Source organism: Drosophila elegans, unplaced genomic scaffold (assembly GCF_018152505.1).
Source record: "Drosophila elegans isolate 14027-0461.03 unplaced genomic scaffold, ASM1815250v1 contig_208, whole genome shotgun sequence".
Classification (NCBI taxonomy): Eukaryota; Metazoa; Arthropoda; class Insecta; order Diptera; family Drosophilidae; genus Drosophila; species Drosophila elegans.
Window position 1 is genome coordinate 14713966 of NW_024545578.1, and position 980877 is coordinate 15694842.

The 980877-nt window shown below is 40.8% G+C and overlaps 109 protein-coding genes, 3 long non-coding RNA genes and 1 other non-coding gene across 208 annotated transcripts; 55 read left to right on the plus strand and 58 right to left on the minus strand.

Moving 5' to 3' along the window:
- Positions 1-7060: 7060 nt before the first annotated feature.
- On the plus strand, positions 7061-19518 carry LOC108150292 (acidic repeat-containing protein). Of its 2 annotated transcripts, none has more exons than XM_017278395.2 (8): positions 7061-7235; positions 12884-13119; positions 13367-13519; positions 13698-13961; positions 14394-14492; positions 17704-17938; positions 18499-19147; positions 19213-19518. In XM_017278395.2, exons 2-8 carry the CDS (start codon positions 12894-12896, stop codon positions 19360-19362), a joined length of 1776 nt encoding a protein of 591 aa, XP_017133884.1. In that variant the 5' UTR covers positions 7061-7235; positions 12884-12893; the 3' UTR covers positions 19363-19518. The 2 variants fall into 2 exon arrangements, with proteins under 2 accessions (XP_017133884.1, XP_017133883.1); XM_017278394.2 differs by lacking the exon at positions 7061-7235 and adding an exon at positions 7333-7465.
- Positions 19519-23817: 4299 nt separating this feature from the next.
- Positions 23818-65228, plus strand: LOC108150275 (zwei Ig domain protein zig-8). Of its 5 annotated transcripts, none has more exons than XM_017278363.2 (8): positions 23818-23898; positions 27851-28059; positions 55189-55400; positions 57096-57306; positions 58494-58631; positions 61295-61422; positions 61850-62018; positions 63002-65228. In XM_017278363.2, the coding sequence occupies exons 2-8, from the start codon at positions 28020-28022 to the stop codon at positions 63322-63324; spliced, it is 1221 nt and encodes a 406-aa protein (XP_017133852.1). In that variant the 5' UTR covers positions 23818-23898; positions 27851-28019; the 3' UTR covers positions 63325-65228. The 5 variants fall into 5 exon arrangements, with proteins under 5 accessions (XP_017133852.1, XP_017133851.1, XP_017133855.1 ...); XM_017278362.2 differs by having other exon boundaries at positions 23824-23990; XM_017278365.2 differs by having other exon boundaries at positions 23832-23866.
- Positions 44281-45746, plus strand: LOC108150276 (antigen 5 like allergen Cul n 1). The gene is made up of 3 exons (XM_017278368.2): positions 44281-44459; positions 44516-44922; positions 44985-45746. The coding sequence occupies exons 1-3, from the start codon at positions 44310-44312 to the stop codon at positions 45259-45261; spliced, it is 834 nt and encodes a 277-aa protein (XP_017133857.1). The 5' UTR covers positions 44281-44309; the 3' UTR covers positions 45262-45746.
- Positions 59262-61214, minus strand: LOC108150277 (venom allergen 3). 2 transcript variants are annotated; one of them, XM_017278369.2, is made up of 2 exons: positions 60290-61214; positions 59262-60234 (listed from the first exon to the last, which is right to left on the minus strand). In XM_017278369.2, the coding sequence occupies exons 1-2, from the start codon at positions 60413-60415 to the stop codon at positions 59617-59619; spliced, it is 744 nt and encodes a 247-aa protein (XP_017133858.1). In that variant the 5' UTR covers positions 60416-61214; the 3' UTR covers positions 59262-59616. The 2 variants fall into 2 exon arrangements, with proteins under 2 accessions (XP_017133858.1, XP_017133859.1); XM_017278370.2 differs by having other exon boundaries at positions 60286-60349.
- Positions 65229-85674: 20446 nt separating the features above from the next.
- On the minus strand, positions 85675-87377 carry LOC108150158 (antigen 5 like allergen Cul n 1-like). The gene is made up of 3 exons (XM_017278127.2): positions 87164-87377; positions 86396-86814; positions 85675-86331 (listed from the first exon to the last, which is right to left on the minus strand). The coding sequence occupies exons 1-3, from the start codon at positions 87338-87340 to the stop codon at positions 86106-86108; spliced, it is 822 nt and encodes a 273-aa protein (XP_017133616.1). The 5' UTR covers positions 87341-87377; the 3' UTR covers positions 85675-86105.
- Positions 87378-117049: 29672 nt separating this feature from the next.
- LOC108150133 lies at positions 117050-120225 on the plus strand. Its single transcript, XM_017278100.2, has 4 exons — positions 117050-117349; positions 118034-119770; positions 119898-120019; positions 120082-120225. The coding sequence occupies exons 1-2, from the start codon at positions 117050-117052 to the stop codon at positions 119153-119155; spliced, it is 1422 nt and encodes a 473-aa protein (XP_017133589.2). The 3' UTR covers positions 119156-119770; positions 119898-120019; positions 120082-120225.
- A 708-nt stretch (positions 120226-120933) lies between these two features.
- Positions 120934-123309, plus strand: LOC108150356 (solute carrier family 2, facilitated glucose transporter member 7). The gene is made up of 3 exons (XM_017278490.2): positions 120934-121253; positions 121733-121905; positions 121971-123309. The coding sequence occupies exons 1-3, from the start codon at positions 121016-121018 to the stop codon at positions 123105-123107; spliced, it is 1548 nt and encodes a 515-aa protein (XP_017133979.1). The 5' UTR covers positions 120934-121015; the 3' UTR covers positions 123108-123309.
- A 961-nt stretch (positions 123310-124270) lies between these two features.
- On the plus strand, positions 124271-126290 carry LOC108150366 (sugar transport protein 6). The gene is given in 4 exon segments (XM_017278504.2): positions 124271-124644; positions 124647-124722; positions 124851-125023; positions 125083-126290. Coding segments are annotated over 4 exon segments (1689 nt in total). The 5' UTR covers positions 124271-124338; the 3' UTR covers positions 126217-126290.
- Positions 126291-126687: 397 nt separating this feature from the next.
- LOC108150112 (low-affinity glucose transporter HXT4) lies at positions 126688-129226 on the plus strand. Its single transcript, XM_017278076.2, has 3 exons — positions 126688-126936; positions 127722-127897; positions 128021-129226. The coding sequence occupies exons 1-3, from the start codon at positions 126747-126749 to the stop codon at positions 129140-129142; spliced, it is 1488 nt and encodes a 495-aa protein (XP_017133565.1). The 5' UTR covers positions 126688-126746; the 3' UTR covers positions 129143-129226.
- An 877-nt stretch (positions 129227-130103) lies between these two features.
- On the plus strand, positions 130104-132968 carry LOC108150367. The gene is made up of 3 exons (XM_017278505.2): positions 130104-130444; positions 130507-130688; positions 131368-132968. Exons 1-3 carry the CDS (start codon positions 130351-130353, stop codon positions 132541-132543), a joined length of 1452 nt encoding a protein of 483 aa, XP_017133994.1. The 5' UTR covers positions 130104-130350; the 3' UTR covers positions 132544-132968.
- Positions 132969-147128: 14160 nt separating this feature from the next.
- Positions 147129-247569, minus strand: LOC108150239 (junctional adhesion molecule A). 4 transcript variants are annotated; one of them, XM_017278298.2, is made up of 8 exons: positions 246481-247569; positions 229220-229547; positions 216164-216664; positions 184078-184325; positions 179960-180170; positions 179449-179576; positions 175581-175749; positions 147129-150291 (listed from the first exon to the last, which is right to left on the minus strand). In XM_017278298.2, exons 3-8 carry the CDS (start codon positions 216231-216233, stop codon positions 149918-149920), a joined length of 1200 nt encoding a protein of 399 aa, XP_017133787.1. In that variant the 5' UTR covers positions 216234-216664; positions 229220-229547; positions 246481-247569; the 3' UTR covers positions 147129-149917. The 4 variants fall into 4 exon arrangements, with proteins under 4 accessions (XP_017133787.1, XP_017133788.1, XP_017133786.1 ...); XM_017278299.2 differs by lacking the exon at positions 229220-229547 and having other exon boundaries at positions 147129-150273; XM_017278297.2 differs by lacking the exon at positions 229220-229547.
- Positions 247570-248421: 852 nt separating this feature from the next.
- On the minus strand, positions 248422-249133 carry LOC108150290 (N-alpha-acetyltransferase daf-31). Its single transcript, XM_017278392.2, has one exon. The coding sequence runs from the start codon at positions 249131-249133 to the stop codon at positions 248543-248545; it is 591 nt and encodes a 196-aa protein (XP_017133881.1). The 3' UTR covers positions 248422-248542.
- Positions 249134-249177: 44 nt separating this feature from the next.
- LOC108150291 (small integral membrane protein 13) lies at positions 249178-249688 on the minus strand. Its single transcript, XM_017278393.2, has 2 exons — positions 249442-249688; positions 249178-249347 (listed from the first exon to the last, which is right to left on the minus strand). Exons 1-2 carry the CDS (start codon positions 249518-249520, stop codon positions 249178-249180), a joined length of 249 nt encoding a protein of 82 aa, XP_017133882.1. The 5' UTR covers positions 249521-249688.
- Positions 249689-250469: 781 nt separating this feature from the next.
- Positions 250470-251450, plus strand: LOC108150289 (protein TSSC4). The gene is made up of 2 exons (XM_017278391.2): positions 250470-250909; positions 250971-251450. The coding sequence occupies exons 1-2, from the start codon at positions 250595-250597 to the stop codon at positions 251361-251363; spliced, it is 708 nt and encodes a 235-aa protein (XP_017133880.1). The 5' UTR covers positions 250470-250594; the 3' UTR covers positions 251364-251450.
- A 33-nt stretch (positions 251451-251483) lies between these two features.
- Positions 251484-254635, minus strand: LOC108150288 (caspase Dronc). The gene is made up of 2 exons (XM_017278390.2): positions 253774-254635; positions 251484-252860 (listed from the first exon to the last, which is right to left on the minus strand). The coding sequence occupies exons 1-2, from the start codon at positions 254221-254223 to the stop codon at positions 251952-251954; spliced, it is 1359 nt and encodes a 452-aa protein (XP_017133879.1). The 5' UTR covers positions 254224-254635; the 3' UTR covers positions 251484-251951.
- A 396-nt stretch (positions 254636-255031) lies between these two features.
- LOC108150258 lies at positions 255032-256811 on the plus strand. 4 transcript variants are annotated; one of them, XM_041708020.1, is made up of 6 exons: positions 255032-255259; positions 255322-255529; positions 255846-255939; positions 255996-256157; positions 256298-256325; positions 256720-256811. In XM_041708020.1, the coding sequence occupies exons 1-4, from the start codon at positions 255073-255075 to the stop codon at positions 256143-256145; spliced, it is 639 nt and encodes a 212-aa protein (XP_041563954.1). In that variant the 5' UTR covers positions 255032-255072; the 3' UTR covers positions 256146-256157; positions 256298-256325; positions 256720-256811. The 4 variants fall into 4 exon arrangements, with proteins under 4 accessions (XP_041563954.1, XP_041563953.1, XP_017133827.1 ...); XM_041708019.1 differs by having other exon boundaries at positions 256298-256811; XM_017278338.2 differs by lacking the exon at positions 256298-256325.
- A 16-nt stretch (positions 256812-256827) lies between these two features.
- Positions 256828-280790, minus strand: LOC108150257 (SCY1-like protein 2). Of its 8 annotated transcripts, none has more exons than XM_017278334.2 (19): positions 279772-280790; positions 279063-279188; positions 278876-278974; positions 276112-276273; positions 275940-276060; positions 275759-275854; positions 275038-275183; positions 274468-274598; positions 271923-272037; positions 271424-271569; positions 270264-270417; positions 269283-269459; positions 269148-269220; positions 268325-268461; positions 268029-268242; positions 265628-265881; positions 264812-264871; positions 261817-261966; positions 256828-258580 (listed from the first exon to the last, which is right to left on the minus strand). In XM_017278334.2, exons 1-19 carry the CDS (start codon positions 279952-279954, stop codon positions 258554-258556), a joined length of 2571 nt encoding a protein of 856 aa, XP_017133823.1. In that variant the 5' UTR covers positions 279955-280790; the 3' UTR covers positions 256828-258553. The 8 variants fall into 8 exon arrangements, with proteins under 8 accessions (XP_017133823.1, XP_017133822.1, XP_017133824.1 ...); XM_017278333.2 differs by having other exon boundaries at positions 261817-261996; XM_017278335.2 differs by lacking the exon at positions 264812-264871.
- Positions 280791-318000: 37210 nt separating this feature from the next.
- Positions 318001-321641, minus strand: LOC108150362 (nuclear distribution protein nudE homolog). 2 transcript variants are annotated; one of them, XM_017278499.2, is made up of 6 exons: positions 321535-321641; positions 321318-321471; positions 320728-321001; positions 320405-320665; positions 319996-320087; positions 318001-318826 (listed from the first exon to the last, which is right to left on the minus strand). In XM_017278499.2, the coding sequence occupies exons 1-6, from the start codon at positions 321612-321614 to the stop codon at positions 318698-318700; spliced, it is 990 nt and encodes a 329-aa protein (XP_017133988.1). In that variant the 5' UTR covers positions 321615-321641; the 3' UTR covers positions 318001-318697. The 2 variants fall into 2 exon arrangements, with proteins under 2 accessions (XP_017133988.1, XP_017133987.1); XM_017278498.2 differs by lacking the exon at positions 318001-318826 and adding an exon at positions 319485-319846.
- A 781-nt stretch (positions 321642-322422) lies between these two features.
- Positions 322423-322931, minus strand: LOC121467130. Its single transcript, XM_041708426.1, has one exon. It carries the CDS (start codon positions 322861-322863, stop codon positions 322426-322428), a length of 438 nt encoding a protein of 145 aa, XP_041564360.1. The 5' UTR covers positions 322864-322931; the 3' UTR covers positions 322423-322425.
- A 332-nt stretch (positions 322932-323263) lies between these two features.
- Positions 323264-327654, plus strand: LOC108150342 (type 1 phosphatidylinositol 4,5-bisphosphate 4-phosphatase). Its single transcript, XM_017278470.2, has 5 exons — positions 323264-323771; positions 325764-325945; positions 326016-326225; positions 326283-326447; positions 326572-327654. Exons 1-5 carry the CDS (start codon positions 323645-323647, stop codon positions 326686-326688), a joined length of 801 nt encoding a protein of 266 aa, XP_017133959.1. The 5' UTR covers positions 323264-323644; the 3' UTR covers positions 326689-327654.
- Positions 327655-327711: 57 nt separating this feature from the next.
- LOC108150286 (protein Hezron) lies at positions 327712-328553 on the plus strand. The gene is made up of 3 exons (XM_017278386.2): positions 327712-327856; positions 327918-328106; positions 328164-328553. The coding sequence occupies exons 1-3, from the start codon at positions 327776-327778 to the stop codon at positions 328431-328433; spliced, it is 540 nt and encodes a 179-aa protein (XP_017133875.1). The 5' UTR covers positions 327712-327775; the 3' UTR covers positions 328434-328553.
- Positions 328504-329464, plus strand: LOC108150287. The gene is made up of 3 exons (XM_017278387.2): positions 328504-328708; positions 328765-328901; positions 329042-329464. The coding sequence occupies exons 1-3, from the start codon at positions 328637-328639 to the stop codon at positions 329184-329186; spliced, it is 354 nt and encodes a 117-aa protein (XP_017133876.1). The 5' UTR covers positions 328504-328636; the 3' UTR covers positions 329187-329464.
- On the minus strand, positions 329184-333368 carry LOC108150285 (calpain-B). Its single transcript, XM_017278385.2, has 2 exons — positions 331919-333368; positions 329184-331660 (listed from the first exon to the last, which is right to left on the minus strand). Exons 1-2 carry the CDS (start codon positions 333162-333164, stop codon positions 330099-330101), a joined length of 2808 nt encoding a protein of 935 aa, XP_017133874.1. The 5' UTR covers positions 333165-333368; the 3' UTR covers positions 329184-330098.
- A 447-nt stretch (positions 333369-333815) lies between these two features.
- On the plus strand, positions 333816-337951 carry LOC108150341 (transcription initiation factor TFIID subunit 2). Its single transcript, XM_017278468.2, has 6 exons — positions 333816-333962; positions 334025-334079; positions 334134-335899; positions 335959-336371; positions 336435-336645; positions 336706-337951. Exons 1-6 carry the CDS (start codon positions 333913-333915, stop codon positions 337874-337876), a joined length of 3666 nt encoding a protein of 1221 aa, XP_017133957.1. The 5' UTR covers positions 333816-333912; the 3' UTR covers positions 337877-337951.
- Positions 337952-338038: 87 nt separating this feature from the next.
- Positions 338039-345420, minus strand: LOC108150370 (ataxin-2 homolog). 3 transcript variants are annotated; one of them, XM_017278508.2, is made up of 5 exons: positions 345294-345420; positions 344814-345048; positions 343532-343920; positions 340520-340846; positions 338039-339925 (listed from the first exon to the last, which is right to left on the minus strand). In XM_017278508.2, exons 2-5 carry the CDS (start codon positions 344848-344850, stop codon positions 338165-338167), a joined length of 2514 nt encoding a protein of 837 aa, XP_017133997.1. In that variant the 5' UTR covers positions 344851-345048; positions 345294-345420; the 3' UTR covers positions 338039-338164. The 3 variants fall into 3 exon arrangements, with proteins under 3 accessions (XP_017133997.1, XP_017133999.1, XP_017133996.1); XM_017278510.2 differs by lacking the exon at positions 345294-345420 and having other exon boundaries at positions 340520-340840; positions 344814-345262; XM_017278507.2 differs by lacking the exon at positions 345294-345420 and having other exon boundaries at positions 344814-345262.
- Positions 345421-355920: 10500 nt separating this feature from the next.
- LOC108150260 (glutamic acid-rich protein) lies at positions 355921-362678 on the minus strand. The gene is made up of 8 exons (XM_017278340.2): positions 362516-362678; positions 361971-362277; positions 360865-360912; positions 359486-359928; positions 358229-358928; positions 357833-358156; positions 356497-357158; positions 355921-356433 (listed from the first exon to the last, which is right to left on the minus strand). The coding sequence occupies exons 2-8, from the start codon at positions 362259-362261 to the stop codon at positions 356115-356117; spliced, it is 2787 nt and encodes a 928-aa protein (XP_017133829.1). The 5' UTR covers positions 362262-362277; positions 362516-362678; the 3' UTR covers positions 355921-356114.
- A 1116-nt stretch (positions 362679-363794) lies between these two features.
- On the minus strand, positions 363795-380400 carry LOC108150240 (GTPase-activating protein). 2 transcript variants are annotated; one of them, XM_017278301.2, is made up of 6 exons: positions 379796-380400; positions 368628-370504; positions 368267-368523; positions 367865-367870; positions 367515-367710; positions 363795-366325 (listed from the first exon to the last, which is right to left on the minus strand). In XM_017278301.2, the coding sequence occupies exons 1-6, from the start codon at positions 379938-379940 to the stop codon at positions 365282-365284; spliced, it is 3525 nt and encodes a 1174-aa protein (XP_017133790.1). In that variant the 5' UTR covers positions 379941-380400; the 3' UTR covers positions 363795-365281. The 2 variants fall into 2 exon arrangements, with proteins under 2 accessions (XP_017133790.1, XP_017133791.1); XM_017278302.2 differs by lacking the exon at positions 367865-367870.
- Positions 380401-382956: 2556 nt separating this feature from the next.
- LOC108150363 (poly [ADP-ribose] polymerase tankyrase-1) lies at positions 382957-385989 on the minus strand. Its single transcript, XM_017278500.2, has 3 exons — positions 385892-385989; positions 384420-385829; positions 382957-383468 (listed from the first exon to the last, which is right to left on the minus strand). The coding sequence occupies exon 2, from the start codon at positions 385600-385602 to the stop codon at positions 384508-384510; it is 1095 nt and encodes a 364-aa protein (XP_017133989.1). The 5' UTR covers positions 385603-385829; positions 385892-385989; the 3' UTR covers positions 382957-383468; positions 384420-384507.
- Positions 385990-386597: 608 nt separating this feature from the next.
- On the minus strand, positions 386598-390768 carry LOC108150338 (85/88 kDa calcium-independent phospholipase A2). Of its 2 annotated transcripts, XM_017278465.2 has the most exons (8): positions 390635-390768; positions 390179-390304; positions 389742-390034; positions 389385-389684; positions 388510-389330; positions 387798-388444; positions 387406-387741; positions 386598-387343 (listed from the first exon to the last, which is right to left on the minus strand). In XM_017278465.2, the coding sequence occupies exons 2-8, from the start codon at positions 390216-390218 to the stop codon at positions 387111-387113; spliced, it is 2670 nt and encodes an 889-aa protein (XP_017133954.1). In that variant the 5' UTR covers positions 390219-390304; positions 390635-390768; the 3' UTR covers positions 386598-387110. The 2 variants fall into 2 exon arrangements, with proteins under 2 accessions (XP_017133954.1, XP_017133955.1); XM_017278466.2 differs by lacking the exon at positions 390179-390304.
- Positions 390769-391104: 336 nt separating this feature from the next.
- On the plus strand, positions 391105-393523 carry LOC108150220 (protein phosphatase inhibitor 2). Its single transcript, XM_017278263.2, has 5 exons — positions 391105-391378; positions 391744-391841; positions 391909-392076; positions 392457-392551; positions 392607-393523. Exons 2-5 carry the CDS (start codon positions 391762-391764, stop codon positions 392879-392881), a joined length of 618 nt encoding a protein of 205 aa, XP_017133752.1. The 5' UTR covers positions 391105-391378; positions 391744-391761; the 3' UTR covers positions 392882-393523.
- An 18-nt stretch (positions 393524-393541) lies between these two features.
- Positions 393542-416819, minus strand: LOC108150218 (mediator of RNA polymerase II transcription subunit 15). Of its 8 annotated transcripts, none has more exons than XM_017278251.2 (8): positions 416706-416819; positions 409475-409756; positions 404573-404667; positions 398292-398440; positions 397648-398049; positions 395940-396489; positions 394987-395114; positions 393542-394924 (listed from the first exon to the last, which is right to left on the minus strand). In XM_017278251.2, exons 2-8 carry the CDS (start codon positions 409591-409593, stop codon positions 394835-394837), a joined length of 1533 nt encoding a protein of 510 aa, XP_017133740.1. In that variant the 5' UTR covers positions 409594-409756; positions 416706-416819; the 3' UTR covers positions 393542-394834. The 8 variants fall into 8 exon arrangements, with proteins under 8 accessions (XP_017133740.1, XP_017133741.1, XP_017133738.1 ...); XM_017278252.2 differs by lacking the exon at positions 416706-416819 and adding an exon at positions 414222-414490 and having other exon boundaries at positions 395940-396486; positions 409475-409961; XM_017278249.2 differs by lacking the exon at positions 416706-416819 and adding an exon at positions 414222-414490 and having other exon boundaries at positions 409475-409961.
- A 5273-nt stretch (positions 416820-422092) lies between these two features.
- On the minus strand, positions 422093-446637 carry LOC108150296 (acid sphingomyelinase-like phosphodiesterase 3b). 5 transcript variants are annotated; one of them, XM_017278406.2, is made up of 6 exons: positions 446505-446637; positions 433650-433849; positions 426226-426923; positions 425401-425593; positions 424537-424828; positions 422093-423125 (listed from the first exon to the last, which is right to left on the minus strand). In XM_017278406.2, the coding sequence occupies exons 2-6, from the start codon at positions 433729-433731 to the stop codon at positions 422855-422857; spliced, it is 1536 nt and encodes a 511-aa protein (XP_017133895.1). In that variant the 5' UTR covers positions 433732-433849; positions 446505-446637; the 3' UTR covers positions 422093-422854. The 5 variants fall into 5 exon arrangements, with proteins under 5 accessions (XP_017133895.1, XP_017133893.1, XP_017133894.1 ...); XM_017278404.2 differs by having other exon boundaries at positions 446453-446637; XM_017278405.2 differs by having other exon boundaries at positions 446371-446637.
- LOC108150299 (probable insulin-like peptide 4) lies at positions 427660-428615 on the plus strand. 2 transcript variants are annotated; one of them, XM_017278410.2, is made up of 3 exons: positions 427660-427876; positions 428012-428028; positions 428087-428615. In XM_017278410.2, the coding sequence occupies exons 1-3, from the start codon at positions 427863-427865 to the stop codon at positions 428311-428313; spliced, it is 258 nt and encodes an 85-aa protein (XP_017133899.1). In that variant the 5' UTR covers positions 427660-427862; the 3' UTR covers positions 428314-428615. The 2 variants fall into 2 exon arrangements, with proteins under 2 accessions (XP_017133899.1, XP_017133898.1); XM_017278409.2 differs by having other exon boundaries at positions 427667-428028.
- On the plus strand, positions 430048-431213 carry LOC108150300 (probable insulin-like peptide 3). Its single transcript, XM_017278412.1, has 2 exons — positions 430048-430292; positions 430718-431213. Exons 1-2 carry the CDS (start codon positions 430109-430111, stop codon positions 430909-430911), a joined length of 378 nt encoding a protein of 125 aa, XP_017133901.1. The 5' UTR covers positions 430048-430108; the 3' UTR covers positions 430912-431213.
- LOC108150089 lies at positions 431768-432374 on the plus strand (the record flags this gene model as incomplete). Its single annotated transcript, XM_017278053.1, has 3 exons — positions 431768-431929; positions 431997-432164; positions 432219-432374. Coding segments are annotated over 3 exons (486 nt in total), but the record flags the coding sequence as incomplete, so codon positions are not given.
- LOC108150298 (probable insulin-like peptide 2) lies at positions 432624-433229 on the minus strand. The gene is made up of 2 exons (XM_017278408.2): positions 433008-433229; positions 432624-432947 (listed from the first exon to the last, which is right to left on the minus strand). Exons 1-2 carry the CDS (start codon positions 433183-433185, stop codon positions 432730-432732), a joined length of 396 nt encoding a protein of 131 aa, XP_017133897.1. The 5' UTR covers positions 433186-433229; the 3' UTR covers positions 432624-432729.
- Positions 433843-434864, minus strand: LOC108150297 (probable insulin-like peptide 1). Its single transcript, XM_017278407.2, has one exon. The coding sequence runs from the start codon at positions 434425-434427 to the stop codon at positions 433981-433983; it is 447 nt and encodes a 148-aa protein (XP_017133896.1). The 5' UTR covers positions 434428-434864; the 3' UTR covers positions 433843-433980.
- LOC108150301 (LIM domain-binding protein 3) lies at positions 435074-445716 on the plus strand. 2 transcript variants are annotated; one of them, XM_041708186.1, is made up of 9 exons: positions 435074-435578; positions 438319-438470; positions 439324-439803; positions 439891-440125; positions 440603-441197; positions 441342-441553; positions 444547-444602; positions 444796-444834; positions 445060-445716. In XM_041708186.1, the coding sequence occupies exons 1-9, from the start codon at positions 435480-435482 to the stop codon at positions 445226-445228; spliced, it is 2037 nt and encodes a 678-aa protein (XP_041564120.1). In that variant the 5' UTR covers positions 435074-435479; the 3' UTR covers positions 445229-445716. The 2 variants fall into 2 exon arrangements, with proteins under 2 accessions (XP_041564120.1, XP_041564119.1); XM_041708185.1 differs by lacking the exons at positions 444547-444602; positions 444796-444834 and adding an exon at positions 442969-443186.
- Positions 446638-447696: 1059 nt separating the features above from the next.
- Positions 447697-472096, minus strand: LOC108150284 (anion exchange protein 3). Of its 4 annotated transcripts, XM_041708034.1 has the most exons (15): positions 471509-472096; positions 463574-463849; positions 455449-455596; positions 455125-455389; positions 454548-454677; positions 454109-454270; positions 453801-454043; positions 453111-453251; positions 452809-452826; positions 452414-452614; positions 451335-451532; positions 449511-451264; positions 449251-449445; positions 448961-449189; positions 447697-448901 (listed from the first exon to the last, which is right to left on the minus strand). In XM_041708034.1, exons 2-15 carry the CDS (start codon positions 463649-463651, stop codon positions 448827-448829), a joined length of 3837 nt encoding a protein of 1278 aa, XP_041563968.1. In that variant the 5' UTR covers positions 463652-463849; positions 471509-472096; the 3' UTR covers positions 447697-448826. The 4 variants fall into 4 exon arrangements, with proteins under 4 accessions (XP_041563968.1, XP_017133872.1, XP_017133871.1 ...); XM_017278383.2 differs by lacking the exons at positions 452414-452614; positions 452809-452826 and having other exon boundaries at positions 471509-472095; XM_017278382.2 differs by lacking the exons at positions 452414-452614; positions 452809-452826; positions 471509-472096 and adding an exon at positions 465215-465451.
- Positions 472097-476052: 3956 nt separating this feature from the next.
- LOC108150213 lies at positions 476053-507775 on the plus strand. Of its 16 annotated transcripts, none has more exons than XM_017278242.2 (15): positions 476053-476345; positions 484595-485162; positions 488132-488372; positions 488998-489240; positions 489329-489584; positions 490263-491272; positions 491338-492268; positions 502065-502482; positions 503019-503042; positions 503153-503320; positions 504330-504497; positions 504642-504679; positions 505557-505578; positions 505846-505854; positions 506478-506589. In XM_017278242.2, the coding sequence occupies exons 2-15, from the start codon at positions 484668-484670 to the stop codon at positions 506481-506483; spliced, it is 4029 nt and encodes a 1342-aa protein (XP_017133731.1). In that variant the 5' UTR covers positions 476053-476345; positions 484595-484667; the 3' UTR covers positions 506484-506589. The 16 variants fall into 16 exon arrangements, with proteins under 16 accessions (XP_017133731.1, XP_017133732.1, XP_017133733.1 ...); XM_017278243.2 differs by having other exon boundaries at positions 506481-506498; XM_017278244.2 differs by lacking the exon at positions 505846-505854.
- Positions 507776-507813: 38 nt separating this feature from the next.
- LOC108150215 (insulin-like growth factor-binding protein complex acid labile subunit) lies at positions 507814-511192 on the plus strand. Its single transcript, XM_017278247.2, has 3 exons — positions 507814-508189; positions 508861-509267; positions 509987-511192. The coding sequence occupies exons 1-3, from the start codon at positions 507829-507831 to the stop codon at positions 511019-511021; spliced, it is 1803 nt and encodes a 600-aa protein (XP_017133736.1). The 5' UTR covers positions 507814-507828; the 3' UTR covers positions 511022-511192.
- An 86-nt stretch (positions 511193-511278) lies between these two features.
- Positions 511279-513141, minus strand: LOC108150216 (ATP synthase subunit b, mitochondrial). The gene is made up of 3 exons (XM_017278248.2): positions 513017-513141; positions 512451-512782; positions 511279-511774 (listed from the first exon to the last, which is right to left on the minus strand). The coding sequence occupies exons 1-3, from the start codon at positions 513042-513044 to the stop codon at positions 511400-511402; spliced, it is 735 nt and encodes a 244-aa protein (XP_017133737.1). The 5' UTR covers positions 513045-513141; the 3' UTR covers positions 511279-511399.
- Positions 513142-513552: 411 nt separating this feature from the next.
- Positions 513553-516216, minus strand: LOC108150364 (N-alpha-acetyltransferase 60). 2 transcript variants are annotated; one of them, XM_017278502.2, is made up of 6 exons: positions 515578-516214; positions 515253-515373; positions 515030-515194; positions 514746-514966; positions 514569-514679; positions 513553-514470 (listed from the first exon to the last, which is right to left on the minus strand). In XM_017278502.2, the coding sequence occupies exons 1-6, from the start codon at positions 515592-515594 to the stop codon at positions 514338-514340; spliced, it is 768 nt and encodes a 255-aa protein (XP_017133991.1). In that variant the 5' UTR covers positions 515595-516214; the 3' UTR covers positions 513553-514337. The 2 variants fall into 2 exon arrangements, with proteins under 2 accessions (XP_017133991.1, XP_017133990.1); XM_017278501.2 differs by having other exon boundaries at positions 514746-515194; positions 515578-516216.
- A 306-nt stretch (positions 516217-516522) lies between these two features.
- Positions 516523-519767, minus strand: LOC108150357 (integrator complex subunit 7). The gene is made up of 2 exons (XM_017278491.2): positions 518189-519767; positions 516523-518134 (listed from the first exon to the last, which is right to left on the minus strand). Exons 1-2 carry the CDS (start codon positions 519656-519658, stop codon positions 516599-516601), a joined length of 3006 nt encoding a protein of 1001 aa, XP_017133980.1. The 5' UTR covers positions 519659-519767; the 3' UTR covers positions 516523-516598.
- Positions 519768-520065: 298 nt separating this feature from the next.
- On the plus strand, positions 520066-522751 carry LOC108150358 (nibrin). Its single transcript, XM_017278492.2, has 4 exons — positions 520066-520126; positions 520192-521004; positions 521065-522551; positions 522611-522751. The coding sequence occupies exons 1-4, from the start codon at positions 520108-520110 to the stop codon at positions 522689-522691; spliced, it is 2400 nt and encodes a 799-aa protein (XP_017133981.1). The 5' UTR covers positions 520066-520107; the 3' UTR covers positions 522692-522751.
- Positions 522715-523882, minus strand: LOC108150360. Its single transcript, XM_017278494.2, has 2 exons — positions 523739-523882; positions 522715-523667 (listed from the first exon to the last, which is right to left on the minus strand). The coding sequence occupies exons 1-2, from the start codon at positions 523824-523826 to the stop codon at positions 522715-522717; spliced, it is 1041 nt and encodes a 346-aa protein (XP_017133983.1). The 5' UTR covers positions 523827-523882.
- Positions 523883-523925: 43 nt separating this feature from the next.
- LOC108150310 (nucleolin) lies at positions 523926-525236 on the plus strand. The gene has a single exon (XM_017278425.2). It carries the CDS (start codon positions 524028-524030, stop codon positions 525153-525155), a length of 1128 nt encoding a protein of 375 aa, XP_017133914.1. The 5' UTR covers positions 523926-524027; the 3' UTR covers positions 525156-525236.
- Positions 525237-525483: 247 nt separating this feature from the next.
- LOC108150311 (cell wall protein DAN4) lies at positions 525484-529050 on the minus strand. Its single transcript, XM_017278426.2, is given in 2 exon segments — positions 525484-527479; positions 528745-529050. Coding segments are annotated over 2 exon segments (795 nt in total). The 5' UTR covers positions 528818-529050; the 3' UTR covers positions 525484-526757.
- A 704-nt stretch (positions 529051-529754) lies between these two features.
- LOC108150333 (sorting nexin lst-4) lies at positions 529755-533305 on the plus strand. Its single transcript, XM_017278455.2, has 3 exons — positions 529755-530653; positions 531597-532249; positions 532696-533305. The coding sequence occupies exons 1-3, from the start codon at positions 529895-529897 to the stop codon at positions 532985-532987; spliced, it is 1704 nt and encodes a 567-aa protein (XP_017133944.1). The 5' UTR covers positions 529755-529894; the 3' UTR covers positions 532988-533305.
- Positions 533306-534123: 818 nt separating this feature from the next.
- Positions 534124-540556, minus strand: LOC108150273 (titin). Its single transcript, XM_017278359.2, has 2 exons — positions 536196-540556; positions 534124-535226 (listed from the first exon to the last, which is right to left on the minus strand). The coding sequence occupies exons 1-2, from the start codon at positions 540113-540115 to the stop codon at positions 535163-535165; spliced, it is 3984 nt and encodes a 1327-aa protein (XP_017133848.1). The 5' UTR covers positions 540116-540556; the 3' UTR covers positions 534124-535162.
- Positions 540557-540795: 239 nt separating this feature from the next.
- LOC108150170 lies at positions 540796-542454 on the minus strand. 3 transcript variants are annotated; one of them, XR_005977206.1, is made up of 6 exons: positions 542344-542454; positions 542203-542282; positions 541789-542141; positions 541595-541722; positions 541321-541530; positions 540796-541265 (listed from the first exon to the last, which is right to left on the minus strand). It is a non-coding gene; the product is annotated as an uncharacterized LOC108150170 (long non-coding RNA). The 3 variants fall into 3 exon arrangements; XR_001774659.2 differs by having other exon boundaries at positions 542203-542454; XR_005977205.1 differs by lacking the exon at positions 541789-542141 and having other exon boundaries at positions 542203-542454.
- A 995-nt stretch (positions 542455-543449) lies between these two features.
- Positions 543450-547732, plus strand: LOC108150207 (uncharacterized protein KIAA1841 homolog). Its single transcript, XM_017278219.1, has 5 exons — positions 543450-544369; positions 545108-546047; positions 546614-546851; positions 546917-547142; positions 547208-547732. The coding sequence occupies exons 1-5, from the start codon at positions 543465-543467 to the stop codon at positions 547557-547559; spliced, it is 2661 nt and encodes an 886-aa protein (XP_017133708.1). The 5' UTR covers positions 543450-543464; the 3' UTR covers positions 547560-547732.
- A 243-nt stretch (positions 547733-547975) lies between these two features.
- On the minus strand, positions 547976-550215 carry LOC108150212 (ubiquitin-conjugating enzyme E2-22 kDa). The gene is made up of 3 exons (XM_017278231.2): positions 549800-550215; positions 549406-549558; positions 547976-548862 (listed from the first exon to the last, which is right to left on the minus strand). Exons 1-3 carry the CDS (start codon positions 549860-549862, stop codon positions 548479-548481), a joined length of 600 nt encoding a protein of 199 aa, XP_017133720.1. The 5' UTR covers positions 549863-550215; the 3' UTR covers positions 547976-548478.
- A 432-nt stretch (positions 550216-550647) lies between these two features.
- Positions 550648-552368, minus strand: LOC108150210 (phospholipid scramblase 2-like). 4 transcript variants are annotated; one of them, XM_017278226.2, is made up of 4 exons: positions 552241-552366; positions 552036-552150; positions 551143-551881; positions 550648-551087 (listed from the first exon to the last, which is right to left on the minus strand). In XM_017278226.2, the coding sequence occupies exons 2-4, from the start codon at positions 552092-552094 to the stop codon at positions 550860-550862; spliced, it is 1026 nt and encodes a 341-aa protein (XP_017133715.1). In that variant the 5' UTR covers positions 552095-552150; positions 552241-552366; the 3' UTR covers positions 550648-550859. The 4 variants fall into 4 exon arrangements, with proteins under 4 accessions (XP_017133715.1, XP_017133717.1, XP_017133716.1 ...); XM_017278229.2 differs by having other exon boundaries at positions 550931-551074; positions 552241-552368; XM_017278228.2 differs by lacking the exon at positions 552036-552150 and having other exon boundaries at positions 551143-551878; positions 552241-552365.
- A 1009-nt stretch (positions 552369-553377) lies between these two features.
- Positions 553378-568799, plus strand: LOC108150209 (ribose-phosphate pyrophosphokinase 2). 4 transcript variants are annotated; one of them, XM_017278225.2, is made up of 9 exons: positions 553378-553515; positions 557117-557342; positions 562384-562567; positions 563214-563282; positions 565171-565269; positions 567046-567170; positions 567231-567429; positions 567497-567631; positions 567935-568799. In XM_017278225.2, exons 2-9 carry the CDS (start codon positions 557125-557127, stop codon positions 568025-568027), a joined length of 1122 nt encoding a protein of 373 aa, XP_017133714.1. In that variant the 5' UTR covers positions 553378-553515; positions 557117-557124; the 3' UTR covers positions 568028-568799. The 4 variants fall into 4 exon arrangements, with proteins under 4 accessions (XP_017133714.1, XP_017133710.1, XP_017133711.1 ...); XM_017278221.2 differs by lacking the exon at positions 553378-553515 and adding an exon at positions 555974-556061; XM_017278222.2 differs by lacking the exons at positions 553378-553515; positions 563214-563282 and having other exon boundaries at positions 565159-565269.
- LOC121467129 lies at positions 555226-559168 on the minus strand. The gene is made up of 3 exons (XR_005977276.1): positions 557554-559168; positions 555985-556294; positions 555226-555872 (listed from the first exon to the last, which is right to left on the minus strand). It is a non-coding gene; the product is annotated as an uncharacterized LOC121467129 (long non-coding RNA).
- On the minus strand, positions 566011-567039 carry LOC108150211. The gene has a single exon (XM_017278230.2). It carries the CDS (start codon positions 566842-566844, stop codon positions 566011-566013), a length of 834 nt encoding a protein of 277 aa, XP_017133719.1. The 5' UTR covers positions 566845-567039.
- Positions 568800-569243: 444 nt separating the features above from the next.
- On the minus strand, positions 569244-571496 carry LOC108150208 (tubulin alpha-4 chain). Its single transcript, XM_017278220.2, has 2 exons — positions 571324-571496; positions 569244-570720 (listed from the first exon to the last, which is right to left on the minus strand). The coding sequence occupies exons 1-2, from the start codon at positions 571324-571326 to the stop codon at positions 569338-569340; spliced, it is 1386 nt and encodes a 461-aa protein (XP_017133709.1). The 5' UTR covers positions 571327-571496; the 3' UTR covers positions 569244-569337.
- Positions 571497-572111: 615 nt separating this feature from the next.
- Positions 572112-574039, minus strand: LOC108150111 (UPF0046 protein C25E10.12). The gene is made up of 2 exons (XM_017278075.2): positions 573805-574039; positions 572112-573228 (listed from the first exon to the last, which is right to left on the minus strand). Exon 2 carries the CDS (start codon positions 573218-573220, stop codon positions 572312-572314), a length of 909 nt encoding a protein of 302 aa, XP_017133564.1. The 5' UTR covers positions 573221-573228; positions 573805-574039; the 3' UTR covers positions 572112-572311.
- Positions 574040-574150: 111 nt separating this feature from the next.
- On the plus strand, positions 574151-626729 carry LOC108150187 (protein furry). 8 transcript variants are annotated; one of them, XM_017278184.2, is made up of 29 exons: positions 574151-574480; positions 581180-582774; positions 582845-583185; positions 583728-585142; positions 585207-585438; positions 585505-585687; positions 587704-587847; positions 589073-589240; positions 589315-589464; positions 589929-590098; positions 590190-590344; positions 590951-591061; positions 591125-591279; positions 593199-593362; positions 610796-610915; positions 611178-611311; positions 611391-611489; positions 611562-611696; positions 611771-611942; positions 612059-612164; positions 612229-612564; positions 619638-621216; positions 621955-622461; positions 623060-623710; positions 623972-624001; positions 624632-625588; positions 625652-625897; positions 625964-626330; positions 626397-626729. In XM_017278184.2, exons 1-29 carry the CDS (start codon positions 574426-574428, stop codon positions 626579-626581), a joined length of 10662 nt encoding a protein of 3553 aa, XP_017133673.1. In that variant the 5' UTR covers positions 574151-574425; the 3' UTR covers positions 626582-626729. The 8 variants fall into 8 exon arrangements, with proteins under 8 accessions (XP_017133673.1, XP_017133674.1, XP_017133676.1 ...); XM_017278185.2 differs by having other exon boundaries at positions 626400-626729; XM_017278186.2 differs by lacking the exon at positions 574151-574480 and adding an exon at positions 577316-578037.
- On the minus strand, positions 594748-610247 carry LOC108150189 (galanin-like G-protein coupled receptor npr-9). The gene is made up of 8 exons (XM_017278192.2): positions 609823-610247; positions 608792-609465; positions 603577-603719; positions 602861-603093; positions 602332-602453; positions 600474-600592; positions 600292-600362; positions 594748-595358 (listed from the first exon to the last, which is right to left on the minus strand). Exons 1-8 carry the CDS (start codon positions 609839-609841, stop codon positions 595261-595263), a joined length of 1479 nt encoding a protein of 492 aa, XP_017133681.1. The 5' UTR covers positions 609842-610247; the 3' UTR covers positions 594748-595260.
- LOC108150191 (serine protease 1-like) lies at positions 612833-613743 on the minus strand. Its single transcript, XM_017278195.2, has one exon. It carries the CDS (start codon positions 613723-613725, stop codon positions 612916-612918), a length of 810 nt encoding a protein of 269 aa, XP_017133684.1. The 5' UTR covers positions 613726-613743; the 3' UTR covers positions 612833-612915.
- Positions 615227-616102, minus strand: LOC108150192 (serine protease 1-like). Its single transcript, XM_017278196.2, has one exon. The coding sequence runs from the start codon at positions 616090-616092 to the stop codon at positions 615283-615285; it is 810 nt and encodes a 269-aa protein (XP_017133685.1). The 5' UTR covers positions 616093-616102; the 3' UTR covers positions 615227-615282.
- LOC108150193 (serine protease 1-like) lies at positions 616562-617440 on the minus strand. Its single transcript, XM_017278197.2, has one exon. The coding sequence runs from the start codon at positions 617415-617417 to the stop codon at positions 616656-616658; it is 762 nt and encodes a 253-aa protein (XP_017133686.1). The 5' UTR covers positions 617418-617440; the 3' UTR covers positions 616562-616655.
- On the minus strand, positions 618089-619012 carry LOC108150088 (serine protease 1-like). Its single transcript, XM_017278052.2, has one exon. The coding sequence runs from the start codon at positions 618993-618995 to the stop codon at positions 618225-618227; it is 771 nt and encodes a 256-aa protein (XP_017133541.2). The 5' UTR covers positions 618996-619012; the 3' UTR covers positions 618089-618224.
- A 25-nt stretch (positions 626730-626754) lies between the features above and the next one.
- On the minus strand, positions 626755-629023 carry LOC108150190 (peptidyl-prolyl cis-trans isomerase D). The gene is made up of 4 exons (XM_017278193.1): positions 628823-629023; positions 628502-628746; positions 627477-627797; positions 626755-627409 (listed from the first exon to the last, which is right to left on the minus strand). The coding sequence occupies exons 1-4, from the start codon at positions 628902-628904 to the stop codon at positions 626906-626908; spliced, it is 1152 nt and encodes a 383-aa protein (XP_017133682.1). The 5' UTR covers positions 628905-629023; the 3' UTR covers positions 626755-626905.
- Positions 629024-629697: 674 nt separating this feature from the next.
- Positions 629698-631477, plus strand: LOC108150249 (odorant receptor 67b). Its single transcript, XM_017278312.1, has 10 exons — positions 629698-629834; positions 629893-629992; positions 630048-630186; positions 630240-630431; positions 630495-630599; positions 630653-630821; positions 630877-630982; positions 631042-631143; positions 631199-631354; positions 631421-631477. The coding sequence occupies exons 1-10, from the start codon at positions 629698-629700 to the stop codon at positions 631475-631477; spliced, it is 1263 nt and encodes a 420-aa protein (XP_017133801.1).
- A 6-nt stretch (positions 631478-631483) lies between these two features.
- Positions 631484-642237, minus strand: LOC108150248 (laminin subunit gamma-1). The gene is made up of 10 exons (XM_017278310.2): positions 642144-642237; positions 639825-640204; positions 639083-639216; positions 638893-639020; positions 638215-638829; positions 636827-637238; positions 633598-636183; positions 632962-633298; positions 632356-632656; positions 631484-632286 (listed from the first exon to the last, which is right to left on the minus strand). Exons 2-10 carry the CDS (start codon positions 640017-640019, stop codon positions 632075-632077), a joined length of 4920 nt encoding a protein of 1639 aa, XP_017133799.1. The 5' UTR covers positions 640020-640204; positions 642144-642237; the 3' UTR covers positions 631484-632074.
- A 964-nt stretch (positions 642238-643201) lies between these two features.
- On the minus strand, positions 643202-663277 carry LOC108150267. 2 transcript variants are annotated; one of them, XM_017278349.2, is made up of 19 exons: positions 662344-663277; positions 654394-654530; positions 654259-654299; positions 653156-653467; positions 652771-652898; positions 652343-652447; positions 651842-652030; positions 651645-651775; positions 650932-651042; positions 650213-650307; positions 650063-650159; positions 649910-650002; positions 649405-649560; positions 647372-649343; positions 645925-646029; positions 645656-645837; positions 645420-645596; positions 645044-645366; positions 643202-644986 (listed from the first exon to the last, which is right to left on the minus strand). In XM_017278349.2, the coding sequence occupies exons 1-19, from the start codon at positions 662830-662832 to the stop codon at positions 643401-643403; spliced, it is 6429 nt and encodes a 2142-aa protein (XP_017133838.2). In that variant the 5' UTR covers positions 662833-663277; the 3' UTR covers positions 643202-643400. The 2 variants fall into 2 exon arrangements, with proteins under 2 accessions (XP_017133838.2, XP_041563950.1); XM_041708016.1 differs by lacking the exons at positions 654259-654299; positions 662344-663277 and having other exon boundaries at positions 654394-655782.
- Positions 655895-656940, minus strand: LOC108150269 (MORN repeat-containing protein 5). Its single transcript, XM_017278351.2, has one exon. It carries the CDS (start codon positions 656814-656816, stop codon positions 655953-655955), a length of 864 nt encoding a protein of 287 aa, XP_017133840.1. The 5' UTR covers positions 656817-656940; the 3' UTR covers positions 655895-655952.
- LOC108150270 (serine protease 1) lies at positions 658068-659025 on the plus strand. The gene has a single exon (XM_017278352.2). The coding sequence runs from the start codon at positions 658105-658107 to the stop codon at positions 658861-658863; it is 759 nt and encodes a 252-aa protein (XP_017133841.1). The 5' UTR covers positions 658068-658104; the 3' UTR covers positions 658864-659025.
- Positions 659642-660951, minus strand: LOC108150268. The gene has a single exon (XM_017278350.2). The coding sequence runs from the start codon at positions 660866-660868 to the stop codon at positions 659729-659731; it is 1140 nt and encodes a 379-aa protein (XP_017133839.2). The 5' UTR covers positions 660869-660951; the 3' UTR covers positions 659642-659728.
- An 801-nt stretch (positions 663278-664078) lies between the features above and the next one.
- On the minus strand, positions 664079-709966 carry LOC108150232 (capon-like protein). 5 transcript variants are annotated; one of them, XM_017278287.2, is made up of 10 exons: positions 709708-709966; positions 702871-703465; positions 679870-679941; positions 679161-679256; positions 678934-679101; positions 672281-672482; positions 669470-669576; positions 668445-668612; positions 668258-668380; positions 664079-665792 (listed from the first exon to the last, which is right to left on the minus strand). In XM_017278287.2, exons 2-10 carry the CDS (start codon positions 702970-702972, stop codon positions 665520-665522), a joined length of 1311 nt encoding a protein of 436 aa, XP_017133776.1. In that variant the 5' UTR covers positions 702973-703465; positions 709708-709966; the 3' UTR covers positions 664079-665519. The 5 variants fall into 5 exon arrangements, with proteins under 5 accessions (XP_017133776.1, XP_017133773.1, XP_017133771.1 ...); XM_017278282.2 differs by lacking the exon at positions 664079-665792 and adding an exon at positions 666242-667963; XM_017278283.2 differs by lacking the exons at positions 664079-665792; positions 709708-709966 and adding exons at positions 666242-667963; positions 709098-709505.
- Positions 709967-713281: 3315 nt separating this feature from the next.
- Positions 713282-715018, plus strand: LOC108150096. The gene has a single exon (XM_017278059.1). The coding sequence runs from the start codon at positions 713282-713284 to the stop codon at positions 715016-715018; it is 1737 nt and encodes a 578-aa protein (XP_017133548.1).
- A 3905-nt stretch (positions 715019-718923) lies between these two features.
- Positions 718924-720387, minus strand: LOC108150095 (odorant receptor 67a; the record flags this gene model as incomplete). Its single annotated transcript, XM_017278058.2, is given in 4 exon segments — positions 718924-718977; positions 719039-719191; positions 719246-719447; positions 719504-720387. Coding segments are annotated over 4 exon segments (1293 nt in total), but the record flags the coding sequence as incomplete, so codon positions are not given.
- Positions 720388-730659: 10272 nt separating this feature from the next.
- Trnap-ugg lies at positions 730660-730731 on the plus strand. The gene has a single exon. It is a non-coding gene; the product is annotated as a tRNA-Pro (tRNA).
- Positions 730732-735575: 4844 nt separating this feature from the next.
- Positions 735576-736188, plus strand: LOC108150093. The gene is made up of 2 exons (XM_017278057.1): positions 735576-735953; positions 736039-736188. The coding sequence occupies exons 1-2, from the start codon at positions 735576-735578 to the stop codon at positions 736186-736188; spliced, it is 528 nt and encodes a 175-aa protein (XP_017133546.1).
- A 1276-nt stretch (positions 736189-737464) lies between these two features.
- On the plus strand, positions 737465-738058 carry LOC108150092. Its single transcript, XM_017278056.1, has 2 exons — positions 737465-737848; positions 737903-738058. The coding sequence occupies exons 1-2, from the start codon at positions 737465-737467 to the stop codon at positions 738056-738058; spliced, it is 540 nt and encodes a 179-aa protein (XP_017133545.1).
- Positions 738059-738212: 154 nt separating this feature from the next.
- Positions 738213-738864, plus strand: LOC108150181. The gene is made up of 3 exons (XM_017278171.1): positions 738213-738428; positions 738480-738647; positions 738703-738864. The coding sequence occupies exons 1-3, from the start codon at positions 738213-738215 to the stop codon at positions 738862-738864; spliced, it is 546 nt and encodes a 181-aa protein (XP_017133660.1).
- Positions 738865-739437: 573 nt separating this feature from the next.
- LOC108150369 (40S ribosomal protein S9) lies at positions 739438-741294 on the plus strand. Its single transcript, XM_017278506.1, has 4 exons — positions 739438-739510; positions 739704-739949; positions 740548-740734; positions 741022-741294. Exons 2-4 carry the CDS (start codon positions 739727-739729, stop codon positions 741197-741199), a joined length of 588 nt encoding a protein of 195 aa, XP_017133995.1. The 5' UTR covers positions 739438-739510; positions 739704-739726; the 3' UTR covers positions 741200-741294.
- Positions 741295-741703: 409 nt separating this feature from the next.
- Positions 741704-742946, plus strand: LOC108150154. Its single transcript, XM_017278122.2, has 3 exons — positions 741704-742133; positions 742311-742393; positions 742441-742946. The coding sequence occupies exons 1-3, from the start codon at positions 741788-741790 to the stop codon at positions 742777-742779; spliced, it is 768 nt and encodes a 255-aa protein (XP_017133611.1). The 5' UTR covers positions 741704-741787; the 3' UTR covers positions 742780-742946.
- A 91-nt stretch (positions 742947-743037) lies between these two features.
- Positions 743038-746023, plus strand: LOC108150374 (leucine-rich repeat-containing protein 59). Its single transcript, XM_017278514.2, has 4 exons — positions 743038-743270; positions 744227-744286; positions 744350-744616; positions 744713-746023. The coding sequence occupies exons 1-4, from the start codon at positions 743157-743159 to the stop codon at positions 745262-745264; spliced, it is 993 nt and encodes a 330-aa protein (XP_017134003.1). The 5' UTR covers positions 743038-743156; the 3' UTR covers positions 745265-746023.
- Positions 746024-747587: 1564 nt separating this feature from the next.
- Positions 747588-759832, plus strand: LOC108150319 (proton-coupled amino acid transporter-like protein pathetic). Its single transcript, XM_017278434.2, has 7 exons — positions 747588-747801; positions 754701-754751; positions 754822-754886; positions 756776-756871; positions 756936-757086; positions 757522-758436; positions 758511-759832. Exons 2-7 carry the CDS (start codon positions 754737-754739, stop codon positions 758691-758693), a joined length of 1425 nt encoding a protein of 474 aa, XP_017133923.1. The 5' UTR covers positions 747588-747801; positions 754701-754736; the 3' UTR covers positions 758694-759832.
- Positions 759833-762213: 2381 nt separating this feature from the next.
- On the plus strand, positions 762214-767838 carry LOC108150091. Its single transcript, XM_041707858.1, has 7 exons — positions 762214-762663; positions 762750-762902; positions 765067-765316; positions 765388-765572; positions 766707-766973; positions 767262-767599; positions 767661-767838. Exons 1-7 carry the CDS (start codon positions 762562-762564, stop codon positions 767767-767769), a joined length of 1404 nt encoding a protein of 467 aa, XP_041563792.1. The 5' UTR covers positions 762214-762561; the 3' UTR covers positions 767770-767838.
- A 609-nt stretch (positions 767839-768447) lies between these two features.
- On the plus strand, positions 768448-769838 carry LOC108150198 (F-box only protein 28). Its single transcript, XM_017278209.1, has 3 exons — positions 768448-768604; positions 768687-768814; positions 768883-769838. Exons 1-3 carry the CDS (start codon positions 768521-768523, stop codon positions 769616-769618), a joined length of 948 nt encoding a protein of 315 aa, XP_017133698.1. The 5' UTR covers positions 768448-768520; the 3' UTR covers positions 769619-769838.
- Positions 769728-779466, minus strand: LOC108150195 (serine/arginine repetitive matrix protein 2). Its single transcript, XM_017278204.2, has 4 exons — positions 778874-779466; positions 771291-777783; positions 771061-771219; positions 769728-770975 (listed from the first exon to the last, which is right to left on the minus strand). The coding sequence occupies exons 1-4, from the start codon at positions 779017-779019 to the stop codon at positions 770664-770666; spliced, it is 7110 nt and encodes a 2369-aa protein (XP_017133693.1). The 5' UTR covers positions 779020-779466; the 3' UTR covers positions 769728-770663.
- Positions 779467-779548: 82 nt separating this feature from the next.
- On the plus strand, positions 779549-780912 carry LOC108150197 (ubiquitin carboxyl-terminal hydrolase isozyme L5). The gene is made up of 2 exons (XM_017278208.2): positions 779549-779727; positions 779809-780912. The coding sequence occupies exons 1-2, from the start codon at positions 779652-779654 to the stop codon at positions 780705-780707; spliced, it is 975 nt and encodes a 324-aa protein (XP_017133697.1). The 5' UTR covers positions 779549-779651; the 3' UTR covers positions 780708-780912.
- Positions 780913-781029: 117 nt separating this feature from the next.
- On the minus strand, positions 781030-795805 carry LOC108150196. Of its 3 annotated transcripts, XM_017278207.2 has the most exons (7): positions 792210-795805; positions 786355-786524; positions 786180-786253; positions 783020-783555; positions 782574-782743; positions 782427-782506; positions 781030-782106 (listed from the first exon to the last, which is right to left on the minus strand). In XM_017278207.2, exons 1-7 carry the CDS (start codon positions 793506-793508, stop codon positions 781931-781933), a joined length of 2505 nt encoding a protein of 834 aa, XP_017133696.1. In that variant the 5' UTR covers positions 793509-795805; the 3' UTR covers positions 781030-781930. The 3 variants fall into 3 exon arrangements, with proteins under 3 accessions (XP_017133696.1, XP_017133695.1, XP_017133694.1); XM_017278206.2 differs by lacking the exons at positions 781030-782106; positions 782427-782506; positions 782574-782743; positions 783020-783555 and adding an exon at positions 784211-785705 and having other exon boundaries at positions 792210-795037; positions 795337-795800; XM_017278205.2 differs by lacking the exons at positions 781030-782106; positions 782427-782506; positions 782574-782743; positions 783020-783555 and adding an exon at positions 784211-785705 and having other exon boundaries at positions 792210-795800.
- A 289-nt stretch (positions 795806-796094) lies between these two features.
- LOC108150243 (queuine tRNA-ribosyltransferase accessory subunit 2) lies at positions 796095-797531 on the plus strand. The gene is made up of 2 exons (XM_017278304.2): positions 796095-797244; positions 797306-797531. The coding sequence occupies exons 1-2, from the start codon at positions 796181-796183 to the stop codon at positions 797496-797498; spliced, it is 1257 nt and encodes a 418-aa protein (XP_017133793.1). The 5' UTR covers positions 796095-796180; the 3' UTR covers positions 797499-797531.
- LOC108150244 (GDP-D-glucose phosphorylase 1) lies at positions 797512-800363 on the minus strand. The gene is made up of 4 exons (XM_017278305.2): positions 800294-800363; positions 798532-798923; positions 797770-798475; positions 797512-797709 (listed from the first exon to the last, which is right to left on the minus strand). Exons 2-4 carry the CDS (start codon positions 798910-798912, stop codon positions 797558-797560), a joined length of 1239 nt encoding a protein of 412 aa, XP_017133794.1. The 5' UTR covers positions 798913-798923; positions 800294-800363; the 3' UTR covers positions 797512-797557.
- LOC108150245 (SAC3 domain-containing protein 1) lies at positions 799219-800565 on the plus strand. The gene is made up of 4 exons (XM_017278306.2): positions 799219-799340; positions 799399-799572; positions 799631-800167; positions 800230-800565. Exons 1-4 carry the CDS (start codon positions 799285-799287, stop codon positions 800510-800512), a joined length of 1050 nt encoding a protein of 349 aa, XP_017133795.1. The 5' UTR covers positions 799219-799284; the 3' UTR covers positions 800513-800565.
- Positions 800566-800667: 102 nt separating this feature from the next.
- LOC108150241 (transcription factor Sp2) lies at positions 800668-804102 on the plus strand. Its single transcript, XM_017278303.2, has 2 exons — positions 800668-801170; positions 801254-804102. The coding sequence occupies exon 2, from the start codon at positions 801341-801343 to the stop codon at positions 803378-803380; it is 2040 nt and encodes a 679-aa protein (XP_017133792.1). The 5' UTR covers positions 800668-801170; positions 801254-801340; the 3' UTR covers positions 803381-804102.
- Positions 804103-805044, minus strand: LOC108150246. The gene is made up of 3 exons (XM_017278308.2): positions 804863-805044; positions 804714-804759; positions 804103-804593 (listed from the first exon to the last, which is right to left on the minus strand). Exons 1-3 carry the CDS (start codon positions 804914-804916, stop codon positions 804451-804453), a joined length of 243 nt encoding a protein of 80 aa, XP_017133797.1. The 5' UTR covers positions 804917-805044; the 3' UTR covers positions 804103-804450.
- Positions 805045-805297: 253 nt separating this feature from the next.
- Positions 805298-806230, plus strand: LOC108150344. The gene has a single exon (XM_017278473.2). It carries the CDS (start codon positions 805350-805352, stop codon positions 806052-806054), a length of 705 nt encoding a protein of 234 aa, XP_017133962.1. The 5' UTR covers positions 805298-805349; the 3' UTR covers positions 806055-806230.
- On the minus strand, positions 806171-810540 carry LOC108150343 (TOM1-like protein 2). 2 transcript variants are annotated; one of them, XM_017278471.2, is made up of 6 exons: positions 810346-810539; positions 808055-808506; positions 807260-807993; positions 807075-807201; positions 806828-806878; positions 806173-806662 (listed from the first exon to the last, which is right to left on the minus strand). In XM_017278471.2, the coding sequence occupies exons 1-6, from the start codon at positions 810410-810412 to the stop codon at positions 806459-806461; spliced, it is 1635 nt and encodes a 544-aa protein (XP_017133960.1). In that variant the 5' UTR covers positions 810413-810539; the 3' UTR covers positions 806173-806458. The 2 variants fall into 2 exon arrangements, with proteins under 2 accessions (XP_017133961.1, XP_017133960.1); XM_017278472.2 differs by lacking the exon at positions 806828-806878 and having other exon boundaries at positions 806171-806662; positions 810346-810540.
- Positions 810541-810848: 308 nt separating this feature from the next.
- LOC108150236 (nuclear transcription factor Y subunit alpha) lies at positions 810849-812892 on the plus strand. Its single transcript, XM_017278293.2, has 2 exons — positions 810849-810960; positions 811117-812892. Exon 2 carries the CDS (start codon positions 811176-811178, stop codon positions 812370-812372), a length of 1197 nt encoding a protein of 398 aa, XP_017133782.1. The 5' UTR covers positions 810849-810960; positions 811117-811175; the 3' UTR covers positions 812373-812892.
- On the plus strand, positions 810851-814139 carry LOC108150238 (trafficking protein particle complex subunit 3). The gene is made up of 3 exons (XM_017278296.2): positions 810851-810960; positions 813027-813437; positions 813530-814139. The coding sequence occupies exons 1-3, from the start codon at positions 810922-810924 to the stop codon at positions 813614-813616; spliced, it is 537 nt and encodes a 178-aa protein (XP_017133785.1). The 5' UTR covers positions 810851-810921; the 3' UTR covers positions 813617-814139.
- On the minus strand, positions 813431-823111 carry LOC108150235 (transcriptional activator cubitus interruptus). Of its 3 annotated transcripts, XM_017278291.2 has the most exons (6): positions 822123-823111; positions 818751-818910; positions 818287-818389; positions 816527-816677; positions 815157-816405; positions 813431-813602 (listed from the first exon to the last, which is right to left on the minus strand). In XM_017278291.2, the coding sequence occupies exons 1-6, from the start codon at positions 822911-822913 to the stop codon at positions 813594-813596; spliced, it is 2463 nt and encodes an 820-aa protein (XP_017133780.1). In that variant the 5' UTR covers positions 822914-823111; the 3' UTR covers positions 813431-813593. The 3 variants fall into 3 exon arrangements, with proteins under 3 accessions (XP_017133780.1, XP_041563790.1, XP_017133781.2); XM_041707856.1 differs by lacking the exon at positions 813431-813602 and having other exon boundaries at positions 813852-816405; XM_017278292.2 differs by lacking the exons at positions 813431-813602; positions 818751-818910 and having other exon boundaries at positions 813852-816405; positions 822599-823111.
- On the plus strand, positions 817157-818292 carry LOC108150237. Its single transcript, XM_017278295.2, has 3 exons — positions 817157-817395; positions 817460-817598; positions 817667-818292. The coding sequence occupies exons 1-3, from the start codon at positions 817257-817259 to the stop codon at positions 818244-818246; spliced, it is 858 nt and encodes a 285-aa protein (XP_017133784.1). The 5' UTR covers positions 817157-817256; the 3' UTR covers positions 818247-818292.
- Positions 823112-823664: 553 nt separating the features above from the next.
- Positions 823665-825250, plus strand: LOC108150149 (spermine oxidase). Its single transcript, XM_017278115.2, has one exon. The coding sequence runs from the start codon at positions 823729-823731 to the stop codon at positions 825157-825159; it is 1431 nt and encodes a 476-aa protein (XP_017133604.1). The 5' UTR covers positions 823665-823728; the 3' UTR covers positions 825160-825250.
- A 218-nt stretch (positions 825251-825468) lies between these two features.
- On the plus strand, positions 825469-829062 carry LOC108150302 (valine--tRNA ligase, mitochondrial). Its single transcript, XM_017278414.2, has 5 exons — positions 825469-825732; positions 825803-827556; positions 827612-828061; positions 828126-828755; positions 828818-829062. Exons 1-5 carry the CDS (start codon positions 825639-825641, stop codon positions 828866-828868), a joined length of 2979 nt encoding a protein of 992 aa, XP_017133903.1. The 5' UTR covers positions 825469-825638; the 3' UTR covers positions 828869-829062.
- A 176-nt stretch (positions 829063-829238) lies between these two features.
- Positions 829239-831459, minus strand: LOC108150303. The gene is made up of 3 exons (XM_017278415.2): positions 831237-831459; positions 830217-830375; positions 829239-830160 (listed from the first exon to the last, which is right to left on the minus strand). Exons 1-3 carry the CDS (start codon positions 831457-831459, stop codon positions 829286-829288), a joined length of 1257 nt encoding a protein of 418 aa, XP_017133904.1. The 3' UTR covers positions 829239-829285.
- Positions 830325-833198, plus strand: LOC108150304. Its single transcript, XR_005977188.1, has 3 exons — positions 830325-830432; positions 830993-831755; positions 832436-833198. It is a non-coding gene; the product is annotated as an uncharacterized LOC108150304 (long non-coding RNA).
- A 575-nt stretch (positions 833199-833773) lies between these two features.
- On the minus strand, positions 833774-834577 carry LOC108150114 (50S ribosomal protein L7/L12). Its single transcript, XM_017278078.2, has 2 exons — positions 834487-834577; positions 833774-834422 (listed from the first exon to the last, which is right to left on the minus strand). The coding sequence occupies exon 2, from the start codon at positions 834409-834411 to the stop codon at positions 833863-833865; it is 549 nt and encodes a 182-aa protein (XP_017133567.1). The 5' UTR covers positions 834412-834422; positions 834487-834577; the 3' UTR covers positions 833774-833862.
- Positions 834578-834978: 401 nt separating this feature from the next.
- LOC108150185 (gram-negative bacteria-binding protein 3) lies at positions 834979-836567 on the minus strand. The gene has a single exon (XM_017278180.2). It carries the CDS (start codon positions 836541-836543, stop codon positions 835053-835055), a length of 1491 nt encoding a protein of 496 aa, XP_017133669.1. The 5' UTR covers positions 836544-836567; the 3' UTR covers positions 834979-835052.
- A 903-nt stretch (positions 836568-837470) lies between these two features.
- On the plus strand, positions 837471-860907 carry LOC108150183 (translational regulator orb2). 6 transcript variants are annotated; one of them, XM_017278175.2, is made up of 12 exons: positions 837471-837848; positions 841862-841967; positions 842410-842828; positions 843963-844024; positions 855882-857396; positions 857459-857669; positions 857729-858007; positions 858069-858266; positions 858355-858435; positions 858524-858712; positions 858769-859154; positions 859655-860907. In XM_017278175.2, the coding sequence occupies exons 2-12, from the start codon at positions 841943-841945 to the stop codon at positions 860079-860081; spliced, it is 3792 nt and encodes a 1263-aa protein (XP_017133664.1). In that variant the 5' UTR covers positions 837471-837848; positions 841862-841942; the 3' UTR covers positions 860082-860907. The 6 variants fall into 6 exon arrangements, with proteins under 6 accessions (XP_017133664.1, XP_017133662.1, XP_017133666.1 ...); XM_017278173.2 differs by having other exon boundaries at positions 837472-837848; positions 841865-841967; XM_017278174.2 differs by lacking the exon at positions 837471-837848 and adding an exon at positions 838176-838688 and having other exon boundaries at positions 841865-841967.
- A 194-nt stretch (positions 860908-861101) lies between these two features.
- LOC108150186 (tetraspanin-18) lies at positions 861102-881649 on the minus strand. The gene is made up of 7 exons (XM_017278182.2): positions 881458-881649; positions 881133-881216; positions 867383-867500; positions 866817-866915; positions 865517-865645; positions 862475-862834; positions 861102-862413 (listed from the first exon to the last, which is right to left on the minus strand). The coding sequence occupies exons 3-7, from the start codon at positions 867446-867448 to the stop codon at positions 862264-862266; spliced, it is 804 nt and encodes a 267-aa protein (XP_017133671.1). The 5' UTR covers positions 867449-867500; positions 881133-881216; positions 881458-881649; the 3' UTR covers positions 861102-862263.
- Positions 881650-882171: 522 nt separating this feature from the next.
- Positions 882172-888578, plus strand: LOC108150119 (otoferlin). Of its 3 annotated transcripts, none has more exons than XM_017278086.2 (14): positions 882172-882447; positions 882505-882863; positions 882919-883042; positions 883107-883284; positions 883425-883873; positions 883936-885194; positions 885248-885419; positions 885473-886688; positions 886751-886887; positions 887279-887460; positions 887605-887725; positions 887834-888124; positions 888185-888285; positions 888358-888578. In XM_017278086.2, the coding sequence occupies exons 1-14, from the start codon at positions 882268-882270 to the stop codon at positions 888533-888535; spliced, it is 4947 nt and encodes a 1648-aa protein (XP_017133575.1). In that variant the 5' UTR covers positions 882172-882267; the 3' UTR covers positions 888536-888578. The 3 variants fall into 3 exon arrangements, with proteins under 3 accessions (XP_017133575.1, XP_041563929.1, XP_041563930.1); XM_041707995.1 differs by having other exon boundaries at positions 882178-882447; positions 882919-883021; positions 883086-883284; XM_041707996.1 differs by having other exon boundaries at positions 882178-882447; positions 882919-883021.
- Positions 888579-889432: 854 nt separating this feature from the next.
- Positions 889433-902398, plus strand: LOC108150320 (transient receptor potential cation channel subfamily A member 1). Of its 8 annotated transcripts, XM_017278435.2 has the most exons (18): positions 889433-889522; positions 889636-889962; positions 891231-891435; positions 892519-892674; positions 895086-895242; positions 895299-895389; positions 895462-895657; positions 896001-896108; positions 896833-897021; positions 897666-897894; positions 898479-899059; positions 899123-899437; positions 899539-899649; positions 900409-900629; positions 900689-901166; positions 901221-901383; positions 901445-901717; positions 901784-902398. In XM_017278435.2, exons 3-18 carry the CDS (start codon positions 891301-891303, stop codon positions 902077-902079), a joined length of 3699 nt encoding a protein of 1232 aa, XP_017133924.1. In that variant the 5' UTR covers positions 889433-889522; positions 889636-889962; positions 891231-891300; the 3' UTR covers positions 902080-902398. The 8 variants fall into 8 exon arrangements, with proteins under 8 accessions (XP_017133924.1, XP_017133925.1, XP_041563933.1 ...); XM_017278436.2 differs by lacking the exon at positions 889636-889962; XM_041707997.1 differs by lacking the exons at positions 889433-889522; positions 889636-889962 and having other exon boundaries at positions 891081-891435.
- LOC108150321 (DNA replication licensing factor Mcm7) lies at positions 902390-905460 on the minus strand. The gene is made up of 5 exons (XM_017278442.2): positions 905278-905460; positions 904844-905213; positions 903928-904429; positions 902803-903860; positions 902390-902734 (listed from the first exon to the last, which is right to left on the minus strand). The coding sequence occupies exons 1-5, from the start codon at positions 905306-905308 to the stop codon at positions 902533-902535; spliced, it is 2163 nt and encodes a 720-aa protein (XP_017133931.1). The 5' UTR covers positions 905309-905460; the 3' UTR covers positions 902390-902532.
- A 369-nt stretch (positions 905461-905829) lies between these two features.
- On the minus strand, positions 905830-974727 carry LOC108150205 (division abnormally delayed protein). Its single transcript, XM_017278217.2, has 9 exons — positions 973686-974727; positions 921549-921692; positions 911729-911852; positions 911161-911631; positions 910391-910580; positions 909310-909488; positions 908290-908494; positions 908089-908227; positions 905830-907910 (listed from the first exon to the last, which is right to left on the minus strand). The coding sequence occupies exons 1-9, from the start codon at positions 973969-973971 to the stop codon at positions 907756-907758; spliced, it is 1893 nt and encodes a 630-aa protein (XP_017133706.1). The 5' UTR covers positions 973972-974727; the 3' UTR covers positions 905830-907755.
- On the plus strand, positions 908544-909332 carry LOC108150206. Its single transcript, XM_017278218.2, has 2 exons — positions 908544-908730; positions 909084-909332. The coding sequence occupies exons 1-2, from the start codon at positions 908647-908649 to the stop codon at positions 909210-909212; spliced, it is 213 nt and encodes a 70-aa protein (XP_017133707.1). The 5' UTR covers positions 908544-908646; the 3' UTR covers positions 909213-909332.
- LOC108150204 (fibrous sheath CABYR-binding protein) lies at positions 962562-965005 on the minus strand. Its single transcript, XM_017278215.2, has one exon. It carries the CDS (start codon positions 964886-964888, stop codon positions 962681-962683), a length of 2208 nt encoding a protein of 735 aa, XP_017133704.1. The 5' UTR covers positions 964889-965005; the 3' UTR covers positions 962562-962680.
- Positions 974728-980877: the final 6150 nt, after the last annotated feature.

A 980877-nucleotide genomic window follows, 5' to 3' on the forward strand; every position in this document is an offset into this window, starting at 1 on the left:
AATTGAAACATCTTAGACATAAAGAAAAGACAAAGAAAAGATTTAATAAAATATCATTCTAAAATACGATTCTTTAAGCCGCATTGAAGTCTTTAAAATTTATTGGAGCTAAAGTTTTGTTTTAAGACTCATCAATGTTGAAATAAATTAAAATAAATTATATATTAACTTGCTTTTAAACGATTTATAAAATTAAAAAAAAAAAAATTGTATATGTTTTAATTACAATTTTATTATTGTGTAGAATTTTAGCATATTAAATACTTATTTTTATTATACTTTAAAAGTTCATATTCGTTTTAGGTATTTCGATTTGAAAATATTTGAAATATTTTATATTCTATTCTATTAATATTAATATATATGCCTTTATACTTTTAAATATCTCAGGTTCTTAAATTTCACTTTGGCTTACTAATTGCTTATCTAATTCCGAATTTAAAATGAATTTAATAATTTCTATGCACTATTATCAGCCTTGAGAGATAAACTACAACTTTTGGCTGAGTTAAGCGAATTTCACAGCCTGCTCCGTCCAATTTTGGAGTGACGTTGATTTGGCCAAAATCCCCCTCCACCCAGTTTACTCATCATCTCACTGATGTTGCGTGTTAGCCAAGTCGGTACTTCAATTTGACAGTTTTATGAGCGTAAATGGTATTTTGTTAATGTAGTTGTCACTCGTGAGCCACGCCCACATTTCAATGCCTTAAGGTGTCAATTACCAAGATGAAGCATCAGTGTGTGTGTGTGTGTTTGTGGATGTGGGCTTGTGTGCGTGTTAGCGGCATAAATAAATTATAAATTGCTTAGGGGCAACAACAAGAGCAATTGGTCTATTTACTCCGATTGCCGTTGTTGTTTTTCTATTTGATGTGGCTGTTTGTCGATCATTGTGTGTGCTTCCCTTTTTGTTGTTGTTCCCGCCTTTTCGGCCGCCCCCCCTTTAAGCCATCCCCCCTTTTAGCCATCCGTTATCGCCAGTGAAAGAAAGAGAAAGTGCCTGGAGCCAGTTTTTTTTCGGTATTTTTTCTTCTCTTATTTCGTTGTTCGAATTGTTGTCGATGTGTGGCCGATGCTGCTGGCGGTTTGTCGGCCAAGGGGGCGGGGTCGGGAGGGGGCGGGACGCAAAGAATGTCAATTTCTGGCCATAATGTGCCTCAGACTTTTGCTTTTCTTTGGAGCTGTAAAACAAGACTGAGGCACACACACAATTCGATGCTCAGCCACATCGGCCGCTTTCCCTTCCTGTGCGAGAGCTGAATTCCGCTCTCAGTTGAGTGCACTGAGAGAAATTCTCCTCAAAAGTATCCTCTATATCCTGGTGAATTCGCCTAGGATATATGGCATTTTTCGGCATTATTTGGAATATAAATATACAATATTTTGACATTTACCCTCAGTATTCAATGGTCCCATTTTCAAAACTCTAAAATAGATATTCAACTTATTTTTGGCAATCTTTTTATACTAATTGATCTTTGATCTTTAATAAAAAAAACTTAAGGTATATAAATTTATTGTCTAAAATATTGTACCCTGTTTAGTTTTTATCCATTTTTTAATATTCAATGTTTTTTCAAAAGTAAAGTGATCTCTTTTTGTTTATCGCCTAGTTTTAAAAATTCTTAAAATGCAAAATATACGTTATTATTGTAAGCTTCAATGTGCAATATTTTGAACATTTTTAAATTAAATCCATCTAAAACCTACAACTATTTATAAACGGATAACAATATAAATATATATTAACGATGCTTATAAAAACTCATGTCAGTAGCGTATAAACTGGTTAAAAATCAGAAGCTTGTATTAACTTTTTCCGGTGTGCTACTTGGCCAACTTCGATTAGGCTTTGGCCATTGGCTATTGGCCCTGGAAAAGAAATAGAAGCCGCTAACCTGAAAGTAAAAATAGGCATAAACAGCTCATTAGTTGGCGTTTTAACGATCCCATTCCGGCCGATGACAGCTTTTTCTTTCTGTTTCGCCCACTGCGAGTCGGGTAGAACCAGCTTCATATGCATATCGGACTTTCGCTAATTGAAAGCCGCCGAGTTCAGTTCTCTCTGCAGTCAGTCACTCAATTGCTCCGCCATTCAGTCATTCAGTCATTCACTGCACTGCGACACAATTAAGCCCAACCTCAAAAAAGTCGGAGTAAAAACGGAGAAAAATAAAAAACGGAATTGAAAAAAACTCTTCTTCGCGCACTTGGAGGTACAAATTTAGAAAACCTTTTGAGGGCACTTTCATTTACCATTTCTTGTTGCCGTTGTTGTCGACGTTGATTTTGTTCGCTTGTATTGAAATTGCCTCGGTTGTCTTGGCTTTCGTTCGATGGATGGATGCGTTCGCTTATTGAATGCGAAATGAGACCAAAGGCACACAAAGGCACTTGCAGAGGCACACGGAGAAAAACCATAACTTTGTTGGTTTAATTTCTATGTCCTAGCAATAAATACAAAAGACATTAAATGAGATCTTTGTGAAGCCAAAAGCTTATGGTAAATATACCATGAGGATATGTCTACACATTAAAATCGCAAAAGACAATAAGCATTATTGCAAAAAAGAGTATTTATTGAAAGGAAACATTAATTATTAATCATTAATTAATTAATTAAATTAGGTATAGAAAGGTAAAATTGTTCATTAGGTGTCCAATTTTAGTTTTGTAGAAGCAGACTTTATTTTTTTTTCATTTTCCAAAAATATATTAATATTTATAATATGTATTTAAAAAATTCTTGTCTAAACTTAAATATTTGTAGATTGCAAATTACCACATTAGCACAAGCTGCAATAGAATTCTTTGTGGGAATAGAAAAAAATGAATACATAATACAGTTTTTGGTAACAAACGTATAGGATCTAGATCTTGCGTTTGGAAACTTGATTTTCACACACTTATTTTGTACCTATTTCCATCTGATTCGAAGGGTTTTCCAAATTTTTCCCTGTGCAGGAACTTAACGGTCAAGAGGGTTCGAGTTGAGTTGCCTATTGTGCGCGGTACGTGAATGAATTCATAAAGAAATAAAAACGAAACCAAAAGGCAGCCCCAGTGCAGGGCAGCATGAAAAATTGAATGTAATGGGCAAATGAAATTCAGCGGCGTCAAACGGCGGCAAATCCAAATACAAATCCCGGCAATGTCCAATGGTTTTCATTTGGCTTCTGGCGACATGCATGTACTCGCTTTAAACAAAGCGAAATTAGCGGTACGCACTTTGCATTTAATCAGTACGCCCAGCAGCAACACCAATTGGCACGGCAGCAACATCGGTGGCAACAGCAACAGCAGCAACAGCAGCAATATTAGCCACTATAAGCCGCTTTTCAAAATCGATTAGTCGTGTAAGGGGATGGGGATAAAAATGGAAATGGAAATCCGCCCTCAATCGCCATCAGTTTATTGACAGTTGGCGCGTGTGAAGAGCATCCACCCGACCTTTTCATCGCCACGCCTTGAAAAAAGTGTCCGCCTTGATTATTCCGAGCACACAGAAGCGCTTTCATGCATAATCTCACCTACAACTACACGTCGAATAACAGCCATTACACCAATACCAATACACCACAAATACTTGCAGCCACACACACGTGGAGTTAAGGAAAAGCCGAGAAAATTCGTGGACTTTTACGTTTGTTTCGTGCCTTGTTCGTGAAAAGCGCGAAAGAAAAGCGAAATTCGCTTGAGACAGCGACAAAACGTTGGTAATCAAATAATTTCATGCCTTTAATTGTCGGCGGAGGTCGGTTAGTGAGGATAATTGGATTGCTTGAATGAGCGCCGGAACAATAACGAGCGTTAAATGAACAATGTACGTGGCAGTGGGCGGAGTTGTGGGCGGGTGCTATTATTGGGTTAATAAGGAGTTTCATGGACGAGAAGCGGTTAAGAACGCTGCCAGGGCAATTAGTGATAAGCTGATAAGAGTTGAGGGGGAGAAGAATTAAAGTAAAAGCAAGAGAGCGAAGTTGGTACTTTAACATATATTTAATGGGATTATAAGTTTCAAGCGATAAAAGCTGCACAAATTTTAAATTAATGAGATTATGGTTAAAGTAATTGTTATATAATATGTGAAGGGAATTTCGTACTTTTGCGAGTAATAATCATTTTAATTGCACTTATCTTACTAAACTAAAAATAAGTTATTAATTCGTTATAATTAATTACATTTCTCTTAGCCCATTTTATCTTTTATGATTAAGAAAGCTAAGCGATTTTTCAACAAATACATTTTATTCTCTAAAAAATAACTTTAAGGCTTCTGGATTGCAGTAATGGAATAGAAATAACATACATATATAACTTTTGTTTGGCAAACTTTATTTAAACCCTAATCAAATTCCCATGTGTTTTTCAGGGGACTTGAGAGGTCAAGCCGTGTTCAAATTTGAACACAACCATTGATAAATGCTAAAATATTGCTGAGGTGACAATCTGCAAGCTGTCATAATTTATGTTTTCTCCATTTGTATGCAAATCATTGCCATTTGCTTGAATAACTATTTACAACTCTAGCATTTTGTTTTGTTCGAGTGACGTTTTTCTGATCTCTGATACGTAAATTTTCTGGAATATTGTATTCTTAAAAAATAAACATATTCGGGTCAAATTAATTCTTAAAGCTAAATTACAGATTTTACTTTCTCTTTAATTTCTTATTATCCTCTAAACTAAGCCCCCTAAATTTTTACAAAACTGTATACTTTCCACAGGAGTTGTTTGCTCCTTGGCCGAGGCCCAATTAAAACTATATCACACAACCGCTGAAGCACTTGACATGCATAATTAATCGCTGAATCTAGCGAAAAATGGGCGAACGGAAACTCTCAATTAGAACTGCCAATCGCTGGCAAAGATTTTCAGTGGGTGGCGTTCTGGGAAAACTAAACAGCCCAACAACAAGTGCAACCAAAATTAATAAGCCGGAAAAACTTTTGGCAGCCCCCCACGAAGCCACTTACTAAAGCCCAGGAAGCTGCCCAGAAATTAATTAGTCAAATGGAGCAGGAAAATACCCCTAAAATATTTAGCTGAAGAAGGATTTTGATTAGACCGAAGGGAGGACCAAGTGTTGATGTGTACCAAGTGTTGATGTGATTGTTTTCGTCTTTCCAAAAATGTTGGCCACCTGCGTGACCCCAAAAACCGAGCAAATGTCGAAGTGTATTAAGCCATTAAAATGTAAAATTACATGCTTTTTGAACTTGCCTCGGCTCGACTTCCCCCTCAAAAAAAACCAAAAAACAAAATAGTTAAAGTTTGGCCAAGCGAAGAGTGGTGTTTGTTTGTTGCCTTGAAATGAAAGTTTTCTGGGCATTGTTCACTGAGCAGAGCTTTGTTTTTTTCAGATTGTTTTCCCATTTTGTTTTTTTTTTTTTTTTTTTTTGGCACATTACATAAAATTTCGTAACATTCTGCGGCAGTCTGCAGACACTCGGTTTCGGTTTCTGTCTTTCGGCAGCGGGCTAAGTTGGAAGTTTAAGAAAACTCCACTGACCTGTTAACAGAGACTTTACTATGCCATACAGCCAGTTAACTTGGCTCGCAGCGACTCCAGTTGGCCAAGAAGAAAGTTATAGACAGCTACACTACAGTAAAAACAACTTTTGCCCAAGAAGAAGCAGCCGCAGTGTTGTCCATAAACGAGTAGAACACGTTTTACTGTTGGATGTGAACCATCGCTGCCTCAGTCGACTTCGCTGTCTCAGTCGACGTCGCTGCCTTAGTCGACGACATCCAACAATTTTCCCGAGTATGTGGGAAAGCTCTGACTTTGAGTGCCAGTGCAGTGACTGTCAATTTTCCTCGTCCCGGACACTGAAAATGAAACGTCAGTCAGGGCGAATCGAATTAATTACACCTCAATTTATCATCGGATGTATTTCTATAAAGCATATTCGCTCATTTTTACCCACCTGCCCCAGTGCGATTTCACTTTGATGGGCTGGTCCGTTCGGCAGAAGCAGAAATTAGCACTTGGGGAACGCTCTGGCGGCCATATATGCATAATACCTTCCGATCGGGGCCAGGAGAATGCGGAATGGGGTTAGGGTGCGGAACGATGACTGAATAAATCAATATTAATATAGCACTCAGCGATTCGCAACTCCAGGTGGCAAAAATATGTATGTATGTGATTGCGACGGGGAAACAAGGAAGTCAATCGAAAGAATTTTATTTGGCTATAAACCAAACAAAAGTGTTAAGATATGCCGTCAATAGAAATTGTGGGTTGCCCTTTAAAAATCTAGTTAATAAATTTGTATTACCAGCTGGAATAATCAAAGGTTTATCAACTGGTTCTGTTTTACAGTAATAATCGTATTTTATTTGTATGGCTTTAATTATATAAGTATATTTAACCGCGTTTCTTCTTGTTAAATATTTAATATTGTTTTTTACAGATTACTAATGATTCGAGGTTTTGATTAACAACTCTTGTTAAATTTTGGTTCTAGTATACTATAAAATAGATATATATTTTACGTATAAAGGTTTCAGGCTTAAAACACTCAAGACATTTTCTAAAAAATCGAAAACTATGTAAACAAATATTATTCCCACCAAATGAGGTTAATTACGTGTTTAAACAAACTTTAAGCTGCATTTCATCCCGTAACAAAGCTTTTTTTATTATTATTTTATGGGCTGACTTTTCCATTTGAATAATTGAAAATTTGAGTTTTATGATTCGTGGAGCAATTCCAATGGGCTTTGATGCTGTCCCGGCTCTGTTCTATTTAGAGCTGCAATAAAACCACCGTGCCGTCAACGAGACTCGCCCGTTTTCGGTTCTTAGATCATAGCTCTCGAGTGGTCGGGAGGTTGTCAGACCGCTGACAAGCCGCTAACTGTTAGAGCTGGCCGTTTAGTGTGCCAAATACTTTCCCAGGCCAGCCCAGCTTGTCAAATTAATTGAAGAATCGACGAGTGGCAAGCGGCAAGCGAAGAGAGCCAAGAAAGCAGCCAAATGTAAATTCACGCTTCGGGCCGCGCTTCGGGCTTTGCGAGCCCAGTTGGTATGTTGGTAAGACGAGCTGGCTGAAAGCGATCAGTTGCAGACGGTCAGTCGAGCGAGACAGTTGTGTGCGCGGCGGTGTTGGAAAACCGAACTCGAATCTCTGAAAAGCCAGCCAAGCTCAGGCCAGAATCCATAATCGACTCAAGTCGACTCGAATCGAATCGAAACGAAACGAATCGAATCGCCACAAAAACAGGTAAAGAGAGGCGGTAAAAAAGAAAGTCACTGTCCAAGAACCGGGCAGAAAAAAGGGGGGCCTCGAACTCAAGACTGAAAACTCAAAACCATCCCAGAAGCACTTTGCCAGCGACAGTCTTTCACGGCAACTCGAGGAGATCGCAGCGCTTCGAAACGGTCTAAAAACCCAAAACTCTAATCGGTTGTTATCGGTTCTGTGCCAAGATCAGTGAACAATACTTAGTCAAGGTTAGCCTTTGGATTACAAAAAATAAGAAACACTGTGTGTTCAACCGCTGCACCTATTATCTAAAGTACATTTTGGAAAATGGCTTTAACATAGAAAGGATTACCTTGAGTGCTTTTCATTTTCAATCCAAATTCGCTTTGCAAATGAAATAGAGCCAAATATGCAAAGTACCGAGGATTATAAACCATTTACTAAGTTTATGCTAATCCCATAACTTTGATGTACAATTTAAAAAGTTTTGCATAATCTACTTTGCCAAACATTGAGCATTTTAGTTAATTTGTTAAACAATATTCCTTTTGTAGTGCCATAAAAAAATTGTTTATCTAGTTTTATTTCAAAACAACAACAAGGGCGAAAGCACTGCTGCTCTAATTGAATACTTCAATATTGATTATTTAAACCACAAAAACATGTGAAATCTAGAGCGAATCTCGGCTCCAAACTCAGATAAAAAGCTTTTCGAGAAGGCTAAAGATTGTTAATAATTTAAGCTAATATTTACAGTCGTAGCAAAAACCATGAAACAGCTTCAAGGATTATCATCGATTTTGCTGTGTGAAAATATGAGTATCCTTAGAGTCAAGTTTGCAAGTTAGCATTGGACTAAAAAAGACGTGAAAGTGGAGCGGCGATTTCGATCTGTTCCATTTAACCTTCCACTCTTGTAATACTTTTTGTGGGAAATGTAAGCGTTTGCATGCTTAGTTTTTCCCACCCCTTCTCCCGGTTTCCCCTCCCCGATTTTCCTCGAGCATAAAGGGGCCATAAAGTTCAGCTCGTCGCGATGCAGCCTTGGAATGGAATGGGCCAAACGTCTTGGGCAAGAACTTTTAATTGATTTTCAACTGCGGAAGGCAACTTGTGCTCGTAGTCGGACTCTTAACTGGCCGGGTCATAAATTGTATCTGCGGCAATTTAGGGCCAGTATAGTACAATACAGTCCCAGTCCCAGTCCCGTACCCCCTTCGTTGTTCAGTGGCAATTTCTCTGGTTTTTATGCCCTCTATTTTCACATGTGCTGCTGATGTTGTTTGGGATTCTGCGGTCAGCAGCCCAGGCCAACCCAACCCAACCCAAGCCAAAGCAAACCAAAGCATAGCAAAGTAACCTATACCGAACCGATGCGAACCAAGTTGAGTAATCATCTCTCAGTGGCTCTCAGGTTTCTTCTGCCCCAGCTGACCCACATACGAGCGACTTGAAGCAGTTAATTTAAGTGTTTCCTGGCCAGCTGAAGCTGAAGCAGCCTCAACCAGTTCCAGTTCCCAGTTATAGTTTACACTGTTTACATTGGCCAGCACTTTGCTGCCAAAACAAAACACACACACACACACACACACACACGGGGGCCAGGCCAACGAGGCGGATGAATTGGGTTGTACTTGCCAGCAAGGACAAGCTATTAACAGAACAAAGTCTGCTGGCAGTTCGAGTGGCTCCAATTCATTTTCCACTTTTTCGCACATTCCCCGGCAGTGTTCGTTCTATTTTGTTGTTATGCTCTTGCTTTTTGCTCTCCTAAGTAGTTAGTTCATGACCAAGTTTATGCAGCTTGTCACTCAGGAGAATTCAGGGGAATCCCCTGTCCGGCCACAGTTGCCAGCTTGTTCCGCCAGGTGGCGCCGACGCGACGATAACAAAGTCCCAATTCGTGTGACGTGCGAGTGCATGCGAAAAAGAAATGCTGAGAGTGACAAACAAAATGCAAGAAACACAAGAAAGCGAACGATAGCAACTTTTGCCTAGACAGTGCACCTAAAAAATTTAATTTTTGTTGTTTTATAGCTGTAAGATTTTTAGAGAGATTCCAAAAAAATGGTCTCCTAAAATGTGTAACAAAACTTATTTGTCAGAATTTCTTAAAATTTTTATTTCTAATTGTTTTTAAATAATTTTTTTATAATTAAACGAAACCTTAAATGTCTCTAATATTTTCTTTAATTCAACACATATTTTCCTGCAGACTTTTTAAAGAACAGTCTCCCCTTGGAAACAATTTCTTCCTTTTTTCTGAGATTTAAGACCCCTCGAAAAATCCCCACCAAAATTCAGCTGCGCCCCTCAAAAAGCGCTTACTGTAAATTTAGAGAGGGCGTGGCCGTTGAAGCGGCACGTGTAAAGCTTATTTTTCTACACCACCTCTTGGGCCATTGTCTTGGAAAATTAACTGCAACGCAGCTGCGAAGACAAGGCTCCGCAAACATATGCGACCAACTCGAACAAAGAAGGATCCCAAGGTGGGGCAAATCAGGGGCAGAAGGCGTGGCAGTGGGCTGGGGCTATGCAAATCCTGTCTGCACGTGGCCTTTTGTGCGGCCTGCATATTTATTGATATGACGCTGATATGACAATGCGGATAGAGGACAGAAGCTGCAATAGAGAACCAGAGCGGAGCCACCGGAGAGGAGTCCCAACGTCAAGTGGCAGCTGCCGCGCCTCAAGCAACCACCTTCAGTAGTTACCCCTCCGTCCTGCCCTCCAGCTCCCCGACTCCCCATCGCTCCCCTGAGTGGGCTTAAGTAATTTTTGCCAGCTATGTGACGTGCAAGTGCACAGCAAACACAACCAAAGTGCACTGGGAAAAACTTAGATCAAATCCAGTTCTAAGTGTGGGAAAAGTTGTGAACCATTCTAAAATATAACGTTTGCAAAACTTAGAAATTTAAGCTGCTAACATTTAAAACTCGTTAATTTGTCTTAAATATTTAGCTAGAAAGAAATTTTTTAAGCTTCAGTCCTAAGGCTCGCATTAGTTTTATAACAAATCTTTGTTCTCGGTTTCATTTAAATCTAACCTAATATTTAATTTGATAACTTTTTGATACACAGCTTATGTTATTTATTTTCGGTAATATTTTGAGTTTTTTTTGGCTGTCAAAAACATTTTGGGGAAAATGTGATCAGTCCGCAGCAATTTATAAATGAGCTGCATCTTCTTTTACAATTCATTTAAAATTATTAATCATTTATGTGTCTTGTATACGTTAAATATTCATATACTTTTTTCGGATTAATTTGTATTCGTTTGACATAAGATTATCTTCATTTTAGTTTGCCTATTATAATTTCTCTCAGTTTTCCATACCCGGTATCTTTTCCATCAGCATCACGCACATGAATATTAATGTAGAATGCACACACGGTTAGCTGCGCTCTTCTATGGGGGCATTAAAATATTGTATAGTGGGAGCAACGTTCCATATGAGTTAGTCCCTACAATAGACAACACCAGAACGAACAAGAAGAAGAATCTAGTGAAGAGGAAGAAGAAGCAGAAAGAGCCAAGTGGTTGCCAAAGCTAAAGAACTGCAAAAACTTGCCCCCCATTTTCTTTCTGTCCCACGCTTGTCAGAAGTTTTGCATTGCATTGTTACCCTGCCCTTCAGCCTTCAACCCTACCACCCCCCACACCACCCGCACCATACCAAAAAACCCTTCCAGCCTTCCAGTAACCCTTAGAACCCCCATGCTTTCCTTGTTCTTGCCGTTCTTGCGGCATGACGCGTGAAATGTTCCGAGTTCGGTGAGAAAAATGGTAGATAAAAGAGCTTTGTGGCAAAAGGGGACGGGACGGTGCGCAGAGTAAATGCAATTTCCTCAAGACTTCAATAGGCAGGAGTTTATAAGTACTTCGAAACAGAAGGCCCTTGGGAAAATTCAGCAAAAGGGGGCGAAAAAAGTGGGTAAATTGCATGTGCAACAGGGTGGTTAGCAAAATGATTTCAGTTCAGATTTAGTTTATTTATTTCTTTAGATTCCATCAAATTTCCCAAACAATCTGTGAAGTTTACGGACTTCAGTTTACTTGAAAATTCATAATTCTTCATTTAAATCATCATTTAAATTCATTAGATCTCGTTGAATGGGACCCATTTTTTCTAGGTAATTAACACCCACTGTTCTCAGGCCAGGTAATATGTCATCATATTTTGTTGAGCTTTGCCCTTACTCGACGGCTGAGAAGGTATTTGCCTGGGGCATTGGTATTTAATAAACACCGCTGACGAGCTTCGCTCCGTAAAACTTTTAATTAAGCGACGGCTACGGCTGATGCTGCTGCCGTGATGCTGATGTTGCTGCTGGCAGTATTTCACTTCGAAAACTGGAGACACTGAAGCGTCATAAAACAGCGACTTGGCGGCTTATCAAAAACCAAGCCCTAAACCCTGAAATTAAACCACTCAAATCTGAGACATTACCGTATTGCTGCCTTATGCAGGTGGAGTTGCTTGTTGCTGCTGTCGCTGAAGTTGCTGCTGCAGTTGGCCAGTGGGTCACTGGGTTTTCACTTTGGTTTATGACCACTTTGCCGTTTGTTTATCAGCGCTGGACTTGATTTCCCGAAAGCGTTTAACTCTTTTTTCAATGAGCGGCAGCAGCAGCATTAACGGCGACAACAACAGTTGCTGCTACGAATTGCTGCGAACAAGTTTTTTGGAAAAACGATGCGTCGCAGTCGACGTCTCAGTCGCTTTCACTAAGCCCGCAGCAGCCGCACTTGACACTGCGACAATAACAGCAGCAGCAACAACTGCAACCTCTGCGACAACAACAACAACAACAACAAAAACAGCGGCAACAACAACTGCGAAAGCAGCAACAACGGCAACAATTGCTGCGGTTGTTTGCAATTGCAGTTGGCTGTTGGTCGTGCTGATTGTCATGACTAAAAAGCCACCAGCAATGGAAGCAACAGCAGCAACATCACGGCAGCAACAACAATGACAGTAATGCCGTGACAGCAATCCGAACTTGTGAATACCCTTCGAAGTCGGACTTCCTCTGAGAACTTTGTCCAGCGTTTTTGTTCGATTCCAAGCGTGTCCAGGGATGGTGAGACCCGCTTGTGTCTCTCACAACCTTCAACTGCCACTGTGGTGCCTGCAGCTGTCCAAAAAGGTGTTGTTGTTGCTCAGGTGGCTGCTGCTGCAACTGTTGCTGTTGCTGTTGCTGCTGTGTGTCAAGTGCCAGCAACTGGACATGTGAACACCGCCGGCGGCAACTTTGAGGCGTAGCTCAAAAACATGTTTACACTCGCACTCTCACACGGGCGCCGCTCCTTTGTCTGCTTTCTTTAGTGGCTGGCTTATTGACCGAACGACCACTCCACCGACCACTGAGCCACGTTTGCCCACTAAATGTGTAATTTCGCAGTCATGCAAAAGAAAGTGACTGCACTATCACAACAAAAATGTGTAGAGATTTGTAAACACCATTGACCTGGGATTGCTTTGATAGAGGATTGTGAAATTAAGGTATTTGCTCCATCAAATTTTAGTAGCTGAGATCATTTGACAAACCTTTCTGTGTTAAGAAAACTATGAAATCATAGTTTTGATACAAATTAATATCTAATATCACCCAACTATCTATTGATCTTTGACTAATCCCTTATTTCTCACCTTTCCTTACAGATCTGACAGAATGAAGTTCGTGATTCTGTTGTGCGTGCTAAGCGCATTGCTGCTGCAAATTGAGGCATCGCCACTTCAGCGACTTTCGAGGAGCGAGCGGGCTGTTTCTCGTCAGCAGGCGGTCAATAATGAGGTTGCTCCAGCGGTAGCTCCCGCCAGCGACGATGATGAGGATGATGATGATGAGGACGACGATGATGAGCCTGATCTAGGGGATCTGATTGATGACGATGATGGTAGGTCGAGAGATACGTACCCTTTCTAGATCACTGAATGCACCCAGGCAGCACCACCAGCACAGCACCACTGTATGATCTGGTCGAACCACTCGACCACTCGACCACTGAACCACTGAGCAATGCAATACGCACCCAGCCAAAAACAATATTTGACCTGCTTTTATTAACCATCATTTTTTGTGACTCTCTTCTGTGGTTCCCTTCTCCTTGGGTAACAAAGTTCTTTTGATTTCGGGACTTTCAGATGACGATGAGGAGGAGGACGATGACGATGACGAGGAGGATGACACGCCCCAGGGTCAGGCCGCCCCAGCAGCCACTGCCAGCGATGATGATGAAGAAGAGGACGATGATGATGATGACTATCTGGACAGGCTGTTCGATGATATCTTGGGAGGTGAGTTTTCTAAAGAATGTCTCCAGATTAATTACAATATTTCAATAACTATTTTAAATAAAATAGAAAAATATTAAACAGACCATTTCGTGTCCGCCAAGGAAAAATCCTTTTTCAACAATATCAAAATATTTCAATATTTCTGAGGCGTGCTTACTAAAATCAATACTTTTTGCAGATGATGAAGATGAGGATGACGATGACGAGGTTGCGCCCGCTGCCAGCGCCCAGCAGAGTGCTGTTGCCGCCGCTCCCGCCCAAACTCTGGATGAGGTTGCCCCCGCTGCCGCTTCCTCTGTGAGCGCCGGAATTTCCGACGGTGTCGATCTGCCTGCCGAGTCCGGAAACGCTGCGGAAGCCGTGGCCGCCGGAAATGCCGCCGATGAGTCCGTGTCCGCTAACGTTGCCCCGGCGCAGTCCGCTGCCGCCAGCAACAATGAAGGTGAACAAAATGTTTTTTACGATGAAGACGCACTTGTAGATGGTGTTAGTGGTGGCACAAGTAGTTTAAGTAGCACCCTTGCAATTGACGAACAACAGAAACAAACAAACATACGGCTGCAACAGCAGCAGCAACTGCAACAACAGCAACAGCAATCACTGGCTTCATCTCAGCATGCAACGACATCAACAACTAGCACAGTCAACAAGAACACTCTAACCAACAACCACATCATTAACAATAAGCTGGTGTCCAGTGCTACGACCTTGGGGCAACCAGCAGCACTTGTTGCCGGTGTTGCTCCGGGGAGTGTTGCTGCTGGCACCGACGACACTGACAACGCTGACGATGACGAATATGATGAGGACGACGAGGACGATGAAGATGATGATGATATTGATGATGGAGTCGATGAAATTGGTGAAATTACAGGTATCGCCGGTGATGACGACGAGGAGGCCGACGATGATGATGACGATGACGACGATGACATTATCGGCGATGACATCATCGAGGCCCGCCGCGAAGCACGTGAGTCCAAATCGAAGTCGGAAACGGCGACGAAAGAAACCAAGGCCAAGAAATCAACAAGTCCCTCCAAGAAGGCCAAAAAAGAGCTGAAGCATTAACCAAACAATTGCTAAAAGAACAACAAACAACAAACAACAACAACAACAACAACCGCAACAACAACTAAAGACAGGGACCCACAACAACAAAAAAACAGCAACAGCAACAAAGAATGACAAGCCCCACAAAAAAATAAAGAAGGGAAGCGATTTTTCTGAACATTTTCACAATGGGGCAGGACGCAATCCGGACTTTTTGCAACTGCATCTTTGCCTGCACTGACTATCCTCCCCCCACCCCTCGCTATCCTATAATTTATTAAAAACTGAGTTAAGTACATATATTTTAACGCATCCCCGATGAGGGGATGAAGTTATCGAGAGTTTGGTGCTAGTCAAACTATCTGCAAAACAACAAAAAACAGCACAATTATCCCTTAAATTCCACTAAATCCCTCCAACGCACAATTGTTGAGTTATTTACGCACGGACTGTTTCACCTGACAAAAGAGTTGCAACAGCAACTGTACGCACAACAGCAACACTAGTTGCAGCTGCAACTGCAACAGCAACATGTTTAATGCCCAAGCACAAAAATGGTTGAAATCAAAGAGATCACAAAGCAGAACAAGATGATGAAGGTGATGAAGAAGAAGAAGGCGCAGAAGAAGAAGAGAAGGCGGAAGAAGAGAAAAAGCAGAGCAAGAGAAGAATTGAAAAGAGATATCGCAGAAGAAAGTTATATCCCAGAAAGAAAGGCTTCCCTTGCTCTCTCTTTCCCACTCCATCAAATCCACATATCTCTCTCCCTCTCTCACACACACACAAACACCCCGCATACACTTATAGCTAAATTGATGTAACAACAACAAACAACAGCAATAAGAATTGTTCACTTAGTGTAATTTATTTATTTCTAGTTGTAATTTCATCTTCGTATTTGTGTAATTAAACAAAACAGATTCGGAATTAGTTATCATGATGTAAAGAACTGCCTATCTCACTCGCTCTATGTCTATCTACCTATCTATGTCTATCTCTCTCACGCACATTCAACACACACGCATTTAAGCACTATCGCTATCTCTTGCTTTCACACATTTGGCTTACAATTGAACATTTTAGATGAGAAAAAAAGATGTAAATGTTTTACCTTTGGCTTTTTCTGTCTCTTTTCTCGGCTCGCATAATTTTCCGAACGTAAATAACGCAAATTTTGTAAAATCATGGAAAGAAACTCAATTGAACTAAAAAAACAACAAATTGTAGCTAAAAGTTGAACGCTTGAAAGGCAGCGCAAAATTTCACAAGAACAAAATAGAAAATTGTTAAACTTTGCGTTTTAGGTCATTTAATTTATAACTTATTATTTATTTATTTATTTATTATTTATTGTAAAGAAAAACAAAGCAAGATGATGAAGAACAAGCCACAAAACAACATGAAAATTTGCTTAAATAAATTTGCGAAATGAAATTCCTTGTGCAACTTTTAATGGTATTGGAAACTGTGGAATTGGAAATTTTGTGTTTTTATTTCCGGTAGCATACTTTCAAGCGTCACCTTAGACCAGGTACTGGTGTCTCTGTCTCTGTCTGTCCTCTACCCCTCTCTGTCGCTCCTCACACACACTCATCATTAGCAGGTTCCATCATTACAGTAACGTGCCGAGCTATCTCGGTACACTCTCATATCATCCATCTCGCCCATCTGCAGCTGTAATTAGTTAGGATCTGGTTCTTAACCATTGTAATTGTGCATTTCTTACCCCCAGCATGCTCTGAAATAATCCCCCAACGCCCACACGATTATCTATTTTAGAATATGCCGCATTAAATTTACAATTCTCCGCTTCAATTAACAGCTAGAGAAAAGGGCAACTGCTAAAACTGAACCCTATTCTGGGCGTGGGCGAATACTTAGCGGACCCACTGTGGGGTGGGGCAGTGCTATCATGCAAAAAGTACATTAGTACCTCATCACGTTCAACGGTGGTCGAGTGTGAGATTATATCCGCTTGTGGGTCCCAAAACACCCGAAAGGGAGGTGCCCGGGTGATGGGTCACCGCGATAAGGAGGAGACAAGGATTAGGACCTGGTTTCCTGGTTAACGGGTATGTCCTGGCGAATCGCTGCATACTCTGTCGCCGAAAGTGGCAGTTTCGGAAATAAATTTATGGGGTTAAGTGACCGCTACGTTGGAGTTTAGTCATTGTGGAATTGGAATTTCCAACAAAATACCTTTAAACTAATAAGGGCCAAAAAGAAGTAGATTCCCAAATTCACTTTCACTCTTCTTATAATAATTTAAAACAAATTGTCAAATTCAAAAATTAATAGACAAACCAATTTATTGCAAATTACGATTTATAAATCATTAAAAAACATTTTTGTCTTAGAAGCATTGCTATAATCATAAATTCTAAATAGTTTTTTCTTAACATGAAAGCAAAATGTCAATCATATTTATTAACTAAACCTATTAATCTTAAACTATTATAGAAAAATATTATTTATATTTAAAATGCATTTAATCACAATGATTTATTATAATAGTGTATTAGAAAATGTTATTACCTAATTTAAAAAAATGTGTTGACCTATTTAATCAAAGCTCCAAGTATGATATTTAATAATAATTTTGCAATAACAAAAAAGCTCAACAAATCACTTAATTATCGAGTGATTAAGCACGCTATTAATTAACACTATAGTTGCAATGATTTACGATAGGGAAACTGCTATAAATTGCTTTGCTCAACCGTTGGTTATTGGATTTTTTGTGCACGTATGTGAACTTAACTGCATGTCGGAGGTGGGGCTTTAATGTTCATGTTCTTTTTCACATTATTTGCTAACCCCAGCCACGAACACACACGCACCGCATAATCTTAGTGTGTTAGTGTGTATCTGTGGTCAGCTCTCATGCACACACACACACTCAGATGCACCTGAATGTAATTAGAGGTTGAAAACAAAGCGAATGCCTATGGAAAATCACACTCACACTTACCCCTTCGAAAATGAAACCACAATGTCCGCCCACTGCCCTTTCACCCCCTCCTGGATTTGAACTTTCATTGTGTTCAGTTGAACCGAACTAATGTAAACATTTTTCTGCCCCCGCCGGCCCTTTCCCTGCGCTTCCTCCTCGACCTTTGACCCTCACGCAGGTGACCTGAAGAACAACGTCATCGACATGTCCACGGATGCTTTCCAGGCCCGCCACAATCACTTCATCGACGCCATCTTCTCGAGGATCAACCGCATCGTGTCGGATAACTATGATCCCTACGTGGTCAACCTCACGGGTCGCTGGGCATCCCCCAATGCCGCCAGTGGGTCAACGGTCAAGGCCGCGAACAAGAAGCACTCCACCACCAGCAAGGTCGGAGGTCACAAAAAACTGTAAGTGTGGCTCCATTTAAGAATACAATTATAATACTATTCCATTACTTCACATCATTTTACTTTAAGTAATTACTAATGAGCTGAATTGACAAAAATGGATAAATAGGTTAGGTTCTCTAAATTTTTGTCTCTCTAACATATTAAAATAATATTTTAAAATTGTATATCTTAAAATCGTATTTAAAATTTTACTGCAGAAGCAGGACCAACTACTGCGGCTAAGGCCAACTTTTTTTTTAGTTTCAAAATTATAAGCTTTTATGTTCAATTCTTTAATGATCTAAATTATTTCAATTATTAATTACTAAGTCGTGATTTTAAGGTATATTCTTAACAATAATTATATATTTTTCTGATATGGTTTTTGTAATCAAGATCAAAACAGATAACTATAAATTATTTAAACATTATTTTTTGTGCTTTAATTTTTTTTTAAAACAGTACAACTTTTGTTGTTTATTACAAATAAACTTAAGGTTAAGGACAAAGTAAAGTAGATTCAACGTTGCAATCAAGCGGTCTTCTATTTACCAACTCAAATTTCGTTGCCTTTGCAGCAAGAACACGCGTTCAGAGCCCCGTGCCGGCAATTCGAACCAGAATCAGAACCAAAATCAGGAGGCTCGGGAGGCTGCGGTTAAGCTGCAGGAGCAGTTGACGCAATTACAGTCGGAGCTGGCCATCAAAGCCGTTGAGAAGAGGCCCAGCGAGCCGCAGTCCGACCACGCCCCCTCTGCAGCCGCTTCCGAGTCACCGAAGGCGGAAACGCGCACTGTTTCTGGCACGAAAACCAGCCAAAAGAAGTCCTCGTCGAACGGCACTCAGGGCCACAAGCAGAACGCGAAAAAGGCTTCTGGCCTAAAATCAGGAAACTACAATCAGCCCGCGGGGGCCAGCAAGGCAGGAGCAAGTGCTGCAGTGGAGAAGCTGCAGAAGGCCGAGGGCAGGCTCTCAGGATTGGCATCCTTGAAGCGGGTGGGAAATGTCAAGGTGATCAGCGATGCCGAGGGACGCAACTCGACGATCAAGGCCAAGTTCACCCTGGGTCCCCTGATCCTGCGTGTGGAGAAGTCCTTCAAGAAGGGCAGCGTGAGGAGCGTGAAGAGTGCGACGGCCAGGACGAATGAGATGGTTGGACGCATCAAGTTCAGCGTTCTGGACGATCGGGCCACCCTAATGTCCATCAAGGTGCAGCAGCCAAAGCAGGTGAGTGGCAGCCTCAAATCCCAACTGTTTCCCCGGCTTCTTTGACCAATCAACCTTTGACACAGGTGGAGGTGGAGAGCAAGGACAATCACGACCGCACCCGCGAATTTGTGTGGCGACGCACGCCCAAAATCGCCAAATTGGTCAACGAGAAACTCAAATTGGCAGCCGAATCCTTGTTTGCCCCACAGGGCGTCGAAGTCGTCAGGCTCTGAACGCAAATGGGGTTTTCGAGGATAACAGCCATTTCTCACTGCTCTGCTCAGCTGTAGTCTACGCCTAATTGTAATGCCTAATTTATTTATTTATTTAACTTATTTACCCATCTATTTATCAACCCATCTATCGATAATAAATCAATTCTGTCTATGCATTGGTTTAGTTTCTGTTTAATTTGATTGAACAGAATTTTAATTGGGTGCTTATCCCAGGCTTTGATGCAATTGACACTTGTCTGTATTATGGAAGAGTTGTTCACATTGGGAATAAAAAATACATTTAAATATAATCGTATAAATAATATTCGGCCTTTATTTTTAGTCAACTAATGCATTCAAAATAAAGCTAAATGGGGATGAATGGCATGCGGATTGGAAAAATATATATTAAATTGAATAAGATATTTATCGGGAAAAGCTATCCAGACTGGCTGATCAAAACTGTGACAGCTTAAATTTCTGATATCTCATAGCAGCTACATTTATCTCAATCATGTTTGAAATTGAAAACGATTTGAGTTTATTTGTGGCGGCATACATTTCATCCAGTAAAATGGAAGGCATTTATGGGCAATGACTATGATGGGAAAATCTGTTGAATGTGCATCTTTGTCTGAAGAATTTTTTCGCTCTAAACTAGTTTCATTAAATTGCAAACCCTTGCCAAACCATTAAGCCCAGTTTAGTTGGCAATTATCCTAGATCACCTGGAGGAAAATCAGGCTCTTAAAATGGCTAAAAATATTGTCGAATTCGGGGAAAGCTCTTTCTCCGCTTCCTTGGTTTTGTAAATAAAGGTCCAACCATGGTGTCCTTTTTGTCCCATTTCGGACCCTCTTTTCACCCCTTTTTTAACCCCTTTTCATCCCTTTTCCCACCTTGCCACCACCCCACACGTATCTGTGTCAGGTCGCTTGCAGTTTTCATTAATGTTGCAATTTTGCGAGGAGTTCGCCGATGTCCTGGTGCGAACGAGAGGGAAGATGAAGACAGGGGGGGCGGGAGAGGGACAGAGAAAGAGAGTCTGGAACAGGATCCTCCGAACAAAGTAAATATGAGTGCGTTGTATATTGTGTTGCAACCTTAGGCGGAAGGACATGCAATTTGTTGTTGTTTGCCTTTGTTGTTACGCTAGCTATCGCTGTCTCCCTCCGACATCCTACCAATGCAGCCCTTCCCTCTCCGCTCTCCCTCTCGCACGCTCATCATGCATGCTGTTTGTTTTGTCTTGTCCTTGTCTGCCGACGGATGGAAAGGGACGGGACGCATTTCTGCTCTTTGTTGCACCTAAATTGACAACAATATCGTTTCATTTGCTCACTGAAGTGAACTCATCAGTGCCCAAGTCCTGCAGCCTGCTGGTGCACGACCTCCCTGTACAGATAAAGAAATTCGCATGAAAACTATATCATTTAGCATACGTTAAATGTTTTGATTTTTGAAAAAAATATCTATCTGAATTACAAACCATTAACCAATATTCATTAGTTAAATCTAGTAAATTTAATGGTCTTAATTAAGAAAGCTGCTGTGAATTATTTTAGTTATTTGCAACTTTATTTGACAAATGTTAAAATGAATTTCGATTTTTCACAGTGCATGCCGCACAAACCCATACACATTGCCACATCATTTTTTGCAAGCTGCTGCCGCTTGATTATATTGGCTCTCAGCGAGGAGGACAATGTGTTCCGACTTCAAGTTTAGTGGATCAGATCTCCCCTTTCCTGAATGCTGATGCATGGTTACGATTGCGCCACTCCCTCACAAATTTAGCAGGCAACAATTTTAACAAATTCAATTGTCAGGGGATGGGGGTCGGCCCAAACTCATTTGCACTTTTGCCTGCTGTTGCCAAAAGGCAAAAGCACAAATAAGTAAAATATGAGCTAAAAAAAAAAGAGAAATGTATACAATTTTTGCCAACGAAAATTCTTGAGCTTAAAATTTGCATTTGTTATTACTTCGTCGGTTTGCAGTTGCAATTGTTGAATATGCAACAATGCCCCAGAACAGAATCTCGTATCCTCCCCTCCTCGAGCGCTTTAACTTGGTTAGCAGATTTAATTCCTAGCCAGATCCTGATTGTATTACAATGTGGGCGGAATGACGCCCTTTCATTTGAAAAGTGGGAGAGCACAGAAATATTCGTAGAGCATTTTCATAAATCATAAAATTTTCGCAAATGAACTGCATTCTGCCGCGGGGGTTGTTGAGCTAGGGAAAATGGTTTATAAAATTTAACACCTGAGGGGAAGAAAAGTTATCTAAAGCCATAAATAATTTAAGGAATATTTTAATGTGTGTATTGAGGGAAAATTCAATTGGGAATATTGATATAACGATTTTTTTTTGTTGCTTAGTGCATTTGTCATTCGGCAAGTTGGAAGTTTAATAAAAATTCATTCCACAATATTTTCTGGGCAACCAAATTGGAAACTTTTGGTCATTTGCCTTTTCGCAAAGTTTCTAATACCGAGCAAGTACACCAAATGCCTCTCATTAGACTGCAGCCACGCCTCCCGCCATGGCCAGCCTCCCCTGCCGCCCACTTAACCCACCAGTGACCCAGACTTTTAAACACCTCTGACAATATGTGCAGAAAGTTGATAACTGGAGAAATGTTGTGGGGTCCAGTCGGTTAGGAGTTGTGGCAAACTTTTGCGAGTTGGACATGGAGTGGTCGGTAAGGGGGCGGGGCGTGACAGGTGGCCAAGGTCAGCGGGATGTCGGGCGGTAAGCGGCTTGTTTAATTAGCTCACTAAGCCCCACCTGGATGGGCATAATGTGGCTGTCGGAATAAGATGCTCTGATTGAAAGTGTCGCGCGGCTTGCCACAAAAGCGACAACTAATTGCCACATAATCAACAACAGCAGCAGTGGCAGCAACAGCAACCACAAAAACGAGGGGCAGCTACTGCGGTGGCTGGGGTATTTGGGTGGTTCTTGTGGAGGTGACACAAGTGGGTGGCGGATTTTAAACACTTGCCCTTTTTACCAACTCAATTTACGCTAATTACTGCCTTTCGCTCCAGCGATAACTGCTGTCAGCTGCCTTGCACCCGCCATTTTCCCCGCTTTTCATCAAGTGCGGGAAAGAGAAATCTTTGGACCAGCTCCCGTTTCCCATCTGCCACGCATTTCCATACGCCATGCGAATTTATATTGTCATTAGCTCTTTTTGTGTCAACTCCAGTGTATTTTATTGAAATCCCTGCCTTCTGGGCACATTATCCAATTCGCCGCAAAACAAAAAAAAAACGCAAGAGATAATCTAAGAGAACTTTCGAAATTTTCAGTTCATGCGCGCTCTTTGCTTAAGTCTATAACAGTACTCTTTGATACTGACCTAAGCCCCACAGTCTTTATTTAGATATTGTCTAAGGCAGACGGACTTATAATCCAACTCTATAGAGAACATGAAATACAATGTAGTTTTTTTAAAATGAATAGAAAAAAAAAGAAAATTATCATTCACTAACTGGAAGATATACACATGTATATGAAATTAAAACAAAAAAGAACAAATAAAGGGAATGAAGTCCTAGAGTATTTACTGTACCAATTTATAAATTTTAGCAATTGAAATAATCGACTGTTTAAATAACTTCTTAAATGGTTATTTTAAAATTTGCTGAACATTTTAGATGTGTTTTTTAAAAATCAAATAAAAATAGTTGGTATATTTTATTTACCATACCGTTTTTTAAAACTTGACTGCTTCGAGTTGACAAAATTTAGTGCTCACTCTTTTTGTTTATTTAGTTTTTTGATTAAAACAATACGCCATTTTTATGATCTTGCATTTCATTTAAAGGACTTACTCGAAGAAAAACAGCTACTTAAGAAAGATTTAAAATTAGACTAACAAGCCAAATATGGTTTTAATTATACTTTTTTTAAGAAGCCTAATAAATGCTTTACTATCTATAGCCTCTAGCCAACTCCCTCAATCCTCCGTCTAGGTATAACCATAAATCAAGTTATTACCTTTCATTTCCATTTAATTTCCCCTGCTATAAAGAACTCGAATCACTGCTTGTATCTTAAGTTCCCATCGTAAAAATCAACTTAACCCGTTGAAAATACAGTCGTAAAATAAGCTTGCATTTGGCTGAAGCACATAATTCGGGATCATTAAGTTATTCCCTCTGTTGCCACTAACATGATAATCGCAAATTGCCAAAACTATTTCAAACATTTTATTGTTAGACCTTGTTTTGTATAAGAGAGAGTAAGGCCAGTAAAGAGAGCCGAATGCGGCGAATTCAGCAGGAGTGGAAATGCTCGGGACACGATTTTTCCACCCCTTTTCCCCGACTTTTCCCGAGACGAAGACAACAAACCCGAAGCGGCGCTGATAAAGGTTCGTGTCTGCTCGGAAGGCCCCCTCGAGTCCCCAAAAAAAGTGCTCCACTGCTGGCAGAAATCAGTTTCAGTTTCTGTTTCAGTTTCAGCGCGACATCGACGGTGAACGAAAGGCGAAGGCACGGAAAAGCGCGTAAAAAATCCAAATAAAAAGTTGATGGAAATGTGAGGCCCAAATACGTGAGGCGCGACATTTTCCGGACCAGTATGTGTGTGTGCGCGCTTGTGTGTGTGTTTTTCTGACTCGAGGCAGAAGTGTGAGTGCAAACGGATAAGAAAAGCGGGCACAATTGGGTCGTAAATTTTGGAAAACGTGTGAAAACGCAGGAAAAGCCTCATTGCCCCATTGCCGGCAGTCGAAAATTGAATGACCTTTTGTCGCTTTTGTTGTTGTTGTTCCAGTTACTGTTACTGTTACTGCTAACTGTTGTTGCTTTTGCTGGGCAAGTCAAAACGCGTTCGGCACGCGAATATTTTACGATAATCGTCTCCAAAAAAATTATATACCCAAAAAGTAATAAGAAATCTAACGAAATTTCGGTGCGTGTTAGCAGCTTGTCAGCTGTGGCAGGCGACAAAAGACCAAAATAAAAGCTGCAGAGCAATTCGTCTGCAGGCAAACAAATTATAAAAGTGTTAAACGCCCACACAACGACCTCCAGCACCGCTCCCTTTCCCATCGCCTCATTAGCATGCAGCAAATTAAGTTGTTTTATATTTAGACACAGACGAGGGGAGCCCGGACCCCAAACACAAATTAACAAATTAAAACAACACCAAAATGCCAAACAAAAAACAGAGGGAAACTATCTTTGATCTGCGTCAAAACAGAAATCGCTGCCACCGAAAAATATCGGCCGTAATACACTTTTTTTTGTGTAATCCAATATTCGGGCCCAGCGACCACTAAAAGAATGTGACAAAAATTAATAGAAAACACATAAAATATTAACGGAAAACAAGTGTGCAGGGAAATTTACGACAGGCCGCCAATCTGGCTGATCACAGTGCGTATGCGCAATGTGCCTAGCTGAAGAAACTGAAAAGCATCTCGTATGGTATGATAAGATATGCTGGGCTGCTGGGGAAAATTAAGTTTCGTTGGGCAAAACTTTTCCTGTCGCAACTGCAGTTGTTGATGGAAAAGTTTTGTCAAGTGTCAAGTACTTTGGCTTCTCAGCGTTTTCCTTTTCCACCAGCACTATTGTTTGGGGTATCAACTTTTAAGGCCATCAGCTTATGTGGCATTCCAGCTGGCATACCCAAACAAAAATTTAATTGTATCCTTTCTTTGTTCTCGCACATAATGCCATGTAGCCAATAAAAGAGAAAACCTTCCTCAATAAAATATTCATACACCAGGAATTAGTCGACACACAATGGGGCAGAGAAACAAAAGCAAAGCAAGGCGAGGCAAAGATTGGCCCCGGGGACAAGTGGGTGGCGAATTAAACCCACCCGGAACTAAAGTTTCCTCCTAATCACAGTTACTAAGCATTAGAGCAGACACTGCCCCCGAGGCGAGTAGGAAAATGCAGACGCTTACAATTAGAGAGAGAGGCCAAAGGAGCCGGGGGCCGAAAGGCCGAAAGAGAGGGGCATAGTTGGCGGAGAAAGAGATGGCCAGAGCAATTGAGTGCGTTAACACTTTTGAGAGACACTGCTGACGTTGGCAGGAGTCTCAGACTCCGTCCCTGAATCACTGAGTCCTTGCCTTGGGCTCTGTCCCCTCCGACATTTCCATACTCCCTGCCCCTCTCTAATTCCATTACGGAAGCAACAGTGACAAGTGGCCAAGGATTCCGGGCCGGATTCCAGATGGGAGTAGGAGTAGGAACAGGAACAGGAGCAGGAGCAGGAGAGAGGGACAACATGTCAGCAGCAGCCACTTCTGATTGAAGTCACACAGTAAAGGATCCTGCAGAGAAAAATATTGCAGTACAATACCAAAAAAGATCTTGAATAATAATTATTTTCACCAGTTGAAATGGATAGGATAAAAATAATTTGCATTAATAAACTTTTATATCGTAGGGATGGATAGTAGTATAATTATTACATGATTAAACAAGTTATTTTAATAATATAATGCTTAAATCAGTAAACAAATTATAAAATAAAATTACAAGGATATTTTTGTTATATTTCAAACCCTTGTAAGAACTATTTTTTTAAGAAGATGTTTAGTTTCGTGCTAAATTCTAGTCCTATTATGATAAGCCTGTGGTCGGGTTTACTTTTCAGTTAGAGCTAGTACGATAAAAGTTATTAAAACGATGTGTCAAAGAAATGTATAATCAATCATAACCTTGAGATAAGCAAGAAAATAAACTTATTTGACTCCTGTATTCATCTACAGGTCTGTAAAAGCCCATTTCACATTTATTTTATAACAAAATATTTTAAATATTATTATTTTTAATATTCCAATGTTAACTTTACAAGAAGTACATTCTTTATATATATGGTAAAATATTCTTTTTGAAAAGTCAGTAATATTTTGGTTTCTCTGTATGTAAGACTACGTTCATTTTCAGTTTTTTGTTTTTTTTTTTTGTACCACATGCTTAATTTTTTTTCTCTGCATGTCAAATGAGACCTGCAGTTGAACTCGGACCTTAATCCCTTCCCCTTCTCATTAGTGTGTCTGTCTCTTGCGCCACAGTGAAGTTTGCAATTAATTAAGTTTTAATTAATTTCACACAGGGCGAGGGAAAAAATTTCTAGAGAAAAACTCACATCGTTTTCAAGGGGCGTGTGAAAAAGGCAATTCCCCTGCAAATGCTTAACAAATTAGATGTGAGGGAAATGCCAAAGTGCGGTAAAGTTTTCCCCTGGGCCGGGCAATTGATTGATGCCAAAGAGAATGGATGGCAGCAGGTCTGGAAATAGCCGAAGGCGGATATATGTGAAGAAGAGGCGTGACTGCTATAAACAGTTCTCCACAAACTCCTCCCAATTTCGAAAGGCCAAGGAAGGAGGGTTTATTTTGGGACCAGGTCACATGCCACCCAAGTTTGGGCCTATGAAATATGCAGGGGCAGCCAGCTGACCGGAGACAATTCCAAACTTTTGTCAATAACTGATTTTGGTTTATGCATTAGCCATAATTAATTGAAGAAGGTGTTTCGAAGGGAAAAGGACGACAGTCAAGAGTTGGGCGTTGCCCAAAGGCATGTTTTTCTAATATGTAGTTAAAACTTTTGTTGGTATATTTTTGAAGTAATTTTTAATTTCCTTTACACGTAAGACTATTGGTTTCCTTTCAATTATCTAAGTTTTAGTTAACAATATTTTACGTGCCACACACTCTTTCAGACCCGACATCAACACAAATTTAATCAATTTATGTTTCATAACAGCAAGGGGAGCAGCGTCAAAAAAAAAAAACCGAGAACAGAACAAATGAAATTCCTCTTAAAGCTCTTTAGCCCCAGACGAAAATCAATTCTTTTTGGGTTGGTTCCAGGCGGAAAGAAAATAAAAAATCGTTCATGGAAATGCGAAACGAGCAGGGCAACAAAAAATATTATTCCGGCCTAGGACGAGCCAAAAAAGCAAACAGGACTGCAACTGCAACAGCAACACCAAATACAGCAGCAGCAACAAGGACGTGCAACAACAAGGACATTGAACAAAAAGTTCAACAAACGAACGTTAAAGGATTAAATTGTCTGCCATTGATATTAAGTGTTTTAAATGTCATTGCAAGTGTTTAATTCACGCGAAACGAAAAGAGAAAATCAGAAAGGAGTGCAGAGAGAAAAATAAAAATAACTTTCAGGTCATATTGGAATTATTAATACATTTAACCATATTTTTAAGATGTATATAAAAAAAATTTAATAAATGGGTATGTATGATTTTTAAATGTTGAAGAATTAATTTAAAAACCTCATTTGAGGTTTAAACAGTTATTTTAAATATTTCAAATATTGAAATAAAACGATGCGTAAAACCAAAGATAAAATTTGTACTCAGAAAAATTTTAAAAAAATTCCATGAAGGATGAATAATATATTTTTCTCTCTGTTGAAAGGGCTAATAGAAAGGATAGACACGAAAAAAGTGTTGTGTGTGAATACGAGGAATGAAATCAAAAATATATCTTCCCCAGAGATTGCCGTATATCAAAGCCCTCAAAGCAAACAAAGTGCGAATTGATAGGACGCAAAGCAAACCCAATAAAGTGATAGGAAAAGGAGTCAGCCGAGGATTGAAAGGAGTGAAAAGAAGTAGAGGTGCAACACTAAAAACAGACCGCAAATCGAGTGGGTCATCGCAAAATGTTGACCCTGTGGACGGCACTTTTCTGCTGCCTGTCGGGTAAGTCAAGTTCCTCCCGATCCTTCCTTATACACAGTATAATAACACCGCACATCCCATGTTCCGTAGCCTGCTTAAGCATGCATAAGATTATCAGCAATGTATATATATATATATATATATATATATAAACATATACAATATAGGCCCACCACCCCCGCTCAAGGTTGTTATTGTTGCCGCCTCGCCGGGCGCTGAATCCTTTTAAAAACATTTGTGGTTCGGGCTGCGAAAATCCTGATTTATGTTTCTGCCTGCTGCGTTGTCCTTGCAGTCCTGTGCTGCTGCTCTGACATGGCCACTGCCAACCGCAGCAGGAGCAGTGAAAGCGATGGGTGAACCGAGAGAAAAAACATTACATTTAAAGTTCATGACGATTTCTATCCGTTTTTTAATTTTTATGAGACCTTCTGAAGTAAAAGAAGGAGTTTTATATTTTACTAACCCACAAACCAACAGTGCCTCAGATATTTTAAGCCCATTTAGATCGTAGATCAAAGATATATACAAACTTTTAAACAGAGACAATCTTATTTTAATACATTTTCGATTATTCAAAATGCTATAAAAAATTACTCTTCCATTTTTAAAATGTTTTGATTTGAGACGATACCTTTCTTGATAATGTTTGTAATACTTTTTCTCAGTGTAGAAAGTGAGAAAGCAACGTGGAGCCAAAGCAAACAAATGCGGTCGCTTGCTGGTCGCTTGGGGTCGTTTTTAAGGGCATATCGCATAACAGCAGCTCCAATGAGGAATGCGGGGTTAAGGGCTATGGACGTGGAGTGTGGGGTCAGGGGTTAAGGCTGAGAGGCGGCTGGTGTCACTGCACTTTAAATTTTAAACGCGCTCCAAACCAAACGCAAATTGCTTTCTACACATAATTATGCATAATTGAAAAAGTGTAATTATGCCCGAGACTCTGACTTTATGAGCCGCAAACTGTAAGCTCAATCAGGCGAGCAGCAACAGGCGGTGGGTAGTTGGGTGAAGGAGGGGGTGGTGGTGCTGTCGTTACAGGGCCAGAGACGAACCACCCAGCCATCCACTCAGGCGCAATGTTTATAAGTCGAAAGTCCTTTTAATTGCGTGCTGCCTGCACAGAGCAAAAGGGCAAGAAAAGGCTAAGGAGTCCTGGAAGCCTTCTTTTTGCCGATACTTCTCTATCTCCTTACCTATTAAAGCTGCTTCTGACATGACTAGATACGACCTTAAGTGGAAATTCATTATGAAGTTTACTGCCATTATAGTTTCGAAGTCATCTCTGAATTTAATTTCTATAGGCAACACATCACATCAATAGGAAATGCTATAAATATGCAACACTAAAGGATTACAACATATAAAACGGTATTCTGCATTAAGCCATATTATCCTCATCTAATGCTCAACTTTTTCCAATTTACACTTTTATAATAATAACTTTTTTACATAGTGGTAACTACATGCTAAAAAACTTCGCCAAATATAAGCAATTCATGCATATTTTTTAAACACAATTGTTTTTATATTATTAAGATTTTTTTCAGTATCCTAAAAAAAATATTTTTTCCTGCCGCTGAAATGTATTCTTGTCCTTCGATGGTGGATGACTGTGCAAGCAAAAACTTATCGATCCTAACACTATACCTGTATACACTCCATCCATCCATTTGGCTTTATTTCTTTGCCATTCTGGCAGCAACTTTTCATTGTTTGTGTCCTTTGTTTGGGCTTTTGCTCCTGCCAGTTTGGCCATGTGTTTTTATTGCATTAATTTTTATGGTCGCTTGCTTTTGTTGTTCTTTAGTTGCTCCCCCAATGTTATTGTTTTTGTTATTGTTATTGTTCTTGTTGTTGGAGTACTTCGTTTTTGTTGCTGGCAGCGTTACCGTCGACTGCTCTTGTTTTACTTAGCTGCGTATGCCCCAAAGTAATAAAGCGAATTGGTTTTCTTCAAATAATTTCCATTTTAAATCCAGTCGGCAAATCCCCTCCCACTTTGGCGGATTGCTGGTATTTTCTTTCTTTTTTTTTGAATTTGCTTTTCCGGATTTTGCTGTTCTTATTTTGGCTGTTGTGGGCGCTAAGCAAAAGTGGCTTCATTTTCCCGCATAAGATTGTTTCTAAAGTTTGGCCGAGATTTGTTGTCGTTTGGCAAAAAGTGGCAAGTGGCGCTGATCCATCTATATACTACTTGAACATTTCTATGCCGGAAGACGCACGCCTTCCTTGTACTGTCAGTTGTCAAAGGAGGCCTCAAAATTTAATTGAAATTTAGTGTAAACACAATGACAGGCAGTCGATTATCCTGCTGCGGCTTCAAGAGCTCCTGCTCCAATTCCTTTCCTTTTCCTGTTCAACTCGCTTACACACAAAATGCACATACACAACATGTATCTGTACAGAAAAAAATTTCATAAATATTATTTGCATGTTAAATGCCAAAAAAAATTATTTTCATGTCATGAAATGCACAATATGTATCTAAAGAGGAACCGCATGTACTTTATAAATTTTATTTGTATTATTTAACTTATGCCAAACAAAATTGTATTTTCATATCGAATAAAGCATATATTTAAGCTATTTTATTATAACAATTTTATGATTTATATTATTCAAAAACAAGTTTCTCATATAATTCTTGGTTTATTTCGACAGCAATATATTGAGACTTGGATTCCCATTTTAATCATCTTTTATCAATAAGCATATAAATTTCATGAAATATATATTAATTACCATCCCATTTTAAATAAATTATATATGTTTTTTCAAATATTTGAGCATTGATATTGTAGTGTAATTTTTTGCTGTGTATTATTCGCTATATTTCGCGGGCCAAATCCTTTTGCGCGCAAATCCTGTCAACTTCGGCTTGACTTTCCAATTTGCCATCGTTCGCCCCTTGTATGTGTCAAAAAACTTGGAATCGAGCCCGGGACCCCCCGCGTTTGACTACGCCCCTGGCCCCGCAGAACATAGCATTTCACACGTGTCACTGAGCAGTGAGTTGTTGGCTGTCAAGATGCCAAAGCCCCTCGATCCTCGCTCCTTGGAGTCAAACCCGCTGCCAGACAACCACCAACAAAATGAGGGGCAAAATTGTATCGGGCCGGTATTAACATTCACTCACAACTCGCAATCCACACCCGCCCACAGACCCCTTTTCCGATTTACCCTTCCTCCCTCCCCCCATTTTCACCACCCATGCAGATTGTTTGCCTATTTGCCTTGTGCATATGGAAATGAAATGGCAAACAAGAGTGAGAGCTGAAGTGGAGCAAAGAAAGTCAGGGGAAAATTACGTTGACACAAGCAAACGCTCACACACACAAGCGCGAAAAAGGAAAGGCTAACTCACACCAACGCCAAAAGAAAAAGGAAATTGGCTAAATCACACTTTTACCGCCATCACCCCCAATTTCACTTTAAATTACAGCAACAGTTTAATTCAATTATTAACTGTCTCTTTTCTGGTACACTGCACTCAAAAGTGCTTAGATAAAGAAGTAATTGAAAAATCACAAATCAACGTACCAAGAAATATATAAAAATCAATATTTATATTTTATAATACGTATATTCATACGTGGCTGTATATATACTAAACTTTATTTAATCAAGAATTTATATTGATATTGATTTCAATTATATCATATATATATATCTATAGAGCTCAAACAGTAACAAAACAATCAAATTATTTGCGAAATTGCGACACAAAATATTTTAAGAATGGTTGCAAATCCCTAAGCTTAAAAAAACAAAATATGCCAAATTTACTATAAATATTTTCAATAGCTTCGCCTGCACAAATTAATTCACATAGTTGAATGTAATTGCAGGAATAAAGCGATTATAAGTCAATAAAATGTTTATTATTATGTGATTGACGAACGCATAGGCACTCAATTAGGATTGCAACTTCCAAATAGTTAGCTTAATTAACACGATAGCTTTGTTCAATTTAATTTTATCACTTGCAAATGCAATTAAATTACTTGAGGGCATGAAAAACCGTCGGAAGTAAACAGCCGTAATTACAGCTGTTTGCAGATTAAGGAACCAATGAAATGGGCTGTGGATCATAATCGCACTGATTAACGATATCCCATAACTCAACCATGATACTGGAAACTCTTTTGCACGCTTTCGTTTAACCCTTTTCCCACCAATTGCCACCCAGAGCGTTGATTGCCCCTTTTAACCCTTTTTTAAATGGGCAACGCTCGCGCTTGGAAAAACTTGAAAAATTCCAGAGCTCCTCGTGTTTCGCCTTTTTGGGTTCGCAGTTCATTTGAATTGTTTTTGTTTGGCCTGCCATTTGTATCCCAAGTAATAGGGTTGCCTATTTTCAATTCTCCCCGTTCATTTCTTTATTTTGCTTATCGGGTAGCGGCAACAAAAAGCCGAGAAAAATAAAAGCGAATAGGAGAATGAACAAATTGTTTACGGATGTGTTTGCGACCCGCTCCTCTGGCAACCAAAAAAAAAAATAAAAAAAATACAAAACCCAAGCCGAAACCGAGAAAAGGATGTAACAGAAATTCATAACAAACTACATTTCATGCTCTTTGTGTCTGTGTGCGCGCTAAGGAAATTCACTTGACTTTTGGCCACCGTTTTTTTTGTGTATTTCTACTTGGATTCTTCGGCAGAGGTTTGGGGGCATAAATAAGCTCGGGGCCAGGCCAAGAGTCCGACTGCTGCAGTTGTCGCCGATCTGGGCCAACAATGGCCAATAGGTAGCACGCTCGCACACACACAATCCAAAGCCAAGGCATGGGTATTTGCCCCAGCTCTTATTTATGGCTATTTGTCGGCGGAGTTGGCCAGGACTTTCATGGCATCTTTATGGCCCCTTACTATATGCATATCGCGGCGAAAGTTTGCAACTTTAAAGTCAACAGACTGCGCTGCGAGTAGCGAAAATAAAAACACATTTTGTCGAAGAAGTTTACTTTGCAGTTTCTTAGTTGGCTTTACTTAAGCTCTCCAACTTTTCGTCAAGTTTTTTGTGTGTTTGGCCATCACGTTGCCCAGGGATTCTCTTAATCATTTTGAATAAATGTGTAACCCATTTATTGCCCATTTAATCCGATCAAAGCCCTTGAAAAACATCACGTTTTTCAGATTGTTTTCCTTATGCCAGTGGCCCATTCAGTGTCAATTAAAGTCAATTGTTGACATAATTGCCAACAGCAGACTTTTCTAGGACAGCCTCCTGTGTTTTATTATCACGCTAAATTGATTTTGAATTTAGTTCAATGTTTATGGTCAAATGATTTCATTTTTGTGTCAGCCAGCCAGCAGCGGGTGGTAAAAGGTGAAGCGAGGCCTTGCCTCAATTTTTGCCCTTTGTCTAACTTATAAATCATTTGTGCGGCGATGCGTAAGCAAACGCCCCAAAGAGCTTTAAGAACCGACCGGCCCGAGGGATAATCCAGGGGCCCAAAAATAAATATGTGAAACGAGGTAAAAATGAAGAGCGATGCCCCGAAAGTAATCCCCAATCGATTTAAAAAAAAAAAGGAGAAAAAAATACAAAGTGAAAGGCAGAAGCGAGACTCATTGAATGAGTTTCCGTTCGCCATTTGGTGACTTTGAGCGAGGTTCCCTTTTTGCATGTGGCCAGGGGGGGAGCCATAGAGGAAGTCTCTGGTGTCGGGGAATGTGTATACATTTTTTATGTATTTCATATCCATTAAGTTCAAAGCGAAAGATGTGTCCGGACGGGCGGCAACATCGGCGGAAGCGTCTAATGTATTGGCTCCGACTCCGCTTGGTTTCCCGGTCCTGTGGATGCTGCTCGTGCACCACCTAAGACCCAGCACCACCAGAAAACCACCAGAAACCACCCGGAACCACCCTGCACCACCTAGCTATTGGCGATTGCCCCACTCTGCTTTTCGCCCGGCGACGTTGAAATTTCAATTACTCAAGCAAAATGATAAATGAACTTGTAGCCGCAAATTTTTGCTTTGCCTTTTGTCTCGGCCACCTCAGCTCGTTCCTCTCCTTTCCTCATTTTCTTCTAACCAAAAGCCATTACGAAGACAGCCCACTAAGTGTGTGGGCGTGGCAGACATGTGTGTATTGTAGTGTGTGCAACTTTTGTCAGTTCCCCAATGTTTGACACTTTCTCGCACGAAACGGACCGGCATTGTTACTCATTAAACTTTACCAACTATTTTCGGAAAGAAGACACGAAAAGAAGTCCTCACTTAAATATAACTTTTTTGGGAATTATTGTCTGGTGAAAAGTTGAAAAGTTGAGTTTCCTTAAAAAAATAGTTTGTTGTAGTAATAGCTAAAACTTATATATTTTTAAGCTTAAAGAATTTACAAAATAATTAACAAAACCCTAAATTTGTTTAGTTTTTTATAATTTAAACTTCTAGTAAATTGAACTCACCGTTTATTTTCATTAAAAGCTAAGTTCGTTAAAAAACTCCTTAACCAAGGTTCTTAATTTGCTCACTTCCCATGTTGCCTTTTATAGTTAAATACCCTTAAAGTGCACACTTTTAAAACGCACTGTTTGACTACGCTCAACAAAGTTGTGGAACAGAGAAAGAGGAGGCAGCCCAGTCCTAGTTTATTTTAATAATATTTGCTTGGCCTGCAGCTCGAGGGTTGTCGTGACTGCAGTTCTACTTGCAATTACAATTGCAGCTGAAGTTGCACTGTTGCTCTTAATTAGCGACTAAAATATGTGGCAACGTTTTGGATTGTACAGCATGTTGGCGGGAATTGAGTTAATTAAATAAGCTGGCATGACAACTGCTACTACAGCGGCACTATTAGATCCAAGGAACTTGAGCAAATCCACCCACTACCCCACAGCAACAACCATCCATATGAGTCCACTTAGTTACTCGAACGGTTGTTGAGAATTCAATCACTCAACGCGAATTCAACAACAACTGCCAGGACACTCATTAGTGACAGGAGCTTTTTTGCTTGTTTACTATTACTTACCTCGCTACACACTGAAAAATATATATGATTTTTGGTAAGATATAAATTAAAATATATACTTTTTGATATTCAAATTATTGGTTACAAAATATCAATGATATTTATTTCTTTCAAAGACATTTATCTTAATTTTCACACTATTTGTATACCCTTGCAGAGGGTATTACAAATTTTAATTTAATTCAAATCGGAAAACGGTAGCATATATCTGCCACAGAAATGGTTGACCTCAAAGACATCAATGTTTTTAATATTTAATTTTTGCAGTAGCGGCAAGGGCTTGTAAACTTCGGCTCGCCGAAGTTTGCTTCCTTTCTTGTTTTCTGTGCAGCTTGTCTAGTATCCAACTCCAACATCTGCTCAGTGAGCCACTATAAACTCCCTTCGAAATCCACTTAATTGCACTTCATTCATAGCTAAGCAGAAGCAAACCTGCGGGATGGAAAGCGAATAAGGTGTCGGTAATGGTGTGAAGTTTTATTTCCCTTCAATGCCATTTCATTCTCACTCCAGCGAATTGGTTAAGGAAGAATATAAAAAAAACAACGAAACAAAAGAAAAATAAAAGATTTTGGAGCATCGACTTTGGCATATCCATTAAAAAGTTGTTTACTGTAGGATAGTAATAGCCTAACTAAAACAGCATACAATTTTTATTATCTCATAAAAAGGTGTATTTCGTTAATTCATTATTAAGTTTATGGGCCTAAACATATGTCAGAAAATATGGTTTTTAAAATATTTGTTTATTTTTGTTGATAAGCAAGCTAAATTTCAAAGAAGCTTTTTCACATTATGCGTTTTTGTCGAACTTAATTTTTGAGGTTTCTTCATAATGTTTTTATTATCCGAATGCTTAAAATTCTTAATTCCGCAAAAAGAATAGGTACATACCAAATAAATACCCAGTTCAAAGGCGCCAAGCCAGAATGCAGTGGCAAGTGGATATTCGGCGGTGTGAGTGACTGCGGTGGGTGGCATTGCATTGGCAAGGTTGCTGGTGGGTGGTGATGAGGTTTCAGGGGGTGGGAATGAAGGAGTGCGAAAGTGAGAGAAGCTGCCAGAACGTCGAAAGAGAAGTGGCAAACAATGGGTGCAATGAGTGCGGCAAGTGGGCAAAAAATGAACAACTTAAGCCGCTCGGCTTTTGTTAGTGCGGCTACCCATTTCGACAAAAGTTTGCAGTGCAAAATGTTACCCGTAAAAACAATTAAGTGTGTTGGTATTGAGCAAGTTTGACAGAACAAGAAAAAAAAGTAAATGGATAGGTGATGAGTTGTAAAAATATCTTTTGATATTATTGTTATCAAATGATTTATTTTTATGCATTTTCTTAGTTAAAAATACTAAAAAATAGGTTCATATTAAAAATATTTTATGCCCTTAAGTTGAAGGAAAAAGGTTGACTAAATTGTTGCTCATACAGAGGATCTCTTCTTTGTAATCTAAATATCTAAATTTACCCACTGTATGGAGCACTTTCCTCCTAGATCTTTACCTCTTTGTTTTCCCTGACTTTTAAATGCGGCACGGACATTCCAATCGCTTTTGCCTTTTTCGCCTGCGGCGGTGGCGGTGTCTAAAAATTGCGACGTCACCGCCAACGCAGCAAACGGAACGTAATGGGAAGAAAAAAAAAAGTAGCAGACAGGGGGCAAAAAAGGAGAAAAGTTCGTTAATTGAATTGTACGCTGCAAGACTTCAATTGCAGGCGCTATCCGCGCTATTCCGATTCCTTTTTTGGTCAATGTTTTAGCTGTCGAAGGAGGGAGTTTGTATGGCTTAAGTTTGGGCGTCTATTTTAAGCGTTTTGGTGTTTGGCACGTTCCTCGTTTTATCTTCTTGCGCCGCACAGAATCCCAGCCACCTTCCTTCCAAACACTCACCACCCGATTTTGGTGCGCTTGACTAAATGTGCTGGGATCCAAAACATGTTATGTAAACACTTACGACCGCACATCTGCTACGAACTCCTCCCCAAAACCATTCTCCCTACGACGGTTTTATTAATACAAATATTAATTTTTGCGGCGCTGTATGTGGCTGGTTTGTTTACACTGACGCCATTGCCCAACCACCCAGGCATTTCCCACCCACCCGGAATTCGTTGGTGGTGTATATCATTATCTCCATCCACGCACTTCAATTTGCATGAACAAGGCGAGCACTGGTCGGTCGCCTAAAATTATGTGCCACAAAGGAAAGGCCACCTCTCAAGTATCCCCCTGCTCAGCGACCTTGGCTATGGCTTCATTTTGGTCTCCTGCTTTGAATAATTCAACCGGGTTGGGAACTTTCGAGGCATTTGCCTGAGTGAAAGGGAATGCATTTCTGAGTTGGTGAACAATGTCCATCAGAACCAGCTCATCTCCAGATTTTAGATGAGCTCCCAGCTAGAAGGTGCACGTCGAAAAAAAAAACATAAGATCATCAAAATACAGAATAATATATGTCAATTCCTCTAACTAAAAAGAAAACAAATACCGTATGAATTTCAATTCAAGGATTGTTTTCCATCTAAATACAATATTTATGAAATGCTGTGATGGTATTTTTTATCGAAATCAAACGTATAATGATTTTTTTTAATACGATACAAAAGTATGATATGGTTTCCTATAAACTAATAAAAATGTTATTTAAATTCAAGGATAATTTTTAATCAAAATACAACAAAATTTAAAGACTGTTATGCCTCATCTTTTTAATCAAATACAAATTTATTCATAGCATAGTTTTGTCAGAAATAAAAGTGTTTCTAAAGTGTATTCATCAAACTCAAATTTATACAAAATACCAATTTTTTCTTACCATACTATTTTGAACAAGAAACCAATTTATTCTTAGTATAAGTAAGTGCATAAAAGAGAATTCTGATGTTCATCATCACAGTTGTTCTTAAAAAATCCAATCTTCAAAGCGACAACTTTATAAAATCAACTTAAAATAAAAGGATACAAAATCTTCTGGCGTGGAAAATTCCATATTTTCTTAAGGTTCTTACATCAATATTACATCAAGGCAAAATAATCTTGGACCCCAGATTTTTTTTCTACAACGTGCAGATGGGCAATCTCACCTGAGCTGACCCACCTGACCCAGTTCAAGGCTGTGCAAGGGGAAGGTGAAAGGGCAGAAGGTCGAAAAGGAGGAAAAGGGAAAAGGAACATGAGGACGTGGATGAGTGAACTGAGGTGCACCGAAACAGGCCATGGGGCAAACAACTGGAGAAAGAGGAATCCCATTGGGGTACATTAGCTTTGTGGAAAACTTTGTAGAAAACTTTGGTCCTTTGCGGTTCTGGCCGAGCTCCAAAGGGTTCGTCTTTAATCTGTGGATAGTTTGGACGACTTTTCGTTGAAAACTACAAATCAAACTATTTTCTACTTAAGGGGACACTTATTTATTTGGGTTCAGAATTGGGCACTTTGTTGGTTCGGCCAGAGTATGGGAAAATTTAATTTTGTTGCGCCCGAATTTTCTGGCTGAGTAAATCTAGCCTCGCCGAGAGTTGTTGATTCTTGAGAACTGCACTGTGCCAGCATCCTGTGAAAGAAACCGACCAATCCCCTTTTCCCCGACCAATCCAAGCTGCAGAAAGTCTCAGCAGACGGAATGCGGCAATTGCTCGCCCGGCTGCCTGTTTGACTATATCCTTTTCACACTTTAAGAAACACTTCCCTGGCCTTAAAATCATATTTCTACAGTTCAAAATTTGTTTGATGTTTTATTTTTTATACTAAAATGACATCCAAATATTATTTATCAAAACGAAGAAGTAAGTAAAAACATTAACAGGAAAACACATTTTCTTGGCTTTAAAACAATATTTAAATTTTCTTGTTTTGTAATTGTATATCTATTTTTTATATATTTTCTATTTCTTAGACATTTTTTGAATATGTCTTCTGTTACTACATTTTCGATTATATTTTAAATTCAACTGGAATTTTTCCATTTAACATTTTATTACAATCAATCTTTTCGCTATAATTTTTCTGAGTGCTTCCTTCTCTTGCCAATCCCAGCAGCAACCCAATTCTTTCTGGCCGGGAGAGCTTGGCAAATATTTTCTTAATTAGTTGCTGCCAAGGCTTTTCCGGCTCACGAAAAAGTGCAGCAAAACGAAAGAAATGAGCGGATGAAAGAGGAGAAAAGCGGTTGGGTTTGGTCAGTTGTCAAGTGTGAAAAATTGCAGCTCAAATTGCAGTACAAAATGGCTTCAAGCGCTCGTTAAAAGTCACGCAGCACGCAGAGGAAAATGTTTTCAAATTTATGCGTATGAAAACAGAAATTATATTAATAACAAATGCCACCGGGGCAAGCAGTGGCAACATGAAATTGCAGCTGCGCCGAAAACAACGGCAACATCGTTTGCCGAGGGTTAAACAACACTTGACATTTGTTCCCCACTGCACACATAAAAATTGCATAAAATTTGCATGCCAAAAGTGCGTCTCGAGTTTTTTGTGCCACCCTAGCCGCCCTCGCTTCTGGGCCACCCCATTTGGCCATCATCAGTGTTGTTTAGCAAGTATTTGGGGAATTTACTCTCGCCGCGTTGGATATTTGCAATCAGCATAACAATTATGCAAAAATGCAGAGGGGCAGAGCAACTTTGCCCCATCCAATTGTTCATGGCTGGCTCTTCTATACATAAGCTTGTATTTATTTACACCCCACACACATATGTTGTTTTGTAGTGCATTTAAATTTAAAGATCAAGCGGCTAATTAGGGTGCTGGCACACATGTTACCCAGCCGAGGGGTCTGACATGAACCGGAGGTACTGTGCGGTAGATCCATCATTGTGGATCCCACAATCAGATAAGCGGAGCGTAGCACTGCGATTGTCAAAGCGAATTTAATGAGCAGACGCCCCAACCAGCGTGGCACCTATATCTACATATCCCCTCTGCACTACCACACCACCACCCAAGTGGTGGTGTTCCTGTGAAAATCACAAAATCAGTTGGCAAGAAATCACGGCAGACAGGGGCGCAGAGAATTGGGAAGGGGGTCTTAGCGAGGGGGCACCAAAACCGCGGCGACAACATCGAAACAACGACAACGACGACATCATGCTGGCACTGTTTGCTAGGGATTGTGTTTTTCGGGGTGAAATTGTTGGGGAAATATGTGTTTTAGTGCACTTACAAAAAATGCTGTTGAGCTTTAAAAGTACTTAAATACATTTATACCAGAAATAATTTTCTCGAGTTGATTTTTGACAGATAAATTACAAATATATATTTTTAAACATCTCTAACAGTGACAAGTATCTTTTTAATTAATTAAATTAATTGAATTTGTTTTGAATTAATTAAGTCTTAATAGCAGTTTACGCCTTAACGAATAATGCTTAACTTAGAGGCTTAATAGATAATCATAAGAAGAGTTACTTGATATACGACTCAAGCGTTTTAATAAGCCATTAGGCCCAGATGGAAGTGTATTCAACAATACCACAAGTAACCATTTAAATATGAACATTTAATTTTTTCAGGTAGGTTTTATCCAATATTTTTTCTCTGACTGTTATTGTTCTGGAATGGCCACAAGCAGCCGGAGAAAAGCTTGTGGCAAATACCGCGATGCGTGTCTGTCTTCGTTTCCCCCGATTGCATTTGAGGGCGGAGGGAGTGTTTCTAGGGAGGAGGGTTGGGGAACTTTCCGTCAGGCAAACCGAAATTGTCTAGGCTGATGTGGGGGCTTTTGTTGTTGCCTAGGCAGGATAATGACATCAATATGCTTGACAAGACTGACAGAGGCTAGAAGCCAGTGACCTTGAAGCGAACTTATTTGGGAAACTCCAGAGGGACGGAACATGAGACAGCACGGCATAAGTGAAGTGGATGCCTGAAGTGCTGATGGAGCAGTTGGTAGATGCTTCATTAGCAGCCAGCTCGATAACAAATGGAACTCGTTTCGTTGCTATAGACACTTTTCCCCTCACCTGGCCGAAAATCTCTAGGGAATTTGACCAGGAATTGCCACCGAAGAGGAGGGCGGGGTGGTAGCAACCGACCACAGGACTTTTTCATTAGTGCAAGTGCCGCACAGCTGCATGCCACAAGCACACACAGTCCGCTAAACACACACAGTCACACATGGCCAACTCACGACACGTTCCAGGCATTGCGAGACGTGCCAAAAAGCATTGCATAAGCGCAGGCGGACAACGAAATCAGTAGTGTAAAAAAGGTGAAGGAAAACAAAAAGGGGAAACGTAAATACGGGCATGGCGAGGACAATATTTTTGCTCCTGCTTCTGCTCCGATTGCTCCTACGACAGAGAAAACAAATCTCAGCCACACATACCCAGATATTTGCACTGTGGGAAAATGTTGGGAAAGGAAAAAGCGGCTTTCTTGCAAAACCCCTTCTAAGTATTCATACAATTTTACCAAACACCAAAATATGATTTTTATAAAAACAAAATGATTTAAAGTTCAGTTGTAATTTAAAGTCATGCTTTACAAAGTTCAATAATATAAATATATATAAAATTATATAATTTCTTCTACACTAAATAATTTTAAGAAAATTTAAGACACTTTAAAATGTGACATAAAACATTTGCACATTAAATCCTTCAAAAATTGTGCTCTAAGTGTTATGCTGCATTAATTGATCAATTAAGATTTCTATACTTCATCTTTAAATGAAAAATTTTAGAACCTGAGCTTTTCTGTTACTTATTCAAAGACAAACTTGAACATCATAAATTCAATAAACATTGAATGACATTAAAACTTTTCTTTAGGTGCAAAACTTTATCATTTTACAATATTTTGCACTAATAAATTGCGAAACATATCCATTCATAGAACTCTTAAAGTCCATGCTCGAGTATCATCGTTTTATTACATGTCAAATCCCTGTAAGCCACTTTTCTAAGTGCAGTCGTTGGCAATGCGTTTAGCAATCAGCTCACGACTTGGCAGCCAGTCTGAGTTGCAGTGGCTCTGCCTCAGAACTGTCGTTGCGCATACGCCACGTTGCAGTGCTGCTGCCGCCATCCGATGGGGCGTGTGTTAATAATGCGTGACATAAACTGGAGCCCCGACAAGTCCCGTCGATGGGACAAACGAATTGAGTTGACTCGACTTGAGTGGGGCATTTTAAGTGACAGTTTGCAGTTTGTGAGAAGCGAAGATCTGAGCACTGCCGACTTTGTCTGTGAGTCTGGCGAGCAGATGACATTGTCATTGTTTTATTGACATTTCTCACACACTCACAGCCCATTCTGAAGTGCAGAGAGAAGAGAAAGAGGTTCCATCTTAACACTTCAATTTTTACTTAAAATATGCAAATAAGTGCTGCCAAAGTGCTGCCAGAGGCAAGTGCTTCTTTTACCCGAACTTCCAACCTAATGTGTGTGCGAATGTGTGAGAATTTCAATTTCCTGCTCACACCCGTGCCAATCAAAAGAAAAACCCCGATCGAAGGGCGGGTGAATAAATTTGCTGCGAACGAGGAAATTAAACCAAATTGAAATTGTTTCGCGCACACACAAAGTTTTTCTTATTCCCTTAAATGCTCCTTATTTTGGGCTCGACTTAAGCCGGGGAAAGTTTTAATTTCCAATTGACATTTTGCAAGTGCATAGCTAATCCTGCAGCTCCCCAGGGAGCAAAAGGGGCTGAAAATAATTACAAACTGCAATTATTAGCCCGGCTAAGGAGACGCTGCCAGGGCAAATCCAATTAAGTGAAAAGCAGGTGTAAGCCGATGCCTTTTACCTGACCAGTTCACCTGATTCTTCGTAACCCCATTTTCCCCCTATAGTTAACTGGGTAACTCGAGCTGCTGACCTTAGCCCGTTTTTTTTCCGCCCCCCTTTTTTCCACCCCTCTGTTGGATTTAGGTCCCCCCCAAGTGTGTTCTTTTTCCTCGGCTCTCCAGTTTGGCTCCCCTCGAAAGCATGAAATGAAATTGTCCAGCTACAGGCACAACAATGACAATAGTAATAATAAATAATAATGGTTAAATGTGTTTACAAAAAGAGAGAAATCTTTTGCTGTTATCTGGACCAAAGCCTCCTCCTTGCTCTTCACTCTTCACTGTTGGACTTGGACTTGGCTTACTTTTGTCTGCTGTGAACTGTCATTGCGTGTTGCACACAAAAACACCCGGAGATTTAGAGCGGAGAAAGGGGAAATAAGAAAGCGGAGAAAGGGGCTCTGTGAAAGAGAATGAAAAATTATGTGGCAAGAGTTGCTTTACCAGTTGGCAGTCCTACTTAATTTTTGTTGCGAAAATGCCACTTGAGTCTGCCTGAAATATTTTGGGAACATTTTTGATGCACAATTGTGGTAACAAGGATTACTAATGGCTAAAAAATAATTTAGGATTTCATAGAGCAAACTGCAAATATTTCTATCTTACTAGATGATAGAAATTGTTCACTCAGGAACATTTATGAAATTCTTTTATTATACGTTCAGTTCATACGACAAAATAAAATCAACAAATTCATTAAAGTAAAACTATATAAACGTATATATAAATAAATTTATTCTTTAAAATTTAAGTAAGAGCTCTTCAAAACCACGAATTCAAGGAATAGGTTGAATGAATCCAATCAATATTTTACTTAAAATTTGAGTACTTTTGAAGACATTCTCAAGCCACCCTCGTAATCTTCTCCCCCATAATGAAAGTGAAAAACTGTTGCAGCAACAGCAAACAATTTCGCAGCCGAGGAGAAAACTATTTCAATTGAGGTAGAAAATGAACGACAAGGACATGGCGGCATTTCCCTCTGGTTTTTTCTCTTATTTTCAGTTTCCTTTTGCCTTCTATGTTATTCTTGGTCTTGCCATGAATGGATGCCCACTCTTCTCCATTTCTTTTTGTGTGTTTGCAGTTTAAATTGCACTTTGAAAGGAATTTTTTTGATTTAAGCATTCGTTTCATTTGGCTTCTATGTTCTATTTCTTCTTTTTTGGATGCCAAGTGAGATAATATGTCAAGTGGCATAAGTCGGTGGGTGGGAAGAAGGAGAGCCCATGCACCTGCATTGATAGGATCGAAGCAGGTGTCATCCCATTTGGGAACAGCCAGAGCCAGCTCTTAACTTGCCCATTTACGGACGGTTAGCTGTGTTTGTGTTGGCCCGGCTTAGTCCCAGTTTCAGTTTGAATCAAGTTGCAGGGGCAAAAACAGCTGTGGCAAGTGGCCCGATTGGGAAACAGTTGTCCCCGATATTGCCCGACATCTGGGCAGTATATAAGGGGAACTTGGCTGGCAAACGAGCAGTCAAAGACTGAATCAGCAGCATGTCTACAGTGTTGGTAGTGGTCCTCATTCTCTGCGGAATCCTGCAGGTTGTGTACTGCCAGGATAACACAACCACTACGCCCACGGACTACTGTAAGAGTAGTTTGTGTCATTTTACGAAAAAACATATTGCCTGCAGAAACAAAGGAGTAAGTTCCCCCCTTTTTTCAGGACTTATAATCAAGGTTTTTATTATTACCTTTAGGAGATTAGCAAACAGTGTCCTGCTGGCGCCCAGCTGGTCAATCTAAGTGGTCTGCATGATCTGATCCTGAATGAGCACAATGCATTGCGAAATATCCTTGCTGCTGGCAAAGTCTCGAATTTACCTCAACCCGATCGCATGGCCACACTGCAGTGGCATACCGAACTGGAGTATCTGGCCACACTGAACGTGAAGCAGTGTGATTTGAAGTACGACCCTTGTCACAATACTCCTGATTTCGGTAACTCTGGCCAGAATCTGGCACTGGTCAATATAAACTTGCTGAAAGGAGATGGAAACCACACAACTGAGTGTCTGATAAGGGAGTCTATTGGCGGCTGGTGGAATCAGAGTGCCAATATCACAAAGGAGCAGTTGCAGCGTTTTCCGAAGGGAAAATTGGCTGAGTGGGTTTGCCTTCTTACTGGTGCTTTTTTTTCTATTATTGATATTTTTTATGCCTAACCAGATCCTTTAGCAACTTTGCCGTTATGGCCCGAGACAACAACACTTTCGTGGGCTGTGCTGCCTTGAGTTTTGAGAAGCCCGCTGGCCATCCTCAATTCCTGCTGGCCTGCAATTATGCCAGCAATTATGTCCCCGACTGGCCTATTTACCGGGAAAAAGCCATCGGCTGCCAGTCGGGCTCTGACCTCAAGTATCCATCCCTTTGCAAGGCTGGTGAGCAATATCAAGAGCAGCCGATGGATGAGACCACTAAGGCGAAGAGCTTTTGGGGGCTGTAGGAGTGCTAAAAATAACACTTAGCCAAGTGCTTGGAGTGGGCGGAGGTGCACTCACAGTCTATTTAACATGTTGATTTGTGTCACAGTGCGTGGCGGTCATATATCATCTCACAGCAGCCGCATTAGCACAGACACCTGGAAAACCAGTGATGCCGTTTTATGAATGCCAAAAAAAATCAGAAAAGTCGAGTAAAATAATAAAAGCTGAAAGTGACAGAAGAGGGTTACTTGTTTTTTAGGGAACGATTTTTTTTTGGTTTAGGAAATATATAATTTTTATGATTATCAAAATATACATATATTTAAAGGATGAAAAGTACGATAAATTGTATTCAACATAAAATATTTATTTATATCAAAGAGGAAACTGTTTTTGGATATTCAATTTCAAAGCAGCTTACAATTTAATAATGATATTAATTTCATTTCTGAAAATCGATAATAAATTAAATGGTTTTCTAAGCGATTATGCTTTCATATTTAAATTAAATTAAATTGAAATTTGACAGCTAAAATTGAAAAATAAAAAACAATTATGGTTTAGCATCCACATTTCATTTTTTTACACCCAAAAAATAGCAATAATATGAATTGGGTTGTTGTATAAAATAAAAATTCAATATTTAATAATTATATTAGCACAAAGTCATAGTGACATCCTAAAAAGGAGCTATAAAATGGCTAAAACCACAACTCAAGTACTCACACGCATTTAGCTCCACTTCGCCGCCCCCACATCATCATCATTTTCATCAGCAACTAAAATATGATACGCGTTGTTTGGGTCGGAAAAACGCGAACGAGACGCCGACAAGTTGGCATCTAATTTTAACGTCAATATACAAAATGTAAAAACGTGTCTTCATCAGCTCCTAATATAGAGGCCACCATCCCCTCTCTGCCCCCCGAAATCCCTAAGTGCCTATTAATAATGCCTCCTCGACGGGCTGAAAAGAAAATGTTTTCCTTGGCTCTGCTTTATTTTTAGTGTCCATCCGCGATGAGGCCTACGTTTAATATGCCGTTACTTTGTCAAATCCGAGGCTCATTAAAGTCAGGCGAGAAAAATAGGCAACATTTTTGATAATTTTTTCCGTCGCGATAATTAATTCCGTACTAATGCCGGCCACATTCATTATGGCTTAATTAAAATTCAACTGGAATTAGTTTCCAGCACCTCCAAAAGACCATTATATACTTATCAAGCTGAATATATTTATATCTTTTTATATCTATATTTTTTGTGCTAATTACTTTTTAGTGCATATTCTGTTGTTCATTTTGCCCGAATATGAAAATCACCAAAGTGCTGTTTTTGATGTTGTTTTTGGCCCTCATTAAATGCGTGTAAAACCCACATGCCCAACAACATATTTCACGCGACTCATAAAAGCATAAATACACGCATAAATAAAATAATGTACGAAGTTGTGTCAGTGGTTAGAGTCATATAAATTATTCTCCTACTAGGACAACAATGTAGGGTTTTGTTCGGTGTTGATGGATGTGGAGGGAATTTTGGATTTTATAGGGTGCCATTTATTATAGGGGTTAATATATCATATTTTGGTGTGGTACCGACTTAAACTTGAATACAACCAAAATGCTAAGGCATTTCCCAAAAATATTTTCTAAATTGCAATTTTGTAAATTTCTTCAAATAAATATAAAACTATTCTTAGCTTTTTCTTTCTCCACTCACAAGCATGATATACTATATCATAAAAAGTTTAGCAGGTCTTAAAGCTTTCCGCCTAATATTATATGGCGTATTAAATATTTATATTCGATGATTTTGAAATCAAAACACACGACCATTCGAATTTCTATGGACTGTCTGTCCCTGAACGCTTCACAAATTTGATTGTTGAAAATGATTTGATGGCCCGGCCAAAATGAAAGCGCCAATTTATGGCCTGAAGGAGGACTATGCGCTGCATAAATTGTGGCTGAATTTAAACAAGTTAATATGATATTAGTCGGAGGCAAGCATAAATTATGAAAGCGTGCGCTATTGAGAAGAGGACGAACAATATAAACAAAGCTGGCCTGATTTAGTGCTGCTCGTTTGACTGTTTAATGAGCACTCAGATGTGTCAAAAGGCTAAATGGAAATTTGTTTAATTATGATTCATAAGTCACAAAGCGGCTTACACAGTCGCCGAAACATGCAAAATTCCATTCTTGTTTGAAGTTGTTCGCCTTGGCATGCAAAGTCTGGCCTCGGACATGGGGAAGCGTCTAAAAAGGCAATCAAAAGTTTGACCAAAAGAAATGGCAACAAGAGCGCAAAATATAAAAACAAACTTGACAAAGTGAAACTTTTGATTTATGCAATTTGCGCTAAAAATACAAATCCATTTGATCACACTGGCGTGGGGGAAATAAAATTTGGCCAACAATTCCAATAAAATGGCAAAGCAGGCTTTGATTTATTTGTCCTTGACTGGGGTGGGGTAATCTGGGTGTTCTGGGTGTTCTGGGTACTCTGAGTAATTCCCCAAACGCAGCCGCAAATGCTTAGCCGGGGATTTGGAGACAGCTCCTTACCCCTCTCACCCTTCTAGGGCCGAAAATGTCATACATGGAGCATAATAAATGGGCTAGTAAAACTTTGGACAGGAGTGGGACTGAGCCCGGGTTTCTTGTGCCCTGCGTCTTGTGTCAAGTCAAATGCAAATGACCGACAAATTTGCCAAGCTATATAGCGATATGCAAACGGAACGGATATATGCTTTGTTTATGTATAATATGACCGCAGGCCATACTGGCTTGGCTGCCCACAAATTTCCACACAATTTATGCAAGGCGAATTTGTACGGATGGGGCGGCGGAGACACGAAGGATCCCATTGCCGGATCATTTATTTTATAGTCCGTCGCTTTAAGTTATTTTTCTTCATTATTTTTTATGTGGCTCCGAGGCTGGCGAGGACAACCGAAAACAATTGCCAAAGGCATTTGGCAATCAGCGCCAAATGTTTGCACTGTTTGCGCAAATAATTTATACGAGCAGCAAAAACACACAACGCATAACAGACAGACGACATCACACATACGCCCCGTTGGCCGGCTCAAGTTCATAGACAGGATCTTAACGGCACAGTTCATTAGCGGTCCCTTGGCCAGGAACTTGCTTTATTAATCCTCCAAGGATCCAGACAACGGGCCAGTTGTCATTAGGGTTTCGTCCTGCGATTTCCCCTCTCTGGCCGACATAAACACCAAATTAAGTTTTAGTGTTTCATTTGTTTTTGGCACTCTCTTCACATGCGTGTGTATGGGTTATAGTGTGGGGGATTTCGGGGCTATTTGCTTTTATGGCCCCAACTGTGAGCCCTGCGGTCTGTGTAATTTTTGGCTGCCTATCCTATTGCCTTTTGATTGTTTGTAATGAGCTGCTCGGACTGGTTATGTGCGGGTCATCAAGGATATGAATAAAACAGCGATCGAAACAGTCCGATAAAGGTTGCGCAAATGTCAAGCAGTCAAAATGTTGATGGGTGAGGCCTTCTAATGCGATTCACTTGATCCACTCATCACGCAGGGCTTATAATGATAGGATAACACTATACAAACATAAGTAATTCGCAGCTCAAATTTAAGCTCTATAATTCCATAAAGCCATTTTTTTTTAATTTATACAAATTCCCTGAGATACATTTTCTATGGAGGAATATATTTCGTTTAATTTGTGATTTAATTGATTCGTTTGAAATGCGATTCCAGCTGATTTAATTTGTTTGCCAATTTCATTTGTTATTTATTCAGCTCATTTGAGCATACAATTTGCTTCAATTGTACAGTCATTTCAACGGCAAGTGGATCAATATTATTTTCCATTTTTTATTGTCATTTTTTTTTAGTTCTAAGCCAATGATCAAACATTTTCAGAGGTCACTTTTAATTTAGATGCACTTGCAGCGGCCAATTGTGCGGCAAACATAATTCAATTAACGCCTGGCCATTGGATGCCACAACACATCACACACACAAATATATAGAGACAGATATGGCCAAAAAGAAGAAGAGCGATAGATGGTCCGTGCAGAATGGCCGGAAAGTGGCGCTTTACAATTTGTGCAATTTCCGCCTCTGCACAACATCAAACAGAAAATCTCCACTCCACTCCCGAAAAGTGAAAAAAATAAAAACTTTGCTCTCGTTTGATGTGTGAATTGCGCAAATATTTTTGTAAAAAAAATATTCCCTCGTACTCCTCCTCCTGCGATGAATATTTATCTTGTTTCCGTATACTTTTTGGAGGTTTTTTCCCCTGAGACTTGTTAAATGGAAAACAAACAAAGAATGTTTTCACATAATGCGATTAGCGCCCTCGGCTTCGGTCGCCATCGAAATTTATTAGCCGCTTATGCAGTTCGATTGAAATTTAATTGAGAGCACAACAATTTCTGGCCGAACAATATTAATTGACAGTTGATGTTGCGTGTCAGGCAAATATTTGATCTTTCGTTTTTCCATTCAATTGATGTCCTCCTGGTTTCTCCGCTTTCATGCTCCGCCAACAGCGAAATCTAATTAGCATTTCAGACCCCTCCTGCCAAATGACATGGCTGAATAACTATAATTGCTTAAATAAACACCACGACAAATGCATATTAATAAACATCAGACCCGGCAGAAATGTGAATTACGACCAACCCATCTCGAACCTGGCTAACATGCAATGAAGTGAACGAAGCTTGAGAACTGGACTTTGTGGGTTGAGAACGGTGCACTGGGAAAGTGCACCGCCAGTTGCATGTTAGGTTGGTCATTCACATCACCATCAACTGGTAGTTGGATACAGTCCCGCCCAGAATTGCAAAACGGATACAAATATGGAGCTCTTAGAGAATATTCTCTCTCTAAACTTCAATGGGACCAAGAAACTTGAATTATTTCTTTAATTATTTGTTATCTTTTCTGATTAGTTAATAAATTTAAAATGAAAAGATACTTTAATTTTCTTGCCACATTTTAATTATAATATGTGCATAGTGATTGCCTAAAAACATGCATTTGATGTTGTGATTAATAAAAGAAAGCCATTAAAAGGCTTTGATGGAAAAAAGGTCTACCAAAGAAAGTAATTTGTAAAATACAACGTCAAATGAAAATATTAATTACTAATACCGTTAGTACATTTTAATAATATATGGCTGAAAAGGCCCATCGCAAAATTTCCTTAATTATTCAGCAATCTATATTGATGTACCGAACTGTAAACAACATGTGCATATGTTAAATAGACAATGCGTGACGTTTTCTAGTGGCGTTCCTGGTCTTCTTCGGTGGACTTTAGCATGGCAATTATGCATTTTTAATCAGACTACTATAATGCTTCCCGGAAAAGCTTTTCCTATTGATTTTTTGAATCAACCAATTGACATACATCCGCTAAAGGAACCAAGTGAACCCTTTTGAACCCTATTCGTATTAGAAAACCCTATATATATTCCAATAAGCCAAATCAAACATGGTGAAGGGCAAATCAAATTGAAAAGAATCATTCCAATTCAGTTTCGGTTTCTGTCTACATTTGCATACAAATGCAGGCGGGATTAAAATCAAAATTCGATATGCCACAGGCCACATACACACGCACACCCCTTCCGGGAATTTTCCGAACAATATTTTACTGCTCAAGACATTCCGACATTGTTGTACGGAAAATGGGAGTGGAGATCGGTGAGGGGGAAAACTTAGCCAAGTTCTTCAATTACAATTTGATTTGCAAATGACACAGAGAGAAACATGGCAAGAAATTGAAGTCGAAAACTTTCGCAAGTCAAGAGGGAAAGGTCGGAAAATGTGACAAGTCGGGTTGAGAAAGTTCAACACGAGCCGAGGCAAGTGGTATTAAATGTTTGTTGAAGGTTTCAACTGATTAAAAATAACGGAAGGCACTCGCCAAAAGTTTATGAACATTAAGTACGGATATAAACCTAGATGGAACTCAGTGTCTCCCTCTGTTAACCCTCCTACAAAATTCCGACATCAACGACTCTTCGGGCAATTGAATCCTTTAAGCCTGGCACTTTTTTCATGGCGCCCGGCAATAAAATGTTGCAACATTAAAAGGGCGGTGCACATAAATAAAAAAATCGCTGAGTAAAAAATTGGGTTAAAAATTAACTACACCAAATTTAAATCAACTGCAGAAGGGGGTGGGGGGCTGAAGTTTCGTTGCCTGTCAGCGAATCCTTCGAATCCTTGGGCGACTGCCGCCGGGAGCCGTAAAAAATCGACTCGCTGGGCACGCTGAATACGGCCGGAGTCCTGGCAGCCGTAAATAAAGCGCCGCAAACATTAATAACTCCCATTGGGTGTGTTAACAAGCAATGACCAAACAGGGCCGTACCCGGCAGGCCTGGGATTTCGGATTCGTTTTCCCCACATTTCCCCCTGCCAGTGTGCATAAATTGCAGTAAAAATGGCGCAAAAATTTCACATTTTGTGGCTGTTGGGAAAAACGATGTGCACAAAAAAATGGGGAACAGTTGAGAGTGGAGAGCGAGTGGAAAAATAAGTTACGAATAACCAAAAAGCTTGCTGGCATGTAAAAATTGCGCATACGCCAGGTGCGCCGCTCCACATAAAATGGTTGAGTGATGGAGGGTAATGCATGTAAGACAATCATTTTGACAGGCACTCTCCGCCGTGTTTACCCCGGAATTGGCCTCCGCCTTTGGCTGTGTGTTTCTGTTACTCATTGGGCCGTCGCTCGTCTGGCTGCCTCCTGATTACTATGCACTTTGATACTTATCTTTAATTGAGGTAACATTCTGCACGGCGCAAGGAGGCGAAGAACCAACAAAATTCCCGTCTGCCACGCCACGATGAGCACGCTTTTCATATTCGCATTTGGCTCGTTCGGTCTGTCAGGATCTGCTTTCGGTTGAGAGTTGAAATGGGTGCGAAACGGTGCTGACACTCTGTTAATTTGCTGGGAAAGTATGGCCGCTCTTAAATCGCCTCCTTAAAGTCCCTAATTTCCACAAAAATCTGAGAAAAATTCTTTAGAACAGGGATTGTCTTAAATCTTTGTTAATATATTTTTAAATAGAGTACAGCTCGAAGAGAATATTTCTAGAAACACAAATTGAAATTTGATCTTATGAAGTAGTATCAATTATTTGCTAAAATTTTAAGGAACATGTAACATTTTAATGGTAATCATACTTTCTGTTAAAAGTTTTTTTTTATTTGTTTGTTTGTGTTTAACTCAAAATACAAAAATGGAATGTTATTGTATTCTGTGATATTACATCACTTCTTTTATTTGTATTCCCTGATAGGCTTTCCCAGAACGATAATTTTAAAATGAAAAAAGCAAATTATCCTTATAGTTATTGACAGATCGTTTAAAATGGTTAACACACTTAAGCGAGTCCTCATGAAGCGACCGCAATTGGTTAAATATATATGATGGTATTTACCTCCCCAATCTCCTCCAATAATGCGTTGACCCCAGCCGTATTTATCCATGCGCCACAAGAGTAGCTCAACTTTGTTTCAATTAATCGTTAACCCTTCGGGCAGTTCGACGTTTGCTGCTGCGGCTGCTGCTGCCCAGTGCTTGCTTGCTTTATAAATATTTAAGGCCATTAAACAGACAGCCCACACACACACATGCATTCGTAATCCTGACCAGGACTAAGCGTTTTATGGCCCTTCCAGTGCCTCCGCCGTTTGCCATTGTTGCCGCAGCCGGAGTCGTAGTTTTGTGGCCCTGGCAGGGGTCGAAGTGCAAACTCCCTTCCCTTTCAAAGTCCCACCATCGTAACCGTAGCCGTAATCGTCATCGTTATCGTGTGTACCTTGGCCCAATTGTTTTGCCATCATCAGACGGGCTACGATGTCTGCGGCGGATGCCAAGGCTAATTTTGCGTAAAATGAGCGCTGAGCAGCCGCTCGAATGATTCATTATGGCTCCCAAAGGACCCGTTGCATGCGCATATATGCAAATGAACAAAGGGGGTGCGAAGGGGGTGATTTAAAGGACCTTCCGGTACCTTGGGGCCACTGCACCCGCACAACGAATCAATCATAGATTGTCAACGGCCACGATTCGCTTAAGTCGGTGGCGTATACGTGATGTTGGCCACTCCCTGCGGACCCGCTAATTGATTTATTGCCCGAAATTAATTCTATCCCAGCACATTAATATTTATTGCACAAGCTGCGATTGCGATTACGACTCCGATTATTCATCGTACTGTATTCAGTAGTCAGTAGTCAGCACCTTGACCTTTCGCTCGGATTTTTGTCATGAATCCGCTTTTTGAATTATTTCCATTTTGGATTTGCCCGCAGCTTTTCGTGTTCGCCTTTAAATTGCTGCCATGAATAAATGAGTTGCTCAAGCGAACCGAGTACAAAAGCCTGGCTAACGAGTCCGTACAAACAATCTGCGGACTTTTAAAGGGGGTGATGCAGTACTCACCCATCCACCTGCTATTTGCTGTTTTATAAAAGCAATACGCATATGCCCGCTATGCCAATGCAGCACTGCTATTTGCATTCACTCTGCTGCAATGTTTGCCTCCGAGGCGATTCCCTCTGCCCGCTTTGCACCGTCAAACCCAGTGGAAAACCCAGTAGAAAACTCAGTGGAAAACCCTGAAAAGCGCTTTTAGGGTTTCTGACTGGCAGCTCTTTAAGTTCTGCGGTCCGTTGCTGGCTTCAGGAAACTTAACTACTGACTAAACGACACTCGGAATGGCGATGAAAGGCACACAAGCCGAATTTCTTCGGGTTGCCATACAGAACCCAAAAAAAAGACAGTATTTTAAATTACTTGCTTACCCATTTTAATTGGCAAATAGTTAATATTCGTTTACTGTTGTTTCATTTAATTCAAAGGAAAAGTAGCTATGTCTCAAATGAAATATAACATACAAGTTTCCAAATTGTTGATCAATGAAGCCATCATTTTTCCCCAGTGCAGCTTTTCGAAATAAGCATCAGTATGCCATTACAGGTGACCATTGAATGCTTTTCCTTCACCGACTGCTCCGAAAATTCCTTTTGGTGCTTCGGCTTGTGGTAGAAATTCATTTCAGTTGCTGGCATTTTGAACACTTGAATCGGTTGCCAGAGAAATGCATCCATCGCACTGGTGAATAAAATTTAAGGCAATTCTTTCATAATTATCAGTGCTTATTTGATTTGTCTCTGGGTTTTATTTTTACCCAATTAAAAAAATCCTCATCCACGTACTCGTACTTAATTCTGTAAATGACAAGCTTTATGAGCTGAGCCATTTGGGAGTTCGTTTAGATTGTTGTTTGTTTGGTTTGTTTGCCAGCTAGGTTGCTTTTAGGCGGAAATGAAATTTTTGCAATTTTACAGTTTTACTATTTTGCCGTAAAAGGGTTCCATGTTTTCTGTTTCAAAGAGCGGGGATGGTTTTGAGTGGGCTATAAAAGCTTTTTGCTTTTGCCGTTTTACAAATGGCGACGGCGAAGTCATAGAAAGTCGTCGTCGCGTCGAGTAATTAGAAAATTAACCCCTGCCAGCAGGCCATAAATGAAAATGAAACAACAACTGTGTTTTTGCAATGCGAGCAACTAACTAAACAACAACACCCGGCACTTCACATGGTGACCACTTGGTAAAATCAGCCATGCGAACGCCACTTAGTGACTCTTTTTTTATTTTTCTAAGGGTGGGGAAAAGCGTGAAATGAAAGCAAGCGAAAACAGAAAAAAATACGGGGGTTGTGTCATCGCTTTAATTAAAGTATACACGTTAAGGTGCAGTTTTTGATTCTCCCGAATTTTATTTTTCGGCCAAGAAAAATTGGGGGTGTGTCCTTGACGTCAGGTGCCAGCCCCATTATGGCAGGCCATATTCGCACTTGAAGCTATTTTATATATCATATATATCAATCTCAAATCCCGTTTCCTTATATATTTTTCAGGGCTGGCCGTGTGCTACCAGCGGCAATCTGTGAGCAACAACAATCACAACAACGCCGAGGCGAAGCCCACCCACGCTCCCCCCTCGCATTATCCCCATGGCCACAAGTGGAACGAGCCGTACTTTGATCTCACCATGCCCAGGAACATCACATCGCTGGTGGGCAAATCCGCATATCTGGGCTGTCGTGTCAAGCATCTGGGTAATAAGACGGTAAGTTCCGGCGTGCCGTAATAAATCTACACCTGCAAAAACCGACAAATATGTTATATGAGGGTCTTAAGAAACTCATTGTTAATTGTCAACTTTTTTAAAAGACAATTATTTGTAATCGCTAAATCGCGGGAAAGGGAAAAAACTTCTTAGAGGAATTAATATAAGTATGTTTAACAAATAAAAAACGAAACTTAGATAAATATTAAAGCTTACAAAGGCTTCGAAAAAGTTTCATCAGCCAAAGTAAGAAGTTTTATATAAGAAGTTATATATAATGTCAAAATTTATGAAATTAAATTATTTGTAATCAATGCTTAATAATATTAGAGCCCCAAAAATACTAATACTTTTTTATCGAAATTAAAATCTTATGCCTATTTAAAACCATAAAAATACTGCTTTTGTATGATTTATTTAATGTTATTTCGGCTTATTCGGCTTATTTAACATGTTTGTGGGGAAAGCTCTTTCAAGTTGAATATTAGGTTGCTAGCTTTTCCCTCAGTGCAGGATAAGTCAACAGGGAGACAACAGCCGGAAACATTTCGTATTAATAATCTTGATTTTTATTTACATTTAATAAACAAAGAGCTCCGAAATGGGGCGACCGCAAGTGCGGCGAATGTGTCACCAAATATCCACTTAGATGGCCGACACAGACACAGTGGTGTTATTAAATTTGCTGCCAGTTTATTATGTAATACGTGACAGCAGCTGACACACACACATACCCACACACATGCTGACCACCCGGTTTTTTTGCCTTTTGCCCTTTTTTGTCTAGGATGGCGTAACTTGATCCACCCAACCCAATTAAAGTCTCCTCTAGCCGATAGTTAGTTAAGTTTCGAGCACCGAAACAAGGTGTTGCATTTCAGCGATCAAAATTAAATTGGTTGCCATAACAAAGGGGGGCGGTATAGTTTATGCCGCAGACACAATGCGGAAATATTGTGCACGCATTTGCCAAATTCACCGCTACCCCGTTTTTTTTTGCTGCGAAAGTTTGCAGGTGCTGGCAGGCTCGCAAACGTTGATTACGCTAAGCGATTTGGCCACGGTCATGGGGCTCATAGATTTCCTCCAGGCCAAATCCGCTTCCGCAATCAGTAAACTACACACACATCCTCCAGTTAACTGGCCGTGCTCGGTTTTTGGCCAACAGTAAATTTATGGCCAGCCCGGGCTAAAGTTTACTTTCCTACTTTTTCGGGTTGCCGTTGCCTCGTTTTTTTGTGCTTTTTTCCTGCTGTTATTGCAGAATTAGACAGGCGGGCCAGACAGGAAAGTGGAACTGGAACTGGAACTGCACAGATGGATGCCACACAGTTGGCTGACTCTGTCTGTCTGTCTGTCGGTCTCTCGGTCTGTGTGTGTTATTGGTTAGACAGTTAGCCGCATAAACAAGGAGCCTCCACTACCAAAAATAGACAAAAAAAAAGAACGACAGGCAACAAATTTGTATCAAATGTAGTGGGCAATGTCGAGTGAATGTCGCAGGATGGGGCGTATCATTTTCCGGGTCTGTCATGCGTTCCGCACACTAATTCCAAGTTGTATGAAAATTCAGTCTGTGAGCTGCATAAATTTTGCGGTTTCTGTGGCGGCGATTGACCCCTAACACAAATTCAAACCTGGCCTCTTTGAAGTCCCCAGAGCCTAGTATTAATGGACATGAGGTCCTTTCCTCAGGTTGCCTGGATACGACATCGCGACCTGCACATCCTCACCGTGGGCACCTATACCTATACGACGGACCAGCGGTTCCAGACCTCCTACCATCGGGACATCGACGAGTGGACCCTTCAGATCAAGTGGGCCCAGCAGAGGGACGCCGGGGTGTACGAGTGCCAAATATCCACGCAGCCCGTGCGCAGCTACTCGGTCAACCTGAATATCGTGGGTGAGTAGCTACACTTGTTTTGATGATGTAACCCCCTTCTTAATATGCGAAAAATGGCTTAGCAGAAAAGTAGCCAAAAACCTGCAGTCCAAGTCCATAAATTTTCTTGCAGACATAGTCTTGTGGCTTTAGTCTCTGGTTTAATTTATTTTTAACTGGGGTTTTCTTTATTTTTAATATTTTTTTTTTTTTTACAATTTTTTAAAAACGCTTTTGCAGAAAAGTGACCAAAATACCTGCAGTGTCAAGTGCTTAACTTTTCTTATATTTATACGATATTGGAGTGTTATCCGTCATTTAAAAAAGAATATTTGTAAAAGAGTATACAAAAATTTGTTTATGGATTAACGTGTATTCCAGTTCAGCTCGCTTAACGTAATATTTACGCGCAGAAACGAAAGAATTCAGAGCCTCTGTCATGGTTTCCTGTTTGTTTGGGAAATTTGGCATATTTTTCTGTATCGTTTTGCATATTCATGCAATTTTCAAGAGTGTAAATTATGCACACTTGGCAATCGTCGCAGCAGGATACAAAAACGAAGGCGCGACTTTGCCGGTAAATATGACAGAGGAATTTACCCAAATTCTTTCGGGCAGATTGATGGACGGACGTGAGCCGTGACGCACACATAAACGGATATCGACAGAAGACCCTATTTATACTGGAATTAAGGTGTAGATAAAAAAAAACAGACATTTCGCAGACACATATTTTTACTTGAATAAGATTCATTCTCTCTTTAATCCTGGAGCCATAAAACGTATTTATATTTTGGTTGAATTATTTTTATGGTTTTCCTAAATCCATCAGACAGAGCCTCACCAAAATAAGCGAGACTGGAGTGGAAAAAGGCCAGAATACCAAATTTGAAATCGTGATTGGAAACACAATTCGATGGAACCAAACTTTAAGTTTTTTCCTAAAATAGTAGCCAATAAATCGCATTTGAATTATTCAGCAGGTGGACTTATGGCCACCTAATTATAATGGACGGTAAAATTCTATTTTTGGTCTCATGCCCGCCTAAGTAATTTGCTTGATTAGTTTAGCGGGTGGCTTATGATAATTATTTGAACGATTTTCTATTTCTATTTATATTTTGGTTTCATATACTATTTGTTTTATTTTTTCTTTTTTCCTTTTTTTTATATTTTTGGTTACCCCTATCCGACGATTCGATGGGCAGATCTGATAGACGCCGAGACCAGCGACATGATGCAGCAGTATTATAGCGACGACGCCTTCTATATAGCCGAGAATCGGGTTTATCAGTCCGGCAACGATGAGTTCGCCGGGATGTTCGGACCCATTCAGACAGTTGCGGGTTAGTAAAGTCGTCGCAGAGTCGGTGAATGGGTTTTGGCTGGACTGCCTAGACTCTGGCACACACACTATTTGGCTGAGTGACAAGTCTGCTCGCCGAATAGAGGAGCAATAAGGTGGCAGACGGAGATGAGAGGTCTGCTTGAGGGCTGCCATGCATGCACATTATTTTTTAATATTTTACAACATTTTCCGTGCCAGCTGCGAGCTGCGGTTGTGGTGCGGAGTCGGGTGTTTGTCGAGTCAAGTGCTGGGCGCCCGGGGCAAGCACTTTTCTGGCTCATGACGAACAAATTGCTTTCCAACAAGCTTTTACCCACTAACTTTGCCAGCTTGTTACGGTTACTGTTACTCCACCTATTATTCTCTACCTTTTTGCAATTTCTCGGTCTCTCTGCTCCAGTGTTGCCGCAATTTGAGAGCCAGAAAATTGCTAAAATGGCAAGAAAAATGTTTGCAATGGCAATAAAATTGGGAAAAAGTTTTTTTACATAAAAATGTTTTTCAACAAGTTATCAAATTTTTTTTAAAACAATTAATGTGTGGCTAGCGCACTAATTTATAACTTTTAAACTTAAACAGTAAGGATTAAACCTTTATAATTAGTATATAAATAAATAAACCGTTAAGTGTTCTGTCCAAATTAACAGTTTATAATAACCAGTCCAAATGCTTTTAATTTGGTTTTGATTGGTTTCCTATTCAATTTAAAATGTAGGTTAATATAGTTAATAAGATCAGAAATTGGGTACGTGATTAATGGGACTTAACTAAATATGAATTTAATATGTGCAGGATCTGGCTACAAAAATGAATTTATTTTCTTAAGTTGTTAACTTTTGGTTAACAACAAACAATTGATTTCCAGCTATAAGAGAATTCAACAGTCCAGCACTGCCCTTTTTGCCACTTTTGGCCCAAGTGACTCGCACATTTAATTATCCCCAAAGCCTTTGCAATATTTATTTGGCCGGAGATGCTGCGACTTAGTCATTCAGGGTCAGTGTTTTGCAAAGGTTGGGGTACACATCACTTTGTCCGTGGGTACAGAGGCTGGCATTGAAAAGGCCCTCCTCGTAGAGACTTCCCTTCTCAGGAGGTCCTGAGCTGTAGTAGCAGACAAGGACGAAGTGTATGTTCCACAGATCGAAGTCCCGGCCAGCGGCACATCCCATGTAAGAGCTCTTATCGTTAATAATATTACCGATCTCGCTTTCCGCATTTTCCGTGCTGATATCGTCCAAATCGAAAAGCTCATCCATCCATTGTTCCGATAGAGTTGTCATCTCGCGTACGTTTGACTGACGAATCCTTGGTCTTGGATAGAAATCCTCGGCGTAGTTGAATTGGGGATGGGCGAAGTCATCGGTGGCCAGGCACAAGTCATCAGGAAGTTCCCTTTGGCAGCGTTTCAGGTGATATTCGGCCACCACCGACAGGTAATCGTCCCACACCAATTCGGGCATTTTTTGGGCAGGTGGCAGGTCTGCATACACGCTGCTGGCTACCTCCTGGCGATACTCGTTGTGGAGACCCAGTAAATACTGCCTAAAAAACTGCATATTTACCAGACTGTGGTAACGCAGGCAGCTGTCATCGAACATCTTAAGAAAATTGGATTTGAATAAATATGTACATGACCATGAAGTACTCACCCACCATGGTGTTATCACAACCTATATGCCTCTTGCCATGGCAGGATTGTACATCACAGAAGTCTATGCCCAGAACACTTCTGAGAAACCAAATCTGGCTTAGAAAAAAACTCAACTGCAGTCCTTCCATTTCTGTTGAGTACTAACTAAGCTGCCAAGTGAATTGTTAAGTGTAATGGGAGTGTAAAAAACAGCACTGGCCAAATTGCCAAATGGTATACAAATTGAACACAAAAATTATTACAAATTTTCAGCTCATAACAAGTAACACAGCAAAGCAAACTATGACTAACTTGACATTTGAATTAGTGTAGGAAAAAGCCAATGTTTGGTGTTGGATAATGAAAAGTTAAATTAGCTAATCCTTTTTTTGATTACTAAGCTTTCTTTTTTAATGTAAGCTTTTGTATTTCCTAATTCTTAAGACCTTTTTAATAAAGCAGTATTTTTCCCTCTAACAACAAGCCCCAAAAACTTCATGGAATCTTATTTAAAATATTAAGTTGTTGTATCCCTGCCAAAGCAGCACAAAATTAAGCTGTTGTCCGTCTTAAAATCACACTCAACTTTGTGCAGCCTTGTCCTTTTCAAACTTTCCGTTCTCTGGCCGCCTGACGGGCGGTAATCGATTATTTAACGGGCTGACTTTGACTGGCACGGCAGCAGCTTCAGCTGCGAACTATGGAAATTGGCAACAAAAGCCAACCTGGACCGGATTGGCCTGGTCAGGAAGGTTGGAACGTGGCAATGTGGGAATGTGGGAGTGCGGGGTGTAGTCAAGGGAGGTCACATGTCACTGGTTGCAGGCGATGTGCTGGAAATTGGGAAAACAAACCATTTTCGGAATTTCACAACTCGTCAGAGACGAGAGCTGTGAACGTTTGCTGATTATGCGACGTAACGCAGTGATTAGCAGAGAGCTTGGGAATTTTTGCGATTTATAAAGAGAATGTAGCATGGGTTGGGTAATGGTTGCTTTAATATTTCTCCCCCCTTTTTCCGTTCGCAGTGCCCACGGCCACCATTCTTGGAGGACCGGATCTGTATGTGGACAAGGGCAGCACCATAAATCTCACTTGCATCATCAAGTTCAGCCCGGAGCCGCCGACCCATATCTTCTGGTATCATCAGGACAAGGTAAATATCTGTTGAAATCAATTTAGAGGGGCGACAGTGAGCCAAAAACCCAATTTAAGGTTTTTCCTTTTTGGTGCCAAATTATCCTGCAATAATTGAGTTTGTGAGCAGTAAAAAGCGCAAGAGGGGCGGTGCCACGCCCAGCCAATTGCTGCAGGATAAACGTTTTAAACTTTTATGAGCTCTTTGCTGGCGCCTCTCCAGTGAAATTGAGTGTGTGGGAGTGTGAGTTTGTTCGCGTTTACTCGCGTTTGCTCGCGTTTGTTTACGCGTCGTATACGCAACGTATTTAATTTTGGCTTTTATGATTATGAGAAAACATGCTTTTGCATTTAGCTTAGCACTCACCAGCACTTGGCTTTTTCAACAGGGGGAAAATCGCTTTTAATATGACAACCCAACCACCTCCACCGCTTTTTCCCTGCAGGTTCTCAGCGAGGAGACTTCGGGCGGTCGGCTGAAATTCAAGACCATCAAGTCGGAGGAGACCAAATCCATTTTGCTCATCTACGATGCGGATCTCCTGCACTCTGGCAAATACTCGTGTTATCCTTCGAATACAGAGATAGCCAGCATACGCGTCCACGTCCTTCAGGGTAAGTTTTGGGTGCTTCTCCGTCGAGTTTTCTTTTCGTGCGCTGCCAGGCTCCCTCTTTAAGGCCTTAATTGGATGCTCGAGTTTGATAATGTGGATTATACATTCATGCATCTGCTTGACCTCGATTTGTATGCATTAAACTTGCATCTCGTTCCGTCTTCGTTGGGCCAACTTTTGCGCAATTTATGAACTGGCCGCCACAACAGAAGTACACTCCAAAAAATGTGCATCTCAAGAGGTTTTTGGAAAGCAAAATCTTTTAACTTACGTTATTTGGAAGCCACTGTCTCTTAATTGAAACGAATGGAAAATTACAACTCAAAAATTACCGTGCTTTCTAGTATTTTTCTCTTTTAATTTATTTCTTGTATTAATATTTTATGAATTTTCTCCGATCTTTCATATCAAGAAGTCAATAATTTTAAAAATTTAGAAGAAAAGCTCTTGAAGTTTTAAGCTTTAGGTCTTTATTTTTGAAAGAAAGTTAAGTTTTTTTTTTATCAACATATTGATTTATTAATTTATTATGTGAAATTTTTTTCTTTTTCTAACTTTTATTTGCATAAGAGAAATGGAAAAAGTTGTTCATTATAGTTCTTGTGAGGAATACAAAGTTTTTTTGATTACTTGAAATTTAATGTTTCAAGCATAACGTATTACGGTTTAAAACTGACTTAAATTTAATCTTAACATAATATACATATTCAACAGTGATTTAGGTTAATTAGATAACAAAATGAATGTAATTTTTTGTAAAACACTTTGTATTTTGTCCCTGTCCGCGCTACAAATCTACCTGAGCTTCCTTTTTTGGGCCACTTTATATCTAAATGTAGGACCTTTTTGTGACGCAGACAAACTACAAATTGTTACTCATTCAGCGCAAATCTTGTGCCATCTCTCCGCGACACAAGACGACACGACACGACACGACCCTAACCATTTTCCATTTTCCTTTACCGTTTTCCATTTCCCGGACAGGCGAGCGACCCGAGGCGATGCAAACGAACGCGGCGCCGGCGGCAGTGGCCCTGGCCTGTTGGTCCTGTCACTTTGGAGAGGCCACGCAGGCGGTCAGGGTAATTAGCACAATGGTGGCGGCCCTTGTATTGTTGGAGGCCTGCTCCTCGTTGCTGCTTCAAAGAGGCGGTGGTGGTGGCGGAGGAGCAGGAGGAGGAGGAGGAGGACCCACTCGAATCAGGAGCGAGCGACAGGAGAGGACCAGAAGCTACGCAGGTAACCCCAAGGAACCCTCGACGACGTCCGAGGAGCGAGTCAATAGTGGCAGCCACAATGCACGGTGATAAATTAATGTCGCCCCGTTGGAATTCCACCGCCAATGCAGCAGCAGCCCCTAAATGCAGTAGAAATGATTTATAGGCGAACTTACGGGAGCAGCAGCATCTGAGGTCCTTCCGCCCGAGCTGCATGTAATACCTTTCCAAAAAAAAAAAATGAACCCAACTAATTATGCTAATGATGGAAGACGCCGTGCTCATGGCGCTGCTCCTCCTCCTTCGCAAGTTGTAAGTAAGTGTGTTTCTAATTAAGTGGGCTGGGGATTAGTTAGTTAGGCGGAAATCAGAGCCATGTACATAAACTTCTCACGTAAATTGCCAGCACACTAGCGAACTTAGCTAAATGGAAAGCATTTCGAACGAATCATCAAATTAGAGAACTATATTCAAGTGGTTTGCTTATAGAGCCATGCCTAGGTGTTTACAGAAATATTAAAGTAAATAAAATGGAAAACAGGGGGGCTTTTGGCAAGCAGCAGAAATTTAAAAATTAAATTTTAAGGTATTCTCTAAAATAATTGGATTTAAATACCTAAGGTAAAGTGTAATTCGTTTTTAAAAAATAACAAAATAAATTTTATTTGTATATATATGTAGAACTCAGTCTCCCTAAGATTTGATTTTAAATATCTACTGACTTCCCAAAGACCCCTGTTTAGAAACGTAAGAATATACAAAAGTAGCAAAAGTTTACTCAGATTGTTGTAAATATTAAAGGGATTCGTTCTTGATTTGTCTGTGTTGTCCTTGGGTTACCCTGTATAGCTTAGCGTTTAAGCATTGTAAATATTTAGACGTACAAAGTAGCTAACTGTTTGGACACGAACTTCTCCGAAGGTTCCTAAACCAACAAAATTTTTGAACACAATTTACATGTCCACTTCTCCCTCAATAATCTATGGTAACTCAGATAATGCATGAGAAATTCCTGCCAAAAACACGCCTCAGTTCGAAGTGCGACTTTCCGGGCTAACAATTTATTTAGAAGAATTTCTCCAAGTCTTGTGGGCAGTTCCTGTTCCCATTTACCAGCTCCTGGCAATGGGTTCATTGCTCTGCCCTAGCCCAGTAAAATTTAGAGCTCCCATTTCAGCATGTCCGGTTGCATTTTTACGCCCCTTACTGCCCCTCCGGAAAATAGAAAAAAGGAAGACAGAACTGGCAAGTCACTTTTCACTCTTGTCAACAAAATATTTGCATTTCCATTTGCCGAAGCGCTCGCAGTCGAATGGGTTCAGGTTGGTCTTGTCTTGAGGAACTTTGTCCTGCAAATCGAGCCGAGGCTCCTTCGTCCTGTGCCACATTTAAAAATGTATGGCCACTGGCCGGGACATTGGGAAGCCAGGGCCTGTAAGGAGCTGAGTTTAACTGATCAAAATTGTAAATAAACCTGCATATATACCATATGAATAAACTATAAACTGTAATCAAGTATTTGTGTGGTAGTCATACATTACATATAAAAACACACACATAAGAATGCACACTGACATCGCAAATCGGTCTATATACATGTACGGATTTATATACGTATCGATATTAAAAATGTAAACCCAACGCATGCAAAATTAGTCGCGACATGTAAATGAATGTTTAATGGGTAAATTAATGTTGCCATATGAGGGACAGAAAAAACCATGAATATAATTGCAATTAAGCAAATAAAATAATATATGTTATAAGCATAATAAGGAGAAAAATAGCGAGTATTATAACAGAAGCCGAAAAGCAGAAAACGAAAACATAAACAAAAACAAACTCTGTTGACTTTTGTTGCAAACAAAATGGCAACGCATTATTCAGATTATGGAAATTGTTTTTAATTTTTAAACGACGTAGCCACGTAAATATGGAAATCGGTATGAAAAATTTCAATAAAGTTTTTTTTAGTTACTACCATCCAATGATAAATATGTATAACAAAAGCTCGACTTTTCTTTGATTTTTGGCTTGGGGGCCCGTCGCCACATGCTGAGTCGAATCCTGGTAAGATTTATGCAAATATTTTCCATTGCCATTCATGCATTTAGCCTTAGCCTGTGAATTTTAATGGGCCACACGCACAAGACCACAGACAATGGAATTTCGGAGGTGGCCCCACGGGGGACTGCAAGTTTTTCCTCTGTTTTCGGGGGCGGCATTTTCACATTTTCCATTTTTCAGCCTAATAAAGCCGCAATGCGAAAGGCAGGAAAACTGAAGGCAAGAAGAATGGGCATTAAGTGCCTGGCTCGCAGCTGTCCCTACGAGTCCTACGAATCCTACCAATCCAACGACTAGCAATGGGCCATGTGTGGCAGGACTCTGTTTGCGCTTTGGTAAGACATCAAAAGCCGTTAGCATAAAAGTTTATTATATGACAAGTAAGTATGTATCTGCCTGTGTCCTGGCCCGTAATAGCATGCCAAAAAGTTTAATAGCGCACATCGCGTCAACCCAGTTCGCCTTCCTCGCCCGCTTCTCCCCCGAATCCATTGAGTGGAAAGCGTAAGGAGCGAATAAGGCGCATCAGGCTCATGAAGCGGAAAGTTCCCCCGCCTCAGCCGGAAAGGGAGTATTACCCGAGATGATGACGACGATGATTGGTATGCTCTGGTTTCGGAAACACAGCCGCGTATGCAAGATGGATGGACTGCACGAGTCGATAAATCGCTGGATCTGAACAGGAAGATTGACATTTCTTTGCGGGAATAAAAAATGCAATATCCGAAAGCAATATTATATATATATAATACATAAATCGATATATTTATAGATTCATTTTAAAGCAGAGACTTCAAATTTCAATTCCCAGATATAAAATAAGGGTAAGGGTAATATGGGTATAAGTAGTCAGTTAGTTGAGTATTAAGTAAAAAATAATAATGAAAAGACAGTTTGAAAAATTTGGCTACAAAATGAAATAAATTAAGTAAGCAGTTTAAAAACTTTTTGAAATAAAAAAAAATTGGCTTTAAAATGTTTTTTCCCAAGCAATTTAAAGATTCTTTTAGCGGAGAAAAAACGTTTTGTTTGCCAGCTACTATATATTAGATTCCCCATTTTAGCTTAAATCCTATATAAATCCATTTATATTCAGTCATCTCCTGACAATCATGGTCTGCCAAAAAAAGCTCCCCAAAAAGGCGCCAACGCAATTGTCGGATATTACCTTTAATTGCGCATTGCTCGGGCCACAGATGTCGACTGGGGTGCAGATGAAAGCCGGAATGCCCCGGGAATGTGGCACACAGTTGGGTCCGAGCACAGGCAATCGACAAAAGGGAAAATAAATTATCATCATTGTGACATTTTCATTTGTCAACGTAATTTTCCCTGTGTCGCATTCCTGGGCTGCCTAAAAGGACACTACACTCGCTGTACCGAGTGCCGCAGGATCAACATTAACGTTTTGAAAAAAGTCTGGCAATTTGGCCAGGAATTTACTTCACTTTGACTGGCGAAAAAATAAAAGCGAAAGCAAACAGGACACGTTTGCCTTTTATGTGTTGCCTCCTGTGGAGGCCCTTTATATTGCCGCGTACATTTTTAATGCGAAAGTATGATTTGATTTTATTTGGCTCAGCCACACATTTGTTTCGTCTGCATCAGAAGTTGCAATTTAAATTCGCTTATTGAACATAAATCAAATGTCTAAGGCTTCAAGAGCACAAACACACACATAGTCGTGTGTTTGTGTCTTCCAAATCCAGTACATAATTTATTGACATGACTGTGAATTCTGGCAGGACCAAAGCCCTGTCAGGAACTACCGAACTTTGTCCTCCAGCAGCCAACTGGAATATTGTACATTATTTTACTGATCCCCTCGACCATTCAGCGTGCTTGTGGCACTGTCAAAGCGAATGCCAATGGCCAATTTAAATTGCAGCAAAATGACGAGATAAATGCATTCCTCTGCCGGTTTTCCTATTGACTTCCAACGATTTAAGCTGCTTTGTCTTGGCGAAGTAACCAACTTTTTTTTTGGGAAAACAAAAAATTAATTTATTTCACCCCTCATTAGTGCTTACATACAGCGTTATTATTTAGTGTAATTACTTCCACATTCCCTTAATATTCCGCTTTTAGAAAATAAAACAATGAAGAAGAAACGGAAGCCAAATTTGTTGGCTATATTATTTACACATGTAATGAAATTTCTGTGGTTATTCGCCAGGGAAAATAAAGGGTTCATGGGGGGCGTTTCCCTTGGCAATTATTTGGCGCCAGTTTTTCAGCCAAATTTCTCATTTTTCTGCTTTAAAAATAGCAAATTAATTATATTTCACGCCGCGTTGTCGACAGCAACAAAAAAAAAAAAAAAATAGAAAAAAAGAAATCGTTGCCCTGGCTCATAATTAAATTTTGCATTTGTGCGTAAGGGGTGGAAAATAGGGGTATGTGGGCTCATATTGCGTATACGCATGGATGTGCGGTTTTAGACGGGGGAAGTAATACGGCTTTGATTAGGAAATCGGTTTAAATGGTTTAGCCATCGCTAACTGTTTGTTTTGTTGCTCTGCTTTTTGTTTGGCTGGAATTTCGTTTTTAAATTTGTCTGTGTGTTCTTGTGGTTTTGGTTTTGGTTTTGGGGTGTGTGTCTGTGTGTGAGCCAGTTTTAGCCGAGAATTGCTTTTTGAATATGTGCGACATTGTTGCCGTTGTCTCCATAAATGAATATCCTAGCTGTGTTGAATTTGTTGCTCACTCTGTGCCCACTTTGGGTTGTCATTTTTGCGGTCAACACTCCCACTCCCACGAGCGCTTGAAAAAGCCGTCCGGAAAACGCCCTCCTAATGCAATTTGTCATTTTCAATTTTTGTTTCTTTGGCTCTCTGGCTTTTGTCTCAAATGGAATTTTTGGCATTTCGTTCACATAAATTAGGCCTGAGCGTCTGTCCTGCGTCTTTGCTTGTTTATTCTCTTGCTATTGCCAGTGCTGCACTCAAAAATTGCTGTATAAATAATTATTTTTCCCATTTCGTTTGGACGCAAATTGTTTACTTTTCGCATATTTCACCAACTCGTTTGCTGTTGACAATTTCATTAGGAGTAGCTGTGACTGCAAATTGAAGGGGCATTCTCTCTTGGCGTCACGGTTACACGAACGTTGGCATAATCGTTAATCCGTATGGCCATCTGATTTGGGCTCTGTCACAAGCTAACTCGATTTGCTGGCAACTGTCGTTCTTGGTCAATTTAAGTTGGCATCAAATGCAATTATCCATCTGCACTATGTTGGGATTGCCGTATGTGAGTGCCGTATTATACGGGTGGCTTGGTGGAGTTACCAAGTCGGACTGACTTGGATAAAACAGGACTAGATTTATTTCAAGACTCCAATAAAAAAGTTGGCTTACTCCGGTATATTTCAACAGTCCCCTTAAATAGAGCGAATAAAACTAGAAAGTTAATATCCACCATATAAAAATTATTTAACAAAATGATACAAACAAAACAAGTGACAAATTAATATTAACTTTGTAAAAAAAATGATTTCTTTGAATTTTGAAATTTAGTTGTTGACTAAAACAATTTATGTTTAAAAAAAAGGGCTTATAAATGGTGGTCTTTAAGAGACGTCTCATACCTTATGTAAGATCTACATTTTATTAACTTATTGGTTTATGTCTTATTGACATTTATGCTTTTAAAATAAACAACTTATAATTATAAAAAAATAATTTATTTATTTTTAATATTTTTTATTTTTCTTATACGATTTTTTGCAGACTTTTCATAATATTATGGAATTATATTAATATTTTTGAAGGTACATAATATATATTAAGAAAAGGCATTATAAAGAACAAATGGCAGAGATTTAAAATTAATTTCTGTACGTACAACAATATAACCTGGCCAGAAACTGTTCATCTTGTCGTTATCCCCTCGCCGTATATCGAGTTATGGGCTGTCAGGCCGGATGAAAAGTCTCTGGCCCTGGTGTGCATTTAATTCCATTTAAGCCGGTCCCTTTCCGAGCGGGCAGTGTCCAATTGCCGGGCACTTAACTGAAATACAATTTTTATGGCCACGCGAGCAGGATTGGAGGAGTGCGGAAAGTGGAATCCTGGATGATGATGGCCTCACTCCTTTTGTCACTTTTATAGCATACTTTTGCGACTTTCGCACATCCCTGTGACTGCATAATTTTGCTGTGCGGCACGCCGGCATATTCTCATCTTTCGTTTGTATTTTGCATGATTTACTCTGATTTCAGAGCTCGTCCCGTTCGCTCCATTCAGACTGCTTTTGTAGTTTTATCACACACTTGACCCATAAATCAAACATGTGTAAATGTTTTCACTTTATATGCGCACTCATACATGCGCATCAAATACTTTGGCCGCCGTCGCTCTATTCTATCTATTTTCCCCGGACGGATGGAGTGGAGCAAGGTCCTTCGTCCTGGCAGCTCGTCCTCCGGTTAGTGCAAGTAAACAAAGTAGAGAAGCGTGTAAATATGCCGCAAATAGATGGCTTCTTGTTATTCCCAATCCTGCCTTATTTATATATGCGTTCGTCCTTCGCTTCTCCTGGCGGCCTGTTCCCCAGAGTTTCGTGTCAATCCCTTTTGATGGGCCACTGACATTTTCGGCGGCTTGTCATTCCGTTTTTGTGCGAATTTTTATTGGCTTAGTGGGCATAAAGTTGAATGAGTTTCGGGCATAAATTTCGCATACACATATATCGTTTTTTTTTGGGCTTTAATAAATGGCCGAAAAATGCCAAAACGAACCGCTAATTGTGTCAAAAAAAGGCACCAATATATTTTACGCAAATTGTATTTTCAACAGGCCTTTGGGGGCCAAACTCGATTTGTTTTGACATTTAATTTAAACTCTTTGCAATCGCCGCTAATGACGATGTTGGCGGTGTGATTTTATGAATTGAATTTATCGCTTAATTCTATTAAATAAGCATGGTTAGCTGTGATGTGTGTTTGTGGCGGGCAGACAAATTGTTCACTCTCGCTTATGCATAGCATAAATTCTGGCTAAGGATGCCCGTAATTTGTTTGGTTGGCATGTTTAGCAGTAGTTGCAACTTTGTGACCCAGGAAGTTGACCCTGAATCCGAGTCGCTCTCCGCTGTCCAAGGATCCGTGCTGATGTCCTGCCGTACGACACCCATCTGCAACATCACGTTTGTGTCATAGTCATTATAACGCAGCGGCAGGGACACTAAAAGTTATGTGTGCCACTCTCCGCAGGAGATGACCTTCTTCCAGCTGCAGACTTGCAAAATGCAGGACGAGCGGAGTCGAGTTCTGGTCGAGAACTTTTTTCATTTTACGCTTGACAGCCTTTTAAAATGTAATTTTTGCCTAATTAGCAACAAACAAGGAGACAAAGTCTTCGACTCTCTAATTTTGCCTTCGCTTCCTCAAAACACTGCTTGTGCAGTGAAAGAAATTTTAAGAGATTTAAAGAAGACATTTATTTTGCTCTTGAAATGTTAAGCAACTAAAATGTTAAACAACTATGAAATAGGATGCTTAAAAGAAAAGTTATAAAATTAAAACTGCAGGTTTTTAGTCACATTTCTGCCAAGCTGTTTTATCGGAAGTTAATGGATCTATATCGTTAAAAAAACAACTCACAATATTAAAACAAACTTTAAACGCAGATTTTTAGAGGCTTAAGCCACAAGACTTTAGAGATACACCGCTTGAAAATCGGATGCCGGAATGAAAAGTTATGGAATTAGAGGTGCAGGGTTTTGGTCATTTTTCTGCAAACATGATTTTTTTGGAAATTTAGAAAGGGGGTAACATCATAAAAATTGAAAAAAAATCGACCAGAAATTACAAACCAAGTTTTAAACGTAATTTTTTTGAGAACTAAGCCTCAAGACATTTAAGTTATACCACTTCGAAATCGGATGCTTAAAAGAAAAGTTATAAAATTAAAACTGCAGGTTTTTAGTCACCTTTCTGCAAAGCTGTTTTATCGGAAGTTAATGGATTTATATCGTTAAAAAAAAACAACTCACAATATTAAAACAAACTTTAAGCGCAGACTTTTAGAGGCTTAAGCCACAAGACTTTAAAGATATACTGCTTGAAAATCGGATGCCGGAATGAAAAGTTATGGAATTAGAGGTGCAGGGCTTTGGTCATTTTTCTGCAAACACGATTTTTCTCGAAACTTAGAAAGGGTTAACATCATAAAAATTTAAAAAAAACGACTAGAAATTACAAACCAAGTCTTCAACGCAGTTTATTAGAAAACTAATTTATTTTAGAGCTGTATGCTATAGTCGTCCGATCCGGCTTGTTCCGACTTATATACTACCTGCAATAGACAAACAACTTTTGGGAAAGCTTCATGCATATAGCTTAAACACTGAGTTTGCGTAGAAACGGACGGATCGACTCGCCTAGTGATGCTGATCAAGAATATATATATTTTATAGGGTCGGAAATGTCTCCTTCACTGCGTTGCAAACTTCTGACTTAAATTATAATACCCTCTGCAAGGGTATAAAAACTCAGCTAGGGTAATTACCCTAACCGAATCGCTTCAGGAAAAAATTAAGTAAATACAATTTAAGAGTTCTTTTAAACGGAATACATTACGGACTTTTCTCAGAATGTGTTATTATTATTAAAATCATAAAATCAAGTCGAAAATGACATTTATTAGACTTGATATGTACCAATGTAATATTGATTAGTACCGAGCCGAAAATTATCTATTGTTTTTCCCGTGCTCTCGAGTTGACGGCCCTTTTAGCCCTGATCTGTCAAGTTTTGGCGGCTTTGTCTCGGCGCACGGTTGGCTCAGCGAAATCTAATTTGCGCCTTAGCAGCTGCTCGGAGTACGACAGATGACCTTGGAGCCGTGTAGCCCGTTCCGGCCTTAAACAGATCCCACGGCCCAACGACAGACAGCCCTGTGGGGGAATTAAAGCCATTTTGGCTGATGGATTGCAGGGGTCTCGGCTTACTTCCCCCGGCCATATTTGCTTTCATCATCCTTTCTGCCGGCGTTTCACAATAATAAACAACAGCGAAATAGAAATGAGTATTTCACATTCGCACGTAAACAACGCATTGAGTGGCCAAAAAATGGGGGGGCGTGGCTAATCCACATTCGACTTGCCAAGGCATGTGCGGATAAATAGGGTGGACTTGGATGAAGTAATGTTGATTACAGCTTAGTTCCTCTCACCTTAACGTTGCCTTTAAGGAAGTCTTATTTGTTCAAATATAAAAGATTTATTAAAATTGCAAATTAGGTATTTAATTATTTAAATTTATCATAAACAAAGTCTTCAAACAGATTCATTCTTAAACTGGCTTTCTATTTAGCAATAACAATTGTGTTATATTTTAAGCGATTTTTTTTAATTTTATCAAAACTACTTTAATGGCAAGAAAATGATTTAGCATTCACATTTTCCTTCGAATTTTCTGCACTCATACAAAGGTTTATCAATATTAGCAGAAAATCCGTGGGTATTTTAATTTAATTGCTCGGAGTGAAAAATGCTCAGAGGCAATAGTGCAAACGAGTGAATCTTTAATTGGTGATTAAAATCTTGATCCTTTTTACTGTGTTCCCTTTGTTTTCAAATGCCTGCAAAGGTCCACCCAGATGGGAAACTCTCCCAATTTTCACTTTTCACCAGCCTTTTCCCGCTTTCTTTGCACCCGGGCCACCTTAATCCGGTCGCCCGGCTAATAAAAGTAAACATTTCTTTCCGCGTGACTAAATACCTTTCACTTGCTGTCGCTGTTTCTGTCGCTTATACCGGTCACGCCCCCTCGTCCCGAGAACCGCCCACCACCCACCGCCCATCACTTGACTCGCCGCTTGGCCCCTTTTATTAATCGCGTGTCGAGGCGCGTCATGCGTCGGCAATATGAAATAGAATTTTGCAGCTTTCTTCGCCTTTGTTATTGCTGGATGGCAGTTGGGTGGCTGCTGCCGAGCTAATTAAAAATTATAATTAATTGCATTTGTTGGGCGCACAAGTCACTCGCATGTGCGTATGGGTATGGGTATGTGTGTGTAAGTGTGTGTGCTTTTCAAGGGTGTGCCCAGCATATCTTGGGAAATTCATCTAAGTTCGCGCTGCCTGTTTGTCCTGGAGTCCTGGAGTCCTGTCGTCCTGGCAGACGCATTAAGCTTATTAAATTCGCTTAGACCAACCTGAAAGGCGGGATATGTGTGTGTCCGCATTAAGTTATTAAACGGAAAAGGTAACAAAATGTTATTTGACTCTGTAAGCCAAGATGTTAAGCGGCGATTAGTTGGTGTCCTTGTTATGCTAACTGCTTATTAAAAAATGTAATTACACGGCCCAGATATATGCACTCGTAATATCCAGGCATCCAGTTCCCGGCCTGAATTGGCCCACTCGTAAATTTCCGCAAACATAATTTGAGGTTGTCGCTCCAGCATAACTCATTTTACCTGCCATTCGGAGGTTGGGGACGTAATTAATCGGATATAGCGACAACCGGATTAATGAGTGAGAGGGGATTATGCGAAGCGGGAATACGCTTGGTCCTGAAGGGTTCTACCCGAAAATCTGAGAGCATGTTTAATTGCATTTACTAGCTGCTGCCACAGCAGCTCTTAACCCAAATTGCAAACTAAAAATAGAAAGGATTATGGGCCTTAATACTCTTGAATAATTAAATGTCCCCGAATCTACACTATACACTCGCCTTAATGTGTTCTGTCAGCATTTAAATAAAATGCAACATAACTGCAGAAAAACGGGCCGTTGCTCAATGATTTATGCCGCTGAAGTTTGCTGATCAATGGCAATAATAAATTAAATTACTTTAATTGCACATTACCCGGACAGTTGAGAGTGTGAGGGCCCTTAATGAAAGCTTTGGGCCACTTGAAGAGCGCCCGTATGGACCATTAAATATACGAGTCACCATTTACAATGGCAATGCAAATCGAGCTGCGACAGATGCCAATGACAGTTGCCACTTTTCCACTTTTGCACCTCCCCACCTGTTCAACTCCCATCACTGCCCATCAGATGTTGACTTAAATATTTCATTCACCTTTGCCACGGCAACCGCAAATCAATTAATTCATTACGACTGCTGGAAAAACTGCTGACAAAGGCGTCGTCATTATCGTTCTCATCATCGGAAAACTACATCATCGCAAGAGGAGCAAAACTGCTAACCAAGTTATTTTCCTTGCCTTTCGTGTTAATTATTTCCGCTGGGCCCGTTCGCTTTTATTTATTGTATTGCGCACGAAGATTTCTCCTTTTCCGCAGGAAAGTTGGAGTGGTAAAGGCCATAAATAATGCAGATACTCTTGTCCGAATTTGACGTAAACTGTGTTTAATTAAAATTTACAACTCGATGGCAGAAATTATTCGCTAAAAGGGAAATATTCCCCGTATTTTGTTTCCATTAAAGTAAGCCCTTGTCTAACTTAAATGTACGGAAAAGGTTTTATTGCAGGTAGGGATACATGTAAAACATATTTGTAAGTACCTTCGATTTCATTGAAAAGTTCCCTCACATCTACTTACTTTCAAGGAGATACACCTGCCGCTTCACTCCAAAATTGTTCAGTTCCTTGTCATCGTGCCGCAATGTCGCATAAATAAGTAAACGAAATGAAAGAACATTAAATGAGAATTCGGAGAAAATCAATTCAACGGACTGACAACAGTCTTTGTATATTATTAAAATTTTCGACTGCTTTCCGACCCGTGAATAAATCATGAGCAGCTGTTGCTGCTGGCTGATTGATTTGCTTGCAATTTACATTTGGCCAGAGCAGGATTTGCCTGTCCTCATTACGGGCATGGAAGAGAAAACAAAGAAATTATCAAAAAATTGATTGGAAATTGCCTTAGCCATTTGGCAACTAATTGACGTTGATCGACAGTTGCCATTTATACAGAAATCTGAGCAACATTTATACGTTTCTTCCAATGGCCTTGCCTCGAGCTGCTCCGCCTTGGCAATCATTTATTCATTCATTAATTTGTGTTTGTTTTATGTTAATTTATTTATTACACTTTGCCCGTTTGCCTCCCCATCTACCCATCTACTCTTCACCCACCTGCTTTCATCAAATTAAAGGTGAGCCAATTACGAATGCCGGAGTCTCCGTTCGAGACGTTCATGTGCGCATAAATAAGCTCTTTCAATGTGGCAGGGGAATTATGGCCCGATGCTTTTGGTGTGTGGCACCTAACAAGTTGCTTTTTGATTGGCGCACGCTATAGCTGAATTTTTATTTACTGTTAATTTGCTTAATTATGGCAGAAACAAAGCCCGCCACAGATGTTCGGCATACGCAAGTTATGAAATTTAAGCCGGCAACTTATCACTTTAGCAATTCTGTCTCTGAAATGGTCCTCTTGTGCCGCTCATTGTATTGTATTTTAATTAAAGCACGTAGTGGCCGATGGAAGGGGGTGCATTCGGCAATTAAAGCCAAATAATGGCAGCCAGCAGTGCATATAAAAAATGGAAATGAATGGCAAAAGGCCAGCTAACAAGGCGACAACGCCGTCGCCATTGCGTATACGCCGCGGTGGCCCATTACATAACGCTTTTCTTCGCCTGGCCCCTCCAAAAAAAAAATACCCTCTCTCCTGCAGATATAGCCTTGTTTTCTGTTTTTGTGCACGACTGGACACGCGTAAAGGTCGTGATGAAAAGAAAACAGAAATTTTCGCCATTTCTCACAGAAGGCCTGGGACAAAAAAGAGAATCAAAGTTGAAAGCCAAAAAATTGCACTTCTTTTTAAAGTTCATATTCGGGAGGCTATTGTAAAATACATATAAGTACTGTCAATCTTCATTAAATATTGTTTTTCCGCTAAAAGTGTTTTTAAAGTAGTCAAGATTCGATTAAAAGTATATATTTTATACCTGTTGTGATATCAGAATCACAAATAACTAGATATATAATTTACCATAGCTAACGCATAGCTTGAATATTAAATTTTCCCACCTTAATAACCTAATAAATTATATCACAACTTCCCTAATCCCTAAGTCTCACGGAATTTCCAAGGACATCTGATGCTGGCACTATAAGTTTTCGGGTCTTAACATTCCGATTGCTTAAAACTTCATTCGAAATCAGGTGGTATTTAAGTTAATACCCATTTGCAGCGTTGTTTAATTATGCCAATTTATGCAAACAATCAGTGCGCAATAGGCAGACAAGTGCCAAAAGCAGAAACACCGATGGAATGTGGCAACACAACGAACAGAGGGCGTGCCTTGGGGCCAAAATGGGCTCAGATAACACGTAAATAAAGACGCACATACATAGATATTCACAGAAAGTGCGACACATGCAGAACAATTGACTTGAGCTAACAAAAAGATACAAGATACAGCGCAGACACACACAAAAGACACAATTCCAGGCCATTGTTTTACAACTGCCAACAAAAGCAGCAAATTTAACTTCTTTCCCATGCGTGTGTATGCCGCACTGTTTGTGTGTTAAGTGACTTGTTTTACAATGCCAATGATAACACACACACACACACAACAACGCTATGGCACCCCTAACCCATACAGTTGCACATTCGGATACAGACACAAACATCTTGATAAGCCCGCTATCTGCGGCTTGTCTGACATTTTGTAATTGAAATTCTGCTGCAGCCTACTGCTCAGCGTTGCACCCATTACGCATACGCCACGTTGGGCACTTAAAGGAATTAAACTATTTGCCTGGCCCCCACCAAATCCGACCGCTTTGCGCCGTCTCGACAAGCATGGGGGTGGAAAAATACGAAACGTCATTTTATAAATTAAAAAAATATGTGTGTACGTTGAAGCATGACATTGGCTTCGTTACACTGACCAAGAAAATAACATAATCTTCGGCTACAGAAATTCTTTCTCGTTTTTTTTTTAAATGGAATAGGTTTGCCTCAGAAATCACTAGGGTTTTAAAATAATCTATGAAATAAAAAATGTACATTACATTTTTAAGCATAAAATCCGACATATTCATTTCGAAAGATGAATACAAAGTAATCTAATTCATTTAATCAAAATCCACAGTTTTTTAGTATTTTTACGATTTGAAACCTTGTTGCCTAGTGTGGTGCTTGCACATTTATGCTGTTGGCTGTTTTGCAGTCTGCTAGCCAGATTTCCAGCCACATACACGAGACAACTTGTTGCCCGACAGGCCGACAGACACCAGCAGTTGGCATGAGTGTGCGCAAGTTTTCAACACAAGCCAAGGTCAACTCTGGCTCATATTAAAGTGAAAATTTGTTTTATTTTTTGCTGGGCAATGTGCATGAAAAATAGATGAAGCCGGGTGGCCAAAGGAAAAAAACGATGGCAGCTTTTCGCCGCCTCAAAGAAAACGGCCCAGCAGAGACATGAAGCAGAGGACAGGATGGGACTTCATTGAACGTAATCAGTTTTGAGGCCGGAGCAAGTTTGGGTCCTGGCACGTGGCCACTGGCCGAATGGGCTGAGGCCACTAATCCCATAAATAATGCACAGGCCAAACAAGTTCGGTAGATTGGCAAGGACTCAGACTCGGGGACTCCCTGGTTTCGGGCTCTCAAAGTTGCGGCTGGCCAATCATTTCAAGGACATAAATTCACGCAAATGTTTCAATCAATTTTGCCGCTGCCCGGGCACAATACAAATTCAATTTGACCCACAAATTGCTGGCGCAGCCCAAAGGACTCCCCCGCTCATGTTGTTATTGAGCCATCTTTATGCGATTACACCAACAACAAAGCGCCGCACTGGGAGCGCAGTGATCAATGTACAGTGAAGCACGGAAAAGGCAGAAAACAGGACACGGGCTGGACAGGCGCAGGAGGGCGTGTACACAAAGGACGAGCGTCGAGCGTCGCACTAAAAAGGGACAGCGCAACGGAAATGTCTAACGATTGAACAAAACGGATGCCAAAGAGGCGTGGCCGGAAGGGGCGGTAAGTGGGGGCAGGGGAAGGGGACTTGCGTCGAGGAAGAGCGGTAATAAATGACATGACAGACATCGAGGCGAATTCCTTTGAGGAACCCGAAGCGCTGCATCGGAGCTCGACTCCTGTCATAGTCATAACCGCTTACCCAATGCAAATGGGCTGTTCACTGCACTTAGAAAAATATATAGCACAAAAATATAAATAAAATAGAAAGTTGAAAACCAAAAGCGATCTGGATTTTATATATACTAATATGGATGTTAACGAAAGAAAAGAATTAATTTCAGTAACAGTAAAAAAATAAGGATATTTTATTGATAATTGTCAAAATTAAACATGTAATTTAACTAAAGTACAAATCATAAATTTTGAGAGGACTTTCTGCAGGTGTATGAGGGTATAATGTTGACTAGAGTGAAATGGTGATTACTAGAGTAGAGCACAAGGGGTGGCAGTGGAATAGTGCATACTGAGTTTCCTCATTAAAAACTGACTAAATTGAGTTGTGTGTGAGCTGTCTTACAAACATCGCCGAAAAAAGAAAATCGTACCGTTTACATTTCTTGGTAATGCTCTTACGTTCGGTGGCTGAAAACGGGGCAGGGGCTGGGCTTATCCACTGGTTACAAGTTGCGACTGCCACTTGCAAAATGCCTGCCAAGGATTTATAATGTTGTCCTCGTCCTCGAGGCGCTCGAGTTGCCGTTAAGTGCACGAGTTAACCCCATTTTGTGTCTTCTGCTTGCTCCTTTTTCCTTTTTTTTTCCTGTTCTCCAGGACGAAGAAGAGGCTCCTGCAGCAGCAGTTGCATTTTGCTACTCGAAGGATAATCGCGTGAAATAATGGTGCGAGCGTAATATGCGGAATGGTTTGCTAATCATGCGTGCGATAAATGCCAATGAGAAAGTTACTGATTCAATTTTATAGGGATTCTAATTTGCAGTGCAAATATAAAACATAGTAAATATATTTTTTTAGCATTCACTAGGGTGCAATATTCCAATAAATATTATGTACTACGATCGTACGCCAGGCTTTCTTGCAAGCACAATTTTGGAAAATATTTATTAATTCATTCATTATAATCATTCGTTGTATTTTTTCGCCTTTTTGATAAACTCTAAAACAATATAAGACTGCATAGAAGCTTTGCTAGAATTTAAATATAAAATATATATATAAATATAATATATTTATAAATGCAATATACCATTAGATCCGGTTTGACTGCCTCAAAGGAGTTATTGTATTAAAGCCTCTAGGATTTTGCCATCTCTACTACACACATTCGTTGACCTAGTGCAATGGCATAAAATGTTCACCCGAGAAAACTCGCTGGCTAACATCCACGTGCCCTGGAATTTATTGAATCAACGCGCGTGGCATAAACAATGGGCAGCTGCAGCCCGGACCCATTTAATAGGGCGTGGCACCGCCGCCTAAATATAGAACACAACCATTTCCTTATTGCAGATAGAACAGGCATTGTCTGAGTCCTGGATGGGAACAAAACCAACACTGGCACGAACAACTGAAACAGTTGTCGCGGGGAAAGGACCGCAGGACGTTAAAGAAAGTGCAACACATTAGCCGGTTCTGTGGGGCCTTTGTGTTTGTCAGACAAGTGCAACAATGGAGCGAATGGTATGAAATCTGAGAGCGGGAATGGACTGGGCTAGTCCTTATCCAATTGGGCCTGCCGCAGAGCCTTTTGTTAAGAGCCCTTTGTTTTACCTATTAATGTTGCTGCGCCGGCAAAACGTGTGAATACCCCCTACCACACTGCACAGTTTTTTTTTTGTGGCCCTTTGTTTTTCAGCGTTAGTTTTGCATAACTGACATCACCAATATTGCCGTCAACAATTCACTTCCTTCCCTTCAGGCTATTTGCTTTGAATGCAATTAAAACTACATTTTATTGGATTTTGTTTTGTTATTGAAAAGAAAAAATTACTTATTCGCTGAGTGATATTAATAAATTTTTCTTTGGCCAGACGAAATGCGCAATATTCAAACAGAAGGCAGAGTAAAAAATTCATAATTGCCAGGCTACAAGTGGAAAGCGAACAAAGGAAGAATAAAAATGGCCCCAACGGAGTAAAAACTATAGTGGCAATAAGTAAGACGAAGGAACGAGCGATTTTATCATTTGCAGCAGAGTTGAAAAATGTATGTATTACACTTTCTCTTGCTCTTTCAATTAAACTTCAAAAGTATTTTATTTCCTCCCTATCTATACTAAGCAACTGATTAAAACTTAAGCCACCTGCTCTACGTTAAAGTTTTTCCAGCCCAAGGCTTTCATTATTAAAAGCCTTGTTGTTTGGCATGGAAGCTTAAGTTAAGATGGTTTAGTTGCATATTAGAAAAGCTATCATAATTAAATATCTTAAAATATGTAGTTTATTATATTTTTGTATTTTTAAACAAAGTGACTACACATTTACAGTCGAATTAAGTATTTAGTTCTTTTAACTAACTCAAAAGTGTTTTATGTTTGATATAATAAAATTTGATACCTAAGAATACAACTGACACTGGCACTTATTTCCCTATTAAATTCTGCATATAATACATATTTTCTACTCAAATTATGTGGAGATCCGGAAACCATTTCAATTTGCACTGAAGCTTTTTAGTTTCAGTGACCTAATCAACTCGTTAGTAATTTTATGGCAATTTCGCCAGCTTATCCGCACAGCATCCTTATGGCTGGCCATCAACAGCTCATTTATCCTCCATCCCCGCCAGTTCTTGGGTTCATTTTCGCCTTCCAGTTAATGACATTGCTCTGCGGTTCTATCTCGGCTCCAGTGGCCATAAATTCATCCTGCTCTGGTCATTGGATAGCCATTTCTGGGTTTCTTCTCCACAACATTATGAATTGATTGCTTTCAGGTGCTGGCCCGGCCACACCGACCGTACAAATATCAATAACTATCTAAGGCAAATCCCCCTCCCACATACGGTAAGCCATTTTTCATTTTCACTGCTCAGAACTCTTCCACCTTTGGTGTGTGTACATTTTATACATCAAATAACCACATATATATATACTTTATGTGCTGGCTGGCTGGTTGGCTGGCTGGGTTATTTTTCCCTCAATTCTCTTTTTGTGCATCATCAAAACTTAGTAAATTAAAATGGTCAGCGAGGCGTTTTTTGTTTCGCTGGCATTTATTTTCAATTTGTGTGGCATGCTTTTAGGCGCTCGCACCCTCTCCCTTTTTTTTCGACCTTTTGCCATCGCTTCTGCTTACCATTTAGTTTTTGTTTAGCCACAATTTTGGATTGAAAGTTCTGCTATCTCCATTTGTGCCGGCTTTGTGTTTTGAATATTGATTAAATGGAAACGCCGCTTGTAAATGTGAGTAGAAACAATTGCAGAGGGCACACCGGGGTTCATTGCATTACGGCCTGATTGCACAGCTAAATGCTTAGGCAATTGCCCTGGCAAAAGGTTAAATTCAGGCAATTTATTAACGCACACGCGTCGAACATTTGTTCAACGTGTGGGGGAAGAATGGGAGCCAATTTGTTTGTCTGCTAGCTTCGGTTAAGTGAAACAAGAATTCCCCGAGTTTAAAGGAGCGAAACATTAGCTTAATCATCCGCCCAACCCGAGGAGACTTTCGAAGCGCTCCCATTCACGATTACCGCTAAGCCTTGCCGCCGGAAAATGCTCGCTTTTCCGCCTCGGGCGTCTCGGGCACTCCATTAAAAATGCATTTATCATTTGGCGTTTTGAAAAAGCTTCCTTCCTTTCGGGCTGTCTGGCAGGAGACTGACACCTTGTATCAGGATGCTCATCCTTTCCATTGCCGAGCACTTTAAGTTGTTTGTTTTTAAAAACCGAGCACAAATTGTATTTGTTGCCGCCAGGACTGAAAACTTTCCCTTTGCCAGAGAAATATGCTCGACTTTAGTTTTTTGGGGGGCGAAAGTGAAAAGTGCCAACGCCATGCAACTTGGGGCCTGTTCGAGCGCTAAACTGTTACTTCCACATGCTGAATCCGGATCGGGGCTGGGATTTCGACTCGACTAGGGCAACTCGGAAAGTGGAAACAGGTCGCCAATCTGGCTCCAGCTGGCCATCGATGTCGGGTTTTAGCTAAGCCAACAGCCGAGACAAAGGCATTTCCCAGAGTGTTCATAAAAACGCATTCCACCTTCCTTCTCAATGGCGAGGAATCTATGTAGGTCACCAGTACACTTGACAAATGCTAAGAGTTCCCATAATTAGCTAAGTCAAACTTTTTAGCCAAGCTAATAACAATGAATTGGAAAAATTAAAATAGAATTGGATAATTTTATGTAGGGTGCAATAAAATCTGTCGAACTTTGATGATTTGGAATACATAAGACAAAAATGTTAAATGGGAAAATTCTGTTTAAATTACAGCACAGTATAAAAGAATGAATATATATATGAGCTGTCTTACACTAAATTTTGAGGAAACAATTATAATAAATTGAAAAATATAGTTTTATGATCATATTTAGTATTATTGCTTGATATTTAATTAGGATAGAGTTATCATTTTATATATTAAATTGTGTTGTGAGTTCTCATGCTTAAATTAACTTTATTCACTAATTTTTCGAGGTGTAGCCACACTCATTCATGCCACATTGTAAACTGGCGGAAAAGCCAGGTAAAAGTTGCCACCACATGGGCCAGGTGAGTAAGAGTGAGAGTTTGAGGCTGCCCGTTCATGTTTAGCCGCAATGCAGCGCCTGCATAAATTTCATTAGATTTTAGCTCTGGCCACCTTGAGTCCCCACTCTCGATTTCTCGGCCCGAAGTCTGCTTCTTGTTACCAATGTCTATAGCAAATCAATTGGCCTTCAGCACGGCCCCTCATAGGATAGAGTGAGATAGGCTCTGGAATCGGTGGATATATATATATGTGGTATATAGCAAATGGGCGGGCGGAAAACATCTGAAGCACATACTCGTAAATGGCTTCCTAATGAAGTCATAAAGTGCCCGGCGGAGGCAACTAGATGTCCGCCATTAAACGCACCTTGAGCCACGGCCAAAGCCACTGCGAAGTATGCTAATAAACGTAAACCGAGCTCCATTACCAGGGGAAGTGAAGTCATAAAAATAAAAATAACCAAGAACCAAATGATGAGTGCTGGGTGCGATTTGCAGGCGCGGCTCAGCCCCCAAAGGCAATTCCCGATGAGCTGATAAGCTCTAAAGCGGCGCAAGAAGTGACAGCAAAACTTTCCCAGACCAACTATTAACAAAAAAAAAAATTTCAACTGGAGATTTCAGAGAGTGTTATCGTATTTTCGTATTTAAATATAATTTTACACGATAAAAATATACCAGTACCAATTGGGACATTCCGTTAAGAACATTGTTTCCTAGAGTCCTTATTCACTTGTGTTTACAAATTATAAACTACATTTTTAAATTTGTTGTATTTTTTATTGTTCTTAGAAACTTAGAAATAATTTTTAATTAAGTAACAATCAAGAAAATAATTAGTTAATATTGTTCAAGTTAAAAAAGGTTGAATACATAAGGTTTACATTATTTTTTAATGGCTTGTCCATTATTTTCTAAACTTTTCGATGCCAGGTAAAAATGTTTAAAGCCTCGTTGCTTTAATATACTCCATCCTTCCTTTTGGAGCGGAGCTCAGGGGCATGAAAAACAATTTCTTTCAAGTGGCATTTTCCTTGAGGGCGGTACACCTTTGGGCTTGAGTTTTAAGTTGGTGTTTGTGGAGCAGGAGCAGAAAAGGAGATAGAGACAAAGGAAAAGCGCGGTCAAAGGCATAATGCAAGGAAAAGCCGCGAAAAGCCCGACTCACTCACACTGGCAGGGAAAACACATATTGAACATGCGAGCAAGCTTTACGTGCTGACAATGGTAATGACTTTGGTCCTTGGACGCTCAACGAGAACAAAAAAGGGATGGAAATGGAACTGTCTCCGTGGGAAGTGCATCGAAAACGCTTTACACGCTAATGCACCATTATCAGGAGTCCGGAGTCCCGTAAATCTTCACTTGCATCTGAAGACTTGAAGGGTTTTAATAGATATTTATTCGGACGGTTCATGGCGGGACCAAACATTTGCTCCACTTTCAGATCCACGGCCATAACTTTGATAAATTGTTGCTCCTCGTCGCTACCCGGCATAAAAACGCAAAAGCTTTAAGTTCAAGTGCTTAAACGGAAAAGTGAAAAGTGGAAAACGAACAGTGAGAACGGTGAACCAAAGCAAAACAAATTGTGGCGAAACAAAAACTGCAAACTACATGAACAACTTGGCATGCAATGCGAGAGGAAAGTGACCCGAAAAAAGGAAAAGAGGAAAAATGAAAGGACACCGTCTAGTATTTTATTTTTTATTCAGCCCTCCCAGCTTGTTGCATTTTTTTTTTTTTTGGAGGGGATCAAGAAGCCTCAAAAACGAGCAGCGCTTCAAATTTATGTGCTGCGGAAGTGGTGACTTTTAGTTTTTCTCTCGCCAGGTGTCAGACATGCGAATGCCAAGTGACTAAAAAGGGGTGGAGGTTGCCTAGCTCCAGGTAAATGCCAGCCAAGCCAGCTGCCAACTGGGGGAGGGAAAGTCGATTTCCCACTCTGCCGTTTTCATTCCACCGAAACTCTCATGCATTTCAATCAAATGAAGTCGCATAAAATAATGGAATGGCTGTGCAGCGAAGAGTGCTAATCGGATTGAGAACGAAGGGGCACTGTGCCGCAGCTAATGAATATCATTCAGCCATTCAATCGGTGTGGCACTTTTAATTAACTATCCAGTATCGGCTCTCTAGAGCTTCGCCCCTGAAAAGAAAACACGTGTTTAACACCCCGGTTGGTCCTAAGAGGTAGTTAGCTTTTACGATACCGATACTGTTCGGCAACAGCATCCACTTTGGAGGGGTCTACGGCCACGACCACTCCCCCATTGGCATTGCAACGGGGTCGGTTAATGACCCAAACGCCACTCGATTGGCCATTAAATGCCAATCCTAAGCAAGCCATAAAGTTTATGCAGAAATGAGCTCAGCCCAATCAAGTTGTCCTAATCAAGTTGTTTACACCCATAAAGGCGCGTCGGAAGTAGGGACTGCGATAATCATGAGCGTTGCATCATTTCGCTTCGATTTTTTTTCACTTAGAGTGCTCTAGATACCTGCTAAATGGGGAATGCCTGTAAGTGACATTTTAACTATCATTTCCCCAACGAGACCGCAAAGTATACTCAGGGAAATAACTGATGGTATTCTTTACTTATATTTAATTTTAAATACTTTTAATTCGCAAGCTTTTTATTTGAAAATAATTTTTAGTTCTGATTCTTTTTAAGTTTAATATTTGAATGCATAACTTTAACTAAAAAGGTTTCAAACTATATCAGATATAAATTAGGAAGTACTTCATCCATTTTATATAATATATTTTTAACTATACTAGATATAAGTTAGGAAGCACTTCTACCATTTTTAATAATATGTTTAATAATCTGTCTTAAATTTTTATAAGCCCAAATCTCTAAAAAAAAAAATAGGTGTGAACATTCTGTTAAATTCGCTAGCCTGAGCTCCATCGTTTCAAATCATTATTTTACAGTGTGACTATTTTTGCCGGCTGTTATGCAGGTAATTGCACCGCCATCGATACTTCCTGCCAGGAACGCCAAGGACCTCGGGCCGGGCTCGTCACAGGAAATTGGCAGAAATTCCATTCCGATGGAGTTGTTTAAATTTTGCATGTGCAGCTGTGGGACATGCCCGTTCGTTTTGGCCACTCGTTGGCTGGTATTCATGGCCAGGTGGGCCAGATTTCGGACAAACATGGATAAATAAGATGCGTTAATGTGGCTTTTCGCAGTGAGTGGCTTTCGCGAAAAACTCAGCGAAAGAGTTCCGTTGGCGAGCACAGGGACGAGTGCTTCTTGTTGCGGCCCGTCTGGCATCCTACGGGCTGGAAGCGGTAGATCGGCTGTCCGCAGACCGGAGCCCGGGCGTAGTTGCAGGTGAGCTTGAACTGGGTCAGGTTGTCCACCACGTAGCGCAGTCCGGCGCAGCCCACGTGCGAGTTGCCCTCGATGGCCATGACCGCAAAGTGGCGGTACGCTCTGTCGAATGGAGTGGAGTTGGTCAAGAGGCGGCTTCATAATGTGGTCGAGGGATTCAACTTACTCCTGCTTTTTCTCATCACACGGATAGAGCTCCATGTTCACGGCGGACATCTTTTGCGACTCCGTCCACCACGTCTTCACCGCAATGGACACCAGCTTCGGGTAGAGTTTCTCCATCAGTTCTTTATCCACTTGCCGTGTCATATTGAATACAATAATATTCTGACCGGATCGCGGAAATTTAATCGTGTTGCGGCAGTCGTCGTGCTTGGGCTGACACATCCTGGCATTGAATCCTGCCACGGCGGCCAGGTCCTCGTCCCACTGCATGGCCACCATTCGAGCGGCACGTGGCAGTGAGGAATCCTTACCGCTGGCCAGCAAATACCGCCGCTCGTTGTGCTGCTTCAGAATAGTCTCCGCGAGGATCGTCATGTTCACTAAAACCGTCTCCTTGGCGGAGCAGGTGCGGTATAGACTCTGTGGAAGGATTTCGGTAGTTAACTATATAAGTTTCCAATACCAACTTATGTTTCAGGTGCAAAAAAATGGTAGGATATTAAAGACACAGAAAGAACCTATCTGACCAGATTGACGGTTCGGATTTTTCTTTGAAATCTTTTGCAATTCTTGAGATGAATTAGAGAATTCCGAATTCCGTGGCCTATCTGGCTTGCTTATTTGATTTTTTAAATTTAAGCCAGCGATTTATATATATTTTTTAAAAATCTTTATTAATCATATATATACTCTTCTTAAATTCAGCTTTTATACAAGATCTAAGTATTCTTTGAATTTATATTTGGCTCATGACTCGAATTGTACTCACTTTGTAATAGCTTTCACAAGCCACATGGGTTTGTCCTTTGGGGCACAACTTAGGCTGGCAATAAGGACTCAGTTTGGGCGCCGTTGTGGTGATCACATCTTCCAGTTTAACCGAGAGCTGGGATGTGACCCCCAGCAATCGAGGTATCAGCGAAAGCAGAACAAGAGACATCTTCATGGTCGATGGCTTAATACAGACTGACTGTGCACTTAATAAGCCATGACTCGGCCTTATAAAGCCTTATCAAGTAAAAAAAAAAACAGCTGGAAGTTGTTTTATACATTACGATTATCGATATCTGTGCGCGATTTTAATTGACAATAAACAGATGCTTCATAAACATACATGAACATATATATACTATTTTTTTTCTGCTTTGATATGCTTCTGTTTTTTTACATAAAAAAATCTGTATTGTAAAACATTAAACAGTATATTTTTCCAATGAATTTGTATATAAACCTGTATATTTTCTTAAACATTTTTTTTTTTGAATTTGACGGAAACTGTTGAGGATTGTCCTGAGCTATTGGTCTTTATTTAGCAATATTACAACCAAAGAATCTTAAAAAAATTCGTATTTTTTTTAAGATAATTAATGAAAGAAAAAAGACAAAGATCTTCAAAATATAATTATATTTTTTTCGTGTACTGATTTTTGTTTTTAGTTTTTCAAGCGTTTTCAAGGGTTTTTCAAGCGATTAGAGCTCGTAGCAACCTCCAATTGCCACTGACAAGGTAAAAGATAAGGCTATAGAGACGAGGAGAGAGACGGCAAAAGCGACAGTGACAAAGACAGCTACAAGCTTTTCCCATTCCCATTGTCATTCAGTGGGCCACAAAATTGGCCGCGAAAAGTTGTAGCAAACATTCTGTTACCAAAAATGGCTGTCATCATCGTTGTCGCGTTTAACAGCTGAGTGCCTTCAGACTGGGGCTCACTTTCGTTGGCATTTCCACTGGAAAAAAAAGGTGTCTTTAAATGTTGAACCTCTTTTTCAAGAAAGGCACCAATAAATAGAGAGGTGTTCAATATAAACCCCTTTTATAAAATTATAATGTCATATAAGCTCAAATTGTTGGGAATGTTCGACATAAAGGCTTATAATTTCCTTAAGTTAAAACCAATTTGCATTACTTGTATTTTTCGCAGTGAAGCGGATGTCAATGCCATTCGCATTAGAGCACATTAAATGCTATTTGGGGGTAACCGCACTCGCAGAGACTTTTCCAAACACACGCCCGCCCCCATGAAAGCCGGCATGAAAAGCCTAATAACTCAATATCGCTCAATTGATTACGGGCAAAGGCGCTTTTGCCGGGTTGCCAGCTGAGTCGCCTTAGTCGCTAATTGTCTGACAACTGGGGCCCCAGTTGATTTGCGTGTAATTGGCTCGACAGTGAACTTCCAACAAACTTACGACGTACTTAATTGGGCCATCGGACCTCCGCTCCGATTTTAAGCCACCGCTTTTTGGCCTTCAAGATGAAGGCCTGAATTATGCGAAATCGCTCATGCCACGAACTCAGATATTGGGGCGAGCGCGTGCACATGTCAAGTGGGCAACTCTGGACGTCTGTCTTGTTTAGTAGGTTGTAAATTTTAATGCAAAAGAGCAACATTTTTTGTGATTTATCGCTTTGGGCTACGGGACCACGCCACGCCAGGCCAGGCCAGGCCAGGCCACAAAACGAACTTGAGCCGAATCCATGTGAAAAGGGCATGCATTAAACAGCAGACAGGGGGCCAGCCTCTGGCCGGAAGTCCTTCAGCCGCCAGGACTCCTCCTAGATGTGGCCAGCACGCGTGCACCTGTTGCCTCCATCTCCGCCTCCTTTGCGCCGGCCACAAAGTCAGTTGGTTTTGCGGAAATTTATGGCCCCGGACGTGGCCAAAGGCAAATACAATTTTTTGCGCCCCAGTCTCGTCTATAATTTATTTTTAATAGAGAGACAACTTTCTTTTCGGGCTGGCCCATAAATTTGGCGTCTTCCATTCGGCCAGCAATCAAAAGAAGCAGAAGTTGGGGATCAGCGGCCGAATTATGCAAGCGGTTTGCATTTAAAATGCTATTATCGGCGGGAAAGCGCCTTTGTCTTGGGTATCCTGTGTATCCTCTGTATCCGGTGTATCCTGTGGCATTGGGTCTGTGGATATCCTCTGGTATCTGGACAACACATCTGTGTGCATTTGCTCGCTTGCTGTCAGTATTTTGCAATTGAATAATCAAATTGAATGGCCACAATTGTCCGTGTGCGTGTGTAAGCCTCCGAGTTGATTTATTGGTCAGTGCAAGGCCCGACTGCGGCTTTGGCCATAACTCAAAGCGAGCTACTTGGACCTCAAATATTTGCTAATGAAAATTGGGCAGGGCCAGCTGGGCAGGGGCCCTGAGGTTTTGGGGCATCTTCAGGGCCGTGTCAAAGGATTGCCAGCCATCAATATGCGCATAAAGTTCAATATTTCCACGCAATGCCCCGAATCCTGCTAACAATAATCCCTAATTTTATGCAAATCTCGTCAAAGTACTCGGCTCTCTCTTTTCAATCCCTGCGCTTCCCACAACTCAACAGCTTAGCTGGGAAAATCCTTCGCCCGAGACTTTTCTGGGTTGGGGGTTGAGTGTTTGAAACTTTTTAAGCGCCAGCGTGGAAAACTTGTCCGTGTCTTGCATGCCAAGGAAAATGTGTCAAACTCGCCTGGGCGGGGAGGTCCTCTCCGTTCGACCCGTAGTCGTAAACATAAAAATAAAAGCGAATCCGGCGCATTGCGCCTCCTTATCGCCCCGCCCGTCAACCCAATTTAAGTTAATTAAGCTGTTACACTTGTGATCTAACACACAAATCGCAAAACAAAACCAATGCCCGTCTGGGGACTTTCTGGGTACTCTGGGCCATCGAAGGCCGTAAAGCACTTTTCCGAGGCCAAAGCCGAAGGACAGCGGCCAAAACTAGATCCTATTCATTTGCATTGCGTCAACTCATAAAAAATAAATGCCCTGCTTAAAAAGACGAACTGGGAATGACCTTTATTGAAAGTGCAAAATTCGTATAAATAAATCATGAGGTGTTTCTCTTGCAGTTCTGCTTTCTTTGAAACCAATGTGAAACAATGATAAAATAAGCACACAATTGAATTGCGATTTCATTTAAAATTGATGTGGACAATTTTCATGTTTACTGCAAAGTTTTTTCAACCATTACACTTTTTATAATTTGCAAACTTTAAAATTGTATATTTCTGGAAATTGGTTTGAGTATTTTTATATCTATTGCTTTGGGTATTAATTTGATACATTTATATTTGCAATTATAATATATTTATATTTCTTTTGATAACAAATAATAGAAAATGTGCAGTTAAAGCTAATTTGATGTTATTTTTCTGGCATGCATAAAATTAAAAATTTGTCGGTATATATAAAAAAATTGTGTATGTAACCGGAAACCAGAAAGAAAATAAAACCAAACTTGCTAAAAACGCTTAAAATAAGTTAGCTTATAAAGTGCCAGGATCACCACAACCCATTTCCCCCTAGGGTATAATTATGCCAACGTTTTATTATGTAGAAACGTGTGATTGTGTGTCCATATAAGTTTTTTAATTCTTTCGAGTCCGCACATTTTTTAAAGCCGCGCAGAAATATGCAAAATTTGTGTATACGTTTATATTTTCGTTTTTGTTGCGATTCGCTGCAGCCAGCATTGCTGTGATGGTGTTGGTGAGCATTGTGTTCGCACATAAATTTTAGGCAAACACTGCCAGCACACACACACACATGCTCACATGCGCTGGTTTATTTGGGTGAAGGCCATGGGCGAAAAAAAAATAAAACTAGAAAAAAAAGAAGGAAAAAGCCAAAGGCAGCCACCACAACGGGCAAATCTCAGAATTAAATGCAATTTAGTGCAGCAAAGTGGCAAGCCGCAACTACACAAAACAAACTGACACAATCACATTTGGTTGCCTGGGCAGAAATGTCGAAAAATGTCGAAAAATGCGAAAAAGTTTTCCCCATTTCGAAATCATGGCTGAAATACGCATTCATTTCTGGCATAACATGTCAATTTGCATCGGCAAAGGTCGGGGTGAAAAGGTGAAATTGTGGAAAAGGCTTGAGAGTTTCGGGGAACCTTCGAGGGACAAGTAAACAAAATGCCCCAGCTTAGACGCCACTTAGGTATGCCATTAGGCCTGCTTCGAGCGATGGAAAACAAACATGAATAAAATAACGGGAACCAGCAATATCGAATCCAATGCCAAGGCAAATGTGCTGTAAGCCTGCGGATTTCTATAACAATGTTGAATTTCTGAACACGGCACTTGATGTTGTTTCCACATTTGAATGTTAAGTGGCCGCTTTGTCAGGGCTCAGTCCCAGGGATTTTGTGAACCCTTCCTGCCGCCCTGAGTAATCCTTCTCCATCCGTCTTCATCTCTATCTCTCACTGGCAATCACGGCGGAGGAAAATCGGGGAAGCAAGTACAAATTGAAAATGCAAATCTTTGGCACAGCTCAAAAGTGCAAAACAAACAGCCAACTGGTCGGGCAGCAAATACAAGAAGGGAGATTCAAAGTCGAGCTGAAAGTGCATAAATTGTTGCGTACTTTGCAGCAGCGTAATAATTGCAAAGCGCTTGTAAGCACCTGGCTAAAACTTCTTGGCTAGAGTTTCGCCCTCGCTGATGAGCTGTGCAAATTTGTTTACTTACCCAGCTCGGCGCTAATTGGCTAAATAAGATGTCTTAACATTGCCGGCTTGGGGCAATGAACATTGCGTATACGCCGTGGGGTGAAAAGTGAGTGGTCAGCAGGTATTAAGGATTAGGAAAATTGTTATTAGCACATTTCTGTTATTTAAATTGCCTTTTGAAATCCGGATTATCTAAGACCTTTTCAAGAGAAATTGCATGAAGTGTCTTACCCGAATAAGTTTGGGCTAAGCATACCAAAAGCAAAATTTAACTATTTTCTGTTTAGTGTTGACATAAGCAAAGAAAAAGATTACTTTGGTCATTTCACTTGAAACATTTAATGTAAGTATAAAATCTTCGAGTTGTGAAAGTGTTTAATACTGATGAACCTCTTAATAATACATTAGACTTGCATTGGCAAATGTTCATTGACTTCATTTTGTTTGCCAAGCGAAAGCCAAGCTAAAACGTTTACATAAGCTAAAGAGAAAATGCCCAACAATTTGCATTCGCCAGCAAAGCAGCCTGAAATCAGAAGCTTATATTTTTCAAGTGACCGTTGTAATTGTAAATTTATTACAGTCTGCTCCACTGAATCCTTGGCTTTTACAATGTCCGAAAACCCATGGTCTTTATTTTCTCTTAACTTTCTTTGTGGCTTTTGTGTGCGGCTACATTTTTATTGCCTCTTCATCTGCTTTGTTTGTTTTGCCAGCGACTTTAATGCCGCCTAATCTTTGCCGTTTACCGAAAACGGTGCCCCAAGGAGCGCTAGGCAAATGAATTGCATTATGATTGCCAGGCCACAAAGGATCTGGGCTGGGGAAAGCCTTGGGATGGCGCTGGACTCTTAGCTAGGTGTTCCCCGGCAAGTGTGCACTATAAATTCCGAGAAAATATTGTCATCTTTAAGCCAAACCAACGAAAGTTTGCTCACTTGGGAGCTGACAAAAACTTTCACTGCGTTCTGGCAATTGATTTTGGACACTTACAAAAAAAATCTGAATGTATAATCTTTTCATTTGGCATTTGTTAAGTTTAAAACAGTGAGGTACCATTAAATGGAAATGTATATTTTTGTGGAAAGCACTTAAGCTTACTTATTAAGAAGTAAATAAAATGTATTCCTTATAAAAATTACAAAATATTGCTAGTCTATGCACTTTCTTTCTGTTTGTTGTTTTGGTAAGATAAAAGTTTGTTTTGAACTAAAAAACTAAAACCTGCTTTATCTGAAATTAAACCAAAGTATTTAATTTTATTTTTTTTATCTTTTTGTCATTTTAACCAATGTTATATCCTTAACTCAAGAAACGTGTAAATGAATGAATAACTATTAAATACATTTTATTTTGCAAACTCTTGAACTTGCATAGACTTAAACTGAATATGTAATATTGAAGTCAAAAACTTTAATATTGGTATTGACCAATCAGTAAATTAAATTAATTTGTATGTAGACTAGTTAAGTTATGGAATTCTGTTCTGTTATAGTTATTAAGAACTGAACTTCTTCTTTGCCAGAGTAACTATAGGTAAAGTAGCCGATAACGGCTATAAAGAGTTCAGTAAAGCCTGAAAAATCCTTAAAGTTCGAAATGTTCTATTTGTTCAGTACCTAACTTTTTAAGCTGCCGCACATTTTGCCAAAGAGTAACTCAAGGTAAACTAGCCAAAAAAAAACTCAGAATAGGTGCCCCAATCCAAATGTGGGTCACACTGAAGTGGATGAAAGTGTCGGTGGGAATTGGTTTTGGGAACCACTCGCCATATGCAGCAGCCATGCACATTGCCGCCGTCGCTTATTAGCCATAGCCAGCATTGTTATGGCCAACGTTGTCGCCGTTGTTGCGGCCATGTTATCGCCGGCTGGCCGTGTTGTTTATAATGTGGCCACTTCCCACTGCCCACTGTCCACTTCCCAGAAAGGACCTGGCCCAGGAAGGCTTGCCAACTTACCGGCTTACGGCCTGCGGTAGGCTATTAGTTATTTTATGGCCCCTCGATGATATCGGCGGTGGCCCGGCAGCGGCTTCAATGCATAATTTTGCACTCAATTATAATGGCGGCCCTCGATGGGTGGCCAATTCGGGCGGTATAATGAAGTGCTCGATCCGTAACTTTGACGTCTCGAGGGCCAAGATGCCGGGGAAGAGTTTGTCATGGGAGGAATTATCATTAATTACGTGCAATCAACAGATAAATCTGAAGACGACTTGGGGCTTGGCTTTAGAGTACAGAGTACAGAGTACAGTGCAGTTCAGTGCAGTACTGTAGAGTACAGTACCACCTCGCAGAGTGGGTCAAGTGGGTGTCTGTTAGACTCGCCACGTATTTGGGTTAAGCTGCAGCATATTAAAAAACATTTCCACTGCTTTATTGCAAGCACCGGAAATAATGATGACGATGATGATGATGTTGCATCGAAGTTGCAACTCCAAAGGCAACAGTAACTTTGCTTGATTGAAACTTTTTCGATTTCGTGCTCATAACGGACACAACTTTGTGCGGAATTAGCATAATTATTGTGCCATAAAACGGTTATTTGCCAATGGCCAAATGACTGCAAAATGCTTTATCCCTTTCCGCATTTTGTAAAATGGAAATTTGTAGCGCACTGGATTGATTTGCACCGCCACCGGGAATTAATTCGAGTCCATTCCAAGTAATTTCTTGTCCGTGCATTTTGCTCTTTTAATGTTTGGCCAGGCAGAGTGCTCACAGCCATTTTATTACCCTCCCTCAGTTGGGCTAAAACTTTTTGGCTGACATATTAGAGTTGCATCCGCAAAAGCCACAGCCGCAAACTGCTAAGCAGGGAAAAGGACTTGAAAATGTCTTCCCCTCCGATTCCCTCACTTCCCCTCGAATGTTTTGTTGCAACGAGGACGACGGACTACATTTCTTCCAACCGAAATTGTCAGTCCTGCTCTTATAAGTACATAAGCCTGGCCAGGAGCATCTGTGTCCTGTAAGCCTGCCACTACATGTGTGCAAGGGTGTTTGTGCACTGCGAAAAAAAATTGTCTAAAAGTTGTTTCTTACTCAAATTCATTATCGACATTATGATTTGAATACTATAGATAAATTTTAACAGAAATCATTTTTTATAGAGATATGTTAGGCAATTATTTCTTAACTCACACTCATTTAATTTTTCCTGTAATTTTTAATGGGCTTAAATGACTTATTTCACATATAGGTTTTTATGTTAATTTCTAAACATAAATTTACTCGATTTAAAATTGATTTTTGTGAAAAAAATTTACAATAATTTAAAATCTATCTATAAATACCATCTTATAAAACAAAAATACTTAAAAGGAGTAATTCGTGTTGACGGGTGTAGTTCATTAGTATTTTCAATACATATGTAAATTCGCAGTGGTTTTTCTTTTAATTTTCTGAGTGGCAAATGTGGACAATGCAATTCACTTTAAGAGCAATTGCCGAAAAAATATTGAGAACTCAATAACCCTGGATTTTTATCGATAAAATCCAATTTTCTACCACGGCCCATTAAAAATTGTTTTGTGCAGTGCTGACAAGTCGCTCGCTTTCATTCCCATAGATTTTAGCGCATCTGGCTGGCCCCTTTTTTATAGGATTGGGACATGGACAGCCGTACAAGTGTCTGCGGCCAGTTGGGACACTTTTATTGCGCAGCATGCGACCAGAAGATAGTTTGCGGTGGATTTGGTGGCCGAGTGGTGCCGAAAAGGGATGTGGATCTGCCATGGCAATGGAGACACTTTAATGGACTTAGGGCGAGGGGCCAGGGCCAGAGGCCAGTCGTTTTGCGTACGACCGAAATGGCCAAAAACCAAAACACAAGAAACCCCGAGACCATGTGCTGAATAGTTAAGCATGCGGGCCAAGTGGAATGCGAGATGAATATCCGTTGGATGGTGTGTGGGTGGTAGTGGAAGTGGGAGTGGGAGTGGTCGTGGGAGGAAATGCTGCCGCGAGTCACATAAATGTCGCTTACAGCTTGACCTTGAGCCACCGAGAGTCAGCCGGATTTGTAGCTCCGAGTGGCCACTAGTCCGGGCTCTTGACAATCCGATTGCCAAGCAGGGCAGCGCCGGAATCCATCAGCCAACCATAAACTATGGGCGAGACCCTGCAGACAAGTGATGGATAAATGTTGGCAAATAAAGAAATAGTTAAGCTTGCTGGCGAAAACAGAAGGGATGGCGAATGGACTCGACCACTCGACTTGGCTGAGATGGCGTAGTAAAACTGGCAAAACTGGAAATGTAAATTGAATCACTTCAAGCAATTTCCCGGATAATGCAAAACAGTTTTATTCGTACTAAAAGACCTAGAATATCGTAAGAGCTTGCCTTAACAAATACATACAAATACAATAATTGCAAGTAATTATTTCCTTAAGCCAAAATCATGTTCTCAAAGTCATGTTAAGGTACTTGTTTGTAAGCTGTCAGAGAAATGTGCTTTCTGAATGCAGCATTAAATTCGAGCCACAACTCAGTACAGTGCGTGTTCTTTGACGAATCATTAAGATATTAAAACTGACAAGCCATAACACAAATTAGGCAAACTTTGAGATTTTGGCTTTGCACAAATTTTAACTAGAACCAAGTTTTCATAAATCAAATAAGTTTCACAAACTGCTTTTTAACTTAACTGCTTTTAAAACTCAAAATAAGATTGAGAAATTGGAATGAAATATAAATTCCTTGTGATTGAAAAGAAAAATATTTAAGCCAGACAATAATTTGATACAAAATAGTTTCCATTGCACAACTAAGAGATCATTATTTATACAAAGAGCTAACACACTAGATAATGAAGGCTATCAAGAGCTGGTCGTTTTGCCGCACCTATGATTATTTTCAACGCCACACAGTCAACCGTTTAATAGCTTTTTCAGCCTTAAAGCCGTATCAAATGTGCCCGGACACGCCCTTCGTCCTCCGCCCACTGCTCTTCGCCCCTTGAAAGGACCTCAAGGACACAGAAAGAGCCAGGAAAATGGCAAATGAAAGAGCCGGACGGATTTCTTCGGTAGCACTGGCAGTGGCAGTTGCAGATGCAACTTGCCATTTGCCACTTGCCACTTGCCGTTCGGTGGGGCAAAAATCTCTGGCGCATGTTTTAAGCTAAACGACTTGGATTTAAAAATAAATTGAGGTCAGCTAAGAGACAGTGTGGAATGCTGATTTCGTTGCTGCCGGCAATTGTTGGCAATTGTTCCCTGACTGTTTTCGCTTTTAGTGCAGTGTGCAGTACGGAATCGTAAAGCGAAATTCGGCGTACATAATGGTAATTGCGTGTTTTTTTCCACTCTAATTACGAGTTATATGCCCTCCTCGCACACTCTGGCACAATGGCACGCATTCGCATGGAGAAGTCGGCCCAAGAAATGCCAACCTAAATTTCCGGGCCGCGTCGCAGTCGTCGTCACACTGGCATAAAAATGGGAATTAAAAGAAAAATGCATATAAAGTGTTGCATTTGCAGTTGCTGCTGCTGCCATAGCTCCTTGCTCCCCAGCCCTTTTCACACTCTCCGCGACCCTTCTCTGCTAATTAAAAACAGCACATAGTGCCATTAAAGCCAAAAGTTCTCTTCGTATGCTCGGCTTTTTTTTCCGGGTCAGGATAAGAGACAGAGCCAGGAAGGGGGCGTGGCTGGGGAAAAGGAGGGCGCCAGTGGCCCTGCATATGCGCTATTTGTACAGAGATTATCTCATTATGTTTGCGGTTTTAGTCGCACTGCCACTTTTTGGCCATAGGCTGCACAACATGGCGTATAATTAATTACGTAATGAGCACGCCTGCCAGACACGAACCCACCAGCAGAAGAAAGAGACGGCATCAGGGATGGGGGAAAGAGACGGGGCACACTTGGCAGCAGCTTGAGGCCACTGCAGTGGAAATCTCTGTCTGTACTCGTACTCGCACTCAACGCCCACGACTCATTGTCATTTTGGTTTGGTCCTCGGAGAGCCTTTTGCCAGCTTGTACCACAGTCAAACTTCCCTAACTCGAACGAGCAAGTGTTTGCCAAAAGTTTTAATTCAAATGTTTGTTCTCACTACTTTTTGGGTAAGTTAAAATTATTAAAGGTATAATATCTCTGGGGCTATTATTAAATTTAAATGTACTTTTAACCAAGGATAATTGATTAATTAAGTGCTTTTGTTGGGTAAATACTACAGTGTTATTGTTTCATTTGTATTTTTAATCTGACAATGGTAAAACAAATTATAATTTGTATTTTACTTTACCGAAATTTTTGATTGATCAAAATAGTTTGGTATATACATTACTTTGATTACATTAAAATTAATTATTTAATTATTTCAACTTTAAAGTTATAGCATAAAAATAATCATTTAATTTGTAAATAATATTTTTGTGACAAATAAAGTGATCGTCTTAAAACAAAGTATTACACATGCTTTATTTTACTTCATTTTTAACTAGGAAATTATATTATACTTAAATAAAGTTCGAGCTACATTAGTTCATCTGTATCTCATGAACAACTTGCATTTGGGAAAATAACACTCAGAACAGCTACAGACAATTACGTTCAGGATGCAATTGTGAAAAAGCTACTCTCGTTCGTCATTATTTTTCTGTTACTTGTTATTGGTTTGCTTTCGTTTTTTTTTTGTTTGCCAAGAGCTTATCACGCCGCCATTAAAAATTGTTTGCTTTTCCTTTGTGCTCAGCAAACACGGCGAACGATTTACACAATTGCAAACATATTTGACAGCGACAACAACTGAAAAAAACTGCGAAAATATTTATGGATGGATAAATTTTCTGTGTACTCAATTGGCAAATGTCGCAGCGGGTATAATGAATTCATTACCAAGTATGCAGCAGGGGAAATGACCATTTATGTCAGTCAAACATAGATAAAAATTAAATCGTAGAAAAAAAGTTGATAAATTATGGAAGCCAAATGCTGAAGACATGTATGTCAATATTCTAATAGGGTATTCGTTGATCGAAGCTGGCAATGCACCCATTCCGTTTGGATTATTTGCCGAATGACAAAATAATTACAAGCGTACAGACATTTTTATCCAGCTGCGTCTATGGTTACTGCATGCTGCGATTGAGTGCCACAAAGGTGGGCATTCCATAAAAAATGTATCACCATTGAACAGGGTGATCGGGTTTCGCAGAAGCTCCACAAAGAGTGAGGAAAATATTTTATAAAAGCTGCAAAGTATCAAGGTTGATAAATCATGTATAGGTATTCATATATTAAAGGCTTATACATAAGAACTTACCGCTTAAGCCACCCTGCAATGCATTTTTTCTCATCGCCCCTTATCATTCAAATTTGTACACATGCGTTTGCATATATGAACATTTATAGTGGAATTAAATCGTATGTGTGTCAATATTTGAGCACCCACATTCACTGAAAAGTGCGAATAAATAAAAGCAAAATATTTTATAGCAAATGAATTAATTTCAGTAGTTTGCATTTCCCCCATTCCCATTTTCAACTCTCTCTAGGCAACTTTTTGGCGAAATCAATGCAAATTTGCGCAGGTTCCAGATTTACTCAACACAATTGCTGGATACTGTTTTTGTTTTTGTTTTTTTGCGCACAACAAACATAATTACAATTTAATGCAGTTGTTACACAAAAAGTGCGAGCAATCCGCAAATATGCCAACATGGCGAACATTGACTTAAGCCAGGAGGAACAATTCCAGCGTCAGCTTAATCGCAATTGTAAATAATAATCTTTATATTTGGTGTTTAATTCTGAGCACTATTATATAAATTGTTTTACATACCGCGGCGCCAGCGGTTGAGAAAACCACGACCTACATTGCACAGTGGTGTGCTGGCCACCGCAGCAAGGATTTCCATGCCCCTGAAGCGGAAAACAAAAACAAAAAGAGAGAGAAATGAAGAAAAAAATACAACCCCAAACCACCGAGCCCGAGCCTGACAATAGTTTATGGCACAAGTGTTAAATATTTTTGTTTGGCACGCCATTGCTCCGAGCGGAACTCACAGGACCTCCCCAGAAACCCAGAGCCCGGGCTTAAGCTACAATTACAGCAAAGTTGGCATCAAATAAATGTTGGATTTATTAAATACGAGCCATTGCCCTGGCCATCGATTGGCCCTATCGATCTAACAGTGTTTCTCGCCTCTCGTTTCTCGCACACACAATTTGCCAGCAGTTTACAATAAATAACCAGACCGTAATGTTCGGTGGGATGGAGGGGTCATAAATTAGAGACCCTCCAAATCGTGGGCACTTTAAATGCCCCAAAGGATTCGGCGGCAGGCGCCTTCCATTTAATTCAATTTAGCCAAGTTCCTACTCCGTCCCAACTATTTTCAACTTTTGCACACAACAAGAAAAGTGAAGAAAAAGGTAAGCCAAATTATAATGCTCAACCTTTAAGCCTGCCTCGGATTGCGTGCTAAGTTCTCTGGGAGTAACAAACTTGGCCGAGTTGTTCTTGTTCGCTGCCAGGGGTATTATTATGTTGTTCGCAGCGAGTGCAGCAAGGCGAAGTGGGCGTGACCGAGCCCGGGCTCGCTTTTGGGCCGCAAAATAAGGCATCGATGCTTAAGTCGGCTCAGACAGGCTCTCAGGATGTCTAGGATTAGCGGTGAAAGGATAATGAACGGCTATGCGGGTAAACAACAATTTCGACGGTTTTGTATCTGTAATTATCGTCTCACGGAAGGCCAAAAGTCTCCGAAATGTTGCTGGTTTAGAGTAAAACATGGAAATTTCTTGATATTTCAAAAATAACAAATAACTAGAAATAACTTATGAAAATGTCTTTATATTTTAAAGAGCATAATTATATTTAGTATTTAAAATGCTTACAAATAGTAAAGGTATAGTTTATAAATTAAAGATTTCTTGATATTTATAAAATTATTTATATTATGTAATCTTATATTGAAAAACAACTATATTTTAAAATGTCATATATATTTTTTTTGGAAAATTTATATTCTTTATCCAGTTTGGCTAGACAACTTCTGTTTAAAATAAGTACCTATGAATTTACGATTTCTTTAATTAATAGATTGGGAACTTAAAGCTTATTCTTCTCAACTTCTAACATTTGAGTGAAAGGATTTTTTTTTGTTAAGTCCTAGGCCGCCACATACTCCCTGTTGAAATGTCTGCACTCCTGCAATAATTTTTCCATCCGGTGCTCTGCACTTTACTCTTGCTGGCTTTGGTCCGCCAGCATTGGCTCTTTCGCCATCGTATTAACATTAGCATATTTTGATGGCTCGGGATGGTCCTCGAAACGCAGGGGCGTGGCAGTGTATTCCATGGTCGAGGTCGGATCAGCTTCCTGCCGCCACATCCTTTGGCACACTCCATGCGCCACGCTTGTTTGCACCTCTCCTTGGTTTCCTTTTTTTATTCGCCGGATTCGCAGCCGGCACTGCAGCCGTTCCGTTGGCCGTTTGCCGTTGGCCGTTGGCTTAAGCCGTTCCAGCTGTTAACGACCTTTGCTAGTTGCGGCTCGTTGGCGGATAACTCCAGTCTGGCCCACTGATGGCGCCCGAGGAGGGACGTAAAACTGCAATTGCGCGGCGAACTTTATGAAAACGACTCCAGTGCAGATGGGTGTGTATATAAGTTTCCTAAATTTATTACAATTCGCGCGCAAACTGAAAGCTATAATTTTCGAGCGGTTTCGGGCGACCACGCCTCGAATGTCGAATGTCGATTTTTGATATTTGCGTTTGGCACGCAACACGATTTAAACTTTTAGGCCCCCTCACCCCCCCTCGTTTCGCCAGCTAAAAATATCCATAAATCAATTTGAGTTGATACCAAGTTCTACGAGCAGCGCCCCCGCCCCCCCCTGCTGAGTGTCTCGTCTAAATTGAAGCCTGGGTGGGCATAGGATGTCCTGGCATAAGTTTGCATAAATTTCGCAGACAGTCCTTGGCTCGGTTCCGGATTGGAAGCGGCGAGGCTTGGCTTGGCTGGCCTTGGGTGTTTGCTTGGTCAATATTTTGAGTCCACCTCCGGCGGTGAAGTGCCGAGCACTTGATGCATTTGACATCGGCAGGAGCAGATCGGCACGAGCAACTTCATCAGTGTCGTCGGCCTGTCAAAAGATTTAACAGTTTAATGAGGTTTCGTTCACTGCCGCTCACATCTGTGGGCGAAATTATCGTTCCGTATGTGTATTTATTGTACTTATTCGGCGCTTTGCGGTCGTACTCCTTTCGAGTCCCTGGTCCCGGTTAACCAGCCATCCATCGACCCATCCATCCAGTCCGCCAGTTATCCGTCTGCAGCTCATTCGTTGGCCGATGTTATTCGTTGTTCGTTATTCGTTGCCGGCTGTCATCCGTCCTCCGTTCTCCGTCGTCGCATGTCAATGCTGCTGGCCATTGTTGACAATGGGATTTATATTTCAACGGCCTCGTCGGACCCGCTCACATATATACCCAAACACATGCGAAGTTTCGCCATTAACATATTGATTTTTATAGCTCGCAAATTTACGGGCTTCTGCCTTTTCTGCTGACGTGTACAAAAGGTTTTAAAAGTAACGCCATTAATTTGTGGAATGTTTCGGGAAATGCTTCAACATAAATTTGGCAAAGTTTAGAAGCAAATATATCAAATGCTCGTTATTGCGAGTTGTATGATTAAGGGCGAAAGTTGTCTAAGTGAATTTCTTAATCAGAAATGATTTCCATTTGTTATTATTGATAGTTATCTGAATGTAATAAATTGATAGTCGAATCAGAAACTAATTAGTAATTTAAGATTCGAATTTCTCTAATTTGTCTGGTACTCGATTCTATGGCATATACTATTATTGAGGATATCATCTATCGCCTTCGTTTAAGCTTATTGTTCACGAAGAACGCACATTTGTCTAATGAAATGCGCTGGGCAATATGCAAATCAGGCATATTATTTACAGTCGCAATACGAGACCAATAAATAAGCAAATGGTTTGATAGCTAGCCATGAACAACAAGCCATAATAAATCCAAATAGATAAGTTTACACAGCCTCAAACACATATGCGTGTGGTGGAAACTGGACTAGTAAATATTGATATTTTGATTTGAAATTGAATAAGGCAATAGCCAAGAGGGCATATACTCAATATATGCAGAAACTATTTTATTACCCCTGCAAAAGTCAAGAAAGTTATTCGACTTTCCCTCCCATAAAAGCGAACAAATCACTTTAAGCGAACACATCAGCTTTGATGATGGAGTTTGATTAGGTATGAGGTTTTCAATTAGAAAAACTAAGGAAACCGCAAAACCAACTCAAATTTTGGGTGTCTCAAATGAGGTTTACTTGTGCAAATATTTGCCAACAATTATTTGCGATAAATGGTTGCCTGCGGACGCCGTTCGGTTTATTTGGATCTTAAATAAATTTCCGGGAAATGCCCTTCACAGTTTTTGGGATGATAAACACGTTCAAACCGTTGCGAACCGCATAAAACCTCTGCAATTACTTATAAATTTAAGGCATTTATAACATGCTTAATGAATTTCCAGCAAGGCAAAGACGAGCTTCCTCCGCAGGACTCTCTGCTCCTTGCTGGTTGCCTGCTTCGTGATGTTTTCGTTGAATTATGATGCTTTTAAAACGTAATTTATTTTTTTAAATAAACACCGAACGCGCTGCTTGCGCCGTTTTGCTTTCTTTTGGCTTCTGATGTTGCCGCTTTCGCTGTGCGCCAGCAATCTGAAATGAATTTAATTTAATTTTATTATTTCAGTCAAAATTGCTTCGTCTGCTGCATCTTGGCTCTGCTGTTGCTCTTGAGCTGAGCTCATAATTCTGTTTATTTGTATTATGCCTTTTCTTTTATTGGCTCATAATTTGTGAGTGCTGCTTAAGTGGATAAAATCGATGGCATATAAAAGAAATCACTTATCTCAATATTGTTTTTGCCGAGCTAGCTATTGTTTAAGTTTTGTTAACTGTATCCAATAATATTTTAAAGAAAATTCCTTAAGCTTGGCGAAATGTAAAAGCCAATACTGATCAAGTATCTGGAGTCTGCACAGATTCTTGAGCAATTTATATACAATTTTCGGTAATACTTCTTGGAAAATCGAATGCCTAGAGAAAATAAACCCCCCAACGTTGCGTCGTAGCAATTTATTGATATGGTCATTACAGGCTGAAGTTGGCAACATCTTCACATTGGAGGGCTTGGCTGGAAATTGCATATGGCCGGGACCAAACTTTGAGCAATCAAATTGGGCAAACATCAAGGAGGGAGGACGAGGGCGAACGACGTAGTTGTCGTACTTCAAAACTCAAGTTGTGCATATTTATCAAAACATATTCGATAGATATATAGAGGAAATGGGAAAAAATTGCACGTGCATGCCAAGAGCAAACACGGGGAAATTGTTGGCACTGGAGTCTTTACATACACACACACACACACACACACACACAAAATAAGAGTGAGCCAAGTCCAGGAAGTAGGATATGGTGGCTCTCCATCTGCAATTGACGTTGCTGGCGCTTCAGAAATGTGTAAAATATTTTTCACATCACAGAATATGGCACGCGGCAAGTGCAGCAAACAATATTTATTATAGAAAATGGGAGAAAATGCGGAAAATATGTACAGAACTCGGGCAGACACTCCTTCTACGCGTTTCGCTTTGATTAATGCCTTCAATGCGGCCAACATGGCGTATGCGTAATGTGGCTATGAGATACAAATCGAAGGCAGCAGCATTAATGGCCAACTATTAAACTAATCGCTTTTGTTGCCTTGCGACTGGCAATTATCCTTGACTCACATCCACTACTGTCCCAAAATCAAGCCATAAAACAAAACAAAGGAGAACAGGAAAGTAAGGGCGTACAAAATAAATGTCGATACTTTCACTGAAGATGGCTTGTCCAAAAGTCCGGGGCTAAAGAAATTTTACACCTGTCAGCAAATATAACGTTGATATACAAATAGAAAAATCCGTCTAAGTAGCAAAATTACTGTTGACGGCACAAAGCGCACGCGAAAATAAAAAAGGACAGCAAAAAATAGGACTCAACGAAATCGCTTTCCTTGCTAAAGCTTTCGTTGTTTAAGACAAATACCGCGCAGCAACAAAAGGCCAACTCATTGTTGGTGCTCTTGATTCACCTTTCTGGTCCACACCGCTCTTCACCGCCACCCCCTTCCAACGCTCTTTTTTCCCGCTCCTTTGTGCTAAATAAACATTTATAAAAAAACAGCCAAAAGTTTTTATTCGCTGATGCTGCGTCTGTTGCCACTTTTTGGACCTTTTTCCGCCTGCCCCCTCGATTCTGGCACAGAATTTCATTTTGAATTTCCACTTTGACGCATGGCAAAGTTTATTTCTAAATATATTTATACAGTAGCCGAGCGAAGGCATATTTGATAAGTGGGTGAATTGGTCATAGATAAATATCAGCTCAGAAAAAGTACGTGATTATTGTTATCTATTGGCATGGCAGACTTAAATTTTGATGTGGTGAGTCAGGAAAAGCACTACGATTTAGGTGCCATTAACCTTGGCTATAGGTAACTTATCTTGGGTAATAAAAAATTTCCAAAGTGTGTTTATAGCTATGCTTAACACCTTTAAAAACTTTTACTTTTCAGTTGTTACTATCTGTATTGATAGAAATCGGTGATTAATAGCAAGCGATTGTAAAACACTAAATGAAATGAGGCTAATGTCAAATACTTCAAATTTCAGATTAGATGGGTTAAATTATAAAATCGGAAAAGTTCTTTAGAAATCACAAAATGAATATTAGAATTAAAAGTTACACCATTCCTAAAAAAAACATTGCAATGTTTTTAAGACATTTTAAATAAATATTTATAAATTATTTTTGGCGTTTTAATATTTGTAAATTTTATTTTAAAGGGCATTTCTGGGGCTACCTAATGCCAAAGTACTCGTTTAATTCTGGTTTTATCTGTGTCCTATTTAAAAATCCAAGCGGGGGCTGAAGTTTCACGAATGCGTAGGCTGCCAATTTGATGGGCCCGGAACAGAACATTTCAGAACATTTCAGAACATAATAGCACTCGTACTGTATATAAAGCCATAAACTGCCGCAAGTCAAACATCTTGGCGAGAGATCTGTGTCGTCCTGGAAATGATAAGACTGTGCAAGCAATGGCTGTGCACCACATTTCCATAGGCGTCCAAGTCCGTGGCGTAGTTATGGTCGGAGTCGGAGTCGGAGTCGGGTGATGGATGGCAGCTGCATTGTTTGCTTTAGGAGTAAGACTTGCCCGATGACTTGGCTCTGATAATGGCTTATGAATGCCAGGCAATTGCGTCATGTAAACGAGCATGGTGGGCGTGGTGGCCAGACGCGTGACGCCCATCGCTCTTCGGCCTTTAACATGTGCCGCCGACGTTTGGGGGGCAATGCCACGCCCACTGTATGTTGCTGCAATGTTGTCGACTGCAGCAAGCTGCAAGGCGTTGAACAACATGACGCGCTGCGATAGCAATAGCGATTGCCAGCATGTTGTTTCTGCCCCTGCGTCACCGTATGCCAAAAAACACTGCCAGAAATTACTCCTACTAAATACACATAAAAAATGTAATGAGCACGATGATGAATGTTTCAATTTAGATCATGAAAAACTAAACAAATTATTTAAGTATAGTTTATTTATTAGTATATTTAATATCTATTATACTTTAATATAATTAATAGCCCATCAACAAACAATATCACGTTAATGACATAAATCTGTTTAATAAAAAGGTAACTATTAATCTAATAGGTTCCATTCTTTATGACATGAGCAAGCTCAAATGTAAAGTTTTAAGCTTTTAATAATATGTCTTTTAAATATGGTCTTAAGCTAGAGGTCCATATCAGGCACTGTTTTATAATAGTAAATAGTGAGCTTCCTTAATTCTTAGTTTTATAGCTGATAAGAAATCGTACCATATTATTCTACCGTATTAATTGCAGTGTAGTTGCCAGCCATCATTTGATAAGCATGGGCCAACGGCATCAAGCAACTCGACGGACTATAAATGTTGTTGTTTGCGGCAGTGCAAGTGTGTGTCACTGTGTGTGTACTTTGCCAAGTTGATGTCTAATTTAACGCTATCGTAAAGTTGCCAGAGTTTGCTTTCTATTATCCATCCCGCTCACTCATTCACTTGATACCCTGTAATTGTTGGTTGAAAGGATGAATTCGCTTGAATTTATTAAAAGAAATTCGGAAGAGCAGGTCATTTTATTATTTCTTATTGGTATCCAATATTTTGTGACAATAAAAACTCCTTTGATTCCTATGCTATTACCTACTATATTGAAAATATTTTCTTTGTTAGCAGAACATGCCCATGCATACACACGTTAAAAAAACGTAGTATATCCTAATATTTTGCACACAATATAAATATTTTTCGTTTTGATTTTCATCCATTGCGTTTATTACTTATTTTAAACAAAACATGAACAATTTGAACACTTACATTTTATATATTAATTATAGTATTTTAATAAGCATTCTTCATATATTTATGTTCATTTTTATTTTTTCATTTTTATATAGTGTAAGCGGTATCTCCTATTCGAGGGGCCTATACAAGTCTGTCTTTCTTGTTCAGTGCTGTCAATGTGTCAGGCAGCCCAAAATCGAGACTCGTTCGGGAAATGGTGAAAAACACATGTAACTGCAAATCGTTATCGTCATCGCCGGTGCTGTTGTTGCCACTGGTTTTTCCCCACACAGACACATACCCATACCCACACAGGGGCACAAATAGACATTGTTTCGGTAGTTAGCACATGTGTGAGTTCTTGTTGCAGGACGTGTAACGAGGAAGTGTAAGTAAAATGTACATAATAGTTGGCATGACTGTTCTGTTTGCTGCACTGCCACTGACATAAGATGTAATGATCATTTGTTTGTGCAAGCACGAAATGAAACCCATCACTTGTTGTTTGGTTTATCGAAGCGACTGCGTCTTTGATGCAAAGCCTTCGGTTTCATTATAAGCAACACACACAATAGAGCACGAATATTAATGTCTTCTACGTAATTAGCAATTCTTCAAGCCGTTCTATAACTACTAAAACTCATTAAGGTTATTTGCCCTCTTGCAATTACAAATAGATATTAGGGGGCAATATATCTGCACTGTCAATATACCTTTAATGCTTTATTTTAATGACATATGACATATATTAAAACCCTTTTCTTAAAAGGTAATTTGTTTGAATTAATTTATAATTTAATTAAATGGTAAGCCCATTTATAATAATATAAATATTTCGGAAAGGGATAAAATCATGCTGATTTGTTAGGCTTCACACTTAAATGTTATTTAGCAACTTAATCAATTGCACTCCATTTATCAAAGCTTTTAGCACTGTTTTCTAAATCACAAAATTCCCATTACCCATGACCATTGTAATAAAAGCTCCGTGAGCCCTTCGACAACCCGCTTAGATAAACTGCATCAATTGACCCAAGTTCCAGTCCAAAGTTGCCAAGTCAATCCATCACTCCCCAACATTCCCTTTTATCGCAGAGGAGTCTCAAAAATGTTTCCCATGCCTCGAGCAACATTTGTCATCTGCTCAATAATTGTCAACAGACAAAACAAATTTACATGTGCAAATGTGTGTGCGAACTTTGCCCATGTTCGGACTAATGTCTTGCCAAGTGCCCGAAAATGTTTTTCCATTTATAAGGAAACAGACTCAATTTAATTTCCCGTCGAGTTGACAGGCGGGAAAAAAGTTGCAGCCATTTGAACTATATAAATATGCGTAGGCTTAGCACGGTGAAACTGCTAATCCGGCAGACAAACTGACCCAAGGACGAGACCCATTTACAGGACCCAAAAAAATTGGACTTGACCCTTTTCGGGTTGAGCCGAACGAATCTGAATATTCCCGTGTTAATCCTACTTGGGAGTTTATAAAATAAATTATTTACTTTGCCGGACTTCAGAGAAGATAAACATCACTGGAAAATTACCCAAAAACGGCGAGTGAAAGATGAAAGAAAATGGCATAGTTTTGAGCCTATTCTGAAGTCCTTCCCCAGGCTTTAAGTTGAAGAGACCTCCGCAGTGTGGGTGCGTAGCAGGTCCAGATCCTGCTGACGTGACCAAAATGAATTGCACTTGATTGTGGCAGCACAGGTGGAATTGCCAGTGCAAAGTGCATCGTTAGCCAAAATTTACGTGGCACGTTAACACCAGTGTGCCAAAAAGCAGCCAGTTAAGCCATCTAAGCCAGCAGCAGCCCCTTAACCCTTGCTCCGCCACCTGTTTCTTGCAGAATTTATGCTTGTGAATTATGAATGAAAACGGCGTCTTGGCCCTTTTTTTGCGGGGAATTTATTTGATAGTCAGCTGCAGAAAATGTTCTCGCTCGCTGTGTTTTTCTTTTATTATTATAAATTCATATGCGTTGTCGATTAATTTCCATTTTCCCCTCATTTCTCAGGCACCCTCACATCATCCTCGCCCCCATTACTTATGCTGTTTTTAATTTTCTGGGTTCAATGCACGTGCCACAACCCCAAAAAGAATCTCTCGCATAAATACGCAAACTACAATGGGAACCGTAATCTACGAGGGACCCAAAGCCGCCCATCCTAAATATTTGGGAGACCCTTTCTGCCAGATGACGGCAAAAGTCGAAAGGGTTGGGATTATGTACCCCTTGCCCTATTGGATCCACTTTAAAAAGAAGTTTAGTTAATGGAATTTTCAAACGAACGACATGATTTGTAGTTTTTGGAGACTATTTTGATTATTTTTTTTGAAGGGATGAATGAGTATAGTTATGCATTGTACATGTCTATGTGGGGTTTTAATTTTGCTTTGAATTACTTTAATGGGTGTGTTAGATTAGTAACCTCATTCATATGAAATAAATAGCTGTATTACAAATAGTTATGTTAATTAGTTTTCAACATTCACTTGGGTCTAGTGCAAACAAACTTTAGGTTTAAAAAATGGTAAAGCTATGATAATAAGGATATATGAACAATATACGATATAAATAAAAGATATTTGTCAGTGCATCATATAACATAAATTCTCTTAATCAAAATTTCCCCCGAATTCTATTTTTGAATACATTAGTTCATCGAAAATAATCAATGAAATATGATAGTTCGCTCGATTGCCGATTTAATGCAACTCAAGCACGTGCACTCAACTGCATTAATCAGTCATCTGCTATCAGCAATTTATAATTCCCGACGCGCTATCGACGACACCCTTGAGTTATTCCCATTCCCAGATAATTCAATTCTCGATGGCAATCCATTTGGGCAGCATTGTAAATGATTATACTCCAGTTATGCCCACTCCTTGGCGCCCCTAGGGCAAACATTCTTCTCGGATTCAAAGCAATTTTCCATTTGGCTTTCTGTTTTCATTTGAGCAATCAAATAAAAATCCCAATGTAAGCCTTTTTTTGGCAGACAATCGCAAGAGAGGCGCCCAAATTGGCAAATCCCAGCTGAAAAACAACAACAGGCAGCAGCGCCTTCATTTTTTCTCCAATTTTTTTTTTAGATTTTTTTCTGTTTGTAAATATTTTTTCTTTTGCTTAGGCGAATTGCCTTCTGTTTTTGGCAAGCGCCATTTAATATTGTCTTTCGCAGAATTCGTGCCCCATGAGCTATGCGATTGCTGTTCATTAGATTTATCCGACTGTATATGGCTGTTGGATGTTATCCCAGCCAGCTGGATGTATGCATTATCATATTGGGTTCTTTTTACGGCTCGACAGCAAATAAACACGCAACCAGCACCCAGGGACCTCTACATCTCCGCCGACTCTTCAAATGAAAAGTCATAAAAAGGCACAAAGGATAATGCGTTTTTAATGGTAATGAGTTTGGCTTGTGTGCCCGACGCGTTTTTCGGCTTTTGACGGGCATTAAATACAAACAGAACAAGAGAACTCCAAATAAAAATCGTTAACAAAACGAAACACAAAATTTGTTTTGGAAATGCAGAAAATTCCCGTCTTCTGTTTCTTTTTTCGGGGCCCCAAAGTTTACGAGTGTTTGTAATTAATTTTTCTTCAGAAAAAAGCGTATGTAGGTGGGCTTTTTTGTGCATCTGGCATGCCATACTTTTCTGCAGGAAGTCGTGCGCATCTTTTTCAGGAAGCCATGCCACTCTCCATGTGTTGATTAAGCGCATTCACTTGAGTTTATTAACAAGGGAAGGTAGTGCAACAATAGCTGCGGCCGACGTCTGACAGGATATGGCAGGATATGTTCCGGGAACAGGACCCGCAACCTCTATGCGGTGTACGGACCTACTTCCAGCTCCATACATTCATCTAGACTCCGGTTATTCTTGGTTCACTCACAATGTAAATGTAAAAGTTGCAAGCAAAATTTTTATTTTTTATTTCCTGAAAACACACTTAAACAAGATTTTTGTTGCTTAGCATTTGATATATTTGTATGCTAATTAGAAAAATGTGATATAATAAGTTAATAACACAATATTTAGGAGCATCAAATATTTATAGAAATCGTTTTAATCATTTAAGTCCATTTTTAAATTAAATGTATTACAGATCAAAAATTATATTTTACTGACATGATTAAAATTCTTTCGTTTTATTTTATTTTCCTTATTGTCTACCAAAGGCCGCATTCATTTAATTAAGTTTTTTAAAAAAAATATTTTTTCCTGAGTGAGAGCTGGCTCATTTAATTGTTGTATAATTGCTTAAACTTTTGCTCAAAAGTTGCAGTGCCTCACGTGATGAAAGACAGCGAGTGTTGGGAGCAGGTATTTGGAGCAATGAGTACCTTGGCATTCTGGGCACGTGACTACTCATAAGCCATTAGCCACCACCGGTACAGATGACCTGAGACAGGTCATCATTCCTCCCTGCGTTTAGTGCGCCGTGTCCTTGATGTCACTCTTTGGTCAGCCCGCCGATGTCCTGGTCGTCGGTTTGGATTGTCGCTGGTAATTGTTGACTAATTGACCCAGGGAAAGGAATCGAAGGCCGAGCGCCGTGCCAGTGATTTAGAGCCCGCTTAGCAGTTTGGACATGTGTCCAGTCTGTGGCTGCTAATGAGCTGCAAATCGTGGGCCTTGCGTACGTGCACGAGTCCTTTTTGGACGCACATTCAAGCTGAGTAGGAAGGATGCGTAGGCGAGTCTTAAATGTCATGAACAGCGACTGATTAACCCATTCATTTACTCCCTGAAGGTAAGGAGTTCTGTCGAAGTTTAAAGTAAATATCTTGAGAATGTAACAATTCAATATATTTAAATTGAATTTTTGTTTTATTATTATTAAAGACTTACTTAATATTATAAAATGGAAAAGATAAAAAAACATGGAAAAATGAATATACTAAATATGCTATATATTTACGATTTTATTTACTTGCAAATTAATAACAGCAATTTGCAGCCAGTTTATCATATACTATTTTAAGCACCATCACAAAATATATAATGAAAAAAGGTTACACACCGAGCAATGACCCTAATCGCAAATAAAGCCTAAACTAATTTGATATTTATGAAGCAATTTAGTTCTCGCATTTGTTATTACTCGCATACGTAAATATACTATCTATATAAATGATGGCATGAAAGTGGAGAGGCACTCATTCTGCCCCACTTGACTAATTAAAACTTTTCTACAATAATTTAAACACTTATAGAGCACTTAAGCCATCAGTCCCTCTAGCTTCAACTACCAACTATTAGGGACACTTTTATTGCATTCCCAGAAAAACGCAATAACAAAAAAACGCCAATTAAACTGAACCCGTATTTAAGTGTGCCAATGGCAATTTAGTCGGGCTCTAATTCCCGTTTTAGTTGCTGGCGGTCGTCAAACAAAAAACCCGCAACTGTTGACCGACGACTGTTTGGTGGCTTTTCACCGCTTTCACTTTTCACCGCTCGCTTTTCCACTTTCCACTCTTGATTCGGAAGGGCAGCCGGGGGATTGTTATGCAAATGGAACGCACTGAAAGAAAATCAATTAACTAAAGCAAACACGGGGCGTGGCCAAACACAATGGCTGCCCGCTCGGCTCTGCTGTCCTGTCAAACGCTCGGCTGTGGGTCCGAAAATTAATTAAACCTCATTTAATGCAATCTTTCAGTGGGCCCAATTCGGGTCCGGGTCCGAGTCCGAGTCCGGATCCGGATCCATAGCCATGGCCAAAATCCGAATACAAATCACAAGCCGAAGCAGCAACAATTAGGCTCAAAATCCACAAGCGCATGGAATTCCTTTCGAAGGATATTTGGGGTATGGTGATGTTATGTTATGCGTGCGGTTATGTATGTGGCATGACTGTCATTTGCTTTATGCAAACGCCGAGGAAATATTCATGATTGCAGTTAACAAGGACAGTTATGATTGATTTATGACCGCAGTTCAGCTGTGTGCTTTGTGGGGGCCACTTTAATGGCAGGTGTGATAAAAGTTATTATCCCAGAACATACACACTTGCTGTCTTGTGCCAAAGTTTGAGTGGCTCGTTAAAAGTGTACAACATCTCGGAAACTAAGATACGCCGCAAAATTAACATTGTAAGTGTCTTGTATTCAAACGAAAACATAACATTTAATTAGATTGGCCATATAAGCGCGTAAAATGGCTTCGCAGTTATCAAGAGGCGAAACAAACTCATTTACATTTTGTGGGCGTTAAGTTTATCAACCTTTATGGGCCAAAGTTTTGTTATTGCGTATGCAAATGAGTTGGCCTTAATTATGGTAAATCTCTAAAGTATAGGTTTAAATAAATAAAGTTAAAGTCATGGCGTTAACCCAAGATCATTGACCCTTAACCGTGCAACCACGTTCTCTGTATAAAAATATTCGCAATCGAAGGCTGTGAATAATTAAAGCGCAAATTGTTTTCAATTATTTTATGAAAACTTTTACGTTCCATATGGCTGTGCAATGCAGCATAATTAAATGCTCCTGGCAGGGGACTAATAAAACACACCGATTGCCATCAGGACAGAGGGGCAACAAAAAGCACATTTTACCAAAAAATAAATTGCCAAAACTGTTTGCCTCTGCTCGCTCACACACATAATGCAATTTTAATTGCAAACAATGTTTCGTTTGGTTCGGTTCCGTTTAAATTCGTATTTATACGCAGGTTTCAGGTACATAAAAGGCTGTCTATATATAAATAAAGTCGGGCAGGATTCATAATTTGCGGCAGGCGAATCCTTTTTGGGCCCGGCAGCCATGTCGTTGGTCGCAATCGATGTCGTTTATCTTCTGATTTGTTGCCAAACGAAGCAAAACAAATCACTTGCTTGAACGGAGCGATCCAACAACTAAATTTCAGAGGTCCTGCCGGAAGGAGCTGCTGCTTGAAGGGATTTTTCCGAACTCTCCCAGCTCCGGCTGCTGTGGCGAATGAATTGTAGCCATTTTTCAGGCATCTTTGGCTCGTGACGGCCGACGTTTCGCAAGGAAAGGACAAAGCGAAAAAAAAGCTGGGAATTTGTGACGCCTCCGTCTCGTGTTAACAATGGCAGTATGCCACGCCCCCCTCTCCGCATCCTGCCGCCTGCCACCCCACAACAAAAGGTACAAATGTCGCCGAAATTTATTGGCTTGCATTAACCGACACAAGGACTCGCTGGGATATACACCATACACCATACAGCATACACCATACACCATACACCATATATTAATATAAGAGCGTGTGTGCGCCACAGCAATTGTTTTGTCTTTCTGGCTCCGGCTAAAGTGCACATTTGTTGTCTTCTTTATTTGGCCCAGAAGTTAATCAGGATTTGTGACTCATCCCCGCACGCACTGATAAATTAATTTGTGCCCTGGCCCGACTTCCTTGACATTTTATTGAAATTTGCATAAACATAATTTCCGAGAGGCCGTCAGTAAATCCAGAAGCAGTAAGCAAACATAACGGAATAAACTACAAGTTCGGTGAACATGCAGCAAGAAAAACTCTATTATTTCGGTACATTAACTTGGGATTTATTGTTTATGGCAGTTCGGTGTGTGCCATTCAGTGGACACGAACATCGATGGGCCAAAGTCAAAGTTTCCACAGCAGTGTTGACCGAAAAGTTTTGGCTTAAAGTTGAGTGAAAACCCTTAGGCAAACAGGTGGGGCCTTGTCCTTGGCTGCAGTTTTTCTCGTCCTTAACTTTAGCCTAATTGAAAGGGCTTTGTCTTGGGGCCGGCTCATGTGTGTAGCCTCTGCAGTCATCGCATCACAAGGCTGTCATAATATGCATTTTAAATTACGTATGCACACGCGGCGTATGCGCAATATGACGAGCATCAGCCGCCGCAAATTTCCTTGCCACACACTCACACACATACACAAGCACAGAGCTCCTTTTCTCTTTATTTTGTTGAGAGAAAATGTTGTGCACAAGGCGAACCCACTTGGCTTTTGTTTCTAGCCAAGTTTATGTTATACAATTTTCGTTTCCATTTCCTCTTTTGGCATTTGCTCTTTTTTCCGCCCAAAGCTCGTAAATCTTTGAAGAAGCGTCGAAAAAAAAATGGAAAATTGCCCATTTTGTGTTGGGTCATAAAATGGCAACAGATCAATATAACATTTATTTATATTTGCGCCCGAGTGGCCATAAAAGAGTTGCGCCATTCAAATGATCGGTAGTGGCGTGCTCTAATTAATATGTGGGTGGGTTAGGAAATATAATACTTTAAAGGCTGCTCTGGGGATTTATGGACTGTAGCCGGCCGTAAGTGTCAACTTGGCAACTTGGATTGGGCCGAGACAACTCCAACAAAAACTCCCAAGACTCCAATCCGTTTTCTTTTCCCTGAGCCTGTATTTATGTAGCGATAAAATTAAATTTATTTAACGCCGGGCAAAAGGTGTCGCAAGGCCTTTGGTTGTGCGCACATAGTCAAACACTATCGCCAACTTGGTGGCAAGTTCTGTTTGGAAACTATCCTCTGACTTCTTGGCCAGGAAATCGCTGAAATCGCAGGGAAATGCCGGGAAAAGCACCTGCGATAAAAGTTTCTACGCCATTTTCCACTTTTCCTATGTAGATGTGTGTGTGTGTGTTTGTCTGAGTGTTTGTTGCCGGCATTTTTGGGCATACGCAGGAGTCCGGTGCTCCAGTCGCAAACAGTAATGCAGCCCATAAACCAGGCGGCAAATGCAATGATATTGCCAATGCTCGTGGCCGTGTTTAATCTACCAGCCGGAGTTAATATGCCTGCCGCAATGCAGTGGCAGACGGGCCGAAAGTGGTCTGGGTTTTCCCCCAATTTCTTGCCAGTCGGCAGAAATTTTCGCACAGCCACAAACTGTTCCCGAAAATTGATGCAAATGTCCGCATCAGATGTAATCTGAAATGGGAACTAAAGATTGGGATGGTTCAAAATTTAAATTTAAGATGAACTACAGATGAGAATGCTCTAAATATCTGAAAATGTCAACTATTAATTTCTTAAATTTATTGTTAAATTGTTTTGAAAGCTTTTATTCTAAATTCAAACTTGAATGTCCTTTAATTAAATTCAAAAAAACCAAACAAAGGCGTTAATGGAGTTAAGCCGGATATCAATTAACAAATAAGCATTTTTATTTGGTTGGTTTATTGGCTATAAACATTAATAGCCTTTGATTGTTATTTGTAAGCCCACTAATATTCTATGACTTGTGTAAATTAAATTAAAACCAATAAAAGTATGCCATTTAATTACATACCTTAAATCAATAGTTATTATTTCCATATCAATTTGTGATGAAGCAGTCGGCAAAAGCAACTAATTACATATTTTTTATTAAACATAATAAAACCAAACCTCCTTTCTTCTTATAACATCCAATTAAATTCGTCACCATAACACTATTCTACGAGATGGCATAACCATATCGCAGTTAAGTTAGCTGAGACCCAATTATTTATCACTACGCAAAACTTTGATTAGCTATCGATAACAACCCCCCGAATATGATTTATTTCACCCGAAATTCGGTTAATTAAAACTCCTCACTTCGCTGCAGGGAGTGAGCATATTGATTTCCGCTGTTTCGATTGATGAGTGCTACTGTCGATGATTTTATGGTCGCGGTTATGGTTATGGATATGCAGCGAGACAAGCTGATAAACGATCCCATTCACTACCCCTTATAAATAGGAGTGGATAGTGCGACCGCCTCGTAAACGGATCGCAAATGTCGGCCAAGAAGCGTGAGCCGCCGCCTCAGAATTCTCTTGTTATTCCCCAAAAGGCCACCTTCCTCCGTCTGGGCCACAAGAATCACTCGCAATGGACTGCCCTGGGATCGGCATCCTTCGTCCTCATCTCGGGCGGAATGAGCTTGGCCTGGGGAGCAGGCTTCGCAGTTCACTCCGCCCATCGGGATCAGCTCCTGCTCACCGTGCACATGCAAATCGCCTGGTACGCAACTGCCATATTGGGAGCCCTTTTTGCCGCTTTTTACACCCACCGACTGCCACAGCAACCCATCTACGTGAGTAGTTAGAAAATAGTCAGTGCTTAAAAGTTGATATAGTGTAATAAACCAATCAAAATAGTGTATAAAATACTGTACATACAAATTACAAAGTATTTTGACTCTTAATTAAAGAAATTATTATAGGGCAGAGTTCGTAAAATAAACAATGTAAAATATCTAAATAGGTACATAAAGTTATAAAAACCATTTCAAATTGTATAAATATTTTTAAATCTCAGTACATGTAACTTCAATTACTCAAAATTTCAAAAAAGAATTTTCATTCAAAAGAATTTTTACTAATTAAATAAAACTCTGCTCATAAATTGTGTAAATACTTTTAACCACCCCTGTATAAGGGAAAATTAAAAAGAATATATGGTTATTTAAAGGTCAGTTGACCATTAACCTTGGAGTTTAATGCAAATAGTTGAAGAAGTAACGTTTTTTGAACAAATCTTTAAGTGTTTTGAAACCGCAGCTAAAGTTATATCAAAGTGATAACTTGGGAGATAAAAAATAAAATAGTTGATAAAAGTATATAAAATGGTTTAATACTCAAAATTTGGAGTGTCATTTTCTGAATCGGAAGGATTTTGTCAATTTAGATTTGTACACCCGTGATCATAGTAAATGTAATGTATAAACGAAAAATTCTACAAAGTTCAATATAGTGTTATAACCTTGATTCTTTGGCAGATCTTTGGCTCGTGCTTGGTGATCACATCCGGAATATTATTCCTGGCTTGTCCGGAGAGTCCTGAAGCCATTATAGCCGCCCGATATCTGGATGGCTTGGCCAATGGGCTGGTTTTCGTGCCTGCCCTGAGTACAGTGGGTGAGATTGCGGTGAGCGAGATCCGAGGTCTTCTGGCATCCACTGTGGAGCAACTCAGCTCGAACACTGGCATCCTGATGCAGCTGATCTACACGGCCGTTTGGCAGGCGGACTGGGACGTGATCATTGTGGCGGACCAGGTGCATGGGGTTCTCTCGATAATCTACGGAGTGATAGCCTTGGCACTAGCCCTAACTCTTTGTGTGGAGTCACCGGTGCACCTGCTGATGCGGTCCAACGAACAAAGGGCGGTGTCTGCTCTGAGACACCTGCAACGACCCTATATGGTGACTAGTGAAACACTCCTGAGACTGGACGAACACAAACTGTATGTGGCTGAGAATCGGGAGATGTGTGTGTGGTTGAGTCTGCAGAAGGGACTGCCATCGCTGCTTAAGCTCCTGGTCCTTCGATTGTTGGGAGTCCTGTGCCTGAACTACATCATCTGCTGTGCCCTGTACGAAACGGCCAGCCAGTTGGTGAGCTGCTTTCCTGCCTGGCCCTATGTGGTTTTCGGAGTGCTGCGGTGGTGCGGCTGCTTTTTTGTGGTGCTGCCGATGGACACCACTGGTCGCAAGAAACCCACTCTCTTCGGCACCTTTTCCACCGGTGCGTTTGCCATTGCGTTTGCCAATTTGTTTGGCAGAACGCCTCACATGATCACCGCACTAGTGATGCTCTTCAGTTTGCAGTTCTTCGCGGGATTGGGACAGTGTGCCTCGGCTGTTTACCTCACAGAAGCATTTCCCCTGGGAATAAAACCACACTTGGTGGCTGTGGTTTACATACTAGAGTTAGTAACACGACTGCTTCTGTGCAGCTTTCCACCTTCAATAGCTGGAATTACGGCGTATTTTCATGTACTCGGCTCACTTTCTATGGTTTTTTTCCTTCTGGGAATCTTTTGTCTGCCGGAGACTAAACTTGTAACTTTGGCAGAGGCACAGCTTAAGTTTTCCAAGTGGTTCAACAAAGATTTTTAAGTTTATAGGAGGGGGGTAATCAAAATATGTTTAGGACAACAAGTTTATTGAGTAAATATTGCGTGAAGATTATTGAGTGAATACTTTGCAATTTCCAATTGGTGATAAATTCGTGACAGATAAGGGGTAATCCCCTTATTGTAAGGATTGACAACCGTATCGATCGCAAAAGATAAGGCAAAGCCAATGTAATTCTTAGTCGAGGCTGGAAAATACCCAGGGATATATTTTACTTTATTTTATATATAAATACATTTAAAATTTAAGAATAACTATATTAAAGTCATCGGATACATTCGAAATACGTAAAATACACTTCTTTAGCTAAATAAATAATCGGTAGCAAATGTCTGTTACTCTCCTTCTAATGTGATTCATAGATAGTGAAAAAAATTGGCCATAAACAAACCTAATGGTTGCTATAAACAATATCAGCAACGGTGGCGCAAGCTATTTAAACAGCAGCTAGTTAAGTTAGTTAAATATTGACCACCGTCAGCGAAGGCTAGCCCAATGAAGATAATATGAGTCGAATGAACCACAACAAGCCAAACTGGAATGACAGCGACAGTTCCAAGAAGGGACACAAACTAAAGCCCAACGCATGGGATTCAGGTGGGTAATTTTCGGCAAAATAATGCAGAGCTAATCTTATCTAGCCTGGTCGAAACGAGGAAAATTCCTGGTACATTTCATAAACAGCTTGGGAAATCACTCTGACAAGGCATCTCGATTTTAACAGTTTCTAGGGGCCTCGAAAACTCCAACAGCAAATGGAATTATGTAGCCTTGTTACTTGTCGGAATTATTGGAACTGTTTTTGACTTCTTCATCAGAAACAAGAAAGCTAAGAAGCAAATCCTGGTAATCAAATTATCAGCACAATGTAATTATCCTTACCTAAATCCATAAATTTCTATTTCCAGCAACTTTGTTCCATTCTGGTGGCGATTGGAAACTTGTTAATGGCGTGCTTTAAAAACACCGGTCGTGCTAATTTAAACAGAGGACGTAACCGAAAATACAACAAAAATAAATAAATTGTTCAGCAAATAAAATCTAGAAATTTACCTATGCTTTTCTCTGAGAGAGTTCTTGATAACTTAAAGAATTTTGAGGGCGATTTAAAAAAGTGCTCAAATGAATCGTACTTTAGTAAAATCTTTTCAATAATTAATCAATAATGATTATTACTTATGTGAATGATAAGGGCTATACTAATAAAATACTTACCATTCACATAATTCCAAGAATTAAATGGAATTCGATTATCTGCCATTTTATGATTCAGTTTTGATATTGAGCTTCGCAAAGCTCCTTAAAATTATGCATATTAAAAGACGACTATGATATTTTCTTTATTTACCATAATTAAGAAGACTTCAGCTTGGGAGTTGTGTACGCGTTGATTATCAAAAGACCTACTAAAAATTGCCATTATAATCGTTTATATGGCAATTTCCTCAAATGGATGATTCAGATTTTTTTGTGGACTTTGGTGGTATGAACAGTCATACCAACAGCAAAAGTCGGGGAAAAACCATATTCCGACATACTTATTTCGTTGAGTTTCCTACACCTGACACATCCAAATCTAAAAAGTCATCATCTGAAGAGGCTTCTATATACCACATACTGTAAATATTGTTAACAAACATTGCGATAAGGACGCAATCGTTATCGAGCGTTTCCCACCATTTGCACTAATCAACGTTGGCAACGCTCCCAAATATCAGTTGTGCCAGACCCGATCTCGTTATACATAAAAATCACTGGCCATCCGACGTTTTGGCCAGTTTCGAATCGACCTCAAACGGAGCAGGTTGCCTCCGTGTGGAGAGAAATAAATCGCGATCGACCATGCAGAACGACAAGTTTGCACCACCGCCGATGGGCTTTGTTTCGGCACCACCACAGTCAGGATATCCCAAGCCAGGATATCCTCAGCCGGATTATACACCAGCAGACACCTACGGAGGTCCTCCGCCACCACCACCTGAGCCGAATCTGAACCATCCCACCAGGGTGGATCGCCCACGCGAAGGATGCTTTAAGCGCAACCAAAAGAACAAGCCCCAATCGAATGCCGTGGGCTCAGGTTAGTTCAATTTCGGAATCCAAAAATTCATAAATCCATAAACTTCACCACCCGAAGGCTTGGCCATGACGATAATCTTATCTGGTCTGCACAGAGTGTTGACTGTTCTTGGAAACAAAGTAGATTATCAACAGTGACGTAATATATTGGAAATAGATTCTACATAAAGTGGAGTCTTACTCAGACGATTTTTATTTAGAACACGTTTTTTGATTTTTGTTTCAAATTTTTAAAAGAAACTGCATTCTTTTGCTTAGTGCTTTATATGAACGTATACAAGTATAAAGAAGTAGGTGCCTTTTTATTTCGATGTTCATAAATGAACGTAAACAGAGCAGTTAAAATTAAAAACAAAACCCACTAAAACAACAGTTCGTCTTCAAATTTTAGGAAAGTTTGTTTTCTAAATACACATTTTTTTATTCCCGTTCCCTTGTTAATTGAGGTACTAAATCAAACCCTATTTTCCCCACTTTCAGCTGGTATAATCTTCATCTCGGGAGGTATGAACATAGCGTGGGCAGTTGGCTTCCGAGGACCCATCGCCTACGATTCCACCAAGCACAACTACATAGCCTGGTTCATTGCGGCCATTATTGGAGCGCTGATAAGCTGCGTTCTGGCCAACAAGGTGGCCAAGAAGTTCGTCCTGGTAAGCTAAGAACACCCCCAGTTAAATGAATACCTTGAGTGACACTGGCATTTGCCTGCCCCCAGCTGTTTGCATCCGTCCTGGTCGCCGTGGGTGGATTGATAATCGCCTGCAGCCACAATAATGGACCTGCCACCGTTGCCGCTTGCTATTTGGATGGCCTGGCCAACGGTCTGATTTTTGCTCCTTTTGTGGCCCTGGCTGGAGAGATCGCTGTGCCCTATATGCGGGGCATGGTCAGCGCCAGCTTGGAGCAGCTGTGCTTCGGCGTCGGCATCCTGCTGCAGATCGTGTATGTCAGCTCCTGGACCTATCCCAGGTACACATCGTACAAGGATTTCACCGCCGAGAATATGAAGGGAGTGCTGAGCGCCATATACGGATTTATGGCTCTGATTTTGGGCTGGTTCATGACCATTGAGTCGCCGGTGCTGATGCTGGTCAATAACGACGAGCAGGGCGCCATTGACGCACTGCGTCGACTGCAGAAACCCTCCGTGCTGAGCGAGGAAACGTACGATCAGCTGGCGGAGCACAAGCGCTACTTGGCCCACAACAAGGACATGTCGTTGGGTCAGTCCATTTCCCAGGCCCTGCCCACCTTCATCCGGCTCGCCTATCTCCGAGTCCTGAATGCGATGAGCCTGTCTAGCCATGTGATCATCGCCTTGGCCCTGTCCATCTACGCGTCGTATGGGCTCGCAAGTGCTCAGGGTTGGTACATAGGATTCGCCCTCTGCCGCTGGCTGGGCACTTTCATCCCCTCCTGCTTTATGGAGTCCCTTGGCCGCAAGAATCCCACTGTATTTGGCCTGCTCCTCTGCTGTGGAATGTCCTTTGCCGTGGGCTCACAGTACGATTTGTACACCCTGCTGAGCAATGTGACCATCCTGCTGATGGTGTTCCAGTTCTTCGCGGGAATGGCCTCCACGGCCACCTCAGCCTATCTCTCGGAGGCCTATCCCCTGGGCGTCAAGCAGCACTTCATCGCCTTCACCTTCGTCACCGAGATGTTCGTCTTCCTCATCATCAACGTGTGCGACTTCAACGTATCGCAGGGATACAACTACTTCTATGTCATGGGCGGCATGTACCTGACTGGCTTCTTGCTGGGCATCATTACACTGCCCGAAACTAAAATGCTGACCTTGCGAGGCGCCCAGCAGCGGTTCAGCAGTTTCGTCAACCTGCGTTTCAATTAATCGAAGGCTCCTCCATTTTTAACATATAAATTGTACATATGAAACTTAACACATTTACAGTGCTCAATAGAGTCTTAAATTTCATCACAAAACGAATTCTTTTTTAATGGCCAATACTTGTTGTGGGGGAAGCCCCAACGGGAAAACACTTTTGTATTAAGGAAGGGTGATCTATATGAAATAAAATATATACGTCCAGTCATATATTGTAGTTATTCACGAAAATATTGTTCATAGTTATGCCGAATTTGGTTTTCAAACTTTTTAGGGCCCTAGACATACAGTAAATTTTGATATGTACCACCCACCTTAAGTGACTTTTTTATTGTGTTCTGCGAATAATTCTATTTTAAGAATTAATTTGCTATACTATCCCAAAATTGCTTTCCATTTTTTCCAGTTAAGTAATAAAGAATTATTGCAGTCATAAATAAAGGCACTATCTGAATACTACCGTTTCATAGCTCCATGAAATAATATAAAAATTTCTTGATGGGAAGGCCCTTAGGAACTACATTGCTTTTATTTTAGATTCCTATCAGCTAATAATGAAATTCCCGTTAAAAAATGTCAAAGAAAATTATCCACTATATTATTTTTTTCATGTTAAACATACATTTTTAAACTATGATCGCACCACACAGCCAATTACACATTTCGGTTTTAGTTTTTTTCCAAAACATAATCATTAAATAAGCAATAAACAATTTTATACCAAACTTTGTAAGCCGATTTTGTTCATTAAGAAATAGGAATAGAAAGAAACAAAAATATAATGTGGTGGTCTTAAATAGTGTTAAAATTGTTTTTGGAAATATGAAAACATTTGTTTTTAGATTTGTCCTTAAGATCATAAAAAACTATATTTAACTGATTAAATAAAAACATTTTTGATCAATTTATAAATTGAAATAATTCCAAGATACTTAAAAGCATAGATTATCCAAAGTAATCCGATTTATTGCGGCATAAAAGTGTTATAATCCGTGGGAGGCCCCTTTTGGGGGTTTTTACAGTTCGCAAAAGTGTTTCGATTAGATACTTTGCTATTATCGCTCGCCATTTGCACCTTATCAATAACGTGTTGATAAGCCTTGGCCCCACTCAATAATCATTTCAGTCCCATGCCAAATGGTTAAAATAAAACGCACGGTCTTTCCGTCATTCATTCAGTACCGAATTACCCATTCGTAGGGACGGTTGCTCCCTAAAAAAAGAAAAATCGAACGAAATGAAGAACGAAGCACAACCAGAAGCGTACCCAGCCGCCACTGGCTTTGCAACTGCACCGCCGCAGACAGGATATCCACAGCCAGGATATCTGCAGACAGGATATCCACAGCCAGGATATCCGCAGCCAGGATATCCGCAGCCAGGATATCCACAGCCAGGATATCCGCAGCCTGGGTATTCCTGGAATCCAGCTCAACCACAGGCTGGATTTTCGGCCTATCCGACACCTCCACCACAGTACTACGGTGCACCACCAAACTACGGAGCACCGCCACCACACCCACCGCCACATCCCCCCAGCAAACCACCTCGGTGGTGGTGAACAGTGGCTGGTACAGTCGCAACCAGAAGAACAAACCACAATCAAACGCAGTTGGCGCAGGTGAGTCACAGATCAAAGTGCGGGGAAATATGTTAAAGTCAATCTGCAGTCAAAGCCAACTAATACTTACTTATATTATTATACTTATATTAGCTATAATGATCACTAAAATGACTTGCCTTTTGCAGCAAGTCTCATCTTTGTCTCTGGAGGAATGAACATTGCGTGGAGCATGGGCTTTCATGGATGGCTCTTCTATAGCACAAGCAATCACAATTTTATAGCCTGGTTTATTGGTGGCATCATTGGAGCGGTACTGAGCTGTTTTCTAACCAACGAGGTGGCCAAAAAGCATGTGCTGGTAAGTAAAAAATATACCAATCAATTAACTAAGGCACTAAATCGATCACCTTTTCACAGATTTTCAGTTCACTTATGGTGATGATCGGTGGTATAGTGACAGCCAGCGCGAGGAGCAATGGCAGTATCGCTTTAGTGGGTTCCTATATGGATGGCATAGCCAATGGACTGATATTTGCTCCATTCTTGGCCCTGACTGGCGAGGTTTCCGTGTCCTATATGCGGGGTTTGACGGCGGCCAGCATTGAGCAGATGAGCTTCGGCCTGGGCATCTTCCTGCAGATCATCTACACCACATCCTGGAATGCTTCGACCCCCCGCCCATCGATCTACGCCTTTACGGCTGAGAACATGAAGGGGCTGCTGAGCTCTATCTACGGTCTGATGGCCTTGATAATTGGCTCACTGCTGTGCATCGAATCGCCGGTGATAATGCTGGCCAAGAATAACGATGAGCAGGGGGCCATCGATGCCCTGCGGCGACTGCAGAGGCCCTACACTCTGACCAACGAGACATTTGAGCAACTGGCCGAGCACAAGAAGTACTTGGCCCAGAACAAGGATCTTTCCATGTGCCGGACCATCGGACAGGCCATTCCCACCTTCGTGAGACTGGCCTTCCTCAGGGGCCTGAACGCCATGAGCATCTGCAGGCTGGTCTACTATACCCTTGTGTACACTGTCGCCATTCAGTATGTCAATGGCTATTTGGGCTGGCTCATTGGGTTCGGCGTCTGTCGCTGGATGGGCAACTTCATAGCCACCTTCTGCATGGAGTCAGTCGGTCGCAAGAAGCTCACTCTCCTCGGCCTGATTGTTTGCAGTGTGATGGCCTTTGTGATTGGAGGGCAGTACAACTTGTACTATAATACGGGCAACTCCATAATGTTGCTGGTCTTCGAACTCTTTGCGGGAATCGCCTTCACAGCCACATCGCCGTACCTTTCGGAGGCATATCCTCTGGGAGTAAAGCAGCCCTTCATCGCCTTCACCTTCATCGCCGAGATGCTCGTCTTCATAGTGCTGACCCTGGTCACCTGGAGTGGTCCTGTCGGTGCCACATACTTCTTTGCGATGGGAGGAATTTACCTGTTCGGCGTTTTCTTTGGCTTTCTCTGCCTGCCAGAGACCAGAAGGACGAATTTGAGAGAAGCGCAGGACAAGTTCAGTAGATTTATCAACTTGGGTTTCTAGTCTGAATATCCTTTTCTTAATTTACCCATGAGTCACTAGAGATAATAAATAAATATTTTTTTGCTGCTACACAAGCACTCCAGGCGTTGTTATTCCCAATCGTATTTCGGCTGTTGATAACATTTATCGACTGTCAACAAAACGATCGTCATAAAGGTGTTGGACAAAGGGAACTGGTAAATTATTGAAAGAGCATCTAACAAAAACATAAAGATAGTGAGAGTAGTGGTAAGTGTTTAAGGGTGAAGGTTGGCCAACGCAGTTTTACCTGCCAGGGTGCACAAACAAATCCAGCCGAACACATGCTCTACTCTCAGACATATGCAAACAAGTCGTGATAGGGAAAATCGGACTCTAAGAGATAGCGAAACCCGAAAGTTCTAAGCACCCACTTATCAATCAATACCAGCCGATAAGATTATTTCCCTGCCGATAGATAACCCACTGCGACCTGTTCAACATGCTCACCTACAAGAGCCGAAAAACGTGGACGCGTAGTTTCCTCCGACAGCTCGACCACAAAAGGTCCCATGCCCACCGATCGACCTTCTCCAGACGATGGCTTCCACGCCGTACCCATTCACAGTGGCTCGGAGCAGCACATCCACATCCACGGCAACACGGATCACCAGCGGGAGCTGATCCTTCGGAACTCGCAGACAAGTCCGTGCTGCAACAGGGATCTGCGAAACCAGCCGCAAGCAAATGCAGTGCTAGCTGGTAAGAGCGCTGGAAAATTACAAGAAAAAAATTACCCAGAGACTAGCCAAATCAAACAAATACATTGTACTTTCTAATTAAAAAATCGTTAACCTATTTTTAATCTGAATACTCCTCAAATGGTCTGACGTTAGTTCTTATTACATTAAGTAAAGTGACCTACTATATTGATAAATAGTTTTTTTTTGGCAGCAATAAATCATTTTGTTCATTATCTCTCTTTGAAGGAGGTGAAACGCGTCATATCATTTTGGATATGTGGAACACCCACTCAATAATGAATCACTCTGTGTGTCAGAAATATTAATTAGTTAGAATTTGATATTATTGAGCGGACATCCGCTAATAAACATCAGTGGAATTGTAACTTTAATCAGCTCATTAGATTCTGCATTTTCGCAAGAAGTTTGGTACTATAATGTGAGCCAAAATCAATGCCATTCTCAGATTTCAAAGTCCGGAAACTGGAATACTTTATAAAAAAATATGTATGAAAAAGTGTTCTTAAAAATAAGTAGAATTATAAAGATATCCCACTTAACTGTTAATATAAATGAATTCCTCAAATAATATAACATTAATATTATAATATCATTATATTTTCTCTAAAACAAACTAAAAATAATGCAGCAGTTTAAAATGTCATTCAAATTGTCAACGAAAATCTTATCTTTTAAGAAGGCTTTTGAAACCATTTTATTTTTATTTAACTGATAGCGACGAATGTGTACGTACTGCAATTAAAATTTGGCAAATGTATATAATATAATATATTTCTCTTGCAGCTGCTCTGATATTTTTGACTGGTGGAATTCACATTGCTTGGAGCATTGGTTTCGACAGTTTGTTTGCCGAACTGCAAGCCACTAAACATGTGAGGATTTGCTGGTTTATAGCTGCCATTTTTGGAGCCCTGTTTGGTGGACTCTTCAGTAGGGTGTTCCCTTATAAAGTACTGATGGTGAGAATAAAAGTTGAATAATAACACTGAGAAAGATCCTGTTAAATGGCCAAATTTAATATTAATTTTTATAAAGCGATCCATTGATTAATTTAAACAAATAACTATATTTTATATCTTCAGGAATTCTGTTCTTTCCTCACTCTCACTGGCGGAATAGTGATGGCGGTGAACAGAATGGATCTCGATGCCCTGCTGGCGGGCAGATATTTGAATGGTTTCGCCAATGGCCTGGCCATTGCACCCACCTTGGCCATGGCCGGCGAAATCTCGGTTTTCTACAAGAGGGGCACCATCACGTCGGCCACGGAGCAGTGGGCCACCACGATTGGAATCTTTGTGCAGATTGTTTGCAGTGCGAGCTGGGACATGCAGGACGACTTCACGGTGGAGCAGTTCACGGGAGTGGTGAGTGCAGTTTTGGGCACCATAGCCCTGCTGCTGGCCTTCATGCTCTCGGTTGAATCTCCGGTGGATCTGCTGGAGCAAGGCGATGAACCGGGCGCCATCGAGGCGCTGAGCCGGCTGCAAAGACCCAAGGCTGTGACGTCCGAGACCTACGATCAGGTGAGGGACCATCGCACCTACCTGGAACACCACAGTTCCATCGGCTGGCGGAAGGCCATGCCCGCCCTCATTCGACTCTCCGTACTGAGGACTTTGTATGCGACCAGCTTAAGCATGGTGGTGGTCTACACCTTGGCCTGGACGAGTGTGGCTGTGTACGGCGACAGTTCGGGACCCCTGGTGCTGTTCGGAATCCTGCGACTCACGGGCACCTTCTCGAGCGCCTTTGCCCTGGACTCGCTGGGCAGGAAGATCCCCCTGCTCCTTGGACTCGTTATTGCCGGTGGCCTGTCCTTTGGCCTGGCCAGCAGATTTGCTGGCAGTGGGCTGCTGGGATTCTCGGACTACCGCATGGCCCTGTGGCTGCTGATCATCTTCCAACTGTTCGCAGGCATCGCCTTTGCCCCCAGCTCGGCGTTTCTCTCGGAGGCCTTTCCCCGTCGATTCAAGCGGCAGTGCATCGCCATTGCCTACATAGTGGAGATGATCGTCCAGCTGTCCGTTTGCCAAGTGGAGTTAAGCTATGACAGCAGCATTGTGGCAGTCTATTTCTTCGCCCTTGGCGGCCTACTACTGGCCGGATTCCTCTTCAGCGTATGGTATATGCCGGAAACGAAGGACACCACGCTCCTGCAAGCGCAGTTCAAGTTCCAGGAATTTGTGATACCCCCAGCCTGAAAGTAGGCATCTCGAAAACAAGACTAGCCAACCCCTAGATCCGTAGATATAGCTAGAAAATAAATCTGAAATTTATTTGGGAAACCCTGCGTGTTTGCTGTTGTCTTATCGGTGGCAAAGTGACTCTACAGACTTGCTTGTATTTTCTGCACTCTCTTTTTTGTGCCAATCATCATGAAGAGCTAATGGTTATTAGACTTAGGGGAACACCGCCGTATAATATGGTTTGATACGGCCAGTACGTTAAAAGGTTTATTTCCAAACGGCAATTAAGTCGGTTCCCATACATCTTTGATTAGATTGGTGCCTCATAAATGTTTGGTGGACTTTATATAGCTCACTTGCAAGTATTTTAAAATTGAAACTAGTTCAATTTTAATTAAAAATTAATTTAAAAATTAAATAACAATTTTTTTAAAGACAGCAACTATGTAATTAAAAATTTTTTCTTTTAAGTTCTATGGAATTGTATAAAATATTGTATTTTAGAAATATATATATTTATGATTTGTGTAAAATCTTTCTTCTTTGCTAGTTATTATGAATATAAGATTATATTCTATAGATATAGTGTATGGATTGTTTATACGTTAAATGTTATTTTACCTAATTTTCTTTTATTTTCAACATGACTTTTCTACCCATGAACCAGCTCGTTATCAGAACTATTGTTCGCATCACTAGCACTTCAACTTTCACTCGTAACGACAATAAACTTTACGGTGTTTTGTGACCACTCTGTGTCGTAAAGCTATTCGCCCGCCTTGTGTTCATATGTGATTTTGTACCCTGTATATATAATCAAATTTAATTAATTTATTTATATCCACCAATCAAGCTGATAAGAGGGTTGACAAAAAGTGTTCAGCACGCGTTTATCTTATCGGCCGTGCTGGCCATTTCGAGGCGCTCGCTCAATAACCGCTCGATGCCCAACCGTTTATCAAACGGCGTCTGAACAGTCGGTTAACTTGATTCGCCGCGTTCACGAGTTGGCCGTCCGACAAGTGCGAAATTTGTAGTTGAATATCTGTGACACAAACTGCAAAAATAATGACAAGTTCGAGTAGACAAACAAGGCAGCGGTTCCAGTGAAAAGGTGCCAAGCAAAACAATCAACAAATCAACTGCACAAATAACTGAAAACGGAAACGTCGTCTTAAGCTTCTAATTGCGTTACGCAGTGTCTAAGTGATTGAAGTCAAAATATGCCGATGTTGCCAACGATCGAAGAAGAGGCCAAGTTGTCTTGGCTCCGACTCATGTGGAAGTATCGCCAGCAATTTCAGTCCATGGCCTCGGGTAATGACCAAAACAAACTGGTCGAAGATCCATAGATTTAACCCTGTTCTTATGTCCCATAGCATCGATTGTGTTCGTGGGCTGTGGAATGCGTTTGGCCTGGTCAATTTTCGATACCCCCGCCGGCAAGTTCCTCAACAATAACAACACCCACAACCTGATGATGAGCTGGTTTATTGGAGCTGCACTGGGCGCCCTTTTGGCCGCCCTCTTTGTGCAGCGTGTCACCAAAAATGTGGCCTATGTAAGTGGTTTATTCTTTAGTTTAGTCTACTGTGTACTCCCCCGCAAAAAGTCAAACTGGATGAGCCCTTTTCATGCCACCAATAATTGATTCTGCAGCCATTAGCACTTAACCATTAGGGGGCTTATCAATCCAATAAACTGATAAGGCGATCGCGTTCAACCTGCATTGGCCATTAAGTGGCGATAAACACTGGGCGGTAAGCGAGGGCTGATCGATCGATTGTTGGAATATCCCAAGTGCACAATATGCTACACAAAAAAGTAATTATTAGATATTGGTAGCTTAAAATAGTTTGGGTTTTTTGTCTCACAAAAAATTGTTCAAGTTTATATTCCAAATATGAACATAAATAAAATAATGTATTTCTGATTTACACTCGATTAAAAGTAATCAAAACAAAAAAGTTGATAATAGTCAGCACTTATTAAAAACTATTGTTATTTAAATTCAAAATATTAAATAGGAAATCAAATGATATTTGTGGATATAAAGCTCAGTTATTTAAAAACTATATATCTTACCAGGTAAATTTATTCTTTTAAACAAATCAACAGGGTTTAAAAAATCAATAAGCTTACACATTTAATTATCTTTTTTTACACAAATCAACCGGATTTTTTATATATGTGTGTTATGATTAAATAATCTTCTGTTTAATTTGGCGTTTCCCTTACAGACCTCCAGTGGCTTCCTGATGATCATGGCTGGCATTCTGAATATAGTCCTTCCGCAGCACTTTCTGGCCGCCTGCTACAGCAGCGTGAGTGTGGGAGCGGCATATGGGTTGACCCAGATTCAGGCTCTGGTCACGGGATCCGAGGTGGCCCACAAGTCCATTCGGGGGATGCTGCTCAGTTGTGAGAAGGTCTTCCTTTGGCTGGGAGTCTGTGTGCAGGTGTTCTACACCCGAGTGTGGCACAACTTGAGGCCACTGGACTCGCAGGGCTATGAAATGCACATTGACCAGCTGCATGGCATAGCGATGGCTGGCCTGGGACTGGGTGCAGTGATCCTGGCACTGGCCCATCGTCTGGAATCTCCGCTGCTGCTGTTGCACCAGGAACGAGACATGGCGCTGGGTGACACCCTAAAGGCTCTGCATGGACAGTCTACCACGGAGTTGGTACGTCTAAGGGAGGACTGCAGGCAATTGCATAGTGCCCGAGATTGGGAGCGGTTTGTGGAGGAGCCGGATGAGGCCATTGCTGGCTGGAAAACATGGGCCAGACGCTTCCTGCCCTTCCTGAAGGTCCTGCTACTGCGGTGCTTTGCCACTTTGGCCGTGTCCCTGAGCTACAACCGTGCATTCGTGGTGGTCAGTTGGCATGGCCTCGAGTGCGATATGAACTGCATGTATTGGCTGGCATTCGCCGGACTCGGGGGCAGTGTTCTGGGGGCCTTCGTTGTGGATCGACAGGGTCGGAGGAAACTCTGTTCCTTGTCCCTCTTCCTGGCCGGAATTGTGATTGTAATGGTTGGTGGCGTTTTCGAACATCTGGAGTCCGTGAAGAGAACATTCTACGATATAAATCTCCTAGCCATTGCTCTTCTAATGCTGCTTTTCGAGGTGATTGTGGCCGGGGGCGTGGCATTGCCCGCCCTAATCTACACAGCGGAGGCATTCAGCATAGCCCACAAGGCCAGGTGTTTGGCTGGGATTTTGGTCCTGGAACAATTACTCCACTTAGGACTCCTTGTGGCCACCTTCGAGCACTGCATTACCGTTTCGGTGTTCTTCTTCACGATCGGTGGCCTTAGCTTTATAGTCGGCTTAATGGTGTTTATGCTTATGCCAGAAACCAGGCAACTGACACTCTACGAGTGCCTGCTCAAGTTCAAGAAAGTTCCTTAAGGCGTCGCCGTATCTCTAAGTGCCTAGTATCGGCTATCTGTACCTATCTGTTATCTATTTTTACGTTCTCTTCTATATATTCCACTCGTGGCAGTGATTGTTCGTGTGCATATCATTATCTATCATATACTTTTCCTTAACCATTTCATTTTGCCATTCTGGCAACCTCATAAAATAAGTGATTATCTATATTTTATGCCAGGAACGTAATGTGTGAATACAAAGTCCAGCTAAAGATTCTATAATCGTGAATTATTTAAGTTATCTAAGAATCTATTTAATAATAATGCACTGTGCTTAATATGTTTAGTAACACGCTTAAAACATACTTATTGCACTCAACAGTGAGTGCAAAGATACCGAATTTCTGTATTTTTCGTAAAAACTTTCCCCAGCATTTAAAATATAGTTAAATGTGTAAGCAACAATTTGTGTTTGAATACTTCGGGGAACATGATTGGGTATGTTTCGCATTTTTGCAAAATTTGTATAATGATTTTGGTAAGACATTTGCAACTAAGAGAAGAGTATATTTCCAGTGCGATGAAATTACCAGTAATATTTTAGTTTTCAATGAAACTATTTATTAATATTTATTAATATTTTTTTTTATTAAAATCATATTCCATTTCGATATAATGAAAATAAAATTAAACCATACTAACTATATTTAAATATAAACTAAATAAATCTATTTAAAGCAAATTTACATTTTAGGAAATGTATCATCTATAAAATTTCAAAACAAAAGTAAGATTAAAATGGCGAAACTTTTGTAAGAATAATACATGTCATGTATTAAACATTTACAGCCCTTAACAAATAAGCTTTAAAGACATTTTACCATGGCCTAAATATGGTTCAATGCCAAGCTAAGGCTTTTACTGACCCCAAGCTGTTTTGCCAAGCTTTTCTACCATAATGTTGAGCAAAACTGTTACCACTATGGGCTTCCCAGAGCTTTTCCTGGAAGACAGTCCAAAAATAACCACGTTGTGGCCTATGTAAACAAAGTGTTTTTTACGACTATGATACCCTTGCCGGCTAGTGAAAGCTCCGCGGCTCATTCATAAAGGCTCCCACAACTCCGCTTACCCTTCCACGCATCCTGGCACTGTTCCTGAATTTAATGCGGATTTTAGAGCGGGCAAAAAGACCAGAGAAGAGGGCAAAATCTGGTTGATTAATATGGCGTGTGATGAATATGCATTGGCCACCAAAACGACGAGAGGGAAAAGCGAGCCAGCTCCCCAGCTGGCCATCTAATGATGTGGAAAATTCGCTTGGCTCTTTTTTGCAGATACCAGATACTTTTACTACTTATTGATATGCAATTTTTGTGTTCCACATTCCGCTTAGCCAGACAAAAGCACTTTGGGCTGCCATTGCCCAGAAGTGGTTGCTTCGCCATTCGCCATTCTGTTTTCCGTAATATGTGTGAAGATGCTCCTTGTTTGATCATATGAATGTGTGTGTGTGTGGCCAGGATGCTGCGGTTGCTTTGTTGTTACTCAATTGTATGTGGCCGCAATTAGCAATTCTGGCCAACACTTGTCGGCCATTCAATAGCATGCGGTCAACGACCAAACGACCAAACTCGAGGTTCTGCTCCAATTGAATCCAGTTTAATGTTATTTAATTTTTAATTGAGTTAATTACTGGCAGCACAAGTGCTTTGTTTATGCCGCAGCAACAGCAACCAAAAAAGTATGGGGGAAATAACAAGCAAAAATACACATAGAAAAATGTAGAGCTCTAAATGTCTCCTTGTCTTTTTCAGTGAAACAGTTGATAAATTCATTTTAAACAGTTGATAAATTCATTTCCCACATTTTGACAATAACAATTTTGTATAAATTTACATTTTCGAATATTATGTTATTTCTTTAAATTCTTTAAAAATTGTATAGCTTTGACTTTTGTTTACAAACAATATAATTGGTAAGTGCCATTCGACTTCCGATTTATTTGATTTTATTTGAATTTATTTTTTTGTGATAGCAGCTTCATGGAAGAATTCCCAATGGGTTCTGTTGCCAAAACTTTATAAAACTTTATAAGTCTCGGAGGTACTCTTTAAAATATAAATTTATGATGGGTGTTTTGCTCGATAATTCCTCTCTTTCTATTTACTGCTTGATCAAAAAAACCGCATCTAATGCAAATAATCAAAAGTGCCATGCTGACTTCCGATTTAGTTTATATATTTTCTCTGTGCTAAAATGTTCCATTACTCGCTGGGTTGGTAAAATTGGCATGAGTTTCAGTTGCGGAAAATCCATTTAAACTTTAAGTCTGGACTAATTAGTAGGTGGAATGTGGAATACAAGCCATGGTAATATTTTGGGGTGTGCTAAATAAAACATCTCAAAAAGCTCCCTACTTTTTGCCGCTTAACTGGTCATTTGAGCCACCCAAACAGTTTCCATTCGAAATAACTCTCTTTATCCCTTAAAGTTTAGAAACTGTAGCACACGTTTCACAGCAAACGGAATAAACTAAGGCTGCCAGAGGGAAACACTCAAAGAAGAGTGCTGCAAATAAACAAAAAGTCCTGGAAACATGGTTGCAAAAGCTGCAAGGCAAAGAAAAACAGTGCTTCAGTTCACCAGTAAGACGACTCATACGAACTCCCTTTGGAGCGGGTCTAATGCGTTGCTGTTGCCCTTGTTTCAATTAACTGAAATTGAAAACGACAATTGTAGACATTAACGGCAATGGGATTCCCTGCTGAGCAACAGGAACAACAATCGCAATGCAAATCGCTTTGGTGCAGCGGAGAAAACTCAATGACGACCAGAAGTCAAGGAAAGGCATCTCCACATTTTCGCACTTCCACATTTTCACTTTCCCGCAAGCCAAAAGAAAACAGGCTGCTTGCCGGCGTCGTAAATGAAAAAGGCAAACAAACGTAAAATTTTATTTGTGCGCAATTTTCTATAAATTTTCATCGATTGCCATTGGGATATTGGCGACATTTGCGATTGGCATTTTGCTGCGTCCTTTACTCACAGCATATACATAAATATATATGTTTGGGATTCTGGAAGCTGCAAAGGCTGGCATAACTTCGACTGCACTTGGAATTATGTTCTGCTGCCGCCGCTGCCACCTCAAACGAAATTGAAAAGTCTATATAGTATATGTATTACAGGTTTCCAATCAACAGCGTATGAAGTTTCCATAATGGCAAATAAATTATGCTCTTTCTGCTCTCCGCAGGAAAGGGAAACGGTAACCCGGTAAGCAGCCATTGCTGGCATCGAATTAATGTCCCAGCATGCCGCAAAATGGCCGACGTGGCGAAATTTATGTCGCCGAAAGACAACTCTAAAGTGGCCAAGTGGCCAAATGGCCAAGTGATTCGCCCACCCACTCCGCTGCGGTGTGACAATAAAACGGAGTCAAATGGCCATAAAAACGGGGGCTGGCACCGACGCACTCAAATCCGAAACCACAAAGATTCGGGCCATTCATACATGCATATAAAAGCGAAATAATAAATAAGACCGTAAGAAAGGGTTGCGATCATAAACAGACAAAGTGTGAGCCATTCAATAAGCCCGCTCCAATCAATTGGTCACAGGCAAAAGGCAAAAACATAAAGCTGCAGTTCGCAAATCGAGTGATCCTGGTGTTGAAAAATTTTAAAGCTAGACGAAATTAATTGGAAATTAAAACGAGCAACTGACACGGCCGTTTCTGTTTCTGTGTGAGTGGCCTGTCAGAAAGTAAATTGACACGTTTTCGTTTCATTTGTTGCTGGCCTGGAGCTCTGGTCTTTGAATTCCGCGTTGGCAGTTGCCGAAAATAAACGCCGCCCTGCTAAACTTTTCCCTAACAGGCCTATAAAGTTTTCCTCGCCTTTCCGACGCAAAACTTTGCCTTAAATTGCCAGCCAGTCCGGGCTTGAAAAAAGCCTGAAAAAGTTGATAAAAAATTAAAGTCAGTCCTTGCAGATTCCAGATTGACTGTTGCCGCACAAAGCGCATAAAATTTAATTAGCTCACATAAATCCCGCTTCCGAGGTCTGGCTGTGATTCGGAGTCCAACGAGGTTTCAGCTTTTGGGACTCAGCACAGGGTACAAAAATCACTCGAGTTGACATTTTTAATGCAAACGGCAGAGTAGTTGGGGAACATGGTTGGGCAGATGAAGTCTCTGGTTTACCTCTTCGTTTTTCCTGGCTTTCCTGGGCTTTCATGACTTATGCAAGTTTTGACGACAGGTGCACACGCGTCTGCAACTCTGCTGTTTGTGAGTGTGTGCGACTTCGTGTTAAATCAACTGTCGCTTCCTCTCGGCAAAGTTTGTCCTGCAAGGACATCCAGTAGCAGGAGCAGAGCCAGTGGAATTCAAGTTATGATAGCTGCATGCGTTTCAACAATTTACTTAACAGCTAACTGCGCCGAAAGTGTCACAGAAGAAAATAAATCGGGGAAGCGTGAGAAAGTGCAGTAAACGAAGGCAATTCTTCTCCCTAAAATAGTTGAAGTAGGAAAATAAAATATGTATATATGGCACGTTGCGTTTCAAAATGTTATTGCACAAATATGTCAACATGTAAGGACTTTTTTAATAATTCATTCTAAAGACCGGACATGGCAAAAAGCGAATTCAATATAACCCAATTGAGAGCCAAAGCGTTCGGGGTCTGAAAAAATAACTGCAAATAATTGGAATGCGGCTTTAAGCTGAAGTTTTATTCGGATCAGTGGCAACAGTAAAAAATGCAATGCAATATATGGCGGCGTCAACGATTTTTTCACAATTTAATGTTGAGTTTTAAGCTTGGCGACCGACTGTTTTGTTTTCGCTGTGCGTCTGCGACTGTTGCTAATTAAATTCCGCTTTTCCCCAGATTATTATCCCCGCCACCAATGGAGCAGTGGCGTTTCGGTCTTTTGTTTTTTGTTGGAGACTGTCATTTATGCCATGCAATTAACGCCATTAAAAATCTGTGAGCGCTAATTAAGTGCGGCATATATTCATGCATTTTGCATGAGTGACTTGTGCATTATTCATGGCTGATTTTTCATCATTCTTGTTTACCAGTTGTGCTTGCGGTCGAATGGATCGATTCAATCGGCCCCTTTGAGCGCCTTTAGAAATAATTCCGTCTGCCACGGACTGGGGCGGGAGAATACGAAACAAGTCACTTCCGTTTTGTTCGGCAAAGTTCCGTTGCCAAGCCCTCTGCCACGCCCCCATTTCCACGCCGCGAATCCAGGTTGAGGAAGTCCTGATAATGTCTGCCACCCGACCATTGACAACCGCTGCAAAATGCAATCTGCAACCTGCCTCAAAACAGTTGCCCATAATGGTACACCGGAAAAAAATCTGAAAAAAATATATTTAAGAAAAAAATAATACATTAAAACGATATATATTAGCGTTTTTTATTTTTTTTTGTCGCAAATATATACATTTTTAAGTCGGTTCAGAGTTCTAGCGATTTTTGTGGTACCCTTAGACTCCAACGACAATCGATTGCATTTTCCTTTGACCTTAACATTCGTAGATTTTTAAAAACGTAGACCAAGAATTCAAGCTACGCTCGCTATCATAATTTATTCTAATTTTGTAGTACACATAAATTGTTTCAGTGTAGCGGCAACAGCTCCGTGTCTTCTCACCGTTATTTGACTTAACTGACAGCGGAAACGTCTCTTTCAGTGGGGTTTTCCACCCCCGCGCTTTTCCATTTCCCTTCGTGGCCCTGCTCGGTTTATTTTTGTGCTGTTTACAAAATAAGCGAAAGCTGTGCCAATAAGCCTCAGTGTCGCCTGCACTTAATTTATTTGCAACAAAAGGTTGAAGAAACTTTTACGCAAGTGCAACTTTGCTTTACGTCCTTTCCCGCATTTGCAACCTGCCCCCTTCGCACTTTTTTTGCCCCATTTGTCGCAGTTTTTTTTTTTTTTGTTTTGTTTGCAAGCACATTCACATCAGTTGGCTTGTTTTCAGCACAGACATATATATACTGGCTTACAGCGCGAATTTGGCGACCGCAAACACGAGAACAGGCTGTGGGGTGAACCGATGTCGGCGCGGAAGTGCCAGGAGTTCTCGTCAGGATCTGACAGATTTTTACGCGTTATAGCTGCAAAATGAAGGCATTTGCATATCAACTGCTCCATCGAAGCGGCACTTGAAAAACATCAATGATTTTCGAATCGTCCCCACCTGTTGTGAATATGCCATTTTTGACAACCTTTGGATGCCGTGTGTGGCCAACCATTTTGGGGGAAGGAAATGTAATCAAATGAAATGTGTCACCAGCAACCACACTCACTTTCAGGCTCAAGTGCAGACAATCGCTCAAAGGGACTGGCAAAAAGCCTGGTCTAATTTTGCATAGAAATCACCAGCAACAAATAATCAAATGCAAATATGTATTCAGGAATCAATTTGAGTGCAATCAGTGGAGGGGCAAAGCGGTCTATTTTTGGCTTAGCAAAACACTTTGGTGTGGCTGCCCACAGTTTTTTATATTTTCTTTGAAATCAGCTCCATTTACTGGCGCTGAAACCATTTGAATAGGTTAAAAGTGTTCTTTAGAAAATTATTCTAACACTTGCAAACAAATTTCTATTTTCAAATGGTTTACTGTGATATCTGTAAAAAAAAGTTTTATTTTCGAAGTTTATTATCGAACCCATGAAATAAAAATTTATAAAACCAATGTTATTTTATCAGTTTTTTAACGAAGGATGTACTGAGCAGCTTAGATTCCGCACTATTTTTGGCTAAGTGAAGTGAATAACTTATTCTATCGATGTGGTTGTCCCAGTAATTTTCCAAATTCTCCCGCAAAGCCAATTCATTTCGATCTCACAACATTTATCTGACCGACTTGTCACTGACTTCTGTCGGCCAATCGGAAGCTCAGTAGGCAGCTCGAAATTAGCACCTAAAATGTCCTTAAGTGAATTGAATGAAACTGATTTATGGTCGCACTCAATGCAAATGTGCGGACCCCAAGGGGCCAACTATTCGTCTCAGGGCCGGTATCTCTATCCAGCCATCTATCTGGTCAGTTAGTTATTTGTTTATGCAGCCAACACATTCACATACACAGTAATGATTTCGAGGGAAGCGGGCTTTTGGACTCTGTTTGAGCAGGCGTGTGAAAATCGACCATTAGCAATGCCATATATTCTTGGCCCAGCTATGATATAACTTCCAGGCCCGCACATCTGGGGCGGTGTGTGTGTGTGTGTGGTGTGTGTGCGATAATTGGTGTAAATGCCACATAGCTTGAATCGAGGCCAGAAGCTTCGACTTGGAATCGGTATCGAAATCGCAGTCGGCTGTTGGTGTTTAATATGCAGTTGCATAACTTATGGCGCTGCCAGCCATTAATTTCAGTCTGTTTATACGCATGTGTTTGTTTGTCCATTACAGGGGAATGGTGCAGAAATCGTTGCATGGCCACAGGCGCACGTGCGTGACCCACCTCGCCACATATATATTTTATTTTAATTTGTTCAGCAAACGTAAGTTTGCCGCCGTCGTCTTCGGCATCATCACGATCGCTTCATTTGCCTCATTCAATCTGGCACACGTTTCGGTGCCCCAATATATATCTCTTCATATATATACATATATAAAGATATGTGTGTATTGAGAACGGGACACAAAATCACAATGGCCGTGTTGGCCAGGCCGAAACAATATGCAAACAATTTTTACCGTTACATGACCGAAATACACAAAATATCTTTGCTCAAAGGAGCGACAAACGGACAGACGCACTTATGGTCACGTGCGATTATAAGTATGTCCAAAATGTATATATATCTGCACTTACAAAAATTATTAAAGACATTGGAATATATATTTTACAAATACACTTTATTTAACAAAAAATACGCTTTTACAAATGTTGATCTCAAAACAAAAATTTCATATACATGTCATCATGGCAAATCCAAAATTTTGCACTTTGAACTAAATGTTTTCGTTACGGTTTTGACCCCAAGGTCTTTTTAATTTTAAATTTAAAAAAAAATAAAGTTTGAATGAGAGTATTTTAAAATTTACAATTTTCGTATTGGATAAACCAAATAAATGTGTTAATTCGATATTTAAAATAGCAATGTTAGATTCAAACATTTTAATGATTCATTTTTACTACATTTTTTCTCTGAGTATATAAAAACAACTATGTCAAGTTTATTGAAATATAAAACTTTGAAATGGAAAATTTGGTTTTTGGTCAAAAGCTAAAATTACAGTTTTTACAAAACTGGTAAAGTTTTCAAATCTTATAATATTTTAATTAAAATAGTTCCAGTTTTTTCAAAATCTTATAAGAAATATATTATAAACGTATTCGAGTGACAATCATTAAAAAAACATTATTACAAAGCTGCAGCTAGAAAGACTTTTATTTTAATGATTAAAAAAATTATTCAGAGTAACATATTGTTTTTTTCGAGTATATATTCTTGGGATATGTAAAAATGGCAACTGACCAGGACCCAATTGCGAAGAAGAAGACTCCAGCAGGCAAGCAACAAAAACGGAGCCGAAGAAAATTGCTGTCGGAAAAAAATGCCGGTATAAAAAGGACCCAAAAAGGTCGTGGCATGGCACTTTTCCAATATGCCAATATATACAAGCTCATGTACAGTGGACAGCCGGTAAAAACATTCTGGGAAAATAAATCCATTCCCCAAGCTGTAACTTGGACTTCAGTCACTAGTCTCCACCGCAGGTCTTTCAAAGAACAATAACAGATTTGCTTTAATTTTAATAAAAATTGTTTCACTGCCAAAATCCCCGTAGTCAGCAAGGTGAAAGAAGGGCATAGTGAAAATTAAAAAATTGGAAACTGTTTTGCATTTTAATTAGTCTGTCATTGTGGGCAAGTTTGCCAAATTTTTGACAACGAAGGTCTAACCCTTTTTTATTGGTCATGTCCCGGGAGTTGATCGACGTTGCTTTCCTTTACCGGCCAAAATAAGAGTAATCCCCAAACTGTAAGTTGTTCGTCATTCTGATGATGGTCGTGACACCCATAAGTGGCATGTGTGCGGGAATCCTGGAGTGTGTGTTTAGGTGGCTCGCCTTTGTCCGCCTGATTGATGATGTCCTTGGGAAATGGCCAAACATTTCGAGATCCATAAGTTGACAAGACAATTATTTCGCAGCTCGCTGCGCTTCCTTCTGCACAAATCAAAAAGGGATATAGTCATTTCAAGTCAAATTGAGGCATTATCTAGGAGTAGTCACGATTGGCTTCATTTGAATAATAGAGATTTAATCATATTATGGAAATGTGAACGGAACTTGTGAAGTGAAGTGCAACTTGTGGCCTCTTGATTAAGTCTGATTTTCTTTAGAGTTTTGGCAAAGGAAATATTACCAGGGTTTCAAAGTCCTCATAATAACAAAGCTAAATGGAATTGAAGCAATATTTTGTTTTACAAATTTGTTTCTTACAGTGCTTACCATGTTCCAAAAGCATTTTTCTTAGATTTTGAAAAAATTTAAATAAATAATATTTACATCCAAATATCATGCCCGAAATGGTAAAAACTGTAGTATTATAAATGAATAAACAACGTTTCTACATCGAATTTTTGAAATTTTATTTATTTTGACGCTAGAACATTTTTTACATTGTAAAATACCAGCAAATCCGGTTTCACATCCCGTATACCAGCTGTTATACCGATTTAAATAAAACGTGTTGTTCAAACATGTTGCAAGTTGCAAGGCAACATGTGGGTGTAAAAAATGTTTCTTCTGGAAAATTTTTATTTTGTGTAGGTTGCTTATTCAATTAATTACTGAGCTCTGGAAAAATAAATAAAAATTAAAAAATTGTGTTGAAAGACTTGTATTCTCAATATTGCGATGTCCCCGCAGTTTGTTAAATGAAACCATTTGTTGATTTGCTTTTATACATGTAGAACAAATAAAAAATTTAGCAATGTAAAAAATTTTTGACTGAAAGTAAAAATAATATTCTAATAATTAAATAATGAAAAAACGATGTGAGATAATTTAAAATAGAAAATACAAATTGGTAATTGCTTTCTCTTCTAGAAAAAAAAAAACTTCTAGATAATTTGCCACCATAACTCGAATACTTAGGGCTCTTGACAATTATATATGTACTCTTTAGATATTGTTAGCATGCGGTGCATCTTGATCACTCTTTATTGTGAAAGTAAATAAACTACGAATATCCATATTTCCTGAAAAATATTGACACGTATTTATTTCATTCAATATGTATTTTAGTTAAACTACTTACGTTTGACATATAGTTGCCCTCCAAGCCAGTAGGCTGTTTCCGAACCTGGTGTCAGTGCATCCGGCGGCAAATGCAGGATGTCGGGATGGGAGGCAGGAAGTCCATGTCCATGCTATCACTGATCCTGCAAGTGCTGGTATTGGAGGCTCATGTCGTGTCAACGGCTCCGTCTTCAATTGAAGACGTCGACGAGTGGCTCTTGGGCGGGCATTGAAATCAGTCGACGGAGTGGAGTGTGCCCACTTAGCTTTAAGTGCAGTTGATTGCTACTGAAGGCGAGCAAATATGCCATAAGTTCATAGTTCATAGTTCTAGGAGTCATGCCCACGAGCTTAGCGTACAAAGACTTATTTGGGGAGCACGGGAACGGTGTATCGTTACTATATCTTTGCTATATTCTCGGCTGACAACAATAACCACTCGAGAGTCAAACAAAATCTTATGCGAGGCAAACGCTAGAATATGAAAAATTTCAAAATAAAAAGGGCATTGCAAGCTTATTTTTAAGCCAGCTCCGAAATATTTTCACAATTTCCTGTTTTTGGCAATGAACTTATAGAGCTGTTAGTTGGCTATAAAATCAAAATGTAACTTATTTAGTTTTTATTTAACTTTTAATTAAAATGGAACATAAATTAAGCAATTAAGAAGCATTTTTTTTTTTTTTTGCCAGGTAAACTCATGCTAAAATTTCAAAAATATATAAACGTAAACTTATACATTGTACTTAAAAAGGCATTTTGTGCACTGTAGTTCCATTACTATTATTTTGACCGCTGCTGTTCATATGCTACACAGTAAATGGCCGATACACCATTAATGCGTGTGGGTGGCTGTCCAGTTATTTTCGCAGGACATCATGCTTCACTGACCAAAAATGCTAGCTGCGGCAGCGAACACTTACAGGAGTTTAAATTAAGGGCCACCTTTGCGCCCGCTTTTGTGTTGTTTTATTAATGTAATGCACGAAGAGTGTTTGCAAATATTTGCCCCATATGTCCATGCCGAATCATAATTAATGGAAACATTGCATTTATCGCCGCTTCAAGTGTCGCGCTGCATTTAAAATATGCATTTATTGAAAGCACGCATACGCCGTGTGCTCCATTAGAAGAGGGCAATTCGCTGCGGTGTTTGCAAAATGCTTTCATAATATTGGCGATAATTTGTACAAATTATAGTTGCAATTGCAAGTGGCACCCTCTCACATTCCCCCGGGAATGAAGCTGTGCGCAATTGTTGTCGAAATTTATTTCCATTGTCGACCTACCAAAAACAATTACCGTGGAATGGAGTGCAAATATGCAAACAGAAATATTTTTGTTAAATTTTTGGAGGGTGCTCAGTCCTTTTTAGATGCCATTTCGGCCACCACGCTTTCCTATTTTCACCCGCTCCCCACAATTTCTACTTTGTTAGCCCACAAAGTCCGCAAAAGTGGCGAGCATTAAATGAGATTGGCCAATAAGTGTGCCAGTGGCATGCTCACACTTTACTTTCAACCAACCCCGCTGCATGTTTCCCTGCCACGCCCTCAGTACCGCTCTGCACAAATGCCACGCCCCCGCACCCGCTCCCGCCCCCTGTTGCACCGCAGCATTGTTGAATTTTCGGTTTGGCTGCAAAGTGATTTACGCAATTAAAATAATTTCATTCAAATGGTCTATAATTCAACTGGCATTTCATGCGGTTGCTGTAGCGGCCAGTTTATGCCTGACCACATTGGCCGTGACCACGCCCTCGTGGCGCAAACAATCGTTGTCACATTTTGCGCCCCGAAAAATAATGTTTTGTGCTATGGAATCCTCTGTAATCGGAGAGCGTATATAGGGTTTGACAAGTTTTTAAATTTAATATCACTGACTAAAGCTGATAATTTTTACTTTCAGAACAACTACCTATTGTTTAATTTGTTTTTTACATCTATCCTAAGTGTTAAAAAAGTTTCGCCTAAATAATATTTTTTAAAGAAAACATTATTTGCCTAGCTAACTCTATGTCGCATGCGGTCTATGTTTGGTCAATCAATAAGAAATTCAAATCGCAATGCACTTTTAAATTACATTAAGGGAAAATTGTGTATTATAATCATAATCGTTTGCTTGAAATATATAGTATTAGTTCTTAAATAAAGTCGCAATGCGATAAGAATTGAATTTTAATTTACCTGCATTTGCTTAAACAAAAAAGTTCAGTTTTGATATATAAATCTTATATAATTTGAATTTTACCACCAAGCTTAGCTGACAACTAGACTTCTTTAATAAAGATTAGCTTGGTAAACAATATTTTCTTAGAAAGTACTTAAGCAAAGATCATAAAATAATACCGGAAATAAATAATAAGATTTAGCTTATAAATAAAAATAATTCTTTAACAGTTTGAACGAATTCGTAAATTTCTCTCCTAATAGCATTGAATTTTCATGAAATACAATTATATTTTTAGGCTGATATTCGCAGAACAATATTACAGAATCATGCATACCCTCTTCCATTCAGGGTGCAAATGTCATTTGAGGAATTCATGCGGATTACACGTATAGTATGTTGATGGCATCTAAATTTTCAGTCAAATTAGCGTGCAAATGCCGGCAAGGAATGCGGTCAAACGTGTGTGTGCAAAATGTTTTGTCAACTGAAAATGTGAATGCGAAAATCTGATGTCTGTGGCGCCGTGAAGCCTGTTTAAAACCGAATTCGCAGGCCAGCTCCCATGCTGGGCACGAATCAATATCAGACCAAAACCATGGCTGCTCTGCTGTTTCTGTGGCTGTAGCACACTGGCAACAAATGTGTCTAATGCCAGCCATTAGGCAGAATCTATCAGGCAAAATTACATGTCCATGTCCCGGGTTGTAGGTCCGGGATTTCGGGCCTACTCCACTGCCCATTCTATGGATTCTACAAAATCCGGCCAACAACAGCTTGGCACTGCGGTTGCTTAGGCTACCAGAAATTTGCATAAGCAGCGCGCATCGATTTGGACTCAAGTGAGCGTATAAATATTTTTATGCCAACGCAGTCGACAGTCGCAAAATGGCTCTAAAATCAGGCCCCAACTTTGGGGTCTCATTGCATTCCGGCGGAGTACCGACTACGGACTACGGGTATTTGGGCTGCCTGCGGTCGCATTATTGTTATTATTTTGAGTTCGAACGCAGACAGGCATGCGGATAAGCTGGGATTTGCGGCGCAATTTAATGGAATTACAGCTGCATTTCTACGTTTCACAGCTGCCCCATCGAGAAATACTTAATTAATGAGCTGGTCCAAAATGTACTTACATTTCGCTTTCAATTGCGGTTTCGCTGGACAGCCTGTCAGAACTTTGGAGTTTTAATTACAAAATTTGTGAGCCGTATTTTAATTTCTATGAATTGGTTGTTTCCTCAAGCTTCAGAAAATAAAACTAGTTTTACAATTTGAATTATAAATTATAAATATATCAAACCTTTCACATTCAGTAATTAATTTTAAACTTCCTACGCTTATCATAAATTGTATTTTATTTTAACAACTTTAATTTGCTTTCTCATTTCATATTTCGAAACTTAGAACTCGAGTTTATAGTTTTCTTTTTTCATTTTGTATTATTATTATTATTATATTATTAATATAAAAAGGGAAAATTTAAATCCCTATGAATAAACATAATCAGTAAATTGCACATTCCTTAATGAACATTTAATATGCCATGGCTTTGCTGATTAAGCAACCACATGCTTTTTAAATACTTTCAGAACAGCTCGGGCGTGAGCTCCATTTATTTTCTCTCACGGGAATTGAACTGAAAGTAATTAGAAAAGGAAGAATGTCCTGTGTTTTTGCAACACATCGGCAGGACAACAAATGTAAATTGTTTCGAGTTGCTCACATACATAACCCGACATACTTACGACACCCATGTCCTTTTCGATGGGATGGTCCTTCCCACTCCTTGCCCGGGAGCAATCTGTTCGGTGTGCATAAGCTTCGGCTGTCCATGGCCCTTCTATGGCCTCTCCTTTTCCTTGTTTTAAGCCTTTTCGATTTATTTGCTGACCCAGTTTTCAACGCCTGCCATCCTGCCATTCCGAACTCCTGGCCGAACTGTCTATAATCCAGCGATTACATGTGACACACGCATACGTTGCAGCTTATTTTTCATTTCTTCGAGCTGGAGCCGCTGGAGGATGCAACCAGCTGTTTGGGTTCCCTTGTAGTTTGCATAAATAATTGAACGGGCAGGGTACAGTTAACACAGCTAAGCCCCCCGAATGAAAACGCCAGGGATGGGTTAATTTTTAAATAAAAAATTTTAATCGTATCGCTTTTTGCTGTTGTTTGTTGTTTTACAATAATATGGCGACAATCATTGCGCAAAAGACAAACAAGCATCCTGTTTACACTTTTTCAGCCCTGTTGTTTGCCCTTTGTTTGCGTTGCTATTTGTTTATTATTGTAATGTTTTGCTATGTTTCTTTATGATGTCATATTTATGTTATGCTTTCACTAGTTTGCCATTTAGTTAAATTTCAACAGTTAAAAGTAGTTCGTTTTACACAGTTCGATTGCTTTGTTACAACTATTTAACTATGTGTCGTTACTCACACATAGAATGTAAATGTAAATTTACTTGTCTAATGCATAACTCTAGAGTTTCACTAATTAACTTTAATATACAGGAATTACTTAGCTGATGGCCTACGATTACATATGTAGATTTATGTACTGCGCTTTAAGGGTTTATGGCAAATGCTTCAGTTAGAATTACAATTTGGCTGGCATATGTTTGTATTCACACTTAAACTCAATACATTTATTTATTTATAGGCGTCTGCTTATATTTTTGATTGGTTGCATTAACAATTCGGAGATTAACTGAAGTCAGAAACACAAGGATGGGAAAATGGTAATTTTAACCTGGAATTTTACATTCAAACTATTATTATGGCAACAATTGCAATTGGAAGTATAAATAATTGAATAAGATAACTATATTTATAAATTAGGTATTTTATTTAAAAGCATAATTTTTAACTTTAAGTCTTCGCAAATAGTTTAATACAAATTAAAAGTAATTAAAAAGAATCAGCTTCATTGTGGAAACAACATTGTCATTATGACACAAATTGCCAGATAACACTCTCATAAAATCAGCTTATGACTAACATTATTTTTACAGCTTAACGGAAATTAATAAAATTAATTCTACCTTGCTCTGGCCGCAACAAACAAAATGGCAATGTATAATTCGGAATAATGTTTCATTATAATTGTGTCCAAACACAAGATGGGGAAATGACATCACATTTTAATTAGCCAAGCGTCCTCAATAAGTTTAAATTGGTTATTGCTTGATTTGAATAGCAAATGTTGGTTAATTTGCGGGCCTTTATAAATGGTTTTAAACTAAGGCCAATGAACTAGTTGTTTTATAATTATAATTCCAATTATGAATTATATTATTTGCGGTATGTCAACAGAGTTGACATACTTAATTTCTTTCATCGGGTCTGAAATCAGTTTTGATGTTTTAATTCTTCACATTTAAATGCTTAATTAAATAAATTTATTGGGTGAAACAGAAAATCTTTTTTATGGGTTATTGTTATTTTTATGTTTACTGTACACTTTTGCCAATTACTGGAATTTGAATTGCAAAAAATTTAAAAATATGTAATTTGTAGTTGGTGGTCATTTTACTCGGACACTCGATTTTTAATTAAGGCTGCTAAGCTAATGGGAGACCATTATTTAGCTTAAGTTATTATGTCACCTGAGAATGACATTTAAATAAAGCCCAAATGAACAGTGTGATGCTTATATTTTAGCAGTTGTAAAGAAATTATTAGTTAAATATTTCGATCAGTTTTTTAAACCTTTTTAATTGTGGCGGCCTGGTTTACCGTCAATTATAAAATTGTGACATTAATATCAATGCAACAAAAAATTAAATTAATTGTATTCTGTGCGGGTGAATAAAACAGTAAATTGAATTTATATTTGGCTTGGATGGAAAATTGCGCAGTGCAAATATTTGCATGATATGGCAATCAATTTAAATGTTTTATGACTCACTGCTGCTCTCATTTTGTTGCTATTTGGTTTGTCTACGTTTTTATCTAATTATTGAATATTGAGCCCCGCCATTGCACTGTACACTGAACATTATTTGATTATTTATTAATTTATTAAAAGAGTCAACGCCGCTGGGCATATAGATTACTCATTCCTATACTGTTAGCGGTACACTTTTTTTTGAATGCCTCGCTTCGGTTATGCCGTAATTATGTTTAAGTTTGTTATTTACACACATTCTATAGTAAATTTTGATTTTGTTTAAATATACACATTAAATTGTAATCAATTAGCTTACATATAGTATTATTTATATAAATACATTGCTTAACAAAGGCTTGGGCGGTAGAAAAAGGTTGATTATGAATATTTTAATTAGGTGTATTAAATTAAGATTTTGTGGTTTTGTTAGAGACAGGTAAATAAATGAACGAAATATATACAAATTAAACACCTGAAATATGGAAAAATTATTGTAACCCACAAGAAACACTTCACCATTGTGTAAGTAACCAAAACAAATAATCCATGTCACTAAAAAATGTTGACTTACAAATAATGTTGTTGTTTTTTTCCACAACAATTATTTAAAGAATTTTAAAATTTCATCAAAAGCGTTAAAGATCTAAACAAAAGAAAAATTAAATTTATAATAAAATATAGTATTATTTTAACTAAAGTTCATTGATTTTTTAGGAATAATCAAAAAAGGGAAATTTAATAATTACAAAATTTAAATAATTAAAATTAGAAGTTGACTTCAGATTGTAATAGTTTGAAAAGTAAATTTTTTATGTTATTTTGTGCAGGGAATCTTCAAAAAGTTTTTGCTAGTTTGATAAATTAAAACCCACTACCGCGCCATTGCTTTGCATTGTGTTTTTATTTGTGAGTACAAGTTTATAACTGACATACTAAACGACTGATTAGCAAACGCTCATTCACACACTCGGAGATACTTAACCCAACACTCACTCGCACACATTTCATGCGGCTCTTTAAATTACTCTATTTAGTTGGGGCTGTTGTGGCCTTCAGTTGATCATCTGTGACAGGACCTTTTGGCCAGCACATGACTGGCGGCCTGGCGACAGCTTTTGACCGCAGGACACCGCTTCCTTGTTGCCATAGTTGCTGTTGCTGTTGTTGTTGTTGTGGTTGTTGTTGCTGTTGCTGTTGCGGCTGCCGCACTTTCACTGGATGCACTTTCTCCCGTTGCGGCCGCTGGCAATGATGATGCTGATGCTGATGGTGATGGTAATGATAATGGCGATGTTAATGACGCCGAGCAGCAGCAGCGTTGACTGTAGCAAAGGACAAGGCCCAGGAGCAGGACGATTGTCAGCCAGTTGTACTGACAACCGGATGAACCAGTTTGCATTGCCTCCGGATGTTCACCTGAAATTATGGCCCGAACTAATTTCAACTTTATTGCATTGTCTTGAGCTTACATGTTAAAGCGGTAAATAAAAGCAAGTACTACTAGCATATACGAATGTGATGTGAGTTCAAGTACGAATGTTGTGTTTGTACATATATCCTTGTTACTCCTCGAGTCAGCGTGCCGTAACAGAATTGACCGTCTTTATTTGTTGCGCTCTGTTTGGCATCGCCCGTGTGTGTGTGTGTGTTTGTTTGTCTGTTTTGCTTGTGTATGTTGCATAAATATTTAATTAATGCTGCAGTGTTTAGTTTTGGGCCAAGGGAGCCGGGGGAAATCTGGCAGACATTTGTGATTTCTGCCTGGACAAACTCGGTGTCAGTCGGAGCGTATGAAATATTTAATCACCAGTTTGCCGACCACCGAATAATTAGCTAATTTCTCCCAAGCATTGTGATGCCTGTTAATAAATTGATTTGCCGAATGATTTATCTCTCGACTGCCGGCTCTTAATTCCCCCGAAATTCCCGAGAAGTAGTCAAAGCACAATGCAACCGTTTAATTGCCGAAATTAAGTGGACCTGTTAACACGTTGGGTACTCAAGCCTAAAGTGTTTGCACGCGATGCTGGGCAAAGGAGTACCAGCATAAATAACACAAAACACCTTTAAGGACTCGTATCAATTACACATGTTCAACTGGCCGAGTGTGTTGTCCTGGTAATTGATTGAGTTGAATTTTTCCACCCATTAACCTTGCCACTCCAGCCAATGTAGACTGTGCCTTATAAAATGTGTACATACAATGTGCAAACAAACAGTGGCCATGATGTAATACACGGCGTATGCGTGATGAGCGAATGGGTTGTGCCGCAATACACGTCGTATGCGTGATGGTATGGTACGGTATCTCCCATATGGAGTTGTAAACAGATTGCGTAGATCGTCGAGGGACTCTCGATTCGAATTCGTTTGCTGCACAACAAGATGGCCAATAAATTTGGATGATTCCTAGTTTGGGGTCCCATACAAACATCTCACGCATACGCAATGTGGCCCCAGCGTGGGAAGCAGACAGTGCGGCACAAGACAACGTATGTATTTGTTGACAGCACAGGAATTATTAATAACGTACGTGGGGCACATAATTCATCATCAGGACCGAGATACCGAGAGCTCGCCGACCTATCCCCTCAAACGCTGAATAACTTAAGTAACCTCAGGCTTTGAGGCTGGGAAAACACAAGTCACCAGCCGGCTTAGCCAAACAAAAGGCGAGTAAAGTGCACTGAAACGAAAGGAAAGCTAGTATTTGAAGCCGAACAAAAAATGCTAACTGAAATATGCAAAATTAGCGCTGATGGATTCGCAGGAAGGAAGCCGGTCATGGAAGGATGCAGCTAAGCAACTACCAAGCTTCACACAAAATTCTCGCTCAAGGACGAGGGACGCAGGACGAAGGAAACTCGACGAGCTGCATGCACGTAGTTTCGAGTGTTTTTACGAGCCGCTTTGCATACTTTGGCAGTATTTTTACATTTTCTTAAACGCGCTTTGTTTGTGCATTTTATGCCGGATGACGGCTGACAGCCACTTGTTCTCCGCACTTTTTGCAAGTGCCCCTAAATAGCGACATAAAGCTGCGATTTGGTTTCGCTAAGCGCCATTCAATTACGGCCACAATTGCCCTCCGCTTCTTGGCACTTGATGCGATGCGAATTCTTTCCAGCGCCTAAATGAATTTTACACAGTTCATTAGCACGATTGTTTCGTGCCCAATTGAGCCCGTAAATATTAAATAACTTCCATTATCAAGTGCAAACAAGTGCAAATGGGCAGAAATGTTGATTGCCATTAATTTGTGTTTAGCATGGCCAATGAGAAGGCATTAGAAAGCTGCCAGCAAGGCGGAAAATTCAATTAATAACAAGATGTTTCAAATTGACCTAAGCTGCCGAAGAGGCCATAGAGAAAGTTGTTGTGGACAAGTGATAATGTGATTATTTCTCGATGCCTAGAGATTAAAATATAATTAATTTAATCATCTATTTAATTCCTCAACGAAAATGGTCTCTAATACACGTACAACTCTAATTTTCTTTTCTACACTAAAAATATGCAAACTTTGATAAAGATATAAGTTTGCATATTTTTAGTGTAAGACAAATAAGTATACCCATGACACTTCTGAATAATTCACACAATTTATGGTAGTAAATGTACATTTTTCCAACCAACTATGTTTGTCGGAAATGTTAGACAAACGCAAACCGAAAAGTTTGTAATAGTCGGTGAGGATCATCACAAGTCCTTTTTGATGGACCAAAAAGAGATGCAACTGTGGTGTTGCATATTACACAAAATGAAACCCCAAAATGTGAGAGCTATTAAAAACTTAGCTACCTCTTTATTTACCTTATCAAAAGCGTTTTGTACAAGCATAAATTCTCTGATTGCCAAGCGAAATGTTTTTTTCTGTTTCCAGGAATTTAGAGGACCCTAAATTCTGGCAAATATTTTAAGGGCGATGCACTTGTGTGCGTTTCTCCGCCCAACAGACGGAAATGGTTTAAATGGCCTTCGTTCGGCTTGGTCTATTGTTTCACTTTGCGTGCTTTTCAATTATGCATTAAACTATCGTGGGATATAAAAACGCTTAGTCGCTGCTGCTTGACACTGTGCACATCCGGTTTGGGCATGATAAGCATTTCACGGACTTTATCGCCGGGCATGGGCATGCAACGAGTAAAAAGTTGTACAAAAAAGGACGAAACGAAAAGCGGAGTTCCCCCGTTGAGGTGGCATTGCATTACGCGGAGTCGGTCGCTTTTTATTTTCCACTTTGCTGCAAGTTTATAAATAAAATGTGCATATGTGACACTCGAGCACGCAATGCCGTTGGCAAAAGGGGCGGCCCCAGGCACTGGGCGTGGCAGAGAATACCAGCGCGCGAACAAAAACCGGAAGCCATACATCGCCCCTCAGTAGCCCCCCACCCCCCACAAAAAACTCGGCTTTATTATTGTTTTTGCCACACGTTGCGGCTGGCTAAAAGTAGTGCTTGTTTTTCATCCTGCGTTGACATTTACGTCGCTGTCATTAATTTTAAGCTGCACGCTTTTTGGGCGGCAGCCTCGAGTCCAAATTACGAGTTATCCGGCAAAAAAATAAGAAACTCCCACTCGCATTTGCATTTGCAATTCGGAATTTACCTTGGCTCCGCCGGGGGAAAATGTTATGTAAAATCGAGCACAAACTTTTCAACATTTCTGTGATTTTTGTGCAACGCGAATACACGAATTAAAGTTTATCCAAATGTGACATATTTATTATTGTTTTGAGGTCATGTTTTACGTGGACTTAACTCGGCTTACAAATGATAAACGTATCTGTTTTAATCAACAGTTCATTTTATTTTTTTGTTTTTAATTATTTTGTCGATTAACCAGGTATTTAAAGACTCATTGTATTAATTTATTTATTAATTGGAGATTTAATTAATTTATTTCACATTCTAGCTCTTCAAACAAGCTACACAATATCAAATCTTACTTAATTTTTAACTGACATTCATTAATTTATTTCTTATCGACAATTCTGCTGCTAAGTGCGGAAAAACTATAAGAAAATCCCAGGCAGGTACAAAATTTCCTTTTTGAGCAAAACTTTCCTAAGTGCTCCCTCAATTTTGTTTTAATCAGTTAGAATGCCTGTCTAAGCCCTATAATAGATACTGAATCTCGGTGTCTCAGCGTTTCTCATTGAAAATGTAATTTCAAAGTTTTCATTTTCATTTTATTATATACGCACAAGACTTGTATACTTATGGGCAATGTTTTGTTTTTATTTTCTTGTAGATTTCCTTTTTGATTTTATTTGGCACAAAACTATTTGAAAAGTTTTGAATTTAATGCGCAAATACGTATTATGGGCCCTAGTCCCTGCGCCCCCTCATCCACTATAGATATTTATCTGTATATCCGTCGGACACTTGTCTGAGTGAAATACATTCCAACTATATTGTCGTTTGTCGCAGCGTCTCGTTTCGATTCGTTTAGTTCAGTTTCGATGGAAAGTTTTGTGCAGTGCCTGGCTGAAATAATAATTGAATGTCACTTGAACGACAAGTTGGACTTGAGAGCCAGGATCTGGAGCCGAAACCGGCGAGAAAACTACCAAACAATTTTGTCAAAGTGACAAAATGCCGAACGGCGGCAGCTAGCCAAAAAACTTCTTGTTTTCACAGGCTTAGCCAAAAGTCTCTGGCTGTGTGTCTGCCACCGCCCCGGAATATATATGTATTTTATCAGCGGTTTTGCTGGCTTTTGCTCGACTTTGTCGAGAGTACCAGGGAATATTTGAAGGGTAAAGGACGAGGCCGGGGGAAAATTCCAATTGAATTTTGAGCAGCTCAAGGGGAATTTTTAATTGAGCGCAGGCAAATCTTTGGACCAAAGCAGACCGCACACATAGTTTCGTCAGTTTTTAGCCAAAATCCAAAGCCAAAGCCAGAAATCCAAGCCGTAGCCAAAGCCAAAGCTAAAGCCAAAAGCTGTAACCACATTTTAAGTCCCCGAAAGCGACGAATGAATTAAGTGTGTCCTGACCTGTTACCACTGCTTTTCCTTGGATTTCCCGTGCTCTTTGTAGCTTTTTGTGCTCACTTTTCTTATTTTTTTTTCTTGTTTTTTTTTTTTCATTTTTTTTCCTCCCCATTCGTTTTTCTTTGATAAACTTGAGACGTGCGTCCTTGCCGCCGTATGTGTGTGTTTGAGTGGGTGGCGGCTGACTTACTGTTTGCGTAAGTCAGGACCCACAACAACAGGGATAGAGATCCTGGAGCAGGATGCCCTTTGCCGTTCGTCATTTGAGTCATTGCGGTCAAGCCGCCCGCCCCTCCACCCCTCCGCCCATGAATCTTTGCTCCACTGTCTTTGGTTTAATATGTGGCCGGCTGTTTTAATGCTTTATTTGCACGTGCTGACGTTTATCTCAGCTCGCAGTCGCACACACGCTCAAAGGACTCGCAGGATACACTCGCAAACGGCGTTGGATTATCGGGCCAAAAAAGTTCGCCCAGGCCACGAGGCGAAATGGAAATGGAGCCCGAACTTGCTAGACCATAAGGAGATTACCCAACAAATTGTCCTGCCAAAAAAATTACTCTTTTTAAAATATTTCCAAGTCCTTCTTTCTAATTTGAATTACATATTTTGTTAAAACTAATTTTATTTACATATTTAATTTTTTTACGAAAAAAATATATTTTTTTTATATTACTTGAAAATTATATAAATTCTCAAAATGATTTTCCAACATTTAAAAGTTTTAAATGAATTTTTTAAACCTCTAGCTGATGACTGCACCTGCTGTTCCCATGCAAAAGTTAGCCTTTTAATGAAATTAATTGAACACTGCCTTTTAGAATCGTTTATATCACCATGTGCTGGCCCACGCAATTTACGAGTGGCAAGTGTTGGCTGATTTGTTGAAACGTTGATGCACATTAGGCCACGTTCGCGGCGAACTCCGTGGGTGTGGTGGGTGAGTGGCCTTGACAGCGCCTTAGCCTTTGGCTTTGACTTGGTCCTGGGTTTTTTGGGGGACGGGGTCTATGGGTTGGCCTGTGAAAGTTTGTTCATACAGCGCCCTAACGCCTCCGAGTCCTGTAGCCCTGTGTGTCAGTATGTGTTGACCTATCAGTTTACGTGCCATTTAGCACTCAATTAAATTCGTACAGCGCAAACACACAGGAAATACCCGAGCAGCCACCGAACCAAGAACATTTAAGTAAATGTGCGCTCATCAGCGAGCGGCCAGGATGCTTCAAGGACGATCGGGGGGAAAGGATTCGCCCTGGCAGTCCCATCATTGGCTGGCTGGCTGCCTGCCTCTCAGCTCCAGCTATTAATCACGACAGTGAGCATTTGTTGAAAGCAATTTATTTCGTTATCGAATGGATTTGCCAAAGTGGACGGCTAAAAATTATGCAGGCCAAGCGAAATAAGAAACTTTCGATTTCCCGTCTTGTGTGTGTTGCATTTGCCAGATTTCCGAGTCCTGGGATTTCAAGGAGCTGTCCACTGCAAACACATGAGAGAGTGTTTGCTTGCTCTTATTAAATGTGTGAATAGCTCGAGCTTCAGCATAATTCATATATATCGATTGGTCCAATATTTTATTATTTAAATTGAAATTGCTGTCAGCTGGTTGCCAAGTTTTGCCTTGAATATGACATCCTGCTAAGTGCAGATAGAACTTGTTTCCTGATTTATCTACTGGGCTTTTATCGTTCTACCACCAGACATGGCCAACACTTCAAAAATCATACATACGCAGTGTGGCCCTGTCTTGCCCTATTGATTTTTGTCGCTTGATTAAGCAGCCGCAACCGAAAAGCTCAAATCTGAGTGCGTTTTGCAATTGAGTTTCATCAGCGTGGCCATTACAACAATCCAGCCGGCAATCCAATTATGATCCTATTTCAGGCAACGCAGACTATTGACTGACTAACTGACTGATTGACTGACTGAGTGGCAGACTGACTGGCTGAGTGCCTTAATGATTGCCAAATTAGCCAAAGGTACACTTAGCATTAAAGCTCTTTAGGTGCGGGTGGGAGTGGAAAGATTAGTCTTTTCGATACATTAACGTTTTCCCCGTCTGCACAAAATTACCAGTCTATTTAAAAGTGCTTATGACACGCCAGTCGTTTATTTAAAATTAAATTATTATTTTTTTATTTAAATACGAAAAATATCCCAAACAAATTTGCGAGTCTATTTCATTTAAATATTTATTTTTTACTTGGCTTTTTAATTTTTTCCAATCAGCAGTTCAATGGTTTTAAATCCACATTGAAACACGTTAAGTTTTTAAAAAAAAGTAGTTGCAAAGATAAATTGGATTTAATTATTAATTACTCAGAATATTATTTAAACTGTTTTTTTTATCTGGCGTGGGTCGTTATTCACTATATCTCAGCATAAATTAATTATCTTTAATGTTTTAAAAACAATTTAAAGTCAAAAAAGTTATAAATTGTATTAAAATTCATTTATTTTAAAAATCATTTTACACATAAATGAATAAAAGTTTCCTTTTATTCATTTGTAGCTTGTAGCTAATTCACATTATATGCTTAAATATCCAGGGCCCTCGTTACAACAAACGTTGCAAAAGTTTCCTTTAGCCAACCAAACTGGAAATGTAATTTTAAGCCATTATTATTCAAGGCCCTCTCTGCTTGGTAACCAAAACCTGTCAGCCTGCCTTTCATTATCAGACATTTTATAGTAATTTAAAATTCAAGCCTCGAGCCAAAAACCCAAGCCCACTGTCCACTTAAATTTAAGTTAAAGTTTACCCTGTCAATGTGCGCACCATTGAAACCTGAAACGGTGACAATTTTGGGGCCAGGAACTTTCCCGTTGGCCGTAACAATATGTTGTGGGCGAATCCTCCACTGTCACTTCCTCTGCCTCTCAGTATTCCGTGGCAACTTTACCGAACAAAACTTGCTAGTGGATATATCCTGCCCGATGCAGCATTTACCTGTGTGCGTGCCGCCTCAAGTGCTCCATAAGTAGACCCGTTTTATCCTGTATCTATTCGCCATATCCCCCACCAACGCCCCCTCTTGCCACGCCCCTGTGCGTTTAGTTACAGAATTTTGTGGTAAGTAAAACATTGCAGCCTCGAGTCACATGACACACGCACACGAGTGCAGATGGGAAAACCAGGCAACTAACCCGCACAAGTTGCATTCTGGGTCATCTTAGGACAGGCCTCCGGGGAAGAGAATGGGGGGTTCTAGTACACAGAAAAAAACTGTGTGCACCGGCGACGAAAATTATTATTTATTTATGGCAATATGTTTAAGGCTTTTAATTTATACGAGTGTCTTACGGATGCGTCAAATCTACTGAACTTCCAGATTGAAAATATGATGCTGCATACTTTTACACACTTGTATAATTCATTTTAAACCTTTGGTGATTACACAGCATGCTTCTCGTACTTAAGTATGATTTAGCTTACATTTTCTACCAACTGTATTTTAAAAAAAAATGTAAGCAATTTTAATTTTTTCTGTGCAGTCCTCCAGGGCCAACGCAGCGTAAAAGCGCCGCATACGGATGCACGTCCTCTCGTATAGTATAGTGTGTTCCATACGAGCATCGCTGCGGTACACCTCAAATATTATTACCAGCATTCTTACCGATATTGCCGTGTACAGGACACTCCACCCAGGAGGGTCTGCTGCCACTTGCATGCCAACTGGACATGTATTAGGGCCAACTTCAACTTGTTATCGTGGGCAAACCACATCGGAACGAGCGGTTTGGGGTATGCCGATTGAACCATCGGAGAATGGCATGCTGGGAATTCATTCGCGTATCGAACTTTATTCAAGGACTCCCACAAAAATGTAGTGGAGCATTTTTCATTGCAGTGAATGGTTTTATGAAGCGAAAAATTGATGCGGTAAGTCAGGTACACTAAAAGGAATCTATTACAATAAATTTTCGGACAAAAGTTCTATAAAACTGTAAAAGTATCGAAAAGTATGAAACCTAGTGCTTATATTAATTAATTAATTAGAATTTTTAAAACTTAAAATAGTAAAACTCCTTTTATTATTATTGTATTAAGTTTAGTAATTACTCAAAGTTTTTGATTAAAACCGAGAAGGTATTATCAGTTCGAGTTTTTACATTTATTACAACCGTTTTATCGTAGCTACTTGATACACAAAAGTTTGCCACTTAGCACAAAAAGAAAAACACGAAACACAGAAGGACAGAAAGACAATGATTTTAAAGACTTTAAAGAAAGCGCCGCCGAGGCAAAAGGTTTAATACAATTTCAGGTAAACGAGTCCAAATTGATTGCAGAAAGTTGTGTGGTTGAAGCGGCAAAATGACGACATTTTTACAGCTGCAGCGAGTGCGGTGAGAAAAAGTAGAGTGAGTGCAGCAACATAATGAAATATTACGAATATGCATCGCAAAATGTGGGAATACAATTCCGAGTGTGTGTGTTTGTGTATGCATGTTGCCTGCCGCACACAAGGAAACGTGAGTACTTTTATTTAATTTTGTTGCATCTGCATTTGTTGTTGCTCCGTGAAGCGCTCTTGAAACTTTGTGCAGTACACGCAGTCGAGCGCTTAATTTGCAACATTTCTTTGTCACAAGAACACAACAACCGACAACGAATGCTGGAACAACAACAGCAACAAATGCCACGCCTTAAAGGCGGCAGCCGGGACAACTTGCACATTGTAAATAATATGTAATAATTTAAGAGAGCAGGAACCAAACAAAAAGAAGCAAAAGAAGGGCTGTTTTTTAAATGCGCGAAGGCTGGCTACCACGTCTGCGGGCAAAAAACTGAGAACAAGGGACAAGGATTAGCTGCGAACCGATGCAGTAAATACCCTGGCAAATTTGTCAACAGCTTAACCAACAGATTTACAAAATTTCTGAAAAAGAAAGCTTAAGATGGCTTTGCTGACAAAGTTAACACAGCCCTTTAGGAATTGAACCTATGCAAATTATAAAAACATCTCTATCCTTATATAGTATTGTCTCACTGAGCTGCTTAACAGAATAAAACAAAATTTATTGGGGGTGCTACAGAAATCACTAGGTTCTTGGCATTACTTAAAAAGGTATCAAGAAGTATTATACTTTGAGACTAAACGTCCGCCCCATATGTATGAACATATAAAAATGGTGACAATTTGGTTTTAATTTTGTTTAAATTGTTTGCAGTGCATGTTAATATTAATTCTCTAATCTTGTTATCCAATTTGCTTTTCTAAATTATTGAAATACTTATACTCTAAAGCTATCCTCTTCATGTTTATTTCAAAAGCTCTTCAAGGTTTCTTGCTTATTCTAAACGCATCTGCTCATGATTTCATACATTATTCTTTCTCCCAGAACACTCTGTGTAAGAGTATAGAAAATAAAACCCTTTTAAGCCACGTCGGTGCCGTCATCAGTGGCGCACACACAATGCATGTTGCAATTGACAGCGGAATGGCTGGCAAAAGGAGCAGCTGCTTTCCCCAACCCACACACACACACACACACAGTAATGCGGAAGAAAAGCGAGGCAACTGGGAAAAGGCAGCCCGCTTCTTAACCCCACAGTGCCCCACCAGTCCCCCAATCTAGGACGAAAAAGGAGCAGATGCTCCTCGTGGCCAAAAAACCGTTTCGTAATTAAGTGCTGCCGGCAAAGTGTGGCTCATGTGTGTAAATGTGTGTGCGAGTGCACTTGGCTATTGGTTGTGGGTAATGAGAGCCCCCAGGAGTGGGCGTGGTCTTGCCCTCAACCGACCCCGCTCACCTATGAGCATACCCTGCTTAGCCATTTGTTTGCTTATTTAAGTTTGCTATATTTTTTCAACTTTAAATTGGAAATTCCTTGAACAAATATACAAGCATTTCTGTTCGCTTCATTATCAACGCGCTTAATCATGGAACTTTAGCTTGTCCAACTTGAAAATAGTACAAATGTCTGGACCATCTGAAATTGAAAGTCCGGACAAATTGGAAACGCAACTTTGAATGGGTTAAGCCCGGCTGGATAGCCAGCAGGCTCAAAGCGAAAACTGCGGTGACATTTCGATATCCACTGACGCAGGAAAAGTGGGCGGGCACCAGCACATCGACTTGGGTTTTCCCGGGAAAGTTAGTCCAGAACAAGTAGTCACAAACTGGGCAACGATAAGTGAAAAACAATTGGAACAAGGCCACGAAAAAATCTCACAAATCGATATCACCTTTACAAAAGAAACCTCGCAATGTGCCAGTTCTATTCTTCATTCAAATCATTTTATTGTTATTATTTGTAGAAGCATAAATGCTGCCAGTTTTGTGATTGGCCTTTTTAGAATACTCCTACTGATACCTTTTAAATGTGTGAAAGTGAATTCAGTAAAACGCCTCATACAATTAATTAAGGCCTCTAGTTTGCTCAACAGAAAACAGAAACTGCAAAAATATTTTATAAATTTTGTATTTCAGCTTAAATTACAAAATTTAATAAATATCACAGAGCTGAGGAGATTTTATAATATACATTCACTTTTTTATGCCGAATTCCACATTCTTGTGTTTAACCCATTATTGAGAAAAATATTTTGATAAATCGGGAATTCTTTGCATAGCTTTAGCTTTAGCCAATAGGTTTAGACTCAATATAAAATAAATTCCAATGAAATAATGATTTTCAACATTTCTTATCGCTTATTTATAAAGCTTTTTTTTTGCGCTCCCCACTCACTCTCTTATCGCGTATTTTTTTAATTTCTGTCAAGCCACTGCTTTTAATTATTTTCGACAGTTCTTTTGGTTTAGTGTGCTGTCCGGATCCCATCATAAATTATATTTTCAGTTAGAGCCCCAGTAAAGGCATTATTTTTCCTCCAAACTGCTTGACCGGTTGCTACGCTAAATAAATAATTTTCAAATTTAGTAAAAGTACTGCTTACGGGATTAGCTTAAACACTTAAAATATTTCTATTTAAATGCGTTGATATTTTATTTAATACATAGAAATAAAAAAACCAATTTTCCTTTAAATTTTTGAAAATGTAACTCCCTTTTATATTAGAATATTGGAGACATTTAGGCTAAACCATTCTGAATTCAATAATTTTTTGAGAATAAAAAAATCAAAGTGCTTTCCATTTGGTCTCTCTTGCAAAATATTTTCAAACTCCACAAAAGGTTAAAAGAAGCCATTGTTATTCTGCAAATTTAACAATTGCGCCCGAAATCTATGCCACAAAATGTAGAAGAAAGTAAGCCACGTTTCGTAGCGGGTCTACACACATATATATACGCATATACCTTGGCCAAAGCGAGTGTGTGTGTGTCCCATTTAGTTGAAAAGTAAGCACCGCCCGACCAAGTTCACAGAAAAACATTTGAACAAACGAGGAAAAAGTGTGCAGAGCTTTTTTAGTTAGCGCCGAGCGTTTATTTTCAATTTGCTAGCGAATTATCCCACACCCCTGCATTCAAACACACACACACACTCACACACACACATGTCCTCGCCCTTAGCCATTGTTTAAGCCGGCTGCTATATTTTAAGGTTATTTGCAGACCCAAGTCCGCGACCTTTCCACCGCCGTTTTCCTAGCATTTTACCAGTATTTTCCCAGCAATTCTTGCTGCTTTCTGGTTGCCCGTTCTTATTCCGCTGGCGGCGTCAAGCAGCTTAGCACAGTGCTGCCATCCGACATAAATTAAAATGGCCAGCGCTGCCTTTCCGTTTGTTTCCCTTTTTCCGCTGCATCCGCTCACCCACACACGTGCAAGCATACACACACACAAACACACACTCTTAAGGGCACACCTTTACTACCACTCGTTTCGTTCATTTGCGTGGCAAACAAATCGCTCGAGCGGCAACAAATTGAGTTTCTTTATGATGTCCCATTTGCCGTGTGCAGGTGTGCGGATCACTCGCCCCATATGAACAGCCGCGGGCACATAAATAGCATACAATTTGGTGTGCCGAGATGGTGAGATATGCAAGCTATTAAAACACTATATAATACATAATACTTAGGATTAAAAAAGGATTTTAGTGGTAATTTGATTTTTTATCGACCATTCTTTCCGGCTCGAGATTGAAAGGTATTTGAATTAAAATAATAGCAAAATGTATTTTAATTTGATTTTGACAAAAAAAAGTACATTATTTTTTATGTACATTTTATAATGATTTTTTTTATATTGCGTATATGATAAACTGTTAATTCTTCATAAAAGATTTTATTTCGTATTCATAGAACTCTTATTTTAACACCAATGGTATATGCATATGTGTGGTTTGGAATAAATGTCTGTATGGCTTTGGTTTTAGGGACAGTTTGCGAGATGATTTTTCACTGCGCCCTTTTTGGCTTTTCTTAGCATGTCTTGGCCTGACTTGGCACAGCCATCTGTTTGGCCACCGGCGAATAATTTCTTATATCAATCACAATTAATTATGCAAGCCAGTCGAGCGTGTGTGTGAGTGTGGCTGGGTTGCCTTTAAATGATATACACCCGGACATTTTTCCTTATTAGATTATTCATGCCAAGGTGCGCTAAAGCACGCAAAGCGCGTCAACATCAGCGATAGGGTTTTCCTTGCCTCCTGGCTTCCAAAGTGTAATTTCACGGTGGCAATAACTGCTGCGGCTTCTTCTGCATATTTACAAGTACGGGTTTCCCGTTGCTGATGTTTTTTGTTGTGGGCTGTAGGGTGTTCCCAGCCACACTTGGCTGCTCAAGAAGCCAAGTAATTCGGACCATGCCAGCCACAGGAAAAGAATTTCCGTTTAAGCTAAATAAATTGTATAAATAAATATGATATTCAAGGGATTGGACTGGTGGATACTTTCGATTTAAGAAAGTGGGGGGAAAATTGTGGATTCTATTACTAAAAGTTAATATGAAAAAAAGGAAAATTCTATTAAAACATAAATAAAGTCAAATATAATAATATATATATACTTCGAAAACAAATTGAAATTTGACTTGTATGAGTTATTGACATATCATGTATGTAATTTTAAAAAGTTTATTCTTAACGTTCTTTTAAGGCAACCAAACTCCAGAGTTTACCTGGTGCAAACCTTTTGCCTGTGCCAGCTACACCCCTGATACCCATTTGAAGTGCTCCGAAAAAAAAGACTGGAAGAGGAATGGAACAGGCAGCGCGTAATGAAGTGAAAATTGTCCTTAAGCATCAATTTGCGACGGCGACAAGGACCACGGGGATGTCGATGAGACACCGGGATCCTTGCGCTAGTCGCTGCGGTTGGCGGTGTAGCCTGATAATTTGATGCTTGCCGATGCACGATAAATATAATTTGTTGCACGTCATGTGTATTAACTTTTCGCAGACACTGTCTGTCAAATGGGCCGAAGGACACAGGGGGCGTGGTTGCACTCGGGGACTCGACGGCTTTTCCATTATGCAGCTATTTGCACTCACGCTCCTCCTGGAGAGTGGGCGTGCCATGTGTGCACTGACCCGCCCCCAAATTGTAATTAAAATTGCATAGCTAAATTGATTATGTATATAATACATATATATACAGCCATTTCTTTCGGTTATGATGCCATGCCGGCAAATTGCCGAGTATCTGTAGTTGGCAGTAAGTAATTTCCAGCGGGTCGCCAAACTTCGCCAAGTGGAAATTTTTAATTAAAAGCAAATGCCTTTGAGTTTGAGCATATTTCAGTATCATGCCCGAAACGCTTGTGGTGTTGTGCAAGATTGTGGTGGCAGGGATTCCTATCCCTCTTTTTTTGTATTGTATAAGTTGTTTTTTCGAAGCCGAGCAACCTTCAATTAAGCAACTGACCGCCAAAAGTTCGGATTTTCACCTCTCCCCCACTTTGTGGCAAAAATCTACCTGCAGAGCAGCGGGAGAATGGCTTTCAATCTGGGCAAGATTGCAGTTCGCAAGCTACTGCTGGCTGGGATAAGCAAAAACATAAGCATTTGTTTGTGCAACACAATGACGCTCCCGCCTCCTGCACCCTGAATCCTGAATCCTGCATCCTGGCGCACGTCATGCTCGTCTCCACGTGAGATGTATATTCGCAGTTGGAAAAAAATATTGCGGTGCCTGGCAACTCTGCATGTTTCAATTTTAAATATGTTGCACGAACCGTTTTTCACTGCCCATTTTTTCTCAGGCAGGGAGCGGCGTCAAAAACTGCAATGCACTCGTGAAAAAATAAAAAACAAAATGGTGAGCATGCATCACTGCAGCGGCGATGGAAGCTGTGTGAGTTCTGGTAATAGACAGGAGAACACACACACCGGACAGGTGGGCAGATGGCAGGCAGTCGAATCTAGCCGGAAACAACTAAAAAAAATAGTTCATATTCCATTTTAAACTTGTTAAATTATGGCAAGCCACAGGAATTAATAACATGCCCGCCAAGCGAAGCTTGTCAAAATTTGGTTGTAGGCCCGAATTAGGGATAGCCAAATATACATTCATTTTAGGAACTTTCAACCTTTTACAAATATTTGCTATTTAAGAGATTGAATCGGTGTTTGATTTATATATTTTTAAAGAATTTTTCACAAAAAATAAATAAATAAACTACTCATAGAGTAAAAGGGTTTATTATATTCGTTGGAAAGTAAGTAACAGGTAGAAAGAAGCGTTTCCAACCATATAAAGAATATATATTCTTGATCAGGATCAAAAGCCGAGTCGATCTAGCGTTCATTCTTGTTAAATTAAAGTTTTTAGAATTTTACCCACAAAAAAAAGCACAAAAGGACACAATAGTAATTGAATTTCTAATTAACAATGGCTTGCTAAGAAATTTAAAATTAAAAAAAAAAACTCAAATTCTGGTCCCTTACAAACAACAACTTTAAAAACGGAATGCTCTTAATTTTATGGTGTCTGTAAACAAAAATATGAATAAATTCTTTTGGTTCGAATTCTTCCCTTTATGACTCTACAACAATTGAAAGTTCACATCTAAGAGAAAATGTACTGTCAAAGAAGCAAGGAGCCGAACAACAAATTCCTTAGAAAACGATGAATTCAAATTAGAATAGAATTTTATTGTTTTCCGACAGTATTTCAGCAGGAATATTTGCCTGCATTCAGCAGCATTTGGTTATCTCTTTTGTTTGTGTCAGTGAGTGACCAAACAAACAATTAATAAAAGGTAGAAGTGTGTGTTTTCAATAGCAAGAGAGTGGCTGTGCATTTCGTAATTGAATTGCAAGCGTAGATTGGTACTTAATTAATAAAGAAAATGCAATTTTTGGAACCCCCCAAGGGGCAGCGAAATAAAATCCAATAAACACCAAAAGCTCTGGCAGACAAATTGCCATTTACCATTTGACAGAGACATAATCTGCCGAACAGCTTGGACCGGGCTAAAATACCGACTTTACTAACGGTTTTCGGTTCGTTTGGTATAATCAAAGCGGGCAACAAACAAATGTGTCACCTGTTCAAAAAGTCAAAGCCGCCCAGCAGGTATTTTCCCTTAGAGTGGAAATTCTATAGAAACCAGTTGGGTAATAAAGCCAAAGGTGAAAGCCGAAGGGCAAATCCGGCATCGGCAGAAACATCATCCTCCCAACAGGACTGCCAGCAAATTGAGGCATACAAGCCACACAAATAAACACACATTTATTCGCAGAACGAAATTAAAGTTTATGCAATGAGTATTCATGAATTTGCTGTTTATGAGCTGAACGAGTTACAGAGAGAAAATTTAGGAAAAATATACTTATAAATAAAAAAAAACATTTTAACACAGTTAAGATATTAAAAAGAATAACTAATTAAACAAAATCGATTTCTTTTATTTATATTTTTCCTGGTTTAATTTAAAAATACTTTAATAAATATTTGTTTGGTACTTTAAAAAAATAAATTAATGATACTATCAAAAATACTTTTGCAATGTTAGTTAATTTCTAAAGTTTAAAAGTTGTAAATTAAAGTACAAGTGTAAAAATGCAATTATTTTTCCAGAAAGGTCTTAAAGTCCCCTTTTCTCTGTGTGCACCTTCGTTTCTATTAGTGCCTGGAAATCTCATTAGAAACGGAGTAAATATACGTTAGCACCCGATGTGCTGGCTTAACTTCGTTAATATGGCAGAGCAGACTGCAGTGAAAGGGAATTCGCAAAAGGGGATCAGCGCATAAATGCACACAATCATGAGCTCCAGGACTACTGACTACCGACTACTGGACAAGGACTCACAGATAGACGAAGGACCTGCGGCCCAGGACCTGGCATATTGAGCAGGGCGCTTAGTGGCCAGCGGAAATGGCCCGGCAAGCGGAAGTCCACCGACTCCTGTCATGTTCTGCCCCATCTAGTCCTGTCCTGTTCAGTCCTGTCCAGGATTCCTCTCCGCCAAACCTGCGGCAGTATTCAGCTGGCCAAACCATGGCAGTGACATTTACTATACACTCCAGCTCACTCGATGCTCGACTGAATGATTGATGCCTTTTATTCGTTTTCACAATTTGCGCAAAAACTTGATTTTCAAATCACATTCGTTAAAATCCCCTGGAGCGATCCAGGGCGACTCGGTTGCCAAAGGGAATTCGCTGGGATTGGGAATGGCGTTTGGCAGGGAATTGGGATTTGGGATTTGGAAGGGGAATCTGACATTAATGCCAGAGTCAACATTATGCCAGGGCAAGTTGTTGCTGCCTCACGTCATGTGACAAATTTGGAAATGACAAAATACACGATGAAAAATGCTCACCCCGAGCTGGATAATCGACATTTTTTCTGCATCGATTCCGCACCCCCTTTGTCTTTATGCCGATTTTTTTCATCTTGTTTTGTTGCTGCCCCGTTTCAGTTGTCATAATTGAGTTTTGTGCATGTCCTCAATTGGAATTCTAGTGTTTGAAAAAAAATTGAGTTCTGTCGGCTACTTAAACCACCATCCCCACACACCCACACATTCACACACAGAAGAGACAGCAGCGAAATTGAAAATGAAAATTTAATTAAATTTTGATATCCGTTCTGGCCATAAATGAGTTCAGCTGTAATTTCGGGCAGCCAGTTTGGATTTGGTGGCTGTCTCGATCCCTGGACAGTCGGGTCACATTAAGACTTGATTTCAATTGAAAATTCAAATGGGTTTCGAGGGGAGAAGGTGTACGGCAGAGGGAGGAGTGCAACCGACCAGATACATTGATAGAGGGCCAATATGTTGGAATGACTTTGCCAGGACAAACAGCATCCTTTGAGATTAGCCCTGCCAGATTGCACAAGTTGGCTGTGCTGCTGCTACTCTACTCTTCTACTGGTGTGATTATACTTTTGCCCAGTGACCTGGAGTGTCCTGACTTTCGATTAGTTTGCCCAGCTCGGAACTTCGAACGTGTCCCATCATTGCAGCCACTGGGTTATGAGCACATTTACTCCGAACTTCTTAAGCCATGATTTAAAGTTGGCTTATAATTGAATTTTGTCAAGTGCACCAGTTGCCCTCATTAAATATATATAAGCAATCTTATGATAACGTGGGCTGGGAATAAATGTTCGTTTTTGATATATAAGGCTGTACAGGCTTCGGAGAGCGATTAACATAAATAATTAGATTTGGGTCAAGTCGGGCGGCAATAACGTGGCCGAAACAACAAAGCCCTGGCCAGCGAACTGAACACTTTCGGCCTAATAGTGCAATAGTGCTTATGCTGACCTCAAAATACACACGTGAACAATACGTTTTTCCATGAAATTAGCTTTTGGCATAAATCTTTCGTAAATATTCGAGGCGGAGGAGCATGAGAATGGGGCCGACGGAGGAGCCAGGTGCGTTTACGTTTGTTTGGGCTAAGTAGTCGTCGTATACACGCCCGTTGTCCCGTTTGCCATTTTTCTTCTGAGGGTGTGTGTGGTTATTGCGGCTGCAGCTGACCACTGGCCACCCAGTAACGCCCAAATACCCCCACTTGACCCACCTGACCCACCGCCACCTAGCAAAGGTATTGCCCGGGCAACGAAATTAATCTCGTAAAATGTGCCAAAGTAAAAATGCAGGAACAAACAAAGGAAAACAAAGGCCGTGCTCAAAAAACCCCCGCTGTTGTAAGTGTAACTATGACACCCTGAGTCACTCATCCTCTGAACTACCCAATCACACCCTAAATCAGCCTACTACTACCACCCAAAATGTCACGGCAAACTTACGTATGCTGTGCTGCTCATGTAATTTATCAGTAAATTAAGCAATTTATTTTATTTATTCCATTACGTAAATCATGCAATTTGGCCCGATTTCATCATAGGTCGAAGGCAGCGATTTTCTGCCAACGGCAGCGATTTCTGTCCAGGATTTACATGCCGCTCAGCAAGATGGTTTGCTCCAAGTTGTTTTTACCTACACGCTTTGGTAATTTTATTAAAATCACTTCGAGTGGCGGCTGGAAGATGGAATTCTATTTTTTTTTTTTTTTTTTCGGTAACTTGGGTACTCGAGCACGCAGTGCGGCCATAAAAGCAAACATAATGGGAGAAATCTCAAACACACGATGGTAGAATATCCACCCACGTACGCATATGCATCAAAACTTGGCTAGAAAATGTATGAATCTAATAAACAAAAGCCGTATATTATTAGCTGCGGATTTGCTTGCCAGCTCCCCCAGATTTTGGCCCCTTTTTTGGGGGCAATGAAGGAGTTATTCCGCCGACCCAGGGATCCCAACTTGACTTTCCCACTTGCTGTGGCCAAAAATCCGGGTTGGTCTGCGGTCGCAGCCTCCTTCGTCTCCCAATTTCCAATTTTCCTACTTGGCTTTGCCCGTTGTTCAACATGGCAAAAATTATGTTTGTCGGCAATCTCTGAGGATTGACTATGCATGAAGCAAAGGCTTTAAGTGTGTGATGGCGGCAAAGCTTCGATGTGGAAACGCACACACGGAAATGTTATCATAAGTTATGGAGAAAGTTTTTCCAGGCATAAGATTTGGTAAGGTACACTGGAGATAAATTATTAAAAAAATCAGTAAATTGGTAATCTTTGTATGTATGTATTGTATTTGACACATTTCACGATTAAAATACTTAATTTCAGATTAAATAATGTTGTATTTAGCTTACGGTTATGATATAAAATTAAATAGAGTGATTTTTTCATTTAAATAACGTTTTTAAATTAGTAGTTCTATATTTAGTCCATTTAACCTTTTTTAATATGCTAAATATCTATGAAAAAGTATTCCAACATTAAAAATTTGTCTCGTGCAGAAATCTGGGGCAAATGTGTGAGACCAACTATTCGACACCGTTCTAACATCACTATCTCTAGCACAAAAAATTAAAGACTAGCTCGTATTTATCTCAGTGTAATTGTTGGCGACTATCAGCAAACAGTCATCATTGCCATTTAAATACACACATTATGCCAGTGCAATTTGCTGTAGCTTGTATTAAATTGTGTTACCGGAATTCCAAACTAGCTGCAGCAACAACAGTGCGTCACATTCACACGGACTCATCCACACAGGAAATGTTGGCTTTTGTGCGCAGCTCCTAATGTACAGACTAATGGGGCAAGAATGGAAGGCAGGTGGACAGTTGGCTGGCTTCTCCTTTTCCATGTGCCCGGACCTGAAAAGTCACACCAACTTCAGTGGCACACGTACACACGATTAGAGGCGAAAGAAGGCAAAATCGCATACCTGAGAACTGCACTGAGAAAAAGAGCGTTTGAGTATCAAAATAGGGGGAATTTATGAGGAATATCTCATTTAAGATTAACTAAATTGAGCAAGAAGTCTATTTGTTTTCTAACATATTTTTATTTTTCAATATTTAAATAAAACTCTAGTATTTTGTTATTTCGATTTGCCTTTCTTTAATAAATATTTAAAATGTGAAACATATGTTCTAAAAATTATTATAAATATTTACCATAAACATAAAAATTGTGTACTATTTATTATTTGATGTCAGTAAGACATATTAACATTTAAACTTTAAGAACTTCTCCATTTAAAGAAGTACTAATCAGTAAAATTTTTCTAGTCACGTGTACCTGCATTTCGCAGCAGTGCATGACAGGGGATTGAGTTTGGCGAAGCCAGAACTTGGACCAGGACCCGGACTAGCCATGGGATGTGGACCAAAGTCCAGGATCAGGAGGTCGGGCACTCAGTCAGCGGCGGACACAACTACAAACGTGCAAACAATGAAACGAAATTTTTGCGCTACGGCATCCTTAAGGCGCAATGTAATTTCCTGTGACAAAATACAAAGCTAATCTGCAGCACACAACGTTGTCGAGCACACGGAGTGGAATAAGTTCGCCATCCTGCGAAACTTGACTAAAGGATTTCGGGCGCCTCTAGTCGGTGTGTGTGTGCTTTGCAGGACATTCCATTTCGGTGACTTTTCGATACGTGCAGCGAACTAAAGGATTTTCCTGGTCTTTTTCGGACGGAAATCAGGTCAAGGCCTTAACTTCTCACACTTTCCTTGATCTGCCCTGAGTCGTTTGCCATTTGATGAGCAAGCAACAAAAGCGCTACACAAATAGCCAACGAATTTTCAAACTGGCGAAAATAAATCGAAACTCGAACTTTACTTTTCTCGGGATTTTACTGTCTTCTTTTTTTTATTTTTGCAGGTTTTCAGGGAGGGCTCAGATGGCAGGACATTTGTCGGGGCTTCCGTTTGATTTCTCAAGTGTAAACTGCGAAGGCAGCATTGTGCGTCGTTCAAATATCAATATGCCGAGCCACGAGTCACCTGATCTCCCCTCCTCTGCTTGGCCATAATTGAATGGAGCCAGATGGAGCAGGTGGCAGCCCCCATCCCAATCTCCATCCTGCAGCGATGCATCGAAATCATCGTCAGCAAATAAGGCAAACAACCTGTTTAGGCATTCCGACTGCGCAGCATGGATGGACTGGACACGGAGTCCTGATTCACCCAATTGTTCCCTGATTGACAGGCACATCCAATGCATTCACTCCAAAGGCGGTGAACGCACAGTGGTTTTCGGCTGTGGTTTCCCTGTCCAATTTAATTGGAGCACCCGGGCTCTCGGAATGACCACTAATATGGCTCCGGCGAAATTCAATTTGATAGATCCCCTAGGAAGATGCTCCACATGTTGTGCTTCTGACAGGTCTCCAATCCTTCCATAAGACTGCCTGCAAACTTATCAAAATAATTACTACACCAACACACACAGAAATATATTATAATGGAATCCAATTCCACAAGAGAAGCTACAGTATTATCTATCCCATGCAAACACTAAATAAATGCTTCTTGTACACGGATAGAAGTGAACTTTAAGTACTATTTACTTAATTTCAAGCACAAAGGTCGCAAACATTTAAAAAAAAAATTTGTTTCATTCCATATTTTAAATTTAAATATTTTTGTGTTAGAGTTTAAATCAATAATAATAAGCCGGTGTACAGATTTACGACTAGGCAGCTTTCTAGCCTGAAATGTTATTGTTTAATACGAAATCATTGCAGAGGTAAAAACATGACTTTTAAGTTAATTTTAATTTAATTTAATTTATTGTAAAATTATATTTAAAACGTGGTTTTGATGTTATTTTTCTGTGAAATAGCTTGCTTAAAGTTTTAAAGACACCTCAAAGTTTTTTCTCTAATTTGGCGTTTAACCGTGTGAAACTCGACAAAGCAATGCAGAACTGCTCTCGGCATCTAGATAGCTACGATGATCTATGCATATCCTGGCCCGAAGGAGTGTGTGACGTCTGAAGGACATTTTTTAGGGCCTGGCAACTGGGACTGGTAAATGGGCAATTGACAGGGCCATGCCTACAGCCAACTTGCCGTCTGCGTTTTGTTTGCCTGTCACAACACGAGGCCCTTCTTTCTGTCATTAACGCATGAATTCGAGTGGCCTTCGACTTATTGAGACTCATTGTGGCCAAACGCAGGCGAATTCGAGGAGCCAAATCCATTCAGATAATCTGATTTTTATCCAGATAACACTGGACAAAGCTTTTGTTCAAACAGCCCAAAGGGCATCACACCACAACAAATAAACAAAGCAGCCAAACAAAACTCATTTTGCTCACAGCATATTTCCGATTTGTTAAACTGCTTTACAAATAGTTTTTCAATAACCTTAATGGTTGCAAAAACAAAGGACACACGCTTTGCTAAAAACCAAGTGGCTAAGTGCTAATCTCAGCATAAACATTTTATTGTTTTATTGTGTAACATGCAAAACAGGTGTATTACCAAAATATTGTGGGTAGGTTTTCAACTACTCGTCTGTTAAAACAAAAACTGAAATCACATGTTTTTTAGTTATTGAAAGGCTTAACAGCTGAACTGAAGGCTTGCCGAAATTTACTTCCTTTTTTGTTCAATTAAATGTTAATTTTTATATATTTAATGTTCATTAATTTATTAGTCATTTGATAGTCATAGTCATTTTATTATTAAAAGTTTATTGATATGATTGGCCCTTTTCGAATAGTTTGCAAACCTCATTCTGAAGTGTGAAATGTGTAGTTTTCCATCTTTAATAAGTTGTAAATTGATGTAAACGCGTGATCAACGATTTATTTTAAATATCCAACCATTAAAGAAATGTTTTCAATTTTTTAAACAGTTGTTGAATACCAACATACAGCAGATCCCGCACTACGGCTTATCGCCGGCTCGCTTAGAAGTTCCGGAGAAGTGCAAACTCGTATATCCCGTGACCATTTCAAGTTTTTTTTTCACGGTACGCGGCATTTGGCTCGTTTGTATGGTGGCGCTGTTGCTTCATTATTTTGTTTGTTAACCCACTATCGACCCTGCGCGTGCCCGCCCCGGAGCACCTGGTTGCTCGAAAAAGCAGCTCACCACTTTCCCGCTTTTCCCGCTATTTTCCATTTCTATGCATTCATGCATAATGGCTGGCAAACGTTTACAATGGCAACAGCATGGATTTCCGCACGTTACCATTTGCGGTCCATTTGCGGAAAGCGGTGGGCGGCGGTGGGCGTGGTGTCGGGGTCACCATGGTGCTGTTAGCATGATTGAAAAACGTGCCCCTCTCATTTCCTTTTCCTGTCCACCACCCCAAAGTTCAAATTGTATGGCATTCGCTGTCATTGTCGAAGGGACTTCGACACCCACACCCACACCCACCCCACCGCAGTTGTGTTGCCCTTGTCTCGCTGGCCTTTACAATTACGTAATTTATTTTAACTGTGTCAAATCCACGACGATCGACAGCGATTATGCTGGCAAATTGCAGCCATTCCTCTGCCCAACCGGTCCCAGTTACCAGTTGCCAGTTGCCAGTTCCCAGTTCCCACTTCCCAATCGCAATTTGTAAATGTCGCCGGCATCCGTCTTTGGCGCGGCTGGTGGGTGGAAATCCTTTCCCGAGAGCCTGGAACTCTCTGTCTGGCACTCACTTAACTGCAATTAACCGCAGTGTGCTAATTAATTTGCTCATAATTGATGCGATTATGTGCTGCGAGCCTGCTACAAAACATCCAGCCCGTCAGCCCTCCAGTCCCGTGGGTCGCATCAAAACTTGAAGCCGAAATTGGGCCAAATCCAGCTGCGATTGGCGGGATTGTTGGCGAAGCTGCTGCACTCGTGCTGGTGGCGTTGGTCCGGGTGGAAATCAAGCGAACTAAGTTCCTGCACAATTTATTAAGGACCCGGTCAATTGTGAAAGAGTCACGGGCATCCGCATCCTGGCATGCAGGCGGAAATGAGCCGAAATTGCAATCGGAAGCCGGGCTCTGTTCGCTTTCAGTGGGTCAAGGCGGTCAGCGGTTAGGGATCAGGGGATCAGGAATCGGGGGACAGAGGTCGGTGGTCGATGGTCGGTGGCCGGTGTCCAGCCCCGGGGCCAAGTCCATTTGACTTCATAAAACGTCCCGCTGGGTAACGCCCTGTCACGGATACATGTATTCAGATGCAACAGCAATGCGGCCAAAATTTGTCACACAGCAAGAAATCAATCAAAGCGTGATTTTAATATATTAAAGTGGAATATAAAAATTCCAAATGTTTCTATTTCCTCAGTACGTTATTATAGGAAAACAATTTAAATGAGCCACCCTATTTAAATATGAAAATAATATTTAAATATGTACTTTTAATGTATGTCAGCCATTGTTTTTGAAGTTTCTTATTTTTTTGTCAGCTGAAAGTATAAACAAATTTAGAAAATCGATGTCTTGAAGACAAAAAAGTCTGTAAGTAAGACATATAAGCATCTGCCTAACATTTAAAAAAAAGGTAATTTAAAAGTGTTCTCATTTTGGTTAATGTCGTTAGCTATGTTTAAAGATAACAATGTATAATATATTTAAATGAAATACCGTTTAAACCAATTTTAAAAAAAATCCAAGTATTTTTAGTGTAATGTTAACAACATTTATTTATTCCTAAGCAAATTTATTCCTAAGTATTTTAAAAGCAATTTAATTCAAAAATGATTTAAGGAAAAAAAAATGATTTTACAATGGCTTAGACACCTTTGTAAGCTTTTCTTTATCATTTAAATTTGTTGCAAAATATAGTTTTAAGTGTTTGAATATTTTAGCATAAAATTTTGTTGTGTGCACCGGAGCTGAAACGCAACAAAGAAAACAAAATGGCAGTGCAGTGGATGGCTATCGGGTTCGTTTGTCAGTTAATGTAAGCGCACTTTCGAATAGCATTTCATGGGCGAGGCAGTCGAGTATTTGCCCGGGGGGAATGGATACAATTTGGGGGCAGGGTCCTCCATTTGGGCTGCCCGAATTTTGGGGAAATGGGAGTGGGTACTTACCATTTAGGACATGGACACGCACACTGGCCACATCTGCATTGGAGGGCGCACAGGAGTATTTGCCCGAATCGGCCAGATCTGCATTCTGTATGAGCAGAAATGAGGTTGTCACATCGCCCTTTTCGGTAATTACCGACACGCCGCCCCTTGATGAATCATAATTAATGACCTGCAAATGGAGGAGGAGTAGTGGAACTGTGAGTACATTCGCACAATAATGTAAAAACAATGAGGGTTCAAAACAGCAAATTTCTTGTTGCGACGGCTGTTGTTCCTAATGTCATTTTTGACCCACCTTAAGGTAGGGAAAAATGTGACAAGAGGCACAGGCAGCAATTAGTAAATAACTGGAAATTGTCGCATTATATATCTTTGATGTTTCCTCAGCGCTCATCGTAAAAAAATATACATTTGAATTGCAAAATAATTAAAGGTGGCAACAGCTGCCCTTGACTGACACTCTTGGAAATTGGGATTTTAATTGGAATTTGATGAGTGTGTTCGTGATTAAAGTTAACTCTCGACATCAAAGATCGCGTGAAACGCCATGCAAATCAAGCGGATTTAAGGCTGCTCCTCATTATGGTTATTACTTTCTGGCAGCCATCATCGCAGCCGACTTGACTATCGATTTGTGCAGAATGGCAGGTCCTGTCGAGGAGTGCCTCATACAGCTCTCCCAGCTGAATGCATATTAGGTTGCCCCCACCAGCTGACAAAAACAAATACCGGAATAATTTGCCAATACACCAGGGCCAAAGGGGGCAAAGTTCACGATGGCACAGATAGCTGACAGGGAATTGATATTAACACATAATGCCGCTGACAGAGCAAAGACATTGCCAGCAATGTCGGAAGAAATGCTGAAAACAACAGCGGCGGAAATGAGAGGGCTCACAACCCTTGGCCAAGCGAAACCAAGGACCTCGGGCCAACTGTCTGGCGCATAATTTGCCATCTAATCCCAGCTAATCGACGACATTTGCGATAGTTTGAAGAATGAAAGAAAAGTTAGCGTCACTGGTAATGATGACGATGGCTAAACAGATATAGACATCAAGAAATACAACAGGAAATTGAGTAAAATCAGCCCATTGATGCCTATTACGGAAATTTGTTGATTGCATGATTGCACAATAGAAGTGTTCAACAGAAAGATTAAGATTTTTTTTTGATTTAAATTGAGTTGTTGAATAACTTGATTTCTTAAGTATATTCATATATTTTTCACAATATATATATAAAATGTTTATTGGAGTAGCATTAACTATATGTTCATAAGTAAAAAGCTATCATTATTAATTATTAATTATTATTATTAATAATTAGTTATCTTTTCAAAAAATCACACCACTATTATATGAATTATAATAAACTAGTTTTATATTTGCTTACGAAGTTAATATTTTTAAATAATTATCTAAGCTTCATAAAACAAATAAATAATCAATAAATTGTCTAGATTTGTATTTAATTTAACGACTTATATACCCTCTTAATACTGGATATCAGTAATGAAAACAATGAAAATGACTCAAATTTTGTCGCAGAAACTTTTGGCAAGTGAAAAGTTTGCCTATCAGGCGGCACACGATATCACGGCCATAATATTGCTGACTCCTTGCATAAATTTCATATTTGTATTATAATATCTTTGAACTCGGCACAAATTAGTTAATGAGCCTGATGGTGGGGATGTGGCCGTGGAGTGGAGAGGGGGTTAAATTTCAGCCATTCGGAATAAATGCGAATCTGCAGTTTGTCATTGGATAAATTGAAAAAAAAACCATTGTGCCATTCTGAGTTTAAAAATTCATGGCGTGCCACGTGCAATTTTCATGACAACTGCAGCTGCTCCTGACTTCTTCAATCGTGGGCATCGGATGGGATTGGGATTGGGACTTTGATTGGGTTTGTGTTTGTTTGTGGGGAAATGCCACACAAAAGACACAAAAGGAAATAACAACACGGGCAAACAAAGGCAAAAGCAAATAAAATATTTGTGTAAAATGTAGCTCATTGTAAATGCGCATATATCCAATTTATGTGGCACTCACCAACGCAATAATCGGCCGCATATTTGGAGCATAAAAACCAAACAGACCAGGGGTCATAAAAATTCCGTTGGAAGTACATAAAAGTCGGCCAACGGCTCAGAGCTTGACAGAAATGTAAAAGAGACAGGTGCCACAAAGGAGGAAAGATTGAAATTCCACTTGAATATTGAGTAGGGGCTAAGAAGTTGGCCATAAGCTGCAGAAAAAGGTAAATGTGTGGCAAAAGTGCCAGCAATTTCAACGAATTAGCCGGAGTACATCCGACATATGCCAGCCATGCTGTCAAGGACCTGACCTCAGCTGGGAAAAAAAGGTGAAAATATGCAACACGTTAATTACAATCAGCGAGCGGAAGTGCGCTGCAAAAAGTGCTGCATACATTTCGAGCATGGTGGAAGTGCATCAACTGGATTTATCCATCCATTAAACTAATTAACAGCAAATTTGCATGGATCGTAAATAATCCGTGTGCCGAGCAGGGCGAACAGCACGGAAGGGACTGAACAGGACAGGACAGGACTTTACAAAAGCCTGCAGCAAGGACGCGGTAAGGTTGCTGCGGCCACTCTTCGGAAAACTCACACGCACACACACAGGTGGCAAGGATTTTAATTAGAAAATTCCAGGAATACATTAAAATAAGCCAAGTGGCTGTGCAGGAAGTGAGCAGCAGTTGTTGGCCGGATTTGTGTGCGCTGCGCATTTAACACTGACCTTTTTTTTTGTTGATATTTTGTTTGGCTTTCGCATTGCAATTAGCGTGCAACTGTTGTGGATTTAGCACTCTGCAATTAGCCTGCTTAACTTGGCTGAGAAAACAGGGCTAATTGGCCGAAGCGAAAGGACAACTAAGCAGCGGATGATCTGAAAATGCTCCTCTTTTTTATATTACCTTACTTCACTTACTGTCGATTGTCACCACCGGCGATAATTTAAACATAACCTGTCCGCCATAAAGCCACTGACCCAGTTATCCGTCGCCTGGCATTTGCATTTGCATGTGTGAAGGACGCGGATAACCGGGCGCGTTGATTCACTCATTAAAATAACAACAGCTGACATTTAAATAAGGTTACCGACATGAAGTGTGGAGGTGGGGCCCAAAACCTGATGAGGGTTTCGGAAAAATCAGAAAAGGATGTGGCAGAGAAGTGCCAGTGGTAGAAAGCAAAGGGAGAGGATAACTTTTGCTGACAACCGGTGGCGTATGAGCAACGCAGTTCGCTTGGGGGGATTGAAGTTTTTGTCGAGAGTTCCATTGGCTTGAAAAGCAACATTGGGAATGTTGCGAATGGCACATGTCATTGTTAAGCGAATAAAATATTGCTGATAAGGGCAATTAGGACGGTAAAGAAAAAAGTACATGTTAACAAAACTTCACGATGGCAGTTAATTATATGGAGTTTTGTTTGGTTGGAAATATCTCATCTGGTTTCAAAGTATTTGAGAACTCTTAAAGATATATTTTTAATAATTAAATTTTATTAATTTAAAATTAAAATTTGCACTTGTAATAAACTTTCTTGAGAAACTAAATGATATATTTCAAAACATTTTTAAAATATTTAAAGTGTTAAGTGTTTGTAGCAAAAGAAGTTGAGGATACGATGTTTTATTGTTTGTTATTATTTTTTTTTAATGTTTCCCCTGATCAAAGGTTTATTATATATTCTTTTAAGCTGATTGGCCAAAAATGGATTGTAAAAATTCCATTTCAATAATTTCCGCTCTATCCTCTTAGTAGTTGAGGTGAGGCAACTCCTAGTGGGCTCTTTTCAGAGAATGGGAATATAACAATAAACTTTAATTACCTCCTCGTGATGATACCAAAAGATGTAGGCCGGCGGTTCGGGGCTGAACTTTACAGTGCAAGTGAGATTTATGGTGCTGCCTTTATCAACGTGAAGGTCAGGACCTCCCAGGATGGTGGCCGTTGGCACTGGAGACACCGAAAAAGATAGAGAAAGGCGAGGAAAAGTGAGTGCATGAGAAAAAAAAGAGGACGAAGGATGGGCTCTGTTTGTTGGCTGACACTGTAGAATAATAAAGTACGAGATAAAATGGAATTATTGTCGTATAAAAACCAAGTTCCATCGACATCGCCTTGCCTTGGCCGTGCGTGTTGCTCACTCGTTTGCTGTATGTAATTTATTTGCTCAACAACTTCGTTTTTCTCTCTTTTTTTTTTTTTTGTCATCAGCCGCTCACCGAGTGCCCTTTGTTATTTGCGACGGCAAATGGTGGATTTTTTATGAAGCCCAGCTCTGGAAACCGAATCGGCATCGGCATCGCAATGCCGGTCCTCAGACACCTTCAACTCACCGACAACATTCAGCCGAACAAAATAGCTGCGCACCGGCTGCGTCGATATCTGGCACTCGTACATGCCGGCGTCCCGTTTCTGGGCCCACTTTATCTGCAGGGTCCAGTCCTCCGTGTCCTGGTGGTGGGTCGCCTGGAACCGCTGGTCGGAGGTGTAGGTGTACGAGCCCACCGTCAGTATGTGGATGTCACGGTGCCGGATCCAGGACACCTGCAAAATTACAAAACAATGCCGAAAATTTGTACTCTTGCAAGGACCAAATCAAAGGGAGTGCTCTCGTGTGGCCCAACAATTGGCCATCCATTTAATGGAAAGCCCTAGCTGTTTGTGAGGCAAATCAATGCCAAAAATATCAGTTGTTAAGTTTATATATTTCTAGTTAATTATTTTTCCAACCAATTACCGAAATGGCTTTATTTGCGGCCTGATTTTTTATTAAATAAATTATTTTACAAAATTCTCTTACAAAATAAAGCAGAGCATTTTATAATTACTTCACTTTCAAATAAAATTACATAGGGCATAATTACAAATTCAATGAATGGTTTGATATTTCCGCTTTAATCTTTTATAGTTATACTACCTCTGTTGTCATGCAATTAAAATAGTTTAAAATTTACAATTATGACATATATTTAAAATTGCAATAATATATGTGTGAAATATGTAAAATGTGCCTTTAATACAATGTATTCTGCAGAAATGAATAAAACTTTCGGGCATCCAGGCTTAAACGATTCAAGACTAATTCAATTAGGCGAGTTGCACACAAAAACAGAACATAATTTTGAAACCCGTAAAATCGCGCCGATTGTCTGCACCCTGAGCAACCGGCTGCCCCATTAAAAATGCAGCAATTGAAAACGAATTGCCGACGCAGTGCCATCAAAATCGAATAAAACGCCCAGCTAGAAGGAGATGCTTAAGATGCTAAAGGGTGGGTGATAAAAAAGTTTTGCATCTATTTTTTTAGCTTGGCGTACGTGACGTATGAGCAACGTGTGAGTTTTTGGTCGAGAAACTACAGAGGAAGGAAATCCGGGCTTTACTTCGCCGAATCTCAGCGGAATCACTAGTGACGTTGGATCCACTGCTGATGGTCGTGCTCGAGCTGTTTTGGCTTTGCTTAATTATCAAAAACTTTTTAAGTAGTTTTGCGGTGCACAGAGAGATAAGTTTGTAAGCCGGCACAGGCGGCTTACGTAAACTTATTAAGTCAAATGTAAATGCAAAATTATCGCACTTGACAGCCAGCCGAGTGCTACCCTCATGCATCGCCACACGTATGGCGGTACTTTCTCCCTGTGAAAAGAAAGTGCCACCCAAAACGAAGCGTGCGTGCGTTTAATTATATGCAGTGTTGTTGCATACTTTCGAGGGCCGCCTTCAACAATGGCATTTCCATAGAGTTTTCCGGTATGGATGGTATGGGACTATCTGTGATGGGTTCGCTTTTGGGTTTTGGTGGCTCTGTGCAAAGTGCACTGAGAGTGCATAAAAGTGAGAAAAACATGGCGCTCACACTTTTGACAACTCCCGCACACTCGCAACGACAACGCCGCCATTAAACAAACATTTTACGCAACAAATTAAAGCGTAATTAACAAGTGCACGCTGTGCTGCGTGCGGTTCTGTAATAGAGCCACGCCCCCCGCCCCCAAAACACTCCTCACCAAAAAAGGGGGCGGGTTTCATATTAGCAGCAACGCCACTGCAATATGAACAGCAAATGCAGAGGCAAAAAATAGTATCGCAAATCAATATCAAAAGTGGCCACAAACATGCATATTTAATGCCAAAAGGGCATCTACAACAAAAAATAAAATCTTTGCAATTATAGGTTTTCGTAAAATAAAATTTTAATTATCTAACAAAAAATAAGTTTCATTGAAATAATAGTTTTTTGAGTAAGAGACATTCAAATTTAAATTATATGAAGAAGTTAAGAATTTAAATAAGTAGTTACATAAGAATTTAAATTTTAAGAATTTATTTATTTAACTATATTGATTACAACATATGAGTATGAACTGTTTTAGTAGAATAATACTTATTAATGACTTATTTTCACTTATGTTTTTAAGGGATAATAATATAGAAAATCATGATGCTTTTTTAAATATTTTATGCGATTAAGCCATAGCTTAACAAAATTAAAAAATTATACTCTATTCTGTAATTTGCTAGCCTTATTTTCCTGTGTACGACATCCGGAACTGCAACAACAGCTCGACATTCCGCTTCAAGTTGCAATTCAGGGTGGAGTAGGGTGGTTTAGGGTGGTACTGGATGGTGAAAAGTGGTGTTGGATGGTGCAAAGTGCTGCTGGGTGCTGGGTGGTGCTCTGTGGCGGCAGGGCAACTTTTGGCTCCGTGCAACTCGGACTGTGAGCCAAGTGCTGTTGACGCGTGCGGCAAGAGCAATTTCATGAAATTGTTTAAATAATTTCGCGCTCAAATGCATTTGAGAGTGCTGGAGCGGTGCGGGGAAGTGGCCGTGGCAGGGCCAGGACTCAAAAAGGAGCGCCCACTTGAGGTTGAACAGTTGATGTATGTGTTAGCCGACATGGGTGAGTTTTCTGGGACTGCCACTCGTCTCTCTTTTGTTTGGCAAGAAATTAAAAGTTGCGCCTGCTAACGGCATCCTGCAACGCCATCCGCATCCGCATTCGCATCCGCATCTCCATTTCACTGCCTGCCAGCGGGATCCACTTCCTGGTGGCGCATTTGTGTCAAGTGCTCGCGAGCGTGTTGAAAGTTTGTTGGTTTTCGGCATGGCATTTTCCCTTTGGCCAAAATGAAAATGAGAATTGGCGGGCATATCTATATGCAAATTTTTGGAGGAAAATAAAGCATCCCCTGGGGTAGGACGTGCGTTTCACTCGTTAATCGCCTGCCACTCAAGTCTGCCTAATTATTCATAAACCTATTTGTCTGTCGTATTAAAAAAGAAGTCACCTTTGACATTTATATGCAATTCAGTAAACACATTTTAAAGGAGGCCAACTCCCAGCAGGGCCGTAATTAAATGCTACAAAACGCTTACAAAACACATGAATATATCTGGCAATTTTTTAGCCGTCTGCTCGTGACAGCAGGAAGGACTGAAGATTAAGCTGCAGGAGCAGCAGGTTGCCTGCGGCCGACCTTTGTCTTGTGACCCCGCCAAAAAACAGGGAGGGGAGCAATTAAAGCAGATAAACAAAAGAAAACAATTGCAAAACAAAAACAGAGAAAAAAGGAGGCAAAAAATGAAATTGTTAAATTTGCAGAAGACAACGGAAAACAACTTAGAGCCAACTTGAAAGTCGTCTTACCGCAAAAAACAAACAAAAGGAAAGGGGCTGAGAGATACGAAGGAACTAATTAAAAATTTCGCCGTCATGCTAGGGGAATTACGTTTTGGTCTACGTTTCGGCGACCAGGTTAGGAAATCAGCCAAGAAATCAACGCAAGAGGCGGCCACAAAAAATATAAATTATTCCGCGCATGGAGAATAAACGAAAGTTGGTGCAAACTTTAATGTCGTCACGCACGACAACAAACTTTTCGACACGAGTACGCTGTTAACCTGTATACACTTTAAAAAAACATACAAAGCTATAATAAAAGTAATACTACTTATATAAGTTTTCTACATTTAATAATACTAATACAAATTTATTTAGTTTTTGAACTAAGAATGCAAAATATTTAACTCACAAATACTTTATTTAAAATTACTTATCTTTTTTTATTTCTTATAATTTTGCCAGTTCCAAAAACAAAGTATGAATTCGATAGCGAATTCATTGTTTCAAAAATTTAATTTTTAACAATAAGTTTACTTTTGAAAATTGTTTTTTCTGCTACCATATATTTCAGGACTATTTCAAATAGTCTGACTAAATCAAAGCTAATTATCTCCCATAAAAACCCTTACCAGTAACTTTTTTATTCGATTAGAAGTTTATCAAATTTATACATACATTCAAATTAATTTCTTTAAAATAAAAATACCCAAACCACATTGTTTTAAAGCAGTTTCAAAATTGAAACTATTTTAAACTCAAAGCTTTTTTCCCCTTTTTGGCACTAATCTTTTTTCCGAAGTGCACCATCTTTGAGCCGAAACTCACCGTTTTGTTGGCCAAATTGCGCACACGGCAGCTGAGATAGGCGGACTTGCCCATGAGGGCGGTGACATTGCGCGGCGTCGAGGGATCGAAGTAGGGTTCCATCCATTTGGGATGCGTGTAGGCGGCGGTGGGTGCGGTGGGCAGGAGCAGGGCGGCCTGGCCGGGAGTCGGAGTGGTTGTCAGCAGGTCGTCCACGTCCAGCGAATTGTAGCCCTCGATGGGTCCCTGCACACCGCCGTTAGTCATGTCTGAAAAAAGGGGGGAAAAACAGCGGTGAGAAGTGAATATCGGTGTGAAAAAGTCAAAAGCTGGAAATAGACACAAATGCACAGGCACCTAACAGCCCATGCCACATGCATATGTATGCAAATGTGAACCTTTTATCTTTGTGCGGTTCACCACGAAAATATTAGAAACCCAAAGTGCAGCTGCCTGCAAGAAATGTGCAGCCGCAGCTCCGAAAATGTCATTTACATTCATTCAGTCACTCGGGTCCTCCCCAAAAACCCTTACATGCTGAGTAACACTCTTCGAATGAAGTTGTCATGGGGTTACGGGAAAAAGGGTCAGGGGTCACGGCTTGGGGGATTCGGGTTCGAGCAACGCCCAAACATGCAACTTTGCTCATTAAAAGTGCTCTGTTGCTGTTGTTGAGCTCTGTGGTCGAAAGGTGAGTCCAAGTGGCCCCGGCCAATGGTATTAAGCCTGTGAGCCTTTACTCTTAATTTGAATGCTGGAGCCTGGGCAAATGCATTTTGAAATCCCCAGACAGCGTCAAAGCCAATTTATTATTAGAAGTGCACTTTACTACTAAACTACTTTATGTTTGATTTATTATCAAGAAATCAGCTATATTGATCATCCCATCAACAATAAAAATATATATTTTTGTGTATTTTGTTGCCAAAACTTGAAGCACTGTGCACTGCAACTGTTGTCAGTGGCTACTGCTCTTCATTTCGAGCTATGGAAAAGGGTTAGGGGGGCAAGACAAAAGGGGAAAGGAGAAAGGAGAAAGGGGCAACCTTCAAGCGAGTGAAGTGTTTGCGGTTGGCAAGTACAAGTGCACACACACCAACACACACACATTGCAATGTTGCAAGCGGAATTGTGTCACTGCTCACACATACGAACATGAACACACACAGTGTTGGCAACCGCAAGTCTCCTTTTCTTTTTTTGCGGCCAACCCTTTTCACTGTCGGGCTCATGGTTATGCAAAATATTTGCACTCAAATCATATTTCAAGGATTAAAACTTGCATTCTTTCGAAAACGGTTTTTCCACATGCACGCGCCCAACGCACACACAAATAAACACACTGGAAATAGTTTTCTGCAAAAGCAACTCTAAAATGTTTATCAAAATAGCTTATGATAAGTTAAAAAAAAGATTATGTTATGAGCATTTTTATTTGCATCTAAATGAATTTTTTTTCTTATTATGCATATATTATTTCGATTTAAATTGAATATTTGGCCTTATTTACTTTGGTTAAAAAATGCTTTACTTATTCTGTCCCTCTTTTTGTGAAAGAACTACCCATTATTTCTCCCAGTGTTCGTTAACGTACAAATGCTTACCCACAACAGCGGCTTCATTAAACAAAAGGCAGCTGGGAAAATCAACCCGCCCCATAAAGTGACGCGCTTTTCCAAGCATAAAGGGGGCGTGGCAAGCTCAATATGCTTAATGTGAATGAATTTGAGTGAATGTGACATTTAATTCATGCTACAACACTGCAATTGGCATCTGCTGCACCACAGTCACCACTTATCCAGCTGGCAAATGCTCCTCCTGTCTGTCTGTCTGTCTGACTGGTTGCATCCTGGCATCCAGAATTCTGCATCCTTTGACTCACAGAACATGAACATTTGAAGCCGTTTAGCTTAGTGGTCTATTAACTGCACTCATTTTAATTTTGCTCTTAGTTCCTGAGTGCAGCTTTAAGACATACAAATTGCGGTACTCCTCGTAAACAGCTTTTGTGGGAGTGAAAATGGGAATATCCCGTATTTAAGGACAATCGAGTGAGTTCCTAAGATCCTTGAGGATACGAAAACAATAGCTAAGACTGCCTTGTGGCAGGCTTATGCAATTATATTCAGAATTTACTCTGTAAACTTGTTTATTGTTTGAAGCAATTAATTGTTATTCTATTGTAGTTGCAATTATTACATTTTCGGTTAAATTTAAGTTTTGGGCTATACACGCTAGATAATTTCCAATTTATGACATCATTTAATATTTAACTTTCATATGAATGTTGTTTCTGGACAACACCTTTTGAGTCACCAGAGTTATTTCAAATGATGTGTATTTATTAAAAGGAAAATCATTTTATTGTTTGAAAAACTATTTATTTTGTAAACTTTCAAAATCGTAAAGTATAATAAGAATTGGAATAGCACCAAATAATACCATCATTTTGCAAACCTGTTAGTACTATCAATTTCCTCTGATTTAAGATTCGTAACCTTTAAGAACCGGTAAATTGGAATTCAATTGCCACCGCTGAATTTTCCTCATTTCAGGGCGATGGGAAAGCGGCATGTGTGCATGTTGGGTGCAAGAGTGGTGCGAGTTTTCCCACTTTTTCTCCCCATGTGCGTGTAACAGAGGTTGGCTTAATCATTACGCGGGCTAGGCCATTCCACCATTTCACCAGTCGACCTACCACCTACCAGCTCCCAACACCCACCACCTATCACCCATCATCCACTTCCCAACCCACCCACTTCACCCACTCTCACAATGACTTTGCATATTTGCCCTTAATTTTCGACAACGTTGACGAGCCGCGTGGAGCAATTAAGAAAACTTTTGCAATTTTCACGCTTTTGTTTCGGCATTTTTTTTTGTTTTTGGCCCCCTTTTCACTTTTTGGCAGAGGCACGAGGAATATGGAAAAAGGGCCGCGGGTCCTGAATGTCGAAATGTTGAAATGATGCGTAATGTGCAACACTTTGAACCGCTGCCTCAATGAATTTAGCTGATAAAATCCCTCTGCCATCCCCACCCATAATTGCCAGCTCATGTTGGGGCTTTAATTTCGGAAGAAGGGGATCCCGACGCACTTAATTGTGTTTAATGGCATTGAATTTCATAGTAAATATCGTTACATTTCGTTGCCTTCGCAGTAATTAAAAATCAACATTGGCTGGGAATCGAGTTACATGGAATCCTGCTTTTCTGTTTGAGTCCACACTTCTTGGCATTTCCAATTCTTATTGTTCCTGGTGATGGTAGTAGGAACTCGCGTATATTGTTTTTGTTATATTTTGTGTGCCACGAATGGAACCAAAATTAATCGTGTTTAGCCTAAGATAAATATAAATATATTGTCGCATTTTGAAATATAAAAAGAGAAAACCCTATAGTAAAAAGAAACATTAAATTATTTTTCAAAATATAAACTTACTTAATAATAATGAAATGTAATTGAATTGTAAATAATGCAATAAGCAACACATAGTATTTGGTGTTTTTGATATTTTGATACGTGGAAAAAGGATTGTTATTTAAGATCTGATATATTTTTTTTTTTTTGAGAATGATTATCAGGTATCCCCAAGTCGAGGACCCACTTCCACGGCCTTGCTCCTCGTCTTTCTGTCTATTAACTGCTTTATCGCACCACTCATTTGAGATGACGAGGGCAATTGGTCGGGTCTTGAACACGGCTTCTTGAGTAATGATGCCTTTTGACATTGCCTAAGCGGTTTAATGCGTGGAATCGTGAGTTGGCTGGAAATCAAATGGGCATTGAGATGTCTGGCCCTTGAATATGCACGCGGCCAGCACTCAGCCAATCAGCAGCTCAACCCCGAACCGACGAACCACCGAAGAACCACTCCCCGCAGCATCCAGTCACTCATTTATTTATGTTGAGCACGGTGCATTGGGAGGCTTTTGTGGCCGCCTTCGCTCGTTGCTCCCTTTGGCCATCATCGCCTGCGGCTGGGATGTCTTAATTAAGCTTAAATGATGCTGCAAAATTTATTTCATCTCGCACCAAGAGCAATTTCGCCAACTGGGGTATATGCTGGAGCATCTTCTATATATACGCCCGCCATGCATATAAATTATCCACGCAAATTACAAGGCTCGAAAATTGAAATTGTGTATGTGGATGGGCGGTGGGCGGTGGGCGGTGTGAGAAATACTGTGGGCGTGGGCATCCCCTTGAAAAGGCTGTCATATTTGGGCCGCTTCTTTGCTTCACACATAATAATTTTTAATGCTGTTCATTAATTAGCGTCAATCGAGAGCAGCTTAATTGCTCGCATGATTACCCTCGAGAAAGTGAAGGAAAAATGGAGCCAACAAATTGGAAACACAATGAAAAGCTGCTCCACGACTTTCCACCCGAGTTGATCATATTCTCCGAAAGAGTTGACCCCATAAATCGGATATAAGTGATTAACGAGTACATAAATTGCTCGTCATAGTGGAAGTTTTTTTTGTCAAGAATTGTCAAATATTTTCCACTTCTTAATTCTGTAGTTAAAGCAAATTAAATTCTCAAAATAATAATATTATTGTGTTCATAAGTTATATCAATATTACATAAAATTTAACTCTTATGCATTATTTATAATAATTATAATTAATAATTACAAAGAGAAAAAAATATGCACAGAACACGTATTTTCCCAGATTTCTTTTCGTATAAAATAAAAGTTCCACATCTTAAATGAAAATAGTTTCTTAAAATATTAGACGCTATCGCCAAACCAGCTAACTTTTTTACATGGCCCGCAAAAGTAGGCTATGAAAAATAAATCTGCCCACTCTGAAAAGGAAATAGTTTGTGTATGAGGAATTTGTTGGTTCCACTTAATTTGTTTCGGGATACCGCTGTACACACACTCACTCACACACCACACACACACACACTGGGTTATAATCAAGACACATTTCCCGGCTGTCTGAGGCAATTTAAGGGCTTAGCATCCTGTTTGCTGCCTTTGTCTCTTGTTATCTTCAACCTTGATTGACAACATTTTTGTGCAGCGTCCTGGTCGTTGTTGTTTTCGTTGTTGTTGCTCCGGCTTGTTTGTCTTTGCATAGCCACTTCGTATGACAAAACATGCGATACGACACGACAACAAGAACAGGCCACAACTCACACAGGAGCAGCGTATACATATATACACACTTGGCTTACAGACAAGCATAATTCTTGTTATGAAATATTCGTAAAATTCATACAAAGTATAAGCAAATGGCATGTGAGTAAGTTAAAAGAAGTGTGTGTGTGTGTGTGTGTGTGTGTAAGTGTGTGTTTATATGGCTGGCTATGTGTGCTTTTCAGGCATTGAAGGCCGAAAGCATAAAGTGAAGTTTATACAAGAAGTTGCGTCTGCTCCTGTTGGTCCTGAAAATCCTGGGAGTCCTTGCTTTGGTGCCGGTTCTGGTTCTGGCATGGCTTATCACCTCTGGCACGGGTTGAAGCTTATAATGAAGCATTGTTTGCTGCTCAAAGTTCGGCCAGAATAGAAAACAACAACCACAACAACAAAAATCAGCTGCAGCTTCAACAAAAAGACTAGCCTAAGGGAAAACGGAGCGAGGGATGGCAAAAGCGGGTTCTTCAAGCAGATATTAAAACAATATTTGCCGTGAATAAAGTTGGTCTAATAAATGCATGCAGCTGCATTAACCAGCAAGCAAAGCACATTATCACAATATTTGGCAAGAACACTGAGACAAATACTAACTAAATAAAAACTAATTGTTGTTTTTTCACAATAAATTATCCTTTTAATCTTGATCTTATGAGTTAAATACCAAATTATAAGTTTAAATATGCGAACATCGTAATAGCAAATGAAATTCACTTAAACGGTATAAATTCCTTTCCAAATTGCTTAAATACAAATTTAGATATACTTTTTTTTAAAGTTAGTACCATTTTATTTTGAGAGGCTTCTGATACCAAACAATACACATTAGGTTAATAAAACAATAGTTTTTTAGGATATTTACGACTACTTATTGATCACCTGATTATATCATTATCATTCTTATTTATTTATAGTTCTTGCTATTCCCCCATTTTTGCAGTGCAACATATGCATTATAATTTAATTCATGTCCCTTTTTTGGACCTGGTTAGCGATTGGCTTAGTTTTTGGCCAGAAATTTGCCTGCTGAGTCCTTGATTAGAGCTGCCCCAATGCCGTTCGTCTATGATTGTTTGGCATTTTGCAATAGTCTGGATTTTATTAATGATCACCATGGATTTTCCAATCAGAATGTGTAATGCCTTTGCGCCCTAATGGGGGTCACCAAAAGGGCCACGCCCTTTGGGTCCTTTTTTCCACCGCCATGGGTGTGTGAAAGAAATCTATTCAATGACTTGGAAAAGGGTCGACCATGGCCTTGGGCCCGTCCAAGAACCCAAAAGGCCTGACTGACAGTCACAATGTCACTTGGCCAATGGATTGCCTCGATTGAAGGCCAGAACTGTTGTAGAATTTTAATTGCGTGTGTTAATTTTTGGGTTCCACCATTCAATTTAAATTTATGGTACACACCCGAACCCATAAATTCAAGTGGGTCAGGCGGGGCAATTTAAAGGCACAATTTATTATCATGGCCGGGTTTCTGGGGAAATTGTATCTTACGCCGGAGTGGAATGGATTGGATCCTTTAACGATTGGCCAGGTGTTCTGTGGTCCCTGCATTATACATTGCAACTTAATCAATCAGCAGCTGGGTATCTTGATAAATGTCGGTTAAGCGATTCGGGTTTTTCGCTCTTCGCCAAACCGGAAACCACAATGTAGACATTTTAATTGAAGCCAGGCAAGTGACATGTCACAACATGTCGGGGTGGCGACAACAAATTGTGGGGTGGATTGCATATTTACAATTGGCGGCGAACCGCAAAAGGCAACTCGATTGCAATTTCCGAGCCGGCTGCTGCAATAAAATATTAAATTCAAATGAAAACACAATAGATTTGCTCAGCTCTAGGATTGTTGTTTCTTTTATCGTTTCATCCATTGAAATATTTAGCAGCACAGTGGGGCTCTATAGATTTTTCCCCCGAAAATCAAGGACCCAAGAATCGACTAAAGCTCACCCTTCTTGTTTTATACACTATTTATCCCATTTAATGCCACTGTAAACTGCAACATCTGCTGCTGATGCTGCTGCTGATGCTGCTGCTACTGCTGGAAAACCGCATGGCAAAGTGCAAACAAACATATAATAAATCATTTTTAAATAATTCACAATCTGGCCAAAATGGCAGGCCAGCAAACACGAGTGTGTGTATCACTGTGCAACTAAAGTCGATCCCCATAGCCCCGTATTTCAGAGGGTGTAAAAAATTTAAAAAGGAAAACAAGAATGGCTAAAATGTCGCTTTTCTGGTCTTTCGGCTCAGCACAGCTTCACTTTTGGCCATCACGAATTCGATGGCAGATCCGCAAAACGTGCTGCCCTCGCTGAAGAGGATTGGAGCTTTAGGAACTGGCCCACTCGGAGTTTTTTTTTGCCCCGGCCAGCCATTCCCCATATGCATGAGGCTTAGAGGAGTCGAAAAGGAGGGGTAAACCAAGTCCAACTTGTTTGCCGTACGCGTTTTGCCTGCAAGTTCCATTCGCAGCTTCGAGTTTGATGGAGTGCCCCTTCGGTTGATGGTCGCATTTGGAATTGAGTTAAAACGTAGCAAATGACTTAAAAGTGCCAACTATGGCATGCTTAGCCATGTCTCCTTCGCCTTTGGCCCTTCTATCTGTCCGTCAGACCATCTTCATCATGCACACACGTCAGCCAGTGCTGCTGAACTGGTATCGTAGGAAAACCTGCTAACAGTTGCGGTAACTAACAATCGATAATATTTAACTAACAACATTTTAAGCTGCAATTTAAAGAATTAATGGCTTATAAAACTTTATGAGCTCAAAACTATTACTATAAATTATTTTTACATACTTAAATGTTGCTATTGATTTTAAAAGATTTTATTGTCTATCGTAAAATTTATGGATTTATTGAAAATAAATACTTTTTTTCTTTTAATATTCATTCAATTAATAATTTAATACTGATAAATATTTATTACTTTCAGATAACGGAGCATATTTTTTGCTAGCCGCACCAACAGAAATTACGCCACCTGTTAGGGTTTATTAATTTTCTCTCAAATAATGCAATCCCCCCTTAAAAAAATACATAGTTTAATTAATACTATAATTAATATGCCAGCGCAGCAAGTTTATACCTATTAAACTTTTTTTTATAAAATATAAAAAAAAAAACCCTTCGAGTGCTGGCTTTACCTAAATGATTGTTTTAAGTTAACAATTTGATAAATGGATCCTATTCGACTAGAAAATATTCCAGTTAGCAGCACTGATGACGTGCAATCAGGACGACGCGAAGGAGGATGTGTCGGGATCTGTGCAGTGACAGTTATTCACTTACATAGTGGCACTTAGTTATAGACCGATGGGAGGAAGAGGAGGAACGTGCACAATCATTGCGTCAGTCACGTTTTGAATTGAAGAAATTCATCAGACAATTTCGACTGCGACACAGAGAGTCATTCCTTCAGCTTCAGCTTCAGACTCCAGCTCATCCATCGTCCCTTTGGGTTATTCCCAGCTTAAGTTCGTTGCCAGCAATTTGTATTCCGTTCAGTGGGTTTTACCTCAAAGAAATATTCAAACAAAAAAACTGGGCACAAATTGATTGAATTAAATTGGGATTTTTATGCGTGCATGATTGCATTGATGAGCGGTATTCACGCTTTTTACCTACGGTTTCGCTCAACTCTTTCCTATATTGCTTTATTGCTTGAAACTCTCAACTGTATAGTTGATGATGCCACTTTTATGTGCTTTTTGTTCATTGCGTGAAATGCATTGAAATGACAGCATTTAACCATTTTATGGTTTTTTCTTCTACGCGAATGATTTGCACATGCTCGCCGGCAGCAAATTGAATAGTTTAAATAATTTATGGTTGCTTTTATTCTTTTTTATAACCAACGATTATGTGGGAATATAACCATAACAATGTTGCAAAATAATGTTTACAGATGAATGTTAAATAGTATATTTTTGGCTACATCTATGCTTATGGCATAGCTTTGCAGCACCTCTAAAAATAGCATTCAAGCTAAAAACGAACCAGACATCAAAAAATCATCCATTAAGAGTTCGTGCACCCTTTTTAAAATCCCTCTGTTAATTTTACACTTGGTTAAACTTAACCGCTCAGGTGTGCGGTAAGCTAATCTCAAAGCCTTTAGCCCGAAAACGTGCTCCAACCCTCTACCAACTAGACAATATTTTTTCAACAGCTGATAAGTCAGCGCTGAAAAAAAACAAGGACCTGTCTGATAATATTTTAGCAGTAATTCAATTGACGTCATGTGCACCAGACTTCCACGGGTCTCCGGCCGAACTTAAAGTGACTGGCAAACAAAGAAAAAAAATCCACAATGCAGTGGTAATTACAAGTCAAGCCACGGCTTTTCAGTGGGAGTCGATTTTTACGCTGAGGGAAAAAATAAAATAAAATAAATGTAAGTTCTATAATTAAAAGTTAAGTTAATAAAATATACTTTAACTTTTATAGTTTGAAAGGTTAATTTAAAAATGATTTAAGATTTAAGATTAAGATTTAAATATGGCTTAAATTAAGAATATACTTATATTGGGGGCTTAGTACTGGGGTTTCCCAAAAATCTTGTAATGGTTATTATTTTAAATTTCTTCATTTCTTTATAGGCATTAGTTATTCCTGTGTCACTCTTTGTAAATCATTTCTCTATATTTATTAAAACTAGATGCAAAGTATACGATTTTCTGTTATTTAAACAATTATATTATTAAAGTTTCTCAGTTTTTCAATCACAAATTTAAGACCATAATTTGTATGGTATTTATTTTTTTCCGTGCACTTGTCCCAGCGAATCTGATAGCAGAATGGGTCCGTCGTCGATGAAGGACAGCAGCTGCCAGTGCCAGGCACGCGTTGCACCCGGAATCCGGGAGTAGTAATCGGGATTCAGGAGCGGAAATCGGGAACTGGGAGCTGGGAACTGGGAGCTGGGAACTGGGAGCTGGGAACCAGGAACAGCCAGCAGGTGTGTGCATTCCCAGAGAATGTTGCCTGCCCGGCCGAAATCACAACAGCAACACGGCGAACATGAGTCGTATGCACAGCCGTAGCCCGAGTTTATTGGTGGGATTGTGTGAAGGGGGCTTCTCCTCCCAAAGGACTTGCCATTTAACTGGCTGACTGGCTGCCTGGACGAACTGAGTCCCGCGAGACTCGGCGCACTGAATGAAATACATTTTTTGCCGCTTGGCTTTGCTTTGTTTTCACCTGACTTTCCCAGTTTTCCCTTTTTCCCAGCGCCACGTTGTGTTATAAATTTCAAAAGTACACACACGTGCTCACGTACGAGCTTTCCTGTGTTTGCCTCTGTGCGAGATAGCAGGTCCCGCTGAATGCTGGTCCTTCCTTGCTCCTGCTCCTGCTTCTGCTCCTGCTCATACTGCTGCTGCTGTTCTACTACTCCCGAATCTGCGGCTGAGACCCCCAGTTCCTCCTGGGGGCAACTCAAAATGGAAATGTTTGCCTTATTAGTACATTCAGCAGTAAAAATGTGTTAATCTATAAACGTGTACGCCTCGCAGCTCACTGCTCATATCTCGCCGCCCAAAAGTATATGCAGCAACATGCACTGTAAACAATTACTTAGGCTAAACAAATTGGGGTATATTTTAATTTAATTTAAGGATACTTTATTTCAATGTAAGTAAGATAAAAGTTTCCCCTTTTTCTGTTTTTTTTTTTAAATTTTGCTTAATAAAAGTATCTTTTATATAACCCAAATCAACAAACCAACACAAATGTAAGTCAAAAAACTTTATAATTGAAGAATATATATATCTTTTATTATTTAAAAAACGTTTTTTCGTTACAAAAGTCAAATATAATAAGTGAGACTTGTATTTTTGAATTAAATTGTAGTTAGCATAACATTAAATATTATGTTTTTATTCATATTTGATTTATAAGCATACGGTTTTAAAAAGGTAGAATCTTTCTTAGTACCATTAATAAGAGGAGCAACTCTTCTTAACTCTCTTCACACTTTTTTAAATTCAAGAGACCAAAGACATTTTAAATTTCTAATCTAAAGAACTTTAAGTCACGTGATTTCATTTTTACCTGTTTTTTCTTTGATTATGTTATTATTTTATTACGCTATTTTCTCACACTGTGGCACTATTATGCATTGCCCCCGGGACTAGGCAGCCAGATTTCGGAACCGCTCGCAGTTCTTTAATGAATTTATCGCGTGTTGGGGCCACGTTCCACATACGCCCTGTGTGCCAGGCAGCCGTTAAGCATGCGGCAAGTACAAGGACACGCTGACTGCATGCCTGCTTCATTAAAACTATGTGCTTTTAATGTTTACTGCCTGGGTAGACACGGAGATGTCTGGTGTCTTTTGGGACGGACAGGTGCCATGACCATGCCCGGAAATGTGGATGTGGCAGTGGACGATGATGATGTTGCCGCTGCCACTTTGGGCCTGCCATGTAAAACATTAAAGTTTGACAGCTTTTAATGGGACGAGAGATATAGAGGTGGTGGAGTGAGTGTAGCTGGGCACAGCTGGCGGAAATCTTTGGCGCTTCCTGCTGATGACGGCCCTTAATCGCTGCCTGCATAACTGATTACCAGGCGACCGACCAGATGCCCCGTGCAGCGTGTTATCGCTTCATGCCGCTCGATTCGGCTCGAACGGATATAAATCATCCTGCAACAAGGAACGCCACTTGGCGAGCAGCCAGCGAGGGGCAGGTCCTGCCACTTTGGCAGGCGAATTATTGTTTCCCAATTAATAAATGTCAATTGCGCTCGAGGCGGCAAAAACAAGGTCAGCGTTCACTCGAAAACACTTGCAACACAGGGAGTACATGCGATTACCAAGCTCACGATAATTTATTGGGCAGATCATTGAAAAACAGACTATTAATAGCTAGCTAATTATCAATATAAACTAAAATTTTTGATACTTTAGTAACCAGTCTTTTAAAAAAAAATAAAATAAACCAAAAAAGAATCTGCTTAATATGGTATATTTATAATTAAGTCTGAAAGTATTCCTGTTTTTAATATAAAAAGAAATTAGGTTTCAGTTTATTTATATAACCCATTAAAGTAAGAAATTTGTTGACCCTTGACAACCTGGTAATTTGAAAATACGTGTAAAAAACCGCATTTCAAAAGCGTAGGTTTTGAGTACTTGTAATTAATAAACAGATAAGTTCACTTGCGGTATGCGGTAATAAATCCCGATAATGGCGACTAAGATCTGAAAAAATGTGTAATTTTAAAGTGAAATACTTTTTATGTGCATAATTAATATTCATAGGCGAAATTTATTGACCAGATGGCATCAACGGATTATGGATGGCCGACCATTTGTATGCCTCTGGCCGTATAAATACAATTGCCGGGCACCAGTTATTCATATTCCTCCGATCTTTTCTATATGCGAAGAGTAGGTATGAATTTACGACATAAACCAACTGTAACACAGTGACTGCAATATGTTTTGTACACTTGACCAAAAAGGGAGCTGCTGCTGCCGGCGGTGCTGCTTCTGCTTCTGCTTCTGCTGGCGCTGTCATCTTAAATAAACGACATGGCTGCCAGGGGCTTAGCCCAGAGTTTTGCCATGCCACTTGCTGTCCCGCCCCCTTTTTGCAGCCCAACTTTCCCCCATGTAGAAAGTACACATACACATATATGTGTCAAGCGGCGCCTTTCGCAATGAAGCATAATGGAGGCCGTAATGGCCAAACGTGCGTGTGTGAGTGTGAGTGTGTGTATGTCAGAAGGGATGCTGCAGCATATGTAAATGCAATTTGTAACATTTTTGCTCAGTTTTATGAATTGACAATGATTTCATTTTCGGTTTGTTTGACAGCCAGTCTGTGTCGGCTGTGCGTGTGTATACTTTCACGACACGATGACTGTGCCAAGAAATTGTGTGCATTTTTATTTACTTTATGGCAGTTGGATGCAGGCCGCCTTTTCTTCCCAGCCATAATTGCATTCTCACATTTTTGCTTGGCTTTGATTACTGTTCGGTTTCGGATTCGCATTCGCATACGTATTTCGTATTTCGTGTCAGTGTCTTTGCTGCGATTGCATTGCACTTGTTGTAATTGCAATTTACGTTTGTAATTTTGGGGCGGGTAAACAGCACAAAGGGGGAGAAAAGGGGAGGCAGTACTTTTCTTCGTTTGGATTTGGATTTGGTTTACGTGCGGACGAAGCGAAAGCAGAGATCTCCTTGAACATTTCCGACTTAAATTATCACCGACTATGAGCCGGCAGCTGGAAATTTGCGAGAATTTGTGGTGTTGTGCAAACTTTTGTGCAAAAGGAGTGGGCGAAAAATACAGGGGAAGAGGGGGGGTAATCCAGCACGTACAATCCACAGCAGCTGCATCGGCGGGCCACATATATAAGGATTTGGTTTGGCTTCGTTCGCTCAGTTGTTCGTTGTTGTTCCTCTGGCTGTTCACTAGTTTTTTGGAGGCGCCTCTTCATGTTTCAAAGCACCATCCCTTCGGCAAATGTTATGCAATCACACTAATGCGCAGCTTGTGGCCAACATGCACCAGGCAGCCAGGTAAAACTGACAGCGGACAACGACCTGGTTCACAGGCACCTTAGAGCACGAGAGCTTTTTATTAACGGCCGCCGCAGCAGCAACAACTTGAATCGCCTGGCTAACCTCGATGACCGCTAACACGTCTGGACCACGCTGCGTATGCGCAACGCGGCACAGTTAAATATCCGCGAGCAAAATAATTAATGACACGAAAGCATGGCACTCCCAAAGGCACTGAAGATAAAAGCTTTCATCATTTATTAACACACGGCAATGAACTCTCTGCCGGAGGTTAATGAAGTTTTTTCAATATAGTCAGGTATCAAGCCACATTAGTTTAAATTTGTATAAAGACTTTTATAATTTTTAAATAATTAATTTTTAAAAAATCACTTACAAATTGAAACGTAAAACATTTGAATATAATTATATACTTAGCAATGATTTTGTTTGTTTGTTTCGTTTATTTTAAATTAGAATTGCAAAACTTTTTGTTGTTCCGAAGGTCAGCGGGATTAATTCTAAAAACAAGGTAATTTTTTTTAGTGCATTCTTTTGGAGATGTTATAATGCGATTTCAAAACCCAATTGATTTCTGTGGCATCCCCTTTTCTTTACCATATATAGAAAGAGGCACCCATCAACTACAATTTAATTAAAGAAGTTAAAAATGCCATCATAAATTCTTACTCAATAAAACAAATATATTTTCTGTTGTGTCAGTGCAAACCCTTTAGGCGTTATTCACATATTTTCTTTCAATTATGCGCAATTTGCCTGTTGAGTAAATAAATCTTGGCCATTGGTGGCCCAGTGGACCGTATAGTTACCCAAAAACTTGTCCAGCGGCAGCACTCACGATAGTTCCTGGATTTTTCATGTTTTTTGGCTTTCAACATGCATATGCCACAATATATTTTCACATATATGGCCGAACATGTGCACACAGATGACGTCCGTGTTGCCTGTTAAATCATCATGAAATTTTTAAAACCTGCACACACTTCATTGGCCATGCGTGGGAAGGGTGGAGCATTCTGGGAGAGGTGTTCCTTTAAAATGCATGAAACTCTGCCCGTCCAAGGCAAACAAATGCTGCAACCTTAATGGCCCTCCCACCTTCCGTCCGCTCCTCCCAACGGTGGCACGCCCACAGCGCCCCCAACTTCGGGACACTCCTTGGACTAAAGGCGTAAGTTATATGCACATTAATTTGCGCCGGCAGCAGCCAGGAGCATTTGTCTTGCCATACGTTAGGTTGGGACAGGCTACCCTCGAACTGGAACTGTTGCCAAACTGGTGAAGCTCGTGCACGGAAAACAATTTGTACTTTGCTACGCGATAGAATGGATGGTATAAATTGCTGGTTAATACTTTATAAATTCGATCAGGAGTGATTCTAAAGTTCTCACCCAAAGAATTCCAATAAATCGTTTGAGAGTGCTATGGAAATCGCAAAGTGCTGCCGATGAAATGTAAGTTGATTTGAATACTAAGCAGATTTCAAATCGCCTGTTAGAACACATTTACCGTTTTTAAATCATTTATTCTTTCTGATATCTGTAATGGAGTGCTTCATACTATATACTTATTCTATATTGGATATTAAGCAGATTTATGTTGTATTCTCTGGATTTCAATTCCATTTCCAAGACACCAATCGAAATTCTGTACAAGATTTTTATACTAGATAATTTAAAAGTATTATTCAACAGAAATCACTAGAGTTCAGATATTACTTAAAATGCTTTCATTAAGTATGCAAAGTAAGCCATTTAAAAACACTAGTGATTGCTTTGGCACCCCTCACATAATCTATAGAATTTAATTCACTTTAGGTAGTAACGAATACCATATTTGTTCTGACGTGGAAGTGGCATTAGATATTAAAATAATGTGGCATGTATTTTTCTTAGTGTGATAATGGAGATTGGTAGGAGAAATTTGCTAGGTTGTCGCCCCTCGTTGGTCCCCTGTCGCCATTACGCGCACGCACAATGGCGCTAATAAATTAAAAACGAAAGCTAATTTCTGTAATTGCGCACACAACGAGTCAACAGCTACACAGCCAGTAACCAGTAACCAACAAGCTTCCCGGGTCGCTGAAAATGTCCTCATCCGCGTCCTTGTCCTCGCCCTGTTTGCGTTCTGTTTCTGTTCCAGCTCCGTAATGACGGCAAAATGTCATTGTCAATTGGGGTTAGGAGATGTTGCTACTTAAGGCACCGAGGTTTACGCACTATTCCTGCTCCGCTCCATTTGACATGGCGCATTTTTCACCACCCTAGTCGTGGCAGCAGCAGCAGCAGCAGCTCGCTTTTAGCTGTGATTTTTCTAGTAATTAAATTGTATTATAGGGCACTGGCTTGTCCTGAGTAGTTGCTTGGTTGTAAGTAACTTACACGTAATTAGCTGCATATTTTATGAAAATTCTGTCTTAAATGTTGCGAATTCCGCTCTTAGCATTTGCGACTTTTTGAGGGGTTCTATTTGCCCTTGTTAACAAAAAGTGACAACAAAGAAACTTGAGCAGCTCAGCAAGAGTTCTTGCTCTCAAGTTTTTGTGTCAAACTATGTAAAATAAATATTGAAGCTTAAGTTTCTTATTTTACTTTGAACTATGTAGTTTTCTTACTTTGGGAAAAAAAAGAAATAATCATCATATTTCTAAATGCCTTTTTAGAGTTGAATATATTTTAAAAAAATTTTGTTCACACATTTTGTACAGCATTTAATGGCTTTCTAAAAAATGGAATATCTAAAACGGGTCACATCACGAGGTCTCAAAAAAAATGAAAAAAAAATAGCCTAACCATTGCATTTAACGAGAAATACACAAATATAAAAATTTAATAAAGCTTTACATTTTATAAAAGCTGTTCAATAGCATCAAAAATCATTTGGTGAAGTCGATGTCCTATAAAAATATTTCAATAAAATAATAATAAAAATAAACTATTAGAATATTAGAAAAAAGAAAAAATGTTTACTAAAAAATTTAACCAAATAGGGGAAATAAAACGAGTATAGCTGCCCTAGGCTTATCCTCATTGTGTTTCCAATTTAAATCCAATTTGGCTTTGTTTTTGGCCAGAAATAAATTGTATTTGTTTGCCATTAGTGGGGAGAATTTCTAAATGTGATTTGACATCTGTTAAAATAAATTCCATTCACTTTATTTAACTGGCAAACTTGTATGGCTTCAAATTGTATTTAATGTTGAGCCAGAGCCAAATTATGCGCCGCCTGGCCCAAATTCCCATTGTTATTTCATTAGAACGGAGGCACGCTGGGTGCAGTTTGGGTCCTGTTAGGGGCAATCAGCGACACAATTGAAACCCGTACGGCGAACTTCTTGGCCATGGCCAACAACTGTCAGCTGCCACAATTTGCAGTACGTGTAATCGCTGGTTAATCAAGATGCATGGTCGAATCGTGGAGCGCAACTAATTAAGGGATAACATGGCCAACACAAGTACTACACTACACTTGAGTTATGAAGTTGTAATTGAATACACTAATTATTTACAATTGTAATGCTGCAGCAGAAGGCTGCGGTATTTATGGGCTTCGAGTTCCAATTAGGAGAACTTGGAAATGGTAACTAAAACCCAAAACTGCCTGGAAGGAACAGAATTCTCGGGCTTTTAAATTTGGGTTCAACTTCTCCCAAAACCTCGTAAATTCAACTCTATCTTAGCGCCAGTTAAATGCTAAAAATCAAGCATATAAATCTGCTCATTTCACGCTGTTTTGAGCCTCCAGGCAGCTCGTTAACCTTCCCTGGATGCAGATACAGATGTACTCGTATATATATATATATACATCTACAGCCGCAAAAGGCAAAACCAAAAGGAACACAGTCCAGCCGGAGGCATGTTGTAAATATAGAGAATATATATATATAGAGAAGACGTAGAACTAGGCAGCGCCGAAGAAAACTAATATTCATTAAATATTTGAGCAGCAGCGGTGGATGCGGGGCAATGGTATTTCCCGTTTGAGTGCTTCTAGAAAATTTATTTCCAAGATTAATATCAGCAAATTGCAAAACATTTTGTATACAATATTTAGTTGATATAGCCCCCGTCCCGCAACCGAAAATATGCAATTGCAAGTGCATTAAATTAAGTTGTGAAATATACGAGCCCTTCGCAGGATTTTCTCATCATTTCGGGGAAGGCCCTGCGGCGGATGCTCGGCGATGATTTTTGAGCTACCTGAGGAATGTGAATTTCCCATGAATGCACTCTGCGGGATTGCATGGCGAAAAATGTGCCGGAAGGCAGGTTCAAAAAGGGCACTCAGAAAAATTCAAATTGTGTTAAGAATTAATAGTTACATCACTATTTTTGTCTTAAAAAATATTCCCGGGTTTTATTTAAAATTTATTGATTTTGTAAATGTTTACCCTTGCAAAGGGTATTGTTATTTTAGTCAGAAGTTTGCAACAAAGTGTAGGAGACACTTCCGACCGTGGATTAAAGAGATAGATATAAATAGGCCTTGTTGTAATAAGCAAAGTATTTTTAAACGCACGTTTAATTGCATCACCACTAAAATTTTCAATTCAACTCTAAGCTCTTGCCTTAAATTTCATTTCTTTTTAATTTTTAAGCAATCTTTAACTGCTATTTCTTTGACACACATTAAATTTGTTCATTACAAATATTTTAAATGCATCTATAAACATTATTTAGAAGTTCTCAATTCTTAAAATCATATTTCTAAAGTGTTTATAGCAGGCTGGGGTTAACTGAATCTGTAGGCGTTTCATATTCGTATTTTGCAGCTGGTGCAACCTCGACGACAACAATTTGATTTGAATGCGTAATCGGAACGTATTGTGGAGATCCGTCGATGATATGCAAAACCCGTATCCAGAAATCGGGAATTGCTGACAACGCACGGCTGGCGTGGCAAATATTTTTGCCGCGATTGGCGAACGTGCAAGAATAATCGTTTGAAATTCAATTGATGACATGATTTGGCAGGCGGGAAACAGGGGAACAGGTGAGTCATCGCAGTGCGAAATCGAGGGCGTGGCACTAGAAACGTTTTTCATCAATCTTAGTGGAAATTACAATTTTGTGGCGCATCGCCAGTGCGAATGCGAATACGAACGAGAATGCATAAGTGAGTGGGTGTGAGTGAGATCGCGAATAGCAGTTTCACCGCAGCCTGAGCACTAGGAAAATGGAAAAATGGGGAAAACAAGCAGCATCAGCAGCAGAATTGTGGTCGTCATTGGAGCTCCTTGTTCGGTTCGGAAAACAAAAACAGGCTGCCGCAAAAGTTTCCCGTCGTCGTTGCATTTAGAGTCATCGGCGTCTTTGTCCAGTGTCATCACATATGGTTGAGAATTTTAAATGTCCGAGTGTTGAGCGGAAAACAATTCCGGTCATTCGACAGTTTGATGATGCGCAAAATAAATCAAATTTTGGTCAAGCTTGTGAATGAGTTATACAAATAATGGTATTCTAATAGCTTAAAATAAAAGAAGTTTCGTTTGTTAAAACTTTTCGAAAAACTATTCAATAACTTTAAGCTTACAAAATTCGTTGGTTAATAAATTTATTTATAAATAACTCCTTTACAGATTTCATTATTTTAAAAACTTATAAAGCTCTCTATAAAAAAGGAGTTACAAATTTTTCAGACTTTAAACACAAACATGATTCAAACAGGAACCATAAACAATAATATTTATTTAATAATATTTAAAATTTATTACAATTTCTAATAAGAACAGTATTTAAATATTTTAAGTACTCACAAAAAACTTTTTCTCGTGCTTTAACTCACAAATGCGATGGTAATAAAGTCCCTTGACAAAAGATATTCGATTCCCATTCAAATTCAAACGAATTGAATTTATGTGACACCAGCGTATCCGGCATCTCCTGCATACCCTGCTTATGAAAAAAGCGATCCAAAGGCACTAAAAAAAAGTTGGGAATTCTCGAAAAATCGACATTCAAAAATGAAACGAAACGTGAGAGGACGGCTGCCTGTCGTAAACCACCCACCCCAAAAACATACCCACACACATGCAGGTGGGCGCGGTGTGCATGAATTGCAATTGTTGTTGAAAGCATTTGCATGTCACTCGTTTGCATTGGGCGCACCTGTATTGGCGTTGTCAATGCGCCCTGTTGTCCCCCCCCTTCAAGCCATCACATGTGCCTTTGGACGATTTCAACTGGCACATATTTAATGGCGGCTTTCTATATGCATGAGTTCTCGTTGAGGATATGTGCCGGAGACGATGGAAATGGACACACGGCGATCGACCACTGTTGTGGACCCCCAAAAGGCGAATTGGCAGCAGCACATTGCTCATACGCGATGTGGGCGCGGCAGGCAGCGCCATTAAAGCAATCCATTGATCCGGGGCGACTCTCAACTGGAAACTGGTTACTGAACACTGGCAGCTGAGAACTGGCAAGTTAAGCAAGCAAAGCGAAAAGTTAACCAACCAAACAGGGAACAGATGTGCTGGCCTCTCGGGCGGAAGGCCAACAAAAAAACAAGCTTAAAGCGATAAAATAAAATATGAACAAAGGCAAGACAATATGGCACGCGCTGGCAAGTCAAACACTTCGGGTAACTTCACCTAGTTGTTGCAACACAAAATTTGCACATTGCATACGATTTGCATGGCACATCATCCCTTCCCGCTGGCAGAAAATCACAAGTATATTATGAAAGCAACGGGGCCAAGAACAAAGGCACCTTCAACGCTGTTCGCCCCATAAGATTTAAATATGTAAATAGGCAGCAAAAGTTGGCATTTATGGCAGGACGAGCGGTACGTTGAATGAAAGTCCACTCGTCTTGGCTCTCTGCTCAAAAATCGTTAGACAAGTGAAGCCAAACTTAACGGGTGGTTCCCGTTGTCCGCGAAAACAAAAATCGACTGTGTTTAGGTTTAATTTTATCCTAATGCCATAGAAAACCAAAGGTTCATTGTTTTTTTTTCTGAATCAATCCGCGTAAAACTAACGGAGTCAAAGCCTTTTAAACGACCGGCAGAACTACCATATATAAAACATAACTCACATTAAAAATGCGACATATCTTTTCTAAAACTGAACCATGTTTAAAGATCTAAAAAAAATAAACTACTGTTAAGCGCTTGTTTAAAAGGCCAATAAAATACAATTTTAAAAATTCAAAATTTTGTGAAGCATTTTAAGAAATTTTAATTAATAATTTATTATTTGTACTATAGATTGCGGTTTTACAAAATGGCATTTTTGTGGAAATCAGTTTTAATTTTTTTAAAACTTAGTCTACAATTCTTTTTTTGTAGCTTTTTTTAAAGATGTACCAAAAGTGTGAGTTTTGAAGCAAGATTACGGGAATTCCCCTTTAACGCAAAACAATGCCAAACTAAAATAAAGAAGGTGGGAAATTAGTTTAATTTGGAAGAATCTTCAGGATATTAGGTGCAGTGATGAGAAGAATAAGCCTTCTAATCAACGCAAGCTGATTTCTAATTTAGATTTGGCTTTACAAAGACAGCTTACGAGTGTAAATAAATTACCCGTTCAAGTGAATGCATTTATTTGTGAAGATTGCAGGCAATTTCCTTAATGTCAGCTATCTTCTTTTATGCATTGAAACTAACAGCTTAAGCTGTTCGTAGAGCAATCCAATCAACTAGTATTCTAGCTGAAAATAAGTAATTTCTGGGCTTTCTTGAAACAATATTTCGATTTTTGTATTGTTAATAAATAGTAACTAAGCTGATTAATTCTAAGGGAGCTTACAATTAGAAACTCTTTGATCTGCATGCTTGCATATCAATGACAAATCACTAAAACATTTCGCTTTTATCATCCATTCATTCGTTTTTTAATCTAAATGCTTATTAAAATTGGTTTTTTCCATGTTTGAATTCAATCATAGATTGCAAGAGAACATTTTTTCTTTCTCTGCCCGAAAGCAATAGGCTGACGCACAAATTGCAACGATTCAGCGGGCAACAGTTGCTCGAGCTTCTGGATTAATTTACTTTCCCAGAACTTGACAGTCGGAAAATGTCTGGAAAAGTGTGGGGATGAAAGGGGTGAGCTCACAGACGCTGACATCCAGGCTGTCACAAAGCAAATGCAGCCATCGCGATTTCAAATTAATTAAGAGCATGTCTAAGCCTCCTGCGACAGTGCTCGTCATCAGCATAGCTCCACTCCGGCTCTGCTCCTCCTCGCCCGGCTCTTCAGGTTTGCGCCCTGATGGATTTGGGTCTGGTTTTTGCAGTTGGGGCGCTTGTGAATCGCGAACGCACAAAGACAAAGCCTTCAACACATGTCGGATGTCAAAGCAAATTAGAGAGCGGACGGAACGCTTAGGGCATCGGACCAGTGCCTCAGTCATTTTCCGATTTATGCGACTTTAAAATTTCGTTATGGCCACAAAAAATCGTCTCGCCGCACATAATTTTTCAGTAGTTTGGTCGTTTATTTCGCTAGGGGTTCGACCAGGGATTGGACCCATCATTTGCGTGCTCTATCTGGTCGATCTTAAATGCAAATAAAGAGACCAAGCAAATTGTATTTATTTATCGCTTATTTTCTTGCTCTGGCCCAGAACACGAACCGAAAAAAGGGACAAATATTTGCCAATGTCAGAGCGCCGCAAAGTATGCAAAATAGCTTTGACTAACACCTACACATTGGGCCCATTGCTGTTGACACTGCTGCGTGTGTGTATCTGTCGAGTTACCCACACAGAAACACATTTGCATGAGGGTCATGATGACAATTGTGCAGAAAGCACATTTTACTGGCCACACAAAGTGGAAAACCAAAAGAAAAATTGCTCAACAACATTGGAGGACAATAAATGTTGTAGACAAATCCGAATCTTATCAACTACTCTGGCAGTTTGTTGTTCCTTTGGACCCTTTTCTTTCTAATTCCCATTCTGTAAGCCCACTTTGAGTAGGGATATCAGGCGAATAGCCCTGTTTCGGCTGGTAAATCCACTTCGTTTCACTTTCATTTCATCGGGTTTCAATCGAGGGACTCAGGAGCAGGGTACAGGGTATCAGCTGGTCTAATCCCCTACTCGGGCTGCCATTTCCACTTCGTCTATTATGCATGTCGGAACAATGCGGAGGCCTGGCCATTGGATTCCTCCACCTCCGGATTCCCTGCAACGGACATGCTTGCATCAGAACTGCCCTTCACTCAGTCACTCATTCATGTGCACAGGAAAAAAATCGACCAATTTCCAATCGTTGTTAACTGACTATAATTGAAAACTAATTCTACATAATTTAAAAACAATTGGTTTATATAAAACAAATTTAAAGTGACCTAGATTAATACAATTACAGTTTTCAGCTGGACCTTAGTTAGGTCAAGTTTTCGTTTTATTTGAAACAAAATATATTTTTTTAAAAATTATCAAACTCAACATATTAAATTTTGTCGAATTCGTATTAATTTCTTTGATGACAAGTACCATTTTTTGGTTTTAAATTAAATCATAAGCAAAAACGTTAATATAATAATAAGCACGAAAAATATAGATTTTCAAGTTCAAAGAATGTTTATAAATTTTTAAACTAATTTATTTCTACCATCACTTGTTGGTAGGCAATTTAATAAGGGCCAAATAGTTTTGTGAACGAATAACAATATTTTAGTTCTCCTTTTTTCCCGTGCTTACACTCAGTCCTTCACTCATTCATTTGCACATTTATTTGTGCTGTATGTGAAGCATTTTCATTCTTTCGTTTGCCATGGTCCCGCTTTTGGGATATTTACGCTCCATTGTTTGTCGCTCAGGCGGAAGCATAAAATTGTTTGCTAGATAAGAGTGAGACACTCGGAAAATGAGCGACTGAGACAGAGATATCATCGAGTAAAACGCTTTTCTTCGTTTCGTCCTCTTGTGCAATGTTGAATATTGTATTATCTCTGCTGTTTTCTTTTTTCGTCCGCACGAAAACTTATTTTTATTGTGCCTTCGGGATAATCACGTTCGAATTGTTGCAATTTGTGTGCAAGGACGAAAGTGGCCATCCAACTAATCGGAGTACGATTGCTCTGAGCAGGTAAGCGATTACCGCAAAGCCAAATACTTTGGGGAACTTTAAACTTTGCCTCCTCTTGGCCCAGCTTAACTATTTTCTTATTTTGTGCTATTTTTGCTGTGCTCTTTTTTGGATGTCAGAAAAGTCTGAAAAGACGCCGTCGCGTCTGGCTGTGCGGCACTTTCAAATTTATGGTTCATTGAATCCGCATGAAAAACAGCCAGACAGACAGAAGCTAAATGGAAAAACCAAAAATGAGAATTGATTTTATTTTTTTTGCTTTTGCGTTCGAGTTTGCGACAACAACAGAGGCATTTCGTGCATTTCTCAATTTATTCCAAGACTCAAATGACAAACAGTTGCAAAACAACGAAATAAACGCAGAGGCAACAATCAGCAGCGGCGACTGCAAGTTAACATAAATATTTCCATAGCCACTCAGCGGACTGCAAGGACATTTGCAACTGCAACTGCAATGGCAATGGCAACGGCAACGGCAACGGCAACGGGAAACCTTATCATCTTCCCCGGGAAAGCTGCAGCGGGAAATCATTAAGGTAAAGAAAATAATTTCTCAAAGGGAAACTAATGCAATAAAGCAGAACGTGTGGCAACAACAAACGGCATCTGGCGAAGGAAGGATGGCAGGACAAATTGAAATCAGATCTCAAGTGGAAGCTAAAACAGCGGAAAATCCAAATGGATGCCACCCAGATCAGAGGGAATAGGAAAGTTTTAAAGATCTGTTTGCCTACAGAGTTAATTTAAAGGCATAGTTAATTTAATAGGCGGGTTCTTTATCAAGCTCAAGCTGAATAAGTAAATGATTCAGAAATATTCTAGAGTGCTTTTCAGCTACGTGTCAAACATCTGTTTTTTTACAACTTTAAAAAGAAAAATTATTTTCTTTAGGCGTTCAAGGATTAAAGTCTATACACACTTACTATTTTTAATTTAATTTTTTTACGAACAAAAAATATAGTCCTTTAATCTCTATTTTTGCACTTTTTTTAATCCATAGTGTATTTTAAATCTTGGTATAGTTTGCCCAAAAATAAAAAAAATGTAATTTTATACAGTCTCAAATTCCTTGCAAGTTTTTTCTGTCGACTGCCATTAGCAAAAATGCATTGTCTGCTCATGTTTGAATGTGTAAGAAAAAAAGGATGAAACTGCTTGGGGTGCAAAGAACTTTTGGCACAAAGGGCACCACCCTGTCAGGCCAACGCAGTTGAGTTCACACTGCTGGCTTCTGTTGACTTGGCAGCGATTTCCCAGTCACTTTTCTCACACAGCACATTAAGGCGGTAGACGGGAAAATGTCACCGGGTACTTGGAGTGTTTTTCTATCAATTTGAAAGGACTTTGCCATAAATAACTCAAACGAAGCGGCGGCTGCAAAGTCCGGTTGTTGCTCAAAGGCTTTCCATTTTCGGGAAATTTTATTTCTGTGCCCTTACTTTTTTTCCTTTTTATGTGCGAACTCCTTCTGAATCTCCCGCTTTATGAATTTCCACTCATTGAAAGTTGGCCTTGGGGAAAAGCCAGCTTCCAGTTTGCCGCTGCCGCTGCAGGTGCTGCAGACCAATTACAATTACAACCGACGGAACGGAAGAAATTTCATTATACTCGCAATTTTGTCTCGCGCTGAAACAGGGCCAGAAGTCAAAAGCCAAGGAGAAACAATAAAGTTTTCCGACTTTCCACCTCTGAGCAATGGCTGTCTATCACAATTGGCGTTGCTATGTGCGTGTGGGATTGTTAGATGGAAAAGGATCCGATATGGACACCTGTGAAAAGGCTGCCTTCTAATTGAATTCTCTAAAATTCTCTATAAAAATATCAAGTAGAGAAACTCAATTGGAAACGCTGCGGGCATCCAAAAACAGAAAATATAATTTCTTTCCATGTGTCTGCTCATATCTTTGTTTTTCGGTTTCAATTTTTGTTTTTCCATTTGGCTTTTTTTGTGTTGGTGAGCGTATCCTGCGGCTCTTGTTTTCCTTGCAAAAGCCGTGGCACGTTTTATTTTAATGCCAAGCTCAAGGCTGGAAAAAAACCTTCTAAAAAACCAAAAATAATTCAATTCAAAATAGAATTTGCTCTGGCTGCGTTGTACTAAACAATTTTTCTGCGTAACTTTTCTGCTTTATTGCCAGAACTTTTGGACCAGGGCAAGTTTATCAAGTGCCCGGCAACGGGAACAACAACACCACTCGACATCAAAATTAATAAAGCGAAACTTTATTTGCAACTGCAAATTAAGTAACTAACTCGGCCAAAGCATTATGGCCAAATTACTTTTTATGAGTTCATTTCCTTTTCAATACGAAAATCCGCCACGAAAAACGTCGAAAACCTAGCCGGAATATTGGAAATAAGACAGAATGAGCCAGCAGTCGGCATTCAATGGCAGCGGCGCACGAAAAAAAAATGGCAAAAAATGTTTGCCATTTTCTCGCAAATAAAAAGCCACTCACTTCAATGAATCGACAAAACTTGAGGCAAAGCGGCCAACACAACTCAGCAAATGTTGGCCGAGTGGATGAGGTCCGAGCACGGTGGATAGATTTGTCTGCTTTTTAAGAAAAACTGTAAGCACTTACTTGTACATGTTTTCTTAGTGCTATTACTTTAAAAAGTACTGCAAAAATATAAGGAAAATGGTAAATGGTACTTACTAGAATGGTCGCAAAAATTGGCATGTCATTGGATAACATTTTTTTATAAAATTTAATATACATGTACACAAAAAATCTAAGCGTCGATTTATTTAAAATTTTTGTTTTTTTTTTTACAAAAATTAAACTAAAAATACTCCAAATATCTGTATGTTTTTTCGAAGTTTTACGTGTAATTCTTTAGAGGCCTTTATTAAGGGTGTTAGGTATTAAAAGCTGTATAGTTTTCAATCAGATATATTTTTAAAATTTAAAATAATAGCATGCTGAAACTATTCACTGAAGACATATATTTTTATGTTGGTTAAACATGAAGAGTCCAATATTTCATGAAAAAAAAAATTAGAAAATAAAGCATACGCCCTATTGGCTGTATGAAAATACTTGCTTTTCAAGCTATACATCCCTTAAGTTCTCCACCCGCTAAATTATCCTGTTTATCTCAGATAAATCCAGCACTGCGGCCATTGTACTGCGGTGCGTAGGGGCTCGGTGGCACAATGGTCAGCAAAATGCGGTCTCCCGGCTGTCAAGTACCTGATGATGTTTAGCTAAGCGCCCGGCGTACGTTGCGTTGAGTGGTTCGCCGTGGCCCCAACCGTAGTCTCACCCGTAGTCTCACCCGTAATCTCGCCCGTAGCCGTAGCTTTTCCGTGGCTGAGAGCCGCTGCCCGGCAATGATGAAATTACAACATTAGCAAACTAATCGCAGCCACTTTAGATGCCAGCAACGTTTCAGGTGCTGTGAATGTGGAGTAGGAGGTGGATGCGGATGTGGATGTGGATGTGCATGCGGCCTGGGCGTTCTGTCCAAGGTGGGCGTGGCGGTAGAATTGAAAGTAAACAACAACAAAGTTGGGAATTGTGTTTCAGCTGGCCAGCTCGCTGGAAATAAAGCAATTTGAAGAGCTGCCCGCCTGGGCATCAAATGAAATTAAATAAAATGAAATTCATCAATAAATGGCCAGGTACGGAGCCATAAATAGACCGTGACTCAGTGAGCCACATCATGGGGTGTTTTTAGTTGCGGAAATTGTTTGTATTGCCACGGAAATTTCTCGTTTAATAGGTCCAAATGAGAGGTTGTAAAAACCTGCAAAAAGGGTGGGAGAAAAATTCAATGAATAAATTCTCAATTGTTGCCGCTGCGCCTTCGCAGGATTCTTGCGGAGGATTCCGCACAAGTGGCGCATAAAGTGCACTCCTGGGAGTCCTGACAGCAGCCGAAGCCAAAGGATCCCACGAATCCCTACTTGTTTGCCCCGTGTTTTCCTCACGTAGCCGAGAAATGTGAGTATGTGTAATCACTGCTCATCAAGTTTACACTGGGGGAAATACGAGCAGCTATCAATGCTCTTATTGAGCAAATTGATTGTATTTTAAATGCTTTTCTGTTTGTTTCCTCAGGAGGATATGCCTTTTGGTTTGCAGCAACTTGGAGAGCCTTTGTTTTTATCTCGCCTTGTGCTCTTTTAAAAATAAATGTAGCAAAGTAAAAGATTTTTTACAGAGGATATAAAAGCGAATAACACCTGTTTGACAAGCTAAATAACTTAAAAAAGGATATATAACTTTAATATATTTAACTGTATCATTAATTTTTCTCCTTTATTCAAAGTAATTTGTAGTTTAAAAAAATGGTAAAAATAATATTAAATTTCTTTATATATTTTTTAAGAGATTTCTTCGGCTTACTCATACAAATGATTGGGTTTTAATGTATTTTTATATATCTCATAGCGGTTGCAACATTGTAAACTGAGTCCTTATAGTTTAATGTGGCCCAGCCTTTTTGTTGTGGGTTGCGAAACGCGATCAACAGGACCCGCCCGTTATGTTTAATTGCTGCTCACCGTAAAGTTTGCTCTATAAACATTTTAACTAGGTCTATAAACAGACTAATAGAGGCCATCAAGTCGTTTGCATGATTTATGCTTTCCGGTGTTCCTTTTTTTGTTGCCACCCCTTCGTGACGTTAACAATCTATACAGGGGATACATAAAAAGGCAGTAAAAAACAAGACAGACATGTGGGTCCGTACGGGGACATAAACTGCTGCAGTAATTGAGGCGGGCCATTGTTCCAACTCCCCGATGGCGCTTAATCAATACCCGAAATACCCGAAATAACCGAAATGAGAGCAACATAGGCTGGATGAAGATATCTATATATATTTATCGAGGAATAGGTACAGGAATAGCAATGCAATATAAATATTTGATGTGCGAGAACGCCTGCCTCCAAAGTGAGTTGTTTAGCAGGGGACATAACAATTGCAGATTTGCTGAAATTGCTTTTACCGGGTGCAGACACATTACGTATACGCACATCCACCACCCAATCCTGCAGAAGTGCGTATGTCCTCGTCAACGTGTTGTAATCAAATGGAACTTGACGTTCGAATTGCGCAAATTGCGATTTTATGTAGGCTGTCGATTTGTTCCCTTTCACGCACACACATCTTCACTTCCTAACTCTCTCGCACTTGGCTCTACAGTGGAGCCTTCAAAAGCGAATCAATATTTACTTCTGTCTAGAAGGTCTTCTCCTTCACACTAAAATTGCGTTTTGGGTGAGCTTTAATTTAATTGGCTTCAGGTTTAATTTTATTGCGGAAAAACACTCTCAAATGAAAGGAAATGGGTACTCAAGTAGATTTTCAGCTATTTTAAAATGGCTTAAATGAGAAAGGTTATAATTTACGAACTTATTCGATTACCTTCATTGGGTAAAAGCTTCGAAGGTGCAGTTTTATTCGAATTAGGGAAAAATAACTAGAGGTGTACTAAACTTTTTGAATAAAATAATCTAAATGAACAAATTCCCAAAAAATTAGCAATGGTATTACATTCAATATTACTAAAAGTTTATGCCATTTTTAAAAATCGTTACAGCGAAGAAAAATAAGTTTATGTTAATAATTTATAAATGAGGACATTTTAAATAGCTAGTCCGCACTGTAGATCCTTGGGGCCAAAACCCGAGAAGCACATCTGTCAAATGGCTATGCAGTCTTTGTTCCAGGCTGGCCTCTTTCGTCGACCGACTCCTCCCCGAAAATTAGCGCCCAGCCTTTCAAATTGAAAACGTGAACCATGCGGTTCATTGGTAATTCATTTATGCGCACATTTGCCAGGATACCACCGACTCAGACCTCCTTTTCTTCGATGAGGGTGGTTAAATGTGGGTGGTTATGGGTGACTTGGGTCTACGACCAGGTCCTTTTGCCGCTGCAGGTGTTTCGCATAAGAAATGGCCTGCTCGGCTGCCGTCGATAGCATTAGATGTAATTTATACCTTTCGCCAGTCGCCACCACGCACGACTTGACGTCATGATAATGTATCGAATTCATTTTCCAGTTACTTTGCTTGCCAGTGTCTGGAGGAATAGAGCCTGCTGTACCTGCAGCGTTTTGTTTGGCAAACATCACAAAACGCTTTCGACACATTCCCCATTCATACTCAATTACGTACGTGGGTGGCGCGCCAGTTGCACGTGGCCAAGTTTTTTGGCCATGGAGTGTTGGCCCAGCGCGGTAGTCCGCTTCACTCCACTTCACTTGGCTCCTCCTTAATTTTATTTCTTTTTTTCTTTTTTTGTTGTACACTGCTAGCCAGCTTTTCGCTGTGTGTTTGAGTTTCTGGCCAGGCCAGCAACAACGTTCAATAACTTGGCCAGAGCCGAAAGTTTGCTGCAAATATTTGACCAGTGGCCAGACCCATCCCTTGGGCTGTGCAATTATTTATTTGATTTCATTTTGCGTTGGCCAAACACTGGCCCAAAGTTCTACTCAAATATGCAATTTCTATGCACACGAGACTTAAAAATATTCATATTAAAATTACTCATATGAAGTGGCAGCAACTCGTAAATTTTACTTTGTGTAATTTACATAGCAGCGAATTGCAATCGCAATTGCAATTGGGCAATGCTAACTGAATTGAAGTGTGGCAGCGGCAAACAAAAAACAATATTTAGTTGCGGCCTTTCCGCTAAATCAATCATAATCAATATTTAAATTGGGGAAATGGGGAAATGGGGAAATGGGGAAATTTTTTGTTAGAAAGCGCACCAAAGCGCCTGGAAATAATTTGTTTGTGAGCACTGTAATGAAATCCTGGCCATTGGCAGGTGGCATTTTCCCGTTTTCCTTTTTAATTTGACCGCCGTTGAACAGGAAAATGCACTAAGAGCAAATTGATTGATTGACGGGTGGATTGATCACTATTAGCTAAGCACGAAGTGAAAGCGATGCTAATTCATCTTGTGTTATTTCTGCCATTTCAGAATGCAATTTCACCAAATGATCGCTGGCTGTTTTTAAACTCTATCGACATATTGGCGTAATTCAATTGAAAATGTTGTGCCTGTCGGATGCAGAAGTCAGTGCAAAATCGCACAAAAAATTGCCGGCATTTGTTGGTGTTGGTGTTGGCCTTTCGGTTGTTGGGCCAAATAACCAAAGGCTCGACGTCCGATGTTTATTTGGTCGCACTTTAATTATTTTTACGCCCACCTGACTGGTGCCACGCCCTAAGCGGAAATTGCATAGTGTCGCTATCGCTGTTGCCGCCTTTTTGTTTTATTTTTAATTGAATTTTGAAATATGTCCACGTCCGTTGCTTACTTTATGTCGATTTACTTGTTTTTTCCGTTTTCCCGTTTCACTCGCTGCACCAAAAACGCAATTAATTCGAGCATTTTTTGAATTGTTCCAATGACCCTTCTCCGCGGGAGTTATTTGTTGCCATTTCTGCAATAAATTCCCGATGCTTTAAAAATAAATCAAATGCATTAAGGGCTTCTGCTCGCCTTCTCACTGCTATTTGACAATTGTTAATTAAATCAGTTTTTGGTTTTGCCAATTGAAATTGAATCCATTTACGTTTAAATTGTGTTAATCCTGCGATGAGAACTATTTTCAAATGCTGTAGGCACGTGCCTTTTACTTAATTAGTCGAATTTTCCCGTTGATATGACCGCTTGCTGTTGAAATGTTTAGCAACAAAATTTTGGCAGTTATGGAAAAATATTTTTGAATAATATTTGGTCAGCATTTTAAGCCTGGCTTCAGGGCACATTGGACAGAAGCTCAGTTACATTCGATTTGGCGAAAGTCCCTAGACAATTGATAACTTTTAGCTATAGCCATAGGTGCTGCAATTTTAAAATACCCCAAGAAAAACTAATTGTTGACAAGACAACTTGTTGAGACTTTCCCAGGGGCAAGGGCTAAGACCAAAAGCTAGCTTAGGGATTCTTCAAAAAGAAAAGCTTAAACTACTTCTTTGGCTAGCCAAGTCAAAGCTGATTTAAGTTTCTCCAAAACTTTCTGCAGTTTATTGGATTTTTCCTCTTTGGTGAGTGTGCACATTTGTTCATTTATTTAGACCACTTTTGTTGTGATGTATGCAAGAGTAAACTTTTCATTGTGAGTTTTGGTCAAGGCCCGCCAGGCGTATACGCAATATTGTAGCATTTAATAAATCTACCCGGCATAACTTTGTGCAGCAGTTGGCAAAACTAATTGTTAATTGAAACAAAAAAAAAAATGCCCAGCTGGAGCGGACAATTAAGGGGCCGCCAAACAAATGCCAACAATTAACTGCGGCAACAATATGGTGGAAAGCGGAACGCCTGAGGATCTAGATGGGTTATGGAGATGGCTGGCCAGAATGGGTACTTACCGCTCATCACAATAACGACGAGGAGCAGCAGCCAGGCCACGCAGAGCGGCAGTGGGTGGGCAATGGACATGGTGACTCAGGCTGTAGAAATGACTGGGCGGCGACAGGAACAAGATGCGGAAATGCAGTAAGCCCCCGCGTTGCAGCCCCAGCAGATCTTGTTTTTGTTGTCTGTCTGGGCAGAGGATGTGGGATGCTGGAAGCTGAAAGCTGAAAGCTAAATGCTGGATGCTGGTTGCTGGTGTTTGGTCCTGTGTCTCTAGGCTGGCAGCAATAACCAAGTTAGCAGCCTCATCATCAGCATGGGCGGCAACAGCTCCGGCAGCAGCAACGTCATTATCGAGCCTCCCGGCTCTCTATTAACTTGGCCAATTGCCAGGACTCCTCCACCTCCTCCTCCTCCTCGTCGTCCTCCTCCGCAGGCAGACAAAAGCAACTTAGCCGCCGTTTGGCTTTTCTATTTGCCGCTTCTGTTTTATACCGTCGTACACGAAATGTGGCCTGGAAAGAGCAGAGCAGAGCGGAGCAGAGCATTACGATCTGTTGGTTGGACTGACGCGAAAGTTATTGCAACTGACAAAGCTGGCTAAATGGTAAAAGGGGTACTTTGAGGGCTCACGAAACCTCCATCCGCCCAAAACTCAAATGCACTCATTGGTAGACTCTTGAGCAGCTTCTTCTGCTCCTGACTTGCCACTGCAACAAAATCAAAAACGACAGCGGAAATGAGCAAAATGATAATGGAGCATGCCGCCTGCATAATGATGGCTGTGTAGAGGGAGTACAGTGGGGTAAAACATAAATTTAAAGTCAAAACTGGCGTTTATTGAATAATTAGCTTTACTATCAACTATTTGGACCAGAATTAAGGAGGTTTACATGATTAAACTACACTTAAGGTTTGTAAGTTTAAAAGTAAATACATATTGTTTTGATAAGAAACTTATTTCATAATAATGTTTTGTAGGTAAAATCTTAAATAAGTTTAATATATAAAAAAAACAAAAATTGTTATATCGTGGCTTTTCGAATTTAAATTTTTGAAGTTCGTATATTTCGTAAATCACTTTTATATTAAGCTTGTTTTAAAGCCATTCCAAGCAAAATGCACTTTTTGAGACAGCCATCTCCGTTTTATCCCAAAGCATTGACCATTCCTCCCACCATTCTTGCAGTCAGAGGTACATTTTGCTTTTCATTTTTCGCCTACTTAAAATTTCGGCCAGGCCACGTGCTCAATCTCTGGCAGCAACTTGGGAATTTAATTTGCTAAATATAATTTTTTCCTTTTTTTCTGCTCCCCCAGACAGCCGACAGGCAGTGCTGGAAAGTTTAAACAGTAATTAACTTAATTGCCCGTCTGCCAGGCAGCTCAGTTGTGTCCCGCTCTGCTTAGATTGCTTTATTTAAGTTGGAAATGGATTAGAGTTACTATATACTACTATTACTACTATTACGATCCAAACACACTATAATTATTGCCTGCCATTGGGGATGATCGATTCGTGGGCATTAAAGTCATAATAATAGCAGTATCAGGCACATTTATTACGCATACGCCGTGTGCACACGCCGCATTATGCAAGGGGAATTCCGATTTTTGCGCATTTATCTAGATAAAAATTTTTCCGGCACTCGTTACCATTATTCGAAACGAGGGTAAAGTAGAGCTTCATAATTCTACTGCATGGATATTATGTGCTAGACTGCTACAACGAAAAGCCATATAGGGTCCTATATCATCCCACCCGCTTCCTAATTTCCCCCCACGCCGCACTTATTGTTAGGAAACGGAAAGAAGGCAAAAAAAGCAAAAAAAAAAAAAACACATTTTTGCCATTATTGTTAGCTATTGGTTATGCACGGAGAAAAATGTAAGGTCATGTTGCCACTTAAATGATAATGACAACAATTAATGTTTAGTATTTTACACTGTAAGAGCCCAGATAATGACAACTTTTTCATCATGTACACTTTTAAAAATGTATAGAATTATTCAACATTTCTTTCTGTGCAGCAACGTGTGTGTTCGCGCTATTCTACAGACATGCCAGACTTCAGACTTTGGAAAGCAATTTGCCACGCACTGTCAGTGAAGTTGAACGCAGTGGAACAATTCTAATTTTCAGCTACGAAAAATGTATACAACAAAAAGCGCTGGCCAACCAAAAAGAAAACAGCGAGCTGCCAAAATTTACATAAATACACATATTCACACAGATACACGTTAGCAGGACTACATTCACAGATGCGTAATGCAAATTGAATCGTACAAAGACTTGCTTTTACTTTTACGTATCTCGTGAAAGTATTCTTTCTCCTTCCGTTTCCATTATCATTAAAATTTTTTTGCGGGTACGCAGAGCTCTGCTTTAAAATTACTAATGCAAATGAACAGAAATGGTTTTTAAATAATTGATTAAGATGAACTGCCTTTTTGGTTATTTAAAAAGGTCATGCATGGCCATACAAATGAAATAAATCTTTTAAGAGTTATTGCCAATTTAATTGAGTGTAAATATAAAATATAAAATTTTATAATTAAGCAGTTAGATATTTATTTTAACTAATCTATTTTTTCAGTGTAGCATTTCAAATAAAATACACTTTTTAAACTATATTTAAAATTTATATTTTTTAATTAAATTGGTTTTACTAAATGTTCAAATCAGTTAAGTTTTATTTAAATAAATTGTAGATTAGAATCTTAGTAAGTTTATTTTATTTATTTGCCACAATTAACATACAATTATAACAATTCGAAGTACAATAAGTGTTAAAATATGGTAATCTGCAATTGTACACCAAAGACTTATAATATTTTGATCTTTGGATTGTTAACAACCTTAAGTCTAAGCCAATGGGTCGTGAGCCTAAACCGTTGGATTACAAATTCCACCAAATCGTGGCTCATTTTTCTTTCCGTTTCCCCTTATAATTACTCGCAAGCAGGCAAGCCACCGAAAAGCAGCCGAATCGTCTACAAAATGTATATAACATTATAAAGCAATTTGCAGTAAATCACCCAAAGCGACGCGCGTGTTTATAAATCACAAAGCAGCCCAAGAGCCTCGCTGTTTTATTTTTTTTTTTTGTGTTTTATTATTCGGGTATCCCGCTGCTGCTTTGGCCAACCAACCAAAATCGAAATGAATAATTAATATGTCGCGCCTGCCGCAGACGGAGAAAGTCTTCCATCTTGCGACTTCCATCACGAGAGAAGAAAGCACCGCGAGGCCGAAAACAAAACAAAGTTGGCTCACCAACAAAGAGAGTGGCTCATACGAGTCCCTGCGGCGTCTGGGCCGAAAACGAGAATTGGGCCAAAGTCGAGATGGCAAAAAACGGTCGACGTGATTGACAAATTTGCCACAGCAAATGAAATGCTTGACTCGGCTACGACTGCTAAATTTTTCATTTATGACAATGTTTACGTAATTCGACAGCCAAAACAATTTCCCAGGCTCTATAGCCCCATACCCCAAATATCCATAAGCAAATGGGCGCTCATTTATTGCCGTCCCCGGAAAAGGAAAACTCTGCGATGGGGAAAACCCATTCGGCCCAGCGGTTGTCTGTTGTATCTGCTGGAAAAGTCAGGACACCGACACCGGCTGTTACGGGCTGCAGCAATGGCTTTTAAACCGTTTTAAATGGCCGGCGATTTGTTTGAATGTTGTGACATTAAACTGCAATCTATGGCCCATTTCTGAGGGAGATCCAGGTGAGCGGGCCAGGAAAATCTGTCTAAATAGCTCCATCGACCAGCAACAAGCCGATTCTGCAGTCCATTTGCCAAAGTATCCTGCTGAAAGGAACCTCGGGTTGGATGACAGTGGCTCAATAATCAAAGATCTTGCGCAAATGGAGAGTAACAGCTTAAGGATTAAGTCAAAAGGGGATTGAAAGTGCGGCAAGGACTTAAAAGGCAGAACAAAAAGTGCATAGACCACATTGGCCTCTTTGCTTTGATATATATAGGCCTCGTAATCGCTTGAAACAAGATTTTCTCGATGATAAATAATAAAATATGGGTAGAAAATGGGTCCTAGCTCAAATTCAAAGCACCGATATTGAAGCATTTGAAAACGTTTTAAATTGCACAAAATAGAGAAGTACTAAAAGTTTAAGTAAACAAGTTTAAATAAACAATAAATAGATAATAAATTGTAACGTTTCCCACCTGCATTGGTTGTTTAACCAACCCTAATATAGATTTACTTAAAATGATATAGTTATTGCTTAAATGATAATCACGATTATTTAATTTCAATTCATTTTTAAATGGTTATAAGCTTTATTTTACATATTATTTTTTTAGTACGTTTTGTTTTTTACAAACATTCTCAAGGGTTTATACTTGGTCTTACTTTCTCAGAACTCAATCACTTTAAGCAATCACATTCTATCAGTGCAAAAACTTGGTGAGTCCATGAAGGGCTCGTTTTGGGACAAATCAAGACCTAATTTGAATGCTCGAGGAGTACGGCATCCATCCATCAGATAAAATCCTAGTTGGCCTACAACAATTTCCCACTCGACTGGCTCGTTATCCCTTGTCAAACTTTATGATAATTATGCAAATTAGGCGCAGCTCCTAATTGAAATCGACAACAATGGGTTCTCCATGACCTTGGCGCCGAGTCATTAGTCAAACCATTGCAATTGACAAGCAGCCAGTGACCCTCAAAAAAGTGGGCGGACGGGGCAAGTCTGCTGGAAACACGACACAAAAAAATATGAGAAAATTATTGTTTTGTTTGTTGGGGGGGCAGTGTTCAGCAGTGAAAGCCTTGCGCTTCACGGCATATTAAGCAAAATGAATAAATTACAATTGCAAATAGGCAATTTCCTACACTTCCTTCCTTTCCACGTTTCAGTGTGCAGCACACACACAGTAGGTCGGTTCGGTTGAGTTCTGCGGTGGCTGTCAACTTTTCGGGCGGTATTTCTGGTCTAAATAACGTCTAATTTGCAATTTTGTTTAATTGTTTGTGGTTTTGGATTTTGACATGATGCCGCACAAACCACTCCGCCACTCTCTAATTTTTGGCCATGGCGTGCGGCTGGATCGTAACTGATTGTTTGTGTTTTTGCGTTTTTTGGGGTTTTTAGTTTGGGTCAACGTCAATGAATATGGGCACGCACCAGTCAACCCACTTCCGCTCCAGCTCATCCAACTGGCCGCATGTCTTGGCCAAATTACAACAAAAGGTTTCCATCGCGACCACTAGCATATCGAGTCAGCCCTTTGAGCAATTAAAGGCAGGAGAATAGACAAAAAACCACTGACTTATATCGTTGGTTCGGCAGTGGGTAGAAATCGTTAGATTTGAAAGGGATAGATAGTTCACAGACAATTTAAAAGGAAATTCTGCATTGAGCATACCTACTTGTAAAATAATCTCTGATTGAATGCAGTTTAGGATTGTTGTAATATTGGATTTTAATTATTATATTCATTATAATCACAAGAAAATGTTTATATCTTTAAAGAACATTTAAACGCTTGTAAATTAATTCAAACGCTTGTTAAAATTTCTTTAAAGGTATTTTCATTTTCAGTTCTCTTAAGCAGTTAATCAAAAACACAAATAAATAAGCGAACCTCAAAATTAATTAATTTACTGAAGACATTTCTAAGTAATAACTGTTTATCGCAATTTTTGGTTGGGAATATTACTATTGTTATTACAATTTTAATTTTTATTTCTTATAAAATATTATATGTTTTAAATGCATTTAAGTGTTTATTGGTTTTAGTTTGTATACCTATTAAATGTGAATGTATATTAACTTAGTTTAAAAGTACGTTACTGGTTGTAAACCATTCAATAATTAACAATAAATCCCCAATTAAAAGTAGCTTAAAGAATTTCAAACCTCGGCAAGAAAGGGGGAATGCTAAATGGACACACTGCCTTCCGAAAGTAATCAGACGAGTCCTCGAACTCAATCCGGGACAAAGTCTACCACGGCTTTTGGCCAGCAATGAAAGGCAGTCGAGTGGAGTCTGAATGTCATTGTTCCTTCCATCCTGCTCCCGAGATTCCCCCTTTTTCGCCACTAGGTCCTTACAAATTAGCTGTGCGAGTGCCTTGCACTTAGTTTTTGTCTGTGTACTTTTCAAAATTGGTTTTCACACGCCATTTGCATTTAATTGCCAAGTTGCAGAGCTGCCGAGCTGCCGGGAGCTGAAAGGGAAAATTGGTTAGGACATTCCTGCCATGTTGGCCTTGTTAACAAGCGCATTTGCCTAAAACTGCGTACACAGTGTGAGTTCGGATTTCATTTGGCAAATCAAATATTATTGTTAATACCATTTCGACTATTTGCAGTTGTTCCAGTCTCCGGGGACTCCGGTCGATAAGTGCCAATTTGGCCATAATGGGCATTAAAGCTTCAGCCATTTCAAGAAGTGCGGCTTTAAGGCCAACTGAAGACACTCAAACCGCCATCTATCCTCATCATCGTCATCTCGACAGTATTTATTGTCAATAAAGCCTTTGCCAACAACAAAATGCGACACAGAAAATATTGTAAGTGTGCAGTGAATGCCATCTAAATGTCTATATGCTATACACTTTGTATGTATTTTCTAGATTGAATTGGAAAGTCACCGTATTCCCATTCCCGTTCGCATTGCCATTCCCTGGCCGTATTTCGAACCCACTTCAATTGAAAATTGTCTGCGTGGCAAAAGTGAAATGCTTCAGCGTAGAGCAGGAGAATCGAATCGGCGTCTCCTCTGATGATTCCAGATCCTCCGCCAACCCGCTCCCCAGATTCCCAAACTCTATGCCGATACCATTGATGTTTTGCTGCGCACTCGAGTGTGTTTTCTTTAGTAATGGAATTTATTAATATTTCATTGTGTGGGCCCGTGAAAGTCGCAGCAGGAGGGGTGAAACGAGACTGGGTTCCCCACGAGTTTGTGGCTGACTTTAAGGAATGTCAACAATTGCCAGCACTTGGAATGCTTCAACCATTCATCCCGGACGCTCTTCACTTCTGTCGAAATGTTCCCTAAAAAAAAGAAGCTTTCCCTCCATCGGTTAAGTACTTTTTGAGGTTTCCATTATGAATCGGAAAACGTTGCCGGCGGAGCGAAAATATGTCACGAATATTGGTCATTGGATATCTATTCTGGAAAGCCTTTTATGTGCTTAATAAGAACTATCTATATAAAATTTATTTAGCACTGATTTAAGTTAAAAATAATATTTTTAATTTGAATATTAAAGTATTCTCCATTAAGTTTTAATAATAATAATCAAAATAAAGTGTTGTAACTTTAAATGACATAATCTTCAATTTTTTAAACTACTAGAATTATTTGATACTAATACAAATGCTAACAAATTTGGTATTCTTTATCTAAAGATTGGAGAAATAAATATATATACTTTTTTTACAAAAAAAATTTTTTATCTACCAAAAACAATTGGCTTTTTGAACCTAAATGGCAAAATCATATTTCATTGCATTTCCCTTGTGTAATTATCGACTTGAACTAGAATCGAAAGTGGCAATGCAACAAAAACAAATTGGCAACGAAAGTGATGGTCTCATTTCCGGCTGAGTATTTATCAATGTAAAAGGGCAATTACTCAGGGGGAGTGTGTGTTTACGGCTGATTTGCCTAATTGCTGCTGCCAAGGGACATTAACAATACATTTTCCGACTGACTGACATTCTGGCATTCGGGCCAACATGTACTCGAAAAAGCCCGGGAGCAATCTCCGTTCCGGAAGTGGAGCGCTCCCGACTTTTCTCCCGAAAATGTTTTAGTGTCGGCCCAAACCATGCATAATTCATACATGGAGGCTATGTGTTTGTGTGAGTTGGGCAAGAACTTTTGCAATGCTGGCCAAAAGAAAATTCTTGTTGACCAACAATGCGCATAATGCAACTTTCCCATGGAGAAACGCCTCTCTGCCACCCATAATCATTTCAAATTCCACAACAAACAGCAGAAATCAAATTTCCAAAACTCGCAAGAAATCTTGCACGCCATGCACATAGCCACCACCACCACCATCACCACTACACCCCCTTCATTTCCCCTCACTTCCCCCATTTCTTCGGCACTTTCTCATCTTCTTACTGTCGTAAACTTTTCAACCATGGAATACGAGTTTTTGGCACAACGCACACAAAAATGATACGAATGGAGTATGGGAAAAAGTCGGAGATGTGAGGAAAAACTCTTGTGATTTCAGCAATCAGACGCCGCCCACCCACCGCGCAGCTCGTGAACAATATGAAAATAATAAAAACAGTTACATAAATCAAAAATGATAAGGAAAAACAGTGCATAAAAGTTGAGCGTTGTGGGAAAAAATCGAAGAAACGAGACTGCAGCGTTTTTCCTTAGAGCTTCACTCTTTTTTTTCCCCTTCTCCGCAAGATTGCGATGCAAAACACAAAGCAGAAAATCGAAAGTTGAGCTCCAACTAAGAAGGAAATCAACTTGAACAACAGGAAGCGTCTGTGTTGGCCTGGCCAAGTCCATCCTCCTCCAGTTCTGCCCCCCCTTTCAATCTCAGTGCCTCATTCTGTCAAATGGCAAAGGTGAAAAATGCGTGTCAATTTTTTTCCTATTTACACGAAAAGACCCTTTCCACAAGGGGAAGCATCTGCATTGTCAAGTGCTGAGTTATTGTGGCTGCACATTGTGTAAAATGAGGGTTACATAGATAGTTGTTTGGCAAATACTTCAAATAATCGTATGTATGTAAAGAGATATGTAAAAACTGTTATAAGGAAATGTCAGTTGTCAAATCTCTCAAAGTTGAATTTATTTTTTTTACTATAAAATGAGAACGAGTCTTAAAGCAAAATATTAAAAATAAATTTAAAAAGATTTTTACAGAGGGTTTTACAATTTCAGTCAAATGAAATTTGAAATGTCAGATTTTTGTATTAAACATCAATTTCTTTCCATAAAACTTGACTTAAAAACAAAACATAGTTCTTTAAAAAAAAATGATATATAAACAGATTCTAGATTTATTAATAAGTGTAAGCATCAGAAGTTTTAACCATTTCTAAGATCTCTAAAATATCTTCATCTTAAGGATAAGCGAGATACATTGTTGTTTGTACCAAATCCCTATTTTGTTTTATTCCGACCTCGGCTGGTCGACGGGGCGTGTCCTGGCATTATCATATATATCCCTCCCTACTTGGCAATCGCTCTCGCTTAACTCTGACAATCGAGTGCCGATCGAAACTACAATTGCAACTGCGGGTGTTGGCTTATTTATATGACACTGCAGTGGGGCTGGGATCCAACCCACTGATATAACCCACTGTGGTGCCGGATGAGGATGGTGATGGTGATGGTGATTTGTTGTCTTGCCAGCAGATTGTGCATACAAAATTACAGACGACGCTGTCGACATCCGAGGCTGCTGGCAGTTAATGTAAAAAATGTGTTGAAAATCGCATTCATGCATAGATTTTTTCACTCCCCTTTCGAGAATGTGCCCCAAGTAGATTTGTTGGCATCCACTCGCACACTTGCCATATTGATTTAGTTGCCTGATGCCCTTTGACCCGGCGTTGGGTTGCCAAAACAAATCAAGACGGGGGCCTGGTTGACTTAAAGCCGACACAAAGCTGCTATGAAATGCAATTAAGCCAACGCCTTCGAGTCTGAATTTGGTTTGGTTTGGTTTGGTTTGGTTTGGTTTTCTCCTGCTCTGTAACTTGGCCACAGGCCACAAAGTCAAGTTCCTGGATGAGTGGCTAACCGTTGGCCAAATATTTGCCCGGATCGGTGGTAAGATGGCAAGTCGGGCCTGGCTGTTAATGGACCACATTAGACGCAAAATACGAGCACATTTGCGGCATTCACAAAAAGGTAAGCTAACGCCCACACATATGTGTGCCTGCCCGCCCTCATAAATGTGCAGTTTATGGACAATAATTGCCAATAAGAGTCGTACAGCTGTCGTCGTGTCTCGACTTTGCGTATAATAAAACCCTCCGACTGTGCAACTATATATTCTGATTCTGAATCGGACCTCGTTTATGTGTGGTTTCTGCTTTCATTTGCATGGTCGGATATACTGGGAGCCAAGCTCAATTTGCTCAAGAGTTAAATTAAAGCGGCAGACTCGGGATTGTTGGTATAATTCACTAGAGATTTGGTCTTTGCTCTCTGCCTCGACTTGAGTCTGATTTATGCCAGCAAATGGCTAACGCTGTGCGTATATTTAAACAGGAAAACCAAATTTATATGGCTTACACGATTACCGGTTCAGTGTGGAATGCGAAATTATTGCTGAATAGAAACTTCTTAGCTAACCCCAATATGGGAAGTGGTAATTTCACATTAATTTTAAATTACCAACAATTATTTGGTTATCCATTTCTAAAATGCAAAGTACAGCCAAATAAAAGAGCATAAAACAAATTTATTACAAAAACAATTTTAGTTGTCTCATTAAACCATTAGGTTTATGTATATCAATTTTAATTTGTAAAATTATTTCGAATCTTACTCAAAATCATTAAATTGGTCAATCTATTATTAAGCGAAGCACTTTGATAAATTGATAATTAGTTTCAATATAAAAGGCGTTGAGAAAAATAATTTATTAACATCAAAAGACATTGCAAACAAAAAAAACAAATAAAAATTATTTTAATGCTGATAAACACAATATTAAATGAAACAATTTCATGTTATATCTCGTTAACATAATTAAATCTTTAATTATTTCTTTAGGTCAAATGCATATAATTGCAACAACTTTTAATAAACATTTAAAAGACTGATTAAGTCGCAATTTAATTAGCCCTTAAGTACGCTCTTCAATGGGAAAACTTTATGATTTCCACGACCCGAAAGTGAGCCGAGCCAATTAATCTTTTGCACAAATCGCGTGCATTTCCCCTTAAATTAATTTCTGTAGCCTACAGTTGTGGGTCAACAGCGAAAGTCCTTCGCGCGTTTAAATCAATCAAGCTCAGCCATTTGTGCAATTTGCCAATGGTTTATTTATGTTTCAACTTTAACGGCCAGTGCAATTGTATCTGTTCGTGCTAACCACAACTGCAACTCCTTCATGCATCCGTTTGTTTAATGGCCAGAACGCGCCGCATTTGCAGCGGCTTTAATGGCAATTTAAAATGTCGGAAAGCCGCAAATTTCCGTTATTCATATAAAATTAAACGCAAATACGGCGCAAAGAGCGTTTGCACAGACACTCACACTCGGCAAACAATGGGCAGAGCCAGAGGCAGTGAGTGAATGTCGGTCTGTGAGTGCAAACGTGCCGCGAGGAAATTAATTTCCGTCAGAAGTCACACAGCAAAGGCATCGAGACGCGCAGCCAGGATAATTAAGCCCGCACACACACTCGCCTCCATATCCATATCCTGGCCACACGTCTGACTCGCTGTTTGCCTTCAAGACGGCCACTCATGGCCACCGAAAGGATGTCGCCCGCGAAAAGCCATCCGCACCAGACCCACAGCCAGAAATTGTAGCCGCTGACAAACGCCGGCCTCCCAACTCACGGTTAACCGACAAAGGACTCTGGCCAAAGGACAGAGGACAGCGGACAACGGACAACAGACAGCGGACATTCGACCGAGGGATGCCTGTGGCCGTGGGCTAACTTGGGCGCAGCTGTCATCACGATGCGATAAATTTTGGAGGCCAATGCCGGGCGGCGACATAAATCAGCCCAGAGATTTATGGCGATTTGCGCAAGTTGGCGTTCGCGATAAAGACCCAAAGAATGCGACCGAGGCGGCTTGATCCGGGAACGACTGTTGCTCTCGGGCTGACATAGCCAGCATAGTTCATAATGAGTAAAAGCCACTTGGCCAAATTATAGACTACGGGATACCTTGCAGGTTAGTAAAGTAAACTATGTAAAAGACAAACTTTTATGACATTACTTATTGTTATTTGATTTAGCTATGACGTTACTGTAAATTATAAAATATAATACTTTATATAACGTCATGTAAATCACAAATGCCTCGTAATAAGACCAGAGGACAAAATAATACTATTTAGTAATCAATAAAATAATAGCATGAAATATATAAGTATATTTGATAATTTCTAAGAATAATAAAACCACTAAATACCTGATTTAGACCTGTGGAAAAAAATAAAAACTGCTGGAAATGATTTATACACACAAATGAGTATAATAAAATAAACAAAATAAAAAGGATGCACAAAAATATTAAATCTTTTTTAGTACCCAAAGCTATTAGCCGTGTACAAATTTAATATTTAGTAAATAAATAAATAAATCAATTGTTTTACGACGTAAAGTTGTTAAATCTATGTCAATCAAATAGTGCGAGTCTCGTAAGCAACAAAAATCAATTTGGTTAAGTGTTAAAACGGTTTAAGAACTGTCTCACCACAAACCGAAAATCCCTATCCAAAAACCGCAGACAATGTAATTAATTAACTTATTTGATGTCCACCCATAAACACCCCCCTTCCGGATGCTTTACAGGGTATTTAGCTTGGTCAGACAGCGGTATAAAGGAGACACTAAGTTAACAAGGGACCCAGCTATCTGTCCTGTGTCCGACCTCCTTCCACTTTCCATTTCCGCATTCCTTGTGATTATCACACTGGGACCTATTTCCCACAATATCAGCAAATTGAAAAGGGTAAGAATGTCCACTCCAGTTTCAGGCGACCACGTCAATCCTCCCCCAGATATGCCAGATATACTAGATATAGATGGACACTGGCACAGGACGAGCGATAAGATGACCGACTGTCGGCATGTGGATGTGGGTCAACGGAGCACTGGACAAATTCATTAGGCGCCGGATATCGTAAAAGCTGGATCCCCAAAGCCGGCCAAATGTCTCAATTTACATTTCGAACATATTTTCATTAGCGCACTGAAGATATTCTCCCTTCCCGGCCATCATTTCATTTAATTTATAAAATAAAGCCGCTGAAAGGAGGACGCGAATTCTTAATATTCAGTCCGTCGATGGCATTCTCATCTCTCGCGTTCGCCTTCGCGGCCAATATTAAAAATAAAGTCCATCACTTACAGTCGCCTTTTTATTTATGCCACCGACCGCCCGTCGACGTTCTCGACTTTCCCGATGATATTCCGTTCTGGCTCTGCAACCGCACTTGGACCATTCTCCGGCCGGAATCGTAAAAGTTAAGCGCCGGCCAGTGAGTGGCGAATGCTGTACAGTGGGCACACAATAGGGACGGTCGAACCGTCGGCCAGCCGGCCTGTCAGTCAGTGAGTCAATGAGGAGCTCGAGATGAAAGTGAAAGCTAAGAGCCCTTTAAAACTTTCTTTCTTCCGTTTTTATGACTTATTGCGCTCTTGAAGGCGACTACAGGGTGCACTTGCAGAAATATGTTCTAAAAACAAAATTGTTTTAGATGTTTAGTTATTTGTATTAATTTTTTTTGTAAGTTCAAAAAGCTAAAACTAAAAATTTTAGAAAAATATGACTAATATAAAAAATAGTGTAAATCCAGAGGGATATTTTTCTCAACCAGTTATAATTCTTCAAAAACTTTTTTGTCATTATTTATGGTAAAATTTTTCTTTAAAAAGTTTTTATTATAAGTTTATAAAGTTATTTAATTTTTTTCGAAGTGTATGCAGTGAATAAAACGAGATCCTGAGCGTGAACTTTTATTATCATTATTCTCGCTGCAGTTGTAGTTGTGTTTGTTGCTACTTCCATTCTAGCGGTGCCTGGACATAAATATAAATAGGAACTTAAAATTCGCCAACCGCGCCAACGCCCACAGAGCGTATGAGTTATGCGAATCGAAAGTAGCCTGTCAGGTGGTTTTTCTTCCAGCACACTCAGAGGTACGTCATGAAAACCGCCAACAACTTCAGCATACAAATGGAAAATGAATGGGAATCGGAGAGAGAGAGAGAGAGAGAGAGAGAGAGAACTCCATCGCGCAGTGCTGCATCCAGCGAAGGATAAACAACATTCAACGCAAATACATTCATAACTACCCGGGCTAAGAACAACATAAATGTTGATATGTGTCACATTATACGATTCCGAGGAGGAGCCAGATGCCCGCGGCTGCTACCACACGGCCTTATCCCAACACTGCCATAAATCTTGCACAGAGCCGGGGTTGTCTTGATACAATATTTGCTGACATGACAACCGAAAAACATACTCTTGGCACACACAGAAGGTGATAATGACAGTTTAGGCATTCATTACACGTGTTGCTGATAAGGCGTAGAGCCGCCAGGTGGGTGGAAGGACCTCCCACAAACAAGGACACAAGAACACGACCAACAAACAACAACGAAGAACAACAACAAAGAACAACAACAAGATTGACATGACGCTCCGCTGATAAAAGTCAACAATATAAATTAATAAAGCTGGCAGGCGCGAGCGGCGAGAGGCCCCCAGGGATCCTGTTCAATGTCCTGCGTGTTTGCCATAATAATGTATTTCATTTGAATCAACAAGCCAAAACAGGACAGGACTCGTCGCGCTCCGTAGATATATTCATACATTTTAAAATATGCACATTATGGCCAGAAGTAAGCTGATATTTATGCTAATGAACCGACGACAGCGGCCCCTGGACGAGGCCATTCATTTTCCCTCGACTTTCAGCCAAAGCAATTACTATAATTGCTCACTCACCCAGGCCAGGCGGCAAAAAGCGAACCTACACACACATCAATATTCATTTGATTCACATGCAGAAACTTTCTTTTTGTTTGACTTCCACAAAGGGCACTTTCATGGGTAGTGGGGGGGCAAAGTTTTGCCCATCAAATCAGATATCAAAGCAACACGTTTTCCAACACAAACACAGACGCAAGATCATCAAAGAACACGGTTAATGAGACCAAGATGTTTCCACTTTCGGGCCAAAAATGTAATTAAAATTTTTCACAATATATTCTGCACACTCGACAAGATAGCAAGAATAATTCATTTGAGTAAGTCTGCTGATTATATTTTCAGTTTTTTACATGCTTCATTGGTAATTCATTTAAAACAAATGATTGAAATTATTTCTGATTTTTTCTATACAAATTTAAGATATGAAAAGGATGAGTAAAAACCTTTAAAAATATTTTTGAATGCGAATGTTTTAATACTGTAAAGCTAAAATCTTAATTTTTCGAACATACCAATGGTAACAATATAGCCAAAAACTAATTTGATCACAGCATATAATATAACCATTTTCTCGTCTTAAAGTATAGAATTTAATCAAAATTAAATAAGACCAAAATGTTGTCAGTAATGTAATTAAAATTTTTCCTAATACATGACACACAATCTTGGCTAAAATCAATATTTGATTTGATTGAGGCAAAAACTCCTCTCGGGAGGCTTGAAATCTTTTGTTGATTGCGGAGAGAAGAATCAACAGGAAGCAAAAAAGCTGAAAAACTCTGCAAGCTGGAGCAGAACAAATCAGCGGAAAGTAAACTTCATTAACATTTCAATATTTCGCCCCTTGCAAATCAGTTTGCTGATTTTTAACATTATTTATTCAGCATTTGCGCCTGTTGCCTGTCATTGCTCCTTTCATTTTGGACTCACCTCCAGCTCCAATATTGTTCACTTCACCTTGCCGCATTCATTAGGTGAATGACTTCAGCCTACATAAATTGAACACTGAACACGTGCCACGCCCCCATAACCTGTGCAAAAAACCGAAAGTCTGAGCCAAGCACAAAGGAATTCCAATTTCAATTCTCTCGAACTGCTAAGCGAAAAAGCGCATTTGGCGTAAAATTTATCAGTAGCTAACTACTGAAGGGCAAAAGGACTAAGGTCGGTGAAACAATGAGAAAGTGTGTAGCTTTCTTTTAAGATGAAATTCACATAGAAAATGTTATTACATAAAAGTCAGTTTTTCTAAGAAAAATTTTACAATCTTTCATTTAAGATGAAATTCACATACAACATTTTATTACACATATTTCAGTTTTTTAAAGAAAAATTTAACAATCTATTGGATTGAAAATTGTAAATATGATAATAAAACTTGCTACTTAATTTAAATCGGTTTTCCATTACCTAATTATCTTTTAAGTTAATCAGTTATTAAAAAAAATGTATTGATAAGCTTGGTATAAGCCTGAACTATTTAAGCATGGTAAAAAGCGGGAGAATAATAAACTTGAATAATTTATGGTGAAGGCACAAAAAGCTAATGGAACACAAATAGAATTTGAAACAATCGCACTTTTCATTATTATCATCCCGGGCTTTACTCGCCCAAATACGCGCCCAATTAAAACATAATTCATGGCCAAGAGCAGCTTAGTGCTCTTTATGCCCCCAATGGCTCCCCAGTGAGCGTTTGTAACTGCACAACAATAACCGGGCCAGAAATAAAAAGCTGGAGAATGATACCAAAGAGATATAGAGGAGGCAACAGAAGGTAAGCAATGGCAAGTCGACTTTAATTTGTTTTTCGTGTGCTGCCATGGATGAGAACCAAAATGAACTCGCCTGAGGAGCTGCACATTTGCGGGCTTATAAAAAAATATCATAACTATATAGAGTATATATATTTATATATATATATACATATATATGTGTGGAGGAAGGGAGAACATTTATGCGCATTGAAACGGAGCTGAGTAAAAATGTAAACAATTTTTTTTCGGGGCCAGGAACATGTATGGCTTTTTATGAAGCCCCGGACGGGCCAAAAAGCAGGCCAATGGCCACTGGCAGTGGCTAACAAATGGCCCAATCCGGAACGGACACCGGCAGACAAATGCACTGGGGTGCCACAAACAGACAGACAGAAGGACGGACGGCACATGACCCACTGGCTGTGAGAAGCGCCATAACGAGGGCTTAAATAATTAATATTACACATACGCAGTGTTGCCCGCTACGATACGATGCGATGCTCCTTCTCGAGGTGTATAAATCATAAAACCTGCACTCAGCGCGCATATTAAATCTTTCGGGCTAATGAACGCTGAAACTGATTGATGAAGCCGAGACGCTCGTAACCCCTTTTCCCCAAGAAAGTGTATCTATATCTTTTGTATCCGTTGCTGTTACTTCAATTAATAACGAAGCGCGAAAAGTTTCACTTTGCCAGCAGCAGCATTAACATTTTGCATTCATTCATTAGGAGCCAAAGCAAAGTTTACTCCGATGATAAATTGTAAAATTTTCGAGAACTGAACCTTGCTGGAGGCAGAGAGCGGGAAATCAAACTCCTTCACTAATTCATTTTCATTTGGCCCCGAAAACGAAAATTAAAAAATATGTAACCCTTTTTTTCCGCCGTCTCTAATCAAGATAAACAGTAGTAAAGTTTTACAGATCTGTTTAATAAAACATAACTATTTGAGTACTTTTAAATGCCAGCCGAGGTATAATTTTGTCTATTTTTTATTATTTTTTTGATTTTCATTCTATATTTTTTTGTAAATTATTTTTATAAAAATAATACGTTCGAATATTTAAAGAATGTTTTTACGGTATTTTTCTTAGACTCTGAGCTCTTAATAATTTTGAGCTCAGCTGTACCCTTAACATAATGAAATGCTGTTCAAACTTAAGGGATTTCTTTGAACTAAGAATCCCTTTGAAAGGTATCCAGTGGTCTTAACCTTTCAGTTGGTATCATTGGCGTTCGTCTTATTTCCGTTTATGTTGTTTCTTTGCTGCTTGGGGACAGAATATAATTTGAATTATTAATTAGCCCGTAATTAGTCGGGTTGATGTTCGTTTGCCTCGTTTTTGTTCTTGCTCGTGTTCTGACCACGTCTTGCGGCCATAATTTTAATACCCTCCCCGCAGAGCCTTTGATCTTGGCGGGTATTCTACGTCTTTTGATTAGCTAATTCATTTACCTCTCTGCCCAACACCAAAACTTTTTCTTGTAGCTTGTAAAATGCATAGAAATTTATCGGGCAAAAAATAACTCATTATGTGTCAAAAGCACACCCCCCAGCACGGCGATTCCCACTTGACCCAATTAAGAACGGAACTCAAATCTGAAAGTTTCGCTTTATGTTCGCCCACTTGTTCCGCAGATATAAGCCCCATAGAAAAACGCTACAGAAAAGGGCCAACAACGGCGACTGTCCGCGCAATTAAAGCAACTGTGCAGTGGCTTAGCAAGTCAAGCTTAAACTCGAGAGGAGCAGCCAGTTCATTTGGATTGGGGATTCGCGAATCCCTCCTATGATCCTCGGCATAAACTCAAACTCAAACAACATGAAATGACAGTTTTATTTATTTTTCCGCGCTGTGCTTAAAATAGTCAAAAAGTTTTAATGACTTTACGCTGGCTAAGCGACAGCGTGCAACATTCGCCCGATATCCGCCCACTCTCAAGTGGGAAATATAAAAAAGGAATTCGTTAAATTAAGCCACAATCTTGAGAATTGTAACATAAAAAAGTGGAAACATCAAAAATCGCAAACAAATTAAATGTAAATGTGCACAAAAGCAGTTGTTAAATGTCAATTCGAATTTTCATAGAACGTTGATAAGCTCCACCCAAAAAAGGAAGTGTCGGAAAAACCTCTTAGTTTTGCCAACACAAAATCCGAAAATGGCATAAAATTACGACAATAAAAAAAAGGTACGCGACAACAACTCGCATTTATATGCACACACGAGGGTCTGCATACCTCACTATTTGCATGCATATAAATAAATAAATGTGTATAATATAAGTGTTAGTGTATTTATAGGTATGCAGATGGGCATTCACGACCCCTTGGCTTTTTATCGAGCAAACTTCTCGACATATAATTCACACCAGCTGCTAATTTAAGCGCCCGAATTAATGACTCGGGCATAAAATTCTATGACTTTTGAAGGGGGTCGAAGGGACCTCGTAAATTTCCTGTTCAAACACGCAACCAGGATATGGTCAAAAGTGGAATGGAGGTGGAGTCAAGTAGGGGATCAACCAGATTCAGTCATAAAAAGCGTTATAAATTATAGCCTGCCAGCGCAGTCAGGGATTTGATTACATTCTTCGGACTAAGGCAGTATTTAATTTAAATTTGACTAACAATGGCTAGGGTAATCAAATAAACTTATTGATTTGATTACAGATGGACTTCAAATACCAAAATATTTAAAAACAGCTTGAAATAAAGCTGTACTAAGCTGTATTTTACTCTTGTGATCATTATTAAGAAAATTTTACCAACTAGTAAGCGATTATAACAAATTATCATTAAAAGTAAACCAGGTTTTTTTCTGTATTTTCAGCCAAAAAAGTTTTTTTCGTTAGCTTTATCAGTGTCGAAATGATGCAAATTTTTTTCCAAAAGCAAGTTAGCCAACTTCTGTCCCCAACACAATCCAAACACTTCAGTAAAATATTATTTCATTTCCTTTAAGCCTCATTTCAGTGAACAAGTTTTTATGCGTTCGCTTAGCCTTCGAGCAAAAACTTTGAAATACCGCACAATATTTAAACTTTCCCCAATTATAAGTTCAATTATACGTCCCAAAGTCCGCTTTTGCTGGCCTTTTCGTTTGTGTTAACAACAAGAACTGTTTAATTTCGGTCAAAACATTTGCTCTACTTTTATGGCATTATAAGAGAGCAAAGCAGAAACGAATTTCTATTTTCACGCTGGCCCCTTCGCTCGGCAACAGTGTTCAACATGGCCAATTTGGTGCGGACAGAGGACCTCCGGCTTCTTCCGTCCATCCATTCCCTTTTGGCCAGCGGAACTTTGACGTTTGGTTTATCAAAGTTTTGAAGCTGGCACGTTCCCGGAGTGACAATATATATATATATATATTCAGTGCGATCCCTCTGGGTTAGAGCATGATTAAATCAGAGCCACACAAACTGCATTAAAAAAGTTATGGAAAAAATTGGCAAACAAGAAAAAAACAGCTAATAAAATTGCATTATTTCTTGTGTTGTCTATTTTTTTTTTTTTTTTCGCCAAATACGGTTGTTTGTCTTTAGTTTTGACTTGGTCGAGTATTTTCGCAGCAATTTATAATAGAGCGAACAAATTTGAACGCAAATAAAATGCAAATGAAAGTGTGCTAATAAAATTCAGTTACAAACTTTAGGCAATGGCATACGAAAATATTGCTCACTGGCGACGGCCGCGGAATGCTTTATTTACGGAGTCCCTAACACAGACACACCATCACAAACGCTCACATACACATTGAGAAACACATACACACCAACCCACACAGAGACAAATTCGTGAACATGTGCTGCTGACCTGGTGTTGCATAAATTAAGGCGCCCGCAATGCATCCCATTTGACATTTGAACCGCTCGACCGCCTCAAAATTGGCAACTGCCATCCGCATATGGTTTTGCCATTCGACATTTCACCAGTTTTCCGCTTTCAGCTTCCAGTTACCATTTATCGTCGCGTTTTAACCCATGCCTAAGTGAATTTTCGCGCTGCAATTGACGCCTGCACACATCACGCATACGCCGTGTGCAACTTGCGGCTTAATTGCGGCAGCTTAAACGATTCAACGCGATGAATGTTCCAAACGGTCCTCAATCTACATGGTATTTACTGCCAAACATTTCATTAGCGGACAAGGCTTAATTTGAGATCTTCATGACATTTAAGGTAACTAATTGTTACATTTTTACTGCTTAAACGCATCACTGGTAATTCAACCTGCGGTTTTATAAGTAAAAAAAAACTATTTAAAGAATATACATTATAACAGATTTTGTGATGTTTGCAGAATTCAAATTAATTAAATATCATTATAAAAATTTAAAAAGTTATTTCTCACGCCCACAAAGCTAAATAGGTAAATTTATAAAAAACATGATAATCAATCACTTTAAGATGTTTATTTTATTTAAATATGTAATTGGGGCAGCGTCCTAGGTCCATTCTTGATTTAAAGGCTTATTGTGATTGAACCCCTGAAAGAGGATTTAAAGAAAAGCATATTAAACAAAAAAGAACATTTTAAAGCACCCTAGGGCGCTGTAAGGTCAAAAAACTTTGCCTAAAAAGCGGTATACGACTGGTAAGTAAATCATTCAAATAAGATGTCGTAAATTATAAAAGCCATTTCACTTCCTACACGTTAAAGTTGAATTTTCTAAGCCGGCTTTATTAAATCTCAAAATTCAAATCAGCTCAGTTCAAGCCTTAAACTAGTTGGCACTCGGACGATATCCCACACCGCCTCATTACCCGTAGTCCATCTTTGATCCATCTGAAAGACAGATTAGGCAAACTTTATGCCCCGGGCCATTCAAATAGCTGCTTGACCCAATGGCCCGGCCCATTAAAAATCTCTTGGGTTGCGGCAGAGGAGGGTTGTGCCTCGAGCGCCATTATGTCCATGTCAACGTATCTGAAGGAGGCACTTGCCGGCACCCTCGGTGCTGGGAGTGCTGGCTGGATTTCAGCATCAGCATCAGCATCGGTCTCATCTCGAATCCGCATTAATTTACGCTCATTGTGCGAATGGCGTAGGGCGCCAGTATCTTCGACAGTGCTCCTATGTTTCGACGCGCTTTGTTTTGCATTGTCACGCAAAGTGTTGCTTACAGTGTCTCCCCCCCTTTTGGTCCTTGTGACCCCTCTGATCCTGATCCAGCCGCATCTCGTCCTGCTCCTGGTCCACCATCAATCCTCCGCCTCGATGTTATCGCGCATCAACAAGGCATAATAAGGAGGGCACGCTCACCCACTTGGCTAAGACAAAAGGAGCCTCAGTGTTTGCTTATGTTTCTCGTTTCTCGTTTCTCACACCAGGCTTCTCCAACACCAGGGGTACTCAAAAAAAATAGCGCGAAAATCTGGGAAATCGATATTTATAACAGAACCTTACCATAGTTTAAAAGTATTTAAAACTTTTGGCTATTAATTAATTTCCTATCTGAGCTTTATTTAATATTTTATTAAATTTGCTTTTCTACTGAATGTTCTTTATAGCTTAAATTTGTATGGTCAGAATTAAAAAAAAATATATTATTCTTACAAAATGTTATTCATTTAATATTTTTATTGCCTTTAACTTTTGATATAAACTTAAGTTTTAATTTATTTTATTAAAAATTGTAAGTGCTCAAATGGGTATTAAAAAGGTCATTCGTAGTGGTTTGGTTTTCTTTTTGATCGTAAATGAAATTTGATTTAGATAAATTTAAATGTGTTTAAATACATTAAATAAAAATTCGAAAAAATTAATTCCTAGTTATTGGAATAATTTAGTTTATATTTATAGCCTTATAACGAGACTAAAATAGATTTATAATTACCTAAATGGTATAAAGTATATAATTTAAATACTAAATAGTATTCCCAATTTTCTTCAGTACATCTAACTTGTCACTCCGCCTTTGGTGAGGCATTTGCACCCAGCTTGACTTTTTTTAATATCCCTGATATTTGCGACTGTTATCATTCGATGGATGCGATGCCGCCTGTGGGCCTCCTGCTGTGTCTAGTTGTTAGCCAGCCCCGCCCACCAGTTACCCCCTGAAAGCACCCGCACCACGCCCCTTTCCTCTGCTCTTGTTATTCATGTCGTCATTTCCTATTGTCGTCGTCCCTGTAATTGTTGTTGCCATTCTGGTTTCAGCCGTCGTCCTACATGCGCGCCCAGTAACTTGTTTTCATTTTACGCTTGCCTGCCGCCTTTCAGCCGTTCCCCCTCTCCCCTCTCCCCAATCCTCTACTCCCGCCCTGGACCTGCCCTGCCACGCCCCTTCTAAGCGACCCACCAGCTGCCGTTGTCATTTTGTACAATTTTGCGCTCTGATTTTTAAATATAATCCAAAAGCAACGCTACTGCGGGCTCTGTATCTGCATCTATACACTAAGAGAATTTATAATACAAATGCTTAACGCAGTTCATCCTATCAAAAATTATAATTCTAGCAAGTTTAAAATGTAGAAATTAAGTTTTTCGAATTTATTAAAATGTATTCTTTTTTTTTACAAAATTTTGTTTCGAACTCATCTTATTTACCCAAAATAAAATAGCAAGAATAATATTTTTAAATACTTTAAATTTTGTTTTGGCTTGCCAAGTGAAAACACTTATTTTTTGGTAACCATTTTTTCAATAAAAAACAATATTTTCGACATTTCTTGCAATGTATTTAACTGTGAATTGTTGGGTGGCCCAAGTCACGCGATATCGCGAAATCCGCTTTAGCGGAAATCTAATTGCACATCATCTCCTACTCCCGCATTCCCCCAGATTTTCCTCGCTTTCCCGACTTTTCCTCTTTGCCTTTTGGGATGCTGGCTGTGAGGCCGTAGGCTGATTTTAACATAATGCTTTTTTAAATGCAAAGTTACAAACACTCGCTTGTTGTCCGCTGCCACGCCCCTTGCCTACGGCCCTGCCCCCTTCTCCTGTGTATTAGCACATTTTATGGCAGCGTCCGCAGCCAACAGCCAGCATGGCATTAGCATAAAGCAGACACAAAAGGCGAAAAGGAATGAAATAAAACAAGTTGGTATTATTTTGGCCCTTAGAGGAAGTCTCGAATATTTGATACCGCCACGAGCACATTTCCTGGACTTAAATCTTGTTACATATTTCTCAGTATATTTAAAATAGTTGCCCAGCTTAAATCATTGAATGCGAAGAGAATTGAGCCAAATTAAATTGGATTATCGTTCATGTGCAAATAAGACTTCCTTTATGACATTATGATCATCATCATCGTTAATTGGCGAAACTCGAGATTGCAAATTAGGCAAGTTACAACATAACACAGAATTTTCAATGCTAGGCAATATTAAATAATAAACAGCTAAGGTCCAGTTTTGGTTTGTGCCTAATATTCATCTATCTTTACTATATTAGTTCAAACTTGTAATTATTAGATTGGAAATTTATTTCATTTTTAATTTTTTATTACTTTAAATTAGTTAAGAAATTATGATTTAATTTCCATTTTAATTGAAAGCTTAATCAACCTAGTTAAACACCTCTATTCGCTGCTTCCAGGGTATTAATGCCCTTACACAGCACATACTAAAATATATTTTTCAAATTAATTTGTGGCCCCGTTGACATTTGACTTTTCTCATGTGGCCTGTCTTCTTTTAATTAATGTTAATATTTTGCCTGCTGCGATGTGAAAGGTCCTGGCGGTAATGCATTTCTATCTATGTTTGGCCATAATCAAATTCCATTCAATGCCCAGATAAAACCTATTGACAAGGCATTTGCATGCATATTTGGCGAGTGCCGAATCAATATTTGCCAGGGGTAGAAGCGAAACGAAAACTAAATTTTAATTAACTGCTGTCAGAGACGGTGAAATTGCAAAGCGGTTGCCGCCAAAACAATTTTCCAACATGTCGGACAGGTAAGTGTCAATAAATCGAGTACACATTCCCAACCGGAACGAACCGCAAACAAATTCTCGGTGTTGCAGCTTACAGAGTCATCACTTTCACACTGATTTTCGCAATTACTTTTGGCAAAGAGTTACCAACTAATTTGGGTTCGACGATGGATATGGAATTGCTCCACCCAAGCTGCGAATTTTCCACTCCTTTTCCGCCAAACGTTTTTTGTAGCCGGCCGGCAACGCGGCGTATAAGCAATATTCGCTCAAATTGAGCATTTGATTTGACTGGCAAACGTAGCCGCCAACTGAACTGCCTTTGACAGCAGTCATCAAGCTCGAGAGGAATCGAATAAGGCATAGCAGAGTAGGAAGTGGAAAGCAGAGAAAGCGGGGAAAGCATTGAAAGGTTTTGGGGGTAAAAGCTGAATAAAAGAGGGGCGAAAAAAGGCTTCAATGTGACACTTTTTTTTCTTGCTCAACGCCATTTCCATTTACGTTGTTTACATTTTGCCAAGGCGTGTTTTTTGCTGCCAAAAGGCAAACGACACCCGCCGCTCGATGGGATGCGATGCGGGTCATGTAATGGCCACGGCCATGTTGCATAGGTGGGCCTAGATAATGCACAGCGAGAAAATCCAGTGCCCAATGGATGAACAATGGCAGATAAGGTCAACCAGAGACTTAGCCCACCTGCATTAGTGAGTAAAACCATTCATTGAATCGGACACATCTTTGGGACTCTCAGTCTGGAAAATCGCCTAAACTAAGTTTTTACGGTACGATTCGTTTGAGAGATATGATAAATGTGCACTTGAAAAAAATTTATAGTTTTAAAAAGTGAAAATTGTCTTTAGCTAACATAAATTTAAATTTAAGAAATAAATTACAATTGAAGTAAATCACAAAAATAATGTATGACAAATACAAATATATATATCCATTTACTTTAAGATCACCGTTAAGTTAAATCACGTAACAACATAAATATTTATATAATAAAATAATTGAGTCAATACATTATACTTTTTTAATTTACAAGAAAAGAACTTGAAGTCTTAACGAAAATAAAAATGTTATTTTAAAATTTAATGAAAGTCTCCAATTAAAATTTTTAGAGTGGATTTTTGAGAATTAATTTTTTGAATTGTTTTGAATGTCCCAAAACAATTTTTTTTGCCAAAACTTTTGTCAGTGTGACTGACGTTAACTGTGACACCAGCGATAACCGAAGTCTTGCTTGTTTTGCGCTCAACCCAGAAGCATCGAGAGAGTTGCGTGTTTATTTTTTTCACCTCAGACCCACTCCTACTCTCATTTTCTTTCCCTTTTTTGTCACTTCCAGCTTCGGCTTCGGATGTATGTCCCCAAAAGTGGGAGTGGAAGTGTATTAAAGAAACATCTGGCAGACCGCCTTTTTTCTGGCCCGGGGCAACGCCTTTTTCCTCAGCCCGCTTAAATTTAATTTAAAGGCTCAAGCCGGACAAACAAGTGCCAAGAGAATTAAAATAGGGTGGTGGCCCAATTTATGGGCGTGGCTGGAGCGGCATTGACACAGCATCGGCAGCAGAAATTAGCGTGACCAAGCCTTAATTGTAGGCCGAAGATTGGGGGTCTTTGTTGGCCAACTTGGGCCTCCCAATCCGCTTGAGATTCAGTGTAAACAGGCAGCATGTCAGGGGGCAGTCGGAAGTTTGTTCAGACGACTCGAATATTCGGGGGCATCAAGGGGTTAAGGCCTTTGTTGCAACCTATTGCCCGAAAAGGGACCTTTGTCAGGTTTAAACACTTTCGGACACTTGAGTTTGCCCCCGTTATTGAGACTTCACTTTAAATTAACATAATTTCTCGTTTTCTATTTTAGAGTATTTTTTTTTCGAACAGGAGACCCTTCGATCGTAATAGAAAATAACGCGCTTTGTGTTTCGACCCGATGATGATTATTATAAGTTTCGCTTTAGAAGCCCTTTTTATTGCTCAACCTGGGTCCGTCCATTAACCGAAATGAGTGCAATTCAAAATAATATCCAAGGACCCAACTGGGATGACACTTTCAACGGAAACCAGAAACTTTCGCTCCCAGCAGGACATTGCCGCTGATTGTTTTGCCAAGATTCTGATTCGCACCCGGGATTTTCGGGCTTCGTATGGGGATTCGTTCAACGGGAACTTTGGGCGGCCAAAAATCATAAATCTTTTTAATTTCATTGATCAACTTTGGCCGGCAAAACTTTTACTTGCCCCAAGGAAAGTTTCGCACTCGACTCCCTTAGGACATATTTTGCCTGACATTTAAATCGATTGCAGATAAATATTAAACTTAAACTTCCAATTCATTGCGGCAAAATTATGTGTTGGTCGAGAGCTGCTGCTCGCATTTTTTCGCATGACGGAGCAACAACAAAAAATCATATTTAATGGGGAACAACATCTTCAATGGCCGCAGGGTGTACAAAGAAATACATGGCGGAACCGAAAAATAAATAAATGCCATCGAATAAACAATGGATAAATGGCAATTGGGTATAGTTTTGGCTCCTACGGACCCGATAAGGAAGCTTATAAATTGGAACAAAATAGGACAGTGATTGAAAAAATTAATGGGGCATGCGGTCTACCCAAACAAGTAAGTTGCTTATGAAGTTAAAGGAAGTGCGGCAAAGTCGGTAAATTGGTTTTGTTAGGTATTAGTTTTTTTTTTAAATTTGGTGTTTTATCCCCTATAAGGTTTTCATAAAACATGTGATCCATTAAAACATTTTTTTTTTATTTTACTCAACGACAATCAAATATTTTTGAATCATTATTAATACAAATGATTATTAGCTGAACAAAAAATTAGCATTTTTCAAGTAATTCTATTAATAATTAAGTGACTATCTTATTAATGTTTACAATTAATTAAATACTTAATTGTATTGTTTAAAAAGCAACTGGTTGATAGTAGTAATTTATTTTTATAAATGATACAATTTACCCAAACGAGGTAAGTATTTGCCTCAAAGGGAATAATATTTAAACATTTACAGCATATGTATGTATCTATTAATAAAATAAGAACTTAATTTGTCTTCAAGAAGTAATGGTCAACTTTCGTCGAACATGCTCGTGGTTTTTTGCAGCACAATTTCCATGGCTCACACATTTCCACTCGTTAATAACTTTTCATGTTGTGCCAGAACAGCATCCTCAATTGTTCCAGTAAATAAGTTCTGAGAAAATGTTTGCGCAGAATGCAAACTTTTCGATTGTGGCAATCGTTCCTTGGGCGCAGCACATGTGCATTCTGGAGCTTCGATTGCTGAATTGATTTAAGAACTTTATAAATGGGGCAGAAAAGAGTAATGAAAATCGCTGATTTTCTTTTAAAATGCCTCACGAAAACTATTGACAGTTTAATTATGGAGCTGAACGAGTGAGATGCAATAAATCCATTGCATGAGTTTCAGAGGAATCAGGAATCGCCTTTGCAATCCTTGCATTCAAGAAGTATTTAACATTCAATATTCACAATGAGAATGCCTGTTTTTTCCCTTCTCGCAAAAGGCATTCCATGCTATACTTTATAAGTCTGGTGCTCATTTAAGAAAAATTTAATTTCGAGAAAATGAATTATAAATGCAATTTGCTGGCAGCTCTATTTCTTGTTTTGCTCCCGCCTCACTTATGATGCGTCTTTGTCCTCCGATGGCCCTGGCAGAGAATTAATTACGCCACTGAAAGTTGATGCCTGCCATAGATGCGGATGCGGATGCGAATCCGGAAGCCCTTTTGCCAATGCGACCACAACTGACCCAGTTGTTTAATTGAATTGAAGCCATAAACACTTGGAGAAGAACGACAGCAGCCAAACAAAACGGGAGTGAGCGCGTTGGGAATGAAAAATGGCGCCGGCCAGGAGCACTCGCTAAATAACTTTAATTAGTAGTGCGAGTGCGACCATCAATCACCTTTGCGTGAGAAAGAGCGAGAGAGCCAGCGGAAACGGAAATGGCAAGCGGAAGTGAAAGCGGAAGCCACGTGGCCATTGCTTAGCATTTTGACAGCTGCGCCTGTCGCTTTTGCAACAAAGCACACACAACACATGCACTGCGAGGAAAAGTAACGATCTAAATTTTGGGATAAAGTTCTTGACTAAAAAATTACAAAAAATAAAGATTTTTAAACCAACTAGAATTTAAATTTGAATTTATTTTTGATAAAATTAAATCTTCTTAACAAAGAAGTAAATTATTTTGAAAGCCATTCAATTATATCTTTGACAATGAAATTCGACAGAATGACAGTTACGAAAAGCTGTCAGATTATAATTTATTTTGTATTGAACGTAAGACTTTTAACTTATTTTCAATAAAAAAAAAACTAAAACTAAACTAAGCCCAAATAAAAAACCTAAATTAATATTGACAAAAATATATATATTTTTTTGTAAATCCTCAAATAATTTATACTTTTTTATCTTGTGGAGAAACTAGACAAATCAAACATTGGTATAAACAATAAACCATATTTTAAATTTGCCCTGTTTTAAACTTGCAAATAAAATGTTTTTGTTAGTGTGAATAAGTACTTTCTTATTTATTGAAAGATTTTTATTTTTTCTTTTATTTGACTAGAATTATCTTTCTTCAAATTATTTCCTTCCGTGCACTGAGATGTGTACAAAACTTAACAAAATTCGAGAAAGCAGGGAATTAATCAAATTGCAAATTTCATCAGCATTGCAAAAAAAGAAGAGCAGATGTGGCGAGCGGAGTAGCTGGCGTTTGCAGCGAGTGCCAGGCAAAGTTGTTGACATCTTCTGAGCCAACACGTACCGCCGGCACCAACAAAAACACACAAAAAGCAGTAAACACTTGACGAGAGCAACAGAAACAACACGAAAAGACAGACGACACTAGTGCCAAAGAGATGGCAAGACCGGAGCTACAGCAAATGTTTCCTTAAAAATGATGCGAGCCTCACGAAAAGAAGAATTTCGGAGCGGAACAGGATGGCTTTCGGATGGGAAGGATGCTTCTTCTGCTTCTGACAGTTGCAAGACGCGTTGACAGTGACAAAGACAATGATGACGACGATGGTTATGTTGGGGCTCATCATGCTGCTGTGGGAATGTGGAGATGGAGGCCAGCATTTGGCATAATCCTGCTGACAAAATGTCATTACAACATCTACATAGTGAAGTTGCCTTTTGAAGTTTTCCAAGCTGGGGGAGGGGCACTGCAAGCTTAAATAAATAAATACGCTTCCCGCTGACTCAAAAAGTTGTGCGAAGTCGGGGTATCTCCATGTTATGTGAAAATAAGTTTTCAAGATGTACATATTTGCGCAAATTACAGTCGCATTTTAACTAGTCTCGTTGGGACGGGCATTTCAATTAATCTTGTTATACACTCAATTTATTTAAACAAAATTAAATTTAGTAGTTTTACTGTTAGTATTCTTGATTAAGAAGCTAGTTGTTAGGGCTTACTAAGTATTTTACTTTTTTTAATTATGATTGATACTTTTACGATAAAATAATACCATATATTTTAAGTTATTCCCATAACTCAATTATCTTCAATGTATCTTTCGTATTTATATTAATTACTCAGAAAAAATTAAACGTTTTCATGCACTGAAAGATTAATTGCAATATATTTAGCAATGTTATTATTACTTGATCGTCAATTGCCTTGTTCTACAATGAAGAGGATATTGATAACACAAGCTTTAAAGAATGGTGGTAGCTTAAAATAAAAAGGTAAGTTTCAAAAAGTAAAAGAGAATTGTCTTTATGATTGTAATGTGATGTCTTGGATCCTCTTACTACAAATGCTGTAAAGCTTAAAGAATTTGATAGCATTTTCCAAGAAACAGTCCCAAAATTTCTAGAGATTTTTATGAAATCAAATATATTTTACATACATATGTACATATATTCTTCTAAAGAGTTTTAAAATTTCAAAAATCGATAAAAATACCATGTGGTAGAGAACACATTGGTCTGATTCCGCTTTTGTGGACTACTTACTGTTAGTTTCGGATGTAGTCCTTGGGCCGGAGTCTGTTTCGGCTATAGTAATTCCACTATAGAATCGGCAGTCACGCGAGTGGCCCAGTCATTGACAAATGGCCAGGGAGCTCAACTGCTATTGTTTTATTTTTTTTATTTTATTTTATTTTTCTACGTTTCCAGAGCACTTTTGCAACGTTTTCCCCGCATCCACGCGAATTGGCCTAGTTTGTCTAGTATTTGGTGTAGCTTTTCGGCTCGGGGTTGGGTTTTCCGTGTGTTTTGTAGGCCTAAGACTCCTCTCCGGCTGCAGTTTTGAGTTACTTGGCACTTGTCTAATGCTTTTGTCTGCTTTTCTTCTGCTATTCTTATGCTTTTTTCATGCTTTTCAGCCAGACGGGCGACTTAGTGTCTTCGCTTGCACTTGAGGAACCGTATGTGTGTGTGTTTGTGAGTGTTTTGTGTGGTTGAATTTGCGAGTGAGACACGAACTTTTGACCCCGTTTCGACAATAACAACACGAGATGAGCAGGGGCTTCTGTTCTCCGGCTTTTTGCACTGTTGGCCGGCTTTTTGGCTTTTCAAAAACTGAATGCGTTTACTGTTATGTCCGTGACTGTTTTTTGGGGTACCACGAATTGTTTAACTTAAGGCTTTATTGATCTAGCATTGCCACAATGATAATAAAATTCCACCATTTTTACATTGATTTGTTTTACCAATAAGCTGTAACTTTTATATAAAATATTTTCATTTCCCCAAAAAGAATGGATTTACCGTTAAGGTTTTAAGCACTTTGCATTTTTAGCTTTGCAGCACTGAATACTTTTACAGTTAGTCCTTATGGGGCTTAACCAATAGTTTGAATTTATGTGTTTTCCAGCTTGTTTATTGATTTAGCAGGGCGTTATCGACACAATAATCATAAATTGTCATTTCCCGTTAGCTGGCTCACTTTTAAATAAGCTTTCTTTTTCCTTTCTCCTACATAGAGCGGAATTACCGTTAAGGTTTCTAGCACTTTTCACAATTATAGCTTTAGTTTTGCGCACGTTTTACGTAGCTGTAAGAAAATGGATAAAACACCCGTGAACATGTCGTTTTTGCTCAGCCAACGACTCACGAACTGAACTTAAAAACTGCGAAAATACGCGAAATGCCAGCATCTCGGCTCAGCTGTGATTATGGTACTTTCTCTCTCGAGCGCTCTCTTTTTGGCGCCATCCGGAAAAGTACCTTTCTCCACGTGGCGACCGAACAGCTGTTGCCTCACATGTCCCACCGATCATGCGCAAAGGGAGCTCTCTGGGAAATAATGGGAAAACAAAAAGCTGCGCCACTGGAAAATAGCCTATGTGGGAACAGTTTTTCGTAACCATAAAAGTTATTCCACCAACATGTCGCCTATAACTTGACAACACACCAAAATGAAACCCAAAAGTTGGCGCGAAAGTCAACACTTTACACATAAAGACATCTTTCCGCTTGGCCAACTTTTGGGGCCAACAAACTTTTCGCATTACCAAAAGCCCACATTTTTTAACCCACATTCCGCATTCATTTACTTTTACCCATTACAATGGGTTAAGGAAATTCTAATTCTTAGAACAGAAACATTCCTAGAATTCTAAATTAATTTCCAGTATGTGAATTAGGAGTTTTAAAAATATAAATATATCACTGTATGTACATGTTTTGATTTTGATTTCGAATAATATTAAAGAGAGTTAGCAATAAATAAAACGTTCAAAAACCCTTAAGTTGCCAAGTAAAAAAATATTTAAAAAGTTTTCTCTACCATTGTTATATTTAAAGTTGATGTGTTATGCCGAAAAGTTGCGTGATTAAAAAAATGTTTTTGTATAATAAGGATTTTAAAGTACAGAGTAGAATATAAAGCAACGAAGAGTCATCCTTTGCTAAAACCTAAAAGCCCCATAACTGTTGTAAAAACCAACCTTCTTTGTCATTACTTCTGTTTTAATTGTAGTTACGTTTTATCAGTTAATTAATTACAAAACCCTAATGCACAAAAATGCAAAAAAACGTCGAAACCCGCCTGCGCCGGCAGCGAATTGGTTCAGCAACAGTGGCCATCGTGACCGCTGTGGTTGTGCGAGTGACCATGTCCGCTGGCCCTGTGGGCTACCTTGTCCTCCTCCTCGCCCGCCTGCTTCGTGGACTTGGCCTGATCCTCGTCGGCGAACTCGCTGAGGTCGCGCCGCATGGCATAGGCATCCTCGCCATCGGCATAGTACTTGGGCTCCACCTCGATGATCTTGAACTTGAGGGCATTGGTGTAGAGGTTCAGGGCAGCCCGGTTGCTCTTTCTCACATGCAGCGACACGTACTGGGCATTGAAACACTCGACCATGGCCTGCGAGGCCTGGTTCATGAGCTTCTGGGCCAGGCCCAAACGCCGATAGGAACGTTTTACGGCCAGCGAGGTGATGTGGCCATGGCGGCTCTCTTCATTGGGCTCCGGCTCCTCCATCTTGGCCAGGACATAGCCCACAATGCCGCCCTTGTCGTCCTCGGCCACGTAGCTGAGCTGAGGCCAGGTGAGTCCGTGGTAGAAGTAGTACTTCATCTGGTAGTTCTCGGGCAGGCACAGCAGGTTGCAGTGCTGCATGGTCATTAGGTCCTCCGGTTTGGCGCAGCGGATGTTCATGGTGGGGCTGTAGTTTTGTGATCTCCTTGTTGATTAACTGACTCCTAATCTCGGCGAGCTTTCCTGGCTCTTCCGTGCTGTTGCTGAAGATGCTGTTGCTGATGCTGGTGATCCCAAGCGAGTGGCGGCTGCTGCTCCTCCGGCTCCTCTTGACCCAACAATTCCCGAACCAGACGAAACTTCGATAGGAACGCCTTCCAGATGAGGAACCAGCCTGCAATGGGAGTCAAATTTGTGGATGAGTTACAGCTCGAAGTAATTGAAATTAGACTCCAAGACATTATGATCGTCAGCGGGCGCCTGCTTACCCAACAAAATAATTGCTGCGACGATACTAACAGAGGCTAATATGGTGAAAATGAAAACCAAGCCCGTTTGCAGGGACATTCTAACGGGGTAGCACGAAACTAGTAAACTATAAACATTCAACTTATAATTGGAATTGCAAAATAATAATGAAAAAGTGCTCGCAAATGGTTTCTCTGGCAGCGAATTAAATGTTTTCTCCCCGTTTTTTGTGAATTGCTGACTATCACAATAAAAAACAGCTGTAACTCAAGTGTGACCGTTTTCCTACTTTGCAGAATACCAGGGGTGCAAAATATGGTTCTACTATATTCTGCCAAATTGGAAAATGGGTAAAAGTTAATAAATACAAATTTGTAACTTTAAAACCAGTTATTAAAACAACATTCTTAAGCCCAATCAACTGTTTTGTCGGCTAAGCTTTTGTTTGAAGGGTGTTCAGCACTCGTAACTTTTGTTGCCACCAAAAACCACATGGGGTTAGAAAATTCACTAAGCCATCTAATGAAACTGTCTATGAGGGCTGGATCACATTGAGATACATTTTGAGGTAAGCGAACGATACATATTGTCCCGCAGTTGGGTTAGTTTTATTTAATATCCACCTGGCTGTTTAACTTATTTATATTCGCGAAAGAGCACACTTCTTGCACACTTTTACACCGGCACCAGTATGACCAGGGCTGGTAAATCCAAATATACCAAAACATACCAGCTTAACTTCCAAAATAAAAAAATACTACAATAGTTGTACAAGTTTGATTTTAAAATATATATCTTTCTATTTTTGTAAAATAATTAAACAAAATTAATAATTTATACATAATTCAAATAACTCATTCAAATGGAATTTTAAATTTGTTTTTGGTCTGAACACAGGGTTTTAAAAAAAATATGTTAATAAATATAATTTAAGTATTATTCAGCGATAACAAAAACATATTGTTTATCTTGTTTGTAGTGCTTTTTAATGAATCATTGTATATAAGTATTTGTTTACTTTTGCAATCAGTAAATACTAAATTATATCAGTTACAGAAATACCGAAAAGTAATGTTTGTATGTATGCCAAAACAGCTGTTGGTTGGTTTTAATTTACCTGGGCAAACACGAACTGATTAAACAAATGCGATTTGTGCATTAAAACTAAACAAAATGCAAGAGTTTTCGGCCAAACGCGATGCATTGTTTGCATGTCTCGACGACGCAAGCAAAGAATTGAGGGGAACGGCCCTGGATCAGAGCAAGGCCAAGTCGTTATCCATCAACGCTCTCGATCGGGGCAACAGATCCGGAAACTCATCCGGATCCGGACAGGTGATGAACTACCGCCACGGCCGCAGCATTGATGTCAACCTCGATCCGGAGGATGGGCGATTACGGCGGATGCGGGGCAAGGAGAGCATTTTCAAGAAGCCGGAACTGCCCATCGGTCGCTGTTTGAAGCCCAGGAAGACCCCAGATTACCAGGTAGAAGATGCCCTATTCCTTACAATCAAATCGCCTTTAAAACCCTTGATTCCCATCTAAGGTAAACCCCCACAAATGGAAGAAGTACTCCCTGTCCGATGTGGACATCTCCGATCAGAGCAACTCCGCCGCCGCCTTATCCTTCCTCCGACAAATGGACGCCCAGCGCGAAGCTGAGGGAGATGACATCGAATCGCCCAGTTCAGATGGCAAAATAGAGTTCAAAAAGACCAGCAAACTCAACCGCAATCTCAAGAAGCTTCAACAGCAGGAGGTGGAGGATGTGGAGCTGGACAAACCAAAGTTGAGAGGCTCCAAGCTGGTGATGCCCGAGTATGTAATTGGTCAAAGGGCCCAGAAACAGAAGAAATCCAAGACCCAGTCGAACCAGAGTCGTGCCTCTGGAAAACTTCAACTTTCCCACTTGGCAGAGGAAGATGAACAGGATGAGTAGGTTACAACTTATGGTCTTAGGCTTACACATTAAACAATTAGCGTTCCCCTAAAGATTTAAGCATGTAAATAGACTTTTACTACACAATTCTTGGACTTTAACTTTTGGAAAAACTTTGGGTTTTGTCAAAAAATGCCATCGTTTATTTATAAATGTACAAATCAACTCTAAAATCAGACTGGAAAACTTTGTTACATTGTACTTTTTTGTTCCATTTCGAATGATATCTTTCATACTGTAAATGTACAAACTTTAAGATCAGACTCGAAAATTGTTTTACATTTTACTTAAATTTTTCGATTTCTAATATTCGTTGATGGTGGATTTGCTTAATTTTAAATAATTGTTTGCTTATTTTGATCTTAACACTTCTGGCGTTTATCACATAGAAAGACCTAATTTGTGTACCTTAAAAAAAAGTATTTGAAGAAGTAGAGGAGTATTGCGTACAAAATAGACATATAGAGCACGCGAGCACAAAACACATAATCTAAAGGACACACATAAATGCGACGATACAAACATAAATACGGTTTAGAAATGCAAATATTCAGTCGGGAATGCTTTCATCATGGGCAGTGGCTGCGGCTACTCGCTGTAGAAGCCCGGATTAAGGTAGAGTTTCTTGTTAAAGCCGAGATTGTCGAAGGCACCGGTCTGCATCGAGCCGTTTTTGGTGCGCATGTTGCCCACGGAGGCGTTCGTCTTCTTCAGGATGTCCTCGACGTTCGTGTTGTGGGCATGCTCGGCCATCACGTCGCAGAACTTCTGGATGTACCAGCTGCCCGTCTCCGTGTCCCTGTGGGTCACAAAGCCCGGCGTGTTGGCATAGCAGACCAGCGTGTCTGCCAGAGTTGGAACATTTGCGGTCACGGAGGACATGCCCTCCGTCTCGATCTGAGTGTCCGCCTGCTGTGGGATCTTGAACACAGGCTCCCTAGAATCGTAGCGATTCTTCGGCTGCCCCATATCGGCATGGTCACCACGGCAAAATGGGAAGAACAGCACCTTTGGCTTGTGCACCAAATACGGACAGATGTTCGCCTGGAAGTGGTTCTTAATCTTGTGCATATCCACCACGGATCCATCGCAGAACTCCACCTTGTCCTTTTCATCCACCCGATTACCATGCGTCATCAGAATCATCATGAAGCACTCGGTGTTCTGCACATATGACGACGAGGTGACCTGGCCCAGCACGTCGAAGAACTGCTCCTGGTTCATATTGCCATAGGCGAAAATCGTAAAACCCAGTTCGCGGTACAGGTGAATCAGCGAGTTACTGTCCAACTCGGCTCCGTTTCGTTTGCGCTTGGGATCTGGGAAGTCGATGATGTTTATCATCAGCAAAACGCCGCGATTGTGGCGCGATTGCATTTTGTATGTGCCCACCATATCATCAGTGTGAATCTTGTTTGACTTCCTAACTTCGCGCTGTTTTCCGACGACGGGCTCCAGATAAGGCGTAGGTGGTCCGAGGGGTTCGCTTAAGGGTCTCTGAAATGCAGGGGGAAATAAAAATAGATAAGCTTCTCGCTAGCTGCATGATTAATATTCCAGTTTACCGACTTCGGTTCAATAAACATGACTTCTAACTTACATCTTATGGTGAAATTCAATTAATGCACTCAATTAAGGAATGCATCGGACTACTTTGATTTTATGTTCGCATATAACATTCGACATGAAATAATGTTGATAAGGTTTTGGCAATGACGATGTGTTTTTCATAATTCCCCAAGGTTAAAGAACCTATCCCACTGGAAAAATTAATGGGATAGGTAAGTAGCCCTACTCCACAGATTAAACGAACAGATAGCTAAAACCTCTGAGTAAATATTATATATAAAGACGAAAAATGTGACCTTGAAACGATTAATGTATAACAAAAAGAAGCCAAACTGAATCATCTAAAGCTGAGGTATTTGTTATCAACAAAGTTTATATTACTTGGAACCATGACATAAGCATATCAAAACGTACTGCTTATATCTGCGCATACAAATTCTGTCAATTGAGTTTGAAGAGCTCAAGCTATAAATGGTACCAGTTTTCGGGATAAGGTAAGCATGAATGATTTGTGACGTTGATCAATTGCATGATTCATTGGGGCATTGATCCCTGGAAGAGTTATTTGTAAACTGTCAATACAAATTGTTATAAGAGAAAGTGACTACCTTTTATTACTGGTTCTAATCAATGTATATTATCATTCGCCTGTACATTTAAGTTAAAGATTAAAGCTTCTTATGACCACAATTAGTATAAAAACCATGGTTTTCTGTGACTCATTGGGTCATTGACCTACAAAACCATGCTTATTAGAACATTCTTAGCCTCACCTGTACAATTGTAACGTGTTGAATGTCAGAAAAGCCATATTTTCAGTTGGGGATATTAAAGATCTTACCTTGCTGACACAGGCACCTTCGCAGGCATCTGGCGACCGGTTGTCCACGATATCTGCCGACTTGGGACGGCTGCTCTTCCGTTCGTTCAGCGAGATGAAGGGTGGCCGCGAACTGGACTCGTCCACCGACTCCAGCAACTGGGCGGCATCCAGACAATTGACATTCTTTAGGGCCGCTATGAGCTGGTTGTAGGCGGTTGGACCCCGCTGGGTGACCTTGAGGAACAACCGACGATGCTGCTCCAGTAGCACATCCTCCTCGCGCATGTTGAACCGCTCGCCATTGAGGTCCTCCGTGTTGCGCAGCATCTGGCTGGACAGGATGCCCTGGCGGACGCACTCCCTGGCCACTTGACCATAGTTGGTCGCTTTCACCAGATAATCCAGATTCTTGTTAATGTGCTCGCGATGCTTTCTCAGCATTCCAATCTCGCGCTCCGACGCCTGCATTCCGGATGTGGTTTTTGTGTCCGGGGACTCCGCTTATTTGGGGCTCCAAGGATAAATGTTTTGCACTGGCAGTGATCAATCTCCAATTGGCAGTGATATTGGCAGTGAGTCACTTCAAGGTTTTTCCGTGACTGACTTCGTTTGGCGCTGGTTTCGATTCGTTTCTTTGTCTGCGGCTTTGTTGTGGTGTTTTGTTGTTGTCTCGATAGCGGGGAAACAACAATCGACGGCCTCGGCGCAGTGTCCTTATTTTTCCAAAAGCAAATTACCTAGTCTATATATTGCACTAGACGATCCTGTTGCGGATCAGGGATCTTCGAATAAGATTTCTTTTGAAACAAAAGGATGTTCGGGCTTTCTTTCGCTGCCAGCCAGCGCGTCCGCTACGTTCTCACTCGCACTACTCTATGTTCTAACTGCGCGATTAGTGTGACCACGGCGAGCTGGGCTAAATATACCACAAAGCGCAATAGGAAAAATATACCAAATTTATACCGTTAATATTTTAATAATCATATAAACCAAAAACTGCTACTTTTCGAGATAAAAAACTTTAATTTAAGTTGAAGTAAATAATCAGAATAACAAATACAGTTACAGTTACAATACAGATAGAAAATAAATGTTTACAAAGTATAAAAAGTTTGATTTATTTACTTAAAGATTAAATAATGTTTTAGTTTTGTAATTTTTAAAATGAATTCTTAAATAAATTTTAAAAATATAATTATATATCATAAAAAATACCGTCATTTCGCTGAGAAAAAACATACTAAATCCAAAATGGTCACCCTAATACCAACTTGTGCAACTACAAAACGCGCCATTCGCAAAACATAAACAAAAGTCATGGAGGAAAGCCAACTCCAGCCGAAATCGAAGGATTCTGTTGAGGAAACCGTGCCCAAGGCTCCCAACCTTCCCAGGGAAGTCAAACTGAAGGTTCAAAGGCATCTGAACAAGCATGGATACTCGCAGCAAAACCTGGTGGAAGCATCCAAATACGGCAAGCAAAACCATACGAACGCCGCTTTCCGTAAGTCTCAAAAATAACTATAACTATCAAACTTGATAAATATATTAATGAATCCTGCCCAGACTATGGGTCCACCACGATTAAAAGGGGCCAGGAAATGGTCAGAAATTGCGACTCCGTCAGTCTGAACAACATCACCCAGTGGCTGGAACTGATGAAAAAAGCCCAACTCTCGGAACTCTGCGAATTCGAGGCAGCTGCAGCTGTGAACTTCATAATCCATAACGAGGAAAAGCCATTCCCAGATGAACTAAATGGCATTGACTTGAAGTAAGAACTAACCAGAAATTCAGACTACAATTGTCCTGAAATCACACATTTTCCTTTAAAACGTCCATTCCGTTTATTACCTTTAATTTCATTATAACTTGCATACAAAAACCTATATACTTACGAAACTATTATCTGTAAACTATTATACCAAGTATTATAGTATACAGGTTTTTATGCTAATAATAAGTAGACTATTCGTAAGCCCTGTTTCTATTCTACTAAATTTCAATTTATTGTGAATTTAAAAGGCCTTGGGCTGCAAAGCGCGTAATTAACGCATGACATCAAATTAAGTTTATTAAATGTATTTTAGCGAAGCGTATAAATTTTTGGAAAATGCTCTAATGGGCCAGCCCCAACGGAAGCTGAGCGAGCCCACCAAGGCATTTCTGTGCAGGGAAATCGAGGTGAGCATAAGAAACTCACAAACCAAAAATAAATATCTAAAATCTGTACTCTATAGCTCCTTATACAGGAGGCCAACACCGACGAGTCAGATGATATGGCTCGCAGCATGGGACAGTGCCTATTTAACCATCAGATCGTGGACTATATGGAACAGCCCCACAAATGCAGCTTGGATCCACTTTTTCTGGACGAAAAGCGAACGTAGAGAACGTGAAGAGTAATTATAATTAGATTATTTATTCATTTCCACACATTTATTAAACATTTAAATTCAATTTTTGTTATATACGTACATTGTCACATGCATTTGCACTTTTCCATCTTCAATCAACGATCGATCCCACGTTTATACATTAGTATTACTATGCCGAATGGCCCAACCTTTGTACGTATTAATATTCGATAATTACATTCATAATTAAGTACTTGACTATAAACAGTTTTAGCACATTTAAAATCTAGAATTCCTTTAGTTGTACACAATTACTTCAAGTAGTGTAAGTACGAGTATAAGAAAAAGATTAAGGGTCTTTGGCCTTGGATTCTCTCAATTGCATAACATTTATTGTGCATGATTGTTTTCAATAGTTGTGGTTGCCAATTTGCATTGCATAGACTAGAGTAGAGATAGGTAGTTTAGTTTTGGTTTTGCTTTGATTAGCTTTGTTTTAAACTTTAGGAGGCATAAAAACAGTTGAGTGCTGCCTGACTCCCACAGCATCACAATAGAATCACAAGAGACAGAGTTGGCTTAAGTTTTTTTTTCAATTTCATTACAGGTTCTAGGATGTCACACTTACGATAACATAACGTACATACGATCAGAGTTACATACAAATTCGAATACAAATATAATACCTTTTAATATTAACCGTAGTACTCTCATTTAAAACGATCTTTTCATACAATCAAATGCAATTCAATAATGTACATAATATAATTCTTAAATGTTCAGTCCAGTTTGAGCTTTTGGTTTTCCCCTCTATATATTTTTTGTTTGGTTTGTTTAGTTGTGTGTCTTCACGTAAACGTTAATTAAAATTAAGTAAATCTAATTATGTATACGTACGATTAAACGCTAGAAAATCATACAGATATGCCTTGTCCTTAGATCGCAATGTGTAACAGAAATAAACGGAAAACTCAGACTGAACAAAATGCAAAGCAAATTCAGGTGCATGGCAAGGATATGCTGGAGTTTCAAGATCATGAGCTGGCATCAACTAAACGCAGATCCAAGGGATCGAGCAAACACAACGACATCAACGTAACAGAAAATTGTAATTGGTAATTGGTAGTTGGTATTTGGAAATTCGTAATTCCGTAATTGATTAAGAATTAGTAGTGTCGGTAGAATTTTGATTGTCCCGTTCCCGTTCGTATTATTCAGAGCATAGACCATACGTGTATATGTTATAAAGTAGGTTTTTAGCGTGTCCTCGGTAGAGAGTTCGTCTTGCTTCTTGCTTGTATACATATATAAATTCATATTTGTTTTTGTTTTTTTTTTTTCACTTCTATTCCGCTAAACATACCACAACAACGATAATCGCTTTAATTGCAGTTTACGTAATGAATACATTAATGACTTCTTCACTAAAAAGTTTCAAGAGTTTACCATTTATCATATACCACACTATACAAATTGACTATAAATTTGAGATTGAGATTGAGATTGCCTTCAGGAACATCGGCTTCATTAATTGTTCTGGTTCTATTGCGGATCGGTAGATATTGGATCGGTGGATTGCATTGGGTTGCATTCGTGTATTTACCTTAGTAGTAGTTTTGGGTGTGCTTGGAGATATTCCCTTTGGACAGAGAGTGTATATTTAATGGATTGAATGATGGGGAACATATAGGTGATTCATCACTGTAAAGCGCAGGCGGGAACCCTCGAGGTTCTTGGCTAAAAATAAACTTCTCTTTGTATTCGTGGTTATTTATATTCATTTTGATTGCGTTTGCTGTAAAGCTCTGTGATTAGTTTGATTTTTTTGTGGTGCTAGGTACGATGTAGGTACACGATTTTCTCTTATTTGCTTGCTTATTTGCTATCTGAGATAGCTGAGATTGATGGTGGCAAAATAAATATAATATTTATATATTTTCTTCTCTTGCTGGTGTATTATGATATGTTCGGTCAGTTATGGTTTAAATTAAAACAATACTCTAATGCTATGTATATGTGAGTGAATATTTGACATGTGTTTTGGCCTAGCGTAAACATTTATAATATAAATATGTATATTCGAGAATAATTGGGGTTTCTATGAATTGATTGCACTCTGCATAGTGGTTTTTGTTTATCTCTGGATCGTGAAATTCCTTTTTTGATTGTTGGATGTGTTTGACACGTTTGTTTTGGATAAATTACAATTCATTTGTGATTATTATGTTGCTTTGGTCACATCGAATTGGATTGGCTAACAACATTTAGAGTTTCGACTGAAAATACTTAGTTAAGCTTGCTCTTGGTATACGTTTACAATGTTATATATTTATGTACCGCTAAGATAAGTTGATTACTGGTGTTTCATAAATGGACCGAAATTGCATTGAAAAGTAATTGGATTCTTTTGAATGAATTTATCTGTTTGCGTTTCTGTATCTTTAGTTACGTCCGGAGAATAGTTGATACTGTAATAGAGTTGTTGCAAGATAATTAGGCCATCAATCTGGTTGTTCGGTTTCAAACGGTTTTCAAAATACATAAAGCTATTGGTGGGTGGTATTGTTAGATATAGTAAGTAGGTATTATCTAGCTACGTTGGGAACTGCTGCAGCTACTCGGGATTCGAGGTGTCTCGCACTCCTTTACGGATATTACGTATATTACGGGAATTACGAATACGGGAAAACACCAAATACTTGGAGACAAGTAGAGAGAAAGGGGCACACACAATATTGTTTTTTTTTTATTTAGTTTAAAGAGTATATAGGTATGTATTAGCAAAAAAAAAAGGGGGGAGACAAACATCGGGTTCGGTTGTCATGCATCAATTCGGTTCTCGGGTTTGCTTTCTATTTCCGGTTCTTGCGGCGGGTTATCTGGATTATCTGGATTATCTGGGATCGGTTGTACTAGTTTTTTTTTTGGGTTCAACTGGTTACGCAATGCAAACTACGAACATCTATCTATGGGTCAACTTACGGCTAAATGTACGTGTCTGTGTTGGATTTGCACCGGATGTGGGTGACTACAAAACTACTACTAAGGTACAGTTGTGGATGAGTGTGGGTATAATCGGGAGTTTCCGGTGACCTCTCACCTCCGGTTGGTTGGTTAGTTGGTTGACTTACGTTCAAGCGGAGCTTTGCTTGTCTAGGTATCGGTAGCTACTCTTTTCGATCTCATCAAGTTACTAAATAGTATGTATATTCTTACAGATTTGTCGCACAATCTACGCACTACGCACTTGGAATGCGAGAACCTTTGAACTCTTAAGGCACATTTCGAAGTATAATCATAATCATAAGTACGGCGAAAGCAAATTATAATTTAAAATGCAAAAGCGGGCGGGGGTTTAATTGGGTTGAAGGTCAAAGCAACACTGATTGTGCAATAGCCAAGTGTACATTTAACAATTACAATAAATTCGCAATGACTTAATCGTAGTAGAGTAAAGTACAATACAAATGCATAGCAACATCTGGTAAGTCGGTTAACAGATTCATATAGTTCAGATCGATATAGGTATGCAAGATAGCAGGTAAAGCAGCCTTCTGAAGCCTTCAGTGTCAGTCAATCAATCAAGTTTACACATAAGTTGTTTATTTTACATTATCTCCGTGATCAGCAGCGTAATTCGATTTGTTTTCAGCTTGAATTTTCTCATTTTGTTTATCTCAATTTTCGTTTGTCGTATTTCCTGAATATATAAATATAGTGCAGTTCAGATGGGCAGAAAGTAAAATGGCAAGTCAATTAGTACAGACACATTCACAATGCCATGGAAAACGTCAATTCCAAAAACATTTAAAAACACCACAACTATTCTATTTGTATTTCTTTTAAAACTAAAAATTTACAGGCGCATGCATTTCAACGGGCTTTGGTTTTAAGTTGCTTATGTTCTTTTATTTTTTAGAGTTTAGATTACAGAAAAAGCATCTATTTCACCTTTGTTTCAGCATTTGGATATTTTTAAAGTTCAGTAAAACCTAAACTGGAACATAAAAAGGGTGGCAATCCGAGGTATCATGCATATTTTGTTCATTAATTCAGGTTGGATGTACACAGAAAACGGTTTTGGCATTTACATTTGAATATATACATTTTAAATTACGTTTTTTATGAATTTTAATTAATTTCCTTTCACAAAACTGCTCGAAAATAGCTTAAGAGTTTTTCTGTGGGCTCAGTAAAATGTTTAGGATTTGTAGGACACTTTCAAACATTGGGAAAATAAATTTAAAATTGCTTACTTGCCAACAAAATTATATTAACAGAAATCAAATCTGAGAAACCATGCACAAATATTTGATTTTCAACTTTTAAATCACAACTTAAAATATTTATACACTACAAAAAAACTAAAATAAATTATTTTAATAGTAATTTACAAAAAATGTACCTTGATTACCGCAATATACAGAAACTTAAATATATTAACTTAAAGTACATCTATAATAATAACTATCCTATCATATCATATAACTTCAGGTTGAACTAACTAACTCATAAGAGTGTGACCGGGAAAAAGTCCTTTAATCCGACATAAAACCGATTTTATCAAAGTGCAGGTGCTTAAGCTAATCTAGCTGGTAATGTGGTCTTTAACAATAAAAACACTATCGTGGGATTACGAGAACGATTACCAGGACGACAATGATTAAGGATTCAAATTAAGTTAACATCACGTTCCGCACAAAAACACACACACACATGCAGCGGTGGCAATAGTGTTTGTGTGTGGGTGGATAAATCTGGCTTTTCTCAGAAATTAGATTTTTCAATGACTAATTGAATTTAAGAATTTACACGGCCTTTAGATTCGTTTTCCTTTTTTTTTTGTTTTTTTGGGGCAGGGACTTAAAATCGATTGGGGTGGCAACAACTAAGATAATTAATAATATCAATCAATAATAAAGATAAATAGTAGTTACTAGTATCCAATTTTGGGCTATGTGATGGATAACTTTGTTACGATTTCGGATATGTTTAAACATTAACACTTATGGTACATACAAATATAAGACTTGAATAAATTCTCCAAAAAACAACAGTTGTGTATTCGTTCTATTAGTAGGTATGCATATAAATATTAGTAATTCGTTATTGGTTTTAGTTTGGTATCAACTTTGTGTAATTAGGCTATAGTAGTTCTCACATAGGTACGTTCATTCATTGATTTGGAATGTATTCTTTTCTTTTTTTTTTGTTTGCTACATTTTACCCTCTGCCCCTGTTGCAAAATATTCCTTTTGATTTGTTTCCATTCGACTGGAGGTTATACTATACACTATACAGTATATCGCATATAGTTCGATCTGATTGTTTTCGAGGCTGCCTTTTAATTCCTTGGCGGATTGAGATTGAGATTCATGCTCCGCAGCTTGGCCTTGTAACGCACATTGTTGAGACTCTGATTGAAATTGAGGCCATAACTGGGGCCGTAATTGTAATTGTAGCCGGAACTGAACTGACAGCCGGAATTGTAATTGCTGGTGCTGGCTGAACCGTATCTGCTGGAATCGGCGTTGGCCGGAGCCTCGCCGATTTCGTTCAGATCGTATTATTGACTGAATGTGATATTGAGTGACGGACACTTTCGGACGCTGCTGTGGCTGTGACTGAGGCTGTTGCGCGTGCCATTGACCCGCAACAGCGGCACCGGGCTAACCGTGCCGGATACGGAAGTTAATTGTCTTACCATGCCGGATCCCAGCTGCTGCAGCAGTCCCGATCCGGAGCCGAGTGGACCCGATGACAGGACGGTGGACTGGCGGCGCGACCTTATCGACTGCATACTGGACGACAGCAGGAACGGTACACTGCTCGAGGTGTTCGGCATGGAGCCACCCTGTTTTTGGGAGTACAATAAAGGAGATTTCTTTGGAAGATTAGTCGGGGCTAGTTGGTGATAGTGCAATTCGTTCTTCAAGACGGATGCTTTCGGAATTATACTTTTTTCGTTTGATTTTGTGCTATGTACAGGGTCTGCGATGTGAGGATGTGTGAGATGTGTTGGTTGAACCCAAGCCTTACCGACGGATATAATACATTAAGCTGATAGTGCAACAAACAAACAATCAAACAAACCAATAGACAATCGAACAAACAATGAAAGTAAGCCAAACTTGAACTCAATCAATCAACAGACAGGAGTAGGTCGAAGCCAAAACATTGATATAAACGAATTACAGAACACAGAAAGTCCAACTGAATGAGAATATATAGGATATATACGGATAGAGGTGTGTTCTGTACACATGAGGCTGAATGCGCTTGTGGTATTTATGCATATATTCCAAACCAAATTTGGTCTCGCAGACATGAAAGGCAGGAGGGTGTGGGAACGTTGGGGGCGGGGCAAATGAAATCAAATTACATTAACATAAAATTTAATATCAGCATACTGCGTGTGCGTATGTGTGTGTGTGTGTGTGTGTGTGAGTTCGGTTGTGTGCTTGAGTGTGTGTGCGTGTCTAGACCTTAAATAGTTGAGAGGCGGAAAAAAAGGGGGGTGAGCTGAAGAGACTGAAAGAGAAAATTAAATGGAAAATCCGAAATTATGAAACGTGTACTCACGATCATGCTCCGTGCAAGCTGCGAATTTTTTTTATTTATACGTATATTCGATTTTTGTATCAATTATTTTTTGTTCGTACATGAAACGAAGAACGGAAATATACACACATGAAATAAACTCAGTCTTGTGTTTTGTGTTCTTTGGTTTTCTTCTGAATTAACATCAATTCACAGCGCTGTTGTTCAAAAATTTAGCAGCGAAAATACACAAAAATCTGGCTTTCCATTTGTGTTTATTTATTTTTTTTTGTCAGCCATTCAAATACATATATTGGCAGTGTTTGTGTTCAGATGTATATGGTATTTGGTTTTTCATTAGTTTCTTTCTGATACGAACGCAACATGAACAGAGTTAAATGGAAACGAAATCAAATAAACACTGAGCACGATCAGGACATTTAATGAAGAAGTAGTCAGGTTTATATAGTATAGGTATAGTACAGATTAGTAAACTTAAATTGTTGTAGTATCTGTTGTATTAAACATTGACTTTAAGAGAGTTTATGGCCTATCCAATGACTTGTCGAAACTAGCCATAGTATTGGCTTCTTTTTTCTTAATTAGGAAGTCTATAGCTTTTATTTTATTTGAATAAAATTAACTGTAAAAAATGTTTCCTAAAAGTATGATGTTAATTCGAAGTTTCCTTTGCCTGTGGTAGTTATTTGTTGTTTTTAAAATACTTTTTTTCTCTAAGATAAAATTAGATTTTTGAAGTCTTTAGACCACAAACTCTCTCTTAGGTTTTAAAAACATGATTGCCTTGAAGCCCTTAAAAGTATGTTACAATTTTCAGCCTTGAACTCTCAACATTTTGATTGATTTTGCCTCCATCAATTCGATTATTCCGATGAAAAGTCCTCCATTCCCCAAATTTTACAGCGCAGAACTTCATTATCTCGATGCTCTTACCCACTGAAGGCACTTTGTATATACTTAGAAATAATAGATACGTAGATAGGTAATGAAAATAACATGAACACCAAAGACAACAAAAACGGGACAGAGTCGACTGCATTATATATACACCGTACTGGATATTAGCATAGGCTTTTATTTGGCCCAATCCCAGAGAGAAGGAGACAGAGAACGGAAGAACAGGCAGACACAGTTCAAGAACAGGACTCTTGAAACTTCAAACTGAACGAGGAACCACACAAAAATAATAAACTTGAGAACAAACAGAGATGAGTACATGTACAGGAACAAAAAGCAGCAGCGCAGCAAATGCACAAAAGAAATCGGAAATACGTAAATAAAATATACAAAAACATAACCATTAAATTAAAATGTCAAAAACTTTTGCAACAGATTTTCCATCCAAATAACAGCACAAGTACGAGTACGAGAACGAGAACGAGAACGAGAGATTTAGGCAGCAAGTCAAATTCATATTCAAACGCAGTTGCAGTTGCAGTCTCAAATAACGAGTACATATCGAAAAGGGGCAGCGAGAGACGGGTGCGAGCGAGCGAGCAATAGAAACTGAAACGGAAGCGCATCCTCTGACTTCCGTTCGCCATTTTGTCTGGCAATCGTTGCTTTGTTCAAGTGATGTTCGTGTGTGGGTAAACAGGACAGAAAGTAAGCTTTAGAGTGCTTTCGGAGACGACAGCGATAACAATGAAACGACAATTAACAAGTTGGCAAGACAAAGTCCATTTCGATGTTGGCTAATGGTGCTGCCGACAACTCGCACACAAATGGCAAACGAATCCGTTCAGATAGGCCTAGCTATGTTTTAAGTGGTATTATACCCTTAAAGAGGCTTTCGAAATTTAAGAAGTTTAATTTCAACATTTAAAATACAATTTTCTTAAAGTGATATATATTTTTGATTTTTAAAAAACTATTTCCTTATTGTAAGAAATTGGTTAAGATATATTTATTTAAATTATTTTAAACAGAAGATTTTTTACAAAGTTATTTTTATTTTCTCGCTTCTGTTTCATATAATTTTTTTTATTATTCTGAAGTTCAGAAAACGATTTTTTAAGTAATGTGTAAATTAAACTTTCGCCTCCAAGGGAACAATATCTTCGACTCGGTCGAAGCTTGCAGTGTTCACTGTAAATCTGCATTCACATAACTGGGATTGCTTTGTTTTTTAGACTTACAACATAGGCCGAAGTGGATGGCACCGATAGACTCGATCCAGAGCTACCGCGAGCACCGTACTATATTGAAGGATAGATAAAATGCATGGCGATCGAGAGACCCCAAAAACAACGTAGATTTGGTTGTTTGTTTAGTTATTTTTTGTAAAGTGTGTAGGTGATCAGTTTAGATCGGGGAGATAAGATATAAGAGAGTGTGTGTTAGAGCATCTGTGGTATGTAGACTTCACTGCGGGGTCGGGGGGAAATGAGCTAATACATAATTTGCATTCATAACTTATTAGATCGGAAATCAAAGTACCAAAGAAATAGAGAAATGAACCCAGAACGGAATGTTTCTTGTTTGGATTTGTACGTAGTCATGTGGGCAATGTTCTTGCTTGAGAACTGAGAACTGTTAACTGTGAACTGTAACTGTAACTGTAGATTGTAGTAAACACGATAAACGCTACGCTAGGCGGTATAGCTAGAATGGCTATATATAATAGTATACAGAGTAGTTCGGCGGGTTAAACATGGCACATGAGCTGCTGGAAAAGCCAAACCAAGGAAACAAAGAAGCGACAGGGCGCGCTCAAATTAAATATCAATAAAAATCAAATAATGGCAAGCCTTTTTGTGGCCGTCGAGTGGGCCAATTGAGTGGCAGCGCGAAAAGTAAAATAAATAGAGGGGGGCACTGGGAGAAACCACAACAAACAATGGCGGCCACAAAATAAAATCCAATGAAAAATTAAAGGGAAACCAAATCGAAACTGATAATGAAACTGAAACTGAAACTGAAACCCGGTGCCGGTCCAGACACAAACAACTTACAGTTGGCGGTGACAAATTGATGGTGGAGCCCCGCCGCTCCTGTGGCCCAATGCTCGAGTGGCGCCTCGTCGGTAGCCCGCTGCCAGGAGTTCCGCCTGGCGAGGAGGCGCACGAGGGCGCTATCCGGATCTTGGGGGTCATCAGTGTGTTGTCCGAAAGCCGCCGGTTGGGGAACACGTTGCCCACGCGCAGGAAATTGCTGTCCGGCGATGAGGGCGAGCAGCCGAACCACCAGCCGCCCAGCATGCCAGAGCCTACGAAAAGTCACATTACACAGAGAAAAAACTCGGAAATTAATCACACAGATAAACAACAAAATTAATTATTAATTATTTAAATTAAGTTAAAGTTGTCTAATGCATTTTCTTAATAAGCAACTGTCGCAGACTTAAGACTTATTACTTTTCACGGTAAAAAAAAAATAATAATATTAGCATTTTAAATATTAGTATATGTTCATCGCTTCCTTAGTTTTGAATTTATTTACCCATATCTTTTCTTATTTTAACATATGTTAAATAATATTTGCTAAAAGCCAAAGAATCCAAATTAGTGTTCTTCAATTAATTTGCCTTACTTCTTTAATGATTTTCAAAATAAATAAAATAATACTGTTCTGTAGAATATTCTATAAGTCTAAATAAGTATAAGTATTTTTGATTTGATTTAAGACTTTTGATTTAACATGAAAGTTCGGAAAATATTTCATATTTCTCAGGCGTTGTTTTTATAAATTGGTTCAATTGTTATCATATATACAACTTGTGGTTTTGAGAGCATACATTTGCTATTATTTCCCGAACAACTGCCACATCAGTAGTGTGTTGTGAAGCTAATTAAGTCTAATAATGGTCGCGGTCAGGACCGAAAACACAGGCATATAGCCTTCGGCGGCATCGGGACCGCAGTGAGTACCAAATGCCGACAACCGACAAACCGAAAACCCGAATACCAGCCATCCAAGGATTCTCTTGCCTGCGATTCTGTCACTGCCAAGGACATTCGCACATTTTGCGGTTGCGGCCGCTGCACCTGACTTTCCCCCTCCGCCCCGTTTTTCATTCCCATTCAAAGGCAATTTATGACGAAAGTTATTAACTTCAATTCGTGAAAATCGTCAAGGTTGCTTTAGCCATTTTGCATTTGCCATTCGGTTGAAGTTGAATTTTATTCCGTTTGTAGCTTTAAGTCAAATGTTAAACGACTATACAATTATGAGGATTAAGAATTAAGCTGGCGTAAGTGTCGTATGAGTAATTTTTAAATAAGAAGCACTTTAAATTGATTCGAAAAAAATAGCTAAATTTTGATTTAACTCAGAGTTTAAATATTATAGGGGTTCATACAAGTAACATAAGTATATAAATATTCACTCAAAAAAATCAAAGTGATTTATTAAAAACCGCCTAATTATTATATATATTTTCTTATAAAAAGAACGATTTTTCTCCCATAACTTCTGTACACAATTAAATATTTATATATCAAACAATAGTTTCTTTCAAAAACCTTACATTTTTACTGCTTTCTGTGACTTTTAAGAGTATTCGACTCGGTTGGCCTGTTTCTGAATGCCTGAAAATGGTCTGGTCTCGTTTGTTTGCGACTTTCAAGTGGCAATATGCAGAAGCGACTGCAGACAGGTGGCAGGGTGGAAATTAACAAGTGGGTCGGCGGGTTCAAGGTGGCTCTGACCTCGGCTGTGGCAAATTGTCAGTGACACAGTGGGCCACACTGAGCTGAGCTGACTCGTGTCTGCGGGCGATTAGGGCCATCATAATAAATCATCATTAGGGCGAAAGTTCATTATGCATTGCAGCCTGTGTTTCCACGGCTGATAATACTCGGCTCCGGGCGGTGCTTTTGATTTTCATGTTCGTCATTATAAAATTATCATTGCCAGGATAATACAATTAAATGCTCGGCACAATGGCCCGATTTAGGAGAAACCTTCTGATTAGTGGCCAGGACAAAAGGGCTCCTGTCACGTTCGATGAATATCAAATTGAAATCACAACGAAATTCCAATTATACATGGCCACAGGCGGCCACTTTACTGCCAACCAAGTGGACAGATAATCCCTGTCCCATAAATACAGATTCAGTAAGTTCTTAGGTAAGCCGAAATGTTTAGTCTTATCATTCTGTTTACTTTTCACTATTTCATACATTAATAACAAGCGATTTGGCTGCTAAGATGTTAAATAGTTCAAGTCAAAAGAAATGCATTATACAATTTATTATGAATAAGGAAAATGTCCTTTTATTAAAGATCTTATAAGTTTGAAAGGCATTTTTCTTCTAGGCTATATAGTTTTCATATATTTATCACTGATTTTTGGCTTTTCGACATTTGTCATTAAATAAATATATATACAATGAGCTGCTGGGATCCACTTACCGCCAGAATTCTTGCGGGCCATGTCCTCGGCGCTGGAAGTCTTGCGTTGATCTATGCGCAAGTTGGGGATGTTGAAGGGCGGCGCGTTCATGTTGTCCGTCGAGAACTGGTGGCGTAGGGTTCGGTGGCGTTCCGGCGAGGCCATCGACAGGTTGTCCAACTTCAACTTGTTCCTCTGCTGCCGATCAATGGCCTCCAGCATTTGCTGCAGCACCTGCAAAAAAAAGCAGCCACAGCAGCAGTTCAGCGCGGAACTCCCTACCTGAAATAGCAACCCTTCTCGGTGAAACACTCACCTCCAGCAGGTAGCAATATTGCTCGAAATTGAGTGCCGGATTGACGGTGTGCGGAATGAGCAGGGGCAGCACATTGGTGGCCATCGTCTCCACAGTCAGTCCGTACGTTTTGTCCACGAACAGTTTATGATAGATGCCTGCAAAATTTAATTAATAAAATCGTATTTCTTGGCCCGCTCGAAACAATGCACTAGCTTTCAAGCACTAAAGTTTTCAAAGGGATTTCAATAAAAGGTCAAGGTTCCATAGCAAATAAAGGAAAAAACTTTTTAAAGCATACATATTAAAGCAAATTTAATATATACGTCACATAAGCATTAAGAATTTATTACACCAAATCAAAGAGAATTTTAATTTAATTTGAATTTTTATAAAAACAAATAACATATGATAACAAAAAATGTTTTAAATTGAGTAAATGTATCACAATCTGAAGGTGCTTTTAAGCATATACTTTAATTTTCTTTAACCCTTTTAATAAGTAAATTTCCAAGCTTAAAACATAACTAAAGACACACAAGTGTTTTCCCCTTAAAAGCGTAAACAAAGAAAATAGTTAGCTTATAAAGTAAATCAAACTATTTGTTCACAATTTAACTCGTTCTTGTATAGGTAACTTAATCAAATTGTCAGCTTTTACAGCGTTCGCTTAAACATCTGTGTTGCAATTTGTATTGAATTATGTTAGCATGCAAATAAACTTCTGTAAATCTGTGCTGTTCAAATGTGTTTCGTGCAGTTTAATTAGTTTTCGATAATGGTCTATGAAAACAATGGCGATTGGAGCGTGTGAAAATGCTGTGGGCATTGTGGTTCAACTTACGAACAGTACGCATGATGATATCGGGATCGGGAATGCGTATGTTGGCCAGAAGCGGGAGGACCTCATCCATGACCTGGCATACAAGTGTGATAAATGTGGTTCTTAGAGGCGAGAAATGGAACCCAGACTACCCACCTGAGCCCGCTCCATGCGGTCCATGACTCGCTCGATGCACATAAGCACATTCTGCACTATCTTCGGATCGGTTATGTTCTTCTCGAACACCATTTTCACCTTGGGCAGGACCATGCGGCGAATGGAGAGCTCGTCGATGCTATCAAACACATTGGCCACAGCCACAACTGCAGCACTCTGTGTTTGGATTATTAATTGAGTTTATTTATATTATAGTTGACAGTATAAGGCATATATAAACTTTGATTGGCACAAACTAAGAAAGATTTTAGAAAGCATAATTTTGGAATCATATAAATAGCAAATATATGAAAAAATTTACTAGTGGCGGTATTTTATTACTTAATTAAGAATTCATGTTATTTTTAAAAGAAATTATACGGCTCTTTTTATTTAAATTTGTTGTAATTTAAACTCTATTGGGACGAAAAAATACAAATTATAAAGTTGAATCAAAGGTTCCCAGTAACGTGCATAAATTTTTATTATAAATAGTTCTAAAATATATTTTAGAAAAAAACACTTTACTATATTTAGAATTTCTCTAAAAATATGTTGGTATTGATGTCTTTATAAGATCTTGTAAAATATCGTAGCTGGCAAATATAATTATTAAATGAAAAATATTTTCTTTTACGAATGTTGCCCCAAAACCTTTAAGAAAAATTGGTTTCTTTTCAATTCGCTGTTATTTTGTTTTCATTTATTGAATTTAAATTTCTTCTCCATCTCTAAGGAGTCAAAATTGCGGAAAGAAAATGCAAATTCAGTTGGTCGGGCACTTTTGTGCTCTGAGTCAGCGCTTGAGTCGCAGTTAATTAAGAAATTGCTGCTGTAATTACACAATCAGCTCCGTCGACGACAACCCATTCCCATTCCCAAATCCATTCCTGTTTCCATTACCATTTTCCGTTTCCTTTGCATTGACATTGCCATTCGGCGGTGTCTGGACTGATTTGCATATCCGAGTGGAGCACTCACCTGCACTTGTATCGTGGAACCGTCGAAGGAGTAGAACAACATCGGCATTATGTCTGTGGTGACGTCCTCCGGCTTCGTCTTCTCGATAATCAAATGCAAATTCTCAAGTATCGTAACGCTGGCCTGAATGGATTTCGGTGTATTGTAGATGATTCTAAGTGAGATGTATCACAGATTTCATATTTGATTAGTGAAAACTTTCCATGCCGATATGTATGACGGAGAAATTACTAAAAATAAGTGTGTGTGTGTGTGTATGTGAAAAGTTTGAAGGGCTAAGTTTTCTTTTATTTCAGGGCCGGGTGTCAATAAGCATCTTACAAGTGGCCACAAAGTTTGTCGCCAAGTTTCGGCAAAGTAGTGAGCTCTTACGCAGGCTTTGTGTGCCTTACTAATTTATGCACGGCTACCACCAAAGGTGAGAACTCCGGCCCCCACTTGCCGCCCGACCTGGGAAAGTTTGCCAACCGGGCGAGCTCTATAAATTACAATACGAACTGTCGCCTGTCGCAGTAGCGCAATAAAATGTCATGAAAATTGAATAACAGAGAAAGAAGTGTCGCGAAAGTTTTTCAATTGTTCAAGCATAAAGTTCGGATCGCTAGAGATGACGCTGGATGAACAATGGCACGATTGAAAAACTTTTATTTATATAACTGTCCTTCGATAAATAAATATTTTTAAATAGAAAAAGTACTTCGACACTTGATTTGTTTCCTTTTAAACTTTGCAGAATATATGCTTTTAAATTTCCTCTTAATTGCCATTCATAAGTGCGTAACCCTCTTAAGTACAGTACTCATTTTTGTTTTGTTTTACGAGTGTTAAATTATTTAATTTCTTTAGTTGCTAGTTTATGTCCTATTTATTTGAAATACCTCCTTAATTAATTTTTATCCAGACATTAATTGTTACCTAGGAGGCCTACTTTACAACTGTATATATTTGTATTTGTTCCTCATTAATTTCCGTTTGCTTTCCTATTGATTTAAATACCTTACTATTAATCACCTAATTAGAATTAATGCCTTGCAATTATTTCTATAAAGCCGCTTCTGCTTCTATAAAGACTTATAGCTCGGTTTCCATTTGTGGTCACCTGATTGGCTTTCAATTCCATTGTCTTCCTTAACAAATACGCTATAAATAGGTCCACTTACTTCATGGTGGCCGACATGAGGGTGTCGTACTCTGCGTGCGTGGCTTCCTGGACAAAGAGCATGACCGGCTGCAGGACCGCGGCAAGGACCTCGTTATTGTTGATCTCCGACTTGAGCATGGGCCAGATGTTCTGCCACCAGAGTTTCTACAGGAAAAAAAAGGGAGAAAAAGGTGCACGAATGTGGGGAAGTCATTAACCAGTCTATGTCATTTCAATTGCCAATGCTGAGCCGTCATTAACGGCATCAGACAATGGCCAAAACAAAAAAGAAGGGGGAAGAAGGAGGAAGGAGGAAGGGACTCCTTCCGTGACAGAAAACAAAGGAGAGTCGCAACAATTTTGTAACTGACATAAAACGGCTCGTAATTCACAAATTGTTTAGCCGTAAAGCGCACAACTTGGCGCCGTTAATGATTAATGCTCTGTCAGTTCGTTGGCCCAACGTTTTGTCCACCAGACTGCATCCTTTTCCGGTGGGCGAGGGAACTGGGACTTACCCGTGGTATCAACGGCATGGCCTCTATCAAGGTGGTCTTGTAGAACTGGGACTTCTGCTGCGTGTCCTTCATGTTGACCACGTCCAAGAATTTGAGAGCGTTTATGGGCGTATCGCTGTGAAACACAATAAATGACAGCAAATTAAATCTCCTTACTGCCACGCGCTTATTTTTATGAAAATGTATTAAAATTGTGTAATCGCTTCAAGTGCTTAATTGCGTTTTTTTGTTTAAATATAATTGTAGCTGGATTAGTTGGTAAATGGCATCAATTAAACAATAAGCTGCAAGTGCGAACCAACAAAATTAAACAACATCAAATGAAAATGCCACAGGAAAGCCGCAAAAATTAGCTAAAGGCAATATTTATCTAGGTGGCACTGAAATTAAAATATAAAGTCCCCACAGTGCGCCGCAACTTTCTATAATGGAATTCTAAATACTTTTCATTGTTATGTAAATCAATTTGTTGAAATTTAATTGCCAAAAGTGTTTACTTTCGACCCGCATCCCGCCCCATTTTGTTTGGTTTTTTTTGAGGTGGTGGTTTCCGGTTATCTGGCATCGAGCAGACGAATACTGTGAAATTGCCACAAATGCGAAATAAATGTGAGCTATGCCATGCTGTTTTAGTTTCGCTTAGTTAAGCAATGAAACCAAATCACATTGCGTATTCGCCGCGTAGTCCAGTTGATTTCCGCTCTTGTCGACTTAATCAGGGCAATCGACCAAGCGGAAAATCTTATTTCAAATCTGCTACTTGAGCTTAAAAGGAGGAAAGTTAGCTTTCCACTGATTGCCAAGACACTCGAGCCATTTGCATACGCTGCTAAAAACGCGGAAAATGTTGACAACATTTAAATTAACTTCAAAGTGCTGCCAACCAACCAACCTGACTGAATGACTAACCGACTGGCTGACAAACAACGGCAAAGGAGGGCTGTCAAGGTGGTTGAGATTCTACAGTCTGCCGGTGGTGCTTTTCCGGTGGAGCAGGACAAACTGGAGGAGCAGAAGCAACAGCATGCTGTTGCTTTCACTGTTTTGCAGCTGCTGCTGCGCTGTCAGCGCGTTTAGATGCGTAAATGGTAGCAAGAGGTATATGAGTTATATTTTAATCTTAATCGCTTTGAAAAACAATTTTAAAAAATATTTTCTAAAGGTATACAGAATCATAATAACAATAAGAGAATAATACAAAACAGTTAATCCATGTACATATATCCTGAAGTATATAAAACATAAACTAATGTCTTAAAATATTTATAACTTGATAATAGACAATGTTATATGCTAAAAATCGAGTTAAAGTTTAAAATAATTTTAAAAATACATTTTAAGGAAAGAATTACACAAGTTTTTCAAAAAAAATAAAATACAAGTAAATTTTGGCTTTTTTGGCAATAAGTAGCTAGAGTTTTAGAATATCAACTGAAAAATTGTTAAATAATTAATAAATTGGAAACAATACAACAAATATTGCTGCTCAAGTAGGCATTTATAGTACAAGCAATAACAATTTGTAAGTAAATATACAGGAACTAGCTTGACCCGCCAACGATTACGCTAAAATATTGCCCTTATGAAAAGCCAATTTCAATTCAATTCACAAAGCACCAGCAGCAGCAGCATTACCACACAATTGGCTACTTTACATGCAATTCACCTATGGGGCATATATTCTAGAGACAGGCGGTGGTATTCCCCAGCTGAGCAACGATGTAGTTTATGCCTGGGTTGTGCAGCCACTTCAGGCGCCACTTCTCCAATGCCATCGCCATTTCCATCGTCTTTTTCTTTGTTTGTCTAAACGCGGCACGTCGTCCTTCACCAGCTTTTCCCTCGTCCTTCTTTTCAGATCTCAACGGGAGGCAGGCGAACAGCTGCTGTCGTCATAAATCCCAGATTCAGGCAGCCGGGCTGGGGAAGCAGTGCCACTCCAGCTCGACTACCACAGCACAATCAGCTGAAAAGCACCGACTTCTTACACAGGGAAAAAAACTGATGTGATGCCTTAAAGGTTAATTTTAGCCTAAGTAGCTTAATAATATTCTTATACGCGAATTCTTCAGCTTTATATGAGTACCAGTATCTTTTCTTTTATAGACATTTATTTCACCAAAATGAAGTTCTTAAGAACTAAATTTTATTTTTCAGCGACTTTCACGATCTGAGCAGTAATTTTTCGCCAGTGCACAGCTCCCATTCGCTTTGCATTGTGTATGTCTTTCAGGTCTGATTACCGCTTTCATTTAGCAAACAGACGTAATTAAAGTGTGCGTGTGTTGGTTGAGGAAAGGTGGTAGGATGGATGGTTGACTGGAGTGCAAAAAAACAAAAAATGAAACCTTCAATTGAATTTCAGCTACAGGTACAAATTGGCTTAGAGATTGCGTGTCGCAGTGGTGTGCTATTTGTGTTCCCAACAGGTGTCAATTTCGTTTGAAACTCAAACAGAAACTTTGAGCGTGGCTGTGCAAATAGCCAATGTTTGTAGCGCTTCCTGTTGCGTCATAGCTGAAAGTTAATTAATTTGCCCACTCACATGAAGTACTTGATGAGCTGCAGCAGTTGGGCGGTGGGTCTGGCCGTTGCATCCCGACTGGCCATCCGTGATGTGGCCTCCTGCAGGGCGATTGGCAGCCTGGGCATCAGTTTGTGGACCAGATCATCCAGCTGGAATGGGGGGCAAAAAGTGAGGGGTGGCCCCAAAACTCTCCATAAGCATAAACGAAACAAACTTTGCCACAACATTAGAAACCACTTGGGGATTTCAACGTCGGAAGCAAACGGCCAAACGGGCAAACGGCCAAATGCCCCGGACTGGACGAAAAGTTTTAATGACAAACGCCCGCGGGATGGCTGCTGCTACTGCTGCTGCTATTGCTGCTGCTACTCCGTCACCTGTCCGCACAAGTGGCAAAATAATTAGAGTTTCAAGTGGACTTTTTGATTACATTTGCGTTTGACAAAGCTGCGAATCTAATTACGGAGCGCAAACAAGCCCATCCAAGCGTTGTGGCTCGGCTCAAAACTTTTCATCCATCCAATTGGCACTTGTCGCTCCCAGTCCGCCGTTTCCTGGCCGTTCAGAAATTAGAAATTGTTTACCCACCGATTCCATTTGCTTCGCATAGTTAGAGGTGGAGTTCCCGGCCTGAATCAGCGGCCTGCCGTTGTTGAACACCGCACAGATCACCATTCCCAGCGAGAACATGTCGCTGAGCAGGCTGCACTTGGACGTTGACTGAGTTTCGGGAGCTAATCCAGGTTAATTAAATCAAAACAATAAGATAAAAGTTCATTAAGCTTATATTTTCCCACTGGCAGTTTATATTTATATAATTTCTAGGATAGGCAGAAATAAATAGAAATTACTATTTATTTGTATATACAAAAATAAATATAATTTCTTTAATTTAAAATTCACAATAATTTATAAGAACTTATATCAATATGTCTTGCAATAATATACTTTAAACAAGTTATAAAATTATAACTGAAACAGACTGTTTTATTAAACCTAGATCCATTTCAATTTAGTTTGCTCTCAATATGTTTTTTCTAAATTTGTTATCTCTTACTGTTTGGAAATAGTTAAATATTTTATTATGAACATAGAATAAAAGAATTAGATACTAAGCATTTACTATCAATAATTAAGCCATTGATGGTTAACCAGCTCTAGGATAACGAAACTACTATTAAATTCCTATTTTTCTGATGATATATCATTAGTTTTCGCACAAGAATGCGCCAGAATTGATGATGTACATCATTGACATTTTCGGATGAAGTGAAGAGGAAAAGGACATGACCAATCTGGATTTACTCACCCATAAAGTCGAGATTCGGCTGGGCCATCTTGGAAACCCGGTTGCTCCACGGCGGGCACGGAATGGAGCTGTTCAAATCGTTCTCGTTCATTCGCTCTGCAATCCGAATATGCGAATATGAATACAAATGGCCGACCCCGGCCAATCCATTTCAATTTGGAGGCCCCCGGACCGCACTCACCCACATATTCCATGCCAGCCAGCTTCCAGATACCGCGCTTGGTTATTAGTATAGAGGATGGACACACATTGCGATGAATTACGTGACCGGAATAGTGCAGATACGCCAGGGCCTCGGTCAGCTGCAAAACACGGGGGTCACATGTCTGCCTGTCCTGAAAACTGCCACTCACCTGGAGAAAGCCGTACTTCAGCTCCATGTCCAAGAAATTGTATTCCTTGGCATGGGCCGGTCGCTGGGGCAAAGTGTTCGCCGCCGCCTGCGCCTGGGCCGCTGCCGCTGCAGCTCCGCCCGCCGCCGGCGTCACATTGGTGGTCTCGTAGGTCTTCGACTCCTACACAGTAAAAACATTTTTTAATTATTTCAATTATCCGCTTCTTAATTTTGAATTTAAATATATTCCCGCAAAAGGTATAAATGTGGGAAATCATACAACAAATTAAGCTTTTAACCGGACCCAAAAAAAAAATAAATCTTTTTTTGTAACTTATATTTAAAAAAACGGAAAACCCCAAATTGGTATATTTGTGGAATCAAAAATTTGACAGATCTTTTTTTTAGGACTTATATAAATAAAACAGGAGTTTTATAAAAATAAAAGTCTCCTGCAAAGAGTGCTTTAAGCACTTATTTAGTTCAAATGCAGTATATTTTTAATATTATTTAATTAATTCACTGAAAAGTGCACAATGTCTCCTGGTAAGAAAAAAACACATTTAGTGGCCGCCGTTATGCAAATCTACAGCGTTTCTAAAGGTTTGGGTAACTTCCCAAAATCAAAATTTAAAATCACCGGAAGCAAATGGCTTAAAAATCATTACAGTGCTCAAAAAACCTGTTGCGATTAAAAACTATGCACATGCCCCTTTCACTTACAACATTACATTGGGTCGGACAAAAAAAATCAATTAAACCTACAAATAAAATATAAAAAAAATGTTTTCTGTGCATAATGCGAACAGGTAATAAAGAGTTGGGGGCTAATCCCGGACTGAGCTGGTCGGGTAGCCTTAAATTTGTTTCATCCTCGGCAACTTTCAGCTCAGGGCTTTAAAATTTCCATTCAAAGCATTGCATTTGATGATAAGCCATTTGAATCTATCGTGTTTCTGCTATTTGTTCGACCCTGGGCTTTTTGTTTTTCCGATGGCTTTTCCTTTTCCAATTTTTCGTTTGCCTTGTGTGTGCATGTGATTGCTTTGAGTATTACCTTTTCTGCAATTTTCAATGTAATTTAACTCGAATCGACTTTTCTGGAAACTAAAAACTATTCAGGTTCCATGGGTTATTGTTGAGCTTTTTTCGAGGGTATAAGTGCTGCTGTTGTGTAGCCTTAAGCAGAAGAATAACAGTGCGTTTCGCTAGTGAAAAAACATTTTCTAAAGTCTTAGAACATAATTTATATGGCCCAATAATTCCTAATTCACACAATCTCACGTTTTTTAAATCAAGACGACACCCTAAAAGTTGTGCTTCATATTCATTTAACATCACAAACATCAATATGCAATTATAAAAACCTTTGTCTTAGAAATGAGTTCAAAAGTCTACTAAAATTTAATTATGAAAGAAAAAAGTTTCAACATAAGTGACATGACCTTTTGTTACACTTTAAGCTTTTGTTATAACTAAAATTAAAAAGAAGTGTCCTGGGATAAACCAATTGTGTACTTTTGTCGGTAAAGTGTTTGACTATAGCCCAAAATTAATTAGAGTTCAGCAACTAATATAATCCAATATCCTGGCTTAAACCACCTTTAAGTTGTGACACGCACTGTGTGTGTGTGTGTGCGTATCAATTTCCGAGCTGTGCAGACCAACTGAGCTCTTTATTGACTCAATCTTGGCAGCGTAAACTTTCCCATATCCCCACACACCACACACACACACACATCCTCAAGCACACACAGACACGCACTGTGTAATTCTATTTTGTTGTGTGCAAGGACTGGCGTTTGTGTTTCTGTCATGCATATCCAGCAGTTCCAAGTTCCTACTAGCCCACAGCCACGCCCCCTGCCCGCCCACTCAGCATTGTACTCAAAGTCAAACTATGCACTTGGCTGGTCTGCAAAAACTTTAACAAAACACAGCAGCAACCATCAACCAGCAACATCTACTGCAGCAGCAACACCAAAAACAGTGCCACAATCAACCCAACAGTATAAACATTGTTTCGCCTACACCTGGCAAATGGTAGATGACGATACTGGACGATAAGTTGCACAACAAAAAAATTCCAAAAATCAGTAAACTTAAAAAAAAATTATAGAAGTGTATGAAATTCTATAGAGTCGGACAAACAGTTTTTAATTCAAGCATTCAATTATAACTAGGTTTGTAATTAATATTTTAAAGTATATAAGTATAAAAAATTGTAAATTGTTGTAATTTATATGTTTCCTTTTTAATAAGTTTAATATTTTATTTGGACTAAAATTACAATACTAAAATAAATTTAACAGATACTTTAAAGTCAAAATAACAATCTTAGATTCTATTAAACTTTTTATATAGTTATTCATTAAAATAATACTTTGGCTATTGTTAGTCACTTAAGACTTCAGCTTTATCATCAATATTTTTGATAACAGAAAAAATAAAATAGCAAATAGGTGAAAATCAAAAGATCTATCTCTATCTACGCTATTCGCGACTTTATAATTTTGGTTTTTTTTTTGGCATCGAACATTTAAATAGGAATCTCGTTGAAAAAAAAAATCTGTTTTTATGTGCTGAAAGGTAGTTTAATCAAATTTTCAATTATTTTTTACTGTGCCAAAGAACTGAAAAGCGTCAGAGAGCGGAAAAAAGGCCGCAACCAATGATGAAATGAAAGGCAACCAGGCGACAACACAAATTGCATGTCCGTGTCGCTGTCAGCAACTCAAACTAGCAACTGGCAACTGGTAACTAAAACTGTGGCCAAAACTCACGTGAAAGGCCAACACATTCGAGAGGCTGGCGAAGATGGGCTCGGAGGCGAAGGCCAGTGTATCCGCACTCTCCTCGACCGTGTGATAGATTTGGAGTATCTGGGGGGCAAGAGAACGGAGCACAAAGAGGGTGGGTGGTCGTACGGAAAAGTAACTATCGACTTGGGGGCCACAGGACCATACTCACCCGCGGATGGCGGAAACGTTCCAGTGTCTTCACCGAACTTTTCAGCAGCTCAGTTATGGTCTCCTTGCGTCGCGGCTTGTGCAGCTTCTCCGCAATTTTCTTCTCGAATATAAACACCGAGCATTCCTGCAAAACGGAGATGGAATTACGTTAACAAAAGAGTTGAAAGAATCAAGCTTGCTAAAAATGAATTTAAATATCATTAAAAAAGTAGTTAAAAGTCATGGGTATTTTCACGTCTTGTACTTTTTTTAATGTCAACTCTAAAATAAAGATTTTATATACGGATTTAAAATTTTTTGATGAATTTGAATTACAATTTTTTATGAAGATTCTTATTTGTTGTTCTGCAAATCAAATATTTGCACAACTTAATTCACTAAAGAGCAAAAAACACTAAAAACTAACTTTTTAAAGATTTCATTCATTGCGGTTTACCATAGTCTAAAATTATTAAAAACTTTTTCTAACCGTTAAAATGTTTTGTATTTAGGTAAGAAATACTTGATTCTAGATGCTTATTAAAATTTTAATTAAGATATATAATATGTATATAATATATATAGCTTCTTAAATATTTGAATGAATACTTTTTAAAAAACCCTCTTAAATGTAATTTATAGAAGTAAAGTAAGAGAACGTTCATCGTTGTTCATCGACCTTAAAGATAATGTTTTCTCGACCTCGGGCTCAGCTCACTTCCACTCACCTTGTTGTCACTTTTGCGGTACGCGTCGTGGATGCGCCATACCAATTCTGGGCCGGCACAGGCCACCGGTTTACCGATTTCGAAGTACTGCGTAATGGGATTGCCATCGGCGACACTCTGCGTGGCTGTGGCGGCGGCCACATTGGTGCTCTTGAATTTGGCGAACATTGTGCCGGCGGGCATACCATCGATTAGCTTTGAGAAGACATTCGAGAAGCTGCCCTGTCGCTTGGGGCCCGGCTGCACCGGTGCAGTGCCGCCGATGGTGGGCGCCGATCCACTGCCGCCCACTGGTTCGCCGAGGGTCGAGCCGGTCGCAAGTGCACCAGGTCCTGCTGGCTGGGATGAAGATGTCGATGGCGATGCTGATTGTGAGATGAGTGGTCCACCTGCTGCGCTGATGGACAGTCGTCCGCGATTAGTGGTCGCTATTGCCGCGCCGGAGGGTGCTCCTCGTGCTCCTGCTGCCGAAACGCCACCGCCCACTTCCTGGCCATTAAAGTTGGCGTGCCGACTGGCAATCACTGACACGGGCGGATCATAGCCACTGAAGCCATTCGATCCGCTGATGGTGCGTATAACTGGAGACGGAGGTCCTGCCAAGACGCCCCCTCCCACGCCTACTCCGCCCACGGACACCTTGCGCTGCTGCGGCAAATTAATGTCGAGCACTGTGCTGGCACTGCGCTGTCGTACCGCTGCCACACCACCCGCACCTGCCACGCCCACAGCAGCCGCTCCCGCCACTCCGCCGATGCCGATGCCGACGCCGACGCCTCCTCCTCCTCCGACGAACTGCTGCTGGCCACTCCTGGCCGGTGAACCCGTTGCCACCACTGCCGCTGCCACCGTTCCTACTCCGGATCCCGCTCCTCCCACTCCGACTCCAACTCCGCCAGCTAACGCTCCTGGTCCGCCCGGCGGCGTTATTCCCACAGCGCTGCCACTGCGACCGCGTTGCACCTCCTCGACACTACCCAAACGTGAGAAAATTCTGGCCGCCGTTGTTGCCGTCTTTGATGTCTAAAAAGGGGCCAGGAGTGGTCTCCTCAGACGGTGCTTATAGCCTTTAGCTTTCTGCAAGGAGAGAGAAATAAAAAAACAGCACCAGAGAATGAAAGTAAATTTCATTTTAATTGCGGCCACTTCACATCGCTCATACGCCCCGTTGCCCTGCCGACCAAGAGACCAAGGCACTGGCAATTAATGCGCTTATTGCTCGGCTTGGCTTGGCTTTTGTGCTCAATTTATACACTCATTAACCACCGGCAAAAAGGGAGAGCTTAAATTTGCAGGTAAGTCAGAGTCAAGGTGGTGGGCTAATTCTATTCATAAGAACGTTTGGCTGTACTCGCGAATTATGTGCACCACTGGATTGTAGCCAAAGCTCTAAGAATGCAAAATATACTCCTAATCTTCTCTAATTAGCCAGGACTATTTTTACGCATATTTCGACGAAGCATTGAGTGCATTTTGTGAGCTAAGAAGACTAGCCATCAATAACAAATTGAATTAAACAAAATTTATTCAGCCAATTTTAATACACCATAGTGTTTGACATAATATATTTAAGCTTATTTTATTTGTTCTTTATGTTATTTTAATTTCAGCCAATTTTCAATTTCGCATTTTTATGAGGTATTTAAAAATGGTGGTTCCAAGCGCTTGTATTTACTACACCATAAGCCGACCATAATCGGATTGATTGAAATGAAAATTAAATGGAAAAAAAATAAACTCTGTCTGATGTGCTAGTTGAAACGTTATTTATTTTTAAATATATAAAACAGTTTTTAAGCTTTAATTGACGGTATCCATTAAGTCAGCCAAATCAGTATACAAATAAGTCAACCAATTAGTTGAATAAAATGACAATAAATCTAAATATAATTACCAAACTATTTTAGTTTACTTAAAAAAGGATACACTTAGTTTTACAACATTTTGAATTAAACTTATATTTTAAAAGAGCACTGAAGTTTCGGTAAGAGCCATGAAAGTTGAGGGAATTACTGTTGGTGGCACTCTTTTGGCTGCTTCACACAAAACTGCACAATTAAAAAGTTAAATGAGCTTGGCCTCGGCCATTCATTCTGGATAAATACGTAGAAGAGCGTGTGATTGTTGGCGACAATTTTATTTTGCAAATTCATGAAAATGCGCTTAAGGCATAATCTCTTTACTAATTGCTGGAAAAAGCGACAGCCACGCAAAGCATTTTTGCTTCACTATTTGGCAATTGCCCAAATGGAAGCCTAATGCAATTTGACTTGCCAAACATGTGTCAAAGTGTCTGGCACATCTCATTTCTAGCATACCGACTGCACTCACTGGGCTGCCTGCCCGACTTTTCCGGCTTTTCCGACGACTTTTCCCCCCGGGGCCTGTCTGCCCTTGGGTGTACATTCTTTGCCGACTGAATTATTCAATGCAAGTAAACATTTTGGCAAGATACTTGCCCCAGGAGCTCAGGGTGAAGCCAACAAATTGACTTGAGACATCTTAGTTTCTTGGCAGAAGGACTTTGAGAGCCAACGAGGCTACATAAATTTCCAACGAACGTAAAACTATTTAGTGGAAAACGTTCGCTCGTCCAGACCTTACCCTTTGCAGTGTTGCGTGAAATTTTTTGTTAAATAAATTGTGTTGATGGTAAATAAATAAAGTATCAGTGCCCAGAAGCCAGACCGCATCGTGTGCTTAACGTTGGCTATACAGACTATGCCACGGAGAACAAAGTATCCACCGACAACAGATGGACACACGGACCAACGGACAAATGGCCAAATGGACAAACGGACAGATGGACAAACGAAGGACTAGCGACACCGGACACGGACTGATGACGACTGACAGAGAAGTCCGCCGGAAGGCGATTGGCGGCCGGTTGAGCGGAGGAAACTTTCTAGGTCAGCATTTTGCAATTGGGGGCAAACAAGCTTTAATATTTAAGACGGTTTAGCGTGGCGAATGAATGCGGTTTGTTTTTACGGCATTCTATTTGCAATCTACGAGCCTTTGGAATTTCCTAGTGGGTTAAGTCAGCTCACGAAAGTGTACAGATACAAATTTATTCCAAAAGATATTTTCCCAGAGGGTAAATTACAGTTTATTTTAATGGAATTTGGTATAGTCCTTTCTGGACTAACTCCTAAAAATAACCGCAGGTAGATAATAATTTTTGTTTTTTAGTACAATTATCTATTTGCAAACGACAATCTATTGGTAAATTTTAATATGTTTGTTCTCTTTAAATATTGAGTATATTAAAGTACCCTTAGATACTTTAAGTGCTAATAGCAAACTTTATTACTTTATTTTACATTTTTAAAAGTTTTTAATTTTAAATGTTTTTTACTACAGCAATTAGCAATTAAACTTACTTTGTAGTTTTACTAAAAATTTTGCAATTAAACGTACTTCAATTATTGGAAAAATAAATTTCAAATTAACATAAGCAAATAATTTTATATAACCTAATAAAAAGCATACCAATATAAATATTTCAGAATCAATAAACTGAGCATGGCGAGATTGATTAGGTAGGCAACCAACCATTGTTTGGTTAAAACGTTTAAATTTATTTGTGTATGCAAGTACATCCAATTACAGAATGAATTGCTATGAAAACAAATACAAAAATCGAATTTAAAATGCATACAATTAAACAAATAAATAGACCGCAAGTGAAATAGGACGTATTTGTTTTTCCATTTAATTATGGTTTGTGAAATTCCACGAAGCATTAAATCGAAAACAAAATCAGATTCATTAAAACCTTACGCGCCAGGAATAAATCAAATCAAATGCCGGCCTTATGTAAGCATTATGAATAAATTTAATTTATGGTGTTCCATAAAATATGCAGGCTCTGACGAGTGGGTATTGTTTTAAAGGCAATATTTTCCCATCATTATTCAGTCTGCGAGCGGCCGCTTTAATCAGCGTTAATCAGCTATTTAATGGGAGTAATAATGGCAGCGATATCTAATCCATTGATCGGCCATCGGGTTTCTAATAAATGTCATTTCGATTTGAGTTTTCTAAATGCCATAGGGGCAGTTTGCTGGGGCAGTGGAAATCCGTTAATGCGAAACGCTCGTGGCCTGGACACGTGGACTCTCGCCGGTTTTATTGATTTCGTCTTTGGCACGAACGCCGACTAAAGCAGCCAAAATTAAATGATAAAAGCGGAACGCAAACACAACGGCTCCTGAAACTCCGGGAATTATTTTTGGACCGCCCCAGAAACGGAGACACATTGAGCCTGTATGTGCGTGTGTATGAAATGTTACGCCCAACGAGCAATGTGAGTTAAATATTTTTAGCCGAAAGTCAGACGAAGATGGGCAACAAGCGACCGACAAAGTAGGCTGTAGAAACAACAACATGTTGCCAACTCAAGCGCTGATTGAAGACAAACACACAGACACACACAATACAAGCACAGCACAGCACAGCACGCAGAGCGGCCAAAACAAACGATGGCAGACGCACGCACACAGATGTCTCAATTAGAAAAAAAGAAGAACAGATCTGATGGTCCTTTGGCCGCACCAACACACACGTACCCAGGCACACCAATGTGAATGGCAATGGCACAACTGTGTGTCAGTTAAGGCAATGCGGCCCATCTTTTGTTTGCTCTTGCCTCATTTATTGTTCGCCTGCCGAGCAGGACAAAAGCCGTGCACAGCACGAGAATTCGCTCCTGACTCAGGGATATTTTTAAAGCTTTACGTCGAAAATCAACAGAGATTGTATGTTATTTACAAAAATAACTTGATTTTAACAATTATTTTTTTAAAAGATTTATTTTTTTTTTTTCAGCTTGCGTCATTAACAACGAACTCATTGTTTAAACATTTTTTTTATTAGGATCTAAAATAAATATTAGAATGTATACAAAAAAGTTTTTGTTCAAACTAAATAAAACGCTCTGCTGTCTTACGAAAAATATTTTAAACTTGATTTCCAAAAAGTTTATTACAATGTATGAACATACCCTTTAAAAGATTTATATTTCTAACCAGTGCTTCATTGACCATGCATTAATCACTTGCATCTTTAAAAATACAAATCAAATGTTTAGCAAGTTTAGCGAGTTAGGCTAACAAATAAACATCGAAAAAATATATATATATTTTATTTTAAACTCAATCAAGCAGGTTGGTGTCTTGGGAAAATCTTATCTACATATTTTATTAAAATTATTTATAAATGGGTTATGGCTTTTAAGTATAAAAATTCTTTTTAAAATATTCTCGATTCACTCTGTGTTTCCCTAAGTGTAAAGGAGTTAAGTTTTTACCAGGAAAAAGCAAACGCGTTGGCGTGCATGAAACCAGGAGATGTGGCTCCTCCGGTGCAAGTCATCTACTTTTGCTCGTTTCTGGACAGGACCAGAAAGAATATTCATTGCATACTTTCCAGCAAATTTCCATTCGCATTCCTTGCCGACCAACGACAACTACAACTGCTGCGGTTGCACCTGCTACAATGCTAATTACCTTCCACCGGCGATGATGAGGAGGATCTGTTGGGGTGGTGCAATAATCTCGGTCCATTAGGAAAGGTTCATGCCCCACAGGAAAAACTGAGGAGAGTTCAATACACGGACGGACAGATACACCCCAGTTGGCATTGTCCTCGGCCGGAGTGCGCACATTTGCATATTACGTATACGGCACGTGAACGTGCCCAGGGAGTAGAGCTGTCGTCGAGGCATTAGGGCTGCTTAATTAAATCTTTTGCATAATTTGTTTAGTTATCCTCTATACAGTATCCACTTGAAAATTGAATGGAATCGAGTGTGGCAAACAAAAGCGGCTTAAGACCCCCGTTTAAGTGCGTTCATAATTGAATTGCGGCCAAATGCTAACTGCAACGCCAGCAGTAGAGACACAATCGTGGCATAATTACACAGTGGCCACCAAGGATTGTAAAATGTTTTCCACCGACCGAAACGAAGTTACCGCCACAAGGAAACCTAATTATTGCCCAGCAGATAGAGGAAACCCCCGAAAAGAAAGTATCAAATTCCGAAGAATGGGCAATTAGTTCGGGCATGAGTTGCTCCTCAGATGTTTTTGTTATTCTTATGCGTGCGTGAGCACAACATTTTGCCATGTTTGGCTAGGCGGATTAATTGCCAGGCCAATATGCGTCAAAGTCAGGCCTCGGTGCGTTAATATGTTTGTTTTGGGCACGGCTATCCAGGTCCCAGCCTCGCTTGAGTAATCAGTTTTCAATAAAGCTGCTCTGTTTGGGTATTTAACGGCTTAGGCCAAAGCAACAGTCGTGCTTACAAGCACTCAGAGGGAAAGGATATGCTGAGGAAATCCAGTTTGATTGCTCACGCAATATGAATTTTAATGTGACTGCGCAATTGCCAGAAATCGCATTTATTCGATATTAATTTGATATCAATGAAGCAGGCTTAAATAACATTTTTAATGGGGTGAAGTTTCTGCGAGTTAAATTGTATCGAGTTCAAGTGGGAAATATTATCAAAAATAATTTCAATCGACCACACTTTCAAATTTCCGTAACAAACAGCGCCAAAACCGTAATAAAAAGCCACAAACCATTTGATGAACCTTAGGTGTATACCTTTGGAGCTGCAAATGGCCCAACAATTTGCGAAATCAATTTTATGACTGACAGCCTCACTGACAAGGCATCCTAATTAACTTTGTGAGCACAGCAAAATAAATTGCAAATATTTGCCAAAAATTGCAATGCAAAACGATGAATTTCAGTTTGCCAGGCGACAATGAGTTGCAAATTGCCGTAGTGTCAAATGTGGCAAATACATTTTTGCAATCAAAATGCGTGGGAGTTTGGAGAGCGGGTGTGCCAAAAACTAATCGAGCAGAATTGTGTCTCAAAATTGTGTTATTTACTCAACAAAAGAGCACACATAAATGCAGGGTGTGTCCTGGCATGTTGTCGCAAGACTTACGGCTTTACCATGATACACAAAAAAAAAGATTTTATGGCTAAGAATAATTTAAACCAATGTAAGACCAATACCATTTATTTGTACTGTTGTATTTGAAATATATTTTCTGTTTGCCATCACTTCTAATGCCTTGCTATTACAAAAATTTGATATAACTTCTTAAAAAAATTGCACGAAAAATATATATATGATCATGTTTTCTTTTAAAATGGTTTACACTTTAATGAATCGATATATTTGGTTGAAATCTTAACTTCCTTGCACTTTAATCTGTAACTTTGACCTTTTTTTTAGTAAATCATCGAAAAAGATTTGCTTGGTTTTGAAACTCTGCGAAATAACAAGGGTAAAAACTCTGTCATGGAAAATAAGTCAGCAAAAACGTTGCTGTCTCTACCATTTCTTTCAACACTCAATTATGTGCATAAATGCAGCAAAAAATACACAGAGAAAAAAACAAAACAAACAAAAAGCAAACAAAGCCTGCAGCCATGGAGACACACACACACAAACACAAAAAAAAAAAACATACACTCAACGCAGAAAGTTTTCCCCCTTCTCAGTTGACTTAATACTTAATGGCATTTAGGGGGCACTGTGGAAATTATACTTTAAATTGCAAAGCCAGAACTCGGAGGACGTCCTTGTAGCTGTCGCGGATGTTGAGTTATTGTCCTTTGTTGACGGGCAAAAGGCATTACAAATTATGTCATTACACGGTTTTATTTTATTTTTTCATAAATTCACTTCCCCTGCCTTACTTTAAGTTGCCTGCAGTTATTTAAAATCACTTAAAATTGGCAACATGCCCAAGTTTCTCCTTTGCCCTCTCCACGCAGCTTTCGCTTCTACTTATAACTTTTGATTTGCGTTTCAGGCGAAATTATAAGCCAGAAATTTGCATAAGTTTGAAGTGAAATTTTATGCAGAGGAAAAGAAAAATCAACTACAACCGACCAGTCCTCAAGTGGGTAAAGTTGTTGCACAGAATATTGCAATGAAATGGAAAATTGCAGCAGGGGTGTCTGCAATTGGAGCAAATTTTAAACAAATTGTTTTCCTTTTAGAAATATTATTGAGCTGCAAGATACACTGGAAAAGTGTAACTGCTGTTTTTTGTCACTTTTCTGCAAAGCTATTGTATCGGAAATTAATGGATTTATATCGTTAAAAAAACAACTCACAATGTTAAAACAAACTTTAAACGCAGATTTTTAGAGGCTTAAGCCACAAGACTTTAAAGATATACCGCTTGAAAATCGGATGCCGGAATGAAAAGTTATGGAATCAGAAGTGCAGGGTTTTGGTCATTTTTCTGCAAATACGATTTTTTTTTAGAAATTTAGAAAGGGGTAACATCATAAAAATTGCAAAAAATCGATCAGAAATTACAAACCAAGTCTTAAACGTAATTTTTTAGAGAACTAAGCCTCGAGACATTTAAGTTATACCACTTCGAAATCGGATGCTTAAAAGAAAAGTTATAGAATTTAAACTTCAGGTTTTTTGTCACTTTTCTGCAAAGCTATTTTATCGGAAAATAAATGGATTTATATCGTTAAAATAAACAAATCACAATATTAAAACAAACTTTAAGCGCAGACTTTTAGAGGCTTAAGCCACAAGACTTTAAAGATATACTGCTTGAAAATCGGATGCCGGAATGAAAAGTTATGGAATTAGAGGTGCAGGGCTTTGGTCATTTTTCTGCAAACACGATTTTTTTGGAAACTTAGAAAGGGTTAACATCATAAAAATTTAAAAAAATCGACCAGAAATTTCAAACCAAGTCTTTAAACCAGAAAAGTTCATTGATGTGTTTAATGTTCTAAAGTACTTCATTTCCAATTAATTACAGACTATAATATTTGATATAAAAAATCGATAAGGAAAATGTATTATGCTCGTTAAAAGCATAGAACCACTCAGTATATTACTTGACTATACAATTCAATTGTTATTCTTTTCTTTTGATTGTTATCAATGGCAACTTCAGTTGATATTTCCATTGAATCTAATTTTGTAATCAATGTTGAGTTCTTGGAGTCAAGGGCAACAGCAAGAGAAATACAAATAATATTATAAGTATTATGAACTCCCATTCTTCAATCACAAAAGAAATACCACTTCTTACTAATTTAACCAACCATAAATTGTGGCCAATTAATTGACTGCAGAAATCTGACACACACAAGGTCAATCAATTTTCCCTTCACACATTTTCAAAATTATCTTTAAAACATATGTCAGTTCAAGCATTAAATTCACTCGAAATTCCTGAAATAATCACAATTTAATTAGTTTTCTTCACTTTTATGGGCTCACAGCACATGACTCGTATCAGAAGCATACCCACACATTCCTGCGAATACTTTTTAATTAGTTACATTTATGGCATTTTGACAGCTTAAATCAAAGGACAAAGTCAAAATTGCACGTTCAAAGCTTTTCGAAAGTTGAAATATTATGAATGTGGTTTTCAGGTTTTTTTTTTAGAAGTTTTCCCCAAAATGCGAGTTGTTCACTCACCTGAAATGACCAGGTATGCCGCACGGATCACAATGCAAAACCAAGAACGCCGAGCTGTGGCAAATAAAAAATACATTTTCACTTTTATGACTACCATATATAGAGGGAGGATTTAAAAAAACATTTTTGGGCAAAACTAAACCTGGTTTCGAGGTTGTTACCTTTTTTGTACAAATCCGAATTAAAAAAAAAATTCTTTAGCTGTTTAACAATAATGCGTATAACATAACATAACTTTAACTTTGGATTTTGATTTTGAAACTTTTTTTTTAATGGTTTTGCCATTTTCTGCCTAAAGTTTTTGCCATTTTAATTGTAAGGTTTGTTCTTGAAACAAGTTGTGGCTTTCCTAACTACAAGTTTATTTTTAAAGTCCTGTTATATGTACAAATTTTTAAAACTTTAATTGTTTAAATAGATCAATAACTTATTTGTCAAAGAGAGATTTTAATACAAAAAAGTATTTTTCATTTTTATATATGAAAAAAAAAATTATAAGAAGTTCCCGTTTAAAGTTTAATACATTGAGTGAATCGTGCTTTTATTAACAAAGAAAATACATTTTTTTTATTTATCTTAATCGAAAAGAAAATATATTCACTGATATTTAAAATAAGTTTATGTTTCATTTTATTTTATTCGGTTTACCACTTGCTTAAATATTTTCACAAAATTGCAAGGAAAAACTTGTAAAATCAATTCAGAGTTTTTAGCACTTAATAATCGCGCAACGGAAAATTAACGGCACATTTAACGATTAACACCAAGGCGATTCAGAAAAGCGAGTACGTCGAAAGTACAGAGAAAAACGACTGCGCCGACGACACTTTCACATTAATTAAACGCGTTTATATGCACCACATAAACACATACACACAGTACAGGTGTGTACAGCATGCGAGTGCTTTACCTGAGACTGTGTGCTTGTGCGTGTGTGTGTGTGTATGAGTATAAGTACGAGGGTGCTTGTGCGCTGACCGTCCGTTGCGTATCCGCACCGTTGGCTCTTAGAATCGCTGTGACCTTAGAGTACTTGCTGCCACACGTTCGCACACCGTAAAGTCCCCAAACAGACTGAATCCGCTGCGACTCCGCCGGAAAGTCGAATGCTCCGTGCCGCGAAGCAACAGCTCGAAAAAGTCCCAATCAACATAAGAAAATGGCCCAAACTGTTGCGCAAAACAGGAGAAATTCCCCAGAAATTGGAACTAAAAAGGGTGCGGTCAATGCGCAGACGCCGAGTAGGGGTAAAAACAGGACTAAAAACACAGCTGAGAAGCAACAGTTTGTTGTGGCGGGACCAGAGGGGGGAAAGTGGGTGAAGGACGGGCTGCCGGTTGACAGAAGTGGGTCTCTCAGTCAATGTCACACTCGTGGAGTTTTTCGGTATGCAAATGTGGGGCTCGGGCAAGGGGATAGTCTACTTTCTTGGCAGCTGATTTCAGACTTTCACGCTTGTTGCGCCCCTTCACCAAGAAAGTGGGCAATTAACGGCTGGGAATTTTCGGGACGAGTCTACTGCAATTAGTATTCCACACTGACGCCTCTTTTATTTGCACATTAAACAGGTGACCCGAACGCCACCTGGCCAGACCACGTCGCGCACGTGACGCACATATATCTTGTGTATTTAATTAGTTGGTAATTTTTATGCCACACATGAACTGCCGCGCCCTTGGGTATCTGATATCCTCCAGACCAGACCATTCTCCCACTCTTTCTCCCCCTCCACCAATGTCCTGCGTCCTGTGTCGCCAAAGTTTGCGCCTATTGTTTGCCATTCTCCGTGAGCGGCATTAGTCAGCACTGATTACCGTCTGCCCTTTGATTTCGATGACAAAGCATCGGCTATAAATACGCGATCAATGGGCCAGCTGAATCGATACCTCTGAATGGCATTCGATTTTCAATGCTTATACCATTTTTTTATTTTGTAAATCATGGCTATAGGCATTTTGTTTGTAATCTAAATAAGCGTTGGCTTATTTCCGCAGGACGAAAACAATATTTCAATTATTTATAGCCAAAAAAGCCACTAGGGATTTATTTTTAGCATTTATAATTAATTGAGTTTAAAAATGTATTATTACAAACCAACATTTATTTGTTTCTATTTTTTCAAGCTAAAAAACTTTTTCCTAAAATGAAGAATCTGATAAATTTCTAAAGTAATTAAATATTATTTAAACTCTTAAATATAATATTTTATTTCAACTCAAATATTAGATGAATATACCAAATGTATGAATGTTTCTGAGAGCATTTCAGCTAACAAATAAAAATAGCTAAAGTTCAAGGACACTCCGACCTAATCAGCAATTCAATAAATACCTTTCGTTTGTGTTTAGTTTGCGTTTAGCTCGAAGCTTTTTTGTTGGTCGTCCTCCAAGTTATAATTTTATAATAAATCGATAACTTTCGCAACCTTGTTGCGGGTCGTTATAATCAAAATTAATAATTGAGCTGGCTATTAATAAGACACTTGCAGAGGCACCAAAAAAGGAATGACAAGGCTAAATGGTAAGGTCATCAGGGAAAGCAGACGAGCTGGGAAAATCACTTGCCCTTGCCCTTATGTCTCTCTCCATCTGGCGATATCCTTGCTGCACTTTATTCCGTTCCTTTATAAATAACGCCGGCATGTATGCAGGATAAAATGTTAGCTCGGCGGCGGAAAATGTTGGTCGGAAAATGGGGAAAGGGGGGGTGCAACCATTCAGACTAAAGCACACACGTTTTCCCATTCTCGTCTGTTTGCCTTCTATGTTTTTCCTAGTCTGTTTGCTTTGCTTACACGCACGTACAATCGGCAAGAGAAACATTTGTTTATTTAGCGGGCCGATCCAAGGCATCCTCCATGCCATATGCACATGCGAATAAATGGATATAAATCCGGCGTAAAGCCCAGATTCCGATTGCAAATCGCACTGGTTAATGGCCTGCATCGATGCACGGTTCACCAGATGGAATAACCATGAAATAAAAACCTACCTTTGTCGGAATCATTTTTGCGGAGCACACAATTCAAGTGCCGATTTCAGTTTTAATTTTGCGGCTTCTCCTGTGCTTTGATGTGAATATTTTATGGCTGCCCACAACGCACACAAAAATATTCAAAATAAGTAAAATACGGAAATCAAAACTGAAAGCTCCTGTCGGCGGCCACAAGGCAAAACGAATAACAAATCATATCCGGTTCTGTTCCGCCTATATAAAAGCAAGTCAAGCCTGAAATATTTCAATAATATTTTGTCTGTATGCCAACTCGACCTGTCGCTATGCTGAAACTGTAATTGTAATTCTCGGAGCTGTAAAAAAATCATGACTGCATGTTATTCCATTTTTACAAAAATTTAAAGTTATTAAACAATCTTTTTTATACGAAAATGTTACATTTTTTATAATAAAAAATCAAAGAAACAAGCAACAGGTAACCTATTCAATCATTGTGAACACATTCCAGCATGTTGGCTTAGTATTTGTGTCATGAAGAGCTGCTACAAACTATAACTTAATCAAAGCCACCCAAAATGTATGCTGTTCAATTTACTGACCTGGCTTAAATATGAAGTAAACCATATTATCCAGTGTTGGCCTGAGGTGCATAGCTTTGTTTGCTTAGCCATTCAAAATTCTGGTAAATTTCTGCAAACGTACACTGGCTTAATTGACCGAACGTCGGTCGCACAATTGCGGGTACTGACAATTAGGCTGCGGACATGGTTTCGTACGACAACGGGCGACCACAGAAGCCAACTATTACTATGGCCTAATAACAATCAGCAGGCTGGTTAGCTGGCTTGCTGGTTGGTTGGTTGCCGGGCAGCAACAACACTTTAGACCAGCCTACACGGACCCGGCTAATACAAACATGAAAGTTAATTAAACCGAAAGTAGACTGACAGGAATTTATATGGTCTAATAATATGCCTCCAGCTGAAAGGCAAAAGCAACAGCATCCCCTTTCGCGTCGTGGGCAGCCCATTCTACTCGGTCTTTACGCTTCGCTAAATAGCAAACAATAATTAAAAGTGACAAGTAAATTAGTTTCAGCCGTCAACTGATTGCGATACGAGTGAGTGGGATGTTGCTTGCTAATTTTTTATTAGCCGCAGCGATCCGCCGGAACCGATATGGCTTTGAGTTTCCGGTTTCTTTTTCCTTTTTTTTTTTGATGGCGATGCGCACCTTAAGCTTGAGCTTTTGCTTTCGCTTTCGGCGATGTTTTATTCATGCAGCTATTAACTGATTTTATCACGCTACAAATATGCACTACAGGGCGTATGCATAATAAATTCCAGACACCGTTCCAGGCATTGTTTCCGTTTTTACTGCAACAACAGCTGCTGGCTCACAGGACGAATCTGTGCGCCGTTTGCGGCAATCTTCGGCGCATTTTTATATGCCAACGCCATTTTATGACCTTGTTTATCCTTGTCACATGGCCCAAAGTCTTTAACAACCAACCACAACTTTGATGAACTCGTAAAAAAGTATAAAGAATAAGTGGAAATGAATTATCATCGAGGGTCGAACAGTAGTTACTCAGTTATTACTGGTTTGAATCTCAACTGCGTTTAAAATGAGAGAAACAAAATATACGATTAAGAGATATAGATGATTTCAATGGTCCATTTAGTGTATATAAACAGTAGACAAATATTTTGGAGTTTACTTTGTTTAAAAATAAATTTATCTTTAATAACTTTCAAATTTATACAATTTTAAATAAAATTGTTTGTTAGGACTCATGTTGTAATATATTTTTTATATTTTCAAGGGCTTTACATAATGTTACTTTTCTTTCTTCAATTTTGTTGTAATTTTTAAACTTATATGTTACTTTAAAAATTAAAGTGATTTATTGTGAATTATAAATTGTATACATAGTTATTCATCAATTTAAAGGCTTTGAGGGATAACACTTAAACATTCAAATAAAATCTGATAATAAATCCTCAAAAGAAAAAAACGCAACGGAAATAGACGTATCCGCACCGCCCACATCATAGCAAGTCTGTTTCTGATGTCTCTTCATGAATGAGTGAATAAATTCCAAAATGGTTGTCAAAAAAGCGTCACAGAGAAATTAATGATGACTTTTATACGCGAGTAATTCATGGCATTTTCATAATAAACCCACATACACACGCACACATGGGATACCTTTAATTTGATTTCTAAGAAAAGGAAAAGAAATGTGGAAAAAATGTATATTTATGTACGCATTAAGGAAAGATGCTCAAAAGGGACAGACACGTAAAGCAGAGAAAAGAAGAACAGGGAAAGTGCCCAAAATATGTATGTGCCTGTATATCCTTGTGACTTGGCGACTTTTTAAAAAGCTTTTTTATGCTCGTTTGCATACACTCTGATTTTGATAGCATTCAAAGTCAGTTTAATAACAGCCGTCATGCGATTTATAACGCATAATAAGACAATCAGACGGACCGAGTGCCCACTGGCAAAGAAAACCCGCAAATAAATACTATACATATAAATTTGTGGTTTCAGGTTTTTCTAAGGCGATAAAGCAAATTGACAATTTCCCCGCCCGTCGACCGCTCCCAGATTTTCCGGTCAGCTTGTCAGCTTCTTACGGCGGTCAGCACAGTTGTCAAAGTCTTTGCGGCACAAAAGTTTTTCTTTCGTCCACATTTTAAAACTAAAACCAAACTAAACACAGCCCTCGACTTCAGCAGCAAAGCGAAGGATTTTAATGCGAGGCGGGGTCAGGTAAAGTTGGAAAATTGTGCAAAATTCGCATTGGTGATAAAAGCCTTTCTGAGTTATACGGTATTATTGCGCAGCTGTTATTCGGATTTGCCTTAAAAATGCTGAAAATCTTAGTTTTTTGCAAGATTTACCGACACATTAAAAAAGCTTTTGTTATAGAGTGCTAAGCATTTAAGAATTTACATAATTAATTAATTTAATCACTGCTTAACAAGGTTTTTTTTTATTTTTTGCTGTCGCATAGCAACCTTGTGAAACTTATTGAAACTAATAAATATTAATATTTCTATAAAATTTCTGACAAAAGGTTCTTGAAAGAAATTCCACAATTATATTTAAACTAATCTATTTATATGGGCTTTACAATAGTCTTAAGAATTAAGGCAAACATAGATCCAATCGAGGACAATCAATAAGTATAAACCCACTTAACCTTATTAAATCAACAACTTTTGTTTTTGCCCACCGACTTGAAAAGGATTGTAAGGGACCCTTTTTCAGTCCATCAATATCGCTGCCCTTGTGGCGAGTGCAATCAATTGCAAATTGAAAATTCAATTTTCGCTAATCGGCTTAAGCTAACCTTATGGCATACCTCTCCGTTTTCATAATTTAACTTTTTTCCGCTGCCACGGCCACATGAAAATATGTACGAGTTCGTGTGTGGCAGTGTCGAAACTTTTGGTTGCCATGTCGAGGTTTTTGTGGTTGTCGTTGCTGCAGCTGCAGAAATGTTCAGCTGGCTCCGCAGCAAACCAAACCAAACACCAGCATATTCTATTGAGTTTTCGGTTGTTTTCCCAGGCTTTTACCAACCGCCACTCCCTTCTACCTTGTCTGTGAAAAATGTGGCCAAGTTTATGGAAACTAGATGGGGGAATCAGCCTCAGGCAATTTGCGTCAGGGTGGGGGTTTTAGACTTTCAGTGCTGACAGTGATATTGGAAAAATGTTTACCCACAAAACGTTTACCCACAAAAATGTTCATATTTTTTTATAAAGAAAAAAATTAAGTAAACAAAGAAGTAAATCTAAATCGTAAAATATGAACATTTTATAAACAAACTTTTTGAATAGTCATAATAAAGAGAGGTATGCCAAACTATATTTTAAATCAATAGCACTTCACATATACTGACTTGAAAAATGTAATAAATGGTATGGTAAATATGGTATCCACATATGTGCCTTTAAACAAGTTAAATAAAAAATAAAAGTATAAATAATAATCTAATTATTTGTAATTACTTTTATCTAAAGCAATAATAGAAAAGCTAAAATTAAAAACGAATTTTACTTGAATCCCAAATTACAGAAATCGAATTACATTTAATTTGAGGGACACATTTCGTTTGGAGCCTTGAATTTCGTCTGGAGACCTTCAATATCTTAGGTGGTCTGAACTTTTAATTAGTTCCCTGGCTGAACAACAGACCGGAAATTAAGCCACTGAACATTTTGTGGGCGTGTGTGCGATGTTTTTCCAGGCTCTTCACACACACTTAGAGCCACTCACGGATGGGCTGACCCGCCCACCGATGTCCTTTTCATGCAGGAAACACTTTAATAAAGGACTCGGTGACCGGAGCGGCGGGAGCAAATGCCTAGCTAAACTGGACCTTGGCTCAAAACGGACCACTCTTCATTTGGATGAGTGCATGTGGGAGTGGCTCTGGGCGGGTTGCATACATGCCACGCCCATAGGGACGTGAACCGACCATTAATTAGCCTTTGTTTTAAAGCACGGCACCAAATTGAAATGCATTTTTCACATCACATTTCTTCCCACTGGCCAAATGGATGTTTATCCGCTGCAAAATTCATAAAAGCGTGCGAAGTGCATGCAAATGCAGTTGCATCCAGAATGCACTTGTAACTGCGGCACGTAATTCGATCCACTCGACATCGCGATGCGGTGTAATGCGATACAGCTTTTTTTGCTTGGTCACGGCAATTTGCCGGGATTAAGTAAAAATACGGAGAATAAAAATGGAAAACAATCAATCTTCGCTGACTAAAAGCCCGCATTTTTTTTCACGATTTTTTTAAAGCAATACAAAATCGACGGACAAGAGCTGTATATAAAGAACCTTTAAGCTACAAATAAATTTGAGTACTAATTACAGTTTTTTAAGCATTCGATTTAATTAAATCGAACTAAAATTAAAATAAAGTTTGAAGCTTAAAGTTTTTGTATCTTGAATGAGTCAATTGCATTTAAGTAGAACAACTTACAATTGTTTAATTTTTTTTGGTTCCCTACATATAAAAACACTTAAATTAATTAAATTTGGTTTTTTTGCTGCTTAATAAATTTATGACAAAAGTACTTTAAATAATAACTTTAAAATTATATTAAATAAACCATAAGTAAATCTGCAAAATAAATTAAAAACTAATTGCAGAAAGTTGTTTGGATTGCTGTAATAAAAAGTAGAAATTCTAGAAACACCTCTGTTTGCCAGTAACCAGTTATTAACTTTTGCAGTTTGGTAAATTCAAATGTTGTTTATTTAGTGACCACCACTTTGCCAACAAATACTCAAGCCAGTTGGCGTCACGATGCAAGCGAATAGAACTTGCGTTTCCCAGGTGCGACCAGTAAGCCAGCAATAACAACAATATGCATATTTCATGGCTGGCAACTGGGCAAAAAAAGGGAAAGCAGGAAAAAAGGCGAGGTAAATAAGGAGAAAGTAGACAGAGAGAGAGTAGTGAAATGGGGGCCAAGGGAAATGGAGTGCAACCAAACGGCAGACGGAAGAAGCATAATCGCAGTTTGAGCTGCACTCCGGCTACATTTTGGGTTGTTTCGGCCACGTCGTTAGTTTCGCACTTGGATGTTGGCCACATGGGGTTCGCCTGTTTGCCAGTGTGCGTGCGTATCTGTGTCCCGGCATGTCCTATTCCCTTCATGTATGTGTGCGTGCTTGTATCGGTGTGACACGTAACGTGGGCGTGCAACGTACAACTGCATTATTTACAAACTTGCTGGCAGCCATGAAGCGGAGCTTCGCGCGGAGGCGGTTGAAAAAACTTCACTGCGTAATATGCGGAATATCATGCAGGAGCTTTCCCGCCCACAAAATCATGCCGATGTTTTCCCCTCGACGCTTTCCCGACGCTTTTCCGTCCACCCTGTCTCTAATTAGACTCACGCACTGCGTCTTTTGGGGCTTTTATCTGGCGGGATAACAGGATAACCCGATTTCCGGTTCGTTGCGCTTTTGTATGTGCCGGTGACCGGAAATTAGTTTCGTTTGTTCTTTGCTTCTCTCCTTCACGCCATTATTTGCGATCGGGTTTTTTCGCTTGCGTATGTGTGCGTGTGCTGGCTAAATTCTTATTTGATTTGGTCCACCAGCCTTGACTATTTGCATTGCCAATAGTTGGACTTGAAATTTGTTTGCCCAACTTGCAATCAATTTCTTCACAGACGAAAAAATTTCAATCAAAATGGGTCATCAATTCATACATGTGCATGTACAAGTCAAATATATAAATAAAATTGATTGCAAAACGTACCATTTTATAATTTAGGAAAATTCCAGCATGTTTTTTATGAATTTATCCTTCTGCTGCGGTTTGGCATAACAAACACATAGGTTTCATTGTGAAAAATTTGAATTGATTCTTTTAAAATTCAAAAACTCTTAAATTTTAAGTAAAGAGATTTAACAGTTAAGCCATAATTAATAAGATAACAGATCAACTTAAATTAAGTAACTATATAGAACCAATCACATGAGCTTTATGATGAAACAGGTATTATTAGGAATCATAGAATTGATATTGAAAGATTTTTAACAAGTTAAGCCACAGTTATACAGATAACATAACTATTTAAATCAAATACTGAATCGTAGTGTTTATCTTTTACATAAGGTAAGAACTTTTGTGTTAACTCTTTAAACAAATTTGTTTGTTAAGCTGAAAGGATTGTTTAAAAAAAAAGGTAGATAAATTGAAATCACCTTAGTAATTTTCAACAAAAAATTATATTTTTCTCTGTGTGTTGGCCAACTGAGATGTGACCAATGGCCGGAACAGCTGCTCATATTTCATTCGCCAGCAGAGGAGCACTCAGGGTAATGAAAATCACACAGAAGACGAAGAATAAAGCAACTATGTTTGCTGAATTTTTGCACAGAAAGTTGACTTACATGCGTAGTCAAAAGTAAATTTTTCAGCAGTCAAGAGGCATTTGAATCTCAGTTGCTTCTCAGATGGCAACTAAAGGCGGGCCCTCGAAATTTTTCCATTTGAAAGTGGAGCACAAAACCATCGAGAGTTTGTCGGAATTTTACATTGGCCTTTCGACTTCTTCTTGAGACACGAGCAGTGGCAATTTGCGTCAGACCTCAAAAACACGACGCCAGAAGATGGAGATGCAAGGGGTCGGGATGGATTTCACATTAGACCCATGACATCTCTCAATCCGGCGCACAGGCAAACAATGGGAGACCACGTAAATGGAGGACCGAGATTCGGTTTTGGCTTGTTAAAGTAGAAATAACAATTCCTAGAATTACAATAAAAGCGGCAAAAGCAAAGGCAGCGGCAACGGCAACGGCAACAGCAACAGGCTAAGTATAGGCATTACCCTTTGGAGTCCTGCGCCACGGTTGACTTCCACTCGAGGCACTTTAAGTCCCAGTTCGAGTTTGAGTTTGAGTTCGAGCTCCCAGTCCCACCCAGTCTCCGATTTTGGGATCGTCCTGCTTCTAAGTCCCGTGTCGTGTGGCGTCCGTGCCGCTCAGCCTCACACCACCTCTAATACAACGAGATTAAATGTCCTGTCGCAGCGGGCTTAAGCATTAAGCCCGGGTCGTTTCGCCTCCTAGCCGCAGAGCTTCTATATTGGTGTTGGTGTCAATATGGTTGTTGCTCCTGCTGTGTTAGTATGCGATTTTGGTGAAAACCATTTGACTGGCTGGCGAGTGAAAACTTCACTGGATAAAATAAAGCGAACCAAATTCTCATATTTTATATTTTGTTTAATACCACTACTTATGTTCTTAATTTAATATCTTGTCGTTTTATGAAATAATTTTTTGAGCTCTTATTATTTGTTTTTTGAAAACTACTTTAATTAAAAAGAAAGTTTATTTCAACATTTTAAATTAAAAAATGTAGAAAAAAATATAGCGGAACAAATTAGCTGTATTCAAATATTTTTTTAAAATTACAATCTATATTTTTTGTATTCTATTTTTCGTTAGTCTGATATATGATATTTTTGTAAGCATTTATTATTTTTATAAAAAAACATCCTTACATTGAAAACAATTTTATTTTAAAATTAAAAATTATAAGTGGTTTTTGAATCTGAAAAAACCCTTTAAACATTCTGAATAATATCTTGTGCACGTAAAAATATTCCACAAAATTCAATATTATGGCGAAAATGTCTCTTTTTAATTTTAAACTATTTATTTTAATTTTACAGAGAAGCTATAAAGTTTTTTATTAAATCAAATGATCTTCTTAAATTTTAAATTTGAAAATAAAAATTGGAATACAATAAAAAACATTAATTTTATTTCTTCAATATATATTGCATAATATGATCCCTAGTTTAAGTCCTCAAGCTTGATATTTTATGGTTTCTTTCTGTGTTCCGTTATGTGTGCAATTAAGAATAAACATTGCTGTTTGGTAGCAGTTCTATTGCTCCTTATTGTGGCAGCAAACTCGCTCACTTCCTTGCCGAAGCAAAGCCAGAAACAACAATCGAGTCGAGTGTTGACGTCTGCTCTTATTACCCCAACCCTTGGTCTACCCCCAGTCCAGAACAGACCCCAGCCCCTGAACCCTTCTGTTTGCTTGGCTTTTGTGACCAGCTGTCAAGTGGAGATTACCTCGTTCAGCACGCCTTTTCTTTGTTTATCTCTATATGCAATTCAATTTATTTTTGTGACGCTCATATTTGCAAAGCCATACACTTGCCAAAAAAAAGGATGGAGTTATTTAACACATATGGAACTTAAGCCATTTATTAAAAGCTTTATTAAGTTCTTTGAAGAAATTTGTGTCAATGCTTTTCCAGTTACAAAATCATTTTATTGTACTCATTTTTATATAATTTATTTAGTTTTGTTTTACATACATATAGTAAAAAGACAAAGATACTTAATTACCTTTCGAAATTCGTAGGAACTCGTTAATTAGCTGCATTTTCTGCTCTTGACAGCTATTAAAAGGTCTAGTATATAGGTTTAATAAACATTCACTAATAGGACTACACATTTTAAATATTTTACCTAACAAATCCATTAGTGGGCAGATCATGATGAAAAAAGGGTCTGTTTAAATATAGTACTTTCTAACATATATTGCTAGTTAATAGGCCTAACGTCTCCCAAACAAGGTTAGGTAATTTCTTAGGTACATCTGCTGATAAAAGATTTATGCAGTGAGCCACTTTAAATTCTGTTAAAGATCCTTCGAATGCCCTAGGTGCTAAGGTTACATAATTAAATTTCAGCGCTGGCCTGGCAATTAATTAAACGCCTCATTTATTAACGCATTGTTAGGCAATATTTTCACAAATGACTACAAAAACGAAAGAAAAGGAGGCTCGAAAAATTAAAGCAAAGACACAACAGTGCCATAAAAGCCACCACCAAAAACCAACCAAGCCAAATACACAAGCACACATACACACACACACACTGATACTCCGCGCAGACAGCGACATATAAATTTACGCATTACGCATACGCCGTGTGGTCGGGCACTGATTTATTTTAAACCTCAAAGCGTCATTCACAATAAAGATATTTTACGTTTATGACCCACAAAAATGGAAACTTTTGCGTTAACAGCGGAGCGCGCGTTCGGTGGCAACATGGCGTATGCGCAACAATTTGCAAGGGGCGTTCACTTGTTGCGGTTGACCGGGCTTAAACTCTAGGGGCAACAGACAAGTCCTATCCAAATCCACCTGCCATGGCCCCCAGTTGACACTCCTCCACAGGCCTCCACACGCCTCCATACGCCTCCACAACCAATCACCCGCTGCCATTTTTGTGGGCCGTAATTTAATATGCGGTCGCAACTTTAACATGCCCGACACGTCGCCTTCGGGGTCGCGCCTGTTTATCCAGCCACCATCACACATTTTTGCAAAAAACAATTCTTTAAAGCCACTCACTTCGGCATTCGATTCATTTGATTTGGCCGCTCGGCTGGCTTATGCAAACAGGCCACAGCCACTCGAGCAGCCAAAGCCTTTCAATGCGCGTCAACAATTTACATTGCCATTGCCCTCTCGATTTGTATACACACACCCAAACACACACACACAATTCACACCGCTCGCCATCCCATCTAAGGTCCTTTTCCCGTATCCCGTTTAGCACAAAGAAGGCGGACAATAAAGGGAAATCGAAATTACACTGACTGAAAGGTTGTCACAATGCCGGATGGGGCCATAAAATAAAAATCCCCAAACGAGATAAGGGCAAATAAGATTGATTTTAGTACAAGCTGTCTTGTAATTTTAAAATTAAATGAATTAATAGTTGCGTTGCCTGGAGAGTGTCTTACCATTACAGCATAATTTTGAAATGAAAAATGAAATTATTTATTAAGTGTGAGATTTAATGAAATATTCATATTCAAGTATGTGTTATTTTCATAACAAGTATGTTTTGTATATATTTAAGGAATTTTAAAGCATTTATTTATAAATTATATATTTTTTTGAAATATTTTAAAATTAGAGAGATTTTAAAAATGTTGACTGCAAACTGCTGTAGTTGTTTCTAAATTGTTTTCAAAACTATTTAAAATAAAGAAATTTTCGGTAAAAAAGTCAACCCAAGCACCACTGAGTAAACGTATATAATAATTCAAATTAAAAAAAAAAATAGATTATATTAAAGGTAAATTTGCACCTCCCCAACCAATGTGCAATTGCTGTGCGCTTTACTTCCTCTTTCACTGCCTCCTTTGCTCCCAGTTTTAGCGCTCCTCCCTGACGCAATCAATCAACGCGTCGAGGGTCCCCTGAAGAGCTTCCCTCGACCCAGAATTCCACTGAAACTGTTGGAACCCAGATCCGGACCCGGACCAGGAGCATTTGCTTTGTTGCCCTGCGCCCTGTCACACAAACACACACACACACCCAACAAATGCAAAGTAAAGGTGTTCGGCCCTCTCGTTACGTAACCGTCGAGTGGGCCAAAGGACAATGGCAGAGTTCACACTGCGATGAAGCCCATTTGGGTGCCGGTCGAGGGCAAGGGTTCACGGCACCGGCGACCTTAATAATTTTACGACAAATGCTCAAAACTTTTTCAATAAGCAACAATCTTTGCATGCACCATATACACAGTAATATATACGTACGGATGTGCTAAAAAGCAAAAAAAATGTGCTATCTGAGATATTTTGCGATTAAAAGAAAATATATTTAAAACCTTGTCACCTTTAAGTTTTAAGTATTTAAACTTCTATTAAAGCGTTCAACTGCCGTCAAAAAATTATTCATCATTTAAAATCATTGCTTTTGCTAACAATTATTGAGAAAAAGTATGTCTCTCAGAAACCCCTAAAAATGTTTTTTGTAAGATTAAAGTTAAGATTATTTTATACTAAGATAAAGAGTCTTTTTATAACTTCTCAGTTTTAAACATTAAAGCTGCATTGAAATATATTAAAAAACTGAAACAAAATTCTAAAATTCAAAATTCTTTAAAAAATATACAAAACAAATCACTAATTCTAGTTTCAGCTTTAAAAAAAGAGAAATGTGCGAGTACTATTATTTTACACTCAATTTTTTTTTGTACACAAAGGACACAACAATTTGCATAGTTGTCAGCGTGGAACGGAACTCATGCTGAAAAATTCATAGTCCAATTGGAGGAGGATGGTTTTCGAGCGGCTACATAAATAATCTGTTAGCTGACTGTCTGTATGAATATGATGTATCTAATTTGCACACCATTTAGGCCGACACTCGTGCACACACACTGTATAGTATGTATAAGCGCCGGAAATGGCGGTACAACTGCAACTGGGTGTCTATCAAAATGGCGTTGACAGTCATCACGCGGATATACTCGCATTCCCCCCGTTTTCCCCTCTTTATCTGTCACTTTGTATCTTTGTCACACTCCGACTGTCGACAGTGCAACTAAAATGATTTGTCAACACTGAGCTGTACAAAGCTGTCCTTCAGTCCGAATGTCCACTGTTGGTTGCAATTACAAACGGGGGTAGCAAAAAAATTGTATTTATAGCATCCTTTTTTAATTGTAAAATGCAACTCAAACAAGCTGAATATCCGCGCACTATTTTAAATAGCTTATATAACTTTTTAAAATACAAATATATTTTCAACATTTGGTAGAAAAAATGTTGGCAAACTTGCAAACTTTTTAAAATCCATATTTGCAAAATATTTCTGCATGCCAATGCCGGCAATTAATGGTATTTTCCGGAATCGTATTTTCCTTAATTGCGGAAAAGCGAGCTTTAATCCGCCGATGGTCTGTGAATTCGTTCGTCATCTGGCTGGTAATTGCAATTGATGGGCCATTACATGGCCCTGAATGCGAACGCCACTGACTGCCGTTGCCGTTGCTCACTTTGACGATGACATTATTAAATTGAAGATGTTGATCATTTATAAGGCAGCACGTTTGCATATTTTATAATAAATGAAACGTGTGACAGCATGCTTAACTTTCGCAGCCAAGAAGTCGTGTTCCCTTGCCCCATTTCCCCCTTCTTTATCCTGTCCCATGTGGATGTTCCCATGCATTTTCCAGGCTCACAGACACTTTTACTTGTACGAACACATTATTTAAATGGAACAGTGCAACAGGCTCAAGCGATATAGCCTTCGTATTCCGACTCAGCTGGCGTGTGTCTGCCTCGGTCTATATAATTGTACGTTGTGCTCGGATGCCTCGCATATCTGGAGATTTACATCACCGTTGACGTCGTTAATGTTTCAGATATTCCTTGCCTCCCCAAAGTCTGGTTATGTTTGGTCTCTTAATGAATTTAACGAAATGTGTGAAATTGTTTACTTATGTCGGATCTTGCAAGAAGCTTTTAAAATTGTAAATTATTGAAATACAAATTTTTAAGAATGCGTTACTATTTGGCATCAGAGAAATTAATTTCTTTTTAAGCAATATTTTTGCGTTTCCTACAAATAAAATATAAATTAGATAATAAAATAAGATTTACATACAAAAATACCATTTCTTAATATACAAATTAGATAATAAAATAAGATTTGCATACAAAAAAAAAACATTTCTTAATTTTTTGCTTACTTATATATTTATTTACACTACATTTTTTTAGTAATTTAATATAAATATGTATTCTTGATTTCACAATATAAAGTATTAATTTAAATACGTTATATACAAAATATATATAATAATATGAATAGTCTATATATTCAACAAAACATGTCATCGTTATTGTTCGGTACACAAACTTTTCGAAGTAACCCTACATTTTTATAAGCTTACAAGTGTGTAAACTATAACATAACTTTTCTCTTGTCCACGAAAGTAATAAAGATCCTTGAAATGTTTTGTATTTCTGAACTAAGGTATTGATACCCTCATGTAGTGGGATTATGGTAATCTATTCCACTCGACATTTCCGCACAGAGACAAGAAGTGTCGGACATGACTAGATTGTAGTTTCACACGTCCACGCACTTGGCTCCAGTCAACCCCTGTCTCAACCCTTCTTTTCCCTGTCCATTTTTCACCCCCTTTTCCACTTGTTGATTAGGGTGCAGTGTCAAGTGATGAGCGGCAACCTGTAGATACTCGGTCAATTTAGTCGCGTTGGTTATGATACGACGGGGATAGTATGTCATGTGGGATGGCTTCTCGAGAAACTTTTCACACACCTCTCTTGTTTCCTTTTACGCTCCAGCCAGAAGATGAATGAAGTCATAAAAGGCATTGGCCTGTGCAAAAGGATACAATCCGTAGACACACACCGAAAACAAATAAAAAGGACTCAAATCGTTGCCATATAATCAGGACGAGTAGATCAAAGCGAATGCCGGCGGGCAAGACTGAAACATCTGGCCACCAGAAACACAAAAAAAAATAAAAAAAACACGCGACATTCATAACGATGTAAACGATGTTAACGATAATGCCCATGATGACGGGCAGCCGTAATTAGGCTATCGCCTGTCGGCAAACGAGTTTAAGCCAAGACCCAGACAAGCCGGCCACTAGCGGAACTTTAAAGCCAAGTTGGTAATTCCACGAAAAAAGTACCGACACACAAAAAAAAGGATATGGAAAGAATTCTTTTAAAAATGCACTATTACTATTTTAATTTTAGCGTAAAGAGCATGTTAAGATAATAAACTTAAAAATTATTTTAATTTTAAAACGTTTTTAAAATTTATTTTAATTTCTCAATATGGCACATTTCGTACCATTTAAAAAATTGTAAGTGATACTAAAAAAAATAAACTATTTGCTTATAAAAAAATTATTTCCTAATAAAACGAATTTATATAAAAAGTGTAAGTTTAAAAGTAAACTTGCTCATACCTTTTTAATTATTTAAAATCGTTAATAAATAAAAATAACAAAATATGTGATAACAGCTAAATATATTTTCGAGTGTGAGCTGGAGGAAAAGTTTTAATCAGGCAGAGAGATCCAGCGGACCGAACTGTCTGTCAGCCAGGTTAAAACCCGAGGCCTTGGCGCCGTGACGAACTTTTTTAATGAGCAACGTTTTGCGGCTAATAAACATTTGCGTGCTGGCCGTTGGCAGTTGATGTTGCCATGACGCCATGTTTTTAATTGGCAGCCCAAGTCTGGTCATTTGCGTCCCTGGGGGACCGATGCTACACCATCCAAAAGGCAATTGAATATTTCATTAAATTGCCACTCGCACACACGCACAAAGGCACTCGCACACATAAGCAAAAGCACCTATAGCAACAACAATGGCCACTTTATATTGTGACAACAATTCATTATAAAATGGCACCAAGGACGTCAGAGGGCCATTGCCGAAAAGTTATGAAAAGCTTTGCGACCCATTTGACATGGCGCATACGCCGCGTTGGTCGTCAAACAAAAACAAACTTTTCGCCCTGTTTCATACATATATATGTGTATATAAATATCTGTTTATAAATTCAAACACTCTTGTTGGGAAAAGAATTACATGATTAGCAGGGCTTAAAACTACAAGTTTTGACACTTTGCATCTTTAATTTCTTTGTTAACTCTTTGGAATTAGGAGTGTTTGCAATTTTAAGAACTCTTTATATTAATTAAAGCTCAAATATACACAACAATCATTAATTATTAGTCAGCCCAACAAGGACTATATCAACTAAATTGTTGTTTTTATTTGGTCTCATTTTTTTGTTAAAACGGATTTAAAAAAATATATATGTTTATTTTTTTTATTTTTAATGCCATATATGGGTTTTTATAAACACCAAATTTATTGTAGAAGAAAGTTAAACTCTGTATGTATGGAAACAGAATTTCGAGAGTTCTTTCGCTAAAAAAATTCAAAGAATTATTATTATAATTTTGCTCTTTAAGGTCATCGGCAGCCTGAAGTAAAATTGAAACTGAATTTTTTCACTCATTACTTTTTGTTGAAGCTGTTGACTAAAACAAGTTTTCAACATTCAAATTTACTTGGCAAAGTTTTTCATTTCTTTTTTTGCCTTCTTTTTCCCTTTTTTTGGGGCGCGCCTTGGTAAGTGGAACTTTTTGTTAGCCATACTTTTTCCCTTTTTATTTTATTTTGATTTTGCCGCCATGGCTGTTGTTGTTGTTGCTGTTATGATTATTATTATTACTGTTAGCAGACAGCAAATCAACAAAATTATGATAAACAGCTGCAGGTATAAGACCGTTAAACGAAAACGACCCAAAACCGAAGGTCCCGAAAGCGGCAACAGGAAAGACGGCAGGGAAAAAAAAATGACAGCACGGTTGGCCGCCTGTCCCTTCTGGAGATCCCGAGTCTACAGCTCAGTTCAGTTCAGTTTTTGGACCCTTAACTTCCGCGCAACACTCCCGTTTCGCCTGTCTGTGTTTTTGGCATTAAGGGACTTTTCGGGCTCATCTCCATCCAATACAATATTATTTTTTTGTTATTATTTTGGGCCCCGGAATGGCAGCGAAATAAGATGAAAATAAAGAATAAAATCAACTGAAATATTTGCACATGCTTACGGTGGCGCGTTAAAGCTTTTGATCTTTTCGTGCCATCCTCACTTGCTGACTGCGTTAATAACGCAGCCATATAGAGAGGTGTTTTTTTTCTTATTTATTTTCTTTTTTTTTGTTGGCGGTGGATGGAGTTTCCAAGTGGTCTCGGCTCCAAGGTGACAGCTATTCCCCAGGCCGACTGGCAACGGTAGCGCCTTTAGAGATTTTGCATTTTGCCAGCCAAATCGGGTATGCTCTCCCCCCAAAATCCCGGTGGCACATCAAATTTTCCAACGCTTCACTTGAGCATTTTCACAGGGGCGAACGAATTTCTGGTGGCAGTTTCGCAAATATTTGCATATTTGATATCTATGTAGCAACAACTTTATACATCATGTAGAGTTTCCATATCGATTTTGCAGCCGACGCTCTGTTGCCACATTTTTAGTTATATTTCACTAACACTGGGAGAAACAAAGTGCCTTCCTTCCATATTTTTAGGTCCTGTCTTAACTTCTAACTGAATAACTAACTATAACTTTTTCATTAGGTACCGATTTATATAGTGGTTAAAGAATGTCTTTTTAGTAAAGTTATGCATTTTAAGTAAAATTTAAGCAACAAGTAAAAGTTATCGACCCAAAAATTTTTATAAAATTATAAAATGTAATAAAATGCAGATATTGACAAATTTGGTAAATATATATTGGTCATTTGTATTTAAAATTATTATTTTAAAGATTATATGTTTATATATGTTCTTTGGAGTTTTGAGTTTTCTGGTTAAAATTTATTATTTTAACAATGAACATATAATTTTAAATGTTTTTTCATTGGTTTTTTGCATTTTAAAAAGTATTGCATAAATTTGATTTAATTATTTGCTTTGCAGAAGTCGAATTATTGTGCCCACGAAGATGTCACTTTAAGGTGTAAAAATGCCCACAGGGTACTATTTTTATTTATATTTTTTTTAGTGCTCCCACACACTTGTTGGCAATGTTTGCTCTCCACTCGAATCGAAAACAAAGGCGGGGGCGTTCGCCAGAGTTTCAGGGTACAAAAGTACCAAAGTACCAGAGTAAAGAGAGCCAAGTGGTGCAAAGTATCCGCTGTCACCATGTTTGCAGAAACCATGACTGTGGAAACCAAAAAAGGCCAATACGAGTACACTGTGTCCACACAAATGTGTGGGAGTTCTGTTGCTATTTATAACCAAAAGTTGCAGATGGCCAGCGCTAATGAGTTCAATGGAAACCATTTCCAAAGAAATCGAATTGTGAAAAACAATAAATTTGCTGGGGCAAAATCAGCTCTAAGAACTTGTCGACATACAAATAAATTTCCAATGCCCGTAGGCAAGTGTCAATTGTACATACAATTGTGCGCAAACAATTTATTGTTTTTGTTTCACGGTTTACATAAGTCAGCAGTGCAAAGACAATACGAACATGAATAAATAAAAATATATTCTATTTATTTGCCATTAGAATGTCATGATAAATGGTCTTGGCCGAATTGTGTAAACAGATATTTACCTCAATATTTGCCTCAGCTGCAACCCATCCCCAGTGTTGCCTGAAATAAATACGTTTTTGGCCATCTCAGCTTTATTGATTTAACCACAGGCCGCAGCCATCTCATATTTTTCTTTAAATCTAAGGCCAATTGACATTTTGAATGCGCTTTTGGCCCGCAATTTGTGCAAGTTCTCAGACAAAGGGATTTTCATAAAATATTGCAAATAAATATGCCAAGTCAATTAGCAAAAATCAATCAAAATGTCAAGTTACTTAGCCGTACAACACTTAAGTTATATTTAACCCTTTAAGTCATTGGCCTATTGTTTAATAAAAGCCTAGTATGCACTTTGTAATTTGATATGAAATTTATTTCTGAAGATATTTTAATTGAATTTAAGAGCGGACTTTATTCAATGAAACATTTAAACGCGAACGTGAGCTGTTACTACTCCCCAAAATTCATGAGTTTTCCGATATTACCGATTCCGTTTTTTGTTGGCCGCCAAATGGAATCTTTAATTTTGTGCTGTCAATCAATTTGCTTTTTACCTTCGCTGAATAGCAGGCAACATGGCACTCTTAAAAACCAATACATAAATTGCTCGGTAGTGAAAAAATCACTTTATTATTTAAATATGTTCTAATATTTATTCATAAGTTTCTTTTGAAAAAATTGGTTGAACAATTTGAACTCAAACGAATTCAATTTGAGCAAACAACGAATATTCGAAACAACAGAGCTTTTAAATAACTCATTTTACCCACATAAGCTAGGTTGAATGTTAGCAGCTACACAGCAGGAAATTAATTAAGTCAAAGGCCATTTAGCTCTTTTTTCTTGTTTCCATTTTTCTGTTTCGTGCTTCAATTCAAATTCTATTTCACTAGCTCGTAATATTTAATGCCAGAAACGTAGAAAGAAGCGATTAAAAATGCCAGCACTCTCATCTGGTCTGTGCCATGGCCATTTCCAAATATTTTGAGAATCCCTTTCTGTTCCTAAACACACCTGGAGCTCATTGTTCGTTCTGGGGATGCACTTTCTCCGGATATCTTTGACTTGATCAAAAATGGTGAATTTGCACATTTTGTCAGCTTATTGATTGTGTCGACTGCTGCCTGCCAGACAGATTCCATTTAAGTTTCAACCCCAACTGGGTGCACCAACTCCGAGGATTGGAGCATTGTATTGATGGCCCTTTACTGGATCAGCTTGGAAATAATGCACTGAGTAGTGCACTATATGTGAGCAACGCAAATAAAGTTATACAAAAAAAAATTGAAAATAAGTGTATGCAATGGAGCATCTTTTGCGCATGTAAATGGGCTGGGGATTCAAGAAGGGATTGGTCCTGAAAGAATTCAAAAAGGTACCAGCACGCCCTCACTCAAACCCCCGCAAAAACATACACAGCGAGAAAAACTAAATACTTAATCAAATACTAATGTATTTAAAGATATATATAGATTATATATTTTAAAACATTTTGACCGTTTTATTTTATTTTATAAATAGTTTTTTGATTAAAATTAATGGTTTAAATTAAGTAGCAGTAGAATTAAACGTTAAATTATGTAGATATTTAAAAAAATAGAATATATATTGTTTTCTTTTGAATTATTTTTTATCTTTCTGTATTTGAAAGAACATTTTTCCCCAGATTTGGAGCAAAAAGATTTAAATCTCAAACTCTAAAATTTTTTTCCCTGTCTACACACACGCACTCCTTCGGAAATGTAAGCGTTGTACACATATTGAATCCATAAATAAATCCTTAAGCAAAAATTGTAAATGTCGGATTAAGTGTATCACAAGAATACGCACACACACTCACACAGTAGGTGTAGGTGTGTAGGTGTGTGCCAGCGCATAAATAAATATGGGAGAAGTGCAAAAAGAGAGCGAGAGCTGGTGAACACTAAAAACTAAATGGCGAAATCAGTTTACACGGGGAAACCCCCAACCCCGCCCAACCATCGGGCCGCCCACTTCCGTTTCCGCTGTCGCCTCCACTTGTCAAACGTGGTTAGATCGAAACAAAGTTAATTCCCTGCAGCAGGTTTACGTTCAGCGAAAGCAACACACACCGATAATAATTACTCGAAACATTGTAATCCTCTTAACGCCGAGATTTACACGTTAAAGCAGAGCGTTTATGCTGCCACCATAATAGATTTATTTATTTTGTTTTTTTTTTTTTTCCTATCGTTTTTGTACTTACGAAACTTGGCCAAAAAATATGATGTGATATATGTGTGTGTGGCTGTGGCTGTCTGTGGGAATCGAAGAGCCACTGTGGCACTGTGGCACTGCCAAATAAACCGAAAACACCTTGCGTTCGACACGTGCACACGCTGTCAAGTCCCCAAGAAGACTGGAGCACACGTTCTGGAGCCACTCAGACGCAGCAGCGGAGTTCGGCGATGGCACGAAGTTGGCCCTAATGACAAAGTGGTTGGGGTTTGTTGGGCTTTATTGGGCTTTGTTGGGTGCTGCTGCTTGTACTAGCCAGAAAAGACTGAAAAAGACTGTTGCGCGCAGGGGAAAGACGCATACGTATACGTATCGGCTGGGGAAAAATTCGCCGGCGTGTGTTCTAAAGCCCGAGCAACAGTTTGTTGGCCATCAGGGTCATCCTTCAACCAGTCGCGTATCAATAGCCAAAAATATTTACATACGCCGCGTTGGACCGAACCACCGAACTGAAAAGCAGCCCCGCCACTTTGTCAATGTCAAATATACGAGTGGGTGGTGCTCTACGTTGGCTTTGCCATGGTCAGTGGGCGGTGGGCGGTGGGCTGGGTGGTTGGAGGCAACTAGTGGTTCTCATATTTCCACAGTAACAAATTTGTTTACGCTTAATTGGTCTTCGCTTACATCGGATGAGGAGCCAGCAAAGTCACCCCAGTGAACATCACAATGATGCGCACTGTTTGGAAATTGACTCGCCGCTGCCCCAAAATGTATGCTATGCTTTTCGTCACTGCAGAAATTCTTGCAAATTCCGATTTTAATCGAATTTCTGCCACTTGAAAAGCGAAACGGAAATTTCTGCACCTCAAATTTCGACGCGGAAATTTCTGAAACGACGTCAATCTTACTTGCCTATATATATGCTTTATACATAAGTTGTGCTTTTTAAGTTGTTAATATATGAATTTTGTTTCCTTTGAAAAGTTAAGAAATAAATTCTTATCTGTTAAAGATTAGTTAAATAAAAATGATAACCAAACAAGTTTTTTACGGCAATTTAATTATAAAAATCAATTTTAGAGAACATATATTTTGGGCTTATAAACTTTTTTTAATTATAAAAAGGAAATTATGTTAATGTTCCTGAATAAGTAATCAACTTATACTTTTCTGCTATAATTTTATTTTAATTGGAAAATAATAAACATGCATATATCAATGGACTTAGGTCAGCTGGTGAAACTAATTAATCATAAATATTTATGGTGAATGTGCCTTTTTACTGTCCTACCTTATTAACTTGTTTATATAAGTTGAAATTGATTCAAAAATTTCTTGCACTTAATATAGTAAATATTTTATTTAGTATAACATCTAAAAATAAGAGTTCATATTCGCTTATTCAAAAAAATGAGGTTTTGCTTGCATTTCTTTCATGTTTGCTAAGTTTGTAGTTCTATATGGTAATTGAATATCATATTGGTCATCTTTTCTTGACTCCAAGTAGTTCAATTGTACCTTAGCTGCGTTGTTCGACGCGTAAGCTGATTGATGATTCGCCCCTGAATACCTTTCTAACGAGATGCTTCATCGATTGACAGGCCCCATTGTACAGTTGATATGATATATATTTGCATGATTTACTTGCGCTGCTTCCATTAGTACTCAGGTCGAAGCCGGGTCAGGTTGTAAAAATGGTCCACTGAGATTTGCGGAGCACATGCGAATGTCATATGTGTGTTTGGGTTGTAAATCAGAATGGGAAATGCAGACAATGGCCGGGGCCATTTCGCATTCACTAAACAGCACAAAGGTGTATGTGTGTGTGTGTTGGTGCGCATATCTCGACGGTGTCATAAAAAACAGTTTACACATGGGTTCTGGCCCATTTCGCTGTCCGTTTTTATAAGGCCACTGACGGCAATTCATTGAAGGCAGCATAAAATCCATATAAAGCTGCTCCTGCTCTCCAGCTCCTGCTACAGCCACTTCTGGTGCCAAGGTGAGGCATCAGAAAGTCAATTAATCTAATTGCAGGAGGACACTTACGCACACGAGGACACCTACGGCGCCAAGGGAAAGATCAGGCGAATCCAATTCGATGCAATTAAATTAAATCTCTAAATGTGAGCTAATGAGGACCACTTGAGCTGCGGTCAAAAGGACCGAATGGTATGTGGGTGTTAATTAAAAGCGCAGTGCGACTGATTGACTACCTGCTGCAGTTCCGTCTACAGAACGCTTTGCCCCGATATTCCCCCACCGATTTTGGTGGCTAATCAAGGGGATTTCATTATCACGGCTCACACTTCAAATCGAGACCAAATTATTTATAGCAAATGCTCAGTGTGTAATGGCAACCGGAAGGTGGCAACAGGAAGGTGGCAACAGGAAGGTGCCAGGCGACAGCGCAACTCCTAACAAGCTCACACACACCATTTACACACACATAAGACCCCCCAGGACGATTGGGCACTGTGTGTGTGTGTGTGTGAGCGCGCTTCCTTTTCCGCTTCTTCCTTGGCGTGTGCTCAAAGACTTGCCGTGCTTAGCCGAACTGTTGCGTTTTATATACCCTCACTAAAGAATACAAATTGTTTACAGCCTTCTGTGCTTCAATAAAGTTATCATACGAGATAAAAGTAAAGATTTCCTGTGATAAACAGTATTGTTGCGTTTTATATACCAGCAACGCAAGATTCAGAACTTTTTTCGCAGAAATCTCTGCTTAAATAAAATACATTTTATAGGTCTTGGACAAAGAACCAGACGGTCATATTAAAAAAAAAGATACATTCCAACCGCTGCTTGAAACTGAGGAACAATTTAATAGGCTGTTTTATATCATTGCGAACTGTTTGTTTTTATAACAAACCCTTTGTTTTTTATGAAGTTTTCCAAATGGTAAATAGGTAAGTCCGTAAGTGAGTTAAATTCCACGACTACGCTCATAAAATGCATTTTATTAAGCCAGCTTATTGTTTTAAGAAGCTGGTTACGTCATATATGGAACAACAAAAGGCTGACATCTTACCACAATAAATTTTTTAGTAATGGAAATGGAAAATGGATGGAAATTAAAAAAAAATTAAAAAAAACTGTATATATAAAACCACTGTCTTTAAGCCAAATAAATGTATTACCAAATTAAGCATCATTAATTACAAAGTTATATAATTGGTTTAAAAATTACCTTTACTTCTTTTAAAGTTTTAGAATAAGCTTATTTAATGCCTTTCAAGGTTTTTTGCAATCTATAGAAATTTTTTAATTTATTTGATTTTTAAATTTTGACTCGTCAGTTTAAACCATACCCCAATTACAGCAAAAATGTTTGTGAAAATCAATGCCCCCATGCAGAGCAGTTTCTCTGTCAACAAAAAAAAAATACTTTCACAGCAAAACCCATGATGGCTTCTACCCGCTCTTGGCCAAGGAAGGTAGCAATTTTGAAGGATATGCCGAGTTTCGGCCAACAGGATTCGGTTCCTGTAATTGCTGCTGCAGCAGCCAGTCAAGCTGCTATTTGCCCATGCCCATCCTCGGCCCATAGACAAACTCATTACGAAAAATGAGCGTCCTGCGGCGCTCAAACAAAGCAAGGACCAAACCTGTAAACGGCCCCCCCCGGCCTGGTTTATGTGATCCTGTGTGTGTGAGTATCCTGTGTGTGTGCCCTGCTTGTTGCTTGTTTATGCCAAAAATCATATAGACCGCCCACATATCGATTTTGTTTGATGTTTAGGCAGGGCTATATGGCTATGTGGCTGTACGGAGTGGATAGTCCTGGCTTTTGGCCCTCGGGCGCCCACAAAGCACCAAAAACAAAGGCATACTCACACACACACACACACACACACATACACACACGCACAGACAGTCCGGAGCACACCTCATCATTATTTCCGTTTGTGTACATTACGACGTCGCGCCGCGTCCTTTAAATATTTAAATAGCATAAATGCCGTAAACTTTGGCCACCCCGCAATTTAGAGGGTGCCGCAGGAAGTGGAAATATATGGAAGCCAAAATTTCAGGAAAAAGGTATTAGGAGATAATGATACAGAGGGAATCGAAATTCAGTTTCCTTTTCTCAAATATTGTAACAGGAAAAAAACATTTATATATAAATATTTTAAGTCTCCCAAATTGCAATTGATTATTCTAGCATTTGTGCTTATTTTATATACAATACTAAATTTGTAAAAAAAAATATATATGTTTGGTATGTATAAATTAAAGAGCAAGTAATTAAGGCATAAAAAAAGAATAAAATACATTTTTATTTGAATTGAATTTTAATTTGGTTGTACTTTCTATATTCATTGATAAAGAGACTTCTAAAATTACTTTAACTAATTTAAGGCCAAATACGATTTACTCTTCAAAAAGAACTTAACAACATTTCTCTGTCATTTACGACTTTAACTGCACTTCCAGTTATGCCAAAGCAACAAAACCTTTAAGACCTTCGGTTAACGACTGCGATAATTTGGCCAACAGACCATACACCCTGTTTTTTTTTTTGTGGCATTTCGAGAGCTTCCACTTCAAGCCAGTGTTTGATACAGTTTTTTACGAGCTGTTTGCTCGTTTTTGATGCCGAAACAATTGAGTTTGTTTGCAGAGGGAATCGGGTTCGCTGTTGCGTTTGACCCGCTTGACCCGCCCATTGTGAAGTTGGCCAGGTCCTGATTGTTAACCTTTGTACTCGCCGGGAAATTGTACTCGCGGCCAGTTAATTAGCTGCCAGAGATCGCCCCTCTTACAGGACTTCATAAGGCGACAGCGACGGCAAAAAAACCGGGCCAGATTCTTCAAATCTTCTACTTTTGAAAAAATAGAACTGAGAGGGATGACCTTCACTGTCCACTTCTTCTCTTACCACCACACTTATAGAAATAATTTAAATTTTTTACTTTATATCAACTGATTATAATTTAAATTCATTTAACTTACTTTTTTTATAAAATTTTGAAGTAAAAAACATTTATAGTAAAACCTACCAAAACCTTTACTAACTATAATTGCATAAAATTGGTTGACTTTTTGGCCGATTAGAATTTAACATCATTCTTTTATTCAAGCGTGTAAGTTGTATAAGCCAAAAATAGAACAAAGGTTTAGCTAAGAAGGGTACAAAAGGAATAAATAATTTTAATTTAATTAACTATGACTTGTTGACCTATCTATGGTATGTACTGGATCTAAACTGCTTCATCACATCATAAAACCGTTTTCCTAGGCATTGAATTTTGTATCGGTTTTGGTACAAAATATACATTTTAAAATAATAAAAAATATATAATGTAATTTAGTTTTTAAGGCTTTACTTACCAACTGAGTTTTGATCTCCAATTGTATCCCAATTGTTTTTCGGTGCACTCAACCACGGCTGGCTTTGTCTGCTGTCTGCTCACTTTTATTTCAAACGGCAATTGCATTGTGCCATTTCCAATCCGCTTATGGTTGCTGCCACGCCCCCTGGCCCGCCACCGCCTCCGCCTCCGGTAAACAATGCACTCAGCAGCAAACAAGAGGAGCAACACCAGAAAGTAGGTCCCTGTCCCTGGTAAGTGCTCTGCGTATGATAAAAGCTTGTGTCATATTTTCATTCTTCTCGCTTTTGGCTTAAGCATTTGCTGTGGGAGATTTTCCATCTGAAGAGATGTTTTCCATCCATGCTTTGGCTCACCTAAATACCAGGACTCGAGGACGATGACGAGGACGCTAGCCCGCGCTTACTTAAATAAAAACCAGAGTACTTGCATTAGCTTACCGCCAACGGACCTTCCCGACAGCAAGGTCGGTACTTCACATTCAGTTTATTTCATCCACCTGCCGACTCCCACTCCCACTTCCACTCCCAATCCCACTGAAAACTTCCTAAGGGGTAAAGCTTCGAAAAATCCGCAATGAAATTGGTCTAAAAACGGGGAACTTCCCCTGCACAAAAGCTTTTGAATCGGGAATTTGGCCTTGGCATAGGAATTGACGCAGCATTCACCTTGTGTAATGAACTCAAATATTATTGAAAACTAAGTAGTTGCAACACACGCAGCTTTGCTGTTGACTTTGAAATGCGTATGGGTTACTATTAAACTAATTATGTTGCTCTTTATTCATATATATATATTTTTTTGTTTGCCTGTTCGTTGGATTTTGTGTTATGCTTTATACAGTTTGATGTTAACAATATTGCATTTTTACAAATTTATATTCGTCGTAAATATAAACAGAAAATAGCTCTTGGTATAGTTACAGTATATAACTAGGTGATCGGTTGTGTTTTCGGGTTAGATCTTGTCTTTTTTCCTAAACGCTACGAGTATTTGTTGTCCGCTTGAAGTATAATACTTGGACAGAGCTTCTTCGCTTTTGTTTTCTTTTGCTGGGATATCATCTCTAAACTTACTCGCTAAACACATTGTATGCCAAAACAATTGAAGTCAAAGTGAACCGAGTGGGGCTTAGTGCTAGATATACTCTTAATTCGTACTAAGGCATTTTATATGTTGGGCTCGAGAACGACAACATCAACTGTTGTTTAATTTATAATATCGCAAATGATTTATACAAGTCAAGTAAGGTCAAATAAATAAAGAGGCAGCAGAAGCAAAATTAATGCTAGCAGTAACATTAACGTAACGTAACGTAAACGTAAAGCCGACTAAACCGTGTCCCGCCCTTGATGATTGGGGATATGCTTGATGATAAGGATGAATATGAGGATGAGAAGGCGGAGGCGGAGGAGGAGGAGGAGGAGGAGGAGGAGGCGGTGACCACCATTACTCGGCATCCAGCGAGAGGCAAGCAAGTCCGGCCAGCGCCGGATGGGTGGACTGTTGCGCGGAGCGGAGCCGCTGCGGCATGGGCTGGCCATTCTCGCGGTACGTCTTCAGCTTCGTCTCCATGGCCTGCAAGAACACAGAAGTGACAGGAGATTAGACAAACTTGGATAAATCAAGCAAATGTTGTTATAATTAACTAAAATACATTTAAAGAACTATAACCAATCATAAGTTTTATGTTTAAGGCACTCGAAAAACCTATAAATAAATAACAAAATTCTCAAATTGTTAACCATACTTGTGCTAATAATTAATCTTAAAATATAAATATGAATAATTTTTTAAGACCACAGTGTTTGATTTTAAAACTAACAAAAAATTAGTTTGAAGAGTTTTAGTTAAGCTACTTAATAAAGACAAAGTTAAAATACTATTTGTTCCCAAAGTTTTTAGTTAAGTTAACTAATACTAATAAATGTTATAATCAAATCTTGAAATGAGATTCGAAAAAGATTTTCAGATGTATTTATGTAATAAAATAATAATTTAATAATGGCTAGCTTTGATAAATCAATCAGTGGTAAAATCCACCATTCTGCTGGCACCTGTATCCATACGAAGCTAATTCTAGTACTGGTTTTCCACTTAATCATTTGTTCTGATGATGAAAGAACACAAAATGTGGGATTCCAGGATCTTACTTTCAAAATTAGCCTATATTTAGGAATTGTGCCATTGGAATTAGGGTAAAAGTGTTCAATAAACGAAAACAAAGAATGCAAAATAAGGTACAAATAAATGTTGTATTTATTAACCAATGCAATTAATAAATGCAAGCGGAGGGCAACTAAAACTAGCCATATGGATCGCAGCGCATGGTCACAGCGGCAGGCTGGCGTCCGGCGAGTTGCGCATGCGCTCGGCGAAGCGCTTGAAAATATTCGAGCCCGCACTGAGGCCGCCGGAGGAGCTGCAATCGCTGGCGGGCGTGGACTGGGCGCTGGTGGCCACTGAGCTGCTGCTGCCGCCAAAGGCGCGGCGAAAGAGACTAGACTCGCTGGCCGATGGCGGCGGCTGCAGAGTCGCCGGGCGCTCGCAAATGCAGCGAAACTTTTCGCACTCGGGACATAGCAGGGCCTTGTCCCACTAAAAACATACGGAAAAACACATAAGCTGGTGATGGGAGTGTGGGTGGGTGTACAAGGAAATAAAATGTAAACAAAACACAGGGAACAAGGATTCTGGACTCTGAGGACTCTGGCAGGCTGGGGTTCATAGTTTACGAAGGGACTTACGTTTAGTTTTCTTAACATGTCGGCCACAATGTTGAGCGCCGTTGTGCGGGAGCTGGGGTTCATGGAATTGCCATTGAGTTGGTTCTCGGGATCTGCAAGAGGAAGCACACATACACAGCAGGTTAGTCGAGAGGTTAGTTGGTCAACTACTTAGCTACAGACGCACACAAAACGCACAATTCGCCTACAAGAAATGTTGCAAACTCTCTCTCGTCACATTTGGCCACTTAATTTTAATAACTTACAATTGCAATTACAAATAATAAAGAACTTAAACCTGCTAACTTTGTGACAAACATGTAAAAAACAAATAAGGAACAAAACTAATTGCAAGGCTTGAACGTTTGGCGACTCGACTTGGACAGTTTTAGCGCGTATCTGGTTTTCTTTAGGGAACTGAGTATCTTACTTTTAAGCGAATGCTGCTGGCTATATTCGTTTCTATTAACTAAACTTCCATTGAGGGCGTTCACGCTGACGCTGGTGGTTCTTGTGGCGACAGCGGTATTGTCGTGGTTCGCCAGATCACCGTTGGCCACAATGCCGTTTGGCAGCGAGGCGGACGAGTTCATGGAGCTGTTCACCGTGTTGGTGTCGCTGGCCGTGGGAATGCTCGTTCCATTGACCACTGGGGTAAAGCGTGACTTGACATTAAGCTCCTGCTTGAGATCTGCAATACACCGTGGGACAAGTATTAAGTATGGAATGGGCAGCTGGATATCAAGCACCCACCTCTCGTCTCGTCCATCAGCCGTTGTAGCTTCTCCTGCAACAAACCCTTCTCATCCACTTCCAGCTCTAGAAGTGCGTTCTTCTCGTACGCCTGATCCAGCATCTTTTCGAAGTTCTCTATGCTTTCGTTTAGTATGCGGTGGGCACGCTCCAGATCGTCGTTCTTCTGCTCCAATTGCCGCAGATACACCTTCATGGTGTCGCGCTCCTTCTTTACTGTTTCCAGCTGCTTCTCCATGTTTGACATTTCAATGCCATGCGAGTCCAACTTGAGCTGGAGTTAAAAAAATGTGTGAATAGGGATCTTTATAATAGGGGAAAGTACAAGTCGCAGGACCTGAGTTTTTAGAATGAGAATCCATACAAATAAATCTAACACTTAAGTCGAAATCGATTTAATAGTAAAATTAAGTAGCTTCAAAAAGAAAACGGGCAACAATTCAGCATATAAAATGATTGTGTAGTTTTCCAAACACCTTAGAAAGCTGGTAAAACAAATTTAAATTAAAAACGATAAATGGACTAAGGAAGTTTTCTTGACACTTAGATAAAAACTCAGGTCGTGCAAATTGGGTTTGAGATATAGCCACCTTGAGGGACTCGTTTTCCCGCTCAAACATTGTGAGCTTGGCTGTGAGATCTTTGATTATACTCTGCTTTTGGTCCAGAGTGGCGTCCATTTCGATTTCCATTTCACGGGACTGCTCCACAAATTCGTCGTATTCCTGTTTCACGTCTGTCCACCTAGGAATTTCAATGGTTTTATAGGGATTTTATGACATTAATGGGGATGTGTTTGATACTCACTCTTTGTGGTACTGCTTGGAGCGTTCCTTCCAATATCTGCACTCGTCCTCGACGCTGTTGAACATCGGTGGCGATTCCATATTTCCACTGATTTATCTTCGCTTCTGACTTTGTTTTTGTGTACTAATCGGTGGTCAAACTAGGTTTGAAATTTCGTTCGTTCGAATTGATTTAGATTTTAATTTTTACTCAATACTAGGTACTATGGTTGGTCTATTCCTGCATATGTGGGTTTTTCCGTGCTTTTAAGCTGCTATGTTTTTAATTGCTGTGATTAAAAATGCCAAAACACAGTTGTTGTTTGTAGTCGAAGTTAGGTTTTTTGGGTGAATTGTTCTGTGGGATTGTTGGAAAGTGTGAAAAATCAATTAGGAACAGGTGTTTGCCCTGATTTCGCTGATGTTGTTGTTGTTGTTGTTGTTGTTGTTGTTCTACGATGCCCTACAACGGCAGGCGGTTTTGTCTTTAAATTGTAAATAATGTCGAATAATATAAACACTTTTTGTGACGCAGCAGCTGCGGCAACAACAACAAAAGCATGATGAGCAGCAACAACAGCAACAATATGGTAAAATACGACGAAGTTTCCCATACAACAACGCGCTGCGAGAAAATGAAATCATCACCGATTTTCACCTGTAATTCCATGGGCCATACCTGAAATTTCATACTCCCCGGCAGGCCACATGTCCTACTTACACTTTGCACTTAATTTTCCTACGTATTGTTTGTTTTATTTACATAAAATCAGTGTAAATAGTTATGCTCGTAAAAATTGACCACTACTCCAAAAATGCATTAGCCAACCCTGTGTCTGCTGGCAGTGTTGGGCAATTGCGGAGCGTTTGGTTTTGGTAACCCTGGTTGGCAGTTGCTATTTGAAATTGTGTTTTAATCTTTATACAATGTTTTACTTTTACGTTTCTTGCGTTTGCTTAATTTTCTTATAAACTCCAAATCGGGTTTTTCTATTGGTCTGGCTGCAAACGTAACGGATTTGTTAGCCGGCTCATCATTGCTGGTATCATTCGAGATATGGAACTCCGAATCGGTACTGTCCTCGATAATATGTGCGGATTGAAGAGTTATATCTCGAGAGGAGCAGGGAATATCTGGTATTATCACGGAATTATCGCCAACTATGCGCATGGGCAGCGCTTGATAATGAAATGAAGAAGCTCGGGAAGATCTGCGACGCAGTTTGTGTTTTCTGCTAGTTTTGAAAACCCTAATTCTGCTGTTTTCGGTATTGCTGCTATTTGAAGACTCTTCGGAGCTTTCAGAGTCCCGACAGTGATTTACATCCGAGTTTTTGGCCTTTTTAGACATTTCTGTTTATCAACCGTGGCGGAATTGTTTTGGTTCCAAAATGAGCACTAGTTCATTGAAACTTTTGAGCTGGTTCTTTGGTCTGCACTTTACTAAGGTTTTTGGAAAGTTATACGTATTTCCTTTTAATGTTTAACATTTTCGAATATTGATTAATAGCTTAACTTAATTAAATTCTTTAAAAACATTTTACTTTTAAGTGACTCCCTGAAGTGGCAACTCCCTTCCAGGGCTATCGTTTCAGTTGCCACCACCTGGTACAGCGTTGCCAGGTAACCATCTACAGTGTGGCCAGATCGCAAATCGACGGCAGTGCATTTTCAACAAAAATAAGGTAAAATATAACACAAATATGGCCAACAATTGTTAAACAATTAGATGAAATGCGGGACCAATAAGCTGTTGTAATAAGTGTAAAAGCGACAAATAGCCTGCGTGGGCGTTGCACTTACAGTGGGCGAAAATTGATTAATTGCGGCGCATGCCGAGAAGGGAAAAAAGGGAGGATGTGTTTTCAATAAACGAGAGTGAAAACCGCGACGAACAAGTGACTGCAGAAATCAAGAACAAAGAACTCGATGGGAAATATGTGGCACAACGCCTAAATTTTGGCTTTTCCTCCTCATTTTCCAGTTGAAAAGTACGCGTTGCAGCAGCAGCAGCAGCAACAACAGCAACAACAACAAAAGCAGCGGCAGCCAAAAAGTGCAACTAACGGGAGTTGCTCTACGCAGATAATCCAGATAGTATCGGAAGTAATCGGATCGGGAGATAATCCAGCATGGCGGATCCAGAGCGTCAGAGCCTGATCAACAAGGACGAGGGCAATGGCTACAACTCCGTGGACGCCGTGGACGATGGAGCCGACAATCCGGGGAGCAGCTCATCGGTGGCCACCAACGAGGACGGTGCGTATCGTGACCATAAAGCCGGGCATTCAACCCGCATCCAATCGGTTCAGCTAGCCGGGCGGTTGGGTTTTTTGGAAGCCCAACAAGTGTGCGGGTGCTCTACTTATCCGCAGCCGTGATTCGAAGTTGGCTGCACGTCTCACTTGGCATTTTCACACTTCCCATCTTCCCAACTGAGTCATAGTGGGGAAACACAGAAAAAAAAATTGATATGATATCTAAAAACATACGAATTTGTATTTGAAGCTTTTAGAGGAGTTACTTGGGGCAAGCTAAGAAAGAAAAAGTGATATGATCATATCTTAATGATGTAGTCCAAAGTATATCCGAACTTATCAAATCGTATCATTTTCCCAGTTACATACCATTGTCAAATCAATATTTTATTGAATTTTAGGTTGATCCTTAAAATATTCAACAATTATTTATTGCGGAGAAAAAATGAATAATGCATTTGAACACGTATTTTTGTCACAACCGCCTATTAGGTCATATTTTTAAACAAAATTCGAATTCCCAGACAGAACATATTGATAAGAAATAATGAACCATTTTATGATTTTCCACATCATTTTGCATACAGACTGGAAACATTTCAATTTGATTTGTAATGGCTTGTATTAATATTCTTAAACTATTTAAAACAAAAAACGGACGGCGCTGGCAGTTGAGCCCTTAATTTGTTTATTCCATCTTACTTGAAAATATGTGAAACTCAACACCATTTAACATTAATCACAAGTCAAACTTATGTTTTGAGTTACTTTTTTCACAGTCTACGCGTTTCTAGCAACCCGATATACCGGTGTCGGCCAATTTTTCGCACTGCCTTTGTTATTGTTTATGCTAGGACGCCTTAATCAGTAAAAAAAAAGCGTTCCCCACAGCTGTTTAATCAGCATCGATTTGGCGGTGGTGATAAAGTGGTGGTAAAGCGGGGGGTTTGCCGAGTCCATGAGTCATCATGTGATTCGCTGCCTTATCGCAGCGCAGGGCGAAATTGAAGGCACTGAGGGCATGCGATGGGCAGCGCCTCCATTGTTTGCCAAGGAACCTGATCTTCAGCTCAGGAAAAGCTCAGCCATATCGTTATAATACCCTTTTAGAGTTCAGTTACAGAGGGTGTTCAAGGTTTACGACCACCAGATGATACCATAAAATCGTAAATTACAACCTTATATCGATTCTAAAAGCGTCTTCCTGCAGTCTTAAAAAAATCTGGTTGGGAAACTCTTGGCATGTTATAGCTGATAAACGGAGCTAGTCAACTATAATTATTTTTGTTTTACAATTAATATACAGATATTATTTAAAACAAATATCACACATTACAACATTCATCATTTTTATGTCCCGCAAAGTAGCGAATTACTTAAAAATACTTGGTCTGGTCTAATGATGCAGGTAATTTGACTCAAATGTAAAAATAATTAATAATCAGTAATGCATACAAAGTAGGGCATTGATATCTATAAAATCAAAATAAAAATTCAATAAAAATCCAGCCACCGGCACAACAGCAAACGTTTTAGTAACAACCTTTTAGTAACTATTTTAGTTCTGCAAAATGAACCACGAAATCCATGCAATCTTCTCAGAAAGAGTACGCAAACGGTGCCTTTCTTTGTCTTCCCCTCCTGCCTTGCTTATATTTATATTCTTCTTGCACAAAGTTCGAACTTGTTTTGATCGAGAGCCGAGTACCGCGACTGCGGTCTAGCTGCACTAGTTTAATGCCAAGACAGGAACGCTGCATTCATAGAGCCAAAACATTGACCCATTTGGCTTTATCGCAGCTTCTCCGACCCACACACTATCAGAAAATGCAGTTCTTACACTCTCCTAAGTGCAATCTTTACGTGATGAGCAGTGTGGTTGAGAGCACTCTGCTGGCGAGATGTATTTATTTTACACCAAAGGTCAGGCATTGCTGTTCGAGGGTTAATCTCTTCATTATATTGATCGTTTCATTTGTACACTGCATTTTAGGCAATGGAGCACCGACAGCGGTGCCGTGCATTGGACCCGATGAGCTGCCGCCGCCGTATCAGCAGAGCACCAACACCGGAGGCGTGCCCATGGTCACCTGTCGGGTATGTCAGCACATGATTGACATCACCACGAAGCGGGAGCAGCACGTGGTCAAGTGCACCCACTGCAATGAGGCTACTGTGAGTTGTACTTTTGCCAATGCCGTTGAAACAAAGCCTGGAAAATACTAACGTTTTTCCCTATTCACAGCCCATAAGGAACGCTCCGCCGGGCAAGAAGTACGTCCGGTGCCCATGCAACTGTTTGCTTATCTGCAAGAGCTCCTCGCAGCGCATCGCTTGTCCCAGGCCCAATTGCAAGAGGATCATCAACCTGGCCCCGAGTCCCGTCACCCCGCCCGTGCCCACCATGCCGGGCATGTGCCGCGTCACCTGTGGCCACTGTTCGGACACGTTTTTGGTGAGCTTCCACACAGATTTAGCCCCTTGAGGAATCTTCTAAAGCTAGCTCTTGCAGTTCAACACGTATCACAACGCCCTGGCCCGCTGTCCACACTGCAGAAAGGTGTCGTCGGTGGGCTCGCGATTCGCCAATAGCCGCGGCGTAATGTTCGCCATTGTGGCGCTGGTGTTCCTCATCGCAGGCATTGGCGTAACCATAGGCACATTCTCGTATGCTTCGGTAAGTTGCTTATTAGGAAATTGGAAAAGGAGCACCACATAAACATTTGCCCTTTTCAAAACGGCAAATTTGTTTGGCTTACCCCTTACTTATGGAAGTATTTACTTACTCTGTTTCTTTGTAGAATCACGGTGGCATGTATATCCTCTATGTGGCGCTGTTCGTGATTGCGGGGTGCATGCTGGCCCGCTCCGCCTACTATTTCCGCCTTAAAGTGAGCGCCATCGATGGGCCAATGTAAAGCTAAAGCACGGGGCCAGCAGCAAAGAAAGTGCATTGTTTTATTTTTATATATATATATTATTCATATATATCATTCCTTTTGATATTAAATTTAACTAAACACAAGCAGCCAATTTGCAGACGGAACATGTGAACATTTCTCCAGCAGTTCAGCTAAAAATTCTTATTTTCGTGCAAAAACAAATAGCAAACCTAGCTAAATTATCGAAAGGAAGGAGGTACCCGTTTAAACTTTAAAGTGATTTTGAAAAGCATAATTAGGATGTTAAGGCCGTAACTAACTAAATAAAACAAACACTATACTGAAAGCAAATATTTCGAGAGTCGCAGGAGCAGCTACCATTAAAGTGCTAAAAGAGAAACACAGAACTGTAGGCAGTCATTAGTAATTAGATCAGCGACCGATCAAGCCACTCGCAACCCGTTCATTGAATCTTCAGGCTCCATTTTAGAGATTGTACAGTTTTGTTGTTTAAGTGTCCGATTTGTTATCCGTTTGTGCCTGTCCTGCAACTATTTCGGTATTTATTCATTACGTATTCGTTGATACGCTTTGATTTTGTGTTGCATAGATTTTATCCGATGCACTCTTCTCAGTTCTCAGTTCCCGCCAAAGCAGAAGAAAGCGTTTTGTTTTTTGGCGTTAGAAATCATCTAAAGGGTATGCTAATAGTGCTAAAGAAGGTACATACATACGCGCATATATACCATACATACATAATTATAATGAAAATAAACAAAGCAACACTTCTTGAACAACAGAGAACAAGCAACGCTCATGCAGAAACAACAATTTAGACAGCAACTGCTAAACTGCGAAATTAAATATACATATATATATATATATATATATATGATTAAAAGGAACGGTTTACTTTTGAAATATATATATATACAACATTTATATTTAGTACATTATAAATTAGCATACATACACTGTAAATAAAAAGAAATAAAACCTCAAGCACAACGGACTTTTGCGACGACAGCATGGCGGCGAAGCTATAGAAAACGGGGAATGCTTTGAACTTGAAATCGGGTATAATTTACTGTGATATTCAGCATTTATTTCTCAGCCTGCGAAAATGTCGTTTTTGGCTCCTTGTTTCACCCCGGGCTCAATAGTGCGATGTACAACTTGCTTTGGCGAGAATATTTCGGGAGAGGTACATTTTATTATTTATTTATTTACTTAAAAATTATTATATAATAATTGCAAACCGCCAGGTAGTGGCCTTTGATCTGGGCGTTAAAATGCTGATGATGAAGTGTCCATGGAGCAAAGATGGTGGTGATCAGCAGACCACCTACAAAACCACAATTGTGAATCTTTCCATGTGCGTGGACATTGAGATCGTCATGGAAATGCTGCCCCCAGAGGATGTTCAACTGCCAGAACCGATCAATATCCAGATGGTATTGTTTTTCTGTATTCATTTCAAGACCCACAATTCTTCCATTGTCCATTGGTAGCTTCAAGAGCGATTGCGACGGACAACCGAACGGCGTTGCATTTGCAGTGGATGGAACTACGGAAAATCCCTATTTAGGATGATGGCCAAGCATTTCGGCGATGCCAATGTCAGGTGGCAAAACCAAGGCAGCAACATGGCCATCAATATACTGCATCGGGTGTTCATAGAAGCCCCTTATGCAGTGGAAAATATCAAAAGCCAGGGGTGTGACCCAAAATTACTGGAGAACGTCCGACGCATCGTCGCCAACTTTTACAGTGAACAATAGGAAAACGACGTCTGTGCCCATGGCAACAGTTGTCTTGATAATGGCCTTCCTCCCCATTCTCTGAGCGCTTTGTTTATCAACAAAACAATTCGAAATACATATAGACTCAATACCCACATAGAATACTTTGCTTTATCTGCCAAAAAACTCAATTCTAATTTGAACACAATCGATTTTATGAAGTGCTGACTAAAAAATTAACCATGGCCGATGACGAAGATAAACCAAAGAAGCACACTCTGGACAGCCTCTTCCTGGTGTACGCCAATTTTCAGGTATTACGAATCGGTCTATGAGAGTATTATCCATCAGTCAATTTATTTGGCATCAGGTGATACCCACGGATATTGAGAACGAGGTTTTCGACAGCATTCTCCTCTCACAACTGGATGCCTGGCTGGAGCAGGCCAAACTCATGCCAAATCCTATTACACGAACTCAGACGGGTCTTATCTATATGCGATATAAGTAAGTTAAATTTATGGAAAGATATACCTAAGCTAAATATAAATACAATACATTTTCAGTGTATTGAAATTTAGTCTTGTTTTCTACTTAGCCCATATTTACGGATTCATTTTAATACCTATTCCTTATTTCATTTTTAGGAAATGGCGTCTGGAATACGAAGACTTTTTAGAGGTCCTAAACAGCTTGGCCATCGACAATGACATACCAATAGATGAAATAAAACAGGTAATGATCGATGCTGGAGTCCCCAGTGGAGCCGACATGGTCATAGTCGTCAAATAGATGTACTCGTGCATTTCTGCTGTTTATTTATTTACATAAAAAAGAAGGCATACAACAAATCAATTTTCGATAGTAACAATTACATAAAGATACATAATTTTGATTAGTAAAATTGTTCACAAAAATTATAGTCCAACAAAAAGCCTCTTATCCCAATTAATTGAATTTGAGTTAGTTTAACACTTAGAAAACACTTATTTTGAAGTAAGGGGTGCTAGGGATCTTGAGATTACTGATAAAAAGCTAAAAACAAATTAAAGGGGAACTTCATGTTTAAATGTTATTCAATAAATTTACTGATATTTGCATATCCCGATTACGCTAATAATTATTCGATGAGTTATTGGTTCTGTTCGCTTCGCTTTCGTTCCCTGATAACAATAACAACGCTTGTCTTGGCAACAGAGTCTGATTGGATATAGTTATAGCACCTGGTCAAATATGTAATGGGCGGTTCACATATACCGATGTTAAAAAAATACATGCTTATTCATTCCGTAATATCTAATATTGTTGATGCGTATGTGATGGCTGTTGTAAGGTAGTAAAGCACTTTTCAGTTTGTACTAGCAAATTTCCGGCTCTTGTCGAGGTGATGCTCGCTCTTAGTCATCCCTCCAGCTGCTCTCTATATAGTATAAAATCTACAGAGTGGATTGTATAAATTGTGTATGCGGGTTATATATGTATCGTTTATCGCGGATTGCGACCTCGTGCCATTCCAAGGCCAGTCCAATTTTTCTTTCCGGATTTGGTCATCCGATAAGATTCTCTTGTTGGCTAAGTGAGTGAATCTCTCTCGATCTCCGATCTCCGGGCTGTATCGTCATGGATCTAGCAGGCATGAATAATGCACAATAAGCTTAAGTAAATGTGGCACTTAGGATTAGATTAGTATCAATTGCAAGTAGTTTAAGAGTAAATGGTTCGTTCCAGCCAGTCGTCCAGGTTGAAGAAGGCCGTGTCCGAGTTGTCCGTGTCCCGTTCGCGGAACATCTCGATGAATGTCCGCACCTTGATGGCACACATGAGGAAGTCGTCGAATGGTATCTGCCCCTCCCGCGATCCATAGCGGTGGGCCAAAGCGTTCAGCAGCCGATTGTTCAGATGGTAGCCAGCCGAATTGAGCGCTCCGCGCAGATGGAAACCATCGATACTGCCAGTGCGACGGGTGTCGTATAGTTTAAACACCGCCCGCCACTTGGCAATATCGGTAAGCAGGGCCTCGAACTCCTCGAAGCCCAGGCGGCCGGAGCGATCCTTGTCCAGCATGGCCACCATCGAACGCACGGCATCCTTGGAGAAGCCATCCGTGCCCACCATCACATCGCGCATCGAGTGGTCCAGGATGCGCTTCAGCTCCTGCCAGTCGACCTCCTCGTCGCTGCCAGCCACGCTATCGAACAGGCGACGCAGGGCAATACGCTGTGGATCGTCCTCCTCCTTCGGAGTTGGTGGCGGCAGAGCCGGGGCAATGCGATCATCCGTCTCGCCGAAGCCCACCTCATCGTCGTTCTCCTCCATGTTGTTCATGGTCTCGGAGAAGACGCGAATGATGAACTCACCCTCCTCGTTGGGATCGAAGGTCGAAGGAACGATCAGATAGTGACCGGGTGGCAACTTGAACCTGGCGCACACCTCGCGCGTGTTTATGAAGTGCGGTGATCGGGCCACCGATGCCCGGTACTTGAAGAAGTTCAGTCCCTGGGGCTTAACCTGCATGTCCCGATCCGTCAGGTGATATATAGCAAATCCGATGGTCAGGCAATCGATGCCCACGTTGCGCTTGCTGCGCCGATTTTTCTGCATCAGGGCCACAATAGCCGTGCACTTGCCATCATCGTCCTCGTCGTCGGGATCCTCCAGCGAGATAATGTACTGCGGATTGTGCCAGAAGGTCTCCAGGAAGTTTCTGCAACCGCCGGCCGTTACGCCCGATGTCCATTCACCCTCGAACATGGACATCTCCCACTTGCGGCGAGAGCTCTGCTGCTGATCCTCCGTTAGAGAGTCGGGCGACAAGTTACAGATCTCCACGCGATCGAAGTGGTTGAGGAAGTCCTGGAAGGACATCCAGAACTCACCGTCTCGGTCGAAGTTCAGTCCAATCTCCTCCTTCGTGTGCTCCGGTATGAAGCGCCACTCCGGCGAGCTATCGCTCCACGGACCACTCCACTCGGCGTCGTTGCCCCACGGATTACGCATCCGGATCATGGGCAGCTTGCCCTGGCGATTCGGCGTCGAGATGTCCATGAGGCACACCTTGGTAATGGAGTAGGCATGGCCGCGGATCAGACCCTGAGGCGTCTCGGCCTCCAGAACATGCGGATCGGGCTCCAGGGAGCAGCCCATCATTGAGCCACGGTCGGCGGCCTTCATCATAATGCTGAATAGATTTGGAGGAGCCTCTTTGATGTCATACCACTCGGTGACGCCGCCGGTGAAGTCCTCCATGGCCTCGCACGTGGTGCCGCCTAAATATGAAGCGTAGTGGTTAGATATTATAACTTGTACTTAATAATATTGTTACATATTATTTTTCATTTTAACGCAAAAGTTAACAAGATATTAAAAAAATTCAAAATGGATCACATTAGCATAAATATTATTAAAGAACCTATGATAAGCATGGAGTATTTTTAGAAAGGAATTTAAAACAAGATATGTTATACCACTTAGTTCTACATTTTTTAGAACTATTGATAAGGGTTCTCTGTATCGTCTGTTCTTACCCTTGAGAGCTTCATAAGAACCATGCAGCTTGGCGTAGGCCTTCTCCAGTAGGGCGCTCCAGAACTCGTTCTTCTCCGTTGAGTGCATGTAGATCAGCTCGCCATTGTAGGTGGGCAGCCTGTCATCGATGACCACCTCCACCCACTTGCCATACTGCCAGAACTTGAAGTGAAAGATGCCGGCGTAGTTCTCCTGGAAGTCCTGATCCGGCGGGATCACCCGGAAGAAGAGCTTGGAGTCCTGCGTAAGATTGGCGGCTGCAGCCAGGAGCCAGCAATCGCCCAGCTCTCCCTGCTGAACATCGAATCGCGAGTAGCCCTCCACGAAGAACTGCGGATCGTCGACGATGTCGCCAGGACGCAGCCACTCGTAGTAGCGATCGGGTCTCCGGGAGTACATCAGCGAGGCATTGGTGGCCGGAAAGTCGGGATCCTCGAACATGGTTCCATTCGCCACGCAGCTCGAGCGAAGCGACTCAAAATCTCCCTTGCTTACGCTATTCTGCCGGCCACTGGTGGCCTTGCGGCCCATCCAGAACATGTTCTGGTTCTCCGGCACCTTGACGCTGGTGAAGCTCAGTTCGGCAATGCCCACCGAAGGCTCCTCCTCCTGGGTTGGGGCACTGGCCGGTGGTGGAGCCGTCGGATATGGCAGAGCCGGGAATCCCCCGCCATGCTGCGGAGCCGGACTCGTTGGCATCGGAGCGTACGGCATTGGCATGCCGGGCAAACCGGGCATGGCGGATGGATATGGTGCCAGTGGAGCAGCAGGATAAGGAAGATTGGGCTGTGGCATTCCAGTTGGGTAGGGCATTCCGGATGGGTAGGGGGCCAGCGAGGCAGTGGGGTACGGCAGCGACGTCGACGATGCGTTGGCGGATGGCAAACTCGGATAGAGACCACCACCCGGGTATGGCGTGGCACTCGGATAGGGTGCTGGTGCTGATGGCGCTCCTGGCATGGGCATTCCCATGCCCATACCCATTCCGGGTCCCTGGTACGAGGCATTCTGGGCGTGACTCGTCTGCTTCACCACATATGGCATTCCGCCCACGGACTCGGATGATGGATAGGGCAGCGAGGGGTAGAGACCCGCTTTGGGTTTGGGTGCTCCGCCGCCTCCTCCTCCTCCTCCTCCTTCACTTCCGCCGCTGACTTCATTCTTGCTGTAGCCCAAGGCCGCCAAATTAACAAGGCCAATGCCACTGGCATGATAATTCTTGGGGTAATTATCAATGCCGTACATTTTCACTGGGTTTTTATTGTAATATTCCCCTTCCACGCACGGGTTTTTCCTAAATCTACGGACTGATGGCGCTCTAAATCGGCTAAAACTAGGGAACTATCTGTAACCAGATGTTGATTAACTCGCTGCCGTGAAAAAACTGCTGACTCGTCGGGAATTGTACGCTTTAAATGGGAGATGTATCCAAAATTAACTTTCTCAGTAAATGATTCATAATCTTTAACCCTTGTGGAAACAATTTTTTTTCATTTGAATATGGAATATAATGTTTAAAAGAGTTGACACTCAATTACACAATTTAATTAATAAACAAATTTGTTTACATACGTAAACATTATCGTACCGATTTTATTGAATGACCTTAATATACAGGTAAATTCTTGACAAAGTAAAAACAATAATTAGCAATTTATTTTTACCTGAAAACTGCTAAGCGTATAGTTAGTTTTCCAAATAGATTTATTCAATTTAAAAATACGAAGGGATTCAAAGAAACTGCTTAAAACATTTGCGCTATTATTTTTGTATAGGGCACATATTTAACACCAGAACATCACAGAAGTGTTAAGCTACGCATGTAGGGCTGCATCATCATGCAGGGTTGCCAATAAATCCGAGTTATATTTGGTATTTTGTAGCCCTGTCGGCATTCACAAGAGGAAGAAGAAGAAGTTAAACAGTGCTCTTGATTTTTGATAACAAACGCAAATTATTAGGGAAATTCTGGAGAAGAGCTGTGAACTGAGCGATGGAAACCCAACCTGAGGTGCCCGAGGTGCCGCTGCGACCGTTTAAACTATAAGTATATCCCAGATCTTTCAGGAATTCCAAAATAACGATTTTTCTCTTTCCGCCAGCACGGCGCATCAGGTTGTGAGTCTCACGGGCATCAGTTTCGAACGAAGGAGCATAATTGTAAGGATATTTCAGATAAATCTTATGTTTAATGCTCACACATCCCACTTTTAGGGCGTGGTCGAGCTGACCATAGTGCCGAACAGCGAGAACCTGCGCCTCATCCGCCTGAATGCCAAACAGCTGCGGATCTACAGCGTCGTTCTGAATGACGTCTGCCAGGCGGAGTTCGTTTACTTCGATCCCTTCCAGGACATCTCGCACAAGGATCCCAAGAGCCGCGACCTGGAGGTCTTCTCCATGCACCATCTGACCGCCGCCCAGATCACCGATCCGGATGTGAACAATGGCGAACTTCTGATAGAGGTGCCGCCCGAGGGCTACTCCATGATCCAGGAGGGACAGGGTCTGCGCATCCGCATCGAGTTCTCGCTGGAGAATCCCAAGAGCGGGGTGCACTTTGTCATACCGCCCTCTTCCACGGACGAGGAGACCCAGATGAACTGCTCGCATATGTTTACCAACTGCTATGAGAATTCCACACGATTGTGGTTTCCCTGCGTGGACAGCTTTGCGGATCCGTGCACCTGGCGGTTGGAGTTCACCGTGGACAAGAATCTGACTGCAGTCTCGTGTGGAGAACTCGTGGAAGTCATTATGACCCCAGATCTGCGGAAGAAGACCTTCCATTACACAGTGACCACCCCCGTATGTGCCCCAAACATTGCTCTCGCCGTGGGTCAGTTTGAGATCTATGTGGATCCCCATATGCACGAGGTGACCCACTTTTGTCTGCCCGGGATGCTGCCTCTGCTGAAGAACACGGTTCGCTACCTGCACGAAGCCTTTGAGTTCTTCGAGGAGACCCTATCCACACGCTACCCATTCTCCTGCTACAAACAGGTGTTTGTAGATGAGTTGGACACGGACATAAGTGCCTATGCGACCATGAGCATCGCTTCGGTGAATCTATTGCACTCGATAGCAATCATCGATCAAACCTATGTATCTAGAACCTTTATGTCGCGGGCTGTGGCAGAGCAATTCTTTGGCTGTTTCATCACATCACACCACTGGTCGGACACCTGGCTGGCCAAGGGCATCGCCGAGTACCTGTGCGGTCTGTATTCGAGGAAGTGTTTCGGCAACAACGAGTACCGCGCATGGGTACAAGCCGAACTGGCGCGAGTGGTTCGCTACGAGGAGCAGTACGGCGGCATAATCCTCGACTGCAGTCAGCCGCCAGCGCCACTGCCCGTTTCCGGTACGAATCCGTTGGCTGCTGCCAGCAAGCAGCAGGAGATTGTCCACTATTTTCCCATCAAGAGTTTGCACACCGTGTCGCCCAAATATGTGGAGGCCATGCGCAGGAAGGCGCATTTGGTAATTCGGATGCTGGAGCATCGCATCGGCCAGGAATTGCTCATTCAAGTGTTCAACAAGCAGCTGGCCTTGGCCACCAATGCGGCGTCGACGAAGATTGGAGCTGGTCTATGGTCTCAGCTGCTCATCTCCACCAACATCTTCATCAAGGCGATCTTCACGGTCACGGGAAAGGATATGTCTGTGTTCATGGACCAATGGGTGCGCACCGGAGGCCATGCCAAATTCTCGTTGACATCAGTGTTCAATCGCAAGAGGAACACCATCGAGCTGGAGATCCGCCAGGACTTTGTTAATCAGCTGGGAGTGAGGAAGTACAATGGCCCGCTGCTGGTGCAGCTGCAGGAATTGGATGGCACTTTCGGGCACACGCTGCAGATTGAGAACACCCTGGTGAAGGCGGATATTACCTGCCACTCGAAGAGCAGGCGTAACAAGAAGAAAAAGATTCCCTTGTGCACCGGCGAGGAGGTGGATATGGATTTATCAGCAATGGAGTGAGTTGTCATAGAAATTCTTGGGGAAAAGCAATCAATTTAATGTCTTATATTTTTAGCGACTCACCTGTGCTGTGGATCCGTCTCGATCCGGAGATGATTCTGCTGCGTGACTTGATTATCGAGCAGCCCGACTTCCAGTGGCAATATCAGCTTCGACATGAGCGCGATGTCACCGCGCAGTTCCAGGCCATCCAGGCTCTGCAGAAGTACCCCACAAATGCCACCAGGCAAGCCCTAACCGACACCATCGAGAGCGAGCGCTGCTTCTACCTAGTGCGCTGCGAGGCGGCCCACAGTCTGACCAAAGTGGCCAACCAGATGGTGGCCTCCTGGAGCGGCCCACCGGCCATGCTGAATCAGTTCAGGAAGTTTTTCGGCTCCTTCAGTGCTCCGCACATAATCAAGCTGAACAACTTTTCCAACTTTCAGCTTTACTTCCTGCAGAAGGCCATTCCCGTGGCAATGGCAGGTGAGCGGTCAATCAAGCGCTAGAGTTGGCGAATACTTTATTGACTTCGGTTTTCTTTTGCAGGCCTGCGCACATCGCACGGCATTTGCCCACCGGAAGTGATGCGCTTCCTCTTCGATCTCTTCAAGTATAATGAGAACTCGCGCAACCATTACACGGATGCCTACTATCGCGCTGCATTAGTGGAGGCTCTGGGCGAAACTCTGACACCTGTGGTCTCCGTTGCCATCCACGGCACACAGATCACCACGGACAGTCTCTCTACCGATGCAAAGTAAGATTACAATGCAGAACCTAAAAGTTTTTATTAAGTTGGTTATATTGCCTTCCGCAGACTGGTGTTGGATGAAGTGACTCGCCTGCTTAACATGGAGAAGCACCTGCCCTCGTACAAGTATATGGTGTCCGTTTCCTGCCTGAAGGTCATCCGGAAGTTGCAAAAGTTCGGCCACCTGCCCTCGTTGCCGCACATTTACCGCAGCTATGCGGAGTATGGGATCTATCTGGATCTTCGCATTGCCGCCATGGAGTGTCTGGTGGACTTTGTGAAGGTGGATGGACGCAGCGAGGATCTGGAGCATTTGATCACGCTGCTGGAAACCGATCCCGATCCGGCTGCACGCCATGCGCTGGCCCAATTGCTGATCAATAACACGCCCTTCACTCGCGAATCTCGCAGCCGCCTGGACAAACCAAATCTCGTGGACCGTCTGTGGTTCAGCATCAACACGTTGGCCTACGACACAAAGCTGCGTTGCGATATCGTCGATTTGTACTACGCCCTGTACGGAAGCAAGCGTCCGAGTTGCTTGCAAGCCGGCGAAAACCAAAGCTTCTACAAGGATTTGATGAAGGAAAATGGTGGCAGTGCAGGCAGTGTGACCGGCAGCTTCAAGAAGACCAGCGATTCGAAACCACCTCCGTCTCAGCTAATGGACAGCATGGACAATGAGCCACAGGAGCGACACAAGCCGGCCATGGTTACAATCAAGAGGACAGCCACCGAAGCCTTCGAGGTGGGCGATGAGATCATCAAGCTGGAGCGCAGCGAAGAGATCACCGTCCTGGACGAACCACTCAACGTTCAGGCCTATGATAGTGAGACCAAAGTGAATATCCTGCCGGCCGATGACGAGGCACCGGAATCGCATCAGGCAACCAAGCGCCTTAAGACCGAAATATACGCCGAGGATGATAACTCATCCGTTATGCTGGACATTGGGGACTCCACAAGGTATGAGAGCAGCTACGAGGAGGGCAAGTTCAAGTCCGGCGATGGTCTGCTCAAGAAGAAAAAGAAGAAGGACAAAAAGAAGCACAAGCACAAGCACAAGCATAAGCACAACAAAGACAAGGACAAGGATAAGGATCGCGAGCGCAAGGATAAGGACAAGCGTGATCCGCAGATATCGCGCCTGCAGACCCGTGAGACAGCCACTCCGGACACGCTCAGCTCGGCGGACAGCAGCAACAGCAACAGTCTGCCGCCCCTGAACCTTAACTAAGTGAGGGTTCCATTGGTTAGAGCTTTGTGCAGTGCCATGTGATAGATGGCAAAATAAAGGTAAAAATAGTTTTTATATACAGGTTTTTTTGTTAATCTTCAGAGCTTGCTTTTGCACTCTAATATTTTTGGGTACTCTAATTTTATAAAAGCTTTAGTCTTATTTGTTAGTTTTTCATATTTTTATTTATCGATTTTTATAATTTAACATTAGGGAAGAGTGCTGAAACATCTTTTTACAATACTTACGAACTAGGCAAGGACATTTTAACTAAAACAGGACGTGGGTTCACTGCACCTTCGCCTTCACCTTCGCCGGCTCCGCCTCCACCTCCACCACCGCCTCCGGAGCCGCCGCCTTGGGCTCACTGCCCGCCACTGCGGTGTCCTGTTCGTCACGCGGCCGCCTCTTCTGCAGCGCATGGACATGGTGTGCCAGGGTGTGCGGATGCGATTGCCCCTCGATGGGCTGCAAGTACGTGATGCTGCCGCCGCCAATGCCCGTGGCCGTCTGCTGGTGCTGGTGCAGCTCGCCGGCGGACGGAGTGGACAGGATCTTAACGGACGGCTCCGAGGGAGCGCCCAGCGACCTGTGCTGCTGATGGGCGGCCAATTGGCGCGTGGCCAGGCGCATGATGTGGGCATAATCTACGGGCGGATGATTGCGATACTCCGGATGATCCTTCACATACTGCTCATACGGCACGGGAACGGGCACGGGCACTGCCTTCACCGGATAGCCAGCGTCGACCAGGGCCTGGAACTCGGCCTGTGTGAGGGGCTTGCCGTTGGGAGGGGGCAGGTTCAATTGCTTCACTTCATCCAGAGTCCGGAGCTTCTGAATCGGAGCAGTGGTGGGCGTGGGCCGGGAGGGCGTGGCAATGCCAGTGCCCTGCGACACATAAATGCTGGACTGCGACGGCGCTGGCGAGGGGTACTCGGCGTGGAGCGGCAGAGCTGTGGGCGTTACGCCCAGATTTCTCTGGGCATGCTTTATCGGATCCGGCGGACTGGGATAGAAGTTGGACGGCGACGGCGGAGGTGGCGGTGGAGAAGGCGATCCCTGACGCTCGTAGTCGGCATAGAGCAGCGCCTTCGTGGGCGAGGCCAATTTGTAGTGCTTGGCACGATGGTACTGCTTGGGAATGGGACTCGGTTTGGGTGCACCGGTGGGCGTGGCCTCCTGGTAGTAATACTGCGAGGGCTGCGGCTGATTGGCCTGCTGCGTGGGATAGACCACGGGTCCCAAGCGCTTGGGTTCCGGCGTCGGGTAAATGGGCGTCGGTTGCTGGTAGTTGCTGAACTTGAAGAGGGACGGAATGAATGGCTGGTTATTGGCATCCAGCAGGGAGTTGGGTGTGCTGGCCAAGTAGGCTTTCGGTTGGCGCAGCGCGGGATGCGAGGTGGGTGGCGGCGGGTGCTGGGGAGCGGGCTGGCGCACCGCCACCTGCTCATTGCTGCTGTCCACGTACGTCAACGATTGTCCCGGCTTGTTGGCCGCCAGCAATTTCTCAATCTCACTTTCCAGTGAGGATTTGGCCAGCGGATGATTGGGCAGGGTCTTGTAACTGATCTGCGGCTGGTAGTAGGCAATCTGTGGTGGCAGGCCGTGGATCAATTGCTGGCCGGGATGAGGCACCTGCTTGTGTAGCTGCAAACGTTGCTGCTGTTGCTGTTGCTGCTGCTGCTGTTGCTCTTCATCCTCTTGAATTTGCTGAGCCTGCGGCAGGGGCAGGTATTTGGGACCACCACGCGGATGGGAGTAAGTGGGAGTCACTAGCTCCTGTTCGGCCACATAACGATCGCGATAGCCACCCAATCCCAGGGAAGGATCCGCCTGTTGCAGCACCTTGTGTGTGGCAGCCGTACTGTGAATGGGCAGTGGCTTGGGTTGCTGCTGCTGAACATGCTGTTGATGATGTTGCTGCTGCTGCTGCTGCTGCTGCTGATGTTGCTGTTGCTGCTGGCGCAGTTGCTCATGATAGGCCCTCGCCTGCAGCTCTTCCTCCAGGAGTTTCAGGAACTGCTCTTCGGGGATTACTTGGTAGGGCTTTAATATAAATTGAAATAAATAGTTACAGATCTTGATGACTTAAGGGTAAATTCTTTATTCTGTGGCAAAACAAAACAGATTTTCTTTCACAAAAACCTGAAGCTATATTGTTGGAGTATATGTGTACATAAGTATTTTTCTATACAATCAAAATTTGTTAAATTAGGGCGTAGTAAAAGTACCAATGTCACCTGCGCTTATCTTCTTTTTTTTTTAATAAAAGCGTTTTTCTCTTTAAACATTAACAACAAAGGGCTGTGCTATTGACCTGATGTTCTTCATACAAAATAAGTTTGGAAGTATATACTTTTTTGTCCGTCATATACCTAATATTGACGTAAAGCATTTTTTATCTATAAATTTTAATTTAATTTTTCCTAGTAAAAAAAAAGAGACCAATTTTAATTTTTGTTTAAGCAGTAAATGTTTTGAGATCCATTCAATTTAATACAATAAATAAATATAATTTTCTAATTGTCTGAGTTCGTCTTTTTTGTTGCAAGATGAGCAACACATTGCCATAAACAATTATCCAAATTTTGCTTAATTAACGGGCGAATGCAGGACCTGCTTTTAACTTAGATGACCCACCTGCTGATGTTGCTGCTGCTGCTGCTGCTGCTGCTGCTGGGGATTCAGCGACTGATGCTGTGGAGCGGGCAGTGGCAATGGCAGCTGGTAGGGACCCACTCCCTGATACTGACGTGGACGTGGCTGCTGCGGCTGAAGCTGTGGCTGTGGCTGAATGGACACCGCGTATCGCTGCTCCGCCTCCTGCTCCTGTTCCTGCTCCTCCTCGGCCACCGGAGTGGATGTCTTCTTGGGCGCACTGGCCGCACCCTTGCCTTGACCGGCGGACACCAGGGCCTTGGGCTGATGGTGGCGCATTATATCTTGCAGATACACGTAGTGCTGCACCTTCGAGATACGGATGGGAAAAAGTGAGAGGGGGCGTACGAGCAATTATGGTTTTGTATTGTGTATTGTGTATTTGTGGGCGGTGTTGGCGGTGGGTGTGTGTGTGAACTGCCAGCATTCAGCCGACGGCGGCCAATGTCAGCAGCCGTTTAAAGTGGAGCCGCATGACCACCACCATCACCATTAGCAAAAAAAAAAAAAAGGGAAAAAATGTAAGCAGAAACCACAGAGGCAACAACAACTGGTTGCAGGTGCTTCAAAACAGCAAACGCTGTGAGAATGGCGTGGCATCTAAAAAATGAGTTTATATAACACTTGTGGCAAACTTTGGCAACGCCAACACCAACACTAACACCAAACACAATAACAACAACGTCTGCGGCTCTGCCATGTTGCAACACAAGCAACAAACATTGCACTGTGCAGCAAGGGTTCGCCGTAAAAGGAACCGATTGTGTGGGCTCCTTATAAAGAGATCAATTGAAAGACCGATACTTTAAATAGGGATTTTGAATCCCATTAAATAAATCTGCGAAATAAACTAGGGATATACTCTTATCATACTTTTATTAAAAGCAACTATAAGTAAGCGATGAAAATAGTTAAATAGTTAAAGTGTAAATATCATAAGTCAGTTTTTACAATTTGCTTGAAAAAAGCCACCTCCTCTAATATTTAAATAGCTGTCAAGAAGTTCACTTGCAAAAGTATTAAAGTATTTCTAAATTTTTAAAATTTGAATATTACACAAAATATTTGGGTTTGCTTGATAAAAGCCACCTGCTCTAATAATTACACTGCTGTCAAGAAATTTTATTTTGAGATTATACATTAAGCTAAATACATAAAGCTGTTTAAGCTTGCAAAAATAACACAAGTATTTCATTCAAATCTAAATTATAATAAAATTATATATAGAAGTCAGTGACCAAAGCCTTGAAAGTTTAAAATAAAAGTATCCAAAATATTAAGGCTAGACTTATTTGTTTTAAATATATTAATATTTCTTTTTCGCCAATTTTTTATTCATGGTTTTTAAATGATGTTTAAATTAATATAAAAGGTTATATAAAATAACTTCTTTAAAAATTGCACACAATGCGGGCTAAAAAAAACCTGCTGGATAGTGTGCCATCGGCGGTTCACATTATTATGGCAAATAAAGCCACCGGCAAGTCAAGGCGCCATCAAGCGACACAAAGCTGACAGACCAAAAGTGGGGTGATTATAACATTATGTCAACTTTCTTCCCACGACAGACGGCATTGTTTTTCCACGGTGTTCCGATGTCTTGCATTATATTGCAAAGACCAAGTGGAGGGAAGACCCCGAGGAAAAGATGAGGCCAGAAGCCAATGTTTAAAGGGAGGTGGAAATTGTGTTGTGTTGACGTGTAATAAGACAAATAATAATTTTGCAATTATGCATTTGTTGATGTCGCCGTTGCTGTTGTGCCGTCATGTCGTGACTTAGTTTTGCCAATTGCATTTATAATAAAAATATGATTATTATTATATTTGCCGGCACTTTTAATTTCTATACATTTTGCAACATAAACATTGTCTTTGGCTAATTGCAATCGCCTTTGTCTGCGTCGATTGCAATTTGTTCCGAAAATAAACCGTGAAGGCACGGGCAGATATTGGTCAAGGTTTCTTGGCCTCGGCGAAAGGGAGAATTTGACAAAAATCTGTCTGGGATTGGGCCTTTTGGCTTTTGCCTTTGCTTTGGCTTATGCCTTTGCCTTTTATGACTGTGGACAGACGAGATGTTTACATCCGGCATTTTGCAAAGAATCGTGTGGCTGCCGCCGATGCCAAGTCACGATCCCAGGTCGTCCGATGTCCAATGTCCGATGTCCGATGTCTGATGTCTGATGGCCGCGGGCCACGTCAAAAAGTCAGACAACAGCCGCGATGTCGATGGAACGCCCCCCGATTGGCACAAAACAAACACAGACACTGCAATCCCTCTTGGCACTGGTAATCCGTCAGTTGGCCAGTCGATCAATAGATCACCCACTCCCGGTGGGACACCCAGGGATTTGGACTCGGGTTTGGGTTTGGGTTTGGGTTCGGGTTCGGTGGTTTTATGGGTCATAACTTGTTTTAGATTAAATAAAATGGCATTTATGGGCAAAAAACAAATTGTAAAGTATTTTAAAAATGATTATCAATCTCTTAACATAATGCAAATTTCTAATTAGATATCTTATATTTATGATCTTTCTGAGTTTCTGAGTTATAATCCTCATTTTACTCAGTTAAGCAGTTATAGATTTATTATATGCCAAATCATGTCAATACTTTAATTTATAACTTTGATAATCATAATACATTTTTTTTCTTTATATTTAACTTTTAATTTTTTGCTATTTCTGTATACCATTTTAGTTTTAAAAAGTTAAAACTTCTTGAACAAACTGTTGGGCGTCTAAACTTATCTTTAATATGTTTTTTATAAAACTCTATTTTTGTTTTAAGAATTTATCGTTGCTTTAACATTATTTTGATAAAGTAGAAAATGTTTATATGATTTTCATTTCCACTAACCAACATAACTAATCGCCCACTTGTATTTTATGACTTTATTCAAATTAGTGACAACAGTTTACTTTGTTTTTGGGTAAGCTAAGAATAAGATAATATCTTTTCGCCATTAGGTGTATATATCCCACCCACTCACCTCCTGGCTCTGCTCCAGCAATTGGGCGGCGTGAGGTCGGGAGTTGGCCGCCGCAAAGTTCCTCAGCTGGGGCTCCTGGTGCGATTCGTGTTGCTGGTGCTGATGCGGGGCAATGGGGCGGATGATGAACTGATTCGGCTTGGTGCCATAGATGGTCTCTTGGCCGTCCTCGGGATCATCAGCGCTTCCGGATGGGGACGCCTCCGAGCTGCGGTGGTTGGGGTACAGAGGCGTCTCCTTGGAGCTCACCTGTCGCTTGTCTTTGGTCGCCTCCGATTCCAGCGGTGTGGAGGCGGAGCTCTTGCTGTCTTCCGCCGCCGACTGCCGACTGTTGCTGGTGTCTCGGCTGCTCTTGGTCCCCGCATCCACCGCCTGGGCGCAGACGAGGCCTATGTGGGAGGATAGGTGTCGGTGTTAAAAGTGTCGATAAATAAGATTAAAGTTCATGGGAAATAAACCTATTCTAATTCAACATAAAGGTTAATTTTGACAGAATCTATTTTTTTAGTATATATTTAATTGGTTGCTCACTTGTTTTAGGATGCAAATATATTTTTTAAAAGTGTCTTGAATTTTATTTAGCTTTTTAATAAAGTTTAACTTTACTTAGCTTCGATTTTGATTTGGTTAATGTGTTTTATTTTCATTTTTAATCATTGTTCCTTGTTAGTTGTTTTAGATTTAACATTAGCATATAACATTTTTGTGATTTTTCTTTCTATGTGCTATTTTTTTAATCGAGTACCAACAAATAAATGATCGATTTAAAAGTGTTATCAAAATGAATGTACCAAATCAATAGCAACAACTATAAGGAGATTTTACATTTTAAGTTGAGCTTTTAGATATAATTACTTTACTATCAATACTATCAATCAAATTACAAAAATAGTTCATGGCAATACAAGAAAAGATGCAAAGTTTATTTACGGTGAGAAATTTAGCATGCCTTTTATAGAAAAGATAAAAATATATTTATTTAAGTTATTATATTCTCTATAAAATATTCATGAAATATTATAGTTTTTAAGGATCTCTTTTTTGGTTTTTAAATAATTTAAATAAATAAAATATAACATTTTTGCGAAAAATGTTGTTTTCACAAATCATAAAAAACGATAAATTAATAATGCCTTTTTGAAAAAGAAAGGACATGTGGTACAAAATTTGATATTTAACGCTTAACATTATTTTGCACTTCTTTAAGGACCAAGTACCAACCAAACTAAAAAAAAAATACAATTTCCAAAGACTTTTCATGCCGATTGCGATGACTACTCACCCAGCAAGAGTGTCAGGACCAAGATTTGGATTCTCATTGTGTGGCGGCACTGCACCAGCAGACTAGTAATTGAATATCTGAATCTGTGTCTGGTCGTTCGTTACTTTCACAGTCACTTGGGTTTTTTGGGTTTTTTCCCAGTCGTTTTCGTTTTCCTTGTCAGACGGTTGCGGTGGGGATTACGATGGCCGCATCTGCTGCATCTGCATCGAGCATTGCCGGCTGCAACTGCGAACTGAACCAAAGAAGCACAGCACACGAAGCGATTATTACTGCAGTTATGCAACTGAAGATTCGACTCAATCCAACATTGAAACCGAATGGCGAATTGTGAAACCGAAACTGAAACTAAAACTAAAACGGAATCAAAGTCTGAGTGGTAATCTCAGCTTGAAATACGTATCCCGTAATCCTTTGATTGTTTTTGGCGCGAAATTCGTAACGCTTTAAATTGATTGAAAGATGGACTGATTGGTTTACCGTCTTCTGCTTTCCTGCTTTTTTTTTTGGCCAGGAGCTGAAGCTCCGTTTCGGTTTTCGGTTGGTTGTTGTTTTTTTCTTTGTTTGGGATCGGAATTAATAGATTGCGCGCTCTGCTGCACGTTCAGCCAACGAATCTTTGGCGTTGTGCGGCCAACACTTGTATTTATAAATCCCGTGGCCAAAACAGACGAGTCTCGGCCGAGAGCCGAGTTTCGATCCCCGAGATCCGAGTTCCGAGCTCATGTCGCCGCCGCCGCCGCCGACCTTTGCGGCTCGTCGTGCCAGCCGGGCACCAACACAAAGAGAAAGGTCTGTCTGCCGCCGCTTCTCCGCTTCGATTCTCCAAAAACAATTTCAGCTCTACAGAGGGAAAAAGAGATTAATTCAGACTTAACAACAAGAGGTCAAAATATCACTTCTTTTTTTGTATGCATTTAAAAAAATGTGATCTTAGTTTACATTTACCTCACAGCTCTGAGGTATTTCTTTCTTCAATCTACTACATTCATAAATCCATTTATTTTTTTAATTTTCCTGTATTAAGACTTACCGATATTAAAGATAGAAATAATAGTTTTCATTTTAAAAGCGTTAACCTTGCTGACTGTTTTTTCTTGTAATTTAAACAAGTTTTTTTTTATAAGAACTTTAGTTTTGAGTGTATGTTAACTAGGAAATGTGTTCAAATTTACATTATATTTTGGCTTGTACTTTATGTCCTTTAAGATTTTAACAAGGTTTGAATAGAAAATATTAATTACATTATTTTAATAAATATTTTAAGCTCTCCTTTTGTTCAAGGCTTTTTAGGTTTCACAAAATTAATAATTAATGTATGTTTTTAGAAACTGAACTCATTCTTTCCTTTTTCTTAGTGCTCGAGTCTATAAAACTATTACCAGTAGAGGTTTTTAAAATTATACCGATTTTACAAGGCACAATAAAGAATTTATAACATTAAAAGTTAAGTGTCACTTAAAACTAGATAAAAGTTTTTTATAAAGATTATAAAAGCGTAATGTTTAAAATGTTAGTACATTTTTTGACGTCTTTTTTTTTTTGTCAAGTTTTTCCAGATTGAACAATTAGTAATGTTCAGAAACTGAATTTAAATAAAAACTCCCTCCAAGAAAAGACTCACTTTTTTCTCTGTGAAGCTACGCTTCCAGGGGGCCAATTGAACGTTGACGGCCCTGTCGGTGGCTAACCGCTAGTTAAGTTAAGGCTAATGGTACGGCCCGAGCCTGGAAGCGCTACGAAAATGCTAACGTGACACTAAGTTGCCCGTCCGCCCTCACCCACGGAAAACAAAACCTAGAGTTGGATTAGGGAGAGGGATAGCTGGAACTGGCTGCCGGCCATGGCTATTTGGGCTGGTCGAGGCTAAAGGGCACTTTTGTTTTGGTTTTGGTTTTAGTATCTCTGACTACGACTGTAGAAACCTTTCTGTGGCTGTGCAAATTGGGCGCATTACTTTTAACAAGCGTTTTCGATACGGATGCGGAGCCTCCATTTGCGTTTCCATTTTCATTTGCATTAGCAATGCATATTTAATATGCCCAAGCCCAGTACGAGTGCTCGCACCAGCCAATCGAGAAACTCCACCCCTGCAAGCAAGTTCGCTGCTTAAGTCTTTCGTTTGACATTTGCAATAGTCTGGGCACAGTGGGTCAAATGTTTGTGGTTCAGCGATAAAATGCCGCAGGCGGTAAATATTATTATGCAGGCAGTAGTTTGGGCAGTAGTTTTTATACTTTTTTCCAATTTTAATTATAAGTAACAAATTTAGTGAATTTAGTGAATAGGTTAAGCTTAATAGTTCGATAATAACACTTATTTGCATTATTTTATTTAATTTGTTTACTTTCTTTTATAACACATACATAATACAGGCATTAATAAAAAAGTATCTTGGTTTGGCTAAAGGCGTAGAGAGTAATTGTTGATGCTTTCTTTAGATTTTCTATTTTGCTGATTGTAAAGACATAAAATTTAAGCTTTTATTTAAAGATTACAATGCCCATTTGTTGTGCCAATTTCATTGAAATAAGGCCCTTTAAAATATTCGAAAATGTATATTTTTAAATTAGCAGATTATAAGTATTTCAGACTTCTATTTTATCCGTATCTTTATAATGCAAAACCTAGTTTGGCCAACTGTGCCCTTCTGCTTGCGGATTGGGTATTAACATTTCAGCGCATGCGTGGGCAGGCAGGCAGGCAGTTAGCCCCTGCTGGCAGCATCACTTATTGCGAACTATCCGGCTGACGGACGGAGTCAAGTCGGTGGCCAATTTGGGCAATTGCGATTGCCGTGCTGGTTAATTGAGCCCGCTTACCTAATGCTAATGCCAGGCTCAATCCGCGAATCGGGCTCCGATTTTGGGGGCTCTGCGTCGGTGGTGTCAAAGTTAACACGGTAGCTGTGAAATTTGGCGCTGGGGAAACCCGTACAAATTGGCCACTGATGCAAGCTGCCATTTCCTCATCCTTAGCAAATTGATTAGGACAGTTCGGTGGCAAAACTAACCAAATAAATAAGTTTATAATTAAGTGGAAGATTTGCGGCAACGGCTTTCGGCTTTCGGCTTTTCTCCATTTTTTGCGCAACTCTTGATCGAAGCAACAGCCAGCCGGAGTTACTTATTATAAATTCTCCTACTGCTGTCGTTGCTATTTTGTTCACATTGTCATTTAGTTGTCTGCGTGTTGCTTGTGAAATTGTTGCATTGCATGCAGCAGCAGCAGCAACAGCAACAGCAACTGCAGCAGCAACATCAACAGACTACGATGCGATCTGCAGTGGCAACATCTTCTTTTCCTCAACTACTATTTATTATTGTATTAGTTTCTATGCTATGTCTGTTTCTTCAGTTATTTTTTTGTTTTGCTTTTAATTTCAAGTGCTTTTTGCTGTTTTTTGATGCAGCAGCAGCAACCAGAAATGCAACAGTTTCTGGCCAACTCCACTTAAATCAATGATGATCATGACGGGCACGATGATGATGCTGCCGGCAGTTCACATTTTGGCATTTGCATTCAGCAATTCACATTCGTTTTTTTTTTTTTTTTGCGCCACCAAGCGACAGTTTTATGCTCCAAATTTTATGTGTATCAATTCAACCGACGGCGATGGAGTCAACCTTAACATTTAGTTTATGCTTTTTGATATACTCGGACTGGAAAAACATTTGCCGAGATCTTAATTGGCAACTTCGTGGATGTTTTTTTGTTTTTTTTTTTTCAGACGTTTTTTCCAGCCACCGGATTGTTAATGAAAAGTGGTTTTACAATGAAATTGCACAATCGCCACTGTGGCCAGCAATGACCTGCGAAGATATCACGTCGCCAAAGAAAATGTATCGCCAAAGTTGTGGCCACAATTGCCACGAAGAGCCAAGAGCTCCATATGACAGGGTAAATGTTAATGGCAGTACTACGAATAAATAATGTGTAATTTTCCAACGTCAAGTGACAATTAAAATGCCATTCGGCGAACTACTGTTATGCAGTAACTCAACGACAAATGCCGCGAATGCTTCCCCGGCTGGTTAACATTTTCGGTCATTTGGAACCGAGATGGCATTACCAATAATATATGTACCTACAAGTGGATAGCAGTTGGTCAATAATATGTGGCTAATTGAAAGGCCTGTTCTTGGTGTGTTAAAACGGTCGTTGGAAAATGCCTAACACACACAGTGAGAAGTAATAAAATTTCATTATGATCTGCGGGACTTACAAATGAAGTTTATCTTGGCATTTAACTACATTTTCAACATTTCTTGGTGTCATAAAAAGAATTTCAATAACAACAAAGCCTGGAGATTTAATTAGAATTTTTTTGCATAATTAGATAACAATTCTAACATATATTATTTGGCCTATTAATGTCCTATTTTTGAATCGTCTTTTAAAACAAACATATTTTTTTATGTGCAAAGATAATAATTTTCCAGTATTGTACGTTAACAACATACAATTAATAGGTTATATGTATGCCCATGCAGCTTAATATCCTGAGTATTTTCGTGTGGGAAACGAAAATCTGTCTTATTTTGGTAATGGTAATACATCAAACAATCTTACATCGAGTAGTAAAACGCCGAGACATATAGGTTTTCATAAGACCAGGTAATGACTCTATACTCTATTGTGGGCCTAAACACAAAATGGTTCATAAACATTAAATCTCCAGCTGAGATAGCCTATCGCCATCTGAGTAGACCACATCCGAGATTTCCATCAGCAGCGCTCAATTATGCTTACAAACCTGCAAACCGACCATAAACGTCATTGGGGACAATTTATGAATCATAAAATCCAGCGGAGCTAAAAGCGAAAAAGTGCATTCTAATTCATTTAAATACAATTAAAATGCTGCAAACGGCATGGAGCACGCTTAAGGAATTGCTCAAGCGAAGGCCCCACATTTCGTGATCCGTCCAGGCGACAATCCGTGTCCGTCTTTGGCCCCAAGTCCGGGATTGGACGCCCAACTCCATTGAAGCGTGGCCCAAACACAGAAAAAAAAAACAAAATTAAACTCGAAACTTTATTGGAAAATGTCAGGCAGCACAAAACATTCAGAATTAAATGGTTCAACATGCCTTTTTTAAGATTAAGCTAAAATTTAACTCAAGTTTTTCAACAAATATTTGGTTTTGGAAATTAAATAAGAGCATAAGTTATTATGTATTAAAATACAAATATATATTTTTTTATGACTACGCTTTTATTAATGCTGATAAACAAAAAGGTGCATTTATTTTTTGATTACCCAATTATATTTAAGTATTTTTTTATAATGGCTATATTTTATTCAATTTAAACTTAATAAATAAAATAAATAAAAAACAAATAAATAATTTGATTAAGTAATAATAATTAAAGCTGATAAACATGCAAAAAGTAAAAATTGATGTTAATTACCCAATTAAGCTTGAATAACTTTTTATAATTGCTACATTTTATTTATTAAAAGCTTAATAATTAAAAAGAATAAATAATGAATTAATAATTTAAAAGTATGGATTTATGGATTTTTTTAAGCTTTGTAGGTAATAAATTTTAAGTAATTGATTGCAAGTTGTTCCTAAAAAAGCGTTTTTAGTTTTAATTTATAAAGAAAATTGTGATTCATTTTATAAAGAAGAAAATAAAATATGGATATATTTTAATTTCAAATCTTATTAGTAAATAGTTGCTGATTGCTTAAAAGAACGTCAACTTAATGCACCATAAAAAAGTGAAGGTTTAAAAATGATTATTTTTTATTTCAATTAACTGTCATTGAAGTATAAAATTCAATTTAAATGTAAAGCATAAAAAGATGATTTTTGATTACTTAAAATATGTATATAAAAATATGTTTAATTCCCAAGAAAATGCAGGCGAATCTTTCATGCCAGATTTATTTGCATTTTCATTTTTGCACATGGACGACATTATTAGTTTTATGTTTTTAAGAGATCTTTTATGAATGACAATAAAATATAAAAAAATTGAAAAAAATTGTAAAAACAAAAGTACAATTAATACGCAATAAAATCCAAACCAATCGACGCATCCCAGATTTATTTGCATTTTTTCCACTGCACATGCACGACCACCGAAACAATTTGCTAATGAGCCTTGGCCACAGGAGCAGCCATCCGTGGATTACATGCACAGGGGGATTTGAGTTGGGGAAACGGAATCTTTGGCTATTTCGGCTGACTTTTGACTCGCATTGTTATATGATTTGCGGGGCCTTTTCCTGGTTTTTAATTTCGGATTGCGGCCACAAGTGTTTTGTATGTATAATCGCCGCAAATACCTGGGCAGCGTTTAATGACGGACCCCAAGCACTCCATGTTGATTTTCTCCGCCATTTGGACCAAATATATGGACAGTGGATCGGGCTAAGTCCATGCATCAGCGCTAATGCCTGCTGCCCGCTGTGCTGGCGATGCAATAATTTAATGTTTTCCATTCACGCCAAGCCATATCCGATAATGAGTCGAAGTGTGGGGGAGGGGGGTTCGGACAATTGATATATATATCATAATAGCATCTGCCAACTGGCCGACCTTGCGATGTTATTTATAGATACTATATAGACTGGCGTCGGAGAAAGAAAAGATTATTACGCACTAATCAGATGGCTGGGTTTATGGTTCGCCCACCTTAACACCGCGATTGCAGCATAAATGGCCGACTTTAATGGACGAAATCGGGAAAGCGTTGCAGCAGTCATCAGCCAAATACAAAGTCGCCAACGAACAATGACAGAGCCCCAAATGAATGAATGAATGAATGAGTGTGGAAAAATATTCATAAAATATAGTAGGTAAATATAAGAAGCGTCGAGATTTTCACACTACAAGAGTCGCAGTCAGCCAGCCGTGTGTAAACCCGTCGACATTAGTATTAGCCAATGCTAATGCTAAGAGACCCCCAAGACCCCCGATCCCCGATCCACGATCCACGATGACTCCTCTGACACACCCGGATAACTTCATTTACATTTTGGGCGTGAGAAGAATGGCGCTGCAGAAGCACAGAAGATCTGCCTCATCGGCTGGCTTAATTAGATTATAACTACTAGTTGTTTGGTATGTGGGCTATCTGCTCCCAGATTTGAATTGCGTGCCACAGATGGGGGGCGCGATTGGAATTGGGATTGCATAATGGGGGCGTGGCGGAACCGGAGCCAAGCCAAAGACGAAGACGAAGACGGAGCTGGAGCCCATCATCCATAAAGCGCACTCGCCGTAAAGTGCATTTGCCTACTGTCCCAATTAGCCGCCCGGCCATGGTTAACTCTAGCTCTAACTCTGGCCACAAGCCGCGCAATTAACTTGTCTCGTAAGCGCTTGCGGTTTCGCCCAAGAACGGTGCGAACTGTTCACACATTTCATGGGCTTTATTAAAGGTTTGGAAAATCTAAGAAATTCAGCATTGATCAAATTCAGCGGCTAACATTTGGGAAAATACTTAACAAAACCTTTTGGCGTTAATTTGAAAAGGGAAAATAAGTAAACATACTTCTATACTTGCTTACCTACAAATAATTTCAATCTATACTTAAAAAATTCGATTTCATTAGCTTAATTGGAGTTTTGGAAAAATCGAGGAAATTCAGGGGCTACCATTTGGAAAATAATTCACAAGCCTTATAGCGTTAATTTAATTTTTAAAAAATTTAAAACATATATATACATTTATACTTACTTTTTATATATTAAGAATATGCTTCCTAAGCCATATAGCGTTCATTTAAAATGGAAACTATATGAACAAAAACAATATGTTTAAACTACTATACATTTAAAATTGATTACCCAACTTTTGAAAATACATTTAATTTGCTTTATTGAATACTTTCTAAAATCTAGAAAATTCGGGTTTAATAATTTCAGTCGTTACCCTTTGCGAAAATACTTCAAAAGACTTAATTAATATAATTTAAAGGAAGTTAAATGAATTTATTGTCATACTATAACTTTTTTATATGTAACATACTTTTAGTTTAGTAATTTACCTAACGCCTTAATCACTAACTAAATATAAGTTTAAAACTTGATCTTTGCTTTGATTTTTGTAGAGCAATCAAAGTTGAATAAGTTTAGTTAAGCCTAATTAAATTAAATTACTAATTATAAGTCTAAAACTTAATATTGGCTTTTTGTTTGTTACAATCCAAGTCTCATAAACTTTTTTTACGACTAAATTTATTTGCAAAAGATAAACTTTAGTTTATAGGCGTTGGTATAATTTTGATGTGCAAATTAAAACTATTTACAAGTAATGTTTAAAAGTGATACAACGCAACAACGATAGCTGGGTGCAGATATCTTTACCATACTGATCATATAATTTTACGGTAATAATTAGTTATTTTCTCAAAAACAAAAACTTAAATACAATTCGTTTGCTAAAAATATATTGATTAAAAATAAACCTACAGCTACATCAAAATTAATCGGTTAATTTTAATGAAAAGGTAAAGCTCATTTGACAATGTTGTAACTTTAGTTCGCTAATTTTTCACAAAATCCCAAGACAATGACAGATTGTAGATTACAAATGCCCACAATCAAATCATTACCAACGTTTTTCTCTAATCTCGTCGCTTTTGTAAACGTATGCAAATTCCAGGCCTTTGAGTGCCAAGGTTTTTTACAAGAAAAAACCGCCAGCAATAATCCCTTGGGGAAAGATGAAACAAACACACCATATATTGTTAACGATGTGAAAAGGTGTACAACAAAGCATTTTGGCCAGAAAAGAGTGGCAATTAGCCACGCACCCGCACATTGGCCATCGCGATCCAAACGCGATGGCCCTGGGCAAGATGTGGATCCACATCCACATCCACAGAGATCCAAAGATCCAAAGATGTATCCAATCCAACTGACATTTCAATTTAACACAATTTATGACTGGCAATTCGGCTTCTGATTCTTCTTGGGGTCCATGGAGAATGTGTATGTCCGAGTGGTGCGCTGGCATTAGCCAAATTGTGGGTCCCCGCTGATAACTGGATTCGGATTCGGATTCAGAGTTGGTCCCAGCGGCAAGCTCACCACCTTGGCATTTAAATCGTAGCATGTGCAAAAAGTGGCCGAGCAACAGGAAGATGGCAGCAGTCGCAGCACATAAAAAACTAAATATTTACACTTTCAAATCATTTAATCAGGTCACAGGTAAGTATTTCCAAGAACTCAAAACAAAGGTTTCAAAACTAAGAAAAAACCAATAGCTAGAAAGCCGTTTTAATATAGGTACTTCTTATATAAGAGTTTTGAGGTCTAGTCTGTTGAATTTTAGTTTAAACTTACTTATCCAAATAGCCTATACATTTATAAACTTATTTCATTTAGAGATTTAATGAACAGAGTACTTTTGTGTGATATAAAATACACCTTAAATTATACCTAGAAGCACTTAATAAAAATGTACTACAACATTCACCAACATAAATGTTTTTAGAACCTAATAAAATCGAAATAATGAGCATTAAATAGTTTTCTGTGCACTGACACCGCTGAAATTTCTTAATAGAAGCGCCGAAACCACAACAAAAAGTACGTTAACTAAAAAGCAGCAGCAACAGCAGCAGCCGCAGAGCAACGAGTTGGAATCGCAAATTAAATGTTAATAGTAATACCCGGCTACAATGGCACAACGGCGGCGCTTGGGACAAAAACCGGATTTGTGGCAGCCACAGACAGAACAATGTGCGCATAAATCTAGCGTCAAAACATGAATGCAATTTAGCCGAGCTGAATGAGCGATTGCCAGGGATTAGGATTAGCCATTTTGTGGAAAGACTAGACTGTCGGTGAACAAAAACTTAGAAAACCTGATACTGATGCTGGATGCTGCCACCGGTGATCAAATCAAAACTTGACATTGTCTGACTGAGCCCCACTTAAATCGGCGAAGAAAGGAAGCTGCAACGGAATGAAGCGGATCAGATTGGATCGAAAGGCCTACCCAAGATATTGCCTCGCGAACACGCATATCAAGTGACAGATTGCATAACAGTCGAATACGACTACAAATATGAATACGAACACGAAAATACGAAGACACCATCATGGATGATCATCCTATGTGGCGTGCGGTGAAAGTTAATTTGCCAGAAATATGTAGAAAAATTATGAAAAGTGTTTTCCTTTCGGTTTGCCACCGCATCGGTATTGTCTTGCGACCGCCAAGTTGCAAGTGGCAAGTATCAAGCGGAAACGGCAAACGGCAAACAGTGCCGCATGGAGTCACTTGGGCCGCCCCACTAGGTTAATAAATACATTTCGAATGGAAGCAGGAAGAGCTGGCAGCATCACGAGCCGATAAGCGGGGTTATTCTCTATAACCTTTCTATATATACACTTTGTCTGCCTTCTCGGATCACGAGTTTATTCTTTAATCGAAGCTTTTCTGCTTGAATGGTAACTTAGGGGGATTTTAAATCTCTTAAAAAACAACATCCATTTACTCAAAAATTAAAAAAAAAAGATATAATTAATTTAAAGTTTAAAATAAACTAGTCTTACAGTTAAGTTGTTTAATATATGTAAGTCTAATAACAAAGTCTAAAACAGTTTATAAATAATAAAAAAAAAACAATTTAAAAATCGGAAAGTCTAAAAAATATATATATTAACTAATAAAATTGACTGCTTTAATGAAGAAATTAATACCTTAATATATTTATACCAATGGCTGGTGCTATCTGATGAATAATGTTGATATGTAGAAATGTTTAAATCCACACTTCTTTGTGAAAGTAAAAACTGGAGCTACCATCTTTGTTTACTTGAATAAGACAACCTCTTATGCCAAACATTTTGATACAAGGGCTCGAAGCAAGGTCTGCCTGCGCCGCCGTTTAATCTCATTTGGCGTGCGCCATTTCTGGCTTGTGAATAATAACGCAGCTGACAATTACATGCGAGCACCTTGAAGGGGCCAACAAATTGGCGACCGACAGGCATTTCTCTGCCATTGTGTCTGAGCCAGGTGGCCAGAGCCTTGGCCATTTTAGAAAGGCCAAAACTCGAAGCGCTCGAGTGGCGCACGGCGAAAGGTACAAGAAAGGTACTCTCCAGCTTCAGAGACAACACACGGGTACAGGTTGGTATAGTTAGGTCTAGACGTTTATTTATAAGCAGGCTGGGCTTTGTGGCCAGATGACAGAGCAGCTCTGGTGTGCACGTAATTGAGCACATTATAGTTTAGTTATATATTTGAAATATGTTTGCAGCAACCCAATCACTGGGTTTGGTTGTTGCTATTACTACTAACGTATTACTGCAACGCGAGTGTCGCTCACTTGGACTCGCCTGCCGCATTGTTGGCCGACTTGGTGGCAGCCTTAATGGTGGCCGCCGATGTGCGCTTCACGCTGACCAAGACATTGCGCTTCGTGGATGCGGGACCAGGTTTGGCGGCTTTGGCAGCCGGCTTGGGTGTTGCTTTCTTCGCCGTCTGCTTGGCGGCCGCGGTGGTCTTGACCGTCGGTGTGGCTGGTGCGGCGGCAACGGGCTTTTTCTCCGGCAACTTGGCCACCGGCGCGCTGTCTTTAGCTGCTCCCTCGTCGGCATCGCCATTGGCTTCCTCTTTGGCGTCTTTAAGCTTGTTTTTCTCGCTGCAAGTGGACACGGGGAGGTTACACAACACACTCATGATTATTTCATTGCCTTTCACATACCTCGCAATATCAATGTTAAGCACGGACTCGTCCTCCTCATCCTCCTCTTCTTCCTGTCCTAATGGCTCCACTTCGGCCAGAAGGTCGCCCAGATCCTTGTCCACCTCCTCCCACAGCTTTTCGTCGTGGCTGCCGTTTCCTTCCTCTCCATCACCATCTCCATCTCCGTCCCCGTCGCCAAAGTCTTCGTCCTCGTCCACGTTCATTTTGCCGTGGAGCTCCTCATCGCCCTCCGCCTCGTCATCGTCGGCCTTCTTGTCCTCATCGTGATCCTCCTCATCGCCCTCCTCCGGTTTGGCCTTCTTCTCGGTCTCCTCCTTGTGGCGCAGGAAAGCCTTCACGTGGGAATGCTGCAAGCAATGCTTCTTGGTGTAGTCCTCCAGTGACACGTCGTCAGTCTTGCCGGAATAGTGATTGCACAGTTCGCAGTAGAAGGCCTCGATGGTCTTGATAAAGTCCGGGCCAATCAGAGCGCGTTTGCGCGTCTCCTCATCCTCGCTCTTCAAAGCGCTCTCCGCCTCGGTCACCATGGCGTCCACATCGGCGTCGATCATGTCCACATCGATCTCGCCCACCGAGTCCACGGTCTGGAATTTATTCAAATCAATCTCGCGCTCATCCACGCTATCATCCGATCCGGACTCATCGTTGCGGGCCTTGTTCTGCAAGCAAGCAAACACACAGTATAAGAATAATTTATAGCCTTTGCTGATGGAGATTAGATAGTCTAATTTTAGGAAGGCAACACACGGAGCACAAAAATAGCATTCAAGTGGCAGATGCAGGATTGGCTATTCTAGGAAACATTTTCCCAGCGATTCAGATTCAGATCTTTTGGGTAAGCATATTGAAATTTTATTTTAATGCTATTGTAATATATTCCTTGGTAATTGTATCCTAATGGAAACACAAATGAAACAAATCTGATTATTTGTTCAACAAATTTCCCTTATTTGTATTTAAAAATATAGCATTTGAAAATTGATCAATTTTTATACTGCGCATATGCAATCGGACAATTTTGTTTAAAAAACAAATTTACATTTATTGTGCTCTATACCTGAAATTACTGTATTATGGACAACCATTCATATAATTTAATAGTTTAAGGAATGACAGTAGACCACCATTACTTACTAACCATAACTAGTATTCGTTTTATAAGTATCAGTCGAATATTATTAATAAATGTAGTAAACTAGCATACTTATTTACAAGTCACAAGTTTCTTGTCATGCCAGAAAACTTTTAAGCAAATAAATAAGTAAATTAAGGGATCTGTTTAACAGTGATGAAAATATACAAATGTAGTTTAAAAATGAAAGCTTAAGCTCACCCTAATATGCTCCAGCGAACAGCGATGGTTCTCGTACAGCATGGCGTTCTTGAAGGCCAGGTGGCAGGAGCCGCAGTAGGGCATCAAGAACTTCTTGATGGTCTTGTGGTGCTCGGAGGCCTGGTGGAGATTCTTGGGCTGGCGGTAGGCCAGGCGGCAGAGGCGACAGTAGCGCGACTCGTGCTCCTCCTTGCTGTTCTCCTCGATCTCGCGCTGCGTGGTGCGTTGGCGGGCGCGCATGCGCTGCAGATCGGCCCGCTGGTTGAGGGCCACCTGGCGCATGGAGTTCTTGTGGGAGCGCGAGTTCAGATGGTAGTTGTACTCCTGCGGATCACAGAGGATTGGTTAGTTACGGGGGGGACTGAGCGAAGGCGAGATTGCCGGATCAAAACGCACCTTAAAGGTCACACACTTGATGCGGCAATGGACGCAAATGAGCTTGATGAAGCTGCGCTTGCGGTTGTTGTGGTCATCATCGCGGTGACGGGAGCTACGTCGCTCCTTGCTGCGATCATCGTCCGAATCGTCCTTGTCCTTGCGCGACGAGCGCTCCTTCTTCACCGACGACGACTTCTTCGACTTGGAGTCCTTGGCATCGTCCTTGTCCTTCTTCTTACCTGACTTGTCGGCCGACGACGACTTGGCGGCCTTCTCATCGCCCTTGTCACCATCGCCGGCCTCACCACCCTCGGCCTTTACCTTGACATCCTCGTCATCGGAGGCGTCGTCGGCCTTGGCACTCTTGGGATCGGACTCATTCAGGTCCTTATCATCATCGTCATCGCCATCGCCATTGCCGTGCTCATCGTCGTCATCTTCGTTGCCATCGCCATCGCTCTTATCCTCATTGGCCGACTTGCTGCTGCGCTTTTTACCGGGCGACGACTTCTTGCTCTTTTCGTCCTTCTCATCATCGTCCACTTCGTCGTCATCGTCATCGTCGTCGTCGTCTTCGTCGGTGTCATCGCCCCCATCGGCGTCCTTGTCCTTGCCCTTCTTCTTCTTGCTGCTTTTCTCAGCATCTTCGCCGTCCTTGTCCTCATTGCCGCTGGAGTCGTCGCTGCTATTCCCGCCCTGGCGTTGTCGTCGCAACGAGCTACATGGGGTTGGAATGAATTCGAATGTGAAGACATGTGTCAGGGTGGCAGGAGTTTTGTTTGTTTGTTTGTTTTTTTTTTTTTTTTTGTTTGCTGGGAGGCAAGTTCAAATTTTTTTTTTTTTTTTTTTTTTTTTTAGTACATAAGAAGCTGGTAAAGGTGGTAAACTAACAAATAACGTTCTTGTCATATATGGAGTGTCGGGTGTTTTTTCGGTACATTTCTCAATTCGTTCTACTTAGTTACACAAGAATATACACAACACGTTTTTAGAGAAGTCGCAGCCATGGAGAATGGAGTTCTTCTGGAGGCCGCTCAGTTGATCTGGCACCGAGGACTCTCCTCCTCCATCTCGCATCCAGATTCCTTACTGAATCTCACTGCAGCACTCACATGTTATACATCAATCTCACAGATTGTTTTCACAGTTCTCTGCATCTCGAATTCTTCAATTCTTCAATCGGTACACAATGAATGGCGTATATAACTCAGATTTTGTTCATTTGGATTTGGTTTTTGGTATAGTTTTTGGTTTGGTTTTGATTGGTCTATTTACCTTTTCAACTGCTGAATCTTGAGCAGGCGAGCCCGGTCTTTCTGCTGAGCATAGAGCAGCTGGCGGCGCATGGTGCGCAGGTCATTCGACTCGTTGACGCGGGTGCGCACAACGCGCATGGCTCCCACCCGCATCCCGGTGCGCATCATGCCGCCCCGCATCGACATTGTGCCGCGGGGTCGGGATATATAGCTGGTGCCGGCCACGCTGCGCATCATCCGCTTGGGCGGACCCATCGATCCGTCCCGCTGGTGCCGGCTGCCGCTGTTCGAATCATCACGCGGGCGGTAGGAGCTCGAGCTCCCGCCTCCGCCGCCGCCGCCGTTATTGCCACCGCCGGTGCTGCTCCGCTGATGATAGTTCGATGATGAGGAGCCAACGTTCTGCGACGAGGACGAGGGCCGATCGCTGCGATCGTTCGACGAGGACGTGCGACGGTAATCCTATGACGATTGATGAGTAGGAAGGTGTGTAGGAGCTTTGTTTTTGGTTGATTGGTTTTGATTTTTTTTGTATCAAATATCAAATATAGGTGGTAGATTTATATATTTATTTAAATAGACGTATAGACTTGTTGAATGAAAATAATTGCTATATAGCTACAGACTGATTTTGATATTCTGATTCTGATCGGATTTGATTGTGGGTTATATATATATATATATATCGCAATATGCTGTTATTATTATATCCTGCAGCGTGTTTTGTGTGTGGTAGCATGATGGAGAAACCTTATATGCTTATGGCTTAGCTACTTAGATATTTGGATCGATATATATTTAATGCGTATGCGGATGTACACACTGATAGATTTCTATTTGCTCTGCTCGGATTGATAACCGACATTCGGCTTTCGGTATGGGGAAAAATTTGACAGCTGATGGTACGGTACGGTATACAAGGCATACAAGACAAGTGATAACAGATCAAAATCGCTTCGATCGCTTCAACAGTTCTCTACAGAAGTTTTTGCTTTCTCATATCAGTATGATCAGTTCGGGTAGGATCGGATCAAATCGATCGATCGGTCGGTCGCTGGCAAAATCATTAGATACACATATATATGTCGCCGTGCCGCTGCCGGTGCTATGGACAATACACAGATTTATATATATATTCATGGTCAGACGGTGCTCCAAAGTGCTTGTCTGGCAACTTTGAGTCCGTGCGCTGTTTGCACTTTTGGGACATGATATGCTTTAACGCTCGATTGGCAACTCAACTCAGTCCCGCGTTTAAGCTTCACAAACAGTGCTATAAATATTTGGAAAGTCATTAACATTACAAAGTACATGGCGATTGGCTTAATGCATAATAAATATAAAGACCTCTGGAATAGCGTGCTTATAGCTTCACAAATAGGGCAAAGTATAACTTACGTCTGTGCGCGTCCGTTTGCGGTCATCGTTCCGATCGCGCGAAGAGTCCTAGACACACATCACATAAAAATAGATTGCATTATGAATATAAATATAGATGGATTTGGGTAATACATCACTCATTTGCTACAAGACGAAAAGTCTCTAACTATAATTAAAGGCAGGAGTGACGGCATTATTACTCACTATTTATATGGAGCATGAAGAGACCATTTGTTAGCCCTACACTTCGGGTCAAAATAATAGGTACCCGATATAGTTTATGTTCTCACTAAATTCTGACTTTATAAAATGTTTTAAATAATGTATGTTATGTTAAACTTTCTTGTGCCATATTCTGTATTTTGTAGATAATTGCGAATTGTTATTTTTACCTCAGCTGTACTCTTTGAATACTATAATCATATATATACTTTCCACAAAAACAAGTGTGCTGCTAATAAGTAAAAAAAACTGCTTATAGATTTAAGGTTTTGAAGGTTAAATCAAATTTAAATACAATTTATTTAATGCGTTTTATTTTCTTAACTTGTTAGAAAACTGCATGATTATATTTTTTGTTTAGATGTAAAAATGGTGAAAAAATATGTCTAATGATTGTTTAATAAAAAACTAAAATTTACGCTATTGTGTACCAATTACCAATAATCATCTCTATGATTATTAACATGTTAACTATTCTTTTCTTGCTCAAGAATAGCAAAGGTTACAAAGATTAGTTCTATGTATATCATGCCAACTTTGAGCACTTTCTTTCTCTGTTATAAGTCTAGTCTGTAAATGAGTGTAGTTAAGGGTAATTTGAGGTGTAATTAAAGTAAGATAATATAATTTTATTTAATAAGTCTTCTGTTTTCTAGAAATACTTAAGGACTTAAAAAAATAAGTGAGGAGTATGACGTCTATTTGATTACTTGCTTATGAAGCAATTCATTTAACTTAGACCGTATTCAAGTATTCTTATCTTTTTTAGAAAAGCTAATAGCTTTGATAATACAGCATATACGAGTATTAACTTTACTTTTCAGTGAATATCTTGAGTAACTGAGTGATGTACATACGTAAAAGAAAATATTGTTAGTGTTTTATATAGTTTTCCGACTTACGTAGCTGCGCTTGTGGCCCGAGGAGCTGGACTCGTAGCGCCCGGTACTGCTGGAATTGTGGTGGGTGAACTTGTCCCGACTCCGGTTGTCATAGTGGCTGTTGCCTCCGCCTCCGCTGTTGTTGTTGTAGCGATTGTTGTTGTTGTGGTAGTTATTCTCGTACCGCCCATTATTGGGGCGGTAGTTACCCTGGGTGCGGGTATTAACATAGTTGCTCGAATTGCGATTGTTATAGTAGCCACCGCGAGTGGTACCACCACCACGTGGAATAAATCCGCCGCGTCCGCGCATCTTTTTCTCTTTAACTCTGTTCAAAAAGGCAAGAGATTGGAAAAGAACATTGCTAAATTCGATCCGCTAAAGTTTTTTTCTTCTATATATGTAAGTATGTGTGCGAAAGCGCAGGCCGTCCAGCGCAGCACCCCCCTTTTTTCCAAGCGTTTTATTCCTTGCCGCCGGTGGCGTCGCTCGTTGCAAGAAAAAATCGATATTCTACCGGCCGAGCATTTTCACAGTTTATTTGCAATTCGATCTACGACACTTACCTCTTTTCTAGCACTCTTAACTAACTGCTAAACGTAGCCGCTAATTCAAAGTTAGTTTTTCAGTTGAAATTACACGCTTCTTTCACGATTTTCACACCGACTTTTTTTTTTGCTCGGAAAAAAATTGTCTAGCAATGGCGATTAGTGGTGAGAGGGGGACAATCATCAATCTAATCGATGTTTTCAAAAGGTAGCTCCTATCGATGTTCGGCAGAGATTATCGATGTATCCGTCTCTAACGATATTTTCTTGCCACTGTTAACTCCTCACTTTCATTCTGTTAACTTTTCTGCTAACATTTCGCTGTTAGTTCGTCGTTTCGCTAACATTTCACTGCAAAACCCAAACCCACCACAAGCACGCTAGAGGTGAGGAAATGTCGATATCAACATCGATGTTTTCAATAAGTCGGTCTTATCGATGTTTGGCAGAGATTGAGTATCCGTCTATAACGATATTTTCGTGCCACTGTTAAGTTTTCGCACACTTAGCCTGGTTCCACTCCATATTGATGTTTCCCACCTCTAGTGGCGAGACGTTGCTACTTTTGGAGTAAGTCCCCGCTACATGTGGAGGGGAAATTCGCTAATGTCCCAATATCCCAGAAAACATCCCATTGGAACGGTTGGGACATTCAACTGATGAGAAATACTTGGAAATTGACCGTTTCTTTTACCATTAGCACCCAACATATAAACGTTATTATTAAAAAAATATGTGTAAATCAAGTTGAAATTTATGTTTTATGCCAAGCTCAATCTGTTTGAAATAAGATAAGACCGACATAAAACACATTTAATAATATGCAAGTATATAGGTATTTATTTATACGTAAAAGTAAGTTTTAAAATATTTTTTATACAAAAAATAGGGGTTTTACTTATATTTTTGTGTTCCATTTGAAACCACCTTGGGACTTAAGTTTTGCATCCTTGGGATTTGTGAGAATAGTTATAAAAACATTTGTTGGAAAACATAATAGTACTCATCGGATCGCCTAATTGTTCAGTTGTTTTGGGAAAAATTGCTTCTCGGTCAATTTGTCACAATACGAATAAAAATACTCAACAGCTTTAACGCACTATAAAATGTATCGTAAATACGCATCAATCAACTAACACACACGACTAATTCAATTACCATATCGTAAGATATCACAACAGTATGCCAGATATTCCTAAAGCACGAGAATGAGGTACTATACTGGGAGGGGATGAGATAAGGATAAGAAACGATAGCCGAACCAAAAGGGAAATCAAAAGAAAACAAAACGAAAATATCCATTGGCGATACGCTTTATTTTTCGCTTGAAAATATATCTAGAAATGTATATTTTCGATTCTTTGTACCAACAACTTAGGAGCTAGGCATCGTAATAGTAAACTAAAATTATGCTCTTAAAATGCAACTGAAATTGTAAATGAATAAAGTTGGTAACTGCAAACAAATTAAATTCATAGCAACATCTCGTCGTGTTTCTCCATTTCGTCGTATCTCTATGTACATCATGCAGATATTAGAATTAAGAAATGCACAAATAATTGGAATGCATAAACAAAAGGCAATATGAATAAACGCGGCGGAGGAAGACACTTTCAATGCGATGGATGAACAATGAACAATGAACTAAATATGGCAAAAATAAGATTATTTAACATAAGTTCTAGATGTGTAATTAATATTGGAAGAGCTTTGGAAACAAATCGGTGGAAGAAGGTCGAAGCGAACCAAATCGTGTTTGCGTTAACAATTTACTCGCTTTTCTTTTTTTTTTAAGTTTAACATGAAATTAAATGCATTTAATAAATATAGGTGTGCGTGTGTTTAATGTATGTATGTGTGTGTGTGTGTGTTTGTGTATATATGCAAAATGGAAGTAAATTTGTTCTTAACAATGCTTTTTGTTTGTATTCTACAATTTGCCGAATACGTATCGTGTGTTTAACATTAGCTGTATGACAGTTATATAAGGTAAATATACATGTAGATGTATGTTTTTTTTTTGCTTCTTGCTTTTCGCAGTTTTTGTTTGTTTGTTGTATATAGCGTTCACATTTTGTTAGAATTATTTGCTTCTTGTTTGTGTCGCCTCTAAGCAACAGTTAGCCTAGCTTAGATAGTTTTTTAGAAATTTTCGCTACGCCTAAAATAACTGGTATAATGTAGTTTTTATTACACATGTACATATAGCGGGATATGTACGCGTGTTTCTGCTATTTACATCGTTTCATTTCGCTACTCATCATTCATTACGCTGGGTACTCAACTTAGGCTAGGCTTTAAAAAATCTTAGCAATTTTGGAGTTTTTAGTAGTTTAGGCTTACAAAGTAATCAGTTTTCAGTGGTTCTCTGCCCTCTTTGCGCTCACAAGAGTAGAAATGCTCCTTTCTATTGGGTGTTTTCTTTGCGTGTATAAATAATGTTAGCACATACAAAAAATAAATAGGCTTATAAATATTTCGATTTCGATTTCTTGTTTTCATCTTGTTGTTGTTGTTGCTGTTGTAGGCGGTACCGTAAAAATCTGGTGTATAAAAATCTGTTAATTAAAAAACTTAATCTAGACCTTTACAACGTTAAACTCGTTAAAAATTATACAAAAAAAAAGAGCCTAGAAATAAGCACATAAAACTGTTTGTACAGCAGCGTCTCCTGGTTGGTCGCTCCCTTCTCCTCGGTATCCAAGCTGCCACTACGATGCGTATCCCGCTTCACCTGGTCGTGATGATGGCCCGCGGCAAGGCGAATACGCACAGCCTTGAACGCTAATAAATCGGTGGCGCCGGCTGCGACGACGAGGTGGTGCTGGGCGGTGCGGCCACCACACTGGAGGTCGTCGACGATGGACTGGAGGACGAGGCATTGCCGCAGTTGTTGTTGTTCAAGTTGTTATTGTGGCGCTGCAGCTGGTGGCTGCGCAGCGGCTGAAACATCGACTGTTGCTGCTGCATCGGCTGGTTATGTTGTTGCTGCTGCTGCTGCTGTTGTTGTTGCTGCTGCAGCTGCTGTTGCTGCTGCTGGAACTGCAATCTCTGCTGCTGATGCTGCAGGTTGTGCAGATAGTAGGCGTTCATGTTGCTCGTAGCTGGCTGATAGGGATACGCTCGTACATTCTGCATCTGCGGCAGCACTGGCTGCGGCTGGAACTGCTGCAGTTGCTGTTGCTGTTGCTGCTGCTGCTGCTGCTGTTGGTGCTGCTGCTGCTGGTGGTGCTGCTGATTCAGCTGGCCGGCGGCTCGCATCATGTGCCAATAGTTGTCGTCACCAATCGGAGCCTGTCTGCTGCCATACTTGAGTTGCCGCGTTATGCCCTGCTTGTAGTCCCGATGATCGCGATCGATGGCGTACGCCTTCTCCCTCAGCTTCTCGATCGTTCGCTTGAACTCCGCAAAGGCCTGCGGTGAATGCTTCTGCAGATCGGTGGCCAGCGGGACCAGGGGATTGTGCTGCTGGTGCTGCGTCTGCGGCAAGTGCTGGTGGTAGGTGAGCGGATCCAGCAGCGACTCCAGCACACTCATGTTGGACATGATCAGCGTGTGGATGCGCTGCAGGTCGAGCGGTGGATCCAGGGCAGTCACCAAATCCATCTGGAAGTAGTCCATCTCCTTGTCCGAAACGTTCTTACAGCCCGGCGAATTCTCGTCCGAGCGGCCGCAACAGCTGTAGAATCCACTGACGAAGGCCGAGGGATGGAAGTACTGCATCCGGATGGAGTTCATCAGACAGATCTTGTGCAGCAGGTCGAACCACTCGCGCTCCTCCACGCAGTTCGTTGTCTGCACAATCAGCGAGCGATCGTTGTGCACAATCTGTGGGAGAAGAGGGCGAAAGTAACTCTTAGTCACCTCGTCTTTTTGCAATTAACATAAATTCTGTGCGCGGCGGCAAATTGCAATTGCAATTGTAAAACAATCGCGCCCAAGTGAAATCGCTGGCTGAGACAATTCCCACATCTTGGCTGAGATAAAAAGCGTTACGCCAAGAAATCGCACCCACGATGACGAAGACGATTCTCTTCTGCGTCGGCTGCAGATAGGTTTCTTCTAGGTTTCGAAATTTCCCCCTTTGTCTCACTACCTCGAATGGCAATAACAATAGCGTACGCAAAGCAAAGCGCTTCTCTGTCGGCTTATCTGCATAATAACGCTAATTATTTTTAATTGCCGCAACTTGTCATTTGCCACACAAAACTCTCTGAGTGATTAGTGAAAGTTTCTCGGGCAAACTGAGTGTTCAGTTTTCACTATCGCAGAGGATGGGCCCGCTGCTGCCACCGATGGATGGCTAGGCCATCGATTAGCAGCCACTGTCATACGCCCACACAGCCACATGTCCCAGCTATGAGTCTGCTGCTGGCAGTGATGGCAGTTTTTCAGAGGTAAAATTAATGAATGAGAACAGCAGAAGAGCCAATTATATAAACCTAAAGCCAGCTTTTTTCATTAAATTACAAAAAAAAACCAAAAAGGCATAATAAGGTTAAGCTGTATGATTTAAATAAACTGTATATAGACAATATTATCTGTTGTTGTATAAAATAAGGAACAGCTTTTAAGGTTTGAAGATTCAAATTAGTGATTTCAGTTTTATAACTTCAAGCTCCATAATAATTATTAAAAAATTAAGATACCATTTTTGTTTTATTTTAAATTAAAAATATTAATTTTAAATAAAATATATTTTCAGTCCATTGGTTTCTATTAATTATTCAAAACTATTTTTTGTTGAAATCTAATTACAAATAAATATCGAAGACCTTTTTATTAAAGGGACAAAAATATATAGCTCAGACTATCTTTTAATTTTAGAGCTTGCAAGCGATCAACAATAAGCTAAACTTACATCACTGCCCGGAGGTGTGTGGGCTTTGGCTGCCTATTTATAGATGTGGCGTGGATCGCACGTTTCCGGCACACTGCTCGTGTGCACTATTCGCTGCAACAAGCCGGGCACCGCATGCAAATGCCCAGTTGAAATCGAGGGGGGAAAGGTACTCACCTTAAAGCAGTTCTGCATCTTGAAGCTCTTGTCCTTCAGCTGCTCCACGCTGGCGATCTCCTGGAGCGGTATATCACAGATGGGTTGTTTGCCCTTCGACTTGGCGTAGCTCAGCGTGTGGGTGGTGAGGCGGAAGTAGCGCTGCTTGAACTGCCGGCCGAAGCGCTTCCGGGATGTGGGGTACTTGGTCATCAGGCTGCCGGGAAGGAGAGCAAAGGAAGCGGGGTCTTAGCAACTGCCCTTTCGGGATCTCGCACTCAGATCTCTGTCCTTGTCACAGACGCACTTATGCGCAACCGCAACAAAAACAGACTTAATTGTTCAACAAATTACAAGCAATTTTCTCTTACCCCTCGCTAGACGTTAGTATAGATTTAATGTGTGATGAATAAGTGTGATTTTTGTGTGATGGGATGGTGATGGTGATGGTGATGGTGATTGTGATGGTGATTGTGATGGTGTGTTGGGCGTGATGGATTGATTTTGATTTATTATTTTGTGTTTTATTTTTTGTTTTTTGTTTTGTAAAAGCAGCGCGCGGAAAAGAAGAGAAAGACAAAGAAAGTTTCGGTATTAGAATAAAACACGAAGCGTAATTAATCAAATGTCTTGGGTGGGAGGATATGCCAAATCTATAGAATAGGGTATATAGAGGGAGCATTGCACAGTCCACCAAACGATATTCTCTAGAGGCTACAGGGGGTACGGGGGGCGGGGCGGAGGAAGCAACCACCAGTGAGCAGGCAACTTACCCCTCTTTAAGTAATACTGGTTCCAGTGGCGTGGCCGCCGCCGCCGGATGAACGCTGCTGCTCGCCTGGCTGGGCGTCGAGATCACCTCCAGGAAGTGCTTCACCGCCTCCACGTGCTGCTCCGTGCAGAACTTCTTGTACAGCTGGACGGTGAACTCCTCCTTGCAGGTCTGCTGCGACGAGCGGGAGCTGACCAAGTTACCCAGCGATTGGATCGTCTTGGAGATCAGGGTCAGCGTGCGACTCGTCTGGGCATCCTGTTAAGGAAATTAAGAAAAATTAAGTATAATATAAATTATAAGGAAAATCATTTTATTCCTAAGGTTCAATAGCTTATAGTTTACAGATAGTTAGCACTTACCAGTCGCTCGGTGGTCAGATCAAAGAGCTTCGGCCCCAGGATGGCTGGAGCAAAGAAGCGCAGGAAAATGAAGCCGGACACCACGGAGTAGCGCACCTCTCGATTGCTGGGAAAATGCTTTCCCGCACACTCGCGCAGGTCATGGAAGATCTGGCACAGCACCTTGGGACAGCGATCGGCACTCTTTGTGATCGCCTCGAACACCCGCTCCACATAGTCCTGCAGGTTGTGCAGATTCGTGTCCACCGCCGAGCGATCCTTTATCTTGCTGGGATCGATCTCGCACGGTTTCTTTTCGGCCACGATCTGCGACAGAACGGGGCGCAGGGTCTGATGAAGGTAGTGCAGGCCAGACAGCCGCATCGCCTCGTCCATCATCTTGGAGACCAGGGTGTTGCCCCGAAAGATGGTGGTGGGATCCGTGAGGTGGGAGATCTCGTGGTCCGCCAGCGCCTTGATGATCGGCGCAATGCGCTCCGTGTGCGTGAACAGGCGCACCAGCGGCTGGGCCACCTCCGTCTTGCCCGAGACCAGCTCGCCCAGGATCGATACGGCCGACACGGTGATGGGTCGCTGGTCCACCGACTCCAGGAGCAGGTTCAACAGATCATCGTACGTGGCCAGCGGGAAGACATGATCGGCGGTGTAGTTCAGGTTCAAGCGCAGCGATCCAATTGTCGAGTCCACGCTCAATCTCGTTCCCGGCGGCGTGGCACACGACCGTGGGGTGGCATTTAGCGAGCGACAACTGTGCGTCATGGAGCGGGGTTGCAGATAATACCAGGCCGATGGCGGTACCGCCTGCTGCTCCTGCTTGTTGAGCATTGGCAGTCGCACTTCGCCGAGGAACACCTTATCGGACATGGCCCCATGTGCATCGTGCCAAATGCTCACCACAATCTCCACCAGATCCGCCCCGCCCAGGGGATATATAGCGTAGCCCTTGTTGGCGGATGATTCCAGGGAGCCGGCACTCTTATTACTCCCAGTGGTGTTGGTGCTGCCCGCATCCGCATCGATGTGGAGATCAAAGTACATGGCCTCGTCGAACTCCGGGTCCACGGTCTTCTTGCGCTGCTTGGTGCGTCTGGTCACCTGCTGCTTGTTGCTGTAGTGGGCGGTGCAGACCACAAAGGGATCACAGGTGCCCTGCTTCTTGGCCAGATCCACGCAAGCGGGCACTTTGATTGTCACGCCCACGTGTCTCGCATGTGACTTCCAATTGGCCAGCTGATCCGATGATGTGGATGTGGTATTGATGGTCGCAATATGCTGTGTCTGCGCTGGCGGATGCACGTGGCCAAACAGACCGGCGGCTCGGGTCTTTAGCCTCATGGCCGCCGATGATGAAGCGGCCGCAGCCACTGCCGCACGCTGAATGTTGCTCAGTTCGCTGTTCTCCTTGTAATCATTCAGATGCGCCCGCTGCTGGTGGCTGTGATGGCTGTGGTGGTTGTCGTGGTGTGGCAAGCCCAGTTCGATGCTGTCCGAAAGCGACAGGGTCTGCTGGGCCTCCACAAATGCCACCTCCACATTGGCCATGCCCTGGACCTCGGAGTCTTGGTCCACTGGCCTCAGCGAGAACCAATGATCCTTGTGATTGTACATGTGCAGCTCCTCCCGCTTGATCGCTATCTTGCCAATGGGCTTGTCCTGCTTCATGTCCCTATCCCACAGGTAGATGGAAAGGTAGCGGAAGCGACGCGGGATCTTGAACTGGTGCTCCTCGCCGAAGAACGGCGTCAGTGTGCGTTCGATGGTGGGTGTGCGGCAGATCTCCTCCTGGTCCAAGGCAATTGTGCAGTAGACATCGCGAGTGCCCTGTGTGCTGCAGCTGGTGTTGGCCGCATTGCGACTGCTCAGATTCTTTGCCTCGCCTGGAAACAATCAGAAATATGGGTAAATTAGTACAAACCACTTTGGTAATAGAGGTAAACATTTTATTTCGAAATGGGACGAGTATAACTCTTCTGCTTTTTATTATTCACAATTTATCAGGCTTAACAAAGAAACAATGTACAATAACTGTGGTATTGTACATTGTTTAAGATTACGGTCTTCGTTCAAGGTGAAAAACATTAACATTAGATTAAGTGATTATCATGAGTGGACTTTTAGCAATCTTTGGTTCAGAAAAAAAAAAAGTTAAATAAGGAATGGAACTATGCTATTTATAGTTTAGAAAACGGAAAACTAAAAGTCATATTAGAAAACGTAAAATAAAAGTTGGCCTAAACGCATACTTTCTCCCAACCGGAAAGACTGTTAGCAGCTATTACTGAATAATTAGCATAAATTAATATAATAGTATCCTCCTTTTGGTATCAAATACTATCTGGCCTTGACACCTGCTGCTGTAAAGGCTTTAAAAAAAAAGAGGCAAAATCGCATTACACTACATATTCCAGCGGGTTCTTTTGATTTCCGAAAACAGCCAGCGGACGTGACTTCCTGTGCGAGTGCGTCGTCGATACCTATATATTGTATTGTGCACCGATGGATCGGTCGTTCGCAATCTATTATGGATGCTCCGCCACCTGGGGCACAACAAATACAAATACAAATACAGTAAAACAACGACACAACAAGGGGGGCAGCAGGCACACAACACACAACAGCACATTCGCAATGGCTGGCGCTTGGCTAGACTGTGTAAACGTTAATAATAAGCGGCAGGCCTTGATAAGCGCAAAAGGGTGAAGGCGCTGCTGCCCACAAGGCAAGTGTACTATAAACTTGCTCAATGGAAGAAATTAGCGGCAGTCGAGCGGAAATATAATAAGTGCACGCACACTCCAGCAGCTGTACGTGTGTGTGCTCTATCTGTGTGTCTACGCCGGCATTTGTATCTGTTTGTGTGTGTGGCAAATTTGGCCCGCTTTTTACAGTCGAACTTCCATGACTAGCACCTCATAAACAGCATTAAAAAATCATTCAAGTTCCCTGGAGTTCATACATTTAAAAATCTTTAAAAATAAATGTGTTTAAAAATCAAAATCCATGGTTGGAATTTGTAATGACAAAAATCTTATTCGCAATATATGTAAACGATGTATTTAAAAGCTGTACAGACATTTATTTTTTTTTTTCAAAGATATATCCTAACAATTTAAACTGATCATTTTAAAGTCATACAACATTTTTTCTTGTATAAACAGGATTAATAACTACGCTTCTGGCAATTGAAAAAAATACAGAAATCTTAGTTTAACTCTTGTAAAGGATTTCCTGTCATAATAAGTTACTTAAAATTGCGGAGCACAATTAGAAGTTAAGGAAGTAAGTCAGAGCAATGGAAGTTTGACTGTAGGTAAAGTTTGTTTTTCATTGAGACTCGCCTGCCCCGCCCCCGTTTCCGCCCCTGTTGACACAGCTGGGCGGTGAGCTATGTGCACTATGTGTGCTAGAGGTGAGCTATAGCTATCACCTCGCAACTATCAATGGGGTTATACGTTCAGTATCTGTGTGTTGTTGGCGAAACAACGCCACTTTTCACAATCACAATCGCATGCTCTCACACTCTCGCTGTGCGTTTGTCGTAGAAACAAGAAACTTGCGATAACAAAGACATTTGTTTTCCTTTCCCTACATGTGTGATTTTTCTTTCATGAATGAAAAACCCCGCAAACAGAAGCACATTTTATATGCAAAGTTAAGTAAAGTAAAGCAAAGCAATCGGGCAAGGCAATGCCACAAAACAAATACAAAACGGCAAATGACAAAAAACAAGAGGTTTTTGTTTTCTTTTTTTTTTTTTTTTTTTTTTTTGAGGAGAAAAGCAAAACAGTAAATTTCATTCATAAAAAAATAGTGGTAGTGAATGTAGGAGAGAAAGAGGAAGAGGTATTGGGGGAAACCCAGCACAAAAAAATGTTGAAATTTTTGCGTTTCTGTGACGTTTATAATTTATTTATGTGTGTTTTTTATTGCTTTGCCTTGTCATTGGCTGCCCCACTGAATGTTTTTATTACTCGTTTCGATTCGTTTGGTTTTCGTTTTTGTATACCCTTACAGAGGGTTATTTTATTTTGGACTCAGTTTAAACTATGATTAAGCTCGTTTTGAATTGTTTAACTATATATGATTAATGAATTTTGACCAATTTGACCATATATATGAAATATTTGACCAATTTAATAGCTTTATGGGTATTAAAACTTCGGCTTGACCAACTTTTTTTTTTTTTTTTGTAGACCTCCATGCAAAACAGACAAACAATCAAAGTTTTCTAAACTTAATGAGGAATTTTTGCGGATATTGCTTACTCATCGACCAAATGAAAGAGCGATAGATAAGGGGAATTGCAAAACGAATTCCATGGTATTGAACGAGCCCCCACAACAAATTGTGAAAGAACATTCTATCAAATCTGCTTAGATATGGAATAAATGTGTATTCCGTGAACCTATCGGTCGTAGACCGTACGACATCCGACCTTCAGATGCATTGAGAAACACCACCGCACAGTCGCAGCGATGGAAATATGGTGTGCATATATCATCTTACATATGCCAAACACGATAAACGGAACCAGAGCTCGATGAACTGAGCAAATCCAGAAGGTTTATGCATGGATAAAGTCAAGCGGAAGTTGGCTCATCTTTTTTTTTTTTTTTTTTGGGTTGGAGGAGCATTTTGGAATTTTTTTTGCACTACCCTGAGAACGGAAGTGGTACGATTTCTTTTGGTTACAAGAACATATTTATGAAAAATCGAATATTTACCCTAGGATTTTTAAAAACTCAACCGGAAATTAAGATCATATTTTCATGCTAATAAAATTTGAACTCATAAATTTATATTAAAAATTTATGACATTTTTGACAGCACAGGAAAACATAAAAAATACAAATTTTGCAAGACAATGATTAAATTTGTTTTCTGTCATATCGTTGAGATTACTACATGTATCATCTCTAAGAATGCGGGAATTTTGCAACTTCTATGAATGGGTATTACCAAGAGGAAGTTTACTCACAGATTTTTTTAGCATTGTCATAATAATAACGGTCATCATTTTTAAAATTCCAAAGCAAATTAGTCAAAAAACATTAAATATTTTTAATTTATCAGTGAACAAACAGGATTTAATAGAAAAATGTATCAGTGTATGAGCAGTCATTAGTTTATCATTTGTGGTATGCAAACTCATGTTTTTAACGTTTCTGTTGCACGAAAAGTGAGCAAAGATTTCTAAGGTTGATATGCGTTAAATACTTTTTTAAATGGAAATATTATCCCAATATCGAACATTGTTTACCCAAACTAAGATGGGTAATCCGACAATTAACCAGATCGCTGAAACCCGCATAAATATCCCTATGCAAACACCATAATAAACATGCGGCATATTTCTTTCAACGTTCTCTGGGGTCCCCAAAAATAGAATCATCCTGCCATGTGGCACATGGTTATGTTCCGAAGCCCAAAAACGAAAATCAAAAACATCTAAAGTCAGTACCGCTGGAAATTGCTTCTCCTCCGCAGCATTGACATTTGCCTTGGGGATGCGAGTGGGGGGAAAATTACAACACGATCTCATTTCCACACCCATGATTATTGGGTCGGGGCATGGTCTCATTAAATGTCTGAAATTTCCATGATTTCCTTCGCAGACGGAAAATTAAATTTAAAGACTTTGTAAGTAGATTTCCTTTTCGTTCCCTTTTCGCTTTTCTGCACAATATGCAAATTGATTCAGTGCAGCATGAAACGCGCGCGAATTAATGAGGCGATTACTCCGTGAGTGCTGCAAAAAAAAAAAAGAAATAAAGTAAAGAAGGAAGCAGACAAGCAGACAGCGCTGTAATAAATTCTAAAAAAGGCAAATGAAACAAAAACCAGCCAGCAGAAGCAGACATTTATGCAAAGGAACGGAAATAGAGATAAATTCTTGTGTTTTTTTTTTCAGCTGCTTCGCCAGCGGAAGGGAGATTTACACAGACAGATCTTTGTGTCTGTCTGGCTGTTTGTTTAAACGCCAGCTTCCTGCGGCCAAAATGATTGCTGCGTACACTTTTGGCGGAAAGGTGGGAAAAAGCCCTTGGCTTTTGTTGCATTTCTCTGCACTGTGCTCTATAGCACTTGTGAGTTACATATATCCCTTTAAGTGCACTTCCTTTTCCGCTGCCACTTCCTTTGGCCATTAAACCAGAAAGGGATCTCCTAACGTGTTGCACAATTAGCCAGCTTGTGGAGCAAAACAGGTTGGTTAGCATCAGCCTAACCACTCCCTTCCCTTCTCCATCACACAGAAAAACTAGATTAATTCGGAACTGATACTTTGAATGCATAAGTTTACATAAATTCAATCTAAAGAAAATACTTTCTTCATGCCATTCTTATTTAAAAATAATACAATTCTTTTATATTACATACTCTATTCAGTGAATTTTGTTTATTTAAAGAAAAATACAACCTGAAACCAGTTTCTTGGCATCGTTTTCCCTTCTCCCCTTTATTTGTCAGTACGTGCTGATCGATTTCCGGTCTGATTACGCTTCTCATGATCATCTCACAATCTTCTCCTGTTGTGGCCAATTTTGTTTGGCTTCTGCGTTATGCATGTTTATTGGCTTTTCACCAACGTCATCGATCTGGACTTTGTTTATGAACAATTTTCGCTGTATATAAGTGTGTTGTAAACACCCTATACAGTATCTTTTGTGTCGATATCAGAGTCCTGATGATTAATTCCCAATTGGATTGTCAGTCCTCTCGTCAGTCCAAATTTTCACCCCATCAATGCTTTCTTTGGCTTAAATTTTCGTGTTGCCAATTTACCTTTTTGGCACTATTAACCTTCAATTGCACACATCACTCAATGTGAGCGACGCGAACGCACGACTTCCATTTCGAAATGGCCAAATTGGGCAGACGCCTATTACTACAACAAAAATTCAACTACAAACGCCGCTCATTAGAGGCGAGTCAACTGGCGACAACACAAAAACTCGCCTGACTTTGTGCCATAAAAATTTAATAATGATAAATACACTTTGTAAGGCGCCCACACAATTTGGCAGGCGGCAGCGAAGCAACGATCAAAATTGGCCTTGGCCAAAAGCGGTTTTCTATGAGGCGATATGTGGAATATATGAGCCAAGGATCAGCGCTTGACAACGTTTGTGGGAACGAACCACGTTATGCAATTAAAGCGAAGTCTATATTATTAGGAAATCAAGTAGAGTATTTTTAACCATCAATAGTTGGCTGCATTTTATGTAAACATTAATTCTGAAGACAAGATTTTTTAATTGTAATAATGTTAAATCATTGAAAGTCAATAACAACAAAAAATGTTAACAATAAGAAAACACATTATTCAACTGAATAGAAGGTTACATTAATATAAGTACATACGAGGGACACTTAACCAACATTATTCCACGTGGTGATGACTAGCCCCTACCTAAAACTCTTCAACTCGCGTGGTTTAGGCGCATCTAACGACTCCCTATTTTCCCATTAAAAACTTGTCCCCAGCCTTAAACAATTCTTGGCCCCTGACATTTCCGCTGTTGTGTTACCTTTGAGAAACTACCACACAAACCACAATAAACGACACTTGAAACGAGCCAGCGAAGCGCACAAAATGTGGCTCAAAATGAATAACACAGCCCGAAAAAGTGAAATAAAAACAGAATTCATTTTAATTACAAATTACAAGAGGCTGATTGTGAGATGGAACCGAGAAGCCCCAAAGAAGCGCCACAATAAAAACAGTGAACCAGCGTGAAGTTCAAAGCCTTGGGAGGTGGAGACCCGAACGACAACTGACCGGGGGGTTCCACAGATGCCTCTGACCCCGGCTAAAGTCAACAACATCAAAGTAAATGCGAGGAGGTCAAGCGTTAAGTCATAAAAAGGGCCCCTTAAAAAAAGGGAGGAGAAAAGGGGAAATGCCAGTATGTATAACATTATAATATGCTGCTGCCTCACTGTGGAAAGCCAGAGATAAATGTTAATCATCGCAGGCAGAGTCATCAACGTCATCGCTGTCATTGCGATTGTGATTCCCATTTTCCCTACTCGTACACAGAAAAAAATTGTATTTTTGTATGAATACAGCTTTTGGAAGTTTAAGAAACAATAATTGATGAGGAGGAATATGTACAATGTACAATTAGTTTGAGAATATATATTGGTAATGCAATCTTAGTAGAACCATATTATCTTTTTCCCAAAATTACCCTAATATTTATACTACCTAAATATACTTTCTGAGGAAAAAAGGCATATTTACTGCATCATAACCAAAAAAAGGCTGTCTGGTTTAATACATGTCTTTAAATATTGATCATTCAGTACCATTTCCAAAACAATCTCATTTCTTTCTGTGCCTGAACACCACAAGAAGGCCGATCTCGACCTGAATAAAAAGTATTTCAGAATGCGCTAATTACATAAAAACGCTGGTTCCTTGAAAGCGGCAAACAAAGTTGTTGGGACAAACCTCGCTTGGCCAAGAAGCCGCCGGCCTTTAGGCTAATTAACATTGCTCCCTGCCATATTTTCAAATGAAAATATTCCACTTTAATTGTGGCTCAAGCTGAAAAATATATGTATTAGAAAAATGATTTAAAGACACGACCCGAGAACTAATTGTCAACATCGCTTTGGCTTCCACAGAGAACCAGCTAGAAAAGTTCCAAGCGATCTTTGGCTCGTTCAATTGCAACCAGTTTTGGCCTGGTCGAGTGGAGAGGGCAGTGAGGAGGAAACTTGGCCACAACCTGGAGAACAAGACAACACAACCGGCTTTTAATTAATTACCTTTTTTGGCCAAACTATTTATTGTTGTTACAGAACTAAACAGAACAGAACAGAACAGAGCCGAGTCCATGTTAACTAGTTATCTCTGTTCTGGGTCTTCAAGTTCAACGAAATCTCAATTGCGTGTGGTCTAAATTGTGAGTAATTCCCCAGTAGTTGTCATTGATATTCAGTGGGGAGATCGGTAGTGAGTCATACACCCACACTCCTCTCTCTCTCCCTCTATCTATTTTTCTCGTAGAAAACGAAATTTAGGTTATGCGCTAAACATTTTAATTAAGTGGAAAAGTATTACGCCAATTTCGGTCGGGCGGAGGTTTCGTGTAGAAATCGCAACGACCAACAAAATGGAAAGCTTCCAACAATAGCAACAAAAGCGAAACTCTGTGTGTAATTGAAACTGAGCACGATGTGGAAGTATTATTATTAAGCATGCAAAGCATAATGAAGTGGAAATATGAAACTTGGGAGAAGAATGCAGTGAGTATAGCGTGTATACATATATCGCTATAAGGCGGATGGGAACGGAACGGATTGGTTGAGGGTAAAAAGGTGACACAGCTAATGTGCTATAATGATGCGATAATCAATGCTGATTATAGGAAATGAATAACTTTCATTCTACACTCATCAGAAAACGTGATTCCATCAATGAAAGAGAAAGGAAAATCCATAAATAGAGGTTAATTAATGTTTTTTAAAATCTTAACATAATAAAGTATAAATTAATTATTCAAAAAAATTCAGTAGGACTGTAAAACAATTGTTTCAAATAAAATTATAGATTTTGTAAATATAGTTTATGGAGAACTAAGTCGATAATATTAACTTATGTATCTTTCACACAATCACCAAGGGAAATGAGGTTAAAATTCAGCCGCAAAGGCAAAAGGATGAAATGGAGGTAAAAAGGTGACAGTTAATTTGCCATAACGACCCGATAACCGAAGGAAGTGCATATCTTTCGTACTTCAATCATTACAGAAACGTGTTTTAATTCATTTTTAACCAACATTGTGCCATCCTTTTCGCAGAACCCAAAAGGGCGAAAAGGGGTTAAGGTGCCGACGGCTGAGGGGCAGAAAGGAAGCGGAGAGAGAATGGAGGGAGCCCAGAGGAGACTCCGACAAAGACAGGGGCGCATGCGAAAACAATTGAAGCATGCAAAAAGCAGCTGGAAAGGGGCTAAGAGAAAAAAAGAAGAAAGGCAAGAAAAAAGCAAGAGTTTTATGTCTGAAGAAAAAGAACACAAAACCGCATCACACGAAGGGAAACTCTGCCGATGGGAAACGGAAATCAAAGACGGCTACAATGTTGTTGCTGCTGCAACTTTGCATATAATTTACGTTGCGAGCGTAGCAAAAGCTGCTTATGAGTTGCGAGATTGAAATTGTAAGGCAGAAATAAAAATAAATGCGTGTGCAGGTGTGAAATTGAGATCACGGCAACCTTTTTTTTCCCCCGCCTGTGGTTTTTCATAATTCTGTTTTACGTTTTTCACGAAAATCTCGAAACAACAACAGGAAATGTAAACCACCAAAAACAACCGCAAGTTTTGAGACTCTCTTTCGGTCTCTTTCGCTTTCCAGAATGAAATAGATGTCATTCATTCATTTGACCTTTTGCCAATATATAGTGGGCCATTAATCGATGCTGCTCCTTTCGTTTGTTGCTATAATCATTCATAAAACAGACACCTTCGTATTGAGAAAAGTACACCGAATTCGAAAATTCCATTCATGAAAAAACCCACACATTGTTGCTGGGATCTCTCGCATGTGCGCTGGTGTGTGTGTGTGAGCATGCGCTGGAGCGTCACACATACATGTATGATTTTCGATTCATTCACAAAAAGGGGCGCATTCAAAACGGCGGGGGCCCTGGTGGGAGGGGTAAAATAAATTGAATGTCGTAGCGTTCAGCCTGGTCACCCATTGCCTTTCCAGCAGCAGCAACAACAAATGCATTTGCTGCTGCACCAAAAAAAACATTAGGGAAAAAACAGGAGAAACACACACACAAACACAGGGGAGTAACACGGCAGTGCGAGTAAGATAGCATGTTTATACACTTCAATACAAAATGCATTTCTAGAACTAAAACACATTTGTTTGCTTAATTAAAATCATTCACTGCTTTTGAATCTCAGAACTAGGATTTGCCACTTGATTAAACACTCTAATTGACAGTTATTTTCGCTTTTGCCCGTTTTTAATGTTGTTTTCTGCATGGAGAGACTCCGCGGGGCGACGGGCGACGCTGTCAACATTCCATCACACTTTGCACTAGGAAAAACCCTCGTTTCGCGGCGAATTTCATTAAACTTTCATGTCCCGCTGGTTCTACTACATTTAGGTCGTGTTTTTAAACGGCTTCGCACTCATTTTACATACCAATTTTCACTTTTAATTGCTCTTCAATGCGCACTTCGCGTGTATCGGCCATTTTGTTGTTGTTGCTGCTTGGCTCGACGGCGACGAGCGAGTCAATAGCGCCGTCTCGCTCGTCGTTCATATAGCGCTTCTTCTTCAGCAGCATTGTGCGCCCGTTTTCATAGCAGACAGCTTTGTGTCGGCCACTGACGACTTGCAGCACGCGATTGGAAATTGAGTTTTCCCGGTTTAATGAAATTATGTAGGGAGTATTTTTACACAAGGAATTTCTTTATAAAAGGTTTATTAAATGCTTAGTTGATTTTTTATTTCAACACGAGGCGTAACGTTGCAGTTTTCTATGAGCTTTGTTAACGGGAATATGAGTCGATTTGCCGCTCACGAAATGCACTTTTCCTGTTGCTTCGGTTCGGCTGCACAAATAATTAGTTGTCACTTCAAACGTTTTTGTCACGAACTAAAACCGTCAGGATGTTTGAAATATTGGAATATTTGCGGTTTCCGTTCGTCCTTCTACTATGTATCCGAGTTTACTCGCTTCGCGAAGTTTTACGCGTCCGCGGAACAACCTTTCGGAATGGTAATCAAAGCTAGAGTGACCATAGACTGGAATATGGATCAGTCAGATTAGTGTGGCAGCGTAGTGTGGCAGCGAAAATATTTTTTTTTAAATTTAAAATTCTTTATTAAAATTAGTCTGTATGTGGAGCTGATATAAAACAATTCGACACATTATATTTAACTATACACGTTGAATATTATCGCGATATTTAATAAGATTTATACTAAAATCCTGCAGTCTCAAGTTCGATAATTTACTAGTTCCGATTATCGATCTTTAGTCAATAACTTCAACGGACCGTTATAAATATTGTTAATTTATTTCAAATTATAACTTTTTGCACAATAACATATTAATTGAAGCTTTTATTTAAGAAAATAATTTTTACTAGATATACGTTTAGACACACTCCGAAAAACAAACATGATGCAACACCGCCGAAATGAAACTGAATTAAAATTTTCAAGCGGCAAGTGTACGCACCTCCCAAATTTTGTGAATGAACGCACGCACACATACGAAAATGGTCACCCACACGCAAACAAACACATGTTGCACCGGCGCCAATGGCAGCGGAAGCAGAAAACCCGAAACAGAGATCGCCGGCAGGGAAAGTCTCGGGCATATGCGACTTATAAAGTACGTTTCCAAAAATTTCAATTTGACATAAAAGAACTGTATTTTGGGACAAACTTACAAAAACTGAATTGCTAATACATTTAAGAAAGAAATTTATAACATTTAAAAAAAGATTCCTCAGACAAATTTTGTTAAAATCCGAATTAGAACTCATAATAAAAATTTGTATAAGATCGACGATTTTGTTTTTGCAGAAGGCGCAAGGGCTTAGATGGAAATGAAACATAAATGCCCCGCTAATAATAGTGTAGCGCACATTACGTGGGCGTTCTGGCTCGCAGACAGTGTAAAGGAAACAGCCAAACTACATACAAACAAACATATATTAAAAATACAGAAACAAGGCAGGAAAAATGTGAAATTCACACGGCATCCGGACAGCAACGTCGGCCGTCGCTTATGTTTTTTTTAACCCATATGTTGCTGCTTCTTCTTTTGGAAAACCACATGCATCACAACAACAGCAAAGCAACAAGAACAACGAAGGAGATCAACAAGTGAGACGGTGCATCTTATCACAACTGCCGCCAATAAGTGGAAGTGGATGGGTCAAGATTTGAAATATGTAGTTCGGCTTGCATTACGAATACACTGAACCAAAAGTTACTTGATTTGCCATAATGTAAATATATAATTTATTCAAGTATGTAACATGGTGCCTTTCCAGAGGATAAAACTCTAGCAAAAATTACTAAGAATATACCCTCAAAGCTTATCATATAAATATTTTTAAAACTCCGCTTGTCGGGGCCTTCGTTTTGTTAACGAAACAAAAAAAATGTATTTTATCGTTTTACCCTTTTTAAATTATTTCAAATTTGTTACACATGTTTAAATTGACGACTACTTAATACAAATATGACAACAAAATTTTCACAAATTTAAAAAAAAAATTGATAAAAAATTTATTTATTTGTTGTTAAAGTTTGGTCAAAAATTATTTTATTTTTTTGCACTTGTTTATGTTTTTTATATTTTATTATTTTAATCTCGGATAAATATGTTACCAGTTATTATTAATGATGTGTCTTGAACAAAAGTATCTCATTCTTTAAATTTTTTTAATTTTTTTTCGCGAAGATTCTAGTTTGTTCAGAAGGCGCATAACGATATTTTTTGTGTACCGTGCGTAACGACAATTTGAATATGTTGATCATTTCACTCAACGAAACGTAACCGACGTGGGAAGAAGACACGTCTTTTCTTCTATTTTCCTATCCAGCTGTCCACTTGATCCCCCTCTACTCAATTTTCTCCTCCCACAAATTTTGGTGCAAGGTGCATATGTATGTGATAAAAATAGTATTTTGTGGCGGTTTCATTCGTTTGAATGAGTTTACGGGTTTCGGGTTCGGGGATTTCGGCTATATTTTATAGGCCCGACCCCATGTTACTTTTATATTTACGTCCGGGAAAGTGTTTTGGTCATTTGTCAAGCTTCCGTTATTATTTCTTTATGAATGAAAAATCCCCACTTCACAGGGTTTGGATTTTCCTAATTTATAACATTTATTTTGTATTAACTTGCTTTTAGCGTCAATTTGGTTTACTATGTTCGCCGTGGGCATCTTTTTGGAAATGATTAGCTTTTCTTATCCATCGCATGTTAATGGGAAGTTTAAACATAAATACTCATAAAAACTACCAACGTGGGTTCTCTTAACCGATTTTCGAATACATTTAACTGCTAATAGGAAAAAGCTGTTAGATAGATTTATGGATGCCGTTTGAGTTTTAATTTTATATTGAATTTATGGATTTTTAAATGTGTACTAATGGTGGATCATTAGAAAAAGATAGTAAGGCTTTTTTATTAAAAACTATTGTTTCTTTTCTTTAATTTAAAAGCTCTTCAACACATTTTAAAACTAAAAATATCAATTGTTTTCTATTACTCACCAAACGCAATCCGTATCAGTAGCATTCACCACAAACCAGAATTACTCAGAAGTCCTCTTAGTTATATAGTTACAGATTTCGGCTTGATCTGCGGATTAAGTCAAATGGCCGTTTGGTTTTTCGTTTATTGTTCAGAGAGAGTTTACACGCATATTATTTTGTTTGTTGTAGTATACAATAGACACTTAACGATTTCCATGCAATGTAGTCATTTAGTTAAATGTTATGTAGCAGTTTTTTAGGTGTCCTCTTGAGTTGCGATTGCATCATTACATAACTTGAATTTTTTTTTTTTTTGGCGCGCTAAACATAAGCTTAAAATTTAATCATGTTTGTTGATTGTTTGCGTAAACAATGAACCTTAAATGAAATACTTAATAAAAGATCGCATGAAACAATGTGTGTGTTTTCTTTTGTTTGTGTAGGTGTGTGTGCTTGTGTGTGTGAGAGCGTTGGTCGAAATTGGCAGCTTGATGGGATCAGGATCGGCATCAGGACCTCCTTCTTCTCCAGCTGCTTGTGACGATGCCAACTCCAGCTCAACGGCAGCCAAATTAGGAAACGATAAAAAAACTGCAACGAAACGAAAAAGGATATTAGTTTGAGTGTTATAGTTTTGTATTCAATTATCCTGCGCACAAAACTATTTACTTAATTTTATTTGATTCTTGATAAGCATAACTAGGCGAGTTGATATCGCAATGTCCGTCTGTCCGAAATTATCATTTTATTGTGTTTAGAAGCTATCCCTTGAGTTTTGATCGAATTCGACTGACTATATCCTAAAGGTAATATATATTTGTCACACGGAACGTACGGATTTATTCCGATTATTAACGCTGTGTAACTTTCGCGCAGTGGAACTATTCAAACGTATTTTTTTATGTGTTCGCTGATAATGTTAAAAAATGTTTTTGATCGGACATCTACAACATTTATTAATATCGATTTGGTTTGTTTTTAAATATCATATGGTTTTATATCATTTTCGATTCATTCCGGTACTGGTATTTCAACTTAGCTAACGCTATCGTTTATTTTGATTTTCAACCATAAGTCCTGAAATCAAGGCATTTGGGAAACCCCTAATTGAAAAATTATGATTAAGAAAAGAGAGTTAATTTAAATAGGATACAAGATTTCCTATCAAAACTTAACAAACTTCTCGTCCAAGTTATAATTCCGCTTGAAGGGTAGAAAATAGTGTGAGTCACAAAAACCACAAATGGATTACAAAAAGTCTTATGACGAATAAAACGTTGTCACATGCTTAAGAGATTAATTTATTGGGACCACAACTCGGTCTTCCGTTTTCTGATTCGGCGATCACAATGAAATTTAAATTTTATGTTTGATTCAAACTTTAAACTACTACTGGAAATACGAACTTAAGGTGTTTTCAACTTACATCTCTTAATAAGAGGAAGAGTGATAAAGACAAACTATTTAAAAAATAGTTTTAAGAAGCAAAACTAAGCAATATAAGTTATTTAAATATTGTCAATCCATTAAATTCTTACTTACTTTATTCTCGACTCATCGAACGCAATTTGGGCCCGCCTGCGGATCGGTTCCCCTGGCGTCCAGCGTCCAGCGTCCTTCCCGGACCCACCTACTTGTTGTTAATGGACAATCGCTCGACGCTGGCGAGCAGCTCATCGGCGGTCTGGGATACAACCTGCTCCTGGTCATCGCTGGTGCTCAGGTTCTGCAGGCGCTTCTCCAGCGCCGAGAGGTCCTCCAGCTCGCGCTGCTGCTTCACCATGTAGCGCAAAATCAGCGTGGTCAACATGCACATGTCCTCGAGGATCTTGGCCGTCTCCGGCGTGGGATGATCATAGCGATTGCGCAGCAATCTCAATTTGGCCTCGGCCAGTTCCAGCGGTGACTTGTTGCTGCGGTCGTACATGTGGACACTGGCGCCGCCCTGCAGCAGAACGCCCACCACAATGTTGAAGTTGTTGGAGCTGGCCGAGATCACAGCCAGATGGAGTGGCGTATTCCCCAGCGAGTCGACCACGTTCGGATTGGCTCCGTACTTCAGTAGCTGCTGGACAATGGGTATGTAGCCACGGCAGGCGGCCAGATGCAGGGGACTGCGATTGTACTCGTCGGCGGCGTTCGGATTGGCCCCGCTCTCCAGGATGCGGTTGAGCAGCTCGATGTTGCAGGTGGAGGCGGCGGTGCGCAGTTTGCGGCCATTGGACTGGACAAGTATGTTGCTGTAGCTGTAGGAATGCTTCAGCCTCTGCATCCGCGGACGCATCTTGAAGCTCTTGCTGCCCGAGGGTAAAGTGCTCGGATGGATCAGGCTGGGCAGATACTCGGCATTGGGGCCATTGGGATTCAGCGGCAGGGGAGGCAGGTGCGGCAGGGCAAAGTGCTCGCCCCGATCTCTGCTCAGCTGGAATGATGCATTCGTGCTGGGATTCGAACTCATGTTCAGGTTAAGGTTCAGGTTGAGGTTGATGTTCATGTGCGGCCACTCGCCGTGCGTGTTGGGCGACGAGGTGGGCGTGGGCGGCATCGCCGGCGGCGGCGGCGTTATCATGATTCCCTTGGAGGCGCTGGTGGGCATGGGCATCGGCGTGGACCTGGCCAGGACCATGGCCATCGACATGGGCGACGGCGGCATCGACATCTCCACCTCCTCCTTGGCCGCCTCCACGCCGGAGGTGGAGGAATCGTTGTTGGTGGCCGCGGCCATCTATCGGTCTTACTTGGCTTGCGTCCTCCGCTCTTCGCGATGCAGTGCGTTTGTGCTCCCGGTTCCAGTGTTCGGTCCTGCGACGAAAATTCTCTTCCCAGGCACGCGCTGCTTATTTTCCTGTCTGTATTGTTTGTTTATTTTTGCTTATTTTCCTGCCTACTTTGGTCACTCTGACCACAAGTTATTGGTGTGACCCTGCCGCCTTCAAGTCTATTTATCTTTATCTGAAAATATTATATTACAGCAATTGTTGAATAGTTCACAATTTAAATTGTTTTTGGCTCACCTGGATCTGGAATCTGGTAAGTGGGGTCAGGAGGAATAATATTTTCGCACCCAGACTGGATTGTTTGTATTTGTTTTGGCTCTATCGATATGACTAATGTGCTAGCTATCGATTGGTGTCTGCGATAGATTGAGTGCGACCTATCGATTTTTACCAGGGCTGCCTAACATTTAAAAGAAAAATTAAGTAATAGATTCATTTAAAATGTACGTATATTTTATAAGATTTTTAATAGAATATTACAATACAAACAAGAAAGTAACAAAGTAGAGTATCTAAATCATTTTATAAATAATCTCCAAAATTGTGAAGTTTCTAATATTATTTTAAGAACAATTGTTTTTTTTTAATTCTCTTGTTTGGAATATGAACATTTTTGGTAGAACAGTTTTTTTAAGCCATGTCCCTTATTTTCTATCCCGTTGGCAAGCTCAGTTTAAAAGTAATAAATCTAAAACTTTTGCAACCGTACTTTTTTTGCTTACGATTGGTTTATTAGTTTCTAAATTTGAAAATATCATTATCATCATTACGATCGAGAAAAGCACACTGATCGTGATCGTCATTATTTAAGTTTCTTTAAAAAGAACTCAGTTAAATAATGGTCCAAAGTCGTTACGTTTTACTTTTGTCATAAAATTTTCAATCGATTGGCATTCACAGCTATTATAAAATATAAGTCATCACCATTTTGAACTAAAACTGGTTAAAACATCTAAAAATTTTATTCATAATTCGTGCTTGATTACATATATTCATTTTCTAACAAAGCGGCACGGAATGTCGTTTTCCAGTAAACAATTCGACTTGAAATTCAATTGGAGGGTTACACACAATACATGGGCGTTAATACAAATTTCAAAATCAATGTGACAAAGTTGACAATAAATTAATGTGAGCGACAAAGTTCTTTCTTAAATCCAATAACACAACATACAAAGCGTATTTCGTTTGGTAATCCTGGAGATAAAGCCTCGGAAGTGGGAAAATCAAAGACTACAGGGGAAAACACAGATTCATTTTTTCAGGCTTGGTGGTGGGAGTGTTCGGTGTTATTGGGTGGGGAGTTCCCAGCGAGTGGGCTGATTTAGACCGCAGAAAAGGTGCTCAAAGTAAACGAAAAGGAGTGAAACGAATATAAAGTACACAGACGATAGTCGAAAGGATCCCTCTGAGAAGAGATCGATACAGCGAAAGTGGTCTAAATCCTTCTTGCATGCTATTTCAGGAAGTTGATCGTCTCGATGATCTTGTTGCGATTTGCGTGCATGTATGCCTTGGTGTGCCACAGCATATTAATTAGTTTCTGATCGTCCTTTTCATCCATGGCAATGTCCTCGCTCAGCTGAGGATTGAACCTGAAGTAGGGTATTCCGATGGTGCTGCACCAGGCGCGAGCTCTGTCCACCACTCTTCCATCGGAGCAGGTGGCCTGGTCCACCAGCAGGTTGCCTAGGAATGGTACATCTTGTATTATGAAAACTATTCCATACAAATCCATTGTTTAATCTTACCAATGGTGGAGATGCCGTAGGCCAGTTTGGCTGTATCCCAGATGCTTTCCGGTCGGAAGACATCAATGTCCTTCAACTCGGTCACCGGGATGTGACCCGTTCCCAGTGACATTACCACGGAAACAGGTATGGCCTCTGCTTCGCGTCCAGCACTGCGAAGAGCCATATTATACTCGTGGATCTCGGTCATGGCGTCCAGCGTTGGGTTGTTGGCTATCAAGCCTCCGTCGAGGAAGCGACCGAAAGCTCGGAAATATGATGGAGCCGCTCCGGTGGCGCGGGCAGCACGCCACACCAACTGCTCCTGCGGTGGTGGCGGCGGAATTCTGCGGTTGTCTGTAAACCGAAGAAAATTTAAAGACTCTCTCGAAATCAATGATTTTCCCACTCACTTATGGAAGTCACAATGCCCAGAATGTCACTGGCACTCGTATAGTTGCGGAATAGATGCAGATCGACGGGCTTGCGGTCCGCCATCACACCGGTGACCATGATCTTTGGGTGCTTGATATCCGTCATCACGTTGAACTCGCCCAGGTTGTCCTTCAGAATGGACTCGAAAAACTCACTGTTGTAGGGCCGTGAGCCCACGAAGCACTGCTCCTTCATGCGCAAATAGAGTCCCATGCACTGGCGCATCGTTTTGCCGCAGCCCAAGGCCAATGCCAGGATTCCGCCCGTGCTGGTGCCGGCAATCCAGTCGAACATGTGGACAATTGGTGTGCGCGATAGCTTTTCGATTTCGAGCAGCATTTGTACCAAGACCAGTCCCCGAATGCCGCCACCATCCAGGCAAAGTAGACGCCCTCGTCCGTACGGCTTGTCGCCAATTTCAGGGCTAAAAGGCGATGTGGGCGACGGCAACTGCTCCGGACTGGCCGCGGGTGAAGCGGGCGTACCCGAACCGCTGGCCAAACTGCCGGATGAATTGTCCTTCTTCATCTCGTCCGCATTTACTTTGGTAGTGAACATGCCCAACAGGGCATCCATTATGCTTTGACCCTTCAATTCCTTTTCAGTGTCGACCACAACTGGTTTTCTGGAATAGGAATAGTGCAAAGGCCTTTAGTTTCAATGCATTTTGAGTCTTACACATTTACTTACTGCGCTGGTGGTGGTGGCTTCTCCAGAATTCCATTGGCCGCCGCTCCCAGGAAACCGCCCATCACTTGTCGACTTGTGGTGGCCAGCATGTTTTCAATATGCTCTCGCTGTTCCACGGATTCCGGTGCCTCCGGCGGTATGCCATTGTAGTTGCCCTTGGCATTGCAACCGGGCGGACATTTCGATCCAGTCTCCTTGCAGCGTTTTGCACCCACAGAGTGTAGTATGTAGAGAATTTCGTCTTCTTTGTTGCCACTGGCATCGTTGCCCACCATGTGGCGAGGGCTTTTGCCATCCTTGTTTTTCAGGTTGATGTCACAGCCAAAAACAACCAGACACTGGACAATCGGCACCAACTTCTTTTCGATGGCGATGTGCAGAGCTGCGTTCCCCTCCGTGTCCAGCACATCGATTTCCGCATCGTGGGCCAGCAGTGTGACTACGCACTCAAAACGATTCCTGGCCACCATCACGTGCAGAGCGGTGCGGCCATCAAAGTTCGTGGAGTTGACATCACAGCCCTCCATGATGAGGGCATGAAGGGTTTCGCGGGAGGAACACCAGTGCAGTGGAGTGCCACCATGTTTCATGTCTTGTGTGTACAGTTTGCTTATGTTCGTGCGCAGAAAAGTGGCCACCGAAGTGGGTGCGGACGTCTTGTACAGCTTGCTGATGTTCTTAGCATTGAGATTGACATCGGCGCCAGCCAGGAGCAACGCCTTCACGTTCTCCGGCTTGTCGGTGAGGCACGCTACATGAAGGGGTGTATATCCATCCGAGTTGAGGTGATTCAGGTTCACTGTGCTCTTGTCCGTGATGAGCTAAACAAATAAGGGTTACAATTTGTCTACAATCGATATAGACGGAGTGCTCACATTGATAATCTCTTTGGTGGTGCTGGCGGCATAGTGAAACACCGAATTGCTGTTGACATCCAAGTGCTCCAGCTTGCTCAACGGCAGCAAGGCCTTCACCATCTCTATGTGGCCCTGTTTGATGGCCAGTTGGAAGGGCGACATCATGCAGGTGGCATCCGCCTGGTCCACGCACTGCAGCATCTTGGGATTGCTGATATAATCGATCAGGTTGAAGTAGGCAATCAAATGGGACAGCGTCCATGAAGGATTCTCCGCCAGGGCATCGCAGGCCTTTTGCAGCCCATTAACATTGTAGTACTAAAATATAGAGGGTTTTAAAAACAGAACCAATTTGTTTGAGATCTTCTAAAGCACCTCTTTGACAATGCTGACGAACACGGGCAGCCTTTGCATGAAGGCATTGAAGCGTTCCTCGGCTTCCTGCTGCACCGGGGAGCGGTACAGACTAAAGGACGTGGTATTGGAGTCCGAGGTGGGTCGCTGCAGGATGATCTCGTAGACGGCACGCTTGTCATTGCTGTTGTAGGGTGGTGCAAACAGCACCATCGCATCATCGCGGGCCAAAACCTGAAGCGTTCCCAGCGATTCACTCTTTATCTCCAAGACCTTATTGGCCGGCTGATCGCCTCCCAGCAGGCGCTGAAGAACTGCGGTCGTAAAAAGTACATATTCAATTATATAAAAGTTGACAGAGGGTATTTGTGGGGGGACAAACACATTCTCAGCTAGTCTACTAAACACTCAAGACGTCAACACGACAATGAAATGTAACGATTTAGTGGGGTGAATACCAAACCCGGAGGCCAGGGCTCCAAAGGCCATCCACGACATGACTCAAGAGTGCGGAATGGACTGCTGCGGATGCTGCTTGAACTTTGAACGTGGCGGATGAGCTGGCTAATGTGGATGCGGTGAACCTGACAGAGAAATAATGGCCAGTTCGTTAGTTACATGGGTGTGGGTGAGAGTAAGTGGTTGCTTTGGATGGGTTGCCAAGAAATCAATAGTACACATCTGTGGCCAATCGGGAGCGAACAGATCACCCGATTTTCCCCATTGTTAGAATCTTCCCTTTTCCGGCTTTTTCTCATCTAAACCTAATCATTAAAATGACTGGCAGAAAAAACTTATTGTTCTGTGGGTCAGTTACTCATATTTGGGGGAAAAAAAATGATGCGTAAATTAGTGGAACACTAATGCCAACTGATATTTTTTGAATATTTTAATAAACACTTTTATGAACCAACCATTGAACATTTTCCTGTTCTGCTGCTAAGCGTTCTTATCGCACAATTCCAGTTTAATCACTTTAAAAATCTCGCAACACAAAATAACAAACTGAGCTGTTTTTTTGCAAACTTTTTTTCTAGCGGTGGCAGCTTTTGTCAGCGATGGCACTTTGGCATACGATTGTTCGTGACTAGTTCGTCTAGTAGAGTTCACAACCTTAATAGTTATAATAAATTCAAAGTATATGTTTTTAAATTACCACAAACACTTAACAGAAGCAATTTTCAATAAATCCAGAAATAACACTTAATTTGCTTTAATTCTAATGAATTTACAATGCTGATGCGGTCCTGTCTAAGCACACCTTAATTTAAACTAAATGTCATTTAAATAAAATCGAATTGGTTCGAGTCTGTGCTAAATCAATATCGAAGTTCTTAACCATTTGGGATGTAAATTTGTACAGTATTTTCTTGGTACTCCGCCACGGTCACACTTGCGAATTAGTAGAATTGTTAGAATATTTACCGGATGCCATTTGTTTGCAATAGAATTTAGAAACGCGTTAAAGAGCAGTGGCTAGTACTGAGCCAACAGTTAAATTCCACGTTACCAAATTGAGGACAACCTCGCCCGGCTGGCGCCTACGATTAGATCGCATTCCTCGCCGAATAATCATTTGGCTACCCAACTTGAAGATTGAGGCGTAAATTGCACTCCACATTGCAATTGCACTAGCAGTTAACAGGCAAATCAAACAAGTAAGTGCAACGGTCATGGAGGTGGAGGTGGAGGCCATCGGACCGGCGGAGGGCCAACTGGGCGTAGTCGGGGGACTGGCGGCCGTGCTGGCCACCACCCCCTGGGTGGCTCGGGCGACCCCCTCAAGGGCACGAGGCAATGGCAACGCAAGTCTCGCCGCCACCTTTGCCATTATAATCTGGCGAACTTCGCGGTTTCAGTGCCTGTTCGGCTACTGCCGCCGTGATTCACGACTGTCCAGCAGCAGTAGCAGCGGCAGCAGCGGCAGCAGCAGCAACAACTGTGACTCCCAACCGCCTGACGTAATTATGCACGTGCCCTGACCACAACTAAATCCAATTCTGGTCTTGCTGTACTCCCACAGGTACAGCAGATCCCGAGGATGCAGAACAATCCCAGTCCACAGCTGCCCTGCAAGGGCATCCTCAAGACCTCGCGCAGTTTCGACAAGTCGGGAGCCAGGTGAGGTCATCTGAAAACGCCAGTTAAAAAGAAACCCTTCTTAACTGCCATCCTTCTCCCTTCAAAGTTTTCGCAAAAGTGCCAAGTTCGATGAGCTGAACGTGTTGCAGACCTTCCATCCGACCGACAAGGACTACGGACATATGAAAATCGATGAGCCCAAAACGCCGTACAACTATACGGAGAACTATGAGGATAATAGGGACGAATTGGACACGGAGCTGCTGGTGGAGAAGTATGTTTAATAACCACAAGATCGTCTTAAGTTTAGAGAAGAGACTGTCATAAGTCAAACAGTAGGATTAGGAATACCAATTGCTTTACCAGAAAATGCGTCTTAAATTCTCAGTTAACATACATCTTATTTGCAAACGTAATTGTTTTTTTGTCTTATCATTAAGAGATTATAAGCGTGTAGATAGTGACATCTTTACAAAATCGAGAGTCAATATTTTTGCAAGATTGAGTTATTTTCCCACTTATACTTATACCACTTACACTTATTTAAAGTCAAGCGTCAATCTAGTTTATATATTTAACCCTAATATAATTAAAAACTAAAAAAATGTTTTAGTAGGCAATGTATACATTTGTTAAACCGCACAATCCTTGCAGACTCCGCATAGCGGCCAACACACAGCAGTCGACGGAGAGCATTGAGGATGAGGGCTCTTCCGGCGACGACCAGCCACTGAGCGAGGAGGAGCGACGTAAGTGCCAAGAACCACTCAGATTGCAAACGTTTTTCATGTACTTGGGTTGCAGAACGACGGCGGGAATTTGAGCGACGTCGCAAGGCCCACTACCGCGAGTTCGAGGCCGTCAAGCTGGCAAGGAAACTGATCCAGGAGGAGGACGACGACGACGAGGACGATGAGAAGGGCGCGGATAGCCGGCCATCGGGCTCGGCACAGGGCGCTTCCACTTCCGGCCGCTTTGCGAGCAGTTCTGCGAAAAATTCGAGCTCAAATGCCGACTCAGCCACATCCCCGTCTACCAGCGCCGGCCACAACATGGACCTGGAGCCATCGAACAACTAGAAGCAATATCAACCCATCAATCAATCACTAATGTTTACCTAGCGGACAATGGACGATTCTGAGGGCAGCTCATCCAAACAATGAACTAACGAAATTATATCAAGTGCTGTGCGAGCGCGGAGTGAGAAGTGGATGCTGATTAGCGATTAGCGGCGAGGGTCACTCGTGATTAATGAAATTTACCCAACTAAACACGAAAAACAAACCGTCGCCAAGGAAATTCGTCATCGAGTAGTGAGCACAGCCGTTAAGCCAAGGCATTACTTGTTGCAAATTGATTTTACAACACACACACACACACACACTGTGCATCTGGTCGGAGAATCTGATTTTGCGACCCAAAATATAACTATCGTATGCGTCTCAGCCGTAGCGTACTGTTGCGAATGTAGTTAAAAATGTCTTTTAAATTGATATCGCTACGGATAGCCGTTGAATTTTAGTCCAAGTCTCCCGTTCGCAGCTCCATTTGCATTTTAATTGATTGGATGCCCAGTGCCACATCGGGTATAACTTGTTGTAACTAGCGTTGAAGTTGATTTGGCCTTACTTTTAGTTATTTATTAATGCGATACTATTATGATTACTATTAAGTTTAAGCCATCGAATGCGAACGTTTCAATAAAGAGAGCCCGAAACCCAGTTGAAACAAGTGTAGACTAGTTCTTCTCGTCGCGAGTATTCAAAACTTGCCGTTTATTTAGTTTCTCATTTCATATTAGTTATACATCGTAGTGTAGTTGGGTATAGACATTGCTGGTCATAGTAATTGGTAAAGTCTGAGAGTTGTTGGCCCGTCCTCGACCTCCTCCCGGCCACATCCCCGTCCCATCCGCCAAGACCTGGGCACTGAGTCCGCGGCTGCACGTCCGACGGGCAAAGGCATCCTCATATTATTACCCGGGGTCAGCGGGCCGACTAAAATGCCGATCTTGAGCGGATGGGTGGGGGCTTAATCGGGGGCGATCCAGACGAGCTCGTTGATTTTTATATCCTTGAATGGCATTTTTGGGAACTCACAGATATGTTTCGTCTCTAGTATAACTAACTTAGCGGGGGTCATTGACGGTTTTTTTATAATTTGCAGTTTAACAATGTCAAAGTAAATATATATATATATATGTGCATATAGTATAGATATAAGCAAAAAGCATGCAAACTCAAACAGTAAACATCGAGAATCCTGCGACGACTGCTCCAAAGAATAAGTGATTGCTCTCCAGGAGGCCATCATGTCTTAATTTAGCGGATGACTCCGAACGGATTCCTCGCAGGATCTGCGATTAAATAGAATATGCTCACAATAAATAGATTAGTAGTGCTCTTACATCTAAGACAAGGTTCAATCTCGTTATCAGTTTCCGTCTTGGGTCGCATCGTATCCATTTCATTTCATTTGCTAGTTAACAATGTTTAACAATCATCTTAAAATCTAACGCTATATGGTTTATTATTCAATTGTGCTCTACTATCTTAGCCATACTATATGCACATGCTCCAAATATGTGTATATAGTATGGTTACATAGAGAATATCGTTGTCCATCGCCCCGTTTGGGCATATGGATCAGGGTTCCACAACCACGACGAGTCATCATCCGTATCCATCCGCAATGGGTGCCTTCTGTTCGAGAGATCAGCAAGCATCCATTGTTTGGACACTACCGAAGATGACTCATGGCCATGGAGTCACACCTGCTGTAGTATTGTAGCATTCACCTATCATGGGTTCGTTTCGTAACATATGTGTATGTTATATGGCGTCGTTAGTGGTCATCTAAGATTAGTATAACAATTGTATATATCCTATATGTATATAGAGTTTGGTTCGTTAGTGTTTCGTTTTAGTAACATATACATGATCGTTTTCAGTATTATTATGAAGTGGGTTCCATTTGATTTTTCTGCTGTTGTTATTTGTGCATGTTGTTGATTTCCTTTCCAGCTTTCCAGCTTAGCCGAAAATGTGCTGGGTGCCGGGTGGCACCTTGTAGCTCGGATAGCCATTGTTCAACTGGTGCTTGGCAAAGAAGGGTGTGTAGTCCTATGGAATAAATCGTATATGAATATCGGATTACCCTCGGATCTCAAGAGACCACTGCCTACCCGGTTAACTCTCCTGGGACGGCAGACGGGGCCCAACGCCAACTGGCGACGTTCCTCGTTCTCGCGAGCCGCGGCCTCCTTGTACTCCGGTGGTGGCCATTTCAAATCTCCGCGCAATTTGCTGCCTCCTGAAAAGGTTACAAATCCATTTATAAGAATACTATTTTTGTAAACCTATATCTTTGGCATAAAAACATTAATCTTTTCTTCTTTTTTTTATAATCTTCCTCAAGGATCTCATATATAAACAAGTTATCATATCTTATATATTTTATAGAGAACAAGTAATGTTTCAAAGCAATGATCTTATACCATACCCAACTATCTTGTCAAGAAAAGAAATTTTGAAAAAATTGCATCTTTAAAGAAACTTTAACCTTGATTTTAAACTCGTTTAGAAATAGGTTGGACAAAATTCCTATGGCTCCTGGGTCTTAAAAAAATTTTGTTTTGAAAACTATTTCATTTCATACAGTGTATTTTATTGGGAATAAAAGAAATATGATCATACTACTGAAACAACATTTTTGGATGAAATTTATTATACATAGATTTAAGAAAGGTTATGTTAAATTTTGTATTACAAAATAAACCTAAAAAAAGCTCTAAAACTGACGCATCATTAAGAAAAAAAAAACTGTGCTTGCTATAGTATCTTTTACCATAAGTTTCAACTTTTAATGTTTCTATAAGAATCCGTTTTAGTTAGACTTTGAGTGTTTAAAATATGTTTATTAATTTTTTGGTTATTTAATTTTTTGCAATGAGTGACAGAAAATTGTTGGGTACAACTTCCGTATAAGCTGAGCTTTTCTCGCTTGATCAATTTAATAAATGCAGCCCCTAAAACTCTTTAATATTTATGAAACAAATTCAAATTTCGTAGTTTTTTTGATTATTAAACTAAATATTAATTGATTTAAATGAATAATTTAAAAGTAATGAGTACTTACCCTGATAGCTGACGGCGGCAGGCTGCGAAGTGTAGACTGGCGCAGGCTGCTGGCTGACTGGAGCCTCCTTGCGCAGGGTGATGATCCCAGGACTGGCACCCCGGTAGCTGTTATCCTGGCCAGCGAAGGATCCAGGATGCTGCTGCTGCTGCTGTTGCTGCTGCTGGAGCAGATCGGTCTGATCCTGCGAGTAGGGCAGCTGGGGCTGCGAATAAGAATTGTATGGGGTTTGAGCAAAGGTCGAGCCACCGTTTTGCTGTGGGTAATAGGATGGCTGCTGCTGTTGCTGCTGCTGCTGTTGCGGCTGCTGCTGGTACGGTGAAGTCTGGTACGATGGCTGCTGCTGCTGTTGGTTCCACTGTGGTGGCTGATAGGGAGCCTGAGCCTGAGACTGAGGCTGATATTGCTGCTGTGGCACCTGCTGATGTTGCTGCTGCTGTTGCCACGGTGCTGCAGGTTGCTGCGGTTGCTGTTGCTGCTGTTGCCACGGTGTTGCAGGTTGCTGCTGCTGCTGGCCATCGTAAGACGGAGCACCGTACTGCTGCTGCTGCTATTCGACCGGTGGTGCAGTGGTGCATTGGTGGTGTTTCGGTGGTGCCAACATGCATGTTTGACATGGGTTTCGATCACAAGTTATGGTATGGTGGTGTTTTATTGGTTGGGAGGTGCATACAACACATTCACAGTGGATGTAGATAGACAGATAGAATATGTTGGAGATAGAGATAGACAGTAGATCTTAGTTAGAGGTGGGAGGCTTAGTTTTGAGTTAGGTATTGGGTAAGTTTTATGCGCAGTTTACAGCTGAAAGTCGCAGAGAAAGAAGCAAAGCTACAGGTTATTTGGCATTTTGCATATAAACAGCAATTAGTAAAGATTTTTGCATGCAAAAGCGAGTGAGTACAAAGTAGGATAGATATAATACTGAACTTTATAAAAATACTATAATTAAAATTGTAATACAAATAATAAAGACCCATTTAAAAGCTTGCACATTTAGGAAATAATAAAAAAATATATTTTGGAACAATCCCAAACTCTAAATCTTCTCTGCATTTGATTAAAAATTCGCCAACGATTTTTAAAGACACAAAAAAGGTTTTAAAAGTTTTTTTTCTTTAATTTTATAGCTGCATATGTAAACAAAAGGTAGGTTTTCAAAATTGTAATATTTGTATATGTAGTCGAACTCTTAATATCCCACACATATTTAAAAAAATTTACTTGAAGTTAGATGGTCTTTCTTTTTGGATAAGAAAATTTAAACAAAAGAGTAAAATATTTAAGAAAAGTTTAAGATTTAGTTAAGTAAACAGTAAGAGCTTAGACAGAGTCTTAGATACGAGTACAACTAATATGAAAGTTGAAACGAGAATGTAATATAGTTTTTTTAGTAAATGTAACAAATGAAAATTAATAGGTGTCTAGAAAAATGGTTTAGTAAGTGCCAACATAGGGATTTAAAGGCATTCCGGAGATAGATGTTAAGGTAAGAGTAATATATTGTATATATAGGAAATGTGAGAGATAAGAGTGAGTTTTTAAAAAGAAAGTTTAGTAAGTGTCTACGAAAGAAGGCAGGAAAGCGTCTAAGAGGAGATCAACGATGGCAGGAGACAGAGACGATCACAGCCGCCGTGCCGTGCAAGATGTAGCATCGCTTTGCTTAGCCAAAAGCCGGGATCCAATCCGACCAAGACATGGGTACCTGGGGCTGCTGATGGTATCCCTGGAACGGAGGATGTGCTCCTCCGGCGGCGGTATAGTCGCTGCGCGACTTGGGCAGCGGTGCACCGATGTGCTTCCAGCCACCGCCCACATTGTTGCCGGCCTGCAGCGATTCCTGCGGATAGTTGGACTGGTAGTTGGGCTGGTAGTTGGACTGAGCTGGAGATGGAGCTGGGACCGGGGCGGGTTCCCTCGAGCGTTGCCGATTGAACTGGGCCTGTGTGTACTGCACAGGTTGCTGCTCTTCCTGCTGTGGGTAACTATCTGGGAAGTGGGTGGCATTCGCTATGGCAGTGGCCGTGGCTTGTGGTGTTGATGGTGGGTTGTACACATTTTGCGGTGGTTGGGCGGTGCGTGGCTGGACGTTGTTATAAATGGGACCCTGCAAGTTGTCAGTGCGGTTAGGTGGGGGTGATGTCTGTTGTGTGCTGGTGGGGGGTGGTGGGGGGTGGTGTTCCAAATGCTATGTACATGGCTTTATGCCTCACCGGATGAGATACAAATTGTGGCAGTGGCGGATACAATTATATTTACACTCGACGTACACGAAACATGACTATATAGTATGTACAATTCATCGGTTTTCAAAGGGTCAGGGCCAGAGGGTTGGTGGATATGCCTTACCTGTGGTGGGGCAGCAGCAGGTGAGGGGGCGTGGGCCTGCGGATAGTAGCCTCCGGCTCCCGGGGCTGGACTTTGGGTTTGCGGCTGGGGGGTGAACTCCCGGATGATCCGCTCCTCCGAGGCCGGTGGCCAGGCCACACGCTTATAGCCTACATTTAACAAAGAAAGAGAGAGAGAGAGAGAGAGGTAACGAATAAATACTTGGAATTCTTTTTTACGACTAATGCTGAATGCAGCTGCCGTGCGAAAACATTCAACAAAATGCGGCCAAAACGTGGGCGTCACTATAACCTTGGGTGCATTGGTGCTGCATTTGCCCAGTGCAAGCGAAACAATTTGAAAATGATTTAAGCCAATTAAAATTATAGCCATCGCAATGGCAATGTGCGAACAGTGAACAAAGGAGGCGAAGGCAAAGACGAGGGCGTGGCTGATTCTGCAAATCATACACGGCTGTCATTGCGTCTAAATTTAGCCGATGAGAACGAGACGAAAGCTAAGAATTTGACATTACTCATGGGGTGATGAGGATGTCGTCGTCGTCGTCGTCGTCGTCGACGTTCTACGTGCACCGCAGCAACATGTTGCTGCTGCACCAGCAACATAGTGCCTCGAATCTTATTCAATTTTGATATATTGCAAGATGGATATGGACATGGATATGGATATGGATAAGGGTATGCTGTCAAGTGTGAAAATTGTGTTTACCCTCCAGATTTTTGTAGTTTGCGTTGATGATATTCCACTGAGCGACCATGGTTATATATTTGCTCTCTCGACTCGTTAAGTATCTCTATCTATCTATCTATCTATCTATTTAGCTATCTATTTAGCTATCTGGCCGATCGGGCCTTTGCGTAAGAATAAAAATATTCTCGTATAGATATCAAAAATAACAAATACACGTATATAGCAAGATGTATATGTTTGTTTTTTTGCGGCTATTTTTTGACTTGTCCGCTCGCAGAAAGTCGAGAAGAGCTGCGTTATATAACCCCGAGGTTCAATCAATCGATTTCGATATTTGGAGAGACTTCTTCTGATGGGAACACCACGGTATTTCGAATTTCGAATTTCGATTTCTCTAATTTTTAAGCTCGATGGCAAATTTGTGCGCGCGCGTTTCGTTTATCCTTCGGTTTGATGTCGTTGAAAAATCAGAAAAAAAATGATATTCGGATAGCACGTCGTTAAGTTTTTTCTTTTGTTTCTAAGTTCGATTCAATTCAATTTGATTTGATTCGATTCGATTTGATTCGCGTGCGTTTACCCAATTTAATTTCTATTTTCTATTATAGCTATTCGCTATTTCTATTTGCTAATTCGTTGATCGTTCGCGCTGCGATATGTTTGCCTTCGATGTATGCTACTAAGTGAGGAGCCAGAGAAATGCAGAGGAAATTATTGTTAGCCAGCGATGCCAAGATGTAGAAACATTGGCACTCGTGTGGGTTCCACAACCCACACACTCGTCGTCCGACTTTTTCGTATCCGCGAGATGCGCGAAAGTAAAGACTTCTCTTTTTTTTTTTGTTTTGTGGGAGAGATTGGCTGAGTGGTTGGGTGGGTGAGTGGGTGAGAGATTGTCGGCATCGAGGCTATCTGCTAAGTATGCTGATGCTGATCTTGGCCTGGGCTCCTCCATGTCCCCATATCCCCCTCCTGGGAGGTAGCCAACTCCCGGCATTGTTTACACCTTCGATTTTTGTGATTTGTGGGCCCCACCTTGAAATGCTGATCATCGTGCCCACTCCCTCACTCGCGGCAGCCAAACTGAAGGTGTCTATATATCCTCTATATATATATATATTCACACATATATATAGAAATCGCAAAGATACAGTCAGAGATATTCGCATATTTGCGGTTCTTTGCCCAGATTCTAGATGCGATGGGTGTGTTGCTGGTGTTTATTGTTATGGCGATTTGTTATGATCAAGTGGGCGCACCCCCATCCATCTTGCGGATATAGTCGTCTGATCCCAGCCAACTAGCTAACTAACTATCTGCCATCTATCATCTATTATCTATCTTGTGGCCTCTGCAGATATAATTTGTGACTCAAAGGCAACGAATGGCAGCGGTGGCTAAATTTAAACGGCTGTCATCTTGGGCGAACTAAAACAAATCTGTTTTTAAACGTATTTACACAGGTGTACCGCCAAAGTTGGCTCATTAAAATTATTAGCAAGCTTGTAACTCATATGTCTGCTTTATAGCCACCGAATATCGCATACCCATGTGTACTAAATAAGCAATTATTTGATATAATAAGAATGGATTGCTCGTTAGCCACGCAAAAAATTCGTTTTGATGTCCGCCAAACGTCACAGATAAATACAAAAAAATTTTAGTTTACATTATCTAGTTGGCCCACAAATTTGTGCATGCTCTAGACAATTAATTTTTATTTTTGCTTTAAAATAAATTCTCTAGAAATACATTGGGAACCAACCCCATGCCACAAATAAAACTAATTGTCAAAGGATAATGGAAAATGAATAAATGACTATTCGAACATAGGAGATAAGCTCTCGTTGTCTGGCACAAAATCTTTATAATGTCTGTGACATAAGTCTGCGAAAAAAGTCTGAGCAATATAATTCTAAAATAGAAGCATATAATCTATCTATAAAGCAAATAAGATAAATGGATGTGAAATGGAATGTTTAGGTAGAACTAATATAGCCCGAAATAAGAGTTATAGAAATGAATGATACTACTTTCATTTTTTTCAAATACAAGATATTCACTATACTATTAATGGGAAAAAATATAATATATTTATCCTGGCAGCTTAAGACCCTAATATCTAGCGTATAAGAATAATCCTCATGTGAGTCAAAATCGTTTGAGTCACACCACGAATATTTGGATCTAGACATTGAGGAACATGACGAGGAACACTTTGAAGGACACAGACATTTGGGGGATACACAAATCGGTGGGCTTTCCACGCACCTTCAATGCCCAGATATGGGCGTGGCGATACATTGTCGAAGGATCGATTGACGTTGAAATCCCGCTGCACCTCGTCAAAGGAGGCCAGGGATCTGAACTTATGCTTGTCCGCCGACTCGAGCGTTGGGAACTCGAAGGGCGGGGGCTGGGCTGCGGAACGAGGCGTGGCCGGGGGCGTGGCAGCCAGCATTGAGGAGGATGCCGACATGCTTTGCTGCAGTGGCTCGGTGGCGGTCTTCACCAGCAGTCCAATGTTGTGGCCCTCCAGCTGCGGCACATGCGAGAATTTCGCTGGCAGATTGACTGGCGATGGTGTGGTGGCCTTGGTCTGGACGGGATTCAGGCCATACGGTGAGCTGGAACGCTGAGGAGCCTCGATGAGGGGAGCGGGATACTTGCGGGAGGGCAGCGGACTGGGCGAACGACTCCTTTGCCAGATGACCTCCGTTTCCGGCTGCTGGAGGCATAGCTGCGAAGGTGGAGGAGGCGGCGGCGGCGAGGGTGGCGGAGAATCTGTAGCCGGCGTGGTCACAATTTCCACAAAACTACGCTGACGTAGGAGCTTCTCGGGTGGCGTTTTCTCTCTGACCGACTGGGCATCCTCCCAGGAGATCTGGCGCGATATATAGGGACTCCTGATCTCATAGGTGGCCTTGTAGTTACGCAGCGGTTCGTTCTGCAGATTGGCAATGCGCCACTGGTCGGCCTTGTTGAGTTTGGCCCAATTATTCGGCGAGCAGCGCATCTCATCACAGCAGGGGCAGTAGTTGGAGGAGATGGCCTCATGATCGCAGGTTGCATCCTCATCTGTTCTGCTTGCACTTACATCCAACTCCTTTTTGGACTCTTTTTTGGCTAGTTGTTCTGCAGTTGAATCCTGTTTCCTATCCTTTATTACCAGTTTAGGTACCACTTTATTTTCCTCTTCTTTTAAATCAACCTTTTTATCTTCTTGTGGTGCGGGCTTTTTATTTTTATTTTTTTCCAGTTGCTCCTCTATGGCTTTTCTTAACTCCGTTTTGGCCGGGACCTCTTTGGACACCTGCTCCTCCTTCCACTCGTCGAACTCCTTTTTGGCCAACTGCTCGTAGTTGGCAATTACATCCGATACGTGTCTGTATTCCAAGTCCTCGTTATCGTTCTCGTTCTCATTCTCGGTTTCGTCCTCATCCTTGATGACTACGTGTTCCGCTTCAATGACAGCTGGCGTTGTCCGGAGCTCTACGTGCATGGGTTCCGGTTTTTGCTCCAGGGCCACTGCAATCTTGTGCAGATCCTCCAGTGCCCGCTCCACAATGGGCACGTTTTCGGTGAGGGCCTCCTCCGCCACCTCCTCTTCTTCTTCGGCGGCGGTCTCCTCCCGAATCTCCTTCGACAGACGGGTGGGCAAACCCGCTGCCCGAGTGTATATCTGGCGGAGTATGGCCTGCAGTGGACTCTCCACGGCCAAAATGGGTGACTGGCGATGGGCGAAGATGTCCCAGGAATCGTTGCTGCCCGAACTAATGGGTCTAATGACGGGCAATGCCGTTTGTGCTGGTGCTGGTGGCGGAGGTGGAGGAGGTGGAGGAGGAGGAGGAGTTGGTGGCGCTGGCGTGGGAGTGGCTACAGGTGTGGTTTGGGCACTCCTCTGCAGCGCCTGCTTGGCATTCTCCATGTAAGCATCGATCTGGAGCAGATGCTCTGCAATGGATTGCTGTATGTGGGCATATTTGGCCTCCAACTGGGCAATCTCCACATGGGCCTCGTGCTGCTTCTCCTTCTCCTTCGCCTTTTCCCGTTCCGTTTCCAGTTTGTAAAAGCCACCCTGTCTTCTCGCCTGCTTATCCTTCAGCTGCGAATCCTGGCCAGACTTGGAACGCATCACTGGTGGTGACGGCGGCGGTGGCAAAGGTGGCGGCTGTGGAATCGGAGTGGTTGGTGTACTGCTGCTCGCCTGCCGCTGCAGCAACTTGATCCCACCGGTGGCACTCACATAGGTGGGACTCTCCTCCGGCCGCTGGTGCTGCTCCATCTCCTGGTGATCCTGCAGATACGAGCAGGCGTCGTCGTAGATCTGCTGGGCACTCTTGAGCTTGAGCGGATCGAGCGTCGAGGCCTCCACGCGAACGGGCACAATGCGAGTGTTTGGGGCCAAATGCGGCTGCGGCCGTCCACTGCTCCCGTTTGTGGCAAAAGCCAGAGCCATCTGCTGCTGCTGCTTAACTGCCAGGTTGTCAATTACCCTTTGGCCCGCTGTCATCGCTTGATTGGGCTCGAGAGCGGCGGCAGCTGCTGGTGTCGCTTTCGGTGACGGTGACGGTGTCGCTGGCAGCGGCAAGGCCTCCAAGTCAAACTCTTGGCCAGAGACTGGCTCCTCCTCGCTGTCGCCGTCGTGGCCATAGGAGATCTTCACCTCGGTGGCCAGTTTGATGCATCGGCGCTGCACCTTTGGCTTCGAGGTTCGCGGCTTGGGTGGCGGCAGTTCTTCCGGAGCACCCACTGTCCGCTTGCGGGATCGTCCGCGTTCCAGGGAGTAGGCCTGCCTCTTGTACCTGGGCCGATATGGTGTCACCGGCAAAGTGGGCAATGTGGGTGTGGTGGGCCGCTTGTGGGCCAACTGCTCGTAGTACTCACAGCGGGGAGCCACCAGACCCAAGTCCACATCGGCTGCCTTGGTCTCCGGGGCGGAGAAGCCCTTCGCGAGTGGAGTTTGATGGTAGAGTTCGTCCAGGCCCACGGACACCCTTTGGGGTGTTCGCGGTCGCTCCTTGGAGCCACCATCCCGCTGCCGCTGCTCTCGCACTTGCTTGGCCGTGGGCTCGACGATCCTGGTGGGACTCTGGAACTTCTCCCTCAGTGCCTCAATACTGGGCGAGGGATGGCCGGCGTTCTGATGACTCTGCTCAGCACTGCTGAGCTGCACAACCACATCCTGCTCGGCGGGGGGCCAACTGTGATCCCGCTTGAGGAGGTGTCGCTTGGTGGCCAGCCGATTGATCTTCAGCACCGTGTCCCGATCGATGGTGATGTCCTGCTGGTGACTGAGGTAGTCCGTCTTGATTTGGTTGAGCAGCTGCTGGTGCAGCGTGTGATGCAGTGCATCCCCCTCGCCACGCTCACGCCGGCGACTCTGTCTTTCAATGGGGTAGAAATCTTTGCGGGACAAGCGCCATAATTTACTTAAATTTATCTGCAAAATAACACGCATATTGGGCACTGGGCACTGGGACTAAAAGTGACTGTTTTGTTGAATGTTTTCACACTGTTTCTTTATGTTCCGGCAACACATAATAAACACGCACGAAGGGGGGAAAACCTAGAAATCAACTATTTCTTACCAGATTTGGCTTGTTGTTCTTCCTCTTCGACGGCGCGCAGAACGGCCGAGTTGGCCAAGTTCAGGGGCTTCGAGATTTGGTCGTCGACTTCAATCCTGTAAAGAGTACAAAGTGATTAAGTACTTATCAAACATCTGTTTACAATGCACACAGTTTGAAAAGCATTTTGAATTTCGCGCTATAAACCGCTTGCTGCACTGCTTTAAATTTGCACTGCTTAGTGGCGCCTCACTGCATTTACATTTGAATAAAGCAACATTTCTCATTAAATAATTGCCGTTACCTCAGTAACGTTTTTGGCTTTTTATTTTTAAAATTTAATTTTTTTTTTAATATTTAATTCTTTTTACTTTTTTATAGGTATTAAAATTATATTAATAATTATAAGCAACTAAAACTTCGTATTTTTCCTTCAAAAATGTCCAAACATAAATTTAAAAGTAAACTATTAGACATATTTATATTTTTTCCATTTAATTTTTAACAGACCATTCCCATATAAAAATGTTGAAAAATCGAACAAGGTTTTCCTAAAAGTACTAACACAAAATTGTTCATATACTTTCAATTAAAGGAGGTGGAGCTATAAATTGAAGTTGGCGTTATTACTTATATATAACACCACCCCCTGAGGTGCGTCCCATTAATCGAAGGGATATGCTAAACCATGGGCATAAATTAATCGCAGCATCCTTCGATGTGCTGACATTGAAAATTAGCAAGCACGCTCCGGCCCACGCTGACCCTAAAAAACTAATCGAATCTGACAGGTGGAAGCTGTGCTGGCGGATATAAAAATGACTGGCGACGGCGGAAAGTTCACCACATCCTGTACAGCATCACATCCAGCAAGACCATGATGTTCCGCTCCGTGATCACACTGCTCCTGCTGCTGATCCCGCTCCTGAAACCCGCACAGGCAGTAAATGTGATTCAGGTTTGCGGACCCGCGTTGACGGAAGTGTTGGCGGCTGTATGCGAGAACGAATACAACTCAATGTTTCAAAAACGAGCTTACCGTAAGTACTTGCGGCGTCATTTCGGTTTTCTGAAAACGGCACGATCTATAACATTTTGACATTTGAAATCTGTGATCCATCATTTGCAGCGGATCTGGGCCTTTTTGGTTATGAGAACAATCTGGTGGATAACGACGATGCCAATGCGGTCGCGGATTTCGAACCCCACCATCCACGGACTAGCTCACTGATGGGCGTGCGGCGCGATTTTCGTGGCATTGTGGACGACTGCTGCTATAGGCCGTGCCCCATCAGGAAGATGAAACTTTACTGCAAAAACAGCAACTAAATGGACTCCAAACCATTGCAAAGATACCTGACATAATGTAACCACGAAAAATTCCGTTCTGTATAATAATAGTATATGCACGCATGTTATGCAAATAAAATTTATTAACGCATTACAAACACGTTTTTGATACTTCTATAAAGAATAACAATATAGGAAATTTCCTTTGTTTAGCATTTATCAATTATTGAAAAAGGGTATATAGTTTCTACATAACTGGATTGGGAATAAGCAAGTAATACGTATTTCATTCATTATTTATGTTGAAGACAATTTCGTTTTTTAAAAAGAATGGTAAAGAAATAAAGTATATTATGTCAAGTGAGACATACATATATTGACATATTAATGTCAAGTGAGAAAGACTAAAGAAATATTTGTTTAAATATATTTAATTATTTAATAACATATTATTCAATAATTTTCAGGGTAGAAAATGTGTATGAATTGCACCATTGTGCAAATGCAGCTTTATACAAATAATATGCTCCTTTGAGTACAAGTAAAAGCGAATTTTGATTTCAGTCGCAGCCAGTTGAGTGGAAATTTCGCACAAACAAAAATATGTTTTACGCTTGCATGGCGATTTTCTTTAAGCTGGCCAAAAAGTTTTCAACTTTAATTTTAATTTGTTTGAAATGTTTTGATGTTTTCAATGCATATTCTTAATCTGCTTTAAATATTTTGCCTTCCTCACAGCTAACAAACAGAAATATTTAAGCTAAGAAAATGTGCCAACTGAGATAAGACCTTAAAGAATTTATGAACAACAAAGTCCGGAGATAATCGCAAAGCTTTAACTTGCTAGGCCTTTTGAAAGCAACGACCACAACTTTAATAAGTTTATTAATTTCGAGCAATTGCAAACAGCTTGCCAACCTCATTAGCCGCAAGCAAATATTTGCTCTATAATAAATAGCAATTCGATTTAATTGAATTTCGTTTGAGGTTTGCTTCCACATTTGCCTAAATATTCATTTAGTGGTGTTGTTCATTAAGTGATGATTAGTGGGACATTTGTAAATTATTTTTCTTTTTTTACAGTTAGTTGTTTAACTGTGCGATATTTCCCTGTGATTCACCGATGGGCAGAAAGTCAAGAGATGCCTCACAACTTTTGGCTAGACGCCTGCCTTTTGTTTGTTGACATTGTTTTAGTTGTTCTTTTTCGGTTCTGTTGCATTAAATCAGTGCATTATCGCTGGCGAGTGACTCATCGACCTGCTGACGTCTTGATTTATTTTAAACTTTTTTACACACACAAAAACTAATGATATATATGTTTTTTATATACTAGTATTTAACCAGTTTAATCACAAAAACAGTCATCATTAATAAATATTTAAAGTAATGGAAGTTGGTTAATAAATATTTATGTGTTAAAAGCCTATGATAAACATTTTGTCTTTCCATTTTTCCTTTTTCACATTATCCGAAATAGTTCAACAAGTTAATGTTTTGAATTTTTTTACACATTGTAGGTATGCTATATTTGTATTTCGTTTATTTATTTCAAAAACTGCACAACCTAAGTTTTTATTGAAACGAAATTCCTGAAGCTCTAAAAACTCCTGGTTCTATATCAAAATTTAATGAGTCTAACTAAACAGCTTTATATACTATAAAAGTGCTTGTTACTTTATGAAAGTGGAAGGGTATCGACTCTTTTTGGTTGCAGATATGTTATATCATGGACAAGAATTTTACGTTTAGGATCCTTAAGATCAAGTTTTGCTTTCTTGTGCACCCTTTTTCTTTTACACACTTGATTAGCGTTATATAAAAAGTATCGCTTCACGTACATTTTATTTTTGAAGTTTAAAGTTGGGCGCAGCCTTGGCTCAGCTGTTTTCAGAAAAGTTACTTCCTAATACGGAAAAACACGTTACGCACACTCACGCGCGTATATGCGATTGAAAGTTTTTAGTTTTCAGTTTTCAGTTTTCGGACTTTGGTAATTAAATTTAAAGACTCCGCCGCCACTGTTGCACACGTTTTGTCGCACGCATAGTCACCGAATAACTGAAAGGCACTTAAAGTTTTTGCTCACCAGAGCAGATCACCATATCTATCTGGCGGATCGGTGAGTTAAGGTGAGGCCGGTTTATTCAAACAACAATTGCGAACAACAATGGCAGAGATAGAGATAGTGTGGTGTTGTTGTGGCGACAGCAACAAAACAGCACCACCACCAGCTACAAATAAATTCAAGTCTAAAGAGCATCGCTGAGATACGCGTTGCGGCGTCGCTGCTTATAAAGCTTTTTGGTAATTACAATTAAACGTCAAAGCATTTAATTGTAGAGGTTGTTTTTGTCCTCAGCGTGTTTTTGTTTTTGAGTATCTGTCTGTGTGTCCGTGTGCCCCAACAAATTGGCAGCAGTTGCAGTAGCAGTTGCAGTAGCAGTTGCAGTCGCAGTCGCAGTCGCTGCCTCAGTCGACGCTGCAGTCGCGCTGCAATGCACAAATGGAGGGGCTTCCCCTTTAAATCCACCACCTACCACCCCGTGGCCGCCCACTAATTAATGTGTTTTGTGCACCTGTTTTGTGGCAGCGGATTTTGTATCTGTCAAAATAGAACGAGAAAAGCAGGAGGCTCTCGGCGGGGGGAGCTTGTATTACCAAAACACTTCCAGTACTATTCAGAAATAAATTGTTTTTTAAGTTGCCTAAATATTTTACATCAATATTATGCTATGATTAATTACATTAATTTCAAAAATCTTATTTAAATATCAAGTTGTGAGACTTTAATTAATTTTTAAGCTAAAATTCTCAGAAATATGTTATTTATTATCGCAACGAACACTAAATCATATCTAACAAATAATCAATGAACCAATTCTGTTTTTGATTCTGTGAATTGGATTTAATAATGGTTAGAGATATGAAATTAAGTGTTCTTTTAATACTCTAATTAAATTTAAAGTCTGATGGATTAACCTTAAAATCTAATTAGCTGAAAAGCTATTTTAAATTTTTACTATAATAACGTATCTAAGTATATTGGCAAAAAATAAATGTTTTTAAATTAGATCTTTACAAAGAAACTAACTTTTTTCTTCGTTATATATTGTTTTTTTTTTATATGACCTTTGTATTTTATTAACTAAAAAAAGTATTTTTCATTTATTTTTAGATTCCAAGCCATTGCAAGGAAAGGGAATAAACAAAGGGCTCTATTTAGCTTTAGATTGACAACAAGGAGTGTGTTTTATTAACGTTAACAATTCCCAAAGAATATTTTATATTTAAAATTATATGTCAAGCAATTAAAGGCATTAATTAAGCTTACTAAGCTTCATACTTTGGCAAATCCATAGACAAATATTTAATTCCCCTCAAAGCTCTGTAAAGTGACTAAGAGTTCAACTGGCAATTACATCGACTAAGCGACTAAGGAAACGCACCTACCCCGCAAAAACCTTCAACAAACGCTCTTCTCCAGCTGGCTGCTTTCATCTATTTTATGAAATTATGCATTTAAATGTATGATAATCATTTCGCTTGGGCACACAGAGGGGCGTTCCTTTTTCCCCATTTTCCATGTCCTATTTTCTTATTTTTTAATTTTGCTCCCTGTTTGTTACTTACCCCTCGCCGCCGAAGGCTTTCAGCTCGCGGTTCAAGGTGGCCTTCACGTTCTCCTGGGAATAGAGGCCCATGGGCGAGTTGAACTGCTTGTGCACCAGCTTCCGTTGTAGGGCGGCCATTTTGTATGTGTGTGTGTGTGTGTGCGTATCCTTTCTGGACTGCTTCTTCCTGCGGACTCAAGTTGCTCCTTTCAAATGTTTAACTTCGGTTCCTCCTTGGCTGACTTTTGTTTGCCTGGAAGCTCGCTTCTGTGTGTGTATGTGCTTGCACTTCTTCGGATGTCTTCGAAAGTTTTTCAAAAAAATATTGTTGATAAAAAATATTTTTTAAAATTTTCTGCTCGACTGAATTCCGCTTATCGGTCTTCTTTTGTTTGTTCTTCTTTGCTGGCGGTAAGTGGGCGATTTGAAAAAAAAAGAATCCTAAGCACTTTCCCCTACTTCAGTTGGACTTAATGTTAATCGTTAATTGTCGGTCGTTGTTCGTTCTGTAATTGAAATGCAAAATAAAACTGAATGAGATAATAAGGTAAGTGGTAACTTAATTCGAACTGGAGTTAAACGGAAGAAGGGAATAATGTCATTAAGTTTCAATGGCAGTCATTAATGATTTTCATAGGCAACAGAAACTTACTAATTAACTAAACACTCAATTAATTTAATCTAGGTGTTTCAAAAACTTTAATTTGGCTTCGTAATCAATATTTACCTGAGGTTAAATACCTATTATTTTAAGCAGCTGACTAAAAAATCTTTTTTAATTATTTGTAAACTTTCAAAAATAAGTTAAGTATTCTCAAAACTCCTAAAGATATTTTCTCATACTTTGTCCTTTTATTTCATAATATACATATTAAAATGTGTATACACATTATTATTACGGAATTTATATATCTATATTTTTAATGGATATTAAATAATGTTATTAAGTACACAAAACAAACGCACTAAAACAGTGCTTAATAACAAAAGTGTAAATATTCAATTGATCACCATAATAAATGCCTAAACATTTAATTTCCTCTTACAAATTGTATTTAAAATGATTTGATTATATTCAATGACGAACAAAAAGCTTTTGTTTAATATTTCTGTTAGCCTTGTATAACATATCACTATTCTCCTTAATGCATATATAAAAATCTAATTATAAACACAAAACAAAAACTGGGAGACTCATAAAAGTTTTCAAACAAGAGCGAAATAATTTCAGAAATATTTCCAGTAGGCACCACAAACACTTCAATGTCAACGCTTTATATATATATGACACTTTAATGTTTAAAATCTTTAGATTCACATGATTTTTATAATTTATGATTCTCTCAATTGCCAGCTGGAATCATTTAAATATTTTTGACTACAGAAATTCGTTTCGATTTTACAGCTGTTGCTAACAAATTACAAACGTGGAATTTAGCGCAATATATGAAAAATAAGCAAAGGCACGTATAGTATTTATTTTTCCAATTTCCTGAGATACTCACTCACTACTGTCACATTTAGAAATGTATCTTAAACTAATTTGAGCACTGCCTGGCTGGGCAAAACAAAAAATATTATATTTTTGTGTGTGCAGACGATTTTGTTGTCTTGCTATTTGTGCGTTGACCTAAAAATAGCCCCCCAAAGACAGCGGCAAAAATATTGAAATGTGCTCAAATTTTTTTTCGCTACACTCATATTTTCCACACACACTCGGGCTCTCTCGATGCCTCTATTTTGAAATTCCCGCCTTGTGTGTCACCTCAAATAAAATTAGCAGCTGTGAGGAAAAGATACCATTATTTTGATTTGCGTCATTTCGAGAAAATGAAAAACGTATGAAAATCACAAGGGGTTGGGATGGCCATTGGTATGGGTAAATGGAAAATGCAATAAAAGATACTTGAAATAATCGTAATGAAGTATATTTGTGTTTGCTCGCTCGCATTTTATGCCTTTTAATTGCAGCTTGTTGCTGCTGGGCGCCTGATGATGCTGCCGTGCTGTTGCTGTTGCTGTTGCAGCTGCCACAGCTGCTGCCCCCTGCAAGCACGCAATATTCTGACTGGGCCAACGGAAGCGGACCAAGAATCGTACAAATTAATCAACATTTAATAAAATATTATGCAAATTGCGCACAAAAGGCAGGAAAGAGCCAGCAGCAACAAGAGCTTGCCACTTGATGTCCCAATTAAAGTTTTACACAAAACTCACACAAACACGAACACCCAACTACCCACACCCTAGCTGGCACACACACACCTCCACACACACACAAAAACAGGTGCGTGCTGCACTCTGTGTACTTAGCACAGGAATTGTAAGGGAATTTGCATTAAAAATTCTCGCAAAAATAATGTTTCAAAAAAAGCACACTCTGAATGAGTGTTGGTGGTGTGGGTGTAGCAGACAAAGCATAACCCCCTACCATATGCCAGCCAGCCCACACATTTGCAGCAATACCCTTCTTCTCAACAATTTACCAGCCCCAGGACATGTTAAACAGAGTTGCAAAGCCAAGAGTTTTCCACTTCATTTGTATTAACAAATTGTTTCGGGCCTCAAAATCGCAGAGGAATAATATGTGTAAAATATACAAATGTTTATTTTAAAAATAATATTTTGCCATAGCAACAGTCAATCAACCAATATGTCAAATGGTTTTGCCTTGGGCTAAATATATAAATCATATTTTCCTGCCAACTATTCAATATATTCAAGGCTTGACAAAAATATTTAAATTATTATGTGGCATTTGTGTAATTCCAGTTTCAAATTTAATTTATTGTTCTAGCTCAACGCCAAGCACCTGACTGTAAAGTAAAATATTTGCTTAAGAAATAAAAGATTAATAAAGCTCTCCTTAAACAAATAAAAGACATATTAAAATATTTATTTCGTTGAATATTAAAGAGTCTGAATAAATATTTGGTGGGCCGACACTTCCTACACTACTAAACTAAAATTTCAAAATTTGTCGAAACTTTATTAAAAGCTATTTCTTATTTTAAATTATATTGATGTGAAGTTACAGGTTTTCCGCCTTAAAATGTTTATTTGTAAAGATAGCAATTAACAAAAATCAAAAATATGACAAAATTTAAAAAATAATGGCATTTTTATTGCAACTCGATTAATACAATCGTGGTTTTAATTTGAAAAGAATTAAACAATTCAAAGTTTGCAGGAATAAAAACTCCATATCTGTATTTATATTTAAAATGATTAAACAAAATATTTGTATAAATTAAAAAATTTGTTTTATATAAGTTGTCATTAGTATTTAAGTATCCAAAAAATATATATTTTTAATTTTTTGTTCACTTGCAGACAAAATTTACTTAACTTAACCTAGCTTAATTTAATTAATCTGCAATCATTCTAATAATATTTCTATACTTTGGCTTATACGTTCAGTTTTCAGGAGCACCGATAAATATTATATTCAACATCGAAAAGTTAAGGTGAGAGTATGACGTCTTTCCCATAACCTAATTAACATTTCTCGCCTGTTCATTTTTCAGTGTCTTTATTTTGGCATCGACATCATTATCGTCGCTGCCATAGTCGTAGCTATAGTCATTGGTTCGACTCCATGGTATGTGTGTGTGTGGGTGTGTGGGTGTAGGTGTGTCTTTGTGAGAGCGCTATATAAACTATAATCGTGGCTAAATGTGTGCGAGTGTGAGCCAGCGTGTGTTGCGCCACACACACACATATGCATTGAAATCAGGTGCAAATATTGTTGGATTTTCGTCGAGGCAAAGCATTTCGCAAATCTGGGTGTCGACGCATCTGTGGATCTCATGGATTCCACACCCGAAATCCCAAAACTGGATGAAAGCTGTTGATTTTGCCTGCCATGTTTTTGCTGATTTAATTATTTAAATTCAGCATTGTGCTACGGTAGCTCTCGTTTTTGTTAAATTGCTTGAATATTTCATTTTGCCTCTACAGAAAAACCAAAATATTAATATAAAAGAGTGCAATATGGGCATCCCGTATGGTAAGTTTGCTGAGCCGGCTAAAGTTATTAGTAATAGAACGATGAATAAAAAATTGTTATTTTGCACGACGCAAGTCGAACAAAGGATATTTTATGAGAATAAAAGCTATATATTTTTATTTCAAGGAATGAAAATAGTTATTTTAATTGCCTTGCACATAACATTTTATGCTTAAAAAAAAATATGAAACAGCTATGGTAAAAGCTGTCTGATTTTATTTTTTTGAGCTGTCATTAAATTTTGTTATTGTCTCTTCGTCAATGAGTCAAGAGTGCTTAGTTGAATTCAAATAGAAAATTTTTTATATGTGAGACCATTTTTTATAATCGTGATAAGTTAAGAACGAAAATGTATCTGAGAAATCAGATAGCTACACTATCGAGAAAAACTAAACAAATGCTGTGTATGAAATTTATCAAATTGTTGAACAGTTAAACAGAAACAGATATCACTATTGTTTAAGTTTGCTTAGAACTTGAAACTATATCAACCATTATTTATGTATATTTCTATATTATCAATTTTGCAATTGGCCTAAAATAGTGGAGTGTGTTTTAGGTTAATTTGATTTCTGTGCAACCCACTTGTTTTTTGACTTAGAATTGGGTGGTGGGCGTTGCAGTTCAGCACACTAATATTCACCATATAAACACACGCACACTGGCTGCCTTAAGTGTAAACACACACACACACACACATGCGTACATTGGGGGGAAAAAGGCATATGCATTTATTTGGCTTAATGTGGGTGCTTACCGTATGTAACAATTTGGCGCTGCTTAATCCAAAAATAACGCCAGCCAATTGCCAAAGTTCGCTCCAGAGTGCTGCCAACTGCCAGCTGACCCCGCCACGCCCCCCTGCTGCACTTTCCTTTCTTGTTGCACTTTTACCGCCCTCCAATAAAAAAGTATGTGGGTGTAGATGGGGGAGGGGGAAGGTGAGGGGGTTTCGAGGAGCGCGAAAGCGAACGCGTCCGCCGAGAACCGGCGTTTTGTAAGCGCACCATCGGCCAACTGAAACTGAAACTGAAAATGAAACAGCAACAGAAGCAACAGAAGCGAGGCAGCGGCAAAACGCTAAACTTTACGCAATGATCGGTGGCGGCGCCTTTTGTTTTTGTTGCTTTTTCATCAGTCTACATTTTCATTTTCACATCTTTGGCACCGCAGCAGCAGAAGTAGCAGAAGCAGCAGCAGCAGCGGACCGCCGGAATGTATCTGTATCCGCGGACGAGCGAGTGCGTGGCTTCAGATACAATCTACCACACTGGTGTCCGAAAAAATGTGCATGGCTATGCGATTTTCATAATGACAATGAAGAGTGGTATATTTCTTGCAACGCCTTCAAAGCTTTATTACAAAACTAACTAAATTACCAACGTTGTATTTTTGCTTTACTATCTAGTGCCTTTCGGTGTGGTGTAAACGTAAGCAATAAAAAGTACAATAACATATAGTCAACCAAAAGGTTTTCCATTTCTAAAAATTGGTGTACAATGAAAAATGAAAATAAAGATGGAAATAACGATATTTTTGAATTAAACAAATTTGGTTAACATAAGTAATAAATGAATGTTGTTAATTCCATCTTTATATTTGTTTTTCTTTGTGCACAATTTGATTCATGTATTTGTTTTCAGAAAGTGTAATTTAAATAACTTTAAAAATATTATATACAAATATGTTAATAATACAAACATAATATTAATATTAGGCTATATAAAAAATGAACAACACACTTTGAGTTGTACGCAAGGAAACCTAGGTTGACAAATCAATAAGAACTAAGTGCAAGTTATTAATTTAAAAAAAAACTTTATTACTCAACATTAAAAATGATAATAAATATATTTCGAATAGATAAATAAATAATGTCAATAAATTGTAGAAAAATGTAAGGCAACAATGTTCGAAGAAAAAATATTGATACATTTGCAGCCAGAAAACAAGAGTTCAATTAATTAAAATGATTTATATGCAAAAGCCGAACCGCTTACGCACTTGCACATATGGATGGGTGACTTTTATTACCTAATTAACAAGAATGATGGCATTAAATTAAAATACATTGAAGAGCATTTGGCAGATTTTCAAAACGAAAACAGAATCACCCACCTTGATGAGCAAAAGCATTGACTTAAATTCAAATTAAAGGCAAAGGGGATTAAAGTGCTCAAGAGTTCAAAAGCAAGGCGATGAGGATGAAAGTCTGTCCAAGACGCCCACAAAGCCAGGGTGATTCATTAAGGCTGCAGGGGGACACCTTTTGCCAACCGCCACTGTTAGTTTTCCACATATTTAGAGCGCATTTTCCCCACCCGCCAGCAAGAACAACAACAAACACAAAAAACACCGAGTAGTTTCAGAAAGAGAGCAGCGGAAAAAAATGAATTATATATAAAAAATATTCGGTCGCCGTCGATGAGCGACAAGATGGAGACAGCGGCAGCGAAAGATGGATAGAAACATAGATACATTTGTATCTATAGATATGTAGATGGTATATGCAGGTCTTATGGCCCGACTATTACAGCACTTTTACTGCCGCGCCCCAACACGTCTCTAATATTCTATTTCTGAGTGTAGTTCTTGTTTTTTTTTTTTTTTAATTTTATTTATTTGATTTTCGTTTTGGCTTTCCACGTCCTCGCCAGCGATGGCAGCCCAACAGCACACACAACATATTTCCCCCGTTTTTCGAGGAGTGATTTTCCCCCACGAAAATAGCAGAAAGAGTCCATAGAGAATTCGACGGGCAAATGGGAATAAATACGCTTAAAATGTCATTTAATTGTTTCACTTGCAGCAAACGTTTTTCAGTATTTTGGTTTTTTCGGTTTATTTCGCTTTTTGGTTTTTGGCTTTTTGGCTCTTTGGTTTTCTCGCGGCTGAAGTTGATTTCATTTGCCAGCCTTTTCGGCTTCACTTTTTAATTGTGCTTTAATTAATTAGCTTTTGTGTGTGCTGGATGCAAATGCACACACGCACACGCACACATATATATATATATATATATCGGTTACTTTTCTTTTAATGCATTTTATTTAATTATTTTTTGATGCCTCGTTTGCGCCAGGGAGTTTTTCATATTTGTTATATTTTTTTATCGGTGGCCGCTATTCGGTGGTGACACATTTTGTGGCATTTATTTTTGGTTTTTGGTGGCGCCTCGCGTGCAGTGCCACAAATTACACTATGCCCACACAAAGCTGCACCTGTCGCTGATGCACTGGCGTACCGTACTCGAATCTCGGACCTCGGATCTCGGATCTCGGAACTGGGAATTCAGAATTCAGAACTCGGAGCTCTCGGCTGGCTGACTGATGTGGTGACCACGTTCGCGACCACGGTGCGAATTATTATTGTTACTCGCCGCTCAACGAAAGTCGCTGCTGCTGCTGCTGCTGCTGCCCGTCGACGGAAAAGTTCGCGAAAGCAGCAAAAGTTGCTCTTGCTCTAGTTGCTTTTTTATATGTTTTCATGGAAAATCGAAGAAGATGATCATGATGATGACACCCCACAGAGTATGAGTGTGTGTGCCCCTAACCCTCCCTTCCTAGCAAGAAAAAAAAAAAAAAAAAATAAACGCCCACTCATACCCGATTATAAATTAGCCTCGGCCACTGGGCTAATCACGTACTCCTCCTATCCTCTGCTCTATTCTCTAATACCGAAAAAACACTTCAAGCCAAGAAGCGCTAGTCGAAAAAGCGATAAATATTCAGCATCACCACTCACAGACACACACACTGGCGTGTGTGCTAAACCACCTAATTAACAAGAAAACAACGATTCGATATATGTACTATATTTCTCCACCTATTCGCACACAAGCACACGAACACACGTCTGCTTTTATATGCATGTTTTTCTAAATATTGAACATTTATTTTTGGATTTTTGGAAAGCCATTTGAAAGCAGTTTCTATGCCCTGCTAAAGCATTGGGCTTTACTGACTACCCCGAATGTTTAGTTATTTAAGTTTCATATTTTTTCATAGCATACTTTTCGCAGCACAAGCTGGGCTTAGATTGGATTTCTATTCGCAGTTGATTGAAGTGAAACCACACAAAAAATTATACAAAAAATGGTGCACAGAACTAAAAATCTTAAATGATGAGATATTTTACAAAAAAAATAAAGCCTTTTTCAATGAATATGGAATTTATTGTTTACTTATATCTATATATATTTAAAAAAGTATTTCTATAGGTTTTAGTTTTTTATGTCTCAATTTGTTTTAAGATCACATAATAATGAACCCCATTTTAAAATTTTATAATAAATATAGGTACAGTTAATACAGTTGTTAAATTTATAAACTTTTGCTTAGCGTTTTATTTTTACAGATCGTTAATACATATACTATATGTGTACTCTATAATTTGGCTAGGTGTTTATTTTCAAAAACCTGAGTTTTTAAACCTTGAGGATATTTTTCTTATATTTTTATTGTGTATGCAATTACTAAAAAAGGTGTTAAAGAAATAGATTGCAGAATTATCAAATCAATATTTTTTTGAGTGTGGTATTCGAGTATGGCATTAGACAGGCGTCTATTGGAACACGTATCGATATTTGTTCGGTATTCAGTTCATTGTTTGTGGTTGGTGTATTTTTGGTTTTCATCTGCTTATATTTTTGGAAATTGTATTTTGCCATCAAGAGCAGAAGCAGGATCGTCAGAATCAACAACTTAGCGCTGTTATTTCGTTGTGCACTCGGTAATTTCACAAGTTCATGTGCTTTCGGTGCGCTCAAGCACAACAATTAGTGCATTCAATGTGTTCCTGCCATCGCTCACCTGCGCTTTTAACCCCTCAGTGCCCCCCAAATGTCAGCGAAATTTAACCCATGCACAAAAAGCTTCGCTGCAGAGCAAGAGCACCTGACAGCCAAACTAAGCTGCCTGTATTTCACGCTAGAAAGCCAGCAAAAAATAATATGTTTAATGTTTGTGAATGATTAATGGCACATTAGAATTGAAATTGTTTTTGGCCGCCACACCAGCAGCATAATAGTCCGAATCCGAACCCGAATCCGTATCCGAATCCAAAGCGCAGCGGAGCACTGTATACATTGCTATAATGTGCAAATATTTATATCCCCCTCATATAGTATGTGCTCTTGGCTGCTACAGCTGCTGCTGCTGCTGCTGCTACCTGAGTGAAACAGGTGAGTGTTTATAATGTATCGCATATGCATGGCCAAGTGCGGAAAAGAGGCAAAAACCAGGCAGAAGATACACAGCAAGTCGAGTGAATGTGTGCCCATATAAAATTATATTAATTTAAGCTGCACAGTGGGTAACACTTTTTTGAAACAAGTGTATGTATTTAAAATTACCAACAAAAATTAAAAACAAATTCTTGCTATTAATAGTAGTGACTGTAGTCACTATACTTTATACCTTAGTATTTAACCAGTTTATTATACTTAAGGTTGTCAATAATAAGTTAATATTTACCATGGATTGGTATACCCAAGTAGAAGTGCATTATATATATCATACAAAAACAAAATTATTTGCACTTGTCAAATACACTTATTTATTTGTTTTAAACGTTCCCAACTTATAAGTATTGCTACTTTTAAGTTAATTTTTTAAAACAATATGATTTACTTACTATAACATCTGAATAAAAAGTGCACTTATTTTTTTAAAATAATATTTTGGTTATTTATTATAATTGGCTTATTATAAATATTATATAAATGTTAATATTTTATATATTCATGTTCCTGATTAATTTATTTCAGATTCTGATACTCACAGTTGTTTTGTTATTAGTCCAGAGGGAGCTTACATTGTGTTCCGTGTACATCACCATACCCATACCTTCCGATACCATCTCGCCAAGTATTTGCTTAGTCGTGTGTATTATTTTGGCTGCCAAGTTCGGTGCGGCTGTGTGTGTCCTTGGGGCCTTCAGTGCGTTATGATGGAAGATGGTGGAGCGTGGCCCCCAGCCGATGCCGCCAAACCCCAATTCAAGTTAAAATCCAAACGAACTTTGCCAAATTGCAAAAGCCACAAAACCAAAACATTTCGTCGTCTGCTGTTGAAGTTCCATCGAGTTGCCTCGAGAGTGCCCCAAGAAGGTCCCCCAAGAAAGGCACACATATAGACACTTCGCCACACCCACTCCGCTCTTCCAAAAAAGAGTTGGCAGAATTTCTTAATAAACTTTAATGACTGCGGGTGTGCTGGCATGTGTTTGTCACTTTGGCCCAGGGTGCAAGTGCAACTTTGATGGACTTGGGTTACCTGTAGACCAGGTCCTCTGCTATCTGCTCATTCTTGCCAGCTCGGGTGAATTCTAGCCACAACTGGCTGCTTTCCAGGGTCGAAACAACAACAAATTGTTTAATGTGGCAGTTATCGTATGTACATGTTCCATTGTTCAGGAGTATTTGTCTTTCAGGACAAATTAAAATACCGTCCATAAAATTATTTCACATTCAATATCGGCTTTCAGCGTACAGGAAATATATCGCATTAACACAAATTAAAATATGGATAATGTCTCTTTTTATGTTATTAAAATTTGCCACGGGTAAACGAATATTTGAACGTGCAGCTTAATATGCCAATTTATTTAGCTTTTCTTGCTAATTAACATTGCAAGCAAATCATAAAAATAAAAATTAGTGGTATTTTCAAAAATTAAAAATAAAATTTCAACAATTACTACAAAGTTACTATATGAATGTTAAATATTAATTTAACAAACAAGAAAAATTAACATTGCATAAACATTTTTTGGTATAAATGGTGATACTGATTCGTAACAAAATATTTAAGAAAATCAGCATTTAACAGAAATAATAGTAAAAGATATGATTGTTTGTTGGTTTATCAATTGAAAAGCAATTTTTAAATAGTAAAGGATTTTGTTAGCCATATATGTGTTTTTTTTTTCAATGCATTATTAGAAGTTAACTTGTTTAAATTAATTTAAGATAAATGCTGTATTTGCTTGGCTGATTTAATGTTTAAGCCTTGAACAATATTTAAAAAAAAACTAATCAAAATTTGTAGTTAAGCTAAATTTACTCAGGATTTTCACCTGCTGGCGCCTCGAATTATAAAACAATTTGTTGTGCAACTACTTTAGACTTTCTGCGGACGTAAGGACGAACTTGATAATCCATTCTGGCCATCCGCCGCATCCTCAGAGATGGCCGTTTCAATTTCGCCTATAATTTAGTTGACCATCACGTACCAGAGTCACGCATGCCGGTGGGGCGATGGATGTGGATGGAGGTGGATACCGGGTGTTGGGACCGTGAAACCAGATCCGGGGTCGTTGGGTGGCCACTCATGCATTACTTATGAAATGACTCGGGTCCGATACAAGGTATCTTAGTTGCCATTGGCGGCATGTTCTCAGATACTAAATTGGAAACATCCCAATCAAATTCAAATCAGAAAGGCATTCATTTGCATGCGGATTGACTTCCCAGATAGATATGCCTATATATTATGCACATAATTGCACTGGAATCCATCTACCGCCGAAAATCACCGAGGGAGCGCTTCTTAAATTTACTTTAAAGACTAAGATATGCACCTTTATGGAACTTTTGGGAACTATGTGACTTACCTAAACTTTGAAGAAGGGGAAAATGTTTGTTGGCAAGTTTGTTTTACTTTTGCAATTGCTTTATCACCTAGCTGTTAAATATATAGACAACTCTGAGACTCAGAGTCTGGGTAAAATAAGCACAACATATAAATAAACAATACCAAAAAGGACATTTCAGAATGTTTTTGCTTTTCACTTAAAGTAAACGAGGGCTGTTTGATTGTATTAATTATTAAAAATTTATAAATTTGGAGAATACTATTTAATTTAGATTTTTTATTGTAAACATTTTAATGCAATATCAATTGAAGTTTGTTTGTTGTCATACAACACACATAGGGATCATGAATTCTTAACTGTTTTCGAAAAGTGTACTTAATTTTCATTGAGGATTGCTTTAAATTCTGTCCATTTTTTAACAAAGTAAATGAAATGAAATGATTTCCCCTGAATTTACAACCCAACGGAAATTCGGAATACCCCTTGAATATTTCTGCACATCCATATGGATGTTTCACTATAGTGAGACAAACGTCCATGACTCCTTCGACTTGGCCAGGCCATTGGCAATGACTTTTTTATACGACTGCGATGCGGTTTTCGCCATTAAATGGTTTGGGCCATAAAAAAAGCCGGAACCCTCGTAACGTTTCTTCCCTTCCCGTCCGCCGGCCAACATCTGCAATCGTTTTATTTAACTGCTGACTTGTTTGCGCAAATTAACACATTTATTTACACCACAATTTGTTGCTTAAATATTTATCGAATCCGGAGACGAAATGGCGCCACCGAAAAACAAATTGGGCAAGGGCAGTAACATTAAAAATTTTTCGTTTATTTCATATACAATAAGTACATCCAGATAAACATATACATATCCAAGTCCATACAATACACATATACATAGAGGCATATATATCCGCGAATACACATGCAGAGACGATTCTTTGTAATCATATCACACACACAAACGATATGGCACGCATACTGGCTCGTATGCAGCATAATTGAGAGTAAATTAGCGCTATACTTTTACATAGGAATTGCTCAGCCCGTTCCGCAAGTCATCCTCCTTCTCGTCCTTTTTGCTCTCACATTCCTATTTCCATTACTATCTATATGCCCATCGGTACACTCAGAAAAGCAAAAATCGTACCTAAATAGAAGTTCCTTAAAATTTATTTTTATAACTAAGTGTATTGTATAGTATTCTTAAAAATGTATACAATAAAAGAAAAATATAACGCAATATATTACAAAAACAATAAATAAAATTTAGTTCTATTAAGTATTGAATATAAAGAATAAATGGATAATAAAACAAATCTTTAAAAAAGCTACAAAGTAATAATGGTTTAGTTTTTCCAAATTGTGTACCTATACAACCAAAATAATAAATCCTAAATAAATACTTTGTTTTAGGCATTTCTTATGAAAGTCTTCATAAATTAACTAGTTTCTTAAAACAAATTTATTAATTTTGAAAATGTATTTAAAGACTTAGAAATAACTCAGGTTAATTTGGGGACTACATTTTTTTAACTAATAAAAAAAACGTTCTTTTTAAGTATTTATAAATTTTTATTAATTTAATGTTTTATAATTTACTTTTCTCTGATTTTAACTAACTATAATTTTTTTTAGAACAATATTACCTTGTTAAAATGTACGCCAATTGTGAAGAAATAAAATGTGACCTAGTTTTTGTATTTAAGGACGATTTATTTTTCTGAGTGACTGAGTGCGCATCCTGGGGCTCAACCCCACTTTGATATGGTTCCGCTTAAGCGAGAACGCTTAAATTCGCTGGATGTGGCAATTGTTGCATCGCCCGGCCCCCCATCCCGTGTGGAGGCCATAAAAAGCGCCGAGTACGCCGAGCAGCAAGCTCCAGGATGTGGGCGCTCGGGCGGTGGGGGCGTGTCCCAGCAGCGCCAGCTGCTCCTTCTCCAAGCAGACCCGGAACTCATCGTAGTCCAGGCGCGTGATGGCGCAGTAATGATTGAGCATGCAGCGGCCCGAGCAGTCCGACCCGGTCTGATATCGCACTGTGTTGGCTCGTTGATATCTGGGGGGGAAAACAGGGGGAAAACGGAGAAAAAATAGCATTGAGTCGGGAGTATGGGTACCATTTGGAATCCCTCCCTATCCCTATCCCTGTTTGCACTGCATCCTGTATCGGCCAGCCAGTCGGGCAGCTGGGCTTTCATAAATGCTCTTAGCTGAACCGCTATCTCCCGTTTTGATTTACATATTGCAGCACCTCTTGGGCGGGTGAAAGTGCTCACCGGTGGCCTGATTGAATGTGTCTACCTGTGGCCCCTTTAATTCAGCTCTCAAGCTCAACACTTTCTTAAATTGCTTAAAAATGCAATAGTCGAGAGTGTTTGTAATGCAGGCAAAATGTGTAGGTTTTTTAAAAAGGTTCTCATTGAAATGAAATAAAGAAAAAACTATCTCAATAAATTTCTATTGTCTTAAATTGTATATTTGTTTAGTAAGTAATTGAGATTTTTGTTTCAGACAAAAGTGAATTTTATTTAAAGCCTACAACAAATAGAAAAGGCCTTGCTAAAAGGAGTTGTTTTAGTGCTTAAAAAACACTACAATAGTAGCCGAAAATACCTTGGATATTTTCAGTAAATTGCTCAATTAATTTTGATAAGAATTAAATTTGCACCACATAGGTATGTGCGAAATTTTTTCAGCTGGTTTTCATTTTTAAATGGATTTATTCGATCACACAGCCAACATAAAAGAAGTTAACCTATTTTTTATGCCGGCAGACTTTGCAAAGTGAGAACTGGGCTCAAATGGGGTAACAGATTACGGAAAAATAAAAATATAACGAAAAAATGCTTTACGGGAATAAAAATGATGATTAAATGATTTTAAAGGTACTTTTTCGGGAATAGTTGGATAAATTTGGCAGAAAAATGTTAAGCAGTGAAGTGTCGTTAGGGGCTTGAAAAATAGCAATGATTTTTAAGAGTGAAAAAAATGGTTTAACATTAGTAAAATAACAATACTATTTTTAAGAAAACATTCTCGATTATTGTTTATGTTTTTTCAGAAATAATTAGTTATTGGAAAAATGTACACTATTTCCACACCAGAAAAAAAATCCGGTAAGAAATCAAGCCCAAATGGGGTATCTTGCTTACAAAAAAATTAAGGTTAAACATTTAGAATGATTTTATGAACGGCGTTCGAGTACTGTCAACTATCGGGAGAAAATTGAGAGCGTTGCAGGCGAGCACATTTTTACGAACGGAAAGGTATGTTGTTTACGAATGGCATTCAATTTTTGTGAACGAACGTGTGCAATTGTAAATCAAGAAAAATGTTCTTGATTTGTTTCGTGCTTTTTTTCTGGGTGCAAGCGTAAGTGAAGCTTCCGCAAGCAAATCTATCTGTGCGTTTCAAGGATTACCGGTCGGAGCATTCAAGACGGGCATAAATCGACCCAATCCAATTACCTGAAGAACCAGGATGGGTCTGTGCCCGTGAAGCGCTCGGCGAACTGGTTCAGCGCTCCGGCGGAGATCTCTGTCAGGCCGTAGTATTGCGTCAGGTTGTACTCCAGCACCCAGGTGGGCTCGTCGGCTCGGTTGGCCTGGGTCAGGTCCAGCCAGAACTGGGTGTAGTCCAGCACCTGGCCGCTCCCAGTGTCGAACTTGTACAGCCGCAGGGCGGGATTATTCGATGAGCCGATGCCGGCCTTGCGGGGCGCAATCGATGGGGCAATCATCAGCCACGAAATGGGAATGCCTGCAAGGGAAAACAAATGTTAGTTTCTCTTGCGTACAATTTAACGAGTTTTTTGCCCGCTATGTGATTTTTTAAGCAAGAAATTGTACATAAATTTAACTAAAATTGAAACTTTTTGTATTTATTTTAACCAATTTCACATAATTTACTCAAATATTTGCCATTTATTTTAATAGAATAAAATATTTTAAAGTGAACCATTTAAACCAGATAAAAATCTTGGTAAATCCAAAACTTTCACTGAAATAAATATTTACGGCACTGATTTAGCCCCGAGGGATGTTGTGTTTAAATCAAAGTGTGATTTTTAATTTCAAGTATGGAAAAATTTAGTTTTAAATTTATAAAAAAAATGAAATCTACAATTTTCCTATAGGATTAACAAATTAAATTTGTTAATAATTACAATACATTATCGTGTTTTTAGTTTACATTAAGTAAGTTTATATTTTGTTAAATGTTGTTATGTTTATGTATTATGGATGTATATATATTTGATTGATATATAATTATATTTTCAATTACTTTATAAAATCAATGTGGCATTTAACAGAAGAAAATTAGTGTTATACCTTTGGCATCGTAGATCAGGCGAAAGGTGTCCGAGTGCAGGTGACCGAAGAACTGGCCCTGGATGACCGGGGCAAATTTACGGACCATCTCCAGGTAGCGTTGGTTATTGCGCTCCGTGAAGGTCACCTGACTGTGCCGGGGCCCCAGGTGACGTTCGTCCACGCCCGGCGGCATGTGACCCACTATGTAGACCTGGGGACAAGAGTCAACAGATGCAGTTCATTTAATCCAACAGACGGATATAATGAAATCAGCTCCCTCAGTTGCAAATTAAATATTATAATTAATCAAAAGAGCAGCACACTATCCGATTGGAGGCTCTGGCATGTGATGGCCGAGGGCCCATATACAATATTTAATATTTACTTATGTAAAATCATTTTAAATCTCTTGATTACTGAAAATTTTAAGCTTTGAGTTTACGACCTGCCAACATTAAATTATTGTCTTTTATTATTCAATGGAATAAATTCTTTTGTTTCCATATTAAGTTACCAACGTTGTCGCATTATGGAGATCAATTTATGAATATATTACATTGATATTTTCCAAAGCCTTAAGGAAGAAAATTAAAATTGTATGCTATTTTTTCAGTTGGTCCTTTTACTTTTTAATATTTGTATTTTTTAATGTTCTTGCTTTAATAGTATTAATAAGAAATATTATTTATATTATTTTTTAAGCCTTAATAAAATATTTAAAAATCTTATTAATTTTATTTTTGTATGATATTTAATCTTTGAAGTCATTTTGTTTGGCTGCGATTCGTAAAGTTGCTAAAATACATACTTATTCAAAGTAAAATATAAGTATTTTTTTTATACCGTTTCCTGTTTTTCCTTGGACTTGGTGAGGACCTCCTCTAGCCAGAGCCATTGTTGCTCCGCCAGCAGTTCATCCTCGGCCGAAATGGAGCTAACGGATGCTTTGGGTTCCGTATAGTATTCAGATGACCATCGCAAGCTGTGCGATGTCCTGGAATCCGGATCGGATTCGAGTCGCATAAAATTCGTATTCAGAGCCACGATTCGCAGCCGGCTCTTGGTCTGTTCGATGGAGTAGTAGCCGCCCTGGTCGAAGGTCACCAGCGCCTCCGAAGGCAGCCAGTGGCGCCACAGTTCGCCCAATCTTCGGTAGCTGCCACTCCCGTCCTCGTGACCCAAAACCGGGAAGATGAACTGCGAGGAGAAGCTCCGGCGCAGCAGATCCGTGATATTTTGTAGGATCTCGTGCTGCTTTTGCTCGGACAGCGGCTGAGCAGAGTGCGAGAGGGCGTCTCCGGTCCACAGGACGAACTCCACGTTGTCACCCTGCTTGGCCTTCATGGTCTTCACTGCCGATTCGATCAGGCTCCACGGACTGTCGCAGTTGTAGTGGCCAAAGGTGCCAGGTGCCTCTGTTGCCGCATTGTTGCCACCGGAACCGGAAACCGATCGAGCCAACTGCCAGCAGCTCCGGTAGATGTCACCCCGGGTGGAGTACAGGGTGTCAAGGTGCAGGTCACTGATGTGCCAGAAGTATCCTGTCAGGAGAAATAGATAAGAGCACGGGGAGTAAGGCCATTATTTAAATATATATTTATAAATACTATTTAAAAGAGCACATTAGTTTCAAAACACATATATTTTCACATTCAACTGATCCTGGTTTCTATTTTCATTTCTTTATCGTGGGCTGTTCAACCAATGTGTTTTTTTTTACTTTCACTTTCTAATTAATTTGGAATTATGGAATTATGGAATTTGTATGTTAAAATCATATGTAGGCCAGTTGAACTTTTTGTACTTTTACTACAATTGTTAGTGAAAATATCCATGAGATAATAAATCTTTGATTATATGTTTTAGACTTTTTAAATGTAAATTATTGTTATGAATGAATATATATTTTAATAAAGTTTTTGTAAAGTTTAATAAATGCAATGTTGATTTTCTAAATTTACCGCTGATATAAGCACTTCTGTTTTGACATAATACCAAATGGCTGATCAATTTTGTAGGTAATTCTGTTCTATGAAGTGAGGATCGAGATTAGACTTTGACTTTGGCTAAGGCGGGCAATTCCTGGCCGGGAAAGGCCGATTTGCGGGGCATTTGCCCGCCGGCTGCTCGAGCATTGAAATAAGAAAAACCTGGTAAGTCCTTAAGATTTCCCTGCAGCTGACTGGTTGACTGACCTGAGAGCTGCTGAGCTGCTGAGCTGCTGCTTTCTACCTGGTGGCCCAAAACGCAAAGTCACAGAGTCACAAAGTCAGTAGTCAGTCGGTCAATTAGCGATTAGCGAGGCAACGTGCTGAACGCTGCACACTCCACAGATCAGTTTCATTTGGCATGCCCATCGATCGGTTGGCCAAAAAGCGCGACGAGTTCGAGATAGCTTGCAGAGGCGTTCCAGAGAGACACAGGAGGCATTCCTTTCATGCCCGGCGATCGTAGTTCCGAGGAGTTACAGATTGAGCAGGATGAGCCTGATCAGGTTGGGGCTAGCACTGCTGCTCCTGCTGGCCGCCGTGTCGCAGTTGCTGCAGCCGGTCCAGGCACGTCGCAAGATGTGCGGCGAGGTCTTGATCGAGGCACTGGAAATGATTTGTGTTAATGGCTTTATACGCAGGGTCAGGCGCAGCGAGGGTAAGTCGAGAGTCCTGCCTAGCCTGAAGCACATCTAACTCCCTTTTTTTTTTTTAAGGAGCCAAGGACAAAGATAGAATGCGGTCCCTGATCCGCAAGCTCCAGCAGCCGGAGGAGGAGACGGAAATGGAATCGGAATCGGCAACGGAATCGGCATCGGCATCGGCAACGGAGCTACCGGCCAGCGGAAGTGGACGCAAGTTGCGACGCCACCGGCGACGCATTGCCCACGAGTGCTGCAAGGAGGGCTGCACCTACGACGACATCATGGAGTACTGCGCCTGATGACCAGCAGATACCAAATCAAAGATCCCAAAAATCAGACAACAGATCCAAAAATCCACATAACAGATCCCACAAACAAAAAAACAGACATGGCTGAGATTTTGTGGCAACACTAGGGGGCACAGAAGGGTCGGATGACGAGGACTAGAGGACCAGAGCCACCCGACCGGCAGGCGTTTTGCAATTCATTTTCCTACACTTAACCCTAACTATAAACGTAATCGTATTTTCAAATATATTTCATTGTAAATTTCCTAGTGGAATCAAATAAAGTTACTCTCCAAGCAGCAGCAGCAACAAAATCAGTGTGTCCCCTGCTTTTTGAACCCGCCGGCATTCCAGCTGTGCGGCGTGGGTAATCCCCGGCCCATGAACACCAACACCACCAACACCACCAACACCAGCAATACCACCCACTCATAAAAATAGCACACCCAACCGCCCACAGGCAGCTGCCATTCAGCACCTCCAGTGCGGTGGTGCCCTTGTTTTCCGAGAACAATAATGGAAATTATGAATTTTTAATTAGATGACGTTCTGATTTTAATAAGCAAAACAATGGCAGAGGCGAAACGAACGGAAGAATACACTCAGTTTCAATTCGATTCACATTTTCCCTTCGGGCCTTGCTGTTTTTTTTTTTGTTTAACAAAGAGGCGCATACAATTGACCGATGCAAAAAACAAGTAGGCAACTTCCAATCAGTGGCCGGATTTTCCCACAGATAAGTAAGTACCTCTATTGACCCACAGATTTGCAGTGATAATAATTCAGGGCTTGCAGGTAAAAATCTACCTGATTTGGAAGGACTCAAAGACTCAGCTGTCTTATCATATTCAAGCGGAAAACTACGGAGTGGCACTTAGCCAATATAATGAGATTACAAAAGTGGCCTTATTGTTTTTGTGACAATTCAATTCAGTGAGTTACTTTACCTTGTTATTTAAATGAGAAAATGACAATTGCCTTCGAGAGGCTGTAAATATGGTTAATAACAGCTACTGTTTTATGTTTGTGAAGTCTCTTCAATGCCTTTAATTTCTGAAAATGGTTTCTCGTATTTTAAGGTTTATTTTTTTGGTTTTTTAAATGCTTTTAAAAATGTACAAAAATATAATGAGCAGTAGAAAAGGAATTTTAATAAATTTTTTTTTTTAATTTAAAAATTTAATTTAGAAAAATAACTTATTTTTCGTATCCTTTTTATTATTATAAACTTTTTTACAAAGTCATGAAATTCTGCATGCATTACGTAAACCAATTTTGAGCAGTGGCTGCTTTAACACACTGAAATTGCAATTTATCAAGTTTTTGTGCTTAAAGTTTTCCAACTTAAGATGAGTTATGGCACACCATGCCAAGAGTGTTGAACACCCTCAACTGCCAAAGGGAACTCAATGCACGTCATCTTGTTTTTCAGCAATCAAGATCCGTGCATTATTTCTTGGGCGAGAACGTAAACAAACGTCAGCTGATATGCGTAAGACCCCCCCAGGTTTATCCCATTCCGCCACAGAAAAGCTCAACATTTCCGACATCTAATGCCTGCACGTAGGGATAAATAGCAACACACACAGTGAACCGGGCGTGGAACTAAACCAGACCGAACTATGGTGCTAACTGACACCGCGGCTAATGCAATTCGACAGTGCTCAGACGCTGGATACGCGGAGCAGACAAGCCACTCGGATCGGATCCAAATCGGCTTCATATAAAACCCTCTGTCGCCGACTGGGAGCCAAACAGTTGTGGCCGGCACACACTTGGCAGACATCCACTCATCCACTCCGGCGACATGCAACGGAACCCGAACCCGAACACAAATCCGGAGAGGAGGATCCTGCTCCACAGCCTGATCCTGCTACTCCTGATGAGCGGCAGCGTGCAGGCCAGCATGAAGTTCTGTGGCAGTAAACTGACCGAGGCCCTCTCCCAATTGTGCGTTCATGGCTTCAATGCGATGATCAAGCGAACTTCGGGTATGTGTACTTGTATACCCTTCCAGAGGGTTTAACAATATTAGTCAGAAGTTTGCAACGCAGTGTGACATTATCTAGTCTATACACTATCCATTTCCATCGTCTGTCCGTACGTTTCAATGCCCACTAGGGTTTCAGTTCTGAAGCCATCTGGTCAAAAAGAATATTTTTTGTGTCTATATCATATAGCTGCCATGGGAAAAAAATAACTTCAACTTTACAATTTACAATGTAAATTTTTTGTATATTATTTTGCTAGCATATTTATTATTGTTTTTCTCTTTATTTTGATTTTGTTATTGCATGTGTACAAATTGGACTTTTTTTTTATAAATTCATATAAGATGGGTAAGTTTTGTATCGTAATGTTATTTTTATTATCAAAAAAATAAATATTAAACTAAATAAAATATAAACCTAAACAGTCGTAGATCCCATGGACTTAAACCTTATCGAGGGCTTCGAGGACAGTGTGCTCCTGGCTAGGATGTTTGGAGAAAGTGCCGGCCAGATGCTAAAGACACGACGTGTCCGTGATGGAGTCTTCGACGAGTGCTGTTTAAAGTCGTGCCGTGTGGAGGAATTACTGCGGTATTGTGCTCCTAAGCCCAACACGTGAACCTTCTATTAACCTTCCGACGACACCTAAAACTACTGAAAAGATATGGCCCGCCTGGAAATAAACCTCACGTATATTTTGTTGTTAAGTCGTTATAACAGCTTAATCAATTTCCATTCTTGAACATGATATATATATGCACATGTTTGTTGAATGCATGCGCATAATTTATAATCGGAAATCAGAGACAGACACGCGAAATGAATCGGAACACGGGATGTTATGCATGTAGATATGAATGTATAGGGCCTGAATACATCGCCTGGGTATAAATTATTAAATAAATTATGTATTCAAACTGCTGCAGATTGGCCAACATGATTGGTAATTAAACGGGTTTTACATTGATTTTTCATTGTCGTTCATTGCAGTTAATTATTTATTGACCGAGAGGACTGAATTCTGTTCCAAGTTGGAAAGGAAATAAAGATTTCAACGAGCTGTACAGCTGTTAAACACAAAAGTTATGTTATGCCTACAACAGGAAACGAAAAGTTACCCTATGTAAAGGGTTTAAAAGTGAACGTAAAAGTAAGAATCAATGATATGCTGATTTGATCATAGAGAGATTAGTTTTTTAAAAATTAATTTCAGCTAAATGCCATGAAATTGGGCAATTACCATAGTCTAATAGTAATTATCTTTACACTAATTATTTGAATCATTCATTATAAATGAGACCAGAAACTGAAAAATGTTTCCCATTTAGTATTTGCTTGAAATTTAAACTAACAACATGTCCACATATCTAACAAGAATTTGTGTGCTTTTGGTCCTTTTCTTATTGATCAAGCAGGTAAATTATCAGCAGATCAGTTTCAAACTAATGAAAAGAGCAATTATACATTTGTGAATCCTACAGAACGTTTCAAAGTTCGAATTTACGAATGTACAATGCACTTCTTTGGATAAACAATTCGATGAATTCGAACATTGCTATCTGAAGTCGGTTAATCGAACCTACAAATACGTTTACATGAAAGTAAATTTATTCAAGACTCCCGTGAAAAAGATAAAGGTAAAGTTTATTTATTTTCATTTTATTTTCGTGTATATTAGCTATAAATACTGAATTGCCATTTTAGATAAATCTATCGCTGCAAAAACGATTTAATGGATATAGACCTTTCTTATTCAATATTACTGTGGATGCCTGTAGACTTCTGCTGAATCCTTCAGCTAACCCAACGTTTAATTACTTTTACGGATTTCTGGGAAACCATACAAACGTGAATCACCCCTGTCCATTTGATGTGAGTATGGTTCTAGTTGTTGAGACTTTAAGTATGAAATTATTTATTACGCAGCATGATCTAATCTTTGATAAAATTACAACCAATTTAATAAGCCACCGGATGTCTAAAATTTTACCCTTTCCCGAAGGTGATTATCTTATGGAAGTCAATTGGTTTGCTTATGACATAAATAGAGCTATCACAAAGTTTTATGGCACTCTATCTTAGGAGTTGATATCTCTGAATATATTGTGCAAAATTATCTTGACGATGTGTATTATCAATAAAGATTTTCTGCGTGCTCTCCTTTTAAGCATCAACTGATGTGCTTCAAATATTGATTGATCTTAAGTATAGTTTCAGTTATTTGTGTCGAGAAACCCTCTCTCCATTTAAAATATTCATGGTATATTACCAGTTACTGCCATTGCTTGCTTAAGCCAAAAGCAGTATATATATTTAAAATATTTCGATCGTTCATAAATGCAAAAATCTTTAGAAAAAAATCGTTTGAAGCTTATATGCACATGGTTGATTCCAAGTCCAGAGATAGTGTGGTAGAGCCAGTCAATTGGTTACAGATCTAATAGGCCACTTCGCAGTACTCCTTGAGCGCTTTCATCGAGCAGTACCTTTTGCAGCACCTGTCCACGATGCCTTCCCTTGTGCGTCTTCGGATGGCGGACAAGGAGTTTCGGAAGTATTTCCCATAGGCCGAAGTGTCCGAGTCCTCGCTATCCTCTATCTCATTCCGCTCAACGAACTGGAGAGGATTGAGGGGGTCATCCAGATCATTGCTGGCTGTAAGAAGTTAGTGATTCAGGTTCTAATTCGCGTTTTGAATAGGCCAGTGAAACGTACGCAAGCTGCGCTTCTGTGGGAGCATGGAATTAAAAGATTTGCACACCAGGTTCATCATCTCCGTCAGCTTTTGGCTGCAGAGCGTAAATGTCAGCTCCTGTCCTTGGGCCAAGTGCACCGAGGAGCAGGCCAGGAAAGCCACAAGCAGCAGCGAAAGGAGGGACACGGACTTGCACATGGTTGGTTGTGGGGGTAGTCTTCGTAGTAGTTGGACTTTGTTGAGTCGAGTCGAAAGGTAAATGATGCTATTTGGCCCAAAGGAGCTGGCTTATATACAGCTCCGGGAACTGGGTCTCGGTCGGGGTCGGGGTCGGGGTCTAATTCTGGCTCAACACACATTATCCTCAAAAGGCACAGTGTCAAATTGTGTTAGGCAACGATGAGTGCATTTCGGAGTTCCCTTTTCTTCTCGAACACCTCGAACGCTTGGCTAAACTCGTTCAATGTCAAAGCTGACTTATGCAAATGCCGCCCATTGGAAAATTTGCGGGCCTCGGTGGGCGTTTGCTGTCAGCCAATTAAACAATTTATGTATAAACAGCCAGGCCGTGCTAAGCCTTGCATTTATGAATAGCAAATGAGTCCTTGGTCTTAAAGTCCCATTCCCCTGGTCCCATTTTATACATAGCGTATAATACTTACCAACGCGCGCCTGGGCGAGGCTGGAGTAGGCCAAAAGCCAGTGACAGAGCCAGATCCAACTGAATGGGGCCAGAAGAGGCATCTTGGCAACCAAAACGCCTTTTACGCCTCCCTTAAAACTTTTCCTTTGACTGTTGTCCTTGCCGCTCACACAAATTCTTTTTGCACTGTCTACTTTTATTCATTAGTCAAAGTTGGTGCTGCATAAATAAGTGATTACGAATTACGAATCGGATTACGAGTGTTGTGTTTTGTATGGGTATAGGTATGGGTATGGGTATGGGTATGTATGTGTATGCATGCTTGGGGGTAATGAGTGCGATTAAGTGTCCTATTTGGGCAGGCAGTAGGCAGCCAGCTCCTCGTAGGAGCAGGATTGCACGCAGCACTCATCGTAAACGCCACCGGGCAGGTGTCTCCTGTGGCGACGTGTCTTGATCAGGACTTCAGTCCCATACAAGTTGGTCAGCAGGGGACTGAAGGAGTAGCCAGCATCAGCATCTGCTCCTGCCCGCGCCTGCCACCAACCATTATCCAACTCATTGGACACTGCCGGCTGATTGGCGCGCTTCAGGGACAGCGAATTGTAGCCGTGGGCACACACCACATCCATGGCATCGGACAGAGCGGGACCGCACAGTTTGTGGCTGCCGGGGGGCAGCTGGTGACCACTGGCCATGACCGCTAGCAGAGCAACCGGGATAACAGCGATTAGCAGCGGCAGGAGCCGCAGCCGGAGCCGGAGGCCATGAACTGCACTGTTTTCCTTGCAAAACATCCTTAGTCTGTGCTGATTGCTTTCAGCTGCAACTGGTATTTATACCACTAAATTTGTTAGTATTCCCCAATGCAGTTCAATGGCCTCTTGTGCTCTTGTGCTGCAACATCGCAGTCCCCAATGTCCTACCCCCTAAATATCCTCTTTACCACCAATATTTTAGACACGGCTTAACCTAAAATGCATGCTTCTATTTTAAGCTCTTCCCAGAATTTCAAAACCCAGCACTGTTATAAAAGTACTTAAGGTATTTTGTTTAAACCAAATATTCCGACAAATGTCTTGGGCTTCAGAGAACATCGAAAACAAAATACAGGTTCCTACAGCTAACTGGTAATTATTTTACTCACATTACATTTAGCAACAAACACAAAATAATTAGTTTTTTATCATTTTAAGACAACTTACGAAATTTACTAATATTTATACAGTTGTTTAAAAATGAAGGTAAAGATACTAGTTTGTAATTTGTGAGATAAAAATATTAAGAATTTTAAACTTTTCACTTTCACTCCTCAAAAACCGGAAAAAGAAATATATTATAATATTATATTACGCAAATATTAACTAGACTCTCAGTCAGATATTAAAGAAGTTAAGCTGTTTTGTTAGGAATCTTACAGTTTAATCAATTGTTTTGCTTAAGTGTAATCACCGCCAAAAATTCCACCCACTCCAGAACCCTTTCGCCCAACCTGTTACTTTGGCGCTAAGAGGCTCTGACTGCTGTCGATTGCGATTACGATAAAGCCAGATTTCTGTGGGGGAACGGGAGGCAAACTCGACGGCTGACAGAGTGGCAGCCTCATTAGCATGTTGCGGCAAGGTGGAAAGTATGCTTCAATGAGGTTCCGCTGGCGGCAGTGTGCGAAATCGCTCCGATCGCCGCCCGATTGTCGAGCTGCACGGCGATGCCAACAGTTGGTTGCCAGCGCTGCATTCGAACGTTTTGCCTTTGCCCCGACCACAAAGCTCCGGAAAAGCGGGCACCAAATAGTCGCGAACATAAATCGGAAAAAAAAACAGAATAAATCGGAATAAATCAAGGCGAAATGGTGCTCGACATTAAGATGTGCCGATTTGATAATGTGCCCTGGGGTTTTCGCCTGGTAGGCGGGGCGGACTACAACTATCCGCTGACGGTGGTTAAGGTTAGACCCGATCCAATCCTACAGAGATCTATATAGTCCCCTCCTGCCAGTGCACCACCGCTTGAAGTCACCTGCCAAATGCCCCACCTGTGTGTTTTTTCGTTTGCTGTTTGGAAAACTCGCCATTTATCATCTAATCACCTGACGGATTCAATTCAGTGTTTTGCGATACGCTTTTTTTCGGCTGCAATTACGTAACGCGATGCGTGCATTGGCAGCATGGGCAAATTAGTTAATTAAAGTAATTCCCACTCTTTTGTTTATCTAATCGACAGGCCCATGCATTTCCCGCTAATGAGCCGCATAATGGCAGCGGCCATAAACTTATTCAAATTTTAATTGTGTTTCAGTTGCAGTTGCAGTTGCAGTTGTGCTTTGTGTTGCCTGTGCATAAATTGCATTTGGCAATTCGCATTTTGTAACATTGTGTTGACAACAGCAAAAACAACGGCAAAACATCGACGTAAATCCGAAACAAATGCGATTTTTAATTGGCAAACTACGAAACGCACACAATAAATGACCAAAATACGAGGGCCGCTAAAAAGTCCATTTCCTCTCGATTCCAATAAATCAATTTAAGCCGCAGCATAATATTAACAGTCAAGAGAAAAAAACACATACTTTGCATTTTACTATTTACATTTTCTTAACCAACTGCGTTTATTTTACATAAACAAATTATTGTTAATTTATACTTTAAATGCAGATCAATTAAGATAATGCTATATCAATTTTAATCTTGTAAATAGTGAATATGAATTATAAAAATTAGTTTTAGAATCCACCACTTAATAAATCAAAAGTGTCAATTATTAAATTATGCATAATTTTTTATTGAAAACATATAAAGATACAAGTAAAAATATATTAAAGAGTGTAGAGTCCATTAGCAAACAGTCTCATAAATACGGTTTTTTTTTGTTGCTAATTTAGTGAAAACTTTATTTAAATGATTAATTCATTCTTTATGATTTGACTATTATAAATCTTTGAACAACATGTAAGCGGCTTAAAATATATAACTTTAAGAAGCCATTTTTAAAATGCTCATATATATTTGTGTTAATATTGCCTTATGGAATGTGTGCGAAAACACACACCTCCACATGTTGGCCCTGCAAACACTCAACAATCTTTCGTAATCTTTTGAAAAACCTCTGTTTATTCTGCCCCACCCTTAGCCATATATATATGTATGTTATATCCAGGCAAAGCCCTAAGCCTGTGTTCTATAAATATTCGCAAGCTCCGTCGATGTCGAGTGTTTGCCTTGTGAATTCACCGCTGGAAATTGACTCTACCATAAGTGAAATGCAAGAGGCCCCTGGGAGAATGGAAGAAATCAGACCTCCGAACTTGGTTGGGGGAATCCCCTGCAAGTGCCACCCATTTTTTCCGCCTCCTCTTGCGGCTGCTCGCCTGCAGTATTTGCATTACTAAGTCCTCTTGACAGCCAGTGTCGTGACTTTCTGGTTATGAGCCCGGCTTTCACATAACGGAAACGACAACAATCACCGCCAAAACAATGGGGTTTATTTGCCCGCGAAAGTGTTACAAAACAACTGAATTATACAATAAAATTGTGGGGAAACTAAACCCTTAAGAGTTTTCTTCTTGTTACCAAGAAACATAATCTTTGCCGTGTCGATTCCCATTTCGTTTATAACTTTTAGCTTGTTGAAAACTCTTATATGCCGTACAATTTTATCCCTATAAATAACACGCAATTTAAATGCTCAATTTGCGGCAATTTGTCTGTACTTGATTACCCACAAAAGCCATAAAGCTACTATTGTGTTTAGTTTTTGTTGTTCTCACAACTTTTCAACATCACGTGTGCCTCACTTTGATTTATAGTTGTGAATGTAAGGCCCAGTTTGCCAAATGAACATTTAAAATATAGCTTTTGATGATGATAGCTAAGATAACTTTTCTGAATAAATTTTATAATGCAAATACACAATAAATTGCAGAATCTAAATAAGAGTGGTAGTTTTTATTAGGGAAATGCTTTCAGTTGAAATTCTCTTCCAAAATCATAACTGTAGAGCACAGATACAATCTGATTGTTTATTGGAAAGCCTAATAAAAAATATTCATTAAAAAAAGGTTTAATTTATCAAAACTTCTGTAACATAACATTATTAAAATACTAAATAATAACTCTGAAATAATTATAATTAATTCTCAAATTAAACTATAAAAATTTCTTTTGATCTTTCTTTTACTACTGATTAACTTTTGTAGATTGTTTAAATCAAATGTATACTTTAAGCCAAGATAATGGATCAAACTATGTACCAAACCATTCATAAAACAATATTTTATTTGAGTGACTAGACATGGGTAATTCCACTTGCTCCACTTAATTGAAGTGACGTTAATGAGTTTCCACTTGTTCTCGAGCAGCCCTCGTTGTGAACACCCCCCTCTTGGGCATTGTCTTCGGTTTGCTTGGTTGTGCGTGCCTGTGTGCCTGTGTGTTGGGGTCTGGGTCTTCTGGTCCTCTGGTCTTTGTTTTGTTGACATTTGGCGCGCGTTTTATTTTTATGCACTTAGCACGCGACGCCGCCGTCGTCGACTAATAGAAATTCTCCCATTATCGCATCCATTGTTCGAGTATCTCAGCCTCAGCCTCACATTCGCACTCGCACTCGCATCCCATCCGTATCTGATTTGGTGATGGTATCCGCATCTACATCTAACCATGTCCACATGCTTCAAATCGCAACGATAGGTGACCGAGGGCAGCATTGCTGACGAGGCTGGACTGCGGGTCGAGGACATCATTGTGCGCATCAATGACACGGCTGCCACGCCCCTCAGCCACGACGAGGCCCACCGCCTCATTATGAACAGCGGCAGCGTTTTCTACTTTGGCGTCTACCGGTGAGCTTCCTTTCCCAGCTTCTAGTCCCTTTTGTTCCTGCCTTTCGTTTCCCATCCGCCGAGGACCATTTATCACAGCTGAGCGGATTTACAACCCAAGAAACGCTTAGTTTTACCTTTGCAAAGGGTGCTATGGTTTTTCTTTTGATTTCTTTCTGTGATCTAATACAAATTACAATTTAATAATATTGTTTTGAGCGAACAAATTATAAATTTGAACGATATGTTTTCGAGCCCCAAATTTCGCTTAAAGTCGAAAAACTTTTTGGTGATGCATTCTTGGATGAGATTGTTTTGTTAGCGTCTCAACTAAATCTTAACACAATAAAAGAAAACAAAAAACAACAACATCTTTTAAGAATGATGAACAAAAAAGTTATCCGACTTAAAGTGAAATTTTTGAAACGCTCAAAACATAAACATCATTTTTTGGCAACGATACATTCATTAATGTACAAAACAAATAATACATATTTCAAACATTTTCAAACAAATCAAGCTCAAGGCTTAACAAATCAACTGATAGTTATAAAAGTTAATTATTGTTAGAGGATTGTTAGAGGCGACAAAAAAAATGTAATTCTATAAGACTATTATAACAGTTTAAAAATATCTAATTAATTTTTGTATTTTTAATATTCTTATTAACCAGATTTAAGTATTTTTAAATGTTTTTACCAATATCATAGGATAACATTCCGGAAATTAAATGAGTCTGTTTTAAATGTGACATTATAGGTGCTAAATCGTAGAGTGTTTACAGACTAGCCTTCTTTCTTCGAGCTTTGTTTTCGATTCCATTCTTCCCTTCATAAATTGTGGTCACTTTTTTCGGCACTGGTCCACTTTGCAGGGAGAACGAGGAGGACGCCTACGAGTGCCTCACCAAGTTTCCGATGAGTGAGGGTTCGTTGACCAAGTCACCAGCGCCATCCCCAACCACTTCACCGTCTCCAGCGACTCCATCGCTGTCCCAGCTGACGGAAGCCACAAATACCCGCACTCCGGAACCGGAGCCATTCGTGCCGCCTCCCAGGGCATTCGCCACTATTGCGACAGCTCCTGCTCCTGCTGTGGACGTGGATGTCCATGTGCTGGCGGAATGTCGCCAAGTCGTGTCGGAAGTGCATTCGGAAGACAATTGCGGGCATGGGGATGTACCAGCCCGGGCAGCAGAAGAAGCCGTCTCCAATGGGGGTCTGTACTTGCCCGATTTGCCCGATCGGCCGTGCTCGGCGCTGTCGGAACGGCAGGAAATTAAGCTGGTGGAGGAGGAAATTGCAGCCGTGCTGTCCGGCGAGTCGGAGGTGCTCAAGGAGCACAATGTCCTCGGGTGCGTACCATTCAATTTCACCCGTTTCCCACACCAACATCCTTATTAAACTAACATGCCACCATATGATAGCGTCAATTTCTATAGGATCTTTCCCAAGCCGGGCGTCTGCATGTCCAGCGATGTGCTGCGCTCGCTCAACGAGGAGGTGACCAAGACCAAGCTGGAGAAGGACAAGGAGAACCGCCAGTGGTCCACCTTCCTGCAGCGGCCCAATCGTCCCGTGCCGAAGAGTAAGCAAATGCTGGAGGCGGAGCGCCGGGCGGCCAATGCCTACAAGGTGACGATTGTCAAGTCGGCCCCACGAGATAAATCGCCCATGGTGAGTGGGCACAGCTTATGCTGCATACACTCAGAAAAAATTGCTTTATAAGCTATAGTGTTTTCGCGAAAACCTGACAGTGGCTAAATTTGGCTTACTTTTCTTAGTCATTTTCAGTTTTAACATTTACATATTTTAACTAGAAAATTGCCTCTAGTAAGAAGCGTTTTATTCAATTAAAGTCTAACATTACATTGAGAAAATAAATGAGTAAGACTAAGCAGGGGTATAGAAATAGAGTAAATAGTACATTTTCCGTAAAAACAGTCAAACTTTAGTTTCCTTGAAATATTTTTTATTTTATTTTTAAAGACTAATTCATTCAGTGATGTTAAGATATGTGACTACCTCTATAGTAGGAAAAGTAAATTGTTAAAAAAGTTAAAAGAAAACAAAAATAATTTAAGAGGATATATTTTTTCTGAGTGCATTGTTGGCTGTACGGATCAGAAGTTAATTTGTGTTTACGTGTGACAGCCGGAAGCTAAGCCGGCGCCAAAGGAAACCTCACCAGCCAAAGAAGAGGCGAAAAAGGAGGAACCCGAGCAGGTGGAGGTGGTGGCGGAGCAGGAGCAGGTGCAGGAGCCCGAGCCGGAGCCGGAGCCCGAGAAGGAAGAGGAACCACTGCCCACGGATAGCGAGGTGCCGAATTTGGAGCAGTTGCCGGAGAGCGAGGTGCCGGACGAGCAGCCGGAGAAGGCCGATGCCCCCAAGGAGGTTTGCGAATCGGAACCGGACTCACCCGGAGTTGACCCCGAATCAGTCGAGACTCCGACTGTATCAACACCTCCGGTTGAACCCGTTAGCACTCCACCCAAAACGGACGAGGAGTTGGCCCTGGAGCGCCAATTGGCCGATGTGCAAAGACAACTGGCCGCCCTCTCGTCACTGCCCTCCACCATACAGTCCACCCTGGATGCGGTGACCAAGCAGCTGGCCGACTTGCTGCCCACTTTCAAGTTGCAACAGCAGGAGAAGCAACTGCCGCAAATCGATGAAAACCAGGAGGATGGGGAAACCACCACCACAACCACCACCATCACAACCATTGCAGGCGAAACGGAGAATGCAGGTGCAAAAAAACTATGCCCAGGTCGACAGTAATTAAATTTTTCTAATGGCGCGCTTTTGCGTATATCCTTGCCCCCAAAACCCACAAACCCCCGAAACCCGCAAATTCCGCAAAACCCCCAAAAACCCACCGAATGTCCTGCAGGCAAGGACATATCCATATCTGGCAGTGACAACCCACTGGAGCCACGTGAGAGTAATGAGGATAGATGCGATGCCAATGACCGGGAAGTGGCGGAAATATCGCGCTCCACTGACGACAATCGCCTGGCCAAGGACAAGAAAAAGGAACTCGAAAAGGAGCTGCAGGAGCCGCAGGAGCCTTTGTCCGAGGAGCAGACCTTCAAGAAGCAAAAGGTGAGTGTCGGCAACTGGCTTTGGGAGCCCGAGAGCCTGGGAGTCTGGATGCCATGGCAAAATGAAATCCCTGGCAGGGCAGTTAATGTAATTAGGCTGTCATGAGTTGGGTCTAGCAGGTTTTAATGGTATTAGAGTCCGGGTCTGTCTGCTTCACTACCTGCGACTGGGTCGCCTGCTAAACTATTTAGAGCAACAGGATTAGGCGGCCTGCTTTATGGGAAATGTTTCATTGTCTGAGTGAAGGGGCAGAAAAATATTCTACCACCTCTTCTATAGTGTGTTTTTTCCTCTCTTAGATGATTTGCTATAGGCTTTGGTAGGCCTTGATTAAATATTAATACTTGTTGATGAAATTTATATGAGGAAGGTTAGTGGAAGATTGAAAAGCATAAATTAAAGGGTATTATTTTCGATCATAAAATTGTATTGCAACCTGAAAAAGTATTTAAAGAACATAACGCCTTTAAACATGTATTTGTTTAAATGACAAAAATGTTTAAATTCTTGTTTAGCTTTAACATTCTGATATAATTGTTGCTAGATTTTTTATCAGAAACCATAAAAAGAATCCTATAATATTTTAGCCTTAATTTAAATTTGTTATACCTCTGAGCTTAAAACAAATCAACAAAGCCATAAATTATGCCTGAGTGAGAATATTTTAAATTGAAAGAGTGTGCTGCCTTAGAATGTACATTCTCATTAGTTAGCTGTCTTTGCGAAATAACTATCCCCGAAAATGCTCTACTGCCTGATTTATTTCTATTTGGGGAAAGCAGCTTTAGTTTGTATAAAGAGTTTGTGCCACGACGCAAAAAAAAAAACAAGGCGGACATTCTGCAAGGCATCAAACTATTCGGTTGAGTACCGAAGTCAGTTTTTATTTGGACATGCCTTAAGCTATGTTATCCAGCTGCGGGCAGCTGGACCTTCTCTTTTAAGCTTTTTGAAGCTAAGACCACCCCCCACACAACTCTAACCCCCCACCCAACAATCCTGTCTTCGCTTCGAGCTGCGTGTCCACAAATCAAATTAACTAAAATGCCATTTGGTTTTTGTCTTTTTCTACTTGCAGCATAATGTGCGCTTCCAAACGTAGTTAGTTAGCTTTAATCGAGTTTAAATTTTGATAAATTGCCAACAGCAAGTTATTTGTAGCGTTGTGCCCAAGATGTTTCTCTAGTTGAATAATAAAGCCCTGGCAGCGGCGTGCGGCAGGGGAAAAATGCAGAAACCAAAAGACAATTAGTAGGCACCAAGTGGAAAGCCCTTCAACATTTTTTCCCATCTCTTTTTCTCCCCCATGGCCCTCAATTTTTGGTTGTTTTTTTTTTTTTTTTTTTTTGCTCCTGTTTTTGTTTTTCCTCCGTGTGGGCGTGTGCACTTTCCGCCCGTCTGTTTGGTTTTGCTAGAGACACGATGTCATTGAGGAGCTCGAGGAGCATTTGGTGCGCAAAAACAATCCCCGGCGGTCGAAACGGGCCTTTGGGCCATTGGTCCCATCCTCGGAGCGTCCGCTGGTCCTTCCCGGCGGTCGGCGCTGGTACCGTCCCAAGGATGCCTACAACGATGAGTTCATAGCCGAGACCCTGAGCGCCCAAGCGGAGCTCATCACGGGCAGCACTCTCGGGTGGGTAGAGTTCCCTGGATAACGTACCCACACTCTCTTCCCCTTCGCAAACAAAAACCCCCCCTGCTAGTTGGCAATGTTTGGCCATGTTTGGCGTGGCCAGGCCCTCATCTCATCTCACGTCATCGCATTGCCCGCAAAGCAAACACTGGCACCGAGAAAAACTCCACCAAAGCCTCCATTTACCATTTTTAGTCACATTATTATCTCAAAATAGGTAAATCAAATACATCATCTTCTATTATCTTTAATTCTGTAAAGATTTTTTCAGACACAGAGTACATAAAAAAAGGAAAATGCTTAATAAAAGAAAAATACATTCTACAAATACAAAATAACAATGAAAATATATACAAAACCTACTTGTCATGTAGTTTTCCTTTTTTAAACTTTTCCTCTGTTTGAAAAAAAATAAATTGTCTCACGATGAAAGATTGGAAGAAAATAAAATTTGATTATTGCATTGCACTTGACAAAATCATGACTGTATTTATATAGAAGTGTTTTATGCATTACATAGCATTAAATATGACCATTTGATTTAGACAAATTAAATATATTTGAATGAAATTAAAGTGATTACAGAAAGGATTTAAAAAAAATTATTTTTTAACTTTTAAGCAATTATTAAATTTGTTGTTATTTTAATTTAGTCCATTTAAAAGTTAAACAAAATGAGTTAAAATTTATATTACTTGTCAATAATGTCAATAGTTAAATATTTATTTTTACTCTTCCATTTTTTTCATCAGAGAATACTCAATTCAATTCCCTGTATAGATGGGTATATAGTGACAATTTTTCTCAGTGCCCGTGCAGCCAGTTCATCAAAAACCATAACGTTAGCTCATCGCAGGCATTCATTTTCTTCACTTCTTCACTTTTCCATGGGCACTCACTCGCCTCGACTCTTTACATCGTCCACTGCACCATAAATTTGCGCATTAGCAGCTGTCCGTACGAGAGCCCGTTGTTGGGCTACGATTCCAGGTAGTGTTTCATTTGGCTTCGCTTGATGAAGTGCCCCGGATGTACCAGAAACTAATCCACAACCAGAAACAGAATCAGAACCCATATATACGTAGCACCTAGCAGTGTCATTATGATTATCGTTGGCATTATCGTTGGCATTACTAGACCACTTGTGCATTGCCATACTCATCCTGATTCGCACTCGCACTCGCATTCGCATTCGCATTCACATTCGAATTCTCATCCGTCTGTGTGTCCTGTCACAAGGCTTGCAGTTGATTTGACTTTCGTCGTGCGTTCCGGTTGAGTTCTTTATGCATGCCGCCCGCCGCCCTTTGCTCTTGGATATATTTTCTCCTTGCTCTTTGCCTTCTGATTTTCATTGTAGATTGCATTTTGGAATCGTTTGTTCAATGGCGAGCATATAACACGCCAGCGCTTCAGGTAAGTTTTTTTTTTCCGAGCGCCGTGTTCCGAATTTCCCCCCATCCTCACATCTCGACTCTTTAATGAGGCTAACAACTTCTCTTTACTTTTGCTTTTGCTTTTGCTCTGTGTGTGTGTATATATTTGCCCGCCCTTGTCTTGTACTTAACCAATGGGGAAAACGGACTGCACTCGACTCCCGATTCACCAGGGAGCTGCAGGGTCTCAGTCTCGGCCTGACCATGCAAAAGTAAGTTGTCACATTGGACGTTTTGTTCTTTGTTCTTATGTTCTCCGGTTCATTGCATGCATATGTACGGTGCTTCTGGTGCTTCTGGTTCTGGTTCTTGGTCCCGGGAGCACTGCACTGCACTGCCCTGCACTGCACTGCACTGCACTGCCCTGCACTGTACATTCCCCTCCAAGTTGCGTTCGCTATTTTCAATTTAATGGTGACTCCTTCGACCGTTCGCAGGGTCAACTTTATGAAGTACCAGAAGCCGGAGCGCAAAATCGATCTGAATCGCAGCGAGGTGTACAAGTATCTCAATCCGCATCTGGACAGGGCGCCCGTGCGAGGCATCGAGGTGCGTGCCCCGCTGGTGGCCGCCGAGTCCGACATTCGCCAGTCGCTGCAATCGTAGGAATGTTGTACCACCACCCCGAATGTTCAACAACACCCCACTCCGCAGCCAAGACCACAGCTGCACTGAGAAAAAAACCCTATACAAATAGGATTTTTTTTAAGGTAAAAGTGGAACACATTCTTAAGTTTGGCAGAGAAGCGTTAATAGAGTTTCTAGCCGTCACAAATGGATACAAAATAGAACAAGTTTGTTAAAAAGTGTATGCAAATCTTAAATTAATTTTATTTAAGCTCACGCTTGGGTAAATCCCTCTAAATTATTTCTTGCGTAAAAACAATTTCACAATAACTATATTTTTTCATAAATATACCAACTTTTAAATATATCTTTCATCTAAGCAATTTAAAAAGAATTTGCTCAGATCCTTCCTTTGAAATGAAATAATAATCAATCAATCATAAATGTGGTGGACATAAACTGCTTTGATATAAATATGGCCCCATAAATATATATATTTTCGTATAAATATTTTCGTATAAATTTGTAAAACGCTTCTCTGCTGATTTTTGGGATGCTAAAAAAAATCCACATATATCCTAGAATAGACAAGCATATTTCTGTTAAAATATATAAATCCATATATTAAGAAAGCTTCAGCTTGATTTTTTAAGGGGTTTCCATCCTGGATGAATTGCAAAGATTGCAATATTGCAGTTTGGTTCTTGAATTGCTGTGCTCATTGAACTTTGAAGATGGGAATGTATAAATTTATTCGCAAATTGGCCTCCCCCAGTGCACTCGATTATCGGTTTAGAAGCTCAACGAATATAACCATCAATATGCTAACAGAAGCCGAGGAGTTCGCTACCATTATGGAGCGGGGTCGCCTAATGCGATATTACATAATTTGTGTGCAACAAGGCGTATGTGTAATGTGTCGTGTGCATTTCTGTGGCATATCCTCAGGCGCTGGCTGTTGCAATTTTCTTTAGCACAAACATAAAAACGACGCGCTGCCCTTGTGTATGCTTGTGTGTGGGAGAGTGTGGATGACAAGCTCTTCGAATTTGCATTTATTATGGCAAATGAATTGGGTGGCAACAAAAAAGTGGCAAATGACATGGCAAAATGGCAAACAGGCAGCAGCAGCAGTAGCAGCAGTAGCGGCCAACCACCGCAATAAACCCGTATTTAGTTACGGCACAAACACTCGCGTCACGGCCAAATCAAAATTGTTGTCACGTTATGATGAAAACCGGGACGAGCGGATGCGATGCGCACATTTCACTTGCCCCAAACAGCGTGGAACAGCCGGAATGATGAGACACTTTACTTTTTGCCGGAGCAATAAAAACGCGCCAACTTGAGGAAGTGTGCACGAAGTACGGATATTCGTCAAAGGCGCGTATTTTGCGAGCATCCAAAAAATCCGGGAATCGTATAATCCGTGCCGTGCGATTCGCATGGACGCTCGTCTTGGACTGTCACAGAGGATTGGTGTTATCATTGCACTGGTCACAGAGCAGCGCTTCGAGTCGAGCTCGTCAATTTTTGGGACAGCTTTCGAGTGGGGCAGCTTTTGAGCGTTTTTCTGAGAGTTTTCCGAGAGTTTTCCCGCCGAGCTTTGAGCGGAAAATTCCTATACGCACAAGCGAACCAGCTATCGTCCAGCTGCTGGGGGGCATATCACTCTTGGTTGGGTTAGGGCAGGTCCTTTCAGGTCGCGAAAGGTGAAAATGCCGGAATGTCGGAAATAAAATTAAGATTTGTTCAACTTGTTGGCTAAAAGTTTGACTCGGCTAATTTGTATGCTTAATTGCCAAGCGCCATTTACACTAAGCTACGCGCATCGCTTTGAAGTCGCTAATTCGATTGGAATCGCTTAAAAGGGTTTAGTTTGCCCTCTAATTGGAAAACGTTATAAAGTGTCCTAGTATAAAATTGTAAGATCTAAGGAATTTAAAGTTTCTAAATTGTATACCTCTTAATGATATGGATTTAATAAATTTACGTTTAAATTAGTTTTTATTCCTTTCTTTTTGATTTTTTAAAATGTAAAAATTTATTTTTATTCTTACTAGTAAAGATAAGATTTGCATCTGATCTGCAGAAAAAATAATATAATCTTCATCAAGATAATTATTATTTGCCTTTGGCTAAAATGTAGACGTTAGGTATTTTTGAACATTTTATAAAAACATATTAATAACAAATGTTTCAATTATCTAACCTACGTACACAAAATTGGATTTAGAGTATTTGGTTCAGTTTTTAAAAATTTTATAAAAGTACCTTACGATTGTCCAAAAATGTGTTTCGAACTAATTTGGTTTTGTCTACATAATTAGTCAACTTACTAATCTGATCTGCAGCAGGAAAATATAATCCTCAGCCAAGATAACTTTTACTTGCCCAATATCTAAGAGTAAGAAAAATCTAAGTTGTGTTATCCCAGCTTTGATTGGCTAAAGAGATTGTTTGGTGATAACGATCCGTTCTTTGAGCACAAAGTAAAACACGTGTTCTTTAAATTTTAAATTTTTATTTGAATTTTAATAAACAATACTAGACAACAACTACTTAGAAGTAAGTACAAGTTCATACATACAAGTTACATAAAAATAGTTTGGGTTAGGCTCTCAGCTCGACGCTGCTCCGAGCGAATAATCTTTGAAATGTACTATATTGTGTATGCGGTGTATATATATATAGTCATGTATAAGTACAATGTGTTTGTGTGGCTTTGCTTGTGTTTTTTGTGTGTGTTTCAATAACCTGACTACATTTACAAAGAAGGCAAACTTACAGCGGCCACTTTGCACGCAGAGCATTCACTTTAAAAGGAAGCTCCGGCGCTGAAGTGCATACAACAAATTTGTTATAAACAAATTGTCTGTTGGATCTTAGAGGGGGAGTTTTTGTGTGTGTTTGACACTAATTATCACTACGCCAGTTGAAGTTAAATAGTTTATGGGCTTGTCTTAGTTTTCCCAGCTGGGATTGCTTCGATTTGATAGGTCTAAGCCAAGTTTATAATAGTTTTGTGTATATGCAAATGCAATTATTGCTAATAATACATGCGAAAACCCAACTGAATAAATAACTCTGTTTGTTTCTTTCGTTGGTTTCTTTGTGTGTCATGCAAATTTGTGACCCTCCTTTTCGCGGCAAGGATGGATATTTGTCTAATTCTGACATGTCAGAGGTAACGATTTCAAATTTGATAAACCATCAATTGATTCTGTTGGCCTCAAAAATGTTCTTTGTTCTCTGCTCCAAATCACCCTGGCTAATAATCTAATTTGTCTCTTGATTTCAGTTGCAATTTAGGTACACGATTCCGCTTTCTTCCGCAGCATGCAAACCATTATACAAATATGTATATCGGTCTATATGCAACGCATGGTTCAGGTGTGTTTATATGTGGCTTGTCTCTAAATACTAATTGCAGGTAGTTCGTTAACGCTTTCACACCAGAATTTCGCAACAAATATATCGTATTTATATTTGTATTTGTATTTGTATTGTTTTAGTTTTGTTTTTCTTCGCTTTTGCTCTTGCTATAGTGATTTTGTTTTGAGGCCATCGTAAAACGTGGCTTGGCTTTAATACTTTTAATCTAACACTAATTAAGTTGCAGCCAAACAAACAAACTCTAGGCTGGTATATTGGTTTGTTCATAGAAATCGGGCTCATCATCGTCGTTCTTTTTCATCTCGCTGCCATCCAACTAAATGGGATAAGACCATTAATTATAAGTCACTTGAAGTTGTAATTAAAATAAATTACCGCTTGCATTTCCTCCGGCTTATAGAACTTGCTCAAGTTCTGACGTATGGGCACCATCATGATCAGGAAGAAGGGGAAGGCCAGCGAGAACTGCGATGACTTCACGCTCCACAGGAGCACGAGACACAGCACCTGGATGGTGGTGAACAGATGCAACTTCCAGGGACGCAAACGCTTCACATATGGTGTGGGAGGATAATGCTTGACAGGCATGAAATACAGTCTTATTCTGTGGATTAAAAAGGGTTCATCATAAAACTGATTGTTAAGTGTAAAATCAATGAACTTACCGCTCAAACAACTGCACTCCGCTCATGGAGGCCACACCCATGTACAGAAAGACTCCGAAGAGCACGGCCATGGGAATGAGTCGCAGGAGTGGAGCCATCAGCACCGACAGACCAATCATCAGGCACACAAAGAAGCCGGACAGACGCTGCTCCTTCACATCAACGATCCTGGGCGATTCACCAGGAGCATGGGTGCTGTTCCGGAGAGATCGAATCTATTAAGTAAGCTCTTGCTAAGCAGGACTCCTAGTCAAACTCACCGTGACATAATGGTGACGGAGGACACATGGGTCACTGATCTCACAGTGGCAGCGCAATGCCAGGGCATTCCAAACAGTCCGCAGGCGGAGTTGAGCAGGCACAGCAGCACAATGTCCCAGTGCAGGCCGGAGCCCTTCTTTAGACCACGATCCGGCTTGTCCACAATCAGCTCGGAGATTTGCGACTCCATGAAGATGAGGATGTAGACCAGCAGGGCGGGCACTACGCAGGCAAAGGGTATCCACGTGGAGGAGGTATCGAAGCCGATGTACCAGCCACGCTTTAGGGGAGCACTGGGCGACAGACCCTCCGGAACCACCAGCTTCTCCGTGTAGACAGCCGGCACCAGGTAGTCCACCAACACGAAAATCGCAATGGAGATGGGCACACCGAAATCGCCAAGGGCACGACGAGCATTGCGACCCAAGAAGTGGGAATTGCGGAAGAGCTTCAGGTAGTAGGCGACCACAAAGGTGGCCAGTGTGAGGATGGTGCAGAATAGAGCGGTGTTCGGTTGATTCCTGGGCAGCGGTGCTGGCAGCAATGGCATGGCCGTCGTCGAGACATTCGCCATCATCTGGGTGATGTTCGCCGTCACAGCAGCGGTCGCGTTGAAGAGACTTCCATTGGTGGCATGGTCGTGGGCAACCAGCGTCGGCGGTGGCAGATTGTAGTCAGCCAGCAAAGGATTTTCCTTGTAGATCGAAATCAATTTCATAAACGTTTCCACAATATAGATGAGCGTGATCAGTGCCGAGAAGATCTCCTGGGTGAATCGCGTGAGCAGGCGGACGTACACACTGCCCTCGAAGGCGGAAACCGTCAGGGCTATTATAATCAACCATATGCCCACGTAAACCCTCAGGGACAGGAAATCAAACTCATGTTTCGTACAAAACACCATGAGTGCCTCGTCGAAGAGTAGGAGTGGTCCAGTGGTTCCGATGATCACGAGCGGTTGGCACGACAGGCAATGGAAGACGATGCCCACCAGGGAGCACGAGATCAGCGTCTCCGAGATGCCAATCCAGCTGTCTGTTTTGGCGGAAACGAGACCGCCGAACGTGATGGCGGTCGAGAGGCAGGCGAAGTACATGAAGATGGTGGCCGCCAGGGTTTCCGTGTTCAGACCATCCAGAATATCGCTCTTGTACATGGGCATTCGGCGCTTCAAATCGTTTCGCAGTCCGCCCCACAGACGGCCCGTCTTCTCCAGCGGACTGGACTTCTTCTTCTTTTTATCATCCTCATCATCGGAGCCGCCATCACCGCCACCATCACCGCCGCCAATCGTAAATCCAATGGCTCCCAGCGTCTGCTTCTCCAGCAGTGCCTTCTCCTCATCCTTGCCGATCTTGATCATCTCACTGTCTCGCTTCACCTGCAGCGCCTTGATCTTCCGGGTGCGGATCCAATCCTTCTTGGCCTTCAGCTCCTCGAAGGGCAACAGATCGTGGCGATCCCAATTGCCGGGCGGCAAGACAATAGAATCATCCAGGAACTCATTGATGGCCGACAGCAGATCCTTGCGATCATCGGCCTTGTAGGCAATTGAGTGGAAGTGCTCGTTGGCCATCAGCGTGGAGATGGAACGACCCACTTCATGGTAGTCCAAGTCGAAGTTTCGGGGTCCCAGGAGCACAAACATGAATCGCACGGGCACTGGAACCTCCGTCAAGGTGGGCATCAAGACACCCTCCGACAGACGGACAAAGGCAATCGTCGGCTGCTCCAAAAACTCCACGGCGCCAACCTTTCAATTAAAAGTATCACATAATTAATAAACATAAAGATTAAGTTTAAATGGAGACTGGAGAACCTACCAACACAGTGGTGGCCTCAGCACCAGCTGGAATCCTCTTGAGGATCGTGTCGTTCTGCAGCTTCTTGAGATCCTCCTGCGACGAGGAGTACATATCGTCCTTCATGTCGATCTTGAGCTCATTGCTGCGCTTGCTGCCTCCAATCTCATTGGCCGGCATTATCCTGATCTTCTTGTCATCCGGCACGCCCGACAAATTCTGTGAAGCATTTCGTAAATAAGTCATTAAATTGGATCCTATATATTAGTTTATTTTCTGGGGAACATCAAGCAAGCTTCACATGCAAAGCTGGTGCCAAAACACTAAACACAAAATATAGAGTATCGACGTGCTTCTGTATAAAATCGTAATATATAGTATAAGGTAAAAAAGCGTCTAGAGTAGCAAGTGGAAGGGATCTAAGGTACTTGAAACAACACAGTCACAATCACAATTGAGAACTTGCCAATCGTGGAGGTGGAGAGCACACATAAAAACAGTGGTTCTAAAAGGGGGAGAAGGGCTATGGAACTTGGCTAACGTGGTGGGGCTAAAAAGAAACATCGCGAGTTCTATAAGCGCATTTCGGCTGCTTCTCAATCCTTCTACGCCAGGGAATGAAACCTAACAAAATTAAACTTAGAAATTGAAAAAGATACCTATAAAGTACACCGATTAGACCCTTAACGCCAATTTCTTATACGTTCAAATGGAAGCTGATTTCTGTAGTTTTTGGTATTCTTAAAAAACAGTAGCCATCTAAATTACTAAATGAAACTGAAAATGATGTGAATTTTAAAAAGGATTAATAGATCATAGTTTAAATATCTGACTCCAATGAAAATTTATCAGCATTTAAGCAAATCTGTTATATTTTATTCCCTAAAAAACAAAGTTATTTTTCACCGAAATCCCTATAGATTTTGAACATGTATTTAAGTACATAAATACATTTTTAAATGTCCTTACTTAATTTTCTAATACAAAATCTCTTGATAATTCTGTGAATTGGAATCATTCCCTACTTGAAAGTTTCATTCCCTTGCTCGAGGAGCGGAGTTCGAGGAGAGGAGGTTTCTTAGGGGGTTCTAGTTCATTACACCCAGGTAGGACATCGTGGAGTGGCGCCGGTGATCGATCGCAGACGCTGCTGCAGTGGCAGTGGCCACGTTTAGCATCGCCGCCGTGGGCGGGGCACTGGAGGTGACGCAGATGCTCCGCCTGGCCTTCGCCAGGTTACGAGGTGCCTGCTGCGACTGCTGGAACTGCTGGTGGGAGGAGTCCGCACCCATCCAAAGAAACTTTTGTTTTTTTCGGAGTGCAAGAAGTTTTTGTGTGTGTGTGTGGTTTTTATTTGGTTTGTTTTGTGGCGAAAAAAATCAGTAAACGCACAAGAAAGAAAGAAATTCAAGAGATACACAAACGGTTTGGACAAAGCGGCGTTTTATAAGATTTCTGTACGATCATGTCTATATACAATTTGGCTGTTCATTACCGATTTGGGTATAAGTTGCTGTTGTTGTTGATGTCGTAGTTATTTGAATTGTTGATGTTGGTGTGCGAGTTGTGAGTCATGAGATGGCAGAAATAGACAAGAGAATAATGACGACGACCATGGGAATTAACAAACTTTTGTCACAATTTTCACTGAAAGCCAATTATTTATAGCGAACAGGCACGATCTCAATAGATAAATGGATGTATGGATGATAATACGATATTAGAATGACAAGAAGAAGGCACAGAAGTGTTAGCGAAACCATTTGCATGAGATAAATGAAGAGCAGATGATCTCACCTGCAGGCTGGTGTAGCTGTTGTACTTCCGCTTGGTGAAGGGCAGGACACCCTGGTGTTCGTTGACATGGCGATGGCGCAGGAGCAGCGAACGCATCACCGAGGGCTTGTCGTTGATGTCGATCAGGTCCTCGATCACCATCTGAAAGGGTTATTAAATATTAATTTAATTGTAAAAAAAATTTAAGTAATTGTTTTATAAATATTATACATCAAAGAGCATATGCTAGCAAAAATGTTAAAAGTGTAACTTAATTACAGTTTTTTATAACTATTTTTAATTCACAAAAAGAAATGTAATTTTAACGATAAGTTTTAAATTAATAAAAAAAATGAATGGACAAAGTTACAGCTTGTAATAGTTATATAAAACATGTCTTGTTCGATACCCATAATTTTTTTTTTTAAATATTTATACGGTTTTAAGAATATTATTTAATGTAGTTTATTTAATTACATTATTGTTTTTTAAATTAAAATTTGTTTGCTTTCATTTATTTGTATAAAATAAAATTGAAAGTATTGATTAAATAAATAAAACCGTCATAAATTAAGCTTCATTTGATATTTTAGAAATATATATTAACTTGCAATCCCATATCAAAAATGTAAACTTATTTCTTAGAATTCTAAAATACATTTACTTAAAAAAAATAATTTGTAAGATCTTAAATATCAAGAGTAAACTGACCTGTTCTACTACGCGATAGGCCACGGCGGGCAGGTCCTTCTCGTTGAGGTCGAGCAGGACAACGCCCGTTTCCAGGCAGCGACGCAAATTGAGCAGCGAGTGGAAGGAGAGGGAGGCAACATGCGGCTTGCCCCAGCGATCGGAGCCCTCCTCCACATCCTCCTCATACTTGATCCAGCGGGCCGTCTCCTTCCACTCGCGATCCTCGCCCACACCCGTGAGCTCATCCAGTTGCACAAAGATCTGGCCACAAAAGACGTACACACAAATTAAATGGGAAAAATAGTAAAGTAGTATAAACTACACACCTCATGAGGACTATGGTCCACCTCGGGCTTCTTGTTGGTGAAGGGGGAAATTGTAATCTGCGGCAGCTCACGCAATTTGATGGATGAATGATGGATCTTGTGGCGGCGCAGAGCACGCGGGTCGTCCGAACGATGTGATCTCAGCTCATTGAGATCAGCCTCCTACAATGGGGGGAAAAACAAGAGATTAGGTCTAGAACTCAGGCTTAAGTGAGGATGCTATTTTCGGGGCTAAGGGCACGGCCAAGGATAAGATGGTCAACCTGTTTAGCCGGCATTTGGCCATTTGTCTACAGGTGATTCCGCATGTTGTTGGGTTAGCAATGAGAGTTGGAGAAACACAATAGCTGTTTAAGTTAAATGATCTCAACTACGGTTAGGTGGGGTAAGGGTTCTCGATGGGATTCGGTTACTAGACTGGGTCTTCGAGGGGCCCTACCTCCAATGCCGTGTCCTCAGGCTGCACAGAGATGCGACGCGCACCTGCATCACCGTTTTCCTCGAGCTTATTTTTGGGTTCCACGCTGTCCTGATGTGAGAATTTACGTTGTCTATAATACTGATGGCGGCTGAAAGGAGAAATTTAATTGAATTATTTTTTAGTTGATTCTTTTTCTGTATTTTTATGTATTTAATTTGGTAAATTATATTTTCGGAGTATTGGGCTAAGGTTTTTACGATTTAAAATAATTATTTTAAATAGCTCTTACTTTAAACATCTTTATTAGAATATACTTAACCAGATTCTTTTGATGAACGAAGCCAAATATATTCAAATTAAAATACGAAAAATTAAAATGAACCTTTTTGGCTCACAAATAAATTGAGAGAACCACAAATAATAGACTGATTTAATTAACAAAATTTCAGATCAATATTTATGTTACAAACGATTTTAATTAAAAAACGTATACGCAATATCTTTATGTTGTCTGCCAGACATCATTTATCTCATATAACGCATACGCAATGTTATCTATGAAACATATTTCTCTATATAAATACTCAAATTTTACCTTCTTCTGCGTTTACGTTCGTGCGATTGATCCGTGGGCTGTTCATCATAACTCAAACTGGGCGGGGTGACGACGATCTTCTTCTTGCCGCCGAACTGGACGTGCTTCTCGTCCACCGAGTTGTCCGAGTGATCGCCGTGTCCGGCTCTTTCCGACACTAACGGAAAGTCCTCGGGGATGTCATCGTAGTTTTGTGCATTGTTCAAGGGCTCCGTTTGGCTCTCGTACTCCGAGTCCTCCTCGATGTTCAGATCGTTTGTGCGGACTTGAAATATATCCAAATTAAAAATAACAACCCTAAGCTCAATCCAATAATACACTTACTGCTATTCTTTTTGCGGGATCCAATGGGCAGCTGGGTGTTGTCCTGGAAGGTGTTTACATCGAACTTGTCTTTGCGTGAACTGGTGCCGGCAAAGACCTTGTCCATTTCCGAGTCCAGCAACACCTCGTCGGGATCTTCATTGCCGGACTGCAAAAGATAAAAAAAAAACAAAACAAATATATATAAATTGTCGTTACTCAATTGTTTTCATGCGTTTGGTCACGTTGTGCATGAGTCAAGTCGGCGCAAATACTTTTCAATTAAGAATCTATAGGAAAAACAAAGTCAGACAAGTCATGTGACTCGCAGCATTATTGTTCGTCGTCACGAGTCTTTCGACATGTTGACGATCTGTGGAAAGCACTTAGCGGGGCGAGAAGAATTGGGGAACAAACGTCTGTGTGGGGACATTAATCATCTACAAACAAGTGCAAAGGCACGCATTAGAAACCTCTAAAAAAAAAATAAGTCAACATTCCAACATCATACCCCAGCCTTTTGTGGATGAGAATCAAACTGGATTCACTGGGCGTCGTTCGTAATTGGTTTTAATCGATCTCAATTGGTTTTCATAGTGACGAAGGCATTGATTGCGCACTTCTTTCAATCATCATTATTAACATCAATATCAACATCATCTGGCAAAAGAGAAATATATTTCCTTGCCCCGAGCGAGAGACAAGTTAACCCAATTATTCCCAATTGTTGTGTGGCTATCAGATTACAAATATAGAAAAAAAAAATCTGAAAATCTTTATTAAAAATCACTGGGAAGGTTGCTGGGAATTTAATTTTTCCTCTTGTGTTCATATGTGGCTGTGTCTTCTTGGGCAAAATAGTAAATGATTTTGTTTATTTGAGTGCAACATGTTAAAACAAATTTTAGAATCAACAAAAATATCTTGAAGTTGTGAAAATTGATTATTATTGAAATGGAAGCCAGTAAGGATTAACTTAATAATCTAATTATGTTTAATTTCATAACAGTAACTTTTTGATTTTGCTATTGGCATGTATGGACTTTAAATATAAGTTATTCAAAATGAAACCAAGTTAAATCTACAGCACAATTTGCCGTAAAAGCATTTTAGTTAAAATGGAGTAAAACCAATAGCTAGCGGATAATTTCAAATCCATTTGCTATTATATTCACAATAATAAACACCTCAAATATGTGCACACATCCAGCCAAGTCAGTCAACATATTTTCACAGGTATTGTGAGCTTTAATAACACGTCTTAATGGAGGACCTTAGGTGCTCGAGTGTTTTCCCAGTTTTGTTTACTACGTCAACATGGAAATTATCGCACGCTATGGATGTACATAAATGCAAATGGAATTAACTAAATGCGATATTACGCCTCAGGCACTCAAAGGACTACCGATTCCCGGTCAGGTCTGCAGCTGTTGAATATTTTATAGCAACTTTAATACACTGGGCGAGCGTATCCTTGACAATTACATTCACTTCCTGATAAGCTGGGGGGCAGATAAGGGCGGAAACAAAGGCAAACAGAGTTTCACTTTGAGTTTATAAATAGAAAAAAATTTAATAACGCTGAGAGCCTGCACGTGGGAACGTCAATGTGTCCACCGACCACCGGCACCAGAAAAAGAAGACCAACGACCAAGTGTCTGTGTGTGACCTCAGTGGGTGTGTGGGTATTTATGGGTGGTTGTTGTGGGTGGTGTTTTGCATGTGATAAACCCGAGCGTAACGCGGCATGTTACGTTAATTAATCGATAAACACTAAGTTGTCCCATAATGACTTTGATACCAATGCTACTGCTCCTCGTCATCATTATGAAGTTGCCTGGCATTGCTGATTAACAGATACGAACCGGCAGGCAGTAAAAGTATTTTGTCATTCAGCCATTAGCCTGATGCCCATCATAATGTGGCTACAAGTCAGCTACATAAGCCCTTCAGCCAGCCACTAGCCACCCACCAGCCACCCACTCTTCAGGTAACAGAACGTCGCACTTTATGCAGCATGTCAGCGGTGCTTATCAGAATAATCGATGGTATGTTTAGGCCCCAAGCCCCCTTCCCCCTTTCACCCCATACCCCCGACCAGCCACGCCCACCGCCCTGCCTTCCAGCCATCTGAGCTGTCAATTTTCGTTGTTGTTTATTTAGCGTTCGGAGTGGAGCCAAATGAATATGCACGGGTCATACTCCTAACCCAAATGCACACAGTAGCTAGCCAAAGAAATAGAAGCCCAATGAGATCATCCGGAACGAGAAATTGGTGGAGGTAATATATATTTTTGTTATAAATAAACAGGATTTTAAGCTTGAATTTTTCCTTAAATCTGAATAGGTGTTAAATGCATGTCTTATTTTACGCAACGTAAGCTAGATACTATTTCAAATAATAACAGAGATGATGGGTCTTTAAGGCACAAACAAATTCGAAACTTTTTTGCCTGGCTTAAAAATGTTTGCACTCTCGACGTTTCCTTTCAATTTGCATAACATATTTTTGCATATAAGTGTTCTGCGCTGACACTTGCTTTCTAGAATTTTATTTTTACTCAAAACCTATTCGAGTGACAAGCGTTGTGTGCAGTCACACTCGCCGTTATGCCACAAGTTTGCCCATAAGCAGCTCACAAACTCGCTCCAACAAAATAAGTTGGACTGAGAGTTCGCGGAGTGATTGTGATGTGATTTGACATCTGCGAGGCGGCAAGCGAGCGACAGCACGTGACTTACAAGCCATAAGCAAGTTAGGTGCTCGTGGCCTAAACAACTTTTTGTCCAACTTGCCAAATTGAATCAAATTGCGGCTAAAGCGAAACTTGTTAAGATTTTGCGAGTTGCCAACTGTTGTTGTCATCGCCAGCGAATAAGTTTTTATACTTGGCCCGCGCAGCAGATTAAAAGTTTGTCTACTGGGACGTATCGCGTATAACTTTGTATTTATTGGAAAACTGTTTGAGTTGCCAAAAGAAAGTTGTGGGAGAAATTGTTACAAGGGTGGAGAAAGCTGGAGATTGGTAAAGTTCATATTCCCCTTGAGAATCAGCCCAAAATAAAAAGTTTTATAAGTTAACCCTTTTGGATATATATTTAAACAGCTAAATATATAATATCTCATGACTATTTAGTTACCATTGCATATTTTTTGATTTTTTACACTGTTTTTAAAACTTAATTAAAGTTTTACGTTAACCTACAATTAAATTATTAAAATATTTAAATTTTGGTCTTATAACCATATGAACAGTTTTAATATTTTGTAATATTTGATATATCGTAAATCAAAAATGCTTTTTGGTTTAAAACTTTTCTTTTTTTTAATATTAAGGAAAATCTTTTAAATATTTTTAAATTAAATAGTTATCTCAAAACAATACTAACAAGCAAATGAAAAATCCAAAAATTATACAGAATCATTGTTTTTCATATAGTACCAATATTTTCAACACATATTTAAAGGTTGGATCATCTGGCCATAGCTAAACTGGCTCATAAAATGTGTGTAATGCTGGCGAGTGTACTTAGGCGAAAACAGAAACCGTTTAACTTTACATTTAACTTTTGACTTTGAGCTGGAAATATTTATGCATGTATACACAAAACTTTTTATTTGTTTGCAGCTGTCGAATTTTTTCCACGGTCTGTGCATAATTTGGTGGATTTTTGTTGCTCCTCCCCCGATACGCAGTTAGGTTATACATTTTATGTTTTCTTTTTTTTTTGTTTGTTTGCACAAATTAACGATGCTTCTATAACGCTTTTGTCTGACTGTCAGCCAGCGCTCCGTAGTGTGTGTATCTGTGTTAATTTAATGTGAATTCCGCAGCGGAAATGGTCGCACAAGCAGAAGAGTGACGGGAATGGCGAAAAAGCGGGTACAGGACACAGGCGGTTTTGGGGTTCGGGGTTCGGGGGTCAGGGGTCAGAGGTCGGGGGCGCAGCGAGACGGACACGTGCGAAAGGTTAAACTGGTCATTGGTCGGAGGCAAAGGCACAGGCGTTAAAGCGTCGTAAACGTAATCTAGTGATGGGAAATCATGCTGACAAAGCTGCCCACCCCTTGAACGACGCGTCGTCTATATCCTCACACTATAGCTTTTCACAATAGAAAAGTGTTGCATACTTCAAGGTCAGTCGATGGCATGGGTGTTTATGTGAGGTTGCGAGTGTGTGTGTCATTGTGTTTAGCAATAAATATTCGAGGCCTGCTCTATTTATTATCGTGCGGTCGGAACTATAGAGAAAATATTCTTCCTTATGTGGGGAATTTTATAGGAACTTTACACTTAAAGGGTGCCCTTATGAAGTGAAAACTTAAATAATTGCATATAAAATTTACTAGAAGGGGCTTACTTAAATCTTTTATTCACGAAGTTTATTGACGAAGTGAAAAATAGTATAGATGCTAACTAAATTGTTAGTTAGAACAAATATAGGAATTCTAGTAAGTTCTGAAATATTAAAAGCTTAGAAGTAAATATAAATAAATCAAAATAAAAGATTTATCTTGCTTCCCTTAACCGAAAAACTACAAAAACTTAAAAGTGAGCAACAAGTAGCCTAAATAAGGTGCAAAGTTCATAAATATTCTTGTGTTTAAAAAGTTTATAAAATGAAAACTAAGCGGCTTATATAAGCGGAACTTGTGCGAAACTTAACCAACTTTCCTACATTGAAGGAAAACTTGGGCAACGAGAAAACCTCTATTTTCACCATAGAGGTGTGTGTGAGTATAAATAAGGCATGAACTGCTAAATAATTCAGAACGTTTTTATAATGCAGACAAATTGGAAACACGAAACCGCAAAATCCCATTCAAGCAGTCAATCATTCATCAATCCGGCAAACCGAAATGAAACTCGATTATTATTGGTAATTTTTAAGATGCCGCACACAAAAGACACCTTGAAATGTACATATATGTCGTTCATTTTGGGACCGCAGACACACGTGTATGCAGGCAGGTTGACTCCTGTCGCTTGGGTAACATTTAGGTAACATTTCTGGGCTCTTTCACCGCCACTGAGCCGTTTTATTGCCCCAAAAAGTATGCAACACCCAAAACAAATTTCCTCCGGAATGTTCGAGTATATGTATATGCCAGGGATCTCTGAGTTCGGGTGCCTGTGGCACCCAAAAAAGGCCAACTCACTTGTTGTGCCCAGCTGCCAACTTTTCGACTATAATTTTATAAAAGAAAAAAGGGACAAAATTTGTATGTGAATGGCTTTTCCCACTTTCCCTGTATGATGATGTGTGTGTGTGTGTGTGTGTGTGTGTGTGGGCTCTTTAGAAACAATTTTCAAGGTTGTGTGCTCTTGAAAAGTTTGTTTGCCAGCCAACTTTCAGTACGTTTTTGATTAACGCTATAGATCAAACAAGTTAAACTAGTTTTACGCTTTACCTTGAGGGCTCCCAGTTTTTGTTATGCTCAATTTTATTTGCAAAAACTTTCAATCACGTTTGCTATAGATGCTTCTCGCAAAACTTTTTGCCTGTTGCACTTTGACCCGCGAATTATGGTATATGATATTTTTCGGGGAAAAAAAAACAAGCCTGTTCCGTTGACTGGGAAGGCTGCCCAGCAAATGAGGAGCCATAGCCATGGCTTGCTGCTGCTGCTGCTGCTGCTGCCGCTGCTACTATTACCTGACTTTGTTGGCCAGTGCGCAGGCGTGGGTGAAAGCGCGCGTATAACGGTAGAACACAGGCCGCTCAGCTGGCAGCGCTGCAGCGTTTCGGCCACGCTCAGCTGATTCTCAGGGCCATGGCGGCGGGCGGGCTTTACTATGCCACCCCACAAGCACCAACCCCCCCAGGATACGCAGCTGCTGACGTAAATCGGAATGCAGTTTTGAGCCAAAAAGCTTTGCAGGCCAAAAGCTTTGTCCGCTTGGCATTTTTTGTTTTTCGTATCCTGCCTTCCGCCTCCCCCCATTGCCCATCCCCCAACCAGTGCATAATTAATGGCAAAGCTTTTTCGCTCACAGGACCTCCTCAGATGGTCAAGGCCGCTCAAGGCCAACACTTAATGTTTTGTATGGCCAACGATTCTGGCCAAGAGCTTAGTTGGCTATGTGTAAAAAAAGCTTTTTTTTCGCCATGCACAAAAATCTATTCACTTGATGGCACTTTGAACAGCCAGCACTCAGTACATTAAGGCTCATTAGCTAGCCGCCCATTTATGTGTGTATTTCTGGTAATTAGCGATAACAGTCGAGTTGTAATGGCTAACTGAGTTATGTTTCCCCGTACACCGCAGCTCAAGATGATAGGTCGCTCAGGGGAGCTGAATTATGTAAGACTATTAACATCAAATGAGTCGGATGGATGACACGACCAGTTATTGATGGATTAATAAATATTAACAACTATTCTTACTTGTATTTGGAGCAGGGGGTATATCCTTTACTGCCACATTATTTATGAGTGTAAAAAATTATGCGAGATATTAATTAATCATTAAAATGAGTTTGACTGGCAGGTAATTTTAATAACCACATTTTTGGTACTCAAAAAATTACTAGCTGCCTATTTAAAATATTATCTTATCCGAAATAAATTATTCTTTAATATAATAGAATCAAAAGCAGTATATCCGTATATATATGTTTTTAAATGTATACATATTTTTATAAGTTACTTTTTATAAATTTTGTACATTGTATAACCAAATTAATAATTTTTAAAAAATAACCAAAAACAAAAAAGTACGGATATCTAAACATTTTTATAAAATTCTTTCCTTTAAGATCTGGTTAGCAATTTAATATTTTTAAGTAATATTTATCTTCTCAGTTGATTCATTTGTTTAAGAGACATTCATTCCCAATTGACGTTCTCTTAATTAAGATATGCATTCAATTTCCATGTATCATCTAAATCATGGCATACTTTGTGGTGCAATTAACTTAATTGAGGTTGCTGCTCCCACGGCAAATGCTACTTGATGCTTTCACCTGGCCAAGTGTCAATGAATTGATTGCGATTAGAATTCCGCTGTACTATTACTTTTCATTGTCAATGCCAGAGTGAGTGCCACCGCGGCAGCCTTGACCACGAATATCGATTTCCTGTTCTGTGTTTTTGTGAAATGTGTGTTGTGAGTACAATGTGTGTGCGCTTCATTTGAATGCTAAATGTCTAGCTAGCTTCCTGTTACCGTTATTGCCAACTGTCAGTTGCCAGTTGCACAACTAAAATGCGTTTATTTCGACGCGTTTAGCGTTTAGCCTTTAAGCTGACAACTTGTTGTCGCCCTCCAGCACCACACCGCGTATACGTAATGTTGGCTAAAATGCGAGCACAAAAGCGTCACTTTCGCATGAATGAATGCATGATTAGGCACTCTACTGATCTACTGTTGAGTACTCGCACACGAAATCCAAACTGAAATCGAAACTGAAAACAAAATCGATTTGCTGGAAACTGGTTTCTAAATTGTGTCACTCGGTAGCTGGCGGGCATATGCCGGTGTGCCCAAAACAACTGACACACTGCGGAAACGTGTAGAAAAGTAAACAACTGAGAAATAATAGAAACCGCAAAAAAAATCAATAACAATTACTTGACATTACTTGGCAAGCTGGCGAATGAATTATTCACAAATTCGCAAAAAAAAAAAAAAAAACATTTAAAAATTGATTTATTTAATGGAAAATTACCAACGCCAGCACGTTATATTCATTTTTTGAAATAGTTTGGAGAGAACCTTGAGGTAAAAGTCGTATCGGGATCATCATCAGCAACGGCATGAGCTCATTTCCACATTTGCCTAATTAATTTCCCAGCCAAAAGTCAATACATTAGGCGGGATTATTTATAGTTAATCTATCTACAAATAGGAAATGCACCAGACATGTGATGAAAATGATTAAAAGGTTTATTTAATTAAGTTGTATGTTTTAGAATTTCAAACTAAAGTCACACAAAAAGCTTTGTTAGCGTTTGCAAACTTTTTTAGAAACAAATTATTTAGGTTAAAGTAAAGTTCAATTTATAAAAATTGTTTTTATATTAAATATTTTTAAAACTTTTTCTTGTCTTCCTGTCTTCTTTATTATTTTTAAAAATAAATCCCATTTAGAAAATAGTTCTTTTACTTTATGGTCCCCTATTTTCAGTGTATCTTACTCACCTTCTTTTTGGTATTGAAGCCCAGAAAGGATAATTTGCGGACATTATTCTCCCTGCCGCTAGCCGAACTGAAGCTCATCTTGCGTGTTTCGTACGCTCTCCTTTCTTGATATTTGGTTTAATTTAAGTCCAATCCGAAGATTTGTGGGGATTTAAAGCTGCCTATTTGATGATCAGGCAATGCAATGGCATCGAGGTGCTTGTGTGCTTGGTAATTTGCTGCGGCCACTGTTGATGCTCCGAAAATCTCGGCATTCGAGGCAGCGAATTCAGCGCCCTGAAATTTAAAAACATAAAATATAAGAGATACATAAAACGAAACAGAACGCGAACAAACAGAAGCGGGTGCTTCGAACGCAAATTCATTAATAAACCATTTTGACTGTTGCTGTTTTTTTGTTTTTTGTCACTGCTAAGGAGGCCAATTGAAGGCGATGCCGCACAAAAATATAAGTACCGAGCGCAATAAAAACCATTCGACGCGACTCAATTAAAGTTAAATGGCAGCCACACGCATAGAAAGGGCGGCGGAGGGGGGCGGGGTCGATGAAGCACGCGACTTTCGTTGACGGCTCTTGATCAATTTGCGTTATTTGAACACTCAATTATTATTCGGGTTTTGGGGGGTACGAATGTGGCAATCGACGCCCCAAGGCGGTATTCTTTGCCACTCAGATCGCTCAATTAACGATCTGCATATCCATTAAAGGAGTTATAGCTCTACACAGTAAACAAAAATTTTCTACAATCCTAAATATATTTTCATTTATTTTTCTAAAAACATGTTTGTTTCAAATTCATTGTAATCATCAAGTCATAAATAGAACATGAATAGTTTATTGATCTATTTTAAATTTTGAACAAATTAAGGCTGTTACTCATTAAGTTATTACTCACAAAATCCTTTGTCAAAAGCCTAATAAAAAATTCCAAACTTGCGATTAAAAAATCACATGTGTACGATTTTCAGTTTATTTAAACTTTGTACTGCTTAATAGAAAAAAAATGTTTCTGTTGCTATCTCAATATCAATATTAATATTATTAAATCAATTCGAAGCTTATCAAAATTTGAAATTAAAATGACATCAACATGAAATATATATATTTGAAAGATGATAATAATAGAATTTGTATTTTCAAATGTCATGCCTTCTGTCACAATCCTAAGTTTAGAACGAATGAATCCGATATGGTTAATTGTCATCTTATCAAACTAAACTTAGAAGTACAGAGTGAGCAAAAACTTCTTGACGACTGTTAGCATTTTTTTTCCATGGCCGCTCTTAGTAGTTTCGTTAATAATGATTGTTATTCATAATTAGTTCTGAAATATGTTACGAGTTATAAATTTATTATTAGACTTTTGTCATATTATTCATATTTTTTGTAATTCGAAGCTTAATCAAATTTTTTAATTAAGGGATTTCTACAATTTTATAGTTTCACAACGTGCTATGACAGCTGACTGTAACTCAAACCTAAATTTATGTTAATAATGGGCACCTCCTTTTCAATTTGAGGCGTGGTAAGCGTTGAATCTATTTGGAAATCAACCGAAACAAACACAAACACAAAGCAAAGGCCAAGAGTCCAGAGTTAAATGTAACGTGTCCGCAGGTCCTTAATAATTTAGTAAGCACCTTTATGGGTAGAACCAGCAGACTGGCAGGATAACAACAGAGTAGCCGAAATACGAAACATACAAGTTACACAAATTCAATTAGGCACTGTTGGCCGGTGGTTTGTACCGACGACGGAATCGCGAACTTGGTCCACTGGGGCGGATACGCGATATTCAGGACATCGACGAGGCTTGCTCCGTGGCGAACGAATGCCGTGTGAACCTGTTGCGGCTGCGAATGCGTTGATTTATGTGAGCTTCTTTCTGCCGCCAAGAACGCTTGGAAAGTGAGCCGGTAGCCGAAGTCTCTACGAACTGCGAAAAACCCCCTCCGTCTGTGTATTTGTTTGTATCTGTGTGAGGAGCAGCGCTTCGATTCGTATCGTATATCGCGTAGACAATCCAACATGAGTCTCGTGCTTAGACACTGCGCCCACTAACTGCTTTTGTTATTTCTTTTTTTTTTAGCTACCCACAAATTTTCACTTGGTCGCGTTGATTATGTAAGAAAATGTGACTTGTCTTGGGGGAGGGGTTGCCAGTTCCATGTGCCTCGGATATTCACTCTTGTTTGCCATATGTTCCTCGATAAAAAAAACAAACTGAAATGTGTCTCCTTCTCCGTCTGACCGTGGATTAAAGTTAAGTTGCTGAGCAAACAAAACTTTGGCTTTTGGCAACCTTGATATTGCCTCGCGCTATTAACTAATAAAAGGATTTCAAAGTTGATCAATGGCTGAACGGGGCGGAAGCTCTTCTTCCAAGGTTGCCAAATAAATATTTGTACATCCAGTCCATCATTTCTCCGCCTTGTCGAATGCTTGGTAAATTAGTTTATTATTGGTGCTTATATTTGCTTTCAATTTTACTTATTGTGTTTACATTTTTAAAAGTAAAATTTAAAGTGTAACTTTGTTGAGGCAATTATAAATATTCTTGCTACTGCATTTATTTGTTTGACATAAAAAGATTAAAAATCACATTAGCAAAAAATGTTACAGTTCAATAATAATAATAATAATGATTAATTTTACTAATAAAAATATGGTAAGTCTCTACAAGCCCAATAAAATATTATATTTTATTTACCTCACGTTTTCCGTTTAAAGAATATATTTAAAACAAATTATTATTATCAGTAATAAATCTTCTAGAGAAAAAATAAAATAATAAAGTTAAAGATCAATCTAGAGCTATTTTCGTTTAGACCAACTCAGCTGACTTTTCTTTATTTTTTGGTTGGTACGATCGATTGGGGATCGCGTGATACTAACCGAATTCGATTCGATTAAGTGCACGGCGCTGAAAGAAAACAAATAAATTTACACATTTTATGGCACTCACAAGGGGAGTAGATGGATAGCAGTCAGTTGCATGTTATCAAAATTAGAGGCAACTTAAAACTTATAAATATATAAGACACTGAAAGGCAAACAAAACGGCGCGGCCGCAGGTTCCCATAAAACCCGAAGGTGTTACAATTTAAAACCCCAAAAAGTTCCAGTGGCAAGGGAGGAGAGGTGGAAATTAACGTGGTGATCAATTTTATGGGTTCATTAGCGAGCGCTGGTGAAATGACGCCAAACGATCGATCGTACGACGGTCTGACTTAATTTTGATTTAAATTATTTGTTTGTATATACGTACGACCGGTATGAAAACGTTAGCGGGTATCAAAAAAGAACCGCCTACACCTTAGTGGCCTTATCGCTAGCTGGGCTAGCCATTCATTTTGATTTCGATTCCGATTCAGATTCCGCTCCAATTTATTAAAACAATTGACAGTAATGTATGGGATTTGCTGTGCGGCGGCTTCATACATTATCAAATTGTCTATTATGTGTCGTGTTCCGAAATTGATTTGATTTAACCTTAGAGACACGTCAATTAGTCGCCTGCTGATAGATGATAAATGGCCCAAGAGGGCTTTAAATAGCCAAGCTGCTTATGTAATCGGACGGCGGAAAGTTTGAGTTTTATCAGTTCAGTCTCGTGCGAAGTCTCCTTATCAAGAAATATTTCTCCCCTGCCAAATCTTACCAGAACCGACCGGTTTTTGTCAGTCTGCTGCTATTGCGGATCCTACTTCTGTTGGAAATGCCACACACAATTTACATTCACGTGCTGCCGAACAAGTTGGAAACCGGTTATTTCGTCGGTCGGCCAAACTGCAACAGTCAACACTGCAAAAGGCAGCTGCAACTGGAATTGAAATTGCAACTGCAGCTGACATTGAACTTGAAAGCACTCAAGCGCCTCGGACTCTTTCCCCATTTCCCTACTCCGACGGAAAGGCGTTTACCCTCGTACGCCACCAATTTCAACAATACGGTAGCGTAACCACTCGAACGTATAAATGTCAGTTTAAAAACCACTCGAGATATACGTTCACCGCGGTTACCTGCTGAAATGTCGTTGCCGACGCCGGTAATTATACAGAAGTGTGCCCATATACCATTTTCAAATATATATGAGTGCATTAAAACATTTGATAATTGGAAACGCATTGTTTAAGTACCGCTATAAATCTTGCTGGCCCATAAATATTTGCTTTCAACGATCCCCAGACTGATTGCCAAGCCCTCGACGTGCGATTCATTACTATAAACTATACTTAAACCCACAAATACCTAGTTCAAGTGCACTTATTGGAATAGGTTAGTAATCATACAATTACAATTTACAATTCAATTGAAGGGTGTAAATAACCATTCAGTGTTCTGTTTAAAGGTGTAATTTTATCCACTAGTGTCGGTTTCAGTAGCTAAACGTCCGAATAATTGCGGTTATCGCATATCTTTTTACGGTGCATTAATACACATTGACTTTTCTTAACCAGCTTTAGTTAATTGAATATAAGCCAACACAATACACACCGGCACCATGCTGTTTTAATTATATAAATTTTTTTTTTTTTTATAATTTATATAACAACACAATTTTTCTTGTTAGATTTTTAGATAACATAATTATCTTTACACTCATAGAGTAATACTTTCATTAAGCAATGTAACTTTACTTTCCACTTGAGTGACAACATTGTCCCAACCTTGAAGGATTTATGATCGACAATGTTCGTTTGTTCAAAGGTTCAAAGCACTTCAAATCAATTGCATTCGAAAAACGACATTTGAAACGGAATGAAAACATTTGGTAACGCTCCACCGCCCTCACAAAATCGAAACACACGAACAGGCTGAAACACAATTCCAACTGCAAATATAGAACCAAACTTTAATTAGGCTGGTGCCATTCTACTAATGACTAACCGATCAACTAACTAAACGAACCGTAGATCGACGACCGTTGTGGGGGCTGACACAAGTGAGTCCCAACTAAATATTATTCCTGAAGCTCGATTTTATTTCCTTTAACTGATAAGCAATATTCATAAAAAGTATGAGCTGTTTCCCCAGGAGTGTGTATACTGTTTTCTTCAGAAATCGACACAGATGGCATCAGCGGCTTTTAACTGAAACCTAGTCAGTAAAGTTTATTTTCTTTTGTTTTCGTAAATCACTCCCCGAGCAGAATACCTATGAATGTACCTATATATATATATCAATAGCAGACATGGCTGTTGCGAAAGGGGACTGAGTATCTTTGTCATATCCAGAACGAAGCGATGCGCTTTGGCTGATTAACCCTTCCGCCAGTTGTCGGTGATTTTTTTTATGATTCATAAACATTTTTCAACGTGTCGAAATGGGATGGCTTATCTAAAGGGCGTTTTATCTTACGAATAACTTTAGAGTTTTAACTAAAAGTTGTGCAACAATACGCTAATAAGTTTTATGTATTTTTTTATAAGCAAAATATAAGTTGGCTTATTTGCAATATGGCATGTACCTTGCATATTATTAAATATTTAATAAATTTGCTAAATGAATATTCTTTAAAAATAAATGCTTTAAAATTATCAAGCAAAACGGAATGTGTTTCAAGTGTTGATTGACCCTTGGGAAAAAGGGTATCCTTAGTTACAATATCCATCAAAAATTGTTGTTTATTCTTGTTTGACAGAACTATACTTAAAAAAACTTATACTTATTAAAAAAAATATTATGAAATTCAGATTTTGTAAACATTTTTTTTAGTCTGTTACTGTATTAAAAGAAACTTATAGAAATTTAAAAATAAATAACTACTATATTTATTTATTACACCTTTGTCTACGCCAGTGCTTTTAGCCGCATACTTCCTCTATATCAGCTATTGTTTTTAATACACTTCAATTTGCTGGCCGCTGCAAATTCTGTGTATCGTTTGCAGGAACAATAAATACTACTCTCGAAAAACGCAAAATTACAACAACAGACTCGCCACAAGTTGTGTAAACAAAAGTGCAAAGCAACAATTACAGCCACGGCAGAAGCGGCAATAACAATAAAACCCAACTTTAAGCGTCATGATACATTTTGGTTAAATATCAGACAAGAACAATACCAGAAAAGCAAGAACAGCAAAAAAATAACCACCCGAGTTGAGATAAACAAATTCTAGTTAACATTGTGTGTTTATCGTGTGCGGGTTGCGACTGCAGCATAGATGTTGCAGAAAGGGGACGGACCGGGGAAAAGCCAAATTATTGAGCCATTACTCACCAGTTGAAACCTCAGGGGAGGAGGGGGTTTTGAAGCGAGAGGGTGCCAAGAACAAATATTTACCACACAGCGGAAAAATATCACCAAAATTGGTCGGTCGTTCGTTGTGTAGTATTTACCGATTAAGCTCTTATCAACATGACTTTTGGAATTTAACATATACATTTGTATAACATAACATTAATAGGTTTTGCAGAACACAACGGGTTAACAAACCCTTTAAAGTGATTTGATAAGCTCAATGAAACATTAACCAAAAAGTGATTTAAAATTACACATAAAATTTTATTGAATTCTACACCTAGAATGTTATTTGCAAAAGATTTAGTATATTTCAAATATTACTTTTATTGTGGAACTCTAATTGCAACTAGCTACTCGACGTATGATATTTATTAATATTATCATTTCATATTGATAGAACTAAATTTATTTTATTGCAAGATTTTAATTACCCTAAATTCTAAAAGTTCTATGCTTTTCTTTTTTTTTTGCGAGTGCAGGCGATAAAGTGCAACTAGCTGTTCACGTGCTGCGCAAAAAAGGGGGAATGTCGGGAGGGGTCAAACAAGGGACCAAAGGGGAACTTCGAGCACACTCAGTGCTGATAGCACAAATTCCCCCCAAAGTAGAGTTTTGGTGCTTTTTGCTCCTGTTGTTTCTCTTGTTGTTTCAGAAAATTTGCATAAAAAGCAGACAAACTTAGCATAAAGCGCCGCGGGGAACGAAAGACAAACAGGCGGTATTGAAGGTGAAGGAAGGGAGAAAGGGAGAAAAAGCAGATGGAGAAAGAGGGAGAGCACAGAACGTGGCACTACGTGCCCGGTACAACTGAAACTGTGTTAGCTCTGCTTGTCGAACAAATACAAAAACAAAAACAAAAAAACAAAAGGCAAAAAATCAAAAACAAAAAAATAAACCCACACCGCCCCTGGCCAGAAATCCAAAATAGAACCAGTTTTCAAAGTTTCAGTATCAGAGTCATATGCTGCATTTGCTCTCGGACCTGACTTGATTTATCTCTTTCGGCTACTTAATGATTTGTCCGACTATTTGAAAATCGAGGCCAAAAAGTTCTTAGCCAGCAGCAGGCGGCCAACAGTATTTAACAATATTTAGTTCCGTAATTGTTGTGCCGCCAAGTAAATTTCGCATTTTCTTTGACACTTTTCCAACTGCGAAAAAGCCCAGTAAATGTTTATTCTTACACAGCAAAAAATAAGGAACTTTTTTAGATCGTTGCATAAGAAGATTGCAATTGAATTTACTTATTTAGTCAATTCCTTAAAAAGGGATTTATAACACAGTAAGAATGACCCAAAAAGCTTAATGAAAATAAAAATATGTTTAAATTTATGTTAAGCAATTATTACAAAGGTCCCACTTTTACTTTTACCAGAATAATAAAATCAGTCCTTTTTTTTAAATTGGAACAAAATATACAAGTTCAACCCTTTCAACACATTGTTAGTAGTAACGAATACATTTTGTTAAACAATTGAATACTTTTATTTCAACGTTCTGTTCATATAAATATCAAATTAAATAAAAATTTTTCCTGCTTGGAAAATGCGACACAAAGTCAAAATATCCACAATTTAAAGATCTTTCGCACGAAAATAGCCACAGACACAACAACAACATGGCACAGCAGACCAAAATGAATTTTTATAATTGACACGTACTTGAAGTATTCTTTTATTTTTTACCTTTTACTCGGCCACGGGCGCCAACAACAACAATAGCGAGCACTGATGACGTCGCCGCTTGGCGAAATTCGAAAATTTTCCACTGTGCCTCAGACACAGCTCATTGATTAGCATAAAGGGTTTTTTCTTGTCAAACTGATCTTACGGGGTCAGTTTCCTGGCGTTTATGTATATTTTTGTATGTACTTTGCGCGGGGGTGACAACAAACAAATCGAACACACAGAGAGCGAGCGAGAGAGAAATATAAGGGGGGCAAAACACACACACACGCACTGGCTGGAAAAAGAAAGAACGCGATTGCGAACGCGTCGATAAAAACAACAGACGATAAAGGGAAAGGCAAAGGCACACACGAAAATTGGCAGGAAAGAGCAACAATAACAACGGCGTTTTCTGTTTGTGGTTGTTGCGTGCGCACGCGGTGGTGGTGAAACCTTTGTATTTTATACTTTTTACTCTTAAATTTTTTTTACGTTTTACGACATTTCGTCTTTCGGGGCACTCTTGAACTTGGCGGCGAACTCTTTTCCGTACTTTATTTCGTCTTCTGCTTTTCTGTGCGACCAACAGCACGTTTCCGAGCGTAATGATTTACAGTTCCTGCCGCAGCACGTTTTTAACCGGAGCGATCGAAAACGCAAACGCGAATGCCGCAACAGCTGGCTTAGAGAGAGAGCGATCGCTCTCTCCTGCACAGTGGTATCAGCCTTTACCAATCTGGATATACAAGATTTACTCACATTAAGGAAACATTCTTATTAACTAATATATTTTAGTATATTAACATTTTAACGTTTTTTAAAATAAATAGGTACAATAAATACGATACTGACAGAATACCTAATAAAAATTTGGCATGCGGTTAGGTTTAACCAGTCGGCTACGTTATTTTAAAATTGTTTAGTTTCTAAATGCTGAAACTGAAAACACTTCCCCTAATTCTAAGCCCTTACAATGAATTTAAAAAATGTATTCTTGATTAGCACTTTGATGTTTTGTCTACATAAATCTTATAGTCGGCTACGTAATATTTTACCTAAAACATTGCCTTATTAACAGCAGCTCAGAAGAAATTTGTTAGACTATACTATACGTTCTGTTGCGTCAACTAACATTATGTGTCGCATGAGAAGTTAAAATATATACCTTCTTTGTTTTCGAATACTTTTTTTTGTTAATGGTTTAAAATTTGTTGGACATTTCACATTATTTTTATTGATCATTGCATTGTATTAATCATTGGGCCAAAATAGTTTGCCTTAAACGGCATCTTCAAATGTGTTAATACATTAATTTATGCATGATTTTCCCACTGTGCAAGGCAACCCTCTCTCAGCTTTCCCTTGCTCTCTCATTCATCCATTTCCTCCCTTCCTCTCTTTCTAGCAGCCTACGTTTAACCCTTCGCAGGGACACTTTTCGACCCCCCGCTGGATGGTTGTCTTATCTATTAATATCATTGCGTTTGATTTTTTATCTAAAAATAAACAGTACTTGCTGAAAATGCTAATATTTGCCCAGCAATTCACGCAATGCAAATTAACGGGCACGACGCTCTAATTGATTGATTTGCATTTGAAATAAGAGGCAACTCAATTGATCGGTTAAGAACTATGCGACACTCGATGAGAGCTCTTTCAATGGTCATAATTTTTACCAGCGTCTACATGTCAAATAATTTTGATTGTGGGTTTATACTTGAAAATTTATGACGTACAATTGCGCCAAATAATGATTAAAAGCAGTCAGCATATGGGTGTGTTTTTGGGGTGAGGTAACTCTGATAACCGCAAACAGACAGCTTTCCAGTGGAGACCAGGACTTTCCAATGGGGCATTTTCCGATAGCTGCCTACGTCAAAGCTCCATTAGTTGTGAAAACACAAATATCGTATTGATTGTTACAATTCACAGGCACTTGATAATTGATTCGAAAAGTGGTGCGAAATTTTTGTCATTTTAATAAATTAATTATGGGTCTTATTTGACAGCTATTTTGATCGAGTGGCGATAGGAATATTTATGGTTCAAGCCGCAGGGCTTTGTCAAAGAAGGCGTATAAATTAAGTGTTAAGTTCCTCACCCAATATTCACACGATTAAAAGTCCATTAAGTGATAAGCGAAAATAGTTATTCATACGAATGGGCGAGGAGAGTCCAGCAGGCTTTGTTAAGGGTTAAGCTAAGCCTAAAAGCAGACTGTAAAAATGGCGAAGGAAAGCGAGAGCCTGAAAGTAGACTACATTGAACGATAACACGCGTTATAACCATGCAAGCGGAAAAAGGTAAATAAAACAGGAGATAACACTCAAAGTTGAGTGACTTTCATGCGCAGGCGTCGCTGTCGAGGTGAAAAGCTCACTACCTTTTGAGTTGTCCCAAAACTGTTGCTATCAGCAGCTGTTGTTGTTGTTGTTGCCTTTGCAGTACTGGACTTTCAACTACATCTTCACTTTATCATTTGATTTACCAGCAAAACTTTAACAATGTTCACTTCCGTCGCCCAAAAGCAAAATAGCGGAATGCTCACCTGCAGTTCAGCCTTTGTGTTTGCTCTTCGCTTTAGGGGATGAGGAGATCCAGTGGGTGGTGGGCAAATGCCTAAGGGCTTATGTGAAACTATCTTTTTTCAATTGCCCCGCACAGCTCCTGACTCTGCCTTCAGTTCGACTACTGCCCACATAAAGCGGAAATGGAAGTTTTGTAAATGTTTTCTTTTGTATGTCTTTGCAGCTTCCCATATGCCCGCTGTCACTCACTGCGAGAAAATCGAAGTTGTCCAATCGATTCATTAATCAATATTTAAAAGAACTAAAAACATACCTAAAAAATGCAAATTGTCAAATGCCTTAAGTGTCTTTCGATTTTTATTTTCTTTTATTAACTTAATACTGGTATGGAATAAATTAGATGCCAAGCTTATAAGCCTTTTTACTTAACCAAAGTACTAAGTTACTACGATTATTTAAAAAAAAAATAATTAAAGCCATCAAAACAGTTGCTAACAGTATGGGTTAAGAGCTATTTCTTATTATGAAAAATTAATATTTATAAGTCTTACGAAAAAAAAGAAATAAGTATATAGATTTATTATTTTTAAAAAGAAAACTAAATACCTACCATACTTATTACTTTATATTATTGTATAATTTTTGGTACCAATTTATACAAATATTTTACTGATTTGCTCAAGTTGATATTGAATTCGATTTACTTCGAAAAGTAAATGTGGAAAAAAGCATGTACACTTAAAGATTTGTAGGAGTATATTAAATCGTCACAATACTATTTTGGTAGTACTCATCTTATAAAGAAACCTGATAATATAATATTTTCTCTCAATGCAGTCACCACAAATACAAACGTTACACGGCGCCTTTGAAAGATGAGCGAAAATGGATCTAGTAGTTGTAATAGGAGAGTGTGGTGAACGGTGAACGGTGAATGGGGCAGTGATGGGCGGGGTGTGGGTGCAGGGTGTAGGGTGTAGGGTGTAGGGTGTAGTGTGGAGAAAGTGGGTGGGCGGTGGAGGTGGGTGGTGTGTGAAGAACCACATGGCCGGGCAACTCGTGCACTTTAGTTTTTGGCTTGCAAGTGTTGTTCCTATTTTTTTATGACACTTGACGCTCAGCCAAGCCATTCGGTGGGTGGTCCGACGGCTCTTTTTCAGCTTAGTGGATGGTTGGGTGGTTGGGCGGTTGGTTGGTTGGTCGGTTGGGTGGTTCTGGAGTCCTGAGCTGCTGGCTGGCAACGTGTTTCGTCATTGTTCGGTTTCCTTTGCACCTTGCCTGCATGGGGTTTCATTCGGTTTGCCTTTTCCTGCATTGATAAGAAAGTGCTTTTTAATAGCCCTACACTCGGATATTTGTACACAAGGGGAAAAGAAAGTCAAAGGGCGGATTTGATTGATTTTGATTGTGCATATTGAATGGTGACTAAATTCTAAAGCCCATTGTCTACAACTTTTTACTTTAGATTGAAAAATAGCTGTGCCTCATATATATATGTATATGTATAAATGAAAACATGTATTTAAAAATTGTAAACCGTACTTAAAAACATTTTAACTTTGAATTTTAATCAATTGCCTACTCTTAGCATTACGTAAAAAGACCACATAGGGTATACTATACTAAATGATTTTTAAATATTACTTTTAAGTTCCAGCAGAGCACAGTCTTGATTTTTAATATCTCAGACTATCAAAAATAATGTTTTGTATGTATGTATGTTTTAATACAAATTTGTATCTCCCAAAACGTAACTTAAATATCTTTCACTGTGATAAAGCCATTGTGCGTGCTTTAACTTTTTGCTGGCACTGTAAATTGTTGGACACACTCCACGCAATTGACCCTCATAAACAAAGCCGCTATCAGCTATGAATCACTAGGTATTCTCTTCGTTTCTCTTACTACCAGTAATCGTAGAGCCAAAAGCCCAGCCAGATGTTATAAAGAGCGAGCTTTCCTAACGCTCCGATCGCAGCTTTGTAGATTCTTGGGTGCTCGGGTCTCAAGTCTCGAGTCTCATGCGTAGTCCGCAGTCAGTTGCTTCTGACGCTTTTGGCTATTAATAATAACAGCAAACATGACGCGACTCTCTTGACTGGAAGTGTAGTTATGGCAAAAAAATAGTAACAAAAACTGATCGCATAATTCAAGGTCGCGCAGTGAAGTAATAAAGAAAATCAACAGGTGGAAGTGAAGTAAAATTCGCAGTGCTTAAGTGTCAAGTCAAGTAACCCGAAAAATACAACGAGCACTTGAGAATTTCTATTTAATTACGTCCCAACACGGGCACACACACATGTGCACAACGATAAGATAAGCCAAAGGTGGGTCTGATGGTGAAAAATGGGAATTTGCATGGCGAGACAAATCTGTGGCTGAAACTGAAACCCTAACTAACCCAAAAACTCGAAGCGAAACCAAAGCAACAACCGCATTGGTGTCGATGTCGTCGTGCAGTTAGGGAAAATGTAAATGACAATAAATTATTGCCTTTGTGTAGGAATTCCAACATATCCATTTTTGTTATATTTTTTTTTACTTTTTTAATATTTTAGTTGAAAACAATTACATAATCTACCCTGCAAGTTAAAAAAAAATTACGGAAAATATACCTATGTAATCCATAAGACAACATTAACGTTTTCAACATAATAAATAAATTGTTGGGTTTTTTTAAATTTAATGTGTATTTAAAATCAAAAAAAGGCTTTAGAAATAGGTTTTCAAAATATTGAAACAAATAAAAGATCTACATACATATGTAGATAACATTGCAATGTTAAAGATAGTTTGTTACTCTAAAAGCAGACTCAAATTCGGTCAGTTTGTGGAACGTTTTTTATATTTTTATTTCATTTTTTTTACTGTGCAGTTACTATTCACTTGACGCGTCTACTTTCCTTTCCCTGAATGCCATCCATATTAGATATCTAGTACAGGTTTGGAGCAATTTCAATCCCACATTCGTTGGTTTTTGTCTCTGGGGCCTGGGCACAAAGTCAATGAGCGGGGTAATTGTTTAAACAAGAACAACAGGCGGAGTGCTGCCGGGCATACAAATCGATTGCCATGGCAAATATCACCCATACGCAGTGGAGTCCCCACTGCGTGTTCATCCTGCTAATGCCGAAATGTGTGCAAAACGAATATAATATATAATTAAAACTAATTTGATGACACACTCGACTCGAGCGAAAGACGAACAGAGCCAGGCCAAAATGGAGAGGGAAAAGGGGACTCCTGCCAATTGCGTAATTATTATGTGCACAACACAACACATATGGCTCGTTACACTCACGACGAGTTGTGCATGTGCGTCGTCGTTGTCGGTATATGTACATGTATGTATGTTTATATAAAAGAATTTTTTAAGTACGCAAATTGACAAACAAACGCAGGCAAAGACGATGGCAACAATTTCCAATTACCAGGCCTCGAAATACAGACCATGCCAGTCCCCGAAATCCAAACTGCACGCTCCGTTGATGGCACTAAATGGGAGCGAGAGGCCAACAAAAGCTGTGAGCCATGTTAATAAAGACTAAGTAATAATTAAGTGGCAAGCTTTATGATTGCCTTGGCAGCGAGCCGAAATGGTCGAAATAGTCTCTGCCAGACTGCATTTATGACCTGGTCACTTAATCACGGCATGCAAATAAGCCCAGGGAGAAGTACGGTTCGCTCTTATCTTTCTTCACACTCCATAATCCCACCCACCACAGACCAACCAATACCACGACCTTGCCACATTACTTAAAGGCTTAAGTCCTTGGCTTTTCATTCAGTTCACGTATCACCTGAATTCGACTAAGACTTTATTCACCTGCAGGCGGCTGCTTCCAATTTGCTTGACTAGTTTCCGGTGCATATTAAATCAAATCCACTAGTCGTCAGCATATGTCGGTAATCAGTCCGAAATCTAAGAGCATAAAATCATATGCATATTTTACTCCATCTAATAATTACCATACTTGCAGGCAATTTTCGAATGTGCACAGAATTTGATTAATTTAAAAGTGAGGCCTTTCAGCTGTTCACTCTTAAGTAACATTTTGCAATATTTAATGATTTAAATAGACCATATTGATTGAGTCGATTGCATTATAATTCTAGCAAAAATCGTATTGTTCAAAGTGTATTATTGACATCAATATAAATTTTGTACCTTCCCATCTTATTGTAGAAATAAAACACTGTTTAATATAGGTCCAAACAATTGTTATATAAATTAAATGAATTTGAATTTCTTAATAAGATGAGTATTAAAACCACGAAGGTATCAAAATAAATCTTATATGCTTTAAAAATAAGGGTTAAACTACAGTTTTAGACTCTTCGCTATAAAAATGAAACAAAATATTAATATTGATTTAATACATACTGTACCTAGTTTATTTATACTTATTTATATATTTATAACTTTTAAAATTAGTTAGCCAAGGACCATAAAATCTATTATTTTTTGATTTAGGTTGTTGAAATTAATATTTGTGCTGGAGAATAATTGCAAATTGAAAAACCTTAATTGTTCTTTGAACAGCAAACGAGCTACGGAAAAAACAGAATGCATCAGTCCAAAAATTTCAAGCGCACAGAGAAAACTAGGATAATTGAGCACCCTCTTGATTCTTTGTCATTAGACTTTCGGTACTGAGATCCGAGGACCAATCAATGTCAATTTCGTCTGCTGTCAACCAGGAGTTCAATAAATGCGCCCGGTGATTTCACTCATCTATGCAAAACAATCTTTTGCATGCAATTCGTGCCGCCAAAGCCAGAAGGCTTCATTCAGCCGCTTTGAAAGCCCCAAAAACCAGGCTAAAAAAGGGGGGATTGGGGGGGTAAAAGTTGGCCTGTAATTCATTCATATGCATTCACTATATGGCACTCATCAACATTCGGTTCACACATGCTGGGGAATATGGGCTTCCGGCCAGCAGTCGCCCAGATGTTGCCGTGCGCCCTTTCTCCAATTTTTCAAATCAGAGCCTGCTGCATTGCGCATACGCCGCGTGTGCAGCACGGGGTTTTTGAAATTCCCCAAAGGGGCAAAGAGTGCTGGTGGCCCTTTCCCATTAATGTGCTCATTTCCAAACTTGCCGAACTATGGATTCTGCTTCTTTGGCAAGTTTTGCATCGCAAAATGCTTCCTTTTGCTCCAACTCCTGTTGCATTCGCTACGAAAATAATATTAAAATTTATGATGACAAACTTTCAACGCCAGCTGCAAAGATTTGCAAAGCCAGAAAAAAAAATAGGGAAAAAAACGACAAGCGATAGCATAAAAAATACCAGAGCTTCTAGGATGATGCCCAAAAAATGCTAGGACCGAACATACATGTTTTATTAATATATAGATATGAGTTATATAGATGTATGCATGCGTGCATATATTTTTCTACGTTTGACAATTCATGGGAGAGTATCGGTTTATATCGGGCCAAGCGGGCGCTTTCAATATTCGCCAAGCTTTGAGCTTACTTTTTCCATTTCCCAGTGTCATTTTTGAAAAATTGATTTATGGCCAATAGTGTGTGTGGAGAGCGGTTCAAAGGGGGTGTTGGTCGCAAAAAACCTATCAAGTGTCTACTGCCGCTATCTCTTCACCCATACCCATAGCCATAGCCATTTCCATAGCCATAGCCATCCCCTTACCACCTCTTGTGCTGTGTTTGGTTTGGTTTTGGCCATACATTTTTCCGCTGAAGGCTTTGAGCCATCGACAGCCACAGCCAAAGTTGCTCAATAACCAAGCATATAGATCAGTTTTTAACAATCCAACGTCCCCGGGAATTGCTTTAAGTCATTTTCACTGCGTTTTTTGCCTGCCCGTCGTGCTTTAACCGATAAATTGCTGAATTGCTCGACTAACAAAAGGAGTGCAGTCAGAACTTTTTTGATGTATGAGAAATGTAAAAAAGGAAAAATTAAGAAATTTTACCTATATTTAAATCTAACGAGAATTGAAACATTTTTTTAACCAATCTTTTGAAACCAACTTTAGGGATTTAATATTGGTGAAGATAGAAGTTTATTTATATAGCATACAAAATTTTATTTATTTTGAATTATTGGATTCAACGAATTTTCCATTCCACAGTTAAATTTTACCGAATTTTTTGAAGCTACGCCACTGAAATCCAATAAAATATCAGCCGCAAGACAAAATGAGACGTCAATTAAAACGTTTCAAACAAAAACAGTGAAAACAACAGCGGGGGGTACAAAAAAAGGGTCGAAATCCTGGTCGAAAAGAAATTGCTCATTTTTGCGCATTTCAAATGGAAATTATTTCGCTTTCGTTGAATGGAAATTGCCGGCTGGCTTTTCACTCAATGCCGCAGACAGTTATGGTGTTTTACTGTAGTGCGTTGTAATTAAGCGTTGACTTGTTCAATTACCAAAATGGAATTGCTTTCGGCGGCAGAACAGCCGCAAACGTCCGCGTGAATTGCCAGAAGTTTTCCCAAACGTAGTTTTCCCGAACGAAACTACCTACCTGACCGGATCTGGCACCTGTAGCGACTTGTATCCCCGTCAATTTGCATTAATGGTGTGGAAAATGGGGAGTGGGTGGGTTGCTGGTTGGTTGGTTGGCTAGTCGGAAGTTGCTGAAAATGCTGCATGCTAAAATAAGTTGGCCTTCTTCTTGTCGTTTGCCGCTGTCAGCGTGGCAAAGAAAACAAAAAACGAAGTTTTTGTTTGCATTAAAATTGTCAGCGGTGGCAACTTTGGTGAGGTTTCGTTTTAATCATGGCACAAAACTTTGCCTCGACAGAGCAACTTGCTGGATAGATCCCTCCATGTCCCTTTGCCCCTTGCCTCCATTTGCGACGCATATGGTGGCATACAATTCCAAGCATTTTCCACACTCTGGATTTAAGAGGCCCACAAACAAAGAACATTTAGGGAATCAAATCGATTTCAAGTACTCACTCGCGTTGAAGATCAACACAGTGTTGAATTTTTTATTTCCACACTTTCGAAAATTATCGTTCTTTGTCTTTAAATTTAAAGGGGTTTTATTTCTCAAAAGTTTAAGCCTTTGAGGGTAAATAAAACATGGCATATATTTATATATTTAAACTAATTAAATGCAAAAAAAAGAAAATACATTTTTTTTCAATGCTAAAAATCTTGAAAATTTATATAATTCTTTAAAACTTCAAACAAACATATATAAACGGAAAAATTGGAGAAGATTTGATTTGTATATATGCTTGTTGGATTTTCCAAACTATTTTGTTACCGAGATCATTTAAATCATACTATGTTCTTAAATTTTGTTTTGTGCATTACAAAACACATTTTTCATAAACTTTTTAATATACATTATGTGGTTTAATCCAAATCAAGGAGTCTTATATCCCTTTTTTTTGGGTGCACACATTTCGATCTCAATTTTTTTTTTGCGGATTCGCGCAATTAAAATGCATGGACCATGGCAATTCGAAGTGTTGTAAGCGAGCAGCTGTTGCATGCCACATCGATTCTAAGCGGGGAATGGCTATACATGAGCCACGCTGTTCGGGGGTGGGGGGAAACCGATAGAGCTTCCGCAGGATATCCGCAGCGGCAGCCAAAACCCCTCCATAAACGGGCACACACCCATTGACCAATCTTGGGCATTACTTGAGGCCTCCTGCGGCAGTCTCTTGGCCAACAATCGGAGTTATTTATGCACATAATTACCTGCGCTGCAGCCTTTAGCCATTTGCATATGCGACCAATATCGGGGATCTGCACGGGATTTATCCTGCGCGCATACAAAATGTTGCATTAGGACCGAAACTGGCAACTACCAGCTTACGGCACCTGCTTTTGCCATGGCCGCCGCTTCTGGCTTATGAAATGCAAGAGTAACAAGTGAAAACTCGCACAAAACAAACTGCAAAATTGCCTCATTATGTGAAAAGGCAGCAAATGAAAGTTGGCAGTTAGCACAAAAGAGCCACGTAGCTTTAAGGGGGTGGTGGTGGGTGGTGGGCGGTGTGCGTTGGGCGGTTGGCTGCTGTTACTGTATTGGGTCGTGCCACTGAAAATTTATGCAGCACAAAGCCGCGGCAAATGTAAGTAAGCCAAAGGACATAAGCAGGCATAAACACAGCCGGATCAACTGAAAATGTCCGCACATGGAATACTCTATGTGGAGTTGTCTTTAAGTTGCTGAATAATAAATTGGTATTATGCGTATAGCATAAATTTAAATAATCAGCTTTACAAAAAGTCTGTGAAGCTTAAAACATATCATTTTTATTTTCTGGACATTTCTTTAATATTAAAATGTATTTTGTTAAATTCCATGAAAGGCACAAGTTTTATAAAACTTTTTTTTAAATTATTTCAAATATTTTTGTTATTTTTATTATGCCCCCTTTCCCTGAGTAAAATAGTCCTACCAACTTTTTTGACAGATTCTTGTTGTACGCAATTTGCATTGTTTTCTTTGATCTAATTCGACCAAGCTCAAATCTAACGAAAAACAAACACTCGCAATAAACTATTTCCTGCATACTTCGATGAGTAAGCCAGTAATGCAATAAAAAGTGTTGTTAACATATAAATATATGTCTAAGGAGACTCAAAAGAGTAAACTCCTTTACTAGCTACTTGCACAGCTTTAAACTTATGCCATTCCGCACTGGAAATACATTTACCTACCGCATAAGCCCTGTCACTCAGATGATGGCTTTGGATGGTGAAATGCATTTCCTGCTTAAATTCATTATTGAACAAATTTTGTTATCGAGTGGCGGCGAAACCGGCGACCTAGTGGATATGGCTCGATCCGTAGTAAAGGACCCCGGGCACAAAGGGCACCCCCATTGAGTGCACCGACGCGTCGACGGCTCCTGGTGGGTGTAAATTTTGTTATGCGGCAAATACGCCATAAAGCTACGGAGCAGGAGCGCCAGGATAAGCACGGGGATGAGGATGAGGATGAGGATGAGCATAACCAAGCTGGGATGCAGTTCTTCATCTCTCCCAAAGGCTGCTTGCATTTGCGTGGATGCATACAGTTGCGGTCGAAATAGTAGTAGTAGTAGTATCTTATGGAAATGGCAATCAAAAATAGTTTGGAGGCATGAATAACTATAATATTTTTAAGTTTTTATTAAAATAGATTAATCAATAAGCTTTCTTTTCAATTTTTACTTAACAAAACATTTTTTAGATAACAAAAACATGTTAACTACAATACAAAGTGCAGATGAAAGAGGATTTATGGTTATTTTTTTAAATTGTCTTAAAATTATTTACTCCACTATATTAAAAAGTAAATTTAAAGGACTTTACTTCCACCAGGAATTATTAATAGTTTTCATTTACCTTAAAAAGTCAAAAGACTATAAAGGTTCTTTTAAACTTATTTTGTTTCATGTTAACTAAGCATTATGATAAATTAAAAGAAAAGTTGTAAAAAAACGGTATGGTTTTGAGCAATTAACATTGTCCCACTACTATTATTTTGACAGCTACTGTATATGCCTTATCTTGCCAGCCAAAGCACTGTTTTTCTCCCCCCTTTCGCTCAGTGCATTCGGAGGTATGAAAGAAGTTTGGATTTGGATCCGGATCCGGGGCGCTGTGTCCGTTTGCATCCGTCCGTGTTGTGCATGTGCGGCACTCTAATAAAATTTAATAAAAAACGTGCACCGCGGCATAATGCAACGGCAATGGACTCGCCCCAGGGGGATGGGGTTTTCGGCGGGGTGGGCCAGTTGGCTGGTTGCTTGGTGGTTTAGCGGGACAGGTGTATCATTACCTGCACGCCAACCACAAGCCAGTCAGTCGAGCTCACAGCATATCAATATGCCGTGCGGGGAGGATCTTATGACCAACCTATTCATTTGAATCTTCTGGCGAAATCATTCCTACATGGAAAAAAACACAAAGCCTTTTACTTTACTGCTCTAAAGAATTTTATATACCTCTGTCCCCATTTCTGTCCTTTTATTATACTGTTTTTTTTAATTAACTTAAAAACAATGCAATTCAATTAGTAACTTGGTTTTTAGTTCAATATCATAAAAATAATATTTGAATTAAATAGAATGTCTGTATAAAATTAGCTAGACTTGACCACATCATTGCAACAATGTTATTGTAGTTATAAAAAAAATATAACTTACAACTAACTATACAAAAATACTTAAAAAATAATTAAGTGCTCCATATGTTTAAAAGGCAGTGATACTATAATATATTATAAATAAATAAATATTAAATAGGGATAAACTTTTTCAGGATATTATTTATAAAATTTAATTAGAATTTAAATGTAAGTACAGAAATTTGAGTCTCTGCATACTTGAGAATATCTAAAATTTCTTAGTAAATTGGAAAATACCATAATAATTTTAATAAATGAGTAACAATATTAAAATCTTCTACGTTCGATTGTAGAGTTTATTCTGTTCGATTGAGTTACAAATAATACTTTTGGCCCACTTAAATAAGACATATTGTTTATCATTATTCAAACTTCAGTTTGATAGGCCAATGACAGAAGCTATTTAGATTTGGGGAGCACCGACACTTTTTTGGTAATATTTTGTTTCTTTTTTTTCAGTCTAGATAGGAGGGGAAAGGAAAATAAGAAGGAAGAGGTAGTTACCACAAAACTCCGGTTGTCGTAAGATGCCATGGGCAAGTGTGTCTCCCGGCAGTCGCCGCCGCTCCACGAACTCGAGTCCCCAGCCGCGGAGCATCATCAATCTGTATTGACAATCGCACTGTCGCACGAAGATTTGGCCAAGGCGCACAAAATCTGGCAACAGTTGACAACGAGTAATGAATATATAGCAGCAGCCAGCCAGGAGGAACCGGAACCCAAGACCGAACCCGAACCCGAACCCTTTTATTACACCATAAGTCGGCGAAAGGAACAACCTGAGCAGGCCGTGTTGCACATCGAATCCCTTTACAATGATGCCCCAGCGGAGCCACTGACTTTGGCCAGCGAACCGGAGTACTCCACTTGCCAGGAATTCCTGCTGCACGAGCTGCTGCAGGCCATCGAAACCGCCGCCGAGGAGCAGGCATCCGCATCCACATCCACATCCAGCAACCACATTCTGAACAAGGCCAAAATCAGGCCAGAACCTCAATTACCAGTCGAGAACAACGGCTGGCTGGCGGTGAGTAATATTGATGTATGTTTACAACCCACTTGAGGCTTCTGCCGAAGCACTATCAATAAGCTGCGAACTCTGGGCTGCCGAAGTTGAGTCTGGCGAAAATGTGGTGTCAGTGATATTGTGGGTCAACAATCTTTTCTTTCGCCAGACTATTGTCAGCCTCAAAATTCATTGTGTGCAGAAGAAGAATGTGAAATAAAATTTCTTGGTATATAAAAATATGCATAAAGAATGTTAGGAAGACACTTTAAGATTTTCCCAAAATATTTCTTAGGAGGTGCAGAAAAATTTTTAAGAAATGCATGCAGAATGGCAGGAAGGCATTCTGTTTACAATAGTTTTTAAGCATACATTTTAACTTATTTTCTTAACAGTGCAACATGCTTAAAGTAGGAATTAAATATTTTCTACATGTTGAAATATAGAAAGCAGGGCTAAATAACACACGTTTTGCCTGATAAGTTTGGGCTTGCATATTCATTTTCCTTTTCTCCTAAGGCTTCTTACAAGGTAATTTACATAATAAGCATTCTTGTGGGTAAGGAAAGGCTGTTAAAAACACTCCGCCTCCCACATATCATCTTTCATACTTAGCCGAAGCACTTTATCCCGCACTTCCCCTCAGCAATTGACCTTAACCAAATTGAATTTTACTGGAATGTTGTCTCAGAGGACTTATTACATCTGAATTTTACATGAATCACGGAGTATGAACGATGCAAAATCATGCCATCACAGCAACTTCTTCATTTGCTGAAGAATTTAATTTATAAAATGCCTTTTAAAATGTTCTGATATTTATTGTATTTTATTATGAAGGAACTATTTGTATATCTTATTTTTAAAATAAGTTTCGTAATATTTGTTCCATCTTCGGTATATTCAATCTAAAAACTGCATTGATAAATAGATTGTATATCAATACTTAATTAAACACTGTTAAATATTATTTTTGTTCGACAATGATTAATTTTAAGTTTAGATGAGATTAAACGCCGGGATTAAAAAGAGCAAAAATAAAAAAAAATATTTCAAAAACTCACCCGAAGCTTTTTAAGTCAAGCTGTAACTCAGAAAATTCTATGTTTAATATACATGTTTTGTTTTAAATTTTTAAAAATATTTTGAGCTGTATATGAAAATGTGATGCCTAATGTAGCTTATATTAAAATAGTAGTAGTGATGTAAAAAATACATACATATCCATACATGGTGCGGTTCATTTCCCAGCTAAGTGGAAACCCAGCCGCTAGATGGCGCTGGTTGAAGCCACCCCCGAATTTAGACCATTATCTGCGAACAGCCACTTGTTTTCCTCGCTCTGCGCATGAGCGAACACTGCGAACTCTCTCTGTCTATTTTCAATTTTCTCCCCCTGCGGTCAAGCAATATAGAGAGTATAACGACTAGACCCACCACAAGAAGGCAGGGAAACCCATTTGCTTCGTGAGAATTTTCAGCTCGCCATTCAATTTTCCGTATGCCGTGCTTTCACAAGTGAAAAATCATGGCCACTCTGTGAAAGCAGAAAAAACTTGACAAAACTATAGAAAAATACAACAACAAATATCCAAAGAACAAAATCAGGAAGACCAAACGGTATAGAATCGTGGAAAAACAGTGCGAAAAACGTTTGCATAACCTGAGGCGTGAAAAGTGCGAGCAATCTGCAAAAGATTTTTCCAGCAAGCCGTTAGATTTTCAAGGACCCCCGTGTGGGTGTACTGGCAGGTACACTCGTATTTGTGTATCTGTGCGACTGTGTGTGTGTGTGTGTGCGGCTCGAGTGCAATTATAAATGGCGTAATTTGTTCGCCGTGGCGGCCGTGTCATGAACATAGCCGTACTGCATCCTAAAGCGGACTTTCTCGACACCACGATCAAGACGACTCCCCGGGGAGACGGCAAACGGACGGAGGCTCGCCGGGAAAGCGAGTGCCTCTGCCGACGACCTGCAACATGGATGAATGCGACAACCCCGTCGTCGTTGTCTCACTAGGAAAATTCGCATCGCAGCAGCAGCTGCGGCAGAACGAGGGGGTTGCCGAGCCGAGCGCGGAAAATTCCGATCAGGAGCACCAAATAAGTCACAAAGAGCCGAACAACGGTATAGATGATAAGGAAACGCTCCTAGAGCAGGAGCTTCACGAATCAGCAGTCGAGGAGGACGCAGCAATCGACGCGGAAGTCGAGGCAGTCATCATGGTACCACATTAAATATTCACTTGCGAAAGAGTTTCCATTGCTGGAAAACCGTTAAAAGAAATGTTGTAGATATTTTTGGACGCTTCTTAAACTTTATACGCATCAAATGTATCTCACAGATAGCTTTCTGGTTAAATAATCATTTTACGTTTTAGAAAGATAGCTAGATAGCTTTTCGAATCTCACAAGTAGCCTGGTTGCAATAAATATATTTCATAAAGGGGTACTGCACTTTTTTATTTAATTTTCATTCTTTCAAAAATTGATTAAACCAAGTCTTAAATATTATAAAACATTAAAAGAATGCGGATCCCAGAGATTTTCTATATAAAACCTTAAAATATAACGTTCAATTTATTAAATGATTATATTCACAATTGATTTAATAATATATCTTTTTATTCATATAAATTTAATTAAATTTCTCATAACTAAAGAACGGAAAAGACGTGAAGGACACTTTAAATGACATGTTGAATCATCGGTTTGTTTCGCGTATATACGCTTCCTTATTGATATTTATCGTGATTCAATGAAAAGTATCTCACAAATAGTTATTGTTCGTAGAACGCAGTGACTCATATAGTTAGATGATGTATATATATATATATCCTATTGTGTATTGCCTCTTGTTAGGGAAGTCCTCGAGGCTTCTTTGTTTCCGTGCGCCTCTCATCTGTGCTGACCCGATTTGCAAATGTGTTTCGCTTTCATCCTAATCGCTTTTTACCCCGTTTCTCCACCACATTTTGTTTTTCGTTTAGGGCCAGGCCGAGAGCAAGAAGCAGGGCAGCAAGTCAAGCCGCCGCCACCACAATGGCAACGGAAACAGTAATGGCAATCCCTCGGAGGCGCTGGATCAGACGGTGCACACCAAAGGCACCGCCATGTCCTTTGGCTTCCGCAAAAAGCTCAATGGGACGCCCAAGAAGTTCAAGAAACTCCTGGAAGGCGGCGACAAAAGCGCAACTTGCACAGACACAAAGGACGACAATGGCAACGCAGGTGAGTCCAATTAATGGAATTTATGGAGAAGTTATACAAATAGATACATATTATATATCAAGGCAAATATCATGAGACAGAACTATCATTTATTTCATGAACAATTATTATAAACTAAACTTATTAGTTTAGGGTATACAAGACCGGCTGATATTAACTTTATGGCTTATATTTTAACTAACTGATTTTAGGTTAACATTTTTCTTAAAAACAAATTTTTTTTTAATAGTTTTTTAAGCATAAATACAAATTTTGAGAAATGAAATGATTTTTTAACTAGCCTCATCTTAATACCAAAAAAAAATTACTACAAACAACAATTTAATTTCAAAATTTTAATTTTAAACAAAACAGGAAAATACATTTTAAAAAAAAGTAAAACTAATTAGCATATTAATGTTTTTGTTTTTTTTTTTTTTTTTTTTATATATTTTTTTAATTCAAAAACTTTTTAGTCAGCTTATAGTGTTTAAGTAGTCAACCCGAGTATCCCTTCTAAAATGGCAATAGCTGACCAAGTGTTATGGCTTTTTAATTTGGCGACAATTTGGCCAATTTAACAATGAGCTGACATGCCAACATTTCATTGGAATCGTCCCTTTCGTCCGTTTCTTTCCCACGACAGCTGCTGCGCCCGTTCACTTTGAGAAAGTAGGCGCCGCCGCTGCCCAGAAAAGCGGCACTTTGTTGGTGGCAGGTGCGGCCGGGGCGCGTTTCGGCTATCGTGGGGCGGTGCCACGCCCCGCTTCCGCGGGCCTAACTGCGCCCAGCGAGGAATCCGAATCGGAATCGACGGCCAATGCCCAGAACAACAACAACAATAACAACATTCGCGGTGCGGGAAGCGGTCCGGTGTTGGTGAGCAATTGTAAGTGCCACAAATAAACCAAAAACTTACCCCATTTTCGGCCTCCGATGAAGCACAAGCACATGTAACTTCCTTCGCTTTTCCGCAGTGAAACGCCGCTCCAAGAGCGCACACGCCGGACGATCCGGCGATGGTGAGCCCAAAATAGCCCAGCCCAAGACGCTGACGTTCAACCTGAACCAGAACACCACCATCGAGTACCAGCGGCGGCAGTTCTTCGGCGAGATAGCGGACGAAACGTCGGGTTCGGGATCGGTATCGGGATCCGGATCTGGGTCGGGATCGAGAGCAATGCAGCCGCGCTATAACTACAACAACCTGGCCAGCATGCATGCCAATGTCATGTGAGTAACTCTGCACTTGAATAGTAATTTTATAATAAACAAGAATATTTACAAACAACCAAATTAGAAACTGGAACAAAAGGCTGTTTCAAATAAAGAACATTAAAAATAAATTCGGCTATCAAAACTATCTGTTCCAAAAACATGATTAACGAAGACCATACAAAATAAATTCGGTAACCAAAATTAAAAGAATATGAAAAGTCGGTTGTCAAAAATTTAAGAATATGACCTTTAGTCTTTAAGAAAATGAGTTTTGATTACCGAATTTTGAAGTTTTTTCAGTTTTGATAAGCGAATTTATTTGTTATGTTCTTCATTCATCATATTTTTGAATCTTATCATACATTTTGCCAACCATATTAAGTTCTCTGAATATTAAAATTTGTTCCATTTTGTTTGAAAATCTATTGAGTTCATTATTTATATGACTCAGTCTTACAAGTCTCTATAGGGAAATCAGAAAAACTTTAGCCCAAGTACTGAAGAACGCATTTTAAGTTTAAACCTTTAAGAATACAATTTCTAAAGAAGAATTTGGCTATTATTTGGCATTGACTAAAAGTTAGTTAGACACTGTCAGGCAATTTTAAATTTCTTTTGAGTTTCAATATTTGATCAGCTATTGAGAATGGTAAAACAATCAATATTAAACTGTTTTTGCTTACACGCTTACAGAGTTCGCCCCACACCGCGACCCACTCCAGCCAGCTTTGCCAAGTTCACCCTGCAGACGGTGAGTTTGCCCCGGCCGGAGTATCCGGTGGCCATCAGTCTGACGGCCACGACACCGACCACGCCCAGCAGCAGTGTCCAGTCGCCGGTGCCCGCTCACGCTCACGCCCACGGCCACGGCCACGGCCACGGCCACGCCCACTCGACGGGTGCCCGGGCCAAGGAGATCACGACCAGTTCGCGGCAACATCCGTTGACCTCGGTGCATGTGCAGCCACAGACACGACATCTTGACCAGAAGAGCGTGAAGCAGCTGACAAACAACTCGACGCGTCGAGGATTCTCCGGCAGCAGGGAGATAAGTGCGGATTCGGGGATAGCCAGCATGGACATGGCCATGGACAGCAGCTCGGGCAGTTCGGTGGGTTCGAAGAGGAGTCGCAGCCGGCCCAGGAACCTCAAGATGGTTATGAGTGGACGGCACACTTTCGAGGTGCGCGATGCCGACGATCCGCCCTCCAGTGAGTCCAACTCGTTTGTGGAGCCATTGGCACTTCCAAAGCTGCCCACTGATGGGAGTCAGAGTATTCCGCTGCCACTATTGGGCCTGGTGCGATCCAATACGGTGTTGAGTCGTGAGAGTTACGAACGACGTCAGGCGGAGACCCCAGGATCCCAGGATCCGCAGGATCAGCAGGATCAACGGCAAGCGGAAAAACCCAAGGCCAGTGGCTCCGATGAGAGCGAGAGTGTGGACGAGGAGAAGCTATATCTGGACTCGTCCACCTCCGAGAAGAGTGCCAAGCACCAGAGCCACTCCTCGGTGGCCTCCACTTGGCGCCTGCAGGCGGGCGAATCTCTGGCCGCCCAGGATTGCAGCAGCATGAGCATGAGCATCAGTAGCGATACCCAGGCACCTGAGAATCCGCGGGACAATGACAAGGAGGAGGACATGTCCCTGGGCCTGGATGAGATTAGTCTTATCAACACCGACATGCAGTTTAGCACAATCTGTAAGTGTGACCCTTAGTTGCTGTTTTGACTTTTAAAGTAATTACTTATTTACAATCCCCTCCAGCTTCAATGACGGATACTGCACCCAAAGTGGGACAGGAGCCGCTGCTCAACCTCAATCTGGTGGACAATCGTGAGGCAGGCACCTCGCGTCCCCGCTCCTTTAACAATGCCCTCAACGAATCCAAGTTTGCCCAACTGGCTTTGGCCAGCAGTAGTTGTCTGCTGTTGGATGATGAGACCTCACCCACAGACAGTTTGGTCAGCAGCACCGAGGATTCCGAGGAGGCAGGCGGCAAGCTGCAGAAGCACAAGTTGAACGAGGAACGGCAGCAGAAGGACATCGATGACATTGATTTGGATGACATCTCCCCCGTTCTCGAACTGGATTTGGATCCGCCGGGCAGCCACAGTCCCATTTCACCGGGCACCCCAACACACGCCTCACATTCCCTTTCCCTGGGCTCGGATTGTGGAAATCTCATAGACGATGAGATCGCCGATCAGCCGGCCTTGCTATGCAACAGTGAAGCCCAAGAGGTGGCCACCGATACACCCACTTTGATGGAAACGCTCACCCACACCCAAACAGGATCGCTGAGGTCCCTGAAGAGTCAGTCGAAGGCTCGTACCGCTCTGCAGCAGGCCATTGAGTTGAGCCTTAGGACTCCGGCGGCGGTGCGAAAGGCAGTGATGGATCGGGCCGAATCCTTGGACACCCTGTCGCCCTGCGAGTCCATCTGCTCCGATGACCTGATGATGGACTTCGATATGAACAGCAGTGTGGACTCCATTGATCACATGGCCAGTGCCACGGGACGCAGTCGCAGTGGCTCGGATCTGCACAGGATTGGCCAGGACATCGATCCCATGCAGGCGGAGACCGAGGCGGAACTCCTATCGGAGCTGGAACGCAAGGGCAGCGATGTGATGAAGGAGCTCAATACCCTGCTGCGAGGAAGGAAGCAGCGCGGCGGTCCAAGGGAAAGAATTAGGTGAGTTTACAAGAGCCATTTTATATTTTATTACAAACATTATGAAATTCGGTTAAAAAAATGTAGTGTTTAAAACTAAAATATGAAAAGGTGAAGAGAAAACAAGAAAAAGAATCTTAAAACAAATGTTAAGACAAATTACTCTTTGGGATAATATGAATTGAAAACTATATGTCGATATTTAAAAGAACACTGATAATAAAATCGAATAGTAAAAATTTATATCTGACTATTGAATTCAAAATTGTATATTTAATTTTTATATTAATTATTTAATTATAATGCGTATTAAATTGCAGGATTTAATATTAATATTGAGGAAAATACTAGATATAAAATAGTTCCTGTTTGATTTAAATGCCATTCCATTTAATATTTTTAATATTTTCATATTAAAAATAACGCAATGGATGCAAATCAAAGCGCAAAATATTTATATTCCGTATAAATTATTTGGATTTACTACGTTTTCTACCCGTACATGGATATAATAGCCTTTAAAAGTTCACCAATCCTCAATTCTCATATAAATGGGTAAATAGGTCAAAAGTTCATAATACATTACTCGGCATCTCAACTACCAATCAACCTAAAAATTACGATTTACGCCCCCTAAATAAAACCTGCCATTCCGAAAACTTATCTCTCAAAAGTGATCTCTGTTTTTTTGAGAAAAATTCAATTCTCCTTACCTATACAAAGCTAATTGAATTGGCTGCATCAGGTCGGAAATACGTTTGCGGTGGCTTTTGAGTTCGCCTTTGATTTGGTTTTATTAGCTCTGCACTTGGCAGGCGGCCAGCGACTGTTGGAATATTATTAAGTGCATTTCCCCGGGCGAGTTACCCGCCTCCCCTGCAACCCAATTCCACTTGAGGTGCTGCAAATCAATCAGCAGCCTCTTCCCCTTTTCAGTAGGAAAACAGCACTTCTCTCTCTCCTTGGCTTCTAGACAATTTTTTTTCAGCCGGCCGGCATAAGATTACTCAATTTAGCCCTAGAAAGGCGGCGATTTATGAGCCGATTTGGAGTTCTGCCAAAGTAACGCAAAATTTAAGCCTAGAATGAGCTCAATTGGGAATAATCTTTCAACAAAGGATACATAAATAGGTTTTAAATTGAGTTATGTCCAAAAACGTAAGAAGTCTTTTAATTACATTGAAAAATGGTGCAAATAAATTATTTTCTAGTTTGAGCTAAAATTTACATTAATTATGTATTTAATTTATATTACTTATAACAAAGATCACACTATTAAATTAATTGGAACCTTATTGAGGGACCATAGTAATTTTGTCCCAATTATTTCCCGATCAATAAAGCTTACCAACAAAGTCCCCTTGTAAATTGTAGTGTTAATAGCATTTACCTTGCGCATCCAGAAATATTCATCAATTGATTTAGCTACCAAAACAAACAGTCAGTGAATCTCACGTGTTTGCTTGTTTGTTTCTGTTTCTGTTTGCCAAAAGGGCGCTCTGGGGTTAATCAAATGCAATTTACTTTGGCCAGCTCACAGCTTTGGCATGTCATGCCCCGCCCACTTTTATTTTAAGGGTAAATGGAAATGGAAATTGAAATTAGCCCAAAATTAGACAGACATCAGTGGGACAGCAAAGGGATAGAGACAGGTTGTTTGGGTGTGTTGTGTCGGATTTGTGTGTTTGTGCTGTTGCCAAAGGTTACTCCATTGGCGAACCCATTGGCGAATCTATTGGCCGTCTGCATCCATTCGACATTCGGCATTCCCATTGCTGTTCCCGTTGTCGGTCCCAATTGCCGTGTTTTAGCGCCGGCTACCAGAAAGAGAAGGGGAGAGCCATTGGGGCATTTTTATGGCCCAAAATGCTACAGCCAACAACAACTCTGTGTGGGCCTTGTGCATTCTGGGCGAAGCCAAAGCCAAAGACGCGGCCAACTTCAACGGCACTTGGCATTTCCAATTGTCTATGCCTCCCACCACCACCATCTCTCTTTTTTATTGCACAAGAAAAAATATTACTAATAAAATAAGGGACTTTCTTAATCCTGAGGAAACATATTTTTCAGCTTACTATAAAAAAATAGTAATATAGAGGTGTATAAACAAATTTAGTTCCTAACTTTGAACTTAGGTGCTTGACAGTCAAAGTGGAAATCATAAGCTTAAAAATTCCTAAAATTTAGGGGAAATAGTAAAACTGATTTGTTAAGAATGCCTTTATTTTACATTTTTTAAAGGATGGGAATATCAATAAGAATTTCCAAATATTTCAATATTTAAGTTTTTCTTAATAATTTAAAATTGTTTTAATAGTTAAAAAATATACAATATTTGGTAAGACTTATTCTTGAAAGAATGCTTTCATTAGGTATTTTTTCTCTGTGTGGCATTCCCGTCTCTATCTATGTGAGCTCCAGTCTGGGTCTTGGCTTTTTCGCCAAATCGTGGTCGTAGTTAAGATAACATTTTGACTTTGGCCGGAGTCGGAGTCGGAGACTTGATGGCGAGTGCCGCATTCTTTTGTCATGGCAACGAACTAGCAGCAACAGTCACAACAGCAACAGCAACACTATCAACAGCAACAGCAAAACTAGCAACAGCAACAACAACCGGCAACGGCACGACATCAACATCGATGGAGTCGTTTCTGGCTCTAACCAAAAGTTGGGAAAAACTTTATTGCTAGGAAAAATCAATTGTCTGCCTCGGCATAAAGCCTGGTAAATAAATGTGAACCTGTTTCGCAGCCAACAGCCAAATAACTGCAAAATGCCGCTGGCCATGGCTAAATGTGTTGTTGCGGTTTAACCTGTCACTCGATGGATCCGATAGATGCGCCTGCGTCGGGACATTGGCTTTCCTTTTTTTTTTTTTTTGCTACTTCTATTTTGTCCGTAGCCAACATTAGAAGGCCAATCTGGAAACAGCCAGCTGCAGATAGTACTTCATGAAAAACCAGCCAGTCACATGCAAAACCGCACTTGTGGATTAACCTTGAGACTGGCTTACCCGCTTGGCCGGTGAATGAGTCATTCATATACATATATATATATATATATATATAACGGCCATGCCTCTTCGCCTCTCAAAAAGTGCTGAATAAGCCCACTCAATCTCGGTTATTATTGCCTCGCAGTTAACCCGCTCACGCGGATGCAACAAAAGCCGCATTGTGATCCCCATCTCGACATTCCGGGTGCATAAATATTATGGCTGTAGCTGTTGTCGTCGCTTCAGCCAACAGATCTGGCTTTCTTTCTTTCCTTCAGCCAGCATCGTCTAACGGCTGTGCCACACACTCTGAGAACGTTAACAAAAGCGGCCCAGACCCACACGAGCCCAACTCTTTCGGCCCACCAGCAACATTCTTACCACTGCTTGCCGTCGATGTTGCTCGTGTAAGCGCTGTTGCTGTTGCTGCTGATGTTGCTCATGGGAACGTTTGGAAAGCGAAACATTGGTAACAACAGCAACCAATTACAGTGGGTTTGACACGTGAGATATTATTGTTTTTGCATAATATAATTTAAGCTTATCATAATATTAAAGTTTTTAGCTTGGTTTCTTAAAGTATTAAAGAGTTTTAGTCCGCTGGATTATTATTTATTTTTCATCCAATGATATCTACAATTTTAAGATAAGATAATAATTTTCATAATTTTAGAAACCGGTAGGTAGATTTTAAAATCCGTTTAAAATGGTCCTTGCGCAAGTGCAATCAAAGATTGGATGAAAAGTCCATAAAACACTAACAAACATTTAAAAAAAAAAGATCCTTTTTCGCACATATACCAAACAAAACGAGGGCTAAGTGGCTTATTATCACTGATATGTATTCTGTATGTGATCAGCCCAAAAATACGTAGCACCGTTTTGTACACGTAGCTCCACTGTCATGTTTCAGTACCAAATCATACCACTCCATTACCACTTGAGCTGTGGGCTCCAACTTCGATTTCGGCTCCAGTATTAAACAAGATCTCAAAGCGTGCGGTTCGGTTTATGAGCACTGTGCGAACTAATAAATTATATTCGTAAGCCCATATCATACTCCATCAGCAATATCGGTTCGAAGAGCACTGCCAATAAAGGCAATTGTAAATTGGTTAATTGTGCAATAGCCGTTGTTTGAAAAGCGCGTGGGAGCTGCACATATTGCGTATTCCAATTTAATTGCGTTGTTAATAACCGAAACAAAACCAAAACAGCCAAATAACCAAAAGCAAGAGCCAGTGACCGCAGGCAGTCGTCGCCTCCAGTGATACGCACTGGTGCCTCTTCCATGCCACAGATACAGATACTACCTGCCCATCCGAAGCTTCAGATAAACATACAGATCGTACATATATGTATATAGGCGGTCCAACGCCGACGCCATCGAACGGCCAGTGTTCATAACAAAAGACACGCCGCGGGCACAAGTGTCAATGAAACGAGCGTTTTGCCTGGGATATATTTCGCATTCGGCCTAGACCGGCAGATTCAAGTGAGTAGAAGAAGTACGGTGGAACCCCTATAACATTAACAGCAAGACCAAAATTGAGAAACCTTTAATGAGAGTTATTTAGGATGGTTTTCTTTGAAAAAGTAGTTTTTAAAATCTTAAGCTAGCGGATATTCCGAGCTTTAGCAATGACATTTTATTTGGAAAAAATTACCTAAAAATTAGTTTAACAATTTCACAATCAAACAATTTTAAACACTTTTTAAAGATCTCACAAACATAGTTAATAGTTTTCATTATGATCTTCAACAACCTATTTTTTTTTTAAAAAACTATGCATTCTAAGTAAAATAAAACGAAAATTCTCTTTAACTTAGCAGGTTATTTTAATAACAAAGGTTTTTAAAATTTTCTTTACCCACCTATCAATGGATTAAAATATTAATACTGTAAATTTATAAAACTAAACACATATTTTTCTTATTTATGTTTAAAACTTATACTATTTAAAAAGTTGCTTGACAAAATGTATAAAAAGTTAACTTAACCGTTTTTAAATTAAAATACTCAATGTGGTTCAATTTAAACAATTTTGCCTGTAGTTGTGCGAATTTGGTCGACAATATCTGACAGGGCTAACAAAGGCAGACAGAAGCTACAGAAAGCCCAGAAACCTTAGCCAAGTGGTAGCCAAAGTGGGTGATGATTTCCGCTCTTAGCTTTGCGTAATTCGATATGCAACCGGGGGCAAAATACAAAAATACAAAAAAAAAAAGGAGAGAGAGATGGGGTAGGCCCAACACAATGGGTTGAAAAGTGTGTCACATGCAAATGCAGGCAACGTTTGGAAAATCTTTTGGAATTTGATGCCATAAACGTAACAATTACAGATATCAGGCACATAATGATAGTGTGTGTTTGTGTGTGTGTGGCAAACAAAAAGGGGGGTTGAGGTGCCCCCTTTTATGGCTTTTCAGCCACTTCAAGTTCAGTTGCATTTACGACGCGTTCAGGTTTTGGTTACGGATACGAGTACGGGTTCCCATCTCCCATCTCCCATCGCCATGCATAATTCAACAGAATGTTTGCCACACAAACTACGGACATACCATCGAGTGCAAATACAGATACAGATAACTGCTGCTTCTGCTACCTACCTTTATATCTACCTGTCTGCCTCGAAAGTGCTCCCCAACTCCGAATTCCCCAGTCCAAAACACAGTCTCTGGGCATATCCCCATCTTAACCATCGTTGATCATCATCCTCGACTCACACACTAAAAAAAAGCTTATCATACGTAGTACTCTTTTATGTTTAAATGTAATGAAAATTTGAATTGTAAAATAACTAACTTGTTATTATTCTGATTATAAGAAGAAGAGTAGTATTTTAGGACCAAAACTAACTCTTTAAGGTTTAAGTACCATAGGTTCAATAAAAATATTTAAATATAATTCTTCATTACAAAATAAAACAATCAAAAGTAGTATTTTATAAATTATTTATTTCTTAATTTTTTGCGAAGGTTTTGTTTTGAAATTTAACAAATATTTAATACAACTCAGTAAAATGTATTTAATTTATCTCTATCTTGATGAGAAAGATTAATTGTGTTGATTTTCATAAAACGGACAAGCTGTAATTTTCTAAACCATTATTTAATCTGAAATGTACAATCTACATTGTAAATCTCTTGAATAAGATCTAGAGTTTCTCTGCGTGGAGAACAGAGAACTCTGGGCATGCGAGATACACACCGGATTCTCATCACAGGAGGCCGTGTGAGAATGTTTGGTTATTTCTTTATTTTTTATGGCCATTACCATTACTTGCGTGGCTTGCAGCTCGCTAGTCGCCCCTTCCCGGCGACTCTAATGAAGCTGCCTTTGCATTTCCATTTCCATCTCCATTTCCACTTCCCCTTCCTATATGTTATATACTATTTGTATAGGTACTATACTGTATACTGTATGTGTGCAGCTCCAAAAGGTCTCCGGACTCTATGACAAATGACGTTTTGCCGCACAAATTGATAAGTACCGTTGGGAAGTGAAGTTCGAGTAGTGAATGTCAACGCCTTTGCTCCGTGAATCGCTATATGATTGTGATTACTTGTCATCGTTGAATGTTGCCGGTTAACTGTTGCAGCTAACCAAGTGAGCCAAGTTGGCAACAGTTGCCGTTGGCAGTGGCGCGTGTGCAGTCACAAATGAGACACATTTGTGCTAAATGTGTAGAAAGGTAGCTGAGAAAAGCAGGTGCGTAGCCGCAGGGGAATTTTCAGGGGCTCACTGCTCAGTTTGTATAGTAACTTAGTATCAGACGAGACAATTATGTGCTTAAACGTTAATCACGTAGCATTATAATTTCGTATAGTAAAAGTTTTGACTGTTTTGACTAGATCTAATTTCTACTTTTCTTGGTAAATGTGTTTCTTTGACATTAACATATATTTGAGAGATTGAAAAGATTATTAGACTATTATGATCAACAATAAGAAAGGTATATTTAGGCTAAGCTCTATTTTAATATAAAGTATATTTATATAATTTTATAAATATTTACAGAATTTATATTTATAAAGAATCACAACCATTAAGAGCTCAAAATCGTTAAGGTTTCCCCTTTTCTACTTCCCTGCTGATATTGCCTTCAATATTCAAACATATAAATCCATTTGCTGCACTTGTTGCAATGACAGGCATTTTGTCGTCTGACAATCGGTTTTGTTTTGTTTTTTTGTTTGGAGTACGAAATATCCGGCATATGCCGCCTGCTGAGTTTCGCTAAATTGAGTTGTGCAAAGTACTCGTATTGTTTTGATTTCGGTGGATCTCTTCGGGGGCCTGATTTCTGCATTCATATTCATACGAGCAGTACAAAAGCGCATAAAGTTGGCGTGCGAAATTCACAAACATGTTGAATTTTGCTAACTCAGTGATTGTTGTGTGTGGGATTTGGGAAAGTGATTTTATGTTTTATGGTTTGGACATAATGTACACTTTAATTGGTTTTTGTTTGGAAACACTCGAGTGAATTCATTTGAACTTTTGGCTTTGCTTTGGTTGTATCAAAAATTACCCAAAAACGTTAATAAGAAGTTTACAAACAGGTATTGCTTTACAATGTAATAATTTGTTTAATTAAGAGAAAATTTATTAAAAATGAACTAGTGTATGAACGGGTTTAGTCTAATATGCTATAATAAACTATAATTTTCCTAATTTAGGAGATTAAAATATATTAAAATGTCCGCTTACCAAATATATAAATAATATTAAATTTAAAAATAGACTTCTCCTAGTTTTCTTTCAAGAAACCTATTTAAATGACTAAATGCAAATTATTTATTAAAAAGCTATTAAAACACAAAAAGAAAACCGTTGAAAAAACATAAGGTACTTTAAACAAACAAAATTACCTACATTACACAAAAAATTAATCAAATTTTATCAAGTTGGCCAATCATTCCAACCAGATGCAATCAAAACCATCGCAGCAGGGAATTTAATTTTAATTAAAATAAAAAAGCGCTGAGAACCTTTTTAAAGCCGACAAAGCCCATCTAACGGTGAAAAAGAAGGGGACCCCGGAACAATAAAAGATACACTTTTGTACTTTCATCGCCGCTCCAGATGAGCTGAAAATTGTTCACAGTCCATTTCGTGCGATTCGCGATCATCTTAATGCGGGCATAAGCAAAGTTCGCAGATTCAAATATTCAAATTGCCGCTGTGCCAGTTTCCTGGGGCCAATTACTCTTGGAACTTAGCCATCTGAACTCGGATAATTACTAGAGGAAAGTCTCACAAATCCGTGAGATGCTCGAATTAATTTCTTTGTCGTAATAAATCCACTAACCGAAATATCATCATAATTGCGGGTATTATGGTCGAGCCAAAATCCATTATCCATTAACCTTTGGATCCAACCGTTAATAGTCGAATGAGCCAACTATTGAATGTTTTTGTTTCTTTTGTTTGGTTTTCACAACGTTTTTCAACAGTTTGTTTAAATTATGCCGTAAAATTTTGAACACCGCGCATGTGTAAGAGCCCTCTTCCCCCATTTCCCCTGCATTTGGGCTTGGGTGACTACAGCACGCAACAGTTGACTTTCACCAGCCAGCTGAGAGGCAACCGCGTCTGTGGATTTATTTCCAGCATTTCCAGCATGTCGTGCAGGTTACCGCGCCACCTGACCCTCCTCCTCCTCCTCCACCTCCTCCTGCTCACCCATCTTAATTGCTCATTGACAACTGGCGACTGGGGGAACTCCTTTGGCTAGGCTAGGCCCTAATCAATGGCATTTCACTTTCATTCCGACCGCGTTAATTGAAGCTGGCTAAATAATTGTGAAACTCACCCCTACAGCGAGGCTACTACACTTGACAAATTTAAATGCTAACACTCAAATTATCATGTTTAATGCAGAAAAAGCTCCATTAAAAAAACTTAGAATTCCAATGTTTCAAAAGCTAATTTCCTTTAAAATTTCTAAAGGAAATACATACTTGACTAAATAGATTTTATTTTTATAACTAAAGACAGAAATACTCCAAATTTTACTCATACTATATTGAAAAAAAAAAATTTTATATATAAAGCTAAATTAAAATAAATTTATGCTTTTCGTAATACAAATTTAAATCAAAAAAATTTTAAACCAAATTATTATTTTCTTTGACATTTTACAAATGCCATAAGATTTAGCCAATCCAGATATAAAATAAACACACTTTTCTTAGCTTGTTATAGTAAATGTGAATTTTTAATACTGTGCTAAACAAGTTTAAACATTTTTAAACTAAATTATAGTTTCTAATGCCAACTTTAAAATGTCATAACATTTAGCCAATCCAAAAACTTTTCTTGGCTTGTTTTATTAAACGAAGTTTTTTTCTATAAATAATTTCATAAATTGGTTGAGTGTAATGAGGTCGCCCAGTATTTTTCTACAAAGTCTCCACACAGCTGTTGGTGGTCTGCGCATGACCGGATTGTGTCATTGTCGCAGAGCAACAACATGGAGCATTAGTGTCCGAGCAAAGACCCATTGAATCGAAATTCGATTTGTCAGCTTGGAGGATGTCGGAGGCGGGTTCTGGGCTCAGCAAATCCTCGCCCAGTGGAGTGCGAAGAGTTCGCACCGATCTGAAGACCTCGGAAAATAGATTCCTGGGGAGTCAGCAGCGAACCAGCTCACCGATGACCATCAAACAGCGACATATACACTATCACTATGCGACCTTTATGGCCAGCAGTGCGCCACAGGCCAACGAATCATATCACAGGCACTGCTGGATACCACTTTTTAATTATTGTCTTCTGCTTGTGCATTAACTAATGATGAAATGTTTCTTTTACAGCGCCCAGCTGCCAGCCCGTGCCACCAGATTGCTGAACCGGTCGCGTCTTCAGGACCAACAGCTCACCGGCAACGATTCGGACAACAGTTTGAGGTCCACGCACAGCGGCGGAGCTTCGGCGGCCGTTGCTGCCCGGAAGAGAAGCACGGCCAACTCCAGGACCTCGTCCGGCTCCACCACCAGTCTGCCCCGCCAGCGGCACCTGCAGCAGCAGCACCTGGGATTGGGCGGTGGCGGAGGCGGAGCTGGGGGCGGAGCAACTGCATCATCCGGAGCAGCAGGACACAGGTGCACGGGCGAGCTGCACAGCTCATCGGACGATCTGATGTTGTATGACAAGTCCTTCCGCAATGCCATGATCCAGGATGTGCTGCAGTTCAAGAAGCAGCTGCTGCGACTGCGGCGGATACTCCAGGAGGTAAGTGATGGATGTGGTTAAAATAATTAGAATAACTAAAAACTGGTAAATACAAATCATATCCATTTTAAATATTTCTTAGATACAATTTAATTTAAATATTTATCGCTTTGATTTTCATCTTTTGCAGGTTTAAGTATTTTAAAGATAAAATGTTAAACATTTTTTAAAATCTTCATTTGACAATTTTTGGCAATGATTTTAATTTCTAAAATTTAATTTAAATTTAAGCCATACTTACCTTAAATGAAATGTACTTAAACTATAATAATAAGGGTTTTAATTAAGTTATATTTACATTGTGTATATGAAAATGCTGCCTTTTTATTTTCTGTAAATTGCAGACATGTTTTCTTCTACATTTCGTAAATGACGGTTTTGCCTTAAAAATTTTAAGTTATTTTTAGTTGTTACACCGAAATCACTTTTTTTAAGTACGTTCATAATTTTCCTTTCAAATGCACTTTTCTTTGCTTACATTTCCATGGCACACCCATCACTCCATCACATCCACCATTCACTTGCACAACTCCTAGGAGCCAGATTTTGATTTAAAGCGGGTACGTTGTCGTCGTCTTCGGTTCGAATTTATTTATTTGTGCCCAGGGCAATTGCTGCAAAGAGTGATGAATGGCAAGTAACCTACTGGTTTTTCATTACTTCTCCGCAGACGGAAACGCTCAATCCTTTCGAGAACGACAACGTTCAGCTGTTCGCCGCCTGCGGACTGGATAGCAAGCAGCTGAATGACATCGATCTGGCCAGCCTCACCTCGTCCACGACGGAGGACCCGCTCCAGGAGCTATCGGATCTACGTAGACAGGTGGTTTACCTTCAGGTATTTGCACGTTTTTTGCATTTCGTTCGCTGTTAAGCCGGGAGAACACAAAAACTGGGTCACAAACCGAACAATTCGGAGCAGGACAAGACTTTTCTATTGCATTTTTACTCTCGCTGTTGTTTTTTGATGTTTCCTAAGCAAATGGATTCATACTCTATATAGCATGTAACATATCCAGTCATGAAGATTAATATACCTATGCTTTTTGTAAATCTATCTTTGAAAACAACACATATATTTCATATAAATACTGCCATAGTTTTGTGTTGATATGTAATTACATCAAAAGTTAATTTTGCACTTTGACTTGCCACAGAACACAGATCATACAACAACCCAATAAACTGATAAATATTTTTTTGAACATGAATCAAATGAGCAGGTAAATATTACTACTTAATCAAACCAATCAGTATAAAAGATTTTATATATTCCAATACTTAAAAATAAAATTATTTTGCTAATAAAAACAAATTTTCTGATAAATGAAATTAAAAATCAATTTATAAATTGTTTTATAACACATAAACAATAGATTAACTTTATATTTACAATACTAAAATCGTTTTCAATGATTAAATTAAAAATGCAGATTAGGTTTCTTGCATCTGCTCATTTGATTAATGATTTTTTTGCATACCACTCTTTACACTCCTTACATTTATTAATAGTTAAAAGAGTTGTGTAGCTGTTGTGTAAAAAATATGCTTTGATTGAGGAAAAAAAGAATTGGCTTCTGAACTTAGAAAACCAAAAGGAGGAAACACTTGTATAAACTAATCAAAGCATGACTGTCTTACAAAGCAAAAAACTAAGCCAAGATAGATTTTTGCCCATATACATATATATAATTTTCACACTCTCTGGCTTAGATATAACCATTAGTGACCTTTCATGCCTCGCTCCACAAGAGTGAACTGACATTTACTGATCTTTGGTCTCACCTCCCAATCCCCCGCCCCCCTTCCAATCCGATCCGATCCGATCCGATCCCCTCATCCTCCAGGGTCAAGTGGACGATCGTGACCGCACCATCCGCCTGCAGCGCGATCTCATCGAGCAACTGGAGGCCGAGAAGCGGCAGAAGGCATCCACATCCACATGCACATCCATCAATGGCGGTGGTGGCGATCCGGGCAAGGAGCTCATCAGCATGGCCACCCAAACGGAGCGGGTAAGTGTCGCCTGCGGGCCATGTCTATACACATGATATATCTTTTCGATCATATGTGTTTGCACAACATTGACTAACCGAAAGCTATCGACAATTTCTATTTCAATTTCAATTCCAATTTCAATTCCGATTCCACTTTCACAGACACGACCACTTGCCATTGGTGCGGAGGGTTTGTCCAGGTAGGCAAACTTTCATGTTTGTTTCAATTTCGGCCATATACTTTGTACTGTGTTATTTTTTTTGGCATTTTTTATGTGTTTCGGTAGTTTTGTGTAATACTTGTAATTTTTTGGGGCTTTTCATTAACCGCAGCTGCGCGGCCGCAAACTAACAAAACTAATACAAAACGATGCCGCCTGCTGCTGCTTGTTAATGTTGATACACTGAGCAAATTGTACATAAAATTATTTAACAGTATTTAACAAGAAAGGGTATAATATATAATGATCTTTTATTTTGTATACTTCATAATAATGATTTATGAAATGTTTGTATGTGATGATTTGTAGACTACTGATTTGTTAAAAGTTTATTAACAAACAGAAACATTTTGTTTTATTTTTTAATTAACATGTACATTTCTGCATATATTGCTTCATTAATTGTTTAATACAGCATACTGATTAGGTCTTCTGTAAACTTAATTTATTTAGATTCAAGTTTTATTGTGTAGTTGCTGTTGGCCAGTTGGTGTTGCAAGTTGCTGCTGGCTGTTGCTGCTGGAATCGGTTTCAGCTGGCTTCACGCTCCGCTGGCATGCAAATCAGTTGGCCACTTTTTGCCAACTCTTGACGTTAATGGCAGCAAATTGCAATTGGAGCAGTCCAATTAGGGCCGATTCTGCAGTAGCTGGAGCTGAAAGCTGAAATCTGCAACAACGGCTTTGGCAGCAGCAACAGGAGGTGGTATTTTCATTTTAAAAATCGACTAACAATAGACCAGATCTCGACCATCTCGATTAACCCATCTGAATTTCTTTCTTCCACACCCGCCTTTGTAATGCTTACATGGATAACACAACGCGAACAATCTTATCGTTAACAATCCGCTATTTAGACTACAATTTGGGGAGCAACAGGTACTATTTTGTGATTTCATCCTAGCCATCATTGTGCTCTGTGCCATCAATCTTATATGTATACTACACCTAAGCTATAACTGTACGGATAATTGTAACTCCTGCACTTGAGACACTCAGTTCGCAAAAGCATTAACTAACCTATAACTAAATGAGACCTACATAAGCTTTAATATATCTAAGATATCTATAAGTATGATTTTAATTTGTCACTGAAAATTTAACACTGTTTGTGAAACGTTTTAATTGCATGCGGCAATTAAATAGAGTCCCAAGGTAATGCAAACTACAAAAATAACCTAGAACACGTCGAGAAGATGGGATGGGTAGTAAATTAAAACCCTGATTATTCAAATGACTCATGAATCATAAGACATTTTTGTCGGGTGACAATTGTAATTCCGGGCTGTTGGGGATTTTTCTAAAAATATATTTATGCAGCTTAGATACGTTTAACATAAGAGTAATGGCTTACAGTAATAGTAAAATCTTACTCCGTAGAATTTTTGAGAATAAATATTTTAAAACATTTAACCTAACTAACCTGTATACGTTAGTATTTACAATACAAGTTTATAAATACATTTTTAAAAATGGTTTACATTTATTAATTAGAGTTTATTTGCGTTCTAAATTTGTTTCCAATTCAAAGACAAAACATACTTGTTTCATTAACATCCCAGTTAAGCTATTTTAAAACTTAGTTAGGGCTTATAGTTTTTTATTAAAAAATGTAAATTTAATATTGAATAATTTCATATTTGGTCAAAGTTTAACTCGGTCCCATCTTCTCTCTTAAATAAAACTTAAATGGCATGGGCAAAGCTAATGGTTTCTTTATAGAAAACAATACTTTTTTTAATGGTACAGCCCACTAATCCTCATCTCTCTGTTCGCAGAAGTAAGCCCGAATATACCAGTTATACCACGCACTTTCCGACGCTCCACTTGCACGATTCCACGCTGGCAGCCACCACGATAATCCGCCACCACCAGAGCAGCCACAACCAGAGCAGCTACCACCAGAGTAGCCACAACCAACAGCAGAAGGAGCAGGAGCAGAAATCCTGTCCATCCCTCAGCCAAACCCGCCGGCACACGATAATCTCCACCACGCTGACCAACTATAATCAGCAGCTGGCGGCGGCTTTCCCGGATACCCCCAGACGCTCCTCCATCGGATGGGATACCACGACCACGATGACCACGCCCAATGGCAACGCCTACAAGCCCGTGAGGATTACGCTAATCGGTGAGGCGCTGCCACCGCAGAATAAGTCATCAACTGGATCGCTATCATCGTCGTCGTCGTCCTCCTCCTCAACATCTTCGCTGTCCCAAAATCCCAAAGTGGTCAAAATGCGATATCCTAATGGCTGTCAGAGTGTTAAGAAAGGGTCAAGTGCGCATTATCAGCCGTTGTACAACAGCAACAAGATGACAAGCCCAACCGTAACTATAGTCTGATTTAGATACCAGTTTTCAGTTTTGAACCAATCCAATTTGCCGTCGCAAGTCTTCTGGGAAATCGCTCTAAAAAACAATACAAAAAAACAGAATCCATAATTGTGAAAAATAGACCTAGTACAAGATCTTAATTAATTAATGTAAGCGATTAACGTACGTTTGCATCTTAGCCAAGAGCTCTTGAAAAAGCAGTTTAGTAAAATATTTGCTTGTAAGAATGTACTTTAAATATCTCCATATATGTATATCCCACATTGCTTCAATATAAAATTAATATAAATTTAACCGTCTTTTTCTGGCTTAGTTTTGGCTTCCAAATGATATTTTGTTAGCCAGATATATAATATCGCCAATCTGAGCATTTTCAAGAGTCTCCAAATAAAATACCAATAAGCACAAATCTAAAAAGTGTGCATTGAATGTCGTATACTTCTTATATATGTAAAATCTATAATAGATCATAGAAAATTTTGATTGTTACTTGTTTTCACCTAAGATTTAGTCTAAGTTAGTGAGTTTGCCTTGGTTTAGTTTTCCCGACATTTTGTATAATATGAGCTATTCTTAGCCACTCGCTGAATGAGGAATCAATAATGGCAAAACAAAATAATAGTTTTTTCTCCAAGAGCACAATAATCGTCAAGTAATTAACCGATATTATATAACTTATACTGTATGTAAACCACTATTAAAGAGTTATAGAAAGTACCTATCAATAGAGAAAGATAAACAACTGTGTGTGTGTTTGATTTGGAAACATTTCACAGCTGTTGAGTGGCCAAGATGCCATTGATGACGCCGCAAACCGGCTTGGAATTCTGTATATCCCCTCCGCTCTCCCCCCTCGTTACAAACTGGATTTGCATTTTCAATCGCGTTCTGTCGCTGCTCGAGAATCCTCAGTTGGGCCCGCACTCTGGAGCAGGAATGTTGCTGACTGCCAATTGGTTTCTGCCGCTTTTTCTGTGGCTCGGCTGCGGGGGATTCCCCTCGCTGAACGGAGCCGATCTCTGCCAGCCCGTTGGTTGGCGCAACTTCCAGTGCAACGAGGTGGCCTCTCTGCAGGATCTGGTGGATTTGGGAGCCGAAAACTGGCACACCCTCGCCATCCGGAATGTGCAAACGGAACTGGAGGTGGGCTCGGGTAAGGTCTGGAAAACCAGCAAGGTTTCAGTACTCATCTTGGTACACAAGGCAAGGTCTTGGCAAATAACACTAAACAGTCGCAGTCATTAGTTTTTCAATTTTAAATATGCCAAAGAAAATTAAAAACGTCCCAATTTTATATTTATTTTTCCATGTATAAAATAATTCAACAAACGGAATTAATAATATGTTAGACTGATAAATAATGGAATAGTAAAAATAAAAATATGACTATTGAATTTAAAACTGTTAAAATTAAATTTAAAATCAATGCATATTAAATTAAATGATTTAATATTATAATTTTAAATAAATATGGTTTAAATTTCAAATACTTTTTCAGATAACTTAAATCAAATCCGAAAATAGTCAAATAAAAAATTAAACAGTTTATTAATATTTCCGTACTTAAAATAATTAATAACAGCATTAGATGAAAATCAAAGGGAAAATATTTAGATTTATTACGTTTTTTTTACCAGTCTAGTAATTATACCAAGAAAGCAGTTTTCTTCTTAAAAGAGTAAGTAATAAGTAATGACGCAAATTAAACTAAGTTTTTTAATACATTTTTTGTTGGGCCTATTAACAAACAAGCAACAAAAATGATAACTTCTGTAAGGTTTATAACTCAAAATCAAATGTAATTTGGTGCCCAAACCCTTTCAGGCGAGAATGCAGATCACTTGGCCAACTTGGTGGAACTGGATTTAACAGCAGCAGCCCCAATAAATCTACATACAAGCGGCTTTGCCATTCTGCCCAATGTGCGGTACCTAAACCTCAGCGGTTGCGGTCTCGTTGACATCCAGGGAAACCACTTTGCGGTTGAGTCAGCGCTTCAGCGGCTCGACTTAAGCCACAATCAAATGGAGCTTCTCGACCGGGACTTTTTTGGCAATCTGAGGAAGTTGATTTATGCCAACTTTTCGCATAACTCGCTGAAGCAATGCGATCTGCCCCATATGCCGCTGCTCAATCGCCTGGAACTGGGCCACAATCGCTTGGTTAATGCCACTTTCGGGGTCTGTCCACAGCTGCAGGAATTGATCTTAAATAACAACCAACTGGCACAGGTGAAACAACTACGCTAAACTATAAATTATACCTCATAATTTTACTACATAACTTAACTAGGTTTTTGTTCGAATCAATTTTAAAAACATTTATTAAAAAAACATAAACAAAATTAATTTAAATTAGAAAGTTTCACTTAAAATATAATATTTATATTCCTATATTGATTTAGCTGTGTTGACGATAAATAGAAATCTATTGATCAGCTCAGCTTTATTTTGATATTGCAATTCACCGCAACGAACTTTAATGCTTACTGTTTGCATAGTCGGAATTACAAATCAGATATTAAATTGGTCTTGGTGATCTTTGGCTTTTAGCCAAGTTGTGAAATAACAGTTGATATTTCTTGTTTATTTTTAATTGAAAAACTATATATAACAATAGTTACTTTCGAGAGAGTGAGAGAATTGATTCTAATTTAAAAGCTGATCAAATTGTTTACCATCTTATTCCGCACTGCGAAAACAACTTTTATGATTTTAGAACACGACCTTTGAAATATATTTTTATTTTGTTAGGAGAGGGGTATAATAGTTTAAGATTTTAAACAACTCAACCAAAAAAAATACAGAAAAATTGTGATTTATTGAGAGAGATCAGAGAGTTCTGTTAAATTCACGAAAGGAAGCTTATTTTAAAAACGTTCAGTTACAAACGTTTTTTATAATAATTTAGTTTGTAAACTTACCTACTTTAAATAAAATACTCACTTCAGTTGGACGTGAACGCTTTTCGAGGACTCCATGGTCTCTTGGACCTGCAGCTCAGCGGCAACAAGTTGAACTCGATTGGCCAGGAAACCTTTCAGCCGCTCTCCCAACTGCGAGTACTGAACCTCTCGCGGAATGCCCTCGATGCACTGCGTCCCAGTGTGTTTGGAGCGATCCAGAACTTTGTGCTGCATCTGCAGCAGTTGGATCTGTCCGGGAATCGCATCCGCCTGCTGTTCGACAACCAATTCCGGGTTCTGGCCAGGCTGCAAATGCTGGATGTTTCGAGGAACAGCATAGCCAGCCTGAGTGCAGGACACTTTGTGGGTTTGGGTGCCCTGCGCAAACTGTATCTGCAGTATAATGCCATCCTAGAGATCAAGTCGGGCACGTTTGCTGCCCTGGTGAACCTGGACACTTTGGATCTGTCCTACAACAACCTGGAGTTCTTCGAGGAACAGATCTTTGGTAGTAGCACTTTGACGCGCATGAGGAGGCTTAACTTGAATGGCAATCACATGAAGCACCTGCATCCCTTGGCATTTTCATCTCTGCCCTTTTTGGAATACCTAAAGCTGGGTCACAACGAGCTTAAGTCCCTGGATGTGCGGATGTTTGCACCCATGCGGCGTCTTCAGAAGCTGCATTTGGGCCACAATCTGCTGGAGGAGATCAATCTCGATGTGCTGGAAAGCCTTAGTAGCGTTCAGGAGATCCTGGTGGACAACAACCGCCTCACTTTTCTGTCCAAAGTCAATGTGAGCTTTCCCAATCTCAAGAGAGTAGCCATCGAGGGTAATCCGTGGCAGTGTCCCTGTTTTGTGAAGCTGCAGCATTGGCTGGCCACCCGGGATGTTGTGTATCTGCGCGATAACACTGGTTACTACAAGGGTGAACGACCCCTGTGCATTGTGACCAATGTGGATCACTGCATCCAGAATTTACAGGCAGTACGTCGCCTGGGAATCCTTGGAGATTTCCAGGGTGAGCAGGTGGAGGCGGATGCCTTTGAAGATGATGAGAGTGCAGCACAAGACTGATTGCTATCTAACACTATTACACTACGTAACTGAATTAGTTTTAAGCGTTCAATGTATTCTAATAAATATTCCTAGAGTATAATAAAAAGGTGCCAAATCGTTTACAACCTAAAAGATTCCGACTTTTCTATCATTCCATCTTGTCAGCCCAATATCACATGCTACTACCCAAACATATCCTTTGCTTTTCACAACAAAACGCTCTTAAAGTTAAACAAAAACATTTTAAATATAACGCAAAATTGCACAAATAGAGCTTTTCAGACACGGACATTTTGAAGATATATTGGATCGATTTATCATCTTGCGGGCATATTCATGTTTCCAGCGTCTCGAATGGGTTTTAATTTACAATTAAACAACTAAAACTCGAATCGTTTAGGCAGACTTCACGCGCAGGGCCAGAGCGCTCAGATCGGCGATGCACTTGTTGAGGGTCTCCTTCTCCTGCTGGGGCGAGATGCTGGCCAGCACGTTGCTGGTGATCCAGTTGACCATGTGCTTCTGGCTCAGACGGCGCTCGACGTGGCGGCACTCCACCTGGTAGTCGAGGCGGCGCTTCACCTCCGAGTACACGTTCATGGCGCGCTCACGGAATGCGGCCTCCAGCTGCAGAGCAATGTTCTCCTTCTTGGCCTCCATCAGCAGCAGGGCGCCGTCGGCGCGCCACTGCTCCTTCTTCTCGGCCTCGATGGCATCGGACAGCACCTTGAGCTCAGCCTCACGGCCCTCCTTCCACTCGGATTCGATTTTCTGCGAAGCAGATCAAATTTGAATTATTTGTTTGGTTTTAATTTATGAGTTTAGCCAATAAAGTAGTCGTACACTAAGATACAATTATAAAAGATAAGGGAAGACTAAATAGTGCATATTTCAAGGTAAGTGATAATATTATGAAAGGAAACCTGAGGGGTTAGAGGTAAAAACAGTTTGATAAGTTTTAACTTACTCCCCCCTATTACTTACAGCCACAATCCAGTTTTTGGCCTATTTTCTACAGCTAAACATATCCCCTAAATCAAAATATCACCTTTATGTATTATTATCGGGAGTCGATAAGAAAATAAACCTTTACATTCATCAGGAATTATCTAAAGTTTGAAGTTTTACGCTAGAAACAAACTAAATACTGGATTAATTTTTCATCATCATATTTTAAGATAGAAAAATGAAGTGAAATCTAACAGTACTGGAAAATAGTATTGCAAGATGGATCCACTTTTATAATATTGGCGCTATTGTAGATTACAATTGTTTTGCATTGTTTTTTTTATATTCATCTAAACAGGATTTCTAAGGATATTGTTTAAATTGACAGTTTATATCTATAACTCAGGATGCTGTAGTTTTTTTGAGACCCATCATTTGAATTTTTGAATCTTCCATTGTGGTCTGGGACTACTTTAGGTTTTTAGGGTGTTGTACTCACATCGATCTCGCCATCAGCCCACTTGGCGATGACTGGGCCGAGTTTCTTGACGGCGATGACGGCCATGATGCCGAGGGACAGGCCGCTATAGTACTCGTGCTCCATGACGTAGATCTCCTTGGAGCACAGGTAGGTGATCAGACCCACGCCGAAGGTGTAGGGTCCGGTGACACCGGTCTTGTTGTAGAAGAACTGGAACCACTCCTCGGGCAGGAAACCGAGGCGCACCTTGCCGGGATGCTCGGGGCGCTGGCGGCGCTCGATGGCTCCGCCGGAGGGAGCGGCGGCAGCAGCGGCCGTCCGGGTGGCGGCCACGGTCAAGGGGCGCTGGGCTGGAATTGCAGGTTCCGCATTAGTACTTTTATTTAATCTCGATGTGCGAAAACTATGCTTTTTTTTCGACGTATACAATGCGAATGGGTGATTACATAAACCACGATGTCCGACGATTTTGCAGTGCCGTAACATTTTTCACGGTCATTTGCGGGCGGATTTTCACTTGTCCAAGATTGGTTTTAGGCATAGGGATTATCTCTCAATCTTTTTGCAACGTTTTTCAGGTTTACCTGTTAGAAGAGCGGCTCTCGAGAACATTTTCCAGGCAGTTGCGACGAATTTATGCTACTAAATTGACCCGAAATTGCTAGTTCACAATAGTGACAGGTTAGGAGAGCGTTGCCAGATCAACTGAAAGTTGGTTCCTGTCCAGCACTGTTTTACAACACTGTCAAAGCGCTAAGCTTTTAAATTTGTGAACAAAATGTGAAATAAATTAAAAAAATTTGTTTTATAACTTTTATTTAAATCTTTTTGTTTCTAAAACAATTTTTGCTTTGAAATATCATCTTGAACTTAACTTTTAAGATTGTGATTTTAAAAGTAACAGTTTGCGGCAGTATTAAGCCATCAGCGCTAAATAATGTACATAAGTATTTTAAACTTCAAAGTAAACATTAAAATTTTAAAAAATTTCTTATTTTGATCTGAAAATCTATTAGTAGAATAAAATAAAATCAATTGCGACAGCCTAATTTCATAATTTTATATGATTTTTTATCAAGTAATACATTTCTTACGACTAAAACCAAATAAAACCTCGTCATAACTTTACAAGTTTTTATTTTAAAAAATATTACAATTTGCTAGATAAATTGTGCCTAAAGTAATCAGAAGTAGTTGCGAAACAATATGCATTAAAATACTTTTACAAAATACTATAGAAACAGCGAACAGATTTTGATTTGAAATGGTTATCGTTTTAGTGGTTGGTTGGATATTCAACTGGTTTTGCCATAAAACATCAATTCGTTTTCGGTTCAAAGCTATTTACGTGCAGATTTCATAAATTAAGCATTAAAGCATGAGCATCTTTGTTGTTGGTTGTCGCTAAACTAAATGACTGTCTTGTGCGTGGAACTTAAAACGTAAGAAAAACATGCACTCGGGTTACAGGTGACTGCAATCAAAAGAAAAAGGGGGGGATATTCCAAATCACTCGGTTACAGCAGTTCAAACAAAACATCGTAAGACTATTTACAGCAGTGAACAGATAGATATCTTTTAAAACGTAATAATACACTTATCGAATTATGTTACAACTTTCTACTTATGCCTTTCTTGTTGTTCTTTGCTAGATCGTTTTCTCTTCTCTGTATAAAAACGTAATGATTCTGTGGAGGTGTTGCCTAACATTTATAATGAAGGTGTGTCTATGTGGTGAGTGGTGAGTGGGTGCCAGTGTACATATAAATGTTTGTGTTTGTTTGTTTATGCTCGACGGGATGACATAATGCGGTAGACACACAACCATCACCGTCTTCGAAGTGCTTGTTTCTCGGAAGGATGCGGATGCTTGGCCAGTCGTTCTGTAGTCCTCTTTGAGTCGATTCACTCGATGAAGTTGAAGCGGGTGAGCAGCTTGTGGTAGAACCACCGCACCACCTGCTGGACTCGATTGGCCACCCAGGCACACAGGCTGCTTGTGTGCCGCACCTTGGAGGCGTAGTGCTTGATGTGATCTGTGCAGTAGGGAGTTAAGAGGGCAACCAAAAGTACAGGGAAATCATAAAAACAAAAGCAAGACAAGCCAGCCCGTAGAGGCATTTTGAAAAAGGATATAATAGTGTCCAGGGTGGATGTCCGCCGTTTATGTAGTTCACATAGGTGAAACCGTCCTTGCCCTTGCCCCGTATGTTGTAGTAGTAGGGCAGGAATGAGTGTAGCGTAAATCTGAAAGCAGGAAAACGGAAATTCGATTAATAGACCAACGGCACGCAAAGTTATTCCCCCAGATACCTTCTCTTCTCGTAGAAAAATATGGCAGGTTGGTTGGTGGTCAGCGTGTGCAAGAAGATCGCCTTCACCGAGTGCCGCTCGGCCGTTGTCAGGTGGTTCATTAGCGCGTCCAGCAGCAGCGATCCGATGCCATTCCGGCGATGCGAACGATGGACGCCCAGCGACAGGATGTAGCCGACGTCGGCGGAACGACCCATCGAGTCCGGCAGGATGCCCTTGTCCTGCATGGGAAAACCGCTCAGCCTGGTGTACAACTCATCACTATCACTCATATTGGCTATTACCTCCTTGTTGACATTTCGATAGGGTTTGATTTCGGCAACGATTAAACCAATTATGGCCAGATTATATACAGCTGCCAGCGCAAAGAAGCGCGTGCTTGAGGTAATATCCTCATACCATGATAGTGGGTAGTCGATTGGAAACCATTCTTGGCACAGCTGGCGCACCTGCAAGATCATCGCACAGAGGGATTATCATTTGTGGCACTGGGTGACGCCTACTCACCTCCGTCAGATCGTCGGGCACCAGGAACCTTAGCTGCACGTCGTTAATGGAGCACAGCGGTACGTGTTCGCAGTCCACGCGCGTACTGTCGCTGCTGGGCGGCGCACTATGTTTGTTGTAGCTGCTCGTAATGCATGGTAATGTTTCATGACCCATATGTATTAGTCCCCGAACCCAACAACTGAACCACCGATTTCACTTGCATAATACGACCAAGCGCCGCCAATAGATAAACAAAAGCTCTTATTGACAGGCGGTCGCATAAGCAGGAAATCCATGTGCTGCACAGCCCACTACTGATAACCAAATGGATATATATACTCACAGTGTGAATTGTGCCATCCTATTGTCCGAGGGGGTGCTCCTCCGTTCCCGTTGCCGATGCCGATCCCACTGCCACTGCCACTGCTGCTGCTGCTGCTCTGTCCAATTAGAGCAATTATGTCCATTTATTGCACCACAAGCACCGCCGTCGTCGCCACCGCCTGAACAGGTTAAGCGCGGAATCTTGTCCAACGGAGCCCTCCTCCGGGTGAGTGTTTTGATTACGGCTTCGGCTTCGGCTTCGGTTTCGGTTTGGTTTTGGTTTGGTTTGGTGCGTGTTTTCGGGTGTGCGCGCGCTCAATTGGCTTCAATTAAATTTTACATTTGTCGCGGCTGCGGGATGATGAGGTGGAGATGGATAGGGGGTGTCGCGGGGGGGCGGGGGTAACATGTAGGAACCACTTGCTCGGCTGCGGGTGCTCCGCTGGTTTTTGTTTCAAGTGGAATCCGGCTATCCGGGGAATCCCTTACAACGCTGCCCAGGTCGTGCTGCTCCGCTGGTGTGGGTGTCGCATGCCGCTGCTCCTGCCCGCTGGTCACAATTCGCATCGCCCGCTATAATGCCGCATTTGCCCTATTTTATTCGCCAAGCCAAACCAAAAAGAATTGATGAAAACAAATCAGCAGTAGTGGTGGACCATTGAAGCAATCGCTAAAGGTGAACTAACCACTGGCGATAGTATCGATAACAAACGATATATAAATATTTCAATTGGAATTACAATTACCTGCATTTAAAACAATTAATTCATAATAAGTACTTCATTCGTGGTATATTTCACATTTGGATTGCGACTTAAAACTAACTAATTGTAAAATTAATATGCCGTTATTGTAATAAAAACATAATTAATTTAAAAGTATTTAAAAAATCACTTCCGGTTTTGATGGTAATGATAAACTTTTTTGTTTCTTCCGGAAACTTACATTTAAAATGCGTATCATATCGTTTGTAAAGTATATGTTTAATTAGGATTACATATTTAACAAATATTCCATATTAAAACTAAAGCAGCTAGGGTTTAAAACCTTCTCGTCTGTCCCACCGCTTGGGAAGTGCTCGCCGCAGGTGCTCCTTGCTTGGAGGGATCCTCCAGGACTCGCACCACCATTGATGATTTGGGACCTGTGCACCAGGTGATCCCGTTCTCATCCACGACAAATGTTTCCAGCGTCACCTGAAAATGCCCGCCACTGGAGATGGGTAGCAAGAAGCTGCCGGAGAGGAAATCGCGCTGCGGCTTCACAATCTGGTTGAGGGTCACCGTGTCGTTGGCACCCTGTTTTGGCAGCTCTTGAGAGGATCGGGGTGGTGGCGTAATTAACTGTGAGGTGAGACTCAACTGCACAGACTCCACGCGCCGGAAGTGCTTCTTCTGCTTGCTGAAATGCTGCAGAACTCCCTCCACCTTGATCACCAGGTTACTGCCCGACTGGACATTCACGGGTTCGGTGGCGCTCCTGGGCTGTGGACTCACCGACAACTTGATCTGCGTGGATTGCAGTATCTGGAAGAAGTAGCGAGGCAGGCACAGCGGCGTCTTCGTTATGATTTCGATCTGTGCAATGATAACATCCAAATGACGGTTGCTAATGGTCTTGGCATTAGCCGGCTCCTGGGGCAGGTTCTTCTGCATCTGTTCCATTCGCTGGCAACTGGCGGCAAAGTAGCGCGTCTCCGGGTGATCGCCAGTGGTTAGAAAAACCGGTGGTTCTGGTGGTGTGGCATAGCAAATCGACTCGATGATGTGGGCAAAAAGAGCGCATTGGAATTCTGCCACTTCGAGGAATTCCAGCGTCACAAGATCCGCATCAAAGGAAGACTTGTAGAGTCTGGCGTACGTTTCCTCACAGGCTTTCAACGCCTTGACCAGCTTGCGTAGCTGATTTGTTACGTGTCCAAACTTTTGTAGATAATCCCGCGAGTTTTGAGCCAAACTTCCAGCAATCGCCGGTGGCGGCACAATCACCTGGGCATTCTTCACGGTCACTGCCAAGTGGAGAGTTTGCAAAAACTGTGCCCTAATCTTCAGATACTCCAGCTGAAAAGTGCACGGATGCTGGGGCGAAGAGCAGGCCCGCAGGCTGGCCAACGCCTGCTGGTAGAGATTGCTGGCCATTTCCAAGCGTTTCATCAACGGCATTAAAGGTTCTGGAGCCGCTTTCGGTGCATAATGGTCCCGCATATAGGTGTACTCCAAACCATAGTTGAGGATGCACTCCGCCTGCGAGATCTGCGACAGAGACACTAGGAAATAGTGCATATGATCACTGATCACAATCTGGGAGACCTTGGTGTAAATATGGGCAGCCACATAGTGGTGACCATAGCGGCTAGCGGTGCGAGCAATCCTGTACAGCGTCCAGCAGTTGAGTCTGCCCAGGCACTTTTCAAAACATTGCACCACTTTCTGGGGCAGATAACAGCCCATTGTGGTCTGAAGCACCAAAGCACTGAGGATCTCCACGGTTCGAAGTTGTTGATCGCAGTTCTCCTGGTCGATTATGGTGTTTAGCTTGTGCAAGATGAGCGGCAAGCGAGATAGCATGGGATTTACCTAGTAGTTGATAGTATAAGCAATTGTTTTAATAACTTGTTAAGCCATAGTTACCTTTGGCGGAGGTGGTTCATCGGTGTCCATGGCATCGTCGTCCCCTATCAACTCTTCTGCCGTGGAAAAGGCGTATTTGCGCAATTGAAAGTGCTCACAGAGACCCACCAATGCCTCGCACATGAGCTCCGCATTGGCCGGCGGATAGGCAACCTTATCGCCTAGTGTATTGGTCACGATTTCGATGAAGGAAGTTCCAAATTCGGCATTAGCTTGTGTGATCCTTATTCCGTAGGTCAAAACCCTTCGCAAATCCCGGGTGCACTCCGCCCGCTTGGCAGTGCAAAGAAGCAAACCCTCCATGTGAAGGTTAACCATATGAAGTATATCCTCTACCTGCTCGCCACTTGCCTCCTTTTTCAGACCAAAAGCCACCAAGACCGAGAGCACAGCCATAGCTTGAGTGGCGGTGGTGTAGTCGTCCAGTTTGCTGATGCACTGAATGCACAGGCGGAGCAGGGCCTCGCGATGCTCTCGGAGCAGTTGCTGGCAGGTAAGTGGGCATTCGCTGAGCTTCAATAGGATGGAGAGAAATAGGAACTGCTCCTGGGAGTTCGTACAAGATTCGAACCGACCAATGAGAGCTTTAATAGCCGGTTTGGGCCAAGCATGAACACTCTGACGACCGGCCAATTCGTTGAAGGAACGCAGCACCTGGATGCGCACGGGAGTCCTTAAATCCTGCATGAATTCCAGCAGAACCTCCAGCTGACCAGGCACACCCACAAGCGTGCGGGAAGACAACTGGGTGAGGGTGTCTATTATGGCCACCACGAAACTCTGGGCCGGATATTTGGGCAGCAGATCCATGCACAGCTTACTGACCAGCGAGGCTGTGGTGGCCTCGTGATGCATGTGCCGCAGCACGGGAATCAGGAGCAGCTTCATGGGAACCGGCACCTGTAGCGACTCGATCATGTCCGAGATCTTGGCGCACATGCTGATGGCAAACGAACTGGACTGGGCGGCAAAGCAGCTGCTGGCGTAGATGGCCGCCTCCACTTCGACGGTATCGTGGCTATCCAAGGCCCGGCGGATGGCATGGTGAACCTGTTGCTTCTCGGGAATCACCCGGGACACGGCGCCCAATGTGCGCAGGAGCAGGGCCCGCGCCACCGGATCGTTGGAGTGCATCACCATGAAGATGCGGCGCACAAAGTTGTCGATATTGAGGATCTTGTCCAGGTGATTCTCGCTTTGTTGGCAAACGCGGAGCACCCAGAAACGCAGGAGGTTCGATCCGCTGACAAAGAACTCGGCCAGTTTGATGAACGACGAGTTGATGAGGATGGGAAAGGGGTACTTCTCGAAGAGCCGCGGGAAACGGACGATCGCCTCGCACTGGATTCCCTGCTTGGCGCTCCGCAATCCCTTGTCCAGTTCCATGAGCACCGCATTCGAGTCGTGCTCATTCTCGTTCAGGAAGCTCTCGTTAAAGGTGCTGACGCGGGTGCCGGTCAAGTGAGCCATGGTTGCTGGTGTCCTCACTCACATTTATTGGAGAAAACCCCGAATTATTCAGTTTTTTTTTTTACAAACGACACAAAAACAAACCGGCTGCAAATGCTTCTTCTTGCTAGTTTGACATTCGCAGGAAACGCCGGCATTGTAATGCATCGATAGTTGGTCACTTTACGATAGTCACCTTATTATGATTAGGGTATTCATTATACTTTTGAAATATTTATTTTCGCCATGAAAGTTTGATTAGAGTGTGTCACGTTTCAATAACAAGTAGCTTAAATTATTTAAGACTACAGTTATTAAACAATAAACAATATTTGAAATAGTTATGATATACGAAGTCCACATTTCACATCAATTGTTTTTCTCTGTGTATGTAATTTCGTATACAAAGGTCACACTGAAATATTTCACAATATTTCAATTTTGTTTTCGTGTTTTTTGTTTTTAAAGTTATGTTTGTTTTGACCAAAGGCGAGTAAATAAATAAATAAATTACAGAACTAATTATTTATAAACATTACAAACCCTCCCCACAGATGACGAAAAGTTTGTTTTGTTGCCCGCTAAAAGTGTTTACACCGTAGGACGCCTGGGCACGGATTTGATTGTGTCTCAGGATCTCAGTATAAGCCGCAACCATGTGGAGATCCACCTGCCCCAGAACGAAGAGGATGACTCGCTGCAAGTGGAGGACCTGGGCTCCAGATATGGGACCTTCATCTTTCCCAGGAGGTCTCAGAAGCCCCAGAAAATCCCTGCCAGGACACTGACGCCGGTGCCTGTGGGAATTCGCATTCGGTTTGGCGGAAACTTGAGCATTTGGCAGGTGACGCGATTTAAATTAGTGACCGCCGTCTCCGCTTTGACCCGGCCAGAGATCAAATGGCTGACAGAGATGCTCGAGCCCATGGGCGGAACTGTTAGTCCAGACTGGTCGGAGGAATGCACCCATCTTACCATGAACGAGGTCTCGGTGACCGTGAAACTACTGCACGCTCTGCTGGAAAACAAACCCATTGTGACCTTTGCCTACTGGAAGAAGCTGCTCCTCGCGGCGCAGAAAGTTCATGTCACGGAGGGATGGCCGCAGCCAGAGGATTACCAACCCACGAACATGGATGTAACCTGGCGTCCCGAACGCACACGTCTGTTTGCCGGCAGGACGTTCGTCTTCATGAATCGCAAACACTTCGAAATGTACGGATCAGTGGTGCAGAAAGCTGGGGCATCCTGCAAGGATCTCAACTCGGGTGTGCGCAAGACATTCCTAACAAAGAGTGATGTGATAGTCATACAGTATGTTCCTTCATCTCAGTCGCAGGCCACTGAATCCATCAATAGTATACAAGGTAGGCCTTTAAACAACTTAAATATTCAGATCGAGTAAACATGAATTTGATGTTCATTAGATATCCTGGAGCAGAGCGGTCGACGTGTAATCCAGGACTACGAGATTGGCATGGCCTTGCTCCATTGCTCCATCAAGGAATTCTGCAACCCAACACACAAGTTCATCAACGAATCATTGCCCATCACGGAGTCCGTGACCTCCTCGATGGCTTTCAACTCTTCAATCATTGTGCCCAACACGGAGCGCAATACGGCTCAATCCAGTGGCTCAGCCATCTCAGAGCTAGTGGTGCCCGAATCGGATGCTGTTGAATTGGAGCAGCAGTCTTCCCAGGTCGACTCGGAACCTATAACTTCCGGAAGATCGTTGCGTAAGCGCAGTCATGCCATAATTCTCGACTCAGATGAGGAGCAGGAAGCCACCTCATCGAAGCGAGTCAAACCAATTGTCCAAGAGAAACCAAAGAAAATCGCCAAGAATGCCATACTAGTGGATTCCTCTGATGAAGAGGAAAATTTACGACCACCGGCTCCTGTTCCAGCTGCAAAGAAATATGCCACAAATAGGGGCAAGCCCATATATTGTGAAGACTCCTCGGATGAGGAGAATACAGCTTCCAAAAAACAAAAAGAATCTACAGTTCCTGTAGCTGACAGCTCTCCAGCGGTCAGTAAGAGGGCAGAAGCGCCAGTTGTTTCCAGGACATCACCACGCCTCAGCTCCAAATCAGTGGCTACAAATATCACAAACCAACAGCCGGAAAAGCAGTCGACAGGGACTAAACGTCCTGTTCTGTCAGTGGCCTTGGATGACGAAGAGGATGTTGGTGATCTCTTTCAATTCCGGAAAAGTCCCATCAAGACCGCAGAGAAAGTTGTTCAGCCCAAGTCAGCGGCCAAGGGAAAACCGCCTGGCAGAATCAGTGTGATCAACTTTTTGGAGAAATCACAGCCGCATGAGCCGGCCTCGTTGCCTTCCCAGGTGGATTCCCAGTCCCAGACACAACCTCGCAAGCGATTGCGTCTGGAACCATTAAACGAAAGCGACAGCGACGACTGCGAAAATCTCTTCAATTTTGTGGACAGCAAGAAAAAGAAGAAGAATCCAGAGAAGCAGACCCATGAAGATTCAACGGATGGCTTGTTCAACTTCAATTCGGAAAGACCAAGCGATGCTGTTGACCAGGACTCCGTCCTGACCGAACCATTCCTTCCCGAAGTTGAAACAAAGAAAAAATCCAAGTATATAGTAGTGCAGCGGAAGGAGCTACCCAAAAAAGTGGATATAAGTGGTTGGTTATCGTGCAGCAGGCTACATGATGATTTGAAATCCGAGATAAAACCAGATCCAGAAGTTTCGCTGGAAAACTCCATCAAGACGGATCCCGACGCAGAGAAATGGCTTTCCGCCATGAAAGACAGCATCCAGGTGCGCATGTGCAACCTTAATATCATCAATCGCTCTCAAGATGAGCTGGATGCCTCTCTTGGGGATTCTTCTGTGAGCAAGTACAGCGGTCGCAAGAACTTTAAGAAGTTTGTCAAGGTGGGCATTGAAATATAAATGTAGGTTTATAGTAAATATAATTTTTTATACCCTTTTAGACGAACAATCCTCATCCTCAACGGCGTATTGTGGCTCTAAAGAGTCTTCAGCTGGCAGATGGCATGGTGACCTGTCTATAAATAGTCTTTTGTCTTGTCCGAGTTTACTTTATTTTGCTTATAATAAACTTGCGAAATATGCTCAAGGCCTTGACGGGATCCTTCGACAACTTGCGCTGGAAGAGCGTCTGGGCGGCCAGCCACTCGTGCTTGGGTATACTCTTGGTTAGGCAGGATTCCGGCGGGGGATTCTGTTTTCTGGCTTTGGACTCACGGGCAATAAACTGCTGTGCATCCGCCACGGTGGCTAGAGCCTCCTCATTGAATTTCGTTTTGGTTTCAGGTGTGTCTTTTCTGGCTATTAAAGTACCTACATCGGATTTGGCCTCCAGTTTGGATTTTTCCACCTTGGTGATTATCTTTTGGGCTTTTAGAACCAAAGCGGGTGTGGCTGCCTCCTTTGTTTGATTATTTGTGCTCTGGAGGGGCTGCAGTTTTAAAGGCAACTCCTGATTCTCCGCCAGGAACTTGTGCTTAGCCACCTGGGGAAAATTCGATACCTGAGGGCGCAGCTTATTATAAAGATTGGCACTTTTGCTGGCCTGCAGGGAGCTCAGTTTGTTAATCTTTGCAATGGCTGCGATTAATAGCGTGGTGAAGTCCATGAAGAAGTTGTTCCGAAGGAGTTGGATGAAATAGGTGGCTGCCTTAATGCAGCACTCCTTGATCCGCTCGTGGAGATGGTAGAAACCCAGCAGGCGCACCAAAATAAACTCAAAGCTGCTTCGCGTGGGCATGGGTCCAGCTAGATCCGAATCACAGGCATCCGGCAGGGCACCGCGGAACTGCACCAAGTCCCTGCCCAAATCCAAACGGAGAAGGCGGCACAGCGCAGCATTTAGCTTACAGAGTGCTCGGAATCCTGGCATATTTCGGAAGGAGTTCTTTCTGCGCGCCATCAGTCGTCCTATCAGGGCCGCAGTCTCCTCGAAATTCTTGGCATCCGGTTCGGACAACTGTTGCAGGAACCTGTTGATGACCACAAAGACATTTTTGGCTGTGGGGGAACATGGGGGAATCTGTTTTAAACAAATGTATGTATTAGCTTTGCAAATGGATGCAACCTACCAAAGCCCGTGTCCTCCACTTGTAGGGTCACCAACGGCGGTTGTTTTAATTCAAATTCATTCCAAAAATAAGGACTTTCATTGGCCATGCTGAGTTTTGGAAAAAGGTAAACAAACACAGGTATATAGCAGCATTACCAGCTGAAAATATTTTATGTTGCGATTTTTCTAATCGCGTGACCTGGTCACACTGAAACCTACACGTGCGAACTGAAATTATCGTTGCCCGATAAAAAGTCCTATCGAAATAGACCTGTAGAATTAAAAACATTTTAATTTACCGACAAAACATGAAGAAAAAGCAAGTGGAAAGTGCACCCAAAGAGGAGGAATTGCTGTCAGGAGACTCCGAGGCATCCGAAGAGGAGGAGGAACTTTCAGGAGGCTCCGAGGCATCCGAAGGGGAGGATGCACTTTCAGGAGACTCCGAGGAGGAGGATTCCGATGGATCCGAACTGGATCTGGCCGCCAGTGACACGGAATCCGATGAAGATGATGATGAAGAGGAGGAGAAAGTGCAGCCCGCTCCCAAAAGCAGGGCGGAGATCATCGAAGACAAGATCCACACCAAGTACGAGCAGCTAAAGGGCACTCGCTTGTACGTCCGATTCCCCCAGAAACTGCCCCTGGATGTGGAGGAGTTCAATGCCAAGGTGAAGGCACTGCATCCACTGGTGGTCAAGTCCACGAAGCCTCGTCAGAAGCACGCCCGCTTCTGCCTGGTGGACTTCAAGTCCAAGGAGGACCGCGACAAGGCCTTCGGGGACATCAAAACCTCCATCGAGAAGGATGCAAAGTACAAGGGCATCTTTGTGTCCCTGCCCAAGACGGATTCTGATAAGTTTGTCAACGAGTTGGTGACCCGCAAGCAGACAGCCGTGGAGAACAGGCGCACCAAGTCGCTGATGAAGAGGGCCACCAAGAAGGTGCTGGCCAAGGGCAATTTCACCTCGTCCGTGGTCATCACCAATCTGCCCAAGACAAGTTCGGTGGCCCAGGTGCGCCAGCTGTTCGAGGAGGCGGTGGACATTCAGATACGTCCGGGCAAGGGTAAATTCCGTGACTCTAGTGCTGCAACCGTAACCCTGCCCACCACCCACGCTGCACGCAAGGTCATCAAACAGAAGTACAGTCTGGCGGGCACGCAACTGATACTGCGCTTCAACACTCAGAAAAAGCGCAGCCCGAAAGATAAGCTCAAGCGAAAATCGAAAAATGGGAAATCCCCTGCTAAAGAAAACCAGCAGACAAAGTCGCAAGATAACCAAAAGTCCACGGAGGTAAAAGAGGAAGCCCCCGAAATTAAGAAACCAGAGATCATTCAACAGAAATCGAAAGAAAACCTAAAGAGAAAGTCGCCCAAGGGGAAAACTAACATTAAGACACCGAAAAAGTTAAAGAAACTAAGCGCTGAATAGAAAGTAGTTAATGTTTCCTAATTTTAATAAAACTTCCCATTCTTAATTGACAATTAATTACATATGTATGTGTAAAACCAAGCACCAAATGAGTTTTATTTAATTTTTTTTTAGAAACTGATTTTTAAAGTTATAAAAAACTTTACCTTTTAGGTTTAAGCTTTAAAGAGCAGAAAGAATTTATTATTACCATTGCCCGAGCCATATTAAAATCTTTTACATTTATTTGTTGCTTAGCCATACTGTTTAATAAAAGAAGACATTTTTATGTTTCTTGCAACTTTAGGATAATGTGTCTTAAATATTCGTGAGAAATAAATAGAGCATGTTTAAATTTTTAAAATATTTATTATCGTACACGATATACAGACATAGATATATTTATATATATATATATTAGTAAGCCGGCTGAGTGATTTACTGGATATACATTGATTGGTTACTTTAGCTTATATACTTATGAGATTTTCCTGTGCACAGAGTGTTCATTCGCGTAAACTTGACGGGTTCATGTGATCGATTTGTAGCTTCAAAGGTGTATTTATTCAACAGTAAGCGCGGGTAGGTAAAAGTAATTCATATGTATAGTTTCAATTCTAGTACAAAATATTCAACATTTGCGTATATGCATTAACATGGGGTGGCTCCTCAGTTGCAATCTATTCAGCAGTATAAATATTTGTTTATATCGCATATAAACGCATATCAACCGTGCACTGCAATCCGTACATCCTGTTGCTGTGCATCGTGAGTTGCTTTATTGATTTTTTGCAATACCACAGACCCCGGCATTTGGGGGAGGGGTGATGAGGAGGATGATAATCGATAAGTGGGCGAAGACCGGGGAAACGCAGCGCAATCGTTAAATTTTATGAAGGTAAGGGTAAGGGTAAAAATGCACACTAAATAGGTAAATTGAAACGCGTTTCCGTTTTGTATAGCTCGGTTTAGATAGTAAATATTCTTAGTTCCTAGAATGAATTGATTTTAGTTATTCAAAATTGTGTAAATATAATCAAAATTTATATATTTCCTTTCGTAGCTCTATGAATTCCAGAAACAAAGCCGTAGCCAGCCGCTTTCCGTTTTCTGATCTGTTCACTTTCTCGCTATCAAGCAGTCTCACATATTTGCTCTTATTTGTTCTTACTCCTCTCGTTTCGTTCAGTTTCGTTACAGTTTCGTTACGATCTCATTACTCATTTCTCTGTTCATGGTCGCCCTTGGAGCCCTGTGACAGGCTCCGCCGGCTCCTCTATAAGGCGTTGAACATCCGCTCAAGTTGCTGATAAACTGATGTTTGCAAAAACCGTACCCTCCTTACTACATATGGATGCAATGCATAAAAGACAAATATTTGTGTTACTTTCTGAGTGTGTTGTGTGTGTTGTGGGTCGGTCTCGTCATGTGACTGATAAGGAGGAAAGCATTTAAGAACCTAGAGCCTGCTCCTATCTGGCCCGCTTTAAATCCGCTCTGGGGGGTTATCATTGAATTAAAGAACTTTACTTTACTTGACTGTGTTTTGTGTGCTGGGAATATCGGGGATTCTCTTTGGATAGCATTTATATGGGTATTTTACTGTAGTTCCCCGCGTTTAAATTACGTGTGCAACAGCCGATCACGGGCCGATGGCGAGCAGTTTTGTGGAGCTGCCGCCGCCCCGCCACCACTGCCACCGCCCAGTTGGGTGGGTGGCGGTGGAGGCGGCTGCGCCGGCGGCGATCTTAGCGGTATCGAAGGCTGGACGAACCGCACGCGTTCCGCATCCGTTGATGCGGCACTGCTGCTGGCCGCCGCCGCTCCGGCTGCCGCATTGAAGGCCGACGTAAAGGCGGTGGCGGCTCAAAGGGTGTGGTAGTTGCGCTCGTTGCGGGCCTTATAGAACTTGTAGGCCACCAGTCCAATGGCCAGCAGGCCCAGGGTCAGCACAATGCCGCCGATGAACGAGGATCCGTCGAAATGGCCGCATGGCACTGGCTTGGGCGCCGGAGTGGTCGATGTATGTGGCGACGGCGTTGTTGTGGTCACGTTCGCCGGCGGAGTGGTGGAAGTAACGGGCGTTGTGGTCGTAGGCACAGTAGTGGTGGTGCTGGCCGGAGTGGTGGTAGTAGTGGGCTTGTCAGTGGTAGATGTTGTGGTTGCTGGCGTCGTTGTAGTATTCGGAGTGGTCGGCGGTGTGGTCGAAGGAGTGCTTGTATCCGGCGGTGCAAGGGTCGTTGTCGTGGTCTTGGGATCCGGAGTTGGAGCAGGCGTTGTAGTGGTGTTCTTGGGATCCGGCGTTGGGACAGGCGTGGTAGTGGTGTCCGGTGTGGTTTTTGCCGCTAAAGAGGACATTTGAAATGAAACCGTAAATAGAAAGAAATGTCAAATGCCATTTTCTCGATTACATGGTAATTTAAAACTAAACTAATCTAACTACAGATGAACTTGTTTTAGAATTTGTCAATTAAAAAGTTATTATAGCTACATAAATGTAAATGGTAAACCTTTTTTTGTAAGTGTACTAAAGCAAGACATTGATAAATGGGCCTACCCCACCTGAATTCCTCAATATGACATATTATAAATGATAGATTCTGGGTCTCAATATTTTATTGGGACACGTGGATTTAACACAAATAAATTCTACAATTTGTTGTTTTTTTGTAGGCTTATAACGATTTCTTGTATCCCTCAATTTCAATCCGAAATTCCGAGGCGGAAAACATAGGCTTGAGTACATATTTCAATCTTATCAAATTATTTTTTTTTAGAATAATAATTTATCATTGATTAAAAAATGGCGCTTGTAAAATAACCAGCAAAGATAAAGATGGATGAGTCATCGAACACAAAAAAATTGGCAAAGTTGATAACAGCACAAACGAATTTTACGAATTTGCCATGGTTTTGAACAAAAACAAGGAATGGTTTTTTAAAAAAAATGTACATACAAGAAACAAGCAAAGATACTAATGGAGAGAAATTATCTTAATGGTTTCAAAATGGTGAAAACTAAAGATAAAAAAACCAATAGAATCGAGCATTTTTGAAGTATTGAATTGTAAAAACCTAAAAAAATTAAAAATTTCAACATTTTTCTTTCAAAACACATTTTTGTTCTCAAGCTAAGTTTAACTTTAATTTGCTTCTATTATAAAAGCAAAGATTTCTATTTTTGTTTCACATAATGGGAACTAACAACTGTATTTCTTGTTTAAGAAACAGCAGATAATGATGACAAATAGGTGTCACAGAAATTAGGTTAAATCTCTGTCATTACGAAAATATGAGATGCCTAGACATAATAATACAAAATAAATCGGAATGGATCTTAGCAATTTGGAAGGGAGCTTTGAAGTATGCACAGTTCTAGATGGTTTATTTAACGAGAACATTACCCCCAATTGGAGAAAGAGAAAATGGCCGGAGAATTGATATTCAATAAAGGAGTTGGTATTTAAAAACCCCACACCCACACATACGAAAATGTTCGCTCACACGTACACTCGCCTGCACATGCAATGTGTGGGTGCATAATTGAGAAATGAGTGTATTCTTGTTTTCTAATTGATTTTAATTCGATTTAATTTGATTCCAGACTCACCTTCGTCGCATAAATTTGCCGAGAAGAGCCCCACAAACAGGCATAGGATTAGGAATTTCGCCTGCCGATTCATTGTGGTCGGGAGAATATAAAATCGAAACGAAGTGAAGTGTATCTGCAAGTATGCGGCTGCAAAAATGGGTTTTCCAAGTGGAGAGGGATTTACGGAGTTACAGATACCGCTGAAATCAAGTATTGCACAACTGGACGATATCGCCGAGCTCCGATTTTGCTCACCCACAAATTAAAGCAACGCGCAATTAATGAATAACACGACACGAAGACCAGATTTTTTTTATGCCAACTCGATACTCCGATGCATCCCGATACATCGCCAGCTGAGCCATGAGTTGCAGCCCTGCCACTTTTCACTAATTAGTAGGGGAATTCCTTAAACTACTTGAGTGACCGTTCGGCTTTTCATTTCAGCAAAATAAATAAATGATATTTCACTATCAACACTCTAACAGCACAATTAGAAATTTCATTGTTGACTTCGCTTGCTGTGTTTATAAAACCAACAAAAGTCCTATATTCAATAAAAAGCACAAAGATATAAAATATCTTGGAAATCATTAAATTCAAACATATATTATATATATATTCCAACGGAATATTGCACCTACAGCTCCTAAAGTAATATTAAAGTGCACATAAGGTACTCTTTTTTAAAAATGATTTTGCTAAAAACAACAGAATTGTAAATTGTGAATACCAAGTAGATCATATTTTTAAATTTATACGCATTTATAAACTAACACTGATTCATAAATAACAAACACAGGAAAATATATCAAACTATTTCCAGCATGACGCTTCAAAAAACAAACTACAATCACTAGTTATTTTCTTTATTTTATAGAAAATTACTAAACAACATTTTTACATATGTCGATATGCATAAGTTTACAAATGCAATGGAACAACCTTCATTTAAAGTCCCCCTAATATTTAAGTGTTGCTAAACCTTTTCAGTAGTGCTGCAAAACGATTAGGTTATTTTCGGTATATTTCCGTAATCCGCAGTGCGGTCACACAGTCGGTGATTCAGATTTAGTAGTTATTTTTTGTCTGTTTATGGCCCCTGTGGACACGGGATTCGAATTTACCTAAAGGACTAAAGGACCTAGCAGGACAGGAGCAAGTCAAGATGACCTCGTACGTGCGCGCAATGTACGACTTCAGCGGCGAGCCGGGCTCCTCGGAGCTCTCGATCGCCACGGGCGATGTGCTCTCGGTGACGCGGAGCGACGTGGGTGAGGGCTGGTGGGAGGGCAAGAACGCCCGCGGGCAGGTGGGCCTCTTTCCGGCGGCCTACGTGGAGGTGATGTCGGCGGCGGAGGCCCAGAAACTGAGCGCCAGTGGAGCCACGTCGGTGCCACAGGTGCCGGACCCGTTTGCCTCGTCACCGCCGCCCCGATACGATCAGACGGCGGAGGACGACGGCAGCAATTGGGACGATGAGGACGACTGGAGCGATGACAACGATGATAACACCTATTCGGCGATTGGTCCCGGTGGCCTTAAGTCCGCCGGACAGGCGTCACGCGCCGGAGGACTGTCGCATTCCACCAGTGACTACGATAACAAACACCTACCCATTGCCCCCAGTGACGACACCCAATCGCTGGCCTCCATGGCCGGAGGAACTGGCGCTGCCGGCACCGTCAAGAAGGGCATGTTCGCCAAGAGCTCCGACTCGTACATACTCGGTCTGTCCAGCCCCAGGGAGAAGATACCCGAATGCGAGATGGCCTACATCACACAGCAGGAGGACTCCATCTACCAGTGGACGCAGAACCATTCACCCTACTCCGTTGTGGTGGCCAGTCCAAAGAAAGAGTCCAAGTTCAAGGGGATGAAGACGTTCATTGCCTACCAACTGACGCCTAGTTTCAACAACATATCCGTAAGTTGACTACTCCGCTGATATCGCCGTGATTAACAACACAATACGATAAAGCTCCGCGCCGTGTGAGTGTGTAACAGCGGGTGCAGTGCTTCTTTTCAGCTTTTCATGTGGCTTGTTTATTTGTTTTTTTTTTTTGCTCTACCCTCTGCCAAGGGTAATTTGGGCTGGGTCATATGCTTTCGGGAAGACAAAGCGTTGACGGGAGTCGAAGAAAAATAGCAATCCTTTGTTTATTGGAGCTCCGCACTAATTGCCGGCCAGCATTTCCCAACTGAATCGACCTTTGAAATGACCTCTCTGCAACTCTAACTCAGTTGGAGAGTATGTCTACTCTTTATATAAGATTGTTTATCTCACTGAAACTTTCTTCAAATCTAAATGTTCTCACATAACATATTTACCTTTTTTATTTGCTTATTTTGCTTTAAAGTTCTTTATCATCTAAACAAGCTAAATAACAAACAAATATTTTTAAAAATATTTGTTTTATTGAAAACTAAATTTTATTTGCTTTTTTTTCCATTAAAAAATAAATTTTTCATTGGATATATTTATTTTTTTATTATTATTATTATTGAAAAAACTTGAATTATAAATGTTAATGGTTTATATTAATTAATATAGTTACTTGTATATCAAATTTAAGTAACATTTTAAGCTGTTCCTAAAACCACAAATACGTCCATTTCTTTAAAAAAAATGCTATAAAGAGCAGGGTATTGCAGCGTCGATAAAACCATTTAAATTCTTCTTTGTTGGGGCAATTCTGACCAACTGGGTAGCCAACGCCAAATGCGATGATTGCTTCTGTTTGCGAACCGCCGCAGGGAATGACTCAGCACCGACCGCTGACCCACCCTCCCCCCGCTCCGGGTTCCACTTTCCGTGTCACATTTCACAATTAATTGGTCATATCTAATCTGGGTTTCCCTTTCGTTAGGTGTCGCGTCGCTACAAGCACTTCGACTGGCTGCACGAGCGTTTGGTGGACAAGTTTTGCCTGATCCCGGTGCCACCGCTGCCGGACAAGCAGATTTCGGGTCGCTATGAGGAGCAATTCGTGGAGCACCGACGCGTCCAGCTGCAGGAGTTCGTGGACTGGGTGTGCCGACATCCGGTGATCTCCAAGTGCGAGGTCTGGTACCATTTCCTGACCTGCCGCGACGAGAAGATCTGGAAGTCGGGCAAGCGCAAGGCGGAGCGCGATCCCTACATGGGTGTCAACTACTGCCTGGCCATCTCGCCGCCGGACAAGAATCTGCTGCACTCCAAGGTGGACGCCCAGGTGGAGTTGGGCACTCAGTTCATTCACAGCATGGACGTGGCCGTGCGCAACCTGAACAGCATTTCCAATGACATGGCCAAGCGCTCGATGACGCAGAGTAAAAAGGAGTTCCAGCGCATCGGTGACGGACTCTCCGACCTGGCCAAGGCGTTGGCCATTGACGAGCGGCGTGCGCCCACCCGGAACGCGGTGCCGCTCTCCGAGAGCGTCGGCCGCATCGGGGGCATCTTCATTGGCATTGGCCAGGCCTTTGGCGACCAGCCCAAGCAAGATTGGATACCCCTCTCCGATAGATTGCACATCTACAGGTGAGTTGGTGTCTTTTAAAGAGGGAAAGTTGCCTTTGTTTAACTTTTATATAATCAAAATGCTATAACAATAGATGATCGAATGAAATAACAAGCAATTAAAATAATGATGATTTATAATTGAGATATCCAACGTTAGTAATCAAGTTGAATTGTTATTCGTAAACGAATCACATTTAGTTGCTTAAATTGTTTACTCTTAGGAAGTAAACATTCTTTTCTTAGAACTTTTAAGTTTTCTTTGCGAAGAGCACAAGTACCCCACTTTCGCAAGAAAATTAGATTAGCTGCCAATAGGTTATTTTGAGATTTCCTATTCGATTATTTCGTATGATGACCTTTATTGGGGTATCAGATAGAGTTTATATATTCTTGAAATTGCTCTGGCTTTCCATCACTTTTAGAAACATTATCTAATTACTATTTCGTTTTTTTTATTCAAAAAGGGGCGTTCTCAGCTGCTTTCCGGATATCTTCTCCACTCACAAGGGCGCCATACAGAAGCGCAAGGACTGCGAGCGATTGGCTGGCGAGGGGAAGATGAACAATCCCCAGCTGCACGACGTGAATCGACGCACTGATGTCGTCTCCTACACGGTTCTGGCCGAATTGACCCACTTTAAGAGCGAGCGGGATACGCATTTGAAGCACACGCTGAAGAATTTCATTGGCGAGCAAATTAAGTTCTACCAGGGCGTGGTGGCACGTCTGCAGGAGGCCAGTCGGCAAATCGAGTAGTGGACTCATCCGTGGACTTATCGCTGGAGATCGGCTGGGAGCACAAAGAAACAAAGAAACCACACCGGGCACACACTTCCACAGAAACACACACACACACTCTGATATATAGCTGAAAACATTCGCACGCGCGCATTTCAAATGCCTTAGAAAGGAACTCTTATTTTAAGCGTGGTTCTAACTAAATGTTAAACAAAAAAATATTACATAATGTTGTTTGTAAGTGAAAAAGTTGCGTATTTATACAGAAATTAACTTTTATATGCCTATTATACACTGAACTTGAAAAGCAAATATAATTATATTTATAAAAAAGCACTTGTGAAATTGTAGATATATACACCAAGTAAAAGTCTGTTGCGATTTGCTATTCTGTTGCCTTTATCAGCGAAATTCTCTAAAAGGGATCTCTTTATTTTTCCATTTTCATTTGCATTTTCATGCTTTTTGCTTTGCCATTTTCGCGTTAATAAGTTTTGTGATTCTTGTGTTTGGTTTTTGTATCTAGAACATAAATGTTAGATTGCACATGTTAGGGATTTCCATTTTCATTTCCATCGTGTTCATAAATAATCAGCGTAATAACTAGTAAAAACAAAAAAGAAAACACATTTCGGAATGAATACAAAATTGGTTGTTTGCCTTTTAGCGCTGCGGTTTTTCGTTTCTTTTGGTTTTTTTGTTTTTGTTTCTTTTTTTTTGTGAGGGTCTGGGGGTCCGAGGATTGTCCTGGCGATAAGAAGGATAGACGGAGTGGGATCTGGGGATGGGGAGCAGGGATCAGGGATCACTAAGTGTAATACATCTAGATAAAAACGCTATATACAGACACACGAGTTAATAATAATAATATAACGCAGCTTGAGATAATAATAATAATAATAATAATAATAGATTTTGGTTAACAATAATACAATAATTAGGTTTTTTCTTTTGCCTTCCGCTTTCTCATCGCTCTACTACATTATTTTTTGTTTACTTTTCGTGTTTTTTTTTTGTTTTTTCTTTTTCGTTTCTTCCTTTCATCTTTGTTTTTTGTTTTTCCTTTTTTTGTTAACAAACTACCAATAACAAATTTTTACTAATTCAATTTAAGTTTTGTGTTTTTTGTTTTTTTTTTGTTGTTTTCTGTTTTTGTTTATCTCCTTGTTTGTTGTTTATAAATTATTGTTGTTGCTTTCCGGTTACCTTGTTGTTGCTGTTCCTGTGTATTAAATTAAAGGAAAATCTTGGTTTATCCTTTACCAATTCCTGGCGGTAAAACGGCCTATACGATGCCTCTAAATATATAGTTATTATTACACGTAAGTGTTATATATGCCTATATGTTTATGTTAATATGCAAGTGTTTTTTTTTTGATCCGGTTCCGGTTAGTAGAACGCTGATCCCAGTGGACTCTAGCCGTAGTCGCCGACGAAGCGTCCGTGCTTGTTGCTCCCGTTGTTGTTGTTGCTGCTGCTGCTGTTTTGGACCGCCGCCGCTGCTGCCGCCGCCTGGGCGGCCTTCTCTGCCAGCAGTGCCGCCTTCTGTTGCATGTAGGGATTAAAGTGTTGCATGTACATGGAGGCTGCTGCTGCCGCCGCATAGTTGTTGGCATAGTTGTTGCTCCTTTGGTTGTTGCTGCTGCTGCTGCCGCCATTATTACCGCTCCACTGTTGCTGGAGCTGTTTATGTTGCTGATGGTGTTGCTGTTGCTGCTGCTGTTGATGTTGTTGTTGCTGCTGCTGTTGATGTTGGTGTTGCTGCTGCTGTTGCTGGTGTTGGTGTTGCTGCTGCTGTTGGTGTTGCTGATGCTGCTGCCAGTAGCTCTGCTCCGACATATAATTGCTGGGATCGCCTTCTTTCTGATACAGATAAGAATTTAGCAGCGATTCACGTGCGGCGGCTGCGGCCGCCATCTGATTGTTTTGGAACATATTCTCCATGGCCGCCGCCGTAGGATAACAAAATTTATTGCTACTATTGTTGCTGTGGTTTTGATTGTTGGCTGCTGGAAGTTGTGGTTGCTGTTGCTGCTGCTGCTGCTTGGCCGAGACATGGTAATTGCTGTAGTCCTGCTGCTGCTGCTGTTGCTGCTGAAGTTGTTGATGTTGCTGCTGCTGTTGCTGCTCCTCGTAGCTGGCCGTTCTTGTTCCCGTTGCAGGTGCTGGCTCCTTGTGAGCCCGGCTTGACTGTCATTCGCCAGAGGCCGTCACCGTGGTCCACTGCCAAGGACTATTGTAGCCCTGCTTGGGATTGCTGGAAGAGAATAAATTGCAATTATTGAGAGTCCTATTTGATGGTACTAGTAGCAAACAGATTTAAATCAATCGGCTGTGAGGAATATCTCTTTTAACAAATACTCAGCCTTGGTGCCAAATGAAATGGTGCTTATGCTAGGAAAACAAATAAATTAAAAGGCTATTCATAGAACACAGCATATTGCTTTTTTTATTTTCATTACTTTTTTGAGGAAAACTCAGTCTATAATCAATCAAAAAGCAAAACAATACTCTATAGAAGATCAACAAAGGCGTTAAAAAAGATAAAAAGCCAATAAACAATCATATTACATGAAACCCTTTCGATTCACATAATCAAAGAGGAAAATGATTCATTCATCATAAAACTAGGAACACGCGCAGGGGTCAAATATCTTCAGGATAAATATAGCACTCTGCGTGGAAATATAATAGATAACAAATTAAATGAAGTTTTATCTGAATGAAATGTTCCAAAAAATAATTTTTTTTTTGCAGGCATCAGATATATTATATAACTCCCATAGGAACAATCGAAAAAATAAATAACAACAAAATATACAATGTCGTTGTTTTTAGATATATGCGAATATATTCGAATTATAATTGTGTTTTACTTTTTTAGAATAACGGTTTTAAATTGTTTAAAATCGACTATATCATATACCGACTGTATTCCAAAAAATGGGAAAAATAAATATAAACATTTTTAAAAAATTTTTTTGAATAGTGTTTGAGATATGACAATAGCTTACCATTTTAGAATTTACGGTTTAAAATTAAGCAATGAATGATTAAACACTTAAAAATCAAAATAAAGTCGCATAGTGTATAATATTTTATATTCCGAATAGCTGCAATGGTATAAAAACTTCCTCTTGCCAAAGTTTTCTATCTTTCTTCTTTTCTCTTTATATAGGGGACATCCACAAATCCCTAAGTCCTATCTCTTAAAGAAATTACTCACCTTCCGAAGAGGGGATGCCACAGCGCTGAGTTGGCATCCATTCCGGCTGCCGCCGCCGCATCCGCGAATTGTTGCTGCTGCTGATGCTGCTGTTGATGTTGCTGCTGGACATCCTGGGCTAGCATGTTACCCCGCTTCCGCTGCTGCTGGGATCCTCCCACTGGGTGCATCTGCTGCTTGGCCTGCTCGAGGGGATTGTAGGTGACGCAGGCCTTGCTGGAGCGCAGAGTGCGTCCGGTGCCGGCGTCCACCTTCACCTGATCCGGTGCCGATTTGTGCAGGGAGGGACGTCCTCGCATGCCATCGAACGGCACGTTCAGCAGGGGCACCACGTTCGCCTCCGGCTCCAGCAGATTCGAGAGCGATTTAATGGTCAGTCTGGGTTTGTGCTCCGCCGGCGCTGGCGCCGGAGCAGCAGGAGTGTTGGCCACCGGAGCAGCAGCAGCCGCAGTAGCAGCAGCAGCAACGGCAGCAACAGTGGCGGGCGGAGCAGCAGTTGTACTTGGAGCACCGGATGGTGGCTTGCATTCCGGTTCCCGTCGCGGCCGCTTATGCTCCTGGTGATGGGGATGATGCGAGGCGGCCGAGGATGTGGCTAATGATGAGGCGGCCTCCTTGGCGGCCTCCCAGTTGAGGAACTGCGGCAATTGCGGCTGCAGCAGCTTCTGCATGAGGGCCAATTCCACGGGATTGGTGAAGCCATTGAAGGCGTTCGATCCGCTGGCTGTGCTTTGATGCGGCGCAGGATGCGAAGGCGCAGGAGGAGGAGGATGAATAGGAGGAGGAGCTGCCACTGGAGTAGGAACCTTGCGCAGCGGCTGCTGCGGCTGCGACTGCTGCTCCTCCGTCGGCTTTTGCTTCATACAATGCTTGTACAGCTCGTCCAGATGCTGCAGTCCAAACTGGCTGTTGTACAGGGGCAGCAGATTGCTCATGAATTTCCGCTGCAGTCCCAGCGGATCCTTGATGGTCTTGAAGAACTCCTGCGACAGCTGGCCAAAGTAGGGAAGCCACAGCATCTGCTGCAACAGCGCCAGTGTGGTGGCATTCAGATCCGTGCTAAGGCTGCTATCGGCCGGCGATGGTGGAGTGGGGGCCACCGGAGGCGCAGCTGCCGGCGGTTTGGGCTGGGCCAGCACAGGTTTGGGCTGTGCCTGCTTGGGACTGGGACTGCGCGGCTTGCTGGGCACCACGATCACCGGATCCGGGTCCTTGGTCACCTTGGTCGCCTTGGCCGCCTGCTCCGATTCGGTTTGGAGGATGGCCTCAAGCTGCTCCATGGTGACCACCAGAATGTTGGGATTCTGGATGATCTCCGGATAGGCAAAGGCCTCGGGAAGACGCAACTCTGGCCGCGTGGTCAACAGCAGGGGAATCTCTCGCGCCGGCGAGGCCAACACTGCGCCCAGGCGATCCTTGGGCACGAGAATGGGATCGGGCACCTTCCACTGCGGATTGCTGATCAGCATCTTCAACTGGGTGAGCGCGTCCGGATCCTTGTCCAGCTTGATGCTGGCCTTGGGCCGCTTCTTCAGCGGCTGACTGGACTCCTCCTCGTCGTCCTCCTCGTCGTCAATGACGACCGTTTCGAGTTTGCCGTCGCGACCCGCCTTGCCCAGATCCATGGGCTCCGCCTGCTGCGGATTGTTGTTCAGCTTGAGGAACTGCTCCAGGATGAGATTTTTAATGGTTTCCGAGGTGGTCTCCACCTCGGCAGGTATGGAGTTGGCCGGCAACTGGAGGTCGCGGTCCGGAGATTTGAGTATATCCGAGCTGGAGGTCACCGCACACTGACTGCGCGATTCCGAGGGCGGACACACCTCCTCGCGCTTCTTGTAGCTCAGATCCTTGGGCGTCTCGTCCGCCGCGGTACCGGATTTATCCTTCTCCTTCTCTTTCTGCTTTTCCGGCGTCGGCGTGGGCGTGGGCGTTTGGGTCAGTTCCACGGTGGCCGGTGTGGGCGGTTGGGGCTCCGGCTCGGTGGCCACCGCCTCCTGTTGCTTCTCGAAGGCCTCGATGCCCAGGAAGAGCTCTCCGTTCAGTCCCTCGATCTCGCCGGCCTCGTTGAAGGACAGACACTTGGGCGCATCGTCGCTGTCCATGTTGAGAATGCTGGGCAGGTCCTTGTCAAGATCGGGCACACAGAAGGAGGTCAGTTCGTCGCCGGACGAGGAGGAGTTCTGCGGATTGTTCCCGGTGCTGCCGGTGTTGCTCTCCTGGACAAGATTATCCTCACAGCTGCGCTTGACCAGCGAGTCGAGAAGATCCGCCCCACTGCTGCCGTTGTCACTGGTGCAATTCTGGAGCAGATCGTCGGCATCGTCGAGCAGATCCTTCAGATTCTTGGCATTTGCATCGAAGCACTCAACATGCTCCGTTCCGGTCATTGGCTTGTCCTCCTCCGACTCCTCCGCCTCCTCCTCCTCCACATCCTCATCCTCCTCGGGAAGATGAGCATCTTCCTCGGGCAGCTGGACCAGGGCAAGATCTCCCTTGGGCAGGAACAGACCCGTCTTGGGACACAGCTGCATTTGCAGCGGCGAGGGCGTGGAGCTCTGATATGTGGGCGTGTTGGTCTTGGTGGCCTTGGTCGAGGCATTCGTCTCCTCGCTGTCCATCAAGCCATCGAAACAGGGCTCTTGGACAGGTGGCAGCACCACCACATCCTCGAGCACTGTGGTCAGGTGGCCATTCTGATGCGCTGCGGGATTGGCTTGCTGCTCCAACTGCAACTCCTCCTGATCCTGATCCTGATCATGATCCTCCTCTCCATCTTCGATTTCATCTGGCAATTGCGTGGCACTGTCATCCCAATCGTGCAGCAAACTCTGCGCCATGGAGGGCAGCTGCTGCTCCGCTTGCTCCTGATCCTGCTCATGCTCCTGCACCTGCTGCCGCTCCCGCTCCCGCTCGTGATCCTCTAGCTGTTCGAGCTCCTGGTGATGCTGCATCTGCATCTGCATGTGCATGTGGTCCTCCTCCTCCTCCAGTCGCTGCAGGTGCTGCTCCCGCTTGACCTTCATTAGGGGCGCGGCGGAGCCATGGAAGAATTTGACTATCCTAGTTGAGGAAGCATCTGTGCGCGGCATGGACCGCCAGCCATTCGTCGTCTTGGTCAGGCGTATCCTGTTCCGCTTGTCGTAGTCCTCGCAGCGCACCTCCACGATGCGTGTGTCGTCCTGTTTGACCCACAGGAAGATGGGATTGACGCTGGGCGTCGTCGGCGATGTGGTGGCTGCGGGCACGGCACCGGCACCGGCAATGGGAACTAATGGTTGTGGGGCAGTGGGAGTGGCTGCCACCGGCACCACCTTCTTCTCCTCCAGCTTCTGCTCCTCCCGAGCGCCGGTAGCCTTGGGCTTGGGACTTATACGCTTGGGTGCTGAAACTGTTGTTTTGGTTTCCAACTTCACGGCTGCTGCACGCGGCAATGATTTGGCTGCTGGCGGCTGCTCCTCCGCCAGTTGAGGCGCGTTTGGAGGCGCCGCTTTGGGATTCGGGTGTGCGGGAATGGGTGTGATGGCGGGTATAACTGGGATGGCTGCGATGGGAGCAGCCACTGCATCCGCACTGCACTTTGGTTCCGTTTTGATCTCGCGCAGCACATTCTTGTTGATGCGCGGCGTATTGGCCACCTTGAGGTGTCCGAACTTTTGCTTGGCCCTCGTGGCCTTGCCCCGTGCCCCCTTCCCCCGGCGCCGGGTGGTCTGCTCCTCGAAGACCAGAAAAATGTCGCGTGCCACTCTCCGGCGCTCCGATTTCCGGTGGCAAACCGGCGGAGCCGCCTCCAGTTCCTGCTTGATGTTATTGTTATTGTTGTTATTGCTCGCATTCGCCTCCGGCTGATGATGATGCTGTTGCTGTTGCTGATCCTGGCTAGCTGCTGCGCATTCACTTGGCCTGCAAGTGTTCCGGGGCATTTTACGACCGTATCCGTATTAGCTAGTGATCCGTGCTCCTGCTGCTGATGGTCATTTTTCCATTACCATTGGCTTGGTGTTTGGCTTTCCTATCCCTGCCACACAACAACAACAACGAGAACGACAACGACAACACTACCGTGCCCCCCGTATCGGGATTTTTCGGTCGCACCCCCCGCCCTCGCCACCTGCCACTTTTGATTGGGAGCAGCGTTCTGATTGGACAGCGGCCCAGGTGAAAAGCCTTCGCTACGGGGCTTCCAACTTCAGTCCGTTCGCATTGCCGCCGCGCACTTGCCGCTCCGCTCCAGCGTTTCTAATTCGATTAACTTCACTGGGGTATTCCAATTGGAGTTCCTATATGCCGTGCGCTATATGTTTTACGTTGACAAAATCAATGAATTTTGTATGTATATGTTTGCTTTCGATATGTTTTCATTTTCTGTTTTTGGCATATCGATTTTACATTTCGTATATCGATTCTACTTCTGGCACGTCGATATTCGATTTCTGTTAGAGTGCCAACCTGTTTTAAGAGCTTTTCTATCGCGCAGCCGCGAAATTTGAAATATATTTTGAACAACAGGAAATCATTTTTATTTAGAATCGTTGAAGAAACAATGTGTATTAATCAGAATCGGAATATAAATGATAAAATAGAATATCACTGCCAGTATCGAAGTCTGCAAATTTTGGGAAACCTACTTACAGATATTATATAAAACTTATGAGGGAGGAAATTATTAATTTGACTACAACTGAGTGTTAAATTCTGAAAAATATTATTAATTGCTTATTTTAGAAACGTCCTGAAACTTAGTATAAGGGTATTCAGCTAAAAAAAACTGTTCTTGATTTTATAAATGTGTGTAATTTAATTCTTTTTATAGAAGATTCAATATTTTTACATTTGTAACTTAAGTATTACGTTACATTAGTTTTATAAGTGTTTATAACAAAACTACTGTTCTGACCAAATTTAAGGTAAATTAAGGAACATTTTGTCACCATTGGTATTATTTTATATTATAAAGATAAAGCTATAATATACAGAAAAGCTGCAATCTATTGGCATCAACTTTTCTCAGTTGTATCGTTTCACTTCAGATTTTTTCGCATTGGGACTTTGCTTTTCCATTTTCCCCGAATTCTGCGGTGACAAAAAACATTATTTAAAAATTCAAATAACTAGTAACTAGACTTACCTATCGATGAGCAACTTAAGGGTGCTGCCCTTAAGGATAAGCAGCACAAACATATGTAATTATACCAAAGGCAGAATAAAAACACAATATTACTTTTACAAATATAACTGTCTGAATAACATTATATTTTTGCGTCAAATGCAAAATTTTAAGCAGGATCAAGGACTCGCCCATTATGACAAAGAGCCGCAAAATTTGAAGGTAATTGAACTATGGATATATAAATAGTATTAGGATTGTTACAAAATTTTAAATGTCTATGTTTAGCTCTTACTTCTCAATATAAATAGGGTAAATTGTTTGACTTTCCTCTTCACTTTCCAAATGTGAACAGCCGTCAGGACGAAGGTGCTAGAATCCGTGTTGGTCTATGATAGTAAATCCAGGAAGATGAGGTCCAGTCTAAGGATGAATAAATACTTTATGTAGTTTACTCTCTGTTTAAATGTTAATCGCAATAAAAACCACCTTTAACCGCGCAGTCAACAACAAATTAATTTTTACGCCGTTTAAGCTCCTGAGTTTAAAGATTTCATCAACATTTTTAAGATCATATTTTTGTTAAGGTTAATTTCCGTTTAAAGGAATCAAAAATATGCAATTTTCAATGGATTTTTTTCCCCAACACAGCGTTTTATTTTGCGACTCTCTGTCTTAATGGGCGTGTCTTTGATCATGCTTCTGATGGATTCTGCACATTTGCGCAGAAATATAATGTTATTCAGACAGTTATATTGATAAAAGTAATATTGCACTTTCATTCAGCCTTTGATGTGATTATGCTTGTGCTGCTTATCCTTAAGCGCAGCACCCTTAGGTTGCTGATGGACATTTTAAATATTATTTGAAAGATATATAAAGTTAGCAGCTCAAAAGACAAACCTCAAACATCGTGTAAGTATTTTTTCTCAGGTCGAGCAGGAAGTCGACAGTTCGGTGGGGCAACAAAACTTCCACAACTCCTAAAAGTAATACTCCTCAATAATGAAGACAGGAATTTTGAGTACATCTTATAACATATACCAGTTGTTGTTAACACTTGTCAAATGCGAGATATCGATGGTATCGTAACTAACTATTTGATATTGATATGCCGCACTATTACAAAATTGTAGATCTATAAACCTTCGTCACGGCGAGCTTGGCTCAACTGAAGTTCAATGGAGCTAGTACGCAGCTTATAAAGGTTTCCATCGAAAATGTTTGACTTTTCAAATCAACAGCAAAATAAACTCGTATTCCCTAAAGAATATATATATATATATTCTCGGCCGTTAGTGTCCGCAAGGGAATTTAAATGGCAAGAATCCAGAGTATAAAAAAACAACATTTGGCGTCTTTAAACAACCTCTCATATCGACTTATTCCCAGTACGCCAATAAAGCCTTTAGAAATATTTCTTGCGATTAGAAACTAACTTTTGTATGTTATTTACTGATGCATATGGGAATTGAAAAAAAATATTTCTTGTGATTAGAAAATTAATGATTTATTTATTTTTAATTTAAAACGAATATTTTTTATGTTTTTTATCAATGCATACGGCAATTAGATAATAATACAATCTTAAAGGAATTCTTACATGTAATTTAGATTTATTTTTACAATTTCGTTTTTAATTCAAAAGTTAGTTTTTTTTAAACAAAGTTCATTTTTCGAGTATTCCGCCAGTTGTGTGGAAAAGCGTTTTACTACACTACTGTTTGTAAAATGGAAAATTGGTTAGTTTGTTGAAAGAAATTCTAACCGGTAGAACAACAAAAGAAGCAACGATTGTCAGGTTAGTTACTAATTATTATTATAAGTATATAACATATTAAAAAAATGCATAAATTATTATATTTTAAAATAAATAACAATTACTGTAATCCCTCAAGTTGATTTTCAACTGGATTAAGTAAGGTGTTTGTTGTTAAGCCAAATTAATGATTTTGTGTGATTTTAAAGAAATAATTATGATATTATAATAATGTTGACCCGAAATTCCGGAATAGCTTTGAAAAATCAATTGGGGTCACTAGTTGCATTGTTTTTTTTTTTTTTGTTTTATTTTATTTGTTTTTTGATAGTTGCACTGTTGTTAAGAGCAACGGAGAAAATCAATCAATAATGTCCAATTGCCAGTAATTTGTGCATTGGCCAGGATGCAGAAATCGGGCTCCGACGAGGGAGCCACCTCTGCTGGCCAGCCGGATGAATCGCCGCCGGCTCCCTCCCAGAAATCCATCGATTCCGGCAACGGCGCCGAGTTTCAAATCAGTTTGAACGAGTTCCTAGAGTTTCTGAAACTATCCTGTCATGTGAACGACATGATAGCGAAGGCCGACATGGGGAAACCACACACCAGGGAGCCAGTGCCGCCAATGGAGGGCAGTGCCGCCACAGCCAAGAGAAGTTGCAAAAAGGACGAGTTCGACTTTGCCCACCTGGCGGACAATCCGCTGGTCAACGAGCTGCTCGGATTGCGACGTCCCTCAAGGAACGAGAGTCGCTCCAGTTTGCTCCAGGAGGCGAAGTCCAGTGTATTGCGTTCGGGACACACTCACCACAGCCGCACATCCCGTCCAGAGTCCACCTACCGGGGACTGCATCCCAAGTTGGGCGAGCAACTGGATGCGGCCATCAACGAGGGTGTCCTGGACTCGGTGTTGTCCTTCATATGCCCGGTTCCAATGCCCACTCAGCTCCAGAATGGCAGGTGTAAGCCCAAGCAACTGCAGCCGCCAACGAAGGAGCCACTTGCTCAGACATCGCCCACTCCCACGGCGAATCCAGTTCCACCTGCTGCTCCTCTGCCCACCGGTGCATCCAAATCCATGATGGAGCTGGGCCACTCGCATGCGCCGTTGTCTGCAGCCACTTCTTCGGTTCCGTGCCTCCAGCAGGTCCATCCCGGTGGGGATGCACTGCATCCGGATCAGATGACCAATAGCATGGTGCGAGCGCTGATCAAGGAGCCCATCCAAAAGCCTGTGGGTCTAAATGCCGGCAGACGCAAATCTCTACTGCTGGTTAAGGACAGCAAGCACGCCAGGCAGGAGAGGAAGGAGTAAGTACATAAATACTATTTATTTTTAACACTTTTTTTAGTTAATTATTATTTACTGTCGTACAATAATAAGGGGTAAACGAGTACAATATCGTTTAACTGTATGTAACAGATAGAAAGAAGCGTTTCCGCCCCTAAATTCTTGATCATTTACATATGTACATATATATAATATATATAATATATATTATATTATTTACCATTATTTTAAAAGTTATTAGCGTAGATGCCATCCGAGGGTAAATATTTTTTTTAATTTGTTAGCTAAGTAAGTAATAGTCTTGTTCTCTTTTATTTTGTGGTTCATAACGCAGAGACTGTGATATTTTTTAAAACCTATAAAGTACACTAAGAAAACACCAAAAAACCAAAATGACTTATGAATTATAAATATTACCCAAATTTTAAAAATAATGACCTAAAAAGTGTCAAAATTAAATTAAATTACCTTAACACAAGCGTTTGTAATTGTTTTTCAAAACTCAAAAAGAAAAGCCAAACTTTTTATTCGAAAATATATATTTCTTAAAGATTTCTTATTGACCCACGATTATTAAGCTAGTTTTTTTTCTGGTTTTAATTTTTAAAATTTAAGTTTTATAAAACTATACAATAATAGTATATTTTTAAAGGATTGCATTCTGATCCACCATACAATTTAAATTTTATTTTAAACTGCAAGTTAGCTTTATTTCTGGTTTTAACTATAAAACTAAATAAAAACTTATATCTTGAAAGACCCGAAGTGGTGATCCACGTCTGCGACGAGGTGAAGAACACTTCGAAGGACTTCACGTGCCCGCAACACCTGCTGGTGACCAAAATGGGTTACTTTGCGGACGTGACCGCTGGGCAACGGTTGGAGGAGATGGACATATCGGTGCACTGCGACATCCTGATCTTCGACTGGCTGATGAAGTGGATCAAGCACAGTGCCCAGAGCCAGGATCTGCCAGTTTCCGGCCAGAGCACCGGGCCGCAATTGGACGGGAATAATGTGGTGCCCATTTTGGTGTCGGCCAGCTTCCTGCAGATGGAACCGCTGCTGCTCGAGTGTCTGGCCTTCTGCCACGCCCATCTCAGCGAAGTGGTCCGCACCTCGACGAACCTGTCGTGCCTGAACGATGCCTTGGTCACCCGACTGGCGGCCATGTTCACCAATCTGGAGCTGGAGATGGTGCGGGACAAGAAGGAGCGGGTCACGCCGCGTCTGTGGACCAAGCTGATACAGTCCCTCTGCGAACCGGATCCGGAGGCGCTGAGGGGACATTTCTACAGCATGTCCGGTCTATTCCGCTGCTCGCGCTGCTTCAACTGCGTGACCAACACCATGAAGTCCTATGTGAGCTGTGTGCCCAGCAACATCCGGCTGAACCGCTGGGGTCAGCTGATGAGCCACCATGTGCGGGACACCAACTGGGATCTGAACGTCTACATCGTTCAGTTGTTCAAGGAGCTCAAGTCGTGGCGGAAAGTCTACTGGAAACTGTGGGGTCACTGCCACTATCTCTACTGCTGCACCTGCGAGGCCCATTTTCCGGTCTACCAGATGCACTGGTGTCGCTTCCATCCGGAGTCGCCCAACTTCCTGGGACCCGTGGGAAATGCCGGACCCGCCGGACGCTTTTCCTGCTGCGGTCAGCAGGCCTTCCGTTACGAAACGCTGCCGGGACCAAATGTTTGTATTAATTAAGTTACAGATTTTATTTAAATTCTATGACTAGGGTTTGGTTTCTCAATGTGATGTTAGTCTTTGAAATTCAGATTATTTGCTGTTTAGGAAAACATGTTTTTATTGATTTAGATGAATTTTGTAAGGTTCGTTTTAGGTTTATCTTTAAGTTTTATTGCTGTTTTTTTAATAATACCAATACCAATTTACATATTTTGTCAACACTATAACTAACAAAGCTTTTATATCTGTGTATACATTTCCATTTATTGTTTAGATAGGGTTTTACATTTACATTTAGAAATGGGAATTTTATCGGCAAAGATAATTACCCTTTGTGTTTTATATGTTTTGGATTTCTGATAAATTAAATTACATTTAGAAGTAGTGCTTTATCGGAAAAGATGTGGGTTTACATGTTTTAAGTTATGATTAAAATTCGATTTTTAACTACATTTTTAAAAGTATTCGATTTTTAACTATGTACATTGTACATCTTATCTGCAGGTTACTTAATCGTAACCGAATTTGAGAAATGTGATTCGAATAGTTATTTCTGTGAATACTTTCAGGGCTGCCAGTTCCGCGAGCACAGCGTGCTGGTGGAGACGGATCGCGAGCGGGCCATTCTGGCCATTGCCCAGTTGGTGGGCGAGAACTATGCGCTGTGCGAACAGGCACCGCTGCGGATCCAGGAACTGGCTGCCGCCGGCGAGATCAGTCCCAGCTGGCAGGGGATCTCCCTGACGCCCCAGAGATGTCGCCAGGGCCTGCTGCCGCAGCTCTGCATGGACAGTGTGCTGAAGAGGGGTGAGTAGATGGTTACCCGAACACGAGTCCTATGTGTGTCCTATGTCCCAATCCCTGATCGGCAGTGACCAACCACCGGGTGAGCCGACGGATGCGCGGATCGCGCTACCAAATGGACACCAGCACCGATTCCGAGACGACGTCGACCAGTGAGGATGATGCCCGTTGCCTGCGTCCGCGCATGCGCAACGTTCACGATGACGACGAGGATTACAGCTCCAGTAGTGATGGCTGCGAGTCGGAGCACCGTCCACCACCTAGGAAAACACGTGGCAAAAAGTCACGAAAGCGGTAAGTTTACAAAACACCAAAATAAGCATATATATATATAATACATATCTGAACTATATAACCAGTCCCACCGATGTGTCGGGCCGTTTTTGGTCCGGTGAGCTGTCGGCACGCAGCAACCAGGATCATCAGCGTGACTTCGAGGAGAAGATCATGAAGCAGGTGGCCAACTACGTGACCAAGAAGACGGGAACGGATCAGTGTCTGGTGCAGAATGCCCAACCGCTGGGCGGCTCCTATGTGCGCCTGGAATCCGAGTGGAAGGAGATGCTCAAGCAGCGCCACAGCCATCACAATGTCCAGGGAACCAATGCCGCTGGCCTCTCGTTGCCCCAGAGCAGCAACACTTGCTTGGGATCCGCCATTGCAACTGGTGGATCCTCCGTGTCCGTCATGTCCAAGCAGAAGCACAAGTAGAGATTCGTTTTCGAGTAGAGATGTTCATTGTATTCGCCGGCAGAGTTCGTAGACCAAATGTTTAGTCACAGATTATTAGTAAAATCTTTAGTGCAAATCATAAATATTCAAATGAAAATGTAGAAAAAAATTAATTAATTGAAAATTTAGAAAAATATACATATATATGATTATATTGCATCTTAATAATGGTAGACATTGTATAAATAACATGGAGAATTTGTCATCTTACGGTTTTTATATTTGGTTTGTAAATTTGGATTTTATTTAAGTTTTTAAATTGCATAAGACAAATATTTTTATAGTTTCAAGTTAACGTAAATTACATTTTTCATTTTCAGTCTACTACATATTTTACAAAAATCTATTTAAAGTTTGCAGCCAGTCTTCCACAAACTAAAATCATAACTTCCTCATTTAGCATTTCTTAATATTTGTTTATTTATTTATTTATTTAACTTAACGCAATTTACAAAGACTTCGATTTGTTATACACTTCTCATGTTCGCATTACATGTTTTAAATCATTTTTGTTTGTGGTACAAATAAGGGTTGAAATGGAGAAAACAGTGTTATTAAAAGGCCAGCAAATAAATGCGACTGCACGTAATAAAATGAAATGGAACCCTGGGTTCAATTGCAAAACACATGCTTGAGAGGCGGGCCTTAGATTCAACCTTTTGGTGGCCCATCCAGCGTCAAAAGGTGCACAATAAGCATACAGAAATACGGAACAAAAATATATTGGTATAATTACGGGGCAATGCAATTTTGTGGACAAAATCTACGATAATCGTTTTGTGGGCAATGTGTGGGTCTACTAGAATTTAGCATTGTTGCCGAACTGAAAATTTAATGTTGAAGTTGCTGGTGTAGCCGCCGCCGAGAATGGTACTGGTGATTGTGCGGCTGGGACAAGCTAACTAAACAGACCCTCCGTGGCCTTCTCCAGGTTCCAGTTCTCCTTGGAGAGCACGGCGCGCGCCTCATGCTCGTCGATGCCCATGTCCTTGAGACGTTGGATCTTTGAATCACAATCGGGAAAGGTGTGCGGACCGCCCGCGTACGCGTTCGTCCAGTGCTTGGCGGTCAGCAGGAACAGATCGTACTTGTCCTTGAACTGATATGCCACCACGGCGTCCTGCGGATCGTCCGGCTCGGCGGCAGCCAGGAGCGCCTGCAGGGACAGCAGCACAGTGCGCAGTGTCATCGCCGCGGCCCAGTTGTCCTTCAGGATGTCCAGGCAGATGGCTCCCGTCACCGACGAAATGTTCGGGTGCCAGATGCGCGTTATGAAGCGTACCTAAAAGCAATTTGTAGTTTAGAGCTGACTTTATTTATAAAGTTATAAAATAGCTTTAATTTAACTTAGTTTTAATCAGTTGTTTTCTTACTGTTTATGTTTGGCATCATTTCTATTGCAACTCTATAAAAATCCTTAGCTTTTCTAGATTCAATGCTGAATATATATTGATCTTTGTTGTATCTTTTTAATGTTTTGTTTTTCTTTCTTTTTAAATATATATTAAAAAACGACTATAATTATTTTCATTTTGTATTCTATTGAATAAAATTCGGTAATTTTTGAAACTAGTTTATAGCTTAACTTTAGTTTAATTTGATTGTAAAAATGTACAAAATTTACAACTTTTATTAAACCAATTTTAAATCGTAAGTAGAGAATTATATAAACTAACATTAGTTTAAGAATTTAATTGCTATTATCAGATTTTCTTAAAAATTAAAAAAAAGGCTTATCACAAATGTCATAGTTGTAGCATACTAATTTAAAAAAAAAACTCTCCCGAGTTGAAATATTTTATAGTTGCCCTTGAGGTGTACTAACCTTTGGCGGATTGAAGGGATATGTCTCGGGCACCTTGATCTCCAGGACGAACTTGCCGCCCTCGTAGGGCGTGTCAGGCGGACCGGCGATCTCGCCGCGCAGCTCCGTCCAACTGTCGTTGACCAGTTCGATTTTGATGGAACACTGGACGATCTGTCAGGGAATACAAGTGAGTAGTACAAATCAGTGCGGTCGGTGTTTACATTTTGCTCTACAAGTCACAGCTATTGTACATATGTATAACTAGCTCGAACCAAGAAGCGCGCCAAAAAATGGAACCAAAGACCGCGGACGTGGACCCCACACCCCGCAGCACCATTAGGGGTGGTGGTGCTGCAGCTGGCGATGCCAAGGGAACGGGTAAGTGTGGTGTCCTTGGTCCTCGAAAACTCACCTCCTCGCTGCGCATCACCTCCTTGAACTCCCGTTTGATCCGCGACACTGCCATGTTCGCCATGATGGTTCTTCTGTTTCCAACTCTCTTCTCTTCTCTGTTCTGTTCTCTGTTCCCTGTTATCCGCTCTCCGTTCTCCTTACTCCGCCTCTCCTCTTCGCCGTTCTCTTCCCTGTTTCTGTTGTTGTTGGCCCTGTGCAATTTTGCGGATTTGGATTTTGTGATGCGTTGCGTAAATTACACCTGGTTGATATCCACTCCAAGGTCGCTCCACTCGATCGCTTTTCGGGATTGTCGAGGCAAGGAGCTCGACCAGCACACAATAAATAATAAGCTCAATATCCGAAATTTATCGAAACTGACTTTTGCTCAGCACGTCTATTTTGCTGTGCTATTTTTTTTTTTTTTTTTTTTTTTGTTTAGTGTGGCTGCAGCGCCGCATGACAAAAATTCTGAAAGCTCTTTTATCGATTGTCCAATCGATAGGGATTCTGAAAGTTGGCGGCAAAAATTCGACACGAATTCTAAAATTATGTTTTTAAATGTATCTTTCTGAAAGTAATTATAAAGAATTTTGCCAGAAATATTTTTAAAGAATTCCATAACCATTTAATTCTGCTCTTTATTTTACTAAACTTCAAAGGTCTGTTCTACAAATTCAAAAAATGTATATAAAGTTACTAATTTATTTTCATAATCCATACTAATCCAAGTTATGCTTTATCTATTTTGTATCAATTTTGTTTTAGTTTTATATATAGTGTTGGGAATTAAAAATTTTTTTTTTTAATAAATCATCCAATATTTTTGTTACAAAATTATTGATTTATTTCGCCATTAAATTTAAACATAACAATAATACATAAAAATTAACAATTATATTAATACTGATATGAATTTATACATTTTCTGCCAGCTATACATATTAACAAATACATGCTTGGGTTTTAAAAAAAAAAGAGTATCTTTCAACTCATCTTTCAGACTTCTAAATTTTCATTCTTCTTTTTAAATCTTTGAGATTTTTGTGTAGGGTCTAGCCTCCCAAGAATGTAATATTTTAAACATTAATGCAACAACCACAAGACTTAAATAAACATTTGCATGACTTTTCGAAGAACATAAAATCAATAAGGAATGTGGCGCCTAGTAGAACCGCTTTTAGATCCACATCCATGTTCTTTGGAAAGGTGATTCCGAACATATCCGCATCCGTTAAGAACTCACGACCAAGTCCGGACCATTGCTTTGAAATCCTGCCGACATTTTCACCGTCTAGATCAACCACCTGGTCAACAATTAAAATTATTAATTTTTTAAAAAAATATCATCCAGAAACCCACATTAAAGTCCACATTGCAGCAGACCGAGCAAAAGCACATAGGTCCTTCGATGCGTAAAACGAGGTCGCCACTTCGGTTGAGGATGCGGAAGGAGGGTCGACAAACAGACCACTCCTCCTGAATACTACCGATCACATTTCCGGGTGGTGCCGAGATCTCGATGCTGTGCAGGCAGCAGGGAAAACAGACGGAGGAGCAGCCTAAAGACCTATGAAGATGAATTACCTCTTCCTTCAGATAGTTATCAAACACCTTTATATGGAAGGGTCTTTCGGGACAGCAGTTACGGGTGCAGCAGTTGGTGTCCTCCACCGCATAGAACACTTTTTGTCCCAACGCGTTTTGGATGGAGTAACGGTTGTTGGTCTCAAATCCGGTAAAGGCCTCAAAAAATTCCACCTTTTGCTTGACCAAAAGCTGATCGATGATCTGAAGGTACTCCAATCCACTTGTACTGCTTGGTATTACATTTTTCCAGTCTCCAGTTAGTTCACCCCGTGCCATTCCAGTGCCTATTCCAGGTTGAGTGACTATGGGTAGCTGTTTTGGGGACCCTGGAGGAGATCCTACCAAAGGGTGAAGTTGTTCCACAGGATATCCTTTAATAGTGTCGACCAATGGTATACTGATTCCATCACCAACTTGGTTTGCTTTTCCATCTTCACAAGACGGAACCTCTACTGAGGATGGCACAGATATGGAACTCATGGGCGGTTCTTTTGGAGATCTAAGTATGCTGCTACAAATACGAAAGAAAAAGTAGCAAGTAAATTAATGCAACAAACTTAACACCGGTTAGCTAGATTAGTATTTTAGGAAGATTAAAATTGATAAGGTCCATTTACTGTACGACGGCCTAGCGACCTACTCAAGTAAAGTTTTCTGATTCGAACCTGTTTTTGATATCGGATAAAAAACCTCCAGCCATAACCCCATATACCATCGCTTCCATTAGCCGCAGCTTTTCATTGGCACAGAGCTAAGGTTATTTTCCATTGCGTCTCTGATCTTGAACACCGAATACATAAAACTTATAGAACCAAACCAGCATTAATCTGAGTTCTTGTGACCTCAGTATTATGGTTCCATTACGCTCACCTGCCTTGTCTGCGGTCGGAAATTTGAAACTAGTTTTGCCTCCTCTAAACAAAAATAAGAAGTTTATTTTTTTAAGGCGTAGGCCTCTCTTGGCAACAGTCCGAAAATAATAGACAACCATAAATATGCGGCAAAAGATCTTGGGTTTATAGAAGGTATTGCTGGGGGAAAGCGGGTATATGAGGATACATTTACATATGTACATATTAAATATGTACATATTAAAAGGTTAACATTTTCTTTAAAAAAAAATGTTTAACCTGCCTTAAGTTTATATGTACGTTATTTTGTGATTTTAAACATTTGTACTAATTTCAATTGAATTGTACAAAATAACGATTTAATTAATATTTGCGGACTGCTTATAGGGTATGCTCCCTGCCCGGAAAACCTTCTACTCGTCATTCTCTTTTACAGCCGAAATTCACGTTTCGCACAACAGACATGGCGATCGAGAAAAAAACGTGTCAGCAAAAGCGTGTGGAGAAGTTTTTGAGCCAACACAACAACAACTTTCGGATAAGGAAAAAAACCCAGTAAACAATTTGGGGACTGAGTTAAAATGGAAGAGTTGGTCATATATTTTACTCTTTTGTCTGTTGGGCACACGTGTTTGTGCTCCCCCTTTTGCTGCGCTCCAAAACGTTTTGACCAATACAAACAATAAATGCCGGCTCTCCAACGCTCTTCCACTCTCCCGCTCTCCATAATATACCCTTACAGAGAGTTTTATAGTCCTCACCAAAAAGATTCCCAAATATATCATGATGTTCCATCGAAACCTTTAACGTTTCTTTTATACCCTGATCTAAGAAAAGAACTTTAAGTTTGGTCCAAATAGGACGACAATATCCTTAATTATGAAGTTAAGGGGTAAGAATATATTTGTTGTGTTAAGGATGTAATTTGTTATGAACTAAATTTGTTTGGTTTTATTGAAAGAAACTGAAACTCAAATAAAGTTATGTATGTATGTATTTACATCCATATTTTTGTTAAAACCGCAAGGGTATTAAGTCTTCGTTTTGCTGAAGTTAAGTTTCACTCTCGTTATCTCATGCTCTCGCACACCACAAACTCCACAAACGCAACTTCCCTCGCTCGAATTCGAACCGAAAGCGTTCTGATTCATTCAGCTTTTGCATTTTCCGAGAGGCGGCTGCACACAAACTACACAGTTTCTGTCGACCAACGTGTTCAAACCGCATTGTTGAGTGTTCAATAGTTAATAGTTCAAAAAGTAATTGGGAAACGTTTCTACTGCACATGTTTTAAGTAAGTCTGAGTATTAAGTATACTGTATATTGTATTGTTACCGGTTTTGCGTGTGTGCGTGCCCTTTGTTTTCCTCCCGACTCAAAACGTGCGTCGCATTCGGCACGTGGTTTTCGCCTCAGCCCCCCGCGATCCACACATTCATTATTTTTAAACGTACGCCCCACTTGCAACGCCATTTGCGTCAGTTTTGAGGGATAAAACACGGAGAAGAGTACGTCAACATTTAGCATTAGTTCATTTATATTTAGCCATAGGCACGCAAAAACAATTTAACAAATCGCAGTGTTTTCAGCGACGTTCTTTTGTTCAGCATCCCAATCCCAGGTACAGTTGCACCAACAACAAGAAAACATCTCAGGGGCAAGAAAAGCAATGACGAGCCCCCGTAGGAATGAAAAGACTGTACTCGGGTCCGTCTTAGCAATCTAGAAAACAAAACATTCCTACTCATATCTTTTGTGGAATTGTTTGCAGAGCAACAATTAGCCCAGAACCAATTGAAATCCATTCAAAGCACAACTACACGGAAGAAAATATATGTAGCTGTTTTTCATATTTATAAAAATAATAACATCCAAAAATTTAAAAGTGAAAAAAAGAAGCCATGGAACATTTATTATTGTCTCAGATGCTTAACAAACAACAAGTTGTAAAAACCTAAATATGAACTTAAAATTGACATTCGAAAATCTATTTACTATTTTTATGAGACAGTTAAAAATTCATTATACCCTTGCAGAGGGTATTATAATTTCAGTCAGAAGTTTGCAACGCAGTGAAGGAGACATCTCCGACCCTATAAAGTATATATATTCTTGATCAGCATCACTAGGCGAGTCGATCTAGCCATGTCCGTCTGTCCGTCCGTCTGTCCGTCTGTCCGTCTGTCCGTCCGTTTATATGCAAACTAGTCTCTCAGTTTTAAAGCTATCTGCATGAAACTTTCCCAAAAGTTGTCTTTCTATTGCAGGTAGTATATAAGTCGGAACGAGCCGGATCGGACGACTATAGCATATAGCTCCCATAGGAACAATCGGAAAAATAAAGGAAAAAAAATTATAACTTTGCTGTTTTTTAATTTTTTGTTTAGTTCTTCGACATTTAGTAATGGTTAAATATTTCCGATTTACGGTTTAAATTTCATCAAAATCGGACGACTATAGCATATAGCTCCCATAGGAACAATCGGAAAAATAAATGAAAAAAATTATAACTTTTCTGTTTTTTAATGTTTTGTTTAGTTCTTCGACATTTAGTAATGGTTAAATATTTTCGATTTACGGTTTAAATTTCATCAAAGTCGGACGACTATATCATATAGCTCCCATAGGAACAATCGGAGAAATAAATGAAAAAAAATTATAACTTTTCTGTTTTTTAATTTTTTGTTTAGTTCTTCGACATATGGCAATGTTTAATTATTTCAGAATTATGGTTTAAATTTTATCAAAATCGGACGTCTATATCATATAGCTCCCATAGAACTAATAAAAATATATAAAATAACTATCTAATAATTGAGCTGCAAATCATCATAGCCTCACTGTTTTTCAGTATATACTGAAGTAAATCATAATTTAAATGTTTTCAAAAGTATTTAATTCATGCAATAGCTGCAAGGGTATATGAACTTCGGCTTGCCGAAGTTTGCTTTCTTTCTTGTTTTTCTTTCATCTTAAAATTGGAATGTATCGTGAACAATTTTGCTTAATTTGTAAATGTCGGCATCACCCTAACACATTTGATATATTTATGTGCACATTTTCAAAATATTTATTTACCTTTTTTGTGCAATGCAATATGACGAAAATAAGTTGACTAATAAATAAAGTTTAATACATTAATTTTTGGGGGTTACAAACATACGTCAATATTAAGTTTTAAAGTTATTTTATTCATTTAAAGTTTCAATAAATCATTATTCAGTTTTTAAAGCATTCCTTAATCCAACTATCTTATCATATTTGTTTAAGGAAATATACAAAATGAATATTATTACATTATTGATTTTTAAGGTTCAAACAACTTATTTGTTTAATGATTTTGGCTCTGAGTGGCGCTCAATAGGTTTTTAAATATTTAAAACTGCAGTGTGACGAACCATAAATTAAATGGAAATTGTCTCCCAAAACAGCTGATTCCGAGAAGAGAAGAAAGCGCTCTCGTTGTGGCATCCTGAAAGCTTTTATATGTGGCATCAACTGCGCATCATCCCTCTCTCTCGCTGTGTGTTTGTGTGTGTGTACCCAGTGCGTATGTGTAATAGACGCATACGCCATGTTGTACGGCGCTCAGTTCCATTTGCTCGCTCAATTTCGCCAGATGCGGCTGCTAATCTCAATCTCCAATTGTCGCTAAAAACGGTGCATTTTTTAGTTAGCCTGGGCAAAAACAGCTGTGAGTGCGACTTGTTGTTAAAAACGGGGTGCTATTAAATACCCGGCGCTCTTTTCAGTCGCCGCTTACCTGTCGCAGCACCTTGATCTCGGGAGTTAAGTTGTGTATAATGCCCGATAAGAAATGCACGGAAAACGAGCAGAATGGTGCGTAGTTATATCCTAGAAATCACGTTATGGCCCTGTTTGCCTGAGTTTGTGTGTGTGTGTGTTTTCATGGTCAACCTGGGACATCCGTGAAACAGCTGTTTGGCGAGGTCGCGTTTCAATTTTCCAAAGCTTTTCTTTTGGCGCGCGCCTGTTGGCATGCCAGCATATTTTTTATGTTAAACCGAAAATATAGATTGCATTTTGGTGATGATAAGCCTTTTATCTATCGGCTAGAATAGAAATTTTCAGACAATATTAACAGCAAGTCAGTTTGCAAAGAAAAGACTATTTAATAATTTAATACTTTCGAAACGTTTTTTGAAACACATCACAAGGAGGCTGTAAATGTAATTTTACTTTATAACTTATTGGAAGTGTTAAAAAGGGATTTATTTTTCAAAAATTTTAATAAATTGCGATAAACTGTAGGCACATTTCAGACTTAGCCTTACAAAAGATTTGTTTGAGAATACCTAACTTATTTTGTTTAGCAACTAATTAATTTTCTTGTTACTTTAAGCGCAAAAAAATTAATCTCGTCAATAAAAAAATTAAAATTTTTTTTCTATTTCAAAGCGTCAAAAAGTCATTCAGTTAAAAAGAAATAATAATAATAATAATAATAATAATAATAATAATAATAATAATAATAATGTTTTAAACATTTAAATACATTATGTATAAGTTCATAAAAACAGCTAAAATGTTATGCACATGCATAAATAAGTAGAATATTTAAAATTATAGAAATCTATCGAACTGCCTCTAAAAATCCGAAATCGACATCGATAGCTTTAATAGTTCCCTGGAGAACACGTAGAAAAATCACATGGTCGGACTTGGGGTGGCTTTACAGAAAAAAGAGTAAAAGAGAGTGGCGCACTCACACACACCCGCACAAAGCTTTCGCGCTGCCGACGTCGCTGTCGATGTAGTACACAGAGAGAGGGAGGCACTCTCTTTTGCGCTCCCGCGAGCACACCGATAAGGCGGCGACGTCGCTGCCCGCGTTTTAGCGAAAAAAAATTTATAATAAAAACTTCTACTCGTAGATTGTGTGATGCCAGTTCGCTCTGCTAATCCGATACGCGCTAGAAGTTTGATCCGAGACAATTTGGAGAAACAGGCTGGTTGTCTAAATTTAATCCACTCCAGAATGCCGAACATCAAAGTGTTTTCGGGCACCTCGCATCCGGATCTGGCCCAGCGGATCGTCGATCGTCTGGGAATCGATCTTGGCAAAGTGGTTACAAAGAAGTTCAGCAATTTGGAGACTTGGTAAGTAGAAGTCCTGCGGAAAGTCCCCATCCTTTTGGGGCCACCAACAAGTGTTAATCCGAGTGTTAAAAAGTGCTTTAGAATGGTTTAAGTTTTTCGAAAACTGTTTGTCAAACCCATGTGCTTTAAGGGTCCTTGACATTCGCTGAAGGTTGCTGGCGATTTGGTGCCGCAACCAAACATGGAAACCAGTGGGAATTCGATTACTTACAACTGGAGGATTTTACCGAATTTTGTGGGTTGCCTTCTGCTGGGTTTCTTTTTATTTTTATTGATTTAACAAGTGGACTGTACACCGTCTTTGTCGATATAGCCCTGCGTTTGTGTGTGTGTATAGTGCTGGTATGCTGGTATGAGTGAGAGTAACACACGGAGACACACACGCAAAGCGCGTCCAATGTCGCGTGTAATTTTCGGCAAATTTAAATTTAATTAAAAAAAACTAAAAAAAACCTAAAGGGAAGCGAAAAAAATACGAAAATTATTTCCATTTTATATTTTTAATTAAATTAGCAGCTGTGAGAATGTGTGTGTGTATGTCTAGACTTGCGGCTTGCACGCTGTTTGCTTCCCTCTCTTTCCCGCACTCACACACGCGCAAGACCAGCAAGTCAGCTGCTGATGCAACAACAACAAATAATAAATAAAGGCACCCCTGGTTTTTCCCCCACCCCCATTCCAGTTTTTCGTGATCAACTTTTCTTTTTAATAAAATTAAACAAAAGCCACATTAGCAAACAATTAGGCGGTGAAAAGGTGAAATAAACGAGGCAAACGGAAGAAACCGAAACGAAAATAGAGGTTATAATACGCGCTAAGCTTTTTGACATGATACGCGCGTCGTCAGTGTGCGTGTGTTTTTTGTTATGTTAGCCCTCGCACGCACACGAAGGTAAGAATGAGAAGCGAGATAGACTGATCGAAGTGCCGTTACCCTATAATAATCGCTGCAGAAGGAATTTTTAGGGAATTTTTGAATTTGGGATCTTAAGCACTCAATGGTTAGATTTTTTTCTTTAAGTTATTTGTATATGGTTTAAATGGTTTTGCCTTCGAGGGGGTAATTTAAAATTATATTTAAATGACACTTTAATTTTCAAATTAAAAGAAATAAAGTATAGTATTCGTCTTTCTTAGTAGGAATATTTTCAAGCAATAACAATAACATAACAACAACATAACATAACAAGTAACATGTCAACAATGATTTAAATGAAAATAAAACATTCGTTTGAAAAAAGTACGTTTGTTCAACAGTGCGTATGGGTGATCAACTTTAAGTTTTCGGTCTTGTGCATTGGCACCCAAAACTCAATATTTTATACCAATTTAATTTGTATGCTTTGTTTTTATCTTTTCTGGTATATGTATTTTCTACCCTAGCTGCACAAGAAAATAAGTATTTATACAAGGAAAAGAAAAAATAAATTAACAATGTAACCAAACATACCCTATCACAGGGTATTAAATGCCTCCGAGTAGAGAACCACAACACGACTCTGTCACGTTTTTCGTTATTTGACTAAGAGTGGGAGAACACTCTTTAGGTGAGAATCAAGAATGGGGAGAGCGCCACATCAAGAGTCGGCAGACGTTAGGACGTCGACAGCGGCAGTGGCAGCGACGCCCCCGCATTTTGTGGAGCCCGCTCTTTCTTTCAATTCTCTTTTTCTCTCTCACTAAATAAAAGACCCCCACGTGTGCATAGTGGTTGTTGCTCTACATTTGTTGTTGCAATATTGCTGTTTGCACTTGTCTGCTTTGTTTTTGTTGCCCATCTCTTACTTTCTCACTTCTCTCTGGCTTTTTCTGGTATTCTCTCAAACAGCAGCCAGAAAATCATATTGCTCCAATTTATACTAGTTGTTGTTGTAATTTGATAGTACTGGTGTAACGGGTCAACCTTTGCTTTTATTTTTCTTACTTTGTCTTGATTGTTGATAAAAGCGAGCGGACGGCGATGATGATAATGATATTGTTGTTGATTTTGTTGCTGGGGCGTCTGGGCTAGAGATCAAGTTTTAGTCAAGATTATAGTCAATTGAAGGGCGCTCAGATTGTACGAATGAATCCTGAATTAAGACTGTGACACTTATTCTTTTTTGCGCAATTTGGTGATAATGGAAGATAAGCTTATAACAAAAGGGCGGAGAAGAAAAGAAATAAATGAAAACTAGATGATTTCGCGTTATTCGTTTTTTTTTAGGTCACACGTTAGTTTATAGAAATTATAGAAATGGATATTTATACCATATAAATTATTATTAATCCTTCTAGTGTCTACTAGTAAAACTCTTCCATTCCAATATTTTTTATCCAAATAAACAGAAATTAATAACTTGTTTTTGCATAGTATTTAGTAATTAATATGAAGGCCATTAATTTTTATGACTACAACCCAAGAGAACCCACAAACGACCTTTGCCAAAGGCCAAGTCCAATTCCAATGGCAATCCATAATAAATTTTCAATAACCCCAAAGTGGGCTTCAATTTACCATTTTGAAGGTTTTGCCACACGCAATTCTAAACTGTTTTCAACACCCCCTTTATAAACTAGCCTACCACCCACTGCAATTATCAATTACGAAGCCAAAAGTTTGATCGATAAGGAATTTGCGTGTTTGTCTTTTGAGGTCGTGTGGTATCAACGAGCTTTTGAAAGGGGCCCGAGTTAAAAATGATAAGAAGCTCATAAATCAACAGAAACCTACTAAAACTAAGCGAAAGCGATTTAGATTCCGTCGGAGTGAGATAAGCATTAGTGGGAGACGTTTGGCAACAGTTTTCATTTTTACAGTACGACTTCTTTACATTGAAAAGGTGTTCAGATATAATCCAAACTCAAATCTTTTTAGAAACTCCAAAACGAAACACAATTTTGGTTTACTTCTAGTTAAAATAAAATGGTTATTAGTTAACTAAAAGCTAAAAATATTAAATTTTTTGATAACCTAGCTAAACCTTGTTGAATTTCTTATGATAGCACAAGTACAGAAAATAAAAAGAATGTTCACAACAAACAACTACACAAATAAACAAACCAAATACAAAAAAGTGTGAAACTGGTGATTTCAATTAGAGAAGTTGGACTGTTTTTCATTTTCATGTTTTTTGTATTTTCGGTTTACATTATCACATGAGCAGACAGAACTGCGAACGAGGAAAGAGATAAAAATACGTAAAAAACAAAGGAAAACGAAATGAATTTTAGCTGAAATTCTATTTGACGGTCGGCCAAAGAAACAGCTGCTGAATTGAACTGTTGCTAGTTGCTGGCACTGCGGCGGATTCTGGCCAACCGCCAACTGTCGCAAGTTTCCCCTACGCCCAGCCCACCCACTTCCCTCCCCCCCTGGTTTTCCCTTTGATTTCCCCAAGTTTTCCCGGCACGCTAACAATGTCATGGTGGCGAACGGTGAAAGTGTTTTTGCAGCCCCGGCAATCTGTTCAGAAATGCATGATTTAATGGCAAAATGCATCCGGCCAAGGTTGATGAAACCGCTGCATTTAGCCGGCCAACGATGATCCCCTTGACCGAAGCCTAGATAAGAAAAAATTCAACAGAGAGGAGTTCCAATCAATACTCTCGAAAAAAAAGCCGGTCAATAGAATTGTCGCTTTGATAAGCGTGTGCAGAACTATACTATACAACGAAAACGTGTCACGCGATCGGCGACAGGCGTCAGGCGTTTACTTTCATGAATTTGTATATGACAGACAAAGATAGCCCCGAAATATTGGACAAATTAATTACGGGCCACACAGGCACAAGCCGTTCAATCGATAGTCGGTTGAGGGCTGATGTTTGAAACGCCATGTAATTGAATTAACCTTCAATGGAAAAAAAAAAACCGAAATAACCATGAGAACGCAAAAAAAAGCGTACAAAGTGAGAAGTAGTTGGACCAGTGGCCAGTGTTTTATTGAGTGAAATTGGCTGCTTCATGGAAATTTACTTTTAAACAGAATAATTTTTGCTTTTCAGTGATTTCTAGAGCTGAAGATTTGTTAAAATATTTAATTTAAATAAAACTAGGCTACTTTAGATGCAATATGGGGCTTGTAATAATAATATTATATATAAATAAAAACAAGGTTACTCGAGATGTTTATTATAAAGTGTTTACGTATGTTCTGGAATATTTTCCAATTTACTTCCGCCTTTGAAATGCTGATTAAACCTCCCATTCTGAATCAAGGGTAACGAAAATCTATAGTTCAAGTTGCCAACCAAGCTTGGAGCCAAACCGAAACCAAAACAAAACAAAATGTAAACAAAATAATAAACGAAGCGGCGTCGGTGTCGGTTGTCAGTGCAAATATTGCGCATACGCCATGTGTGTGTACGAGAGCATTAGAGAAGATTCGATTAGATTGCGTTGGCGCTTGCAGTTTCGTTGGGCGTCGTCAAAGGTCAACAATAGTGGGCGTCGTAGGTGTGGGCGTCTCTTGCTTAGATTATCTATAATAATAAGTGGGAGGGTGGGGATGTGGAGAAAAGGATACTTAAAGAACTTGAGAATTTGAGAAGTGTTGCCAAGACATGCGAGCTTTAGCCAAACAATGGAAAATTACCCCCTCTGAGAGAGTGTAATTTATACCACATTCTTTGCATTAGATAATAACCAGCTTGAAGATATTTGATTTCAATCTTATTGAGATGTTTGAGAATATATTAAGATACTAAAACATCTTAAGTTTTAATAACCCAGATTTTCACAATTGTATTTAAGTGGTTCCCCAAGCATTATAGACAAATAATTTCAAATATAGATACAACTTTGCATAACTGAAGTCGAAGTCTCTCTAACATACGTTTAACTTTATTGATTATTGATTCATTAGGGATTGCTGTGGTACCTTATAACAACGTTTCAAAACTGAGCAAGCTGTCGGTGATCTAAAGATGATAAATGCTTTAGATTGAAACTATTTTGGCGTGAAAACCTACCAAACTCTTGACCAAATCTTGCTGATATTTTCTCGCAGTGCACCCACATCCAGCCTTTCAACTGACCCCCCGCTCTCTGTCTTTGCAGTGTGGAAATTGGGGAATCGGTGCGCGGCGAGGATGTATACATCGTGCAGTCGGGATCCGGCGAGATCAACGATAACTTGATGGAGCTGCTGATCATGATCAATGCGTGCAAAATCGCCTCAGCCTCTCGTGTTACAGCTGTGATTCCTTGCTTTCCATATGCCCGCCAAGACAAAAAAGACAAGGTAGGTTTGCCTCAACACGATCCGGCCGCCGAAAATCACACGGTATTTTATTCTATAGATCCTTTTCGGGTCGTACGTGCAAAGAAAAGCAATGTAAACAATTAATTCTAGATGATCCGACTATTACTCCAACTCAAAGCCCACAACACACTGTTTTTATTGGGGAAAAGTGCAAACGAAAAAGCGTAAACTTTTCCCCCCAAATGTTTTCCCCAACGTTTAGCTCGATTGTTAATTGCTATATAACCGATATATTTTTATCCTATTACATATACTTCTCTTTTCTGTGTGTGTGTCTGTGAGTTTCTAATGCATTTTGTTAATCAAGTTGGATTAAATTTTCTTTTTCAAAAATAAGTTGTTTGCAACGAAGCTAAGCTGGAGAAACGCAAAAAATGTAAAAACGCACGCAATTGGAAAATGTGGAAAATTTGTAAATTTAATTTAGCAACATGTTTTGCTTAATTTTCCTGCCGTATGTGATTAAATACTTTAATTATTTTTTATCCCCATGCCATGCTCGCTCTCTCTTTCTCGCCCCCCTGCTACTATCTCCCTCTACCCGCGCGTGTGTGTGTGCCTTGGTGTATTTCTCTCTCTCTTTCTCCGTTACTCTATCGATCTCTGTCTCTCTTTCTCCGTGAAGTTGGCAGGCAGTGAGGATAATGCGGAAAGCAAGAAACTAGCCAAGAAAAACTACGATTGGAAATTTAGGGTATTTACCTTGTTGTACCTTTTCAACCACTAAACGCTCACCTAATTCACACTTTATGTTCTTCTAATGGGAAATTTCGTATTAATTTTCTTTTAAACCAATAAAAAGAAACAAACACTAAGAAACACTGGATGGGAGTATCGAAACGGCGAAATCATCCTCACTCATCCACTCACAAAGGAAATTTTTGGCGTCTGGCTTAACAAGTTTCCTCGTTTCTCTACAGAAAATTCGCTTTTTGTCTACCTTGCATGTCCTCCCCAGATCCCCCCCTCCCCTCCCCGCTCATAAACTAATTAAGAATTAATAAATTCTTGGCTAACCCACAGTACAAATTCGGTGACATTTTCAATGAATAATAATTGGCGATAAATTCAAAACAAACAAATTTTCCACATACTTTCGTTGCCTCTGTTTGTTTCGTTTCGGCGGCTCTTCATTGCAACAAAAAAAAGCGAATATGCAATAAAAAAAAAATTAACATTAATTAATCTATATTTAATAATGGACCTCTAATAAATATTATTGTTTGTGTTGTTTCGCCTGCTGTTTGTTTGTGTTGATTGTTGTGATCTTGCACTTTTGTTCTTGTCTTATCGGCCCTGACAACAGCCTCCTTTCGGGGCTTAAACAAAAAATATATTTTCCATTCCACTTGATTAAGTTTTTCCGTTGCTAGATAATCCCGTATGACGTCAGACGATCGGATCGGCAATGGGGGGTATATAGTACATACATATAGACGATGAACCCTGGGGGTCAAGCGCGCAAATTGCACAAATATTTTTCATTTCTGTAATCTGTAAATGGGTTTCTTGACATTCAATATAATCAGCTGAAATGGAAGGCAAAAATATAGTAATTTTAAAAATTGTTTACTTAAATTGGCACTGCAACCTGATTTGATTTCAATCCCCCCACTTGACTAACAAACCCTCTTTTGAAATACGAATTATAACTTTGTTACCTTAAACTTATGATACATACAGTTTGACTCCTTTTCCCACAATAATTTTAATTTTAAACTCTGAATTATTCTGAACTTTTTTGTGTTTTCTTCTTTTTCTTTTTATACTCTTTGTCTCTCTATTGCATCAAATTACCCAAAATAAAATCAAACAAAATTCGATTTCTGTTGAACTTAGGAGTTTTCAGCCAAACAATATACTGTGAGTAGCTCGGTTAGTTCCTGTATCCCAGGCATTATTATTTTTAATGCTGCTGCGGGACTAAAAAAAAAAGACAATTTTGCTTTAGATTATTTTTGTCTTAAGCCTTTTGCTTTGTTGCGTTCGTTAATGTTTTCTTTTGAGTTGATGCTACGAGACGGTCTTTTTCCCCCAATCCTATCTACACACATGTTGATATCCGACCGATGTTTTGCATGCCTTATTCTCGGTTCAGTTCGGAATTCAAATAAACCACCAAAATCCAATCCCCAAATCAAATGAGAAAAACGAAATGAAAAGTGTCAAAAAAATGTTTGATTTTCTTTGCACTTGTTTGCGTATTAACCGATCTATCTGTATATGTTTATCTCTAACTGGCGTTGCACCTTAATCACCTGGGTATATATACCATATATCATTCTCGGCCTCTCTCGATCTCAAATCATTATTTCCGAGGGGTTCTGCACCCAATCACATTTGTCCTTTGTGTTGTCGCAAGCGAATCTCTTTTCTGTCTATGAATTATGTACCTCCATATGCAATCTATTGGAACGTTAACCTCTTTGTTGATTTCTGTCTATATACATAAGTGTGTCCATGTTCGATTTTGATTTCCATGGTTTACTCCTCATAATGCCTAGCCCTAAGATCTAAACCACTACTAGTTGCGCTAATGGAAACCTTTCGTTGCTTCTCTTTCTACGCTGGCCAATGCACAGAGTCGTGCGCCCATCTCGGCCAAATTGGTGGCCAACATGCTGTCCGTCGCTGGTGCCGATCACATCATAACCATGGATCTGCACGCCTCACAAATCCAGGTAAGTCTGCCAGAGATTTTAGTCTTTAAATATTTAAATTATCTAGAAACCACAGAACTTTTAATGGGGTTTTTCCAATATTAATACAATATACACATCAATAAATCGTTTAATTATAAACAGAACTGAAATTTGAAATGATAAAGATAAATAAGCTTTGGCCACACAAATGTCTTCAATCTAAACATCGAAGGCTTGTATTCGTCGAAGATAAAAACGTTGTTTTTAATAAGTACGTCAATTATCTTTCTAGACTCAGTTGTAATTCAGTTATAATTAGCAAAAGCTTTTCCAGTTTGCATATAGATATTTTTCAATCAACTGTCCAATAAAAACTTAATGAATCACTTGTATATAATTAGCTAGACAGCTAAAAAAAACCATAAATCAAATGAAAACACCTAGCAGAGCCTTTTTTTTATATAGTTATCTTTTATATCGATTTATTTGTAAAGCCTTCAATGCGTTTTTCCTATCTCACCTCGATTTATCAGATTACATTTAATTAAGATAAAGAAAATTTGATGTTCCTTTTGTTCGACGTAACAATTTCGCTTTTTTTTTATTTAGGGTAAAGCCATGCAAATTAAAATACAAAATATATGGTACAGATATATCCAATAACATGCGGTCGTCGAAAAGCATTAAGTTTTTTGTTTCAATGGTAAGTTTAGGTATGAAAGAACCAAACGGGAGCTCGTCGAATCCTCGAGGATTGTGAGATTATGCTCCATGGCTTGGTTAGGTGGAAAACTTAAAGAAGGGCTCAGAGGCGTTATTAATATGGGCATGGGTATTTATACTGATTCTTTTGTCATCATCGTTATCGCTGAGCATGGGTTGCATGGAAAGTATGCTCACCGACAGTTTGCCCAGTTGGTCCATTAGCTCGGAGATGCGCTCCTCCTTCACGGCAATAACGCTCTCCAGATAGTCCGCCTTTTGGCTAATGGAGCTAATGTATTTGGACTTTTCGTCGCTCTCCCTTACTACTTTGGCGTAGTGTTCGTGGTCGACTACCTTCCTAGCCACCTTCTTGATCTGTCCATTGACCATGGTGTCCACGTCCATGGTCAGCACTTTGGGTTGCTTCTCACCGGAGGAGGGACGCTCGATCACTTGGGTGAGGGATCGATGGAGGGCGCGATTCCGGGAATCCTTATTAACCGGCGGTTTGGGAGAGACTCGCAGCATGGGACTCGGTCTGGGACTGCCACACTTGGTGACAGGAATCAGTTCCTGGAATAGCATTTCGATAGCTCCCGGAACGGCTGCAGCCAGTTGTTGCAGCACCGATCGCGGCATATTGATGCCCAATTTCTTCAGAACCTTGGCGTTGAACGTGTCCCAGCTTTGAAGCTTAAGCACTACACTGCTTTTGATTGGATAATTGTGCAGGTCCACCAGACGGGGGTAGCATCGCTTGACAATCTTGGCCACTGGCAGGACATCAGAGAAGGAGCGACGGGTACGCAGGTCCAGGACAATACGCTGCTCCTTTAGCCACTGTTTGAGGTCCTCATGCTCATCCATACTCAGCACGTGATTGGGGGAATGGGATAGCGATCGAGACATTCCGTAGCTATTCTTATCTTTGGGATTTAACTTGCTTTCTTTACTTTTGTTTAAAATTTGTTTCTATCGAGATAAGTGATGTTGATCATGGGAGGGTCAAAACAAGAATGCTTGAGATATCGATTGTTAATGAATGACAACTATGTGTCATGTCCCAAAGAGTACTTGATGTTTAACAAACTTTAATAACTGTGTTTTCAGGGTTTCTTTGATATACCAGTTGATAATCTCTATGCCGAGCCAGCGGTACTCAAGTGGATCAAGGAGAACATTCCCGAGTGGAAGAACTCGATCATTGTGTCGCCCGATGCTGGCGGTGCCAAGCGGTAAGAACTTTTTTTGATTTCTCTATCAACTGAGTGTAAATTTGAGAAATCCGCTTATAGTGTCACCTCGATTGCCGATCGCCTGAATGTGGAGTTTGCTCTGATACACAAGGAGCGCAAGAAGGCCAACGAGGTGGCGTCCATGGTTCTGGTGGGCGATGTCAAGGACAAGATTGCCATCCTGGTTGATGACATGGCCGACACATGCGGCACCATTGTGCATGCCGCCGATCGCTTGGTGGAAGCTGGAGCGACCAAGGTGCTTTTGATTGACTGATTCCTTTTGAAATTCATCGTTTACATGATTGATTCTCAATTTTCATCAGGTTTATGCCATTCTGACGCATGGCATTTTCTCGGGTCCTGCGATTTCGCGGATTAACAATGCCTGTTTCGAGGCGGTGGTTGTGACCAATACCATACCACAGGATGGACATATGCGGGATTGTCCCAAAATCCAGGTTTGTCAATGATTATAAAGTAGAATTTACCTAAATATATTTATGGTTTTTATGACGCCCTGAAATTACTTTTTTTTAAATGTTAATAAAACTATTATTTAAGTAAGCAAACAAAACATAAAACAAAAACTTTTAATATTAAACCAATATATGGTATACCCTACAAGAGCTTAAGGCATCCCGTTGCTCTAGTTCCTTTAAATCACTGTTAGCTTGTAGTTTTAAGTAATAACAATAGTAATTTAACTTAACCACACTTTTGCATAATGTTTAATATTAATGTTTTTTTTTTATTCCCCTTAGTGCATTGATGTCTCGATGATGTTCGCCGAGGCCGTCAGACGGACACACAACGGCGAGAGTGTCTCGTATCTCTTCTCAAATGTTCCATACTAAGCCACATATAAAACAACCGGCAGTTAAACCAGCAAACGTTTAATACAGCAACCAGAACACCGTTAGCAAGCTACCGCAAAAACACAACTTTAACAGCAATTTGTAATGCAACCAACAACCACAACAATTTGAGACAAACTATTTTGCCATCATCATCGTTATATATTTTTTATGGATTAACTATTGTAATTAAAGCAAATGCAAACTCAGTAGATGGGAAATCGTCATTATGTAATTATACTAAATAGAACCCTAAAGATAACACAAAAAAAAAAAAAAAAAAAACACAACAAAAACAAAAACAAAAACAGAAGTACACAAATGCAATGCCTTTCCTTTGTATAGTAGGATCTTTTTTTAAACAAACTTTTGCCGTTTTCTGATTTTAAAAGTTAGCACGAACGATAATTTCCAGTTGATTGGTGTAAACATTGGCCTGCTCTTAGAGAGAATTTTAGATTTATAGACTAACACCGTAGAAGATATACACCTAAACCCACACACACACAACACCTACACATACACTCACACACAACAAAAAAATTGTAATTTTACACTGAGCAACAACTTTTTGATGATTCTTTATTGTAAGTTCATAATGAAAAAACAAAACGCAAAATACTTGCAAGTTCAAAAGAAAACCTAGTAAAATTAAGTAAAATAAAAAAATACAATTGAAAAGAACATAGCTAATAGGCGTTAAAAAATAATAAACAAAACAAACACAACAAAAAAAAACTAAAGAAAAAATACAAAAAAATATTACAGAAAACTAATGCAACTTGTGTTTTAATTTCAACTCTTTTTTATATTAGTTACCCTTAAAGAAAAGTTTGAAAAAATGATTTTCCTTGTCTCTACTTAATTTCTGAAAGTTGGCAATTTTTATACAAAAGTATAAACTGGTTAGTACTCCAATATTTCTCTTTATAAAATATTAATATCAAATTATTACAATTTTTAAATTTACTTAAATTCTACATATATCTCAAATAATTTGAATGGAATGGAATAGAATTTTTGTTCGGGAGAAAGTTTTAGTTTTGAAAATTTCCATTTATGTCACATTCCATTTAAAGTTATAGTACTTACCCACTTACCTTTCGGCAAAAATAAAAGCCACATTTATCGGAATTTTTATTTCTTTCTTTCTTAATTAAAAACCCATTTTCTTGGTAAGCCGTATATACTACTGTATTATATTGGTTACCCTTACTCAATTTTCTTCAATTCTTTATTAAAATATTTACATTTTGATTGAATATTGAAGTGATTGGGCCTGCGGAATGACTGGGAATCGGGATGTGCTCTCAATAGTCCTCGAAATCGCCCTCGCCCTCCTCGTTGTTGTCCAGACCGACCTCCTCGAAGTCGCGCTCCAGGACGGCGATGTTCTCCCGCGCCTCCGTGAACTCGCCCTCCTCCATGCCCTCGCCCACGTACCAATGGACGAAGGCCCGCTTCTTGAACATCAGGTCGAACTTATAGGACAGATTCGAGAAGGCCACCGATATGGCGGTGGTGTTGGACAGCATACAGCAGGCGCGCGATGTCTTGGCCAAATCTCCGTCCGGCACAAAGGCCGGCTTCTCATAGTTGATGCCAATCTTGAAACCGGTGGGACACCAGTCCACGAATTGAATGTGCCGCTTAGACTTGATGGCCGACACCGCTGCATTCACATCCTTGGGCACCACATCGCCCCTGTACAGCATGCAGCAGGCCATAAATTTACCCGCCCGTGGATCACACTTGACCATCATGTTAGAGGACTCAAAGCAGGCATTGGTCAACGTGGTGATGGCATGCTGCTCGTGGGCCGACCTCTCGGCGGACATCAGTGGGGCGTAGGCCACCAGGGGGAAGTGGATGCGGGGGAAGGGCACCAGATTCGTCTGGAACTCATTGAGATCCACATTCATCGAGCCACTGAAACGCAGCGATGCCGTGGTTGAGCTCACTATTTGAGCGATCAAACGATTCAGATTCCTATAGGCTGGCCGGTCCACGCCCAGACTGTTGTTGCATATGTCGTAGATGGCCTCGTTGTCCACCATGAACACACAGTCCGAGTGGTCCATGGTGGAGTGGGTGGTCAGCAGGGCATTGTAGGGCTCCACCACGGCAGTGGAGACCTTGGGCGACGGATAGACGGCAAAGTCCAGCTTGCACTTCTTGCTATAGTCGGTGGACAGTCGCTCCACCAACAGGGAAGTGAATCCCGAGCCAGTTCCTCCGCCCAACGAGTGGAAGATGAGAAAGCCCTGCAGACTGTCGCACTGCTCGGCGATCTTCTGCAGCCTTGAGGTCACCCTATCGATCACCTCCTTGCCAATGGAGTACCGACCTCGGGCGTAGTTATTGGCCGCATCCTCTTTGCCGGAGATCAGTTGTTCCGGATGATAAAGTTCCCTCATGCAGCCATTCCTCACATCGTCGATGACCGTCGGCTCCAGATCCACGAAAATCGATCGGGGCACCTGTTTGCCATTCCCGGTCTCCGTGAAAAACGTTCGTGCATCGTTGGCGGTGGTGTCGTGACCCACACTGGCACTGCTACCGCTTGCCGTCAGCTCCTCCTTGGTCTTTAGGCTGCCGTCCAGATTGATGCCGTGCTCCAGGAGGTACAGCTCCCAGCAGGCGTTGCCGATTTGGATGCCACATTGGCCAATCTGGATGGAGACCACTTCGCGCTGGTGGGGGTAATACAAAAAATGCAAATTAGTTTGCAAGGCGCCATTGTTTAAGGTTAGGTTATGTTGCATTGTAATATTCTAAATATTTATATTACTCAGAAAACATATAATTTAATTAAATATTAATTAAAATACTATTTTGGCCTTTTTTATGATAAACAATAAATTTAAAATTTTAAAAGTATTATTTATTATTCATTGAAACAAGCAAAGGAAAAACGTTTTTTTTTAGTAAATTAAGAATAAAATATGTTTCTCTAAAGAATATTTATATATTTCATATATTATTGAAAATGGCGCTTTACACATTTAAAATAAAATAGTATTTCGAGATTTAGTGGTACTATCACCCACTTTTATTTTTTACGACCAATTATTAATTAAAATCTTGACCTGGACTGTAGTGTTTGAAGAAAAACTTAAGAGAGGCTTAGACTTCAAAAAAAAAAAGATGGGTAAAAAAAATAATACATTAAAGGTTTTTTACGAGGCTTGATAACCTTTGTTAAATTTTCGTTATCCACTTTTATTCGTTTTCGCTTCCCACACTTCTTCTCTTCTTTAAACCTAACCAAGAGGGAAGAATTTTTGCAAACTTACCATTTTATTTGTATGCTTTTTTGCAGAGTTAAAATCGGGGTATACAATTTAAAATTTACTACGACCACGGCACCTTTAACTAATTAATTTAATTTTTTTATTGGGCTCGCCACGCGAAAAGTGCAGCCTCAGGTTGGATGGATGGTTGGGGAGTCACTGGAAAAGCGCCGTTACGAGGCGCCAAAGAGAAATGTCAAACTGGAAACAGGGTTGCAGACCAGCGATCGTCCAAGGTTCCAAGGTTTTTCCAGACCATTTCTGGCGGCTTATCGGTAAAAATTTTACTCTCAGTTAGTAGTTGTGAAACTATTTAAAAAAAAGACAACTAGAGCTTAATATGATAGTTCCTAAAATACCAGATACTTTTAACTTGACTACAAATATTAAATGACACGAACAAAATTAGAATATTAAAACACAATTTGAATAACCTAATTGTGAAGGGGTAAAACATCACAATATCTCGATAGCTTTAAACTTAGTTTGCGTAAAACAGAATAGAAATTATATACAATATTATATATTTTATAGGGTCAAATAATTTTTATCTACTGCTTTTAACCATTTTGACATGAAATTATAATACACAATACAAGGGTATACAAACAAATAATTGAGGTCCTAAACCTTTATCTATCGTCGATTCAGACCATAAATCCTAAATGTAGTTCTAAGTGGGAGTTCTGAAACTGCTAAAGATTTCAAGTCTATGGAAACATGATTAATTTTATAATACTGTGATTTTTTAAAGATTTTTCAATTGCCAATGTTGTAGAAACTTCAACAAATCGGTTTAATGTTTTTATTCTACTTAAAGAAATCTTGTATGGCGCTTTAATGGTGATTTTTAATATATAGAGTGGGATTGTTCAATGAGAATTCTCTAGGCACCTAAATGTGTGTTGACAAAATCTCTTAATTTAAACTTAAAGTAAAAGTAAATTCATTGAACCGGCAACAAATGCGAGTAAATATCATTCTGGGCACGCTAATCCTTGCGAAATCCCGGGGGCAGGGTTACATCGAAAACGATGGGGGCATTGTTGGGTAGGTAATTGATGTCACAAGTGGATGCATTCACAAAGATGATCCTGCCGTCGCTGGTGATGCCATAGCCTTCGTGAACATGCCCGAAAACATGGTACTTCGGGCGCACCCGTTGCTGAACAGTGCTGAGCAGTTCCACGCATCCTGCTCTTACGCCCGAACAGCAAAGATCTCCATGACCCACGGGTGGGGTGTGGGTGACCAGGATGTCGATGCCCTCGGGTATTTGGTTCCATTTCTCCAAACAGGCCGGCCCTCGGGGCACATTAAAGGCCCAGCGACAGAACTCCGGCTGCCAGGGAGATCCATAGATACGAATGCCCCAAATCTCCAGCAACTCGTCCTCCAGATACCGACAGTTGGTCAGAACCTCTCGGACATTCTGCGTCTGCACAGCGTTCTCCAGACTCTCCTTGGCATTGCCCAAGGTGGGCAGATCATCCAGGATGGACATGCCGGTGTGTTTGCTGCTCGTAGCATGACCTTTGCCCTGATTCTTTTGGAACGGATGGGTGAAGGTTCTGTCGAAGCTCAGCTCATGATTGCCGGCAATCACGATCTTGTGGCGATGCGGCAGTGCGCCAATCCAAGTGTTGAACTCCTCCACCTCCTCCAATTGGCCGCACTTGGTGAAGTCGCCCGCATGAATGAATATATCGCCATCTGGGATGTCGAACTTGATGTACGGAGTCAGCGAGTGGGTGTCGGACATGCAGACCACTCGGGCCTTGTTGGGCGCCACTGTGGTGGTGGGTGGCTTCATCGTGACCTTGATCACCCGCTGCGTTTTGCTGATGTCCCTCCAAGCGGCCGTGGGATCCTGGCTCAGCGGATGCACTGGCACTTCCATATCGATATCTGCAATTGTAGATTGAGAGAGTGATGGATTTCTTTATAAAATCTGACTTTAAATTTCTCTGATTCGAGCTTAATTGCTTGATTAGCTTGAATATCTTAAGTAACATTTATTTTCTATAATTTGCCTAATTTCTGACTTCTCTTGACTTTTTAAATAATTGTAGAAAGGAAACTTTGTCCGCATTAACAAAAAAAAACAATACATTTAATTAAAAATTTAAAAGATTAACTAATTTTGTTGATGTTTTGATAAATGTCTCTATTAATCAGTAAACTAACAGTAATAGTATTGTTTGGATTTTTAGGTAAACAATCATAAACACGCTGTTTTCATAAGATAGTAAGAACAATAAAACGTGGCCATAAACGCTATCAAATTATTAGGAATTGTTGTTAGATATAGACTTTTGTATGCTAAAAACAAAATAAATGGGGTCTTAAATTTACTGCGGTAGGTAAGGAGCAGTTGCAGTTCAAGATCAAACAAATTTTGGAAGTCGCAGCCCTAATTTAAAGTATAGTCTTAATAAATCACTTCAATTTATAGAACTTTCATAGCTTTTCACGTTTTCTTACTAAATTAGTAAATTTTCCTGTGGGTTTCTTCTTTAGATCCTTTGCGCCGTGTCAATTTTTGATTGTTTTGCCTTTGTGGCTATGCCTTTAACCATTCAATGCAATCGCCGGCGACATTGTCGAGCCCTGATTAACACATTTATTTATGTTTAGTCAAGTATTTCCAGATAATTGTAATGCAAATAATCAAAATACAAATAATTTACTGTCCACGCGTGACGTCATAGCCGGGCAAACAGCTGAGCGCCGATAACATATAACGTAATGAAATGTAACGTAAGATTGCATATCGATAGGCGGCTGCGATACGCAGCCCTGGTCAAAACAAAAATCAGCTGCTTTGATATTTCTCTGCTTCTTCACAACGCGTAAATTTTCGTTTGGCATTTGCAACAAAAGAACGGCCCAAATTTTGGATAAATCAAATAGGAAATCGTTATTTCATAGAGTGCGAGTGTCGTAAGGTTTCAACGAGTGATTTTAAAGTGTTTGCAGACCATAAAAGTGGTTTTCAAGGGAATAACACGCTTGACTAGCGAAAAAATGGCCGCAGCTGCAACTTTCCCAGACGCGTGTTGTTTTTAGCCATAAATTATAAATCAGGGCTTGTAATTGCTTACTATGGATCAATTGGAGCTGCAGGAGGATTTGTTTGCCTTGGAAGCTGCTGTTGCAGGTGAGTTTTTTGGGTTTTCGCGTTTTTTTCTTCAATTTTCAGCTGATTGAGGAGCTATTTTGGGATTTCAACAGTCTTCTGGTTATTTTCGTGTGTTTTTTTGGGTGAAGCTCTTGCAATTAACTGCACTTCGTTTTTTATGCTTTTATTATCTTTTGTTTACGCCCACTTTTTTGTTTGTCAGTGTGTGAGTTCGTGTGTGTGTGCTCTGGCACTGCATTTGCATTTCTCCCTTACTTCCTTACCTCTCTCCTTTTCCCATCTCCTTCCCACTCCCACCTTCAACCGCTTTTACATCTGTTTATCCGTTATCCGTTTGTTTGTTTGCTCTGTCTTCCTCATTTGTTAAGTGATGATTCACTTTGATTGCCGGCCATCCAAGCGCACCTACACTCTCACAGACTCTCTTTCTCTTTTTTACTCACACTTGCGCACCTAATCAAATCCGGTAATTTATGGTTTTGATTCACTGTACCACTACAGTGGAGCAAATTCCTATTGATCAGGAAACGGTTTGTTTACTTTTTGGAACTCAAACTTAAAAAGCATCAATTGTTTATGTATATCTTCACAAAGAAACGTCCGAGTGTTTATCTTCCGATGGTTATCGAATCGGAAAATGTATTTGTTCTCAAAAATGCTGAGTAAACTCTTCAAATTATTTTCTTTGCCCCACTTCAAATCGAAAAAGTAAGTGTCTTCTTTTCTTTTAAAGATTTCTGTTTTAAATAAATGTGGACAATTTCGAATGCCTTAGATATGTTAAGAAGAAAAAAATAGATAGTTTGCGCTTGTACTATAATTGTAGTACAAGTAGTATAATTGTACTTTTATAAATATTGTCAAAAAAAGATGTTTTAAATATCTAAAAATATATGAAAAATCAAAAAGCAAAACAAAATTCTGATAAGTCGTTACTCTTAAACCTAATACTGCCAACAAATGGGACTATAACCACGGCGGACATATTGCAGTTTACATCTCTCCCTTTGTCTTTTTAAAATTTATTGACTCATCGTATAATATTTTTTTTTGGCGCACAGCGATTTTTCATTATACTCTGGGATTGATTTACCGCTACGCAGGCGATGGGCCCTATCTCAACATCACCCTGGAACAACACACCCCTCAAACAAGCCCACCCACTCATTTGTACGCTTTTCATTCACAAAAACAAAAAAAAAAAAAGGCGGGAAAAAGAGTGCCAAATAAACCTTGATAATGACATTCAGCACTGAAAGAGGAAGAAGAGCAGCGCAGAAAAACAAAACAAATGTCTGGCGTCAATGGGTGGGTTTGAAATTTCTGTATTTGGTTTATTTTTTGTTTTGGGGCGGTCTTGCCACTGCCACCACCTGGCAGTTATCCAACGGATTTTGTAGCGCACTGTGGCAAAATTAGAAAATTCCGCCAGCCATCCAAAGTCAAATGTCGAGTCGTCGTTACCATCACCTGTGCGAAATTGCATAAGTTTTGGGCTCCAAACGCTCGTACATCAGCCCATTCTCATTCTCATTCACATTCTCATTTGTTTGCCCGCCGCCGAGCCACAAAGTACTAAGGGGAAAAATAATACGAAAAATCAGATGAGACGAGTATAGCAGCCCACTTAAGCCCAAAAAAATCAAGTGCGTTCCCAAGTGCTTTTAACGGGTGTAAAGTGCGTTCTGGTCGCGTGTTTACCTTTTCGAATCGCGTGCCCGTCCATCATTTACTACTGTACTACCAACTCCTCTAGTTACGCGGTGGGCGTGATGTAATTTGCAATAAAAGCAGTTAACTAATTCACCAAACCAATATTGTACCGATGGAAAGTGCTCTTGCCAAGTGCTAATTTTTCGTACATGCATTCGCGCATTCGCCTATAATGGCAAACAATCTGGACGCGTACATAATCAATTTACCTGTTTGTCGTTACAAAATGCCCTAGGCTTTGTTTTTTATTTGTTTGTTTATTTATTTATTGTGTTGGTAAAATCAATTGGCACAAAGTTTGTTTAGAAATTCGCCAAGGCAGTTGGTCATTACTATAATGGTAAACGTTTGAATACAGTCAGTCGGACTTTGGTAACTAGGACTTCAAGATTTGAAACTTTTATAATAGAATATATCGCTGAATTTATTAGTTTTGGATATCAGTGTTTTCTAGTACCAAGAGTTCGATTCAAGGAAGTTCGACTGTAAATTTAAATACCTATTCCTAATCCCACCCAGAAAATGGAAAGCACTTGCCGAGAATTAGATATTCGCGGTTTGTAAGTGTGCGGAATTCGGGTTAAGGACGTCCTTTGAAGTGTTGGAACTTAGCTCCAGCCTTGGCTTCTCTGCGGGATTTCCACGTCGAGGGCGGAAAGTTTTCCATTAGCACTTGACGGCGGGGAGGCGCTTGCCAGGTTCCTTCGTAAATTGAAGCTAATGCGACAGATACATATATAAGAACTAGCGGTGCTAATCAGTTAGAATCCGCCGAAGAGAGGAATCGCAAATAAATAAACAAGCGAATGGTCCAATCATCTCTCATTTCGTTTAGTTTCGTACAACGCGGCGTATGAGTGTTGTTTTGAATGCGACTCAGCTGATTTTCATTTCGCCGCAACAGGAAAACAGCTGTTCCGCTCGCTCATTCCCTCTCGCAATTGTTAATCATATTTTTAAATAGACAATAATCGTTTGTTTTGATTTTGGCGAGCGTGCGCGAGTTGCTCATTTGTTGTTGATTTTTGTTCGGTGTTTTTTTTGTTTTTCATTCTGCTGCCATTGACGTCGCTCGCTCTTTTATTTATTTTTTTTTTCTGTAGCCGTAGCCCGTCCGTTTTTTCGGTTCGTTTTCGCCGCAGTCGAAAAATCGTCGTCGTCGCCGCCGTTTGCCTCGCATTTTGCACTTTGCGGTCAGCTCGAAATTTTTATTTTGGATTTAAACGTGTGCTCCTCGCCGTCTATATATATCACTATATATAATATCCGTCTATATGAGCGGCCATATCGTAATCGGTTCTATCGGGTCCTACAAATAATTCGATTCAAATTGCCAACGTAATTTGACAACAGTCAATAAATAAACAAATAAAAAGGTGTACAAATATCGTTTAGATTTCAAAACGCTGAGCTCATTATTTCTGGCTGATTAGCATAAAAATCGTAAAGCTCTAAAGCGGCAGTGAAATAATACAAATTATGTTTCTTACATAGTATAAATGAGTGTTGTTTGATTAACACCAGTCCCTTAGTAATTTAAAGTGAAATAAGTCTGAATAGTGACCCAGTGGCATAGTTAAACCGTCTTATCAGCCAGCACCGTTTTAAATCCAATCTAATACAATCTAACAAACTACAATTGTTTCGTGGGCTGTGTAGAAGCACCAAATCACGTGCTTATAATTTCAATACTTGTTCGTGTTAATTAGTGTTAAATACAGTCGCTATCGCGCTTGTTTTCTAGTCGGGCAGAACAATTGTAAATCTGCCCGAATATCATTTTCCCAGCTGTGATTCCCTTACAAATTTATGCTCCACTTTCATGTTATGGAATTTTCAATGGACTCCAAAAAAACTAAAAGGTTTGTTTAGCATTTCTGCATTACGAAACTCTACAATTATTTTTGCGTACTGAGAAGGCGATAATGAAAAAGACGGGGTGACAAAACATGTATCCAGGAAATGTTTGGTTTACAGACGATAAAAATAATATGTGATAAACGATTTGAAGGTTTCGACTGTTTTTCGAAGTTCAAGTTTGTGTGAAGGGAGTGAAGAACCACAAAAGTTTACATGGTATCGGTATATAAGTTATCTTATCGGGGTGATTACGAAGTTCTTATAATTTGTTTTGTTTTCGATGTCACTTGCTGGGCAGATAATCGAATAAAAAACGGCAAGAAAATTTACTACATGAGAGTTCAAGGGCGCAGTTTGATGGATTAATCTTTAAGATAAGATAAATAATTTTGGGTTTTTGAAAATAAAATTGTTTTTATTTTCAAAATAACTTAAAAGCCGCATACACCCCTCAAATTACTATAAACTTAACATGTGTTCCCGCCAAATCACCTTCTTATCGCCCTCTTATTTATTTAGCGTTCTTATAAAGAATCGTTTTTTATTAACGTTAACTCTTATTTATTATTGCCAAATTTTCTTCTTATCAATAACAATAAAGCTTGATTTCCTATCAATTGCCATAAATTTCTGGATTTGCGTCGATTTAATTAATTGAAGATTTGTTTAACCGATTTTCATAGATATTTTTTTGTGTTTGACCCTTAAACTTTTTCTGAATTTCCCATAAATAACAAGAACATTCTTCAAAGGCGAAAAGCAACAAGTGAAAATCTATGGCATACTCAAAATTTTCAACAGCGACATAAAAAAGCAGCTAAAAATATTTCCATGCGCCAAACTATAGATATAATTTTTTCTACGAAATCGAACACGAAATAGGAAAACATTTGGATAATTTCGTGCACGATATTGAAAACTGCAAAATTTTTTTGGATTAGTGTCGATAATAAAGCAAATACATGGTTATGTCGTTGTTAAAATTTTATTTACAAAACATTTTCCGCTTTAAAATAATACGATTAAGGTTTTGCTCAGCTTAATATGAAATATAAAAAAATTTTATTTTGTACGCTTAAAATAAAACAAGTCAGAGATACGCAAAAAAATGTTTTATTTGCTATCAATTATATTTTGCGAACATATGACTAATGGGTATTTGCGAGTCGAACTCCGATAAATCTGTTTGTTTGCCTTATTTTTCTGCCGTTGTTGCAGTTTTTGTTTAAAACTTATTTAGTTTTATTTTTGATTTGACTTGGCCCAGTCCGATGGATTAATCGGTTTGCTGCGAGTTATTTGTTCGGGTTCGTCGAACATCTTAAAAGTGGCGGGGAATCGGTTTGTTTGCGTTTTTGTTGCTGTTCTTATATGACACATCCAGAGAGCTTTTGTAAGACGAACGTTTCGTTTGGGACGATTTTGGTGAGCGTGTTAATACGGTATTAATAAAGCGAACGTATATACATATGTTTTCTCACATTGTTCGAGTATTCCGTTCTGAACTTTTCCGTTTTTCACAAACATATGTGTTTAGTGAAATGTCAAACATTTTCCAGCCCATTCCTCACATTATTTATTCCGTTTCTGATTGCGCACAACATTTATTTGCCTGATGTCGACTGTCTTGAAGCGATTTCCTTGAAGGAGATTTCACGGCTTTTGCTGCAAAGTTAGGGATCAACCTTTGCTGTCCCCTCAAGAGCCTCCTAATTTTGCCTTGTACTTCAACTTTCTCAATTATTCACGGAAAGCGGCGACAGCAACCTTTACCCTGAACTTTAACAGACCTTCGGTCGGAGCTCAAACAGCTGACTACGATGCACGACACATGGCAAATCGTTTGGACTACGTTTGGTAGTGACATCTATTATTCACCGGTTACATACAATAATACTTGACTTGGCCATAAAGGACGCTGGTCTATTGATTGAATTCGATTTGAAAAGAATTTCGGCTCGGACGGCCTTCCTTCCATCTAAATAATGGATTCGGGCAATTGATGGGTAATCTTTATTTGTAAAAGTACATTTTATTTTTGAATTCAATTTTCAGAAATGACTGACAGTCTAAGTCGAGAGTTATTACTTATAATTTAGAGTTCAACGAATTCGAATCTTTTAATAGAGTGACTTTATTTCTAACGAACACATTAATAAAAATTTCAAGCAAACTTAAAATATTTAATAACATTTTCGCACAACTTCCAGAAGCTTTTTGGAAATCTTATTCTCAAAATAATTTTCGTAGAATTCATCTTACTGATTTGGTTTCTGTTCTTATCACCATCATGTCGGTACAAAGATATGGTGTGCCAGATGGAAAACAAAATCATCAATTGTAATTATTACTTTGCATATTCTGCAGACAGATGTTTTGATGATATTATATATGACCATATGGCAATAATAATTTTACAGTTATTTCTTGGCAATTAAGATATAGAAAACAACTTATTGAGTGATAACACGACACGATTCAGTCCCGAAATTCCGAATTGGGCCCATAAAGGGAGTTCGTTTCGGTTTCTCTACCTAATTTGAGTTTTTGGGGCGTGTTCTTGCCACACCCCCACACTTGATGATGATTAAATTGTTGATGGTTGCTGATGATAATTTCTATTTACAGATTTCGCTTTATAGGTGTGTCCTAGAACCAAGGTTGGGTAAACAAAAAAAAAAAAAAACAGATCACAAATCAAAAATTCATACAGTATATATCGCTTATAAGCAAATATATTTAGAATGCCAAAATATTTAATAAGTGTCACAACGTTTTTAATTTGGTAGAAACACATATATATCACAGAAATATCTAGGAGATGTTTATGTTTATAAGATTTAAAACAAACATTTCTATGTCAAATCATTAATTTAGTTTAAAATTTTTCTTTATATTTTTACCTTTAAAAAATAAATTTAAAAGAAAGATAGGCACTCAAATAGGTGTCTTAAACTCAAACTCATTGGCATTTTAGCAGACATCACGTGAGCTAGGCTATTTTATGATTTATGCCTATAGAATGATTCATTTTTGGGACTCTATCTGAACATGTAATATAAATAACTGATAAGTGTAATCCGTTCAATCATAAAACCGATAATGATAATGATAATGATAATGTTTTGTTCTTTTTTTAACCAGGCACAAATCAAAACCCAAATGAGCAGCACCTGAGCGATCCGGCTGGCTCGCCCTCCACCGCCAGTCCCAATAATAGCAACACTGCGACAGCTGCAGCAGCTACAACAACATCAACAACAATAGCAACTGGGAACGCTGCGGCGGGAGGAGCGGGCGGAGGAGGCGCAGGGGGCGTGGCGACACCAACAAAGAGCCCCCAGCGTAACGCTTTCCAGGAAGATGCTTATCAGGCAAACGCGGCTGGCGGCGATAGCGTCGATAACGTTGAATCAGCTCAATCGGAAGGCAATCCGAGCGGTGGATCGCCCGGCCAGCGTCACTCGATAAACTCGGCGGAATACACATCCACACCGAAGACCAGTCGGAATGGTCCGAGTAGCACGACCGCCAGCGGGACAACTTCGCCAATTAATTACCAGCTGCCCGGCGATGACTATCCGTATGGCATAGAGTATGAGTCACAGCAACTGCAATACCAGCAACAGCAACATCAGCAGCAGCAGCAGCAGCAACAACAACAGCCGCAACAGCAACAACAGCAGCAACTTTTGCCAGTTAGCGGAGTGGAGCAATCGCCAGCGATTACCTACCAAAATTTGCCGGCCAGTCGCCAAAGTTACGCTTCACCGCCAGCTCTGGTGATTCCCCAGCGGCAGTCACTGCTTCCGTGGGGCGCCCACTCAAGGAGCTCGATCATCAACGTCCTGCCCAGTTACACTCAGGCCGAGATGCATGCCCTGGCCGCCAGCGTGGCCAGCGTGGAGATCTCCGCTCCACGGCCTGGTGAGATTGTGATGCGTAACCTGTTCAGTGATTTTACTGTCCAGGCGGAGAAGAAGATCGAGCTGGTGATGCTGGAGAGTGCCGACAAGAATCTATCGAAGCTGCTGCAACGCGGTGAGGATCAGCAGTTTGATCAGCTCCTGTCTGCCCTGGGTTCTGTGGCTGAGCACTGTCTGCCCTCGTTGCTGCATACTCTGTTAGCGTGGCATCGCCGACAGTTGTCCGACATGGAGATTAAAAACGACCTGAAGAAACCACCGCCGAGTGGTAGCAACTCGCAGGCGGCGAGCAACAAACCGACAGTGGATTTGGATTTCCAGCTGCAGCGTAGGGAAGCGGCTGTTGAATTCATTTTCTGTCTGGCTCTCATCGAGATCCTCAAACAGTTGCCCTATCATCCGGGTCACGAGGATCTGGTGCGCAGCATCGAGAATCTGGCCTTTAAACACTTTAAGTATAAGGATGGGCTGCAGAACAATCCGAATGCGATTAACATCCACATGATCGCCGATCTGTATGCAGAGGTAATTGGAGTGCTGGCCCAAAGTCGGTTTGCGTCGGTGCGCAAGCGTTTTATGAGCGAACTGAAGGAGCTGCGCGGCAAGGAGGTGTCGCCCACGACCACCCAGAGTATCATAAGTCTGCTGATGGGCATGAAGTTCTTCCGTGTGAAAATGGTGCCCATCGAGGAGTTCGAGGCCTCGTTTCAGTTTATGCACGAGTGCGGCCAGTACTTCATGGAGGTCAAGGACAAAGACATTAAGCACGCATTGGCGGGACTGTTTGTGGAGATTCTGGTTCCTGTAGCGGCGGTGAGTTCAAAAGCATTTTGTATTTTATACTATTGATAATAAGCTATTAAATTATCTAAATATCTTACAGGCCGTCAAGAACGAGGTGAATGTGCCCTGCGTAAAGAACTTTGTGGAACTCCTTTATGTGCAGACCTTGGATGCCTCCACGAAGTCCAAACATCGCTTGGCCCTCTTTCCGCTGGTCACCTGCCTGCTGTGCGTCTCACAGAAGACCTTCTTCCTGACCAACTGGCACTACTTCCTGGCCATGTGCCTGAGCAACCTAAAGAATCGCGATGCCAAAATGAGTCGCGTGGCTCTGGAGTCTTTGTACCGTCTGCTCTGGGTCTACATGATCCGCATCAAGTGCGAGTCCAACTCAGCCACCCATTCCCGCCTGCAGAGCATCGTGAACTCCCTGTTTCCCAAGTGAGTTTTGGCAAGCATTCGAAACCCCTGCAGATTAAGGAACATTTTTAAACTATTTTGAATGATAAACAGCTACCAGATATCTCTTTAAATGTATGCTAAATGTTTCAGGTCAGATTACTTATTTAACATTTGATTTTTTTTTCATTTTACTTGCTTTAGGAAGCCCTAAACAAACAAACATTTGTGTTAAAATAATTTCATTGAATAAGAAAAGGTTTTATTATTTTACTAAATTTATTACATTACTTAAAATTTTGATTTAATTTTATTAAATTCCCAAATAATCAGATGTATAAAAAACTATTTATTATAAATTGATTATTCGAATGAGTTAATTATAGTTAGTTATAACTCATTTAAATAATTCATTTGTAAATTATTTTTTAACTAAAGTCAGTATAGGTACATTTCTTTTTTAAAACCAAACTAACTGACACAAAATTGATTATGATATCTGCAAGGGTATATCATGGTTTATTCATATAATCGTAACTATTTTAAAGGCAAATTTAAATGCAATTAATCTGTTAATCTTACAGGGGTTCCAAAGGAGTAGTGCCGCGTGACACCCCGCTGAATATCTTCGTTAAGATCATCCAGTTCATCGCCCAGGAGCGTCTGGATTTTGCGATGCGCGAAATCGTATACGATCTGCTGTGCGTGGGTCGCTCCATCAAGCTGATCCTCAATCCAGAGCGCATGAGCATTGGACTGCGAGCCTTCCTAGTCGTCGCCGACTCACTGCAGCAGAAGGCGGGTGAGCCGCCGATGCCCAGGACGGTTCCAGCCCTGCCATCTGGAAACACACTACGTGTGAAGAAGACGTATATCAACAAGATGCTGACGGACGACACCGCGCGGAGCATTGGCATGTCGACGTATTTCCCGCATGTACGTCGCGTGTTTGTGGACATTTTGAGGGCTCTGGATGTGCACTACGGACGTCCATTGATGATGACTAACACGCAGAACCAGAACAAGGAGCCCGACGAGATGCTGTCCGGTGAGCGGAAGCCGCGCATCGATCTCTTCCGGACGTGTGTGGCTGCCGTGCCGCGTTTGATACCCGATACGATGACGGCTCACGAACTGGTGGACCTGCTCTCCCGACTGAGTGTTCACATGGACGAGGAGCTGCGTATTCTGACGCACCAGTCGCTCACGACTCTGGTCATCGACTTTCCGGATTGGCGTCAGGATGTCGTGCACGGTTACACACAGTTTCTGGTGCGCGACGTCACCGACACCTATCCGCAGCTGCTGGAGAACTGCACACGCATCCTGTTCAACTTCCTCAACATCTGGCGGTGTGCCATAATTGTGAACGGCAATAGCACAGCCAGTGCTCCGAGTGCGTCTGCGAGTGCGGCAAACACAGCCACACAGCCCAAAGTGGCCGCAGCCACCGCCACTGCCACAGTGGGACCAGTGGTGCAGGGCCCTGTGGTGCAGGTGCAGGTGCAGGTGCAGGGCACAGCGGCAGCTCCGGCCAAGGACACTGCCAACAGTCAGTTGTCTAAGCAACAGCATTTGAATACGGCCAGCAGTGCCGCCTCCAGCATCACCACCTCGAGCGGCATGTCGAGCATCACACAGCACACAGTGCTGAACATGGCCAGCGATGTGGCCAAAAAGAATGAGATTCCGCTGGCCACCACTCTGCATTTCGTTGAGGGTTTTGCCTTGGTCTTGCTCTGCAACTATCGACCCTATCTGCGCAAACTGGCCGCCATGATTCTCAAGGAGGTGAAGAATCTGATGCGTGCACTGGGCATTCCGGAAACGGAACCGCCTCTCATCGATGTCATGGATCGCTGTGTGCCGGCCATCGTCGAGAAGTGTCTGCCACTGCTGCCGCAGACGGAGAAGACGGCCATTCTGAATGCCAATTGCATTGACCTGCAGTGGATAGCGGAGCGGTCGAGTGGAGTGTGGCTGGCGGGCCTAACAGATGGTAGGCAGTGGCATTTAATCGAATAATTTTATAAGGAAATAACCTGTATTTGTATTCCTTGCAGACAACTCAAAGTCCTCCACGTCTACGCTCAACCTGTCGCAGTCTAGCTCAACGGCGAATGCCTCGGCTACGGTGGCCAGCTCTCCGCAACCCCCCTTCGATCCGTGGGCCACCTGCTTGTTTGGACTGCTGGAAAGGCAGCGCATCCTGCAGCAATGTCCATCGGCGGTGGCTCAGGCCTGGCCAATTTGTTTCACGCGCCTGAATGCGTTGTACAGTGTCATAGATCCCACGTAAGTTTCAATTAGCTTAAACCTGTCTTGACATCAAATTGATTGTTTGAACTTCCTGCTGGGCAGCCCCGTGAGCGACAATCGGGCTTCATTGCTGCGAAGCTCGGCGCCCACCAAGAAAGTGCCCACCGAGAGCCAAAAGGATTCGTATCTGCGTCTTTGGAGGAACCAAGTGGCATGTGCCATGCGATTGGTGCCTCAAATCCCCAGTGTTGCCGTTCGTTGTGCGTCACCTGATTTGAGTTTGAGGTGAGTAGTGAGTAGTGATGAGTGAGTAGTGAACCTTCAACAATGCATTTGTTAATCATTTTCAAACAGAGAAAAAAAATACAACTTCCAAACTGTCATCAAATGTGTTTTTCAAAATGTGACATAGTTTCTGGACTTTAAATGTAAACTCGATTAACTACTATCAGTTTAAGTAAATTGATTTAAACTCTACGAAATCGATGATCAGTTGTTGTGCTATTTTTCTCTGTGCATTTTATTGTGTCCTTTCACTTACTGCATTCCAATTTCAAATCAAACAAGACACGTCATTACTTCTGTTTGACTAACACTACGAATTCAATTACTTTCGGCACGAATTTGCATGTAGTATTTGTATACTCTTGATGTACTTTGTTATTATGAGTGGGTGTCAAATAGAAAAACCTAGCACCACATGCAAATCCATTATATGTTATGTTTTCTGTCCAACCAACTTTTCATTGCATTTGGTCGAAATACGAGAAGGGTTTTTGTTTGTGTGACAGGCATAATTACAGATACCGAAACATGCAGTCCGCAGTCACATACATTCATATGTATAGTTTGTCCTTTAATAATGGGTTTTTGTCTTACATCATTTGCATTTTAATCCGCATCAGCTTTAATATGTCATTATCTGTGATTGCCGTCTGCGTTACGCATAAGTCACGTTGTGTGTTTAGCTGAATTGTTTTGCCTGCATGCACTCGACTTGACTTTGCAGAAATTTGTGTATAATTTTGCATATATATAATGCCGCACATCAGGCTGCACAATCACAAACATTGGGACACCATTGTCAACATTTGTTTACCCCATCGTTTATTAGTTTATTAGGCTGTTTACTATTTAAGTGAAAAATGTTAAAAAGGCATGGTTGAAAATGAAAGCTTTGCGATTCATGCTGTAGAAAGGTGTGAGCTAAATATATAAATCAAACTGCAGTTAAGCTAATTACATGTTTAATGCAAGTAAATTAGCATAAATTATATTCATCGTTGGAATTTAAAGTTGGTTTATTATTTGAGGGAAGTGGTGGTGTTATTAACATAGCCAAAGAAAGGGAAGTTAAGTGAAACTTATAATATTAAAACTAATACTAACGAAATAAAACGATAGTTTAATGAACAAGTAACAAATAAGTTAGTACATTGCACACACTTTAATTAAATAAAATTTTCAGCAAATTATAAAATTGGGATTTTAAATGTGCCATTGCTAACGGAATAAATACTAAGATCACCAAATTAAAAAAATAAATAGGTTCAAAGAAAAACAAAATATGTTTAACTAAGTCAGTGCATGGCACAAAAATTGATAACATCAAATTTTCAGGAAATTATAGCAATAAATTTTATTCAAATTTTATTAGCTTTGTAAAATTTATTGGGGGAGTGTAAATTAAATAAATGTCGTTATTAGCACAGTGAATTGGGGACTGTAGACTAAGTATTTAGTAACATAGGAATCGCGGATTTCTTTCAACCACATTTTTAATAAATTCAAGAACTCACCCATTTTTTTTCAACACTTAATATTTTAGATATTTTAACTTTCATCTCGCAACCAGTTTATTGCTGTAGTAAATCATCGTTAATGTATTTTAGTGGGTTGTTCATTAAAGACTTAACTCAATAATAATGTGAACTATTGCAACCCACAACACCAATCCAAAATCCCACACAAAACACATTCATCACATCAGTTTGCAAGTGTTGCCCGGTGGAAAATGTCGATAAAAAGGGTGAATTTCACAAAAAAAAAAAAAACACCTCCACGACCAACCACCACATGTACCCGTGAAGGTTAAAGTCCATGTCCACATCAACAGAACATCCCATGGGAGCCGGACATTCATATTGGCTATCTATCAATTTGCCATGATGAAAATTCTGTGGAAATGCGTACATTAAATATTGATCATATAAATCGAATTCCAACTCATCACAAGTCCTTCAAAAGCCATTAACCCTGCTGTTTATCAATATCTATCTATATGTGGATTGTAATTTATAGTTTACAAGATCAGTCGGACTCGCGTTCGCTGTCCGATTCCCTGGACAATATACCATCCAATGTGTTTGGGCCCGAGGGAATCGTCACGCGTTTCACGCTGCCACTCTCCTATGGACGCAAAGAGGCGCGCCAAAAACGACTTGGGTAAAGCAAATAAAACCGAAACCAAAATCAAAACCAAATTAAAACAAAACAACTAGTAGTGCAACAAAATACCTGCTAAACCGTAAACTTATTTAACATATTTTTCTAACTATGAATATGAATGCAAAATGAGTATGTTTTTGTTGCGTGGTTTGTGTTTTTATGTGTGTAGCTTTGGCATGTTGTTAAACATTTTACCAAACGTTAATTGGATTTTAATTTGCATATTTAATTTAGCTAGAATTTTGTTTTTTACTTTTGAAATTTGACTCTTAAATACCTATGAGTATTTGTAAATATTTCTTAAAATTTGTATTTTATTTGGAATTTTGTTTGGTTTTTGAGAATATGTAACTTTGATTCTCTTTATTTTAAAATTGCTTAATTGATTTAAAAAAAAAACAACCAATAAACCAGAGTATTTTTTGCTCAGTCAAGTCAAAGTAATTGCATATTTTCATATATTTCTCTTTGAGTTTGAATATATTTGACTTTGATCAAAGATATTTTTCCCGTTTTCATTGGCTTGGCTTTCATTGAGTTCTTGCCGTATAATTTGGCAAACATTGCTCTTTCCCCTTCATCATTTTTCTATGCAACACGCCTTCGAAAAATTTACGCCCCTTGTTTGCAGTGAACTGATAAATAACAAGTTTGTTTATTTTTCATATAGCGCATGTCAGCCAGTTTCCCCGCAATTCCCAAAAACCCTCTGACCAAAAAACCCAAAAAAGCTTGATTTGGCTTCATGTTCGCTTCTCAGCAGCAAAAAATTGTACATGTATATGAAATTGTTATTTGCTTTCTGTCATTTATTATTATTCGTCCTGACCGACCCTCGCAAACAGACAGGGAAAATCCACGTCAAAGAAAAAAAAAAATAATAAAATGGGTTTTAATTGAAAGAAGATTTCGAATTTAATATTCATAATGTTTATTATTGCACGGCAGAAAAAACGAAATTGCGAAAGTGCAGGGACCGTAACCTGTACGTAGTAAATGTAAATTACAGCCTGAAATTTGAGTTTGAGTTTGTCAAGTGAGCGGATTTAAGAGACCAGTTTAAATCGCAGTAAACTTTATGGACTCTCGCCAAACGATGACCTTGCCAAGGCAGCACCAAGCACCCACAGCCAGCAAGCAACATTAACAGAACTTACTGCCACGGAGACTGGAGCACTGGCTCTTTGACACTAAAATCCATGCACGTAAATTTGTTTTACAGCTCATCGCCGGACTCCCTGAACGCCGATCGCAGTGACAAGTCAGCGATGGGTAGCGCCTCCCCACACGCCCTTTACAAACTAGTGGTTCCGCTGCTCCGCTGCGAAGTCGTGGATGTCCGGGATGCGGCAGTGAACGCCCTGGGCCTGATAAACCATGATGCGCTCAAGTAAGTCCCTAAGCCACATCTAACTGGATGTTTCCCTTTTGACAAGGTGTGTTCGTGTGTGTGTCTTCTGGCAGGGATTTAATGGAGGAGCTGGTGGTGTACATCCGGGAGGCGGTGGATCGCAAGCAGGAAAACATGCGAAGGAGGCGGAGACGCGATGCCTTGCGCCTGCAGGTGGTGCGAGTGCTGGAGAAGATTGCCGAGAACGGAACCTTTGGTGTAAGGTAAGAAGTACTACAAGGATACACAAAGTCAAGCCACAATTTATATGGTTTTCTTAATCAAATTTAAATAATAATGATGCAAACAAAAATAAAAACCACAATTTATTTGATTTTATTTATCTACTGTAAATAATAATGATGCAATTAAAACTACAAGATTAAAAGTTGTCAACTAGATGAAAGAAATCAAATAAATTAGCCAAACCAAAGTACAAATTAAAGTTGAATTTCCATGACTCAAACTTTTCAAAGTTTTTAAGGCAAAAGAAAGCCAGTGAAATGTATTGCATAAATTAAAGTATAACTCTAACTTGATTTGGTGGGAGATGATGCTTTGAACTGTGGAAACTCGGCTATATTTTATGTAATTAAAGTGCAAACGTATTTCATAGTTTGTTTACCAGAAGTTTTTCTGTTTGTATATGTTGCTAATATACCGAGAACTTTACTTCACCCATTTGCAGCACCTGTGTGCTGGAACGCGACACGATGTCGCTGCATCCCACCTTCGTGGAGTATATCGAGGGGGCCATGGCCTATCTAATGGCTGAGACGGACAAGGATAATCTGAGCATTCGCGAAGTGAAGGCTCACTTTTGCAATTTCATACGCAAGATGATTAAGAACTTCTCACGTAAGTGCTCAAAGTCCTGACGGGCTGTCGTCCCCACAACTTTGGCGGCGTATCCATCTGCTACAACTGATTGCCTGTTCATTCCCCTTAGTCGAATCCTGTGCCACGCTGCTTTCTCGGGTTCTCAAGCGTAATCTGTTCAATTTGTTTGCCGCATGGTGCGGCAATTTTTCCAAGCCGCTGGGCATTACCATGCAGATTGGCCAGACCCTCGAGGAGGAGAAGTTGCAGTTCAGCGCCCTGCAGGCAAGTATTATACCAGAACAAGGGCGCAGTACGATTATTTCTTCCCCAAGTTTTGTCCACCGTTCAAAATTGTACTTAAAATTATGGCCAAATTTTGTGTTTTCTGTTCATGTTATGATTTTATATCATAGAATCTATAAGGATATTACATTTGCAGTATTTAATATCTAGAAAATAGTTTCTAGTTGTTAAATACTAAACATATTAAATGCTTCTATGCTGTTTTAATATTTATTTCTAATATTTATAATATAATTACACTGGTTTACAAATTTAAAACGACGAAATTCTCCGAGATCATACCTTGAGTTTGACTCTTATTTTAAGATAAAGAACGTTCTATTTTTTTATTATTACTATTATTTTTATTTATATTAGTTATGCTAAGCCAATTTGGGTTATCGATATCTTATTTTACTACAATTAGAACGTTCTTCAACTTTCTTATACTTGTTATAAGGATAGGTTCCCCAATATTGATGCTAGGCAAGAATACGGATACTTTATTCTCTACGGATTTTTAAAGCTTGGAAAAGATATCATGTCCTTAAGACCTATTACCACTATTACATTTCTGTGTACTTTTCTTCTCCGTATGCTCTTTAGGCCATGTCCGCCCTGCTCTGTTGCGGTCACATCTTCTATGCGCCTCATCTACAAGATGACGGCATCATATACAAGTGGCTGGATCTGCTGCTGACCTCCAAGGACGAAAAGGTAAACCGCCAACCACTTGTTCCTCCACTTGAACTGCAATTAAAGCGGAAGTCACTTTCACAGATTTACCAACTGGCCCGGGACACAGTTGTGCTGCTGCTGGAATCAAATCCGGATATGGGACAGCTCCTGGAGTGGGTCATAGATCGGTGCTATACGTCGACACCGCGCGAAGCGGATGCCTGCTTCCTTGCCCTGGCCTCGATCTTCAGTGCCAAGTAAGTGCATGGAAACGACACATTAAACTTGAACACGGTTGCCGCTTAATACGTAATCGCCTTACGCGTTGCCCTTTACTTCGCCCTCCACTTGCGGCGGTAATCACACTGCCCGTATATCCAGGGATTGGGATTGAGGGGGATGGAGAGCCAAAATCCCAGTGTCTCTGGCCCACTTAAGTAGCATTTCACGTGTCTGCGAGCAATGGAAACTCTTTTTAAATTTACGTACACACACACATGAGCGGATGACAGCCTATTTGTTCAGGCCAAGCACGTTTTTTATTTCCTTCCGCTTTCTGTTATTTTTTTGTTCTGACCTGGTCATTATGGCCATTATGGCAGCGAGCGGGATTGTGTTTTTTTTTTGAATGCGTATGCAATATAAACAGCTGAGTATATGAAGCATGGCATGCACGGCTCATTGCATTTAATGCAACTGAAATCGGCAAACAAATGTTTCACAAGCGATGGCTTTTTTTAGGTGTGAGTCTTTAGGATACAGACCGAAAGCAGAGTTCAATTTGTTTTACTAAACATTTACAAATTTCCATTCATTTTGTATTAAAGTGGCGTAATTCAAATAAATATTGTAGATATATGTGAAGCTTATATGTTGCTTAAAAATCTTTGTTTGTTTGTACGATTTTAATGAAAATTAATTACCTATTCTAATAACCAAATCGTCCGTCTCACCACATCTTAAAGTTTACATTTCTGAATGTCGAAGGATTTTAGTTCGCTGTTATAGCAACCAGAGTCACTAGTTTGCGGTTTGTCCTAGGTGGGTATCCGTCTTTGTGGTTTTGCCTATAACCGAAAGCCATAGCCACAACATAAACACATCTAAACCACACCTGAGCCGACCATGTGTGGTCTTTGTCGGCTGGCTAACGTCTTACTGCAGTGCGCGTGCTGTGGTTCTTGGTTCTGCATTAACTTGTCTAAGAATACAAAAGTATTTGATTACGTCATATAATAACTAAATTTTAATGAATTATTCAACATATTTAGAAACATGAAGTTGGCTACAGGGTATATAACATGCGAACTATATGCACTCAATGCTTACCCTTGTTTTTGTTTGGCTGAATTAAATGCAGCATTTGGCCAGCGCGTGACATTTCCAAAATTTTTTTTCGCTTGATTTTTTGTGGCAGGTGGCGTTTGCATGCCGTTTGCACATCGTTGAGTATACCATTTTAATTTCCATCGGTATTGTGACACATTTTTTAACTTTTTGACCAGATTTAAAGACGTTGAAAGCAATTTTGCCAAGAATTGATTGATTATATCTAAACAGTTTTGGGTCTCGGTTGCTTATCGCAGGCAACTTGTGCCCAAAAAACGTCGACTATTTGAACAGACTGTCCCTGAACTTTAATCTTAACGACCATTAAGCTTTAAAGTATACATTGGACATATAAGCTCTGCACTTTCTGTTTTCTTTTAAACTCTTCAAGAAAAAAAGAAAGAAAAAACAAAAAGTAAACCACAGCATACATTGTAGCGTTGATGGCATGTGTTTGTGGGGATGCAAAGCGAAAATCGATTTCTGTAAATTATTCAGTTTACTGCAAGCGTGAACGCAAGGTAAAGTGGGTGGTTCAAGTCCGAAAGTGTTATTCCGCACCCAGGGCAACAAATTTGTGTGGCTGCAAACAAATAGTTGGAAGTGGGCTACGACATTTTAATGGATCTGGTGGCCATTGGTTGGGTTGATGGTTTTTCTGGTTGCACCAGGTGGCAGTTTGAGCAGCAACTGTTGTCTGTGGTCACGTTGGGCGTGTGCCGTGTTAAACATTAGCCGCTAAACATTAAGCACACAACCGCAGAACCGCAGGCCAACTTTGTAACTTGTCCTGTAGGACCAAACCCACTTACTAAAGCTTTTGGCTTTCCTTCCATTTTAATTACAGGGAATATCCGTGCGACCATTACACATCTGTGATAACAGTGACGCTCCTGATGACAGGCTGTCCCCGTGTGGAGGTGCATGCAACGGCGTTGCAACTGCTGCAGATCCTGGACAAGCGCTTTTTCGGCAGCGTGGTGGGCACTCTGCACAGCGACAACGAGAAAGGTATGAGTTTTCCCCTCTGACATGGCAACTAACGCGGGCTGATGGCAATAAAATTAAAATTAAGCGAAAATCTCGAGTAGACCATTGCTGTGGAATGGGGAATCTACAGGCGGCGATTTTATAGTGTTTGAAACCTTTTATTCTGACAAAGCTTATTTTGCTTGATCGATAAACAAACAAAACAAATTTAAATAGGTAACATATATGTCTTAGTGGTTTTTCAATTTTTAAAATATAATATTTTATTTACCAGTTTAATTCTTTAAATAGCTAAGATATAAAAAATCAAATGTTTTTTAAATTGAGAAAAGCCCAAAGTTGTTGTTTATTTGCATAAAAAGCCAAAAACATAGTAAATTATAGAAATATTTAATTCGATGTACATGAAAATTCATATTACGAATAGCTTTACATTTCAAATGTTAAAGGTTTAGGAATTGATATTATTGCTTTGTAATATTTATTGATTGGGCTCAATACATAACCGTTGTACCATAATCTACTTCAAAGACTAGAAAGGAAAATTCATCAGAATTTATACTAGTTCTGAGAATTTTCTAATTCCCAGTGTATTCACAATACGTCCGAGGTTGAGCTACATAAAAAAATACAAAAACAAGCTGACATGACACTCAAACTCTCAGACGAGTAAAAATGTGTTTTTCACTTTCGAGGAAAGCCCATCCTCATTTGATAAATTTCCCAATGCGGCAAATGTTGTTTATTCTCCTTGTTTTTTGAAAATTCAATTATGCATTTTAACTTCATAAATGTAAGTACCATCGTTTTATTGTATTACTTGGCTGTGGATGTACACATTTTATTGCATAACATATGAAGCTTGAACAAGCTGTGTATGCGCTCCCACATTCGATGTTGTCTGATGGTGTTGGATTTAGATTTTGGGTGTATCTTTTTAATCTTCCAATGTATTTATTTACAAAATTGAATATTGCTTATATGCATTTGAAGGGCTACTATGTTTATAATTAGCAAAACTTTCGATTTTTGCACTTTAACACTTTTACTCACCTTTTGCTTTTTACCCAAAAGTGTTAGCCACCCACCTAAAAGCAGACCCTGACCTTTTTTCTGCCTTCGCACTAAGCTGATGAAGTTTACCTTTATTTTCCTGTCGAGAATGCTGCATTCAGATAAGTTAAAAAGATAATAATAAATCCTTTACATTGGGTCAGCAGCGGTAAATAAAATTGGCTTAATTCGGAATTTAGCCGTCATTGCCAAATTGAAATGGCTTTAGGATGCCATTTAAAGTTGATTAAACGCAATTGCCCTATTTAGGATTAGTCAATTGGAAAATGATTTAAGTGTTTGCTGTGGCGAAGTGCGAAATCCAATCAAAACTCATTCCTGCTGGCTTTTCATTGAACGAAATTAACATTTATTACTTGTGTACGTACATTTTAGCGTTGGTTGGTTAGACAAGAGTACATTTGAATTAATCTAATCTATTGGGTTTTACGTTTGACGTTTTCAATTTGTATTTGTGGTTAGCATTTAATTAAATTAGCGTGCGGATATAAATTGGACTAGGCTTTATTAATAGACGTGAAGCAAAACAGCAACTAATAATTTTATTACTACATGATTATTTAAACACTTAAATTCATGTAATGCGGTGTATACATTCTTAATTTTGATTTCTGTTTTTATTTTCATTTTGCTTGGCCTTGACAAACATCACAAACAAATCTTTCGCTTTTGTTTCTTCACTTTGTATACTTAATTTTGTAATTTTTACTTTCTTCGTCCTCTTATTTTTTAACGTTTTCTGATATCTAATTAAAAACGAAATTCCTGCTTATCCCGCTGCGTATTTCGCAATCTTCCGGTGGCCTTTGAAGCCTCTAAGTTAATTTCTGTGTAAGCTCTGCTATTTATTTGAGTGGATGCAACTCGTGCATTTCGTTCCAACAATGCTGCGTCATCATACGACGGCGTGTGGAGGTGCCAGTATTACGACAATATTCTGAAACTGAAAAGAAAAAAAGGGAAAGAAAAGCCAAATAGCTTGGTAAGCATGTGAAAATGTAGTAAATTGAGTGCGGGGAACACTTTGATAAGTGGAATATTTCTTTGAATTTCAATTGCCAAAGCAAAGAATCCATTTAGTGTATGTAAATGTAATTATAAATTTCAAGGTTCTACATTTATGAAATTTCTGGTTGCAGGTAGCTCTTGGGTACTCTAAAAATACTCTAAAAATAACTTGTGTCTTTAAAAAATATTTATGAATATTACTAGGACTTTTTTATTATATTGTTTTTGCTTTTTAAAATTAATAGAATTCCTAAAATAGTTTTTTTTAATTCTGTTCACAACACATTTTTTTTATGATAAATAATATACTTTTTGCATATTTGGTTTTACAGATTATTCGCCTTTGAAAAGCGAAAAACAGAAATAATTGTCCATTGGCCTTTTTTCCGAATCAAATATCTATTATTTATACTTAATCCGCAATTGTTTATGTTTTTTCCGTTCTTATTTGGGTGTCCGTTTCAATCCTTTAATGTGTACCTGGAAATGACAGAGCTGTAATTTACGTCGTCAGTCGAATCTGAATCCCAGCAGGGAGCACAAGAGTAGACTATAAATTCGGTACTTTGGGGTTTTCAATGGGCTGCTCAACGGGCTTTTTGGCTTATTTGTGCGCCAATTTATTAGCCTTCCGATAGAACCAAATGTCCGGATCCAAATGCTGAACAAATCGGATTTAAGGCCCCTGCAAAACGCATCGAATCATTGCGTTTTTGTTGGCTAATTTAACAGACAGCTGGAACACATATTCATTTGGTTTGGTTTCATCGTTTCATCGAAATATTGTGGTTCATGGCAATCTGAGCTAATCAATCATCCGTGTCGAAAAGCACACAAAGCTCGAAAAAAGTGTCAATAAATTCAGACCAACGGCATTTTCCAATAAACACATTGTCTGCCTTGTTTGCATTTATATCTTTATGGTCTTTGCACTGGGTTATTATGGTTATCCTTCAAAAGCAATTGTATTCTCGGAATTGCTTTAAACTCACCGCAAATTAAACATTTATTCCTCAGCTTTATTTTCGACACATTTTATCATTTCGGGATGTCAACAGTGGAAATCTAAAAATAAAATTTGGCTACTTCAGCGTTGTTGAGTAAAATTCCACCCTCTTTGGCTTTTTCCTTAAACTTTTTGTTGATTATCATGTGTGGATATTTGTATCCTGGCAAGATTAATGATGACGTTCTTCGACTGTCCTTGACGCATGCTTGATGTTTACTCGGCTTTTGTGTGACACGTTTTCATTCCTTCTCCAGCAAGTTATTAAATAAATTATACAATCAACTTCTCGCGTCAGCACAAGTCTTCCTACCGCTCTTTCAAATGGAAGCCATCGAAATCTTAAGTGAATTGCTGTGTTGATTTGTTTTTTCAAATAATAGTCATACCTTAATTTGTAGGTACATATGCTCATATCTTGAGGCTTTCAAAACTACAAAGCTGCTGCACTTTGCTACTTGATATTCTGAGCCAGCGCCATTATTTCCTGGCAAAAATCAAGCTTCATGTGAGATAAATCATTATAAACAAGTCAATTTAAACAGCATTTTAAATTTGAAAAACAGTTGATTATTTTAAAAGTATTATATTCAAACCAACTTGGCAAACCCCTTGTGTTTTAGCTAGAATGACCAACGACTATCGTTTGCTTATGACAAATTATATAAATATAAATAATATATATTGAAATTAAAATCCAGAACTCAAATTTCATTCACCTTAAACCTAACTAAAGTAACAGCTAGCCAGTGAGCCTTAGCAGAAACATTTCTAGTTGCTTTTCTATGATTGCATGGAGAAATGAAGCGAGTGGCACTGTCTTCTCCAGAGACAAGCACTGATTGACTTGCCATGGAGAAGCCTGAGGAGCTCAGGGATGGTCTCCTTCTAAGTGGCAGCCTGGAGAAGCGTGACTGGATGTGTTGGTAATTTATGGCTAGTAAGAAGCACCGTAATGAGGTAGCGGGCGGATCCCAAGAGTCGCGTCAATTGCTATTGCATTCAACACACGTACTACGCTGCGTATGAGTAATGCCGCGCGAAAAAGTGAAAATGTATTTGCGGAACTGGCCGCAAGCCATGATTAAAAGCGGATTGGTGGGGAATCTAATGTTCGAACGCAACGCTTTTCTCATTAACTGCCAATGTTTGATTTTCGGATTATCCGGACCGGTGTATGTAGTCATTCAACGAAAGCATTTTGGAATTGGAATGAGCAAAAATCGATTAGTATGCTACGTTGAAAATTTAACACAACAATTGGATGGATAGTGTTTTTAGTAGGTGTTCTTTAAATGCCACTTGATTAAAGTCTCAACTGATTTAAGCCGGCAAAATATTATTACAATATAAATTTAAAAAATAGCCTTTAAAAAATCAGAATATAAGGGAACAAACAAGCACAAACTCCAAATAGTAATCATTTTTATAAGTTGCTTTATGTTGTTAAATGTAATTTTAAATTCTACAATTGTGCCTCTTTTCCAAACGAGGTAGATAAACAAAACAAGGACACCTCATGTATTTGCATAGTGTCAATATTTGCATGAAGCACACTTCTTTATCCTGTTTGATCCTTTTCGGCCCTGAGCTTTTACCTAGGAATTCTTGCTGCCATCTGAAGCCTTCGCTGTTCCTTTCACTTTCCCCTTTTTTCATTTTCATTTACATTCAAATTTTTGTTTTACCCTGACATTTTTCTCTGAGATGTTTGTGTGGCACAGTTCCTGAATTTTCCACACTTAACGAATTGGCAAACACTTTTAATTAACAAGTGGAAAACCATACTGTAAAATAAATATGCACCTTGACATTTTTATGGCTTTCAATATGCCACTAGAGAGCCGAAGAGAAATGGCTGTTCAAAAATTTTCTTGGTTTTAGTAAGAAATTAAAAATTGATGATCCCCAAAGGTAAGCCGGAAAATCGTAAAACTAAATTTTACGGCTGGAGAACGATGGTTGCGGGAAATGAGAGGAAATCTTGTTGTATGCTTAGGGACCCAGTGGAAAACACAACTTAAAGCCGTAAAACAATGAATTTGAATTTATATTCAATCCATATTAAGCCACAAACTACATAGTCGGCTGAGTTGATATCATTCAAAATTAAAGTCTGTTGAACAATAATATTCATGAATAATTGAAAAAAAAAGTTACTAATGATTTGATTAAGTCAAATGCCTCTGGATATAATATTCTTAAACCGATTTTAATTACTTAACTTATCTTAATTCATAAATAAATGTATTAAGTCTTGGCTACCATTTGCGTTAGCTTGTCCTTGTCTATAGAATTGCATGCTCGAATGGTTTCAGATTTGGATCGATTCAGAACGAGTCTTATCCAGTAAAAAAGCACGTATTTTTGTTGAAACCTTAAAGACTGAAATTGACAAAGGAAGAAGTCGGACTTTCTTTTCCATTATGTTAGGAAGTGATGGGAAAGTAATTTGCTTGTATTAATAAGAAATATAGTACTTGCTTTTAATAAAAACATTTGGTTTTTATGAAATCCCAACTTGTTTAATTAAGTTATTTTTTACATTTTTTTATTCAAGACTCAAATTTTTAATAAGTTTATAACTAAATATTGAAGCATCAAAATTTTAAGTTGTGATTATTATAGTTATTGTTTAATATTTTACGAAAGTTTTTTTTCCGATGAACCTAATTATCATGTTCCACTCCCACACGCTCCTTTTCTTCTTCATGTTGATGTTTCCCGGTGAAAATGCTTACCGCTTTTCATTAACAGAAAGCATGCCGTCGGATGCCGATTTGTTTGCCTCCACTGTCCGAGCGTTTATAGGAAAAGTTTTCCCCGCATCCGGCGCAACAGCAACTAAACAGGAATTTATGTTCCGACTTCTCTAGCAGAGGACAAATGTAATGCCGGCTGGGATTTAATTCCCAAGAAGGAAGTTGAGTGGTCGCTTTAATCCTTTCGAATCTCTGCTATTGACATCTGTTTGTGGCGGGTTGAGCTGAGTTTATCTGGGTTTTTTTGTGAAGTCTGGGGAGTCAGCCAGAGATTTCAAGCGTAAAAAATGTTTATTCTGCAGCTGCATGGCCAAATGTCAAAGCTTCTGTAATCAGCAACGCGTCCAAAATAATTGGAACCCATGAAAACAAACTATTCTGTAGCCCAGGAGCTTGTGCTTAGAATTTATAACAATTAACAATATCTTATGCTTAATTAATTCAACACAAATTCCCAAATAATTATTAAACCGCCCTGGGTAATGTAGTTTCCCAGCTGCCAAGAACAGCAAAATTTAGGAACCGCAACCCTGTTGGCATTTTGTAAATGATTTAAGCACTCTTAACTATGCGTTCAAGTCTAGTAAGAAATAGAGAAGCTCTTCATTGCAATTACCAAGTTTTAGTCTTATTCCATCCGGCTGCAAAGTCGCTTGACTTGAGGGCTTTTCGTTTGCTAATTTATTCTTACCCCAAAGGAAAGACAACGAATATTTTGCCTTTGTCCATTAAAGTGCATTATTATATATTACTTTAGAGATTAAACAGTTCTAGTTGGAATTGTATGAAATTTATTTCTTTGTTAAGTCAGAAATAATTGCACACAAACTCAACTACATTTTATTATGCAACTTTGAATAAATAGTTTCAATAAGGCTTAAAGGTTTGAGTATAGAATTAGTTAGATGTACATGTATTTTCCCAGAACATTAATAGACTTTCTGGAGATTAAATTCCTTAACATCTCTTTACCCTCAAAGTTTATGATTACATTTTCAAGTTTTTTGAACACATAAAATCGCATTTGTCATATTTAATTTCCCCATTCTGCATTGAATGCATTATGGCCTTATATTATTCGCGGAAATTCATCCACTCACCTGTCACTTGGGTGTTTCCCGCCTCCCGTTGAGCGGATGAAACCCTCCGGAAAATGCTCAATACGGCTTTGCTGTAAATTCATCAGAAACGTTGCAAAGAATGCGAATAATGTATTTAAATGATTATTTAAGCCAGTGGAATAAGCATGCGTTATCGGGGTAATTTGTGTCGCATTACTTACCGGAAATTCTGTCCGCTGACGCAATAAAGCACGAAGTTTATCCCGAAATTGGTGATGAAAAAAGCGTGAAAAATATATTGCAGGGCAATTGTTGAATTCTCGTTTCTGGCGGACTCCGTCTGTGGGTAAGATTCACAAATGACAAGAAAAGTAATAACTTTAATATGAATTGTGTGTGCCAATTAGGATACGTTGTCATGGTTATTTCTGGCATCGACAGTTTCCCATCGACCTTTGCGCTTTTAATAAGGAATCGATATCCTTCTGATGCAAAGTTTTACATAACTTTTCTAATGGCTTAATGATTTCTGGTATTACACATTTTAACTATAAGTCACAGTCAAAACTTATCGTTTTCTACAAAATTCATGTGTAATAGACACGTGCCTTCCCTGTTGTCCTGTTGCCCTGTGAACTCCGGGGAAAAAGGCCGGAAAATAATTTAGCTCATGTCTGTTTTCCATCGTTTTCCACTCAATTAATTTTGTGTTGCAATCAATGTCAAAGTATGCCGCATTTTTAAGTTGACATATGAACTTGCTTGAAATGAACTTTTATACCCTAACCAAATGGACATACAATATATACTTGCTTACATACAATATATACTTTTTTTATAAAACAATTGAAAATAGACAACAGTTACTTTTTGGGATACAATATTTTCGGTGTATTCTTTGCTATCTTTAAAATACTTTTCATGTGTCAACTTTGACATGCGTTCACATAGAAAAATCTGTCAGAGCTTTGACGGCTTATGGCATATATTAAATTCTCCAAAATTTAGAACCAAATTGGAAAAAAGAAAGAGCAGTGAACTGACACTCACAGTTTAATTAAATTGTGTTTATTGAATTTCTGTTTGCTCTTTGAAACGCACGTGTAATGTTTAGATACAAGCTTAATTAACTCTCATTTAAATATATAAAAGTTGTACTTATTTATATAGTTTCCCTTTGTAAGAGTCATGTTCAAAGTCATTAACCAAATAAACTCCTGTGTTTACTGTTTACATTTGGGGTAATCCTTTTTTAGTCCTCTAGTACCATGGGCATAAATTTAACATGAAACTGATTTTATTTTTACGATTTGCTTCCAAAGTGCACAAACTAATTAAAGCCTAATTGTCACCCATATGACATTCACCATACCAACCACTTGCTCACTTGGCGATGATATTAAAATGTTACCCCCTTTGATGTATGTTATTCCTGGAATTAACGCGACAGTTGAGCTAACTAGGCGAAAAGCCGTGGGGAAAGTGGTGGCCCACAAAAGCCGAAGCATCCGCAATAGTTAAATGTTGTCATGACAATTTTATAATTTTTTTCAAGCCATATTTAACATAGCTTTAATGGTACTTAACACCCCATTGTTTTGGGAACATATTAGGAATTATTTGTACACACAAAAAATTAAAAATATATTCTAAAATCTTAAATATTTATGAACCAAAAAAGGCTTTCAATATTTTAATACGACATTAACGATTAAAATTACAAAATTATTCGTATCAAGATTCCGGTTTATTTGTAATCAAATATTTTAAAAAAGTAAATGGCGCCTGGAAGAAATATTTAACCATTCTAAATTTCCATAAATTGTAGATATTTATTTATATTTTCTCGGTGTAACTCTTGTCTGTGTATATTATCTACCACACTTAATTTACAAGCTGCGGTCAAGGGTTGCTGACTCAATTATTTGGGTCAAAACCTATGTAAAGTCCCATCATTGGGCCTGGGATAACAATGCATCGGCTTTGTGCCCCGATATAATAGAAGGGGTTTCAACCCGACCGATTGGCTGAGATGAGCTCAAAATTGCCTTGGGCAGCAATTAAGTTTCCATCACTTACCTCCCAATAGGCCTCGATGCGCAGCAGGCAGCTGGGTAAGTTCAAGCAGACAAAAACCGTTGAGACAATGAGCAGCATTTTGGTTACCTTGATCTGTGATGAGTTTTGTACCTTGCGACGAGCTGAGGAATAATATATATATATAATATGTAATTAAAAACAGGCGAGGAGTTAACTCTGAGACAATTCTCAGACTTTCACACTCCCGCAGTCCTCATAATTAGTTAGAAATTATATTTAATAGTTGGCAAATTGTTTGACAATTTGTCAGTGTCGGAAACTTGGCTAAGATTGCAGCTGTCAGAAAGTTTTTTATAAAATTTGCCTCCTGCTTTCGTCATTGTTTGTTTTGTCATTTTTAATGTCAGACGGCGCTGCGAACTTAAACGGCTTAAGAAAAACTTGTAGTCTTTGCTTGTTCCAACTTTCTAGAAAATGTCACCATAACGAGTTCCTTAGTGAGTTCCAGTTGTGCGAAACACTGGCATTTTCCAAACAGACAGCCATCCCAAATGTGTAGGACTCTCACCTGGTTTCTGTGTAATCTCACAGTGGTGCTGGCAATTGTTTATTTGATGTTGTTGTGGCTGCTGTTGTTCCTGCTCATCCGTTTGCCCCAAGGCAACATTGTTTTGTCCGCCTGGTTGCGCTCCCGTCGACTTCTGACGCTTCAGCGAAGTCGAAATGCGGTACGACGCCACTGCAGATGCTGCTCCGGATGAGTTTGACGAGTTCGATGGCAAGCTGTTCGTTTGTGGTTTCCTGTGTAGCAAACAAAACCGCAGAGTATTTATAACCTATTGATGGTTTCCCGAACAGAAATAAGTTCTAAGCTATTAAAGATTTTTTTATTCAGCAACTACCTTAATCATAGTAAAAAAGTACTTTTGATGTATTGCGTTTAAAATAAATCTTATTTTACTTTAAATTTAAAATCATTCTAATAAATTAACACACAAACTAATCTATTTTTCAGGTCAGTTACATATTTTAACTGCTTTTAAGGTTTTCAAAATGTATATTTAATTTACTTTAGAAATGTTCTTGTTCAGTGCAAATTACTTATGATTTATAAAACATAAATACATATTTATTATTATATTTATTTGCAAGTCGATTGGTTTTGTGGCTCAGCGAGCAAGCTTTAAGTGTATCGAGTTTTACGGATACTTAATTTTGAATCGCAATGAAATCCCATAACGGCTTTAGAAATCGAACTGCGATTAACCTGAGGCCAATACTCACATCTTGTGCATGGTTAGTGTTCGGCGAACGGTTGCGAATTTCCACACCGTGCAACCTGTACAGGTGTTCAGCACAGCAATGGTGGTGAACGGCACCGCATAGACAATAATGGTGTCCCAGTAGTTGAAGAGGGCCAGTTGTTCCTGCGAATGAAAGGACACGTTTTTTTTTATTATTATTACTACGCTGACTGCAATTCGATTGGTTTTGTGGTTCAGACACCGTGGCGTATACGAAACAGTAAACTAAATTGAGTATACGCCACGTAAACGTAATTTGGTTCTGCACCACCAACTACCTTTAATCTTGTTTGGCCCGAATTCAATTTGGTTGGCTTCTAACCAAGTGCTAGGAAATTTCTTTTCTAAATGTAATTAAACTGCTAAACAAAGTGGTTGAAAGAATAGTTAAACAAATTAAAGTTTGAGTTAAATTAATTTTTGCGATACGCCAGCGCAACTTAAAACCTCAACTATCCCGATCCCGACAGAAAAAGCTGTTTTAATTTGCATAATCCACTTTGGCGAGAAGTTTAATGGAATTATATTATGCTGAACCGATAAGTTTACGCTCTTAACAACAAGAGCTGACCTTCTGGCCTGTTTCCTTAATCTCGGCATACTTCTCGGCATTTACTGCTCGGCTGAACCCTTTTTCCCCAGCAAACTATTTTCGCTTCGCCCTTTGCATTTTTTCCACTTTCATTTGGGGTAAGAACTTTCGAGCAGATAAATTCCTGGTAGCCTGAATATTTTCATGTCCGAAAACTTCAATCTGAAATTTTCCAGCACACTCGCATTAATCTCACCGAACAGATATGGATGGCCATTTCGCCTGGCTCAATTTGGGCAAAGCAATCTCATTTACTTCAATCACAATTAACCAAAACATAAGGGCATTATCATTCATTAAGGACCATCCAACTGTTCACCCGTATATCTATAGCCAAACCAACTGGCCAAGCAGGAATTTAAATCTACTTCTACTTTCCACTCTAGATATGCAATCATCATCAGTGGGTTCTGCCATGATTTCTGGCGGTTGCTTTCAATTTGCATAATTTGAAGTGTTGGCATTCATCAAAATGTATTACACAATTACTGTAATTATGTTAATCATCGACCGAGAAAATCAAAATTGTTCAATTGTTAAAGCCATACTTATAATTCTGTGCCTTAAAGTATTTTCAAAAATGGCCTAAATATTCTGTCATCGTGGGAGGTTTTTGTTTTACCCATTTCGAGCTTTTTGGTTAATATTTTATTACTATACATATGTTTTCCCAGTTTGAAATGCAACGCAAAACTAAAATCTATTGACCAGGCATTTTATTTGTCGAGTTGCGATTTTAGTCAGTAAACGTCCTTAGGAAGCGCTGTGGAAAATCCCCCAAACCGCTGTAATAACCATAAAGGCTGTCCTGGCTTGACCAATCCATTCAATTTATTTGCTATTTACTCTTAATGCCCCTCCCAATGATTAGTATGGCTTTTGCCGCCTATGTGTGTCAAGTGGATCAAAGTGTAATAGCTCGTAAATTTTCAATCAACTGACGATGATAATGCCTGGCACTTTGATGCTTCTAATACACGAAATTGTTATGAAAGTATTATTAGTTCTTGGCTGTTATCCTTTAAAAAGCACCAAAGAGATGGACTATTTATAAATCCGATGTGCTGAATTGAACTGGCACATGGAAATTTTTAAAAGCGGAATTGTTCATTTTAAATGTGCGTATATTTGAGAAAAAGTTTTCTGCACGACAAATGGCTCGTCTTTTCATTAATATGTAAACTTGCACAGATCTAATTCAAATTCAAATTCAATGCAAAGAACATTTTACAATTTAATACATTCGCAACTCCAACGCAAAGTCGAGGAAGTTAAATCCAGAGCTTTTGTAAGTTTTACCCACGCCCCTTGGCATTCTTTGGTTGACATGGAAATTGTTCCATGCATATGGTATTTGCACTCTACTATTTCTTGGACACTTCCTGTGTCCTCAGACTGTCAAATGGAGATTTTCATGAACTCAGTAGATTTTAATTTGGCTTCACATCTGCTGCCTAGTCACATCAAAGGGCCCCTCCTTTATTGATGACTGCCGGTCATAATACCGAAATCAATTAATTATCATCAAGAGCTTTAAATAAAAAGCCATTTGGTGAATATGCGTTACATTTTCATAGCTCTCGTTGGGTCTCATTGTCAATGAATGCTTAATTTAAGGTAATACGTCGTTGTCTATTCATTAGAATGCCAGATACCCTAAAAGTCGCAGCTTTCGCAGCTTGCCATGAAGCATCTGGTCGCGTTTTTAGTGGGCGGTTTGCTACTTCCTCTCAGCCAGAGGGCTATTACCCAATGATTTGTTTCTTTCAATATGCCAACCGCCAAGTGCAAAAAGTCTATTTACAGCTTCGAGCCGATGTCTGTTTCAAAATTTATGTGGTACCTTCCCCCCTGTTGCCATTTTGCAATATATATTGTCTACCGCACGTTGCAGCTTCTGTTCCACCAACTTTCCTCCCCTTTTAATTATTTGCCTTTCCGGCGCGGAATTTGTGCATAATTTCCTGTCCACTTGTCTTGTGCCATCTGGTAACTGGCATAGGCGTTGTGGCTCCCATCGCTCAAACGAATTTTTTGTCATACGAAATTGCTGACAATTCGCAGCTGAGCACAGAAAAATATTCTTTAAAATCTATAAAAATAGGAGTTGATTGTGTTTCTAAGATAATTGATAGGCTACATGTTTTTTAAGCCACTTTAATCATCATTGGTAAAGAGTACGTTTATAAGACCTTTTTTAAATTTTTTCTCACTAAAAATAAATATTTTGTCATTATTTTTCTAAGTGTAATCTTTACAAAATTTTTTCGTTTCATTTTCGAGAGCTTCACCAGCTCAACTCATCCATCATTTTACCAATTGAATCGAGAAACACACGTAGGAGCGACACTTAACGCTCCATTGAGGCCAATTTGGCTAATAGGCTGGCTGGCGGTCTACTGGATGACTAGCAATGCTGAGTTTCACTAGTTTGAGATTATTTCACCTGCCCTTCTGTTTGCATTGCAATGCGACCGCCCACATAGAGTGAAAAATTAGCATTGAATTTCAAACCCGAAAAGCGACTACGGCTAAAGCAAAGGTAAACAGTTGAAAGCCCAGTGAAATATGAGATTTATTGGGTCCTAAGAACTGGAATTGTCATCCTTAAGACGCACAGGACACACCCAGTCGGCACACGTGCCTGCCGGTGGGTTTGGTTCTATTATTTTACTGCCTTGTCCTTACAGTTGCGTCCTGTTTGTGCTGCGGGCCCAGAAATAATATTTGTCTTGGCTTGGTAGTCAGCAATGCCTTTTTGTTTTTTAGTCATCGTTGTTTACCCAATGTTTGCAGAAAGTACAATAGTTTTGACTTGAATTTTGCAACGCAGTTAGCACAATGAATTTCCAATATAATACAATACAATATAATTTCGATCATAGCTTACTAGTTAGTTACCAACAAATTATATTTGTTAATCTTAGCAGCTACTTTTAAATAAAAAACTGAACACCTATGTTTCAAATAGTTGTCTTACCCAGCAATGGTAAAAAATTTTAAATTTATGTTTAGTTTTTCCATATAATGGAAAATTGAAAATAAACTTTGTGGTGGTTGACTTTTTCTAAATCTTTTCCAAATTAGGGAATTAAAATATTCGTCTTTCCTACTATTTTTCCTTTTTGTATCCCGGTTAACCTTTTAGCCATTTTTGACTTTTTGCTGTTATTTTTTGTAGCCGCTTAGCCCATTCACTAAGCAATTTTCGGAGGCCCTTTTTTCTTAACCAATAAACGCTTAATTTGCTCGCTTAACCCACACAGCGGTTGGCTTCCGCCTTTCGGGATCCAATTAATTGACTAATTGCTCTAGTTTTGGCCAAATTAGTGGCTCCTTCGTTCTGCGGCCTGGCGCAAGATCCGCTTATCCTGGCGGTATTTATTGGGCTCAATTGACAGCGTGTCAATGCCAAGTTGAGCAAAAGTGACGAGGGATTCGGCAACTCAAGAGTTGTCAAGTTAAAGTTTACCCGAAACAGCTGTAAATGCAGCTGGCATATTCTTCAGATAATCCCTCATCCTCTGATTAAAGTCGACGCGGCCCTCCTTGAAATCTTTTTTTTTCGCACCGAAATCATATTTTTTAAATATTTAACATAAATGTTGCTGGCCATTTAACAAGGCAAACTTACAATGCCATTCAGATTTCAACAGTAATACTAATGGCATAAAAAATTCATAAATACCAGAAACACCCACGTATGGTTTACTTTTTAAAAAGTCGAACCAAAGGTGCGGGAAATGGCAAATAAATTTCTGTTGTGTCCCTAGTTACCACTGGCAACCGAAATGAAAAATTCGAGGCACTACAAGAATGTGTTTGATGAAGTTATATTTTGGTGTGAGGAAAGCGACAGCTGCAACTGACAAATACTACAAAAGCAAGTACACAAACGTTTTTGCGTTGTATGCAAGCTCTGAAGAAGAAACAAAAAAACATTCAAATGTCTTTCTTTGAGCAAAAAAAAAAGAAATTTCATTTCTTTCATATTAGCCAAAAGTGAAAAATATTTTACAAATGTCTGCTGGCAAACAAATGCTTTATTTTGCCTTAGCTCTTCATTTGTTTATTACTTTTTCGTTGTTGAAGTCATTTTCCAACTATTTTCATTTGCTGATTGTTCTTTATTACTACAAGAGAATTTATAACTTTTAGATAAAATCGTTTAGGTACATTTTATGAAGAGCAATTGTAAATTAATTTTTTTATTTGCCGGTAGCAAAATGATGTTGGTAATAATAAAAGTTCCGATTTTTGCTTATTTGAAACTGGCAAACAGTCCAATTATTTACACTCTATAAACATGATTTGTAGTATAAAGCTCGTTTGAATGTTTGGCTGTTTTTCAACGGAATTATACAGAATTTGGCGATTGGAATGTTTGTTATTAATCAACATATTTTATTTACTCAATTCACAATGTGGCAATGGCGCTTGCTTAAGAGAACATGTTTTCCAACCAATAGGTGGTCTTTACTAGTTTTTGTTTAGCAAAACCAAACCATTCTAATAAATATGAATTTTTCTTATTTGTTTGAAAACGAATTTTTGCATATTGTAAATAACTTTTAGAATTCTTTTTTTTTCTGAGCATACTCACTTTATATTCCGAGTTGAGATCGCAGATGGTGGCGTTCAGTTTATGCACAAATACCGGCTTGGCAATCACTATATAGGGCAGACAGTGCAGGCATCCCACGAAGGTGAGGCAAGAGAGCACGATCTTTGCCCGGCGAACGGTGCACATGGTCTGGCGCTTCAGCGGATAGATTACGGCGATGAAGCGCTCCACGGTGAAGGCGACCACAAACCAAACGGAGCAGAAGCTGGCCAAGTAGCTGAAGAAGGTGAAAAACTGGCAGAAGTAGTTCCTGTTGTAGATGTTCACGTTGAGGAAGTTCAGCCACTGGGCGAAGAGTCCGGCCAGAAAGCAGGTGTCGCTGACGGCCAATGCAGCCAGGTAGAAGCTGGAGGATAGTTTCCGCAACTTGGTCTTGAAGAAAACAACCACCGACAGGATATTCCCAATGCTGCCCGTGCAGCAGAGTACCGGGATATAGTACTGATGTACAAAATCCCCTATAAAGAACGCTATTCTCAGCATCTCCTCATCCTCTCCAGATACTTCCTCCGTGTCCATCTCAGTTGAATAACCACTTGAATTACTATCCGTGGAATTAGAATCACCTAGAGTTGTGGTGAATGCCGCTACTGTGGTGGCTGATATATTGCCACTCGTGTTGGACATATAATCCATATCCATGTCTGTAGTTGCTAAGGTCATATACGTTTTTTATTAAATTTGTAGCACACTTTATATTTCAATTTCACGCAGTCACTGTTTTTTGATTTTTTCTCGACACATATTTTTTGTTATTAATTGATCTAGGTCAAAGACAAAAAGAATTGCATTTTAATTTAAATGGAAAGGTGAAATGTTTTTGGCCAATCAAACTATTTCATTCGGCACGTGTCAACAATTCAAAGTTTGGACTGGTTGCTCAATTTTTCACACGTTTTTCACACATCTCTGTTTCCGCTCAACTTAATCTAAATTAAACAATTTTTGTTCGGACTTTTATAAAAACTTTTCTTGCGGAAAACTTACTAAAACTCCCGATTGCTGCTCACCTAGGTGTTTTGAGTTCATTATCGGCCAACAATTTTTTCCCCGCAATTCGTAATGATGTAAACAAAGAGGAATTGCCAGGTAAATTTAAAAACTTTTGCCACACATAAAAAGTTTATTTGTTCTCAAAACTTCTGAGGTTCTTGTTTTCACAAAGCAGAATATATATTTCGTCTAGTTGTATTTTTAATTTTTTTTTCTCGAAAGCCAAAAACTTTTCTGATTCCGTTCTAATTGGAGGCAATATTTTTTGGATTAATTAGTAATTCTAGGAATAGAATTTTTGTTTGTTTACTCTGAGAGCTGGTGCTGGTGTAATTGATAAAGAAAAATATTTGTTTGTATTATCCCGCCGGTTTTTTAAATACACGGTGTGAACTTGTCCGTCTGTGAGTTGGTTTTTTCTGCTGTTCCGTCCAACCAGCAGGACAATGAGCGCGCAACTAAGCCGAGACAATGGACGTGGCAGCCTTTTAAACCACTTTCTATTGATTCTTGGAAGGCGTGAAAGTGAAAGCTTTTTCCCGCCACTGCGCCGGCGTCGGTTCATTCATAGATTCAACAGGTGACAAGGTCAGGGCTGGCAGGAAGAGCAACAAGTGGTAGTTTGTCCCGTCGAGGGATTAGCCCAGCAGGATTTGTAGCAGGAGAACGACGCCACTGGGTCGTTGGCAATGGGCCGTTAAAGAACCATTGTGCCACGAAATTGTTGCGGTCTCATTGTCATTGGGCGGCAATGAAAACAATAACAAACCAACGTGCTTTTCCAGACGCCGGAAAAGCTCTTTTCCTTGGCATTGGAAAGGCCAACGAAGGTTAAACTTTATTCACAGTCGCCTTTCGGGCTTGCCCGAGTTCGGAGCTTCAAAATGGCCATGCAGATTGGGGCACAACATTCTGGTTCGGATTAAGGATTGCCAAAAACTTTTACGAGAATTTTTTATTAAACTATTCGCAATTTTTTTTTATTTTCAGAGGACGACAAGGTGGGCACCCTGGATGTTTTGCTAAGCAGTGCCTACTGCCGTTCCCAGCGCTTCCTATCCAAACAGTTGGCCCAGCTCCGTCCCGAGCTTACCATGTCCATCTTTTCCGGTGAGTAACTAAAACTTATTTCAGTCCTTATTATATTTATATATTAAATCTTATTATATTATATTTTAAATTTTGAATATTAATTATAATATGTTAAAATTAAATCATGCAATTTAATATGCATTGTATTTAATATAATGATTTTAATTAGAATTAAAATTAAAATTTTGAATTCAATAGACAGATATTTCTTTTTACTATTCCGTGTTTGTAAATAGTCTATGCAAGGAATTTGTACTAATATAGGAATTTTATTTTGCAGAAATAACCCATCGCTTTCAGAGCGCACGTGAGGATGTGCGCGCCCTGCTGCTGCAGTGCCTCCTTCCTTGGCTGCAGAATATGGAGCTGGTGGCCACCAGTGTGCCGCCCGCCACTCCACTGTCCTACATTATGGTAAGCGGTGCATGAAATAGCCTTCCGTTTTATTCCGGAGACGGATTGAACCTTTGCACGTTTTTTTTTCCATGCGCAGTATTTTCCGGATTCCGGGACTCGCGGGCGACGCGAGGGCACCGGGTCGACAGAGGCCACGGAAATGATTCTGAACAATCTCTTCTACATCACGGCGAAGGTAAAGGGATCTGCTCTGGCTCATCGTTGCACAGCGGATGGACATTAATCTTTTATTTTGCCCCAACTGCAGTTCTCGGACGCCCATCCACGCGACATTGAGGAGTTGTGGGGCACTCTCTGCCAGTTTTGGCCGAACAACCTGAAGGTTATCCTTCGCTACCTGGTCATCATGAGTGGCATGGCTCCCACTGAACTGCTTCCCTATGTAAGGATGGAACGTGAAATCTTTACAGTCTTACCACAACCGTAACCTTACATTCTTTAATCCCCTTTAATCAGGCCAAGCGGGTTGCTCTTTATCTGGTGCGTAGCTGTCCGGATCGGTTACTAGATGAGCTCATGGCTGAGCTGCAGACCGTGGAGACGCTCAACTGTTTAATTGAGCGCACGGAAACGCCACCTTTCTATCGATTGACCAGCATGCGAAAGGCCTCCAGCCACAGTGCAGATGGTAAGTGCATGGATTAAACATTTTAGCTTTCATTAATATCTTTTAGAACTAGTTTTTTATAATATTTATTTAATAATTTAAATAATTTCATAAATTAATGAATCCTTTTGTGACAGGACAAGCTGTAGGTGGCATTAACGACTCCAGGATTCAGGACTTGGCCGTCGAAAAGGGCACTATTCACACCAAGCGGCACAGCGGCGAGGATCCCATTAAAATTGGGCAAGTTTATACTAAGAATTGGCATTGAATAAATTTTATATTATTATGTATGGTTTTTCTTTAGAACCTGCAAATCGGACAGCGGTATTCGCGCCTATACACAAGCAGCAGCGGCTGCTGCCGCCGCTGCAGTTACTCCAGGATCCAGTGGTAGTCGACCACCGCGAGGGGCTGATAAAATCCGTGCTGCTTCAGGACCCTCTATACTGCCCCGGCCAGAGGATATACTGATCAACGATCCGGAGCTGCGCCAGGAGGAGAACGTTGAGTTGCGAGGTGCCTCGGATGCCCCACCCAATGCCCATCCGCATCCACTACCTATGCCGGAATACGGTGGCTACTTTGCACCGCTCACCGAGTTTCTACCCGATGTCAGTTTGCCTATCAGCGGTTTCCACAGGTGAGTTTTCAATTAATATGGAACAATTATTTGAAGCGATAATTTACCGCATTTAACGCTCCTCGTAATATATTCTAAACAGACTTAAATTCTATGTTATAAGTTTTAATGAGTCTTTATTTTAGAATAGTTAAATAATTTAGTTTTACAAGTTTAGTAGCAATTTGATTTGAGTCTATATTGCTAGATAGTCTAAGCATCTATCGCTTTTTTGCCACACCATTTGGTACCCAACTACCCAACCCGTCTTGATAAATAAGTCGAAATATTGCAGTTATTGAATGAATTTATTAAAAAGCAATGACTTTGCTAAGCAAACCTCCGCATTGTCATTTGCTATGCCCCGTGCATTTAGTAAGAAATGCCGGTGTGGTCGCGGATCCATCCCAGATAGTCGGAGACGCGAGTGTAGCCAGACGGACCGTTGTGGCAGCTGACGGAGGCGAAGGTGATCACGCCCACGAGACGAGGGTTGTCGTGTGTGACCAGAGGGCCACCGGAGTCGCCGCCGCACACCGACCTGCCGTCGGAGTGGCGGGTGCACATGTCAGTACCGGCCACAGAGCCGTAGGCCTGCTCGCACTCGCTGTTGCTGATGATCTGCACGTCGACGCACTGCAGCCAGTCGGCCAGGTTTCCGTTGTCCATGCCGCCCCATCCGCAGGCCACGCACCATGTGTCCTGGAAACGATCGTTCTGCTCGTTGAAGCTGGGCAGGGGGATCTTGTTGATCAGGCCATTGAAGTCCACATGGGGAGTACGGATCAGACCGATGTCCCGACCACCCTGCGATGGCCAATTCGGGTGGCTGATGAAGTTGTCGCGGCGGACGGTCTGCCTGTAGGCGCCGTTCCAGCCCCAGTTGGAGCCGTAGTGGATCTCCACGTAGTCGGTGGTCAGGCAATGGGCGGCGGTCAGGATCCAGTTGTTGGCGATGATGGTGCCAGCACCGACAGCAGCACCATTGCTTCCATCGGTACGGATGAGCAGACCCACAATGTAGGGAGCCTTGCCCTCGGGAGCTGGGTAGCCGTTGACGATGCGACCCTCGGGACCCTCGGAAACGGTCACCCTGGGTAGCAGGGCGGTCCGGTTGAGACCCGTCGGGGAGGCGGCGGCCAAGGCCAATGCCACGGAGAGAGTTGCCAAAAACAGTTTCATGGCTGGGAAGAAACTTAGTCTTCTGGCCGAGACGACCTGCTTTTATACCACTCCCCAGACGATAGTGCCTGATAAGGCTTTATCATGCCCACCATCAACAATGAATGGTCGTATCGCACCCATACTAACAGAAACCATTCATGTTTTGCACTCAAAATCGCAAGTCCCTTTCCAGCCACTTAGTTTGGAATTAGCATCTCAGGGGGGATCGGGCCACTTCACATGTCTGTTATCAGTTTCGGAAATGCAAAATATACTGTGGGCCATGGGACCTCATAAATCTATTGTACCCCTTAAGAGCCAGGTTAAGATAAGAAGCCGGTAACTGATCAATAAATTAGTCCCTGATAGAACAACTGTTAGCTCACTGAAATTATGTGGTCAACTTATACTGGCCAAGATGCCACCAACAACATATGAAAACAAGCCATATATAATATAATATTTTCTATATTTTCCATCAGTTTAACTTCGCGAACATCCGAATGTACTTTAGCGCCTCTCTTAGCTAAAACTATCACGGCTTTTATTATCACCCACTCTTAGAAGTACTCATGTATTTATTAATTTATTTTATTAACAAAGTACTTTAAAACAATGAAAAACTGAATTGTTTCTGAGAAAGCGTGAAGAAACTTTAAAAACAGTAGAAACAACTAAAAAGTCAACAAAATGCGATCGAGATAAAAATGCTTGTATTTAATTATTTACGCTATCCTGGAAGAGTCAGTGACTATATGGTGCGGTATGTGGTAAGGGGGCTTCCGTCAGAAGACGCCGTAACCGTCAATGGTGACCGCTATCGCGCCATTTTTTCTTCCCCTCAGAAGCTTTTAAAGCTAGAGACATGCGATTTGCCATGCAGATAAAAGATATTCTGACGAAGTCCTTCTAAGGCCTACAAATCTAAAAACTGTCATTTCATTCTGAGACATGTAAGACCTTAGTATATCATATAGATAGGTAGACAAAAATAATATTTTTTTTTTGTTTGTGTTTACTTTTTATTTTACTTTAAAAGTTATTGACAGGTCGTCTTCCGTCGATATGTCGGTGCTTGGCCGCTGCAGTGCCGCCAGAACACTATCCTATGCTCAATTGATAGCACTTCCTTACCTCCTAGTGTTGGCAATGTAGGTCGACAGGTGGCGCCACCTGAAATCCGACGGTTTTGTGGGGGAAAATTTAATTTGGAGTTTGTAAACTGAGTAATCTAATAGTCGTAAAACTCGACTGGAACTCGACCCGTTCTTCCTAGTTTTTCAATTCTCCATCTTTTAATTTATTTTGATATATCGAAAATGGCGTGGGAAAACTTTAAAAGTAATTTTATCTGTGAGTTCAAACAAAATGTATAAATGTATGATCCAATTACTCTAGCCCATATATATTTTACAGATCTCAATTCTCATAAAGATGTTAACAGGTCTGTTCATAGAGCTTTTTTTTCCTTTTAGCCAGTAATAGTATATTTAAACTAAAAGTTTAAAGCTTCCTTTAAATTTATTACATTTTTAAAAAGAATTTATAAAGTAATTCAGAAGAATCCTTTAGGGTTTAGTAGGAGATGCCGGTGTTGTCGCGGATCCAGTCCAGGTGGTCTGTGACGCGGGTGTAGCCCGACGGACCGCTGTGGCAGTCGACAGATCCGAAGGCAATCACGCCCACGAGACGGGCATTGTCATGTGTAACCAGCGGACCACCGGAGTCGCCTCCGCAACCGGATTTGCCATCGGTGCGGCGGGTGCACATGTCGGTGGCGGCCACAGAGCCGTAGGACTGCTCGCACTCGCTGTTGCTGATTATCTGGACGTCCATGCACTGCAGCCAATCGGCCAGGTTGCCATTGTCCATGCCGCCCCAGCCGCAGGCCACACACCAGGTGTCCACAAAGCGGTTGCTCTGCTCGCTGAAACTGGGCAGTGCCACCTTGTTGATCAAAGTAGTGAAGCTCACGGTGGGAGTGCGGATCAGACCGATGTCCCGACCACCCTGCGATGGCCAATTCGGGTGGCTGATGAAGTTGTCGCGGCGCACGGACTGTCTAAAGGCGCCGTTCCAGGCCCAGTTGGAGCCGTAGTGGATCTCCACGTAGTCGGTGGTCAGGCAATGGGCGGCGGTCAGGATCCAGTTGTTGGCGATGATGGTGCCAGCACCGACAGCAGCACCATTGCTTCCATCGGTACGGATGAGCAGGCCCACAATGTAGGGAGCCTTGCCCTCGGGAGCTGGGTAGCCGTTGACGATGCGACCCTCGGGACCCTCGGAAACGGTCACCCTGGGCAGCAGGGCGGTCCGGTTGAGACCCGTCGGGGAGGCGGCGGCCAAGGCCAATGCCACGGAGAGAGTTGCCAAAAACAGTTTCATGGCTGGGAAGAAACTTAGCCCCTGTCCATAGCAACTTGCTTTTATACCAATCTGAAGCCATTCGATAAGGAATCCCTCAAAAGTGTACAAAAGTACAAAATAATATATCAGTGCTCTTCTCGTCAACAGCAATCATAAATAATTTGTTTATTTATTAATCAAATTTGTAATTTAAAAATATACCTTGCTACCAAGATACTTATTTTAACGTTTTGTTAAATGAGTAACTGGTTTTAAAAGTATAATTTTACCTCAAATTTTGGCCTGCATATATCAGTGTTCTGGAGACTAATTGTGTGTTGTCATTAACTTAGGCATTCGTTCGGGAAGTTAGCAAAGCAATGTATAAATTATACCGAGATATCCAAAGTATTCAATTTCATTTAGATTCCTAAGAGCTTCTAAGATTGCTAAAGAAAAAGCAATTAAAAACCACTATTTTAAGTCTAAAATTGATTTTGTCAAAATATAAACTATTAAACTATTTATTCTGAATCATATTGTTGGTATATAAATTTACATAAGTGCAATGATAATGCAATAGCCAAGGTCCATTTTTTCAGTTAGTAGTAAGCGATTCCTGACTTCTCCCGAATCCAGTCCAAGTGGTCGGTGACACGGGTGTAGCCAGAAGGGCCGCTCTTGCAGCCGCCGGAGGCAAAGACAATCACGCCCACCTGGATGGGATTGTCGTGTGTGACCAGTGCTCCGCCGGAGTCGCCGCCGCACACGGACTTTCCATCGGTGGCGCGGGTGCACATGTCGGTGGAGGCCACTGACCCGTAGGACCGGGCACATTCGTTGTTACTTATAATCTGTACGTCCATGCACTGCAGCCAGTTGGCCAGATTGCCGCTGGCCATTCCGCCCCAGCCACAGGCCACGCACCACCAGTTCTCGAAGCGTTCGCCCTGCTGACTGAACTTGGGCAGCGAGATCTTGTTGATCAGATTGGTGAAGCCCACGTGCGGGGTGCGAATTAGTCCAATGTCGTGGCCAGCGCTGTTTCCAAACCCGGGGTGCCGGAAGAAGTTGTCCTTGCCTACAGTGTGTTGTATTTGACCGTTCCAGGCCCTGTTGGAGCCGTAGTGGATGGTCACGGAGTCGGTGGTTAGGCAGTGGGCGGCGGTCAGGACCCAGGTGTTGCCGATTATGGAGCCTCCACCCACGGCTCCGTTGTTCATCCGCAGACCCACGGCGTAGGGCGCCTTTCCCTCGTACGCATTATATCCGTTTACAATGATGTGCTCGAGAGCAGTGCGGTTGGGATGCCTGCGGTGGGCACATGCTGTGGCCACAAACAGGACCAGCAGCACAAACTTCATTTTCGGGTTGGAAATTGAATGTAAATCGCGTTGGCTCCCAGTCTTTATAGAACAAAGGTATGCAGCGGATATAATGATTGGGTAATTACTTTCCCAACCTTAAAGACTTATCAGTGCTTGTGCTTCCAAAACGTAATGCGCGCTGTCATTAACTCAGATATTGTTGCGGGGTTTTCTTAGGTCATTAAAAAATCGAAGAAAGGGTATTGTGATTTTGGTCAGTTCTGTGCATGATTTCGACAAGTTCCGTATTTCCAGAATTTCAATAGTTCTTTGCATTGGTTTATACTTGGTTTTTTTCTTTCCTCGTCTACCTGGCTTCTATATAATAATATATATAATTGGAGTGCAATAATTAAAATAAATAATGAAAAGATCAAACACGGGCAGATTTTGGTTATTGATTACAGATCAAAACAACTGTTTTGTTTTGATTTGTTATTCAATTTTTTTTTATTTTTGTTTTTAATGTTGTCAACTTTGTGGTCCTTTCCATATGTTAAAATTGTTAAAGGAACAATCTTTGAAAATTTACCATTGACCGCTTCTTATTTGTGTTAAATTTACAAATTTACAAAATATAATATGTATGCATGCTAAAGAAATTGTTGTCGCAATTTCTGTTATCGTTCATAAATGTGCAAGACCGCTTAGTTTTAATACAAAATATAATATTAATTTGCTTATTGCGAGTATAGTTTAATATATTTTTAAAATAATAATATAGTTTTAATAGATTTATCGGCACAAATATTTGAAAAATAGATTCGATTACAATTTGGCCATGGTTTATATTGTCCAAGAGTATTAGTAGGCGATTCCTGACTTCTCCCGGATCCAGTCCAAGTGGTCGGAGACACGGGTGTAGCCTGAAGGGGCGCTCTTGCAACCGACGGAGCCGAAGGCAATCACACCCACCTGGATGGGATTGTCGTGTGTGACCAGTGCTCCGCCGGAGTCGCCGCCGCACGTGGATTTTCCATCGGTGGCGCGGGTGCACATGTCGGTGGAGGCCACAGATCCGTAGAACCTGGCGCATTCGTTGTTACTAATGATCTGCACGTCCATGCACTGCAGCCAGTTTGCCAGGTTGCCATCGCCCAATCCTCCCCAGCCACAGGCCACAGTCCACCAGTTCTCGAAGCGCTCGCCCTGCTGGCTAAACGTTGGCAACGCGACCTTGTTGATCAGGTTGGTGAAGTCCACGTGGGGAGTGCGGATCAGTCCGATGTCATGGCCAGCGCTATTTCCAAATCCGGGGTGCCGAAAGAAGTTCTCCTTACTCACAGTATGCTGAATTTGACCGTTCCAGGCCCGATTCGAGCCGTAGTGGATAGTCAAAGACTCGGTGGTTAGGCAGTGGGCGGCGGTCAGGACCCAGGTGTTGCCAATGACGGAGCCTGCGCCCACGGCTCCATTGTTCATCCGCAGACCCACGGCGTAGGGTGCTTTTCCCTCGTACGCATTATATCCGTTCACAATCCTCTCTTGGGGACCATCAGTTATCGGCGCCGTGCGATTGGAACTCGTGCGAGCACAGGCTGTGGCCACAAACATTATAAACAGCACAAGCTTCATGGTTACTGAAATTGAATATACCTGTATATCGCTTTGGCTTGCACTTTTTATAGAAGAAGTGGATGGATGATAGCCTGGGGTGATCAGTTTACCAATGCAGAAGGTTCTTATCAGGGCTTTAACCCCTTGGTTTATAACTGATCATAGATATTCCGGGAAGTCTGTCGGGCAATCAATTAAGAAAGAGGTTACTGTGGTTGGTCATCAGGGCACTCGCCCCTTTGTATGCAGTGTTGTCTCAGGTACTAGTATATCCCCACTTAGGTAAGGTACATAGTATTTGCGAAAGTAAATACCTAGGAAAGGTACAGCAAATTCCAAAAATCTAGGTTCCATTTTTTTTGTTTTACTCAATGCACTTTGAACTAAAATTTAATTTTCCATTAGTGTTTCTGATTCTTTTTTATTAATTAATAATGTATTAAGTAACTTAATCCACAGTATAAACTTGTAGTTATGTAATGAAATGAGGTACCAGTTAACAGAATTTATATTAATATTTTATGAATCACCTGTTGTGACTAGCGCTATAGTTATACGTTTTTAAACTTGCCGCGCGAAAAGTATATTTTCAAAAATTAAAATGCATTTTGTAGAATGTTTTTTTTTAAATTTAGAATGCAATTTTGCTTGCTTTTGCAGATGCAACGTGGCCGTGATGCTGCTCACGGACATTGTGGTGGACGGGATTCCGGGCATGGACTGGACCCTGCACCTGCCGCTGATGCTGCACATCCTGTTCCTGGGCCTGGACCACACGCGCATCATTGTGCGCGAGCACTGCAAGCAGCTGTGCGTCAACCTGCTGATTGTGCTGGCGGAGCACAACGACCACCTGACGGTGGCCCGCATCCTGCTAAACAGCGAGACCAGTAAACTCGATCTGGGTCTGACGGTGCCTGCCCTGCCGGTGATTGACAACAACTTCACGGAGCTGCACCAGCAGTTCGATAGCTATCTGCTGCACGTGAGTCCCCAGGCGGCGGCCTATGCGCTGCAGCACAATCTCTCCAGCTCCACGATCATAGCGGCGCACCAGCAGAGTTTGTCACAAACGCAGCAGAATCAGCTGCCGGTGGGCAACACGAGTACCACGCCACCTGGGCTGAACGCCACTCTTCCGGCTGCCCTGCAAATAAACCCGAACAACTCGGAGAACTCGGAGGTGCCGCTGATCCATCCCGATGAGCATGCTCCACCGCAGCCGGGTCCCAGTATGCCCATTGCCCATGTGATCAAGAGCCTGCTAAAGTTCCTCGCCCAGGACACGTGTCAGCCGCTGTGGAACTACGAGGACATCACGGCCAAGGTGTGGGCCGTCAAGTCGGCCGAGCAGTTGAGTTGTTTCCTCAAGCACATGGTCAAGGTGTTTGCGGATAGTTATCCGCAGGCTCGCATCGCTGAGCGCTGGGCCCAGACTGCCCTCCAGTTGGGCCTGTCCTGCTCATCGCGTCATTACGCAGGACGCTGTCTGCAGATCTTCCGGGCCTTAAATGTGCCCATCAACTCGCGGATGCTGTCGGATATACTCTCTAGACTGGTGGAAACGGTGGCGGAGCAGGGCGAGGACATGCAGGGCTATGTCACGGAACTGCTGCTCACCCTGGAGGCGGCTGTGGATAGCTTGGACTCGGACTTCCGACCCCTGGACGTGATGAAGGACATATTCAAGAGCACGCCCAATCTGAACAACAAGGACGGCGGGCCCAATTCCATCCTTCCCGGCAAGAAGTCACCATCCGGCACCACGCCACAGTCCTCGAACTACTCGATACCCAGTCACGGCCGGAGCACCAGTTACTCGGTGTCCTATTGTGGTCGGAAGGCCAACAACTCGCCCTGTGACAAGCAGGTGGAGCTGAGAAACCGATCGTCGGGCATCGATTTGGAGCGCAGCGTGGTCTGCAAATTTGGCGTGGGCGGTGGTGGTGTGGGAGCTGGCTCGGCTCTGTCTCGATCCCGCAGCGCCCAGAGCCTCAAGATGCTGGGCGACACGGCCACGCAGGACGACAAGATGACCATACTGGCACAGCTCTTCTGGCTCTCCGTCTCCCTGCTGGAGTCTGACTACGAGCACGAGTTCATGCTGGCGCTGCGACTGCTGACCAGGGTTCTGCACCGCCTGCCCCTGGATCGTCCCGATGCCCGCGACAAGGTGGAGAAGTTGCAGCAGCAGCTCAAGTGGACCGCCTATCCGGGTGTGCATGCATTGCTACTGAAGGTAAGAGACTGTAATTTAAATACTTACCTTGCTTAAACCCACAATGATGGATGATGGCTTGAAAGATTGCAAACAGGGGCCTCTACACGAATGCAAATTATTTAAATGCATACGTTCGTCTTTCTATTTTTAAACTTTTGAAAGCCTGACTACATTATCAAGCACCTCAGGTCTACTTAAAAATCAATATGATTAGTTTTACTTAAAATTCGATGACATATTTGATGCAAATTCATGGCATCTAAGCGTTTTAATATTATGCGACAGAATGAAATGGAGTACCCTCTCAAAACGTTAAATGTTAATTATTTCGAACCGCGATATCAGGAGTTTTTAAAAGATATGCTTAGATAAATCTCTGGTACCACAATTGAGTGCATGAATGCACTTGCATTAACAAACAAGTCATTATTCGAATATATATATAGTTTTAGAGCCAAAGTTTCGCTTTTAAATGGCAAACTAATAAGTGCTTAAAAATTATAACTTGCTTGAAACAAAAGAGTTATAGAGTGAGAGTGATAAAAAAAATTATGTAAGTAGAGTTCACAAGTCAAGTTAGTTGGGCAATGCTATTTTATTTATAATATGTATAATTACATAGGCTTCCAAAGGAGTTTAAAACATAATTTCATTGATTTTTGGTGCTTCTGAAACAATCATTCTAGCTCGTCTGAGAAACATTAATTTCTGTCCTCAAAATTGGTTATTATTAATGTTTTTTCCTTTTCTTTTTAGGGCTGCACTCATAGTGCCACCTATGAACCAACTATAACCCTTCTCTCCCAGTTTGCGCCTTTGCTGACCCTGCCCGTCTGTGATCCCACCCAGAGCTGCGCCTTTCCCATGAATGTGATCGCCCTGCTGCCCTACATGCTGTTGCACTATGAGGATGCCAACGAGATTTGCATCCGCAGTGCGGAGAACATTGCCCAAGTGTCCACGGAGCTGGGCGCGAAGCTGGAGAACCTGGGCACCGTGATGACCCTCTACAGCCGGAAGACCTTCTGCAAGGAGTCCTTCCAGTGGACCAAGTGTGTGGTCAAATATCTCCACGACACCTATGCGCACATGGGCCTTCACATGGTGGCGTTCCTTATCGAGGTTTTGGAGAAGGGACCGCAGCAGGTTCAGGTGCCAGTGTTGAATGTGATCCACTGCATGCTGCACTACGTGGACTTGTCGGCACCGCAGGCTCAGACCATCAATGCGGATCTGTTGAGGGCCATTGGGAAGTACTTGGATGTAAGTTGAAATTATAAGTTTAAAAGAAGAATTTCCCCTTTGAAAAATCGAAAAAAAACGTTCGTCTAGACAAATAAACCCACATATTTAGATGATTGATATTTAAAGTCTTTTACGATTATTATGTCATATTTCTTCCAAACACACGATAACGATAATTTCGTTGTTTATTAAAATTATTTTATTACCTTAGTCATTCTGTTTTTATTGCTTAAAATCTAATCTGAATAATCGTCCGTGTGGCAATTTTAATTTATTGTTGGTATAAGCCATAAAATAAATAGTTGGAAAAAATATGTTACAATCAATTTCCTTTTGTATATGTATTTAATTGAAAAATTAATAAAGAATAATTGGAGAGGCAGTAGTTCAGTTTGACGCAAAATATAATCAGAGAAAGCATATTTTTTAAAATATTATTATTTATTTGTTGTTAATATAGAAACCTTTTTTTTAATATTTATTTATAGATATTGATAATTTAACTCAGTTTTGTAGTTTTCTTCGAAATAAAAGCCTATTTATGCGCTGCAACTGGGGGTAACCCCTTAAGTTTATTTTTATATTTATTTAATTCATTTATTTTCGCTCTTTGTAGACGGTGAACTGGAAGGACTCGCTGAAGATCCTGAAGCTGATCGTGACCCGGAGCTCGTCCCTGCAGGTGGTGCCACCCAGTGACGGCAGCAGCGCCGGCTTATCGTTCTCTTTCTATGGCGCATATCCGGACTCGGATATGTTCTGTAAAAAGGAACTGGCCGGTCGCACCATGGAGTTCACGTTCGACGTGTCGCAAACGCCGCTGATCGGTCGTCGTATCCTGTTAAAGACGGAGGAGCCGGTGGCCACCGGTGCCGTCTCCACCACGGGCAGCTCCTCGCTAAACTCCACGCTCACGAATGCCACCACAGTGACGGTGGCGCCCATTGGTGCTGTCCAGCAGCAGACCAATGCCCAGCTGCAGTTGCACCAGCAGCAGCAGCAGCAGCAGCGGGCCCACACCAATGTGGCGGCCATGGCGGCCGCAGCAGCTGCCCAGCATCAGCAGCAACAGCATGCCATTGGGGCAGGGAGCAGCGTGGTGGGCACACCCAATTCACCGCGGCGCAGTGCCAGCCTCTCGCCGGCGGACACCGTGCCACTGAGCGGATGGAAGCGGCCCTGGATGTCGCAGTGTCGAGTGCGTGAGTGCCTGGTCAATCTGCTGACCACCTGCGGGCAGCGGGTCGGACTGCCCAAGTCGCCATCGGTAAGTCGCAGGGTCCAAGATCCCCCAACCGGGCGGCCGCTTGTACATAGCCAGGTGCATGCCTTAGGCTCCCCTAGAGCTCCCCTCTTCTCATGCATTTCTGCAATTATTTACCTCTAACTCTTTTTCTTTCATGTAAACAATACCAAAAATACCAAAATCAATACCAATACCAAATCCAATACCAATATCAAACCAAAAACTAACACGCATTATCATCATTAACCAATCAATCCGATACCAAAATCGAAACATGTCTAGGATGATTTCATAAACTCAATTTGCTCAAAGGTAAAGGACACGTTTCTATGTGCCGCGTTTAGTTTTGCTTTTGTGTGATTTAGGTTCTAGCATGTAGTAGCTTTACAAAGAAAAATGAATTTGATATTTCCACGTTCACAATTATTATATATGTATAATGTTTTGTTATAAAAATTCAAAAAAGTGATTTGTTAAGGTCAAGTTCTTTTTGATATGAATATTATATTATATATATCATTTTGAACTTAATATTTACTGATATATAAATTTTATTCATTTCTATATAGTTAGTAATTAGTAAGTTGTATGATAAGTTAATATCAAGTTCATTTCGATATAAAAAATGTAAATTGATCATTGAACATTGCTTTTCGTTGGCCTGTGTTTCACTCCACACATTCCAGTCACACAGAAATACCGCCATTTGCTTTCCTATTCCGTTGTTCCGTTGGCATGTTGCATGTTTTGTTTCAAACTGTACTTTTCGTTTATACTCTTTATCTGAACACAATTTAGTCGTTGAGCACGTCACTACTAAACGGATCGATTGCGACCAGACAAAGCGTAAGCTTTATCTCTACTACTCTTCTATATTAATCATCTGAATGTTTTTACTTTTAATTTGAGAATGTTACTAATCGCCCAAACCTGTACCTGTAGGTGATCTTCAGTCAATCTTCGGATCTGATGGAGCGCCAATCCTCGGCCGCATCTTCCACGGAAGAGACCTCGGGTCCTCAGGGAGACCTGAGCAGCGGCTCGAGACGCGACGATGGCCAGCCCGATTTCACCGTCTTCAAGGACTTTGATTTCCTGGAGTACGAGGACAGTATTGCCGGCGAGTCCACGGACAACTTCAATTGGGGCGTTCGTCGTCATCAGCTCTTCGAGGGCGATGAGGACCGCTTGAATTGCGGCAGTGGCATCGGTGGCTCCACCAAGGGAGGTCACTCATCCGCCCTGGAGGACAGCTTCAGCGACAAGACTCCCATTTTGAGCAAGAGAAAGCGACAGATTGCGGACGATTCGTCAGATGAGGAGGCTGAATCCGAGTCGCCTTTGGATGAGGATCACCGCCAGTCGTTCTTGAAGTCGGGCTACAGTGCTGTGCCTCCCACATCGTTGAGTCTGCGTGAGCGAAGGCGTCGCAACTCGGTGTCGCGAAGCGATACCAGTGGCTCCAGTGCTGGCGACTTGGGTGATCTCACACCCTGCAATGCCTCGCCCCATTTACCCGGCATCATTCGCTTTGCCGCCATTCGCGACGAGGCGGAGGAGAACTGGCGCCGTCAGCTGCAGGCCATGTTGGTCAACCAGCCCTCGGCACACACCTCGGAACTACTGCAGCAGTTGTACCGGCTGATCAAGGAGCTCACCTTCAAGACCATCAGCATTTCCAAGGAGGCGAAGAAGTTCTTTACCGGCATTGGCTCACAGCTGGGCAATAGGATCTCCCTCTTCACGGATCTGCTGGGTTCTCGGGCAGATCCTCCGCAGGTTTGGTGCAGCGAGCTGCAGGCCACCACTCCCAAGCTCTTTGAGACGCTACGCTTCAATGTTCTGGAGGTGCAGGAGCATCTGGAGACCTTTTTCGATCGCAAGGATCAGGTCTTGGAGGTATAGTTAATTATCAACTAGTTATAATGCATTTTCTTAATACATTTTTTGTTGTAATTTCAGTGCCTGGATGCAGTGAAGACCAGTTGCAAACTGTCGCTCTTCAACGAGGCGGATGTGGCTGCTTCCGGCCTGGAGTTGCCCACTTCTTCCAGTATAGCCTACATGCCCTTTGACCCAGCCTCCACTGAGGTGGTGCTCGACTTGGGACGCTCTCTCTACAAGCTGATGTTCCAACTGCTGCTGCTTATCGAATCCAATCACAAGATATCCTCGAATGTGGTGAATCATTTCCGTATCAACGAAGACGTGAGTTGACGATATAATTTGAAATCATTTTAATTACTAATTCTGGGGGTCGGGGACACTTTAAAGATGCATGACATATCCGATCTCTATGCCCTGGTTCGCGATGCACTGGAGCGCTACACCAGCGAGGCCGAACTGGACTGCTTGGAGTCCTCCACCTCAACGGAGGGCGAGCACACGCCCACGCCTTCTCCTGGCCTGCCCATGACCCACGAGGAGTTCGAGGCCGCCCTCACCGAGCACATCGAACTGGAGCGATGGCCCAGCGCCGTAGCCCATGTGCGCCAGTATCGACGAATTTCGACGCTTAACGCCAGCGGTGACCAAAGCCTGACCATATTTGGCTACAGCGGCCTGGACAATCGGCAGAAGTGCGATGAGATGTCCGTCATACTAAATGCTTATGCGCATGGTATTATGAAGGATCGAACAGGTTGGTTTATTATGGATATTCTTCCAAAAATGTAGTTAACCAAAGAAAACACTTCTACTTCTTCAGCAGAATCCTTCATTGTGTCCAAATCCGACTCGGAGCTGTTCGAGATCTATGCCATTCTCTCGGAGAACTTGTATCACGTATCCAGCGCCCTGACTAACATGGAGATCAGCATGAAGAGCTACACGGCGGGCAGCACATCGGGCAATTTGCATCGCAGCGAACAGGACATTGTGACAAATCTTTAAAGTAATCTGTAGACTAAGTTTATCGCAGATGTAAGCTACCTTTTATAATTAATCTACTAGTATCTAAGCTGCATACTAGACACTGCGGTGTACCTAAGGGATCATTATTATTGAGTTAGGTACGATCCAAATATATTTATCAATTACAGCACAAAAAGCCTTCAATTTAAACATACTTTATATTACCATTCTTGTGGTAAACCACTGACTGCCGGTAAAACAACAACATTTATTAATAGTATTTACATTTAAAGAAGCCATTCAGGTCCGCGTTAAACTTAAAACGATTCAAAACGATCCAGTAAAATGGTGACTTGCTGCCAGTTAGGCAAAAAGATTTTTAAGTGCATTTCGTTGCTGTCTGTTGTACTGGGCCAGGAGCTGCTTGGTGCTGTTCAGTTCGTTTAGGATCTGTTTGTTCTCCGGCAGGAGACTGTGGGCCCTCTTCAGATCGTTTATGGCCTCCTCGTAGTTGCGCAAACCGCGCTGAGCCTGACCGCGTCGATAGAATGCCTTGCTGCACCTGGGATCCAGACGAATGGCCTCGGTGCAATCGCTTCTGGCACTCGCATAGTTTCCCAATTTTAGGTCCACGGCGGCTAAGTTTATGTTGTTCACCACCGAGAAGCCATCGATCTTGAGCAGATCCGTATCGACGAGGTGCTTTTTAAAGGGGTTCAACTGCTGCCAGCCGAACTGTTTGCTCAGGTAATGATAGTAGCGATTGGCCTTGCGATACTTTGCTCGGGCCGCATAATAGCGGCCTAGCTGATAAAAGTGATTGCCCGACTGACGAATGCCCGTAAGCAGCTCCACCGCCGCATCAGCCTGTAGAAGGGGTAGCAAATATTGGGTCACCAATGATTTCAAACTGCAAGTGGTTATTTTGACTCACCGTAAACTTGTCGAACTTGCGCGTCCAGTCTTGCGGATATGCTGGCAGCTTGTCAGCCGTCTCGTCATTGCACTCCATGCCCCAATCCTCGCCAGGGGCCAGCTCCCCGCAGTCCCGTATCACTATCTCCGCCGTGGGATCGCCCTCGTCATTGCAGTTTTGTTCCATTTCGGCCACTATGCCCAAGCCGCGTAGAACACGACCTACGACAACGTTTATTCCATTTAGATTCTCGCAGCCCACGGCCGAGATAAAAAACTGTGAGTTGGTGGAGTTCGGCTTGCCGTAATTGGCCATGCTGACCACGCCCTCGTCGTTGTGCTGGGGGAGATTTATTTATTAATATCATGGTTATATTAAAATATACGGTGTAATTTCTACAGATTTAAATGAATTAAAACAAATTATTACATCGTTTATAGTTTAACACCGGACTGATGGCCTTAAAATAATTAGACCGTAGCCAGGGTTATCTTTATAAATGATCTTAAGCCAAAAGATATCTCTATAACCGGTACTGGAATCTATGCGGTGATAAAAACTGATGCAAAAGATTGTTATGGGTATACAAATTAACCGGGATATTTCCACAGAATATAATCACCGGACATCTAAAAATAAAACATGTACTTTGAACATTGAAGAAGATAACTTTTATAAAAACTAGAAAATCTATAAGAATTTAGATATCTCCAAATGGGACCTAAGCAGGTGTTCAAGAATATAATGAAGAAGATTCTTATAAAAAATATACCATCATTGTAAAATCACTTGGAAGGATTGTTTACGGGACTTCTGGGTTTAAAATATGTATATCGTATCGAGAGATACCTTTATAAATTATCTTAAACCTTAATTTATCTTTATAATCGGTATTGAAATCTGACCAAAACAGGTGGTGCCAAGAAATTTCTTATAAAGGTGTTTAGAAGTATGATGCACAAAGTACAGGGTATTTATACACAGGTCTTTCAGAATCAAAGGACTTTTTTAAAAAATCCTTTACCACTAGTCCTAGAACCTACTGTTAGTTCAAAGTTCTCGTCCTCGAAGACTGGACCGTAGATGCTCTCGCCGCTGGATCCATCGTTCTTGACCACATCCCCGCTTTGGACGGCGAAGACCCGCTTGACTTTGTGGAACCGGGTGCCCTTGTAGTGAAGTGGTTTGCCCAACGTGCCCACTCCACACTCGCCCGTGCAGAGGGCACGGAAATTTTCCGCTGTCTTCGGCACAACATCCTTGCGCAGTTCAATTATCATGCGGCCCGCTGTGTGAGATTATATGGAAGATATAACTGGTTGGCATGACAATGGCCTCAATAGCAGTGGTCCAAATTGCCCTACCATCCTCCTTGCCAATGGAAATGTCCAGAAAAACTAGCGGATTCGTCGCCTTCACGGGTTTGAGCAGCTTGCGTTCCTCCATTTTAGCCCCTTCCGGGCGGGCTTTCAGTTATGTGACTTATCCCTGCCCGCCAACTAGAGCAGGTCAGTCCAAATTGTCACCCGATTTCGGGCAAGTAAAATTGTTTACCTTATTTTTGCGGTGTGGCTGTGGTTTGGAAATACCAAAACACCTACAGATGACAGGTTCATGTCTTCGCTATCGTGTCATCCGCTAAATGTAAGGTAAATGTAAATTTCATTGTTTATACATAAATGTAGAAAACTAAGGTAACGCTCAAATGATTCAAAAATCCACTTTTTTTTTTTAGTAAAATAGAGTTTTTAGTTTTTCGGTTACAATGAAATGATCTAAGGTCATATTTGACAAGAAATATTCAATCGATTGACATCCACAGCTTAAAATTGTTGTTTGAATACATTTTAATAATAAAAAGCTGAAGTATTGATTTTTAAACTTTTAGAATTCACATCAAATAATTATTAATTACAATATTTAGTTATATGTAATGGTCAAAGTAGCACTCAACCCTACAAAGTCTGACTTTAATTTCATTATTAGGCTCCTTATGGTTCTTGTAGCAATATACCTTCGATGAGTTCTAAATTTTTAATGCTTTTGAGACACGCCCAACCAATTTTGATAATTATTTGTGTCTACTATCGAGTTGCACAATAACCAGAACATATAGCAAATGATTGTAAAGGAACCATATAATTTGGGGCCCCTAGTTGAGACCCGAAAGCCATTGCGAATGCCATAAAAGCATAGGATAATGGTTGATTTTAAACAGTATTGGAATAAACTATAAGGAATGCAGGACCTACTGGATCAGGAACTCGAACGCATCGACAAGCTGCCTAAATTGGGGCTTTTTTGGGTGGAGTACAGTGCCTTTGCTCTGGGAGTAAATATTGCCCCCAGGAAGCGCAGCTCCAAATACTGCCGATTGTAAGCAATACTCTGCGATATTCCGATATATTTATGAATTTATCCCATCCTGATCTAGAACACGCATTGCGGTCTTAATAGTCAATTTGAGTATCATCTACAGTCTCGTGGCTTTTATAATGGAACACTATATGATCTCCTTTGAGACCTACGTTGAGGTTTGCTTGGGGTATCAGTTAAGTGAATATATTTTACCTTTTTATATATTTTCAGGCTGTTTTACTTACCTTTCAATTAAGCGTTGGTGTGGTCAAAATGTTTCACTTTCAGAGTAAAGTTGAATCCTGCGCCCAGTTGGTGTTTTCAACGGAGGCAGGACATGTCCTTAAATCTTTGGGACTGTTTGATTTGGGTAAGACATTTAGTAAACTCTTTGATTTAAGTCTTTTCACCAAATTATTGCAGATTTACCAGAAAAGAAGGAGCTACTGGAATCACTAAGCTCCATATTGCTCAACAATTGGCAGATCATTGATCGACAGGTCATGTTCTTCTTCAAGATCGTTTGCATGCCAGTGCTGTACTACACAATGCGACCCTACTTTCAATACATCTACGATTGCTATTTCGTTAAGGATACCTGTGAAATGACCCTGAGTAAGTATTTCTGACTGTGTATTTCTTGATTTTCCTTTTTAGTCAAGTAAATCCTTATTTTAGCCTACCCAGCCATCGTTCCTTATGCGCAGTTGGGAAATTATGAGTTTCCCTCCTATGTTATACGCTTTTTTCTACTGCAATCTGGTCCTCTTTGGTGCTTTTTTGGTATGTCCTGCTACTCATTGTCCTGAAACTAATTTAATTATATATTTTTACAGCTGTATTTGGTTTCAACAGCCTTTTTGTGGTGCTCACTAGATATGAGTCTGGACTTATAGAAGTTTTACGGTTCCTGGTTCAGAATTCAACCTCGGATGTGCTGGTTCCCAAGGACCAAAGAGATAAATATCTGCAATGTTGCGTGAGACTCTTTGCTCGCATATCCAGGTAAATGGTTATTTTTAATAAAGTTATAAACTATTATTAGCCGCTATTGTCTTAGCCATCATTTTCAAATCGAAAACCTGTTCAAATACATCATCCTTGTTCAGTGCTCTGTAAGCAGTATTTTGATCTGCATGTTGCTGTACAAAATCAGCACGGTGTTGGTAGGCATATTTAAATAATTATAAAATTCCGACTTGCTAAGTCCTAGTTATTTTCTTAGGAAGTTGGCTGGGTGTGGATGGGCATGATTATGGTATACTTTGTGACCATAGCTCTGGAGATCACATTGTACAACGTGAGCGCACAAAAAGTGGAGACGCAGGTAAGTGCTTAGGATGCTTATCATGTTTTCCTTGTAAGAAAATATCTTATTTTAGAGTGAGCTACTTTTCCTTGATTGGTACAACTGCAAATGGTATAATGAGTCAAAGGAATTTAGATTCATGATCAAAATGATGCTACTTTTCTCACGACGAACTTTTGTGCTAAGCGTGGGCGGATTTACAAGTCTCTCTCACAAATTTCTGGTGCAGGTGATTCATTTGAAATGAGAAAAATATAAAATTTTGTCCTCAAAATATTCTTCAATTCATTTTTAGGTCTTTCGGTTGAGCGCAAATTTCTTTCTGCTACTGCGAAACATGAACAACAAATAGATTATATAAAATTACAACGTTGGAAAAGTTTTATTTCGAAGGAAAACTCTTTAAGCGACTTATACACAAAGATACGTGGTAATTGTATTGGCACATTAAACGTAGATGACAAATATGTTAATATATAGGTGTTTAGAATAGATTTTACGTGGGAGCTACGGCAGAGATAGAGAAATGCGATTGGATTATCGGATTATTGGAGTACAAGGTTTGCTTTTAGTGGTTTAGTGGTCTTTAACATATAATACAGTCCGTGGCTGGCTTGTAACTGGTGAAGCACAGTTGGCAGTTGATTCTCGATGTCGGCAAAGGGGCATCGGCATCCCCTTTGTATCATTACAGGATATGGCATACAGTATGCGAACGATGATGCGTTAAAGCTTAACTTTGCTCGGCTGATCTCTTTTGTGGACACTTGGCTGGTCACCAAACAGAATATTTCGGCTAAGACACTAAAATTACATAATTTCATTCAACGGCTACGTTCTACAATATATCGTAAATCTGATTTGTTCGTCTCTCGTTCTGATCCTCGTTCTCGTACTTAGTGTTAATTGAAGTAGTTGTTATTGGGAGTGGGCGTTGCTCTACGCAGCTCTACGGTTCCAGGCGATTGCGACTGAAGCAATTGTCGGGCAGAACTTTGGATATAAGGCCAATGTTTTCCACCTCCTCAGCCAGTTCCTTCAGCTCGGCATCGTACTTGTCGATCAGATTCTTCTGAATGTTGCGCTGCTCCCGGTACTTTTCAATGCGACCCGTCAGATTCACACGATTGATCTCACCCTCCACAGTGGCCAAACGATTTTCTGTGATTTTTGGTTGAACATCGAATGATTAAGGTTGGCAATTACGTAAATAAATATGATTAGACCTACCCAACTTATCCAAATCGCCTGTGTTGATGTCCTTCAGATTCTCCAGCTCATCCTTGATGGCCGTCAGTTCGGCATTGGCCTTCTCAATCTGTTTTTGGGCCTCCTGGGTATCGGCTTTGGCCTGGCCCACCTTTCGCTTGGCATCGTCCACCAGGTTGTCGTCTTTGGTGGAGCTGTCCACCAGCTTGAAGATTTCCACCTCGGTGACCTTCACGCGGTGATTCAGCTGGTCGGCCTCATCTCGCAGATTTCGGGCAGCCACCTTGGTCTCATTGGCCTTGCGACGGATCAGCTCGGCATCCTGTTGGTAAATTAAGAAACAATTGGTATTATTTAATCCGGAGAGGCCATGAAGGGGCAGAAGGGTAACCTTGTGTATACCAATGCACTTTGTTTAAATGTTGTTTAACAGAACAGTTCAAATCTATTCTTAAAAACCCATGGTACATTATAGTATAACATTTTAAGAATATTCTGTTAACATTTTAAATTTTTATAAAGAAATATTAAGTTAAACGGCTATGGCAGAAATTACTGTAAATTGTGGTGACCATCGTAAACCAAAAAAAAATTAAAAAACCACTCCCCCCTTTACTTTTGACCTACCTTCGAGGCCTGCTCGGCGTACTTCAACTGCGCCTCCTGGGCATTCTTCTTGGCCTCGTTGGCGTTCTTGTTGGCTCCGTCCAGAGCCTCCTCCGCCTGGCTGATCAGGCTCTCCGCATTCTGGATCTCCTTCTCGATATTGGGCACTGTCTGCAGGGCTTGGGCTGCACTCTCCGAAGAGCGCTGCACATCGGACTGGAATCCGGCCAGCTTTTTGTAGGTGTTGTTGGCCTCCTTGAGGGTGTTGTCGCCCTGCTCTACCGCCTTGGTGGCCTTGTCGTGGGCGGCCTTGGCCCGCTCCAGCAACTCAATGTCCTCCTGCTGCTGCTGATCGGCTCTGTTTGGAAGGAAATAAAATTAATATTATAAATCATAAAATAAATAATAAAATAAATAAAAATTTTTAAATATTTAATGTGGCTATTTTAATATCTGAAAATTTAACTTAAATAAAAAGCATTTAATTCAAAATAATAACTATTTGGAATGTAATATTTTCCACAAGGACTAAAGTATTTGATTATTTAATCAAGCAATTTTCTATGCATTGTGTATAATATTATGATCTAATATTTAATTAAAATATTAATATTCTTATTTTGTTAGAGTTATAAGGGTAAGCTTAGTCAAACCCACCTCTTGAGAAGCGTTTCCGTAAGCTCATGCTCCATTTCGAAATTGGCAAACAGTTCGCCATTGCTGTTCGACAGCTCATTGATGGCACTGAGTAGTTTATCTGCCCTTTCGTTGGCCGCCACTGCATCCTTCTTAAGCTGATTGATGTCGATGACCGGCTGCGTCTGACGGTTAACCTCGTTCAAGAGGGTCAGTGCGGTTTCGTACACCTCGTTGGCCTTGCGCAGCGCCTCCTTGGAGGTCTGGACCACGGTGCCCAGCGATTGCCTCACACTGGCCAGCTCCAGACCCACCTCGGAACGCAGCTCCGTGCCGATCTTCTGCTGCAGATCGATGGCGCTCTTGGCCAGCTGGTGGGCCTTCTCCACCGCATCCATAGCGTCCTTGGCGTTCTTCAGATCGAACTGTGCCTCCGACTCCAGCCTGTCGGCCAGGGCACGTGCCTCGCGCGATATGTCCGAGATCTGCTCCGACTGCGTGCCAAACTCCACGGACTTTTCCTTGGCCCGGGCCAAGGCAGCGGCTCCTTGGTCGTTGAGCAGATCCAGTGCCTGCTGCAGTTCCTTCTTGGCATTCTCGGTGATCTGGTCGAGGATGGTGTAGTTGTGGCGAGCCTTCTCGATCTCGGCATTGGCCTCCGCCTGGTACTTGTCCGCACTCTGCAGGTGCTCCCTCACGGTGTCCAGATGCTTGTGCAGATCGTCGATCACCTCGGCATGGGTCTGGCCACCCTCTCCGGAATTATCGCTGGCATCCTGGGCCAGTACAGCCACCTTCTCCTGAACTGCCCGCAACTTGGCCTCGAACTCCTCGTCATTGGTGACCGGCGTGCGGGCAATCTCGTCCAGCGTCTGACTGAGATTGGCCAGCTTGGCGCGATGCAGATCGGCCGCATCCTGGACGAGATTATAGCAATCCGGGCAATCGATGCATCCACGATGCCTGTCGTACTTGTTCTCCTTACAGCGGTCGCAGCGCCGTCCCTCCACATTATCATTGCACGGGCACTGGCCACTCTGGTCGCACTGGAAGCCCTTGGAGCCGCTCTCGTCGCACTCGCATTGCTTGCATCCCTCGCCGGAGAATCCATAGTAGTAGTTGGCGCACTGGTCACAGCGCTCACCCACAACGCCGGGTCGGCAGTGGCACTGGCCGGTGTAGCGATCGCAGGTGGCATTGTAGCTGCCCACCGGATCGCACAGACAGTTCTCGCACCCATTGCCCGACCGGATGTTGTAGTAGCCGGGCTGGCATTCGCCACAGTCCCGTCCAATGACATTCGGCTTGCACTGACACTGGCCGGTGACCTGGTCGCATCGCGTGATGCTCTGCGCATCCTGCTCCGTACCCGCCTCGTAGCAACTGCAGCGATCGCAGTGTCCATGGGGCAGGGCCAGGGGATCGCCAAAGTGGCCGGACAGGCACTGGTCGCAGTGCTCCCCGGCCGTATTGTGGATGCACTTCAAACACTCGCCCGTCGTCCGGTTGCAATTGCCCACGGCATTGGGGTCCACGTTGCCGTTGCAGTCGCAACTCTTGCAGGTCTGCACCGCGCCCAGCAGTCCCGTGGGATCGCCGAAGAAGCCATCGCTGCACTGCTCGCACCGGGAGCCGAAGTAGCCCTTGGGACACTCCGTGCAAATGACCGTGTCCTCGTTGATCTGCAGGCAGGCACCGTCGTTGGGACAGGGACACCGCTTGCAGTCGTTGGGAGTGCCGCCCAGTGCGTTGCCGTAGAATCCCTTGGCGCACTGGTCACAGTTGTCACCGTGGGTGTTGTGGTGGCAGATGCACCGCCCCGTCTCCGAGTCACAGATGTCCGCATGGCCGTGGCAGTCGCAGGGGATGCAGGGCATGAAGGGGCCGCCGCGGGCCGGACTGTGCCGGTAGCCGGGCGCACAGGACTCGCAGAACTGGCCCAGATAGCCCTCCGGACAGGTGCACTGCTCGATCCAGGTGGCCGGATGGCCGGCCGCTCCCCGGTGCGCCGTCTGCAGCTCCACGTCGTCCAGGATGGCCTCGCCCTGCACCGAGTACGTGGCCCGGATCTTGATGGCCGTCAAATTGGACAGAATCGAGAGGAATCCGCGGGCCGACTGACTGGGCTGCCACTGGTAGTCGTGGTGCTCGTGCAGCCGGAACGTGTACTCCTTCACACCCTGGTCGGGTATGCCATTGCCCTGGGCGAAAATGGGCAGCGAGATGCGGCTGCCGGCTCCCTCCAGGATCACATCGCTCACTCCGGTGTTGGCCACCTGGCCCACCAGTTGCAGCTTGAATTTCAGATCCCTGTTGTAGGAGGCTCGCTGGTCGCCGAGGAACCGATCCGGCGCCTGGAAGTACACGTGCTCGTTGCCCTGCGCCGTGGTTCCGATGCTCCGGCTGTACTGGTTGTACTTGATGTCCACCTCGCGCTGGTTCAGATCAGCGGCCGTCCAGCGCTCTTTGAACTTATTGAAGTTGGAGGTCACCGAGACGATCGAGTAGCCCGGCGCAGTCTGGCACTCGGAGGTGTGGCCATAACAGAAGCACGGCGTGCAGCCAAACCGATTGTTCTGGTCCAAGGTGAAGAAGCCGGGCTTACATCTGGAGAGGAAAAATACAGGTTAGTTGTTAGTGGAGTTTAATGGCTTTCATATTCCGAAATTTATTATTTATCGTAGGTTTTTTTTTTAATTTTGTTTATTTAACATTAATCTTAATGATTAAGGTGTATACATTTTAAAAGTTTCCATTTGAAAATCTTGAAATTGAGAATTTGAACCTACTTCGCAGACCATGTCATGTTTTCATACTTGAATTATTACTAGTCTTCGGTCTTAATTTTTATAACACCATAATCAAAAAATAAGATTTTTAGCTATCTCTAATTAAACACGTTTTTTTTTCTCAATAATCTTTATCTAATTATGATTTTATGAAAAACATTTTTGTTGACTCAAAGCTCGCCTAGATTCAGATCTTCAGATCACGGATAATTATAAAATTCGTCGACTGATAAGAACACAAAAACTTTAGGTTCCAAATATCAAAAATTAAATAAGTTAATCTTCTTATTTTGAAGAATTTTAAACAAAAATGTAGCTTTTAAATGTTACTTACTAAATATTTATGATCTAATTGTTAAATATAGAACAACACAACCAAAAAATTAATAAATTGATTGAGCCTTAAAATAATACAACAAATTAAATAACCTATGTATTAAAAATGGGTTCAAATAACTCACTCATTGCAGCGCCTGCCCTCGACGTTCTCCTTGCAGAAGCAGATTCCCGTTTCGGGATCGCAGGCGGGGGTGTTCTGGTGGGATCCGCGGCTGTCGCATCCGCAGGGCTGGCAGCCGTGGGGTCCGAACTGGTAGTAGTTGTTGTCGCAGCGGTCGCACTTGTCGCCAGTGACGCCCGGCTTGCACTGGCACTTGCCGTGGCTGTTGCACTGCAGCGACCGGGAGCCCACAGGGTCGCAGGCGCAGTTGACGCAGTAGCCGTCGTCGCGCATGTAGAAGTTCTCCTTGCAGCGCTCGCAGTTGGGACCATCGCGATTCTCACGGCAGTCCAGGCAGTGGCCTCCATGACCCGTCAGGTTGAACAGTTGCGAGTCGAAGAAGCACTTGTCGGCCAGTCCATTGCAGTTGCAGGCTGTGGAAAGTGGATGTGTTTTAGTGGAATATCACTTTGGCTTTCCCTACTTGTATTCTACAGTTAATCAGATACCAATTGGGCACTCCTGGCCCAATGAGATTCGTTTCCAGGCTGTAGTCATTCGACCAGCCTTGGACAAAGGCCAGTAGCAAAAAGAAGACCGCTGGCAAGCAAGGCACAAACATGACTGATCATGGCTCACTTGACTCCTCCTCTCAACTAACGCTGCCTCTAACGGCAAAGTGGTTTGTCCTTATACGGAATCTTCAGACTGGCCACTGCCACCAGCTGATTGAAAACCTGAACACTCATCTCTCTTTACCTTAATTAAATTCAGTTATGAAATACTAGTTTAGGCAAACATTGCAAGGAGTTTCAAATGCCAGATACCATTGGTTTTATATTTTTGTCGTAAAAAAATTAAGTAAGTCCAAGGATATCATAATCAATTTAAATAATTATAATAATGTATTCAATATTATGATTTTATATAAAATTAAATTTTTTAAAATTTTTGGAAAACCTTTATTTTAAAAAATATTTATATTTTAGCTGTTATTCCCGAAATAAATTAGCTTGCATATAATTTTTTAAATTTCGACTGAATTTGGATTTCGCTAATAAATATATTTTAATACTTTCAGTTAAAAAAATATTTTAAACCCAAAAATAGACTTTCGGTCGCAATTAAATACAGTAGAAATACATAATTGGGATTACTTTTCATATTTCTTGAAAAGCAAGCTATATTATTCTATTTTCCTAAAAAAAACAGTTGATTTAATCAGAATGGCATCTCTAATAGAGTTCTCTAGGATTAATGGTTTAATAATAGCAACACGACAAAAACATAAAATTAATATTTTTTTCACTATCGTCTTTGTAAGAATTATTTAACAAAAAAAAATGTTCTCAAAATTTAAAATACATTTTTTTTAGGTACCATTAGTGTAAGGAAAAGCAAGTAACTTACCTTTGCACTCGTTGACCTCCGTTGAGGTTGACCTCTTCCACTTCAGATCGTTGTAGAGCGGCAGGCAGCGGTCGCAGTCGGGTCCGTCGGTGTTGTGGCGACACTCGCAGACCAGGGTCCTCTCGCCGTGCATGCCCGTGCTGGGAACACACTTGCTGGCATGTCCATTGCACTTGCATCGGGCTCCCACGGCAATGTCACTGATGGCATAGAAGTACGACTTCAGCACCTGGGGATCCCCGAAGACCTCGTCGCCGAAGGTGTTCAGACGGTCCAAGGTGATGCGAATGTCCGTGGCCGTGACCCAGTCCTGCAGCTCGGCACTTCGCTCAAAGTTGATGCCACTGGGACGACCCTCCAGCGTGGAGAAGGCGATCTCGCCGTCCCTCAACGGCGAGATGTCACTGTACTCGCTGGTGCACAGGGCATGCGCCTCGCCCTCGCCCTTCCGAATGGCCCTCGAATCGGGTAGGGAATAGGTGTCGCGACAGGTGGCACTGTAGTACTGGTACGGAATCCACGGTCCGTTCTCCGAGGTCCTCTTGTATATCGTAAAGGACTCAGGACGCGGCGAGCGGAACAGAATGCGCACATACGTGATGTCGTACGATTTTCCTTATGTTTTACGAGATATTTGGTTCATTAGCTATGCCTAAATTAATTGCTATTTTTACTTACCCAAATGCAAAGTCAGGTTCATGTAGTTCGGTTGCTGAATGCCCTCCAGCATGGTCTCCGACTGCCAATAGGTGACATTCTGGGGATCGTGCAAGTCCGTCAGGTATGAAGGATGGTGATCACCATATCTGGAAAAGATATATCTCATTGTTAGCCAAACAAATGAGGGATCTTTAGTAATTCTACTCACTTGCAAAATTCGCAGTTTTTATGATTTTGGTTCATAGTCTGTATGCAGAAGTGGTTGTCGTTCTGGTCGCCACAGGTGTTAGTTGCCTCGATTTGAAGCTGATAGGCAGCATTGATGAACTCGGGAAGACATTTCTAAATGTAAATCAAGAAATTATTATATGATACATGTCCATGTCTCACATTAAAATCATTGGCTTGCAAATAAAGAAAAACATTTTTTCTTTGATGTCAATACTTTGAAGCTCTACTCTGGTTTCTCAAAAATGTGTGAAAAATTTATTGGCTTGAAAGAGATTTCTGGGAAATATTAATTCACATTAAACGATTTATTTTATTTCTTAAGGCTGACTGGCTATGAGTTATCAATTAAAATTTAATAGTAATCATATAACAATAGATATTCTTTATAAAATTACATACATATTTGTAATTTGACAACATATCTGAAATGATCACTAGATTATTTCATTTAATTAAAATAAATAGTAATCATATAATAAAATACATAGATATTTTTGTTTTGACAACATATTTAGTTTGATCATTAAATTCTTTAATTAACTCCTCTACATTTTCTATTCCCCCGAACTGTCGCTTTATTACTCAATTAGTTTGCATCTCTCACTCGAATTGACCCAACCCAAAAGCTGACTGTCCAACCGCTAATTCCCAATTCTTTTCAATTGCTTGTGGACAAACAAAGTGGAAAGCAGTTCCGAATTCCGAAATCCGCCCCTTACCTGCGGTCTTCCATATGGATCGTAGCACTCCAGGGCCGGCATGAAGGTGGTTCCGCGCAGTTCGTGCCCTCCGGCCGAGTTGATGGGTGGTCGCAGGGCGGCGAGAATGGTGGTGGCAGAGCTGGCGATCAGGACTCCGATCAGCAGCAGTCGCGCCGTGGAGGAGCCACTGTGGCTCCACCGACTGCGTCTCATGGTGGATGCGGTGGGGTAACTCGTTGGCTACAGGTGGGTGGGTTGTTGTCACTAGGATTGTGGTCAAGTTCTAAGACTATATGGTTTTCTGGGCGGGTTTCCTTCGAGATTCCTTCGTCTGTGTGGTCGCTCTTCAATTCATTACGGAATCTTTCCTATTGGTGGTGCCTGAGCGACTTCATATGCTGGAAAATGCATGGGATTATGAATCAGTTTAGATACCAAGTCCAGGAACATGTGTGCCACATATTGCGGCGGCGAGGGGACGATTTTTAATTAGTTCGCCGAGCAAATCAGTCGAAAAATAAACTTTACTGGCCGGACCGGCAATGAGTTCATTTGCTTTTGGGTAAACAAAACGAAAACTCGAAAGGCAAAACTGCAAATGAAAATTTCAAACAACAAGCAGCCGTGAGCAGAGACATAAATAACCTCTCGAGCATGAGTTCCAGCAGCAGTAGAGTAGAGTACACATACGATATATGTGGTTGTACTGCCCACCATGTGTATTTGCTATTCGGGAACTTGAAGTAATTCTATGCGATGATTTCATCTACTCCTCTACTTATTCTCATCCACATTCTCATTCTCGATTTTGAGCTGCAATTGTGGCGGCTGCCTTCTAATAATTAGGAGGATCTCTAAGACTTAGTATTCAGTGCACTAGTTGCAAGGTTAGATTCATTTAGGTTTTGCAGATCTTGTGCGCCTTTTCTATGAATTCAGTTAAGTAGAGGCACTAATTAGCAAATATTTGTACAGTGTTTTTGCTCGAAGATGATATCACATCCTCTGGAACAGAATGCAATGTGAGAGGAACACAAAAGATTCCTCTTTGGATACAGGAAAATACCAGTTCTCGTGGGTCAGATGCGGAACTTGAGATCATGTCCAGCTGAAAGGGAATTTCATTCATGTATGCTTATAATGTTCGTCTCTCATTCTTAATTTGAGTTCCTAGAAGCGGCGCTCGTTCTATTCCAAAATGTATTATTATCTAGAAATCGCAGTCCGGATCAGGGTTTCATTATTTTTGAACAGAGAAGAACATAAACACACAAACACACAGTTCACACAGCCGAGATTTCTTCCACTATTAATTGCTTTCATATAAATTCTATTTATGGTATATTTTTCATTTATTTCCTTTTTTATCAGCATCGGATGAACGAAAACTGTTGTCAGGCCGACTCGCAGCTGAACCCTTTGCGCAGAGTTCAGCGGAGGCCAAGACACTGATACTGGAACTATACACCACTCGGGACACAGGCACACATACTATGTATATAGCATACACTATGGCTACGGTCGGCGGAACGAACATCCGCTCCATTCAGATTTGAGATCCCCATACGGCTGGCTATATGGGTCTTGAGCCGCGGCGAGATACGCGCCTATGAAACGAACACGAGTTCCTTGGCGATAAGAATTTGGGGCTATGAACTAGCTGATATCACTGTCTATATATATAAATATATATAGAGACCACAGCTCTGTGCTGAGTTCGTGTTTATTTTGTATGCTTTTAAAGAGGCTAAAATGCGTTTTTGTTTGCACCTTTTGGCTTGTATCTTTATTGCTCGGTTTGTTTTTATCCACTGGTTCAGCCGCACGCACACTCGCACACTTGCACACTCATACACACACTCAGCAGGTAGAGGGAAATCGGTGGAAAGCACTCAAAAGAGTCACTCAGATACATTTACGAACTCCGTTTCGTATCCCACAGATGCACACAGGGCGCAGCAACTGCGTTATTTTCGTTTATTTATCGGCTATTTATATGGTAGATACATTTTCCGCTGCGACGGACCCATAACACATGGCACTTTTCGGCGATTTCCAAAACATTTCCCCACAATTATTAACAGGACTGAGCACTGGGCCTGCGATCAACTACACCCAACATTGTTGTGTGCACACTTTTCTGCCCTGTTGCATTTCTGCTGACTCGCGTTTCGAACTGGGATTGTAATTGTATCGGCACCTCGAAGGCAAGCACCAGCACCTCACGGGTTACTTTCCGCCTGGCCAACAGAAAAAAACATACAAAAGGTGACCCGAGAAAACTTGAGACTCCGCTGCACTGGATTTGGTTACTGGTGGCACGGCACCACCACTTACTTCGTCGCTCCGAAGACAACCGCTAACGAGGACGTCCAATGCTCAACTGCTCGACTGCTCAACTGACTCTCGATCTCGAGGAATGCCAGGCCCAGCGATCCGATCCGATCGCTCGTTGAGTGAAACTCTGCGCTCAGTATCTGTATCTGCTGCCGCGGCATAGTGTATTGTATCTGCAATTGAATTGCGAGAGAGTGGTAGACGGATCTGGTTGGAGTGTTTCGTGCCCGGGAGTTGGTCTAAGCACAGCTCTCCAGTCACGAAAGTCTTCCTCATTGGAGTACTGCGGATTGATTGCCTCGCTCTTCGTACGAATTCCACTAATTGCTCATTTAGGCGGGCAAAAATTTAAACAGCGTTCGTATGAAAAGATCCGTCTCGAAACAAAAAAACGCCACGGTATCTGGCTCGGAAGCTGCTCTCTGCTCTACTTTTCGCTTAGTTTGTAGTTATTAGAGTTAGCAGGTTATCGCTGGCACCGCTGATAAGGAGGTTGATGTACCATAATCATCGCCGCACTTTCGATTTCATTCAGGAAATCATATAAGAGCAATCTCAGAACCATTGGATTGTGTTGTATTTGGGGTTTCTAAATTAAATTCAAATTATGCCATATGATATTTTCACAGTATTCATTTTTTTTTTAGATTTCGGTTTAAAGACCTATTGTGCTTATATTATTTTGGGAAAACGATTTGAATTTCCTTTGAAAGTAGGTGTTAATTCAATTATTAACAGCGTATTTAATATGAAATAATTTTTTTAAGCAGAGTTGAGTTTTTTTTGGTTTAGTACTGCAACCTTTCCTTTGAAAATGAAATATTAATTCAAAGCGAGTGGCGCTAAAACAATGAGCCCATTTTTGGAACTACCAATCCACTGCTTGCACTGCTTGCAAAATAATTAGCCAACACTATTGTTGGCGCGTATTTAAATTTGAAATGCAGTCAAAATCGACTTAAATTAAAATAATATCATAAAAGTGGTATTCATAACAAGATTTAAAAAATTAATTACTAGAAATCCTGAGAATAAAAACTCGTTTGGATTTTGTGCAATATAGAATGGTTTATTATAATAGTTTCTTATGGAAATAAACTAATGTATGAAATATCATTATGTTTTATAGACCGAGAGATTTTCCAAAAATGCTAGAGAACAAGATTCAAGCTAAACAGTTAATTAGAGTAGGAAGAATGCTAATTTCTTTAATTAAGAAGACAATCTGGCGTTGAAGGCACTTCTTCAGCAGGCTTATCATTGTCCCTGCTCCTTCTCAATGTCAATCTTTATAATATTGACCGTGGGTCCCGGCGAAGTACTTCGCGACTCGGGCAGTCCATTTTGCGGAGCAGCTGCATCCACAATGCACTCATCGCTGCCGGTGGTGCTAATCGTAATGGTGGGTATGTTGTCCGACCAAATGGAACTCTGCGAGTCCTGTCGCATTGTGCGTCGTCGATGGGAATCGCTTCGCTTGGGGAACGTTATAGGTCCGGCCATGTCCAGCTCCTCCAGATCGTCCATGGTGGCCGTGGGAGCAGTGGCCGATGCGGGCACCACTGGTGGCTTGGGTGGCTTGGTGGGCGGACGAGAGGATGTGCTACTGCCAAAATGCAGCGGTGCACTGGGCGTGGGCGATTCCGGCTCTGGAGTGGGTGGCATTTCCAGGGCCGTCGAACTGGACACGCTGGACAATACTGATGGGGGTGGTGGCGGTGTGTAGGCCAGGTAAGTGGGCGTGGTCGGGCCCGGCGACTCATCCGATCCCTGCTCTGCATCGTCTTTTTTCAGATTCACTGCCTCGCGAACCAGGGCTAGCAGGTTGCCTATCTTTTTGCGTCCCTGTCGCGACAGGACAGACAGCTGTCGCTGGTGGTGACCTTGACCTTGACCCTGACTCTGACCTTGGCTGGGCGTAGGCGAGGGCAGACTCCGATCCGGCTCCTCCCCGCCGGATAGCTCGCTGTGCAGGTGCTCCGCAGCGGGAGATGCGGGCACATCCGTGCTCTTCTCCACACATCGCTCATCGAACTTGAAAACTTCGGGCTCCGGCTTGGCCACCGCACTATTTGACTTGAATTTGTTTTTGCGAAACTTGAACTTGCCCAGGCTTCCGCCTCGGCCACTTTCACTTTCCTTGGCCGGCGGCAAGGGCTTGTCTTCGACCTCCTGCGGCGGCCTCTTTTCGTCAACTATGTGGAATTTGCTCTTGGCCAGAGGGGAAGTTTCTGGTCTGGATTCCTCGGCACTCGGCTCCGCTTCCTTGTCTCTCGAAGTGGGTGTTTGCGGCGCGAGTTCTGGGGTGGTGGGCTCCTCCTCCGCCTGCTTCTGGTTTCGCCTTAGCAAACTGGCTCGGCGCTCGCTGACAATCCTTGAATTTGTATCCGGATCATGTTCATTGTCCTTGGGCGATTCATAGGGTGGCGGATGTGGATGCGGCTGTGGCTGTGACTGCTTGTGTTTGGTGTCCTTTTTCTCCTTCACACTACCCCTATCCTTGCGCTCGTGTTTCTCCACCTTAAAGCGACTCTTGGGATGGGTCTCCTTTAAAGGGAAATTGCTAGTTGGTCCCGCAGAGCTAGTCCCAGCCACAATGGATCCAGTGCGGGCTCGCTCCTGCTTGGCAATCTGTACGATGTCCACCAGCGAGGGCTTGCGGGTGCGCCGGATCTGCTGCAATCGCGACAGGCCGAAGCGCTTGTCCTTGGCCTCCTCGTCATGGGGCAGCGAGTCCTGGTGTTCGGTGTCCGTGTCGTCGTCATCCCGCCGCACAAACGAGTCCTCGTCGGAGGTGGCCGAGCCCTTGCGCAGCGCCTTCTTCATGATGCGTGAGATTAGCTCTGAATGGCAACGAAACAAATGAAAATTGTGAACCGACAACAATCTCTCTGACTTACCTTTCCGGGCCTGATTCTTGTACTCCTCCGTGTCGAAATCTGGCGCTTGGGTGGGCGTGACCGGAGAGCTGGCCTCCAGGACTTTGCGCCAGCGATTTGTCAACGTGGTGGCCGTGGGTTCCGCCTGCTTGACCTCCGGCACCTTGAAGATCTTCTTGCGCTCCTCCTCGCGCTCCTTCTGCAATTGAGTTCGCAAGTCCTGATTGGCCTCGCGCAGAGCTCCGGTCAGGGAGACCAGGTAGTAGATGATGAGGATGAGCAGCAGCAGCAGCGGAATCACAGTGCTCGACGAGGTCATGTAGTCCAGGGGCTCATGCAGTTGTCTGCAAAGTTTCAATCATGATTATACACAATCTTACTTGTTTTAAGAACTCACTTTGGCAGAGCATTTCTCGTTGTGTTGGTGATAAACTCAGCTATCCGATTGTACTCCGAGAAGGGTCCACAGTGCCAGGAGGGACGCAGCCAGACAATGGCATATCCCACGGGCAGGACACAAAGAAATAGCATGGTCAACAGCAGCGATAGGTAGAAATTGTTCGATTTGGAGGCCCTGCAAAGATTGGCGGTTACAACGAGCAACCATCTCCGGATGAGCTCATAACCACTCACTTGAAGACCACCTCGTGGGGCACATTACAGGTGAGCACTATCCACGAACGGAAGTACATCATGATCATCAATTTGACCAGGTTGATGAGCACCAGGCCCGGCGAGAAGAATATGCCCATCCACACCTGGCCCTGGTTATTAATCAACGTCAGGATGTTCTCGGCTATCTTGAAGTCGCCGTACTGTTACGGCGAACGAACGAAAACAAAGCCTCGCATTAGTCACGGCACAACGCCGGATGGAGTGCCCTAGTGTCCTAGTGTCCTCACCTGGGGAAAGGTCTTCTCCATGTCCCAGCACCAGTTTTGATTGACATACCGGACGAACAGGGCGCGCAGAAAGTCAATGCACAGGGGCGCCACAATGGACATCAGCTTTATGAGGATGACATAAAGTAAGAAGGTGGTAAGGTGGAAAAGAGGGGTTTAATAAGTGCCTTGTAATAAACTTGGTAGCCGGATGATGTCGCTTAAAAGTTGCCACACGTAACGTTGCATCTCTGTTGTTACCTCTTGTGACTTCTAGTTTACGACTCTGCGGTCCAAATTCATGCACGAACACGTGCCCCCAAGCTTGAATCGAAAACCGAACTAGAAGGAGATGTGGATGTGGATGTGGATACCGGTTGCAAAACCCAAACCGCACATGACCAAACTCAATTCCCCATTGCCAGTGCCTGGATTTTGTTATGCGTATAGCATAAATGCGTTTAAGCCCCGGCCCGTAACTTGCCTAATTTATGTGCTTAAATCGTTTAATAGAGATTATGTACGCCATGTCGGGGGGCATAATCAAATTGGGTACCAAGACCCATGTCTCTTTTTTCATTTTTTTTAGGGCATTTCGGGCATTTTTGGCCAGCGGCCAGCCTACACACAGTTTACACGAATGTCGGACAAATGTTAAGTACGAAATAAAAGGGCAAGTAATCCCCAGATTGAGATGCCTTTGAAAAGTCTAAGCGGTTGTCTACGACCAATAGGGTTATTGACTTGGCCGGATATCTACACCGTGTCTTTTATCTCACGAGCATCTCGACTGACCTTGAAAACTTTGGCAATGCCATGAATTTGTTTACGATTAGACTGAAAGTTCGCAGCCCAATGGGGATGACAATCGACGACACTCGACGTGGCAAATGGCCAAATAAAAGTTGGCATTCGGGGGGCCAAAGTTCACAGCCATGCTTATGGCTTATGTAAATTTTTGACTGCAAATCGAAGTTCCTGTTCTGACAGCCAGCTGCGTTTCACTTCAGTCGAAAAGGACTCCCGAGAGCGATTATTATGATAAAATGCCTTTTCTTTCACTTCCATTTCGCCTTTTCTCTTTCGAATCGTTTGGCCTTTTAAGTCAAGTGGATTTTGGTTTGCTAGACGAGCGCAAAAATTTGATTTTCAAAATCCCCATGACCCAGAAAACAAAAAAAATAGATTAAAAAAACAAGGCAGACAAAGAGTGTTAAGGGCAGAAGCGGAAGACAAATTTTGCGTTAAATTTTCCGGACAATTTAGCTAAACGGGCTTTCACGCCCAGCCCAGCTACTACTCCCTTTTGTGTTCAATCATATTTAAGGCTAAATAGATTTTGATGCAGAGCCAGTAGAGAGTTGAGAGCTTCCGAGCTGGAAGGCCAGGGAAATTGATAGCAGCTCATGGTGATAAATTTGCTTTTAAACTGCGGCATCCCATGTTGAACCATCCGAACCGCACTCACCCCGTCGAAGACGATGACTTTGGAGAGCTCCTGGCCCAGCGAGGTTTCCCAACACATGGTAGTCAAATTGGTTTGTATCTTCTTAATCGCCAGCTGCACCTCCTTCAGACGCTTTTGCTTCTGCTCCAGCGGCGTCAGTTTCACGGTGGTTAGCTGCTTGGAGTCGCCACTCGGGGTGGTGCCATCCGCGCTTTCAGTGGTGCTGCCGAAAAAGTCGTCTCCCTTGGGGCAAATGGTAATCACACACTCCTCCAGGGACTCGCTGTCCTCGTCGAAATAGCTGGTACTCCCGAACTCAGATAAATCCACATTGCCTATGTAGTAGGTGGTCTTGACTGATCCCTCCGTGGAGGAAAATTCATCTTCTTCTGTGGTGGAGCTGCTGCTACTACTACTACTGCTTTCGAAAGTGGTGCTCTCTGAACTCGTCGATTCGGTGGTAAATACATCCTCTTCGGTGGTGCTTGCTGTTGGAAGTCTTTTCCAGGGCCTTCTAGTCGTTGTTGTTGTTGTTGTCGTACTAGTACTTGTTGAAGTGGTTTGCCTATTTCTAAGTCGCCTAAGATTTTCCCACTCCTCTTTGCTGAGAATCCCAGTCAGCGTCCTTTTTGTTGTAGTGGTGCTCGGAGTGGTTGGTCTATAGGGCGGCCAATAATTGGGCCACCGACTGGGCGTGGCACTTCCCGCCTCAGTGGTTTCACCAGCCTGGCTAGCAGATACCGCCGAATCATTGCGATGTCGTCTGCTGTACTTACTAGAGCGCCAGAAATGTGGATCACCCACTGCCCTTTTACGGCGGCTCTTCGGCTCCTCTTCATCCACTTGCTCTAAGACTTTGGCTAGTGGATCGTCCACCTGGTCGGTACTCCCCTGCTCATCGAAATCTTCTGTATCAGAGGGTGCCGAAGAGTAATCTGTTATATCTGAGTAGTTGTTAATTTCCGGAGCATCTGATGTTGCATCTGAGGCGGAGGCATGTGGCTCATCACTGCCATAGTCATAGGAGCCCTCATCATCCCCAGTGGTGTAGAAAAAGTTATCGTCTGACTTGGGTTTTTCGGTCGTGCTTGTGGTTGTAGTGGTAGTTAATTTTGTGGTGCTGCTGGTTGCCAAAATAGTGCTCGAAGTTGCCATATTAGTTGATGAGTTTGGAGCTGTTGTTGAGTTTGGAATTGCAGTTATAGTTGTTGGGTTTGAAAATGCACTATTAGTTGTTGAGTTTGGAATTGCAATAGTAGTTGATGGGTCAGAAACTCCAATAGTAGTTGTTGAGTTGGGAATCGCAGTTGTAGTTGTTGAATTTGGAATATTAAGATGCGTTGTTGAGATTTTAGTTATTGGTGTTGTAGTATTGGGAACGACATTAACAACTTCGGCAGTGGTTGTTAGTAAAGTAGCTGTTGTGGGTGCTGCTGTGGTTCTTTCAGTCGTTGTGGTTGCCTCACTGGTTGTTGTCAAGGGCGGTAAAGTGGTCCAGGGTGAAGTGGTTGTGGGTGTGGTTGTCTCCGTGGTTGTCCAAGTACTCAAAGTCGAAGGTATTGTGGTGGGCAATGTTGTGGGCAAGGTGGGCACCATGGCTGGCGTGGTCAGATTGAAAACCATCAGAGTGGTGGCCAAGTTCTTAGCATTGAAGATGGTGCGTGGTTTTGAGCATTTCACAGTCATGTTATAGCACTTGAGACGCTGCACGGTGGTGGAGATCAAAGCGGCAGCGGCTGTGGTTGAAAATATGCCATCGGTGGAGCTGCCATTATTATCATCAAACAGACCATCCGATGTAGTCTCACTAAACAGGGAAGGAGACGGAGTCATGGCCTTTAATGCCTCTATTGAACTCAGCAGATTTCTCAGCTCCATGGTATTCGTTTCGTTTTCCATCTTTAGCATCTGCAGCGGTTTCTCCTTGCTGTTGATCTTGTAGATGAAGGAGAACATCAGCGAATACAAATTCAGCATGTTCAGGATCATAATGCTAAAAAGCAGGAGATATTTGGTTATAACCAATTACTTGTTATTAGTATTCTAAAACTCACCGTGCCAATTGCAATCGCAGCTGTTGCCTGGGATGCCAGTTCTCAAACAGACCCAGTGCCTCGAATATCATGGGCAGGAAGAAGGAGAGCAGGGTCATGGTCACGTTCACCGCATTGCGACTGAGCCAGTTGTCGTGCTTGGCCAAATCCTCGGAGCTTTAAACAAAAGGGATTACACAGAAAGGAATACATTAAAAAAGGAAGAAACCCAAATAAAGGGTAAGGATTTCAGTTAAATATTTAATATCGAGTTAAAAGAGTGCTTTATCTGTTTTTAAGCTTTAATACATTAAAAAAAGGCAACATCATGAAGTAAATATTTAAGTTAAATATTTTATATCGAGTTGAAATAAGCTCATGTTCATTTAAAACCGCAGCACAAAAAAATATGTAAAAAATAGAAAATTTAAGGTTACTTTAAAGAGAACAGTTCAATTCTTATACTTGAATGTAAGTTATGATTTATTCATTGCATTTTATTTCTTATTTTCAGCAAACCACTTACTGATTGACCAGCAGGACGACTGTGGCCCCCGACAAACCCAGCAGTCCCATCACCAGGATATTGACCAGTATCCTCTGGAGTATCACCCGCCAGCTGAAAGGACACGGCGCATCGATTATGGTAAGTAAATAGCTGCAGTTGGCCGCGACTTACTTGCGATTATCCTTCTTCTTCTCGGCCTCCTCGAGCAGGGCCTCCTTGAAGCCCACCACCACGGATGCGATGCGATTGTGGGCCGTCTCCGCGTGTCCTGTGGGAGATGCAAAAGTTGTGACTGCGACTCGAATGGCACCAGTCACTTACCAATCATAAAGTCCCAGCCGGTAAAGAGCTTCCACGAGAAGACGCACTCGTCGTCCTTCGAGGAAAGTTTCGAATTGCGCGAGTTTTCCGCCATTCTGTCGACAGATCGAGAAAAGTTTTTAGCCACTGCCTCCGTCTTCTAACAGGTCATAATTTGTGCTCAAATCCCGACAATCCCCGCTTTGCAACACAGATAGCGTGGCGATTGGAATAATTCACGTACGCCGAGCACGTGCTGGGGCAAAAGTGGCCAGCGGAAAGGTCAGTGCCGGCTGCTCACTGTTGACATTGCTACTTTGTTCAATTACGAAATCAACATAATGCCGACAAAGCCATTAAAGCGAGCCGCCCAATGGTCAAAATGGCGTTTTGCCGTTTCCATTTCCGTTTCCGTTTCCCTGCCCCCTTTCCCGACCCGCCCCGCACCGCCCCCTTTTTGCACGTGTCTGTGGCCGTGTGCGTGCGTAAATCATAATGGCCAATGCTTTTTCGCCTTCCGAAGGGTCGAAAGTTTTTTTTTTTTGTTTTCGGCCCCCGAGACACGCCTTGCGCCAAGATTTGTATTATTTAATCAGCGCTTCAGAGTTGTTTAATTAATTAACGAGCATTCTGACATTTAGTTTGCTTTTTGCGGCTTCGATGACCAGGGATTTAATGAAGTGCCCGCCCAACACCAGCACATTGGGACCCATGACCCCTAGGAACCCTTATTTACTCACTTTCTCAGCGTGGCCACAAAGCTGTAGATGTAGACCAGAACGGCGGTGAGGAAATAGGCTAAGGGTAGCTTATAACCGGACGTGCTAATGCCGGATGTGCTTGAATAGTATCTGGGGAAAGACAACAAGAGAATATGTGGTATACAGATATTGCCATCAATTAATATAATTCTCATTCCCCAGCTCTGAATTACAATTAAATAATTTCAGAAAAATATAATATCTTTATAAGCCCCACTCCTTTGAAAAGATACTTTGTGCTAACAGCTCTGGTACTTATTTATTTAATCTTAGTAAAAAAAAAAATAAATATAAATTTATAATACAGTTTAGGGAAAAATGTCTCAAATGATGAATATCGTCTTCTAGTGCCAAATAAAAATTCATAAAATAATTAAATTGTTTTGAATTTTTGAATAACTTTTTAGACTCTGTAATAATTTAAAAATTTTCATTTCTTCCCAACATAATATGAAAATCAAAGACAAAACTAAACTATGAAAATGTGATTTTGTTATTAATAAAATTGTTTTAGAATGATAAATAAACAAGTTAAAAAAGTATAGTATTAAATAGCGAAAATGTCAGAGCTATTGACTATTCGACTGCATAACATTATGATAAAAATTGGTTTGTGCAATTGTGTTATTTATATACTTAATTTTTTAATATTCTAAAGTAAGCTTCCTAAAGTAAAACTGAAAGAATCTTACCCATAAAACATTGGTGAATATTTCAGGTATCCTTCGAACTCCCAGAAAGTGAAAAGGTTGCCGGCCACTCGCGCCTCCGGGTCGGACATCCTTTTCCTCGGATCCGTTTCACCGTGCTTGGTGGCAAAGTACTGGAGCAGAGCCAAGCGGAAACATAAATGGGGAAAAACAAATTGGCTACTTTCGAGGACACTCACCTCCGGGCCAATGACAAAGGCGACCAGCGGAATGGCAATCATGATATTGACCCACATGAGCCAGCGCAGGAATGTAAAGTAGGAGGCCACGCCGGACCCAAAGTGCGACTCGATTTCCTTGATGCGCAGCTCCCAGGGAATGAGGACGGTAAGGAAGCTGGTCGTCTCCCGCTTCCAGTGCCGCCATCTCTGTACGAACGGGATGACAGAAGGATTTACCCAATGAGTTATGTCTCGGAGGAATTGCAGACTGCAAGTTCGTAGTTTAATTGGTTTCCCCGCCCCCCGCAGCCAGCGAAATGCCGGGCACCCAAGCACACATAACTCCGTGAATTATGCGAGTGCAGATTTATTGAATGTCCGTACCGGCCGGAAAGTGGCCCATAAATTGTGTAAACATAAATATTTTTTGCATTGCCTCAGGGCGTTTGCCTTGGGGCCCCAATGCTGGGGCTGTGGATAAAGAAAAAAAGAGGTAAGCGTGTACTAAAATTCACTTACTGCCGCCATTAAAATTTTAAACCTCGCCCACAAGTCCCGGGTGCTGCGTGACATGGCGAATCGCTCCTGGAGCGCGCCTTCGTGGCGTGCCACATATGTTTTGGCCTGTCAACACATCCATCCAAGGGCCAGATCCCAAAGTCCAAACATCATTAAAAATGCCAGGGCGTAGCGCAAGATGGGAGATAAAGAGTGTGAGTGTGAGTGTGAGTTTGTGTTTGCGGTGTGAACGAAATCGAAAAGTTTGGCTTAGTTCAGGATTTGATGAGTGTTCGGGGGTCGTAACATTTTCAACGACCTGACAAGCGGCGTGAAAACGAACGCGCCCAGTTTTTTGGGGCCACCTCCAGTCCACCATCCACCATCCACCATCCTCCATCCACCAAACAATTCCACGCCCATCTTAAAGCCATGGCATTTGCACCCACCTGCCGCACCAACTTGAGCTTCTTGCGGATGGGCCATGGCTGTAGCTTCACCGACTGTATGACCTCCTTGTGCAGGCGGATGTTCTCAAAGATTTGCTCTTGCGTGGACTCCTGATTGGTGCCCTCCTCTGTGTTTTTAGACGAAAAACGAAAGACGAAAAACGAAAGCAAAGCCAAAGTCAAAAGAGATTACACATACGCCCAGTATGCGCCACGAAACGTGCCACACGTAGCATGAAAAATTACGGAAAACAGGCCCCCAGACGTTGATTAGCTGCCACTAGAGGACCCCATCTCCATCTCCATCTCCATCTCGTGTGCTCGTCCGCTCGTTAACTAAGCGAAATCTGTTTGGGACACTTATGGGGCCCGCACATGCACTTGCCTGAACTTGTCGTATAGACGCTGGAGCGTCGCCGCTCCACACTATCCAGCACGTGATCCATGGGACTGGATGCCCGTCGCGAACTGCGGCTGCCGCGCTTGCCCCGATATCCGCGCACACTGGCACGTCTCTGCATTATTGCCGATACGGAAATTGAGTAGTCCTCCTCGTCGTCGACATCAACATCAACGTCGCCGCCTCCGCCGCCGATGCCGCCGCCATTCTCGAATCCAATCCCTGGTGGATGCTGGACGAAGTGGGGCTCGTGGTGGCTGCTCTCGGCGTCGCTGCTTTGGTTTTGCAATGGAAAGTCTGTATGGAAGAGGCGGGTGAAGGTCTTACACTCACAGAACAGTTTACTTGGGATTTAATAGATTTCTTTCTTAAGTAAATGCTTACTAACACCACTTTTTTATATCGAAAATTTATCAGTATATACTGAATTTAAAAATATTTTAATAGAAAGTAAGGAAAGGTAAGTTAAAATGTGAATTTTAAATAATTCTTAATGTATTAAAAGTTGTATAAAAATAATTTACTTGGGCTTGAAATAAATAACATGAATCCAAATCAACTTCTATTGAATTTAAGACAAAAATAAATAGTTCTATAGATACTAAAAATTGTAAAAATAAAAATTCCGCCATTTAAGTTGTATCCATAAAATTAATATCGCTTTTAAGTTATAACTGTTTGGAAACTACAATGCTAGAGTTCGGATTATGTATGAAATCAAATTTTAATCATTTATATACAAAACAAATAGATTATCATTTTTTCTAATAATAATATTATGAAACAGTATTGACAAGAATCCAAAATTCAATGTCTTACTTAAATGTGTTACAAAATAATTTAAATTAAAGCACATTCAAAATTATATAATCAATTTCACAATCTTTTATTAAAAATAAAATAACCAAATATATTATATACTTTCTTTATAATGTTTTCATATTATAGTTAAATATTTTTTAATATTTTTACTACAAGGGCTCTGATTTCAGTGGAAACTTAATTTTTCTATAGTTTCTTTAATGACATAAAAACCCCTTTTAAATTCAAAGGCAAGCTCAAAGTTTTCTTAGAGTGCCTGGGCATACCGTTCAGTTCGTAAGATCTATGGTCCTCCTGTGATGCAGCTCTTAAATGTAAATGAATAAGAAAGCAGAGGGCAAGATAGCAAGCAAGTTCCATGGTCTTAAATAATATTTTGCGCTGAGGCTGAGGCCACTTACCTTCTGCCCCTTTGTCCTTTGTAGAATTCCCTCTTGGCATCGGCGCTGCTCTGCATTTGCCAGCCACCTCTATTCAGGTCGCATGGCGGTGCCCAGGTCACAGACAGTTGGTGGGGCGAGGTGACTCCCGAGTTGTTCTACGAATTGATGGCGAAAGCTTAACTCAACTTATTTCCAAGTGCTGTACCGGGACAGCTAATTACTCCAATCACACTGCCACTCTTTGCGTGCAGAGAAACTTTCACTCCAAATTGCTCATTTATTTATTACACTTGTAATTATTTTGGATTTATGAGTGGCTCTTAGCTGTATCTCCTCTCAAAGAAAGTGCCTCTAATGGACAACAAGTCACTGATTTTGTGCTTCTGATTTAGCCAGTTAGCCGCCGTAGCGCTTTGGAGCAGCCTTGTGCGCAGACTGAACGGCTTAGCTGGCTGGCCAGAACAGCAAGGCGCAAAAGACCATCATCGCCATTGCCATCGCCATCACCATCACCATCACCAGCAAGGACCTCACACAGACAGGTGGAACGAGCTGGCCACAGCGAGCGAAAGTTAAATTTTTCTAATAATGAATGAATATGAATGAAGAACGGACAGAGGGAGGACCATCCGACCCACCCAGTGGGCAACTTATCAAAGCCAAAACGTGCCCAAAACCCACACACACACACACACAAACACACGCACACCCGCACAAGCCAAGGAATTTAAACGGACACTGGAGGGAAACAGGACCCACTGGCTCACTGGCTTCACCGACTTCCTCGCCCAGTTGGAACGAAGACGAATGAGTGTAAAAATCGCCAGCGGCATGTGATAACAACGCCGTATCCGGGCGTAACCAGCCAGGACTTCGAATGTCCATTTAGATGGCGTCGTGGGCGAGTGTGTGTGTGTGTCTGTGTGGGCGTTTGAGTGCCTCGGAATGTGTGTGTATAGCGCTGGACATATTGAGTCACCTTGTATTCTTGGCCTGGCCATGTAAATGAAAATCAAACATGCAAGGGTTGATAAAGGAAAATCGCGAAATTCTACGGTTTTCCCCCCATTTTTGTGTGTCAGGGGAGCGTCCACTATTGAAATATGTTTTGGCACTCTCTGCCATGTTTTCTATTTCTGTTTCTGTTTCGCTTTCCCTTTTCGCTTTCTCTGATTTCACTTTCGTCCCTTTTAATTAAATGGAGTCCTCGGCTGGCTTTAATTAACATCAAATTTATCTCTCGTCGACCGCGCACGTGTAGCATAATGCCTAATGTCCGGCGATTATGGGTTCATTACCCGCTGTGCCAGTGGCCTAGGCCTAAATCCAAGACCAGGTTAACTTAAGCCAAAGTTCAATGCCGCCATGGATTGGGATGACCCAAAAAAAAATTAAACACCCACGCCTTTTTAGAGTAGGCCTAAGTGGCTTTCCATGTTCGGCTGCAGTTTTCGCGATTTCTCCATAAATCTTTGGCCTTAACATGCCCAAAGGCGTTGGCCGCCGACCAGAATGTGGGTCAACTAAACACAATATATATGAATTTTTTGAGTCACATAGAAAGTAGAATCGAATCCTCAATTGATGCGGCACACGTTGCTCTCGCTCCTCGATCGCTTCCACTGGTTGCGGAACTCGTGGCGATGCATCTTCATGGTCGGCAACTCCGAGGAGTCGGAGTCCGTGGTGCTGGCCAGGTGGAGACGTGTCGATCCGAAGCTGTCCAGGCTGGAGGATCGATGGCAGACGTGCAAGTCGGGCATGAAGTGTTTGCGGTTGCCGTCAGCATTCTCCCGATTGTTCTGGATGATCTGGCGGGCAAACCGCGCCTTGACCTCCTGCTTGTGGTGGCGATTCCAAAGCGGTCCATGGGCACAGTGCTCCCGGGTCCAGCGACGGGCCTCGCGACAGGACATATAGGATCGCTGATGGCTGAACGTCTTCGTGTCCAGCATAAAGCCTCGATTGCCCATCAGCCCGAAGCCAAGGTCGAAAATATTACGCCCCAAAGCAATGGGATTGGGTCCGTCTTTGGTCTTGAACTTTTTCGGGCCAACGGCCTGCAGGGGTTCCTTAGTTTCCTGGTAGAAGCGACGATCCTCCGCAGTGCAATATGGCCAGGACTCGAAGCTTAGCGATCGATGATCTACCATCTCAAAGTCCAAGGGCAGAGCATCGTTAAAGTTTATCTGATCGATCGTCATCAACTTGCCCTTTCTGTGGGTCACTTCGAAGGTGACGCCCGAAGGATCTGCCATTTGAATGGTGCCCCTTCCATGGAAACGATTGTTCAGAAAACCTCCCGTGTAACGTGTGCCATCCGGATACGAGTAGACCCCGAATTCCTGCATGCCCAACTCATCGCTGGGACCAACATATCGGGCTCCAGTCATCAGATTATCGACTTGCGCTATGGAGTTGGACTGTATCCTCTGGGTCATTTTCACTTTAACAACTTTGGTATTTTGTTTAACGAAAAGAAATTTACAAAAATAATGTCTGTGTGTCAAGGCTTGTGAGTGTTGAGTGAATATTCGACGAGCTAAAGTATCGTTTAATACTACGTTTACGCGCAAACTTTATTTGCAAAGACAAATTTCGATAGGAAAATTTTATCTGCTATATAAACGGGAAATTATTTATTAAAAATATTACTATGTGCAAGTTAAAAACAACGTTAGTGTTTTAATATTAAACAAGAAAGAAAGCAAACTTCGGCAAGCCGAAATTCATATACCCTTGCAGTTACAAGTACTGCAAGAATTAAACATTTTTGAAAACATTAAAATTATGATTTACTTGCGTATATGTTTAAAAACATTGAAGCTGTGATGATTTGCAGCTCAATAATTAGATAGTTATTTTATATATTTTTATTATTTCTATGGGATCTATATAATATAGTCGTCCGATTTTGATGAAATTTAAACCGTTATTCTAAAATATTTAACCATTACTATATATCGAAGAACTTAAAAAAAAAATTAAAAAACAGCAAAGTTATAATTTTTTTAAATTTATTTTTTCGATTGTTCCTATGGGAGCTATAAGATATAGTCTTCCGATCCGGCTCGTTCGACTTATATACTACGTGCAATAGTAAGACAACTTTTGGAAAAGTTTCATGCAGATAGCTTTAAAACTAAGGGACTAGTTTACGTAGAAACGAACGGACAGACGGACGGACAGACGGATATGGCTAGACCGACTCGCCTAGTGATGCTGATCAAGAATATATATACTTTATAGGGTCGGAAATGTCTCTTTCACTGCGTTGCAAACTTCTGACTGAAATTATAATATCCTCTGCAAGGGTATAAAAAAAATTATCTTATGAAATTTTTGTAAGTGGAATGTCACAACTGCATATTAAATAAATGCAAAAAATAGAATAAACAGTAAAGTATTTAGTTGGAAATAGTTATATATTGCAAAATATAGTCGGGCAAAATAAGTTTTATATTTGATATACTTTTTTTAAGGGAACTGGCTAACTATTTTTCGCTAATGACTATGTGGCTTTTTGTGCATTTAACATTGTATATAAATATGTTTATTAAAAACAGACTGCCAGCTTTAATCAGTAACTTTCCTCAAGTCCCAAGATAACCAAACAAATCGCGCTAATGTTCGGCTCAGCCCAACTTTGCCTAATTACCCGCCCAAGGGAATTGCTATATAAGCAAGCCATTCACTGAACGCGAAAAGCAACAACTTTTGTTTGGAATCATGAAGCTGTTGGTGGTTATCTTGGCGTGGGCAGTAGCCGTCGCAGGGGCAGTTGCGAAGGATTCCGAGAAACCCGAACATGTGATCACCAATGGAAGTCCCGCCTACGAAGGACAGGCGCCCTATGTGGTGGGCATGGCCTTTGGACAGAGCAACATATGGTGCAGTGGCACAATCATTGGCGACACCTGGATCCTCACTTCGTCGCAGTGCCTGGTGGGCAGTACCGGGGTGACTATTTACTTTGGAGCCACCAGGCTGAGTGAGGCGCAGTTCACGGTTACAGTGGGCACCAGCGCGTATGTGACGGGCAGTCAGCACCTTGCCCTGGTCCGCATTCCGCGGATTGGATTCAGCAACCGGGTCAACCGGGTTGTGCTGCCCTCGCTGAGGGATCGATCCCAGCGCTACGAGAACTGGTGGGCCAGTGTCTGTGGCTGGGGAGTCACGACCTTCAGCAATGGACTCACCGACTGGCTGCAGTGCGTGGACCTCCAGATAATGTCCAACAACCAGTGCGTCTCTTTCTACGGATCCCCCGCGGTCTCTGACCAGATTCTCTGCACCCGTACTCCCAACGGAAGGTCCACTTGCTTCGGCGACGCCGGCAGCCCGCTGGTCACCAAGCAAGGATCCACTCTGGTGGGAATTTCCGCTTTCGTGGCCTCCAAAGGCTGCACCTTGGGCCTGCCTGCTGGCTTCGCCAGGATCACCAGCGCTCTGGACTGGATCCGCCAAAGGACTGGCATCGCCTACTAAAGGGTCAAGCCAGTTGAAAAATAAAACAATATAAATACGCCCTTTACCTGCACATTAACTTTTCAAAAGTCTTTTGCGACTGAATTAAATTATGGCACAATCAAAACATTGAAATAAAACGGGGTTACAAAACAATGCTTGTAACTTCAATGCTTATATGTATATGCTCTTCAAAGCTTTGGCCTTGTCTTGAAAATAAACTACAGACAAACGCTTTTTGTATAATAACATATTAATTCAATGATGAATAATATTATTACCTTTATACTTTTAGTTTCATTTCTAATCGAATAGCTTAAAAGTGTTGTCCAATAACTTGTAGTTTTATTTTAACACTTTCGATAGTTTCATACCCAGAAATTAATAATCATGTAATATTAGTTTACTTTCTGTGACAATAATTTTTGTTTTGGCTTGGGCTCTTTAGAACTGATTTCAACAGCTGATACCTGATATAAGGGGTTTCGTTATTAATTTTTGAAAAAAGACATAATTAAAAATTTTCTAGGTTTGAATGACGGTATTTTAGGATTTCTATTATAAGATATAATATTATTTACTTTGAAAAGACGTCGGAAAAAAAATACTAAACTAATTGCATTATTTTGACCTTTGGGTGGTTATGACAGCTTTATTTTTCAAATCGTTTTTGGTTCGCTTGTGGAATATCTGATAAATTTTAAAAGCTTTCTATAATATATAAAAATATTTTTATCAAATTTTTGTTTGTTTTATAGAAATAAATTTGTTCGGCAAACACCGAAAAAAAAATGGTTCATAACTAGTTACCGTTTGAATTTTATTTTACGGTTACAACGTTGATAACATAAATTTGAACTGCGAACAGACCAATTAAAACGTAGATCTACAACTCAAAGATGGACCGCGTCATGTCCATGTAGCTATTGTGGCGAATCAGATTGGACTGCACCACGTTGATGTTGTCCGCCGGCCGCTTCTGCATCATTGTGAGGGCCGAGCGATAGGCATCCTGGACGTTAACGGGCAGCGAATCCTCCCCGAAACTCTCCGACTGGCAACTGGAGGCCCCTCCTGACTCCGGATTGCGCACATCCGAGGTGCTCGTCCATTCGCGTGGCCCCTTCACTCCCTCCATTTTGGCGCAAGGATGAAGCTTCTTGTACTCCTGCTGATCCCGCTTCTGCTTGTCCAGCATCCTGGCGTAGGCACGCACACACATCTCCGTTTCGTAGGCGGGATCATCCGCTGGCAGTGACGGCGGCGAAGCGGTCCGCAGCGGCGGCTTCGAATGGCCCCGCTGTTTGGTCAGCTTGTGGTAGTAACGCTCCCGATTGACCTCCTCATTGGGCGCATATATGGCGGTGCGGCGCATCTCTGATCGCTCCGTGGCCAAGTTGTTGGCTATAATGCGCCGGCAAAAGCTCGCCGACGGCTCACTAACGTACGGAGTCCGAGCCTTCCGGCAATTTCGCTTGATCCAATCCGCATCCCTCTTGCAGCTCACGTACATGGAGCCGCGGAAGGGACCAGGTCGGTCCGTCAGCCAGCTGGTCTTACTGTTGAACAGGCCCTCCTCGACGTCGTAGCAGTGCGGCGGGATGTCGCGCGGCAGCATTTTGCCCGTTATAAAGGCGGTGGGTCCCACCGGCTGTTGGCCATAGCGGCGTTCGTTGTAATAGCGCCGATCGCCGGGCGTCAGGTAGTCCCAGTCATCGCACTCCAGCCTCATCCCGTCGAAGCGGCCCTCGACATGCAGGCCGTCGGAGAACCACATGTCGTCCACTGTCACCAGACGACCGTGCTCGAACTCGCCCTTGACCGTGAAGCGGTACGGCTGGGCCAGCCGCAAATGCCCGTAGCCATGGAACTGGCCCTGATGGAAACGGCCGCGGTACTCGCTCCCATCCGGATAGCGGTAGCTCCCGAATCCGTCCATCACGTTCACCAGCTTGTCCCAGGCGCCCTCATAGCTGCTGCGCGTGATGAAGTGCCTCAGCTGGGTCTCTGACTTCATATACGACATCTTTTTTTGGCAGAGCAATTTTGTGTGTAGTCGACGCAACCAAACAAACTCGAACGTGCCAACTGACAAACTACTGACCCACTCGAATTGGCCTGCCTTGTTGAGATTACGCATCAGCTTTATGACTAAATAAATGTTTGCCCCCCTTATGCCAGACACACACTCGACCCATGCCCCACACCCACTCCTACACCCACACACACTGGTCGAGGGCAGAGTGTCCAGGGTGTGTCCACCGCATCCACTCGGTTTTGGCTTCGTCTGGATGTCGCATGTCTGGCCTAATGAACACTGGGATGCCCTTGTGCCAAGTTTGCTGTGCGATTTGCTACCTGCTGCTCCAAGAGCCAAGTAATTTAACTTGTTTATTAACTGCCATAAAGCAGAACTTTCCAGTGATCTGAGATTTGGCATGTTAAGTTCGAGTTTACCATATTGAGTAATTAGGCTTAAGTTTAATCAGTAAAACAACTCTTTTGGTTGGTTAATTTAATTAAGAGCATTTTGCAACCCGACTGATAAGAATCAAGGCGTTGTACAATTAGGTTACAGACGAAATTCACTCTTTATTGTCGTACAACTTATTTGCAAAACTAATGCGGTAGAAGCACCGCAAACCAGATAAGTTTATTTTTTTTAAGAATTTTCTATAGCGAAATTTAAGTATTACGTCTCCCACATATATAATTTATTCTTATATAGATAGTTACTGCTGTATAAGATGAACAGGAAGAACAGGTTCTGCCACCTATTTAATGTATATGAATAAATACATGTATACAAAACATTTCCAGTTAATGGTAAAATATAAGTATTTGACGGAAAATCGAAATATATCTATCAGGTTTTTAATGAAATATTTTATTACCTATTTTCGCACAAAACGAACGTTGTCTATGTGTTTTGGAAAACATTTTATCGTTAAAAACGGATATATGTTTCATAGATATAAGTAATTTTTTATTGATAAATTGATAAATTTAAATAAATCAATATTTAATTTTGTTGAACAAACAAATAAAACTATTATTTTTCCCAAAACTAGGCTATAGTGCTATAACATTTTCCACTTTCAGCTTACTTTTCGCATGCCATGAAGACGAGAACACGGTCCTAAATTTTAATTATATATAAAAATGTTATTTTTTCAAAATTTTTCTTTTGGAACCAATAAAAGCGCATCCTAAATTCACGTTCACTCAAGAAATCTTCTACCATGCTACTGGAGGGCGTTAAAAATGATTTTAACGGCCAACTCTTGGCTTTGTCTGCATTGCTTGACCGGGCCAAAAGCGACCGCCAGTTAAGTGCGATTGGTGTTTATGGCCATCGGTGGCAGCAATTGCTGCAGCTGGGTGCTGCTGCTGCTGTCCTGGCCAATTCCACGGATACATTGGCCCGACTCGATGGCCCATGTCGTTGGCCTGGCCAAATCGTAAGCACTCCCTGGCGGGCCGTAAATCATGCTCACTTACCTCACTGTTGGCGCCAGTGGCCACGTTGCTGTTGTTGTTGCCATTGCCGTTGCTGCTGCCGCTGCCCACGCAGCGGAAATCGACGGAACCACCTGATGAGCGTCGCGGTTTGCCGATGTCCAGGCGGAGAATTCCCGGCTTGGGCCGTCGGGGAGCTGGGGCCGGCGGGCTCTGCACCGAGTCGGAGTTGCTAGGCCCCGGAGCACCAGCACCAGCTCCAGCTCCAGCACCAGCTCCTGTTCCAGATGGCCCTGCCTCGTTCTGCATGGCAAAAAGCCGAGCAAACACACCAACACACACACACACTGGGAAAAGGCAACTATTTACCGCGCACACGTCCGCCGTGCAGCGCCAACGCGAACTGACTACATCCGTGTCCTGGCTTTCCCCGTACTTGGAAGCAACAATTACGCGCGCAGCCACGGGAACTGAAAATAAAATGTGAATTAAACGCGCCACCCACGCGATAAGTGTCAATGAATGTGCCATGCCACACACACACACACACACACACGATTGTGTGTCCTGCCGGCTCGCCAGAGGATGACGTTGGACACGACACGCGGTACTTTCAACTGCTTCTCCTGGCTGTCACCGACTGGGCTCGCATGACACAAAGTGAACTTCCTGCTTTCAGGGTCATAGCGGCCTACCTCTGTGTACTTTAATTATGTCTGCCGCGGCCCCAAAAAGTGTCAACAGCTCGACCCCGAAAAAAACACAAAATATCGCATGTCGCATTCGCCATGTGCGAAAGTTCCATTTTTCATTTCGACTTTTTACTTTTACTTTCACTTTTCATTTTTATATATTTTTTTCGCCTTCCATTAGTGAGATGCGTTGGCTTGTGTCCTTAATTATGAGCGCAGAAAAAGGTGCCTTCACTTTGTTTTCTAAGTGTGATACCCATTATTGATGGAGTGTCCTCGTTTTGCAATTATTCCTAAGAATTAATTAAAAAAAATATTTTTTTGGAACATATGGTCAAGTATAGAGAGTGAATATATAAAAAAAAAAATTACAAAAAAATGTAATCGCAGAATCTTGAAGCTTTAAATAAACAAAAATAAATATACTATTTTATAAAAATTAAATAATGGTTTTTATTTGTATTATTTTTTTTCAGTCAGTTTTGGCTTAAAAATCAGTTATTAAATGATTTCGTTTAAGTAAAAATTTTTAAATAAATATTAAATTTTTTTTTTGCTTGGAATTTTTTTTTTATGTGTACATTTGTAATGGGTTTTTAAATTTCAACATGCAGCACTTGGTGTATTGAAAAGTAGTTACGTTTAAAATGTATCTCCTTGGGAAATTTCCAGCTATAAATATTTCCATGCTGGCAGAAAACCTTCCATGGAAAACTCCCAATAAATACTTACGAAAGCTGAAAACATATGTGCATCCCAGTGGGAGGTACTACCAAGTCGAGCCAGTGCGGACTGCGCTGATGGTATCTCCTCCATGACACTCCCACTTGGCCAGAATGCGCTTGTTAGCTGGCAGGGCCATGGCACACAAGGCAAGCGAAGCCAAGCCAAGCCCACCTGCTGGGCCGTGCTCCTCGTGTCCTGTGTGTCCTCGCATATCCATGTCCTGCCCCTGCTGATATGCAATGCCTTTCTATTACATGCAAAGCGCGTTAAATTAATTGAACTGTAAAGTGTCAGCAGCAGCGACGGCGGCAGTGGAAATGGCCGGAGCTGGATAAGGACATGTTGCACAGCATGTTGCATTTAATTTTTATTATTTTCACTTTATTCTATTGCGTTGAACCAGAGCAACTAATATTAATTTAGCTTGGGTAAAAGTAGCTTATAAAAAACTTTTCCTATATGTCGCAAATGTTTGTGGGAATGCATGGATATGTGTGTGTCTGTGTATGTGTTTGTGTGATGTATGCATGTGTTTGTGTATCCTGGTTTATGCTTAGTACAAAATTTCAGTTTCAGTCTCAAAAATCGTTTGCATAAATTAACTAAAACCATTTAACATAAATTAATTGGTTTTTTCTTTTCTTGCATCTATAAATTTCGTACCTAAATTGCAAATGTCATAAAATCGTTAGGAAAATCGTCTTTTCATTGTGATGTCGGGCAATAAACGGAAAAGCTGCCAAATAATGCAATAAAAACTCGACAGAGTTTGATGATTATTGAAAGCCATTTGGCCGGCTTTAGCTGCACTCAAATTTGAAATGCAAAATTTCGGTCACCCCCGATGATTGTCACAGTGTTAAGCAGGTGTCTCTGCATATTCAACTAACCTTAAGTTATCTGGTTTTACTATCCCTAACTTAACCCATCAAAGTTGAAGTACAGTCTGTTGGCTGTAAAACACCTTCGTTGCTTGCCTTACTAAAGTAGTATTCTAGCTACCTTACCAACCCCGCATTTTATAGCCAACCAATCCCCATAAATTTCGAGTAAATCGCTTATACGCCACGTATCCCACAGCAGCTGACTTAAATTTATAGAGTTACCCGAATGAACAAAAATGGAAGGCAAAGTAAAGTATAGGAAAGGGACTGCCAAGCGTAAAAGTAGAATCGATTTATGCATAAAAACGTTGAAGCCAGCAAAAATTTATGAATAACAAACATTTGATCTTTTTGGTCCTGGCTGCAGGAAAAGTTGCTTCCTGCGTTTCCTGCTATTTTTGTTTTGTCTCTAGTCCCATCTCTGCTGTAGTTCATCCCTGTTGTTTTGCTTAGCTTAATAACCAGTTTTTCTCGTACACGAAAAGTTGGTCAAGCTAAACAGTAACTGCTCTTTTGGCTTCTGGCAGTGGGTGTTTGTGTGTGTGTGTGGATGGGCTACGTGGCGTATGATTAATGTGCGTGGTTTGTTCGCTTAATGAATTGGCCATGGGCTGTTTGGCCAAATACTTTCATTCCGTTAATACTTAAATACACATTGAGCTTACGTTTTATGCCCACTAATTGACTTATGTCTATGCCTGTTGCATGGCATCTCAATGAGCATGTTGTTCGTACCGTTCCGTTCCGATCCGTTTCGCTTCGTTTGGGTTAATTTGGTCCTTTAGTCTATTGGTTTTCGTACTAACTAGCTATGCCTACGCAAATATATCAAAGCTACACTTAAGGGCGATGCTAAAAACTCACTTAACAGCTAATAAACGCACACATTACGCAAATACGAGGGCCGACGGCGACCTCAGAACGTTGTCACTTTGCCCAGCCGCATGCCTAGCAATTTACGACGCTTTTTGGCGCTCAGCTTTGTCCAAATGGTGCTGCTGCCCTCCACCAGCAGAAATTCGTCGCATAAATCATCGGTCTCCTTGGCGATGCCGCCGTAGAAATGATCCTCCTGGTACTTCTCGGAGCGTGAATCGCCGGATACGAAGCCGCTCTCCGGACGCGACAAGGAGGCGGTGTGCCAGGGCAGTTGTTGGAACCATCTCGCCACTTTGGCCGTCGACGATAGCTGCGGGAAATGGAAAATGGGAAATGGGAAATCGGTAGGTGTGGGAGCGTTAAGCGGGGGGTGGGAATAAGTAAAGTCAGTGTGTAAATTTATGCAAATGAGTTATGTGCGCAAATTGCTGCCCACCAGCGAAATCCGTAGGCAACGTGGCGCAGAGAAAAAATAAAAAAAAAAAACAAAAAAAAGGCGGAAGCCAACTACCGAGTAGAGTGAAAAATGGCGACACTTGTTTTTGCTTCTGTTTCTTGGACCACGGCATCGTTTTTCATTTATCCAGGGGGAAAAATTCATGTACTGGCCGTCCCAAGGGGCGGATGCTTAATGCGCTTAAAAGTATGCTGCATGTTTTTTGTCGGAAAAGTCATTAGGGAAATTGCCCAGCCTGGCGTTAACTTTCAATTATTAACGACAATGCATAAGCCAGCCAGGATCGAAAAAGTCGCAAAGGATTTTTACATAATTATGCGATTTTTATTATTATTATAATTATTATTATTTCTGTTGTCTGCCGTTCATTTTTGCTGCCTGCATACCATATTCAAACGAATATTTGAAATTGTAATTTACAAATAATTAATGCATTTCACATAATTATTGCTCTTTTGCGGGGGAAAAGCCTATGCGGGTCACGCATAAATTGAATTAAAATACAACAATTTACAAAAATAACAGTATCCAACTTAACCAGTTTAGACTAGACTCATTAGCTTAAACACTAGGTGTGTAGATATAGATTTCATTTAGGGGAGAGGAAATACTTTCAAACGATTATTGTGAACTTGAGTAAGTTTCTTCGTTGCTGATATGCTAAGATTATGTTTCACAAATACTTTTACTTAGCTAACCAAACTCCAAAGGGTTATAGACTTTGACTTTGGCACACGTTGAGCTAGTGGATAATGCTAAAAATATATATATTTTACACTTAAATAGAATTTGAGCTGGGCAAATAATTGGCACATTTACTGCCAGCAATGCTAGGACACCTAAAATGCATAACTAAAGTAGGGTTTTTTTCTCCTAAATTAATACTGTTGCACCCACTCATTTACATTCACACTCATCCTCATGCTCGCTATCGCTCTTCGAATCCTTTAACCTATGACCTGGTCCAACTCCTCTCATTTGGTAGTGTGCCTGGCCCAGGTGGTCCTCTGCACCTGGCTCATCATCTGGCTGCGATTGGGCACCTTTTCGCTGGTGCTGCGCGTGATGAAACTGGGCGTGGCCGACAGCTTCCTCTGGTGACCCGCCTCGTCGGTCACCCTCAACAAAACCGTATTGAAGCGTGTCTCCCTGCTGCTGCTGCTGTTGGTGTTGCTGTTGCTGTTGCTATTGTTGTTGTGGCCCTGATGGCTATTGCTGCTGCCAGGACTTATGTTGTTGTTGCTGCTCCTCAAGCGGGGTGAGGAGGGCGAGTCCAGGGTGGAGGAGCTGCGACTGGTGTCCCTGGTGCTGGTGGATCCACCGCAGGCCAGGCCAGCCAAGTTGCCATTCGAGACGGCTGCCTTCAGTTGCTCCTCCAGGTTGTTCAGGTTCTGCTCGATGCTCAGGCGTATGTCTTCGTTCAACGACGAACTTCCGGCAAAAGAGTTGCGATTCATGGTGGCCAGCGGTGAGGGCGTCAGCGTTCCCGTGGCTGCCGGTGAGGTGAGGAAGTTGAAACCTCCAGCGCCGCCAGCATTGTTATTGGGCGTGGCCGGTGTGCAGGACAGGGGATTCACATAGAAGAAGGAGTTGTGAGGCGAGGCAGAGGGTGTTTGCTGTCCCTGGCCAGGATTGGCATTCAAGTTGAGTGCCTGCAGCCGGTTCAGCAGCTCCTGATTCACCTGGAACAAGTCCTTGGACAAGGCATCCTGTTGTTGCTGCTGCTGCTGCTGTTGCTGCAACTGATTGCTGATACTTTGCAGCGCGCTCATCGAGGGATACGCACTACTGCCCCCCGCTACGGGAGGGGGCGTGGCCGGAGTGGGTTGCTGCTGCTGCTGTTGCTGTTGCTGCTGCTGTTGCAAATTCTGGAGGTGCTGGCTCTGCTGATTGAGACCACTCAACTGGTGACTCAGCGAGGTCAACTGCTGATTAATATTCCCAAGATTGCTGATCTGCTGGTTGATCGTGGCCAGGTTGTTGTTGTTGCTGGTGGCCTGCAGCAGCAGTTGCAGCTGCGATTGCTGAACGAAGGTAGGGAGGGGGGTGAAAGGTCACAGGGCATTAAGCACTTGGAGTACTCTCAGTCAATCAACAACAATAATATTAACGAGAACGCACAACGCACAACGAAATGGGGCAACTATTAAAACACTCGTGCAAAAACAAACGGCAGCCAAGAAAAACAGAAACAGAAACAGTAAAAGTAACATGCAAAAAGGACGCACAGCTTGGCTAGGCTGCAAAATCAGCGCAAATTTACGATCGCATAACTCAAAAGCTTATAGAGCGTAGAAGACGGGCCCGTGGGCACTCACCTGCGGCGCCATTCCGATGTTGGCCGACGTGAGTCCGGCACTCTGCTGCTCGTTGTAGGCCCCCAAGGAGGCCAGATGCTCGAGGAGCTCCCGGTTCTGCTGCAGCAGTTGTTGGGTGCGCGCCTAAAATATATAAGTGTGTTCAAAAACTGGTTCGCTAAGAGATGGCTATCCTCCGGACACCCACCTGCGCCTCGATGCGCGCATTGGTCTCCGAGATGAGCTGCTCCCGCACCAGCATCAGTTGGCCAAGGGCCTGGCGCGTTTGCAGAGCCTGTGCCTCCAGCTGGTCCTTCAGCTGGGTGATCTCAGAACGCGGCGAGGAGGGTGAGCCTGGATTGTCGTCCACATCACACTGGAAGAAAAAATTTAATTTACAATTTTGATACATCAATCAATGATACAATCATAGCAATTCATATGGAAAATTTATTCGTTATTATGAAATTTATATTTAACTTAGTCCTATTTTCTTAAAATCCGAAGGCTTTAAATGTATACTTCATAGCTTGCAACCTCAAAATAATAATGAAAAAAACTGTTTTTATTGTCTAGAAGGTGCGATCAGGCACTCAATGAAATTTTAATATATCTGGGAGAACTAAGTCAAAGAAAATGTGTTTTTCAAATTATAATACATTTGTACACATCCTACGAAAACTTTAGTCTATTTCAGACAGTTTTTGAAAAATATTTATTAGCCTGAACTTTCGATTAATAGTCACATTAAACTGTCCCATTTTTGTTACCAATAAAAATTTATATTTGTCCCGTGCTTTTCCCATAAAAAAAAACATGAGAATGTTTTATTGAAAAAAGGCTATTAAATTGACCTAATTTAATTTGAAACTAGACTTTTTTCCCTTTTCCAAGCGAGCTTCCTTTGTTTTATTCACCTTTTAGCCTTGACAGTCCTCAGGTACAAAGAAAATTTATTGAATCTGAAATATTATTGTTTTTTTTTTATACTTGTTTACCCTCTCCTGACCGCGTTGTTAGGTAAACAAATGGGAAATATTATTTTATACATTATGACCTAAACAGAAACGCCAGCAATGGGCCACATTGTATTTGATTTCATTTCAGAGATTTCGGCTCATTAAAATTCGCCAGCGGCGGCATTTTAATTGCCCTGCCAGGATATGGCTGTGATTTCGGTTATTATTAGCGGGCCATTGGGCGAAATGATTATGATGGACATAAGTTACTCACCAGCAGGCTGTTCGACTTGCGTAGACTCGAATGCGATGGCATCAGCTCCAAGTGGTTGGGGCGCTGCGGCTGCGTGTGGCTCAGATCGGGCGTTATGGCCAAGTGCTCTAAAAATAGTAAAGAAATAGTCGAAGTTTGCAAATTGAGTGGCTGACCGGCTGGCTGGGTAAACAAGTGGGCCGTGTAAGGCCCGGTCGGTTCGCCCTCCAATTTGTCAAGGTCGCGGGACACCCACGCAGCGCACCTGGTGGTCTAGTGCCCCACGATCTGTTTTGGCGGCCACTTTCGCGCTTAATTTCCCATTAATTACAGCGTCTAGAGTTCAATATTTGTTTTGATTATGCCGTCTGTCCAATAAATAATGAAACAATTATCTAGAGCCTCGCGCGATCGCTAAAAACATGATGATAATGGATAATGAGGATGCTGCGAGCGAAGTTCACTGCTGTTTTCGGCTGCCATTTCGATTTGATTAGTTGGAAAATATTTAAGAAATTTCTTCCAAGAACTCGGGGATCGGGCATCGAGCATCTTATATATACGAATATATAAAGGTATACGGGTTTTTCGTTTAGCACCCGGGGCACGTGTTAATTGGCGATGAATTGCTACAAGCGTTGTAAAAATCCTTCACAGCATGTAAATTAATTTGCCGTTTCAGATGGTTTTCAACGCCGAACATTTTGGCAAGTAATTAGTGGAATTCGCTAGCACATTCCCTGCAAAATAGAAGAAGGATTCCGACCCCTGGCAAACACATGTTTCTTGTTTTAAATTTAGCCACAATATTTTGATGAATTTTTACAGTTGAAATGACCCATTTCGAGGAATACATCATAATCAATTAGCGAGCAGTTCGAAAATGCCCGACCAAACAGCTGCAAAGCGACTCTGTGACATGGAACAACAATTAGTAAGCCAAATGTTCAGATTTTACTTATAGCCAATCTATATTATACTCTGATTTCGATATATTTGAAAAATAGCCCAGCCAAAGACAATAAATGATGTGTTGATTAACGTAATGGCGTGCTTATTACACAAAAGACCAGTGGTCGCGGCAGGCCAAAGCCAATAAACAATTTTGTAATTTTATTTTTACTTGTTTGCACGGTAATAGTATTTATTTATTTACTTAATTAAGCTTGGGTATATTCTACACCAAAACGTATTAAACTTTGTGAAAGCTATTAAAGTCAAAACAAAATAGTTCCTTTTGGTAAACAATTTTACAATGTCACAAGTTTAATAAATGTTCTGTTTTCTGAATGTGCCAAAACCTATGCCATTTTATAGTTTAGGTATTAAATCAAAAAGTGAGGTTTCTCTAACATTAAAAATCTGTGCAAAAATATAAAAGTCTTTCTTTTCTGACTAAATAGGCCCTCGCAACTTTTGGCATAATTTTAGTCGTCTAGGCTTAGGGTATTCAACTTTGCACCCGGCTAAACTAATCTTTTGAATCTCAGCGAAATGGCAGAAATCCAGACTGAGACTAGCACACGTGTTCATAATTCATTATGTCAGTGCCGATTCGCTGTTTTTGGCTACTTAAAAGTCAGCCATCGCCGACGGAAAAATTACTATATAGCAAAAATTACATGACTACAGAGAGTGAGGATGGGATGTTGAAATAAATAAATTATTTTTGGCACACATACTTTTGGCCACCACGTGAGAGTTTTATGGGCTCGAGTGTCGCCTGGTAACAAATTCGGTTTCAGTTTTCCCGAATCCAATGACTCGGTGATGCCACGGTTATGATGAAAGTATCAGCAAGTAATCCATCCCCGATAAGTAGCTACAACCCCACCTTTCTTTTGCGCTTCACTTGGGCGTTATTTATATTTATATTCTCAGAATTTCTTGCCAATGATGTCGCTGGATGGTTTTAGACAAGAGATTGCAAAAAGAATTGCTTTCCCCGTGAGGTTTTCAATATTATTCTTTTTTTCAGCTTATTTTTGGCAGCAGCAACGCGTTGATGACGTCAAACTACGCCTTGCCTGTGTAAGAGTGTGTGAGGGGGGTGGTGGTTGGAGGTGAGGAGGGGGGTTGGCAAGATGGAAAACCGCATGAAGATTATTGAAAATTGAAGCAATATGTGGAAATTGCTTAACAGCGTCGAAGTGTATGTCGAAAGCTGCTGCCTCTGTTCTCGGCACTTTTATTTTTGTATTTTATTTTATATTTTTAATATGTTCTCCTCATATGCGCAGTCATCTTTTATATTGTACTTTTTACTTTAGCAGGGGGTATTGCAAATTGCCTGTTCAGTGTGTATACTTGAATGTACACAGTATAAGTATATGTGTTATGTCTGCAGTTGCAGTTTGTATATTTACGGAAATAAAGGAAAGAAAACACTGGGAAATGTTAAACAAAACAAACAAGATAATGTGAGAGCCAAAATGCACCCTCATTTCGAAATAATAAACTACAACTTAATATAGTTCTTTTGATTTCTGCCCTAAATGAAACGTGTTGTTGATAATTTAACTTTTGGTTATTTTGAAGACTTTACCTTAAATGGAGGACCCTTTCCCAGTACAACCTCCCTGGGAAATGAAATGCAATTTAAATGCAAATGCCTGGCTCGCCGCATCGAACTGAATGCGAAATTAAAGAGCAGACATTTGCATGGAAATGCAAAAATGAATAGGAAACTAATGCGACCAGCGTCCAGACTCCAGAGATTCACCCGGGAAGCGAGCGACTGCGTTGACAGCCAGAGCTTTTCATTTATTTATTGGCCAGTCAACGAACCACTTTCAGCCATCCGTTTCCCTGAATTATTTTCCCCACACTCACCTTTCTTGGGCGTGTCGTTGTCGCCACCGCGTTCGCCGTCCTCACTGAGCTGCTGCTCGCTGATCTGCTCCACGTCCAGCAGCTCCGAGGAGGAGATGTCGGAGCGTTCGTCATTGGGTTCCAGGGAATTCTTATGAAGATTAAATTTGTGGCACACTTCAAAGGCTTGTCCCACGGTGCGAACGATGCGCATGGCCTGAGACTGCAAAACAGAGAAGGAAAGGGAAGGGGGATTAATTTAATTGTATTATGGCAACCGCAACAGCGTTTCCCATTAAGACATTTGCCCCAATACCAATCCCATTGACAGCAATTAAGCCGCCACAGTGCGCATTACGCATACGCCCCATGGTCGCATTGAACCCACCTCCGGATCGCTCGTCGCACAGCCGCAGGAAATTGTATCCTTTGTGCGGCCATTGCATAAATTATCACAGTCCGCCCCCGCACTCGCACCCGCCAAGCCGCCCCCCCTGCTTCGCTCCAGTGGGGAGCTGCGACGCCTCTGTCTCGCCTGCCGCTGTTCGGTGAGGATGAGCGGCAGCATCTGGTCACCGGCTATGATGGGCTCCCGGAAGGACAGCTTCTTGCGCGGCTTGTCCGTCTTGGGTCGCTCCAGCATAATGCTTCCGTTGCCGCTGCCACCCCCTCCCCCTCCGTTGCCGCCACCGCCACTGCTCAGGCTGGAGCTGCTCTGCTGGTCGCTGAGACTCTTGCGCCGCTGCAACTGATGCCGCTGCTCGGATCGCTGGTGCAGGAGATGTGCCCGTCGCAGGGCCTCCGGCGAGGCCTCGTAGTGATCCCCCGGTAGCCGCTTGAACTTCAGGCGGGCCTTAAGCACGTCTCCATTGGCCGGGGCAGTGGACGAAGATGGGTTACTAGCCTTATGGCTCGACTTGGCCACCGGCTGTTCCTTCTTAATGATATACACCGTATTCTCGTCGTCATTGAAGAGTATATGCTTGGGCTTGTGGTCTATGTAGGTGTCGTCCATGAAACGAGCTGGTTGACCTCCCATCACCGGAGCCATTTCGCGCTCCACACAACCTATGAGTTCCCGGATATCCAAACTCTTGTTTCGCGACAAGTGCTTCTGTTTCTTTTTATGCGCGGGAACCGGGGATTGTGGCGGCTTGTCCTTCAGCTGAAGTTGCTTGTCGCCCACCAGGATGTCCCGGATGAGGCCACCACCGCTGCGAAAGATGTTCTTGTGATAGTGCACCTCCGAGGGCTTCTCGGCAGCGGCAGGCACTGAAACAGAGGCCGCCTGCTGGTCCGCCTGCTGGTCCGACTGCTGGGGCTGGGCCTTGGCCATGTTGACCTTGCTGCGACTCCGCGACCAGGGCAGAAAGTCAAAGGCCTTGGTGATGGGACTGCGGGGAACGTGGGCGGAGCTGTGCTTTTGCGGAGCAGCCATGGCGAGGGTCTTCTCGTGCTTCATGGCCACAACAGCTGGCTGAAGAGAGTTCGGTGATCCGCGATCCGCAAGGTCGTTAGCTCGCCAATTTGTCACTCTGATCACGCTGCTCACTCTGCTCACTCTGCTCACTAAGTTCAATGCTGTTCAGAGCTGTTTTCGCTCGCTTTTCAATCGGTCAATTAGTTGGCTATTAATTTCATAATTGCTTAGGGTTCTGTGGGTCGCTCCCTTGATCCAGGTTGTTCACACACCGCCGATGCGCCATTGTTCACTTTTCACACCTGCGAGGTGCTATAAATTGTTTATGCTTCACTTTCGCCCCTAGGCTGTTGTTTTTGATGCTGTTGCTTTTGCGTGTTCATTTATTTGTGTATTAAATTATTTGCAACTTTTCATGTTGCCTACATATCGGAGAGAAAATATTTTCTTGTTATTTTCCGAATATTTCTGCCGCCTGCATGCCAGAGATTTCTTGTTTTCAGGCCATCCCTTCCAACAAAAAAAAAAATAATGCTGTCAATATGATGTGGGTTTTGCTATGGTTAGCCAAATTTATGTCAATCAGCAGGCGAATGATTTGCATCGGTTTTCTGTCAATGATTCAGAGTCCTAGTTGCATCGAAATTTTGAAGGTATATGATTTATAAATATTTCTGTAGGAATAATGAACTCCTATTTTATTCATAAAAGTTCCCGTTGACCCAAATTAATTTTGATGTTATTAAAATAAACATTATAAATACTCAGCCCTCAGTAAGCATAGTTATTAAAGTTAAAAATTTGTTAAGCATACTCAGAAGGTTTTATTAGGAACCTTTTATGAATTACAATTAAAATAAGTAAACAATTGTTAAGAACTGCAAAGTCCTCAAATATATATATTAATCAAATATTAAAGGGATATGAAAAATAATATTGACCTCTGCCAAAGCATTAAGGTTCCTAGCAGCCCATAATTTTTTTGGATAGCCAATTTAATATGCAAAATGGAAAAAAATGGTAAAAGCTCAATCATCAGTCACAAATTTGCTGAACACCTTTCCATTACTAATTAAGCCCAAGCTGCCGACCGAATAACTTTGTGGTTGCCCCTTTCAGCAGATTCTCGAGCAGAACTTGGCCAGCACTCAAGCACTTTGAAGGGCTACTTCAGTGGCGGCAGCTTGAGTACTCGCCTGAACGACATTAACAACACATCAATTTGAATTATTTTGACAAGCAATGACAGCACTTGTTGCGCAAATTGGCAAACAAAACGGAGAGTGAAGCGAAGCATGCTTACAACATGTTCAATATTTGAGTATTCTGGGACGTCAGACTAACTCGGCCATTTAACAGTTCTTTCAAGGTGAATTTACAAGAGGCGTCAAGTCGTCTCACTTTGCTGCTTTATCAGCCAGTTTAACGTTCCAGCATTGCGCATACGCCGCGTGTGCCAGGAAAATCCGTCTTAACGAAGGTGCCAACTGATTGTCTATCCGCACCGAGTCTGCACATATATCTCCCTCGTGTGGCTTGTGCAATTTCGCATAAATCAAATTGAAAACTATAAAAAGTAAACGGATAAAGTGTGTGGCAATTTACATTCGTTACAACAAAGCCAAAATGAAAACTTAAATAAATAAGAATGAGAGAGAGAGGAAAACTGCGTGGCATTTCGTGGAAAACTACTTGAAAATTTATGGCGTTAAGAACGACTTTGTTGGCTTTGTTTTAGGTATTTATTTGAATTTCAATTTCCATTTTACTCTGCACAGCAATCAAATTCGTCAGTTTGTTTGTTTTGCCCGCACCGTCTGTCATAAGGGAAAATTTTTACACAAAATCTTTGTGTCTGGTCTGGCTTTTTAGCACCGTTTTAATGGCATTGCCATTGCCATTGCCATTGCCGTTGCCCCTGCTTCGGCTTCTGTTTCTGCCTCCATCTGGCCGGTGTTTACTGTGGCAATAAGTTGTCGGTGGTGGTCACGATGCCATAGCAGCAGTTGCAGGCCACCGCAGATGCCACTTCCGCAGCAGCAGTTTACCACAGTTTACCACAGCTTACCACATGGAAAACTGCAGCTCGTAAATTCTGCACATTGTCACGTGGTCGGGATGGGTGTTGCCTGTGCTAATGAAGTTCTCATTAGTCATGCAGGCTGCGGCACTTGAGAATTCAATTTACAATTTCACCAGAGAACACATCGACAGTATAACCGAAAATACGCAAAGTATATAAACTTGAGTATTTATAATTCGCCTCTCGAACAAAGCGAAACACCTGACCGCACTACCTGTGTCTTTCCCCCCAGTCTCTAGCGTTCGTTGTTCGATTTTAGAAATACTTTAAAGTAGGCTATTAAAATAATGGATCTATTTTGGCTTGAAATCCAGAAAAATAAAACACAAACGAAGCAAAACAAAGCGAAACGAATGCGAATGCGAACAAGAGTAGCCATTTTTGGGAATATGAAAATAGCTGGGAGGGGTAAAAGAACAAGGCGCGTTGCGGTTTTCCCCGAGGCATTGGGCTTTGCCAATTCCACAGACAACAGGTAAATTAGAAATATTTTCCCATTTTCTATGAACTTTTTGAACAACTTGAGAACAAAGTTATGTTCATGAAAATATTTGTACCTATACACTATGTTTATTTGGGATTTTCAGCTGTCAAATTAGCCTTATTTTGTTTATTATACCAATACGAAATATAGATGTACATAAATAAATAAGCTTGGTAGAAAAGAATCGTAAATATTTCAACCATAATATCACGTGTGCGTTATTGACCATAATTCGATTTATTTATACGAGTCTAATCATTTCCGTGGACTACCTGCGGCGCTCATTAACAACTAATACGGATAAACAGTAAAATTTTGAAAAATATACGTCATTGAGCTAAGTTGGGATATGCATGAATGAATTTACTTTGCCCTAAGCCAACACAGAAATTTAATTTCACTTAATGGTACACTCTACTTTTGGTTTTAGTTAAGTCGTATTACTGTCCGCACTTTGCAAACTTTTTTCAAGTGGCTTGTGCGGCGGCTTTTCTCTGGTAATTAATTTTCCAGTCAATTTTCTGCTCTCGTGGCTCATTATTCAATCCTTAGCATTGTTTTAAAGTATTAATTTTGTGTTCTTTTTGCCAGCCACGAGCATTTAATGGCGTCAGCAGTCCGAATGGTAGAAAAAACCAATGACAAAACACTTCTGTGACTTGAATTTTTTCTTTCACATTTTGAAATATTTAATTTTACGGCTCGCTGGGACTGATGATCAATGGGTGCGTTAAAATATTTTCCTTAAAGCAGTGACATGCCACTGCTAAATTTATTTCGCTTGTATCGGATGATGTTGAGTTTTTTTATTTATTCAAGGAGATGTTTTGCAGGTGGCAGAAATATCGGTTTGAAAATATTAATTCGTTTTTTGTTATTCTTTTTATACACATTTCACTTCACTGACATTCACGCACTTATTGCATAATTTAAGATAGTTGGTCTGTGATCAAACGATGTTTTTGAATCGCCGCACGTCTGCAAAGGCGCGCCGTCTAGAACACACTGGACAAAGACCGAAATGAGAGAGAAGATCGAAGATCGATGGATCTTCTCGTAGCCGGCTAAATGGAAAAGCTTTTCCCAGAGCTTTTCCGCTCAGCTGTTGGCACGATCGTTGGCTACATGCTGCGTTTGTTTTGGTTTCGGTTTTGTCTTGCTGTTCCAACGAAGCCATATATCGAAACGATCAACGAAACCCCCTGAGGCCGGTACAACGCGGCGTATGTGCGATTGCAGCTAGCCATGTGACGTCATTGCTTTGTGTTTCGCGGAAGTAAACAAAGAGGCGCTTCGCTTCTTTCGGCCATTTTCCGCAGTCTTTGCTCCTGCTTAGCCATTAATCATACACTTTTCATCGCTTTGTCGGGCCGTGTTTGTGTTCATTCAGCTACCAAATTGCGTTCCATTTGGCAGATACTTGTATAACAAATGCCTGGATGATCCGTTCAAATCTTATGCCTCAGGTGCAACGGAGCTTTCTTCTGACGCACATGGCGTATGGGCGATTTTCAGCACGTGCAGCCGACGTGTGGATGATAATGCCCTCTACACCCCCCCATCCACCCATTTCTCGTGTCACTTGTCAGCCATTTCGACAGCCAAAAACACCGACTGCCCTCTGATGTGTTGGAATTTTTTCCCCAGAAGCCCGCTTGTTAATTAGAAAAGAAAAAATAGAAATGCCAACTTGACATTGTCTACAGACTGAAGTTGAAGGCCATCCGATTATACCAAGAAAATTGCGTGGTTCGGGCTCCTCGAAAATAAATTTGGAACATATCTGACTTGGAATTAATCAAAAACCGCATTCGGTCCGAAATCAAAGCAAATGCATTTCCCCCAGGCAAACGACCACAAAGCTAAATCTGATTTATTTATTTGGCAAATCTCGGCCAAAGCCTAATGGGGGGCGATGTCGCCTCGCAAACGGCAGAATCTATGCCGATCCACTGGCCATATAACACGGAAATGGACGCGCCGGCTGGCTGCTCCGACTGATGGACAGTTGCGCCTTACTTTTCGCCGGGTTTGTTTAGATCCCAGTGCGCTGTAATGGGCAATGAAAAATCGGTCTAGACTCGACCAGATTGACAATGAAAAACAACCATGGAATCATTGGTTCAATAAATAGAAACCGAGTGGGAAAACTAACAGGGAAAGTGAGTCAGCTCAAACTAAAGCAAACGTAGGTTATTTTAAAAGAAAGTTCTAAAGGAATTTTGTTCGTAAATTCTTAAGTCCAGAAGTGTAAAAAGTGTAATAGATTTATAATATTTTAACGAACTGCTTGTCATTCCATTGCTGCTATTTCAAACCCAATTACAACCATTTCAGGTCTCCACGAATTAATGAAAACTAGATCAAATAGATCGCAATTATGGCACATCTAATAAATTGCACTTCGCTCTTCATAGCGCACACACTTTTTTTTGTGTTTATTCGCTAGTTGTTTTCGGTTTGGTTTTCCAATGCTGGATACTAGCCAAAATTATGCATACGTGTAGACATTTTGCACAAGACCAGTGCTCTTATTTTTAGAGATTCCATGGGTGGCAGTGCGGTGTGCACCGAAAATGGGAAATGTCAAGTAAGTCACATGTAGCCTGCATTATGAGAATTGCGGTCATAAACATTTCAGTGGGTCGAAGTAAAAGTAAAGGCCATAAACAAACATCGAATCTCACCTTTTTGTGACTTTTGAAGACGGAACACTTGAACGTATCCGTGCTGGCATCGCGCGCTATATAGCTGAATATCTTGAGATCGCTGCTGTCGTGGGACACGTAGAATATTCTATAGATGGGATGATTGAGCAACTCGATTTCCTCGGGTTCATTGGTCCAGTTCTTTTTCTAAGCAACAAGTAAATATACAAATTAGTTGAGATAAAAAAAGGCAGACATTGACTTACTTTTCGACGACGCTTTTTGAGCACAACGCGTACGCCATTTACCGATATGTGGATGGTGACTTTTCGCTTCTTCAGATTCTGCACTTTGCACTCGTACTGTAGGCGGAAAAAGGAGAGTAATATTTGAATAAGATTGCTGCTATATACACGCTACGTGGGGCCTCGTAATTCCAGAATTTTCAATTAACATTTGACTGCCTGTGACGGCTCGCCTAATGGCAAAGACATGACAATAACAAGCGCCAAATTTACCACACCTCCCCATTTCCCATTCCCCCTTCTCCGTTCTCAATTCTCATTGACTGACAGACAGGGCTAATACACAGAAACCCACACACTCACACACGCCCAAGTCAACCGGGCTAACACGATTTAAGCCATGGCACGCACGAGTCTTCTCGAAACGAAGGAAAATGGGAAAGAATAAACAAGCCTCGTTACTTTTTATGCTACTAGAATGGTTTTTCTTTTTAGCCAGCTTCCTTTGCCTTTTGGCCATTTATGTTGTAACTGTAATCAAAGTATGTGACGCTGGCAAACAGAGAGTGTGAGTGAAAAATTTAAAACCGCCTTCGGCCCGGATAAAAGTTTCTTTAATTGGCAGCCGGAGATGCGAGTATCCTATGCTAAGGCTTGTGGGCAAGGAAATCTGTTAACTTTATAACTCAAAATAAGTTTGCCTCCCACGTGGCGTATGCTTAATACTTACCCGTATGCGCCGCATGGCCTGGACGATTTCGGCTCGAGTATTGGGTCGCGGCACCTCCTCCCAGCCAACAAACTGCAATGGTAGAAAAAAAATTATTTGTTATTATTAGTTGCACAAATTAATTTTTACTCTGAAAGTTCCTTTAAAAATATGCCAAAATTGCAGCATTTAAATAATTTAAATATAGTAACCACAAGCAATTCTGTTGCCAACAGCCTCGACACAGTAAGCTGCATTCCTATTTTTAGTTGGTCTTGTTTTCTAAATTCAAGTGACGATCTGCCCTTTGCCAAGTTCTTGAATGATCCATCAATTACTAAACTAAAATAAACTTCTCATTTCGCCGTCAGCAAGGAATATATAAACTTAGTGGCTTTGGTGAAATTTATGGCCAAATATGAAAGAAAACTGCGGCGACAGCAATTGTTTGAAAATAAAAATTGCAATTTTAATGTACAATTTTTGTCTTGTTTGCGTTTTTTTTTTTGTATTTTTTTTACGGCGAATGCAGCTCAAGGATAACAAATGCGTAGATATGGACCTAGATTTGCGAATTTTATTACAGTGACAACAACAATTTAAATGCGAAATGACATGACAACAACCACAATATCTCGAGTGTGAGGGAGATGATGCCATCGCCGACTGACAGTGACAAAATGTGCATGAGATAGCAGTCACGCCCCCACCGCCCCCCAATCCACAATACGTATTCATTTATTCGCACACACTCTTTACAGTTTTCTGAACAATAAAAATAATATAGTGAAGAGGGTTCATTTTTCGGTTGAAAAGTCTTTCGCCTCAACGAATATCCTTATGGCGAAAACTTTTATAAAATTTCATGGGAAAAGGGGTATCTATTTTTAGAACCCAACATATGTCTATTCTGTATGATGTATGTCAAGTTATGGTAAACAAACAGAAAGTTTGTTCGCCACATTGCGATGAATTTCTGCGAATGCTAATACGTAAGATGATTAATGTTCTGTTTTATGGATATAAGGGATATGGCGTGTGCCGAATCCACATATCTCAGACTAATCCCAAAATAGTACAAGTCAAATATTGAAATTCGGTAGAAAATAGATTTTTTTACATTAATACAAAATATTATTAATGCAAAACTGAGGTTTTTGCCAGTGCTAATTGATTTCCACACACGCCGTGATTAATGCCATGTGCCCTAAAATTCTGAAAAGCAGTTCATTAGTCAGAATAGCGAATGTTTACTTCTCCAGAAAACACTTATGATTATGCAGATGTTAAAAAAATATTTTTAAAATACTTGCTAGGTGAAGTATATATTTCCAAGACTTATAAATAGATATTTGCATGCCATTACCATTCAAAAGGTTATGAAACGAAGCTGTAAATTTCCCACAAAAGCCATCCGGCAGTAAGCCCATAAAAAGCCATTTACAAAGCGGAAAGCAGCCGAAGATGGAGCAGAAAAAAGGGGGAACAAATGGGGTTGGAGTAAAAAGAAAAAAGGCAGGGACGATACTCTCACTCTCGCCCACAAATATTTGGATTGCATTAAATTCATGCAAACACAAAGGATAAAGGATACACAGAGCGCTTATCCTCTCCAGCTAGACAAATCCCCGCGCAAATAAAATAAGGAAAACCAACTTCAGAGTCGCTCTGAGCTGGCAAAACGTTTCGTTCACTCTTCTTTCACGCTTTTCCTATTGCCTTTCCCGCCCCACCATTCCCATTCCCTATTCAGTTTTTCCCGCCCAGTGCCATTCGCATCCTTTTTTTCACTTAAAAACCATTTCAGTGCGACGGCTCTATGCAAATAGCCGCTGGACTTTGTTCGTCGCTTCGTTTAAATTCATTTACTTTGATTAAAACTCAGGCTAAGAGTGGACCTTCCGCCCTCTGGAGTAGTAAACTTTTATATCCCTTTCAATGGGATAGACGCTTTTACTCCCGGCCGGTTTAATAATTTCTTTTAAGCCATAACTTTACCTACATAAACAGCCTAATGTATGGATCCCTTTCAAAAAGGATTGCCTTTGGTTTGATATTTATTTCAGTAAATTTGGGATTTCTAATTAATATTAAGTACTCAAAACATTATCTACTTTTATATGATTTATTTGAATCCATTATATCTGTTCCTGATTTTGAAATACGGAATTCAATATTTATTTTGTTATTTTTTTTTTTTTTGTTTAAACATTTAAGCAATCTCTTAAGATACTTTATTTTTCTGTGTATATATTTTAAGGCTTCAAAGGTTTATGACCCGCATTACGTTTATTGGTCAATGATGGAGATTCTGTTTTGATTATGAGTTTTGTAAAACAACTCACGTTTTTCGATCTACTTTCATGGGTGTTTTTTTCCCTTCGATTAATTACGAGCATTGAAATCGATTTTCCCCACTTTGAGTTCTATTTTCATACATTTGTTTATTTATACTTGATCGTTCGGGCGAAAGACAAGTGAAAAGTCAAAAGCTGGCCACGTTTGTTGGCTCTTCTTCTGTGACGTCAGCACGGAGCACTGTGGATGCTCAAGGTGTCCTGAGATATGGCCTGCCATTTGTCCCGGCAAAAAGCAATTAAGCTTCGTTTAAAGTCATTCCCAAAATCCCTACTAAGATCATCAAGAAATTGAATGTGGAATTAAGAGATTTGAAAGGGGTTGCAGAAAAACGAGATGGACTTAAAATGGGTTGTGGACCACGTTTAGCCGACGGCCAACGACAAACAGATTAGAACAGCTTAGTTGGCCGGCAAAAAATATGCGAAAAATGAATAAAAGAAAGCCCCTGTGGCGCAGCATAAAAAATCTGAAAAAAGGATTTGGTTTTTGGCTTTCCTTTCAGCCTTTCGCCGGCGTTTCGGCCATGGCTAATGGCGCTTCAGGCCGGGCCAGCTTTCATGTTCAGCTCTCATTGCCCCCCTTGCTCTTTTGCATTTGCCTTTCAACAATGCGAAACATTTGTTTGCACAGCTTTTCCAGCTACGGCGGGCCGAAGCGTTGAAAACATAATTTTTCCCGGTTTATTTACAAAAAACACAAATTTTTGTGTACACGTGACCCCTGACCCTGCCGCCACATAACTGGCGCAGTTTTTTGTCGCATTGCTGCAGGGCATTACAATTTGTATTTGCTTGTTGTTGGGTAAATCACTGGAAAAGGTTCAATGATTTGAATGAGCACGACAATAAAGAAATAAAATGCTAGTCTACATTAAATCTATGGGAACATCAAACCATTCAACTTTTGTTCAGACTTGCACAATTATCTTTTTTAAGTATCAATTGGGAATTAATTTGCAAGCTTCTATTTTCAAATTTGTATATAACATCAAATGTAAGGCAATATATTTACTTTACACTTAACTGTACATTTTAGTGAATTATAGAGCCTACTTTTAGGCTGCCAATGACATTAAAAGCTTTTGAAATTCCCTTTAGACACCATTAACATGTTGTGAATTTTGTATGTAATGAATTATGGAGTACGAAAACTTAATTTCTGTAATTCTTGTTAATCACTTGCCCACTTCCATTAAACATTTTCAGTACACATGTTCGTGAACAAAAAAAAGCATAGTTTTCAGGGCATCGCTTATAAAAAATGTAATGAAAAAATCAGAGAGAATGAGAAAAATGCGGAAAAGCTCTTTTCCCCCCTTGGATCTCTTTGAACAGTAAATTCACATGTGTAAGAAATTTAAAAATTAATTAGGAAAATAGAACGAAAAATCTCAAGTGAAATTAAATGTTGAAGACAACGCAAATAGATCAAGTCGTCCGGTATTTTTAAGCAGTAAATTGACGCTGTTTATTGAAACATTTAATTGGCCACTTTGAAAGCTCTTCAAAAGAAATTCGTTTTAAGACTGTTGATTAAATTTGATGTATTCATTTGTTTATCGATGTGGCATGGGTAAGAAGCATGAGCACAAGAATTTTCCTGTTGTATTTTATTTACTTTGAAACCAAGCATGTTGAATGTCTTATATCATTATTTTTACTTATTTAATGACATCCTTATTTATACAAAAAAATTCAAAACACTATTTCTTAAAATAATAAATGTAATTCACATAAGTCTTTCAAGCATTTGTTTAAGAAAGTGGTAATAAATATATAGAGCTACAGAACTAATTTAATTTGTGGTATCCTTGGTGTACTGTAATTACAGAAAAGAAATATTGCTCAGCAAAGTCATTTTTTACTACCTCAAAAGTGTTATACTGTCTTAAAGAATGCTTGTGGAAAACATTTAAAAGGGGAAATCAACAGGGCAAAGTTAAACGTGAAACTGCAGAAACGAAGGGGGAAGCAGCCCCAAGAATTTTCGCTAATAATGTTAATTCCATTGCCACCTCCTCCGCAGCCCACTTTACCCAACTCCCACAAAACCACCGCAGATAATCAGCATCTCTGGCCTGTTCTGCGCTTCCCTTTGCCTTTTGTTTTGCTTTCATCTCGGGTTTTAGTTTTGTGCTGTGTCGGCCTTCCTGTCTTCCTTCCTTCCTCTCTTCCTTCCTTGCTGTTGCGCAACTTAACTTCCCTTAGATTTCCCAAGGCCCAACCAGCACCACCAACTAGCCCTCTTTTCGGGCCATTTCATTAGCATCATCCAGCCAGGAAGGAGCCAACTTAATGAGATGGCGGGCTAAACTTTCAGCTGTCTTTCTGGTTTCTGTGTTATGCATAACTTTGGGCATTTGGCTTGTGCTTAATTTAAAACAATTATTTGACGAGCTGTAAGTGGCCAAGGCCGCAGGCCAACTTGGCTCAACCCAAATCAAAGGTTGACCAAACCTGAAAGCAAAGAAAACGAGATGCAAGTTTTCTCTTCATCGTCTCCTCAAATTGCAGTTGGCCAAAATGCAAATCGTTTGGCCAATAGCACGCCCATCCCTATTATATCTCAACTATGATAATTTGCTGGCCGTTAAGCGGGGAAAAATGCGCAGCTCAAATGCAAACTGCAAACAAATGAGTTTGTCTGGTCGAATAAATCATGTCGTGGGATTTGGGGTTAGAAGTGCCCCCGCCAGCCTGCCAGCAAAAGTCCCCCTTATCAGCTACAGCTACTCTAAAGTAAAGTGCAAAGTCAGGCTGCCCAAGTGGCGTGAAGTGAAATGCTTTCTTTTAGCCAACACTTGCGGCAACAAGTTAAGTGCAAGTTAAATCAACATCTGAATTTCCACTGTGCTAAAAACACCAAAGAGAAGTAGCAGCTCTGGAGGTGCAAATGAAATGGGCAAAAAAAAAAGAGTTCACTGGGAAAAACCCAATTACTTTGTATGATTTTTTGACATACGAAATGTTAATATATTTAACATAGCTAGAGCTGCTAGCTGATTTTATATGAAATAAAATAGCTTTAAACTGAAGTGCTTTTTGCTAAATATTAAATTTCTTATACAAATATTTATCAGCTTATTGTGAGGTTAAATTGATATTTGGCAAATTTATAATCATTTACACATTGATCCATATTCGTAGATAGATTTATCCTAATCTTATTAGTAACAATAGCTTATGTTCTGAAGAACTAAAAATTTGTAAATCAAATACTGTTAGTCTTAAAATTCTTCTCTGTTTAGAATGTTTTTGCACTTTGTTCTCTCTGTCTGGCCATAAGGCTGCTTGTTTGAGTGGCCGTTTCCCCCAAACGGCTAATAAAAGCCAATGTCTTGCTTTCTTTGGCTGTGTATTTGCATAAGCCGGCTATCGTCTTTTTGATTGGCCCCTGCCAATGTGTATGATTGGATATGCAGGCACTGCTCACCTAATCCATCAATGCCTGGCCGTGTAATAGTCAGTTTCCGGTTGAAAACTCATACAAATTATGCTTTGTGCTTTATGCACTTCACACTCCAAAGGCATACAACTCTAAGCTAATAGTAAGCGATGCGAAAGAAATGGTAAATGGAAAAGCAAAGAAAGATAGGCAAACCCATAAACCATTATCTGGGGGAGATAATAAAAAAATATGAGTGGAGGGTTAGAGCTGCATTCTTTGTTTGTTCTTTGTTACGACTTTCGCCTCACTTCATTAACTCCCCTCGCTCAATTGTGGAGTGTCAAGTTTTATTGGCCCCATAGTTCAGTTCAGAGCAGTTCATATCGGACCCATGGAAAAGTAAAAGTTGCTGTTGGCTGCTGTCCAGCGTTGACCCATATATGTTTATGCGTACATTGTAGTATCCCACAGATATTTCGGTTCTTTTTAAACAAAGCGAGTCGAAATGAAATGCATTATGCAAATGTAAATGCAGCTGCCATACCACAGCATGCAAGAAATGCATCATGAGGCGAGTATTTATATTATGATGAGGCAACCATGCCGGAGTCTATCTATCTGGCCCCGATCCCTCTGGAAATATGTCTGTGTGGGTGTAAGTGAAATGTGTTGTTCGAGCATAGGGGAATACAACCGAGTACAGACAATGGACATGCCTTGTTTTCTACATGTAATTGCAAATCAAATGAGCTGAGATTAGACAAACGTATCGTGTTTGGATACGAAACATCTCCATCTAGATTTATATATATGCTGTGCATTTGGCTTAGTTCGACTGGAATAACATCTCCGCAAAGTTTCCCCCATTACTCTTCTCAAAGTTTCAGTTCAATTTTCAAAGGAAGAGCAGGAACCGCAGTGGCTGCAAAGTTTCCGAGTCAAAGGTAAAATCAATAAACAAGTTACCGTTTGGGCAGTGAACACAGAACCTCCCCGAGTTACCAACAACCCTCGGACTTGGCCATAAACAATTGTTCAGGCGAGTACTGGGGGCGACAAAGCGTATACAAGTGGAACAATAATAACAAAGCAGAAAATCAATTGGAAGTACTTAGGCCAACAATGGACCAAAGTAATGAAAGAACAGCCAAACAGCCAAAAAAAAAACAAAAGGAAAACAATAAAGGCCTCTTTTCCAATCCTCTCCCATTTGTTTGGTAACAAGTGCCGTCTAATTTAGCGCAAGGCGATTATTTTGATATCAGCAATATTTGCAGCACAAGCAACACCTATAATTACCACTGCACACGGAAAGAGTATCAAGTATATATGAACATAGGTATATATTAAATATTTTAGAGGCCGTTTTAAGCTATGAAATCGAATGGAAACTTACGGTTTTAAGTCTACAGTTAGCTAACCATAAAGGTAAAAAAGGTAAATTTATTATTATAAGCGAATTAAAAAGGATTAATCACTCATAAAAGATGCAGCTATTTTTGTAAATTAAGAATTATCTCTGGAAGAGAAAAACAAGCCAAAGCGCAAACCGAAATTAAAATAAATAAATTGCGTGCCTCACACACGCAGACGCGAAATGGGCGAAGAGCACGGGGCGTATGAGTAATGCGTCACAGCAACTAAACGAACGGAAGCGTTTAATTAGCAGCTTTAATAATTCAATCAGCGTTATATGGTTTCCCCTCTCTTAATCCCCCCTTCTTTTGTGCGTGTATGCTGACCGCTAATTTTTATACAGCAATTTAACCATGTTATTATTATTATTTGTGTTTCTCTCCTCCGCCTGTTATTCGGCGGGTGTAAATTTCACAAACAAGTGTTAAACAGACTTAAACGATTGGCGCCTTCAATTATTCCCATCTTAATTTCCATGGATTTGCTCTGGCTGGTCACACACATTTTATTGAACGACCTTATTATTGGGGAGGTTGTGGGTGGTTGGTGGCTGCTTGCGGTTGCTCCTTTGAAATGAATCGTGTGGCTTTTTGGGGGTTGCTTTTTAGCCATTTGGGGGGCGGTGGAGCAGTTGGTTCCTGTTGTGCCACCTGCTGGGTTGCCAGGGCTTGAGCACTGCCGCTCTGGGGTTAATGAACTCAACCTAATTAGGTTAGCAGTTAGCTCGACCAAAAATATTAGTCAGTACATTATTGGTTTTACGTTTCCCACACCAATTCACGCAGTAAAATCTCCTTGGTCCTGTTGGCGATTTCAAAGCGTCAGAATTGCAAATACCAGTCGCACGTACGTATAAGGCAAAAATTGCATCGCAATAAATTTGCTATGACCACGGCTATGACCAGCAGCCGGAGGCAAGGCGCCGAGAGTGTTTGCCGCGACTGCTTAATAAAAAAGTAGCCAGGGCAGCCAGCAAAAACAGGCAAAGGCAAGGCAAGACCTGGTCAATTGCCATTGATGTCCGAGAACAGACAAACATATAGCTAAATAGAGAGCTACACTGAGGAAAGATACGTTCAAGAAAATGTTCCATGGAACTGCGCATCTTAAAACTGATCAAAGATCTTGTAAAAAAATTAAGATTTTATTTATGTAAGATATTCATATTCTTCAAAAGTTATTTTGATATTATTTTTAATTCAAAATTAGCTTAGCCACCAAACTTCTTAAAACGATTATATCTGAGTTTGAGATATATATTTTATTAAGCCGTGTATTTTTCCTGAACTTTTTTCCCTGTGTTCACAAACTCAGACTGCAAATACAGGCAAGACAGACAGCCAGAAATAGCTAGACATAGTCGCAGTTGGAGGCTGTGTAAAAAGCATCAAAGCCAGCGCCAAATGTTGGCTTAAGCCTGCAACATGGCCATGTCCAATGTGCGTGCATCTTGGCTTTTTCTACCTGCAACTGACTGACTTTTTGCCCACTCCACTCCTAGGCCATTCAATCCATGGCCAAATCGACGCTGCAGCTGAGCTTTGATTTGATGACCGTGTGTCCCATGTTCGCTTTCTGTTTCTCCTCCATCCCCAACCCCAACCCCACCTCCATTTCCATCGAGCATTTCACTTTGTGTCGCCTGCGAGCGAGTGAAATCCAGAAACCTGGCCTCCGTGTCTGGCAATTGGTGGATCAGCCTAAATGACTGCATCCGCCGTGTGAGAGGAATCTGCTATGAAGTAATTTCATGCTATTTCATACAGCTAAACAGAACTGGACCGCAATTATAATCAATTCCAGTCTGTCATACACAAAAAAAAAATTATTACTTTGGAGGCTGGCGGCCTTTTAAAGCTATCAAGAAACTGAAAAGTATTCAAGTATAACCTTTTTAATTTCCACAAAATGTTTTTATTAAAAATAAGTTCAGATTAAGTTTCTTTCTTTATTAATTTTATTATTTTACTATTATTTTATTAATGACTTCAATTTAAATCAAATATGTGATTGTTGAAAACAGAGGATAAATCCCTTGCTTAAACATTTCTATTTAATTTTATACAGTTTTAAGGACTCAGAATTGAATAAAATTTATTTTCTTTGTTAAATCGATTTAATGCCATACACTTTTGACTTTAACTCTGGGTTGAAAATGTTGAAAGTTGAATGCAAGCCAACCAAAAGCAGAAACCGAATTTTATTGCATTTTGTTTATCAAAAAAAATGATTTTACCTCACAGCACACTGAAGAGTTTGGTGATTTTGCTAATTTGCTCACAGTGTGCTGAAGATGTTTTCCTCTGTGCAAGCCTGGACTCAAGTGTAAAACTAATTTCAGCAACGAAGCCAAAATGATAGCAAACACACAGCACCGATTCGGATCCAGTTTCGGTATTGCTCCAAGTCAGAAGCGTCAATTGCCTAACTAGAACAATAGCATTTGTGGTGCATCGGCTGTGGTAGAGCAGCAGTTCTCCCCATTTTGGCCATTAGCAGAGCAAATATAATTACAAAGGCTAACTGGGGCAACAAAAATGCCAGGAAAAGCCCGGAAAAGCCGGGCCGGGGCCAAGTCGAGCCAGCCTGAGCGCATAAATGCATGTTAAAGTCAATTTATGCAGGCCAGACAATGCAGCTTAGATCCTCTTGGCATCCACTTTTGTGCCAGGTACAGATTGCCCGCAAACACGTCGGCTGGCACACACTCAAACACACACACACATACGAATGGCATTCCCAAGGGGCAAGGACACGTGCTTGTTAGCGTGATATGAACACCCCATAATCCTCTGCCCCTCTAACATTTTGCTCGCTTGAATATGTTAAGTGGCAGCCAGGATGACAGTGCGTATGAGCGATATATGCATTCCAGCAGCGCACAATGGAATGCAATTTGCCATATCCCAAGCTGACAATTAAATTTGGCTTATGCCCCCCTCCGCTGCAACAAAAGAAAGTCTACGAAACGGACCGAAAACCTATGACAAATGGCCCGAACATATATCCACTCCCAAAGACAGAAGTTGCAAGACGAATGTGCAGCTTTTTCTCAAATTTGACAGCTGCCGACATGTGAAGGCAACTCTAGAGGCAACGTTCAATTTTCCATCAAACTTTGGGCTCAATGGTGTGAAGAGAAGCGTCATTCAGCGGGAAAGTTTGGGAAAATGCTGGTGCCAACTAAAAATTTTCCACTTCATTAGCCAGTCCCTCAGGCTTTAATTTAACTAATACAAAAATGTAGACAAAAATCAATATGCCTAACGTGTGGCCGCCGGCGGAAATGTTTCGCGTCGTAAAAGAAATATTAAAGTGAGTAATATTTTTCTTTTTTATTTTTTGGGGACAATGCCTAATGACACGCAACATGGGAGTTATGAGGCCAGGGCAGAAAAGGGTGTGGTCGCAAAAGAACTGGAAAACATTTAACATGGCAAGCAAACCTGGAATAAAAACCGAAAAAAAATAAACGAAATTTAGCCGCGGTATCTGCCTCCCTGTAGCGATCTGTTAATGATACTTTCCCGGTGAAAATCGCGAGAAAAAATGGCAAAGAAACGAAACGAACTCGAAACGAGGACACGCACATTATATAGCAATTTGTGAGCTCTGAGCTCAGGAAAAAAAAAAACAAACTTCGCCCGACTTTCGCAACAGAAAGGCAAAAAGTTTAAAGCAATTTGGATTTGGGATTGGGGCCAGTTTTTAGCCACCTCACGCAACTTGAATTCCCCCATAAGGACATTGCAACAATTGTTTGTTTGCCAGTTGTTCGTGAGAAAGGCCAATGTCAAGGTGTACGGAACGATTTTCTATTAATACCTGTCGACGCGCTATTTATTTTCGATTTAGTTTCCGAACGCTGGCATTGTGCATTCGACTGCTGTTGATTGTTTGCCACTCATTAATAATTTATAAGACATACCTCGACGGAATGCTATGATTCACCATCGAATGGCTAAAACTTTTGCTGCTGCATCAAAGTTCCTCGCTAATTCGATTGCTCTGTAACATGAGCTAAATTGTTTAAAAGCTCGACGAATGCCAACAATGCTTCACTTTGCCCATTTTTTAATTAAATTTTTGTCAACCTACGGGAAAGCGTTCTCAGTCCTTTGCCGGCTGCAGCACTTTTTCAAATGTCTGTCCATTCTTTTTAATTGACAAAATTGATTAAAATGTTGCTTAACATTTTGCGCCAAACTGACATTTATCTTAATTGCTGGGAAAATGTCGTTGGGAAAATAGAAAAAGCCCGAAACGAAGACCAATGAAATGGGACGCAGATCCAAAAGATGGAGCTCTTAATTAGATAATGGTTGTCAGGGCAGTTTGTAAATTGAGTTTGCTGTAGATAAATGGAACGCAAAGAGATGTCAGTGTAGATATAAAGTATTTAAGTTCTGAAAAAAAATCATTTTCGTCTTATAAAAAATTAGATTAAAATTATGCAAACATTTCTTCCTTTGATTTGTATACTGAAACTAAGTTTTAAATTTGTACGCCAAATTTCGCTTTCATTTTGATAAACTGGGCCACCCGGAATACGTAATTCGTTTCACAACAGTTTCATGGCATTTCAAACAGTTCGCATCAATGTCCATGGATTTTTAGTGGCCAACGCTTTATTTTTATCAACGAAATTCAAAGATTTTCGTTGCGTTGCCAAAAAAATATGATTTAGTACTCTGTTTATTTATGTTCCTCGGCTGCCATTGAGCGACTGCTGACACGCCATCCACGCCCATTCGATATGTAGGTGTCATTTGTTTATAATGTTATTCGGTTGCGTATACTTCTCTTAAATATTTCATTTGCGGCACATTAAAGCATTGTTAAGAATTTATGTGCTGGGCGGGCCGGGCAATATGTGGCAACTACTTCCGCTGGATGTCAAGCATGTGGCAGACAAATGTTCCTCTCGACCAATAGTCTTTGGCCCTTTGCCTCCAGCACTGCAGTGCACTTGACACGTTTCCAAGGAGCATTCTCAAGGACTTTGGACACTTTCCAAGCAAACGGAAAAATCGGTTGCGACGGGCTGTGCAGAAAATCCTGTGAGATTGTCGAGTGTGACTGGCATTTTTATAGGCTGCAGTTGAATTATCGACACATTTTCTATTTCCTTTTTTGGCATCTCCTTGGCCACTATTGACTTTTTCCACCACCGACTGCCAACTGCCAACTGCCAACTGCCAACTGCCTCCGCCACAACCGCCCTCATTTAACTAATCAAAAGTAATTTTAATCAAAGGAAACCTTCGCCGCAGGCCAGGCACATAGATAACGCAGAGCAGTCAGAGCGAAAGCAATTAAAGCCACGTGCAAAGTTTGCCAAAGGTTTCGGGAGAACTTCTTCTAGACTCCAAGGTGGACGACTTCAAGAAGGATTGCTGCTCGATTTTTTCCGTATTTGTCTTGGCAAAGATCAGAGGGAAAAGTCCTGGCCCTTGTGAAAGTGGCTTGGGGACTTGGATTGCCAATCCTTGGGGTCGGGGATGCTGTGGGGATGCTGGGTTAAGCAAACTTAATTAATAAAGGAACGACGCAGCTGAAAGGCAGCTGATTGAAGGCATGCACCTGGAGAAACTGTAACCAATTAATTGCTTTAAAATATTTGTATTATATTCGGAGAACACCCAAAAATAATAATTAAATAAAAAATAATAATAATATCAACATTTTTGTTGTCAAAATAAAATAATGTTTAAAAATGTTTTTAATATTTAAGTTCCAACCATGATTTAAAATATCTTGTACTCTTACTTAGGTAAAACTTTCTGACAAATCTGAATAATTTTTCCTTCGAAGCAAAAATAATCTCTATTTTGATAAAAGAAAAGTTTGTTATTGAAATTCGCTTGTTTCCTTGTGTGTGTCCTGTGTCGTGCAATGAATCGAAACTCATTAAAAACTTTCGCTGTGGTTTCATTAAACCTAGCAGCTGCCACGCCGCCCAACCCCCACGCACTCACGCCCACTTAGCCTGCTCATTGTCTTCTATTAATATGTCAAGGTCTGGGCAAAAACGCACACATTGTGCCGACAAATAAATTTGAATAATTAAAAGGCACACACAAAGAAAAACACACGCAAGGAGGTGTGTAAGAGGAAGCTGAAATAGATGCCGAACAGCTGTCCTTTTATTTTCGGCAAATGCCAGGACAATCTGTTTCCTCCCCAGGGGGCGGGGTCCAGCCCCCTTGATTGTTTAGAAAGGGCGAGAAGAAAGGAGAAAGCTCGGTGGCTCAGACAAATAAAACTGAGATAATCGGGCCGGCAAAGTGCACCCCCCACGCACAATAGACCAAAGCGACAGCTTGACAAACTAATAACAAAAGGTAAGCCGGCTGACAAACGCACTCACCCGAGCTGGCCAAGATCCGAGATCCCAGCTGCCAGATACCCAGATACCCAGATACTTGGAGACCCGGAGGCCAGGCTGAGTACACCAAAGCCCCGGGGCTTTTGGTTGGCTCATTAAAAATGAGAGACACTGTTTTCGTATGCCAACAAGTGCCAAAGTCACTGTTTTAATTTACCCTAGACAAGGGCGGGAATCCCCGACTGTTTGTCATGGTCAGGAGTGAGTTAGTGCTGCTGCTACCGCTACTGCTGTTGTCCTCAAGTGCCCTCATCCATCCAAAGAGCTTGGCAGATCCTTGCCGGGCACACCCACATTACCAGCCAATTATGAAGCGGCTTACGGCCTCAAAAAGTTCCCAACTTTAAGCGACAGCTGACAAAATGTATTTTAATTAAAATTCAAAGAAAAACCCCAGGCCCAAGTTCTGGTAAAACGCAAATTTAATTGAGCGCGCCCAGGACAAGGCAGAATACATTTCTTCACGCCCTATAAACTCGCAAGTAAGCAGATTCCGCTTTTCTTAAGAGCATAACCATTAGACCAAAAAATTCTTTAAGATTAACAAATGGCCTAAGAAAATAAATATTTTTAAGTATTTACATAATGAGGCATGTAAGCTTTCAGTTACTTGTACTTTACTTATGTTTATTTTTCCCTAAAGTACTCAATTGCAAACTTCGCATTATAAAAGTCAGGATAATAAAGGTCTTTATGGGAACGCTAATAAATCTAAAGTTTTATATTTATTTATCACCGCTAGTTTGCAAGAAACATTTTTACAATAAGAAAGCTAAATGAATAGCTTTAAAATCAATAGCCTTCTAAAGTTCTAGATTACTTTCCCACAGAGCTATTCTAAAGTATCAAGAAAAAAATTCGAAGCAAAGAAAAATCTTTTAAAGTATTTTGTGGCAAATTATTTTCGACGAGAATGCAAATGAATTGGGGCCTAATTGAAAAAGCTTTCAGCACGCGCGCTTCGCCCGCTGAAAAGGTCAAAAGAACGCAGCGGCGGAGAATATACAAACATTGCGTATACGCGGTGTGGGTCGCACGCCTTTTCCTATTTGCAACAATTAGGCGCCAATCGCGGGCAATTATTAATTTGACTTGGCTTTCAATTAAGCAATTTGGCGCCACACCCCTTAAGCACCCTCCTGCCGCAACGCCATCCACTAAAAACGTTGATTGTTCCACAAGTTGATTTTTGGGTGGCGAAAAACACTGATGTTTTGGTTGGGGAAAAGTTGGCGGAACAAAAGGCGGAAGGCGCAATGAAAATTGGTCCATTTATGGTGCCGTGTGTGCAATTCCTTACATTTTACGATTTGCAGGCGGCAAGCGCCAAAAATGCCAAAGTGCTGTGTCCCCCACCCGCCGAAACTTTTATGCTAATTTCCACCCACCGAAGCGGGATGGCAAAAGTTGAGTTGAGTTGAGTTGGGCTGGGCTGGGCTGGATACAGCATCAAGTGGAAAACTTTCACAGTATCCAACGTCGACACAGTGTCGAAGAAATGTTTGTTTAGAATTTGGCAGAGCGTTATTTATGGCCCAATAACTTTTAACTTCACATGCGGCCCCATGCCATGGCAGAAAATGCAAATTAGTTGCCATTTGGCCAAGACTCACGTAGAGCCGAGGCGCACAATGGGGCCAAATAAATTTAATTGAAAAGCGAGGCGGTCAAGGGATGCTTTCAGCTTGCCAGGTAAAAACGCCTGGTCAACATCCTCCAAGAATGTCAATTGAATCGATCGACCACAGACAGGACCTGCCAGTCAAAGTGTTTAATTAATGCTTAAATAATTGACAGCAGCAATCTTCAGCAAGCATTTTCATTAATGTGAAAACCACCCCAGCTTCCCTCATTTATCTTTTCTTGAAAATGTCAATTCCGAAGGTTAAGGTCACGCCCACGCAGTCAGGCAAACATTTCCTTTACTGTTTCTTTGATTATGTTTAAGGGTACAACATTAATTTCATAACAAAGCTACACAAATGTATAAATATCTTTAAGAGCATCTATATGATTCGAATTTCAAAAGATACTTTGCTCTGTTCATACTTATAGTTTTGTTTTTTAAACAAACACAAAGGCAATTCTTTGAAACAATTAGCAACATAAGTTGATTTCAAAAGCGTGTTTCCTTAGGCAAAAATTTATTTTACAACCAGGCAAAAACAACAACACAAAAACATATATATTTACTTAAATATAAAGATGTGTTTATAACAATTTGTCGAAATGAATAGATTATGTTTTTTGTTTTAAATGCCTTGCAAATTTAAGCATTTAAAAGTACAACAAAAATATATTTAAGAATTTGTTAAATAATTTTTTGAAATATTTATTGTTTTATTTCGCCTTTTTTTACGGAATCGATATGAAATAAATTAGTTTTTGATCCAACATTTACAACTATACCGCTTTATTGTTTTATTATATAAAAGTTATAAGTAAATACTCTGAAAAAGTTTTTGTTTAAGCTGTAGCATATTAAAAGTCACTTGTTCTTGCCCCAAAACAAGTTTTAACCCCATTTTTTTAAACCAAACACAATGGTAGATATCCAAAGCTAAGTATTGGCCATAAAGTTGATTTAAGCAGTTGACTGGCTTGCCACAAAAAAAAACCATTCAGCTGGTCCCTTCTGCCGTTCTCTTTGAGTCCGCAGTGCCCAATCGCAGCAACCATCTCCAGTTCCATTTCCATCTCTGCCCCTGTCGCCAGTCTCTTTGTGTGTCTGTGGCGGCAATGTCAAAGGTCGCTGTGAATGGTGGCACATAATTGCACTTGACAGCAAAACGACAGCAAAGGCAGTAGCTGCTGCAGTAGCAAAAGCTGCTGCAGTAGCCGCGGCAGCGCTTGTCGACAGTCGCCGAGATAAGGAAAAGTCAAAGCCCAGGGAAAACTGTGAAAGATTGCATAGCGAAATGAATTCAATTGCAGTTTTTCGATGGCTGCAGCTCTCGCTGCTTGTCACTGATTAGACTGGTAGAAGAGCTCCCAGCGCTTTTGATGCAGCGGCACAGATAATTTTCCATCTTTTTTTACGGAGAACGAATGAAACGTGAGCGGCGGCAGTTAACGAGTCGTTGGCTGAACCCTTTTCGATTTGCTCGAATAGGAAAATTGGCAGAAAATGATCAAAGATTGCTTGTCATTACCAAAAATTCAAAACAATAAGGGAGTGTCTTGACTATGCGATACCCAGTTTAAACATAGACAATACCTTTAAGGCCAAACCTATTAAATTAAATAGCATGTTTTAGAAACTTTTATTAATTTAATGGATCATTTTGACTTTATATATTTTTGCTAAAAGAATTTAAAATAAAACAATTTAAAATTTGTGTAACAAAAGTAAATCTTTTGGACTCTATATATATTTATCAACATCTATATAATAAAAAGGTGAACAAAAAATACATTTCTGCCTGATACCTATCTCTTCATATACCAAATACAGACGTCTCTCCTCTGGGAGTAGTGGGTACCAAAATATTGAACCCAAGCTGCAATCGATGGTGCTGCTTCATTTGGTTTGTTTGGGCCAGGGCCAAGCCCAGTTGTTGGCCAGCGAGCAGCTGTCAGCGGCCTGGGAAAGGTTCGGTGGCGGTCCAGAAAACGCTGGCAAAGAGCGTGCCACGGCAGCTGGCGTTGCAACTTCCGCTATTGAGCGCTTCGCTAGGCACCCACAACAACAATAGCTGGCCAGACCAAAAAGTTTTGCACATTTGCGTGTGCTACCAATTTTGGCCAGGAACAGGGATGGCTGGCCGACTAGATGTGGCTGGGAGTTAGAGCATAGAGGATAGAGGATAGGGGGAGTGGGTGAGAAAGCATTTTCCACAGCGGTGTCGAGAGCCTGCGCGCCTGCCCTGACTCATTGGCAGTCATTGGAACTCGTTTGCCCCAGCTGCGCCAGGTGTAATTGCGAAATGTGAGCCAATTTGCAACAGAAAATTGTGTAATAGATAATAAATGAGCTGACTGGCGTGGAATGGAGAGCATGTGCCGCATTTATGGTCCAATGATCACCGATGTCGATTGGCCAGCGAATGAATCATCAATGAGCTGGCCAGAGACACCCTAGATAAGCCAACCAAAGTCTAAGCACAAGTAATGGCCACTTAATCCTTGACGACCAGCATTAATGTGTCACTTGACACACATTAAACGCGAATACAGCCGAGAATTATGGCCCGAAAAGAAGCTCAAGTAGGTGGCCATTAATGTCCTATATCTACTGGAGAGCAAATCCAGAGTGGAATAAGCTAACCAAGAATGGTTGTGGAGAGGAAAAAACAAGAAAAATCGATTAGCCAAGTCAAGCAATCAGCCAGAAATGAGCGGAATGAATCTGTAATAATCAAACTGAATTGAAAGAGGAATTGGGTGAATACAAAGTGAGCTACCGCGACTTGGCTCCACACCCCAGCGAATTCAAATGAAAGCCTCCATTCAATCGTAGCCACCAAATGGAAACCATTTCCGCTCTCACACACATGTCGATGAATATCCTTTAAGAGGGAACCGGAATCAAGCCATAAAAGCATTTAACCGATAATTTGCAATGAATATGATAACCCAAAGCCATTTGTTGGGGTTACTACTGGATGGTACGCACTGCCAAAGGAAAATTACATTACATTTTTCCCATTGACCTTTATTATTATGTTCATTACACTTTTAAGTAACTGAAAATATTGAATTTTATTATTGGATTTCAGCCGCAAATCGATGCAGCGCAGAAAAGCGCGATGATGGCAAAAGGGGATGCCATTAAATATTTATTGTACTTTATACCGTATGCATAAAGTCCAATATCAGCGGCGACGGCTTGTTTGTTTGCGTTATGCCGATGCTATAGTCGGCAAATGCATTTTGCCACCACAAGAACAATCTGAATTTCAGGGGGACTCTAGGGAGAGGATGCACTGAGTCCAGCCATTTGCTGGCGATGCCGTGCCATGTCCCGCAGATGAGTTGCGAATTGTTGCAAAGTGTTGGCCATAAAATCATGGTTGCGGTGAGGCGTGTTAATTATCTCATGTAAACCTGAACAACACACACACACGCGAGATCAATGGCGCAATGCCAATGAAGAAAAATGTTTATCAGAATTTAAACGAGAAAATTGAACTTTACGCTAAAGGTTAACCAAACACGAGAACGAAACTGAAGAAAAGAAAAGCGAGCAATATCTCTTTAAGAAAGCACATTAAACACAAACTTCAAGCGAAAAGAACTCTTGAGTTTTATTTGCATTTTATGACTCATTTTTCACGCCTTCTTCGAGGGTCTGCTGGTGTCAGTTGCGGCTGATAAAAGCCAGGACCAAGAGCAGACCAGAACCAGGACCCCACTTAAATTGCAGGCCGCATAATCCTTTTTGGGACGTCCCTTTTGTCGTTGGCAATAGTTTATATATAGCAAAATGCGTTTGAAATGCTTCCAGCCTCAACGGAAATGCCAGATAATTGAAATTGATATATGACGAGGCCAGACCCAGAGTTGTCCTCTCGTCGTACTTCTAAAAACAAAACGAGGTCTGCCTCCGCAGATAAACAAAGCAGCAGGAGCAGCGGGATGCGGCCCAGTTTGGGAGGTTTGTGGGAGGCGATGTAGCGTAGACTATATTGCGTATATGCCGCCTGAACAGCATTCATAATTTTGCGTACACATGGGAAATGGGTAAACAGAACAGAAAAAGAGGAAAATCCAAGGCGCTCGCACACACATACTTGCGTAGCACGTGGACCACAGGCATGTGGCCGTCTCCATTTTATTTGTTTTTTAATATTTTTATGTGCCCCCGTATTCGCCAGTATTTTTCTTTTCTTTCGATTTATTTTTCGCCTCAATATTCTTTCGGCTGTGTGGAAAATTGGAACATATGCGCTTCACCTTCGCCTTAATTAATATTATTTTGTAAATAATAATTAATTTTACCTCGAGCGTAGAAATTTTTCAGTCCAAAAATAAATAATTTCCCATCGAAGAAAAACGCAAGATGAAAATGATTTTATAATTTATTTTTGAGAGACCAGCGTGCATTGAGTAAAATGGTAATTAACATGATTTCTATATAGGCCGGAAATTGGTTTTTTTGGAATGCAAATTAAATAGCAATGTACTCCATGCTGTTATTTTAAGCGGCTCAAAAGGAAATGTCAGTTGCCCGCCCACTAAATAAATAAACTTTTGCCCAAAATTGTAAGCCCTCTGGATTTGATACAAACCATCAGCGCCATTCCACTTGACTCAAATAATTGATGAACCAAAGGGCCATAAATTCCCAATACGCAAGTCGGAAGTTGTTAAGCTCAAATAAATCGCCTTGAATCGGATGCAATCGCATAAATATTTGATAGAGCAGTGTATCCTGAATGGCAGAAAAAGCAAAATCACGGGGCAAAAACCAGTGTTAAGCATACGCCGTGTTGCCAGGCGACCAACAAACCAAAAAACACACACGAAAGGTGCGAAGAAAAATATTATTCGACGCTAGGCGTAGTGCGTGAGCGAATAATTTATACACCTTTTGAAAGATTTATGCGGCATGACTTTGGGCCAGGCAATTCGCGAAATCAAAGCGTGAAATTCAATTAATCTGAGCAGAAAAGACTTCAACGAAAGCCCTGTATTAGTGGGGCTTCAGGACACTCTCGTTAGGACTGGCTCTTGGTGATTCATAACTCGCGTAATTCCAACTGGACACTCTGACAGATGAATCAGATGAAGTTTTGACGCTGACACAGCAGAAAAAAGCGATATTTCGGGAACTACAGTGGGTTGGGCTGCTCATCTTATTTGGGTTAGCCATCGATGCTTATATGTATATATGTTTATATATGGCACATCGATAACGGTACGGGTATTCACCGTTTGCCTCTGCTCATGCTGCTGCAACTCTTTGGCCAAAAGCGAGCCCCAGCCAAAAGCCAAAACAAACAAATAAACAAACAAACAAACGACGCTGCCAAAACAGAGACTGAAGCTGCAGCTGAAGCAAAAGCACAAACAAAGCGAAAACTGCAAAAGCATAACAAAGTGCAAAACTTTTTTTCAGTTGTTTGGTTTTGCTTATGGAAAAATGCAAATAATAGTAGAGTTGATGGAGGGGGGAATTAGCTTGGAGCACGTGCATGAAATCGCCAACGAAAACCTCCCCTACACAAGAAAAATTGTTAAATTTATGTTAATTTAATTTCTTTAATGAATATTGGTTAGGTAATTGTATGATATTAAAAAGAATTTAGTCACTTTATAAGATTAGGAAAAGAATACATATTTTAATAACAAATAATAAATATAGTAGAAAATGTTTGTTTGTTAATTAGAGCTATATATGTATATAAAATAATAAATGATTTTATTAAACTAGATTTACCATAAAAATATTTAGGACATGCATTTTTTAAAAAAGCACATAGATAAGATCGAAGATCTTGTTTCGATTTAAATATATTTAATTAAAAAGTTTTTTTATTGAACAATTTTGTGAAATAGTGCAGGACAAAGTTATCAAAAATTGAAATTTTTCCTGTGTACAACCTCAACGGTTGTCAATGCAAAAACGTTTGCTGTTTCTTGCTTCCTTGAAAATTCGAGATAGAAAATTGACTGGATTTAATTGGCATTGCAACTGCAACAGTGTCATGCAACTCCAAGTGCAATGCCTTGCCACACAAACAAATTATGCAAAATGCTAGAGTCTCTGCGACTCTGATACCGAAAAACAATGCTGCCTGGGATACGTGAGAATGATGCGGCTAATGTTCAAATGATTTGCATACAAAGTTGGGCAGGCAGAGGGGCAAAGTCAATGGCCAGGCAATATGCAGTCATGAACTTGCTTGCCATCCCACATGGATTGAGACTTTACCCTGGACGATAGACCCTTTCTCTGGGGCCCAAGCTCATCAATCTTGCAGGCAAAATTAATTGAAAATTTGGTCAACCGCATGTAACTGATCGAATCAAAATCAAAAGAACAACAATAATAACAAAAACAACAACAACAGCAGAAGGGCACGCAAACAATTTCCACACATTGAACAAAAATAATAAACAAAAGCAGAAACCAAAACATCGGAGGCAAGCACAACGGCAGAAAAAACGCACACAAAACTAAACAAATGCTTAAAATGCGATGCTGAATAATTGAACACAATACGCAGACAATCGTACAGAAATGGAAATTTTGTTTACAATTTTTCTCCCCTCTCCGTTCATATGAGTATATATAGATTGGCACATAAAACAACAACCAGGCTGTAATTGTGACAGTTGACTAACTCTTTTGCTTGCCGCCTGTTAGCGTTGAAAACTCTTTATTCGATGCTTCCGTCAACCGCAGCAGTAATGAAAATAAATTTAGCCAACAACCCCAGAGCAGCTGCAACATTGGCTAGCCAGCAGCAAATATGGCAAACACATTTAATTGCATTTGCAAATTGTTTAGTGCAGTCTATTCGCTCAAGCACCACAAATATAAAATCAGAAATGTAAGATGGTTGAAGTTTATTTGAGCAAAGCCAATGACAAACACAATTGAAGGCCATCGTGAAATGTTTGAATATTTATCTTCACCAATATCGATGACTAATGCAGCGGAGATTCCAATTTACACAATAGATATTTCACAGATGAATGTAAACAATTCGGCGGAATAATATTCCAGACGCACACGAATATAACGAAAGTGAAATACTTAAACATATACTTTGAACTCTAATTCTAGTGTTGCCAATAAATCTTCCAAGATATGTGAAAGCGCTGTATGCTAAGCAAAATGTAATTATTGACTATTAACTTTCCTATTATAGTGCTACTTTAAAAATTTAAATGTGAATTGGCCAATAAACCATGAGGTTAATTAAAAATCAATAAAACTAACTAAATAAAAATTATTGCTTTACATTCCTTTACCAATGAACGAACATTTTCATTCATTAAATTTAAATGATCCAATTAAAGTTTAACTAAGTGTTACTTTCACAAAAAATCTTAACCCCTCAAAATCTTTCATTTTTGTTTTCTGAGTGAAGGAAGGGAAACAACCGGCTATAGAAATTTGAAAACTATAGAAAATATTTTCTTCTTAAGTTATTGTAAATAAGTTCTTAGTAAATATTAATTTTGGAAATGTTAGAGGTTTTTGATATTCTCATTAATAAAATAAAGCAATTATATAAAGCAAATTAAATCCAATGCTTATATATTTTTATCAGAATTTTAAAGTTCTGTAGAACAGCTGAGGATAATTGCAGAATCGATATTTAAAATAAAATTCGCCATACTGCCAATGGTTCCTATAAGATCATCCCATTCAAATGTTTAATTGTTCACTTACTGGAACATAAAAACACAATTAGCACAGAAGATAAATCTTAAGAGGTATAAACCGAACGACTAGCGCCCAGCCGCTCCTCTGGGAAAAAACGGAAGAATAGAAAGGGGATATTCCCCGAGCTCACCTTGGCCTGAAATGTGATGCCGTGGAAGAAGGCCTGCTCGGCGTGGAGTGGCACCCGCAGATCCTGGTCATCCTGCACCAGATCGTACGGCGTCGACGGCATTCTCAGATAGTTCAATAGCACCGATTCGGACCACTTGTAGTATCATGAAATGGTTTTCATCTTCCTCGTGCTACGCTTGTGCAGCTGATGGCGCAATTGCCATAAAACGCCACTTGGCCGACGCTTTGGTTGCTGGTTTTGGCTGGGATTCGGATTGGGATGGCTCTGGTGGCTCTGTGCCTGTGTCTGAATCTGAATCTGTGTCGGCTGCTGGTTCTGACTGCCTCCCAGTTGGCTCATGCAAATTGTGGTGGGGCGACGAGCGCGCTCTCTGATTGATTTGCTATTGCTGCTGGCCAAAACCCTCTGACCCCCTTCTGTCCCACTTGGCCACGTTGAGCTCTTGCTTAATCTCAATTTATGAGCTTGCGGTTGCCGATGCTGGCAAATTGAATTGCGTCAGTTGGATTCTTCCGCTGTGGCCTTATTGCTTTTACGTTTTATGACGAAATCGGCTCATTCACTGCCAATTCGCGCTGTTTCTGCGGTGTATCTGCAAGTGGAAAGAAGACAAAACAGCGATCAAAAAATTTGAATAGTAGAAAGGCATTAGCGGGCTATTCTGTAATCAAACGTCGCCTAATCGCTATGACTCCGTTCAACCAACGATCTGTCTATTAAAGTGAGTCATTAAGTCGATGATTTTGAGTCAGCTTTGGGTTCACTGGAAAGCAGCATGCTGATCACGAGCTTTAATTGACTCACAGACTAGACAAGCTCGTGGTGCGATGACACCGTTGCCAATCGAATATTGAATTGGTTTTCGATTCGCATTGGAACTTGGACCCCCGACCACCTATACACACGTGTCTTCGTGCTCGCATTTCGAATTCGTAATTCGATTTGTTGTTTGGGAAGTGTCCGCACTTAAATTGAGCTCGAGTGATGAAAGAAAATATTGTTTGTTTACACATGGTTTGTTATAAAGACAAAACAAAAAGGAATACAATTACAGTGAGGGCTCTAAAACAAAAACTTTCTAAGCTCACCATAATAAGCCCCATTAGCTTATAATATTTAACTATATTGAGCGTGCACTGTTTGCGGACACAGCAAAACTTCAAGTTCTATAAAAATGACTATTTTGCTATTTGTGTCTCTTTGTTCATATCTACATTTTGATTTAATAATTTATGAAGTGTCTAGACCTTAATTACTTATTTTGACTGCCTTATTGGTATTAATTATAATTAGAAAATAATTATTAGAAAATTATTATTAGAAAATAAACAAACAAACAATTAAATATTTGTACTTTTCTTATTGTAATGAAAGTTTATCCACATGTTGGATAGATATCGCAGAAGACTATAGTCAAAATGTATTATACAAAAGTGTCTTGTGTCTTGGTCACAATAATGAGGTATTTTGGATTTTAGTCTGCTTAACAAATCTACAGATTATGGAGTCGAGAGAAACTTAAAGTTTGACGTCAACAGCAGCTTATTATTTAACTATTTTTCTCTCTAGTTGTTTCTCTTGATTAACTCTTGCTAATTCTATTATAGTTTTCAATAAATTTACTTCATTTGACCCCAATTTTGATTGTGCAAATTTAAAAAAATATGTAAAAATATCAATATACATAAAAAATGCAATAAATATTATGAGAAAGATAATCTTTAGATGCTTAATGAAATTATTTTTATGTAAAATTAAATAATTTCAATTTATATTTATGTCTATAATATTTTTGCCTATATAAAGCTTAAATTGACTTTTAGTTCGAGCATCTTCTCTTGTTATTAATATTGAATATTGTGGATTTTCTCATGCTTTGCTTGAGCTGCTTAACAAGTTGATAAGGCCCAAACAAAAGTTTGAACTTAACGTCAACAGCTGGTTAGCATCTATCTCTTTCTTTGCCCCTCTCCCCATCTCTTTCGTTTGTTGTCTTTTGCTCTTTGTGTTGTCTTTGTCTTTTGGAGCCTCCGTGTTGGCGGAGTCAGTTGAAAGTCGGGCCAGAGGGTCACGGACGTTTACGCGTGTAAATGACAAGGCAGCCAAAGCGCAGCCCAAAAGCAATAACAAAAACAGCCAGGAAAATATACAAAAAACAACTGCAAAAATTACAACAATAGTAGCAACAAAAACAAGGTCCAGAGATGACTTTAGTTGTTGCCTCGTTTGTTTATGGGCCTCCTTTTTTTCGTTTGCCTTTCGCGAAGGCTCGAATTGCTTGGCACTGACTCCCCAGTGAATAAATATGCTGAGCCAACTTTTTAAAGGCCCCGCCGAACTCACTCCCCTTCTCTTTCGCTCTGCACATTGCCTCTTTGTCTGGCATTAAGTTATCAATTTGGGTGTCGATTGAGTTCAAATTGCCAGCAGCTGATACCGCCGAAACCCCAACCGCCCTCCCCTTTTTCCCACTTGGATCGGTTTCGAATGGAGGGCATTGGGTTGAGGTTGGTCGCAAGTTGACACTTTTCGGGGAGCGACATAAATCAGCTTTGTTTTGAGGTCAGCCTGCATTCATACGGGGATTAGGAAGGTGCTGAGCTTGACCCGAGGAGTTTAACCTAATGGACGCTTCTGTTTGGAAATTGCTTGAACTTGGAATGCTTTAAGCTTGAGAATCTATGGTGGAGTGAAAACCTAAAAAAAAACATATAACTTCGATATCGTTATTTGATGATCTGACAAGAATTTAAATGTCACTTTAAAAAATGAATTTGTGAAAAACTTGGTATTTTCTTTATTGCTTAAAGCAAAGCAATGGTCGTTATCTGTGCAAATGGCTGTTATATCACATCGCTTCTGATTTACAACTTACAAAAAAGGTTAAAAATAATTTAAAATGCAATGCAACCTCTAATTAAATATATATAAACGTGCTATCCATTTACTTTCTATTTGTAAATGTGCATAGTACTTTTGATACCTTGAATACAAGTGACCATGCTTTTTTCCACATTTCCTCAAGAACGTTTTCTTATCTCACAATCTTGAAGTACAGAAGAGCTTCTCAGAAAATTCTTTTGAGACTTCACAAAATTTCCTTTGAAGAACTTCACCTCCGTTAATTGTTCTTTTAGGCCCTTTGCCTTGCTCTAGTTAATTTCCTTGCTTCCCGACCAGAGTTCAATGTTCGTTCGCCCACAACCATATATCATCGTGTTAGGAGTCTAAACTACCTTACCTCCGACGCCATTTTGTGGCCACACACACACTCCTGCACACATATATGGACAATAAGGTTCAAGTACCTCAAGAAAGCAGCCTGCACATGCGTCGTACTAGACAAAAACCCAGCCAGCAAAAACGAAAGAGACGGCACTGCAGTTGCCCAGCACTTAACACCCACCTCCAGCTGCCACTCCCCTTCCGCCCACCAGTGGTGCAACTACTGAACTCAAACCTCTATGCTACGCACGTCGCTTTTGGATTCTTCAGTCTTCTGGTTTACGAGCAACTATCGGTTTCGCATTGTTCGGTGCCTCATGCTTTTCCGAGCTACAGTTAAAAAAACGTAAGTTAAAATTCTGCTCAAATTAAAAATATTGTCGAAAGAGGAAAACTTAGAACACGATTTTGTGATGTGTATAATTACAAAAACAACAACAACATCAGTCCTCATTATTTTAAGTAATTTATTTAAACGATTTAAAGAAATGGATTATTTAAAACAATTTTCAAAGAAATTTTAAAAACGATTTTGACAAATAGATAGAAGAAATAACATATTTAGAACATATTTAGAACTTAACTTTTTTTCTTCAACCTTTTTAATAATAATATCATTCAAATGCGAGTTTCAAAAATAAGTAGAGCAAAAAACAATTAAATATCCAAAAAAATGTACTGAAAGTTGTTAAAAACGCAAAAATCTTAAAAGCAGAAGCTGTCTTTTATTTGGTTTTGTAAGTGCTAACACTTATTGATAAAGCCTTGTATAGAAACTTTTCTATTACAAAATATCGTAGGTTGCAATATTTGAACTTTACTATAAAATCTTTCTTTTAGTCCTTGCAAAATTATGGTTTTCATAATTTTTTTTAAATTTTTCTCTAAATTTTTTTGCAAGTGCATGTTCTTCTGAATACGTTTTGTTCTTGCGCCCGCGCTTGATGGCAACAGCAACAACAGCAACAACAGCAACAGCAACAACAGCAACAGCAACAACAGCGGCAACTGCCACTGCAACTGCAACGGCGACTGCGCAGCCAGCAGAAGCAGCAACAAGAGCCACAAACCCGAATCGGCTGCAAGTGAATGACTTGGCGAGCCCTGAGTGGCGTGCTTCTTGGAAAAGAAGCAATCGCATTCGAGAGCAAACCGGTTTTCACGACTGGGAGCCGTATTCCGATTCGGAGTCAAAGTCTTGGTAACTTACACGCTCACTTCCTTTCCGGTTCTTGGTTATACTGAGTATATCAGTTAAACATATATATGGCCAAAAGCGGGTGCGAGCAGGATGGCCAGAAAACAAAGCCCAAACTGCAGTCAGCTGCAATTTTAGCTGTTGGCTGTTTTTCAAGTTTTGCGCTCGAACTTGCAATTACGTAGCAGCGAATGAAGCGAATCGCTCGCCAGCTTTTGTCATGCCCGCAATGAAACAAGAAAGGAAAAAAAGGAAAAGATATTTACTGCTCAGTCGCAGCCTCCGCGGTTGCAGTTGCACTTGCCGCAAGCTGTTGCCGTGTCAGATTATGCAAGAAAAAACGAAACTGGTCGCGGACTGATTGGTATTTTGAGTATTTTTTGTTTTCGGGCAAAAATAACTGCGCCCCTCACACGCGGGAAAACTTGAAAGAAAATTGCCAAGTTCCCGGGCGGCTTCCCTCTGTATATTATTTTTGTTATTTTCTGCCAAATAAACAGACGAACAACGGCAATTAAACAAATTCCGGTGGCCAGCATCAAAAGACAGAGACGGAGCAGCTGCGTTGTCTCCTTTACGGCCAAGAAAGTCCGGTTGTGCGCAGGCAAGGCATCAATCTTGTTTTCGATTTCAAAGAAACTAACTGCTGTATAAAAAGGCAACTTGCTTCGCCTTAGAAGCCCATGAGCCCCTAAGATGGCCCGAAGATCCCGATCTGCCAACTGGGTTCTGATGTCTCGCCATTGTCGTATGGCCATATATTTATGAGGCAGACAGCCAACACATATAGTGAGTGGGGGGTGTGTGGGGGGGAGGACAAACCGAAGAAGAAGAAAAGACGGCTGGGCGATGCAAAACTTTTTGCCTGTGTATCCATAAGATACATTTTGTGTGTGTGTGTGTGTGTGTGTTTGTTGAGCGCCTATAAATAGCAGCGGGCGGCCACTCAGCCTGTGTCTGCTCCTCAACCAACCCCTTCCACAACGCACCTCACAAAAATTTTGGTCTAAACCGAAAAAGAGAAAAAAACGTAAATACACAAAAACATAAATCTATTGGGCAAAACAGCGATTGCCAAATCAACCGGGTTGGGAGGTTAGCATTGATTTTTACTTCTTTTTTTCGGGAAATCTGCTCAAGCATTCGTTCATTTGGGGATCATTAAGTAAGCGTTTTAAGCCCCAAGAAACCATAAAATATAACTCTTGAGCCTAGACACTAACCTTGAGTGTGAACTTTTCCCCCTGACTTTTCATAGTACATTTAACTAAAAGATATTAATGATCAAACAAAGCGGAGTGGAAGCAAGAATCGAAATGTTGGTGGGTCAGTTATCAGCAATTTTGTCATTGCCCTGAAATTTATCGTTTATTATGCGTCTGCCTCGCCGGTTTCCGTGTCAGTCTGCATTCGTGTGTATCTTGCAGATGCATTTCACCAGAATGCTGCGTTGTAAACGGCAATCAAACAGTTCTCGCTTCGAAATTCTATATATATATACATACATATATACTATGAATGTATTCTTATTATTGTTGGGCAATAAATTATAAAAATAATAAACACGACTGTGGCCGTATTTCTCGTCTCATTTTGGCACACATTCAACTAATATCTCGCGAGATCTGTACTGCAGCCCAAAATGTATCTAGAACGCGTCGCGTAATCAGTTTTTTAGCTGCGATCTGCAAAAATTCTTTTCTTCACTTTTTCTCATAGTCTAAGCAAAAAACTTTCCATTTCTTTGGCGGCGTGGGCAGGTCGAATAGTTCTCGAATGTCATCCGAATGGGTGGACTCACCAGTGTCTTTTTTTTCCCTGCCTTGTGGGTATATAGTTTCACAGTTATCACATACACACACACACACAAATACACACACAACACCTACGGATATTTAACAGGTCTCGGCTCGTCTTCGGTTCTTTTCTTTTTTAATCTCTTTTTAGGGGTTCGCTTGGTCGGAGGTGATTTCAAAAATTAACTGCCAATTCTCGGAAGACGAGGCTTTTCTACCTATCCAATGCTCTCAGCTGAATGGTAATAAACACAGCGTTGTTTAAGTTTGGATTTGGTTTTGTATTTTTTTTTTCCTGTTTGTTTGAATGTGAGTTGGCGCCGACTTGTTGCTATGTTTGCCTGAGTACGATTTTTTTCCTACACGGGTATGAATATTAAATAACTTTTTTGCCAGTTCTGTTTTACGGCGTCTTTATTTGCAAAACCACCGTTTATTTTCTTTCCTTACTTTCGAAACGGAAATGCTTAGATTATGATCGGGTAGAACTTCACTTTCGTCACGAACATAAATAATGCCCAGTGCAGATTGGATTGGGAATGCCGTAAAACCCGTTTTCGAGAATGCAAGCGAGCACACGACAATTGTGAATATAAGAATACCAATATGTTGTACCTTATTTGCTTTTGATGGTTGCGGTTATGGTTATGTTTTTGAATTTAAATTTTTAACGGAAAACGACTCGTATTACGTGCGTGCGAGACGTCGAAACCGATACGGGACCGTTTTATTTATTTGTTTTTGTTTTTTCTTTTTGTTATTTAAGAAACGCAACCGGTATGCAGAATTCTCGCTTTTCGAAGCGACGCCAGACCAACGATGACGTTGCGTATACGTATACGCCAGTGTCTGACCACAAAGAACGCCGAACAACAACTGCGGCGGTTCGGTTGTTTCGTTCAGCAGAAAAGCACTCCGGCGATACAGGGTGCATTTCCCTGTTCGCCTCGGAAAACCAGTTTTCGGCTCTCTCTCTTAGCCCGCTCTCTTAGTTTTCGCGAGGCATTCGGAAACGCTCGCTCTCTGCGGCAACGAAAAGCGAAAGCCGTTGACCAATCACATCGCCCCAAATACACGTGCTCGACGCTGGTTTTCCGTGGAGTGGGCATGGAGGGGGGAGTGGGGCGTTTTGGCCCAGCGTTCTAGACAAATTTCTCTGTTTTGGTTTGCGTGCGGCGAGAGGCTGGGGCTCTCTTCAAGTCGCCTGAAGATGCGTCCACAGCCACAGGGTAAACATGGTCAGACATTGTCAAACATGGGCCAGCATACAAGGGCTTTTATTGAAAAATCTTGTCTCCCAAACATGGCAAATTTGGGGAAAATTGTAACTTAACAATTTAACAAAAATCGAATTTCCCTTTCACAACATTTTAATTGTTAAACAAAATATTGAATGTTTAATTGGTCTTTAAATGGTAACAAGCTAAGCAAAGGAGTAATGTGTTATACTATCTATGTAAATTCAAACATTTAAGTACAACAATAGAAACAAAAGAAACTTTCTGGCAAAAGCTAGTATTTCTTAAAATGGTATTATGGTAAATATATATTAAGAAACTGTCTAAGGTAAAAAATAAAAATTCAATAAGATTTAATACAGGATGGTAACGTAACATTTCTCTAAAAGTTTCCACTTTACTGTCTGATAATACTATCTCGAAAAATTTGTTTGTAAAAAATACATAAAATATGATAAAATAGAAAATAAAACATTATTAAAAAATTTGAAAAAATATAATTATGTAGCTGCAAATATCATATCAATACCATCTTTGTTAATAAGTTTCTCTAGATATTTATCAGCAACGCTCCAAGAACCCTCTATATTGTCCCGAATCAAGGTTGACATCTAAATTCTCAGCATACCGAAAGTAACCAGGTATATGGGCGGTTTTCGAGACAACCACAACCTGAGCTTGTTGACAACTCAGTTCGCATATCTGCGAAAATTTACGCATAATTCAGCGGATCCTGCGTGCGGCTGTGTGTGTCGGTGCAGAAATTGTATTCATGGGAAATATGCAAAAGCATGAAGCCGCAATCATATGAAGGGCACAAGCTGGAGACCGCAAAAAGGATGACAAACAAGCGCAAACTCGAAAAGGATGCGGCCCGGTTGTCAGGCTAACGACACGGAACGCAGACAAATGAACGGAGAATACTCAGCTCAGTTAGCCGCATTAGATGCCAGGATGTGCCAGGGATACGGAATGCGGTCAAGGATTCTAGCGCAACTTGCAGAATTGGCCGAGATGGGGGAAATGCATTCGAACTGGTCAAATATTTGCAGTATTTTAATTACTTTTTTGTCTAGAGTTTCTGCAACAGTGGCACAGGAATAGAGATTGGAAATTAAAAGAGGCAAGGAACAAGTTCAAATGTCTGTCGCCATTTCCCCGCCCCCCCTTTTTTCCCCTCGTATAGTTGGCCACTTTTTTAATTAAAAAAGCGCACAGCTGAAAATGGCGCCCGCAAAATGGCGAACAATTTCACAGCTTAACATGGCCAACATTTGCGGGCTGACAGACTTTAAATGCTCCCGAGATACAGGTCCTTTTTAAAGCCTTTTCCCGAAATGCGTTCAATCATGGAAAGTTTTCCCCTTTGGCCTGTGTCAATTTTCACTTAACACATTGTCGAAAAATCTTAAGCAACCCTACTTAGGCAATGCCATCAACAAGGATTCGGCTTCAGGTTTCAAGTGGTGGGCCCAAAAAAAAAAAAAAAACTTTTCCATTTTCCCGCCCACCTTGTGTAAACTTTTCAGGGATGAGCCATTGAGTCGGCAGCTTTAAAAGCAAATCAATTAATAACTTTTTCCAACTCACAAGCACATACACACACGTTTTTCCCATTCGAGCAGTGCCTAAAAGCACGCTCATTATTTTATGCATAAATTATATTACGATGGAGGCGAAACCCATTTGACATAAAAATTTACTGCACATGTTGTGCGATGAGATGAACAGACGAGGCGAACTTGATAAGCTTCAGGATAAAACCAATAAATTTATTGTCGCAGAAGTCGACTGGAGTCTGGAGTCTGGGGTTGGCAGCTGCTTTTCGGGCTCCCGTCCTTTGTGTTAACGCTTCGTTAAGTCTGCGTTAATTTATGTGGGCGTGGCTGCCTCTAGGCCAGGAACCAAATGACTTTGATAAACCAAATTGTCTTGTCTCGTCTTGTCTTGTGCTGGGGGAAAAGTTGTAGGCCGTTAAATCCGTCTCAGCCGGAGAAATCAATCAGCAAAGCAAATAAATGCAATTAATGCCACATTACGCATACGCCGTGTGGCACGGCTTGGGAATATGTCCTTGCTTCTCGACAGGCCGTGCCTTAAATTATGCCAAGCAACAATTCATTGCAATTTTATGCATGTCAACGACAAGAAGGAAATGAATAACCCGTCTCGACTTTATGCAAAAGCACGAAATAAGAGCAGACGACGTGAAATATGAATGAAAAAGGAAATCAAATATGCACTCGCCTGAAAATTAATGCGACACGCTCTTCAAGCAACACGCACTTGACTCATTCAGCCTTTTTTTCCACTCCTCTTGCCCAGTTTAACTTGTTTAATTGAAGGAGAAGCAGCGGCAAAATGGAAAAGCTAGGAAGCGGAAGTGGTAAAAACTTGTTGAAAAGTTGATGAGCAGTTTAAGGTTCCGGACTGTGGTTTTTCTGAAGTTAAAACAATACATAATTCAAGCAAAAGTAATTTGTATTTCGGCTCAACAATACCCTCTGAGGGTATCAATCAACAATTTCAATATATTTTGATTGCAAGTGAGCCGAAACCGAAACCAAAACCAAGATAAAATCAATCATCAAGCTGGCTTAATAGAGTCAAAAGGATGTGTATATGCAAATTTGACAAACAACACTGAAAGCAATTTGCCAGGGCAATTAGAAACGTTCAAGTATTCAAGCCAAGCCACAAATCATTTTCAAATATTCTCCCGGAAATGGCAATGGCGCGTATTTTCCCTCAGTTTTTCCCAATTTATAATTGAGCCTGTGGATACGCACATTTAAGCCGTAGGACTTAACGCTAATGACGCCCATTTTTCAATGCCCTGCAATCCGTATACCATTAGCGAGCCCCCAAATCATTTGTAACTTCCACTAATTAGCGTTTATTCGAAGTAAAAATGGCTGGTCTGCCCGGTTTTCCCACCATTTAGCTTGGACATGTGGCCGCTGCTGGTCCCCGTTTTGCTGCTGTTTAACGAATCCAGTTGGCTGAATCCCATCCTGGCCAGCATCTACAAGGAAAAGCACCATGAAACAGTTCTGCTGCTCAGACATAGCCAACAGAGCAATGCATTTGGCTTGGAGAGGCTCTCCTGGCCGGTTCTTAATTTCAACGAGCAGATGGACTTCTATGTGAAAGGAAGCCACAACAACAAAATGCTGGTACTGTTTTGGCAGACCGGAAATTCGAACTTGGATTCGGATTTGTGGCAGGCACTTGACCGAAGTCTCTTGAATATGAGGACAGTCAGTGTGCTACTGTTAAGGAAATGGGAAAAAGTTCCAACCATCGACATTGCCAACACAGCGGAACATTGGCGCTTTCTTCATGTGGCTGTGATTGCACACGGAAATAGGATATTTCGACTGCAGCCCTATGCTCCGCAACGATGGCTGGAAATAGACCCAGAAAAATCACGCATCTTTGTTAAAGTTCGGAATTACTATGGCAAAGATATACTGACTCTACCGGATCAATTTCCACCACGTTCGATTGTCTATCGAAACGCGAAAACAGGAGGTCTGGAAATGACGGGCTACGTTTACAAGTTTCTACTGGAGTTTTCCCGAATATACAACTTCACCTTTCGGTGGCAAAGACCCATTGTACCAGGTGAGCGGTTGAATTTAATTCTACTTCGAAACATGACCCTCAATGGCACCATCAACATGCCCATCAGCCTTTGTGGCTTCGAGGCATCCAGTAAGTTTGGAGTGTTCTCGAACGTGTACGTCATGGAGAACTGGTACATAATGGTTCCGCGAGCCCAGCAAATACCCACCGCCGATGTATATGTGGTGGTGTGTGGGAAAAATTTCCTGATCGTCCTGTTGATCTCCTACTATATATTCACCATTCTGGACACCTGCTTTGGACCACTATTGCTCCAGAAACGTGTGGATTGGTCGAACCTGGTGCTGAATGAACGTATGATATCAGGTATTGTGGGTCAGTCCTTCAAGATGAGTGCCCGGAATACCATCAGTTCGCGGTTAACCAATGCCACTTTATTTTTACTTGGCTTGGTTCTGAGTACCCTTTTTGCTGCCCATTTGAAGACGCTTCTGACCAAGCGACCCTCATCTCGACAAATTTCTAACTTTCAGCAGCTTCGTGATTCCCATGTGACTGTCCTTTTTGAAAAGGCTGAACAGTTTTACTTAGACGAAAACATGTGGGAGCGACCGATTCGAGCCATTAAGGATCGGTTGACTTTCAAGGACACCGTGGAGTATAATGCGCTCAGGAGTGGCCTCAATAGATCACAAGCTTTCTCTGTTCTCACGTCCGATTGGCTAATTGTGGCCAAAAGGCAGGAGCTCTTTAAGCAACCGGTATATACAATCCAGCCGGAACTACAGATCATCGGCACAAGTGTCTTGCTTTCGCTGGTTATGCAGTCCAACTCCATCTACGAACATCATATCAATGATCTTATCGAACGGGCCCAGGGAGCCGGAATCGTGGAATATTGGAAACAGCAAACGCTTCGGGAAATGGTCACCCTAGGCATGATCTCTCAAAAGGATCCATATACCCACATGGCTTTCCGAGATTTTAAGGTGGGCGACCTGTTCTGGGTCTGGATTTGGTTGGACTGCTTTTTAATTCTGGCATTTTTTATATTTTTTATTGAGCTTTTGGTTAATTGTCTCATTAGGAAAAGCCAATAAGGTTTTTGTAACCCCTCCTTACAATAAAATTGACAACTCATTTTATCCAAGCGTTTGATTAATTATAAATACCTGACCTGAATTGAACCAACCTAATTGTATTTTAATTAGTTTACTTAAAGCACTCAAAAGAGCTTAACTTCTGATTATTGCTGTTTTAACGAATAGGTGCAGGTTTTCTTTGAGTGCTTAAAAAATTAAATCAAAAGGTGTCTAAAAGTGTATAATAAAAAAATTAACGTCGCCTTTTAGAAGAAATCCATCAAACTTCTAGATTGTAAATATGTTGTTGCATACTTTTAAACATCTTTATAACTAGATTCAAAATTTAAATAGTAGATAAATAACACTGTTCATTGCTCTGCTTATAAAACTTTATTCTTCTTAACTCGTACCTAGACTCTGCAACAAAGTCTAAAAAAATTGGTTTAGTAAAACTTCAAACACCATCTTAAACTTGTAGAGACTGTCAACCCTCTGAATCTCCACACCCAGGGCCCGCATATATATTGTCCCACTAGCTAATGGTCCGCAGCACTTCCCTCAACGTTGACATAAATCAAACATTTCGTCGGGATTACTTTCAAAAAATGTCACTGCCATAGCTGCTGTTGGCATTGACGGGGTTTAAGCGTTTGCTTAGTTTTTGTTTTCACCAACGGGCCTCCGTCATTCAATCATCCTGGTTTGCGTTACACAGGATGTACGCCACCATAATTGACGTTTACGCCGGTTTATCTTTAAGAAAATTCACCCAGCCAAACAGACGGGCAGACAAGCTGGATCTGCCGCTTATTGGCCAAGTAACGGGGGGCATTATGGTAAAATCAATAATGCAAAGGCTTTCAGCATATCGTGGGTGGAAATTCACAAAAACAAAGTTACCACTTTAGCTGCGAACAATCCAATTATTGATGCACTGCAAGCGGCGTAAAATTTTTAATTAAGCCGGACAACAATGTAGCCCGTAAACTGATTCCATCCGAACGTAACCCATCCAAACCCGTCACTAGTTGGAAATTTCGTGTAATGCAATATGCAAATTAGCGGCTGGGGGCTGGGGGCTACAAACCACGCCCACAGCCCGCGGGCGGGCACTCCCCTAATTGAACCACATTTCGGGGCTAATTGCAACAGCGTCCACAGCGACAACAGTCGAATTTCGAACACGCAGATTTTGTTTCTGTCCGCATCGTTCTCTTTGGCTCCGGGGAAATCGAGGACCAGCATTTTGTGCATTTCATTTCAAAGTGGGCACTGTCAAAAATCTGAACCATGGAAATACGAGTCGAACAGCCGTTTGCAGATTATACTGCGGGATTTAAATGTTGAATTTTAAAGTATACTAAGGGTTTGCTTGTTTTTCAGCCTTGCTTAATCACTGGAGAGGTTAGGATGGAGTATCATAAATCAATTGATTATTATTTTGTACTCTTTTTGTTAAATTAAACACCTTTCAGAACGCAAGACAATTATCTAAAAGCCACAGCACTATATTCCAATTTAATAAAAAAAAATTAAATCCTTTAAGCTCAATATGCATGGACCGAAAATAATCCTCATTTGAGTCTTTTTTATAAGTAGTCTTTTAACATTTTTTTTGATGTTTAATTAATTTGGTTTTTAATTTTTATGATTTTGATACACTTTGTGGTTTTCGTTAAACACTATGTTATAAAAAAGCTTTGCCATTCAATTCAATTGGCACAAAAAGTAAAACTTGTATCAAAGCTTAAATTGAAAAATTAAACGTAAGCCTTAATTCAATAAAACGGTCAGTTCTGTACATATTTTGCAAAAACTCCTGCCTGTATTATTTTATCCACTTAACCAAAACATTACATTTCAATATATTATGCATGGTTTTAAAAGGGGAAAAAATAATTGGTAATTGTAATTGTTTAAGCCACAAATTGGCCCATGCGTTAAATTACTCCTGTTTTCATCCGACAATGTCTAGTGAGTCGCATTAAAGTGTTAACCAAATCGATGTGGAACAGACCGCATATCACATGAATTGAACTCGACGCGTGAAATATTTTTAATAATTAAAATTGTTTTATTCAAGAGTGATGCTAGTTATTATCACGAGCCATTTCGTTTCGGTAAAAAATGTATAAAGAAGGGTACTCCTATTTTGTTTCAACTTGTTTTTCTGAAGTTTCATTTTGCATTATGTAATGCATTCAACATTTTTGGGATCCGCATGGGAAATAGTGTCCAAAAAGTTGCTCCACATTGTTGCATCCAAGAGAAACATCAGAACAAATGCTGAATTCTTTCTGCATGGCCAAAGTTGAATAGCTAAAGTTTTACTGAACGGCAGGTGGGCGTGACAGCAGCCGAATGATTTAGCATTCGTTTGCATTTGTTTAAACAAATGACGGAAGCATCAAAGAAAAAACTGTCAGACGTCACAAAAAATGTATTCCAACATAAATTAATGCCGTATACTTTGTGTTTCCATTTAACTTTCGAGCTAATTAGTCGTGAATTTTGACGCGCACTGTTATTTGCATAAATTTACCAAAATATTCGGCCTGGAAAAAGGTCCTGCGGTCGGCAGGGAAAATTCAAAACATTCATATGCATTTGTTCTAATTATGAGCTCAAGCAATTAGCAGCTAAAAACTTTTCCAAGGCAGCTGAGCAAAAACAATAAACGGAAAATCAAAACAAGCTTAGTGCAGACACCTTTTTTCGGGGAGGGGAATCCCTCAGAGAAACTGTCAAAAACTCAATCAGAAAACTTTCATCTAAGCCGGTTGGCAAAGTTATTGTTGCTTCTGCTGATGCGGATGTTGATGCGGATGCGGGTGGGGGTGGGGGTCGGTATTTTCTCCCATCCATACCACCTGGTTTGGTTCATTATTAACAAGTTTTCTATATGCAAATCAGCTACAGCACAGAACTTTCAATGAAAGCAAAACAAAGCAAAGGAGTAGACAATGTTTACCCACCCAAGGCCATTGAGCTTTTCCTCATCCTCCAGTTGTTTTTCATTTGACTGCCAGTTTTCCATCAAAATGCGAAAGTAAGTGAAATTGATGAATGTTCTGGTGACAATGGAGTGCTTCAGTTGTCAGTCGGGCTAATAAATGGATGCGATGGTCAGGACTGAGAGTTCGAGACATTTATCAAGAAACTTCAATAAATTTAAAGCCGCAAAAAGATATTTCTTCATAAGTTCTCGCTCATAATCCCCTGCCCGACTTATCTTTGTGACCTCTAAAGCTGGCCATTGATTTGTCAATGCCTGGTCTTAGCTCTGGCTGATTTTTCTGGTTCTTCCTTCCTTCGTGGCCATAAATCAATCCATGGAGAATTTTGAAAGCATTAAAAGCATTACAAAGAGCACCATTTCGTGGTTGCTGTATTTCTTGCGTGCTGCTGTCGCTGTCATGTCTTTGTCATGTTGAACAAAAGCCGCCATGGAGGCAGCATTACGTATACGCCCTGTGGCCCAAAGCGTAGATATAAGGACCCACACATGCAAAGCGACATTTCCAGGCAGCCGAATGAATGCGAGAATGAATAACTGAACGAATGGGCAAAGGGAAAGAGTACGTGGGAAACCTTAGGCCATCTTTTGTCTGCCCGCTTTTCCGCTTTTCCTCAGGCAGCGATGTTCTTTTCGCCAGCCATTTGATTGTTTTCCATGTATCTCCTTCTTACCAACCAGCCAGCTGCACTGTAAAAACTAAACAGGATATATCAAATGTAATGCCATAAAAATATTATTAATAAGTATATATATTTCCTTTAGGCAGAAAAAACTTATTACTATGTAATAGCTTCATCTTAAATACTTATATTTATAATGTCGAGGATACTTTATTTTTGCATTTTATATCTAAGCTAGTAATAATAAAATTTTAGGATTTTTTTGTTCTACATTTCAGCAATTACTTATACATCATTTGAATGACGCAAAAGAACCTGTACGACAAGCTAAGAAACTACAAGAAGATAAAGCCATCAGTAACTTAAATTAACTCATAATCAAACTCTGGTACTTACGGAGCTCATAGTATTCATAGATACTTTTAGAAGTGCTGTAGCTTTCAGGCAGACAGGCTACTGTGCCCGCAGTGCTAAAATGAGCATTTTTCGGCATCGAACGTCTGCCGCGATCCAATTCATATCGTAAACTGCAAGTTCCACGTTTTCACTCTGAAAATGTATCTTTTAATGGATAGAACCGAGGCAGGAGCATACTTAGCAGACCGCATTAATCAGCTTTTGGCTGAAGGAGCAGATGAGATATATCTCCACCAGTGCTGAAACTAGTAGTAGCAATTGCTTACAAAACTACTCGGGGTGGAATTCGACGGTTAATTGAACACCCACTAGGCAAACGAGCAGCGAAGAGACCATAAAGTTCAACAGCAGGGGAATTCCAAAGACGTCGTTCATTACGTCGGTGATACTGAAAGATAAGTATTACTTTTTGGTATTTATTGAACTTCAAGTTTTGTAACGCACCCGAGTATATCGATGTGGAAGGCGATTAAGCACCGCAACGCCCTTTGATCCTCATAAGCTCCATCGACTTGGCAATGATTCTGAATCTTGAACTCCCTGAGGGCCTGGACCAGTCTGTCGTAGTGCATGATGACCTGGAACACCACGGCAAAGATCATAAGGTCACCGGATATGTCTCCACAGGTTGTAGTATAGCCGGCAAGCGACTGGAGAAGATAGGTTGGATAGAATCTCCAGCTGTTGCGCCATTCCCAAGGCGCAAAATTGAAAAAAGGTAGCTGCTGTTCAGCATCCGACAAGTGGAGCCACCATTTCTTAAAAATATGTATGATTACGGGAGTCAGGGTGTGGACCACGCACATAACCGTGAGGAGACCTCCAAATCCCTTGGTGTAAAGATGGCATTGTTTCAGGTAGAACTTCACATCATACTGCTCCTGCTCCTTTTCGTTGGGAGGCGGGAAGCAAGCCTCTAACTTTCGCACCAGACTGGTCAACTTTGGCTTTTTAATCTGCACTGTAAATATTTTTAAAATGCCCACAACCGAGAAAGATATGTAGCCCAATAAAATGCTACCCTCAAAAAAATTATCGATTTCGCGAAATGTTTTCACCATAAAATGAACTTCCGTTGTGAGAACTACCATCGTGTTGACGATTATCAGCAAAAAAAAGAGATGAAACCAAAGGCTAGTTCCAGTTTCAGTTCCATAGGGAGCTATACCAAAAGTATTGTAAAAGATCACTGGAAGTTTTGCAAAGTCGTCGACGACGGGATACTCTCTTCTCGATTTATCCGAGACCTTTTCTCCTTGATGAAATTTACACTCATATCGGGTATGAATCGAATAAGAATAAAGAATGAGGCGCAGCCAAGTGGGTTTCCGGTTTTTTTAACCACTCAAAAATCTGTCTATATTACGGGTCAACCACGTATTTGTGGGCGTAAGAGTGGGTGTACATACATGCTAGATACCAACTTTCTTATACTTCCTGAATAACTGATCGAAATGCACGCAAACAACATAACCACCAGTTCTAATCTCATTTTTCGCAGTGCACTTTGTCAACGGAATCGAGCTCGTGTCAGACATCCTTAGGGCTTTTTTGCTCATTTATATGCATTCGGTCCGGAGGACACAACATCGGTGGATATTTGCTTAAGAGCGTAACATTATCGTTTCATATCCGTAAGGTCAGCAAATGTCGTTGGCTAAGATTGGATTGCACATGTGGCAGACACCATGTACCACAGGCATCAGGAGCAGGACCGAAACAAGCTTCGTTTCGGTTTCGTTGGCGGGCAAAACAAGTTTGACAGCTCTCGGCCAACTGGGCAACTGATAGATACAGATAAAGTAGCTTGAAGTTCTCGACTGCATCCCGCCGAAGTTCATTGCCATCGCAGCAGAAGAGGGAAATCCGAGATATCAAGAGTGGGCATGTACATATTATATGCGAGAAGATGCTGGGGCATTGAAAGTGAAGACGCAAATTGCTGTCTCTATCAGCGGGCTTGAACTTGCTGAACAAGTTTCGGTTCTATTCACTCGGATAAAAGTAAAACTAAAAAGTATATATATGTAGATGCTGGTCCCTCACCACAGAACTTTTCAAATGCATAAATCGCATGCAGTCGTGCGAATTAAATAAAATGCCAGCTGCCATTATCCCATATCGAACCCACACAAATTGATGGTTGCTGCTGCTGCATCGTCACAAATAAAACATTCATTGGATTGACATTTTAAAATGCTTTCCATGTGCACGGGCTGCCATAGAAACGAGTTGATTGGGAATTGGAAATGGAAAATGGAAAATGGTCGAAAATATGACAATGGAAAATGTATCTTTGCCATTTGAAATGGCATTGAGTGACCGCTGAAACGGTGGAATAGCGAAAATAAAATGTATTTAAAACTATGGATTTACGCTTCCTGGTGGGACTATCAAATGTTAATTAGCCAAATGCTGTTTTCAATTTATTTGCGGAAGTGGCAAGCAGCACTTATTTAACAGTCAATGTAGCAGCTGAGTGCAAAACAAATATTTATTATTTTTAAAACATTTAATCGGATTATACCCGCTTAATTCTGTCGATAAATTGGAAGCATTTTTGTTCGCTTAAATACCAATGGGTTTTAACTAAATCTAATTTCTAAATTTATAGAGTTTTACTTAGCTCAGGCGATTGCGTTTGGTTTTCACGAGAAAACTTCATTTTTGATAGAGCTTTTTATTCGCTATATTGGCTTATACATTTATTCCATTTGTTTTGATTCCTCAAATTGCTAATTGAACTCAAACTTCTATTATATTTTTTGTTCTGTGAAAGTAATGTTACCATTGGTTCAAAAATACATCAATATTGAAGATTCTAAACAGTTTTAATTGGAAACAACAAAATTCTATTTCCACTTTAAGTTTTAGTCTTTTTTTTATTTTCTCTGTTGATTAGAGAAATGGAATGTTATTTAATTATTATTTTTATAGAGTATAATTTTGCATTAGCAAGGAAATGGAATAATTTAATTTTCTTAACCATTTGATTAGAATTTCCCACCACATTAAGCGCTTCATTACGCCCTCATTCATCGTTAGACGACGTGACATTTCAATTGGCCTGTGCCGGGGCCAAAAGACTACATAAATCCTCGCTGCTTGCCAGTTGGATGTCGTGGCCCCCTCACCTTGAACGCTTTACCCCCCGAAACTACAATGCGCATTCATATTCGCACTCGCATTCACATTCAGCGTGGCAATGCATTGCACGTACGGAAACCTCGCCGTAAAATGACGGCGAACTGGCAGCGCTAAAAAGTGTAAGAAAATCAGCAACTAAATGGCGCTAGATACGGAAGGAAAGGGATCCAGATCCTGTGTGGGTGACCTGGCACATTTCGCTACTTAAAGCCACAAAAGCCACACGCGCACACACACTGAGAAGATGAGGCGACGTCTTTAGCACCGCCATTGTTGTTAATTTTGCAAGGCTGCCTGGCAACTTTGCGCCGGAAACGGAAACTAGGAGCACTTGGCTTGTCCCAGCTAATGTTTCCATGTGTCAGTGTGTGTGCATGTGTGTTGGAGGATGTGGGAACGTTGGTATGTGAGCATTTACAGTTGAGTTATGGCCGCACATAAATAAAATGTCAGCGACAAAATGGCTGCCAAAGTTTCTGCGGAAATTACCTGAACTACGTCGTTGACACGAAATTGAGCCAGCAGCCATTTGACATTTTGCTCACCTTTGTTTTGCGTATCTGATCACGTAATTCCCTGCACTTTTCAATTGAATTAAATGTGACCTAAGCCACTGAGCACGGTTTGATGAACCGCTAAGCCTACTGGAATTTCACAGTACCCATTTACCCGATGAGCAGACAACAACATGATGTAAGCCCATTAGCCCTGTCAAAATCAGGTTAAAAAAGGTTCAACAAAGGCCGCAACCGCAGGCAAAAAAGGGTTCACTCTCATTCGGAGCTTATCTATAAAATATTTACATTTTATTGCAAGTTTCAGAGTGTCTCTCTGGCTATATATAAATTTTACATTAATCCTTTACTGGGTGTTTTTTCTGTTTTGAAAGGGTGAATATTTAGCCCTCCCACCCAAATTTGTATCACTTTCGGAACCTTTTTTTTTTTGTGAGGCAAAAGAAAATTGATTTCTTGCTTTTATGAGCGGCAAATTTATTTTTGATTCGAATAAATATGCAAATGTCTAGACAAATGCGGTGGTTCTGCGCAAATATTTATGCTAAAGGGTACTTTTAAGGCATTGCCCCAAAAGCAGCTGTGTGCACTCATCCGCATCGATTCCCATTTGGAGCATGTAATGCAATTGTTTGGCCCTTGTTTTACGCTGCACTGACCAGGCCATTAAAATGGACAAAAAATAAGGAAGTTGGACAGCATTCTTTGATATATACTTGCTTTCTTTTTGCCCAGCTTTGCCATTTTCAATTTACGTCTACAATAATTCAGCAAAACGTTCAAATGGAGTGCAATAAATTCGCAACATCACGAAGTTGGGGGAAGGTGCCACGAACGGTTTACCCTCACATACAATATTTATACATAAAATGTAAACTTTCCCGTTTCAATTTATTTTACTTGCACTTTATAGCACACAATGGCAATTTATGTTACGCCATTCTCAACTCGGGCGTATTGAGTGTACTGTATATTAAATGTGGGTATGTAACTTTGGGGGTCATTTGCTGGTCAGTGCAAAACAAATGCTGACAAGTGCAATTATCCCGGGCGAAGTTGGGTGGTAAGGCCCACTGCCCTCGTAATGAATGTAGTGCCAGCAAATGGCAATGTAAGTGCGGTATATTCCACTCCGGAATCAGAGTGTTTCTGCTTGCCAAATGGTCAGTGGGTTGGTGGAGGGATGAGGTTTAATCGTAGGTGGTAAGAGGTCCTGATTCCATTTAAGACCCACGCGACATTTTGGTAAGTGGAAGAGCTTTAAGACTAAAGCTATAGCTGACTGTGGCTTTTTCTGTGTGTTTACGCACTTACTTGGATGGAAATTTAATAGCGATAATAAAAAAAGTTTAAAATTAAGAACTTTACCAAACGAAAGAACAGATAAACATTTATAGTATTATTTCAATAACATATTTACTTCTTAATAAGTCAAAATGATACTTTGAAACCTGAATTTAAACATTTTCTTGTATTAACATTTTATTTTAGCACAACAAAAAGTTTTCCCATCATTTGGAACTTAAAAAAACTGTAATATTTTATTTCCACCTTAGGTAATCGTTAAATCACCCTGCAAGCAATTAAGTGCCAACATCCTACCTTGTCACCTGACACTTCCTAAAACCATGTCTTAACATCACCCACTAGTTGCCATGCAATGCTCAAATGCTGGCATCCATAAAAGTTGGCTTCCGTTTTAGCGCCTGTGCTAAATGAATTTATGTCACCGGCACTTCATTTAAAGGCCCAAAACAAAAACAAAACAAGAAAGAAGTAGAATAAACTCCAGTCACTACCCAGTCTAATTTTACGAGCGATGCAAGCCACAACCCAGCAAGTTTGCGTCTTGTGTCTGACATTAAATTAATTTGTTGCGTACAACTTTGCCAGCAGCAAATAGTGCCCATGGGTGGCCTTGCTCCATCTCAGAAGAGGTATAGCTCCAATTCCGGCTCCAGTTGGGGATACCGGAAAACTTGTTAAAGACGAAAATAACAAGAAAAGTTTTAAATCATTCGCCAGTGCCAATGTCGCAAAAGTTCGACCCGAAAAGAGAGCAGCCCCAAGAACAAAAACTAAAACGGAATAGGGAATGCGAATGGGAAATGGGTGAATATAGAAACTTGAATGAAAGAAAGGCGTGTGTGTTATGGGTGTTGTAACTGCTAGCCTAGGCATTACACAAAACATTGTGGAAGGCGTGTCAAGGTTGTGTGGGTTCACCCACTATATACACACGAACACATATATACCCAGACCAACATAGAATTATGGCAGCAACACAACCAGCATACACAAAGCGAGGGAATCATTCAAGTACTAAATCTTTGCCTTAATAGTCAACGCTGAGGGAAATGTTTATTGCTGTTTGTACTTAGCCAGTAACCCAAATTGATAACAAAAATAAACTTTACCAGCTTTCCTCGGGCCAAGTTGCATTTGGATGTATGAAAAGCATCTTTAGTGAATTGTATTTGCTTGTGGTTATCTGGTAAGCCAGCGGATTAGGAAAGTTTCTATTGATTCGCTTAATTTGGCTTATGAATCTCTGATTTATTTACTATTTGGGTTACTGATACCAGAAGATACTTATAGAAAATAGATTTTTAAATGCTTATACTGTGCAGTCTTAAATTAATTTTATATAGTAAAAAAAATTGTTTTTTTGATTTGAAAAGTATTTGCTTGATAATTTTTGTTAAACAAATTTTCTTTTAATTTAACCACATAGTCACAAAACTAAATTCCGTAATTTCAGGAAAAATTCTTTAAGTGCAGGAGATATGTTGTACTGTAAAAGTGAAGTGTTCTTTTATTTAGAAAAGCAAAAAAAAATATAAAATATTTTTAATCAACGAGTATTTCCCAGTCACTTATTCACAACTTTTTATTTTTGAAGAAATTACAATGTAAGTACACTTTTTCGGCGACTTAATTGCTTAACGCATCATTGACAAACTTGACCCAAATGGAGGTACTTTTTAGGTACGTCAAAACCAACATATGGTCGTATACCTCCCAATATTTCTCTATTTCGCTTTCGATTGCCACACATTTCTGAGCCATTAGCTGCAAACCGACCAATTTGTTGATCGTTTGCCAGCATATAGTACTCTTCAAGTTTGTTTTCGTACCTCTCACACTCTGCCGCACATACGCACCTAACCACACATGCTTTTCCATCGACTTTTCCGCCAGTTTTTCCTCCTCCGGTTTTTTAACATCCCCTCAGCCCCGGTAACAACTTCATTAAAAGCTCGACACAGCAGCGGGGTAAACCAATTGCGAGTTCGAAGGGGGTGCACACAAAATGTGATTAGAGTGCAATGCCGGGGCGGAAACAGCAGCTGCTCCTGCTGCGGAAAATGGCAGGAGCAGAAGCAGGAGCAGAAGCAGGAGCAGAAGCAGGAGCAGAAGCAGGAGCAGAAGCAGTAGCAGGATCAGGACCAGAACGAACAGCAGGATGCAGCGGCGCCGCTCATTGCAGACACATAAACAATTTTACGAGCAACATTTCATAAGCATCAAAAAACGAGGATGGAAGCTTGTTAAATGATTTAGGGGCAGTCCAGGGTCCAGAGTCCGGAGTCCAATGTCTGCATTTCAGGGTCCAGGCAATATGCTGTGACATGCACTTAAATTAATTTACTTTTGCCATTTGGTCGGGAGGAATCTCTCTTTCTCAACTGTTCACAAAAGTTGGCGAAGGAAACTATTAAATCGTGCGCATCGACATCAACATGTCCTGTGCACTCGCACTCCTTGTCATCCGGCCCCGAGTAGTAAATTAAATTTTACCCATAATAGAGTACTAACATCGTGGTAGTGGGAAAGTTGCCGGAACTGGCAAAAGTTGTGCATATTTTGAGAGACACATTTTTCCTTCCGTATATTCCTTATCCCATATCCCTCTAGTTTCTTCGAGGGACTGTAAAATTGCTGTCTATATATATGTGTGTGGAGTAGGGTTTGCTCCTTTGGCACATAGGTCTTTTGTTCTGCACGGCGGGTCATCGTGCAACTGCAGAAATTACCCAGCTTTCAGTAGCCTTCCTGCTATCACCCATTTATTTACCCCTTTTGTTTCGACCCCTTTTATTTCCTGCCGCTTTCTCTGCCACTGGCTGTCATGTGTTTTTTCCATTACCAACTGCAACACTTCCTGTGCCATTGTCGGATGACTTTTGTATGGCTCACATGACGACGCCTTTTTTCCGGCTGCTCTCTTTGTTCCTCGCCCTAGAAGCTCGACGTAACCGCATTTTCCTGCACATTTTACACATTTTCCCCAGCACATTTAATTATGTACGCAATTTTCATTTGCATGTTTGAGCAGTCACAGATTTTTGTCATACACAAGAGAAGAAATTCAAATTGTATTGGATTTGCAAAGGTTTCGATTGATTTCAAATTTTCTGTTCCAAAAAAATTATGCATTTGAAAAATGCTTAATTTTTGTTTTTAATTAAATTTTTTATAACAAACTGCATATTAAATTTCAACTCTTTTGAGTTTTAATTTATTAGCTGATAACTTAATTACCAAGTGCTTTATTTTTTAACTATAAGCACACTTAAATTTCCACGTGTTTTCTTTGAAATTTAGTACAATAGGGAATTGTTCCGATTTTTTTCACGTGCACATCCTGGTCTCTTATCCTTAATTTTCATAGAAAGCTCGGCTGAATCGAGTGTTAATTTAATCAGCCGGATGCGTTTAGTCATTTAAGGACGATTAGTGTCATTGAACCTGTTCTTTGTGTGGCAGGAAGTGAAGTGTAAGGAGCAGTGTGGGTAGGACTTTCGCACATCTGATTAATTACCGACCCCGCGCATTTCATTGGACGCACATTACGCATACGCACTTGGCTACAAGATTGATGACACAGTGGCCATCTGACCCCGCCCCCTTTTTGATTGATTGTGTTGGTCCTGTGCAGTATCCGACCGTCATCAGCCATGCAAGTCGCACATCCTTCAGCTATTCATCAACAGCTGCCCGTCTAATCATGGCCAGAATGTTTTCATTCTCTCTAGGGGTTTTCCTCTTTTTTTAATTTACCATTTTACGCTGTTTGTTTGCTGGGCATCGCATATGCTTTCCTCGATTTTACCTCCCCCCAGGCTTCCATCGCACTTGGTTTTCCGAGCACGTCGCTGTAAACAATTGCGCTGCCTCGAAACATTTTTGGCATTTGCCGCAACTATTTGTGACAGCCTGACGCCTGCGGCTCTGTTCGCAAGTTAATGCACTAAAAGCTGACGAATTTCACGCTCAAAATGAGCTCTTTTTAAGTATCCGACTCCTAATTAGCATGCAAACTTCTGCTAAAACTTGAGACGACAGAGAAAATAATGTAATATGGTTGACAACAGTTTGCTTGGTCTTCATGTGTATTCCCGGCACGCGTCGCCTTTCAAACTTGGCATTAAATTTCAAATTAAATTGCTGCCTGCAATGCGATACAAGCACACAAGAGCTGGTACGCACACATATACACATATACACACACAAGGACTGCCACAAGGATGCTGGCAGGACATGTGTTAAAAATCAGCGTCGGCAGCATTGTCCCCATCACGTATACGTCACGTAGGCAACCGCAGCAACAAGAACTATACGCCAACTTGTCGATTGGATTTCAGCTTAAAGCTTATGCTTAAAGCCGCACGCATCGAGAAATTACGCATACGCCACGTGCTGCACATGTTACCGTATAAAAATAAACTTCAAACATTTATTGGTGCACAGGTAGAAAAGAGACGGCTTAAACTCAAAAGTAAAAGTAAGATTTTAAGAAATTGCGTAAGTGCCACATTGTGCATGCATGAATATAATGTTTGAACATTTATTTCGCCACAGCAAAAGCTTTAATAATGCAATGTTTTTAAAGAAATTTTCTGCATTTTACATATTAAAAATTTAAACCTAAGACCTCATTAGTAAATGAAAATATAGAAGCACAAATAGAACGACTAACTCTTGAAATCAAGTTTTAACCAAACACAATACAGAGAAAACAAGTATTTTAGCAAAAATAACTTTGATTTCTTTCTTTTCAGACTTTTAAAAGTGTTGTTCTGAAATTTTGATTGTAACAGGTTTGCTTATCAGTGTGTTCGTGTGCAAATAAGGAGGCAGGATGTTCATGCATAAATCTCTTTTAACTAATCAGCAGCCTTCTGGGGTTAGCCGAAAGCAACTGCCATAAAGTGAAAAGTTTAAACAGCACTCGAACTTCATAAAGTGCACACAAAAACTCGGCAGCATTGGCTAAGGATAACGGACTTATACGGTGGCTGTCAAAATAAATATAATAAAGCGAGAAAACGTTGTCAGCACTTTGATGGGGAAACTTGGCCGGGATGAGGCATGAGGGATGAGGGATGAGGGCAAAAACAGGAAAAGGGAAATGTCAAAATATTTAACAACAAGCCCATCATCATCATCATCAGCATTGAAATGCCTGCCAAGGTGCAAATTCAATAAAGATAAAAAGTTGTTGGGGCCAAAGTCTTTTGGGTGGCAGTTGGAATGTGGGATAAAATAACCTTATCGAGTCCTTGTCACGCCTTGTCCTTTGGAACATTTGCGTACGTCGGGAATTATTAAAAATTTGGCCTTTGTGGGGCATAAAATTCTGAAATTGTTGCCATACAGCCAAGCGAAACGAGACGAGACGAGACGAGTCGGAGATGGTTTTCCAGTTCAGTGAGAGCTTTTCATTTGTTTTCTCTGCCCAAACATTATGACAATCGTACGCACACCCACACCCACACCCTCATTGGAAAAACAAATGGGATCCGGGTCAGATGCGGGGAACAGAGAATAAGTCGACACAAGTTTTATCTTTACGCTTGCCTGCGTTTTTGCGGTGCGACGGCGACGTCCCAAGTCGGAAACAAAGGGCCAACAAAGTAAATTCCACGGCAATGAAGTGTAAAAATAACAAAAGCTGCTTTCTGCCGGCGCCCAAAACGAATCTACCTGGTCTTCGTTTTCGTCCTGCAAAATACAGCTTCTCCCACATAGTTGGAATTTAATTTCACAACAATGGCTCTTAAGCCCCACCCTTCGGCCATTCCCCCCTCCCCTCCCCCTCGATTTCCACCCCATAAGTTGACCAAAACTTTTGGTTTAAACATTTCCTTTAAAGTCACTTTGCTCGGAGGTTGCCTTTTAACGCACATTAAGCCCGAATGTGTCCTCTGTTCCTTGGCATTTCCCGTCGAGTTCCTTTGCCGGTCATTTCTTATGGCCATTTGGCTTTTTATTGACTCACAGCGCGACTCCTTTTTGGGGACATTTTTTGTGCTGCCACTACTACTGTTTTGTGCTGCTTGTCACGTGGCCAGATGTTCAGCTTACAAGCAGCAGTCAAGATTGGCCTGGACCTCTTTTTTTATTATTCTAGTTCTCTAATTGGAGGCCACGCTGTACGTGTGCTCGTGGCAATTAAAATTGTTCACATCCTGCACGTTCGTCCTTAAAGGCAATTAAACGGTTTTAATTAGTTTTAACGAGAAGTATTTTGCACTCTCATTTGTCACTGGTCACGGTGTCTATTAGTGGAATGAGAAGTGCTTAAGATAGAAATAAGTAAATTGTGGCTAAGGTCGTGGGAAAAGTTGTTAAAAATAATTGGGAAAATAGAGCCTTACTTAAAAGTAAGAAAAACAAAAACAACATACAAACTTTTGTGGAATTAATTTAAATTATTATCATACTTAATATTTAATGTACTTATATGCTGTGTATTATTTAATAGTGCCAATGCACACTTTAACCAGCAAATTCACCCCAAACCAGTTTTATACGTTTCAAAGGTCATTAAAATGCTGCCTTATTATGCATATCGGAATGTCATCTTTCGACCAAGCTTAAAGACGTGTTAGCCAGCTTAAGACCTAAAACTCTTTTGGGTTTATTTATAGCGGCTCAATGGTCTAGGGGTATGATTCTCGCTTTGGGTGCGAGAGGTCCCGGGTTCAAATCCCGGTTGAGCCCGGATTTATTTTATTTTAATTTTTAATAAGATTTATTTTACTCAACATGAATAAATTAAAAAGGGACTTTGTCTGACTAAATTTTAATAAGAATTTACTAAATTGTTTTGACTAAAACAAAAGCTGAATTAAATGAAATAAAATCAAGGAAAGGCTTATGTTGTGAATTTGGCATTCACTAAGCAAGTGCAACTGACGCAGAACAAGCAAAGGAAGCCCATTGTTTAGCCTGAATAAGCCAATTTCTCGGCCACATACTCCAATCAACGATGAACAATTCAATTCCATATATTGAGAGTCAATTTCTTATGCTGGCATGTTCGTTAGCCACCTTCCCGCCCATTTAATCCGTCTGGCATAACCGCTTGCCATATCGTATATATATTGGGGCTCCTTTCCACTTCCACACAGACTGTCTGTCATGTTTGTTTGGCCGTTGTCAAGTGTTTCATATGCTTGTCAAACATATATACATATATATTGGCAACACTTGCCTCTGCTGCCATACAACCTCAGGTCCCCCAAGTCGTCTGGATATTCGCCCCTTCAGAAAAACATGTCAAGACACTTGTTGTCAGTGAAAGATGTTCAAGTATTGCTTTCATATTTTCCATTGCCACTCAAAACCTACTTCAAAATCAACTGAAAGATTATCGAGTTCAATTGCTTGCCACAGTAAATTAATGTTTATTGCATTCTATTAGCCATATCTAAATGGGAATCTGGCTGTTTTTTTTATGGCCCCCTCTAATCACCATCAAAAATTCCTCAATTAACATGCTCAGGCGAGCATATATACTCAAGGACTCTCCATGGAAAATATGGATGCAAAGGCCCAAAAAAATAATTCTTCAGGCAGTAAAATAAGAAAAAAAAAAACAATAAAGGACCACATATTAGGCTGCCAGGACAACCAACCGCACGTATCTGTGTGGGCCGGGAACACGTTTAAGTGGCCCAGAAAACAACAATGGAGGCTAAAACGAGTGAGAGCCCGTAAAACAAATTAACAAAGTTAAGAGGAGGACAAAAAATACACAAATTCCCCGCGCTTCATGGAGATCACGAATAGAGGATATGGACTTCGTTTAGATACACTTTTTTATCAATATTCATCTCCTGCAGCGTCAGGACTATAACATGGCAATTCAATCAGCGGAAGCCCCACAACAGACAGCCTCCAAAGAGGAGGAAAAAAAAACCACCAAAACATATTTGCCAAATCAAAAATTGCATTCAGGCGTACAACACATCCCCCCATACAGCTCCACTCAACTACAATAAATTCGATTTTATAACTCGCTGCACGTCTCCTCTATGTAGTGACCCCCAAATGAAAATGCAAATGGTTACAAAACTTTTAGAAAATATCAAAAAAAAAAAAAAAAAAAAAGGACTGGGGAACGCATCAACAGCCAAATTGTCTGGTGACTTTTACCAGAGATGGAAAATAATTGAAAAACGGGAAAAACATACAGAAATAAAATCAAAATATCAATCCAAATCGAACCGAAACCATTGCCAAAAACGCCCAACGTCGAAAAAGAATAAAAACTTGTTCAAGGCAAATGTTGTGCCAACAGCAATATGGAACCTACCCATTCCAATGCGATTGATGGTAGCAGCCGCAACTAAGGCAAAACTAAATGGATAGTGTTGAGGGGAAAAGGCGACCGGCGAGTGCTTTCAAATAAACGAAATTGCCACTACAGTTCGTGCTCGGACACTTGACCATGACCCTAGGCGCATTTTCACACGGCCAGCAACACACACTCAAGAAAATCGAAAAAAAGGAGGGAAATGTGTGCCTGCCGAAGACAATATTCGGACCAAATGGCCTACTCAACACGTTTATACCAGAAAAAGGATTCAATCGATTCTGGTTCCTTTTGGAATACAAAATAATTAAAGATTTATTTAATTTTTGCACACTTAAATCTCATTTTACTATTTTTTTGTTTGGTTTGTTACAATTGATATAAAAATATTCTTCTAAAAATCAAACAAGACTTTTTTCTATGTTTTATATAAAAATATTTTTGGAAATATTATTTTTCGTAAATTGTTAAATGTTTTAATATTGATTTTCATAACATAATAACTATCAGCATGTCAAATATGTTATTCAAAAAAATGCTTTAAATTATCTAAACTCCTACCCAAAAGTAAGCAACATTAGCTGGCAAAACATTATTTTTGATGACCTGTCGTGTCATTCCCAAAAAAACAAAAAGAGGGCCCCATAAAGTAGTGAGCGCAGTCTCGTGTGAGCCGCACATAACTTCATCAAGTCTGGCCAAACTCAGTGGCTCAGATACAAAATAGCCTCGAGCCTCGAAAGAAATGCTGGAACATAAAAGAAGAAAAGCATACGCCACACATGATACTCATAAAGTAGAGAAGAAATGTTGTTGGCATGCCCAAAACACATACACTCAAACTCGAGCATTATTACATTTTTCACACCAATGAAAACAAACACAAAAAAGCCAAGGGGAAAACTTGGCCGTGCTGATCAACTTCCTAAGCTTTTGAATGTGAATGTCAGAGGTTGGCCTGGTTTTTACTTCCCATTTTTTTGTTTTTGCCAATTTCCTCTTTCGGGCAACGCCATCCGGTTGAGAGTTCGACTTGGTCACTAACGAAAATTACAGAAATTGTATATCCGTTTCCGTTTAAAGTTGGGTCCCAGCCATCCTGCTTTGTGCCCAATTTTTGACAGGCATATCGAATTATTTATTGGCACATTTCGCCCTGGTAACCAGCAAAAATAGTTGGGACGCAATTTATGGCACATCGCGCATACGTCGCATTGCCCACATGTGTCCATGTGAAAAGGATGTCCGAATGAGAAACTGTTTCGAATTCCTTGGCGAGGGCATTTTTCACTCGATACATGTCCCGACCCAGTTGTAATCCCTTAAGCCTACACAAGTCAATTTGCAGACATCGAGCATCGAACTTGTAGAACAATTGGCCAAGCAATCAGCAGGCAAATTGTCAAAGCTACAAATCTCCGCCGCAGGATATCATGCACAGAAAAAAAAATATTCACATCCAGCTCCTATTGTCTTCAGACTATAATAATATTTTGTTGAAATTCTGAAGGATGTTTAATGTAAGAACAATTTTAGTATAGATTGTGAGAATGCCTAATTTTCACCTTCTTGCGTGTCCAAAAGCAGTATAAAATGGTTTAAAATTCCCTTATTTTAGTCTTATATTTCAATTTTCGGTAAGATTTTACAATAAGGGGTCTTATTTGAACCAATATTTAAGGGAAATAGTGATGTTCGTATAACAAAAAATACCTGCTTGCTGTTTAGTAGAAAAAACTATTTGTTAATATCAAAATTGAATTATATTTTGTTTAATTACACCAAGCTCTGATAATGTCATTATATATCACTAGAAAGTTTCTTAAACTACTACTGCTTTTTAAAAAACGGGTCAACGAAAACATAATATTTTTTCTCTGTGACTCGAGTCATTTCCAAAATCGTTAACCATTCGAATCGAATGCATCACTCGACTGACCAAGGGCCAAAGGAGCGGTTAAGTGGCAACATTTCTTCCGGATCATGGGGATGGGATGGCATTGGGGGTGGGTTGCCGTAATCATTACGACAAATTGCCGGGGCCACGGGCAATAATGATTAATAACAAGGCAGCTGCAGTTCCTCCGCCGCCGGAAAATGAACGAAGTTTGTACGGCCGCTTGTGGCTTTATTAAAATAAATAACTGAGGTTTAGTCGGTTAAGGCGCAGGTAATCGCGATGCGACCCTTGCTGTTGCTTCCGCTTTCGTTATGAATAATAAACTTGACGCTGCTCAAAGTTTACCGGTGCCTGGGGCAAAGTTATAATTTGTCTAATTAAAAGTTTTCCTGATTAACCTGGCGGCTAACAAGGTCAGTTGGTGAGTGCAACAAAACGTTTTGCTGGGCAGGACAACGCAACAAATCAACGAGCAATGAACAACTGTGGGGAAAACTCAAACACCAACTGGGGGAAAATAGTCGCAGCTTAGCAACTTTGGATGTGGTCCCTGAATTTGACCCAAAACCTGGGGCCACGTGACTCATGTTCCAGTCAACCTAATGCACATTGTTTTGCAGCTTTCTCGTTTTGTTGTGCCATAACATTCTATGTGCATTTTATTGCTAAAGTTTTTCCGGTCATGTCCTGTGGAGTTGTCATGTGCGGTAGACCAAAGAAATTGTGGCCAACTATTGCAGCTAAGAAAAGAAAAAATATACAGGATCAAAACAAAGGTTCTTGGAAGTCAGTTAATATTTCAACATTTTTTAAAACTTTGAAAGCTCAGTTTAAACTGCTTCTAACAAAAAGTTTACCGGGCGATACCCATTCAAGTAAAAGAAAATCCATTCACTAACGAATTAGAAGAGGAAAATATATTGACCGCCAAAAAGTCACTAGACTATTAAATATAGAACTAAAACAGAAGTAGAAACATTTCATACAGGCTATTTTTTATTACATAGTCAATTCATTTTAATTTTCTTTTTAAACCATTTATTTAGGTTTGTTATATTTATTGTCTTATTTTGTTTCAAAACTTATTTTTTGAGGTTATTTATTTTATGCAATAAGATATACATATATTTCGATATAAATATTAGCAAAATATTGGCAAGTTACTGCAGATCTTTATTTAAATGTAATACTAACAAGGGTTTGAGGTTTTTACGTTTATTCTAAATTGTTGTCCGCCAACGTATTTCCTAGGAAAAGATAGCAATTATTTTGTTTGCGAAACTTTGAAAATTGTTTTTTAATTGATGCTCGTAATGTGTCTATCAAAGCAGTTGAATATATTAAAGCATGGAGAAAGGTCTCGTCATCGGAATTTGTTGGACTTTACTTGTGCCAATACTAGTAAATGGAGAGTTTCAGTTGAAAAATGTAATTTGCGAATCCTTCGACACCTCGATTTCGGATTTCAGCCGTTGCGAGATGAAGGTTGTTTCCCGAGGCGTGGCGGCATTTTTTATGGTCTGGAAGCTTTACAAAATTCCCATCGACAACGTGGGCATCAATGTGTCGCTGTACAAGAAATCCAATGGATATCGACCATATCTCTTCAATCAAACCCTCGATTTTTGTTACTATATGCGTAATCCAAGAGCACATCCACTTATTTATATGATGCACAATGTTTTTCTCTCCACCTCCAACATGAATCACTCGTGTCCATATAATGTGAGTATAAAAATAGGAAGAAACAGCAAACCTTTTACCTTTGAGTTATAAAAATATATTTTTTATAATTTTACTTTATTAACAGCACGATTTGATTATAAATAACTTTATCTACAAGCAAAACGATTTGAAGGATCTACCCATACCCAATGGAGATTATATGATACAAGTGAACGTTGCAACGGATAAGGCATATCGGGTATCTATAAAGATTTATGCAACCAGAAATGGTTAAACGGAGTAAAAAAATGTATATTTGCCACCCACTATATTATTCTAAATATTTGTATTTGGTTCCCTATTAGACCATTGTTTGGTAACTTAATCTATAATTATTAAACTATAAAACTATTTCAATCAATAATTATTAAATTATTAAAAGTAAATTAGTAAATCATGTTTTTATGTGCACCAACATAATCAAAAATGGTATTTTGTAATGCTAATTTGGGGGGATTTCAATAATCGCCAACATATTTTGGAAAATTGATATATAATTGTTGCTCAATCACATATAATTTGGAAGAACTCAGTACATATAGACCTCAAACGCAAATAGCAGACCATGCTGAGCGGTCTCATTATTGGAATTCTGTTTACTTTAAACTGGACAATACTGGTAATGGGCGGCTTTCAGTTGCACAATGTGATTTGTCAGTCCTTAGACACCTTGTATTGAGATTTTTATCGCAGTGAAATGAAGATTGTTCGACAGGGAGTAGCCGCTTTTTATATGGTCTGGAATATTAATTAAACGCCCATCACCAAAGTGAATATCCACTTGGCGCTATACAAGAGGTCAAACGGATATCGTCCGTTTCTCTTCAATCAATCTGTAGATTTCTGTTACTGTATCCGCAAGTCCAAGTTGCAAGTGGCAAAGTTCATCGTGCACTAATAAAAATGTACGCAAAAAAAATTATTGATTGGCTTCGACAGATTTAAAAATTAATTTACATACGTAACGTTACAAATTTAACTAGTTTGCAAACTCATTTATTTTCTTATGACAAATAAAAAATTACAGTAATCGTTTATCAACTTATTGTTTTGGGTTTATGTGTTTTGACAATTATTTAATAATTTGGGCTTTAAATCTATAAAAAAGCACTTATAATTCAAAACAAATCATTCGGTAAAATGAGAATGAATGAAAATCTACCGAAAAATCCGTCGATATGACAGGTTGCTTTTGATTTGTTTCTCGTTTTATTAGACTTTAAAACTTATTTTAAAAATGTATTTAATTTAATACCTTAAGCGGTTTCTGCGACACCGTCATTTGACTTTGGGTTGAAGTTTAGTTGATGTACAGTTTTTTAAGTAAAGATTTAGATATGACAAAGTAAAACAAATTAGGAGACCAAGAGAAACTTTTTGAGCTCAGTGTAGGAAAAAGATAATTATCTTTATACACAATATATTACCTACGCAGCTTGATTTAGTTATAATAGCAGTGAGTTACCCAAACGAAATGATGTCAAATTGTCACCAAAACTGCAACACGCAACATGAAGTTTGCGGGCATTCTCAACCTACTTTTGATTGTGGACCTATTTCCCACTATCCGAGGAGCTCATTTTCGCTTCACCAACATAGATTGCTGCAGTCTGGACTCGGAGTTTGTGGAGGTCAAGGAGTGTAACTTGAAGATGGTGCGCAGAAATGTCGTGGGCATGAATTTTCACATAGCGTTAAAATGCGACAAGCCCATCGATAAAATTCAGTTCAACCTAAGCATATTTCGCAAGTCGAATGTATTCAGGTTGTTTTTGGTAAATCACACCATCGACTTTTGTTATTATATGCGCAGACCAGAGAAATATCCGATATTCTATATGTTCCATGAATCCCTTATGGCGGCCACAAATGCCAATCACACCTGCCCATATCTTGTGAGTACATTTTTTTTACGAACTTGTTCAATAACCATTATTTTATACCAACAGGAAAAAGATATATATGTGAAGAAAATGATATTCAACGAACAGACGCTGAAGCACCTGCATACCATTTTACCTGAAGGCGAATACAAAATGGTTGTTTCGGTGGGCGGTTTTGGAGTCTGGCGATTACAGGTTAATGTATACGGTCGACGTGGTTAACTGTTATTAAAGTAATTACCGAAACAATCAAATATAAGTCAATCGAAGATAAAACAAAATCAATTTTAATTAATTAAAGCAAACCAGATGTTAAATTGGCCTTTAGCAGAGCCAGACAGCATAATAGTTTAATAATAATCTCCAACGAGACAGCATGAAAAATCATATATTGAATTTATTTCTACCCATACTGATCATTTTGTATGGGACCGATGGAAAAGTTTTCCGAGTCAGCAAAATGGAGTGCCGATCTTTGGATCCTTCGTTCACATATTTTGAAACTTGTAAATTGACGCGCAGGGAAAATGGGCGATCCTCTCTTTATGTCAACCAGGTGATACTCTATAAAGATCCTATTAATGACATCATTGTAAGTTGCGAAGTAAGCTCCATGTAAAAATAAAAAAAAATTATATTCTAGTTCAACCTGGGAGGTTTCAAAACAGTCAAAAATCGTCGCTTTCAATTTCTAAACGAGACCTTGGACTACTGTGTTTTAGGACAACTGCTTTTAGCCAATAGATATTTTAGATTTCTGATGACGCCGTTGATGAGATTTTCGAATATAAACGGCACCTGTCCTATTCAGGTGAGTAATAAACATTTTTGCGTAGACTTAACCTTACTTAAAGTAAAACCCACAGCAACACATAATTGTCAACGGTTTTTCTGTCGATGAAAACACAGTTAAGGAGATTCCAATCCCGAACGGTGTTTATATGTTTCAATTGCGAACATCTTTGATGAAAAAATGGAGAACGGTCATAAGAGTCTATGCCACTCGAGTTGACAAATATTCTGAGTAAAGTTGTCATAAATTTCAAATAAACTTGTATTGAATGTATAAATATATATTAAAATACAACAACACTAACTACTAGTATGCTAAATTCAAAATCAGTTTCAGGAATACCTCTATTACTTACATGGTAATTACATTCTACATTTATTAAGGGTAAGTTACATTGGACACAGAATGTTTCATATTCGGCCACATAGACTAATGGCGGCGCCACCTAAAATTAGCTGGGAATTGCAAAATTCATGTTTTCCAAAATAATAGTCAGATCCAATAAATTTTAAATGTTTTGCTAATTTATGGTTGCATTTTACTTTGTTTTGAGAACATTTCGATAGTGATAATTTAAACCATCGATACTATCGACCTAATAACATATTCAAGTCGGAATAGCATTAGCATTTTAGCTTAATGCCATAATGAAATCTGGCGCATTTAAAAAGTCTACTAAAGAAAAACCTTGAGTGAAATCGTTAACAGTGCCCAAGAAATGCATTGACATTTTTTGGAGTGACCGTTATCATCAATAAGCCATAGACATCACCGATGTCATCGATGTTCCTATCGATATGGTATCGATAAGCGCGATGCTTTCATCGGCGATTCTCCATCTCTATTTTTCTCTCTTTCCTATTCTAATCGCGAGCAAAATCGTAAGTAAAAACGCGGAGCTCCGCAAAAACTTATAAAAAAAATGTAATTTGCGCCAGGAAATAGAAATACTGCAAGTCTAGGCTAAATAAACTGCCGGCACGCAGAGTTCAACCAAAATCAAAAAGAAAACTTTGGAGATGCCGCAAATGCAAATAGATTGCCGAATTTAACCCAACTTTTTTGTTTCTGCAGTGCTCGGTTGAATTGTCGGAACCATGGTGAACGGCCGCATTCCCTCGGTCTTTTCGAAGACCTACGTGACTCCCCGTCGCCCCTATGAGAAGGCGCGACTGGACCAGGAGTTGAAGATCATCGGCGAGTATGGTCTGCGCAACAAGCGTGAGGTGTGGCGCGTCAAGTACGCCCTGGCCAAGATCCGTAAGGCCGCCCGTGAGCTGCTGACCCTTGACGAGAAGGATGAGAAGCGTCTGTTCCAGGGTGAGTACTGGGTATTAATTAATTACGGTTGAACTTCCCATAAACAGACGTGGGCACGTGTTTTTAAAATGTCTGTAAACCAATGCGTCTTAAAAATTTGATTGCTATATCTTGTTCCGTATAAGTTCCACAATTTAATGATACATATTCACACCTTATCAAAAGTGTTTACTTTTCTCAACCCTTAACTGAATAATAAAATTTAAATAAGTAATAAATTTCACTATATTCATACCTCATTTTAATATACACAAACCGTTTTTATATTTTCCATATTACAAAAAATACGTTATCTTATCTTAACAAAGCACGTGTTAAATGCTATTACTATTAATATAATGTAGACTTCTATAATGTAAACTTCTAGAACAATCAAAGAGATAATGCAATTGGGATACAGAATTTTCTTAACAAATTATTGGGGAAGTTCGTCTGCATAACCGAACTTGACATGATGAATTGTATTAAAAATAATATTCTGACACTTCTTGTCTGAAAAAACCTTTGACGTTAACAAATACGCACTGAAAAAAGTTCCATGTCCTAATTTTTGCACCCCCTTTGGAATTCCTGCTAATGATACCCTCTTTATGAACAGGTAACGCCCTGCTGCGTCGTCTGGTCCGTATCGGTGTCCTGGACGAGTCCCGCATGAAGCTCGATTACGTGCTGGGTCTGAAGATCGAGGACTTCTTGGAGCGCCGTCTGCAGACGCAGGTGTTCAAGCTGGGATTGGCCAAGTCCATCCATCACGCCCGCGTCCTGATCCGCCAGCGTCACATTCGGTAAATATCGCTTGGATATAGCGACAAAAGCGTCGCCAGGCTGTCTCAGATATAACTCTGTTTTGTTCAGTAAGACCACTTGGGAGTCGAACAAGCGCCAATGCTTGCACCGGCTCTCAACGTCTTTAGATTGCGCATGTGACTCCGTTCACTCCAATCGAAAATGCAAAATGCCCGCCTAGCGTAAGTTGCACTGAACGTTTTTAGACCCAATCCCGCAGCCACCATATGCTGTGTTTCCTTCCTCCCGGGTTTAACTAACCAATTTTTTTTTTGTTTTTCCACAGTGTCCGCAAGCAGGTGGTCAACATCCCGTCGTTCGTTGTGCGTCTGGACTCCCAGAAGCACATCGACTTCTCCCTGAAGTCGCCCTTCGGCGGCGGCCGTCCCGGTCGCGTCAAGAGGAAGAACCTGAAGAAGAACCAGGGCGGTGGCGGCGGAGCTGCCGAAGAGGAGGAGGACTAAGCAGCGGTAGCCAGCTGCAGCCACTAAAATTCAAGGCGCAGACTTTTGATAAAAATCTGTTTGTTTTACACAAATAAATGTAAAATTACCTTAAAGTTGTACTGTTTGTTCATTGGTTTGGTACAGGGTTTATAGACGACCAAAGATAACTGAACTAAAAGTGGTTTGAGGTTATTTTTTATAATTTTATGTTTTAATTTATTATGTTTATTTTGTATTGTTCTTAATACTGAACACAATTTAATAACAATTCATGGGGTAGTCAAATTTCTAGTCTTTATTGTAAAAGTTATATTATAAACCCTATCTGAATTCATTTGCCATACTGTGCACACTTTTCTAGCATTGTTTATTTAGATTTGATCAAGTAATTACAAACAAATCAATTATATATAATAAAGCTGCAACTAAATTAAACTTTTTAAAAATAAGGCGAGTTAAATTATTTCACTTTTTTCCCCCCATGTCCAATCAGGGATGATATTTCGAGGTATCGATAAGGAAGGGCCAAACAGCTGTTTCGTGTTTACATTAAATTTGTTGTGCTGTGTCTTCCCAAATTTTAAACTCTAAATTTTAGAGTCTTAAATGTCTTCGAAAAGAATTCGAGGGAAAAACTTCAGCGAGCAGGAAGAGCACGCGCTCATAGATCTCGTGCTGTTGAACAAGGATATTCTGCAAGACAAGAAGAAAGATGCGGCTACATGGCGAAAAAAGGCAGAAACTTGGGAGCGACTTGCCAAGGAGTTTAGGACGCAAACTGGAACCGATCGATCATGGACCGCTTTACGGGAGAAGTACGATAATATGAAGAAAAACTCTCGGAATAAACTCAGAGGAGTCAAAAATTGGGACGCGGAGAAGGAGCTTTCCGAATCCTATGTGCCTACAGGAACCACCACCACACCACTGGAAAACCAGTTTGATAGTGACGGTAAGTGTTTTAGTATAGGTACATTTTAAAAATGTATTTCATTTCATAATAAATTATAGACAGTCTATATAAAATATGTAAGGACCAAGTAACTGCCAACAAAATATAATATAAAACATGAGTACAACTAAAAGCTGTTAATATATTAATATATAATTTCTTTTTTTTTGTTTGCAGGTAATTTTCAGTTAATAAATGTAGCGAAAGAAGAAGATCCTTCGATCAGCTCGCATAACTCTGATAGTTCACAGTTGCTGCAAGTAAGTTTTTAAGTTTATATTTGCTTCTTCATTAATGTCTCTTTCAGTTTTTCAAGCAGAACATGGATGATTTCGAAGAACCTGAGGTCGACAGCTTCGAGGATTCTCGAAGATGGAACCAAAACATAATGCGGAATGGAAACTCAACAAGATTGTTGGAAGTTAAAGAGAATACCCGAATTGAAGAGGAGCAGATGGAATTGATTAAGATACAACAGGAATATTATAGAGACCAGAATTCCAGAGCCGCTGAGAAACACAAATACGAAGTAGAAAAGCAAATTGTGGAACTTCAAACGGCCCGATTAAAGAACCAATTACTTGAGATGGAAATCGAAGTAAAACGCGAAGAATTAGTTAAAAGTAAGCAAAGTATTGTAAGTTAGCTTAATTGTATTAAGGACTTTACTAAACAGTTCATCAAGAAAGCGGTCCTAATATAATTCTTAGGTAAAAACTTGTTAAGGCGTAGACCATATGAAAGCAACTTTAATTATAAACATTCGGCAAGTTTATTTTTTGAAAATAAAGTCACCCAGTTTTTAAAAGTCAACAGTATGACCGGATTTGTTGTCCAACAAAATACTACCGTTATCGGCTTGGCACTCGTTTTTTCCTGAGCTTTAGCGCGCTTCCGCACCAAAGTGCCATTCTCACAGAACGAACTTTTGAAAATCACTTGAGATTCGCGTAAACACAAACTCCCAAGAAAAACAACAGCTGGATCTAAATCAAAAATTGTGGATTAATAAATATTGCGAAAATGCCGAAGCCCGGTGACAAGGCGAAGGTGAAAGTGAACGTGAAGGAGCGGGTGGTGGACGAGTCTTGCGATTTAAGCCTTTCTGAGCTGAGCGAAATACCGGTGCGGGAGATTGTAAGTACAAACACTGCTTACTGCTTCTGCGGTAATTAGCACCGATTCTTGGTGTCTCTATATATGCACTATACCCCATCTCGCTCCCCCATGGGGCCACGTCTGTTGTCTGGCGAATGTCTAGTCACTGTCTATCTCGCTTGCGCAAATAGCAGGGGGTGGGTGGGCTTTGGAGATTGAGATATCCACTTCCTCTCTCCTTCATGTTCTTGTTGTTGGCTGCAATGTTCAGCCGGCTGGCTTGCAATTAACGCTGACGTTGACTTCCCCTCTCCCTTTCGCACACCCCTTAACCCTTGTGTGGTTAAAATTGCAGTTGAGTTTGCGCCAGGGGGTTGATTTTTGGTCTTTACCACCCCTCAAAAACTCAAAAGGTTGCCAAAAAAAGGAAAAACAAGTATAGAAGTTAGGGTCGACTGTCTCGACTACTTGATACCTGGTAGTTCATTTTGAGTGAAACAGATTATTTTTTTGACATCCAATCTAAATGGTTATGGTAATGGTTTTTTTTAATAAAGAAACGTTAATTTACTTTGGCTATATATAAAAAATATGAGAATCTTAAATCTCCAATAAATCTGCTTATTCTTAATAAAAACCATCTAAGTAACCTTAAGTTCTTATATTTGGATCGGGACAATATTTTTTTTGATTAAGTATTTATTAAATAAGAATTATAAAAAGAATCATAAAAAAACAAACTTTCATAGGTCCTTAATATAACAATTTGTGCTCTAAACTCTTAAAGATATAAATACGTATATGAGTTTTGGATTCCCAATAAGATCATACATACAATTCAATGACCTCAGAACTCGAACATACCTTCATTCTTAACCAGTAAGCGGTGGAAAATAATGAAAGGGATTTAATGGCAGTTACAGTTTTCGGGGGTTTCTTTTTTCGGTCATGTTTTGCCACAACTTCTCAGCTCAGTTTGCCTTTGTGCTTTGCAGGCTTCGTTCAAGCGCGTCACTGTTTTGGATCTGTCCAGCAATCGTCTGGTCAATCTGGGAGTAAGTAGCCCAAGTCCAAAAGACCCCATTAAACACACTTCCTAACTGGCACTCTTCGGTTAGAAAAACTTTTCGATTCTCACACGTTTGGTGCGACTGGATCTGAGCAAGAATCAAATAACCTTTCTGCCCGAGGACTTTGGCCAGCTGGAGCAGCTGCGCCACTTGGACCTGTACAACAACTGCTTGGAGCACTTGCCCATTAGCTTTGGTCAGCTGCGTCGTTTGCGGTACTTGGATCTGAAGGGGAATCCCCTAACGCCCGCCTGGGAAAAGATTGTCGGTTGCTGCTCCACGCAAAGGGACTGCCAGCAGGCGGCTAAGAATACTGTAAGTGGCTCTCGACTTGAATGGCCCTCGAGAGCGCCCATTTTCCCATTTTCCCATTTTGCCATTTAACCTTTTTCTGTTTTCACCATTTTCCAGGTCAGCATCTGCGCCAACTACAAGCCGGAATTCATTGAACGCGAACGTTTGGCCGCCCAGGAGACCCAGAAAATGGCCGGAGGTGGAGATTCCAATGCCAACTCCACCCAAACAAATGGCGGAGCAGGTGGTGGAAAGAAGTCCACTAAACCCAATAACAAGAAAGCGAAAGCCAAAAAACTCGCTGGAGCGGGGGACAATGAACTGACAATCAAAGCAGTGAATGCAGGAGGATCATCAGAAACTGGTACTGGATCGGGAGCCAAGTCAAATCAGAAGAACAATCAGAAGAAAAAGAACTCCAATGGCGGATCCTGGCTGAACGTACTCTCAAGGGCTGCACTATCCTCATTGATGACCTTTCTCGTCCTCTTCATCATCAACGTTTTGATCATTTACATGATCATGTTTAAGAACCCGGACATCGCAGACAAGCTGGTGGAGTATATACCCCACCAGTATCGTGATTGGATCCTGACCAAGACGGAGATCTTCCGACTGCGTGTCACCGACTGGATCTCGGAGTTTCGAACACCGCCAGAGGAACACTGACGGTTCATTTATTTGAAGCCTTAGGGCGCTGGGCTTCAAATAGAGGGAATCGCTTAACAAAATTCGGATGCACAACGCGTGTGTGGAGGCAAATATTAAATTGGAATACGTGTAGACCACCTGAACGAGTTATACGACTGCTACTTTGATATACCATTATCTGTAATTTACTGCCATTTAGTTTGATAGACACTAAGTAACTACGTCCATTGACAGAAGATTTTAACAAAAAAAGCACACGCACTCCGCAACTGAAGAGGCCACATAAAAGACACCAAACTACACTCAATCACTCAACTCAATTGAACTCAGATGAATCTACAGCTAACCTAACCATAGCTCAAGCTCAACTCAATAGTAACTGAATGGCGGTTCCAAACTGGCCAACGCATAGAAACTACAGACACAGTCAGACCAGACACCCTCGTAATGTCCACATCTGTCAGATCGGATCGAATCAGCATCACACAAATAATATATATAAATCTATAGTAAGAGTTTCCTGTGCAATTCCCATATTATTTAAAGTTCAAGCTCAAATTGTATTTATATTGGCCCGACCATTTTACATTTGTAGATTTCAAATCTCATAGGTTTTTATAGTAAACGCAACGGAAATGTTTACCATTTTTGGTTGGATTTTGCACGAAATCAAAACGAAATAAAAGCGGTTTCATATGATTTATGCAAAAACAAAATAATTGTATTGTAACAAAGAATTTGCAAGATATTTGGAATAAAATTTTACATTTTAACGAATGCCTCTTGATTTTTTTCTTATACTTCGTGGAAGAACAAATATTTTCTTATCATTGGTTCTATTTTTAGGCCCCTTTAAAATAAATGCTAAACGTCAAGAATTATTGGCCCAAATCAAACCATTTAAATAAGTTTTATTTCCCAGGAAATCGTTAATAAACCTAATTTCAATTTAGATTATTTCAAATTTATGCTTATCTACCGATTTGTTCAGGTTGTTATCTAATATTTATAGCTCCCGTCGGGCACGCGAGTGTCTTTATCTCAATTTTTTTTATTAAAAATAAATATTAAACGCTCCGCAATTTATTTTTATTAATATGTACATTTTTTCTGATTATTGTACAAAATAAACGAGAAACTTTCACAGAAGGAAACCTTTAAAAGGTTGAATACTGGGGAAATCAGAGCTTATTTCTATAAAACTCTCGTCACTCTTGTCAACAAAACAAACAAATCTTAACTACTATTGCAAATTTCGGCCTCGATTTTAAAACGTGATCTATAAATTAAAGATACCGTGTTTGATAACATCTTATTAAGTTTTTTTTTAGGTGCACAAAATCCTCACTATGAAACAGAAATTAAACAATGTATAAAAGATATCCTTGTGAATTTTTAACATTAGAATGGTGTTCCATGTTATTTGGTATCTCTCCCTAATCGTTACATTCGCATATCGCAAATAATTGATAAATGACTTGCGAAAAACAACCGGTTCTGTGCCAAAGTGAATTTCATCAATAGAAAGTTGTAGAACGATGACGTACTTATGAGCGGGAGGCAATTACTATTTAACATCGTGAGTGAGCAATAACGTGGTTAAATATTTATGTTCATGCGTTAGGTTTCCAGAACAGAAAGTGCACTCTAATTTCTGATGCAATGCTGCTTATCTATTTCTTTGCGAAAGGACGTCGACGCTCTGCCCCGCACTCCAATTTTAAAGTTTCGTGTTTCCGGCGAAGCTGAAACTATAGAATTGGCCACGCTTATGAAAAGCTCGACTTAGATTTCGTCATCCAAAATGATGGAAAAAGGCCCTTGCCCTTTAGGAGTTACTCTCTCCCTTTCTCAATGTCTTATTCATCTCTCGCTTGCTCTCCTTGTATTCAGCGCATCCTTGCCGCTGTCCTTCGAGCCATTCGTTTTTTTTGCTCTTCCTCTCTTTTTACTCTTTAACTGTATTTTCATATGAACTATTGCCGGCTTTACGAGGTGTCACTCTCTTTCTCTCCCTTGAAGCAGTAGTGCTTTTTTAGCGGGAAATATTCTAAAAACTAAAATAAAACTAAAACCACTTGCTAAAAAATTACGTTAAACTGTATTTTATTAATAAACTGAATTGAATTTCAAACGCGACAAAAATAGAAAAGTAATTTACAAAACATGCAAATATATAAATTAAATTTAAATTTTATTAAAATATGCCCAAATTTATATTCCAAAAACATATCAGTACAATAGCTATATTGGCACAGCTATTCAGAGCCGGCTGCGTTTTTGGCGCGCTCTCGCAACGAGGCGCTCGCCGAGTATTTAAACAGCCGTCTGGCAAACGCTCTTCACAGTTGCTCTTTGGTCTTCGCGCAATCCACCCGGTTTTCGTGGGAGGTACCTCCGATTTTTGGTAGCCAGCAGCGCTACGGTTGAAGTGTTGGCATTATTGAAACGATTTTTCGGCCAAAAACACCTATTCAAGGCGACCGATCGGGAGAAGTGTTTGATTTACGCGGCATTTCGTGTACCGTCAGCACTCTAGAAAAGGAAGAATAAAAGTAAGCTATAGAACGCGTGTACGAAAACCAGCAATTTGAAATTGTACAGTCGGCGAGAAGGGAAACGAAACGGAAAGAGGGCGACGTGAAGCACATGGCAGAAACAGAAAAATTGGGTTTGTCTGAAAATAGCAGAGGCAGAGTGCAACCGTCACACACATGTGTTATGTATTCGAAATTCAAATAGAAGCCACGAAAAAAATATATATGTATAATTAATTGACATTGTCAAAAAGTGTAGTCTAGGTGAGAAGGTGAGAAAAAAGCGGCTTCAAAAATAACCACAGTGACAATTATAACCACAATTAAAGCGGAAACCTTTTCACAAAACCCAACAGTTTCGACAGTCAAAAAAAACGTTCTTATTTTTTTGTTGGTTGGACACGCGTGCAATGAGACGTCTACGTCAACATGCCCACGTTGCACCTGTTCCGTTGTTTGCATTCCGGCTATCAACATTTTCCACCAATTAAATTTTCCTTTTTGATGAACTTATTTTATTCTAAGCTATGAATGGAATATTTGCATTTTCTTAAATGCCCGCGCTTTCCACTGCGGTTTTAGTTGTTTGTATATGCGATAGTTCAATGGCTGCGTATAGGTTTCCCCATTTGAATTGCTGATGTTCCACGTTTTCTGCTAAATTGCAATACGTAATTTACCTGTAATTGAGCATTTAGCCAAGGGAAAAATCCCCTCAATGCCAGCAGACCAAAAACTGGGAGAAAGGCACAAAAAGAAGGTATTACTATCAGACCTATGTGCACACGTCAATGCAATAACCTCACCCACACTGTCTAGTGCACTCACCCACTTTTAGACCGAACCGAACTGACTCATCAAGGACATGGCCAAAAGAAATTCAGGCCAAAATGGGATGGGTGCACAGAAAAAGTATAAACATATGTGATATTATAGGAACGACAAAGGTTTTCTTTATTACTCATAATTAAAATTTTTAAAGTTCAGTCTTATTTTATTTTAAGTTTTTATTTATTTAACGATTCATATAACCACAAATTAATAAATCAAGTCATAAATTATTATTAATTCTATTTATCAGATATCAATAATACAGGCTTTATTTTTATTATAATAAGATGTGTTCAAACCAATTCTTCATTCTTCTTTTTATGCCTCAATTAATAGCATTAATATTTTTCGTGCCAATATTTTACAGTTCTTTAAATTAAAATTTTTTTTTGTCTGTCCAACGATTTTTTCATGAGAGGTGTGTTCTTAGCCATATCTTTACGATATAACCATTTTCCGCGCAAGTTGTGTTATTGATTTTGGTGCTATTGTTGTTGTCGGTAAATTAACATAACAGAAATTTACAAGCAAAAGTCAAAGACGCAGTAAAACTGTGACGTCAGAGACTGGAGTCCAACTAAAAACAGTGGGTGAAAAACAACAAAAGAAAGGGAGAGGTAAAAATAGACAGGGAGGGAGAGAGTGTGGGTGCAACTGTTGATTGCGTAGGCGGCCTTCGAGGCATTTGACGTTTTCTAAGAATAATAAATCTATTTAATGTGTTTTTTGGGTATTGGAATTTTAACTCAAGCTTTTACAGTTGCAGTTGAACCTAAAAGTATTTTAGGTAGCTCTTTTAAAAAATATATGGGGCTCATGGTATTTAGTGTTACCTTAATGTATGTTATTTTGACTTATAAAATTTGTTTTAGTGTATCGAAAATTATTTATAGCTTTGATTTCTGGTCACTATGTGCTTATGCAAGGGTATTTAGATCGATGTCTTTGCCCCATTATTATCCTACAATGCTGTTTACTGTTATTCTTGCTGTCCATCTTTTGCCTCCGCTCGTTTGTCCACATTACCCATTTGCGCAATTTGCCACCAGACATAACACTTGACCGCCTTGCCCGTCTCAACTGACCGGACAGGAATTGATTTATATTTAGACGCAACTAATTTCCGTAACACCTGAGAAGGTCGTTTTTTTTATCAGGTTGCCATTTTCCCCCCAAATCGATTGGACCATTGAACGGCAGCCACAAACGGCTGTTCGATAAACAACTTTCCAATAAAAAGTGCCGCTCTAAGTGCAGAAAACAATTACCAAAAAAAAAGTTCAATAAAAACCATATTCATATAGCCACACAACACATTATCTAAAACGATAATGTGACCTTTGCGGCGGCTTGCGTGTGCTGTTATCAGAATTGGTATTATGCAACGACCACATGCAAACTCTCCAATTGCTGTTAATTATTTTAAAAACCTTAAAAAAGCACTGGAAATTGCATTTGCTTCCCAAAGCTTCTATAGATAAGACGAAGCGGACGAACCGGAGGTTACGACAAACAGATACTGCAGTTTTTTTTTTTCTGACTAGTGTCTCTGCGTTGATAAGAAGACATTAAGGGAACTCATTGGGGGCTCTATTTGAGCAGCAGTTTTTCATTGAGTTTCTCTGCATATGGAGGTTGGAACACCTTTCTATTGACGTACATGTCAGACAGATAGTGATCTTTGAGATCATTAAAACAAACGTCGGAAAACAGCTGCCTAAATATATTTTAAGATTTAAAGATCTACAAAGGGAAATTACAAATTGACCTAGAAAACTTTTTTTTTGTAATAAAACGAACCCAGATACATAAAAATCATTTAGGAACGTCTGACCTAGAGAAAAAATATGGGTAATACACCACTCCTCTTCAATTATGTTTCTTGTATTTTTTATCAGTCTTTCCCCCAGTCATGTTGATAGTCATAACCTTGTTTGCTTCCAAGAACCATGTTCTATTATCACTAACATTCCTTAAAAACCCATTTACAAAAACTAAGTGTATGGCACTTTTTGAACTCGCGTTTCATTTGAACATGACTCCCCAAAATAAACTTGCATACGTAACACCCTAAGGGGGGAGAAATCAAATACCTTTTTTGTTGACCACTAGATAAGGAGAGTCAACTTTCCCGTTCCATAAAACTCATGCGGCAAATGCATTCCACGAGTACAAAAAAAAACCCCCTAAAGTTTTGGCTGATGAAATGTTAGAAAAGCTTTGCAGCACTCGACGCTGTGATGAACTTGAGGCTAAATATAAACAGATGTTCCCAAGAATGAGAGTATCGTGTTAGTCTTACGCAGAACGCACTCGGATGCCGTGTTGGAAGTGACGGCATTATCGGAACTATTACCCACATCCTAAACGTTTTGCTGATTTCCTATTATTATGAGTCACGCCTGACGACGATATCTGGCTAATGAGGGCGATAAACATACGAATTTGTCAAAAAGTCTAAACTACTTTTGAAGGTTCGTTTGAAATGGCATTATGTCTGCTATGGGTAGATCTAAAAATAAATCCACAGCAACAAAGTCGAAACACGTGGTTTTGTTTAAGGCTGAGGGGCTCGACCGGGTGGGTTTTGGCTATATAATCGCTCTCGGCATATTGGGATGCTGCTGAATAAAAACCAAAGAGTCTAAGAGAAAAGCAGACCGAAATTTCAAATTTCAAAGAGTTTGAATTTATTTGCCAGATGTGGTTGCATAGTATTTTTATTGCAATTCTCACGCTCGCATGCCATTAACAAGATTCTTTGTTTTCATTTAGCATGACTTACAAATAATGCGGCATTACTTTCCTTAAATATTTTGCATTGCAGAGATTTTGATATTCAAGGTTTAAATTTGGTTTTTAGTGATCTGTCACATTTGGCAGGAAGATGATAATTGCCAAAGACTATATATAGAAAAGTATTCAAAAACAAAATGATTTCTTAAAGACTTGCATCTTAACTGAGTGAGAATGGGTATTTTTCAATGTAGATACATTGTAACATTTGTAAAACTAATTAGTGCCTTAATTAGACCTGATAATGTGAACCACAAATCAATAGCACATTGATATATTTTTGTAATTGGTATATCATGTGATAACAAATTTGTTATTAATTTTATGATCACTTTTGAAGGGCAAATGCTAGAGCAAATAGACGGGTTAACAAACTAGCTATTTTGTAAAAGTGAAAGAAAAGGTAAACGCACGACCTCATCCAAGCAATTTCAATTGAAACAAGAAAGAAAGCAAACTTCGGCAAGCCGAAGTTTATATACCCTTGCAGCTATTGCAAGAATTAAACATTTTTGAAAACATTAAAATTATAATTTACTTGCGTATAAGTTTAAAAACATTGAAGCTATGATGATTTGCAGCTCAATTATTTGATAGTTATTTTTTATATTTTTATTGTTCCTATGGGAGCTATATGATATAGTCGTCCGACTTTGATGAAACTTAAACCGTAAATTGGAAATATTTAACCATTACTAAATGTCGAAGAACTAAACAAAAAATTAAAAAACAGAAAAGTTATAATTTTTTTTCATTTATTTCTCCGATTGTTCCTATGGGAGCTATATGATATAGTCGTCCGACTTTGATGAAATTTAAACCGTAAATCGAAAATATTTAACCATTACTAAATGTCGAAGAATTAAACAAAAAATTAAAAAACAGAAAAGTTATAATTTTTTTCATTTATTTTTCCGATTGTTCCTATGGGAGCTATATGCTATAGTCGTCCGATTTTGATGAAATTTTTACCATAATTCTGAAATATTTAACCATTGCTTTATGTCGAAGAACAAAACAAAAAATTAAAAAACAGCAAAGTTATAATTTTTTTTCAATTATTTTTCCGATTGTTCCTATGGGGGCTATATGCTATAGTCGTCCGATTTTGATGAAATTTAAACCATAATTCTGAAATATATAACTATTGCTATATGTCGAAGAACTAAACAAAAAATTAAAAAACAGCAAAGTTATAATTTTTTTTCATTAATTTTTCCGATTGTTCCTATGGGAGCTATATGCTATAGTCGTCCGATCCGGCTCGTTCCGACTTATATACTACCTGCAATAGAAAGACAACTTTTGGGAAAGTTTCATGCAGATAGCTTTAAAACTGAGAGACTAGTTTGCATATAAACGGACGGACAGACGGACAGACGGACAGACGGACAGACGGACGGACAGACGGACGGACAGACGGACAGACGGACATGGCTAGATCGACTCGCCTAGTGATGCTGATCAAGAATATATATACTTTATAGGGTCGGAGATGTCTCCTTCACTGCGTTGCAAACTTCTGACTGAAATTATAATACCCTCTGCAAGGGTATAATGATGCAATCGAGTTTTATATTTTTCGGCAGTTCCCGATGCCCTGTAATTGTTCCCAATGTCGGATCAGTTTGTATATGTTTAGGTTCGATTTTAGCTGTATCATGCTTTTTGCTCACGCAACCGAAATAAATGATAATGTCGAGACGAGCACATGTACATATATCTTTCGATACATCGGCCAAACTAGTTCGCACTGGTTTTGCGGGAAAAGTAGTGAAAACTATGCGATAAGAGCAAACATTTGGCATGACAAACGCCAACTAAAAATATAGAAGCAGTAAAACAAAAAACTAAAACAACATACTACCAAATGTGTGCCAACCAACTTTTTTTTTTTTTTTTGGGACTTCACTGGGTGAAGGTTTTTTTTTCGTTGGCGCTGCCAAAATATTGTGTGTGCCGCAGATATGGCGTTCTCTAAAAATTTGATTCATTCATTGAGCGATAGTGCTGGTCAATGTTGTGCTTCTATATCTTATCGTGGTATTGAGTGCCATGTGTGTGATTTCGAGCTGTGACGCTTTGGTAAGATAACTAATAAATATATGAACCAAACACGATAGTACCTTTCGATGGTTGTAAATGGATGTAACAGACAAAACAGCTTCGTTTGGAAGATGGATGGGCACTCTTGAGGGGGCTTATCTCGCACTCCGCGGACCCTTGAGCAGAGGTCAGGCCAAGTCAAGTGGGAGGTCGTTCAACCTAGTTGCGAAACATGGCCAAAACAAACGACCTAAAGCTAAAGACATCCGAAACTGTCTACGCCAGCGTCTGAAAGCTCGAAATTTATATGCAAAAATGGTAAACAGAGAAAACGAATGTATGCACGTATATATATATTATATGTAATTTTGCGCGAAACAGAACCAGCTTAAGACGCAATATAACCCCAAAGCCGGACCTCGATTCAAGTTCTTAAAAATGCCCAACACCCTAGAAAAATCAGTACTAGTAAAACTCATTTGGGGGCCAGTCCAAAGATCCAAAACCCTCCCACTCAGCACATACTTGACATATTTACTATGTGTGTGAAATATGGCACATGTGACTGGGATTTAGCGGATTAATAATAGAACGGGGACACAAAAGCCGCAACGCAAAAGGAAAAACCAATTAAACGAAATATGTCATCGAGAACACAATACATGCGACAGCCAAGGGACTAAAAATAAAACTCATTAGAGCAGGTTTAAATGAACGAAATTATGTTCAATTGCTTCCCTGATAAATTTGCATACAAATTGCCGAAAATGCTTTCACATTTTTATACGAATTTATTTTCATAAATTAAAGACAAACGCCTTAAATTGAAAGTGAGTCGCACAAAACAATTAAGGGGCAATTGAACTTTTGCATATTCGAATATTTCAGCCACAAATCGCAGACAATTAAATCAAATCAAAAGATGCTGTCCGTTCGTTTACTCAATAAAGGGGATTCTATTAGTTTGGATCTGGAAATAGCCAGTTCGAATTTAAAAGTGTCTGGGCGCCACAATCTCAATTAAAATTCATTATTAAATCAATAAAGGCTTGTTCTACACGGAAAATAAAATATGATCTTAAATGGATATCAATTGGCTATTAATTCACTTTTAAAAAGTTGATCTTTTGATGTTTTTACTGGAAATAAATGATACACAACTTGGTTTCGGAAAAACAGAATAAAGTATATATTATTTTCCATGAATTTCTAACTTATACAAATTTGCTCTTTTTCCTTTGCAGTTTTTTAACTAAGGAAAAGAAACAGCGGCTTTCAAAATGGTTAATATTGTGGTGAGCATTTCTTAGAACCTCAATTGAGCAATTACCTTTATTAATTGTTAAATTATTTTGGACTTTATAGGACAGCGGCTCAAAGAATGCGCCCCAGGAAATGGAGCAATTCCTGCCCGGCGAAGGAAAAGTCATGTGAGTATCTTTTGGTCACCGGGCTAAAAATATGTCGCCTAAATTGCTGGTGTGGCATGTTTGCCAATTAAGTTTACGAGTAGATTAGTGTCTCTATGTCTCGCTAATTGGCCTTTGATGTGGCGCCGGAAATTGAGACTAGAAATTCTTTTAAGACTTTAAAGTCAGGCACTCTGACTCGAGTAGCTGAGATTGATTGCAATTATCAATTAGTCTGAGTAGCGGATCTGTAAAGAGTTATTAAAAGATTCGAGGGCACACTTGATAACTAGTTTAGGTTCCCTAGATGTTTAACTCTATAATCAAACAGTCTCTTGCCTTCTAATAAGCACAACTCACGTAAACTTGTGTCGAGCCGAGTCGCACTACCTAATATAAATTCCTACTGTAGAGCGCAATAGAAATAAATCAAAAACAAAATCACTTACGTACATTTAAGCGCTTTTGTTAATCAATTTTGTGAGATAACTGCCAAGTTCAAGGCGATGACAGATTTTCAAAATATTTATGCATCCATTTGCTGACGTGGGACGAGTATCGATTTTCCTGATCTGCCTTCAGATGCAAATATTATTGTTGGGAAAATAAACATGAAAATAAAATGTGAAAACAGTTCAAGCGAATGGAGAAGGCGTGAAATAAATTAGCAAATGTTATGACAATATTATCAGGCACACGTGTAGACCTTTCCTCATTTTCAGATGATGACTTTCAAACTAGATTTGTAGGAGATATTACAAATAGAGAATAAGCAGAGAATATTAATATGTGTTTGCCTTGCTCCTGTCATTCAAAATATTATTTTGATGACGCTGCAAATACTTATAGATTGAATCAATGAACTTAGCTGATAATCCTAGTTTTGTTCTTGAACTGATAGTGAAGGGAAAGGGGTTTTGAATATCAGCAATTATCAGTAGACGTATAGTTAAGTATACGTGTTCTAAAAATGCGCTGTCATTTAAAAAATTTACATCCGGGTTTTCAAAATGCCAATCCATGTTGCGGGTATTATTTAAGATTTCAGCTACAGCTTCAGCTATCAACAACTTTTCTAGATGATTTATATTTCATTATTTTTAAATATTTTAAAATATATGTATTTGGGAACTCGTGATTCCAAGTGTCATGGAAAATGCTAGTGAAAGTAAGTTAGAATAATCAAAAATAAATTAAAAAGCCAATTAGTCACCATAAGTAGTCAATCTTAAATGTTGTTAAAATTTCATTTTAGATAAGCCAGAAGTTAGAAGATTTAATTTTATATGTCAAGTCGAAGCATATTTAAGAATTTGAAAATGTAGCTTTGGTGTATATTTTTACGATAACCTCAGGTTCTTTGGACTATATAGCATACCTTGGGGAGCTTCTTAAAACTGGGCTTGCGAAATTTTCGCAGTATAAAGACAGGCTGAGGTTTGCAGATTGCTTTTATGGCTGATGCAACTGAATCGGAAAATCGAGTCAGGCACTCTGGAATGGATCGGAATCCATAGATTCCGTCAATTGGCCAGACCAGGCCAATCAGAAACGGCCTGACCAAATTCGGCCGGCAAAATGCCTCCGACTGCAGCAGCAGTTTTTTCTTTTTGTTTTTTCTCTCGATGGACATTAAGTTACCAGTGTAGTATTATGAGCCGACGGCCGACAAGTGTAATTGCAGATGCAGCAATTCCGTGGCAAGGGAATTTCACTGTCAGCATATAAGAAACCGCTGCAGTTCCGTGGCGAGTTTCAGTTTTGCACAGACGATCGAACCGAACAGCATGACAATGGGCGACTCAGAACCCACCAATGTGGAGTTGAGGTGGCCAACTAAATTGCGTCTTTCCCTCACATAAATTCCCTTACTAATGCTTTCTTCTTGTGTTGATGTGTTGATCTTACAGGTACAAAATCCAACCCCGCAAGTCGGATACCGAGCAGGCCTTGGCTGGAAATGACTTCGATCCGTTTGCCCTGCGAGACAATGAGCATCCCACAACGTAAGTTTTATACTTTTTTACTTTTTTGAATTAGAAATTATAACAAATTTGTTTTCCCCTATAGTGATGGTGAGACTCTCACGCATTTGCTTAAGGCCTCTTTGGGCACTGGCATCCTGGGAATGCCGGTCGCTTTCATGTACTCCGGTATCGTTATGGGAATTTTCGCCACCATTTTCACCGCCTTCATTTGCACGCACTGCAGTTACATTCTGGTAAGTGGTAGCAATATGATGCAAATTCTAACTTAAATATGGCTAATATTAATTATTAAGAATATTCTGCTTAGCTTTAAAATAATATATATTACTATTGCATTTTCAAACGAGCAATTCACATACTCATTTTTTGACTCTTATGACTCGTCAAATGAGAAATAGACTAATGAGTAATAGACTTTGAATATTTGTACGTCGATTTAATTGTAAAAAGCAAAAAATTTTACAAATGTTATATATTTAAGCTGTCAAGTGAATCCACTCAAGTTCTAATTTAAATTTACAAACATATTAAAACATAACCCAAGATCCATAAATTAAAAGCCTTTTAATTATGATTAATTTTTTTATTGAAGGAAATAACTGAAATAAATACCTGAACTCTATTGCGTGCCCACTAATCTAATAAGTTATTTATCTTATTATCGACAGGTTAAATGCGGTCACAAGTTGTACTACAGGACACGTCGCACCAAGATGACCTTTGCCGAGATCGCCGAGTCAGCCTTCCAAAAGGGACCCAAATGGTGCCGTGGATTCGCCCCGGTGGCCAAGTTCTCGATTCTGTTTGGACTGTTCCTCACCTACTTTGGTACCTGCTCGGTGTACACGGTGATCGTGGCCTCAAACTTTGAGCAGTTGATCAACCATTGGACGGGAACGGTGATTAGTCTGCGCCTGCTCATTTGCGCACTGCTGGTGCCCCTGATCCTGATCGCCTGGGTGCCGAATCTCAAGTACCTGGCACCCGTCTCAATGGTGGCCAATGTTTTCATGGGCCTGGGACTGGGCATTACGTTCTGGTACCTGGTGCAGGACTTGCCATCGGTGGAATCGCGCGAGTTCGTGACTTGGGGCACACTGCCGCAGTTCTTCTCGATCACCATTTTCGCAATGGAAGCCATTGGTGTGGTCATGCCGCTGGAGAACAACATGAAGACGCCGCAGAGCTTCCTCGGTATCTGCGGAGTGCTCAGCCAGGGCATGTCCGGCGTGACCCTCATCTACATGCTGCTGGGATTCCTCGGCTATCTGCACTACGGCAATGACACCAAGCAGAGCATCACCCTGAATCTGCCCATCGAGGAGTGGCCCGCCCAGGCGGTGAAGGTGCTCATCTCCCTGGCCGTCTACTGCACATTCGGACTGCAGTTCTTTGTGTGCCTGGAGATCGTGTGGGACGGCATCAAGGAGAAGTGCACAAAGCGTCCGCTTGTGGTCAACTATGTGCTGCGCACGGTGATGGTGACTGCCGCCGTTGTCTTGGCCGTGGCTGTTCCCACAATTGGCCCATTCATGGGCCTCATTGGTGCCTTCTGCTTCTCCATCCTGGGATTGATCTTCCCGGTAAGTAGTCCCGGTTATCAGTAGCTTTAGTTCAAGTTTTCCATTAACTTATCGAATATCGGTTTGATTTTCAGGTGGTCATTGAGCTAATTGTCCATTGGGAGACTGGTTTCGGTAAATACAACTGGATCCTGTGGAAGAACATCGTCATCATCTTGTGCGGCATTGGAGCCTTGATCTTTGGTTCCCTGGCAGCCATCAAGGACATTCTGGCCACCTACAGTCCACCAGAAACATCGATAACCCTGAAAAATTAAAGAGAGGATGCCTACATCTACGTTATAGATATAGGAACCCACAGCTGAGAAATCATCTAACTATTGTTAGATGTAAAACTGCGCCCACATCTTGTACATTTTGTCTGTTGCTTAGTGTGCCTGTTTGAGAACCGAAAAGGGATTAACTAAGCGAGTGCCTACCACTATATTTAGCACACTCTTGAGCACCACTATGCCGTTTTAGCACGTTTTAGTACACTTGCAATTATATCGAGTAGAGAGAAAGCTAGTTGATGGCCGTTTAGAACACTTTTAGAACAGACCTAAATGATTCAGGCGGCATTCAAACTGGAACTGTACTAAGTGCACTTCATTCGTTTCCTATTGATGTTTGTACGATTTAGTACAGAGCTATAAAAGACTTATGTAGCACCCAGAAAAAACTAGCTGCACTCACCACCTCGTCCCACCCCCACCCTTTCTCTCTGTTCTAAAAGAGTATTACTAAAAGCAAATAACCAAAACTGAAGTCATCTTTTCATGCCTCTTTCCCCTCACTTTTATTTTGTTCCGTAGCAAATGATTTGCCCACAATTATTTAACTTTTTAGCATGTTTAGTTCGTAAGCGTAAGATGGATTGTAAAGAAGATTTTGCAATCGAATCAGTTCCAAATACGATGAGCTAAGATTACTCAAAGAATACCATTTTTATACGAAATCTAGCCGAGTAATAAGTTACATTGAATTGCCCCGATATTCATTATACATATGTAAACATGTTTTTTGTTGCATACATATATTTTTGTATTTTAATTATAGCTATTAAAAAAGAAATACTTAGCAAAACTATAAAGTAAAAAATAATAGAAAGAAACACAAGATGAAACATTTTATTTTGCATTTATAATTCTGTGCAGACAACGAAGCAGATTTATGTGTAAAATGAAGAAAAGGTTAACCGCCGACTTATCTGTCAGCTGTATATATGTATATTGATATGAACGCAACGAGTTCTAAGTATATCTGCCCAGAAAAGTATTTAGAGTTGTCCATAATACATATTCAGATGAACAAAGATTGATATGAAATGTTTACTTTTTTGAAAAATGTTTAAATTGTAAACAAAACAAAGATATAAATATACACGAAAAATAAAATATGAGAATGTCAACCGAAAGAAAGTTTTTGTACTTGTACTTACTATCCATTTGAAAACCACTTCAACTAATTGTAATTTGTTTTTTAGGCGACCCTGAACTTTTCTTGCCTTTTTACCCTGCGGGTTCAAAAAGCGTGGCACTTGCTCTGACCGTTTCGGAATATCCATACGCTCAATGGCTGAAAAACCAGCTCGAACCACTTCAATTACCAACGACTGAACTGAGTAGTCATTTGTTAATTGGAAACAAGTGGACAATGGACAGGGGCGAAGCGAATTCGTTTCGCTGATGTTATTTTCACCAAGTTGCTTGTTCGAGATCCCACACAAAAAACCACCAAACCTATTGCTCGTGGGCAAGGGGCAAGTTCAAACATTACGGGCAATTGAACTCGTCTTTTGGCCAATTAGGTAACCTCCAAGGCGAAGATGTGGACCACAGACGACCACGGGCCACCACGATCACTCTTTTTCGGAGATCGGTTCGATGTCAGATCGTGTTCGTGGTATTGGCCTGTCATCTTTTTTTGTGACAAGATGCAAATTGGAAAGGCCTGGGAATGACTGTCTCGCTTGGCAGAAGAGCCAACTTATCCTTGACATCGAGTTTGGACCATTTGTGATGGGTTCGATGAGCGAGCCCCTCCAGGAAGCTCGAATCTTGGCCAATTAGCGACCGCAACAATTCGGTTTGGGCCAACAATTGAAAAGCAGCCGCAATAGTTTTGAACATGCCCGAGGTCCAAGGCTGGCGATGATTTAAAATAATTAATCTCTGGCCGGGTCTCCTCAATGGCTGGATGTTACTACGGTGCGATGTTGTTGCATCTTGATTGAGCCAAGGTCTGAATCTTACAATCTACTAAACTGCAGAAGCTGAATCGCTTTTTGTGTGGTTTTCGCTGCTCTGTCTATTGTAATTTGTAATGTTAAACCTTTTTCGGTGGCGATTGTGCAATCGAAATTACAATTACAATTGCCTTTTTTTGTGTTCGGAATTTCAATTGATCTATTCGTAGGCGTTCTTATCGCCATCCGCTATCTTGGCCTTACTTTCTCCAAGTTTTGCATTATACATTTATGCTGGGTCTACTTTTTACACGCTTGTATTGTCACATTTCTATGGCATATATGCCTTTGAAATATTTAATTATTTGAAAACGGAAGCGTGGGAATATTAGGTCATTTGAGGCATTTATGATTTAAAATATTCACCTTGTTCAAGTTAATGTTTACTACCTGAAAATGATAAATATAAAACCAATCATCAAGCCTACCTTTAGCAACAAGTTTTTTTATGTAGTGTAAAGTTTAAATGTTGAAAAGTTGATTGATGAATACCGAAAATTTTATGATAAATGTTGCTTATTTAATTTGATGAGTTGGAGACTACTTTTAGATAAATTCATCATAAATCTATTTTACTGTTTAATCGTTAATGAGTTATGTTATATGTTACCTACTTATCAAACATGTTTATTTACAAAAAACTAAATATATTTTTAATAATAATAATAATATAGTCAATTATCCTAGAAGAAAGACCTTTCAAGCATTCACCCAGTGTTAATCCACTTTCACAATACCTTCAAGGCCCTAACGCCAATAAATCGCATTATTTACAAAAACCAACTTTTCTGACATGAAAAGAAAACATCAAACCTCAACCTCTTGAGACAAATAAGCAATTCAACAGCAAGTGGCTGGCAAAAAGCGAAGGCAAGAGGAAAAAAAATTACACAAATATTTAAAATAATAACGAAAACAATCAATAAATATGAAACGTTTATGAAAAGTGTTGACTTGAGGGCGCAATCAACAACAACAACTGGAAATGGGCAAAAACAAAAGGTTCGAACAATCCAAAGCAATCCAATTCAGCCATTCACTTTCGAGACAAGAAAAAGGTTGTTGTGGAAGCATACAAAATTGCCCATGTCCAAGAAACCAGTGTAATTATGTATAACAAAGATGTACGAACAGGCACCAAGGGATCTCTAAGCTCTGCAGACTTTCAAGTCAAGTAGCCGACCCATCGTCCCACTATGAATTTGGATTTGGTTTTGCTTTTTGGTAAAGGAGGAGGGTAACCATAGAGATTAATTGAGGCAATTCGGCGAAAATGATTTTGCTGCCACTTCCAGTTAAAAACCGCAAATAAAACTAACTACGGCGAGAAGTTGGTTATATTAAGTGCCGTTCGTATTTGAAAATCAAGTAAAAGCAACGGGAAATCATTCAGGGTTCGCAGCCTAAAAATAAAACTGCTGCTGACTTTGCTTTGCTTTTCACGATGATAATAATGATGATGATGAGCGCGCCGGCAGAAAACGTCGGCAGAGGGCACCCGCTAGTGGAGATCGGTTTTATGCATTTGCATTCATTATGTTTGGCACCGTCGACGCGACCACAACGTAACTTTAAGATCGGAGATCGGAACCGTAGATCGTGGCGTATATAGGCGACATAACCACTTACCAGGTAGCTTTGGCAACCGTCGTCACGTGATCGTGTCGCGATCGTTCTTTCTGCTCGTCATTCATCTGTCGTCTCGTCTTGTGCAATTGCCTGTCGAATGTCGAAGAAGAATATGTCTTGCATCTGGATTTGTGTACCGAGCTCTTAACGTTTGTCTGCAGAAGTCGAAGTCGAACTCGAAGTCGAAGTCTACAGAGCCGCGAGTGCCTGTCGATCAACTTGACCTTTCAGCAGTCAGATCAGGAAATTGCTCAAATTCCTGCATAAAAATGCCTTCCCCGCATGTGATCTTGCTGATCGTACAACTATATCTTTGCCTGAGTCCGGCTATAATTGCCCAAGACTTTGAGTTAGCGGAACGCAACCACAAGGTGTGTACGCCCAAAAACCTTCTCAGCTGTCAAATGCCATCAAACATCATACCATAAATAATTCTGTCAACCAAACCAATTTCAAGAAACGCCAAATCTATCGGGAACAAGTATTGCCACATGCGGGTGGTAAGATCCCAGACACCGCCTTCGAGACGGATCGCTTGTTTCTGAATCGCCTGCAAAAGGAGGGCATCGCAGTGCCAGATGGCATAGTGCCCGAGCAGCGGAACCCGCAGGTAAATATCAGCGGGAGTCATCCATTTTCCATTGTATTCATTTTCGGAAAGGCTTAGGCAATGATAAACAAAACTGAGCATCGTTAAACTATGAAACATACATCCTTGTTTAGATCCTTTTCGGCAAGGACTCGTGATCCAAATATAACTAAGGAACAAACATTTGACTGAAATTATAATACCCTCTGAAAGGGAATAATTTTAAAGGAACATAATAATGAAAAGTTAAGTGGATATTTGGATTAAGTAACAGCATTTTCAAAATAACTTCATTAAACACAATATTTTCTTAATTGTAATGTTCAATTAATAAACATATACACATTGTATATTAAAGTATCTAAGCACTTCTGCCGCTTTAATGAAAACGAAAAAATTGCAATGTTTGTCTTTTTTATTGTAAATTAAAATTCACTGTCAGCTTGGCAAATGAAATACATTTCGTAGTCGTAGCCATTCTCATTATACAAATCTCCGTTATTTATATAAAGCTTTTCATCTTCATCTTCACTGTTATTACTAATCCAATAGTCCTTATGAGAACTGAGATGCGCTGAAAGGGCTTTAAGCTGAGCTTTGTTTTTAATGGCCGCTAGATGTCCTCCCATGCCACGACAGGTGGATGCAGCATCATACCAATTTTTTCGTTTGGTTTGTACTATATAAGTTATTGTTTTTTGGGGCATAACACTTTCCGGATTGTTTTTGGGGTTGGGCTTCTGATTGTCTTCCATTTTAGTCAGGAGCGCTTGCAGACTGGTCTGCACCGCCAGAAATTGGCCCCTTATTTCTGCTTGTGTCTGCAGAAACTCGGGAATTTTTGTGTGCAAAGTCTGCTGATCACTTTCAATTCTTGACAACTTGTCCTTGGTTTTCTCGTAGCTATCAAAAACTGGATGCAAAGCGCTTAAACTGGTCTGCACCGCTAGAAGTTGGTTCCTTATTTCTGCTTGTGACTCCAGAAACTGGCTCCTCATTTCTACTTGTGTCTGCAGAAACTCGAGAACTTTTGTGTTCAAAGTCTGCTGATCACCTTCAATTCTTGACAACTTGTCCTGGGTTTTCTCGTAGTTATCAAAAACTGGATGCAGAGCGCTTAAACAAAACGCACCGCACTGCAATGGGGCATCTTGCAGGACGCACACGGATGTGCCGTTGTCCTGGATATCAGCCAATCGTCCTTGAACATTCAGCAAAATTAGGAAACAGATACAATTTATTGGCAACTTTAGCATTTTAAATAACTCCAACCATTCAAAGAGAACTTTCAAAACGTACTGAACAAACAACTATGAATAAAAAATTGCCGTTGAGTTCCAAAAATGGATACATATATGCATTACGTTATCACTGATATGATTTCTGGGAATTTTTGAATGCAATCTGCAAAGATTTATTTTGCACCTTTCACCTTTTTAAATTCTTATCTGTTTGTATAAACTGTTATATTTATTTTTTAAAAACTTAGGGGTCAACATCAAGTATACATTAAAATAATAATTTTTTTTGTTCAAATTTAAATAAACATTAGAGCAATATTTTTTTTAATTGCTTAAGCTATAACAAAATTCTACCGATCATAATGTTTTAAAGATCAAAAACCAATATATACAAACAAATGTTATACAATACATTTGCGTTTACATTTAAATGATTATAGTATTATTCGCACAACAATAAAAAACGTACGCCAATTAAAGACATATCAAAGTAAAGATTTTTACCCGTTTTGTGCGATAATTTTTTTAAGTTCCGACGTACAAAAAAAATCAAAACTTAGCACATAAATAAAAAGTTAATAGTTCTCCAAGCTGTTGATTGATTTATTACCCACAGCTTATATTGATAGCAAAAAACAACTTGTTGAAGAATGAAATACCCATTATTTTATGGCAGTCCAACAAATATTTATCTTAGATGTTATTACCCACAGTTTGAATGCAATAACAATTAAAGGAAAAAAAAACATGTTAAATAATTAATTGTTTTCTAATGGTTTGAACATGAAAAATACTGGAAAAGCAATTAAAATATTTTACAATTATTATACATTTTAAAATATAAAAAAAAAAACTAGATTTTTAATGCTTTATTTCGCGGTATTTGTTATAGTTAAAATATACTAGTTATAAATTGGAAAATAAACTCGTTGTTTTTCTATCAGGTGTATCAGTACTACAACAAGCCCATGCGCACCGTCTTCCACATCGCCCTGAGTTCGGATGGAAGGTATACGCCGCGGGAGGGGCGATACCATTACCGCCAGGTGCCCACGGTGGAGACGACCTACCTGTATCCGCAGGCGGTGGGTCGCCAGCACGTGCTGGTGCCGCCGAAGCACGCCCTGCCCGTCTACCGACAGCTCCAGTTGCACAATCCACTCCTCAACCAGGTCAAGTTGCAGCCCAAGAAAAGTGAGTAGCGATTGCAGGAGATGGGGCAAGATTGGGGCATCCAATGCTCACATGCGTTCGCCCTATTTTAGTGCCCAATTTTCTGGAACTGGCGCCCACGGTCGGCAAGAGCCATACAAATCCATTGGCCGGATCGGCCAAGGCGCAGTCTTATCAGAATGTGAATCTCCTGCATGGTCACAGTTCGGTGCTGCCGGCATTCAAGAAAACCTCCAGAGGCAGCAAGACCTATGTGGACAGCTATGGCACAACCCATGTGAGTAGGGGTAGGGTAGTAGTCACTGTGCCTGCTGAAATTGTAATACCCATATGTTCATTTAGCTCTTCAGCGAATTTGATGATCTGCTGAACAAACTGGACTTGCAGCAAACGACCCGCAAGAACTATTAGTTTTAGAGCTGTTCATGCCCATCTTTAGTAGAATTTATATGGATATATGGCAATTATGATCATCTCTAGCCAAGAGTTAAGTTTACAAAGTGGTTGGTAACCATTATCCAACCATGTGCATATCATTTCAAAACTTTTGCCATACGCCCGCTCACCGATTAGTGCATTCCCATTCCCATTCCAATTCCCATGTTTGCAAGCAATACAAACAATACATGCCCAGCCCATACACGGAAAAAAATATTAATTTAAAACTTATCTTCCCAGATCAACATTTCATTGTAAGGTTGTTTAATTTTTTTATGGAATACGAAATATGCATTCACAAATATCAGTTGACATATTATATCAAGGAAATAAATGCATTAGTTATGAATGGATGAATTTTTTGAATTTCCTTCATAGTTGGTTTCTTGAAAATGTTATTAATTGTTCTTAAAATTATTGTTGGGCTTAAGATTCATAGAACTTACAAGCCATTTTAAATTCCGTTGTTATTTTATGTACATGTACATATTGGTACAAAATAGATCCAAAAGGATCTATTCTTGATAATGTAATGAAATGAAATAATACTGACCTTATCTCAAATGTATCTACTTTATTTAAACACAACATTTTGAAAGAGTTTTTAACTTGAATGTTATTAAAAGCTATATAAATTTGGTTCTGTGTAGCCAGTTGCATCCACATCCACATGTACATCCACATGTACATCCACTCATCGCTTGCCAACCCATCCACATGTTATGCCGGGCCAAGTGAAATGTGAATTCATGGCTTTTAGCTAGTTAAGCGTAAACAATTTGTATCTTGCAAAATAAACCCAGCCCGAGAGCTGCATTGTACTTTCCCACATCAGTCGTGTATCATAATTATGTGTGGGGAAGAGGGAGCCATAAGCTTCGAGCGGTTCGTTTACTTTGGCAATAATTGAAGCAGAGCTAAGTAATTTGCCAATTTGGACTGGAAAAGCTTGGGCCAACAGCTTCCAGCATAGCGCAAAAATCGAAACTGTTACAGCCGCCATACAAAAAACAAAAATCGGATCGGTACCCTTGAAAGCTCCATGCTCAAGTGGTTGCCGCTGGAAAACTGCAGCTCAGTGTGTTTTTCAAACCCAACTCGGACGGTCGTCGCTTCCAACTTCAACATCCAACACCAACGTAGGCGGAAAAGTATAACCAACATAATGATGCCCAAGCTGGGATGTTTCTCTTTTTGGCTTATGCTCGTGATCGGAGTCGCCGTGGCCATTGAAGTTCAGGTGAGGATTGAGGATTGAGTGTATAATTATGCTGAGAAATTGAGGAATCAATTAAGAGAAGCGTGCACCACCCCAGTTGACAAAGCTCTGGTTGTCTTGGCCACGTTCACTTTTGACCCAAAAATTGTAACATGCAATCTATGTACATATGTACCATACGAGTGGTTATAATAAGGCAGTGGGGAATTGGGGGTACGGGTACTGGTATCAAAACCAAACCGGATTGGGGCACGAGCTCTCGTTGTCTCGTTATGCAATGGCCACATTTGATATTTGATATGTTTACAGAAATTCGGATATCTATTCAATCCGCCACAAGCGGAACACTCGCAGCATCATGACGAGAAGCAAGATCTAAACAAGATACCCGGAGTTCCGGGCGTCGACTATCCGGTTTACCATGAGGTGCCGCACACCCACTTCAGTTGCCACAATGTTCCGGCCACTCCGGGCATGTACGCCAATGTGGAGACGGGCTGCCAGGCCTATCACGTGTGCCACGATGGACGCGAGGGCGAACAGGGCGCCAAGTTCCTGTGCACCAATGGCACCATCTTCAATCAGAAGGAATTCGCCTGCGATTGGTGGTACAATGTCAAGTGCGAGGAGGCCACCAATTTCTACCAGTAGGTTTTGGACTTTACTTTTCGCTAAAATTTGTATTAACCCAGGTTATACGATTCCCAGCTTAAATGCCGATCCCGAGCACAATCCTTACTTTCCCAAGAAGAAGCCCGAACTGGAACCCTATGCCAATGATATCCATGATGCTCACAAGTTTCTGATACAAGCTTAACTCAATTTTCAATCGTTAATTTGTTTCTATTGTTCCCCATTTTGTAAATAAAACACGAATTTAACTATCATAGTTGGAGGCTATCATACAATCAATTAGAATAGGGCATGGCATACTTTCTGGCGGCACATTTTATATTCCTTATTTATTTTGGTAATTCGAAAGAAACACCCCTTTTGATTGTAATATGCTTCTAAGCGACCAAAAATTGGTCAGCAAGCTATGGGCTAAAATATCAAAAATAACATTATTTTTAAGAAATTAGCATATACATTTAGGATTAAACGATTTTTTTATTTAATTTATCAATTGTGGAATTAAAGGGTTTTTTTTTAAAGGTTACCGAAACCATTTTGGCTTAATAAAAAAGCTAATATTAAAAAAAAATTTAGAAAATCTTTGACGAATATTTATTTGCAAAAATATTCGTCACTTAAAATCTGTTTCATAAGCAACAAGATCGCTATCTTATCTGATTTATCTTATCTATCTTGTCTATTTTTCTATAAGTAATTAATAGTAAAAATAAAATAATTGAAACAGAAACGTTTAACCAAAACTTAAGAATTCAAATATGATAACGGATGCATACACTGTATATACTGGATTTCTGTTTGAGATCGACAATGTAGTATTTTTTGAAACTGCAGGGCCTTTCGGTATTTTCAAGCAGCTGCAGTCACTGCCTTACTAAAAACAATAGCAACATTCTCGAATAAAATCGCTCTCGAAAATAGAAATAAGTAGGAAAATGAATCTGTTGGACTTGCCGCAAACGGTGCTTCTGGACATCTTCGAATGGCTGCCCTACGATGAGGTGGCCAAAAAGCGAGAGGTGAGCTGGTCGATCTGGCCATCCCGGACGCAAATCTCTTGACCCGTGACTAAAACTAGACGTTTCCAATCTACATACATAGGTGTGCACACTTTTCAATTACATTGGCCAGCAAGTTTTGAATAAGGGCTTCAACAAGATCATTTTGGCCCATGCCAAGAACTTCAAGCGCATCAAATCCATGCTGCCACGTCGGGAGTCGGAACGCAGGTGAGTTCGTCACTTAATTCCGGATAAATCGAGATGGTTCTGAGGATGGTTTTCCCCTGTTTTTTCAGAAACCACATCCTATCCCGCCACTCGGACATACTCACCTCCATCGAGACACGCATTTCAATGCTGACCATGACGTATTCCAAGTTTATTGATCTCAACATCTGCTGCTTCATACCGGGTCGCGTTCTGGACGAGATCAACAGCATCCTGCGCATCCTGAGTACCTCCACCAAGCAGCTGCGACCACATGAAGTGCTGCAGGAGCTGCGCGACATCTCATCCATGGCCATTGAGCATTTTGACGAGAAGATTGCCGTGAATTTCAAGATGGAGCACCGGAAGCAACTGGCGGAATCGACGGCCGCCGGAACGCGTCTGGTGGTTTGCAGTGCCCTGGGTGACATAAGCTTTAGTGGCGTGAAGCGGACCGGAATCAGTCGCCCCGTGGACCATGCCCTCGTCCAGCAGGCCATCGTCCAGTTGGCCCCCATCTGCGCCAGCAAACCATCACAGCCGGAGACCGCGCAAAGGGATCGGGTCTCCAAGCACCTACTCAAACAGTACCAAATGCAAAGGACACTCACGCAAAAGATCCGCAACCTGGAGGTGGCGCGCAAGGTGCAGGATCGCCGCCTGCAGGAAGCCCTCTCCAGCATCACTGAACTGACCACCCAGGTGTCCGAACTGAAGCGCCAAATGGAGGATGTGGTGGCCAATATGCCAAGCTGTGCCGTCAAACGTCAGGCGGTGGCCAGTGCGGAGTGCATACCACCGCCGCAAAAGAAACCCAAGGTCTAGCCAAGGATTAGGTTTAAGAAATAGCTTAGGCAAACACAACAACCACTCCCATTCAGACAATTATTTTGCTAGTAGTTGGAGTACGTAGCATTAACTAAAACAGTGCAGCTTTGATATATCGCGTTAAGATTTATTGTTGCACTTGTTACTTAAATATTGTATTACTACTATATAAATACATTGAACATCTAGTGAAAAGTTCTCATTTACGCAATCGCAATCGCCTGTCCATAATGATGGATTTCGTCTGTATCGTTTTTGGGTTTGGTTTTGGTTTTGCCCAAACTGCACAACTGCAGTCATCGATAGTAACTCTGGCTTTCGTTTAGTTCGTTAGTTTGCTATTGTTTAGTGCTAAAACTACTGATCTAAGGGGGTGGCGGGGGGCGCGTTGTGGATATCTGGGCTCTGGTGTTCTATGATGCTATGGTAGTATTACTCGTTATCTTAGCGTATAAAAGGTAGTAGAAATTGCAACACGTTAGCATGGTTTCTTTGAGGGTCTCTGACTTAATCCGATAGCTAACTACGTACATACACTAGGCTCTCTATATACAATAACACAAATAGGGGGTTAATAACATTTTCGGGGAGGGGTACATATTGCATAACAAAAAAAACCAAATGGAAAACAAAATTCATTGCAAACTTCTTATCGACATATTGTGTATAAACTAGTCAAAGTTGAAAGCATTGCCACGTTGAAATGTAAGCAGTTACATCTCAATACATCCGATCCTACACTTCTCTTATCATACAGTTAGTAATAGTGTCAGTTAGTCAACTGGGAGATAAACGTTGCATAAATAGATGAGTGCTCAACGAATCCGTCCATCTATCAACGCGTAGTCAAAACTATATTTCACCCATTTATCATTTTAGCTGCTCTATAGCGATGGCGAATCACATACGTATACACATTTCGTTTTATATGTACATCAGCGCGGTGTTTCTAAGCCGTTTTCCTATCCGTATCTCTATCTGAATCCGTGTCTGTATCTGTGTGTGTATCTTGCGCCGCCGATTAGTAACGACGCCGACGATGCTACTTTTTCTTTACCGCCGCCTTGTGGCTAATCTTCTCCTGTAGTTGCCGTATTAGCTGCTGTATATCATCCACGTTGTACGCGTAGATAAGCTTGCATTGTTTGGCCTGGATGTTGCCGTTGTTGAGGTTCTTCAACGCATGCTGCAGGCAATAGATGTTGCCGTCCTCGGTGCGCACCATCGATATGTACAGGTTGGCGCGGCACAGGTCGCATTCGCTCTCGATCGACTTGTATGGCGGCTGCTGTTGCTTCTTGGCCTTCTGGCCCTTCTCCGCCTGCACTTTTTCGGTGGATGTCACTCCAGCAGCCTGCAAATCGATAATGTTTAATGAATAAGACAAATAAAACAATTCAATTTGTTGGAATACAAATTTAAAAAGAGTTTCTACTCACCCTAAGCTGCTCTCTGGCTGCCGATTCCTTTTCGCAAACATCATTGAGCATGGGCAGCATTTGATGCAGAGCATCAGAGTTGACGCGCTGGTCATAGCCCAGGGCAAACAACAACTGCTCCAGCGAGAACATGGCCGGCTCACAGCTCTCATGGATGTCCTAAAGGCGAGAAATTTATAAATTAGTTAATATTTATCTCTAGCCGCACACACAAACAACACAACACATACCCTAAAATCATCCTTGGCCAGATCCAACCACGACATGGTGGCGAAGTAAACGCTCTCGGAGACCACATAACCCGTGGCCAGGCTGGAGGTGTAGGCCCGCGGAAAGACCACAATGAACTCGCCCGGCTTCTGCTCGATGCGGCACAGGGATACGCCCCGATCCGTTAGCATGTGCGGTGGCACCATCACCGTATCACAGGGCAACCATATGGTCTTGTTCTGGCAGTGCGTCGGGATCAGCGACGTCAAGGCCGATCGGAAGTTGGCACTCTGATCGTCGGGAATGCCGTACCACAGCTTGGAGGCGCCCGTGTGCAGGTACTCGATCCATGATAGGCCGTGCGGATCTCTGTACCAGCAGCAGGCGGAGAAGAGCATGCCGACGTGGAGAGTGGGAACGGTGACGCCCATGACGGGTCCCAGGGAGCGCAGAACAGAGCCAGAGTTGTTGGTCAGCACCTTGAGGTTCCACGGATGCCTGGCATAGTTGGAACCCTTTCCCTTGGGACCCGGACTGGGGAAGCCATAGCCCCAGCCCGAGCTATCAATCGAGCCCGAGTGGACGCACACATGGCTATCCCGGACGGCCACGTGGCGCCAAAACTCCGCTTCCACCTCGTTGACCGTGGGATCGGTGCTCTTGAACCACAGCGCCATTGTGTTCCGGGCAATCCTATAGAACTGACTGAGAGGCATGCTCCGCCCCTTCACGATACACTCCATGGACACGCCGTCGATCTCCTCCTCGGACTCTTCGTCCTCGTCGCTGCTCAAATCGTCCTCCTCGTTGGACACGCTCTCCGTGTTCACGAATCGATCCGCATTCCGTCGCGCTCGCGCCTCACGCTTGGCCCAGTCCGCCTCCACCTCGTCGAAGAGCTTCTGGCGCTCCGCCGGCGACAGTGTGTCGTAGGGCAACAGGTACTTGCAGTAGATGTCGTCCAGCTTGGTCACCCGATCCTGCGCCAGCTTGGGTATGCACATTTCCTCCGCCACGCGCGCCCATTTCTTCTTTTCGATCACCTCCTTGAGGCCGCCCAGCTCCTGGACAGTGTGATACAAACGTGGCAGGTCCACCTCCATTCCACCGATCCAAGGGGGATGGTTCATCACAATGCTCTGGGTGGCCAGGTACTTCTTGATCGCACTCAGCTCCTTGGCACTCGGTCCCCAGCGGTGGAGCATCTTGTGCACGTACTGATTGTACGCCGTGAAGCGCATCTCGTCCGATATCCGGCATTCCGGCTTAAAACTGGCCGGCGGAATGATCTTGCAGATGCCGAACCTGGCCGCTATCGGTGTGATCCGCTCGATGAACTCAATCGGATCGGCAAACTCCTTCTCCGTGGGCCGGAAAATGGGCGCTTCCACCATTTGTGTGGGATCATCGTGTCGCGGGAAGGCCGTGTTATTGGCCATCTTGATGGGTGTGTCATCCTTGTACTTCTTGGCCACTGCAGCCGCCGTGGAGCTGGTCTGGGCAGCTGTCCGAGATTTGGCAGAGCCCGAGAAGAGCGACGAGTTGGAGTTCACACGCACCAAGCTGGAGGCACCGGGATTGGTTCCTGCTCCCACTGCTGCTGCCGAAGTGCTCGCCTTGGGCAAGCTCTTGAGGCTCGTGGTCGTGGTCGAGGCCGCATCATTGCTGGCTGCATGGAGCAGGGTCTTCACCAGCTCGTTGGTATTCAGCGACTCTGGCAGTGGCTTCGAGTTGGTGTCCATCTGGGCCTTTGTCACCAAAGTGGCCTGCATGACCACCTTCTGATTGGGGCCATCGGGACCCTCGCGTCCCAGTTTTACGGCCACTCCCTGGATGCCTCCATCGCCGCTGCCACCAACTCCGGCTCCTTGAAGGGGTATATAGAAGGTGGCACCCTCTGCATCCGAATCTCCACTGGCTTCAACGGGTGGGGCTGGTGGCGCTGGAGCGGCAACCTGTTGCTGTTGCTTTTTAGCTCCCCTCCCAGTGGCCGCTTTTGGTTTTCCCTCGATTTTGCAGTTCTCCGTGGGACTCAGCGTCAGTTGAACTGCCGTGGCGGCCGCCGCGGCTGCTGCTCGCTTCTTGGTTGGAGATCGCTCACTCAGCGCATTGGGCACTGAAGCTGGGGCAGGCACTGGACTGGGATCCGCCCGCCGTCGATTACCGGGCTTTGTGGCCGCCTCCTCCTCCTTGCCAAAGGCATAGACCGATTCCCGTTTGGCTCCTGCTCCGCTGGGAGGATTAGCTGCCGGCTTGACCTCCGCCTGTGGCTGCTGCGCCTTGGCATTCTTTTGATTGTAAACAGGCGTTCGCTTGGGATTGGGTGGAGTGGGTGCAGCGGGCGGAGAAGCTACGGAAGTGGCACCACCACCACCACCACCACCTGTGGCATTCTTCTTTCCCTTCTCCGGTTTCTGCTTGATGGCAGGCGGCGGAGTGGGACTGCTCTTGGATGGAGTAAGAGAAATTGGAGTGGGCGTTGATGATATGGGAGTGGGAGGCGTGGCAGCAGCACTTCGGGGCTGAGGAGCAGCCTTTGATGCGGCGGCCTTGACCGACTCCTTGGTCTTCCGATCGTTGACTTTCTTTTCGGCAGCCGTTGACTCGTTCGACGTGATCTTCTGTGTGAGATTCACAGGTGTTGACGATTTGTCATAGTCCAATGCATCACAATCCTTCCCGTCCGTCTGCTCCTGCTGCTCCTTGCGATTTGGTGGAGTGACCAGCACGGGCGTGGCCTTCAGAGACGGTCCCTTGGCCGACCAAGCACTCTCACTCTTGCCGAGATCGCCGCGTGTGTTTTTCGACGATGAACTGAAGCTCGCACTCAGCTCCTTATCATCTCGCGTGGGCGGCGGAGTAGTTGACTGCTGCGGTCTTAGACTGTCATCGAAATCATCATCCAAATCGTCTTGGATTTCATCCGGGTTAGATGAGCACTCGATGAGCCACTTCTGGATCTGTTCGTGCGTCATGTTCACCTTTGCCTTGCGCCGCTCCTTGCTGGACAACTGGTCGCCGAAGTAACCCTCCGTGGGCACCACTGGGCCCAGCACTGGCTTGTGAATGGATCCACACTTGCCCAGGGTGCACTTGGTGTTGTCCGGCCCGGAACTCTGGGCCAAACTTACGCTGGCAATGCCGAAGATCTTGCCCGACTCCTCTTTGCTGGGCATTAGCGTGGCCTGCGCCAGAATACTCCCAATCTCGTCCTTCAGGGGATCGGAATTAGCTGCAGCAGCTCCTCCATTTCCTGCACTATTGCTGTGCGCCGGCGGTGGCGTGGATGTGGCCGTTACAGTGGCACCAACTGTCGTCGTCTGATGAGCCGCTGCTGCTGACGTGGAAGCCACGGCCATTGGCGCTGCATTCACTGTGGCAGCAATACTCATGCTAAGATTCAAGCTGGACGTCTGGATCACGACCTGGCTGACTGGCGGAGATGGTGGCGGCGGTGCCAACGGGCTCTTCGTGGCAGACGAAGGTGTGCCTCCGGTGGTAGCTGTGGTCCCCGATGTGGGTAGAAACTTTACCGGCGATGGGCTTGGAAAGCTGCTGGTCGATGATCTCGGCAGTGGACTCCGCTCGTACTTGGGCGTCAGAAAGTTCGGGTTGATCTTGGGACATTGATACGCCTCGATGGGCGGCGGGTAAGTGGTCGGTGGCGTCTGATATTTCAGCGGCGATGAGCCCTGCGAGGGAGTCTTACTCCCCGAGGGTGTTCCGCCTCCAAACTGATGGGTGGGCGTGGGCGGTGGACGCACATACCCAGAGTGGTAGTGCGGCGATGCCTGCGGCAGATACGAGGAGGTCTTCTGGAAACTCACGGCACCACCGGCACTTCCAGGCAGCGCATAAGTGGCGGGTACGTTAAGGATCTTGGACGTGGGCACCGGTGGCTTTTTCTCCATGGTTTTGAGTGGTGAATAGCTAGCTGGCATGCACGGGAACATGGTACCCAGCGTTGGCGTAGCCTTGGCCGTCAAGGGGAGCATGGTCAGCTGGGTGGTGCTCGTGGTGGCTGGCGGTGTATTGGGCACCGCCAGCGAAGGAACAACCGATACTGAAGGTGTGGGCACTGAGATGGGCGATGGAACCGCCATTAGTTTTGGCGGTGGACTGGGCATCTTCGGAGGCGATACCTCCTTCTCCTTGGCCGCCACTATCGGCACCTTGATGGCCAGTGGTTCGTCGTCGGAGTCACTGAAACTCTTTTCCAGCTTTCGCTTCGTTTCGTTCAGTTCCTCGTTGATGAGAAAGTCTTCCTCTTCGTCGGAGTCGACTTTTGAATGTTCGGACTTGGCTTTGGGCTTGGCCTGTTGCTCGGACATCTTGGCCAGAGAGCCCTTCTTCACCAGCATGCCCTCGATGGGCGGTTTGGGCGGTGGAGCGGTAGCCGAAGCCTTGCCCTGCTTGGGCGGCCGTCCACGTCGTGCTGGAGGCGGTGGTTTCTCCTCCTCGGCCTCTGGTGGGGAGGGGGACGCATCCCTGGTGGCTTCTGCCGGAGCAGTAGCTGGCGAATCCTTGTTGGGTCGGGGCGACGGCTTACGGGTTGATTTGCCTGCCGAAAGCACCGTCGTGGCCTCCGGCACGTTTAACTTTCCCGCCGCATTACGCTTAATCTCGTTCTCCATTTTCTCCATTTCCTTGACGTTGGGTATGTCGGGAAAGCTGCTCAGCGACAGATCATCCTCCTCGTCATCGGCCAGCTGCAGTTTGTGGCCAATGATGCCCATGTAGATGGCCGCCGCCTCCTTGGTTTTGCGGGAGGGACGCTGCGCCCGCTGAGGCTCTAGCTCAGCGGAATCCTCCGAAGCCTTGCTCTTCGCCGACTTCCGAGATCCGCGGGCATTGGAGGCGACTTTTTTGGAGGAGGGTGGCGCCAACTCCTGCTCATCGGCTAGAGTGTCCTCTGCTTTCTTTTTGCCTGCTTTTCCCCTTTTCCCGCCACTGGGTGGCTCTTCCACTTTGCTCTCTGGGACAGGTTCTTTCTCCTTCTCCTTTTCTTTTTCCTTTTTTTCCCTAGCCTTTTCCTTTTCTTTTTCTTTTTCTATCTCTATTTCTCTTTCCTTTTGCTTTTCTTTCTCCAGCTGCCTTTCTTTTTCCATTTCTTTTTCCTTTTCCAGTTTTTTAGTGGCCGCTTTGCGATTCCTGGCCGCCGGAGCAGCAGCAGCTGCATTCTTCTTGGGACTCGCTCCTTTGCCGCCCTTTTTCAGCTTGATGGACTTGGCCAACGGCTGCTCATCATCCGAACTGAAATCGAAGACATTTAGACTCTTCTTGCCCTTGGTTCCAGCACCGTGTTGACTGTCCCCATTCTCCAGCTGCTGCTTGGCGTCTTTGGCATAAATACTGGAATTCGTCTTCTCCTTGGCTTCCTTGATCTGCTTAGCAGGCTCTGGCTCCTTTTCCGGTTTTCTCGCTGGCGGCTCCGGCTCCTTTTTGGGCTCTTCCTTTGGCGGCTCCTTGGCCGGAGGTTCCTCCTGATGCGGTGGAACCTTGACGGGCTCGAAAAAAGCCCGCTGCCTTGTCATGCGGCCAGAGGACTCCGGTGAAGGTATAAAAATGGGCGACTCCCGTTGCCTAACGCGCTTTACGGGCGCCTTATCCTTTGCAGCTGGCTGGGATTCCGCCGGTGTGGACTCCGCTGCTTTCTTGCTCGCCGAAGGTCGACCGCGCTTGGTGGGCTCAGCTTTCACAGGACTATCTGCTTTCGCCTCCTCACCATTGCGCGAGGTCGCATCATGAGCAGAGAAGAACTCATCGTCATCATCTTCTGCATCTTGTTCCTCCAGATCCTCTGAATGGTCATCATCAATAATGGGCTTGCTTTCCTTGGTGCTGGCACGATTAGAGCGGCGCTTGTTGTCGTTGGATGATGCTGGTGTCACTGCTTTGTCCGGAGTGGCACCAGCTCCGGCTGCACCCCTGCCTCGTGCTCCTCGTCGATTGCCATCGGTGACAACCTCCGCTCGTTTGCGCACCGCTCCTGGCAGCACAGGCATAGGCGTTGGCGAAGGAGTTTCCGGGACTACGGCTGCAATGAGATTAATTTTATCACTGGCTGCTTTTTCCGCTGTTGAGGGCTTATCAGTGGTCTCCGTTATGGGGACTACCGCTTCCACTTTCTTGGCGGCTACTTTGGCGGGGCGGCCCCGCTTTTTTTTGTTGCCTCCCAGGCCCGCCCTGCTATTATTGGCCTTCTTTGCATTGTTATTGTTGTTGCCTCCCGTTGAGGTGGCCTCGGAGTCCTTGGACTTGCCCTGATTGAGGAAATCCAAGTGGGCGGGCAGCGCCGGAGTGCCGCGGAAGCAGAGAAAGGTAAGGAAATCCTGCGCCTTGGGACACTTGTTGGGCAGAATCTCAATGGGCGGCTGGGAGCTATCTGCTCCGGAAGTGCTGGGTCCCGATCCGGATCCCGCTGCCGCTGCTGCTGCGCTGTAGGCGAGGCTCGAGGAGCTGCTGGGCGCACTTTGACCCTGGGCGAACTTGCGCTGAGCCTGCACCTTCGTTCTGCAAGTGGAAGATGACGAAAAAGAGGTGTGAGTGGTTTATAATTGGAAACAAGGCAACTTGATACAAATTGGAAAAGTCAATATTAATTTAAAATCAAAATAACAGCCGGGGAGCTTCGGATTACGAGTGAGCATAAACAGTGGTCTCACGTTAATATTCTTGAACTGATAAAATGTACCTCCGTTCAATAACAGTGCTTTGTATGATGGTCAAAATATTGACATTAATTCAACATCTATTTCTTGTTTCCTTTGAACGTAATCCTAATCGCTTTTAAAAGAATAACGTTTTGTTTTATCAATATTTGTCCATAAACTGATCATAAGCTTACAGTGACTTCTCAAATAAAAGAATCAATAAAGCAAAAGCATTGAGGTCACTATTTTGTTTTGAGAACAATTGTCAGCCTATGTGGCAGAAGCGAAAACATTACGATTATTTCATATAAATGCCTTATGTTCTTTAATTTATTTCACTTGCTTAACTATAATGTGGATATCATAATATCTAAAATTATACAGAATGTATTTATTGCATGTTAACATCTTTATTTTCCAAATTAACACGATTTTAGACGGCCTTAATTACTTTTACTGAATAGCTACTGTATGGAAAGCTATTTATTTTATTTAAGCATATATTTAAGACTTATTAATTTGACAAATGATTATTAACTTTATATTTATGTTGGTAGTACAATAAATAACCACGACGTAGTTAAATAATTTACAGATTTCCAATTCAGCTTAGTGACTAACCACTGTACAGATATTTACCTGCTCGAGGGGGAGATCTAACCTCACCCCTCTCCCCACATAAATGCGGATGCGAAACACCCCTTCGTCGAGGAAAACAACAACGCCACGACGCGCTGTTGACGCTGGCTTATACAACAACTGAGTCTCCCCTCCCCTCCCCTAACCATTCCCAATTACTTCCTCTGGCGTCGCACTCCCCACTCCCACCCCCTTCCATTACCATTCCGATCCAAAGCACCCAACGCTGCGACGTCATCTCCGTAGTGCCACACGCGTATGTACTTATAGTTTAACCCATTATCCATGGGCCATTGATAGGCTAGACTCACCTCTTGGGCATTTCGGGGGAGGACTCGATGGCCGCCACTGCCGCGGGAGGAGCCAGTGAGGAGGCGGTGGGCGGGACGGGCGCAGGCGGCGGAGGCGTCTCCGTCTCCTTGCGGCGACGCTTGTTGTTGTCTTTGGAGACAACCATTTTGTTGCGAACTTTTCGCGCCTCTTTTTCACTCGCCTCTGTTCTCTCGCTCGCTCGCGCGCCCGTTCGTACTTTGAATTATTTATTATTATTATTATTTATTATCGCGCATCCAATTCTCCGCCGGACTCTTCTTTATTATGTATAGATTTGCATATATATGTATATATATATATATGTATATCTACAACAAATAGCGTTTTTGTTGCTGCCTCTGCTGCAGCACGCAATTTTCGTATTTTCGCTTCATATTTACTGCGTTTCAGCGGCTGTTTTTGCCCATTAAATAAACACTAAAATGCTCTTTATTGTCTCGTTTTTGCGAAGTACACTCTGGGTTCACATTTCACACACGGCAATTGCTGCAAATTTTATTTTCTTTCGCGAGATTTGCTTGCACATATTTTTTTCGTCTTCTGCTTCTTCTTACACCGCTTTTGCTTTGTGTCATGGCGGACGGAAGCGTTGCCACCTTTGCGTTCAGGGCTGCAAAAACAGCTGGCCAGATCAGCAGGCTTTGTTCCGATCTGGCAGTCTCACTTTGTGAGTTGACAAAAAATTTGTGTGCTCTAAAAGCAGCATTTTAGTGCTTGAATTTACAGATAAAAATTAAATAAGTGGTCATAGACAAAATGGGCGACGGTGCTGGCAACTGGTGTCTCATTGAATCCGATCCCGGTGTATTCACGGAGCTTATTCGCGAGTTTGGTAAGTTATTGGCGCGCTTTACCAAAGACGCCGGCAAATCGGGATAGGAAAACTTACTAATGCAATGCATTTACAAACCAGGATGCGATGGGGCTCAGGTGGAGGAGATCTGGAGCCTGGACAGCGAGTCCTTCAAGAATCTGGAGCCCATCCATGGCCTCATCTTCCTGTTCAAGTGGGTGCAGGCGGATGAACCCGCTGGCAAAGTTGTCCTGGATCGCGAGAACATTTTCTTTGCCAAGCAGGTGATCAACAATGCCTGCGCCACCCAGGCCATCCTGAGTCTGCTGATGAACCTGGACCACGAGGACATTAAGCTGGGCGAGACGCTGACCAACTTCAAGGAGTTCTGTCAGTGCTTCGATCCCTACAACAAGGGATTGACCCTGAGCAACGCCAGCCAGATCCGCACGGTGCACAACTCCTTTGCTCGCCAGACACTTTTCGAGCTGGACATGAAGAACCAGAACAAGGACGAAGATGTTTATCACTTCGTTGGCTATATGCCCATTGGGGGAAGGCTGTACGAGTTGGATGGCCTGCGGGAGGGACCCATCGATCTCGGAGAGATCAAGCCGGAGCAGAACTGGATCGATGTGATGCGTCCGATCATTGAGAAGCGCATGCAGCGCTATAGCGACGGGGAGATCCACTTCAACCTGATGGCCCTGATCTCGGACAGGCAGCGCATCTACGAGCAGCAGATCGAGAAGCTCCTAAACCCGGCTCCCGATGCCATGGACACGGAGGAAGATCGCCAGACGGAGATCAGCAGTTTGCGCACATACATCCAGTATGAGATCCAGAAGAAGAAGCGCTACAAGGTGGAGAACGTGCGCCGCAAGCACAACTACTTGCCCTTCATCGTGGAGCTGCTGAAAATGCTGGGGAACATGGGCCAGTTGATGCCCATCTACGAGAAGGCCAAGCAAAGGGCGCTGGAGCGCGAGCAGGCACAGCGCAAAAAGGAAACCAACTAGGCATTTACAGTATACATATATCCCCCGCGGGCAGTTCCAAATTGCCTCGATTTCAAATAAATCAGAAAATAAAAATCAGAGATTGAAGCGAGGAGTGACGGCTTGTATCCGAGCAAACAACGCCCTTTAGTAGTTAGGTGAAACTGCCTTTGTACTGTACTTTAATTTTTATAATAATAAATATCCTGCTCTCTCTGCCAGTTAATCTTACGCATTCTGCGTGTTAAGCTAAATATATATACCTTATATGTACCTATAGTGAAAAATTTGAATAGAACACGTAAATAAACAGTTTGGGTAACGTAAAGAAAAACGCCTTGAGTTGTTTTTTGCCTTTGCTCGTATAGAATATATTTGGTATATATCATTTACAATTGCTATGTTTTTTGGTTGTATTTCTGCCTCTTTGCATTTGATTTTTGCGTATATTCACTTTGAATTTGATGCTGCTTGTTGTATATAATATGTATATTGTATATAGGAATATTTAGTTTGTTAATCGTCGTGTGCCGCTCGCCAGTTCTATGCTAAAAATTTGTCTCTCGTCTTAACAACTAGGCTCTACAAGTTACTTAGTATGCGTATTTAGGGAACTTTCATTGGGAGGTCTTTGATTTAGATTTCTCAATTTTGGTGTTGTCGCTTATGAACTAAAGGCTACTACTAATGCGGCTTTTTGGGGGCTTTCGGGATAATGACTGGAAGGAAACCGAAGCTAATATGTTTGTATAGTCCTGGCCAGGATTTGGCCATGTGGAAGTGTGCTGCACCCTAAGCGCTATGGCAACTACAGAAATATATTTATGTGTATATATATTCGTAATATGTATATGTATGTTGTATATGGGGTTACCTTTTGCGTATAAATATCTGTTTTTGGCTTAAACTAATATTTCTCCTGCCTGTTGCGTGTTGATTTCTGGTTGGCTTAATTGAATTTCATTCGATTTAAGTTAAATTTTGTTAACATTTAGGCTAATTTTACTAGTGTCTGGTATTTTTCATCTGGGAACCTCGGATTGTCCCCCTTTTGAATTTAGCACTTAGTTTTCAATGATTTCGCTCGCGGCGATTAAATTACTTTCTTTTTATGTTTCGAAGACACAACAGTTACTGGTCCAGTTCCAGGAAGAAGTATATGTATATGTATGTATATAAGGGTTCTCGGCTGATCTGTTTCCAGGATTGCAGATTTTAGATGGGGCTAATGGTAAAGCCAGTTTTTACCGGGGTCCGGCGTAACTGTATTGCAGGCCCGTGTGCGTCAATTCGTTGCATACTTCGCTACGCTGCGTCGCCGAGTTTAGGGCGGCGAAGGCGTGATGGGGGCGTGGCGTGGCCAGGTGTGCTTGGGAATTATGCTGGGTCGACTCATAGGAAGTTAAATCAATGCTGGGGGCTGTAAAAAAAAAGAAGGTTATTATCCACAAGAAACACATTAAATGATATGGATATCAATAACGATGATTTGACACATTATTTTTGATCTTTTTTATATACATATATAGAAGAAGTATTTAACAGCATGGTAAAGGTCAGTTTATGTTTATCGACTCATGCAACAATTTTTCAAATAGGAATATAATTGTAAATTTTCCAGGAAATTTTCAGGGGCTTTCTTGTAAAATTGTATTATCATTTTAATTTATCATTAATTAAATTTTCAAAGATAATAAGTTAAATTAAACAAATCGTTTAAATTAAGGATTAAATTCTTACCAGCGGCATGCATACGGTTATATAGATTTTTCCGCTTCTTCTTCAACAAAGTGTCTAGATTATAGCCCTCCATGCTAGCTCTGTAAAAAAATAAAACTCGTCTTAATAAGACACTTCTTGCCAAGATCAAGCCACTCAATGACTCACTTTTCGGGCCTCCCATTTCCCAGCAGCTCCTTGAAGGCCACATAGATTTTGTTTAGCGTCAGATTGGATAGCCCCTGGCCCAGATATCGTACAAATTTAAGTTGTTCACATTTGGATAAAGCGCTCTCGTGGAAGTCCAAAAAGGGTCGATGATCGGATATCTGATATTCCTGTTGAAATAAAAGTTACCAAAAGAAAAACAAAAAAAAAAAAAACAAATTCGGGGATAGAAGAAGGACAAATACGTTAAGAGCATTTTAATGTTAAGGACGGGCAAGAGTTTTGTTCATTGCTCTGGTATTATTGATGAGGATGCAATTTGGATATCTACATAGATGGAGTGCCAATGTTTCGAACGCCAATTTGGGGAAGGGGCCAAAGAACAAATCTCCGCTAGACTATAGTGGGTGCCTCCTGATCTCTGCTTTCGATACACTTTTGCTCACATTGCAAAACTTGATGAAGTTTTCGATGAGTATGTACTTTTCATAATTGCTCAGACATTGCTGGCTACTACTCTGTATACCGAACTGTTTCAATAGCTCCTGCTTCTTGGGCGGCAGGCGGCTAATGTGAGTGCAAACCCCGTCCTCGATCCGGTGCGTCTCGTGCACGTCGAAGTTCTCGTAGATGATGAGTTGCTCCAGGGATCTGGGTGGCGGACCCAAGGCCGGAATCGGCGGTGGCGGCAGAAGTGCCGACGGAGCTCCACATCCATAGCGCGGATCCATGGCCATCTGGTGTTGCTGCTGCGCCGTCGTAGCCGACACATAACCCGCTGGCATGGCCACCGGATTTGGATTGACCATTGATCCTGCCACCGCGTTGCTGCTGCCACTGTTGCTGCTACTGTTGCTGTTGCTGCCGATATTGGCGTTGCTGTTGCTAGTGTTGCTGCTGCTGCTGCTGCCGCCGCTACCGCCGCTGCTGCTGCTGGCGAACTCCAGGGAGCCATCATTGGCCGCCGCCATGTTTTTGAGGTCTACAAGAGAAGAGAATCGTAATGCCAACACACTCAGGAAGCCATATTCCAAAGAGGTGTGAAAGTCGTTTTTTAATCAAAATCGCCCCTGAGCTCAGGACAAATTTAGAAACAATTTAGTAACGTCAATAAAAAAATAAATCAATAATTTGTAGATATAGTTAATAATTAAAAATAATATTATAGAACAGCTATTTTCACTTTCACCAAATTAGAATGTTAAAAAATTGTTTTCACTTTAGTAGTTTAAAACAAGAAACAAACCATTTGAAATGTATTTTATAAAAGTAATTTTAACATATTTGTTCATTCATTTTTCAATAAAAAATAACTTTTTAAAAATTTTTGCATGTTGTCTATAACTTTTGCCATATTTTGTAGAAAAATATTTTACCAAAACGAAGATAAGTACGGAATCTGCTTCGCTGAAAGTCAAAGGCGATTTTTAAGCTCGCACTGATCGATGATTAAATGTCCCCGAGGTGAAGGAAAACTAAAAGCATTTATTGCAATATTGCAATCGCTCTTCAATTGCAAGACCATAGAAAAGGAAACTTTTCCTCTTTATTAATTGGCTTAGCGCAAATGCAGAGTCGCGACGCAGGCAATAAATCTTAAGTAAAAACAACAATCAAATCGATTTTCTCTCAATCGCTTCTTGCTAGGTGTGTATATATTTTCTGGGTTCGCAAACAATTTCCATATATATCGTATGTCGTGTTTAGTTAGGATTGGTTTTACATTAACATACATTTCATTTGTTCTTGGCTTACTAAAATATATATTTATATATATTATTACCATATTAAATAGCATTAGCATGATTTTCTATATTCGTGTGTTCGTGTTGGTGAGTGTGTAAAAGTGTGATGTGTGTGTGTGTTTGTGTGTGTGTAAATGTAATAATCTCTTTTCAAGGAATAACATTGCATAGTTTTGGAGTAATGATCGATCGTTGTCCAACAATTTTTTCTTTTATCGTCGTCAAACGTAATACAAAATTTGCATAGTTTTATAAAAATTTGGCAAAAAGCTTGTGTAAAATTAGTCTAAAATAAACGAAACATAAACTAAAAACGAGGAGCACATTACAAAATATAGTATGACGATGCACATTAACGGAAAACTATAAACTAGGACAGTATGGGAGGATAATGGGTTGCTGGTAAGCTGAAATCCTGAATCCTTGACATGTCCTTCTGCAACAGCCTACGAGTGTCAACAGGTGGCGCCACCACCGCTGCCCTTGGCGCCACGCCGACCCCAATCTCACATGGCCGTGGGCGGTAGCCCACCTCCGACTCCGCCTGCAGATCCGCCTGCGCCTCCTGTTGCGCCCACAGCTCCTCCAACACTAACTCCTACTCCTCCTCCTCCACCGCCTCCTCCAGCTGCCTGCTGTGTGGTTTGTGGTGGTCCCGGATAACCCATTGCCGCCATATGCTGGACATGCGCGTGCGGATGCGGATAGTAGTGCGGATGATGTTGCTGCGAATGCGGATGCGGATGACCATGGGCGTAGGCAAAATGATGGGCATGTCCATGGCCATGATGCCCTGCCTGATGGTGGGGATGTGGATGCGGCGATGGGGGATAGTGATGCGGATGCGTCAGCTGGGGATGCGAACTGCGCGTTGGCGTTCCGGGCTGCAAATGGTGCGGATGTGTGTGGGGTAGCGTGTGCGGATGCGAATGCTGGGCATGCGGATGCGGGTGCGTGTGCGGATGTGGCAACATATGTTGTTGCTGTGGCTGTTGCTGTTGTTGATGTTGCTGCTGTTGCTGCTGATGCTGTTGTTGATGTTGCTGTTGCAGGTGCTGTTGTTGTTGTTGTTGCTGTGGGGTGGTGGGCGTTCCAGTTGCCATTCCCACTGGCATTGTGGGCGTGGCAGGTCTTGTGCGTGGCACTGTCTGTGTGGGCGCTGCGACTCCCAACGCCGATGTTGCTCCTGGTGTTGCCGTTGCTGCTGCTGCTGCGGATGCTGCTGCTGCAAGTTTCGGTGTTGCAGGTGAATTGGGTGCCAGCAGTTCCTGCTCGGATTGCTGTTGTTGTGGTGTCTGTTTGACCGGTGTAGATGTTGTTGTTGTACTGGTGTTGTTGTTGGTCTTGTTACTGGTGTTGTTGGTGATATTGTTGTTGGTATTGTCGCCTAGTGATTGAAAGCGTATGCGTTGGAAAAAGAAGAAGAAAGAGGAAACACAAACAAATTGAAGTCAAAAATTAAAATTGTTTTCTCGTTTTTTTTTTGAGCGCGCGAAGACTAAATTGAATATTTTACAAAATTTTGCAAAAATATGCAGGCCAAATTGTAGGTTTTCTTTTTATTATTTTTGCTGTAGAAAAAAAACGAAAAGTGCACGAAATAGAAATAGAAATAAGAAGTGCAAAGTAGAAAAAAAAACATAAAAATGAATGTAAGCACTTCTAGTTTCAAGTGTATTTTTAAAATTTAGCACATTTGCCTCTCGGCTTTCATTTCTCGCTTTTTTATTAATTTTCCTCTGCCTGAATACATTTTCGGTTGATGATGCCTGCTGCTGCATTTGCACTACACGGGATTCGGGGATGGCGGAATCTAGGGGGATATATCTACCATCTATATTTAGATATAGATTTCACTTACCAGCTGTTGTGTTGGCCAGGAAGCGCTTGGTTTTGTCGAGTATGTAAGGCAGATTGTAGCCGTCCTTCGTGTAGCTACAAAAAAGGATATTTTTGTTAATTATAATAGCATGCTTTTAGGCTTCTCTAAGTTCGTCAGGATATTCAATTATAGGCTGATATAGGCTGATACTCACATTTCCGTGCGTTTGGTGCAGAACAGATTCTTAAAATTGCTATAAATGCAGAAGAGCGTGAACGTCGGCAGTCCCTGGCCCAAATATCGAGCGAATTTGATCTGCTCGGGTTTATTTAGACCACATTGGTTAAGCGACAGCCACGGTCTGTGGTCCTTGATATCGTATTCCTATTGGGGATAGTTAATAAAAGGGTATATTTAATTAAGAGCATGTTTGCAACTTCTTTTCCTTAGAAATATCTAACATCTTAAATATCACCTATATAAAAAACAAAACAAAAATTCAAAACCCTTGGTTCGCTAGGCTTTTTTCAATTTCAAATGGCTTTCTTTTTTTTCTCATATCGTTAATAAATTGTTTATTTAATTAAAAATAAACTTTATATGTATATATTGGCTTTTACAAAACATTGGAGACTATAAAGTGGAAATGCAATTTAAATTTCTGAAAATTAAATTAGAAATTCAACTCTAGTTGAAAAGTAATTTTCCAGACATTCCGGTTTTACTGGTTCTTAACACTCCTCCCCTGACAACCCTCCCATTAGTTTTAAACCAGCTTACACCTTTCATGTTAGAACCCACCCCCCATCCCACCACTTTTTAGCATAATTTCCTCGACTTTTAGGCTGTTTTTCCACGGTAAATGTGTGTGTGTGTGTGTGTGTATATATATTCATTGACGTCAAATTCTATGACTGCACATATGTATTTGCGTTACATAATGTAGTATATACATATGTTCAGGAAAAACCAAAAAGCGACCCTCACCCAACCCCCAAAACCCATACACATGCGAGCGAAAACTTTGCCCACTACTAATCAAAACTTATAATTCGTGTACAACGCAAAAGTTTAAAACGAAAATTTTACACAAAAGCCAAAAACTTGCAAAGGACGATGGTTGGGTTGAGGGCATAAAACGGGGGTGGTGGGTGGGGAAATGGGGCTGAATAACATGCCAAAGCAAAAGCTCCACACACACACACATGCTCACACCCTTACAATGTATATTTTATAGTGTAAAAATATAGAATAGGGCGAAGCGAAAAAGGAAGCAGAAAAGGCAGCAAAGCAAACCCAAATAGAAAAGCAAACAACATTTTCAATGAAGCCATTTTCCCCCAAAAATGACGGGGGGTCCTGGGATATTTGCAAAGGCCCCCCATTTTCAAAGGGTTACCATGAAAGCCTGTGTGTCTGTGTGTGTGAGTGTGAGAGTTTGAGAGTGTCTGTGTTTTGTCAGAGTGTGTGCGTTAGCTAGATGGTAGGCTTAATGGACGTCTGTGTGAGGGCAAGTCTTCGGCAGAGCAGAGAGTTCAGTTCCGTTCGTCGTCGGAACTTATCAACATCCTCATAATCAGGGCTTCCACCCACCCAGGGTTGCCACCCACCACCCCCCAAAAAGGGTCTCTCACACATGCGATTTGCTGACGGAGCTCCTGTATTCTCTGTCTGTATGTGTGTGTGCATACATTTTGGGTTTTGATTATGTTAAAAATCAATAGAGCAAAAAGGAGTGACGTGCCATCTTGCTTTTGGGGAATAGTAAGCGAGTAAGCGAGAACTTTAAAGTCTTTTCACACGGGCTGACATCCACTACACCCTGTCGTGTGTTTCTCTTCTTCAGCGTTGACAGCCAGCCGACACCTGGCCACTTCTTTAGGTGTCTCATTAACAAGCAACTATGCGGGGGCAAGACCGGTTTGGGGGTGTGATGCACATCATCATGGTTTTGGGGGCCAGTGCCGTGCTGTTGCTGCTGTCAAGCCGTGGTGTACCACCTGCCCCTTTCCACGCCCATGGCCACTCAACTGTTTTACAGTCAAAAAGCACAAAAAAGTTACAATACCAAGAGTATTTCGAACCACGAGGTACCCTGAAATTTGAATAAAAAGTTAGGTGGCGATTTGAAATATTTTATTTCAAGCCAAAAGTTACCTTAGTAAAACTTTTTTATCATTTAAGCTGAATAAAGACCGAAACAAGGTGTGGTTTTGGTCACATTTAACAATTATAATAACATAAAAATTACTAAAGTTTATAACTGTTTATAACGAATTTGTTGCATACTTTTTAGGGGTTTCTCCAAGGACTTCAACGAATTTTTATTCTATGACTATAATAATCATTCGATTAGATTAAATCTTGGTAGTTCATTAGATAAAAGGCTTGTTGTTATGGGAGTTTTCTAAGTACAACGGGCTTAAAGGTGGCGTTTTAAACTTAACATGTGTTGAATATCTTTTTTTAAGAATAATAATACTGTATAAAAACTAATTTGCATATTTTGAAGTTACAACTTTCCTAATTACAATATACCCTAGTAAACTACCACTAACGGGTACAAATATGAAGATAGAAAAAATAGAAACAGGAAAAGAATAAAAGCAGTGGCAATGTGTTGCGGTATTTTGTTCTTGCTTTCGCTGCTGTTTTCCGTTTCTGTTTTCATTGCGTCTCCTTGTGTTCGCTTTTTGTTTTCTATTTTTTTGTTTGTTTCCTTTTTCATTTTTTTTTTTTTTGCAAACTTATTGGCAGACATGGTTTGTGTTTGTGCGTGACGTAGTGAACTTGTGTGTGTGTGGGTGTGCGGATGTCTGCGAGTGTTTCGGGCGTTTGTGTGTGTGGCGGGATTGCGGTTGTTGTCTGTGGTGTGATGCGGTTTGTTGTTGTTTGTATTGAGACAAGTGTGAATTGTTTTCCTTTCTGCTGTTGCTGTTGTTGTGGGTGTTGCTTGTGCGTGTCGAGAAACAACAACAACAAAAGCCGAATGTTTGGCTGTTGCTGGCATGATTTTTTGATTCCTTTTGCGGGTGTTGCCTGTGCGTTAGTGTGTAAGTGGGGGCAATTTTCACACTTTCACTCTTTGGTGCGTGTGTTGTTCGCTTAACAGGTTTTTAAGGGGTTAAGGGTTACCCATTTCGATACCCCCCTGTCCACTCCCCCCGTACTCACCTTTCTCATTAGGCAACTAATTTGGGGTTCTTTTTAATTAAGGTAAACCCGTTCTTAATGCGCTCTAAATTCTGGAAAAAACGACCCACACTAATTTAATGTGATGTGTGTCCCCAAAAGGCGACAAAACGTTGCACAAAAGCTAAATATTTGATGTGTGCGTTAGAATTATACAAACATACATGTATGTATGTGCCTGCATATATATATATAAAGTCTAAATTCCTGTATATAGCCATCATATGCAGCACGTACAGTTATATCGGTATGTACCCGCATACATATGTATAATTTAAAATTATAATCAATGCCCCATATGTGCGCCTGCTTTTGTACATTTGTATGAGTGTGTGTGCGCGTAAATTGTGCGAAGCCGAGACATTGTACCTGCCCAGGCCCCACCCACTTCTGGCCCAACCACCCCCCATACACCCTACTCGTTTCTCATCCTTCCATCCACTAAGCTGTCCTTTACACACACACACGGCCGCAATGTTGGGCAAAACCGAGTGCACTTGTGTGGGAGAGCTGACTGCATGCGCACTTAGTAGCCTTCAACGCTGCCGCTGGGCGACTCACACACCCGCAGCCTCACTTACAGTCCAGCTTCCATAACTTTAAACTTTCAAAAATAATTATTTTTTTCCAATTAGACGTCTAAAAGATAGTTTGAAAACCTCTTCTTCTTTAATTTAATGTTAAGTAATACTGCAAAATAATTTGAATTGGTTTGAATATATACTATTCCATAATCTAATTCTATAAATTAAGATTTAAATGAATTTTTAGACATTTGTGAAATAAACTTTTACCCAAGAATGAAAATGTTAAAAGTTTTAACCAAAAACTCTTGTAAGAATTACTATTACTGCTTATATTAAACTTTGTAACTACATTTTTAATAATTGTTGGTTTGCTCTCACACATCCACGTTCTTATTTGAACACAGATTTTCAAATTCAAAGATAAGTTTTCTTAGCCAAGCCCCACTGTTATAGCGGTCGCTCCAATAGAGACATGTATAAAATGTGTTGATAAAATACAGACACAACCACACCAACATCGAGAGAGTCGGAAAAGGACATGCCCAAGTAGCTAGCGGACAGTCCAAAGTCTCCCCGCTTCCCTTCCTTCAATCCCAAGACCCCCCGAAGTAACTTGATGATTGTATGTATGAGAGCAAGGAGTGGAAGCCAAAGAATCTAAGGGAAAAGAAGAAGACGTCGAAGGACGAGCAAGCGAGGAGGAGGTGGATGTGGGGGCAACACACAATTACTCAATAGCAAGCTTTTGGGGGTTGCCCACACACACTCAACTACACACACTTTTGTAGTTCAGCCTTCAAGTAAGTTTTGAATTCAGGAAGGAGAGAGAAAGTGGGAGCCAAGAGAGAGCAGTTACCGCTGAAGAGAGAGCGCAACAATTTTGAGTTAGGGAGCCAAGTAGGTAAAAGAGAGCGTCTTAGAACTAAAATGTTGTAATAGAGGGAAGGAGGGCTTTTAGCTTCCTCTCTGCTTCGCCTTCTTCGTAATTTCCCCCAGTAGTAGTTGTTGTTGTATTATGCCATCAATGCCATTTTGTACATACATAGTTTGGCAAATGTATGTGTGAGAGGGCGGGGGATGCGATGGGTGGCCAACAAATCTAGATGTGACTCTGTGTCTGTGTATGTGTGTGATAAAGCGGAGCGTAATGAGCGTGGTGAGTGTTTGGGGTTGACTGCCATAGTGTTGAAAAGGGCGCCAAATGTGTCTGCGTGTGTTTGTTTGTGCGGGTGGGGGTTTAACCCCCTGCATGTATAGGTGTTTAGAACTCACACACATACACTGAGCACACATGATTACAGTTGTATGCTGAATTTGTGGTTGGCTGCAGTCGACGTCGACTGCGGCGCCGGCATCACTGCTCCTGTTATTACAATTTATAATGACATTTGTGTGAGTGGGGGGCAAACGGAATCCTGAATGCGTCTATGAGTGTGAGTTTCGGGAGAATTGCGCCCGTGTGTGTGATATAGGATATAGATAGGGTGCATGTTTATAATATGAATATCCCTATTTTGTATGTACTTTCTTTTTATAGGCGGCGGGTTTCCCCGCAAAGCGTAGTTAATTTTAATTTAGGGAAAGTAATAAATATGTACTCTAATATCACATATGTGTGTTCAAAAGTTATTTATTTTGTAATATTTTACCCACACTACCCTTTAATCTGTAAAAACCGACAGAATTCAAGATTTTTCGCAGAAGATTTTCATACAAACTTATAAATTGTTTTTAGAACTTGGTATATGATTTTATTTAAGTTAAGAATCCGTGGTGTGAATAACTATATATGCGCTAAACAACAATTGACATCAAAGAATGGCTTTTTTAACATGAAGAATTGACCTTAAAACATACTTTTGTGTGCTATCATCGGTTTTATCAGTTAGATAAGACAAATGATAGATTGACCTTTAATGAAGGCCTTTAGTTGAGTAACTTATCAGTAATTCGGTGTTATAAGTTTTTTCAATTGCTGACCCCCTTTAAAGTTTTTTTGGGTTTTGTTTAGTTAAAAAAGGAAGATTAATCTATATAATTGGTTAAGAAACAAAACCTTTTTCCTGTTATTTAGTCCAACGGAAATTAACCTCCTGATCTGAAATCGTGTGAGTGTAATCCCCACGGCCACCCTTAATTAGACCCTTACAAAGCCCAGTTCCCGACCATCATTACAAATAAATAAGTAATTCATACATATGTGCAAATATTTAAATTGCATATGGAAATGGGCAGCAAGCAGAGAGCGCTGAAATATTCACACACACTCAGGCCAAGAGAAATTTGATTCGCTAAACACCCCGAAACCTCCGAAACCCAACCCCTTTTTATTTTGGGAAGCGTAACTCACCTCGCAGAACTTGATGAAGTTCTCCACCACAATCGATTTGTCCGTTAGCGTCATCTGGCCAGTGAACCGGACTCCCAGTTGCTTCAGCGTATCCTTTTTCTTCGAGGGCAGCTTGTTCATGTGCTGGAATATACCCTCCTCCACTTTATGCGACGGATGCACCTCGAAATTCTCCTTGATCACAAAGCTTCCGAGGAGCTTTGGGGCATGCGAGGATGAGGAAGCCGTCGAGGAGGAGCAGCTGGCTCCGGTTAACAGTCCACCAAACTCCCCCGCACTGCCGCAGGCTGCTCCTTCGGATGAGGTGTTCGAATTGGAGGCATTGAGGTGCGAGTTGGGAAACGCCAGCATCTCCAGCGAGGATTCATTTGAATTTGAGGATCCATTGGAGGCCATTTGTTGCAGATCAAATATCGTCTGCTTCGAGTCGTGATCAAAGACATCTAGAGCGGAGGAGCTGGTGTCCACCAGACTATTGGAAGCCCGCGAAACGGAAGACAATAAAGCGGCCACTTTGCGGGAGGCAGAGCGCGATTTCTGCGAGGTGCTGGTGTCCAAATCAATCAGACCACTGGCCACTGGGGATTGGGCAGGCGGTGGAGGTGTGGTGCCTGCTGGGATTCCCTGTGGTTTTCCACTGCCGGGCTTTTCAGGACAGGAGCTAGTTTCGCTAGTGGCGCTGCTAGGTGTGCTGGGTGTGAAATCCGTCGAGTGGCGGAGATACTTGATAAACTCAAAGGACCCATCGAAATGCTGGGGCACCAAACCCGCTGACGAGGCGGTGGATTGATGGCCATTGGGCGTGGCCACCGCTGTGGGCCAACGATTGCTCGGGGGGGTGGCGGTTAGGGGCGTTGATCCTGCTGCTCCTGCGCCGGGATTTAAGGCCGGTGCTGTTGCTGCTGCTACGCTGGCTTCGACGCTGACCGAGGCAGAGGCAGAGGCAGCGGCAGTGGCATAGTGTGCGGGATTAACAGAGCTACCTGAGTTGACAGCGGAGGAGTTTTCCCGCTGCGACGACGCCGTTGCATCGTAATTGGGAAAATCCGCTGCTGCTGCTGCGCTGCCATTGGGTAAATGTGTGTGGGAATACTGCTGCTGATGTTGTTGCTGCTGCTGCAATTGCTGCTGCTGCAATTGCTGCTGCTGCGTCGGCGCGCCTGCGCCGCAGCCGAACACTTGAAATTCCTCGAAATTAGTGCATTTGAGCTCGCCATTGCTCAAGTATTTGGAAAACTCTGAAGGATCGTTGAGCGAGTTGAGGAAGAAGGAGCTAAAGTTGCTCGATATGCAGGACATTTTGTTGAATTGTTTTTTTTTTAGGGTAATACTGTACGTTATAGTTTATTTAAAGCTTAAAATGGCACATGCGATATTTCGAAATTTTCTCTCGTTTTTCTCGTTTTTCCGCTGCTTCTGCTGCGGTTCATATTTTATTACAATTTTCCACACTCACAGCGAGGGAAAACACATGTGTGTGTGGGCCTCTCCCGCGTGTGTATGTATGTATGTATAAATTTTTCTTATTATAGCAAAGTGTAATTTATTATTCTTATTGCTCGCTCGCGCACTGCCTTTCGCTCCTTGAAAAAGGCCTTTTCCACCGTATGTGGTCGCTTCTAGTTGTTGTTGTTGTTGTTGCCGCTTTCACATACACATTCACAGAAGAGCCTGGATATAGGCGCTTTTTGAAACTGGTCTGGTCTCTTTGGGGCCTGTCTTTTTGCCTATTTTATTATTATTATTATTACTTGGCCTTTTTGCACTATTTTCACTTCCTTTTCGGCCTTACGTTCGCGCCCACTTACACACAGACAGGCTGTAGGCTCACAGACACAGAAACAGACACACACACATACGGCGAGGCGCGGTCGACAGCGGCGTTACTTTTCCGTCTTCCTCTATTTTATATTTCGTTTTTCTCGCTCGTCTTTGCTTTACTTTCAAAACAAATGCCGCTAGTGCTTCTCTGCTTCCATACGGAAAAACGGAAAATCTTATCGTTGTTGGTGTTGTTACTGTTGTTGCAGAGTGTTTTCACCGCCGCAAGAAAACACGACATTGCCGCAACACACACGAAAGCAAAATGAGCGAAAAACATGAAAGCGTTGCGTTTATGCTCTACTCTCCCGCTGCCTCTGCCGGCGCCGACGTTTTCTTTTTCCTCTCTCTCCGTTACTGTGTTTATGGGAGGTCCTTTTCATGCACTCAATCCACGAAGACCTGTGGGCTTAATTTTAGGAACACTGCGTTTATGGGAAATCATGTTCACTCAATTCATAATTAATGCATAAATGTCATTTATGAATTATATTATTATATATTATATTGATGAATTATATAGGTCATTTATAAATTTATATAAGATCGTTTATTAAAAAATTAATATCGTTTATATTATAATCATAATCGTCACCGAGTCGCTTATTAAACTCAACGTTTTTAAGAAAATCACGAAATTCATCGCATAAACACAGTGCTCTCTCGCGCTCTCTCGTTTTCCTCTTCGGGTGCGAGTGTAATCAGTTGTAGGTGTGTAGTTGTTGTTGCAGTTGTTGCTGCGCTAGGAAACGTGTATTTCTTCCTGCGCCATGCTAACCCTTTCCATATAAACCTGATTTAATCTTTGATTATTGTGCTCTCGCTGGGGGATTATGGCTGCCGCCGTTGTTGCTGGCTTTGCTATTTTTGAAAATTCCACTAAATTATCCGTTGTGTTGCCCACTCTCTCCTGTTCTTGTATTTATATTTTTTGTTGCGCGTTTTGGGCAGGTAAAACAGTTCATTTGTCTAGGGTTGCCACATCGTTGGGCGTTCGGCAGGACCACCTGGAATGTGCATAAAGTTTTATTGCCGTTTTTACAGTTTCACATTTACGACATTGGGATCGTAAAACACAAGAACAGGTAGCGATCTTTCCAAGGCCACAGCTGCTAGTGGTTGGCAACTCTGGCAAGCAGGAGAGTTTAGAACCTCCAGTGGAATTTTTTTATTCAAGGAATTTTTATAGTCGTTTGTTTGAATAAATATAATTGCCGCAGCAGACGTTAATTATAAATACAGCAGTGACCGCAAGGAAGTCATCAATTTAAAAAAGCTGTCTCTGCATTATTGTTATTCTAATTACCCCTTTCGCTGCTGATGTTTTTGGCACAATTTCGTTTTCAAATTCAAAGCAATTTATTATATTGTATGTATGTTTTCACATGGGGAACTTGTAAGTACATAACAAAACTTATTTAATAGGCTTTCACACGCGGTCAGCCAATTTACATGTCTGTACATGCCAGCGCACATATGTGAGTAATTTTTCAATTAATTTTAATTATAAACTTAATTAGGAAATCAATGAACGACGCAAACGGAACACTACGGAACATACACGCACACATTTTACCGCTGTGCGAAGGAGACAGCGAACATCCGATTCCAAACTACACAGCAACTAAAACAATGACAACAATTGCCATCAAGTGCGCTGCGCATACAGCATAAAATCATCCACTCAGCGCCAGTGGAGCCCCGCGAACAAGCCCCCAAAAGCGAATTTAAGCGTCCGTTGAAAAGCGAACACGCCGAAAAGTCGAAATCAACTGAGCAGTTGGACAACAACAACACAAATAGGAGAACAAGTTGCGCCAATGTGCCAGGGCTGCCAGACTCTTTGCTACAGTCAAGTTTAATTTTATAATTCGAATTTGGGATTTAATTAAAACTTTAAAATACAATAATTTTCAGTAGTTTTTTTTTTTTTTTTTAAATAAACTAAATATTTTTGAACTACAATTTGACCACTTTGTAACCGAAAACTAGCTAAATCTAGCTACAATAGTAAAAGGTGGTGCACCTAGTGGTGCTCATTTAGCTATAACAGTCAACTGGCCAGCACTGTTGGTTATCGGTATCGGCGACCGCTTAAAACGTGCGGGTGGGATTATTCATTCCTAAGGTAAATAAAAACTCGAGCCGGCATGAAATTCGCGATTGAGAGCATCAAAAAGAATTCCGGCCGTCTCGGAAAACTCCGGATCAAGGATTCAGGACCCGAGCTCAGGACTCCACTCCTTTTGCAGACAACCAAAGGCGGCAGTATTCCGTGGCTGAGTTCTGATGTTTTCGAAAGTCATGTCAGTCGGAAGCCACAGGTGCTTCAGTTCACCCTTTCCACCATGGACCAAATGGCAGAGGCACTCGCTCAGTGGAACAGTGGTGGGGGTCGGGGATTGAGCGACTACGTGGGATTACCAGGACACTTAAACATCCTCCTGCTGCGGGATCCCTGTGAAACGACGCCTTCGGGTGGCAACGATCGGGATATACAGCCACTCTTCACGAGAAGGGGTAAGGAGTCCCTCACTCCGGAGCGCTACATGGAAATGGTGGCCAGTTTTAAACCGGACCTCTACCAGGGACTCTGTGATGCGGACACAAATCTAGAGAGTGCCAAGAAGCGGGTTCAGAAGTCGGTGGACAGGACCGAAAAGTTTATGCACTATATATATGAACATCGGGCAAATGTGGAGTCCACACTGCTGGCTCCGATTGTGGGTGGATACAATACCTTTGCCCGAACGCAGTCCATCAAGCATGCCCGGGAACAACCAGCGGGCAGTTACGGAGGTTACATCTTCGAGGGATTTCACACGAATGGTTTGTCGGCTACGACTTTAGATTCTTCCAAACTACTGCCCATTGTGGAGCACTGTGTCAAGCAGCTGGAGGAGGACAAGCCTAGGATAATGCCAGGAGCATTTGCGCCCTTAACCATTTTGGAGCTTATCCGCCAGGGAGTGGATGTGTTTGACACATCCTACGCCTATTGTGCTTCCCAGAATTTTAAGGCGTTGACTTTTAGCTTTGTGCAGGATGCAAAGGAGCATGTGCCTTTCTTGGACATAACTGATGACGCTATCAAGGAGGATTTTTCGCCGCCCATGAACAATTGCAGCTGCTTGACCTGCCAGAAACACACGCGTGCCTACTTGCATCACCTTTACAAGACCAATGAGTTGCTGGGCCCTATATTACTGATGGTGTAAGTGGTTTATCTTATTGTAGATAATAAAGGCTTTAATTGTTTTTATAATCTCTTCCAGTCACAACCTGCATCACTACATCACCTTCTTTGAGACAATACGTGAGAGTGTGGCCAAGGACAAGCTGCCAGAGCTGACGGAGCTCGTAAGGAATCAGAATACAAAATCCCAGGTGGATTATTCCATTGCTGTGAACACCAAAGTTATTACCAAGGCCACCATGGGCAAAGGATTCGCAGCGGCAGCAGTGTGACAAAGACAATCAGTAAAGTTGGTCTAGAAAGAAGCCTCTTATTGTTTATTTGAAGTGTTTCATATCGTCAAAGGAAGGTCCCAAAGAGATTGTTCGCAACCTTCGACAATTTTCGTTATTTCTTCATACACAGCTTTTGGAGCTTCGCCAGTGACAGTGCGGATCCTGTAGAGCACTTGTAGTTCTGTTAGATTCTCCATTTTATCTGGATCTATTAAGGGAATTGTAAGATTTAAGTTTTATCCTATTGCTATTAATGTGTTTGGCTCACCTGGCAGCGGAATGTAACCAGCCAACTCGCAGAATCCCACATTAAAGTCAACCAAATCCTTGTTCACGCAGTATTCGGATCGGGCAAACACGAATACCTGAACGTCACCGCTTTTGCCCTTTCTCCGATCCTGAGTGATGAACAGATTGTGCGGAATATTGTTTTGGCACATCCACATGGCCAGCTTGTGGAGTTGATCAACCTTCTCCTCCACCTGTTCAGTGTTGTCTTCTTTGTTGAATACTATACAGATGGCTTCCGTGGGTGCCCTTCGACTCAAACGATAGACATGGCCACCGACCAGCTCCTCTAGTGGTGCCTGATCTATGTACAGATCCTGGGGCATGTGGAGCAGGTGAAAGTGCAGGTGGTTTACCGAGGCCAAAGCCCCAGGGCTATTATAGCCCATGCGTATGTTTTTGTCATCAATACTTCGCATAAAAGTGATGCAGAAATCCAGAACATCTCGGGTAATCTTTTGGACATGGTTTTTTCCCACTTCCGGACAGATAAGAGTGTGATACTTGGTAATTGGACTCTTGTTGATGATCATCTGGACTTCAGGACTGCCGAAGGCATCATCAATAGTCATAATCACCTCCTGAGCATTGACTTTGTTGAAGTTGAACATAGTGGGCTTGAAAGTGGGATTAAGGTTCTCGATGGTCTGCGGACGACGGCGCTTAAGGGAACGGTCTGCATTGAGCTGTTGGAAAACAATGGTTTGAGGATTTATCTAGATAATACGAATTAACATCTCACCTCGGTGTAGAAACCCCAATGTCCTGGTATTCGTCGGCACTGTGGCGTTTTATGCAATTGATACGAAAACAGCCCAGGAATCTTGTGCAGCTGCTCCCACCGCACCTTAATGGCGTTGAGATAGTTCTGCGCTCTGCCCTCCAAACAGGTCTCGTACCTGACCTTGCTCATGGTTCTCTTCCGGCTCGAACGCCTCACCTCCTGATCATCTCTTTGGCTGCATTCAGCGGACCGGAGGATTACCAGCGGTAGGAGAGTTCCCACCCTTAGGAAACAGCTTTTGTGGAAGCCGGAGAACCGAAAACTCCGGAAATGGGCTCTAAATGTTTGAAAAACATGGCGGTGTATTCGGAAAAAGGCTCGAAAATGTCGGGAAAACATCAAGTTTTGAGCTGGAAAGAAAAAATTGAAACCAAAATTTACTAAAATTTCAAAGCCAAAGACTACCTGACAACCCAGGTAACCCAAACAGCTGATTGCTGGCTTCAGGGGCGGAGCAATGGGGGGCTTAAAATATCAATGAAATAAAAATAAAAACTTTATTTTAAATAAAAGCAAACAAAAAAATATGCTTTTCATGTTCTCCAAAACCAGACCGAAATACCTTTACATCAATTGTCTGTTATTGGAAAAAATTAAATATATTCGCCCCAAGAAAGTTTATTTTTTTTAACTACCACCCTGATTTAAGTGGTCTTCAGCCCTGGTTTGTTTGTGCGGGTGGAATCTGTTGCACGGAGTATTTATCAACAAATGGCTCAAGTTCGAGGTTCCTGCGAAAGGTTTTGTCCTGATGGAGAGGCCAAAATGTGCGTAACACATATAAATAATTGAAATCCAACTAGTTAGTATTTTTTAACCAAATAGGCGCATTCGCGAGAAACTCTTGCACTACTTCGAGCTGAAAAATGGCCAGAAGAATAACCCCGGAGTCCTGGTCAAGGAGTTTACTCGCTCCGCTGCCGATGCCAAGATGCCACTGCCCAAGGAAATGCGCACAGAAGCTGCACTTACCAAAACAGTGGAATATCTGCTTAAGGAGCAAGTATTTGCTTATAAGCAGTAGCAAACTTTACAAGCTAACCAAGGAACTTTATAGCATAATCCTGGACACCCGGAAACCCTTTAATCTGGCCTATGATTTCATCTTTGATCGATTAAGAGCTGTGAGGCGGGAGATCGTCATCCAGATGTACGACGCCCGCCAAAAAATTCGGCTTCTGGAGCCCATTGTGATGTTTCTGGCCTACAGTCGCTATCGGTTGTGCGAGGAGTCCATCGAGAAGTTTGATCCCAAGATATGCAATCAGCATTTGCAGGAGTGTCTCACAGGAGTACTCTGCTGTTATGATGAGCTGGAAGGGCAGGCATCCTCTAAGGAACCTACAATTCGGGAACTAGAGCGACGTTGCTTTATAGAAAGCCTGTATCAGGTGTTCAATCTCGGCTCCCCTGAGTCCTTTGCACGAGCACTCACATTACCGGATTTTGTGCGTCAGGATTCGATCTTTAAGCTTTGTTTTGCCATATGCTTAGCCTTTCAACAGGGGAATTTGTATAGAGTGCTTATGGGATTTCCCCAGCTGCCACATATTCTATGCGCCGTGGCAGCCACCAAATTGCAGGCAATAAGAAGGTATTACACCTCGCACAACTGTTCCAAATTTGATTTGATAAATCCTTTATGAACATTTTCAGGAGTTTGCTGCAGGTTTTCACGCATGCCTACAACAACAAACAGCTCACAGTGCCGGTTCCTTACTTGTTGCGTTTACTGTTAATCGATTCGCCGGCTGGACTTCAGGATCAGTGTCGGCATTATAATATTTCCTTAACTGGCGACAGGAAGGCGGTGCAATTTAATAAGACTGATTTTAACCAAACCGCTGAGCTATTGAAGCCCCAACTCGAGCGCTTTGTGGAGTCAAAACTCAAGCGTATTTATTTGCCGGAAGTTTTGTTGCTAAAGAAATTAAACTAGTTTTTAGGCACTGTCATATACATAGATATCAATTGTAAATAAAAAAAACCATTGAAATTAATTGTTTTATTTACTTTTTGTTATTGCGCATTTAATTTGCGCCGGGTGGCAACACCGCTGGCAGAACAACAAACCCAAACCTATCGCCTATCGATAGACAGAACGCCGCCGTATTTACAGCTCATAAACAGCTTACCAATTGAAGGTTAATAAAATTCAATTAATTGCTAGTAATTATATTAATTATATGATGTATTGAGGAGTAATTCAAAGTGGCTTAGTGATTAAAACCTCGTTTACCGCTCGACATATACACAAAGCGCGCGCAGGGTTGCATTTTGTCGCCTCCTCAGTCGCACACACCAACACACACACGCAACGCGAGAGAAAGTACCCGAGCCGTTTCTGGAAAATACAATTCCGCCATATTTACCGGCAAAATTCAAAATATTTACACTTCCCGAGGTGAGCGGGATCGGTTGGTCCATCAAAATCGAGGATTAACCCGCCGTTGGGCAGCCGGAGAGGAGCGAGGCGGGCGGAGCGAGCGGTACGCATCAATCGCCGTCTACCGCCGCCGCCGTCGCACAATAAAAACGATAGACCCATCGAGTGGCGGGGGGAAAAAACGCCAATACGCCAATACCGACAAAAACAAGTACGTCTTCTCGAGACCCAAAGATCTTGGATATATATACTATGGATTATTGGTCAGGTACTAATTGTCCACTTTTTTCGCAGCACGCTCGCACACACACGCAAGAGGTAGAGCGCCCACAAACACACTCACACACAGATACAGACAGACACACAGACGGAGCAGCCGCGATGACAAGTCATCATCATCATCATCACGTCGGCGTCGGCGTCAGTGGGAACAACTTCCAGCCGCAGCTGCACCAGCTCCGGGCGCCCATTGTCAAGAATCTGTCGCTGGCGGCGGCGGCCGTACCGCTGCCTCTGACCTCCTCCAACTCCACCTACTTCACCCACGTACACCCATCGACGGCGGGCACAATTGTGGAGCAAGATCCGTACACCGTTTTGGCGGGCGATCACATGGGCGGAGAGGAGAACGAGAGCTTTCTGATCGAGGAGATTATCGACGACTATGACGACGAGGCTAATATTGTGGTGGACACTGGGGAGTTCTTCGAGCACTACGAATACTATCCGGTGGACCGGCTGGACAGACTCACCTCGGTCACGGTGGCCACGGCGGATGCCCTGCCGCCGCCCATCATCATGCAGCAGACCAGCGACGACGAGGAGTACATTGAGGAGGATGGAGACGGCCTGCAGATGACCTCGTCCTGCGATGGCGACGGCGAGGAGGAAGCGGACGATGAGGTTTCAGCGCCGGCCATGACAAATGCCTTTGAGATCGCCTCCGAGATGCTAACCACCATTGAGGCCACCAACATCAAGGAGGAGCAGTTGGAGAGCGACTTCTACATGAAGGCAACAGAGGATTCCAACAGCTCCAATGGCCAGCTGCAGGATTTTAAGCTATTCGGAACTAGTCGCGTGGAAAGGCCCATTGGAAATTCGGCCGCCAAGCGCTGGAAGCAAACAAAGGTACCCATACGCATTACCCAGGACGAGTTCAATGTCACGCTGTGGTCGTCGCTTAACTCGGAGGATGAGGACGAGGAGGAGGAGTTGGAGGAACCACCTGGTTCTGCTGCGGCCACATCTGTGACATCCGCCTCCGCCAGTGCCCAGAATGAAGGCTCCTCCAGCATGCCAAAGCTCATTATTGACGAGCACATGATCAACCACGATGTGCTAAGCGATGGCATCGGCAACGAGTACGTCATCCTGCCCGATCCATTCAGCGCCTCAGCAGTCACAGACGTGGAGGAGGTCGTTAATGCATTTATGGGCGATGTCAAGGGCGAGGAGGACAGCCAGCCGCTAAGCGAGCAGTTCATCTATGCAGACAACCAGCTGGAGGAGGCTTACGGCAACATCGAACTGATCGAGAATATGCCGAATAATGTGGAGCTAATACAGGCGCCGGGACCAGGTCCAAATCCGGTGCCAGTGGCACTAACAAAGAGCAACGGCTACGTGGCGAATCCACAGACGGCTCTCCCAAAATTAGTGCTGCAGAATAGCAGCACCAATGTGCGACTGAAAAGTGCGGGCAACCAGGCAAAGGTGACCAAGACCAAGACCACGGCGGCGGCTCAGGTGGCGACACTAACGCCACCACCGCCGCTGGTGGCTACCAACAATCCAACCCGACCACGACCCGCAATTCTGACCAAATTGCCGGCAGTAGTTTCCAATCAGACTGCTGGAAATCCCACGGAGGGAGCTGCTGCTGCTGCCGCCGCGGAGGATGAGGAGTCCAAGTTCCGCTGCACCCATCGCGGCTGCAACAAGGAGTTCCGCAATCACTCGGCCATGCGCAAGCACATGCACACGCACGGACCGCGCGGTCATGTGTGCAACGTCTGCGGCAAGAGCTTCGTGGAGAGCTCCAAGCTGAAGCGCCACCAACTGGTTCACACCGGCGAGAAGCCCTTCGAGTGCACCTTTGAGGGCTGCGGCAAACGCTTCTCGTTGGACTTCAATCTGCGCACCCACGTCCGGATACACACTGGCGACCGACCCTACCACTGTCCCATTGACGGCTGCTCCAAATGCTTCGCCCAGTCAACGAACCTCAAGTCGCACATGCTGACGCACACGAAGCCCAAAAGGAAGTGGCCTCGGGCGCCGCCGGTGAACAATAATAAGACACCGCTGGTGGCCAGATACGGACGACTGGAGTTTGGCGAGGATCCGCGTCTGGTGTACGTGGAACAGAACGAGGAGATGGCGTCAGTGCTGCTGGATGGCACGTCCCCCACATCCTAACTAGTAGTGCGCATCAATGTGTCGCTACTGTTGGCCTGAGATGGATGAGAGCTCCTTTGGCTCCGAAAGGGCCACTTTGTACAGTTAGTTGTAGCCAGTTTTTATCTGTATCTGTAACCTAATGAGCGGAGTGGCAGGTCGAGATGGTCACCTGGTGAATGCATCCACCTGCTCTCCGTTCTCTAAGTAAATAGTCTAAGATCTTTCTCTAACAAAGCAGGCTTGCAGTGCAAAGGAAGTTATATGGTAGCCATTGATTTATTTCCTGCATGGATGGAAATACCGGATAAACAGCCGTTCTAAGAGTTTAGCTTGTAGCGTAGGCTAAGTTAGTCCTACCCGCACCCCCCACAAACCGAAACCGAACCGCAAATCCCGAAGAACTCAGCCAAACTGCCCCCCAATTCGATCTGATCCTAACCGAGTGCGATCTTCGCTCGAATAACAAAACGCGCACGTTCTTTTCTACGAAAAAAAAAAACAGAAAATAAGGAAAATACACATAACTAGTTCTACCATAATTCAGTACGCATACACCATAGGCTATCTATATATTTTTGTAATGAATTGTAACACTTAGAGCATTGAAGTACGGATTTAGCAAGATCAACGTCTGTTGGCGCTAACAAATAATTCACAAATGGAAGCACATCAGTTAAGTCGGAATAAACAAGGGAATACCTCTTCAAAATTAAACAAAATAAACCAGAAAAACAATGCAATTTATCATTTTTGAACTTTTTCACAGTGCGCGATCGTGTAAAGCGTTCGATTTATTTACTGATTATAAACGTGTAACTAGACCTAGATGATAACTACATTAAACAGTGGGGCAGCATTTGATGGACAGCCGCCCGCCAGGTGTTGTCCACTTCAGATTCGGATCGGACGACGATTAGATCGCCCCTTTGGACATATGTCGCCTATGTATGTAAAAGTGCCGCCCGTACCGTACTTTCTTCCCATTGACTGATTGCGGTGTGTAAACGCGTGTGGATTAGATAAAGCTTCGCGGCGATTTTGGATAATATTGGAACGGAGGAGAGCGGTACGCACGAATGGGCGGTCTCTTAGGTGACCTTGAGGCCCTGTCCTTGAACCCCGGGCAATATATCCGCCATGGAGGCACTGGGGCCTATTAATCCGGTCAGGGAGAGCAGTATGGAGTAGTTGAAGTACCAGAACACGCAGAAGAGCACCATGAAAATGACGTCTGCGAATGAACGAGAGCAATAATAACCCCGATAAGCGTGAAAATTCTCATGAAGCATGACGAATCCCAGATATTCCCCAGAGTTTCGAGCTTTTTATTGACCAGTTATTGAAAACTTACGTATTGTTATGCGCTCCCACTTTTCCACCATGTACAGCTCGGTGACCTGTAAGTAAATAAATTAAATTCAATTCTGAATCTGGATCTGCATCTGGGGGAGCGCAGCTTCTCAAGAGCATCATATGAGTTATTTAATGGCCATTACGCACCATGAGGTATCGGAACCACCAGTAGTTGGCGAATTCCACGAGGTTGTCCAGCATTGCGGCTTCCGAATCGATTAAAACAGCGAAAATAGGGCAAACAATAGGGACGGCGCAGCGCGTTTAATTTTTTTAATTCCTCCCACTGACTTTGTACTAACTTAAACAGGGTTGAACAACTTGGAGTAATTTAGCGAGACCAGTGTTGGGCAATGTTCGGGGAACGGTACTTACAGCAGGGCTGTCAGCTGCTTTACGGATTAAATGTTAGATCTGCTAGGGAATTAAATATAATTTTGAAAATTCGGCTGATTTTACTTGCAGTCTAATTTTAAAATTAGAGTTAATACACAAACTAAATCTAAATTTACATAAATTTTTTAATACCTTCAATTGGCAATAAAAGGTTAGGTATAATAATCAATTAACTTTTAGGCAACTTGTCAACCCTATATTGTTTACAATTTATTGTGAAAATCAAAAACTAATAAAAATGTCAGCCTTTGTGGTTAAATTACTGCAGCGAACACTTTCACCCAGTCAAAAGGACGTAAAGCCTTTTATTTATGTCCGGAGCAACTGGATGGACGACGAGGTAGAGTTTGACTTTCTGTCCACTTCTGATAATCAAAACTACCGGGGAAGTCTCAAATACGAGGAGCTACGGATTGCAGCCAGTGATTTGGATCAGGCATATAATGACTTCTTTGCTGAGTGCAAAAAAGCCATGACCACGCACATGGGACTCCAAGGATTCGACTACGATCTTTCCATGGAGAACGGCGAGCAACAAGTCTTCAAAATGTACAAATGCGAAGGATACGAAACGCTATATTTTGAAATTCCACTAAGGAAAGTTTCCAATTGTTACCAATTATTGGATGCAGCCATAGAAGCTGGTCAACAGAAGCCTCAAGCACCTCCAGCCCCCGAATCCGATGTCCAGAAAACCGCATCCCTCGCTGAGTATGAAAAGTATGTAAAGGATTCCAAGTTGAAGGAGGAGTTACTTCTTCAGAAATTCCTACTGCTGATAAACAGTAAGAAGGCGTACATCAGGGATTTGGAGAGCCAGTTGGAAGAGCTATCGAAGAATCCCTCGAAAGAAAGAAAAAGTCAAAGGATTTCGTCAGAAGACGAGGACGAAGCCTACGGAGCAGCCACTCAAGCCATGAATATAGATAATGATTCGGATTAGAACCCAAAAGTACATAATCTAAAAATCCCATATTCGGTATGTGCTTGAAATGTATTTCCTTTTTGTTTTAGTTTTTTTCTTTTCGATCGTTCGATTTTGTAAAATAAATTAGCTTTATAATGTATGTATATATGTATAAATAAACAACAAATAGACTTGTAACGTAATACATTAAATTACCATCAATGTGTGTAGACGTGGCTTATAATTAGACCAACAGAAGATCGCATTTTGGAATATAATCAATAGTTATCGTTGCAGTTTTGTAAAAATTAAAAGCATTTTACATAAAGTGTTAATATGTATCTGCTATCATATAGACGTTATGCGTAATTATGTTAGGGTGTGTATAACATTTGAAAGAGTAAACAATTAGAGCCGATGATGGTGCTGGCAGAGATCACTCAGAGGGCGAGCAGATCCTCCTCGGCGCCCGGTTTCTTTGGTGTCTTTCGTAAGCTGTCGACTCCGACGGATCCAGATCCTGTCGTGGCACTTGCGGCGGAGTTCGATGCATTGATCGTTGGAAGGTTTTCGGCGGCAGCGGCGCGCTCTTCGAGGAATTTCTCAAACTCCGAGCTTGTCAGTTCCTCAATGCCCTCGATGTGCTGTTGTGGAAACACAAATCTCTCATTAGTCGCGTTTTATACTCAGAATTATGTGCCAAAGGCAAAGAAGCAAAGCAAGAGTATGTTAATCGAGAAACTAAAGCCGAAAGTGCATGGTAAGATGAGCTTAGGAAAAGGCAAAATGCTATTCGTATGGCTACTTACTGAACTGCCCAACCACGCCTCCATCTCGTCGATCTCATTCTCTTTCGTCGACTGTGTGTGGGCGCCAACCGAACAACAAAACGAAACGGAAACGTAAACCAAACGCAATTTGCATAAAACAAAAGAACCAAAATGTTTTTCAAATTTAAATTCAAAGTGTAAATCAAATGGCCAAAACAAGGTCAAAAGTAAGGGAACAAATCGAACGCCATTAGTTAGACCGACTGCCTGGCGGCTAGTTACTCACTTTACTTACCACCGGCGGATCGCCGGCTGAGCGCTGTGGTTGACTCTGTTTATAAGGCGAGGCGGTGGCCGTCACACTTCCTGCAGCAGCGTCCACGGATGGAATGTCCCTTAACATATCCGATTTACTAAAAAGAAAAAGGGTGTTTTTATATGGTGCCCCGAAATGGAGTGCAGTCTACTCACTGGTTGCCATCGGTGCGCGACTGGGCCAGGATATCGAACTCATCGGTTGGTCGTGCTCCCCTCTGGACCCCAATGGGTGCTGGTGCTCCTCCACCCAGACTGAGCTGGCCCAGACTTTGCGGCAGTTGGGCCTCCTCGCTGCTTTCGATTAGGTCGATCAGCAGCTGGTCGCTTTGCGGCGTATTGCTCACGGCAGTAGTTGTGGGCGGAGGTGGAAGGGTGGCCACTGTGGTGGCTCCTGCTCCAGCTGCTCCCACCACGGGCAGACCCATTGCAGCGCCCAGCACCGCCGAGGGCGAGGTAACAGCGGCTCCCTGGCCCTGTGAGCGAGTCTTCTCGTACCGCTGATGGCGCAAAAACACGTTATTCAGCTCGTCATTGATGCGTAGGAACTCCGCGGTGAGCTCGTCGTCCTGGACACGTCCAATCAGATCCACGATGCGAGACTGCATCTCCTTGCAGGTGGAGGTGAGCTCGTTGAGCAGGGCATAGTCGTCGGGCGACTCCTGGCCGGGCTTCAGCACACTAAGCATTTCGCTCAGGATGGACATATTGTTGCTAACGATTTCCAGTTCGGAACGCAGCTTGGCCGCCTGTTCGGGAGTCAAATGCAAAGGTCCTGTGCTGGGTGGAGCGGCGGCTGCAGCAGCGGCAGCGGCGGCGGCAGCCATGTGTTGAGGCGAGATTGTGTGCTGCTGGGCGGCCATCAACTGCGTAGGCAACTCGGGAACACTCTGAATGGCGAATAAAAGGGTTATTAACATTAAAAGTAGCATTTCATTTCCAAGAACTCACCCTCTGTGGCGTGTAAATAGGCGCCATGGCATCCAGATCGTTGGCTGGGAACTCGATGCCCTTGTTTTTCAGTTCCATATACATCTGGGTGACTCCATTTAGATCCGGCTGGTTCTTAAACGCATCCGCCCAAATCTGTATCAGGCTGAGAACCTTCTCCTGCATGGCAGCTGGTGGATCGTTCTTGGGGCCGATCAGCTTGACCAACTCGTTGATAAAGTCCTTCTGGGCCACCAGGACATGAAAGGCCTTGCCGCAGTTCTTCACGCACGTCTCCAGGACGGTCAGCGCGTACATCACCACCTGGTTGTTCTTGCCGGCGTTCTGGGAGAGTCTTTTGCGAATGGCGCGCATGGCATCACGGGCGGTGTCCGAGGATTCGTTGATCATGTCGCAGATCTCCATGTTGGCGGCCCAATTCTCCGAGGCCAAATTGGCATCGGTGGCGGCCTCTGAAACGAGAGATTAATTTCAAGTAGGAATTAGTTAGAATCTAGATATATTTTTAAAATTCTCTTTAATTCTTTGATTCTTTTACATTTGTAATATTCTTTAGTCATTTAAAAGTCAATAATTCTGGCGTCTAAAAATATGTCATAAAAATGTTGTGAGTAAATGTAATTGTGATTTTCACGCAAACAATATTTTGCGTCATCCCTTTTTATAAGCAAACAAGTTTTATAAAAATTTAAAATTTCTTCGAATAAATCTGATAAGGAATAGTAGTAAAAAAATTATTAGTTCAACCTAAAAATAAAATGTTTTAATTTTTCGGTAAAATTTGTGTCTCTTAGGAACTCCTAATAAAAAGTTATTTAACAAATTCAGAGTCAATCGATTAATTCTTAAGATAATCTAAGCTGAGAACATTATTTAATGGAATTTATATAACTTACTAAGTAATTGAATTTCTTAGAAAAGATCCATATAAACATACTTTAGATGTAGAATTAACTTGATCTACTGAGCTTAGATTATAACAGAAAATACAAGTATTTCAGCACAAAAGATTTTATCAATAACAAAACAAATTTCAAAATCGTTACTTAAATAATTGTCTTGCTTTTAACCGCATTTAAGAATTAACAAAACATTTTAAAATTCACATCGTTAGATTAACTTAATAATAATGTTAAGATCATTTTGCGGTTATGGATTTGAAATATATAATTATTTTAAATGATCATCATTATTAGCTGTGTGAATACAGAAGTTAAATATATGCATTGCTTTGTTTATTTTAATGGCCAGCTGGAATTGGGTTTTTTTTTAACAGGTGGGCGAGTATCTATGTATATATGTAATTTAAGATATTCCGAGTGCAATGACTTGCTTATGTTAGATTAAAACGCACAAACAAAAAGTTGAAGTGCAACTCGTTTAAATCCAAACAACTGCAAGCGGGCAAAATGCATTTCTTGGATATCGGATATCCAATATCTAGAGATACAGATACATATGTGAAATCGGGTAAGCGAAACGGAAAAGCTTACCGCAAGGCAACAACAACAAAAATATGAGCAAATAAAAAATATGAAGCAACAAATTAGTAAGTCACCATTACAAATGCATAAATAAAGGTGTGTGAGTATTTGTGTGTAGCGGCAAATGGAAATTATGGCGAAAATACGAGGCAAGGGAAACCAAATAAATTAACACATTTTTTTATGTAACCTAGCGGTTAACGGCAACGATGACTAATTGCCATTACTACGGGGAGGGAAAGGGGGAAGGTTTGGTGGCAAAAAAGCAATCAAACAAAACAAGAGCGCATCAATAACAATACCGAAATGCGAGTGTGTTTGTGTGCGTGTTAGAGGTGAGCAATTCCAAAAAAATCATACAAACAAACAAATTATCTGTGTGTGCAATGTCACACCTGGCCAGTTGAACCGCACACCCACAAAGAAGTTAATCTTATCAAAAACACACCGCCTTTGAAACCAAATCAAACTATTTTGCGGGTTGATAACAGCACCGTACTTTGCCATAGTAATAGTGGGCAACAACAAATCGGTTTTTTCATGCGTGTGTGTGTGTGCGTACAATCCGCAAGCAAAGTAAAGCAAAAAAAACAACAAAACAGACGATGAAAGTTGTGAAAATTCAATTTTCCAATGGCCCAGTCTAATTGGGATTTGCATGAATCGCCTTCTAATCCGACAATTGACATTGCAAATGCGCAAATCAACGCATATGCGTTGTATTCATGGAAAATGTTACGATTTAGCCATATATACACACCCCCGCTTCCGGTGGGTGGTTTTCGACGAGGGGGAAGGGGCACTCACCTATGCGCTGGCCAACTGGAGTGGAGAATACATTTCCCAATGCGCCAACGTTGAAGAATGAAGCCATCGTGAAGCGGTTTCTTGATGCTTTTCGCCGTCTGTTTGCGATGCGGTGGAAATTTTCCTTTATTTACTTTTTGTCACCTGGAGTAAATGTTTATGCACTTGTCTACGGCGGTGTGACCGTCTCTGGACTCTTTGAAAAATACCGCCTGAAAAATGCACTAAAATAAACCAGTCTGCTTACACTACGGCTGATACCTTGCGTCTTGGCGAAGAACTTAAACTGTTAACTTATTACAAAATTGTTGAAATAAACCATTAATAAAGAAAATCATGTTAAGAAATATTTATAAAATAACTGGTTTGTTTATGTCAACATATATAAAATTTAAAAAAAAAACCGCGACTCATGCGACAGTCACACCCCACCGTGACTGCTAACCGATGTGACTGCAGCCCTGGCGAATGTTGCCGTGATTCAGCACTGTACCCTGGCAACCCTGCTCTGTAAAAGTCAGAAAAACAGAGGATTTTATTTTCAATTGGACAATTCGCAACGTAAACAGCAGGAAAATGTCGCGACAAGCCTCTCGCCTGGACGCCAAGAAAGTGGTAAGTTATTCGAGCAACGGGGTCGGTAAGTGGGGCATTGGTTTTCTTAGCCATAGATAGTTAGTTCTAGTTGTAAGGTTAGTTTTTGCCTAGAGCCTAAGAACGAATCTTTGACGTGCCACCCACCCTCAAAATCGGCTTCATTCGCTTTTCCAGTAAGTGTGTGTTGAGAGGGCTTGAGGTTGACACGGCACAAATCGCCGACCTATCGGGCTATGGAAAACCATTTCAGCGCCACCAGCCGCCCCTCAGCCACGTCCAGAATGAGCTCCACCGTCTCCGCCGCCGCCGTCGCCGCCGCCGCCAACAACAATAGCAGCAGCAGCAGCAGCAACAACAACAACAACGCAGCAGCCGGCAATAATGTGAATGTAAATACGGCAGCGGGAGGTGCCACCAATGCCGCCGCCACTGCCCAGCCGATTCAAGTGATTCCCATGCCCATGCTGCCCGCTGGAGCGGCCCAGATCATAATTGGCCAGCAGGCCCAGGGTCAGGCGACGGCGACGGGCCTGCAGCCTCAGTTGATACCCCTGCAGGCCAACCAGATCATGCTGCAGGCGGCCCAGCAGCAGCCTCAGATGCAGGTGATGCAGCTGCCCGATGGCCAGACCATCTTCTATCAGACACCCACCATTGCCGCCCTGGATCCGAATGCAGCGGCCACTGCTGCGGCCGCCATGGCCGCCCAACCCACGCCCCACTATCTCAACATCAACGGGCAGCTGGTGCAGATTACTCCGGCGGCTAACGCCAATCAGGCGACACCCGGCGCTGGTCAGCAGATCATCATGGTGCCGCAGACGGCCATGGCGGCGGTGAATGCAGCGGCCGCCAGTGCCGGAGCCACGGGAGTGGGCACAGTGGTCACCCAACAGCAGCAACAGCAGCAGCAGCAGCAGGCTCAGGCTCAGGCCCAATCCCAAGCCCTCCACCAGCAACAGCAGCAGCAGCAGCAACAGACGGCGGCAGCGGCCAGCGTTGCTGGCAATAATATAAGCGCCGATGTCAGCACAAGTACCACTGGGACCAATACGAACAGCGAGGACGAGAGCTCCAAGGGCGAGGCGGATGAGGAGCCGCTCTATGTGAATGCCAAGCAGTACAAACGCATCCTCATTCGGCGGCAGGCCAGGGCCAAGCTGGAGTCGCGCATTCCCAAGGAGCGCTGCAAGTATCTGCATGAATCTCGCCATCGGCATGCCATGAATCGGGCTCGGGGCGAGGGTGGTCGCTTCCACTCGGCGCAGGAGAAAGGCGATCAGGATTCGTCGGGTCCGGATAGTGGCAGCATGCCCATGGCGCCCAGTGGCGGCATAACCCTCAGCCGGGGCACGGCCAGAGCTCCACCGAAACTGATTGCACCACATCAAACGCCAAGCATTACCATAACGGCGATCAAGTCGGAGTAGTCGCTGCCCAGCTGTAGATACAAACCAGACTAGATTGTAGTTTATAGTCTTAAGCCAGTCACTCTGTGTCCCTCCACCCTGTCCTCAATAACACCATGTTGGCTTACACACAGCTATCGGTTCAGATTTGTAATTATTCATTTCGAATATCTAGCCTTGTTCCCTTTGTTCAACTTCAAAATAATGCAATAGTATTGTATTTTATTGTACAGCTAAAAACTTCAAATGTTATTCATTTTTCGAAAGCTTATCAGATCTTTTCCAATTTTCTCAATTTATTTTCGATTGCAAATCTAAAGATTATGGCTATTGTATTTTTTTTTTCTATGAACTAGTATACAAAACTTATACCCTAAAAACTGTGCAATTATTTCGCAAACCTTTTTGAAATGAAACTGGGAACAAGACTTTTAAAATAGAATTCAAATTATATGACAACTCGTCTATTGAGGACATATAAGAACACAATCAATCAATACACCGCATAATAAAAACCAAGAATTGTTTATGAACTTAAAAATACATTTCTTCTATACAATTTTGTAATGGTAACGACCCATAGAACGTTTCATCCTGGTTCTGGATTGATTTTTATTTGCTGTCTGCTTTTCTCTCTTCCTCCTTTGTACAAAAAACAAAAAAAAAAACACACAGAACTCGGAGTTCCTGACACTCACCTATGGGGCACTTGTCACCCAGATGCTGCGCGACTTCGAGAACGCCGAGGACGTGAACAAGCAGCTGGAGCGGATCGGCTACAACATGGGCATGCGCCTGATCGAGGACTTTCTGGCGAGGACGTCGGCGCCTCGCTGCCTGGAGATGCGCGAGACGGCCGATCGGGTGCAGCAGGCGTTCCGCATCTACCTGAACATCCAGCCCACCATCTCGAACTGGTCGGCGGCCTCCGATGAGTTCTCGCTGCTGTTCGACAGCAATCCGCTGACGGAGTTCGTCGAGCTGCCGCCGGATCTGACCAATCTGCGCTACAGCGCCATACTCAGCGGCTGCATCCGTGGCGCCCTGGAGATGGTGCAGCTGGAGGTGCAGTGCTGGTTCGTGCAGGCAAGTCTGGCGCAATTTTCATTGTTGGCTAATTATCTAAGTGTGTGTGTGTGTGTTGGTGTGTGCTGGTGTGCTTGTGGTGTCCTTTGCAGGATCAACTGAAGGGCGACAATGTGACGGAACTGCGCGTTAAGTTCGTGCGGCGTCTAGAGGAGGTCATACCAGCTGGCGAGGATTAGAAAACAACAAACAGTGTGGATCAGTGGATCAGAGTTCTTTAGGGCGGGGGGTCAATGAAAGCACATTCTGTATAGAATTTAGCATCTACTTTTCAAACTGTAGTCCACATTCCGCAGCAAAAGCATCAGCAAAATGAGCAACAGCATCGGCAACAGCAGCAGCAACAAGCAACATCCACAGGAGCAACAGCGGCGGCAACAGCAATATTGGAGCAATAAGAATCGTTACAACAAGTTTAGTTTTATGCTTTATTCGACTTTATACAGATGATTTAACTTTGGGTATACTTGTATAAGAGAACAATAGAAAATATGTTTCTATTCATATTTGGCAAGATATAAAGCTTCATAAACTCGATTGAAAAAAAAAACACAAAAGTATTTGATAACCACCCATAGATATTACGTTCCTAAAGGCATTGATCGCTTTGGATGTGTGGGGTAGTAATAAAACATAATTGTTAGTTTTAGATAAACTCGAAGATATTCTAACATGTTAAATATTAAAAATGTACAAAAACAAGAACGAGCTTTAGATAAAGGGGAGCTGACGGCATTCTATTAACTATCTGGTCGTACATATACATATATCAATTGGCCATATACTACATAGTCTGCCATGTTTTTTATTGTCCGATAAGGTGGTCATATCTTCCCACATTATATTTATGGCAATCTGTTTTTTTTTGTTTATCTGCTCACCGGAAGCTGCTTTGGATTTCTACATACAAACTTTGGGGTTCATAACGATTATATTAGTTGTGGGGATAGCTTTTATAATGTAAGTTGTAGAGCGGCCAGCCTCCGCTGGAATCACATTTGATTTAATCGATTCGCTTAAATGCACTTTAACAATTTCGGTTTTTTTTTTTTTTTTTGGTCTCTTGCATTTGTTCTTTATGGGGAAAATATCTTATAGAGGCACAATACTTGATTGATGATTGAATTCTCTGGGCTCTGGGCTCTGGGACTTGGGGGTCTTTGGGATTAGTGTACATAGGTAGTACTTAGTTTAGTTCTGCTGTGGACAAAGCATTAGGTTCAGATTCCGGCGCGTCAGAACTTTGCGGAGCGCTTGCAGCGTTTTAATGCAGATCACCACGCAGCAGCCGTTTGCCACGCCCTCCGCCGGACTCTTGCAGGTGCAGGCGTTGCCCTTGACGGCGACAGCGGGAACGGGAGCGCTGCTGATGACTGGCGGCTCCGGGGCTCCTTTTCCCCGGCCAGAACAACAGCCGGAGGCTGGAGGAGGAGCAGCAGCAGGAGCAGCTCCACTGCCGCAACAACCACCGGTGGAGGGAACACTCCGCGGCTGGGCACAGCCACAACCTGTCTTCACGGGCTCTACAGCCTTTGGCTCTCCACAGCAGCCGCCGGGAGAAGGTGCTGGCTTGGCGGCTGCACCGCCTCCGCAGCAACCACCACCGCCGCTGCCGCCGCCGGAGGAGCCACCGCCACCGCCACCCACGGAAGCCAGGTTTTGCAGCAGCAAAGCAACATCCTCGATGTTCTGGTTCATTTCCGCTTCGCGTTTACTCACTTTTTTGGTGGGCGCCACGCTGCCGCAAATGCGTTTGCCACCGCTGCGGGAATTCATCGATGTGGTAGTAACAGTGTTGATCTTTTGGCCAGCTGCTGCAGCAGAAGCAGCAGCTGCAGAAGCACCACAGTCGCCACCGTGACAGCTCTTGGTCTGATCGCACTTGCAGTTGGTGCAATTGCAGATGCCCGCATCCGCTGTGATCTGCTTGAGCGTGGGCTTGTTGTCCCGAATGTCCAGTTCCACCAAACCCGAGGCATCGCTGGGCACTTGGGAGGCCTGCTGCAGTGTGGCCTGCAACAGGGCGCTGTTGTTGTCGATGGTCATTAGGATGTCGTTCAGCAGCGACTCCGTTTCCATGTCCTCCTCGTTGCCGAAGCTGTCCTGCTTCAGCAGCTCCTCGATGTTTTGTTGATTCAACTCCAAGGTGGGTGTGGTCAGCGTGGGCTCCACCGCGGCGGTGGCGTCCACCTCCATGGTCTCCGCCTGCGGATCCCCCATGTTGCCGCTCACAGCATGGCCGAATGTGGGCTTCAGGTCCACGAAACTGGGCATCTCGGTGGGCAGGGCCACGCAGGCATCGGTCAGCGGAGCCATGGGAATGATGGGCTTGGAGACAAGGACGCCGGCGTCAATCCACGGACTGGGTAGTTCCTCTTCGGCCGCAAAGGAGAGCTGGTAGGCCTGCGAAGTCTCGGGTAGGATCAGCGGCTCATTGCCCTGGAGGACGAACACATTGGAAAGCTGCTCCTGCGGCGTGAGTGTATGGAGAACCACTCCGCTGTCCGTGCTGGTGGTTTCGGAGCAGTGACTGCCTGGATTTAGCACCATCACCTCCGTCGCCGACTCCGCTTTGGGGAGCTCCTCTTCCTCCGCCTCCTCCTGCTGGGGATCTTGTTGATCCTGTGGCCTGTGCGTCTTCAGTGGCCTCTTCTTGCGGCCCTTGTTGAGCAACTGCCGCTGATGCGTCTTCTTGTGAGACTTGAGGCTGTGCGAAGTGCTGAACGACTTCTGGCAACTGTCCTCCTGGCAGGGATACGGCTTTTCGCCCGTATGCGTCCGCCGGTGGGTCTTCAGGTGGTGCGAGGCGGTGAAGGCCTTGCCGCAGTCGTCCTCCAGGCACTTGTACGGCCGCTCCTGGGTGTGGGTGCGCATATGCTTCTTCAGGTCGCTCAGCGTGGTGAAGCACTTCTGGCACAGCTCGCAGTTGAAAGTCTCGCCATTGTGCAGTCGCAGGTGGGCGTGCAATCTGTTGGTTGGAATCGTGGTGATTAATTAACCCTGCATTGCAGCCATTGGTCTATTCCGCCGGCTATCAACCTATCAGTCCGCCGGAATGGACGACGACGACGACGACGACGATTGCTCACCTGTAGCGCGTGTTGAAGGCCTTATCGCAGCCGGTCACTTCGCACTCGTAGGGCTTCACCTTCGTGTGGACGCGGACGTGGATCTTCAGGCTGTAGGATGTGAGGAAGGCCTTGTGGCATCCATCTTCCGGGCATTTGAAGCTGTAGTCGCCTGGAAAGCGGGTAAACGATCCGTTACATGGGGAAAATATCAAAAAAAAAAAAAAAAAAACATTAAAGTGTTTACATTGCCGTAGCATGAGCGTAGTCGCAGAGATTTTAAAGGGGATACATTTTTTTAATAGCATTGCATTTGCATTTCTACGAGCTCAAGGCATTGAGTTTTGCATATTAATGATAAAGAAAAAAAATCATTCGATTTCCTTTAAATAATGATATCCCATTACATTTCGTTAAACAACTTAAGAACTTTAAAAATATTTATCCACGAAAAATGTTGATTGTTTTTGTTCGCAAAAGCTTATAAAATAGCGGGACACAGTCTTTGTAAGAGCACACAATAAAATAATATAAAATTAGAATTTTAAGTTTAAAACCAATGTTAATTTAATTTAATACATTAATGCTTTTTGCAACTTCAACCCCCATTTCCACTTTGCTACGCCGCTCACTCGCCAGTGTTGCAAAACACTTGACGTCAGCTGTTCACTTGCGCTTGTTTGCTTTTACGCAGCGCACGTACGCATTAGTATTCTGCGAAAATTTGTTGGTTTTGAAATAGTGAACAAATATGAATTCGTTCGACTACAAGCTAATTAAAAGCGTTAAGCACCACAATTGTATATACAAAAAAGGCCAATCACCGATTCTCTCGCGACCGGTAAGGGAGCAGGCTTGGATTGCAGTGTCCCGATTTTGCCAAAAACCAAGTAACTAAAAAATATCCTTAAGTAGAAAAACACCATTTTGTGCTAATTTCCCCAATTTAAACAGTTAGGCAATGCCAAATTAGATGGAAGACCCTACGAGATCGGTATGTGCGGGAAATTAAAAGGCCCACATCTGCCAACGGCATTGTGCATTTGTCCGAGCAACTGCACTTTCTCAGGGATCACATAAGGCCGAGAAAAAGGTACTATTACTTTACTTATTTAATGCTCTTATTATTAATAATTATGTTTGTACATATGTGCATTTTAGAAAACATAGAAATAAAACCAACTATGAAACCGACGAAAGCAATCCCGACGACGACTCTTTATTAAACGGAAAACACGAGGAGTGTAAATCGTATAAAAAAGGTAGAATTACAACGCGGGAAAACAATCCAGAAGAAGAAAACAATCTAGATGAATACTCTTCAGCAAGGGAAACCCTCATTGAGCAAGTTAAACAGGAGTTGTTAATTGAAGATGACGAGATCAAACCGGAGGACTTATTACTCGAGTGTGAAACCGAAGTGGATTTTCTTCTAGATAGTTCCAGCGCAGAGTTCATAGAGCAGGAATCAATTGACAATGAAATGCCCACAGAATCCCCACCAAAACCTACAATAATTCCAACTGCCAGTGAGAATCTGAATGAGGCTCAGTCCAAGTTCCTCAGGGTAATGAATCTCATCGAGAATGCTTTGAAGGAGCAGCCAGCGGAACCCCAGGATCCCTTCTACAAATATCTGGAAAGTATCTTGAGTGGCGTGGCGGAAAGCTCCCGCAGAGATATACAACTAAAAGTGCTTAATCTAGTCAATGAGGAAGTCAAGCGGGCAGGACACAATTAAATTTATACAACAAATACTTGATTTATATAGGAATACCTACCCGTGTGCGTCTTCAAGTGCGTCCTTAGGTTTCCAATTGTGCTGTAACTGCGATAACAGTTCTCGTAGTTACATCTATAGCGACTCAAAGCCTCATCCGAACTCTAAATTGTGAAAAGAACAATGTCTTCAGATAGATTCATTTAAGTGGTTAAGGAGTTAATATAATATGTATTGATTGTATGTACATTGGAATGAGACAATAACGATTGTATATGAAACCATGCGGGATTTATGGAGTGATACGTTAAGGGACAGCAATTACGAGTTTTGAACTAAGCAGACACTACGCACCGCTAGATATGGTTAACAAAACTTGGATACACACGCCTACAGCGCAATCGCAGGAATCGGAATCTCCACTAACACTAGGATTAGGATGGCGAGTCGCTACAAAAAGCGTTAGGCAACGAAAGGCACGTTAGACACTTGGCTAGCAGCGGATGGTGGATTGGATGCGGATACCTCGTAGGCCAACGCCATGAGCTGGTCGTTCTCGTCCTGCCTTTCCTCCTCCTCTTCCTCCTCCTCCTCAACGACATCTTGGTGCAGAACACCGGGTTGGATGCAGTGCGACAGCTGCTCGTCCTCATCCGGATCATTTGGATCGTACTCATCCACATAGCTGGAAGATCAGAGCGACGAGCGGGGGGAAGACCAAAGAGGCATTTTTATCGAATTCGCAGTTGGAAACAAACAGGAAAATCGCAAAATCGAATAATCGCATCGGGCGGGGCATATATATACATATATTTCCACCCGATTTGTGTGTCAGTGGGCCGTTAAGATCTTTGTATATATAATAATAAACGCAACAAGTATGTATACAAAATGCACAGATTGCGATTAGTGGGGGTTAGAGCGTCGGCACAAAAAATAAAAACGCAACATCAAACAGCAAACAATGTATGAAGGCGAAAAACACAGCCATTCTCCGAAGGCTTTTTTCGGTCCTTATTAATCAGATTAATTAATATTTAATGTTGTCATGGTCAAAACACAACAAATGTCAAAAGAGAAAGAAGAAAATAGCAGACGGCAACCGAAACTAAATAGAAAAGTCGAGGGAATAGTACAACAAGTGCGTGGGTGCTGAGACGGCTGGCATTCTGACTGACGGGCATCGTGTGCCCCCTGCCCAGAACCCTTCCCTGCAGACTACCAGACTATCGCCCAACGAGAGATGCCCCTTCTAATCGCGGGAGTGCTGAAAAATGAGAAATATGATTGAGGGAACCACTACTCATGGCGATAAAAATAGCAAAAAGGCGTCGTCGCCGAATGGCAGGCGGAACAAGGGAGGTCGGCAGGAAGGGGCGCGGAGCAAAACAACACACAAGGCACGGATGAAAAATTGAAAAATTATTGTACCGCCGCACAATAATGAACAAACAAGGAGCAACAACAATGTAGAAAATAGTGGACTAACCCCATCACAACAGATCATTTGGACTTAAGAACAGACAAATTTAGTTTATGACTATTTTAATACATTTTGAGGGGCCATAATCAATTAAATATTTCACTACCTTCAATTATATTTTTGTATATATATATTTTTTTTTATTTTAATTTTCGTAAGACTAGCTAAACTTCAATTTTTCATTTACCCTGCAACCCTTCAAATATGTAAGTCGGCGTGTCACATCTATTGAAATTAATGTAAATATGGTGTAAGCTCTCCAGTTTTTGAAACTTATCACTACTTTAGTTTGCTACTACTTCATTAAATGTATTTGTATTTATTTAAGAATTTTTGTAAACTTTAATCATTTATTTTACCCTGTACTTCTAATCAGCCGTTGTGTTATGGTACAAATATTAGAATTAAAGTAAACTTATCACTAAAGATTTAGTTTATGACTATTTAAATACTTTTTGGGAGCCATGATCAATTGCATATTTGACTACTTTAAATAATGTATAAGTATTTACTTAAGAATTTTCGTAAGACTATCTAAAATTTAATCTTTCTTTTACCCTCTAATTCTTATCAGTGTGATATTTTGTATTATATCTATTGAAATTTAAGTAAACATGTCGTAAACCCTTCAGTTATTGTGGCTTATCACTAAATGGTTTCTAAAAAATCAAAACCCTATCAGCAGTACATGTTATTTTCTATTATACTAGACAAATAAGCCCTGTGACACATTTGCGATCTTTACCCTTTGGGAAATAGTATAATAATAAGTAGAGAAAACTCTTTATATTGCCAAATCGAACTTTATAAGGGGAACGTTCTCGGGGGAGAATTTCACAATGGCAGCGCTACAATTTGGTATCGTTTGAAAACCGGCTTCTTTACACCAAGTGTGAATGAGTTTTGGGAAAATTTCGACCGTCTCCGCCCAACACATTGTACAAGTATACATCTACATATGTATGTATGCTTATAGCCATCTATACTTTCTGGTCGCCGAGTGGGGTGGGGGTGGAAATCTAAATGCGTTCATCGGCGCAACTATTTTTAGCCCAAACAAACGATTTTCGATACAATCATCAGCCGGGGAGGATGCCCATTGCCAGACGGCAATTTTGGGAGTCCAAAACGAGGGTACACACCAGTCGAGCAGTTGGTAAACACCATCGGTGCAGAATGCAACAGACTGCGAACACAAATCAGGCAATTAGCAAACAACTTGCAAGCGATTCGGACACCGCCTTGTAATAAGTGGACATTGGAATGGGCATCGAAATGTGCCAACAGATTCTCGACAAGGAAGAAAATATGAAAATTTGATTTTGTTTTTTTTTTTCTCGATGGGAGCCAAACAAAAAGTGAAATAAAATTAAAAAAGCCGGACACGTCACGGCGACGCTAGGCAAATGTTTTCCTTTTCTCTCTCTCTCGGACTTATTGTGTGTGTGTGTGGGCGGTGGAAAATTAGCAGAAAAAAGGGGCGGTCGTGGGACTGTCCCTGGGCGGGGGTCAGAATGCGGAGGGCACACCTGACGGCCCACTGTAATTGGCCAAATACGACGAAAAACACAGCAGCACTAATCTAATTCATACAGGGCACTAGAAATTTGCAATAATTTAACAATTGAAATTCAAAATAAAGTGGTTTTATGTTTGCTCTTTAGGCAATCGAACGCTTTCAAGGTTTGCCATGAAATATTTCTCAATATTTTCTAATTTTGCTAGTGATGATTTTGTATCCTAATCATAACTCAGTCAACCGTCAATTTAATATTGTGGTTATTATAAATTTAATTAATTAATTATGCGTTCAAAGCTTGAACCAATTATATTTTAGAAATATATTTTACCAAGATATATGATTTATTAAATTTTTCTCATTTTCTTTGAATTTGATTTTCAGAATTTAAGTGGCGAAACGCTTTATTCAACATACATATATAGGAAAATTCGGGAAAAGCTTTATTTTAAGCAATCTATACATTTGAAAATTCCAGAAATTAATGCATATTGAAGTCTGTAAAATGGCATTATTTTAGTTCAGACACAACTTTCAAATTTATAAAAATTATTTAATACCTATTTATAGATCTTTTCAAAATTATAGTAGTTTTTCAAAATTCTAACAAGAATAGTTTTATATGTTGGTTGAGAAAAATGTAGATAACAAACACTAGCATTTTATTTACAAAAGTTGTTATGATATAAAAGCATTGTTAAACTTGAAATAAACAAAAGGGGTAACAAATTTGTAGGCCTGTTTTTACTTCGTTTTAAATCATTTATAAACCATAAAAATATGTGTTTCAGGCATAAACCAAAACAGTTTGTTAAATTGAAATTGCAAAAAGCTTTAGAATTACAAAAACTCAAAACCACTCATGCAGCGGAGGGTAAACATGCAAATGGACTACCTCGTCTCAATAGTGAAATAAGCCGGGGAATTGGATTCCGAGCCCCTGGAGTTGCAGTTCGCCGTTCCCTGGTCAATATCACAGTTGATCGAAGGAGTTGCACCATCGCCGGTGGTGGACACCATGCTGAGGGAGACCACGGTGGGCGGCTGGACCTGGACGAGCTTCTGGTTCTCGAACTGGTACTCCAGCGTGAAGCAGATGTCATCCAGATTGAACACCTGGGCGGTGCTCTCGCTGAGACTGGCTATCAGTGGAACTTCGGAGAGGCTGGAGCTGAGATTTTCGGTGCTATGATGATATGTGATGGGTATGACCGTGATGGGCATGGGCGTTAGTTCGCCCGCGTGCGGGAAACTATTGGAAACGATTTGTGGATGTGTGTGCGTTTGCGATGGATTGACTTCCTGCGAGAATAGGGTACTGTAGGACGCCTGGACGTCCGCAGAGTCCAGCGACAGGCCCAGATTAAGCACCTGTTGCTCGCCACTGGTGGTGGATTCGGCCGCCTGGCTGCCGTAGATGCTGTAGCTATCGCCGTGGATGATGCCCAGCCCATCTGTCTCCAGCTTTGGGGTGAGCAACTGGGACAGCGGCCTGTCGAAATCCAGGGAACCCATGGAGGAATTCGAGGCGACGGGCGGGGAGCCGGAGAGCGAATTCCGCGACGAGTTGGTATCATAATCCCGGCTGTCTGATAACGAGTTTCCGTGACTATTAACCGTCTTCCAGTCGACCTGGTAGTAGTGCTGCTGCTGTTGCTGCAGCTGTTGCTTTTCTTGGTCGTTCATTGCGGTTAAATATTATTATTTTTTCGCACACCCACGCACACTTAAGAACAAACGCCTGCTAAATCGCATATGCAGTTGTTGTTCTCTTTCTCTGTTGTCACCGTGCAATATATATATACTATTGCAAAAGATCGCGAGATCGAAAAGCACACATCCGCGATCGAAAAGTACAACACGGCGGATGGTTGATACGAAGAAACATCGATGCCAGCATCGATGTCATCGATGATTTCAAGACAACGGTTACATCGATGTTTGGCGGGGCAACATCGATATTTTCTCCATCCCTACTCTGCTTTCCCTCTGCGGCAGCGTTGCCCAATCATCGTTTGCCTAACATAAACGTTAGGATAACATGATCATGATCTAACATAGAAATGTTAGCAAAAACGACAATTTAACATTGCCGTTACAAATTCAACGATTTTGAATTTCGAACTTTAAACAAACCAGATTCCGGTGCATGATAGAGGACAACTTTGGAGTTGGCAGCTAACTATACCATATTCTTTTAGACATAGTAATGCTTTAATAATTCAGAATTGGATGAATTTTTTCCACAAGTCTTTTTTCTGTTGCAGGCCAAATCGCATTTTCATGTGCTGTGACCTGGATTGCTCAATGATACATTTTTGTGGTGCAAAACCTGAAGGTGTCCAACAACTGGAGTGCAACAAGCAAAGAGGGAAGCCGAAGCCTTTGAAATGCAGCATCCAATATTTGTGAAGCCAAGCAGCAACTTAAAAACTTCATCAGTAGTTCGTTGATCGTCTGGTCAATCGGTCGCACTCAACTGCCAACTCAACTGCTTCAGGATGGAGAAGTGCCGGGCCTCCTCTAGGATATTGATCGTCGGGGCAGGACCTTCGGGAATAGCCGCTGCCAGCCGACTCCTCCAGAACAACTTCAGCAATGTGCAGATCCTGGAGGCGGAGAACCGCATCGGTGGCCGGATCAATACCATCGCTTTTGGGGACAACGTCATTGATGTGGGAGCCCAGTGGTGTTACGGAATGCAGCGGAATTGTGTGTACGAAATGGTCAAGGATCAGGATATTCTGCACCAAACGGGAGACTATTACAGCACCATGAAGATGGTGAGGTCCAACAAGGAAGTGGTCGCCCACGAACTGGGTGGCATATTGCACGATATTGTGGCTAAGAGCATGCCAAGTGGACCCCATCCGGTGGTGGGCTCAGCCGGCACCCATCTGGTGGAGAACTTTTGGCGGAAAATCGATACCGATCTGCCCCGTGTGGACAGGACTTTGGCTAGTGAGGCCTTGGATTTCTTTGCCAGGCATGAGAGTTCCATCTTCGGTGCGGACAATCTCTTCGAGGTCTCGGCAAGATCACATGTCGAGTACGATGCCTGCGATGGCGACAAGCTGCTCCACTGGGGCAGCAAGGGCTTCCAGAGATTCCTTCGGCTGCTGATGAAGGTCAGTGAGCACGAGCCGGAGAGTCTGGGCTTACTGGAAGGTCACGTCCGGCTGGGCAAAAAGGTCACCCGGATTGAGTTGACAGCGCCGCGTAAAGTAATTCTGCGCTGTGACGATGGGGATTACTTTGAGGCAGATCACGTCATCTGCACCGTATCCTTGGGAGTCCTGCAGGAGCAGCACGAGAAACTGTTTGTGCCGCCGCTTCCTCCTGCCAAGGTCAAGGCCATTCGGAGCCTAACCCTCGGAACCGTGAACAAACTGTTCATGGAGTTTAAGCAGCAGCCGTTTCCCGATGATTGGGTGGGTTTCTTCTGCCTCTGGCTGGAGCACGATCTGAGGGAGCTGCGCAAGACGGAGCATTTCTGGCTGGAGGGGATTACCGGTTGCCACAAGTTCACGGGTCAGCCAAGGATGCTGATGGCCTGGGTGGGAGGACCACATGGCCGCCACTCGGAGACCCTGTCCGAAGAGAAAGTCGTGGAGGGATTGCAGTGGCTCTTTCGTAAATTCCTGCCCTTTGAGATGCCAGCGCCCAAGCGTTTCCATCGCAGCAAGTGGTTTACGAATCCGAATTTCCGCGGAAGCTACAGCCATCGATCCACAAAAGCCGATGAACACGACACTGGACCCTGGGATCTGGAGACACCTGTAACTGGACCGGATGGCCATCTCGGCCTGCTTTTTGCCGGAGAAGCCTCCAGCAGGAAGTACTTTGGCACTGTTCATGGCGCCGTTGAGGCGGGCTTTCGCGAGGCTGATCGTTTGATTGGGAACTACTCCTCTTGCGATTTAAATTCTTAAAAAAGCTGGTTTTTATTACTTCTCTTCGCCTTATTTAGTTATTTGTGTTATTTGTTTCTTAAATAAAATTATTTAATCGACCTCTATGTAATACAAGATTTTTCACTTACATTAGATATATATTGTTAAACATAAAGTTATTTACAGTTACACAATTTAAAGTATAAATAAACGTCTACAAAAATATATTTTGAATGGTATTTTGTTGAGACCTAAGTTGCATAAAAAATAATATATTTTTGAACCCTTTCTACGTAGCCTGCGAGTTACATTTTTCCCTACTTCCGCTTTTGACACAACAAATAACTAAAAATAAAGTTTAAAAATTATCAGATAAAGCTTAATCGTCTTTTGCTTCAAAATTGGCGCCTTTTATCGATTTACCGTCTATCGTTTATCGCATCAGCTGTTTAAGTGTCATCACTAATTGAACTTCAATTTGTTTTTTTATTTGACATAACCATAACACACAATTAAAAATGCAAATAATCAGGAATTGCAGTAGTAAATTACTCAAACACAAGTACCTGTGCCAGCCAAAGGTGTACTCCCTGTACTACAGCACAGTTAAAGGTGCGTTCTACCCGATTTCTTTCATAAATCCATAAAGCCGGCTGAAGGATTCAGTTTCCTCCCTTTCCAGATGCGACTAAGGAGCTCCCGCTGGCCACAGGATACCAGCCACGCCCCGTGGAGCAGGCCTATTGGGAGCGGGAGAAGCAACAGGTGAATCTGCCAAAGGCTTCAGCCAGTGGTTGCAAGCGGGGCACCTATCGCATGCTGCTGCCGCCGCCAAATGTCACCGGGAATCTCCATTTGGGACACGCTCTCATGGCCACCGTGCAGGATGTGATTGCCCGCCAGCGCCAGCAGCTGGGCTACCAGGTGGACTGGGTGCCGGGCACAGATCACGCAGGGATTGCCACCCAGGTGGTCGTGGAGCGCACCATAGCCGCTTCGCAGGGCAAGACGCGGCAGGAACTGGGCCGTCCGGCCTTCCTGGACGAAGTGTGGAAATGGAAGGCGGAAAAGGGCGCCGGCATTGTGCAGGATCTCCGCCAACTCGGCTGCAGGCTCAACTGGCAGCGCGAGTACTTCACCATGGACAAACAGCAGGCCCATGCCGTGAACGTAGCCTTCGAGCGACTCTTCGACGAGGGTCTCATCCGGCGTCGCAACTCGCTGGTCAATTGGTCCACCAGTCTGCGCTCCGCCATCTCCGACATCGAGGTGGACGTGGTGGACATCAAAGAACCCACGGAGATTGCCGTTCCGGGCTACGAACACAATGTACTCTTTGGCCGGATGTACGATTTCGCCTATCGCGTGGTGGATGGCGAAACGCTGCCCGACGGTTCGGTTGAGGAGATTGTGGTGTCCACCACCAGACCTGAGACCATTTTGGGAGACGTAGCCGTTGCCGTGCATCCGCTTGATCCACGCTACAGCAAGTACCGCAACGTTGAGGAGGTGAAACTCAAGCATCCCTTCCGCCACGACACAATTCCACTCGTTTTTGACATCTCTGTGGACCAGGAGTTTGGCACGGGTGCCGTGAAGATCACTCCTGCCCACGACAAGTTCGACTTCGAGCTGGCCACGCGTCATAAGCTGGAGCCGCGCCAGGTGTTCAGCGAAACGGGAATGGTGCTGGAGGCCTATCCCGAGTTCAAGGGCAAGCCGCGTTTCGAGGCCAGAGAGCTGATTGTGAACCGGCTGGAGGAGATGGAACTGCTGCGTCAGGTGCGCTCCCACAGCATGCAATTGCCGATCTGCTCGCGTTCCAAGGATGTCATCGAGTACATGATCTTGCCGCAATGGTTTCTCAAGTGCAAGGACTTGGCGGCAGATGCTCTATCCGAGCTTCACAGTGGCCGGCTGCAGATCCAGCCCACTAGCTTCGAAACGGAATGGGAACGCTGGCTGCAGGACAGTCGCGACTGGTGCATATCCCGGCAGTTGTGGTGGGGCCATCAAGTGCCCGCCTATCAGGTGACCGACTCCCGGGGCAACAGTCAATGGGTGGCCGCCGTTGACGAGCAGGCAGCCAGAAAGAAGGCCATGCAATTGGTGGGCAGCGAGGAGTTTACACTGACCCGTGATCCCGATGTGCTGGACACTTGGTTCTCCTCCTCACTGCTGCCATTCTCGACGGCTGGCTGGCCGGAGGAGTCGTACAAGGAGCGTTACCCACTGGACCTCATGCAGACCGGCCACGACATACTCTTCTTTTGGGTGGCACGCATGATGATGATGGGCCTGAAGCTGACCGGCCAGGCGCCCTTCCAGAGGATACTGCTCAATGGCATTGTGTGCGATGCCCAGGGCCGCAAGATGTCCAAAAGTCTCGGCAACATAGTGGCCCCCCAGCAGGTGGTTCAGGGTGCCAGTTTGGAGGTGAGACCTGCTTTTCATATCCTTAACTATTTCTGATTTTTGTTGCATCCTACAGAGTCTAAAGGCTGGCCTAGAACAATCCTGCGAGGCGGGCATCATTAAGCCCGCGGAGCTAAGCACTTCCACGGCTGGCATGACCAAGATGTTCCCCAATGGCATCCAGGAGTGCGGTACCGATGCCCTGCGCTTTACTTTGATGAGCCACAACATCAAGAGCCATTTCATCAGCTTCGATGTGAACGCCTGTTACACCAACAAGCTGTTTCTTAACAAGATTTGGCAGGCGATGCGGTTTACTTTGGGATCCGCCAAGGGACTGGGCATTTCGCTGAATCAGTTCGAGACCTTGGAGGGTGTAAATCTGGGTATGTGGGATCGCTGGATCATTGGCCGCCTGGCGGAGACTTTGTCCACTTGCTCGCAGAGCTACAGCAATTACAATTTCCACTTGGCCACGGCAGCCTTGAAGAACTTTTTCTATCAAAATCTATGTGATATTTACTTGGTGAGTAACAACACACTTTAATGGTTAATGTATTTCCCTAAAATATGGCTTGGCCAATCGTCAGGAGACCACCAAGACGGCAATAGCCAATCGCACTGCCGATGCCTACATCCATGTGGGCACTTTGACCGCCTGTCTCAGTTGGGGACTTCAGGCCATGGCTCCATTTACGCCCTTCGTGGCATCCGAGCTGCTGCAGCAAGTGCCGCTGAACATTGAGCTGAAGCTGTCGGACTACCAAGACACCCAGCTGGAGGACGAGGTCAACGAAATAGTGAACATCTGCCAGAACGTGCGCCAGGTGAAGAGTCGCAACGAGATCAGCAAACGGCACCAGCCGCATCTCAGTTTGTTTGCCCAGAATTCCGAGGCGGAGGGCGTGCTGCGTCGCCACTTACCGCAGATCAAGGTGCTAACCCGTTGCGAGGGCGTGGATCTGGAACTGCTCGACGAGAACTCAAAGATTTCCAAGCAATTGAGCTTCTTTTCGACGGCGGGCGCCCTTTGCTCCTTTGGCTTGAAGTTGAGCGATGCTTTGGCGCTGTCGATGGAAAAGCGCGATGAGATGCATATGGCCAACACCAAGAAACTAAAGAAGCTGGTCAATGAGCTCCAGCGGTACCGCATGCGTCTGGACAATGAAGCCTTCCAGCTAATGGCCGACAAGACTGTGAAAACGCATTTCGAAAACAAGGTTAACTTTGGAAATATTTCGTAATTAATTTGGTTATCTCAGAAAGCCATTTGTAATTGCAGGTCAAGGAGCTTGAGTCGGAAATCAACAGCCTCACACGGCTGGCAGCGTGATCATTTACAAAATCAGTTTAGATAATGCCTTTGTTGTTGTTATAGAACCGACTAAAGTCGCCTGTTTGTTTTAGAATTAAAGACTGCCATAATTATTTAGGTGTATAATTCTACGAGATTAAGTTTCCCCTTTAAACTGCTAACTCTTTTGTCACAAACAACCCGAATATAATATGTATTTTTCTTGGAACACATTTAAACTCCCATTAGATCATTTTTGCTAATTGCTACTTTCACAAAACATTTAAAACAAATCACTAGTATGAATGGATTTCTTATTTGTTTTGTTACTTTCCAATAATAACTAATCATCATATTTTTTCAGATGAGACAAGTTTTCCCTTTGATGCTTTCCAGAAATACTCCTTAATTTTTAATGCTATCATAATCAAGTCTTTTCTTTATTTTATGCCATAGTTACAGAATGGGACATGCGTTCTGCGAATACGACAGATAGAAGCCGCGATTCGATATGTCCATATCCTCGTTGCCATCGGTGACCGTGTAGACCACGAAAGGCTTCGCCGCCGTGGTCGTGGTGACCAGACCCAGTCCACAGAAGCGATCGCTGGGCATCGCAACGCCGTCCTGCGTTGGCGCCGGAATGATGATGTAGTCGGTGGTGCAATCCTGGCTCTGCACCGATGAGGTGGCCAGCAGCGTTGGATCCACGGCGCCCACATCGTTGGTCAGCGTAAAGGAGTACGTGTCGGAGCCGACCTGGCTGTACGAGATGGAGCACATTCCGGCCGCCTTGCGGATGCATATCCCGTACTTGGTATTCGCCAGCTGCCTGGTGCCCTGCACTCCAATCGAATTGAGTGCAGAGGAAGCGGCCGAAACGTAGTTGAAGCTGGCCAAGGTGCCACTGCTGGGCATATAGTACTGCAGGCATCCGGCCGGAGCCAAAGTGGCCGATGAGCAGCCCAGCATCCGGATCTGGAACTGCCAGTTGCGATTGAAGGTGTAACTGCCGGACGTGGCCACTGAGATGGTGATCGGACTGACGCCGTTGAAGTCCACATACACATGCTGGCCGGCGTTCTCGCCACAAATGCTGGGCACCTGTGAGGCTCCACCGGTGATGGTCAATGCATCGGTGGCACAGGATCCGTCGCCCGACGGAGGAGCCAGCGACAGCGAGAGGAAGTCCACGCGCAACTGGCAGATCGATGAATCCGGAGGCGTGACCACAATGGAGCAGCGACCGCCGCCCGCATACGGAGCCGGATAGTTGCTGTTGTAGAAATACGTGTTATTGTACGAAGTACTCGCTCCACATGTCCTCTGATCTGCAAGAAAAAGTTATAAATTAGTCAAAAGATTGACATCCCCGTAAACCACTTACAAATGCAGCAGATGGCCTGGGCTGTGATGGAGGAGCAGCTGCCCGCCGCCACACCGCTGTTGTCCGAGCACTCGCCGTTGATTACGCAGGTGCCCAGGAGCAGATTGTTACCGGTGCAAATGTCATTGGAAAAGCGGCCAATTGTGTAGAAGGGAAACCCTAGAAGTAAGAGATATTTGTCAGTAGAATGGCATTGAAAAGTCTCCGGATGCACAGGTAAATGTAGTATCAAAGGAAATAGATGTTTAATTTGTATTTATTATTTGAACTTGCTATCAGCCCTTTTATCTCACCCTTTTAAACCCTAAAAGATAACTGGACAGTGGTCCTTCTTTACGTGCGAATTTCATTTTCGTAGTAAAATTATAACCGTTCCCTAAAATATATTTACATCTAAGTTCCCAAAATATGTATATAAAAAGGCTTATAATCAAAGAGATATTTTATTTTGAATTTAATTATTTATTTTTAAAGGAAAAAAATTAAAAGTACAAGTTTTTAAATTGCAATATGCATTGAGTAAAAAATTATGTTATTTAGGATTTTTAAATGGTTTTTAAAAATGTATATTTTGGCTTGGACTTCTGAAACTCTTCTCCTAATCATTAATTTCAATGGCTTGGTTTTGAAAAAAAAATTTGAATATTTAAAAATTAAAATTTTGTTGCTTTAGTTTTTTTTTGCTTAAATTTTCTAAAATAAATAAAATTTCTAAATATCAATGTGAATAAGTAACATTTTAAGTAATTTTTACACCCTATTTTTTTGAATTACAGAAAATCCAACAATGGGAGGTTCTACTATAAGTTTTAGAAATGCAATGCGCAAATGGAAACGTTTTCCGCGGATCCAATGATAATTTTAGGGCATGGGGACAGCTAAGACTAAAGAATCCACCTGCGGCACATGCACAATGGGTGATAATTGAGGCCTGACCCACATACTTCCACCACGACGATGAAAAACAAACCGCCGGCATTCATCTTCATAAGAATCACCTGCTGTGGAGCTCAAACTTACAGCGAGGGTGTCGCGATCCACTGCGGGCCAAGCTGGAGTCCTCCTCCTCCTCCTCCTCCGCGAGAAGGGTATCATTGCCGGGGATCAGGGTGTTGTTAACTTTCAACTCCGACATTAGCATCAAACTACTGGCACGTGCCGCACTATAGATGCCCACTATGTAGCTGCTGAAGAAGATGGCCACGAGGGCCAGAAGCTGCGAGGAACGACCGCCGGCAGACATGATAATGACAATCGGATATCGTATGGATCACTTTCGGTTTTCACTCGGGGAGCTGGAACTATTGCGGCTGCAACGGAGCTGGAACGGATTGGCTACCGATCGAGAGAGAGACACAATGGAGACTGAGCCGACGAGATCCGAGTTTTAGGGGCATAGTCGAATGGGCCAGGCCAGTGGGCTGGTGGCCAGTGCTCAGGTGCTAATTGGGAGAACCCGACAACACAACCCATGCACCTTCGCCAGGGACGGCTGGAGTTCTCCAAAACTGCACTCTCAGACATTACACTTCTTTCATGGTATATGAAATTTTTCAGAAAATTTAAAAACTACTACTAACCACTTGTTACATTTATAATTTTAACATTATGAATGTCGAGTATATCCCAATTTAATTATTGCACTCATCAAACAGATAGTAAAATATTATTTATCTCGGTTAAAATTGAGGTAATTTAAATAAAATAATAGAATTGATTTCAATCTAATGTTGTTTAAAAATTATCTTAGTGATGATCTTAATCATTGAAAAAAATCTTTATTTTAATAATAATAGCATCGTTGTAAGTCTTTATTTTAGAACGTATATTTTTTTAAACTTTGATAATATCCAACTGTAATTATAACTGATTTTTCAAGCACAACGAAATTTAATAATGCATAGTTAAAAATCTTGTATCCTCCTATAAAAACCTTAAAAAAGGAATTTTTTTTTACCGAAAACAATTTGCAATGCTTTATAGAAAATTTTCATTTTCTTTTCTGGATTCCTTGTATAAGGATTATGTATTTAAAATGGATTTGTAATTGAACACAAAATTTTAGGTCTAAACCATAAAAAATTTTGGAAAATAATTATAAAGCTCCTGGTACAGTATCTAAATATGTTACCATTAGCAAAAAGTGATCTTTAAAGTTTCCATATTCATTGACCCATTTTAAATTTTTAATGAATGAATTTCACTCCCTTGTTTACTAGATAATCCGCTCCTGCCCGAAGATCGTGTGGGTCTTATTTCGCCTGGTCGAGAGAGAATGTGGAGCACTCACGCATGGGAAGTGATCGGCTTCTTGGTCCGTATTGGCATTATTCGTTACCGAAATTTACGCGTACCGCTTCTGGATGACAACAAACCGATTTTCTGGGCGAGGAAAGTGATACAAATGACTGGCACTGATATCCAATTTGGCGGGTTTGCGCACGCGTGTAGCGCCGCATGATTCCCCGGATGGAGTAAAAGAAAGTGTCTAGTGTTTGCTCTTCGCTCCGGTTTGTAAGTCTAGGTCTAGACTAGTATTTTCTTTCCGCTCGAGCCAGTTTAATAAATGGCTATAAATAAAATCGAAAACTTTGGGCCCATTGTGATCGGTCCGTTTACAGATGATGTAACGGTACAATCTTGATCAGTTTGGCGCGTGTTTTTGAGTCTTCGGCTAAGCGATCTGCTTTGCTGCATTTACTAGAACGCGGCACGACGCCAATTAGCAGGACATCACTAATCGCCGACTATGCGGACACTAATTAATGTTTAATCCCAAAAGGAAGGTAAAAGTGGATTGGCCTTGATTGTTTTCCAGCGCGAAGCGTAGAAAGTTGCAGGTGATCCGCCGAGTTGCCAACTGTCGATCGATTTTTGTTATTTAAAGTCATGTTGTGGCCCTGTTAACCAAGACAGTTACTTTTATGCAAAAATTTGGGAAGACAAATTTAAAAAATCTTGGTAAAATGAATTCTAAACCAACTAAACAAATGATTAATAAGATTGTAAAAAATATAAATAATAATAAATGCTTTGCAAAAGAAAAAATAACAAAAATAATTTAAATTAAATGAATGTCTCCAAACCAATTATGTTACCTTAATTAGATTTAAAAAAATAATAAATAATAATTTTAAAATATTTTGAGTCAAAGTGGAAATTAAATGACTCATCGGCTTTAAACCAATTTTTATTTTTTATTTTTACTTTGTGGCATTTAATAGACTATCTCACAGCATCAAATAAATTCAAAATTAAATTTCCTTGAATTGTAATTCTTGGTAAAGCTATAAAGTAATATTTGTTTATAGTTTCGAAATAGAGATACATTATTCAAAACAATTTATTAAATTGCAATTTAAAAAAGTATTTTTTGAATGCTAACCAATAAGAAATAGTTAGAAGCCTGAAGTAAGCTAAATAAAAATTGGCTAAGAAAACGTGGATAAATTATATAAACTCAGTGAATCGAGACTGCAGGTAAGCTAAATTTCGACAAAGGTTGAATGAAAAAGTCTCCTGCCCTACAATAAACTATTATTTTGCTAAAGAAATCGTTAAGTTTACAGCAAATGTTGCCTGGCTTTTTATTAAAACAATAACTAGCAGCTAAACGCAGAATAAGAAAACGAAGTCACCGTCGATCCTACTCGATTTCGATGATGGCGCCCGCCTTGGCCAGCGCTTCCTTGAGCTTCTCGGCCTCCTCCTTGGGGATGTCCTCCTTGACGATGGTCGGTGCGCTCTCCACAAACTTCTTGGCCTGGACCAGATTCATGCCCTCGAGCAGGTTCTTCACCTCCTTGATCAGCGCCACCTTCTGCTTCTCGTCGAACTTGACCAGCTTTACCTTGAAGGAGGTCTGGACCTGCTTGGGCGCCGCCTCCTCCTCATCCTCGGCAGAAGCAGCACGTGCCGGCCCAGCGGCGAATTGTGGGGCAAATGCGGTCTCGGGCAGGTTCAGTTTCTGTTTAAGCAGCGTGCTCAGTTCGGCCACCTCGAGAAGATTGAGGGCGGCGATGTTGTTCACAATGGAGTCCAGCTTTGGATTGGGTGGCTTGACCACGCCTTCCGGCGCGGGAGGCACTAGTTTATCAGCTCCAGAAACTGCGGCAGCCGGAGCCGCTGCACTGTACATGCGATGCAGCTGCACTTGGCGCGAAATCTGGCGAATGGCGAGGCGTGTGATGTGCATCCTTTTTGTATCTAGAATCGTGTAGTCAAGGTTTAAGTAAGCATCTAGTCTAAATGTCAATATATTCCTATTTACTTGCGGTTTTCGGGGGACAAAATTAATTATGTGCGGCAGCAGGTTATGTGAGCAGTTGTTTATCGATAACCAACCAGGGCTGCAAAGTATATATTTTTGTTCTGCGGCATTACCATGTCTGAATATACCCAACTGGCCTTAAAAAATATAGTAACGTTAAAATACCACAGAGCAGAATTTATTTTCAAATTCGAAATTGCTTGTAGTTTTTATTACATAAAAGGTTATTATTGGATTTACTAAAAACAAATCTTTTAGATTTTAAACTAATTTCAAGCGAACGTTTTGATTAAATAGACAATAATTTTAAAATCCCTTTTTAAAAGACCGTAAAGTTTAAATTGCATAAGATACTTTTGGTTTCTATTTGTGACTATATTGAAAATAGGTTTGTTTTTAAATATTGAAAAATTAAAAAATGGTTTATATTAGAAAAAAAGCAAATTTGACAAAGCCAACCACCCTGTAAGACATAATAAATTAATGCAAATGTAATACAAATATTTAAAATTTATTATGATTTATATGTAAAGTTTGTGATAAGCACCTCTTTCGACCAAAGTGGATTACAAAGAGTACACCTTGACGTAGTCGATCTTCATGTGCCCCTCATCCAGCCAGTGGTCTCGATTTTTCTTGACATCCTTCCAAAAGGCCTTTTGTGCCTGCGGCGCCCTCTCGTTCCAGGGCTTAACCACGTGTTGGTACTCGTTGAATCCACCCACGCTGAGGCCGAAGGTAAGGTAGAACTCCTGATCGAAGGGCGCCAGTCCAGAGCCCTCCTCCAGTTTCTGGGCCTGGGGCAATCGTTTTCCGGCGGCGGTTGTCTCACTAAAAGCTCCCTTATCACTTCCTTGGACACACCACTCCTTGCCGTCGACCAGCCAACGAAGTTCCCGTGGAGTCCATTCGAGGGTATAATTGTGGAAGCTATCGCTCCAGTCCTCGGAACTATCACCAGTGCCCGGTTTCAGGCAATTTTTGACCGATCGCAGGGGTTCGTCTGCGAATAGAACGGCAGCGGCATACAGATCTAGGTTAGCTCCATTCGGACGTGTGTAGGCAATCCTTAATTGTCCTGACCGGTAGTCATCCACTCCGTACCTATGGTGTTTGGGCTGCAGCCAGATTTGCGGCGTCACCCACTGTGCACGCGGCATCTTGGCACGCACCTCCACGCGGCCGTACTTGAAGGAGAAATCCTTGGAGGAGAACTGGGCGGTGACCATTGGTGGAAGGCCATCGTTCATGGTCCTGCCATTCCTAACGCAATCATGGGTATTAGCCACTCCCGTGCACTTGTCCCCCAAATCCAAACTGGCATCTGATCCCTTGTGGAAGTGCTTCCGCATCGTATTCGTGGACAGAGCGACGTGACCATTGGTCAAGCACAAAGTGTCCGGCGCATCGTCCACATAAACATTGAATTCGTAGTCTGGCTGGCCAGAAAAGCGGCGCTCTGCCTTCCATTTACCAGGATCCAACTTTGCAGCGTTGAACTCATCCACGAAGACCAGTTGCCCGGCACAGCGTGTGGGTGCTCCATTGACCTCTGTTTGGGGGGTGGTGCAACCCACTCTAATGTCAATATCCGGATCGGCAGGTGGACTCCATGGCGTGGTGACAACAGGCACGACAGGAGGACGTGGAGTGTTCGCCGAGGTGTTATTACCACTGTACGCATTGACCACATAAGACCCGTCGTCTTCGCGATAACCCAGTCCGTTGTAGATAACGTACGTCCAGTAGTACAGCGTGTCGCCGGGTTTCAGTGCCGTAGTACGATCTCTGAAGGTCCAGCGGCCGTTCTTCGCCTTGACGATGTCCCGTGCCCAGGTGCCCGCCTCCAGACCCTCCATCTCCTCGTTCAGTTTGCCATGGAAGGCGAACAGACTGATGCCCTCCTCGTCGGGAATCGAGACCTCGAATCCCTTGGGGTAGAACACCTCGATCCTGGCCTTTGTCACCTCGTATCCCCGTATACCGACACCAAGGAGAAGGAGGAGCAGCAGGTGGAGACAGCAGCTCCAGTCCGCAAAGCGCGATCCACCCGCCATCGTGGGAATAATAATTGAAACTGCGATGAGCGGTCTGACAAGTCGTGCTTGGGAATCCGAGAAGCTTATCAAGAACCGGTCGGGGCTTTCATTGTTTATAGCGCACAGTGAAAAATTAAAAGCAGGTAAACTTAAATTCAAAAATTAAAACCATAAAAAAAGTTATTATTGTTTAGCTTACAGTTGCCTTTCAGTTGTTTAATAATATGGAAAAACGCTTTAATAACTGCCTTAAACAATACTAGCTTATTAAGGTTTGGGATAAATTAACATATTTTTTAATGTAAATGTTGAAAAAAATTAATGGAAAAAAAACTGGTTAGTGCTTAAATTTTTAACCATTTAATTATGGAATTCATAAGGTATGGTCAACTTCAATTTGTTTGAATACCAACTTTTTTTCATTTCTTAGTGTATCTACTCAAATTGTCCAACCATAAAAATGGAGACAACCTATAAAAAAACACTTGGGATTTACCCAAGCACAGTTTTAAGTGTATATATTTATGAGTCAAAGAAAAGAAACGCCGTTTTAAAAGAGGTAAACAAACATATACCAACATATCCCCAAATATTTGTAAATACAAATATATGTATATAGCTTTTTTAAAAAAGCCGCTCTTTTTCTGCCAACGCTGCCCAACACTGTCAAATCAGCTGTTAGTGGTCCATCGATAATTTCGCTGCCTATGTATCGTTGTAGGGTATTTCCCAGCGTATTAGTAAGCTTAGAACTTTAAAAAAATTTTAATTTTAAACAGCCAAACGGTTTAATTAAATAAAATAATCTTCTCAGATAAAGAATTATGGGAAAACTGCAAGGACAAGTCAGCTCATTTCGTTCCTGACAAAAGAATAAAAGTCATTTTAAAATAACCATTAGTAAAAGGCATACATCAGTCGATACACATGACTAATAATAAGCTCCACCGTTCAGCAGGCGATGAAATTCTGAGTCTCGTCCGTGTGCTTGTCTGATTAGCTTTCGTTCTCTCAGTAGAAAAATTTGTAGAAAACTTCACACACATAAAAATAACAAAAAAAAAAATGAACATAGTTTTGTAAAATAAAACAAAAGCGAGACACTGCGGGCGCGTATATTTTGAGCGTTAACTTTTTCTAAAACAGTGTTTTTGTGTAATTCTTTGAAATTTGGAAGAGAACGAAAACGCATCGCAAAGGGGACAAACAAAAGACAATAACAAATTCGCAGCGCGTGTGTGCGTGGTGTGTGTGAGGGAAGGTGCCAAAAGAACGCGCTGATAAACAAATATTCAATTGGATCATTGGCTCTGTGTTGTTATTGTAAGTAATGCAGATTTATGTAATTCGCTTGTGTTTTTTCAACCATCCATTGTTGTTGTTTCCCTTTCAAGAAAACAGCTGTGGCGTTGCCAGATAACAAATCGCTTTATGTAATGCCTTGCCATGTTTAATTGCGCTTAATTGCAGTGCTTAACTTAATTGTTACAACATTCGGGGGCATTATTTATTTTCCTGGCTAATTACGAGTGACATGTAAAGTTATCGATATATCGATTGCCCAGGGTTACATGGCCACACTGCGCCGTCGCCACTGCAGCGTCCAAAGCAGCTGTTGTTGTAAGGGGTTGGAAAAGGGGGGAGGGCGAAAGCACAGCACGAAACACCGCACGAAAGCAAAACAAGCGAGAATGATTGATTTTTCGTCGTGCGTCGTCGGGAAAAGTAGTCGATTGGCAGCTTCGCGGAAAAGCGGGCAGCAGTGAAAACTTTTAGTATCACAGTCGTTGCTGACGAGCGGAACGGACCGCAGCTCGGGAAAATCAGGGAAAGAAAAAACACGCGAGGGCCGTCTTACCAAATTGGAATATAAATTCATCCGAAAAGTGTTTTGTGTAAATAGTTAATTTGTTTTCTAACCAAATTACCAGTGGGAATGGTGTATTAGTGCTGTGTAAACGAGAGCTACCGTTAATCCCGAGGAGAGATCCGAGTGCAAAGGAATTTTCGTACGTCACAGGCTGTGCGTATGTGTGTGTGTGTGCACCCCCGGAAATGTAACACTCACACTGGCGCATTGAAAAACTTGCACCTGAAAGTTTTCGTTTCCACCTTCGTGCGCCTGCTCTCGGTATTTGAAAAGCAGAAAAAACGCTGCAAAAGGTTAGTTTTCCGCTTTTCAGTGCACCTGTCAAAAATCCTATTTTAAATTCTGACTTATTTGCCCCAGTTTTCATCCAGGGCTGGCATTATCTACCGTTAGTCCGTGTGTATATTGCGTGTGCGTGTGAGTGTGCCAGAGTGTGTACGTAACCAATTGGAACTGGGGCAACTGGCAAATACGGCAACGAATCGGTGGAGCAAAGCAAACGCCGCAATAAACCCCTAAAAAATCTCCAACCCCGTGAAGCAAGCGCGAGAAAAGCTGGCTGAAAGCTGCAACTTGGCCCAGTTACTTTGGCTCTAATTGCAGACGTGATAATAGAAGTGCACACAAAGCATAAAAGCATGAGGGTGGGAGAGCAAAAAAAAAACAGCAGTAGCATGACAAACAAAAACAAACTTCATTTGCCAAGAGTTTTTCAACCAAATTTGTTTGCCCACACACTCGTAGATACAGAAAAAGATAAAGATACAACTGCAACTCAGCTAGAGATGAGCAGCTCTTTACCTTTTTTTCAGTTTCCGAGCTTCTGAGTCGGTAAACAAAGTTTTGGATTTTTGGGGGTGGCAGGTATAATAACTGGTTCTTAAATTAACACTTGGCCGTATTCAGGGGTAGGTTTTTAATGGGGTTCTTTCACATACTTTAAAGCATTTCCTTTCGAAAATAAAAAAATGTTTTAAATTATAACAAGTATTTATTTAAATATTTATTAAAGGCATTAGAATCAGTAAAGGAAAATTGTAGTTGTAGTAGTGAGTCTTTATATAATAACAATTAATATAAATATATATTCAGAAGTCAGAATAAAAACTAATGGAATAAAATTAACTTGCAAGTGGAGAAAGTTAATATAATAAATTATACTGCTTGAAGTTCCCAAATAGTTTAACGAACACCTTAAAGCTTACCATTTTTCCAAATTTTTAATAGTGTTATAAAGAGCTTATTGTTATCCTTTCGGTATTTTCATTTCTGTGCTTCTCGTGACGAGAATGTAAACCAAAAGTACCCTGACTATGCCCCCATCCCTAATCCATCGCTCTCTTGAAGCTGAGCCAAGCAGTCTGTGCTTTTGGCGGCACATTACACTTGTTTACTTTTCAAGTGTGCGTGTGTGAGTGAGGGTTTCAAAGAGTGTGTGTGTGGGGCACCATGGGGGTGTAACTGTCTTTGTTGTTGTTATTGCTGTGCGTCGTCGTTGTCGTTTCTTCTTCGGCTATTTTTTGGGGGTCGCTCTCGTCTCGTTTGTAGGGCAAAATTATGTATTGATTATGCCTGTTTTATTTTCCTTTTGGCAGGGCCGTTGAAACTGAAAAAGTGTGGGGCACCTGCGGTCGGTTTTCATGCCCGAGTGAGCCATTTCATTGGCACAGCGATTTCGTTGTCTCTCCGCATTTAACTAATTAAGAGCCCCTGCCCACTAGCCTCCCCCTTTTTTCCGAACAATAGACGTTTTCCGGTCGCTCAGCCCAAAATGAAGTGCGTGTCCAGGGACGGACGAAAAGCTTTTGAAATTGGATATTTTAGCACACAGAGAAAAATTCTAAAATATAACTTGTAGGCGAAAATCTCACAAGAGCTGAAGCACAAACTGTTTTGATGATATTAGTAAAAGGTTGATAATTTAAAGTATACCTTAAATATTTCGATAATTTATTAAATTTGTTTTTATTTTTAAATACATACCTGTATAACCTGAAAAAGTATCTCTGAACCTATTTCTTTCTGTGTTTGTATATATGCTGTATATATTATATGTTATGCAAAATGGGTAGCATATTTGACCGACATCGGGAACAGCGGGTTTTGAAAAGCGTTTGCCCCCCGGGGGTGGCTTTTGTAATTGGAAAAGCGATCAATTGTAATCCCCCATCAGGCGGGTTTTCACTTGAATAACGCTACAAATTTAGAACTCACTACCCCATTATCAGGCCATATCTACACACATTTATTACTCATGCACAAAATACAAAAAGGAAAAGTTTAGAATAGCACTTGTTTGTTTGTTATTTTTGGGCTGTCGCTTGCCAAGTTGCTTTTTATCAATAATATGATTGATTGCTGTTCGGTTCCATTGCTTTTTTTTTTTGATGTTATTGTCGTTCCCACAACACGCATTGCACATTCTATGGCCCATTTTATCGTGGCCTTTTTGTTGTTAGACCGATATAAGGCGAATGTGAATAGATAGCGAGTTTTTGTTGGCCATTAAAATAGCTCTGTCACATAGAAACGCAATTACCAAAGGCCTCTGAAAACTCAGGTACTTAACGATTAATTCGCTTTTGAAATCCAGCTTAGTTCGTCCACTTAAGTGAAAAAAATTGGTGGAATTCTAAATGTATTTATTTATTACCTACAACTGTTTTGTTAAAAATTAGTATATAATAGCAACATTTAATAAAACTTTATGGTACTATGATATTTTTATTATTTTTTCATTTAGATAAATTTATCTTTTCAAATACCAAAGGGTCTCATTAAATTTTATTGAATAAACTCTAAAAAAGATGGTATTGACCTCCAAAATGATTTTAGCAAAGTAAATAATTATTGTAACTACAAATTGCTGCGTTGACCTACTTATTTTTAATGCGGAATTCAACTTAATTTGTAAAGCTAAAATTCGCACTAAACTTTACTACAAACATATAATTTGAACATTTTCGGAAAATGAAATGATTTTCCGATGAGCTGGCGACAATCGGCCAAACGGTCAGCGGCAAAAATGTATTAAGGGTTTTAAAAATAGGAAAATAAAAATTAATGTCAAATAGCTATTGCCGCTGCTGCTTTGTTGTTGCTGCCACTGTTGCTTTTTCGCTCTTCCCCGTACGATTTATTTATTTTTAAACGCAATTACGTGCGGGTCTACTGCTGCGATAGCAGGAGGAGTTGAGGGGGCAAAAAGGGGGTGGGTAAGGGGGGCTCGTTTCACTCGAACGCATGACGTTGACATTTTGAAAACAGCAAGTGTTCAGGCCAAAATATGATCAACATATCGCCTGCCGTCTGGCCAGCAATATACCCTTCTAATATTTCACCTTTCTCTTTCACTATCTTTTCATGTGCCGCTGATTGATGTTTCGGACACTCGAATTGCGTTGCGTTTGACTCCACCACGATTCCGATTTTCACGTGCTCCGTTTTCCCCCCATTTCCCGACCAGCAGGGCATCTAGGGCAGCAGCGGAACTGAGGCGCAGCGGAGCCGCCCAATTGCAGCCGTAGAAAGCGTTGGTGCGGGCACCATGGACTCGCTCAAGTTACCAAAGGGTAAGTGTCCACACTTGGAACTATATGTGGGTGTCACCGAAGTCTCTACTTACTCAAGTGGAACAGTGAAAACTCCTCTGTGTGAGATTCGACTTGTCACGATTGCACGTATCATTATATCCTATCATTCATAATATAAATGAAATGTAACGTTGTCTAGTCAAATGGATTAAAAAGCGATTTCAATTAAATTATCTAGCAAAAAGATTGAAATATATTAGCTATATTTTAAAAAATATTTGTAAAATAACGATTAGTGTATAAACCTTTATAAAATTGTAATCTTTAAATTTCATAAAATGTACATTTTTGTTAGATAATTCTGAAAATATGGTAATTTTAATATAAAAATACTATATATTAGGATGTTATAAATATCGAAGATATATATATATATATATATATATCGATTGGCTGTTAACCCGTATTTTCCATTAAACAGGCAACAGTGCCACCAGCAGTGCCAGCGGCAGCAACAGCAACCTGTCCGGCTCGACATCTGCGTCCGCATCTGCAGCCACATCGCCCACATCTTCGGGAAACAATGCGGCTGGAGGCATCCTCACAGGTGCACCAAAATCTCCGCCTGGCCTGAGCAGCAGTACCCCGATCACAGTCCGATTCAACGCCAACGAGGAGTCCCTGGACGACATCCTGCAGTCCTTCCATCACAGCAAGCACAGTCCCAGTGGAGGAGCGAGTGGCGGGGGCGGGGGCGATGTCTCGCCCACCTCGAACCTTCTCGGGATGAAGAACAACGGTCTGGGACTCAACACCGGCTTGGTCGTGGGTGCCTGCGACTCCCTCTCCAGCAGCCCCTCGCAGCCACAGATGCAGGGCGGATCCGCGTCCCTCTTCGGCGTAAGTACCTAAATGAATAAATAAATTCAAATTTTAAAATATATTTAGAACTTAAAATATAAGCTACAACCCACACTTACATGTTTTGGTCTAGTCATAACTATATTTTGCCAATTAGTTACGGCCAACATTTTTACAAAAATCTAAGTTCTCTACGTATTTACAAATAGGAAAAATATATAGTTGTGACTAAGATAATAGGAAAAAATATTTACATTACTATACGAATTTCAATAAAGTAGTTCCCTGAATGAGCAACAAACCGCAATTAAAAAGACAAATGAGTTAGTGAACTTTTTTCGACTAAAGATAATTTTTTAAAATTTACTATGCATCTTAGTGGAAAAATTGTTTTAATTGGATGAAATGATATTCACCACAGACTCCTTAATATGGGCAAAAACTGTGTTTTGTGTGTAATAAGAGAAATTCCCAATTCAATTTGTAATTTGATAAAGTTTGTAATTCCCATTAAGATAATTTTTGTTTTAACCCATTTTCTTGTCGCACTACAACCCAACAGTGGAATTGGATGTGCCTAATCAAATGCGTTTGGCAGTGAACCCGATACTTTGTTTACTTTCCATTCCGTTCGCCTCCCTGCCCCTTATCTTTTATCGAAAAAGGCCGCCAGAAATTATGATTCATTTTCATTCGTCGCGAGTCCAACTTTGTCGCAATTAAACATAAATTGTACAGAACGCGCCGCATTCGCTCACTGATCGTCGGTGGGTCGGTCAGTCAGTCGCCAATTAGCAAATTCGCCTGGCCAAATTAGTGGAGCACTTATCTTTTGATTTCCGTGCAGTTTCACTTTTTAGCAGCCCGATTTGGGACTCCGATTCGTTGTTCGTTGGGCTGCCACCAGCGACCATCGTCGCGTGTGTGGTGTTTGTCATTCAAATTGCGGCTATTTCGGTGGATCGGGGCGGCATAAGTATGTGACCGTTGCTGCACACACAGAATACTTTGCCAAAATTTGCAACAGATGTGCCGCAGTCGATTGCAAAATCCATTTGGCACTATTACTCACTCTTGCAAAATGTTCTTTTCTTTTCATCTCTGCCAATGACGACGACGTCGACCACAAAACTATGATGATGATGATGATGAACATGAAAACGATGATTACAGAACGACGAAGTAACTTTGCGCAATAATTTCCTGCAAGGTGGTGGCTTCTTTAATCGAAAAAGGTGAGTGCCAAAATCGAATTACTCGTAACGTAAATCTAAACACGTTTTCCTGGGGGGGAATGATGTGTGTTTGTGTGTGTACACTAAGGGTCCAAGTGTGTAGTTGCAACACCGCCGTAACATAATTGTTGTTGTTGTTGTTGCGTCATGCCAGTTAATACCTCAAATACCCCACATACAATATAAGCATAGTTAGACCCACACAACCCATCGGAAATGCATGCATTAAACCCATTTGTAGAGGGACTATTACTGCGCTTAATGTTCGCCTTAAAAGCCGAGCTTGAATTGTTTTGCAAGACGCTTCTCTGGGGACATTTTTTTGTCCCATAAAAGTTTCTATAAATTCTTGATAAAATTCTGATTTCTGCTGTAATCAAACTACAGCATTTTATGAGTGTTTCCTTTAATTCCATTGGGACCAATTTTGGTTATTTTGATAGGAAAGCAATATAATTTAGAGAACACGTGTTCGCCAATCATGACTTTAAAATAATTCAATTGAAATAATACCAATTATTTACAAATACAGGAATTGTGAAACTCTGGACTTTTTTTTTATTTTGGTCTTTAAGAGTTTTTAAACCCCTTTGTAAAGTAATAACTAAAGTGCCCCGGTTTCACAGTGTTGTACAAATTAAAGTTCCATTTTTTTTTTGGCCCCGGGTTCGTTCACCGTTGACCCTACAAAAAATTACTTCGCTGCAGTTTTGTGACTTTGATTTTGTATATGTATACGTACATATATCCTGCGCCACTTGTGCATTTTTAATGCACTCACGGCTGCAGCCGCCTGCCAATGGCCGTAAACTTGCCCCGGCCGACGGTCTACGCTTTTGTTGCTTGTGTTGCTTGTGTCGCCAACTGCATTGGTTGTTGTTGTTGTTGTTGTTTGGAGCATCTGTGGAGTGCACTAGCTAAAGGATCTGAATCAGCAGCGGAGGTGGTGGGTGCTTTGTTTATGCTGCCATGCTACGTGCAAGGTATATATATGTATCTACAGTTGTTTGTAGCCTATGCCCGTCTGCAACTTTTAGCTCAAGTGCCGCCCCGTCTGGCCAAATGGGCGGTGGGTTGGTGGAAGAGTTGCTGGGTGGGTGGCTTTGTCGTCAACGGGACATCAACGTCACCGAGCCACGTTCCGCTCGAGTTTTGTTTTTGTCTGCTCTCCATTTCCATTTGCGGCTTTTTCCCTCATTTCTCTCGATTTAAATATTAAAAAGCAAGTCGTCTAGCTGGAATTTTTGCTACCTGAGAAGCTATTGCTGCTGCTGCTGCTGCTGCTGCCACTGTTACCACCTCCTCCCGTTTGACGTCACTGCGCCTGATTCGCTTTATTGATTTTCGTGAGCTGATATCGTATGCAAATACGCAACCATATACATACATATATGGGGTCTTAAAGAGCGTTTGCTGACCGATTTTCAATTTGGACGTCAATCAGTCTTGACTATTTTGTGTCGCCTCGTTTACGCAGCACTCTGTATTCATTTCCGTTGCCATTTTAATTAAGTTTCCAAGAGCTAATTGCATTTTATAATTGCATTTTTCAACACTGACTTGGTAGTTGTCGTTGCCTTTCCGTTGCTCTTGTTACGCGTGCCCTTATCACTTCCTTTCAGACTGTCACCACCCCCAGTTAACAACCCAGCAAGCCACCAATCCACCAACCCACCTAACCACCCACCGAACGATGTTTTTGCTGTCTTTTTATCTATTTACACTTGTACACGTTTCAACATGTTTGTTATACACACATTTCATCATCATCAGCAGCAGCATCATCAGCAGCAGCATCAGCAGCATCATCTGCAACAGCAGCAACATCATGATGTCACAGCAGCAATATCAAGCCACAGCAGCAACATCGAGCTGTAAGGGCCACCTAAAACCACCCACCTGCATTTTACCAACAGCTCCCCCTCCCCCTCCCCCCAAGACACTCCCGCCGTCCCCTGGCAACGTAAGTTGTCTAGTCGGCGACGTTTTAAATTAAAAATTTCCATGCAATTTCATGTTACGGTAGCCGACCTTACAGTCTGGCATGCACTGCATTTGGTCCAATCAATTAGCATGAACGTGTCAAAGCAACTACACTCACATACACAAATATTGGCCAACAGCAGCAGCAGCAGCAGCGGCAGCGGCAGCAACAACAATAACAACAAACATAAACGTAACGAATTGATACACATTTGAACTAGTTTAGTTTTCTATTAGCATACATGTGTACTTGTACTCGTATTAACCCCTTGCCGCCCACTGTGCCGCGCGATATTTTTTTGGTTGTTGTTTTTCCTTAGAAGAATATTCCGTTTTTCGGCTTACGTTTCTTATTCTGGGCTAATTTTTTGCTGCCTCGAAAATTTTGTTGTGCAAAAGAAAGTGTTGGATTTCCCTTTCGTACCAAAAACAATCATATAAAAAAAAGAAAATAAATAAAGGAAAAAAAAAGCTCTTGATCGCTTGCGGGGGCACAGTGCTTAAAAACCGAACTAACTAATCCAAAAATATACTCAACTGCTGTGTCTATATAACTGCGCCTCTTCCAAAAACGAAAAAAAAGCTAAACCTTCGCCAAAACAAAAATAAACCCACAAAGCGCCAGTGTAACTTAAAATTTTCATTTTGATTGGATGTGTCGCCAAAGAACAAAGCCACCACAAAAAACCACCAAAAACAATACTCGTACCACCACAACCACCACCACCACCAAATTACCACCAAATTACCACCCACACCATTTACCACAGCAACAGCAATCCTACACCACAACCGCCAGCAACAACAACAAATGTCGAGAAAATGATATATAACCAATGAAACTAAAGCAACGTCGAGCATAAAGTTATATTAAAAAGGAGCAATTTAGGATTTTCATAGATCTAGCTAGTTCGGTTGTTTTAGGAATATAAAAAGCTAATAATATTAGAAATTAATAATGAAATGGGTAAACAAATTTTGTTTGGAATGTTTTTTCAACAGTGTTATATTCAAAATTAATATTTTAAAAAGAAAATTTACCAAAAAAGATCAAAAAATATATTCGTATTTTTTTTTGTTAAAATCTATTTTTCGAAAGCCGAATTTAGTAAAAACGAAGTAGGCTTGCTGATCAATGTAGTATTGCCTTACTGTCGCCGAGACAAATAAAATCATTTCTAGTTCACATTTCGTTCAGACGGTATCTCAAAATTTTTGTGTGTGATTGTGAGTGTCTGTGATGTTTAACAAAATAGTTAATTTTTTGTAAGTATTTACCGATGACTTCATAAATCCCGCAATACTTTATCAGTTATTATTTGTTTTGTTTGCAATACTTTTTCATTTTTGAACGCCGGGCGGCAATGGGTTAAGCGAACACAAAACTAATTGCATTATGGTATCTAGAATATAACCGAATCCGAAGCAAATCCTTGAACAAATTGCTCCTTTTTCATAATGCAAAAAGTATATACAGACCTGAATCAAATCAGAATCACAAATATCAAACCAAAAATCATCCACTAAAAATTGCCAATGTTGTAAAAGCCTCTTCATCTTGTTGTCCCTTCTTCCTGCAGTTGCGGCGGCCTGCCGAATCTCAATCTCAACAAGCCGCCCCAGCTCCACCAGCAGCAGCAGCAGCAGCTACAGCAGCAGCAGCAGCAGTTGCAGCAACATCAACAACTGCAGCAACATCAACAACTGCAGCAACAGCAGCACCAGCAGCAACTGTCGCCGAATCTGAGTGCGCTGCACCATCATCACCATCAGCAGCATCAGCACCGGGAAGGCGGAGGATCGCATAGCCCCTCGTCGCCGGGCGGAGGCGGTGGAGGTGGAGGAGGCGGAGGATCGCCGTACAACGGCTCCCAAGCGGGCTGCAGCAGCGGCGGAATCTCACCCATTCCCCCCCAGATGTCGGGTGTTTCGCCCAAGTACCGACGCAGCATATCCTTCCCCATCAAGGGTAATTCGCCAACGGCCCTTTATGGCAATCCGCACATGGATGGCCTGGGCAGTGGTGGGCACATGAACATACCCACCCTGTCGATTGGAAACGGTGGTGGCGGTGGCGGTTCTGGTGGCATGATCTCGGCCGGAGCGAGCGGCGGCGGAGATGCCCCCTATATGGGCAACAACTATGGCAACATGATGTCGGCCAACGGGCAGATGCACCACGGCGGCATGGACAATTCGCTGAGCGACTACATGCGCGGCATGTCGCTGGGCGGTGGAAACGGGGGCGGTGGCAACGGAGGCGGCGACGGCGGCGGCAACAGCATGGCCCTGATGCAGGACAGGATGCGCGTGATGGGCGGGCCCAAGCATCTGAGCGAAGCGGATGCCATGGCCATTGCGGCCAGCGGCAATGATCCGTCTGTCTACCTGAACGCCCTCAAGATGGGCTCGCCATCGCGTCTGTCGCCCCACTCGCCGCACTCTCCCATCCAGGGAGGCAATGGAGGCAATGTGGGCGACGGCACGGCCCGCTTCTCTCGGAAGGTATTCGTTGGCGGCCTGCCGCCGGACATCGATGAGGACGAGATCACCACCTCGTTCCGGCGCTTTGGGCCACTGGTCGTCGATTGGCCACACAAGGCCGAGTCCAAGTCGTATTTTCCGCCCAAGGGCTATGCCTTCTTGCTCTTCCAGGACGAGAGCAGTGTGCAGCAGCTGATCGACTCGTGCATCACGGATGAGGACAAACTGTATCTGTGCGTCTCGTCGCCGACGATCAAGGACAAGGCGGTGCAGATACGTCCATGGCGCTTGGCCGATGCGGACTATGTGCTGGATGCCACCATGTCGCTGGATCCGCGCAAGACGGTCTTCGTGGGCGGAGTGCCACGGCCGTTGAAGGCCTTCGAGTTGGCCATGATCATGGACAGGCTGTACGGCGGTGTCTGCTATGCTGGGATTGACACCGATCCGGAGCTGAAGTATCCCAAGGGCGCCGGTCGGGTGGCCTTCTCCAATCAGCAGAGCTATATTGCGGCCATCTCGGCCAGGTTTGTGCAGCTGCAGCATGGCGACATCGACAAGCGGGTGGAGGTCAAGCCCTACGTACTGGACGATCAGATGTGCGACGAGTGCGAGGGTCAGCGCTGTGGCGGCAAATTTGCCCCTTTCTTCTGCGCCAACGTGACCTGTCTGCAGTACTACTGCGAACACTGCTGGGCCGTCATCCATTCGCGGCCGGGACGCGAATACCACAAGCCGCTGGTCAAGGAGGGCGCCGACCGGCCGCGTGCGGTGCCCTTTCGCTGGTGTTAACGGCGGCGCTGGTAGGCCGCGCTGCACGACGAGAGACGCCAACAGAGGGAGCAACGACACCGGTTGTTGAACGCAGCGCTGGCAGTGCCCAGAATCATCACGGAAGCATCGGAATCGGGAGTAGGAACAGTAGCAGGAGCAGGAGCAGGAGCAGCAACAGCTGCAGGAGTAGTTGCTGTCGTCGGCGCAGAGGCAGATCGACGGCGGAGAATCTAGTAATCGAGACGAGACGAGACAAACACCACACCAAACCACACCACGCGGATAACACACCACGGATACACTCACAAACAAAAGACAGTTGCCCCTTGGGGAAGGGGTTATAGGAATGGCCAAGCCCAGAGGGTCAGGTGCAATGCATCGGGGGCTGGATGAAGGTGGTGTCCCTTGAACAGCCGCCAGAGTCTACAGTCTACAGAGGCGAGAGACGTGAAACGAAAGCCCTCAGAAAGCAACATAGTTTTAGACGTTATTTATTCGGCAATCAGTTTTTGATTTGCTCTTCCTAGGCCTTTATTTGTTTAACCAAAATCTTAGTTATGTTTTCATTCTATGCCTGCACAGTATTTTTTGTACTTTATTTTTTATAGCAATTTTTTTTTTTTTTTTGTTGTACGTTCGTTAGGGGGGAATCCCGAAGATGCCATTTAATCTCACAAAGACCACCAAAAAAAAAAAAAAGAAAAAAAGCAGGAATATTTTCTTCCTCGTAGTCAGCCAAAATCCTCGCAAAAGGCTTATGTAATTTTTCCCCCTAGATGATATAAAAATAATGTTTTTGACCTAGTTAACTTAGGAGCCATGTTGTATGCCAATCGAGGCTAGTCCTAAAATTATTAGTGAGCTGCTCTCCCTCTCTCGGAAGGCTTTTTGCTCGAGTTGGTAGGGGCTGTCCTTAAGTTCCTAAATAGTGGCAAAATCAAAAATCGGCTTTTGCATTAACCCTTTTCACTAATTAGATCAATCTATAAAATTCTTACGAAAGACTTGCAAAGACAATATGCAGAATGTCACACATTTTTATGCGTGCTGTTTCTTACGCCACAATTGGTGTCTCACTAAGAAATCAGTTAACCATATCATATCTATATACAAAAAGCACTATTGATAATCCCTATTTTTTTTTCCTATAACACTCGCTATACTATCATAGAGAACAATCGAATATATTCTTTGCCCAATGTATTCGATTGATTCCTTGTTTTCCCTTCTATTTAAACACATTGATATTCCTTGCTATTTCAAAACGTTTGTATTACTTGATATTTCAACACATAATTTGGCATGTGAAAATCGTACAAAGCTAATACAGAACCCAAAACCAAACACTGGATACACTTATAAACTTATTCCTTGCCAACAGGCAACAATTTTACAACGATTTTCACATGCCTCGGCTTGTGTATTGCTTACGAATGGTAACCAGTTAAAGCGATAAATCACCCTAATTAGTTAGTTTAAAGCCCACACACACTCTGCGAAAGGTTTTTCTTTCCTAATATCGACGGCTCATTTTTAGTTTTAATCTAGTCGACTCTCACACAAACACGTACGTACACATAACACAAGACATTTACACTGAAAGTTGGTTTGCATTTTGCCATTTGGCATCACATAAAATAATAAAAAAAATATATGTTAATAATTAAAAACTAGAGAAAAAGTCAATTCGCTTGTGTTCAGTATTATGATTTTTTTTTTATGATTTTTCACTGCAAACGTGTTAAATGTCAAATTTTGCCTTATTTATTTATAAATTGTTTTTCGTTTTTTTAATTTATGGCATGTTGCTAGCTAAGGGACAGAGGGCTTATCTCCCGAAGATATAGAAGAACGTATATATTAATGCAAATATATATATGTAATATAACAAAAAAATTTTATATACGACATACATCTATAACACTATGAATACTTGTATTAGACAACTTTTTATATAGAAACTTTTTGTATAAACTTTTTTTGATTACTCTTATGATTATTCAGAAGTTAGTTTAGTCCAAATAACTGAAGACAAAAATAAAAAAAAAAACCAAAAATGCGAAGATAAATAGAAATGCTAAAACATCTAAAGGAAATTTAAATATATACAACTTATGTGCAATACTATTTCGTAAACGATTCAATACCAAATATATAAACAAGTATAAAAAATATATATCTGTACAAACATAATGTATACAAGATAATTGCAATCGTATAACCAAAGTAGTCAAATATTTACGATCCCGAATGATCACCCAACTTTCAACTAATTGGCATGCATTTTTGACATGCGAACGCGGCTTGAAGTTTGCGTTTGGTTCTCTCCCTGAATCCTAAAAAATCAAATTGAATATCTAGACTTAGGGCAATACTTATGGAAAATTATCAAAAAGTAAAACGAGCAACATTATTTTGTAAATTATACGATTTAAGGGACGTGACAAAATTTGCTACGGTGCATGCAAACAATACGATATTTTTTCTATACTACCAACAAACGTACTAAAGATCTAATTCAAATTGATAAACCAAAAACGTGAAAGGCCAAGTTGCTTTGGACTTCTATGATATATTATTAAACGATAGTCAAATCTATTAGCAAATTTTTGCTCGCGCTTTCTTTACAAGACAACCAAAAAAGCAAAAACGAAATTCAAGTCATGCAAAGTTGTAACTCAAGTTGATCGCGTGGCACTTTCAAAGAATAAAAAACAAGTTTATAGCAATTTTTCTAGAATTTTTATATTACAATGAACTAAAGAATATGTATCATATATATACTACAGATATATTTTTTAAATTGCAAAACAAATTAATTAGATGACTCAAAGCGTTTGTTTGTTTTCGTTTCCATTTTTTATTTTTAAATACGTACCGAAATAATGTGTATTAAAAGCAAAAGAATCTACACAAAACGAAAACCAACAAGCCCAATTAAATATTATATCATATACAGCAGCCTGCTCTATGTAGTGTTAAACAATTTGTGCAAATATGTAAGCAAACGCGTTGTTCGAAAACTTTCAAAGTAATTAAATGCTAGTCTTTAAAAAGGCAAAATCTGTTACAAAGCAAACACGAAACGGAAACGGAAACGGTAATCGGTAATCGGTTAGCGGTAAACGGCAATCGGTTAATGGCTATTGATAACTGTGCGTAATGATGGTGTTTTTTAATGTAGTAAAATTTAATATTTTATAGATTTTTATACTTTTATATAACATATACTTTATACTTTACCTGTTTAACAAACACTTGATAAAATTGTTAAAAAAAAAACTTTAAATGTGCTCTAAAAAAGTAACTTATCAAACAAATATTTTACTATACCAAAAAGTTGATAGAGATGAAAACTCTTTACGGCAAACCGCTCAATGTTTTTGCTGCTAGTGGTGTAGGAATCTGAAATCTTGTGTAGCGTGCTATATAATATTAATATCATTAAGCAATCCGTTTTACTTTGTTTTATTTTGTTTCCCTTACTATTCCAATAAGCAAAATCAATTAGGCAAAGACATTTGGTTTATCCTACTTCTGAGCGTGAATTATGGATTAATGTCGGATCGACAGTTTTAGTTTTATAGAGAATCTTGTTATAGATAAATGTTTATGTTGATTTTTATATGGATCCTGTTGTTATACCGATTATGACAATGAAAATTTGTATGCCTAATTCTTGAATATATTTTTGTATCTTTTGTAGTTGCTAGTAGTTTCCTGGTAGTTTTAAAAAAACCAACTCCGTTGAGACATTTTTATACTTTGTTTATTCTTTTTATACATATACATATTTTTAATAAAATATGACAAAAAAAATATTTGATATATACACTTTATAAAAAAAAAAAACAAAATAAACGAAAAAGAAGTTTTTGAAATTAATAAACGGACATAACGTAAATTGTGTTTTATTTATTTTTATATATACTTGTATGTACTTTTTATAACATTGTAAATAAATAAAACTTTTAACTTAGCTGAACCACAAAAATATAACGAAATAATACGAAACACAAAACTGTTAGTACATACAATTAAATAATTTAACGATAAGAAAGACTCTGAAAAGGAAAGTATTGAAATTCGAACTTATTACAAACTTAAATATGTTAACTGAACATCTAAACAGCAAATTGGTCAATATGTGTTTTTTATACCAACCAAAAAAGGATAAAAATAATTGCATAATTATATGAAATTTACACGTAGTACAATTCAAACTTAAATAAGTGAATATTTTTGACAAACCCCAGATAAATGCTTCAAATATTTGCTAATAAAAGAAACAATATAAATAGAGAAATACACTTAAGTCAAACCCTGCGTAGTGCATTATGCAAATTGAAGTCGCATTTTGATTTTGCTAGTGAAAACTCTTTAAAGTAAAATTGGCAACTAAGGTTGAAAATACTCCTCGTTTCGGGTTGAACGCTTAACTGATAGGGTGCAGAGAGAAATTTGATTATTTTTTGAGTATTTTCATAGCACAATTTTTGTACAGTGTATGGTTTTGTAGCTAGCGAAAGAAAGTAAACCAAACGCGTTTTAAATAGAAAATTTTTTAGCCTCAACCTCAACCCTTTGAGCTCCAGAACGATGTGAGTCGATTTCAATTTTACGCCAATTGGATCGAAGCTTAGATCGTTGTGAAAAATAGAATAAAATCATTAAAAGACAAGGTTATTAAAGAATATTAAAAACAACATTCGGTACCTTTTAAACATAATTAATGAATTTTATAAAACATCAAATTGATACTGAGAAATTGTAGCCTGTAAAGCGGGTGTTAGGCACCCGCACTTCCATTTTAATTTGTTTTTTTGTCGTGTGCGCTAATTACAGAGTGACATATGCCTATACTTATACTTATACTTATATATATATGTACATATATATAATGTTTAGAACTTTAAATAAACTGAAATTGAGCGCCCTTACTAATGAATTCCTTTTAGCAAAATATTCAAAAACAAAAAAAAAACGAAAAACCAAGCAAAGACATATAATTTTTTAGCATTATACAAGTGAAAATATAACTGAAAACTGAAAAATAATATAAACAGTAAACCGAAAAACCAGTTGGCAGATATAAAACTATATAGTGAATCAAATAAATAAATATATATATGACACGTAATCTGTATGAAGCGTATGAAAACAAGAAACTAGCGAAATATTCCATATTTTATAGTAATTTTCAATAAACGTAATTTTTTAATTTTTACAAAATTAAAGTTGGAAAAAACCAAAAATCAATAAAAATATTTGTAGTTTTCTAAAGCCCGAAAAATCAATCTGAAGGGATAAACACTGATTTAGTATAATTATTGTAAACAGTTTCGATTTCCATGCGTGTTTTTGCTCCAGATGTTGAAGCGTTTTCAACTAAATTACCAAAAAAAAATGTTTAAAAAATGTTACGAAACCGAAAATTCAAAACAAACCATAGATTAAACGTATGTACTAAAATAAAATAAATAGAAATAAAAGTCAATAACGAAATACCAAAACTAAAATAAATATTAGAAACATACGCTAAGGAGTTCTCCCTTAATAAAAAATCTCAAAAAAAACTGAAACTGTAATAGAAAACCAAGATATCAGCAGTACTTCAATGCAATATTTCAAAGGAAACCGTACAAGGATAATGAAAAAAAAAACAGAAAACCAAACCCTAAATCCAGCAAATCAAATATGAAACAATTTAATACAAATATGTAATCCCGTATTGAGGGAAATATACATATAGGATTATATTATACACAAAATATATTCAAAACCAAAGTCGTTTTCTAAAGCGCCCCAAGCATTTCACTGAACGAAAATCCAATAATCGGCGTTTGTATTCGATAAAACCAAATTGGAATAACACAAATCAACAACCCACATACACACACACACACTCAGTCACTGAGGCAAAAATGCAGGTTATGGAACAAGTAAATAAAACGTAAATGGCAAAAAAAAACATATATCTTCATTCAAATAAATAAAAATACTTTTTCTGGAATAATACAAATGCGAGTTGTTTTATTTGCCTTATTAGGGGTGTTTGGACAAGAAAGCGCTGAGAAGCTTTATGTTTCATTTTTTATAATAATGCATAGCCAATGGCGGTTACAAGTTTTAGTTGTGGTGGGTTTCAGTAAAAAAATGTTTAAGCACAATTTTGTTTTATACAAAATCTCTTACTTTAATCTTATATTTACCCTCGATCACGTTTACCTATCTATTTAAATCTGTTAAAATTTTATCAAATACATTTTCTTCAAACTAAACATAGACAAAGTGCCAGCTTACCTAAATTAGTTTCCTTTTAAAAAATAGTCAAATCAGAAACACTAGACTTAAATTAAATTGAATAAAAGTAATATTTATTTGGGAACTTATTTTTTTATTTTAATTTGTATTAAATTAATTTTTTTATATTTCACATATTAACAAAATATAGAAGATTTTTAAAATGATTATTGTTTAAAATATTTTGTAGCATACTTTTTGGGGATTTGATACACTTCCTCCACCTCGTTTGTTTAGTCAAAACGTGACGTAACAAACAATGGAGTCTCCCAAATGCCATAACAAACTAACCGAAACAAATTCTAAATTCCAGATCTGGCAGCATTGAAGGTGTCTCACCCACCTCCAGCGGTCCCAGTCTGATATCCGCACTGTCGTCGGCCAGCGCAGGAGGTGGCTCCTTGGGAGGAGCTGGCCCCGCTGGCGATAGCAGCAGTGGCGGTGGCACCTGGCGGCTGATCAAGGGCAAGGTTTCGCAAACCATCGAGGAGATCAAGTCCTCCAAACTGCCACCAACGGCAGCCATACCCATAATAGTATCGGATCCACCATCAACTGGCTGGAGCAACGATCCCGACTCGGACACTGAGTGCCTCACCGTGAACACGTCCATTAGCGAGGAGCTTCCCCTTGATCAGGAGCACAAACAAAACTCGGATTCGGACGTGGAGGCCGAACTGCTGCAACACGACACCGTCAGCTTGGGCAGCCTGGGTGACGTGGCAGCAACTGGCGGTCAGTCGGAGCGATCCCGACTGCGTCGCGGTCTGGCCCACATCCGGTCCAAGGTGAAGGCCAAACACCAAGCGGCAGCCGCCATGAAGAAGGACATCAGTCCCAGTGCTTCTGGTTCTGCACTCCCACCGACTACGGTGCGCACTGGCTTCCTGCGCCGTCGCAATGTGGTGGAGGCGGGCAGTGAGCCCTCCACCAGTCAGCAGGCGGAGATTGCCATCGTCAGTGGCAAGGCTAAGAAGCGGGGCATCCTGCTGGCCCGCAAGGACGTGGAGGTGGAGTCGGGCGTGGAGGTGCTCGAGGATATGATACCCGCAACGGTGGCACAGAGCGATGCGTCGAAGGAACCCGCTGAGAAGCGAGCGGAGGATGAGCCCGATCTGCTAGCCGATGTCGAGTCACGTGCCAATCTAACGCTTCCCGTGGCACCGGTAGGTACCGCCCTGGTACCGCCCTTCGCCAGCTCTTACACTGAGAAGGAGTCACAGAAGTCACCGCGTGACTCCCGGAGCAAGCAGAGCTTCCTCTCCAGCCTGAGCATGCTGAGTGTTAGTCAGTGGCGGGAGAAGCATGAGGGCTCCACCGTGTTCGCCCTGCCCGTGCTCCTCTCCTTCTTTCTGCTCCTGCTGATGATACTACCGGTGCCCGACTTCCTGCGTGGTGTCTTTGCCACCCTGCTGTTCTTCACGGTGATGGACTGCTGTGGCGGTCATCTGCGAGTGCTGCTCGAGGACTTTCTGCTAACCACGCACCCCGAGCGAGTGGCCTTCGCCATTCCCAATTACAAGGTCATGCCCATTTGCGAGATACCGGCAGTGGAGGAGCACAAGACGATCAAGACATATGCTGGCTGGATGAACGAGATCAATAGCTACGATCCCAATACCTTTTCGTTTAGCCTCACACGAGCGGTCTATGTGCGATTGGATGGATGCATCTTGAAGATGTCGGGCACCAATGCCAGGATACCCAAGCGACGCATGTGGAACGAGCCGCCCATCGATCGCCACAAGATCCTGTTCACCGACCACCGTTCCTATGACCTCAGAGACTGCCGCATCGAACTGCTGCCCTTGGGTTTGGCCAACAAGCGGTGAGTCCTCTGATATTTCACTTGCCTTTAAGCATACTTATTGTCTTCTATTACACCTGCAGTTTCTTCAATCGCAAGTATCCCATTCAGCTGATCATCAAGAGCACCAAGGATCTGCCCGAAGAGCAAAGCTCCTTGGAAAGTCAATCGGAGCAAACGGTGAAGTTGGAAGCAAAAGAGGTAAAAGGTGCCTCCTCATCGGGAGCGACACCGCCCGCCGGTGCAGAGGAGGAGAAGCCGGTGGACTTTGCAGCCACGGTGATGCAGGCAGATGTAAGCTTGTTACAGCTCAACAAATTAAAACATGTTTAACAATTTTGCCTAATTCTCAGTTACAACAGCTGCGAAACACTGTGAATCCGGACAGGGAGCTCAATGACATCAGTGTGCCCTGCGGCGATGAGGTGCGATTGTTGCTCTTCTCGAGATGTGACCGGGAAAAGGAGGATTGGTATCGCCGCTTCACAGCCGCCAGTAAGGGCCTGGTACACGAGCAAGATCTTCAGGTGCCCATGGCTCGATTCGTGGAGGACACTGATCTTCAGGCGGCCGCAGCCAGGCAAGCTTTGCACCTGGTCACTGGAATGGGCAAGGGAATGGGCACTGTGAAGGTAAGCCATCCCCAATAAAACCCAAGACAATCTGTCTTTAATCAGTGGTAACTACTTGCAGTGGCGGACCGAAGATGAGATGTCAACGGGGAATGCAAATGATGAACCGGATCAGCAAACGCCCGACGGACAATTCGAGAATGTGACTGAGGAAGATCTTTGTGAGACGCCGAGAGAAGAGAACTTCGACGGCATGATTATGAGTGCCAATGTGGCCAGAAATCATCCCGACTATGTCCGTTTTATGGCCGTGTATCAGGTAAGTGGTTAGAGCCCATTCCATTTTCATTTGTAGCCCTTTAGTTTTGATTTATTATTATTTGTCATTTTCAATTGGCTTTTGGTAGAAGGCTTGCAGCCAAAGCACAATTCCCGTAACCCGAAGTTCCGTCGGAACAAACTGCTCCCTTGATCGGCGCCAAAGAAAAGTATGTTTTATGGTTTTATTACAATAGTAATATGTTGGAGATATCCGTTAAGTAAGCGGGTTAATGTAAATAATCAACTTACTTACAGTCTCGCCGTGCCAAACGTCAGGAAGATGAACTGTGGAAGGGCATTGACCAGTCGCTTTTCCTGGGTCCATCCGGCAGCATTGTCTGGGCGAATGTCCTCTTGGGACGCTGTCTTTACAGCTGGCTACACGATGCCATGTTGCACGAGAAACTCAAGGAGGTGTTGCAGAAGAAACTAAACTCTATCAAGGTGGGTGTTTCATCAGAGAATCTTTAGGTATAAACAAAACAATGATTTTTTTACAGCTGCCCAGCTTCATGGAGGAGGTCATCATAACTAACATATACTTGGGTCAGTCCCCACTGCTGTGTCATCGCGTTTCCCAGCCGATGCTGGATGAGCGCGGCGTTTGGGTGGACGCTGATGTAACTTACGAGGGGTTGGCTCACATAACAGTGACCACCAAGCTGAATCTGTTACGGATTCGCAGCAAGACAAAGTCACCGATGGCCCCCGAATCGGTGCCCTCCACCTCGATGGCGGCAGAGCAAACGCCGGATTTGCGCAGCAATTCGGATGCCAATTCGGAGAATGTCATCTACGACAGCGATGCCGAGAGCTCGGGCGGTTCCTCTACTGAATCCGAGAGCCCACCGCCGGGCACCGCCCAAGAGAATCCGGCCGGAACTGAGTAAGTATAGAAAGATATATATATTTAAGAAAACCTTCATTAATTTGCAGAAAGGTTGATTTCATTCGCTCGAATTGGGTGCTCAGAAATTGACCCTTTTGCAGTTGCAAAAGAATTGTACAGGATTTTTTTTTATAGATTATATAGCCTTTCGATTTTATTATTACAAAAAAATTATAAGAAGTAATTTGGCCAATAAAACTATGGGTTTAAAGTCACCCTTCCCCCTCCTAATTAGCAAAAGAATAATAATGGCTTTTTGGAAAAATACAGTAGCAATTTTAAATATTTTAAAATTATTTTTTTATTTTTTAAATAACAAAATCAACCAAGACCAAAAAGTATTTACCAGTGCTTTTCTTTCGCAAACGCGGAAGGTCAATCGAGATTTACCTTTAATTCTGTGACAATATTGTATAGAATTGCCACGGATTACGTGACTTACCTTCGAATTTTCATATATATTGAAGCTCTTTAATTTTTAAAATCTCCCTCTTCAGATTCTTTCAAAACTCGCCCGGCAATGCGCGGCGCATCTTCAAGATTGTCGATCGGATAGCCGCCTCCAATCTATTTCAATACGCCACCGAGCTGCCGTACGTGCAACGAGCCATGGAAAACATGAACGCGAATATCACGTTGCGCGTAGATCTCAAGGGTTTGGTGGCCCGTGGAACGCTGAATGTGCCACCGCCGCCCTCCGACCGGGTGTGGGTAAGCTTCCGCGGACCGCCACGCCTGTGGATATCCACCAAGCCCCAAGTGGGCGACAAGTCCGTCGACTGGTCCATTGTGACCAATGTCATCGAGAGCAAACTGTGCGAGGCTGTCAATAAGTTTCTGGTCTACCCAAACATGGTGGACTTCTCCATACCATTCCTCAGCAATCCCAACTACGATGAGGAACCCGCGGCTGCAACCAACTAAATACCAAAATCAAGAGAAATAGGCAGGGAATAAGGAAAGAAGAAGAATAAGAAGATACAATTTATATTCGATGAATTTAACACAAAGTGTGAGCGAGATTTTATACGTTATTTTTTTTAGTTTTTGAGATAAACTTCAAGCTTAGCTTAGGTCTGCGATCTCTAGTTCCGAATTCTAATACTTATCCGCTTATAGCGATGAGCGCATGGGACGACCGATTCCAAATGACAAGTTACGAAACGCTTATTTTCATCACATTCTGTTCACACTTTAGAACAATCCCAATCTTAGCTACAATAATTTACACAATTATGTAAAAGGAAGGATATAGCATATTGAATATGCTGCAACAGCCGCTCTGTGAGGTCATCACGACAAGTATTCCAATAGCATAATGCAGGCATATAGCTCTACCACTTATCCACTATTCTATACGAACAACTACAATATACACACCAATATACATATATTTATATATTCCCCGTAGCTTAGTCTTAGAATGCGTGTGAATTTTAAACAAGAAAATCGAATTTTATTTGCGATATGTGTGGTGTGGTCTACTCATCGATCGTCAACCATAAAACGTATGTACTTAATGCGTCTCAACTATTTAAAATACGCAACTAAAATGGGAAAGACCGGAAATGGATCCGTATATTTTGCCAAATGAGAACAAAACTATTCCCTTGGGTTCCAATTTATACAGCAACTAAGAGATATCATTTACACGGTTGTTTTTCGAGCTACACAACTAAGTAGATCATTTTAGCTACAACATATGTATATTTAAATGTTTTTCATAAATAAAGATAGCAAATTGCTAGCACAAAAATGAGTTATTATTGAATTCAAATTTGGTACTTTGCATTTTGAGCTTTTAAGCTCATATTAACATTCAACTAACATAAGCTGCTTACATAAACAGAAGTTAACTTACAGACTCTGTTATGTGCCTCGTTAAAAGCTTACTACTACAAAACTCGGAAACATCAGTTTCGTCCCAATTTAAATACATTTAAATTTCATTTAATTTTTCTTTATTTTAATTACTTTTTCATTCACGTTCAGAAATGTACATCATTAAATGGGGGTTTTGTCTTGCGTTCAATGGGAGTTTATAATTTTAGTGTTTTTTCGTTTAATGTTTTTATGCTTTCGATTTAGGGCTTTTCATTTCGCTGTTTCCAAAAAGTACATTAAGTAAACTACAGACATACGTGTATATAATATGCATTAATAATAGTTATATATGTATATATAGAATTCAAAAATGTACAACATTCATTTTTAACAAAAGAGCCGGCAACACGATGCCTCGTGCCCCGGCATATGTAGTTAAAAACTCGAAGATAGCCATAGCAAAAACAACTAAAATTACAACTTAAAATTAGAGACTTACCAACTAATACACATACTAGTACAATGTCAATGCCATTTCATTGTTTATCTTTTTCAATTGATATTTGTATATAAGCATGTTTGTATTTTAATGGGCGTTATGTTTCTTGCGGCATCCAAACTTATATGCCTCGTTAAAAGTAATCTTTCAAAATTGATTTCATGGTTCGCTCAATCTTAAAAATTTGTCTGTTGTCTATCGCCTTAATTTATGTGGTTTCTGTGATGTTTTTGAGTGGTTTTCGAATGCCTGATTGCATAACAAAATCGTAAAAGACTAAGAAAAAATAGTTACAATATTACGCATATTGTAGTTTACTACTTAACAACTAAAAACTGCTATCAAAACAGATTTACAAATAAATATTCCAAGTGTGAGTTTCAATCGTAAAACTTTCCCGATCTCTAATTCCATCCGTGTTTGCTGGCAAAACATTGAGCAACATTTCGTGTAAGATATTCTTGAATATTATCGGTAAATGGATTATGCTGGCTATGATCTTAGCTTATCGTTAGAGTAGAGCTGTATTAAACTGTGTGTGTAATTGTTTTGACCCGTTCCATGCGGCAAATGCAGAATTCATTTTGTTTTTTTTCCATTGAGCACGTCGCGGTGTTCGGTAGGGTGTTGTATTGTTGCATTCTTGTATTGTTGGTTTCTGGGGGAGTTCTAGGAGGGATCGTCGCTCTTCACTGTCCTGCTGTTTTGGCTCATCTCGTTCCTACGTCTACTTTGCTAACTCTGAAAACTGTCACAACATCCGCTGTCCTCGTCATCTCCAATTTACAGGCGCATGTCGTTGTATTTGGCAAAGGCCTTGCACAGGGCAAAGGCTAGAATGATCAGGACCAGGTGCACAATGCCCACCACAATGGCCACAATGATCAGTTCACGTTGTGCAATCAGCCACTCGGTAAAGACTTCGTAGCAGCCCTATAAGAAAATACAAATTGGATTAGAATTTAATCAATTTCTGGGGATTTTGCACACATACCTTCTTGTAGAAACTGTTGCTGTCGCTGGGATTGGTTGCACAGTCTTCGTCGCGTGGCACCAACTTGGCCACATCCTTGAGGATGCAGCACGCCTCCGGAATGGTGCGGTTACCCTTGCCGCTTACCCACGCCGGCGAGGCCTCAAAGTCGCGGTAGTCATTGATGCCACAGCAGCCGAAGTTGCCCATCAGCTGGTTCCACATCAGCGAAGTGGCATCCACATTCTCGCCCAGCGAATAGCTGGTGATGGTCGTCTGCAAGAAGTTTTTGCTCTCGGCCCGCACCTTGTCCTTGTAGAAGGCGGCCAGTCCACCGGCCACGATCTCGGCCACCAGCAAAAGTATCAAAAAGGTTCCGTACTGCAAATTAACATATAAATATTAATTGTTTTAAATTCATCTCATTTAATAATTTTTTCATAGTGGCTTTAATAAATTACTACTTTATTATGTATTGGATCAATTCTCAGTTCAGAAATCTATTTGTTTGAGTTCATCTAAACAGTTTAATATTAATTTAACAGTTTAACAGTTTAATATTAAGTTTAATAATATTTAATTCTTCTCTTTTAAAACCAAATAGAACTGCAAGTAATAATAAGAGCATCATGTTTATCATTCATTATTGAGTAATAAATTCAATGATTTCTTGTTATGGTTGCCTGGTTTATTTATAATGCTCACACGCGGTTGACCCAATTCGTCGGGCACTTTGTGAGCCGTGCAGAAAAATCTAGTCATTTGACCCTGAGCCAAATGTTCAGCATTTGTCGGCCTGCCGCTGGTGGTGAGTTTGGCCCAAACACACACAGCCGCAAGAATCCACGGTTAGATACAGATATAGATGCGGCTTAAATGGCGAGTGGGCAAGTGGGCGGATGGGTGGATGGGCGGTTGGCCGGATGGAGGGGGAGGTCGCAGCATGCAGCACAATGCTGAAGGTCATTTCTCAATGTTTTCTTGCATGTTTCGAAAATGCTTTTGCGGCGTTTCATTCTACCATTCTGGCTGAGTAATGCAGGGAAAAAAAATTCAAACCGTTTGAAACTGATATAAAAATAAATTAAATATAAATTATCTTTATTTAATTTTAAACGAGACCTTAAACGAAACTTAAATGTACAAAAATCCTTTAAATTTGTAAAAGAGGCTAAGAAAATTAAACCTGTGCCTCCATTTTTTCTATCTATTTATCCATTTGTTAAGGAAACGTTAAACAACCAACACTATCTATTTTTCTAGAGTTATTTTATGTTATTTTAAAATTAAACAAACATTATATCTGCCAATGTATTATTATCCGTATATTGTTTGATATTAAAAGACCTATTACCAACAATTGTTCAGATCAGTTTGATAATGAATCATTGTATCATTGAATGTAATGTATCATTAAATGTAATGATCTTATAATCTTGTAATATCTTGAAATAACTTTCCTAATATTTGGCTTATTTAAAAGGTTTTTCTAAGTGCCTGACTAATGTTGTCACTGATATTGTGGTTGTTGCCCTGATATGCTCGGTTTTCTCTGGTTGTAGTTGTGGCTGTTACGCCTGGCAGCATTTCATTTCAGCCATCGTAGGCGTTGGTAGCCGCTTGCAAATGTATCTGTCAGATACACATGCAATCCCACCAAATTGCGGCCTATGGAGAGCAGCCTCACTTTGTTTGCATGCCAAGTGTAGCGATTTGAAAGCATTTAGCTACGCGAGTGCCCCTGCAGTAGTTTGCTTAAAAACATTTTTGGTTTAAAAAATCAATGCTAAGACATGTTAGCCATGCCAAGAGTCGGTCCAACCTTGGGATGCGTTAACCGAACGGCCTTGGCTAATTTAAGTGCAAAACCCAAGAGGGTCGCATGCAGGTCGCGTGTTCGGCACCGCTGCGCATGCGCAAAGCACTGTCCCCTCCATCGCATTACCCCCCCACCTTCCCATCTCGCTAGGGTAAATTGAATTCACCTGTTTGTCGCTGCAATTTAACCGGCCAAGCCCAGAAATATGGGCGCGTCCCGGAGTAAATAATGCAGGTAAATGCGATAAAAACAGTTTATTAATTACCACAATCGCACCGAGTGAGCACACTCGACCATAGAAAGTCCCTGGGCCGTCCCTCTTGGCCACTTGCTGCTAATGTAAATTGTCTTCTCTAGTCTAGAGAAATTACAATTCCACTCACAGCCAAAGACCACAGAGACATGGCCAAGTGAAGGGCTTGTCATGGGGGCCGCTTAACCAATCGTTCAAACATGCCTGCCCTGACCACGATATGGATGTATCTATATACGATAATTTACCTATAGCAATACCCAGCCATGTACAACTTTCTCTCGAGTGCCTTCAACGGTTTTTCCAGCCAAGAGTCAAAGTCAATTGAAAATCCTCTTCAACGGCAAAGTTTTTCGGTGAAATATGCAAACAAACGCTTGGCAATCGGCCAGCTCGAATCCCATTCCCTGAGCTATGCATCTTCGGAGTCTGCCTGTCATCTCCTCAATTACAATGTATCCGATGATGCAAGCTCGTAAAACTCTGATTGAACTCATTGATTGGGTGGGGAAAATGTAAATTTGTGACATTGCGTCTCGGTACCGTAGGAGAGTTACTCGATAATGAAAAGTAAATTTGTTTTTACTACAGCTTTCTTTTCTATTCAATTATTTTTTGTTAAAATAAAAATTTATTAAGTTTCGGCTTTCAGGTAAATATGGTTGTTTGATATTTTGCAAATATGAATAACTTTTTTATTAACTTAATTATATAAACTTCACCGTTGAAGTCTAGCTATAATTTTTTAATAGAAACAAAATTAGCTATTATTTTACCAACTATAATCTTAAATTAGATTTTTTAATGACCTTCAATTTTCTGAACATTGTTCACTCATTTGAAAAGATAAAGCACAGATAATAAAATATAAATTGTCACTTAAACTATTTATGTTATTACCATACACCCACAATAATTTCTTGAATGAATTTCAGTTTTGGTTCGGACTGTCTTTGCGGACCTCTAACCCAAATTCGATCTGTTCACTTACCGTCGACAGCAGACAGCGGGACTCTCGCATTGCTCCCAAATAGCCCAAGAAGCTCATGAAGAACATGACGGCTCCGATGACGAGCAGAACATAGGCCAGCTGCTCTATGACCTGCGGCTGTGTAAATTGCTACAATAAATACAAAGAGAGCAGAAACAAATAGTCAGAAATGTGAGAGTAATTGCAGATGATTTCTACACTGCGTATACGTAATTAAACTTTGAACTGGCCAAAAATTGTCGTCTTCCTCATTCGTGTAATTGAATTATACGCATATTTTCTTCAATTGTTGTAGGCAAATTATAAGATCTCAGATAAAGGTTTCGAAACTATGTACCTACAATGCAAGTTCATTGACCAACAACCCAACACGGAGTTCCTGCTAAAGCTTCTCAATTAGTTTTTGCATGTTTATCCTAGGTAGCCACACAATTAGTCCCCGTGCGGACATGTACTGTTCATTTGTTTGGCCAAAGCGAAAAACCCTTTACACCCAGTCAGATAGCAAAGTGAGTTCCACCCAAACTTTAGCTGACGCTGAACATGCAACTTTTGATGGAATTTGTCATAGTTGTGAATTAGTTGGAAAAGTTTATTTGTGTGAATTGGGTAAAAGTCCCCAGAGAATGTGTGTGTTAAGCTTCGAATAATTTTACACAAAAGAATGTAGTTAATTTTACAATCAAATTCTAAAAATTGGACTTACAACTTACCAATTATTTTTACTACCGACCTTAGCGTTTCCCAGAATAAATTCAAATTAGGTGCAATTTTTAAAGCTTCGCCTTAGAACATATCAAAATACTGGCTAGATACCATATAATTTTTTAGTACCTTATATAGAGTAGGGGGTCTATTATTTCAACCCAAAAACCTTCCCTTATTGTTAGACAGTGTGCCAGAACAATGCATCGTGCATTTTGATTAGCGTTTTTGTGTTACTCGTGCCGACCATTTCCCCACCAAACTACATGTTTATTCTACAATTACATTTTTTTTTAATAATCATAGTTCCACTGCCCGCTTTTACCTGAGCACCTGCACGTCAGTTTGATCTACATTTCGGGGTTGATTTACTAAGATTTACTACGTTTTCGATATGTGAATTACACACTTCGATGGGTTGCGTATAAATTGCGTTATAATTGGGTGAATTGCAGCGGTTTCTTGGGGCCTCTGTCAGGGGGTGTTTCCGCGGCAACACTTTCACCCGGAGTTGGGTGGGGATTGGGATTGGGTTTGGGACTGCTATTTGGTGTTGGTATTGGTATTGGGTATTTGGAAGCCCCGTTCGTCTTACCTCAATGCGCTCACTCTCGGCCAACTTGAGGAGAGCAATCAGCGAGTGCTTGTCCACGGCCAGCCAAAGGCCGACGCCGAATATAATTGTGCCTAGCACCTGCAAGACAAAACACAACAAAAATATACATAAATATGTGTGTGTACAGGTAGCGCGCATTTGTGTGTTTCATTGAAACATAAAGCATAAAACACAAATCCCCCCGTTGGACATGCAAACGCAGTTTGATGATTGTTATTATTATGACGTTGCCTGCCCAAGTTGATTGCATTCGAAAATGCCGATGATGAGGTTCGGCAATCAAGATGATAATGATGATGATGACGACGCCGGCAGAAAGTCAATGAACCGACGAACCGCCGAGCTGAAAATGCGGGAAAAAGCACCAGCGCATGCGCAGAGATTTGCTTGATTGAGTTGCAATGGAATTTGATGGGATGTATGGTATTGTATGGAATGGTATGACATGAACACACCTCTATATGTGCAACCCATATGCACCCGGTGCATAAATCACAAAAGCCCACAAGCAGCCACAATCTGGCATTACATCATTTGGTACTTACGAAAAATATAAAATTGAATATGCAAAGCAAATACTTTGCACACCAGACTCCACAGTCGAAGACCATTTTCGTTGTTTTCGAAATCTTGGGGCTGTTTTCCTCCTCGGAGCTCTCTCAACTGCAATGACAAAGAGAAATTCCACGTTTAGCACTCTGCAAGTGAGGTTTCTAATTTAATTAAAATATTTTTACTTAATTTACTTAACTTCATGTTAAGTGGCGCACACTTCGCTGGGCATAGCACAACACAAAAAGAAAGTGTCACAAAACAAAACGACATAATAACCAAAATACCAAGAAGCGTAAATAAACAAGAAAAGTATTTCTAGCCATGTTGCATTCGTTATCGGCCATGTTTGTACGTGCCCCGTGCCTTACAAATTAACATGTAAAGTTGGACGTTAAAATTTATTGAATAAATGACTTCAGCGGGAAATATTCAAGATGAAAAGAAAGCCCAAATTGAAATGATCCAACATTTTTTGGAACATTTAAGTTGAGATTTTTGGACTTCAAAATATATTGTTTAAAAATGTTTTTAAGTTAAAACAACTAATTTAAAATATATACTACTTTATAAAGAATATACAATTTTTATATAATATGTCCATCCTGATTCAAAATTTTTATTTTAGCTGAACTTTGCATTTGATAATTTTAAATTGTTATAAACTAACCAAGTTACTTTCCCTTAAAAAGAGATTATCATTATAAGTGTTTCTATGTGTATATTTGATCATTTAAACAAGTTCTCTAACAAGACTTAAATGCGATTTAAATTTAAATTAATCACGGTTTTAGTAAGTGCTCGCCGCCTGCCGTCATCAGATAAAACTATACGTTAATTCCTAGAGCAGCCAAATATGTATGTGTTCAAGTAAATTACAAGCTTTCGTTCATTCATTAATTCATCGGGAATCTCAATTTTTAGCCTCTCGCTTTACGTAAACTTTCTTATTAGCAGCAGAACAGCTTCCCCGCCACTTTCCCGCTTTTTTCCCCTCTGCCACAATCTCAACCTCGCTTAGCACTTTTCTTTTCAGAAACTGCTGCTGCGGCTGGCAGCCAGCTGGTTCGAGCCAAGTTCTCAGCTCACTGTGCTGGGCATATGTGTGCGTTGTTATTTGGGTAAATATATACACACACAAACAATGTCACGAGCTATTGAAGTTGGAAAAGTAGAGCACTCGGCAGCGGAGCTAAGCCCTCTTTTTCTGCCTCAGTTTCGATGCTGTTCTGTTGCCAAGTCGCGGCGACGGGCTAACATTTTCCTTGCCAACATTTTTGTTCTCATTCTTTAGCTGGTCCCTTTGAGCCCGGTAAAAGCGCTCTGCCATCCACACCCCCCCACTCGCCCTTTGCATCCCTAATGATGTTTTGGCCAAAATGTAATTGTGTACGCACACCTACACAGATGCGGTCAAAAGAATAGCACTTAAGATGTCATATTCCTTGACGTCTACAGGTTAAATAAACATATTTATGTGCTTCTTTATTTAAGTTAGTTGGAATTTCATGAAACGAATTTTGTATTTGTTTGTTTAAGTTTTTTTTAGCACTAGAATAACATTTCTTAATTCAATAAAAATAAGTTTGCCTTTCATAAAACGAATTTTGCTATGTTTTTAATTGATTTATTGATGTACAAGTTTGGTGTACTTTTGTTATAATTAATGATTTAAAAAAATCACCTTGACAAAAAGAAAATCAAGTAGAATAAGCAAAGGTTTTACCAGTGTTTATAGAACTATATGACATTTGTTTTTAAATTGTGTGAAAAATATTGAGTTCTCCACGCCAGCATTTCAACCGTAGCTTTTAACCCACTGAGTGCATAAGGTACTTGAATGCAAAACGCTCTAGGGGTCTACACACACACAAAAGCCAAGTTTATGTGGGCGCCACATCCCCCACAATTTGCACTTTTTCATCCCAGTAAAGAACCCTTCTCCCAACAAAAGTTTATCACAAATTTTTAATTGCTTTTCCATTGTTTTAGACATCCGTCGTTCTGGCTTTAAATTAGTTTAAATTTTCTGCTGATAGCACATGCAAATGGCTGACTAACGGATGTGCATATAGTGCCTAATGGTTGTGGCATTGAATTTTTAATATGTTCCAAGTCAAATTCAAGGTATTGTCTACGAATATTGACGCCCAAGTCATTTGTCTGTTTGAGGTTTTCAACTGAGAGATAAAGTATTAAAAAATGATTTTTATTTGCATTTAATTAGCATTCCAGTTTGAATTTTATCCCATTGGATTTTGATTTGAATAAAGCAATACCGGATTGGTTGATAAGCAAACATCCACAGAGCATTCAAAAATGTGATAAAAAATAAGTAAATATGAGTGAGGCCAAAATTGTCACTTTTAAATTCTAAACTTTATAATATTTATTTAATAAATATTTACCTAATAGCTTTACTCCTCTCCTATTAACGCCCACTCTTTGGAAATTTGATTCTGATTTTATCTCCAAACGTTTCAACCTTTACCCCTTATCTATTAATTAATGCTGCAGTTCGACTCTAAGCGTTAATTAATGCTTCGGCTGAGTGGAAAATCGGAAAAGCTTCCAGCAGCCACTCACTAAGCCGTAGCTGCTGGTTTCTCGTTTCTGGCTTCCGATGCCATGAGCCCATACAAAATTCAAAAGCTTGCCATTAGCACACACACTCTTGCGCGACTACATGGCCAATACACACACACTCTCAGAACATCCACACACTTGCAGGGGCCCAAATCTTGTAATTAACTTTCAAGTGGCCCATGCATAATATTGGCAAAAGTTCAGCAAGCTCAGCATCAGCATTTCATCTAACTCAAATATTAATATCTGCTTTCCAGCAAACTCAAATTCAAATATCATATGAGAGAAACATTAATTTTTCATAAAACAAATAGGTTTAGCACTTGGAATTTTTAAAAGGAAACTTTACTTGATTTTTAAGTAAAGGTATGCACTGTTATACACACTTACTTTAACACACACTTTACTTAAACACCACAAAAAAGAAATGCTTTTTTATGAAATGATAGCACTTTTATTCTTTTACAATAAACTTGTATATATAGCATTATAAATAAATTTATCTATTTTACATATTCAAAAGCCAATTCACGAGGGTCTTTGTACAGGTAAAAAGAAAATTAAATAAATCTCGTTTAAAGCTTGTCCGTATATACACATCTGTAGTTAAATATGCAGCAGCAAATACAAAAAAAAAACAGAAAAAATCGAAAAAATAAATTGCAAATTTATGGGCTTCGCAGTTAACTTGCATTCGGATTTCGAATCGGGCTTTGTTTATTATTTGCGTAATTAAATGCTTGCACATGCTCGTACAGCATTTTTTAACCGTAGAAAGTTTTGTTTTGCCGGCTGCTGTGGAAGTGGAAGTCTAGGGAGCTGAGAGCTCTTAAAACAATGCACATTTTTTTCGGTATTGCGATGGTGATTAAAGCATTTTCTATTGCAAAAAGGAAATTCGAGCGGGGCTCGATTGTGGGACTGGAAGTGATTTTCTTTCTGTACCAGCAGCCGATCTTTTCTTCAGCAGGTCGCCGGCAAAATAGGTTAAAGAAAGTCGTAACTTGTATTAATTAAAAAAAAAAGTTGGGGGAAATAAGAGTTGAGAGGGAAACAGTGCTGCGCTTGAACTGAAAGGGCTGTCAAAACCTTTGGCCATAACTTTTCGACTGGAGATGTTATTTCCCCATTCCCAGTTGCACTCTCGCATACATGTGTGTTCACACTTGTCACGTTCGCTGGCTTGCCAAGAATTTAGAAATTTTATTTATTGCCAATGCTTTCTGTTTCCCTGCTTCGCAGCCCGTTACCCATTTTTCTCCGCTCTTCGATTCTGATTTGATTGGCCGGCTGGCTCCGGAGCTGGGAAATGTGAAATAGCAATCGTGGAAAAACTCATCACGCTCGAAACCAAAAGTGCTGCAGAACCACAGAGCCACTTTTCTATCTGTCAAAGCGTGAGAAATTCGTTCTTTTCCGTTGTTCGTCTTTATAGATGCGGTTTCCCTCCAAACTCTCAAGCCGGGTAATTAAATTATGGAGTATTAAGCCTCAATTGGGTCAACCCTCTCCCCAAACAGTACTTAAATGCAGGTGGGTGGCACACCAATCCTCCTCCCGTTCCCTCAAGATCTTAAGTATGCATATGTGAGTGGATTTCAAGCAGCTGGTTTGATGTGTGGGAACTACTTACTTATAAATGGTTCTACTAAGTGGAATGTTAATGCCTTAATTTGCTTGTGGAGCATACTAAAATATGGTTCATTGGATGAGGGCGAAACTTAATTGCTCGCATAATTGATTAAACTCTACAGCTTATAACAAGAGGTTACCATTTTTTCTAGCTTGTCTGAATCTATAGATACAATTTTTATATGACAAATTTAATTTTTGTTTGTAATTTTTACTGAACTTACAGCCTAAAGCTGTTTTCGTTTTTGTCTAATTAAAACAAACTTTGATTTATATATTTATTTAAAATAATAAATAAATAAAACTTTCATATGCCTCGCTCATTTAACAATGACAAAAACGATGCATGAATTTTCATATGTAAACAAAACTAATTATGGATAAATAAGTATTATTTTGCCCGACATAGATAATTAATAATTTACCCTTTAAACACGGCAAAATATATTATATAAAGAAACCCTTTTTGTTTATAAGAGCAAATTTATCATATTTTTCCAATCGAATAAAATCCAAAAGTAATCTTCGCAACAGATTTAAACTTTACGCAACTGCTGTCCCTTGTACAAAGTTTAGCATTTTGTTTACCCAACATTTTCTTGTCCCCCGTTGATTGCTAAATTTGTGTCCCCTATAAAAAAGGCTTTAAACCCGAACTTATCCAACTGGAATAAAAATACATTAATTGGGCAAAATATAGCGCAATATTAAAGCTCTTGTTGTTTGTGCTGCCGCACGAGCGACACAATCAATTTATTTATAAATTTTGCTTAATTAATGCAAATATAACGCAAAACAAAAAAGTCAGGCAAATAACTTGATTCGCTTGTCGAGCGGCAAATTTCAAAATCTACATAAAGGCAAAGCACCAGAATTTACAACAGGATTGTGCCAAAATTATACCTTGAAGTGGTCTAATTAAATGAATCTTACGATTCGACAGCACCTCACATAAGGCTAATTGAGTGTCTTATAAATTGAGTTTATTATTTTCATTTTTCACTTTGTAGAGTCATTCAACTCCGTCTGTTAGTTTTTGTTAGTTTGCTTATATAATCACATGAAGTGCGTTAATTTGACATAATTAGTGGGCTCAGGCACGAGACGAAGTCAAAACCCCAACTTTAATTTGAGGTCTTCGAGTTGAAGAGGAGACCCCTTTGTCTGACTCTACACTTCTTTTTTTAGGTCAATGGTCTTTGCTTCGACTATGTTTGTTGCCATGTTTGCCGCCATTTGATGGCTTGCCAATTTAACACCTGACAGCTTCGTTTGGGCCATGTGCACTGGACCAAGCTGTGTGCCATAAGCGAGCGCAGATGGCAACGCCCCAGCCCCAATTCCCCCGGCCACGCCCCCCGCCCACAGCATCGTGTTACGAGATCCGTCGAACAGCAACACTGCAAAAAATAGTCTTCAATTATTTCATTTTCAAATGACATCAAATAACTTGAATTCTAACTAATTATCTTACTATTCCCAGACTCAAGTTATGTTTGTTTTAAAATACTAATTTGATTTTAGAAACTAGTTCGGCCTGTTGATACTCCTTCACATCTAATCAAATTAAATTTAAAAAGAATTAGCAACTTGCTTAGTTTTTTTTACTGTGCAGAACCCAGATCTGGTAGCCAAGCCGGTGGGTTGTCACCAATGAACCAGCCAACTACTATAGCTAACCGACCACAAGGGAACCAGACACGTCTGGCCATTTAGCAGAGTTATGCGATACATTTTTGCGAATTTATTTCTAGTTGGTTGAGGAAATTTTCAAAAGTTTTACTCTAGATTTGATTACGAAAAAGTGGTAGGGAGTTGATATGCAAATGTCTCTGACAACTTTTCTGTAAAATAGGTAAAATGTCAAAACTTTAATTTGCTGAGAGATTTTAATCATAGATTGTCAAAATATTGATGAGCTTTGGAACTCATAATTAACTTTTGCAAAGTTTTTTGAAGAAGAAACGAAATTCTGATAAGATGCAAATTTTTTTAGACTGCATTCTTTGTTTTACTTTTTGAGATAAAATAATCTATGATAGTGACATTCCATTAGACTGACTTGGCGATGAAATGATTTCTTAATTTATTTTTAATAAAAAAAGATAAAAGAATTCTATATCAAATAACTCGTAATTAAAGAACTTTTTTCTCTTTGAAACTAAATTATTTGACCCACCCAAATATTTTCGCTTATGCATCAAATTTTTGTCAAGAACGCGAGACATCGAATAACATTTCAGACACTGACCTACTTTAAGGTAAATAGCAAAGTGGGGGACGGAGAAAAACGAAACTATTTGGGGCCAATTACCATCGCTGTGGACAAAGAAAAGTAACTTTGCACATATATATGTATTTACTTAATTGAGAAGGTTCCCCGCCCTCGTGCAGCCCACTCCGGTTCTTTATTAATTTGTTCTTTTTAATTATTCAGTTTCTGCCTCGGCTTTTTGTGAAAAGTGAAATGCTCACAGCCAGAATTTGTTCAATGTCTCTGGCTTTTTGGTTTATTATTGTTCATTGCTCCAGTTAAGCTGCAAGACGGGTAATAGTGTACTACAATATATCTGTATCTGTAGCTGTCAGTCTGAATTACAGAGCTTGAACGAGGTTGACACACTTACATTTATTTAGCTCATAATGAGCTGGCAAATGATTTGCTTTTGTCTGTACCTGGCTGCCTCCTCCTCGCTGAGTTTGTTGTTACTGGTTTTTTTCACTTTTCATCAATAAAATAAACTGATGAAATGCTTTAAAATGTCTCTGTTTGCGTAGCATAATGAGGCGTTTCGACAAAGATAAACAAAAGAAGAAAGAGGCGGCAAAGTCAAATCAAAGTTGGATGAAAATACAAAAGTTTGGAATAATAATGGGAGTCAAGTTATATAACTTATGCATATAAATCAGTGGGCAAGAATGGTAGAATGTCCAGGCCTTAGAAGGTTTTTATGCAAAATTTTTTGAGAGCTTAAACTGGGCGAAGCTGAGTTTTATGTATACATGCCAAATTAAATTAAATTCAATTGTAAAGTATATTAAATGATTTAATGAAAAACATAAAGTAATTCAATCTTTAGTTTGCGGCTAGTAAGTATTAAAATCATGGATGATTTTATATATATAAATTAATATATTTTACATTTAATTTAATTAACTAATGAAGTGGAATTTCTTTTTAAGCACAAACAATTTTGAGTTGTAACATAAAAAGCTTTTTGATTAAAAAAAGTGCCAATATAATCCAGCTTTTTATCCAACTTTTAATCAAACAATCCCACTTCAATTGTGCTATTTAAGAGACAGTCCCTATATATTCCCATTGTTTTTTTCTGTCTTTTAATTGAGAGTTCATATGCCATTGTTGTTGGAGATTACACATACGCCGTGTGTGCTGTGTGGAGCGTCAATTTCCTGCGTTTGAGAGACAAAACATAACCGAGTACAGCATAACCAACGCCCGCTGTCACTTCAATTCATAACAGATGCAAATAAATTTCCATTAAAGTTGTGGGCCACCCCGCATCACCCTTTTCGGCATCCATTTTCTGCGTGGGCGGACGACAAGCTAAACAGATGCTCAGTCGCGAAGTGAAGTAGAGATTCCGGGGGCCCAACGAGGTATTAAGGTGCCCCCTGGTTTTAGATAATACCCATTTCGAGTCACGGGGCGCAAATTGCGGCCTTAAACGAGCAGCAGCAGCAGCAGCTCTCACACATTACTTTTTATATGTTTAAATGAAATAAGTATCTCGCAGATACGTTGCAGTGACAGTTGCATCCACACGCGAGCTTAAGTGTGAAAACTACGGATCGTGTGTTGGCACTTGTGATCTTCGCTGGTTATTTAACTTTCTTTTGGCCCCTTGGGGGGCCAAGTTCAATGCGCTTAACTTGCGGCTAATACACCTCTCCTTCGGCCAAGCTCAAACCCAACTCAACTTTCACATTCACAACCTTTGGCACTTCCTCCTGCCACATGGAAAGATAATTTTTTGAAACTTCGTGTTGGCCAAGCCGATTCACATTTTGCCGTTTGGCAATTTGCGGTGCAATCAATGGCTTCTCATTCGATATTTTGCAAGCTCACTCATTCGGCTGTGGGGCAAGTTTTTCATTTCGTCTCGAATCGTTTCAGTTCAGTTCGGTTTGGTTCATTTTCAGTATCCATACATGCTACTCCCCAACGCATGGGAGTGCAAAAATGTAGAAAAAAAGTGCCTACCACCGCCTATGCAACTATGAAATATCGCATCGCTCGGTGAGAGTACGAGTGTACGCGCACATCCCAGCAGAGCTGGCTAAATTTATGTGGGAAGTTTTCTGATGACGTTCGTCAGTTCAGACCCTCCCCCCACGACTATGGTACAGTGCACAACTTATCTAATAACGGAGCCAGACTTACTACTTCCTGTAAAAGCCTTCCCGGAATGTGAGAACAGAGTGCCAGCAAAAAAAGGGCTGCATATATCTCAGCTGATGTAATCTGCACTTAAGATTTATAATTCAGATTTTAGATTCTTCATAGTTTTTGTGGGGGTAATAAATAATTTAAAGTATGCTACATCTTAAACAGGTTTGTTTTTTTTTATAATAAACAAAGAAGTCAATTTATTTTTAAATAAAGAACAATGAGAAAACCAAAGGATAGAAAAACTGAATGGTTTCGAAGATGTTGACATATTACTAATATTATATGTTTTTATTGACATTACCATCCTCGCTGTTAAAGTTTATTGTTAAATAAAGACGTAATGGGTTAATAAATGTCATGTGCACATTATAAAAAACGATCTGCAGTCCATCGGACATTCCACGTACAGCATAATTCGGGCCTTAAAACAAACTTATGCAATGCGTTTGCCTACTCCGATTATATGGCAAATAAAACTTAACCGAGAAAGCAAACTAAGCTGCCACTCTAGGCTCCAAAATAAAACGCCAGCAAACTCACCCAGCCACCTGCTGTGCTCTGTATCCCAAAACTTGTCCGCTTCCACATGCTGTGTAGCTGACCAATTGCATCAGCTAAAAAAACCAAATATAAAGGCAATAGCCAAAGTAAACCTTTGCCTACTACTTTTCTTAGCCAAACATGAGCATTTGGCCAAAAGGGTGGGGTAGAAATGGTAAAACAATTGCCAACGCGTTCTTTGGTGTTAATCGCTTTGCATATGCGAGGCAAAGAAAATTCCAAAAAATAACCAGAGGCGTGCCATCACAAAAATAAAAACAAAACAAAAATTAATATGCATTGTTGCAGCAGCACGTCGCCTTGCATATTTGGACTTTCACTTTTCTTTTCTTTTCGAAAAAAAACAAAATTTCAAAATGAAGTTAAGACGCACACTTGATCCACGTCGACATTTCAATCACTTACAAATGGTAAACACAAATAAAAACATTATGTATCACTTCATTGGGGGCTTCCGAGTTCGAGTTCGGTGGGCGAGCAGCGATTATAGTGGGTAACTGCGTTAATTGCTGATACCCCATTACTTTCCCTAGGCACCTCAATTAAGTCCAGAAATCGAAGTTACGCATTTCCAATTGCGCAATCGTCACAATCTTTTTTCGCTTTTGCCGTCTGGAGATTTTCATGGCTTGCGAAAGTAAACATTTTTACAGTCCGCTTTATTTTGTTTTTGGCTTCCCGAACAATGCGTGCAGTTGTTACTAGTTTCGGTTCATTAATCATGTGTCGGGGAAATACTTATGTGTGCACCAACCTGCTGGGCATAAGAAATGAGAAAATGGGACAAAGAGATACCAGTGGGAAAATTGCCAAGGGCCTCGAAAGGCGATTATGAATTAATCATATGATTAAAGGGTAAACTTATCATGACATAAGAAGATTTGTGCTTGTGGTGTCATTTTGCTTTTCCTCTGAAAATTAAGTTTAGCAAGCTTTTCATGACATAATAATCTTTGCTGGCTGGAAACTAAAATTAGTTAGTATATTGCCTTAGTTTAACTTTCTAATCTTTCTTACTGGTTTCTCTTTTGTTTTTAAAGAGTAAAATGCATTTCAACAGTTTGTAAGTACCGAATCAATTTTAAGTGAGCTGACCAGAGTTTAAATTAAACCTGAAAACCTTGAGTAAATGCAATTGTGTTAAGCTACCTTTTTTTTTTTTGAACTGTATAACGCGATTAGGTTTCCCTCTTTTCTTCAGCTCCAACTGGCTGGCTTAAAGTTTTTAATTAACTTAAATCAATGACAGTTTACATTGCCGATAGAAACGTTTGCGAAATGACCAGCTAGGGACTTCAGCTGGGATTGACTATTGTTTCATTGAGACAATGACAAAGTAACTAGCATCGAATCGATCGGAATGGAAAGCCGCAAATATAGCCGAGCTATTAAGTATCCCAGGCACAAGGCGGATGGTCGGTTGGTCGACCAGATGGCTGGACAATTGCCGCAAATCACAGTGGGACAGCCACTCGAAATATGTGTACTGTTTGGCTGGGTTTCCGCTGAAAGTGCAGGCAATTTACGCCAAAGAGGCGGAGATCTAATGCTGGAATGAAGTGTTGCCGGGTGAAGAATTGCTGGCTTGATTTTAAATGCAACTGACCGCCGACCAGAAGCAATGAACTTGCCACCATGCGGCCGTAATTCGAGCCACAAACAGAAAGCCCATGTAATACAAGAAGGTTGTGGGAAATTCCACCGGACCGGCGAAGAACACCACTCGATGAGGGTGGTGTGTGACTGTGATGTGTGTGAAAGTCCAAGGCGGCGAGTGGATCAAGTTTAAATTACCATAAAATATGTAGAGACAACGCATGCGCAACACGTAACCCGATGCAGATACATTTTAGTGGACTTGCAGACACAGATACAGATACAGATACAGCTAAAGATACTGTCCAGCTTGGCCCTGTTCAGGGTGCCCCGTTCACCTTGGAACGGCGCTTAAAAAAGTCGTTTAACATCGTGTTTTGGGGGCCAAAAGCGTCAAAGAGTCCGTGGTCTATATATCCCCTCATATGAAGGGGTTTGCTCTATATGATAAATCCATTGGCCTTTGGCCAATTTCATGCTCGCTGAGGCGTCGTTTCGACAACCTGATGTTTTGTACACTGCTCTTATTCGACTAATTGAGTTATGTTGCACATTTCGGCAAGTCAGCGAGTCGGCTTCATGGTTCTGCGACTGCTGCGGATATTTGCCAATTGAGTTATTGCCTTTTGGCTGTGCATTAGCGTGCGCTCTCCTGAGATTTCGCAATGGAAAGTTTGGCCAACTCTTTAGACCAAGTTCTGTGTGCGAGCACATCGTCGGCCAAAACGGGTTGGCTTGGCAAACACGGTTAACGGTTTTCGGAGTGCTGTGAATCGTTTTGTCACGCCTTCGATTCGAGCCATAAGAAAACCCTCCTCAAATGTTTGCCTAAGTTTCTGGCACCCAGTTGCAGGTGCAGTTTGCACCTTTCTAAACGAAGTACATAACATTTTAGCTCATCACCTGCTTAAGCTAGTTTCAATGATTTCTTACCCTTTTAGTTTTTATGTATCGAACAGATAGGAAGCTGGGGAAGCCAGTTTTAAAGCACTTACTTAATCGCAATTGACGGGTGCTTTGGCGAACCCCCAAGCAATGGAGATGTGAGTGGGTTGATAAGATGAAAAATGCTATTAGACCTAAGAAATTGTAGAAAAATGCACTGATTGGCTCAGAATTTATTACTACCCTTTTCCGGTGAATAATTTAACATTCTTAAAAACTTCGATCTAAACCAACTTTCAAAATAAAATAAGATTCCCATAATATTGAATTAAAGTTTAATCATTAATATGTTCTGAGGGCTTTCGTCTTGTCCGAAAAAAAATGTAAATGGCTTGCAAAAAACATTCTTCAATTAAGTTAAAAATATAAATCTCTAGTTTTTTCTTTAAACAACAATTTATTAAACACAATTTCAATTTGATGGCTTTTCTTCTTTTGTTCTGTTTACATTTTTAAATCAGTTCCCCCGACATTCGGAAAGCTTTAAATATTAAAATTGCTTGCATTTTAAAGGAATTTTAAATATTTATGAAAATGTCAGCAAGGTTTTCGTCGAGTTTAAAGGAATTCGTAAAATATTTGTTGTTTAATTGTGAGAATTCCGTTTTTAAATACTTATTTGCCCACAATTTATGGCCAGTGCAACCGATAAATTGAGCAAAACTCTTTCAGGTTTCAATGTCATTAAAATGTTAGTTCTCTTTGCACCCCTTTAATTATTATTTATACAGACTGCTGTCAGCTGATTAAAAGATTAAAATCAAACACGAATTTACAGTCACGTAACGTTTATATAATTTTCCACATTTCCGTGCAGAGATAAACATTTCGAATAACTAAATTGGTAATTTCGCAAGGTAATAAACTAAAGAAATAAAAGTGAGTCTGCAGTTCTGGAAAGTAATAATAATCAGCCTCGTAGCCCCATTCCCCCATTTAGTGCGATATCAAATACGAGATTTGTGGGATTTTGCTCTTTTGCTCTCTCCCTCTATCTTTCTCTTTCTCTCTCAGTTTCTCCGTCTCATTCTTAGCTCATTTCCAATAAGCAATTCTACTTGCTTTATTGGTTTTCCTGACAAACTTGTTCGAAACTCTAGCGGAGCGGACAGGTTGCTCTGAGGGGAGAGAACCCGGAGTCAGCATGTTTTCAAGATCAAAAAGCGAATGGCGGTGTAGCTCAAGAAATTGCACAAAAATTTACACACTTCACAACAACAAAGAATGAGAGAGGGAGAGAGGCAAGAGTTATGGAAAGGAAACTGCAAAAGGGAACCTTTCACTGCAAATACACTGGAAAAATATGTAAGTAGCCATACAATACATCGACGACATTATAATCAGCAATACATAGTCTTTCCGTAAGAATATCTTTAACATCCATTGGTTAAGTGACAGTGGAAACTGATTATAAGGTGGTCCAGAATTAAGTACTGCTATAGAAAAATGTGATGGAAACTATTTTAAAATAATCCTAAACATATGTGCAATCAAACAATTTATTTGAACAAGAATTTCTAAAAACAAAAAATTAATTTTTTTATTTTATGCTCTATGTCCGGTATGAGATGGTACTTTTTGGTAATAAGAAATGAAAATAATAATTTCTTTCTCTGTCCCTATTGGAGAGGTAATGTAGAATTAGTGATAAACATAAAGAAAGGCGGCGCAATTGAAAAGTGGCACAGATGCCAGGGCAGCGGCCCCAAAAGGCAACGGTACCCAAGAGCAGGAGCGCAAAAGGAATCCAGGAGTGGAGTGGGGGCAGCATCAGCAATCAAAAAAAGGGGGCGGGGAATCAGGAGCAGGAGCGGCGCAAAAAGTGTGTGCGTATCAACAAAGCGGATGGTCGAGGGCTGGGCCCGAATGATGGGATGCCCAAGGGCGTGGGTGGTGGGTTGGTGGCTTTTCACTGGGAACAGTAGCACTCGCTATGCTTATTTCGTACAATTTTTTTTATTCTCCTTTTGAGAAATATGCGCACTTCCAAAACTAAGGCAAAAACTTACCTGTAAAATATGAGCACGCTGCGTAGCGAGCTATTTAATAATTTACGGTTCGTCGAAGATTTACGACCCACTGGATATGTCAAACTGCAATGATTCCGGAATATTTTTGTATTTTTAGAATATTTGGCAGGGCGAAAAAGAGCACAACACTTTTATAACAAATTTTTCTTGTTGATGGGGGGGAAGTTATTGGCGGCTGGTAAATATTGTTGATGCTGGGGCATACAGTAAGTGAACGGGGAGTACGCAGCACTGTTTTGATTGAGCGCGCGCAAAAAATTATACACAAAATCACGCACACAGCGAAATTCAGATAGAGACGCACCGATGGCTTAAAACTGGGGCCCGAGAAGAGAGCGTAGGGTGTGTTTTGGATGCTTCCAGGCACCGACCACGATACAACTGCACTCGGCACTAGACTCGAATCGTGGCTTAAATCACTCGGCACTCGTTCAGCTGCGAATCAGTGGGATGTGCGACCGTCTGCTTGGAAGCTTGCTTTCGAACTGAAGCCGTTTTTGAGCTGCTGCTGCTGCTGCCACAGCCACCACCAATACATGCGCGGAAAGCAGGTTGCTCTAGCTGAAAGCTCGGCTCGCCAGTAACACCAGAAAGACCAAAAGTCATATTGTGAGCTTTTTAACCGTTGCCAGATTGTTGGAAATAAGTTACATTTCTGTGCTTTCTTTTACCCTCTAGCACCAGCGGCTAAGTAATTAGGAATGTTTAAAAGAGTATATCTTTTTGATTTGAGAAATTTTGTAGAATATTAAGTAAAACGGATTTTATTTTACTAGATAGAGGTCTGAAACAGAAACCGTGTTAATCATGTTTTCTTTTTTAGAAGTCTATAATTTAAACGGTAGAAAACAATACTTAACGTTATAATATAAATAACATAAAGGCACTCATGTAACATCATAAAACATTATATATACAATTAAAATTGAAAGAACACATCTAGTTAACTTCAAATTATTTTCAAAATTTAATTCTGAGCTAATCGAACCAAGCCATGAGCCTTTGCTCAAGCAAAGCCCTAAAAAGCCGATGCCCTCGTTTTCCACTCAAATTCCGAGCTGACTTTGAAAATGCCTATCCCCGATCCCTGTTTCCCAGACGAGTTGGACAGAGAATGAGCTACATGGAGGACTGTTTCGCGGGGGCTCCGCAGGAGTTTCTCATCTGCATTACCGTCCACAAGGCCGTTCAAGTGGGAGTGACCTCTGGAGACTTATATGTGAGGATTAGTCTGGACAAAATGACCAAGAGTACCAAGTCGTACCCCAACACCGAGAATCCCTTTTTCAATGAGGTTTGTATGACTTAATGAAATAATAATATCCTTAATCAGCATTTTAACCTCTTTCAGTACTTTGTCTTTGAGTTTCACTGCACCTTAACCGAACTCCTGCGCCTAACGATCCTTTTTGAGCTCAAGAAGCACATGACGTACAAGAAAAATGTGCTGGTTGCTGAGTTGCTGGTGGATCTGCATAGTGTATGGAACCAGTCCAATCACGGCTACTTCAAGAAGTGGGGCCGCCTGGAGGCACCCATTGGGGAACACCAATCTCTGGAGACTACCACACAATCTCACGGCTATTTGCAACTCGATCTGGCCATTGTATCCCAGCACAGTACGATAATCACTGGTCTAAGGTCTGAGGATCAGGACAACCAAATCCTGAACAAATGGTCGGTGGATCACGATTATGATGACATCGAGAAGTAAGTACAAAATTGAATTGAATCTGATTTATTTCTTAGTATCTGATTCCGCTAGGAACCTCCTAACCAACGTGAGTTCGTTCGCTCCCAGCAACATCCGCTACTTTGTCGCCTTTTACCGGGGTTACTTCACCAAGCAGAGCAACTACATGATTCAAGTATCGTTTGCCGGCTTCAATGTATTTGGCGCCCGGCATTGAATTGGTTTTTCCGTTTCTAAAGTACAGATTCCATCCTTTCAAGGGCAAAACGCCGGTGGCCAGGAACACGACGACGCCTGTGTGGAACCACGAGATCAACTTTGCCTGGATGTATCCATCGGTGGCGCAGCGATTCCTCATCCTTATTTTGGCCCAAGAGCATCTGCAGTGGAAGTGCGTGGCGGAGTACGAAGTGTCCCTCGAAGAGATCGCCTTTAAGGGTGAGTCCTTGTTAAATTATGGAATTAGGTCTTTTAAACAAATTAGTGTTATTTAAATCATCGGGGTCACCAAAAGAGTTACCCTTATCAAAGTTGTGAGTTTGAGTTTTGTGAAAGTTCTTAATATATATTTTCTGTAGCAACCCCATCACTGGGCCCCACCTACCTTCATCTTTACGATCCCGTCAACCCCATGACCTATGTGGGTCGCCTGCTAATGGAACTTCGTTCTGAAATGTTAAATGATTCGCAACCAAATCATATTTTGGATTCAAAGACAGTGCCTGGCTTGGATGAGTCACGTTTTTGGCTCGACGATGTCTACCTGGTTGAGTTTCTTCCAATACTCGGTCAACACATCCACACAACTGCTGCCGCGTACAAGATCTCTGCGAGATTGGCTGAGCACAGCTCTAATGTGCTGGAGGGTCAACTAAGTACACCTTTGGGTCGCATTCAATCCGCCGTCCATACAAGAAGTTTCCGTCGAGAGGCTCCCTTTCGCAGCTGCATGTTTCGTGTCCGTTTGCCAGACAATCGAGCCAAGTATGAAAGCGATTTCTTTATGCTGGATTTAGTCAATTATATGGTAAGACACTACTGGATTTAAACCGAATATATTGATATATACGATTTTCCCCTCCATTTTAGCGTTCTGAATTGGAAACCTTCAAGATCTTCCAGCTGAAGCATCCTCTACAGGAAGAGGAGCAGGCCAAGTGCCTGAAGGCCATTGTGGGTAACATTTTGACCAGGATTAAGGAGGGTCTAGATGCCCACCGTTTCGACCACGACGTTCAACCCCAGCGCACCACCTGGGACTTTAACCGGCAACTTTACCTGCTCGACTATTTCGCCAAACTGCCACAGGAACTGCATCAAGTGAAACAGAAGCTGCGCAACTGCTTCTTGGAGCACCTGGATGCCACCATTGCTGATGTGGTTATGGAGCTGCAGCGTCTGGTAGCCGAAATCGGAGGCCTTTCTAGCATGGCTCGCACGCAGGACGAGTGGCCGGAATTGATCCTTTCCTTGAGTGCAGGTGGAAAGGATTTGGGAGTTTGCCGGCTAAACGCTAAGCTCTTTTTACATTTACAAAATCAACATCAAGATACAGATCTTCAACAGGAGACATTGTGCTGGCGACTTAAGAGTTTCGCCTTCAAGGCCTCGAGTTGTACGCACACCTGTCCCAACTGTGGTTGCACAACGGCCATAGTCTTGGGATGTCTGTCCATTGTGGTGGAACGTGAGCGAAAGGAGTTTCTCTCGGTGATCAGTGGAGATTGGACCAGCATAGAACCAATGCTGTGGCAACCAAATCCTGCACAGACGCACTTCCTCTGCCACGTTTACGTTCACCAGGCCAAAGTTCGTCCTGGTGGCGAAAAGAAGAACATCTGTGATTCCCACTTGCGGATCCTGTTCGCTGGGCAGGCATGTGAAACTTATACATCCCCCGGAACACTCTCCCCCATTTGGAATGCTGTCATAACATTTAATAATTTGTCTCTCCCCGGGAGTGTTAATCTATACTTGAAGAATCCTCCTCTTCTCTCTTTGGAGTTCTACAATACAGAACGAAGTCTTCCCGATGATCTCGTGGGCATGGGCAGTGTGCCAGTGAGCGTTATTAGCGAGGATCGGGCCACTGACTCCAGCTGGGAGGATGAAGGTGGACTGGGTTGGTCCCGAAAACCCCTTCAAAAGTTGCAAAGGCTGAAACACCTAACTCCACCTCCTCTTAAATGGGTGCCAGTAGCCAGGAAGGGTTCTGTTCAAGCAGAGGTCTTGATGTCAGCGGAGCTGATTGAGCTCTCAGTGGATCCCAGTGGTCAGGATATAAAGAAGGAGCCAATACTCGCCACGGGAATTCCGTCTGTCATTAGACCCAATATGCAGAACTTTGTGTGAGTTTTCTAATTTATATTATTTACTAAGAGTCTAATCCATTTATTTATAGCTTAGAGGTTTTCTTCGTCGGACTGCGCAACTACTCCAAAAGCAGCATGAGTTCGTCGGGCAAGCGGAAGATCAAGGTGATGATGGGTGACCTGGTTTTGACCAGTGGACCCTCCACAGCGCGCTTCCGCAATTGCATTAACTTCCTGGTGGCCTATGCTTCGGGTGTGGTTGTAAGTTAATCCTAATGGACATTGCCTCCTCATCTATCTTTTACCGCCTCCAGAGTCTCCCAGATCAGCAGGAATACTGGCCAGCGATCATAGCCACCGATGTGCTGCTCTCCGGCTTCAGCAGTGAATCAGTTTTGGGAGCTGCGCTCATACCCAACTCCTCGAATTTCCTGCAACGCAACAGGAAGCTCAAGTGTGTGCCCAAAATGGAGCAGACTTCCCGAGAAGATTCCACCACGGTGAGTGTGGATGAAGACGAGGAGGAGGAAGAGGAGGACGAACTGGAATGGGAAGAGGAGGAGGCCAAGCCCACCAGGATTAGCAACTGGTGGATGCGATTCATGTTTGCTGTAGGTCTACGACCCGCTGCCTATGCCAATCGCCAGGCTTTGAGGAACAATGGTGATCTGGATGACGGCGAAGTGATCGAAGAACGAGAGTTCACCTGGTGGACCAAGTTCTACAACTCAATGTACTGGAGTGCGGCGGAGATGAGCCACGATCATAAGCATCGCCTGGTCATCTACCACGAAGAACTGGAGAAGCAGGCTCAGTTTAGTTACCTCCAGGATTGGGCCGTGCCTGTCCAGTTGGTTCATGGGGTGAAGTTCAAGAAGCAGGCTCCCCCCAAAGAGGATATCTATGCCACCTTGAAGCTGCACCTCAAGTTGACCCCTTGTCAGTGCCCAGTGCTCGAGGATCCCGGAGGTGGTGGAGACATGACCCGCCCCATGGCAAACCCAATACATCCGCGATATCAGTCCACTCTCCAGTCATTGAATACGATCATTAAGCTAATCGTACGTGTGTATATAGTGCAGGGTGTGCAGATGCGTCCTCGGGATTTAAAAGGCGACTCCGATTGCTATGTGAAACTCTTTCTGGGCGGTAAAATGATCTCCGATCGAGCCCACTTCTCCCCCAATCATAGCAATCCGGTTTTTGGTCGTCTATTTGAAATGGAGGCCACGTTACCCGGTGATCATATGCTGCAGATAATGGTGTATGATCATGACAAGATCAAGGACGAAGTGATTGGTCAGACAGTCATCGATTTGGAGGATCGCTGGAGGACGAGGCATCGAGCCACGGTGGGCTTGGCCAACGAGTATACACGAAGCGGCTATAACCACTGGCACGACCTGAAGTTGCCCTCGGAAATTCTCATAAATCTCTGCCATCGGAGGGGTATTCAGGCTCCCTACTATTATGGCAATGTGATTGAAGTGGACGGAATGCTTTTCGGAGATGAAACTGTAATATCAAAGGGTGAGTAACTCCCAACTTTATTAACTGTGATCAAGTGCCCTTAGATTCTTGCTTAATTTCAGATGAGGAGCTGCAAGAACGACTTAGTCTAGCAGTGCTTAAGAACATGGAAAAGTTGCCCTCTTTTGGCTACAAGCTGGTTCCCGAGCATGTGGAGACTCGTTCCCTTTATCGCGATGACTTTCCAAACGTCGAACAGGTAAGGTATTATACCAAAACCAGTTAAAGGGAGGTGTAACTTATAAACATAAGCTAAAAGAATTATGTGCCTAATCTAACCCAATCAAATGAACCATTACTCATTTTTCAAACTATCTAAAAATAGCTTAGCACCATGATAGCTATAATTAGTTGTGATATAAAGGGTCTAGACAGCCATTATCATAAATAGCAACCTAATTTATGGTAATAGCATTAACGTATAATTGTTGATAAAAGACCACGAATGTGGTTTTATCGAATGGCTTTCATGTTATCAATTAAAATGGTATACAACAACATAATTAATTAGAAAAGGGACCTTTTTAAAGCATAATTTTGGTGATATGAATAAGTAGAGGGATTGGCTTAATTGTAAACTTAATCTACAGGGTAAACTCCAGATGTGGATCGAGCTGTTCGAGGCGAACATCTATGTGCCCAATCCTATCGACATAACCCCAGTGCCGCCATCGGATTTCGAGGTGCGTGTTGTGGTCAAAAATCTGCATGGAATTCAGGCTGGCGACAAAAACATTTTTGGCAAACTAATGAGCGACATTTACGTGATAGGGTAAGTGGGTCGTTGAATTGGGATTGGGATGGGGATGGGAATGGGGATTGGAATTGGGATTGGGGGTGGCTTATTACCAGTGGCTTACAAGCGGATCCGAGTAAACGATATGCAATTACCGACGTTTTTCTCGATACTTTGCAGCTGGTGCGAGGATGAGGACAAGCGCCAAACGACCGATATCCATTACCGCTCATTTGCTGGCGATGCGGCATTTAATTGGCGCTTGGTCTTCGGCATGAAGTATTCCCCCAACGAGGACCTGGTAAGCCTTGACCTTCCTAATTGGTCATGGTAGACAATACACAAGCTACCACCACCGCATTAATTATTCCTTTGGCTCCCGTTTCCGTTTTTTAATTATATTTTAAAGATGGTTGTTCGCCGCAAGGCCGGTCTGCTGGAGGAGATGGAGTTCAAAAAGCCTCCGGTTATCTATCTGCAGGTCTGGGACAAGGATGTGCTATCCAAGGATGAGTACCTGGCCGCCCTTGAGCTTAACCTCTCCAATATGTACGCTCCGTATCCGAACGCCCAGCTTTGCAAGCCGTATCCCAAAACGAGGAAGCGCATCAATCTCTTTAAACGCAAGGTCATCAGCGGTTGGTTTCCGCTTCAAAATAATCTACATCCTTCACAACACTCACAAGCTAAAGTTAGAAATGTGAGTGTTGATGGTTGCATTCCAATGAAGGCTTATTTCTGACCTCCAGCGCATTTTCAGGGAAAAATCCAGCTTAATATTGAGATCTGCTCGGATGTGGAGGCCTCCAATCGACCGGCGGGTCGTGGACAGGACCCACCAATGGCCTTGGAACCACCCTAGTAAGTCTCCTTTTATTTATAAAAATAAATTGATACTTTGCTGAATGTTGTTTTATTTATTTTTACCTTTAGCCGGCCGGATACATCTTTCAACCCGCTGACGCATCCCTGCAAGTCCCTAAGGCTCATCCTCTGGCCCGTCATTCGAAAATATGTCCTGTGGACTCTATTTATATTAATAGTTATCCTGGGACTGGTGATCTTCTTTTCTAATCTGCCCGGCAAGCTAATGACAATCCCACTTGAGTGAGCAGTTTTTGTTTTTTTGTTGTTTGTTAGTTTCTATTTATATTGTTGAAGTTTAAATTTAATTGACTTTTCATTTTAATAGTTTTTCAATAAACTAACTTGTTGTACAGCCACTCCGTCACTTTAAAAGTAATTAATTGAAAAGACTAATAGCCTTCTTGAGTGCAAGGGGGTAAATGCGATAATAGCGACTGGGACTTAAGCCCACAGATGCAGGTTGTCCTTTTTAATGGCGTTGGTGGGTTAAATTACAAATTGTAGGTTATTAAAACTCATTTTTAGCGACCTTTTCAAATATCTTGTCTCCTGTGCAAGGGCTGGCTTAAATACATTAGTAGTAACATTAACAAACAGAACAAAAAATTTGTATGAAATTTCCACACTTAAAAAAAAAAATAAGAAAGTATTAAAAGTACGGTAAAATTCAGTGAGAGTAAAATTAATTATAGAAAATACATTTTTAGTCGAGCCTAAGTATGTATTTTATTTATTATATCATTTGACTCTGTATGTGCTAGCTTTTTAAACTTCTCATTTTTACTTATTGATTCAAACTCTGATTGGCAACTTTGGCAAATCACTTGTCCGGTTTTTAACTTCCGACAGAAGCCCTTTAAAAAATCCAGAACTATCCCAGAGCTATTGCACTATTTCACCATGAGGGTGACAAAATGGCAATTCGCTAGTTTGTGAGTTTTTATGTGTACATATGGTATCTATATCGGTTCGATTTAGTCGGGGTGTTAATGTGTTAATGGCGGCAGTTGTGGCGACAGGAGGCGAGAGTGACGAAAGGCTGTCAGAACGCTTATCAGGACCGCCCCGAACTGGTCTAAACCGTTCTGACCGGGAAACTTGCAGGGCAGAAAGGCTGCCACGTTCAGTTGGTGTCCAGCTATCGGAGCTGTCGGTTCGCAAATCACTTAGCAGGAAACTCCCAGGGACAATTAACCCCTTGCAGTCAGCAGCCAACGCTTTCCCATCAAAGGTGCTAATTAATTTTCATAATTAAAGTGCCTGACGTCCATCTCAATTGTGAGAGTTTCAACTTAACTTGGCTATATCGCTATATCCTTTGGTCTCACTCCTTTTCCGTCGCAGCAAATTGCCGAGTCCTTGGTCGCGTTTTTGTAGTGCTTCATCCACGTCGCAGGAACGGATCGGCAGTGAAACATATGGCAAGCAGCCTTAAATGCGGCTAAACTCAGTTCGAAAATACTCGGAAAATTCCTGCTGCTGTCGCAGTTGTGCCTGCTCCGTGTTCTCCGTTCTAGTCTTGGTGGAAATCAAAATCAAGTTCAAGTTTTTTAAATTCAAAGTCGATTGAAGATGTAAGTTATTCTCGTCCGCTGCTCATTGGGGAACTATTTAAGACGCTAATCGAGTGAGAAAATCCACAGAACATCGAGTATTTTGAGGAAAATTAAGGTGAGGTTTTTATTGTACTTGTTTGATCGACCGTATTGACTTTAAATAACACTGTGTTACACCAAAAGTATAATTCAATTACTTTTTTTTTAATGTTTCTTACATTATTTAAAGCAACAAAACTGTTCGTTTAAAAACTATATAAAAAATGTTCTTCAAAAGCTTAAGTGGAGTAAAAATTTTCTATGGCCAAAAAAATAATTTCTTGTCGCCTTTCGTAAATTTTCTCTATAACTATATAAACACTCCTTTTGCTGTTAACATTTATTTCCAATTATTGTCTTAAATTATTTTTTGTATGCTTAGACCTCTAAGATTTTGTGACATCATAAATATATATACAAGTCCGAAAACAGAAAATTTTACCGAAAATACTAAAACCTGACCTAAAGTAACCTTTTAAAAAGGTCTTTTAATTAAGGGATTTATTTACCCCACGGACGACCGATGTTTGCTCTGATATTTGCCCACCATCACCACTTAGACTAATCGAATTGCCACAAATTTCGTCAACTCATCCACCTGCCTGTGGAAATAATCAGAACATTGTCTCACCTGAGGGGCAGTACCTTCAATTTAATTAGACCGAGTAAGGAGCGCGAAATCGAGGCCTTAAATCGTCCGTCCGATAGAAATCGGTGTAATGTAATTAGGAGTTACTAATTCGACTAGAAATTTCGGAGCACTTCGACTAGGCTTGCAGTTCGAATCCTTTGCTCGGCGAAAGCGGTAACAAAATGAGTCTGGAGGAATTGGAGAAAGTGGAGTAAGTCGGGATTTACAGGGGCTTGGCATTATGCAAATTCCTCGAAACCGAGTGGCGAAAATAAACAAGCCATTAATTAGACACTTCCAGTTAATGGGCTGGCGGAACGGAGTCCCGGGTTCGATTCCCTCGGGCAGAAGCTATAAAAGGGGGAATGACAAACGGCCATTGACCAGCTAGCCATCAAGTATGCTCGTACATATGTATATATGCACGCACAGTGCGTGTAATTTGGCCAAGGGTTACTTCACACTTAGTCCTAGTTGCAGTTACGATTTGGTTCTGGTCCGACACAGTCATCTCCATTGTATCGTCCTCGGGGTTATCTCTATTATCGGGCGATATCATTTGACAGGCGGGTTATCTAAATTGGTTTGCTGTCGGCTTACGCGTACACAAACCGTTTAGCCCAATCAATATCTAATTAGCCCACTGATTGTGCCGGTCCAATGATGTGTGATAAATTGCGAAATACCAATGAGGTACTAAACACCACGTACAGTCGCGACCAGCGGCCCTTTACAATTACAGCAGCGGCCACGGACCGGCAGGCGAGCGGTACTAGCATTAGGATGCCCAAGCTTTACAACGGCGTCTACAGCGGCCAGTGCGGCGCCCTCTCGCCCCCCGACCTCATGGAGGCCCAGCCCAAGCTGGTGCCCAAGCCACGCAGCAACAGCAGCGGCAGCACCGGTCGCAACAGCAAGGTAAGTGTCCAAAACTTAGGGTTTTACATATCATAAATGGTACCTAAAATAAAAATTTAAAGCTAGACAAATGCACAAATATCCCAAATAAATAAATAAAATTCAAATTTCTTCTGATCAATACTCTCGGTATATAAGTTTTTTGTTTAGTCAATTGATTTTAAAATACAGTAACAGAAAAATGTACTTTTTTGTTTTCAAATAAATCAGTCACAAGCTTTGATGTCCATCCCTCTAGGTCCAGTTCAACAGTTTTCCAAAATTTCAAACGAGGTTTTCTTTTACATCACAAGCAAACATGCTTTTAACAAACTCGCCTAGGCAAAATAATTAGATGTAAAGTGCGTGAAGCCCCTTTCAGCAATAATTATACGACGTAATATATTTTATTGGGTCTATCAACAATAGGTTTTTGTCACGCGCAACATCTTTCAATGTACCATAAAATTAATCACCTTGTAATGCTAATAATGTTAATGAATTAATAAAAAAAAATAATTTTTTTTACACCTTAAATGTAATCATTAATAATGACTAAAATATATACCTATGAATATTATCTTACGCTTCAAGTTGCCAACAAAATATTTTCTTTAAATTTCCCTTAAAATATAACATATATATTATTTCCTTTTTATTAGACATCCAAAATATTTGAAAAAGAGCTAGGCCTCAATATATAAGTTCAGTGTTTACTCAAAAGACTCTTTGCTAATTTATTTATTTTATTTTATTCTATTTTTTGAGTTAACAACCAAGCAGTTATCGACTAGCGCACTGCTACTCAAGATGCAACTTTATCTAATCGGTTTACAAAATATTTGGTTTTACTGTGTGGGTCTATACCAGTAGTCGGCACACGTACTATAACGTACTCGTACTTCTTTGTGTTAGTAATTTGCAGGGCAAAACTTGTCAGTGTGTGTATGCCGACTGCGGTTGAATACTGTTCGTGTCTGCTGCCGCTCTGCTGCAGCTCAGCCGGCAAGACCTTAGTGCCGACCACTAAAAAGTGAAAGGAAAAGGATTGTTGTTACTTTTACTTAAATTTATTAAATCACATTTTTGACATTTGTTTTGCAGTATTGGATATTCTCAATGATAATCGAGCGCAGTGCGGGTCCCAAGCGCATGGAAATCGATGGCGATGATGCGGACACTCCGCTGGAGGCCATCTTGCCAGCCGAACCGCCTGCGGAGGTCTGCCTTTTGCGTGACAGCCCCTTCAGGATTTTGCGGGTGAGTTGATCGGGTTGGGTAAAATGCATGTGGGGGTGAAGGGGACCGCAATTCTCTAAAGTGAAGAATTGTGGCAATTCCCCGAACGAGACCTACGCTAAATGCTCCCCGATTGAATCTTTGCCTCGGGTGTTCGAATGTTCGGGAAAAGAAGCTTTGGCTAGATGGTGTAAGTTACATTTCTAATACGATTTTTTTTTAGTTTTAATATATATATTTTAAAGTATGGTTGAGCAAATATAACTGTTCGCATGCGCGGATCCTTTAGGGGGCTTAAACCTCTTTCTACTCTAGTGAAAAGTAATAGAGTCTCCCAAAAACCTTTTTAGGTACTGGTATATTATATATATATATATATATAAGTCTCTGCTAGATTGTTAATAAATTTTGCTATCCATGCATTTATATTTACCATCCAAAATACTAATAGAGAAAGGCGCAACAAGTCCTGTTGGCATAGAAAAATAGATTGAAATTGAAACCGATGTTGACGGGCGAATTGAACAAAATTCACGAAGCACATCCTTCTAAAAGGACCTGTGCCACACGAACACGAAGCTGCTGCCAGTTGGCTATAAAAGCAGGAATGCTTAGTCTGAGATTTCAGTCATTCAGCGGCTCTTCCTGCGTGGACCTAACCTTCTATTGCCTCCGGATATTTACCCTCCATTGCTCTAACCCAAAGTCATATTTACTTGGCAAGAAATTCAGTGTCAAAACGATTCGATTTGTGACATTTATTGCGGTTGCCTAACTCAATAACGACCTATGGAATAATCAAGTGAAAGTGAAACAATTTATTTGGAAGAATTTGTTTTTTGTACAAGAATATATAAATATTTATTTTGTATGGCAGCTTTTTGGCATGCAAATAGTGAAATAACGAACAGTGCAGAAGAAAAATATTAGTTTTATAAAACATTTATAAAATATTTAAAAAGGCGTTGTTTTTGCAACCTGTTTTTAAAAACTGAAAACAGTTTAATAGTCTTAACTCTTTTGCAATTAAAAACAAATGCATATCAAGGCTAACACTTGTCTTAACTAACATAGTACAATTTCCGATTACCGCAATCTAATTGAGTTTCGATCGGAATTAAAATTAAAACAAACCATAAAGCTGATTTCGTAAGGCAAATCTTCTTAAAGAAAGTGATACTTTTCGTAACTTAAATCCTCTTTTGTTGATTGCAAAACGCAATCTAATTGCATGTCGGTTGGAATTAAAGACGAATCAAATCTGCACGTAATAGCAGCCAATCACAGCTGAGTCGGAAGGACAAACAAACGCATATGGAAATTATATCAGAAAAAATCCATAAGTCAAGGCTCTAGAAACTTCGCCCATAGCTGCTGAGCACCAAAGACAATAAGAGTTAATCTGCTAACTAAACTTAAATGTAATTAAAGTCGACGATGACAACGGGTGACAAGACGACCCCGAAGCGTAAGGATTTTACTAGTTCCCTGCGAAACTTGATGGGCGACAGAGCCCACGTGGCGCAATGACTCCTCTTAACCTGCCCAAAATGTGGGCCCGCATCCTGCGGATGTCCTCAACGCCAAAGATACAAATCGTTGACTATCTAGAGGTAAAACTACTGGCCGGCGAACTCATTCAATTAGTAAAGAGCACCTAGGGGGTTAAAAGTTGCGTTTCCACTTTAAAAGTGATTCGCAGAAACTCTATTTGCTGGACATTTCCAAAAAAGGGTATTCGCAACCTTGTTTTATCGAATAAAAGAGAACAAGAAATAAGACAATCAAATTACTCAGATGCCGGAAGGCGTTAATGTTCAAAAATCTATTGACAGTTTGCAGTGGAAAGATGTTTTGTACTTTGTTCTTTGCCTTGCACTTGGAAAGGCAAACAGAATGTGCGAAGAGAAAAGAAATAAAGCTTAACCTTTGCCTTGATTTTGTTAAGTTGTTCTTGCTCTTTTCTTTAAAAAAAAAAATTCAGACAATAATTTGGTTTATGTCCGAAAAAGAGTTATTGACGGACTAATATCATTTTGGATTGCTATGTAATTGCATGTAAATAAAATAAATTACTTTAATTGATATTTTATCTTTATGAAACCAAAATTTCTTAGAAATCTTTCAAAATAGTGTAGTAAAAGTTGACAAATTCAGACTTGAGTTTGGCTTATAAATTTGCTGTCTAAAGATTGGTCACCAAAAATTAGTACCTAAACAAGGGTACTCAGTGATTTCTTAAATTTTCTTAGACTTTCAGTCAGCCTATACAAAAAGGCTTTAGAAATCCTGTGAATTAGCGAAAAAACTTAAAACTAAAACTTAAGTTATCACAATTTAAATCTTTTTCGCTCGGTGCTGGCAGAGTAAACAGAGCTTAGTGCTTAATTGAAGTTGCTACAAACTATAAGACACCTGTTCTTCCGTTTCAGGCGGCTGAGTCCGGAAACCTTGACGACTTCAAGCGCCTCTTCACGGCGGACAACTCGCGCATTGCTTTAAAGGATGGAAAAGGACGGACGGCAGCTCATCAGGCGGCTGCCCGTAATCGGGTTAACATTTTGCGGTATATTCGCGACCAGAATGGCGGTAAGTGGGTGAAAATTAACCATTAGGTGGGTCCGCCTATCAAGTGTGATTTGCAGACTTTAACGCCAAGGATAATGCCGGGAACACTCCGCTTCACATTGCCGTGGAGTGCGATGCCTACGAGGCCCTGGACTATCTGCTGTCCATGTAAGTCGCTTTGCCATGGCCGATTGAGTCTGATTAGGATGTAATCTGTTTCGTTCCTGCAAATCCTCACAGTCCGGTGGATACGGGAGTGCTGAACGAGAAGAAGCAGGCCCCCGTGCACCTGGCCACGGAGCTGAACAAGGTGAAGTCGCTGCGGGTCATGGGCCAGTACCGGAATGTCATCGACATCCAGCAGGGCGGGGAGCATGGTCGGACCGCTCTGCACTTGGCCGCCATTTACGATCACGAGGAGTGCGCTCGCATCCTGGTAAGTGGTGTGAGTCCTTGCCAATCGATTCATGTAATTATTTTACTTTTAGCCTTTCATGGGTATTTACTCATGCATTTTATTTGCATTGGTTTGGTTTACATTCAGCCATTAATCAACGTTTCTCATCCATCCTCACCTTCTCGAGAAACACACTCATCCGTACCAAAGTTTAATTTATCATAGAGAACCCAAACAAAAAGGTCGGTATCCTCAGTAGAACATTGTTTTTGCCTGCCCTTGTACTAGGCCGAATCTTTGAGGGTGTGTGTGTGTCCTAGTGCTAGCATATTAAATTAGACAACATTCATATTTGTTTACTATAACTCATCGTATCTTCCAGATAACTGAGTTCGATGCATGCCCCCGTAAGCCCTGTAACAATGGTTATTATCCCATACACGAAGCGGCCAAGAATGCCAGCTCCAAGACAATGGAGGTCTTTTTCCAGGCAAGTTTTCCATTTCCAGTTCCAGTTCCATTTCCTTTTTGCCATTCATATCTATGTTGCATGCAAACGTTCAGTCAACCAATAACTATGTCATCTCATCCGTCTTTGATCTTATTGTGCAAGTTATTCCCAACGGTTTTCGGACCGATTTACTTGATTTCTTTTATTTAACCCCACCCCTGACCTTTCGTGTTTCCCCGCTTGTTTTTATTTCCCTTACTCCTTGATTGAAGTTGCGTATACGACGCGTTGACAGCGTCCTCTTTAAAAAGTATCAATTTTGTTATGGGTCACTCTCACTGTTGGCAGACAAAAAGGGAAACATGTCTTACACAAAAGTTTAAGCTGCAAAAATATCAAATGTTGAAAAACGCTGGCTGGGTCGGTCATTGACTTTGGACAATATTTGTTGGTTGTTTAGAGGCATTTTTAGGCTAAGGGGAAACTGAACATTTCCTGGGGCTAGAAACAAAGATCAATAATGTTTCTAGAATTTATTAATTTGCTTTATTTTGTGCGTAGCATTTTAAGTATATTAAATTAAAATAACAATTGTCTTTAAGTGAAATCTTACTGGAATTTAACAATTATTAGAATTAAAAATTTCAACATTTGAAATAAGAGAACTCTTCGTTGAAATGATGTTCTATATAAATTATTTCCCAGAGAAATCACAGTCGGTTTTTCTTCCGCTAATCACACAGTTTATCTTTACTCCTTGCAGTGGGGCGAGCAGCGTGGTTGCACCCGCGAGGAGATGATATCCTTTTACGATTCGGAGGGCAACGTGCCACTTCATTCGGCGGTGCACGGTGGCGACATCAAGGCGGTGGAGCTGTGCCTCAAGTCCGGGGCCAAGATATCCACGCAGCAACACGATCTGTCGACGCCAGTGCACCTGGCCTGTGCCCAGGTAAGTAAATAGTGCCGATGGCCCTGGGAAGTCCTTCAACGGCGGTTAACTGACAGGCAGTCAAGCACTTAACCCTCTACTGCATGAGCACGGAGTATTATAGTATATATTTTGACCATATTTTTTTCAAACAATTTTTCTTTCATTTTTTTTATTTGGATCCAAGTTTATTTGGAATTTAAAAACAAGTATTAACTTTCGTTTACCTACGTGAGTCGCCTTAACAAAATTCATGGAAATAAAGAAGCGCAAAAAATGCCTTTAAAATTCATTTAAATACCAGATAGTGCAAAGAAAAAAAAAAGAAAATAAAAGTTAACAATCGACAGATGCGGTAGAGGGTTAACAAATCTCATATTTCCACAAAGAGTTAGGCAAACAAAGCATTCTTGGCCAGAAAACGATAGGAAAACAGTGTTAAAGCATTTCCACGAGTCCGTGGAAAGTGACTATGTGGTTTTCTCTCGATTCGACTCGTGTCCTGGTGTCTTGAACCGACTTTAATTTGACAAATTCTTATGCAAATACACTAAGACGAACGTGACTTTGCCGCCGACAAAGCATGGCACATGGTGAAATACTTACTTCGGATGAGTGAAACCGACATGGTTTTCCATTTTTGCTTCTTGTATTGTTTCTTTTAGGGAGCCATTGACATTGTGAAGCTGATGTTCGAGATGCAGCCGTTGGAGAAGCGCCTCTGCCTGAGCTGCACGGATGTGCAGAAGATGACGCCGCTGCACTGCGCCTCCATGTTTGACCATCCGGACATCGTGTCCTATCTGGTGGCCGAGGGGGCGGACATTAATGCCCTGGACAAGGAGCACCGCTCTCCGCTGCTACTGGCCGCCTCTCGCAGTGGTTGGAAAACGGGTAAGTCCTGAACCCCCTAACCCATTGTCCTCCCAAAACTTTTCAAAGTTACAAACTGAGAAATCTGAAAAAAAGCTTACCAATTACTGGGACCAGTGCTTTAGTTGTAAGCATTAATAATAATCGTTCTTTTTTTTTTTTTTAATAAAACAAGTTTATTGAATTATTAAAAAAATTAAATTAAACTATTATCCCAAAGAGAACCTTATACTGTTAAAAAAAAAGCTAATTTCCAATTTAGAATTTTCGTATATATGGTATAAATTTCTGAATTAATATTGTAACATTTGTGTATCTTAAAAACCCCCCCAAAAAAAATTATATTTTAGTTTTTATATTATTGTTTTTTTTTTATAAAAATATTGTCTTTAAGATCGTTGACCAGTTTTTTAAATGTTTCATTGCAAAATTCCAATTCAATATATTATTTATATATTTATTTTTTCGCAAACGTATTTTTTTAATCTTAAATTTTGATTTAAAAAGTTCTTTTGTAAATGTATATAAATATGCCTTAAATGGAAGTGAAGTTTATTGTGCAAAAAAAAAAAACGAATTTGTTTACTGCTTTCCTTTTCTTCCAGTGCACCTCTTAATACGCCTGGGGGCGTGCATCAGTGTCAAGGATGCCGCCTCCCGCAACGTGCTGCACTTCGTCATCATGAATGGCGGGCGGCTGACGGACTTCGCGGAGCAGGTGGCCAATTGTCAGACGCATGCCCAGCTGAAGTTGCTGCTCAACGAGAAGGACAGCATGGGCTGCTCGCCGCTGCACTACGCCAGTCGGGATGGGCACATCCGGTCGCTGGAGAACCTGATCCGGCTGGGCGCCTGCATCAACCTGAAGAACAACAACAACGAAAGTCCGCTGCACTTTGCCGCTCGCTACGGGCGGTACAACACGGTACGACAGCTCCTGGACTCCGAGAAAGGATCCTTTATCATCAACGAGAGTGACGGAGCGGGCATGACCCCACTGCACATATCCTCGCAGCAAGGACACACGCGCGTGGTGCAGCTGCTGCTCAATCGAGGAGCCCTGCTCCATCGAGATCATACCGGACGCAATCCCCTCCAGCTGGCGGCCATGTCCGGATACACTGAGACCATCGAGTTGCTACACTCGGTGCACTCGCATCTGCTCGATCAGGTGGACAAGGATGGGGTGAGTGGATATACATTACTTTTGGTAACTTCCCATACCACAATTAATGGGTAATCCTTTTAGAACACCGCCCTCCATTTGGCCACCATGGAGAATAAACCACATGCGATCTCCGTGCTGATGTCCATGGGCTGCAAACTGGTCTACAATGTCCTGGACATGAGCGCCATCGACTATGCCATCTACTACAAATACCCGGAGGCGGCTTTGGCCATGGTGACCCACGAGGAGCGGGCCAACGAGGTCATGGCCCTGCGGTCGGACAAGCATCCCTGCGTGACCCTGGCCCTGATCGCCTCCATGCCCAAGGTGTTCGAGGCAGTGCAGGACAAGTGCATCACCAAGGCCAATTGCAAGAAGGACTCGAAGAGCTTCTACGTAAGTGTGCCGTTTTCCCAGGGTGCTCACAATCCTCATCTCATTCCATCGAAGCTAATTGATTTCTATTCGCCCCCACCCCATCCAACCATCGTAACCAGATCAAGTACTCTTTCGCATTCTTGCAATGCCCCTATATGTTTGCCAAGATTGACGAGAAAACCGGAGAGTCGATCACGACCGCAAGTCCCATTCCGTTGCCGGCATTGAATGTAAGCGGAACCTGGAATTCTTTCCAGATCTGTTGCATGCTTCGATGTTGTTTTTCCTGCCCCTACCTTATATATTTGTTTTATACTGGTTACTCGTGAATTATTGGGCGGTAAATGTTTATTCGGTCAATATCTAACGACACCACCAAAAATATTAAAAATTGTACCATTATTTTACAAGTTATAAGGAAATTTGTAATTATGACGTCACTACATACACTGCTCATATGTTATAGAGGGCTTACTCTCGGCAGATGGCGCCACCAAAAGTTCCATTGTTTTTTTAAGGATATTTTTATTTTGAAATATTTTAACTAAGGAAAGGAAAATTAAAAGTCGGGGCACTCGACTCTAAATCGGTTGAAATGGGTTACAGATTAAGGGCCAGCGGCAATATCATGATCCATAGTTCATCATAATGGTTAACAGCCAACCTCTATAAACATTACTTGGTTACCATTACCATCCAGATAAAATATTCGTTTTGGCCATACCAAAAGACACCCGAACAGATCGAGGCCAAGCGCAAAGAGTTCAATGATCCCAAGTGGCGACCCGCGCCTTTGGCCGTGGTGAACGTGAGTGACCCCGAACTCTCTTAAAGAACTCAGAGCTCTGCAATTATGTATCGTCCCCCAAAAACTAACCCACTAACCAACTCACTGTAACTGGCTTTTGTATCCTGTATGTCGTGTGCGTGTTTATCAAAATGTTTATAAAATCCATTTCTAAGATATTCATCCTTTTAATCCCGGTTAGACCATGGTCACCCATGGCAGAGTGGAGCTGCTGGCCCATCCGCTCAGCCAAAAGTACCTGCAGATGAAGTGGAACTCGTACGGCAAGTACTTTCACCTGGCCAACCTGCTGATCTACTCGATATTCCTGGTCTTTGTAACCATCTATTCCTCGCTGATGATGAACAACATCGAGTTGAGGGCTGGAGACAACAGGACGACGAGTCAGTACTGCAACATGGGGTGAGTTCGTGTCCATCTTACCCGTTTTCTGGCTCATAAAATGAAATCCTCTTTCTTAGCTGGGATCAGTTGACCATGAATCTCTCCCAGAATCCAGCGGTGGCCTCCCAGATTCGTTTGGATTCGTGCAAGGAGCGAATAAATCGCACCACTGCCATACTATTCTGCGCAGTGGTGATCGTGGTCTATATACTGCTCAACTCGTTGCGGGAACTGATTCAGATTTACCAGCAAAAACTGCACTACATTCTGGAGACGGTGAACATCATATCGTGGGTCTTGTACATTTCGGCTTTGGTTATGGTGGCGCCGGCCTTTCAGCCGGATGGAGCCATCAATACGGTCCACTACTCGGCGGCATCGATCGCAGTGTTCTTGTCGTGGTTCCGATTGCTTCTGTTCCTCCAGCGGTTCGATCAGGTCGGCATCTATGTGGTCATGTTCCTGGAGATCCTGCAGACGCTCATCAAGGTGCTAATGGTGTTCTCCATACTGATCATTGCCTTTGGCTTGGCTTTCTACATATTGCTCTCTAAGGTTGGCACTTCTAATTGGGTGTTTTATTGCATTAAAAGCATTTATTTCCTGCAGATTATTGACCCCCAACCGAACCACCTGTCCTTCTCGAACATACCCATGTCCCTGCTGCGAACCTTCTCGATGATGCTGGGCGAACTGGACTTTGTGGGCACCTATGTGAACACCTACTATCGCGACCAGTTGAAGGTGCCCATGACCTCGTTCCTCATTTTGAGTGAGTCACTGCCCTTCCTTTGAAAACATCTTTAATAAGTAATCTGATTAAACAACGATAGGTGTCTTCATGATCCTCATGCCCATTCTGCTGATGAACTTGCTCATCGGTTTGGCCGTCGGCGACATTGAGTCGGTGCGTCGCAATGCCCAGCTAAAGCGGCTGGCCATGCAGGTGGTTCTCCACACGGAGCTGGAGAGGAAGCTGCCCCATGTCTGGCTGCAGCGGGTGGACAAAATGGAGCTCATCGAGTATCCCAACGAGGCCAAGTGCAAGCTGGGCCTCTGCGACTTCATACTGCGCAAGTGGTTCTCGAATCCGTTCACCGAGGATTGTAAGTTGACTGGCCAGAGATTCGGTATGAGATTTGGTATGGTATACACGTTTCACTCCCATGCAGCCTCCATGGACGCAATATCCTTCGACAACAATGACGACTACATCAACGCCGAGTTGGAGCGGCAGAGGCGCAAACTGCGGGACATCAGCCGCATGCTGGAGCAGCAGCATCACCTGGTGCGTCTCATCGTCCAGAAGATGGAGATCAAGACGGAGGCGGACGACGTGGACGAGGGCATACCGCCCAACGAGCTGCGCTCCGTTGTGGGACTCAGATCGGCGGGCGGAAATCGCTGGAATTCACCACGCATCCGGAACAAACTGCGGGCCGCCTTGAGCTTCAACAAGAGCATGTAGATTCGGCCATATAACTATGTATATCTATGTATCTGTATGTGAAACTTATCTCTATCTGTTCGGTGTGTAAATTGTTGTGCCACAGTGACGTGGACAGTGTGTGCGTGTGTGCATGTGAAGATTGAGTTTTTGTGTGAGGTCCTCAAAGGAATTGTACAACGAATTTATAGGCAAGGATCATGGGCTGTTTTCGTAACCTACACAAGCTGTGGCTTTCAACAGATCAATGGTAGTTTTAAATGCAATTTGCAAACATTATGCTTTGTTATTTGGATGTCTTTTAAACTTGAATTAAAGTTATACTATCCTATTAGTCAAATACAAAGTTCTTATTTATTTACGACAATGAGCAATGGTAAAGTGACAAATGTATGTGTGAATGGGGAATAATTGTAACGAAATGCGATAAAGAGACAAAAACTTATAAGCTAATTGTAAGCTGGGGGATCTGATCTACATAAATGTGATCTTTGTGCGTCCCATGTTGACCTGCCAAACATTGAGCTCCTCGTAGTCGTCGATGCACTTGTCCACCTGGTCGGGCTTGAAGCCCTTGGTGGTGCAGCGGTCCATGATGTCGCCGATCTTGACCGCCTTTCCGGAGCCAGCCAGCTCGCGCACAATGGCAAAGATGCGATCCGAGGTGTTGGGAACACTGAAAGGGTAAAAAGAAGGTACTAGTGAGAACAGGCAACCCTTTAAAGAGCCCAGGTCAATACTCACTGCCCCTTCTGGTGCTCATGGAGCTGGTTGAGCGAGTCCTTGGACATCTCGAGCAGTCGCAGTGCCTCGGCCACATCATCCTTCTCCACGCTGTCGGAGAGACGCAGCCTGGCCAAGGCGGTGGAGAGGCGCAGGATACCCAGTAGGTTGCGGGCCGAGGTGAAGGTCATGTCCTTCTGGTTGCGCGCCTCTCGCCGCAGCTCCACATAGGCGCCCACAATGTAGTCGGTGAGCTCATCGGGAATGGTGGGATTCTTGCGTTTGCACAGATTGATGTACCGTCGCATGAGGTTCATGTCCAGGGCCTTGACCCGCGTCGGCGGCTGCTTGCTGTGGCTGTGCACATAGGTGATGTGCTTGGCCAGCCGCAGATCGTTGTCCCGATCCGGCTTGTCCTGGATGAGCCACAGCAGATCGAAACGCGAGAGCAAAGCGGCGGGCAGCTGGATGTTCTGCTCGACGGTGCGACGGGGATTGTAGCGGCCAAAGGCGGGATTGGCAGCGGCCAGAATGGATACGCGCGCATTCAGTGTGGTCATGATGCCCGCCTTGGCTATCGAGATGGTCTGCTGTTCCATCACCTCGTGAATGGCCGTACGATCGTGATCGGCCATCTTGTCGAACTCGTCAATGCAGCAGACTCCCTGATCGGCCAGAACCAGAGCTCCGCCCTCCAGTGTCATCTCGCCCGTGAGCGGATCCTTCATCACCGCCGCCGTGAGGCCCACTCCCGAGGATCCTCGTCCCGTGGTGTACTGCGACCGCACGGCCAAGCGACTGATGTAGCCCAGCAGCTGGGACTTGGCCACACCGGGATCTCCCATCAGACAGATGTTGATGTTGCCGCGAATCTTCATGCCATCGGGTCGCTTGTCCACGCCGCCAACCAAGAGCAGCAGCAGGGCCTTCTTCACATCCAAGTGGCCGTAGATTTCGGGGGCCAAGCTGGTGGCCAGTCGCTCGTAGAAGTCATCCTGGGCCAGCTCCTCCAGCTCATCGGGCGTCAGCTCGGCATCCTTGTCCGAGATCTCGTCGTTCTTGTTGATGCAAATGATGCGCTGCAGGGAATTACAGATTATATTAGATTTACATTGACTCATTGCATAAGCATAAGAGGAAACTCACGTGGGCTTGAAGGAAAGTCTCCGACAGCAGACCCTGTATCATCTGGGCGAATCCACTGCGCATCAGCGGCAAGAACACTCCGGACACCACTATGTGATCGCCAGGCTGGGCCATGCGAGTGACCTCGCCCCTGCACATGATGGTCATGCTGCGGGGAATGTGGCCCACGGGCACCTGGTCGCTGTGCTCCTGCATCTTGACCTCCTGGAACTTGACGAACTTGGAGCCACGGGTCTGCAGGTACAGGCGACCGCCTGCCTTGTTCACCCGGCAATCGTCCGATGGACAGTCGTGCACGGGCGTGAAGGAGAGCGAGTTGACCGGCTGGTAGGTCTCCGAGCCACAGCGATCGCACGTGTAGGTGGCCACCACCATCATGGGCTTCACCTCCGTGCAGCGGGTCACGATGCCGCGAACGGTGACCAGTTTGCCAATGTGCTGCGCCTTCACCTCGCGGATGGAGTGCGCCTTCTCCGTGGACAGGGGTTTGAAGCCCACCTCGCTGGAAGAATAGGAAAATTAATTATTAAATGCATCTTAATCTTTAAATTGCAAGCAAAACTAAGGTTAACTTGGAAAATGAAACTATTATAAAAAGTTTCCCTTTTGTGGGTTATGGATTATCGAACCCTATTTCTTAATTACGCTATTTCCTTTTATCAAATCTTAAGTTTTACAAAATATTAATATATATTTATATAATAGTTATAATGTAGAAGCAGTTTAACTTTAAATTCTGTTTTTAATCTACGAGTCTATGAACGTTCAGTTTACTAGTTTTCTAGTCGACTTAATAATGTGAATTTGAGAACAATGCATTTAAAGATGAAATTTTAGTAGTACAACCAAAAATTCTCTTTCTTTTATGTTTAGGTAAAATTCTAAGGGTTAATATTCAGATATATAAGATACTCACAATCGCTTCATCAACTCCGAGGGGAAGCTGTTCCGCTCGTCGTGCTGCTCCATGGGATTCCGGGTGCGGGACTCCATCATCAGGCGGTGCTCGATGTAGACATCCAGGGCGTCCTTGGCGTGCACCTCCTGCTGTTTGTAGCTGGGCAGGAGTTCGGCAATCACGTCGCTGAAAATGGAAGCGTACCGCCGGCAGTTATCGATCACCGCCTCCGCGAGGCTCTCGTTGAACTCCGCCAGATCATCCAGATCGATGGTGATCAGCACTTGCTCCCGGTGGGCCAGCTTCACCAGCTGCGATCCGTAGACAAACTCCTTTTTGCCATCGTCGTCGCACTTGCAGAATTCCGACAAAAAAGTTTTGATTGATTCTGCAAATCAACAAAACATTGGATGTTTAGTGTCTCCTTAATATGAGACACTTTCTGAACTCACCTCTATCCTGAGCATAGTCTCGTCGAGCCATTTTGCGCTTGCTTCTTTTGCTTTTTCAACAAAGGACAATTGATGGAGGACAGCTGCTTGAAAAGGGTGTTTTTTGAGACGCTGTTTGCCGGGAAATGCTGAGAAAATGTAGCAAGGAAAATGCTTCCCGCCAAAAATGCGTTGTATTTAGAGATGGAACTAGAATTAAGTTTTAAATCGATAGTATCGCATTGAAAGGCTGCCAGATCACAGATATGGTAGATCTGGCAGCATTTTCAAGCCTTACAAAAGCTAATTGTTGTGAAACTGGAATGCAAAATTTTATTGCCACATTAAAAAGCTAAAACGGCGTTCCAATATTGCCGTATAATTGAAATTTAAAGATATGGTTAAATTATAAAACACCTGCTTATCCGGTTTGAAATATCCAATATCCGAACCAGTGGAATTAATTGCTTTCAAAATAAGGTTCGAGCCTCGACTATAAAGAGAAAACAATTTCAACTCATGGGGAGTTCACCATTCGACAGTGCTGCCACCCCAATTTAAAGACCGCTACTATTTTGAATTTCAAATATTGACGTTTATTCAGGTTTTAAATGAAATTTACAAAAGTTTTCATTTTCGTTTTTCTGCCATTACATTCAATTACTCATAGCACTATTGCGTCTCGCATTCAATAAACTTGTTGGACTTGCGTTTTTGTTACATAATTATTTATTGGTTTTTAGGCATCTAAACGTAGTACATTTATTTTTAGTGCAATTTTCGATTCACATTGGTTATATCCAAATAGATTTACAACGGTGATTTTTCCTCGCACATTGTGGCTGATTTTGTTGCGGTATACATAAGTTACAATTTAATATGTTGCGTTTACGTTTAACTTAAATATTATTAATCACATGCAATAGTTAAATAATAATGGTACAAATAATAATTATACATAGTTGAAACAGCGCGTCCGCACGCACACGATCTGATCGCGATCTTGATCGGATCGATGTGTATAGCATGCGATAATATGCCAATTTGATGTGTGCGGCGTCAGTTGGCGCTCCCTTTGTTAATTTGCTACTAACTAAATTTGTTGTTCTCGGTCAACTTTTTGCTTTTTACACGTTACGGGCTAATCGTTACAGTTTACGCACTAGCATATAATTACGATTTAATTAGTTAATTCATTTACGTGTATATATATATATATATATATTTATAGACTTCATTCTTATCGCTGGCGTCGTACTCGTATTAATGCATATTTCATATTCATTTGTATATATATATATTATATTTATTTGTTTGATTTTTAGAGTGTCGCCAGCGCTGCTCTCTGGATTTGATTCAGCAGCGCTCTGCCCCACTGTAAAGTATCCGTTAGATTGCAACAATAGTTTCGTTTGAATTGCAGATTGCGAATTGCAAATTGCGAACTGTGATTTGTGCGCTGAACTCTGCATTTTCTGCACCTTCTCTCAGAACTCCGAGTGCTCCATAAACTCTAATTAGCTGAATGCATTTCATGACATTTCCCCAAGGTCTTCTCTCTTTGTTCATATAATTTAAATAATGCTACATATAATATACGTTTATTTATCAATAGATTTTCATCGATTTTCGTTTCGTTTCGTTTTTAGATTTTTGTTTTTTTTTTTCGTTCTTGTTTTGCGTATAAAGCTGTAAGTCTTCTAGTTTTTCCGTAAAGTGCGTTTACTCAACTAAATTCCATTCGTTTGCATTTCGCGTCGATTACCCAATTGATAAATTTTTAAATTGTTCGCATTCGTTCAGTTCGAAATGTGTAGACAACAATAATTTCGTTTAAGTTTAACATTCACTGAGCTACAGCTAACAGATTTATATCAATTACGTATAATATTTGTGATCGCTCCAAGAACTAGCCATTGAATCTGAATCTGAATCTGATTTCGTTTCTGTTTACTTGTTTAGTTACACCGAAAAGGAACAACTTGCTTTGAACATTGAGCTTTATGTACTGTACGCTATACTATATATATTAACATGTATCTGAACTAACTGCACACTCTATGGAAAGGGTTCTGCTTGAATCTGAGAATATCTTGTGTAATTTTCGTATAGTTATATTTAGCAATTACTCGATTCGTATGCAAAACCTCCAACACGTTTATATGGCACACTAGTCTAGTTGGATTCGGCATGGAAATTCGATGAGCTCCAAATTTGGAAAAGCTAGAAGGAGAGGTGCGCTTCAAAGGGTTCAGTTTTCGCTTCTGGTGTGTAAATTGTTAGTCGATTGCTAGATGAATGCGCTTAGGGCCTAATAAATTACTTGTAACAACTTAAGAATTACACAAATAATAATAATAATGATAATAGTTATTAATTAATGATTTAACTCGTTTCTTGTGCATTTGCTGTTGCTGTTGCTCTTGTTGTGGCTTCATCATTCCCTGCCCTCGCAGCGGGGCACATATTGTGTCCAATCCCTCGGGTGGGGCAGCATCCTTAACTACAACTGCTGAAGAGCATTGTGACTAGAGTGAGGAGCATCCACGTCGCGGTGGCCGCCAGCGGGTTTGACCCACTAGCTTTGTCGCCGTCGCGCGACTCCACTTGGTTCGATGTGGAATCTTCGGTTTCCTCGATGGGCGTGTGGGGTCCTGAAATTATTAATAAGAGATCAAATAATGATTTAATGGTAAATTCAAACCATAAAACCCGTTTCTTAAAGGCTTTTATACATAATTTTTACTTAGATACTTGTCTAATAAATAAAATATATCAATAAATTTGATAGTCCTGTTTGGTGGTCTGAATAAGTGAATACAAATAACTTACCATCGCCGGAACCATCTCCGGAACCATGTGCGCCTCCGTACTCCTCCTCATCGTCGCCGATCTGGCCTTCTCCGCCGCCGGAGCCCTCCCCCATATCGTTCTGGATGTCGTGCGACGACTGTATGCTGTTGGAAGGTGTCTGCTCAAAAAAGTACCTGCATTAGTAAGAGTTTCTCAACAAAACGAATGTTCCAAGCATACCGCAGCTCCAATGCTCTGGCGGATCTTGATGAGCTTGTCGACCAGCTCGTTCAGCTGGCTGACCTGTGTGTTCGGATTGAAGGGCACCTCGGGGTTGTAGCGCTGCCTATCAGTTCCGGACTCAATCAGCAGCTGGGTGTAGTCTCCGTAGCGATCGCCTGTCCAGCAGGAGCCATCCTCGCGAGACTTTTGCTCGTTGCAGAAGCTGTTGATTAAAAATGTATTGATGACTAAGTAACCTTCTTATTTAACTCAAACAAAATTGTCAATGTCGCTTTACAAAACTTCCCAAACAACTACTCCTTGCTGACAAATTCTTTTATATATATATTTTTAAAAAAAAAGAATATAAACAAGATGTTCAAGGAGCTCGTTCTTTGGATGCATCGGATGGCCCACGATTTTTGCTTGGCTCGTCCACTGATTCCGCCACCACGACATGTAAGTCTGGCTTTACCAATAATTTTATATTTAAATATAAACTATTCAATTAAAATTTAAACAACACCGCTTTCTAGACTTCTTTATTTAAATATATGGTCCAGCCGAAAACCTTCTCGTTAATTGTGTGTGCAAACATTTATTATTCTATTGAAAATCTATAATTAAATATTCCAAAAGACTAAAAATTCTAAGAAAATGCATTTCACCCCTAAAATGCAAATGAAAGCGTTGTCATTAATAAGCCCTAGTCGTGCGGAAATTATAAATGAAGCTTTCTATTGTTCGTCCTATACATCAGCCCTTTATATAATTTACATATCGAGTAGTAATAATAATGTTTTTTTTTGCAGGGCTGTCGCTTGCCAGTGAAAAACGGTTTTTTAGCCAACTTGATCTTCTTTGTTGCCATTGTGTCGCCGCTGTACTACTGCCTGCTGAAGGACGTGATTGCCATGATCACCGGACCCAAGAAGCGCTAGGATACCCATTTTGTTAAGTCATAGTTTGGTCAGTCAATGTACTTAGTGTAGTACCCAAACCCAAATAAAGATTGTGGCATCGTCTAAGTGTACTCACTTGTCCACGATGGTCGTGTAGAACTCCTTGCTCTTGTCGATGGTGGACAGGAAAATGACCATGCCCGGATCCGGTGCATTGGCCCACTTCGGGGGCTTGTAGTTCGCGGGCTTTGCATTCGCATGCGGATCTCCGGACGAATACGGCGACAGGCTGGGCGTGCCGCACGTCTTCTTCACCTGCAAAAAAAACAAAAAGGGGGATAAGCTCCGGTTCACAGGAGTGGGGGCTCCACTTCCACTTGCTAATCGCCGCCGCTCATGCGAGGCGCACGTGCTGCCCCACTCCACCTGACCCACTACTAAGCTGCCCTGATGCCCGCTGCCCTGCATGTAAATTGCAACTTTCCGGGGCACAACTCCACTCCAATTTAGCATTTTAAATTCCCAGCGACATGCCAGTAATCATGCGACGGTGTATCAATTGGATGTCATGTGCACGTTTAACAAGCTCTCGAAATTCCTAAGATATTTTTTCGAGGCTGCTGCTGCCGCTGCTGCAGTGATCAGAACAAGTTTGAAGGCCGGAACTGAATTGCGATTCATTCAATTCATTTAAAATGTTCATAAATTAAATGGCAATTAAACCATTAAACGACCGTGTCCTTGGGACACAAAAGTAATCGAACCGATCGCATCTTCAGTTCGTTGGCAAAAAAAGATGAGCCGTGTCCTCAAAAGAGATTGCTTTTAAATGCCAAATGTAAGAATACGATGTTGATTTGATACACATAAATTAAGGACATCTGATTAAAAATAAACAATAAGTTTCTGCTGGATTTCTCATTAAAATAAAAAACACTTTGTAAAACCTATGCTGACTTTTCGTTTTATCTTTAAAATTAATTATGTTATTCCTCGTTCTTTGGCGATAAAAAGAATTCCTTAAGGCACCATTCAAAATCGTTGGATTTGCTTAAAAAATTATTGTACCCCGAGGTTTTTAAATATCTTGAAATACATATTTGTATAGTCTTGGGAATATTTGATTTTTCGGTTTCAAAATGTGCTTTACTGACGTACTTCACGGATGTATATCTAACCTTCAATAGTTAAATAGTTTTTTTTAGTAAGCCACTCACCTTCTGGTCCAAATCAGGGCTCTTGGTCATGGCGAACAAAATTGAATCGGAGAGCTTATGCGGCAGATTTTTGAGGACGTTGACGATACCACTGTCCGGAAGAATGTGGGTGGCGACCAGGTTGTTGAGGGCAATCACCACACTCGACCAGGGACTGTCCAGCAGGCCAGCATATTCCGCCGAGCAGCCGCTGAAGATCATAAAACACAAACACAAAGTGTAAACATAGAGTAATAAAATAAACATTACTAATGAGGGTCAATTCTACCCTACTTTACAGATTACAACAATTTATCGAGGTTAAATAACACAAATTATTGATTATTACATTTATATATTTCAAGTAATTGCTTATATTTTCTAAAAGTTTCTTCTTACTTGAATATATATATTTGACTTTCCACTATAAAACATAAAATTGAATTTATTTAAAACATTTTGTAATGTTATTTTACGAATGAAATCCTTAAATTTATATAAATTCCCTTCGAAAGTACAGCAACTGAATTTTAATTTAATGAACAAACACATGACGTAACAAATTTTTACTTTTTCACTTTCTACTTTTCACTTTCCATTAAAAACCTTACAAATTAAATTCATAATAAAATTATTTAATCTAAGGAAATCGTATTTTTTGTGTATACAAATTACTATAATATATATAATTAAAATTGATTTATCTATGACAGCTCGATTGATTTCATCAAAAAAAGTAGTGATGAATACATTTTTTTTTTTTTTTTGCTGCTTTTGTATGCCGGACTTACCGCATCACGTTCTTGCAGTAGCCCTCGCACAACTTCGTTTCGCTCCTCGCATGGTGGGCGTTGCAGTTGGGACAGAAGCGCATCTTGAGGAGCTGCTGCTTGCAGGTGTCCGTCAGCTGCTTGCCGTAGAGGAGGTCCGCCTCGTTGAGTACCTCGGCGGACTGGAGCAGGGCGTTCATGAAGACGTTGGACATGTGGGCACTCCGGCCCAGGCTGGCCTGCAGCTGGCGGGGAATGTCGCCGAAGGGACGCATGTCGTCGAAGTTGTGCTGCAGGCAGTTGATGTAGTCCTCGTGCAGCTCGCCCAGGGTGCTATTCAGGGATATGTGCACCTGGTAGAGGTAGGCCAGCGGGAAGAGTTGCACGAAGAAGCGACGCACAGCCTCCTCCAGGTTGCTGTGCACACTCCCAATGCCACGCCTGCCCTGCTGACCATTGCTGTTTGTGTAGTTCGAGGCGTAGTTCAGTTGGCTGCATAGGGAATAGTTCAGTTCAGTTCAGGATTAATCTTATGCTCTTGGTGAAAACTTCAGGTAAAACCAGTAAATGTGGAGTTATCGCCACTTACTTCAAGATGTCCGTGTACAAGTGCTGGATCATCATGCGGGCTTGCGGCACCATCCTGTCGTAAACCCTGGCGAATTGGTAGTGGGTATAGTTCTCCGAAATCTGAGCCAATTCCAGCACGTGACCTGCCGCAAAAAAAGGAGAAAGGGAGAAAAGCATCCATGAAAGTATTGTTATGGTTATTGTTATTCCTAGCGAAATTTAATCACTTTGCCACTAAAGTTTTCCCCTGCTGGGATTTGCGGAACTTCTGCCCTAATGGACTGGCTGGCATTTCCGCCCACTTGGAAAAAAAGAATTGTTGCCATTGCTCTTTATCTCTGTGTGTAAGTAAGCTTTTAGTTAATGAAATACAATTTAATATGTCTGTTGGCTCGACCTGGTGTACTTAAATATGAATAAACTTGGTGAAACAAAGGCTTACATTTATTGAAAAAAATTAAACAACAAGCTGTATTAAATAACTCTTGAAAACAAACATAAACAAATATAAGTTAAATTACTTCTTATTTTTAAAGAACTTCTTTGGGTTAAAATTGTAAAAGTCACATATAAAAATCGTATACCAAAAAGCACATACAAATCTTTCAAATTATAAAACACATAAACATTCAAATAACAAATGTTTAAATTGTATACAAAGTTAATTAGATACATATAAAAGATTTTAATTCAGGGCTTTCGACTACTATCTATAATCTGTCAATCAATTGGCAAAGTTGATAAATTCTCTTAATATTCAGACACTAATCACATAGCTGAGCGTAAGAAAAACCAAATGTGACACAATGTTATCTGTCAAGGTGTCAGCGGCAGTTGTGTTGTGCGAATTGATTTGGATACACAGATTGGCTATCGATACCCAGCCACAGATACGTATACACTCCTCTGGCAGCCTGTCATTAGCGCAGATTACAAATGGCCAAGGCCAGATATATATCGGCATATAGAGATAATATCGAGGGAAACTGTCAAATCGGCGTGTGATTTCCCACACACACAAATCGCCCCGCCCCGCCCCTCCCATTTTTTTTTGGCCCCCCGGACAAATTCTAAATTGCAATACGCTGTCGTGTATATCGTTTTCAAACGAAAGTGTCAATCTCTCTGTTAATTGGCAACAAAAGAACGGAGTACGGACAAACAACAGAATACACACATTTCGACAGGGCAAAAGTGTTTCCCGATTTGTTCTTTTTTTATTTCTGTGTGTGCTCTGCGTTGCGGCTCATTTTTTATTTTGATGTTCGAGTTGGAGCATAGCATTTCCGTTCTCAGCGTTTGAATAAGTCTTTGTGTCTGCTTTTTGGGCTTGGCTTGGAGCGCTGGAGCGCTGGAGCGGTGGAGCGGTGGGTCGATGTGTCAGTTTCTCGGCCTGAGGTCTCTGCATTCGGGTCTCGCTTTATCGGCTAATGGTCTTTGATGCGTCATCCGAGGCGGGCAGAGTTTACCCTTTTTAATTAGCAAATCTTACGAGTTTGGGTCCCGATGCTTGGATCAACCAACCATTGGAAACCAAGAGGAAATGGTGCAAAGCGTAAAAATGGCCCTAGAATGGCCATCAACTCGGTAGGGTTTACGATCAAAAAAGCTTTTCGGTGTGACGGATCCACGGGAGATTCCAATACCATATTTTTGCGATCTTCAATCAAATTTTTAACGGCATTTTTATTACCCAGTTGACGTTATATTATCAGGTTAAAATGTGTTGCCTTGATTTGAGATTTATATGGGTATACCCTTTTTTAGGTGTATTATTTGACAATTTAATTACAAAGTTTCTAATAATAATAAATAATATTTGAGTCAGGTATGAATATACCAGGATTTAGCTATGCTATGATATGTTCGAAATGGTTTATTTTTTATTATTTTTTTCATTTTTCAATTGCTTTGTGCTACCATATTTAAATATGGTAGTGTAGCGATATGTTTGGTTTAAATGAATGCACATGGAGTTGAGTAAAGACCTATTCATGTGTGTTTCATATGAGATTTTACCAGTGGCTTAGGTGAGGACCAACTGGTGGGACCGCTAAACGCACGACAGCGGCTGACAATTGCGCAGGATGCGATAAACAATGCCAGTCAATTGATTTAACGCGTTCGCGATGCAGGGCAACCATAATAACGTCAGATGGCAGAGATACCGCGGATAGCGATCCGGGGCAGGAAAGGTGGGGAGCTCACACATCCTGTCGCTAATCTCATTGACGTGGCATAGTTAAAGTGGAGCGTCGACTGGCGGAAACATTTAATTATTAACACGCCGCGTCGAACGTGTTGAAGCGCGGATATCTATATATATTCTCACACTATGCGACATCGGGAGCCCCGCCTCGATTGGCTCATTAAGTCGGCGGGAGAAGGCGCTCAAAGTGAACAATTAGGAGCTGCTGCCGAGGAAGTGCGGATGCGGACATCAATCGCATGACTGACATGCCTGAAATAGCTTCTATTGATTGAAAATATTACCATCCTCTTTGGATGCCCTGGCAATTTGCCTTATCCGGATTGCCAGACTCCTTTGGTGGCATATTTGGCTGGCTGCAGTGGCACTTCCTTCGCTTCATTGCCTAATTGCAATTTTAATGAACTCTCTGCGAGGGCCATTGCCAGCGGGGAACGCTGCGTATGCTTGATATCTATTATTGCAGTCGCTTTTGTTGGCTTAATACGCTTAATTAAGTTGGGGCCCACACACACAGACACACGCACACAAACTGAGCCGCCTCAGGTGGCCTGCATTTGTATCTCCGTATCTTTGTATCTCATAAATTGTTAACTCAGCACTTCACCTGCGGGCTCCCACAAAACTTCATATGCAATTTGTTGGACGTTTTGCTTTGCGTTGAATTGTGCAACTAATTGCAATTTCTGTCCAGCTCCAGCTCTATCTCTAACTCTTTATCTCCATCTCTTTCTGTCCGTCCTTCTGCCCTCTCGCTCGCTCCACCTTTGACCAGCTTTGACAATTAACCAAGGGCATTTTTATTGTTGCAGCCAGGGATTTCGCAGTATCCACACTCGACCTGCAATCAAATATAAAGCAGGCCAAATGGCTTTCCCAATGAAACATGAAAATTTCATTACGCTTGTGCTTTTCTTTTTTTCAAGACCTTCCGGGTGGGTGGAAAATGGCAAAGGTATCCACGCTCGTCACACATGGAAAAGCGCACTAATGGGCAAACAGACAATGAAATTGAATTAGACAACTAAGTGCGGCCAGTGTAGTTGTTGGCCAGTGTAGTTGGCCGGCGGAGGACGGAGGGCCAAAATGAGTTCTTTTGGCTCCCAGGGCAAGCCGATAACCCAACCCATGAACAGACACTAAAAATCCATTCATATGTCTGGCAGTTTGGTCTTTACACAGAAAGGAACAATTAATTGGTTTTATGTAATATACCAGAGTCCCGGTTTATGATCATAAATTTGGAAGACGGTTTAAAATTCTATTGTATAAGTAATAGTTGGTATTAAAAAAATTTAAGGAATTAAATTTAAGAAACTAAAGATTAATTTTACTCTCGTTCTAATAAACATAAGAAACCTACATTTTTAAACTGCTTTATTGTGGTAATTTAGTGAAAAACTACATCTTAGAATATGATAAACTGAATTTTCCTTGTTAAGCATGTGGAGTGAGCATGTAGGATAAAAAGCTTCTTTGTGTGCCGAAATACCTTCAGAATTATATTTTGAGCAGTGTACTTCTTAGCTATTCGCATAGAGCAAATATCGGAAAGGCTTCGACTGGGTCTTTGGCTTCATTGCTTCATTAGAAGTCGTCGGCTAACAGGCAGGAGCGAGATTAGCATGCCAAGTTGCAGGCTGCGACCGGTTTGGGATACGTTTTCGGATTCGGATGGGGATTTCGATGGGGATTCGTGCCCAGGGGCAAGCCTTAAAACGGTGCGGAAGGCGGAAGGCGGCAGGGGCGGGGCCGGTGGCCGGTGGCAGATGCGACCGCGGTCCACAGGCTGTGTTGTTGTTTCCCACGCCTTGGCAAAAATATGCAGCACACACATATTCACCGAAAGCGAGCACAGCCCACAGGTTTAGTTTTATTTTGCCCGCTTTTTCCCGGCCGCTTTGTATTTTTATACATATTCTTCTTATTCATTTTTATTTTTTTTTGCGGCCGAACTTCTTTGCTCCTCAGGGCACAGAGAACATTGCTGTTTGCTTGTATTTCGTTTGTTGCCTGCGTTCCTGTGCGGATATTACAATTTTAGTATCTGCCGCATTTTTTATTTGCATTTTATATGCATGTATTTGCCCACTATCCCAACTGTGGTATCCGTTGCCGCCTCATGAATGCCCCAGCAACTTTGTTAGTGCCCTCCATTGCCAGTCCCGCTTCTTGTTCGCTCTTTGCCGCTCGGCGGGCTTAGCTTTTTAGCCGCGTTTAGCTTCGTCCTCAACTGTGGCAACTTTTTTCCCGGCCCTGAAGTCGCCTTCTTGGTCGTCTGTCCGTCTGGCTGGAGCAGTTCCCTCCTCTGAACTTGCCAACCAGCAACCAGTGACCAGGGGGAAGTAGGAAAAAAAAAATACGATGGGCACAGTGGCTTGACTCAATGTCACTTGGACTTGAAGAATTCCTTAAGAACTTGTTTACACCAATAATTACACCAATTATTTAAACCATCAAATTTAAGAAGTAAATTTAAATTACAAAGTAGGTGCAAAAATAGACTGTAATTCTTCCCTTCGTTTAAGTTGCTTAAAAACAAAATAACTGAATGAGCTTTGAAAACATTAAAGAATAACAATTCAAAATAGATAATAAGATAAAAACCATTTCATTTCATAAAGTTAATCAAGTGGTATTTTTCAAGTCAAATTCTTTAAATCAAATATATAAAGTGTAATACTACTTTTTAAAGATAAATAAAAAGTTGCATTTATGGCTTTTGGAGTTGTGCCCTTTATAATGCTCGTCTTATCAGTGATATAGCAATTGGTATATGCAACTTAAATATTTCAAATCGTTTTAAAGTGAAATAAAATAATTGACGTTAATAACCCTTCGAGTTGTGTCTCCTACAATGCCCAACGTAATTACCATCGATCATTGATTTACAATTTGTAAAAATCCTTTTACCCATTATTCTAACAGCCAACTTCAATATGTTTTCACTGGGATCCAATGAGCTCTTTCCTCACTCTAGGCCGTACTGCACCATCTGGAGTTAAAACCCAACCCACTGTGCGTGGCAGGCGGCTTAAGTGCATGTATTGTAACTAGCTATCTGCAGGCGTGCCAACTCGGCACGCCCCTTTGGCGGAGTACCCGGCCATCCCGTCATCCAGTCACCCAGTCATCCAGCTATTCAGCCATCCGGCCATCCCGGCATCCAGCTAACCAACTCGCCACTCCAACAGCTGTGAGCCCTGCGGCAATATGCTCTTGGCAGGCAGTCTCAACTCAACCCAGTCTACCGAGCGATGCAGAGGGGCCTCCTCGACTGGAGCCCCTACACAATGTCAAAGTAATTGGATGACTTTTCATTGTGGGATCCAAGTGGAGGAGGCGGGGAGGTCGACCTTTTTCGGTTTAGCTCCGCTCTGACATATTGAAGTGCTTCAAAGCATATGCATCAATTGGCCGGGGCATGGAAGTTATTTGATCTAACATGTCTCCGAGTTGCAATCCCTACTACCCATCTCCGAATGGGAGCCCCTGCTGTTTTTTTGCTTTTCGCCCAGCGGTATCGAGTTGCCTTCCGTTTTTGGTGGCGCGTTAATTACAAGCGCGAGCTTTCAGCGTTTAATTTGCCAAGCGACTAATTATGGTAATTATATACATATGCACACAAACGGCGATATTGGAACGCAAGTGGCAGACAAAATGGCATCGCTTGTGTTTTTTCAAGACGCTGTTAATTAATGAAACGAGTGGAAATTTAACTTTTAAGACGGCTCCATTAGTAATGCGGCATTTGCGTTGCCAAACAAATCAATAATAATAGATCTTTGGAGCCAACTAGATTGACAACTGGTTTTAGTCGGGGGCGTTTCATAGCCACACGATCCGCAGGTGTTCGTTGGCTCTGAACTTCAATTTCCTATCGATTTCATTGAGAAATCGAAGTTGGAGTCTGAAGGTCGTCGCCTCTAAAAAATAACAAGAAATAAAAAAATTTAGAAGTTTATTTAACTTAGTATTGGTTTGTTTCCAGATCATGCATCTCATTGCACAGATACAAATATAAAGCAATCATTTTATTTTGTAACTATACTTTTTCTTAAACTTAAACTTCGTTTTATATTCAGTCCCAGACAGGAATAAATCATTAAATTCATTTGCCTATCATTTGTATATTTAAGTATCACACGAATATCTGTTTTGTTCTTTCAAATCCGTTATGTTTCTCAATAGGTCATGAAAAATACAGTGCTCAACTCGGGATTGCCACACCCCCGTCTCTCAATCATAGTTAAACCTAATGACAACAACAGGAAACTTGGGACCTGCCACTGCAACAACTTGAGGCCGAGGCACTGGCAAACAACCTCACACAGCCTGCACTCTGTGTGACAAGACAAACAAAAGCCGGCTAACAAGCGATGGCGGCCAAAAAACCACTTTAGCCGTAAAGACAAGAAGGCAGCCAGGCAAAGTACAAGATATGGCCGAGAAGACTTAAGTCAGGGCCAAGTAGCAACAACAAGAGGGGGGAACGTTGCAAGTTGCAACTTATGAAAGTGCACGCATTGCTGCTGCAGCTGCCGCTGCTGCCACAAAAATAAAGAAATAATTTTTGCAGTTCCCATTTTTACTTTTGCAGTTTGTTTTTGTTTTTGTTTTGCTTAAAGGGGCAAAAGTTGTACTGGCAGAGCAGTAAGTTAGCATTTGGAACTTTTATGCTGGCGCACGGTCCTGCCCTCAAATGCAGGAGCGGAGGGGGCCCAAAAAGGGGGTTGAGAGGGGGCAGGTAACGGGACGGAGGGTGGAGATGTTTTGCAGCCAAACGCATTAAGCGCGCGAGCAACACACCAAAACAAAAATGACAATAAACAGTGAAAAAAACTTTTAGAACATAACCTAATTTCAAAAATAATAACATAAATTTTAAAAAATGTTTTAAATGTAGTTGAATACCTTGAGACATTCTTAGTTTGTTCACCTTAATGAAACCAAATAATAAAATGACCTTAAACATGGTCAAAGCTAATATATAATAATAAATATTAAATTCTAGCTTTGATTTTTTTATTTTTCTTAATAAGCGAATATGGATACAGTACTATTTGGTAAGTACATTTTATTTAATATAAAACCATATTTATCTTGAGGCAGCAAATAGTTGTTAGTGATATTTTTTCTCTGTGCATCAGCGACAACGATGGTATCAGGAATAATGATGATTATGATGGTGGTGACGTCGGCTACGTGGTAAGTGCAATGGAAACGCATTTAAGCGGGGTAGCTGGGGAATTGGGGATCGGGCAGATCTGCGGATTGGGGTTATTTGGCGGCCCGGACCCATATAATTCGTAAGCTGCGAAACGTGTTTAAACACGCAAATACTTGCTTAAAAATAATACGCCGAACAAAGCAGCCAGCACAAAGGCACAAAGGAGAGAGAGAGAGAGAGAGAGAGAGCAGGAGTCACAACAATGGGCGCGGAAACGGATGGGGCATGGCCGAAAGGGCGTGGCCCGGGGGCGGATGCGCTGCAGCCGGAAAAAGGGGGGTTTTTTCGAACAGGAAGGAAGCCCCGGCTTGTATTGCATATGCCACAAGCTGTTGTAGTTGGCAAGTTTATGGTAAAAAATAGAAATATGCATTTATTTCGCATACCATAATATTTTATGCGTCAGAGGCCAGGAGAAAGAGCAATAACACCAGCGATTGCCAAGAAATGCATAAAGTTTTATAGTTGCGCATTTTTCGGGGCTGGAGTGCTGTTCCCAGCGGAGAACATCACGCATACGCCGGGTGTGCTCCAAGAAAGTAAATCAATTTTTATGGCCACTCTGCTGCAACTAAAGGAAACGCGTGCCAACGCAACGACTCGCCGATAAGCACAAGTGCGCCATTTGGGTCAGAATGTTTGGCCAAAAAGCAACCCTTTATCAGTGGCAGACAAGCAAAACAGTTTCAGTTCCCATTAACCATCAGTTACCGATATCAACAGCAGCAGGCGCGATCCGCTAATTATCAGGCATATATGTTATATTTTAAATAAAATCGCAGCGAACTGTTTCATAAATCTCACCGAGCATTACTGCACCCCATTCATTCAACAATCGATCGCATTGATTTTATTTTCAGACTGGCTCGTAAAAGCAAACAAATTGCTCCCGCAATTGGTTTTAAATAATTATTATTATTTGTTATATGGCTCGATTGTTAGGCTAAATGACTTTGCCGATTGCATTTTAATTTTTTGCATGTTTTGCTTATCGAATAAAACGTGGGACTTTTCTGTGTTTGCCTTGTGTGACATCATTGTGTATTTGAATTCTCCAATGCAAATTGAATGCTAATTGTTTGAGGAATACTTTGCCATTCGAGTACATTGGAAATGAATTTAGCTGGAAATCAAATGCAGAAATTATTCAGTTCCATTATCAAAAGGATTGATTGTGCCTTTAAGAGTTCATGGTCGAGTCATCTGGTTTTAGTAACGATAATAAATTTAAAAATGCTATAATTTGAAGTATGAATCAGAGAAGAGCAAGGAGCTTGTCTTTAATTGAAGGTCAAACATTTAAGTGCTCATTAAGAAATTGGTAAATTTAAAACTCAAGTATTTAATGACTACTGTTTTTTGTATTCTGCAGTCATATAGCCCAGAGGAAGCCTCAAAAATTTAATGAGCCCCTATACGAATGAATCAATGGGCTTGCATAAATTAAGCTGATGACAACACACAAAATGCAAACAAATTCGCCAAATGTATTTATATAAATTGCGGATTCGCACAAACATTCAGTATATATTCGAATATGTGTGGGCATGTACAATGAGGAGGGCGTGTTTAAAGTCTTTTCGAATGCGCGCCCATTTCCAAGAATTGCAAACCCAGACCGGCGGGAACAACAATGAGGCATCAGCAGCAGCAGCAGCAACAACAACAGCAACAGCAACAGCAACAACATCACAGCACAGCAGCAACATCAGCAACGGCAGCACCCCAAAAACTTGCCTTAAAGTGAAGCGAGATTTACAGCATGTACGACAACAATTTGCAGGCATTGTGTGAAAGGGGCAGCCCAAAAGGGGGCGATGGGATGTGGGGGCGTGGCAGCCCCAAAACGTGACCCAGACAAAGTTGGCAAAATTGTCTAAAAAGGGACAGCGGCCACAACAACAACAACAGCGACAGGGACTACAACGTTATTTAATGCCTTTTTAATTAGATGCAGTAAGAGTCGCGTTTGCTGCATTTTAAAACAGCCAGTTCGGTTATGGTTATGAATCCTTATATACCTCGGAAATATTTTTATTTTACTTTATTATACAGTCGCTTTGATCTGCATACAAATTCAAATTACAAATCAATTTCGCATTTCGCGTTTCAAGTTTAATTTGGTTAGCTCACTTCACAGATAGCGAGGCGAACTTTTATATCGTCATAATTCTGCGCAGAGTAATGCCTGGAATTTGCATATGATAAATTATTTATTGCCACGAAAATATACTTTGGTCTAAGGCCCGCAAAAAGTCCAGCCAACTTTCCAGACTCTTTGGCCAGAGATTTGCATAGAAAGGCATGTTTGACTCCTTTCGATTTCACTTGAGCTCCGCTGGCAATCCCCACTAATACTTTCATCCCGTCCCCCCCCCCAGATCAACTCATCGTACTCACTCTGAAATTGGTCGGCTGTATTCTCGAGGACTCCGCGCAGACTGGTGGTGTGGTGGTGCAGCAGTTTCTCAAACTGTGCGGCGGCTTTGTCACGCAGTTGCAGCTCCGTGGCATTATTGCAGCAGCTTCCACCGCAAATGGCGCCTGGAAAAAACAAAATATGTTGCAAATGAGTACGGATTGCATATTGACATTTTATCGTTTATCATTATTTTAGGCAGCTTACAAATCGGAGAAAACATGCTGAATTTTATTGTAAAATTAAATAGTTGGTTTTTAATTATAATAATAATAATTATAATTATAATAATAATACAATTGTTATAGGTATATTATATAAATTTTATTGTATGGTTTTTAAATTAAATGATTAAATTTTGTTTTTAAAATATATTATAGACATGATAAGTACCATGTTATTTGATTGAGTCAATCTTTGCTTTTTAAATAATATGAATATATTTTAGCAGAAAACCATTATTCAGCTTCATCTTAAAGTGCCATATACCACGGTTTCTAAAACATATTCATAAAACGAATATAATGCTAATCCTTTACAAGACCATATTGATATGTAAATATCGAAATACAAAAGATAGCCTTTTGTAATAATGGCCCCCGTTTATCCATCATCCCAGCTCATCTTTAGTTGCATAATTATGATACGCCTGCTGCGCCCATATCATTTTCGAATTATCGCACAAATCAAATATTTACCTTTAGCTTTTGTGGCTGTGTGTGGGCGTGTGGGTTGTCTCGTTTAATTGTTTATGGCTTTAAAATGGCAGTGGGCGTGCTGGCCAGCTTGGCTGCAGCAACAAAGTGGCCACAGTTTCCGATTCCCGGCGTGGGCTTTGCAATTTACAGTGTATAAATGCACAGCCAGAAGTAGGAATCGATTGGGCCAGCTTGTTCCGTCACTGGGGGTAGCGTTAATAACTTTTAAATTGCTCATAATTGCAATTTTTAAGCTTACTGAACGACACAATCGGAGCAGTTTGGCTGATGTTGGCCCATAAAACTCGCAGCAGGCAATGATTGTTTTTTCAGCTGCCACTGAAATACGAGCGCATTCCCTAATGACAATGGATGTAGGGGGAAAGTGGGCTAAAACGATTTCCCGCTTACTAATCGTTGTGCCCCAGAAAACAGTATCTAATGAAAGGCGGAAAAACGCTGCTAGCCAGGACAATAAATGTCTGGACAAAAGACCGCTGATTGCTTGGGTTTATTGAAAGCGAATTGTTTTCCTTTCGGTATCTCTAAGATACTTACTCACTCGTTCATCCTGATTTACGGAACGGGCCCCCCTCCCCAGCATCACATGCGATTTATATTTATTAATGAGGGGAATCCCCCCATGATGGTGTCATAAATTTGGTGGAGAAACAAATCGAGTGACAGGCTTTTTATGACAACTGCACTGACAACAACAGAAACGACTTTTATGGACGACTGCCACTCCGTCTTTATAGTTTATAATTTAAATTAATGGCTTTTACACGATGTTGAAGCGCCTACAATCGCTCATATGCTCATATGCATATATACGCTGAGTGCCCCAATTCGGGGGCCATATGTTGCTGTCGTAAAATTAGCAAACGAGAAACGAAATGAATTTGACAAAGACAAAAGCAAATGCCGATGCCGGTGCCGATGCCGATGCAGATGCAGATGCAGTCAGTATCTATTTTAGCTTGAACTAATGGCAAACATCAATAGTTGCAGTTAACCGCCGCCGTCGGGGCCATGACATGATTTTGGCCTGGAAAATGAAATGGAAAATGACAGCAGACTTGGCTCAAAGCCATCGGCCCAATTACATCTCGATTTTGCACCGATCCAGCCGAATTGACCTGCTCTGTCAGTCAATCAAACTCGACAAAGACGAAAGCCAAACTGATTTTAGTTATGTGCCATCGATTTGCGAGCTGTTTGGGTCCAAAAGGATTTGGCTTCCCTTTGCCTTGCGATTGCATTGTAAAAGCTATCGATTAGGGAGCTGCCCTCCAGGCTCTTTTGGCCATGATGTGTTTATGCGTTTTTGCAACGGCTCGGCCATAAATCGGTTGCGACCATGGCAAAGAGTTACGGGGAGCACTTCCCCTATGGCAGTTGGCCAGAAACCGAGGCGGAGGTAGTCCCACAGGCGTCACTCAGTCAGTGAGTCACTCTGTGAGGGGGGCAAACAAAAAGAAAAGTATGGACAAAACGGAGGAAAAGTGAAAAAGGGAAGCTATTGCGAGTTAAACCTGCCCCGAAAATGTTGGAATTCGCCTCCAACTCTTTTCTGTGGCTCAAGAGCTCAAAACTCGAGCAGCAGAAATTCAATTCAATTGCTGCAACGTGCATACACACACACACACACACACACACACACACACACTCACAGCAGGACCTGCATACATATATCATGTCGTGGCCCAGAAAAGTATGCTATGGCAAACTGTTTCTGGCAACGGACTGCCAAATTGCAAAGGAACGTAAAGGGAGGCCCAGAGTGGAGGCGGGCAGAATGGAGGGCAGGGAAGCTCCGAGAATAGAGAGATGTATCAACACAGGCAGAAAAAATATAACCAAAAAGAGGTCAGCATTCATAGTGCATTCTAAACAGACACAAAAAATGATTAAATCTTAAATAAAGAGAATACCTTCAAAAGAATACTTAACGATTTTCGCTATTTAACGATTTTAAATATTCGTAAAAATTGAAATATATCATGGCAAAGACTCCTTCAAACAGTGTGATTTCTTATCAGAGCTTTATAATTCATCTTTTGGGCTTAATCGTGTTATAGCCGGTAAAAAATTTAATGTTTTTAAAACAGATCGGAATATCGGATATATATTCACACATATATCTTCAATCAAATCAGTTAAAAAGCTGTTAGAGTGTTACCTAACATTTCTGGTATCATAAATTGTGGAAAGTAATAATTATTTTCCAAATGTAATGTATAAAAGTGTAAAAATGCTGATATATTTGAAAAACATTTTTTCTCCATGTCCTATTGTCAATTATTTTTCACAGTGCTTCAGCAGCAATTGGGAGGGGTGTAAAAAATGCAAATCTCATGCATGGCCAGAAAATGCTCTGCCAAAAATACCAAGGAACGGCCCTGACCGCAAAATGGAGGAGGGACGGGTAAGGGAACAGTAATGGGGCCACTGTCCCCCCTTTCGCCCGCCCCTCCTCCGCCACTGTGCTACTGTCTCACTATATTTTCAGGCCTTGTTTTCCAGCCTATCACCGCAAATGCAACTGACGACGTGTGCGAATTTGTTTACTGTAATTGTCTTCACTGCAAAACGGGGAGTGCGGGTGGATTACACACATGAACACAATGGCACACGCACATGTGCATATGAGCCACATATGAGCCATATATATCCATTCAGATAGGCCCTGGCTCTGTGGTTACTTGTCTTTTGGCATTAGCCAAGTTGGCTGGTAGCCAAGAAAGCGCTTAGCCCGCAAAACACTTGGCTCTGGGAGTGGATTTTGCATACCTTGACATATTTCGAGTGTCCTTACTCCACCGCCTACACCTCCCACTTCCCCTCCACCACTCCTCTTCCCACAGAGACATTCCCTGTGGCATACGCTACTTGTATGCGTTTTCAATTTGCACAATTTACTGTAAACGTGTTGATAATAATGAAGCCAAGAGCCAGGAGAATTTCCCAACCGTCAAAATGTCGGAAAGTTGGCCCTGGCTGCTGTAATTAAAAGCCTGCCGAAATTCTTTGACATGCATTGTTTAAAAAATAATTTAATTACGCAGTAAACAGGAGTTTTTGCCCGAACAAATTAAATTGGTATATATATAAAATATAATAAGACAACAAGGCACAGTTTCAAAAAGTTTTATTTGTTTAAATTTAATTTTTATTTGTTGTCTTTCTATTTCTGAAAAAAAATATATAAATAACTATATAAAACTAAGTTTAATAACGTTATATTTCAGATTATTATTTATTCTTTTAAAAAAAGTGCTAAACTGAAACCAGAACGCTATCAAGTCAAATCTGTGGCCACATAATGAAACAAAAATCCCATCGAACTCAGCTTTAATATTTACCTAATGAAATAAATACAAGCCCCAAAAAATGGTTATATATTTTACGTATAATTTACTGCCAAGATTGAAAATCAATTTAATTTCCCCTCACACACAACAAAACAGGTCCCAACGCAACGCAACAAATAGTCAAAACGATTGCCTAAAGTCATAAATTCTCTAATAAATTTATGAACGTGCAGCGACTGCAATGCAAACCAAATAAAAACATCCGTCGTGGTCGCCACGGTCTTCCTATCACCGCTGCAGGGGAGAGGAGGGGGGTGTGAAATGGGCAGTTGGGGGGTTTCGGCCTGCATGTCACACACAATAATTTAATTTTTTTTTTTTATCAAAAACTGTTGACAACTACTTGTCAAACACGGACAATTTGTGCAGCAGTCAGAGGGCGATAACAATTAAGTCAACAAATGGCGGTGGAGGGGCTGGGTGGTTCAGGGGTTAGGGAACCCCATATCAAAGTGCCTGGCCTGATGTTCGTTTTATGGTTCGTTGGTTTCTGTTTGCTGTTATGACACGTTTGCCCCAAACATAGATCATCGTCGGATCGCGAGGTCTTTTCCTTTCGCCCCCTTTCCATTTTTACATTTTCCCCATTTTTCTTTACCCAAAATCTAACCTTACTTCTGGTTCGTTGAACTGCGCCCGTCTAAATTTAACCATCGCCCGTATTGTTTATGGGCCACAATTGTATGTTTGCGATTTCTATATCTTATCGAAGCGGCCTTAATTTGAGCCGAATCAATGTCAGCAAACGGATCGCTGCATGCCATGAAACTGATATCAAATGTGCCAGCTTCATAGGTGAACTTATTTAAACCAATTTTAAGTTCGATTTTTAATTAAATCCTACAGTAAACAAAAAACTATATTTTAGAAATTAAAACATTATAAAGTCTCACACAACTAATTTAAATAGTTTAATAAAATCCAGGATATCTGAACTTTTATGTTGAAATCAGTATAGCAAATCTTTTAAGTGCGTTTTAGTCACATGCCATTGTGGTGGCATTTTCAATTATTTGTTATTTTGCATATGTTTGGCAGCGATTATTTGGCATTGCAGCTGCCACGCGGGAAAATCCCAACAATTCTGCTGGTAAATTGTTAATGTGCCGCATAAGTTTTCAATTTGTGTGGCAAATTCCGCACGGATGCTAACTTGCTACATTGCTGTTGCTGTTGCTGTTGCAGTTGGTGTTGGTGTTGCTGCTGGTAGTGTTGCTCGTGTTGCTGTTGCTGCTGCTGACATCGAAGCTGGCAGATTTTGGCGCCACGTCTGCGAGGCATGTAAAATTTATTGCGTCGGCTGCAGCGACAATCTCTTTGCCATTTATTTGCATTCGCAATTGAATGCACACAAATGTATCTCGGGGTAACTGTATCTGAATCTGTATCTGTATCTGAATTTGAGCTTCCTTCGGCTTGCTGCACGCACTGCACTTTGTGCTAATCTTGCAATGAAAATATTAGCTGAGATTATGCGTGCCACAGAGTTGCAGAATTGCAGTCGCTAGTTGCAAGTTGCTAGTTGCTAGTTGCTAGTTGCCAGTTGCTTGCCCCCATATTTGGCCAGCTCTTCGGATTGGCTTACATTTTGGCAGGCGCCAGGCAGACGCGCCTTGGCCGCAACGCGAAATTCCCGTTGTCTGCCTTCTGCGGCCGCAAGAAATATATTAAAAATTTAATTGAAAAGCATTTTAGCCGCAAATTGCAGCCGCCGTCTTCGGGGGCAGTGACAATTATTAATTATTTAGATTTATGTTGCAGCAGCAGAAAGAGAGTTGTTTGTGCGACTCGTCGAGTTGAGTCAATCTATATGCAAATGTCTGCGATATCTGAAGAACTGAACTACTGTCGAGCAGTAAAACTGGATGGAAAGTTTACTTGCCTTAGAGGAACACCATTGAACATTTATTTCTCAGATCACGATCTGCACTCTGTCTCAGCCGACAGATTGCAAATATCGCACCAAATCGGAGATTTCAAATGCAGCGAACAAAGAACTTAATGCCAATGCACGGCATCCATCAGAAATGCCAAAGAATCAAAGTCTATTAATAAACCCCAGAATGCATATCCTCCACTCATCATCATCATGATTCACCCGTCTCCATCTCCAATGATGATGATGAAGTGCAGCCCCAAAACACAAAGGAACGGGCATTAAATATACTTGAGTAAACAAAGAAATCAAATTACAACAAGCTGGTCGCAAGCAAATGTTAAACACACAAATCGAAAATAAACGAACAACAAAATGTTGAACTTATGAGGATATTTCTTTTTTGTGAAAACAAGAGCACAAACGAAAGCAAATAATTGAGGAAATCGCTGACAAACACGTAAAAGGAGCCGCAGTTGCAGCAGCAGTTTTATAATTAAAACCAGCTCAGCTGCTGCATGTTGCTGCTGGGCAGCCCGGCAGCAACAACAAACAATTGCAAATTATACAACTGGGCGCCCAGCAAATGGAAGCCAGCATAAAAAAAAACGGGAGTATCGGGGTTTCCCCCATGGCCCTCCAGTTTTTATTTATTTTTTTGTCGTTTTTTTTTTTTTTTTTTGCACTGCAGTTGTGCAAACATCGACGGCAAACAAAAACACAACACACAAACAAAGGGCCACAAATAAATGCGTCTAAAGAGCAACACATTCTGCGCTCCCAGTTGCCCATGGTCGTGGCCAGCTGTCCGATTCCGATTCCAATTCGATTCCCAGCGGCCACACTTGAAAAATCTAGCTTTGCAATCTAGGAAGGAGTTATAAATACAATTTATGAATTGCAAATGACTTTTTTCAAAAACAACACAAATATAATTTTAGCATGTATAATAGAAAAATGCATTTAAAGCCCTAACATTGTTGTTGCTTAAGTTTCTTTTCATTCAAAACTGTTTAAAAATATTTTCTAGAAAATGTAGATTTTTTAAGCAGGTTTAAAATTGAGGTTTGCTTAGCAAATTTATTTATAGAAATATATTAATATAAAGAAGACTTTAAATCGCTTGTTTTTTAAGAACAAATTTTTTAAATACGATATGTCTTTGTTTTTATTTAATTTAAATAAAAGAACAAAGTTCAAAAATATTTAAAAATATATATTTCTTTTAGGAACATTACAATTTTTTCTAACTTTGCTAAGAAACATAACATTTATTGTTCTTTTATAAAATGTTTAAAAACTAAAGTACATTTTTAAAAAGTTCCAACTTAAAAAATTGATTTCCTTAAGTCAAAAGATTGTTTTTAACAAAACAAAGAATTTTGTCGGAGTGCAAGGCCGGCTAATGGCGATCTAGTTGCTGCTGCTTTTCTGCTGCTGCTGCAAATTGCGGGTAATCATAGTGCATGTTGCATGCAAATTAACGCATCAACAAGCCGCCGCGGAGGGAGGTGGAAATCTGCACGGGACCCCGCATAAATGCCATTTTATGAGATTATGCCAATGGGAAAGTATGCGCACCAACGGAAGGCCTTTGGGCAGCAGCCCCTTTTGTTGTTGCTGCCTTTGTTGCCGGGTAATCCTATTGTAATTAACTTGTTTTTCAGCCGTTGCCGTTGCCGTTGCCGGCAAATGTCATGCCGCCAATGGCAGAGCAAAAAGTTAGGGGCTTAATGTACGCAAATTTCTTTTGAATGCCGTTGGGCGCACATAACTACATATAAATAAAGCGTATAAGAAGGGACTGTAAGCTGGGATCTTAAGAAATTAGTGCAATATCTGCATTGCTGGGGTAATAAAGCAAAATTATTGAGTGTTGCTCTCAGCACCTGGCATTTGCAACTGCAGTTAGTGCTGCTTAATTCCGGGAATTAGGCAGCAAAGTGAATGAAGACCTTAGAAAACTCCAAGAACTGACCATTAAAATCGTAGAACCAACGACCAGATCCGCTGCACTTCGCTGTGTTTAATACTGTTTATGCTGTAAAACTTAAAGTGCGCCACGGATCATAAACTAATTGACTTTATTGCTGACAAAACAGATTTTTTGAGCACTAGTTTTATATTTAATTTAGTTCCAGTGGGTCGTCTGTTGCTAATGGTGCTATAGCTGCTGCAGCTGATAGCGACCGGCGATAAACATAGTTTACTAAATATGGGCCATGCGATGCGAGGCATTATTATTATTGTCTGACAGCAGGGCTATATAATTACGCTCTCACAGCGTTTGTCTCGTGTTTCAAGTATTTCGTACTCTAGTAATACAAATCCCATGAACGAAAACCCACTCAGGTTACCGGTTAAGCAAAATAAGTGCAAAGTTCGCATAAAATGTGGAGCAGCATAAGTGAATTATGACAACTATTACTGAAACAGAGACCCCCCCAAACTCACAATTAGGTCACATTTAAATTTTTGGACAATCAGATTTTGCTGTTGTTGTCTGGAGCACTTAAGCAGCACTTGCTGTACGTTGTCCTATATGTATTATAATTGCAACGCACCATACAGGCCATAAAAATGGAGCCAAGACCCAGTCTCAGCATAAAAATGAAATAAATATAATAAAAACGGCACTCTGGTTTTGTTTTTCTTCGGGCATGAAGTGGATTTTTGGGTCAGTCCGACGACAGAACGACAGAGGGGAAAAAAACGAAGTGGGCGGCATGGAATTTCTAGGGGGCTTGGCCTCAGGGCGGGATGCTGAAGACCCCCACCCACTTTGCATTGTGTAACTACAATATACTTTGCGTGTAATGTGTTGCATGTTAGTAGCTCTTAATTATATGTTGATTATGTTTCGTAGCAATATCAGCAGCAAACAAGCGGCCAACAACATCGTGACAATTCAGAATTGTGGCACGTACGGCATAGACAAAAGGCCGCCCTTTATCCTCTAGTTTTCTACCCCCCTTCCCCCCACACACTCCACGCCTCTGCTGACTTGCAGAAAAACCGAGGATAGAGAGGAGCTACGAAAAATTCAATTAGTTTTGTGTTTGCGCATTGCATGACAACAATGAGAGCTTTGGTTCCACTCACCTAGCACCGCGAACCCCCCTCCTGCCACGCCCCTGCCTACCTTTGAGTTGCATGAACTCTCCCGTAAATGTTTATTAAATTGAGGAAAGCAAAGCGAGCTTAAGGTGCCAGGTGATGAGACATGCCAACGATTGGAATTGTTAGCATTTAAAGGGCTCTTTGAAAATAGATGATATAAGAAAGAACAAAGAGTGAAACTAAGAAGGGATGTAAATGAAAAAAATTAGTAAATTACGAAGGACTCATTAAAGTGTGAATAGCAATTTCTTTCATGTTTAGTACTGAAAAAAGCAATGCAGTACTGGAAAAATTTAACGACTTTGTTTTCAAATCATTAAATATAAAAAATCGAAATGAATGGCCATTTTTTATATTTGCTCGAAAAAATAAAGTTTTCTTTAAGAAAATAATATTGAAACAGAATTGGTGAGAAAGAAAGTCCTTTAAAATTTCTCAGAACAAACAGCATATTTTACACCCTAGCTTAACTCCTATAATAAAATCTTCGAAAGCCAACGCATCGGTTGCAATACCTACATCTCTGTCAGTTGAACAATGCCAAAAGGTGGGACAATAAAATTGCAATTTACTCGAAACGTGTTCAATGCTTCAATATTTGCCAGAGACAGAGACCACCAACCCCAGATTCACAATTCCGAGGAAGGAGGTTGGGGAAAATCATTGAAAGCTTGGCCAGTTTGTGTGTTGAACTCAAGCGTTTGGCAAATGCCCGCAAGTCTTCTTTTCGACAGTTTTATTTTGAGGTGGAAGCCAAGGTCCTCACAAGTGCAGCACAAATTGCGCATACGCCGCATTGACCGGCCACGTCGAAGCCTGCAGCCAGCGATTTAGGGGAACAACCTAAGAGGGGGAGGGGGTGAGAATTCGAGGAGTGAAACCAGCACTAAATAGTTGCCTTACAAATTTAGTTGTGGCCATTTCAGCGTCGGGGATTTTCAATTACGCCCACAAACAAGCCAGATTCGGCCAAGAGCCAATAGCGCTTTGTGCGCTCTACGCTTTCGCCATAAAAATAAAACTTAATGCGGATACACGCCGGCGTTTGAGGTTCGGGGGATACCGAAAAGGGGTAAATCGAAACGAATAAATATTGAGTTTTGGTGTTAGGGCCGCCAAGCAAACAGAAAGCCAAAGAAAAGACGCCGCTACGGAGGGCAAACATTGGCGGAGATTTTCATTTCGGTTTCTTACCCGGCTTTTCCACTTGTTCTTGCCATTGTCTTACCAACATAGAAGTCAGTCATTCAGTCCGACCATCCTTCCCCCATTCATTTTCTTGGGCAAACACTTTGGGATCGGGCCTGGTTTATCTTTTCATGCTGCGCACGTAGGTTGCTTGGGGCGAGCTAAATTTGCCAAGTTTTCCTAGATGATTTGGCCCATACATGAGTGTTTTCTCGCCTCGTTTTGTTTGTCGATTGCGCGATTTGTTTTGTTTTATTTTGCATTTCTATAATTCACGTGCTTGTTGATTTACCAGTTCCCGCGATTGGAAAAAATACGCAACACAGACACGTCATCGTTCGGCTTTGATTCTCTGGACCGTATAAAATTCTGCGGAAAATCATCTTCACATTTTCGTTCTCCTTGGCATTGTTTGAATTACACAAAAATATATGTTTGTATATGTGGTTTCTTGGTCTGTTTCGTTTCACGGAAGCAATTAGACGTACTCATATAGCGCGCCTTCATTCATAGGAACGAATTCTCTGTCTTTTCCTGTTTTTCATCACTTTCCTTAACGTTATTTGGCCGTGGGCTGCTTCTTATTTTTAAATGCGCGCAAAAATCGCGAAATCGTGAAATTCAACGAACTTTTTTCTTACTTTATATGCATAGGCCAAGTACTCGTGCAATGGAATGAATAATGCATACGAAGGAGGAAATTGGTTCAATCTAAGCCACAGCATGGAATGTTCCAGCAAAGCTAATACTGAAAGAATTTAAATACTAATCCACTGGTTTCCTGGGCCTTTAATGCATGCCTAAATTTGCGTTGCAGAATTTATTACAACTTGAAAGTAAAAAGGAAATTGAATGAGTCGTCTGCCAGTCGCATTCTTTAAAGAAGTCGTTGTTATGCTAAGAGGATATCAGTCTGTTTAACTAAGCATAAGCCAGTACTGACACAATTACAAATCCCCTGCTTTTAAATTCAAAATTTTAATGCTGACTTAACCCTTTTGTTTTCAATTTAATTAAAATCTCATTTGCTTTTTATTAAGTGATTGTTTAATTAAATTCGCTGGAATATTTTTAGCCGCTTTTAAGCCATTCTTTTTTTTATCTGGATTGCTTTTTCTTTTTGTCTATTGAATTTGCAATCCAATTTATGTTTGATTAATGTAATTAATCTATAAAAAACAACTTTAATTTGTGTTTTAATTTATTCTAAAATTCATTAGGCGGAATTATTCAAAGGTAATCAAACCTTATTGCTTTTTTAATTCTTATAGTTTCTTATATATTTTATTTCAAAAAATCCATTTGGTCAAATTACTCGAACTTATTCCCGTGGTTTAATGTCCGATTTTATTAAATGCCGAGTCTACACACTTAGACTCCAATGGCAAGACACAAAAACAGGATTAATTTCAATGCACTTGGCCAATTACCGAATGCCGGCATATAATTTTCAATTTAATAGCTTCATCATCAGTGGCTTGCGGTCTAAGGAGCAAGTTTTCCCCGACTTCGGCCCACTCGCTGTCGATGTCGCCTTCAGATAGGCCCCACTATATGTTCACACATATGCATATAGGTATACGCCAGACTTCTTTGGGATTAGGCCTAAAGTGCAAACTGTTGTAAAGCAAAGCTGTTGACAATATTCTGTTGCATTGGTTACGTTTCTTCGGGGCGTTTGAAACGCCTCTCTTCGCACCTCATTAGATACGATTGCAAAATGCCGGCTTTTTATTTGCACGATTTTCGGGCGTGGGCCGATTATCCAGTTTGGCAGCCGCACAAATTTGTAGTGTGCGCGAGCTTATTGATTTCGATTGCTAAGACTCCTGGCAAGTGTGGCCCCAAGGCAACTGACTGAATGGCTAACTTACCGACTGACTAAATGACAGAGTGACTAAAAATGCGACTGCAACTGCTGCATTATGCATTCGAGTCTCTGGGTTGTGCAGTCGTGTAATTGTTTTTCATACACATCCACCGACATTCACATAAATTTGTAATTACGTATACGACACGTAGGTGCCCAACTTCCTTATAAAGTTTTTTTTTCTTTTTCATTCGGTTCGATGCCAATTTTGGGCCGTAATTTATGCGTTTTTTTGTGTCTGTAATTGCAGGCCAAGAGTTCTCCCTTGGGAAGAGATATCAGTTTAAATTACAGCCAGTGAAAGTTACCTCGGTTACCAAGTTGAGTGCAATTATTTCTGTGCGCGTTGCAATTAAAAGCACATTACAGTAAAGGGACTTTCCCACGCACCCAGCAACGAGTGAATTGATTAGCTTGGTGCGAACCGAGTTTCTTTTGGTCCCCAAAATAATTTCCCATATAACCATTTTAGCGAGTGACTCACTCCTGCCGCCGAGTCATTAATCAAAATACCCTTGAACTGCTTTTGACAGGCAAAACATAGTTTCTGAATTGAACAGGCCTTGTCACTTGATAAATATAGAACAGCAAAACGAATACTATTTCGAACATAATTGACAGTGTGGGCGTGCAGTGCTCCATGCTCATTTGAATGCTAAGAATTTTCTCTCCCCCTGGCTATCCTCAATGTCCTCACTGTCCTCACTGTCCGCACATGCACCCACAGTAAAGACTCAATTTGTGCGCTTTTGTGTGACAGCATTTAAGTAACATAAAATCAACAATGCTCAACGGCTGGAAATCTGAATGAATGTATCTCGATCTATGAGTGTGCGTGACTGAATGAACTTTTTTTTTTTTTTTTGTAAAACTAAAGCCGCTGGCAATGCAGCGACACGCTTGTCTGCCCAACTGACTGAATGACTGACGCATTGACAGACTGACAGACTGACAGACTGACAAACGGACGGACGGACGGACGAGCGACGGTTCCACATGGACGTGTGCTACATATCTCGCAAGGCATAATAAAAACAAACCGACAAACAATATGCGAGCGAACAAATTTGCATTTTTAAAAAGAAACGCATAAAAAAATAGTTTGAAAACAAGAAATGCGTGGCCGTTTGCATTGAATCGCAAATGCTCTTAAATTAATGAGTGCAAACAGTGCAAATGCTTTTTCTATTTTTTAAGGGAAAACCGTGCAACTGGAAAAATGCCGCTTGGGGAATAGTTGGGGAAATCTGTAAATAAATTACTGAAAAATCGATCGATGAACTGAACTAATAACAAAGCGATGGGTCTTTTAAAAGGAAAAGGCTGCATTAAAGAAATTGTGTTCAGCATGTATATAACAAGACTTGATTTATTTTCTGCCGCATTGTAATAAATAAATACTTAACGTATGTGATGCGCATGCATATTTGCATTGCTAAATGCAACTGTCAATCAATCTATCAAATTGTCGATTGGGTGCATGTGCCATGTAGATATTTATCTTAAGTTTTCTAGATGTTTAATCTGTTCAGACAACAAATCAAATATTCTGTTTGCTACTTATTGTTGATTTTAAAGGCTAGACTCAATTTGTTGTAGTACTATACCCTTATACCAAGTGTATTTCTGTTAAAAGCTCTGCCTTGGGTGAAGTTATGAGCTGTGGCCCAGTTTGGTGATCACGTCTCTGCAATTTGCAAGTCCACTAATTGCTGGTACTAAAAAATGCTAAGCAGTTTGCAGGAACTATCATCTGGAATTTGTATAATTTTTAGGTTGGATGGCTGCGCATGCTCCGCCTGTCGCTCACTTGCCCACATAAATTTCACATTTGACACTATAGAGGCAGTCACCGCTCCACATGCAACATGTACATATATATATATATATATATATATATATATATACATATATATGTATATATATATGGACATATATCTGAAGGATAGGAAGGAAGGGGGCTTCCAGTGACATGCGTCGTTGGCTATAAATTTATGCGCCAAGGTGTTGGCGTTGCTGTTGCTGCTGGGACCGATGTTGCTGTTGCTGTTGCCGCGGGGATAGGTGTTGCTGTTGCCGCTGGGCGTGTGTGTCTGTTGACATGTAATTAGTGCGATCTCAACACTTCTGTTACAGATTTTTTCTTTCCGTGGCTGGCAATTTGCTAAGGCAAGTATTCAAATTGAATTGCCACACTTTCCGGCTTAGCGGGTGGCCTAGGTTTGTTTGCATATAAAGTATTGAAATGGCAATGAATAAATTGTTATTGAACAAAGTCGAAAGGGATCAATCAATTGTCTCTCTTTGAATATATAATTCCGGTGGAATGAAAGCCTGGTCAGTGGGTCTGGTAATTAAAGCTGAAAATGCTGCCGTGATTAACGCTGTGCATATGCACAAAGCTGACATCTGGATAGCAAGTCGAACATTAATCAACCGAGATAATTCTCCATCTGGCCGGCAAACGAGGCCTCCCGCTCCTGCCATAGATATATGTTCGGGTTGTCAAATGTGCATGGGTATATAGAAATAGTTTGGCATAAATATGATGTATGGTGCCTGGCCCCATTATGGAAAACATGTGAGAAACTGCACGCGATCATTAGACAAAGGCATCCAGCACCCAGCACCCAGAAACCGGCACCCAGCACAAAGCCTTGCCATTGAAAATGATTTTCACAGTTTTGCCACGGGGCGGGGGAGCTGTCGAAAGATTAATGACAGCCCCAAACAGCAGGCATGCACATGGATATTTATGCGGCTATGGTTATTGCTATGGCTATGGCTATGGATATGGATATGGACTTGGATAACTATTACGGCAGGCCTTGGCACAGGCTCAAATTAATGATACACTTGCAGTTCTGTTTTCTTGTTTCCTTTTAATTGAATTACAAACGAGAGTCCCCGGGAATTTATCATGTGTCAGCTGCCGCAATGAGGCATGACGACAACCCCACCGAAGTAATTGCATGTGGCGTCCGCAGAGGAGTCCTAGTTGCACTCCAGGGTTGACTTCTTCACTGGGTTCAAGGATGATTGAGGGTCGGAAGGTCAAAAGAACTGAGGGAAAAACCAAAGGTTAAGTGAGGGAGATCCTAAAGTGTTTTTTGGCAACCCCTGTAGAGCTACCGAAATGGATGTTGCTAGTTTTTTAAATCTTTAAATAAATCTTGCATGTCTTTATTTATTCTATCATGTATTTTCCCATCCTTGGTCTTTTTTATAGCTGTCTGAGACATAAATAAGATTACAATTTGAACTTGATTTAATGCATTGTAAATTAAGTATTATTATTAAACGTACTAGTCATGTTATTTTTGTAGACCTGATTTCTAACCACTGTTGGTTTAATAATTGGTTATGTTGTTAAATATCCCCTATGCCAAACATAAATGTCTTATTTCTCTTATCCTTGTTATTATTAAATATAAATATCCCTATCCATTTTTTAAAAACACGACTTTAAACGTTTACAGATTTCAGCATCAGCTTTCCTGCATTTCGCCAGCAAGAAATTGTATCTTTCAGTCAACGTGAGAATACCTCTGTTCGCACTTCAGTTACTCTGTGGCATTTGGGAACAGGGAATGGCAACAGGACTTCTGGCTAAGGACCTTCGTTAGCTGTCAAGCTCGCTTGTGCAACGTTTTGCAGTTTTTAATGAGTTGCAAAAGTCAGCAGATTGTCTTGACAAATTCATATAACGATGCATAGATAGATACTCCTCTTACTCATCGTTCTCGATTCATTTGGTTGAGTTGAAATGAAACCTGTTTTGGCCTGTGGTCGCATACACACCTGCAAATGAAGAGAGAGACAAATACAAAATTAATAAGTTATGCGATAGCGCAAATTAAGATGAATGTCATAATTTCAATAAAAATGAAATCTATTTTCGAAAACGATGAAACGACCCAAGACAAACCAGTTATTGGCCGGTCGTAGCTCGGCGGATTGTCTCACCATCTTGACTTAATGTTGGCTACAACACGCGCCCACACAGGCTCCAAAAATCAAAGTTGATTTTGGCCACACTTTGATTCGGACCTGCAAACGCAATCGTCCAGAGAAACACCAATTTTAGATGGCTTATCGCGTGAGGCTTGCATAAATTTCAACTTCTCGATTTCTCGAATTTTGACTATTTCTACGGTGTATTTTGTTTGCCTCAATTTTTGCCATTCTTTGTTTGGCAAATTGCTTGCACCTCGGCTGAAATAAAGCCCAAAATAAATATCGAAAAGAAAAACACAGCGAGTGGGAAAGAAAACATTCGGCAAAAGTTCATGTTTCGAACAATTTAACTTTTGTTTTCGCTTTTGCACCCCTCAAAAACAACCACAAACGCGTAGGCCGATTCCGAGGGACGATTCCGAGGGACGATTCCGAGGGGGTGTGGCCCCAGTCGTATATAACTATACACTATGTGTTTATATATGCCCTGTGTCTGCTGTCGGCGTTCTTTGATATTAAATCGTCCGGCAACAACGGCCAAAAAAGCCGGCGAGCGTGCGAGCGACTCGTTTATTTTCTTTTAGAAAAATTATGTCAGAGGAAGGCGAAATTTTCGCTATAGAATATAAGAGAAATTCACAAGAAGGCCACAGACAAAATCGACAAAAATGTTACCAATGGATGCGGAAGTAAATTGTGGCAAATGTTTAACCCCCAAACGAATTGTATCGAAAGTAATAAGTCAAGTTAAATTCAAGATGCGCAAATAGTCGGTGGCAGAACATTTATCATTAAATATTTTTAAACTTTAAGGCAGTAAAATGTTATAATATTTATGCTTTCGTTCTCATTTTATAATGATTGCTTTAATTTTGGTTATATTTCCTGGTCTAGTGATTGCTTGTGATACATTTGGGTACAAGATTTTATGAGTAATAAAATAGTGATATATGTAAACTTGTTTTTGTTTAATTCCCTGGGAACTGTTTCGGTGACAAAACAATAAATTAATATCTTGCTAAAAAAGTTTGGCTAATACGGATATTCACCAAAAAAAATAGTTTCTCAGCAGTGTTCCGTTCAATTTAATCTTTTGTTGTTTGGTCCAAGTTCTTGGAGAGGCTGTCACATAATAAACGTCAACGGAAGCAATTTATTTGTTAATTATATATTTAATTTGCCATGCGAACAACCGAGGGAAGACCATTAAAGTCGAGCATAGACAAAGGCAGAATGTTAAATATTTCGATTCGGGGTAAAAAATTAATGGAAAAACTACATTTGAATATTCATAGGCCTGGCGGTGGCGGTGGCGGTGCTGGTCATTTGGATCGGTATTTTGAATCGTTTGCCTCGGAAAGTCAAAGTCGTGATATATCAGAGCACCCTGACCTCTCCCGCCGCTCTGTTTTGATGGCTGGTCGTGCCCGACTGGGCTTGTTCATGTCCCCTGTCTGTGTCCAAAACTCATTTGCATGTTACAAGTGTATACAATTAAAAAATGGGAAAAATAGCAACAACTAACGGGCCAAAGGCTGATTAATAATCATGGTTCGGATACGTCAGAGGTGTCTTGGGCTGGCAGGGTGTGGCCCCGCCAATAATTGATGTCAATTACGCATTGTTAAACACTGAAAAGCATTTAGGCCAGAAATTGCTCGATGTCTTGTTTCTATTGGTCCCGTACACAGCCGCACTAAGGTGAACTTTGTAGCCAGGCCGTTGTGTCTTAATCCGAGGCTCAATGCACACACACTCTGCGGCTAATTTGTATTCATTAGCTATCCCCGCACCGCAGCCTGTAATTTAAAATCGTTAAAAATTTAATGAGGCGTTAATAATATGGTTTTTGTTTTACTTTTAGCCCGGTCTCACCCACCACTGCCCCCCATCCCCCGCTTCAGCGCTCTTATGGCCCAGTGTCCGTGTTCCAGTCCGTGTCTACGGGGTCTGTCTTTAATTTTCTTGTCGCAGTCGTTGTCGCCGACATTGTCATTGCTTTTTACTGCAAATGAGTGCCGCGGTCCGTGCTAGTTCCTTCGCTCACCCAGTCCTACACTGACGGAAATTAATTCTATAGAAATCAGGACTTGAATTCGAGACTGACGAGATCTGATTTGGAAATTTACTGCAAAAAAAATCAACGCTATCCAATGATTTATGAGTATTCAAGAAATGTAAAAAATGTACTTTAAAAATTGAAATTTAATTGAGTATTATAAAAGTTATTATTATTTACATAAAAACTGCATCCTTTTTATTATATTTATATTATGTTGGGACATACTCGATAAATGAGTTTTAATATTTCATCGATATTTAATTTATATAGTAGGTTTTTTTGGTCCATATTTAATTTAAGAAGTAATACAGTCGCTTATATTTTGTATATCATTCTATAAGTGATTAATTTTAGATTTATAATTAAGGAATATTTAACCTTTATTCAGTTTTCTTTATTCCATACACCTTGTTTTGTGTTTCAGGAACGAAATTTAATACATTTATGCATTTTTCTCCGTGGAATCCAGGGGTCCCGGTTCGCAGACGGTGCCACAGGTATCCCGTGAGTGTGTCTCCACCATCATCACCATCATCGTCACCCAGGCCCCAACCGATTGGGGATGTGTGGCTGGGATTGAGAATGAGGTTGCGGGACTGTGGGGATTCGGGGGAATGTGGCAGGGAAGCCGGCGTTTGTTGTGGCTGCCGCGCTGGGAACTTAATTGACTTGCAAGTGACTAATTGTGCATGAGTTCGACATGGGAGCGAAGGAGAAGAGGACCTTATGGCGATGGCCATACCGATGGCGACACGGCGACGGTTTCGCTAAGCAGACGGTGCGTGTAATATGAGCTATGCCAAGAGCGGTGCAAATGAAGTTGTTGAGTGCCGGCTGTTATTGTTATTGTTGATGCCATCGTTGCCTGGTTGTTGCTGGTAGTGAGGCGTGCCGCCTAAGCAGCTTTAAAAGGATGACGATGACGGGGCACAGACATACACACAGACCGCCAGCGGAACAGCCGCAAGAAAACTTGGCCAACACAACCTGGCCAACGTGGTCACAGGCCATAAATTGGCAGTCGGGCACCGGGAGAAAAGATGAAACGGCCAGAAAAACAGAGCTGATTGCGATTTATCTTAGACATAGTTTTGCATACACGTTCGGCTACTTAAACAAGTTTTGCCAATCAAGGGAATTTATGGGTTTTGTCAAATTTGAACTTGATTAATTTGTAGCATCTCACTGAACATACAAAAAAAAGCAATACATTTTTAAGAAATTAAGCTAAACCAATTAAGAAAAATTGTAAATAAGTAAAATAAATTAGTTTTGATAAAGGCATTAACGAAATATAAAAAAGTAATAAGGAAAATGATGGTTTATTCCTGTGCATAAAAATATGCCAAGCCGTTAATAATTTGGCGACGTTGAAAATATCCAATAGAAAATGCAATTGACAATAAAATTCATGGCTGGGGCCAATTAAATGATGACTTGACATGCCGTCCACTTATTTCTCGCCGTGTATGGCTGTGACTTGCGTTTGACATTTTGCATCATGACCATTTTTGGTCAGGCAACAAAGCCAAAAACCAGCAGAAAACTCGGATGACAATTTCTCAGTTTTGCAATCTCAGAATTAGCCAACGAAAACAAACAAAAACCACAAGAAAATGACATTTACGTTTGTGATTTTGTGTAAAAGAAATACTCATATACCCACATACACGAATGTGTTGAGAGAAAAACCCGAAAGTAGTTTGGCAAAATTTATGCCAAATGGATTTCGGGCAATTGCATTTGCCTTTTTTGTTGTCATTGATATGTCCAATAAATTGTCACGAAATCGGCGGCGACATTGCCATGTGTCATATGTGTCCTTATATATGGCCACATCGAATATCGAATGCATGTGGTTTTTATTTTTATTATTTATTTGACTGACGGAATGACTGGCACAACGTGAGATCACAGTTCACCGGCTAAATTAACTAAAATTAACTAATTGCTGTTAATAAACTGCCAAAGGCGAGTGGCGGCACCGCTAGCATCAATACATTTAATTAGCTAAATTAAAGTTAATTAAAATCTTTGCTGAGGAGTAAGATTAGAAAAATCCAAAGAAAAATATTCAAAATGAAGAGCCAAGGTTTTGGAAATAAGGGAATTTAACTAATTTCTAGATCAATTAATTAGTGGCTCACAGTTGACTTAACTTCATTAGAGAAAAAAAAAATTTTTTAAACCTTTTGGTCAGAAAAGTCATCAATCTTTTAGTGGGAATTTTTTCTATCGATTCCAACATCAAGTAAACTAAAAGAAAAAACATTTACAGGCTTAAAGGTTTTTCAGAGTTGTGTAATTACCTTGAGAGAACATTAACAATAAATTAAGATATTTATGGCATTTCAGCAAAAGCTGCGAAAAAAAACATGTAACACAAGTCCAAGCTCAAAAGCCGCTGATAAGGCAGAAAAACGTGTAGAGAATTTTTTGAAGCGGGAAATAATTACGATAAAGCGATAATGTTATATATTTTACAACGTTTCGAGTTAAATGCAAGCTGACAGGGCGCTGTCAAAAGGCGGAAAAAGCCAAAACTCCACCTGGTCTTGTGACTGTCTATGCCCGAAGCCTTTTGGCGGTTAGGCAAATGAGTTGACTTTGCGTGTTCGAAAAAAAAGATGCCGTATATTCAAATTAACACCAAGCCCCTCTCGCATTTTTCCAATCGACGCCCTCGGGGGTTGGATGATGTTGGCGATGGAGGGTCTTGTAATTAGCCAGCCTCAAATTGCCCGGCGGTTAAATATGCATTAATTAAGTGTTAAACGCCGCGACCCGCGAAAGTTTGTTCAGCTGCCCCGGCCGAGCCGCAATAAATACATAAATAAATAAGCTAATGAAGTTGCTCACCGGAGACTTTATGGCACCAACTTTCTATTGCAGTTAGCCAAACGATGGGTGGAATTTTTGGTACGAGCTATTTAGAAACAATTACGAGTACATTCACCGCCAGCACCCACGCTTGAGTGTCATAAAAATGCATCAATCACATGTCATTAAATTGGTAAAAAAAAAGGCTGCCGTGAGTTGGCATTAGATGCAATGTCCGGATAGCTTTGAGAAAATCCGGCAGACGCATTATATTTAATTGCCTTTCGGTCTGGGCAGGGTGGATGTGGATGAAGTCACTTGGCCAACAGCGAAGGGGGACAATGCCAATAACTGGCTGTGATTGCAGTTAGTTGCCGTTGTTGCTGCTGCAGTGTTGCTGTTTTGCTGCAATATTGCTGCTGCCGTTCAACATACTTGACACTTTGATTGCTGTCGTCGGGATGTCTGGTGCTAACAACGTCTGCACTGATTTTAGGAAAAACTAAATCGCTTTTTCCTACAAAGAAACTTATATATACATATTTTAATTGCTTTTATTAAGAACTATGTCTGTAAAAAACATTATAAACGACTTAGTTTTAAGCTTTTTAAAGAAAAAAAACGAATCTCTGTTTTTATACAATGCAGTTACAGCGTGATATGGTTATCTAGTTCATGTTTACGTCCTGGAAAAATATAATAATCATATATTAATTTGGTGCGACTACAATCTTATCGTTGCTTTTATGAATTTGACATTGAACTTGAAAGATAGAGATTACTTTATATCATGTGAAAATCCGGGGCTTCCCGCTAAAGGAAAAAACAAACAGTTCCCAGAAAACTGAACTAGTTTGGAGTGGACTCTTAAGAATGTCGTTTGATTGGATAATCTTCACAGAAAAACAATTTAGCTAAATGGTGTTTATTAACACTTCGAACCCGTTTGCTTAGGTAATTCATATGTCGCATCCAGATGCACAGATTTTTTCATTATTTAAAAATTATATTTGTTCATTTAACACTGCAGCTTTACTTTCTGTTTGTTGCGTGTTGGCTGAACAATTAGCACAGCAGTCAATTGCCAATTGCCAATGGCTGATTGCTATTTGAGCAGCCGAACAGTGGGCTGTTCATATATGTACCCATTTGTATGTTTGTGAATAAAGAATTCTGGCAGCGTGTGTCGATTTTCAATTGCATCATCATAGCACGTGCAGGCGAAAAAAAATTGACTGAAAACCCCAGAAGAACAGGAACAGAAAAACCAAGTTAATGCAAACTAAAACGCATTCAATTTAGAGACAAAAGGCCATGGAAAGACTATTTTCAAAATCGCATTTGTGTGAAAATTGCCAAAAAAAGAAGACAATACAATTGCATTTTCGGCTCTTGGCTCTTTGTTTAATTTTTTTTTTTTTTTGGTGTGGCATATAGAAAAGCGATTTTCACAGCCAAATGCACAAATGAAAATTAAAATGCAAACTGCTGACTGAGACGTAGACATAGGATGCGGCCTGACTCATCGCCAGTTGCAGCAGCAATCGCAACAACGACAAAAACAGCAGCAACAGCAATTGCAGCCAAGCGAGCGACAATGACGACCGGCGACAGTCTGTGCTAAAAGTCTGCGCCCCGTTAATTTGGCAACTGCAAAAACGTGTCTGCTCCCAGTGCCCATTTTTTCGCAATTTATTTTTTACTCATTGCCGGTGGGAACTTATATTTATGCTAGAAGCTCCCCGCAGGCTAAAGACAAAAATGGTTTACGATGACGTACTAGAATTTTAGTGTTCATCGGGTCTTCAGGCTGATCAATATTTATGTATGTACCTACATTTTTTAATAGTCTTTTGATTTGCAAACCATTTTTATTATGCAGTTTGCATACATAGTTTTTGCACATATGCAGAGTGCATAATACATGTAATGAAGTCATTAAGCTATGAAATGTGTCTGTATATTTGGTAAATATTAAGGCTTGTTTTTCCACTGTTCAATTTTATCGGTAAGTTTTAATTCTATTACCAACAGCCAAAGGAAGGTAAATAAATTAAAAAACGAAACATTTAATCATTTATTTACATTTCTAATATTATTCTTAAAGATTTTTGTTTAATTCTTAAACATTATTGGGGGCAATTGAAACATATATTGATTACATGTATATGTTCTTTTGCTTAAATTCAAAAAAATCATTTTGTTTTAATATTTTATTTAATGACTGAAAAATATCGGTGTAATGTTGATTTTCCTCTTGAATTTTAATATATAGATTCCACTTAAATAAATAAGTACACAGACCGGTCTGTTTGAGATTGCCCGACTGCCATCTAATTGAAAGCAATGAAGCGCCTCTCGATAAAAGTTGCCAAGTTGTCAACATTTCATTTGAGATTTTATTTCTCTTTTGATTTGCCACTCTGGTCCACTCGGTCACAGGGTCTTTGACACTTGGTAGCTGGGGCAATTAAGCGGCTGGGGCACCCCGAAAATACCACTTCCCATCCCCATTCAAATCCCTGCCCATCCGGGTTGCATTGCATAAGCAGTGGGCTTTGGCTCTGCTCTCTTTGCTTTGGGCCGCAAATATTTGCCTGCTAAATTTAGCAGCGCGCCAAAAAATAAAACATAAAAAAGGCATCGACCCAAGCATTTCAAATATACTTTGCCTATTTTACCAAATTTTCTCTCTTTATATTTTTTAATGCTGTAAAGGCTGAGTGCCAACATTTCTGTGGGCCGCTTTGAACGTGATATAGGCATCGCATTCGCCCGATATATATACACACGTTCATATAGTTTGGCCAATATTTATATTTAGCTTATATTTATTACAGCAATTTGGTATTGCTCTTTTTTTGTTTTCGGTATCCCGCGGTATTTTCCGTCAATTTTATTGGTCAAATATTTGTTTAATAAATCAGTGAAGAAAAATATTTCGAAATTTTTGAAGAAGCATACACACAACGTGTTCACAATAAATAAAAAAATATGAGACATTATTTGGGGGAGCAGACGGAATGCATTTCGGTGGAGATTTATGTGTGCCACAGAATTAATTCATATTTATTTATAGTTGAATTTACTTGAGGCTTGAGAGCAGAGTTTTCTGTGTTGACACTTTGCAACCGATCCATTACCATAGTTATTTATTGTAGATATGGCCAGTTCACAAACATTTGAAGCATTTCATTTGATGAGTTGTTGAGGGCAAAGCCCCAAAGGGATTTCTGCTATGCGATTGCGTGATATATTTTACGAGTTGAGCAAGAAATATTGGGGTCTGATATTTCTTTCAGTTTATGCCTTGTGTTTAAGCTAAAAAGCGATAAAATTCCATTCTGCAAATTATGAGCTCCTGTGAAAATTCTCCTGAGAAAATTAAAATAAAATAAAATCCTATTATTGCCTATTAGAATTTTAAATATTGTTTTTTTTCGTTTTGTTCGTTGAAAATATAATGCCATGTTGCCTGTTTTTGTTCTTTTATAAATAGCAAGTAATACGTCAGCTACAATTTTCTGATTTGCCTAAGATAAATTCCCTAGAGGGGGAATCACAGTATTAGTCGAAAAAACAACAGAGAATAAAACTTAATTAATTAGTGTCAAAATGGCGCGAGCCATAGCCGGATTTCGGGATTCCAGGCGAAAATGAAGCTGATGTTGGGTCTCAGGATGAGGGCAGGTCAGCATCCTGCTGCTGGAGCTGATACTTTTTGCCGCTGTCAGTTGGCAAATTAATGGAATCAGCGACGCTATTAGCCAACTGCGGCTACTGCCTTGGCCGCGGCTTAACGGGCATTTATCTTTTAGACCGAATAATCGATCGCGTTTCATATGAGCGACAGGACGGGCCATCGACTGAAATTTAACTTTAGCGCTCTGCACATTTTGCCTCGTTTCCTTTGCTTGACTTTGGGCCTGGATTCCCCGAAAACTTAATGGTTTATCTATGTTTGCTATTAGGTAACTGTCAGTTCCGCAAAGCAACAAGGGTTAGTCGTGGTCGCACATACACAAACACAAGCACAGACACAGACACAAACGGACCGACTCGATACCGAGTCGACTGTTAACTTGGCTTATTGAGTTGTACGGGCCGAGTCGCGACCTTTTTATCGCCGGCCAAGTATCTGCAAGCCGCTGCCGGTCGAAGTCCCGAGTAATTTCCTAGTGCCAGTTTCTGGTAATGAAAAAAGGGGAGCGCCAAGAAAACGGACGGCAACAAGAAACACAATTTTTGGCACGCGAAACTAGCGCTTATTCAATTTTCAAACGTCGCCCCATTGCCAGCCAACATGGCGTATGAGCGCTTCCGCTTTGCTTCACATCCGATGCGCCGTACAAAAAGTCCAAGTCCCGTCTGGCCATCCTGGCTGCACGGCGAAAAAATGATTGAGGTTTCTTATTTGATTTCTTTTAACAACTTAGAATCATTATTTATGCCATGTTGCCAAATTAATTTGTAAAACTGTTCGTCAACCAATAAGATTAATCTGATGAATTTATGAAATAAAATATTCCTAAAATTTTGTCAGCTTGTCATAATTAGTTTGTTTAATTTATGGAAGCATCATTGCGACTAATATTCAAATGGTAGAAATAGGTGCCCTTACCTTAAAATATTTAAAGATTAAAGTTTTAAGAAGTAATTCATAGAGCCTAACATGCAATCTTTACTTTCATATTCTTTTAGAATTGTATCTTAGACTTATTTTAGTTTTTTAGTAAAAATTAGATAATCATTTTTGACCAGTGATAAGTTTGAAAATTTTAAACGAACATGAACAAAGCGCGCCGCTGCAATCATTCATAGTGGCATTCAGGCGGCATTGTTGTGCGACGGCGGGGAGGAGGGTGTCTTAGGGTGGTGGTCGATGGGTGGCCCAAAATGTGGGGGCTGGTAAATTGCCTGTTTGCTCCTGCGGACCAAATCCTTTTTGTGTGCGAGAATGTGTTGCTTTTTTTGCATGCGACGTCAAAGCTGGCGTCGGGAAACTTTTTGGCTGTTTACCCTCGTACACTGAGCGACACAACCCACCTGATTCCCCCGCACCGAGTTGTTAATTAAGATGAATGCGTTGCGCGTTTAACGGCTTAAATGGAACGGAAGTTTGGGCGTTGTGGGAGCCAGCCCGTCTGTCTGCCCCCTTCTGCCTTCCCTGCTCCTTGCCCCGCCTTTCTCGCAGTGTATTTATTGAATGGGTTGGCCATTCTCATATGACAAAAAGGAAGAAAACTGGGAGAGTTCAAGGAAGCGACAGCTCAGACCCCCTGCGGCCAACTAAAACATCCCATCCGTTTGCATAATCTTTAATATTCAAATGCGGGTTGAGTCAGGCGGAAAGAAAATACTGCTTTACGACCATTATATAAATAAGAAATCTGACATTATGTTGGGACGACAGTGTGAATGATAAGTGATGTTTGTCACGAAGGATTATAAAGGGAAATGTTTCACTTTAATGTGGAGTCTTCCCCGGGAAGCATTTTCGGGACATTTGCCAGCCTGTCACGAAGGATAATAAGCCAAAAAGGTATGACTTTAATGGCAAAATAAGTTTTTATCTGTTGTTTAATGGACAATTTGCCAAAAGTCAACTTGGTATTTGTTTTGATTGCTTTGTTTTTGGCACAAGCTTGTAGGTAAGGTTATTAAAGGCATTATTAATTAACAAAAAGAAAAGGTAAGTAAAACTAACTAAAACTTAGAAACAATAATTACCATTTTGCTGATGCCATTATTAGTTTTGTGTATTTACAACGACTTCCTACAGTTAACCAAACCTCCTGTTAAACATAAAAACAACTAAAAATGATTTTCATCTCCGATGTCATCTCGAGGGTATTGTTTAGGTACCGCAATTTTCATAAATCGATAGGACAACTGTTCATTTTTCTTTTGGACCGTCAACCAGACCACCCTATCGCCGGTAATCCCATCAGTTAAATATTTTTTGTTGCGTGCCAGATTTATGCAAGCACGCAAGCGGAGTGACTTCGTCGAGTTGCGTGTTTGCAGTTAATGCGACTATAATTTAATATTTCTGTGTGCAAAATGTTACAATGTCCTCGACCGTCTCTCCGTCCGTCTGTTCCAAGTTCCCCGTTGCGGATCGACATCGACATCAACATCAACCCTCATCTAGGGCAGATTTTCGTTTTGAGGGATGGTTCCGTGGTCCGTGGTAGCAACTTGTGTTGCAATTGTCTCGCTTTTGACTGATGAGTTTCAACACCGCCATCGGAATATCTGGCGGGGTTGGAACTGCTGCGAGCGGGGCAATCAACAACCCTCTTCAGAAATTAAGTTGTGTCGAAATCGATGCCGCTGCTGTGAGGGGAGGTCGATCCGTCGACGCCAACCGCATGTCAATCATAATTAAAACTTTTGCCCTCGGGATGGAGCCAGGTTTAGTTGGCAGTTGGCTGAGCTGTAAGGTATGAGCTGGCTCCGGGCTTATCTTATCGCACGCTTGATTGCTTTCTACGCCCCAGACAAACTGCCGGGGAGTCTACTGAACTGCACTATATACGGCATCTGCAGTTGGTCAGCCGAGTCATTCATGCAACTCCAGCCCCGGTCGCCCATTCATTCAGCTTCATCCGCTGGGACCATTGGACATTTGCTGCCAAATATGGCAGGCCATGGTGAGCTGCTCTGAAGTCTGGTCTGCGGCTCATTATCAATATTCCATGCTGCAGGCAGCAGGAACAGTGCTGCTAATTTGGCTAGGTTCTAGCCGACAATGCTTGAAATTATTGAAAGATTTTGTGAAAATAATAAAAAGTTTTTAAAAATGTATTTCAATGTAATTTTTTTTTAATTTCTTCTGACCATATATTTACGTTTTAAAAAATCTTCACATGTATTTTGCTGAAAGATTAACAAATAAACCAAGCTTTTGGTATATATAGGTTTTTGATATGAAAGCGCAAATCACCGTAAAGAGGCAAACAAATTTCGAAGAGGTTTATGATCTGAATGCCATCATCTTTTAATTTTGTTTTTGAATTTTTAAAGCAATAATCTGAAGGTGAAACATATATTTTTGGAGGATGATAAGATAATATGATTTATTGACGTCAAAGACGTTTATAATTCTTATGAATTATTCAGATTAAGTGATGAAATTGTTTTGTTATAAAAAAAGTCTAAATTGTTTAAACTTTAAATTAATCTTATGAATTTCTAGCTAGTAGCGACTCCACTGAGTGGCAGCAACGTTGCCACCGGAATGTGCGTTCAGTCAGTCGTGCAACAGTCGTCTGTCTGCGGCAGCCAAAGAAGAAGACGAGTCGGAAAACTAAACCCAATGCTCCTTTAACTCCCCCTGCTGTTCTCCCCACTTCTGCCCCTCCTTGAACTCCTGCCAAGTGAATTTCCTTCCTCGTAGTTGCTGCCGTCAATGTGTCTGCAACAATTGTTGCCATCATTTGTTGTCAAGAAGCTGCAGCAGCAGCAGAAGCAGCAGCAGCAGCCCGTGTCTTGCTATCTGTCCCCGTTTGCCGTTTAAAGACCTCGCTGGCAATTGTTGTGATTTCCCCTGTTCTCCTTGTTAACGCTGCTCTTACTCCTTTTTTTCTGCTATTTGCCGCTAAAGTTGTTGTTTGGGGCATTAGGACATCAAGCAGTCAACAAACAGCTCGTACCACTTGCACTTATTTGTTGCGTGTCTGGCAAGCCAAACTGTTGTTGATACTTATGCTTATGTGTATTCAGCAAAATTCAGATACCAACTACAGATATGGTGCCTTATGGAACTGGTAGCTTACCTGAAAGGAAAAGAAAGTAACACATATTTAGTAAATTATTCAAAGAGGTTTAATGTTAAGATAGGAGTAAAATTTAACATCTGTTGGTTTTTAATATGGTCATTTTGAGTTTTTTTTAATATTTATATTAATTTTATTTTAAATGAAAATAAGTTCTCTTATAGATATCAAATTTTGCATCCCTTTCCCATCACTCTCTCCTATTTCTTTGAAAAATTCCCCTTCTCGTTTTTATAATTTTTGTTGCCATCCGACAGCCATAAAATACTTTGAAATGTTTAGCGTATTTTGTTTGAATTCAGATTTAATTATGTGGCAACAACGGCCTAAACAACAGGGACCAATCTGAAATAGTGGATGCATTTGACTGACATCGTGACGGAGAAGCGATCTGATGGAAACAGATTTGTTTATAGAATGCAACTTGGGCGTGAAAGAAGATTTCCCCTACTTGAACCCCGACCACAGTAGGCAATTTGTTTGTTTGCTTGTGTGTCAAAGTTCAACATGCGGCGGCGTCTATTTTTAGTGCAGTTTATTGAGTGAAAATGTTTGGGAAATTCACTGTTTACCTCGATTCACCTTTTGATCGTCTCGTCTGCATGGCGGCAATTAAAAGCCATTTACCAGCTGGACATGCCCAATAAGGTGAAGGGGGGGATGTGTTCCAGGGGGTCAGAGCTCATGCCTGGCCAAGTGGAAGTGGCTGCTATTCACTCACCGACCGACTGACTGCGTTCATGTGCACATGACACTTGCCTTGAATAAAATATGAAGAGCCACAGCAACCCCGCTGTTGATGATGCGCCGTGTCGAAAGACAAATAACGCATCGTCAAGTGGTTGGCTCCAGCTCCACCATGGCACCACCATCGCTCCACCACCGCCACATTGCACCACCACACGCACTGCAGTTTGTCAGTCGACGGGACCACGGGCCAAATGACAGCTGACACAGTTCGCTATGAGTTTTCAAGCAGTGTTGTCGACTTCACATTAGAAAAAAAGCCAAATCGAATCAAACTAGCTTAAAAGTGCTTAAGTTATAAATATAAATTTATATAAGTTGCGATGGTAAGCTAATTCTTTACAACTACTTTTAATCAACAGAAAAACCTTTTGGTATAATAGTCCAGAATTTTTTTAAGCTAAAACAAACATTTATTTATATAAACATTTTTTCTTTTAATTTAAAAAAAAAATCATTCTTCTGTTTCAGGGTTTTTATAATTGCCATATTAGTATGCACAGAATTTTATTTTTAATAAAATATCCTCTTTACCAGTTTAATGCAACTTTTAAAATGTAGCTTAAAAACAGCTAAGCTGAAAACATTGTGTGCATGTGATGGCAGCGCGTTGACACGCAACCAGGAATGGGGTGGCAAGCGTAAAAAGTTCTTGACAAAAAGCAATGTACAATTTTATAAATGTTGGGGAAGCTGCAGCGGAAAAAGGGACAGATTGGAAAGCCTTGATAGCCACTTACCAGATGCCCTATACAGACCCTGGATTTACTGCGGGGTTATTGGAAAAGTTTGGGGGCAACTGTCTCTGACAGCTCAGAAACCCACTGGCTTTATAGTGCATTTCCAAAAGTTATTAATTATTTCATTTTGGCCTTCCATTCGACGGATAAAAACTTTTGGTGGCCATCACTCGATTGATTGAATCCATTTTGAGGGACTATAAACTAAGTGCAAACGTAAAATGCTTTTAGACTGGCTTTTACACACAGAGCGAAAATATTAGTATTGTTTTTGAGAATTCGAAGGTTTGTTAATATATAATAATATACTTATATTGGTTTTATAATAGTTATATACATATTTTGGGCAGGTATTTCTTTTACTTTTTATTTTAAAATCATTTTCCTTACACTATGACTTTGCTTATTTGTTTTTGTGTAAGTACCTTAGGTGAGGAACCGAGTGATTTTAGCCTAAACCATCTTACTGCAGAGTATAAAGCCATCACTTTGTGCTCAACGTTTTACAACCGAGCAGTACATAAATATTAACCCCATAAGATGTATCTTAGACATGCACGTTGCCACAACCCACACACACCCTCATTGAGTGGCGCATTATACTTATGGACGAAGATGATGCACCAGTCGTTCCTTAATGCCACCATCACCACCTCCGAGTTTCGGTTTAATCTGCAGCCCAGCCTCGTCAAAATTTGTTCAGCATTTTTCAGGCCTTTTTAAATCAGACCAATTTGTATGCATTAAATGCACGGCGACAGACAGCTAGCTCGTCTGGATTTACGTAATGCCCTCCCGCCCACATCAGCGGAATTACAGACAAACATCCCAGACAGGCCCCAGGTCCCCAGTTTGCACCCCATTCTTGGCCTTCCAGCAGGGCTCAGGCTCATCCCCCGGACTGTCGAGGTCGCAGCTTCTGTACAGTTGACGCGTTTTACTTGACATTTTGTCGAGCCCACGAGGGGATCCACCCACTGGAATCCAAAACCGAGCGGAAGTCCCCAATGGAGGGCCCACCCACAGAGGTCAAAGTCAAGAGCGAAAATGTTGATGATTCTATTTTCTGTTTTCTGTTTGTTTTTGTATTTTTTTTTATTTTTTTTTGCGCTTTTGACAATTATTAATCAACTACCAACTGGGCGATAAATAACGACGAGCATTTGCTCTTGTAACCCATTTGGTGGCAATGAGGAAGTTGCTACTTGAGAGGTTCCAACAGTTCCACACTGATATTTTATGTCTGAACAAGTGTCAAGTGCAGGGAATTTGGTGATTGTCGAGTGGACCTCCTCAGCCCATTGCTCCCCGACCAGAACAGCGATAAATTTGTCCAGTCAACTACATAATTAACAACACCCGACAGCACCAGAGACATTTAAAAATCAACCGGCTATTGGGGGTCACACAATAAATACGACAACAACAACAACAAGAGCACTCACAACGGGAACAACAGGAACATTTACAGCAACAACAACAGCAACATCAACACACTGCGACAACAAATGCAAAAACAACCAGGCATTGTTCGACTTTTGTTTTATTGCAAACATTCATCGCCATTTGCGTTTTTGCCATAAAAGTTGCTCGTGTTTTGCGGATTGCTGATGTTGCTTTTGCCGTTGAGCAGCGATAAAATCTCCGAAATAAATGCCAAAGAATGACAGCCAGTTAAAGCAGAAGCTTTAATACGCTTTATAAAATACCTTTTATATATAATTTTGTTTTGCCCTATAAAATTTTGTTTTGCTTCAGTGCTGCTAACAAAAATTTCTGGCGTTAAATGCTTTTAAGGTATGCAGTCATAATTTCTTTAAAGCTTTACTTTTATCTAACTATCTGTTTATGTCATAGTAATATTTATTATCAAATTTTATATTATTATGTTGTAAACATTTGATAAAAGTTTCCATGGCAAAAAGAAGCAACAAATTCCTTACTATTGTTTACTATTTGTTTTAAATGTAATAAAATAAAAGAAAGCATAATTGAAAAATGTTTTTGTTTACATTTATTTAGCAGACGAAGAAACTTCAATATGCTGTTTTCCCATCATTTCAACACTTCCTTTTTGTTTCTGCTCCATCTTAAAGTTAATTTATCCTGTGGAAACAACAAAAGGGAAGCACAGCTTGTTTGACATGTAAAGGCAACACCGATAAAACCACCAACACCCAGAGCCATGTCTACATATATATACATATATATACAAACCCCAACCTTAGTCAGCAGTTTGAAGCGAATTCATGACGACCCCAATGGTCTCGTTTACAAATTAAGCACTTCCAAATGGGCAGCAAATTAATTTTTATTGCGCACAGAGTTATGTAAATTATGGCCAGCAGTTCCCGAGTTGGGGGAAATGATGTTGGCTTGTTTTTGTCCATTCTCCATATAGACTACAGCTGGCGAGATGCAAAAGCTTTCTCAGTCTGCTTGATTTTAGGCACAGAAGGAGTCTGTTCATAGAAATTGTCAAAGTTTGGCCAGCTACCAATATTGACTGGGACTTTAACTGGAAATGGGCGGGAAGTCGCAGGACTGCCGTAGACCGGCTGACAGTTATTTAGTGCATGGCTTAGGCCGATATCAACGGCATCATCATCAACGGCAACCGGAAGCGGAAGCGGCCAACACTTGCCGCCGTAAGATTCATTTTCAGATTCAGATTCAGATTCGTTCTGTGTGCGCTTGTGTTTGCAACAGCGATTATTTGAGCCAGGCAGCGGCAGTCTGCGTGTCTTTGGGGCCTAAATTATGTTGGCAGCCTAACGTGGCTCAGATAAGCGCGGCTCCGTTTGATTTTCTGCCCGTTTCTAGCCAAGTAATTAGCCGGGAATTATGTGTATTTAATTGCAATCATCAGCTGGAAGATTCATCTCGAGCAATAGTTGGGGAACAAGTTAATTTAGTCTAAATAAATTTATGGTATGTGTTATTTAATAAAATTAATATGGGGAAGTAAATTCCAGATTATAATAAAACATAATATGGATAATTAAAAAGTAATAATAGTAAAAGTAAATTTTAATAGTAATTCATTAAATATGAATATTACATTATTTCATGTTTCTTTTAAATTCATATTTTAAATGAATATTGAATGTGGACCTTTAAACTAGTTTATACACAATTTTTAATAAATCGCAAGATAACAAGCATGCTTTAAAGATTTTTTTTTTTTCAAGGAAGCGCTCATAAAAATATATTTTTACCAACATTCGTATATAAATATATATATTCTCTCAGAGCATAAAAAACCTTTCTCTGAACAACTTTGGCAGTGTTTCGTCGTGTTGAGAATTACAGTTTCAGACTTAGGAAGTACTACAATTCGTGCCCCCAACCCGATGACAATTCCTTCTTTTTCCTTGACGTGTGTCGTGTCCTTTTGTGCATGTGGCCGACTTATCATTTATTTATGTGCTTTATTATTATTGTTGCCATTGTTTTTATGCCATTGGAACAATGATCCTGGGGAGGGAGAAACTCGGATGAATTTGTGTCTGGCTTGCAAATTGAAGTGGCTCCTGGAGTGGGGGGGCGGCTGGCATTTTGGGATTACGACAGTGCTGCTTAAAGTGTCACTGCTGCCATTGGGCATGCTCTTTGTTTAATAAATTATTAATGGGGGCAGGCAGAGAGGCAGGTGTTTTTTCCCGCTCCACCTGGCGACACGTGGCAATGGCCTTTGATGGACCAGAAAAATCCAGGAACTTTCATAACCACGCGAAGGACACTTAAAAGTGAAACATTACCGGGCGAAAAATATTATTATTTCCTTATATTTTTGCACTGCTCCATGATGACCCAGCAATCGAAATGACTCATAAATATGCATATACCGATTGCACAGCATCAATCAATCGATCGACAAAATAAAAAATGTATTTGCCATAATCAATCAACGAATATAAATTGGCAATCCGAAGAGTTTATAAAAGCCAAGAGGTCAGACTGCCCTCCTCCCGCTCCCCCTCCTCCTTAATTTACCTCGGACTGTGCGCTAATTGGCAATGACAACCGACTGTCCTTGCAACCCACAAACAACCCTCACCAACCCACTCCCATAAAAAACCTCCGTCTCCGTGGAATCTGCATTCAATTAACGCCGGAAACGCGCTCCAGAAGGAAAGAGGAAAAAGTCGCTGATAAGGACATGGTCACCCAGGAGGAAAGAGTGTGGTTGGACGCCGAGAGAGAGTAATAAATGTTCAACATTCTCGTGTTGGTTTAATTAATGCAATTAAATGTCGTGTGTGAATAATTGAAATTGCACGAGAAGATGAAGGAGAATCCCATAAAAGAATTACGCATCGCAGTGGATAGTCGAGCTCACTTATGTTTCTCCATGTATGTATACAAATGCGAGTACAAATAATAAACAAATAATGCTGCAGATCTTTGTTTGGATCAGCTGGCAATACATTGGGTATCAGCATTTAAAACAAACAAATAAATATTTGTTGATACTCAAATTTCAAGCAGCTTGCCAACTAAATCAAGGTTAAATGCCATCTCAGTTTTGTTATGGTTTCAAGCTAAATTTAGCACTTTTAAGTAAGCATTTGAGTCTCAAGGAAGTAAGGGGCACACAGTTATTTACTAAGCCCCTGCCAGAGTACATTCAAAAGAAATTATATTTTATTTACCAATCGTTTCAGTTATAAGTTTGGCAACTGCATTCAGGAAGTTTCTAATTCCCTAAGTGCTCTTCCCCGGCCATTTCGAATGCTTTGCGAAATGCCAAAGAAGCTTAGGCAAAGTTGTAAACGCTGGCAAGTCAAAGCACTCCAACTAACTAGAACAACCCGCAACAGGGGCAGCAACACGAACCTGCCAAAGAAAACTTACCCGGCCCCATTGTTGTGGTATGGATGGTTAAATGGGTGGCTGTGGGTGCTGTCTGGTAGGTGGTGGGGCAGAGGATTTGGTGGGGCTTTTGTGGGCGTGGTCGAGACACTAATTGCCGCCTGGTTACCTGGACTCAGTGCAGCCAGTTCCGGTGATTAAGAACGTAAGGCGAAACCGAAACCAACCAGCCAACCAGCCAACCTCCGCAGATACGTGACACGAACTGCTGGGCAGCTAAAATTCTGCCTCTGTAGTCACTTGTTGAGCTTTTTATTTCCCCTTTATATCTTCACGTAATTAAGTACACAAACTGCTGCAGTAATATTTCATTCCGAAATCCTGCTTAGTGTTTTTCAATTAAAAGTTGTAAATTTCAAATGAGGCGACAACCGCACCTGCGCGAATGCCATGGGAAAAGTTGGGCAAACCGGGCCATGAAAGTATATAGAAAGAGCCACTGCTGGAAATTAATAAACAGTATGAAATTTTAAGCAATCTGGGCTGAAATGTAGCTCAAGCAGCGTCGGCTGACCTGCAAGCCAATGAACCCCGACAAAGGTCACCGTGCACCCAAAGCTCCACTCCATGTTCGGCTGGACGGAAAATCTATTATGCACCGGGCAAGTGGGCCTCGGGTTTTGTTTGCAAGTGCAAGCGCATTATGCAAAAGTTGTTCCGTTGTGTTATTTTCCATTTTCCATTTTCCGTGCTCGTTTCTCGTTTATTTTATTTTTTGGGCAGCATGTAAGGGCTTGGGCCCTTGACGGCGGCTCGTGTGGAATAACTGGGTCGTGAGCTCTGAGGAAGCCAAGCTTCCAGCGTGAAAAATGCAATCAATTTTATTAAGCTCGTTCCTCACTCACTGCGCAGTTTCCCAAGCTGCACAATTGGGCAAATCAGGCGGAAAGGCAGGATGCACGGTAGCCATCGCCACCGCCTTCACTATCGTCATATATGTATGTGTGGATGCGAATCGCGATAGCTGGCGGAGCGATGGAGACCCCGAGCGGGTTTCCTGCTTAACCGTGAACGGACGGACGGACGGAAAGGCAGCCGGAGCCGGAGTCGGAGTCTACGGTGTAACGTGCACCGGAACGGATGCAGACCCGATGGGGCTTTGAACGCCATTATCCAGAAGCGGGCCAATTGGTTGTCATGTGGATCGAAGCCAGATATACATCTTAAGCTTGGGCTAAGGTTACAGAAAATTAAAGTTTAGTAAAGTCGAACTAAGTCAAAGATTGAGTTGGTTAAGCATGAAAGAGAATCAAGTGAGACCAACCTCATTAAGCATTAAAACGTTTAAAGAAAATTCAAAAGAATATCAAAAGTTTGGCCATGCTATTAATATAAGTTCTTAAATAAAATCAAAGATTGTGGCAAAAAGGTAAATACAAAATGAAACCACATTTAAAAGAACAATAAGCCTAAATGGTATCGCCATAACTTGATCGTCTAACCTCAATAATTTAAAGTGTGGTTAAACAAAGGTTGAATTTTGAATAAAAGACAATGCGTACTTTACGACGAATATATCAATGACCAACTTGCGGCGCCAGCCAAAGATTATTATCAATCTTTGTTATAAATATATTGAAAAACTAGTTTGGGTTTAAGAATAGTTTATTAATATTTATACAGCCAATAATTCGCATTCAAGTTCAGTCAAAGCAAAAATTTGAAAAGCTTTGAATGAAGGGGTTTTGTTGTGTGATCTTCACAACAGAAAGCCACCAATTCTATAACGCGTCTTAACAATAGAGCTTAATAGGACTCCATTACTTCTTCAATATGTCAATTAATTGTGCACCCCATATACATACATACATATACCCAAAGTCCAAACCACATTCAATTTGATCCCAATTAACTATCGCTTTGCTAGCAGTTGTTACGTCGACACGAAGCCCATATCGCTGACTCCCACGATTGCACGCAAAACGCTCGGCACAAGTACAAACAATAAAGTACAACCGAACGCATTATCAAAACAATAAACAATTGAAAGTATTTTGCCGGCGATAACAACAACCACAAACGGTGCTCCAATCGCCATCTCCGAGGCATAAAAATCAATAAAGCACACAGAACGCAATTGCACGAAAGCAACGCGAACGCAAAAGAATCAACTGAAACACAAACACAAACAGCAACAAACTGCTGGCAAATAAATAAAAATTGCTTTATTTATTAAGCATTAAACAATAAATGGGATTATTTTTACCATCGCCGCATAGAAATGTTTAGTGGAGCAGGACGCAGAATGGATCCAAATGGAGTTGAGGGTTGATGGCGGGGGAATGGAGCGGACGAAACAATAAGCAAAACGCAAAGACCTCCTGAGTGCGAGAATAATAACAAATTCAAACACAGAAGGAGAACGATGAAGAGCTACCAAGATAAATAAATGCAAATCATTTTTTTTCTCCTGTTTCTTATTGTTCCATCTAGATGGAGCACTTCATACCCAGTAGCCTTTGACCAAAGTGGGTGTATTTGGTAGTTTTGCAGTAAGATTTAAAGATTGTTAAATTTGTAAAAAAGGTCCTGTTTGAAAATTGGTATTAACAATAATAGTTTAATTTACATACAAAATATATAAATTGTGTTTATTATTATTTATTATTTTTTATTTATTATTTATGGAATTAAATGGAGTTCATTTTATCGTTAAATTCTTAGATTAATATTTAATACTATTCCTATTAATTGGGAATTTGAATACAGGATAGCTTAGAAATCATACGCTGCCCTAAACGATTCCCACTTGTCACTGCAATGGAGTGTTTAGTCTCCCTGGGATTTTGGGAGGACCTTGCGATTGAAAAGGGCTCTGGGAAAAATGTTCCAAGGGTGGCGGCTAAGGGCAGGAGGAAACAAGTGTTGGGGTGGGACGGACATCTAAGCATGGGCCATCCAACTCATTTAAATGGAACGTTTCGGCTCTCTGGCCCATATATATCCGGTCTTATTTTGTGCTCCACTTCTTGTTTTTGTTGTTCATCCCGCATTTGATTTCAGCAAATTTGTAACTGCCACTTTGCATTACCTTTTTTGCCGATGGTCTCATGGTCCGACCTTTGTACGACCATCAAAGCGAGCGTTGGCCTGCTGAGTGTTAGCCTGCTGCTGGCGAAAAGGTAGCAAAAGTTTTGCAAGTGACAAATAGATTTAAATTCGAAAATACTTTTTTTGTAGACGCTGTTTTGTTTCTGCCTCCCAGTGGAAGTTTGTGTTATGCAAAGCTCTATTGACAGCGGTCGTAAATCTTTGTAAAAGTGCCTGGAACCCATGTCAGGGTGGATGGGTTGGGCGTGCAAATGTGGGTACGAACATGGAAAATCAGTTTTCGAGTCGGGGTTAACTCCACAACCCATCAAACTAAACCCCTTTTCAAGCAGCCAGCGAGGTTATGGATGAGTGAATTTATCGCCTAATGGAAAAGTAAGCCGAAATAAAGGAAAGTCACTTTAGAATATAAATTGATGAAAGCAGCCAGATAACTACATATAAATAGTCAAGTGGCTCGGACTTGATAGCCCCAAGTTTGGCTGATTATTTGCGACATTTTCGTTATCAATATGCGCTCTCCAAATGTTATAAATATGAATTTTTTCACTTATCTAGCAGGGCGACTTTGCTAATTACTTGCAATGATAGAAAAGCAAATATTCTTAGATAAAATACTGGTAGCTAGATTATTGCGCTTGTATTTTAGTTATTTCCAAGAATTCCTCCGCGAGTATCAGTCCGATCATTAGCATTCTATTTGCGAAGAAAAGTGATCTCATTTGGTTTTCCACCGCCTCTCCATTAAAATCTGCTTACATTGTCTGGGCTGGCACCAAACATATATATTATATTTTGCTACCCATCATTCGTGGGACTCACGTTGCGGCTTTTCCAGGGAAATCAAATCCGCGGGGGCAATTACGAGGGCACAAATGTTCACAGCTCGGGCCAAGACCAGCCGACGGATTGCATTTACAAATTAGCATTCTAATGAGCGGACTGGCATGGTGCACGGCAATTATGGCGCCGAGGTTTTTTTCTCCTCTTGGTCTATTTGCAATTCTGGCAGAATTCGCTGGAAATAAAAATAAACACAAGGAAAACTGCAATGCTCTGCTCGAGTCAGCAGAAAGCCAAACTTGGCCTTTGCGTGTTTTGGCCAATTCAAAATTGGGCGACTGCAGTTGAGGGCTTATGAATGGGAGACAGCGACAACTAGGCCGCATCCAGTTGCAGGCGCCCCCCATTTTTTTCACACAGGCCACCCCCTTTTCCGCTTCCTGACCACGCTCATGGTGTCAGCTTCAGAAGTTTTCAGTTTTTCGGATGCAGGGGGAAAATGAAACCGAAAACCGGTTACTGTGCGTTGAAAAATTCTCGACTTTTGTTTCACATACACAAAACGGAGTTTATCTTTTGGCTCTGCTCTGGTCCTCCAGACCACCTCACTCTCTCTTTTCCACCGCTGCTTTTGTTGTTTATCAAAATTCTTTGAAATGCACTCACAACCATACACACACACACGCACACACACACACACTTACGGCTAACCGCCATCGCTCTGTCCCACTCTGGCACACAAAATTAAATTTTTTCCTTTGGTTTCTTTTTAATTTTTATATGGCTCTTTGGCTGATTCTGTGGCATTTTCTTCCTGCTCTTTTTTCTTGCACGCTCCACTGAACCTCGAACCAAGGAGTGCCCTTACTTGTTGTTCTATTCGTTCATACCCAGTGTTTCTAACTTATAGAATAGGTATATTTGGAAGTCTGTGGAGTGAAGTCCCTAAAATAATTATTTATTTATGGGTAAGGTCCTTAATTCTTAAAATTTTAAGTCAAACTGAATGAGTATCCTAACAAGTTTCAATAAAACCATACTCCCTGAAAAGGCAATAAGCTTGTCAGACTACTTGACTTTGTAGTCCATTTTTTTATTCCAAAAACCTAAGAAGTTCCCTTAGAATCGAAAGGATTGATGTAAAGCAAGTTTTATTTTCTTCCCACAAATATATGTAAAACACCTTGAAGTAGGCTACAAAGATTGTTCGACCCGTTTTAAGGCAGGGTATCTGCTAGTCGTTGCCCGTAACTACAACGTTCTTACTTGTTTTACTGCTGCTGTTGGCTAGTAGTTTCGATTTGTTTAGGAGCCGGGTCTGTGCTTTTAAACGCAGCTCACCGAGGAGTCGAGTCCCACTCGGAGTTTGAGTTTCAGTTTGTGCTGGGACCCGACCCGACCTGAACAGACCAGAACAGAACAGTACAGAACAGAACATGCATGTAAAAATGCAACGTAACTTGGCCAAGGGGACAGACAGTGGAGTGGAGTGGAGTAGAGTGGAGTAGAGTGGAGTGGAGCGGAGTGGAGTGGGCAGGAACCCTAGTTCCCTGTTTCCAGTTCCCAGTTGCCGACCATGTGCTGCGGTTGATGACTTGCGCCGGGCCCAGAGACTGACTGACTCTGGCTCTTTGACAGTCCGACTTTGACTTTGGCACTGGTTAGACTGGCTGGCTGGGAATTTTCGGAGTGGAGTGGGGCAGGAGTGCAGTGCAGTGTTTTTGGGGGGCTGAGTGGCATTGTGGTCTCTGCCGATTCTGGCTGGACTGGCTTTTGACTCTCTCGGACGGAGCTGGCGGTTTCCTGTGATGTTTGGTTACTTCATAGCTTGTTGCAAAATTAGTGTGATCAGAGCCGTCAGATAACTCATGCCGGGCAGGGATGGTTTGACAAAGTCATTTTGGCACGACAGGGAGTCGCTATTATTGAATTTCATAAAAATTATGAGGCTTGAAGTGAAGATTGATTTAAGTCATCAAATAAAACGGTTATTTAACTATACATATATCAATTTAGGCCAGAGTAGAAAACAATTCTATGACAAGCGTTTAATTCTTAAAAAGTTTGTAAGTAATTATTAATTAGTTGTAAACAAAATACCTCAAGGGCATTCAAACGACAATTTGAGCTTAACAATGACATAAGTATAAGTTCAATAGGATCGATTTGGGTCACTTGAGGTTGTTGATCAGCGCATTGGTGTACTCGGAGCACTTGGCCTTGCCGCCCAAGTCCATGGTGCGGATGTTGTCCTCCTTGATGGTCTTCAGCACAGCCTGCTCTATGTTGTCCGCGTGCTCGTGCATTCCGATGTAGTGCAGCATCATCACAGTGGACAGCAGCAGGGCCGTGGGATTGGCCAGATCCTTGCCAGCTATATCCGGAGCAGTTCCGTGCACCGACTCGAAAATGGCGCCATTGGTGCCCACATTGCCCGAGGGCGTCAGACCCAGTCCGCCAATCAATCCGGCACAAGTGTCCGAGATGATATCGCCATACAGATTGGGCAGCACCAGCATGTCGTATCGTTTGGGATCCTGGACGATATTCAGACAGAGGGTGGTCATCGTCGACTCCTCATAAACAATACCCGCCTTGTCCATTTTGTTCTTGTACTTGGCGGCCATTTCGCGGACGCACGTCAGGAACAATCCGTCGGACATTCGCATGGCCTGCGATTCGGCCACGGCCGTAACCTTCTTCCGCTTCATGTCCAGGGCATACTGGAAAGCGTACTCGGCCACCCGGAGCGAGGCCGGCCGCGTGATCAGCTTGATGCTCTGGACGACCCCGTCGACCAGGGTGTGCTCGATGCCCGAGTACTCGCCCTCGGTGTTCTCCCGAATGGTCACGATGTCCACATCGCCGTAAATGGTCTCCACACCAGGTAGCGATTTGCAAGGTCGAATGTTGGCGTACAGGTTGAACAGCTGGCGAAGGGTGAGATTCAGCGAACGGAAGCCAGTGCCCACCGGGGTCATCAGGGGACCCTTCAGACCCACCTTCGTCCGGTTCATGCTCTCGATCACCTGGTCGGGCACTGTGGTGTGGCCCTCGGCATTTTTCACCGGTGTCACGTCCACGGGCTCAAAGATTAGAGGTGCCTTCACGGCCTCCAGCACCTTGATCACCGCCATCGAGATCTCCGGCCCAATGCCATCGCCAGGCATTAGGGTTATGACTCTTGTTCCATCTGCATCCTTTTCTGACTTGCCTCCAGCTCCGCCTCTCTTCGATTCGCCGGCAGTTGGTGGTTTGGGTCCTGCTGGCGGTTTACTGGGAGGCTTACTTCCTGTGGGAGGTTTACTGGGAGGCTTACTTCCTGTGGGAGGCTTACTTCCAGTCGGAGGCTTACTTCCTGTGGGTGGTGTACTGGCAGTAGGCGCCTCACTGGGAGGTTTACTTTCTGCAGGCGGTTTACTGGGAGGTTTGCTTCCAGTAGGAGGTTTGCTAGGTGGCTTACTTCCCGCTGGCGGTTTACTGGGAGGTTTACTTCCTGTAGGAGGTTTAGTGGGCGATTTACCTCCAGATGCTGTTTTCATAGGAGGCTTAGCTCCCGCTCCGGCATTATTCACGGTTAATGGATGAGGCTTTCCAATTGTCGGCGGCTTCGAAGGGTTTTTAGGTCCTGAAGGGGGTTTGCTTGGTGGTTTACTTCCACTTTGGCTACGTTCCGGTGGTTGGGATTGAATTCCTAGGGGATCATTCGATTTCCAAGGTTCATTCGACTCATCAAATGCGTTGATAGACTCCGTTACGGATTTGAGTAAAACACTTTCGAGCTCATCGTCTTCCCCATCTTTTCCCGATTGATCCAAAGCCTTAGGTGTTTGGGTATCTGGAGTTAACTCCTTGGTCGTAGACTTTTCTGACAATCCCAATAAACGATCTGACTGAGATGATTCCTTCCCGGCAGAAGTATCTGTGCCAAAGGCAAGCGGTTCTGTTTTCGAGATATTCAACTTTCCCTTTTGAAGTTTTTCTGAACGAGATCTCACAGGGAACTTAATCAGCTTGCCCTCCCGATCTTCCGGTGGTTCACCGGATCCTCCATCAAAAGCGGAGCTTCCAAAGAATCGTATTACCGAGAAACACATTGAATTCCGCGGCGGTTGAATGCGTGTGGGCTCGAGGACCTCTCCCCTTCCTGGCAGACATTCGGGACTTCTACGGAACGGATTTTCCTTTGCGTCCGGATAGCGACTTCGGCGGATCCTTGGAATTGGCTGCCGTGCCGGGATCTCCTTTTTCTCGAAACCATCAAAGCGCCTGCGATACCACCAGGACTTCATGAGCTGGAGTATCTTGCGATTTGTGTGAAGTCTGGTGGTACTTGACTGCCGACCCGAAGCAGAAAGTTTCAACAGTTGGCCGGACATGGTCTACTGAAATTTAGATGAACTTACTGCCTGAAAATGTGGTGATGAATTTTAAAGTCAAGGACATTCGATCGCTTGGAACACGGGTGAGTTTTAAAGCCCGGGGATATATAGTTATATAGAGCTGAATAAACTAATGAATGCTGTTTCATTTTTTGAAAATGGCACTTTGATCGTGAAAACTCAACTTCCCTCACATTTCCACCACAATTTCTTAAAATTTTAAAAAATTCATTTGCAGATGACGAAAATCAACACTTGGCCAGCTCTTCGCGGGTTCCAGTTCCAATTTGCATAGCTCTTAGGCCACCAGCTCTGCTCTGGCCTTTGCCATTGCTTTTGCTTTTGCTTTTGCTTTTGGCGCCTCCAAGTTTGGCGACTGGCACCGTCAAAGAAGTGAAACTTTCTCGGCCAAATAAAATGAAAGCACGCGACGAGAGCTGGCCTGCAACCCTTTCGATTTCGACTCGTAGACGCTGCGGCAGAAAGGACTTTTCTCTGAGTCGGCTTCGTTTTGTTTATTCCTATTTGGGCTAAGCTAATTAAATTACTTTTTCGCCTACAATTTCATTTTCGAAATTTGTTTGCTTTGAAGGTCGACTCGGCGACTTTTCTTTAATTGAAAAAGTTTCACTTCAGCCCTGGAAGAAGAGCCCGCCAATGATTTAATATGAAAATTTCCGTCATGGGTTTAATTAGACGAGAGTGCTTGGCGGTGCTCTCGGGTTTCCCAGTAAACGAAATTAGCTGCGAAAGGCAATCAAATTATGCACAAGCCCTCGCTTTTAATAGGCACACCTGCCGACATATATGCGACCGATCCGCCCCACACCGGCCACGCCCTCCGCCCCCGTCACGCTGTTGTCATTCGGCATAATCATATTTCAACGGATTAGCATAATTTTAACCGAAAAAAAATATATTAATAACGAAAAGTGAATGGTGTGGCATCGAGTTGCAGACAAAGCAGCAGTTCTCGCCCTCCTGTTTCCAAATTTTATTAAATTTTCCTACTGTTCTGCCAGAGCTCAGCTCGCATTTATATTCATATTTGGTGGATTTGTATACCACTCAAGCGTAGGGGGATTTTCTACGCTTTTTTGGATCGCTTTTGTTTTTATTTTTGTGTGATTTTAGTTAGTCGCTCTTTTGAATTTTAGCGTTGGCGTTGAGTCGCGCATTTATTATTAAATGATTGATGATCCCTAGCCGGATGAGTAAAGCATCCACACTCAAACACCACCGAAATCATAATTCGCCATGGGTCGCAACGCCAAGCTGTCTAGTTGAATGCGCATTTGGGGGCCTTATCTGACCAACTTACCGCACAGATACCCAATATCTATGGTATATCTAGCATATTGCTGTATGACCGGCGAAAGCAAACATTTGTGCAGATAACATTTCCCTGTTTGTTCAGACATTTGGTTCATAATACGCACCTGCAAATGGAGAAGAGCAAATAGATATAGAATATTAGTCAAACGTCGGGTAGTGTAAATTGGAGTGCTTAACTTTGGTAATTTCTTAGCAAAAAGGTACAGATAAAACAACTACCAGAATACACAATTATGAAGAGCTTGAATAAGAAATTGTAAGATATGTACTCCCATCTAAAAGTTTTATTAAGTAAGCCAGGCATTTGCTTTTGCCTAAAAAAATATATATGTAAGTCTTTGGTAAGAAATGTATAAAATTATAGAATAAGTTCGTAGATAAATGATGACTCTTATCGTGTTTTACTTATATTAAATGTTTAATGTTTATGTTCTCAATTAAGTCTTTGCTAATCCTTTTACAAAATAAAATATATTAAGTTATCAGCAAAAAAGATAGCTTTCTTGTTAAAAGTGTTTTCAAATGCTGTCATTTATATATTAATTTTATTTTGTATACAAAAATGTTTAGCCTCAAGAGTTCTTAGCTTTAAAGTTAAGAAGTTATGTCTACTGATTTATTCTATATATTTGAAGAAACCTCTCTCCTCTCCTCGGACACTCTCTACACATATTTAACACTTTTGTTATTGTTTGCATTTACTTCCACTCTTGTTTATACTTCAGCTTAGTGCGCAAAAAACTGGCTAAAAACGAAAAAACTCCGGTCAAAGTCAATAAACCGTATAAATGTACAACAACAAATAGAAGCAGGAATAAAGAGCCGAGCAAATAGGGGAACAAAAATAAAGAGAGCGCGTCGGATGGCGATTGAATGAAGTCCAAAATACTCAAAGAAAAAAAACCGGGCTTAGGCAAAGCTCTACAAGCTCTACAAAAAAAGAGACGAAATCAAAGTGCCTTTGGTGATTTTCAGAAATCATTCACACATATGTGTGCGTTTATATTTTTATTGTGGCCTTTTGTTGCTGCGATAACAAGACAAGACCGCCAACGCCATATTAGCCAGGCTTTCAGGGCACTTAGGCCAAAAACCAAAAAAAAAAAAAGGAAAGATTGCGAAAACGAAATCCACTCCGGCAATTTGCTAGCCTTTTTGGCTCAGTGGAGGGCCTTTTCGTGTTTCACCCCCTCTATCTGTCCAGATGTCTGTGCTTTTGACCAGTCCCAATGTTTGTCTTTTGCTGTTGCTCGTCATAAAATGATTTATGGGCTTAAGGTGCAAATAATTGATTTATGCGCGGCCTCAGACATGGCGCAATGTAAATTCGAGTTAGGAACTTGGGCTGAAGTCTACACAAATGGGATGAATGTTTTTGCCCAGCCAAGAGATTGGAATCTCTCAGACAAAAAGGTGCAAACAGTGTTTAGCACATCTCAACGGCAGGGTGGCGAAAGTGTTTACCAAATTATACCAACTAAATAAGATAATAAGATGCTTGGCCGACAAATCACCAAATCCCATTACACGCATTATAGCCCCGAAGTAACGCCACTTGGAGCGGAAATGCCAACTAGTTAGCTATGTATCCACATATCTGCATTTGTATCTGTATCTGGGCTCGAGAGTCCCCGTTCCCGTTCCCGTCCCCTTCACCCATCCTATTGCGATGCTGTGCACACTTCACTAGGCATTAACCTTTACCTTTTCCGTGAACATAACAATCCAAAATAAAGAATCAAGAACAACAACGCGCCACTGGCATCCATGAATCAAAAAACACAAAACCGAAAGAATCCAGCGACGTTTGTATCTCACAGAGAGTGTGTGTGTGTGTGTGTTCATTGGAAAACAGCGATTACGCGGCACAAAAGACATGGACAAACAATGAACCAGCAGCAGCAGCAGCAGCATCAGTCCAAGAACTCGATGATGGAGATCCAGCAGAGGTATCGGAGTATCTGGCAGATACGATTCGGCGGGAGGGGCAAAGTGTTCCTGTTCCCAGTGAGTAAGTCGTCGGCGAATTTGGCTTTGACTTTTCTGCTCCTGCTCCTGCTGCTGTTGCTGCTGCTGCTGCTGCTGCATCACCGTTGCATAAGCAACGAGTTGCCCCGACATTGACCAAAGCAAATCGGTCAAAAGGAGTGGAAAATTGTATCGCCTATAGATACACCGCCTCGATTTTGTAGCCTCAGACACAGATACAGCTACAGCAACAGCTACAAATACAATTGCTGTCTGCGACCTCTTGCGTTTGTTTGTTTGTTTGACGAATTTACTGGTGAATGTTTAAAAATAGCTGCTGGCAGCAGGTACCAAGCGTGAGATACAAATGTATCTACTACCTGTCTGTGCCGCTGCCTAGACGAATTTCACACATTTTATGGCTCTATGGGGGCGCATCCAGCAGATACACACAAAGGAGGCCAGCGCTAAATATTTAATTGGTTGCCATTCGAAGTTTATCTTATCGCAAGCCGACTTGCAGGTCTTTCTTATCGGCGAATGCATTCCACCTTTATCGACAGTTGGCCAGAAAGAAGAGGAGATGGAAGTATAGTATGGCCAAACGGAAGAGTCCAACAAGTTGACAACTTCCTTTGGACAAGCTTTGCACGTACATAATTGCTTCCACTTTGGCTCGTTTCTAATTAAAATGTGCGGACAGCACGACGACCTTTGGTGGCTGAAACGCAACCCAAACAGGTTCAGCTTTAAGCTAACCCGAACTGAACTCATCATGTCCCATGAATGAAAATGAGATATGTGTTTTACAGAACCAACGAAAAAAAATTGTCACTACCTCTCATGTTTTGTTATGTAGAATGGTGTATTCCTGGAAATCGTTTTGTTCCCTCAATGAACACAGCACACCTGAGAATGAATGAGAGTTAGACGATGAAATATTTCACCAATTTGAATGCGAGCAGTCGACAACATCTGTTGGATCCATGGATCTCTGAGAACTACCAGATACTCCGCGCACAGAACGCCGAAAGCCAATCAATGACATCATTCCGCCTTCGAAACAAATATCTGAAATTAAACAGAACTCGAACACTGAACACTGAACACTGGAAACTGAACACTGGAAACCGAAGCGAGCCACTCTCGAATTGCCTTTTGTATTGAGGTCAGATGTGTAAAAAACACAAAATTAAAGCAAACATTAAGAAAGTAGCCACATACAAAGGCAAGATTTTTATGTTTTGCTGTCTGTTACTTGCTTTTTTTCGCCTTTTTTATATGCGTGTGAAATCGATGGGCATGGGCGTCGTTAATTTTAATTGAATCTAATTAGCGCAAATATAAAAAACATCTAAAATGGTTTTGGGCATTTTGTAATATCAGCAATGAAGCCGAGTGCTGATGAAGACCTTTGTCTAAAACATCAAGCAGAAAGAGGTTGTTTCAATTTATGGGAGCATAAAACGCTTTTCTAAGATTGATGATAAACTTTTCGTTACGAAGGGGTAGTAAGCGGTTTTCTTGTATCTTATCAGTATTTTAGCTTTATACCATGATTTAAGGCATTTATGCTGCCCAATAAATGTCGGATATTGTCCTAAATAATGATTAGTTTGAGCTAGCTAGAAAAAGTAGTTGCAAACACTTTAAAATAATAAATAATTATTATTATAATTTGCCTTCAAAAAAGCTTTAACCGGAGAGTGCATCTTTAAATAGAATTTTATTAAGAAAACTGAAGAGTATTAGTTCCTTAGCTGTGATTTATCGATGTCAGACTTATTTTACAGTTCTCTGTAATGGATTTTCCCACGTTTCAGCTTTTCCAAAGCATTAAACAAAGACGTGCCGTAATGAATGCCGATTAAGCCAACTTTGGAGCCACTATCCCCAAGCCCATCGACTATTCCCACTTGACTCAGTGGAAAGCGGAGTAGAAAACTCAATTCTAACCATTAAGCAACTGGACGAAACCTTCGTAAACTACTTAAAACGCAGTCGTAATTAGTTTTGCGTCCAGCACCAAATCAATTAAGAATTTTGTCTGGCTTAGAGTTTAATTGATCGGGAGAAAGGGGCAGCAATTAAACTCAACTGAAAAGAAGTCAAAACTTAATTGATGGGATAAGTTCATGCGATGAGTGTTCTACGCTTGAATGGAGGTGGGCATCGATCTAAAAGGGTAGCTGAGACTGCAACTGGAACAGAGATAAATTTTTAATTATCTACCAGATATTCCGGACTAAACATGTATCTCATGAATAAAACAACAAAACAAGAAACGAGTTTTTTTGACTATTGGAATTTGGCTGACGAACTTTACGATCGGTTCGACATAAGTGTTATGGATCGTTTTTGGTTCTGCTTGATGGGTTTTGCTACTTTTTGACGAATTTCGCTTAGTCAAAACTTGGCACATTTATGTTTTCAGTTAAGCCTTAAGTGGAGTTCTGTTCCATTTGCCATCACTCCAAGTGGATCTTTAACTTTTAATTGGCAGCGCCAAACAAGCGAGCTCTTTCCCATAGCCACTAATGATTTCAGTGTGGGGTATTTGCGCAGCTTTCGAGTTAATTAAAATTTTTACCCAGGGATGCGCTCCTTTGAAGACATAACCCACGCACCCAAAAACTGCAGGCATGCACACACATGGCCCATGTCATGGAATCCGTTTGAAAAAGTTGTCGGCTAAGCAGTTTTCCCCCGCTTTTCACCGTCTTGCCCCGATTTCCCCGCTCCAAACGAGTCACGTCTGCCTTCACCTTCTCTATTTGCACTTTTCACTTATCTAGCCAGGCGGCACACACAGTCGCAGGCGGAGATACGCGGATACACGGGCTCATATCTCATAGTTTGCTCTAATTTCTGTTGCGAGTTGCTTAAATATTTAGTAACACGGCCGGTGAAGGGGCATTGGAAGAACTGCCTTAACCTGAAAGCAGATACAGGTACTCACTCGTTGGCAAACAGATACATGTACTGCGAGATATGATTAGATACTGCAGCAGCGACTTCCTGTTCCTCTTCGAAACGCGTTAATGTTCATGTTAATGGGCAGGGAATATAGCTTTTAATTCGGCACTACTCCGACTGTGTTTTTGTTGACCAAAAGCAACTCAATTAGCAGTCGAGTGGTGTGCGCAATTAAATTAAAATTTAGTTTTATGTCGAGCGCCTCTACCTGGCGAGCTGCACGGAAAAAGCAAAGCGGCCAGAACCATTTCTAGTATGCACGGCACCGACATGAGATTAGCATCACAAACAGCACATAAACGTAAAAGTAACACACTCGAGAGCAAACAGAAAGAGATATAGATGGAGATACGGATACGTACTACGTACTGTACGGAAACAGATACAGATACAGATACAGATACATTGGCAGGGCATAAATAACGCGGAGGTGGAGGAGAAGGAGGCAAGTGGAATTGTGTAAACAGTAAATAAATGTCGAAAACAAAGTTCGGCATACTTAAGCAGGAGCAACGACCAGGGCATAGAATAGTGAGATACATGGATGCCGATCGGAGATACGGCGGCTGGATTGGAATGAACTGAACTGGCATTAGCCAAATTGAAATTCCACAAAGCCAACGCTAATAACTGCCAACTAGCAACTCGATTGGGCGGGCATTCAGGTGGATGATACTGTGAGACACACAAACATGCACTTGTAACTCTCGCCAGGTTGTTCTTCACACTTTGAGGCCATGGTGTTGGCAATGCGGGCTGCTCAGCAATGTATCTCATAGATACTTCTTGGCGTTAACTACCTGCGTGTGGGAAAGAAAGACAGAAGACAGAAAGAAAGAACGTCGAGAACCACTTTACCACAGGTAAGCATTCCACGGGGCAAACTTGCAACATCATCGCCAGATACATTTGTATTCCAGCCGAGTCGTTCGTGGCTGTGTATCATGTAATTGTGCGTAAACGCGTAAATACCAAGTCAAGGTCGGTTAATCAATAATAATTATTTTTCACTCAATTACACGTCTCTGTATCAGAAGAGATACATTTGCTCGTTTTCGGCCGCTTTTCTGATCTTATCCGATTGCTTGGCTTTGTTTGGTCTTTGGTCTTTGGTTTTGGTTTTGTTTTTATTTCTGCCTTCGTTTGCCAGCCCAGCAACTCATGTGTGAAATATGCATAAACAAAAATATGTCGAGTATCTGGTGGATATCGGTGTATATATTTATACACCTCCCATAGCCTTCACACAGTTTGGCTTCAGATGCGTGCCACTTGATATGGCACTGTCAAGAAATCGGAATAACAAATGACGCCGCCTGTGTATCTTTGTATCTGCGAGATGTAATGAACCTGCCCCGGCCAAAAACTTTATCCACGGCCCGTCGAAAACTTTCCGAGGCGTTGCTCAATGCGCAATCTTCTAATTGCAAACGGCGCCCGGCTGTTCAGCTGTTCGACTGTTCGACCGTTCGAGTGGTCATAGTTCGCCTCGAGTGGCTGCCCGCTCGAGGACTTTAGTCAGTTCAATGAATTTGCATATGCTTCTAGTTTCTAGCGGGGATCGGGGAGCGGACGAGGCTCTTGGACGAAACAGAAAGAAGAGAAATTGCAGCTGCAAGATGACAAAACTTTGACTGCCGCGCGATTTACTTGGTTGAAGTATTTAAGCCTGATGGCGGTCGTTTAAGTTAAGTCCTGAATTCGGGCAATGAATTTTTCACAGAAAGCGAAGAGCTTAGAAGGGATTTTTTCAAATGAATAGATTCAGATTAATCTTGGCTACTTAATCAGTTATTTTAATAAATAAAAATATATTATTGTTGTTATATTATTATGCTAAAATTTACTACCAATTTGTAATGATATTTTTAAGACGAAGTAAAACTGTATAAAAAGAAGTTTACGCTTGTATTTAAATTATAAGCTTTAGGATTATTAATAGTCTCTCAGGGAAATCACACAATTCAAAATATTTGACTATAAATCACACAACTAGTCTATTAAATTTTATTATTCAACATTAAATGTTATTACTTAAAAAGAAGCTATGAGTAACGACAAGTTCAATCGTTTTACAAAAAAAAAAGAACCGACGATAATTTGTTGAGTGGCTTTTAAATTTCATAATTTTTTAAAGCTGTCTGAAGGTTATTTCTAAATATATTTTTGAACACTAATTTACTGAATTTAGGACCACATTATGATTAGGCATTTATGTCATTGTATTCGCTAGCATTTGATTATTTGAATAACTTCTGCTACTCTGATTCATCACAAGAAGTTTACTGATCTGTAGCTTTAATTTCTCTTTCCTGTTTTTTAAAGGGTTTTGTAGCACCAAACTTAAAATAGCTGCTTTGTAATTGTTTTTAAAAAAGTCTATTAATTAAGGGAACTGCTCCCCAAGGGACCCAAGATGTGCCGGTAGTTGGAGGTGGCGGAACTTAATCGTCCAGCCCGCATAACTATGTGTGCTCTGGATTTCGTAGCCAGAGGGCTTTGGTGTGAACCTTACCTTTTTCGTCGTAAGTCCCACTCGACTTGATGTCCAAGTTCAAGTTCGATTCAAAGTAACTCTTGACGGCATCGCACTGGTGGAGCTGTCCGCCAGCCGCGTCCTTCGCACGCGAGTCCCGCTGCAGGCGACGCCGGTGGTGCGTGGTGGCGCTGTGCTGGTGGTGCTGATGGTGGTGGATGCCGTGGCCATCCAGATCCAGGTGCTTGGCGGCTGAGAGGCCGATGAGGCCGCAGAGCAGGGTGAATAGCAAAAGCTGCGCTAGCCGGATGCTCCTGGTCGCCATTTTGATGGATGATGCGGCGAAATTTGATTTGACTCTGAGATATCTTTTTAGCCCCGCGATTTGGGATTTTTATATTTCGGCACCACTATTCGCTCTTCGTATTTACTTCTGCATGCTGTCTGGGGAACAGCTGTTCGCGGCAACACACACAAATGCACAAATGCCGGCTAACACGCACACGCACACACACACACACTGGGACACACGGCCCACAAATACGAGAGCACAAAACAAAATGCCCCAAAAACACGCGTTAGCAATAAAAGTGGTAGTAAACGTGGGATAGTGGGTGGTTGGGGAGGAGGGGGAGAGAGCACGGAGTTTCTCTTCTCGACGCCGCTAGAAAAAGTGTGCAAAATTTGACGCGCGTGTCTGGCACTTTTTTTGTTTTTTACTTTTGCAGTTTTCAAAAGGTCGCAATATTTCACACAAATATTGAACTGAACTTGTTCAAGAGACTCGCTCAGAGACTTTCCATGACATAACACGCCTAAATAGTACTCAATTCCTTAAGCAATTGATTTGCCAGCGATTGCGTTTTGTTTTTGCTTTCCGTTTGTGTATTTCTTTGTCGGCAAAAATAGATTTAATTGCGAGGCTTCTTGGCAACCTTAGCCACCGGCGTTTGCAGGTCGAGGAATTGCACTCGCCTTATTTTGTAGCACTTTTTCGTTTCGTTCGAATATCGCCTCGATACTTTTCAGTTTTCCCGCGCGCTCAACGAACCTTTCACGACGAGCAGTCCGAACCGATTGACTCGACCACTCCGCATTCACATCAACCATCCGCCGTGAGTGCAGTGCTTTACGAAGCGAAAGAGAGGAACAGCCGAGCATTCGGTGACTAAGAGCACCCTCGTATCGAGCACGCCCTCTCTTTCGGACTAAAGAGAAAAGTGCGAGCACATGACACGAAGAACAGATGATGGCACAGTGGTGCAATGCTCTAATTAACAGTGTAATACTCTTATTTAGTTTTGTAAATATGTAAGCTAACTCTTAAACTAAAACTGACTGAGGGCTTAAGCCAACAGGGGTTTAGCTAAAATGTTTTCTAAGTTTAATTGTTATTTGACGATTAAGATTTTCAAAACTTAAGCACCAGTTATTCTTCAAATATAAATTATTACCACGTGTTCTAAATAATTATATATAATATTTATTATTTAGTTATTTAGCAATTATCAAGAAACAATACTTAATGCAGTACAAACATTTTGTTTGTAAGCACTTGATTATCTGAAGAAATATTGAATTTCATAATTTACTTAGCCAGAAAATGTGAAACGAGTATTAAATGAAAATCAAAAATATAATTTTTAAGTGTAAGATAATTGGAAATCTCATTCTCCTTTATGCACATCCTTTAGATACTCGCATATTCTCTTTATGCCCTAGTCATTTTAATTATTGGTTAAATTAATTTATGGCATCCGACATTTCTTTGAACCACATTTAAGTTTACCTTTGCTGTGTCACCTGTGAATCATCTTCCAGGAGTTGGCTTTATTATATTTTTTCCCTGGTTAGTAGAACTAAATATTTATCCGAATTCTCTAAATGCTCTTCTAAAAGCTTTCAACGGTGGTTCTCTGCATATTTGCATATTCAACGTAAATCACTACGTCTCACAGTTGTCTTCTCAAGTTCTCGGTGGCTTTCAATACGTGCTTTTATCGATGCCGCTTGAAAAAATTTGCATGCTCGGTTCTAATTGATGTCTGAATGAGTTCTAATTTTGTTTCATTGGCTGTGTTTTACGATCGGTTTGATGAACTCGCAGAGCAGGCTCGGATTTCACGCCATCGAAAAGGCAGTCAGGCAGTATTTTCCTAGGGCTAAACATGTCTATTTAAATGGATAGCCGTGTCATGACCTCGCACAGCACGTGTGGTGATGTCTTGTTTTTTTTTTTCGTATTTTTTCCCTTTGCAATTTGCAAAACGAAGCGATTGTCTTGAGGCTGCAGCGGTGTGGCAGACAATGCACGACCCAAGCCGACTCTCTTCTGACTTTCACTCGTCACCCCCGCGGGCACCGACCTCGATCTTAAATACCTCGGCGTCTCGGAGCGTCTGTATCTATTTCTTCATTAACAAGACATGCCCGAGGAGGAGGAGGAGGAGGAGGGGGGAGGAGGAGCGGACTTCATGGTGGTCAGTTGCGGGTGTCCAGCTGGGCGCAAACGCCCTACCACCCCCCATGGATGTTTTCCGATGCCGGTGATATGTTCATCACGAAATGGAATCCTATTCAAATTAGTGTGCGATAAAGAAAGACCTCCCAAAAAAAAAAAAAAAAAAAAAGGAATAAAGAACCAATGCCCCGGGCTAACAGCGAAAAGTGAGTCAGCGAAGCGGAAACAGTTCTCCAATGAAACGAATCCACATCAGAAACAACCATGGTGATGATGATGATGATGATGGGATGGCGAAACGGCAACAAAAAACAGAAAAAACTAAAAACAAAAAAAGAGCTGGAAAAGGTGAGGTCGAAAATTAAACACCACCACATCGTTTAGATAAAGTTATAAATTATAATGTACGCTACGGAACGATCGATGAGAGCGAAGGTCCCAAAGAAACCGAAACCAAAATCAAAACCGAAACCGAAACCCTTTTCCCTGCTCTCTCGCCTTTTTGTACAGGTAAAATGTAGGCATACACATATACCAAGGTGTGTGTGGGTAAGACTGGAATTAAACGAATTTAGTCAAACGGCATCTATAAATTATGGTGCTTCTTTTTGGCGATCAGCAAAATATGAGCTCTCCGAGTTGGTTGGGCCAACTCGAGTTTCGTTTAAACGCTTGATTTAGTGCAGTCAAGGCAAAATGTGGCCAAATGTTGGGCTATCTATGCAGTTGTATCTGTATCTGTATTTATGCCTGTATCTGTAGATGTAGATGTGTGTGCGCATTCCACAAGCGACAGCGTTTTACACTTGAAATCCTCCGGAGCGGGCCAGAAAGAGATGGCTGGAACGGAGCCCGACCCGGCTTGCCTTTTATCCTGGCACAAACACGTTGGTGGCATTTTCCCTCAGTGTGCGTGTGTGTTTGTGTGTGACTGGTCCAACAGGTTCCATGGAGATTCTTCTCTCCACCGTTCCCTGTACCGCTCCCTGTACCGCTCACTCCTTCTTCCCGTTGACTGGCATGCAGCATTTCTCGTTCTCGGTCTCGTTTTGCACATTTTTGAATTTTATTTTAATTTCTTTTTATTATATTTTAGCTGCCAGGCTGCCCCATCTTTGCCCCTTTTGCCCCCACTTGCTTTCTTGTACTTCGTTCGTTTCGGGTTTCTTCTGCTTCTTTTGGAGTTTGTGCAACTTTTGGGTTTGTTGATTTTCATTCACCAAAAACTGGTTCGACGTTTAAGTTCTTCACTTGGCTTAGACAGGGGTTTTCAAGGAAGTTCTCGTTGCGGACCCCCCTTTCTCACTGTTTTGCTAAGGAATGTGTGAAGTCATCGAGCTTGGGGCACAGATTTGAATGCCAGCCTCGACGTCTTACACATTTAAAGACCTGGGCGGCACTTGCAGTGCCAGGGCCTTAAATTCCATACCCACACAGCGGGGCAAATGGGCACACAGATACTCTCACTTACACAGATACTCACGCACACACCTGCCGCTGCTCGAGGGCTGCTCGTTTTTCCATCGAATCTGAGAATCAGTCAAACGAAACAGACATCGATAGCACTTCATCATGTAACAATCAATGCAAGACCCTACACTGCAAGATTATTATTACGTCCCGACTTGTGCCAATTATTTTGGGAAGTCAAAATTAAAGGTAACTTTGGCCGGGGCCAAATCGAATTGTGTGCACCGTGTAATTGTATTTCATTGCGGGATATTGGATTTTTGTGCTTGATTTGGCACATTGTGATGCGTGTGCCGCCCCCTCACATTGGACCCACCACCCACAACCCTCCACCATCCCCTCCCTCATGGCCTTGGGCAAGGGTTCCAGCCCAGTTACTTGTGTCAAAAAGTGGTCCTGATGCTCGCTCGTTCGCTTGCTCTCTCGTGTTTCCCCCTTGACCCTTCTGCATGACAGCTACTTGTCAATGGCCATGATGAGTGTGCGCCCTGCCACCCCTTTCCACATCTCTCTCCCCCACTCCTGTTTGCAACCCAAAGCTTGCACTAAAAAAAATTGTATATCTTTAAATTTAAGGTTGAAAACAATTTAAAAATATGATACAAAGCAACATTATAGGCTAAAAAAACCAAAACTTCATTAATTTTTAGACTTATTTTTAAAACTTAAAAACCCTACATTAAAATCACAACTATTCCGAATTAAAAAATATATATTAAATTAAAGTTTTCCTACAATTTCCTACAACAAAATCGGTGTGGCCGCACAGTAAAGAAATTGCTATGATTTCCTCATTGTCTAATTAGTGACCTCTATTAAATTATTAAATATTGCTTATTAAAATATTTTATAATCTATTTCTATCCACATGCAAAGAAGGATTTCCTTTTGAATTATTCTCTGTGCAGAATCCCATGTACAGGTGCCAGTAGTTCGGATGGAAGAGCTCTGGGCCAGGGTCTGTCAGTGGCAGGGATACTGCTAGAGCAACTGAAACTGGCGGAGTGGATCTACCTTTGGGTATTGGTATTGGTAGTGGTACTGGTGGATCTCCCTTTGGGGTGGCACGATGGTGGAGGAGGTGGCAGGCGAGCATCGAGAACGTGTCATTGACAGATTTCAACGCAATTGCGTATGAATGAAATCGATTTTTTGCCTTTGTTCTTGCTCTTGATGATTGGGTCTAGCCTGCTGATAGCTCCAGTCCACGATGATGATGATTGTTGTGATGCTAGTAATGACAATGGCTTTAGAATAGAATGGATGCACGGGGGGCAGTAACATAAGTCGGTCGTTGATGTCGTCATGGGGTAATAAGCTGAATGTGTCGGATATTTTAATAGAAGTGGAACTTGACTAAAGCTTCCTTTTGAAATATAATTCCTAGTCTACAATTAAATAAGAGCACTTCATTTCTTTTAAGGCACTGAGAAATTTTGAATATATTTACACTTTGCATTGCTAAAAGTTTCAATTTAATTTATAATCAGAAAAACTAATATATGTAAATTAAGATTGCCAAAATTAAAATATTTAAACCTGCCTTACCTAATAGAAGACTTGGTATTTAATTTTAATTTCGTCCCTATTTCTGGGCCATGACTTTGTGAGTAATAATTACTCAGCCATAAAAAGCCTTTTCAGTGGAACTAGTCATTTTATACATTTTGTAATGCCCATTTGTACCCACTTAGATTTATAAATAGAAAATTTATAACCTTTTTTACCTTATGCACCCACACCCACTGCAGTCACGAAGTTGAGAACACCCCGAGAACCACAGACACTTTCCCACCGTTGGCCCACTCACTTTTTATGGTCCCCATCATATTTGTATTATCACTTTCGCATCTCGACCGGCGGCTGTGGAGTTCCCACTGCACTCAACGGACCCAGACTCCTGACCGGGCCCATAAACTAGCCCTCGGCGGCCGATATCACATCGGTTGGACGGATGGACGGATGGACGATGGGACAGATGGACAGAATGCACTTGGCAACAGTGCAACAGGGCCGGGGCCTCAAGAACTCTGCCATAAATAAATACAAGTATGTTATATACAGATGCGGCATATAAATACGGGCACACGGGGTATTTATATTTGCCCTACCCATGGCGAGTCGATGGCCAAAGCCGAACCCAATAACCATTCCCATTCCCATTCCCACTCCAAATCCCGATTCAGAATCCCAGCCTGGGCCTTGGCCAAGGTAGAAATTAAGCGTCCCACCGCGAGTTTACACATCATCATCATTATTGTTGCCATTGCCTTTGAGACCGGGTCGCGTTGCTGTTGCTGTTGCTGCTGCTGCTGCTCATGTGTTGCTGCTGTTGCTGTTGCTGTTGCTGTTGCTGCTGCTGCTGCCGTTGCAGTTGCAGTCGTGCCATACAGTAAGGCATCCCGAAGTGAAGCTCGCAACGTGTGCGAATGTGTTGCACAATAAATAAAAATATTTATACATGAAACCTTAAATAAAGCATGAGCGACGAAGATGCGAACCAAGTCATCGCTTTGTGGCTGTGGATGTTGTATGCTGAATGTTCGATGGTGGATGGTGGAGCGGCTCCCATCGGCCAAGTGGCAAAAATAATGTCGTGGCATCTGCATTTGTGCAGCCAACAACAACAGCAACAACATCTGCAGGCAGCAGCCAGCAGCTTTTGCCTACACGAATCTTCAAATTGTTCTTGCCTCGCTTCCTCATCCCAGTTTTTTGTACTCTGCGGATATTTTTGGGCTTATAATTTTTTCATATTGCCTGAAAGCATATAGTTTAGAAATGTGCTTAAAAAAACGGTTTTGTCTTAGATGAAAATGCATGTCTTCAATTTTCTATAATACATTTTATATTTGTTGTTCATTTGTATTAATTCAAAGCTATTCCTCAAGCTTTTCTTTTGTTAAAAGTAAACTGATGATTAAATCGTGGTTTGACTGTCTCAGTAGAAATTTATAATTTGGTTTACTTTTAATGTTTCTTAATTATTAACTATCTATTGCTCTATGGCATTTTATTTTATTCCAATGTGCTTCAAAAATTTTGTTTAACCGAAAGCCCACACAGGATCGTTTGGAAATTGGTGAGAAAATATAACGTTTATTGATTTAAACTAAAGTTTGTGTTATTTTTGAAAAGGGTATTATCATATTCATATGCCAAGAAGGATTTCCCTTTCTGTATTTTTTACGTTGCTTTCCTGGACTTCTTTTTGTCTTGCCTTTTGTATTGACTGAGGCTGGCAGATGTAGATGGCGATGATGGCGGGGGCGGGGCGGGAGCAGAAGCGGGGGCTGTGCC

Coding starts and splice junctions, on each gene's coding strand:
- LOC108150292 (XM_017278395.2), top strand. CDS start 12,894: ATGAAGTTCGTGATTCTGTTGTGCGTGCTAAGCGCATTGCTGCTGCAA. Junction 13,962..14,393: donor TGCCGCCAGCAACAATGAAG/GTGAACAAAATG, acceptor GTGAAATTACAG/GTATCGCCGGTGATGACGAC. Junction 14,493..17,703: donor CGAGGCCCGCCGCGAAGCAC/GTGAGTCCAAAT, acceptor ACCCTCACGCAG/GTGACCTGAAGAACAACGTC.
- LOC108150275 (XM_017278363.2), top strand. CDS start 28,020: ATGTTGACCCTGTGGACGGCACTTTTCTGCTGCCTGTCGG. Junction 28,060..55,188: donor ACTTTTCTGCTGCCTGTCGG/GTAAGTCAAGTT, acceptor TATATTTTTCAG/GGCTGGCCGTGTGCTACCAG. Junction 61,423..61,849: donor TCTGGTATCATCAGGACAAG/GTAAATATCTGT, acceptor TTTTCCCTGCAG/GTTCTCAGCGAGGAGACTTC.
- LOC108150276 (XM_017278368.2), top strand. CDS start 44,310: ATGTCTACAGTGTTGGTAGTGGTCCTCATTCTCTGCGGAATCCTGCAG. Junction 44,460..44,515: donor TTGCCTGCAGAAACAAAGGA/GTAAGTTCCCCC, acceptor TATTACCTTTAG/GAGATTAGCAAACAGTGTCC. Junction 44,923..44,984: donor CCGAAGGGAAAATTGGCTGA/GTGGGTTTGCCT, acceptor ATGCCTAACCAG/ATCCTTTAGCAACTTTGCCG.
- LOC108150277 (XM_017278369.2), bottom strand. CDS start 60,415: ATGGAAGGACTGCAGTTGAGTTTTTTTCTAAGCCAGATTTGGTTTCTC. Junction 60,235..60,289: donor TAGGTTGTGATAACACCATG/GTGGGTGAGTAC, acceptor AATTTTCTTAAG/ATGTTCGATGACAGCTGCCT.
- LOC108150158 (XM_017278127.2), bottom strand. CDS start 87,340: ATGAAGATGTCTCTTGTTCTGCTTTCGCTGATACCTCGATTGCTGGGG. Junction 86,815..87,163: donor CTTGTGAAAGCTATTACAAA/GTGAGTACAATT, acceptor ATCCTTCCACAG/AGTCTATACCGCACCTGCTC. Junction 86,332..86,395: donor TGTGATGAGAAAAAGCAGGA/GTAAGTTGAATC, acceptor TCCATTCGACAG/AGCGTACCGCCACTTTGCGG.
- LOC108150133 (XM_017278100.2), top strand. CDS start 117,050: ATGTCGGCCAAGAAGCGTGAGCCGCCGCCTCAGAATTCTCTTGTTATT. Junction 117,350..118,033: donor TGCCACAGCAACCCATCTAC/GTGAGTAGTTAG, acceptor ATTCTTTGGCAG/ATCTTTGGCTCGTGCTTGGT.
- LOC108150356 (XM_017278490.2), top strand. CDS start 121,016: ATGCAGAACGACAAGTTTGCACCACCGCCGATGGGCTTTGTTTCGGCA. Junction 121,254..121,732: donor ATCGAATGCCGTGGGCTCAG/GTTAGTTCAATT, acceptor CCCCACTTTCAG/CTGGTATAATCTTCATCTCG. Junction 121,906..121,970: donor TGGCCAAGAAGTTCGTCCTG/GTAAGCTAAGAA, acceptor GCCTGCCCCCAG/CTGTTTGCATCCGTCCTGGT.
- LOC108150112 (XM_017278076.2), top strand. CDS start 126,747: ATGCCCACCGATCGACCTTCTCCAGACGATGGCTTCCACGCCGTACCC. Junction 126,937..127,721: donor AGCAAATGCAGTGCTAGCTG/GTAAGAGCGCTG, acceptor TTTCTCTTGCAG/CTGCTCTGATATTTTTGACT. Junction 127,898..128,020: donor TCCCTTATAAAGTACTGATG/GTGAGAATAAAA, acceptor TTATATCTTCAG/GAATTCTGTTCTTTCCTCAC.
- LOC108150367 (XM_017278505.2), top strand. CDS start 130,351: ATGCCGATGTTGCCAACGATCGAAGAAGAGGCCAAGTTGTCTTGGCTC. Junction 130,445..130,506: donor ATTTCAGTCCATGGCCTCGG/GTAATGACCAAA, acceptor TATGTCCCATAG/CATCGATTGTGTTCGTGGGC. Junction 130,689..131,367: donor TCACCAAAAATGTGGCCTAT/GTAAGTGGTTTA, acceptor TTTCCCTTACAG/ACCTCCAGTGGCTTCCTGAT.
- LOC108150239 (XM_017278297.2), bottom strand. CDS start 216,233: ATGTCCATTGCCCACCCACTGCCGCTCTGCGTGGCCTGGCTGCTGCTC. Junction 179,577..179,959: donor TGTTCGGCTGAATGTTGTCG/GTGAGTTGAAGG, acceptor CGGTGTCTCCAG/TGCCAACGGCCACCATCCTG. Junction 175,750..179,448: donor TTTGGTATCATCACGAGGAG/GTAATTAAAGTT, acceptor CTCCATTTGCAG/GTCATTAATTATGATTCATC.
- LOC108150290 (XM_017278392.2), bottom strand. CDS start 249,133: ATGAACATCCGCTGCGCCAAACCGGAGGACCTAATGACCATGCAGCAC.
- LOC108150291 (XM_017278393.2), bottom strand. CDS start 249,520: ATGTCCCTGCAAACGGGCTTGGTTTTCATTTTCACCATATTAGCCTCT. Junction 249,348..249,441: donor CGCAGCAATTATTTTGTTGG/GTAAGCAGGCGC, acceptor CTCCCATTGCAG/GCTGGTTCCTCATCTGGAAG.
- LOC108150289 (XM_017278391.2), top strand. CDS start 250,595: ATGCAAGAGTTTTCGGCCAAACGCGATGCATTGTTTGCATGTCTCGAC. Junction 250,910..250,970: donor GGAAGACCCCAGATTACCAG/GTAGAAGATGCC, acceptor TTCCCATCTAAG/GTAAACCCCCACAAATGGAA.
- LOC108150288 (XM_017278390.2), bottom strand. CDS start 254,223: ATGCAGGCGTCGGAGCGCGAGATTGGAATGCTGAGAAAGCATCGCGAG. Junction 252,861..253,773: donor AAGGTGCCTGTGTCAGCAAG/GTAAGATCTTTA, acceptor CCTGCATTTCAG/AGACCCTTAAGCGAACCCCT.
- LOC108150258 (XM_017278336.2), top strand. CDS start 255,073: ATGGAGGAAAGCCAACTCCAGCCGAAATCGAAGGATTCTGTTGAGGAA. Junction 255,260..255,321: donor CCATACGAACGCCGCTTTCC/GTAAGTCTCAAA, acceptor AATCCTGCCCAG/ACTATGGGTCCACCACGATT. Junction 255,940..255,995: donor TTCTGTGCAGGGAAATCGAG/GTGAGCATAAGA, acceptor TGTACTCTATAG/CTCCTTATACAGGAGGCCAA.
- LOC108150257 (XM_017278328.2), bottom strand. CDS start 279,954: ATGCCCGCCGGCACAATGTTCGCCAAATTCAAGAGCACCAATGTGGCC. Junction 274,599..275,037: donor ATGCGAAGCAAATGGAATCG/GTGGGTAAACAA, acceptor CCCCCATTCCAG/CTGGATGATCTGGTCCACAA. Junction 268,462..269,147: donor TATCATCATGCGTACTGTTC/GTAAGTTGAACC, acceptor TAAATTTTGCAG/GCATCTATCATAAACTGTTC.
- LOC108150362 (XM_017278498.2), bottom strand. CDS start 321,614: ATGGAATCGCCACCGATGTTCAACAGCGTCGAGGACGAGTGCAGATAT. Junction 321,002..321,317: donor GGGAAAACGAGTCCCTCAAG/GTGGCTATATCT, acceptor TTTTAACTCCAG/CTCAAGTTGGACTCGCATGG. Junction 319,847..319,995: donor ACATGTTAAGAAAACTAAAC/GTAAGTCCCTTC, acceptor GTATGTTTTTAG/TGGGACAAGGCCCTGCTATG.
- LOC121467130 (XM_041708426.1), bottom strand. CDS start 322,863: ATGTCTAAAAAGGCCAAAAACTCGGATGTAAATCACTGTCGGGACTCT.
- LOC108150342 (XM_017278470.2), top strand. CDS start 323,645: ATGGCGGATCCAGAGCGTCAGAGCCTGATCAACAAGGACGAGGGCAAT. Junction 323,772..325,763: donor GGTGGCCACCAACGAGGACG/GTGCGTATCGTG, acceptor ACTGCATTTTAG/GCAATGGAGCACCGACAGCG. Junction 326,226..326,282: donor ACTGTTCGGACACGTTTTTG/GTGAGCTTCCAC, acceptor TAGCTCTTGCAG/TTCAACACGTATCACAACGC.
- LOC108150286 (XM_017278386.2), top strand. CDS start 327,776: ATGTCGTTTTTGGCTCCTTGTTTCACCCCGGGCTCAATAGTGCGATGT. Junction 327,857..327,917: donor GCGAGAATATTTCGGGAGAG/GTACATTTTATT, acceptor GCAAACCGCCAG/GTAGTGGCCTTTGATCTGGG. Junction 328,107..328,163: donor AACCGATCAATATCCAGATG/GTATTGTTTTTC, acceptor GTCCATTGGTAG/CTTCAAGAGCGATTGCGACG.
- LOC108150287 (XM_017278387.2), top strand. CDS start 328,637: ATGGCCGATGACGAAGATAAACCAAAGAAGCACACTCTGGACAGCCTC. Junction 328,709..328,764: donor TGGTGTACGCCAATTTTCAG/GTATTACGAATC, acceptor ATTTGGCATCAG/GTGATACCCACGGATATTGA. Junction 328,902..329,041: donor CTTATCTATATGCGATATAA/GTAAGTTAAATT, acceptor TTTCATTTTTAG/GAAATGGCGTCTGGAATACG.
- LOC108150285 (XM_017278385.2), bottom strand. CDS start 333,164: ATGTACGGCATTGATAATTACCCCAAGAATTATCATGCCAGTGGCATT. Junction 331,661..331,918: donor TTCTTATGAAGCTCTCAAGG/GTAAGAACAGAC, acceptor CTTCATATTTAG/GCGGCACCACGTGCGAGGCC.
- LOC108150341 (XM_017278468.2), top strand. CDS start 333,913: ATGGAAACCCAACCTGAGGTGCCCGAGGTGCCGCTGCGACCGTTTAAA. Junction 333,963..334,024: donor CCGCTGCGACCGTTTAAACT/ATAAGTATATCC, acceptor TTCCGCCAGCAC/GGCGCATCAGGTTGTGAGTC. Junction 336,646..336,705: donor AGTCTCTCTACCGATGCAAA/GTAAGATTACAA, acceptor TGCCTTCCGCAG/ACTGGTGTTGGATGAAGTGA.
- LOC108150370 (XM_017278508.2), bottom strand. CDS start 344,850: ATGAGAATCCAAATCTTGGTCCTGACACTCTTGCTGG. Junction 340,847..343,531: donor TGCTGGAGCAGAGCCAGGAG/GTGAGTGGGTGG, acceptor CGTATCTCGAAG/GTGCAGCACTACGTGTATCT. Junction 339,926..340,519: donor AGCAGCAGCAACATCAGCAG/GTGGGTCATCTA, acceptor TTTATATTAAAG/CCCTACCAAGTAATCCCCGA.
- LOC108150260 (XM_017278340.2), bottom strand. CDS start 362,261: ATGCGCGGACGCGGCGGATTTATTCCACGTGGTGGTGGTACCACTCGC. Junction 358,157..358,228: donor TCAAGTGTGTGACCTTTAAG/GTGCGTTTTGAT, acceptor TGTGATCCGCAG/GAGTACAACTACCATCTGAA. Junction 357,159..357,832: donor GTTCGCTGGAGCATATTAGG/GTGAGCTTAAGC, acceptor GCTTGCTTGCAG/AACAAGGCCCGCAACGATGA.
- LOC108150240 (XM_017278301.2), bottom strand. CDS start 379,940: ATGCTGCTGAAGAAGAAGCGCTATATGAACGACGAGCGAGACGGCGCT. Junction 370,505..379,795: donor GCAATTAAAAGTGAAAATTG/GTATGTAAAATG, acceptor GATTGTTTCCAG/GCGAGGCAAAGAATCTGAGC. Junction 368,524..368,627: donor ATCTGACCACCGAGCGACTG/GTAAGTGCTAAC, acceptor TTTCCTTAACAG/GATGCCCAGACGAGTCGCAC.
- LOC108150363 (XM_017278500.2), bottom strand. CDS start 385,602: ATGGCCGCGGCCACCAACAACGATTCCTCCACCTCCGGCGTGGAGGCG.
- LOC108150338 (XM_017278465.2), bottom strand. CDS start 390,218: ATGTCGTGGATGGCCTTTGGAGCCCTGGCCTCCGGGTTTG. Junction 389,685..389,741: donor TCGTCAGCATTGTCAAAGAG/GTGCTTTAGAAG, acceptor TCTATATTTTAG/TACTACAATGTTAATGGGCT. Junction 389,331..389,384: donor CCACCAAAGAGATTATCAAT/GTGAGCACTCCG, acceptor TTATTTGTTTAG/CTCATCACGGACAAGAGCAC.
- LOC108150220 (XM_017278263.2), top strand. CDS start 391,762: ATGCAGAACAATCCCAGTCCACAGCTGCCCTGCAAGGGCATCCTCAAG. Junction 391,842..391,908: donor TTCGACAAGTCGGGAGCCAG/GTGAGGTCATCT, acceptor CTCCCTTCAAAG/TTTTCGCAAAAGTGCCAAGT. Junction 392,552..392,606: donor ACTGAGCGAGGAGGAGCGAC/GTAAGTGCCAAG, acceptor CTTGGGTTGCAG/AACGACGGCGGGAATTTGAG.
- LOC108150218 (XM_017278251.2), bottom strand. CDS start 409,593: ATGGCCGCCCTACAACGGAAGCTGGTGCACAAGCAGTTCAACTCGCCC. Junction 398,050..398,291: donor CTGCTGCTGCCCCACCACAG/GTAAGGCATATC, acceptor GACAACTTGCAG/GGTCCCATTTATAACAACGT. Junction 394,925..394,986: donor GTCCCAGGAGAGTTAACCGG/GTAGGCAGTGGT, acceptor TTTATTCCATAG/GACTACACACCCTTCTTTGC.
- LOC108150299 (XM_017278409.2), top strand. CDS start 427,863: ATGAGCCTGATCAGGTTGGGGCTAGCACTGCTGCTCCTGCTGGCCGCC. Junction 428,029..428,086: donor CAGGGTCAGGCGCAGCGAGG/GTAAGTCGAGAG, acceptor TTTTTTTTTAAG/GAGCCAAGGACAAAGATAGA.
- LOC108150300 (XM_017278412.1), top strand. CDS start 430,109: ATGCAACGGAACCCGAACCCGAACACAAATCCGGAGAGGAGGATCCTG. Junction 430,293..430,717: donor GATGATCAAGCGAACTTCGG/GTATGTGTACTT, acceptor AAACCTAAACAG/TCGTAGATCCCATGGACTTA.
- LOC108150298 (XM_017278408.2), bottom strand. CDS start 433,185: ATGTGCAAGTCCGTGTCCCTCCTTTCGCTGCTGCTTGTGGCTTTCCTG. Junction 432,948..433,007: donor CCCACAGAAGCGCAGCTTGC/GTACGTTTCACT, acceptor AACTTCTTACAG/CCAGCAATGATCTGGATGAC.
- LOC108150296 (XM_017278406.2), bottom strand. CDS start 433,731: ATGCCTCTTCTGGCCCCATTCAGTTGGATCTGGCTCTGTCACTGGCTT. Junction 426,924..433,649: donor CCTCGCCCAGGCGCGCGTTG/GTAAGTATTATA, acceptor TTCTCCTGACAG/GATACTTCTGGCACATCAGT. Junction 423,126..424,536: donor GACCCATCCTGGTTCTTCAG/GTAATTGGATTG, acceptor TTTCCCCCCCAG/ATATCAACGAGCCAACACAG.
- LOC108150297 (XM_017278407.2), bottom strand. CDS start 434,427: ATGTTTTGCAAGGAAAACAGTGCAGTTCATGGCCTCCGGCTCCGGCTG.
- LOC108150301 (XM_041708185.1), top strand. CDS start 435,480: ATGGTGCTCGACATTAAGATGTGCCGATTTGATAATGTGCCCTGGGGT. Junction 438,471..439,323: donor TTCTACTTTGGCGTCTACCG/GTGAGCTTCCTT, acceptor TCCACTTTGCAG/GGAGAACGAGGAGGACGCCT. Junction 439,804..439,890: donor AAGGAGCACAATGTCCTCGG/GTGCGTACCATT, acceptor CAATTTCTATAG/GATCTTTCCCAAGCCGGGCG.
- LOC108150284 (XM_041708034.1), bottom strand. CDS start 463,651: ATGAGCTTCAGTTCGGCTAGCGGCAGGGAGAATAATGTCCGCAAATTA. Junction 451,265..451,334: donor CTGAGGCCACCACTGTGTTG/GTAGGTTCTCCA, acceptor TTTAATTGAAAG/GTTGGCGCCGTGGAGTTTTT. Junction 449,446..449,510: donor TCCGTCACCATTATGTCACG/GTGAGTTTGACT, acceptor TCTCCGGAACAG/CACCCATGCTCCTGGTGAAT.
- LOC108150213 (XM_017278232.2), top strand. CDS start 484,668: ATGGGCAAGTGTGTCTCCCGGCAGTCGCCGCCGCTCCACGAACTCGAG. Junction 485,163..488,131: donor AGAACAACGGCTGGCTGGCG/GTGAGTAATATT, acceptor TTTTTCGTTTAG/GGCCAGGCCGAGAGCAAGAA. Junction 491,273..491,337: donor CATGCAGTTTAGCACAATCT/GTAAGTGTGACC, acceptor AATCCCCTCCAG/CTTCAATGACGGATACTGCA.
- LOC108150215 (XM_017278247.2), top strand. CDS start 507,829: ATGCCATTGATGACGCCGCAAACCGGCTTGGAATTCTGTATATCCCCT. Junction 508,190..508,860: donor GGAACTGGAGGTGGGCTCGG/GTAAGGTCTGGA, acceptor AAACCCTTTCAG/GCGAGAATGCAGATCACTTG. Junction 509,268..509,986: donor ATAACAACCAACTGGCACAG/GTGAAACAACTA, acceptor TACTCACTTCAG/TTGGACGTGAACGCTTTTCG.
- LOC108150216 (XM_017278248.2), bottom strand. CDS start 513,044: ATGTTCTCGAGAGCCGCTCTTCTAACAG. Junction 512,783..513,016: donor GAGAGCCGCTCTTCTAACAG/GTAAACCTGAAA, acceptor CTGCAATTCCAG/CCCAGCGCCCCTTGACCGTG. Junction 511,775..512,450: donor GGGCTGATGGCGAGATCGAT/GTGAGTACAACA, acceptor TCTGCTTCGCAG/AAAATCGAATCCGAGTGGAA.
- LOC108150364 (XM_017278501.2), bottom strand. Junction 514,680..514,745: donor TTTTTCTACGAGAAGAGAAG/GTATCTGGGGGA, acceptor TCCTGCTTTCAG/ATTTACGCTACACTCATTCC. Junction 514,471..514,568: donor CATCCACCCTGGACACTATT/ATATCCTTTTTC, acceptor TCCCTACTGCAC/AGATCACATCAAGCACTACG.
- LOC108150357 (XM_017278491.2), bottom strand. CDS start 519,658: ATGGCTCACTTGACCGGCACCCGCGTCAGCACCTTTAACGAGAGCTTC. Junction 518,135..518,188: donor ATGAACCACCTCCGCCAAAG/GTAACTATGGCT, acceptor ATCAACTACTAG/GTAAATCCCATGCTATCTCG.
- LOC108150358 (XM_017278492.2), top strand. Junction 521,005..521,064: donor ATCCATCAATAGTATACAAG/GTAGGCCTTTAA, acceptor GATGTTCATTAG/ATATCCTGGAGCAGAGCGGT. Junction 522,552..522,610: donor ACTTTAAGAAGTTTGTCAAG/GTGGGCATTGAA, acceptor ATACCCTTTTAG/ACGAACAATCCTCATCCTCA.
- LOC108150360 (XM_017278494.2), bottom strand. CDS start 523,826: ATGGCCAATGAAAGTCCTTATTTTTGGAATGAATTTGAATTAAAACAA. Junction 523,668..523,738: donor AGTGGAGGACACGGGCTTTG/GTAGGTTGCATC, acceptor GTTCCCCCACAG/CCAAAAATGTCTTTGTGGTC.
- LOC108150310 (XM_017278425.2), top strand. CDS start 524,028: ATGAAGAAAAAGCAAGTGGAAAGTGCACCCAAAGAGGAGGAATTGCTG.
- LOC108150333 (XM_017278455.2), top strand. CDS start 529,895: ATGACCTCGTACGTGCGCGCAATGTACGACTTCAGCGGCGAGCCGGGC. Junction 530,654..531,596: donor CTAGTTTCAACAACATATCC/GTAAGTTGACTA, acceptor CCCTTTCGTTAG/GTGTCGCGTCGCTACAAGCA. Junction 532,250..532,695: donor GATAGATTGCACATCTACAG/GTGAGTTGGTGT, acceptor TTATTCAAAAAG/GGGCGTTCTCAGCTGCTTTC.
- LOC108150273 (XM_017278359.2), bottom strand. CDS start 540,115: ATGCCCCGGAACACTTGCAGGCCAAGTGAATGCGCAGCAGCTAGCCAG. Junction 535,227..536,195: donor TGGCATCCCCTCTTCGGAAG/GTGAGTAATTTC, acceptor ATTCTCTTCCAG/CAATCCCAAGCAGGGCTACA.
- LOC108150207 (XM_017278219.1), top strand. CDS start 543,465: ATGCAGAAATCGGGCTCCGACGAGGGAGCCACCTCTGCTGGCCAGCCG. Junction 544,370..545,107: donor GCCAGGCAGGAGAGGAAGGA/GTAAGTACATAA, acceptor ATATCTTGAAAG/ACCCGAAGTGGTGATCCACG. Junction 547,143..547,207: donor GGCAAAAAGTCACGAAAGCG/GTAAGTTTACAA, acceptor CTATATAACCAG/TCCCACCGATGTGTCGGGCC.
- LOC108150212 (XM_017278231.2), bottom strand. CDS start 549,862: ATGGCGAACATGGCAGTGTCGCGGATCAAACGGGAGTTCAAGGAGGTG. Junction 549,559..549,799: donor AGGTGATGCGCAGCGAGGAG/GTGAGTTTTCGA, acceptor ATTCCCTGACAG/ATCGTCCAGTGTTCCATCAA. Junction 548,863..549,405: donor ATCCCTTCAATCCGCCAAAG/GTTAGTACACCT, acceptor AATTGCTTTTAG/GTACGCTTCATAACGCGCAT.
- LOC108150210 (XM_017278226.2), bottom strand. CDS start 552,094: ATGGAAGCGATGGTATATGGGGTTATGGCTGGAGGTTTTTTATCCGAT. Junction 551,882..552,035: donor TTATCCGATATCAAAAACAG/GTTCGAATCAGA, acceptor TCGTATTTGTAG/CAGCATACTTAGATCTCCAA. Junction 551,088..551,142: donor GCTGCAATGTGGACTTTAAT/GTGGGTTTCTGG, acceptor ATTGTTGACCAG/GTGGTTGATCTAGACGGTGA.
- LOC108150209 (XM_017278221.2), top strand. CDS start 556,025: ATGCCCGATAAGAAATGCACGGAAAACGAGCAGAATG. Junction 556,062..557,116: donor CACGGAAAACGAGCAGAATG/GTGCGTAGTTAT, acceptor TTCTACTCGTAG/ATTGTGTGATGCCAGTTCGC. Junction 557,343..562,383: donor TTCAGCAATTTGGAGACTTG/GTAAGTAGAAGT, acceptor CTGTCTTTGCAG/TGTGGAAATTGGGGAATCGG.
- LOC108150211 (XM_017278230.2), bottom strand. CDS start 566,844: ATGTCTCGATCGCTATCCCATTCCCCCAATCACGTGCTGAGTATGGAT.
- LOC108150111 (XM_017278075.2), bottom strand. CDS start 573,220: ATGGAAGTGCCAGTGCATCCGCTGAGCCAGGATCCCACGGCCGCTTGG.
- LOC108150187 (XM_017278184.2), top strand. CDS start 574,426: ATGGATCAATTGGAGCTGCAGGAGGATTTGTTTGCCTTGGAAGCTGCT. Junction 589,465..589,928: donor AACGGAACCTTTGGTGTAAG/GTAAGAAGTACT, acceptor ACCCATTTGCAG/CACCTGTGTGCTGGAACGCG. Junction 610,916..611,177: donor TACCATGTCCATCTTTTCCG/GTGAGTAACTAA, acceptor TTTATTTTGCAG/AAATAACCCATCGCTTTCAG.
- LOC108150189 (XM_017278192.2), bottom strand. Junction 602,454..602,860: donor TGAGATTACACAGAAACCAG/GTGAGAGTCCTA, acceptor ATTATTCCTCAG/CTCGTCGCAAGGTACAAAAC. Junction 600,593..602,331: donor GCATCGAGGCCTATTGGGAG/GTAAGTGATGGA, acceptor TCTTACCCACAG/ACGGAGTCCGCCAGAAACGA.
- LOC108150191 (XM_017278195.2), bottom strand. CDS start 613,725: ATGAAACTGTTTTTGGCAACTCTCTCCGTGGCATTGGCCTTGGCCGCC.
- LOC108150192 (XM_017278196.2), bottom strand. CDS start 616,092: ATGAAACTGTTTTTGGCAACTCTCTCCGTGGCATTGGCCTTGGCCGCC.
- LOC108150193 (XM_017278197.2), bottom strand. CDS start 617,417: ATGAAGTTTGTGCTGCTGGTCCTGTTTGTGGCCACAGCATGTGCCCAC.
- LOC108150088 (XM_017278052.2), bottom strand. CDS start 618,995: ATGAAGCTTGTGCTGTTTATAATGTTTGTGGCCACAGCCTGTGCTCGC.
- LOC108150190 (XM_017278193.1), bottom strand. CDS start 628,904: ATGGAGGAACGCAAGCTGCTCAAACCCGTGAAGGCGACGAATCCGCTA. Junction 628,747..628,822: donor TTCCATTGGCAAGGAGGATG/GTAGGGCAATTT, acceptor AATCTCACACAG/CGGGCCGCATGATAATTGAA. Junction 627,798..628,501: donor ACGAGAACTTTGAACTAACA/GTAGGTTCTAGG, acceptor AATCTCCCCCAG/CACAACGACGAGGGCGTGGT.
- LOC108150249 (XM_017278312.1), top strand. CDS start 629,698: ATGCAGGACCTACTGGATCAGGAACTCGAACGCATCGACAAGCTGCCT. Junction 630,187..630,239: donor TTTGGGACTGTTTGATTTGG/GTAAGACATTTA, acceptor AAATTATTGCAG/ATTTACCAGAAAAGAAGGAG. Junction 631,144..631,198: donor CACAAAAAGTGGAGACGCAG/GTAAGTGCTTAG, acceptor ATCTTATTTTAG/AGTGAGCTACTTTTCCTTGA.
- LOC108150248 (XM_017278310.2), bottom strand. CDS start 640,019: ATGAGACGCAGTCGGTGGAGCCACAGTGGCTCCTCCACGGCGCGACTG. Junction 636,184..636,826: donor GAGGGCAGGCGCTGCAATGA/GTGAGTTATTTG, acceptor TTTCCTCTCCAG/ATGTAAGCCCGGCTTCTTCA. Junction 633,299..633,597: donor ACGGAAACGCTTCTCAAGAG/GTGGGTTTGACT, acceptor CCTTCCAAACAG/AGCCGATCAGCAGCAGCAGG.
- LOC108150269 (XM_017278351.2), bottom strand. CDS start 656,816: ATGACCCAGAGGATACAGTCCAACTCCATAGCGCAAGTCGATAATCTG.
- LOC108150270 (XM_017278352.2), top strand. CDS start 658,105: ATGAAGCTGTTGGTGGTTATCTTGGCGTGGGCAGTAGCCGTCGCAGGG.
- LOC108150268 (XM_017278350.2), bottom strand. CDS start 660,868: ATGTCGTATATGAAGTCAGAGACCCAGCTGAGGCACTTCATCACGCGC.
- LOC108150267 (XM_017278349.2), bottom strand. CDS start 662,832: ATGGCACATTCATTGACACTTATCGCGTGGGTGGCGCGTTTAATTCAC. Junction 654,531..662,343: donor CCACTGGCGCCAACAGTGAG/GTAAGTGAGCAT, acceptor ATCAATTCGTAG/AACAACTCGGGAGTCACCTC. Junction 652,448..652,770: donor AGCTCAAGTTGGTGCGGCAG/GTGGGTGCAAAT, acceptor ATGTGTTGACAG/GCCAAAACATATGTGGCACG.
- LOC108150232 (XM_017278279.2), bottom strand. CDS start 673,721: ATGAAGCACGAGAAGACCCTCGCCATGGCTGCTCCGCAAAAGCACAGC. Junction 668,613..669,469: donor GCAAGTCGAACAGCCTGCTG/GTGAGTAACTTA, acceptor TTTTTCTTCCAG/TGTGATGTGGACGACAATCC. Junction 667,964..668,257: donor ACATCGGAATGGCGCCGCAG/GTGAGTGCCCAC, acceptor ACCTTCGTTCAG/CAATCGCAGCTGCAACTGCT.
- LOC108150096 (XM_017278059.1), top strand. CDS start 713,282: ATGTGGCCGCTGCTGGTCCCCGTTTTGCTGCTGTTTAACGAATCCAGT.
- LOC108150093 (XM_017278057.1), top strand. CDS start 735,576: ATGGAGAAAGGTCTCGTCATCGGAATTTGTTGGACTTTACTTGTGCCA. Junction 735,954..736,038: donor ATCACTCGTGTCCATATAAT/GTGAGTATAAAA, acceptor CTTTATTAACAG/CACGATTTGATTATAAATAA.
- LOC108150092 (XM_017278056.1), top strand. CDS start 737,465: ATGAAGTTTGCGGGCATTCTCAACCTACTTTTGATTGTGGACCTATTT. Junction 737,849..737,902: donor ATCACACCTGCCCATATCTT/GTGAGTACATTT, acceptor TTATACCAACAG/GAAAAAGATATATATGTGAA.
- LOC108150181 (XM_017278171.1), top strand. CDS start 738,213: ATGAAAAATCATATATTGAATTTATTTCTACCCATACTGATCATTTTG. Junction 738,429..738,479: donor ATCCTATTAATGACATCATT/GTAAGTTGCGAA, acceptor ATTATATTCTAG/TTCAACCTGGGAGGTTTCAA. Junction 738,648..738,702: donor ACGGCACCTGTCCTATTCAG/GTGAGTAATAAA, acceptor TAAAACCCACAG/CAACACATAATTGTCAACGG.
- LOC108150369 (XM_017278506.1), top strand. CDS start 739,727: ATGGTGAACGGCCGCATTCCCTCGGTCTTTTCGAAGACCTACGTGACT. Junction 739,950..740,547: donor TGAGAAGCGTCTGTTCCAGG/GTGAGTACTGGG, acceptor CTTTATGAACAG/GTAACGCCCTGCTGCGTCGT. Junction 740,735..741,021: donor ATCCGCCAGCGTCACATTCG/GTAAATATCGCT, acceptor GTTTTTCCACAG/TGTCCGCAAGCAGGTGGTCA.
- LOC108150154 (XM_017278122.2), top strand. CDS start 741,788: ATGTCTTCGAAAAGAATTCGAGGGAAAAACTTCAGCGAGCAGGAAGAG. Junction 742,134..742,310: donor AAACCAGTTTGATAGTGACG/GTAAGTGTTTTA, acceptor TTTTGTTTGCAG/GTAATTTTCAGTTAATAAAT. Junction 742,394..742,440: donor ATAGTTCACAGTTGCTGCAA/GTAAGTTTTTAA, acceptor TGTCTCTTTCAG/TTTTTCAAGCAGAACATGGA.
- LOC108150374 (XM_017278514.2), top strand. CDS start 743,157: ATGCCGAAGCCCGGTGACAAGGCGAAGGTGAAAGTGAACGTGAAGGAG. Junction 743,271..744,226: donor AAATACCGGTGCGGGAGATT/GTAAGTACAAAC, acceptor TGTGCTTTGCAG/GCTTCGTTCAAGCGCGTCAC. Junction 744,287..744,349: donor ATCGTCTGGTCAATCTGGGA/GTAAGTAGCCCA, acceptor CTCTTCGGTTAG/AAAAACTTTTCGATTCTCAC.
- LOC108150319 (XM_017278434.2), top strand. Junction 757,087..757,521: donor CGCACTGCAGTTACATTCTG/GTAAGTGGTAGC, acceptor TATTATCGACAG/GTTAAATGCGGTCACAAGTT. Junction 758,437..758,510: donor TCCTGGGATTGATCTTCCCG/GTAAGTAGTCCC, acceptor TTTGATTTTCAG/GTGGTCATTGAGCTAATTGT.
- LOC108150091 (XM_041707858.1), top strand. CDS start 762,562: ATGCCTTCCCCGCATGTGATCTTGCTGATCGTACAACTATATCTTTGC. Junction 762,903..765,066: donor CCGAGCAGCGGAACCCGCAG/GTAAATATCAGC, acceptor TTTTTCTATCAG/GTGTATCAGTACTACAACAA. Junction 765,317..765,387: donor CAAGTTGCAGCCCAAGAAAA/GTGAGTAGCGAT, acceptor GCCCTATTTTAG/TGCCCAATTTTCTGGAACTG.
- LOC108150198 (XM_017278209.1), top strand. CDS start 768,521: ATGAATCTGTTGGACTTGCCGCAAACGGTGCTTCTGGACATCTTCGAA. Junction 768,605..768,686: donor AGGTGGCCAAAAAGCGAGAG/GTGAGCTGGTCG, acceptor CTACATACATAG/GTGTGCACACTTTTCAATTA. Junction 768,815..768,882: donor CGTCGGGAGTCGGAACGCAG/GTGAGTTCGTCA, acceptor CTGTTTTTTCAG/AAACCACATCCTATCCCGCC.
- LOC108150195 (XM_017278204.2), bottom strand. CDS start 779,019: ATGGTTGTCTCCAAAGACAACAACAAGCGTCGCCGCAAGGAGACGGAG. Junction 777,784..778,873: donor TCCCCCGAAATGCCCAAGAG/GTGAGTCTAGCC, acceptor TTCCACTTGCAG/AACGAAGGTGCAGGCTCAGC. Junction 770,976..771,060: donor CAGCCAGAGAGCAGCTTAGG/GTGAGTAGAAAC, acceptor ATCGATTTGCAG/GCTGCTGGAGTGACATCCAC.
- LOC108150197 (XM_017278208.2), top strand. CDS start 779,652: ATGGGCGACGGTGCTGGCAACTGGTGTCTCATTGAATCCGATCCCGGT. Junction 779,728..779,808: donor GGAGCTTATTCGCGAGTTTG/GTAAGTTATTGG, acceptor TTTACAAACCAG/GATGCGATGGGGCTCAGGTG.
- LOC108150196 (XM_017278207.2), bottom strand. CDS start 793,508: ATGTCCTGCATATCGAGCAACTTTAGCTCCTTCTTCCTCAACTCGCTC. Junction 786,254..786,354: donor TGCACCAAACGCACGGAAAT/GTGAGTATCAGC, acceptor CCTTTTTTGTAG/CTACACGAAGGACGGCTACA. Junction 782,107..782,426: donor TAACCGTATGCATGCCGCTG/GTAAGAATTTAA, acceptor TTTTTTTTACAG/CCCCCAGCATTGATTTAACT.
- LOC108150243 (XM_017278304.2), top strand. CDS start 796,181: ATGAAATTCGCGATTGAGAGCATCAAAAAGAATTCCGGCCGTCTCGGA. Junction 797,245..797,305: donor GGCCCTATATTACTGATGGT/GTAAGTGGTTTA, acceptor AATCTCTTCCAG/TCACAACCTGCATCACTACA.
- LOC108150244 (XM_017278305.2), bottom strand. CDS start 798,912: ATGTTTTCCCGACATTTTCGAGCCTTTTTCCGAATACACCGCCATGTT. Junction 798,476..798,531: donor ATTGGGGTTTCTACACCGAG/GTGAGATGTTAA, acceptor GTTTTCCAACAG/CTCAATGCAGACCGTTCCCT. Junction 797,710..797,769: donor TGGTTACATTCCGCTGCCAG/GTGAGCCAAACA, acceptor TTCCCTTAATAG/ATCCAGATAAAATGGAGAAT.
- LOC108150245 (XM_017278306.2), top strand. CDS start 799,285: ATGGCTCAAGTTCGAGGTTCCTGCGAAAGGTTTTGTCCTGATGGAGAG. Junction 799,341..799,398: donor CCTGATGGAGAGGCCAAAAT/GTGCGTAACACA, acceptor TTAACCAAATAG/GCGCATTCGCGAGAAACTCT. Junction 800,168..800,229: donor AAATTGCAGGCAATAAGAAG/GTATTACACCTC, acceptor GAACATTTTCAG/GAGTTTGCTGCAGGTTTTCA.
- LOC108150241 (XM_017278303.2), top strand. CDS start 801,341: ATGACAAGTCATCATCATCATCATCACGTCGGCGTCGGCGTCAGTGGG.
- LOC108150246 (XM_017278308.2), bottom strand. CDS start 804,916: ATGCTGGACAACCTCGTGGAATTCGCCAACTACTGGTGGTTCCGATAC. Junction 804,760..804,862: donor GGTGGTTCCGATACCTCATG/GTGCGTAATGGC, acceptor ATTTACTTACAG/GTCACCGAGCTGTACATGGT. Junction 804,594..804,713: donor GTGGGAGCGCATAACAATAC/GTAAGTTTTCAA, acceptor GTTCATTCGCAG/ACGTCATTTTCATGGTGCTC.
- LOC108150344 (XM_017278473.2), top strand. CDS start 805,350: ATGTCAGCCTTTGTGGTTAAATTACTGCAGCGAACACTTTCACCCAGT.
- LOC108150343 (XM_017278471.2), bottom strand. CDS start 810,412: ATGGCTTCATTCTTCAACGTTGGCGCATTGGGAAATGTATTCTCCACT. Junction 807,202..807,259: donor TCGCGCACCGATGGCAACCA/GTGAGTAGACTG, acceptor TTTTCTTTTTAG/TAAATCGGATATGTTAAGGG. Junction 806,663..806,827: donor AGGCGTGGTTGGGCAGTTCA/GTAAGTAGCCAT, acceptor TTTCCACAACAG/CACATCGAGGGCATTGAGGA.
- LOC108150238 (XM_017278296.2), top strand. CDS start 810,922: ATGTCGCGACAAGCCTCTCGCCTGGACGCCAAGAAAGTG. Junction 810,961..813,026: donor GCCTGGACGCCAAGAAAGTG/GTAAGTTATTCG, acceptor AAAAACACACAG/AACTCGGAGTTCCTGACACT. Junction 813,438..813,529: donor TGCAGTGCTGGTTCGTGCAG/GCAAGTCTGGCG, acceptor TGTCCTTTGCAG/GATCAACTGAAGGGCGACAA.
- LOC108150236 (XM_017278293.2), top strand. CDS start 811,176: ATGGAAAACCATTTCAGCGCCACCAGCCGCCCCTCAGCCACGTCCAGA.
- LOC108150237 (XM_017278295.2), top strand. CDS start 817,257: ATGAATTCGTTCGACTACAAGCTAATTAAAAGCGTTAAGCACCACAAT. Junction 817,396..817,459: donor CCGATTTTGCCAAAAACCAA/GTAACTAAAAAA, acceptor CAATTTAAACAG/TTAGGCAATGCCAAATTAGA. Junction 817,599..817,666: donor CACATAAGGCCGAGAAAAAG/GTACTATTACTT, acceptor TGTGCATTTTAG/AAAACATAGAAATAAAACCA.
- LOC108150235 (XM_041707856.1), bottom strand. CDS start 822,913: ATGAACGACCAAGAAAAGCAACAGCTGCAGCAACAGCAGCAGCACTAC. Junction 818,390..818,750: donor TCATGGCGTTGGCCTACGAG/GTATCCGCATCC, acceptor TTCACAATTTAG/AGTTCGGATGAGGCTTTGAG. Junction 816,406..816,526: donor GCCTTCAACACGCGCTACAG/GTGAGCAATCGT, acceptor TCCAACCAACAG/ATTGCACGCCCACCTGCGAC.
- LOC108150149 (XM_017278115.2), top strand. CDS start 823,729: ATGGAGAAGTGCCGGGCCTCCTCTAGGATATTGATCGTCGGGGCAGGA.
- LOC108150302 (XM_017278414.2), top strand. CDS start 825,639: ATGCAAATAATCAGGAATTGCAGTAGTAAATTACTCAAACACAAGTAC. Junction 827,557..827,611: donor TTCAGGGTGCCAGTTTGGAG/GTGAGACCTGCT, acceptor TGCATCCTACAG/AGTCTAAAGGCTGGCCTAGA. Junction 828,756..828,817: donor AAACGCATTTCGAAAACAAG/GTTAACTTTGGA, acceptor TTGTAATTGCAG/GTCAAGGAGCTTGAGTCGGA.
- LOC108150303 (XM_017278415.2), bottom strand. CDS start 831,459: ATGTCTGCCGGCGGTCGTTCCTCGCAGCTTCTGGCCCTCGTGGCCATC. Junction 830,376..831,236: donor TGGATCGCGACACCCTCGCT/GTAAGTTTGAGC, acceptor TCTTACTTCTAG/GGTTTCCCTTCTACACAATT. Junction 830,161..830,216: donor CCAGGCCATCTGCTGCATTT/GTAAGTGGTTTA, acceptor TTTTTCTTGCAG/ATCAGAGGACATGTGGAGCG.
- LOC108150114 (XM_017278078.2), bottom strand. CDS start 834,411: ATGCACATCACACGCCTCGCCATTCGCCAGATTTCGCGCCAAGTGCAG.
- LOC108150185 (XM_017278180.2), bottom strand. CDS start 836,543: ATGGCGGGTGGATCGCGCTTTGCGGACTGGAGCTGCTGTCTCCACCTG.
- LOC108150183 (XM_017278175.2), top strand. CDS start 841,943: ATGGACTCGCTCAAGTTACCAAAGG. Junction 844,025..855,881: donor GGCTTCTTTAATCGAAAAAG/GTGAGTGCCAAA, acceptor TCTAAATTCCAG/ATCTGGCAGCATTGAAGGTG. Junction 858,267..858,354: donor GTTTTATGGCCGTGTATCAG/GTAAGTGGTTAG, acceptor GGCTTTTGGTAG/AAGGCTTGCAGCCAAAGCAC.
- LOC108150186 (XM_017278182.2), bottom strand. CDS start 867,448: ATGGTCTTCGACTGTGGAGTCTGGTGTGCAAAGTATTTGCTTTGCATA. Junction 866,916..867,382: donor TATTCAATTTTATATTTTTC/GTAAGTACCAAA, acceptor TTTGTCTTGCAG/GTGCTAGGCACAATTATATT. Junction 865,646..866,816: donor CCGAGAGTGAGCGCATTGAG/GTAAGACGAACG, acceptor TATTTATTGTAG/CAATTTACACAGCCGCAGGT.
- LOC108150119 (XM_017278086.2), top strand. CDS start 882,268: ATGAGCTACATGGAGGACTGTTTCGCGGGGGCTCCGCAGGAGTTTCTC. Junction 883,874..883,935: donor TGGATTTAGTCAATTATATG/GTAAGACACTAC, acceptor CCTCCATTTTAG/CGTTCTGAATTGGAAACCTT. Junction 888,125..888,184: donor CACAAGCTAAAGTTAGAAAT/GTGAGTGTTGAT, acceptor GCGCATTTTCAG/GGAAAAATCCAGCTTAATAT.
- LOC108150320 (XM_041707997.1), top strand. CDS start 891,178: ATGATGTGTGATAAATTGCGAAATACCAATGAGGTACTAAACACCACG. Junction 897,022..897,665: donor TGCACCTGGCCTGTGCCCAG/GTAAGTAAATAG, acceptor TGTTTCTTTTAG/GGAGCCATTGACATTGTGAA. Junction 897,895..898,478: donor TCGCAGTGGTTGGAAAACGG/GTAAGTCCTGAA, acceptor CTTTTCTTCCAG/TGCACCTCTTAATACGCCTG.
- LOC108150321 (XM_017278442.2), bottom strand. CDS start 905,308: ATGGCTCGACGAGACTATGCTCAGGATAGAG. Junction 904,430..904,843: donor TCGGAGTTGATGAAGCGATT/GTGAGTATCTTA, acceptor CTATTCTTCCAG/CGAGGTGGGCTTCAAACCCC. Junction 902,735..902,802: donor CATGAGCACCAGAAGGGGCA/GTGAGTATTGAC, acceptor TTACCCTTTCAG/TGTTCCCAACACCTCGGATC.
- LOC108150206 (XM_017278218.2), top strand. CDS start 908,647: ATGTTCAAGGAGCTCGTTCTTTGGATGCATCGGATGGCCCACGATTTT. Junction 908,731..909,083: donor TGATTCCGCCACCACGACAT/GTAAGTCTGGCT, acceptor TTTTTTTTGCAG/GGCTGTCGCTTGCCAGTGAA.
- LOC108150204 (XM_017278215.2), bottom strand. CDS start 964,888: ATGTCCGGCCAACTGTTGAAACTTTCTGCTTCGGGTCGGCAGTCAAGT.
- LOC108150205 (XM_017278217.2), bottom strand. CDS start 973,971: ATGGCGACCAGGAGCATCCGGCTAGCGCAGCTTTTGCTATTCACCCTG. Junction 909,489..910,390: donor GCCCTGATTTGGACCAGAAG/GTGAGTGGCTTA, acceptor TTTTTTTTGCAG/GTGAAGAAGACGTGCGGCAC. Junction 908,228..908,289: donor GCCAGAGCATTGGAGCTGCG/GTATGCTTGGAA, acceptor TTTTTTGAGCAG/ACACCTTCCAACAGCATACA.